At 48.7% G+C, this 1071152-nt stretch overlaps 3 protein-coding genes across 4 annotated transcripts; all 3 read right to left on the reverse strand.

Moving 5' to 3' along the window:
* Window positions 1-13552: 13552 nt before the first annotated feature.
* Window positions 13553-823151, reverse strand: pdzd2 (PDZ domain containing 2). Its single transcript, XM_072497206.1, is given in 27 exon segments — window positions 13553-19926; window positions 23275-23409; window positions 24456-24729; window positions 34699-34800; window positions 38176-38293; window positions 44333-48131; window positions 56326-56470; window positions 57826-58646; window positions 59967-60042; window positions 60044-60139; window positions 61241-61243; window positions 66251-66351; window positions 91245-91332; window positions 165826-165958; window positions 175325-175442; window positions 179899-180115; window positions 194652-194725; window positions 202022-202136; window positions 216792-216911; window positions 221826-221974; window positions 247176-247287; window positions 269253-269423; window positions 277965-278097; window positions 303231-303373; window positions 337273-337732; window positions 535311-536174; window positions 822938-823151. Coding segments are annotated over 26 exon segments (8358 nt in total). The 5' UTR covers window positions 535799-536174; window positions 822938-823151; the 3' UTR covers window positions 13553-19759.
* Window positions 147540-147944, reverse strand: LOC140409599 (large ribosomal subunit protein eL36-like). Its single transcript, XM_072497958.1, has one exon. It carries the CDS (start codon window positions 147907-147909, stop codon window positions 147592-147594), a length of 318 nt encoding a protein of 105 aa, XP_072354059.1. The 5' UTR covers window positions 147910-147944; the 3' UTR covers window positions 147540-147591.
* A 41595-nt stretch (window positions 823152-864746) lies between the features above and the next one.
* Window positions 864747-1049329, reverse strand: golph3a (golgi phosphoprotein 3a). Of its 2 annotated transcripts, XM_072497207.1 has the most exons (4): window positions 1048895-1049327; window positions 950857-950988; window positions 930803-930917; window positions 864747-867268 (listed from the first exon to the last, which is right to left on the reverse strand). In XM_072497207.1, the coding sequence occupies exons 1-4, from the start codon at window positions 1049087-1049089 to the stop codon at window positions 866844-866846; spliced, it is 867 nt and encodes a 288-aa protein (XP_072353308.1). In that variant the 5' UTR covers window positions 1049090-1049327; the 3' UTR covers window positions 864747-866843. The 2 variants fall into 2 exon arrangements, with proteins under 2 accessions (XP_072353308.1, XP_072353309.1); XM_072497208.1 differs by lacking the exon at window positions 950857-950988 and having other exon boundaries at window positions 1048895-1049329.
* Between the last annotated feature and the right edge of the window lie 21823 nt (window positions 1049330-1071152).

The following is a 1071152-nucleotide window of genomic DNA, read 5'->3' on the forward strand; positions in this document are numbered from 1 at the left end:
CCTAGCTCCCTCAACCTTTCCTCATAAGACCTACCCTCCAATCCAGGCAGAATCCTGGTAAATCTCCTTTGCACCCTTTCCAATGCTTCCACATCCTTCCTAGAATGAGGTGACCAGAACTGCACACAATACTCCAAATATGGTCTAACCAAGGTCTTGTACAGTTGCAGCATAAACTCACGGCTCTGAAACTGAATCCCTCTGTTGCTAACACACTTTAGGATTTCTTCATTGCTCTATCCACTTGGGTGGCAACTTTCAGAGATCTATGGACATGAACTCCGAGATCGCTCTGCTGCTCCACATTCTTTAGAACCCTGCCATTAACCCTGTAATCCGCATTCAAATTTGTTTTACCAAAATGAATCACCTCACACTTATCATGGTTAAACTCCATCTGTCACTTTTCAGCCCAGCTCTGCATCCTATCAATGTCTCTTTGCAGCCTACAACAGCCCTCCACATTATCCACTACTCCACCAATCTTGGTGTCATCAGCAAATTTACTAACCCAACCTTCAACTCCATCATCCAAGCTACAAAAACAAACAGAGGATAACAAAGAGAGAAATAAGGAAAGAGAGGATCAAATATGAAGGTAGGCTAGCCAGTAACATTAGGAATGATAGTAAAAGTTTCTTTAAATACATTAAAAACAAACAGGAGGCAAAAGTTGACATTGGGCCGCTCCAAAATGATGCTGGTAATCTAGTGATGGGAGACAAGGAAATAGCTGAGGAACTAAATAAGTACTTTGCGTCAGTCTTCACAGTAGAAGACATGAGTAATATCCCAACAATTCCGGAGAGTCAGGGGGCAGAGTTGAATATGGTAGCCATCACAAAGGAGAAAGTGCTAGAGAAACTAAGAGGTCTAAAAATTGATAAATCTCCGGGCCCAGATAGGCTACATCCTAGAGTTCTAAAGGAGATAGCTGAAGAAATAGTGGAGGCGTTAGTTATGATCTTTCAAAAGTCACTGGAGTCAGGGAAAGTCCCAGAGGATTGGCAAATCGCTGTTGTAACGCCCCTGTTCAAGAAGGGAACAAGGAAAAAGATGGAAAATTATAGGCCAATTAGCCTAACCTCGGTTGTTGGCAAGATTCTAGAATCCATTGTTAAGGATGAGATTTCTAAATTCTTGGAAGTGCAGGGTCGGATTAGGACAAGTCAGCATGGATTTAGTAAGGGGAGGTCGTGCCTGACAAACCTGTTAGAGATCTTTGAAGAGATAACAAATAGGTTAGACCAAGGAGAGCCAATGGATGTTATCTATCTTGACTTCCAAAAGGCCTTTGATAAGGTGCCTCACAGGAGACTGCTGAGTAAAATAAGGGCCCATGGTATTCGAGGCAAGGTACTAACTTGGATTGACGATTGGCTGTCAGGCAGAAGGCAGAGAGTTGGGATAAAAGCTTCTTTTTTGGAATGGCAACCGGTGACGAGTGGTGTCCCGCAGGGTTCAGTGTTGGGGCCACAGCTGTTCTCTTTATATATTAACGATCTAGATGACGGGGCTGGGGGCATTCTGGCTAAGTTTGCCGATGATACAAAGATAGGTGGAGGGGTAGGTAGTATGGAGGAGGTGGGGAGGCTCCAGAAAGATTGAGACAGTTTAGGAGCGTGGTCCAAGAAATGGCTGATGAAATTCAACGTGGGCAAGTGCGAGGTCTTGCACTTTGGAAAAAAGAATAGAGGCATGGACTATTTTCTAAACGGTGACAAAATTCATAATGCTGAAGTGCAAAGGGACTTGGGAGTCCTAGTCCAGGATTCTCTAAAGGTAAACTTGCAGGTTGAGTCCGTAATTAAGAAAGCAAATGCAATGTTGTCATTCATCTCAAGAGGCTTGGAATATAAAAGCAGGGATGTACTTCTGAAGCTTAATAAAGCATTAGTTAGGCCCCATTTAGAATACTGTGAGCAATTTTGGGCCCCACACCTCAGGAAGGACATACTGGCACTGGAGCGGGTCCAGAGGAGATTCACACGGATGATCCCAGGAATGGTAGGCCTAACATACGATGAACGTCTGAGGATCCTGGGATTATATTCATTGGAGTTTAGGAGGTTGAGGGGAGATCTAATAGAAACTTACAAGATAATGAATGGCTTAGATAGGGTGGATGAAGGGAAGTTGTTTCCATTAGCAGGGGAGTCTAGGACCCGGGGGCACAGCCTTAGAATAAAAGGGAGTCACTTTAGAATAGAGATGAGGAGAAATTTCTTCAGCCAGAGAGTGGTGGGTTTGTGGAATTCATTGCCACAGAGGGCGGTGGAGGCCGGGACGTTGAGTGTCTTTAAAACAGGAGTTGATAAATTCTTGATTTCTCGAGGAATTAAGGGCTATGGTGAGAGAGCGGGTAAATGGAGTTGAAATCAGCCATGATTGAATGGTGGAGTGGACTCGATGGGCCGAATGGCCTTACTTCCGCTCCTATGTCTTATGGTCTTATTAATAAAAATCACAAATAGCAGAGGACCCAGCACTGATCCCTGTGGTACAACACTGGGGACTGGGCTCCAGGATGAAAATTTACCATCGACCATCACCCTCTGTCTTCTTTGTGATAGCCAGTTACTGATCCAATCGGCCAAATTTCCCTCTATGCCATGCCTCCTTACTTTTTGCATGAGCCGATCATGGGGCACCTTATCAATGCCTTACTAAAATCCATGTATACGACATCAACTGCTCTACCTTCATTTATGTACTTTGTTACCTCCTCAAAGAATACAATCAAACTTGTGAGGCAAGACTTACCCCTCACAAATCCGTGCTGACTATCCTGGATTAAGATGTATCTTTCCAAATGATCATAAATCCTATCCCTCAGGACCCTTTCCAATAATTTACCTATGCCTGAAGTGAGACTAACCGGCCCATAGTTCCCAGGGTTATACCTATTCCCTTTCTTGAACAAGGGGACAACATTCGCCTCTGTCCAGTCTTCTGACACTATTCCTGTAGACAGTGAGGACATAAAGATCAAAGCCAAAGGCTCTGCCATCTCATTCCTCGCCTCCCAACATGATAGGATATATCCCATCATGCCCAGGGGACTTATCTATCCTCAGGCTTCTCAAAATTTCTAACACATCTTCCTTCCGAATATCTACCTCCTCTAACCTGCCAGCCTGTATCACACTATCCTCCTCAACAACATGGCCCTCTCCTTTGTGAACATTGAAGAAAAGTATTCATTTAGGGCCTCTCCTATATCTTCAGACTCCATGCACACGTTCCCACTACTGTCCTTGACCGGCCCTAACTTCACCTTGGGCATTCTTTTATTCCTCACAGAAGTGTAAAAAGCCTTGGGGTTTTCCTTGATCCTACCCGCCAAGGACTTCTCAAGCCCCCTCCTAGCTCTCCAGAGTGCTAAAAGAGATGGCTAGGGAAATTGCAAATGCACTAGTGATAATTTACCAAAATTCACTAGACTCTGGGGTGGTCCCGGCGGATTGGAAATTAGCAAACGTGACACCACTGTTTAAAAAAAGGTCGGCAGAAAGCGGGTAATTATAGGCCAGTGAGCTTAACTTCGGTAGTAGGGAAGATGCTGGAATCTATCATCAAGGAAGAAATAGCGAGGCATCTGGATGGAAATTGTCCCATTGGGCAGACGCAGCATGGGTTCATAAAGGGCAGGTCGTGCCTAACTAATTTAGTGGAATTTTTTGAGGCCATTACCAGTGCGGTAGATAACGGGGAGCCAATGGATGTGGTATATCTGGATTTCCAGAAAGCCTTTGACAAGGTGCCACACAAATGTCTGCTGCATAAGATAAAGATGCATGGCATTAAGGGGAAAGTAGTAGCATGGATAGAGGATTGGTTAATTAATAGAAAGCAAAGAGTGGGGATTAATGGGTGTTTCTCTGGTTGGCAATCAGTAGCTAGTGGTGTCCCTCAGGGGTCAGTATTGGGCCCACAACTGTTCACAATTTACATAGATGATTTGGAGTTGGGGACCAAGGGCAATGTGTCCAAGTTTGCAGACGACACTAAGATGAGTGATAAAGCAAAAAGTGCAGAGGATACTGGAAGTCTGCAGAGGGATTTGGATAGGCTAAGTGAATGGGCTAGGGTCTGGCAGATGGAATACAATGTTGACAAATGTGAGGTTATCCATTTTGGTAGGAATAACAGCAAAAGGGATTATTATTTAAATGATAAAATATTAAAACATGCTGCTGTGCAGAGAGACCTGGGTGTGCATGAGTCGCAAAAAGTTGGTTTACAGGTGCAACAGGTGATTAAGAAGGCAAATGGAATTTTGTCCTTCATTGCTAGAGGGATGGAGTTTTAAGACTAGGGAGGTTATGCTGCAATTGTATAAGGTGTTAGTGAGGCCACACCTGGAGTATTGTGTTCAGTTTTGGTCTCCTTACTTGAGAAAGGATGTACTGGCACTGGAGGGTGTGCAGAGGAGATTCACTAGGTTAATCCCAGAGCTGAAGGGGTTGGATTACGAGGAGAGGTTGAGTAGACTGGGACTGTATGCGTTGGAATTTAGAAGGATGAGGGGGGATTATATAGAAACATATAAAATTATGAAGGGAATAGATATGATAGATGCGGGCAGGTTGTTTCCACTGGCGGGTGAAAGCAGAACTAGGGGGCATCGCCTCAAAATAAGGGGAAGTAGATTTAGGACTGAGTTTAGGAGGAACGTCTTCACCCAAAGGGTTGTGAATCTATGGAATTCCTTGCCCAGTGAAGCAGTAGAGGCTCTTTCATTAATTGTTTTCAAGATAAAGATAGATAGTTTTTTGAAGAATAAAGGGATTAAGGGTTATGGTGTTCGGGCCGGAAAATGGAGCTGAGTCCACAAAAGATCAGCTATGATCTCATTGAATGGTGGAGCAGTCTCGAGGGGCCAGATGGCCTATTCCTGCTTCTAGTTCTTATGTTCTTATGCTCCTTCCAAGCTATCTTGTATCCCTTAAGTGCCCTAACTGAACCTTGTTTTCTCATCCTTACCTAAGCCCCCTTCTTCTCTTGACAAGACATTCAACCTCTTTTGTAAACCATGGTCGACCATTTCCTCCCTGCCTGACAGGGACATACTTATCAAGGACAGGCAGTATTTGCTCCTTGAACAAGCTCCACATCTCAATTGTGCCTATCCCTGACAGTTCCTGTTTCCATTTTATGCTCCCCAATTCTTGCCTAATCGCATCGTAATTATACTTCCCCAGTTATAAACCTTGCCCTGCCGTATGTTCCTATCCCTCTCCATTGCTATAGTGAAAGTCACCGAATTGTGGTCACTATCTCCAAAGTGCCCTCCCACAACCAATTCTAACACTTGACCCGGTTCATTACCCAATACCAAATCCAATGTGACCCCGCCTCGTGTCGGTCTATTCACATATTGTGTGAGGAAACCCTCCTGCACACACTGGATAAAAAGAGCCCCATCCAAGCTATTCAAATTATAGTGGTTCCAATCAATATTTGGAAAGTTAAAGTCACCCATGACAACTACCCTGTGACTACCGCACCTACCCAAAATTTGCATTGCAATCTTTTCCTCCACGTCTCTGTTACTGTTTGGGGGCCAATAGAAAACTCCTGACAAAGTGACCGCTCCTTTCCTATTTCTAACTTCAGTCAACCATACCTCAGTAGACAGATCCTCCTCAAACTGCTTTTCTGCAGCCATTATACTATCCTTGATTAACAATGCTATGCCTCCACCTCTTTTACCACCTTCCCTTACAGAAACATCTAAACCCCGGAACCTCCAACAACCATTCCTGCCCCTGTTCTATCCACATCTCCGTAATGGCCACAACATCGTAGTCCCAGTTACCAATCCATGCTTCAAGCTCACCAACCTTATTCCTGATGCTCCTCGCATTGAAGTAGACACACTTCAAACCACCTTCATGCCTGCAGGTCCACTCTTGTGACTTTGGTACCTTCCTCAGTACTCCATTACCCACAACTTGTTGAACTCCAGCAACGCTATCTCCTGGACTACAAATCAGTTTCCCAACCCCCCTGCCAAATTAGTTTAAACCCCCCGAAGAGCTGTCGCAAATTACCCTCCCAGGATATCGGTGCCCCTCTGGTTCAGGTGTAACCCGTCCTGTTTGTACAGGTCCCACCTTCCCCAGAATGTGCTTTAATTAGCCAAGTAACTGAAATCCTCCCTCCTGCACCATCCCTGCAGCCACGTGTTTATCTGCACTCTCTCTCCCTGTTCCTCACCTCGCTAGCACGTGGCACTGGCAGCAAACCAGAGATGACAACACGGTCTGTCCTGGCTCTCAGCTTCCACCCAACTCCCTGAATTCCTGTTTTACATCCCCGTCCCTTTTCCTACCTATGTCGTTGGTACCGATGTGTTCCACGACTTGTGGCTGCTCCCCCTCCCCCTTAAGGATCCTGAAAACACGATCAGAGACGTCACGGTCCTTGGCACCTGGGAGGCAACACGCCAACCGTGAGTCTCATTGCCACAGAACCGCCTATCTGTACCTCTAACTATAGAGTCTCCAATAACTAATGCTCTCTGGCTCCCCACCTTCCCTTCTGAACCACAGAGACAGACTCAGTGCCAGAGACCTGGTCACCGTTGCTTTCCTCTGGTAGGTCGTGTCCCCCTGCCCCCCCAACAGTATTGTTATAACCTGCCTACTGACGATTGGCTGGGGACTAATGACTATCCCACAATCCTATGGGAGTATGAACTTCCCCAATGAGGGGGGCGGAGAAACTCCTACTATAAATAAGCTGGCCAGTCCAGGAACCAAGAGGAAGAAGGTAGCAAGGGAAGTTATTGCTACTGTTATGTATATATTGTTATAGTAAATAAACGTTATTATTTTGTATCCTTAAAACTCGTGCTGGATTCTTCGGGGCCCTTACAAAAAGTATCCAAAACGGTACACCTGTTATTGAGGGGAACAGCCGCAGGGGATCCCTGCACTGGCTGCTTCTTCCCCCCTACTTTTAAACGTCACCCAGCTACCTTCATTCTCAGGAGTAACTACTGAATACCTTGCTCGGCAACTTTGGAGGGCTTTCAAGAATCAATCACATTCTTGTGGGTTTGGAGTCACATGCAAGTCAGATGGGATAAGGCTGGGAAGAATTTCTTCACTAGAAGGCATCAGTGAGCTTGAGGTTTTTCTGAAAATCTGCGAGTTTCATCGTCACATGGAGTTTTTAATTCCAGATTTATTTATTCAGTTGGATTTAAATTCCCTCACTGTCAGAGTGGGATTTGAACTCAAACTCTGGGTTGTTAGTCCAGTGGCATTGCCCCATTGTACCTACTGTGTAAGAAATCACTGTCCACCTTATTAAACCAAAAGCAATGTGTTGAATATTATAAAAATAGCTCACTCTCTCTCACTTATGGAGAAAGCTTCCATGGCAGCTTGCTGGCTAAAAGGTCTCATCACTGCCAAAGATATGCCTTTAGCCCAGGCACTGAAACAGAACATTCCTACGGGTGATATATTTAGGTATCATGGTCCACGTGTAAACCAACTGTCTGAGTAAAGGTTGTACAGGCTTTTGAAAGAACTTTGCAAACTGATTTAAGCTGGCTTCAGCCTGACACTGACACTTTGGTTGGCTCCAGAAGAATGAGAACAGAAAAGATTGCCATCTCCAGCTATGGAGATAAGCTTTATCCATCCGTTTGTCCAATCTGGGAGCAGTAAACCACATTCAAGGGTCACGCCAGCCACAGAGATCAGCGTCGCTCCCCCCCACCCGACCAATCTGGGATGGGTTAACCATTCTCACGTGTTGCCGGTTGCCATGTCTTTTCTGTCTATTTAGCTGATGTGCCATATCTAAATTGTTGCTTCTTAAAAAATAATTTTAAAATCACCTATGGTTTTGACTCCCCCCCCACCTCTCCTTTTTGGGTAATCCGTGAAATTTTCCCCTGGGTGAAATCCTACAACGGTGTATGTCTCACCCAGTACTTTACCTTTCATAGTAGCACCCTCCTCCTCTAACAACCCTCGCCTATAAACATCTGCCAAAAATATTTTGGACTTTGGTCACATCTCCTGATGTGCATTTTTTCCCGTGTGTTAAAGGTGCTATATAAATGTATTTGCGGCCTGTGAGGAGGAATTATTGACAAATCTGCAGTTACGGAGGTAGCCAGGATCTAGAGCGAGATAAACAAGGCAGAGATTTGGGGAAAACCTCCTCTTTAAGAAACGAGTCATTTGTTGAAAGGGCGGAGGAGGAACAAGAAGGAAGTACAGATACACACTTTGCCTGATCACACTCAGGTCATGTGACTCTCCAGCTCACGTAATCCTTTTGACACGCCCAGAGGGAGACTCTCACGCCAAAGCTCAACAGAGCTCTGGAGTGTCGCTCAGTTCAAACTATAAAAATAACCAATCTATACACTAACAAACTCAGCAGCAACGTAAGAGGAAGTATTCTGTGTCAGCAATGAAGGGGAGTTGATGTATGAGTCTCTATGCCCATCTGCAAACTCCGTCAGCCTGGCTGGCCTGGGGGCTTGGGGAGAAAAGTAAATAATCTGAAAGGTATCAAAAAGTGCGCACTGGGGCAGAGAAAAACAGCATATCTTCTGGACTCAGTGCATTAATCAGGAAGCTGCCATTTCAGTCCAAACAAAACGACCAAAAACAAAAATGAGAAAAACAATTGCAGTCTAAGTTTTGGCTCAGTACCAACATTTTCCATATGAGTCAGAAGTTTTGTTGTGACGACTCACAAGCCAGAGATTTGATCACATAATCGAGACTCGATCGTGTTTTGTTGAAAGTAGTTTTTCTTTTGAATGTTTAGAACATTTTCCGTGAACTGGAACCTCAACTACAAGCCATTGTACCCAGTTGACAACACAACTGGGCCCAGTGAAGGTGGTAGGCCACAGGAACTCCTGAGATAGTCTCTATGCTCCCTTAGCATTATCCCCAGGAATAGATGGGTAGAGGCTCCACATTCCCAAAGGCCACAAGACGTTCATTTCTCACTATGTTGGAAACTGCCCAGTTTACCACTCTTGTCATGTACCCTCGTTGAAGTTAAGGTGGACCAGGTGGAGAGGGGCTTGTAGATCCACTGCTCCTTGGCATGTACATATGTGGTCACAAAGACAAAAGCTTGGACACCTTTGCTCTAAGTGATTTCATTCCAGCTATTCTCTTTTAGGCACTAGAGAGTTGTCTGGAAGGTAGGTTTTCGTGGCAGCTCTTTTATCATTAGTGAGGGAATTCAGAATAATTTGCCAGTCTTGTTTCAAGCAAAACTGCTTCACAACATCTAGACTGACAAGAGCAACACACATGGGAACACCGCCACCACAAATTTCCCCTCCAAGTCACTCACCATCCTGACTTGGAGATATAGCGCAGTTTCTTCACTGTCATTGGGTCAACTCCCTCCCTAACAGTACCTACATCACAAAGACTGCAGCGGTTCAGGAAGGCAGCTCAGTACCACCTTCTCTAGGGCAATTAGGGATGGGCAATAAATGCTGATCCGACCAACGGCACCCACACCCCATAAATGAATGAAAAAAAATAGGGCTGTTGAAAATCCACGGGACACAATACTGCCAATTCCACTGGTGCACTCAATGTGGTGGCCTCACTGAGGGCCTCTAATTTGGAAGGGTCACTCCTGGTTCATGATCATCATCAACCTGCCCAATACAACTGAATGATCAGCCTGCCTGTTACCAGAAAGGTCTCCTTTCCTCCAAATCCCAACATGTCCACTTTAGCATCGGAGACGGTCTTTATGCCTTCAACCTGCTTGTTTCACATGGACTCCACCCCCCCCCCCCCCCCAATTACATTGGAGGCGGGTATGGCTCATCTCACTGGGTGTACCGGCTTCCATTACTACACTGTGGTCTGAAATTTCACAATAGCGGTGGAGTTCTCAGTTGTTGTGAAAGTAGTGGAAGAGGCAGAAATACAGAAGGCCTGTCCCCGAACACAACTATTTTTGTAGGGGTGTGAATGGGCTGGAGTTGGGATTTGCACATGCACCTTTGTAGAAGCAGCTGCTGTTTTATCTACTTCCAGTTATGTCTCATTTTCATTAGCCAAGAGTGGGCAACATGATGTGTGCAGCTCAGAATCGGTAGGAACGGGTCTAAACTTTTTGGAGTCTTTTGAAGAGGTAGAGTATCCCTTTGGTTATGTTCCCAGGATACCTTTGGGAGAGATAAGGTGCCCTTTGGGATTGTGATATGTGAACATAAAGGATGGTAGCTGGGTTAATAGGGCAGCATGGTAGCATGGTGGTTAGCACAATTGCTTCACAGCTCCAGGGTCCCAGGTTTGATTCCCGGCTTGGATCACTGTCTGTGCGGAGTCTGCACGTTCTCCCTGTGTGTGCGTGGGTTTCCTCCGGGTGCTCCGGTTTCCTCCCACAGTCCAAAGATGTGCAGGTTAGGTGGGTTGGCCATGCGAAATTGCCCTTGGTGTCCAAAATTGCCCTCAGTGTTGTGGGGTTACTGGGTTATGTGGATAGGGTGGAGGTGTGGGCTGGGTAGGGTGCTCTTTCAAAGAGCCGGTGCAGACTCAATGGGCCGAATGGCCTCCTTCTGCACTGTAAATTCTATGATAAGTTGCCATGGAGGCTGTAAAGGGCCTTGAGGGTTTTCAGAGGGATGTAGGTTGGCATGGAGGTTATGGGGGTTGATAGGTGGCATAGGTTGTCATGAACGGGGCATGGGGAGTGTGTAAGGGGTGAGGACTGGGTGGGTGTTTTTGTTTTAATGCTTTAAAAAAATCTTTGACAACGTGCATCGAAGCCGGCCTTTTCCCCCATCCCACCTTAATTACAACCCTCCTTCCACTCAGCATGTTTCTCCCCAGCCATCTCCGTACTTGTTCTGGGGTCACCTGACTGGAGCGGGTGCAGAGGTGCTTCACCAGGAGGTTATCTGGGGTGGAACATTTTAGTTATGAAGAGAGGTTGGATAAGTTTGGGTTGTTTTTGTAGGAGCAGAGAAGACTGAGAGGTGACCTGATAGAGGTGTCCAAGATTATGAGGGGCATGGACAGGGTGGATAGGGAACAGCTGTTCCCCTTAGTTGAAGGGTCAGTTACAGGAGTCATAAATTCAAGGTGAGGGGTGGGATTTGAGGAAATACTTTTTTACCTAGAGGGTGGTGACAGTCTGGAATGCGCTGCCTGGGAGGGTGGTAGAGGTGGGTTGCCTCACATCCTTTAAAAAGTACCTGGATGAGCACTTGGCACATCCCAACATTCGAGGCTATGGGCAAAGTGCTGGCAAATGGGATTAGGATTGGCAGATTAGGTGCCTTTCATGTGGCGGTGCAGACTCGATGGGCCGAAGGGCCATTTCTACACTGTATTTTTCTGTGATTCTGTGAACTCCCAGAGAACCCCACCACCCCGGAATGAAAATCGCACATTCCTGAGCACTTTCTCCCAGGTTGGATTTGTAGTCCAGACTTTGGGCTCTGGCCTGGGCACAAAAATTCAGGCCTGTGTTTAGAATGAAACAAGGAAGAGACAACTCTTATTATAAGGGATCTTCATGGTTGGCTATACCTGACTACCGACGTTTGCTTCTGGGTGGAAATCCCTTCCTTTAAAACTCCAGTGAGAAATGCTTGTACAAAGTTTTTTACATTGTGCGTTTTGTATGTAATCTGAAAATGCCCTGAGTAAAATATTAAAAAAATAAAACCACAGTAAAACTGGAGTTCTGCTGTTTGTGTCCTGGAAGTTTGGTCACATGATGATCTAAATATCATGACGCCTGACCATATTTTATGTCTGATCATGTGACACCTGCAAAATTTCCATCTGGAAATTTTATCTCAAAGGGCGGGTCCCCTGTAGTTGAGTCACTTTTATTGTGATTTTACACCACCAGCTGTTGTATGAGAAGGTCCAAGAAGCAGGCTGTCACCTATTACAGCTGAAGATGGGAAATTGAGGCCTAGGAAGAGGGGGCGGGTTTCTCCCATTCTGCGGCAGAGTGTCCATGCTGTCGGAAACGGCGTCGCGATTCACAACGGCGTGAACGGGCCGCTGGGAGTACCGATTCTGGCCCCTACAGGGGGCCAGTACGGTTCACGCCGCTCCAGCCTCCCATCCCGGCGCAAACTGTGCGCTGCGCTAACCCGCACATGCGCGGTGGCCTCCCTCAACATGCCGGCCCCGACTCAACATGGCGCGGAGTTCATGGGCCGGCGCGTAAGCAAATAGGCCCGGGGAGCGAGAGGCCGGCCTGCCAATCGGTGGGCCCATATCGTGGGCCAGGCCCCATCAGAGGCCCCCCCAGGGTCGGAGCCCCCCCCCGACCCTGCACACAGAGTTCCCGCCGGCTGCGACCAGGTGTGGACGGCGCCGGTGGGACTCTGCCTTTCTAGAGCGGCTGCTCGGCCCATCCGGGCCGGAGAATTGGCGGCCCATGACCAGTGGCGCGCTAAACACACCTGCGCCAATTCTACACTCTGCGGAGAATCGCTTGCCGACGTCGGGACGACGTGGCGCGGTTGCGGGGATTCTCCGGCCAGCGCTAGGCTGGGAGAATCCCGCCCAGGGTATATTAAAGATATAAATTCACAGAGGAGAAACCAGAGGGGGGAGAAATTTTCATTCCACCAGTAACAAATAGTAGCTCATTTAAGTTGCAACAATTAATACTAATGACACTCAGATCAGTATTAACCAGTTGTTGTACAAATGTCATTAATAATAATTAATAATGTAAAAAAGTAATAATAGATATAATGCCTTGATATTTTAGGCTTAACTAGTAGTACTTCGAGAACCTGCTGATACTCACTGAAATAACAACCAGAGTATCTCTGCATTGCATACAGTGCAGTCATCCTCTCCAGTCAATGCCATGTTTAATAGTCCTTATTTCTTTGGGTTTCTGTTTTTTGATTCAGATTGTGTGTGAAGGTGACGACTCTGAACTGGGGGGGACCTCAGTCACAGCCCATCTATACTTGGACTTCACAAGGCAAACCTGGCTGGCACAGACTGACCTGCAGGCTCAGTATTTGGGCTACTTCCCGGGGGCATATTGTCCGGTCCAAAAGCAGCTTCTTCCCCGCTGTTACCAGACTCCTGAATGACCCTCTAACGGACTGAACTGATCTCTCCACCCATCTTCTCTACCGAGTAGTACTGCACTCCGTGTGCTCACCCATATCTGTGTCTATGTATTAACATTGTGTATCTATCGTTTCTCCTATCTTTTTTCATGTGTGGAATGATCTGTCTGGACTGTACGCGGAACAACTTCAGTACACGTGACAATAAATTCAAATCCAACACCAACATTTCTAAACATCTCCTGAGGCACAGGCTCAGTTAAGTAAAGTTTCACAGAATTACAAATATTTCAGCACAGGAAGAGGCAAATTTCACCCGGCTGGACACATTTGAAAACCCATAAGACATCACAGTGAGTGGCTGGTGAAAGAGAAGCACAGAGGAGAATCCGAGAGGAGAGTGGGAACCAAACCGTTCAGTGAGTAAAAATATCCAGTTAAATACAAAAGCACGGAGAGTGAGAAAAGACTACAATATATGATTAGGATGCATTTTTATTTCATAAAATAATGTTTTGAATCAATATAAAACCTTGTTTACAGATTTTTCGGCTTTAAATAACGAGCGCAAAGCCACTTTAAAAAATATACAGTCCATCTAGTAGTATTGCACTCTTTTATTCCCCCTTATTTCACGCAAGACAACTGTTTACAAAGCAGTCATATTCTTAAACAAATAAAAAATATTTTTACAACAGTATTTTACAGTTTGTGCATCATTATGGTTTTTTTGTTGAAACATTAAGCAGGTTTGTATAAAATTCTAAATTTACTTCCAAATGATTTATTCATTGATAATTCGGTTACTTTTGCAGGTTTAAAATGGAATCAAGTGCCGAGTTTAATATGTGCAAGTTGTAGTGCTGGAAGATGCTAGTTTACAGAAGAATGTTGCAATCTGTCTCTAATTCCAATGACTGTCTTTAAATTACAACCAACAATGTTTTTTTCTAAGTGAGAGGATTCATTATATGACTAAGCAGACGCTGGCAATTTGAACTCTTGAACAAAACAACAAAGATAAATAAGGATGAGCTTGGAGGTTTGAGGCTGTGAATGTTCTTATTTGTCATCTGGTGTTCATTGTTGAGGTCCATATGATGTTTTCCATATGATAAATGTGTTGTTATTCACTAGTTTCATCTTATTTCTAGGGACATCAGAATTGGTGTGCAATTTAAAACTGAAATGGGATTTGTACACTAGGGGTTTTCTGCCTTTGCTAATTTTAGGAAAATAAATTGGCATGAGGTAAAAAAATAATTTCAGTCACTGTGGTCTAGACATTCACTTTCATATATCTCTTTTCCACTCAACTAATACTGTTAAGATTATATTAAGACATTCTAAAAATAATTTTGGCAGAGATGAATGAATTGTCCACATCAGCTGTTTAAAACAGTCCATTCCAAACAGGAGATTTTCAAATCAACAGAGCATATCTGGAGAAAGAGAACAATCAATCTGTATCTTGAAATAAGAACAGAAAATGGTGAAATACACAGCAGTTCAACATGTATCTGTGGAAAATGAAACAGAACTAACATTCCAGGTAAATAATCTGATGAACAATCAGAATCCTACTGACCTGAAACGTTAACTCTGTTCTCTCTACACGGCACGCCAGACCTGAGTATTTCCAGCATTTAATGCTTTTATTTCAGATTTCCAGCAACAGTATTTTGTTTTTGTATTAGTCTTGGATATTCTCAAACAGGCTCAGAAATCCAATTTAATGGGTTCGTCTGAGATTCCAGACAGAAATTTCAGATCAAAAGTGGAACTGTTTAATCTGTACACTAATTTACGTCAGTATAATTTAGTTTAAAAGGAAACTAATTTTGATTAGTTTCCAACATGCCTCCATTCATAACGATACACACATCTCATCATCTGATCTTTCTTCTGAGCCTTTGGTAAATTTAGTTTCTTCATTCTTGTTCAGTGACTGCATTTGGGTTGACATGGGTTAAAATACAACAGTTTGAACCATATTTAGCTGTGGTGTCTTCCTGTGAAAGCTAACTTAAAACGCAGGTAATAGATTTCAATGAGATGTTTTGATTGAGTTCAGCTAATTGATTTTTAAAAGCTCTGCTTCCTGGTATTTTAAATCCTACTTTTAAGTGACGTATCTTTATCCTTTGTAAATACATGGCGATATATTCCTGTATGTAAGGGACAATACATAGAAGTAACGTGTAATTATTGACCATATTAGGAACAGGAGTAGGCCACACAGTTTATTCTGTCATTCATTTAGATCACATCTGACGTTTACCTCATCTCTATGAGGAGATCTTAATATATTCAGTCTGATAGCAGCAAACACCCTACAGAAATGGTGAAAACAGTTGCAGAAACCCCTGCAGAAATCCAGGCTGGCTATAATTATGTGACTTTGGATTGGTATTTTCTCGTTATTTGTTTGCTAAATTCTGGAATCCCCCCACTGAACCCATCCATCTCTTTATCGTCCTTTTAAGGTGCTCATTAAGACCTATCTCTTTGACAAAGATTTTGGTCACCTGCACTAGTATCGCTATAAAATCATGTTTGTTACTATGTTAAAAGCTCTACAAAACACAAGTTATTGCTGCCTTTGTACTAAATACACCGATGGAATTGTTGGACTTCCTATATAAGACCATTGTAGAAGCTCCATTACCATAAGGAACGCAGAGGTTCAATAAGAATTATTAAGGCGACAAGGGATGGACATTAACTGTGGCCTTTCCAGCAGTGTCCCATAAAGAAACTCAGGAATGTTTGTTATCTTTATAATGAGAATTATAGTTTCCTTGGCAGAAATGTTTGTAATGACAAAGGACAACAGGGTGGCACAGTGGTTAGCACCGCTGCCTCAAAACACCAGGGACCGAGGTTCAATTCCAGCCTTGGGTGACTGTCTGTGTGGATATTGCACTTTCTCCCCATTTCTGTGTCGGTTTCCTCCGGGTGCTCCAATTTCCTCCCACAATCCAATGATGTACAGGTTAGGTGGATTGGCCATGTTAAAATTGCCCCTGAGTGTCCAGGGATGTACAGGTTAGGTGGGGTTACGGGGGTAGGGCAGGGGAGTGGGCTTGGGTGGGGTGTTCTTTCATAGGGTCGGTGCAGACTCGATGGGCTGAATGGTCTCTTTCTCACTGTAGACATTCTATGATCTGGTACTCCTGCCAACTACAGGGAAACAATCTGGTGACACAACCCAAGGTACAGAGAAAACTATTGAATATTCAATTGGCTGTTTAAGCTGCTTTCTTATTAATTCCTTTAGATCCACCAGTCATTGTGTAATTGACTCACTAATTACATGAAATTGCACACATGGCATTAGTTACAAATCATTATGCTTTCAAATGAGATTGCCATTCTACTACTTTAAAGGTAATGTTAATCTATTTATCTTAATGCCTTTAGCATCATATGCCACTACCATCCAGAAGGTCAAGAGCAGCAGACACATGGGAACACCACCACCCCTTGGAAGTTCCCCTCCAAGTCACTCATCATACTGACTTAAATATATTGCCGTTCCTTCACTGTTGCTTGGTCAAAATCCTCGAACACTCTCCCTAACAGCACAGTATGTATACCCACACCACACGGACTGCAACAGTTCAAATACCAGCCTAGCCAGCGATGCCCGCATCCCGAAAAGAAAAAGAAATATGCTAATGGCATTGAGCATAATTCAACCCCATATGTTTTATTTGACTTTCTACTTTTTGTCCTCAATTGTCAGAGTGGAATTACTCCTGTTGCTTCAGTCAGGCAGCTAGCACAGTTCAAACTGTTGGTTTCTTCACAATCTGCTCTTGGAGCCACACTTTTCTAGAAGATTCCATGGACATTTAAAAATGGTGGATTAGACCTGGATGTGGAAGTTCAACTCTCACTTCCGACAGATCCAGTTTATGCTGGTAGGGGAAAATGGGTGGAGTGTGATTCACACAGGATCCAAACATGTCAGGGCCTTTTGATCTTAGTGCTGAGTTCAAACAGATACCTTTTTGGCTGGTCCAATGGCCTTAGCCAGCAGTGTGAGGGTCACACATTGATGGAGTAGACATAAATGCTGTTGAGAGGTGAGCAAGTCTGTGTAACTATCATAATCTGAAGTTTAAAAAAAATTCCCAGCTCTTTAAACCAAAAAAAAAGATACAACTGTGTCTAAGAGTTTTTTTAAAATTCTCAGCAGACCTGCTTTTATTGACAGGCTACCTGCTACAACTTAGGGGGGAAAAGTAGCATCTGGTCATATGGTTTCAGTAGAGTTATTTGTTGTTATTTCCTGAAGGGCTATTTTATGATTGCTTGGCTGAGTTTCAAAAGCTATAATAATTCACCAGGGGGTTCTGAGTTCATAGCTTGACAGTTTAAAGAGGTTATCAAAGGATTATCTGTCTTTGATATGGGATCTGAAGAGGAGTTTGTTTATTTTTTATTGAAAGATGAACCACTTGAAGGGATTTAAAAATGTTTATATGGGAGCTCAATAGCAGGTGTGTAGGAGTGAGAGCAGTATTCGGCTGTGAGAAGTTTTTTCCCCATCTCTGCATGGTTTATAAGATCTGCCATGGTGGATATTGGATTAGCTGGCATTGAGTTGGCATGTAGGGTATGAGCAGCTAAAGGGTTAGGTGCGGGCATACGTTGACATGAAGTATGAGGAGCCAAGAGGAGTAGGTGTGGGGCATGCGTTGGCATTGGGTTAACATGTAGGGTATAAAGAGCCAAGGGGTTGGGTGGGGGACATGAGTTGGCATTGAGTTCATTTGGAGGGTATGAAGGGCCATGGAATGAGAGTGGAGGACATGAGTTGGCAGTGAGGATATGAGGGGATTTGAAGGATCATGGGGATGTTTGGAAGGTGTGAATGTGTGTATTTTGGGGTACTTTTTAACCAAGGTTGGTCCGGCAAGTCAGGACATTTCCCGACTCCAGCTACCCGCCTGAGTAGCCAAACTCCAGCCCATGATGTCACACTGTGATTAGCCAGTTTGAAGTAAGAGTAAGGGAAAAGGTGTGTCGCCCAATGCCAGTCTGAACACCCTTTCACCAATGAAACAACTCAAGTGTACTGTCTCTTGAGTCCTGATTTGAAAACTGCAGGATGAAAATCTGTGGTAAATGTAGCGTGATTGCGGAGATGAGCAATTGGGGCCTTGTTGCTCATGGCCCTGTGTAAAGAAAGAACAGTTTTTTTAACCTTACAGGCACTGGAACAGGCTTTCCTCTTCAACACCCAGGCAGGTCGCAGCAGGATCAACCACTAATCAAATTAAATGGGCATAAGCTGCTGGTGATGCAGTGCCTATTAGGATAAATAGTTGGAAGATTGTGAGCGTCTGGGGTGGTAGTTTGCTCCCATCCCACCAAGTTATTATACCAGGGTCCTGAAGAGGGAAACCCACCTACTGTTCTTAAATACAGACACTTAACAATTGATTTTAATAAAGGGGGGTTAATATTATTTGAGAATAGATCCACTTAATTACTGCCAATACATAATGCTTTCTTTACACGCAGAGACAATAACGAGGGTACCCTGAGAATTGGAATGACTGTTGCTGGAAGTTGTAATCTTTCCTGGTGAATGAAGAAGAAAATGTATGCTCCAGAGTTTGTTTCTTCCAATGAATGAGGACAAGTGGATCCTGTAAGCTTCACATTTCCAGCTGGTGGAATCACAGTGCTCAGGGGTATGGTGTGTGCCATGCTCTGGTCAAAGAGAAGGTGAAATGTTGCTCATTCATACGTCCTGGTACCTGCTGCCTGCGTACGAACATCTCAAACTTGTACTTGTACATGTTTAAAAATCACGAGTGACTCCGATCCTTCAGGCGTGGGGAAGTAAGCAGGATCAAAATGGGGTTGAGAAGCCTAAATGGTAATACGCCAGCAATGAAAGATTGGAACCAATTCAACTGCCTGAGACAGAATCGATTCTCTGATACGTCAGCCAAGCAGCTCTGCAGTATTCCAGGAAACTATGGGTGATTGAGCAGTCAGTCTGGGATCTGGGAGGATCAATCTCTTACATAGATTGCAATTCTTCCTCCTTAGCTCTAGGTAATTCCATATGCCAATATCTTGGCTGATTGGATGGCCCAGGTTGGATATTCTGCAGGAAGTGTTCCAGTGCTCTTTTTGTAAACTGCTCCATTTCAGTTAAGTTAAACACTAGCAGTATAACTGCACAACTGGAGGCCTCTTAAGCTCTGGATTCTTACCATTGTGCATCTAAGTTCTACAGAATGAGTATAAGGCTCTATTGAGTGAGTATACACTTCATTGCAGGCAATGATTTTTTGAGTAGCTTGATTTGGGGATCTTTAAGTATCATAATGGACTTGTGCAAGCATCAGTGCTGAGCTTACCAAAAAGTAAGTCCTAGTGTTGGATTATTTGAACATCATTTGAGCTCCATTGTCTGCTCTGGAATACGAAAAAAGAATTTGAAATTTCTTTTTTCTCCAACCTTTTCTTGTAAAACAGATTTATTGTAATGAAAAGGCCTCGCACTTGATCTGAAAGATTCACAATTCTCTTTGTTATTTTCCCTATTTTCAAGCCAAATTTGGCAGAGGTAATTTTGTTGGGATTTGAGAAAATTGCCAACTACTCCTTGGGTTATCACTTCATTTTGGCGTGGTGATATTATCGATTATGCTACAATCAGCCAAATGTCTTAATTTTCCGAACCAGTAACTGGACAGGTCCTTCAGGGACAGACTTGATGATGTTCCAAGCATCATAGTGCATGAGGCCATGCAGGAACTTGCCATTGATTGCGAGCAATTCGTCACCAACATCGATCATTCCCGACTGCTCAGAAGCGCCACCTGCAGGTTACAACAGGTAAAATATAATGTGAATAATGCCATGGAATTCAGTTGTAGTGAAAGTCTTGAAGGGCGGAATGGCAGGGCAGCCAGGACAGGAACAAAACATTGGGCACAATCCAATGACCACGTTGCGCCGGAACGCCTCGCAAGATCCAGCGATGTAATCCCGCCCATTGTGGGCAGGATCACTTTTTGGCAAATTGGGGGGGTTTGGGGATTGCTTTGGAGGCCTCGGCAATTGGGTTCCGGTGAGCTGAGCTCCCCAATGTATAAAACGGGGCTATGTGTGGCTTTGGATGCATGTTGCCCGTTCAGGCCCCTTATACAATGCGAATCGCGTTTGATAGCCATGTGTTTCTCGCTACTGCGAGCGCCGGGAAACACGTGGCTAAATGCACTCGCTATGGAACTTTGTTCCCGTTTAGGAGAATCGCGCCCCTTGTATGGTGATATTAAAGGGAGTAACACAGTACCAATTTCACAATTGCGTGCCATTTGTTGACATGATTAGACAACAACACTGATGTGCAAATCTTCCAAAATCCTCAATGATTCTGACTTAAAAATGTAAGTTATTTTGATATATCTCAATCCTAAAAAACAGTCTTCCCTCCCATGTGTTTGGACTCAAATTTCCTTGATCACCAATCTCAATCTGGTCAGTCCTTTTATAGTTTCATAGAATTTACAGTGCAGAAGGAGGCCATTCGGCCCATCAAGTCTACACCGGCTCTTGGAAAGAGCACCCCACCCAAGGTCAACACCTCCACCCCATCCCCATAACCCAGTAACCCCACCCAACACTAAGGGAAATTTAGCATGGCCAATCCACCTAACCTGCACATCTTTGGACTGTGGGAGGAAACCGGAGCACCCGGAGGAAACCCACGCATACACGGGGAGAACGTGCAGACTCCGCACAGACAGTGACCCAAGCCGGAATCGAACCTGGGACCCTGGAGCTGTGAAGCAATTGTGCTATCCACAATGCTACCGTGCTGCCCTTGCTGGTAGTGATGAAACCCATTAAATGTGGGTATGAATTCTCTTTCGTGTGGGGCTGCAGTGGAACAGGACTTCAGTGCACCATTCCGTATCAAGCCAAGCCCCATCTTCCTTCCTCTGGGTTTTTTAAATATCAGTAGATTTCCAGAAGGATTCTCAAATGAGATGCCATCAGGAGAAGAACACCAGGGATTCCATTGCATCATTTGGCCAGTGCATGGGCTTTACATTGAAGAAAAGCATTGGTAAGGATATGACTTTATTTAGATGGACGGGGGCACAGTGGTTAGCAGTGCTGCCTCACTGATCCAGGTTTTGATTCCAGCTTTGGATGACTGTGTGGAGTAGTACCGCTCTCTGAGGCCCATTGGTACCAACTCCATGGAGCCTCAGAAAGTGGTGACTGGTGGGCAAGATAAAGTCAAAATCGGCTGGAGAACTCCCCCCACTCTGGCATTTACATCTGTCAGATGGGGCAGAAGCAGGCAGTGGCAGCCTGAGCAGCACTAATGGAGTCCTGGTTTAATTAGCCTGGGTGAGTTCTGGGTGGTAAGACTGCAGAAGGTTTAATGTCCCATAATTCCACCATGAAAGAAAATGCTCCCCACCACCCCCACCCCAGCAAAAAATATTCTCATTTCAAAGTGCAATTATTTGTTAGAAAGCAAAGGCCTTTACCATGGGATGGAGAGGAGCTCCATCTAGTGCCCTGGTTGGCAATGCACAATTTATACTTGTTGAAAAAAGGCAGGTTCTGAAAAATATGCAGTAATGCTCATTTGACCAGGAGTTGAAGCATTTTGTTGCCTGTGCTGTTGAGCCACTGTCATTTCCACCTTCCTAATGACATGTTAATGATGTGTTATGATCTGGTTAGGGACCAGTAACGTTTTAAAAAACAGAGAAGATATGAAATTTCAGTTACCCACTAGGAGAATAAGTCACAAGATTCCACTGTTTTAATCAAACAAAATCAATTTTACCAAACACAGTCTCAGGAAGGTAAAACAATTTACAATACCTGCCTTATACTCTAATGTTGAAAAGTAACATGAGGTGAATATGAATTAACAGGCCAACTGTGGTCACATCCACCACAAGGCATGTTAAATGGCAGATACGACCAAGACAGATCCCATGGATTACTCAGCAACCCACCCAGATGTAAATGACCACTGTGAGTCACAAAATCTCATTAAAACTATGAGTTCCTCACAATTACCATACAGCTAGCAGGAATTGTTAATATACTAGGTACACTTTATTCTCACTGAAGTCTAACCTTGCTGGACATCAGCTAATTTAAATAATTATAAGGCCAACCAGTGTAATTCGGAGATTTTCACAAATATTGCACCTGCAGTACAGAACTTGCTTAAATGTGCCTGGGATAGTGGTGGGGAGAATGGGGACACATAGAACCATGTAAAACTGTACACAAATGGCTACTGCTGAAAATTATTGTGGTCATGTATTGTGGAAAGTTAGATTAAAGGATATGTCAGTAGAGATTTAAAATTTTTTTTAGAGTACCCAATATTTTTTTCCAATTAAGGGGCAATTTAGCATGGCCAATCCACCTAGCCTGCACATTGTTTTGGGTTGTGGGGGTGAGACCCACGCTAACACGGGGAGAATGTCCAAAGTTCACACGGACAGTAACCCGGGGCCGGGATCAAACCTCAGCACATACGTCAGTAGAGATGCAGTGGCAGACATTTAAAATTATATTTCATAAACTCAGAAAAGATACATTCCAGAGTGAAAGAAAGAATCCAAGGGAAGGACATACCATCTGTGGCTAATTAAATAGTTAGACATAGTATCTAAAAGCTTATAACTCCACAAGGATGAGTGGCAGGTCAGAAGATTGGATAGAAAGTGAAGAACTAGAGGTTTTTCCACAGTAACTTCATTGAAGCCTATCTGTGACAATAAGTGATTATTGTTATTATTATTAACAGCAAAGAATTACTACAAGATTAATGAGGAGTGAGAAATTATATAGTCCGAGAGAAAACTAGCTAGAAATATAAAAACAGATAGTAAGAGTTTCTACAGGTATTTAAAAAGCAAGAGAGTAAGTAAAGTGGGTACTGGTCCTCCAGAGAGTGAGAATGGGGAATTAACAATGGACAACAAGGAAATGGCAGATGAATTGAATAGTTTATTTTACATTTGTCTTTACTTGGATGAAGGGACCAAATGATTGGTTGATAAATTTGACGATGACACAAAGATATGTAGAAAAGTAAGTTGTGAAGAGGGCGTAAGGACTCTGCAAAGGTACTTCTGAAAAGGAAAGCTGCCTGATGCTACATTCCTAATAGAAATATTTACCTTGAAATATTCGCTTAATATACAGGGGTCTGTCTCCATGAATTGAAGCCTTCCCACCATCTAGGCTGAATCCTAGGCCAGCAGAAGTCTTCAGCAGCTCTATAGTGATGGCCCCTCCGAGATCCACATTCATGCCTGGGATAATCAAGACAAGTGCAACTTTAACTTGGTAACATGACACTTCATTTTAGTCTTGCCCCCAATAACATCACTCAACTTTAGCCGTGTCAGCTCATATTCTGGTGATACTCTCATTTGTGCTTTTATTACCTCTAGATTTGACTATTCCTGTGCATGCCTGCCTGGCCTCCCACATTCTGTCCTCTGTAAACTAGAGGTTGTCTAAAACTCACAGCCCTGCTTTCCCCTGGGGAATCGACAAGTCTGCTTCGTGCTCTCTAAAAGCTGCAATACGGAAATAAACTTCCCTCCCCGTGAAAACAGATTAATGTCGTGCCCACATCCAAAACAGACAGAGGCAACAACAAAATAACGGAATTGATTATTAGGCACAAACTTGAGTATCTGTACAACATTAACATGGTAAACAACAGCTAACACAGATCCAGAAGAGGAAAATTATGCATAATTAACTTCCTAAACTTTTTGAAGAATTATCCCTAATTCACACTGGTAATCTGACAATGGGCTAAAAATTTGATAAGGACCTTTTTTGGGCTTGCGCAATTTCTCTGAATTTCATCAAGTTGAGGCAAGCAGCCCACAAACTCCGTGCTACCTGCTCATGAATATGATTGCAGCTTCTGGACCAGTGTGAAACATGCTCAGCAGAGGGGCCCAGTAGTGTGCATGGCTAGCACAATGTACAACGAGCTTGGAATTCCTAAGGCCTGCCTACTCCACTTAAAGACAGGTGCACAGGCTACAACAGGAAGTGTATCAGAAAGTCTTTGAGTGAAAGAAGGAGACTGCAAATGAAGCAAAATGATGTGGTGCTGGAGACCTTCGTGCAAGGGGCGATTGGAAAATGGTCATGTTTCCAGATGGGTCCAGGAGACCTAGGGAATGAGAGTAGGTGACCACGGTTAATCCGAGATATGACTCGGTCTCATACTGACTAGTGTCTTTAGCCATCAGAGGAGCTGTCAAAATGTTGTCAATGTTATTCACTTATATTACAATGTTACTTATAATCAATCGCCTGTGCAGTGGACACCTACCTGTTCCTGCTGTTTCCGTGGTAGCATCTCTTCCAGATGGGAGATGGTTTCCTGTAGGAAGCGATAAATCTGGCTTGGAGAAAATGTCTTCCCTTTCCTTTCCTTTTTTAATTACAATGATGGCCTGTTTAGGTAAGCGGGCCTGGTGAAGTGCATTCAGTGTATCTCCATGTGTTGTGCCTATTACAGAGATTCCATTGATGGATAAGATATAATCACCCCGCTGAATGGTGCCTTCCTGAGCTGCCACTCCTCTTAAAAATACTCTGTGAATCTGCAAGGAAGATTTGTGATTTTAAGGAAATGACTTTTATAATACATCAAACCAAAATGCAACATACCCTTTATTTTCAGTGTACTTCAATAATAGTTTCACGACCAATATTTTACTACTAACATTCCCATCAGATGTTGGATTGCTTGGATTTTTATTTTTTTATTGTTTTAAATTGTTCCTTCAAATTTAATCTTGCAATTGGGATTCCCCACATAAGCACAATCCACACTGCAACATAATTTGGTTAGCTCTGCCTTCCTAAACTTGATAAACTGTAAAATCATTAATAAAAAAAAGCATGTGGAGAGGTAGCTCACACATACAGCATCAGAGAGTCTGGAGTGTGCTTTTGGCATCGAACACTTTAAACAGTTGAGATTGACCCAGATCGTCCAGTCTCCGGATCATTGGAGACTGGACATACAGCCCTAGATACAGGTCAGGACCTCATGAGAGTCCTGGCCTCCTTGGGAAGTTTGAACTTCTGATGGGTAATTCCCCTGCCCCAAGGAACCCTCTGCAAAAGTCTCCGACCAGGAGTTAGAGTCAGTTAGGATAGTTCCCAGGGACTAACCTGGATTGTTACTCAGTAAACGTTAGACAGAAAAGCCCTCGTCCAACCACTGGTAACTACACATCTGAACCCGCAATCACTTACATCGACCCGCCAACATCTTGACCTCCAATCCCCTGATTACTCCCCTAAACATGACAGCCCAACTTTCCCCTTGAATTTAGCCCCTTCCCAACTGACGCAATTACCCTTCCTGACCACACTAACCCCCACCTGATTAGCCTGAGTGACTACCCCTCCTGACCTACCTACCCATTCAACCACCTACCCACTTCACCCACCTGCCAGTCTATTACCTCACCCACATGCTACCCTATCCACCTGCCACCTCAATCATCTTTTACCTCACCAACCTGCCACTCTACCCACCTACTTACCTCACCCACCTAACAACCCTACCAATTCACTCATTCATCCATTCATCCATTTCCTTACATTCACACTGGTCATTCAAACTGACCATATGATAGCTAGTGCTGTAAAAAGAGGACAAGGCTTCTTTTCCACCAATCCTACGGCGCTATGATGGAGTTTTTTGGAGGATTGTATGTTCCACAGTCTGAAGAAGTCATGTTCAGAAGACCCAGCCAGAAATATGGAGCATAGTCAGAGCGCTGAAAAGTTCAAGCAGAGCAGCAGTCCACCGACCCACTGAGTCACTGTCTGTGCGGAGTCTGCATATTCTCCCCATGTCTGCGTGGGTTTCCTCCGGGTGCTCCGGTTTCCTCCCACAGTCCAAAGACGTGCAGGTTAGGTGGATTGGCCATGATAAATTGCCCTTAGTGACCAAAAAGGTCAGGAGGGGTAATTGGGTTGCGGGGATAGGGTGGAAGTGAGGGCTTAAGTTGGTCAGTGCAGACTTGATGGGGCGAATGGCCTCCTTCTGCACTGTATGTTCTATGTTCGTGGAAGATCCAACCATCAGTAAAACCCCCATGGATTGTACATGACATGATTTCGCAAAATCAGCATAATGTAGATAAGTTCCAATGCTTGGGATCACACCGCAAAATGTGTCTTCATCTTTACAAAGTAGAGATTATTTCCAATTTCTCTATCTTGTTTATTGTTTTCTGCATTTTAGTGATATTAGGTGTTATGACTGACATCAAGAAATATTTGATCTCACTAGCGCCGCATCTGCATAGATCAGAAGAGGAACTGTTGTATGAGCTGATAGAACTGAACTTTGACCTATTATAAGTCTCTTAAGCAATTTAAGAATACACTGAAACTTCTGAACTGTTGAAGCTCAACTCAGAAATGTTTAACATGCTCATAATTATCTATTACACCAGTTAATCATTGCTGACTTTTCTATAGAACAAAATAAAACAAAGGTGTGTCTCCTTATTCCAGTCACTGTTTCTTTACTTCCGTATCACTCTGGAATTCTTTGCCGCTTTATGTTGCTCTTCTCTTTCCTGGTTTTTGTGTCTTTCTAATTTTCATTCTCTCTCTCACAATCATTGTAAACATCTTAAACATCCTGTTCTCTGTATTAGTTTGCATATGACTATTCTGGTGAGACAGAACATTCTGCCTGTTTCCCCTTCTGTATGGACAGAAATTTCCGATCCCCTGCCAGGTTTGCAGGTGGTGTTGCGAGGGATGTATATAATTCCTGGGTGGCTTTCCTGTCTTCTTCCTCCAACCTGCCCACAATTTTATGTGGCGCAAGCAGGACCAAGAGCAGCCCACCCTCCCTTGCCACAGTTGTGGTCCTTGAGGGCCACTTCCCATCCGGCCTCAATCTTGAGACTAGCAGGAGAGGTTCGGAGGGCGGGGGGAATGAGTAGGTCACCCTTCACGGGCCTTGGGAGGAAAGTGGAGGGTGGAGCCTCAACTGGTGCTCCCTCCTCCCCATCAAGACTTCCATTCCCCCTCCCTATCCGAGACGTCCTGTCGTATGTTCCCCATTCTCTTTGTATGCCTTTTAGAACATAGAACATACAGTGCAGAAAAAGGCCATTAGGCCCTTCGAGTCTGCACCGACCCACTTAAGCCCTCACTTCCACCCTATCCCTGTAACCCAATAACCCCTCCTAATCTTTTTGGTCACTCAGGGCAATTTATCATGGCCAATCCACCTAACCTGCACGTCTTTGGACTGTGGGAGGAAACTGGAGCACCCGGAGGAAACCCACGCAGACACGGGGAGAACGTGCAGATTCCGCACAGCCAGTGACCCAGCGGGGATTTGAACCTGGAACCCTGGCGCTGTGAAGCCACAGTGCTATCCACTTGTGCTACCGTGCTGCCTGTATTGCTTCATTCTTTTCCACAATCTATAATTTTCAATTTTTGCAAAATCCAAGTAATACGACAACTTAGGCTGTGGTCTATCAGAATCCTGAACTAAACCAACTCACACATCAACTATAAACAACTTAGACATATCAACCTTTATAAAAAATACACTGAACTTACTTATTTTAAAATATTGCCACTTGGTTTTACTCCTCAGTTCCGGACTCTGTCTTCCTTTCATTTTCATGATGAGCTATGCCGATCTCTGCTCTGCCTCTCTCCTATTCCTATCAGTTCTAGTCCAACAGTTTCCCATTTCCAAACCACTTTGATTTGTTTTCCCTCTTCAATTACCACCCTGTCCTGCTCCACTTAAATGTTTATCTGCTCATTTTCATTGTCATCCTCTCTCAGCTCTGCTCCCCTATGTTTCATGTTTTATTATACATGAAAGACATGAATAAATTGCCTTCACAGTGTGATTCATTTATTCCCTTCCAATCTTTGGATGTGTTAATCAATAAAACACAATTCTGCATGTATTCCAGGTAAAAACCTATTTCAGACTAACTAATCTAAAACGTATTGGTTATATCTTCCTCACTTACAGGCCATAGCATACATCAGCCTGAAGTCTACCCCTGTCTCTGTTTCTTTGTGAGAAAGATTGGATTGGATTGGATTTGTTTATTGTCACGTGTACCGAGGTACAGTGAAAAGTATTTTTCTGCGAGCAGCTCAACAGATCATTAAGTACATGAGAAGAAAAGGGAATAAAATAAAATACATAACAGGGCAACACAACATATACAATGTAACTACATAAGCACTGGCATCAGATGAAGCATACAGGGTGTAGTGTTAACTAAGTCAGTCCATAAGAGGGTCATTTAGGAGTCTGGTGATAGTGGGGAAGAAGATGTTTTTGAGTCTGTTCATGCGTGTTCTCAGACTTCTGTATCTCCTGCCCGATGGAAGAAGTTGGAAGAGTGAGTAAGCCGGGTGGGAGGGATCTTTGATTATACTGCCCGCTTTCCCCAGGCAGTGGGAGGTGTAGATGGAGTCAATGGGTGGGAGGCAGGTTCGTGTGATGGACTGGGCGGTGTTCACGACTCTCTGAAGTTTCGTGCGGTCCTGGGCCGAGCAGTTGCCATACCAGGCTGTGATGCAGCCAGATAGAATGCTTTCTATGGTGCATCTGTAAAAGTTGGTAAGAGTTAACGTGGACATGTCGAATTTCCTTAGTTTCCTGAGGAAGTATAAGCGCTGTTGTGCTTTCTTGGTGGTAGCGTCGACGTGGGTGGACCAGGACAGATGTTTGGAGATGTGCACCCCTAGGAATTTGAAACTGCTAACCATCTCCACCTCGGCCCCGTTGATGCTGACAGGGGTGTGTACAGTGTAGCACCGTCAATATGACGCGAGGCAGGTTGAGGTAATGTCAATTGAAGGCTTTATTAAGCAGAACTTTATCCCCAGCAGCGTGGTTACAGAATGCAGCTGCTGAGGGAAATGGAGGGAAAACTGGGTTCTAATACCGGCATTTCTGGGTGGAGTCCAGTTGGTGGCAGATCCTATCAGGACCTGGCATCCCTCCACCAATAGCCTGTCAACACGTGGTGTACCGTATTACCCCTAATACATACCACCACATTCACCCCTTGTTGAAAAAAAAACCCCGCGGGATGGTAGTTCGCATGGTGGTAGGGGTTTACAGAGTCGGTACTGTCCTGTAACTTTGAACAAAACACAAAATTATCGCTTCAACTGGGCCAACGGGCCAAACAGGGTCGGCATGATGCCATAATTATAACAAGACACAATAACTGAAAACTGGGCCAACGGGCCAAACAGGGTCGGCATGATGCCGTAACTATAACAAGACACAATAACTGAAAACGTTGAGAGTTAAAGTGATTCGATGAGCCGGATGGGCGCACTGGTCGTCCTTCCGATCGTCTCGGGCGTGGTGGTGATGGCGCTGGCTTGAGTCCCGTCGACTCTGGGAGCGTAGCGCTGTCCCCTGTGTCCTTACTCCTGGGCGGGTCTGGGAGGAGAACCGAACCCCTCAGGAAGGGGGTGGCTGTGGGATGAACCGGCGGGAGTGAGGAGGTGGTGATTGGCGTTGGGGGGGTGTGGGTAGCTCCGGCGGGTGCCAGATCTCGCAGGGAGACCGTGTCCTGTCGGCCATCGGGGCACTCCACATAGGCGTATTGCAGGTTGGCGTGAAGGAGATGCACCCGTTCCACCAACGGATCTGACTTGTGCGCCCGCACATGTTTCCGGAGCAGAATGGGTCCCGGAGCTGCTAGCCAGGTCGGAAGTGGCGTTCCAGAGGAGGACTTCCTAGTAAAGAGGAGGAGGCGCTCGTGAGGCGTTTGATTCGTGGTGGTGCACAGCAGGGACCGGATAGAGTGAAGGGCATCCGGGAGGACTTCCTGCCAGCGGGAAATTGGGAGGCTCCTATACCGGAGGGCCAGCCGGACGGCCTTCCAGACCGTTCCATTCTCCCTTTCTACCTGCCCGTTCCCCCGGGGGTTGTAACTGGTCGTCCTGCTCGAGGCTATGCCCCTGCTGAGCAGGAATTGACGCAGTTCGTCACTCATAAAGGAGGACCCCCTGTCGCTATGGATATAGTCGGGGAAACCGAACAGTGTAAAAATGGTACTGAGGGCTTTAATGACCGTGGATGCTGTCATGTCGGGGCAGGGGCTGGCGAAAGGGAAACGGGAGTATTCGTCAACGATGTTCAGGAAGTACGCGTTGCAATCGGTGGAGTGGAGGGGGCCTTTGAAATCCAAACTGAGGCGTTCAAAGGGTCGAGAGGCCTTAACCAGGTGCGCTCTATCTGGCCTGAAAAAGTGCGGTTTGCACTCAGCGCAGATCTGGCAGTTTCTGGTGACTGTTCGGACGTCCTCGACGGAGTAAGGGAAGTTGCGGGCCTTAAGGAAGTGGTAGAAACGAGTGACCCCCGGGTGGCAGAGGTCCTCGTGGAGGGCTTGTAGACGGTCCACTTGTACATTGGCACATGTGCCGCGAGATAGGGCATCGGATGGCTCGTTCAGCTTTCCGGGACGATACAAGATCTCATAATTGAAGGTGGAGAGTTCGATCCTCCACCGCAAGATCTTGTCGTTCTTGATATTGCCCGCTGTGCATTATCGAACATGAAGGCAACCGACCGTTGGTCAGTGTGGAGAGTGAATCTCCTACCGGCCAGGTAATGCCTCCAGTGTTGCACAGCTTCCACTATTGCTTGTGCCTCCTTTTCCACTGAGGAGTGGCGGATTTTTGAAGCGTGGAGGGTTCGGGAGAAGAAGGCCACGGGTCTGCCTGCTTGGTTGAGGGTGGCCGCCAGAGCTACATCCGATGCGTCGCTCTCGACCTGGAAGGGGAGGGACTCGTCGATGGCGCGCATCATGGCCTTTGCGATATCCGCTTTGATGCGGCTAAAGGCCTGGCATGCCTCTGTCGTCAGGGGAAAAGTAGTGGACTGGATTAGTGCACGGGCCTTGTCTGCGTACTGGGGGACCCACTGGGCGTAATAAGAAAAGAAGCCCAGGCAACGTTTCAGGGCTTTGGCACAGTGGGGGAGAGGGAACTCCATGAGGGGGCGAATGCATTCAGGGTCAGGGCCTATCACTCCATTACGCACTACGTAGCCCAGGATGGCTAGACGATCGGTGCGGAACACGCATTTTTCTTTGTTGTAAGTGAGGTTCAGGGTGTGAGCGGTCTGGAGGAATTTTTGGAGATTGGCGTCGTGGTCCTGCTGGTCGTGGCCGCAGGTGGTGACGTTGTCGAGATACGGGAACGTGGCCCGTAAACCGTGCTGGTCAACCATTCGGTCCATCTCTCGTTGGAAGACCGAGACTCCGTTCGTGACGCCGAATGGAACCCTTAAAAAGTGGTATAACCGCCCGTCTGCTTCAAAGGCAGTATAGTTGCGGTCACCGGGACGGATGGGGAGCTGGTGGTAGGCGGGCTTGAGGTCCACGGTGGAAAAGACCTTGTACTGTGCAATCCGATTGACCATGTCGGATATGCGGGGGAGAGGGTACGCATCTAGCTGAGTGTACTTGTTGATGGTCTGACTATAGTCGATGACCATCCTCTGTTTCTCCCCAGTCTTAACAACTACCACCTGGGCTCTCCAGCGACTGTTGCTAGCCTGGATGATGCCTTCCTTCAGCAGCCTCTGGACTTCGGACCGGATAAATGCTCGGTCCTGGGCGCTGTACCGTCTGCTCCTTGTGGCGACGGGTTTGCAATCCGGTGTGAGGTTCACAAACAAGGAAGGCGGTTCAACCTTGAGGGTCGCGAGGCAGCAGACAGTCAGTGGGGGTATAGGGCCGCCAAATTTAAATGTTAAACTCTGGAGGTTGCAGTCGGGGGCGTAGGCGCGGGCGTTACGCGAGGCCACATCGAGGGATGTCGCCAGGGCCCGAGCTTCTGTAAGTCCCAGAGATTCTTTCTCCAGAAGCCTCTGGCGGATCTGGGAAGAGGCCAAACCTGCCACATACGCATCGCGGACCAGGAGCTGTGTGTGTTCACTCGCTGTTACCGCCGGGCAGTTGCAGTTTTGACCCAGGATCTGCAGGGCGTTATAAAACTCGTCCAGCGATTCCCCCGGAAATTGCCGTCGTGTGGCGAGCTGGTAGCGAGCAAAAACCTGGTTGGCGGGCCGGATGTAGATATCCTTCAGCGCGGCGATGGCACCGGTGAAACCGTCCTTGTCCTCGATAAGGGAGTAGACGTTAGGACTCACCCTGGAATAGAGGACCTGCATCTTTTGGTTGTCTGTCGGTGTGCCGGGGGCCGTTCGGAGGTAGCCCTCAAAGCATGCCATCCAGTGCATGAAGATAGAGGCCGAGTTAGCTGCTTGGGGTGCGATGCGCAGGCACTCCAGGGTGATTCGGAGCTCCATGTTCCCACGTCGTTTTCTTCAATTTAAATTCTGCTTAATAAATTGTAGCACCGTCAATATGACGCGAGGTAGGTTGATGTAATGTCAATTGAAGGCTTTATTAAGCAGAACTTTATCCCCAGCAGCGTGGTTACAGAATGCAGCTGCTGAGGGAAATGGAGGGAAAACTGGGTTCTTATACCGGCATTTCTGGGTGGAGTCCAGTAGGTGGCAGATCCTATCAGGACCTGGCAACCCTCCACCAATAGCCTGTCGACACGTGGTGTACTGTATTACCCCTAATACATACCACCACATACATTACTTTGCTTCCTGAAGTCAATTACCAGCTCTTTAGTTTTGCTGGCATTGAGGGAGAGATTGTTGTCGCTACACCACTCCATTAGGTTCTCTATCTCCCTCCTGTATTCGGACTCTTCGTTATTCGGGATCCGGCCCACTATGGTCGTATCGTCAGCAAACTTGTAGATGGAGTTGGAACCAAGTTTTGCCACGCAGCCGTGTGTGTACAGGGAGTAGAATAGGGGGCTAAGTACGCAGCCTTGCGGGGCGCCGTTTGGAGGAGGTGTTGTTCATTCTTACTGATTGTGGTCTGTTGAGATCAAAATTCCCTAAATCAAGGAGTCATCAGCGACAACTTGCCGTCTTTAACATCATAAAACATTCACAGGAACATTACCAAACTCGGACAGCGAGCCTCATACAGGATAGGTTACCAACAGCCTGGTCAAATAGGTAGGTTTTAATTGCCTTAAAGGAGGAGGGAGGTGGAAAGGTTTAGGGTGGAAATTTCGGATCTTAGCCCCTTGGAAGCTGAAAGTACCAATGTGAGAGTGATGCACATCTCAGATATCCAAATTGTGGCAATTAGAGCCGCAAAGAGATTTGGGCAGGTTGTGAGGCTGGTGAAAGTTATAGAGATGGTGGCTCACACAAAATCGGCAGTCTTTTTGACCATACTTTCTACGGACAGCCACACCCGACCTCCCTGTACAGCCATTACCCTCCCTTCCTGGTGCAGCAATGCACTGACCTTCCAGTACAATCACTACCTTCCCATCCTGGCACTGCCAAGCCCTGTCTTCCCTGAATAGCCGCCATCCCAGTTCATGCAACAGCTCAGCCTCACCCTGGTCGAACAAAACAAAAAAAGCAGCTCCAACTCACACCAAATTCCCCAGAAAGATTAAAATTAAAGCAAATTACTGCAGATGCTGGAGATAAAATAAAAACAGGAAGTGACAGAAAAACCTAGCCGGTCTGGCAGCATCTGTGAGGAGAGAAATTGATTTACAGAATTAACGTTTTGAGTCCAAAGCGCTTTGAGTTCTTCGGAACCACCCAAAAGCCTATGTGGCCATCTGCACACCACCTTCAATCAGCTATGAATATGAAGGGCTGGTTTAGCACAGGGCTAAATCGCTGGCTTTGAAAGCAGACTAAGGCAGGCCAGCAGCACGGTTCAATTCCCATACCCGCCTCCCTGAACAGGCGCCGGAATGTGGCGAATAGGGGCTTTTGACAGTAACTTTATTTGAAGCCTACTTGTGACAATAAGCGATTTTCATTTCATTTCAATTCATGCAAATTCTTGTTTGCTGCCGATTTAATCACAAAGATACAATTTAAAATGGCGACAATGGACAAAAGCTTCAGGCTGTTCACAGGCGGGATCTTCCAGTCCCCAATCGCGCACCCCTGTCCTGAGTTTCCAAGCGGCGTAGGGTGGATATAATGGGAAATCTCATTGACAGTGGCAGGACCAGAAGTTACTGCCACTGGTCAATGGTGGGCCGCCTCTCACTGAGAAACACGCCACGGAAAGGCCAGAGAATTTTACCCCATGTGTTTTGGTAAGTTTGCATGACATTAAAAGTAAGTTTCCTCCATTTGCATTTGGGATCCATGATCCACCTTTAATCTACCACCAACATAATTCCTAACTTTCATCCCACCTTCAGGAAACTGCCATTTATTTGCCCCCGCCGCCTCATTTTCCGCTCCCGGGAGTTCACTGGATTCCAGCCTGTTACTTTCCCAGCAATGTATTTGTAATCCTGCAGATGGCGCCAGCTGACATTTCCATTGCAATAGGGAGCGTTGACAGAAACCTTACACCATGGCTGCTTTGTCAGGCAAGACCTGATCAAAGGACACTAAAAATGTTAGTGTCAACAGATTGTATTACAAGAAAATTATTTCACACAATACTTACAGTTACAGATTTATGCTCCTGGTCCACCCCTCCTGCGACACTGAAACCCAGTCCAGCACCTTCTTCTTTGTTCAACACTATGATATAAATGTCTTCTTTACTCTATTCTCAGAGAATAAAACAAAAATAGTGTTTACCTAATTTTGCATTACAAACAACCTATGTAATATTCTCCCTTAATATAGGCAAGTGCCAATCATGGAATCCCATAGTCCACGGTTCAATTCCCGTACCAGCCTCCCCGAACAGGCGCCGGAATGTGGCGACTAGGGGCTTTTCACAGTAACTTCATTTGAAGCCTACTTGTGACAATAAGCAATTTTCATTTCATTTCATTTCATTTCCATTTAAGGAACCACACCCTGGATTTTCCCTCATTTTATTTGTTTAAAGGTCAGGTGATGGTTAAGATAAAAATCTTAACAGGTCCGGGAGGAAAATTGGGTGATAGAACATGCTCAGAGTCAAACTGCTGTTGCGGACGGGAGATCCTGACAGCAGGTTCTTATTGACTACCTTTGGCAAGATTGTGGAGATGGGCTGGACTTGGACACCATCAGAGTTAGGATCTTCTGTATGTAGTCCTGATACTGAGATACATTCAGCCCATTATGTCTGCACCTACTCTCAAAAATAGCAAATCACCAGTCCCAGTCCACCAATCTTTCCCTGTAGCCCTGCAAATGGTCCTGATCCAATTCTCTTTTGAAAGCTTGCTCTATGCATCTGTTTATAGAGCCCAGGATTCTACATGCTCTTTTAACCACTTTTTCAACCTGCCTTACCACTTTCAATGATTTGTGCACATATACCCCCTGGTCGGTCTCTCTGTTCCTACACCCCATTTAACTTTGTACCCTTCATTTCATATTGACTCACCTCAATCTTTCTACCAAAACATATCACTTCTCAGTTCGCTGCATTAAATCTAATCACCATGTGTCCATCCATTCTACCACTCGGGCGTCAGGGCAAAATCGGGATTGATGTGGGCACCAACCCGAAGGCAATGCTCCAACCCCCGGAATCAAGGTACATGCCGCGTGCCAGTGGGAGCATGAAAACTCATTTGCATTCATTTAGCAAACCCGGCGCCCTGTGCTCCGGTCCTCCATGATTCTCTGGTCCCTGCCACTGGGCATCATGTGGCACAGATCATTTGTGGCCTCTACCAGTGTGGCTCTGGCATGGTGGACCCCCAGGGAGTTACCAATTGGTCCACCGCGAGGAGCACGCTGGTAGAGACCATTTGAGCCCAGCTGAGGGCCAACTCCCCACAATGCACTCCCTTCCGCTCCCCCCCGTCCCCCCAACCCCTGTAAAAGGGAGCTCCCCTCAGGGACCCCTGTAATAGAGAGACACCCCCCCCCCCCCCCCCGGGACACCTGTAAGAGGGAGACTCCCTCGCATGGACCCCTGTAATAGGGTGACCTCTCCCCAGGGAATATAATTGCATGGCAAGGAATACGGAATTGCTTGTTGGTTTGTGTTCCCAGGAGGATTGCAAACCGGTTGCAGTTCACCTCCGGCGGGAGAGCATAGTCTCCCAAACGGAGAATCCAACCCAATTTGGCTTGTACTGGCCCCAAGTTCAACCTGCCTGTGGCTTGAATAAAATGAATGAAATTGACAGTGGACCTGTAAGATAACATTTTCATTCAGTGTGACTGAATGGGCAACACACAACTCGGTGTCATTTGCAATCTTAGTAAAGTTAAAGATGACTTAGAACCATTGAACCATAGAGTTCCTACAGTGCAGAAGGAGGCCATTCGGCCCATCAAGTCTGCACCGACGCTCTGAAAGCACATCCTACCGAGGCCCACTCCCCCATTTTAGCCCCATAACCCTATCTAACCTATACATCTCTGGACACTAAGGGGCAATTTTATCATGGCCAATCCACCTAACCTGCACATCTTTGGACTGGGGGAGGAAACCGGAGCACCCGGAGGAAACCCACGCACACACGGGGAGAATGTGCAAACACCGCACAGTCACCCAAGGCAAGAATTGAGCCCGTCTCCCTGCCGCTGTGAGGCAGCAATGCTAACCACTGTGCCGCCCCACGACTTGACAGAATCAGGCTACATTTAATTTAGAGATTTAACTTAATTGGCAAAAGCAGAGGACAATCAGTTTAGCTTGCCAACTGATGAAACAAAATTCTATTATTTTCAGTCAATTTTTAAAAAGAATTAAGATTCTGTTATCTATTAACAGTCATTCATAAATCAGATTCAATTCATTAGAAATAGTTCCCTTTTTTAAATGATTGGTAATAAATCAAAATGCCATCGGCAGTGCAACAATTGTTAAAATACACAGAAAGAATAGTAAAATTCTATAATATTGTGTTGCAAGCAAGTTATAGCTGCAATGTGCAGGAGCATCTATTGATGTTCAATATGGAAACCTCATTTGTCTTTTAAAAATGTGAATGGTATTGTTGGTGCAAAATTGACTAATACAATCTTTTAAAAAATAAATTTAGAGTACCCAATTAATTTTTTCCAATTAAAGGGCAATTTAGCGTGTTCAATCCACCTACCTTGCACATCTTTGGATTGTGGGGGCGAAATGCACGCAAACACGGGGAGAATGTGCAAACTCCACACGGACAGAGACCCAGAGCCGGGATCGAACCTGGGACCTCGGTGCCGTGAGGCTGCACTGCACCACCGTGCTGCCCAGACTAATACAATCTGAGGAAGGATTGTTATGAGAATTGATAGGCATGTAAAATATTATTGCATGCCCACAGATCTCAAGGGCACAAAAGGGAGTGAATTTTGTCTTCAGTGGTAACGCGGCCTATTTTATAACCTGTCGAATTTCTTTAAAAAACAGGGCTGGTTTTTAAAAACAGGTCCATGCTATGCTATATCGCTCAAGACCAACATCACCCCACAAGGCATTTATGGGTAATTAAGTTAGCTGCTGGAATGGTGCTACAATAATATACACTGTCATTTCTGAGAGGCAGGTATACAAAATGAGACACAAGGGTCTCCTCTCCGGCTGTAAAACTTATGCTTCAATATTAAGCAGTTGACATTAAAATGAGAAACGTTATTGCAATTAGTTACTTTTCCCCCAAAGAACTGAAAACCTTGAATAATGCTAAAATTGGCAGCTGATGCCACCAGCATCTTTCTCAACAGTTTTTGTCTCTTGTAATGCCAGCCTACATGGTACTGACATCTGGAGCGAAATTCTCCATCCCGCCCCGCCACATTTCTGCCCCGACCCGCCGGCAGGATGCTCCGTTACACCGGTCGGTCAATGGGGTTTCCCATTGTGGGGCAGCCCCACGCCGTCGGGAAACCCCCGGGCGCCGGCAAAACGGAGACTCCCGCCGGCGGAGAATGACGCCCCAGAAGTGTACCTGCTAGAAAACAACAGAAACCAAACAGAAATCTGTGATGTGTCCTGCAACCCTGACTTCTGACGACTCAGAATGCTGAAACTTCTCACCTCAGTTACTGTCTTGGCTTCCTGGATTATTTGTGTGATATCTGCTTTAGCCATTATCGAGGACAAAACAGCTTGTACTCTCTGTTTCTCCTGGGTGGAATGGGATAAATCTTCAAGACTGGAAAACAGATTTTAAAGGTTTAAGCATGCTGTAGGTCAAGTGACATTACAAAGCTGCTCAAATAGACAATGCAGTTGAATGGATTTATCTTATCCTACAAAACAGTCCCTTTTAGCTCACAAGTGATGCAACCGGAATGGTTGGTTGCATGTTCCTGGCCAGGAATTACTGATTTTCAGAAATGCAGTGGAGTGGAGACTCGAGCCGAGATTTTCCAGCCCCATCATGGGGGGGGATGTGGTGGATCAGCCAAAAGTCCATTGACATTCAGCGGGACTGGAAGATCCCGGCGGCAGCAAGTGGTGCAGAAAAATCCCAGGCCGAGGGTAAAGGTCAGAGCTCTGCCCTCTGCACTCAGGGGGAGAATAGACAGGGAGAAGAAACTATCTGAAAAAAAGAACGCAACTCTGACTTTGCAAAGAAATTTTAGTTCTTTTCAGAGGCTCCTTGTGTGAGGCAGTTTTTGGGAACTCTTGAAATTCTGCAAAAGGAATGTATCTCTCTGTCTGGGCAAGGAGCTAAAAAAGAAGCCCCTACCTCCAGAGACATGGCACTCTCCCAAAGGATAACTTGGCAGCTGCTCAGAAAGGATAACCAACAATTAAAATATATAATAATAGAGAGCTGTTTTTTGTACAGAATGATGTTTTGGCTCTGACAACCTTGTCACTAGGAATGTTAATATACATTCTCCTCTGTGAAATCTGCCCTCCCTTGACCCGAGTAATCAAATAAACAATCAACACAGCCAAGGTAGAGCAGCACGGTGCGCTGAGGACCCGGGTTCGATCCCAGCTCTGGGTCACTGTCTGTGTGGAGTTTGCACATTCTCCCTGTGTCTGTGTGGATTTCACCCCCACAACCCAAAGATGTGCAGGTTAGATGGATTGGCCACACTAAATTGCCCCTTAATTGGAAAAAAAAATAATTGGGTACCCTAAATTTAAAAAAAAACAGTCAAAGTGATTGCCCACAGTCGCTTTCCTCCAACAACAAGGCCAGTAACATTTACTGTTACCCGAGGGACGGGGATCCTCTTTTCAAGCCAGATAAACTAAGTTTGCTGCAAGCAAAATGGAAGCAATTACTAAAGTCTCATTCACATATTTAAATAAAGGGGTGATGTTCATGTATTTGTATTAGTCATTCTGAAATTATTAATAACTGCTGCACATCGCATCCAAATGTTAATGCGCTAATCGCATTACACGACTATTCAAAGCTCCAAGCATCATGCAAGATCAGTACAGGGATGTAGATTAATGGTGGAATCACAAAATTAAGTTTACCAGAAATTTAAAGTCATGTGACAATTGAAAGGCAATGGAAGAGTAGGGGAGCAAACAAATCCCTGTAGACTCTGCAACAGTTCAAGAGAGGTTTCAACTTGGTAGTTTTTGCCTGGACAAAAGGCTTAGAGAGTTAAGACGTGACAGGCAATATAATAATCTAGCCTTTTATATAGGGTGTTTCACAAACTTTAAGCACTTCACAGCAACCTTTGAATTGTAATTTCGGGGAGGTGATGGTGTAATGGCATTATCATTGGATTAGTAATCCAGATACTCAGGGTAATGCTCTGGGGACCTGGGTTCAAATCCCACCACAACAAATGATGAAATTTGAATTCGACAAAAATGTAATGGTGACCATGAAGCCATTGTTGATTGTTGTAAAACCCCCATCTGGTTCACAAAGGAAATGTGCTAACCTTGTCTTGTCTGCCCTACATGTGACTCCAGACCCATAGCAATGCGGTTTACTCATTCTGCAGCAAGCCACTCAATCCGAGGGCAATTGGGGATGGACAATAAATATTGGCCCAGCTACTTATGCCAACATTCCATAAATTTTAAAAAATGTAATATTGGCACAGAAGCAACCAATTTGTGCAAGAAAGGTGCCGTAAATAAAAATGACTTTGATAATTTGTTTTTGTGATGCTGGTTATTTCGTAAGACCCAAGAGACCTCCCCTACTCTTCTTCAACTTGTACCATGGTGTCATGGTCAATTTAGCATCCCATCTGACAGACAACCTAAGTGACAATGCATGGTGCTGCGTATGTTGTTGTGAGAAGGGTGGCCTTGTTTGCCAATTCTATACCACCAGGTCAGCATTGTAGAATAGCTGGAAGAGGGTAGAGGCAGTGTCACAGCTGGCCAGAACAGTCGTTGGCTTGGTCAGGGTTTTACTTCAGGTGTTTTAGCTGTTTACCTAAAACCTGGACCTTGTGAAGGCAGTTACCCACAACTGTTGTCATGTGGACTTAATAATGTTGAGACTAATACGTTTGATGGTAATTTAGTGCAAGAAGCCATTTACTGACTGTTACATAGAATATACAGCACAGAAACAGGCCATTCAGCCCACCAGTCCATGCTGGCATTTCTAATCCACTCAAGCCTCTCCTGTCCTTCCTTAGCTACATCTATTAGCACCTTTCTCTCTCATATGCTTTACTAGATTCTTCATAAATGCACTCATGCTATTTGGCTCAAGTACTCCCTGTGGTAGCGAGTTCCACATTCTCGCCATTTGATTTCTTGGTGACTAATTTATATTGATGTCTAGTTTTGCACCTCACCACATGTAGGAACACTCTCTCTACTCTATCAAAAGCTTTCATAATTTTTAAGACCTCTGTTAAGTCACTCCTCAAGCGGCTCTTTGACCCGGCCAGTTGGTCACCTTGTCATACATTCTATCATCGAGTGCCACTAAAAGCATGGCATTCTGTGACTGGGGAAGACAGCTGGAAGAGATTAGGGGAAATGTCACAGCTGGCCAGAACTGTCATTGGCTTCTGAGGAAGTATCCACTCGCAAAAATCACATATATATTGTAAGGATCACATATAGTTTCTGTAACACTTTCCCATCATCACACTGAGTTGCTAACACCATGATCTGTTAAATGTATTTCATTAAAAACTCAATCTAAGTACCTGCAATATTCATCACTCCTGTAAGTGGCGCTATTAATGTCATTTAGAATGTTAAGGGTATTACACACAATGGTGGTTGTTCAAAGTGAACTTTATATCAATCGCCGATTGTGTATTCTGACTACTAGGTTTACACAGATTGTTCAAAGTTCCCTCTGAAAACGGTTTTCTCCATAACTGAAATTTAGAATGTCCAAAGTAATGGTTTAAATTTAAAAAATCGAACTAAAAAATAAAAATACATAGTTTGAATTAGCATGATGATATTTATCCATTGGATAACGCTGAATATTTTAAAATATCTTCTTGAACTTTTTTTTACATGATAGTTCCAGCCACCTGAGCTTTGTCTTGATATTTTTGCCCAGAGTTGTGACTCAGAGCTGAATGTAGATGGCAAAGTTGGAGAGGATGCAGAAGAGATTTGTGAGGATGTTGCCAGAAATTTAGACTTTTAGCTATTTGTGAAGATTGGATAGTCTGGGATTGTTTTCTATGGAACAAAGGACCATAAACATAGATTTAACTGAGGTACATAAAATTAAATTTATGAAAGTCAATAGATAGAGTGGATAGGAATTGGGACATATTTCCATTTACAGAGACTCGTGCAGGCTTTACATTATCCCACCAATGGATTTGAAAGGGGGGGGTGAGGGTATATGAAATCCAGAGGGTAGTTTTACTGCTGCCTGTCTGCCCTACCTTGAATGAATAAAATTTTACAGAGGTAGTAAGAGGGAGGGAATCCCTGGGATCATTGGAGGCACCCCAGCCAAAGGTAATCCACCCAGTCAACCGTCTCCCCGGCCTCATTGACTTGGTCCCACATCACCCTCCCCCATCAACCCTCTCCACACTCGCTAAGGCACTCAACCCCAGACTTACCTTGGGCCCCTCAGCCTGGTGGGACTACCTGCAGTCGCAGCATTTGCCAGAGCTTGGATTGGCAACTCTTTAAAGGTGGAATCTCCTCCCGAGAAAGGGGTGGAGGTCTTGACTTAAAGCAATTAATGCTGCTCCTAGCATTAAATTGCTGCAGAACAGCAGTCAGGATGGTGGGAGGGCAAAACCCACTTCCAACCTTTCATCCTGGAGCAGTGGGGTCCATGGCTCCTGTATATAATACAGCCCTCAAGAACCAGGGGTCAGAGATATCAAGTAATTGAGAAAAAGATTAGAGGGGAGTTGAGTAGTTTTTTCAGCTCGAGGATGGTGAGGGATTGGAACCCACGGCTGAAAGAGTGGTTGTGATAGAAACCCTCATCATATTTAAAAACACTTGGATGTGCTGTGACAGGGTTACATGTCAAGAACTGATAGATGGGATTAGAATGGATGACTCTTTCTTGAATGCATGGGTTGACTAGCCAGCTTCTGTGCTGTAAATTTTCCTTTATTTTTATGTTCTATATACAGTTTGTCTCATTACTGTTCGGGCAGCTGTACTGGTTGGATATTTTCCTTCCACTTGTAGTAATTCCCAAAAGACGTGCCGTTAGGTGAATTGGACATTCTGAATTCTCCCTCAGTGTACCTGAACAGGCGCCGGAGTGTGGCGACTAGGGGCTTTTCACAGTAACTTCATTGCGGTGTTAATGTAAGCCTACTTGTGACACTAATAAAAATTATTATTTCTGTTCAGCAGCTTTTATTAAAATTATTTGAAAAAAGTAGAAAAAGGGGAGTGATGAAAATGAATGGATTCCGCGGAGGAAGGAGAGGGGAGAGTGGCAAGGTTGGGATACAATGAAAGTAAGAGCGAGAGATGAGAGATTGGGGGTGAGGAGAGAGCCACTGAGGGTCGCACCCTATCCCCAATGGAACCAGCAGGCTAGCCCTGGTGGCTTCTATTGCTGCCACACCAGGCCATCTCAATCATTTCCCAACCAAAAGAAAGAAGAAATAGAGAAAGAGAGAAGAAAGGATAGAAAGAGAAGCAAAAAGGATACATTGGTAGGAGAGAGGGATACAGAAGAGGAGAGATGAGAAATAGCAACATATTAGATAAAGATCAAATTCTCCACGTTTACTCTATGTACCTCCACAGGAGATTGACGAGTTATTCTAAAATATTACAAATAATGGAAATTCAAGAATGTAATCTTCTCACTCTGTCTTTTAAATGGGATTCAGTGTTATTAGGAATGCACAATGCAATACCATGGATAATTGGGCTAAATGCATTGAAATATGTCTGCCTTAAACTATTAAATTACTAATTTCCACTTGCAACTAGCAACACCCCCATATATGATTATGATTTAAATTGCATTAAAAATGCACAGGGTCCTCCAGGTTTTGAACAATACATATCCATGGAGACACTAAATTTTAAACTTGACTCCTCCTATGGTGCAGTATTTGATTGAGCTGGCATGGCAGTTAGACATGCAAGGTGGTGTTTTACAAGGTCTTGAAGAGTTGGTGAAATTCCTGCATTTTTGGGAAGGTCCACTGCATTAAAGGCCCAAACTGGGCAGTGGCAGGCCTTCCCTGGGATGAAGGACGAAAGGGATGGAAGTCCCATTCCCCGAGAGCTACTACCCTAACAGAAGCCAGCAGCTGTGCATTGCTCTGCATTGCCACCAGAGAGGCGGTGGCCTGCTGCTGGTCATCCACCCACCCAAGGCCCTGGATTGTTGAAGAACACAATTAACCGGTGAGTGATTGTGGGAGGGGGATTGTGGGATTGGGGAGGGGACACCCGCCCCCTCACACAGAATAACTGATGGAGATTTAGATTATAAATGGTACAAAGTAGGAAATATTGATTTAAAATTATCTGTATTTTTTTTTGTTTAAAATAATCAATGGTGAAAATTATACTTGACGGTTTTCACAGCTGTCTCCCTGTAAGCTTAATAGATTTGGAACATGTTCACCTAAAACTAATCATCTCAGAGGAGTCAATTTATTATCCTGTAATAAGAAAGTCTTTCAAGACTCATAAAGAGACATTGAAATACTCTGTGTGTGTTGCACGTTTAGTTATTTACCTGCTCTTGACATTTAGGGAATACAAATGAGTTACAGAGCTTCTATACTTCGAAATCAATTCAATAGCTTCAGATATTATTATTACTAACCTGACGGACCAACTTCTGGACTGGTTTTCGGACAAATTCTTATTATTTGCCAGCTCATCGTCAGACCACGAATCTAGTATTCCAGTGCTGCTTTTCCAGCTACTCTTTGAATTGAAATTAGATATTCCAGATCTATGAATTTTCACTAAACCTGAACCGTTAGTAGCAGAGGAGGTTCCAGAGGAAACATTTGTAAGGCTTTCAGCAGCAGGACCAATCGATGTTCTTGGCTTGACTTCCAGTTCAGTTTTAAAGTGGTGGGTCATTGGATCAGTAGAATAATCACTGCACAATTTGTCAAGGTCTGGCATGCTTAGTGCTCTCAATTCCCGTAGCTTGGAGCGCAAGAAAGAATTTGGTCGATGGTTGACCGACGATTTACTTTTGCTATTGTTAACTTTGCATGAAGTGAAATCCTGCTCATGAGATCTTTCACTGTTGAAATCACATTCACTGGTCTTTTTAAGCTCCTCAGCATTTCTCACTTGATGATTTGTTTCAAAGTTTAGAAAAGCCACGCTAGTTGGAGACTTTTCTAATTGTGGCGATGGAAAGGCAACCTCAGTGCTCCCTTCGGTGTAAGAGCTCAAGCTACGTCTCAATGCACGAGATGCATCAAAGTCTCGAATAGATGAAATATTGGATGTCATTAGAGGTATTACACTTCCCGATATTCGCCTTCCTATTGCTGGTTTGGTGGAAGAGGTGGCATTGCAAGGAGCAAAGGATGAGTCGAGAAACTGTGTGTCTATTTTCCTGATTACTGGTTTGTCAAAACTAGCTAGGCTCTCAAAAGACTTAATTCTCTGTCGGACTGAAAAAGAGCCACACTCTGGTGGACAATTCAGTTCATTAGTAAAACTTCCCATATTCAACTTGTCCTTGTCCCTCTGATAGAAGATAAAATCAGTGCTGGAGTGTTTTTCTTCACTCAAAGATTTCCTTAAGATTCCAGTTGCCTCGATTTTTGGTTGAACATTATCTATATCTTTAACAGTGGTGTGTAATTGTGATGTGTCAAATGACTTTACCTCTCTTTCCAGCAGCAGTTTCTGTTTTTGAGAGTCTTTCATTGCAAGATCGGGTGGATACCTATCAAATTGTGCATCATCACTACTTAATTGATCTGATGTCTGCTCTGACCTCACAGGTGGTTTGGGGGCTATCTTTGGTTTCTGGGAATTATCCTGTATTACAGAGGATTTGGATAACTTGTGGTCCAAAAATCCCGTAGGAGTAGCCATGCCGTTAACTTCTTTCCGTTCCAAGGTAGGTGATGTTAGTTTTAATTCAATAAAGCTACGTCGGGTCGCTATGCATTCTCGATCATCCTCAAGCAATAACGTTGAAGAGAGTACGGGAGAGTCTTTCAATAGGCTGGCACCGGACGGTGGCAAATGTTCACCCAGCTGTCCTTTATGTGATGGTTTCTGCTCTACTTTCTGTCCTTCTTGCGACAATTTCTCCCAGTTTTTATTGACCATGTTAGCATTCGCACAATGTTCAGATTCTGCAGGAGGTGTGACAAGTGATTCAGCAGATCTTTCACTGGACATTTGTGTTACATTTTCTTCACTTCCAGAATTTTCTGATTCCCCAAATGGATTTTGAGAGTTCTTAAGCCATGCGTCTTTCCTGCTATCTTCGTGCATTTCTTTAGGTTCTTCCTCTTTTAGTTTGTGATCCAGTGTTATTTGTCGACCTGTCTCTTTTTGGTCTTTAGATTCTTCTTTCAGCACTTGGTTTTGCCTTCCATTGCTCAAATCCATTTTATCAATTATGCTAGGTGTCTTTGTTTCACCTTTATTTTTCTGTCTTGTTTGAGGTCTGATGTCTGCTGCTAAATGCATCAAAAGCTGTTCTCCCAAAGAATGTGCAGGAACTTTATTGATTTCTTTCTCGTGCTTTGTTTCAGATTTCTTTTTCTCAGTATTTTTGTTTGCTTTCAAATTGCAGATTAATGATGCTCGTTTGGTGAAGAACTTTGATGACAGGTGATCACTAACTGGTGACTTTTCTGGACATTTCTGCAATGACTCTGATTTTTTGGATCCGTCGGATTTTGTTGCATTCTTCTCACTGGTTTCTGGCGGTGGTTTGTTTTTACTTTTAATGCTGAGCCCCTTTAGTTTTGGTGCAGAGTAAAACTTATGGGTTTTGTCCTGAAACTTAGACCTAGTGCACATCTGAGATGCTGCTCCACTTTCAGTTTGTCCTTTAAACTGCACAGTGGATTTCACATATTGCATTCCAAATGATTGTTTAGACTGATTTTGTCTTTGGAGCTGGGGACTAGAAGGTTTGACACTACCTGACAAAGCCAGTCTTTCCTTTCTAATAGGAGTCATAGGTGAGGCTACATCCTGAGCACCCTGGTTTGACTTATTCGTAGCAGGCATGCTAGGCTTGGGCAGTGGACTCTGGGATGAAAAGCCTGTTTTGGTCATTTCTGCTTTTTTAGTCTGCTTCAAAGCATCTGGTGATGAAGAGAAATCATGGTCTGTTCTGCTCAATTCCAAACACGATCCTGACTGAAGTCTTGATGCAGAAAAGGCAGAATCACTGTGATGTTCTAACTTGTCACCAAATTCCCCGGTGACCTCTCCTTCAAAATACCCTCTGTCTGACTCCTGGTTATTAAAAGTCATTACATCTGTGCCTTCCACAGAATTCATTGGCAGATCCTCCTTGGAAGCAGGATCGAATGCTAGATGTTTGATTTGTGAATCATTTACGTCTGCGGCAGTAAAAATACTTTCAGATTTGGTCAGTTCGGAAGGCCTACCCACCACAGATTTTGGCAGTGGGCTCCGTTTGGCAATATCTATTCTATTCTTAACAAAAATGGAAGGCAGTGAGGAAGAGATTAAACTATACTCATTTTCATGGCACGAAGTGGATAAATTTGAATTTATCTTTTCATCTGCAGAAATTGTCTCTTTACCTACTTCTGGGGCAAGCCCAGCCATTGACAAATCGCTCTTCTCCAGAGCACCTTGGTTCAGATTTGTTGGAAGGTGCACTAATTGCTGTGATGTTGCAGGTTGATCACCAGGCTGGTAACAGATTTCAACCTCTTCGGTATCTGAATCTGCAACACTAAGGTTTTCACGTTGAGTGAAACCATCATCTCCAGGCAAAACCACTCCCACTTTAGTACAAGATAATTGAGGGCTATCCAAAGATTCAGTCTCTGAATCAGTGTCCACTGCAGCAGCATACATCGATTGTTGCTTACTTTTTTCCTTGATGTCTGTGAAACCCGATGACTTTTCCTCCTCTTTGGTGCTTAAATTTCTGGAGTAGTTAGTCAGACATGTTTTGTTCACTGAAAATACTTTGCCTGTGTTGACTGCATTCAGAACAGAATAGTCAAGGGCTTCCTGTTTGATGTCTGTTGAAGGATCACCTTTATTATTGATATCACTTGTGTTGTCGATAGCTTTTACAGAATGAGCAGCAATATCAACTTGGTTTCTTTCCGATTTTGGAGACAAAGTATTTGTAATTTGTCCCTCAGCGGAATTTAGCTGATTGATGACTTCATCAATGTCTGTAACCGGGATGCCCAGTTTGTTACTCTGTAGTGAGGTATTGCAGGAATTCTGCAAAACTACTTTGTTCTCGTCCAGAGTGTCTCCAGTAGCTTCCATGCATACGGTTCCATTCTGCAGCAAGTCTTCAATTGTTTCCTCACGGCTTTCGCAGACAATTACGTTTCTGTCAGGTTCTATGTTGTGAGGTTCCAGCAAATTCAGATCGGTCGAAGACGAGATGATACTTGACAATCTGTTCACAGCTGTGGAAAACAATATGCATTAGAGAATATGGTCATGTTTCAAATCTCTCTCTATATATATAAAGAACCATATTTAAGCCAATCCGTCATGTTCAGCGTTGGAATCAATGGAGAACCCAAGCCTCAGACTGTACTAGACCTGCCCTTCCTAAAGTTTGAAGAATAAGAGGAAAATGATGCAATTGGTGGAAACACATTTTCTGAGCTCCTAGCTGAAATTACAATCTTTATAAATACTTTGACAAGTTATCTTGAAAAAACAAAGAGCAATAAAGGCTACAAGTTGGATTACTCCAGTCTTGGGCACAGCGGTAATGATTTGCAATCAGCCCATGCCCAGACCTGTTGATGCAGTTAGTATGTAAACCTCATGCTACCTAATCATGTCAATGATTGTAGAATTCACTGAATGTCAACACATGCTCCTGGCTGGCTGGATGTTTAAAAGGGGCCCAGCGGCATGTGTGCCTAACTTGTGTTTATCAGCTCGCCTTCCCCACTTAATAAAGATTATATAATGTTTATGGAATTGTGGCCCTTGTGGCTCCTGTAACTCTCCCTGATTACATATGGGGCACACAGATCCACATGCATGAATCAATAGCTCCCTGCAACACTGGAAATAATGGAGAAAGGACCTCAACTGGAGGGAGAGGGGAGGGGAAACATCATCTGCCTGCTCCTCCTGCTCTCTTTGGAAAGAGTGAGGACACTAAAGTCTTCTCTCCTAGTACGAAGTCTTACAACACCAGGTTAAAGTCCAACAGGTTTGTTTCGATGTCACTAATTTTCGGAGCGCTGCTCCTTCCTCAGGTGAATGAAGAGGTATGTTCCAGAAACATATATATAGACAAATTCAAAGAAGCCAAACAATGCTTGGAATGCGACCATTAGCAGGTGATTAAATCTTTACAGATCCGTGCCAGATCATCGACATGGATACCACTATTACACGTGAGAACACCACCCACCAGGTACGCGGTGCATACTCGTGCGACTCGGCCAACGTTGTCTACCTCATACGCTGCAGGAAAGGATGTCCCGAAGCGTGGCACATTGGCGAGACCATGCAGACGCTGCGACAACGAATGAACGGACATCGCGCGACAATCACCAGGCAGGAATGTTCCCTTCCAGTCGGGGAACACTTCAGCAGTCAAGGGCATTCAGCCTCTGATCTCCGGGTAAGCGTTCTCCAAGACGGCCTTCAGGATGCGCGACAACGCAGAATCGCCAAGCAGAAACTTATAGCCAAGTTCCGCACACATGAGTGCGGCCTCAACCGGGACCTGGGATTCATGTCGCATTACATTCACCCCCCACCATCTGGCCTGCGAAATCCTACCAACTGTCCTGACTTGACACAATTCACACCTCTTTAACCTGGGGTTACCCCATCTCTGGATCTGTAAAGATTTAATCACCTGCTAATGGTCGCATTCCAAGCATTGTCTGGCATCTTTGAATCTGTCTATATATATGTTTCTGGAACATACCTCTTCATTCACCTGAGGAAGGAGCAGCGCTCCGAAAGCTAGTGACATCGAAACAAACCTGTTGGACTTTAACCTGGTGTTGTAAGACTTCGTACTGTGCTCACCCCAGTCCAACGCTGGCATCTCCACATCATTCTCCCCTAGTGTACAGGATCTTTGTCATCTCCCTGGTGGATGGTGAACTGAGAAATATATGTTACTTCTGCCTGAAAGGACCTGCTTCTGTACAAGTAGTGGGCAACAGTGACCTTGACAAAGGCAGTGCTGCCCTCACCCTGTTCTGACGTGCTAGGTCCTGGAGAAGGTGGTGCAAATCAGTTGCCACCACATTGCTGAATTATAGGTTCTCTTGACTGACCTGCATGTAGTGTTACGAATGAGAGTATTTATAAGATAAGTATGTTTTGCACTGTCACTCTAATTTGAGGTAAAATGGAGTAGTAGTAGTAGTAAAGAGAGCCATGTGATCGGCCATGCGAGTTGCCCAACAATATGTCTGAGTGCCCTGGTTACCAGGGTCCAGATTGAGACTGATTGAAATCAAGATGCAAGCTGCTCACATCTGAAAACAAAAGTGGGAGCAGCTGGGCTGACTGTGGACTTTCCATCTCTGAGTCTTTGGACACAAAAGGAGGGAGAGAGAAGCCTGACACAGACAAAAGGATACAGTTGGCATTATTTGCAGAGAAGACAAGACTGCTGATCGCCTGGCAGGGAGGACAGTCTCTGGTCAATGGCTGCATCCCGTGGCAGTTTAAAGACTTTGGAAGATGTGTTCTGGTGAGGCCAAGAGAAGAAATCATCAGGGTGGGCTTAGTTGTTGATAGTATCTCTGGGAATTCTCCAAAACTGAGGGAAGAGCCTTTCGACAGTCTCTCAATGTATTGGCTCCGCAAAATGGGGAATCATGAAGCCACTGAAATGTAGAAGAGACTGTGGACTATTTCCTGTGAAGCCTGTAATCCTGTGGAAGTTATCGGGCATATCATAGAATTTACAGTGCAGAAGGAAGCCATTCGGCCCATCGAGTCTGCACCGGCTCTTGGAAAGAGCACCCTACCCAAGGTCAACACCTCCATCCTATCCCCATAACCCAGTAACCCCATCCAACACTAAGGGCAATTTTGGAATATAGATTAGGGTTATCTTTTCTGTAGTTTGGAGTATTCATTGCCTATGAGGTAATGTTTAGGCAATATTGCTTTTAGTTTGTTTGTTGCAGTAAAACTATTAAAACTTGAAATCTTGTGCGTTCTTTTAAGTTGGTCACTGGGAATTCAAAACAATTTGTTTAAAGTTATCGGTCTCTACAGGGATCGCAACAGTTGGAAAATTCTCACTCCAAAAAAATCCTTGTTTCTAAGGAGGGCATTCCCCTTCTCTATCTGTATGGTTTCCCCTCTCTGCAGCTTGTGCTCCATATCCCTGTTGTGTTGCAAGCCATCAAGACTGCAAATATAGCCCCATGACTCTGGCAGACTTCCTATACGCAGGGCAGGAAATTCCCGTAAACTCCCTGCCATGATGCAGCAACATTCCCTTGAAAATTCTACAAGTCACCTGAACTCCGAAAAACCCACTGCAGTGCTTCTAAAATAACTTTGCAAGGGCAAAAGTAAGTCGAAAGCACAGCACCTGTAAATTGGATGGCTTGCCCTTTAAATAACTCAAGCTGTTGAAAGCACGCTCAGTTGGATGATTAGGCGTCAGTATTGCCTGGACCTCCACTCTCCAAATTGGCGAAACTCCATCTGTCAGTCTGAGAGGCTGTTTGATGTCACAATCTGCCCAATTTGAAAACTTTTGGCACAGACAGTTGGTATTAAAGAGTTTACTTTCAGATAGCACCTTCCCCAGCTGCGGAACATGCTGTCGTATTTCATAGCCAATGAAATACTTGTAGCGTGGCCAGTGGTATAATATAGGAAAACACAGCAATCAGAATGCACACAGCGTGGTCCCACAAACTGCAATGAGATAAATGACCACATCATCTGTTTTAATGATACTGGTTGAGGGTTAAATGTTGGCCTGGACTCCAGTGGGACTCCCCTGCTCATTTTCCAATAGAGCCTTAGAATTTATTATGCGTGCCTGAGAGAGTAGGCAGGTTTTAGTTAAGCATCTTAACCTTTGATAGTGCAACACTGCCTCAGTACTGCACTGAAGTGTCACCCTGGATTATGTATTTCATTCTCTCGAGCAGGACTTGAATCTTCTGACCCAGAGATGCAAGTGCTATTATCACTGAGCCATGGCTAATATCTATACCAGTCCTCCAATCTTCTCCTCTGCTCTGTGGGGAGTGCTTGATTTATCTTATGGTAAAATTTAGGAATAGCTGCAGAAAGTAGTAAAAATGTGAATCTCTGAACCAAAATAGCTTCAGAGGATATTCTGTTAATACTCAATTTATGCCAGTCAGCAGATTTCATTGGTTTACACTTTAACTGTGATCACAAAACACTTAAATAAGTAACACCTTAAACCAGGATGACTGCCGCCCTTTTAAAGGGCTCTTTCCTTATTCTTGTCTCATGGTAACATTGTGGTTAGCACAATTGCTTCACAGCTTCAGGGTCCCAGGTTCGATTCCCGGCTTGGGTCACTGTCTGTCTGGAGTCTGCACATTCTCCCTGTGTGCGTGGGTTTCCCCCGCATGCTCCAGTTTCCTCCCACAGTCCAAAGATGTGCAGGTTAGGTGGATTGACCGTGCTAAATTGCCCTTAGTGTCCAAAATTGCCCTTAGTGTTGGGTGGGGTTACTGGGTTCTGGGGGTAGGATGGGGGGTAGGGTGGAGGTGTGGGCTTCGGTAGGGTGCTCTTTCCAAGAACCGGTGCAGACTCGATGTGCCGAATGGCTTCCTTCTGCACTGTAAATTCTATGATACATATGCAATGCAGCACTGTCCAGGCATGTGAGTGGATGAGTCTGGATCACTGCCCTCTATCAATACACTCTTTAAAAGGTTTCCAGAATAGCGTAAAACCAACCATGATTAATTTTCTCTTCACCCCTTATCATGATAAAGAACAAAGAAAAGTACAGCACAAGAACAGGCCCTTCGCCCCTCCTAGCCTGTGCCAATCATGATGCCCGAGCTAAAAAAATAACCTTGGGCGAAATTCTCCGGTATCGGCATGATGTCCGCCGACTGGCGCCCAAAACGGCGCAAATCAGTCGGGCATCGCGCCGCCTCAAAGGTGCGGAATGCTCCGCATTTTGGGGGGCCGAGCCCCAACCTTAAGGGGCTGGGCCCGCGCCGGACTAATTTCCACCCCGCCAGCTGGCGGAAAAGGCCTTTGGTGCCCCGCCAGCTGGCGCGGAAATGACATCTCCGGGCGGCGCATGCGCGGGAGCGTTAGCGGCCGCTGACGGCATTCCCGCGCATGCGCAGTGGAGGGAGTCTCTTCCGCCTCCGCCATGGTGGAGACCGTGGCGAAGGTGGAAGGAAAAGAGTGCCCCCACGGCACAGGCCCGCCCACGGATCGGTGGGCCCCGATCGCGGGCCAGGCCACCGTGGGGGGCACCCCCCGGGGCCACATCGCCCCGTGCCCCCCCAGGACCCCGGAGCCCGCCCGAGCCACCTTGTCCCGCCGGTAAGGTAGGTGGTTTAATCTACGCCGGCGGGACAGGCATTTTAGCAGCGGGACTTCGGCCCATCCGGGCCGGAGAATCGCGGGGGTGGGGGGGGACCCGCCCACCCGGCGCGGCGCGATTCCCGCCCCCGCCGAATATCCAGTGCCGGAGAATTCGGCAACCGGCGGGGGCGGGATTCACGCCAGCCCCCGGCGATTCTCTGACCCGGCGGGGGGTCGGAGAATCTCGCCCCTTCTGCCCTAACTCGGTCCGTATTCCTCTATTTCCTCCCGATTCATGTACCCATCCAGATGCCTCGTAAATGTTGGCAATGTGCTTACTTCCACCACATCCTCTGGCAGCACGTTCCAGGCACCCATCACTCTCTGCGCGAAAAACCTATCCCACACACTCCCTTAAACTTTCCCCTCTCACCTTGAACCTGTGCCACCTTGTAATTGACATTTCCACCCTTGGAAAAAGCCTCTGATTATCCACCCTGACCAAGCCTCTCATAATTTTGTAGACCTCCATCAGGTCTCCCCTCCACCTCAGTCTTTTCAGTGAAAACAATCATAGTTTATTCAACCTTCCTCATAGCCAACACCCTCGAGATCAGGCAATATCCTGGTCAACCTTCTTTGCACTGTCTCCAAAGCTTCCACATCCTTCTGATAATGTGGTGACCAGAACTGCACGTGATCCTCAAATGTGGCCTAACCAAGGTTTTATATAGCTGCAACATGATTTCCCAACTCCTGTACTCAATGCGGTCAAACATACAGCGACTGTCTACCGACACTGCTGCCCCAGTGACGTGTTCCATGCAGATTGGGTGTCCATTAGTCCAAAGGAAGATCTGGCTGGGAGTTTCTCTTGGCGCAGCCGTGCAGTGTAACTGCTGATAGATGCTGTCCACATCTTCCACATAGTAATCCCTGTCACGTGGGGTGTGGTCACACCTAGAGAGTCAGTGGGCGGGTAGATCTACGTCGGGCCTCGTGTCTCTTTGGTTTCTGTGGCCTGTTGCAGCCCTCGCTGGCTGGTGGAACATGTCCTGTTCCTCCTGGTCGGGGGTGAATTCCGGCGGAGTCCCTGACCTCTATTACCATGGTCCATGTTCCTCCGATAGGTGTCCCGTTGTCGGGTGCCAACCTCCTCAGGTCAAGGCGAGTGTGATAGATGCTTGTGATTGCATCCCAGACTGAGCACCGTCAGTAACAGGAGTTCCTGCACCCCTTGATTGGCGCTTTCTTTGGAAATAGCTATCGCCACCGTGTGGAGCAGGTCCAGGTGGGCCTCAGCTCATAATTTCCGTTGCATGGCCACATCGCGGAGTCCACACATCAAAAGGTCCCAGAGTGTTCATTCAGCGTCACTCCAAATTAGCAAGTCTCAGCCAGTTTTCGGAGATGGGCAGGAAGTTACTTACCGACTCAGCTTGGGCCTGAGCAGCCGTGTAGAACCAGAAACGGCGTACAATGAGTGGTGGTTTTGGGTCGAACTGCTCCCCCACCAGGGTCACCAGGGAAGCAAACAACCGGGAATTTAAGTAGGTATACATCTACCTCTTCCACGAAGCAATTCCAGCCACCAAAGAACATTGAATAGCCAAGATTTAACTCTGCCCTCAGACAACACACCATTACAGTGAAAAAACAGGAAATATGGATGGCATCAATCTCACTCTGAAAGCACTTTATCATGGCCTTTTTAAGAGCACAACTTGCCTATTACCTTTCATTTGCATAGCACAGGTGAGCTCCCGATTTCCAGACCCACTCGCTAACCTTATTATCCCAGATTGGCGTGATGATGCCAGGAACGTAATCTGATGTATTTTTGCCCAATAATACCTCATGGAATATCTACAGTGCAGAAGGAGGCCATTCAGCCCATCGTGTCTGCACCGACTCTCTGAAAGAGCACCCTACCCAGACCCTCTCCCACACCCCATCCCCATAACCCCCATCTTGCTTTTGCACACTAAGGGGCATTATATCATGGCCAACCCATCTAACATGCACATTTTTGAGAAGAAACTGGAGCACCCTTAGGAAACCCACCCAGACATGGAGAGAACGTGCCAATTCCACACAGCCAGTCACCCGAGGTCAGAATTGAACCCGGGTCCCTGGCGTTGCGAGGAAGCAGTGCTAAGCAGTGCTAACCACTGTGCCACCGTGCCACATATTGTGTGTTTCATTCCCATTTTCGGAGCATATTATTCAAGGCTATTATCTTTCCCCATGTGTTGACTGGATTTAATCAGGTCATCTCAGTAACTGATAACAGCTTCAGAAACACCTTTTACAAACGCCAGTCCAAGGGATGAATAGAAGAGTAAGGCCAGAATTTTATGTTACTCGGGTGGGCGTCCGCCCCGCCTGGAAGCACATAAAATTGTACAGGAAGATGTTGGGCACGTGCTCGAACATCCATCGCACCCTCACGCGATATTTTGACCGGCAGGTGTGAGTTGGAAATGTGCCCGCCGGTAATCAAGAAGCCAATTTAAATTCAACAAAAACAGCAATGGACTGGGATTTTACGTTGCCCGCCTGGCTTTGGGGTTGGTGGGCAGGCCGATTAACAAGACCGGCCTTTACGTTTTAGCTGCAACCTCGATCGAGGGCGGGAGGGAAGTCAGGGCTCGAATAAAATTAACAAATGTGTCTGGGGACTGAGGTATGTGTATAATTGTGCTGCCCAGACAGTCGTGGCACAGCTTTTCCACTGATAATTATGTTTCACAAGTCAGCGGCTTCACAGTGGCTGTCTCCCCCCCCCCCCCCCCCCCAGGGAGCACACCCTTTTCTCAGTGCCCGCACTCCCCGGCAACGCTCAGCCTTTCACAGAAGCGGTTTCACGTTGGATGCCTGTTAATTAGCCAGCCAGCGTAATGTGTTAACAACGCGATCTCAGGTGGGAGCGGGTTTCACATTCGCTCCCTCCCCCAATCTTGGCATATGAAACTGTACCAGATTGCATGGTGTCCCTGCTTCATGCAAGCATTTTGATTTGCCTGCATGCACCGTTTTCGGGAAGGTAGTGAGCCTTGTGACTTTTCACTATCACCAACATAAACAACTCTGCGCAAAACTCAACTCATTGCTTACCTGATACTGGTTTCCGTACTTCGAGTGTGATAGAGGGTGGGAGGTCGTACATAAAGTTGCAGGTCTCTTGGTAAGACATGCTGAAGACTGGTGATCTATTAATCAAGACAATTTCATCTCCAGGACCAAGCTTCCCCTTAGATTCCTTGAAAAAGTAATGCCACAATGTGTGTAACTGGAGTGTCTTGGTACAAATGGGCAAAGTGTAAAGTCTATGTATTCAATAGTGAGACAGACTCTAAAACTCAAACATCACAAAGTTCAAAGTACATCATTGGTGGCTCGGCTCAGATAAATGAATGATCTGACTGAGATTTTGAGCTCTATGTGGCTCTGACTTTACTGGCCACAAGTGAAACTTCTTTGGCAACAGCAAATACAAAACTTAAATATGGAAATGTAAGTTCTCGTTGTGGGTCCGTGGATAAATATTATTTGACGGTTGCGCTGCTGAAGCACACAATTTAAGAATGCCCCAGGTTCAACTCCGAGATGATTCACCTGATTTCAGCCAACAAGAGGGGAAGTAAGGTGGTGTCTATATCTCGGGCTAATTGTTGAGGATGGGGGCTTGGCAGGCGTTGGGTGGCAGAGGGGGGGGGGGACAGTGGCTTCCCCTAATTCTATTCCAGTTAACATCACCAGCAAATGCTGTTTATTGGATGGGTTCAACGACTGGTGTATGAGGGTACAATACACATATCTTGTCTCTTGTTGCACATTCCCCTCTCCTAATTTATGGCCATTCAGATAATAGTCTGCCTTCCCATTTTTGCTACCAAAGTGGATAACCTCACATTTATCCAAATTATACTGCATCTGCCATGTATTTTCCCACTCACTCAGCCTGTCCAAACACACTGAAGCATCTCTGCATCCTCCTCAGAGCCCACCCTATCACCCAGCTTTGTGTCATCTGCAAATTTGGAGATATTACATTTAGTCGCCTCGTCTAAATGAGTAATATATATCGTGAATAGCTGGGGTCCCAGCCCTGATCCCTGCGGTAACCTATTGACAGGATGCAGCAATGGATGCTACCTTCGGAATAAGGCGAGTGGTGTCAGGGGTCTCTGAAGCCATCATGCATTTGGTGGGGGGGGGGGTGGGGGGTTCTCCTGTAAGAGTGGCCATTTCTTCTGGGAGTTCCTCCAAGTGATCTCACCTTGTAGAGGGTCCACTTGCTGCTATTAAAATGCCAGCGACAGTGAGGAGAGGTCCTTAATGTACCACTTAGGTGGTCCAATTTGGCTGTGGGGCAGGAGGGCCCATCACCGCCTTTCCCACTGCTGGCAAACACCGCCTGCTGTATCAATACAGTCCTTTAATCATGTTCATGTTTGGTCTCAATGTGAACCAAGGAGACAGAGCCATATTTGGGCCATCTTATTGTAACTTAAATTTGCATATTCACAAATGCAGAAGGTTTGAGTATTATTTCCAGCTAATCTACTTAAACGTGCTAAAGTATGAATCAAACCATTGAACTTTAAAACTTACTCTCTCAGCAGCTCCACCTGATTGTAAACCTGTTATCAGAACTCTCAGGGGAGAAGCCTTGATTTCCAAATCCAATCCGAATGATTCTGATTCCTTACGTGAGAGATGTACAGTTTCTATACAGTACAGTCCTGAGGTGTCTGTGGTTTCAGCCTTTTTGCTATGAGGCAATGGCCGTGCAATTGGCTTGGTGGAGTGTAAATGTTGCTCATCATTCTTCTGCTTCAAGAGGTTTGGTGGGCACTCGATGCTCATCATGCTTTTTACTCTAGTGACAGCTTTGTGTTCAAGTTTGGGTGATCGCTTGGACTCCACCTGACCCTCCTTGACACCAAGGTTGCTATGATTAGTTTCAGTAGAGCTGGAAGATTCAAAGAATTTAAGTGGCATGAAGGGCGAGTCAACCATTTGCTCCATTGAGCTGTCCTCAGACTCTAGTGAGCTGCTATACAGAGGTGTGGCTCCATCACTGCTGATATTTCTTAGCAACTCACCATCTTGGCTTTCATCATCCACTTCGGCAGAGGACGTGGCTATAATAATCCTTGAATCTTCGTCAGGTACCTTCTGTGCAGTGTTCCGTGGAGGCCGTTTGAGTCGAACGATATCCTGTGGCTTCACAAAGTCCTCATCGTCACTGATGTCATCATAGCAAATGACTCTTCTCTGGCGTAGCAGAGGGCTGCGGATTGACTTGGGACTCTCACCAAGACTGGACTGTCGCACAACTTCCACGTGTTTGTTGATAGGTACAACAGGTTTTCCGTTGCTAAGGGAGACTGAGGATACCTCTGGCTTAGTCACGCCAATGTCTTTAGTAACTAAAAACACAGAAGGAATTTATTTTTCTTATATTCTTTTTGAAACACCCATCAAGAAGACAAATAAAGAAAAAAATGACTGCATGCACCCTCTGCCAGATAGAGGAAGGGTGTGGTTTATCTCCTACTACCAGCTTCTTTGTATATCCCCAGGGGTGTAAAGGCAGAAAGTTGATTTAGTATTATTGAGAGGCTGAGCTTCTGAGGTGCTCTCACGTGAACTGCTGTAAATCTCAGGCCAACATTATGGAGCCAATGTGGCACTGCCAGCTGGCATGAGCACTATCAATGGTGCCAGGTTGGCACGGCCAAGGTGTCAAGCTGGTATTTCTACGCACGCATAATTGGCCTGGGGTTGCCCGGCATGGCTATCGGAAGGGGTGTGTGTGTGTGGGGGGGAATCTTCCCATATTGCATTTGGGCTGGGGGGGGGGGGTGGGTCGGGGATTCTTTCAGGGGCCTAGGAGCTTGGGACGCCATTTTTAAATGGCATCCCGATCCCCTCACTACAATGGGGAGTTCCGGCGAGCGGAGCTCCCCACTGTACGAAATGGGGCTATGTGCGGCCTCGACATTCCCCGTTCAGGCTCCTTATTCAATGTGAGTTGGGGCTAAACATGCTCACATGGGGTCTTTGTTCCCTTTTGGGAGAATCTTGCCCTCTGAGTTTTGTGTTGAAGTAACATAGAGGGTTGATGGGGTGACATGGTTGGTGTGGTGTGGATGTACGTCCAAAAGACATTTGATAATGTTAAAAAAGGAAAATTAAAAACTATGGAATAAAAGGGTCAGTGGCAACATGGATACAAAGTTTCCTGAGTAACAAGGAGCAGAGGAATGGCAAACAGTTTTTTTTCAGGTTGGAGGAAGGTATACAGTGGGATCCCCCATGGCTCGGTTCCTCGAAGCACTGCTTTTCTTGATCTACATTGATGACCTAGATTTGGGTGTACAGGGCACACACAACTTTAAAATTTGCAGGTGACATACACCTTGGAAGTATGTGAGCTGTGAAGAGGGAAAAGACAGGGAGTTCGACTAGCTGTGTTGCTGTTGCAGAGAGCTGGCACAGACATGATGGACCAAACAGCCTCCTTCTGTGCGGCAACCATTCTATGATTACATTAGAAGATGCAGTAAAGGCATCCGAGTATGTTAGGTGTTCATTCACTAATATCTCACATGGTAATTGCCAGGCTGATATTTTTCGCTCTCATGAGATGTACAGTAGATATAGAATGCCGCTTTGAAATTTAAACCCTCATTATCTGATTCTATCATTGCACGCATCAAGAAGTTAGGTCAGTTAGTATGTCAAACCTGTATTCAGAGGGTGATCAACACCATCATCCAAGGAGTAACTTGTGCTCTTCTGCCGGAGGTGTTCTTCCTCACCTGGAAGCTGTTACTATCGTGTCTGAGAGTGACGAAATGGCTAGGAATATTGTGGGGAAAAGTACTTGGGAGAGCTCTGTTTCTGAACTCAGTGACCCCTTGCTGAAAAAGAATAGAATTAGATAGAATTTTACAGGATTGAAAACATGCCACTCAGTCTAACAGATCTCTGTTGGTGCTTATTCCCCACCTTAATCTCAAGCCACTTTGCTTCATCTCATCATATATTAGGTATCAGTTTATTCTGACATTGTTCCATTAAATTCAAAGAGTCCAGATGATGACTTAGGAAGAGTAGTAAATGATTAGAGTCAGTAGGTAGTACTTCCACTACTGGGAACAAGCTACTGGACAGAGAGGATATGGAGAAACTGTTCCCATTGGTGGAAGAGTGCATTTGGTGTTTTTTTTTTCTAAATATTTTTATTGAACATTTTTTTGAGGTCTTAAGGGAGTTTGTTGCTGCAAAAAAATGTATCTGCCTGTGTCTAAAGGAAACATGAATCAAACATTGCAAAAAATGACAGGACCAGAAATGTGGTCTCATCTTCCTGTGTTACTTCCCCCCCCCCCCCCCCCCCCCCCCCCCCATGCCACCTATTTCACTTCATGAATCTCTTTATGGTCTCCTCATGTCACTTATCAATTGAGCACATCTAAACGTGCCAGAGGTAAATATTGCTCTTTCGTGCCTGCAGCTGGACATTTGCCTGGAGTACTTTGTTCTCTTTCCTTATTGGGATTGTATTCATTTATCGTTTGGTACCACCCCATGATTAATCCACGGCTTGAGATCTGGAAACTCTCAGCCCCCTGATCTTCATGGGGAGGGTTCAGTGTAGCACAAAACAAACACTGCCAAAGCCACGGAAGTTGTCAGCAGGACCTCATTAGAGTTAGTTGCTTTCATTTCCCATACAAATTTTGATGTGTATGTTTCATTTAAATGAAATAGCCCAAAACACTGCCTTCGTAAAATCTGCAATGGCCACATGAGTGGTGAGTTGAGGACCTGTTTGTGATAAAAAATGTTAACCACCCTCAATACACTCCCGTCTATCAGTGGTGACAGGCAGGGAAGGAATTGATGATACTGAGCCTATTGTGTTCGATAATGTGGTCTGTTACACCCAAAACATTGTAACATTTCAGGCAATGGAGCTCTATTAGCAGGCAGAGGCCTGAGGCTCACTTAGCACTTGCTGAATTGAGCACAGGAAAATTAAGACACAAGTGACTATAGGGTGCTTGTAACATTAATGACTTGTATTCAGAAAATAAAGCAAATTGAGAAGACAGCTCAGGGAACACAAATTGAGTTGGACATAAATAGTTAAGTGGGGAGAACTGATGGCAGATGAAATGATACAAGGAAAGGAAAATGGGCAACTGTATATTTCATGAATGGTGACAAAATTCAGCTCTCCACGTGGCTAACTATTGCAGAGCTGCAATGCAACAGAATAAATGCCTGGTCTCTCCAGTGTGATGAATGTAGGAATTTCAGGTGTGGATTTGGTGCAGTAAGGATTATAAGCCTGGGTTAGTGTGTGTATGACTGCTGCAGTCATGTTTAAAAAAAATGTTTGTTTGAAAGGCAGCTAGGATTTTTGGGAGCTAGAGGTGCAATTAAAGCACCATAAAGATTTGGACTATTGGACATTTATTTTAATATCAAGAGGGGTTACCTAATGAGTAGAAAATTAGAGACATTGTGTTCAGCTTAGTGAGATGATGTAGTTAATGGGAGGAGCTAGGGGTTTAAGCAGTCAGGGAGGTTTTTCAGAGTTTTATATTTTGGCTGGAAGGTGAGCTGAGAAGGTTTCTGAATAAGACAGCCAGAGATTCTGCATTATTCTGACAGGGGCAGGATTCACCGTTGCCCGAACGATTGAAATTGGGGGCGGCACCTGTTGGATGCCGGTTTTCTATCCTCCGCCCCCTCCAAAATGGCATCATCGTGTTGCGCGCCGCATTGCTGTTAGAATGGCGTTAGCGCACATCACCTGAAGGCCCTCCCCCGATGCTCCTCCCCCGATGGACCAAGTTCCCGACCACACGGTTGATGTGTGGTCTCAGCAGTCGGGAACCCAGCATGGTGGCTGTGGACTGTGTCCAGCGCTGTCACAGTTGGCCGGGAGCCGTGCTGCTGGCCGGAGGGGGTGGGGGGGAGGGGGGGGTGCTTCCGCAAGGACTGCGGGGGACTGGTGGGGGGTGGCTGGGGGGGGTGACAGTATTTGGCTGGCGCCATGTTCTACGGCGCGACCGCTGCTACTCCTCGCCGTGCACATGCATGGCCATGGATCCAGCCATTCTCCAGCCATTTTTGACGGTGGGAGCTGGGGAGTTTTTACCCCAGTGCGGCTGCTAGCCCCCTCACTGATCAGAGGATCGGTGAGGGTTTGGAGCCAATTGTTGCGGTGTAAAAACACCACAGTTCCCACGCCAGCATCGGCACCTAGCCTCCAAAATCAGTGAATCCAGCCCAGGGGTGTCAGGTCTCTTTCTGTCAAGCAGTCTCAAACAAACTCTCTTTCTCAAAGTGGAGTATCCTAGACATCTCTATGTAGCACAAGTATCCCGAGTGTATTTAAAAGTGGATTGGGATTTTGAGGTGGTTTTGTTGTTTGAGTGGGAATAAAGCTAGCAGTTAAGGGTATTGTGTCAACTGTATTTGATTAGCATTGTGTTAAGGGGTATTGCAAGCTATTTTCATGTGTGATGTTAAAGATATTTTAATGTTGTGTTAATAATAAAGTTTGTTTCAATTTACCATATCCCTGTTTTGCATGAAATCACTCCTGAAGGCGAGGTATCCTTTCCCCACAGTCTTACAAAATTAAAATAAAATATTGGGATTTCTGTCCACTATCCTAGCCACTGTTGGTGTCTGGTCAAGGATCATAATATACCAGAACAGAAGAATACACAGAACAGAAGAGCTGGCCATGCTCAAAACCTTGGTGCTCTATTCATTGAGTACTGTGTCCAGTTAAAGTCCAAGACACATGGGAGACATTCAACATTCAGGCACATGAGGTAGTTCAGAAGAAGCTGATAACTAAGGCTGAACTTTCCAGGTAATTCGTGGACAGGCGGATGGATCTGTAAATTAGCTTACCATGCCACTGGCACACGCCCACTGCTGGTTCGTTCACACTCAGGGGAGGTGTTGGGTCAGCCACACCTCTGTGATCCAATTGAGGCCATTAAATGGGCAATTAATACCCAATAAGGACCACAAGCCACCACTACTCTGATTTAATGGGCGGAGGTGAGGCCTCCACCCAACATGTGGCCTGGCAATTTTAACCTCACTTCTTCTCCCTCCTGACCTGCAGTACTGGCAGTGGCCACCGATCTTGGTGTAGCGCAGAGCTGCTGTCCACTGATTGGCTGGCAGCTCTATATGGAGGGACTTCTTCTGGTGTCAGGCCGAAATCCCACCTCATAATAATTGGGTGCAGGGGTGGGGCCATGTCTGGGGGAATTGGGGGGGCGGTGAAAGGAGGAGGGGTGAAGGGAAGGTTCGGGTAAAGGGAGGGTTGGTGTGAAGGAGGAGTGAAGAGTGGGTTGGGGGGGAAAATGGAGAGTCGTGGGGATGGTCATGGGGTGGGAAGGTTTGGGGGTGGGAATCGCACTCAGAGTTTAGAAGTACTCCCCAGTTGCAGTAGAATATTCACAAAATAATGGATTTTAATTTCGCTTCTGCAAATCCTTCCCTCTCACTTCTGCCACTCTGCCTTCTGCAGCAGTGGCATCATAGGATTTCTGAGCATGAGCAGACAAGTGCGCATGCGTAGACAGGAATTGGTGGCCATCTTGGTTGGCCATATTGTGTTGACAGGAGACACAGTGATTCCATTTCACACACAATGGTGTCTCTGAAAAAGGCTGAGCCCCTGTCATCCTGAAAATGCAGGCCACGTAAACTGGGTAAGCGCCATAGAACTAAATCTGCAGCACTTGAAAAAAGGATTGACTAAAATATTACTAACCACAGATTTGATTTTGTGCCCATTTTTATACTAAAGATATAGTTGTAAAAGTCCAATCACGTTTGTCATGTTACGATGCATGAGTCACTATGAGAGGTAATTGTATGTTATCTGGAATAGCTATCAAACAGGAATGTTCAAAATGAAACTTTTTACAACCTATCTAGTTGGAGGCCTTACCATCACCATTTTAGAGGTAAGTAATCGGTAATTTAATGGGACTTTAATTCCGGAACAAATCTAGGTCGGAGATCTGAAGACTGCATCATAATACTCTTCTTTTGTATGATCAATATTTTTTTTCGAGATCTATTTTCCCTCTACAAACAGCATATGAATTTGTTTTCTCTTTTTCCAGCCACTTCCTTTCCTGAAGTCCCCTACTCACATTAGGGTGTAGTTCTATTGGGCCCTGGCATCTTGTCAAAAGGCCGTTTTTTGTGCGGGCTTGGATACGGAGTAGCATGGTTGACTTGGGTGCTTTTTCAGCAGGAGTTAATTTATAGCAGCAAGGATGAAGGCCTCAGCTGACCCTTTTCACCTCCCCATCTTATCAATACTCAAGGCCAAGTGTAACGCAATTACTTGAGCTCAGCTGAGGTGAGCGCACACAACACAGGCTGGTGATTAATCCAGATACCTTCATGGTCTTTCTGGCTCAGATTCAAATGGGAGGCTGTACTTATGCATAGAAACATTGTGGAGTTCTATTAATTTGTCCCATTGGACATAAAGTGAACAAAGACATGATCCTGTATTTAAAATGTCGGGCAGTATGAGCAATGAAATGGAAGGAACGTACATAACATATGCATCAAACTGACAACAGGAGAGCTCAAGCGGCTAGGTTTCATGTGTAACCTAGGGCAGAATTTGCAGGATGAGCACTCGCCATTCTGAGAGTTGGCACGTATCACACTCCCACTGTCTCTCGAAAGCCCACTGCCATATTGAGCTCTGATTGGCAGTGGGCGGCACATTTGTCCATCCTTGGAAAGAAGTCTGACCTTGGAGAGCTGTCGGCCAATCAGATTGAGTTCTCCAATCCATTCAGGCACAATGCTGCAGTGACCTGAAGAAGTACTGCAAAACACTGCCTGGGACTAAGCCCCAGGACCGCTGTTAAGGTAAATCCTGGGGCCTGGGGGCGGAAGGCTAGGCGATGCCTTTTGGTGGGGGGAGGGGGGGATGTTGGGACGAGGACGATTGCAGCGTGGGGTTTGGTCAGTGTGGGGAGGGAGGGCCGGAGGTCCAGAGCCTGGAGGGGAGGCACCCGAAATCTGAAGGGGCGTCTCACCCAAGATGAGATGTTTCTTTTTCAGTTTCCCACCCTGCTCTGACCCACGTCCACCAGCCTAAAAATTGACCCCAGGCAGGAAAAGGTTCTATAGTGGCCATAAAGTGGGAAAAGCAGGGTTTCCTGCTCGAGGTCCTGCCTGCCCAACTGTGAAATTTCTTCTGAGTCGGGGCGGGGGAGATCCCAGGTGAGATTCCCATCCATGCAATTTCACACTCCCCCCACACCTTGGAACCCATCCCAGGCGGGGGGGGGGGGGGGGGGGGGGGGGGGGGGGATGTAAAACTCTGTCCTTCGAGGTTTGGTTGCAAATTCCACATAAAAGTATGCATGAAAATCGGTGAATGACAAGCTGCACAAAGATGCCGTGAATATTTGTATGATACAGTGAATATTTCTGTCTTCACCCATCAACTTACAAGTAACCTGAGCAAAACACGCAGCTGAATCCTATTTCAATAGATTCAGAATTATACTCTGCATCTTTTTTGATCGTAGTCTGGAAAGATCTACAACACTTTTATTTTCTCTTTGTTCCCTGACACGAAGACAAGACTGATTTGACACCCTCAGCTATTGAATTGTCTGCGACCTAGTTCACACTGACTAACGAGTGCTGCTGCCAGATAGTGTTGATTCTGAATTGGACTCCTTATTCACGATATCACTGTAAATGTTCACAACTTCTTCACAGGCCAGTGATTGAAGAAGCTGTGAACATCTGCATCCGACTGGCACTATAAAATTACACATAATTGCAACTCAGCAAGCAGCTTTAATTACATTTTTAGATTAATAATGAATACAGCCTTAAGATGAAAAGCTTTTGTAGAGACCCGGCCTAGCAAATACAAACATATGAGTACATTGCAGTCATTATCACCCTGCCAAGCTACAGAAAATGATTTGCTTACTCGACTTGTGGGTTCCAGAAAACGTTTCATAGTCCAACTGAGAGCAGATCCATCACCCTGCTTGGATTTCACACTTGGTGAGGGACTCTTTGATGATAGCCCTGTGGGGAAAGGACATTTTAATGAACTCTACAGATGTGTCCGCTATAAATATTCTGTGCAATAAATTACTACCATTCCAATTTGATCTTCTTGCACTAATCACTGATTTTACATTGGCACATTTCTATGAACCCTGCTTACCTTAAATGGAGCAGCACAAGAATTGAACCATGCGCACTAGTATCATACCGATGTGAAAATGTGTCTCATTAGCACCGGATTTCATATTGATACAATATTACGATCAGTTTTAGGCTCTATCCTCTGAAAATATATACGGCCTTGTCTTGGAGGTGATATAGTGCACTATATCACTCAAATGATACCAGGGCTTAAAGGGTTACATTATGAGAACAGGTCACATAAACTTGGCTATTATTCTCTTCAATTTAAAAGATTGAGCAGTGATCTAATTGAGGTATTTAAAATGATAAAGGGATTCACTTGGGATAGTTACAGGGAACCAATCCCCTTGGTTCCTCCCCAAATTCTGGGTACAGATTTGACCACTATCTGTCCTTGATCTAAGCTGCAATTTCGGCCCATCCTGCTTATCAACTCTGTTGATAGATTCTTTTAGAGATTCGAGACAGAAAGTTTTGGTCGGGAAGTACTGATAAAATCTTATCTTTCTCGGGGAGAGGCGTACACACCAATTTTGCAGTTTAACATTTCTCACACAGGCCTAGCTATCAAAATAACAAGGCACATAAAATTGACTAAGCATGATGAAGGTTTCAAGTAATATCTCATAAAAAATGATCAAACATTTAAATTGATCAATAAAGCATACGACACAAAACAATGTGCTGTTATCTTTATCTAATGAACATGGGTTGTCGATCTCCACCTTCTTAGCAATAAAGGCTGTAATTGAAATGATGCAATCAACATCAAAAGCTACAATTAGTCATCTTACTTTACGTATTGCTAGTTGCAATCTTGTGAACAACCTGCAAAACTGTCTTTAATGTAGAAAATGTTCCATTGTGCTTTCAGAGGTGGAGACAATTGGTAAATGGAATTAAAAAATAGAAGAGTCATGATGCAGGAGTCAGGAACTGTGGCGGGAATCTTAATTGATTTTTAAAAATTCATTCACGAGATGGGAGTGTCACTGGAAGGCCAGCATTTGTTACCCATCCCAAATTGTCTTTACAAAGGAAGTTGTGATCTGCCTTCTTGATCTACTGCTGTATTGGCTTTGACCCAATGACAGCGAAGGAACAATGATATAGTTCCAAGTCAAAATGGTGTGTGGCTTGGAGGGGAACTTGCATGTGTAGGTGTTCCGATGTATCTGCTGCCCTCGTCCTTTTAGGTGGTAGAGGTTGCAGGTTTGGAATGCACGGTCGAAGGAGACTCAATGAGTTGATGCTGCGCATTTTGAATATAGTACACACTGTTGCCACTGTCCATTGGTGGTGGAGGGAGTGAATGTTTAAGATGGTGGATGGGGGTGCTAATCCAACGGGCTGCTTTGTCTTGGATGATGTTGAACTGCGGATGTTGTCCGAACTACATGCAATCTGGCAAATGGAAAGTATTCCATCACATTCCTGATTTGTACCTTGTAAATGGTGGGCAGGGTTTAGGAAGCCAGAAGATGAGTTACTCAATACGGAATTTCCAGCCTCTGACCTGCTCTTGCAGCCACAGTATTTATATGGCTGGACCAGTTCAGTTTCTGAGCAATTGTCTAGCTCTGTCAATTGCATGCTTCTTCCATTGTTTGGCATGCATGTAATTCTGTGTTGTAGCTTACCAGTTTGGCACCTCATTTTTAAGTATGCCTATTGTTGCTCCTGGTATGCTCTCCTGCAACATTACATTGATCCCCAGCTTAATGGTAATGGGAGAGCTGAGGTATGACCTATACACAATACAGGACAAATCCAACCCAGCCAATTACTGCCCTATCATTCTACTCTTGTTAGCTGCTTCATTAATGACCTTCTTTCCACCTTAAGATCAGAAGTGGGAATGTTCGCTTATGATTGCATAATATTCAGCAGCATTTGTGACTCCTCAGACATTGAAGTAGTCCATGGCCAAATGCAGCAAGATCTGGATAATATCCAGGCTTGGGCTGACAAATGGCAAGTTACAGTTGTGCCACATAAATGGAAGGCAATGGCCATCCCCAACAAGGGAAATTAACCATCGCCCCATGACATTCAATGCATGACCATCGCTGAATCCTCCACTATTTTGATGATTGGAAGATGTTAAGAAATTGGATTATAAATGTAGTGGGCAATTTAGGAGTTAAAAGCCTGGGGTTAGAATGTGTTTGTTTTAAAAATAATTCTGTTTGCAGAGCTTGGGTGGTTTTAGCAGCCAGCAAATGAAATTAACTAAGGAATGTGTTTTTCAGTCTGGCCTAATGCATGGTGGCTTGCCCGGGGTAGTCCCTGGGGAGTTGATGTGCTTTGCAGCCTGGGCCTTCAGCTTGGGGAGATGCGATCATTGCTGGGTGGAACCAATATAGGCAGAGAAACATTTTGAAAGCATTAGAGAGGCAGTTGGTGGAGAAACTTTGGAAAGGTAAGTTGCCTTCTGATCTGCTTGATGCTGAGTCCACCATTCTCCCACAGTAAATAGATTAAGATCTGTATGTTTCTTTTCTTGTTTAATGGGAAATTATATAGCTGTGTTAAGGAGTAAGCTGTTCCTTTTTGAGTGTGATATTAAAAGTTTAATATTGTATTTATCATAAAGTTTTGTTTCAAAAATAACCAAGCTCTATTTCTTTATGCAATCACTCCTGGAGTGAATCTTTCTTTACGCACAATCTTACAAATAAACTAAAATATTGGGGTTCGGTCCAGAATCCTAACCACTGTTGGGGTCTGGTCTGTGATCGCAATAATATAAACATCCTGGGGGGTTACCATTAACCAGAAACTGAACTGGACTAGCCATACAAATACTGTGGCTACAAGAGCAGGTCAGGAGCTGGGAATCCTGCAACGAGTAACTCACCTCCTGACTCTCCAAAGCCTGTCCACCATCTACAAGGTACAAGTCAGGAGTACCTTGCCTGGATGGGTGCAGCTCCAACAACACTCAAGAAGCTCCACATCATCCAGAGCAAAACAGGCCACTTGAATTGTGCCCTGTCCACCACTTTCAACATTAACTCACCCCTCCACGTCACACAGTGGCAGCAGTGTATAGCATCTACAAGATGCACTGCAGCAACTTATCAAGATTCCTTCAAAGCAGCTTCCAAAGCCGCAACCTCTACCACCCAGGGCAACAGATGCATGAGAAAACCATCACCTGCAAGCTCCCCTCTAAGCCGCACCATCGTGACTTAGAATTAAATTGCCATTCCTTCACTCTCTCTGGGTCAAAAACCTTGAAATCCTTTCCTAGCAGTATTGTGCATGCACCTACTCCACATGGACAGCAGCGGTTCAAGTATGTGGCTCACAATACCTTCTTAAGGACAATTAATGATGGACAATAAATGCCAGCCTTGTGAGCGATGCCCACATCCTGTGAAAGAATTTTTAAAAGTGCACTATGAGCTTAGCCACTCATTAAACACTTTCCCCATTTTTGTCTTCACTGAATTAATCAGGGTTGCTTTACAATCAGCGCAAAGGAACCTGTATCCTCAAAAGAAGACAAATTCTGTTGCTTAACAGCACAGCATTATCTCAGCTACCACTGCTGTGCAAGGACGGTTTTACAATTGCAAAATTAGTGGGTTGAGCAGGTCAGAAAGATTTTGTCGTTTAAGAGGATTTTTTTCTAAATTTGAGATTAACTGTTTGCCTTTTAACTCACTCATTAAACTACACATGTCTTAGCCGACAGGTCAGGAATCTAATACACTCCACTATGCTCTCAGAGATAGCAGTCCTGGTAAACATTGTGGAAAATCCAGCTGTAATTCATCTGAGCAACAGCCATTCAATGGCAACTACTTAGCACCAGAACCAATTAAGGGAATCACTATTCTGATTAAGGAAATGTTTTGTATTATTAACTCTCTCCCCTGATTTAAGGCTGCGATTTCTGCCAATGTCATGAATGTGCAATTGTACTGCATCACTCTGTGACATCATTGCGAGTGATGGAGATCAGAATCTACTCATTCCCCCAACCTTGGTGTGATACTCATCCTCTCCATTTAGTTTCTCGTTGTTTTAGGATTTTGGAACACAAAAGGACAATTTTATTCAGAGCAAAATACAATACCCCTTTTCACCTAGTTAATATCATTTAGCCTTATCTTTTTCTATGGTGGCCACCCATTTCAAACAAGCGGGCATGTACATGGAGGTTGGAGACTTCAAATATGCTTTAAAATGTAATCAAGTAGATTTTTATGTTCCTGCTTCTCATAGAATCATACAATTTACAGTGCAGAAGGAGAGCATTTGGCCCATCAAGTCTACACCGGCCCTTCGAAAGAGCACCCTACTTAAGCCCACACCTCCACCCTATCCCCGTATCCCCACCTAACCTTTTGGACACTAAGGGGCAATGTAGCATGGCCAATCCACCAACCTGCACATCTTTGGACTGTGGGAGGAAACCGAGCACCCGGAGGAAACCCACACAGACACAGGGAACAATTGCAAACTCCACACAGTCACCCGAGGCCGGAATTGAACCCATGTCCCTGGAGCTGTGAGGCAGCAGTGCTAATCACTGTGCCACCCCAAAGCTACTGAAACACCTGCACACAGCCACAAAGATTAAAAATAGGTTGGCAAATTGGCTGCTTCCCCAAAGGAAATGTGATCCTTCTCACCTGATGTTTTTCTCGATGCTCTGGACCTGAATGATTCATTATGCCCAAGCTAGGATCACAAGAAATCTGCACCAATTTTTAAAGAAATCAATGAGAACACTAAATATGGATCATGTTTTATCTAAACTAAAATCATGAGTAGCAATTTAAATTGGTGTATCTGTTTTTTATTGTCGACAAGATTAAACTTTAGGTTTTCTGCGCATGCAAGGACAAGTACACATGAGCAGCTGGGTCTCGTCAGCCATCTTGGGCTGGCAGGAGACATGGGCCGGGATTCTCCGATCCCGCGGCCAAGTTCTGACGCCGGAGTCAATAGCGACGCGAGCGACTCCGGCGTCAAAGGGCCTCCAGGCCCAGGCATTCACCCGTTCCTAGGGGGCTAGTATGGCGCCGGAGTGGTGTCTGCTGCTTCGGTGCTCGAAAGCCGGCGCGCCACAGCCGGCGTGGGTACACGCATGTGCGTGGGTTGCCACCTCAGCGCCGGCCCCCCATGGAATATGGCGGAGTCCTACAGGGGCCCGGCGCAGAGGAACTTAGGCCTCCCACGGAATTAGCCCGCCTGCCGATCGGTAGGCCCCTTATTGCGGGCCTGGCCACCATGGAGGCCCCCCCAGAGTCGGATCCCCCTGCCCCCTCACCAGGATGGCCCCCACAGCCAGGACTTCGAAGTCCCACTGGGTAGGACCATGCGTAACGCACGTCGGCGGGACTCGGCTGAACTCGGCGGGTACTCGGCCCGTCGAGGCGCGGAAAATCGCCGGGGGTGGCACTTTCAACGGCCCCCGACCGGCATGGCGGCGACCCGTGAACGCGATTGGTGCCGATTCTCTGGTCGCCGGAGAATTGGCGGCCCGGCGTCGGAGCGACGTGGCACAATTCTCGTGCCCCGCCAGTGATTCTCCGACCCAACGCGGGATCAGAGAATCCCGGCCATGAATTTGTCTTAATACTCCACCAACTCCTTGCCTGTGGCGTTTGCCCCTTTATGGTACCAGTGTTCCTAATTTGCAGCTGCGAGGCTGCAAGCCTCTGCATTGTAGATATATGTAAATAAACATTGCTGTTGTTATTTACTTAACTGGTGATTTTTAAAAATGCAGTCCCAAGATAGTGAGCATTAAGTCATGCTGAAGTTCAGTTCAAGTTGAGAAACAGAAGAGACGTGTTTGCAGATATGCCCTTATTTAGACAGATAGATCCTTTCAATGCCTCTGTGTAGGATTGGACACAATACATTGAACAATTGGGCTACTTTTTTCAGGTGAATGATATAGCGGAGGGGGAGAGATGGGCAATGCGTGTGTGGGACCCAGGCTTATAATTTAATAGTCAATTAAATTTGAGCCACTGAGGTCAACTATCTGTGATGCACAAGGTGTACACCCGGGAAGACAAGATCAGAGCAATAAAGGAGGCACCAGCCTCGGAAACACATCTGAGTTCAAGCCATTCTTACTGTGGGAAAATTTGTTGACATTATTGGCCCCTTTGCATAATGTTCTAAAGAAGCACCAGCGTTGGGTTTGGAAGATGCCCCAGAGAAACGCTTTTCACAGAGAAAAGCAATTGTTACATTCATTGAGTATTGGTATATTTCGACTCACCTAAGTAGTTGGTGTTAACCTGTGACGCCTCTCCATCTGGCATTGATGCAGTATTGTCCCATGAGGTGGACGATAGATCCGAAATACCTACAAGGTATGTCTCGAGAACTCTCTCAGAGGCTGAAAAATGCCAATCAGTTTGAAAAAGAAGGCTTGTCAATAGTATACGGGGTAAAGAAGTTCCACCAGTATGTATATGGGAGGCACTTTACCATTATTACAGACCACAAACCACTCATGGGCCTTTTTAACGAAGATAAGGCTATTCCCCCAATCGCATCGGCAAGAATTCAGTATTGTATTTGTAAATATACTTACACTGGGGTCACGTGATGTGTGAGGGAGCAGCTGTGTTTTTGCAAGCTCTGGCTCTGCTTATCTTGTAATCCTTGTTTGACCGTGGCAATTGGAGTGGGCTGGGGTGAGGTCCAGCTTACAGTGGCATTGATGCTGATGATAAGCGGGCTTTCACCTTGGCGGTGCTGTGTGCATCTGGATGATGGCCGCCATTTAGAATGTTGTTCTGGCTGAATATCTTGGCTCTGTGGTGCAGGCCTTTAGAGCTCACTTTGAAGATTTGCAAGGTATCCTTGGTGGAGGTGCATGAGAGAGTTCTTGCATCTGGAAGAGCACGTTCTCTGGTAAGGGCCCCCGCGTTCAAGACACTGAGATCCTGCTGCATGGTGTGTTAATTATCCTGACCGGTTTGGGTGGTAGGGTCTGGGCAAGGTGTGTCTCTGAGCCCAGTCCTTGGGGAGAAGTGTAGGCGAGTTCCCGATTGAGTTTGAAAATTGGCTGCCATGCTTCAGTAATCGTGATACCTGACAGATAAAGTCCCAGACACTACTATCACCATTCCTGGGGATGTCCTGTCTCACCGGCAAGATAGACGCAGCAGCGGTGGCAGTGGCACAGTGGGATATAGTTGGGAGGGAGTTGCCCTGAAAGTTCTCAACATCGACTCAGGATCCCATGAAGTCTCATGGGCAAGGAAACCTCTTGCTGATTACCATGTACCATCCACCAACAGCTGATGAATCAGGGCTCCTCCATGTTGAACACCACTTAGAGGAAGCACTGAGGGTGGCAAGGGCGTAGAATATGCTCCGGGTGGGGTACTTCAATGTCCATCACAAGAGTGGCTTGGTAGTACCACCACAGAAGGTGCTGGCTGGATCCTAAAGGACGTAGCTGATAGACTGGGACTGCAGCAGGTGGTGAGGGAACAAGAGGTAAAAACATACTTGACCTCATTCTCACCAATCTGCCTGCTGCAGATGCACCTGTCCATGACAGTGTCATTAGAAATGACCACCACACAGTCCTTGTGCAGACTAAAATCCCGTTTTCACATTGAGGATATCCTCTACCGTGTTGTGTGGAACTATCACGTGCTAAATGGGATAGACTTCAAACAGATCTAGCAACTCAAGACTGGGCATCCATGAGGCGCTGTGGGCCATCAGCAGCAGCAGAATTGTATTCAACCACAATCTGTAACCTCATGGCCCAGCATATCCCCCACTCTACCATCACCACCAAGACAGGGAATCAACCCTGGTTCAATTAGCAGTGCGGGAGAGCATGCCAGGAACAACATGAGTCATACCTAAATAAAATGAAGTGTCAACCTGGTGAAGCTACAACACAAGACTACTTGTGCGCCAAACAGCATAGGCAGCAAGTAATAAACAGATAAGTGATTCCACAACAAACGCATCAGATCCAAGCTCTGCAGTCCTCCCATGAATTGTGGTGGAGAATGAAACAACTCACTGGAGGAAGAGGCTCCATAAATATCGCCATCCTCAATGATGGAGTAGCCCAGCACATCTGTGCAAAAGACAAGGCTGAAGCATTCGTAACAATCTTCAACCAGAAGTGCTGAGTGGATGATCCATCTCGGTTTCCTCCGGAAGCCCCCAGCATCACCAATGTCAATCTTCAGCCAATACGATTCACTCCACATGACATCAAAAAATGGTTGAAGACACTGAATATTGCAAAGGTTATGGGGCCTGACAATATTCTGGCAATGGCGCTGAAGACCTTTACTCCAGGACTAGCCACACACCTAGCCAAGCTGTTCCAGCGCAGCTACAACATTGGTATGCCTAGGTGTGTCCTGTATACAAGAAACAGGACAAATCCAACCCAGCCAATTACCACCCGACCAGTCTACTCTCATCATCAGCAAAGCAATGGAAGGAGTCTTCAAGTGCTATCAAGCAGCACTTACTCAGCAATAACCTGCTCATTGGACACTCAGTTTGGGTTCCGCCAGGGTCATTCAGCTACTGTCCTCATTGCAGCCTTGGTTCAAACATGGACAAAGGAGCTGAATGCCAGAGGTGAGGTGAGAGTGACTGCCCTTGATATCAAGGCAGCATTTGGTCGAGTATGGCATCAAGGAGCTCAAGCTAAACTGGAGTCAATGGGAATCAGGGGGAAATCTCTCCACTGGTTGGAGTCGTACCTGGCACAAAGGAAGATAGTTGTGGTGGTTGGAGGTCAATCATCTCAGCTCCAGGACATCACTGCAGGTGTTCCTCAGGGTAGTGTCCTAGGTCCAACCATTTTCAGCTACCTCCTTCCATTATAAGGTCAGAAGTGGGATGTTTGCAGAAGATTGCACATGTTCACACCATTCATGATTCCTCAGATAATGAAGCAGTCCATGTCCAAATGCATCAAGACCTGGACAATATCCAGGTTTGGACTGACAAGTGGCAAGTTACATTTGTGCCACACAAATGCCAGCAATGAGTATTTGCTACAAGACAGGATCTAACCATTGCCCCTTGACATTCAATGGAATTACCATCGCTGCATACCCAAAATCAACATCCTGGGGTTATCACTGATCAGAAACTGAACTGGACTAGCCACATTAATACTGTGGCTACCAGGGCAGGTCAAAGGCGAGGAATCCTTTAGCGAGTATCTCAACTCCTGACCACCCAAAGCATGTCCACCATCTACAAGGCGCAAGTCAGGAGTGTAATGGAATAGTCTCCACTTGCCTGGATGGGTGCAGCTCAGACAACACTCAAGAAGCTCCACACCATCCTGGACAAAGCTGCCGCTTGATTCTACCCCTTCCACAAACATTCAATCCCTCCACCACCGACGAACAGTGACAGCTGTATGTACCATCTAGAAGATGAACTGCAGAAACTCTCCAGGTTTCCTGAGGCAGCACCTTCCAAACCCATGACCACTACCATCGAGAAGAACAAGAGCGGCAGATACCTGGGAACCCCACCACCTGGACGTTCCCCGCCAAGTCAATCACCACCCTGACTTGGAACTATAATCGCTGTTCCCTCACTGTCGCTGGGTCAAAATCTTGTAGGCGGGAGCCTCTGCGATCGGCGCGATGGCCCAACGCCGGAGTCAAAAAAGGAGCAAACCACTCTGCCGTCGGGCCGACTGGAAGTAGCGGAATTCTCAGCACTTCCGGGGGCTAGGCCGGCGGCGGATGGGCTGCTGCCTCGCCAGCCGGCGCCGAAGGGACTGCGCGAGTTAGCGCATGCGCAGAACTGCCAGCGTGGTTCCGCGTATGCGCAGACTGCCCAGTGTATTCTGGCGCATGCGCACGGGGGGTGTCTTCTTCGCGCCAGCCATGACGAAGCCTGACAGGGGCTGGTGCGGAACGAAGAAGTGCCCCCATGGCATTGGACGCCCGCAGATTGGTGGGCCCCGATTGTGGGCCAGGCCACCGTGGGAGGCCCCCCCACCCCCCCGGGTTCGGATCCCCCCATGCCCCCCCGAGGACCGCACCAGCCAACTTACCTGCCAGGTCCCACCTCGTAGGACCATGTCCAATCCACGCCGTCGGGACTGGCCAAAAGCGTGCAGCCGCTCAGCCATCGGGGCCCGGAGAATTGCCGGGGGGGGCCGCTGCCAACGGTCCCCGACCGGCATGGCGTGAATCCCAGAGAATACGGCAGCCGGCGTTGGGGTGGCGGGGTGGGATTCAAGCCGGCCCCCGGGGTTTCGCCGACCCTGCAGGGGGTCGGAGAATCCCGCCCTGTAAGTCCCTCCCTAATAGCACTGTGGGTGTACCTACACCTCAAGGACTACCGCGTTTCGAGAAGGCAAGTCACCACCACCTTCTGAAGGGCAACTAGGTATGGGCAATAAATACTGGTCTAGCCAGCGATGCCCACATCCCGCAAATGAATAAAATAAATTTGAGGCTGGATGCATCAGGTTTGACAGAGTGCAGAGTATCCGATCTTCGAGGCCTGGGTTTGTTTGGGCCCCTGGTCACTGGCCCTATATTATCCTATCCTCGATTCCCATCGTGAGGGTTTGGAGGTGGCCGAGTGGGTCGAGTTACCACATCCCACCCACCCACCCAACCGGCTGGCCCTAAACTGTGGATTGCTTGTGTGCCAGGGCGGTGGCATGGTGGGATTGAAAGTGCTTTGTTTCCTAGAATCCTTAAGAGATACCAAGGAGTGTCCATCAGCCTTCTTGAGTATTCTATAATCCTGGACGTTACTCCCTTGTGATTATTTTGTTGATTATTTATTGTCTTCTTTTTTCTTGCAAGGCTGTGTGAGATGTGAGCACGAGGGCGAGAATTGCCTGTTATCCTGTTCTAGCAAAAGTTAATTAATGCAAATGTGGTCTGTGCAGTTTAACTCCTTTTTGTCATTATATGTTATAATCCCTGGGGTTATGGGAGGGGATTATTTTCTTTTGACACCCCTTATCTTGTTTATAATGAAGTGAGTATAAAGGCAGTGATCCGGGGAGGAATTATTTTGTTTACGGTTCGTGCGGATAAGGAAAGGAGGGCGGGCCGGGTGCGGCGATGACCAGCTGAGTCGCACGTTTCGGCAGCTCCCTGTGAAACGGACTTTTGGGCTCTTGATAGGAGCCCCAACGGCAATTTTGACGGCTAAAAACACTGTGCGGTAAACCAGAAGGGAATCCCCCCTGGATACGGATGGAAAAAGGAGAGAGTGGCCAGATTGCAGTGGATCCTTTAGAACAGCGGCAAGGAAGGCAAGCAAAAACCAAGATGGCGTCGGAAGGTGGCAGTTTAACATGGGGCCCTGAACAACAAGAGTTCTTGAAATGCTGTGCGGAAGAGATCAAAAAGGAAATGAAGAAAGAGCTGTTGGCCCCGATACTACAGGCGATCGAAGGGCTAAAGGAGGAACAAAAGACCCAGGAGCGGGAGCTTCGGGTCGTGAAGGCAAAGGCAGCCGAGAATGAGGACGATATACAGGGCCTGGTGGTGAAGACGGAGACGCAGGAGGCACATCAGAAACGATGTGTGGAAAGGTTGGAGGCACTGGAAAACAACGCAAGGAGGAACAACCTGAGGATTCTTGGTCTTCCTGAAGGTGTGGAGGGAGTGGACGTCGGGGCATATGTGAGCACGATGCTGCACTCGTTAATGGGAGCGGAGGCCCCGGCGGGTCCGTTGGAGGTGGAGGGAGCATACCGAGTGATGGCGCGAAATTCCCAGAGCCATAGTGGTGAGATTCCTCCGTTTTAAGGATAGAGAAATGGTCCTTAGATGGGCGAAGAAAACTCGGAGCAGTAAATGGGAGAACGCGGTGATCCGCGTTTATCAAGACTGGAGTGCGGAGGTGGCGAGAAGGAGGGCGAGCTTTAATCGGGCCAAGGCGGTGCTTCATAAAAAGAAGATAAAATTTGGAATGCTGCAACCGGCAAGACTGTGGGTCACATATCAAGGGAGGCACCACTACTTTGAGACAGCGGATGAAGCGTGGACTTTTATTGTGGAAGAAAAACTGGAATGAGTGGGTTATTAAAAAGAACGTACGAACAAAGTGGTGGGGCGAATGTGGGGGGCAAAGAGGGGTTTTATGTACTAATCCTGCGATGTGGTAACTTTTCTCTCTCCCACAGGTGGTGATGGGGGAGGAGGGGAGGTGGAGGAGATGGGGCGTTGGCCATTGGGGGCAGGGCCAAGGGAGAAGCGCGGGCTTGGTTCCCGCGCTATGATAATCATGGCGGGAATAGAGAAGCAGGAAGGAGGGGGCGTCGCACGGTGCGAGCCGAGGTCACGGGGGGAAGCCGAGGTCAGCCAGAGTTTGCTGACTTCTGGGAGCAACATGGGGGGAGTAATTACGCTAGCGGGGGATCTAGCGGGGGGGGGGGGTGGGAGGGGGGAATTACTGGGTTGCTGCTGCTGGGGAGAGGGGGGAGCTGGTATGGGAGAGGATGGGCGGGGGGGCACCGCCTGGGGGAGATACAGCTGCGTGGGAACCGGGTGAGGAGCTGGAAAAAGGTGATGGCTAATCGACAAGGGGGGGGGGTAGGAAGCCCCCCAACTCGGCTGATCACGTGGAACGTGAGAGGGCTGAACGGGCCGATAAAGAGGGCACGGGTACTCGCACACCTTAAGAAACTTAAGGCAGATGTGGTTATGTTACAGGAAACGCACCTGAAACTGATAGACCAGGTTAGGCTATGCAAAGGATGGGTGGGGCAGGTGTTCCATTCGGGGCTAGATGCGAAAAACAGGGGGGTGGCTATATTAGTGGGGAAGCGGGTAATGTTCGAGGCAAAGACTATAGTGGCGGATAACGGGGGCAGATACGTGATGGTGAGTGGCAAACTACAGGGGGAGACGGTGGTTTTGGTAAACGTATATGCCCCGAACTGGGATGATGCCAATTTTATGAGGCGGATGCTAGGACGCATTCCGGACCTAGAGATGGGAAAGCTGATAATGGGGGGAGATTTTAATACGGTGTTGGAACCAGGGCTGGATAGGTCGAAGTCCAGGACTGGAAGGAGGCCGGCAGCAGCCAAGGTACTTAAAGATTTTATGGAGCAGATGGGAGGTGTAGACCCGTGGAGATTTAGCAGACCTAGGAGTAAGGAGTTCTCGTTTTTCTCCTATGTCCATAAAGTCTACTCGCGAATAGACTTTTTTGTGCTGGGTAGGGCATTGATCCCGAAGGTGAGGGGAATGGAGTATACGGCTATAGCCATTTCGGATCACGCTCCACACTGGGTGGACTTGGAGATAGGGGAGGAAACAGGAGGGCGCCCACCCTGGAGAATGGACATGGGACTAATGGCAGATGAGGGGGTGTGTCTAAGGGTGAGGGGGTGCATTGAAAAGTACTTGGAACTCAATGATAATGGGGAGGTCCAGGTGGGAGTGGTCTGGGAGGCGTTGAAGGCGGTGGTTAGAGGGGAGCTGATATCAATAAGGGCACATAAAGGGAAGCAGGAGAGTAAGGAACGGGAGCGGTTGCTGCAAGAACTTTTGAGGGTGGACAGACAATATGCGGAAGCACCGGAGGAGGGACTGTACAGGGAAAGGCAAAGGCTACATGTAGAATTTGACTTGCTGACTACAGGCACTGCAGAGGCACAATGGAGGAAGGCACAGGGTGTACAGTACGAATATGGGGAGAAGGCGAGCAGGTTGCTGGCACACCAATTGAGGAAAAGGGGAGCAGCGAGGGAAATAGGGGGAGTGAGGGATGAGGAAGGAGAGATGGAGCGGGGAGCGGAGAGAGTGAATGGAGTGTTCAAGACATTTTATAAAAAATTATATGAAGCTCAACCCCCGGATGGGAGGGAGAGAATGATGAGCTTCTTGGATCGGCTGGAATTTCCCAAGGTGGAAGAGCAGGAAAGGGTGGGACTGGGAGCACAGATCGAGGTAGAAGAAGTGGTGAAAGGAATTAGGAGCATGCAGGCGGGAAAGGCCCCGGGACCGGATGGATTCCCAGTCGAATTCTATAGAAAATATGTGGACTTGCTCGCCCCGGTACTGACGAGGACCTTTGATGAGGCAAAGGAAAGGGGACAACTGCCCCCGACTATGTCTGAAGCAACGATATCGCTTCTCTTAAAGAAGGAAAAGGACCCGCTACAATGCGGGTCCTATAGACCTATTTCCCTCCTAAATGTAGATGCCAAGGTCCTGGCCAAGGTAATGGCAATGAGAATAGAGGAATGTGTCCCGGGGGTGGTCCACGAGGACCAAACTGGGTTTGTGAAGGGGAGACAGCTGAACACGAATATACGGAGGTTGTTAGGGGTAATGATGATGGCCCCACCAGAGGGGGAAACGGAGATAGTAGTGGCGATGGATGCCGAGAAAGCATTTGATAGAGTGGAGTGGGATTATTTGTGGGAGGTGTTGAGGAGATTTGGTTTTGGAGAGGGGTATGTTAGATGGGTGCAGCTGTTGTATAGGGCCCCAGTGGCGAGCGTGGTCACGAATGGACGGGGATCTGCATATTTTCGGCTCCATAGAGGGACAAGGCAGGGATGCCCTCTGTCCCATTATTGTTTGCACTGGCGATTGAGCCCCTGGCGATAGCGTTGAGGGGTTCCAAGAAGTGGAGGGGAGTACTTAGGGGAGGAGAAGAGCACCGGGTATCTTTGTATGCGGACGATTTGCTACTATACGTGGCGGACCCGGCGGAGGGGATGCCAGAAATAATGCGGATACTTGGGGAGTTTGGGGATTTTTCAGGGTATAAATTGAACATGGGGAAAAGTGAGTTGTTTGTGGTGCATCCAGGGGAGCAGAGTAGAGAAATAGAGGACCTACCGTTGAGGAAGGTAACAAGGGACTTTCGTTACCTGGGGATCCAGATAGCTAAGAATTGGGGCACATTGCATAGGTTAAATTTAACGCGGTTGGTGGAACAGATGGAGGAGGATTTCAAGAGATGGGATATGGTATCCCTGTCAATGGCAGGGAGGGTGTAGGCGGTTAAGATGGTGATCCTCCCGAGATTCCTCTTTGTGTTTCAGTGCCTCCCGGTGGTGATCACGAAGGCTTTTTTTTAAAGGATTGAAAAGAGCATCATGGGTTTTATGTGGGCCGGGAAGACCCCGAGAGTGAGGAAGGGATTCTTACAGCGTAGCAGGGATAGGGGGGGGCTGGCACTACCGAGCCTAAGTGAGTATTATTGGGCCGCTAATATTTCAATGGTGAGTAAGTGGATGGGAGAGGAGGAGGGAGCGGCGTGGAAGAGATTAGAGAGGGCGTCCTGTAGGGGGACTAGCCTACAGGCTATGGTGACAGCCCCATTGCCGTTCTCACCGAGGAACTACACCACAAGCCCGGTGGTGGTGGCTACACTGAAGATTTGGGGACAGTGGAGACGGCATAGGGGAAAGACTGGAGCCTTGGGGGGGTCCCCGATAAGAAACAACCATAGGTTTGCCCCGGGGGGAATGGATGGGGGATATGGAATGTGGCAAAGAGCAGGAATAACGCAACTGAAAGATCTGTTTGTGGATGGGAAGTTTGCGCGTCTGGGAGCGCTGACCGAGAAATATGGGTTGCCCCAAGGGAATGCATTCAGGTATATGCAACTGAGGGCTTTTGCGAGGCAACAGGTGAGGGAATTCCCGCAGCTCCCGACACAAGAGGTGCAGGACAGAGTGATCTCAAAGACATGGGTGGGGGATGGTAAGGTGTCAGATATATATAGGGAAATGAGGGACGAAGGGGAGACTATGGTAGATGAACTAAAAGGGAAATGGGAAGAAGAGCTGGGGGAGGAGATCGAGGAGGGGCTGTGGGCAGATGCCCTAAGCAGGGTATACTCGTCGTCCTCGTGTGCCAGGCTAAGCCTGATTCAGTTTAAGGTATTACACAGGGCACATATGACTGGAGCACGGCTCAGTAAATTTTTTGGGGTGGAGGATAGGTGTGCGAGGTGCTCGAGAAGCCCAACGAATCATACCCATATGTTTTGGTCATGCCCGGCACTACAGGGGTTTTGGATGGGGGTGACAAAGGTGCTTTCGAAAGTAGTAGGAGTCCGGGTCGAACCAAGCTGGGGGTTGGCTATATTTGGGGTTGCACAAGAGCCGGGAGTGCAGGAGGCGAGAGAGGCCGATGTTTTGGCCTTTGCGTCCCTAGTAGCCCGGCGCAGGATATTGCTAATGTGGAAAGAAGCCAAGCCCCCGGGGGTGGAGACCTGGATAAATGACATGGCGGGGTTTATAAAGCTAGAGCGGATTAAGTTCGCTCTAAGGGGGTCGGCTCAAGGGTTCACCAGGCGGTGGCAACCGTTCGTCGAATACCTCGCAGAAAGATAGACGGAATGGGAAAAAGAAGGCAGCAGCAGCAGCCCAGGATCGGGGGGTGGGGCGGGGGGGGGGGGGGGGGGGGTGGAGGAGGAACCAGAAGGACTCTCAGGGTTGTTAATATATACTGTATAGTATGTATAGGTCGTTGCGACAGATAATTATATATTGGACTGTTAAATTATATTTTTGGAGAGTGTTACTTGTGATAAGGCAGTTGCCAATTAGGGCTAGTTTTCATTTTTGTTATTTATTATTTATTCATTTTTTGTTTATAAAATAGGTCATTATTATTTGTGTTGTTATAATATTGTGTAAAGGATGCACAATGTACTGTGTTGGTTGACCAAAAATTTTCAATAAAATATTTAATAAAAAAAAAAGGAAAGGAGGGCGGAACATGACCGTCAAGTGAGCGAGATAGTGGAGGTGGACAGGGAATATGTGAAGGTGCCCACCATGGAAGGATTGGCGAGGAGGAAAAACTTGCAGGGACAGTTTGATAGGCTGACAACGGGGAGGGAGGTAGGGCAACTGTGTAGGGCAAGAGGGGTGCAATAAGAGTATGGGGAGAAGGTGAGCCGCATGCTGGCGCACCAGCTGCAGAAGCCGGCTGCTTCCAGGAAAATATACGGACTGGGGCTGGGGATGTGCTGTCGGAGCCAGGGAGGATAAATGAGGCATTTAGGGAGTACTACCAGGGACTTTACGAGGCAGATCCGAGGGGAGAGGAGGGGGACATTGGGCGGTTTCTGGACGAGCTGGAATTTCCGCAGGTGGAGGAAGCAAAGAGGCAGGCATTGGAGGAACCCCAGGGGCTGAGGGAGGTGCTGGATAGTATCAAGAGTATGAAATCGGGGAAGGTCCCTGGGCCGGATGGGTACGCAGCGGACTTTTATAAGGAATTTGCAGCGGACCTGGCACCACATCTGTTGGGGGCGTTTAATGAAGCACTGGAGAAGGGGGTGTTGCCGGAGACGATGACGCAGGCAGTAATCACACTAATCCCAACAAAAGGGAAGGATCCGGTGGAATGTGGGTCGTATAGACCCATATCACTATTGAACACAGATATGAAACCATTGGTTAATTTGTTGGCGGGGAGGGTGGAGGATTGTGTTCCGGGGGTGGTTGTATAAGACCAAACAAGCCCCGTGAAGGGCAGGCAGCTAGCGAGTAATATAAGACGGCTGTTGAATGTGGTGATGAATCCGCCGAGAGCTCTGGTACCGGAGGTGGTGGTGTCCATGGTCGCTGAGAAGGCATTTGATCGGGTGGAGTGGCGGTACTTGTTAGAAGTTTTGGGAAGGTTTGGGTTTGGGCAGAGATTTGTGGCATGGGTGCGGTTGCTGTATGTGGCGCCATGAGCGAGGGTGAGGATGAATGATGTGAGCTCACAAAGCTTTGACTTACACAGGGGTATGAGGCAGGGGTGCCCAATGTTGCCATTGCTGTTTGTGCTGGCCATCGTGCCATTGGCGGTGGCTCTCAGGGGGTCGGCAGAGTGGTGGAAGATTATGAGGGGATAGAGGGAGCATCGTGTGTCGCTCTATGCCGATGACTTCTTGCTATATGTTTCGGATCTGTTGGAGAGAATGGGAAGGATTATGGGCCTACTGGGGAAGTTTGGAGGGTTCTCGGGGTACAAACTGAATGTAGGGAAAAGCAAGGTATTCCCGGTGAATGAGGGGGCACAGAGGGCTAATTTAGGGGGGGATGCCATTTATGGTAGCGAGGGCTAGATTTAGGTATTTGGGGATTCAGGTAGCAAGGGAATGGACAGGGCACCATAAGTGGAACTTAACAAAGCTGGTGGAGGAGGCCAGAGAGGATCTTAAGAGGTGGGATACACTGCACTTAACGTTGGCAGGGAGGGTCCAAGTGGTGAAAATGAATATTCTGCCGAGATTCTTGTTTATCTTTCAGGCTCTCTTGATCTTTATACCAAAGGACTTTTTTCGGAAAGTGGACTCGATCATCTCGGATATGGCAGGGAAGGTGCCGAGGGTGGGGACGACCCTGCTACAGAGGTAGAGGCAACAGGGTGGGTTGGCGTTGCTGAACTTGCTTCATTATTATTGGGCGGTGAATGTGGACAAGGTGTGGCGGTGGTGGGAAGCAGAAGGGATAGAGTGGGTTAGGATGGAGGAGGAATCTTGTAAGGGGTCTAGTTTGAGGACAATGGTGATGGCAGCATTGCCAATGGCTCCGAGTAGGTATTCAGGGAGCCCAGTGGTGCAGGCCACGGTGAAGATATGGAATCAGCTTCGGAGGCATTTTAGGATGGAAGGGATGTCGGTGCTAATGCCGCTGTGCGAGAATCATGGGTTTGAGCCAGGGGGGATGGATAGTGTATACAGGAGGTGGAGGGAAGTGGGGCTGGTCAAGGTGAGGGATTTGGAGGAAGGGTTCGCCAGTCTGGAAGAGCTAAGGGAAATGATAGAGCTGCCGAGGGGTAGTGAGTTGAAGTATCTGCAGGTTAGGGGCTTTGCACGAAAGGTCTGGAGGGGGTTCCCTAGGTTGCTGGAATACACCCTGCTGGAGCAACTGCTGCTTCCGGATGTGGAAGGGGAGGGAAAAATTGGGGATATATATAAGTGGCTGGGGGAGCAGGGAGGTTAGCGGTTGGTGAAGATCAAGGAGAAATGGGAAGTGGAGTTGGGAATGGAGATCAATTGGGGAGTATGAAGTGAGGCGCTGCGAAGGGTAAACGGGACCTCTTCTTGTGTAAGCATGAGCCTGATACAGTTTAAGGTGGTGCACAGGGTCCATATGACTCGGGCGAGAATGAGTGGGTTCTTTCAGGGGTAGCAAATGAGTGTGAGAGGTGTGGGCGGGCGGCAGCGAATCACGAGCATATGTTTTGGGGTTGCGAAAAATTGGGAAGATTCTGGGCGGGTGTGTTCGCGTTCTTAGCCAGGATAGTGGAGGAGGTGGTGGTGGACCCGGACCCTTTGGTGGCGATATTTGGGGTTTCAGAGAAGCCGGAGCTCATGGAGAGGAGGAAGGCTGATGTCGTGGCCTTCGCCTCTCTGATTGCACGGCGGTGAATTTTGCTGGAGTGGCGGTTGGCATCGCCACTGGGGGCAGCAGCATGGTTGGGTGACCTGTACGAATTCCTGCGGTTAGAGAAGATAATGTATGAGTTACGGGCTCAGCAGGGGAGTTTGAGAAAAGGTGGGGGATGTTTGTGACCGTGCTCGAGGAGCTATTCATCGCAGGGGTTGGGGGGAGGGGGGATGACAATGAGGAAAAATCTGTACTGACTGTATAGTTGATTGTTGGGAAGTATATTTCCTGGGGTGTTTATTTGCTGTAGCCTGGTTTGATACATGTTTGTAATAAAATACGTTTAAAAAAAAAAGATGAGTGGAATAAGAGCTGGGTAATGGCGGAAGTGGGGAGTGAGTGGGATATTTTTGTATTTGTTCATGAGATGTGGGCGTCACTGGCTGCGCCAACATTTATTGACCCTCCCTGCGGGTAATAAAGAATCAACCGCATTGATGTAGGTCTGGATTCACATGTAGGCCAGACCAGATACCCTTCCCTGAAGATAATGAACCAGACAGGTTTTTACGACAATCAACAATGGGTCATGGCCACCTTTAAACTTTGAATTCCAGATTTTTATTGAATTCAAATTTCACCATCTACCATGGCAAGATTCGAACCCAGGTCCCCAGAGCATAACTCTGGGTTACTAGTCCAGCGACAACACCACTGCGCCACTGCCTCCTGACATCTCACTCTGCAGAAACTGTCTCCTATATTTGCCTACACACAACAGTATGACAAAATAATCCATTTGTTCTAAGTTACTTCCGATGTGTTTGGGATGTGTTAAGGAGCTTTATGCATAAAACACATACATACAAATTCTTTGTTTATTCTTTCCCTTTGGAACCTAAACAAGACAGTGATCCACATGTCAATGCCTCAAATTTCCAAAAGCACTGTACCAGGTGTTTAATGAAAAATAATAAAAACGGACACCACACTGATGCTGGAAGATACAGAACCTCACATATTTGTAATACTATTTGACCTCTGCTTTCAAAATCTTGCTTCAATAATTACTTATTATCTGTGTTGCTTTGCTCTCCCTCCCAATATGTGAATTAAGATCCAAGTACTTAAGTTGTTCAATCCTTTCTCATCTTCCCCAAAACCTTCCTTCTTCTCCTCAGTTATTTCTATGATTATAACAAATGTTTCTTCCTCGTTGTTTACTATGGTGCACTTGTAGTTCTGGATGAAGCATTGTTTTTTGGTGTAAAGCTCATGAGGGATGTTTGTGTCACCATTGAGCACTGACTGGTCAGCATTAATACACAGAACTTACAGCACAGAAACAGACACAAAATATTCATTCCACACTGTATGAGTAGCTTTGAAATTTAATCTATTGGCTCACTGCGTATAAAATGAGGAAACAAACCCACTTCTCGTAGCCTGGGGGATTTGGAGGAAGGTCCCACCACCAACTGGGAAAGGAAAATTCTGGCAATGCTGTGGCCAACAAAGAGGATGGGATCATTTAAAGGGGAAGAACCACTTTGAAGGTCAAACAAGAATGTTTCATTTTACAGATTGAGATAGAGGCTTCATTTGTAAAAGTCTGAACTCTGAGGAGAGGAGACACTCAAAACTGTCAATTATATTTTAACTTTAACCAAAGCAATGATTTGGACATATTTATATCTTCTTCGTTACACATGTATTCCAGGCGTTTATTTATAAACCCCAAAATGCTGTTGATGCTTTTCTAATTTTAACTACCTGAACACACACTTTTAGGACTATGGCCTGAATATTTAAATAGCGGAGTCGCGGCCCCCACCATTGGGAGAGTAGGCTTGGAAGACATCCCTGCCGACTCTGACAGGCACGCATGGATTGGCAGAGGGTGGAGCCGCCTTTCTCACTTGGGCCAGCAGCTTTCCAGTCCCTCGCACTGCAACAATGTGCCTGGAACTGAGTGTAGAAGGCAGAATGAAGGAAAGTGGCAGGGATCCTGGGAGGTGACAAGAAGGGCGTTTTGGGTCCCAGGAGAGACAGGGGAAGGGAGGGAAGTTCGGACCTTGAAGGAAGGGGGGCTTCTGATGGAGGTCCCCCCTCAAGCCCCCCCACCCTTCCCGGTCCATAGTAACCAGATTTAGCCTTCATTTTCTTTTAAACAAAAGTGTTACCTGGGGCGAAATTCTCCGGAAACGGCGCGATGTCCGCCGACTGGCGCCCAAAACGGTGCAAATCAGACGGGCATCGCGCCGCCCCAAAGGTGCGGAATGCTCCGCATCTTTGGGGGCCGAGCCCCAACCTTGAGGGGCTAGGTCAGCGCCGGATGAATTTCCGCCCCGCCAGCTGGCGGAAAAGGCCTTTGGTGCCCCGCCAGCTGGCGTGGAAATGACATCTCCAGGCGGCGCATGCGCGGGAGCGTCAGCGGCCGCTGACAGCTTCCCAGGCATGCGCAGTGGAGGGAGTCTCTTCTGCCTCCGCCATGGTGGAGACCGTGGCGGAGGCGGAAGGGAAAGAGTGCCCTCACGGCACAGGCCCGCCCGCGGATCGGTGGGCCCCGATCGCGGGCCAGGCCACCGTGGGGGCACCTCCCGGTTACCCAGGACCCCGGAGCCCGCCCGCGCCGCCTTGTCCCGCCGGTAAGGTAGGTGGTTTAATTTACGCCGGCGGGACAGGCATTTTAGCGGCGGGACTTCGGCCCATCCGGGCCGGAGAATCGAGCGGGGGGGCCCGCCAACCGGCGCGGCGCGATTCCCGCCCCCGCCGAATCTCTGGTGCCGGAGACTTCGGCAACCGGCAGGGGTGGGATTCATGCCAGCCCCCGGCGATTCTCCGACCCGGCGGGGGGTCGGAGAATTTCGCCCCTGATCTCCCTGCCTTGAGTAATTTTATCATTTTCCTTTAAACTTTCCTTCCAACCATTAACACATTCAGATGTTCTCATATTGAGCAATGCATTGGTTAAGCAATGCTTTCCATCTCTGGCACCTGGGTGTGAAATAGGTTTGTGTTTCCTTGGCCAGTTTGTGTAAATATAGGCTCACAGCCCAAAACAGTCTCTTGCCACTTTATATCATGGGGCGATGGTAATGTCACTGAATTAGTAGGGGCCCAGGCTAAGGTTCTGGGAACATGGTTTCAAATCCTACGATGGCAGTTGGTGGAATTTAAATTCAATGAATAAAATCTGGAATTAAAAGCTAATCCCAGTACTTAATTGCAGTGATAATGAAAGCCTACTTGTGGCACTAATAATGATTATTATGATTATTATTATGGTGACCATGGAACTACCATCAATTGTAAATATTCCATCTGGTTCACTCGGAGCATGGCGACTCTCTGCGAGCTCTACCCCATAGGTCATCTTCTTACAACTCTTATAACCATCCTAACCTTTTTTTTCAGGTGTAGAACAATCAGCCTGGACTGTACGCAGAACAATACTTTTCACTGTACCTCGGTACACATGACAATAAATCTAAATCTAATGTCCTTTTGCGAAGGAAATCTGCCTTGCCTGGTCTGGCCTACCTGGCCAGATCCACTGCAATAGGATTGACTCTGAACTGCCCTCTGAAATGGCCCAGCAAGCCACTCAGTCAGTTCAAGAGCAATTGGAGATGGGCAACAAAATCTGGCATTACCAGCGACACCCACATCCTATGAAAGAATAAAAAAATTATTTGGCAAGCTCACACAGAGTGTTTAGGGCAGCTGGTACAGAAAATAGAAGAATATCACACCAATGCAGTAGATTAAGATGCATTGTTGTTCTGCCATGGCAGGAGGGGCTTGTACTTTGCCTTGCTATAGCTAGGCTGGGAGTGCTTACTGCTGACACAGGTTAACAGACTTTAACATCGGGGGCTGGCTGGTGTAGTGTGTCGGCTGACCACCTGATAGTGCAGATGAGTGCAGATGGAATGCCTCCATTTTAAAGGACATTTATCATGCCACTGGCAGGCTGCAGATGCCAAACAGGAAATATTGAGTGGCCCAGTGGTTGACTCGGCGATCAGCAAGTTAGGAACCCAGGGCAGCAACAGCACTCTTTGTAGTGATCTGTATTTCTGCTGGTATATAAAGGGTTAACAACTGCATCATAGTGCAGCACTAGATTCAGGGATATAAACTGAACCTGGAAGATCCTCCCTCTCTTCGATCCAGGAGTGACTAGATATCAGAGTGCTAGAGAGATATAGCTTAGTTGGCACATGTCGCTAAACATAGCAATTACTTCTTCTGATTTACTTCATCATAAGTTATATTTCTGTAGTGAACAAACTCATTAGTATTTATATTCATTATTCATTAAATGTTATTTGCTTTAAATTGAAGATTGGTAGTTTCATTGAAATCTAACCATCAGACCATTCTGGAAATAAAGCAAAGAATAACGACGTATTATGATCATGTAATATAACACTCTTGTTCTTCCTGCCACCTCAAAAATCATTTTAAACTCTTAATTTTCGTTTCCATCTGCTGCATGACCCGACACCACACCCCACACCCAGTTGTATTCCTGATAAGCGGTCAGAATTGTACATACAATGTAGAAACACAGGTCACATGTTAAAATGGCCTATCACCTAAGACAGAGGGGTTACATAGCTACATAGATACATAGAAGATAGTAGCAGGAGGAGGCCTTTTGCCTGTTCTGCAGTTCATCACGATCATGGCTGATAATCCAACTCAGAAGCCTATTCCTGCTTTCTCCCCATAGCCTTTGATCCCATTCTCCCCAAGTGCTATATCCAGCCGCCTCTGGAATACATTCAAAGTTTTAGCATCAACTACTTCCTGTGGTAATGAATTCCACAGGCTCACCACTTCTTGTGTGAAGAAATGTCTCCATATATCTGTCCGAAATGGTTTACCCTGAATCCTCAGACTGTGACCCCTGGTTCTGGACACACCCAGCATTGGTAACATCTTCCCTGCATCTACCCTGTCGAGTCCTGTTAAAATTTTACAAGTCTCTATGATATCGCCCCTCATTCTTCTGAACTCCAGCGAGAACAATCCCAACCTAGTCAATCTCTCCTCATATGACAGCCCCGCCATCCCTAGAATCAGTCTGGAAAACCTTCGTTGCACTCCCTCGAGAGCATGTACATCCACCCTCAGAAAAGGAGACCAAAACTGCACACAACACTCCAGAGTGGCCTCACCAAGACCCTGTATAATTGCAGCAACACATCCCTGCTTGTTTGGCTTCTTTTTGACAGGCTAAAGCTCGGAAAATGAGTGAGGCAGTAACTATTTTTTCGTGACAGAATCTCGTTTTCACTCAATAGATTTGATGAAAATCTCCCAGAGCGTCAGAAAAATGGGTTTTCACATTCCCCAGTTGTGGATACTTCTAGGAACGTATTTCACACAAAAAAAAGCTTAAAGGGAGAGGAAATTCAATTGCTGTTGGTACCTGGGGTGTGAGATAGTTGCCCATCTTTACTTATGCTCTCCCGATGAGTTGTACGAGATATCACCTCATCCATTTCCTGTTCCGAGACCTGTATTGAACAAGAGAGCAGAAGAAATACGTTTTTGTAACTAATGTCTCATTATCAAAATAGCTGCAGCATGAACACGTGAGAATCCATAGTGGGTCTCGTACACTATTAAGGTGTGAGTTAATCAGTTTGAGTTCAGAATTTTCTGTGTAGATTATAGGGCAGATTTTACAATTGTGCTCCCACCTAAGCCTCACGCATTGGGAATACAGGAATCTGGATGGCGTGGTCACTGGGTTCCACTGGTTAATGAATTTCCACTATACATCTATCACTTTACAAATGGATTCAATCAACCTCCAAAGTTACATCTGCTGATCCCACTGTATTATCTAGTCTTGATTTATTGCCTTCAGCTTTTCCAGACTCTACTATAGAATCTTTATTTGTGATTCCTGAATAACGTGCCCACAATACATCATTTTCTCTTCAGGATCAGCCTCGTCACTTATTTTCTTAGTTCAAGGGTCATTAGTTAGTCTTTGTGACTGTCAACATCTGCAACACCAGCGGGTGGACTTTCAATCCAATCTTGGGAACCTACACCCGAATCATTTCTGGATCATGAGCCCCCCATTGCGATTTTGAAATGCAAACGGTTTAATTGATCCGGAGGTGAATTCCCTGTCCAATTAGTAGCACCATGAGTGGTCTGGAGATAGAACCCAGTAACAGAAGGCTCTTTCAAAAGGTGAACGGAAGCCATGACTATGCTGCTGTTCACTGAAGCAATGGAACAGCAGAGGTTTCTGAGGGCCAGCACTGGCCACAGGCACCCCAGGCTCGGACCTCGCCCTTAATGCTTTCACGGACCAAGTGTTCAATAGGAGAGCAGTTCTGACCTCAGCGTCTTAAAGACAAGAGACGACTAGGGGCTTTTCACAGTAACTTCATTTGAAGCCTACCTGTGACAATAAGCGATTTTCATTTCATTTCATTTCATTAACAGAGACCAAGAGGGCATTCATGGACATGGTGATGGAGGTCAGCAGCCAGGGAGTCACCAAGAGGGCATGGGCCCAGTGCAGAAAGTGCTCAATGGCCTGACTTGATGCCCTGAAATGTCAGCAACTCAGGCTCCACCTCACAACTCTGAGCTGAAGATGCCCAAGCTGCAGACATCCAGATAAAGTTGCCAAGGACTGCAATGCATTCCAGATTCCCACGCCACCAGCCTTGCCATGTCTGTCTAACCCTATCTGATTAGTTAATCAGTTATCAATTTAGTTAGCTGATGTAATAGTAAATTGCAGTCACCTGGCTTGGAGACAAATAAAGAACAATTGGAGGTAAAACAAAAGTATTAAGGAAGTAATACTTGGAACACTTGGAAAATCATACCATATCAACATGGTTTTGTGAAAGGGAAATCATATTTGGCAAAATTCAGTGTTTTCTGAGGATGTAACTCTTCGGCTAAGTAAAAATGAACCAATAGATGGAGTATACTTGGATTTTTGAAAGCATAAATGGACAGAAAGCAAAGAGCAGGACAGGGCATTCTCAAATTAGCAGGCAATGACTGATGGGGTGCTGCATAGATCGGTTTATATCAATGACTTAGACAAATAGCCAGAGAGCAATATATCCAGGTTTGCTGATGATACAAAGCTGTGGGGCCATAAAGCGATTGCAAATAGATATAGACAGGTTAAGTGAGTGGTCAACAGGGTGGCAGATGGAGGACATCTGGGGAAGTGTGAGGTTATTCACTTTGGTCGTAAGAATAGAAAAGCAAAATATTTTTTTGAAATAGTGTGAAACTTGTAAACGTTGATGCTCAGAGAGACTTGGGTGTAGTTGTTCAAAGAACACAAAGTTAGCATGCAGGTACAGCAAGCAATCGGGAAGGCAAATGGCAAGTTGGCATTTATTGCAAGTTAACTTGAGTACAAGAATAAAGAAAGCTTGCTGCAATTTTACTTTTGCGAACCCACACCTGGAATACTCCACACAGTTTCGTCTCCATATTTAAAGAAGGGTGTACTCGCATTGGAGGTGGTGTAGTGAAGGTTCATTAAATTGGTCCCTGGAATGAGATAGTTGTCCTGATGATGGGAGGCTGAATAAATTGACCTTGAGTTCAGAAGAATGAGAGATGATCTCATTGTAATATACAGGATTCAGAAGGGGCTTGATAGGGTTATCACCGAGGTTGTTGCCCCTGATCGGGGAATCTAGAATATGGGGGCACAGTCTCAGGATCAGCTCTCTATCATTTAGGACTGAGACGAGTAGAAAAACTTTCACTTAAAGATTCATGTGAATCTTTGGAATTCTCTACCCCTGAACGATATGGATGCTCCATCATTGAATATGTTTAAGGGCAAGACAGATTTTTGGTCTCTCAGTGAATCAAACCATTGTACGCTTTGGCAGGAGGATCCTGTATGTCCTTCAGCTGAAGATACACTGATCAACTGCGTGGGAGTGATTGGGAAAGTGGAGTTGAAGTCAGAAATCATCCATGATCATATTGAATGATGTAGCAAGTTTGTGTGGTCTGCACCTGCTCCTATTTTTTAAATTTCTTATGGAAAGGTAGTAATGCCAGGTGACAGGTATCTAACTCTGCATACATCAGCATGCACATGAACTGAGCATACTGATTGTCCATAGTTCTCCTTAACTTGATCAGATCAAGTGACCAGTTGCACTACTGAGCTATCAGAAACCCTAACATAAGGGCGAAAATGGGCATTGGGCATCAGGAGGAGCACAACGTCTCATGTGAATGTCACGCTGGAATAGGTGAGGGAGAGCAGCCTTCTCAGAAATCTGTCTCTACTCACCCTGCAGGAGAAGAAAGCGCCTCATTTAGGGGAAATAATAGAAGTGCATAAGGAGGCTATTCGGCCCATTGAGACTGTATCTTCCCCAGAGTCCAGAACTAGGGGCCACAGTTTGAGGAAAAGGAGTAAACATTTCAGAACTGAGGTGAGAAGAAATTTCTTCATCCAGAGAATGGTGAATCTGTGGAATTCGCTCCCACAGAAAATAGTTGAGGCCAAAACATTGTGTCATTTCATGAAGTAATTAAATATAGATCTTGGGGTTGCCGCCACGGGGGATACAGGACAGAGTAGTCTCCAGTACCTGGATGGGAGAGGGGAAGGTATCAGATATTTACCAGGAACTGTTGGAATCGGAGGAAACTCCGATGGAGGAGCTTGAGGGCTAGTGGGAAGACGAGCTAGGAGGAAAGATAGAGGCGGGTCTGAGGGCGGATGCCCTAAGCAGGGTTAATACATCCTCATCATGTACCAGGCTTAGCCTGATACAATTCAAGGTAGTCCACCGGGCACACATGACGGTGGTCCAGATGAGCAAGTTTTTGGTGGTAGAAGACAGGTGTGCGAGCCCAGCAAATCATGTCCACATGTTTTGGGCATGCCCGAAGCTTAGACGGTTTTGGCAGGGTTTCGCTAAGGCAATATCCATGGTACTAAAAACAGAGGTGGTGCCGAGTCCTGAGGTGCCGTTCTTTGGAGTGTCGGAAGGGCCGGGAGTTCAGGGGGTGAAAGAGGCCGACGTCTTGGCCTTTGCCTCCCTGGTAGCCCGGAGACGGATCTTATTAATGTGGAGGGACTCGAAGCCCCCGAGTGTAGACACCTGGGTTAGTGACATGGTTGGGTTTCTCAGTCTCGAGAAAATAAAGTTCGCCTTAAGAGGGTCAATGGTTGGGTTCACCCGGAGGTGGCAGCCGTTCGTCGACTTTCTGGGGGAAAATTAAAATGTCAGCAGAAGCAGAATCCCAAAGGGGAGGGGAGAGAGGGCTGGACTGTTGTTTTATGGTTGTGATGGGGGTGGAAATGTTCATTGTACCATGTTTATGTCACTGTTATTGTTATTATTATAAAAATTTGCAAATACCTCAATAAAAATATTTATTAAAAAAAATATAGCTCTTGGGGCTAAAAGGATCAAGGATATGGGAGGAAGGCGGAATCAGGGTATTGAAATTGATGAACAGCCATGATCATAATTATTGGTGGAGGAGGCTGGAAGGGCCGAATGGCCTCCTGCTTCTATGTATGTTTCTATGTATGACCTTCTGAAAGAACATTCTAACCAGGCCCATTCCCCCGCCCTATCCCCATAATCCCGCCGAACCTAAGGGACACTAAACGGTAATTTAGCATGGCCAACTACCTAACCTGCACACCTTGGACGGTGGGAGGAAACTGGAGCACCCAGAGGAAACCCACGCAGACATGGGGAGAACGTGCAGACTCCACACAGACAGTCACCCAAGTCCAGAATTGAATCTGGGACCCTGGCGCTGTGAGGCAGCAGTGCTAACAACTGTGCCACCCCTGTGCCAGACAAGGTGGTATGCTGGACCTTCTCACTGCCCAATGCATGCTGTGGCTGTATAACTGGTATCACCTATGGGGTTGGTTGTGCTGAGTGTTTCCAAATACTTCCTGGTTTTATTTCAGATGGCCCTATAACTGCCTCCCTTTAAAATCTCAGGCTCTGGGGGATCTGCGGTCTTTTCACCATCAGTAGCTGTGATTGAGTTGAAGGTCCAATATGTAGCATAACAGTGACTCTGATGCTAAATGCCTTCAATGCTAAATGAAGTCTCTGACAGCTCGTTGCTGCTCCTGCCTTAAGGGCAGGAAACTTATCTCTACTGTCCTACGCAATATTTATTTCTCAATCAACATCATACAAAAAACCCAGATGATCTGGTCATTATCACATTGATGTTTGTGGGGACCTTGCTGTGTGTGAATTGGCTATTACATGTCAATCGTGATTACTCTTCAAAAATATCTCACTGACAGTAAAGCACTTTGGGCTATGTTTTGGTCACTTTCTTTTTCCCTCTACTGCCAGGGGAGCATTGAAAACAATTCGCATATTGGAAAACTTTTTTGGTTAGCTGAGAAAGGATGAAACAGCAGCTCCCTCCACATTCTGAAAGATGCCAGGTCAGCTGCAATGTTTTATTTTGTGTGGGAGGTAACAGCACATCTCAAGACTGCAGTTTGGTGTGCTAGGCAGTAACAACCAGCACAACTCAGCTTAACAAACCACCCTTAAAACCTCCACAGTAACTTTGCAGGAAATAGAAACTGAGCAGTAAGCAGAAATCCCACTCTTCCCAACTCCAGTTTTCACTGACAGCAATTTTCAGGCGATGCTTTTGATTTCTATTTGGGAATTTACGGTAAAACTCATTTACAGTGGCATCCTTGTGCAGAGCCAGCTGTGAGACTGAATTCACAAACAGTCCTTATGTAAAACTATGAAAACTGAACCTTACTATTTTATCCACCCACACAAACTTAATTTAAAGTATAAAAGGACAAATTATTATTCAGTACTTGAGACACCCATTATCCTTTGTGATACAAACAGTTGCATGTTTATATTCCTTAAAGGTTGTGGGTTGCATTGGGGTGCAAGGGGGAGAGAGGTTATATTAATATGTTTGCAATGGGATTCTGTCATTTTGTTGCCAATATGTCCAATTGACTTAACAGACCGTTTCTCATTTATCTTCAATGGTATGTACAACGATTGGATTTCAAATACATTGCAGTCCTTCTCCAGTTATTTTCTTCCAGCCAGGCTCTTTGGATTCTGCCCAGTAAAAGGAATATCTGCCAGAAGTTATGCAAGAGTGACTTGTTCTATTTTTCAAGGAGTTCCTGTCACCACGAGATCCTCAAAAACAAAAAGTCCTCTGATTCATTCCCATTCCAAGGAACTGAAAACCTACCCCTTCGCTTTATTTTTAACTGCCAATGAAAGATCAGGGGCGGGATTCTCCGCGAACGGGCGGGCGGCCCGCTCCGGCGCCGAGGAGTGCCGTCAACCACTCTGGAGTCAGGCCGCTCCGAAGGTCCGGAATCCTCCGCACCTTCATGGGCTAGGCCAGCGCCGGAGTGTTTGGCGCCGCACCAGCCGGCGCAGAAGGGCTTGGTGCCATGCCAACTGGCGCCAAAGGGCCTCCGCCGGCCGGCGCGAGTTGGCGCATGCGCGGGAGCGCCATCATGTGCTGGTGACAGCCCAGCGCATGCGCAGGGGGGTTCTTCTCCGCACCGGCCATGGCGGAGGTTGACAGCGGCCGGTGCAGAGGGAAAGAGTGCCCCCACGGCACAGGCCCGCCCGCAGATCGGTGGGCCCCGATCGCGGGCCAGGCCACCGTGGGGGCACCCCCCTGGGGCCAGGTCCCCCCGCGCTCCCCTGAGGACTCTGCAAGCCGCCCGTGGAGCCAGGTCCCGCCGTTCAGACCCTGTTGTGATTTACGCCAGTGGGACCCGCTGAAAACGGGCGGCCACTCGGCCCATCGCGGGCCGGAGAATCGCTGGGGGGCCACTGCCAGCAGCCCCCGACCGGGGAAGAAGAACCCCCTGCGCATGTGCTGGGATGACGCCAGCACACGCTGGCGCTCCCGCGCATTCGCCAACTTGCGCCAGCCAGCGGAGGCCCTAGACGCTGGTTGGCATGGTGCCAAGACCTTCCGCGGCGTCTGGCGCGGCGCCAAACACTCCGGCGCTGGGAAGGAAATCTGTCGTCCTTACCTGGTCTGGCCTATATATGACTCCAGGCCCACTGCAATGTGGTTGACTCTTAAATGCCCTCAAGGATGGACAATAAATGCTGGACCCAGCCAGTGATGCCACATCCCATGAACAAATAAAAATAAAAGAAGCACATCAAAAAGGTGCAAAACATTTTTAAACGTTATGTTACTGTGGGAAAATGGATCACTACTAAGTCAGAATGAGCAGTAAGTTTGTAGGATCGATCCCTCATCTCTGCTAAGTGTAATGAATGTAAGAAATTGATATGTACTGTATTATATGTATTTGTTGCAGTAATATTCTTTTAAAATCCTGGTTTAAAAGACAGGCAGACTTGGTGGCTGCAAAAGATACAATTGCGATGTCATAAAAGTAAGATCATCATTCTTACCAACCAAGTTTATAAGGAGAGGCTGAACGGGATTTTGTTATGATTTCTGGGAGTAGATAATTAGAAACTTGTGTTTAAACTTAAGTAGGTCATGGGATTTCAGTGGAATAAAGACGGTGTAAGTAATGGCAGAAGCCAGGCCTATAGCAGTCAGATTTTAGTTTCTGGACGCTGTGAGCTGAACAGCTGCTTTTGGCAGAAGGCTAGCAGATTCAGCATTAATCTGACGGACAGGGCTCTGCAGGTTGTTTACTGAAAGGATCTCTCTTTGTCTTCAAGTAGTCTTTCAAAGACCTTTCTATCCAGAGACCGACAAGTAATATGTGTTTGCTAACTTTATTTTAAAGTGGTTTTTGACCTGTGATGTATTTTGCGTGATTGATGGTATAGAAGGTATCAGATAGAAGTTAAAGTGGTTCCCTTTTTTGTTAAGCATTGTTTAATTGGCAATTGTAAGCTGTATTTCTGTGATTTTTTTGAAAGAGATTCAAAGTACCTCATTATTTTTTTCCAATTCAGGGGCAATTTAGCGTATCCAATCCATCTACCCTGCACATCTTTTTTTGGGTTGTGGGGGTGAGACCCACGCAGACATGGGGCGAATGTGCAAACTCCACATGGACAATGAACCGCAGCCAGGATCAAACCCGGGTCCTCGGTGCTGCAAGGCAGCAGTGCTAGCCACTGCATCACCATACTGCCCTTTTTGTGATGTTAAGGTTGCTTAATACTGTGTTACTAATAAGGTCTATTTTAATACACCATATCGGGGCAGCATGGCAGCACAGTGGTTGGCACAGTTGCTTCCTGGCTCCAGGTTCGATTACCGGCTTGGGTCACTGTCTGTGCGGAGTCTGCACGTTCTCCCTGTGGCTGCGTGGGTTTTCTCCGGGTGCTCCGATTCCTCCCACAGTCCAAAGATGTGCAGGTTAGGTGGATTGGCCATGTTAAATTGCCCTTAGTGTCCAAAAAGGTTGGGTGGGGTTACGGGGATAGGGTGGAGGGTGCTCTTTCCAAGGGCCGGTGCAGACTCGATGGGCCAAATGTCCTCCTTCTGCACTGTTAATTCTATGATAGGGCAGCACGGTAGCATAGTGATAGCACTGTGGCTTCACACCGTCAGGGTCCCAGGTTCGATTCCCGGCTTGGGTCACTGTCTGTGCGGTGTTTGCATGTTCTCCCCGTGTGTGCGTGGGTTTCCTCCGGGTGCTCCGGTTTCCTCCCACAGTCCAAAGATGTGCAGGTTAGGTGGATTGGCCATGATAAATTGCCCTTGGTGTCCAAAAAGGTTAGGAGGGGTTATTGGGTTAAGGGGATAGGGTTGAAGTGAGGGCTTAAGTGGGTCGGTGCAGACATGATGCGAATGGCCTCCTTCTGCACTGTATGTTCTATATCCCTATTTGTGTGTGGAATCACTCCCGGAGCAAAGTATCCTTTCCTCATAGTTTTACAAATTCAAAAAACGTACTGGGATTCCCGTCCGGTGTCTGGTCCAGGATCCTAATATAAGTTAATTGAGAAATGCTACAATTGGCCCGTGTTCCCAATCTGCGAGGCAGGATTCATGGTCCTAATAACTAACCAGTGACTCCCCAGGAACTATGTGGGTGTGTATGTTAGTTAAGGATATAATCAGCCTTGGCTGCGATAACTCTCCACAGTCATGGAACTTGCTGACACTAAAAGCTGTATTTTCCTCCACCATCCTTTCCCAACAAGGGAAAGTAACATCGGGCTGTGAGGTCTGCTCCCCTTTCCCTACCATGGCCACAATTTTTCTGTACCCTGCCCTAGTGTGGGAGGCTGCTGAATGATGCTTTCCCCCCTGTTGCGAAATAATTTCAGGCAGGGATTCAGAGCAAGGCAAGCCATCTGATTTCACTTGTTACTGCTGCGATCTGAGCCAACCCTAAGGATCACCTGGAGAAGGGTAGTAGTCAGAAGTAGCAGTGGCAAGTCATGTTCCTGCGGCAACGTGGTCACATTTCGTACCTATGCAGCAGCAGGCTTCCTAATAGTGGGAAGGGTTCTGCCAGGAATTCACCTTGTGAAACCCAGAATGGTGATTGGGCCAAGAGAACAAAGGGGTTGAGTACAGGGAAGATTTCAGAAAGTCCAGCTCCAAATTTGAATAGCCATTCTGGGAAAGTATTGGAAGCATTTTGCTGCTGTGGAGCTGTCTTCAGAAGGGGAGGAAAGGGAAAATTGGGGAAAAACACAACCAAACCCATTGCACCTTGACAGCTTAAGTTATTTCACAATGTATTAGTTGATCTGAAGGCCTTTGGCTTCATTCGCAAAAGTTCCGTAAACATTAAAAAATACTAGATTGCCAACGTTTAACATTTAAAAAAAAAAAATTTAAAACAAATAATTCAAAACTATTATACCTTTGTAAAAAATGATAATTTGAAACACTCTTAAACAAACAGCCGAATAATATGCACACGCTACATATTTTAATTCTTCTTCATCTTAGAATTGAAACTATTTTGGATCTGATGTTTAAAAAGGCTTCTTTGTATTTTGAACCTGGCTATAATCTTCTGGGAACTGAAACAAAAACAGTATTTGGTTTCCTGGTGATTCATAGAACATTCTTTGGGAAAACTATTTATAATAATTTAATTCTTGGATTGCTCATGGAAGAACCAAACTATTATATTCCGAGAGCACGTGGAATTTTACACTCATGATTCCTCCCTTATATGAAATCATTTCTGATAAGTAAAGGAAAAGTCGCCATAGTCCGAGATGACCAGAGGCTGTTTTTCCCTTTGAGGGGGAGAGCAGACTGGTGGTGATTTAACCTGGGGATTACCATACCTCAAGCGAGGGGCAAGGGGGCAAGGTTGAGAAGGCAGGACCTTCATGAATAACCTCAGTGGGTACAGGAATTGAACCCACGCTACTGGCCTTGCTCTGCATCACAAACCAGGGGCGAAATTCTCCATTATCGGCGGAAAGTCCGCCGATCGGCGCAAAAAACGGCGCAAATCCCACTTGCGTCACGTCATAAAAATGGGCCGATAGTCTGCGGCCCGAAATGGGCTAGCAGCGACGTAACGGGATACGCGCTTGCGCAGTGGTTCACGCCGTGCAGCGTCATACGCGCTGCACGGCGTGACGGCTCATAAGGCCGCGCAGCTCCCCCCCACCCGACCGGAACAGCCGACCGCAACACCCGACTTGATGGCTGGCCGTCGCTCAGCCCCGAGGTTCGAGTCACGCGATGTGGAGGCGCTCCTGGACGCGGTGGAGCAGAGGAGGGACGCCCTGTATCCCGGGCACGGCCGCAGAGTTGCCCCACGCCACAGCCGGCGTCTGTGGAGGGAGGTGGCAGAGGCCGTCACCGTTGTGGCCCTAACACCACGGACAGGCACCCAGTGCCACAAGAAGGTGAACGACCACGTCAGAGCAGGCAGGGTGAGCCTCCCCCATATCCCCCCCATATCCCCCCCTCCCCCATATCCCCCCATCCCCATATCCCCCCTCCCCCATATCCCCATATCCCCCCTCCCCCATATCCCCATATTCCCCCTCCCCCATATTCCCCCTCCCCATATCCCCCCCTCCCCCATATCCCCCATCCCCCATATCCCCCATATTCCCCCCTCCCCCATATCCCCCATATTCCCCCTCCCCCATATTCCCCCCTCCCCATATCCCCCATATTCCCCCTCCCCCATATCCCCCATATTCCCCCCTCCCCCATATCCCCCATATTCCCCCCTCCCCCATATTCCCCCCTCCCCATATTCCCCCCTCCCCCATATCCCCCATATTCCCCCCACCCCCATATTCCCCCCTCCCCCATATCCCCCATATTCCCCCCTCCCCCATATCCCCCATATTCCCCCCTCCCCCATATCCCCCATATTCCCCCCTCCCCCATATCCCCCATATTCCACCCTCCCCATATCCCCCATATCCCCCCCATATCCCCATATCCCCCCATATCCCCCCTCCCCCATATCCCCCATATCCCCCCTCCCCCATATCCCCCCCTCCCCCATATCCCTCATATCCCCCCCTCCCCCATATCCCCCCTCCCCAATATCCCCCATATCCCCCCTCCCCAATATCCCCCCTCCCCCATATCCCCCCTCCCCCATATCCCCCATATCCCCCCCTCCCCATATCCCCCATATCCCCCCTCCCCCATATCCCCCCTCCCCATATCCCCCCTCCCCCATATCCCCCCCTCCCCCATATCCCCCCTCCCCCATATCCCCCCCTCCCCATATCCCCCCTCCCCCATATCCCCCCGCCCCCATATCCCCCCTCCCCCATATCCCCCATATCCCCCCCTCCCCCATATCCCCCCCTCCCCCATATCCCCCATATCCCCCCCTCCCCCATATCCCCCCCTCCCCCCCTCCCCCATATCCCCCCTCCCCCATATCCCCCCTCCCCCTTATCCCCCATATTCCCCCCTCCCCCATATTCCCCCCTCCCCCATATCCCCCCTCCCCCATATCCCCCATATTCCCCCTCCCCCATATCCCCATATTCCCCCTCCCCATATCCCCCATATTCCCCCCCCCATATCCCCCATATTCCCCCCTCCCCCATATTCCCCCCTCCCCCATATCCCCCATATTCCCCCTCCCCCATATCCCCCATATTCCCCCCTCCCCCATATCCCCCATATTCCCCCTCCCCCATATCCCCCATATTCCCCCCTCCCCCATATCCCCCATATTCCCCCCTCCCCCATATCCCCCATATTCCCCCCTCCCCAATATCCCCCATATTCCCCCCTCCCCAATATCCCCCATATTCCCCCCTCCCAATATCCCCCATATTCCCCCCTCCCCCATATTCCCCCCTCCCCCATATCCCCCATATTCCCCCCTCCCCCATATTCCCCCCTCACCCATATCCCCCATATCCCCCCTCCCCCCTATCCCCCCTCCCCCATATCCCCCCTATCCCCCCTCCCCCATATCCCCCCTATTCCCCCTCCCCCATATCCCCAATATTCCCCCCTCCCCATATCCCCCCTCCCCCATATCCCCCCCTCCCCCATATCCCCCCCCATATCCCCCTCCCCCATATCCCCCATATCGCCCCCATATCCCCCCTCCCCATATCCCCCATATCCCCCCTCCCCCATATCCCTTCCTCCCCCATATCCCTTCCTCCCCCATATCCCCCCCTCCCCCCATATCCCCCATATCCCCCCCTCCCCCATATCCCCCCTCCCCCATATCCCCCCTCCCCCATATCCCCCTCCCCCATATCCCCCTCCCCCATATCCCCCCTCCCCCATATCCCCCATATCCCCCCTCCCCATATCCCCCCTCCCCATATCCCCCATATCCCCCCCTTCCCCATATCCCCCATATCCCCCCCTTCCCCATATCCCCCATATCCCCCCTCCCCCATATCCCCCCTCCCCCATATCCCCCATATCCCCCCTCCCCCATATCCCCCATATCCCCCTCCCCATATCCCCCCTCCCCCATATCCTCCTTCCCCCATATCCCTCATATTCCCCCCTCCCCATATCCCCCAAAAATACCCCCTCCCCCATATCCCCATATTCCCCCCTCCCCATATCCCCCATATTCCCCCCTCCCCATATCCCCCATATTCCCCCCTCCCCCATATCCCCCATATTACCCCTCCCCCATATTCCCCCCTCCCCCATATCCCCATATCCCCCCTCCCCCATATCCCCCCTCCCCCATATCCCCCATATCCCCCTCCCCCATATCCCCCCCTCCCCAAATCCCCCATATCCCCCTCCCCCATATCCCCCCTCCCCCAAATCCCCCCCTCCCCCATATCCCCCCTCCCCCATATCCCCCCCTCGCCCATATTCCCCCTCCCCCATATTCCCCATATCCCCCCTCCCCCCATATCCCCCCTCCCCCATATCCCCCCCACCCCCCATATCCCCCTCCCCCATATCCCCCCCTCCCCCAAATCCCCCCTCCCCCATATTCCCCATATCCCCCATATTCCCCCCCTCCCCCATATCCCCCATATTCCCCCCTCCCCCATATCCCCCATATTCCCCCCTCCCCCATATCCCCCATATTCCCCCCTCCCCCATATTCCCCCCTCCCCCATATCCCCCATATTCCCCCCTCCCCCATATCCCCCATATTCCCCCCTCCCCCATATCCCCCATATTCCCCCCTCCCCCATATCCCCCATATTCCCCCCTCCCCCATATCCCCCATATTCCCCCCTCCCCCATATCCCCCCCATCCCCCATATCCCCCCTCCCCCATATCCCCCCTCCCCCATATCCCCCATATCCCCCATATTCCCCCCTCCCCCATATCCCCCATATTCCCCCCTCCCCATATCCCCCATATTCCCCCCTCCCCCATATTCCCCCCTCCCCCATATCCCCCATATTCCCCCCTCCCCCATATCCCCCATATTCCCCCCTCCCCCATATCCCCCATATTCCCCCCCTCCCCCATATCCCCCATATTCCCCCTCCCCCATATTCCCCCCTCCCCCATATCCCCCCTCCCCCATATCCCCCCTCCCCATATCCCCCCTCCCCCATATCCCCCATATTCCCCCTCCCCCATATCCCCCAAAATCCCCCCTCCCCATATCCCCCATATTCCCCCCTCTCCCATATCCCCCAAAATCCCCCTCCCCCATATCCCCCCTCCCCCATATCCCCCATATTCCCCCCTCCCCCATATCCCCCCTCCCCCATATTCCCCCCTCCCCCATATCCCCCATATCCCCCTCCCCCATATCCCCCATATCCCCCTCCCCCATATACCCCATATCCCCCCTCCCACATATCCCCCCTCCCCCATATCCCCCCTCCCCCATATCCCTCATATTCCCCCTCCCCCATATCCCCAAAATCCCCCCTCCCCATATCCCCCATATTCCCCCCTCCCCCATATCCCCCATATTCCCCCCTCCCCCATATCCCCCATATTACCCCTCCCCCATATTCCCCCCTCCCCCATATCCCTATATCCCCCTCCCCCATATCCCCATATCCCCCCTATCCCCCTCCCCCATATCCCCCATATCCCCCCTCCCCCATATCCCCCTCCCCCATATCCCCCATATCCCCCCTCCCCCAAATCCCCCCTCCCCCATATCCCCCATATTCCCCCCTCCCCCATATTCCCCCCTCCCCCATATTCCCCCCTCCCCCATATCCCCCATATTCCCCCCTCACCCATATCCCCCCTTCCCCCATATTCCCCATATTCCCCCCTCCCCCATATCCCCCATATTCCCCCCTCCCCCATATTCCCCCTCCCCCATATTCCCCCCCTCCCCCATATCCCCCCTCCCCCATATCCCCCCCTCCCCCATATCCCCCATATCCCCCTCCCACATATCCCCCCTCCCCCATATCCCCCCTCCCCCATATCCCCCATATCCCCCCTCCCCCATATCCCCCCTCCCCCATATCCCCCTTCCCCCATATCCCTCATATTCCCCCCTCCCCCATATCCCCCAAAATCCCCCTCCCCATATCCCCCATATTCCCCCTCCCCCATATCCCCCATATTCCCCCCTCCCCCATATCCCCCATATTACCCCTCCCCATATTCCCCCCTCCCCCATATCCCCATATTCCCCCCTCCCCCATATCCCCCATATTACCCCTCCCCCATATTCCCCCCTCCCCCATATCCCTATATCCCCCTCCCCCATATCCCCATATCCCCCCTCCCCCCATATCCCCCGTCCCCCATATCCCCCTCCCCATCCCCCATATCCCCCCTCCCCCATATCCCCCCTCCCCCATATCCCCCCCTCCCCCATATCCCCCATATCCCCCCTCCCCCATATCCCCATATTCCCCCCTCCCCCATATCCCCCCCTCCCCCATATCCCCCATATTCCCCCCTCACCCATATCCCCCCCTCCCCCATATCCCCCATATTCCCCCTCCCCCATATCCCCCATATTCCCCCCTCCCCCATATCCCCCCATATCCCCCCTCCCACATATCCCCCCTCCCCCATATCCCCCATATCCCCCCTCCCCCATATCCCCCATATCCCCCCTCCCCCATATCCCCCATATCCCCCCTCCCCCATATCCCCCCTCCCCCATATCCCTCATATTCCCCCCTCCCCCATATCCCCCAAAATCCCCCCTCCCCCATATCCCCCATATTCCCCCCTCCCCCATATCCCCCATATTCCCCCCTCCCCCATATCCCCCATATTACCCCTCCCCATATTCCCCCCTCCCCCATATCCCTATATCCCCCCTCCCCCATATCCCCCCTCCCCCCCTCCCCCATATCCCCCCTCCCCCATCCCCCATATCCCCCCTCCCCCATATCCCCCCTCCCCCATATCCCCCCTCCCCCAAATCCCCCCCTCCCCCATCCCCCATATCCCCCCTCCCCCATATCCCCCCCTCCCCCAAATCCCCCCCTCCCCCATATCCCCCATATCCCCCCTCCCCCAAATCCCCCCCTCCCCCATATCCCCCTCCCCCATATCCCCCATATTCCCCCCCTCCCCCATATCCCCCCCTCCCCCATATTCCCCCCTCACCCATATTCCCCCCTCACCCATATCCCCCCTCCCCCATATCCCCCATATTCCCCCCTCCCCCATATCCCCCATATTCCCCCCTCCCCCATATTCCCCCCTCCCCCATATCCCCCCCTCCCCCATATCCCCCCCTCCCCCATATCCCCCCTCCCCCATATCCCCCCCTCCCCCATATCCCCCATATTCCCCCCTCCCCCATATCCCCCATATTCCCCCCTCCCCCATATTCCCCCCTCCCCCATATCCCCCCTCCCCCATATCCCCCCCTCCCCCATATCCCCCTCCCCCATATCCCCCCCTCCCCCATATCCCCCCCCTCCCCCATATCCCCCATATTCCCCCCTCCCCCATATCCCCCAAAATCCCCCCTCCCCATATCCCCCATATTCCCCCCTCTCCCCCATATCCCCCCCTCCCCCATATCCCCCATATTCCCCCTCCCCATATCCCCCATATTCCCCCTCCCCATATCCCCCTCCCCCATATTCCCCCTTCCCCCATATTCCCCCTTCCCCCATATTCCCCCCTCCCCCATATCCCCCCTCCCCCATATCCCCCATATTACCCCTCCCCATATCCCCCATATTCCCCCTCCCCATATCCCCCTCCCCCATATTCCCCCTTCCCCCATATTCCCCCCTCCCCCATATTCCCCCCTCCCCCATATCCCCCATATTCCCCCTCCCCCATATCCCCCATATTCCCCCCTCCCCCATATCCCCCATATTCCCCCTCCCCCATATCCCCCATATTCCCCCCTCCCCATATCCCCCATATTCCCCCCTCCCCCATATCCCCCATATTCCCCCATATTCCCCCCTCCCCATATCCCCCATATTCCCCCCTCCCCATATCCCCCATATTCCCCCTCCCCCATATCCCCCATATTCCCCCCTCCCCCATATCCCCCATATTCCCCCATATCTCCCCCATATCCCCCCATATCCCCCCTCCCCCATATCCCCCCCATATCCCCCCTCCCCCATATCCCCCCTCCCCATATCCCCCCTCCCCCATATCCCCCCTCCCCCATGTCCCCCATATCCCCCCTCCCCCATATCCCCCCTCCCCCATATCCCCCCTCCCCCATATCCCCCCTCCCCCATATCCCCCCTCCCCCATATCCCCCCTCCCCCATATCCCCCCTCCCCCATATCCCCCTCTCCCCCTCTCCCCCATATCCCCCTCCCCCATATCCCCCTCCCCCATATCCCCAAGTGAATCCAGCCCTAACCTTAAACTCTGCAATGCACGCGCAACCAATGGCGTGCATTCATATACCTGCCTAACACTGTTGCCTTTTACCCCTGCCACCACCCCCCCCCCCCCCCCCCACAGGAGAAGCGCGCACACAACAATAGGGAGCATGTGAGGACTGGAGGAGGGCCCGCTGATGAGAGGCCACTGACCGTACACGAGGAAAGGGCCCTGGAACTGGCTGGCGGACCTGAGGACCGGGAGGTTGCTGATGCAGAGGTCGGGGCCCCACGAGCAAGTGAGCCACCAACAGCCCGTCCCCATATCCCCCCTCCCCTATATCCCCCTCCCCCGTATCACCTGATCACTGCCTGATGTCTAACCATGCATGCTTCATTGTGTATCGCAGGACCAAACGTCCAGGCACCCATCCCCGCAGATGCAGACCGCCCGCAGGATGCCCCTCGGAGACCACAGGAGACGGAGAGACCCGCACCCTCCAGCATGCGACGCCCGCAGGATGCCCCTCGGAGACCACGGGAGACGGAGAGACCCGAACCCTCCAGCATGCGACGCCCGCAGGATGCCCCTCGGAGACCACGGGAGACGGAGAGACCCGAACCCTCCAGCATGCGACGCCCGCAGGATGCCCCTCGGAGACCACGGGAGACGGAGAGACCCGAACCCTCCAGCATGCGACGCCCGCAGGATGCCCCTCGCACACCACGGGAGACGGAGAGACCTGGAGCAACAGGGAGACGACACCCCCGTCACGTGCGGGAGCGACCACCCAGCGATGAGGGGGGCAGCCACAGGCCCCCGTCACATCCGAGCCAGGACACCACTACCCAGGACACCACTATCCAGGACACCCCTACCCGGGACACCACTACCTAGGACACCCCTACCCGGGACAGCACTACCCGGGACAGCACTACCCGGGACAGCACTACCCGGGACAGCACTACCCGGGAAGACGAAATACCGGACAGTGACTCAGAGTGGATGGGTGGAGACGAACCCCCACCCCAAAGTGCCATGGACTCAGAGTGGGACGAAGAGCACGACACAACGCCACTGCTGTCACCAACACCCTCCACCATCGCAGAAACACTCACCACGGTTGGGCACTTTAGTGATGAGGCGTCTGGTACACTCACTGGTGCGCACAACACAGCCGTCCTGGTACAGCAGGTGGAGGTAGGAGCAGCAGAGGGACCGGGCGGTCGGAGGGCAGCCCAGGCCAAGCGAACATCTGCCGCCCAGATGGATCCCGGGTTCCTGCAGTTACCACACCCACACATAGATCCGATGCAACCACCGACACGGAGACGAGCGAATAGGGTGACGGGTGGCTTGCGGCGGCTGCGGTCGCAGGTGGAGGAGTCCACCCGCGTCCAGGAGCTGGGAGTGGTCCCGGTCATGCGTGCCACCCAGGCTGACACCGTACGGGTGGCGTCCGCGGTGGAGGCAATGGGTGCGACGGTGTCAGACATGGGGAACGGTTTGCGAGGCCTGGGACCTTCCGTGTAGGCGGCGTCTGTGGCCCAGGAAATGGCTGCCCTCTCACAGGAGGCCATGAGCCAGGGCCAGCGCCAGATGGCAGAGGCGCTCAACGCCATAGCCCAGTCTCAGCAGGCCATGGCCCAGTCTCAGCAGGCCATAGCCCAGTCTCTGCAGGCCATGGCCCAGTCTCAGCAGGCCATGGCCCAGTCTCAGCAGGCCATCGCTGAGGGCATCGGCGCCAGTGGCCATGTGCGAGCTGGCGTCGCACTGTCGCAGACAGGGTTCGACAACCCCCTGGGCTCCATGGCTGCAAACCTGCAGACCCCTGTCGATACCAGCACGGGCCTCCAGGACTGGCAGCGCCAGATGTCGGGGGCGCGTCGGATGGCCAGTCCGTTCGCATCCCCCACCCATGTAGAGGCCTGGGGGCCATCGGGCACCCCGAGGGAGGAGGAGGTGGTGTGGTCCGTCCCGGCTCCCTCTGTAGGGGAGGTCCCGGTACACCGCGACACCTCGGACTCCCCCCCTTCCGTCCCAGGTGCATCGGGTGGGCAACGGGCAGGACAGGCTGGCAGCTCGCCATCCCAGTCGCCCGGGCCGCAGCCTGGCCCATCAAGGCCAGGACGCCCCAGGAAACGGCCGCCAAAGGGATCCAGTGTCAGAGGGCAGGAATCACAGGAGTCCACCTCCAGTTCTGCTGTACCGTCTGGGGAACCACGTAGACGTAGTCAAAGGGCCCGTAAGGCCAAACAATTAGACACTGAGTAAGTTGGCACGGGTGCAGGGCACAGATGAGTTTTAGGGGCTAGGGCACGTGCATGAACTCCTTTGGTTATTAAAGTCAATGTTACACCTACCGAAGCTGCCTTTGTGCTCTGTCCAAAGTGTGCGGGGGTGTCATGTACGTTGAGCGCAAGTGTGTGTGTGTGAGGGGTGGTCTTACCTCAGCCCCAGGTGAGTCTGCCCCCTTCCCCCTGGGCCGCCATCAACATCCCCCGGGCAGAGGACGGGACCGTGCGCTGCAGTGTCACAGCCGCATGCAGGGATGGTCCGGGTGGATGGTGGTACTGTGGCCATGGGTCAGACATAGTCCAACGATGTAGAGCCAGGAGCTCATCGGAGGCGGGTTGTCATCATTCTCCATGGCCTGCGATAGACACGCGTCCACCCGCAACTGGGTGAGCCCGGCCCGTTGTGCCGCCGGTGGATCGGCAATTGGGGGTGGGGGGTGGTGTGCATGCGGGTGGGGTGTGTGGGGTTGGGGAGGGGGGTGAGGGTGCTGGGTGGGTGGATGGGTGGGGGGTGTGGGTGGTCGGCTGTTGTCATGGTGTGCGGTCTGTGGCCATACTACCCGATTCCCACGCCCATCTAGTCAGTGAAGCGGGCGTCTATCAGTCTGTCCCGTGCCCGCTGGGCCAGCCGGTAACGGTGGACAGCCACCCGCCTGTGTCTACCCCGTCTGCCCTGACCATTGCCCCCATCCCCCTCATCTGGGGAGGACTGGGCCTCTTCCTGCTGCTCCTCCACTCCGCCCTCCTCTGCCTGCGGCACATCGCCCCTCTGCTGGGCTATGTTGTGCAGGACGCAGCACACCACAATGATGCGGCCGACCCTATCTGACCGATACTGGAGGGCGCCCCCAGAGAGGTCCAGGCACCTGAAACGCATCTTCAGCACGCCAAAGCACCTCTCGATCACTCCCCTTGTCGCTACATGGGCATCATTGTAGCGGTTCTCCGCCTCATTGCGTGGCCTCCGTATAGGCGTCATCAGCCACAATCGCAATGGGTAGCCCCTGTCGCCCAGCAACCAGCCCCTCAGCCGGGGATGGCGTCCCTCGTACATGCCGGGGATGGATGACCGCGACAACACGAATGAGTCGTGTACACTGTCTGGGTGACGGGCGCAGACGTGCAGGATCATCATGCGGTGGTCGCAGACCACCTGTACGTTCATTGAATAGATCCCCTTCCTAATAGTGAACACGGCCCTGCTCTCTGCAGATGGCCGCACGGCGACGTGCATCCCATCGATCGCGCCCTGGACCATGGGGAAACCGGCAACGGCAGAGAAGCCCACGGCCCGGGCATCTTGGCTGGCCCGGTCCACGGGGAAGCGGATGTAGTGGTGCGCCATGGCATAAAGGGCATCTGTCACTGCCCGGATGCACCGATGCACCGATGTCTGCGATATGCCGGACAGGTCCCCACTCGGTGCCTGGAATGACCCTGTTGCATAAAAGTTCAGGGCCACCGTAACCTTGACGGACACGGGGAGAGGGTGTCCCCCGCCAGTGCCACGCGGTGACAGGTGTGCCAGCAGGTGGCAGATGTGTGCCACGGTTTCCCGGCTCATCCGGAGTCTCCTCCTGCATTCCCGGTCCGTGAGGTCCTGGTATGACTGCCGGGGCCGGTACACACGGGGCGCCCTCGGGTGCCTCCGTTGCCGTGGGGCCGCGACGTCCTCCTCCCCCTCCTCGTCCTGTCGGTCAGGTGTCCCTCCAGCCTGGGCGGCTGCCGCCTGCCCCTCTGCGGCAGCCTGCGCCGCCTCTCTGGCACGCTCCTCCTCCTCCTCCTCCTCATCCAGGGCAACATAGACATGAGCGGCTGCCACCACGGCGGCCAACATCGCTGGATGGTCTGAAAACATGACGGCCTGGTGGGGGGGAGGGGAACGACGACATGTCATCATTGCCCATATCCCCTCCTCCCCCCAGCCAGGTGGCATGGACCGCATGGGTCCAACTGTTGGAGGCTGGCACCGGGCCAGGTGGACCAACTCATTTGCCCTCCCATCACCCACCCCGGCACGGACCCCCTCCCCAACCTCCACCCCAGCACGGACCACCTCCCCAACCTCCACCCCGGCACGGACCCCCTCCCCAACCTCCACCCCAGCACGGACCCCCCCCCAACCTCCACCCCGGCATGGACCCCCTCCCCAACCTCCACCCCAGCACGGACCCCCCCCCAACCTCCACCCCGGCACGGACCCCCTCCCCAACCTCCACCCCGGCACGGACCCCCCCCCAACCTCCACCCCCAACCTCCACCCCGGCACAGACCCCCCCCCAACCCCCAACCTCCACCCCGGCACGGACCCCCTCCCGGCACTCCCCCGGAGCCCAGCCTACTCTAACCCCCCCCGCCGCACACACACACACACAAGCCGAGACACACCTCTCCTCACGCAATCAGTCTGCGGCCACTCCATTTCCTGCCCAGAGCCAACCCCCCAGGCCGTCACTCACCTCCTCGCTGGTCGGCGTGAGCCTGGAGCACCGGGTCACGCCGATGAAAAGGAGGTTTGATTGACGTCGACGTGAACGGTCATCACGTCGACGGGACTTCGGCCCATCCGGAAGGGAGAATATCGGCAGGCCGAAAATCGGCTGCCTTGCGCAGACCCGTGACATTCTCCGCGGCAGCGGCGCCATTAACGCCCCGACTTTTCTCCCTTCGGAGACTTCGGCGGGGGCGGGATTCACGGCGGCCAACGGCCATTCTCCAACCCGGCGGGGGGGTCGGAGAATGACGCCCCAGCTGTCTAGCCAAATGAGCTAAATCGGCCCTGATATACTGGGGGGAGATTCCCCTGCAGTGGTGTGCTCCTCGGTGGCCGTTGGCTGGCAGTGGGATCTGCTGGTCTCGCTGCTGTCAATGGGATTTCCCATTTAATCCACACCCCACCAATGGGAAACCCATGGCGGGGGTTTGCTGTAGGCGAGACTGGAAGATCCGGATGGCGAGAACGGTCAGAACCCCCCCATTATTTATTTGCCTTTATTATTCACTGGGAGCTCCTGTGTTTCATAAACATTAATAAACATGTTATTCAGGTAAAATAGCAAGGTGACGAGCCTCTGCCTGACATCCTCCGCTTGCCTTGGTGAGTAATTTCAAAATTTACCACACCTAATGATCTTCAGACTGAATGTGTAACCTGAGCTTTAAGCAGGCCCCTCACTACTCTGAACAAGAGGGTGGTTTTTATGAGGGCCATGAAGAATCCAGCACGAGTTTTAAGGATACAAAGAAATAACATTTATTTACAATAACATATAGATACACACAACAGCAGCAACCTCACTTGCTGCTGACTCCTTCCTGCTGGTTCCTGAACTGGCAGTCCAAGGAATCCACCGAAGACCCTGGCGAAGGAGGGCGTCGGACTCGTTTTGCCGCAGACCGGACACCATTTGCACGAGGCGCTGGATCGGGCAGGGTATAATGAGACGGATACTGGCGCTTTCGGGATAAACGGCATAATGGTTGTACATCCACGGCCCGTGGGCCCGAGGATTCCCCCTCTGATGCGTCCTGTGTCTCCATCTCGGAGTCAGAGTCTGCTGCCTCCGTCATCTCGGCATCTCTATCTCCACGTGGTTCTGTAACGACCTGTGCAGGCTTTGAGTGAGGCACCAGAGGAAGATTGTGAGGACTACCTTCCCTTGTCTCTAGTCTCTGTGGCTATAGAAATGAGCTCCGGGGGCAGGGAATTTTTGGAAGGGATAGTCTTCTGGACCGAACGTGGTCTACATGTTTGCGCTGGAGATGACCCTGGGCTTGCACCTGGTAAGATATAGGGCCCGTTTGGTGAAAGATTATGCCAGGGACCCACTGGGCACCACCAGCAAAATTCCGAACGAACACTGGGTCACCGGGCGCAAACGGCCGAATCGGCCAATGCCGAGATAATCCCTGTCGCTGCCGTTCTTGTGTGCGGCGTACTTTTGTGCCAATGTCCGGGAAAACCATGCTAAGGTGGGTGCGAAGTCCCCGGCCCATTAGGAGTTCTGCGGGAGGTACCCAAGTCACCGCATTGGGGGTGGTCCTATACGAAAAGAAAAAGCGAGCCAGTCTCGTGTCCATTGACCCGGAAGACTGCTTCTTTAGACCTCGTTTGAATGTCTGCACTGCGCGCTCCGCCAACCCATTTGAAGCCGGGTGGCAAGGGGCAGTGCGGATATGGCGTATGCTGTTCATCTTCATGAACCTCGCAAACTCCTCGCTCGTGAATGGAGTGCCGTTATCCGTGACCAGCACCTCGGGGAGGCCATGCGTACTAAAAGACAAACGCAACTTATCAATTGTTGCGCAGGACGTTGTGCCTACCATCTTATGCACCTCTAGCCATTTAGACTGGGCGTCGATTAATAGAGGGAACATGGATCCTTGAAAACGGCCGGCGAAATCTGCACGCAAGCATCCTGGCCATTCCCAGTGATGTAGGGGCACAGCCGGCGGAAGCTCTGATGCTCCTGGCAAATGGAGCAGTTATGGGCCACCTTCTCAATGTCGGTGTCGAGGCCTGGCCACCAAATATAACTCCGGGCCAACATTTTCATTTTGGTCACACCTGGATGCCCATTGTGCAAGTCTCTTAGTATCAGCTCCTGTCCTTTTTCCGGGACAATCACACGCGTCCCCCACAAGAGGATGCCGTCTTCCACGCTGAATTCTGACAGCTTGGAGGAAAATGCCCGCAACTCGCCTGGGAGCTGACTATGCTGCCCACCATACAGGACTATGTGCCGAACCTTTGACAGGACTGGCTCCGTCTGGGTCCACTCACGGATCTGTGATGCCGTGACAGGAAAGCTGTCCATAAAATTTAGGGTTGCAACCACCTCACCGGTCGTGGGGGTCGACATGGGGCCAGTCGATAAAGGCAATCGACTCAGTGCGTCGGCATTCGCTATCTGCGTTCCTGGTTTGTGCTCTAGAGAATACTCGTATGCAGCGAGCAACAAAGCCCAGCGCTGGATCAGTGCGGAAGCAATGGGCGGTATTGGCTTACCCTCTCTGAAAAGTCCCAGCAGAGGCTTATGATCAGTCACGATAGTGAAGTGGCGGTGATACACGTACTGGTGGAAACGTTTCACCGCAAAGGCCACCACCAGGCCCTCCTTCTCGATCTGCGTGTATTTCTTTTCCACTGCAGTCAATGTGCGGGAGGCGAAGGTTATCAGCCGCTCGGTCCCATTCTCCATCTTGTGGGACAGGACGGCCCCAATACCATACGGGGATGCATCACATGTGACGAGCAAATGCTTTCCAGGATCATAGTGGGTTGGTAACCCAGACGACGACAATTGTTGTTTTACCCGCCGGAAAATGGTTTCTTGCGGCTGACCCCAAACAGGTGTGATTTTTCTTTAGCAGAAGGTGCAGCGTAGTTGCCAGATTGGGGAGGAACTTCCCGTAATAGTTTACGAGGCCGAGAAAAGAACGAAGCTGCGAAGTGTCAGTCGGGGCGGGGGCCTGTTGAATCGCGCGCACTTTCTCTGCGACGGGGTGCAAACCTTCGCGGTCCACCCGATAACCTAGGTAGACTACTTCCTTCGCGTGAAAGATGCACTTTGTGCGGCGTAAACGGACTCCAGCCTCCGAAAAGCGTCTAAGGACAGCCTCCAGATTTTCCAAATGTTCCTGCTCCGACGTTCCTGTGATCAAAACGTCATCTACGTAGACAGCGACACGCGGTAAACCTCTCAAAATGCCCTCCATAACGCGTTGAAAAATAGCGCAGGCAGAGGATACTCCAAAGGGCAAACGTGTATATTCATACAGGCCCCAGTGTGTATTAATCGTTACATATGGTCGGGAGGCAGGGTCCAGCTCCAACTGTAGGTAGGCGTGACTCATATCTAATTTTGTGAACGAAAGTCTGCCTGCAAGCTTCGTGTAGAGATCCTCTATGCGAGACATTGGATATCGGTCGAGTTGGGAAGCCGTATTCACTGTAAGTTTATAGTCGCTGCACAAGCGAACTGTGGCATCTGGCTTCATTACTGGTACAATTGGAGCTGCCCAGTCAACGAAATAGACGGGCCTGATGATACCCAAAGTTTCCAAACGAGTGAGCTTCCCTTCTACCTTCTCGAGCAAGGCATAAGGCACCGGGCACACCCGGAAATAGCACGGCGTGGCTCCTGGTTCGACTTGGATAGGGGCTGCGACCCCTTTTATTTTCCCCAAACTGGGCTGGAATACATCTGGGTATTGTCCGAGCACCTCAGTCAACCCTCCAGAAACTGTTTGGAGGATGTGCTGCCACTGCAACCGCAAATGGCGCAACCAGTCCCGACCCAACAGGCTGGGCCCATGGCCGCGCACCACGATAAGTGGGAAACGCCCCTCCTGGCGTCCATAAACAACAGGGGTCATCGTTGTTCCTGCTATGTCCAATGGTTCCCCCGTGTAGGTGGCCAACCTGACCTGTGAGTCGGTTAATGTCAGGATCTGTATACCCTGCTTGATGTGGTCGAATGTCCTCTGGGCGATCACAGAGACCGCTGCGCCAGTGTCCAACTCCATCTCCAGCGGGTGACCATTGACCCGTACTGTCACCTTAATGGGGGCCACATGGGGAGCTGCCACACAATGCAGCTGCAGGCAGTTGTCCTCCGTCTCCACGTCCTCAGGAGTTGTCGCCGCAGGTTCATCCACATGGAAGGTACGGCCCCTGGGCTGGTTCCAGTTTCGGTCGGAACGACGGTGCCTCTGGCACCCCCAGGACCGGCGTCCGCGACGGGGTCGGCGCCTACAAGTCTGGCACGGTCATGGCTCCTCATCCATTGGTTCTGGAGAAGGCTCCCTTCGGGGAGGAATGTCCGACGGCCACTGGCGTCGATCCGGACGTCGCCTCGCCCAAGCTACCGCAGGAGTGCGGGGGGACGTTTTCGGATGGAAGGGGTTGCACCCCAAGGCATGCACCTCCATTCCCTGTAGCTCTTGCACTCCTCGTTCTGCGCTCTCTTGGGACAATACTATTTGAATGGCCTGTTGAAAAGTCAATGTTGGCTCAGCTAACAACTTTCTCAGGGTGGCTGCATTGTTAATACCGCAAACCAAACGGTCGCGTAACATTTCTGACAAGGTCTCACCATAGTCACAGTACTCCACAATCCTGCGTAGCCTGGATAGAAAATCGGCAAGGAATTCTCCTGGGGTCCTCTCAGCGGTATTAAACCAGTAACATTCGACTATCGTGAACGGGGTTGGGTTAAAATGTTGCCCCACTAAATTCACAACTTCATCAAACGTTTTGGTGTCCGGCGCAGCTGGGTACGTAAGGCTCCTAATCACCCCAAACGTATGCGGGCCGCAGGCGGTGAGCAATATGACCACCTGGCGCTCGTTTTCGTGATATTGTTTGCCCGGAAATAGTAACGCATCCGTTGTGGGTACTGGTTTCAGGTTTCCAGCGCAGCATCAAAAACATCCAAACGTCTGTACAGAGGCATGGTGTAATAGAAAACAACTTCCAACCTGTATCCAACAAAAATCCAGGGAGGTGGCTTCAGCTGTGTAGACAGCTATTCACTTTAACCCTCGTCGCCAGATTTGCGAGGGCCACGAAGAATCCAGCACGAGTTTTATGGATACAAAGAAATAACATTTATTTACAAAAACATATGTATACAACAGCAGCAGCAGCAACTTCGCTTGCTGCTCACTCCTTCCTGCTGGTTCCAAACTGGCCAGCTTTATTTATACAGGGAGTCTGCTAATGATTTCTCCGCCCCCTCGTTGGGGAAGCTCATACTCCCAGAGGATTGTGGGATTGTCATTAGTCCCCAGCCAATGGTAAGCAGGCAGGTTATAACAGTGGTCCAGTGCCAGACTGTAATGTACCTGTGCCAATTCTCTCTGCAGCAGTTATATTGAAATTTATAGCTGTATTTTGTAGAACTCTTTAAATACTCATGTACCATCAAAAGCACATCTTTTATATGCTTTTATATTACCTGTAAAATATATTGAATGATGAGTCCAATAAGGAAAAGCTAGAGACAATCGAGCATTTCCAAACTCATGATAGGCTGAATCTAATCGATGGCATCACAGGATCTCTCTAGTCTGAGTGCAGCTAGTTGTTACAAGTGGACCAGGTATTTCTGGGTTGGAAGAATGGGAGCATCAGAAAATATCCCTGCTCCTGGGCACAATTCAGTGATCACATAGCGCAGACTGCAGAGCTGGAGGCACCAGGTGAATCACGGGAGAGCCCCAAATCGGGCTCCACGCCAGGCCGATCACGAGTCACCCAACTCGCTCTGCCCCGCTCAATCTGGCGAGGGCGAGATCCAGATCTGCATATTTAAATGATCCATTAGGCTCACTTAAATACCCCAGCACCTAGCAGTCAATGGCCGTGCCTGCAAGACCTCGGCAAGACGCCATTGAGTGCTGGTCTCCTCAAACGTGGACCAGGCATAATGTCACCTCGGGGGCGGGGTCTCTCAGGCCATTACAGACCTCGGTGTGGTTGGGGTCAGGGAAGGTTAGTACCCTGGCACTCCCCTGGTACCCGGGCACCCTAGCGCTGCCAGCCCCGCACCCTGGCATTGCCCCTGCCAGCATGGTAGTGTCACCTGGGCACCCTGGCAGTCCCAGGCTGGCACCCAGCTATCACTGCCAGGTTGCTACAATGGCACTGCCACAGTGCCAGGTTGGCAATGCCAAAGTGTCTGGATGGCACCAGCAGTGCCAGGGTGCTTGCCTGGCCGGAGGGTGACCACCCCCTAGGGGCCTCCGATCACCTGGGCTATTTCCCCCCCCCCCTCCCAAGTGCTGTTCAGCCTGGGTCCCATTTGTGGGGACCAGTACTAATTGGTGCTCGACTGAAGTCTCTTCGTCGAGGCCAATAGTTGTCCGGCGGCCGTTCGATCTGGCATCATTTAACCGTGTGAGAATGGGTCCCGTCCATTGTGGGCAAACTTCAAATTACGACATCTTGCGAGATCTGGTTCGATCTTGTGAGGCGTAACCGCCATTAGGAATCCCGGGGGGAGGCCTCTCCTGAGCGTTACCAGGCACGTCCCTACCCAATTCCGCGGGAAGCGGCTGGTAAATCGCAGCCCATGGGCTGGATTCTCCAAAAATTGAGCTATGTCCCCACGCCGACATAAAAACACTGGCGTTTCACTCTTGACCTCCGTTAAAAAAGTCAAGAGCGATTTCTCCTACCTGCAGGGGGCTAGCAGAGCCCCGGAGTGCTTCTCGCAGCTCTGGCTGCGGATACGGGCCCCGCACTTCTGGTCTGGAGTCCGCGCATGCGCATGGCGCCGGCCTGCAGCAGCTACGCCGTGTGACATGGCAGACCCGGAGCGCGGACCAACATCGAAAATGTAGGCCCCCCCCCCGAGATTGCGGCGCCCACGGATCTGAGCCACCTGATCTCTGCCCCGGCCACCCATGAGCCCCCCCCCGGTGCTCGCCCCCCCTGCCCCCACCAGGGCTGAGTCCGCAGCCACCACCTGAGTTTCCCGATCGGCAATACGTGGCTAGAACTTGCCCGGAGAATCGCTGGTGGGGGCCTCTGTCAATGCCCCCCAGCCGCGCCGCGTAATCCACGCACGAGGGTTTCTCCGGGGACCGGAGATTTCGTTATTTAGCAACTAAACCTGCATTATTGGAAACCAGCCAGGTTAGTTCAGTAGAGAGCCTTACATTGTAAGACAATTAAAGAATAAATATTCGTTAATAGACGTGTTAGTAAGGCTGAGGTAATGTAATCTGTAACACAAAAAGTTCATAACTTTTATAATTATAAACATGTAGTATAATTAATACTTGATTATTAAAACACACTTTTAAAATGCCACAAGAATTGTAGGATACTCTGGGCGGGATTCACCCAACCCTGGGCCAGGCCGGAGAATCCCCGCCAACGGGCCATGCCGCCCCAACACCGGCACGCGATTCGCCGCAGAGCGGAGAATCGGCACCATTGGCGCCGGTGTGGTTCGCGTCTAAATGGCCGGCCCGCCGATTCTCCGGCCTGAGTGGGTCGAGCGGCCGTAAGAAAAGAACTGAGTCCCGCCGGCGCCGTTCTAACCTGCCCTGGGCCAGCGGGACCTCGGTGTGTAAGGGTCGGGTGGCGGCCTGGGGGGGGGGGGGTGTCCGACCCCGGTGGGGGGGGCCTCGATGTGACCTGGCCCGTGATCGGGACCCACCGATCGGCGAGCCGGCCTCTGTGGCTGGGGGCCTCCTTTCCTACGTGCAAGCCCCTGTAGTCCTGTGCCATGTTGCGTCGGGGCCGGTGTGTTGAAGGAAGCCACTGCGCATGCGTGCGTTGGCGCCGGTGCATGTGCGGATCCCACGGCGCACAGTTAACGCTGGGATCGGCAGCTGGAGTGGCGCGAACCGCTCCAGTGCCGTGCTGGCCCCCTGTAGGGACCAGAATTAGTCCTGGGAGCGGCCCGTCCACGCCGTCGTAAAACGCGGTGGCGTTTACTACGGCGTGGACACTCTGCCGCGGGATTGGAGAACCCTGCCCTCCTGACAGGCTAAAAAGATAACATAAGCATGTTTAATCTTGACTGAAGGAATGAATAGGCTTTTAGTCAATTCTGGATTCTCCGTTTGGGAGACTAAGTGCTGATGCCAGTGGAGCATGTGTGGTCTTTCAGGACCGAACAATCGGGGTGAAACCCTCAGCGATTCCAGTACCGATGACAGGCTAGCACCGGCAGTGACTGAAACACCCGCCGATCGCACCGAGAACAGCCGGAGAATGGCCAGGTCCCGGGATTCACATGAGCATGGCTGATGACCTGCACCGGTCACGCCATACAACATGGCGCCGGCCGTGAGCGAACACAACCCACCATCCATGACCCCACAGCCCACCCTCTGGCCACCCTCCACCAGTTCCCCCAGCCCGAGCAGAAGCTTCCCCCAGCCAGCGGCACAAATCCCAGCTGAGTGTGGCAGCGCTGGACACAGTCCGCACGCCGGGATCCCGCACGGTGGGGACCACACATGGCCCGTGCCGTCAGGAACTCAGCCCAACGGGGCGGAGCATCACAGGTGGTCTGGCCGACGAAACAGCACGTGGCGCGTGTCATGATGATGCCAGTTTGGAAGGGAATGAGCATGGTGGACCGGCGTCAAACTGGTGCCAGCCCAGATTTCGGCATGGAAATCCATTCTCTGCCCGATCGCCGAACACGAATTTGGCGTCGGGCTGCGGAGAATTCCACCCAAGATGTCTCAATTGTAAATAACAGACAGATATGTTAACCAATTATTGGTTGACACATAAGCTAATCCAAGAGGTAAGGCTTATGGGGAGTCATTGTCTTAAAGTTGGGATAACTTATGTAATTGTAACATAATAATATTATAATATATAATAATAAGAAGAGGAACATAAGAACTAGGAGCAGGAGTAGACAATCTGGCCCCTCGAGCCTGCTCCACCATTCAATGAGATCATGGCTGATCTTTTGTGGACTCAGCTCCACTTTCCGGCCCGAACACCAGAACCCTTAATCCCTTTATTCTTCAAAAAACTATCTATCTTTATCTTAAAAACATTTAATGAAGGAGCCTCAACTGCTTCACTGGGCAAGAAATTCCATAGATTCACAACCCTTTGGGTGAAGAAGTTCCTCCTAAGCTCAGTCCTAAATCTACTTCCCCTTATTTTGAGGCTATGCCCCCTAGTTCTGCTTTCACCCGCCAGTGGAAACAACCTGCCCGCATCGATCCTATCTATTCCCTTCATAATTTTATATGTTTCTATAAGATCCCCCCTCATCCTTCTAAATTCCAACGAGTACAGTCCCAGTCTACTCAACCTCTCCCCGTAATCCAACCCCTTCAGCTCTGGGATTAACCTAGTGAATCTCCTCTGCACACCCTCCAGCGCCAGTACGTCCTTTCTCAGGTAAGGAGACCAAAACTGAACACAATACTCCGGGTGTGGCCTCACTAACACCTTATACAATTACAGCATAACCTCCTTAGTCTTAAACTCCATCCCCTCCAGCAATGAAAGACAAAATTCCATTTGCCTTCTTAATCACCTGTTGCACCTGTAAACCAACTTTTTGCGACTCATGCACTAGCACACCCAGGTCTCTCAGCACAGCAGCATGTTTTAATATTTTATCATTTAAATAATAATCTCGTTTGCTGTTATTCCTACCAAAATGGATAACCTCACATTTGTCAATATTGTATTCCATCTGCCAGACCCTAGCACTTAGCCTATCCAAATCCTTCTGCAGACTTCTGGTATCCTCTGCACTTTTTGCTTTACCACTCACCTTAGTGTCGTCTGCAAACTTAGACACATTACCCTTGGTCCCCAACTCCAAATAATCTGTGTAAATTGTGAACAATTGTGGGCCCAACACTGATCCCTGAGGGACACCACTAGCTACTGATTGCCAACCACAGAAACACCCATTAATCCCCACTCTTTGCTTTCTATTAATTAACCAATCCTCTATCCATGCTACTACTTTACCCTTAATGCCATGCATCTTTATCTTATGCAGTAACCTTTTGTGTGGCACCTTGTCAAAGGCTTTCTGGAAATCCAGATATACCACATCCATTGGATTCCCGTTATCTACCGCACTGGTAATGTCCTCAAAACATTCCACTAAATTAGTTAGGCACGACCTGCCCTTTATGAACCCATGCTGCGTCTGCCCAATGGGACAATTTCCATCCAAATGCCTCGTTATTTCTTCCTTGATGATAGATTCCAGCATCTTCCTTACTACTGAAGTTAAGCTAACTGGCCTATAATTACCCGCTTTCTGCCTACCTCCTTTTTTAAACAGTGGTGACACGTTTGCTAATTTCCAATCCACCGGAACCACCCCAGAGTCTAGTGAATTTTGGTAAATTATCACTAGTGAATTTGCAATTTCCCTAGCCATCTCTTTTAGCACTCTGGGATGCATTCCATCAGGGCCAGGAGACCTGTCTACCTTTAGCCCCATTAGCTTGCCCATCACTACCTCCTTAGTGATAACAAGTGATAACAATCATCTCAAGGTCCTCACCTGTCATTGCCTCATTTCCATCAGTCACTGGCATGTTATTTGTGTCTTCCACTGTGAAGACCGACCCAAAAACCCTGTTCAGTTCCTCAGCCATTTCCTCATCTCCCATTATTAAATCTCCCTTCTCATCCTCTAAAGGACCAATATTTACATTAGCCACCTTTTTTGTTTTATATATTTGTAGAATATTTGTATAATAATCGCTAATTGTCACAAGTAGGCTTCAAATGAAGTTACTGTGAAAAGTCCCCAGTCGCCACATTCCGACGCCTGTTCAGTGAGGCTGGTACGGGAATTGAACCCGCGCTGCTGCCTTGTTCTGCATTACAAGCCAGATATTTAGCCCAGTGTGCTAAACCAGCCCCAATTAGCTAATTAGCTAAAAGCCAATAGGCTCTTATTTTGTTATTGAAAAATTATAAACCAATTGACTAAGGTGGGCTCTCAACATCTTTAAGGTGTTTTTAAAAAATGGATCTCATGAAGCCATACTGAGAGGTGTTGTTTTTACATGGTATCCACGTTTTCGGAGCCTTCATTTCACATATTATCATAGAATTTACAGTGCAGGGACTTCCGGGTGCGGCGATGACCAGCTGAGTCGCACGTTTCGGCAGCTCCCGGTGGAATGGACTTTTGGGCTCTTAATAAGAGCCCCAACGGCAATTTTAACAGCTAAAAGTACTGTGCGGTGAACCAGAAGGGAATCCCCCCTGGATACGGATGAAAAAAGGAGAGGAAGGTGGCCGGATTGCAGTGGATCCTTTAGAGCAGCGGCAAGGAAGGCAAGCAAAAACCAAGATGGTGTCGGAAGGTGGCAGTTTAATATGGGGCCCTGAATAACAAGAGTTTTTGAAACGCTGCGTGGAAGAACTCAAAAAGGAAATGAAGAAGGAGCTGTTGGCCCCGATATTACAGGCGATCGAAGGGCTAAAGGAGGAGCAAAAGACCCAGGAGCGGGAGCTTCGGGTCGTGAAGGCAAAGGCTGCCGAGAATGAGGACAACATACAGGGCCTGGTGGTGAAGACGGAGATGCACGAGGCACACCATAAACGATGTGTGGAAAGGCTGGAGGCACTGGAGAACAACGCAAGGAGGAACAACCTGAGGATTCTTGGTCTTCCTGAAGGTGCGGAGGGAGCGGACGTCGGGGCATATGTGAGCACGATGCTGCACTCGTTAATGGGAGCGGAGGCCCCGGCGGGTCCGCTGGAGGTGGAGGGAGCATACCGAGTGATGGCGCGAGGACCGAGAGCAGGAGAAATTCCTAGAGCCATAGCGGTGAGATTCCTCCGTTTTAAGGATAGAGAGATGGTCCTTAGATGGGCAAAGAAAACTCGGAGCAGTAAGTGGGAGAACGCGGTGATCCGCGTATACCAAGACTGGAGTGCGGAGGTGGCGAGAAGGAGGGCGAGCTTTAATCGGGCCAAGACGGTGCTTCACAAAAAGATAAAATTCGGAATGCTGCAACTGGCAAGACTGTGGGTCACATATCAAGGGAGGCACCACTACTTTGAGACGGCGGATGAGGCGTGGACTTTTATCGTGGAAGAAAAATTGGAATGAGCGGGTTATTAAAAAAAGAACGTTTGAAACAAAGTGGTGGGGCGAGTATGGGGGGCGAAGAGGGGGGTAAAAAGGGGGGGAAAGAGGAGTTTTATGTTATTAATCCTGTGATGTGGTAACTTTTCTCTCTTCCACAGGAGGTGGTGGGGGGAGGAAAGGAGGTGGAGGAGATGGGGTGTTGGCCATTGGGGGCGGGGCCAAGGGGGAAGCGCGGGCTTGGTTCCCGCGCTATGATAATCATGGCGGGAATAGGGAAGCAGGAAGGAGGGGGTGTCGCACGGTGCTAGCCGAGGTCACGGGGGGAAGCCGAGGTCGGCCAGAGTTTGCTGACTTCTGGGAGCAACATGGGGGGTGTAACTACGCTAATGGGGGATCTAGCGGGGGGGGGGGTGGGAGGGGGGAACTATTGGGCTGCTGCTGCTGGGAAGAGGGGGGAGCTGGTATGGGGTGGGATGGGCGGGGGGGCACCGCCTGGGGGGGGACACAGCTGCGTGGGAACCGGGTGAGGAGCTGGAAAAAGGGGATGGCTAATCGACAAGGGGGGGGGGTAAAAAGCCCCCCAACCCGGCTGATCACGTGGAACGTGAGAGGGCTGAACGGGCCAATAAAGAGGGCACGGGTACTCGCACACCTTAAGAAACTTAAAGCAGACGTGGTTATGTTACAGGAAACGCACTTGAAACTGATAGACCAGGTGAGACTACGCAAAGGTTGGGTGGGGCAGGTGTTCCATTCGGGGCTAGATGCGAAAAACAGGGGGGTGGCTCTATTAGTGGGGAAGCGGGTAATGTTTGAGGCAAAGACTATAGTGGCGGATAGCGGGGGCAGATACGTGATGGTGAGTGGCAAACTACAGGGGGAGACGGTGGTTTTGGTAAACGTATATGCCCCGAACTGGGATGATGCCAATTTTATGAGGCGTATGCTAGGACGCATCCCGGACCTAGAGGTGGGAAAGTTGGTAATGGGGGGAGATTTCAATACGGTGTTGGAACCAGGGCTGGACAGGTCGAGGTCCAGGAATGGAAGGAGGCCGGCAGCAGCCAAGGTGCTTAAAGATTTTATGGAGCAGGTGGGAGGAGTAGACCCGTGGAGATTTAGCAGACCTAGGAGTAAGGAGTTTTCGTTTTTCTCCTATGTCCACAAAGTCTATTCGCGAATAGACTTTTTTGTTTTGGGAAGGGCGTTGATCCCGAAGGTGAGGGGAACGGAGTATACGGCTATAGCCATTTCGGATCACGCTCCACATTGGGTGGACTTGGAGATAGGGGAGGAAACAGAAGGGCGCCCACCCTGGAGAATGGACATGGGACTAATGGCAGATGAGGGGGTGTGTCTAAGGGTGAGGGGGTGCATTGAAAAGTACTTGGAACTCAATGATAATGGGGAGGTTCAGGTGGGAGTGGTCTGGGAGGCGCTGAAGGCAGTGGTTAGAGGGGAGCTGATATCAATAAGGGCACATAAAGGAAAGCAGGAGAGTAGGGAACGGGAGCGGTTGCTGCAAGAACTTCTGAGGGTGGACAGGCAATATGCGGAGGCACCGGAGGAGGGACTGTACAGGGAAAGGCAAAGGCTACACGTAGAATTTGACTTGCTGACAACGGGTACTGCAGAAGCACAATGGAGGAAGGCACAGGGTGTACAGTCCGAATATGGGGAGAAGGCGAGCAGGTTGCTGGCCCACCAATTGAGGAAAAGGGGAGCAGCGAGGGAAATAGGGGGAGTGAGGGATGAGGAAGGAGAGATGGAGCGGGGAGCGGAGAGAGTGAATGGAGTGTTCAAGGCATTTTATAAAAAATTATACGAAGCTCAACCACCGGATGGGAGGGAGAGAATGATGGGCTTTCTGGACCGGCTGGAATTTCCCAAGGTGGAGGAGCAGGAAAGGGTGGGACTGGGAGCACAGATTGAAATAGAGGAAGTAGTAAAAGGAATTAGGAGCATGCAGGCGGGGAAGGCTCCGGGACCGGATGGATTCCCAGTTGAATATTACAGGAAATATGTGGACTTGCTCGCCCCGCTACTGATGAGGACCTTTAATGAGGCAAAGGAAAGGGGACAGCTGCCCCCGATTATGTCTGAGGCAACGATATCGCTTCTCCTAAAGAAGGAAAAGGACCCGCTGCAATGCGGGTCCTATAGACCTATTTCCCTCCTAAATGTAGACGCTAAGATTCTGGCCAAGGTAATGGCAATGAGGATAGAGGATTGTGTCCCGAGGGTGGTCCATGAGGACCAAACTGGGTTCGTGAAGGGGAGACAGCTGAATACGAATATACGGAGGCGGCTAGGGGTAATGATGATGCCCCCACCAGAGGGGGAAGCGGAGATAGTGGTGGCGATGGATGCCGAGAAAGCATTTGATAGAGTGGAGTGGGATTATCTGTGGGAGGTGCTGAGGAGATTTGGTTTTGGAGATGAGTATGTTGGATGGGTGCAGCTGTTGTATAGGGCCCCAGTGGCGAGTGTGGTCACGAATGGACGGGGATCTGCATACTTTCGGCTCCATTGAGGGACAAGGCAGGGATGCCCTCTGTCCCCATTATTGTTTGCACTGGCGATTGAGCCCCTGCCAATAGCATTGAGGGGTTCCAAGAAGTGGAGGGGAGTACTTAGAGGAGGAGAAGAACACCGGGTATCTCTGTATGCGGATGATTTGTTGTTATATGTAGCGGATCCGGCGGAGGGGATGCCAGAGATAATGCGGACACTTCGGGAGTTTGGAGAATTCTCAGGATATAAACTGAACACGGGGAAAAGTGAGTTGTTTGTGGTGCATCCAGGGGAGCAGAGCAGAGAAATAGAGGACTTTCCGCTGAGGAAGGTAACAAGGGGCTTTCGTTACTTGGGGATCCAGATAGCCAAGAATTGGGGTACATTGCATAGGTTAAATTTAACGCGATTGGTGGAACAAATGGAGGAGGACTTCAAGAGATGGGACATGGTATCCCTGTCACTGGCAGGGAGGGTGCAGGCGGTTAAAATGGTAATCCTCCCGAGATTCCTCTTTGTGTTTCAGTGCCTCCCGGTGGTGATCACGAAGGCTTTTTTCAAAAGGATCGAAAAGAGTATCATGAGTTTTGTGTGGGCCGGGAAGACCCCGAGAGTGAGGAAGGGATTCTTACAGCGTAGTAGGGATAGGGGGGGGCTGGCACTACCGAGCCTAAGTGAGTACTACTGGGCCGCCAATATCTCAATGGTGAGTAAGTGGATGGGAGAAGAGGAGGGAGCGGCGTGGAAGAGATTGGAGAGGGCGTCCTGTAGGGGGACTAGCCTACAAGCTATGGTGACGGCCCCATTGCCGTTCTCACCGAAGAAATACACCACAAGCCCGGTGGTGGTGGCGACTTTGAAAATTTGGGGACAGCGGAGACGGCATAGGGGAAAGACGGGAGCCTTGGTGGGGTCCCCGATAAGAAATAACCATAGGTTTGCCCCGGGGAGAATGGATGGGGGATTTGGAATATGGCAAAGAGCAGGAGTAACGCAACTGAAAGATCTGTTTGTGGATGGAAAGTTCGCAAGTCTGGGAGCGCTGACCGAGAAATATGGGTTGCCCCAAGGGAATGCATTCCGGTATATGCAACTGAGGGCTTTTGCGAGGCAACAGGTGAGGGAATTCCCGCAGCTCCCGACGCATGAGGTGCAGGACAGAGTGATCTCAAAGACATGGGTGGGGGACGGTAAGGTGTCAGATATATATAGGGAAATGAGGGACGAGGGGGAGATTATGGTAGATGAGCTGAAAGGGAAATGGGAAGAAGAGCTGGGGGAGGAGATTGAGGAGGGGCTGTGGGCGGATGCCCTAAGTAGGGTAAACTCATCGTCCTCGTGTGCCAGGCTAAGCCTGATTCAATTTAAGGTGTTACACAGGGCGCATATGACTGGAGCACGGCTCAGTAAATTTTTGGGGGTAGAGGATAGGTGTGCGAGATGCTCGAGAAGCCCAGCGAATCACACCCACATGTTCTGGTCATGTCCGGCACTACAGGGGTTTTGGGTGGGGATGACAAAGGTGCTTTCGAAAGTAGTGGGGGTCCAGGTCGAACCAAGCTGGGGGTTGGCTATACTTGGGGTTGCACAAGAGCCGGGAGTACAGGGGGCGAGAGAGGCCGATGTTTTGGCCTTTGCGTCCCTAGTAGCCCGGCGCAGGATACTGTTGATGTGGAAGGAAGCCAAGCCCCCGGGGGTGGAGACCTGGATAAATGACATGGCAGGGTTTATAAAGCTGGAACGGATTAAGTTCGTCCTAAGGGGATCGGCTCAAGGGTTCACCAGGCGGTGGCAACCGTTCGTCGAATACCTCACAGAACGATAAAGGGAATGGAAAAGAAGAAGGTAGCAGCAGCAGCCCGGGGTGGGGGGGGGGGGGGGGGGGAGGAACCAGAAGGACTCTCAGGGTTGTTAATATATATGTATAATATGTATAGGTCGTTGCTATAAATAATTGTATATTGGACTGTTAAATCATATTTATGGAGAGTGTTTATCTGAGACAAGGCAGTTGCCATTTAGTTTTAGTTTTCATTTTTGTTATATATTATTTATGCTTTGTTTATAAAACAGGTCATTGTTATTTATACTGTTATATTATTGTGTAAAGGATACACAATGTACTGTGATGGTTGACCAAAAATTTTCAATAAAATATTTTAAAAAAAGAATTTACAGTGCAGAAGGAGGCCATTCGGCCCATCGAGTCTGCACCAGCTCCCGGAAAGAGCACCGTACCCAAGGTCAACACCTCCACCCTATCCCCATAACCCAGTAACCCCACCCAACACTAAGGGCAATTTTGGACACTAAGGGCAATTTTATCATGGCCAATCCACCTAACCTGCACATCTTTGGACTGTGGGAGGAAATCGGAGCACCCGGAGGAAACCCACGCACACACGGGGAGGATGTGCAGACTCCGCACAGACAGTGACCCAAGCGGAATCGAACCTGGGACCCTGGAGCTGCAAAGCAATTGTGCTATCCACAATGCTACCGTGCTGAGAAAGATGCTGAGAAGTATGCTCAATTGTTAAATTGAATTGTTAAATTGAAAGTGAACCCTCGGAAAGTGATGGATACTGCCAGAGTCCCTGGTCATGCACTCAGATCCCGCGCAGACCAACTGGCGGGTGTGTTCGTGGACATCTCCAACCTCTCCTTACTATGTTCCGAGGTTCCCACCTGCTTCCAGAACATCACCATCATACCGGTGCTAAAGAAGAACCTGGCAACGTGTCTCAACGACTACTGCCCGGTAACCTTGACATCGATCATTATGAAGTGCTTCGAGAGGTTAGTCACAAGACACATCAACTCCATACTCCCAGAATGCCTTGATCCACTGCAATTTGCAAACCGCCACAACTGGTCCACAGCAGACACCATCTCCCTGGCCCTGAACTCATCCCTGGAGCATTTCGGCATGAAGGACCCCTACATCAGGCTCCTATTTATTGACTACAGCTCCACCTTCAACAATATCAGCCAAGCTCATATCAAAGCTCCAAAACTTAGGACTTGGCTCCTCCCTCTGCAACTGGATCCTTGACTTCCTGACCCATAGACCACAATCAGTAAAGATAAGCAACAACACTTCCTCCACGATAGTCCTCAATACCAGGGCCCCACAAGGCAGAATACTTAGCCCCCTATTATACTCCCTATACAGACACAACTGTGTGGCACAATTCGGCTCCAACTCCATCTACAGGTTTGCTGATGACATGACCGTAGTGGGTCGGATCTTGAACAACAATGAGTCAGAGACAGGAGGGAGATAGAGAACCTAGTGGAGTGGTGTAACGACAACAATCTGTCCCTCAACGTCAGCGAAACTAAGGTGCTGATCATCGACTTCAGGAAGCAAAGTATTGTACACATCCTTGCCTGCATCAACAGGACCGAGGTAGAGATGGTTGACAGCTTCAAATTCCTAGGTATAAACATCACCAACAATCTGTCCTGTTCCACCCACATCGATGCTACCACCAAGAAAGCACAACAGTGCCTATACTTCCTCAGGAAACTAAGGAAATTCGGCATGTCCACAATCACTCTTACCAAGTTTTATAGGTGCACCATAGAAAGCATCCTATCTGGCTGCATCACAGCCTGGTATGGCAACTGCTCGGCCCAAGACCGTAAGAAATTACAGAGAGTCGTGAACACCGCCCAGTCTATTACGCAAACTCGCCTCTCATCCATTAACTCTGTCTATCGCTGCCTTGGAAAAGCGGGAAGCATAATCAAAGACCCCTCCCACCGGCTTACTCACTCTTCCAACTTCTTCCATCGGGCAGGAGATACAAAAGTCTGAGAACACGCACTAACAGATTCAAAACAGCTTCTTCCCTGCTGTTACCAGACTCCTGAATGATCCTCTTGTGGGCTGAACTGATCTCTTCACACATATTCTCTACTGAGCAGTACTTCACTCCGTATGCTTCACCCGATGCTGTGACTATGTATTTACATTGTGTATTTATTGTATGTCCTATGTTTTCATGTATGGAACTATATGGACTGTGTGCAGAACAATACTTTTCACTGTACCTCGGTACATGTGATAACAATCCCAAATCCAAATTTAAGCTTCTCCTCTGACTGTTAATTTCTGCTAAATATTGTTAATTACTGTTAATTGACACTTTGATTTTATCTTTCTGACTTGTTCCCTTTTAACAGTTTCTAAATTCATAATTTAAAGTGTTCTTTCTTTCCATGTGATTAAGAGCTTGGAGTGATTTACAACTGGGGAGTTATTGCAAACAAGTGGACCCTATAAATCTTACTTCAAATAAATCATAGTTTGTAACAAGGCTGAACCGGGCTGTTCACAACCTCAGTGTTATATTTGACCCCAAAATGATCTCCCACCACAAATCTGGCCATCAGTAAGCCGCCTGTTTAGACATCACGGACACCGCCCTGGCTCAGCTCATCTGCTGATGAAGTGATTTTAAAGTTCTCATCTTTGTTTTAAATCTCTTTATGGCCTTGCCCGCCCCATCTATATAATCTTCTCCAGTCTCACAGCTCTCCCAGATAGCTGTATTCATCTCATAATGGTCTCTTGATAGGGTGATCATGTTTTCAAAAGTCAGAGCCGGGACACATGGAACAGCCTTGGAAAGGTGGGGCTCCATGATGGACATGTTGGGTGACCAATGGCAGGGGTCTGGGGTGTGGTGGCTGAAGGTTGGAGGTCATGTTGCCAGAGTTGGCAACTCTTTTAAGACACACAATTGTTGAAGGTGGCAGTTTTCAACGACAGACTTTGCAATGACATTCCTGCCGAATTTTCTTTGAAAAACTGAAGGAAGGAAGGCTTTGTTTGTCAGGAGATCCCAGAATGCTTAATTTTGCTAGGGTCTCGCTGGGCACAGGAAAAGTTAATCTCCATTCTGTGTATTTAATTTGCACACTGGATTCCAATAATAGATGCCTTCCGCTAGAAGCTGAAATTTAAACTAGCGAACATACTTAAAGTGTGAGAGATTTTGCCTGCACCCAGAGCCGCAATTAGGAAATGAGACAATCTTTCAATGAGAGGTTTGGTTGAACGTGCCACGGCTTTAGTGAACTTGCCTGCCATCTTCCGCAGTGCTGATAGGTGCCTTATTGATGGGCACTTTGTGAGAGCCACGAAGAATCCAGCACGAGTTGAAGGATAGAAAGAAATAACATTTATTTACAATAACATATATATATATATATACAACAGCAGCAGCAACTCCTTGCTGCTCACTCTCGACTAGCCGGTTCCAACTGGCCAGCTTTATTTATGCAGGGAATCTGCGAGTGATTTCTCCGCCCCCTTCATTGGGAAGCTCATACTCCCAGAGGATTGTGGGATTGTCATTAGTCCCCAGCCAGTGGTAAGCAGGCAGGTTATAACATCCCTCCCCCCCCAAAGTCTAAGGAATCCACCGAAGACTCTGGTGAAGGAGGGCGTCGGAATAGTTTTGCGCAGGCCGTGATGTACTATCAATTACGACGAGACGAGAGTAGAGTAATCGAGGCTTTATTAAGCAGAGATGCGTGGGCCTCCTGCAGCTGCTACCAGAATGGAAGCAGCTCGGGTGTGCACACATTTATACTCCGCCTACTGGGCGGAGCCAGCAGGCAGGGATTTACCCCCGTACCTATAGTACAGGAGCCTTACCGTATTACCTCTAATAATCATCGTTACAACTATTATACAATCAGTGGTGAGTACTACAGGCCGGACACCATTTGCACGAGGCGCTGGATCGGGCGGCGTGTAACGAGGCCGAGAACGGCGCTTCCGTGATGAACGGCGTTTCAGTTGCACATCCACGGCCCGTGGGCCCAAGGATTCCCTCTCTGAGGCGTCCTGTGTCTCCATCTCGGAGTTGGAGTCTGCTGCCTCCGTCATCTCGGCGTCTCTATCTCCACGCGGTTCTGCAACGACCTGTGCAGGCTTTGATGCAGCCCAGAGGAAGATTGTGAGGAATACTTTCCACTGAGTCTAGTCTCTGTGGCTGTAGAAATGAGCTCCAGGGCGGGGAATCTTTGGAAGGGATGGTCTTCTGGACCGAACGTCGTCTATATGCTTGCGCTGGAGGCGACCCAGGGCCCGTTTGGCGAAAGATAACACCAGGGACCCACTTTGCACCCCCAGCAAAATTCCGAACGAACACTGGGTCACCGGGCGCAAACTGCCGAATCGGCCGATGCCGAGAAAGGCCATGTCCCTGCCATTCTTGAGTGCGGCGTACTTTTGCGCCAATGTCCGGGAAAACCATGCTAAGCGGGTGCGAAGTCTCCGGCCCATTACGAGTTCCTTGGAGCTACCCTAGTCACCGCATGTGGGGTGGTCCTATATGAAAACAAATAACGAGCCAGTCTCGTGTCCATCAATCCGGAAGACTGCTTCTTTAGGCCTCGTTTGAATGTCTGCACTGCGCGCTCGGCCAACCCATTTGAAGCGGGTGGTATGGGGCGGTGCAGATATGGCGTATGCCATTCATCTTCATGAACCTCGCAAACTCCTCACTTGTACGTGACCAGCACCTCGGGGAGGCCATACGTAATGAAAGACAAACGCATCTTCTTGATTGTTGCGCAGGACGTTGTGCCTACCATCTTATGCACCTCTAATCATTAGACTGGGCATCGATTAATAGAAGGAACATGGATCCTTGAAAAGGGCCGGCAAAATCCGCATGCAAGCGTGCCCAAGGCCGCCCTGGCCATTCCCAGTGATGTAGGGGCACGGCCGGTGGAAGCTTCTGATGCTCCTGGCAAATGGAGAAGTTTTGGGCCACCTTCTCAATGTCGGTGTCGAGGCCTGGCCACCAGACATAACTCCGGGCCAACATTTTCATTTTGGACACACTTGGATGCCCATTGTGCAAGTCTCTTAGTATCAGTTCCTGTCCTTTTTCCAGGACAATCACACATGTCCCCCACAAGAGGATACCGTCTTCCACGCTAAATTCTGACAGCTTGAGGAAAATGCCCGCAACTCGCCTGGGAGCTGTCAATGCTGCCCACCATACAGGACTATGTGCCGAACCTTTGACAGGACTGGCTCCGCCTGGGTCCACTCACGGATCTGTGATGCCGTGACAGGCAAGGTGTCCATAAAATTTAGCGTTGCAACCACCTTACCGGTCGTGGGGTCGACATGGGGCCAGTCGATAAAGGCAATCGGCTCAGTGCGTCGGCATTCACTATCTGGGTTCCTGGTTTGTTCTCCAGAGAATACTCATAGGCAGCGAGCAACAAAGCCCAGCGCTGGATCCATGCAGAAGCAATGGGCGGCATTGGCTTATCCTCTCAGAAAAGTCCCAGCAGAGGCTTATGATCAGTCACGATAGTGAAGTGGCGGCCATACACATACTGGTGGAAGCATTTTCACCACAAAGACCACCGCCAGTCCCTCCTTCTCGATCTGCGCGTATTTCTTTCCGCTGCAGTCAATGTGCGGGAGGCGAAAGCTATCGGCCGCTCGGCCCGGTTCTCTATCTTATGGGACAGGACGGCCCCAATACCATACGGGGATGCGTCACATGTGATGAGCAAAGGCTTTCCAGGATCATAGCGGGTTAGTAACCCAGACGACGACAATTGTTGTTTTACTGCCGGAAAGCGGTTTCTTGCGGCTGACCCAAACCCAGGTGTGATTCTTCTTTAGCAGAAGGTGCATGGGGCCAGTGTAGTTGCCAGATTGGGGAGGAACTTCCGTAATAGTTTACGAGGCTGAGAAAGGAACGAAGATGCAAAGAGTCAGTCGGGGTCGGGGCCTGTGAATTTTGCGCACCTTCTCTGCGATGGGGTGCAAACCTTCGAGGTCCACCCGATAACTCAGGTAGACTACTTCCTTCGCCTGAAATACGCACTTTGTGCGACGTAAACGGACTCCAGCCTCTGAAAGTGTCTAAGGACAGCCTCCAAATTTCCTGCTCCGACGTCCCTGTAATCAAAACGTTGTCTAAATAGACAGCGACACACGGTAAACCTCTCAAAATGCCCTCCATGACGCGTTGAAAAATAGCGCAGGCAGAGGATACCCAAAGGGCAACCGTGTATCTTCATACAGGCCCCGGTGTGTGTTAATCGTTACATATGGCCGGGAGGCAGGGTCCAGCTCCAACTGTAGGTAGGTGTGACTCATATCTAATTTCGTGAACGAGAGTCCGCGTGCAAGCTTCACGTAGAGATCCTCTATGCGAGTTATTGGATATCGGTCGAGCCGGGAAGCCGTATTCACTGTAGGTTTATAGTTGCTGCACAAGTGAACCGTGGAATCTGGCTTCAGTACAGGTACAATTGGTGCTGCCCAGTCAGCAAAACGGACGGGCCTGATAATACCCAAAGTCTCCAACGAGTGAGCTCCCTTCTACCTTCTCGAGCAAAGCGTAAGCCACTGGGCGTGCCGGAAATAGCGCGGCGTGGCTCCTGGTTGATTTGGATACGGGCTACGGCCCCTTTTATTTTCCCCAAACCGGGCTGGAATACATCTGGGTACCATCCTAGCACCTCAGTCAATCCTCCAGAAACTGTTTGGAGATGTGCTGCCACTGCAGCCGCAAATGGCGCAACAGGCCGACCCAACAGGCTGGGCCCATGGCCGCGCACCACGATAAGTGGGAAACGCCCCTCCTGGCATCCATAAACAACAGGGTCATCGTAGTTCCTGCAATGTCCAATGGTTCCCCGTGTAGGTGGCCAACTGGCCCGTGTGTCGGTTAATGTAAGGGTCTGTATACCCTGCTTGATGCGGTCGAATGTCAAGTGGGGGTGGGGGGGGGTGGGGGTGGGGTGTGGGGGGGTGGGTGGGGGTGGGTGGGGGGGGGTGGGGGGGTGGGGGTGGGGGTGGGGGTGGGGGTGGGGGTGTGGGGGGGGGGGGGGTGGGGGGGGGTGGGGGGGGGGTGTGGGGGGTGGGGGGTGGGGGGGGGGGTGGGGGGGGGGGGGTGGGGGGGGTGGGGGGGGTGGGGGGGGTGGGGGGGGGGTGGGGGGGGGTGGGGGGGGGGGTGGGGGGGGGTGTGTGGGGGGGGGGGTGGGGGGGGGGTGGGGGGGGGGGGTGGGGGGGGGTGGGGGGGGGTGGGGGGGGGTGGGGGGGTGGTGGGGTGGTGGGGTGGGGGGGTGGGGGGTGGGGTGGGGGTGGGGGGTGGGGGGGGGGGGGGGGGGGGGGGGGGTGGGGGTGGGGGGGGGGGGGGGGGGTGGGGGGGGGGGGGGGGTGGGGGGGTGGGTGGGGGGGGGGGGGGGTGGGGGGGGTGGGGGGGGGTGGGGGGGTGGGGGGGGGGGGGGTGGGGGGGTGGGGGGGGGGTGGGGTGGGTGGGGTGGGGGGTGGGGGGGGGTGGGGGTGGGGGTGGGGGGGGGGTGGGGGGGGTGGGGGGGGGGTGGGGGGTGGGGGGGGGTGGGGGTGGGGGTGTGGGGGGTGGGGTGGGGGGGGTGGGGGGTGGGGGGGTGGGGGGGGGGTGGGGGGGGGGGTGGGGGGGGTGGGGGGGTGGGGGGGGGTGGGGGGGGGGTGGGGGGGGGGGGGTGGGGGGGGGGGGGGGGGTGGGGGGGGGGGGGGGTGGGGGGGGGGGGGTGGGGGGGGGGGGTGGGGGGGGGGGTGGGGTGGGGGGGGGGTGGGGGGGGGGGGGGGGGGGGGGGGGGGGGGGGGGGTGGGGGGGGGGGGGGGGGGGTGGGGGGGGGGGTGGGGGGGGGGGGGGGGGTGGGGGGGGGTGGGGGGGGGGGGGTGGGGGGGGGTGGGGGGGGGGGGGGGGGGGGGTGGGGTGGGGGGTGGGGGGTGGGGGGGGGGGGGTGGGTGGGGGGGTGGTGGGGTGGTGGGGTGGGGGGGGTGGGGTGGGGGGGGGGGTGGGGGGGGGGTGGGGGGGGGTGGGTGGGGGGGGGGTGGGGGGGGGGTGGGGGGGGGGGTGGGGGGGGGGTGGGGGGGTGGGGGTGGGTGGGGGGGTGGTGGGTGGGGGGGGAGGTGGGTGGGTGGTGGGGGGGGGGGTGGGTGGGGGGGGTGTGGTGGTGGTGGTGGTCTGCTGGCAGTAAATGGAACATGAGGTAGAGGATAAAGCGGAGGCTACCCTGGGAGAGAAAGTGAGGTGGCGAAACCAAGACATTTGAGCAATGGGAGAAGACCGTCGAGGCACCAGTACACCCCGATCTGGTCACCCAACCTGTTGAGCATCCACAGTTTTAATTACTCTATCATTGGTGGCGATGTGTTCCGTTGTCAAGGCCCGAAGCTCTGGAATTTCTTTTTTTTAATCAATATTTTATTAAGTTATTTGAAAATTTTTATAACAGTAACAAAAACAATGACATCAACATGGTAAAATAAACATTTCCCCCCCCCCCCCACCCCAATCTTCACAGACCTCAACCATACAACAACAATCCGCCCCCCCCCCCCAACCCCGCCTTGGAATACTGCATCTGCTGACATTTTTAATTTTCCCCGAGAAAGTCGACGAAGGGCCGCCACATCTGGGTCAACCTAACAATGACCCTCTTAAGGCAAACTTATTTTCTCGAGACTGAGAAACCCAGCCATGTCACTAACCCAGGTCTCTACACTCTGGGCTTCGAGTCCCTCCACATTAATAAGATCCGTCTCCAGGCTACCAGGGAGGCAAAGGCCAGGATGTCGGCCTCTTCGCCCCTAAACTCTCGGTTCTTCCAACACTCCAAAGATCGCTACCTCCGGACTCGGCATCACCCGTGTTTTTAGCACCGTGGACATTGCCTTAGCAAAACCCTGCCAAAACCCTCTCAGCTTCGGGCATGCCCAAAACATGTGGACATGATTTGCTGGGCTTCCCGCCACCTCGCACACCTATCCTCCACCCCCGAAAAACTTTGTTCATCCTAGCCACTGTCATGTGTTGCCCGGTGGACTACCTTAAATTGTATCAGGCTAAGCCTGGCACATGATGAGGATGTATTAACCCTGCTCAGGGCATCTGCCCATAGCCCCGCCTCTATCTCTCCTCCTAGCTCGTCCTCCCACTTGCCCTTAAGCTCCTCCACCGGAGTTTCCTCCGCCTCCGAAAGCTCCTGGTAAAATCCGATACCTTTCCCTCTCCCACCCAGGTACTGGAAACTACTCTATCCTGTATCCCCCGTGGAGGCAGCAGCGGAAAGGCCGCTGTTTCCTCAGGAAGTCACGCACCTGCAAATACCTAAAGCCATTCCCTGCTGGCAATTTAAATTTATCCTCCAAAGCTATCAAGCTGGGAAAGCTCCCGTCTATAAATAGATCCCCCCATCCTTCTAATTCCTGCCCTCTGCCAACTCTGGAACCCACCATCCAGCCTACCCGGTACAAATCTGTGGTTGTTATAAATCGGGGTCCAAATGGATGCTCCCTCCACTCTCTTATATCTCCTCCACTGCCCCCAGATAGCTCTGGAATTTCTCCCTTTACTTCTCTGCCTCTCCAAGACGCTCCTTAAAACCTACCTCTTTGACCAAGCTTCTAGCTGTCTGCACACTGATATCACCTTATGTGGTTCAATGTCAAACTTTGCTTTATAATGCTGTTGTGAAGTGCCTTGGGGTGTTCATGTTAAAGGCACTATATAAATAAAATGTTGCTGTCCTAGGATTGATTCTGGCACTGTGATAACTTAGCTGATAAAATCATAAAGGTTCACAGCATGGAAACAGGTCCTTCGGCCCAACTTGTCCATGCCGCCCAGTTTTTTCCACGAAGCTAGTCCCAATTGCCGCATTTGGCCGATATCCGTCTCTACCAATCTTACCCATATAACTGTCTAAATACTTTTTAAAAGACAAATTGTACCCGCCCCTATTACAGCCTCTGGTAGCTCGTTCCAGACACTCACCACCCTATATGTGAAAATATTGCACCTCTGGACCCTTTTGAATCTCTCCCCTCTCACCCAAACCTATGCACTCTAGTTTTAGACTCCCCTACCTCAGGGAAAAGATGTTGACTATGTACCTTATCTATGTCCCTCATTATTTTATTGACCTCTAGGGCAGCACGGTAGCATTGTGGATAGCACAATTGCTTCACAGCTCCAGGGTCCCAGGTTCGATTCCGGTCACTGTCTGTGCGGAGTCTGCACATCCTCCCAGTGTGTGCGTTGGGGTTTCCTCCGGGTGCTCCGGTTTCCTCCCACAGTCCAAAGATGTGCAGGTTAGGTGGATTGGCCATGATAAATTGCCCTTATTGTCCAATTGGTGTTGGGTGGGGTTGCTGGGTTATGGGGATAGGGCGGAAGTGTTGACCTTGGGTAGGGGTGCTCTTTCCAAGAGCCGGTGCAGACTCGACGGGCCGAATGGCCTCCTTCTGCATTGTAAATTCTATGATAAGATCACCCCTAAGCCTCCTTGTGGGCAGCACCGTAGCACAGTGGGTGGCACTGTTGCTTCACAGCTCCAGGGTCCAAGTTCGATTCCCGGCTTGGGTCACTGTCTGTGCGGCATCTGCACGTTCTCCCTGTGTCTGCGTGGGTTTCCACCGGGCGCTCCGGTTCCTCCCACAAGTCCCGAAAGATGTGCTGTTAGGTAATTTGGACATTCTGAATTCTCACTCTGTGCACCGGAGACAGGCGCTGGAATGTGGGAACTAGGGGCTTTTCACAGTAACTTCATTGCAGTGCTAATGTAAGCTGTAGACATCTGGGATGGCCACGTCCCGATTACAAAACGGACACTTGCAATGACTGCAGGGAAAATTGGACAATGCTAAGATACAAGCAGGTGCAAGCTCTGTCTGTTGATTAGAACCTTAAACGCTCAGACAGGACAGAAACTACCAAACAATTTACAGACTAATGAGTCATCTCAGGGGACAAAAGGGAAACATTTAGATACACAATGTTAAGGCAGACTCCCCGGTGCCAGAAGAAACTAAGACAAAGCAGACTGACAGTCACCAGGACACGCCCAGCGATCAGGGAATCATCCCTCTATTGGAGAAAAATCGATACCGATGATTGGGAAAGACCCAATTAGTTGAGGCCAAGTTCAAGGCCTGCCCAAAAGAGCACAAAGCCCTTTGCAGTATAAGAAGTATCACCCAAGGGAGAATCTTTCTCCTTTGGCTTTGGCTCTCAGCGAAGAGAGAGACCTGCCGAGCAGCTACAGCAGACCAAGTAAGTTCCAAGTCAACGCACGCTACGGGATAGACGCTCCTAGTTGCTACCCTGTAAACAGCTCAACTCAGCAGCCTCAGAACCGAGCAACGGCCATTGTTCCTCTGACTGAGTGGGCTACCCGAAGCTAAGTATAGGCCTTGGTAATAGTGGTAGTTTAGTTTGCAGAATTTATGCATGAGTAGATTTGACTGTGTGTAAATAAATGAGCATTACTAACTGGTGTAACGAGTCATTGATCAGTATTCGGTTCTGAACGTTGTGGCGGTGTCAAAAGATACCTGGCGACTCTTGAGCAAACGTGATTAAATAGAACCAAATTAAGAACCAACCAAAAGTTAGCAACATTTACTGGCGACATCTGATGGGACTATATTTAGAAGTGGCCTAACCACTCCAAGAGAACCCAAAATTTGAATTGAGAATCCAATTGGGAACAGAAAAACCACAAGCGTCAAAACAGTACTGATCAAGCCTCTGAGATTCGGAAGTGTGTTAATGCATGCGTACAACAGGGATATAAGGTAAACCTGAGAGAGTTTGTTGCAAAAAACTGTCGGGAGTTTTGTAGGCCGGAAATTAGCGTAAGCCGTACCCGTGTTTACATCATCGCTTTATCACCCCCTGTTCCAAATTCGTTAGAGATCCTAGTAGAAAGAATGGCAATGAAGGCAATGGCATGCCTTATGAACCCCCAGCAATTCGAGGTCGCAGCGACCAGTAGAGTAGGACAGTGCCCCGTTTGGGAAGAAGAGATCAGGAAATATCTCAAAGGGAAAGGATGGCCCCTTTGGAGTGAATTCTGTGATAACGAGGAAACAGGTCCCGGGAGTGTAGGACATACTTGGTAGGAGAACCTGTCAGAGATCCACAAGAAGAGCTTGGGGAAAGCTCGCAAGCTGATGGCAATCATATCTTGTTTGGCACAATTGCGAGGCACAGAGGAGGTCGTTGTGACGCTCCGTAGAGAGATAGAGGAGAAAGACAGAACCAGTGAGGTAGACGTGAGTGAGGTAGAGAAAGAGAATCGAGATCTGAAAGAGCAGTTAGCAGCAAGGGGCAGAGTGGTGGATGATGCCAAGAGGGTACATCAGTCTTGTCTCGCGCATTTGAACAGCTTTCAGACACAATACGATAAGGCCTACCAGGACACGCAATGTGCAGTCTTGGTAAGACAAGAAACAGAACAGCAAGTTGAGAAATTGCAGAAGCAGTGCAATGATTTAAAAGCAGCCCTACGAGCACTCCATACTTCCACAACGGAACAAAGGCAGAGCTCCGTAGAGTGCAACGTGCCCCAGAAGCAGCAAAGAAACCAACCGACAGGCACCCTAAACAAGAATAGGGCAAAGCCGATCCATAGCGTTAGTGCCCGTTCAGCGAGTACAGACATGAACGGCACTGACTGACGGTGTTCGGGCTCCCCAACTTGGGTCTGCGACACCTTTTGGGACAAGTCCGGTAGAACAGGTAGTAGCAGGCAAAGTTCGGGGACAACCCGTGGAATTTGTTTGGGACACAGGAGGGTCCCTACCACATTCAATTCCTCCACGATATTTCAGCGAGACACGTGGCCCACAACAGACACCATTACACTCAGCGGTTTTACAGGCCATTTACAACAGGGACACGTCACAGCCCCTATAGCAATACAGATAGGGAACATCACAACCACGCATCCCGTAGTTATAGTTGATCTGCCCCAGACAGCAGAACATATCCTTGGGATTGATTTCATGAGCTCCCAGAACCTTTCTTTCAACCCAGTGAACAAGTGTGTATGGAAAATGGCAAAGGCAGCACGAGCCCCCGCCACGCTCACAGTAGGACAATACATAAATAGGATTACCTCAGTAGGAGACTTCTGGTTCGACCCTCGAGCCATTAGTGCAGACAAACAGGTTAGGGCAGTCCTGCAGGAACACAAAGCAGCATTTGCACAGTACAAGCACGACTGGCAATTTGGCTGGCTTTGTGAACATTACAGGTCCCGACCCTAAACCCCAGAAGCAGTACGGATTTCCCCAGGAAGCAGAGGGAGAAATCTCCAAAGTAATAAGGAGTTTGTTGGATCAAGGCGTACTCGGATCAGTAGCCTCCACAAACAACGCACCGATTTGGCCCGTCAGGAAACCGGATGGGTCATGGTGACTGACCATTGATTACCGGGAACTGAACAAAGTAACCCCAGCAGCAGCCCCCACCGTAGCCACGAGTCCTGAGACCATGCTCAAACAGGGACTCTAGTCAAAAAATGTTTTGGTTTTGGACATTAGTAATGGCTTTTGGTCCATTCCATTGGCTAAAGCGTGCCAGTACAAATTCACCTTTGCATTCCAAGGGCAACAATACACGTGGACGTGCCTTCCACAACTCCCCCTCCATTTTCCACCGACGGCTGGCAAATGGATTAGCAAAATTTTCCCGACCCGATTGTTTGGTCCAGTATGTAGACGACTTGTTACTACAGACAGACACAAAGGGAGAGCACATTTCACTTCTCGCCGAACTCCTAGCACTCCTAAAAGAAATTGGTTGTAAAGTCAACCCCAAGAAGGCCCAGATTCTGAAAGAAAAAGTGATTTACTTAGGAACAGTGATCATTCATGGTAAACGCAAGATCGAGCACAAGAGAATTAACTCGATCGTCAAATTGCCCCTTCCCCACAATGTCTCAGCCCTCCGGTCATTTTTAGGACTAGTTGGTTACTGCCGAAACCATATTGACGGTTTCGCCACTAAAGCAGCGCCCCTTTCTGAACTTCTCAAGAAGCAGGCACCTTGGGAATGGCTTCCACAGCATATGGATGCCGTGGACACTTTAAAAAGAGCCCTCAGCACAGCCCCCGCACTACAGGTCCCAGATCCACATTCTCCTACGCTATAGAGGTAGCAAGCACCGACCGAACCCTTTCGGGCGTGCTCCTCCAGGAATGCCACGGCCAGTTACGCCCCATAGCATACGCCTCACCCATGTTAGACCCCGTAGAGCAAGGAATTTCTGCCTGTGAAAGGCACCTGCTCGCAGTTCTTTGGGCAGTACAATACTTCGCCTACATTACAGGACTCAACCCCATCACCATCCTCACAGAACACACACCAACACAGCGATTGTTAGACGGCCGACTTAAGGATGGCACAGTCAGCCAAATCCGAGCAGCCCGTTGGACCCTTTCTTTTACAGGGACGGGACATCACGGTAAAGAGAACCAAAACCCACACATTCCTTGCTGATAATCTGCAGTATGCAGGCACCCCTCATGAATGTGAGATCATCACCACTCAACACAACACAGGCCCATTTATTCCCAAAACACCCCTCCAGGAAAACAGGTAGTACACCCCAGAGACCCCATCCCACAGACACTTGCGCACCTCTAAGGATTTATGTGGATGGCTCATCCACAGTGTTAAACGGAAAGAGAATTACCGGTTGCGGTATACATGTAGAGGACGCGCAGGGACGCGCCCTAGATGAAATTTCCTTGAAGTTGCCAGGACACTTAGGCTCGCAGGCAGCAGAGCTGGCAGCAATTGCGTATATTGTACACCACCCAGACTCGTTCCAGACCCCAGCAGACATCTACTCAGACAGCTTGTACGTCTGCAATAGTTTGACAGAGTTCCTACCACTCTGGGAAACAAGAGGATTTGTTTCCGCGGACGGTAAACCCTTACCCTCAGCCCCATTACTCCGCCATATCTTAGAGACAGTGAAGGATAGGAAATACGGCATAATTAAGGTTCGCAGTCATCACCGTTCTTCCCCCCCATGTAACGTTAAAGCAGACGCCCTAGCGAAGGCAGGCTCCAGGCATGCTTATTTTTGGAACCCCAGAAAGCACCCCAGTACACGCAGTTCAGGTCTCACAGACCAACATTCAGGATTTAGCGAAGGCCCAGAAAGAGGACAAGAAACTCAGGGAAGTTTTAAAGGGTACCTTCCCAGCCCCGTATGATAAATACAGAAACTCAATAGCCACACACGACGGCGTGATTTTAAAGGATGGCATTTATATAGTGCCCAGCCAGGACTGGAACCAGATCATTTGTCAGTTCCATGACAATCATGGACACCAAGGAATTGAACCCACCCTAGCCCACCTCAGACCGCTTTGCTGGTGGTCCGATTTAAAAACTGATGTCACACACTACGTAGAGAATTGTTTAATCTGTGCCCAGAACAATCCGGACAGATATGCTAAAAAGGCTTAACTTAGCCATACATACCCCGTTAATGGACCCTGGACAAATCTCCAGATAGATTATATAGGACCCCTACTCCCGTGCAGAAATGGTTACAAGTATGTGTTGGTGGACATAGACACCTTCACAAAATGGGTGGAAGCATTTCCATCGCAAACTAATACGGCCAAGAAGACGACTAAAATATTAACACACCACATCTTTAGAAGATGGGGCCTCCCACGCAGTACAGAATCCGATTAAGGCTCCCATTTCACAGGGCGTGTAATGAAAAATGTCCTCACAATTTTCGGAATGACATAAAAGTTCCATATCACATGCCACCCTCAGTCAAGTGGTAGTGTAGAACGAATGAATAGGACATTGAAAGCCACCCTCAGGAAAATGGTACAGCACAATAACAGCACCTGGGATTCAGTACTCCCATTTGCTTTGATGTTTTTAAGAAACACAGTATCTACAACCACAGGTTACACCCCCCACACCCTCATGACCGGACGCCCCATGAAAGGCACTGAGTATTTACTAGGACTGGATTTGGCAAGCCCCGCAGTTACAGCCCTCACACATGAAAACGCGGTCACAACTAGTACAGAACATAAAGTCAGCCCAACTCGCCGCAGCAGTGAGACTTGGAACCAGGAAGAGACAGAGAAAGGCTTGTTTCGACAAAACAGTATACGCCACTGAGTTTACAGTAGGGCAACTAGTTATGCTTTCCCTTTACAACCCCAGTTCATTCCTCTGCCCAAAATTTTCCGGACGGTACTCCATTTCGGACAAAGTCAGCCCCTCAGTATACAAAATAACCTATCCCAATGGTAAGTCTGCATGGTTTCATATAAACCAGCTCAAGGCTTATGGCTCGCAGAATAATCACACACACATCCTGCTCGCAGCAGCAGACCATCACGCCCCGCTCACAGATGACGTATTCCTACCCTCCCCCAACAACTCCAGCCCGCCCTCAGACACGACTTAAACTCCACCCCCAGAGGCACGACTCCGCCTCTCCCTTCCCTCAACCAGCAGCAACAGCGACAGTGATAGCGATCACGATGACGACAGCCACAGCACACCACGTTACGACTACACCTCTGCACCAGGCCCCACTCCCAGCGAATCCGAGCATGATTCTACCGACCCCTTTGAGATCATTTGTATCAAAGCCCCTGACCCAGACCCACCGCCCGACGATTATGGATTGAAGCATAGTAGCTCTAACCTTGACACACGATTCTGGCACCGAGACAATTTGTTCAGGCTCATCCGGAATGATGAGATGGACCCCAATTCGCCCCAAGCAGCTTTAGCACGGTTACTGCAGACAAGAGTTTGGCAGCCGGAGAAGATGATGACTTAGAGTCTGACCCCCACCAAACAAATCCCTTGTGGCCCTGTTCGCTATTGAGAAGTGAGGTGTCCAGATGATGCAGAAAAAGGAACCGATGGAGAAATACGATGTCCTTTCTGATGGAACCTGCACCATGTTTGTTGAATGTTTGTTCGTTAGTATTATCGTTAAGTGTTGTGTGTAAACTCGGAAAGTTTTTCACGGCCTCACGTCACCACTCCTTTAACGCCCCCCGGCTGTTAATGGAACAAGTTTGTCCCAGACAATAGTTCAGAGGAACTAGTTTGTCGACAGAACCTTGTTAAAGGTACAAGTTTGTCCCAGACAATAGTTCAGAGGAACTAGTCTGATGACAGAACCCGACTCATAGTTGCTCTCCTAATTCGAGAGTCAGCACCCCCCCCCCCCCACAACCATATTCTTACCCGTTCTTGCCGGTTGCTCAGGCAGTGGAGAAACGGCATTGGTCCCCGCCCTGCCTGAGGACCCCCCTCTGGTCAGCTACGCTCGGGTAGAGCACATACGGCATTGATCACCGTCCTACCCGGGGATTCCACCCACTTCTTACCCGCCACGGCCCATACGCACTCCATTTTGGCTTGTTACGTTCAAAATTCTTTTGTGTGGTTTTGGCAACCCCTAGGTTGCTTCCCTATGCTATTTATATCCTCAAACCCTGGAATGGTAAATCACACAGGCTGCGAGACGGCTCGCTTTACGGCAGTATTTTCTGATGTGTCTTGTCCAAATATTCGGGTTTTAAAAAAAAAATGAGGGAGTCACAGATGGTGACCAATTATAATGGGAAATTGGCAGTAAAGGACAGACAGACAGATGTACGAGATCTTAAGCAAGATAATAACAGAAATTATACTTGTGTTCACAGAACTCCAGAAAACCAGGAACCACAGAGGAAGACAAAGAAGTCCGAGAAAGATGAAGACAGCCTTCGGGTTCACATGGATCTTAGCGGGATCCCTTCAGTTGCGCACAGACGCTACCCCCTGACCCCTACCACACAAACTGTAAATGATTCTCACCCCTGTAATACACGGAACCCCGAGAAAACTAGCCCAGCGACAGCTAGCAATACCCCGACCTGGTGTGATATGTTTATCACCTGGTACTCACTCTCATATATAGTCGAAGCATTCTTAGTGCTGGCGATACTTTGCAGTGTCGTGCAAACGTTTAGAGTCAGGAAATGGCCAAAGAGAGCATATCGCTCTCGCACCCCGGTATACAGGTTTAGGTCCCCCATTTTCGGATTTCACCAGACCCCCGAACCCATTGGGACGGATTAAAGAGCATCCATTTGTTTAATGTATTCTATGGAATAAAGAGATGTAAACCTCGGTGTCTGACTGCCAGGCCAGAGAAATTTGTGTGCTGCTATTTTGTACAGTTTAAGATGTATAGCTTATTTTTGGATTGTTTAAATGAGGATAGTTTGATGAGAATAGTTAGAGGTTCCAGTTTTTTATTTTTCTGTAATGCATGTATTAATGTCATAGCGCCCCATAGAATTTCTTTTTTTTAATCTTTGAAATAACTTTAATGGTAGCAACTTTGTACAGATTAATCTTTCTTCGCAGCTGCCTTTCTCATTGCTGCCAGCACATTGCTGAGTTCTTCCCTCTTCCTCTTTGCACGGATGTGAGTGCCAACTCGCTTTTTGATGAATTTGAGTGCACGCTTGTCTTTCGAGACCTTCAGCAATTCCATTGCACACCTTTCATAGGGAGCAAAACCACAGACCCCACGGATCAGATATCTGACAAACTTGGTGTGCTTGGTTAGGTGCCCTCTGCTACGGCACTGCCTTGGGGCGGTCTCATCCTTGGTTACAGGGTGACCTTTGCGCAGGCCAACTGCCATCGGATACCTGATCGCCATTTCCACTTCTTTGCTCTGGCGCCAGGACCGGAAAGACCGAGCCCCATAGAATTTCTTGATAATGAATGTATTTAAAATGGTTTAGGTAAAATTGTGTTGCATAGGATAGGACAGTGTAGAGCCTAAGCATGGGTGCCCCAGGGATCAGAGGATGAAGACGCCATGGTAATGTGATCCTTCACGCTTTGTGTTGAGGATCACAAGGACGGTGTGTAGCCATCTGGGATGGCCATGTCCCGATTATAGAATGGACACTTGCAAAGACTGCAGGGAACTAATGAGCCATCTCCGGGGACAAAAGGGAAACATTTAGATACACAATGTTAGGACAGAATCCCCGGTGCCAGAAGAAGCTAAGACAAAGCAGACTGACAGTCACCAGGACACGCCCAGCGATCAGGGAATCACCCCTCTATTGGAGAAAAATCGATACCAATGATTGGGAAAGACCCAATTAGTTGAGGCCAAGTTCAAGGCCTGCCCAAAAGAGCACGAAGCCCTTTGCAGTATAAGAGGTATCACCCAAGGGAGAATCTTTCTCCTTTGGCTTTGGCTCTCAGCGAAGAGAGAGACCCGCCTAGCAGCTACAGCAGACCAAGTAAGTTCCAAGTCAATGCACGCTACGAGATAGACACTCCTAGTTGCTACGCTGTAAACAGCTCAACCCAGCAGCCTCAGAACCGGGCAACCACCATTGTCCCTCTGATTGAGTGGGCGCCCCAAGCTAAGTATAGGCCTTAGTAATAGTGGTAGTTTAGTTTGTAGAGTTTATGCATGAGTAGATTTGACTGTGTGTAAATGAATGAGCATTGCTTTTGAACTTACTAACTGGTGTATCGAGTCATTGATCAGTATTCGGTTCTGAACCTTGTGGTGGCGTCGAAAGATACCTGGCGACTCTTGAGCAAACATGATTAAATAGAGCCAAATTAAGAAACAACCAAAAGTTAGCAACAAAGCCTACTTGTGATAATGAAGATTACTTCACTTTACGCTCCAGGGAAAAAAGTTCCAGTCTATCCAGCCTCTCCTTATAATTCAAATCGTCAAGTCCCGATAGCATCCTAATAAATCTTTTCTGCACTCTTTCGAGTTTAATAATATACTTTCTATAATAGGGTGACCAGAACTGTACACAGTATTTCAAGTGTGGCCTTACTAATGTCTTGTACAACTTCAACAAGACATCCCAACTCCCGTATTCAATGTTCTGACCAATGAAACCAAGCATGCCGAATGCCTTCTTCACCACCCTGTCCACCTGAGACTCCATTTTCAAGGAGCTATGAACTTGTACTCTTAGATCTCATTGTTCTGTAACTCTCCCCAACTCCCGACCATTAACTGAGTAGATCCTGACCCTATTAGATCTACCAAAATGCATCACCTCACGTTTATCTAAATTAAACTCCATCAGCCATTCATCGGCCCACTGGCCTAATTGATCAAGATCCCGTTGCAATCCTAAATTTCCTGGAGATGGTGAGTCATGTAGAAGTTTAATTCCATGGGTACCAGTAACTAGCACCCTCCCAATTTGTGGTTACCCTTAGTGACCCAATATAAAATTAGTGTTCCGCTCCTCAATCCTTGAACAACACAACTCAGTATGATAAGTATCTGCAGCATCCCACTTTCCAATACTGAAAAGTGAACCCTCGGAAGGCGACGGGCCCAGACGGCATCCCTGGTCGTGCACTCAGAGCCTGCGCGGACCAGCTGGCAAAGGTATTCACGGACTTCTTTAACCTGTCCCTACTCCACTCCGAGGTCCCCACCTGCTTCAAGAAGACCACCATCATACCGGTACCAAAGAAGAACCAGGCAACGTGCCTCAATGACTACCGGCCAGTGGCCCTGACTTCAGTCGTAATGAAGTGCTTCAAGAGGTTGATCATGAAGCGTATCACCCCCATAATCCCAGAACTCCTTGATCCACTGCAATTCGCATACTGCTGGAACCGATCCACATCAGACACCATTTCCCTGGCCCTACACTCATCCCTGGAGCATCTCGAAACCAAGGACTCCTACATTAGACTCCTATTTATTGACTACAGCTCTGCCTTCAACACCATTATCCCAGCCAAGCTCATATCAAAGCTCCAAAACCTAGGACTTGGCTCCCCACTCTGCAACTGGATCCTCGATTTTCTGACCAACAGACCACAATCAGTAAGAACACAAGAACATAAGCACTAGGAACAGGAGTAGGCCATCTGGCCCCTCGAGCCTGCTCCGCCATTTAATGAGATCATGGCTGATCTTTGTGGACTCAGCTCCACTCTCCGGCCCTTTCACCATATCCCCGAATCCCTTTATTCTTTAGAAAGACATCGATCTTTTTCTTAAAAACGTTTAAAGAAGGAGCCTCAACTGCTTCACTGGGCAAGGAATTCCAGAGATTCACAACCCTTTGGGTGAAGAAGCTCCTCCTACACTCCGTCCTAAATCTACCTCCCCTTATTTTGAGGGTATGCCCCCTAGTTCTGCTTTCCCCGACCAGGGGAAACAACCTGCCCGCATCTATCCTATCTATTCCCTTCATAATTTTATATGTCTCAATAAGATCCCCCCGCATCCTTCTAACTCAAATGAGTACAGTCCCAGTCTACTCAACCTCTCGTCATAATCTAATCCCCTCAACTCTGGGATCAACCTAGTGAATCTCCTCTGCACTTCCTCCAGTGCCAATATGTCCTTTCTCAGGTAAGGAGACCAAAACTGAACACAATACTCCAGATGCGGCCTCACCAACACCCTATACAATTGCAGCATAACCTCACAAGTCTTGAACTCCATCCCTCTAGCAATGAAAGACAAAACTCGATTAGCCTTCTTAATCACCTGTTGCACCTGCACACCAACTTTTTGCGACTCGTGCACCAGCACACCCAGGTCCCTCTGCACAGCAGCATGTTTTAACATCTTACCGTTTAAATAATAATCCATTCTGCTGTTATTCCTCCCAAAATGGATAGCCTCACACTTGGCAACATTGAATTCCATCTGCCAGACCCTAGCCCATTCACCTAACCTATCCAAATCCTTCTGCAGACTTCCGGTATCTTCTGCCCTTTTTGCTTTACCGCTCATCTTAGTGTCATCTGCAAACTTTGACACATTGCACTTGGTTCCCAACTCCAAATCATCTATGTAAATTGTGAACAACTGCGGGCCCAACACTGATCCTTGAGGGACCCCACTAGTTACAGGTTGCCAACCAGAGAAACACCCATTTATCCCCACTCTCTGCTTTCTGTTAGTTAACCAATCCTCTACCCATGCTCCCACTTTACCCTCAATGCCATGCATCTTTAGTTTATGCAGCAACCTTTTGTGTGGCACCTTGTCAAAAGCTTTCTGGAAATCCAGATATACCACATCCATTGGCTCCCCGTTATCTACTGCACTGGTAACGTCCTCAAAAAATTCTACCAAATTAGTCAGACACGACCTACCCTTTGTGAACCCATGCTGCGTCTGCCCAATGGGACAATTTCCCTCCAGGTGCCCCGCTATTTCCTCCTTAATGATAGATTCCAGCATTTTCCCTACAACCGAAGTTAAGCCTACCAGCCTATAATTACCCGCTTTCTGCCGACCTCCGTTTTTAAACAGTGGTGTCACGTTTGCTACTTTCCAACTCTCTGGGACCACCCCAGAGTCTAGTGAATTTTGATAAATTATCACTGGTGCGTTTACAATTTCCCTCGCCATCTCTCTTAATGAACAACAACACCTCCTCCACAATAGTCCTCAACACCGGTGCCCCGCAAGGCTGCATACTTAGCCACCTACTCTACTCCCTGTACACACACGACTGCGTGGCAAAACTTGGTTCCAACTCCATCTACAAGTTTGCTGACGATACGACCATAGTGGGCCGGATCTCGAATAACGATGAGTCCGAATACAGGAGGGAGATAGAGAAACTAGTGGAGTGGTGTAGCGACAACAATCTCTCCCTCAATGCCAGCAAAACTAAAGAGCTGGTAATTGACTTCAGGAAGCAAAGTACTGTACACACCCCTGTCAGCATCAACGGGGCTGAGGTGGAGATGGTTAGCAGTTTCAAATTCCTAGGGGTGCACATCTCCAAAAATCTGTCCTGGTCCACCCATGTCGATGCTACCACCAAGAAAGCACAACAGCGCCTATACTTCCTCAGGAAACTAAGGAAATTCGGCATGTCCACATTGACTCTTACCAACTTTTACAGATGCACCATAGAAAGCATCCTATCGGGCTGCATCACAGCCTGGTATGGCAACTGCTCGGCCCAGGACCGCAAGAAACTTCAGAGAGTCGTGAACACCGCCCAGTCCATCACACAAACCTGCCTCCCATCCACTGACTCCATCTACACCTCCCGCTGCCTGGGGAAAGCGGGCAGTATAATCAAAGATCCCTCCCACCCGGCTTACTCACTCTTCCAACTTCTTCCATCGGGCAGGAGATACAGAAGTCTGAGAACATAGAACATAGAACAATACAGCGCAGTACAGGCCCTTCGGCCCACGATGTTGCACCGAAACAAAAGCCATCTAACCTACACTATGCCATTATCATCCATATGTTTATCCAATAAACTTTTAAATGCCCTCAATGTTGGCGAGTTCACTACTGTAGCAGGTAGGGCATTCCACGGCCTCACTACTCTTTGCGTAAAGAACCTACCTCTGACCTCTGTCCTATATCTATTACCCCTCAGTTTAAAGTTATGTCCCCTCGTGCCAGCCATATCCATCCGCGGGAGAAGGCTCTCACTGTCCACCCTATCCAACCCCCTGATCATTTTGTATGCCTCTATTAAGTCTCCTCTGAACCTTCTTCTCTCCAACGAAAACAACCTCAAGTCCGTCAGCCTTTCCTCATAAGATTTTCCCTCCATACCAGGCAACATCCTGGTAAATCTCCTCTGCACCCGCTCCAAAGCCTCCACGTCCTTCCTATAATGCGGTGACCAGAACTGTACGCAATACTCCAAATGCGGCCGGACCAGAGTTCTGTACAGCTGCACCATGACCTCCCGACTCCGGAACTCAATCCCTCTACCAATAAAGGCCAACACTCCATAGGCCTTCTTCACAACCCTATCAACCTGGGTGGCAACTTTCAGGGATCTATGTACATGGACACCTAGATCCCTCTGCTCATCCACACTTTCAAGAACTTTACCATTAGCCAAATATTCCGCATTCCTGTTATTCCTTCCAAAGTGAATCACCTCACACTTCTCTACATTAAACTCCATTTGCCACCTCTCAGCCCAGCTCTGCAGCTTATCTATATCCCTCTGTAACCTGCTACATCCTTCCACACTATCGACAACACCACCGACTTTAGTATCGTCTGCAAATTTACTCACCCACCCTTCTGCGCCTTCCTCTAGGTCATTGATAAAAATGACAAACAGCAACGGCCCCAGAACAGATCCTTGTGGTACTCCACTTGTGACTGTACTCCATTCTGAACATTTCCCATCAACCACCACCCTCTGTCTTCTTTCAGCTAGCCAATTTCTGATCCACATCTCTAAATCACCCTCAATCCCCAGCCTCCGTATTTTTTGCAATAGCCTACCGTGGGGAACCTTATCAAACGCTTTGCTGAAATCCATATACACCACATCAACTGCTCTACCCTCGTCTACCTGTTCAGTCACCTTCTCAAAGAACTCAATAAGGTTTGTGAGGCATGACCTACCCTTCACAAAGCCATGCTGACTATCCCTGATCATATTATTCCTATCTAGATGATTATAAATCTTGTCCCTTATAATCCCCTCCAAGACTTTACCCACTACAGACGTGAGGCTCACCGGTCTATAGTTGCCGGGGTTGTCTCTGCTCCCCTTTTTGAACAAAGGGACCACATTTGCTGTCCTCCAGTCCTCTGGCACTATTCCTGTAGCCAATGATGACATAAAAATCAAAGCCAAAGGTCCAGCAATCTCTTCCCTGGCCTCCCATAGAATCCTAGGATAAATCCCATCAGGTCCCGGGGACTTATCTATTTTCAGCCTGTCCGGAATTGCCAACACCTCTTCCCTACGTACCTCAATGCCATCTATTCTATTAGCCTGGGGCTCAGCATTCTCCTCCACAACATTATCTTTTTCCTGAGTGAACACTGACGAAAAATATTCATTTAGTATCTCGCCTATCTCTTCAGACTCCACACACAGTTTCCCATCCCTGTCCTTGACTGGTCCTACTCTTTCCCTAGTCATTCGCTTATTCCTGACATACCTATAGAAAGCTTTTGGGTTTTCCTTGATCCTTCCTGCCAAATACTTCTCATGTCCCCTCCTTGCTCGTCTTAGCTCTCTCTTTAGATCCTTCCTCGCTACCTTGTAACTATCCATCGCCCCAACCAAAACTTCACACTTCATCTTCACATAGGCCTTCTTCTTCCTCTTAACAAGAGATTCCACTTCCTTGGTAAGCCACGGTTCCCTCGCTCGACGCCTTCCTCCCTGTCTGACCGGCACATACTTATCAAGAACACGCAGTAGCTGATCCTTGAACAAGCCCCACTTATCCAGTGTGCCCAACACTTGCAGCCTACTTCTCCACCTTATCCCCCCCAAGTCACGTCTAATGGCATCATAATTGCCCTTCCCCCAGCTATAACTCTTGCCCTGCGGTGTATACTTATCCCTTTCCATCATTAACGTAAACGTCACCGAATTGTGGTCACTGTCCCCAAAGTGCTCTCCTACCTCCAAATCCAACACCTGGCCTGGTTCATTACCCAAAACCAAATCCAATGTGGCCTCGCCTCTTGTTGGCCTGTCAACATATTGTTTCAGGAAACCCTCCTGCACACACTGTACAAAAAACGACCCATCTATTGTACTCGAACTATATCTTTTCCAGTCAATATTTGGAAAGTTAAAGTCTCCCATAATAACTACCCTGTTACTTTCGCTCATATCCAGAATCATCTTCGCCATCCTTTCCTCTACATCCCTAGAACTATTAGGAGGCCTATAAAAAACTCCCAACAGGGTGACCTCTCCTTTCCTGTTTCTAACTTCAGCCAATACTACCTCGGAAGAAGAGTCCCCATCTAGCATCCTCTCCGCCACCGTAATACTGCTCTTGACTAGCAGCGCCACACCTCCCCCTCTTTTGCCTCCTTCTCTGAGCTTACTAAAACACCTAAACCCCGGAACCTGCAACATCCATTCCTGTCCCTGCTCTATCCATGTCTCCGAAATGGCCACAACATCGAAGTCCCAGGTACCAACCCACGCTGCCAGTTCCCCTACCTTGTTTCGTATACTCCTGGCATTGAAGTAGACACACTTCAAACCACCTACCTGAACGCTGGCGCCCTCCTGCGACGTCAAATCTGTGCTCCTGACCTCTATACTCTCATTCCCCCTTACCCTAAAACTACAATCCAGGTTCCCATGCCCCTGCTGCATTAGTTTAAACCCCCCCAAAGAGCACTAACAAATCTCCCCCCCAGGATATTTGTGCCCCTCAGGTTCAGATGTAGACCATCCTGTCTGTAGAGGTCCCACCTTCCCCAGAAAGAGCCCCAGTTATCCAAAAATCTGAAACCCTCCCACCTGCACCATCCCTGTAGCCACGTGTTTAAATGCTCTCTCTCCCTATTCCTCATCTCACTATCACGTGGCACGGGCAACAACCCAGAGATAACAACTCTGTTTGTTCTAGTTCTGAGCTTCCATCCTAGCTCCCTGAAAGCCTGCCTGACATCCTTGTCCCCTTTCCTACCTATGTCGTTGGTGCCAATGTGGACCACGACTTGGGGCTGCTCCCCCTCCCCCTAAGGACCCGGAAAACACGATCCGAGACATCACGTACCCTTGCACCTGGGAGGCAACATACCAAACGTGAGTCTCTCACGCTCCCACAAAATCTCCTATCTGTGCCCCTGACTATAGAGTCCCCAATTACTAATGCTCTGCTCCTCTCCCCCCTTCCCTTCTGAGCAACAGGGACAGACTCCGTGCCAGAGGCCCGTACCCCATGGCTTACCCCTGGTAAGTCGTCCCCCCCACAAGTATCCAAAGCGGTATACTTGTTTCTCAGGGGAACGACCGCAGGGGATCCCTGCACTGACTGTTTTTTCCCAGTCCCTCTTACAGTTACCCATCTATCTCCAATCTTTGGTGTAACTAATTCCCTGAAGCTGCTATCTATGACCCCTTCTGCCTCCCGAATGATCCGAAGTTCTTCCAACTCCAGCTCCAGTTCCCTAACTCGGTCTTGGAGGAGCTGGAGATGGCAACACTTCCTGCAGGTAAAATCAGCAGGGACACTAACTGCATCCCTCACCTCAAACATCCTGCAGGAGGAACATTGCACTCCCTTCCCTGCCATTCCTCTAACTTTCTACCAAGATCTGGCTAACAACTAAATTAAATTTTTATAAAAAATAATAATAATATAATAAAAAATATGGTACTTACCTCAGACCAATGGGTTTTATTATTAGGTTAGAGGAGGGGGGCGGGTGGGAGACACTACACGTGTAGTGTCTCGGGTTTCCTCTCCACCAGAATTTATTGGGAGGGTCTTCCCAGAGGTCCGCGGGTCGACTTCCTGATCCCGCCTAAAAAACTAATTTAAAAAAAAAGAAAAATTCTCAGCTCCTGCTGAAATTGACCAACCAGCCAGCTCCACTCCCGCCGAAATCGACTGGCCTGCCCCTGCAAAGAGAAGTGCTTTTAAAGGTTGACTTACCTCCCAGCAACCTCCTTCCGCAATGCTCCCGCTGAAACTGACTAATCAGCTGCTCTCTCGCTGCCGAAATCGACTGGCCTGCCCCTGCAAAGAGAAGTGCTTTTAAAGGTTGACTTACCTCCCAGCAACCTCCTTCCGCAATGCTCCCGCTGAAACTGACTAACCAGCTGCTCTCTCGCCGCCGAAATCGACTGGCCTGCCCCTACAAAGAGAAGTGCTTTTAAAGGTTGACTTACCTCCCAGCAACCTCCTTCCGCAATGCTCCCGCTGAAACTGACTAACCAGCTGCTCTCTCGCCGCCGAAATCGACTGGCCTGCCCCTGCAAAGAGAAGTGCTTTTAAAGGTTGACTTACCTCCCAGCAACCTCCTTCCGCAATGCTCCCGCTGAAACTGACTAACCAGCTGCTCTCTCGCCGCCGAAATCGACTGGCCTGCCCCTGCAAAGAGAAGTGCTTTTAAAGGTTGACTTACTTCCCAGCAACCTCCTTCCGCAATGCTCCCGCTGAAACTGACTAACCAGCTGCTCTCTCGCCGCCAAAATCGACTGGCCTGCCCCTGCAAAGAGAAGTGCTTTTAAAGGTTGACTTACCTCCCAGCAACCTCCTTCCACAATGCTCCCGCTGAAACTGACTAACCAGCTGCTCTCTCGCCACCGAAATCGACTCAACACGCACGAACAGACTCAAAAACAGCTTCTTCCACTGTTACCAGACTCCTAAATGACCCTCTTATGGACTGACCTCATTAACACTATACCCTGTATGCTTCATCCGATGCCAGTGCTTATGTAGTTACATTGTATACCTTGTGTTGCCCTATTATGTATTTTCTTTTATTCCCTTTTCTTCTCATGTACTCAATGATCTGTTGAGCTGCTCGCAGAAAAATACTTTTCACTGTACCTCGATACACGTGACAATAAACAAATCCAATCCAATCCAATAGCAGCCACTGAGAACCAGTAACCTGGGTAGCTGGCTGATTTCCCTCACTCTCTATCCTTCCTTAACCCAAGAGTATTATATAAAGCTCTGTAAATCAGATAGAGACACTTAAAGGAATTGTAAAGTGAAACATTCCAGTGACTTGGTGCCAAGAAAAATAACGAATGATTTAAACTGTGATATTCTTGTCTTTTTGCTCCAAAGTACAGTAGAACAGAATCATCATAAGAAATCAACACTTCACAAATGTAGAAACCCTGGGCGGGATTCTCTCAGCCCACACCGGGTCGGAGAATCACCGGGCGCGATTCGCTCGACACCGGTCTGACAATTCTCTGGTCACCGGAGAATTGGCGCTATTGGCGCCGGTGCGGTCGGCGTGGCGCCAGTCGGGGGCCACTCTACGCGCCCCCCCCCCCCACACACTTTTCTGCGCCCGGGATGGGCTGAGTGGCTGCCCAAAAAAGCCCGAGTCCCAACAGCGCCGTTCACATCTGGTCTTACCCAGTGGAACCTCAGCATCCATCCTGTCTGGGGCGGCCTGGTGGGGGCGGGGGGGGGGGGGGGGGGGGGGGGGGGGGTGCACCACTGTGGCCTGGCCCGAGATCGGGGCCTACCGGTCGGTGGGCCGGCCTCTCATGGTGATGTCTCTTTTGCTTCGGCAGCTGGAGCCGGCAGTGGGTCGCTCCAGTGCCGTGCTGGCCTCCTGTACCCATGATGTGGAGATGCCGGCGTTGGACTGGGGTGAGCACAGTACGAAGTCTTACAACACCAGGTTAAAGTCCAACAGGTTTGTTTCGATGTCACTAGCTTTCGGAGCGCTGCTCCTTCCTCAGGTGAATGAAGAGGTCTGTTCCAGAAACACATATATAGACAAATTCAAAGATGCCAAACAATGCTAGGAATGCGAGCATTAGCAGGTGATTAAATCTTTACAGATCCAGAGATGGGGTAACCCCAGGTTAAAGAGGTGTGAATTGTATCAAGCCAGGACAGTTGGTAGGATTTCGCAGGCCAGATGGTGGGGGATGAATGTAATGCGACATGAATCCCAGGTCCCGGTTGAGGCCGCACTCATGTGTGCGGAACTTGGCTATAAGTTTCTGCTTGGCGATTCTGCGTTGTCGCGCATCCTGAAGGCCGTCTTGGAGAACGCTTACCCGGAGATCAGAGGCTGAATGCCCTTGACTGCTGAAGTGTTCCCCGACTGGAAGGGAACATTCCTGCCTGGTGATTGTTGCGCGATGTCCGTTCATTCGTTGTCGCAGCGTCTGCATGGTCTCGCCAATGTACCATGCTTCGGGACATCCTTTCCTGCAGCGTATGAGGTAGACAACGTTGGCCGAGTCGCACGAGTATGTACCGCGTACCTGGTGTTCCCTTCCAGTCGGGGAACACTTCAGCAGTCAAGGGCATTCAGCCTCTGATCTCCGGGTAAGCGTTCTCCAAGGCGGCCTTCAGGACCCCCGACAACGCAGAATCGCCGAGCAGAAACTTATAGCCAAGTTCCGCACACATGAGTGCGGCCTCAACCGGGACCTGGGATTCATGTCGCATTACATTCATCCCCCACCATCTGGCCTGCGAAATCCTACCAACTGTCCTGGCTTGATACAATTCACACCTCTTTAACCTGGGGTTACCCCATCTCTGGATCTGTAAAGATTTAATCACCTGCTAATGCTCGCATTCCTAGCATTGTTTGGCATCTTTGAATTTGTCTATATATGTGTTTCTGGAACAGACCTCTTCATTCACCTGAGGAAGGAGCAGCGCTCCGAAAGCTAGTGACATCGAAACAAACCTGTTGGACTTTAACCTGGTGTTGTAAGACTTCGTACTGTGCTCACCCCAGTCCAACGCCGGCATCTCCACATCATGGCTACCATCGACACCGCAAACTGCCGGCTTAAAGTGGAGAGGATCTCCAGGAAGGTCGCGCATATAGACACTGACATTAAGTTTCTACAAAGATGCAAGAAAGCAGATAAGATCCCGAAAGGGCTACAGATCACAAACCCACTCAAGTCACCTACAACACAGACTTCGCTGAGAGACTCTGCCGTCGCACCTCTCTCACACTCCTCAACCACCTCGTCCGCCAGCTCTACAGCAGACGACGCAACCTGGAAACCAAGATAGAGGCCATATTCTCAACTTGCGCTCAGGACGCAGCAGACCAGCTGCGGAACACCGCCAAACAGATGAGACAACAATACTATGCCACCTATATGCAGACCAAGAACAGAAAGCTTGAGAAACTTGGCATCACCACCGGCAGCAACCAAGCCACCCCCGGTGTCACAGTAGAAAACAATGCAGGGAAATCTATTGTCAACTTGTCAGACTACACCCTTCAACCAGATGAAATCGAAGTCCTCAGCAGAGGGCTTAATTTCTGCACCACCACCAAAATGGACCCCATCAGTCTCGCGGCAGACACGGAGGAATTCATCAGGCGAATGAGGCTCCGGGAATTCTTCCACAGACCCCAAGAGGCCAACAGCGAACCCAAGCAGACTACCAATGAACCGGAACAGCAGACCGAGAGATCTGCGGTGCGGCAACCGAAGAGGAAAGAGTCGAATTGGACCCCTCCGGAAGGCCGCTGCCTTAGACTCGACATGTATGCTCAAGCCGCCAGGAGTCGCGTCAATGCCAGATTCATCAGTCGCATTCACAAGACAACCCCGAACGTCACCCAAGCACAACGCAATGCCATCCGCGCTCTCAAGACCAACCGCAGCATCGTCATCAAACCAGCAGACAAAGGGGGGGCCACTGTCGTACTGAACAGAACGGACTACTGCAAAGAAGTATACCGACAACTGAATAACCAAGAACACTACAGACAGTTACCCGCAGATCCGACCAAGGAACACATTCGCCAACTTAACAGACTGATCAAGACCTTGGATCCAGATCTTCAGAGCACCCTATGTGCTCTCATCCCACGTACTCCCCGCATTGGAGATCTCTACTGCCTCCCGAAAATACATAAGGCCAACACACCAGGCCGCCCTATCGTTTCAGGCAATGGGACCCTGTGTGAGAACCTCTCTGGCTACATCGAGGGCATCTTGAAACCCATCGTACAAGGTACACCCAGCTTCTGTCGCGACACGACGGACTTCCTACAGAAACTCAGCACCCATGGACCAGTTGAACCAGGTACATTCCTCGTCACAATGGACGTCTCGGCACTCTACACCAGCATCCCCCATGACGACGGCATTGCTGCAACAGCCTCAGTACTCAACACCGACAACTGCCAATCTCCAGACGCAATTCTGCAACTCATCCGCTTCATTCTGGATCACAACGTCTTCACCTTCGACAACAAGTTCTTCATCCAGACGCACGGAACAGCCATGGGGACCAAATTCGCACCCCAATACGCCAACATCTTCATGCACAAGTTTGAACAGGACCTACTCACCGCACAGGACCTTCAACCGATGTTATACACCAGATACATCGATGACATTTTTTTCCTTTGGACCCACGGCGAAGAATCACTGAAACGACTACACGATGACATTAATAAGTTCCATCCAACCATCAGACTCACCATAGACTACTCTCCAAAATCAGTTGCATTCTTGGACACACTCGTCTCCATCAAGGACGGTCACCTCAGCACTTCGCTTTACCGCAAACCCACGGATAACCTCATGATGCTCCACTTCTCCAGCTTCCACCCTAAACACATTTAAAAAGCCATCCCCTATGGACAAGCGCTCCGTATACACAGGATCTGCTCAGACGAGGAGGAGCGTAACAGACATCTACAGACGTTGAAAGATGCCCTCGTACGAACGGGATATGGCACTCGACTCATCGATCGACAGTTCCAACGCGCCACAGCGAAAAACCGGACCGACCTCCTCAGAAGACAAACATGGGACACATACGACAGAATACCCTTCGTCGTCCAGTACTTCCCCGGAGCGGAGAAACTATGTCATCTTCTTCACAGCCTTCAACACGTCATTGATGACGATGAACATCTTGCCAAGGTCATCCCCACACCCCCACTACTTGCCTTCAAACAACCGCGCAAACTCAAACGAACCATTGTTTGCAGCAAACTACCCAGTCTTCAGAACAGTGACCTCGACACCACACAACCCTGTCATGGCAATCTCTGCAAGACGTGCCAGATCATCGACATGGATACCACTATTACACGTGAGAACACCACCCACCAGGTACGCGGTACATACTCGTTCGACTCGGCCAACGTTGTCTACCTCATATGCTGCAGGAAAGGATGCCCCGAAGCGTGGTACATTGGCGAGACCATGCAGACGCTGCGACAACGAATGAACGGACATCGCGCAACAATCACCAGGCAGGAATGTTCCCTTCCAGTCGGGGAACACTTCAGCAGTCAAGGGCATTCAGCCTCTGATCTCCGGGTAAGCGTTCTCCAAGGCGGCCTTCAGGACCCCCGACAACGCAGAATCGCCGAGCAGAAACTTATAGCCAAGTTCCGCACACGAGTGCGGCCTCAACCGGGACCTGGGATTCATGTCGCATTACATTCATCCCCCACCATCTGGCCTGCGAAATCCCACCAACTGTCCTGGCTTGGTACAATTCACACCTCTTTAACCTGGGGTTACCCCATCTCTGGATCTGTAAAGATTTAATCACCTGCTAATGCTCGCATTCCAAGCATTGTTTGGCATCTTTGAATTTGTCTATATATGTGTTTCTGGAACAGACCTCTTCATTCACCTGAGGAAGGAGCAGCGCTCCGAAAGCTAGTGACATCGAAACAAACCTGTTGCACTTTAACCTGGTGTTGTAAGACTTCGTACTGGCCTCCTGTAGGGCAGAGGATCGCTACACATAGCGGTCCGATGGTAGCGGACTACCACTGTTCCCCAATCAGCACTTTAAAAGCTTTCTTTTTGCTGGAGTGTTCAGCATGAGTTTCTCCTTTTCGAATTGTTTGTGATCGGTGCCCTTACCAGTCAGCTAGCCCGACATATCTGAAACCAAGGTGGGCGGGGCCTCCTCCTCAGCTCTCTTCCACACCTTGGTATCTGGCGGTTAGGAATCAGCACGGACGGCTGAGGTTTGATTTCTCTGATTTTTGTCTTCCCCAATGGGAATTTCCACAGCCTTTGTTGGGAATCTCCCTGCTCAGGATAACTAGGGTAGAAAGTGAGTGGAATGGTGCTAAATAAAGTCTGTATCTTGCTTGTCACAACTTTGAATACTTGAAAATGGTGCAGGTAAATGAGAATAGACTCTGTAAAATGACTACAGCTTTCATAGTTATGACAGCACCAAACAACTATGCAGAACTACAGCACTTAAGAATGTTCCAGCTGGATCTTAAATCAGACTAAAGTATAATATAAATTAAAATGTTCAATACCAGAATGTGAAAAATCCACGGTAATAGTTTATCCAGGCTGAAAAGTCTTAATTTTGAAGCAGTGGGTGGAAAAATAGTTCATCAATGCTTCATAAAGTTGAGGTCATGGTTGCACATGGAGTTTATGCCGTGATGAATTTTAAATACATCTTCAGAAAACATTGATAGTTTAAATCATTTGTTATATTTTGTGGCGCTGAGGCACTGGAACGTTTCTTTTTACAATTCCCCCGAGTGTCTCCACCTGATTTATGGAGCGTTTACTTCATGTGGAATGGACAAGGAGTCACTCAATAAGTAAGTTGGAAATGAATAATGGCTATGAACAGTCCAAGCAAGACATGTGCTCCAGCACTGATTTTGTGGGGCACCGTGGTCCCTGCCAGTCCCGGCTAAAATGTTGTTGGAGAGCCTGCCCACAGGGAGAATGGTTGCCCAACTGTCATTTGGCTGGTAATAGGCTGAGGATTTCCACCCCATCGGGACAGAAAGACCTGCCTCAGACAGCCGCCGGTAAACCAGATGGCCAGCAGCTCTGTAGTCCAGGTAGTGCCAGGCGGGAGTGGTGGCCATTACCGAGACCACAGGCAGTCCCCAGTGTAGAGTCTCGCTGGACACCAAGCTCAGTTGGGGGGAGAATTCACTGGGGTCAGGCAGGCAGGCCCTGGGAAGGGAGTTAAGGTCTGATGTCATCAACTGGACACTGATGTAATTTTAAATTTTGGCTTGTTCAGGGAAATCACTGTGGCTTTTCAACAGGCTGAAGCAAGTCCAAGGGGGATTGGGATAAGAAGAAGCTCAGAAAGATAAGTATTTTCTTAACTTCCCTCCAGCAGATGAATAGAAGCAGTGCTGCTCCTCCAGGCCCCACTCCATTACTTCCTGCAAGTCACTATAGAAACCCTCTTTGTCACATCTATGTCGTGGGAATCTACAGGTCAGTTCATTATTCACTAGGCAGGCAGCCACTCCCCACACCAGTTCCATCAGCACAATAAGAAGGCCTGTGAGTTGAAATTGGGCTGCTGGGCAGGTCATAAACTATCTGCTTCCTGTATTTTCTCAGCAGAGACATGTTAGGTGTTAAAACTGACCATGAAATTCCCTCCAGTTCAATCATGTTGGAGGAAAAACAAGCCCGAATGAAAGCTTCTTGCAGCCATCGGCCATTGGTCGAAATTTTGTTGAGAGTGATGGACCCTGTTAAATTCATACACACTTAGGTTTGAAAATGTTTTGAAAATCTACTGGCGGTGCGAGCTGATTGATAACAGTGTGAGACTGAAACATATAGCGGGCGATTTTCAGTCCCCATTTGCCATCAGAGAGAACGCGACGTGGGCAGAAAATCTGGAGAGAATCGGGAAACGTGATCCTCTGAGATTGTGTTTTCTGATTTTCCTTGCCGGTGACGTCTTGGGGTTTATGCCCACAAAGGGCAAGAACCTCATTTTAATGCATTTGAATAAATTTCAATATGATTACCCAGCCCCCAACCCTCCCCCACCGCCCCGCCGCCACATGATCCCCCCCCCCCTCACTGAATATTCACAGTTCACCAATATGACAGCTTTTTAAAAACAAGATTCAGTCGAAGGGATCCCTCCGGGGGTGCAACCGGGAGAGAGGAACGTGCCTGGCACAGGTTGACACTGTCAGGTTGGCACAGTGTCAACCTGGTAGTATTTACCTGTGCCAAGGGGCAGTGCAGGGACAATGCCAGGGGCAGGCCGTTGTGGGAGCTCCATGGGGTGGTGGGGGGAACTTGCGGACGCTGAGGGGGAGAGGACGCTGGTGATATTTCCACGGTGGTGAGGGGGGGGGGGCAGATCTTCCAATGATTGGCCGGGGGTGGGGGAAGGTGGCGGGACAGGAAAAATAAGGGGCGGGATTCTCCCCTATCCGGTAGGGCGAGGGGTCCCGGCGCCGAGGAGTGGTGTGAACTACCCCGGCGTCGGGCCGCCCCAAGGGTGCGGAATCCTCCGCACCTTCAGGGACTAGGCCGGACCCGGAGAGGTCTGCTCCGCGCCGGCCGGCGGAGAAGGGGCTTGGCGCCACGCCAACCAGCGGAGAAAGGATTCCGCCGGCCGGCACGAGTTGGCGCATGCGCAGGAGTACCAGCGTGTGCTGGCGTCATCCCAGCGCATGCGCAGGGGGAACTTCTCCGCATCAGCCATCGCGGAGGACCACAACGGCCGACGCGGAACAATAGAGTGCCCCCACGGCACAGGCCTACCCGTGGATCGTGGGCTCCGATCGCGAGCCAGGCCACAGTGGGGGCACCTCCTGAGGCCAGATCCCACCGCGCCCCCCCGAGGACCTTGGAGGCCGCCCACGCCGCCAGGTCCCGCCGGTAAGGACCTACTCTAATTTATGCCGGCGGGACTGGCAAAAAAACGGGTGGCCACTCTGCCCATCGCAGGCCCATCGCAGGCCGAAGAATCACTGGGGGGGGGGCCACTACCAGTGGCCGCCGACTGGCGCGCCGCGATTCCCGACCCTGCCAAATCCCTGGCGCCGGAGAATTCGGCAGCTGGCGGGGGCGGGATTCATGCCGCCCCCCGGCGATTCTCCGACCCTGGATTGAGAGGAATGTTGCATTAGAATAGCTGAATTCAATGTAAAATCAGGTACAGAAAGAGAAATAAAGAGAGGGGAAGGCAGATTTGATTAAGAGACACAACAGAAAAGAAAAATAAGAAAAGTTTAAAATTTAAAAATCTCCAACAATTTACAACTGGAAGGAATGAGACTTGTACATTTTATATTACATTTTTACATGACTTCTATTTCAGCATTTTATGCTTTTATTTTATTTCAGAATCCATTGATGGACTTTGTTATGTTTCTTACCTTTGGGTGTGGATGACGGCTAATAATAAGGCTGATAGGTCCTGGACCACACTCGCTTAGAATTGCATATGCTTCACTCAGAGCTGCATGTCGCAGGCTCACAGAGTCCACCTCCAAAATCTGATCACCTCGGCTGGAATGAAAAGGGAAATTAAATTACTTATTCTCGCTCAGTGTGTGAAACTAAATGAAGAGCTTATGGTACCTTGCTGCAATGTGTGCTGTTGTATCCATTTCTAAAGTGCAGGCCCTGGTGAAAGGTATGAGAGGTAGGTGGGGGTATCTTTCTGGTGGAGTTGCTGCCCTTGCTGTCCTCCTTCACTGGACGCAGGGGGCCTCAAATAGCAGCTTCCCACAGCTAGCAAGCAGACTGCCATGGCATAAAAGGCAGCCTGCCCACATGGTATGCAGCCCCCCCCCCCCCCCTCCCCCCCCACAGGTTACCAGTGGCAGCAGAATGAGGCCGGTAATTGTCCATTTAGGTTTAAACTTTTCTGCCCCCATCTTCCTCACCCTGAAATTAATTGAGGAGAGTCGGTAAGGTGACGGAGCCTCCACCTCGCACCTTCCTGCCCAATTAAACAGAAACCAACGCCTCGCAGCCCACTTCCAGTGGGGCATTAAATTTACTGCTCCCATTCACTCTTGAGTTTGCAGTGCAGCTTCGCACTATAATTGATACGCTCCATTCTGGTGCTCCATTTTAGTCTTTTATTGGTTCCATTTTGCACTTAATAGAAATTTTCTGGTTGAGGCACAATTTATTTTTGAATAAAGGAGAACTTTCTTTACCTTAATAAAGTTGGCACATGGTCACGAAAACTCTTTTATTGTTCTCAGTATCAACTTTCCTTCCACGTGGCAGAAAAACGCAATATTGGCTCAAATACTTTTGAAGCAACATGTTTCAGTTTATTGCTGCCATCTGCCCTCCTTTTATTCTGATCCCAAGTGAAGGTCTTTTGTGAAGTTTCCCTCCTCTGCTCTATGACCACAGGTGGATGGGGACTATTTAACTCCACTGATCTCTGCATAAGTTTACTTCATTGAAATGCAGTCTAGCTGGCAAATGGCCAACTTTGAAATCTATGCTAGGAACTTTAAGCTGTAACTCCACATGGATTGGAAGATTGTTTCAAGGTATACCATTCCAATTCAAGAAATCAAGGTATTGCTTATCTACTATTTAGCTGCCACTTATCACTCATCTAGTTTAAAATCCGGGCTGGAATTCTCCGGCCGTTGGGATTCTCTGTCGCCACCGGCAGCGCATCCCCGCCATTTCCTGGCAGTGTGGGGTGGCTTCAATGGAAAATCCCATTGACAAGCGGCAGAAGTAGATAATCTGGCCACCAGTGAACAGTGCGTCGCCGAGGAACATGGGAGACCGGAAAGTCCAGCCTCATCTTAACACACTGCATTTGACTATTGAAAATGTTTTCCACCCCGCCCCCATCCACTAACAAACCACAGTTGAACATTGCTTCAATACAGTTTTTTGATGTGGAGATTGAAACACTTCTGAACCTCAGACAGATTTGTCGTAAAATCTGCAATCTCGTGTCACAAGATTTGGTTGGGTTTGAAGTAATCGGCCATTACATCCTGTAATTCCAGAGGCCTTGATTATAGCAACACATTCCTGGAATGCAGAGGCAGAAAATGCAACTCCTATTATGCATTGCTCTCACTGAACATGCTGAACCACAAAACTACTGCCTTCTTTTAAAGCTGAGTGAGTACGACTGCGTCCTGTTGAGGGTCTTAGTGTGCATGCAACTCCTATCATTCCTCGAGAGTGGGGTTTTGTGTGGTGAGTAGCTGAATTTGGAGGCAACGGAGATTAAGAAACCAAGGTGGAGTAGTGGACCTGGTGGGCTGAAGGTGAAAATTGATATTTCACAGGGGAATAGTATTAACCTCCTGTAATAGTGTGAGGTATCACTGAGGAGACTTCTTATATAACGAGGTTTATTGGAGACACAATGAGGTTTAACTATATATAGCCACAGAGGTATATTATTTAGGTCTTTACCCCTTGAGTCCACTCAGCCAGGGTCCGGGGGTAGTACAGTACAGTCCTTAACATGGTCAGTCTATCAGGTGACTTCCTGGGTCTGGTGGAATGCCTCAGTTCCCTGACAGGTTCCTCCACCAGTGAGATAGTGTCTTTGTCAGCAGCAGGAGGTTGCCTTGAAATCTCAATAGGTGCGTTGGGAAGCCCCCTCTCCAGTTCCCTCAGTTATAGTAAGAAGGATCTCTACTGAACCTTCCGGTTTCCTTGCTTCTCCGCCGAAGGAACGTGAGTAATGCCTACTGGATCTGCCTGTTTAGTCGTTGGGGCTGCAGCCTCTACTTCTTACATTGTGCTTTTGCACGCATCTTCCTTGTAAATCCACCAGGCGTGAGACAGGACCAGATTTTGCCACAGTTTTCCCAGGTATCCACAATGGACCAGATACAAAGCTCCCACAAAAACTAGGTCACCGATCTGTTGCCTTTTGCCAAATCATGGTATTTCTTTTGCATAGCTTGACTCGATTCCATCCTCCTTGCCAAATTGAGGAACACCAGGTCAAACCAAGGACAAAGGCAATAACTCCCATTAACAATTCTGCTGGTTTAATCCCAGTAATAATGTGACATTATCAGAAACCAATATCTCTGGAAGGCCATGAATGGCGAAAATGTATCTCAGGGTTTCAAAGGTGGCCGTTGAAGTTGTCGTTCCCATTTCTTGGACGTCCAGCCACTTGGAATGGTTGTCCACCAGTGTCAAGAACATTCTTCCCAGGAAAAGATCAGTGTAATCAATGTGTAACTTATCCATGGATGGCCGGGATGCTCGGGATTGGCGATTGGGCGGAGAATGGCTTCCAATGCCGGAATCGGGGCAGGCCACCGGTTTGATGCTGGTTCACGGTGCTCTGCCCCCTCCAAATCGGCATCACGGGACGCGCGCCGCACGCAGTCGCAACGCCATTGATGTGTCATCAGCCGGCCCATCCACGACGCTCTGCCCCTGATGGTTCGAGTTCCATACGACACAGAACACATGTGGTCCCAGCGGTCGGGAACTTGGTGTGCTGGCTACGGCTAGTGTCCAGCGCCACCACACACGGCCAGGATCCGTCCCGTTGGCTAGAGGGCTTCTGCTAGAGCTGGGGGGAGTGGTGGGGAGTGGCCAGGGGATGGGTTGTGGGCTCGGGGTGGGCGGGTACACGGTCTAGCATGGCCGTGCCATGTTTTCCAGCGAGACCGGTGCAGCTGGTCAGCCCTGCGCATGCACAGTCTGGGAGCTGGCGATTCTCCGGTCTTTTTCCACATGATCCGCGGGGGGTTCACACGGCGCCGGTGCTAGCCCCTCACCGGTACCGGAATTGGTGAGGGGTTCCCGCTGATTTTCCCACCATGAAACACCCACGGATCGTCCATTGGTGCCGGCACTTAGCCTCAGGAACGGAGAATTCTGCCCTCCATCTTTGTCAATGCCCGGCCACCAAATGTAGCTCCTGCCCAATATTTTCATTTTGGTCAGGCCAGGGTGTGCATTGTGCAGTTCTTGCAGCAGTGGCTCTCTTGCTGGGGGAGGTACCACAACCTGGGAACTCCAAAGCAATAGAACAAAGAGCAAAGAAAAGTACAGCAGAGGAACAAGCCCTTCGACCCTCCAAGCCTGTGCCGATCATGATGCGCTAACTGAAAATAAACCTCATGCCGTTACTCGGTCTGTATCCCTCTATTTCCTCCCTATTCATGTACCCATCCAGATGCCTCTTAAATGTTGCTAATGTGCCTGTTTCCACCACATCGTCTGGCAGCGCGTTCCAGGCACCCACCACTCTCTGCATGAAAAGCTTACCCCGCACATCTCCCTTAAACTTTCCCTCTCCCCCCTTGAACCTGTGTCCCTTTGTAATTGACATTTCCACCCTTGGAAAGGGCCTCTGACTATCCACCCTGTCTATGCCTCTCAAATTTTGTAAACCTCTATCAAGTTTCCCCTCAGCCTCAGTCTTTCCAGTGAAAACAATCCTAGTTTATTCAACCTCTTCTCATAGCCAATGCCCATAAGACCAGGCAACATCCTGGTGAACCTTCTTTGCACTCTCTCCAAAGCTTCCACGTCTTTCTGATAATGTGGTGACCAGAACTGCATGCAAACTTCCGTATGTGGCCTAACCAAGGTTTTATACAGCTGCCACATGTTTTCCCAACTCCTGTACTCAATGCCCCAGATGATGAAGGCAGCACTTTGGTCACCTGTGCAGCCATTTTTAGGGAATTGTGGACCTGCATGCCCAGATCCCTCTATATGTTAATGTTCCTAAGGGTTCTGCCATTTACAATATAAATCATTTGATCCTCCAAAATGCATCACCTCGCATTTGTCTGGATTAAACCCCATCTGCCATGTCTGTGCCTAAATCCCCAATCTATCTATATCCTGTTGTATTCTCGGACAATCCTCAGCACCATCAACAACTCCACCAATCTTCGTGGCATTCGCAAACTTACCAATCAGACCACTCACATTATCCTCCAGATCATTTATATATACTACGAACAACAGAGGTCCCAGCATTGATCACTGCGATACACCACTAGCTACAGATCTCCATTCTGAAAAACACCCTTCCACCGCTACTCACTGTCTTCTATAACCAAGCCAGTACTGTATCCATCTAGCCAGCTAACCCCTGAATCCATGTAATTTTAGTTTTTGTAGCAGTCTGCCATGTGGGACCTTACTAAAGTCCATATAAACTACACCCACAGCCCTTTCCTCATCAATTTTCTTTGTCACCTCTTCAAAAAACTCAATAAAGTTGGTGAAACATGACCTTCCCCGTACAAAGCCATGCTGCCCGTCAATAACTAGTCCATTTTCCTCCAAATGTGCATATATTCCTGTCCCTCGGTATCTTTTCCAAGAGTTTCCCCACAACTGATGTTAGGCTCACTGGCCTATAATTTGCTGGATTATCTCCGCTTCCGTTCTTAAACTAGGGAACAATATTGGCTATTCTCCAGTCCTCTGGAACCTCACCTGTGGTCAAGGAGGATGTGAAAATATCTGTTAAGGACCCAGCTAGTTCCCCTCTAGCCTCCCGCAGTAACCTGGGATAGATCCCATCCAGCCCCGGGGACTTGTCTACCTTAATGCAATTTAAGATACTCAACACTTCCTCCTTTGATATATTGACGATCTCAAGAACGTTCATACACCTATCCCTGACTTTAACATCCGTCATGTCCTTCGCCCTAGTGAATACCGATACAAAGTACTCATTACGGATTTCACACACTTCCTGTGATTCCACGCATAAGTTCCCTCCATTGTCCTGGAGTAGGCCTACTCTTTCTCTTACCACCCTCTTGCTCCTAATATATGCAAAAAAAGCTTTGGGATTCTCCTTAACCTATGTTTGCTGAAGGCATTTCATGGCCCCTTTTAGCCCTCCTAATTCCACGTTTGAATTTGTTCCTACTTTCACTGCACTCCTCAAGAGCTTGGGCAGTTTTTAGATGCCTAGATCTATCGTATGCTTCCTTTAATACCCCGCCTGATTTAATCTTTCCTCAACCCAAAGAGAAGATGCTGGAAAATCTCAGCAGGTCTGGCAGCATCTGTAGGGAGAGAAAAGAGCTAACGTTTCGAGTCCGGATGATCTGGATGACTGTAGGGCCAGTTTGACCTGTTGGAAAGCCCGTTTTAATGGTGCCTTTCCAGTGCCAGCATTGATGTTTTTAAAAGGAGGTGCAGGGGTGCTAATTCTGTTGCCAAATTAGGGATGAATTGGCTGTAGTAATTTACCACGCCCAGAAGCAATTTCAATTCTGCAATGTTTTTCGGCACAGGGAACTCTTTGATGGCTTTCACCTCATCTTCTAAAGGATGTAGGCCTATGGAATACACCTTAAACCCCAAATACGTGACTTCATTGGCCTGAAATGTGCACTCTTCACTTTTTAGTCTGATGCCAGTGTCTCCACGCCTTTTAAGGACTTCTTCCAGGCTGGTCAGATGCTTCTCATGTGAAGTTCCCATCATCAAGATGTCGTAACTTTTGCGATTCCTTGCAGCAAGTTCTCCATAGTCTGTTGAAAAATTGCGCAAGCAGACAATATATATTTGTATACATAAGGCCCAATGCCAACTTTGCATAGAGGTCTATCCGAGGGATCAAGGGCTGGATTCTCTGTTTCAGGGACCATGTCCCCACGCCGTCGTGAAAACTTTGGCCTTTTACGCCAGAAAAAACGGTGTCAAAAGGCCACAGATTCACAGCCCTACAGGGCGTTAGCAGGGAGACGTTGTGAAGCTCCTAGCGCCAAGCAGATACGGTCCCCGCACTTCCAGGTCAGAGGCCTCGCATGCGCATGGCGGCGGGGCGGACTCAGACCGCGGAACTGGATTGCGGAAATAGTGCCCCCCGATCAGCTGCACGTCCGACCCGGACCACCCGCACAATAAAGGCACAGTCTCCCCGAGGCCCCCCCCCCTACCCTCTGAGCGGCCCGTCCCCGACCATGGCGACAGCTGGGACCATGTTAGAAATACGTCGTCAGGACTTCGGTCGGTCGGGGGCGGAGAATTGCAGGGCGGGCCTCAAGCAATGGTCGCACGTGGGGGATACGCGGCATGGCGTACTTCCCGGGTACGCCGCTTTTCGGGGGCTGGAGAATCAAGGAACCAGCGCCGGTCTCGATTCCATGCGTGGAAATGGATTCTCTGCCCCGGCGTCGGACGCGGTTTTGGCATCGGGGTGCGGAGAATCCAGCCCCAGATATGTGTCTGGTTGGGCCGCTTGGTTTATGGTGAGTTTGTAATTACCACAGATTCCGACAGAGCGGTTAGGTTTCAAATCAGGGAGGATAAGGGCCACCCATTTAGAGAACTGTACTGGTTTTATGGTCCATAATTGTTCTAAGTGTGTCAACTCTGCCTTGACTTTCTGGTGCAGAGCTAAGGGATGGACCGAGCTCTGAAGCATTTCAGGGTGGATTTGGGGTTCACTTAATTTTGGCTTTTAGCACTTGTATTCGGCCAAGCGCATTATGAAACACATCTTTGTAATTGCACAGGACTTCTTGAAAAAAGCCATCTGTTATCCTGAAAATGTCTAGTCAGTTTACCTTTATCTGACATTGTTAATCTTGCTCCACGAGGTTTGGCCCTTGTCTTCCACAATGATCATGGGTAATTGAGCAGATAGTTGCCGAAACGACACCAGTGTCATTGTGATACCTAAAATCTTTAAGGTTACCCCTGTATACGTTGCCAACTGAGTAGTCATGCTGCTGAGGATCAAGGATTGGACTCCTCCTTGAAGGTACTAGTAGGTTTGTTCATCCACCACTGTGGTCGATGCCCGTGTCGACCTCCTGGACGGCACAGTGGCACAATGGTTGGTTAGCACTGCTGCCTCACTGCACCAGGGCCCCAGGTTAGAATCCGGACTTGTCGGTGTGGAGTTTGCATGCCTCCCAGTGTCTCCGTGGATTTCCTCTGGGTGCTCCGGTTTCCTCCCACAGTCGAAGGATGTGCAGGTTAGGTGAATTGCCCATGCTAAGTAGCTCCTTAGAATACAAGGATACTTAGGTTAGGTTACAGGGATATGTTGGGGTGGGCAGGTGAGTGGACCTGGGTAGAGTGCCATTTCGGAGGGTCAGTGCAGACCCCAAAGCTGATTTACAGCATGCACTGTAGCTCTGAAAGTGCCCTTCTCGCCACATTCAGTGGCTTGAACTATCTCTATAAACTTAATCCATTGTCTCCCCAGGGTCCTTGATGGCTGAATTAAATTTATACTGCTGCAGTGTAATTGAGGGTCTGGCGTTCAAGTGCTCGATCACACGCATCACCAAAAGGTCAAACGATTGTGTCTGGGGTCTCTGGAGATGTTAAATTTCTAATGGTTGATGGGATTCTGCGACGCTGCGCCGGGCCGGAGAATCCCCAGGGCGAGGCGTGAATACCGCCCCGACGCCGGCTTCCCTATTCTCCGGCCCCGTTTTTTGGGCACTGGCGGGATTCCTGCCACGCCAATCGGGGGCTGTTGACAGCGGCCCCCCTGGCGATTCTCCCAGCCCCAATGGGCCGAGTGGCTGACAAGTTTTGCCCAGTCCCGCCGGCGTGGATTACTCACCTCACACACAGCGGGACCTGGCAGGTAAGTGTGCTGGGGCCGCCCTGGGGAGGGGGAGGCGGGATCCAACCCCCGGGGGGGGGGCCACAGTGGCCTAGCCCGCGATCGGGGCCTACTGATCGGTGGGCGGGCTGATTCCGTGGGAGCCTTCTTTCCTCCGCGCCGGACCCTTGTAAGGCTCCGCCATATTGCCCGGGGGCCGGCACGGAGAAGGGAACCACCGCGCATGCGCGGAAATACGGCGCCCATTCCACACATGCGTGAACTCCCGCCGGCCCTTCGGCGCCAGCTGGAGCTGCGGGAACCACTCCGGCGTCGACCTAGCCCCGTAGAAAGTGGAGAATTCCTCACTTTCGGGGACCGTTGACGCCGGAGTGGTTGGCGCCGGTTTCACGCCGGCCTGGGGACATAGCCCCATTATTGGAGAATCCCGCCCGCTGTTTTTAGTCTGTGGTTCACATGCTGTAAACAAAATGATCTTTTGCTTGTCTTCCCCCGTGATCCCATTAGCGGTAAAGAAGTACTCTCGATATATTGGCTCCAGTCTTTGGCCCCTGGTTGAACAGATCAAGTTTCCCCATCATCGGCAGGTTTCTCACTCACCATTTTGTCTGTCAACATTTCCGTTTCTTGGAAATTTCTAATGCAACCCCTTCCCCCACTAATTTTAATGTAATAGCGTGAGGTATCACTGAGGAGGTTTATTATATAACAAGGAGCTTTATTTGAAACAACAATGCGGTTTATTATATAAAGGCACAGAGGGAAATCATACAGGTCTTTACTCCTCGACTCCCAGGTCCACACCGCCTGGGCTCCTGCTCCCTTTTTCCTGCCTGGGGTTCGCGCCCCACTCCCGCACAATAGGCCCTGAGTGGGTCAAATGGCCCATGAATGATCGCCCATTAAAGGGGCCAAGCTATCACACTTTCCTGTTGCTGATTGAGAAAGGTAATTGTTAAAACTCTGAGATATATTATTTGCTCTTGTTCAAACATTTTAGAGATTGGTTAAGCGAAGAATGGAGCTCATCTGTGATCACCTCCTTGGTTAAATAGCTTCATTCAAGGGACATATCTAAAGAACTGTTATTGTCAGCATCATGTGGAATTGTATCCAACGTGAGTTGGCATTTTCAGAGTGGAGAGAACATTGGGAAAATCAAAATTATACAAATGAGTTCCTTAGATGTATTGACACTGTATTCGATCTACAGCCCCCGTTAACAAGGTTTCCAAAAGAAGACAGACCACCTGCAGAAAGAAGCACTCCACCTGTTACTTTCACTCAAGCACTGGGCATTTCATAACTTCAGGGGAAAAACACTTTTGCTGTTTAAGACTGACCTCAGTCTGCCATCCAGTTTGGCAACAGATCCAGGGGCAAGGCTGTGGATGTAGATTCCTGGGGTTCCGTTCTCCAATGTAAGGCAACAGGCGCCAATCCCCAACCCAACTCCAGGCTCTGAAATGAAACATGACACAGTAGCAGTGCTTATATTAGTAGCAGTTGTAGGGGTAACATAAAAGGTATAAAATCTTGAAACCTGCAAACGGCAATAGCTGGGTAGAAGTGTGGATCAGTCACAAGGTACTTTGGATTTTTTCACTGTTAGGCAGCAAGAATTTTCATCTTACAGTATTAAAGTTCCTCAAATTCTCATACAGATCTCCTCTGAAGCTTGGCTGAAATCAAAATAAATAAGAACACTGGTTCTTAGGACGGCATGGTAGCACAGTGCTTAGCACTGTTGCTTCACCGTTACAGGGTCTCAGATTTGATTCCCGTCTTGAGTCACTGTCTGTGTGGAATCTTCACGTTCTCCCTGTATCTGCGTGGATTTCCTCCAGGTGCTCCGTTTTCCTCCCACAGTCCAAAGACGTGCAGGTTAGGTGGATTGGCCATGCTAAATTGCCCTTAGTGTGCAAAAAGGTTAGGTGGGGTTACTGGTGGAGGTGTGGGCTTAGGTGGGGTGCTCTTTTCAAGGGCCAGTGCAGACTCAATGGGCTGAATGTCCTCCTTCTGCACTGCAAATTCTATGAGTTCATTAACAAATTCTAAAATGTTAAAGTACAGCCGATACCAGTACAGAGTATGTTAGTTAAACAGGAATTTATCTCACTTCCCATTAGACATAACTATTACCCAGATCCTTTTCCTACACTTGTCTCCTTCGTCTCAAACTCAACCAGCTGTACATGCTGAGAAATACAGGTTGTTTTCACATTCTACATTTAGTTATGCACAAGCGATTATTATATAAGGTCTCATCATTGTGAATTGGTCAGTAGATTTCAGGCTGAATAAAGGTGTGGTTGCATTCTTGCAGGCAGAGGGTAGTACTTAATGGACACAGCTTTCTTTTTCCAGTCCCAAGTGAGTCTCAGAGCTGTTTTTATTGGAAATGTTGTTCTTATCAACCTTTTGAAAGAATGCATGATGAGAAAAAGAAACGTGGGCAGGGATTAGTAATCTAAATGTGATATATAGGCTCGAAGCTGAATCAAATATGTTGGGGGAGTGGGCCCATGTGTGATATATATCCTTGGAAATGCAATGTGCGAGTTTAAGGTCTGGATAGTTTCAAGCATCTGCATACCATACAAGCTTATATGCTGAACGTTGCAGAACAGAAGAAGGTCATAAAAGATGAAATATTTTTTGGAAAAGCAATGTAGACACCATAGGGAACGCAAAAGGATATATTACCAGCAGTATAATAAAGAATGATGAATATTTCATTTGTAAAAGGCCCTGGCACAGCCAGATTTGAGTTGAGTACGGATTCCAGTTTTGATCCAGACACATGACATGGAAGATTTATTTTTATTCATTTACGGGGGGTGAGCGTCGCTGGCTTGCCCAACATTTATTGCCCATCCCGAGTTGCCCTTCAGAAGGTGGTGGTGAGTTGCCTTCATGAGCCGCTGCAGTCCTCTAGATGTAGATGCACCAACCGTGCTGTTTGGGAGGGAATTCCAGGATTTTGTCCCAGTGACAACGAAGGAACGGCAGTATATTTCCAAATCAGAATGGTGACTGACCTGGAGGGGTACCTCCAGGTGGTGGGGTTCCCAGGTATCTGCAGCTCTTGTCCTTCTAGACGGTAGTGGTCGTGGGTTTGAAAGGTGTGCCTAAGGAACCTTGGCAAGGTACTGCAGTGTCTCTTGTTGATGGAACACACGGCTGTCAATGTTCATTGGTGGAGGGTTTGAATGTTTGTTGAAGGGGGAGCAATCAAGCAGGCTGCTTTGTCCTGGATGTTATCGAGCTTCTTGAGTATTGTTGGAGCTGCACTCATCCAGGGAAGTGGAGAATATTCCATCGCACTCCCGACTTGTGCCTTGTAGCTGGTGAACAGGCTTTGGAAGGGGAGGAGGTGAGTTACTCGCTGTAGGATTCTTAGCCTTTGACCTGCCCTGGTAGCCACAGTATGGCTAGTCCAGTTCAGTTTCTGACCAATGGTAACCTCCAGGATGTTGATTGTGGGGGATTCAGCTATCGTAATGCCATTTAAACTCGAGGGACGATGGTTAGATCCTCTCTTCTAGGAAATGGTCATTGCCTGGAACTTGTGTGGCGTGAATGTTATTTGTCACTTCTCAGCCCAAGCCTGGATATTGTCCAGGTCTTCTGCATTTAGACATGGACTGCTTCATTATCTAAGGAGCCACGAATGGTGCTGAACATTGCGCCGTCATCTGCAAACACCCCCACTTCTGACCTTATGATGGAAGGGAGGTCATTGATGAAGCAGCTGAAGGTAGTTGGACCTAGGACACTACCCTGAGGAACTCCTGCAATGATGTCCTGGAGCTGAGATGATTGACCTCCAACCACCACAACCACCTTCCTTTGTGCCAGGTACGACTCCAACCAGTGGAGAGATTTCCCCCTGATTCTCATTGACTCCAGTTTAGCTAGGATTCCTTGATGCCATACTCGATCAAATGCTGCCTTGATGTCAAGGGCAGTCATCCTCACCTCACCTCTGGCATTCAGCTCTTTTATCCATGTTTGAACCAAGGCTGTAATGCGGTCAGGAGCTGAGTGACCCAGGCAGAACTCAAACTGAACACTCATATACAGATTCTTGCTGAGCAAGTGCCGCTTGATAGCACTGTTGATGATTTTGCTGATGATGGATTTGTCCTGTTTCTTGTGTACAGGACAAAAATGGGCAATTTTCCACATTGCCGGATAGATGCCAGTGTTGTAGCTGCACCGGAACAGCTTGGCTAGGGGTGTGGCAAGTTCTGGAGCACAAGTCTTCAGTACTATTACCAGAATATTATCAGGACCCATAGCTTTTGCAGTATCCAGTGCCTTCAGCCGTTTCTTGATATCACATGGAGTGAATCGTATTGGCTGAAGACTGACATCTGTGATGCTGGGAACATCTGGAGGAGACCGAATTAGACACAAGATCAGACACACATACAACTGAAGGATAATTTTTCTGATTCACACTTCCAGTGTGGAGCTTCATCTAGGTGAGGACCTGATGGGAATTTTGGGCACACATTCATTGCAATTCTTTGGCCATTAAATTTATTGAATGGAAAAGTGCTTGAAATGTTATTATTATTGTTTATTTCCGATATTCAGTCCTAGCAAATGATGCTCACTGTCAGGAACGTGCATTCAGAAAAGCACAGCTCAGTGCACTTCAGTTATATGCTCTCTGTTAGCTTGACCCCTGAATAGATCTTTCTCAGCTTCTCTCTATCTCATCCATTCTTTTGCATGGTGGTGCTGATATTTTGACATCGGGGATTGGGATGGTTAAATAAAATTATATACTTATGTTTATGAGTATATATTTACAACCTGTGGTAATATGGTCCCTTTAAGGGGGTGGGCGGGCTCCATGGACCACTTGACTGGTTTGGGGCCAATTGCACGGGAGCGCACGAACGCCAGCCAATGGGGATTTGGTACGGCAGGGGACAAGGGAGCTAAAGAGTAAAGACCCGTTGTATGGTGTTCTGTGTCTATTATCTAACTGCCTTTGCTTTTCATCAATAAATCCCTTTGTTTACATACAGTGTATGTCTGGTGCCACCGTATTGGCCATGCATCCGTTGTGAATTGAGGACGGGAGGAACGAACATTTGAGAATGTAGATACGCTCTAGCAGGAGTTGAGATCATTTAAACCATGAGTGGAAATGCCTACCCTTGGGAAACTAGACCAATTTGACCAAGGGATTGAGTCAATGCAGTCAGTATCGGTGGCTCCGATTCATTGTTATTGCGACTGATATCACAGGCGAGGTCAAGCAGAAGGTGATGCTTCTGACAGTTTGCAGGCTCCAAACATATAATTTTATTAGGAACCCCACGTCCCCGGAGGCACCCGACTCGTTTTGACCAGATAGTGAAATTGGTTAAAGAATATGACAATCCAAGGCCCTCGATTATCCTCCAATGTTATAAGTTCAACTCTGCAGTTAGGGGCCATGAAGAGTCTGTCTCAGCCTTCATAGCCAGCTTGCTAAGCACAGAGTTTGGATCCACGCTTCGTGACCTGTTGCGAGACCAGCCGGTTTGTAGGATCCATAACCTTAATATCAAGAAGAATCTTCTGGTAAAGACCGCGATTACTTTGGAAAAAGCTATTGAGATAGCTCAGGTGTGAGCTGAAAAAGGTGCAACTAAGCTTCAAAGCATGGCTGAAGGGGAGGTTAACCAAGTATGGGGCCCTCACCTATTCAAAATTGGACCTCAGTCACACCTACCTGCAACCAGAGTTGGATGAGGAGTCTCAGATGTTTGTTTGCTGCAATCAATACCCACAAAGGCTTCTTCCAGAATACCACATAACCTTTGTCCCTTCTCTGATGTTTCACCTGTTCCTAGAATCCATGTAACCTTTATAATTTTAGCCATTTTGTTGGTCGTCTCATCATTAGCATTACCTTTCTTTAATGTCACCTCCATTATGATACGATCTTTCGGCCCTGGTCCCTTGCGAGAACAATCTCCTTCTTCTGACCCTGGTACTGGAGTTCCGCCACTGGTATTGGAATTGGGAGAGCTGGACCGGCTCAATAATGTGGGAGTGGGACAAGGTGTAAGGCTAGGACTGCGCAACCTGGTACGAACGGTTAGGGTCACAACTCCTTTCTTCAGTTGCTATTGGGGGAAAATATACATGTTAGAATAGATAAATGAATGAATCAGTTAGCAGACCTAAGGGCAAATTTTGTGAGAATATGATCCCAATGCAAAGTCTTGTTGAATTGGAGTGCGAATTGGAATTATCAGCCATGGAGGCTGAAGAACCTGATTCATATTATCTCTGATTTGCCAGTCTTTGCAATTAAAAAATTATTTTTAAGCACACGCTCAAAAGAGACCATATCGTTGGAAGCCAGCTTGAAGATAAAGGCCTCTGTTTTTGATGACTCAGGATGACTTCAGACCCCTTTAAAAATGGCTGGCTGGTCCCAATTCCAGCATTCCTAAGCCCATTCCCAAGGCTTCTTATTTTTGGGACTGCCTTTTAAGGGTGCAGGTTGGTTTGGGTCGTGAGCCCACATGCTGTACTCCTAGCCTGACCGACTCCATTGCGGCGACGGCCATATTTTAATCCTCCTTAATTTTCATGTTCACACAGCTCCTGATCTCATTATAGCCATAGCCCAATCATACACTAAAGAGCTGAACTCAGGGGGTAAAATCTCCACTGACTGGAGTCATATCTGGCATAAAGGAAAGATGGTTGTGATTGTTGGAGGCCAATCATCTCTGTCTGAGGATATCACTGCAGGAGTTCCTCAGGGGAGTGTCTAAGCCCAACATCTCCAGCTGTTTCATCAATGACCTTCCCTCCAGCATGAGATCAGAATTGGGATGTTCGCTGATGACTGCACAATATTCAACATCATTTGCGATTCCTCAGATATGAAGCAGTCCATGTCCAAATGCAGCAAGACCAGGACAATATCCAGGCCTGGGATGACAAGGGACAAATATCATTCACACCACACAAGTACCAGGCAGTGACCATCTCCAACAAGAGAAATCCAATCATATCCCGTTGCCAATCAGTGGCATTGCCATGGCTGAATTCCCCACTATCAACATTTAACTGAATTGGACTAACAAGGTCAGAGGTTGTGAATTCTGTGATGGGTAACTCATCTCCTGACTCCTCAAAACCTGCCCACCATCTACGAGGCACAAGTCAGGAGTGTGATGGAATACTCTCCACTTGCCTGGATGAATGCAGCTTCTTCAACAGTCAAGAATCTCAACACCACCCAGAACAAAGCAATCAACTTGATTTGCACTCCCTCCAGCATCTTCAACATCCACTCCCTCCAACATCGATGCAAAGTGTGGACCATTAACAAGATGCACTGCAGAAACTCACCAAGGCTTCTTCAACACCACTTTCCAAACCCACGACCACTACCATCTAGAAGCAGAAGAGCAGCAGATACCTGGGAACCCCGCCAGCTGGAGGTTCCCCTCCAAGTTACTCATCATCCTGATTTGGAAATATATCGCCGTTCCTTCACTGTCGCTGGGTCAAAATCTGGAACACCCTCCCTAACTGCACTGTGGGTGTACCTACACGTTAGGGACTGCAGCGGGTCAAGAAGGCAACTCACCGCCACTTTTCAAGGGCAATTAGGAATGGGCAAGAAATTCTGGCCTAGCCGGCCACACCCACATCACATGAAAGAACTAAAAAAATTCCTAACCACTCTCTGGAATCCCTCAGCCTTGGAGCCATTCTAGTAAATCTCACTGGAGCTCATGGCTGGCCTTCACATCCTCCAGGCACCCAGAATTGGACACAGTGGGGTTGAACTGGTTTATATAGGTTCAGCAAAACCTCTTGGCTTTTATACCCAACATCTCTGTTTATAAAGCCTATCAAAATAATAACTTTACAACCATAATTGTGACAGGCAATTGCACACAACTTGGCCATTCATGTTATACAACCAGCTCTGCTTCTTTGAACCTGGCCCTATTCAATATCCAGACAGCAATATCCAGCAGACTTGAACCTCACAAAGAATAATCTCATGTACAAGTGAGAATACCTTGATGTCTCAGCGATGTATTTTATTGGTTCATGATTCCTGACTTCAATTCCAAGCTTATGAATGGCAAAGCCAAAGATTATCACTGACCAATTCACCTCCAATAATGTGCTTGCTCTAGCCATGTAGTTATTCCGAAGAATAAAGATAGATGGGTGATGGTGAGAGGGGCTGGGAGGAAGCAATCAGTACAGGGATCCCCTGTGGTCATTCCCCTTAGTAACAAGTATACCGCTTTGGATACTGTTGGGGGGGGGGGGACTTACCAGGGGTAAGCCATGGGGTGCAGGTCTCTGGCACAGAGTCTGTCCCTGTTGCTCAGAAGGGAAGGAGGGAGAGGAGTAGAGCATTAGTCATTGGAGACTCCATAGTTAGGGGGATAGATAGGAGATTCTGTGGGAACGAGAGAGACTCGCGGTTGGTGTGTTGCCTCCCAGGTGCCAGGGTGCGTGATGTCTCGGATCGTGTTTTCGGGATCCTTAAGGGGGAGGGGGAGCAGCCCCAAGTCGTGGTCCACATAGGTACCAACGACATAGGTAGGAAAAGGGATAGGGATGTAAGGCAGGAATTCAGGGAGCTAGGGTGGAAACTTAGATCGAGGACAAACAGAGTTATTATCTCTGGGTTGTTACCCGTGCCACGTGATAGCAAGACGAGGAATAGGGAAAGAGCAGAGTTGAATGCGTGGCTACAGAGATGTTGCAGGAGGGAGGGTTTCAGATTTCTGGATAATTAGGGCTCATGCTGGGGTCGGTGGGACCTCTACAAATGGGATGGTCTACACCTGGACCAGAGGGGTACCAATATCCTGGGGGGGAAATTTGCTAATGCTCTTCGGGAGGGTTTAAACTAGTTCAGCAGGGGCTTGGGAACCTAAATTGTAGCTCTAGTACACAGGAGGTTGAGAGTAGTGAGGTCATGAGTAAGGTTTTAAAGTTGCAGGAGTGTACTGGCAGGTAGGAAGGTGGTTTAAAGTGTGTCTTCTTCAATGCCCGCAGCATCCGGAATAAGGTGGGTGAACTTGCGGCATGGTTTGGTACCTGGGACTTCGATGTTGTGGCCATTTCGGAGACATGGATAGAGCAGGGACAGGAATGGTTGTTGCAGGTGCCGGGGTTTAGATATTTCAGTAAGCTCAGGGAAGGTGGTAAAAGAGGGGGAGGGGTGGCATTGTTAGTCAAGGACAGTATTATGGTGGCAGAAAGGACGTTTGATGAGGACTCGTCGACTGAGGTAGCATGGGCTGAGGTTAGAAACAGGAAAGGAGAGGTCACCCTGTTAGGGGTTTTCTATAGGCCTCCAAAAAGTTCCAGAGATGTAGAGGAAAGGATTGCAAAGATGATTCTGGATAGGAGCGAAAGCAACAGGGTAGTTGTTATGGGGGACTTTAACTTTCCAAATATTGACTGGAAACGCTATAGTTAGAGTACTTTAGATGGGTCCATTTTTGTCCAATGTGTGCAGGAGGGTTTCCTGACACAGTATGTAGATCGGCCAACGAGAGGCGAGGCCGTATTGTATTTGGTACTGGGTAATGAACCAGGACAGGTGTTAGATTTAGAGGTAGGTGAGCACTTTGGTGATAGTGACCACAATTCGATTACGTTTACTTTAGTGATGGAAAGGGATAGGTATATACCGCAGGGCAAGAGTTATATCTGGAGGAAAGGCAATTATGATGCGATGAGGCAAGACTTAGGATGCATCGGATGGAGAGGAAAATTGCAGGGGATGGGCACAATGGAAATGTGGAGCTTGTTCAAGGAACAGCTACTGCGTGTCCTTGATAAGTATGTACCTGTCAGGCAGGGAGGAAGTGGTCGAGCAAGGGAACCGTGGTTTACTAAGGCAGTCGAAACACTTGTCACGAGGAAGAAGGAGGCTTATGTAAAGATGAGACATGAAGGTTCAGTTAGGGCGCTCGAGAGTTACAAGTTAGCTAGGAAGGACCTAAAGAGAGAGCTAAGAAGAGCCAGGAGGGGACATGAGAAGTCTTTGGCAGGTAGGATCAAGGATAACCCTAAAGCTTTCTATAGATATGTCAGGAATAAAAGAATGACTAGGGTAAGAGTAGGGCCAGTCAAGGACAGAAGTGGGAAGTTGTGCTTGGAGTCCAAGGAGATAGGAGAGGTGCTAAATGAATATTTTTCGTCAGTATTCACACAGGACAAAGACAATGTTGTCGAGGAGAATACGGAGATTCAGGCTACTAGACGAGAAGGGCTTGAAGTTCACAAGGAGGAGGTGTTAACAATTCTGGAAAGTGTGAAAATATATAAATCCCCTGGGCCGGCTGGGATTTATCCTAGGATTCTCTGGGAAGCTAGGGAGGAGATTGCTGAGCCTTTGGCTTTGATCTTTAAGTCATCTTTGTCTACAGGAATAGTGCCAGAAGACTGGAGGATAGCAAATGTTGTCCCCTTGTTCAAGAAGGGGAGTAGAGACAACCCCGGTAACTATAGACCAGTGAGCCTTACTTCTGTTGTGGGCAAAATCTTGGAAAGGTTTATAAGAGATAGGGTGTATAATCATCTGGAAAGGAATAATTTGATTAGACATAGTCTACACGGTTTTGTGAAGGGTAGGTCGTGCCTCACAAACCTTATTGAGTCCTTTGAGAAGGTGACCAAACAGGTGGATGAGGGTAAAGCAGTTGATATTGTGTATACGGATTTCAGTAAAGCATTTGATAAGGTTCCCCACGGTATGCTACTGCAGAAAATACGGAAACATGGGATTCAAGGAGATTTAGCAGTTTGGATCAGAAATTGGCTAACTGGAAGAAGACAAAGGGTGGTGGTTGATGGGAAGTGTTCAGACTGGAGTCCAGTTACTAGTGGTGTACCACAAGGATCTGTTTTGGGACCACTGCTGTTTGTCATTTTTATAAATGACCTGGAGGAGGGCGTAGAAGGATGGGTGAGTAAATTTGCAGATGACACTAAAGTCGGTGGAGTTGTGGACAGTGCGGAAGGATACTTTGCACGGAGTGATCAGTAATTTCCCATTTTAAATTGAAACTAACCACAATTTACACATGAAGTATACAATAGGACAACAACGTTTTGCAGATGCTGGAAATCTGAACCAAAAATTGCTGGAAATACTCATCAGGCCAGACAGCACCGGTGGAGAGAGAAACAGTCAATGGGTCAGGCCCACAATCTGCACTAGTTCTGACAAATGGTCGCTGGTCTTGGTTTCTCTCTAGGCAGATGCTGTGTGATGTGTTGTGCATTTCCAACACTTCCCATTTCTATTGGAGCAACAATAACTTCTTCTGCCAGCCCTCCAAAAAGCAACCACTCTTGTGAGCCTCTCATTCCCCTTCAGCAAGAAAGCCCAGCAGCAGCTGCCTGAGATCTGCTTTGACACAAAGTTAAACACGCATTTAAACAAAAATTAAGGTAAGAAGAAAATTCAAACAACTTGCCGTGCAAAAAATATAGCAATAAACTGATAATAGAAAAGTGAGTAATTAATAAAAATAACCATTAAAAAGTGCAGCGCGGCAGAGCTAAACTAATAAAACATTTATTGCCTTTTCACTTAAGGAGCAGAGCTGGAGAGACACAGACTCGGCCCATGTCCTGTTCAACAAGAGGGAGGGCCTGTACATCTGTGGTGGAGGGAGTGGATGTTAAAGGTGCTGGAGGGAGTGCAAATCAAGAAATGGGGAGGGGACCGGGGCCAAGCTCAGGAGTTGACTGACCCTGCATTTGTTGTTAGTAGTGCACACTTCGAGCTGGCATAGGTGGAATTCACACAAAAGTAGTGGTCAGGACCAGATTGCCTTTCCCCCTGGCCTTTCCCTCCTTTCCTGGACTTAGAAAATAATTGTGAACAAAAACTGTTTCCAGCTTCTGACTCCATATGCCATTTAAGGCACTGGTGACTTGGCAACTATTTTACCAAACTACAACATTGAACACCAAGCTTTGAGAAGAATGTGGCGAACCTTTCCACCCTCTCTAGGAACTTGCTTCAGGCTTTTTTTGTTTTCCAGTCTCCAGTACTTTGGCAATACCACTTACACACATGTCACCCATCTATATTTTACAGCCTTTTAATATTATTATAATACAACGTAAACTAAATTCCACAGTTTATGAACTAAGGCAAACCTTTGCAAATAACTTTTCGAGGAGGAAGCAATTCTTTCCTTTCACTATCTTGCCATCGCTGGCGCCTAATTAATCTACATGTTTTTGGAAATTCAAGTTGATTTTTTTCCTCAGAAGTTTCAAACTGATTAATTATTATAAAAGTTGCTCCTCCAAATAGAATTTGGTGGTTCCTGAATGGGATGGGGTGTGGGGGTGGGGGAGAGGGAGGTGAGGGGATGACCTGAGGGCAGAAGGCACTCACTCACAACCCCTGGATCATGAGATGACTTGAAAGAAGGACAATGCTGTCTGAGGCCGGATTCCACTGAAGGCATGAGTCCCGGTGGTTAGCTTCATCTGCACTCCCTCTCCCAGACCCTACTGCTGCCCCTCATGCCCCCATGCCAAGGTATGCCACCCCAAAACCTCTCATCCTATGCCAAACATGCCTCCTATGCCAAGCTATGACACTTTCATGCCCATTCACCCACAATAAGGTGTATAGAAGCAATGAACCCAATAGTGACAGTAACATATGTAAAAACAGCTTTTTGAAAGTCATTAATTTATTAAAATTGTTTTACTACAGCCTAATAAAATAGTTGATCATCCAGATCCTTCAGAATAGCTGAAAATACAAGCATCTTGTGGAACTGTGCGGCATGGTGACACAGCGGTTAGCATTGCTGCCTCACAGCCCCAGGACCTGGGTTTGATTCCGATTTCGACTGACTGTGCGGAGTTTGCACATTCTCCCCGTGTCTGCGTGGGTTTCCTCCGGGAACTCCGGTTTCCTCCCACAATCCAAAGATGAGCAGGTTAGCTGGATTGGCCTTGCTAAATTGCCCCTTAGGGTGGGGTTGTAGGACTAGGGTGGGGGTCAATCCACCTAACATGCAGATCTTTGGACTGTGGGAGGAAACTGGAGCACCCAGTAGAAACCCACATAGTCACAGGGAGAAAGTGCAAACTCCATACAGTCATCTGAGGCTGGAATTGAACCCGGGTCCCTGACGCTATGAGACAGCAATGATAACCACTGTGCCACTGTACCCCATAGGGCCAGGGACCTGGGTTCAATTCCAACCATGGGTCACTGTCTGTGTGGAATTTACATGTTCTCCCCATGTCTGTGTGGGTTTCTTCTGGGTGCTCTGATTTCCTCCCACAGCCCGAATATATGTGCAGGCTAGGTGGTTTGTCCTGTTAGTGACCAAAAAGGTTAGGTGGGTTTTTTGGGTTATGGGGTTGAGGTGGGGGAGTGGGCCTAGGTAGGATGCTCTTTCAGAGGATCAGTGCAGACTTGATGGGCCAAATGGTTCATCAATAATAATAATCTTTATTAGTGTCACACGTAGGCTTACATTAACACTGCAATGAAGTTACTGTGAAAATCCTCTAATCACCACATTCTTGTGCCTGTTCTTCTGCACTGTAGTGATTTTATGATTTTATATAGGTTATTTGGGAGTATAGCATAACATGGGGGAATGTGAGTCTTTGGAGGGTGGATGGGGGTATAAGCTGGCATGGGTGGGGCATGGGGACCGATTGACATGTACACTCACAAAATCCCATCCTTATGGTCATTTTCTCACGAGGCGGGCGGGACAAGCTTGGAATTTTCCTGACCTCTGCTATCTGCCGTGAGGAGGAAAATCCAAGTCAAGAATGCATATTATCTCATATGAATGAAAAACAGACGTCCTAACCAAACAGTGAGCATAGTGCTCACTGAGTTAGAAGCTGGGCAATCACAAGAGATTTTGTTATCAGCTCAAAATAATTACTAAATCAGACTATATTGGGTCTGATTTTCAATGACAGGGGTATGGAAGGGAAATAGTGCAAGTCAGTAATCCTTCATGGCTGCTGGATAAAATATAACGGACGTGGTTTAAAGGAAATACTCACATATGGGGCGGGATTTTCCGACCCCCTGCTGGGTCGGAGAAGCCCCGGGGGGCGCCGCGAATCCCACGTCACCACCGGCTGCCGTATTCTCCGGCGACGGTTTTCGGGCGGGGGTGGGATTCCCGCCACGCCGGTCGGGGGCAGTTGGTCGCAGCTCCCCACGGCGATGGGCCGAGCGGTCGTCCATTTTTGGCCAGTCCCGCCGCCGTGAATCACTCAACTCGCGTACCGGCAGGACCTGGCAGGTAAGTCGGCGGGGGGGGGTCCTCGGGGGGGGGGGGAGGGGGGGGGCGTGGGGGGATCCGGGGATCCGACCCCGGGGGGCCTCCACGGTGGCCTGGCCCGCGGTCGGGGCCCACTGATCTGCGGGCGGGCTTGTTCCGTGGGGGCACTTCTTCCCTCCGCGCCAGCCCCTGTAGAGCTCCGCCATGGCCGGCGCGGAGAAGAGAACCCCCCCCGCGCATGTGCCAAAATACTCCGGCAGGTCTGCGCATGCGCGAGATCATGCCGGACCTTCGACGCATGCGCAAACTCGTGCCATCCTTTCGCCGCCGGCTGGATCGGCGCCAACCCCTCCAGCGTCCACCTAGGCGGAGAATTCCTCATTTTCAGGGGCTGTTGACACCAGAGTGGTTGGCGCCGGGTTTCCCGCCGGCGTGGGGACTTAGACCTCAGAAGGGAGAATCCCGGCCAAGGAGTCAAATTCACCCGATGTCTGTGTCTATGTATATACATTTGTGTATTTATCGTATGTCCTATTGTCCTATGTTTTTCATGTATGGAACGATCTGCCTGGACTGTACGTAGAACAATACTTTTCACTGTACCTCGTGACAATAAACCCAAATCCAAATATTGTTTTAAGCTGCGAATATTTACATTGTACTCTTTAATCAGTTGCAAATGGGCAAAGGAAGTACATAAAAGATAAAATGAATGTGGAGAGAGGAAATGGCGTCTGTGGAGTGACAATGCTTCAAAATCCCTTGTTTGATGGCTAATGAACCATAAAGGATATTGTCCGGGTTGACATTCCAAGACATATTCATCAGAGAATAGGAGTGCAACATGCTTAAAAGGAGCCGATGATCAAGTTCAACACTTTCGATGAGTATATGACCTGGGAACAGATTTGAATGATACCAGTGTGCCATAAGAGAGCTTCCAACAGATTGCTCAACGGTACAGACATCAAGGGCGGAATTCTCCTGAATCGGCGCGATGGCCAACATCGGCGTAAAAACGGCGCGAACCACTTCGGCGTCGGGCCGACAGGAAGTTGCGGAATTTTCCGCACTTCCTAGGCCGGCGCCGGAGGGGTTGGCGTCATGCCAGCTGGCGCCGAAGGGACTGCGCGAGGTTCAGCGCATGCACAGACCGGCCGGCGTATTCTGGCGCCTGTGCAGCGGGGTGTCTTCTATGCGCCAACCATGGCGGAGCCCTACAGGGGCCAGCGTGGAAAGAAGTGCCACCACGGCACAGGCTCGTCCGCAGATCCGTGGTCCCCGATCGCAGGCCAGGCCATCGTGGGTCGTCCCCCCCGCCGCGAGGACCGCACCAGCCAACTTACCTGCCTGATCCCGCCATATGGGACCATGTCCAATCCACGCCGGTGGGACTGGCCAGAAAGCGACCGCTGCTCGGCCCATCGGGGCCAGGAGAATTGCCGGGGGGGGGCAAACGGCCCTCGACCGGCGTGGCGTGATTCCCATCCCCGCCCGAAAACCGGCACTGCAGAATATAGCAGCCAGCGGCGGAGCGGCGGGGCAGGATTCATGCCAACCCCTGGGGATTCTCCAACCCGGCGGGGGGGGGTCGGAGAACCCCGCCCCAGATAGATGGTTCAGGTATGACACAAGGGGCAGGATTCTGTGGGAATCGAAGGGGGGGCAACTCCGGTGCCAAGGAGTGGCGTGAACCACTCCGGCATCGGGCCGCCCCAAAGATCCGGAATCCGCCGCACCTTCAGGGGCTAGGCCGGCGACCGGGTGGTTTGCGCCGCACCGGTCGGTGGGGAAGGGGCTTGGCACCACGGCAACCGGCGCCGAAGGGCCTCCGCCGGCCGGCACGAGTTGGCGCATGCGCGGGTGCACCAGCGTGTGCTGGCATCATCCCAGCACATGTGCAGGGGGGTTCATAAGAACATAAGAACTAAGAGCAGGAGTAGACCATCTGGCCCCTCGAGCCTGCTCCACCATTCAATGAGATCATGGCTGATCTTTTGTGGACTCAGCTCCACTTTCCGGCCCGAACACCATAACCCTTAATCCCTTTATTCTTCAAAAAACTATCTATCTTTCACTTAAAAACATTTAATGAAGGAGCCTCTACTGCTTAACTGGGCAAGGAATTCCATAGATTCACAACTCTTTGGGTGAAGAAGTTCCTCCTAAACTCAGTCCTAAATCTACTTCCCCTTATTTTGAGGCTATGCCCCCTAGTTTTGCTTTCACCCGCCAGTAGAAACAACCTGCCCGCATCTATCCTATCTATTCCCTTCATAATCTTATATGTTTCTATAAGATCCCCCCTCATCCTTCTAAATTCCAACGAGTACAGTCCCAGTCTACTCAACCTCTCCTCATAATCCAACCCTTTCAGCTCTGGGATTAACCTCTGCTCTGCACACCCTCCAGTGCCAGTACATCCTTTCTCAAGTAAGGAGACCAAAACTGAACACAATACTCCAGGTGTGGCCTCACTAACACCTTATACAATTGCAGCAGAACCTCCCTAGTCTTAAACTCCATCCCTCTAGCAATGAAGGACAAAATTCCATTTGCCTTCTTAATCACCTGTTGCACCTGTAAACCAACTTTTTGCGACTCATGCACTAGCACACCCAGGTCTCTCTGCACAGCAGCATGTTTTAATATTTTATCATTTAAATAATAATCCCTTTTGCTGTTATTCCTACCAAAATGGATAATCTCACATTTGTCAACATTGTATTCCATCTGCCAGACCCTAGCCCATTCACTTAGCCTATCCAAATCCCTCTGCAGACTTCCAGTATCCTCTGCACTTTTTGCTTTACCACTTATCTTAGTGTCGTCTGCAAACTTGGACACATTGCCCTTGGTCCCCAACTCCAAATCATCTTTGCCCTTGGTCCCCAACTCCAAATCATCTATGTAAATTGTAAACAGTTGTGGGCCCAACACTGATCCCTGAGGGACACCACTAGCTACTGATTGCCAACCAGAGAAACACCCATTAATCCCCACTCTTTGCTTTCTATTAATTAACCAATCCTCTATCCATGCTACTACTTTCCCCTTAATGCCATGCATCTTTATCTTATGCAACAACCTTTTGTGTGGCACCTTGTCAAAGGCTTTCTGGAAATCCAGATATACCACATCCATTGGCTCCCCGTTATCTACCGCACTGTTAATGTCCTCAAAAAACTCCACTAAATTAGTTAGGCACGACCTGCCCTTTATGAACCCATGCTGCGTCTGCCCAATGGGACAATTTCCATCTTGGTGCCTCGCTATTTCTTCCTTGATGATAGATTCCAGCATCTTCCCTACTACCGAAGTTAAGCTCACTGGCCTATAATTACCCGCTTTCTGCCTACCTCTTTTTTTAAACAGTGGTGTCACGTTTGCTAATTTCCAATCCGCCGGGATCACCTCAGAGTCTAGTGAATTTTGGTAAATTATCACTAGTGCATTTGCAATTTCCCTAGCCATCTCTTTTAGCACTCTGGGATGCATTCCATCAGGTCCAGGAGACTTGTCTACCTTTAGCCCCATTAGCTTGCCCATCACTACCTCCTTGGTGATAACAATCCTCTCAAGGTCCACACCTGTCATAGCCTCATTTCCATCAGTCACTGGCATGTTATTTGTGTCTTCCACTGTGACGACCGACCGCAGCATGGTAGCATTGTTGGTTTCGCACAATTGCTTCACAGCTCCAGGGTCCCAGGTTCGATTCCGGCTTGGGTCACTGTCTGTGCGGAGTCTGCACATCCTCCCCGTGTGTGCGTGGGTTTCCTCTGGGTGCTCCGGTTTCCTCCCACAGTCCAAAGATGTGCAGGTTAGGTGGATTGGCCACGCTAAATTGCCCTTAGAGTCCAAAATTGCCCTTAGTGTTGGGTGGGGTTACTGGGTTATGAGGATGGGGTGGATGTGTTGACCTTGGGTAGGGTGCTCTTCCAAGAGCCAGTGCAGACTCGATGGGCCGAATGGCCTCCTTCTGCACTGTAAATTCTATATTAAAAAACCTGTTCAGTTCCTCAGCCATTTCCTCATCTCCCATTATTAAATCTCCCTTCTCATCCTCTAAAGGACCAATATTTACCTTGGCCACTCTTTTTTGTTTTATGTACTTGAAACTTTTACTATCTGTTCTGATAATGTTCACTCTCATAATCTATCTTACTCTTCTTTATAGCTTTTTTAGTAGCTTTCTGTTGCCCCCTAAAGATTTCCCAGTCCTCTAGTCTCCCACTGATCTTTGCTACTTTGTATGTTTTTCCTTCAATTTGATACTCTCCCTTATTTCCTTAGATATCCACGGTCGATTTTCCCTCTTTTCGCTGTGTTGGTCATGGCGGAGGACCACAGAGGCCGACGCAGAATAGAGTGCCCCCACGGCACAGGCCCGCCCGCAGATTGGTGGGCCCCGATCGTGGGCCAGGCCACCATGGGGGCACCTCCCGGGGCCAGATACCCCCGCGCCCTCCCGAGGATCCTGGAGGCCGCGCAGCCAGGTCCCGCCGGTAAGTACCTACTCTAATTTACGCCGGAGGGACCGGCTGAAAACGGGCGGCCACTTGGCCCATCGCGGGCCGGAGAATCGCCAGGGTGGGTGCTGCTAGCGGCCGCCGACCAGAGTGGCGCGATTCCCGCCCCCGCCAAATCCCCGATGCCTGAGAATTCGGCAGCCGGCAGGGGCAGGATTCACGCTGCCCCCCAGTGATTCTCCGACCCAGCGGGGGGTCAGAGAATCCCGCCCAAGTACTTTTTCCATTCTATCATGGGATAGGCATGTTGCTGGCATTTGTTTTTCCATCCTTAATTGCCCTTGTGAAGGTGGTGGTGAGTCGCCACTTTAAACCATTACAGACCATCTGGTGTCAGTATTTCCACAATGCTGTCAAGGATAGAGTTCCAGGACTTTGACCCAGCGACAGTGAATGAACGGCTATATAGTTCTAAGTCAGGATGATGTGTGAATTGGAGGGAATTTGCAGATGGTGGTGTTTCCTAGATCTGCTGCCTTGTCCTTCAAGGTGGTAGACGTTGTGGGTTTGGATGATGCAGTCAAAGGAGCCTTGATGAGCTGCTGCAGTGCATTTTGTAGATGGTACAAACAGCTGCCACTGTGCACTCGTGGAGGGATGTTTAAGGTGGTAGATGGGTGCCAATCAAGTGAGCTGCTTTGATCTGGATGGAGTTGAACTTAGTGTGCCGTTGGAGCTGCATTCATCCAGACAACTGAAGAGTATTCTATCACACTCCTGACTTGTGCCTTGTAGATGGTGGACAGGCTTTGGGGAGTCAGGAGGTGAGTTACTGGCCACAGACTTCTTAGCCTCTGACCTGCTCTTGCAACCAGTGGCTAGCCCAGTTCGGTTTCTGGTCCACTGTAACCCCCAGGATGCTGATAGTAAGAGATTCAGCTATGGTAATGCCATTGAATATAATGGGGAGATGGTTAGGTTCTCTCTTGTTGGAGATGGTCATTGCCTGGCAGTTGTGTGAATGTTAGTTGGCACTTTTCAGCCCAAGCCTGAATCCTGTCCAGTTCCTGCTGCAACGTGGACATAGACAGCTTCTGTATCTGAGGAGTTAGAGGTACTGAACATTGTGCAATCATCCACGAACATACCCATCTCAAACATACAGTGGACAGAATGTAATAATACAATTACAATGTAATTAGGCAAAATATTAGGGTTTTTTTCAAGGTCATGATGCATGACATTAAAGTCTGCACAGAGGGAACACCACTTTAGGAATTGCTGATTCTCTTTGGGCCAGTATCTGAATACATGCTGCTGGCAGCTGACCTCCTCTGCAAATACACTTCTTGTTACATTATAGATCATGGGGAGTGCACCTCACGATATTCACTGGCAGCGTGTGAGGCTCCTGGCCTGGAGCAGGGATTAGTAAAATTGGCCGTTCAGACTTTAATTGATCCACTTATTAATGAGCAAATTCAGTTGATCAACCTGCACATTTAAAACTGAAAACTTTACAGCAAAAAAATAGATGAAGGAAACTGACACTCCTCCACATTAGGAGCTTATATAGGGAATTCTAACACAGAGGTTTGCATGCCATGAGCAAAGTCTGTCCACCATAGACATAAAATTTACCCCACTGATTATGACACCCAATTCCTTAGTATGTTTATGGTCTCAGTGCGCAAGATTCTACACCAAGCTGCAAATTTGTAAAATCTATCCTTTGCTCCTTAGTTTATATTTTACAAATTTCTAGACAGCCTGCTTGCAAAAAGACTCTTGTTCATTTTTAGTTTTATGATCAAAGTGCAGCAAGAAACAAACCTAACACCAATTTCCTTGGAAATGATTTGAGAGAAACCACTGTGTTATAAAATACATCTTACCTTGAAGGTCTGGATGGCCTGCTGATGGGTTAGTCCCTGCAGAGATTCTCCATTAACTTCTAGAATTTCATCTCCTGTTGAGTACAGTACAGGCCTATTAATCCTTAGGAGCATTTACATCCTTTTAGAAATACACCACATGAGCATCACTATTAATTTAAATCGTCGTTTAAAAAATAGAAACATCAAGTCACAATGATGTTGGTTGAAGAAAAGTGAAGGAACAACGATCATGTATGAAACGATCTGCCTGGTCTGTACACAGAACAATACTTTTCACTGTACCTCGGTACACGGGACAATAAATCTAAATCTAAAAAGAAAATCTAAAATTCAAAGTGTTGAAAAGCAGTTATCAACCAAATAAACAACCTCGCGCGTGAGGTTGGCACTAATGTAATTGAAGCTAGTTCACATAACACATTTGACGAGGTCGAGAATATCGCCTGTTTGAAGGGGTTGAGGACATTTGTGACAGATGTCGGCCAATCATATACATATGTTTTGATCATGCCTAAAACTGAGGAAATTCTGGAACACCTGCTTTAGCAAGCACCATGTCGACAGTGTTAGTTGGACCTAGAACCCAGTCCCCTGGGAGCCATATTAGGGGTGTCGGACTTGCCGGCGCTCCAGACAGCGGCAGGGACAGATGTCTTAGCCTCGCGAGTGTCCAGGAGGAGGATCCTATTGAGTTGGAAGTCAGTTTCTCCACACTGTGCCTCAGTATGGCTGGGAGACTTAATGGGGTTTCTAAGCCTAGAGTAGGTTAAGTTTAGCTTAAGAGGGAATGAGTAAGATTTTCATAAAAGATAGCATTTGCTCATATCTCACTTTAAGGAATTAACCGCAATCAGCAGCTAAAAGGGGGGTTAGTTAGTTGATGAATTGTTTTTGGGTGGTGGAAGGGATTGTTAAATGTTAGTTAAATATACGTAATGTAAAGTATGTAAAAATTAAAATTTTAAAAGCCAATAAAAATATGTATAAAAGGGCAGCATGGTGGCACAGTGGTTATCACTGCTGCCTCATGGCGCCAAGGACCCGGGTTTGATCCTGGCCCCGGGTCACTGTCCATGTGGAGTTTGTACATTCTCGCTGTGTCTGTGTAGTTCTCACCCACACAACTCAAAGATGTGCAGGGTAGGTGAATTGGCAATGTTAAATTGCCCCTTAGTTGGAAAAATAAAGAATTGGGGGCTCCAAATTTATTTTGAAAATATATATTTATTAAAAAAAAAACAATATGTGCTCAAGTGTCAAGATATATATAAATAAAGTAATTCTGAGCAAGAAATGTTGAAATTCCATCCACCACAATCCCAGGGAACAGTCATCCATTATATTCCTGGTGAATTGCCATTTGTGACAATCCCAGGGGACCTGCCATTCACTACAATCCCGGGGAATTTCATTCATAGAACCATAGAAATCCTACAGTGCAAAAGGAGGCCATTCAGCCCATTGAGTCTGCACCGACCCTCTGAAAGAGCACCCTACCCAGACCCACTCCCCCTATAATCCCACCTAACCTGCACATCTTTGGATTGTGGAGGAAGCCGGGGCACCCAGAGGAAACTCATGCAGACTACAATCCCAGGGGAACTGCCATTCACTACAACACCTCAGGAAATGCCATTCATTACAATCCTTGGGGAACCGACATTCACTACAGTCCTAGGGAATTGCTACCCATTAGAATTCCAGGAACATGGCTCCTTCAAGGACGCTGGTGTTAGTACGTGTCTGCCTAGCTGATGCAGAGAATCCGTCTCAGACAGCGTTAATGGTACCTCTCCAGTGCCTTGTGGTGGTGTCTGTACCTAGTCCAAGTTTCTGAGCCATAGGGAAGAGTTGGAAGGACGACTGCCTTGATGCAAGGATCTTGGTATCAGTACGGATGTCGCGGTCATCAAAGACTCTCGTCCTTGGGTTTTCGAAGGAGGTGCTCATGAATTGGATACCATGTTGAATCTCCATATCAATATCAGCCTGAGATGAAAGGTGGCTCCCCAGGTAGGGGAAATGTTCCACATTTGGTAGGGTTTCTCCATTGATCTTGATGGAGGGAGAGACCGGATTTTGCCCTGGAGCGGGTTGGTAAAGGACTTGAGTCTTCGTGAGGTTGAGGCTGAGACTCTTCGGTGTGCTTCCGCGAAGGTGTCAAACATGTTTGGAGATTCTCTACTGAGAGTGGACATGGCGATGTCATCCGCATACTGAAGTTCCATGAGCAATATTGGTGTCATTTTCTTTTTGGATTTCAACCGGTTGAGGTTGAAAGGTTTTCTGTCCATCCTGTAGACGATGTCCACTCCACTGGGAAGCTTCTCTTGACGAGGCGAATGATGGTGACGATGAAGATGGAGAAAAGGGTGGGGGCAATGACACATCCTTTCTTGACTCCAGTCATGACCTAAGATTTTGGTCTTATTTCTGTTGGTGAGGACTGTTGTCGGTGAGGAGTCAAGAGGATGTTGATGAATTTCTATGGACAGCCGGCCTTTGACAGAGTCTTCTCACTACAATCCCAGGAAACTGCCATTCCCTGCAATGCTGGGAAACTGCCAGCCGTTACAAACCCAGGAAACTGCCATTCCCTGCAATGCCGGGAAACTGCCAGCCGTTACAACCCCAGGAAACTGCCATTCCCTGCAATGCCGGGAAACTGCCACCCGTGACAATCCCAGGAAATTGCCATCCATCTCAGAGATAGGAAATTCCAGGGAACTGCCTCCACTGCAATACCAGGGAACTGCCATCCATTACAACTTTGGGGAATTGAGAAATAAGGGACAGAAACCTGTGAAGGCTCAAGGCACCACCGACCAAAAGTCATCCACAATGCAAAACATACATTAAACTGCATAAACTTTTAAAGCTGCGTGTATCTGCTCATTTCCAGCAAATGGCTGTCTCGATTGTCACCAGTTCTCTGACCAATGGATGGGAACCACCTCATCAGCTATTACAGTTAGCCCCAAGAATACATGCCAGGAACTCAGGTGTGGGCTTTGATGGCTACTCTTATAACCATGAACAAGATATCTGCAGGGGCTTCCATTTCCAAGCCTGACGTGCTTTCAATGCCCCGAGCTCTGCATTCCATCTGATCCACAATATAGATGAAATTGTGCAGACTGAGAATAGTGAGGGTCCATCAGGGACAGTCGGCACAGATTTCCAAAGGGAAGGGCATTTTGTTACAGAAATGACGACATGATAAATATGATATATTTGTTGTTTAAATTAATTTCCAAAGGCACTTGGTTCAGATGCTCTATGAGAGACTAGCTAGGAAGGTTAAGGTGGACAATATTGCTGGGAATATAGATGCACAGAATAATGGCTACAGGGGACAGGGAGAGAAGGGTAGGGATAAATTACCATTTTTAGAGTGATGGGATATTAGCTGTCGGGTGCCCCAGGTTTCGCTGCTGGGTCAGTTTTTGTTTTTCATTCAGATAAATGATTTGAATAAAGGCATGGGGAGGAATTAAATGCAGATTAAAGCCCTGAACTTGAAAGTTGTGAATTCAATTCCATCTTGGCAAGACGTGAAAATCAATTTAAGAAGGCCGATAATTTGCAACCATGACGCCTGTTGGATTGTAACAAACCCCAACTGGTTCACTAATGTCGGTCAGGGAAGGAAACCTGCCTACCTGCTCTGGTTTACACAGTGCTCCAGTATCTTGACCAGGACATTTCCAATGGCGGGGTTGCCTGTCCTGCCATCCAAAGAGTCATTGGGGAACACCCCCCCACCAACACTGCCTGCCCCACAGCCATTCCACGCTCGAATGAATGTTGACTGATTGCAAATGGGAATTCTGCCCCTCACTTGGGAGGGAGACCACCTTAGGGAGTTGCCAGCTAATCATTAATCCCTGCAGCGACAGAAGTTGTAGTAGGCAGTAGTGGAAATTCATGAAGTCCCGGGAGTGTACCGAAAGGTGAATTTTCAGGGTATTAAGGCAGGGAGGAGAGAGAAGGCTCGGAGGGGGGGGGGGGGGGGGGGAGAGGTTCCACAGATTTAAATTACCCTTCAGTGCCCCTTTCTAAATGTCTGAACATTAGCTGTGTGATGAATGCAGGAATTTCGGATATATTGTATTATAAGTATTGGGTGAAGTAAAGCTTGAAAACCTGGGATAGAGTGTTTGACTGCTGAAGTCATATTTTAAAAGAACCTGGGTTAGAAAGACAACAAATCTTTTAGGAGCCAGAGGTGCAATTAATCATCGTAAAACATTTGGGCTAATGCAATTTTTTTTTGATTAGGGGGATTCCCGGGAGAGTTCATTAGTTTTCAGCTTGGTTAGATGATATCATTGCTGGGTGGAGCTAAGGCAACAGGCATTTTTAGAGAGCGTTTTCAGTTCAATTCTGAGCTGAAGCTGTGTGCACAAGTGTCTGCTCTCACCGGTTAGTTAAACAAGATGAACAGTATTTAAAGCAGCGCAGACTTGTCAGAGGACAAGGGGGAGGTGGAACAAGCCAGTTGAAACAGCTTTTGAAGACGTACAGCCAAGGTTCTGACAGGAGTCAAATCTTTTCTGTAAAGCAATGTCAAGAGATTTCTTTCTCAAATAATAACTCTGTAAAGCAAGTATTCCTCTGTGCCATTGGTATATAATGTGGATTGAGAGCTGAGATGGTTGTTTCTTGTTGTTTAAGTGGGAATAAAGATAGCAAGTAAGGGTATTGTATTCGCTGTGTTGAATAATATTGTTTAACGGGTAATTGTAAGCGATTTTCGGGTGTGATATTTAAACATTCTAACACTGTGTTTGTATACTTATTTCTTCATGCAATCAATCCTGGATCGAAGTATCGCTTCCGCACAGTCTTACAAAATTAAAATAAAATATTGGGGTTTCTGTCCAGTATCTTAGTCACTATTGGGGTCTGCTCTGGGACCGTAACAGCTAGTTATTTGATTGGGGTGGGCTATTGAAGTCAAACCCAATCCTGAACTTGTTCAATATCCATACAAGTGAAATATGAATTAACTTGATTATAAAATAGGAACTGTGCCAGATCTTACCCTTAGGAAATGCGAGACTAACTGTTGTGCCCCAATTTCTGCCCTGGTTGAGATCATCTAACGTGGCACACACTATCAATAAAACCTCTAACCAGTCTGATTTGTGCACCATATAGTCCATTAACCCTCTACGCAAATTAGTCTTGAAATAATCCCTTTCCTAACAGGAACAATATTAGCACTTTGATAGAACCTCTGTTCAAGATAAGTTAATTTCATTTTGTTTTGGTTTCTTTGCACTAGGTTTTACTGCAATTGAGATGGCTAAGAAAAAAACTTGTTGCTCAGTTGCATTATCTTCATATGCTGCAAGTGTTTATACTCTGAAAACGATATACACTGCTACTGGGGAGGTTAGTGGGTTTCACTGTGTGCAATAAAGTTAACTGATACCATGGTAAAATATTGTTTTTTGGTGATTAATAATAAGCCCCTCAGGCTGAAGCTGACACCATCACTGTCAGGTTGAAATGGGTTTGCTCACTACTTCATAGAATCAATAACACAGTTGATCAAAGGAATTGTGCCATAGGGATATTGCAGTGCAGAAAGGTTTTAGTGATGACTGCTATATGGAACTTATTACTGCTACAGTTCTTGCTATCTGCCTATACATTCAGGAAGAGAGCTGAGGAATATCCATGCGCGAAGTCCCATCAACTTGATAATAAAGCCAAGTTCAGAGGGTAATAAATTGGCTTTGAGAGAAAAGAAAAGAAAACACAGATATTTGCAATTATCCTGCGGAGTAAGTCCAGATTTATATATGCTCTGAGGCATTACACACGCACCCCTCCTGTTCATTGCGGGATCCAACTATAATCAAATGGTTTTATTGGACCGCTGCCTGATATTAAAACCAGCGTTTCATATTTTTTCCCCCTAAGTAAATTGTTTACTGTCGCTAGCCAGGGCATTTGATGGCACAAATAGTGCCAACTCTGAAAAGGGTAATTCTTAAGTCGCTGAGAGTCTGCAAACCGTAAAACAAGTGGTTTCACATTTAATTGAAGCACCTGAAAGGCATAAATATAATTTAAAGGTAGTCAGCATTCCGTTTTATTAGGTTCTCTTAATGAGCCAAAAATAACAAGCTAAATTGAACAAGTCGGTGCAGCATAATTGAGAGTTAAATCTTAACTTATTTTAAAATTGATCATTGGAAGGCGCTTTAAAAATAATGGGGTCACCAGATTTGGATTAATATCTTGTCTGCAGTATCAACCACCAAAGTTGGTCACAAGCCACAAAATATGTTTTTTGATGTTATGATACCTCAGCCTCCGACCTCTCTTCGTGGAAGTTAATTTCTTTCCCTGGGCTCAAGTCACAAACCTAATGTGCATTTTGTAAACTATCTTAAAAAGCTTCAGAACCAAAACTGACCAGAGCTCCTCCACTCACCCCCCTCCCATCTCTGGCCAGTGATACAGGATGTTTATCTCTGGGAATAAAATTTGAATTCAACCTAGGTTCAAAGGTTGCTGCAGCAGAAAAGTTACTGAAGTCAAATCTTGTGAGTCCATCTTCTTTCAGAGTAATTTAATATTAACGTAACTTTGAAACAGTTGACAATATGGCTTCTTGACTAACTCTTATGACCAAACAGAGAGCCTGGATTATTGCCATCCTCCTAACTATTGATCATCATCCTATCTTATCTGACTTGGTACTAGCTGATGAAATTATTCAAAAAACAGAAAGTAAATTGTTACTGCTCATTCAGTCACATTCGTAAAAATAGATACTAGTTGGAAGAACGACAGACATCGGGCTGGATTCTCTGCCCCACCGCGTCACATTTCTGCCCCGTCCTGCCGGCGGGATTCTCCGTTACGCCGGCCGGTCAATGGGGTTTCCCATTGTGGGGCAGCCCCACGATGTCAGGAAAGCCCCGGGCGCCGGCAAAACAGAGAAACACGCTCATCAGATAATAATAATTGCTTATTGTCACAAGTAGGCTTCAATGAAGTTACTGTGAAAAGCCCCTAGTTACCACATTCCGGCAACTGTTCCTAGAGGCTGGTACGGGAATTGAACCGCGCTGCTGGCGTTGTTCTGCATTACAAGCCAGCGATTTAGCCCACTGTGCTAAACCAGCCCCTATGGACCTAAGCAAATGGACCCAAACAAATAATAAATATAATTTGAAACTCTGGATTGAACCCACTGATGACAAGATCAATTAAACTTGGGAAATTAATTGTACTTGCTGAAATTTAAAATACTGAATGACAAACAGTCCTTTAAAAATTGCATTGCTCCATTATAATTATTAAAATATAATAATCAACGAGGCTCAAAGAAACAAATTCCAGACCTTCCTTCAGTCTCCCATCAGCAGCAGCTGCTCCATTTGGAAAAATAGTTTTGACAAATATTCCCATTCGTCCTCGGGCAGAATCCTGGCCACCAACTATGCTGAAACCAAGACCCTGGAAAACATAATTAAAATGAAATAATTCAGCTTGCCACAATCTTAACACCTATTCTGATTAAACTTTTGAAGTTCCCGCAGAAAATCTTCAGCAGTTCTTTTGTTCTGCCCAGGTAGAATAAAGCCAGGGAGGCATCATTTCTAATTAACAAGTTTTAAAAAGGAATTCTTGAGAAACTAAAATGGAAGGTCAAAACCTGTAAGACACCATGAAGGTTGAAAAGGTGAGGAGTAGAAATGAAAAACCACAAAGTTTCCAAATGTTGAAGCGGGTATCCCAACTTGGAACACCGATTCGTTTTGTTTTTGGAATGGTGTGAGGAGGCAAACGAAACCTCAGTGAGAATAAACAGCCCAGTCATCGTGTATCAATTATTAAAGACCATTTATTACATGAAAGAAAGGACAAATACCCATGAACAGGACTATATTATGCTAAGACAGTTAAGCATATGAATTGCTAAATACACAGTTTATGTAGAATATACCCCTTGTTCCAAAATATATCTACGATCGCTGAGCACCGTAAGATTTTCCCACTTCCCCAAACAACATCCAAATCAAATAGATCATCTATAAGTCAAAACCAGATCATAGTTACCACAAAATACAGCTCTGATACACCCCAGACATACTCTCTTCCACCTTCTTCCGTCAGGAAAAAGAGACCAAAGTTTGAGGTCAGGTGCCAACCGACTCAAGAACAGCTTCTTCCCTACTGCCATCAGATTTTTGAATGGACCTGCCTCGTATTAAGTTGATCTTTTCTCTACACCTTGCTATAACTGTAAGATTATATTCTTCAGTCTCTCCTTCCTTCCCTATGTACAGTATGCATTATTTGTACAGCATGCAAGAAACAATACTTTTCACTGTATACTAACGTGTGACTATAATAAATCAAATCAAATCAAATCAAATCAAAACAGGGATGATAACCAGGCCAAGGAAGTGTCTTGTCCTGGTCCCACAAATATATTTAAACAGCCTTTATGAAGGTTTTTGCACTGCCTTGGCTCTAAGACAGAGAGGCTGTTAAATTATAGGAAGGATGTGGATGCTTTGGAGAGGGTACAGAGGAGATTTACCAGGATGCTGCCAGGACTGGAGGGCATGTCTTATGAAGAAAGATTGAGGGAGCTAGGGCTTTTCTCATTGGAGCGAAGAAGGCAGAGAGGTGACTTGATAGAGGTGTACAAGGTGATGAGAGGCATGGATAGAGTGGGTAGCCAGAGACTTTTCCCCAGGGTGGAAATGGCTGTCAAGAGGAGACATAATTTTATGGTGATTGGAGGAAGGTATAGGGGAGATGTCAGAGGTAGGTTCACACAGAGTGGCGGGTGAGTGGAATGCACTGCCAGCAGAAGTGGTGGAGTCAGAGTCATTAGGGACATTTAAGAGACTCTTGGACAGGCACATAGACAGCATTAAATTGAAGGGGTGTAGATTAGGTTGATCTTAGATTAGGATAAGTGGTCGGCACAACTTCGTGGGCCGAAGGGCCTGTACTGTGCTGTACTGTTCTATGTTCTATGGTCTCCAGGCTGCCAAATGTAAACTGGCCTGCCTTGCTTCTGAGGGTGCTGGCCATTGCTTCCCTTTGATTCAGCATTCTGTGTATTTGGCTGTCGGCCTCTATCAAATTCGTTGACTCTAGAAATTAGGATGTGCCTACCTCATTGAAGTTCCCATCATCTAGGTAAGCTGTTTCTACTAATATGTGATTCATATCAGATTTAATCTAGTTGCCTGTTAATCTCATTACTGGGAAAGACCATCTCCTCTGGCCTTTTGAATACTGGCCACCACTATTGCTAGGCGGATTTCTACCTGTTGCTGGGCAGGTCGCATTCTATTATGTCTTATTAAATTTGTGTTACTGCTGTTATGAGGCAACTTCATGACGGACTAAACTACACATATTTCAAAAGTGAAGGCCAGAATTTTACAATCCAAGTGCAGGCAAGCGCCCAACCCAGGAGTTCATGAAAATGCATGAGAAAACAGCGAGTGTACATTCCATCATCATTGCACGCTTGCGTGATATTTCGATTGGCAGGCACAAACAAGAATTGGAATGTTCACTCCCTGGCAATTAAGCTAATTAAAGGAATTTAAACAGTAACTGACTTGAATATTCCATTGCTGTTCCAATTTGTATGTTGGTGCACAGGCAGGCTGCCAATCCATTTTTGCCGATTTGTCATCCAAGGATGGGATAAGAGGAAAGAACAAAGGCACGCTGAGTTGGTAGGAGCTGGTGGGAATTTGATGTGGGCTTATACTAGAGTTTTGTGAACATTTTCACTGCATTCTTTTGATGGTTCAGCATATTTTCAGCCCTTTTCAGTCTTGCAAAATCACTGAGAAATACAACCCATCGCCACCTACAGTGCACGCGTCAGCTTCATTAGAGGGCAGCACGGTAGCATTGTGGGTAGCACAATTGCTTCACAGCTCCAGAGTCCCAGGTTCGATTCCGGCTTGGGTCACTGTCTGTGCGGAGTCTGCACATCCTCCCCGTGTGTGCGTGGGTTTCCTCCGGGTGCTCCGGTTTCCTCCCACAGTCCAAAGATGTGCAGGTTAGGCGGATTGGCCATGATAAATTGCCCTTAGTGTCCAAAATTGCCCTTAGTGTTGGGTGGGGTTACTGGGTTATGGGGATAGGGTGGAGGTGTTGACCTTGGGTAGGGTGCTCTTTCCAAGAGCCGGTGCAGACTCGATGGGCCGAACGGCCTCCTTCTGCACTGTAAAATCTATGAAATTTGCCGAACAGCAGATGGGTATTGTGTATTCAGCAGGGAGCACTTCCTCTGAGAAGGAAGGGGTCATAGAGAGAGGAGGCCAGGTGGTTGCAAGCTGGTTCAGGTGGGTAAGCTCATTCATTCATTTTAGGACATACCAAGCCAGAGAGGATGAAAGGGGCAGAGGCTTCTTGTCAATTGCAGGGTACCCCCGAATACAGGTGCCATTAATTGCACACAGGTGGCCATCAAGATACCAGCCGACCAGCCAGGCACCTTTGTCAATAGGAAGGGGTTTCACTTATTGAATGATCAAATCGTGTGTGACCACAGGACCCAGATTCTACAGGTCTGTGCGAGGTACCCTGGCAGCTCCCACGATGTCTACATACTGAGTCACTCACTGGTGCCAAGGCTATTTGCGGCATCGGCTTGTCTCAAGGGATGGTTGCTGGGTGACAAGGGGTATCCCGTGAAACGGTGGCTGATGACGCCACTCAAACACCTGAGGACAGAGCTGAAGATACAATCGCTGCCATGATTTCACACGAGTAGTGGTGGAGAGGACAATAGGTCTTCTTAAAATGAGGCTCCAATGCCAATACCGCTTCGGGGTAATATCCACCAGAGCGGATGTTGTGTGCTGTGCTCTCAATAATCTTTCTCTGTCGTAGGGGGAATCCAGTGGACCAGGAGGACACTGAGGCAGGTACACTCACCACAGGGCTGGAATCCAATGATAACTCAGGTGGGGAGCCTGGGCAAGCAGATGGTGAGGTCAAGAAGCCAGGCATGAGGAATCTTCAAGGAGGCAGGGACACCAGGGTGGCCTTGATTCAGCATTCCTTCAGCTAGGCTGTTAGGGCTTGCCTTCTGTCTGAGCCCAACGGCACCACCACCTTCCCAAAACATTTCAGACAAAACTATTCCATGAGCCCAATGTCGCATCACTACCTTTGTAATAAAGTTTGCTGCCCTACCAACTTTCACTAGGCACTGCTGAGACCAAATCTTATGGAAAACAGACATTCAGGGCTTCTGACCAAAATAGCAATGTCTCTGTATAACATTGAAGAAGTGAAACACAAAACATATGTGGTTGACACAGTTATATGAGAACCTAACATTTTATAGAGGAAAAACAACTAAAGACATCTGTGCAAACCTCTCCTGTCCCCACTGTGCCTTAAACTTACGTTTGAGAGGCTTCCGGTTGCGGCTATGCGGAGCTAAGCCGCACGTTCGGCAGCTCCCACTTGGAACGGACTTTTGGGCTCTTTTCAGTGCCCCAACGGCATTTTTTCGACATTTCCCGGTGTGGGAAGAAGACTGCAACATTCCCCCGACAGTGTATGGCTTGGACCAGGAGCGGGGCGACTAACAAAGTGGTGGTGAAACCAAAGAAAATGCGAGGGAAGAAGAGCAAGATGGCGGTGGGCGGGGACCAGGCAGCGTGGATGCAGTGGGCACAGGAGCAGCAGGAGGTTATCCAGCTCTGCTTCAGGGAGCTCAAAGCCGACCTGCTGGAGCCGATGAAGGCTTCTATCGATAAGCTGCTGGAGACCCAGACGGTCCAGGGGGTGGCGATCCGCGAGGTCAGACAAAAGATCTCTGACAATGAGGACGAGATCTTGGGCCCAGCGGTAAAGGTGGAGGCGCACGAGGCGCTCCACAAGAAATGGCAGGAACGGTTCGAGGAGATGTAGAATCGGTCGAGGCGGAAGAATCTGCGGATCCTGGGCCTCCCAGAGGGGCCGGACGTGGGGGCCTATGTGGTCACCATGTTAAACTCGCTGATGGGAGCCTGATCCTTCCAGGGGCCCCTGGAGCTGGAAGGGGCCTATAGAGTGCTGGCGAGGAGGCCCAAGGCTAACGAGCCGCCGCGGGCGGTGCTGGTGCGGTTTCATCGGTTCGCTGATCGGGAGTGCGTACTTAGGTGGGCCAAGAAAGAGAGGAGCAGCAGGTGGGAGAACGCGGAGGTCCGAATATATCAGGACTGGAGCACGGAGGTGGCGAAGAAGAGGGCCGGGTACAACCGGGCGAAGGCGGTGCTGCACAGGAAGGGGGTGAAGTTTGGCATGCTGCAGCTGGCGCGATTGTGGTCACCTACAAGGACCGGCACCATTATTTTGAGTCCCCGGAGGCGTGGGCCTTTGTTCAGGCCGAGAAGCTGGACACAAACTGAGGGTCGGGATGGGGGATCGGGCGTGGGGATGGTCGGGGATTGTTGTTGTTGTGTTACATTTTGAGGGGGGGTTCTTTGTTCTTGTTTACTTTTGGTTCGGTGTGGGTGGTTAGGGTGGGTTGGGCACTGTTTTGGTTGCGTCTGTCGGGTGGGCTTTTGGAGGGGGGCAAGTAAATGGAGTAGGGGGTGGATGGCCGGTAGGGGGGATGGGGCCTCGCGGGGGAGGGTGAGGCCCGAGTTGGGGGTGAGGTGACCGGGCCTGTAAAAGGAGCTGCGCCAGAGGAGGTGGGGCCGGGCAGGTGGAAAGCGCGGGCTTTTTCCCGCGCTGAAGGCTGGAGGGGGCGGGGCCAGGGCAGGGAAGCGCGGGTTTTTTCCCACGCTTGGGATGGAAGGGGGAGGCAGAGAGCCTGCTGGTGGGTAATGAAGGGGGAGGGGAAGTCCCACAATGGGAGGAGTCGAAGGAGAGGCGGGAGCGGCCGGGGTCAGCAGGAGTCAGCTGACTTGCGGGAGTGCAATGGGGGGAGCAATGCAGCCAGGAGGGGTCCGAGCTGGGGGGGGGGTGGGGGGAAACCGGGTTGCTGCTGGTATGGTAAAGGGGGAGCTGGAGCGAGTAGAGGGGGTTGGGACCGGGGTCTGCCGTCGTGGGGAACGGGCCGGGCGTGGGGCGCGGGCGATTGGCTAGCCAAGGAGGGGTTATGGCTTGTCAGCGGGGGAGGGGTCCGGCTGATAACCTGGAACGTAAGGGGACTGAACGGGCCGGTTAAGCAGGCCCGGGTGTTCGCGCACCTGAAGGGGCTGAAGGCGGTTGTGGTCATGCTCCGGGAGACACACCTGAAGGTGGCAGACCAGGTAAGATTGAGGAAGGGGTGGATAGACCAGGTGTTTCATTCGGGGCTGGATGCCAAAAATCGGGGGGGTGGCGATCTTGGTGGGAAAGAGGGTGTTGTTCGAGGTGTCGAGCATTGTGACAGACAATGGCGGCACTTAATGGTAAGTGGCAAGCTGCAGGGGGAGAGGGTGGTGCTGGTCAACGTTTACGCCCCGAACTGGGACGATGCGGGGTTTATGCGGCGCATGTTGGGTCGGATCTCGGACTTGGAAGTGGGGGACCTGATAATGGGGGGAGGGACTTTAACACGGTGTTGGATCCGGCACTGGATCGCTCCAGGTCTAGGACGGGTAGGAGGCCGGCGGCGGCTAAAGTGCTGAGGGGGTTTATGGACCAGATTGGAGGGGTGGACCCTTGGAGATTTGCAAGGCCGGGGGCTAGGGAATTTTCATTCTTCTCGCATGTTCATGAGGCCTATTCCCGGAGTGACTTTTTTGTTATGAGCAGGGCGCTGATTGCGAGAGTAGAGGATACCGAGTACTCGGCGATAGCCATTTCGGATCACGCCCCGCATTGGGTGGACTTAGAGCTGGGGGAGGAGAGGGACCAGCGCCCGTTGTGGCTCTTGGAGGTGGGGCTGTTGGTGGACGAGGAGGTGAGCGAGCGGGTCCGAGGAAGCATAGAGAGATACCTGGAGGCCAACGATAACGGGGAGGTCCGAGTGGGGATGGTCTGGGAGGCGCTGAAGGTGGTGGTTAGGGGAGAGCTGATCTCCATTAGGGCACACAAGGAGAGGTGAGAGCAGAGGGAGAGGGAGAGGCTTGTGGGGGAGATGGTGAGGGTAGACAGGAGGTATGCGGAGGTGCCGGAGGAGGGACTGTTGAGGGAGAGGCGTAGCCTCCAGGCCGAATTCGACCTGTTGACCACCAGGAAGGCGGAGGTGCAGTGGAGGAAGGCCCAGGGGGCGATTTATGAATATGGGGAAAAGGCAAGTCGGATCCTGGCACATCAGCTTTGGAAGCGTGACGCAGCTAGGGAGATCGTGGGAGTTAAGGATAGGGGAAGGAGTGTGGTGCGGAGTGGGGTTGGCATCAATGGGGTCTTCAGGGACTTTTATGCGGAACTGTTGTCGGTCCGTGCCCCCACTGGAGGAGGGAGGGATGAGCCGCTTTCTGGACCAACTGAGGTTCCCGAAAGTGGAGGAGGGACTGGTGGTGGGATTAGGGGCCCCGATTGAGCTGGAGGAGCTGGCCAAAGGAATAGGGAGCATGCAGGCGGGGAAGGCACCAGGGCCGGACGGTTCCCCGGTCGAATTTTACAAGAGATATGTTGACCTTTTGGGCCCATTGCTGGTTAGGACCTTCAGTGAGGCAAGGGAGGCCTTTGCCCCCGGCGATGTCCCGGGCACTGATCTCCTAGATCCTGAAGTGGGACAAGGATCCCCTGCAGTGTGGGTCTTACAGGCCGATTTCGTTGTTAAATGTAGATGCCAAGGTGCTGGCGAAGGTTTTAGCCACGAGAATTGAGGATTGGGTGCCTCAGGTCATCCACGATGACCAGGCGGGGTTCGTGAAGGGAAGGCAGTTGAATGCGAATATGCGTAGGCTCCTGAACATTATTATGATGCCGGCAAGGGAGGGGGAGGCGGAGATAGTGGCGGCGATGGATGCTGAGAAGGCCTTTGATAGGGTAGAGTGAGGGTACTTATGGGAGGTGAAGAGTTTCGGGTTTGGGGAGGGGTTCGTCAGGTGTGTTAGGCTGTTGTATGAGGTCCCGATGGCGAGTGTGGCCATGAACAAGAGGTCGGAGTACTTTCTGTTGCATCGAGGGACGAGGCAGGGGTGTCCCCTGCCCCCCCTGCTCTTCGCACTGGCGATTGAACCCCTGGCTATGGCACTGAGGGAGTCGAGGAACTGGAGGGGGCTGGTGCGGAGTGGAGAGGAGCATAGGGTATTGCTCTATGCGGACGACTTGCTGCTATATGTAGCGGACCCGGTGGGGGGAATACCAGAGGTAATGAGGATCCTCAGGAAGTTCGGGGATTTTTCAGGGTACAAGCACAACATGGGGAAGAGCTAGTTGTTCATGGTTCACCCAGGGGACCAGAAGAGGGGGATTGGTGAGCTCCCACTAAAACGGGCGAAGAGGAGCTTCAGGTATTTGGGGGTCAGGTGGCCAGGAGCTGGGAGGCCCTGCGTAGACTTAATTTCACGAGGCTGGTGGAGCAAATGGAGGAGGAGTTTAAGAGGTGGGACGCGTTGCAGCTGTCCCTGGCAGGTAGGGTGCAGTCAGTCAAGATGATGGTGCTCCCAAGGTTTTTGTTCCTGTTCCAATACCTCCCCATTCTTATCCCGGAGGCCTTCTTTAGGCGGGTCAACAGGAGCATAACGGGGTTTGTGTGGGCATGAGGGACTCCGAGGGTGAGAAGGGTGTTCCTGGAGCGGAGTAGGGATGGGGGGGGGAGCTGGTGCTGCCCAACCTCTGCGGGTACTACTGGGCTGCCAATGCGGCGATGGTGCACAAGTGGGTGATGGAAGGGGAGGTGGCTGCATGGAAGAGGCTGGAGACGGCGTCTTGTGAGGGTACGAGTCTGGAGGCGCTGGCAACGGCGCTGCTGCCGCTCCCTCCAATGAGGTATACCACGAGCCCGGTGGTGGCGGCTTCCCTCGAAATTTGGGGGTAATGGAGGCAGCACAGGGGGGAAGTGGGGGCCTCGGGGTGGACCCCGATACGGGGGAACCACCGGTTTGTCCCAGGGAGAATAGATGGAGGGTTTTCGGGGTGGCACAGGGCAGGGATAAGAAGGTTGGGGGACTGGTTTGTGGATGGGAAGTTCGCGAGCCTGGGTGAGCTGGAAGAGAAGTACGGGCTCCCCCCCGGGAAACACCTTCAGGTATCTACAGGTAAGGGCGTTTGCCAGGCGACAAGTGGTGGAATTCCCACTGCTGCTGCCATGCACTGTACAGGACAGAGTGCTCTGGGGGGGGGGGGGGGGGGGGGGGGTTGGAGAGGGGATGGTCTCGGCAACATACCAGGTGATGCAGGAGGCCTTGGTGGAGGAGCTGACAGGTAAGTGGGAGGAGGAGTTGGGGGAAGAGATCGAGGAGGGGACGTTGGCAGATGCCCTAGGGAGGGTGAGCTTTTCCTCTTCGTGCGCGAGGCTCAGCCTCATATAGTTTAAGGTGCTGCGCAAGGCACACATGACCGGGACAAGGATGAGACAGTTTTTTGGGGGTGAGGCCAGGTGTGTTAGGTGCTCAAGGAGCCCAGCAAATCACACCCATATGTTCTGGCCATGCCCAGCGCTGGAGAAATTTTGGAAGGGCGTAGCGAGGACGGTGTCGAGGGTGGTAGGATCCAGGGTCAAACCGGGCTGGGGGCTCGCAATATTTGGGGTTGCAGAGGAGCCGGGAGTGCAGGAGGTGAAAGAGGCCAGAATTCTGGCCTTTGCGTCCCTGGTAGCCCGGCGAAGTAGTCTTCTTCAGTGGAAGGATGCGAGGCCCTCAACGTGGAATCCTGGATCATCGATATGGCAGGGTTCATTAAATTGGAGAGGGTGAAATTTGCCTTAAGGGGATCGTGCAAGGGTTTTTCAGGTGGTGGCAACCGTTCTTAGACTTCCTGGCAGAGCGGTAGACAATGGTCAGCAGCAGCAGCCCGGGGGAGGGGGGGGGGATTCTAATTGATTTTTGTTTGTCTATACTGGGGGATCTGAGGGGGTGTATATATTTGCTATGTTTGCTATGTGTTTCGGTGGGTGTTAATTTATTATTTATGTATGGGGGGATGGGGGCACTGGGTTGTTTTGTATTTAATTCTATTGGGTTCCGTTTACATTTTGTTGTTGATATTTTATGAAAATTGTAATAAATTTTTAAAAAAATTTTTAAACTTACGTTTGAGAGTGCTATGTCCGGTGCCCGCCACCCCCCCCCCCCCCACCACCCCCTTTCTGGCAGTGGCATTGGAGTCAGATTGCTGACCCATTGTGTTGGCCCTGGTGATATTGGTAGTGGTCCTCTGGCTGACAGGGCCGGATGACAGGCAGCTTGTCCACCAACGTGAGGTACCCGTGTATCTCCCTGCTCACCACTGATGGATAGGAACCTAGCTGAGAGACTGGGTGGCGTATCCATTTCTCACACTGGTAGCGGCCACCTGAGGTCATTTCTTGTATGAGGGCTTGCAGGTCCAACTGCAACCCCAGGACTCCATGATTCAGATGCTGGAGCCACCTCTCCCTGAGCGTCACCACTCTACCAATGGAGGCGGCTGTGTGCACTTAGCTCAGGGTCAATGCAGCGCTCATGTCCCTGATATGCAGCTGGGGGCGAGTGATATCAACAGTATCACAGTGGCTTTGTGATTGCTGGATCACTGAACTCTCTTTCTCAGAAGTCCTTATGGGGATTGGGATAACTACATTAATTTCACTTTCCGCCTGTCCCACTTGTGCCCACTGAACTCTTACTTTCCTCAGAAGCTCCTGCTTCTCTGTGACCTGAGGCCCTTCCTCCACTCTTGCTCTCAAGCTCCTGAGCACCTATTTCATAGCAGGTCAGTATCACCAGGTTGGCCACCCCACCACCAGTTGCAGATCGCTCTGCACTATTTTGGCTTCTCTTCTCCTGTAAGTGCAAAGCTCCATTCAATATGTAACCCTGCACCTCCAACACCAAACCATGCTGTCCCTCACCCCCGCTTCACCCCTGCAAACTATACGAATATTTCTGACACCATTGCACACCTGATCCTTATATAGACCCAGGCCGCCCATCTTTTTTCCCAGCCTTAACACACATGGGCAGAGATGTGTTCGGAGTGATTCAGGCACCCTTTCACGCTTCTCTACACTGGACCCTGCTAACTCAGTACTCACCTCTGCTGAATCCAAGTGCAATGCAGCAGGTTGTGCCTGTTGACCGCTGCTGCCACCTCTCCCCTTGCCTTCTTGGTTAGGTGGGGTGGCCTCCACTTGCCATCCCACTCCATTAAGATGTCCCGCCTGGCATTCACTCCATCAACAAGCGCGCAAAGGCAGTCTTCAGAACCAGGTGGGGGACTTGAATCCCACTTGCATTGCCCTCCCACCTGGTGCATCCCCTGGGTGCTGCCACCATTCTAGACATAGAATCATAGAATCACAGAATTTACAGTGCAGAAGGAGGCCATTCGGCCCATCAAGCCTGCACCGGCTCTTGGAAGGAGCACCCTACCCAAGGTCCTCACCTCCACCCTATCTCCATAACCCAGTAACCCCACCCAACACTAAGGGCAATTTTGGACACTATAGGCAATTTAGCATGGCCAATCCACCTAACCCGCACATCTTTGGACTGTGGGAGGAAACCGGAGCACCCGGAGGAACCCCACGCACACACGGGGAGAATGTGCAGACTCCGCACAGACAGTGACCCAAGCCGGGAATCGAACCTGGAACCCTGGAGCTGTGAAGCAATTGTGCTATCCACAATGCTACTGTGCTGCCCAAAACACGGTTCATAGACAGTTCATTGTGCCACCTTCGAGGTCTTCAGCGATTTCAGGCAACAGGTACCTCCTGCTGGGTGCCCATTAGACCCGGCGTCCACCACACCCCCACTTGCCTCACTGAGCCTATCCGGACGCATTTCGCACTGGCTGGCCCTTAATTGGCCTGCAGCGTAATATCGCATGTTTTCTTCGATCTTAGGCAAAAGTGGAAAACACGGCCGCTCCTGGTCCCGTCCACTGCCGTCGTCACAAGTAAAATTCTTACCAAAATCCTGCAACTACACGTGTAGCTCAATGAACATTTCTGGTGGATGCTTGTTCAGAATGCTGTTTTATTTCTTTCAGGTGCTCACTTCTTCCAGCATTTTGTGTTTTTAGTTTAGATTCCCAGAATTTCCTTTTGTCTCTGGCAGTATGTAACACCACTGTATTTTCCTTGAACCTCTCCTGTTGCTAAAAATTCATATAGTCTTACGCTGATATACATGCCAAAGCATCACCAATTGAAAGAAATCAGAAACTTTGCCCTAGAATTATCTGTTATTGAGTCACTGTTCGCAAACTTTTGTAGTTTGAGGATTTACGTCTACCAGCAGTCAGCTTAAGAGTGGCACAGCTGTAATCTGGGAAGAGTTATGTGAATGTAGGCAGGTTATTTAAACTGGCTCTGGGATTTGAAAAGTAGGAAACACACATATAAAATTAGCAAGACGAGAAGACATACTGGTACGGCAGAGTAGTCGATTCAAAGAGTGCGGTTTAGCTGATTGGTTAATGATGTTTTCAATTAACTTCTTCAGGAAACAGAGATACTTCCAGCTCTTCGGGGGTAGACTGAAGGTTATTTACGACAAACACAAATGGGGAAATCATGGCCAGACCTGCGGTCGCAGATCAATCCTTCATTATTCACCTTGCCCAACTTTCCAATCCATTGGCATCAATGGAGGATAATAGGTGTCCAGTCTCTTGCTGCCATTTTTCATCCTTTCTGGGGCTGAAAGATCAGCCCAAGGTTTTCTCATCTGTGTCCACCCTTATACCCAATCTAGTCCTAATCTTGAGAACACTCATGCACTGCTTAGTCACTCCACGAATGCATCCAGTGAGGGTTGTAGGTACCAGGAATGCATCCAGTGAGGGTTGTAGGTGCCAGGAATGCATCTAGTGAGGGTTGTAGGTACCAGGAATGCATCCAGTGAGAGTTGTAGGTACCAGGAATGCATCCAGTGAGGGTTGTAGGTACCAGGAATGCATCCAGTGAGGGTTGTAGGTACCAGGAATGCATCCAGTGAGAGTTGTAGGTACCAGGAATGCATCCAGTGAGGGTTGTAGGTACCAGGAATGCATCCAGTGAGGGTTGTAGGTACCAGGAATGCATCCAGTGAGAGTTGTAGGTACCAGGAATGCATCCAGTGAGGGTTGTAGGTACCAGGAATGCATCCAGTGAGGGTTGTAGGTACCAGGAATGCATCCAGTGAGAGTTGTAGGTGCCAGGAATGCATCCAGTGAGGGTTGTAGGTACCAGGAATGCATCCAGTGAGAGTTGTAGGTACCAGGAATGCATCCAGTGAGGGTTGTAGGTACCAGGAATGCATCCAGTGAGGGTTGTAGGTACCAGGAATGCATCCAGTGAGGGATGTAGGTATTAGTTGTAAAGCTGTGTTGAGATTTTGGAGGTTTAGTAGATTACCTTTTGGGAACTAAGAGTATTTTCAATAGGTTTTTGTTATCTACTTGGGACCACTTAATGGTCTTTTACAATCCTCCATCTACCACATCCCTACTTTCCTGAAGGTTTACCTGTGGTTGGTCTTCTTAGATCTTTCGGTGCATGAATCGATTACAACAGTCTGTACAGGTCACTTGATGGGTTCAATGGCTTTCTGCTTTTCCTTAATTACTTACTGAATCAATATTATAAAAGTTCATTTACTTTCCAAATTTTTCATCTGTCTCGTAGGAAACACCTTGCCACAGAATCCCTACAGTGCAGAAGGAGGCTATTCGGTCCATCGAGTCTGCACTGACCCTCTGAAAGAACACCCTACCTAGGTCCACTCCCCCACCCCATCCCCATAATCTCACCTAACCTGTACATCTTTGGACACAAGGGGCAATTTTAGCGTGGCCAATCCACCTCACCTGCACAGCTTTGGACTGTGGGAGGAAACCAGAGCACCCGGAGGAAACCCACGCAGACACAGGGAGAATTTGCAAACTTCACACAGTCACCCAAGGCTGGAACTGAACATGGGTCACTGGCGCTATGAGGCAAATAAACCATCAGGAAAGTAGAGATGTGTTTGAGTTCAGGACTGAAAAAGCCTGCAGTCACTAAGTGGTCCCAAGATTTTAAAAAACTATTGAAGATACTCTTAGTTCCTATCTACTAAACCTCCAGAATCTTGACAGAGCTTTACAACTAAATGAAATGAAAATGAAATAAAATGAAAATCGCATATTGTCACAAGTAGGCTTCAAATGAAGTTACTGTGAAAAGCCCCTAGTCGCCACATTCCGGCGCCTGTTCGGGGAGGCTGGTACGGGAATTGAACCGTGCTGCTGGCCTGCCTTGGTGTGCTTTAAAAGCCAGCTCTTTAGCCCTGTGCTAAACCAGCCCCTACAACCTAATAGCTACAACCCTCACTGGTTGTTTTATTGGAAATCTAAACTAAGGTTTCTTACATGAAAAACCATTGATGGTTTAGTGAGATATGCATTTGAGAAAGCACCCACATCCAAACCCTGATCTAGGCTGAATTAGCTAATCTTAGTTGGGTTAGCACCCTGGGCCATAAGATGCCTCAGTTTCCTGGGGCTAGATTAATTTACTCTGCTTGAGAGGCATTAGCATTCAGCACAGCCCAACAAAGCAGAACACACAGTAGTATGTAAACTGAGATGGCAGGATTGTCTTATGAAGAGAGATTGAGGAAACTAGACATGTATTCTCTCAAGTTTTAAGGAATGAGATTTCATTGAAACTTACAAAATTCTTACAAGGCATGACAGAATGTATGTAGATAGGATGTTTCCCCTGGCTGGTGAGTCTAGAACCAGGCGACATGAACTCAGAATAAGGGTCGGCCATTTACGACTGAGATGAGGAGGAATTTCCTCATTCAGAGGGCGATGAATCTTTGGAATTCTCTACCCCAGAGAACTGTGGAAACTCAATCAATAAGCACTTTCAAGACAGAAATCAATAGATTTCTGGATACTAATGACATCAAGGGATTTGGGGATAGTGGGGAAATGGCATAGAGGTGGAGGATCAATCATGATCTGTTTGAATGGCAGAGCAGGCTCAATGGGCGAATGGCCTACTCCTGTGCTTCTATACTATACAGGAAAAAAATGAGAGAGACCCAAGTAATCCTTTATGGAGTAGACACTTACCTTTCCTTGTCCTTTCATTAAAACAATGTTAGAGATGATTGAAGGCTGGGCTAATCGCCATGGTGATTCCACTTGAACTGTGCTTAAGGAACGTGCTGACTTTTTAACTATTTGATACTCCTGAAAACAATGCATAAAGAATGTGATGATATATCCGGAAACAACATCTCATTCGCTTCATCATCTGGTAACTAGAATTTTTGGAAAGTTGGTAACTCAGTCTATCAAGATGCAGTGCACACTATTGGCTGAATAATACAGCGGGGAGGCTGGGGGGCGTTGGCATGAAGCCAACATACTCCACGATGACCAGCAGCTGACATGCTCCACGATGACCTGCCTCGCAGCTAAACATGGGTCAAGCGGGAGGTGGTGGTTGTCCCTTTAAAGGCAACACAACAGAAAAGGGTCACCTGGCTTGGGGGACCAATTGGGCCACAGAGTGGGTAATCACCCTAGGGGGTGGAGTCCTTTCTTAGGCAGAAGACATGTAGGAAATTAATGTATCAGAGTGGCAGCTGTACTTCTGTACAAGTTTTCTTGTTAATAAATTATCTTTTCTCTTTCTAATGAAGTTTGTGAAGATGCATTATTACTTTCGCCCTCCAGAGCTGCCGGTGAATCAGATTGGTTGCCAGCTCCATCAGTCCCAGCAACGCCAAGACCACGTTTGTAGAAGCAAGAAGACCCCACAGTCCCCAGAGCAGATAAATCTGCAGTCCCGGGGATAGAACCTAGAACATTACAGTGCAGTACAGGCCCTTCAGCCCTCGATGTTGCGCCGTCCTGTGAAACCACTCTAAAGCCCATTTACACTATTCCCTTATCGTCCTTATGTCTATCCAATGACCATTTAAATACCCTTAGTGTTGGTGAGTCCACTACTGTTGCAGGCAGAGCATTCCACACCCTTACTACTCCCTGAGTAAAGAACCTACCTCTGACATCTGTCTTATATCTATCTCCCCTCAATTTAAAGCTATGTCCCCTCGTGCTAGACATCACCATATGAGGAAAAAGACTCTCACTGTCCACCCTATCCAATCCTCTGATCATCGTGTATGCCTTAATTAAGTCACCTCTTAACCTTCTTCACTCTAACGAAAACAGCCTCAAGTCCCTCAGCCTTTCCTCACAAGATCTTCCCTCTATACCAGGCAACATTCTGGTAAATCTCCTCTGCACCCTTTCCAATGCTTCCACAGGTCATTTATAAAAATGACAAACAGCAGTGGCCCCAAAACAGATCCTTGTGGTACACCACTAGTAACTGGACTCCAGTCTGAACACTTCCCATCAACCACCACCCTTTGTCTTCTTCCAGCTAGCCAATTTCTGATCCAAACTGCTAAATCTCCCTGAATCCCATGCTTCCATATTTTCTGCAGTAGCCTACCGTGGGGAACCTTATCAAACGCTTTACTGAAATCCATATACACCACATCAACTGCTTTACCCTCATCCACCTGTTTGGTCACCTTCTCAAAGAACTCAATAAGGTTTGTGAGGCACGACCTGCCCTTCACGAAACCATGTTGACTATGTCTAATCAAATTATTCCTTTCCAGATGATTATACACCCTATCTCTTATAAACCTTTCCAAGATTTTGCCCACAACAGAAGTAAGGCTCACTGGTCTATAGTTACCGGGGTTGTCTCTACTCCCCTTCTTGAACAAGGGGACAACATTTGCTATCCTCCAGTCTTCTGGCACTATTCCTGTTGACAAAGATGACTTAAAGATCAAAGCCAAAGGCTCAGCAATCTCCTCCCTAGCTTCCCAAAGAATCCTAGGATAAATCCCATCCGGCCCAGGGGACTTATCTATTTTCACCCTTTCCAGTATTGTTAACACCTCCTCCTTATGAACCTCAAGCCCTTCTAGTCTAGTAGCCTGAATCTCAGTATTCTCCTCGACAACATTGTCTTTTTCCTGTGTGAATACTGATGAAAAATATTCATTTAGCACCTCTCCTATCTCCTCGGACTCCAAGCACAACTTCCCACTACTGTCCTTGACTGGCCCTACTCTTACCCTAGTCATTCTTTTATTCCTGACATATCTATAGAAAGCTTTAGGGTTATCCTTGATCCTACCTGCCAAAGACTTCTCATGTCCCCTCCTGGCCCTTCTTAGCTCTCTCTTTAGGTCCTTCCTAGCTAACTTGTAACTCTCGAGCGCCCTTACTGAACCTTCATGTCTCATCTTTACATAAGCCTCCTTCTTCCTCTTGACAAGTGTTTTGACTGCCTTAGTAAACCACGGTTCCCTTGCTCGACCACTTCCTCCCTGCCTGACAGGTACATACTTATCAAGGACACACAGTAGCTGTTCCTTGAACAAGCTCCACATTTCCATTGTGCCCATCCCCTGTAGTTTTCCTCTCCATCCGATGCATCCTAAGTCTTGCCTTATCGCATCATAATTGCCTTTCCCCCAGATATAACTCTTGCCCTGCGGTATATACCTATCCCTTTCCATCACTAAAGTAAACGTAATCGAATTGTGGTCACTATCACCAAAGTGTTCACCTACCTCCAAATCTAACACCTGTCCTGGTTCATTACTCAGTACCAAATCCAATACAGCCTCGCCTCTCGTTGGCCTATCTACATACTGTGTCAGGAAACCCTCTTGCACACATTGGACAAAAATGGACCCATCTCAAGTACTCGAACTATAGCGTTTCCAGTCAATATTTGGAAAGTTAAAGTCCCCCATAACAACTACCCTGTTGCTTTCGCTCCTATCCAGAATCATCTTTGCAATCCTTTCCTCTACATCTCTGGAACTTTTCGGAGGCCTATAGAAAACCCCTAACAGGGTGACCTCTCCTTTCCTGTTTCTAACCTCAGCCCATACTACCTCAGTAGACGAGTCCTCATCAAACGTCCTTTCTGCCACCGTAATACTGTCCTTGACTAACAATGCCACGCCTCACCCTCTTTTACCATCTTCCCGGAGCTTACTGAAATATCTAAACCCCGGCACCTGCAACAACCATTCCTGTCCCTGCTCTATCCATGTCTCCGAAATGGCCACAACATCGAAGTCCCAGGTACCAACCCATGTCGCAAGTTCACCCACCTTATTCCGGATGCTCCTGGCATTAAAGACACACTTTAAACCACCTTCTTGCCTGCCGGTACACTCCTGCAACTTTAAAACCTTACTCATGACCTCACTACTCTCAACGTCCTGTATACTGGAGCTACAATTCAGGTTCCCAAGCCCCTGCTGAACTAGTTTAAACCCTCCCGAAGAGCATTAGCAAATTTCCCCCCCAGGATATTGGTACCCCTCTGGTCCAGGTGTCGACCATCCCATTTGTAGAGGTCCCACCGACCCCAGAATGAGCCCCAGTTATCCAGAAATCTGAAACCCTTTTATGGGGATGGAGGGATTTGGGTAGGTCAGAGAGAGGGGCTCGATGGGGTTTAAAGCTGCGGGTGGGTAGGAAGGAGAAAAGGGTTCATCTGGTCAGCAAAAGGCAGCCCCCAAAGATCTAACCCCCGTTCCTTCCACCCCGTGAAATAACTTATTCCTTTAAATATTGGACTGTTCGCTCTTGCTCAGCTGCTCCAGTGAAACCTTTTATGGCGTGGGTGAGAAATGTATTATCAGGGTCAGTTGATTTGATAACAAGCCAAATTGACACTTGATTTTGATGTGTTGGGTACTCTGGATCTGTGGAGACTGCGTTTACCTTAGCAGTAACATAGACAGGCTACCAACACTTGTAATAGTACAACTCTATTTTATTTAACTAAGAGCTGTTAAACTTACTTGCACTGTGGGTCGACACTATGTTAGATTGACTGAAGACCTATGCCTAACCTGACCAGCCTATACTGCTAGCACATGGTGGATGTTTGTGCTACTGACTGTGGGCTCTGTCTGTCTCAGAGGCTGCATCCCGAATGAGTGGGAAAACTAGTGCCCTCTGTCTTTATAGTGACCGTGCCCTAACTGGTGATTGGCTGCTGTGTTGTGTGTGTTGATTGGTCTTGCACTTTGTTAGTCAGTGTGTGTCTCTGCACCATCATATCCTGATGTATATATTATGACAGATTTCATTTTTGAATATGGCGGGAGAGTTGCTAATATGGCGGCTGCCCATCCCCTGTGTTATGGGGGTGAGCTCCGCAGTGGGCAGGAAGGTGGTGGGGTGGGCACCTGCCCTACATTACATGCGCCCTTGCACAAAACACACCTAGTGGGGCACATATAATACAGCCCTAGATTAGAGTGTTGGACTCCTTGACCTGGAAGGGTTAATTTTACAAATAAATGTTTCTAGCATAATCCTACATGCAATGAGAGCACATGGAAATCAGCATGTTCCATATAATTTTCTATGCATTAGAATTAATAATTGAGAAATCATATCAGTTTCCAGAATGGAATTCCCAATATACAGCCACGAGCCATAAAAATAACCCTTAAATCCAGCCTCAAAGGATGTTTGTAATTTTTCTCAGGGTACGTTTGTCAATCTCCGTTGAGTCTTTAAGAAACAGCAAGAATGTTGCTCTGAACCTAAACAAGTGTTGGCCCCATGACTCAGGGCCTGTTGACCCCAACCAGACAAGGTCAAAGCTTTGGTTGTGGGTCTGAAGAGAAAAAGGAGGGAATGAAACTAGTAATGGTTAAAATGATGGTCTCATCCTACAGAAGAACAGAAAATGGTCACACTGAAAATTGCATTGCAAAGCAAAACATTCGCCTCAAAGGATATTCAGTCAGCAGAATGGAATATCTCAGGAAAGCTTCTCCAAATAAACTCTCCCCTGCTTTCCTTAAAGGTTCCTAAATAATGATGCTAAAGCCATGAAAGCAAGTTACCTTTACTGCTCAGAAAACATTTGCTGCGTTCTGTGAATTAATGAGTAGTTTGCTACTCTGGCCAAGTTATTGCTCATAGAGTTGAATTGAGGAGGTCGAGAGAAAAAACATTTGGTGAAAGTGTTACCATCTCAGCTGCAGGATACCTGATGGCTCAGCTAGACACAGAAAAGAGCTGGGCACACACCTGTCTAATACCAACTGAATCAAGCTGCTGGGGAAGGGAATGCTTGCGGCCTCCTCGTGCTGGCTTTTCTGACATGTCACAACTTGCTTCACCATTTTCCACAATCAGCTCATCATCTTCCCCGACAGATTCCAGACGGCTCCCTCCACCTGGAAGCAGAAGTGGGAGTCAGAGAGGAAACTGTACACATTTTCACTGGGAACAGTGCTCATTAGCAGCGCATGTCGGGAATTTGGGTTTGACCCCTACAATTTTTCGGCCATTAATTTATGCACAAATTCGATCAGTGCATTTCTGATAAGAAAGGGGCATGGATTTAGAAAATTAACACAGTATTTCAGCCATTATGTTATCAGTGAGCTGCAAACAACAACGCTAATAATCCAGATTTAACATTGCTGCTTCACAGACTGCAGTCTCAGGCAATGTCAGCCCAACCCAGCTCGTCAAAGAACAACTTTAGACCAGACAACCAACCTGGGGCCCAGAATAATTACAACTGGGAAAAATTCCAACATTCAGGAATGAAGTCAGTAAGAAACTAAATATGAATACTGTTCAGCACTTGTTCCCAAAGCAGATGCTGACAAAACTGAACAAATTACTCAATTTACACATTTCTCACAAAGGGTTTTCTTTACTGTTAATAAATAAATATTACACATTAGGAAATGATAATTTTTTAATAAAATCAATCTGTTGTAACATTTTATCACATGATGAAGTTTCCGACAAATTCATTCACAGGCTTAATATAATTTTTTCCACTGCATGCACTGGGAAAATTCAAATATAATCACAACAGAGCGACATGTGAACCAAGGTGCATGGGGGCACAGTGGTTAGCATTGTTGCTTTACAGCGCCGGGGACATGGGTTCGATTCCCGGCTTGGATCACTGTGGAGTCTGCACATTCTCCCAGATTCTGCATGGGTTTCCTCCGGGTGCTCCGGTTTCCTCCCACATGTCCCGAAAGCTGTGCTTGTTAGGTGAATTAGATATTCTGAGTGCTCCCTCAGTGTACCCGAACAGGTGCCGGAGTGTGGCGACTAGGATCTTTTCACAGTAACTTCATTGCAGTGTTAATTTAAGCCCATTTGTGACACTAATAAAGATTATTATTATTGTCTGAGGTAAGAATCGTTACAATTACCAGACTCTTTTTGTCTGTTGCAGAATTTGCAATCAGCAGCATGGATTCTTACATTAGACACCTCTAAAGCTTGTCCTGAGCAAAACGTTAGCCCGTACACATATTTCAATGCCAGTTCTTAAACTGGAAATTAATCCTCAATCACTTGTATAGAGGAAGATCTTCAGCAACGTTCTTTCAGAAAATTGCACAAACAGATATTGGAATAGAAATGTATTAGCATTTGGTTGTGCGTGCAACTTGAGGTACACCAGAAAAGGTTATGGGTAGGATTCTCTGTCCCCGGACTGTATTCCCTGATAGGATGGAGAATCAGGCATCGGGGTAAATTCGGGATCAGCGCCCAACGCCATGTTCCAACCCCTCGCTGCCAACGTGAATGAATTCCACGCCAGATGCCAGCGGGAGCATGGAAATTAATGCAACTGGATCAAAAAGGCACACTTGCATCTATTTAGCAGGCCCAGCGATCTGTGCTCCACCCTCCCATGATTCTCCGATTCCCACGACGCAGCATCACATGGGCGGCTCTTACTTGCGCTCTCAACAATCATGAACCTGACCTGGTGGACCTCGCGGTGGGCCATGGGCAACCCCCTTGGCCAACCGTGAAGTCCACCACGCCAAAGTCACGCTGGAAGAGACCATCTGGGCCCATTCCCCCCCCCCCCCACCCCCGACCCCGCACCGCAAATCAACTCCGAATCCCCCCCACCATCACTGCACTGCAGCCCCCAAGCCCCAGATTGCCTGTGTGCCCTCCCGCCATCCCCACGTAAGTTCAAGTAATGTTTTGTGATTGCCAGCTCATAAAAAACATCTGCAGCTTTGATCCATTCATATCCCTTCATGCTTCAGTGGCCTATGTGTGAGACTCCAATGTTTGTCAACATTGACCACATCAAACAGAGGCAAGTGCAGTGAAATGACACACTTGAGTGACTGAAATGCATTTTCATCTCTTTGATGTGGTCATCTTGAGCGGGCTGCCCAACAGCAGAATTCCCTGGAAATCCCTTGCATTCCATGGCGTGCATAAATTTGCATTGTGTGGAACAATGAATTGCAATGGGCACGGGAGCAATAGGTCAGAAGGTGAGAGCATTGAGGGAGAACTAGGGAATAGGGACAGTGTGGCTCTGAGGCAGAGCAGACAGGGAGAAGTTGCTGAACACAGCGGGTCACGTGGCCTGAAGTGCATATGTTTTAATGCAAGAAGTATTAGGGTAAGGCAGATGAACTTAGAGCTTGGATTAGTGCTTGGAACTATGATGTTGTTGCCATTACAGAGACCTGGTTGAGGGAAGGGCAGGATTGGCAGCTAAACGTTCCAGGATTTAGATGCTTCAGGCGGGATAGAGGGGGATGTAAAAGGGGTGTGTTGCTCTTTTTAGCCTTAGTTTTATTAGCTCTGATTATGTCACCTTTGCTCACGAGTCGCCAGGTATCTTTCTGATACCGCCACGTGGTTCAAGCTCGAGTTATGATTAGTAAGTCAGCACACCGCTTAGTAAGATTGAAATCAACGGTCATTTATTATGTACAGCAATAGATACTTACACAATAATCCTACTATCTACATCAAAACCTTCCACTACTGGCCAATACTTAACTTTTGGGGATGGCCCACCAGGTCAGGGAAACGAATGGTGTATCGAATTGGGTCTGGCCTGCGGGATTCAAAAGGCTGATGCGGGTCGATGGCTAGGAGTCTCTATCGGGTAGCGATCGCTGGAGTCAAACTTACAGTTTCTGGTCGATGTTCTTGCGAAGGTTGCGAGCAGGAGAAGATCTGAACTTGGCCCCTCAATTTATAGGGCCCAGGGGCTTCCCGCCTCTCGGGGCGGCCCTTGACCCGGAGTCCCAAGTGATTGGACTTGTTCCCAATCACTGGGTTCGATATGCTCCAATAATGCGGCGATTCCTCGATTGGGGGGTGGTCGTTCACCTGTCTTTGTTTCGGCCACTGCAGGCGCCGAGAGGTCTGGCCCGGCATTCAATTGCTAATATGTTGCAATTGTTCCTGGGGATAGCCGATTAAACTGCAGATGTCTGTGTTGATGTGCTGCTAATAGTCGTAGGTATCGATCTGGGCCGACTTCCCCAGAGCCGAGTACGCTATTCTGTCTGCAGCTGTCCGTTTGTGTCCTGTTGGCTGCTTTTCCCATCAGCCTTTTCGGTTAGCCATTTTATATCGGGTTTTGGCCAAATTAATAGGGAATCAGCCATTTTTGGTGGCTACCGTCCCTCCTTGTGATCCTAACGCGAAGCGTGAAGGATCACATAAATTTTCTCCTTTCCGTTCCCTGACCGGGGGGGGGGGGGACACCTCCTACATGGCCACTACTCTGACCCTAGCTATGCACAAAAATTTACCTAAACAATTCTTGAGGGCGCTATGTCAGGCAGGGGCATGCATCTACAAAATAAAAATTTGGAACCTCTAATTTTACCTAAATACACTCATCAAGCATTGCATCATCCTATCTCTCTAAAACATACAACAACAATCATAACATTCCATATACTCTTTCCTGGCTTGGCAGTCAAGCTAAGGATCATACATTTTCTGTTGATGGGGTTTTGTACATTTTTTTATTTACAGAAAAACGCAAGTGCATGTTTTATTATTCTGGTTTCATAGGTCGCGGGGGTCTGGGGTCTGGTCATAACCGAATATAGGGGATCGGATCCGATATACCGGGGTTCGAGCGCGGTACGCTCTCCTTCTCCATTTGCGGAGGCGCATAGTCTGCACTGCACAGAAGAGTATTGCCAACGCTAACAGTGCTTCAATTACGTACGACAAGGTATGAACTTGGCACACCAGGATAATGCAGCGTGGCTGGTGATTGGGCCCTCGGTACTGCGGGGCAGTGAAACACGGCAGGGGGGTTTGGAGTAATGAGGTCTGCGTTCCCGCGCAACCAAATGTACATCATAAAAATTTTGATCACGATGAAAGAAGTCCTCATGGCTGTCCGCTTTCTTTTTCTTTCTTTGTGTTCTGTTTTCCTCTGGTCCTGGAGCTTCTGGAGTTCTGTAAAACAAGCATAATCTCTGTAACTACCTTGGTATAATATCCGGTATGTTAGTGTGTCTGTCCTTCTTGGGGCCAATTAAACCCTTATAATTGGCCACTATGTGTGACTTCCCCATTTTTTTTTCAAAACAAATGTTAGGACACAGCACACTTCCCAATGGTGGACCAGTGCTAAGTTTATCATCCAAATGTTCCTGGATGTAAATAGCATGAGGCAGCAACCCAAGGGTCGCCTAAATAAATAAAACTGTTTTGAAAGGAAATGGTCGAATGAGGTGCGTATGGGCCGCGACAGGTAAGATTTGGATGGAGTCCCCAGGTAGGACGGCTACCAATACCGTATGTCCCCTACCCGAGCGTTTTTGACCAGCGGGGGGTTCCCAGGCAGGGCGGGTCTCACGCCGTTTCTCCACTGCCTGAGCAACCGACAAGAACGGGCAAAAATGTAGTCATCATGGTGGGGTTGCTGCTGTGATTCTACCGTCAAATCAGATCGGGCATCTGGCACTTGAACCAGTACCAGCTGAAAAGCTAGTGCTGTGCTTCTACCCTCGAATAAGAACGGGCGTCTGGTACCCGAACAGGTATCAGCTAAAGTGTCTGCAGACAAGCTAGTTCCACTGAACAGGCATCCGGTCTGCTGTCCAGGTATCTGCAGATAAGCTAGTTCCGCTGAACAAGCGTCTGGTCTGTTGACCAGGTATCTGTGGACAAGTTGGTACCATTGTGGTATCTGTGGACAAGTTGGTACCGCTGAACAAGCGCCTGGCCGCGGTGGGTGTGTTGGAAAGAGCTAAAAGGTTTCAGGTGAATGGGTGTGACGGTGAGAAAAATTCTCCTGTCGGACGAACAACACTTAAACAAACATACAAACAACATAAAACATCCTGCAGGTTGCATCAGGAAGGACAACACTTTTCTCCAAGTGTTTCCTTTAAATTATCATGTGGACACCTCAGTTCTCTGTTGCGAACAGGGTCGCAAAGGGGTTGGCGGATTGGGGGTCTGACTCGAGGTCGTCCCCTTCTCCCGGGTGCCAAATTCTGGAGTGAATTAATGTTGAGAGGGCTGCGTGGTATGAGTTGTGGTTGCTTTCGTCGTTGCGGATGAGTCTGTAGGAGTTGTCGCGGTGCCAATGGCTTTCGTCAAGTTGTGTGGGGACAAAGTCGGGGTCGTCTGTATGGTTCGGTGGTCGGTGGTGTGGTTTGTTTAAGTGATCAGGAAGGGATCACTAGAGTCGAACTCGGAGTCGCTGGGTGTGGGTCCAGGATAGTAGGGAGGCGTGCTGTGGCTGTCGTCAGAGTCACAGTCATTATCTCTGCTGCTGCAGTCTGTGGGCGTTCCGGGGCGGAGTGTAAATTTTGAGGGTGGAGTCGGGGGCGAGTCCGTGTCTGGGCTGGACGTGGTGGGGGTTGGTGTGATCACGTTGGTTGTGGGCGGGGTTTGGTCTGCTGCGTAAAGCATGATGTGGTTGGCGTGGTTTGACTGTGCTCCATAAGCCTTTAACTGGTTTATGTGAAACCACGCAGTCTTACCATTTGGGTATTTGATTTTATATACTGATCAGCTTACTTTATCCGTAATGGAGTACGAACCCGAGTATTTCGGAGACAGAAATGTGCTGGGGTTATACACAGACAACATCACTTGTTGTCCTATATTATACTCCGTTGCATGTACTGCCTTATCAAAACAGGCCTTGCTCTGTTTTCTTTTAGTGCCCAGTTTAACAGCGGCTGCTAACTGAGCCGTTTTTACATTTGCAAGTAATTGTTCAACGGCTTTCTCGTGGGTGAGGGCCGTGACTTCAGGGCTGGTCAGGTCTAAACCCAACAAGTACTCTGTCCCTTTCATGGGGTGTCCGGTCATGAGGGTGTGTGGGGTGTAACCTGTGGAGGTGGAAACAGTGTTACGCAAAAACATCAGCGCAAAGGGGAGGACAGAATCACAAGTGGTGTTGTTCTGCTGGACCATTTTTCTAAGGGTGGTTTTTAGGGTCCGATTCATGCGTTCCACTATACCACTCGACTGTGGGTGGTACGCAATGTGAAATTTTTGGGTTACGCCAAATATCGTGAGGACGTTCTGCATGACCCGTCCCGTAAAGTGAGAACCTTGGTCCGATTCAATACTGCGGGGGAGTCCCCATCTTGTAAAAATGTGGTGGGTTAGGATTTTGGCTGTGGTTTTCGCGGTGTTGGTGCGGGCTGGAAATGTTTCCACCCACTTGGTAAAAGTGTCTATGACCACCAGAACATATTTATAGCCATTCCTGCAAGGGGGTAATGGACCTATAAAATCGATCTGGAGGTTAGTCCAGGGGCCGTTAACGGGTCGGGTGTGGCTGAGTTGTGCCTTTTTGGCATATCTATCGGGGTTGTTCTGTGCGCAGATGAGGCAATTCTCAATGTAATGGGATACATCCTCTTTGAGATTTGGCCACCAACAAAGCTGTTTGAGGTGGGTTGCGGTGGGATCGATTCCCTGGTGTCCATGACCATCATGGAATAAACAGATTAATTGGTTCCTATCCTGCTTCGGAACTACATAAAGGGTGTCTTTCTACACCACACCGTCATGTGTGGTTATCGTATTTCTGAACCTTTCGTATGGGGCTGGAAACTTCCCTTTCACAATCTCAGTGAGAACGCTATCCTGCTTCTGGGCCTCTACTAGATCTTTGATCCTAGTCTGCATGACCTGAACTGCACTCACTGGCGCATTCACTGGAGCGCTTTCGGGGGGCTTCCAAAAATACCCATGCCTGGATCCTGCCTTAGCCAGTGCGTCGGCTTTTACATTTCCAGGGTGGGAGGAACGATGGTGGCTGTGGACTTTTATAATGCCAAAAGTCCTGTCCTTGGCTTTTTTCAGAATATGGCGGACCAATGGGGCTGAGGGGAGGGGTTTCCCATCCGCGGAAACAAAACCTCTTGTTTCCCAGAGGGGTAGAAGTTCGGTGAGGCTGTTGCAAACGTATAGACTGTCTGAATATATGTCTGCTGGGCTGGGGAAGGAATCGGGGTGCTCTATAATGTAAGCGATGGCCGCAAGCTCTGCTGCCTGCGCGCCTAAGTATCCGGGTAATTTTAATGCGATTTCCTCGAGGGCGCGTCCCAGCGCGTCCTCCACATAAATCCCACAACCCGTTATGCGTTGCCCATCCAGGATTGTGGAAGATCCATCCACATAGACCCTAATGGGATCACACATGTCCGGGTGAGGGGGGCTTTGAGATGGAGTGGCTAGTTTTCTGGGGGGTGTTTTCGCAATAAAGGGGCCTGTATTATGGTGGGGCGAGATGATTTCACACTCATGGGGAGTTCCGGGGTACTGTAGATTGTTCGCTAAGTATGTGTGTGTTTTGGTCCGTTTGACTGTGATGTCCCGTCCTTGTAAGAGAAGGGTCCACCTAGCAGCGCGGATTTGGCTGAAGGTACCGTCTTTAAGTCGTCCGTCTAGTAAAAGTTGGGTGGGGGTGTGCTCGGTTAAAATGGTGATGGGGTTCAGTCCGGTAATGTATGAAAAGTACTGGACTTCCCAGAAAACTGTGAGCAGGTGCCTCTCACAGGCTGAAAATCCCTGCTCCACAGCATCTAAAATTCGGGAGGCATAAGCCACGGGTCTTAGCTGGTTGTGCCGTTCCTGCAGGAGCACGGCTGAAAGGGTGCGGTCTGTGGTTGCTACCTCTATGGCGTAAGGGGAAAGCGGGTCGGGAACCTGTACTGCGGGGGCGGCTATGAGCGCCTGTTTTAATGATTCCACAGCATCCGTATGTTGCGGAAGCCATTCCCAGGGGCCTCCTTTCTTTAGGAGGTCTGAGAGGGGCGCTGCCTTGCTAGCGAAACCGTCAATGTGGTTTCGGCAGTAGCCAACCAGTCCTAAAAACGACCGGAGGGCTGAAACGTTTTGGGGAAGAGGCAATTTAGCGATCAAGTCAATTCTTTTGTGCTCAATCTCACGTTTGCCATGTGTGATGATAGTACCCAAATATACCACCTTTTCTTCCAATATCTGGGCCTTTTTGGGGTTGACTTTACAGCCAATGGAATGTAGTAATTCCAGGAGTTCGGACAGAAGCTCAATGTGCCTTTGTGTCTGTCTGCAGTAGTAGATCGTCTACATACTGTACCAGACATTCGGGGCGAGAAAATTTCGCTAGTCCATTTGCCAGCTGTCGGTGGAAAATGGAGGGGGAGTTGTGGAAGCCTTGTGGCAGGCATGTCCACGTGTATTGCTGCGCTCTGAAAGTAAAGGCAAATTTGTACTGGCACGCCTTTGCCAATGGAATGGACCAGAATCCATTACTGACGTCCAAAACAGTGAAATATCGGGCATGGAGTCCCTGTTTGAGCATGGTCTCGGGACTTGTTGCAACGGTGGGGGCTGCTGCGGGGGTGACTTTATTGAGTTCCCGATAATCAATGGTCAAGCGCCATGATCCGTCGGGTTTCCTTACTGGCCAAATTGGGGCATTATTAGTTGAGGCGACCGATCTTAGGACGCCCTGCTCTAATAAACTTTCTATGACCTTTAGGATTTCTCCCTCTGCTTCTAGGGGGAATCCGTACTGCTTTTGGGGTCTAGGGTCCGGTCCTGTTATTTGTACGGAACAAGTCATCCGTCCACAGTCGTGTTTGTGGGTCGCGAATGCTGCCCTGTTTTTTTGCAGGACTGCCCTAACCTGTCGGTCCATGCTGAGTGTGGTGGGGTTGAACCAAAACTCGCCTACTGCGCTAATTTTGTTCATATAATCCCCTATATTGAGCGTTGCGGGGGCTCTAGCAGATTTCGCCATCTTCCAGACACACTGGTTGACTGGATCGAAAGAGAGGTGGTGAGAATTCATGAAGTCGATCCCCAAAATGTGCTCTGCTGTTGGGGGCAGGTCGACTAAACCTACGGGGTGTTTTGTGTTAACGGTTCCGATTTGAATGGATACAGGGGCTGTGATGTGTCCCTGCTATGAGTGGCCTGTGAAGCTGCTGAGGGTGATAGTGGCTGTAGTGGGCCACATGTCCTTACCAAGGGTGGAGGAATTTAAGGTGGTGCGGGACCCTCCTGTGTCCCAGAGAAGCTCGATCGGCTGCCCCCTAACTTTCGCTGCGACTACGGGTCGTCCTGACCTATCCCAAAGGGTATCGCATACCCAACTGGGGGAGCATGTACACCGTCAGTCCGTTCCGGTCAAGTCTGTCTGATGCGACTGGGCGCTAACGCTATGTATGGGCTCTGCCTTTTTCTTATTGAGAGTGCCTGTCTGTTGGGCTCTCTGTGTCTTTTTAGGGGCCTTGCATTCTTTGGCAAAATGTCCCAATTGTCCGCAATTGTAGCATTCTTGCGGTTTTGCTGGGGGGCTGCTCTTTCCCTCGTTTACCCAGGCGGGGTTGTGAAGAGTGGTTCTTACTGCCTGCACGTCTGCGGCGGCCTGTTTTTCCTCGAGGGTTCTAGCGGCGGGTTTATTGTGAGCCGACTGTTCCCAAACGCGGGACAATCTTTTGACCACCCACTTCTCATTATGAGCCTCCTCCGAGGGGTCATAATTGTCATGATATTCAAACACACACATCATGATAGACACACCAACAGACAAATCAGAACACACAACACCACAACCAATGACAGAAAGATATAAAAGCACAGACACGACCCCCGGTGGTCAGTATTAGCTGCAGAGGCGGACCAGGACACATCTGTTACCAAACACACTCAGGGAGACAGCACGTGCAGAGTATCCAGAACGAACTGTATTATAAGAGTTATAATAAAATAGAGTTGTACCACATACAACTGTGTTGGCTCATCTGTGCACCAGAGCACCCAACACCACATGGTACAGGAGTGGATCGATACCTGCCGGCATACCTCAGTGTACACAGACAACCAGCAGTGCCCAGGCAAAATGATAGAGCTCCCGGTTCCGCAGCCGCTCCAGTGCTACGGCAATCTCCGCGAAAACTGGAGGCGATTCCGGCAATGGTTCCAATTGTTCCTGGTGGCAGCTGAACTCCAAGACCTGGATGATAGGGAAAAAATTGAATTTCTCCTCACCATCTCCGGTGCAAGGGCAAGAGAAATATTCACAAGGTTCAGGTTCTTCAGGAGGCAGCAAAGGTACGATTACCAGGCAGTCCTGGACAAATTCTCCAAGTACTGTGAAGAAAACGCAATCCAATCGGCAAATAAAGGTAAGAAAAGCTGCAGTACTCACCTCGTGGCTGGGATCCCGGAGCCCGAATTCCCAGAAGCCAAAATCCCGGGCCTGAGAGAAGGCTGGGTCGAGGTCGGCGGCCATCTTGCTAAAGGTATAACGCTAGCACAGTTGCGCGAGCAGTGCGCAGAACTGGAAGTTTCGTTTGCGCATGCGCGAGATGCTGCGCATGCGCAGTCAAGAAAACGGCCATCGGTAAAGGAACAGCGATCTGAGCATGCGCAGTCGCTTCCTACGTGCTACATACCGAGCGTCAGGATGTCAGAGGCCCCAGACTGCACCAATTTAAAAGGGAAATGTCCCAAATCCAATTTAAAAGGGAAACGTCCCAAATCAAAAAAACAAAAATCTGTTAAAGCTGTAAAACAACCTTCCCTCACCTGGAATGACAGCACAGTGCCGCAAATTGACCCAGGAGATGAATTTGACCTCCGAAGAACCCTCCGACAAGCAGTTACCTACGCACAAGCCGATGATTCCGACCTTGAATACTTCAATGACGATCTTTACAGTGTTTCCGGACCTCACGAGCCCAATGATAGCTCCGTGGTCCTATATGACTATGACTCGGACGAACCTTTCGTGTTGCACATTGGCGGCCCCCACATTGAATCCGACGCAGATGCGGATTCATTTTTCGGATTTGAGGATCTTCAATCCAGCAGATATGACGTTCCAACTTATCAGTACCGGATGATGCTGCAGCCTGACATTAACAGACAGGGAGCGGTGCAAGCACACGGAGAGTGCCCTGCTGCCACACAGAGCGTGGTCCACGTCCCGCTCAACGTTCCCGACTCTATGAAAGAAGACATGCAAGACTCCAGAGTGCAGTCCTCGCATGAACCAGAAGTGACTCCAGTGTCACAAGCTTCCACAGCAAGCTCGTGGACAGACTCCACAATTGCAGAAATGCAAGACTCCAGAGCGCAGTCCTTGCACGGACAAGAAGTGACTCCAGTGTCACAAGCCTCCACAGAGAGCTCGTGGACAGCCTCCACGATAGAGGCAACGCAAGACTCCAGAACGCAGTCCTTGCACGAACAAGAAGTGACTCCAGTGTCACAAGCCTCCACAGAGAGCTCGTGGACAGCCTCCACGATAGAAGCAACGCAAGACTCCAGAGCGCAGTCCTTGCACGAACAAGAAGTGACTCCAGTGTCACAAGCCTCCACAGAGAGCTCGTGGACAGCCTCCACGATAGAAGCAACGCAAGACTCCAGAGCGCAGTCCTTGCACGAACAAGAAGTGACTCCAGTGTCACAAGCCTCCACAGAGAGCTCGTGGACGGACTCCACGATGGAAGGAACGCAAGACTCCAGAGCGCAGTCCTTGCAGGAACAAGACCATGAGGGTCTAGCAACCTCTCCTGACCAACCAGCGGCAGACGATGCAAGTCTGCCATGCTCACGTGAACAGCAAGAAGGCTATAACAGCCTACCATGCTCCACTACACAGCAGCATGAACATGACGGTCTCTCATGCTACAATGAAGGGCACAGCGCTGAAGACTGTTCAAGCCCAACTGAAGACACGCCAAAGGAATCGCCTCGTCCAAGCCCGAAGAAAAAAGGTTTATGCGCTGACCTTCAGGATCATTATAGCCGAACAGAGATTAATAATGCTGCACGGCCACAGAAGGATGCTGAGGATTTGCTAACGAAATTAATTGAATGTTTAACTTGCAAGGAGCAGACTGAGAATTGCCAGTGTTTTAGTACGGATCGAAAAAATGGACAAGACATTGATCCTCAGGTAATGGAAATAACACAACCTGAATCATATCTACAGCAGGGACAAATGTCTCCCTTCAACACAACACCGCAAAATCCCAACTTCGGAGACCAGCAGTTAGTCAGTAATGACTCTTCAAACCTTGAGGGGAACATTAATTGCATTGAACCTATACACGCTCCACTGATTATTGAGCAGAACATTGGAGCAAGAATCCTGAGGACACCGACATCGAGTAGCCAGATAACGAATTTAAAACCCACAGCAGTTTCAAGTGAACTAAGTATGCTTTCCACTAATGGTGAAGATGCAGATAAGGTCGACCCGATTATCCATTGTACCACACTAACCCCAGTGATTAAGCAATTATGTATGGGGAGTATAATGTGGGCAATTGAGAACAGTAAAAGAGAGACTGTGACCATGCCAGTCCCAGCAAAATCAGTCCCAGAGACCATGAAGGCATGTACATTAGACAAAGATACATATGAGGCACCTGAGAAGAAAAGTGAAACGGAATGTTCTTTGGAAAATAGTACAATGTCGATAGAAACATTGGATCCTATATTCGAGACCATACCTATGGGAGAATTTGGGGGTAATAAACAAGGTTCTGCAATGTCTGGGGGAAGATTTAAAATTCCAAAGAAGAAAAGCCCAAATGAAGGACAACGGCAAGACAATGACAGTCCACCGACATGGTGTGCACCACCAGATGAAAACTCTGACAATTTACCCAACCCTAGTGAACAGCAAGCTGCTAATGAGGATCTATCCACGGGATGTGAGACGAGTGACGACAGCATCCCACTTCCCATGCAAAAGGTGCAAGGTGACAGACCTCGCCTAGTGCGTACCGAGGCACTCGACGATCACGGTGGGACCACTGACGACTGCGGTGGCAGCGCACCGCTTCCACCCTCGATGGCTCGACCCTCTCCACTGGTTGGTGCATTCCTGCATGTTCCGACTCCAGAAGTGCAGCTTCAGGGAATCTCGGCTGCCTCCAGTGAACCTGTTGGAGCTCCGGACGGGCGGTGTCGCGGCCTCGGTGATGGCACGCTCAGGGTGACGGCGGATGCCACGGCGACAGGGAATGGATCGCGTGGCAGTCCCACTGGGTCGGCAGTGGCAACCAGCACCGGCGGTCCAAGATGGACACACCAATTCGCGCCATCGCCAGACGTTGATGCGAGCAACAATTCTCTCTCCAAGGCGACATGCTTCGACGTTTCTCTGCGGAGTCGCCCTTCCGGCACAGCAGGTGGCCGGAACCAGCGTACACGGTCTCGGCCAACTTCCACATCTGGCACAGTCATCGTCTTGCATGATATTAGTGATGGTGCTACTTCGATGGCAACGACCCATCGGCTACAAGATGCCGTCCACCACAAACATAAAAAGAAAAAGACTCCACCTTGTTCCTGGCATGCAGGGCGGATGGATTGGTGCGTAGGCGCAATCAGCGAGCTTTGCGCCGCCTTCCACGCTCACAACTGAACCGTACGCACACGCCGGATCCGCCACTGGTTCCCAAGGATGACTTCGTGGAGATGCCACGGATCATGCCCCTTCCATCGCCACCAGAACCAAACCACAGCCAAGGCACCACTAACAAAGGTGTTGAATGTTATATTTGCACGAATGAAAAAACCAAGCACTGCACGAAGTACAACAAATGGTAAAGTAGAGACTTCGGCAACAGCATCACCTCCAACAGTCCAAGGTGAACCAGTGTGACCCCAAATCTCCACAGCTGAACCGGCTTGAGGACCAGCCCATTCTTGAGGCGGTCACCCATTAGACTGGACTTATAACGCTGTTCATACGTTCAAAAAGTCAAACACTTCTGTATTATAACCTGTTGTTGTTTATTGTTCCAGATATCGTCTGACCAGACCAATGTTCAAGTTTTTTTTTTTTTTTCTCTCGCATCCAAGTTTTGTTATGGTACAACCTTGTTAGTGTGACGCACCCGACATCGCCCCATGTAAATAGTTACGTCATATACACACGCTGTACATAACACACACACACACTCTTCGATGCACTCACGACACAATTATATTTATAACCACGTAGGCACATATCTTTGTAAAAAGGGGGGATGTCATGATATTCAAACACACACATCATGATAGACACACCAACAGACAAATCAGAACACACAACACCACAACCAATGACAGAAAGATATAAAAGCACAGACACGACCCCCGGTGGTCAGTATTAGCTGCAGAGGCGGACCAGGACACATCTGTTACCAAACACACTCAGGGAGACAGCACGTGCAGAGTATCCAGAACGAACTGTATTATAAGAGTTATAATAAAATAGAGTTGTACCACATACAACTGTGTTGGCTCATCTGTGCACCAGAGCACCCAACACCACAATAATTACTACAGGCATTCTGTCCCGCTTCTGTGGCATGGGAGATAAGGGTGCGGGTGCATTTGGCCATATTGTCTGCGGACAAATGGGCACGGCTTCAAAGTGAATCCACAAGCGTCCTGAGAACGCTGTGGGGTGTTCAGACTTTTTCTGTCTGCACTTATTTAGGCCATCTACGGGGTCGCCCCGGTTATACCGGATCGCATCCAGGATCGCGATATGCATTTCTGCAAGGGTGCCTCCTCCTACATTCTGTGGGTCAGGAAGGGCTGCTGCGACCGATGGGCCTAAGCTGAGGACCGTGAGCTTTACCTGCTCTTTCTCATCCAGGCCGTACAAGGTCGCCTGGTGTTTGACGGTGGCAAAGAAATGGTGTGGGTCTGAAGCGGGGAGGAACGGTGTGATTTTAGCACACGCGTCCCGTAATTGGGTCACTGTGAGGGGGGGTGGAATACAAGACTTCCGCCTCGTCTGCTGTGGCGGTGCGGTGGGTTGTTACAGGGTTCATGGGAGCCTGTATTACCTGCTGTGTGGGGGTGGGGGTGCTTTCCTCCTTTGGGGCTTTCCCTGCGCACATGTTCCCTGAACATATCTCTGCGCTGTCTCTTGCAATTCTTCCCAATCAGGGCCGTCTTCTTGTTCTAAACTTTCCCCAAAGGTTTCTTGGAATCCCTTTTGGACAGAAAGCATTGAATGCAGGTCTGCAATTTGCTTTCGGTACTTCGCGTGGTCTAAGGTACTCTGCCCTTGTTCCGTGGTTGCAGCGTGGAGCACTCTCAAGGCTGCCTTGAGATCACTACATTGCTTCTGTAGCGTCTCCACCTGCTTCTCTGTCTCTTTCTTAACCAGGACTGCACGCTGCGTGTCCTGATAAGCCTTCTCATACTGGGATTGAAAACTGCTTAAATGCGCCAGACAAGACTGGTGACCCCGTTTGGCATCAGCCACCTCTTCGTCCTTGGATCCTAACTGCCTTTTCAATTCCAGGTTCTCTTTTTCCATCTCGCATACATCGATTTTACTCATACGATGTATGCCTTCTATTTCTTTTTGGAGCGTCCTGACGACCTCCTCTGTGCCTCACAATTGTGCCATACAGGACACGATTGCCATCGGCTTGCGCGCTTTCGCTAAGCTTTTCTTATGAATTTCACTCATGTTCTCCCACCAAGTATGCCCTATACTCCCGGGACCTGAGTCGTCATTATTACAGAAACCGCTCCACACGGGCCATTCTTTGCCCTGTAGAAATTTCCGAATTTCCACTTCCCAAATGGGACACTGTCCCACTTTAATGATGCTGATCGGTGCGACCGCAAATTCTTCGGGGTTCATGAGGCGTTGCATTGCCTGCATGGCCATCTCTCTTATCTGCTTGCTACATTCAAATTTGGAACAGGGGGCTAAGGTGGTGTCATAGATGCGGGTACGGCTTGCGCTAATTTCTGAAAATACTGACTTCCGACAGTTTTACCTTATAACCCTGTTAGTTACGCATACACACACTTCCGAATTGTGAATTATTAACCAGAACCGCTTGAACACTTGTGGTTTTTTTTTTGTTTTGTTTCCAATTGGATTCTAATTCAAAATGCTGGGGTTCTCCCGGAGTGGTTTTCCACTTCTATGTCGGGTCCCACCAGAGTCGCCAATTATATTGCTCTTTTTAGCCTTAGTTTTATTAGCTCTGATTATGTCACCTTTGCTCACGAGTCGCCAGGTATCTTTCTGATACCGCCACGTGGTTCAAGCTCGAGTTATGATTAATAAGTCAGCACACCGCTTAGTAAGATTGAAATCAACGGTCATTTATTATGTACAACAATAGATACTTACACAATAATCCTACTATCTATATCAAAACCTACCACTACTGGCCAATACTTAACTTTTGGGGATGGCCCACCAGGTCAGGGAAACGAATGGTGTATCGAATTGGGTCTGGCCTGCGGGATTCAAAAGGCTGATACAGGTCGATGGCTAGGAGTCTCTATCGGGTAGCGATCGCTGGAGTCAAACTGACAGTTTCTGGTCGATGTTCTTGCGAAGGTTGCGAGCAGGAGAAGAAGGGAGAGAGAGAGAGATCTGAACTTGGCCCCTCAATTTATAGGGCCCAGGGGCTTCCCGCCTCTCGGGGAGGCCCTTGACCCTGAGTCCCAAGTGATTGGACTTGTTCCCAATCACTGGGTTCGATAAGCTCCAATAATGGGGCGATTCCTCGATCGGGGGGTGGTTGTTCACCTGTCTTTGTTTCGGCCACTCCAGGCGCCGAGAGGTCTGGCCCGGCATTCAATTGCTAATATGTTGCAATTGTTCCTGGGGATAGCCGATTAAACTGCAGATGTCTGTGTTGATGTGCTGCTAATAGTCGTAGGTATCGATCTGGGCTGACTTCCCCAGAGCCGAATACGCTATTCTGTCTGCAGCTGTCCGTTTGTGTCCTGTTGGTTGCTTTTCCCATCAGCCTTTTCGGTTAGCCATTTTATATCGGGTTTTGGCCAAATTACTAGGGAATCAGCCATTTTAGGTGGCTACAGGTGGCGGAGTTGCGCTACTGGTTAGGGAGAATATCACAGCTGTACTACGGGAGTGACTGCTTAACAACCTCCTTACCTTGCAGGTCAGCTGGGAGCGGGAGAGAGAGAGAGCCGGGACTTTGGAAACAGCGCGGGAGATTGAAAAAGCGCGGGAGCTGCGAGGCAGAGCGGACAGTTTAAAAGATCGCGGCCTGGATGAGGTAAGTACTGCTTAACAACCTCCTTACCTTGCAGGTCAGCTGGGAGCGGGAGAGAGAGAGCCGGGACTTTGGAAACAGCGCGGGAGATTGAAAAAGCGCGGGAGATTGAAAAAGCGCGGGAGCTGCGAGGCAGAGGGGACAGTTTAAAAGATCGCGGCCTGGGTGAGGTAAGTACTGCTTAACAACCTCCTTACCTTGCAGGTCAGCTGGGAGCGGGAGAGAGAGAGAGAGCCGGGACTTTGGAAACAGCGCGGGAGATTGAAAAAGCGCGGGAGCTGCGAGGCAGAGCGGACAGTTTAAAAGGTCGCGGCCTGGGTGAGGTAAGTACTGTTTAAAAAGTTCCTTACCTTGCAGGTCAGCTGTTAGTTTCGGGAGATCAGTTTCGGGAGCAGGCCTATTGGCGGACTGTAAATCAGGAAGGATACAAAGGGTGTGGCTGAAGTGCATTTAGAAACAGAGTGCTGGAGGCAAACAGAGTGTATCTGAGTTTGGGTAAGGCTGAGTTCGGGTAAGAAGTGAGTGAGGGCTGTGTTTTTTGGTGTTTGGGGGTGAGTTTCCAAAAAAAAAAAAATCCAATTAATTAAGTAAATTAATTAACTAGTTAAGGGAATTTGGTGCTCATCTTAAGGAGGTGCAGAGAAGCAGACCTGAGAAGGAGTCTCTGGAGCAATTACATCACAGGTAAGTGATTGGCTTGTGACTGGTAAGTGATTTCTCTCTCTTTGACTTTCTCTTAGCTGTGTAGTGTAGTTCAAATTTAACTTCAGGTCTTAAGTCATGGCAGGAGAGCTCAGACCCGTGTCATGCTCCTCTTGTGAGATGTGGCAAGTCAGGGACCCTTCTGGTGTCCCTGACTCCTTCATCTGCAAGACGTGTGTCCAACTGCAGCTCCTGTTAGACCGCTTGACGGCTCTGGAGCTGCGGATGGATTCACTTTGGAGCATCCGCGATGCTGAGGAAGTTGTGGATAGCACATTCAGTGAGTTGGTCACACCGCAGATTAAAATTACTGAGGCAGATAGGGAATGGGTGACCAACAGACAGAGGAAGAGGAGGAAGGCAGTGCAGGGATCCCCTGTGGTCATCTCCCTCCAAAACAGATTTACCGTTTTGGAAACTGTTGGGGGAGATGGCTCACCAGGGGAAGGTGGCAGCAGCCAGGTTCATGGCACTGTGGCTGGCTCTGCTGCACAGAAGGGCGGGAAAAAGAGTGGCAGAGCTATAGTGATAGGGGATTCAATTGTAAGGGGAATAGACAGGTGTTTCTGCGGACGCAAACGAGAATCCAGGTTGGTATGTTGCCTCCCTGGTGTAAGGGTCAAGGATGTCTCGGAGCGGCTGCAGGGCATGCTGGAGGGGGAGGGTGAACAGCCAGCTGTCGTGGTGCATATAGGCACCAACGATATAGGTAAAAAACGGGATGAGGTCCTACAAGCTGAATTTAGGGAGTTAGGAGTTAAACTAAAAAGTAGGACCTCAAAGGTAGTAATCTCAGGATTGCTACCAGTGCCACGTGATAGTCAGAGTAGGAATGACAGGATAGCTAGGATGAATACGTGGCTTGAGAGATGGTGCAAGAGGGAGGGTTTCAAATTCCTGGGACATTGGGACCGGTTCTGGGGGAGGTGGGACCTGTACAAATCGGACGGTCTGCATCTGGGTGGGACCGGAACCAATGTTCTCGGGGGTGTGTTTGCTAGTGCAGTTGGGGAGGGTTTAAACTAATGTGGCAGGGGGATGGGAACCGATGTAGGAAGTCAGTGGGGACGGAAACAAAAGGCAGGAAGGGAGAGTGTGTAAAGCATGACCAGAGAAAGCAGGGCAGAGAGCAAGGAAAGTCTACATTAAACTGCATTTATTTCAATGCAAGGGGCCTGACGGGCAAAGCGGATGAACTCAGGGCATGGATGGGCACATGGGACTGGGATATTATAGCTATGACTGAAACATGGCTAAGGGAGGGGCAGGACTGGCAGCTCAATGTTCCGGGGTACAGATGCTATAGAAAGGATAGAACAGGAGGTAAGAGAGGAGGGGGAGTGGCGTTTTTGATTAGGGAGAACATTACGACAGTACTTAGAGGGGATATATCCGAGGGTTCGCCCACTGAGTCTATACGGGTGGAACTGAAAAATAAGAAGGGAGAGATCACCTTGATAGGACTGTACTACAGGCCTCCAAATAGTCAGCGGGAAATTGAGGAGCAAATATGTAAGGAGATTACAGATAGCTGCAAGAAAAATAGGGTGGTAATAGTAGGGGACTTTAACTTTCCCAACATTGACTGGGACAGCCATAGCATTAGGGGCTTGGATGGAGGGAAATTTGTTGAGTGTATTCAGGAGGAATTTCTCATTCAGTATGTGGATGGACCGACTAGAGAGGGGGCAAAACTTGACCTCGTCTTGGGAAATAAGGAAGGGCAAGTGACAGAAGTGTAAGTGAGGGATCACTTTGGGACAAGTGACCATAACTCCATTAGTTTTAAGATAGCTATGGAGAATGATAGGTCTGGCCCAAGAGTTAAAATTCTTAATTGGGGCAAGGCAAATTTTGATGGTATCAGACAGGAACTTTCAGAGGTAGATTGGGGGAGACTGTTGGCAGGCAAAGGGACGGCTGGTAAATGGGAGGCTTTTAAAAATGTGTTAACCAGGGTGCAGGGTAAGCACATTCCCTTTAGAGTGAAGGGCAAGGCTGGTAGAAGTAGGGAACCTGGATGACTCGAGATATTGAGACTCTGGTCAAAAAGAAAAAGGAGACATATGACGTACATAAACAACTGGGATCAAGTGGATCCCTTGACGAGTATAGAGATTGTCGAAATAGAGTTAAGAGGGAAATCAGGAGGGCAAAAAGGGGACATGAAATTGCTTTGGCAAATAATGCAAAGGAGAATCCAAAGAGCTTCTACAGATACATAAAGGGAAAAAGAGTAACTAGGGACAGAGTAGGGCCTCTTAAGGATCAACAAGGACATCTATGTGCAGAGCCACAAGAGTTGGGTGAGATCCTGAATGAATATTTCTCATCGGTATTCACGGTGGAGAAAGGCATGGATGTTAGGAAACTAAGGGAAATAAATAGTGATGTCTTGAGAAGTGTGCATATTACAGAGGAGGAGGTGCTAGAAGTCTTAAAGCGCATCAAGGTAGATAAATCCACGGGACCTGATGAAATGTATCCCAGGATGTTGTGGGAGGCTAGGGAGGAAATTGCGGGTCCCCTAACAGAGATATTTGAATCATCGGCAGCCACAGGTGAGGTGCCTGAAGATTGGAGAGTGGCGAATGTTGTGCCCTTGTTTAAGAAGGGCAGCAGGGAAAAGCCTGGGAACTACAGACCGGTGAGCCTAACGTCTGTAGTAGGTAAGTTGCTAGAAGGTATTCTGAGAGACAGGATCTACAAGCATTTAGAGAGACAAGGACTGATTCGGGGCAGTCAGCATGGCTTTGTGCGTGGAAAATCATGTCTCACAAATTTGATTGAGTTTTTTGAGGGGGTGACCAAGAAGGTAGATGAGGGCAGTGCAGTAGACGTTGTCTACATGGACTTTAGCAAAGCCTCTGACAAGGTACCGCATGGTAGGTTGTTGCAGAAGGTTAAAGCTCACGGGATCCAGGGTGAGGTTGCCAATTGGATTCAAAATTGGCTGGACGACAGAAGACAGAGGGTGGTTGTAGAGGGTTGTTTTTCAAACTGGAGGCCTGTGACCAGTGGTGTGCCTCAGGGATCGGTGCTGGGTCCACTGTTATTTGTGATTTATATTAATGATTTGGATGAGAATTTAGGAGGCATGGTTAGTAAGTTTGCAGATGACACCAAGATTGGTGGCACAGTGGATAGTGAAGAAGATTATCTAGGATTGCAACGGGATCTTGATCAATTAGGCCAGTGGGCCGACGAATGGCAGATGGAGTTTAATTTAGATAAATGTGAGGTGATGCATTTTGGCAGATCGAATCAGGCCAGGAACCAGTCAGTTATAGAACAAAAAGATCTAGGAGAATAAAAGAAAAAAAAAAGAAAATTGAATACAGGAGTTGGGACGTCTTGTTGAAGTTGTACAAGACATTGGTACGGCCACACTTGGAATACTGTGTGCAGTTCTGGTCACCCTATTATAGAAAGGATATTATTAAACTAGAAAGAGTGCAGACAAGATTTACTAGGATGTTGCCGGGACTTGATGGTTTGAGTTATAAGGAGAGGCTGGATAGACTGGGACTTTTTTCTGGAGCGTAGGAGACCTCTTATAGAGGGTTTAAGGTAAGAGGGGAGAGTTTCAGAAGGGCCCAGAGGGGCAATTTCTTCACTCAGAGGGTAGTGAGTGTCTGGAATGGGCTGCCAGAGGTAGTAGTAGAGGCGGGTACAATTGTGTCTTTTAAAAAGCATTTAGATAGTTACATGGGTAAGATGGGTATAGAGGGTTATGGGCCAAGTGCGGGCAACTGGGACTAGCTTAATGGTAAAAACTGGGCGGCATGGACTGGTTGGGCCGAAGGGCCTGTTTCCATGCTGTAAACTTCTATGATTCTATGATTCTATGACACCTCAGAGGGCAGTGAGGCTATATGGGTCGAGATCAGGAATAAGAAGGGTGCAGTCACAATGTTGGGGGTTTACTACAGGCCTCCCAACAGCCAGCGGGAGATAGAGGAGCAGATATGTAGACAGATTTTGGAAAGGAGTAAAAACAACAGGGTTGTGGTGATGGGAGACTTTAACTTCCCCAATATTGACTGGGACTCACTTAGTGCCAGGGGCTTAGACGGGGCAGAGTTTGTAAGGAGCATCCAGGAGGGCTTCTTAAAACAATATGTAGACAGTCCAACTAGGGAAGGGGCGGTACTGGACCTGGTATTGGGGAATGAGCCCGGCCAGGTGGTAGAAGTTTCAGTAGGGGAGCATTTCGGTAACAGTGGCCACGATTCAGTAAGTTTTAAAGTGCTGGTGGACAAGGATAAGAATGGTCCTAGGATGAATGTGCTAAATTGGGGGAAGGCTAATTATAACAATATTAGGCGGGAACTGAAGAACCTAGATTGGGGGCGGATGTTTGAGGGTAAATCAACATCTGACATGTGGGAGGCTTTCAAGTGTCAGTTGAAAGGAATTCAGGACCGGCATGTTCCTGTGAGGAAGAAGGATAAATACGGCAATTTTCCGGAACCTTGGATAACGAGAGATATTGTAGGCCTCGTCAAAAAGAAAAAGGAGGCATTTGTCAGGGCTAAAAGGCAGGGAACAGACGAAGCCTGTGTGGAATATAAGGAAAGTAGGAAGGAACTTAAGCAAGGAGTCAGGAAGTCTAGAAGGGGTCACGAAAAGTCATTGGCAAATAGGGTTAAGGAAAATCCCAAGGCCTTTTACACGTACATAAAAAGCAAGAGGGTAGCCAGGGAAAAGGTTGGCCCACTGAAGGATAGGCAAGGGAATCTATGTGTGGAGCCAGAGGAAATGGGCGAGGTACTAAATGAATACTTTGCATCAGTATTCACCAAAGAGAAGGAATTGGTAGATGTTGAGTCTGGAGAAGGGCGTGTAGATAGCTTGGGTCACATTGAGATCCAAAAAGACGAGGTGTTGGGCGTCTTAAAAAATATTAAGGTAGATAAGTCCCCAGGGCCTGATGGGATCTACCTCAGAATACTGATGGAGGCTGGAGAGGAAATTGTTGAGGCCTTGACAGAAATCTTTGGATCCTCACTGTCTTCAGGTGATGTCCCGGAGGACTGGAGAATAGCCAATGTTGTTCTTCTGTTTAAGAAGGGTAGCAAGGATAATCCAAGGAACTACAGGCCGGTGAGTCTTACTTCAGTGGTAGGCAAATTACTGGAGAGAATTCTTCGAGACAGGATCTACTCCCATTTGGAAACAAATGGACGTATTAGTGAGAGGCAGCATGGTTTTGTGAAGGGGAGGTCGTGTCTCACTAACTTGATAGAGTTTTTCGAGGAGGTCACAAAGATGATTGATGCAAGTAGGGCAGTGGATGTTGTCTATATGGACTTCAGTAAGGCCTTTGACAAGGTCCCTCATGGTAGACTAGTACAAAAGGTGAAGTCACACAGGATCAGGGGTGAGCTGGCAAGGTGGATACAGAACTGGCTAGGTCATCGAAGGCAGAGAGTAGCAATGGAAGGATGCTTTTCTAATTGGAGGGCTGTGACCAGTGGTGTTCCGCAGGGATCAGTGCTGGGACCTTTGCTGTTTGTAGTATATATAAATGATTTGGAGGAAAATGTAACTGGTCTGATTCGTAAGTTTGCAGACGACACAAAGGTTGGTGGAATTGCGGATAGCGATGAGGACTGCCAGAGGATACAGCAGGATTTAGATTGTTTGGAGACTTGGGCGGAGAGATGGCAGATGGAGTTTAATCCAGACAAATGTGAGGTAATGCATTTTGGAAGGTCTAATGCAGGTAGGGAATATACAGTGAATGGTAGAACCCTCAAGAGTATTGAAAGTCAGAGAGATCTAGGTGTACAGGTCCACAGGTCACTGAAAAGGGCAACACAGGTGGAGAAGGTAGTCAAGAAGGCATACGGCATGCTTGCCTTCATTGGCCGGGGCATTGAGTATAAGAATTGGCAAGTCATGTTGCAGCTGTATAGAACCTTAGTTAGGCCACACTTGGAGTATAGTGTTCAATTCTGGTCGCCACACTACCAGAAGGATGTGGAGGCTTTAGAGAGGGTGCAGAAGAGATTTACCAGAATGTTGCCTGGTATGGAGGGCATTAGCTATGAGGAGCGGTTGAATAAACTCGGTTTGTTCTCACTGGAACGAAGGGGTCAATTACTAGGGGGCATAGGTTTAAGGTGAGAGGGGCAAGGTTTAGAGTAGATGTACGAGGCAAGTTTTACGCAGAGGGTAGTGGGTGCCTGGAACTCGCTACCGGAGGAGGTGGTGGAAGCAGGGACGATAGTGACATTTAAGGGGCATCTTGACAAATACATGAATAGGATGGGAATAGAGGGATACGGACCCAGGAAGTGTAGAAGATTGTAGTTTAGTCGGGCAGCATGGCCGGCACGGGCTTGGAGGGCCGAAGGGCCTGTTCCTGTGCTGTACATTTCTTTGTTCTTTGTCTGTAGGAGGCATGCAAAACTCTACACCAGAATTTCCACTCAGCTCTCTGTCCAGATGATGCAGCACCCAGGAAGTAAGGGCAAGAACATAATTCACTACCTCAGAAGAAATTCTCGGAATGTTGGTTCAAATGAATGTTTTAATCTCTAGAGAAACCAGTCTAGCTCTTGATTTGATTTGCGCACTTCTATGCTTCGCTGATATTTTGTTTGAAATATGGGGCGGGATTCTCCCAGCCCTGAGCCGGGCCGGAGAATCCCCGTGACCGGGCTACGCCGCCCCGATGCCGGTACGCGATTCTCCGCATGTGTGGTTGGCACGGCAATGGTCGCGGGCCACTCTATGCGGCCGGCCTGTCGATTCTCCGGCACGGGTAGGCTGAGCGGACGTGAAAAAAAAAAAAAAAGAGTCCCACCGGCGCCGTTCTAACCTGCTCTCAGCCGGCGTGGAAGTGTTGGGGGGGGGGGGGGGGGGGGGGGGGGGGGGGGGGGGTGTCCGACCCTGGGGGGGGGGGGGGGGCGGCCTACGATGTGGCCTGGCCCACGATCAGGGCCCACCAATCGGCGGGCTGGCCTCTCTGGGTGGGGGCCTCCTTTAATACGTGCCGGCCCCTGTAGCCCTGTGCCACGTTGTGTCGGGGCCGGCGTATTGAAGGAGGCCACTGCGCATGCACGCATTGGCGCCGGCACCACTGCACATGCGCGGATCCCGTGGCGCACAGTTCGCGCCGGGATCGGCAGCTGGAGCGGCGCAAACTTTTCCAGCGCCGTGCTGGCCACTTTAGTCCAGGCAGCGGCCTGTTCACGGTGCCGTAAAACGCGACGGCATTTACGACGGTGTGGACACTCTGCCGCGGGATCGGAGCATCCCGCCCTTGGTTCCATTTCTCTTCTCCTTGGAAAACCACCAAGGAATACATATACTAAACGAAAAACATGGTTAACAGGATATGGACAACAGCATTGATTATACCGCCTACCTTGAGATCTGCTCCTGAATTTCATGACACTACTGCCCGGTGTTGGACTTCGGCAACTGGGCTGAGATGCATTCACACGCTCACGGTCATCGCCTTTCTCAGTTTCTGAAACCTGCAACACAAGACCAAACAATACACAAATAACTGAGAGTAAAAGAAATAAACAATTGGTTTTATGCAGTAGCCTTCACAAGCTCAGGAAATCCCGAAGCACTTCACAGACAAAGTGCTGTTTGAGTGTAGCCACTGTTGTAGTGTAGAAAGTAGGGCAGCTCAATCTGTGCACATCATACTCCCATAAAGGACCAAATAATCTGCTTTTGTGATGTTGCTGGAGGGATAAATATTGGTCAGAATACCAGAGAGAACTCACTTGCTGTTTGAAAATGAGAGGGAGGATGGTGTCTCAGTTTAAGGTCTCATCTGAAAATCAACATCTACCAACACTGTAGCACCTCCTCTGTCCTTCATTGTGACGTTAGTCTTGCTTATTGGACTCAAGTGCCTAGAATCGGTCTTTAACCCATAACCTATATTTTATTTGTTCATGGATCTTAATTGCCCTTGAGGGGTCAGTTAAGAGTCAACCACATTGCTGTGGGTCTTGAGTCACATGCAGACCAGACCAGGTAAGGACGGCAGATTTCCTTCCCTAAAGGACATTCGTGAACCAAATGGGTTTTTACGACAATCGACAATGGTTTCATGGTCACCATTAGACTTTTAATTCCAGATTTTTATTGAATTCAAATTTCATATTGGCAGTGGTGGGATTTGAACCTGGATCCCCAGAGAATTCTGGGTCTCTGGTTTACTGGTCCAGCGACAATACAACTACGCCACTGCCTCCCTAGAAGTGCGAAAGTTGGCACCTAATGGCTGCTGATCCTGAACATAAATCATATTTCTCAACTTCCCTCCCTTGCGCCATCTAAAATAAAATAAAAACCTTTGAGGAAAATTAACTGTTAAAATTGGACCTCTATTGAAATCCAGCATTTAAAGATTGGACTAAGTGTCTTCTTTGTTCGTTCCGGATGAATCATTCTAATTATGACGTCATGAGTCAAGATATTACACAGATAAACCCAAAAGCATCCCGAAGGGAACCGTCCATCAACCGTAACGTGTTTTTGATGGCAAATTTAAATGATGAGACATGTATTTTGTAAGAATGAAGAATATTTTTATTGGTAAATTGGCTGAAATAGGACTGTTATGGGGCATGTGAGAAACCACAATGGTCATGGTGTTCTATAATGACTTACTAATGCAGTGTTTACATTACAGCATGAAAGCCAAACCACAGTACAGAATCTATTTTCTGACATATTATCAAGTTTATATATTTTCTTTACTTTGACCTGTTTACTTTACTCAAAGTAATTATTATACTCATAGTAATTCTCCTATATGTGATTATGATGGTTCACTAAAAAAATTCAACAGGAAATTACGTTAGATACTGGGAATGAGATTTGAGGAACAATTATATTTTATCAGACTAAACAGTATGTAAATTTTAATAATCTCTTTACTGAAAACATGGGGCGGGATTCTCCCATCGGGCGGCTAAGTGTCGATGCCGGCGTAAAAATGGGAGTGTTTTACTCCGGCGTTGGCGCCCGTTCCGGGACCACATTCTCCAGCCCACAGGGGGCTAGCATGGTGCTGGAGCGGCCCAAGCTGCCGATCCCAACGTGAACCCTGCACCGCAGGGTCTGCGCATGCACAGTTGGGCCGGAGCCAACTAGCGCATGCGCAGTGGCCTTCTTCCCCACGCCGGCCCCGACGCCAAATGGCGCAGGGCTACAGGAGCCGGCGCGGAGGAAAGGAAGCCCCCAGCCAGAGAGGCCGGCCCGCCGATTGGTGGGCCCCGATTGCAGGCCAGGCGACTATGGAGGCCCCCCCGGGGTCGGACCCCTCCTGCTCCCCACAGGCCGCCCCCGGACCCTTCAAGATTGAGGTCCCACCGACTCAGAGGATGTTAGAACAGCGCCGGCAGGACTCGGATTCTTTGTGACGGCTGCTCGGCCCATCCAGGCCGGAGAATCGGCACGCCGGCCCATGCCGGCCCGAAGAGTTGGCACATACCCCGATCAGCGCCACGTCGACCATGCTGACGCCAATTCTCTGCTCTGTGGAGAATTGCGTCCCGGCGTCGGGCCGCGATCCGCGCGGCTCCGCACCAATTCTCCGACCCAACGGGGCGTCGGAGAATTCCGCCCATGAGGTACAAACTGTATTTATGGAATAAGAAAATGTTCTGCAATTGTCATTGAGTAAAATGACTTCCTACTGAAGGACAGGTCTGAGGCGTTCAAGTCAAGCGACCCTGACCTATACAAGAAATCCAGGTACGACCTCCGCAAAGCCATCCGAGATGCCAAGAGAGAATATCAGACCAAGCTAGAGTCACAGACTAGCGTTACAGACTCTCGGCGGTTGTGGCAAGGACTAAACAACATAACGGGGTACAAAACGAAGCCGAGCAGTATCTCCAACAGCAGCACACCCCTCCCTGATGAACTCACTGCATTCTATGCTCAGTTGGAGCAGAAAACCAACTATCCGCTGTCAAGTGCCCCAGCAGCCCATAACACACCCATACCCACTGTCACAGTTTCCGAAGTCAGATCGGCTTTCCTGAAAGTGAACCCTTGGAAGGAGACGGGTCCGGACGGGATCCCTGGTCGTGCACTAAGAGCCTGCGCGGACCAGCTGGCAGATGTGTTCGTGGACATCTTTAACCTGTCCCTACTCCAAGGTCCCCATTTGCTTCAAGAAGACCACCATCATACCAGTGCCAAAGAAAAACCAGGCAACGTGCTTCAATGACTACCGTCCGGTGGCCCTGACTTCAGTCGGAATGAAGTGCTTCGAGAGGTTGGTCATGAAGCGCATCACCTCCATACTCCCAGAATGCCTTGACCCACTGCAATTCGCATTCCGCCGCAACTGGTCCACAGCAGATGCCATCTCCCTGGCCCTACACTCATCCCGAGAGCATCTCGACAACAAGGACTCCTACATCAGACTCCTATTTATTGACTACAGCTCCACCTTCAACATCATAATCCCAGCCAAGCTCATATCAAAGCTCCAAAACCTAGGACTTGGCTCCTCACTCTGCTACTGGATCCTCGACTTTCTGACCAACAGACCACAATCTGTAAGAATAAACAACAACACCTCCACAATAGTCCTCAATACCGGGGCCCCGCAAGGCTGCGTACCTAGCCCCCTCCTATACTCCCTGCACACACGACTGCATGGCATAATTTGGTTCCTACTCCATTTACAAGTTTGCTGACGATATGACCAAAGTGGGCCAGAACTCGAATAACGTAGAGTCAGAATACAGGAGGGAGATAGAGAACCTAGTGGAGTGGTGTAGCGACAACAATCTATCTCTCAATACCAACAAAACTAAAGAGCTGGTCATTGACTTCAGAAAGCAAAGTACTGTACACACCCCTGTCAGCATCAACGGGGCCGAGGTGGAGATGGTTAGCAGTTTCAGATTCCGAGGGGTACCCACCTCCAAAAATCTGTCCTGGACCACCCACATCGACGCTACCACCAAGAAAGCACAACAGCGCCTATACTTCCTCAGGAAACTAAGGAAATGCGGCATGTCCACATTGACTCTTACCAATGCACCATAGAAAGAATCCTATCTGGCTGCATCACAGCCTGGTCTGGCAACTGCTCGGCCCAAGACCGCAAGAAACTTCAGAGAGTCGTGCACACAGCCCAGTCCATTACAAGAGCCTGCCTCCCATCCATTGACTCCATCTATGCCTGGGGAAAGCGGGCAGCATAATCAAAGACCCCTCCCACCCAGCTTACTCACTCTTCCAACTTCTTCCATCGGGCAGGAGATACAAAAGTCTGAGAACACGCACGAACAGATTCAAAAACAGCTTCGTCCCCGCTGTTACCAGACTCCTAACCAACCCTCTTATGGACTGACCTCATTAACACTACACCCCTGTATGTTTCACCCGATGTTGGTGTTATGTAGTTACATTGTGTACTTTGTGTTGCCCTATTATGTCCCTATTATGTATTTTCTTTTATTTCCTTTTCTTTTCATGTATTTAATGATCTGTTGATCTGCTCGCAGAAAAATACTTTTCACTGTACCTCGGTACACGTGACAATAAACAAAATCCAAATCCAAATTCATTAGAGGTGAGAAATTTGACAGCACCTGAATATTAAACTTAAGTTATCACACGCACCGTGTATTTGCAACATATCCTCATTTTAGTTTAAATTTCCCACTTTTACTTTCTCTTTTATACTTACAAAATGTTTATATGTGTTTAATTTTTCGGCCCAAAAAAAACGTTTTAACGGACAGAGAACATTTCCTTCTATCCATCACAGCCCACTATCCACCAGCTGAAAAATGTAAAGGGGCAAACCATATCACAGATTTAATAGCCAATTATTTCCAACTGAAAACAGCATGTTCCTATGGTTACCATCCTTGATCAGTCTTAGCACTTCAAAATAATGAGATACTTCATTATCATGTGAGTAATGAGAAAGGGAGGTTAGTTAATAGTATAAAACTTTTCGAAGAGACCTGTACTTTATTTACATAGAAGTGTTGAATTTACAATGAGAAGAAAATCCGTGTGTAAACACAAAAGAATCATACTTTATAATGTTTTCTGCATTCAAGTGATTAAATCTACATGTACATATTTTTAAAATGTACTCACCACTAAATTTACTTAAGATAAATAAATAAATTATCAACAACAAAGGCCAAAGACAAATCCAAAACGGGCTCAAGGGGTTGCATAACCTACTCCTGTTCCATTGTAAATTCTTAAGGTCATAGCTGCTACATTAGAATTGTTACCATTGATACTTGCCTTCTGTTTCCCATTATGTATCCAATTAGTAATTCAGTTTATAACTCCTTCCTGAATCCCAAGGGTTCTTTCCGAACCAAGATTATTCCAAAAATCATTAATTTGTAATAGTCACCAACCTCTTTATTTCCTCAAAGAATTCCGGTAAATTTGGCAGTCACAATCTGCTTTTCTAATTCCTGCTGATTTGGATTCTATTTACATTGTGCCTTATCATATGTCTCGAAAACTTTGTGCCTGAAAGACAGCAGGGCCAGACAGCCCCAGCAGCAGCTGAAGTAATGAAGAATCCAACTGGGCCCTCTGAGGCGCAAGCACCCATTGAAGTTAGCGCCAAAAGCATCTGAAGGATCCCACATGGTGATAGCATCCTTCTACCAGCTCAATTGAGTAATCAAGTTAGTAAACCTTTTACAAAAAACACTTTGATTAATTACTTGAGGTGATAAACAAATTCACTACAGCATTGTGTTTGGAATTAAAATTAACAACTTTAGTGCACTTGCAACTTATTGAGGGGGTTTTGTCGGGGCCAGGCTGGCAGGCACCAGTGAGGAGCATGGAAAACCAGTTTCAACAGGGCAGTGGGGGAGGGATATATGGGATGGGGTATGGACCAGCTTGGTTGGGGGTTGCTGGGGAAGATTCTCTGAAAGGCCACAGAATGCCAGACAGGACTGACCCCTCTCTTAGCCCATAAAACATCAACAGTGGTGGGAAGAGGCACTTCAGCAGCCATTAATTGGTTACGGAAGGGGTTTAAATGGCTTAAAGGTGGCTGGACTATCTAACTTCTGATAAGATACCAGGGGAGGTGGGTAGATAACAGGTACGGGACCACCAATATAGCACCCGATTTTATGAACTGTCAGCCCACTCCTAAGGAGACCGTAACATTTCACCCCCGGCTTGTTGCTACAAGGGTTTCATATGATATTGTCAAACTCTTATATTCATTTATTCAAGAGATACTTGTCGATTTCTGGTGGCAAATTTTCTGATTTAAGTCACCTGTAAGGGAAACTGTGTGTATCCAGTTTATCCCTTATTTCCCCTTTCTTTCATTTTTGCTATTGCAATGTAGATCCAGGGATGGGTAATAGACCTGTGACTTTAATGCAGCCTGTATTTTTAACTCAGGTGGAAGCAATGGCCTGTATCTTTAAATCAAGCAGGAAGAATCTGGAAGACATCAGTGATGACCTGCTTTGATTGACTTGGCTAGGGCCAAAGAATTGGCTCAAATATCTGTGTCTTTCCTGGTGGTCAGGGTGATTGGTTCTGGTCCCACTGACAGGTTTCTCAGTGTCACAAGGCTGGAGTTTGTTTCACTTTCGATTCTTCAGGCTGGATGGAGGAGTCTAACCAATTCATTCCAGAAATATCCAATTAATTCTCACCAAGAAGCCATTGTCAGAATCTGATAACTCTCTCTCTCTACAGAAAAGATGTGGGGATGCCGGCATTGGACGGGGGTGAGCACAGTAAGAAGTCTTACAATACCAGGTTAAAGTCCAACAGGTTTGTTTCAAACACTAGCTTTCGGAGCGCTGCTCCTTCCTCAGGTGAATTTACCTGAGGAAGGAGCAGCGCTCCGAAAGCTAGTGTTTGAAACAAACCTGTTGGACTTTAACCTGGTGTTGTAAGACTTCTTACTGTCTCCAGAAAAGGTTGATGTAAAGCAGAATCCACAGCCTTATAACCCCATATCTCTGGAAAGGGTTCATGTAAAGCAGAGACCAGAATCTAATAACCCTCTCTCCGCAGAACAGGCTGTTGGGAAACCAGAGGCCTCTCCTGGAAAAGCTGTGAGTAAGATGTACCGCTGAACTGCAAAGAAGATCATTACGGGCTGTAGGCCAGAGACTTAAAACCACATTCATACTGTGAAGAAGGTGCTGCAAGGAACACATCCTCTGAAGCAAGTACTCTTTTAAAAATATATATTTTTAATCAACCAGAGCATACATAAACATTAAAAGAACCATTCAAAAACATAACACAATCCCCACGGTTTGACATTTCACCCCTCCCTTTTTCTCCTTAGCACCTGCCCCACTTCCCCCACCTGCTGGCAACAAACACATCCTCAAACTGGGACAAGAACAATCTCCATCTCGTCCAGAATCCTTCCTCCGAGCCCTTGAGGGTGAACTTATTCTTTTCCAATTTAAGGAAATCTGCTACATCCCCCAGCCATGCCAAGAAAACAAGAACAACAGAAGCATCCCCCCCCCCCCCATTTCACCCCCCCTCCCATTATTAATTTATGTGAGTCCAGATCCAAGATGACTGCCACCATCCACTTAATAAACACCTCTTCATCCCAATTGGGCGCACAAATGTTTACTAGCACGACCGGAGTCCCCTTCAAAACTCTGCTGACCATCACAAATCAATCCCTCAGGTCTCACACCTCCTTTGCCATCACAAATGTCACCCTTTTACTCAATGGAATAGCAATTCCTCTCGGCTTGAAATCGAATTCCGATTGGAATGTCTGACCCACCAATCCCTATCTCAACCTCACCTGGTCTTTAACCTGCAAATGTGTCTCCTGAAGAAACACAACCTTTGCCTTTCAAATGCGCAAACACCCTAGATCGCTTCACCGGCCCATTTAACTCCGGCATATTCCAAGTCAATATCCTCACCGGGGGTTTCTGACCCCCGCCCCTATTTTAGTCCAAAAAACCATCTGCCACACCTGCGTCATGAGCACCCTCCCCTCCTCTCCCCCTCCCCCCACCCCCATATTTCTTCCGTTCACCAGCATGCTCACTAGCATGGTAACCCCTGCCTGAAGACTGAAACAAAGGCCCCCATCCATATCACCCAAATTATCCCTCACCCCGCAATGCCTACCCACCTCCAACCTTTGGGGTGATCCCAACCTCAACCAACCCCCCGCCCCCAGCCTGGACCCTCCCCCTCCCCCAACCAACAGGAGGGAGACATCCAGGACTCCGACTCAAGCCCCCACCACCCCCTCCCAACCATTGTAAAATACCAACTAGGTCAACGTGTGAAAATAGAACAAAATATTGGTAAACATTTCAGAAAGCAAAACATCAAGAACATTTCCCCAATGAACTCTTCTCTAAACCATGCTTCTTAATAAAACCATGTGCCTCTTTGGGTATCATAAAACAATACTCCTTCCCCTTAAAAGTCACCCAATGTTTGGCCGGGCACAGAACACCAAACCGGACCTTATTATGTAAAAATACTGCCGTTGTCTGATTAAAGCCAGCCCGCCGCTTGGCTAGGTTGGCACCAATGTCATGGCATATTCAGATCCACTGATCCTGCCAAGTACAGTCTCTCGTCGTCCTCACCCACCTCAAGAGTTGCTCCCTCGCCTGGAATTGCTGCATCTCACTATTGCCGCCCTCGATGGCTCCCCTCTCTCGGCCTCTGTCTTAACGATTGATGTACTTGGTCCACCTCCGGAGCCGTCTCGCATACCCCACTCACCCACCAGCTTCATCAACATCTTCGAGACGTCGATCTTGGCATTCATTCCCTCCACCCCCTCCAGCAGGCCTATAATGCATAGATCCTGGTGCCTGGACTGATTCTCCTGGTCATCCACGTTTATTTTCAGCTCCTTGCAGACCGCACCCAGCATCGCCACATCTGCCTCCAACTCTACAATTCGTGGAGTTGGAGGTGGTCCATGACCACCTGTTCCATCTCCTGGATCGGTGCACCTTGCGGCTCCAGGCATTTCTCCACGCACTGCATGGCCCCGCGAAGAGGGGCTACCGCTCCCTCAACCGCGTTCGTCCAGTCCTCTTGCATCTCTAGCCGATGCTGCTGAAGTTCCCCCTAATCAACCCTATCGATTGCTCCACTGGCACTGGGGTAGATGACAATGATGCTCCCGCCATGCCTACTATAACTGTGCCATGCAGATCCTCCAGCACAGTCATCTTATTCAACTTCTATTGGGTGCAGTAACCAAATTCTCGGAGGAGAATTCAATACCCACCACTTATTTTGCACAATTTCTAACCAAAGAGCCCATTAATCGGGCAGAAAGTGACAAAACCAAAACCTTCAAGCAGGAGCCACCCTGTGTACAACCGATCAGCATACGGCTGCTACCGGAAGTCCCTGAAGCAAGAACTCCTACCTTTTGACCTTAATCCTTATTATTTATTTACCCCTTTTCACCTCTATGTTTGTCTGTCTTATGTGTGCGGGTAGAGGGTGGGACAGTTAAAGGGGGGTAGTGGCTTGCTTGTTATCCAGTTGTGGTTACTGCGTGTTTCATCTTCATTCCTGTTATAAATAAACAGTAATTGTGATTCAACTTACAAACCTGGTGACTAATTATTGAGCAGCCAAGGTCTAAAGATTTGGGGAATTTTGATAAGAATTATTGGTTAATTCACTTGTGTTGTAACTCTGGGATGAGTGGGGCTGGAATTGACTGTGCACTTATCCACCATGTTGTAACACACTCATAGCCACAGGGAAATGTGGTGTTGTGCAAGAATGGAGATCTGGCTAAAAAAGGGACAGGACTGTGTGTTAAATATTCCTACAAATAAAAGAAGAGAGGCATTAGTATAGTTTATGCCCCAGAGGGATCAAGAATCTAGAAGTTACAGCTAAGAAACAATAGAGGTATCATTACACTGCTGGGTATTTTTTATAGGCCACCATCTAATGGGCAAGATCAGACGGATAAATTTACAAAGGAGGCAAAGAGAGCCACAGGAATTATAGAATAGTTACAATGGGGAACTTTAATTATCCTGAGGTAGACTGGGATAGTAACAATATATAGGGTATTGATTGACATGAAATTCTAGGACGTGTTCATGAGAATTTCCTACATCAATATGTTTCCAGTCCAACGAGGAAGGAGGCATTGCTGGATCTAGTTCTCAAGAATGAGGTGGGCCAAGTGGATCAAATATCAATAGAAGAACATTTAGAGGACAGTGATCATAATTTTTAAAAAATATAATCTTTATTGACACAAGTAGGCTTATATTGCAATGAAGATACTGTGAAAAGCCCCTAGTTGCCACCTTCCGGCGCCTGTTCGGGTACACAGAGGGAGAATTCAGAATATCCAAATTACTGAACAGCCATCTTTTGGGACTTGTGGGAGGAAACCGAAGCACCCGGAGGAAACCCACGCAGACACGGGGAGAACGTGCAGACTCTGCACAGACAGTGACCCAGCCGGGAATCGAACCTGGGACCCTGGCGCTGTGAAGCCACAGTGCTAACCACTGTGCTACTCTGCTGCCCATAATATCATTAGGTTTAGGTTGGCTATGGAAAAGGACAAGGTGAAATCTAGATCTAAAATAATTTATTGGCGGAGGCCCTACTAGATTTTGATGAGAACATATCTGGCCCAGTGAAATTGAAATCAAAGATTGGCCAGCAAAAGTCATGGAATTGCCTTTAAAGAGGAGATAGTTCACGTAGAGTCCAGCTACATATCCACAAGGGGGAATGTTATGACAAACAAATCCAGAGCTCCCTGGATGATGAAAGAGAGTGTAATATGAAAATGAAAAAGAGTGCACAGGACAGGTTTCAGGTGAATATCATCAGGAACCAGACTGAATATAGAATGTTCAGAAGGCGAGTGAAGAAACAAATAAGAGAAACAAAGAAAGAGTATGAGGGGAGACAGGCAGCTAACATCAAAGAGAATCCAAAAGTCTTCTAAAAGCATAGAAATAATAAGAGTGGTATAAAGATGAGTGGGGCTAATTAGGAACCTAAAACAGGATGTACACCTGAAGGCCGGGAGGGCCTGGCTACGTAGTAAATGAGTATTTTGCATCCATCTTTACCAAGGAAGAAGAGACTGCCTAAGTCATGGTGGAATACGAGGTACTTAAGACTAAAGATTGGGAAAGAGGCAGGATTAGAAAGGCTGGTTATACTTAAAGTTTATAAGTAAGCAAGATCAGATGAGATGCATTCAAGGATACTAATAGAAGTAAGGGTGGAAGATGCGGAATCATTTCTATAATCTTCCAAAACTCAGGGGTTGTGCCAGAGGACTGGAGAACTGCAAATGTAACACCCTTATTCAAAAAAGGAGGAACAAGATCAGCCCAGCAACCACAGACCAGTCACGTTTTGATGAGGTAATAGAGAGGGTTGATGAAGGAGATACAACTGATGTGGTGCATAGGAATTCCCAAAAGGCATCAGGTGAAGTGCCACACAACAGGCTTCTCAGCAGTGTTGGAACTCAAGGAAGAAAAGGGCCAGTAACAACATGGATACAAAAATGATTGAGTGACAGGAAACAAAGTGGAGGTGACTGGTTGTTTTTTGACTAGAGGAGAGTGATATAGTGGTGTTCCCCAGGGGTCGCTGTAACTTCGATGCTTTCAGATATATATATATATATATATCGATGAACTAGACATGGGTGTACAGGGCACAATTTCACAATTTGCAGATGACACAATTCTTGCAAAGATTGTGAAGAGGATAATGATAGACTCCAAGAGGATATAAACAGGTTGGTTGAATAGACAAACCGCAGAAACAATTTAATGCAGAGACATGCGAGGTAATTAATTTTGATAGGAAGGACGAGGAGAGGCAATATGTGAGAAAGGATATAATTCTAAAGAGGGTAAGACAGCAGAGCAGCATGGGGATATGTGTTCAAAAATCACTGAAGGAGAGAGCGCGTGGTTACTAAAACATATGGGGTGGGATTCTCCGATCCTAGGGTTAAGTGTTGACGCCGTCGTAAATGCCGGAGCGTTTTACGACGCCGTCATCTGGCCCCCATGAGCAGCGAGCCTGCGCCGCACAGAGGGCTAGCATAGCACTGAAGCGCTTGACGCAGCTCCAGCTGCCGTACGGGCACCAGCATGGCCGGTGCGAGTTTGCGCATGCGCGCCATTGGCGTCGGAGCGGCATCACGTGATTCGCATCCTCCCCGGTGATTCTCTGACCCAGCGCGGGGTTGGAGGATCCCACCCATGGGATCCTGGGCTTTATAAGTAGGAGCATAAGGTCTGACAATAAGGCCATTATGATAAGCCTCTATATAACACCGGTTTGGCCTTGGACATCACACTTTAGGAAGGATGCAAAGACACTGGAGAGGGTACAAAAAAGATTCAAAAGAATGGTTCAAGAGATGAGGAACTTCAGTTTTGTGGATCAATTGGAAAAGGTGGGCTGGTCTCCTTAGCAGAGAATATTAAGAGGAGATTTGATAGAGATATTCAAAATCATGGCCGAAAGACCAAGGACATAGATTTAAGGTACAAAACAGGCAATAGGAGCATGAGAAAAAGCTTTTATTTAACAGTGAGTGGTTAAGATCTGGATTATAGTGCTTGGGAGGGTTATAGAGGGACATTCGCTTTGTGCAGCAACTGTTGAAACGGGATAACATATATTACAATTACTCATTAGAATGTGTATTCCACGAAATAGAATTGAATCTGCAGGTAAGTATTTTCTTCCACATCTTAATGAGATCCATCCCACACATAAATTCAACTTTGAAATGGAGCAGTCTCATGAGCTCCCTTTCCTTAACATGCAAGTTGAGCATTCCGACAATGAGTTCTCTACTACTCTGACCACAAACCTACCTTCACTGGCCAACAGGCGGCATAGTAGCACAGTGGTTAGCACTGTTGCTTCACAGCGCCAGGGGCCTAGGTTCGATTCCCGGCTGGGTCATTGTCTGTGCAGAGTCTGCATATTCTCCCTGTGTGTGCGTGGGTTTCCTCCGGGTGCTCCGGTTTCCTCCCACAGTCCAAAAATGTGCAGGTTAGGTGGATTGGACATTCTGAATTCTCCCTCTCCGAACAGTCACCGGAATGTGGCGAATAGGGGCTTTTCACAATAACTTCATTGCAGTGTTAATATAAGCCTACTTGTGACATTAATAAAGATTATTATTAAGATTATTAATAAATGAACTGTGATTCTTACAGTTACATGTGCTGTAAGATTGGCCTTATCAGCAACCTTGTAAATAGGGCCTGAGCCACTTGCTCACGACGCAGGTTTGATGCCTAAATAGGTCGCATCAAAGTTATTCGGCAGTATATTGGCTACCCTGGTCAAATCATTGCTTGCTGTACATCATGTAAATTCATGAATGGGTCAAAGGGTGCCCAGACTACCTCAGATTACTTATGGAGCAACAGGTGAAGCTAGATGTTTCGTGTTACTATGCAGTAGCAACACAAGTGGAAATGGCTGCCGTCAAAGCAAAATGTCATTCAACTTAATACACAAATGAGTAATGTGGTAAATGAACTCCGGTGCTAGTGTGATGCCAGTATTTTAGGCCATACATCAAAATGACTGGTGAATCAAATCAAACAGCATTTTCCTCCGGCTGTTTGCAACAAGCAGAGAGTACTGACCATACTCAACCAGTCTGTTTGCAAAACCTAAGAACATAGTGCCCAATATTAGATGTGATTTTGCAATTGGACATCATTTACTGAATAATCCCAATTGGACAGCATTTACTGTGCAGAACACCTCTGGTCCATCCTCAAGCAGGAGTGGGACCTTCCTGTCACTTGTCATTTCAACTCACCGTCCTGCTCTTATGTCCACATGTCCATCCTTGGCCTCCTGCAATGTTCCAGTGAAGCCCAGCGCAAACTGGAGGAAAAGCACCTCATCTTCCAATTGGGCACGTTACAGCCTTCCAGATTGAACATTGAGTTCAACAACTTCAGACAGTGAACTCTCTCCGCCACCTTCACCCCATTTCTATTCCTATCAATTGATTTTTATTTTGATTCCTTCCATGGATCTGTTTTTCCCTCACCATTGTTCCCCTCCACTCCCCCCACTCCACTTGGGCCAACTGTTCCTAGTTGCCCTTTACACACTGCTCACCTTTGACAAAGAGCCATCCAGACTCGAAACGTTAGCCCCCTTCTCTCTCCACAGATGCTGTCAGACATGCTGAGATCGTCCAGTATTTTTGGTTTTTGTTTAAGATTATCAAACACAGTTATGCTTGCTAGAAGCAATGTATATTCATAAACAGGGCCCTGTCCTCTGGAAACAGAAAATAAATATGACCAGGCTTTGCGCCTTTTTCAGTTAAACAGAAACAGGGGGATAACTGTTCTCTGGTGCAATTTCCATTGGAAGGCCTCAACCTGAGGCCACTTGCTAACCGTTCAGCACCCTTTTCTTACGCAGTCTAAATTGTTGTTCCCTTTGAAATTTGGCATTCTTGCATCAGTCCCGACGAATGCACGTCAAAAAGTTTCAACAGTATGTCTCCTTTTTTCAGCAATATTCAAGAAGTGTTTTATATTCCCTTTATCGGTGTACAGATAACAGATTTGATAATATGCGTTGAAAGATTGGTAGCAATTTTCTGTTCCAGCATATTCACCAATGAAGATTTTCTGACATATAAATGTTTCAATCTTTTAACTTGTGGCTTCATTTGATTATTGCAACTGATGATATTGTGTAGCAAAGAAAGGGTGATGAGCTGCAATTTGGAGTACTGTAGACAATATTATTTAATTAAAATTCCATGAATAGAAGTGAACGGCTAAATAATCCCAATAACAGCAACGTATAAGCAATTCAGCTATATCGTGTAGGCCAGAATTTTACACCTCCCGACCTCCACCAACTCCAGGCAGGTTTTGAGATGGTGGGGTGGGGGTAATAAAATAGCATGGACAGGATTGCCTCTGGGATCCTGTCCGCCTCAGCCCAGATTCTGGAAGCCCACCCATGCCCCTCTTAAGGTCCTTAAGTGGCCACTTGAGGACCTTTCCCCACCATGCCTCAATTTCTAAGCTGGCTGGATGACTGAGGGTGGGAAACTGGAAAAGTCCTCACCCTCAATCTCCAGCAGGACGGATGGGAGGATCCTCAGCCAGAAAGCTCCTTCACACTAGGAGCGACTTCCCCTCAGGGACGAGGGAGATCCAGTTCTCCCCGCCCCCTCTGGCTTTCTCCCCGACACCGAGATCTGACCCCCCCCCCCCCCCCCCCCCCCCCCACCGCACCTCAGGGCATCCCTACCCTTCCCTCCTCAGGACCCTGGTACTTACCTGACGTGCAGTCCTGGGCCATAGGTTCAGGCATAGTGCTGGAGTACCTCTTTCTGGCCACTGCAGTGCTGTGCCTGAAAGGGCTGGAGAGCTAAAAGCCAATCTGATTGGCCAACAGCTCTCCAAGCGGGACTTCCATCCAAGTACAGACGAAGATCCTGCCTGCTCAGAGCTCAATTGAGCGTGAAATGACAGTTGGATGAGTTCCCCGCCTGCTCTCATGATGACGGATGCTGAGCATTCTCCATCCTAAAAATTCAGGCCAGACACTTCATTGGTCTGCTAACCCCATGGTATTCAGCTCTTTTTACACTTCTAAGACCGGTGACCCTTTGCGAATCCTGGCAAGGTTGTGCAAAGCCTGAGTGTCAGGAGTGGCACCACTATCAGAAATGTGGTGCAACGTAGAAGCAACTTCGTGAGACTGAAACCTTCCTGATTTTAGAATAAATCTATAATAGGAACCGTACAACAACAGATGTGTGGCAGAAATCAATTTTTCGTCTGGCAGTCTTTAGCCCAAAACACACAGCAACATATTGCAACACGTCATAGGTCCAACCTTCCGCTCGCTGGATCATTGGAGACAGGGCATACGACCCAAGATGTGCAGAAGCCCTGACTCCATGGTAATTTCCCAGTAACTTTGAACTTTTGGTGGGCAATTCCCCTACTTCTGGCACCCCCACAGAATTCTCTGACTCTAACTTCCAATTTACTACCTGGATAGTTGCCCAGGAAATGTTAGACAAAACAAATTCAAGTCTAACTCCTGGGTAACTGTACAACTGACCCACTGACACCCCCTCAACACCTAGACTACTCTCCAAATCCTCCTAACCAAACTAGACCTGCCTATCCCCCACCACCTGATTCCCCCCCCCCCCCCCCCCCCCCCACCCCCCAACCATCCCCAATCCTCCAGCTCTTTCCCAACCCGACCTGACTAGCTCTCACCACCCGTCGACCCCTCTGATCCCCCAAAACACACTTCCTAACCCCCCCCAACCACACTTTACAAACCCTTCTGGCCCCATCTAACTATTGCACAACCTATCTACCTATGTGACATCCTATACACACATGCTACCCTGCTACCTCACCCATGAGATGTGCTGTTAGGTGAATTGGACATTCTGAATTCTCCCTCCGTGTACCCGAACAGGTACCAGAGTGTGGCAACTAGGACCTTTTCACAGTAATTTCATTGGAGTGTTAATGTAAGCCTACTTGTGACAATAAAGATTGTTATTATTATATCTGCCACCCTGATACTTTACCCATACAGGTCACAGAGGTGCAAAATTCAATCACTTGTGTATACTGAATCAGCAATACTTAGCTAGGACAGAGGCAACAGCTATAAAATTAGTCTTGATGCTTAGAGTTAGTGAAGGATAAAATCAGCTAAAGTTTACCATTCCATATCATTATCCAATGAATCCAGAAATTCTGGATGTGTGCACATTACTTGAGGATAGGATCAGGCTTACATGACCTTTTCATGATCTCACTGTATTGACTACCAGTTTAACTCATTCCTTCCCAGGACACTGTTCTTCACCAAACAGGCAAGACAAAGATGACAAACATATGTCGGCCAATCAACCGGAGATAAGACATAGGAGCAGAATTAGGCTATTCAGCCGATCGAGTCTGCTCCTTCATTCAATCCAGGCTAACATGTTTCTCATCCCCATTCTCCTGCCTTCTCCCCATAACCTCGATCCCCAGCTAAAGGCCATCCAAAGTTGTCAAGAATTGTCTACATTTGCTTTGTCGACAATCAGCAGACACCTTCACTTCCTGCCTGACTGTTAATTTCGGAGATTCCAAAGTTACTGCTCAGCAATAGTGACTTGTGGTCAGGAGAAAATTCATCCCACCTCAATCTCCACTAAAAATAAAATCCTCCTTTTTCATTTACTTCCATAAGAGAAATAAGGTGATGAATCATCACTTGGAAAGACTATGCCCAGGGATCTATCAGAAGAACAATTCAACTGCTACACTATAGACACAACAAAAAAATCGTAATTATTCTTGATTAATGATTCCTATATCTTCGGAGTTTACATTATATTTTCTAGATGATAAAACCATACTTTTGAGGGAAATGTTGACATTTATGAGATTTTATTGTGCCAGATAAAGCTTATTTTACCTCTTCTTAGAACAGGGGAATACTGATTTAGTCTACTTTTTGTACCTAGCACTTACAGTCTGATCAATGGCTTCAATAACTGGTTAGTGGCAGCAGAAAGGGGAATTTCTGCCCAAAGTCACAATAAAAAAAACCTGCAGGAACCAGTCATGTGGCGACTGGGCTAGGAGAGATTTTCGGACAATGTATTTGAATTATTTTAAATCAAATGTGGCTTACGTTTTCACCAAATCAGAGAGGGCAAAATATTTGGGTCATGTCCCTGGGCAAAGAAAGCAAAATTCATTCCCAGGAAATGAGACTAGGATGTGTTGGCCCCATAAATACTCATTCACGCAGACACGGGAAGAACTGACCCATGCGGGAATCAAACCTGGGACCCTGGTGCTGTGATGCAACAGTGCTAACCACTGTGTAGTAGATTGGAGATACACATTTGATTCAACACCTATGACATACATTCCAGCTTTTCCATGCCTGAGCCATTTTTTGGGGTTACTAAACATCTGTTTCTACAATTTAGATGAAAGTAGAAGGCCTCAGAAGATTGAGACACTTTTAAACCTTGCCTGGGCTGAAGTACTAGTGATCCCAGTATGAGTTACAAAAGGTAGAAGGTGTTTGAGCTGAGATTCCTGCTGTCAGCAAAGAATGCCTCTGTTTCTTCGCAGTCAATAACCCATTAATGAAATCACATTTTCACAGAAATTAATTCAATGTGGTGTATTCCCATGATTTATTGCCAGTAAGTTTAATGATAGAGAACCCTGAGCAATTTTTGTATTCATTTATAGGGAGTGGGCATCGCTGGCTAGGTCAACATTTGTATGAAAGTAGAAAGTATGCAGAGCAAGCAGATCATGATACTAGTCAGCTTGCAATGCTGCTCAGACACGAGTGGAGCCATTTTGGAGCTAGAAGCTCATGCTGACTCCTCTTAATCTAGTATAGCTAATTATGCATTCATCCAGGAGAAAGGATCCCCCCACCCACACACACACACATCCTACAGCCGACACCAGCACTGTATTCAGGGATCTACTTACAGGTTAGTTTCTGGTTGATTTCCTCTAGCTGCTACTTCAATTCTACAGCTGAGTGCCTTCCATAGTTGTTTGAAATTGCAAATGTCTGCAGGGAGCGATGTGGCAGCCAAGAGAGTTTGAGGGGTAAAAACGCAGAACCTCAAAAGTAGTAATCTCTGGTTTGTTACTGAAGGTTAATTGTACGGCTGGAAGAGTGGTGTGGGATGCAAGTCTTTTGTTTAATGGCTACTGGCATCAATACTGGGGAAAGTGAAAGCTTTTCCATTGGGACAACCTCCACTTAAACCAGACTGGGACCAGAGTCCTTGCGAGCTGAATAACAAGAGCAGCAGACAGCCTTTTCAATTAATACATGGAGATAGGCAGATTCAGCAAAGAGTAAACTCAAAGGCAGCAAGGGAAATGTCAAGGCTTCAGAGCAGAACAGCAAAGTGTGTCAGGGCGGGACAGTGAGCGTAACTAAAGTAACAAGGTGACATCAGGGAAAATAGAGAAAAGGCAAAGTGAAAAGCACTATATCTGAATGCTCAAAGCATCACAAAAAAAATAGATGAATTAAAAACACAGATAGAAATTAATGATCTAATAGACATTATGGTGACACGGTTGCAAAGAACTTTGGGAATTATTATTAATAATAATAATAATAATCTTTATTAGTGTCACAAGTAGGCTTACATTAATACTGCAATGAAGTTACTATGAAAATCTCCTAGTCGCCTCACTCCGGCGCCGGTTCGGGTACACAGAAGGAGAATTCAAGATGTCCAATTCACCTAACAAGCACGTCTTTCGCGACTTGTGGGAGGAACTGGAGCACCCGGAGGAAACCCACGCAGACACAGGGAGAACGTGCAGACTCCGCACAGACAGTGATCCAAGACAGGAATCGAAACCGGATCCCGAGTGCTGTGAAGTCATAGAGCTAACCACGGTGCTACCATGCTGCCCACCATGTAGGTGAACCCGTAAATTGGGAAATCGTGCCATCAATGCTCATCAACCTGCCTCTGTCACGATTTTACAGGCGGCAGGGGAGGCCTCAGGTGGACCGTCTACCCATGAACCAATTGAGATCTTTAAGTGGGCAACTAATGCCCACTTAAGGGCCTCATTCCACCGCTGCTTCAATCTAATGGGCGGCAGATGCGGAATGCACCCAATCCGTAGCCAAGCAGGCTTAACCCTGCGGGCTACTGGTCAATGAATGCCTCTTTCTCGGAATTTACAATGGGATGCAGGGAACCCGCTCTCAATGTATAATCCAGCCCATTAAGCTTGAAAGTGATTTAGCTAGGTCTAAAGCTAGGGTCCAAAAACTAAACATGCAAAGTGTGGGATTGTGCATTTGAGGTGGAGGGTCAGCCATGATCATATGGAATCACAAAGCAGGCTGGAAGGGCCAAATGGCCTGCTCCTACTATTTTTCAAATGTTTTTTATGTTACCGAATTTCCCAGAGCAGCAAATCCAGGAGCAGCCAACGGGACTGGTTCCAATTCCCATTGAAAACTAGACCCATTTCCAACTGATTTTTCCTCCTGGGATGCACAAGGTTGTATGCTGTTCCATCCCTTTACACATATAAATATTCTTGATTGACTCGATAAACCACACAAATAAGACCATGACCCACGCAGCTATTATTTACCTGCAATAACTTTTAAATGTCAAATGTCTGCTTCAAATTGATGGCAAACAAGTCTCCCCAATATAACAGGAGGTCAGTAAGGCAGCTGGGACTTGGAATTAAGAATATAACAAAAAAAAAAAAATTACAGTGATTGAAGGAACAACAATTTATGTATGGATTCATCTGCATTAATCTCATTGCCACTCAACATACACGCGAAAACACAATTATTGTTTTGTACAATCAGATTAATATCCCAACAGCCATGAATTTCATTTTTTGTAGAAGAATGAGTACAGTCCTGCGACTCTGGTTCAGCAGAAAGTAATAAAGCTCATCTTAACCATCCCCCTAGATGGCGGGTTCCGGAGTTCGCAGAGGGCGGGTTCCGGGGCTCGCAGAGGGCAGGAATTAGAAGGATGGGGTATCTATTTATAGATGGGAGCTTTCCCAGCTTGATAGCTTTGGAGGATAAATTTAAATTGCCAGCAGGGAATGGGTTTAGATATTTGCAGGTGCGAGACTTCCTGAGGAAACAGGTGCCGGCCTTTCCGCTGCTGCCGCCATGGGGGATACAGGATAGAGTAGTTTCCAGTACCTGGGTGGGAGAGGGAAAGGTATCGGATTTTTACCAGGAGCTTTCGGAGGCGGAGGAAACTCCGGTGGAGGCGGCAATTGGGGGGACGAGCTAGGAGGAGAGATAGAGGCGGGGCTATGGGCGGATGCCCTAAGCAGAGTTAATACCTCCTCATCATGCACCAGGCTTAGCCTGATACAATTTAAGGTAGTCCACCAGGCACACATGGCGGTGGCGAGGATGAGTAAGTTCTTCGGGGTTGAGGATAGGTGTGCGAGGTGCGCGGGAAGCCCAGCAAATCATGTCCACATGTTTTGGGCATGCCTGAAGCTTAGAGGGTTTTGGCAGGGTTTTGCTAAGGCAATGTCCACGGTACTGAAAACACGGGTGGTGCCGAGTCCGGAGGTAGCGATCTTTGGAGTGTCGGAAGATCCGGGACTTCAGGGGGCAAAAAAGGCTGGCGTCCTGGCCTTTGCCCCCCCTGGTAGCCCGGAGACGGATCTTATTAGTGTGGAGGGACACGAAGCCCCCGAGTGTAGAGACCTGGGTTAGTGACATGGCTGGGTTTCTCAGTCTCGAGAAAATAAAGTTTGCCTTAAGAGGGTCAATGTTAGGGTTCACTCGGAGGTGGCAGCCGTTTGTCGACTTTCTCGGGGAAAATTAAAATGTCAGCAGATGCAGTATTCCGGGGGGGGGGGGGGGGGGGGGGAGCGGATTGTTGTTGTATGGTTGAGGTGTGTGAAGATTGGGCTGGGGGGAGGAAATGTTTATTTTACCATGTTGATGTCATTGTTTATGTTACTGTTATAAAAATTTTCAAATACCTTAATAAACATTTTTTTTTAAAAAAAAAACTTTATGCCAGCCCTTATTTATACAAAATCTACAATAAAAACAGAAACACTCAGCAGGTCTGGCAGCATCTGTGGGGAGAGACAAATGGGCTGAAGCTGCTCAGTATATCTCGAGTTAATCATCTCCCAATTCCAGTGATGCTAGCTTTAACAGCTTCCGAACAACCAACCTGGGGACTTGTCATTCCTCATCCATCCTGACAGGGCCCCTGAGAAAGAAGCTGCTGTTCCATGTATAATGTAGGATGCAAGGTTGACCAGATACTCTGTGTTCCTGTCAGAAATAACTTGCATGGGGGAAATATACAGCAGATTAAATGGGGGTTCAGGAGAGTAGTTTGGAATAAACCAAACTCTTTACAGAGGGGCAAAATAAATCTGGAAAATACTGCTCACCATTGAGTATAACAGATTAAGATTTCAGGCAGAGCCTTCAACAAAATGGTTTGGGGTCATGAAGGGTCAACACCTGAACCTGTCTATTGAGATGCTATGAATCGCCAGCTTCCACAGCATTTATCTCTTCTGCTCACCCACACTGGAGTTGGTGTTAGCCATTTCCCTTCGCTCTCTGCAGTGTCCTCGCACTGCTTTTAACTCTCATACTGTGAACAATTCTAGGATTCTGACACGCTCTGCCTATTGAGATTCCCCGGATACAGTCGAACCCCAGTAGCTGTTTACAATATTAATCATGTCATTAATGTAGACTCGACAACAACTTTGTTAAAATACTTAACAGAGGAACTTCACTCAAATTAATGAACCAATTTTTTAAAAATTACATACTTCTGACTTAAATGTTTTAAATAACACAACATATACATTTATAGATCATCACTTACACTTTCTGGACGTTGGTGCACATGGCAGTCAGCTGCAACGTCTTCACAGTTTGGTTTTACATTCTCTTTATTTTCTGTAGGAGAAGGGGAGTTATCAGCAACCACAAAGTTAGTCACCAAATCTGGTAAGCTTGTGGAGGGGAATTTCTGGAAATGGATCTCGGATTCATCCTGTAAGAGAGAAAAAGGGATAATTAAAAATGGCTGCTTTTGATTTTGATACTGTTGTATCATATTTTACCTTTGCACCATTATGAAATACTCAAAAATAACAATTTTTTGTTCAGTTTATTTTATTTTCCATAATTTTACAACAATCTCACTCTAATCAGGAGCACAGGAGTAGAGGGCAATGCGCCTATCAGATGCAGACTTCAACTTAGAGAGAGCGGAAAATCCAACCTCGCACATGTAGGTCGGGCTGAAGGGTAATAATTTTACTCAGCACTGGATACTCCTGAGAGATGCTACTCCAGAATGCTGACAGCCTCATGGGCTTTTGGCGTGTTTTTAATGTCCTGTCACAGTCAGGTACAGCAGCTTAGTCTTTTCATTTGGAGTCAGCTGTAGATTAATAACTGACTCTGGGGTCTCAACCTCAAAAGGAATTTTTCACCCACTACCTCTCTTTCAAAATTTGAAACTTCTCCTCTCATTTGCCAGTACTCCCCTGCATATAACACACATGGGCTTTGCATCCGTATTTGCATTGGCACAACGAACAAGACCATGCCTCAAGAAATCATCTTTTTACTGCTTTGTTCTTGAGTTAAGTTTCTTCTTTGTAGGCTGTTAACCAAAGGCCTTGGAGTTCTGTACAAGGCTAACACTAGCACTGCTCTGTCCTGCCCTGGACTCTCCTGAGCAGCTCTCTCCAGCAGATTCAGATGTGAGATCCTGGCCAGTAGGTACACTGCTTATTTGTGTCTCTGGCCGTCACTTTCTTGAAACAAAACAATTCATCTTCACAGTCCTCTTGCCTTGCTTGCCAGCAGCTCGAAAATGTTAGAAGCTCTCCTCTGTGATTTGGCGGCAAAAGCACACGCATACAGGGCACTTGACGTCAAGTGTATGTGCAGGGCACATGACCTGCTCTCTACTGTCGCTTCTGGCTGGAAGACTGCACACAGTCTCATTTTGTCTCATTGAAAAGGCGCCAGCAGCCACCATTTCAAATTTAAATGCTGGTAGTGTCTGTTGGTCACTTCTCCCATGATCAAGACCACTGCTGGAATGCCATGTCCGATCACTCTGCGACCCTCCCAACACCTGTCCACGACCCACCCTGGGGTCATCACCCGTACCTTGAAAAACCCTCATCTAGATGACCCTGGCAGAACTCAAACTGAGCGTTGGTGAGCTGGTTATTGCTAAGTACTTGATAGCACTGTTGGTGATCCCTTCTATCACTTTGCCGATGATGAAGAGTAGACTGATAGGACAGCAATTGGCTCGGTTGGATTTGTCCTGCTTTCTGGGTACAGGACATACCTGGGCAATTTTCCAAATTGCCAAGTAGATACCAGTGTTGTCGCTGTACTGGAAAGGCTTGGCTAGGGGTGTGGCAAGTTCTAAAGCACAAGGCTTCAGTGCCAAAGCCGGAGTGTTTTAAGGGTCCCTCGCCTTTGCAGTATCCAGTGCCTTCAGCCATTTCTTCATATCAAGTGGGGCGAATCCAATTGGCTGAAGGCTGACATCTGTGATGCTGGGCACATCTGGAGGAGACTGAGATGATCATATACTCGGCATTGTGGTTGAAGATTATTGCAAACGCCTCAGCCTTGTCTTTTGCACTGATGTGCTGGACTCCTCTATCATTGAGGATGGGGATACTTGTGGAACCTCCTCCTCCAGTGAATTGTTTAATTTCCCATGACCATCATGACTGGATTTGGCAGAACTGCAGCGCTTAGATCTGTTGTGGGATTGCTTAGCTCTGCCTATTACTTGTTGCTTATGTTGTTAGGCACACAAGCAGTCCTGTGTTGTAACTTCACTAGGTTAACACCTCATTTATCAGTGTGCCCAGTGCTGCACCTGACATGCTCTCCTGCACTCTTCATTGAACCAGGGTTGATCCCCTGCCTTGGCGGTAATGGTGGAGTGGGGATATGCCAGGTCATGAGGTTACAGTTTGTGGCTGAGTACAATTCTGCTGCTGCTGCTGATGGCCTACAGCACCTCATGGATGCCCAGTTTTGAGTTGCTAGATCTGTTTGACATCTATCCCATTTAGCACTGTGACAGTGCCACACAACACGATAGAGGGTATCCTCAATGTGAAGACGGGACTTAGTCTCCACATGGACTATGCGGTGGTCACTCCTGCCAATACGGTCATGGACAGATGTATCTGCAGTAGGCAGGTTAGTGAGGTTGAGGTCTAGTTTGTTTTTTCCTCTTGTTGATTCCCTCGCCACCTGTTGTAGACCCAGCCTAGCAGCTATGTCCGCTAGGACCTGGCCAGCTCGATCAGGGGTGGTGCTACCGAGCCACTCTTTTTAATGGACATTGAAGTTCCCCCACCCAGAGTACATTATGTGCTCTTGCCACCCTCAGTGTTTCCTCCAAGTGGAGGAGTCCTGATTCATCAGCTGATGGTGGACAGTACATGGTAATCAGCCGGGGGTTTTCTTGTCCGTGTTTGATCTGAAGCCATGAGACTTCATGGGGGTCACACATACAGAGCAACTGTGTTGTCAAAAATAGCCATGAGAAAATGATGCACATAAATTTACAGACATGCACCACCACCTTCTACCCTTCTCATCATCCATCAGATTCCATCCATCACCAGAGACCCATGGACTATCACCATTCTTCTCCCTTCTGTAACCCTTAAACCTACCTGCGTTACCCTGGATCTTATCAGTATCCACCTCCACATGCCTTTCCTCACCTCAGAGCTGACCCTGCTACAGTCCCTATGTCCACCTTGCCCCTGCCCTCACCTGTTATCCGGCCCACTTGCCTTGCCCCTTCCGTGCCCCAACTGATGATACCTTTACCTACCAGACTCTCACTTGAACTTGCCATCCTACTACATCTCATTTTCCTCTCTGACTGTGACTGTTCCCTCCTATCACCAGTACCCCGAGTTCTCCCCTCAGGGCCCCACAGATGACACAACCAACCCCACCCTCGAAGACCCTCTCTTCCATCCCCCATTATTTGAAATGTACCCATTATTTTCCAATTTACCTTGTCTCCTATCTCACAATCAATGGATCAAATCAAAGTCTGTACAGTCCCATCACATCTAGTCATAAATGGTGCTGGGCAATCAAACTAATCAGAGTTGTTGCATTAAGCCTGAACTGTTGAAAGGATAATCCATCTCAGCATCTTGAGGTCACCAGCTTGACAGGTGCTAGACGTCTGCCAATTCGATTCACTCCAAGCGATATCAAAAAATGGCTGAAGGCACTGGATGCTGCAATGGCTATGGGCCCTGACAACATCCCTACTACAGTGACAAAGAATTCTGCTCAGTAACTAGTTGCACCCGTAACCAATCTGTTCCAGTACAGCCACAAGACTAGCACTTACCCAACAATTTGGAAAATTGCCTAGGTATATCCTGTCAACAAATAGAGGACAAATTCAACCAGGCCAATTTCTGCCCCCTCAGTCGACTCTTGATTATCAGCAAACTGATGGGAGGTATCATTGGTATCAAGTAAATAATGGCGGTCATGAAGTGAGTGCTCACACATGAGGTGGCTTCTGCCCGAGGTTGGATTTTTTGGTCCTTTTTCGCCCGTTTTGCAGGGTGTTACGCAGGTGGTAAACAAAAGAAAAGTGAGGACTACTGAGTCCCCTTCGGCAGGGAAAGTCTCAGCCGTACCAAACAAGGAGTGCGGCGAGTAAAGGGCAACAGTCAGACCAGGAGGACTCTCGAGGTGTGACAGAGGAAAAGGTGGGGAGAGCTCTGTGGCTTTGTTGCCCACACAATGGTGGGTTGCTCTCAACAGGCTGATCTCCTGCAACATTGGGGGACTGAAAGGACTAATCAAGAGGTCCTGCGCCTTGGCACACTTAAAGAGCTTGAAGGCGGACGTGTTCATGCAAGAGACTCATTTAAAAGTTGCAGATCAAACGAGGTTGAGGAAAGGTTGGGAGGGGCAGGTGTTTCATTCAGGGCTGCATGTGAAGTCGAGGGGGATAGCGGTGCTGGTGAGTGATGTCATGTGAGAGTACCTTTAAGAAATGGATGTTTAAGCAATTTTTCTTTAAGAAATGGAGCTGATCATATTACTGAAGTGATGTCAGAGGGTGGGGGGAGCTGAGCTCACTTCTGCTTTTTTGAGTTTCAGTTTGAAAAGGCAACTGGGAGTGTCTGTGTGTTTTCCTGTGAGCTGCAGGAAGGAACACAGAGCTGGTCTGTTGATGTCCGCAATCCAAAAACTATAAATATATTGAATGTAACCTAATGTGTTCTTATTGTTGAAGGTTTGAAGTCTTTTGGATGTTTAAAGGAACAGTTTGAAGGATTATTTAGTGTGTAGTCTTTTGGGGTTATCTTTGCAGTAAAGGGTGTTAAGATATTCACTGTTTGTTTTTAAAAAGTTAACTTGCGTTCATAGAATAAACATTGTTTTGTTTTAAAAACCATTTGTCCATTTCTGCTGTATCACACCTGGAAAGTACACCGTGTGCATCCCACACCACAATCTATTAAAAGTTGTGGGTCGGTTGAACTCCATGAAACACTTTGGGGTTCTGTAAACCCGGACCCATAACAGTAAGAGGGTGGCGTTTGTGGCGGATCCTGGGGGGAGATTTGTGATGGCGAGCAGGAAGTTGGTGGGGGCACCCATGGTGTTGATGAATATATATGCCCCCAACTGGGATGATGCAGAGTTTGTGAAGAAGGTGTTGGCTAAGGTCCCGTACTTGGACACACACCGGTTGATTATGGGGGGGGGATTTCAATATGGTTTTGGATCCAAAGGTACATCGGTCATGTACTAAGTCCCTGAAGGTGTTGACGATGGCAAGGGAACTGTTGGGATTTATGGAGCAAATGGGAAGGGTGCACCTGTGGTGGTTTGGGAGGCCAAGGGCAAAGGAACTCTCGTTCTATTTACATGCTCACCGGGTGTATTACTAGATCGATTTTTTTTGTGCTGGATAAGAGGTTGCTGGTGGGGGTGTTTGCGACAGACTATTCGGCGATTGTGATCTCAGACCATGCAACAAATCTGACAGACCTGCGCGTGGCAAGAGGAGGTTCCTAGGGGTCGCAGTGGAGATTAAATGTGGGGTTGTTGGCTGATAAGGACGTCTACAAAAGGATAGGAGTGGCTATACAAAATTCATTCACCTGAGGCAGGAGCAGCGCTCCGAAAGCTAGTGACATCGAAACAAACCTGTTGGACTTTAACCTGGTGTGTAAAACTTCTTACGGTAAACATGAAGGCAACCGACCATTGGTCAGTGAAGAGAGTGAATCTCCTGCCGGCCAGGTAATGCCTCCAATGTCGCACAGCTTCAACGATCGCTTGGGCCTCCTTTTCGACGGAGGAGTGCCGAATTTCGGAGGCATGGAGGGTGCGGGAAAAGAATACCACGGTCCTGCCTGCCTGGTCGAGGGTGGCGACCAGAGCGATGTTTGATGTATCGCTCTCGACTTGGAAGAGGTGCGTCTTGTCGACCGCGTGCATCGCGGCCGTGGCGATGTCGGCCTTGATATGGTTGAAGGCCTGGTGAGCCTCAGCCGTCAGTGGTAAAGTGATGGATTGAATGAGTGGGCGAGCCTTGGCCGCATTGTTTGGGACCCACTGGGCGTAATACGAAAATAACCCCAGGCATCGTTTGAGGGCCTTTGGGCAGTGGGGGAAGGGTCAGTTCCATGAGGAGGCGCATGCGATCGGGGTCGGGCCCTAGAACTCCATTCTGAATTACATAGCCGAGGATGACTAATCGGTTTGTGCTGAACACACACTTCTCCTTGTTGTGAGTTAGGTTGAGGAGTGTGGCTGTGTGGAGAAATTTGGAAACGGTTAGCGTCGTGGTCCTGCTGGTTGTGGCCACAGATGGTGATGTTGTGCAGGTATGGGAAAGTGGCCAACAGCCCATACCGGTCAACCATTCGGTCCATCTCCCGTGGGAAGACAGAGATCCCGTTGGTGACGCCGAAGGGAACCCTAAGGAAATGGTAAAGGCGGCCGTCTGCTTCAAATGCAGTGTATGGGCGGCTCGCCTTATGGATGGGGAGCTGCTGGTAGGCAGATTTCAGGTCCACTGTTGAGAAGACCCGGTACTGTGCAATCTGATTGACCATATCAGATATGCGTGGGAGGGGGTACGCGTCGAGCTGCGTGTACCGATTGATGGTCCTGTTTTCTCTCCCTGGCTTTCACCACGACGATTTGGGCTCTCCAGGGGCTGTTGCTGGCCTCGATGATACCTTCCCGCAGCAGCTGCTGGACCTCAGACCTGATGAAGGTCCTGTCCTGGGTGCTGTACCGTCTGCTCCTGGTGGCGACGGGTTTGCAATCCAGGGTGAGGTTTGCAAACAGGGAAGGCGCGTCAACCTTAAGGGTCGCGAGGCCGCAAACTGTAAGGGGTGGTAGGGGCCCGCCAAATTTCAGGGTTAGGCTCTGGAGGTTGCACTGGAAGTCCAGGCTGAGTAGCAAGGCAGTGCAGAGGTTGGGGAGGACGTAGAGCCGGATGCCGCTGAACTCTACGCCCTGGATGGTGAGGGTGGCAATGCAGTACCCCCGGGGGATCGCCACGGAGTGGGATCCAGAGGCCAGGGAGATTCTTTGGTTAGCGGGGTGTACCGCGAGGGAGCAGCGCCTTACCGCATCGGGGTGGATGAAGCTCTCAGTGCTCCGGGAGTCAGAAGGCAGGATATCTCGTGCCCGTCGACCTTCACCTTTGTCGAAGCGGTCGCGAGGTTGTGCGGTCGAGACTGGTTGATCGGCGGTTGCAGGCGATGAGTGGCCCGATGAGGTGCCCGACGGCTGAGGCAGGTAAGATGGCGGCGCCCACGGGCCGCACGTGTCCTGGGGCAGGCAAGTGAACACCATTGCCACGGCTGGCAAGGTAGCCGCCAACTGCCCACTGTGAACCTAGGGCCACGGGTCTCATCGGCGTCCCCCAGGTGCCCTCTGGCCCCAGCCAACCCATCATCTGTATGGGCACGCTCCATCACAATCAGTGCCATCTTGTTGGCTGGGATAAGCGTGTGTGGGGATTACAATGTGTATATGTGGCTGCAGCTTGTCAGCCTCCCGAGTGTCAATCACGGACATGGAGAACCCACACCGTTTTTCATTGGAATCGATTGTGTTCCACCTGGCGCCTGTTCTAGCCCCTCCCCAGTTGCTAAATTGATCCAGGTTCGACACCAGTTTTGCTATCATGAAAGTCCTCGAATTCTGCGTCGGTGTCAACACTATGTCTCAGAAACGGAGAACCCGCCGATGATGTGAAAAAGTTAGAGAGGGCATCTTAATCTTGAAACACTCTCTCCCATACTTACTCCATTTCAGCCTGCCTTGTCTTTCAAGCTGGAAGGCCTTTGACTGGGCCCCAGCTTCGAGATCTCACCTGCCATCTTTAATTGGATGGTGACCCCCACCTGGGGACCAGCCTGGCACTGCCAAGTTCTTTTTTATTTTTATAAATTTAGAGTACCCAATTCATTTTTTTTCCCAATTAAGGAGCAATTTAGCGTGGCCAATCCACCTAGCTTGCACATCTTTTGGGTTGTGGGGGCGAAACCCACGCAAACACGGGGAGAATGTGCAAACTCCACACGGACAGTGACCCAGAGCCAGGATCGAACCTGGGACCTCGGCGCTGTGAGGCAGCAGTGCTAACTCACTGTGCCACCGTGCTGCCCTCTGGCACTGCCAAGTTGCCCAGGTGGCCTACAAGTGACGGGAAACACGCTTGCTAGGGGACTTTGCTCCCTTTTGGGAAGATCGCGCCCTCAAACCTTTCCTTTTAATTTATTCTTTGAAAATGTTACAGAAACAGCAATCTATTCGAGGAATAGATGGAATCCACAGATACCTTCCTATTTCACCTTGTGATCTCCAGGGGGTAATTAGCTATGATAGCCAAATCAAAAACTAATATTCAAGACATGAATTAAACATAGCACCAGTATTCATCAGTACAGCTTTAGCTTTGAAGATATTTTAAACATAGTATATTCAAATTAAAATAATTGAACACTAATATAAGGGCACTAGTACAAAGTGATGGCTATGCAATCCAATTTTCTCCCATTAAGGCCATGACTTGAGTATCAAATAAAATTTTCACATGAACATTTAATTTTCAACAAGAGTTATTTGCAGAATTAAAAGGTCACACACTATGACATCCACAGAGAGAAGTGCCAAATTATAAATTCACAATTTCTCCTGCATTGTACTCATCAGATAATTACAGATAAGGAAGGTTATTCAGTCCAGTTTAATGCGTCCATATTTTGAAATGCCCACATCTGCATTGCTTCAAATAAGGGAATTAGGCCTTATTTTATTTACAAACTCCTGGGAGCTGAGGCGTCCAAACAAGTTAGCAAATTTGAAACCAGACCCCTTTATTGCTGAACATACAAACATATGGATGAGGAGCACCAGTAGACCATTCATCCCCTCAAGCCTGCTCCACCATTCGGTACGATCCACTTTCCTGTATGTTCTTTAAATCCTTGTCTGTCAACAATCTTCAAAATGGAGCACCTACCCTGCTTGCAACAACCAGCTGCACAAGTCCTGCTGCTGACCGAAGTTGGGCAACTGCCTCTTGGTGTGAGAGTCCAACCAGTGATTGTCCATTAATCATTAGCAGCTCATCACCAGATTTCAGTCTTCCATCCCTGGTAAAAGGAAGGGGTAAAACTATCAAACAAGCGTTCAGATTAGACTGTGACGTTTAAAGAATAAAGATGCGACACGACATCCTGGAAATAGAACAGTGTGTCTGCATTTGATGCAATTAATTGGCAAGTGAAGCACTTGGGAAACCTTGACATTATGAAAGAAGACTTATAAATTTAAGTCCTTTCTTTCAAAGCATTTGGAAATAAGAAAAGGCACCTAAAGCCCTCCCTCCCAATAGCAGCACCAAATTCGACTTTGTTATAATGGAAACACAAATGATGGAAATACTTACCAGCTTTGGCAGCATCTGTAGAGAGAGAAACAGAGTTGACCAGCTGGGTTTTCATCCTCGAGGCAGATAGATGGCCCTGCCTACCTTAGGCAAAAGTGCCTGCAAGGACAGGATTTCCATTGGGGTTTGGGGGGTATTCTGCAGTCAGACCAGACAACCCTGGAACAAGTTCAGAGGCAACCACAGTGGCAGCTGGGTGCGGTTATGGACTGCTTAAAAGGTCCACCATGATGCTATGGGACTTCATCTGTTATAATAACAGAAAGGCTCTCCAGCCCTCAGCCCTCACCATCCACACACTCCCCATGCCCCATCCATGGCCACCTTATGCCCCCACCCACTCCCTGTGCCCTCATGCAAAGTTGTGCCCCGCAAACAACCCCTATGACCCTCATGTTCCCATGCTGAGGTATGCTCCCAAGCAACACCTACGTCCTTCATTCCCTCCAGGCCAAGGTATGCCTCCCACACATCCCCAGTGGCCCCTCTTGTCTTCATACTGAAGTATGCCCCCCCACCAAACAACCTTTATAGTCACTCGTACAAACCCTTGTACTCCCACGCCCATTCACCCTATACACACCATTTTGAACCAATTAATCCTATAATTACAGAAGGATGGGTAAAAATAACTTTAAAAATGTTGATGACTTATCACTTTGTTAATGCTAACTCCTTTTTGCTATTGGCCTATAAAAGTGTCAATCATCCAGCCTCTTTAAATTACTACTAGCAGAAACTGCAAGCCCTTGAAACCTCTATCTTGTTTAAATAAACATTATGAAATTGGCAGCAGAGATCAGAGCCAGAGCTGTCAATCAAACAATGTTTTCCCTGGGGCTCAGCTGTTTTAGTGCTCTAATCATTGTCTGAACTCTCAGCCAAAAATACACAGTGAGGCTTGGCTGAAAGCCCAGAACTCCATGATCCTGTTCAAACACCTGAACCCCAGGAAAAACACCGCTTGATTGGCTGCTCTGGCTCTCTGTTCTATGCTGTCAATTTCACACTGCTTATTTACACAAAATACAGATATTTCAAATACTTCCAGTTCTGCTACTGGTACACTAAAGGGCATGGATGATTGACACTTTTACTAACCTGTAGTAAAAACGTTTTTTTTCAGAAAGTGTAAAGTTATCAATTAATAACTTTTTTAAAAAGCTTTTTATACATCCCACTGTCACTATAGGGTTTATTGGTTCTATATATGTATAGGGTTTATTGGTTCTATACATGTATAGTGGATGAATAGGCATGAAGGTCAAATAGCTTGGCATAGGGAGCATGAGGGGCCATAGTGTGTAGGTGGGGACATACATGGCACGGAGGGCATGAAGGGCCATAGGGGTTATTTGCAGTGCACAAGTTAGCATGGGGTACATGAGGAACCATGTGATTTGTTTGGGTGGGGCTGTTGGTGGTATGCCTTTGCACAGGGAACATGAGGACATTTGAATTTACCTTTCTAAAGTTCCCTTCGTGCAGATTATGGTTCACACCACCTATGAGGTGCTCTCTAACCACAACTCTAAGTACCCTATCTAAAATGTGGAAAAAGGAAGTGTATAAAGGACAAGAAAGGTAAAGAATAACTAAAATGTACACAGAGCAACTTTCTTAATCAGTATATTTTTAGTCAAACACGAAGGTGTGTTGCATTTAGTTCCAAGAAATGAAGGGGGGCTATAGAAGTGCTTTTCAGTGGGAGAACATCTGGGTAACAGTGATCATTATAAAATTAAGTTTAAAGTAATTATAGAAAGAGACAAAAAAAGTCAATGGTGAAAACACCCAACTATAGAAAATGAAGCAGAATACAGAGTACAGGGGAAACTGAAAAAGGATTTGGGAATGGCAAAGAGCATGTAAGAAACAAAATGTGAGTAACAGAAAGGCAATGCTAAAAATATTTTATAAACATATAAAAAGTAAGAAGATAGTTAAAAAATGATGGAAATGATGAGGGGCAAACACAAAATATGCTTGTGGAGGAAAAAGCTGAGGTAGTAAAAGAGTACTTTGCATCCGCAAAAATGGAGGGAGGATGAAGTTCATATTGCAGCAGTGGAGGAGAAAGTATAGATAGTACAGAAGATCAAAACAGACAGAAGGGAGGTGCTGAAACATTACTTAAATAATCAAGATGTGGAGATGCCGGCGTTGGACTGGGGTGAGCACAGTACGAAGTCTTACAACGCCAGGTTAAAGTCCAACAGGTTTGTTTCGATGTCACTAGCTTTCGGAGCGCTGCTCCTTCCTCAGGTGAATGACGAGGTTCCTCATTCACCTGAGGAAGGAGCAGTGCTCCGAAAGCTAGTGACATCGAAACAAATCTGTTGGACTTTAACCTGGTGTTGTAAGACTTCGTACTTAAATAATCAAGTCATCCAGCCCAGAGAGAATGTATCCTTGGTTGCTGAGGGAAGGAAAGGGTGGAAATAGCTCTCAAGCTACAGTCCTCCTTGGGTATGAACGTGGTGCCAGAGGACTAGAGGATTACAAATTTTATACCCTGTTCATGAAAGGGGATAAACATGGTAACTACAGGAAAGCCAGGCTAACATCAGTTTTGGGAAAACAATTGAAGTCAATTGTAAAGGGCAAATTTAAATCTCACTTGGAAAGGCATGGGTTAATAAAAGGACAGCCATGAGCTAAAGATAAACCATGTTTGAATAACTTTATTGAGTTCTTTGATGTAACAGAGAAGCTTGATGAAAGTACTGCAGTAGATATTATGAACAGGATTTACCCTCTGGGGCAGCACATGGAGGTCAAGATTGTTTCTGGGTCCTGAATTTGCCCCTGGGGGAAACAGTCATTCACTGTGATGCCCATGGGGGTGGCTCATTAATGTTGAGACGGTGATGGGGTCACCATCCAATTAAAGATGTCAGGTGGGCTCTCGAAGCTGGAGGGCCAGTCAAAGGGCTTCCAGCTTGAAAGACAAAGCAAGCTGAAATAGAATAAGTATGGGAGAGAGTGTTTTTAAGATTAAGATGCGCTCTCTAACGTTCTCACATCCTAAATTTAAAAAAGGTGCAGCCAGGCCACCGATGAGAGTTAAGGTGCGGTGGGAGTGGGAGTGTAGGTTCTTCCACTCAGGCAGGCAGGGAGGACCTCAGTCACCTGCCTGAAATGCTGGGTCCCTGGACTGGACGCTGGCCCCTGGCTTGAAGGTCGGGGCCCACGGGACTGGAGCGCTGGGCCCCCGGACTGGAGAACTCGGCCTTCGGGACTGGAGCGCTGGGCCCCGGGTCTGGAGAACTCGGCCTTCGGAACTGGAGAACTCGGCCTTCGGGACTGGAGCGCTGGGCCCTGGGACTGGACCCCTGGGCCCCGGGACTGGAGTGCTAGGCCCTCCGGACTGGAGCGCTAGTCCCCCGGGACTGGAGGGCTGGGCCCCTGTACTGGAGCGCTGAGCCCCGGGACTGGAGCGCTGAGCCCCGGGACTGGAGTGCTGGGCCCCGGGACTGGAGTGCTGGGCCCCGGGACTGGAGTGCTGGGCCCCGGGACTGGACTGCTGGGCCCCGGGACTGGAGTGCTGGCCCTTGGGACTGGAGCCCTCGGCCTTCGGGACTGGAGCGCTGGGCCCCCAGGACCGGAGCCGCTGAGCCCCTGAACTGGAGTGCTGGCCCCCAGGACTGGAGCACTCGGCCTTCGGGACTGGAGCGCTGGGCCCCCAGGACTGGAGCCGCTGAGCCCCTGAACTGGAGTGCTGGCCCCCAGGACTGGAGCACTCAGCCTTCGGGACTGGAGCGCTGGGCCCTGGGATAGGAGCGCTGGGCCCCGGGAATGGAGTGTTGGCCCCCGGGGACTTGAGCACTCGGCCTTCGGGACTGGAGCGCTGGGCCCTGGGATTGGAGCGCTGGGCCCCGGGAGTGGAGTGTTGGTCCCCGGGACTGGAGCACTCGGCCTTCGGGACTAGAGCGCTGGGCCCCCAGGACTGGAGCCGCTGAGTCCCTGGACTGGAGGACTGGGCCCCGGGACTGGACCTCCGGGCCCCTGGACTGGAGGGCTGGGCCCTGGGACTGGACCTCCGGGCCGCTGGACTGGAGTGCTGCCACTGAACCTGGGGTGCTGGTTGTCTGCCTGGCATCAGAAGGACATCTCCAGGCTGGAAAACTGGTCCCCACCACCTGCAGGAACCTGGATGTCAACTGGAAAATTCCAGCCGGGCTCCTGTATTTGGTGTTGATAGGCCGTTATTGAACAAAGAAGTTTGAAATGAAAGATTTGAGATTTTTCTCTCCTGTTGTGGAGCTTCACACACTGAAAATGATTGTCAGGAACATACTCCTACTAGGGGCTGGTTTAGCACAGTGGGCTAAACAGCTGGCTTATAATGCAGCACAAGTCCAGCAGCGCGAGTTCAATTCCCGTACCAGCCTCCCCGAACAGGCGCTGAAATGTGGCGACTTGGGGCTTTTCACAGTAACTTCATTGAAGCCTACGTGTGACAATAAGCGATTATTATTATTATTACTAATAATAATAATGATCTTTATTGTCACAAGTAGGCTCACATTAACACTGCAATGAAGTTAATGTGAAAAGCCTCTCGCCGCCACACTCCGGCGCCTGTTCAGGTACACTGAGGGAGAATTCAGAATGTCCAATTCACCTAAGAGCACATCTTTTGGGATTTGTGGGAGGAAACCGGATCACCCGGAGGAAACCCACGCAGACACGGGGACAATGTGCAGACTCCGCACATACAGTGACCCAAGTCGGGAATCGAACCTGGGACCCTGGTGCTGTGAAGCAACAATGCTAACCACTGATGCCGACAGATTGCGCAAACATTTCTCCTTCTAGATTCAAAAGCCAATGATGTTCAGGTTCGAAGGGATCGAGAGACTCTTGCCAGACCTACACATATTTGTTGTGAGATTTCTGTCTGTTATTCCTCCTCTTCCAATGTCAGATGTTGGGAGACAAGACAAAGTTTCAGTCTGTGTGAAGCGCAATCGTCATTATATGGATGTAAAGATTAGAGATTCTGTGGATGTTCCCCCACTGAAATGATGGCTGAACAATGTTCATTTAACTGAATAATCGGCACAACTTCAGAGGTATTCCACAATCTCCTACTGCTACTTAAAAAATACTTAAAATACTGTGTTCAATGTGTATTCACTATGAACATACGGTGGCACATTGGTTAGCACTGCTGCCTCACAGAGCCAGGGATCCAGGTTCAATTCCGATCTTGGGTCACTGTCTATGTGGACTTTGCACATTCTTCCCGTGTCCGCGTGGGTTTCCTCCCAATGCTCCGGTTCCCTCCCACAGTCCAAAGATGTGCAGGATAGACGGGTTGGCCATGCTAAATTGATCCTAGATGAGGTTACGGGGGTAGGGTGGGGGATTGGATTCAGGTAGGTTTCTCTTTCAGAGGGTCAGTGCAGATTCAATGGACTGAATGACCTCACCCTGCACTGTAGGGATTCTCTGATTCTATAAACATTAACTTCAAGTTATGTCTTTAATTAATGACCAAACATGGGTGGATTTTTGTGATGAGGTGCCAACTCCTATCCTGACCAGCAGTGTCTGTGCTGTTCATAACAATGGACATTGAATTGCATTCACAATCCAGAGACACTCAAATCTGCATGATTTAGATTCATTCACTGAATACTCAGATCTCAAAAATTCAAATCCTTCAGCTTCACTTTGGGACATTTTTGCTTTAACTGAAATGTTATGAGCAATGTTGAAATTACAGCATCACACCTATCCCACTCCACAAGTACTCTTCATTGCAGTTGCCAGGTAACTGACTGCCATCTGTTTCTGCCGGAGTGTCAAACATAGTTTTATTTTGCACATTTTTTTAAATGTAAAAGTTCATTTGGGGCCTTGTAATCAGATGGGATGGGGAATGCTGCCTCGGGTTGTGAGATTAGTCTCTGGGGCTAATTCCATTTGGATGGAGTTTTTGGGCGGGATTCTCTGGCCCCCCCGGGGCTGGGTTGGAGAATCACCGGGCCGGGCGCGATTCACGCGACATCGCCCCAATGCCGGTCCGCCGGTTCTCTAGTCACCGGAGAATCGGCATGGTTGGCATGGCGATGGTCAGGGGCCACTCTACGCGGACCCCCCCAGCGATTCTCTGCGCGGGATGGGCCGAGTGGCCGCCATGATAGCCTGAGTCCAGCCGGCGCCGTTCACATGTGGTCTGACCCAGCGGGACCTCGCTGTCCATCGTGCGTGGGGGGGGGGATCCGACCCCGAGGGGGGGGGCCTCCACCATGGCCTGGCCCGCGATCGGGGCCTACCGATCGGCGGGCCAGTTTCTCCTGGTGGGGGCCTCTTTTACTCCGCGCCAGCCCCTGTACCTCTCCGCCATGTTGCGTTGGGGCCGGCGCGGAGAAGGAAGCTAGCGCGCATGTGCGAGTTCTCGCCGTTCGCAGCGGCATGCGCGAACTTGCGCCAGCCGCATGCACAGACCCACGGCGCCCGTTTGATGCCGGTATCGGCAACTGGAGCTGCGCGAGTCGCTCCAGTGCAGTGCTGGCCCCCTGTCGGGCTCAGGATCGCTGCTCTTGGGGGCCTGTTGACACCGTCGTAAAACGCGACGGCGTCAGCACTTAGCCTCAGGATCAGAGAATCCTGCCCTTTATCCCTGGTGTATATGCATTTTCCCTTTCTTTGGTACTCAAACAGGAATTCGGACATGGATCACAACAGACGGGTTGGGAGGGGATATAATGCTCCATAAAGCTTCAGTGATACTAGGGCCCCATAACTTACCTTGGTGAGAGTTTGGGGAAGGATTCTACTCCATGTCATGGAGTTGTAACTCCATAGCTGCTGTTTTAAAAGAAAATGTAAACGGGTTCCCAGCCCAAAAGCCAATTTGATTGACAAACCTGACTTCCTATTATGCAGGGAACAATGCCACAGGGAGACCACAGCCTAGGCCTGGAAACAGGTAGGTTTCCCGCTGCTGAGGTACACAGACCATGAGTGGGGGTTGTGACATTATGTAGAATATCTAGTATATAAAGTAAGAAGTCTTACAACACCAGGTTAAAGTCTAACAGATTTGTTTCGAATCACTAGCTTTCGGAGCGCAGCTCCTGATGAAGGAGCTGCGCTCCAAAAGTTAGTGATTCGAAACAAACCTGTTAGACTTTAATCTGGTGTTGTAAGACTTCTTACTGTGCCCACCCCGACCCAACGCCGGCATCTCCACATCATAATATATAAAGGTTTAATGTACTATTATAATTGACCACTAGATGGAGCTAGATGCAGAACTATATAAAACACTGACTCTCAGGCTACTGGGAGAGGGCTGGAGAGAGTGCAGAGGAGAGGTCTAGAGAGTGCAGAGTACAGTTATAGATAGAGTGTAGAGAATAGTGTTAGTAGGGTGTAGATTGTAGATTACTAGATTATTGCTTGTTATAGGTGTAAGTGGTCGATCTTTAATTAATAGTGTAATAAATGTTAGCTTTGTTATTGAACTTAGCTTCTGTGGTCTTTGTGAACACTTCGACATCTATTCTGATAACAAGAATCACAAAGAACACCACAGGGGTAAGGTGTGGTGGGTACAGTATGACATCGAGGGTTGTAGGGCGATTGCAGAGGCTCATCAGAGAGAGCAATCAGGGGTTGGGGGAAGAGATGGGCTTCAAGGGGGGACGGGCGTTCATGATCAGAGAGTATGGCGGTCTAATCATGGGGCGAGAAGCAGGTTACCTGGGTGGGGGCATGGATGGTAAACACTGTTCCATCCATCAACCCTCACCCTACAGGCTTCCTGAAGCCCAGGAGAGCAGGCTGGGCCATGTTAAAGCTGAAAGTTCAAACACCACCCCACACCCACTGCTCAACACCCTCCCTGTTCCATTTCTGTTAAAACCTGAATTCGGTGACTTTGAGGTGGATTGGGTTGAGGGTTTGAATTTAAATTTTTTTTTACATCCCACCCAACGCAAATGCACCAATTTTGTGGGGTGCAATTACCTCCCATTGTGTTTGTCAAGTCTCTGGTTTTCAAATAAGGAGGAATGGTGCCCTGTGGTAGACATCAATTCATCATTTGCTACCAAATTCCTCAATTGAGTGAAACCACTTACTGCCACTCTGTGGATTTATCATTGCTGAGAGACATATGTGGGTATTTCCCTCAGCACAATATATCAGAAATGTTGAGTGGGAGGTTTATCGTTAAGTCCTGATTAGAGCCAACATTGGCTGCTCCTTCCCCATCTGTTGCATGCAAATATCAGGATAGGCATGTCAGGATAAACAGTGCCGAGGTTCCAAGTGAATTTTTCTCCTTTCCACCCTGGTTACAACCACTTCCTGGGGCCACATGTGGAAGATGGTGATAGGTTCCTTGGCAGTGGTCAAGGCCTAGTGATCCTCCAATGGAGGGACAGGACCCTGGAGAAGCCTCTTCTCCTTCCATTCAGCAACAGGCACTTAGCTGCTGATGGATTCATTCTCAGCTGAAGCCTTCTGACTAGCTGATGAGAACATCTCTGCTCTCGCCACTGTCATGACATGCAAACATGCAGCTAATGAACACATAGAATAGGACACGACCAATGAGCAGTCAGGTCACTCAGGGGTGGTATCTCACTATAAAAGGGATGAGGCACTCACACCCTGCCTCTTTCCACAGACCAACATCTACAGAGTGAGACAGGGTGTATCCTCAGCGTCACACCCCAGCACATGACTTCGAGCAAGGCTGGTTCAGTTAGACTGAGTTACTACATTTAGATTAGCAGAGAGTCGAACTCATTGAGAACTGTGCTAATAGTTCAATAAAACACAATTAACTCACTTCAAAGTCTGGAGCATCTTTTACTCAAAACTGCATCAAGTGGCAGCTTGTGTTATTCCAAATTACTTAACACAACAGCCACCTCTTCTACTGCTGCATCCCCAGCACATTCTCACACACTGTACGGCACCCTCCTGAGAGTGTGAATTCCACCACAAACCCATTCTGCATTTGTAATTAACCCTGTCACAAGAAACTGGTTGAGATCAGGACATAAATGAAAGGATGGGCGAATCCACCTATCCCAACAAGGAGACCATCCACATTAAATATGCAAACCTGATCCTAGATGTACACAATGATCTTCAGATACATTAAACAATTATCATTTTAATACAGCTCTTTCACTTGCGAAGGCTGGTGATGTAATTGCACTTGCACTGTATTCTCTTACTTTAAATGCTCAGTGAGATATAAAAAACTGATGAACATGAAATAAACTACTTTTTACTCGAGCAGCTAACATTTACGTTGGGGACTTTCAAACGGTAGCTTTTTCCAGATGAAGCAGAGGGGTTGACTGATCTTTTCTCAGACTGAATCCTATTTCTTTTTTTTTTAAATAATTTTTATTAAAGGTTTTCATAAAATATCAATAACAAAATGAGAAAGAGAAAAGAACCCAACAGGGTTAAGTACAAAACACAATCAAAAAAAGCAATCCCCAAACCCCTCCCCCCCTGTACATAAATAATAAATTAACATTAACACCCCGACTTAACACAACAGGTGTATACACCCCCTCAGACCCTCCAGTGTAAATAACATAAACAAAAATAAAGTAAACCCCCCCCCCCCCCCCCCCCCCCCGAGCTGCTGCTGCCATTGACCAATGTCTATCGTTCTGCCAGAAAATCTAAGAACGGTTGCCACCGCCTAAAGAACCCTTGTACCAACCCTCTCAAGGCGAATTTCACCCTCTCCAATTTAATGAACCCTGCCATATCGCTGATCCAGGATTCCACGCTTGGGGGCCTCGCATCTTTCCACTGAAGGATAATCCTTCGCCGGGCTACCAGGGACGCAAAGGCCAGAATTCCGGCCTCTTTCGCCTCCTGCACTCCCGGCTCCTCTGCCACCCCAAATATTGCGAGCCCCCAGCCCGGTCTGACCCTGGATCCTACCACCCTCGACACCGTCCTCGCTACGCTCTTCCAAAATTCCCCCAGCGCTGTGCATGCCCAGAACATATGGGTGTGATTTGCTGGGCTCCCTGAGCACCTAACACACCTGCCGTCACCCCCAAAGAACCGGCTCATCCTTGTCCCGGTCATGTGTGCCCTGTGCAGCACCTTAAACTGTATGAGGCTGAGCCTCGCGCACGAAGAGGAAGAATTCACCCTCCCTAGGGCATCTGCCCACGTCCCCTCTTCAATCTCTTCTCCCAACTCCTCCTCCCATTTACCTTTCAACTCCACCACCGAGGCCTCCTCCTCCTCCTGCATCACCTGGTAAATTTCCGAGATCTTCCCCACTCCCCCCCCCCCCCCCCCCCGAGAGCACCCTGTCCTGTACTGCGTGTGGCAGTAACCGCGGGAATTCCACCACCTGCCGTCTGGCAAACGCCCTTACCTGTAAGTACCTGAAGGTATTCCCCGGGGGGAGCCCGTACTTCTCCTCCAGCTCACCCAAGCTCGCGAACATCCCGTCCACAAACAGGTCCCTCAACTTTCGTATCCCTGCCCTGTGCCACCCCGAAAACCCTCCACCTGTTCTTCCTGGGGCGAACCGATGGTTCCCCCGTAATGGGGTCCACACCGAGGCCCCAACTTCCCCCCTATGCCGCCTCCACTGCCCCCAAATTTTGAGGGCCGCCACCATCACCGGGCTCGTGGTATACCTCCTGGGAGGGAGCGGCAGCGGCGCCGTTGCCAGCGCCCCCAGACTCGTACCCACACAGGACGCCGTCTCCAGCCTCTTCCATGCAGCCCCCTCCCCCTCCATCAACCACTTGCGCACCATCGTCGCATTGGCGGCCCAGTAGTACCCACAGAGGTTGGGCAGCGCCAGCCCCCCCCCTATCTCTACTCGACTCCAGGAACACCCTTCTCACCCTCGGAGTCCCTCGCGCCCACACAAACCCCATTATACTCCTGTTAACCCGCCTGAAAAAAGCCTTCGGGATAAACACGGGGAGGCACTGGAACAGGAACAAAAACCTTGGCAGCACCGTCATTTTGATTGACTGCACCCTACCCGGCAAGGACAGCGGCACCACGTCCCACCTCTTGAACTCCTCCTCCATTTGCTCCACCTGCCTTGTAAAGTTAAGCCTATGCAGGGCCCCCCAGCTCCTGGCCCCCCAAATATCTGAAGCTCCTCTCCACCCTTTTTAGTGGGAGCTCGCCAATCCCCCTCTCCTGGTCCCCTAGCTGAACTACGAACAGCTCGCTCTTCCCCATATTGAGCTTGTACCCCGAAAAGTCCCCGAATTCCCCAAGGATCCTCATTACCTCTGGCATTCCTCCCACCGGGTCCGCCACATACAGCAGCAGGTCGTCCGCATAAAGCGACACCCTATGCTCCTCCCCACCCCGCACCAACCCCCTCCAGTTCCTCGACTCTCTCAGTGCCATAGCCAGGGGTCCAATCGCCCAGTGCGAAGAGCAGGGGGGACAGGGGACACCCCTGTCTCATCCCTCGGTGCAACCAAAAGTACTCGGACCTCCTCCTATTTGTGGCCACACTCGCCATCGGGACCTCATACAACAGTCTAACACACCTGACAAACCCCTCCCCAAACCCGAACCTCTTCAGCACCTCCCACAGGTACCCCCACTCTACCCTATCGAAGGCTTTCTCAGCGTCCATCGCCACCACTATCTCCGCCTCCCCCTCCCTCGCCGGCATCATGATAACGTTCAAAAGCCTCCGCACATTCGCCTTCAACTGTCTCCCCTTCACAAACCCCGTCTGGTCTTCATGGATGATCTGCGGCACACAATCCTCAATCCTCGTGGCTAAGACCTTCGCCAGCACCTTGGCATCTACATTTAGCAAGGAAATCGGTCTGTAAGACCCACATTGCAGGGGATCCTTGTCCCGCTTCAGGATCAAGGAGATCTGTGCCCGGGACATCGTCGGGGGTAAAGCCCCCCCCTCCCTTGCCTCATTAAAGGTCCTAACTAACAGCGGGCCCAACAGGTCCATATATTTTATATAGAATTCGACCGGGAAACCATCCGGCCCCGGTGCCTTCCCCGCCTGCATGTTTCCTATCCCTTTGATCAGCTCCTCCAACCCAATCAGGTCCCCCAGTCCCGCCACCAGTCGGAAACCTCAATTGGTCCAGGAAACGGCCCATCCCTCCCTCCTCCCGTGGGGGCTCGGATCGGTACAATTCCTCGTAGAAGTCCCTGAAGACTCCATTGATGTCAACCCCACTCCGCACCACGCTCCCTCCCCTGTCCTTAACTCCCCCGATCTCCCTAGCTGCGTCCCGCTTCCGAAGCTGATGCGCCAGCATCCGGCTTGCCTTTTCCCCATACTCGTAGACCGCCCCCTGGGCCTTCCTCCACTGCACCTCCGCCTTCCTGGTGGTCACCAGGTCGAATTCGGCCTGGAGGCTGCGCCTCTTCCTCAACAATCCTTCCTCAGGCTCTTCCGCATACCTCCTGTCTACCCTCACCATCTCCCCCACCAGCCTCTCCCTCTCTCCCCGCTCCTTGTGGGCCCTAATGGAGATCAGCTCTCCCCTCAACACCGCCTTCAGTGCCTCCCATACCATCCCCACTCGGACCTCCCCGTTGTCGTTGGTCTCCAAGTACCTCTCTATACTTCCTCGGACCCGCTCGCTCACCTCCTCGTCCGCCAACAGCCCCACCTCCAAGCGCCACAGCGGGCGCTGGTCCCTCTCCTCCCCCATCTCCAAGTCCACCCAATGCGGGGCGTGGTCCGAAATGGCTATTGCCGAATACTCGGTATCCTCTACTCTCGCTATCAGCGCCCTACTCAAAATGAAAAAGTCGATTCGAGAATAAGCCTTATGGACATGTGAGAAGAATGAAAATTCCCTAGCCCCCGGCCTTGCAAATCTCCAAGCGTCCACCCCTCCCATTTGGTCCATAAATCCCCACAACAATCTAGTCGCCGCCGGCTTCCTACCCGTCCTAGACCTGGAGCGATCCAGTGCCGGATCCAGCACCATGTTAAAGTCTCCCCCCATTATCAGGCCCCCCACTTCCAAGTCTGGGATCCGACCCAACATACGCCGCATAAAACCCACATCGTCCCAGTTCGGAGCATACACATTGACCAGGTCCACCCTCTCTCCCTGCAACTTACCACTTACCATTATGTACCTACCGCCATTATCTGCCACAATGCACGACGCCTCGAATGACACCCCTCGATTTTTGGCATTTAGCCCCGAGTGAAACACCTGACCTACCCACCCTTTCCTCAGTCTTACCTGGTCTGCCACCTTCAGGTGTGTCTCCTGGAGCATAACCACATTCGCCTTAAGCCCCTTCAGGTGCGCGAACACGTGGGCCCGCTTAACCGGCCCATTCAGTCCCCTTACATTCCAGGTTATCAGCCGGATCAGGGGGCTACCCGCCCCCCTCCCCGCCGACTAGCCATGACCCCTCCTCGGCCAGCCACGCGCCCGCACTCCACAGTGGCATACCCCAGTCTCGACCCCCCCCCCCCCCCCCCCCCACTCGCTCCAGCTCCTCCTTGACCTTAGCAGCAGCAACTCGATTCCCCGCCCTGCCCCCCCCCCCCCCCAGTCTTCTGCACGCTCTCCACCTACCAGGCCCCACCACCAACAAAACAGTGCCCAACCCGCCCTATCCACCCTCCCCAACCCGAAAGAGAAAAATACAGAGAAAAAGAAACCCAAAACAATGCAAAGGCCCCCCCCACCCCGGCGAACCAAAAATAGGCATAACATATCCACCGCAGTCCCCAATCGTCCATCCCAAACCTCAGTCTGTGTCCAGCTTCTCGGCCTGAACAAAGGCCCACGCCTCCTCCGGAGACTCAAAATAATGGTGATGGTCCTTGTAGGTAACCCACAGTCGCGCCGGCTGCAACATGCCAAACTTCACCCCCTTCCTGTGCAGCACCGCCTTCGCTCGATTGTACCCGGCCCTCCTCTTCGCCACTTCCGCACTCCAGTCCTGATATATCCGAACCTCCGCGTTCTCCCACCTGCTGCTCCTCTCCTTCTTGGCCCACCTGAGCACACACTCCCGATCGACGAACCGATGGAACCGCACCAGCACCGCCCGCGGAGGCTCGTTAGCCTTGGGCCTCCTCGCCAACACTCTATGGGCCCCTTCCAGCTCCAGGGGCCCCTGGAAGGACCCCGCTCCCATCAGCGAGTTTAACATGGTGACCACATAGGCCCCCACGTCCGGCCCCTCCAGCCCCTCCGGGAGGCCCAGAATCCACAGATTCTTCCGCCTCGACCGATTCTCCATCTCCTCGAACCGCTCCTGCCATTTCTTGTGGAGCACCTCGTGCACCCCCACCTTTAACGCCAGGCCTAAGATTGCGTCCTCATTGTCAGAGATCTTTTGTCGAGCCTCTCGGATCGCCACCCCCTGGTCCGTCTGTGTCTCCAGCAGCTTATTAATAGAAGCCTTCATCGGCTCTAGCAGGTCCGTTTTAATCTCTCTGAGGCAGCGCTGGCTACCCTCCTGTTGCTCCTCCGCCCACTGCCTCCACGCTGCCTGGTCTCCGCCCGCTGCCATTTTGTCCTTCTTCCCTCCCTTCTTCTGTTCCACCACCACCTTTTTTGTCACCCCGCTCCTAGTTAAAGCCATATACTGGCGGGGAGCTTTTATTAACTCCTTCCCACACCGGGAAACGTCGAAAAAGTGCCCTTGGGGGCCCTGAAAAGATCCCAAAAGTCCATTTTTGCGGAACCCGCCAAATGTGCGACTTAGCTCCGCATAGCCGCAACCGGACGTCTCGAGAGGGAATCCTTTTGGCAGTGTTCGCTTCACCAATCTGCCCCCAAAAGTCTGTGAAAACTCCTGAAAAAGGTCTGAGAGTAAGTTCCAGACGGGAGCTGCCGAATGCGCGACCTACTCCTCCATGGCCGCCACCGGAAGCCTCGTCCCCGCTTCTTCAATGGCCTTGGTAGATCTCTTCATAGTTGTTCCCTCTGCTGCTAGAATTCACCTTTATTAGAGGCCCTCAAGTCAGGTTGCAGCTTTAAGCTTGCCCTACCCCCGCCTGCATGCTGGAAGAGGCTCCTCTCTCCCCTGCAGTTACAGACAAATCTTTTACTGTTTCTGCCGGGTCTGGTAACCAAACAACATAACATTCCTGGGGGACACTGTCAGGGGAATGTTACAGTCTTCTTCCCACACCGGGAAATGTCAAACAAATGCCGTAGGGGCCCTGTAAAAGAGCCCAAAAGTCCATTCCAAGTGGGAGCTACCGAATATGCGACCTAGCTCTGCATAGCCGCACCCGGAAGTCTGAATCCTATTTCTTAAGTACATCAAATCAATCAATACTTTGAAATATAGACAATGGCAGGTCATTGTTGGCAGAAATTTTACCTGGAAAATCCATTTATGGTCATTAAAACAAAATAGATCAAGACTTGTTTCAAAAAAATTGCTAAATAATAAAATATCTGCAATATGTCACATGCATTTCAGAAAGGTCATGGTAGAAGACTGATGAAATTAATCTCTCTTTGAATTCATTGATGTGTGTTCCATTGTCAGCACCATCAATGAGAAACAGGCACTTGTTTACTACTATTATTCAGGTATTGTTACTACCATTATTCAGGTATTATTACTACCATTATTCAGGTATTGTTACTACTATTATTCAGGTATTGTTACTACCATTATTCTGGATATCAGGACACACAACTGACAATGTTGGGTATAAACTAGAATTTAGGATTTTGTATCAAACCAGAAGCAATTGACAACTGTAGATAACAGAGGTGCTAGCAGAAACATGGGGAAATGTTATGAAGTCTGCGTATTAGTGTAAACTGAAGGGTGTGACACACACAGTGAAAACCACACCTTTGGCCACAGAACTAAATAGATTAACATTCTGGGCATGATCTTACGGCCACGCTGTGCCAGAAAAGCATCTCGCCGTGGCACAGCGTGGCCATTGAAATCCGGGAGACATTGCTCCCGGGATCTATCCAGCTTGTTGCAAGGGGAATCCCGCCCATTTTTGGCAAATCTGCATATTAGAACGAGGCAGTAAGCTTCATTCAAATGTGCAGATTCCCAAGGTATCTGAGGCTTTGGGATTCAATCCCTTCACCTAAGAGACCTTGGGCGAGCGTCGTTTAGCATTGGTCCCCACAAATGGGGACCATAGGAAATGGCACTCGTGGGGGTCTCCAATGGCTGCATGTCATTTGGGAAGGGTGGTGCACTGGCACTGCTGATGCCATCTGGATACTCTGGCATTCTGTGGCAGTGTGAGCCTGGCACCCTGGCAATGCCACCTGTGTGCTAGCCTGGCACTGCTAAGCAAAAGAGAAAGCCAATAATGTGGCAAAGAGTAGTGGGAAGTCAGAAGATTGGGAAGGCTACAAAAACAAACAGAGGATAACAAAGAGAGAAAAAAGGAAAGAGAGGATCAAATATGAAGGTAGGCTAGCCAGTAACATTAGGAATGATAGTAAAAGTTTCTTTAAATATATTAAAAACAAACGGGAGGCAAAAGTAGACATTGGGCCGCTCCAAAATGACGCTGGTAATCTAGTGATGGGAGACAAGGAAATAGCTGAGCAACTAAATAAGTACTTTGCGTCAGTCTTCACAGTAGAAGACATGAGTAATATCCCAACAATTCAGGAGAGTCAGGGGGCAGAGTTGAATATGGTAGCCATCACAAAGGAGAAAGTGCTAGAGGAACTAAGAGGTCTAAAAATTGATAAATCTCCGGGCCCAGATGGTCTACATCCTAGAGTTCTAAAGGAGATAGCTGAAGAAATAGTGGAGGCGTTAGTTATGATCTTTCAAAAGTCACTGGAGTCAGGGAAAGTCCCAGAGGATTGGAAAATCGCTGTTATAACCCCCCTGTTCAAGAAGGGAACAAGAAAAAAGATGGAAAATTATAAGCCAATTAGCCTAACCTCGGTTGTTGGCAAGATTCTAGAATCCATCGTTAAGGATGAGATTTCTAAATTCTTGGAAGTGCAGGGTCGGATTAGGACAAGTCAGCATGGATTTAGTAAGGGGAGGTCGTGCCTGACAAACCTGCTAGAGTTCTTTGAAGAGATAACAAATAGGTTAGACCAAGGAGAGCCAATGGATGTTATCTATCTTGACTTCCAAAAGGCCTTTGATAAGGTGCCTCATGGGAGACTGCTGACTAAAATAAGGGCCCATGGTATTCGAGGCAAGGTACTAACTTGGATTGACGATTGGCTGTCAGGCAGAAGGCAGAGAGTTGGGATAAAAGGTTCTTTTTCGGAATGGCAACCGGTGACGAGTGGTGTCCCGCAGGGTTCAGGGTTGGGGCCACAGCTGTTCTCTTTATATATTAACGATCTAGATGGACTGAGGGCATTCTGGCTAAGTTTGCCGATGATACAAAGATAGGTGGAGGGGAAGGTAGTATTGAGGAGGTGGGAGGCTGCAGAAAGATTTAGACAGTTTAGGAGAGTGGTCCAAGAAATGGCTGATGAAATTCAACGTGGGCAAGTGCGAGGTCTTGCACTTTGGAAAAAAGAATAGAGGCATGGACTATTTTCTAAACGGTGACAAAATTCATAATGCTGAAGTGCAAAGGGACTTGGGAGTCCTAGTCCAGGATTCTCTAAAGGTAAACTTGCAGGTTGAGTCCGTAATTAAGAAAGCAAATGCAATGTTGTCATTCATCTCAAGAGGCTTGGAATATAAAAGCAGGGATGTACTTCTGAAGCTTAATAAAGCATTAGTTAGGCCCCATTTAGAATACTGTGAGCAATTTTGGGCTCCACACCTCAGGAAGGACATACTGGCACTGGAGCGGGTCCAGCGGAGATTCACACGGATGAATGGTAGGCCTAACATACGATGAACGTCTGAGGATCCTGGGATTATATTCATTGGAGTTTAGGAGGTTGAGGGGAGATCTAATAGAAACTTACAAGATAATGAATGGCTTAGATAGGGTGGACGTAGGGAAGTTGTTTCCATTAGCAGGGGAGACTAGGACCCAGGGGCACAGCCTTAGAATAAAAGGGAGTCACTTTAGAACAGAGATGAGGTGAAATTTCTTCAGCCAGAAAGTGGTGGGTGTGTGGAATTCATTGCCACAGAGGGCGGTGGAGGCCGGGACGTTGAGTGTCTTTGAGACAGAAGTTGATAAATTCTTGATTTCTCAAGGAATTAAGGGCTATGGAGAGAGAGCGGGTAAATGTAGTTGAAATCAGCCATGATTGAATGGTGGAGTGGACTCGATGGGCCGAATGGCCTTACTTCTGCTCCTATGTCTTATGGTCTTTTGCTAAGGTGCCCAGATAGCACTGTCAATTGGCAGTGCACTGCCAGTTTGGCATTTTGTGCACTCATGCGATTGGGCTGGGGTTGCCTGGTGTGGGTGGGGCAGGGTCCCCCGCCCATATTGCGTTTGGACTGGTGGGGCGTGGGGGGGGGAGGGGGGGTGGGGTCAGGAATTCTTTTGGGTGCCTCAGAAATTGGGACGCCGTTTAAAAATGGCTTCCTGATCTCTAGCTACAATGGGGAGTTCTGGTGAGCAGAGCTCCTCATTGTAAAAAACGGAGCAAAGTGCGGCCTTGGCCACGCGTTCCCCATTCAGGCCTCTTATTCAACACGAGTCGCGTTGAATAGCCATGTGCTTCTTGGGACTGTGAGTGCCAGGAAACACGCGGCTAAACATGCTCGCTCGGGGACTTTGTTCCCTTTTGGGAAGATTGCACCCTCTGGATCTGGTGTTGTTTATTGTCTGGCTCTAAAAGTGATTTCCTCTGGATGTGCTCCTATTTCACCTCACTAATTGGATGCTTGCATCTCAGAAAACAGTTAGTTACACTGTTTATTATAACTTCCATGTTGCTGTTTGTTTGAAAGCCAAGAAAAGGACAAGCGATTCCCAGAGGTCAATGCAAGCTTGTTAATTGATTTCCTGTTTGAATCGAAGAGTAATTTGGCTTTCTGGATTTCATTTCACAACTACAAGCAAATCAAGTCATCTATTGCTTAGCTCCAGGAGCTGAGAATAGAGTCAAAACCATAGCTGGCTTCAGACCCAAACGGGAAAAGGTACAACACAAAATTATCACAGAACCCATTTTCATACTCCATCGAAATACAAAGGGGGCACTGAACTATCAGAGGTGCCATCTTTTAGATGAGAAGTTAACCTGGTAGACATAAAGGTCCAAATTAAAGTGTCCTGGACAACAGTTATCCCTCAACTAACATAATTTCAAAAGATTACCTGCGTATTTATCTCACTGCAATTTGTACATACAAACATACGATAAAGGAACATAAGTAGGTCATTTGGCCCCTCAAGCCTGCTCCGCCATTCAATAAGATCATGGCTGATCTGTTTTGTTGAAGTCCACATTCCCCATCAACTTCAATCTTGGACTATCAAGCGCTGAACAAATTCTGTTCATTTCTGGAATATAGGCCTAACTAAATTTTATCATGGACAGTGGGCCTCTTACAAAGACAAAGAACAAAGAAAAGTACAGCACAGGAACAGGCCCTTCGGCCCTACAAGCCTGCGCCGACCATGCTGCCCGTCTAAACTTAAATCTTCTACACTTCCGGGGTCCGTATCCCTCTATTCCCATCCTATTCATGAATTTGTCAAGATGCCCCTTAAACGGCACTATCATCCCTGCTTCCACACTTCCTCCGGCAGCGAGTTCCAGGCGCCCATTACCCTTGTGTAAAAAACTTGCCTCGTACATCTTCTCTAAACCTTGCCCCTCCACCTTAAACCAGTGCCCCCTAGTAATTGACCCCTCTACCCTCGGAAAACGTCTCAGACTATTCACTCTGTCTATGCCCCTCTTAATTTTGTAGACCTCTATCAGGTCGCCCCTCAACCTCCTTCGTTCCAGTGAGAACAAACCAAGTTTATTCAATCTCTTCTCATAGCTAATGCCCTCCATACCAGACAACATCCTGGTAAATCTCTTTTGCACCAGGTGAAAAGCAGGCTCCTGATGTTCCCAGCCCAACTAGGGAGCTGACAGCTCTGAAGCATCAGCAGTGTCATACAATCATCATAGAATCTGATTTGTTATGCTCTAGGTGTAGCATAAGCGGCTTCCTTGTGGTGCACTTGACAAAGGAAGGTTCAGCGTGGAAATAACTTCAACACATTTATGAAACTATTTACACTTCTATTACTCGTGTTCGACACTACTGCTAATCCTACTATAGCTACCCAGACTGACTAACCAGTTGCTGCAATCCACGTGGTGGGAGTGATATTGAATCAACCCTGTGTCTATACTCACTGACTGTCTCCACTGGAAAGAGGCAGACCATGTGTGTGGTGCTCTTTATATATGGGTTGGTGTAATGCCCTCCTGGGGTTGTGTCACCTGTGTGTGTATCGTGAATGTCCATTGGTTGTGTCCTATCTAACTGATCTATTGGTTGAGTGTGTGTGTGTGATGTCTCTGGTGCTCCCTCTAGTGTCTAGCTAGCCTACATGTATTTACATTGATGCACATCACCACATCCCCCCCTTTTTTATATGTTACATATTTTCTGTACACTTAAAGAAAATTGAACAAAAAACAGGTCGATAAGGTAAGGTATATACAAGTCATGGGAACAGTGATTAAACAATATGTCCAAATCTTTCGTGTGAGTCCAAAAACCATCAATCATCATGGTCAAATGTCTCTCTTGCTTATGAACGCCATCAACGTCCCTGTGCCACAGGAACCAAGAAGTGGTCAAATCACTTCGCTGTCTGATTTGGAGTCCCTTTCTTTTTTCGATGTTTGTGATGGTGCAGTCGGATGGCATCTTGTAGCTGATAAGGTGTTGACGTTGAAGAGGTACCATCAACAGTATCATTCGAGGTCATGGATATGCCATATGTTGAAGTTGGATAAGACTGTACATACTGGTTCTGGCCACATGCTGTGCAGGAAGGGTGATCCTGCTGAGAACCGTTGAAGCTTGTCGAATTGGAAACAGAATTGCTGCTCGCATAAATACCTGGTGATGGTGTGAAACTAGAACCTTGCATCTGATAGGAATATGCCATCTGGCCAGGCTGGGGTGCAGCAAATCCTGGGCTGTAACTAAGGCATCCAGTCTGTAGTGCAGATTGCGCTTGTGGTAGTCCTCCTTCGGTCCCAATTCCATTTGTGGACAATCCGTAGTGCTGGCCTATTTGAGAATATGCTGCATAGACTGCTGGCTGCTGCAAGCCTGAATACTGGGTTTGTCCAGCATGAGCTGTCATTGGCTGCACTGCTGGTGTGGAAAAAATGTGTTGATATAGCTGTGGTGAATATTGGTGTATTCCTCTTGGACTGTAGCTGCTGCTTGTTATTACTGACCCAGTGTAATTTTTAAGTGATCCATCTCCTGTCGTTGTGGCATCTGCTGTCACCCTGAGCATGCCATCACTGAGGTTGCGGCACTCCCTGTCTGGAGTAAAGTCTGGCTTACGTGAATCAGCGTCGGCGTTTGGTTGTTCCCCATCTGGAGTCTGGTCTGTCTTAACTGAGTCAGTGTCGGTTTGCTGATGCTCCCTGTCCGGAGTCTTAGCAGGTTCACTGGAGTCAGCTGAGATTTCTTGAAGCTGCTCGTCTGGAGTCGGAACATGCAGGAATGCATTGACTTGTGGAGAGGTTCGAGCGAATGAGGGTGTAAGTATCATGGTGTCACCGGAGTCACCAGTGGTCTCACCGTGATCGTCGAGTGCCTCTGTACACACTAGCTAAGGTCTGTCACTTTGCACATATTGCATGGGAAGTGGGATGCTGTCGTCACTCATCTCACATACCGTGGGTAGAGCCTCAGTAGCTGCTTGTTGTTCACTTGGGTTGGGTAAATTGTTAGAGTTTTCATCTGGTGGTGCAAACAATGTGGGTGGACTGTCATTGTCTTGCTGTTGTCCTTCATTTGGGCTTGGACTGTCATTGTCGCTTTGTTCTTCACTGTAGCATGATAGACCATCATGGTCGTCCTGCTGTGCACTGGAGCGTGGTAGACTGTCATAGTCTTCTTGCTGTTTGCTTGAGCATGGCAGACTTGCATCATCAGCCGTTAGTTGGTCAGAGGAAGTTGCTAGACCCTCATGGTCTTGTTCCTGCAATGACTGTGCGTCGGACTCTTGCGTTGCTTCTATCGTGGAGGCTGTCCACGAACTCGCTGTGGAGGCTTGTGACACTGGATCACTTCTTGTTCGTGCAAGGACTGTGCTCTGGAGTCTTGCGTTTCTGCAATTGTGGAGTCTGTCCACGAGCTTGCTGTGGAGGCTTGTGACACTGGAATCACTTCTTGTTCATGCAAGGACTGCGGCGTGGAGTCTTGCGTGTCTTCTTTCTTAGAGTCGGGAACCCTGAGCGGTGCGTGGACCACGCTCTGTGAGGCAGCAGGCCACTCTCTGTGGGCTTGTACCGCTCTCGGTCTCTTGGTTTCAGGCCGCAGCATAATCCTGCACTCACGAGTCGGGATGTCATATCTGCTGGGCTGAAGATCCTCAAATCCGAAGAACTCGTCGTCGGGGTCATCAATGTGCAACACGTCTAGTTGCGGTTCGGATTTGGTACTGGGGTAGCCTCCCAAGGTGAAAGGTTAATTTGAGTCGTTGTCTTCCAAGACCACATCATCATGTTTTGTGTCGGAGCTGGCATTGGGCTCGCGTGGTCCAGAGAAAATGTAAAGGTCGGTTTCGAAGTATTCAAGGTCAGAATCATCAGTTTGGGCGTAGGTAACTGCTTGTTGCAGGGTTCTTCAGAGGTTAATTTCATTTCCTGGTTCAATTTGAGGCATTGTGCTGTCATTCCAGGTGAAGGAAGGTTGTTTTACAGGCTTTAAAAGATTTTTTCTTTGATTTGGGACGTTTCCCCTTTAAATGGGCATGGTCCGGGGCCTCTGACGCCATGGCGCATGTGACATCATACGTAGGAAGCGTTTGCACATGCGCAAATCGCTGTTCCTGTACCGGGGGCCGTTTTCGTGATTGCGCATGTGCAGCGTCTCGCGCATGCGCAAACGGACCTTCCCGTTCTGTGCGCTTCTCGCGCAACTGCGCAAGTGCAGTCCCTTTAGAAAGATGGCCGCCGATCAAAATTGTTCTCTGCTCCGGGATCTCGGCCTCGTAGTGAGTACTGGCGCTTCTCTTACCTTTTCTTGCTGGTTGGAGTGTGTTTTCCTCACAGTATTTGCCGAATTTGTCCTGGACTGCCTGGAAGTCGCTCCTGTTTTGCCCTTTGGAGAACTTGAATTTTTAAAAGATTTCTTCTGCTCCGGCACCAGCGATGGTGAGGAGAACCTCTGTCCTTTCAGCATCGGCCACGTATTCCAGATCGGCTGCAACCAGGAAGATTTCAAACATTTGCCGGAATGCCCGTCAGTTTTTGCGGAGATCGCCGTGGCACTGGAGCTGCTGCGGAACCCGGATCTCGAACATCTTGCCTGGGTATCGTTGCTGGTTGTCACTGTACGCTGAGGTATGGCTATATGGATTGAAACAGTTCACTGCTGGTACCATGATTTGTTATGCTCTAGGTGTAGCATAAGCAGCTTTCTTGACAAAGGAAGGTTCAGATGTGGAGATAACTTCAACACGTTTATTAAACTATTTACACTTCTATTACTCGGGTTTGACACTACTGCTAATCCTACTATAGCTACCCAGACTGACTAACCAGTTGCTGCAATCCACGTGGTGGGAGTGATAGTGAATCAACCCTGTGTCTATACTCACTGACTGTCTCCACTGGAAAGAGGCAGATCATGTATGTGGTGTCCATTATATATGGGTTGGTGTAATGCCCTCCTGTGGTTGTCACCTCTGTGTGTATCGTGAATGTCCATTGGTCGTATGCTATCCAACTGATCTATTGGTTGAGTGTGTGTGTGTGTGTGATGCCTCTAGTGCTCCCTCTAGTGTCTAGCTAGCCTACATGTATTTACATTAACCCCCAGTGTACCCACAGTGATGCACATCACCACAGAATCATAGAATTTACAATGCAGAAGGGGGCCATTCGACCCATCGACCCCGGGAGGGATAGTCGTTGCTGAGGAATGCACCTCAGACAGGTAAGTTTTAGAAAAGCATTAAAACTTCAGGAGCCCGCGGATAAAATCCCTCTGAGGCGTTTGTTGGAGCTGCAACAGATACCTTCCCTGTCCTAAATTCTAGTCTATATCCAATTGTTGTGTGTCCCGATAACCTGAATAATGGTAGTAACGATAACAAGTGCCTGTTTTGTCATTGATGGGGATGACAATGGAACACACATCAATTAATTCAAAGGTAGATTACCTTTGTCAGTCTTATGCCATGATCATTCTGAAAGACTTGAGATGTATTGCAGATATTTAATTATTCAGCACATTTTTAAAAACAAATCTTGATCTATTTTGTTTTCACGGTCAGAAATGTGTACAATTATATCTGGATTTGCCAGATAGAATTTCTGCCAACAATGATCTGATATTGTCGACATTTCAAAAGGTTGATTAATTTAATACAAAATAGAATTCAGCCTGAGTAAAGGTGATCAGTTCCTCTCCTTGTGCCACATCCGGTCCCCTCGCTGGTAAAATACACTAGCGGCAGCGGCGCGTCAAGGAGCTCTCCCAACACAACTCCTGCTATTTTAGTACTCCCCCCACCCCAATTCCTCCTAGCCCGGCACCCAGAGGCCGGTAAGATTCTGTCCAGAATAGAGTCAAAGTTATTTAACCAAACTAGAGACATAATAAATATGCATAACTAGCTGTAGTTTCTACTACAACTACTTCATGCATGTTTTTAAATGAATAGCCTAATAGCCTAATACTTAATGCAGGACAGTGTTTATTTTGTGAAACATGGGGAGATGTTTGCTACTGTCCACATCCATCGCTTACCTTTGTGCTGCTCCTCCTTCTTCAACGTATGTCACAATGATGCCATGGGGCGAACGCTTGGATCCTCGGCCTCCCGTAATCTGAATGCCAAGCCCATCTGAACCCTTCACCATGTGCATCTTCCATATTTGGCAGCCTTCCCGCTGGGAAAATATGAGATAAAAGTTTCAACAATTAATAAATATCCATCGCACTGCTTAATTTTCTTTTAGTTTAAAAACAAAATTTGAATAAAGGGGCAATTTAGCATGGCCAATTCATCTATCCTGCACATCTTTGAGTTGTGGGGGTGAGACCCACGCAGGCACGGCGAGAATGTGCAAACTCCACAGGGACAGTGACCCGGGGCCGGGATCGAACCCGGGTCCTCAGGACCGTGAGGCAGCAGTATTAACTACTGCGCCACTGTGCTGTCCTGCACTGCTGAATTTATATTGAATATATAGAATATATTGTGCACCGATATTAGTATTCACCATCTTCATATCTCGCCTTTCCTTATAGCAGAAGTATGGACACCTGGAAAGCTGCAAGGCAGTGGCCTTTTGAGCCATCGTCCATCCAATGAATATGGACGAGCCAGCGATGTCTGCAATGAGTGTATGCTAATGAAATTAGCATGCACCAGGTTGATGATCTTGTTCTGCCAAGACATTCTGAGGATATCTGAAGAAGCAAGGTGGAAACTGTTCAGTGTTTTCTCCTGTCCAGCATATGTTGTCCAGGTGAAATGAGATATGAAGGTGGCAGACATTGGCACTGACAACTGAGAGACAGTCACTGATGGCCGTGACCTTTGGAGGATGACTTTTTGGAAGCGAATGGAAGAAACAATCAGAATGAAAAGCTCAGTTAGCTGAGAAGAGGGCCCAGGGAAAACAAGAGACAAGCGAATCATGTGCCTATTCAGCCCACTCTGTTTCTCACAGTAATAAATGCGGCAGAGATTGCTATGCCAGAGTGGGGCTCTTGAGCCGCACTTGGTGATGCTTAACACAGAGTTGACCACCATGCCAAAGCCATTGTCTTACAGGTAGAAGGCTGCCATCAAGATATTGTGCAAGTGGTTCATTTTCAGGTATATGCTCTTAGCTCACTGCCTCACTGAATACTTTCTTTCAGTGAATCATAGCCAACATATCAAATAATAGGTGAGTAAATTATGTTGCAGTAACACACAAGATAGAGGCTGAGACAGTACTGAAGACAGGGGGAAGTTTGCCAGTAATAAGCTACTTCTGCTTTCAAGTTTAGTTGCTAGTTGCAGAAGACTATTTAGTCACATTAAATATTAATATTGACCTTCAAATTTGGAAATAAGTAGATTTTCTGATTGAATTTGTTTGACGTGCATGATAGATCTGAGTTCAGGCAAGTGAAACTCATTGCAGCCAGATTTCATAACCAGAGAACAGTCTATGTGATTGACATTAACTTAGCTTACAATGTGGTAGCATTTTTGACAAATAAGCCACTAGGCTTCTTGATCCAATAAAGCAATGAGACCAGTGCTCCCACTGGGACCATCTGTGGTTTACTATTTTCCTCTCTTCCTCTAATAGCCTGCTGAAAATCCAGCCTTTCAACGATACCTTTATTTCCCTTGCCTACATATTCTCCTACAGATCAGCATTTACCGCTTGCCCCATAAGCACCTTGGTATGCGATTGTGGTGGATGACTATTTGTGGTGTTTCTCAGGCAGATGAAGTCTGTTACAGCATTCAGTTAGTTACCATAGGCATTAACAAAATCCTGCCAGAACAAGCCTGTTTGAACTTAGTTCTGTCAAGAATACCACACAGAGTTCTGATGAGACATGAATACTAGTATTCAAGGGAAACTTGTGATATAAAATGTTAGCAGTCAAGATGTCGACTATTTAAAGAAACATTTAAAATGCTACATTTTCAAGTGAAACGTTCCAAGGATTACAGCATTAAAATAACAGATCAATCTTATATTCTGGAGAGAAAAGAAATGTTCATCTAATCGAAGAGATGTTATAATCAGCAATTTTAATTGCAAATCAGGATGTCCTATTGTGAACAACCCAGCCAATATGGGGTACCTAAGAATGCGGGAGAATGATCTCCATAAAAAGTAGTAAAATTACAAAGTTCAAAGTGTAAAAGTATCATTCACATTAAGAAGCATCTTGGTAAACTTTATGTATTAAAAATGCTCCAATGGTTATTATAAAAGGTGAACAATACAGCAAAGTGGTCATTATCTGAAAGATGGGTGAAATTTTAATTGTAGTGGTCTTCTCCTGCTGTTCCACCTTTGAACACAATTCTCGTGCACCGCTGACTTTATCATGAAAATGGGACGCAATTACAAAAAGTCTTAATGAGGAGTATTTTGGCATGTGAATGGATTACGAGTCTGAACCTACTATGGGATGGTGGGAGGCCTGAGTGGCCACAAACACTCCACATAAATGTGAACCCACCATTGCGAAAGTGACATCTCAGCTCCTACCTAATGGACTCACCCTGCCCGTCATGTATGCAGGCCCCTGGACTTCCGGTGGCGCCCTCGAGGAAGCAGGTCGCAGGTCGGATCGCTCCCGCCCGCGATGGGCAAACGGACCTGTTTTGCAGGATTTCTTCGGGACCTGGCGGCCTGAATCGGTGGAGGAGACGAAAAGAAGAGGTTTTCCTCCCAGGGTATGGACAGTCGGACCAGAAGTGGTCGAGTGGAGCGGCAAAGTTTGAAGCAGGAGCAGCGGGGACCTCTGACCGGGCGGCAAAGCATAGCGGCCAGCAGGGAACAGGGAGCGGAGGCTCACTGGCCAAGGGAGGAGCAGATGGAGTTTTTCCGGAGCTGCTTCGCCGACTTGAAGAGGGACACGTTGGACCCGATGAGGGCGGTGATGGATCGAATGGTCGAGGCGCAGGCGGTCCAAGAGAAGGCGCTCAGGGAGGTCGAGGTGAAGCTCTCCACCCAGGCGGACACAGTAACGGAGCTGGAGCACGAGGTAGAGGAGCTGAACGCCCGCCAGAGAAGGATGCAGGAGCAGCTTGAAGAGCTGGGGATCAGAGCCAGGAGGCAGAACCTGAGGATCGTGGGCCTCCCTGAGGGCTGTGAGGGATCGGATACGGGCGCATACGTGATGGGTGTGCTCGAGGCGCTGATGGGACCGGAGGCCTTCCCCCGACCCCTGGAGTTGGATGGGGCACATAGAGCCCCCGCAAGGAAGCCCAGGACGGGTGACCGACCGAGGCCCTTGGTGGTTCGCTTTCACCGGCTTGCCGACAGGGATCGGTTGCTGCGATGGGCCAAGGCGGAGAGGAGCAGCAGATGGGAGAACTGCGAGGTGCGCATCTACCAGGACCTGGGAGCGGAGCTGGGCAAGAGGCGTGCAGGATTCATCAACGTAAAGGCAGCCCTCTTCAAAAAGCAGGTGAGATTTGGAATGCTGTATCCTGCGAAGCTTTGGGTGACGTTTGAGGAACTTCATCACTACTTCGAGACACCAGAACAGGTCTGGGCCTTTATTAAAGAGAGGAAGCTGGACTTGAACTAACGGACATTTGGTTTGTGTTTCAATGCTCTACAGTGGCGGTGGTCTGTTAACCTAACTTGTTTTGACTAGAAATGGACTTTTATTAAAAGAAGAAGCTGGACTTGAACTAAAGGACTCTGGGCTCACAGAGCTGTTGTGTGGCGGCGGTCCGTTAAATTATCCTGCACTGTAATGTTTTATTTAAGATTGTATTCAGCCTGGACAGAGAATGGGGACTGCACTGCTTAGGGCGAGTTTGGGAGATTGCAACGGGGGGCCTTTTGGCAGGAGACCGGGGCCTCTGATAGGGGGATGGGCTAGGGGCTGGGCAAGGGACTTGAAAGGGCACAGGGAGATACAATCAGGTTAATGGGTCTTTGGGGTGTGGGGGGAGGGCCCGAGCATTCGGGCGGGAGACAGCCAGGCGCTAAGGGCAGGGGTCAACGTAGTTAGCGTAGATCGGGGGGCACCAGGGAGAGTAGGAGAAGGGCCAAGCGCGGGGCGGACCTGGCAGGGCAGGCCTCGGTGGGGTCGGGGGGGGGGGGGGGGGGGGGGGCAACAAGGAGGGAGAGCAGAGAAGATTTAAGAGGGTAGGGGAGGGGGGGGATCAGAAATCCCCGGGGGAGATAGTATGCAGGCCCCTTTACTGACTCACCATTTCTTCAAGTGTTAATCCTATTCTTTCAGATTCTGACTAATTCACTATTTTTTTTCTAGCATTCTCTATGTTTATTTTAGAATCGTAGGGCAGAATTTTCCCTTTGACTGGGTGGCGGGGGGTGGGGGGGGGGTGGGGGGAGGTTTCCTACTGCAGAAGCTGCCGAGACTTTCCGTTGTATCGTGAGACCTCACCCTCATTTAATATACAATCCGGGTTTCCCCAATGTGTCGCACGCCGGGGGTGGGGGGCTGGATGCCGCTCTCCCCACCATCATATCTGGGCGCCATATTTAAAAGCACCTGGACAGCAACTTATCCATCATTACAATTGAGATGGCCAGAAGAAAACAGAGACCTTTGGCGCCAAGATTGAATTACCCCTTTTTCCTAGGCATCCTCGTCGACCATGTGGAGGCCAGGAGGGATATCCTCTTATCGATGGATAGGAGGAGGAGACCGAGCAGGGCAGTCAGGGCACAAGGCCACCAGCAGAGTACTGCCCTCTAATGGCAAAAGAGAATGAATGGCCTCATCTACACTCCAAGGCTAAGTGAACTGTCAACTGGGCACATTCACCTCAATGAATTGTCCAGGGGACATGGATCTCAGTGGCAACTTGACAAGGTCATGCCTCATAGTCCCACTACAGTCCATCCCTCACCATTCCACACAGAGACCTCGCACGCTGTCTTGAAGGGGCTCGGGCATTGAGGGAACCAGAAAGCACCGCCAATGACGTGCTTCTCTGAGCCTTATCCTTCTATCTACATGGGCTCACTGCTCTGGAGGATGCTGCTCCAGAATCCTTCTGGATAACCTGCAGTGTATTAATCACATGGCACACAATCCAGTGCGTTATTTATAAGACTGGAAGCATCTGAAAGATACATGAACTGTGAAGTACTATTAGATGCTAAACATAATTGCTTGACGGGGCAGGAGGAGGGGGGTGGGGCGGTAGGATCTGTGCCCACCAGGCTGACTCCACGTTAGAAACAGCTAATACTGTCACTCGTTCTCTCATTTACAAGGATCAACAGGAAGGAAGCAAAGCCCAAGCCTCAGGAAACCCTGCTCAGCTTCAACACAAAAACCCAGAGAGGAGCATGACCAAGTGCAGCTTTCACAGTAGACATTTGTACCCTCCACCAGCTTAGAGATATACACATACACACCAGTGGATATTAGTTCTAGTCCAGAAATGGTCACACATTCTGGTGATCACTGCATGGACACATGTCTGCAACAGGAGGAGGTAGGATCAACCAAGCTCACCGTCACTTGGAGGTGCACTGGGAAAAAGGCATCTGCAAGAATCAAGCCTGATGACAAGTCTTGGAATCCACTTTCCCAATGATGGTGGAGAGCCAGCAGAAGACTATCTTCCAGCTGGCTGTTGAAGTGGTGCCAACATGTTGTAGCCATCTGGGATGACCACGTCCCGATTACAAAATGGACACCCGCAAAGAATGCAGGGAAAATTGGACAATGCTAAGAAACAAGCAGGTGCAAGCTCGGTCTGGTGATTAGAACCTTAAACTCTCAGACAGGACAGAAACTACCAAACAATCTACATACTAATGAGCCATCTCCGGGGACAAAAGGGAAACATTTAGATACACAATGTTAAGGCAGACTCCCCGGCGCCAGAAGAAACTAAGACAAAGCAGACTGACAGTCACCAGGACACGCCCAGCGATCAGGGAACCACCCCTCTATTGGAGGAAAATCGATACAGATGATTGGGAAAGACCCAATTAGTTGAGGCCAAGTTCAAGGCCCGCCCAAAAGCACGCAAAGCCCTTTTTAGTATAAAAGGTATCCCCCAAGGGAGAACGCCCTCCTTTAGCTCTCACCGAAGAGAGAGACCTGCCTAGCAGCTGCACCAGACCAAGTAAGTCCCAAGTCAACGCACGCTATGAGATAGACGCTCCTAGTTGCTACCCTGTAAACAGCTCAACCCAGCTGCCTCAGAACCGAGCAACGGCCATTGTTCCTCTGACTGAGTGGGCACCCGAAGCTAAGTATAGGCTTTAGTAATAGTGGTACAGTTGTACCACTATTACAGAAGGACAGTTGTATCGTGTTGGATCATTTGTGCATCAGAACACCCAACACGACAGTTGCCAGGACACTTAGGCTCGCAGGCAGCAGAGCTGGCAGCAATTGCATATATTGTAGACCACCCAGACTCGTTCCCGACCCCAACAGACATCTACTCAGACAGCTTGTATGTCTGTAATAGTTTGACAGAATTCCTACCACTCTGGGAAACAAGGGGATTTGTTTCCGCGGACGGTAAACCCCTACCCTCAGCCCCGTTACTCAGCCATATCTTAGAGACAGTGAAGGATAGGAAATACGGAATAATTAAGGTTCGCAGTCATCACCGTTCTTCCCCCATTGGTAACGTTAAAGCAGACGCCCTAGCGAAGGCAGGCTCCAGGCACGGTTATTTTTAGAACCCCCCCCCCCCCCCTCCCCCCCCCCCCCCCCCCCCCCCGGAAGCACCCCAGTACACGCAGTTCAGGTCTCACAGACCAACATTCAGGATTTAGCGAAGGCCCAGAAAGAGGATGAGAAACTCTGGGAAGTTTTAAAGGGAACCTTCTCAGCCCCGTACGACAAGTTTAAAAACTCAATAACCACACATGACGGTGAGATTTTGAAGGATGGCATTTATATAGTTCCCAGCCAGGACAGGAACCAGATCATTTGTCAGTTCCATGACAATCATGGACACCAAGGAATTGAACCCACCCTAGCCCACCACAGACCGCTTTGTTGGTGGCCTGATTTAAAAATCGATGTCACACACTACGTAGAGAATTGCTTAATCTGTGCCCAGAACAATCCGGACAGATATGCAAAAAAGGCTCAACTTAGCCATACCCGCCCCGTTAATGGACCCTGGACAAATCTCCAGATAGATGTTATAGGACCCCTACCCCCGTGCAGAAATGGTTACAAGTATGTGTTGGTCGTCATAGACACCTTCACAAAATGGGTGGAAGCATTTCCGTCAATAACTAATACGGCCAAGACAACGGCTAAAATATTAACACACCACGGGCGACATTCTCTGACCCCCCCGCCGGGTCGGAGAATCGCCGGGGGCTGGCGTGAATCCCGCCCCCGCCGGTTGCCGAAGTCTCCGGCACCGGAGATTCGGCGGGGGCGGGAATCGCGCCGCGCCGGTTTTTAAACTTGTCGTACGGGGCTGAGAAGGTTCCCTTTAAAACTTCCCAGAGTTTCTCATCCTCTTTCTGGGCCGTCGCCCGGGGGGTGCCCCCACGGTGGCCTGGCCCGCGATCGGGGCCCACCGATCCACGGGCGGGCCTGTGCCGTGGGGGCACTCTTTCCCTTCCGCCTCCGCCACGGTCTCCACCATGGCGGAGGCGGAAGAGACTCCCTCCACTGCGCATGCGTGGGAAACTGTCAGCAGCCGCTGCCGCTCCCGCACATGCACCGCCCCGAGATGTCATTTCCGCGCCAGCTGGCGGGGCAACAAAGGCTGTTTCCGCCAGCTGGCGGGGCGGAAATTCCTCCGGCGTCGGCCTAGCCCCTCAATGTTGGGGCTCGGCCCCCAAAGATGAGGAGCATTCCGCACCTTTGGGGCGGCGCGATGCCCATCTGATTGGCGCCGTTTTGGGTGCCAGTCGGCGGACATCGCGCCGTTTCCGGAGAATTTCGCCCCACATCTTTACAAGATGGGGCCTCCCACGCAGTATAGAGTCCGATCAAGGCCCCCATTTCACCGGACACGTAATGAAAAACGTCCTCACGATTTTCGGCATTAGACAAAAGTTCCATATTGCATACCACCCCCAGTCAAGTGGTATTGTAGAGAGGATGAATAGGACATTGAAAGCCACCCTCAGGAAAATGGTACAGCAGAATAACAGCACATGGGATTCAGTACTCCCATTTGCTTTAATGTTTTTAAGAAACACGGTATCTACATCCACAGGCTACACCCCCCACATCCTCATGACCGGACGCCCCATGAAAGGCACTGAGTATTTATTAGGACTGGATTTGACCAGCCAGGCAGTTACAGCCCTCACGCAGTTAAACAACTGATACAGAATATAAAGGCAGCCCAACTCGCCGCAGCAGTGAGACTTGGAACCAGGAAGAAACAGAGCAAAGCTTGTTTCGACAAAACAGTACACGCCACTGAGTTTACAGTAGGGCAACTAGTTATGCTTTCCCTTTACAACACCAGTTCATTCCTCTCCCCAAAATCATCCGGGCCGTACTCCATTTCGGACAAAGTCAGCCCTTCAGTATACAAAATAACCTATCCCAATGGTAAGTCTGCATGGTTTCATATAAACCAGCTCAAGGCTTATGGCTCGCAGAATAACCACACACACCACATCCTGCTCGCAGCAGCAGATGATCACACCCCGCTCACAGATGACGTATTCCTACCCTCCCCAACCACTCCAGCCCGTCCTCAGACACGACTTCAACTCCACCCCCAGAGGCACGACTCCGCCTCTCCCTTCCCTCAACCAGCAGCGACAGTGATAGCGATCACAATGACGATAGCCATAGCACACCACGTTACGACTACACCCCTGCACCAGGCCCCACTCCCAGTGAATCTGAGCATGATTCTACCGACCCATTTGAAATCACTTATATCAAAGCCCCTGACCCAGACCCACCGCCCGACGATTACGGATTGAAGCATAGTAGCTCCAACTTCAGCACACGATTCTGGCACCGAGACAATCCGTTCAGGCTCATCTGGAATGATGAGATGGACCCCAATTCGCCCCAAGCAGCTTTAGCACGGATGCTCCGGACAAGAGTTTGGCAGCCGGGAGAAGATGATGACTTAGAGTCTGACTCCCACCAAACAAATCCCTTTGCGACCTTGTTCGCTATTGAGCAGTGAGGTGTCCAGATGATGGAGAAAAAAGGAACCGATGGAGAGATACAGTGTCCTTTCAGATGGAACCTGCACCGTGTTTGTTGAATGTTTGTTCGTTAGTGTTAACGTTAAGTGTTGTGTGTAAACTCGGAAAGTTTTCACGGCCTCACGTCACCACTCCTTTAACGCCCCCGGCTGTTAATGGAACAAGTTTGTCCCAGACAATAGTTCAGAGGAACTAGTTTGTCGACAGAACACGACTCATAGTTGCTCTCCTAATTCGAGAGGCAGCCCCCCACAATTATCACATTCTTACCCGTTCTTGCCGGTTGCTCAGGCAGTGGAGAAACGGCATTGGTCCCCGCCCTGCCTGAGGACCCCCCTCTGGTCAGCTACGCTCGGGTAGAGCACATACGGCATTGATCACCGTCCTACCCGGGGATCCCACCCATTTCTTACCCACCGCGGCCCATACGCACCCCATTTTGGCTCGTTACGTTCAAAATTCGTTTGTAATGTTTTGGCAACCCTTAGGTTGCTTCCCTATGCTATTTTACATCCTCAAACACTGGGATGGTAAATCACACAGGCTGCGAGACGACTCGCAGTACGGAGTATTTTTCTTAGACGTCTAGTCCAAATATCCGGGGGGGGGGGGGGGGGGGGGGGGGGGGGTTTAAATGAGGGAGTCACAGATGGTGACCAATCATAAAGGGAAACTGGCAGTAAAGGACAGACAGACAGACATATGAGATCTTAAGCAAGATAATAACAGAAATTATGCTTGTGTTCACAGAACTCTCCTCAGGAGCCCCAGAGGAAGACAAAGAAGAAGTCCGACAAAGATGAAGACAGCCTTCGTGTTCACATGGATCTTAGCGGGATCCCTCCAGTTGCGCGCGGACGCTACCCCCCTGACCACTACCACACAAACCATAAATGATTCTCACCCCTGCAATACATGGAACCCCGAGATAACTAGCCCAGCGACAGCTAGCAATACCCCCGACCTGGTGTGATATGTTTATCACCTGGTACTCACTCTCATATGTAGTCGAAGCATTCTTAGTGCTGGCGATACTTTGCAGTGTCGTGCAAACGTTTAGAGTCAGGAAATGGCGAAGGAGAGCATATCGCTCTCGCACCCCGGTATACAGATTTAGGTCCCCCATTTTCGGATTTCACCAGACCCCCGAACCCATTGGGACGGATTAAAGAGCATCCATTTGTTTAATGTATTCTATGGAATAAAGAGATGTAAACCTCTGCGTCTGACTGCCAGGCCAGAGAAATTTGTGTGCTGCTATTTTGTACAGTTTAAGATGTATAGATTATTTTTGGATTGTTTGAATGAGGATAGCTTATTGAGAATAGTTAGAGGTTCCAGTTTTTTATTTTTCTGTAATGCATGTATTAATGTCATAGCGCCCCGTAGAATTTTATGATAATGAATGTATTTAAAATGGTTTAGGTAAAATTGTGTTGCATAGGATAGGACAGTGTACAGCTTAAGTATGGGTGCCCCGGCTGGTCAGAGGATGAAGACGCCATAGTAATGTGATCCTTCACGCTTCGCGTGGAGGGTCACGAGGAGGAAGTGTAGCCATCTGGGATGGCCACGTCCCGATTACAAAATGGACACCCGCAAAGACTGCAGGGAAAATTGGACAATGCTAAGAAACAAGCAGGTGCAAGCTCTGTCTGTTGATTAGAACCTTAAACTCTCAGACAGAACAGAAACAACCAAACAATCCACATACTAATGAGCCATCTCCGGGGACAATAGGGAAACATTTAGAAACACAATGTTAAGGCAGACTCCCCGGCGTCAGAAGAAGCTAAGACAAAGCAGACTGACAGTCACCAATAACCACCCCTCTATTGGAGGAAAATCGATACAGATGATTGGGAAAGACCCAATTAGTTGAGGCCAAGTTCAAGACCCACCCAAAAGCGAGCGAAGCGCTTTTTAGTATAAAAGGTATCCCCCAAGGGAGAACGCCCTCCTTTAGCTCTCACCGAAGAGAGAGACCTGCCTAGCAGCTGCACCAGACCAAGTAAGTCCCAAGTCAACGCACGCTATGAGATAGACGCTCCTAGTTGCTACCCTGTAAACAGCTCAACCCAGCAGCCTCAGAACCGAGCAACGGCCATTGTTCCTCTGACTGAGTGGGCTACCCGAAGCTAAGTATAGGCCTTGGTAATAGTGGTAGTTTAGTTTGTAGAGTTTGTGCATGAGTAGATTTGACTGTGTGTAAATAAATGAGCATTGCTTTTGAACTTACTAACTGGTGTATCGAGTCATTGATCAGTATTCGGTTCTGAACCTTGTGGCGGTGTCGAAAGATACCTGGCGACACTTTAGCAAATGTGATTAAACAGAGCCAAATTAAGAGCCAACCAAAAGTTAGCAACACTGTGCATGCATGGAGGTCTCCATGGGAGGATGGGGATTCCATGGGCAACCTAGTCCAGCAGATTCTACCAGAGATCTGCACTCTACCGTGGGAGCCATGGATGTGCTCTGTGTACAATGGGCAGGATTCTCCGACCCCCCGCCGTGTGAATCCCACCCCGCCGCTCCGACTCTGGCTGCTGAATTCTCCAGCGCCGGTTTTAGGGTGGGGGCGGGGATCGCGCCGCGCCGGTCGGGGGCCGTTGGCAGCGGCCCCTCCGGCGATTCTCCGGGCCCCGATGGGCTGAGCAGCCGCCCATTTTTGGCCAGTTCCTCCGGCGTGCAATGGACATGGTCCATCCCGGCGGGATCAGGCTTGTCGGCCATCTAGCGGGGTCCTTGGGGGGGGGGGGGTGATGGGGGGGATGCGGCCCTGGGGGGGGGGGGCACCCCCACGGTGGCCTGGCCCGCGATCGGGGCCCACCGATCTGCGGGCGGGCCTGTGCCGTGGGGGCACTCTCTCCCTCCGCGCCGGCCTCTGTAAGTCTGCGCCATGGCCTGTGCAGAGAAGAACCCTCCTGCGCATGCGCCAGAACACGCTGGCAGTCCTGCGCATGCGCCAGAACACGCCGGCAGTCCTGTGCATGCGCCAGAACACGCTGGCAGTCCTGCGCATGCGCCAGAACACGCCGGCACTCCTGCGCATGCGCCAGAACACGCCGGCAGTCCTGTGCATGCGCCAGAACACGCTGGCAGTCCTGCGCATGCGCCAGAACACGCCGGCACTCCTGCGCATGCGCCAACTCGCGCCGGCCGTCGGCGGCCCTTCGGCGCCGGTTGACACGCCGCCAACCCCTCCAGCGCTGGCCTAGCTCCCGGAGGTGGGGAGGATTCCGCAACATCCGGGCGGCCCGACGCCAGAGTGGTTCGCGCTGCTCTTGGCGCCGATACGGACCGCCCCGCCAATTGCGGGAGAATCCCGCCCAATATCTAAATAAATTTAGAGTACCCAATTCATTTTTTCTAATTAAGGGGCAATTTAGCGTGGCCAATCCACCTACTCTGCACACCTTTGGGTTGTGGGGGCGAAACCCACGCAAACACGGGGAGAATGTAGAAACTCCACACGGACAGTGACCCAGGGCCGGGATCGAACCTGGGACCTTGGGTTGTGAGGCAGCAGCGCTAACCACTGCACCACCGTACTGACCAGGTGTACAATATCTGATGGAGCTAGCAGTATTTGCTGAAAAATCTGAGACACCTGAATTGCAAAAATGCACCCACACAATTAAAACATTCCAGGTTAACGGTGCCATAATGACAAGGATACTCCATTACAAATTTTTGGATGTGACTGCTTAGCAAGCAGCCCGCACTTAGGAGATAGGTATTGTTTCTGGTAAGGTCAATGTGGAGCTAGAGGGAGCATCAGTGAACCCCTGAGGGCCGTTGCTGGCCCGCGATTGCCTCCTGTTGCCCTCTCCCCTCTGTAGGATCTATTTCAGGAATGTTGCCAACAAGCCAAGCAATCCAAAATTCATCCATTTCAAATAGATACAGTGAGGTGTGACAGGTGCCTGCTAGTCACCTCAATAATGGAAAAGATGCCCTAGGTCCAATTCTGGGCCAGACCTGGCCCTTCCATTTGGGATGTGCCTTTTGTACGCTGTAAGTTTTGGGTCCCTCTTTATTCTTCTTCAATTCGAAGACTTCAGATCTGCTTGTTTGCTTGCAGGCCAAGATAGCACATAAAACAATGAAAAGTATCCAAACTTTAGGACAGCCTTGAAATTACAAGTCTTGAATTCTACTGGAGGATACCGCCCTTGATACCAATCCAAATGACAGTACCACAAAAGCAGGGGAAGATGCATCTGCAGACCTTCCCCAAGGCATTGTTGAGATGTCAACTTATTCTGGGTCACTAGTATTGGCAGAAGGTTACTTTTCAAGGCCTAGAATTACAGAAAATTTCAGCTTCAAGAAGCATCTTCAAACCTGTTATGTTTTTGTTGATGTGTAGATGGCTGCGTGTGAATGAATGCAAAGATGGATAAGCCATAACGAGAACAATTTAATACAATTCAGGGCAGCCTGACCACAAGGTAGAAGCTTTGACATTGATTGCTAATGGCAGTCCTACATTGCAGTTTGATTGTTTGTATCTTTGCAGCAGATGGCATGGTCCTGAAATTGCCTCTTTGCCAACCTTAAGCCAATTGTCATAGAATTTACAGTGCAGAAGGTGGCCATTCAGCCCATCGAGTCCGCACTGGCCCTTGGAAAGAGTACCCCACCCAAGCCCACATCTCCATTCTATCCCCGTAACCCAGTAACCCCACCTAACATTTTGGAACACTAAGAGCAATTTAGCATTGCCTATCAACCTAACCTGCCCATCTTTGGACTGTGGGAGGAAGCCGGAGCACCCGCAGGAAACCCACGCAGACACGGGGATAATGTGCAGACTTCGCATAGACAGTGACCCTAAGCTGGGAAGAATCCGGGATCCTGGCGCTGCAAAGCATCAGTGCTAACCACTGTGCTACTGTGTCCTCGACTATTACCAGGTTGATAGTAGAATAGAAGGCGCAGGTAGGAACCTGGCTCAGTATCAGGTAATCTCCCTGATTATGTTTTCCTTTCACTTGTGACATTGCAATATTTCAGATACTTTACAGCAAATTCGATCATTAACTGGGCAATTAGCATGAGATTCCATCAACAACAGCATAGCACAAATAGCTTGTTTCCTGGTGATGTGTCTGTACCTTGGATGTTTCAATTACAGTACACTTTCTCGTCAATTTGTCGACAATATTTAGCTGGTTTTGTTTTACCATCAAAGTTCTGTACATAACCAGCTAAACAGACTCCCCTCAAAAATAAAAATAAATGAACTAGCGTAAAAGAGATACAGAAATAAAAGAAAACTGTTTTACTCAAAGTCTCTGCCCCTTTAAGAATTTGATTGTGCATAAAATCATCCTTTAGCCAAGTGCACTGAACAGTCCTGAATTAGATAACGAGAAACCATCTGGAAACAAATTTAAATTTAAATCTCATAGCATTATAGAAGTGAAGTCCTTGTAGAATGTCTATGGCAGTATGTTTTAAGTCAGCTGGAAAATATTGCATGTCAAAATAATAAGGATTTGTTAAAACAGCTCCCATCTAAATTGTTCGCCACTACATGCCCCTTCCAGACAGGGAAGGACTATCCAGCCAGCTGGAAAATCCATTATTATATCACTGGGAAATGGTTGTCACTATTTAGCATTGAATGTAGTTTACATTAGACACGTCTGCTGTAGAAATAGTTTTAGGAATATAGGAAATTGGAGCAGGCCACTCAGCCCCTCAAGCCTGATCCACCATTCAACTAGATCATGGCTGATATTCTACCTCAAACCCATTTTCTGGCACATAACCAGCTAAACAGACTCCCCGCAAAAAAAAAAATGAACTAGCATAAAAGAGATCTCTATATGGAACATATTCAATGAATGAGAATCCAGAGTCCTCTGGGGTAGAGAATGCCAAAGATTCAACACCCTCTGAGTGAAGAAATTCCTCCTCATCTCAGTCTTAAATATCCTACCCTTATTCTGAGAATGCGATCCCTGGTTCCATACCCTTCAGTCAAGGGAAATATCCTTTTTGCAGTCAAGCTCTGTAAAATTTTTGTATATTGCAATGAATTTGCCTCTCATTCTTCTAAACTCTAGAGAATACAGGCCCAGTTTCCTCAATCTCTTCTGATAGGACAACCTCGCCATTCCAGGGATTAGTCTGGTGAACTTTTGTTGCACTCCCTCTATGGTAAGTATATCCCTTTTTTGGATAAGGAGACTAGAACTGCACACAATACTCCTGGTGCGGTCTCACCAACGCTTTACACAACTGCAGCGACACCTCTTTACCTCGGTACTCAAATCCTCTTGCAATAAAGGCTAACATACCATTTGCCTGTCTAATTTCTTGTTGCACCTGCACGTTAGCTTTCCGTGACTTGTGAACAAGGACATCCATTCCCAATCTCTCACCATTTAAGAAATACTCTGCATTTCTGATTTTTCCTACCGAAGTGGATAACGTCACATGTTTCCACATTCTACTTCATCTGTCATGCTCTTGCCCACTCACTCAGCCAGTCTGAATCTCCTTGAAGTCTTTTCGCATCCTCTTCGCAACCCATACTTCCACCTTGTTTTGTGTTATTAGCAAACTTGGAAATGTTGTATTTCTTCAAATATATAAAGAGGAAGTGAGAGGTCAAAATGAACATAAGCCCCTTAGAGAACGAGACTGGGGTATTAATAATGGGGAACCAGGAAATGTCGGGAGGAATTAAATAAACACTTTATCCCAGTATTCACGATAGAAGACCATTCCAAAAACACTAAATAATCAATGGGCAAAAGGGGGCAAGGAAATAAGTAAAATAACTCACTAGAGAAAAACTAATGGAGATCAAGGCAGACAAATCCCCTGGACCTGATGGGTTGCATCCTAGAGTATTAAAAGAAGTAGGTGCAGAGATAGTGGATTTACTGGTAGTAATCTTTCAAGAATCCTTAAATTCTGAAAATGTCCCAGAGGATTGGAAAACGTATTCAAAAACAGAGGGAGACAAACATCTGTCATTGGGAAGATGGTAAGAATCCATTATAAAAGATGTAATAGCAGAGAATTAAGAAATGCATAATATACTCAAGCTGAGTCAGCATGGTTTCGCGAAGAGGAAATTATGACTGACCAATTTATTAGAATTCTTTGAGGTGATAATGAGCAGAATAGATAAAGTAGATGTAATATATCTGAATTTCCAAAAAGCATTTCATAAGATAGCGCTCAAAAGCCTGCTTAATAAGATAAGAGAGCATGGTGTTGGGGGTAGGATATTAGCATAGATCGAGGATTGGCTAACTAAGAGAAGACAGGGATAAGATGGGCATTTTCAGGATGGCAACCTGTAACTAGTGGGGTGCCACAGGGATCAGTGCGAGGGCCACAATTATTTACAATGTATATGAATTACTTGGATGAGGGAAGTGGCCACGCTATTGCCAGGTTTGCAGATGACACAAAGATGGGTGGGAAGGCAAGTGGTGAAGATAACATAAAGAGCCTACAGAAGGATATGGACAGGTTAAATAAGTGGAAAAAGCATGGAAGATGGAATATAATGTAGGGAAATGTGAAGTTTTACACTTTGGTATGAAGAATAAAGGAGCTGGATATTATTTGAATGGAGAAAGACTGCAGAAATCTGCAGCTAAGAGAGATTTGGGGTCCTCGTGCATAATTCACAAAAAGCTTGCATGCACGTTCAGTAGGTTAGGGAAAGCAAATTAAATATTGGCCTTCATTTCAAAAGGAATTGAGTATAAAATAGTGAAGTCTTGCTTAAACTATACAAGGGCACTACTTAGACCACACCTGAAATTCTGTGAACAGTTTTGGGTCCCTTATCTAAGGAAATATATATTGGCATTGGAGGGAGTCCAGAGAAGGTTCACTGGGTTGATCCCGGCTCTGGAGGGATTGTCTTATGAAAGAGGTTGAGTAGGTTGGGACTGTGAGTTCAGAAGAATGAGAGGCAACCTTTTAGAGACATATAGGATTCTCAGAGGGCTTGACAGGGTAAATGCTGAGAGGTTGTTTCCCCGTGTGGGAGTGTCTGAGACCAGAGGGCATAATCTCAGAGTAAGGGGTTGACAGAGATGAACACATCTGCTTGGATCTCACCCCCACAACCCAAAGATGTACAGGGTAGGTGGATTGGCCACGCTAAATTGTCCCTTAATTGGAAGTTTTTTTAAAAATTAAAAATAAAGAGAGGAGGAGGAATCTTTTTCTCTCAGTGGGTGGTGAATCTGTGAAATTCTTTACTGCAGAGAGCTGTGGAGGCTGGGTCGTTAAGTATGTTCAAGGCCGAGATAGACAGATTTTTAATAATTTTAATGAAAAGAATCAAGGGTTATGGGGATAAGGCAGGAAAGTGGAGTTGTGGATTATCATTTCAGATCAGTCATGACCTCATGAAATGACGGAGTGGACACGGTGGGGCAAATGGTCTACTTCTGCTCCCACGTCATATGGCCTTATTTGGTTCCTGCCTCCAAATCATTGATATCAATTGTGAATAGCTGGGGCCAAGCACTGATCTTTGTGGTATCCCATTAATCACTGCCTGCCAATAACCGCAGAATGACCTTTCTATCTTTACTCTGTTTTCTGGCAGTAACCAATCTTTAGTCCATGACTGCACGTTGTTCTCGAATCCCATGTTCTCTAATTTTGCTTACTAGATGTAAATGCTTGCTGCTATTTTCTTCATCTTTCTTCCCCGCTGAGAGTACAAAAAGGAAAAGGCCAACAAGACAAATCCATCTATCCTGCCACAGTTAATATTGGTGAAAATATATTAAAAGCAGCTACACAGGTGAATAAGGTTCAAGCTTATAGAGGGAATTAACCAAATTGTTCCAAACAAATTGTTCACGTTTTTGAAAAATGTCAGGGGATACATGCAAAGATAAGCAAGGAAAATCGTGAAGAGGTTTTTCATTCAACAGTCATAGACACTGCGAGAATAAATTATCAGAGAAGGCTATTGAAACTGAGAGTATAAATGGTTCAAGTGGCAATTAGATATGTTACTGAAAAACAGACTGAGATATATCACAAGAAGCTGGGTGGGTGGGACTGAGAAACAAATAAGGTTTCATGACCATCTCCCAGTCTTATTTTTTTTCTCTTTCATTTGCTGGCCACTCATTTTCTTGTTGCACGCAAGTGGCAGCAGGGGTCGAGATCTGTTTCCCACCTCTCTGCTTCATGTGTTGTTATTTACGGGTGTCCCCATTTGGAAGGTGTTGATAGGCTTTGGGAAATGTGGTAACGGCCCATATTACTCCAGTGTAGAAAAAGGGCCTGGTAGCTGCACCTTCTGACGCTAAGTCAAGTCCATGTTGTTTTCCTTGGCGTTGACTGAGGCATTCAATGGGAGCCACAGTGCTATCTGTGGTGTTGGGCGTTCTGACACACAGATGAGCCAACACAGTTGTATATGGTACAACGCTATTTTATTTAAACTTTCTATGTACAGTTTTGTCTTGATACTCTGCACGTGGGGATTCCCTGTTTGTGATGTTAAAACAGGTCGTGTCCGTGTCCTTGTCCCCAGACCTACTGTCCACCAGGTGTCGTGTTTGTGCTTTTATATGGTTCCTGTCTTTGTGTGTGATTGGTTGTGGTGTTGTGTGTTCTGATTTGTCTGTTGGTGTGTCCATCATGATGTGTGTGTTTGAATATCATGACACTATCTTTGGAGGGAGGTGTTGCAGTTCCCCCTTTAAGGTCTCTCAATACCCCCTTCTGATACTAAAACACTGTCCTAGCCACAGCACGTGAAGATTTTGCATCCTTGCACTCGTGAGCTTCCACCTGCTGGCAGGAATCCACTGAGGGAACCCTGAGCTGAACTCTGAGCCCTGCTTTAGGGTGGGAGCAGATTTAGACGGTGAGTGGAAGCCCTTTTCGTGCTGCCATTGAAACCACATCTTGAAGAGGTGAAACCTAATATTTATGTTCTAAATATTGGAGTGGGCAACATCAAAGCAAGTGAACTTCCTCAATTTGATATACAAAGCCACAAGTTTCTCAGCCGCTCTCTGAAAGACCAGAGGAGATAAGCTCTAGCTTATACCACTATATTTAACATCCACACAGGAGTCACTTTAGTCACTCACTTCCTGCCTCCAGGTTATTTGGCATTGACACAAATGAATTAATCATGCAGAGAGACTTCATAGACACAAAATTAAAATTTTATCTGCAAGAGCCATTTTATTTTTAGTCCAACAGCATATGGAATGCACATCTGAGCTGCTCAGCATGTCTTACTCAATTATTTTCCCCTGGTTATATTTGGTCAATATGTTGAGAATTCCTGTTGAGAATCATACAGTATAAGACTCCCTTCAATGGCTGAAAACTAAAAGTAAATGATTCTAGATTCTGGAGAATGTAACGTTCTAAGAATTACTTCCTTTGTTTTAACTCTCTCTTATTTCCACGGCTGCTACACTTGCTCATTTCACGGCCACTATTAACCGCCAATCCATTATCTAATTGGCCTCTCTCAAATTAAAGGAAAGGTAAAGTCACCATTGTCCCAGATGACCAAGGGTTGCTTTCCCCTTTGGGAAGGCGAGCTGGCTGGTATGTTTTAACCTGAGGATTGCTACACCTCAGGCAAGAGGCGGGGTTGAGAAGGCCGGGCCTTCATGAATAACCTCAGCCAGTTGGGAATTGAATCCGCACTGCTGGCCTTGCTCTGCATCACAAAACCAGCTGTCTAGCCAAGTGGGCTAAATCGGTCTTAAACTATAAGACAAACAAATGCTACAGTGGTTCGTCTGTGCAGGACATTACAGCCAAGGTATGTCCTTACCCATGGTTCACAGACCAACAATTTCCCCAGCAGGTCACCAGATACAGAAGGTGTGTGAAGGCCCTGCAACCCCACTCCACCCATACCTCACCCAGGATCGCTGAGCTCAATTACAGTTATAGGGCACGTTGTCAAAAATAACACAGCTTTAATTGGAAGCTTGAAAGAGGGATGAGGGAAGGGACATTCCTTAACAAAAACCCAGATTCTCAAGTTACACCTACTTACCTGTCGTGTCTTAAATTTCAGTCAACATTCCTGCCTTCCTTCCATTCTGATGACTGTCATTTGTCTGCACAAATTCACTTTCCCATTGAAGTAACATGAAGCATCAGCCCCCAGGCTTTCACCCAGAGCAAGCAGAAGGTGATAAGTTGTTCCAATTCTGTTCCCAGCGAGAGTCGCTGATGTGACAGTAAAAGTGGCTGATTTATATCTGCCTGTACACACTTCCTGGTTTATTTTTCAGAATGAAAGTCTGAACAAATCTTTGCTTGTACAGATCACCACCAGTGAAACTCCCATCTCATGCCAAAGCGGGGACAAGGTAGTCACATGGATAAATTTTCTCTGCCAAGGCGGGTAGCTCAGGTTGGGAAATTTCCCAAACCCACCTCAGAAAAAAGGCCCCAAAAGTCATAATTTTGCTCCGGAGGGAAAGAGAGTTGAGCCAGTCCACCCCGGAAGTAAATCCGAAGGGGAAGCAGAGTGCTGAGGCAGGCTGGAACGCTATTTTAGTTCACTGGTACTTTGTCTCAGTTGTGTTGTCAGATGTCAGGCACTCTAATCCTCACCCTTCACCCTACCCTCCCCCATGGTTCTTTACAGCCTCCATGAAAGTTCATGCCAACTCGTGCTCCCCAGATCCAATAGAAAATTCAGAAGAAACTTCTTCATCCAAAGAATGGTGAGAATATGGAACTCAGTAGCACAGGAAGTGATTGAGGTGAATAGTATAGATGCATTTAAGGGGAAACTAACAGACATATGAGATGGAATGGAATTGAGGGTTATGATGGTAGGTGTAGAGGAGAAAAGATGGGAGGAGATTTGAGAGGCGTATAAACATCGGCATGGACTGGTTGTGCCATGTGGACACTTTTCATGACAGATATTTTATGTTATCCGATGTTAATTTAACTATGGTTGAAGCCTGGCGGAAACCCATTAGGAAAAGGGAGAGAACTAGACATAGAGTGCCGAGTGACCAGGTTTCCTGGTCAGCCCTGCAAAGCGCAGAACTTCAATTCATCATTTAGAGGCTAACGACAAAAGGTCAGAGAAATGGGCCTGTGCCTGGTTCAGAATTTTGTCCCTTTCAGTTGGAGATGGCATCTTGAGTTGTTGAATTCTCCAGGGAAATGTTGATAAATGTCAGTGATGGCAAAAATTTGAGATGATGAATTAAAATTATCATGTAAGAATTGTGTTCTACAATATTATGTCATGTGAGAGTACCTTTAAGAAATGGGTGTTTAAGAAATGTACCTTTAAGAAATGGGTGTTTAAGTGATGTCAGAGTGTGGGTGGAGGTGGGCTGTCCGTCAGCATTTTACTTTTGTTTTAGGCTGTTTGCTGCAGGGTGTGTTTTAGTTTCATTTTCAGAGCTGGATAGCTGCAGTCACAGCCAGAAGGGGTATTAGTCTCTCTCTCTGTAATCTAAAGAATGTAAATCGATCCTTTGGTGATTTAAAACTAATAACTGCTCTCAGTAGTGACTTTAACCTGATGCGCTTCTGTTAAAAGTTCTTTTTTAAGTCTTATGGATGTTAAAAGGACATCTTAAGGATTACTCAGTGTTGTATTCTTTGGGGGTTGTATTTGAATTAATGGTTGCTAAGATGTTCACTGTGTGTTTTAAAAAGGTTAACTTGAGTTCATAGATTAAACATTGTTGTGCTTTAAAAAATACTTTTCCATTTCTGCTCTACCACACCTGTCGAGTGGGCCGTGTGCTCCCCATACCACAATCTATTAAAAGTTGTGGGTCAGGTGAACTCCATGATACACTTTGGGGTTCTATAAATTGGCCCATAACAAATTGGGGCTCGTCCGGGATAAAAGTCTATCTATTAGATTGGCTTAGTGAACTTAAAGACAGTGAGGGTGAGCATATTGTGGTTGCTTTTCAGGTGTGGTATTCTAATTTAAGTGGGGAGTGTGTTGTGGACAATGGCTCTTTCAGAGGCTCTGAAGTTTTTGGGGGTGGAGACGGTCACACGCAGCACCTTACGCACAGAGACTAAAAGCAGACTGTTAGATTTGGCAAAAACATTGCAGTTAACATTAACTGACAAAATGCGAAAAGATGAGGTAATTATGGCGGTGGCTAAGCATTTAAAGTTGCCTGAGCTACAGTTTGACTCATTGGAAATGGCAAAAATCCAGTTACAAATTAAACAAATGGACATGAGAAAGATTTTAAGCAGCTTGAATATGAAAGAGATAGAGAGGAAAAAGAAAGAAAGAGAGAGGAAAAAGAAAGAGAAAGGGAGATACAGATCAGTGAAAAAGATAAAGAGAGAGAGTTTGAAATTCAGAAAATGGCCATGAAACATGACAGTCAGTTAAAATTGGCAGGCGTAAAGGGAAACGTACAGTTGGATGATAGTGATGAGGATAGTGAGAAAGATCGTCATAGTCGAAGGCTTTGTGGGGATCTATTTAAATATGTCCAAGCATTGCCAAGGCTTGATGAGAAGGAGGTAGAAGCCTTTTTCATTTCATTTGAGAAGGCAGCTAAACAAATGAAATGGCCACAGGACATTCAAACAAAGCTGGCAGGTAGGGCTAGTGAAGTGTTTGCATCACTATCAGAGGAGGTATCTGAGTCGTATGAGGAGGTGAAAAAAATCCATCTTCGGTGCATATGAACTAGTGCCTGAAGCTTACAGACAAAGGTTTAGAAATTTAAGGAAAGAACCTGGTCAAACATACATGGATCAAACAGAGGCATTTTGATAATAGGCTTTGAAAATAGACCAAACGTATGAAGCTCTCAGAGAAATTATACTTTTGGAGGAGTTTAAGAGTTCAATTCCTGATGTAGTGAGAACTCATGTGGAAGAACAGAGGGTTAAAACTGCGAGATTAGCAACAGAAATGGCAGATGATTATGAATTAGTTCATAAATCAAAGTTTGGTTTCCGACATCAATTTCAGCCTGTGAGGGATAGAAACTGGGGACATGAGAAATACTCAAGTGGTAAAGGTAAATGTGATCTGATGGGAGATAATAAGGAGAGTGTACCTCAGATTAAAAAAGAAATCCAGGAGGGTGGAAAAGAAATGAAAAGTTTCAAACGTTTTAACTGTAATAAACTAGGCCATGTAAAGTCACAGTGTTGGTGGTTGAAGAAAAGCACTGGGAAGGCTGATGTAGTAAAACAGGATAAAACATTGGGGTTTGTTAAAGCGATAAAGGAATGCCCAAGTGAAGTGAAGGCGGTACAAAAGATTATACAGCCTGATCAAGAGGTGTTTGATAAGAAGGTGCCAGACCTCTTTAAAGAATTTACTTATGTGGGTAAAGTGTACTCATGTGAATCAGGAGGTGCAGGTAAGGAAGTCACAATTTTAAGAGATACGGGAGCTAGTCAATCTTTAATGGTAAGAGATGAGGAGTTATGTGGAATTCAGGGTGAGAAGAGTAGTGTTCCATTATATAAGGTAAGGTTGGAAAGTCCAGTGAAGAGTGGTGAAGTGGTAGTAGGAGTAATAGAGAAACTATCTTGTCCAGGAATACAGTTTATCTTGGGTAATTGTATAGCTGGATCGCAGGTGGGAGTGATGCCTACTGTGGTTGATAGGCCAATGGAAAATCAGACAACTGAAGTGTTGAAGGACGAATATCCTGGGATGTTTCCAGATTGTGTAGTAACAAGGTCGCAAAGTTACAGGTTAAGCAAGAGGAGAAATCAGAGAGTGAAGATAAAGATGAAGTACAATTATCAGAAACGATTTTTGATCAGATGATTGGAAAAGAACAGGTGGAGGATGAGGCGGATATTTTTAGTTCAGAAAAATTGGCGGAGTTACAACAGAAAGAAGTAGAAATAAACTGGATGTATCAGAAAGCATACACAGAAGAGGAATCTGCATGTATACCAGAGTGTTATTACCGTAAAAGTGATACCTTGATGAGAAAATGGAGACCTTTACATATGCAGGCGGATGAAAAGTGGGCAGAAGTTCATCAAGTAGTATAACCGGTAGAGTTTAGAAAGGAGGTGTTGCGAGTTGCACACGAGGTACCAGTGGGAGGTCATTTGGGAATAAGGAAAACTCAAGCTAAAATCCAAAAACATTTCTGTTGGCCTGGACTACATAAAGATGTAGTTAGATTTTGTCAATCATGTCACACATGTCAAGTGATAGGGAAACCTCAAGCAGTAATAAAACTATCGCCCTTAATACACATTCCAGCATTTGAGGAACCTTTTACAAGGGTCCTAATTGATTGCGTACGACCGCTTCCTAAAACAAAAAGTGGGAATCAATATCTTTTGACTATAATGGATGTGTCTACTAGGTTTCCAGAGGCCATTCCAGTATGTAATATTACAGCTAAAAAGATTGTGGTGGAATTACTTAAATTCTTTACTAGATATGGACTACCCACAAAAATACAATCGGATCACAGATCAAATTTTACCTCGAGGTTATTCAAAGAAGTTATGGATAGCTTAGGAATAAAACAATTTAAATCAACTGCGTACCATCCAGAGTCACAGGGAGTGTTAGAAAGGTGGCATCAGACATTAAAGACAATGTTGAGGACTTATTGTCAAGATTATTCAGAGGATTGGAATAAAGGAATTCCATTCGTACTGTTTACAATTAGGGATGCACCTACTGAGTCAACCAAATTCAGTCCTTTTGAACTAATTTTTGGTCATGAGGTAAGAGGACCACTTAAATTGATTAAGGAAAAATTGGATTATGTGTCAAATTTTAGGGAACGATTAAATAGAGCACGTGAATTGGCTAGACAACATTTACAAGTTGCACAAAATGTGTTGAAACGGGTCGCGGACAAGAAATCCAAAGTTCGTAGTTTTGCCATTGGAGATAAAGTTTTCCTATTGTTACCAGTGGTAGGTGAACCTTTAAAAGCTAGGTTTTGTGGACCTCATCAGATTGAAAGGAAATTAAGTGAGGTGAATTATGATAAAAACACCAGACAGAAGGAAGACTCACTGAGTGGGTCATGTGAATATGCTTAAAAGGTACTTTGAAAGGGAAGGAAAGAATAAAGGAGGAGATTTTAATGATTCTAACTCAATGTGACGAACCAAATCCAGATAATTGTGAATTTGACATACCTCAAATTAAATTGGAAAACAAAGATGTTCTTAAAAATTGGGATAAATTGTTAATTTACCTTCCAGAGGGAAAACAAACTGACCTGAAAGAGTTATTGATATCACATGGGCAAGTTTGTGGAGTTAAATTGGGAAGTACTATAATGTCTATACATGATGTAGATGTGGGAAATGCTTTTCCATTCAAACAACATCCATATAGACTTAACCCTTTAAAATTGGCACAGGTTAACAAAGAGATTGAGAGTATGCTTAAAATGGCATAATTGATGTGGGTTGCAGCCAATGGAGCTCACCCATAGTGATGGTACCTAAACCAGACGGTACCCAACGGTTGTGTGTGGACTATAGAAAGGTTAATGCAGTTACAAGAATGGACTCTTATCCTATCCCACATTTGGAGGATTGCATTGAGAAAGTGGGACAATCAGCTTTTATTTCCAAATTGGATTTATTTAAAGGTTACTGGCAGGTAGTTTTATCCGAAAGGGCGAAGGAGATTTCAGCTTTTGTGACTCCAGATGGTATATACCAATTCAAAGTTATGCCATTTGGCATGAAAAACGCCCCAGCCACATTTCAACGGTTAAGTAACAAAGTTGTTTCAGGATTACCCAATTGTGCGGTATGCATCGACGATCTGATAATTTTCAGCCTGAAATGGAAAGAACATTTAAAACATCTGGTGGAGTTATTCAATCGACTTCAGGAGGCTGGTTTGGTGATAAACCTAGCCAAAAGTGAATTTGGAAAAGCCCAAGTCACTTTCCTTGGTCATCCAGTTGGACAGGGTCGAATGGTCACACGGGATGTGAAACTGACGAATGTGATATAAAATAGTTACTTTAGAGTTACTAGTTAATGTAATGTAGAAATAAGCCACTTTGATTCTTGCAGTTAGGGACAAAGGAATTTGAGACCGCATGGAAAAAGCAGGAAGAGGTGTGTCTATGAGAGTGATGCTTCATTGATAGGGGCCAGAGAAAGGGATTGGAAGTGAGCCAATCAGAATAGATTAAACAGGTCAGGAGGGACCTAGGCTGACCTATGTCCGTCGAGTATGTGAAACTTGATACCATTTGAACTGATTTTGCAGAGATCCCTTTGTCTTTTAGTCAGTCGTTTTCTGGAGTGTAAGAGGCTGGATGTCCTGTTACATTTCTGTAAGATGATTCAAGCTTGCAAGCTAAATAAATAACTTCTGTTTACGTGCGAATCCGTCTCAACTTTTATTGAGGCCAGACTGACAGAGAAAGAAATTTGGAGATCAACATTTGGTGCCGAAAACCGGGATTTCTCTGGGCGATCCTGATCCAACTGCGAAATCAGAATTAGACTGATTATGAACAGGAGGACGGGAACAAAGGGCCCTCAATGTAGAAATGGAAAACGACCAGCATTGATTGTTCCCCTCTTCTTATCGTCTGATTAGTCTGGTCACTCGCGGTTGGCACAGAAAGACCGCCATGACGAAATCACAGGTCAGTCTGGGGATTAGCACTTTAATTGATGGGATTTCATATTGTTGTTTCGGCTTGGGTTAGGGTTTTGGGCTGATGGGACTTTAAATAATAAAGGTTCAGTCTATTATCAGGGTTCAGAGGCTGATGTGACTTAAATAATAAAGGTTCAGTCTATTATCAGGGTTCAGAGGCTGATGTGACTTAAATAATAAAGGTTCAGTCTATTATTAGGGTTCAGAGGCTGATGTGACTTAAATAATAAAGGTTCTGTCTATTATTAGGGTTCAGAGGCTGATGTGACTTAAATAATAAAGGTTCAGTCTATTATTAGGGTTCAGAGGCTGATGTGACTTAATTAATGAAGGTTCAGTCCAGTATAACTGTTTTTAAATCTGAAGATGGTTCAACTCTATGTGTGAGTGTTTTAAATATATAGTTGATTAAGCTAAAATTGTCTCCTTGGACTGTAAAGTTCCGAGGTCTAGTTGAGATTGTGAGGTTGAAGCAGAAGTCTCTCAAAGGGTTAACAGCAGCAGGCGGAGTTGAAAACAGACAGTGCTTCTCACTCAGGCCTTGAGATAACAGCACCAGTCTGCAGTGTAATCGGATACCTTTCCTTTGAGTCAGTGAACACCAGCAAAGTTACGTTTTGAATTAATTAAAGGAAACCAGTGGGTTTCTCCACCTCTTTGATAAAAGTTATTATTTTCGAAAGCAATTGATTGAAATTGCCAGAATCTTAAATTTTACTTACTTGAAATAAGGTTTATCTCATTTTATCTGGAGATTAATAGAAACTTAAAGAAGATCATGGACACCATTTTAAAAAGTGTCAATCTGGAGATGATAATTGATTTTGCTAATACTTACGATAGTTGATTTTGCTAATACTTATGTGTATGTAACAGAAAAAAAAACTTGTTAAAAAAAAAAAATTGTTAAGATAAAGAAATAATTAAGTTGTAAATGTTATACAAGTTTGTGTTAAGCAAATTGTAAATTTAGTTCTGAGTTGAGATCAGAGCTAAGCTTGCAAGTTGCAGTAATTCAATTTGAATTTTCAAACATTTTTAAGTTTAAAAAAAAAAGAGAGCAAATAGAGAAAAGAAGGACACAGATCTTGAATGCGTTGAATAGCACATTTCAAAGGCCCATAAATCTTTCTGTTATCTTAGACCTAAAACCTAGGAAGATTGACGAGCCATAGGAATGTCTGGGGCGTTTTAATGAAATCTACCGGGGGCAGTCAGGCGATTTGCTGTATCAAACTGGTCAGAATTCCCCTCAATACTGTGCTATGTTAATGCATTGCCTACCACCTTCTGTGGTTACTGCTGTGAAATGTAATAACATGAATTGGACAGAGAACGACCCTTCCCAGATGGCAAGGGCAGTCAGATTTTACTGGAAGGAGGGTGTAGGCCAAGAAGGAGGCTCAGTTACAAAGGTTAAGACTGAGTATGTAATGAAAAAGGATGATCTGCGATCCCAACAAGCGGCAGAAATGGTAGTTTACCAGCAGGAGCTCCAATATAGTGACTTTGGGTGGGTGGATCAGCGAAGAGGAGGATGAGACAACAGTGCTATATTTCTATCACCCCCCAGTGGTGGACGTTAGACATTGAACAGCCACTATCACTGCATCACGTTACCCTGGCCTATGACAGAACTGGACGAAACAGGGAGTTGGAGGACAAATACCGGCCATTACTTGAGACCGAATGGCCAGTCAAGGTTACAGCCACAGTCACGGGAAAAGAAGGTACAGCCGATTTTGTTACAATATCACCACATTTATGGCCACAGTCAGCTTCGGTAAGCCCTCATATTACACGTCAGGTCCATGACCAGTACCATGCCAGGGATATGGGGCGAATGGTCAGCATCTTACCGCAGCTCGTCAGAATAGGTATGAGATATACCTTTTGAACAATCCACGTCTGACATTTAAACACTGTACCACTATCAATCCAGCCTGTTTTCCAAGTGGTCCCCCTGTCCATGAAGACGCACCTGGCCACGACTGTTTAGCCTTGATTCAGGAAACTACCACAATAAGGGGCGATTTGAGTGACATTTCGTCAGAACAACCTGACATGATTATGTGTGGTCAAATATCCCACCGGGGTTTAGTTAATGACCTACTGCAGGCCCTCCTTCTGCCAGCGCAGATTTCCGTTATTAAATGCGCTGCCCACACGAATGGTACAACCCCAGTTGACGTTGGTAATGAACGAGCAGATTGTGCAGCGCGCACAGCCGCACAAATTCAGCAAGTGATGGTGCCTAAAATGTTAAGTCAGACTAAACGATCTACTATGAATGTGTCTGCTTCTGACAAGCCAATGCCAGACGTCATAAGGTTACAGGAGGACGCTCCTGAGAGTGATAAACAAATGTGGAAACGGTTAGGTTGTACATATGATTCTGTTTCCTCTTTATGGACCACGCCTGCACATCAGACTTGTATGTCTGATGTACTGGCTTTATGGGTCATCGAATGTGTACACTTTGCAACTCATTGTGGGGCTCGAGGGACTAGTGATTTGTTGCTGGACACTTGGTGGCACCCTAAAATGCAGGGGTTGGCCCAAAGTATCAGTAATCGGTGTTTGATTTGTCAGCAATATAACACCGGAAAAGGTATCCCTTGTGGGAAGGGGCAAACCCCGTTGCCCAGTGGTCCCTTTGAGACGCTCCAAATGGATTACATTGAGTTGGAAAGGTGTCAATGTTACAAATATGTTTTGGTCATTGTGGATGTGTTCAGCAGATGGGTCGAGGCGTATCCGACTATCTATAGTAAAGCTGCTACTTTGGTTAAAGTCTTGATGAGGGAAATCATTCCCCGGTACGGTATACCAGCTCAGTTAAGTTCTGATAATGGGCCTCATTTTATTGGACAAATTAACAAGGAGTTTTGCTCCCAGTTGGGCATACGCCAGCAGTTACACTGTGCTTACAGACCGCAGGCAGCCGGGGTGGTTGAGAGACACAATCAGACCCTCAAAACTAAAAAAATTGAGTCCATCTCCACTACTGTAAAAGGTCGGATACTAACCTGCCTCCCTTCTCCAGTGCTATTTTACAGGTGTGGAGCATGATGGAGTGGCTACGCATCGTCTGTCTGATATTTGGCCTCACTTCGCTTGGCGTGTTATTGGCGATGGACATGGAAAAGGGGAATATTATGTATCTGTGTAGCCCCAACCAATCTACAAGGATACATCACCTATGCAAAGGTGATGTTCTTCACTGCCCCCATATACGAGGACATGGTATCGACTCATGGAAGGTCATCAAAGTTAAGGAGAATGCGGGAGTCATGAAGCAGCTGCACCGGTCCCGGCGATGGGAAGGGAACATTATATGGACATTGCCTTGTTTTTGGAATACATGTAAATTTGATTTTGGATGTGTTAAAAGTGGTACAATAAAGGTAACATCAGGCTGTCAGAAGAGTGTAGGAAGAGACCATGAGAAAGAGAAAGGGACTAGAGAGAGGACGGGGCGTGTGAGAAGGGAAGTACAGCTAGAACGTAGGTTACCGGGAGATGCACTTAAGTTAATTAAAGGCCAAACTGAGGAAAACCCGGGTAGTATGAATCTCTTCTACCAGATTTACCACCGTCTGTATGGCCAGGGACGGGTTGTCTGCTACCCAAACCCCGCAGCGGTGTCTAGGTTATTTTCTGTTTCACCACTTTGGGGCACTCCCCAAACGGTGGTTCATTGTCAGCGTTCCGAGCCATTGCCCGAGCAAGTCACTCTTCCTTACGATCCGGATTCAGCACCACCGGCTATTTGCCTTCCCCTCCCTCGGGATAATTCCCATTCACAGTACGATAGGCTGCGACGGTGGAGGGCGTACATACCTAGCCACTTCACTCCCAATAGGGATTCCCGGTCGTACGAGAATTGCTTCAGCAGTGAAGGGTACGGCTGTTTGCTGGTAGAGGTGGACACAAATATAACATGTCTGTTTCCCACCTGTACGGACAGGAGGTGCCATATCACCCAGGCATCTGGCCAATGCGTTTGTTATAACACCACTTGCGTTCCATTGAACGCTGGCCTCCAGCTCCTTTGTGGCTGGGCGAATGTCTCTCATATCACTGTTGGGAATAGGGCTTTCTGCATTGCTGGGCGGCCCGAATGGGCATTTCAAAATTGGATAAACTGGGCTACTGGGAGGTCCTTACGCAACCGATATGCTGATTGTGATGCTAGTCTCCACACGGAACAAGGATACTACTTTTTATTTAATGGTACGGCGACCAACGTTTTGTCACCCCATTTCCCCGCCGAATTGCTATAGGGACTCTAGTCCCTACCACAGTCCCCTGCCCTTCGGCGTGGAACCTGCATAATCAGTTAGCACGCCGGGCAGTCTCTGCTGAATTTTGCGAGAACTGGAAAAAACCTCAGGTTCTTGCACCCAACCGGGGCCACTCAGCCGGGTGGGGCATTCTGAGCGTATTGACACTGGGAGGTGTGGGGGGTTCCTTGGCTGTTAGTGATCGGAATTATTTTATTTGCGGCCTTACCATTTTGGGAAATGAAACCTTGGGAGCCCTCGGGGCAATAACTAAGGAGTTGTCTCAGCTACGGTTGTTTGCAATGCAGAACCGGTATGCTCTTGACTATCTTCTGGCCCGTGAGGGTGGGGTATGCGCCATAGTACAGGGCAAGTGTATTATGGGGATTCAGGACTTGACTGCTAACATCACTAAATTTATGGATCGCATACGGGATCACTTGGACGGGATGCAGGATCCTGGCTCTTGGGGTAACTGGGGATTTGGAGGATGGAAGGACTGGTTGATAAATATGGCCATGTATCTAGTGGTAGCTATCGGCTGCATCTTTGTGGGCCTGGCCATCCTTAAATGTGTGATGGGTAGAATGCGGGGTGCACTAGATCAGATCACCGCCCCAATCACCGAGAAAAAAAATTTAACTGTTAAAATCCATGAGGGTGAAGCAGATGAAGGGGGGCTAAGACAGGAATTGGAAATGCAGCGACGGATCTTTTTAGATGAGGTACCGTAGCTATAGATTGGATAGTTCGGTTATCATGGAATGATAAAAGGAGGGAATGACGAATGTGATATAAAATAGTTACTTTAGAGTTACTAGTTAATGTAATGTAGAAATAAGCCACTTTGATTCTTGCAGTTAGGGACAAAGGAATTCGAGACCGCATGGAAAAAGCAGGAAGAGGTGTGTCTATGAGAGTGATGCTTCATTGATAGGGGCCAGAGAAAGGGATTGGAAGTGAGCCAATCAGAATAGATTAAACAGGTCAGGAGGGACCTAGGCTGACCTATGTCCGTCGAGTATGTGAAACTTGATACCATTTGAACTGATTTTGCAGAGATCCCTTTGTCTTTTAGTCAGTCGTTTTCTGGAGTGTAAGAGGCTGGATGTCCTGTTACATTTCTGTAAGATGATTCAAGCTTGCAAGCTAAATAAATAACTTCTGTTTACGTGCGAATCCGTCTCAACTTTTATTGAGGCCAGACTGACAGAGAAAGAAATTTGGAGATCAACAAAACCAACAGTTATTGGGGAGTTTCCGATACCCTCAAGACAAAGGGAAATAATGCAATTTCTTGGCATGAGTGGATTTGATTGAACATTTGTGCACAGTTTTGTAGCGTGGTTGCTCCACTGAGGGACTTGCTGAAGAAACGTCGAAAATTTCAGTGGATAGCGGACTTTCAACAGGCATTTGATGGCCTGAAAGCTGTGATAACCAATGCTCCTGTGTTGGAGAATTACAAGGGACTCTGTGATCAGATTGAACTAAAGTATCTTACTTTAAAGAGAAATGCCGAGGTGTAGAGAAATGGACGGATCGTGCAGAGACCTTCTTGTTCAAAGAGACTGTCAATCGAGAGGGATCCCAGTTGGAGGAAGAACAACAAAAAAAAAAGGACTGTATTATTATACCTGTTTGCTAGTGTTGTTTTTTGAAATGAAAAAGTATATTTACTGTGTGCATTTCTTAAAGGATAGTGAAAAGGTGAAAAATGAAACCATCTTGAAGCTGATGGTTTATTTCTTTTCTTGGGGGGGAGGTGTCATGTGAGAGTACCTTTAAGAAATGGGTGTTTAAAGGTTAACATCTGATGTCAGAGTGTGGGTGGAGCTGAGCTGTCTGTCAGCTTTTTACTTTCATTTTAGGCTGTTTGCTGCAGGGTGTGTTTTAGTTTCGTTTTCATAGCTGGATAGCTGCAGTCACAGCCAGAAGGGGCATTAGTCTCTCTCTCTGTAATCTAAAGAATGTAAATCAATCCTTTGGTGATTTAAACCTAATAACTGCTCTCAGTAGTGACTTTAACCTGATGTGCTTCTGTTAAAAGTTCTTTTTTAAGTCTTATGAATGTTAAAAGGACAGCTAAAGGATTAGTTAGTGTTGTATTCCTTGATTCTACTCAAGGTCTAATTGTACTCTTTTTAACAAATATGTTCAGAAGCAGAAGCAAAGAAGGGGGAGGATGGGACAACAATGCCTGACACTGGAAGTTCCGAGGAACAAAGGGACCTTGGCGTGTTTGTCCATAGATCTCTGAAGGCAGAAGGACAGGTCTTTAATTCCTGGAAATTCCAGGACAACTCTGAAGCCTTGGTAACCCTATGGTAAGGAGTGTAGGGTTGGAGTGTCATGAGCAGGAGGACTTGGAAGCCCGAGACCTTGCTTATTACACCACAGTATGCATTCTCTTCTGATGGGACTCATCAGATGATTCCACACACACCAAAGGTCAGTTTTTCATGGAATTTCTTGACTCCATAAATTTGACAGGATCCAGGCCTACGTTAAACTTCATCCTATGAAATCCTGACTGAAGTAAGCCAGTTGTTTTCATTCCAAGACTTTCTGTGATGAAGGAAGGACAAAAATAAGAGGCATTGCTTCAAATATAGAGATCAGCAGGTGAAACACAGAACACAGAGATTATTAATACAAAAGGAAATTGAGAAAATAGTTACCGCAGAGGACAACAGTCCTGACAAAACAATGGGCTGGATTTTCCAGTGCTGCCGCTGTCAACGGGTTTCTGGTTGCTCACACCTGCGGCGGCGGCGGGGGAGGGGCGGTACCGTCGGCGGGACCGGAAGATCATGCCAGTGGGAACAGCTGGAAAATCCCGCCCAATGGATCTCCAGAAAAATACAATCACAATTCAAATCTATTCTGAAATTGAAATCATTATCAGTTGAAGTCTCAGTCCTGCTAAGATATGACCCGGTGCCAAGGCAAAGATACCAATATATTCCATTCCATTTTAAGTCTCCATAATCTCCAAAATTCAGAGCCCAACAATAAGTTACCTGAGTAGAGTGTCCACTCTGTCTCGAATCTGTCTGGCCTGTTTCTGAGAGCCGCGTTCTGTACTGTGCTGTGGGTCGAGCAGAGGTTCCGTTAGAAAGTTGCTCTTCCGTACACCGGTCAACAGCTGCATTAGAGTCATTGGGGTCACAACGAGAGTCAATCCCTTCAGCTTTTGAACACTCTGCCTCCATGGAAACGTGATATCCATTCTCTTGCTCAGAGCTGTGACTCTCCCGACTCTCCTGGCTATCCCGGTTGAGGGAAGAACGGGAGATGACACCAAACTTTCGAGTTCGTTTGCCGTTTTGTGCGGGACTCCCACTGGGTTCAGAGTTGCCGCTGCCTGTCGTGAGTTCACTGCCGCTGCCATTGGAAGGAGGAAGCGGAGCTTTGCGTTTAATGCGACGCAGCATGATCAGGTAGATATATCCGCCATTCCAGCACTGGTCAGCCAGGTAACTGTAACACAACAGAATGCCTTCATCAATTAAATGCTTAAACTCTTTAAAGGATGGATTAAGATAAGCATTCTGTATTTAGCAAAGGTGAAATTCTTCCTTTCAGAAATTTAGCCAAAACTGCCGGTTTAGTCGCAAAATGCTCAATTTAGTTTTCTTCTCGCAAAAAATAATTTTCCTTTGCCTTTCCAACTCCGCACCATGTTCCTGTGGCCTATCTTCAGGTCAGACAGATCCTAGGTGCAAAACGCATATGCATCTCGTCCAAAGTCAGGGTCCCCATCGTGAGGGTCATAGGGAAATAGTATTTCCTCCTGCACATTAATCTCCTGTGTTGGTGCGAGTTGGGCACTCAGAGGGGACGAGATGGCATTGATGGGTGAAGATGTGAGGGGCCGTTAAACAATGTTGAGACCCGGGCAGTTTTGATGGAAGAACAGGCAGGCCTCCTAACCAGTCTCCCTTTGTACTGACACTCATCTTGCCCTCCATCATGGCTCTTAAACTGCACTGCAAACCTGAACCACATGTGAGAAAACAAAAGTCACACATGGGTCAGCTGCAAAAGTGGACAAGTTGCAGTTTCCCGAACGGAAACCCGGAACTGGATGTCCTATTTTTGCGCCCAAACTGACCTTTTTGCTCAACTTATCAACAAGCAAAACTTAACATATAGCCCCCCCCCCCCCCCCCCCCAAAGAATCACAATAATACATTCAGGAATTAGGGATTCTCCAAAATCCCGGCTAAGTGTTGACGCCGGCGTAAACACCATGGGGGTCCAGCATAGCACCAGAGAGCTGCACAGAGCTCCGGCGCCGATACGCGGCCCGCACTGCCGGCGCAGGTCCACGCCCGCGCGCGGTGGCCATTTCTGCGTCGTGCATGCCTGCGGCGCCCGTTTCCACGCTGGCACATACATTTGGTGGCTGTTTCCTCGCTGGCACCGCCAACATGGCATAGTGACACAGCGGCCCAGTGCGGAAGAAGGTAGGCCCCCCACCGGATAGTGCGCGTCCACTGATCGGTAGCCCTCGATCGCGGGTTTGGCCATCTTGGAGGCCACCCCCCGGAGTCTGATCCCCCTGGCCCCCTCACCAGGATGGCCAGCCCAGCTGCGGGTCCGAGCTCCCGCCGGATGGAACCAGGTTGGAACCACGGCGGCGGAACTCGGCCGGTCGATCGCGGAGAATTGCCGCGCCGCGTTGATTGCGCGCGTGCGACTGCCGCCGATTCTCTGGTCGCCGGAGAATCGCCTCCCGGCGTCGAAGCGGTGTGGTGGGAATTTCCAGCGTCACCGCCGATTCTCCGGCCCGGCGAAGCTCGGAGTATCCCGGCCCAGGTGTATTCTCCCCACATTTTTGATAAAATTAAAATGAATGAACAGAAAATCTTTGGGAATCATGCACCCATAGGAATATATAGCTTTCATCTTGCCACATGTTCACAGCATGTTCCTCATCAGTAGTGAAATTGTATAAAAGGTTTGAAAGACGTATAAAAGGGTAAATCTTATCTATACACCATACACTCAAGAACTCATTCATACGCCCAAGAGCCACGTTTGATGGGAGCATGGCAGATAGTGGCTCAACATCACATTATGATCAATGAATCATAGATGTAAAGGTCCAATTTGGAGGAGTGCATTGATCTCAGAGGATTGTAGGGCTGGGGAAGTTTACAGAGATAGGGAAAAAGGCCACATGGGTAAAAATGTTAACTACAAGGCATTGCTGAAGCAGGAGCCAATATAAGTTAGCAAGCACAGGGGTAATGAGCGAAAGGGACTTGGTCCGAGTGAACAGACTGAAGAACTTTGGATGAGCTCAAGGTTGTGGAAGATGGGAGCTCCTTCAACATCCTATCAGCAGCGCTGGGAATCCAATTAGTATTTAAAAGAAACAAGAAAGAAATACTTGAACTTGTCAAATGTATAGCTACCTTTCAATTAATTGAGTTATTGGCTTGATCACTTTTGAGTCAGAGGTTGTGGGTTCATGTCCCATTAATTATGTGGGCACACAATTTGGGTTCACAATACAGTTAAAGACTGAGGAGTTTTGCCTTATTGAAAGTGTCATCTTTCAGGTGGGATGTCAAACTTAGACTCACTGTTTTGGGGGATTTAATCTCATGGCACTATTTGAAGGAAAGTCAGACTCCTCTTGACTAGAAATGTTCCTTGTTCAACCAACACCACCAGAAATCAATTATCTTTTGGCCACCTGCTTACTATTAATGGGACCATACTGTGTGAAAATTGGCTGTTACATTTCCCTCTAATACACATTCACAAGAGAATTGTGTTGAATGTGAAGTACTTTGAGATACCTTGATGAATTGAGCTGCTCAGAAATACTCATGTTCTACCATAGTAACTTCACTAAAAAATGTCAGAACTGCTTAAATGGGATATCTACTTAATCTCCAGGGAAGCTATGGTAGCGAAATTTTAAAAATAATTTTTTAAAAATGGAAATGATTCCAAGAAAATTTCCAACTATTGCGGTGTCATATAAATATAATTCCCTGAAATGATCCTATTGATTATCTGTTAAAGAGCTTTCGTAACAAAATCTGATTATACAAAGTAGAGGACATGCTTCTGCCATCCTTCAGTATGCAATGCTCCCAGTAGAGACAAAACACAATTGGGCAACTCTATAAAATATGCCTCACAAGTGACCCATTACATCGAAAAGAGAGGCAAAAAAAAACTTGAAAAAAATAAATCAGTACAAGTTAATTAAAACTGAAATATAGGCATGATTGTTTTTGTTATAGAACTGGAAACTATTTGTTATTCTTAAGCAACACTTCACCAAAATAATATCATACACACGCAAGGACAGTTGCTTCCAACTTAACTTTGATAATACATTTGCAAAGACAGTCTGGCTCCCCTTTATGCCTGCCGTGGCAATATTTTGACATTTCTCTGTTCATTAAGATGATTAACGCAAAGTCTGACTTTTGATTAAATAGAAACTTCTTAATTCTTTCCCCCCATCCCCCTCACCCTAACTGAGCATTCTGAACACAATGAAACTTTAACAAATGGAAATTAACTTTAACAAATAGTCCACAGATGTACACACTGTTTGCTTCTTTATTAAATAACAGAACTGCTATTTTTGAACAAAAATCAGAAAGTCTTGGTGCTCTGCATAATTCACATCGAGTTAAATGGTAGGAAAATTGACTGTACTATTGAGAGAACCAGAAATGTCTAAAACATATAGAAATTAGTTACTAACTAATATGCTCCACTGTTTCTTTAGAGTTGCCTCCGAGGTGCAGCAGCTCACATCAGAACTACCACTGTCCAATACTGAGAGAGATCGTGTTCACTTTGATAGACATTGTTCAATCATTTAAGCCATGGAATTGAAGAAATATATTGAGCCGTAAAATCTCCCATCAAGGAAACCCCAGCATTTACAAGCAGCTTTGTGATATTCACAAGGATAATTCTATCATCCTCATTGGCTCACTGAACACTATGCTAACAGTAAATCGTTCAGTACTCCATATGACCGTCAAGCAGAATATCCCCCACCAATGAAATAGGTGACACAATGCAAATTAATTAGAATGGATGAAAATCCACATCTTACATGTTGTAAACGTCTGCCACTGCCTGAAAAGCTAGCACAGCAGCAAACCATCAATTAAACTAAACATAATGTATTCCCAAGGTTAGTTTTTATCACTTCAGCTACTTTCTTCTCAAACCTGCCTAGTAATGAATACCACACACTGCTGACTGAGATTACGCAATCAGACATGTTACATATCAGTCAACACCTTTACCACAATGTTCCCATAACTCAAAGATAACTCACAAACACACGTTATGCTACAGACACTGATGCACAGTCAGCACTTACTGAATATCTTTCGTCTTACCTGACTGAACAGCAACAAAACAGATGCAACCTTCATTTTTCAAAGAAGAGAGTAATAGAGAATAAGGTATTAAAAGAAATGGAAACAAGAACAACAGCAACCACAGCCAACAGCTTCTCTCGCTAAGAGAGAGAGGTGACAGGTGTTCATAAAGCAGTATTGAACCTCATACTGAAGCTCTTGTATAGCCAAAAGGAGTCTGCACAAAGACTTCATGGTATTAGCATTTGAAACACCACTTCTAACCTTCTACAACCCCCTTACTCTTGTGGGCAGGCAACGGCATTAAAACTCAATGGATATTGGTTGGGCGAGGGATTGTGTACTGCCAGAAGGTAGATATTGAGTACGTCAATGAAAACATTACGCAGCAGCACAAAAAGAAGAAAATTTTGCAAGCTTTCATCCTGCGGGCTTCCTCGAGGGAAAAGGTGGGAATGCAAATAAGAGAATGAAGCACTTTACATCTGTCATCAAACACATGGTTAGATTTTACGATTCATCAACGTCCACTAACAGATCCCAGAATTTTATTTTTACAAATGTCCTTATTCTAACATAAACAGTAATTAATACAATTGAGTAAAAACATTGTCCGTTAACATTTTTCTGTTCATTGATGGAATTAAGCAACACTATGGGCAAACTGTGTGCTCAGCCTAACTGCCAAGGATGCAAACTTTTTTTTAGCTTGACCATTCATTCCCCCCCCCCCCCCCCACCATATAAATGTCCATGTCACCCCTTATGCTTAGCAAAATGCAGATGTAGAGCAGAGAAAGCCCCAAATCTAATCACCCAACTAATTAGTTGGAGTTGTAGAGAATATATTTACAAAAATAACCCATTGACATGGCGTTAGAAAAACATGAATGAATGAAAATGAAAATTGCTTATTGTCACAAGTAGGCTTTAATGAAGTTACTGTGAAAAGCCCCTAGTCGCCACATTCCGGCGCCTGTTCGGGGAGGCTGGTACGGGAATTGAACCGTGCTGCTGGCCTGCCTTGGTCTGCTTTAAAAGCCAGCTATTTAGCTCACTGTGTAGTCAACATGGTGTAATCATCAGTGAGATGCACAACTACTCCTTTGCCCTTTTTTATTCCATGGCATCTTTGTCATTTAATGTCTCCCACCCTCTACATTTTTGTTCTTCCACCCCCTCCTCCCTTTCAATGGCATAACATCCATCACATTTCCACCTTCCTTCAGTTCTGAGTAAGTGTCATATATGACACAAAATGTTAACTCTGTTTCCCTCTCCACAGATGCTGTGAGACTTGCTGATTTCTTCCAATATTTTCTGTTTTCATCAGTGGGAACCACTTGTTTTGTACAGATATGCCGCATTACTTGACAAGATGGACATGGAAAGGATGTTTCCTCTTGAGGATAAATCCAGAAGTTGGGGCACTATTTTAAAATTAGGGATCACCCTTTCAGGACAAAAGAAAGAGAAATCTTTTCTCCAAGAGTTATGAGGGAAGCGGGGTCGTTGAATACTTTAATAAATTTTCAGCTCACCCAGGTCTGCCACAGGATGATTTACCATCGAACATGGTGGGATTCGAGCCGGGAACCCCAGAGCATTGCTTTAGGTTTGTGGTTTACCAGTTCAGTGACCTAGACCACAGGAGGGAACCTAGAAAAAGTGCCTGCCATAGGAAGTTCATTTTATAAAATTCAAATTTAACCATTGGCTGTGGTGGGATTTGAATCTGGAACCCCCAGAGCATTAGTCTAGGTTTGTGGTTTACCAGTTCAGTGACCAAGACCACTAGTCCACAGGAGGATCAGGTAGATAGATTTTTGTTAGGCAAGGGAATGTTTGCCACTATGCTCAGGACCCTGCTGTATCAGCAACTCCTCTATTCACAGGGGTGACAGCAGGACAGGTGGTTCATGCACCACAACTTTTACATGCTATTATCAGTTTATAGGTCAAAATTGGCAAATCTTTGGATGTCCACAATCGCTTGAAACATTTTGCTGTCACCCACAGATGGAGCCACTGGATAGTGCTGGGCATGAGGAATTGGCTGCTGGTCCCATCAGCAGAATGATGCCTCCACCTTGTGTCACTTGGGCGCTCTGATTGGCCCTCACACATTCGTGGCATCTGCCATTCCTAATTGGATGGCGATCCCAGAAGCAGCTTCTTACTTGACCTCCTCTGGGATAATTGCACCCGATGCCCTGCCGTGTGGTTCACTATCTGGAAATTAGCCAGACAACAGGCTTGTGACTTAAACGGGAACACTCAACCTACAATATTGCTTAGCCTGCCCTTTATCTATAAGCTCCAATACTTAAAGAATCCTCACCGTTTTGACAAGTATGAACTCTTCCCCCCACCCCAAATTTTTGGATAACCCCAGGGCTTTCTGTTGGAAGGTCACATAGTTTGGTACAGGGCTAAATCGCTGGCTTTTAAAGCAGACCAAGGCAGGCCAGCAGCACAGTTCAATTCCCGTACCAGCCTCCCCGAACAGGCACTGGAATGTGGCGACTAGGGGCTTTTCACAGTAACTTCATTTGAAGCCTACTTGTGAAAATAAGCGATTTTCATTTTCACTTCATTTTGGGTGAGGTCAAGACTGTATATATTCAGATATGTTAGATATCACAATTGTATGCAACAAGTGGAATGGATTAGAGGTTTTTTTCCTGTTCGCCATCGTTTGGATTTCCAGTATGTCAGAAAGCCAACAGATTCTCAGAGTCACGTGTGTATAACATAATTATTGACAAGCTGAAACTGTGACCGTATCGTGGGCAGCACGGTAGCATTGTGGATAGCACAATTGCTTCACAGCTCCAGGGTCCTAGGTTCGATTCCGGCTTGGGTCACTGTCTGTGCGGAGTCTGCACATCCTCCCCGTGTGTGCGTGGGTTTCCTCCGGGTGCTCCGGTTTCCTCCCACAGTCCAAAGATGTGCAGCTCAGGTGGATTGGCCATGATAAATTGCCCTTTGTGTCCAAAATTGCCCTTAGTGTTGGGTGGGGTTACTGGGTTATGGGGATAGGGTGGAGGTGTTGACCTTGGGTAGGGTGCTCTTTCCAAGAGCCGGTGCAGACTCGACGGGCCGAATGGCCTCCTTCTGCACTGTAAATTCTATGATAATCAAATTCTATGATAATACATCTGGGGAGGTTAAATACTAATTCAGAATGAAATAATAGACTTGCACAACAGAAGAGAGTAAGTAGAGAGAACATCAGAGGCAAGGCCAATTTTAACCAGCAGCGAGTTTTAAAATATCCATATTCTGTTGCTCTCAGCTTACCATTGAAATGAGCTACTGTCTGGTTCCTATAATACCAGACATACAGTCAGCAAGCACACAGCTCTCCTAAACAGGACAGATCAAAATTAGTTTGGGTTAAATTGCTGGTAAATGGAACACATCCCAGCTGTAAAAGCAACTGTTTTACAGAAACCAACCGGAAACATCCTTCGCTTGTCGGCAAGATGAATTATAGAATTTGGCCCATAAAGTCTTTGAAAGATCCTCTGCCCTATCCCCATAACCCCTCCTAACCTATGGATTCTTGGGGCAATATGGCATGGCCAATCCACCTAACCTAGACATCTTTAGACTGTGGGAGGAAACCGAGCATTTGGAGGAAACCCACACAGACACGGGGAGAATGTGCAAACTCCACACAAAATGGTCACCCAAGGTTGGAATGGAACCCAGGTCACTGCCGCTGTGAGGCAGCAGTGTTAACCACCATGCCACCCTGAGAAAGTGAAACACAGGTATTTTGAAATAGAATGGTGATTAAAAGTTTCACGTTATAACGGTTCTGTTGCTGTAAAAATAGCATAACCTCTGTTTTATCATGGACTGTAATTGTGTAACTCAGTGCTCTTGCCTTTGTTCAGAAGGTTGTGGGTTCAAGTCCCACTCTGGTGACTTGGGCACATAATCTGGCCTGATACTTCCATACACAATTGAGGAACTGCTGCACTGACAGAGGTGCTATCTTTTGGCTGGGATGTTAAGCGAAGGTCTTGCCTGTCGTCTCAGGTGGACATAAAATATCCCGTGGTAGTACTTGAAAGAAAAGCAGGGGAGTTCCTCACGAATACTTTTCCCTCAGCCAATATCACTAAAACAGATTATCTGGTCATTATCACATTGTGGTTTGTGGAATCTTGCATTGGTCGATTTGGCTGCTAAGTTTCCTACATTCCAACAGTGGCAACACTTCACAAAAGTGCTCAATTGACTGGAAATCACTTTGGGGTATCCTGAAGTCATCAAAGTGCTAAGAGCTCGGTAGAGGCTAGTAGCGTTGCATTTTTAAAAAACATTTACTGTTATTTACTAAAAGAACAAAGCCACAAGAATCACGATTTAAAACAACATTTTTACTATACCAAAATCAAATACCATAAATGCTAATAACTACACTGCCAGTTACAATAAAGATCTTAAAAGTACAAAGAACACAGTTACTTAGAATCTAAGCTGAAATTCTGAACTTAAATTTCCTTCTGCACCCATTTGGCTTGCACCCCAAAAACCGCAAGTCAGATGCTTATCAGAATATGGAAGAATAACTATTTAGTATGAGTACTGTTTTGATGGTTTGTTTCAGGGTTGAGATTTTTTAGGCTTCTTGCTTATTTCTAACAAGTTTTTTGTCATAATATACACCAGTATATCATGGTGCGGATACACACTGATGGACACACAGTAGGACCAATCAACATCGCAGGCAATCACCAGTTAGAGCACATGCACTATAAAGACAGGGGGCATCAGAGTTCCCACGCATTCGAGCTGCAGCTAGCTAGGAGGACAGAGCTCACAGCCTGCAGCACAGACATTCACCATGTGCTGAGTGCATCGACTGGTTAGGATAAGGCAAAGGTCTTTAGTTAAAGCTAGTATCGTGTTAACCCACAGTCAGAGTCAGAGTATGTTAAACAGTTAATGATTCAATAAAATAGTGTTGCACTATTTCAAGTGTTGGTGACCTGCATGTGTTCCACGGATCCAGAGCATCCAACACAACATGATACCAGGAGTTGAGAGATATTAGCACTTCTTAGACCTACCTGCAAGTGATCTGCCTTCCACCAGCATTCCGTCATCCTGCAACATGGACAACATCAGCCCGCCTCTCCGCATCGCCGCCAACCTAGGGGCCAACTGGAAGATATTCAAACAGCGCTTCCAGCTCTTCCTTGAGGCCACAGACAGGGAGGACGCTTCGGATACCAGGAAGATTGCTCTCCTCCTCTCCACGGCTGGAGACCATGCCATCCACATTTTCAATTCTCTCACCTTTGCGGATGATGAAGATAAAACAAAGTTCAAGACGGTCCTCAAGTTTGACACTCACTGCAGCGTAGAGGTGAATGAAAGTTTCGAGCGCTACGTGTTCCAACAGCGTTTGCAGGGTGAGGATGAACCTTTCCAATCCTTTCTCATGCACCTCCGCATCCTTGCGCAGTCTTGCAGCTACGGGCCCACCTCCGACTCCATGATACACGACCAGATCGTTTTCGGAGTTCAGTCGGACCCCATACGACAGCAGCTCCTCAAAGTAAAGCAGCTCACCCTAGCGACTGCCATTGAGACCTGTGTCTTACACGAAAACGCCACGAGTCGGTATTCCCACATCCAAGTGGCTGAAACAGCGCGGCAAGGTCCCCACGAGGCGGAACAAGTCCAAGCGATTGAGCAACTCCAGGGCCTCAGCCTGGATGAGGGCGGCCATTTTGTGCGCTTTTCGCGGACTCCCGCGCTTGTACGCACCAAACGAGGGGACGGCGACGTCGAAGAACGCAATGCGCAGGCGCGTACCACGCACGACCGCACTGCGCATGCACGGTGGTGCAGCGAACGTGCTGATGCTACGACGTGTGGCAACTGTGGCTACGCCCATTTAAAACAGCAATGCCCTGCCAAATCTCGACAATGCCTAAGATGTGGCAGACTTGGCCACTATGCTGCCTTCTGCCGAGCAGCTCAGCCTGCCAATTCATATCGCTTCAGCCAGCCTCGCAGGAATGTCCGGGCAATTCAACCCACGGTCACCGAGTCCGATGCGGACCTCCCACACAGCAGTGACACCGAGGACCCGAAGGCGCCTTTTTGAGCTGGTGTCGTGGCAAAAAACAGGCTGTCCCCGAAGCAATGACACCAGCCGCTGTCGGTATACAGCATCGATCCAGACGATGAGTGGTGTGCCACCCTGACAGACAACCGGTCCCAAATACGATTCCGCCTGGACACTGGTGCCTCCGCGAATCTCATTGCGTGGTCTGACCTCCAAAGCCTTCGTGTCAAACCAGCCATCCTTCCATCAGCCTACCAGCTATTGGATTACAATGGCAATGTCATTGCTGCTAGCGGCTCGTGCCAACTTGAAGTGACGCACAGGTCACGCAAAGCCATCCTTTTGAAACCGTGGGCTCCTCGAAAGCCTCCCTGCTTGGCGCGCAGGCATGCAAGCTGTTGAACCTAGTTCAGAGAGTTCACTCTCTCCTGATGACACATCTGCCTTTCAGGACACTGACTTCAGGGCACAACTCAACGCCATCATCGACCAGCACCACGACGTCTTCGAAGGCATGGGTACACTCCCATATACCTACAAGATCTTATTGAAACAGAATGCCACGCCTGTGGTGCACGCACCTCGCAGGGTCCCAGCACCCCTTAAGGACCGCCTCAAGCAGCAGCTGCAGGACCTCCAGGACCAAGGAGTGATCTCCAGAGTCATGGAACCAACCGACTGGGTCAGTTCCATGGTATGTGTAAAAAAGCCTTCCGGCGAATTGAGAATTTGCATTGATCCCAAGGATCTAAATCGCAATATCATGAGGGAGCATTATCCAAATCCCAAGCGCGAAGAGCGCACATGTGAGATGGCTCGCGCCAAGCTCTTCACCAAACTCGACGCCTCAAAAGGATTCTGGCAAATCCAGCTCGACAAATCCAGCAGGAATCTGTGTACATTCAATACCCCCTTTGGCAGATATTGTTACAACAGGATGCCGTTTGGGATCATATCTGCTTCAGACGTGTTCCATAGGATCATGGAACAAATGATGGAAGGCATTGAAGGTGTTCGCGTCTATGTCGACGACATAATCATTTGATCCACCACCCCGCAGGAGCATGTCAGTCACCTCCAGCGCGTGTTCAAACGCATACGTGAGCAGGGCCTACGCCTCAACAGGGCCAAATGACTTCAGGAAGCAAAGTACTGTACACAACCCTGTCAGCATCAACGGGGCCGAGGTGGAGATGGTTAGCAGTTTCAAATTCCTAGGGATGCACATCTCCAAAAATCTGTCCTGGTCCACCCACGTCGACGCTACCACCAAGAAAGCACAACAGCGCCTATACTTCCTCAGGAAACTAAGGAAATGCGGCATGTCCACATTGACTCTTACCAACATTTACAGATGCACCATAGAAAGCATCCTATCAGGCTGCATTACAGCCTGGCATGGCAACTGCTCGGCCCAGGACCGCAAGAAACTTCAGAGAGTCGTGAACACCGCCCAGTCCATCACACGAACCTGCCTCCCATCCATTGACTCCATCTACACCTTCCGCTGCCTGGGGAAAGCGGGCAGTATAATCAAAGATCCCTCCCACCCGGCCTACTCACTCTTCCAACTTCTTCCATCGGGCAGGAGATGCAGAAGTCTGAGAACACGCACGAACAGACTCAAAAACAGCTTCTTCCCCACTGTCACCAGACTCCTAAATGACCCTCTTATGGACTGATTTCATTAACACTACACCCTGTAAGCTTCATCCGATGCCAGTGCTTTTGTAGTTACATTTTATATGTTGTGTTGCCCTATTATGTATTTTCTTTTATTCCCTTTTCTTCTCCTGTACTTAATGATCTGTTGAGCTGCTCGCAGAAAAAAACTTTTCACTGTACCTCGGTACACGTGACAATAAACAAATCCAATCCAAATGCTCTTTTGGTCAGACGGAACTCTAGTTCCTCGGGGACCACATCTCCCAGTTGGGTGTGCGGTCGGATACAGAGAAGGTGGCTGCTATCACAGCATGAAAACGCCAGAGAACAAGAGAGCGGTCCTCCGATTTCTGGGCATGGTCAACTTTTTAGGGAGGTTCATCTCTAACCTCGCCTCTCATACCACGGCTCTCTGGAACCTGGTCAGGAAGACGACAGACTGCCAATGGCTCCCTGCCCACGAGCGCGAATGGAGAGAACTGAAAACCAAACTCACCATGGCCCCGGTCTTCGCTTTCTTTGATCCAGCAAAAGAGACCAAAATTTCGACCGATGCCAGCCAATCCGGCATTGGGGCAGTGCTCCTGCAACGCAATGAGGCCTCATCACGGGCCCCCGTTGCATATGCGTCACGCTCCATGACCCCCACGGAACAGCGCTACGCACAGATAGAAAAGGAGTGCCTGGGCCTTCTGACCAGTGTGGTTCAGTTTCACGATTATGTCTACGGACTTCCTCAATTCACCGTCGAGACCGACCATTGCCCGCTGGTCAATAAAATACAGAAAGACTTGAACGACATGACGCCTTGCCTCCAACATATTCTTCTCAAGCTCCGGCAAGTGGTGAGGCCGTGGAATGCCCTACCTGCAACAGTAGTGAACTCGCCAACATTGAGGGCATTTAAAAGTTTATTGGATAAGCATATGGATGATAATGGCATAGTGTAGGTTAGATGGCTTTTGTTTTTTGACTTCCCATGTCGGTGCAACATCGTGGGCCGAAGGGCCTGTACTGCGCTGTATCGTTCTATGTTCTATGTAATACAACTTCCAGCTGGTATACACACCAGGCAAAGACCTCATCATTACTGATGCTCTCTCCAGGGCAGTCAACAGTCCCTGTGACCCAGCAGGATTTGCCTGCCAGGTTGACGCCCATGTGGCATTTGCGGCCTCCAATCTACCTGCCACGGATGAACGCCTCGTCCAAATTCGCCGCGAGACGGCGGCTGACCCTTTGCTACAGCGTGTCATGCGCCACCTAACAGACGGGTGGCTCAAGGGCCAATGCCCTCAATTCTATAATGTCAGAGATGATCTGGCGGTAGTAGGTGGGGTTCTTCTGAAACTGAACCGCATTGTCATCCCGCATAACATGCGCCAGCTCGTCCTGGAACAGCTACACGAGGGCCTCCTTGGCGTGGAAAAGTGCCACCGACGGGCCCGAGAGGCAGTCTACTGGCTCGGCATTAATGAAGACATAGCCAACACAGTGCTCAACTGCCCCACTTGTCAGCGCTTCCAGCTGGCCCAACCACGTGAGACCCTGCAGCCCCATGAGTTGGTCACGTCACCTTGGACCAAGGTGGGCATCAACCTGTTCCACGCGCTGGGTAGAGACTATGTCCTGATTGTGGACTACTTTTCAAATTACCCGGAGGTGATACGGTTGCACGGCATCACATCGTCTGCAGTCATCCGTGCCTGTAAGGACACCTTTACTTGACATGGCATCCCACTCACGGTTATGTCGGACAATGGCCCCTGCTTCACAAGCCAGGAATGGTCCAACTTTGCCAGGCGGTACAATTTTGCACGTGACATCCAGTCCCTTGTACCCCCAATCCAACGGCAAAGTGGAGAAGGGCGTCCACATAGTCAAACAGCTCCTCTGCAAGGCTGCTGATGCTGGGTCCGATTTCAACCTCGCCTTGCTGGCCTATCGCTCCGCCCCACTGTCCACTGGCCTGTCACCAGCCCAGTTGCTCATGGGTCGTACCCTGAGGACGACGGTGCCATCCATTCTTGTCACAGACCTCGACCACGTTCCGGTCCTTCGCCGGATGCAGCTGTCTCGTGCACAGCACAAGGCGGCTCATGACTCCCGTGCAGCTGATCTCCCTGCTCTGGCTCCAGATGACAATGTCCGCATCCATCTTCCGGATGGTGGCTGGCCTGCAACCGCTGTGGTCCTTCGGCAGGTGGCCCCCCGCTCATTCCTGGTTCGTCTACCGGATGGCTCCATTCTACACCGCAATCGACGCGCCCTTCTTCTCTCGTTCCGCGCTCGCTACGTGATCCTCCACTGTCGCCTCGTCCTCCTGCTGACCCTGCCATGGACTATGCAGAGATCCCGGTCACTCTGCATCTTCCTCACTCTGACGCAGTCCAGCCTGCTCCTCAGGCGGCGGCTCCCGACCCACCCTTGAGGCGGTCAACCAGAATTCGTCGCCCACCTCAGAGACTTAATTTGTGAACTTTGTGGACTGATGGACTTTCTGATCTGTTCTGTTCTTCCGTTTGATCGTTTACATGGTTTGTATACAGTGTTCATCTCGTTATTCTTGTGACATACTGTTTTTCTGCACCATGCACCTTCCCATGTAAATAGCTTAGTTCTCATGTACATAGTCCTGTAAATATTTTGCACACACGTAGTCAGGGACATTCTCACCATACACTATTTATTGCCACACAAGTACATTCTTTTATAAAAGGGGGGATGTCATAATATACACCAGTATATCATGGTGCAGACACACACTGATGGACACACAGTGGGACCAACCAACACACACAAAACCACAGCCAATCACTAGTTAGAGCACACGCACTATAAAGACAGGGGGCATCAGAGTTCCCACGCATTCGAGCTGCAGCTAGCTAGGAGGACAGAGCTCACAGCCTGCAGCACAGACATTCACCATGTGCTGAGTGGATCGACTGGTTAGGATAAGGCAAAGGTCTTTAGTTAAAGCTAGTATCGTGTTAACCCACAGTCAGAGTATGTTAAACACTTAATGATTCAATAAAATAATGTTGCACTATTTCAAGTGTTGGTGTATGTGTTCCACGGATCCAGAGCACCCAACACAACATTTTTCGCTTCAAATCACCTCCAACTGTAGATTGCCCTTGAAAACAGGCATCACTAATGCCACCTCAGGTCGGAACTCTCCTGGTTCTAATGTTCTTTAACCCTGGAGTCTTGCATCTATAAGGGTCGCTCTCTTCTCAGCTTGGCCAACTCAGAACCCAACTCACATATGAATATGTTAGTCAGGGTGTTGAAACCCCTTTAGCCAAGCCTTACAGTCAACTGAACCATGTTTGAAAGCGACATTCACTGCATCCAGCTTGTATTAATCAAAACTAAACGGCTTGAGCACAGGACCCCCCCAGGAACCTATTCAACTTAATGATTAGCTTTTGATTGTTTATCTCCCAGGCAGCTTGGTCACATGGTCAGTTACTGGAGGCAAGAGAAACCTAGGGCGGGATTCTTCAACCTCTGACGCCGAAATCACGTTCGGCGATCGGCCGGAGAATCTCTTTCTTTTTTAAATATGTTTATTCAAATTTTTCCAACAAAATTTTTTAACAAACAAACCCCCCCCCCCCACATAACAAAAAGAAGAGAGAACACAAACACCACAATCCAAAATAATAAGCTACTTATACATTGGGTTTCTCCCGCACATATTAACCCCCCCATATGACATTCAAAAGTACCCTTGGGGAACCCCCCACCCGCCCAAATACCCCCCCTGACAGAGACACCCCCCCCCCCCCCCCCCGTGTTGCTGCTGACCTCCTCCTAACGCTCCGCGAGATAGTCTAGGAACGGTTGCCACCGCCTGAAGAACCCCTGCGCAGACCCTCTCAAGGCGAACTTTATCCTCTCCAGCTTAATGAACCCTGTCATGTCATTTATCCAGGCTTCCACACTGGGCGTCTTTCCATAATAGCAAAATCCTCCGCCGGGCTACCAGGGATGCAAAGACCAGAATACCGGCCTCTTTTGCCTGGCCAGAGAATCTCCGTTGGCTCCGAAATCGGGTGCAGTGCCGCTTTTGCGATGCTCCATCCCCACCAAAACGGCACACTCGCGGCACGCCGTATAGACGGCCTCAGGACATTACCTGAGGCCCTCCCTCAACACTCTGCCACCAATGGGCCGAGTTCCCGACGGTATGTGGCACGTGTGCTATTTTCTTTTCGGGAACCCGGCGTGGCGGCTGCGGACTGTGTCCAGCGCTGCCACAGTCGGGGTGGAGCCGATCCGTGGCCAGGGGGAGCTTACGCAGGGGCTGGGGCACTGGTGGGGGGTGGTCCGAGGGGGACAAGCCTGACCAAAGGGGGTTACTATTTGGTAGGCCGGGTCTGTGCATGGCCGGCGCCATGTGGCATGGCGCAGGCCGCTGCTGTGCACGTACACGGCCATGGCAATTCTCTGGCCGTAACCGCAGCTAGAACTGGGGGCTCTACGATACGTGCCTCCTGGCCCCCCACCAGACAGAGAATCGATGGAGGTTTTGCGCTGTTCTTCCTGGCATAAAACGCCACTGTTCCGACGCTGGCATCAGCACATAGTCTCCCAAACGGACAATCCAGCCCCTAGTTCTTAAAAGGACCATCACCCAAATATATAAAATAATTTATTTCCTGCCAAAAGTACGTGGGCCATCACAAAATGTACTGTTTATTTGCAAGTCTTTCTTTATTTTCCTTTTCTTTTAACTCGATAAGAATTTTTAGGAACAGATTGTTACACTCAACAATTTTCTGTTATCAGCCAATCTTTTGTCTGGTAATATATCAAAAGCCATGGAGTCTAGATAAACAAAAACCAAAAACAAATTACAGTTAGTGCCAACATACCCTTTTGAGTAATGTATATCAGATTTCTTTAGATACATGGGCCATTTAAATTTATTTGCATGCTAAAGTAATTGCACGTGGGCTGCGTGGGAACTTTCAGGTGGTGGCTATGCATCTGGGAGGAAACACTATGTCCTTTTGGAGTGAAAAATGGGAGCACTTCTCCACACAAAAGGTAGTGGAAATTTGAAACTCTCTTCCCCAAAAGACAGGCGGCTGGATTCTCTGTTTCTGAGGCTAAGTGCTGCTGCCAACGGAGAATCCGCGGTGCTCTACGACGGGGCAATCGGTGCGAATCCCTCACCAATTCCGGTACTGGTGAGGGGCTAGCACTAGCGCTGTGTGGAACACCTGCCGAACGCGCGGAAAATGGCCGGAGAATCGCGGGGTCCCGGGCCGCACATGCGCAGGGCTGACGACTACAGCCGTGCATGCCTACACCCGCACCAGTCGCGCTGGAAAACATAGCATCGGCCGTGCTGGACCATGTACCCGTGCACCCCGGTCCCACAGCCCACCTCCTGGTCACCCCCCAGCCCTAGCAGAAGCCCCCGGCCAGCAGCACAGATCTCGGCTGAGTGTGGTGACGCTGCACACTATCCGCATCCGACACGCCAGGCTCCCGACCGCTGGGATCATACATGGCCCGCGCCATCGGGAACTCTGCCCATCAGAGGTGGAGCATCGCAGATGGGCCGGCTGATGGTGCTCCGACGGGGTTGCGACTACGCACGGTGCGCGTCCCGATGACGCCGATTTGGAGGGGGCAGAGAATCACCAAAAGGCGTCAAACCAGCACCTGCCCCGATTTCGGCGTCAGGAGCCATTCTCCGTCCGATCGCCGTTTCCGAATTCGGCTTCGGGCTAGGGAGAATCTCGCCCAAGACCATGATGGCAAAGTCTTGTTGGTTATGGATATGAACTGATTTGGAGCAGTTAGAGTGAAGATGCAGATAGCTCATAATCTAATAAATGGCAGAACAAATTCAAGGGCAGAATTTTACACTCCCCCCAAAGTGGATTCTGAGACTGGGGAGGAGCATAAAATTGACTGGATGGGATTCACCCGCCCAAACATACACGCAATTTCACTCTTGGTGGGCATGGTTCAAGCAGGAAACTCGCCCATTCACCTATTAAGGCCCTTAAGTGGCCACCTAGGGCCTTATTGCACCCAGCCTCAATTCATAGGCTGGCGGATGTGCAGAGGGTGTAAAATGGACATCACATGGACTGCAGCGGTTCAGGAAAGTGGCTGACCACCACCATAGCAAGGGCAATTTAGATAAAATAATTTACAGGATGTGGGTGTCTGTGACTAGGCCAACATTTATTGCCCATCCCTAATTGCCCCTGAGAAGTGGCATTACTGAAGCAGATAGGTTTTTACGACAATTGGTAAATACCTTGATGGGATTCGTACCCCGGTCCATGAAGCATTACCTGGGGTCTCTGGATTTCCAGTCCGTGACAATAACACTATGCCACCACCGCCCGTTCGCGGATGCGATAATAAATGCTGGCTTAGCCAGAGTCACACTTGATAAATGAATTAAAAAATATATATCACTGCGATGCCTCTGTGCCTTATCCTAACTCAAGTATTTTAAAGATGTGGCTTGACACAAAGAATGCACAAAGAATTTCCTTTTAAAATTCTCCTCATGATCTTGAAAACTCAAATTAGGTCACCTAATTACCATAACAGATCTGTAAACAGAGGTTGGCACATTGAACAGCAGCAGGTTACAAGAGCATCATGTCACCAATAACATCTGCTAAGAAAATAGGAGTAAAACGGAGACACAAATGAATTGCAAATTTATGCACCATAGCGCAAAGCAAATCTGTTATGGTGCAAACTGTTGTCCAATCTGGTGAGATTTCTGCACTGTTTTGAATTTTTCTATCTGGGTATTTAGCTCATCTTCAACGCAGTGACACTTTCCCTTTGGAGATACACAGACGGATAGAATGTAGAAAAACATTTTATTTTAATTTTTTACCACAGCTTTCAGCTCTCCTATGGGAGTTCCAGTTTTATTCACCTTGAACGTCCAAATGATCCTCCTCTTGAAGCATATATTATTCACCAAAAGTTCAATTTGGCTTTTTGTGTTCAATATTTCTGTGTTTGACTATGAGAGTCAGGTAACTGATCTATGCTCACTTTGCTTGATTGGTTAACCCTGGGCGTTGACTCAGAGAAAAGTAAACAGACAACACAGAAGCTACTGGAAGCTGAAGGGATGGTGTGGACATTTTGAGCATTGTGAAAAAAGCTCTGCTTGCGAAACAAGTGTCATCTCTGCATTGCTTTGAGACAAATCGCGTATAGAAATATAACACCGCTCATGACAAGCACAAAACATTTCACTCTAGATTTTATAAAACAATAGTTCTGGATATTTTGATTTCCGATCTCCTGACTGACTTCTGGAGATATCCATCTACTCTAATCGTGGCAGATTCCAGCAGAAGCTTTACTGCCAGAGAAAAAAGTGGTGGGCCACTGCCAGAGAAAAAAGAAGGATGTGCCTTCCTACCTCAACTCATTGTTACACTGGGCCTGGGCCTACTGCAGTTGCAGATCTATTTATGTTGAATTAGGGATGCCCCAGAGTTCGTGGTGTGGCAGGGGGATTTTAGTAGATGTGACACAATGGATTTGCCATGTTGTTGCATCAAGAAACAGCACATTCCCTTGGCACAACAATAAACTATCCGCTGTCATTTTGTAGAGAGAAAAGTACATTTGAAAACAAAGATTTGGATATTTACAATATCTGATTTATTGCAACCATGCTCAACAAAGATAGAAATGTGACCTTAAAAAGGTACAGTGAATGAAAGAGCCCACTTAGTGAGAACAGCTCAGGATGCATTTTTAGGGTTCATTTTAATTCCTAGATCCGCCCACCCACCACCCCCCACGCCCCACTTCAATTAACGACAAGGCCTCATTAACGTTCTACCATCCAGCTACAAACCAAAAGAGATGTCCAGTGACAATTCAGAGGGTCTTAGAAAGATCAGGCAGCGCTTAGTGCTCTGCTAGGTGGCTGGGGTTTGGGGAAATTAAGGCAGATCAGGCAGTTAAGATTTTACCCAGTCAGAGGGAGGATATCCAGGAAAGGGTGTTTAGCAGTAGAGTGGTGTCTGTCAGTAGTACGTCTCTGCTGAAGACATCAGAAATTGGGGTCAGGGAGGTGGAGAGGAGTCCAGAGATTGTTTGACAGTTCCTCGGCATCCTATTGGAAAATTCCAGATCATGGCCCCTGGTGCCTTCATGTTAGAGGGTTCCTTAAAAAAATTATCTCTCCATCATCTACCAGCCCGTCTTTTGTTGCCCCAGCCACAATCTGGTCTCAAATCTGCAGACCAAATACTACCCCCACCAGCATCACCATACTTCTGCTCCTCAGTGAGCATCATTTAACACGGCATTCCAGATCGCACACATTTTGTGGCCAATAATGCAAAAATTCCAAGTGTCGTGGTCTCCATGTTCATTGTTCTTCGGCTTGTTTGTTGTGGTTGGAGGCTCTGGCACAGGAAACTCTATTGCACAACACCTAGCTCCAATTTGGCCATTGTGACAGATTCCTCCTGGAGTTACAATGGAAAATTTTGGTGCAATTATTTAATGGAGAAGGGGCTGAAGCTCATTTGAAAAAAATAATGAACTACTTTTCAGTCCCATTTTCCTGATATAGGAAGTTGCCAGTGCTGAGTGTGGGGTGTGTAAGAGGTGGTGCACACTGATAATATAACAATTTTTCTGCAGGTCCAAAGGGGGCTCATTATAGAGACTATATATCAACTTCTTTTCTGGATATTCCATACATCCTAATTATGGGCGCTCGCAGCGCCGAGAAACACACTACTAGACGTCACTCAGGTCATATTGGGGCCTCAGCAGGGACTATGCGGCCGAGGCTGCATGTCGCCCCGTTTTCTGCACTGAAGAGCTCCGCTCACTGGAACTCCTCATTGTAGCGAGAGATTGGGAGCCCCCGACACAACCCCGATCTCCGTGCCCCCAACTCACTATGAAGAGTCCCCGGGTCCTCTCCTCACCTTCCAACACACACGCAGGACACCCCTGGCCCAATCGCCGCTGCATGAAAAATGCCTACTTGGCACCATGGCAGTGCCAACCTGATACCCTGGCAATGCCCCTGCCAGGTTGGAACTGACAAGGCTGGCAATGCCAGGGTGCCTAGATGGCACCAGCTGTGTCAAGGTGCCGCCCTGACCAAAGGGCATGCACCTGGGGGCCTCTGATCCCTTGAGAGATCCCCTCAAGTGCCATTCCATCTGGTCCCTGCAACTTTTCTCTGTTTTGTTAGCCCACCAATCCAAATGTCCACTAAAGCTACACTAACCCTGAACTTTTATCGTTCTCTAGTTTCTCTCCTAATTTGCCTCATGTCCTCTCTGAGTTCATCTTGCCCATGAGATCTACCTCCTGGTGCTTCAACTCTCACCATGAGGTGGTGGTGAGGGAGGGGCAGTGGCATGGTGGTTATGTCACTGGAATAGGAATCCAGAGAAGCAGGCTAATGGTCTGAGGACGTGGGTTCAAATCCCACCATGGTGAAGCTGGCAAAATGTAAATTAAATTATTAAAATCTTGAATTGATAGCTAGTCTCAATAACAGTGAAAAATGCTGTTTTGAACAGTTACAGGAGAACGCTTTGGAAATCGACCAAGAGAGGTCATGAAAGTTGCTACCGCGGCAGGCAAAGGCACAAATCTCCCTAACAGAAGAAAAATTGCTTCAAAAATGCAAGTATTGCCTTTGACTTCCTGTGTATGTGGCATGAGAGCTGCATGTTTGGTTGAACTGCTGTTTAATGGGAACTAGTGTGTTAAGGTTTAGAAGCTACATGTAATCTGTTAGTGATAGAGTTGAAATTTAAAATTTTAAATATTGTTTTCTTTTCTTTTGTTTTAATAAAGTTTGTTTATAAAATAACCAATACCTACTTATATTATCACTCCTGGAACAAATCAATCTTTCCGCATTATCTTAAAACTTAAAAAGAGTTATGACTCTGGCCAAGTCTCTTAGCCACTGTTGAGAGCTGACTAGGCGTCCGGAACACCATCATTCATTGCCTTTACTGCCAGACATTTGTTGATCAGCCATGACTCCATTAGTAGCACTCTTGGTTGTCATTCCAGGATTTGAGCACAACGATCAATCCAGTACAGTACTGAGGGAATGCTGCAGTGTCCAACCTGTCTTCTTTCAGAGAAAGATTTAAGCTGAGTTCCCGGCTGTCCTCTCGGGTGGGTATCAAAGATCCAATGCCAATATTTCAAAGAAGTGCAGCGGAGAGATATCCCTGAATTCCTGGCTAATATTTATCCCTCAATGTCCAGCACAATATTAGATTATCTGCTCATTGTCACCTTGCTGTATGCAAATTGGCTGCTGTGTTTTCTGCATTACCACAGTAACAACACTTCAGAAAGTACTTCATTGGCTTATCCCAGCCCCAACACTATATTACAGTGGGGTGGCAGGGCCGCAGAAGGGAAGCTCACCCTTGTCTCAATTAAGACCCTTCAGTGGCCACTTAATGGGCTTTTCCTACACAGCCTCAATTTTTAGCCTGGTGGGTGCCAAGGAGCTCAGGGTGCGAAACAGAAAGATTTTTAAGTCCTCGATGTTGGGCAGGAAGGATGGGGGGAGGGTTTCCCCTCAAGGACCTGACATCTCCAGACAACCCTCCACTCTCCCCCACCCCACAGCCTATCTCCTATTAGCCCAATCTCCCCCCCCCACCCCCCCTGGTGACCACCCCCAAGGAGTTGCCTCTCACCCTCTCCCTGGGATCCCTACTACTTACCTGGCCTCCATGTCTAGACACTTAGTTGCAGGTGTGCCACCTCAACCCTGTGGCTGGATGGGCTGGAGAGCTGTACACCAATCAGATTGGCCGACAGCTCTCCAAGGCTGCTCTGTACTGAATCTTGCTGCCACCTCTCTCCCCACCACTGATCACCATGTTGTGTTATTGTAACGATAAAATACCTTGGGCTTATTTACTGTACAAGGCACCAATCACTCATAAGGGATTGGGTAAGCACATTGTGGGTTCCTTTATTAAGGCTAGGCACATGCGGACCGTTAGACATAGGTATAAAGCTTGAAGGCATCAGAACCGCCTATGTGCTCTGCTCAAAGCAAAAGTAAAACTATGTCTAGATCACAGGTCACATTTTCATTCTCATGATGTCATGCTGACATCACTTAAAGGCATCTTGTAACAGTGAGTAGTGAGTGTTTTCAACAGAAAATGAGAGCCATCTTCAGCAGTCATATTTCAGATTAAATACTGCTATAAATGGAGCTTAGTGGGCTAGATTCTCCATTATTAGGACAATGTCCCCACGTCGGCGTCAAAACAGTGGAGTTTCACACCAGAAAAACTGGCCCTGCAGGGGACTAGCAGGGACCCAGCGTAGATCTAATAGCTTTTCCTGCAGATACGGGCCCCCGCACTTCTGGGTCGGTGGCCGCGCATGCGCACGGCGGCGGCCTCCAACGGCCGCGCCATGCTCCATGATGGACTCTGACCGGGGAGCTGGACCCAAAAAAGAAACCCCCGATTGGCTGCGCTCCCGACCCTCAACGTCCGCACAAACATTTCCCAGCCGCCTATAAGGCCCCCACTGCCTTCCAATCAGCCCGCCCCCGGCCAGGGCGGCGGTGGACTGAGTCCGCAGCCGCCGCACGAGTATCCCGACCGGCTGGATCACATTAGTTCCGGACTTCAGCCGGTCGGGGGAGGAGAATGGTGGAGCGGGCCTCTGTCAATGGCCCCCAGATAGGTCCTCGGCAGTGCGGCGTACTCGCTTTTCGAGTACGCTGTTTTTCGGGGCCCACAGAATTGGGGAACCGGCATCAGTCCCGATTTCTTGTGGGAAAATGGCTTCTCCGCCCCCGCACCAGCTGCGATTTCGGCGTTGGGGTGCGAAGAATCCAGCCCAGTAGCCTTAACAAAATCAAAGCACTGGCATTTTGTATTGATGCAATAGCCCTGGACTGCAATAGTTTGTTATTTGTACAGGTTATTCATGAAGCAAGAGAACTTTGTGTCCTTCCCTCTCACTTCACTTATCCCGGGAGCAGGGTCTCTCGACATTTACCGGCCAAGTTGCACTGCGGTGCGTTGCTTTTCGGGCACAGTGTGGCCGGTAGATTGCACCCAGAGTCACATAAGGAAAGAATAGATCAAATGGCCAAAAACTTGGTCAAAGAGTGAAGCTTTAATGAGGAGAAAATGAGATAGCAAAGTGGAGAGGTGTTTGGGGGTATTCCAGGGCTTGGGGACGAGGCACTGAAGGCTCAACCAGTAGTAGTGGGGCAATGAAAATCAGGATTTTGAGAAGGCCAGAAATGGAGGAGCACAGATATCTTAGATGATTGTGGGGCTGGAAGAGATTAGAGAGGTAGGGAGGGCAAGGCCGTGGAGTAATTTGAAAACAAGGATGAGAATTTAAAAATCGAGACATTGCTTAACTGTGAGCCAATACCGGTCAGCAAATACAGGGATGGTCGGGGAATGATACTTGGTGCAACAGAGGGTAGAATGTGAGAGAACAGCAAGCAGTGCATTGGAATTGTTAAGTCTAGGGGTAACAAAGGAATGAATAAAGGTTTCAGCAACAGATGAGCTCAGATAGGGGTGAAGGCAGCCAAAGTTATGCAAGTGTAAGTAGGTAGTCTTAGTCATGATCAGAATTTGAGGCTGGAAGCTCATCTCGTGATTGACTGTGACACCAATGTTGCAAACTGTTGCCAGAGAGAGTGATCAAGTCTGTAGCTACCTAAAATGGGCCGGTATTCTCCCTTCTGGGGAATAAGTCCCCATGCCGGCGGGAAAACCGGCGCCAACCACTCCGGCGTCAACAGCCCCTGAAAGTGAGGAATTCTCTGAACTTTCGAAGACTAGGTGGACGGCGGAGGTGTTGCCGCCACTCTGGCCGGCGCCGAAGGGCCGTCGTGATCTCGCGCATACACGGAACGGCAGGCGTGATCTCGTGCATGTGTGGACCGGCCGGCGTATTTCCACGCATGCGCGGGGAGGTTCTCTTCTCTGCGTCGGCCCCCAGGCAATATGGAGAAGCTCTACAGGGGCCCGGCGTGGAGGAAAGATGTCCCCCCACGGAACAAGCCTGCCCACAGATCGGTAGGACCCGATCACAGGCCAGGCCACCGTGGGGGGCCCCCCTGGGGTCCGATCCCCTCCCCCCCCCCCCCCCACCCCGAGGACCGCCCCTGCACACTTACCTGCCAGGTCCCGCCGTGCGTGAGGTGAGTAATTCACGCCGGCGGGACTCGCCAAAACTGGGTGGCCGCTTGGGCAATCGGGGCCCGGAGAATCGCTGGGGGGGCCACTGTCAACGGCCTCCGACTGACGTGGCGGGAATCCCGCCGCCGTCCGAAAAACGGTGCCGGAGAATAGGGCAGCCAGTGTCGGGGCTTCGGGACGGGATTCACGTCTCCCCCTGGGGATTCTCCGACCCGGCGGGGGGGTCAGAGAATTCCGGCTATGGAGTTTGGAGTGTGGATCGAAACTAGACTTCAGTCTTCCCAATATTTATTTGGTAGAAATTTCTGCTCATCCAGTACTGGATATGGGCAGTCTGATCATTTTGCAACAGTGGAGGAGTCGGGAGAGGTGATACTGAAAAAGAGCAGAATGTTGTCAGTGTATATATGAAATTTAACACTGTACTTCTGGACGGTGTTGGCTAGGGTGCAGCATGGAGAAGAGAAATAAGAGGGGGAAAAGGATCAATCCTTGGGAGATATCAGAAGTAACAGTTCAGGAGCAGGACGAGATGCAAGTAGATAGATAAGAATGGAGCCAGATGAGACCAGTCCCATCAAGCTGGAATGGGTGGAGAGGCACTGGAGGAGGATGGTGTGGTCAAGCACGTCAAAGGCAGAAGACAGGCCAAGAGGGACAAAGAGGGAAAGTTTACCTTTGTCAGTCACATGGGAGGTCACTCTTAACCTAGGTTAGAGCTGTTTTCAGAGGAAATCTGATTGGAGGGATTCAAAAATGGACTTCCAGGAAAGATCAGAATGGATTTGGGAGGCAGCAATATGGTCAAGGATCTTGGAAAGGGATGGGGAGTTGGAAATGGGACTGTAGTTCGCAAGGACAGTCTTTCAGTAGTGGAAATCTGTAACTCGTTCCTTCAAAAGTCTATGCAAGTAGGCACAATTGACATTTTTAAGTCTGGCAAGACTAGATTTTTGTTAAGTAAGGATATTAAGGGATTATGGTTCAAAGTCAGGTGATTAGAGTTGAGGTATAGATCAATCACAGTGAAATCAAATGGAGGAACAGCCTTAAAGTGCTGACTGGCCTCATCAAGGTTCTGAACTTTTTTATTTAAGCATTTTATTTGGAATTATGACCTCAGACCTGCACCTACACAACTTCTCAATCTGCAACTGTGTACATTACAACCTGGAGCTACATTGTGTCCTCGCACCCACGGAGTGCAATATACAGGGACATCCTGCCAATGTACCTTTCTTCCATTTGTAGTTTCAACAAAAAGTTTGTGATTAGTACCAGAATAAATAAGTGACAAAAGTCAGCAAAACAAACTCCGCTTAATATCTCATTCAAATCGCTCTCTACGTACGCATCCCTACTTTCAAGTGTTGCAATACAAAGATCAAAGTCAACAGCGTCCTGGAGAATGAAATTAGCTGTCGTATTTAATTCTCTGCAACTTCCTTTACCTGCATGTGACCGCTTTAATCCTCAATCTAGTTTAATTGCTTCAATGACTGGTTGCTGCACTGTATTCAACAGACATTTCTGGCCATCCAATCACTTAGAAAGATTATAAATTGCCGAATGTCAGCAGGAGCAGCTTTATCATTTCCAGACAGATGTCTGCCCCATCCGGTCGCCAAATAGTACTTTTTGAGCGGGCAAGATGAATAATAAAAATAAGGTTCTGTTTCCAATGAGAATGCAAACTAATTAATACTAGAAGGTCTTTACTGCCAAATACATTTCAGTGATATGTCTATGTATAAAATGATAAATAAAACCTTCTTCGCACTCCGTACACAAAGGGAATGTTTGTTTAACAGAAGCCACCAAGAAAAGAGGAAAGCACACTTCAAAGAACAGAAGTCTGAAAAATACCCACCATGACCTTATCTGCGCTGCTGATAAAGAGAGCGAGCCAGTCACGGTGCTAATTCAAACGACTGTCATACAGCACAATGAGAACAATCCACTTTTCCAGCTTTTACATGTGAGGAACAAAAGACCAATATTCATACACATTCTCATTCAACGGCAGTTTCCACGGCAACCTGGAGCTACAATATGCCCTAAGCTGAATTTTAAAACCTGTTGAGCCTCTCACAGATTTATAGCGACATGTTGCTTTTACAAAGTCACTAATAATACGTAAACAGTAAATGGTAACAGATGGTTGTTACTGAGTGGAACAATTAGCAGCTAAAATATCATACAATTGAGGTGACAAGATGTGACTCCTATAATTTACAGTTCTGGAGGAGACACTGTATAATAAATATTACTGTATAATAAATATATTATTGTATAATAAAATCCCTATCTAAAACACACTTTACTTTCCAGAGTGTTTGTTTCTAGAATTTAAAAAGGTATTGTTTTGGCTTTTGCCTCCAGATAGAGAAGCTATGAACACTTTATTTGACTACGTATGTGACAAGTTAAGTTTCCAGTCCCAGAATTCCTCATCCTGCAATCCCGGCCGATTTAATAATTCCAAACTCCCGCAAACCACAGCCGAAAACTACCAAGACTTCACTAGAAGTGACACCACAACAGGAAGTTTAAAAAAAAAACTCAAATAGAAACCTAGTAGGAAAGAGAACCAGCTGTATTAGAAAATGAGACTGAAATATGGAGGAAATGGAAAGTAAGAGAGGAACTGGGGAGGAAGAGAAAAGCCAAAATGTAAGAATTGCCAAAGGGTAAAGTGATGAGCAGCCTTGGTGAAAGATTGATAGCCACTGATGAGTGTCAGAGAGTGGGACAATGTCAATAAGCACCACTAGATGCAGAACTGACCAAGATCCTGCACTGTAGAATCCTGTATAAGTGTATTTATGTTCCCACTGTGCAACTCAAGAAAGGGAACATAAGAGACATTTTATACATCTGAGAAAAGTGAAATAAGTTGGTGACTATGGATGTTTCCAATGAAGCGTTAAAACCGTTATGAAGTACTTTTGGGATGCCATGAACATGGAACTTTATGTAAGCAGACATACAGAGACATAGAATTAGGGGAAAAGAGAGAGAGACACACACAAGTGAAATAATGTGGGGGAAGAAGTGGGCAGGGGAGGGGGCAGACAGAGGAGTTGAGTGTTTCCAGGATTTTACCACCCTTTAATTACATTTTCATTGCTAGAGTCTAAAATCTCTGTGGGATTCTCTAACACAATCTCGGAATAATCAGATATAGAAATAAGTACAAAACAGAATCAAAGGCTGCTTTATAGTGTACCACAGAGATCTTAAAGAGAGATATTTCAACATTTTAGTTGAGACCTTTCACAACAATGTGCATTTCCAGCATGTTCTGATTTCGTTTAAAATTTTGAGTACTTGAATTTTTTTCCCAACTTTTACTTTACTGGTGCTTACTCAGCTGAAATGAAACAGCCCATAATCCACAATTTATTTCATATATCACAGAACTAGTGATATTACACTGGGCAGAAACCTCTTACATCATTGGCAAGGGGAAAGAAAAAAAAATCAGGAAACGGGATCTCAGTGGCGAGAATCGCGTTTCCTGACTCTCGTCAGATCTTGTACCCCATCACTGTTCTCCCTGACGGATAACATTGGGTCAAAATTCCGCCCTACGACTTTTATCTGCTCTCCAAATTTTCCCATTCTGCCCACAACAATCCCCACTGCTGGTAGGACCAGCCTTGGTTGTGGTTTTCAAAGGCGGCATGGTAGCACAGTGGTTAGCACAGTTGCTTCACAGCTCCAGGGTCCCAGGTTCGATTCCTGACTTGGGTCACTGTCTGTGTGGAGTCTACACGTTCTCCTCGTGTCTGCGTGGGTCTCACCCACAACCCAAAGATGTGCCGATAGGTGGATTGCCCACGCTAAATTGCCCCTTAATAAAAAGTAAATAAAAATATTAATTATACACCGAATGTTTTACACCATATTCACTGGCGGGTCAGGCACGGCACATAGTCCACTATCGTGTCCAGGTGCCAAACTGAAAAGGTATCCATTATCACTGACCCACTATTGAAGAAAGAAGATGAACCTCCTGAAAATGAAGATAGATCTCCAGGAGCACTCTGAGACCAGAAGATGGACCTCCTGGGAAAGAATATGGATCTCCAGGAACATTGCAAGGCTGAAAGTTGGACCACCGCCACGACACCTGATCTGGAAGATCCACCCGCAGCTGCTCTCCCCACCCACTACTCTGGTGTTCCGGGGCCAGTGGTGGCCTCTATCCTGAACTCCAGGGGCAGCCCAGACATTGGTTAGGTGAGTCCAGACATCTGTACGTCAGCATGTTTCCCAGTGACGTTGTGAAGAATGTGGCGTGGGAGGATCATGCCTTCATTTGCATTCCATTAATGATATTAAAATAAGGCTCACGCCAGCCCCTGGTGGGTTTTACACACACGCCATAGCGGGCACAGGCGAAAGATCCCACTGTAAATTCACACCATTGGGAAACTGATTTCTGGGCCTCCCACCACTTCCCCCTCCCCCCACCAAATGCCCGCCATCGAATCCCCTCGTGGGGCTGGGTGAATTCTGCCCACTGTTAAATATTCAGGTTTTGCACAAGATAACCTCTTCAGTTCAGTGTCACTAGTCACCTCTAAGTGGGCTGTGGGTTCCCAACGATCTAGAGTGCACCTTAACTGCCTAACATCTAACTAAAAGATGAAATGCTAACTAAGAGCAGGATTAGGCAATTCGGCCCCTCGAGCCCACTCCGCCATTCAATACGATCATGGCTGATCTCATCTTGGACTCAATTTCACTTTCCTGTCCATTCTCCATAACCCTTTCACCCTCAACTAATTAAAAATCTGCCAATCTCCTCTTTAAATTTACTCACTGTGCCGGCATCCACCGCACTCTGGGGTAGTGAATTCCACAGTTTCATGACCCTTTGAGAGAAGTAATTTTACTACCCTTTATCCTAAAACTATGACCTCTCAATCTAGATTGCCCCACAAGAGGAAACATCCACTCTATGTCTATTTGGTCAATACATTTTATCACCTTATTTGCCTCAATTAGATTTTCTCTCATTCTTCTAAACTCTAGAGGGTGGAGGCCTAAACTCTCATTCTTTTTTTCAATTCATTTTTTACAGGATGTGGGATTCGCTGGCTAAGCCAGCATTTGTTACCCATCTTTAGTTGCCCTTGGAAAGGTGGGGGTGAGTTGCCTTCTTGACCCACTGCAGTCTAGGATTGCAACGGGATCTTGATCAATTAGGCCAGTGGGCCGACGAATGGCAGATGGAGTTTAATTTAGATAAATGTGAGGAGATGCATTTTGGTAGATCGAATCAGGCCAGGACCTACTCAGTTAATGGTATGGCGTTGGGGAGAGTTATAGAACAAAGATATCTAGGAGTACAGGTTCATAGCTCCTTGAAGGTGGAGTCGCAGGTGGACAGGGTGGTGAAGAAGGCATTCAGCATGCTTGGTTTCATTGGTCAGAACATTGAATACAGGAGTTGGGACGTCTTGTTGAAGTTGTACAAGACATTGGTACGGCCACACTTGGAATACTGTGTGCAGTTCTGGTCACCCTATTATAGAAAGGATATTATTAAACTAGAAAGAGTGCAGAAAAGATTTACTAGGATGTTACCGGGACTTGATGGTTTGAGTTATAAGGAGAGGCTGGATAGACTGGGACTTTTCTCCCTGGAGCGTAGGAGGCTTAGGGGTGATCTTATAGAGGTCTATAAAATAATGAGGGGCATAGATAAGGTAGATAGTCAACATCTTTTCCCAAAGGTAGGGGAGTCTAAAACTAGAGGGCATAGGTTTAAGGTGAGAGGGGAGAGATTCAGAAGGGCCCAGAGGGGCAATTTCTTCACTCAGAGGGTAGTGAGGGTCTGGAATGTGCTGCCAGAGGTAGTAGTAGAGGCGGGTACAATTGTGTCTTTTAAAAAGCATTTAGATAGTTACATGGGTAAGATGGGTATAGAGGGTTATGGGCCAAGTGCGGGCAACTGGGACTAGCTTAATGGTAAAAACTGGGCGGCATGGACTGGTTGGGCCGAAGGGCCTGTTTCCATGCTGTAAACTTCTATGATTCTAGTTCATGTGGTGTAGGTATACCCACAGTGCTGTTTGGGAGGGTGTTCCAGGATTTTGCCCCAGAGACAGTGAAAGAACGGCAATATATTCCCAAGTCAGGGTGGTGAGTAACTTGGAGGTGAACCTCCAGGTGGTGGGGTTACCAGGTATCTGCTGCCCTTCTCCTTCTAGATGGTAGTGGCCGTGCGTTTGGAGGGTGCTGCCTAAGGAGCCTTGGTGAGTTCCTGCAGTGCATCCTGTACATGGTACACGCTTTTGCTACTGTGCATCGGTGGTGGAGGGAGTGAATGTTTGTGGAAAGGGTGCCAATCAAGTGGGCTGCTTTGTCCTGGATGGTGTTGTTGGAGCTGCACTCATCCAGGCAAGTGGGGAGTATTCCATCGCACTCCTGACTTGTGCAATGTAGGTGATGGACAGGCTTTAGGGAGTCAGGAGATGGGTTTCTCACCACAGGATTCCTAGCCTCTGACCTGCTCTTGTAGCCACAGTATTTATATGATGAGTCTAGTTCAATTTGTGGTTAACGGTAACAACCAGGATGTTGATTGTGGGGGATTCAGCGATGGTAATGTCATTGAATGTTAAGGGGCAATAGTTTGATTCTCTCTTATTGGAGATAGTCATCGCCTGGCACTTGTGTGGCGCGGATGTTACTTGCCACTTGTCAACCCTAGCCTGGATATTGTTCAGGTCTTGCTGCATTTGCATGTGGACCCACTTCAGTGTCTAAGGAGTCGCGAATGGTGCTGAACATTGTGCAATCATCAGCGGATATCACCACATCTGACCTTATGTTGGAAGCAGCTGAAGATGGTTGAGCCTTGGATACTACCCTGAGGAACTTCTGCAGTGATGTCCCGGACTGAGATAGCTGACCTCCAGCCACCATAACCATCTTCCTTTGTGCCAGGTATGACTCCAGCCAGCAGAGTTTCCCCACTAATTCCCATTAACTCCAGTTTAGCCAGGACTCCTTTATGCCATACTCGGTCAAATGCTGCCTTGATGTCAATGGCAGTCACCCTTACCTCATGTCTGGAGTTCAGCTCTTTTGTCCATGTTTAACCAAGGCTGTATTGAAGTCAGAGCTGAGTGACCCTGGCAGAACCTAAAGTGAGCATCTGTGAGCAGGTTATTGTTGAGTAAGTGCTGCTTGTTAATATCCCCTTCACCATTTTACTGATAATTGAGAGAAGACTGATAGGGCGGTAATTGGCTGGATTGGATTTGTCCTTTGTGTGTCCAGGACACACCTGGGCAATTTTCCACATTTCTGGGTAGGTGCCAGTGTTGTAACTGTACTGGAACAGCTTGGCTAGGGGTGCGGCAAGTCCTGGAGCACAAGTCTTCAATACTATTGCTGGAATATTGTCAGGGACCATAGCTTTTTGCAGTATCCAGTGCTTTCAGTCGCTTTTTGATATCATGTGAGGTGAATCGAATTGACTGAAAACTGACATCTGTGATGCTAGGGAGATCCGGAGGAGACCGAGATGGATCATCCACTCAGCACTTTTGGTTGAAGATTATTGCGAATGCTTCAGCCTTGTCTTTTGCACTGATATGCTGGACTCCTCCATCATTGAGGATGGGGATATTTGTGGAGCCTTCTCCACTGAATTGTTTAATTATCCATGACTGGATATGGCAGGACTGCAGAGCTTAGCTCTGTTGGCTATAGGATCGCTTAGCTCTGTCTATTACTTGCTGCTTACATTGTTTGGCACACAAGTAGTTTCACCAGGTTGACACCTCATTTTTCGTTATGCCTGGTGCTGCCCCTGGAATGACCGCCTGCACTCTTCATTGAACCAAGGTTGATCCCCTGGCTTGATGGTACTGGTAGTGTGGGAGATATGCTGGGCCATGAGGTTATAGCTTGTGGCTGAGTAAAATTCTGCTGCTGCTGGTGGCCCACAGCATCTCACAGATTCACAAGACAAACCCCTCATCTCTGGAATCATTCTCGTGAACCTCCTCTGAATGACCTCCAATGCAATCCCTCCTCAAGTAAGGGGACCAAACTGTACGCAGTACTCCAGGTGCATGTAATCTCACAATTGCAGCAACACTTCCCTGCTTTTATTCTTTATTCCTTTAGTTATAAATGCCTATGTGATGTGCGCTGGTCACTGTAATTGTGAACATGCATTCCCATCAGTTCGGCTGGCTTTACAAGCACTTGAGTGAAATAAGGCACAGTTAAAACCAGTAAGTTGGTTTATTTTACAAGAAGTACGTGAACAGAATAAAATATCCACTGTAAGGTTTGCTAATGTTCCGCAAAAACAACAAAAAAATAAAAACTTCTTTGGTAGTCTGAGGCGGAACCCCAAGTTAGCTGAACACAAACAAATAAGCCTGCTTTTGGACATCAGGTCTGATGTCCCTGTGCGAGTGAGAACATTCCCTCTCAGCTAAATCTATATGCATAAATGCCTTGCCTGATTTAATTCTCCCGATGGATATTCCACCCACATTGGCTGAAAACAAAAGACGGTAAGAAAGACTTCTCAAGGATGATTAGTAAACTGACGGCCAGGTCTCGAAGCTACAGAAATTTGTGGAGAAACTGTTTTATGGCTGTCCAGCCATAGCTGGGTAGCTAATTAACACTCCAAATTACCACTGTTATTCAATGTCTGCTGGTTAATGATAAGTCACAAAATGGTGTATTCCCTTGAGTGTTCACCCCTTATAAGCTAAGAGGACGATTGGCGATTACAGGGCAGAATTCTCGTAAATAAAACTTCAGCGATCACAACAGTTAGTTCTAAATCATACATCAATACCATTTTTTCTGATGTTGTGTTTTTAAGCAACAGCAGGTGGTAATAGTCACTCAGGGCCAAGTACCTGCTTTCTTTGAGCAACACAATTTCCGTGGAGTGCTTTGACAGCATTCTGAATGCGTTAGGACTGGAAAATTCCAATCTCAAGCCAGAGGCTGGATACTATCCAATTTCACTGAACTGAAAAACAAAGTGAGTTGCCAGCTTGCGTTTCTGCGTCTGTGATTGTCTACTGCTTGTCTCCACACACTAACTCTGCATCTGTACCCAAAAAAAACACGTTTCAATTTCAGCCAAAATGCTGGAATTGCACAGCAAGTCAGCTACCATGTCCAGCCGCACGGTTAGCAGCACAAATTCAGAATCACACGCCTGACACAAGTAGTGCCAAATGCCATATTAGTGATCTTGTTCGCGAGCTAAGCAACATCTAACGGATGTGGAAGAACAGGCAGGTCATGACTTCAGTCAGCATGTAACGCTGCTTTTAATGCAGGTGCTGCCATTTTGGAGCTCATTGCTCCAATTAACATGATGGTCACTTACTCATTCACAGTTGAATGTGAATTTGGCATCAGGAAGGACTCTGCACTGTAAATTCGATGATCTATGCACCAGCATTATTTAAAGGGACCATAAATTATTTTCAGGTCAGTGACTGATTTATTTCTATTGTCTGTTGCTCAGACTATCTAAGTATTCAGTATTTTCCAGGGTTACTGAGGTTTACATGGAGTGGTGAGACAGGTATTTAAAGGAGTTGGTCTTGCCTTCAAGGTTCTGCTCAAGCAAGTTACTCCCATATATGGATGCCGTATAATGTGTTCTCCTTGGAATAAGGAGGGGGAAAGAGCAGAGAGCAGATCAAGTTACTATCGGACAGGGAGGAGAAGGGCTCTCTGCAGGAGGCCATGTCCACCTCGGATGTTCGGGAAACAATTCTCCAAATGAATCTCAGAAGGGAGCAGTGTGTGTATGATGCACGTATTTCACTGACTATGTCCTCACTGAAATCTTCCATCTGCTTGAGTCACATATGCAACATTAGGAATAAAGGAAGCATACAATAGGTCTAGGCATCTAAAAACTGATGAAGCCCTTGAGGAGTCCAGTGAAAGTAGGAAGGAACATAAATGTGGAATTAGGAGGGTTAAAAGGGGCCATGAAATGTCTTTAACAAACATGGTCAAGGAGAATCCCAAGGCTTATTATGCATATATTAAGAGCAAGAGGGTAGCAAGAGAAAGAGTAGGCCTACTCAAGGACAATGTAGGGAAGTCATGTATGGAACCACAGGAAGTGGGTGAAATCCTTCATGAGTACTGTATCGGTATTCACCAGGGAGAAGGACATAACGGATGTTGAGGTACGGGTAAGGTCATGTCTCACCAACTTGATTGGGTTTTTTGAAGAGGTGACAAAGAAAATTGATGAGGGAAGGGCTGTGGATGTAGTTTATATGGGTTTTAATAAGGAATTTGACACGGTCCCACATGGCAGACTGGTACAAAAACTAAAATCACATGGGATTCAGGGGTGGGATGGCTAGATGGATACAGAATTGGTTTGGTTATAGAAGACAGAGAGTAGCGGTGGAAGGGTGTTTTTCAGAATGGAGATCTGTAGCTAGTGGTGTTCGGCAGTGATCAATGCTGGGACCGGCTGTTTGTAGTATAAATAAATGCTTAACCTTAAGCTCCTTTGATCTAAGAGCAGGTGAGAGGGGAGGTGGGGGGGGAGTCAACTTAGGCCAATTTAAAAAGAGCAACTTTAACTCACTCCCAGTGAGTTCTTCCACAGCGAAGAGTGAGTTTGGGAATTCGAAGCTGGGTGGGGAGGAGGTGCTTTTTATCCCTGGTAAGTGAGTGGTAAGTAGTTTTTCTTTTCATTTGTATATTTATTTATTTTTCTTTCGTTTTTTGGAATTGTAGTTGTCTAAGTTAACCTAAGGTTTAAGACATGGCAGGAGATCCCAGACCCCTGTCATGCTCCTCGTGTGCAATGAGGGAGCTCAGGGACACATCCACTGTCCCTGGCTACTTCACGTGCAAGAGGTGTGTCCAGTTGCAGCTCCTGTTAGACCGCTTGACGGCTCTGGAGGTGCTGATGGACTCACTGTGGAGCATCCGCGACGCGGAGGACGTCATGGATAGCACGTTTAGCGAGTTGTTCACACCACAGGTGAAAGTTACTGAGGGAGATAGAAAATGGGTGAGCAAAAGACAGAGCAAGAGTAAGAAGGCAGTGCAGGTGCCCCCTGCGGTCATCTCCCTGCAAAACAGATATACTGCTTTGGATACTGTTGAGGGAGATGGCTCACCAGGGGAAAGCAGCAGCAGCCAGATTCATGGCACCGTGGCTGGCTCTGCTGCGCAGGAGGGCAGGAAGAAGAATGGCAGGGCTATAGTGATAGGGGACTCAATCGTAAGGGGAATAGACAGGCGGTTCTGCGGACGTAATCGAGACTCCAGGATGGTATGTTGCCTCCCTGGAGCAAGGGTCAAGGATGTCTCGGAGCGGCTGCAGGACATTCTTGGGCGGGGGAGGGGGGGGGGGAGGCGCGGCGAACAGCCAGCTATCGTGGTGCACATAGGCACCAACGATATAGATAAAAAAACGGGATGAGGTCTTACATGCTGAATTCAGGGAGTTAGGAGTTAAACTAAAAAGTAGGATCTCAAAGGTAGTAATTCCAGGATTGCTACCAGTGTCACGAGCTAGTCAGAGTAGGAATGTCAGGATAGATAGGGTGAATGCTTGGCTCGAGAGATGGTGCAAGAGGGAGGGTTTCAAATTCCTGGGGCATTGGAACCGGTTCTGTGGGAGGTGGGACCAGTACAAACTGGGCGGTCTGCACCTGGGCAGGACTGGAACCAATGTCCTGGGGGGGCAGGGGGCGGTTGCTAGAGCTGTTGGGGAGGGTTTAAACTAATGTGGCAGGGGGATGGGATCCGATGTAGGAAGTCGGAGGGAAGTAAAACGGGGCCAGAAACAAAATGCAGTAAGGGGGAAAGTGTAAGGCAGAGAAGCCACAGTCAAAAATCAAAAAGGGCCACAGTACAGGGTACAGTGACTGAAGAAAGTGTGAAAAGGGAGGTGGCCAATGCAGGATTGAGGGTGTTGTACCTAAATGCGCGCAGTATATACGGAACAAGGTACATGAGCTTGTTGCGCACATTGAAATTGACCGGTGCGATGTTGTGGGCATCACAGAGACGTGGCTGCAAGGGGATCAGGGCTGGGATCTAAATATCCAAGGATATATGTCCTATCGAAAGGACAGGCAGATGGGCAAAGGAGGCGGGGTTGCATTGTTAGTAAGGAGTTAAGTTAAATCGATAGCAAGGACTGATATAGGATCAGAAGGCATAGAATCTCTGTGGGTAGAGTTGAGGAATCACAAAGGTAAAAAGACCCTGATGGGAGTTATGTACAGGCCCCCTAGCATTAATCAAGATGTGGGGCAGAAAATAAATCAGGATATAGAAAAGACATGTAAAAAAGGCAATATCACAATAATCATGGGAGACTTCAATATGCAGGTGGACTGGGAAAATCAGGTTGGTAGTGGATCCCAAGAAATGGAATTTGTGAAATGTCTAAGAGATGTTTTTTTGGAGCAGCTTGTGTCAGAGCCTACTAGGGAACAGGCAATTCTGGATTTGGTGATGTATAATGAGGCAGACTTGATTAGGGAACTTAAGGTGAAGGAACCCTTAGGGAGCAGTGACCACAATATGATGGAACTTACCCTGCAGTTTGAGAGGGAGAAGCTGCAATCAGATGTAACGGAATTACAATTAAATAAGGGTAACTACAAAGACATGAGGGAGGAGCTGGCCAGAGTTGATTGGAGAAGGAGCCGAGCAGGGAAGACAGTGGAACAGCAATGGCAGGGGTTTTGGGGGGTTATTAGGGGGGCACAACAGAAATTCATCCCAAGGAGGAGGAAACATGCTAAGGGGAGGACAAGGCATCCATGGCTGAGGAGGGATGTCAAGGACACCATAAAGGCTAAAGAAAAAAGCATACAAAGTGGCGAGGATAAGTGGGAAGCAAGAGGATTGGGAAGCCTTCAAAAGCGAGCAGAGTACAACTAAAAAAGCAATAAGGGGAGAGACGATGAAGTACGAGTGCAAGCTAGCTAGTAACATAAAGGAAGATAGGAAGAGATTTTTTTCAATATATAAAAGGTAAGAGAGAGGCAAAAATAAACATTGGACCACTAGAAAATGTGGCTGGAGAAGTAATAATGGGAAACAAAGAAATGGCAGACGAACGGAATAGTTACTTTGCATCAGTCTTCATGGTGGAAGACACCAGTGGGATGCCCGAGCTCCAGGAGAACCAGGGGGCAGAGGTGAGTGCAGTGACTTTTACTAAGGAGAAGATTCTGGGGAAACTGAAAGGTCTGAAAGTGGATAAGTCACCTGGACCGGATGGACTAACCCCAGGGTTCTAAAAGAGATAGCTGAGGAAATTGTGGAGGCATTAGTGATGATCTTTCAGGAATCACTGGAGACAGGAAGGGTCCCAGAGGACTGGAAGGTGGCTAATGTAACACCACTGTTTAAGAAGGGAGGGAGGCAGAAGACGGGAAATTATAGGCCAGTTAGCCTGACTTCGGTTCATTGGTAAGAATTTAGAGTCTGTTATTAAAGATGAGATCGCAAAGCCCTTGGAAGTGCATGGTAAAATAGGACTGAATCAGCACGGCTTTGTCAAAGGGAGGTCGTGTCTGACAAATCTGTTAGAGTTCTTTGAGGAGGTAACAAGGAAGTTAGACAAAGGCGAACCAGTGGACGTGATTTATTTAGATTTCCAGAAGGCCTTTGACAAGGTGCCACATAGGAGACTTTTAAATACGTTAAGAGTTTATGGTGTTCAGGGTAAGATCCTGGCATGGAAAGAGGATTGGCTCACTGGCAGAAGGCAAAGAGTGGGGATAAAGGGATCTTTTTTAGGATGGCAGCTGGTGACTAGTCGTGTGCCTCAGAGGTCTGTGCTGGGACCACAACTTTTTACAATATACATTAATGATCTGGAAGAAGGTACTGAAGGCACTGTTGCTAAGTTTGCAGATGAGATGATACAAAGATGTGTAGAGGGACAGGTAGTATTGAGGAAGCAAGGGGGCTGCAGAAGGATTTGGACAAGCTGGGAGAGTGGGCAATGAAGTGGCAGATGGAATACAATGTGGAAAAGTGTGAGGTTATGCACTTTGGAAAGAGGAATCTAGGCATATCTATTTTCTAAATGGGGAAATGCTTAGGAAACCAGAAGCACAAAGGGACTTGGGAGTCCTTGTTCACAATTCTCTTCAGGTTAATGTGCAGGTTCAGTCGGCAGTTAGGAAGGCAAATGCAATGTTCGCATTCGTGTCAAGAAGGCTGGAATACAAGACCAGGGATGCACTTCTGAGGCTGTATAAGGCTATGGTCAGACCCCATTTGGAGTATTGTGAGCAGTTTTGGGCCCCATATTTAAGGAAGGATGCACTGGCCTTGGAAAGGGTCCAGAGGAGGTTCACAAGAATGATCCCTGGAATGAAGAACTTGTCGTATGAGGAATTTTGAGGACTCTGGGTCTTTACTCGTTGGAGTTTAGAAGGATGAGAGGGATCTTATTGAAACTTACAGGATAGTGCGAGGGCTGGATAGATTATCATAGAATTTACAGTGCAGAAGGAGGTCATTCGGCCCATCGAGTCTGCACCGGCTCTTGGAAAGAGCACCTTACCAAAGGTCAACACCTCCACCCTATCCCCATAACCCAATAACCCCACCCAACACCAAGAGCGATTTTGGACACTAAGGGCAATTTATCATGGCCAATCCACCTAACCTGCACATCTTTGGACTGTGGGAGGAAACTGGAGCACCTGGAGGAAACCCACGCACACACGGGGAGGATGTGCAGACTCCGCACAGACAGTGACCCAAGATAGAGTGGACGTGTAGAGGATGTTTCCACTTGTAGGAAAAACTAGAACCAGAGGACACCATCTCTAATTAAAGGGACGATCCTTTAAAACAGAGATGAGGAGGAATTTCTTCAGCCAGAGGGTGGTGAATCTGTGGAACTCTTTGCCGCAGAAGGCTGTGGAGGCCAATTCACTGAGTGTCTTTAAGACAGAGATAGACAGGTTCTTGATTAATAAGTGGATCAGGCATTATGGGGAGAAAGCAGGAGAATGGGGATGAGAAAATATCAGCCATGATTGAATGGCGGAGCAGATTCGATGGGCCAAGTGGCCTAATTTTGCCTGTATGTCTTATGGCTTATGACGTATCGGGAGGAAAATGTGGCTGGTCTGATTAATAAGTTTGCGGATGACATGAAGATTGGCAGAGTTGCTGATAGTGCCGAGGATTGTCAGAGGATACAACAGGATATAGATAGATTGGAGACTTGGGCACAGAAATGGCAAATGAAGTTTAATCCGGACAAATGCGTGATGATGCATATTGGAGGATCAAATCTAGGTCTGAGTTATACTGTAAATGGCAGAACCCTTTGGAACATTAATGTACAGAGGGATCTGAACGTGCAGGTCCACAATTCCCTAAAAGTGGCAAACACAAGTGGCCAAGGTGCCAAGCCAAGCAGCGTGCCTTAATGACTATCGTCCAGTGGCTCTGACATGCATCATTATGAAGTGCTTTGAAAAGTTAGTCATGGCACGAATCATCTCCAACCTCCCGGATTGCCTAGATCCACTACACTTCGCCTACCGCTGCAACAGGTCCACAGCAGACGCTATCTCCCTGGCCCTGCACTCAACACTGGAACACCTAGATAACAAAGACACCTATGTCAGACTCCTATTTATTGACTACAGCTCAGCCTTCAACACCATTATTCCTACAAAACACATTTCCAAACTCCATAGCCTGGGCCTCGGCTCCTCCCTTTGCGATTGGATCCTGAACTTCCTAACCCCACGGACCATAATGAGTACGGATAGGCAACAACACCTCCTCCACAATCATCCTCAACACCGGTGCCCCACAAGGCTGTGTCCTCAGCCCCCTAATATACTCCTTGTACACCTATGACTGTGTAGCTAAATTCCCCTCCAACACAATTTTCAAATTTGCTGATGACACCACCGTAGTGGGTTGGATTTCAAACAATGACGAGACAGAGTACAGGAATGAGATAGAGAATCTGGTGAACTGGTGCGACAACAATAATCTCTCCTTCAATGTCAACAAAACGAAGGAGATTGTCATCAACTTCAGGAAGCATAGAGGAGAACATGGCCCTGTCTACATCAATGGGAACGAAGTAGAAAGGGTTGAGAACTTCAAGGTTTTAGGTGTCCAGATTACCAACAACCTGTCCTGGTCCCCCCATGCCGACACTATAGTTAGGAAAACCCACCAACGACTCTACTTTCTTAGAAGACTAAGGAAATTTGGCATGTCAGTAAGACTCTCACCAACTTTTACAGATGCACCATAGAAAGCATTCTTTCTGGTTGCATCACAGCCTGGTATGGTTCCTGCTCTGCCTAAGACTGCAAGAAACTACAAAAGGTCGTGAGTGTAGCCCAATCCATCACACAAAGCAGCCTCCCATCCATTGACTCTGTCTACAATTCCCGCTGCCTCGGAAAGGCAACCAGCATAATTAAGGACCCCACGCACCAGGACATACTCTCTTCCACCTTCTTCCGTCAGGAAAAAGATACAAGGGCAATACGGTGGCGCAGTGGTTTAGCCCTGCTGCCTCACGGCGCCGAGGTCCCAGGTTCAATCCCGGCTCTGGGTCACTGTCCATGTGGAGTTTGCACATTCTCCCCGTGTTTGTGTGGGTTTCGCCTCCACAACCCAAAGATGTGCAGGCTAGGTGGATTGGCCATGCTAAATTGCCCCTTAATTGGAAAAATTAATTGGGTACTCTAAATTTTTGAAAAACATTTTTTAAAGGAAAAAGATGCAAGAGTTTGAGGTCACGTACCAACCGACTCAAGGACAGCTTCCTCCCTGCTGCCATCAGACTTTTGAATGGACCTACCACGTATTAAGTTGATCTTTTCTCTACAGCCTAGCTATGATTGTAACATTACATTCGCTAGTCTCTCCTTCCTTCCCTATGTCCGGTATGCATTGTCTGCATAGCATGCAAGAAATAATACTTTTCACTGTATACTAATATACTAATACATGTGACAATAATAAATCAAATCAAAGGTGATTAAGAAGGCATATGGCATGCTTGCATTCATCAGCCGGGGCATTGAGTACAGGAGTTGGGAAATCATGTTGCAGCTGTATAAAACCTTGGTTAGGCTGCATTTGGAGTATTGTCAGAAGGACGTGGTAGCTCTGGAGAGAGTGAAAAGAATATTCACCAGGATGTTGCCTGGTCTCGAGGGTGTTGGTCATGAGTAGTGGTTGAATAATCTAGGATTGTTTTCACTGGAAAGATGGAGGCTGAGGGAGGAACCTGATAGAGGTCTACAAAATTATGAGAAGCAAAGACTGGGTGGATAGTCAGAGGCTTTATCCAAGGCAGGAAATGCCAATTACAAGGGCGCACAGGTTCAAGGTGAGAGGGGGAAAGTTTAAGGGAGATGTGCGGGGTACGTTTTTCACTCAGTGGTGGGTGTCTGGAACGCACTGCCAGAGGATGTGCTGGAAGCAGGCACATAGCAATATTTAAGAGGCATCTGAATGGGTACATGAATAGGGAGGAAATAGAGGGATACAGACCGAGTAAGGGCAGAAGGTTTTAGTTAGGGCATTATGATCGGCACAGACATGGAGGGCCGATGGGCCTGTTCCTGTGCTGTACTATTCTTTGTTCTATTAGTGCAGGGTGAGGATGACATTGCCAATGGCTGTGAAAGCGATCATGGCAATGAATCTTTATGCACTGTGCTCCTTTCAGGCTGGAGGTGAAGACATTTGCAACATCTTGCAATTTTCCATCTATTGTTGCATAACAGAAATCGTTGAGGCTTTCTATTCAACGCGAGCTAACTAAATTCCAATGTGAAATGTGAAGTTAAGCACTTTGGGAGGAAGAATAATGGAGATTAATATTATCAAATATTATTAAAGACTGCAGAAAGCTTACAGAGGAACATTTTGCATTTGCAACTCTTATAACATTCTTTACGAGGGATTTTTTTACTACAATGAAAGTTCAGAATTCAGACTTCTCAGCTGGTACGGGAATTGAACCCGTGCAGCTGGCCTTATTCTGCATCACAAACCAGCTGTCTAGCCCTGGGCTAAACCAGCCCCTAAGTTCAGCAAGTAATTGGGAAGGCAAATGGAATGTTCGCCTTTATTTCAAAGCGAATGGAGTATAAAAATAGGGCAGTGCTGCTAAACTAATCAAGGCACTAGTTAGATCCCACCTGGGGTGGGATTCTCCAATAATGGGGCTATGTCCCCACTCCAGTGGGAAAACGCGATTGAATCACCCTGGACTTTCCTGAAGAGAGTCCAGGGTGATTCTCCTACTTAGAGGGGTCTAGCAGGCCCCCAGAGTAGTCCTCGCAGCTCCGGCTGCCGATACGGGGCTCTGCACTTCCAGTCGAAGGTCTGCGCATGCGCACGGCGGCGGCCACCCCGCGCGACATAACAGACCCACACCACAGACCAGCACTAAAAAGATAGGCCCCCCCCCCCCCCCCCCCCGGGATTGCGCCTGCCCGCGGATCGGTAACCCCCGATCGATAGCCTGGCCGCCTGTGAGGCCACCCCCACCAGGTGAAGGGTCCTCAGCCGCCACGCCGGGTTCCCGATGGGTGGGACCATGGGAGATCCACGCCATTGGGAACTTGGCCAGTTACACTTGGAGAATCGCCGCGGGGCCCTCTGTCAATGGCCCCCTACCCGTGCCGCGTAGACCGCACGCGCACGATTTGCGTCGATTCTCCGGGGACAGGAGAATCACGGGAGCGGTGTCGTGCCGGATTCCGGCGTCAACGCCCACTCTCCATCCCCGCGCCAATCACGATTTTGACACGGAGGCTCGGAGAATCCCGCCCCTGGAGTTCTGTGAAGAGTCTTGGTTCCCTTATCTACGGAAAGATACATATTGGAATTGGAGGCAATCCAGAGAAGGTTCACTGGGTTGATCCTGGGTATGGAGGGATTTTCTTATGGGGAGAAGTTGAGTAAGTTGGGCCTGTACACATTGGAGTTTAGAAGATTGAGAGGCGACCTTATTGAGACATATAGGATTTTCAAGGGGATGGACAGGGTAGATGCTGAGAGGTTGTTTCCCCTTGTGGGAGAGTCGAAGCATAAAGAGCATAATCTTAGAGTAAGGGGTCGCCCATTTAAAACAGAGATGAGGAATAATTTTTTCTCTTGAGATGAGTGAATCTATGAAATTCTTTACTGCAGAGAGCTTTACTGTAGAGGCTGGGCTGTTAAGTGTGTTCAAGACTGAGATAGACAGGTTTTTCATCAGTAAGAGAAATCAAGGGTTATGGGCAGGAAAGTGGAGTTGAGGATTATCACATCAGATCAGTCATGATCTCCTTGAATGGCAGAACAGACTCGATGGGCCAAATGGCCTACGTCTGATGGTCTCTCTTGCCAGAAGGCAGCAGGCAGAGTGATCATATAACTTCATGTGGATTGCAGGTTTCCTGGCGCAGGATGCCAGAATTGTCTGGCCAGCATTTTGCGGGCGCTTCATGTCAACTCTGAGATGTATCGCAACTGAAAGGGAGGGAATGTAATCACACACAACTAATCATGCAGATCAATGCTCTGTATTCTAGCAGCACTCATGATGCCTTCATTTAACATCAGTCTGTTGTGCAAGCTATATTTGTGCCCTGGCATCAGAAGCAACGGATATAGATTAATCCCGCATGCCCGTTCTTGGGGCCATCAAATTTAGTCCTCAGGGTATTCTAGATGCAAGGGCCATCATCCAAATTTTGGGCAGTTCTGATGAAGATTCCCAATCAAAACAACAGGATATATTACAGCACTTTTCGTTTTAAATGCAGGTTTTCAATGTTAGTAAAAAAATAATCATGCTCCAATTAATGATTTTGTTGATTGTTAAGAAATTTCTCTCAGTTAAAATTCAAGACTCCCCAATTTAACTGAGGGAATGAACACTGCGTGCAGGGATCCAGGGCAGGTGGGAGGACTTTGTGGCTCACTGCATGTGTTCCTAGAGAGATTTAACACTAGGGTCTCATTTCCACATTCATCGTCAGACTCCTGCATAAACCGGGAGACAATTAATCCTTGGTCAGCACGTGCGAGTATGACAGTTGCAGAGGAACATTTTGCTTTTGCAACTCTTTAACGTTCATTAAGAGACAAAGTCTGCCTTAAAGAGCTCTGTCGCTGGCTAGGTTGAGAGTTTTGTAAAGAACAATTCTCTGATTTCTGAGGGGAAATGTCTCCTTGCCTGTCTATTAAACAAGTTTTTCTCCTTCTTTGACTGAAAGGAGTATCTTGAAAATTTTGGCAGCATGGATGAAAGTTACTGTCCAGCAGCTGACTTAGAAACAGTATTACATTTCACACAGGAAACAAACTTCTGTTGTTTGTTTCTCTGGCTGATGTGGTGCTACTGGTTATAATCAACAGGAACTTTACAGCAAAGGAGGGTTTGTCTTAATTAAGGCACTGGGTGGTTGCCCAACATTCTGGTTGGCCACATACTGTTCGGAAATAGCTCATTGTCGGTCCCAGTGCAGCAATCTTAACCTTTTATTTTCCCAACACATGAAATGCTGGGTTTCCTCCCATTTCGCCCTAGTTAACCACAGTTACGTGAAACATGCAAAGGGACGTGCTTATTATTTAGGCTTGTCCTTCTGGGCACCCTGGGCAATGCAATGCTCCCCTGACCTATCATTCCTCCTGTTTTAAGCACTTTCTCAGCTCCAACAGTCTATCACAACGTTTTTTTATTCACTTGTAAGAAGTTCAAAACTATTATTTCTAACTACCTTTGGTATTCTCTCCTTTCTACACAATCTATAGGTTTTAAATCCCAGCCTCAGCATCATTTAACCACTACTTCTTGATTGGCCTTGTATACTCTCCTGTTCCTTTCAATCTTGGTGATGGTGCACACACTATGGGCTTGGCTCCTGACAAAATTCACTGGTGTAGCACATTTTCACAATGGTTATTGTGGTGCAAATAAGCCAATAAACCCCAAGTAAAGAGGGTTTATTTTGAACAACAATGACCTTTTGTTCATACTCTGCAGTTCATAACAGGAATAAACATTTCTGCCCTGTTTTGCTTTCCATTCTGTACCACAGGATATAAATAATTTTTTTTTACAAATGCTCTTTACAATAATGAATGGAAGGCTGAAATATGTTTTGTTAAAAACTGCCAAAATCCACACTGCACACTTTGTACCACATCCAAAAACGATGATTGTTCAAGTGACTTTTGTTTGTTCTGATAATACAAAGCTGTGAGTTTTGTATTTTATTCTCTTCCTTGTTTTGGGACATGGCAAAAAACCTTCTCTTAATCGCTGAGCAAATAGTTACTGGTCGGTGCCCTTGTGAAGCACCTTGGAATAGTTTACTATCCTAAAGGTGCTATATAAATGGAAGTTGTTGTTGGGCTCTGAAATCTCATTCAAGGAGCAAATGCTCATTTTTGAGTCATTGCTTAACCTGCAACCCCTGCCCTCCTCTACCAGGGCTGGAGAGGGTAGGGGTGATTAAAAATGACACAAGACAACCCCAACCAACCACACACGTACCTGCTACCATTCACTTACAGAGAGAGCTGTCTTCCATGCTTGTGTTCTGTTTATAAGAGACGGGACACCTGATTAGAATATTAAATCAGTATCTTGTGATGCAGTTAGGAGCCAGATGTAAATTTAACACTGGCCAGATGGGAAACCCAGTCAGCTAAAGGGGGACGGAAGAAAACTGGTTCAGCAAGTAAGTACTTTTCAGAGTTTAAAGGAATAGATGGGCTAGATGCAGGTCAGATGTTTCCCTTGGTCGGGGATTCTAGAACCGGGGGGCAAATTTCAAAATAAGGAGGAAGCCACTTAGGACCCAGATGAGGAGACATTTCTTTACACAGAAGGTTGTGAATCTTTGGAATTCTCCACTTCAAGAGGGCTGCGGAAGTTCAGCCATTAAGTATGTTTAAAACAGAGATTGATAGATTTCTGTTTAACAATAACGTTAAGGGTAATGGGGATAGTGTGGATAAAAGGCATTGAAGTGTCCGAACACCCATGATTGTACTGAATGGTGGAGCAGGTTTGATGGGCTGAATGGCCCACACCTGTTCCTATGTTCCCGAGCACTGGTTGTGAGTTAGGAGGAGCAGGGATACTGCTGGTATCTCAAGCAAATCTGCTGTGTGATCGGCTGTCTCCCCACCCACCAACTGCTGGTCTAAAACCACTCCACCCCAAGCCCAAACTTTCCCAGTTGCCAGCTACTATCCTCAAAAGTCCCCGACTGCAGCCTCCTAATGCTATTTTCCCAGTCGACAGCCAGCCTGCCTCCCAGGCTGGCTGGCTGCCAAGCAGGAGCCAGAGTAAACAATGATCATGGGGTCGCGAAAGGTCTGGTGGGGTCCCTAGGTTGCTGGATACACCCTGCTGGAGCGACTGCTGCTTCCGAATGTGGAAGGGGAGGGAAGAATTGGGGATATATATACAAGTGGCTGGGAGGTGAGCGGGTGGTGAAGATCAAGGAGAAATGGGAAGGGGAGATCAATTGGGGAATATGGAGTGAGGCACTGCGAAGGGTAAACGGGACCTCATCTCGTGCAAGGATGAGCCTGATACAGTTTAAGGTGGTGCACAGGGTGCATATGACTCTGACGAGAACGAGTGGGTTCTTTCAGGGGGTAGCAGATGTTGGAGGTCAATCATCTCAGTCCCAGAATATCACCGCAGGAGTTTCGCAAGGCAGTTTCCTAGACCCAACCATCTTCATCTGCATCATCAGTGATCTTGCCTCCATCATAAGGATGCCTCCATCTTGCCTCTATCATAGGGCAGCACGGTAGCATAGTGGTCAGCACTACGGCTTCACAGCGCCAGGGTCCCAGGTTCGATTCCTGCTTGGGTCACTGTCTGTGAGCAGTCTGCACGTTCTCCCCATGTCTGCGTTGGGTTTCCTCCGGGTGCTCCGGTTTCCTCCCACAGTCCAAAGATGCGCAGGGTAGGTGGATTGGCCATGCTAAATTGCCCTTAGGTTAGATGGGGTTGCAGGGTTATGGGGATAGGGTGGAAGTATGGGCTTAAGTAGGGTGCTCTTTCCAAGAGCGAGTGCAGACTCGATGGGCCGAATGGCTTCCTTCTGCACTGCAAATTCTATGAATAAGGTCAGGCGTATGGATGTCTGCAGATGATGTTAACAGCAATCAATCACAGCTTCTCAGATACTGAAGCAGTCCATGTCCTAATGCAGCAAGACCTAGACAATATACAGGCTTACAGGTGGCAAGTAACATTTGTGCCACACAAGTGCCAGGCAATGACCATCTCCAACAGAGGGAATCTAACTGTTGTCCCTTGACATTCAATAGCATTACTATCACTGATTCCACCACTATCAACATCCTGGGATTACAACCGACCCAAACCTGAACCGGACTAGCCATCAAGGAGCCCTAGTAAAACTGGAATCAATGGGAATGAGGGGGAAATTGGTGTCATACCAAGCACAAAAGAAGATGGTTGTGTTTGTTGGAGGTCAACCACCTCAGTCCCAGAGCATTACTGCAGGTGTTTCTCAGGGCAGTGTTAAAGACCCAAACATCTACAACTGCTTCATTAATGACCTTGCCGCTATCATATAGTCAGAAGTGGGGATGTTTATGGATGATTGTGGATGACCATGGGCAGCACGGTAGCACAAGTGGATAGCACTGTGGCTTCACAGCGCCAGGGTCCCAGGTTCGATTCCCCGCTGGCTCACTGGCTGTGCAGAGTCTGCACGTTCTCCCCGTGTCTGCGTGGGTTTCCTCCGGGTGTTCCGGTTTCCTCCCACAGTCCCAAGGCGTGCAGGTTAGGTGGATTGGCCATGCTAAATTGCCCTTGGCGTCCAAAAAGGTTAGGAGGGGTCATTGGGTTACGGGGATAGGGTGGAAGTGAGGGCTTAAGTCGGTGCTCCATGTTCTATTACATAATGTTCAGCATTATTAGCAACTCCTCAGAAACTGAAGCAATCTGTGCCCATATTAGCAAGACCTGAATAATATTCAGGCTTACGCTGACAGGTGGCAAATAACATTTGTGCCACACAAGTACCAGGCAATGAACATATCCTACTAGACAGAATTTAACCATCGCCCTTGACATTCAATGGCATTACCATCACTGAATGCCCCACTATCGACATCCTGGGGTTACCCTTGGCCTTGAAGCTGAACTAGACCACAGAATCTTACAGTGCAGAGGGAGGCCATTCGGCCCATCGAGTCTGCACTCCAAAAGAACACCCTACCTAGACCCACTCCCCTGCCCTATCCCCGTAAACCCACTTAACCTACACATCTTTGGGCACTAAGGGGCAATTTAGCATGGCAATCCACCTAACCTGCACATCTTTGGACTTTGGGGGGAAACCGGAGCACCCGGAGGAAACCCACGCACACGCGGGGAGAACGTGCAAACTCCACACAGACAGTCACCCAAGGCCACTATTGAACCTGGGTCCCTGGCACTGTGAGACAGCAGTGCTAAGCACTGTGCCACCGTGCGACCAACCATACAAATCCTGCAGCTACAAGAGCAGGTCAGAGGCTGGGAATTCTGTGGTGAATAAGTCACTTCCTGAGTCCACTTTCTCACCTGTGAATGAATGAACAAAAATCAAAAGCTGATATATTCCAAATTGCTTTTGAGCATTTCCTAACAGATGGCTCGAGAGAAGCACTGGTAACAGGTTTGTCCTTTTTATTTATTCTTTCACAAGATGTCGACATCCCTGGTGAGGCAAGAATTTATTGCCCGCCCCCAAATGTTCTTGATAATAATAATCTTTATTAGTGCCACAAGTAGGCTTACATTAAAACTACAATGAAGTTACTGTGAAAATCCCCTAGTTACCACACTCCGGCGCCTGTTTGGGTCCACTGAGGGAGAATTCAGAATGTCCATATCACCTAACAAGCATGTATTTTGGGACTTGTGGGAGGAAACTGGAGCACCCGGAGGTAACCCACGCAGACACAGAGGGAACTTGCAGACTCCGCACAGACAGTGATCCAAGCCAGGAATCGAACCTGGGACCCTAGTGCTGTGAAGCAACAGTGCTAACCCGAGAAGATGCTAGTGAGCTGCATTCCTGTGGTGTAGGTACACTCACGGTGCTGTTAGTGGGGGGCGGTTCCAGGATTTTGACCAAGTAACAATGAAGGAACCCCAAGCCTGTCCACCATCTACAAGGCACAAGTGAGGAGTCTGATGGAATACTTTCCACTTGTCTGGGTGAGTGCAGCTACAACAACAAAAGAAGTTCAATACCATCCAGGACGAAGACGCCCGCTTGATTGGCACCTCATCCACCACCTTCAACATTCACTCCCTCCAGCGCTGATCCACAGTAGCAGCAGTGTGTACCATCTACAAGATGCACTGCAGCAACTCAACAAGGTTCCTCCAACAGCACCTTCCACAATCACCGACCTCTACTATTTAGCAGAACATGGGAAGCAGGTACATAGGAACCTCCAAGCCGCACACCACCCTCATTTGGAAATACATCATCGTTCCTTCACTCTGGATTAGTCCCGATCTCCCAATTATCGTCTCAAACAACATTCTTTGGGACCCAACGTATGGCCAACACACCTGAGATCAGGAATACCAGCTGACTGACACAAGAATGGATGTGGGACCTACCAGGATCATGGCCTGGACATTTGAAGATTAAAATATTGTTAAAATGATATTTCCACAGCAGTTTCCTTGGAAAGGGACCAGCTGGAGGGTTTCTTTCAGGGGTGGGGCTATCTCTGCGGTTGTAAAAGATGCAAATACCTTTAATAAAATTCTGCCTCAATGCACAATAAACCAAGTGGAGCCTCGATACCCTTGTTTACTTTTTTATTTTGTTGTGCACAACATCTTGGTTTAGTTTTGACAGGCTGAATTCAGTTACCGCTAAGAATACACTAATAAAAATTTCATCATTTTCACCAGGTATTCTCAGCAGATATTTCTGGCTTGCCACTGGGCACTTCCTATTAGCATCAATTGAACTGCAGCCAAGTCTAACAACAGGGTTGAATCATTCCATGCAGCGCTGTGGAAGCTGCTGTTATAATCATGGACTCAGCACTGTGGGAATGGAATCCCACAGATTTCAGTCAAGCTCACAGATGTTCCAGCACAGAATAGGTTTGGGCAGCATTCTACGTGATTCTTCACAAAGCATAGTAAGATCTGACGGTGCTGCACAGGGGAGGGTAAGGGCCATCAGGCAGGCGACAAAGACCTGCTCCACAATGGAGTGAAAATCCAGACCGCATGGAAACTCCCATTATCATTTAATTGGTAAAGGCACGGTCCGGTCTACCACTAGACCATAGAAACCAGGAATCTCTCTGATTGGCGACACCGTGGCACAGTGGTTAGTACTGCTGCCTCACAGCTCCAGGGACCCGGGTTCAATTCCAGCCTCGGGCGACTGTCTGTGTGGAATTTGCACTTTCTCCCCATGGTTGCGTTGCCTTCCTCCGGGTGCTCTGGTTTCCTCCCACAGTCCAAAGATGTGCAGGTTCTGTGGATTGGCCATGCTAAATTGCCCCTTCGTGTCCAAAAGATGTGCAGGTTAGGTGGGGTTATGGGGTTACAAGGATAGGGCAGGGGAGTGGACCTAGGCAGGGTGCTCTTTCAGAGGGTCGTTACAGACCCGTTGGACCAAATGGCCTCCTTCTGCATTGTAGGAATTCTATGGATTTTAATTCTGTGGTTTCATCTCCGCTGTGTGCTGAGTCAGTTGGTCTTAGTTCTGGCAATATTGCCATTTGTCTGTAATGTGGCTCAGCATAAACAGACTATAGAAGAAGAAAAATCAACCAAGAAATACCATTCCTGATTGCAACATAGTTCTGCATTGTTAGATGAGGATTGGGTTTTTGCCGGGATGCTTTCTGCAAATAGAGACAAGCAGGTGAGATGGGCGAACAGGGCCCCAGCCCCTCACCATTTCGCAGTACCACCAAGTTGTCATGATATGCAGACATGCAGATAATGATATACAGACAGGCAGCTAATGAACACAGAGAACAGGACATGACCAATGAGCAGGCAGGACACTCAGGGGTGGTATCTCACTATAAAAGGCATGAGGCACTCACTCTCCGCCTCTTTCCAACTGATGAACATCCACAGAGTGAGTCAGGGTGTATGTACAGTATCACACCTCCAGCACGTGGCTAAGAGCTAGTCTGGTTCAGTCAGACAGAGTAACCACACTTAGGTTAGCAGAGAGTCGAACTCATAGAGAACTGTGCTACTGGTTCAATGGGCGAAATTCTCCGTAATCGGCGCGATGTCCGCCGACCGGCGCCAAAAACGGCGCAAATCAGTCTGGCATCGCGCCACCCCAAAGGTGCGGAATCCTCCGCATCTTGGGGGGGCCGAGCCCTAACCTTGAGGGGCTAGGCCCGCGCCGGACTGATTTCTGCCTCGCCAGCTGTCGGGAAAGGCCTTTGGTGCCCCGCCAGCTGGCACGGAAATGACATTGCCGGGTGGCGCATGCGCGGGAGCATCAGCGGCCACTCACGGCATCCCCGCGCATGCGCAGTGGAGGGGGCCTCTTCCGCCTCCGCCATGGTGGAGACCGTGGCGAAGGCGGAAGGTAAAGAGTGCCCCCACAGCACAGGCCCGCCCGCGGATCGGTGGGCCCCGATCGCGGGCCAGACCACCGTGGGGGCACCCCCCGGGGCCAGATCGCCCCGCGCCCCCCCCCCCCCCCCCCAGGACCCTGGAGCCCGCCCGCGCCGACTTGTCCCGCTGGTAAGAGAGGTAGTTTAATCCACGCCGGCGGGACAGGCATTCCAGCAGCGGGACTTCGGCCCATCCGGGCCAGAGAATCGCTGGGGGGCGGGGGGGGGGCCACCAACCGGCGCGGCGCGATTCCCGCCCCCGCCGAATCTCCGTGCCAGAGAATTCGGCAACCGGCGGGGGCGGGATTCACGCCAGCCCCCGGCGATTCTCCGACCCGGCGGGGGGTCGGAGAATCTCGCCCAATAAATCGGATTGAACTAACGTCAAGGTCTGGAGTATCTTTTGGTTAAAGCTGCATTCAGTTGCAGCCTGTGTTATCCCAGAGTACATAATACATCATGCTACCAGGAGACTGCTTAATCTAGGTGGTTTACCTCAGTCCGTTCCGTGACGACCAGCGAATGTATCCCGGCACCATGGAGAAGATTCAGGCTCCTCACCAGCTCAGGACCTCCGGCAATCTCAGTGCCAACTGGCGGATATTCAAGCAAAAGTTCCTGCTGTACATCGAAGCTTCAGACCTCGTGGGTGTGTCTGATGCAAGAAAGATGGCGCTTCTCCTCTCAACAGCGGGTGATCAAGCCATCGAATCTTCAACTCTTTTCACTTCACCGAAGGCCAGGACAAGACAAAGTTTCAGACTATCCTGGACAAGATTGACAGTCACTGTGAAGTGGACACCAATGAAATCTTCGAGCGCTACATATTCAAACAGCGTCTACAAGGTAAAGATGAATCTTTCAACTCCTACTTAACTAACCTCCACCTGCTAGCGCTGTCCTGCAACTTTGGTGATATTGCTGACTCCTTGATCAGAGACCAAATCGTTTTTGGGGTTCGCTCTGATCCTCTGAGAGAGCAGCTGCTGAAAATCAAGCATATGACCCTGCCAGTCGCGATTGAAACATGCACAGTGCATGAGCACGCCAAAAATCGCTATGCATAGTCCAAATTGGCTATAAATGAGAAACTTGCCTCCCACGAGGCAGGGAGTGTGCAGGCCATCTCCCGGATGCAGCGCCTCAGCATTGATGAAAGCGGCCATTTCGCACGCTTTTCCCGGGGCCCCATGCATGCGCGATGCGAATGGGATAACGAAGCGGCCGACAACCGCACTGCGCATGTGCGACGACGCGCGGAGCGTCAGGACGCCGACATCATGACGTGCTCGAATTTCGGCAACGCCCACTTAAAGAAACATTGCCCTGCAAGAGGCAGGCGATGTTTAAACTGTGGGAAGCCTGGAAACTATGCAGCCTTGTGCAGGTTTCCACCACCAGTCAGGGGCCAGCGCTCCGAATTCCGACGACGTTCAGAGTGTGCAACAACGATTACAGGATTCTGATCCTGGCAGCACAACGGATCTAGAGGAAGAATGCCTGGACTCCGCCTACTGTGTGGGCATCATTACCAAATGTGAATATCCAACTCCAACTCATCACAAAGTCAATCCATCCTCGCTGTGGATTCTGCGGACGAATGGCGTGCGGTGATGCAGGTCAACCACTGCTCCATCCAGTTTAAGCTGGACACAGGTGCTTCTACCAACCTCCTCTCACAGGCAGATTTCAAACGCATCAAGAAGCCCCCCAACGTCCTTCCAGCAGCCTGCAGGCTCCTGGGCTATAACGGAAACGTCATCATGGCACTGGGATCCTGCCATCTACTCGTCTCCAACCGGAGCACCATGCACGGTTACGTTTTGATATTGTCAAGCCAGACAGGGCATCCCTACTTGGCTCGCATGCCTGCAAGCAGCTGAACCTTGTGCAGTGGGTTTACACAACAACATCCTCCAATGTGGATCTTCAGGCCGGCATTGACAATATCCTCGCTCAGTATCGAATGTGTTCGACGGGATGGGCACGCTGCCATACCGATACAAGATTCTGCTACGACCTGATACCAAGCCAGTGGTCGTATCCGCGAGGAGTCAGCCAAAGACCCCCTCTTGCAGCCTATCATGCACCACCTCGCCAAAGGCTGGCAGAAAGGACAGTGCCCTCAATTTTACAATGTAAAGGACGATCTGACGATGATTGAAGGTATCCTCCTCAAGCTGTACCGGATTGTCATTCCACTCAGTCTCCAGAGCTTGGTGCTCCACCAAATCCATGAGGGACACCTGGGCGTCGAGAAGTGCAGACGCAGAGCCAGGCAGGCTGTCTACTGGCCCAATATTAGCCAGGACATCTCGAACATGGTCCTCAACTGTGCGACCGGTCAACGCTTCCAGCCAGCGAAGAGCAAGGAGACTCTCCAGCAGCATGAAATCGAGACCTCCCCGTGGTCCAAGATTGGCATCGACCTCTTTTGTGCGAATGGTCGTGACTACGTGTTGATTATTGACTATTTCTCCAATTACCCTGAATTTGTGAAGATCTCAGACCTCACATCTCGGACCGTCATCAAGGCCTGTAAGGAGACGTTCTCCAGGCATGGTATCCCATTCATTGTCATGAGTGACAATGGCCCGTGCTTCAACAGCCACGAGTGGTCTATGTTTGCCAAACATGTTTGTCATTTCAAACATGTCACTTCCAGCCCACACGATCCACTGTCCAATGGGAAGGTTGAAAAAGGGGTGCACATTGTGAAACAGCTCATCTGCAATGCTGCGGATTCTGCTTCTGACATCTACCTCCCGCTGCTTGCGTACAGAGCGACCCCACTGTCCACTGGCATGTCGCTGGCTCAACACCTGATGAACAGGGACCTGCAGACGACACTTCCAGCCACACACTTGCCCAACATGGATCACCTCCCGGTGCTGCAGAAGGTGCAGCAACTCCGAAACCAGCAAAAGCAGGGCTATGATGATCATGCCACCAATTTGCCTGTGTATCCCCGGCAGACACGGTCAGGATCAAGATACTGGATGGTGGCTGGTCTGCTCCAGCTGTCGTTGTTCGACAGGCTGCGCCTTGCTTGTATGTTGTACGTTTGGCTGATGGTTCTGTTGTGCGGCGAAACAGACGGGCACTGCGCAAAGTTGCCTGTCCGCAACCGCTTTCTTCTCCGTTTCCGTCCGTTGTTTTGCCACCTCCTGATACCTCGAACTACAAGGCCACCAGTCAGGCTTCCATCCCGCCTGTCAAGGCGCATTCGTCCCCACCACCACCTCTCCGGCGGTCGACGAGGATCAGACGCAAGTCCCAGAGACTGGACTTATAAACATTTGTTTTGTTTGCTATGTTCTGTTTTCTCACATTAGACAGCTGTCTTCACATGTAAATACGTTCACATACGCCACTGCTTGTAAATATGTTAATATATGCCACCACATATAAGTACATTCCCTTGTGCCAACAGAACATTAAAAAAAAGGGGAGATGTCATGATATGCAGATAATGATATACAGACAGACACAGACAGGCAGCTAATGAACACAGAGAACAGGACATGACCAATGAGCAGACAGGACACTCAGGGGTGGTATCTCACTATAAAAGGCACGAGGCACTCACACTCCGCCTCTTTCCACTGATGAACATCTATAGAGTGAGTCAGGATGTATGTACAGTATCACACCTCCAGCACATGGCTAAGAGCTTGTCTGGTTCAGTCAGACAGAGTAACCACACTTAGGTTAGCAGAGAGTTGAACTCATAGAAAACTGTGCTAACTGTGCTACTGGTTCAATATATCAGATTGAACTAACTTCAAGGTCTGGAGTATCTTTTGGCTAAAGCTGCATCCAGTTGCAGCCTGTGTTATCCCAGAGTACATAACACGACACAAGTGAATCAAATAGGAGCGAGAAAGTCCAACAACAGCCTCCTCTTCAATGAATCTCAATGGCTTCCCTGCTGGGGAATCTCAGGGGTTAATTTGTCCAGTCTTCGGGTCACTAAGATTCTAAAGGATTTTTCTGGTGCTATGGAATAACCTCACTACCAGATCACCTGGATCTTCCTGCGGATGCTGAGGGGCTCATATTTGTTCACAGAAATGCTGCCACACCAGCATGTATACATTAATGACCCCATACCCAGGAAACCCAGCTTCAGGGCAGTGGGTGGAAAGTCTATGCTGACCTTGTAAGGGCGGGATCAAGAAAATCCAGTCTGTACGGAGCCTTCACAAGATGACTTTGGTAACAACACACAAATATGGGGTCCAAAACTGCACACAATACTCCAAATGAGGTCTGACCAGAGCTTTATACAGCCTCAGAAGTACATCCCTGGTCTTGTATTCTAGCCCTATTGACATGAATGCTAACATTGCATTTGCTTTCCTAACTGCCGACTGAACCTTAAGAGAACCGTGAACAAGGACTCCCAAGTCCCTTTGTGCTTCTGATTTCCTAAGCATTCCCCATTTAACAAAGGTTAAACTTAAGGTTTCCTTTTAATTTGGATCTTCTATAATTGAGGAAGCTGCAATGTAAAGCATCATGATACGTGAATCAATGACGCAGAGCCAACCTGATAAGACACTAAAATTGGATTTCCCTTATCCCATCCTATAGACTAGGGACCAGAGAAGTGGGTAATCAGCAATCTCTATTTACCTCAGTTAAGTAAATGTTTTCATTTTACATGGAGCAGATCTTCATGAAAGGTTGCCATTTCAAACAAGTACTAACACGCCAAAAAATGTTCGGAACATTCCTTGCTACAGCTACATTATGGCTGCTGCACATAATGGGGTAGAAATTAATCTTGGACAGCAGTTTATTGGCAGCCTGTTAGAGGCCGTGCTTGATATTCCAGTGAAATCAATGGAACTGAATGTCGGGTGCGAAGTATAACAGGCAGGAGATTCAGTAATACTCATTTTCCATTACTGCCCATTCATCTATTTCCGACACTCCAGTGCTGTCCTATGGCTGTCCTCCAATGGACACTGTGGGCACTGAGCACCATACCGGTTGATCACATGGCTCGGCCTCCTCCTTCCATCTCAGGGTGCTGCATGCCCCTCCCAGTCTTACCTGCACTGAGGGAAGAATTGCTGAATCTGGGGGCCACAGATCCCTGGGATCACCGGGCCATTCCCCCCTTCCACGGTGGGTTCTCAACAAAGAAGCTGATGTGCAGGTGCCTTTCAAATATGGCGCCCAGATATGACAGCGGGATGCTAGCCATCTTGCCCACTCTACAGTGCAATACATCAGGATACCCCCAACTGCATAAAGAATGAGCCCAGCATTGTACAATTTGGCATAAATTCTCACACTCCCATTTCCCGCCCTCAAATAGGCCCGAATTGGAAAACCTTGGTCATATACACTACAGGAAGAAAGTTGGATACCATTGGAAATCAGAATGCAATTGATAACAGATTGAAGTCATGCATACATATACTGATCTGGTTCAAGACGTGCCCTAAATTCATCATTATATTAATAATAGTAGTCTTTATTATTGTCACAAGTAGGCTTACATTAACACAGCAATTAAGTTACTGTGAAAAGCCCTCGTCGCCACATTCCAGCGCCTGTTCGGCTACGCAGAGGGAGAATTCAGAATGTCCAATTCACCTAACAAGCACGTCTTTCGGGACTTGTGGGAGGAAACCAGAGACCCAGAGGAAACCGACGCAGACACGGGGAGAACTTACAGACTCTGCACAGACAGTGACCCAATGCTGGAATCGAACCCGGGATGCTGGCGCTGTGGAGCAACAGTGCCGCCCGAAGACGATGAGACATAGGAGCAGAATTAGGCCATTCGCCCATCGAGTCTGCTCCGCCATTCAATCATGGCTGATATTTTTCTCATCCCCATTCTCCTGCCTTCTCCCCAACCCCTGATCCCTTTAATAATCAAGAACCTATCTATCTCTTGTCTTAAACACACACAGTGTTTGGCCTCCACAGCCTTCTGCGGCAAAGCGTTCCACAGATTCACCTCGCCACCCTCCAGCTGAAGAAATTCCTCCTCATCTCTGTTTTAAAGGATCGTCCCTTTAGTCTGAGATTGTGTCCTCTGGTTCTAGTTTTTCCTACAAGTGGAAACATCCTCTCCACGTCCACTCCATCCAGGCCTCGCAGTATCCTATAAGTTTCAATAAGGTCCCCCCTCATCCTTCTAAACTCCAACGAGTACAGACCCAGAGTCCACAACCGTTCCTCATACGACAAGCTGTTCATTCCAGGGATCATTCTTGTGAACATCCACTAGACCCTTTCCAAGGTCAGCACATCCTTCCTTAGATACGGGGTCCAAAACTGCACACAATACTCCAAATGAGGTCTGACCAGAGCTTTATACAGCCTCAGAAGTACATCCCTGGTCTTGTATTCTAGCCCTCTTGACATGAATGCTAACATTGCATTTGCTTTCCTAACTGCCGACTGAACCTTAAGAGAACCGTGAACAAGGACTCCCAAGTCCCTTTGTGCTTCTGATTTCCTAAGCATTTCCCCATTTAGAAAATAGATATGCCTAAATTCCTCCTTCCAAAGTGCATAACCTCACACTTTTCCACATTGTATTCCATCTGCCACTTCATTGCGCACTCTCCTAGCCTGTCCAAATCCTTCTGCAGCCCGCTTGCTTCCTCAATACTACCTGCCCCTCTACAGATCTTTGTATCATCTGCAAACTTAGCAACAGTGCCTTCAGTGCCTTCTTCCAGATCATTAATATACATTGTGCAAAGTTGTGGTCCCAGCACAGACCCCTGAGGCACACCACGAGTCACCGGCTGCCATCCTGAAAAAGACCCCTTTATCCCCACTCTCTGCCTTCTGCCAGTCAGCCAATCCTTTATCCATGCCAGGATCTTGCCCTTAACACCATGGGCTCTTAACTTATTTAACAATCTTCTATCCGGCACCTTGTCAAAGGCCTTCTGGAAATCTAAATAAATCACGTCCACTGGTCTCCTTTGTCTAACTTCCTTCTTACCTCCTCAAAGAACTCTAACAGATTTGTCAGACATGACCTCTGTTTGACAAAGCCGCGCTGACTCAGTCCTATTTTACCATGCACTTCCAAGTACTCCGCAATAACAGACTCTAAAATCTTACCAATGACCGAAGTCAGACTAACCGGCGTATAATTTTCCGTCTTCTGCCTCCCTCCCTTCTTAAACAGTGGTGTTACATTAGCCAATTTCCAGTCCTCTGGGACCCTTCCTGCCTCCAGTGATTCCTGAAAGATCACCACCAATACCTCCACAATTTCCTCAGCTATCTCTTTTAGAACCCTGGGGTGTAGTCCATCTGGTCCAGGTGATTTATCCACCTTCAGACCTTTCAGTTTCTCCAGAACCTTCTCCTTAGTGATAGCCACTGCACTCGCCTCTGCCCCCTGGTTCTCCTGGAGCTCTGGCATCCCACTGGTGTCTTCCACCGTGAAGACTGATGCAAAGTAACGATTCAGTTTGTCTGTCATTTCTTTGTTTCCTATTATTACTTCTCCAGCCACGTTTTCCAGTGGTCTAATGTCTATTTTTGCCTCTCTCTTACCTTTTATACATTGAAAATAACTCTTCCTATCTTCTTTTATATTATTAGTTATCTTGCACACATACTTCATCTTCTCCTCCCTTTATTGCTTTTTTAGTTGTCCTCTGCTCGCTTTTAAAGGCTTCCCAATCCTCTGATTTCCCACTTATCCTCGCCACTTTGTGTGCTTTTTCTTTAGCCTTTATGCTGTCCTTGACATCCCTCGTCAGCCATGGATGCCTTGTCCTCCCCTTAGCATGTTTCCTCCTCCTTGGGATGAATTTCTGCTGTGCCTCCCGCATAACCCCCAAAAACTGCTGCCATTGCTGTTCCACTGTCTTCCCTGTTAGGCTCCTTTTCCAATCAACTCTGGCCAGCTACTCCCTCATGTCTTAGTTACCCTTATTTAATTGTAATAACATTACATCTGATTGCAGCTTCTCCCTCTCAAACTGCAGGGTAAATTCTATCATATTGTGGTCACTGCTCCCTAAGGGTTCCTTCACCTTAAGATCCTTAATCAAGTCTGCCTTATTATACATCACCAAATCCAGAATTACCTGTTTCCTAGTGGGCTCCACCACAAGCTGCTCCAAAAAACCATCTCTTAAACATTCCACAAATTCCATTTCTTGGGATTCACTACCAATCTGATTTTCCCAGTCCACCTGCATATTGTAGTCCCCCATGATTATTGTGATATTGCCTTTTTTACATGCTTTCTCTATCTCCAGACTTATTTTCTGCCCCACATCCTGACTACTGCTAGGGGCCTGTACATAACTCCCATCAGGGTTTTTTTTACCTTTGCGATTCCTCAAGTCTACCCACAGAGATCGCTCCTTCCACTGATTTAACTTCATTCCTTAGTAACAATGCAACCCCGCCCCCTTTGCCCATCTGCCTGACCTTTCGATAGGACAGAGAAATGGGTGACCACCAGAAGGGGCAGGCAGTCAGTGCAGGAATCCTCTGTGGTTGTCCCCCTCTCGAACAGGTATACCCCTTTGAATACTGTCGGGGGGGGATAGCCTATCAGGGGAAAACAGCAGCAGCCAGAGCAGTGGCACTACGGTTGGTTCCGATGTTCAGCAGGGAGGGTCAAAGTGCAGAAGAGCAATAGTCATAGGGGACTCTATAGTCAGGGCACAGATAGGCTCTTTTGTGGACGCAAAAGAGACTTCAGGATGGTATGTTGCCTTCCTGGTGCCAGGGTCCAGGATGTCTCAGAATGGGTAGCGGGCATCCTGAAGGGGGAGGGCAAACAGGCAGAGGTCATTGTACATATTGTACTAACGACATAGGCAGGAAGGGTTATGAGGTCGTGCAGCAGGAGTTCAGGGAGCTAGGCAGAAAGTTAAAAGACAGGACCCCTAGGGTTGTAATCTCGGGATTACTCCCTGTGCCACGTGCCAGTGAGGCTAGAAATAGGAAGATAGAGCAGCTAAACACATGGCTAAACAGCTGGTGCAGGAGGGAGGGTTTCCGTTATCTGGACCACTGGGAGCTCTTCCGGGGCAGGTGTGACCTGTATAAGAAGGACGGGTTGTATCTAAACTGGAGAGGTATAAATATCCTGGCCGCGAGGTTTGCTAGTGTCACACGGGAGGCTTTAAATGAGTATGCAGGGGGGTGGGTACCGGAGCAATAGGTCAGAAGGTGAAAGCATTGAGGGAGAACTAGGGAATAGGGCCAGTATGGCTCTGGGGAAGAGCAGACAGGGAGATGTTGCTGAAAACAGCGGGTCTGGTGGCCTGAACTGCATATGTTTTAATGCAAGAAGTATTACGGGTAAGGTAGATGAACTTAGAGCTTGGATTAGTACTTGGAACTATGCTGTTGTTGCCATTACAGAGACCTGTTTGAGGGAAGGACGGGATTGGCAGCTAAATGATCCAGGATTTAGATGTTTCAGGCGGGATAGAGGGGGATGTAAAAGGGGTGGAGGAGTTGCACTACTGGTTAGGGAGAATATCACAGCTATACTGCGGGAGGACACCTCAGACGGCAGCGAGGCCATATGGGTAGAGATCAGGAATAAGAAGGGTGCAGTCACAATTTTGGGGGTTTACTACAGGCCTCCCAACAGCCAGCGGGAGATAGAGGAGCAGATAGGTAGACAGATTTTGGAAAAGAGTAAAAACAACAGGGTTGTGGTGATGGGAGACTTCAACTTCCCCAATATTGACTGGGACTCACTTAGTGCCAGGGGCTTGGATGTGGCAGAGTTTGTAAGGAGCATCCAGGAGGGCTTCTTAAAACAATATGTAGATAGTCCAACTAGGGAAGGGGCTGTACTGGACCTGGTATTGGGGAATGAGCCCGGCCAGGTGGTAGAAGTTTCAGTAGGGGAACATTTCGGGAACAGTGACCACAACTCAGTAAGTTTTAAAGTGCAGGTGGACAAGGATAAGAGTGGTCCTAGGGTGAATGTGCTAAATTGGGGGAAGGCTAATTATAACAATATTAGGCGGGAACTGAAGAACCTAGATTGGGGGCGGATGTATGAGGATCAATCAACATCTGACATGTGGGAGGCTTTCAAATGTCAGTTGAAAGGAATTCAGGACCGGCATGTTCCAGCGCAGAAGAAGGATAAATACAGCAAATTTCGGGAACCTTGGATTTCGAGAGATATTGTAGGCCTCGTCAAAAAGAAAAAGGAGGCATTTGTCAGGGCTAGAAGGCTGGGAACAGACAAAGCCTGTGTGGAATATAAGGAAAGTAGGAAGGAACTTAAGCAAGGAGTCAGGAGGGCTAGAAAGTGTCACAAAAACTCATTATCAAATAGGGTTAAGGAAAATCCCAAGGCTTTCTACACCTACATAAAAAGCAAGAGGAAATGGGCGAGATACTAAATGAATACTTTGCATCAGTATTCACCAAAGAGAAGGAATTGGTGGATGTTGAGTCTGGAGAAGGGTGTGTAGATAGCCTGGGTCACATTGAGATCCAAAAAGACAAGGTGTTGGGTGTCTTGAAAAATATTAAGGTAGATAAGTCCCCAGGGCCTGATGGGATCTACCCCAGAATACTGAAGGAGGCTAGAGAGGAAATTGCTGAGGCCTTGACAGAAATCTTTGGATCCTCACTGTCTTCAGGTGATGTCCCGGAGGACTGGAGAATAGCCAATGTTGTTCCTTTGTTTAAGAAGGGTAGCAAGGATAATCCTGGGAACTACAGGCCGGTGGGCCTTACGTCAGTGGTAGGGAAATTACTGGAAAGAATTTTTCGTGACAGGATCTACTCCCATTTGGAAGCAAATGGACGTATTAGTGAGAGGCAGCATGGTTTTGTGAAGGGGAGGTCGTGTCTCACTAACTTGATAGAGTTTTTCGAAGAGGTCACAAAGATGATTGATGCTGGTGCGGCAGTGGATGTTGTCTATATGGACTTCAGTAAGGCCTTTGACAAGGTCCCTCATGGTAGACTGGTACAAAAGGTGAAGTCACACGGGGTCAGAGATGAGCTGGCAAGATGGATACAGAACTGGCTAGATCATAGAAGGCAGAGAGCAGCAATGGAAGGGTGCTTTTTAATTGGAGGGCTGTGACTAGTGGTGTTCCGCAGGGATCCATGCTGGGACCTTTGCTGTTCATACTATATGTAAATGATTTGGAGGAAAACGTAACTGATTAGTAGGTTTGCAGACGACACAAAGGTTGGTGGAATTGCGGATAGCGATGAGGACTGTCAGAGGATACAGCAGGATTTAGATCGTTTGGCGACTTGGGCATAGAGATGGCACATGGAGTTTAATCCGGACAAATGTGAGGCAATGCATTTTGGAAGGTCTAATGCAGGTAGGGAATATACAGTGAATGGTAGAACCCTCAAGAGTATTGAAAGTCAAAGAGATCTAGGAGTACAGGTCCACAGGTCATTGAAAGGGGCAACACAGGTGGAGAAGGTAGTCAAGAAGGCATAAGGCATGCTTGCCTTCATTGGTTCATTGGCCGGGGCATTGAGTATAAGAATTGGCAAGTCATGTTGCAGCTGTATAGAACCTTAGTTAGGCCACACTTGGAGTATAGTGTTCAATTCTGGTCGTCACACTACCAGAAGGATGTGGAGGCTTTAGAGAGGGTGCAGAAGAGATTTACCAGGATGTTGCCTGGTATGGAGGGCATTAGCTATGAGGAGGAGTTGAAGAAACTCGGTATGTTCTCACTGGAATGACAAAGGTTGACGGGTGACCTGATAGAGGTCTACAAAATTATGAGGGGCATAGACAGAATGGATAGTCAGAGGCATTTTGCCAGGGTAGAGGGGTCAATTACTAGGGGGCATAGGTTTAAGGTGCGAGGGGCAAGATTTAGAGGAGATGTACGAGGCAGGTTTTTTTACACACAGGGTAGTGGGTGCCTGGAACTCGCTGCCGGAGGTGGTGGTGGAAGCAGGGACGATAGTAACATTTAAGGGGCATCTTGACAAATACATGAATAGGATGGGAATATCGGGATATGGACCCAAGAAATGTAGAAGATTTTAGTTTAGACGGGCAGCATGGTCGGCGCAGGCTTGGAGGGATGAAGGGCCTGTTCCTGTGCTGTACTTTTCTTTGTTCTTTGTTCTTTGGTGGACGCATATCCTTGTATATTTAGATCCCAGCCCTGATCCCCTTGCAGTCACGTCTCTGCGATGCAGTGAGCATATAGCAGCAACTATAGTAGTGAGCTGCAGATGCCAATGGATCGTTCAGATGAAGCTTGCCAGTTGAGCTATCCTGTAGGCAAGAGACCTGTGCTGACTCCTCATTAATACACCCGAAAATCAAAACTTACCTCTTCTTCTGTAACCTCCAGCAGGACCTTCAAGAGCCCTGGCAAGATAGCCATAGATCTAGGAAAACCAGGCAAAGCAAGTTCAATGCATACTCCAATCAGCTTTGCACAATTAAGCATAAGGGGCTTGGCATGAAGATTAAGCCCCTGATTAGTGTGTTTGAGGAACATAGAGCCTATTTCAAGAGGTGACCTGGGTGACAAAAAGGCCACATGACCCAAAATGGTGGCTGCTGAACTGCAGGGGCTGGATTATCCGCTCCCCGACGTCGAAATCGTGTTCGGCGACGGGGCGGAGAATCCGTTATGGCGCCGAAATCGGAAGCACTGCTGGTTTTTAAATTCTCCGCCCCCTGAAAATTGGTGTACTCGTGGAGAACGCCGTGTCAATAATGCACCGCCTCAGGCCATAGACTGGGGCCCAGCCGCGATGCTCCGTCCCCAACCGGCCAAATTCCCGATGGCGTGGGACTCGTGTGGTCTCACCGTCCGGGATCCTCACGTGGCGGCTGCAGACTTAGTCCGGGGCCACCACAGTTGGGGGAGGGCCGATCGGCGGGCGGGGGGTGATGTGTTGGGTGTTCTGGATCACAAACAGGTCACCAACACTGGAAGTGGTGCAACTCTATTTTATTATAAGGTTAACTATATTAACATACTTGGGTAAATGCAATACCAGCTTTAACTGTTGACCCTTGCCTAGTCCTAACCAGGTGATGCACTCAGCACATGGTGAATGTCTGTGTTGCAGGCTGTGAGCTCTGTGCTCCGAGCTGGCTGCTATGAGAATCAGTGGGAACTGTCCTGTCCCCTGTCTTTATAGTGCGTGTGCTCTCACTGGTGATTGGCTGCGGTGTTGTGTATGCTGATTGGTCCCAGTGCATGTCCATCAGTGTGTGTGTGTGTGTCTGCACCATAATATACTGGTGTATATTATGACATCCCCCCTTTTATATAAAGAACATGTGCCTGCGTGACAATAAATATTGTGTAGTGAATGTACCTGACTATGTGTGTGCGTGTTATTTACATGACTATATACATGAGGCTAATCTATTTACACGGGAAGGTGCCTGGTGCAGAGAAATTGGGTGTCACACCAACAACGAAATGAACATTATATACAAACTACTGGAACGATGAAACAGGATAACAGAACAGATCAAAGAGTCCAACATCGTAGAACTCCTGAGTCAAGTCTCTGAGGTGGGCGATGAATTCTGGTTGACCGCCTCAAGGGTGGGTCAGGAGCCACCGGCTGAGGAACGGGCTGGGCCACGGCAGAGTGAGGAGGATGCAGAGTATTCGGAATCTCCACATAGTCCAGGTTGGGGACAAGAGAGCATGGCACCGGTGGAGGAACATGTAGCGAGCGTGGAACGAGACGAAGGGCATGCCGATTGCGGCGACGAATGGAACCATCTGGCAGATGAACCAAGAACGAGCGGGGAGACACCTGCCGAAGAACCACAGCAGTTGCAGACCAGCCACCCTCCGGAAGATGAATGCGGACGTTGTCATCCGGCGCCAGAGCAGGGAGATCAGTCGCCCGAGTGTCATGCGCCGCCTTGTGTTGTGCACGAGAGTGTTGCATCCGCTGAAGGACCGGAACGTGGTCGAGGTCTGGGACGTGAATGGATGGCACCGTAATCCTGAGGATGCGACCCATGAGCAGCTGGGCTGGCGACAGGCCCGTGGAGAGTGGGGCCGAACGATAGGCCAGCAACGCGAGGTAGAAGTCGGATCCTGCATCGGCAGCCTTGCAGAGGAGCCGTTTGACGATGTGGACGCCCTTTTCCGCTTTGCCATTGGATTGGGGGTACAGGGGACTGGATGTCACATGCACAAACTTGTACCTGCTGGCAAAATTGGACCATTCCTGGCTCGCGAAGCAGGGGCCATTGTCTGACATCACAGTGAGTGGGATGTCATGACGAGCAAAGGTCTGCTTGCAGGCACGGATGACCGCCGATGATGTGATGTCGTGCAGGCGTACGACCTCCGGGTAGTTCGAAAAATAGTCTACAATCAGAACATAGTCCCTGCCGAGTGCATGGAACAGGTCAACGCCTACCTTAGACCAAGGGGACATGACCAACTCATGGGGCTGTAGGGTCTCATGTGGTTGGGCCGGCTGGAACCGCTGACAAGTGGGGCAGTTGAGCACTGTGTTGGCGATGTCCTCATTGATGCCGGGCCAGTACACAGCCTCTCGGGCCCTTCGTCGGCACTTCTCCACGCCAAGATGGCCCTCGTGTAGCTGTTCCAAAATGAGCTGGCGCATGCTGTGCGGGATCACGATGCGGTCCAGCTTCAGGAGGACACTATCGACTACTGCCAGATCGTCTCTGATATTGTAGAACTGCGGGCATTGGCCCTTGAGCCACCCGTCCGTCATGTGGCGCATGACACGCTGTGGTAGGGGGTCAGCCGCAGTCTCGCGGCGAATGTGGATAAGGCGTTCATCCGTGGCCGGCAGATTGGAGGCCGTGGCGGCCACATGGGCGTCAACCTGGCAGACGAACCCCTCTGGGTCACACGGGGTGTTGACTGCCCTGGACAGAGCGTCGGCTATGATCAGGTCCTTGCCCGGGTGTATAGGAGCTGGAAAGCGTACCGCCGGAGTTTAAGCAGAATGCGCTGGAGGCGAGGGGTCATATCATTCAGGTCTTTTTGTATAATGTTGACCAGCGGGCGATGGTCGGTCTCGACAGTGAATTGGGGGAGGCCGTACACGTAATCGTGATATTTGTCGACCCCAGTCAACAGGCCCAGGCACTCCTTTTCTATCTGCGCGTAGCACTGTTCTGTGGGGGTCATGGCACGTGACGCATATGCAACGGGGCCCATGATGAGGCCTCATCACGTTGCAGGAGCACCGCCCCAATGCCGGATTGGCTGGCATCCGTTGAAATTTTTGTTTCCTTCGTGGGATCAAAAAATGCCAATACCGGGACTGTGGTAAGCTTGGTCTTAAGCTCCTCCCATTCGCGCTCGTGGGCGGGAAGCCATTGGAAGTCTGTCGTCTTCCTGACTAGGTTCCGGAGAGCTGTGGTATGGGAGGCGAGGTTGGGGATGAACTTCCCCAGGAAGTTGACCATGCCCAAAAATCGGAGGACCGCCTTCTTATCCGCTGGCTTCTGTATGGCCGTGATGGCTGCCACCTTGTCCGCATCCGGCCGCACACCCAACCGGGAGATGTGGTCCCCTAGGAACTTGAGTTCCGTCTGGCCGAAGGAACATTTGGCTCTGTTGAGGCGAAGGCCTTGGTCCCGTATTCGTTTGAAAACGGGCTGGAGGCGACTGATATGCTTCTGCGGGATGGTGGACCAAATGATGATGTCGTCAACATAGACGTGCACACCCTCAATGCCCTCCATCATTTGCTCCATGATCCAGTGGAATACTTCTGATGCCGATATAATCCCAAACGGCATCCTGTTGTAGCAGTATCTGCCAAACGGGGTATTAAAGGTACACAGCTTTCTGCTGAACCTGTCTAGTTGAATTTGCCAGAATCCTTTCAAGGCGTCAAGTTTGGTGAAGATGGCCCGAGCCATCTCGCACGTGATCACCTCGCGCTTGGGGATAGGGCTAAATCTTTGAAAGCAGACCAAGGCAGGCTAGCAGCACGGTTCAATTCCTGTATCAGCCTCCCCGAACAGGTGCCGGAATGTGGCGACTAGGGGCTTTTCACAGTAACTTCATTTGTAGCCTACTTGTGACAATAAGCAAATTTCACTTTTTCACTTTCATTATGTTGCGACTCAGATCCTTTGGGTCAATGCAGATCCGGAGCTCGCCGGAGGGCTCCTTTACACATACCATGGAACTGACCCAGTCGGTTGGTTCCGTCACTCTGGAGAGCACTCCTTGGTCCTGGAGGTCCTGCAGCTGCTGCTTGAGGCGGTCCTTGAGGGGTGCTGGGACTCTGCAAGGTGCATGAACCACAGGCGTGGCATCTTGTTTGAGCAGAATTTTGTAAGTGTATGGAAGCGTGCCCATGCCTTCGAAAACGTCACGGTGCTGGTCGATGATGGCATTGAGTTGCACCCTGACGTCCGCATCCTGGAAGGCAGACGTGTCCTCTGGAGAGAGTGTACTCGTTGAACGAGGTTTAGGAGTTTGCACGCCTGTGCGCCGAGCAGAGAGTCCTTCGAGGAGCCCACGATCTCGAAGGGAAGGATGGCTTTTCGCGAGTTGTGCATCACTTCGAGTTGGCATGAACTGGTAGCAGGAATGACGTTGCCATTGTAGTCCACTAGTTGGCAGGTCGACGGAAGAATGGTTGGTTTAACCTCAAGGGTCTGAAAGTCTGACCACGCTAGGAGATTAGCGGGAGCACCAGTGTCCAGGCGGAATCGTATCTGGGATCGGTTGACCGTCAGGGTGGCACACCACTCGTCGTCTGGATCAATGCAGTGCACCAACAGCGGCTGGTGGTTTTGATTCGGGGACAGCCTGTTCTTTGTTATAACAGCGACTCGAAGAGGCTCCCTCGGGTCCTCGGTGTCACTGATCTGCGGGAATTCGGAATCGGACTCGGTGAACGTGGGTTGAATTGCCCGAACGTTCCTGCGAGGCTGGCTGAAGCGATGCGAATTGGCAGGCTGAGCTGCTCGACAGCAGGCAGCATAGTGGCCAAGTTTGCCACATCGTAGGCATTGTCGCGATTTTGCAGGACATTGCCGCTTTAAATGGGCGGAGCCACAGTTGCCGCCCGTCGTGACGTATGTACGCTCGTTGCACCACCGCGCATGCGCGGTGTGGTCCTGCATGGTGCGCGCCTGCGCATCACGTTCCTCCACGTCACTGTCCCCTCGTTTGGCGCGTACAAGCGCGGGAGGCCGCGAAAAGTGCGCAAAATGGCCGCCCTCATCCAGGCTGCAGCCTTGGAGGTGTTCAATTGTTTGGACCCGTTCCGCCTCGTGGGGACCTTGCCGCGCCGTTTCAGCCGCCTGTGTGTGGGAGTACCGGCTGGTGGCATTTTCATGCAGGACACAGGTCTCGATGGCAGTCGCTAGGGTGAGTTGCTTAATTTTGATGAGTTGCTTAATTTTAATGAGCTGCTGACACAGGGGGTCCGACAGAACACCAAATACGATCTGGTCGTGTATCATGGAGTCGGAGGTGGGCCCATAGCCGCAGGACTGCGCAAGGATCCGGAGGTGCGTTAAAAAGGATTGGAAAGGCTCGTCCTTACCCTGCAAGCGCTGCTGGAACAGGAGATTGCCGGCGATGCGGAGCGGCGGCGGCGGGTTGATGTTCTCCATACTTCAGGATGCCGGAATGCTGATTAGTTGCAGATGGGTCTCAGAAGTGCTAGTATGGAACCACTCCTTGTACCATGATGTGTTGGGTGTTCTGGATCACAAACAGGTCACCATCACTGGAAGTGGAGCAACTCTCTTTTATTATAAGGTTAACTATATTAACATACTTGAACTGTGGGTAAATGCAATACCAGCTTTAACTGTTGACCCTTGCCTAGTCCTAACCAGATGATGCACTCAGCACATGGTGAATGTCTGTGTTGCAGGCTGTGAGCTCTGTGCTCCGAGCTGGCTGCTACTAGAATCAGCGGAAGCTCTCCTGTCCCCTGTCTTTAAAGTGCGTGTGCTCTCACTGGTGATTGGCTGCGGTGTTCTGTATGCTGATTGGTCCCACTGCATGTCCATCAGTGTGTGTGTGTGTGTGTCTGCACCATAATATACTGGTGTATATTATGACAGGGGGGGGGCTTCATTCGGTGCTGGGGGCAATGTATGCGGGCGGTCCGCGACGCGCGAGCGGCCAATGCAGGGCACTATTTTGCCAGTCCAGGTCCGCGGGCTGAGTTCACCATGGAGCACGGCGCAGCCGCTACAGGCTGCCGCCGTGTGCATGCACGGCCTCTGACCCGGAACTGCTGGGGACCGTATCAGCAGCTAGAGCTGTGAGCTCTACGACGGCTGCCTGCTAGCCCCCAGCAAGGGGATTCTGTGCCCTTTTGACGCCAGTTTTCCTGGCGTAAAAGACCACCGTTTTCCCGATGGCGTGGGTTCTTCGTTCCACAAACGAAGAATCAAGCCCCCGGTGGGAGATCTCAGACCAGGTTGTTTATGCCCCAAAAAAACCAAGCATAATTAGTTTGGAGCTTTCCCTCTGGCTTTTAAATTCTCCGCCCCCTGAAAATTGGTGTACTCGTGGAGTACGCCGCGTCGATAATCCACCGCCTCAGGCCATTGACTGAGGCCCACCCCACGATGCTCCGTCCCCGACCGGCCAAATTCCTTATGGCGGGGGACTCGTGTTGTCCAGTTTTCCTGGCATAAAAGACCATCGTTTTCCCGACGGCGTGGGATCTTAGCCCCAAAAACGGAGAATCCAGCCCCTGGTGGGAGATCTCAGACCAGGTTGTTTATGCCCTCCAAAAAACAAGCAAAATTAGTTTGGCGCTTTCCCTCTGTCTAATCTCACACAAACTTTGGGCGTGATTCAATGGCCTCATCGCTTCCCAACTTTAGTGATGCAACCTGGCCGTTGATTCTCACGAGAGGCCTCTGACGCAATTCGTGACATCTTGCGAGATTCATCCAAACCTCGCGAGACATGGCGATCTGGATCTCGCCCAGTGAGGATATGGTGAGCTTTTAGGCTCATTTAAATATACTTACGCCGGATTCCCACGGGAGAGGCCACAACTCGGTGCCGCACAAACCTGGACCAGACATAATGGCACCTGGGGGATTTTCCAGGCCATTGTAGACCCCTGGGTGGTCGAGGACAGGAGACGGTGGAGGCTCCCTGGTTCTCCTCTAGCACCCAGCACCTTGGCACTATCACCCTGGCACTACCAAGGTGCCCAGGTGGCACTGCCAAGGGTGTGCGCTTGAGGGTCAGGGGACAAGGGAGGCCAAGCCCATGAGCTGAGGAGGGGTTTGAAGGGTGGAGGAGTGCAGGGCAGGTAAGTAGGGGCCTCTGGGAGGTTGGAGGGGAAATGGGTGGGGTTCTAGAAGGGAGGGGGTGCAGTATGGAGACTTGGGGGACCCCCCAGGGACCCCATAGCGGGGTGTCCTCACTTTAGGGGTGTGGGGTAGTGTCTATGTCTGGGGGTGGTGACATTGCCCATGCGTGGGGGGAGGTGGGGAACACATTAGCTCACTTAGAGAAGGGAGCACCCTTTCAAAATGGCGGCCCGATCTCTGAGTTCAGCTTTTCAGTGCTAAAAAAAATTCTAAGTGTGGCTCAACCCGTGAGAAACTCCCCAGGGCCCAAGAAAGTGTCACTGAATAGCAGTGGGGAACTCACCGGCAGAGCCGGCGGGTAACTCCCTGAAAAACCAGCCACAAATTAACTTTGAAAGAATCGGGCCCGGAGTGCGGTTAGATAGCGGTTGAATAGTGGTTTGGATCTCATCCAAAAAGCCGGTGAGAAACACCCCGCCAAACTCGCCCAAAATGGCACTATAGGGCATGATTCCCGACCTTGTTGCATTCTCACTCAAGCAAACGAGGCCAATGAATAGTGGGAGAGGCCGAAAACGAGAACCGCGCTGTGCGCCAAACCATTTGCGATACTACCAACCTGCTCCCATAGGTGAAATCGAGATCTCGCCATAGTGTGGCAAGAACCCAATTTCACACTTAAGCCCTATTTCCGTACAATTAACGGGAGTCACCCCATATCCAACGGCCTCCAGTGATTCAGCGGCCTCCCCAGCAAGTAGTCACGCTGGCACAGATTAGTATACCTTTTTAAAAACGTGAACCTGGTAGATGGGCTGCTGCGGGGAGCCGAGGAGGTGAGAAGCCATCTTTGCACACAGGCAATGAGCCGGGGACCCGTTCATCAATGGTCGTGAGGATTCTTATGTCTGGCACTCTGCGCCCTGTCCCGGCGATTGTGGGAGAGCTTCGTCTGCGGAGACACAGAGGGCATTGTTAGCCCCACGTTGGTTCACAGTGGTGTTGGCAGGGGGTGGGGGTGGGGGTGGGCGGTGTGAAGGGAAGCGGGTGTGATGGGAGGGTTGGGGTGATGGGAAGGAGGGTGTACAGTGGGTTGGGGGGGTGCAGGTGGACGGTTGGGAGGGGCTGGTCGTGTTGGGGAGTGGGAAAGTTTGGGGCGAGGGCGTGTCAACTTATCTGTGCTGCCTGGTTAGTAACCTTCTTCAGGCACTGGAGGCCAGCTATCCTGGTCATGCTGCCCGAGTGGATGGCTGCTGCCACTTCATCCCAGTCAGCCGTGGCTGCCCTGTGGTTCACCCTTCGGGACCCTTGGTGGAACAGGACATCCCTCCTGGTCTCCACCACATTATGGAACCTCCCAAGTCCGCCTGTCCAAACCTAGGGGCTGGTTGTCCCGGAGCCATGGCTGTGAGCTGAGTGGAGTTGGTTGTGCAAGTGCTGTTTAAGTGCTGCCCGACATTGTTAGCGGGGGGCTGGCGAGCGTGGTCCCAATGAGTCAGCTGGCGAGCCTTCATTTGCAGCATGAAGCCCGTGAGGCCTCGTTAGGTGGGCCAATTTACGCTGAATCGCGTTGCCAGCCTCACCGGGCCAAACGGCGGGGAGCCCGTGGCAGTTCCCGCTCGCTACCACACTCAGAAATCTTTCCGGAGAATCACGGCCATATAAATTATTTGGTTGAATTCCGCCCATAGGCAAAATACTACAGTTCTGGCTTTGGGAGGGGAAGGAGAAAAATAACCACTAAAAATGTATATCCCTGCATTTGTCAAGCATTCACATCAATTGGACAAGTGTTTCCCATGTTTTATTTAAAAAACAGAGACTGAGGAAATGTGGACAGAGCAAGTTGCATTGAAGAACTGCTAAATCCCTGCAGATTCTTTGAAGTTTAAAACAAAACATTCCTGAGACAACCTCCTAACCCTGAAGCAGCCCCAAAGTTACTGTCAACTACAACACAAATCACAATAATCTTTGCAGATGTGACTTCAGGAGCTAGAAATAACTTGTGTGTGGGTAACTGTCGTCAACAAACAAAATGATTTGGTTCCATCGTGAACAACTAGTTCGGACCAGTAAAAGATTTTCCAAACCTCAAGATAAAACTCACCCATTTGCTTTCTTCAAAAGATCAGTTGGAGCACAAGAAAATCTGTTTAATCCATAAGAAAAAAACCGCCTCAACCTTTAATTTGCCACAGGGGATTGTGGTTAAGGGACGCCTGCTTCATGAATGGCAAGTTCAGTATTATGCTGTATTCCATGAAATGGTACATTTTTAGACACACAAGGGGAATTTTAATCCCAAAAAGTGGGTAGCTTTGGGTCAAGTGGTGGGATGGGAACCCTAATCTGGCTACCTCTAGTTGGAATGGAGGTGATGGGTAGGGGTGTGTGACCAATCTGCTCCAAGGAGGTGAGTTGACACTTTGAATATTACACTGAAGGCCGTGCGTCTTATTTGTATTCATCATTTGAAATTTAACACCTGATAATCCAAGAAACCTAGCAGTTAAACTGAGGTGACTGACTGCTCCGTCAAGAGGCAACAACAACCTTTCCACTTAACAGTGGCATCCAGCATGATAGCTCGGCCTTGGTCAGATGCCAAAGCCTTCCTCTGAAATCCTTCCAATCTCACTTGCCAAGGTCACCGACTTTCCCCTAGGTCCCCAATCACCTGAAGCCCTCCGTTGGCCCTTGTAATTCCCTGGAAAATGTCTGCCGGTAGGCCCTTTAAACCCTGCAACTAAGCCTGGGGCTGCTGGGTAATAATGGGCAATTGACTAATCAGGGATCTGACCACTGCCTCCAGACACTCTGGCTGGGGTTTCACTGGATGGGCCCCAGCACTTACGCTGAACGAATGGTCAATAGGGATTTGGGAGCAAAGGTTGTAAATTCATTATCAGTAAAAGAGAGGGGAAATTGTCCCAGGTGGTCTTTCAAGTCACTTGGTCCAGGGTGGAAGGGGAAACGACAGCTGCGCATTCCCTACCTGAGTTTTCTTTCTTTAATTTAAAGCCAATGATGAGAGATGGTGGGATCAAATCTGGACTTTGTGCGATCATGCATAACAGTGACAGCAAACCAGCAGTGTATTTCACATCGCTTCCCATTTTAATCATCAAAGTCAATGGAGGTAAAAAGTGGAAGTGAATTAATATGAGCTGCCGGATTCGTTATCATCCATCTTAGCGTTATTGTGCAAAATTAAATCTACCCTAGTGATGTGATGAAGGCAGATGTTCAGTCAGTGCTACAAGGCAGTCAATGAGGGCATCTGTGATGACACAGACAGTTAGCTATGGTAGATGGCAGGTGACCAGTGAAAACACGTAACACAAGTGACTCAGTGAAGACAACGCAGCATGAAATGCAAAGAGAACACACTGAACAAGATGAGCATGAAGCTGTCAGCCTGGAGGAAGCAACACAAGATGGACTTGAGCCAGCATTCATTGAGACACTGAAGAGAAACGGGATGACACAACTTTCTCCTCTGACTTGCATCAGCTGCTCTTTTCCAGTTGGAAGTAAACAACGCAATTTTGTTCAATTTCCCTTCCTGTCGGTAGTTCAAAATTTGTTATTTGGTTGAAAGGATATTTCTACTGCTTCCATTGGCAGTTAGGAAATTGGATTTGATTCTTTGAATACAAATCCATTCAAAATTACCCTACACGTGAACTGCAAACATTTCTAACGGTTGCTTCAGTTCAAATCTATCAACTGATAGACGCTCTTCATTCATCATGCAGTACAGAGATGGTGCGTTTCATCTTTGATGTCCCTTCTTTCACTTTGGTGTGGATGATGCACGATCAATTACAATCAAAGACGAGGTTGTATCATAACTGAAGGCTTTAATCGACTAGAACTGTTCCCCAGAAGCTTTGGTGAAGAAAATGAGGGCTGCTGGGACGGCACCGGTTCTTATACCCCGCCTGTCAGGGCGGAGCTATATACCAACAGCCAATGGTAAACCCCTAGGTTTAACCAATGGTCTTCAGCCTCTTCGGTACTGTAATACCTGATAATACCACAGTGGAATAGCTGGATTTCAAAGCCTTTTACAACATCACAAATCTGTAGCCACTGGTCTCTTTATTCCACTGACATGTATCTCCTGAGAGAACCAAGAGAGACTCATAAAATGCTGCTGTTTCTCCACATCTAAGAAATGTGAGATTACCACCAAGCTGGAAAAAACTTGATTCGCTCTCAAATTTAAAGTGGCTTTGCCCCGATTAGAGCAACTAAACATTCATTTGAAAATATAAATTAAGAGAGATTAGAAAGCTTGGGTTGGCGGAAGGAAGGTGGGGAAACCACGAGAGATGGGGGGGGTTACCCCCTTTTTTTTTTCCATTCTGTCCGGAAAAGAAAAGAAAAGCACAGCCGAGGCGGGGGGGGGGGGGGGGGGGGGGGGGGGGGCGCATGTGACCGACCGACCGACAGACACAATGGGGAAGGGGGAGAAACCATAGACCGATCCAGAGGGCAACGCAATGCACATAGGGTCAGTTAAACGAAGGACAAAATAAACCTCTCTGTATAATAAAGGAAATTAGTGCAGACGAGATAAATGTGATGTGTGTACATACAAATGTTTATAAATATGAGAAATGCCAATAAACAGATTTTTTTTAAAAAGAAACCCCCTTGCGACTGCAAGCATCTTCCTCTTAAGGCCCAGTGACACCTGGACTTCTCTCCCACCCCCACCTGGCCTCTCCCAAGACCCTGAGCACCCCCTTTGCCAGCCCTCCACCCCCCCCCCCAGGCCATCCCTACCTTCACCATCCTGGGACCCTTGTCCTGTGGCTCCACCACGTAGGCTCAGGCAGGTTGGTGTTGTACCCCTTCTGCCCACTCAGCGCTGTCGCTGCAGGGACTAAACAGCCAACTTCCTCTCGAGTAAGGAAGTGGAAGGGATTCTCAATGGAGAGGCCAAGCGGGAAGGGAGCACCCTTGGGAGTGCAAGGGGGCATATCTTGGAGGAGGGACCCCAATTACAAAAGAGGACCAGGGATAGAGGGAACCCCTTTTCCCACCCACTGCCCGAGCTCCCTCAACACTCCCCTCCTCACCCCTGCTCCTTGACCTTTTATCAGCCTCAAAATTGACAGCAGGCATGAAGGGCTCCAATTGGTATTAGGATGGGTGGCTCGTGGTCTCGCCCACTCCCTACGCTCTCCAGTCAGATTGCAGACAGTTCAGGGGCAGATGGGATGGCAATGAGGTGGACCTGGGAAATTTTGCAGACATTCCCCCGCCTGCAAACCAACTGGTGGGGTACCATAAAGTTCTGCGCAATATGTTAGGTGGCATAGAGTCAGCGTAAGTTATTGTGGAGAGGACTGATATACCAATGGCACTTAGCGCAGGACAGAACACCCCATTGATGCAGCACTTAGGCGCATTTCCTCCACTGACTGTGCAGGAAGAGATTGGGGTGCCATTTATCTCTCGATCCTGATGTGATGCACTCGGCCCCACCAATGCCCCAATTCACCTGTTGGGAGGTCCCCAAGTCCCCTGCAACCCAACTCATATGGCCAGGGCACCCCCGGGTCCGATCTCTGATGCAGGCAAAATGTCACCTGGGCACCTTCACAATGCCAGCCTGGCACCCTGTCAGTGCGCCTGCCAGACTGCCAGTACCACCTGGGCACCCGGGCAGTGCCTGGCTGGAACCGCCAGAGTGTCCAGGTTGCAAGGTGCCTGGGTGGCATCAGCAGTGCCCGGGTGCCATCTGACCCAGATACCAGCCACTCGGAGGCCTTTTTGATGTTAACATGATCCACACTGTCCGCACACCCTACCCAAGAATCATTTTCCACAAAGTCCCTTTCTTTAGTGAACACTGATGCAAAGTATTCATTTTGCATCTCGCCCATTTCCTCTGGCTCAACACATAGATTCCCCCCACTGTCCTTCAGTGGTCCAATCCTTTCCCTGGCCACCCTCTTGTTTGTTTTACATATGAATAAAAAGCTTTGGGATTCACCTTAATCCTACTTGCCAAGGACTTTTTCCTAAGTTCCCACTTCAGTACCTTCCTAGTTTCTTCATACTCCAGGGTTTTGACTGTCCCCACCCTTCTAGACTGTACAAAAGTCTCCTTTTTCTTTTTGACGAGGTTCACAATATCCCTCGTTATCCAAGGCTCCCTAAACTTTCCAAACCTATACTTCATTCTCTCAGGAACGTGACTTTCCTGAATCCTAATCAACTGTCGCTTGAAAGACTCCCACATGTCCGATGTTGATTTGCTATCCAACAGCTGCGCCCAATCCAAATTCTTCAATTCCTGTCTAATATTATCGTAATTTGCCTTTCCCCAGTTCAGCACCTTAATGCGAGGGTTACCTCCATCCCTGTTCAAAAGTATCCTAAAACATACGGAAGTTTGGTCACTACTCCCAAAATGTTCCCCTACTGAAACCTCAACTACCTGTCCAGGCTCATTCCCCAAGACCAGGTCCAGTACTGCCCTTTCCCTAATTGGACTATCTACATATTGCATCAAGAAGGCTTCCTGGTTACACGTTACAAACTCTACCCCACCCAAAGCCCGAGCACCAAGTGAGTTCCAGTCAAGAAAGAGGAAATTAAAATCCCCTACCACAACAACCCTGTTACTTTTGCACCTATCCAAAATCTCTCTACCTATCTGCTCCTCTATCTCTCGCTGGCAGTTGGGGGACCTGTAATAAACGCCCAACATTGTGATTGCCCCTTTCCTATTCCTGAGCTCTACCCAGATTGCCTCATTGTATGAGCCCTTTGAGGTGTCCTCCAGTATGGCTATGATATTCTACATAACCAGTAATGCTACTCCCCCGCCCCTTTTACATCCCCCTCTATCTCTCCTGAAGCATCTATATCCTCCAACGTTCAGCTGCCAATCCTGCCCTTCCTTTAACCATATTTCTGTGATAGCCACAACATTGTAATTCCAAGTACTAATAAGTGCTCTAAGTTCATCTGCCTTTGTCTTCTATCTTTAGGAATTGGTCACAGTTAGTGGGTCGGAAAGGGGGTGGGGGGTAAGGGGGGTGTATTTGTTAGTAATTTTTGTACTTTTTGTATTTTGGGGGTATATAATGATAAAAGTTTAATAAAAATATTTTTTTAAAGGTTAATTTAACTTTGTGCACGCATATTGCTGAACTCTTTGGGCTTCCTTTTCAAAATAACTATCAAAACCATGAGCTGGTTTTAGTGCTGGCGACACAGCCTGAAAGCAGATCGGGGTGGGGAGGCAAACCCTCCACATCTTGTCTGAATCTGCTGTTGGGGCTGCTGTCTCTGCTAAGGATGGCACCTCGCTCCTCAGAGCGGTGGCTAATCAGAGTCCAGCAACCTCAGCAATGCCACCTGGTGCAATAGCCATTTCTGAGGCTGCACCTGTAGCAGAAGGGTGCAATGATGGCCATGTGACCAGGTAAATGGGGTCTGGGAGCACCGGGGTGAGTCAGGTAGGCCCCGATCAGGGGAGGGTGGTGGTTGGAGAGGGGAAGCGGCAGCGCTGTTGTGGGCCGGCAATTGCCACTGGCTTGGGGGAAGACGGGGGGGCATTCCTTGGGCCAAAGACTGCCTAAAAAAAGATCCCTATCTGCAGAGCAGGCCGAGAGTTCGCTAGGTTTTACCTAGTGTTCTCCCCATGTGGCAGAGGGACCCATTGTCACTGGTTACTTGCCACTGAAGGTAGGAAGAGGCCCTTAATTGGCACCTTAAGTGGTCCAACTGTGGGAGAGCTGGGAAGATGGCATGGCAGAGGGAAGATGAATGGCACAACGTTGGTCATCTTCCTGCGCCATCTTGCCAGCCCACCTCCAAAGGGCTAATAAAATCCAGCCCCAACGTTTCTTGAAATTGTACTCGCTGCAAAATAACTTCAGCATAATTCAAAAGTGTACCACTAAAAAGGAAAAAAACGAGAATGAGAAACATCAGTTACATAGATAAATTGGAGAAGTTGGGATGATTTTCCTTGGAGGAGAGAAGACGGAGAGGAGATTTGATAGAGATGTTCAAGATCATGAGGAGTCAGGACAGAGTAGATAGGAAGAAACTGTTCCCACTCGTGAAAAGAGCGAGAACCAGAAGGCACAGTACATGCAGTAGCGACATGAAGAAATGCTTTTCCATGCAGAGAGTGGTTAGGTTTTGGAATGCACTTCCTGAGAGCGTGGTGGAGGCGAAAGACATTAGGTGAAGTGCTCATTCAGAAAGCTAGTTTAGATACAATATACCGAATGGCCTCCTCCTGTGCTGTAACAGTTCAGTGATTCTGTAATAGTTCCCAGATGGGAAAAGGCTGTGGAGCATGACAGTTTTACTTCTTTCACTTCAATCTGAGTAATATTTAGTATCCCATAGTGATACAGTGTTACATTCCAACAGACTGTATCACAGAACAGGAGGCTGCTGATCCATGCAAATGATTCGCCCACACAATGAGCTTCTTAGTTCCCGAATTAATATGCTAAGCAGAACCTCTATACAGGTAAGGGAGGGAGGGAGGAACAATTGGAGCGAGAGTCAACTGGGCGGGATTTTCTGCCCCATTATGGTGAAACCCACCGTGGGAGATTCAGCGTCGCTGCCGAAAGTCCGTTGACTTTCGGGAGGCCACATGATCCGAGCAGCGGAAAAAGGTGGAACATCCCACCCTCTCTCTATGAACAGCCAATTACAGAAGTGACATTAACAGTCCTGGGAGCGGATTAGCTAGCTACCCATTTGCTATATGAGTGATGCTCAATGGGAAACAAAATGGGCAGCACGGTAGCACAAGTGATTAGCACTGTGGCTTCACAGCGCCAGGGTCCCAGGTTCGATTCCTCGCTGGGTCACTGTCTGTGCGGAGTTTGCACGTTCTCCCCGTGTCCGCGTGGGTTTCCTCCGGGTGCTCCGGTTTCCTCCCACAGTCCAAAGACGTGCAGGTTAGGTGGATTGGCCATGCTAAATTACCCGTAGTGTCCATAAGGGTTGGGAGGGGTTATTGGGTTGCGTGGATAAGGTGGAAGTGAGGGATTAATGTGGGTCGGTGCAGACTCGATGGGCCGAATGGCCTTCTTCTGCACTGTATGTTCTATGTAATCTATGTAATCTATGTAAAAGCTTTAGAAACAAATATCACAAGATAGCTTTTGTAAATTTACACTCCAAGCACAGAGCGTTAGCTACTGAGAGCCCATATAAAGGGAGACCAGTCAAGTCTCACAGGAACTTTCCATCCATTCATTTCATAAAATTTACAGTTGGTAAAATCTTCCCTTCTTGAATGCGTAATCTGTATCCAAAGTTAGCTGTTTAGTGATTTTTTTAAAGAGACTTGTATTTACATAACGCCTTTGATACCATCAGGTTGCCCATAGGTCATGAAGGTCGACAAAATGTTGTTGACGTGCAATCACTGTTATATTGTAGGACAGTTTTGTACATATAAAAACCTGCCCATGGATGAGACATTAAACTGAGGTCCAGTTTACCCCTCCAGTGGATGTAAAAGATTCTATGGCACTATTTTGAAGAGTAATAAGGGATCATTCCTTGATGTCTTGGCCAATATTTATCCTTAACCAACATATAAAAAAAGCTTCCAACCTCAATCTCCCAAACCCGGACAGCCCCCTTCTACCTCCTCCCCAAAATTCTCAAACAGGACTGTCCCAATAGGCCCATTATGTCAGCCTGTTCCTGCCCTACTGAACTAATTTCTTTCTATCTTAACTCCATACTGTCTCCTCTTGTCCAGTCCCTTCCCACCTACATTCGCAATTCCTCCGATGCTCTACATTATATCAACAACTTCCCATTCCCTGGCCCTAACTGCCTCCTCATGGATGACCTCCAAACCTCCAATCCCCGCCAGGATGGTCTGAGGGCTCTCCTCATCTGCCTTGAACAGAGGCCTGGACAATCTCCATCCACCTCCTCCATCTGGCTGAACCTATCCTCTCACTGAACAATTTCCCCTTTAAATTGTCTCACTTAAACCAAACAAAAGGTGTGACCATGGGTACTTGCATGGGTCCCAGTTTTGCCTGTCTCTTTATGGCGTATGTGGAATATTCCTTGTTCCAGTCCTACTCTGGCCCCCTCCCACAACTCTTTTATCGGTACATCAATGACTGTTTTGGTGCCACTTCATGTTCCCGTCTGGACCTGGAAAAATGTATCAATTTAGTTTACAATTTTCACCCCTCTCACTTTCACCTGGTCCATCTCTGACATTTCCCTTCAGTTCCTTCACTTCCTATTTCAATTTCTGGGGATAGACTGTCCACTAGTATCCAATAGAAACCCACCAACTCCCACAGCTACCTTGGCTACAATTCTTCACACCCCACATCCTGTAAGAGCTCCATCCCATTCTCCCGGGTCCATTGCTTCCATCTGTTCCGATGGTGCCACTTTCCAAAACGGTGCTGCCCACATGTCTTCGTTGTCCTTAATCATGGTTTCCCACCCAGTATGGTCGACAGGGCTCTCAACCGAGTCTGACCCATCTCCTGCACCTCTGCTCTCACCCCTTCCTCTCCCTCCCAGCACCAAGATAGGATCCTCCATGTCCTCACTTTTCACCCCACCAGGCTCCGCAAGATAGGGTCCTCCATGTCCTCACTTTTCACCCCACCAGGCTCCGCATTCAAAGAATCATCCTCCACCAGTTCTGCCATCTCCAGCACAATTCCACCACCAAACACATCTTACCCTCACTCCCCCATCAGCATTTCACAGGAAACATTCCCTCCCAGATACTCTGGTCCACTCCCCCATTACCCCCAATACCTCACCCTCTTTCCACGGCATCTTCCCATGCAATCGCAGAAGGTGAAACCAACCCCTTTACCTACCCCCTGCTCACCATTTTAGGGCCTAAACACTCTTTTCAAGTGAGGCAGCGCTTCATGTGCACCTCCATCAATCTGGTCGATTTCATTTGCTGCTCCCAATGCGATCTACTCTACACTGGAGAGACTAAACGCAGACTGGGGGACCGTTTTGCAGAACACCTCTGGTCTATCCGCATGCAGGACCCAGACCTTTCTGTCACTTGCCATTTTAACTCACCGTCCTGCTCTCATGTCCACTTGGCCTGCTGCAGTGTTCCAGTGAAGCCCAGCACAAACTGGAGGAACAGAACCTCCTCTTCCAATTAGGCAAGTTACAACCTTCCGGACTTAACATTGTGTTCAACAACTTCAGAATGTGAACACTCTCCTCCACCTTCACTCTTTTTTTATTTTCTATCAATTTGTTTCATTTCTTCCATCGCTCTGTTTTTCCCCCACCATTGTCGTGTCCCCCCCCCCCCCACTTGGGCCTGTTCCCTGTTCCTAGTTGTCCTTTGACACACTGCCTACCTTTGTTCTACCATTCACACATTCTAATCTCCTTATGTGCCACTGTCATCAATCACCCTTCTTAGCCTGAATCACCCCCATTGAAATTCCCTTTGCCTTTCTGTCCACAACATCTTTGTCCGTCTCCACCTATCGCTGGCCCCTCTCCAGCCTCACTGCTCCTCACTCCCCACCTCACAACAGTATAAATCTGACCCATTTCCAGTTCTCTCTAGCTTTGATAAGAGACATCCAGACTCAAAATGTTAGCTCCCTTCTCTCTCCACAGATGCTGTCAGACCTGCTGCGATTGTTCAGTATTTTCTGTTTTGTATAAAAAAGATTGTATGGTCATTATCCCATTGCTATTTGTGGAACCTTGCTGAATGCAAATTGGTCGCTGCATTTCCTATGTTACAACAGTGACTACCTGTCAAAAAGTACTAAAATGATTGTAAAGTTATAAGGAGAACTGGTATTCTGAAAGGTGCTATATAAATATGTCTTTCTTTTCAAGACTCACCAAGTTTACCTAGCAAGCAGCTCAGTGACAGGAACACCATTAGCTTCAGTTGTTGAACAATGTGCTGCCATTCATCATAGTGAAGGCCCACATGTGGATGGATGACTTTTTCAACAAGGTTCCAGGTGATGGCTGGCACCAATGCAACTGTAGCCCCAGCAGGAAGTCACTGGCTTCGGGAGGAGAGGAGAAAAGATGCCAGATCATTTTTTTTAGTAAAACAAAAATGTTATCATTGTAATCTTAATCAAATTATTTCATGCTTACGTGATGCTTGATGTGAAACCATGGCCACCAAGCATGCCAAGAATTTCGCACTAGTGAAATGAAATGCACAAGACTCAAAAACAGCAAAAGCGAAATGACAGATCTGTGGCCAAGTAAGTAATTCCATTTTAGCAAACAACGTTAATAAGCACCCATGAGACAGACTCACTCAACACAATGTCTTGTTTGCTATTTGGTTTTTAAATGGCAAATTTTCCGGGTCCCTGTTAAAAGCCTCCAAGTAATTTTTGTCAACAAGTTCCAAAGTTAATGAGAAAACGTTAAATTCCTGTCAAGGTAATGGATGTAAATGACCTGAGTCAGCTTAAGACTAGTGAAAACAGCTTCCCTAATGATTGAATGGGTAATTCTTCTCCTGGCCCACATGCAGTGCTGTAAAGGCATTTACATTATAGATCCAGCCCCTCTTGTCTCCTTTTGCCCAACAGATTTTCTGAGGCCAGAGAAATCTGGTAGACTCAAGTTAAAAATGAAAAGTTTGATAAAATGGAAGCACACAACCTCTTTAAACAGTTTCAGTGACAGTCCCACCTCCTGAGTGCAGATGGGTCACTGGCATACCCTCCTCCTCCCCATCCCGCCACCGTTATAACCAGAATTGGCGGGTTTGAAGCGCATTAGGCTCTGATTTGACATTTTTAACATTAGAATTTCCCACCCAATCCTGTGTTGCATTAGCCATGTATGGGCAGCTGTAGGGAAGGTACAATTGACCTCAGTACTCTCGGGCTAAGAAGGGAGGAACCAGCTCACTCGGATTGTAATTCTGTAACCTCTCCTGGTGCATGTGTGTCGACATCAGACAAAAAGCGAATTGGATTTGGCTACAATGCCCCTCCACACCCTTGCTCAGCCACTGTCAAATACTTTGTTAGCACTCACTGCCTTTGATCACACAGGTGTACTGGCAAGTTGAATATCTGAAGGATGCTGGCCTTTGTCATATTTTACCCAGTCAAGAATCATGTGCTGGATTCTCCAATCCCCGACGCTGAAATCGCGTTCGGCAATCGGGCGGAGAATCCGTTTTGCCGCTGAAATCGGGAGCCGCGCAGGTTTTCAATTCTCCGTCCCCTGAACATCGGCATACTCCTCGCGAGTATCCACCACCTCAGGCCATTGCCTGAGGCCCACCCTGCAATGCTCCTTTGCCAACCGGCTGAATTCCCGAAGGCGTGGCTTAAATGTGCTCACACTGTCCGGTATCCTCGCGGGCGGATGCGGACTCAGTCCAGGGCCGCCACAGTCGGGGGAGGGCCAATCGGTGGGCAGGGGGGGCTTCATTCAGGGCTGGGAGCAATGTGTGCGGGTGGTCCAGGGCGCACGAGCAGCCGATGCGAGGCATTACTTTGACGGTCCATGTCCGAGGGCTGAGTCCGCCATGGAGCACGGCGCGGTTCTGAACTGGAAGTGCTGTGGGTATATCGGCAGCTAGAGCTGCGTGCTCTCCCCCGGCTCCCAGCTAGCCCCCAGCAAAACGGGGAATAGGTGGTCTTTTGACGCCGGTTTTCCTGGCGTAAAAGACCACGGGCGGAATTGTCTGATAATGCGGCTATGTCCCCAAGCCCATGAGAAAACGGGCGCGAATCTTCATTTTGAAGAGGGCGAGCAGGGCCCCGGAGTAGTCCTCGCCACTCCGGCTGCCGCTATGGGGCCCCGCAACATGGCGGACCCACACAGCGGGCCGGCCTACCCCAGAGCGCACGCGCCCGCCGATTGGCCCCTGATTGCGAGCCTGGCCGTCCTGGAGTACCCCCGGGTGACGGATCCCCCGCCCACCACCAGGGCGGCCGCGGACTGGGTTCGCAGACACCACTCCGAGCTCCGCCGGGCGGAACCATGAGTGAACCACGCCGGCGGGAACTCGGCCAGTTGATGGCGGAGAATCGCCGCAGGGACCTCTTTCAATGGCCCCTGACCGGCGCCACGTCGACTGTGTGCGGGCGACTGGCGGCGATTCTCCGGTCACCCAGAGAATCGTGGGAAGGCGTCGGTCCCGATCGTGGGTCTAACGCCCCATTCTCCGCCCCTGCGCCGAGCACGATTTGGGCGCGGAGGCTCGGAGAATCCCACCCCACAATTTTCACGAAGCCGTCGTCACTTAGTCTCAAAATCAGAGAATCCAGCCCTGTATGTCTTCAGGAAAGAGCATAGAATTCAAACAAATATTCAGGCAAAAACAGTTCATTTTTTTCTTATGTTCAGTTAAAAATAAAGCTCCGTAACTGAGTCTGGGAGAAAAAGAATCTGATTTATCAAGTCACCATTAGCAGTGTTGGTACTGGAGGTCACCGTGACACACTGCTAATTAGATTTTCATATCGGCTGAAAGAGCAAGTACAGACCCTTCTAAACTTCAGAAAAACATATGATCTGAAATTCTGTTTGTCAGAAAACTAATTTATTTTGGTCTGAAGCCTGAGGATCAGAAAAAAAATGTAAAGAATTTCCTGCCATAGAAATATTATTTGAGTATGAAGAGCAGCAGAACGAGAAAAACAAAACACACAGGAAAAGAAAAGTCCAGTCCTCAAGCAAAAGTTCTATAGATGCTTTCTTTTATGAATAAATTCAAATGAATTTCAAATTCAACCGTAAACAGCTACAAGTATAACTGGAAGTTGATACACAGTTAGGTTAGGTGGATTGGTAATGCTAAATTGCCCCTATAAGAGGTTGCAAGTTGGGGATTGGGCCAAGGCTAGGGTGCTCTTTCAGAGGGTCGGTGCAGACTCGATGGGCCGAATGGCCTCCTTCTGCACTGTAGGGATTCTATGATGATGCCTTCTTACCCATAGAATAGAAGCTTTACAGTGCAGAAGGTCGCCATTTGGTCCATCCAGTCTGCACCAACCCTCCGAAAGAGCACTCTACCTCAACCCACTCCCCTTCCCTATCTCCCTAACCATGTGCATTGATCATGGCCAATCCACCTAACCTGCACATCTTTGAACCGTGGGAGGAAATTGGAGCACCCAGAGGAAACCCATGCAGGCACGGGAGAACCAGGGTCACTGGCGCTGTGAGACAATAATGTTAGCCACTGAGTAACTAAAGTGGTTCCTTTGGATCACCAGCACCTAAAATCCTACTCCTGCCCACCGGCTACCAATATTTCACACTGGATACGGTCAGAAGACTGACAGGACCGAGAGAGAAAAAGCCCATGGATTATCATCCACCTTTATGCTGGATTAGGTTGGACAATTTGCTGCCACCTCAGCTCCCACCATCAAGGCTCCCATTGTAATTTCATTTTTCTGGTTTTCAGTTTTGCAGTTTCTTCTTTATTCGGGCATTCAGCATCACAAAGTATGGTACAAATGTTCCAAAAATCTTTCCAACTATAATTCTTCACCCGTCTTCCACATAACCCACCATCAGGGGGGAAATTAAAATTGCTTTGCTCAGATCCTAGATAGATCCAGAGTTCCAAATGCATAACTTTCCTAAATTAGCAAACAGCAGAGGACAACATGGATCCTAAATTATTAAGCAGCAAAATTTGCATCTATGTACCTTTAACATAGAAACACATCAAGGAACATCACAGGATCGTAAGAAATATAGACTGAATCAAAGATGAGATTAGGTTGGGTTGCCAAATACCTGGTCAAAAAGGTGGGTTTGAGGGAGGTGTTAAAAGTGGGGGGGATGGTAGAAAGTAGAATGGTAATGGTGTGTAGAAAGAGATAGGGAGAGTTTGCGGCCTAAGCAGCTGTTGCTATGACCTCCAGAGGAGGGCTTGCACAAGAGGTGAGAATTACAGGAATGGAGGATTTGACCAACACTGGAGGATGACTCAAAGGTCAACGCCCCTGGTTGCGCTGACATGAGAGAACTAGGGGAAGGTACATCATCAGGCCTCTTACCGAAGTAAAGGCTAGTACCAGCATGCTCACATGTCCTACTCCCTTTTCCATTCAAGGCCAAAGATAGCCAAAGAAGTATGTTTCCAAAGGGTTTTGGAGATGTTGGAAGATATGAGTATGTTATTCTCTAAGTCTGAATAAAGATTGTAGACTTCCAGTTAACACAAATACTTTATTCATTGGGTTTGTTCTGTTTCCAGAGCTTAACTAGATATAATACAGTTAAGAGGTATGACCAGTGAAGCTAAGGTAAACTGCCTATGCTGAGCTGTCTCTGTCTGCTGCTGCTCACGAGCCCTGTGCTTCTGAAAGATGCGGATCCTCCCTTGAGCTGGACCCTTTATACCCGTCTCTGATGCTGCCCTCTAGTGATGCTGTGGATGTTACATCTGTCTGTAGTCCCTGGTGTATGTGCAGATGTATGTACAGATGTACAATTCACTACAATGGGGAGATGGAAGAATTTTGTAAGAGATTTCCAGAGTATTGTGGTGTGATGTCTGAAGACTCTGCAATTAATTGTAGGAGGGGGAAAACAGCAACCAGTTTTACATGTATGAATGTAGAAATATCAGATATAAAAGTTGAGTGCAAATGCTTTAACTGCACTGCTGTCAATCAATCAACACATTTCCCAATGTCAGATTTTCAAAACCTCAGTGGTTTTGTCACAGCAATAAGATGTTGTTACGTGTTGTCTCCAACAGCACAGAATGAATACCAATTGGAACATCTGGGAATGGAATTCATCTCTCACTAAATAGCTATACTACTGACTCTGGCAGAAAACAATCCCTATTTAAAAAAAACTTTAAAGCTAAAAATAACATGGGTAGGGCACATCAGCTTTCAGATTTGTGCATTGTGGTTTGATGTAGCAAGAAAACTTATACTCGATGGTCCTGAATGTAGGCATAGTTTACTGGGCTCGATTGAGGCAGAAAGCCATCTGAAACTCAGAATAAGGCTGGTGTGGGCAAGTAATGGTGTAGGGATCAGGTGGGAGACCACATGCACGCAAGGATTAAAATCATACTGCACAATTCAGCTTTCACTGTCCTTGCCTGTGAAAGCTAACATGTTTCACCTTGACGTTCTTTCTTTTTGTTCTCTAATGCCTCTAAGTTACTCCTGAAAGCAGCGATTCACCCCTGCGCCTACTTCTTACGTTTTCAGACCCAAGCATTGACAGCCCCTCCAATTTCTTGAATATTGACAGTGTCTATTCACAGATAATTTAACAGCAGGGATGTTAGAACCAAGTCTGATTGTGCCTTCACTCAACCCAAACGCCCACCCACTTTTCAACAAGGCCTTAGCCACAGTAATCAAGAGTGAGAGCCCGATCTTGTAGCCCATCGAGATGAAGGAGGGCCACTCACTAGCCTAAATTGCCCATCACTGCTCTATGCCAGGCAAGGTTTTGCTGCTTCCCACCAAACTAAGTATGCAGGTGACATATAAATGAGGCAGAAGACTTGAAATAAACTGGTTCTGATTTCTACAGCAGCAAATTTGGTACCTCAAAGGCCCTTGTATCTCAAAGGCCCTTGGCTGTTATTGCAATATACCCAGCAAACCAAGATTTGCTCTCCATTTTATGCTAAAAATAAGAATAAAACAGCCTGCTGAAAGCATAGGCAGTGATCCTAATGAAGAGAGAAAACATTTCACAGGCAAGCAAAGAAATACAGAAACCATAATGATGAAAGATATAGGGAGAAACAAACAGAGTGGAAAATAAACACAAAAACTGAGAAAAGGAACACAGAATGAATTACAAAGTGGTAGAGAAACCGTGAAACATTTACAGGAAGCAAAAAGCTTTTTAGAAATTGTGTCCATGACTCATAGAACAGAGATACACTAAGTAAGTTTCATGCTTATATATTTTTAAAAATAAATTTAGAGTACCCAATTCATTTTTTCCAATTAAGGGGCAATTTATCATGTCCAATCTACCTACCCTGCACATCTTTGGGTTGTGGGGGTGAAACCCACGCAAACATGGGGAGAATGTGCAAACTCCACACGGACAGTGACCCAGAGCCGGGATTGAACCTGGGACCTTGGCGCCGTGAGGCAGCAGTGCTAACCCACTGCACCACCATACTGCCCTTGTATCTTTTTCCTGATGGGGCCATAGGGCAGAACGGTGGCACAGCGTGAACCGCTCCAGCGCCCTGCTGGTCCCCTGTGGGGGCCAGAATGGGTCGTGCCCGGGCCCTGTTCACGGCGTCGTGAAACGCGATGCCGTTCACGACGGCGCGGGCACTTAGTCCCGGGAGTGGAGAATTCCGCCCATGACCTGACTTTAAAAGTTTCCATAGGTCCGTGAAGAAAAAAAGATTGGTGAAGACAAATGTAGGTCCCTTACAATCAGAAACAAGGGAATATACAATAGGGGACAAAGAAATGGCTGAGCAACTAAATCCATACTTTGGATCTGTCTTCAGAAATGAGGACATAAATCAGATACCAGAAATGTTGGGAAATGCAGGGTTTAGTGAGAGGGAGGAATTGAAGAAGATCAATATTAGTACGGAAATGGTGTTGGGGAAATTGAAGGGATTGAAGGCTGCTAAATCCCCAGGGCCTGATAATATACATTTCAGAGTCCTTAAGAAAGTGGCTCTACAAATAGTGGATGCATTGGTGGTCATCTTGCAGGATTCGATAGACTCTGGAACAGTCCCTGCAGATTGGAGGGTAGCTAATGTAACTCCACTATTTAAAAAGGGAGGTAGGGAGAAAACAGGGAATTTTAGACCAGTAAGCCTGACGTCGGTCTAGAATCCATTATCAAAAATTTTATAGCAGAACACAGTGCCAGGATCGGACAAAGTCAGCATGGATTTATAAAGGGGAAATCATGCTGGCAAATCTACTGGAATTCTTCAAGGATGTAACTGATAGAGTTGACAAGGGGGAGCCAGTGGATATGGTATATTTGGACTTTTAGAAGGTTTTGACAAAGTCCTACATAAGAGATTAGCGTGTAAAATTATAGCGCATGGGATTGTGGATAGTGTATTGAGATGGATAGAAAACTGGTTAGCAGACAGGAAACAAAGAATATAAGGGTCTTTTTTAAATTGGCAGGCGGTGACTAGTGGGATACCACAGGGATCAGTGCTTGGACCCCAGCTATTCACAATAAATATTAATGATTTAGATAAGGGAACAAAATGTAATATCTCCAAATTTGTAGATGACACCAAGTTGGGTGGGAGGGTGAGTTGTGAGGAGGATGCAGAGATCCTTTAGTGTGATTTGGACAAGTTTAATGAGTGGGAAATGAATGGTAGATGCAGTCTAATTTCGATAAATGCGAGGTTACCCACTTTGGTAGCAAAAGCAAGAAGCCAGACTATTACCTGAATGGTCATAAATTAGGAGAGAGGAATGTGCAATGAGACCTAGGTGTCCTTGTACATCAGTCACTGAAGGTAAGCATGCAGGTGCAGCAGATGGTAAAGAAGGCAAATGTTATGCTGTCCTTCATAGCGAGAAGATTCGAGTACAGAAGCAGGGATGTCTTGCTGCAATTATACAAGGCCTTGGTGAGGCCAACCAAGAATATTGTGCGCAGTTTTGGTCTCCTTACCTAAGGAAGGATGTTCTTGCTACAGAGGGAGTGCAGTGAAAGTTTACATAACTGATTTCTGGGATGGTGGGACTGACGAATGAGGGGAGATTGAATCGGTTAGGATTGTATTCGCTGGAGTTCAGAAGAATGAGGAAGGGGATCTCTGAGAAACCTATAAAATTCTAACCGGACTAGACAGGGAAGATACAGGAAGAATGTTCCCAATGGTGGATGTGTCCAGAACCAGGGATCACAGTCTGAGGATACAGCTTAGACCATTTAGGACAGAGATGAGGAGAAATGTCTTTACCTGGAGAGTGGTGACCCTGTGGAATTCGTTACCACAGGAAACTGTTGAGGCCAAAACATTTTGTATGCTTTCAACAAGCAGTCAGATACAGTACTTAGGGCGAAGGGGATCAATGGATATGGAGGAAACGGAATTAGGCTATTGTGTTGGATGATCAGCCATGATCATAGTAAATGACGGAGCGGGTTCGAAGGGCCAAATGGCCTCCTCCTGCTCCTATCTTCTATGTTCCTATGTTTCTCGGCGGCACGATCTTCTGGTCCCGCCGCTGCCAATGAGATTCCCATTGAATCTACCCTCCGCCACTGGGAAATCCACAGCGGGGATTGCCATCGACGGGACAGGATCCTGCTGGCAAAAACAATCAGAAAATTCCCCCCTTGTGAAATATGCAATATAAATGCAAGTCCTCCTCTGGAACGTCGCTGCCGACCTGGCTGGCGGCCCCAGGACCCATCCTGCTCCGAAAGCACGTGCGGGCACATAAGGCGGACCCGTTGGTCGAAAGGGTTCACCTCCTCCACGCAAACCCCCAGTACGCCTACGTGGAGTACCCCGACGGCCGACAGGACACGGTCTCCCTGCGGGATCTGGCGCCCGCCGGCACCACGCACACCCCCCCGGCACAATACATACTACCACATTCTTTAAACTGTTACAGAATCCCATTTAACAGGAGAACCACTGATCCAGTTAACATGAAACAGTGGTCTCAAAGAGAATAAATAGAATTAGAGAATATGACCCCCAAAATGCATTAAAAGTCTCAGAATACCCCGGCCGGGATTCTGCGATATCGCGGCCAAGTGTTGCCGCCGGCGTCAAAACCTGCACAAGCGACGCTGGCGTCAACGAGCCTCCAGGCTCAGGAATTCTCCTCTTCTTCGGGGGCTAGAACTGCGCCGCAGTGCTGTGTGCTGCTCCGCCGCCGAAAGCCGACCCTGCACGGCCGGCGCAGGTCCGCACATGCGCATGATTGCCACCTCCGCGATGGCCCCCGCGCAACATGGTGGAGCTCTACAGGGGCCCGTCGTGGAAGAACATAGGCCCCCCCCCGGAACGAGCGCGCCTGCCGGTCGGTAGCCCCCGATCGCGTGGCCACCGTGGAGGCACCCCAGAGTCGATCCCCCCGCCCCCCCCCCCCCCCCCCACCAGAACGGCCTCCGCATCCAGAACGTCGAGGTCCCGCGGGGTGGGACCATATGCAAACCACGCCAGCGGGACTCGGCGGAACTCTGAGGGTATTCGGCCCGTCGAGTGCAGAGAATCGCCATAGGGACTGCTTTCAATGGCCCCTGACCGGCACCGCGGCGACCGCGTGTACGTGATTGCCGCCGATTCTCCAGTCGCCGGAGAATCGGCGTCCCGGCGTCGGAGCGGCGTGCCGGGATTCTCGTGCTCCCCACCCCCCTCCCCCCGCCGATTCTCCGACCCGGCACAGGATCAGAGAGTTGGGAGAGTTTCTTGTTTCCACCCTAATATTCTCTACTTTTCTCTACTTTTCTCCCACCCTCTCATTTATCATTACCATAAACTTTGAATCGTATTCTTCGCTGCAGTAGCATGTCCTGCTTTCACTCTTTGATCAAATTCATCTTACCGTCGTTAATTAACACTGAATTAATTGTCTCTAGTACTCAGACTCACCTCTGCCACAAGATGTGATGTGCCTTCGACAGAATAGAATTGTTCGCCTTACAGGAAACCAATAAAGGATTCAGTCTGTTTACGCAAGTCTAGTTCAGAATCATTTGCTCTCAATCTGTTTGAATTTGGCAGCAAAGAGTTGGGGAGACAATTTTCACTCTTATCAGAGTGAATGTATTCTGTTTGCTCCCTGCAGATTGACTCAATACTGCTGTAAGTATGGAACCAGTCTGAACACACAGCTGGACGGACAGTAGGTGGGAATTTAGATAAGAATTTCCGGGAATATCAATTCCAATGTCAGATTTGATAAATGCCCAATTCATGCTTTATCATTATATTTTAGAGGTAATTTTTAGTTCTGAGAAGTTTAATGTTTAACTATAGAAATGGAATAAATGCTGCTAAAGCAGCTTGAAGACTATTACAGTACACCTAAAAGGTTGGGGTCATGTTGTCTTAAGGGGTAAACAGCTAGAAAGGTAAGATCATAAAACAGCAGGTGGGCTCACTTAGCTGGAGAATTGGATAGGAGGAGGCTGATCTGCCCCTGCATTGCACCATAATAGTCAGGTGCACATCCAGCTATTCCCAGTGAGAAGAAAATCTGCCATATTTACCTGGTCTGGCCTACATGTGACTCCATATCCTCAGTAATGCTCTCTGAAATGGAGGGCAATTAGGGATGGGCAACAAGTGCTGGCCCAGCCAGCGATTCCACATCATGTGAATGAATAAAAATAAAAAAAACATTACAATTAGGCCACTGCCTCCCCTCTAAATGTAAACAAGGCACCTGGGGCGAAATTCTCCCCCAACGCGCGATGTCTGCCGACTGCCAAACACGGCGCCAATCAGACGGGCATCGCGCCAGCCCAAAGGTGCGGAATGCTCCGCATCTTTGGCGGCCTAGCCCCAACATTGAGGGGCTAGGCCGACGCCGGAGGGATTTCCGCCCCGCCAGCTGGCGGAAATGGCGTTTGTTTCCCCGCCAGCTGGCGCGGAAATGCGGCGCATGCGCGGGAGCGTCAGCGGCCGCTGACAGTTTCCCGGCGCATGCGCGGGAACGTCAGCGGCCGCTGTCAGTTTCCCGCGCATGCGCAGTGGGGAGAGTCTCTTCCGCCTCCGCCTTGGTGGAGGCCGTAGCGGAGGCGGAAGGGAAAGAGTGCCCCCACGGCACAGGCCCGCCCGCGGATCGGTGGGCCCCGATCGCCGGCCACGCCACCGTGGGGGCACCCCCCGGGGTCAGATCGCCCCGAGCCCTCCCCCAGGACCCCGGAGCCCGCCCACGCCGCCTGGTCCCGCCGGTAAATACCAGGTTTGATTTACGCCGGCGGGACAGGCAATTTCTGGGCGGGACTTCGGCCCATTCGGGCCGGAGAATCCAGCGGGGGGTCCCGCCAACCAGCGCGGCCAGATTCCCGCCCCCGCCCAATCTCCGGGAGCGGAGACTTCGGCGGGGGCGGGATTCACGGCGGCCAACGGCCATTCTCCGACCCGGCGGGGGGTCGGAGAATGACGCCCATGATTTCTTACACGCCGCACCACCTGGCCAAAAGGTTGTTGGGGAAGTTCACCATGGGGAACAGCAGCTTCCCCAGGGCTATTTAGAGGCCTATTGGCCTTTCATAGGGTGGGATTTTCACCCTGCAGGAATAGGAAGTCCTGCCTCAGAGGACAGCCTGTCAATCAGAGGCCATTAGCTCTCCAATGCTTCTGAACCGAAGCATCCAGCAATGGATTGGGATTGGGGTCATTGTTTTCGGGTCTCGTTGAGTGCCAAGTAGGCAGACCCCAGTGAGGGGTTGGGGGTTGGGTTTGAGAGGCCAATGGTAGGAAGGGTGTCATGCCTTGGTAGGGGGGTTGGGGGGGTGGGGGGGCCTCCCATGGGCCCAGGGCGGCTGTTTTTTAAAATAAATGTAGAGTACCCAATTCATTTTTTCCAATTAAGGGGCAATCCACCTACTTTGTACATCTTTGGGTTGTGGGGGCGAGACCCACGCAAACACGGGGAGAATGTGTAAACTCCACACGGATAGTGACCCAGAACCAGGATCGAACCTTGGGCCTCGACGCCGTGAGACTGCAGTGCTACCACTGCGCCACCATGCTGCCCTCAGGGGGGCTGTTAAGGATGGATACCCTCCCCAGCCCACCAGCCTCCCCAGCCTGCGCAGGGAAACCTGTCGGCCTGACTGCTTGGTGTGGGCCTTTCCGGTCTATGTTAAATCATGGCGGCAGGAGAATGAAGCCTTAAACGGAAATTAATTGCCCAGTTAAGGGCCTCAATTGGTCTACTGGCATGTGGGCCACCCAATGTCAGCACCGCTGCTGGTAGAATTGCAGGTGGGTAGGCAGCAAGCTAACTGCCTGCTAGATTTAACAAGCCCTCCGACCTTCTACAAGCAGCAAGTCAGCCCATTCTCAACAGGATGCACCAGTGCTAAAATATTTATTGCCAATTAATCATCACTGCACAGCAAAGTTTTCTGATGTTGATGTTTTCCAGGTGAATCCAAATTTGACTATATTTAAACTGACTACTGTTCTTTGTAAAATAGTGGGTGGGATTCTCTGATCCTGAGGGTAAGTGTTGACGCCGTCGGAAATGCCGTCGCGTTTCCCGACGGTGTCAACACAGCCCCAGGATCAGCAATTCTGGCCCCTACAGGGGGCCAGCAGGGCGCTGGAGCGGTTCATGCCGCTCCAGCTGTTTATCCGGCCGTGGAATGGGCACCGAGGGATGCGGCATGCGCAGTGGGTCCGACACGAACCCACGCATGCGCAGTCCCACCAATGCAATTTCCGCACATGCGCTGTGTCTCCCTTGTCTGCGCCGGCCCCGACCCAACATGGCGCAGGAGTACAGGGGCCGGCATGGAATAAAGGAAGCCGGGACACAGAGAGGCCGGCCCGCCGATCGGTGGATCCCGATCGCGGGCCAGGCCACATCGGAGGCCGCCCCCAGGCTCGGACCCCCCGGCCCGCCCCCCCACAGACTGCCACCTGACACTTCAACACCGCGGTCCCGCCGGCTCAGAGCGGTTAGAACAGTGCCACAGTCAGGGCAGGGGGGACTTTGTCAGGGGCTGGGGCACTGTTGGGGGGTGGTCCAGTGCTCCTGGGGCACTATTCTGCAGGCCGAGTCCGCAAGCGGCCGGCGCCAAGTTGCACATGCGCGGCCACGGACGCGGCAATTCTCTGGGCCGTATCGGCAGCTAGAGCCAGGTGCTCTATGCTATTCAGCTGCTAGCCCCCAGCCAAACGGAGGATTGGTGCCCATTTTACTCCGTATTTTCGGTCGTAAAACGTCACCGTTCTCACGCCGGCGTTGGGACATAACCTCAAAATGGGAGAATCCAGCCCACTATCCTGACTTGGAAATAAATAGCAGCAAGAAATAACTTCATGCTTATTTACATGCATTGCTCTTAGAGAAGAACAAGCAATAACATTATTGGTTTTCTATCTATTAAGTATCATTGCTCAGGATCAAAGATGGACAGGTTTTTTTAAAATTAGAGTTTTTCTGCCTTATGTTGATTCTTTCTGATGCTTTGTAAACACTAAAATCATGTTAGTCGAGAAACAGGAATAACCTTGCAGTATTTTATGTGTCTGAGGTGTTCTTTACGTTATTTGCACTACCACACTGATATTTTCCACCATCTATTCAGCCGAATTTATCTCTGTCGAACACACAAGTCAAGTTAAATTGAATCACTCACCACCTTGCCTCTATACAGCACATGAACCGCTAATTACTTTGACAGCTCTTTATTTCAGGAAACCATTTGAAACAAATGTATCATGTACACAGTGTTAACAGTTTCAGGTTATCAGTGTCGGGCTATATATTTTTGTGGTCATACTGATTTTTTATTTTCCAACTGCATCTTTAGAAATTTGACTTGTTGGAACTCTGGATACCGCTTGACGTTTTTTCAGTTGAGGTCATGGTATTGAATCTAATTTTATTTCACTAGCATTATTCCCCCCCATCGTTTTGCCTCACCTAACCTTCTGCTCGTCTTGTGCTGGGTTACAATGCTATGGTTAGCAGGCATCCTCTTGTACCTCAAAGTCATCAGTCTGAATGTGCGAGCCAAGACACATAATATTGCGAAGTAAATCAACGATCAGGAGGTTAACTTGGTCAAGATGAATCCTGTCTTTGCATAGCCACCAAGTGTCACAAGGCAACAATCACGAGTGGGAATCTTCCCAAATCTAGTCTAACTGAAGCTAATTGCAGTAAACAATTACCGCAGTAAACCCCAGGAGGAAGAGCATTGCTGGAGCCCCAGAACATGAGTAAGCAGGGTGGACTCATTGGAACCAATCTACCTACACCACATAGACTGTATGAGAATAAGAAGACTCCTCATTGCCACCTTCTCAAGGGCAATTGGGGATGGACAATAAATGCTGGCTTAGACAGTGACATGTAAGAACAATGTTATTTCAGTTGTTTGCAATCATAACTCCCTAGATAAGAGAAGAATACACAAATATATTTCAGACTGGGCTTCTTTCAAGGTCATAGGTTGAAATGTGATCAACCTCCAAATCTGTCATAGGTATACTTACAGACTGATAGATCATATGTAGTTTTATGGATCTTTATAATGAAAATGTTAAAATTACAAATGCTTCAATAAAATGTTTTCTAAAAAAAAAATTGATTCCAACATATTTCCACTACTGATATTAGGTTAACTAGCCCAGATGCACTATTCTACATTTCCCAATCTCACTTCCTCCTTTCTTAAATAGTTGAGTCATGTTTGCTACCTTCTAATCAGAGGGAACTCTTTTAGAATCCAAGGAGTTTTGGACGATAAAAACCAATGAATCCACAATCACTACAGTTACCTCTTTTAAAACCCTGGGTTATCGATCTGGGGTTTTGCTTAATCCCATTAATTTCTTCAATATTATTTCTTTACTTTATATGGTTTCAGATTTCTCTTTCTCATTAGATCGTCGGTTCCCCAATATCTCCAAAATATCTCCTGTGAAGACAAAGGCCGGGATTCTCCGGTATCCGGCGGGGCGGGCCGTACCGACGCCAAGGAGTGGCGTGAACCATTCCAGCGTCGGGCCGCCCGGAAAGGTGCAAAATCCTCCGCACCTTCGGGGGCTAGGCCGACGCTGTAGTGGTTGGCACCGCGCCAACTGGCACCGAAGGGCCTCTGCCGGCCGGCGCGAGTGGGCGCATGCACAGGAGCGCCAGCGTGTTCCCAGAACCGCCGTTGTGTTACCTGCGCTTGCGCAGGGGGTTTCTTCTCCACGCCGGCCATGGCAGAGCTTTACACAGGCCGGCGCGGAGGGAAAGAGTCCCCAGGGCCAAATCCTAGGGTGTTAAAGGAAGTGGCAGCAGAGATAGTGGATCCATTGGTTATGATATTCCAAAATTCCATGGACACGGGAAAGGTTCCAGTGGATTGGAAAAATGCTAACGTAGCACCCTTATTCAAAAAGTGAGGGATGCAGAATTTGGGAAATTACAGACCAGTTAGTTTAACATCTGGGGCGGGATTCTCCGACCCCCCGCCAGGTCGGAGAATCGCCGTGGGGTGGCGTGAATCCCGCCCCCGCCGGCCGCCGAATTCGGCGGGGGCGGGAATCGAGCTGGTCGGTGGGCCCCCCCCCGCCCCCCCCCCGGCGATTCTCCGGCCCGCGATGGGCCGAAGTCCCTATGCTGCTATGCCAGTCCCGCCGGCATGAATTGAACCAGGTCCCTTACTGGCGGGACCTGGCGGCGCGAGCAGGCTCCGGGCTCCTGGGGGAGGGGGGTTGCAGGGCGATCAGGCCCCGGGTGTCCCCACAGTGGCCTGGCCCGCGATCGGGGCCCACTGATCTGCAGGGTAGGGGAGAATCCCACTCCTGTTGTTGGAAAATTGTCAGAATGAATTATCAAGGACATGGTATCAGGAAATGTGGCAAGCGAAAATGCTATCCATCAGAGTCAGCATGGTTTTATGAAGGGCAAATCATGTTTGACTAATTTGCTTGAGTTCTTTAAAGATGTAACAAGCAAAGTGGATAATGGGGATCCTATAGATGTAGTATATCTAGACTTCCGGAAGGCGTTTGATTAGGTGCTCCTCAAAAGGTTGATTCACAAGGTGAGATCACGTGGGATTAGGGGTAACTTATTTGCTTGGATAGAAGACTGGAGACAGAGAGTCAGGATAAATGGATCTTTTTCTGGATGGTAAGATGTAACTAGTGGGGTGCCACAGGGTTCAGTCCTTGGTCCCAACTATTAACAATCTATATTAATGATATGGATACAGGAATAGAAGGTTCTATAGCCAAATTTGCAGATGACACAAAAATAGGTGGGACAGTAAGTTGCAATGAGGATATAAGACCCTTACAAATGGATATAGATAGGTTAGGAGAGTGGGCCAAAATGTGGCAGATGGAGTTTAACGTGGATAAGTGTGCGGTCATGCATTTTGGTTTAAAAAATGGAAAGGCGACTTATTCTTTAAATGGGGACAGACTTTGGGGTGCTCTGATGCAGCGGGATCTGGGTGTCCTTGTGCATGAGTCACAGAAAACGAGCATGCAGGTGCAGCAGATAATAAAGAAAGCAAATGGAATTTGACATTTATAGCTAAATCTTGGAGGCAGTTCAAAGGAGGCTCACTAGACTGATTCCAGAGATGAGGGGTTTGTCATATGAGGAGAAATGGAACAGTTTAGGCCTGTACTCGAGTTCAGAAAAATGAGGGGAGATCTAATTGAGGTATACAAGATGCTAAAAGGTATGTAACTATAGCCAAGCAACTGAACTAAGCTGGAGATTTGCATGTGTGTTCAACTGGTTGGATTATTTTAATGGTCTACCTTGGCTGTGCTGAGGTACTTGTTCCTTACTGCATGTGTGGTAAGGGTTATAACTGGTTTCAGTGTTCCTGGCAGGAGGAAAAAAATTAGCCCGCGTTCCTGCTACTGATTACTTGCCAGTAACTCCTTCAAGAAAGTGCATTGTGCAGACTTCGGATGAGGAACAGATCAAAATTAGCTACAATGCTTTAAGTGGTGGATAACATGCAGCCACTCACTACCTATGTCCTTATATGAAGAAATTATTTTTTAAAAGGCTGCAGCATGTGAGTGTTGTGAAATCATACCTCACTGTCCACAGTAAGTGGATGAAAAATGTAGCAGAAAAAAATTAAATATCTGCTCGGCAATTCATTCTAACCAGAGGTTATCTGGTAGGTCATCTTGAATTTAGGCAGCATACGCTGCAGTTAGATCCTGGGAAAAGTAACAATACTGCTTCAAACCAAGTGCTTGGTATTTAGCAGTGATTGGAGGTGCCTCCTCTACTGAAAGAATAAGTGGCCTTATTTCTTAATTATTGGCAGCAGCTTCAAAAGCTATGGAGTCACTTTAACAGTCAATAATAGACAGAACTCTGAAATTGTCCTTGGTTCTATTTTTACTTACAACACAAATTTTAATTTTATGGAAAGCTCACTGCAGATTAATGCAGTAATTAATTCCCAGGAAATTCTGGGACATGCTTTATAAATGAGCTCGCTCTTTGTGGAGCTTTACCTGCCTGGAGCAATCATTGAGAATTTGCAGTCCTCCCAACAATTTTCCATAAATTAATGTTAGTGGCGGGATACATGGCCTGCATGCCCATAACCTCTGGATGTGCATTCCTAGTACGCAATATTCTATGTCAGACGCAAATGTTTATAAAATCTATTCTTCAATACCCATCATCGAATTGCAGAGTTGCATGGAAATTACTACACAGAAATAGGTTGATTGGCTCAACCAGTCTGAGTTGGTGCCTATCCTCCATCTCAGCAATAGTCTTAATCCCACCTAATTGCTCTGTTCCCATAGTCTTTCATTAAACTTTCCTTCCACTACCTAGGTAACCTATTCTTAAATGTACCTGCTTCAGCAACTAACTCTAGTGGTGAATTCTATAGCCTCACAGTCCCGTGTGGATAAAGTTTGTTCTGCTGCCTGTCCTAAATCTCTTCATCTTGAAACATGTATTATTGTCTCCTCATTCTAGATGCCTCAATCATTTATCTGCCTTCATCATTTTAAACACCATCTGCTTTCAAGTATGCCTCAGCGTTCTTTTTTAAACTCATTCACCCCATAAGAGCCTGGGTTCTAACAAAAACAGATCCAATTTTTTGCACTTTCTATCCTTCCATCTAGCTGTGGCCTTACAGAGATTTATATTATACTTTCACAAATTTTCATTTCGGCTTTTCTATATATCTTGCGAGAACATCCAGTACTCCAGCAGCTTTCTTTTCAGCCTTAGCCAGTTTTTCAGATCCTGTGAATCCAATACTGACAAAGCTGCTTCAGGGTGGTGTCATTCCAGCAATGCCCGGCAGAAGAATCAGTCTCAAACCTGACTGGATGAGTAAGCTAATATCAGGAGCTCTTGCAAATCACATTAAATACTAATTTTAAGTAAACATTTTAAAGCTATGTCTGGGAAGCCCTTTTGACTCTGTTTGCTTGAAACCCACCATCCCCATCAAAAACAACCTTTGAAAGCTGCCTTTTTGGTTAAGGGAGTATTCCCACATTTTATTTAAAAATATACATTGGCAGCTTCCATGAAATTAAATCAAATCAGACATCCGCCAGTTTTCATCAAACTTTATCACCATGAAAATCGTCACAAGCAGGACAGTATACACTTCAAATTAAAAATATAAATAACACTGGATGAGTGTATAAGTTGACTAAGGAATAATTCAAACCTCATTGCCATGCTAGTATGTGCTGTTTAGCTCCCGTGTAATACTTCTGGTTGTATCTTTCCTAGAACACACATGTCTGAAAGACTGCCTGACACTTAAATATCAGCAGGGTCTCAATAGCGACTGCTGATCATGACTTCAGCATGCTGAGGCAACTCTCAACAAAGCATCTGCCCAAGGAATTTCATACTCGGGTTCTAAGAAGTTCAAAATAACGTGATCCCGTTGAAAGCACTTATTCCAGATGAGTGGCTGCACAGAGGAAAACTGAGCCAAAAGACATGCATTATACAGTCTCCAGCACTTTGATGAAGTCACCAGGATGTAAGTTATGTTCAAATTTACCACAAATTTCAAAAGATGAAAAATAAAGTTTTAAAATGGACTGCATGGGAACTTTTTCACCTTTGATTGCCACGATACTGCTAATAGTGATGCAAGTCTAAGAACATCAGAAATAGGAGCAGGAGTAGACCATCAGCGGGATTCTCCCTTCTGGGGGACTAAGTCCCCACACTGGCGGGAGAACCGGCGCCAACCACTCCTGCATCAACAGTCCCCGAAAGTGCGGAATTCTCCACACTTTCGGGGTCTAGGTGGACGCCGGAGGGATTGGCGCGCTCCAACCGGCGGCGAAGTGACTGCCCGAGTTCGCGCATACTCCGAAGGGCCGGCGTGGTTCCGCGCATGCACAGACCGGCCTGCGTATTTTGCCGCATGCGCGGGGGCTTCTCTTCGCTTTGGCCAGCGCAGAAGGAAGGAGTGCCCCCACGGAACAAGCCCGCCCGCAGATTGGTGGGCCCCGATCGCGGGTCAGGCCACTGTGGGCCCGCCCCCGGGGTCGGATCCCCCGCACCCCCCCCCCCTCCCCCGAGGATCGCCCCCACCGACTTACCTGCCAGGTCCCGCCATGTTGGACCATGCGTAGCCCACGTCAGCGGGACTGGCCAAAAACGGTCGGCCACTCGGCCCATCGTGGGCCTGGAGAATGGCCAGGGGGGCCGCTGCCAACGGCCCCTGACCGGCGTGGTGTGAATCCCGCACCTGCCCGAAAACCGGCGCTGGAGAATACGGCAGCCGGTGAAGGGGCGGCGGGGCGGCATTTGCGCACCCCCCCGGGGATTCGCCGGCCGGCGGGGGGGTCAGTGAATCCCGCCCCATATGTCCCATTGATCCTGCTCCACCATTCAATACAATCGTGGCTGATCTTGAGCTTCAACTCTATTTTCCCGCCTGCTCCCCATATCCCTGAATTCCCTGAGAGCCCAAAAATCTGGCCATCTCAGCTTTAAATATATTGAACAATGGAGCATTCAATGATGGTCTAATTGACATGGCCATCGCGCCAAAATATGGCTGGATCAGAGGACAAGTGCAGAAGATACCAAGGAGATTGCCAATCCATCCACAGCTTCATGAACATGGATTCCAGTGACACATGCATTCGAGAGCTTGGTAAGATCATTGGAATGTATTATGATGGCTCACTGTCCATTTGCATATTACTTTGTATTTTCAAAAACTGTTTCAGATTTACCGCTCCATAGTGCTTTATGTTCACTTCTCCACACACAGCATTCCATTGTTTGTGGAACTTTGCTGTGCACAAATTGGCTACTGCCAATCCCCCACATTATATCAGTGACTTTCTTGCGTACCAAATGCTCTCACATATCCTGATGTGGTGAAACACAAGGTATAAATACAAGGGGAGGGATTCTCCGACCCCCCCGCCGGGTCAGACAATCGCCGGTGGGGCGGCGTGAATCCCGCCCCCGCCGGCTGCCGAATTCTCCGGCGGCGGGGATTTGGCGGGGGCAGGAATCGCGCTGCGCTGGTCAGCGGCCGCTGGCAGCGGGCCCCCCCCGGCGATTCTCCGGCCCACGATGGGCCGAGTGGCCGCCCGTTTTCGGCCAGTCCCGCCGTCGTATGTTACACCAGGTATTTGCGCAGGCGGCCTCCGGGGTCCTCGGGGGTCGCAGGGGGATCTGGCCCCGGGAGATGCCCCCAATGTGGCCTGGCCCGCGATCGGGGCCCACCGATCCGCAGGCGAGCCTGTGCCGTGGGGGCACTCTATGACGCCAGCACATGCTGGCGCTCCCACGCATGCGCCAATTCACGCCGGTCCTTCAACGCCGGTTGGCGTGGCACCAAGGCCCTTCCCCGCCAGCCGGTGCAGCGCAAACCACTCCGGCGCCGGCCTAGCCCGGTTGGGGCAGCCCGATGCCGGAATGGTTCACACCACTCCTCGGCGCCGGAGTTGCCCGCCCCACCAATTCCCGCAGAATCCCGCCTAAGGGATTGGATTCTCCACTTCTGAGGCTACGTTCCGACACCAACAGAGAATTCGTGTTGCTCCATGACGGAAAATCGGCGCGAATCCCTCACTGATTCCATACAGATGAGGGGCTAGCACCGTGCATGGAACATCCGCAGATCACACTGAGAAAGGGCGGAGAATCGGCGGGTCCCGGGCCGTGCATGCGCAGAGCTGACAAGCTGCAGCCACGCATGCTTACACCCCCCCAGTCGCGCCAGAAAACATGGTACCGGTCGTGCTGGACCGTGTACACGCCCACCCCAACCCCCGGGCCAACTCCCGCCACCTCCCCCAGCCCTAGCAGAAGCCCCCCGGGAAGCGACACGGATCTCAGCCGAGTGTGGCGGCGCTGGACACTATCTGCAGCCGGCACGGCAGGTTCCCGCACACCAGGACCACACGTGGCCCGCGCCGTCGGGAACCCGCCCATTGGAGGCGGAGCATGGCGGGTGGGCCGCCTGATGACAGGCCAATGGCATTGCGGCTGCGCGCCGCCGTCCTGATGATGCCAATTTGGAGGGGGCAGAGCATTGCAAACCGGCATCTAACCGGCGCCTGCCCCAATTCTGGTGTCGGAAGCCATTCTCTGCCGAATCGCTGATCCCGATTTCAACAACGGGCTGCGGAGACTCCCGCCCAAGTTTTTTTTTCTATAGGCTTAGAATGTATCATTCATTGTTTACCAATGGTCCATCTAAGTAATGCCAGAGACGAGGAAACGATAGGACAATTGGTTTATTGGGTGCTATATTTGTTTATAGGATTTTCCCATGGTGGACCAATTGTCTAGGTGCACCTAGAAGAGTGGGTGAAAGGGGACCGGGAGGCAGTATTCACCAGCTAGAAATGTGATTCAATCTAGTCCAGTCTGTGGCTCCAGAACTGAGCAGCCGCATTCTGAGATACATCACAATGTGACATCATAGGAAACCACAGTTTGGTGAATGATTTTTTGATGAATATTTTGCTCCTTAATCTTCAAAACCCATGTAATTTATTTGCGATTGAAAAGTTTACTAGTCATAGTAAAGATTATTGGGAGTGGTAGTTTATTAATTATAATTAGTTAGAATTAATGAATTAATATATAACAAAGATAGCTGGACAGATGATGTGTCATGACTGCAAAATGTGAGGAGTTCCTGGACTCGCAGTATGATCCAGGGCAAATGCGTCTGTAGTATCTGTGGCTTGACAAGCTTTGGCTTAAAGTCATTGAGCTGGAGGCTGAGCTACAGACACTGCGATGCAACAGGGAGGGGTAAAGTTATCAGGACACTTTGTACCAGGTGGCAGACACATGTTGGAGGCAGTATGGTCAGGGGGTTAGACACTGTTCTCTGCAAATGAAATATTGTCGTTTATTGTAAGGGGAATGGAATATAAAAGCAAGGGTGTTTTGCTACAGTTGTACATAGTGTTGGTGAAACCATATCTAGTGTGTACAGGTTTGGCCTCCTTATTTAAGGAAAGATATAAATGAAGCAGTTCAGAGAATGTTCACTCAACTGATGCCTGAGATGGTGTTACCTGGACAGGCTGGTGTTGTACCCATTGGAGTTTAGAAGATTGAAAGATTATCTTATTGAAACATACAAGATCCTGAGGGGACTCGACAGAGTGGTTCCCCTGTTGGAGATTCTAGGGGGACACAGTTCAAATATAAGCAGCGAAATTCTCCGTTGGCGGATTCCTCCAGTCTGCTGACAGCTCACCCATGCTCGTGGGTTTTCTGGCGTCGCGAGGTGACCACAATGGGAAAGCCTATTGGCCGGCTGCGGGAACGGAGAATCTCGCTGCCGGCATGGGCGCGCCGCACCAGAAAACGCGGCTGGCGGACTGGAGAATCCCGCCCAAGGGGTCTCCCATTTAAGACAGAGATGAGAAGAAATGTTTTTCTCGTAGAGGGACAACAGAGGGCTGTCAGAGCTGGTGGGTTGTACTCCAACGCAAATGAGTTAAATGTTTTTTTGGAGAAGGTAACAGTCAAAATCTGGAAGGCAAAGTAAAAGCAGAAGGAAAAAGAGTCTGGTGGTAACAGGAGCCAAGGGGGATCAATTTACAGCTGCCTGACAACAGGAAGGTAGCAGCAAGATGGGCTGGGTGTGGCAGGAGAATTAGTAACAAGGCACTGGATGATAGATAGCAGCATGGTGTTCTGATAGAGCAGGCCCTGACATGCAGGAGACCCTGCAGGGTACATGAAGACTAGGCTTCAAACTAATAAACTGTCAGATGCAAGGTTCTATCTTCTTTAAAGAGGCTGGCTATTCATGAAAAAAGTTTGGGAACCTTTTTCTTTGCCCAGAGACGGGAATGAGCACTGTGCAATTTTCAACAATGATGCACTTCAACATATGTAATTAAAGGGTGGCACGCGGCGCAGTGGTCAACACTGCTGCCTACGGCACTGAGGGCCCGGGTTCGAATCCCGGCCCTGGGTCACTGTCGGTGTGGAGTTTGCACATTCTCCCCGTGCCTGCGCTGGTTTCACCCCCACAACCCAAAGATGTGCAGGTTAGGTGGATTGGCCACGCAAAATTGCCCCTTAATTGGAAAAAAAAATAATTGGGTACTCTAAATTTAAAAAAATAAATTTAAATAAATTTTAAAAACATACGTAGTTAATGTCAATCTGCTTTATGTTTATTAAACAAATGAAATATATTTCACACAAAGGCAATTTTATTTGATGTAATAATTTGGTTTCCCTAACTTTTTTTGCATTGTAAGTGCTGTATTAATTTCAGCAAATATTCTCAGTGTTAAATGTGACTGTAAGGGCTAGCAAGATAATTTGACAGTGAGAAGACTCCAGTCACTGATAAATAGAGTTGTCCTAAAAATGCTAATTCATAGTTTGTACTTTTTCTTGTGGAGTTATAAGAGAAGGGACGATGCTGTATTTTCGCGACATAGTAAATGGTGGTCAAATTATTAACCAGTCAGCGAGATAGATCATTCTGTTTCACAACTCAAATCAATAATGAAATGCACGGGTGAAATCATATAACCGTGGAAGCTTTTCTTATTTTTATACAGCCTCATTCATAGTAGCCAGTGCTTCTGACTTTGAGACATATTCTGTAACTCTTATTGCTTTACTTTGATTTGGGCACAGTAAGGCAAGGCTGCTTGGACTGGCCCAGCACTTGCGTTTTGTCCTTGACTTTTTCTTGTGTTCCTGGACAGAGTTGAAAGCTATGTCCCAAAGTGGTCGATAGTGAAACTGCGGTTGTGATAATGAGGGAGGGCCACAAAGGAATCTGGGCCATGGTTTAGATGATTAAGAAAGGTCTTTATCCTTTTAAATACAAGGGGACTTACAAAATGATTCCTTCAGCTATAAAAGATTAAAACAGCTGTAAAGACACAGCCATCATTGGTGGTTATCCCTCAATTCGAGGATAACAACTACTCAGGGTAAGAAATTTCTGCCATGAGTCTTCATGTGACTGAGCAGGCCAATTTTCAACCTGAAGCTCTTTGACCACATGCAACAGAATATCCCATGACGTAGTGGAATCCAGAGTGCAGGATTTGCTTTGTTTTCTTTCCTGCTGAACCTCATCAGTAAGATAGTGGGACTTAAGGCAGGATGCAACTTGATGGACAAGCTGTCACCTTTCCGAACAATTGGTGGCTAGCTTCTCCCAGTCATTAATGTCAATGCTGCTGCCATGCTTCAAGGGGAGCTTCAGAATGTCTTTGAAGTTTTCTTTTGTCTTCCCATGGAACGTTGACCAGCTGAGTTGGGAAAACTGGGGAGATGGTTTTCGGACATCCAGACACAGTACATTGAAGTTGATCTTGCAGGAGTTTTATCTGAATTCTTGTGGCGCTGACTTCAATAAAGATGCCACCATTTGTTCGACAGTCCTCCCATTGAATCCGGAGGGTGTGGTGCAAGTATTGCTGGTGGAATTTCTCTAGCGCTTCTATGTGTCGCTGATGCACAGCCCAGGTGTCGCTGCAGTATAGTACCGACGACAACTGGACTTTTGTAGACCTGCAGAGGCTTTTGCTGTGAAACACTTACCACTATAGTTTGTAGAAGCTCAAAACTCCAAAAGGAAGCAGATCAATATCTCAGCCCTAAAGCAGCCACATGGAAGAGAGGAACTCTGAGTGCAGTTCACAACCAATCTGGAAACTCTTCACACAACCAACTTAATTCCAGAACATTAGAATCAAATAAAGTCAGCTGCACTAGGCTGCTGTGCCCAGGCCATTGGGTTTGAGCACTACCCTCATTAGGACTGGTTCCATGAAAACAATACTGAAATATGTGACCTCCTGGAACAAAAACGTGCCGCTTTCACTGTCAGGCAGAACAAGTCAAAGTCGCAAGTTAAGGCGGCAGCAATGTTTCAGCTCAAGGCCAATGCCCAAATTCAGAAGATAAAGGACATGTGGTGGAACGAGAAACCAAAGAGATCCAACAATATGCTGACCATCATGACATGGAAAGTTTTTTTGAAACCACCAGGGCCATCTATAGATCAAGGTCAAATGGACAAAATCTCTTTCACTCATGGGATGGTGTTTCTTTTCTTAGCAATGGCAATTCCATCCATCAATGCTGGAAAGTTCATTTACAACAACTCAATAATGAATCAATCCACAGTGGTAGCTGATATTCTCCAAGCTGGCCCCCTATACCCTGTGGTAAAATACATGGGTGAACCACCATTGATGGAAAAGCTTCAACAAGCAATCAAACAGATGACAAACAACAAAGCCTGAGGGCCCATTGATATTGCAGCTGAGGTCTTCAAAGCTGGTGGACTTTAGCTCACATCAAGACTACCTACATTTATCTGGATTTGGGAGGAAAAAGACTTCAGGCATATCACCATTGTAACTAATTTCAAAGGAAAATATTTATGCTGTGGAAACTATTGTGAAAATTTTGACATGCATTCTCCTGAATCGCCTACTTCGTGTGGCTGAGGAAATCCTCCCTGAGGCACAATGTGGCTTCAGACCTTCCAGCAGAACCTCTGATATAGTCTTTGTTGCCAGGCACATCCAAAGAAAATTTTTACTGTCAAGGACACCAGGATTCATCGATCCGACCAAAGCATTTGACACAGTAAATCGCTAGGTTCTGTGGATTGTGCTCCAAAGATTGGATGGCCAACAAACATCAACACAATCTTGCCATTGCTTTGTAGTTATTGTTAAGCTGTAATGGCAATTCTATAAATAGGAACGAGCAAGCCGGTCTTGACTTCTTCGACTCCAAGTTTATTGGGCGGGATTCTCTCAGCCAGGGGCCGGAGAATCCCTGCGACCGGCGCAAATCGCGCTACACCGCCCCGTCGCCGGCACGGAGAATTGGCTCCATTGGCGCCGGCGTGGTTGGCGCGGCTGGATGGGCTGAGCGGCCGTTGTGGAAATGCCGAGTCCCACCGGCGCCGTCCACACCTGCTCTCAGCCGGCGGGAACTCAGTGTTGAAGGGTCGGGTGGTGGCCTGTGGGGGGAGGGGGGTCCGACCTCGGGGGGAGCCACCGATGTGGCCTGGCCCGTGGGCCGGCCTCTCTGTCTCCCGGCCTCCTTTCTTCCTGTACTCCTGCGTCATACTGGGTCGAGGCCGGCGCGGACAAGGGAAACACCGCCAATGCGTGGAAATCGGGCCGGTGGGACTGCGTATGTGCGGGTTCGTGCCAGACCCAGACCATGTGCGCACCCCAGGCGCACATTCCACGGCCGGATCAGCAGCTGGAGTGGCATGAACCGCTCCAGTGTCGTGCTGGCCCCCTGTATTGCTGATCCTGGGGCCGTGTTGACACCGTCGAAAAACGCGACGGCATTTCCGATGGCGTCAACACTTAGCCTCAGGATCAGAGAACCCACCCATTGTGTTTAGTAATCACCAAGCCATGCAGTCGGGTAAAGCCTCGGGGCCGGACAGGTATCCAGTGGAGTTCTACAAAAAGCTCTCGGGGTTAGTGGGGCCGGTGCTGGTTAGGGTGTTTAACGAGGCGAGGGACACCCCCGATGATGTCGCAAGCCACCATCTCGCTGATATTAAAACGGGATAAAGATCCGGAAGCCTGTGGGTCCTGTGGCCAATCTCCTTGATTAATGTTGACGTTAAACTACTGGCCAAGATCCTGGCGTCCAGAATCGAAGGCTGTGTACCGGACGTGATTGTGGAGGACCAAACGGGGTTCGTAAAGGGCAGGCAGCTGGTAACCAACCTAAGAAGGCTACTCAATGTGATTATGATGCCCCCAGAGGGCAGAGAGGTGGAGGTAGTGGTGGCAATGGATGCCGAAAAGGCTTCTGACCGGGTGGAGTGGGACTATTTATGGGAGGTACTGGGACGGTTTGGGTTTGGGGAAGGCTTTGTGGACTGGGTTAGACTGCTATATCAGGCCCGGAGGCTAGTGTAAGGACAAACCGGACGACATCGGAGTATTTTTGACTATACCGTGGGACAAGACAGAGTTCCCCCTCTCTCCATTGCTGTTTGCGTTGGTCATAGAACCGCTGGCAATTGCTGTGAGAGCGGCAAGGAGATGGAAGGGAATGGTCGGGGGGTGGGGGGGGGGGGGGGTGGGCGGGGGTTAGAACACAAGGTCTCACTCTATGCTGATGACCTGCTTTTGTACATGTCAGATCCAGGATGGACGGGATTATGGAAATCCTAGGGGAATTTGGCCGGTTTTCGGGGTACAAGTTAAACATGGCAAAGAGCAAGCTGTTTGTGGTGCAGGCGAGGGGTCAGGAGAATAGGCTGAGGGAGCTGCCGTTTAGGCTGGTTGGGGAAGGTTTTAGTTATTTAGGGATACAAATGGTGCGGGACTGGGGCAGGATGTATAAGTTGAACTTGTCTAGGCTGGCAGAGCAAACGAGGAGCGAGTTTCGGAGATGGGATGCGCTCCCGCTGTCACTAGCGGGAGAGTACAGACGGTGAAGATGACGATCCTCCCAAGATTCCTGTTTATTTTTCAGTGTCTCCCTATTTTCATTCCGCGGTCCTTCTTTAAAAGGATCAATAAAATCATCCTGGGATTTGTTTAGGCGGGGAAGTCCCCGTGGGTAAAGAGTGGGATGCTGGAGTGGAACCGTAGCGAGGGGGGACTGGGTAAGGCAGATGAACTTGGAGCTTGGATTAGTACTTGGAACTATGATGTTGTTGCCATTACAGAGACCTGGTTGAGGGAAGGGCAGGATTGGCAGCTAAACGTTCCAGGACTTAGAAGTTTCAGGCGGGATAGAGGGGGATGTAAAAGGGGTGGCGGTGTTGCGCTACTGGTTAGGGAGAATATCACAGCTGTACTACGGGAGGACACCTCAGAGGGCAGTGAGGCTATATGGGTAGAGATCAGGAATAAGAAGGGTGCAGTCACAATGTTGGGGGTTTACTACAGGCCTCCCAACAGCCAGCGGGAGATAGAGGAACAGATAGGTAGACAGATTTTGGAAAAGAGTAAAAACAACAGGGTTGTGGTGATGGGAGACTTCAACTTCCCCAATATTGACTGGGACTCACTTAGTGCCAGGGGCTTAGACGGGGCAGAGTTTGTAAGGAGCATCCAGGAGGGCTTCTTCATACAATATGTAGATAGTCCAACTAGGGAAGGGGCTGTACTGGACCTGGTATTGGGGAATGAGCCTGGCCAGGTGGTAGAAGTTTCAGTAGTGGAGCATTTTGGGAACAGTGACCACAATTCAGTAAGTTTTAACGTGCTAATGGACAAGGATAAGAGTGGTCCGAGGGTGAATGTGCTAAATTGGGGGAAGGCTAATTATAACAATATTAGGCGGGAACTGAAGAACCTAGATTGGGGGCGGATGTTTGAGGGGAAATCAACATCTGACATGTGGGAGGCTTTCAAGTGTCAGTTGAAAGGAATTCAGGACCGGCATGTTCCTGTGAGGAAGAAGGATAAATACTGCAATTTTCGGGAACCTTGGATAACGAGAGATATTGTAGGCCTCGTCAAAAAGAAAAAGGAGGCATTTGTCAGGGCTAAAAGGCTGGGAACAGACGAAGCCTGTGTGGAATATAAGGAAAGTAGGAAGGAACTTAAGCAAGGAGTCAGGAGGGCTAGAAGGGGCCACGAAAAGGCATTGGCAAATAGGGTTAAGGAAACTCCCAAGGCTTTTTACATGTACATAAAAAGCAAGAGGGTAGCCAGGGAAAGGGTTGGCCCACTGAAGGGAATCTATGTGTGGAGCCAGAGGAAATGGGCGAGGTACTAAATGAATACTTTGCATCAGTATTCACCAAAGAGAAGGAATTGGTAGATGTTGAGTCTGGAGAAGGGTGTGTAGATAGCCTGGGTCACATTGAGATCCAAAAAGATGAGGTGTTGGGCGTCTTGAAAAATATTAAGGTAGATAAGTCCCCAGGGCCTGATGGGATCTACCCCAGAATACTGAAGGAGGCTAGAGAGGAAATTGCTGAGGCCTTGACAGAAACCTTTGGGTCCTCACGGTCTTCAGGTGATGTCCCGGAGGACTGGAGAATAGCCAATGTGGCTCCTCTGTTTAAGAAGGGTAGCAAGGATAATCCAGGGAACTACAGGCCGGTGAGCCTTACGTCATTGGTAGGGAAATTACTGGAGAGAATTCTTCGAGACAGGATCTACTCCCATTTGGAAGCAAATGGATGTATTAGTGAGAGGCAGCATGGTTTTGTGAAGGGGAGGTCATGTCTCACTAACTTGATAGAGTTTTTCGAGGAGGTCACAAAGATGATTGATGCTGGTACGGCAGAGGATGTTGTCTATATGGATTTCAGTAAGGCCTTTGACAAGGTCCCTCATGGTAGACTAGTACAAAAGGTGAAGTCACACGGGATCAGGGGTGAGCTGGCTAGCTGGATACAGAACTAGCTAGGTCATAGAAGGCAGAGAGTAGCAATGGAAGGGTGCTTTTCCAATTGGAGGGCTGTGACTAATGGTGTTCCACAGGGATCAGTGCTGGGACCTTTGCTGTTCGTAGTATATATAAATGATTTGGAGGAAAATGTAACTGGTCTGATTAGTAAGTTTGCAGATAACACAAAGTTTGGTGGAAGGACTGTCAGAGGATACAGCAAGATTTAGATTGTTTGGAGACTTGGGCGGAGAGATGGCAGATGGAGTTTAATCCGGACAAATGCGAGGTAATGCATTTTGGAAGGTCTAATGCAGGTAGAACCCTCAAGAGTATTGAAAGTCAGAGAGATCTAGGTGTACAGGTCCACAGGTCACTGAAAGGGGCAGCACAGGTGGAGAAGGTAGTCAAGAAGGCATACGGCATGCTTGCCTTCATTGGCTGGGGCATTGAGTATAAGAATTGGCAAGTCATGTTGCAGCTGTATAGAACTTTGGAGTATAGTGTTCAATTCTGGTCACCACACTACCAGAAGGATGTGGAGGCTTTAGAGAGGGTGCAGAGGAGATATACCAGAATTTTTGCCTGGTATGGAGGCATTAGCTATGAGGAGCGGTTGAATAAACTCGGTTTGTTCTCACTGGAACGACGGAGGTTGAGGGGCGACCTGATAGAGGTCTATAAAATTAAGAGAGGCATAGACAGAGTGGACAGTCAGAGGCTTTTCCCCAGGGTAGAGGGGTCAATTACTAGGGGGCATAGGTTTAAGGTGCGAGGGGCAAGGTTTAGAGTAGATGTACGAGGCAAGTTTTTTTACACAGAGGGTAGTGGGTGCCTGGAACTCGCTACCGGAGGAGGTGGTGGAAGCAGGGACGATAGTGACATTTAAGGGGCATCTTGACAAAAACATGAATAGGATGGGAATAGAGGGATACGGACCCAGGAAGTGTAGAAGATTCTAGTTTAGTCGGGCCGCATGGTCGGCACGGGCTAGGAGGGGCGAAGGGCCTGCTCCTGTGCTGTACATTTCTTTGTTCTTTGTACTACTACTGGGCGGCTAACATAGCCATGATAAGGAAATGGATGGTGGGTACAGGGTCGGTTTGAGAGCGGGTGGAGGCTGCTTCGTGCAGGGGCACCAGCTTGGCAGCCCTGGTCACAGCTCCTCTGCCGCTCCCGCCGGCCAGGTACTCCACCGGCCCTATAGTGGTGGCGGCTCTGCAGATTTGGGGCCAATGGAGGAAGCATGCGGGGGAAGTGGGAGCGCTGGTCTGGTCCCCAATATGCGACAACCACCGATTTGTCCCGGTGGGTTTGAAGCGTGGCGGAGGGCGGGGATGGGAAGGATGGGCGACTTGTTCCTGGAAGGGAGCTTCGAGAGCATGAGGGCGCTGGAGGAGAAGTTCGGGCTGGCAAGTGGAAATGACGTTCGGTACTTGCAGGTGCGGGATTTTGTAGGTAGACAGGTCCCGTCCTTTCCACGCCTTCCACCAAGGGGGATCCAGGACAGGGTAGTTTCTAGGGGAGAGGTAGGAGAGGGGAGAGTCTCGGATATTTATAAGGAGCTTATGGGAGCGGAGGACACAGGGACCGAGGAACTGGAACTCAAGTGGGAGGAGGAGGTTGGTGGGACGTTGGAGGGAGGCATATGGGCAGACGCTCTGAGGAGGGTAAATGCAACCCCAACATGTGCCAGGCTCGGCCTGATTCAGTTCAAGGTAGTTCGGATGAGTAAATTCTTTGGGCTGGAGGACAAGTGTGCTAGATGTGCGGGAGGACCAGCGAACCATGTCCACATGTTCTGGGCGTGCCCAAAACCCAGGGGGTACTGGCAGGGATTTGCGGACATCATGGACGTCATTCTCCGACCCCCCGCCGGGTCGGAGAATGGCCGTTGGCCGCCGTGAATCCCGCCCCCGCCGAAGTCTCCGGTACCGGAGATTGGGCGGGGGCGGGAATCGGGCCGCGCCGGTTGGCGGGACCCCCCGCTCAATTCTCCGGCCCGGATGGGCCGAAGTCCCGCCTAGAAATTGCCTGTCCCGCTGGCGTAAATCAAAGCTGGTATTTTCCGGTGGGACCAGGCGGCGTGGGCGGGCTCCGGGGTCCTGGGGGGGGGGCGCGGGGCGATCTGACCCCGGGGGGTGGCCCCACGGTGGCCTGGCCCGCGATCGGGGCCCACCGATCCGCGGGCGGGCCTGTGCCATGGGGGCACTCTTTCCCTTCCGCCTCCGCCACGGCCTCCACCATGGCGGAGGCGGAAGAGACTCTCCCCACTGCGCATGCGCGGGAAACTGTCGGCGGCCGCTTACTCTCCCGCGCATGCGCCGCATTTCCGCGCCAGCTGGCGGGGCACCAAACGCCATTTCTGCCAGCTGGCGGGGCAACAAACGCCATTTCCGCCAGCTGGCGGGGCGGAAATCCCTCCGGCGCCGGCCTAGCCCCTCAATGTTGGGGCTCGGCCCCCAAAGATGCGGAGCATTCCGCACCTTTGGGCTGGCGCGATGCCCGTCTGATTGGCGCCGTTTTTGGCGCCTGTCGGCGGACATCGCGCCGTTGGGGGAGAATTTCGCCCCATGTCCCGGGTACTGAAAACAAGGGTGGCGATGAGTCCAGAGGTGGCGATTTTTGGGGCGTCGGAGGACCCGGGAGTCCAGGAGGGGATAGAGGCCGACGTTGTGGCCTTTGCTTCCTTGGTAGCCCGGTGATGAATACTGTTGGCCTGGAGGGACTCAAAGCCCCCAAAGAAGCATGGCTGTTGGGCATGGCAAGTTTTCTCGGTTTGGAAAAAAATCAAGTTCGCCTTACGAGGATCACTATCGGGGTTCGCCCGGAGGTGGCAACCATTCATCGACTTCTTTGCGGGTAACTAATCGTCAGCGGGGGAGGGGGGGGTGGCGGAGGGGGTAGAATAGTGTAGAGTAGGGGGGAAGAATAGGCGGGTCTATTTGCGAGAGAGGTACTGGTATTTGCACTATGTTTATGTAATTGATATTTGCACACTAATGTATATTGTTACTGTTTACAATGCCAAAAATACCTCAATAAAATTGTTTGTTAAAAAAAAAGCTCCAACCCCACTCCAAAAGAACCTTGGCTCAGTAATTCCAAAGCAATCAGTGGGTTATCAATGTAATATTGGAACCTTCTGACCAGTTTAAAACTCCCTTCCCTCATGCCAACTGTTCCCTCACTGCCTAACCTGCACCTCACCCTAACCCCATCACCTCCCTTCCCTGTTGGTGACAGGGTCTCCAATCTGACCTTCCCCACCCCATTAGGTGGTGTGTCAGTCTTTCGAAGCCACTGGCGGCATTGACATTTTTAAAGGGAGGATGTAGTGGGTATTCCGGCAACCCCCACATCTCCTGTTACCTTTACTATTTAGCTCATTGAAGAGCTTGTGAGACAGAATAACATTTTCAATATTAATAATGGAGTGAACGGTCTGGGACAGGTTAGTGCACAGCTGTCAGGAGCATAATGGGGATTGATTGTGGTTGTTCATGAAAATCTATGTACAAAAAAGGAATAGTCTATCTGAGATGCCCATGCGTGTCACAAAGGTGCCAACTCTTTAGCAAAGTGGCTTGAGTACCTGAAGTTTGAGAACTTGTGTGGACCATGAGGCTGCTGGTCCTTTGAATGGCCTACTCTTGCTGCTATTTTCTCTGTTCTCCTGCTGTTCCATTCCTCCAGGCGACAGCAAGCCCAGTAACAGCTGCCATTTGTTTTTTAGAATCACCCTCCATTACAATATCCTGCCTCCAGGTGCCACTAATTGGGGCCTGAACTCACCTCTGGGTCAATTAGAGCTTTTGCCTTTAAATATTGTGTTGTGTCACTGACTGCAAACGCAGCGTGAGGTTGTGACTCAGAAATTATCCATTGGATTCCAGTCCTCAGATTGAAAATCTAGCTCCCTGATTCTGCAGGAGTAACTGTTTCATGTCCAGGAATAATTACCTCCATTGTGGGAATAACTTTCCTCTGTCAAAGCTGCTCTCTCCATTATGGGGAATAACTCTCCATTGTCGGAGTTACTTTCTGCATTGCAGATGTGGTACTGGAAACAGGATGGCAAGACACTTAACCAAGAACAGAAACTGCCACATGAGACCTTGGCTGAACTGATACTGGCTGAATGTAAGAGCACTCAAGTCAACACATAAATTTGTTATTGCTATATGGGCTTTGCGATTACCCACTCACATTTACACAAAAGAACAAGATCATGCTATGAATATGCAACACATTTCCAAACACAGGTGATCAACTCTGCACCAGGATGAAGGTCAGACAAAAGAAGCTGGTAGACTCCATAATGGGCTAATAGCTGGTCAGACGAGAGTGTTTCAGAGGACAATGATCTTGATTGAATCACCCGGGATGTACAAGAATATCCTGTTTATTCCCATTAACGAGTTTGGGTCTGGATGGGACCATAGAACTCAGTTGTGGGTGTATACAGGTGTAAATGAAGGAATATCGGAATGAGTATTTAGCGATAACCTGGGAGGCCTCGTGAGAAGAAGGGACCCTGGGTTTCAAAGCCTAGAGGATATCCACATCGAGTGATCATGCTTGTAAACCCTGGAGCTCAGCTGTGAGTCTGAGTCATATTTTGAGTGAGGAAGAGAATTGTGAATAAAATTGTGAAACCACAAACCTGTTTTGTCCTTTGTTCATCTTGCAAATAAGGGCATCTGGGTAAAATGTTTGAATAATAAACTGGTCGAAGTGTCTGAGGTTTTGCAGACACAACATAGGAATAACACTCTCCATTGTAACAGTAAATTTCCCAACTCCAGGAATAACTCTCTCCACAGGCAACAAGCTTAACGGGCTAATTCTTTACAATATTTCCATGAAGAATGACAGTTACCTAACTGCTCAGTCACTGGTATTTCAACTTTCGTTGCAAACTAAACTACATAAAGAACAAAAAACTGAAGTAGTGGCCAAACCTTTGGCAAAAAAACATTCAAATTTCCTCTTGAGAATACTATGTGGAAGTTAATGCTTATCATACATCACGATTACAGCCTTGTTTCATTGAACACTCAGGCAAAAGTAACATAGCTGTGGCCCTTTTGGAAAATTCAGATTACACATTAGTATTCCAAACCATGTGAACATCGTGGTTAATCTGCTCCCAGAGTATTCATGAACAACCCTAAATGATAACTGTTCTCAGTTACTTTATATAGTCCTTCCTGTGCCTTAAGAAAGAAACTTCAAACAGGAATTAGGTCAGGATTCTAGTCAGAATTTTTAAATGGTTGGAAGACAAAGGTTTTTGTTGTTTGATATTCAAACTGTATTATTTTTCTGTGCAAAGTTGTGGAAATCACAACAGTGTAAGCAGTCACTTAGGATCACCACAAATTAGGCAACTGAGCACAAAAATGCACAATGCCTGCTCCTCTGCAGACAAAAGGAAAATGTCCAGACATTGTGCCTCTTTTGAATTAAACAAAAGCAATAGTTCCCTGCTACATTCTCCATGGCAGCACCTCAACCAGAGTCGACTTCCAACCAATCAGCGCCCTTTCCTCATGCAGAATAAACTGTTGCTCCCTTTGAAATTTGGCATTCTTGGGTCTGTCCTGATGAGTGCAAGACAAAAACTTTGACAGCGTGTCTCTTTTCTCAGTCACACAAAACCAAAATTCTCCGCATACTGGAAACCTGGAATAAAAACAGAAAATGCTGGAAATACTCCAGTCAGGCAGCACCCATGGAGAGTGAAACTGGCCTGAAAGATTAGTTCCTTCTCTCTCCTAAGTGTGGCCTGACCTGGCGGATATTTCCAGCCCCTTCTGCTTCTATTACTTGAAACAGTGTTGTTTGAGGGAGGTACTCACTGGTCCCCTGAATCAATGTTTATAGCGGGGCAGATACAGCCCATCTCTGAACTCAGGACAGGGTGCGAGAAAACTAGGGGAAAAAAGCACAAGAGGATAATGTAGAACTTCAAACAGGAAATAAGTTGGTGGAATGGGCAGACAAGTGGCAGGTGAAATTTAATGCAAAAACTGTGGCATTATTAATTTTGTTCAGAAGAACATGGAAAGGGAATAGAAAAGAAAGCATACAATTCTAATGTTGGTGCAGGAGCAGAGGGGCCTGGATGCATATGTGCATGGATCATTGAAAGTGGCAGAACAGGTTGAGAGAGTGGTTAATAAAGCATATGCCTTTCAGGGAGGTGGCAGTGTAGTGGTAATGTTCTTGGACTAGTAATCCAGGGGCACAGGCTATTGCTCTTGGGACATCGATTTGGGTCCTGGCACAAGTGGAATTTAAATTGAAATAATAAAATCTGGAATTCAAAACAAAAGCCCCAGTAATGGTGACCATGTCAGGTACCATTGATTGAGGAAATCTGCCATCCTTAGCCAGTCAGGCCCACATGTGGCACCAAAGAATCCCTACAGTGCAGGAGACAGCTATTTGGCCCATCGAGTCTGCACCGACCATCCAAAAGGAGCGCCCTATCTAGGCCTAAGCCCCCACCCTATCCCTGCAACACCACCTAACCTTTAGGACACTAAGAGACAATTCAACAAGGCCAATCCACGTAACTTGCACTGCTTTGGACTGTGGGAGGAAACCGGAGCACCCGGAGGAAACCCACGCAGACACGGGGAGAATATTCAAACTCCACACAGTCACCAAGGTTGGAATTGAAGCAGAGTCCCCGGCGCTGTGAGGCAGCAGTGCTAACCACTGTGCCACCGTGCTGCCCTAGACTGCAGACCAGAAAATTGTGGTTGACTCTAACTGCCTTCTGAAATGGCCTAGTAAGCCATTTAGTTCAATGGACAACAAATGCTGGCCTTGCCAGCGATACTCTCATCCTGTAGAAGGATGGAAAAGTACAGCATCTAGGAATTATTAATAGCGATATACAGTATAAAAGCAAGAAAGTTATGTTAAACTTGTATAGAACACAGGTTCAGCCTCAACTGGAGTATTGCATTCAATTATAGGTGGTACAAAGAACAAAGAAAAGTACAGCACAGGAACAGGCCCTCCAAGCCTGCGCCTACCATGCTGCCTGTCTAAACTAAAATCTTCTACACTTCCGAGGTCCGTAACCCTCTATTCCCATCCTACAATTTTAGAAAGCTGTGAAGGCAACAGATTGCAGAACAGATTTACGAGTAAGGTCAACGTTAATTCTGAAGACAGATTGGGGAAGTTGGGACCATTTTCCATGGAGAAGAGAAGATTGAGATGAGATTTGATAGAGGTATTTGAAATTGAGCGGTCTGGGCAGAGTAGACAGCGAGAAACTATTCCCATTGGTGGAAGGATCAAGAACAAGAGGGTGCAGATTTAAGGTAATTGACAAAAGAAGGAATGACAACATGAGGAAAAGCTTTTTCACACAGAGAGTGGTTAGGATCTGGAATGCGGGACGGCACAGTGGCTAGTACTGCTGCCTGACGGCGCTGAGGACCCGTGTTCGATCCCGGCCCCCTGACCGAGTGGAGTTTGCACACTCTCCCCGTGTCTCCCACAACCCAAAGATGTGCAGGGTAGGTGGATTGGCCATGCTAAATTGCCCCTTATTTGAAAAAAAAGAATTGGGCACTCTAAATTTATTTTTAAAAAGGATCTGGAGTGCACTGTCCATGAGCGTGATGGAGGCTGGTTCAATTGAGGCATTCAAGGGAGAATTTGATTGTTATCTGAAAAGGAAGAATGCACAGGGCTGCAGGGAGAAGAATGTGGTAACTTGCTCCTAAGAAGAGCCAGTGGATACACGCTGGGCCAAAAAGCTGCCTTCTAGTGCTGCAACAATTCTGTGATCTCAACTAGGCTGTGCAGCAGGGTCCAAAGTAGGGAGTCAGAGAAGTCAAAATAAATGACAGTCACAATTTTCTGATGGCCAACTTGAGAGCAGCATTTTGTAGAAAACTTGGCATAAATATATCACCCGCCCTTCACTCAGAGAATGAAGTCAAGCTGGCATCAACCTCACACCACACCCAGAACACCAACCTATCCTTTTTCATAAGCTGACCCAGCTACTGTGTATTTACAGCATATTCGCATTTTACTTAAATGATAACTAAATTAAAACAGAAGAAAGTAGACTCACTTACACAGTAAGTCACAATCTTGTACTTTAAGATGGCCAACTTTCCTCTCTCCCTCGCACCTGCATAAAGTCAAACAGAATAAATTTGAAATCTGCCTTACGTGGAGGTGACTGGAGTTGGCTGATCTTCTGTCTTCAGGTTATTTACACTCACTGTGTGCCTGACAGGGCAGGCAGTCGCCTCAGGTAAGGAGAGGAACGTTCAGCATTGCTGCAACTGAAAGGTTTGCACCAGCACCAATCCTTTAGAAACAGCAGCCAAATGGCCCCAAGCCCAGTTATTTTTCTTTTGCTGCCTTAAATAAATCAAAAAGTTATCTTTCTTTAGATCCAGAAGGATTTCTGGCTGACCCTGTACAGGTCATTCCCTCAGAAGAGGCCGGCTGCAACCAACACCCACTTTCTCTGAGTGGGAGACAGGATCACTTCTTGCCCATGTTCCTGACAAGCCCTGTGTTGGAAAAGCCTCTGGTTCTTAACCTAATATTCAGCAGAATGATTACATTTTCAAGCTATCCTTTATACTATTGCATTACTTTCCTATTTGAAATGTTGATGAATTGAGCTTCTATATGCAGCAGAATTTTAAAATGGCTCATTGACAGCAATTAGAATGCAAAGCATGTGACTTGGTTCTGGCGCATTGACCCCTGTGTGCTGACCTGATCTATTAAATCTGTTGTTTGCTATGAATCAGCTGCCAATGTTTATACAGCTTCCGCTTGCTACATTGGCTCCTCAGAAGATTTCAATTTATTACATTGGCCAGACTCTCGTTATGCACTGCTCATAAGAGCTTGGATATTCAAACAGATATTATGACCCAATCCATGTGCAAATTGGCATAGGGATTAGAAAATTAGAGATGTAAACACGTGGCTAAAGGAGTGGTGCGGGAAAGAGGGGTTCCTTTTCATGGGACACTGGCATCAGTATTGAGACAGGAGGGATCTGTACCGTTGGGACGGTCTCCATCTGAACCTATCTGAGACCGGAAAAGATAAATAGGGTGGTCATAAGAACTTTAAACTAGTAAATGGGGAGGGGGAGGGGGAAGTCAATACAGTTCCAAAAACAAGTAGCAGTGCAGAGAGTAAAGTAATAGTCAGGAACCCAACTTCAGGAACTGCAGCTAATGGCAAAACTACAAGAGTATACTGGTTAAACCAGAAGATAGAAATAATAAACAAGCGAATAAAGCATCAGTGCCGAGGGACAGGTTAGGGGGTATAGCCCAAGTAAGAGTTCTATATACTAATGCACGGAGTGTAAGGGATAAACTAGATGAGTTGCAGGCGCAAATTCAAATTGGAGATTATGATGTAGTGGCTATTACGGACTCGTGGCTGCAGGATGGTCAGGGCTGGGAATTAAATATACCTGGTTATAAAGTTTACAGGAGGGACAGGAAAGATGGCAGAGGGGGTGGAGTAGAATTACTGATTAGAAACATCATCACCTCAAGGGTGAGGGAGGATATAATGAGGGGAAAGCATTTAATGGAGACCATATGGGTGGAACTGAGGAACAGAAAAGGATCTAAAACTGTAATGGGTGTTGGGTATAGATTCCCCTGGCAGCAATTCCGAGGTGTTAAGATTGTATAAATGTGGAAATTAGGCAAGCGAGCAGCAAAGGCTGACCTGAGTATTAATGGGGGATTTTAACTTACGAATAGATTGGGAGAGGCAGACAAGCACCTGTCAGAAAGGTAGTGATTTTCTTGAATGTGTCGGGATTGTTCCCTGCAGCAATGCGTTGTAGATGTAACAAGGGGACAGGCAATATTAGATTTAGTTATGAGTATCATAGAATCATAGAATTTACAGGAGGTCGGGATCGAATCCTCGCCGAGGAGACCCCAGCTGGGAGCCGTTTAGCAGTGGTCTCCACAAATGGGGACCAGGCAGAGAGGCGCTTAGGGAGTCTCCCAGGCGAACAGAGGCCCTGGGTGGCCGGCCTCTGGGCAGGGTGGCACCCTGGCACTGCTGATGCCACCTAGGCATCATGGCAATGCCACCTGGGTGCCAGGCTGGCAGTTTCAGGGTGTCCCAGTGGCACTGCCAGGGTGCCAGGTGGGCAGTGCCATGGTGCCAAGGTGGCATTTTGCCCACACTGGGGATCGGTCCTAGGGGTGCCCTGCCCTAATGAGGTGGGATTGCATTGGGCGATTGAGAGATTGGGGCGCCATTTAAAAGCGGAGCTCCTCAGTGCAGGAAATGAAAGTAAGTGCAGCCAGGGCACGGCGTTCCCCGGCAAGACCCGAAAAAATAACAGAGTCCCGTTGGATAGTGGGGTCGTTCCCAGTGACACTCTGCTAAATCCACCCACAAAGGGACACTGTTTCTGCCTTTAAAATGCACCCATTGTCATTGATAAAGAAGGAAATGGCAGACACATTGAACAATTACTTTGTCTCAGAATTTACGGATGAAACAGACAACTTGCCGGAAGTCCTGAAAAAAATTAATGGTCGATAGGGACAGGAATGTAATACAATTAACGTAAGTAGAGCATCAATAAGTAGGAAATTAATGGAACTAATGAGTGACAAATCCCCAGGGCCTGACGGTTTCTAATTGATGGTGTTAAAGGAAGTAAGGGAGCACATTGTAGATGCCCTAACTGTAATCTTTCAGAGTTCTCTAGATTCAGGAGTAGTCCCTCTGGATTGGAAAATTGCCCATATCACTCCACTTTTTAAGAAGGTGAAAGGGGGAAACAAGGGAATAACAGACCAGTTCACCTAACATCTGTGGTGGGGAAATTGCTATAATCAGGGATGGGGTAACTGAACACCTCAAAACATTTTGGTTGATTAGGGCGAGCCAGAATTGATTTGTGAAGGGAAGGTCAAGCCTGACAGATCTCAATGGATTTTTGAAGAGGTAACTAAGGTGGTGGACAGAAGAATGTCTATGGATGTTATTTATATGGACTTCAAAAAGGCATTTGATAAAGTCCACATAAGAGACTGTTAACTAAGGTGGAAGCCCACGGAGCGGAAGGCAAATTACTGACATGGTTAGGAAATTGGTTGAGTGGCAGGCAACTGAGAGTGGGGATAATGGGTAAGTACCCTAATTTTCAGGGTGTGACTAGTGGTGTATCACAGGGATCTGTGTTGGGGCCTCAATTAATCACATTTTTCATTAACGACTTGGATGATGGTACAGAAAGTCATATATCCAAATTTGCTGATGATACATAGTTAGGCGACATTGTAGACAGGCTAGATGGTAGCATAAAATTGCAAGGAGATATTGACAGACTAGGTAAATGGGCAAAATTGTGGCAGATGGAATTCAACCTAAACAAGTGTGAGGTCATCCATTTTGGACCAAAAAAAGATAGAGCAGAGTACTTTCTAAATTGGAAGAGTAAGAAGTCTCACAACACCAGGTTAAAGTCCAGCAGGTTTATTTGAAATCACATGCTTTCGGAGCACTACTCCTTCATCAGATGAAGTGGAGGCATATTCACAATCACAGCATATATAGGAGAGACACAATTGCAAGATACTTACAGATCGGAATGTGAAGAATGGTTGGAAATCGAGTCTTTACAGAAAAAAACAGGGTGAGTGGAGTGAGTGATAATCACAGGTAATCGAGGTAAATAGGAAGAGGTTAAGTACAGTGAAGTCCAAAGCGACTTGGGGGGGTCAGGTGCCTAGATTTTTAAAATGCCACGAACAAGTGCAGAAAATAATCAAAAGGCCCTGGCTGAGTCAATATGTGCGGGAGGAACCCATTGTACAAGTTCTGTATTATGTTGGATTGATATGTTTATGTCCTGGTCTGTTACTTTTCTTTTTTTTTGTTACGGCGTGGGGGGGGGTTTGAATGGTTGAAAATTTTTGTTGAAAAATTTTGAATAAACATATATATTTTTTAAAAGGCCCTGGCTGACTTCTCGGTGTCACTGGCTTCACCATGCCACCCTATTCTGCTTGCTGCCCTTGAGATGTGCCGGTGTCAGGAGAGGAGGATTCGGAAGAACTGGAGACCGCCATCGTCTCCTTGGTGGCAGGTCCCAGGTTGGCTTCCAGCGGTGGTTCCTCCCTGATTAGCAAACTCAAGACCACAGTTTCCTGTATAACTTTGGTATTTTGTCCTATATTTGGTCCTCCCTCCCAAGCCACGATATGATGTCAGCAACTGTCCGATACTTCATTCACATCCATGTGACCATGCTTGATGTGTGCCCATTGAAAGCTCATCATCTGGACATCACAGCCAAACCACACACTGTTTATACATTAAGCCAATACATGAGCATTTGCAAGAAATTTGCAAGAGTGAAACCACTGCCGCACCCCCCCCCCCCCCCCCCCAAAAACCTTCAGCATGAAATTTTGAATTCAATACCCTTCTACTGAGATTGACAACATGGACACTGGGCTTTTTGGTCTGTGTAGTTCCAAACCATGCAAAATGGTGCTGAGCCACTCAAGATACAACAGCAATGTATTGTCCACTTAATCTACTCACGATCTTTGTAACAAAAGCCTTGGTTAAATAGACCAACAATTCCTTGACTAAGAAAATATAATGGCAATGCATTCTTCTATAATTCCAGCAATAGCTTTAGCCAATACCTGCTGTAATCAACAATGGACGGGGAGTTTAGTCGCCTGTGAGAGAACTGTATCTGATATTAATTGAAAATTCACTGAGATAAATAAGAAAGCTTCTTCATCAGCTATCTCAGAACAGAACATCAGGATCAAGATACCTGTCACACACAATTAGTGCCCGAGTTCACAATCTGGAATTAAATCTGACATTCCAGCTGATGTAACCGAAGGTAAATAATCCTGTGCTATTAGTAACAGGTGTGCATTGACCCTTCAAAGCCCGGAAGCATTTCTATGTATAGTCACCACGGTTTACCGTACATCTTTAACACTTTAGATGTTTAAAGCATTTCCAAAACCCACTGATGTTACAGCAATATATTTACAGATATTTCCCTGATATGTAAGAGGTGGCAAATATGTTTGCGAAAAGACAGGACTTGTGAGATGCATCCTAGAAAGGGTGAAAATGTATTCTCACACTGCTGTATTGGATCTATCTTCCACAATATCAGGCAAGGTCAGAGACAAGAAACATAAGAAGGTCGGCATTGAATATCACAGTGGGTAGGAGAGCCTTGGTATGGATAGGGTGTTCAAAATTTGAAATCAGACAGTGCTCTCCCAATCTGCCACCTGAATGCCCATGCCATTTTTACAGAGGGTGGTATGGTACGGAATGCACGTCTCATCTCGGAGAAGCTGGTTAGTGTAAATGGGAGGAAATGATAATGAGGTCTACTGTCAAATTGGGCAGGACCTCTGCATCCCACTCCCTCACCATACCCATTGACTTTGATGCCAAGACTGCGGTTAAATTTAATTCAGGCTTCCAACTTCACTCATGTGTTATTGTCTGTAAAAACAAGGGACTTTGATTGTCTGCTCCTTCATTCCGGCAGGATTCTCCGTTCCCGCTGCAATGAATAGAGATTTGGCTGAGCGCCAAATTCTCCATCTTGAATAAGAAAATATAATGGTAATGCATTCTTCTCCAATTCCTGCAATATCTTTAGCCAATACCTGCTGTAATCAACAATGGACGGGCATGTATTTAGGCAGCATGTTTAGGATACACTACACAATATTTAATTTTTACCACACCCCACTCACATGGACACAAAGCTGTTGGAGTGACAAGGTATAAGGTGTGTCATAGAGTAGCAGCAAAGAGTACTTAAGTCTGGCCTTGATATAGAACACAGGCCGATTCAAGATCTCCTCTAAAACAAGGAACGGGGAGGAAACAAATGATTGCCATTCCCAATAGATTGTGTTGACTTTCTAGCATACAGTTCAAGAACTTCGGGCACGATTCTCCCAAAAGGGGACAAAGTCCCCAAGTGAGCGCGATTAGCCGCGTGTTTCCCGGCACTCGCATAGACTCACGTTGAGCAAGGGGCCTGAAAGGGGAATGCGCGGCTGAGGCCACACATATCCCCGTTTTGTACAGTGGGGTGCTCCGCTCGCTGGAACTCCCCATTGTAGCGCGAGATCGGGACATCATTTTTAAATGGCAACCGATCTTTGAGGCCCCCCGAAACAATCCCCAACTTCCACCCCCCAGCCCAAAAGCAATATGCGATGGTCCCCCGCCCCACCCACCATGCCACCCCCCTCCCACACCCACGCCAGGCATCCCCGGCCCAATTGCATGCATACAAAAGATGCCAGCTTGGCAGTGCCAAGAACAATGACCATCATCACATAATTGTACTCAGGTCAACAAATAAATGGACCTCACCAAACAAACATACTCAAAGCTTGACATGGGCCTATTTTAAAAAACCTTTCGGGCAGTGTCTTGCTTTTTTTGTCTTTTTTCAGATCTTGCTTTTTCGAATTACAAATTTGCCCTCTTCTTTGTGTGCACATTTGATTTCCCTTTATAAATTGGGCTGACCTGTGCAGTGGTAGTAATATAGGGCCTTACTTTCTAACTAACAGACTTGGCCCCACCATAAATTTTCAACATGCAAGTGGGGTGCTGGGAAATCAGACAGGGAACTTCTGAAGTGCTCCCACACAAAGTGCTAATTTAAATATTAAAACTGATGGTGATTGCAACTTCACAATCTTCTCACAGAGAATTCATACATGCTCAGATCACCCATGTAAAATGCATCGTAATGATCAAGGCATATATAGGCATTCACCAAGTCAGGTCTTGAAAACAGACTGAATATCTATTTTATTTTTAAAAATTGATGGGCTATTAACCAAAGTAACTGATTGAAAGCAAATGCCTGTTCCATAATTCAAGTCAAGGAACTATTTTGGCAACTACATCCTGTAAAATATCAACTACTTGATCTATGCAGGCATAAACACAGCTTGTAACTAATCTTGCATATGTACTGCAACACCATTTTGCAATGGATAGTATTTGTATTGAAACCACCTGCACCTTTCAAGTTTGTATTGGAGTAACAAATACAACATCTATGTTTTGGATATTTTGCTGCTATCTTGAGACACAAAAGACAGCTGGAAAAAGGAAATAACGGAAATGCACAAGTTGTACAGGAAGTGTATGAAAATGATTTGACTAGTTTCAAAAGAGACCCTTCATCCGACCGTATTTCAGAATCTTCTGTTTCTATTTTAAATTTGCATAATCTAAGTTGTTTTGTTTTAGCTCTGTCCATGTGATCTACATTTCGCCCACCGGAAACATGATCGACATCCATCTCCGAGAGGTCACGAGGATTATTTCTGGGACACTGAGGCCAACACTGTTGAGTACCTTTTTGAGCTAGCACACATTGAACCCTCTTGATAACTGCTGGCAAAACATCCTGCTCAAAGAACACTGCCGGCTGACAGCTAACGAAGATCTCCTATTGACGTAGGTCCTCAAAAAATTAAACCCCTTGAACTCTCGTCTGAAATTCCTCAGCCCCCTACTGGAGCTCACTCTACGCCCTACAAACTGACAACAGCCCCACCTCTCAATGGCACCTCTCCAAGTTGACAACAGACACCACCAAACGTATCCTGGTAACTGACCCGAATGGTGAAGTCCCAGATTTCAATCTTCCACAGAATATCTAGACAACACCTATCTTCTTGAGGATAGGCCAATGAAGATCTGACCGCTTGCTCCACAAGTGGAAAATATAGAACAGCTCATATTGCGACTGTGGACATCCAAGTCAGACCCATCACCCACACACTGAACGTCTGCCCTCAGTGATCCATTCCTGGTGGCGTTAGCACCATTCACAGTGCATTAGCTGAAGCCACTGGATGAATTGCTGTAACCTCAACATCGAACAGTAACTACTTCTCCAGCCATATGAATAAAATAAATTCATCAATTTTGACTCTCCGCTCCTTCACGCCGACGGGATTCTCTGTTATCCCGCTGCAGGGAATGAAGATTTGGCTGAGCGCCAAATGCTCCATCCTCGCTTGCAGCGGTAGTGAGACAGACTCAAAAAGGAGAATCCCACCATCGTTTTTTATTGACATAGGTTTCAAGCTCAGTTGGATCAAAGAATTAATCATCATAAAAGAAAGAAAAACTGCCTGCTTTTCTCCATATTAAAGAGCTGCCAGCACCATCAAATTGTGCAGAAATCGTACATTACAAAATTGCATCTGTGGTTTAATTTGCAGATTGTTAATTGTGGAAAAATAAGCATTCTCCTGTTATTTGAAAATTCAGCTTTTAATCAGAAACAAGCTCGAATATAACTCACAAATAAATTGCCTTTACAAATGCTCCTTTAGCCTGGTAACATAGCCCAAGGTGCTTTGCTGGAACATAATCCGACAATAGTTTATGAACCAAAGACAGAGACATTAAAACAGATGGGTGGCAAGTTTTAAGACGTGTCTCAGAAGAGGACAAAGAGATGAAGATTTAGGGAGGGAAGACAAAAGCTTCAGGCCTCGAGGCTGAAGCACTAGCACCGATGGACGGGGTGAAGAAAATTGGGATTTACAAGATGCCAGTATTGGAAGAATACAGAATGTTGTTGGACTGGAGGAGGTTAACAACAAAGGGCCATCGGGAATTGCTCACATCAGATTTATGTAACCCAAATGAATCTTGATGTGTTTTGGTTTCCTAGTGCACATTGAATTCAACAGCAAAATGATAGTATTAACTGCCCGTCAGTGGGTCCAACTGGATGAAACACTGCTGCTCATGTCCAGCAGACCAAGAGATTTAATATCCTCTGCGTAAAGTTAAAGATAACTTCCCTTAAACTGACATTGGTTTAATAAAAAATTATTTAAAAATATATATCTTGATTTACAATACAGTAATTTGTGCTTCGTACCATATGTTTATATTTTTAGAACCAAACTGGCCTAAGGGTGTATAATGTTCTGAGAAAAACAAAGATAATGATCCGTCCGCCTTGCGTTTTCCACAGTTCTCTTTGTGTAGATATTTTTCCCTTTCATTTGAACCAAATTTTACTGGTGTTATTGATGGGACTGAGCATGGCTGCTTGATTGGTAGCACTGATACACATCCTCAATATTGCTGACTGGATTTCCTGTTTACAAAAAATCTGAAAGCAGCACTAAAACCTCTCCAATCCTTGATGCACAACACACTACTCTGATGATTCTTAAATCACCCCCAAAAGAGCAGTGCCTACCTTTGACATGTCCTCTTTATCCATCAATGCTACATTAAACAAGGGTGCAGCTGCCCCATAACTTCATTGCCATACCAGTCAAGGTCACTGCTAATCACTCTGACACAATTGCTAAATTAGCCAAGGGCACAACCCAATTGCTTTTGCAGTGTTATACACACCCAAAAATTACAGCACATGCAGAACAACTTTTGTAAACCAGCCCAAATGGTTTAGAATTTAAAATTAAAGTTTGGAATTTTTAACCCTTTGGCTAAATTGTATTCACAGTTGCTCACTCACATGTCAGATGACACTGGACTCTGCATACTGTGGTAATTTAACATATTAATGTTATATTTGTTTTGCCGAGGGTTTGAAGTGGACATTATGAGTTGAGGGCCTGACCATAGTACGTGTCTCGCACACTACTGTTGGACCTTACACTTGCCAAGCTGGTATTTCTCATATTATTGTTAGAAACATTGCATTTTTCATTACCCGGTGCATGTTATGCATATGCACATATTTACTTTGCTCCTAACATTAGAAAAAAGGTATATCTAATAGTCAAACTCTTCTCTCTTAATGACATCTTTATTTGTTGATACTAGAGAATTCTCTAGTGACCTCCGGTAGCTCAGTAGTCAAAGGCCCGTCCCCCAGTAGATGGGTTATTATGCAAAGCACAGGTACTGAATGGCTGTGCAGGAGAGATACCGGCACTTGTGCTGAAGCACGGTTACACAAGTCACTACCTGGGATTCCTGATCTCAGCACAAAAACCGTAGATGCTTTAATATTGGGTTATGAGCTGTGTTGCAACTGCTATTCAGCCAGTAGCACTCGGGAAATCTTTTATTGCTTGACTGGTGTCTTACAACTCACCGCTATAATTAAAATATTTATAACGGACTACAACAGTTAATGTTATTTTCATTTTCTCCTGAAGGTTTCATTGGCAGCCTGCAACCATTCTTCACTTCCTCGACCAAATTTGATGCTGGAATGAGCCACTTGTCGTCCCCTTAAGGGACTCCATATATTGGTCTCTGAAAATTGCAAGTAGCTTGATGAACTTGAGTACATGATCTAGGCTAACACTCCAGTACAGAACTAAGAGAGCATTGCACTGTCAGAGCTGACACATTTTTGGGTCGGACTTCAAACTGACATTCCATCTGCCCTCTCCGGTCAATGTAATGGAATACAACGGTTATTATTTTCCCCATTTTCTCCTGAAGATTTAATCAGCATCAGGAATCCTCCCGTTTCCTCAACTGAGTGACATTCGTTTAAATGTGATGCTAAACTGACTGTTGGCAGGCTATTCAACAACGGCTGGCATTGCAACTGGCCCTCGTGCTTCACTCACCCAAGATTCCCACGTGCTTTTTCCAGAAGGATCACTGGATAGTGACCCGGAAAGGGAAAACTGGCTCATTTCTCCCTTCTTTCTCAAGGGTGGGACATACTGTTGGCCAGAAAAGTAATTAATATCTACTGAATGGCATCAAGCTCTAATAACAATTTACTTGTGGTATTATAATGCTCTCTTCCTGGAGATAATACCTGGTACCTGGATTACTCACTCATTCAATTAGGGAAGCAGAACAGTCTGTATAGTTACTCCATGGTTACAATCAGTGAACCTCTGATTGGCCAACACCTTGTCCACTACCTGCCAAAACTCACCCGACTGAAGCGAGATTTTTGCAGCTTGGTTTCTTACATAATGTTCAACACCCAGTCCCCTAATCACACAAACAGGCTGTGCAACCCACTCTGATTATTCTTGGCAGAAAATGCATGTCAAATGTCTCCTTTGTTCTCTCCCTCTGAAAATAGTACCCAATATTGATGCTGCAGCAAAATCCACCACAAAAATATTGCAAGTTCATAATCTGGCATAAAACAGTTCCTCAATTTCTCTGTCAAAATCAAAAACAAAGCATGCACACGGATGGCGTATTTGAGTCTGAAATCAACACTGCTGTGAAATGCTCAAAGGTTAAATATACCTTTGGGAACTTTCCTTTTTATAAGTAAGTAGAAGAAACCTGTAAAATTAGCTCCAGTTGTTCCAGCTATGGAATTCCATGCATTTATTCACTTCTCATTTTGACTTTATACAGCCCCATGAAATTCCATTTGTCTAATATACCTCTCACTCCCAGTCACTCTCAATTCCTGATCCCAGGAATACAGATATTCCCATCACTCGTCAATACTGAATTTTGCCAGCCGTTTTTCTCCCCATGGTGTTTTGCAAGGGATACCATGCCATATAAAAACTTAGATTTTAGCTCCTCGGTGGGACTGAAGTAGGTAATGAATCGCATAATTGTATAGTGCAGAAGGAGGCCATTCGGCCCATCATATCTGCACTCCAAACGAGAATCATGACTGAATGCCATTTCCCTGTCTTTTCCCCGTAACCTTGCACATTATTTCTATCGGTGGCACAGTGGTCAGCACTGCTGCCTCACAGCTCCAGGGACCCGGATTCAATTCTGGCCTCGGGTCACTGTCTGTGCAGAGTCTGCACGTTCTCCCCGTGTTTGCGTGGGTTTCCTCCAGGTGCTCCGGTTTCCTCCCACAGTCCAAAGATGTGCAGGTTAGGTGGATTGGCTATGCTTAATTGCCCCTGTCCAAAGATGTGCAGGTTATGTGGGATTATGGGGGTAGGGCAGCAGGGTGGGCCTAGGTGGGGTGCTCTTTCAGAGGGTTGGTGCAGACTTGATGGGCCGAATGGCCTCCTTCTGCACTGTAGAGAACAGTCGCAACCTCTCCAGTCAATCCTCATAACTGAAGTTTCTCATCCCTGGAACCATTCTTGTAACCTCTTCTGCATTCTCTCCAAAAAGTCCACATCCTTCCAATAGTGTGGCCCGTAGTTGGACACAATGGGCGAAATTCTCCGGAAACGGCGCGATGTCCGCCGACTGGCGCCCAAAACGGCGCAAATCAGACGGGCATCGCGCCGCCCCAAAGGTGCGGAATGCTCTGCATCTTTGGGGGCCGAGCCCCAACATTGAGGGGCTAGGTTGGCGCCGGACTAATTTCCGCCCCGCCAGCTGGCGGAAAAGGCCTTTGGTGCCCCGCCAGCTGGCGCGGAAATTACATCTCCGGGCGGCGCATGCGCGGGAGCGTCAGCGGCCGCTGACAGCTTCCCACGCATGCGCAGTGGAGGGAGTCTCTTCTGCCTCCGCCATGGTGGAGACCGTGGCGGAGGCGGAAGGGAAAGAGTGCCCCCACGGCACAGGCCCGCCCGCGTGTCGGTGGGCCCCGATCGCGAACCAGGCCACCGTGGGGGCACCCCCCCGGGGCCAGATCGCCCCGCGCCCCCCCCCCCCCCAGGACACGGAGCCCGCCCGCGCCGCCTTGTCCCGCCGGTAAGGTAGGTGGTTTAATTTATGCCGGCGGGACAGGCATTTTAGCGGCGGGACTTCGGCACATCCGGGCCAGAGAATCGAGCTGGGGGGCCCGCCAACCGGCGCGGCGCGATTCCCACCCCCGCCGAATCTCTGGTGCCGGAGACATCGGCAACCGGGGGGGGCGGGATTCACGCCCGGCCCCGGCGATTCTCCGACCCGGCGGGGGGTCGGAGAATCTCGCCCAATATTCCAGCTTAGGTCTTCTATACCTTCACCAAAACCATTCTTGCTCTTGTACTCAATGCCCCTATTAATAAAGCCCAGAATACTATATACTTTATTAAATGCTCTCCTCACCTGTCCTGTCACTTTCAATGATCTGTGCACATACACACACAGGTTCCTCTGCTCCTGAACCCCCTTAAGAATTTTATGCCTTATTTTACATTGTCTCTCCATGTCTCTAAGAAAATGTATCATTTTACACTTTTCTGCATTGAACTTCATCTGTCACCTATCTGCCCACTCCACAAACCTGTCTATGTCCCTTTGAAGTTCTACACTATCTCCTTCACAGTTTACAATACTTCCAAGTTCGTAGCATCCACAAACTTTTAATTTGTTCCCTGCACACCAAGATCTAGATCATTAATTGGAATCCGGATATAGCAAGGATCAGAATACTGACCCCTGGGGAACACAAACCAACCCAAAAAATATCCATTGACCAGTACTCTCTGCTTCCTATTATTCAGACAATTTTGTATAGTCTGGACCCTACAGCCCGAGGCCTCGGAGATTGGCTGTTAATTAGCTTCTGCCCAAACCCAACACGAAGCCTTAGCTGGCTGATGGTTAGGAGTGGAATTTCTGGCATCAGGAAGTTGTCACTGGGAACGCTCAAATGGCAGTGGGGATCACGGTGGAGGAGGATACTTCTACACTGTCTGGTCCACCAAACACCAAATAAAGGTCTCTGCAGACCTTGGATCAGCTTACAGCATGCATGACCTTTTCGTGAAACCTCAACGATTTGGGCTTTATGCAGGCTTTGGGCAAAAATGACACCCGAGTTCCATTAACCTCAGAGCCCTATCTGCACACTTAAAGCACGCCACTGCTGCTTCCCATCGTATCTTCCAGATGTTTGCTGAAAACAGTTTAAAATTGCTTCCTGTAGTATCAGAAGACGTTAAGTTGCTGTTTCAATTTTAACTGTCCACCCAGTTTCTGCCAAGTAGACGGGGTTAACATCGGTCCCAAGATATTGTTAATACATAACTTTTGTATTGAGCCATTTGTAAAAATGCTGATGGAATCCATAACATATTTATACTGATGTACTCGGGAGAGTGAGCCACATCAAGAGTATTACAGCAATGAGAGGCATGCATAAAATACTCCCAGCAAAGAAAAAAGTAACCAGGCAGAAATCAATTTATGGCGAGCAACACAGCCGAAACATAGAACATTATCTATTACATCATTTAAACTTTGATTTGATTTTTTCTTGTGGTTAAACAGCTCCTATAAACTGCTGTGGAAATTGAAGCTTTAATTGAGGTAACAAATACTTTCCATGCTTAACTAGACCGTCCTGTACCTGGACTGATCAGAATTCCTTACATATGGGGCATGGCATAAACATCAAGGAATTCATTCACAATTAATGCAAACACATCAATTGCCCAAATATTTCTCACAGTTTACAAAGTTTTCCTTGTACCTGCTGTTTTTTCGGGAATCTCATGGCTCTTTTTTTCTCTCAATTCACTTCAGAATTCACTGCTTCCTCTGTCCAGGGCAGCTGGTGCCCTGAGCTGATCCTGTCTGAGAAGGTTATCATTCCCATGAGGCTGTTAATTGGTGTAATCACCTTTACTGCAGCGGTTGTGGGGGAGGGGGAGGGGGGGGGGGGGTAATCGTTGCCTGAAGTGTGCAGTCCAGCTGCTGACTGACTGGAGCGTGCTGTCCCACTGAGCTCCTCGGCAAGCACTGTTTTCTATTTTTCCTGGCATCTGCCTGCATGTGCTTGGCTGCTGGGTGCTGCAATCTTATTTGCACTTGGCTGTTTTCTTGCTTGTCACGTGTTACAGAGAGGAGGACCCTATCCCTGCTCAGATACATGAGACGTTTTTTCTCTTCTACTGTTTTACTTCCACTAATCACCCTCCCCTTTCACTTGCTTCCTCCCATCTTACTTCAATCAGCCACCAGCCGCTGAAGAAAAATACAGCTCGCCCACTCTAGATTAGCGGAAAAGCTACTTTATGGGCCACCCATAAGAAGCCTAATCTGGGCAGTGAAAATGTTTATAACACACCCATTTAATGCTTCCTGCCTGGAGTTAATGGGAACATAAATAAAACAGGAAGAGTGTTTTTTCTTTGGAAGCCAAGGTCACACGCAGTAGAAGACTGCATTTTATTTATGCGTTAAAGAAATACTGAAACAAGAATAGGCTCCGCAATTCAGTGACCCAAATTAAAGAACTTTTTAAGTATACATACACGACATAGAATTAGACCAGGCCTACTGCACAGAACGGCCATTCAGCCCAACTGGTGTGTGCCAATGTTTATAGTCCACACAAGCCTCCTCACACCCCTCTTCATTTAACCGTATCAGCATAACCTCTAATCCTTTCTACGTCATGTGTTTATCCAAACTACCCTTCACTTAATGGAACTATTTTTTTTAAATGATATCTTCCTCAGAAAATTAAAAACATTTTCATATTGCAGAGACATAGACAGCTTCAGGCTGGATTTTTCGGTTTGTTCTGTAGTGATATGTCACATACCTATTGTTTTGTCTGCCCGCTTCCTTGTATCTTTCCAAGATCAATTAAAGGAACAAATTAATGACACTTGCCTCGCCTGGGTAGGAAATTTCATGCCACTGTAGGCCTCAAAAGACACGGCAACACCAATTCATTCACTTATGCCTTGAACGTCGTACCATGTTCCAAGGGGAGGGTTATCAGATGAATTTGACACCAAGTCACACCAAGCCTGCTCAAAGGGAGAGATTTTAAGGAGCAACTTCAAGGTGAGCAAGGCTTAGGGAAGGAATTCCAGAACCCCGGGCCTAGACAGCTGCCAGTCATAAATGTTGAAGGATGCACAAGGTGCCCGAATTGGAGAAGTGTAGGTAGCTCAAATAACGGCCGGGATTCTCCGACCCTCCGCTGGCTTCCCTATTCGCCAGCGCCGTTTTTCGGGCGCCGGCGGGATTCCTGACACGCGGGTCGGGGGCTGTTGACAGCGGCCCCTTGCGGCGATTCCCCGGATCCCGATGGGCCGAGTGGCCGACAAGCTTTGCACAGTCCCGCTGGCGTGGATTACTCACCTCAAACACAGCGGGACCTGGCAGGTAAGTGTGTGGGGGCCATCCTGGGGGGGGGGGGGGGCCCCACGGTGGCCTGGCCCGCAATCGGGGCCTACTGAACCGCGAGCGGGCTGGTTCCGTGGGGGCCTCTTTCCTCTGCGCCGGGCCCCTGTAGGGCTCCGCCATATTGCCCGGGTGCCGGCGCGGATAAGGGAACCCCCGCGCATGCGCGGAAATACGCCGGCCAAATACCTAGCCCCCAAGAAAGGGGAGAATTCCTCACTTTTGGGGGCCGTTGGCGCCGGAGTGATTGGCGCTGGTTTTCACGCCGGCGTGGGGATATAGCCCCGTTATTGGAGAATCCCGCCCAAGCAGTTCAAAGAGTCTCAGACTTTTTTCTAGGAATTAAGGAATGATACAACCATATTACAGCAGTCAGGCGTACAGTCCATAATGGTTCTCGTAGCAAATGCACTTCTGCAGCTGTGACTCAACATACCCTTTGATGGCTATTGGAAGAAATACTGGACAGCTGAAACATTCATTAAAAAACCTCAGAATATCCTTTGCTATGGGAGAAACAGAAGGAAGGAACAGAATTCCCTTCAGGGAATTCAGCCATCACATCCACAGGTCCACACTGGGACCACCCCAAGTCATTTTGTGGACTCCGCTGTGGATACATTGGTGATAATTAAGCGTGGTACCACACAGCTTTTGCTGTCCAAACCCAAGACCCGGCCACCTCCCAGCAGCTCTCCTCCCAGCGCACCATTATGTCCCCAAATGGGTGCCGCACAGTTGGATTTACAACCAGGAAGAGAGGATTGAGATGCACGATACACAGAGATTACCATTAAGAGTATCCTTCTATTTTTAAACCTGTGCTTTCGAGACACCCATAGATGAGAAGTCCTCGTTGAGAAACCCATTTAGACAGCTGTCCAAACGATTCTCGTCACATTCCGGGAGCACAGCCTCATCATGAATAATAAGTTTTTACTCCAGCTAACTGGAGAGATAACGAGAGCAATTTAACAGGAACGAAACAGAGTCCCGTTTTGGGCACATTTAGCGGAGTGTGGCAGTGGGAATGACACCGTTATTTAATGGAACTTTGCACACGATGTCCCGGCCTCAGTACACTTTTTATTTAATAAACGTTTTATTGAGGTATTTCGTTGGCATTTTAACAGCAACAAAATCAACAGTATAAATAACAAGAGAAATATATACATAGTGCAAATTTCACCACCCTCTCCCACAGGTCTTGCCATTACTTACCCCCCTAACCTACGCTAACCTAACCCCCCCCTTTCGGCTGACGATTAGTTCTCTGCGAGGAAGTCGACAAATGGTTGCCACCTCCGGGCGAACCCCAGCTGAGACCCTCTCATGGCGAACTTAATTTTCTCCAGGCAGAGGAAGCCTGCCATGTCTGAAAGCCAGGTCTCCGATTTCGGGGGCTTTGAGTCCCTCCATGCCAGCAATATACGCCTTTGGGCTACCAGGGAAGCAAAGGCCAGAACATCCGCCTCTCTCTCCTCCTGGATTTCCGGGTCCTGCGATACCCCAAAAATCGCCACCTCCGGACTCATTAACACCCTCATAATTAATATCGTGGACATGGCGTCAGCAAACCCCTGCCAAAATCCCCTCAGTTTCGGGCATGCCCAGAACATGGTTCGCTGCCCCCCCAACCCCCCCCCCCTCCCCCCCCCCCCCCCCCCCGCACACTTCGCATACCTATCCTCCACCCCAAAAAACCTGCTCATCCGGGCCACTGACATGTGAGCCCGGTGAACAACCTTAAATTGGATCAGGCTGAGCCTGGCACATGTTGCGGTACCATTGACCCTTCCTAACGCGACCGCCCTCTTCTATATCTCCCCCCAGCTCCTCCTCCCACTTTCGCTTCAGCTCCTCGGTTTGCGTCTCCGCCGAACCAATAAGCTCTTTATATGTGTCCGAGACACTCCACTCACCTATCCATCCTCTAGAGACCACCCTGTCCTGAATCCCCCTTTAGCGGCAGGAGTGGGAAGGTTGGTACCTGCTTCTGCAAAAACCCCGTACCTGTAAATATCGGAGTTCATTTCCTCCAGCCAATGCAAACTTCTCCTCCAGCGCCCTCATACTCGGGAAGCTACCTTCCAAGAACATGTCCCCCATCCTCTCAATCCCCGCTCTCCGCCAAATTTGGAACCCCCGCGTCCATCCTCCCCGGGGCAAACCAGTGATTATCGCAGATTGGGGACCACACCAATGCCCCCTCTGCTCCCACATGCCTCCTCCACTGCCCCCAGACTCTCAGGGCCGTCACCACCACTGGACTGGTGGAGTACCGCGCCGGCAGGAATGGCAGGGGTGCCGTCACCAGTGCCCCTAAACTTGAACCCTTACACAAAGCCGCCTCCATGTGCACCCACTCCGGCTCCCCCCACCAGCCACCTCCTCACCATGGCTATGTTAGTCGCCCAGTAGTAATTACTGAAATTCAGCAACGCCAGCCCACCACCTCCCTGATTCCGCTCGAGCATTGCCCTCTTCACCCACCGGGGCTTACCGCCCCATACAATGCCCACAATAATCTTATTGATCCGCTTAAAAAATGACTGCGGGATGAAGATGGGGAAGCACTGGAAAACAAAAAGGAACCTCAGGAGGACTGTCATTTTTACCGACTGCATCCTACGCGGCAGAGACAACGGGTATCCCATCTCCAGAAATCCTCCTTCATCTGGTCCACCAGCCGGGCCAGGTTCAATTTGTGTCGCCTGTCCCAATCCCTCACCACCTGAATACCCAAGTACCTAAAACTGTCCCCTACCACTCTTAACGGCAGTTCCCCCAGTCACCTCTCCTGACCTCGCGCCTGAACCACAAACAACTCGCTCTTCCCCCTATTAAGCTTGTACCCCGAAAACGGGCCGAATTCCCCTAGGATTCCCATAATTTCCCCCATCCCCTCCATTGGGTCTGAGACATACAACAGTAAGTCATCCGCATACAGCGAGACTGTGTGCCCCCCCCCCCCGGACCAACGCCTTCCAGCCCCTTGAGGCCCTCAGAGCAATTGCTAGCGGCTCTATCGCCAGTGCAAACAGCAGTGGGGAGAGGGGACATCCCTGTCTTGTCCCACAGTGTAGTCTGAAATATTCCGAAGTCGTCCTAATTGTCTGTACACTAGGTACCGGAGGCCGGTACAGCAACCTAACCCAGGCAACAAAGCCCCTCCCAAACCTGAACCGCTCCAGCACCTCCCGTAAGTAATCCCACTCGACCCGGTCAAAGGCTTTTTCCGCATCCATCACTTCAGCTCCCCTACCTTCCGGGGGCATCATGATCACATTGAGCAACCTTTTACATTGGCCCCCAGCTGACTACCCTTAACAAACCCTGTCTGGTCCTCCCCTATAACGTCCAGTACACAGTCCTCAATTCTAGAGGCCAGAATTTTGGCCAGACGTTTGGCATCCACGTTCAACAAGGATATCGGCCTATAAGAACCGCACAGCTCCGGGTTCTTGTTTCTTTTCAAAATGAGCGAGATCATGGCCTGTGACATCGTCTGGGGTAAAACCCCTCTTTCCTTAGCCTCGTTAAATGAAATGAAAATCGCTTATTGTCACAAGCAGACTTCAAATGAAGTTACTGTGAAAAGTCCCTAGTCGCCACATTCCGGCGCCTGTTCAGGGAGGCTGTTACGGGAATCGAACCGTGCTGCTGGCCTGCCTTGGTCTGCTTTCAAAGCCAGCGATTTAGCCTGTGCTAAACAGCCCCATTCAACAGCACTGGCCCCAATATTCTGGAGAACTTTTTATAGAACTCGACTGGGTACCCGTCCGGCCCCGGGGCCTTCCCCGACTGCATGGCCTTCAAGCCCTCCACTATCACCTCCAGCCCGACCGGGGCCCCCAGCCCTTCTACCAGCTCCCCATCCACCTGCAGAAAAGTCAACCCATCCAAGAAGTGCCTCATCTCTTCGGGCCCCCCAAGGGGTTCCGATCTGTACAACCTACTATAAAAATGCCGAAAGGTCTTGCTCACCCCCGCCAAGTCCCCAACTAAGTTCCCATCCCCGTCAACAACTTTCCCTATTTCCCTAGCTGCCTCCCTCTTTCTGAGCTGCTGTGCAAGCATCCTATTGGCCTTCTCCCAGTGCATGTAGAGCGCCCCCTTCACCTTCCTGAGCTGCTCCACTGCCCTTCCTGTAGTTAACAAATCAAATTCCGCCTGCAGCCTCCGGCCTTCCCTTAATAGCCCTGCCTCTGGAGCCTCCGCATATCTCCTATCCACTCGTAGAATCTCTCTTACCAGTCGGTCCGTTTCTGCCCTGTCCGTCCTGTCCCTGTGAGCCCGGATCGAGATCAGCTCTCCTCTCACCACTGCCTTCAGCGCTTCCCAGACCACCGCTGCTGAGACCTCCCCCGTGTCGTTTACCTGCAGGTAGTTCAGCATGCACTTCCTCAGCCTCTCGCAGACCGCTTCGTCCGCCAACAGCCCCACATCCAACCTCCATTGTGGGCGCTGCTTACTATCCATATTGACCTGCAGGTCCACCCAGTGCGGAGCATGGTCCGAGATCGTAATCGCCGAATACCCCATGTCCACCACCCCCGCCAACAGGGCCCTGCCCACAACAAAGAAATCTATCCGGGAGTACACCTTGTGCACGTGGGAGAAAAAAGAAAATTCATTGGCCCTAGGCTGCCGAAATCTCCATGGATCCACACCTACCCCCCCCCCCCCATATCTGCTCCATGAACCCTTTCAGCTCCTTTGCCATTGCTGGCACCTTGCCCGTTCTCGAGCATGACCGGTCCAGGCCTGGATCAATAACCATGTTGAAATCCCCACCCATGGTCAGCCTGTGCGAATCCAGGTCCGGAATCTTCCCCAGCACCCTCTTTATAAAATCCCCATCGTCCCAATTTGGCGCGTATACGTTGACCAGCACTACCTTCATCCCCTGCAGCAGCACTACCTTCATCCCCTGCAGCTTGCCACTAACCATGAGGAACTTTCAGAGGTAGATTGGGGGAGACTGTTGGCAGGCAAAGGGACGGCTGGTAAATGGGAGGCTTTTAAAAATGTGTTAACCAGGGTGCAGGGTAAGCACATTCCCTTTAGAGTGAAGGGCAAGGCTGGTAGACGTAGGGAACCCTGGATGACTCGAGATATTGAGACTCTGGTCAAAAAAAAGGAGGCATATGACGTACATAAACAACTGGGATCAAGTGGATCCCTTGAAGAGTATAGAGATTGTCGAAATAGAGTTAAGAGGGAAATCAGGAGGGCAAAAAGGGGACATGAAATTGCTTTGGCAAATAATGCAAAGGAGAATCCAAAGAGCTTCTACAGATACATAAAGGGAAAAAGAGTAACTAGGGACAGAGTAGGGCCTCTTAAGGATCAACAAGGACATCTATGTGCAGAGCCACAAGAGTTGGGTGAGATCCTGAATGAATATTTCTCATCGGTATTCACGGTGGAGAAAGGCATGGATGTTAGGAAACTAAGGGAAATAAATAGTGATGTCTTGAGAAGTGTGCATATTACAGAGGAGGAGGTGCTGGAAGTCTTAAAGCGCATCAAGGTAGATAAATCCCCGGGACCTGATGAAATGTATCCCAGGATGTTGAGGGAGGCTAGGGAGGAAATTGCGGGTCCCCTAACAGAGATATTTGAATCACCGGCAGCCACAGGTGAGGTGCCTGAAGATTGGAGAGTGGCGAATGTTGTGCCCTTGTTTAAGAAGGGCTGCAGGGAAAAGCCTGGGAACTACAGACCGGTGAGCCTAACGTCTGTAGTAGGTAAGTTGCTGGAAGGTATTCTGAGAGACAGGACCCACAAGCATTTAGAGAGGCAAGGACTGATTCGGGGCAGTCAGCATGGCTTTGTGCGTGGAAAATCATGTCTCACAAATTTGATTGAGTTTTTTGAGGGGGTGACCAAGAAGGTAGATGAGGGCAGTGCAGTAGACGTTGTCTACATGGACTTTAGCAAAGCCTTTGACAAGGTACCGCATGGTAGGTTGTTGCAGAAGGTTAAAGCTCACGGGATCCAGGGTGAGGTTGCCAATTGGATTCAAAATTGGCTGGACGACAGAAGACAGAGGGTGGTTGTAGAGGGTTGTTTTTCAAACTGGAGGCCTGTGACCAGTGGTGTGCCTCAGGGATCGGTGCTGGGTCCATTGTTATTTGTGATTTATATTAATGATTTGGATGAGAATTTAGGAGGCATGGTTAGTAAGTTTTCAGATGACACCAAGATTGGTGGCACAGTGGATAGTGAAGAAGGTTATCTAGGGTTGCAACGGGATCTTGATCAATTAGGCCAGTGGGCCGACGAATGGCAGATGGAGTTTAATTTAGATAAATGTGAGGTGATGCATTTTGGCAGATCGAATCAGGCCAGGACCTACTCAGTTAATGGTATGGCGTTGGGGAGAGTTATAGAACAAAGAGATCTAGGAGTACAGGTTCATAGCTCCTTGAAGGTGGAGTCGCAGGTGGACAGGGTGGTGAAGAAGGCATTCGGCATGCTTGGTTTCATTGGTCAGAACATTGAATACAGGAGTTGGGACGTCTTGTTGAAGTTGTACAAGACATTGGTACACTTGGAATACTGTGTGCAGTTCTGGTCACCCTATTATGGAAAGGATATTATTAAACTAGAAAGAGTGCAGAAAAGATTTACTAGGATGTTGCCGGGACTTGATGGTTCGAGTTATAAGGAGAGGCTGGATAGACTGGGACTTTTTTCCCTGGAGCGTAGGAGGATTAGGGGTGATCTTATAGAGGTCTATAAAATAATGAGGGGCATAGATAAGGTAGATAGTCAACATCTTTTCCCAAAGGTAGGGGAGTCTAAAACTAGAGGGCATAGGTTTAAGGTGAGAGGGGAGAGATTCAGAAGGGCCCAGAGGGGCAATTTCTTCATTCAGAGGGTAGTGAGTGTCTGGAATGTGCTGCCAGAGGTAGTAGTAGAGGCGGGTACAATTGTGTCTTTTAAAAAGCATTTAGATAGTTACATGGGTAAGATGGGTATAGAGGGTTATGGGCCAAGTGCGGGCAACTGGGACTAGCTTAATGGTAAAAACTGGGCGGCATGGACTGGTTGGGCCGAAGGGCCTGTTTCCATGCTGTAAACTTCTATGATTCTATGATTCTATGATATATCGACCTCCCACATCTGAGACAATCCTCCTTACCTCAAACGCCACCCGCTTGATCATCAAAATCGCAGCCCCCCCGTGTCTTTGAATCCAGCCCCGAGTGGAAAACCTAACTAACCCAACCTTTCCTCAACCTGACCTGGTCCACTACTTTAAGATGCGTCTCCTGCAGCATCACCACGTCCGCCGTCAGTCTCCTCAGGTGCGCAAACACACGTGCCCTCTTCACCGGCCCATTTAGCCCCTGGATATTCCAGGTGACCAGCCTATTTGGGGGGAAAAGTGCCCCCCACCCCTCCGCTGGTCAGCCATCTCCTTTCTTGGGCCCGCCTCTAGCCCATGCAACGCACCTCCTCCGGCCCGCCCCGGGGCAGCCCCAACCCCGACCCCCTAGCAACACTACTCTAAATCCCAACCCAGCTAATAAACTAAGCATATACCCCCCCCCCCACTGTGCTTCCGTGAGCTAGCTCACCCAGTTAGCTTGGTGTCCCCCCCCGCCTCTGGTGCCAAGAAGTCTCCCACCCATTGTTCCCTCGCTCCTCTGCCCCCCCCCCCCCCCCCCACGCTCCTGTAAACAAGTTCCCTCATCCAACAATCCCAAACAAACACCCAGCAGCAAGAAAACACAAAGAACAAAAGCACCACCCACCAAAACCCAGACAGGCACATCTCCATCCCAGCAAAGTGCACAACAGTATAAACACACAAGATAAAACACAAAAGGAACATCACCAACATCTACCCCGGAAAAGAACCAAAGACGAAACGGAAAATCGACTCTTCCCCCCCCACTTTCCTTTTGCCCTAAACAGAGCTCCAAAAAAAGACTGATACAAAGCAATACAAGAAGGCATAGCCAAGTTTAACAACAGAAAGGAAAAATTCAACCGAAACCCCACCAACATTCCAAGGGGGAGAGAAGAAAAACAAACAGAAAAACTCGCCAGAGAAAAACAGAAAAGGGAAACGGGCCCAATGTAGGCCAACATATTGTCACTGAGTCCAAAAGCTCTCAAGCTTTTTCAGCTAGTCCTTTTCTTTTTGCATAGTCCAGTGCCCCATCGGGCGACTCAAAATAATGATGTTGGTTTTCATGCGTAACCCACAGACGCGCCGGATACAGCAGACCAAACATCACCTGCTTCTTAAACAAAATCACCTTGACTTGATGGAAGCCTGCCCTCTTCCTCGCCACCTCCATGCTCAGGTCCTGGTACACCCGCAGGATGCTGTTATCCCATTTGCAACTCCGCGTGCACTTGGCCCACCGCAGAATACATTCCTTGTCCAGGAACCTGTGGAATCTCACCACCATTGCCCTCGGAGGGTCCCCCGCCCGCGGCTTCCTGGCAAGCGCCCGGTATGCCCTGTCCACCTCCAGCGGTCAGGGGAATTCCCCCTCTCCCAACAGCTTTTCGAACATACCCGCCACGTGTGCTCCAGCATCTGCTCCCTCAGCTCCCTCCGGAAGCCCGACAATTCTTAGGTTCTGCTGGCGGGACCGGTTCTCAAGGTCCTCCACCTTCTCCAAGAGCCTTTTCTGCTGTTCCCGAAGCATCCCCACCTCCAGCTCCACTGCTGTTTGGTGCTCCTCTTCTTCCAGCAGCGTCTTCTCCACCTTCTGAATCGCCCGGTCCTGAGCGTCCAGTCTGCTGGACGATCAATTGATTCTTTGATCAGGTCCAGGCATCCCCGCTTCTGCCTAGCGAAGCCATCCTGAATGGCCTGCATCACTGGGTCCGTTGGTCGCTGCGCTGCCACCCCAGGGGTCCGGCCCTCGGCCATACTGTCTCCCATTGCAGCTTCAACACAGCTCCCTACTGGCTTCTTGTTTCTGCCCTTTCGCACACTTCTGATCCTTTTTTCCATAAACCAACGCGAGGTAACAGTGCCCAGCTGCCTCAACCTACAAATTTTCCATTTAAAACTGGAAAAATGTCCGGTGGAAAGGTCCAAAAGTCCAACCAGAGCGGGAGCCACCAAATGTGCCACTTACTCCTCCATCGCCGCCACCGGAAGTGAGGCCTTGGTACACTTGCGCTCAAGCATATCAAGGCCGGTGAATAGCGGGAGAGGCCAAAAACGGGAACCCCGCCAGGCACCAAACAGTTTGCGGTGCAACCGCCTGTACCATCGTAGGCAAATTCGGAATCTCACCGTAGCATTGCGAGAAACCAATTATCACCACTTAAGCCCCATTTCCATACAATTAACAAGGGCCATCTGTCATCCAACGACCTCCTGTCATTTACCAGCCTCCCCGGCAAGTGTTCACGCTGGCACCGATTAGTACTCCTTTTGAAAAACGTGAGCCTGACGGAAGGGCTTCTGTGGGGAGACGAGGAGTGGAGTAGCCATCTTTGCTCACAGGCAAAGAGATCGGGGTGCTGGCCTTGCCACCCCACTGCTCGGCGGGAAGTGGGGGACCCTCCGCAGAGGTGGGCAACCATGGAAGGGTGGGGGGGGGCAACTGGGGGGGCAATTGCTCGGGGCACCACTGTGCCAACCCTTGGAGCCCAACCCCATGCCCGGGGCAACCCCTGTCCCTGCCCGTCTGCCCCACCCTTACCCATAACCCCCACCGACTGCTGAGTTCTCTGGCTGCACGACTGAAGGCCATCACTAATAGGGAATTGCCAATCGTGGTTAAGTGAGCACTTGACACATGCCAAGTGGGTTCCCGTGGGTGGGCGGGACATGTAGCATGTGGGAGTCATTGCCTAGCACTCCAAACAAACCTTGATGCCTGGACACTGTGTGGGAGTCAACACCACACACGCAGCAGCCAACATCCAACACCCAGGGGATGGGACACAGCTCCCAGGCCACGGCCGGAGGGTGGGTGGATGCCACGGGGAGGGGGTTGCCTGGAGAGACAGACAAAGGCTCCGGGCTCAGCCCGCATTGCGGAAGAAAGTGACAGAGGCATCATAATGATTGTGCAAAAAGCTGTTTAATGTGCTGTACATTCCCGATAGTGCCGCTCCCCCCACCACCCCGGCCCCCAATACCATCCTCTCCCCACCCCCTACCTAACCCCTGCCCCCTACCGGGAAGTGGTTAGAACTTTATCTGCATTTGATAAAGTTCCCCATGGTAGGCTTCTGCACAAAGTAAGGAGGCATGGGATAGTGGGAAATTTGGCCAGTTGGATAACGAACTGGCTAACCGATAGAAGTCAGAGAGTGGTGGTGGATGGCAAATATTCAGCCTGGATCCCAGTTACCAGTGGTGTACCGCAGGGATCAGTTCTGGGTCCTCTGCTGTTTGTGATTTTCATTAATGACTTTAATGAGGGAGTTGAAGGGTGGGTCAGTAAATTTTCAGACGATACGAAGATTGGTGGAGTTGTGGATAGTAAGGAGGGCTGTTGTCGGCTGCAAAGAGACATAGATAGGATGCAGAGCTGGGCTGAGAAGTGGCAGATGGAGTTTAACCCTGAAAAGTGTGAGGTTGTCCATTTTGGAAGGACAAATATGAATGCGGAATACAGGGTTAACGGTAGAGTTCTTGGCATTGTGGAGGAGCAGAGAGACCTTGGGGTCTATGTTCATACATCTTTGAAAGTTGCCACTCAAGTGGATAGAGCTGTGAAGAAGGCCTATGGTGTGCTCGCGTTCATTAACAGAGGGATTGAATTTAAGAGCCATGAGGTAATGATGCAGCTGTACAAAACTTTGGTAAGGCCACATTTGGAGTACTGTGTACAGTTCTGGTTGCCTCATTTTAGGAAGGATGTGGAAGCTCTGGAAAAGGTGCAAAGAAGATTTACCAGGATGTTGCCTGGAATGGAGAGTAGGTCTTACGAGGAAAGGTTGAGGGTGCTAGGCCTTTTCTCATTAGAGCGGAGAAGGATGAGGGGCGACTTGATAGAGGTTTATAAGATGATCAGGGGAATAGATAGAGTAGACAGTCAGAGACTTTTTCCCCAGGTGGAACACACCATTACAAGGGGACATAAATTTAAGGTGAAAGGTGGAAGATATAGGAGGGATATCAGAGGTAGGTTCTTTACTCAGAGAGTAGTGGGGGCATGGAATGCACTGCCTGTGGAAGTAGTTGAGTCGGAAACATTAGGGACCTTCAAGCAGCTGTTGGATAGGTACATGGATTACGGGAAAATGATATAGTGTAGATTTATTTGTTCTTAAGGGGAGCACGGTAGCATTGTGGATAGCACAATTGCTTCACAGATCCATGGTCCCAGGTTCGATTCCAGCTTGGGTCATTGTCTGTGCGGAGTCTGCACGTCCTCTCCGTGTCTGCGTGGGTTTCCTCCGGGTGCTCCGGTTTCCTCCCACAGTCCAAAGATGTGCGGGTTAGGTGAATTGGCCAATGATAAATTGCCCTTAATGTCCAAATTGCCCTTGGTGTTGGGTGGAGGTGTTGAGTTTGGGTAGGGTGCTCTTTCCAAGAGCTGGTGCAGACTCAAAGGGCCGAATGGCCTCCTTCTGCACTGTAAATTCAATGATAATCTATGATTAATCTCGGACAAAGGTTCGGCACAACATCGTGGGCCGAAGGGCCTGTTCTGTGCTGTATTTTCTATGTTCTATGTTCTACCCAAGTGCCCTCAGTGATGCTCAACGTGCCTGGCCCTCCCAGATATACCAGTACGTCTTGGTGTTTCCCCAGATGCACATTTGAGGTAGGGGCAGCCAGCTGCTTACCTCGTCCTGTGGCTTTCGATATCTCTGGCGGGCATCCTCTGGGGCTGGGGGGCCCCGACTCACTTGTCGTCGATGGCACATGCACAGCCTTGCCACCCATCATGTGTGCTGACCCCGAGTCGCGGTGCCCATAGGGCCCTGGGATTCATCTTGGGATGGAGGGCAGCTGGTTCAGTCCCCGGCTGCTCTGCTAGCCCTGGTGGTTCCCCATGGTCCGCACCATCGTGTCGACGCCCTCGGTGATGCTCCTCTGTGACTGGGACACATCCCCAATGACGGGGACACGCTCTGCAGTGCCTCAGCCATGCCCACCTGCAATTGGGACAGGGTTTGCAGTGACTCGGCCATTCCCATCTGAGAGTTGGACATGTCCTGCAGAACCCCATCAAGGTCGGCCTGGTACTGGGTGCCATCCCCCAGTGCGGCAGACAAACTGCAGAGTCCCTCAGCCTTGGCCATCACTGACTGCGCGACGCCTTGGACACCTGTCCTACACCAGGCTCGCCACTGCTGTCACCACCCTAGCAGTGTTGGCCTCAGTGCCACTCATTGCCGGCGCCATCTCCTGCACCCATAGCCTCTGGCTCTCCTCCAATAGGCTATGGATCTGCTGGAGAGACGCTGATATCTCCCTCTGAACGTCCCAGCCACTCCCAATCATCTCCGTCAGCTCCAGGAAGCTCTGTGCCAGAGGCTCAGCATCAGGCTGGGGCCCAGCTGGGTCCAGGGATCCAGCGGACCTCTGACTGCAGACTTGCCGGGGGTTCCTGCCTCCATCAAATGTACATCAGCAGCAGTGTGGTGCTCACCAGATGTCTGATCACTAACATGCCCCACCGAAGTGCGTGTTTCTGCACTGGTGGGGGGGTGGGGATGACAGCTGTGCCACGACTATAATAGTTGCATCCTCGGAGCTCTCCTCCGAGGTGTTCTCCTCGGAGTCAGGAGAGTGGGCCGCCCGGGATAGGCCGGTGCTGTCGGCTCAAGGACCTGCGGGAGAATAGACATATGGTCAGTGGGAGGGATGGGTCAGTCAGTAAGACAATCACTACTCACATTTGACAAGTCCTCTGGTGGGGTCGGTGGGGGAGGGTATGGAGGGAGGGTTGGGGGTCGCCTGGGAGGGATGCTTCTTGGGGGGTTGGGGGTGTGAGACGGTGGTGTCTACTCATTCTGGCTGCGCGGTGTAAGTCGTTGACCTTCTTCCGACACTGGATGCCACACTGATCACACTGCCCGAGCTGACTGCTGCCACCACCTCGTCCCAGGCAGCACTGGCAGCCTTGTGGCTCACCCTACAGATCCTTCAGGGGGAACAGGACATCCCTCCTGGTCTCCACCACGTCCATGAGCCTCCCAAGGTCAGCAACCCCGAATCTTGGGACCGGTCTCCTTGGCGTCATTGTTGCGAGCTGGCTGGAGTTGACTGAGCAAGTGCAGCTTAAGTGCTGCTCTGCCTTCTTAGCGGGGGGCTGGCGAGCGTAGTCCCAGCGAATCAGCTGGCGAGCTGGCATTCAGGGCGGGAAGCCCGTGAGGCCTCATCAAGGGGACCAATTAACGTTGAATAGTGTTGCCGGCAACGCTGGGCTGAGCGCCGGGAAATATGCGGCAATTCCCGCTTGCTACAGCACTTGGAACTTTTTCCGGAGAATCGCAGCCTTTGTCTTTTTTTTGGCCTTGGCAGGGCATTCCTCTACAATCATTTCCTGCACTGACGAGCTCAGCTAGCCAGCGCAGGAACAGTATTTGCGGATCGGGGCGCCATTTTTAAATGCCGTCCCAATCTTTCGACCCACCGCGACCCTCGGATCCCCGGACTGCACCCAACTTACCTCTTGCAGGGTGCTGGAGACCCCCCTTACCTTACCTCTTAAGGGCAAGGCACCCTAGGGCCCGATCCTTAGAAAGGGCAACCTGGCACCTGGGCACCCTGGCAGTGCCTCTGCCAGCCTCGCACAGACACCCCTCACCCTGGCAGTGCCAAGGTGCCCGGTGTGCCGTGGGAGTGCCAGGGTGCCACTCTGCCTTGAGCCTGGACCACCTGGGGGTCTCTAATAGCCCAGGAGACTCCCCAGGTGCCATTATGCCTGATCCACTTTTGTGAAAACCAGTGCTAAAAGGCACTCTGGCGAGGTCTCATAAGTGAGGCCTTTACTACCCGGGTTCATTTAAATATGTTAATCTGGATCTTGCCCATTTGAACTTCATGAGAGGCCTTTTGCAAGATTCAATGGCCTCATCGCGTCACTAAGTCGGGCGAGACGAGGCCATTAAATCGTCCCTGTAATGTTTCCAGGTTTGCTGATTACTCTGAACTCGGTGGCAATGTGAGTTGTGAGCTGGATGAAAAGAGGATTCAAGGGGATTTAGACAGGCGATGGGCAAGAACATAGCAGGTGGAATATAAAAGAACAAAGCAAAGTACAGCACAGGAACAGGCCCTTCGGCCCTCCAAGCCTGTGCCGACCATGCTGCCCGACTAAACTAAAATCTTCTACACTTCCTGGGTCCGTATCCCTCTATTCCCATCCTATTCATGTATTTGTCAAGCTGCCCCTTAAATGTCACTATCGTCCCAGCTTCCACCACCTCCTCCGGCAGCGAGTTCTAGGCACCCACTACCCTCTGTGTAAAAAAACTTGCCTCGTCCATCTCCTCTAAACCTTACCCCTTGCACCTTAAACCTATGCCCCATAGTGATTGACCCCTCTACCCTGGGAAAAAGCCTCTGACTATCCACTCTGCCTATGCCCCTCATAATTTTGTAGACCTCTATCAGGTCGCCCCTCAACCTCCGTCGTTCCAGTGAGAACAAACCGAGTTTATTCAACCGCTCCTCATAGCTAATGCCCTCCATACCAGGCAACATCCTGGTAACTCTCTTCTGCACCCTCTCTAAAGCCTCCACATCGTTCTGGTAGTGTGGCAACCAGAATTGAACACTATACTCCAAGTGTGGCCTAACCAAGGTTCTATACAGCTGCAACATGACTTGCCAATTCTTATACTCAATGCCCCGGCCAATGAAGGCAAGCATGCCATATGCCTTCTTGACTACCTTCTCCACCTGTGTTGCCCCTTTCAGTGACCTGTGGACCTGTACACCTAGATCTCTCGGACTGTCAATACTCTTGAGGGTTCTACCATTCACTGTATATTCCCTACCTGCGTTAGACCTTCCACAATGCATTACCTCACATTTGTCCGGATTAATCTCCATCTGCCATCTCTCCGCCCAAGTCTCCAAACGATCTAAATCCTGCTGTATCCTCTGACAGTCCTCATCGCTATCCGCAATTCCACCAACCTTTGTGTCGTACACAAACTTACTAATCAGACCAGTTACATTTTCCTCCAAATCATTTATATATACTACGAACAGCAAAGGTCCCAGCACTGACCCCTGTGGAACACCACTAGCCACAGCCCTCCAATCAGAAAAGAACCCTTCCATTGCTGCTCTCTGCCTTCTATTACCTAGCCAGTTCTGTATCCATCTTGCCAGCTCACCCCTGATCCTCTGTGACTTCACCTTTTGTACCAGTCTGCCATGAGGGACCTTGTCAAAGGCCTTACTGAAGTCCATATAGATAACATCCACTGCCCTACCTCCATCAATCATCTTTGTGACCTCTTCGAAAAACTCTATCAAGTTAGTGAGACACGACCTCCCCTTCACAAAACCATGCTGCCTCTCGCTAATATGTCCATTTGCTTCCAAATGGGAGTAGATCCTGTCTCGAAGAATTCTCTCCAGTAATTTCCCTACCACTGACGTCAGGCTCACCGGCCTGTAGTTCCCAGGATTATCCTTGCTACCCTTCTTAAACAAAGGAACAACATTGGCTATTCTCCAGTCCTCCGGGACATCACCTGAAGACAGTGAGGATCCAAAGATTTCTGTCAAGGCCTCAGCAATTTACTCTCTAGCCTCCTTCAGTATTCTGGGGTAGATCCCATCAGGCCCAGGGGACTTATCCACCTTAATATTTTTCAAGACACCTAACACCTCATCTTTTTGGATCTCAATGTGACCCAGGCTATCTACACACCCTTCTCCTGACTCAACATCCACCAATTCCTTCTCTTTGGTGAATACTGATGCAAAGTATTCATTTAGTACCTCGCCCATTTCCTCTGGCTCCACACATAGATTCCCTTGCCTATCCTTCATTGGGCCAACCCTTTCCCTGGCTACCCTCTTGCTTTTTATGTGCGTGTAAAAAGCCTTGCGATTTTCCTTAACCCTAATTGCCAATGACTTTTCGTGACCCCTTTTCGCCCTCCTGACATATAATGCAGAAAAATGTGGAGTTCTCCACTTTGGTAAGAAAAACTGAAATGCAAAGTATTTCTTAAATGGGGAGAGATCGGTGTGTTAATGTCCAAAGGGACCTGGGTGTCCTCGTTCAAGAGTTACTGAAAAATAACATGCAGGTGCAGCTCGCAATTAGAACGGCAAAAGGTATGTTGGTCTTTTTAGAAGATGATTTGAGTACAGGAGTAAAGAAGTATTGCTGCTGTTGTACATAGCCCTGGTCTCCTTATCTAAGGAAGTATATACTTGACATTGAGGGAGTGCAATCAAGGTTCACCAGACTGATTCCTGGGATGGCGGAATTGTCCTATGAGGAGTGATTGAGGAGACTGGGCCTGTATTCTCCAGAGTTTAGAGGAATGAGAGGTGATCTCATTGAAGCATGCAAAAATTTTACGGGCTCGACAGGATAGGATGCAGGACGGATGTTTCCACTGTCGGGGGATCTCGAACCAGGGACACACTCTCAGAATAAGAGGTAGGAATCCCTGGTCACGCGCTCAAGTACTGCACAGACCAACTGGCGGGTGTGTTCGCGGACATCATCAATCTCTCCCTACTCCGTTCTGAGGTTCCCACCTGCTTCAAGAAGACCACTATCATACTGGTTCCAAAGAAGATCAAGGCAACCTGCCTCAATGACTATCGTTCAGTGGCCTTGACATTTATCATTATGAATTCCTTCGAGAGGTTGGTCATGAGTCACATCAACTCCATACTCCCAGAATGCATTGATCCATTGCAATTCGTATATCGCCACAACCGGTCCACAGCAGACGTCATCTCCCTGGCTCTACACCCATCCCTGGAGCATCTTGATAACAAGGAGTCCTACGACAGACTCTTATTCATTGACTACAGCTCTGCCTTCAACACCATAATCCCAGCTAAGATCATATCCAAACTCCAAAACCTAGGACATGGCTCCTCCCTCTGCAATGGATCCTTGACGTCCTGACTGATAGACCACAATCAGTAAGGATAAACAACAACACCTCCTCCACGATAGTCCTCCGTACCGGGGCTCCGCAAGGCTGCGTACTCAGCCTGCTACGATACTCCTTATACACACATGACTGTGAGGCAAAATTCGGCTCCAACTCCATCGACAAGTTTGCTGATGACATAACCGTAGTGGGTCGGATCTCCATCAATGATGAGTCAGAGTGCAGGGGCGGGGGAGATAGAGAACCTAGTATCTCTCCCTCAATGTCAGCAAAGTAGCTGGTCATCGACTCCAGGAAGCCAAATGTCACACACACCCCTGTCTGTATGAATGCCAAGGTGGAGATGGTTGACAGCTTCAAATTCCTGGGTGTGAACATCACCAACAATCTGTCCTGGTCCACCCAGGTTAACGCTATCACCAAGAAGAGCACAGCAGCGCGTATACTTCCTCAGGAAACGAAGGAAATTTAGCATGTTCGCATTGACTTACCAATTTTTACAGATGCACCATTGAAAGCATCCCATCTGGCTGCATCACAGCTGGGTATTGCAAGACCATAAGAAACTACAGAGAGTCCATCACGTGAACCTGCCTCCCGTCAATAGACTGTCTACTCCTCTTGCTGCCTTGGGAAAGCGGGCAGCATAATCAAAGGCCCCACCCACCCTGGTTACTCTCTCTTTCAACCTCTACCCCCCATCAGGCAGAAGATACAAAAGTATGAGAACAGATTCAAAAGTAGCTTCTTCCCTACTGTTACCAGACTCCTGAATGGCTCTCGAATGAACTGAACTGATCTCTCTATGCATCTTCTCTACTATTGGAGCTCTATACTCAGTATGCATCACCCGATGTCTATGTCACTGTATTTACAGAATGTATTTATCGTATGTCCAATGTTTTTCATGGATGGAACGATCTGCCTGGACTATACGTAGAACAATAATTTTCACTGTACCTCGGTACACGTGACAATAAATCTAAATCTAATCTAGGTAATTTAGGACCGGGTTTTAGCAAGAATTCCTTCACTCAAAGGGTGGTGAATCTTTGGAATTTTCTAGCCCAGAGGGCTTTGGAGGTCCAATCATTGAGTATATTCAATATAAGGATCGACAGATTTCTAGTTACTAATTTGACAACTGGAGAACTTTGGGAATAATGGTATTTTCATGCAATCACTCCTGGAGTGAATCATTCTTTCCACACAGTCTCGAAATAAACCAAAATATTGGACTTTCGGTCCAGTATTCTAGCCACTGTTGGGATCTGGTCTGAGATCGTAATAGTAAAGATATCAAGAGACATGGAGTAGTGCGGGGAAATTAATTCGGGATGGTTTGAACCATCTAGATTGAAGCTACAAGTTCAGATCTCAGAGATTACTGCAGCACTGTATCTTGGCGCCCATTAGGTTGGTATGCCACAATGAGTGACCGATCCTGGTCATTCGTGAGAGTTCCAGAAAATGGATAGATGGGTGTTCAAATAATTAAATTTTGAACACAAATGCCAGATTTTCTCTGATCCTCTCATAATTTTAAAACCCTTCTCTAACCTTTACGTTTTTGAACTTTAATCTTCCTTGAACTGCCTCAGAGAATTCTCACAGACCTCACAGTTTTCTCCAATCTCCCAGCATGCCAAAGGTCCTCCTAGCTTAGAATTATCTTCAAACCTTGATCTAGTGCTGTGCATTGCCTTTAATATGCACGACAATAATAGAGGACCCAAAATCAATCCCTGGGGAAAGCTACTCGTCATCCATTACCACTCCAACAATGTCTCTTTTATTGTAATTCTGCCTTCTGTTTTCCAACCACTTTGACCTTTGTGCCATGAATCTGGGTCAAATTCGCTGCCGTGGATATTAACCATGATGTGGAGATGCAGGCGGTGGACTGGGGTGAACACCGGGCTAAAGTCCAACAGGTTTGTTTCAAATCACTAGCTTTCGAAGGACTGCTCCTTCCTCAGGTGAATCAGTGTCTACATGCACGATCTTCTTGGAGATCCTCTCCACTTTGAGCTGGCAGTTTGCGGTGTCGATGGTCGCCATGATGTGGAGATGTCGGCGTTGGACTGGGGTGAGCACAGTAAATTCTCCTGAGGAAGGAGCAGTGCTCCGAAAGCTAGTGATTTGAAACAAACCTTTTGGACTTTAAGCTGGTGTTGTAAGACTTCTTACTTGGATATTAGCGACAATGGCATAGTGCTTATGTTACTACACTGATGAAGGAGCTGCACTCCGAAAGCTAGTGATTCCAAACAAAACTGTTGGACTTTAACCTGGTGTTGTAAGACTTATTACTATACCCACCCCAGTCCAACGCTGGCATCTCCACATAATAATAATTGCTTCTTTTCACAAGTAGGCTTCAACAAAGTTACTGTGAAAAGCCCCTATTCGCCACATTCCGGCGCCTGTTCAGGAGGCCGGTACGGGAATTGAACCCGTGCTGCTGGCATTGTTCTGCATTACAAGCCAGCTGTTTAGCCCACTGTGTTAAACCAGCCCCTGTCAGGGATTGTATAATACAAAAAATCGTTCTAGGTGTGAGAGACTTCAGTTTATGTGGATAGATAGATTGGAAAAGTTGGAATTGTTCTCCTGAAAGAGGAGATTTGAAAGAAGTTTTCAAAATCACGAAAGGTCAAGACAGAATAGAGAAACTGTTCCCTTGGCAGACAGGCCGAGAACAAGAGGACACAGATTAAAAGCAATTGGAAAAAGATTTAAAGGTGACATGAGGAAAAGCATTTTTACACTGTGTGATGAACGGTTACTGCCTTGTCATCATGTAAGATGATGTCCCCTTTAAGACCGGGCTTGGAACCCTGGGGACTCCGCCTCTGGCTCCGCCCATCTGTGAGCCATATATAAGGGGCTGCCTTGTGGGCAGTGCAGCAGTTAGCACACGTCTCGGCTCTAGCATAGTTCTTAGTCTATTAAAGCCTTCTTTACCGTTTACACTCTAAGCGTCGTTATTGAGGGTACCTCAATTTAATAGACTAAACTAGATCAGGATGGACGCAGGCCTAAAACCAGAGAAGCTCAACCTGGAAGCACGGGCACCGGAGGCAAAGAAAAATTTTAAATACTGGCTGCGGTGCTTCGAGGCCTACCTGGACTCCGCAAAGATTCCCATCCTGGGGCCATGCAAGCTGAGCCTACTCCACGCCCGGGTGAGTCACAGAATCTCCGCCACGTTCGAAAAGGCGACAACTTATGAAGAGGCGGTCAAGTTACTCCGCAAGCGGTTTGTCAAACCCATCAACGAGGTACACGCCAGGCATCTGCTCTCTACCTGCCGGCAGCGCTCGGGGCAATTGCTAGACGAATTCGTCGAGAAACTCACCGCGTTTGCCAGGGACTGTGACCATCAGGATGTGACAGGGGAAGTCCATATGAACCTGCACATCAGAGACTCTTTCGTGTCCGGCATCCGCTCGACCTACATCCGGCAGCGGCTGCTCGAAAACGGGGCAAAAGATCTTCAGAACATGCTAACGCTCGCCTCCTCGCTGGAAGTGGCCTGACATAACTTGGGTACGTACCCCGCGGACTCTGCCAGCCCCCCCCGGACTTCCTCAGACTTAACCGTATTACAGGCCTGCGCCACGCGGCGACCCACTCACCATGGGGGCACACCGTGCTACTTCGGCGGACAGGGCCAGCATCCACGCCCACGCTGCCCAGCCCGCTCCGCGATCTGCAGCAACTGCGGGAAGAAGGGGCATTTTGCGAGGGTCTGCCTGGCCTGACCCAGGGGCCAGACAAACAAAGAACAGCCGGCCCGAAAATCAGGCTCTCAGGCCCGCAGGCTTCGCAATGCGGCTGCACACCGACCCGGCACGCCCCCTTCTGACGCGTCATCAGCCTCGTGCGAATCATGGGAGCGGTCATCATGCCATCTTCTCGACCCGACACGTGCGACCGTTCGGCAGCGGCCATTTTACGAGTCCGACTCGGCTGAGGACTCGGACTACCTGCGAGTGGGTGCGATCACCCTCGACCAAACTCAGCCAAAACACCTGCAGAACTCTATGATGCAGGTCCGGGTCAACGGGCGCGACACTGCATGCCTCTTCGACTCCGAGAGCACGGAGAGCTTTATCCATCCTGAAACGGTAAGGCGCTGCTCCCTAAGCACCCATCCCGCATCCCAAACCATAGCCCTCGCATCTGGGTCCCACTCGGTACAAATCACGGGGTACTGTATTGCGGATCTCTCGATCCAGAGCGCCAAATACACCCGTTTCAAATTTTATATCCTCCCTCACCTCTGTGCCCCCCTGCTGCTCAGACTGGATTTCCAGTGCAGCCACCGAAGCCTGACACTGAAGTTCGGCGGACCCTTGCCCCCCCTCACGGTGTGCTGCCTTGCGACACTGAAAGTCATACCCCCCTCGCTATTCGCGAACCTCACTCCCGACTGTAAGCCCGTTGCCACCAGGAGCCGATGCTACAGTGCCCAAGATATGACTTTTATCAAGTCAGAGGTCCAGCGTTTACTGGGAGAGGGGGTCATTGAGGCTAGCAACAGCCCTTGGAGAGCGCAAGTGGGGTAGTCCGGTCCGGGGAGAAGAAACGGATGGTCGTGGATTATAGCCAGACCATGAAACGATTCACGCAGCTCGATGCGTACCCCCTTCCTCGCATCGCGGAAATGGTAAATTGGATCGCCCAATACTGAGTTTTTTCCACGGTCGACCTCAAATCCGCCTCCCACCAGCTCCACATCCGACCAAAAGACCGCCCCTATACTGCCTTCGATGCAGCCGGCCAACTCTTCCACTTCCTCACGGTCCCCTTCGGTGTCACAAATGGGGTCTCCGTCTTTCAAAGGGCGATGGACCAAATGGTGGACCAGTACGGTTTGCGGGCTACATACCTGTACTTGGACAATGTCACCATCTGCGGTCATGACCAGCAGGACCATGACGCTAACCTCGAAAAGTTCCTCCAGACCGCCTGAACCCTTATCCTGACCTATAACGAGGAAAAATGCATTTTCCACACCACCCGGCTAGCCATCCTCGGCTATGTCATGGAAGACGGGGTCCTAGGTCCCGACCCGGACCGCATGCGCCCACTTAAGGAACTCCCTCCCCCCCGCAGCCTCAAGGCCCTCAAACGGTGCTTGGGGCTTTTCTCATATTACGCCCAGTGGGTCCCCAAGTATGCGGACAAAGCCCGCCCACTCATAAAGACCACCATTTTTCCCCTCTCGGCGGAGGCTCAATTGGCCTTCAACCACATCAAGGCCGACATCATCAAGGCCGCCATGCACGCGGTGGACGAAACCATTCCTTTCCAGGTAGAGAGCGATGCACCAGACATCGCCCTGGCTGCTACCCTCAATCAGGCAGACAGACCAGTAGCGTTCTTCTCCCGAACCCTCACCGCCTCCGAGGTTCGACACTCTGCAGTCGAAAAGGAGGCACAAGCCATTGTGGAGGCTGTGCGGCGCTGGAGACACTACCTCACTGGTAGGAGGTTTACCCTCGTCACCGACCAACGGTCAGTCGCTTACATGTTCGATAACACGCAACGAGGCAAAATAAAAAATGATAACATTTTGAGGTGCAGGATCGAACTCTCCACGTACATGTACGATATCAAGTATCGTCCAGGGGAGCTCAACGAGCCCCCAGATGCTCTGTCCCGCGGCACATGTGCCAACGCGCAGGACGACCGCCTGCTAGCCATCCACAATGACCTCTGCCACCCGGGGGTTACCCGGCTCATCCATTTTACCAAGTCCCGCAACCTACCTTACTCAACCAAGGAGGTCAAGGCCATGGTCAGGGCCTGCCAGATCTGTGCGGAGTGCAAACCGCACTTCTACCAGCCAGACAAGGTTCAGCTCGTGAAGGCCTCGGGCCCCTTTGAGCGACTGAGCATGGACTTCAAGGGGCCCCTCCCGTCCACCAATCGTTATGCCTATTTCCTCACCGTTATCGATGAGTTCTCCCGTTTCCCATTCCCTGCCCCGACATGACCTCAGCCATCGTGATTAAGGCACTTCACTCTGTTCAGTTTCCCCGCTTATATCCACAGCGACCGGGGTACATCGTTCATGAGAGATGAACTGCGTCAGTATCTGCTCAGCAAAGGCATCGCCTCGAGAAGAACGACCAGTTATAACCCGCGGGGAAACAGGCAAGTGGAGAGGGAGAACACGACAGTGTGGAAGGCTGTCCTTCTGGCCCTGCGGTCGAGAAGTCTCCCAACTACCCGCTGGCAGGAGGTCCTACCCGATGCCCTACACTCAATTAGGTCGCTCCTCTGCACGGCCACGAATGAGACCCCTCACAACCGATTGTTTCTCTTCCCCAGGAAGTCTACCTCCGGGGTCTCGCTTCCACCTTGGCTGATGGCTCCGGGACCTGTTCTTCTCCGGAGACACACGAGGAGCCATAAAACGGACCCCCTAGTTGAAAGGGTCCGACTGCTCCACGCCAACCCCAGTTACGCCGACGTTGAGTACCCCGACGGCAGGCAAGATACGGTTTCCCTCCGGGATCTGGCACCCGCTGGATCCCCCACTACAGACGCCCCTTCCCGCGCCGCTCCCCTGCAGGACCCGGCACCCCCTACAACACACCCCCTTCCGGCTGGTGAGCACCTACCGCGCGTCCCTCCTAGTGTCCCCCCTTTACACACCCCGCCGGCACCGACACCGCTACCCCCGACCCGGACCGAAGCTCCGACCGCTGTGCTCCCGGATGTACCCTCAACTGGGACGTCCATGCCCGCCGCACCACCGCCCAAACTGAGGAGGTCGATGAGGACAATCCGGCCACCGAGACGGATGGACCTATGATGGCACTTCAACCCCGCCGGACTCTTTTTTAAACAGGGGGTGAATGTGATGAATGGTTACTGCCTTGTCATCATGTAAGGTGATGTCCCCTTTAAGACCGGGCTTGGAACCCTGGGGACTCTGCCTCTGGCTCCGCCCATCTGTGAGCCATATATAAGGGGCTGCCTTGTGGGCAGTGCAGCAGTTAGCACACGTCTCGGCTCTAGCATAGTTCTTAGTCTATTAAAGCCTTCTTTACCGTTTACACTCTAAGCGTCGTTATTGAGGGTACCTCACACAGTAACTGCTTAGCATCTGGAATAAGCTGCCTGAGACAGCACGATGGAGGCAGATTCAATTGTAGCTTTCAAAAGGGAATTAAATAAACACTTGAAGGGAAACAATGCAGGGCTATGGGGAGTGCAACTAACTAAATTGCTTTTGCAGAGAGCCGACATGAGTATGACAGATCCAATGCCCCCCTTCTGTGCTGTGATCATTCCACGATTACATTCAGTCCTTCTGTTGAAATGCATGAGCCCATTAGTGCCTGAACCATAGGTTGAAGGAGCCAAACGATAAATTGCATGGTAATTCTGGCACACAAGTGTCAAATTCACACTGAGAGTTACCACACTGCCCAATGCCAGAAATGTTCATGTCATTGAACAATCTTACATGCACTTTCTTTTGAATGGGTTTTAGTGGTCTTCTATTCTCCTGGGAATGCAATATCTCTCCAAGTTCCTCCTTTACCCCTTATTAAGCTAAGGAGATTCTGTTAACTCCATATTTATCTTGTAAATTGTATTTCCTGGAATCCAACAATGTCCAGCCAATTTCCCTAGTTTATAAAAAGCCCTCCACTTTCAACTATCGAGCTCAATTTTGTACCCGGCCTCAAAAGTTTACAATTGATGTTAAGAGGACATTATTCTCAACTCAGGGACATTCGTCACCAGCAATTAACATCCCAGAAACTGTCAACAAACTGTGCATACAACTTCAAATGGGAGGCAGGGCTCCGGTAGTATTGTTTGAAGGACCTGAGACTCCTTCCTTGTTAGATTCAGCAACCCTATGTAGTATTTAATATACTGAGACCTCATTTTAGCTCTGTGGAAATTCATGAAATTCCTCTCGAGTTTGTAAATGCGTGAACGTATAACAAAATTTCTCCCAATCAGACTTTGCAACACAATAGTTCACAATAGTAGTCTTTATAACACAATAGTTCACACTATACTACCAATTACAGGTGGTGTGGCATATTAAACTCTAAGGTATGATTCATCTGTAACCCCAACAACAGTGCATTATATAGCTTATACAGCAAGCAAGTACAGAGCTCCAATCCACTTACCGTCTACCAGGCACTCGATAATGGCGTTATGTAAACATATCCACATTGGGTACCTAAAATGGGTTTACAGGAATCTTGATTGGTGACTAACAGATACTGCTGACCCTTAATCTATATATTTGTAAAAAAGAATATTTAAATTTGACGGAGATGCATTAAGGAATGCTATTATCTTCATATGCCTTTGGACCCACTACATAGGGAAAACAAACTCAGGCAGCAGACACTGAAGTCAGCTATTTATACCAAGGTGTGCTGTATGTGGACACTTATGAATAGTTATAAGCTAACCTGGCAAAACTAGATGAAACATGTTCAGAATACAATATGAAAATACGTCTCAGTGACTAAGCACCCAGATAGGCAAGCAGTTACATGTTCACAGGCGGGAAAAACCATTAGAGCATTTTAATGACTTCTGCCTCAAAAAGACAAGAGCACTAAATAAAGGAATGGATAAACAGAAATGCAAAGAAATCAACGGTGACCCCATCAAATTTTATCAGACCAGGCCTTCTTCATGTACTCTGGTGAAGAGGTTCTATATTTACTCATTTCAGAATGGGTTTGTGTTTTTCTTTTAATTTGGTTATTTTTAATCATATGGAGGTTATCTCTCAGCAATTGTACATATCAGGATAAATTTTAGTTAGTGGATATCTCTGGCACCAAGTCTTGACCATTGGGACAGGATTAGGAAATCCAGGTATATGCAGGACAATTCTTCACCTGTAACAGATGGAAATCATGGGAGCCATGCCCACCATTTCCTGTATGAACCTTCAGTGGGTGAGGCTCAATGCCATCAGCCTGCAGGTGGGGTCAGGAGTCGGGCCTGGGCGAGGGGTAGGGAGTTACACAAGGAAATGGAGGTGGGGGTCTGGTGAGCCAGATGTCGGGAGTCAGGCCTTGGGGTTGCCAGGCTGAGTCCCATGGAGCTAGTCCTGGGAGGGGCTGGTAATGGGAGGAGCCCCAGGTGTGGAAGGAGCCGCGGAGATGTGGCCGGTGGTGGTAGAGCCAGCACTTCGCCGTGGGATCAGCCCTTCAATGGGTAAAGATGACAGCTCTGCAGTAGCACATTCTAATCTTCTGCTCCTCTGACGATTGCATAAAATGGCATTTGTGGTGCTGAGATAAACTGCAGCATCGCAACTGCTATTGCTTTTCGTTCACCACTCCTTAGGCCTGTATGATTTAGAGCTAGGGCAGACAGTGCCTTTACTCATTATACTATCAGAGGACCCACAATCCCCCTGTTAAAATTACTAGGCAGCTGCTGAACCTAATCTTTACATTCACTATTACTGCTAGAAATGTAAGTAATCTTGTGCAGCCACAAGTTTTTGATTCTATTAGGTAGCACAACATGATAGAAGAGGGTGTGGCAGATAGAAGAAGAAGCCGCTGAGGGGTGCATTTGTGGAGGCCCATTATCGCTCATGTACTTATTTATTCCTTTCCAAAACATCTAAACTATATGCCTCCCTGTGTGCATTTTACAGTAAGATACTGTTACGACCAGGTGAGTAGGGGTGAACTGTCTCCTCTCTATTCAACCCCCTCAGTTGGTCACAACAAAGGTACGGGAAGTGGGGGATCTTCCCAAAAGAGGACAAAGTCCCCGAGCGAGCGCATTTAGACATGTGGGGCGTCATTCTCCGACCCCCCGCCGGGTCGGAGAATGGCCGTTGGCCGCCGTGAATCCCGCCCCCGCCCCCGCCGAAGTCTCCGGTACCGGAGATTGGGCGGGGGCGGGAATTGGGCCGCGCCGGTTGGCGGGACCCCCCGCTCAATCCTCCGGTCCGGATGGGCCGAAGTCCCGCCCAGAAATTGCCTGTCCCGCCGGCGTAAATCAAAGCTGGTATTTACCGGCGGGACCAGGCGGCGTGGGCGGGCTCCGGGGTCCTGGGGGGGGCGCGGGGCGATCTGACCCCGGGGGGTGCCCCCACGGTGGCCTGGCCCGCGATCAGGGCCCACCGATCCGCGGGCGGGCCTGTGCCGTGGGGGCACTCTTTCCCTTCCGCCTCCGCCACGGTCTCCACCATGGCGGAGGAAGTGACTCTCCCCACTGCGCGTGCGCGGGAAACTGTCGGCGGCCGCTGACGCTCCCGCGCATGCGCCGCATTTCTGCGCCAGCTGGCGGGGCAACGAACGCCATTTCCGCCAGCTGGCGGGGCGGAAATCCCTCCGGCGCCGGCCTAGCCCCTCAATGTTGGGGCTTGGCCCCCAAAGATGCGGAGCTATCCGCACCTTTGGGCCGGCGCGATGCCCGTCTGTTTGGCGCCGTTTTTGGCGCCAGTCGGCGGACATCGCGCCGTTGGGGGAGAATTTCGCCCGTGTTTCCCGGCACTCGCAGTGCCAAGGAACACATGGCTATTCAAAGTGACTCGCTTTATATAAGGGGCCTAAACGTGTAAACATGCGGCCAAGGTCACGCATAGTCCCATTTTCTACAATGAGGAGCTCTGTTCGCTGGAACTCCCCGTTGTAGCGAGAGATCGGGACGCCATTTTTAAATGTCGTTCCAATTTTAGAGAAAAAGAATCCCTGACCTCCCCCCCCCCCCCCCCCCCCCCACCCCCCCCCAGCCTGAACGCAACATGGGTCCCCGGCACCCCCACCCCCCCCCACACACACACACCCTAACACCCACGGCAAGCAACCTCAGCCCAATCGTGCTCATGCAGAAAATGCCAGCTTGGCAGTGCCAACCCAGCACCCTGATTGTGCCCCTGCCAGCTGTGACCCCAGATCCACAGCAATGTGGTTGACTCTTAACTTCCCTCTGAAATGGCCTAGCAAACCACTTAGTTGTACAAACTACCACAAAATCAAAAAGGAATGAAATGGGACAGACCACCTGGCATCAACCTAAGCACCGGAAACAAAAACCTCACATCGAGGCCTGTTGACCCTACAAAGTCCTCCTTACTAAAAGATGGGGGCTTGTGACAAAGTTCACCTCCAAGCCACACACCATCCTGACTTGGAAATATATTGCCATCCCTTCGCTGTCATTGGGACAAAATCCTGGAACTCCCTCCCTAACAGTTCAGTGGGTGCATCTACACCACATGGGCTCAAGAAAGCAGCTCACCACCACCTTCTCAAGGGCAACTACAGATGGGCAAATAAACATTGGCCTAGCTGGTGATGCCCACATCCTGTGAAACAATATATACTTGCCTGGTTGGGAAGACTGCCCTTAAGGAGCATGATTTTGAAAAAATTGGCCGTCAAAATTTAGAAGATATCACATCCAGAAATACAAAAACACAATCCTGCTAGCAATCTGCCTCTCTCTGCAATAAGAGCCAGGCAGATCGTCTTCACAGAGCACACACTTCTAGGAACTTCGCTCGTAGAGACCATACTTGAAACTTTGAGATAGAACACTTTCAAGCTGTGCACATGATGGCCTCCATAATGAGGCCTGTGTGGAGGTGGCAAAATAGTTTACATCTGTGCCTGGTTACATAAATTACGAATATGAAAGTTTTTTAAAAATGCAGTAAAACCACAGACCACCCCAAATTTTCAGAGTTCCAACATGCATAGGAATCTGACAAGAACTGGCCTTAAGATTGATTAATAAACTTTCTTACTCAATCTGTTAAACTGATCCCCATATATAGCTCCCACCTGAAGACAAAGCAATTCTTAAAGTTTGTTCTCAATTAGCGGCGCTACAAGAATTTTTAGCAGTCACCAATATTCTAGGAAATACAGTAATTCTTCCACTTTACGGAAAGAAAACAGCCAGGTACTATAAAATTCCACAACTGTGCTGTCATCATACAGAGACCTACATTATATATATTGACTGCAATACAAGTTTAGACCTCCCAGATCACCCACATACACTACCACTTTACTTTGTCAAGGAAAGCAGGGAATTTTGTTTTCGCAAACCAAGGCTAACCAAATTAAAAGCAAATACTCTCAAAGAAGTGAAGAAATCATTTCTCAAGGTGTGCCCTTCAGTAGGGTGTGAGAATGTGACACTATCCTTCTGGCTCCTGTTCTTTGAAGTCCACAAAATATTTTCAACAGTGGCACTCCTGCCCGGCCAATGACAATACACGAAGATTAAAGTTTGTCGCCCTTCCCATTTTATGGGTTAAAATGGATTTCCGCTGAGTTTGTGCATTTTCTTTGAACAATAAATTCAGCTGCAAGCCATTCTCACCTGAAGTACGAGAGAGCTTCATTGAAAGACTAGAATTAATGATTAGTGACATTATTTCAATGAGTTACCAATTTCCCACGTTCCAGTGTGCATTACCCCATCACATTTATGCCTGATGGGCATCCAGTTGTTCTTTAACAGTGCCCTATATATGAGAGTAAGTTTAAGGAGTAAGGAGGATCACTGATGGTGTTGGTGGTTGAAGAAAAGCACTGGGAAGGCTGATGTGGTAAAACAGGATAAGACGGTGGGATTTGTTCGAGTGGTAAAGGAAAGCCCAAGGGAAGCAAAGGAGGTGTAAATGATTGTACAGCCTGTTAAAGAAGTAATTGTTAAGGAGGTGCCAGATGTCTTTAAAGAATTTACTTGTGTGGGTAAAGTTTACTCATGTGTATCAGAAGGAGCAGGTAAAGAAGTCACAATTTTAAGAGATACAGGGGCTAGTCAATCTTTAATGGTAAGAGGTGAGGAATTATGTAGTTTGGGAAGAATGTTGCCAGAAAAGGTGGTGATATGTGGAATTCAGGGTGAGAGGAGTAGCGTTTCATTATATAAGGTAAGGTTGGAAAGTCCAGTGAAGAGTGAAGTGGTAGTAGGAGAAATAGATAAACTATCTTGTCCAGGAATACAGTTTATCTTGGGTAATGATATAGCTGGATCGCAGGTGGGAGTGATGCCTACTGTGGTTGATAAGTCAGTGGAAAATCAGACAACGGAAGTGTTGAAGGATGAATATCCTGGGATTTTTCTGGATTGTGTAGTAATAAGGTCGCAAAGTCACATGTTAAGACAAGAGGAGAAATCAAAGAGTGAAGATGAAGTTGAAGTGTAATTATCAGAAACGATTTTTGATCAGATGGTTGAAAAAGAACAAGAACAGGTGGAGGATGAGGCAGATATTTTTAGTTCAGGAAAATCGGTGGAGTTACAACAGAAAGATGTAGAAATAAAACGGATGTATCAGAAAGCATATACGGAAGAGGAATCTGAGTGTATACCAGAGTGTTATTACCGTAAAAGTGATGTCTTGATGAGAAAATGGAGACTTGTACATATGCAGGCGGATGAAAAGTGGGCAGAAGTTCATCAAGTAGTATTGCCAGTAGGGTATAGAAAGGAGGTGTTGCGAGTTGCACATGAGGTACCAGTGGGAGGTCATTTGGGAATAAGGAAAACTCAAACTAAAATCCAGAAACATTTTTATTGGCCTGGACTACATAAAGATGGAGTTAAATTTTGTCAATCATGTCACACATGTCAAGTGATAGGGAAACCTCAAGCAGTGATAAAACCAGCGCCCTTAATACGCATTCCAGCATTTGAGGAACCTTTTACGAGGGTCCTAATTGATTGTGTCGGACCGCTTCCTAAAACCAAAAGTGGGAATCAATATCTTTTGACTATAATGTCGACTAGGTTTCCAGAGGCCATTCCAGTATGTAATAGTACAGCTAAAAGGATTGTGGAGGAGATACTTAAATTCTTTACTAGATATGGACTACCCACAGAAATTCAATCGGATAAAGGATCGAATTTTACTTCCAAGCTATTCAAAGAAGCTATGGATAGCTTAGGAATAAAACAATTTAAATCAACTGCATACCATCCAGAATCACAGGGAGCGTTAGAAAGGTGGTATCAGACAATGTTGAGGGTGTATTGTCAAGATTATCCAGAGGATTGGGATAAAGGAATTCCATTCGTATTGTTTGCAATTAGGGATGCACCTAATGAGTCAACCAAATTTAGTCCCTTGGAACTAATTTTTGGTCATGAGGGAAGAGTACCACTTAAATTGATTAAGGAGACTTCCGGTTGCGGCTATGCGGCGCTAAGCCGCACGATACGGCAGCTCCCGCTATTATGGACTTTCGGGCTCTTTAGAGGAGCCCCAACGGGAATTTTTTTGAAGACGATCCATGGGGAAGGGAAGAGCGAGGTCCCCTTCACCTTTTATGGACCGGACCAGAAGTGAAACAGCCAAAAAAGCAGCATTGGAGCAGCGGGAGAAGCGAGGGAAGAAAAACAAAATGGCGGCATCCGGGGACAAAGCGGAATGCGGGCCGGAGCTGCAGGAGTTCATCAAGCGCTGCTTCGAGGAGCTGCGGAACGAAATGCTGGCGCCTATGCTGTCGGCGATTGAAGGACTAGGGATGACCCAGAAGGCCCACGAGGTAAAGATCCAGGAGGTGCAGAAAAAAGTCAATGCGAATAAGGACGAGATCTTGGGCCTGGTGGTGAGAGTGGAGGAGCACGAGGCGCTGCACAAGAGGTGGGCGGGAAGATTCGAAGACCTGGAGAACAGGTCGAGGAGAAAGAACCTGCGGATCCTGGGTCTCCCTGAAGGAATGGAGGGGGCCGATGCCGGGGCATATGCGAGCATGATGCTCGAGGCGATGATGGGCGCGGAGGCCCCTTCGAGGCCTCTGGAGCTGGATGGGGCACACCGGGTGCTGGCGAGGAGGCCCAAGGCTAACAAGCCGCCAAGGGCGATTGTGGTGAGGTTTCACCGTTTCACGGTCAGAGAGAGGGTCTTGAAATGGGGCAAGAAGGAGCGGAGCAGCAGGTGGGACAATGCGGAGATCCGAATATACCCGGACTGGAGCACGGAGGTTGCAAAGAGGAGATGGCTAGTCGGCGCTGGGAGAGGGGGGGGGGGTGGTGGGAGGGGTGGGGGGTGGGAGGGGGGGGGGAGCCCCCCCAATCCGGCTGATAACGTGGAATATGAGGGGCCTGAATGGGCCGGTAAAGAGGGCCCAAGTGTTCGCGCACTTAAAGGGACTGAAGGCAGACGTGGTCATGCTCCAAGAGACACATTTGAAGGCGGCGGATCAGGTCAGGTTAAGAAAGGAGTGGGTAGGACAGGTATTCCATTCGGGGCTGGACGCGAAGAATAGAGGGGTGGCAATATTGGTGGGGAAGCAGGTGTCGTTTGAGGTCAAGAATATCGTAGTGGACAACGGAGGGCGATATGTGGTGAGCGGTAAGTTGCAGGGGACGTGGGTGGTATTGGTAAATGTATACGCCCCGAACTGGGATGATGCCGGATTCATGAAGCGCATGTTGGGGCGCATTCCGGACCTGGAGGTAGGAGGCCTGATAATGGGTGGGGATTTCAATACGGTGTTGGACCCAGCACTGGATCGCTCCAGATCTAGGACTGGAAAGGGGCCGGCAGCGGCCAAGGTGCTTAGGGGGTTTATGGATCAGATGGGGGGAGTGGACCCATGGAGGTTTGCCAGGCCGCAGGCCAGGGAATTTTCTTTTTTCTCCCACGTGCACAAAGCCTACTCCCGGGTACATTTTTTTGTTCTGGGCAGGGCGCTGATCCCGAAAGTGGAGGGAACGGAGTATTTGGCCATAGCCGTTTCAGATCACGCCCCGCACTGGGTGGAACTGGAGTTGGGAGAGGAGAGGGACCAACGGCCGCTGTGGCAGTTGGATGTGGGAATGCTGGCAGATGAGGTGGCGTGTGGGAGGGTGAGGGGGTGTATCGAAAGGTACCTGGAGGTCAATGACAATGGGGAGGTGCGGGTGGGGGTGGTATGGGAGGCGCTGAAGGCGGTGATCAGGGGAGAGCTAATCTCCATTAGGGCTCATAGGGAGAAGATAGAGGGCATGGAAAGGGAGAGGTTAGTGGGGGAGATTTTAAGAGTGGACAGGCACACCAGCTCCGTAAGAGGATGGCAGCGAGGGAAATAGGTGGAGTCAAGGATGGAAGGGGAGCCACGGTGCGGAGTGCGACGAAAATAAACGAGGCATTCAAGGCCTTCTATGAGGAGCTTTACAGATCCCAGCCCCCAGCGGGGGAAGAGGGAATGAGACGATTCCTAGACCAATTGAGATTCCCGAGGGTGGAGGAGCAAGAGGTGGCTGGTTGGGGGAACCAATTGGGTTGGAGGAGTTGAGCAAGGGTTTGGGGAGTATGCAGGCGGGGAAGGCCCCGGGACCGGACAGGTTCCCGGTGGAGTTCTACAGGAAGTATGTAGACCTGTTGGCCCCGCTACCAGTGAGGACCTTTTAATGAGGCAAGGGAGGAAGGGACCCTGCCCCCGACAATGTCGGAGGCGACGATTTCTTTGATCCTAAAGCGGGACAAGGACCCACTGCAATGTGGATTGTACAGGCCGATCTTTCTTCTCAACGTGGATGCTAAGTTGCTGGCAAAAGTGCTGGCTACGAGGATCGAGGACTGTGTCCCGGGGGTGATTCACGAGGACCAGACGGGATTTGTAAAGGGCAGGCAACTAAACACCAATGTGCGGCGGCTCCTAAACATGATAATGATGCCTTCGGTGGAGGGAGAGGCGGAGATAGTGGCAGCTGTGGACGCGGAGAAGGCCTTTGACCGAGTAGAATGGGAGTACCTCTGGGAAGTGCTGCGTAGGTTTGGGTTCGGGGGAGGGTTTATTAGTTGGGTTAAGCTCCTTTACAGAGCCCCGGTGGCGAGTGTGGTGACGAATCAGCGGAGGTCGGAGTATCTTCGGCTGTACCGTGGGACGAGGCAGTTTGCAATGGCGATTGAACCCTTGGCCATATCATTGAGGGAGTCTAGGAAATGGAGGGGGGTGGTCCAAGGGGGAGAAGAGCATCGAGTGTCGCTTTATGCGGATGACCTGTTGCTGTATGTGGCGGATCCAGTGGAGGGGATGGTGGAGGTCATGCAGACTCTAAGGGAGTTTGTGGATTTTTCGGGCTATAAGCTCAATGTAGGGAAGAGTGAGCTTTTTGTAGTACAGGCAGGGGACCAAGAAAGGGGGATAGGCGATCTACCGCTGAGGAGGGTGAAGGGGAGCTTTCGGTACCTGGGGATCCAGATAGCCAGGAGTTGGGGGGCCCTACATAAACTGAATCTGACGAGGTTGGTGGAGCAGATGGAGGAGGACTTAAAATGATGGGACATGTTACTGCTCTCGCTAGCGGGTAGAGTGCAGTTGGTCAAAATGGTGGTCCTTCCGAGGTTTCTCTTTGTGTTTCAGTGCCTTCCCATCATGAACACCAAGGCCTTTTTTAAGAGAGTAGGCAGGAGTATTATGGGGTTTGTGTGGGCGAATAGGACCCCGAGGGTAAGGAGAGGGTTTTTGGAGCGCAGTAGGGACCGAGGAGGGTTGGCGCTGCCGAACCTAGGGAGCTACTACTGGGCAGCAAATGTGGCGATGGTCCATAAGTGGGTGATGGAGGGAGAGGGCCAGACATGGAAGAGGTTGGAGATGGCGTCCTGCAAAGGAACAAGCCTGGGGGCGCTGGTGACGGCACCGCTTCTGCTCTCGCCGTCAAAGTACACCACAAGTCCGGTGGTGGTGGCAACGCTAAAGATCTGGGGCCAGTGGAGACAGTACAGGGGTACAATGGGAGCCTCGGTGTGGTCCCCGATCAGGTGTAACCACCGGTTTGTCCCGGGGAGGATGGACGGGGGGTTTCAGAGCTGGCATCGGGCGGGGATTAGAAGAATGGGGGATCTGTTCATTGATGGGACGTTTGCGAGCCTAGGGGCACGAGAGGAGAAGTTTGAGATACCCCTGGGAAATGCTTTTAGATACATGCAGGTGAGGGTGTTTGTGAGGCGGCAGGTGAGGGAATTCCCGTTGCTCCCGGCACAGGAAATTCAAGACAGGGTGATTTCGGGTGTATGGGTCGGGGAGGGCAAGGTGTCGGCAATATACCAGGAGATGAAAGAAGAGGGGGAAGCGTTGGTAGAGGAGCTGAAGGGTAAATGGGAGGAGGAGCTGGGGGAGGAGATTGAGGAGGGGTTATGGGCTGATGCCCTAGGCAGGGTTAATTCCTCCTCCTCGTGTGCCAGGCTCAGCCTGATACAATTTAAGGTGGTTCACAGAGCGCACTTGACGAGGGCGAGGTTGAGTAGGTTTTTTGGGGTAGAGGACAGATGTGGAAGGTGCTCAGGAAGTCCGGCGAACCATGTCCATATGTTTTGGTCATGCCCGGCACTGGAGGGGTTCTGGAGAGGAGTGGCGGGAACAATATCTCAGGTGGTGAAAGTCCGGGTCAAGCCAAGCTGGGGGCTAGCAATATTTGGAGTAGTGGACGAGCCGGGATGCAGGAGGCGAAAGAGGCCGGCATTCTGGCCTTTGCGTCCCTAGTAGCCCGGCGAAGGCTCTTGCTAATGTGGAAGGAGGCGAAGCCCCCCAGCCTGGAGGCCTGGACAAACGACATGTCTGGGTTCATTAAGCTGGAGAGGATAAAGTTTGCCTTGAGAGGGTCTGTGCAGGGGTCTACAGGCGGTGGCAACCGTTCCTAGACTATCTCGCGGAGCGTTAGAGGAAGGTCGGTCAGCAGCAGCAGCAACCCGGTGAGGGGGGGGGGGGATGTCCTGTGAAGGGGGGAAGGGAGGGAGGGGGGAAGGGGGGTCTGCCTAGGGGGTGTTTGAGCAAGAGAACACATGAAAGATTTGGGAAACTGGCATGTACGGGAGGGAGCCAGTGTACAAAGCGCTGTAACATATCGTTTTACCATGTATATATCTTGCTATGTGCGTTTTCTTTCTATTTTGTTACGAGGGGGGGGGGGTTATTGTTTGTAAGGGTGAAAAATTGTGTTAAAAAACTTTAATAAATATATTTTAAAAATAAAAAATTAAAATAAAAATTGATTAAGGAAAAATTGGTGGGTGAGAAATCGGAAGTTACACTATTGGATTACGTGTCAAATTTTAGGGAATGATTAAATAGAGCAGGTGAATTGGCTAGACAACATTTGAAAGTTGCACAAAATGTGATGAAACAGGTAGCAGACAAGAAATCCAAAGTTTGTAGTTTTGCCAGTGGCGATAAAGTTTTAGGTGGTAAGTGCGCCTTTAAAAGCTAGGTTTTGTGGACCGTATCAGATTGAAAGGAAATTAAGTGAGGTGAATTATGTGGTAAAAACCCCAGATAGAAGGAAGACTCGCCGAGTGTGTCATGTGAATATGCTTAAAAGGTACTTTGAAAGGGAAGGAGAGAAAAAGGAGGTTTTAATGATTCTAACTCAAAGTGACTAACCAAATCCAGATGACTGTGAAATTGATATACCTCAAATTAAATTGGAAAATGAAGATGTTCTTAAAAATTGGGATAAATTATTGAGATATCTTCCAGAGGAAAAGCTTTGATATCACATGGGCAAGTTTGTGGAGATAAATTGGGAAGTACTAAAATGGCTATACATGATGTAGATGTGGGAAATGCTGTTCCTATCAAACAACATCTCCTGACACAACGCCAAAAAAAATCACCATCAACAACTCGACCTATTGTTAATCATTGACACTACATAGCAGACAGCATGGGCGCAATTCTCCACTCCCACGCCGGTTGGGAGAATCGCCTGGGCCGCCGAAATTTCCGGGGACGCCGGTCCGACGCCCTCCCGCGATTCTCCCGAGCGGCGGGAACGGGCCAGTCGAGTTTCGCGTGCCGCAGGCCGGGGAATCGCCGGAGATACCCAAAATGGCGATTCTCCGGCACCCCCGCGATTCTGAGGCCCGGATGGGCCGAGAGGCCAGGCCAAAACGGCGGGTTCCCCCCAGCGCCGTCCACACCTGGTCGCTACAGTCGTGGGCGGTGCGTGAACGCTGGGGGGGCGGCCTGTGGGGGGGCGAGGGGGGATCCTGCACCGGGCTTCACCTTGAATGTGGGATGGCCCGCGATCGGTGCCCACCGATCGTCGGGCCGTCCTCTCTGAAGGAGGACTTCCTTCCTTCCGCGGCCCCGCAAGATCCGTCCCCCATCTTCTTGCGGGGCGGATTTGGACAGGACGGCAACCACGCATGCGCGGGTTGGCGCCGGCCAACCCGCGCATGCGCGGATGACATCTGTTATGCGGCGCCGGCCGCGTCATCTATTTGGAGCCGCTTTTACGCTGGCGACAAGGCCTGGCGCGGGTAGATGACGCGGCCCCGATACTGGCCCATTGTCAGGGCCTGAATCGGTCGGGACCGGGGCCGTTCCGCGCCGTCGTGAACCTCAACGGCATTCACGACGGCGCGGCCACTTCAGCGTGGGAGTGGAGAATCGCGCCCCCTATATTTTGTTTCAAAGGGAATGGTGTATAAAAATTGGGAAGTTCTGCTAAAACTATACAAGGCACTAGTTAAACTACACCTGGAATACTGTGAACAGTTTTGGTCCCCTTACCTGAGGAAAGATATACTGGCATTGGAAGCAGTTCAGAGATGGTTCACTGCGTTGATCCTGGGTATGAAGGGATTTTCTTATGAGGAGAGTTTGAGTAGGTTGGGCCTGTGCTCCCTGGAGTTTAGAAGAATGAGAGGTGACCTTATTGACACAATTAGGATTCTCAGGGGGCTTGACAGGGTAGATGCGGAGAAGTTGTGTCCCCTTGTGGGAGACTCTAGGACCAAAGGGCATAATCTCAGTCAATTTAAGATGGAGATGAGGAGGAATTGCTTCTCCCAGAGGGTAGTAAATCTGTCAAATTCGTTGCCACAGAGAGCTGTAGAGCCTGGGTTGTTAAGCATGTTCAGGGCTGTGATAGACAGGTTTTTAATCAGTAAAGGAAACTAAGGTTATGGGGATAAGGCAGGAAAGTGGAGTTGAGGATTATCATATCAGATCAGTCATGATCTCGTTGAATGGCAGAGCAGGCCTGATGGGTCGAATGGCCTGCTTCTGTTCCTACGTCTTACGATCTTATTTAAAATATGAACACCATTGTTAAATTGTAAAAGCCACTTCTTTATTTGACAAACCACATCAGTGGCTATACAGTCATATAAATCCTCTGTGGGAAGATTCCAAACACTGAAACCATTAGGTTCAAAGCCTCCAGGCTTTGGTGCCTGAAAACTGCAATTTCTTTGACAAATCAAACACAGATTGCGATAAGTGATTACCCAGCAATGCACTAAATTCTAAAAAGATGTTTTTCCAGTTTGTTATACCTTTAGTCTCAGAAGCCTGATGTAGTTAAATCATATGGCAGTGCTTCACAAATATAGAAAAAAAGACTTGAAATAGGGTTCAAACAGAAAAATGTCAATGTTTCAAAACATCCATCATGTTTTAAACTTGGTTTCTCTGTACTATCAACTTTTGCATCTGTATGATTCATCAGGAAATAGCTTTTAACCCCACTACACAGTTAGATATTTTGGCTGGGATTTAGTTCTAGCGACAGGCTCCCTCCACTGTTCTGGAGAATCAATGGGACCTCCAGGTCGCTTCCACGTGATGGCCCAATGCTATTTAGATGCCCTTAGGTGTATCGGGCCTTCCATGCAATGAAGCTCCCAGTGAGGTGAAAGTCCCACCACTAAGAGCTGCCAGTCAAGCAGAGGCCTTCTGTTCTCCTTTGCTTGTAGTAGCATAGGAACAGTGGCTTCTGCTAGTAAGGCTCGGAAGCCCACCCAGAGGATCGCCACTGGATCCCCAGAAACAGGTGAGTGGGACAGGACAGGGGTCATGGGGAAGAGCTGCCGGACAGGAGTAGGAGGGGTTTGAAGATAAAGGACAGGAGGACGGCTTTCAGCAGCACCACTCTCATCTCAATACCAGGTCACTCGATCAAGCACTGAGTCGCTGTCTTCCTGTCAACGAAGGGACCCTCCCTAGCAGGCCACAGGTAGCTTGACAGCATTTTCTGGGTGGCCTTTGGGGGGCACAGGACAGCTATGCGACCCCTGTTAAATTCCTGAGCCACTATTAAATTCCGATGGACACCAGAATAACTGGGTGACAAGTGTTTATATTCCTAATATCCAACTAACAAAGGAAGAATCCAAAACCAATCTTTATGTGCGATAGATTTATTCACAGAATAAAAGGTTACAGGTATATATCTCCTAACTCCACTCAACCCTGTATATGTATTCAAGTAACCATCCAATCAATATCCTCCAAGTAAATGAACTTAAATTCAACTGATGCGAGTCACAAATTAATGAGCCTAATTAACATCCTGTCACTGGCAGGTGGGATTCCTGCATTGGGCACTCCGCCTCCAACTTAATTGTGATCACTTTTCCCAACAGCTGTAATCAAGGGCGGGTTTCTCTGATCCTGAGACTAAGTGTTGACACTGTCGGAAACGCTGTTGCATTTCTCGACGGCGTCAACACGGCCCCAGGATCAGCAATTCTGGCCCCTACGTGCTGGGGGCCAGCAGGGCGCTGGAGCAGTTCAGCCGCTCCAACTGCTGATCCAGCCGTGGAATGGGCGCCGGGGGATGTGTGCATGCGCAGTGGGTCCGTCGCGAACCCGCACATGCGCAGGCCCGTGCCGGCCCCGACCCAACATGGCGTAGGAGTACAGGTGCCGGCGCAGAAAAAGGAGGCCGGGATACAGAGAGGCCGGCCCGCCGATCGGTGGGTCCCGATTGTGGGCCAGGCCACATCGGAGGCCCCCCTCCAGGGGTTGGACCCCCCCCCCCCCCCACACTCCCCCCGCATAGGCCGCCCCGGCTCAGAACATGTTAGAACGGCGTTGGTGGGGCTTGTTTTTTTTTTCTTACGTCTGCTCGGCCCACCCGGGCCGGAGAATTGCAGGGGGGGGGGGGCGCTCCCACCGGCGCCGACCACGCCAATTCTCCGCTCTGCGGGGCAGCGTGGCACGAATTGCACGGCCCCCCGGCGATTCTACAACCCGGCGCAGGGTCGGACAATCCCGCCCCAGATGCGATATTTGGTTATTTCTGTTGATCAGAATAGTTGGAATCAGGTGTAGGTACTTCTGTCTAATTCACCTGGAGCCCCCATCGTCATGCCTGCTCCAGCAGCCTCAATAATTAAATTCCATTGTGTACATGTGTCTGGGTGTATGCCCATGTCTGTGTGTATACATGTTTATATGTGTATCTCTTCGTCACTACCACCAGCTGAACCTGTTCCTTAAATCACAACTTTATTTTCAATCAAATATCTTTTTAATATAAACTTACACACCATCACCCCATTTTGTTACATCCAAGGTACCCTTTGAACTAGATCAATACCCGAGTGGGCTGATTCTATCTGCAGCTCATCGGTTTTATGGAAATTAGACCCACACGGGCTCAGACTGTCTTCTCTGAACGTACAATCCTAATGATTTCTGTCAAAAGAAAATTAATTTGTCAGCCATATGTTTTGACAGAAGCCACTGTATACCAACCAGGATTGGAAACCCTACATGAGCCCAAGTTTAGACACATGAGACCAATTGTAGCTCTCGATTACCACCCAGGTTAACATCAATTAATTCAAAAGATCTAAACTGACTGTATACGGCCAATTTTCCTGACCTTTGCCCCCAGGGACCAATTTCCCCGGTGTAAAGGTCAGAAAATGGTGCTGGGACAGAAATTCAGCAGGTCTCTTCCTGGGTTTTCTGTTCTGAGGAACAGATAGAACTGGGTCTGCACCTGAACTAGGTGCAAGCTCACTGTATAAGTGCAAGTGAGCAGAAAGGGTCTGGCTTTTCATTATGGTGGTCCATCGGTTTCTCAATTGAAGGCACACTTCAGAACACCAGGCATTAACCTTAGTTACGCCACACTTGGAGTATAGTGTTCAATTCTGGTCGCCACACTACCAGAAGGATGTGGAGGCTTTAGAGAGGGTGCAGAAGAGATTTACCAGAATGTTGCCTGGTATGGAGGGCATTAGCTATGAGGAGCGGTTGAATAAACTCGGTTTGTTCTCACTGGAATGAAGGAGGTTGAGGGGAGACCTGATAGAGGTCTACAAAATTATGAGGGGCATAGACAGAGTGGATAGTCAGAGGCTTTTCCCCAGGGTAGAGGGGTCCATTACTAGGGGGCATAGTCTTAAGGTGAGAGGGGCAAGGTTTAGAGTAGATGTACGAGGCAAGTTTTTTTACACAGAGGGTAGTGGGTGCCTGGAACTCGCTACCGGAGGAGGTGGTGGAAGCAGGGACGATAGTGACATTTAAGGGGCATCTTGACAAATACATGAATAGGATGGGAATAGAGGGATACGGACCCCGGAAGTGTAGAAGATTGTAGTTTAGTCGGGCAGCATGGTCGGCACGGGCTTGGAGGGCCGAAGGGCCTGTTCCTGTGCTGTACATTTCTTTGTTCTTTGTTTTGTTAAATCGGAGGTCTCTCTTCAATCCAACCCTTTCCCCAGGCAGTCTTCGGGGTTGGGGCGTTCGGAGTACTAACCAGTATTGCTGTTCCATTCATGCAACAAGGTTTGAGCATCCTCCCCTGTACGAGGATGCCTATATGAGGCAGGCCTGCACTGGTGAGGTACCTCTGCACCATGGTAACAGGAAATACTGGTGCTTGGGGCTTTAGGATGTTCACACCCTAAAGCTCAATTGCATACTGGGTGGTACGTTTATAACTAGATCAGCAGGGGTGTTCTAAACACAATTTTAATTAAAAACAGCAACTAAAAAAAAATCAAAGCATTATTGTACACCAGTTTTAGTGCAGTCCTTTGAGAAATACATGCAATAAAGTGGAGCTTCCCGTTCAAACCCTCACACTTTGACCCAAGAATTAATTGCATTAAAATGTATACTGCTTTATTTTAATTCTGTTTTGCACATGTGCCTCAAGAAACTCATATTGCAAATTAGGAAAAAGTTATTGGTGCTACTGTTAATGCTAAAAATATTTTCCACTCTGTATCCACAAAGAGTTCTTGTCCATTCTGACTTGCATGGGCTAAGTATATTTATGCTTCACTATCCAGGAGGATGTGCTCCTGAGAGTTTAGACGTTATGTTCATCAAAGTGAAGGATATCTATACTGTACAAGTATAGATATTCTTCATGTTTTGACATACACTTTATCAATTTCCATTACCTGGACCTAACTTCCATTTTCTCTTTTATTCCAAATCCCAGGGCTAGATGGCTGGGGTGACACACACAGTGTGACATTAGAAGTGATGTCCAGACCAAAAGTCCTGTCTTGTAACGTAAGTGCATACATTCAGGTGTTGGGGACCAGGCAAAATGGACAAATAAAAATTCTAAACGCAATGTTCAAAGATTTCTTATCATACAACATTATTTGAGACCATTCCTAATCATACCCCCACAACTTTGTGCATGTGTCCTTTCAACTACAGCCTTTGTGTTATGCAACCCAATAATTGATATCGTTTAACAGAAAATGTAATCATATTTTGTTTCTGATATTTACAAGTAACTTCAAATTCATGTGACGATGTGAAAGTATTTAAGATTCTCCAAGACAGCAAATTATAACCATCGTAATTAATCTCTTATTTATGAAGCATTAAAAAATATTGGAAATTCACGAAGCCTTCCTGGATTCATGCCAGCTACAAAAGAGAAGCCAGGTTTGTAGATCTTAACTCTGAAAGGCAGTTGACATCGGACCATTGACCCCTGAAGCGGCAGTCACATATAATCAGCTGCAAGCGAATTTAGCTCACACACTTTGTGGTAAACCATTGTATTGTATTGTTGTATGGTTACATGCCTGGGCTTGTCCCTGCTGGGTCCGAACCACTGTATTATGTAATATGTGTATTGTGGTAAACTGCCACTGTACTTTATGTAATGTGGTAAACTACTGCCTGCTGGCTCCACCTCCCCCGGGCTCGGTATAAAGGTGGCTAGGCTCTGCCGCTGCCCCAGTTTGGGATCCGAGGCCAGGAGGCTTTCCGTTTAGTTTATTAAAGCCTCAGTTACGTTCACCACTCGTCATGTGTTCATTGATGCCATATCAATTTAATAAACTAAACATCTAAGATGAATTCATCACTCAAGCCTGATCGCCTGGAGCTGGACCCACAGGCAGCCGACGCCACTGCAACCTTCGAGCACTGGCTAAGCTGCTTCGAAGCTTACCTCGGATCTTTCACCGGAGACTTCACCGACCTCCAAAAGAAGCAGATCCTCCACACACGGGTGAGCCCGCAAGTTTTCCTTCGCATCAGGGACGCCCCCTCGTACACGGAGGCGATAATGCTGCTGAAGGGACACTATGTAAAGTCGGTAAACGAAGTGTATGCTAGGCACCTTCTCGCCACGAGACGACAACGCCCTGGGGAATCACTAGCAGAGTTCCTGCGTGCCTTGCGGGTACTCTGCTGGAACTGTGACTGCCAGGCAGTATCGGCTACCCAACATGCGGAGCTGTTGGTCAGGGACGCTTATGTCGCAGGCATGAAATCAAACTAGATCCGCCAGCGATTGCTAGAGGGAGGTACACTCGGCCTCCCAGAGACAGTGCAGCTCTCAAACTCACTGGAGGTGGCCTCCCAGAACCTCCGACCGCGCCGCACCTTCGTGGACCTCGTGGACGCCGCCATCACCTGACTCGAGTGCGGCGCAAGCCTGTGCCGCGCAGCAGCCCGCCTACACCGGAAGCCCGAGGTGCTACTTTTGCAGCCAAGGTAAGCATCCCAGACAACGCTGCCCTGCACGGAACGCGACTTGCAATGGGTGTGGGAGGAAGGGCCACTTTGCGAAAGCCTGCCAGTCCCTCCCAATTTTACCCGCGACCCAGAAAATCTCCCTGGCTTCCGGATCACATTCAGTAGCAATCCGGGGGTACCGTGTCGCGACCCTTACCGTACAAGGCGTAGAGTACACTAACTTTAAACTCTACGTCCTTCCCCATCTCTGCACTGCACTATTACTGGGGCTCGACTTCCAGTGCCACCTCCAAAGCCTTACTTTAAAGTTCGGTGGACCCCTGCCCCCCCTCACCGTCTGTAGCCTCGCGACCCTTAAGGTCACCCCACCCTCGCTCTTTGCTAACCTCACCCACCGACTGTAAGCCCGTCGCTACTAGGAGCAGGCGATACAGTGCCTGGGACAGGGCCTTTATCAGGTCGGAGGTCCAGCGACTCCTGCGAGAGGGGATCATTGAGGCTAGTACCAGCCCCTGGAGAGCCCAAGTGGTGGTCGTTAAGACTGAGGAGAAGCACCGGATGGTCATCGACTACAGTCAGACCATCAACCGGTACACGCAGCTCGATGCGTACCCCCTCCCCCGCATATCTGACATGGTCAACCAGATTGCGCAGTATCGAGTGTTCTCCACAGTTGACTTGAAGTCTGCGTACCACCAGCTCCCTATCCGCCCGGAGCACCGCCAGTACACTGCCTTCGAGGCAGATGGCCGCCTCTACCACTTCCTCAGGGTCCCCTTCGGCGTCACCAATGGGGTCTCGGTCTTCCAACGAGAAATGGACCAAATGGTTGACCAGTACGGACTATGGGCCACGTTCCCATACTTAGATAATGTCACCATCTGCGGCCATGACCAGCAGGACCATGATGAGAACCTCCGGCACTTCCTCCACACCGCTAAACTCCTGAACCTCACCTATAATAAAGAAAAATGCGTTTTCCACACAACCCGCCTAGCCATTCTTGGCTACGTTGTGGAAAACGGAGTCTTAAGGCCCAACCCCGATTGCATGCGCCCCCTCCTGGAACTACCCCTCCCCCACTGCCCCAAGGCCCTGAAGAGATGACTGGGGTTCTTCTCTTATTATGCCCAGTGGGTCCCCAATTATGCAGACAAGGCCCGTCCACTCATTAAATCCACCATTTTTCCCCTGACGGCTGAGGCCCGACTGGCTTCAACCCCATCAAGGCAGATATTGCCAAAGCCGCGATGCACGCTGTGGATGAGTCCATTCCGTTCCAGGTGGAGAGCGATGCGTCGGACTTTGCTCTGGCCGCTACACTCAACCAGGCGGGCGGGCCCATGGCTTTCTTCTCCTGTACCCTCCATGCCTCCGAAATTCGACACTCCTCCGTCGAAAAGGAAGCCCAAGCCATTGTAGAAGCTGTGCGACATTGGAGGCATTACCTGGCCAGCAGGCAATTCACTCTCCTCACTGACAAACGGTTGGTTGCCTTCATGTTTAACAATACACAGCGGGGCAAAATCAAGAACGACAAGATTCTGAGGTGGAGGAGCGAGCTCTCCACCTACGACTACGATATCGTGTATCGACCTGGGAAGCTCAATGAGCCCCCAGATGCCCTATCCCGCGGTACATGTGCCAGCGCACAAGTAGGCCGACTCTGGGCCCTCGACAATGGCCTCTGTCACCTGGGGGTCACTCGTTTTTTTCACTTCATCAAGGCTCGCAACCTGCCTTACTCCATCGAGGAGGTCAGGACCGTGACCAGGGACTGCCAGGTCTGCGCGGAGTGCAAACCGCACTTCTATCGGCCAGAGGTGGGGGGCGGTTTGTGGGCGGGGGTGGTGGTGATGGTCGCCGGTGGGCCTGCGGGTGCCAGACCTTGAAGTAGCTGGGTAGTGGTGGAGGGAGATGGTGTAGGGTCGGGGGTGGTGGTGATGGTCGCTGGGGAACCTGCAGGCGCCAAATCCCGGAGGCAGTCTGTCCTGTCGCCCATCATGATGTGCCACGTAGGCATATTGTGGATTGGCATGGAGGAGCAGGACCTTCTCGACGAGGGGGTCTGATATATGGCTCCTCGCATGGTTCCGGAGGAGGACGGGCCCTGAGACTGTCAGCCAGGACGGGAGAGAGACCCCAGAGGAAATCCTGAAACCTGTTTTTTCCTGATATATCTGTGAGGTGCTTTGGAAATGATTTTGTATGTTCCAGGTGCTGTGAAGGTTGAGCTGTTGGGCAGTTGTTGAAATCCAGCGTACAAGGATGAAGACTAACTTTGTGGTGGTCCTGGTCATAAGCATTTATTCAAGACTGCAGTTTTTTTTAAAGTTGCAGATTTTTTTCAGGATTTCGGGAAAATGCTCATGAACAATTCAAATTGTTTTTCCACAGAAACTGAAACTCAACAGCCAAAGAAGGACATTTTATCAGACTGATCCTACTCAAATTCAAGGTGAACCCTTTTATCCTTGAACTTTCATCTAATTGCCCTTACTTCCTAAAGTTGTGGGTGCTTCTGATACCCTCAATGAAAGTTCTGGCCTTTTCCACAATAACAATCTCAATTCCAGGACATTGTTGCAGATGTTCTTCAGGGTAGTGTCCCAGGCCCAACAACTTGAGATGCTTCATCAATTACCTACTTTAATCAGAAGTTCAGAAGTGAAGATGTTCGCTGATGATTGCACAATGTTCAGCACTATTCACGACTCCTCAGATGCTGATGAAGTCCATGTCCAAATGCAGCAAGAACTGGACAATATCCAGGCTTGCGCTGACAAGTGGCAAATAACATTCATGCCATACAGGTGCCAGGTAATAACCATCTCCAATAAGCTATCTCCTTGCCACATTAAATTGCATTATCATCACCAAATCCCCCATTATCAACATCCTGGGGGTTACCATTGACCAGAACGGAGGACCGGTGTGGGGGCGTGCCGGTGCCCGACTTTCTGGTCGTAAGACCAGACGGATCATGCAGACATGGCCGCAGAATCGGAGAATCCAGCCCCAAGTCTTTCAGGACTTTTTAAAAACATATTTTTATTCTCCTCCTTTTTCACATTTTCTTCAAATTTACACCCACCAACAAATAATCAACAATAAAAATACAATGGCAATCCCCTGGCCAACAATCCCTTTATCCGACCCAATCCCCAAACAGCCCCCAACATTTTAAATGCAAAACACCAAAGAAAAAGAATGCTGAGGTGGAGATGGTTGACAGCTTCACTTCCTAGGTGTGCACATCACCAACAATCTGTTCTGGTCCACCCATGTTGATGCTACAACCAAGCAACAGCGCCTTTACTTTCTCAGGAAAATAAGTAAGTTTGGCATGTCCACATTGACTCTTAGCACATTTTACAGATGTACCTAGAAAGCATCCTATCTGGCTGCATCACAGCCTGGTATGGCAACTGCTCGGCCCAAGACCCTAAGAAACTACAGAGAATCGTGAACACAGCCCAGTCCATCACAGGAACCCGCCTCCCATCCGCTGGCTCTGTCTCCACCTCCTGCTGTCTTGGGAAAGCGGGCAGCAGAATCAAAAACTCCACCTACCCGGGTTATTCTCTCTTCCAACCTCTTTCATTGGACGGGAGATACAAAAGACTGAGAACTCACACTAACAGGTTCAAAAATAACTTCTTCTCCGCTGTTACCAGACTCCTGAATGACTCCTGATCTCTTCACACATCTTCTCTACTGAGTAGTGCTGCACTCCGTATGCTTCACCCGATGCCTGTGTCTATATTTTACATTGTATATTTATGTATGTCCTATGTTTTTTCATGAAGAATCTGCCTGGACTGTACGCAGAACAATAATTTTCACTGTACATTAGTACACATGACAATAAATCAAAAAATCAAATCCAAACCCCAGCCAACCATTCCCACCCCATCCAGCAAGAAAGACAACCAGAAAAAACAAAACAAACCCCGAATGTCAACCGCAACCCCCCCCCCCCCCCCGCCCCCGGCCCCTTGCAACCCTGTCCCCTTACATTAACACTGCAATAAGTTACTGTAAAAAGCCCCTAGTCGCCACACTCCGGCGCCTGTTCAGGTTACACGGAGAGAGAATTTGAAATATCCAATTCACCTAACAAGCACGTCTTTCGGGATTTGTGGGAGAAAACTGGAGCACCCGGAGGAAACCCATGCAGACGCAGGGAGAACATGCGGACTCCGCACAGACAGTGACCCAAGGCGGGAATCGAACCCAGGTCCCTGACGGTGTGAAGCAACAGTGCGAACCACTGTGCTACCGTGCCACACATTTGTACCCCTGAAATCAATTTTGGCCCTAGACCGAACCTCTACAGAACTTTGAAAGGTATCTCCATTCCGCCCTGCCGAATGCCTTCTCAGCATCTAAAGACACCATCACCTCCGGTATCGGCTCCGCGGATGGGGTGAGAACGACATTCAACAACCTCCGAATATTGGCTGACAATTGTCAGCCCTTGACAAAGATTGTCTGATCCTCTACAATCGCCTCAGGGAGATAGGGCTCCAGCCTTACCACCAATACCTTAGCCAGTATCTTGCTGTCCAGGTTTAACATCGAGATAGACCGGTATAATCCACACTCCATTGGGTCCTTATTCTTTATCAACAGTAGTGAAATGGAGACCTACTAGAGTGCAGCAGGCAAGGATGCCCAGGACAGAGAGTCATTAAACATATCTACCAGCAATGGAACCAACTGTTCTGTGAACCGCTTATAGAATTCCACTGGAAACCCATCAGGCCCAGGCGCTTTACCCATTTGCATCCGCCCAATACTAGTCAAAATCTTCTCAGGGCCTAATGGGGACTCCAACTCTTCCCGTCTCAATCCCACCTCCAGAATCTCTAATCCATCTAAAAATATCGACATGTCCAACCCCCAACCGAGGGTTCCGACCAATAAAGATTCTTGTAAAAAGCCTCAAATGCCGCGTTAACTTTCTCTGGGCCAGAATCCAAACTACCACTCGAATCCCTAACCTGAATAATCTCCCATGAGGCCACCTGTCATCTCAGCAGATGAGCTAACAGACAGCTGGCCATCTCCACTTCTCGTAAAAGACTCCCCTCGAACGCTGCAACTGTCTCACTGCCTTCCCTGCGAACATCAAATCCGACTGTGTCTGCAGCTTTTTACTGCTCACCTTTAGGGGCCAAGCCCTCACCTTGAGGGGCTAGGCCCGCTCCGGAGTGGTTTCCGCTCCACCAGCTGGCGTGGTAGGCCTTTGGCGCCTGCAAGATTGGGAGCATCAGTGGCCACTGGTGTCATTCCCGTGCATGTGCAGGGGGTGGGGGCATTGTCTCTTACGCGTCAGCCATCGCAGATGCTGTGGCCGAGGCGGAGGGAAAAGAGTGCCCTCACGGCATAGGCCCGCCCGCGGATCGGTGGGCCCCGATCGTGGGCCAGGCCACCGTGGGGGCACCCCCCGGGGCCAGATCGCCCCGCGCCCCCCCCCAAGGACCCTGGAGCCCACTCGCACCGCCAGTCCCGCCGGGAAGGTAGGTGGTTTGATTCATGCCGGCGGGACTGGCATGACAGCAGCGAGACTTCGGCCCATCGGGGGCCGGAGAATCACCAGGGGGGGGAGGCCCACCGACCGGGGCGATTCCCGCCCCCACCAAATATCCGGTGCTGGAGAATTTGGCGGCCGGCAGGGGCAGGATTCACGCCAGCCCCCGGCGATTCTCCGACCCGGTGGGAGGTCGGAGAATCCCACTCCTGATCACCATCCAGAGACTCTGGCAGAGCTTTTGAAAAACTATTCACAGGGTATGGCCTGGATTTGATGCCCATCCTTAATTGCCTATGAGTAGGTGGTGGTGAGCCACCTTCGTGAAGTCCATGTGGTGTAGATACACCCACAGTACTGTGAAGAAAAGAGTTCCAGGATTTTTACCCAGTGATGTTGAAGACTCAGCAATACATTTCCCAGCCAGGATGGTGAATGGCTTAGAGAGGATCTTGCAGGTGATGGGTTCCCATGCATCTGCTGCCCTTGTCTTTCTTGGTGGAAGGGGTCATGGATTTGGAAGGTCCTGTCAAAGAAGCCTTGTTGAGTTGCTGCAGTGCATCTTGTAGATGGTAATGCTGCCACTGTGCATCAGTGTCGGAGGGAATGAACATTTAAAATGGTAGATGGGCTGGTTTGTCCTGGATGGTGTGTGTTTCTTGAGTGTGTTAGAGCTGACAAATCCATTTATGGTGGGACTGTAGACTTCTACGGATGGATAGATGATCCAAATGACCTTCTGCAACTATGCATTAATATTGATCACAGTATAGCCAGTTTCAGATTGCTTCATATTTTGAGGGTCTAGAATGAGGTACTGTACATACAAGAGAGATTAAGAACTGACAGCAAGATATACTTATGTACATTGTAAGGAACCCTCTTGTGAATCCTCATTGTTTCCCTTTTAATTCCTGTTCTTTTGGCTGTTATAATTCCTGCATCTGGGCATTGCTGGGGCCTACACCTTTAAAAAAACAGTGGCAGGATGTGCTCGGACATCAGCGATGACCCATTTTGATAGGCTTGGCCAGTAGCCAATCAGCTCTCCTAGAATTCCAGGACAAGCACCTGCTGTTGATTGCGAGTGGTGGAGCATTTCAGAAGCTTCTAGACAAAGCAGGCTGGCTCTCCGATTTCAGTTTTTTTTGGGGGGAAAGAGCTGAAGAAGGCTTTAAGTTCTCTCTCCCTGAAGGGGATGGATCTCTCTCAAAAACCCCAGTTGAAGGCTGCATTTTCTAGTCAGCTGAGCTGGTGGGCATGGTCTTGTCAGACCTTTTTCCAAGTCAGTTTTAATTGGAACTGCAGAGCTGAGCTGAATCCTTTTGAATCTTCTCCCAGAAGCGTTGGAATTTGCTCTGAAATCTTAGCTGGAACTCCCTTCAGGTAAACAGAGCAGTTATTGAACAGTCAAAGCCTGAAGGCAGAGCAGGGGAGAGATAACATTCAAGGTTCCTTTCCCATTAAAATTACCAGACCACTCGAAGGCGTCATGAAAACTGCTGCTCCGATAGTCTGTTTAACTGAGACAAACTGTTGGTGAGTCTGCTGAAGCTGACCACATATCAGAAACTGAGCAGACCTGAAGTGCATCTTCCATGGGTAAGGCTCAGCTGAACACAAGTTGAAGTGGGTCCCTAAAGGGGATCCCACAGCCTGAGAATCCATCCTGAGTCTTGAAGATCCAAACCAACCCGATGATTTTCAACACCTTGCATTCTGAAGAGTTCACTGCCTACAAAGACCTCAACATCAGTAGCAAAGATCGTCAAATCTCTCATACCTTTTGATCGCTGTTATTTTTTAATCTTTCTTATCTTCTCCACTGTGTGTCTGTCTGGGTGGAGTGTGGGATGGGGTTTGGGGAATTATTAGATTAGCAGACCATTGTTCCATTCTTACCATTATATGTTCATCTTTTACTCTTGTTATAAATAAACAGCTTTGTTAATAGTTTACTTACAAATCTGGTGCTTGTAACTCATTGGAGCAGTCAACAGTCAAAGACTTCAGGGAAATACACAAAATATTGGTAAATTCACTTATGTTGGGACTCTGGGGTCTGTGGGGCTGGGATTGACCGCGTACTATCCCAGGGTGTTGTAACAACATAGAGTTGTGAGACTGTGGAAATAACTTCCTGAGTCAATGGTTGAGGAAAAATCAATGTTGCAATTTAAGATTTTGGAGAGGTGGATGAAGGAAAAGAGAATAGAGATAGAGGAACAGGGTGGGTAAACGTGATTGGAATTATTTGTTTGCATGGAGGGTGAAATCCGTCATTAAATGCTCCAAATGGTCTCCTGTCCCATACAGGACAGGGGGAAGTAACACCCTAAATAGGACAATGAGAGGATGATATGCCTCACTATCCCAATTTTCCTACATCCTCCACTGAAAGCCCACCTGAGTTTGTCTGGAATCATGCAGCAGTATTCCTCCAGTGTGTATAATTTTGAGACGCCTGCCTTAAAACATATATTGTTGTATTGGAGGGGATTCAGAGAAGAATGACAAGGACTAGTCAAGAACTTTAGGTTATTGAGTTATGGGGACAGCTTTGCAGAGTTCAGTTTGTTTTCACTGATGTAGCGTAGATTGATGTTGATATTATTGGAAATGCTGACAGGTGACATAAATACAAATAAACTATTTGTCTCAGACAGTTAGTACAGAGCTAGATTTAAGATGATTGGCCCTCTAAATGTGTTTAATGGGCATGCACACCATCCCGGCTGCTTGCCGGAGGTCAATAGGCAGGAAATGTGGCTCCCAAAGGTCCCTTGCATCTCTCCAACTACTCTTGCTGCAATTACTTAACAAAACTGGAAGCTTCCTGGTCTCTGCTGCCCACTACTCACCGGTATCAGTAGGCAGAGCCTTTGGAAGAGCTCAGTGTTTTGATTCATCTCCCTTTGACCAACAATCTCTCTGAAGATTAATTCCTGCCAACTGGAAACTCTGAAAAAGCAGATGGATAAAGTTCTCCAGATGACCAAAACATTCTACACCAAGGTCAATGATATAAAAAGAAGCTCTCTCCAGTTATTAGATTAGTTAATGATGGTTTTCATCAATCACAAGGAAGATCATATAATTGTACGAGTTACATCCCTGCCAACCACAGATGTGGTTATAATGGAGCCAGCTGAAAGAAATCCCAGACAGCTCCTTGGAAATCAGAGTCAGAAATACCTGTCACCGCTCATTATTCTCTCGCTAAAACAGAAACAGCTGCAACTTTAAGAGACACGTGGTATCAGGTCAACTGCTTTGAAAACTGTATTAATCACAGTTCTGCGCAGTCCTGTGCTCAGCCTGCTTATGCCACCATGAGGAAATACGGTGGGGGCGGGAATCGCGCCGCGCCGGTTGGCGGGCCCCCACCCCGCGATTCTCTGGCCCGGATGGGCCGAAGTCCCGCTGCTAGAATGCCTGTCCCGCCGGCGTGGATTAAACCGCCTACCTTACCGGCGGGACAAGGCGGTGCGGGCGGGCTCCAGGGTCCTGGGGGGGGGGGGGGCGTGGAGCGATCTGGCCCCAGGGGGTGCCCCCGCGGTGGCCTGGCCCGCGATCGGGGCCCACCGATCCGCGGGCGGGCCTGTGCCGTGGGGGCACTCTTTTCCTTCCGCCTTCGCCACGGTCTCCACCATGGCGGAGGCGGAAGAGACTCCCTCCACAGCGCATGCGCGGGGATGCCGTGAGCGGCCGCTAACGCTCACGCGCATGCGCCGCCCCGGAGATGTCATTTCCGCGCAAGCTGGCGGGGCACTTCTGCCAGCTGGCGGGGCGGAATCAGTCCGGCGCGGACCTAGCCCCTCAAGGTTAAGGCTCGGCCCCCCAAGATGCGGAGGATTCCGCACTTTTGGGGCGGCACGATGCCCGACTGATTTGCGCCGTTTTTGGCGCCGGTCGGCGGTCATCGCACCGATACCGGAGAATTTCGCCCCTGACCTCCTTTGTTCACAACACTTTTTTAAAAAATATTTTTATTGGCGTTTTTTGAATTTTACAGAATGATACTTTTAACGGATGGTGCATCTGATATTTACATGTTGTACAGTTTCTTATTTACATACATATTTCTTAACATACATTCTCACCATTCCTCCCTCACCCCCTCCCTGTCTCCCCATCCCCTTGTTGGTAGCCCCCTCTTTCGCCCTTTGTGTCCAACTGCTGAGCTCCTCTCCTTTTTTCTGCGGCTTTTGTTTTGTCCTTGTGAGTTCGGGCATGGGGGGGGTTTCCTGCCCCCTCCACCCCCCTTTTCCCCCCCCTATGTTTCTCTCTGTGGCTCCCTTGGTTTCCCTCCTCACCTCCTCCCCCCTTCCCCCTTTGTACCTCCACGTTGTATGCGTTCTTGTCTGCTCTCTCCCCGTCTCCCCCTCTTTCCCGAGTCGTTGTTGGCCTCAAATAAACTATTTGTCTCGGACAGTTAGTACAGAGCTAGATTTGCTGTGGATCTGGAGTCACATGTAGGCCAGACCAGGTGAGAATGGCAGATTTCCTTCCCTAAAGGACATGAGTGAACCAACTGTTTTTTTTTTTACAATAATCGACAATGGTTTGATGGTCATCATTAGACTTTTAATTCCAGATATTTTATTGGGTTCAGTTTCAACCATGTACCATGGCGTGATTCAAACCCGGGTTCCCAGAGTACTATCCTGAGTCACCAGTCGAGTGTCAATAACACTTGTCCCCGATTCCCCCATACCTTTCTCTTTGTGGCATACCTGAGATACCTGGGAAACTTTCCACACATCTGGGTGGATACCAGTGTTGTGGTTATACAGAAACAGCTTAGCTAGTGGAGCATGAGGAGTTAGAGCATCAGCTTTATAGGGAGCTAGTTAAGGGTGCATCAGAGGTACCAAGCAATAGGTGGAAGAGCATGTGAAATAAGCAGTAGTAAGAGGAACAATGGTGCGGGAAGAGAATTGAAGAAGATGATGCTACAGGAAGTATTTGACTCTGAATCTTCTCCTTTCAGTAGATTAGGCCTAAAATTCCCTAGAGCTAATCTCAAGAGTGAGAGGCAATCTCATTGAAACAGATAACAAGTGAAATTGATCTACACCAGGACATGAAACTAGCTCAGAGAGAATCAACAAATCTTTTTACACTGCGATAAATCATCTTTCCACTGAAGTTCAAAGAAAATAGTTTTTTGGAGACTCATTTCCTGGTCTCACTTTTACTTGGTTTGAAATTAAAGAACATTGCAGTATTCTCCATATTAATGAAAAATAGAAACTGGTGCAGTGACTGCCGAATGTACTCGCACTGCTGGCAACGACCCCCAATAAATGTTTCTCAAGGTGCCTCACAGGGTAGATGCTTGGAAGGTAGTTCTACTGGATGGACGGTCCAGAACTGAGGATCAATGAAGTAGAATAAGAGGTCAGTCATTTATGACTGAGATGTGGAGAAACCTCTTCATTCAAAGGGTTAGGAATCTTTGGAATCCTCCACTCTGGAGAGCTACATCAATCATTGACAGAGGTGAATAGATTTTTGGGTACTTGGGAATCAAAAGGGATGGAGCAGAACCTGTAGCTAAGATAGGTCAGTTGTATTTGAATGGCAGAGCAGGCTTGAGAGACCAAATGGTTTACTTCCACACTTATTTCTTATGTACATATTTTAGATAGCATTGAGTTAATACAGTAGGAGTGATTCATACTCTCTGGTGGCAGCTCAGGAGAGTGGCTTCATCGATACTGACGTTCCAATGGTTTTCCCACTTGTCCATTTCCAAATAAGTCACACAGAATAGTGACCTAGGCAAGTTCAGGGAGAATGAGAGGTATCACATGAATGAACACAGTCTCCATCACTGAATGTAAATGCTAATGATGATCTACAGCAAGTGTGGAATGATAATTCAAAAAGCCAAAAGTAAAAGCATATCTAATCATAGAATCGTAGAATTTACAGTGCAGAAGGAGGCCATTCGACCCATCGAGTCTGCACTGGCCTTTGGAAAGAACGCCCCACCCAAGCCCACACCTTCACCCTATTCCCGTAACCCCACCTAACCTTTTTGGACACAAAGGGCAATTTAGCAAGGCCAATCCACCCAACCTGCACATCTTTGATTGTGGGAGGAAACCAGAGCACTCGGAGGAAACCCACGCAGACACGGGGAGAACGTGCCAACTCTGCACAGACAGTGACCCAAGCCAGGAATCGAACCTGAGACCATGGAGCTGTGAAGCAACTGTGTTATAATGCTGCCCAGTAATCAATAATATTAGGAAGGCAAATGCAATGTTAGCATTCATGTTGAGAGGGCTAAAATACAAGAACAGGGTTTTACTTCTGAGGCTGTATAAGGCTCTAGTCAGACCCTATATGGAGTATTGTGAGCAGTTTTGGGCCCCGTATCGAAGTAAGGATGTGCTGGCCTTGGAAAGGGTCCAGAGAAGGTCCACAAGAAAGATCCCTGGAATGAAGAGCTTGTTGTACGAGGAACGTTTGAGGACTCTGGGTCTGTACTCATTGGAGTTTAAAAGGATGATCTTAAAACTTACAGGATACTGCGAAGCCTGGATAAGGGACGTGGAGAAGATGTTTCCGCTTGTGTTGTAGTCTCACACTACAACAACAACTTGTATATAATTGGCATACTTCATATAATAAAACATCTGAGGTGTTTCACAGGGACATAATAACAAAGGTTTTGACGCTGAGCCACATATGGAGATATTAAACCAGATTTGGTCAAGGAAGTAGCCTTTAAGGAGTGTCTTAAAGGGAGGAAGTGAGTCAGAGAGGCTTATGGGAGGGAATTCCAATGCTTGGAGCCAGGGCAGCTAATGTAAAGCAATTACAAATTAGGATGTTCTGAAGTCCGGAGTTAGAGGAACGCAGATATCTCAGCAGGATGTGGTACAGCTGGGAGGAGATTATAGAGACAGGGAGGGGAGGGCCATGGAGCGATTTAAAGACAGTTGGCTAGAGGCAGGATTTCTGCCCTTCGTTAACAGAAAGCCAGACCGCAAGAGAGCAGCTGGATCCAAAGTTTGGGTGAGTGTTTGAGGGTGTCTACCTGGCAGGCCCTAAGGAGGAGGGTGAAGGGGGTGGGGTAAAACCTTGGGTGGGAGAGGACACTGTCCAGTAGGCGCAGGTGACCCATTAAGGAGAGACTCCCCCCACCTACCATCAACCTCAATAGAGAACTCTACCGGCCTGATCATATGGTATAGGCTGCTGTAATGTAATTGCCCACTTAAGGGCCTCATTAGCAGGTGGGCTGTCCAATGCCGACCCACCATCAGTACAATTGTGGTGGGGGGAATGGCAGATGTTTAGGTAGTATGCAGTCCGCCAACGAGCAAGTATAGAATCCAACCTTAATTTCAAATCTGTTGAATGCAGAAGCACACTTTATTTATGATAATATACTCAATGCATCTGACCACTTCCACACTGCTGGTCAGTTACCTTTTAAGCATAAAGCCCGATATTTAGTTTACCATACACTATGGCATGTGATGTTGACAACACCTTTTGAACTTACCTATCAGAAGTCTTCCTACTCCAAGCGAGGCTTCCCCAATGCTTCGCTCTTCCTCTAGGTTGCTGTGACACAATCTAACAAATCGGGCTGGGCTCCATAGAAAGAGTGGGGGGTCTAAAATGCCCAATCGAGCAATGGATTAGGCGGAGGTCTGATTGCTGCACATGGGCACGCAACCCACACTCTTACCCTGCGGCCATAAAAATTCCACATAATGGGAAACATAGAACATAGAACATTACAGCGCAGTACAGGCCCTTTGGTCCTCGATGTTGCGCAGACCTGTGAAACCACTCTAAAGCCCATCTACACTATTCCCTTATCGTCCATATGTCTATCCAATGACCATTTGAATGCCCTTAGTGTTGGCGAATCCACTACTGTTGCAGGCAGGACCTTCCACACCCTTACTACTCTCTGAGTAAAGAACCTACCTCTGACATCTGTCCTATATCTATCACCCCTCAATTTAAAGCTATGTCCCCTCGTGCTAGACATCACCATCCGAGGAAAAAGGCTCTCACTGTCCACCCTATCCAATCCTCCGATCATCTTGTATGCCTCAATTAAGTCACCTCTTAACCTTCTTCTCTCTAACGAAAACAGCCTGAAGTCCCTCAGCCTTTCCTCATAAGATCTTCCCTCCATACCAGGCAACATTCTGGTAAATCTCCCCTGCACCCTTTCCAATGCTTCCACATCCTTCCTATAATGCGGCGACCAGAATTGCACGGAATACTCCAAATGCGGCCGCACTAGAGTTTTGTATAGCTGCAACATGACCTCATGGCTCCGAAACTCAATCCCTCTACCAATAAAAGCTAACACACCGTACACCTTCTTAACAACCCTCTCAACCTGAGTGGCAACTTTCAGGGGTCTATGTACATGGACACCGAGATCTCTCTGCTCATCCACACTGCCAAGAATCTTACCATTAGCCCAGTACTCTGTCTTCCTGTTATTCCTTCCAAAATGAATCACCTCACACTTTTCTGCATTAAACTCCATTTGCCACCTCTCAGCCCAGCGCTGCAGCTTATCTATGTCCCCTCAAGGGTGCGGGAATGTCGGAATCATGTCTTGTCCCCCATTTTTAAATCCTCTCTGCCTTCATTCCAACAAAAATCCACCCTGTGTGTTCAAATGATGTTGCCAAGAGGCAGCATGTAGATGAGAAATAGGAGGACACCTACTGGGAAAAATCTGTGTGCACAGCCCTCTGATATTCACTTGCATGAAGTTTTCTTTACTTTGCCCAGTCATTGAGAGTCATAGAGTTTTTGCAGTACGGAAAGAGGCCCTTCGGCCTATCGTGTCAGCGCCGGCCAACGAGCACCTATTTACTCTCATCCCATTTTCCAGCACTTGGCCCATAGCCTTGAAGCTCTGACATTTCAAGTATGTCAGGTGCAGACATTAGAAAAATGATGAAGAGAGTTTTTCTACAATGCCATACAATAGCAAAATGGACACCTTTCCGTTTAATATCCTAGGGACAGCAATTTATAATATGCCCTGGGCTGAGTTCTTGAGCATAGACTGAATTATTATTCTTCAGAAAGAAGCTTTGTACAGCTATCACTATATCAAGGTTGTGTTACACTTGTCTCAACAAACAATTTAAGTTTAAAACGTACTCATTCAAAGGAAATTGTTAAATAATTGCAGCATTCCTTTTAATAACACTCTTGTCCTGCGTGGAAGATGAATATTAAAAAGAATCTAAAACTTCCTCTGGCCTGGGGAAGAGTGAGCTCTCTTTAAGTTGGGGTTTCATGAATGTCACAATATCGAGCAGCATCTCAGCTTGCTTCATCTAACCCAATGAACATATCTTTCTATTCTCTTTTTCACCCAAGTGTTTATCCCGCTTCTGCTTAATACATCTCTGTCATTTACATCAAATTACTCCATGTGGTGCCAAGCTGCACATTAGAACCATTTGAATTTTCTTCATCTCTCCACAATAATATTCAACATGGGACTTTTATTAGTTTGTGTATCTGGTAAAATATTAGTATAATAATAAATAATGTACTTTTAATTAATATGTATGTTATTGAGAAGCACAAAACAATTATTAGAAACACAACTTTTAAACACACCACAGAAGTCTTAAAGACAAATGACTGAAATCCAAAGTGTAGGAGATTTAGCTTTAAACAAACAGAGCAAATTAGAGATGGAAAGATATTTTTGACTCCTTTTCTAACTAGGTGCAAAATAATGTTTTCACACATGTTCCTTTCTCCATAATCGACACCCCAGTCTCACACATACACCAGAAATGTGAGAATCACTCTGCACCAACACCTAAGACTCAAATTGTACGCCATAGACAACATGTGAATTGCTATCCTTCGAAAATGTTCGGTATATAATATTCTGAGATTCAGTTGATACTAAAATTGTAGGATACCTAACGATAGGGGCTGGTTTAGCACAGGGCTAAATAGCTGGCTTTTAAAGCAGACCAAGGCAGGCCAGCAGCACAGTTCAATTCCGGTACCAGCCTCCCCAAACAGGTGCCGGAATGTGGCGACTAGGGGCTTTTCGCAGTAACTTCATTTGAAGCCTACTTGTACAATAAGCGATTTTCATTTAATTTCATTTCATATACAGTTAAGAAAATTACTTACATGAATTTCTCTTCATTGTTGGTCTTTTCTTTTTATATTCTGTATGTTTATAAAGACTTAAAGGCATATTAAATCAGCCTACTCTCGACCATTTATATTTGAATGGGCAGATATAGTTCAAAGACCTCCTAATCCATATTTAGTTGTTTGGTAGTACAGAGTACTGCTGAATAAAGAGACACATTGAAGCTTTTTATATTGTACTTATCAGGACAACTTCGCTGTTCGTAATGGGCAAGGTACAGACTGTACACAACCAGCCCATGGTTGCAAAACTCAAAACTAGGTGTCCAACATTGGATGTGATTCTGTGATTAGACAACATTTGCTAAATAGTCATCAGTGTGCTAAGAATGATACTGACAACCAATTTAAAATAGTCAGTCGAGCTTGCAGTGTGGTTCCTTCTGGGGCCCTGTTCTTTGCAGACAGGAAGTGCATATGCACAGATTGCTCTATTACAGCTAAACAAAATAAGTGACAGCAGTGCCTTGACCAATCAGGGTCAAACTGCCTGGTTTATATTTCAAGCAATGCTTGACAGTTATCTGCTAGTCACCATCAACTAGCGCATACTCCATGGCAACACCTCTACCAATCAGAGCCCACTTGCCAACTAATCAGCGCGTTCTTCTCATGCAGTATAAATTGCTGGTTTTCTCTTACACTGGTATTCGTGTGGAGTCCTGATAAGAATAAGGCAAAAAGCTTCAACATATCTTTTCTTTTCAGCAATAATCCATATTTCCAGGATACTCAGTGCTTACCTGGCACCGCCAACATCAACACCAACCATCAACTGTCCATTCAACAGCAACACTTCATCTCGGATTTTAATCTTCTCACACTTTGCAGCAGGACTGTGCTTCTTGACTTCAGTCACCCAAATATATCCAACATCCAACATAGGGCATTTGCTACTCCTCTTTTTCATTCTGGTTTTCCTACTCTCTTGGTCACCTGGAGAATCCCAATATATTGGAACATTCCCAAAACGTACTCCAAGGTTTTCTTTGTCTCCTTCTGCTCTGGACAAGTAAGCGGTACAAATTTCAAAATCTTCTCTTTCCTTTTGCTCATGTTGCGCAGGACTTTCTCCCACTCCAAAATTCAAGTGTATGTATTCACAAAGCATCTGAATGGCTGAATGGCACAACCGAAGTCCTGGAGTTTGCTGTTCTTCCCTCAGCCCAATATGGAGCCAGCGTTCTAGGAGAGGGAGGTAGAGCTTAGCACTTTCTGCAGTTATTGGCATTGTGGGTCCCCCAGCGTTTCCACATTATCTAAAATCACAGGCAGTGGAAAACATGTTGCTGATAACACGGATCACAAATCTTCAGATAATTGTAGAAGGCCACCAGGCTCTTCTCACTTCAACTTAACAGATCATGCCTGAAATGCCATCAAGGATAAGCAAGGAATCTTTATCAATGTGTTCTTTTATGATGCTGGTCAAAAAAAAAAAGTTGGACAACAAAACAAATGTATTGTTCTGCCAGAGAACATGTACAGGGAGAGGTAGCTCTGAAACCTGGACTGATACAATACATTCACTGACGCCGTGCAGGGTATGATTTGGAACACCACAGAAGGAAAAGGCTGGTCATCCTTAATTCTGTCAAGGTCTTCTTCTTTAAAAAGAAAGAGAAGCACAGTTAGGGGAACATTTCAGAACAGTAAAAATAATTCAAGAAAACAGTTTAAGAATTATTTTGGCAATGTCATCAATCCCTTCACTTTATTAATTTTGTCAACCTTTTTTCTCTGTGCAGTTAAGAGTTCTCGAACTGAAGGATGGCTGATGTAATATCTACTTTCAAAAGCAGCTCACCTAGGTAATCTCACATAGGGATCACAAGGTTATGGGTTCAAATCCCACTCCAGAAACCTGAGCACAAAATCTAGGCTAACGCTCCAGAGTAGCATTGAGGCTGCGCTGTTCTTGTTGCTTTGTTCAATATGATAATAAACTGATGCCCTGACTGCTCTCTCAAACTAAATAGATCCTCTGGCACTATTTGATGAAGAGCAGGGGAGTTCTTGCCAGTGGCTTGGTCAATATTTATCCCTCTACCAACGAGATAACAACACAAAATCTGGTCATGGTGCTGTGAAAGTTTGTTGTGTGCAAACTGGCTGCTTCGTTTCTTACATTACAACAGAGATACATCGTAGAAGCATTTCATTGGCTGTTAATCACTTTGGGACATCCTAAAGTCGTGAACAATGTTGTATAAATCTTTCGAAGGTCAAAACTGCGCCATTTAAAAGTAAACCTCTGATTCAGCGACTGCATTATAATGTTAACATCGTGCCACTGCCAGTCACTTATCCCATGATTTTTACGTAGCAGCTGGAAAGTGGCTTGAATGCAGGAAAAAGGCATTGAACACTGTTAATTCAAACTGGGGTGGAGCTATGATAAATAACTTCAAACTATTTTCAGTGTTGGTTATGGTGGAGTGACAATAAAGCCTCAGGAAAATTCGACTGGCAAAATGAAGTCAATGAGTTACAATATAATTTCCTCTTTGTGTGGCCTTCAAAACACCCTACACTGGAGAGGCATGATTTCTAAAATCCGGTCTCCAACAGAACATCAGCCATAAATTAATTTTGAAAAAGAACTATCCTGTTGACAGTCAAATAAGTCGATGGACTAATATGTTATACCATAGATAACAGGGCATGACTGCCCCTGTGAATCTTCATGCACACATAGCCAATGTCCATCAGGATATTTGGGGAAGGCATATACACCAACTCAGAAGGAAAGGCAGAGTGTTCAATTTATAGAAACCAATTCAAGAATACAAAAGGCAAGTGCCTCGTGAGGGGATCTGGTCAGGGAAATTTGTCTGAAAAAGACAAGTAGGTCACTGTTCAATGCAGCAAGTTGGCATCTCTGTAGACCTGTGACCTGGAGTTGGTGGGAGAGTGGAATGGATTGTTCACCTGCATGTCAAAATGTAAGCAATTTTTCCCCACGAGCACAGGAACCCGTGTTTCTGAAAGGAAGAGTAATGAATTTTAAGTAAAGGCTAACAGCAGAGTATACAAAGAGGGAACTCCAGACTGTCTGACACCCAGCCGACTAAATTAGCTCATTATTTATGTGAATCTTCAGCAGCCCTGAAGCATGGAAATGTGTGCAGCATGTTACAGGAAAGATATGGACTGCTTCATTAGTGAAGAATGACCCCTAATGCAAACAGGATGCAAAGTGAAGACTAATAACTGGATCAGTATCCCGTAGCTTCCATTTTAATTGCCATCGAGGAAATTCAGTGGATTTAATTTCCAAGCTCCTTTTCATTCCGTTCACCATGAAAAGAATACCATCGCTTTATATGGGGGAAAACAAATAAATTCCTAACCTCCAACATCAAATGAAGGGAATTTCTGCATTCAGGAATTTCTGCTGCTCAACAAGCTGGTAATAATTTTTATACTTTCTTATGCTGCTTTTCGATGCTATCTAATTGTGATACATTTTATCACCATAAATGACCACATTGCACTGTTTTTTATTGTGCTGTCTTCAGGCTATCTGGTGCAGGTGTTTTAAATAAAAGAGGCACTCAACCCGACTTCATAAAATCGCAGCTGGTGTTTCCGTTAGTTTAACCCAACTTCTCCTTCACCCTACTAGAATGCACAAGACCTATTTTATACTCTTTTCAGTAAAGCTTCCAGTCTACCAGTGTGCGGGAACTGACATCGTATTTATAAGCGGCAGGATGGTTTGCCAGCCGTTTTGCCGTTCGCTCCTGTCCATCTCCATGGATCTACCTGGGTGAACCAGTATTGGCATCGGACTCCTGATAATACAGGCAATCGAAAATCAGCTGCTTTCCTGAGCGTTTCTGTTCTGTCCACAGTACCACCATGATTTGTCACTTTAACTCCCCCTCCCATTCACGCTCTAACCTCTCTATTTGTTCTAATAAAACTAACAAACTGTTCTAATAAAACTTAACTAAATCTTTAAGAATAGCATTGTTCGCTTGGTCACTCTGGACTTCACATTGACATTAGTAACTTGGAACTTAGCAATACCCATCATTCTCTTCAGAGCAGTGGGAGTTGTGATATGAGTATTATTACTGGGGGCCATTTTAGCTCAGGTGGCTGGACAGCTGGTTTGTGATGCAGATAAGGTAAAGGTAAAATCACCATAGTCCCAGATGTCCATAGGCTGCTTTCCCCTTTGAGTTGGAGAGCTAACTGGTGTTGATTTAACCTGAGAATCACCACACCTCAGGCGAGGGGCAAGATCGAGAAGGCGGGGCCTTCCTGAATCACCATAAACAGTACGGGAATTGAACCCGCACCAATGACCTTGGGCGAGATTCTCTGAGCCCCCGCCGGGTCGGAGAATCGCCTGGGGCTGGCGTGAACCCCGCCCCCGTCGGTTGCCGAATTCTCTGGCACCGGAGATTCGGCGGAGGCGGGAATCGCGCCGCGCCGGTTGGCGGGCCTCCCCCCGCGATTCTCCGGCCCGGATGGGCCGAAGTCCCGCTGCTAGAATGCCTGTCCCACCGGCGTGGATTAAACCACCTACCTTACCGACGGGACAAGGCGGCGCGGGCGGGCTCCGGGGTCCTGGGGGGAGCACGGGGCGATCTGGCCCCGGGGCGTGCCCACACGGTGGCATGGCCCGTGATCGGGGCCCACCGATCCGCGGGTGGGCCTGTGCCGTGGGGGCACTCTTTTCCTACTGCCTTCGCCACGGTCTCCACCATGGCGGAGGCGGAAGAGACTCCCTCCACAGCGCAAGCGCGGGGATGCCGCGAGTGGCCGCTAACGCTCCCACGCATGTGCCGCCCGGAAATGTCATTTCCGCGCCAGCTGACGGGGCACCAAAGGACTTTTCCGCCAGCTGGCGGGGCGGAAGTCAGTCCGGTGCCGGCCGAGCCCCTCAAGGTTAGGGCTCGGCCCCCCAAGATGCGGAGGATTCCGCACCTTTGGGGCGGCGCGATGCCGGACTGATTAGCGCCGTTTTTGGCGCCGGTCGGTGGACATCGTGCCGATACCAGAGAATTTTGCCCTTTGTTCTGCACCACAAACCAGCTCTCTGGCCAAGTGAGTTAAACCGGCCCCCAGGTCGGGAAACGCCCCACCGAGGCCACACTCCTGCACGGAGGAGCTCTGCTCGCCGAAACTCCTCAGTGCAGGATGGCATCCCAATCGCTCGATTCCAACACGACCCCTGGACCCCACCCAAAGCCTCAACTCACCTATAAGGGCGTCATCGGGCACCCACCCCCGCACCCCGCCTCACATAGGTAGGGCACCACTGGGTCCGATCCGCAGCACAGCAAAAATGCCAGCCTGGCAGTGCCCCTGCCAGCTGGCACCATCAGGGCCAAGATGCCACCCAACTACCCGGGAGCCTCCAATCTCCTGGGAGACCCCTTCAAATGCTGTTCCGTTTGGTCCACATTTGTGGGGGCCAGCGCTGTACGGCACCCGCCTGAGGTCTCCAAGGCAAAGGGGTTAGAGTCCAGGGCCTCAGTAAAAAAGGTGAGGGCATATCAGAGTGAGACTAGCTGCCTAATATGCAGATTTGCCAAATACTGATACTGTCCCCAATGAGCGGGGCTCAGATTACAACATCTGATTACAACGTTAGATTTTGTTTTGGCGAGCCAGGTAGGTCCTGGAAGAGGGATCCACCGGCATCGGCCAGCCAATAGATCATGCCCAATGTTTAAAGTCTGTGACCAGGTCTTTCTATAACATCATTTTCTGTTTTTGCTTCAACAATCATCTCTGAACTCATGAATCACATCAGCTCAAATCGAAAGGAATATAGGAAATAATTTTGGTAATAGCTGGGAAAGGAAGTAGATCATTCCATATACCCATAAACAGACGTGTTCCAAACCATAATCTCAGTCTTGGATGGTACATCAAAAATTAAGGTAACTCCCTTTCTACAGCCAATTGCTACTGCTGAACTCCATTCAGACTAAGGAACATGAGAGAGAATGACCCAAAAAGGACTGCAACGCAGCTTACAAAATAATGGCCATGGCTGCTGAGTTCTCTGCAAAGGTTTTCATTCTTGGATACTTTCCAAGTGTTTGATTAATACGGGGATCAGGGGTTATGGGTTGAAGGCAGGAGATTGGGGATGAGAAAAGTATCAGCCATGATTGAATGGCGGAGCAGACTCGATGGGCCGAGTGGCCTAATTCTGCTCCTATTATGGTCTTATGGCCTTACGCTGCAAATGAGCTGTGGTCACAAAGATTCACAAGGTGTAAAGCCTCTACCCATTCCAGCAATTACTGGCCAGTTTGCCTGCTTAACTACCTTAGAAGACTTTGGAAAAGAGTCATCAGGTATCATCACCACCATCACCCAAGAACACTGATGGGCGGCATGGTGGCTAGAACTGCTGCCTCACAGCACCAGAGACCCGGTTCAATTCCGACCTTGGGTGACAATCTGTGTGGAGTTTGCATGTTCTCCCCGTGTCTGCGTGGGTTTCCTCCGGGTGGTCTGGTTTCCTCCCACGGTCCCAAAATGTGCAGGTTAGGTGGATTGGGCATGTTAAATTGCCCCTAGGTGGGATTACGGGGATAGAGTGGGGGATTGGGCCTCGGTAGGGCGCTCTTTCAGAGGGTCGGTGCAGACTCAATGGGCCGAATGGCCTCTTTCGGCACTGTAGGGATTCTATGATTCAGGATTACTCCAAATACACTGACTTCTTCAATGATATTTTGATGGAGTAAATGTGGGAAATGGCCACTTTGGCAGGAAAAATAGAAAAGCAGCGTACTATGTAAATGGAGAGAGATTGCAGAAGTCGGTGGTGCAGCGGGATTTGGGTGTCCTGGTGCATGACTCACAAAACATTTGTAAACAAGTGATCAGGAAGGCAAATGGAAAGTTGCCATTTTCTGCAAGGGGAGTGGAATATAAAAAGTGGGAAGTTTTACTGCAGATGTGCAGAGCCTTGCTGAGACCACGGGCGAAATTCTCCCGAAACAGCGCGATGTCCGCCGACTGGCGCCCAAAATGGCACCAATAAGACGGGCATCGCGCCGCCCCAAAGGTGCATCTTTGGGGGCCGAACCCCAACATTGAGGGGCTAGGCCGGCGCCGGAGGAATTTCCGCCCCGCCAGCTGGCGAAAACGGCCTTTGGTGCCCCGCCAGCTGGCGCGGAAATGACATCACCGGGCGGCGCATGCGCGGGAGCGTCAGCGGCCGCTGACAGTTTCCCACGCATGCGCAGTGGAGGGAGTCTCTTCCGCCTCATCCATAGTGGAGACCGTGGCGGAGGCGGAAGGGAAAGAGTGCCCCCATGGCACAGGCCCGCCCGCGGATCGGTGGGCCCCGATCGCGGGCCAGGCCACCGTGGGGGCACCCCCCGGGGCCAGATCGCCCCGCGCCCCCCCCAGGACCCCGGAGCCCGCCCACGCCGCCTTGTCCCGCCGTTCAAAAGGTAGTTTAATCCACGCCGGCGGGACAGGCAATTTATCGGCGGGACTTCGGCCTATCCGGGCCGGAGAATCGAGCGGGGGGGCCCGCCAACCGGCACGGCGCGATTCCCGCCCCCGTCGAATCTCGGGTGCCGGAGACTTCGGCAACCGGCGGGTGCGGGATTCACGCCAGCCCCCGGCGATTCTCCGACCCGGCGGGTGGTCGGAGACTGACGCCCCACATCAGGAATATTGTGCACAGTTTTGGTCCCATTATTTGAAAAATGCCATAACTGCATTAGAAATAGTTCAGAGGAGGTTCGCTCGATTCATTCCTGGAATCGGGGAATTGTCTTATGAAGGAAGATTGAACAGGTTGGGCCTATACCCACTGGAGTTTAGCAGAGTAAGAAGTGATATCATTGAAACATATAATATGCAGAGGGGGTTTGATAGGGTAGATATGGGAGGATGTTTCCACTTGTTTACACAAAGGTAGTGGGTGCCTGGAACTCGCTGCCGGAGGAGGTGGTGGGAGCAGGGACGATAGTGACATTTAAGGGGCGTCTTGACAAATACATGAATAGGATGGGAATAGAGGGATACGGACCCCGGAAGTGTAGAAGATTTTAGTTTAGACAGGCAGCATGGTCGGTGCAGGCTTGGAGGACTGAAGGACCTGTACCTGTGCTGTGCTTTTCTTTGTTCTTTGTGTGAGGATTTAGAACTAGACGTCACAGTTTAAGAAAATGAGATCTACCATTTAAGATGGAGATGAGGAGAAACATTTTCTCTTAGAGGGTTGTTAGTCTGTGGAATTCTCTTCCCTAGAAAGTGGTGGAGGCTGCGTCACTGAATCTTTCAAGTCATGGTTAGATGGATTTTTGATAGACAAGCGAGTCAAGGGTTATGGGGGGGATGACAGGAAAGTGGTGTTGAGATCGCAACCAGATCTTATTTGTTCTGAGATGTATTCTTCTATCTTGGACTCAAAGTGTAGGACTTGGTTCTTAGACCATGGGCATATCCACTTAACTCTTGGTACTACATCTAAACAGGTTATTGATTAGACACATGGCTCCTAGGCATGATTCCAACTTCTCCTGAGAGTCTAGCACATGACTGACTGGTGTCAGTGGAACATCATCATCTACATCATACATTAGTATACCCCATCTGTTAACCCTTTATATTGCCTTATTGAAATACACATCAGGCTCAAAAGTCCCTAGTCCCATGCTCCTAACTCACACCAAGAAAATCCTGGTAAGAAGTCTTTCAACACCAGCTTAAAGTCCAACAGGTTTGTTTCAAATCACTAGCTTTCGGAGCACTGCTCCTTTCTCATAAAATCCTACAAGAGGAAAAAGTACCAGTGATAACTTGCTGTGTTAATTAGTGCACCCCCCCCCCCTGCACCTTTAACAAGAAATAGAACACATTGGCATTGATCCTTTTGGCTTTTGACTAGGTTTGGTTTTAATTAGGTCATCTCCCAGCTTGACATTCCCAGTGAGCTGATTCAATGGATATAGACTTCCCTGGCACAGAGCATAATAGATGTCAGAATTGGCACAGCAATCCAAATCAGGGGCGTCATTCTCCGACCCCCCGCCGGGTCGGAGAATGGCCGTTGGCCGCCGTGAATCCCGCCCCCGCCCCCGACGAAGTCTCCGGTACGGAGATTGGGCGGGGGGCGAGAATCGGGCCGCGGCGGTTGGCGGAACCCCCCGCTGGATTCTCCGGCCCGGATGGGCCGAAGTCCCGCCCAGAAATTGCCTGGTCCCGCCGACGTAAATCAAACCTGGTATTTACCGGCGGGACCAGGCGGCGTGGGCGGGCTCCGGGGTCCTGGGGGGGGCGCGGGGCGATCTGACCCCGGGGGGTGCCCCCACGGTGGCCTGGCCCGCGATCGGGGCCCACCGATCCGCGGGCGGGCCTGTGCCATGGGGGCACTCTTTCCCTTCCGCCTCCGCTACGGCCTCCACCATGGCGGAGGCGGAAGTGACTCTCCCCACTGCGCATGCGCGGGAAACTGACAGCGGCCGCTGACGCTCCCGCGCATGCGCCACATTTCCGCGCCAGCTGGCGGGGAAACAAACGCCATTTCCGCCAGCTGGCGGGGCGGAAATCCCTCCGGCGTCGGCCTAGCCCCTCAATGTTGGGGCTAGGCCGCCAAAGATGCGGAGCATTCCGCACCTTTGGGCCGGCGCGATGCCCGTCTGATTGGCGCCGTCTTTGGCGCCAGTCGGTGGACATCCCGCCGTTGGGGGAGAATTTCGCCCCTGGTTTCTCCCAATGGTGGTGGTGGGGGAAGCCTCAGGCCTCAGTTTTCAGCTCATTCTTGTTGTTCATTTATGTCCATGGCCCATAATAGCCCTGAACAAAGGATTGGGCTTGCTCATAGTTGGCAGATGAGTATATGTTTTCAACATTCTTCAAGAACCCAAAGATCATCAGAAAAGTTCTCCAGATGGCTGGGCAATCCGGAGACGATTTGTGGCATCAATAAACTCATCTGAACCTCAGAAAATCAGACGGTGATGAAGGGGGTGTGTGGAAGCTGTCAATCGCAAATAGTAAAATCAATATCAAAGAAAAATGAATGAATGAATGGCTTGCAAATCAAAGATCTGAGGGGGTTTAAACACAGCTGACTGGTTTTCTCTTTTCAGGGATTGAGACGTGGTGCTTTCTCTGTCTGAGCCAGCAAGTGTATGTCCAGGTGAGTGTTACAACAGTATTTGTTTTCACTGCCTCTGTCTGGGCTGCTCTCTACCTTCCAGACAGGGTCTCTCTTCTGGGGGGCTTCCAGACAGGGGACTCTTTATTTAGGGTGTCCTGTGGTGGGTCTATTTATTTAGGAGGCCTCTCGGGAGTCTGTGGTGGTCTCCTAATTTAGCGGGTCTCGGGGAGCAGTGGCATGGGTGGGGCGGGGGGGGGGGGTCACCCAGAAAATCCCGAGGGGGGTGATTACAGGTTACAGCCTTCCAGAATTCTCCGGCCGTTCACGCCAGCAGGATTCTCTCGTCCCGTTGGCAGTGCAGCCCCTCCTGCGGGTTTCACAGTGGCGTGGCGTGGCTTCAATGGGAATTCCCATTGACAGGAGCAGAGATTCCCACCACCAGCAAACAGCGGGCCACCGAGAAACAGGTGGCTGGGAGGCTGGGGAATCTTGTCAAACATCAGGTTGGATTTAATGTTCGAGGTGCAAGTCCCACCCACAGGATAGAGATTTGGTGGGAGACCGCGCATTGGGGGATGCCCAACCCAATTACGTGACTACCGTTGAACCTTCCCTGGGATTTAGGAACTGATGGCACAAATATTAAGTGGGGGGGTTACTGGGTTACGGGGATAGGGTACATGCGTGGGCTTCAGTCAGGTGCTCTTTGTAAGGGCCGGTACAGACTCAATGGGCCGAATGGCCTCCTTCTGCACTATAAATTCTATGATTCCATGATAAATCCCATTGTCCAAGAGTTACCAGCCCAGTCAGAGGCCAGCAAGGGGGGGGGGGGGCACATGGGGGCGCAAGGGTCAGATGCAAGGCAGTGGTTGGCTCTCAGCAGACACCCCTCACCCTGATGCCAGGTCCCTCAATTGGGTAGTAAGTGCCTTTGGCATTACGGGAGGCCACTGGCAAACCTGACAGTTTTCTAAGACCTTCAGCTGTTATAGGAAAACTGTGCAATTTAAGGAAAATCCCAGAGTCACCAAGACATTCCTGGTTGGCTCAAGGTTGATGGTCTTTAAACGACTCATTAATATGCCTAATTAGCCAGCAAACAGGTTCCCGTGTCAGCCTATTTCTATCACTGATGTAATGGCAGTAAGTTTTCCCATTGGCAAGATTATGTGGGTCCACCCAACACCTAGTCCACCCCGGCGGGTTCTATTAAATCGTTCTGTGGTGACTGAGTGTGATTAACCAGGGTGAGAATCACACTCTCGCAATAGGATTGTTGATTTTTAAAAAATATTTCTTTATCCACCTCCTTTTTAGCATTTTCTCCCAAAGTTACACCCATCAACAATAAACAATAATAAACAATAATCAGTAACAAATATGTCAATCCCCACATCAATAACACCGATCCCATCCTCCCAACAAACCCAAAACATTAGCTCGCATGTTCACACAAACTGACAAAATGGAATTAGGAATCACCCATAGTCACCATTAACACACACCGCCCCCCCCCCCTCCCCCCAACCCACCCCCCCAACTAATGTTCGATGTTATCCAGTTCTTGAAAGTGCATAATGAATAATGCCCATGAATTGTAGAACCCCTCCATCCTTCCCCTCAGTTCAAACTTAACCTTCTCAAGAGTCAAAAATTCCAACAGATCCCCCCACCACGCTAGGGCACAGGGTGGGGAGGCTGCTCTCCAACCCATCAGGATCCGCCTTCGGGCGATCAACGAGGCAAAGGCTACGACATCTGCCTCCGCACCCGTTTCCAACCCTGGCTGGTCCGACACCCCGAATACGCCCTCCAGTTTCACATGCAGCACTTTAGAAATTACCCTAAAAACCTTCTTCCAGTAATCTTCTAGCTTTGGGCAGGACCAAAAGGTATGAACGTGATTAGCGGGGACCCCCCCCCCCCCCCCGCAAAGTTCACGCACATCTTCTACTCCTTCAAAGAATCGGCTCATCCTCGCCCTGGTGAGGTGTGCTCTGTATACTACCTTCAGCTGTATCAGCTCCAACCTTGCGCACGGGGTGGAGGCATTCACTCTCCGGAGCACCTCAGACCAGAACCCCTCCTCCATGTCCTCTCCCAACTCTTCCTCCCACTTTTCTTTGATCCCTTCCAGTGGTGCCTTCTCCTCCTCCAAAATAGCTCCGTAGACCGCTGACACTACCCCTTCTCCAGTCCCCCTGTCGTCAGCACCTCCTTCAGCAATGTGGAGACCGGTTCTGTATCTCCTTTCTGGCAAAATCTCGAACCTGCATGTATCTAAACATTTCCCCCTGCTCCAGCCCATACTCCGCTTCCAGCTCCTTCAATCCTGCAAACCGACCCCTAAGAAACAAATCTTTCAGTGTCTTTATTCTCCTCCCATTTCCGAAAATTTCCGTCCCACCTCCCCGGCTCAAATCTGTGGTCCCCCCGAATCGGCATTTGGATTGTTGATTTAAAGTCATTTCAGACCTTTTTTTGCTCATTCAAAACCCCCAAAAGCCTGGTTCCCAATTTTAAATTCTGTTCCAAATATTGCATCTCTCAAATTTCACTGTCCTACCCCTGAAGAAATCATCAACATGCATGATGAAGAATCTTGCACATTTCCCTTTATGATGCCAATAAAACATTGAGAGATCTGCTTTTAGTTGAACAAAACCACTTTTCAGAAAAACGGATCTCACTGAAAAACGCCATACCCCGGAAGCATAATTTAAGCCAGAGACAGACTTTTCTTTAGTTCCCATAGTTTTTCTTTGGGCAGTTTCAGGAATATTTCTCTCTGAAAAGTGTCTGCCTGCAGAAATGAAGCCTTCATAGTCGATTGATCTACACTCCCGTGAATATGTGATCAACAGATTAAATAATTTTCAAGATTACTTTTCCAGCTCTGGACAAATTCAATCTAACATCTGCATCCACAGTACCACTCGTTCTTCAAAATTCCTAGCAACAAGCCTCTCCGTAGCCTTATAAATCCCATCTGCAATCACTTTCTTGAGACTGCTTTCAGGATAACGAGCTCACACCTGCAGGATCAGTTGGTGGCAGTCACAGGCGAGTTAGGCCTTGAGGAAATTAAATCCCTTCTGGTTAATGAAGGCCCGTCTGTCATATGGGAGCCTTCATGGCCATATGTATGCTGTCTGTGAGACTTTAAGCTGGGAGAATCCAACCATGGCAGAGAGACCTACAGTTCTCTCACCGTAACTGTTCACATCAATTCGGAAATTGGTGTACCAGTCAGCACTCACGAAGAGGGCTTCTGTCACTTCCTTGATGCAGTGATCAATAGCTGGTTGGAGTTTCAGGGGGGTGGGGAGGGGTGGAGGGGGGGTGGGGGGGGGGGCTGGTGGTGGGTGGGGGGGGTCCAGAATTGTCCGCAAAACACTAGTTGAAGCACAGCCCATGATTTATGAAGCTCTTGCATGATCTCTTTGCTTTTGCATTCTATTTCTCTATTTATATACATAAGTAACCCATATGTTATTAAAATCACCTCATCGATTTGCTCTGTTACTGGGCATCAAGCTTTAGGTTACAGATATATTTCAAACATACCCTGCTTGTTCAAAAAACTTGAGGGAGAAGCTAAGCTATGTTCAAAGAAGCACAGGCTGTAATAATTTGTTAAATGTTATGTATGACAGGCAACTATTTCAAATTATGCGCTACAGTTATTCAGATAAAGGAAGTCCGTGTAAATATCTTCAGGTGCAATGAAAGAGCTGTAAGTCCCCAAATTACTGAGTCAATTTCAGTGGTTAGCACTGCTGCCTCACAGCGCCAGGGACCCGGGTTTGATTCTGGCCTCGGATGACTGTGTGGAGTTTGCACTTTCTCCCCATGTCTGCGTGGGTTTCCTCCAGGTGTTCCGGTTTCAAAGATGTGCAGGTTAGGTGGATTGGCTGTGCTATATTGCCCCTCAGTGTCCAAAGATGTGTCAACTGGGTTGCTGGGATGGGGCAGGGATTGGGCCTGGGGAGGGGTGCTCTTTCGGAGGGTCGGTGTTGACTCGATGGGCCAAATGGCCTCCTTCTGCACCATAGGGATTCTATGAATTTCAAATTTTTGACAGGGCAGCTGACACCAGTAAGACCAAGGTAAGAAATATCAGTGGAAAACAACACTGCTTTTATAAAAATACATTGCATAAGAGTATTTTAGGTTTAGTTGCTGACCATTTATTATTTTCATGTCAAGGGCCTGTATAACTGAAGCATAACCTCCCTACTTTCGTAATCAATTTACCGCGCCATAAACAATAACATTCTATTAGCTTTCCTAAATACTTGCTATACCTGCATTCTAGCCTTTTGTGATTCATGCACCCAAATCCATCTGAATCTCAGCTGTCTGCAAACTCTCACTATTTAGATAATAAGTTTCTTTTTTATTCTTCCTGACAAAATAGAGAATTTCACATTCGTCCACGTTATAGTCCATCTGCCAGACTTTTGCCCACTCACTTAACCTATCTAATAATAATAATCGCTTATTGTCACAAGGACGCTTCAATGAAGTTATAGTGGAAAGCCCCTAGTCGCCACATTCCAGCGCCTGTTCAGGAGGCCGGTACGGGAATTGAACTCGCACTGCTGGCCTTGTTCTGCATTACAAGCCAGCTGTTTAGCCCACTGTGCTAAATCAGTCCCTGCTATGTCTCTTTGTAGCCTCCTTACACCCTCTTCACAATTTACTTTCCTACCTTTGTGTCATCCACAAATTTAGCAACCATACCTTCAGTCCCTTCATCCAAATCATTTATATAAGTTGCAAAGAATTGAGGCCTCCTGTGGCACACCACTTGACATATTCTGCCAACCAGAAAAAGACCCATTTCTGCTAACTCTGTTTCCTGTTAGCTAGTTAATCTTCTGTCCGGGCCAATATGTTACCCCTACACCATGAGCTTTTATTTTCCACACTAACCTCTGATGTGGCACCTTATCAAATGCCTTTTGGAAATCTTAAGTACAGTACATCCATTGGTTCCCTTTTATCCACAGCACATGTGATTCCTTCAATTGATTAAACACAATTTCCCTTTCACAAAATCTGATTACCTTGATTTTTTCTAAGTGCCTTGCCATAACATCTTGAACATTTTCCTATGGCAGATGTTAGGCTAACTGGTCTGTAGTTTCCTGCTTTCTGACCCCCTCCCTGTTTGAATATTGGTGTTACATTTGCTATTTTACAATCTAATGGAACCTCCCCCGAATCTCGTGAATTCTGGAAAATTAAAACCAGCGCTTCAACTATCGCACTCGCCACTTCTTTCAACACCTTAGGGAGAAGTCGAACCAGAGCCAGGAATTTGTCAGCCTGCAGGCCCAACAATTTGCTCAATACCACTTCACCGGTGAGTTCAAAGCCCACCATGACAGCAAGGGAATTTAAATTTGAGTAAATGGGAGCAAACATGGAATAGGCTAGTATCAATAATGGTGACCACAAAACTGCCACATTGTTGTAAAATCCCCATCTGGTTCATGAATCTCCTTTAAGGAAATAGTCTGTCCTTACCTGCTCTGACCTGGAGTGATACATATTGGAACCTGCGATAGTGCCTGGACACCCATATCCAGTGAATTAATAATATTAAAACAATGCAAATGTGTGCAATGCCAGCAAAGCTTTTGACAAGGTCCCATATAGGAGACTTATAAAGAAGGCAAATGCACATGGGTTACAGGGTAATTTGATAAGGTGGATTCATAATTGGCTTAGTCGTAGGAAAGAGAAGGCGATGACAAACAGCTGCTTTAGTGCCTGGAAGCCAATGTCCAGTGGCGTACCACAGGGATCTATTATCGTCATTTATATACACAACGTAGATGACTATGTGGGGAGCAGGATCTGTAAATTTGGGGACGACACAAGGATTGGTTGCGTGGTTAACAGTGAAGGTGAGTAGGGGCAGCATGGTGGCAGCCGAGGTCCCAGGTTCGATCCCAGCTCTGGGTCACTGTCCGTGTGGAGTTTGCACATTCTCCCCGTGTTTGCGTTGGTTTCTCCCTCACAACCCAAAGATGTGCAGGGTAGGTGGATTGGCCATGCTAAATTGCCCCTTAATTGGAAAAAATGAATTGAGTTCTCTAAATTTACAAAAAAAACCAGTGACGGTGTGTGTCTTTTGTTACAGGAAGATATAGACGGGATGGTCAAACGGGCAGATAAGTGGCAGATGGAATTTAACCCTGAAAAGTGTGAGATGATACACTTTGGTAGGAATAATTCAACAAAGAAGTATTCAATGAACAACATGACACTGGGAAATTCTGAGGAACAAAAGGACCTTGGCGTGTTTGTCCATTTGATCTCTGAAGCCAACAGCGCAGGTTAATAGCGTGGTGAAAAAGGCACCTGGGATACTTGCCTTTATCAATCGAGGCATAGATTGCAAAAGCAGGGAGGTCATGTTTGAGTTGCAATAGAATGCAGGTGAGGCCACAGCTGGAGTACTGTGTGCAATTCTGGTTGCCACATTATAGGAAGGATGTGATTGCACTGGAGGAGGTGCGAAGGAGATTCATCAGGATGTTGCCTGGGATGGAACATTAAAGTTAAGAAGAGAGATTGGATCGGCTTAGGTTGTTTTCGCTGGAGCAGAGAAGACTGAAGGGTGACCTGATCAAAGTGTACAAGATTATGAGGGGCATGGACAGGGTAGATAGGGAGAAGCGGTTTCCCTTAGTTGAAGGGTCAGTCACGAGGGGATACAGGTTCAATGAAATGAAAATCGCTTATTGTCACAAGTAGGCTTCAATGAAGTTACTGTGAAAAGCCCCTAGTCACCACATTTCGGCGCCTATTCGGGGAGGCTGGTACGGGAATTGAACCGTGCTGCTGACCTGCTTTGGTCTGCTTTAAAAGCCAGCTATTTAGCCGAGTGTGCTAAACCAGCCCCAAGGTGCGGGGCAGGAGGTTTAGGGGCAATAGAAGGAAAAACATTTTTACCCAGAGGGTGGTGACGGTCTGGAATGCACTACCTGGGTGGGTGGTAGAGGCAAGATGCCTCACATCCTTTAAAAAGTACCAGGATGAGTACTTGGCATGTCTTAACATTCAATGCTGTGGGCCAGGTTCTGGCAAATGGGATTAGGTAAGCAGGTCAGGTGTTTTTCATGTGTCGGTGCAGACTTGATGGGTCGAAGGGCCTCTTCTGCACTGTATTATTCTGTGTCTCTGTTACCCCAGCAACAGCATTGACTACCAGAGTTCACTTGTGTTATGATGGTTTTCAGACTCTGGTCAGCAGAGAGCGGGAGGCTGTTTCATTAATGTAACTAAAACAACATTTAATTTTCAAGCCATTTTTATGCTGTGCATTCACAATAACAAAATGTATTAAACCAAAATTTAATGGTATCCGGCTAGAGTTGGAGGTGAACTAAAGGTTTGCCACATGCAGCCCGCATCGATTCTTCCAATTTTGTTCCTCATGATAAATATTTTTCACTAAAATCGTTAATTTTCCTCTGGAACAAATGGTTTGAAACTTATGTTTCAATTGCAGGAAACAACAGAGATTTCCCCGAGGAGCATATAGTTAACATAAACTATTGGTGTCAAATCAAACGACAACAATAATAACTTGTATTTCTGCAGCAGCTTTAAAACAGCAAAACATCCCAAGACTCCATGGAAATGTTATGAGAAATTGTAAAAGGGGAGGGAGAAATCAGGAAAGGACAGGCCTGTCATGTAATAGTTAAGTGTGAGGTGCTGCATTTTGGAAGGAAGAGTAAGGAGGCCATCAACTACTTGTTTTGTAAGAGTATGAATGGATTAAAGGAGCAAAGGGATCATAGAATCCCTGCAGTGCAGAAGAAGGCTATTCGGCCCATCGACTCTGCACCAACCCTCCAGAAGAGCACCCTACCTCGGCTCACTCCCCGCCCTATTCTCGTGACCCCATAACCTTTGGACACTGAGAGGTCATTTATCATGGCCAATCCACCTAACCTGCACATCTTTGGACTGTGGGAGGAAACCAGAGAGCCTGGAGGAAACCCACGCAGACACGGGGCGAGCGTGCAAACTCCACACAGTCATCCAAGGTCAGAATCGAACCTGGTTCCCTGGAGCTTTGAGGCAGTGAGGCAGCAGTGCTAACCACTGTGCCACAATGCTGCCCTAGGAATCTAGGGGTACTGATACAGAAATCAAAAGAATTTGCAGCAAAGGTTAATAAAGCCATTAAAAACAAATGCATACCAGTTCACTTCTAGAGAGGTAGAATTGAAAAGCAAAGAAGATATGCTAAACTCGTACAGGACCTTGGTGAGATTATACTCGAGCTTTTGTACATAGCACTGGTCTCCATAGTATGAAAAGCACATAAAGGCAATTGAGAAGATGCAAAAAAGATTCCTAAAGATGGTACCAAAACTGCGAGGAAATATTTATCTGGAAAGTCTGAAAAATCTGGTGCTCCTTTCACTAGGAAAGAGAAAGCTAAAAGGTGAGCTGAAGGAGGTCTTTAAGATAATTTATGCATTTGATGGGTAGTTGCTTGGAAAATTACTACAGTTATGAAGGAATCCAAAATTAAAGATTACAGAAAATAAGACAGTCACTAACAATTAGGGAATTGAGGGGAAACCTATTTACCCAATGAGTGATATGAATATGGAATGCACAACCATAAGGTGACGATCAGGCTAGTAGCATAGATCAACCGGACCAAACGGCTAATTCTATGCTGAACGCAATATAAAATATGACATCAAGCCACATAAGGATATATTAGGACAGATGATCAAATGTATAATCAAAGAGGTGGGTTTTAAGGAGCGTTAGAAGGAGTGTCAGAGAGTTAGAGGTTAGGAAAGAAACAACAGAGTTTAGATCATTGGCATGTTGAATAGATTGTGTTCAGATTGTTGGCATTAACTGGGGATTTATGTATGCTCTATGTATATCATGCAGATTGTCCCTCTATTTGTTTGATTTAGTTTAATTGGTTCACCATTTTGCTCAAAAGATTCTATCAGTGCAGAGTAACACGGTGGTTGTCGAATTTGGAGATGCATGTTGGTAATGTGTTTCTCAGTAATAAAAGCTTAAAATGTATTGTGGCTGTAACCGTGTTAAGCTCCAATTTTTTTCCACTCCCTATGGTCTGCAACATTCTTATGTGAAGTACATCTGACCAGTTTTGAGCCTGTTCCTGGTGCTTCCAAGTACACAACAGTACAATTCACAGAATCCCCATAAACTGCCGTGAAATAGGAAATGGAAAAAGTTGCGTTAGCGACAGTAGGGGAGACTGCTCACAGTTGTTTAAGCACATTCTTGAAGTAGCGTGGAGAAAGTTTTAATCTATTGGGGCTGGTTTAGAACAGGGCAAAATTGCTGGCTTTGAAAGCAGACCAAGGCAGGCCAGCAGCACGGTTCAATTCCTGTAACAGCCTCCCCAAACAGGCGCCGGAATGTGGCGACTAGGGACTTTTCACAGTAACTTCATTTGAAGCCTACTTGTGACAATAAGCGACTTTCATTTCATTTCATTTCCTGTTAGTCTCAATGGAAGTACTCTTGCCTCCTAGGCATAGGATTCTGGGTTCAAGGCCCTAGTGTTACAATAGGGAGATGTTAGGAAATTGGATCTGGAAATGGGAATGAAGATGTGTTATGAAATTTAGAGGGTAAAACTGCTAGCACTGAGTCAGATGTATATGCCCACACCTGGCCTTAGTTAATTTGTCCCATTCAGATTTAAAATGGTTAATGGGAATAATCAGGCTACACTTGCTCAGCTGGGATGATTCACTCAAGATCCATTGTCCTCCGGGACATTCTTATCTGACCAGCTATTAACCTATCACAGTCTGATGGCTTCTTTTGTACATAAATTGGAGGTTAATTGTACATTCAAAGCATGCCCCTGTTCTTTTGTGTAAATGGGAGTTGGCAATTAAAAGCCCAGATAGTAATGTGAGTTCAAGTCTGGACATCACAGGACAGAACCATGGTTTTAGGGGCTGGGAGGAGCTCAGAGAGAGAGGAAATAATCCTGTTCAAACAGGTGGGGGCAGAAGGATTTGGAAAGCCACCGGGAGAGATAATGAAAAGCTACGACAGAGACAGGCTTTTGAAAAAGGGTGTGGAGGTGCTACAATAACAACAGGAATATGGTCTGTAAATGCAAGTATCATCGTATCCAGCCTGCCTAAGTGGAGTTGAGAGCTGTATGTCCATTTTGCGTGCTGTTTAACGGGAAACTGTGTGTTAGGGTTAAAAGATACATATAAACTATCTATGAATCTATGAGCTGTTCCTGGTAGGTTTGAAGTTCACAGTTTACAAAGAACAAAGAAAAGTACAGCACATGAACAGGCCCTTCGGCCCTCCAAGCCTGCGCCGACCATGCTGCCCGTCTAAATTAAAATCTTCTACACTTCCGGGGTCCATATCCCTCTATTCCCATCCTATTCATGTCTTTGTCAAGATGCCCCTTAAACGTCACTATTGTCCCTGCTTCCACCCCCTCCTCCAGCAGCGAGTTCCAGGCACCCACTACCCTCTGTGTAAAAAACCTGCCTCGTACATCTCCTCTAAACCTTGCCCCCTAGTAATTGACCCCTCTAACCTGGGAAAAAGTATCTGACTATCCACTCTGTCTATGTCCCTCATAATTTTGTAGACCTCTATCAGGTTGCCCCTCAATCTCTGTCGTTCCAGTGAGAACAAACCGAGTTTATTCAACCTCTCATCATAGCTAATGCCCTCCATACCAGGCAACATCCTGGTAAATCTCTTCTGCACCATCTACAAAGCCTCCACATCCTTCTGGTAGTGTGGCGACCAGAATTGAACACAATGCTCCAAGTATAGCCTAACTAAGGTTCCATACAGCTGCAACATGACTTGCCAATTTTTATACTCAATGCCCCGGCCAATGAAGGTAAGCATGCCGTATGCCTTCTTGAGTACCTTCTCCACCTGTGTTGCCCCTTTCAGTGACCTGTACACCTAGATCTCTCTGACTGTCAATACTCTTGAGGGTTATACCATTCCCTACCTGTATCAGACCTTACAAAATGCATGACCTCACATTTGTCCGGATTAAACTCAATCTGCCATCTCTCCGCCCAAGTCTCCAAACAATCTAAATCCTGCTGTATCCTCCGACAGTCCTCATCGCTATCCGCAATTCCACCAACCTTTGTGTCGTCTGCAAACTTACTAAGCAGACCAGTTACATTTTCCTACAAATCATTTATATATACTACGAACAGCAAAGGTCCCATCACTGATCCCTGTGGAACACCACCTCACAGCCCTCCAAGCAGAAAAGTACCCTTCCATTGCTACTCTCTGCCTTCTATGACCGAGCTAGCTCTGTATTCATCTTGCCAGCTCACCTCTGAGTCCGTGTGACTTCACCTTTTGTACCAGTCTGCCATGAGGGACCTTGTCAAAGGCCTTACTGAAGTCCATATAGACAACATCCACTGCCCTACCTGCATCAATCATCTTTGTGACCTCCTTGAAAAACTCTATCAAGTTAGTGAGACACAACCTCCCCTTCAAAAAACAGTGCTGTTCTCTCGCTAATACGTCCACTTGCTTCCAAATGGGAGTAAATCCTGTCTTGAAGAATTCTCTCCAGTAATTTCCCTACCACTGAAGTAAGGCTCACCGGCTTGTTGTTCCATGGATTATCCTTGCTACCCTTCTTAAACGAAGGAACAACATTGGCTATTCTCCAGTCCTCCGGGACATCACCTGACGACAGTGAGGATCCAAAGATTTCTGTCAAGGCCTCAGCAATTTCCTCTCCAACCTCCTTCAGTATTCTGGGGTAGATCCCATCAGGCACTGGGGACTTATCTACCTTAATATTTTTCAAAACGCCCAACACCTCGTCTTTTTGGATCTCAATGTGACCCAGGCTATCTACACACCCTTCTCCAGACTCAACATCCACCAATTCCTTCTCTTTGGTGAATACTGATGCAAAGTATTCATTTAGTACCTCGCCATTTCCTCTGGCCCCACACATAGATTCCCTCCCCTGTCCTTCAGTGGGCCAACTCTTTCTCTGGCTACCCTCTTGCATTTTTGTATGTGCAAAAAGCCTTGGGATTTTCCTTAACCCTATTTGCCAATGACTTTTCGTGACCCTTTTTAGCCCTCCTGACTCTTTGCTTAAGTTCCTTCCTACTTTCCTTATATTCCACACAGGCTTCGTCTGTTCCCAGCCTTCTAGCCCGACAAATGCCTCCTTCTTCTTTTTGCCGAGGCCTACAATATCTCTCGTTATCCAAGGTTCCCGAAATTTGCCATATTTATCCTTCTTCACAGGAACATGCCGGTCCTGAATTCCTTTCAACTGACATTTGAAAGCCTCCCACATGTCAGATGTTGATTTACCCTCAAACATCCACCCCCAATCTAGGTTCTTCAGTTCCCGCCTAATATTGCTATAATTAGCCTTCCCCCAATTTAGCACATTCACCCTTGGACCACTCTTATCCTTGTCCACCAGCACTTTAAAACTTACTGAATTGTGGTCACTGTTCCCGAAATGCCCTACTGAAACGTCTACCACCTGGCCAGGCCCCATTCCCCAATACCAGGTCCAGTACAGCCCTTTCCCTAGTTGGGCTATCTACATATTGTTTTAAGAAGCCCTCCTGGATGCTCCTTACAAACTCCGCCCTGTCTAAGCCCCTGGCACTAAGTGAGTCCCAGTCAGTATTGGGGAAGTTGAAGTCTCCCATCACCACAACCCTGTTGTTTTTACTCTTTTCCAAAATCTGTCTACCTATCTGCTCCTCTATCTCCCGCTGGCTGTTGGGAGGCCTGTAGTAAACCCCCAACATTGTGACTGCACCCTTCTTATTCCTGATCTCTACCCATATAGCCTCACTGCCCTCTGAGGTGTCCTCCCGCAGCACAGCTGTGGTATTCTCCCTAACCAGTAGTGTAACTCCTCCACCCCTTTTACATCCCCCTCTATCCCGCCTGAAACATCTAAATCCTGGATCATTTAGCTGCCAATCCCGTCCTTCCCTCAACCAGGTCCATGTAATGGGAACAACATCATAGTTCCAAGTACTAATCCAAGCTCTAAGTTCATCTGCCTTACCTATTATACTTCTTGCATTAAAACATATGCACTTCAGGCCACCAGTCCTGCTGTTTTCAGCAACATCTCCCTGTCTGCTCTTCCTCGGAGCCCCACTGTCCCTATTCCCTAGTTCTCCCTCAATCTTTTCACCTTCTGACCTATTGCTCCGGTACCCACCCACCTGCCATACTAGTTTAAACCCTCCTGTGTGACACCAGCAAACCTCGCGGCAAGGATATTTATGCCTCTCCAGTTTAGATGCAACCCATCCTTCTTAACACCTGCCCCGGAAGAGCTCCCAGTGGTCCAGATAACTGAAACCCTCCCTTCTGCACCAGCTGTTTAGCCACGTGTTTAGCTGCTCTCTCTTCCTATTTCTAGCTTCACTGGCACGTGGCACAGGGAGTAATCCTGAGATTACAACCCTAGAGGTCCTGTCTTTTAACTTGCTGCCTAGCTCTCTGAACTCCTGCTGCAGGATCTCATGCTCCTTCCTGTCTATGTCATTAGCACCAATATGTACCACAACCTCTGCCTGTTTGCCCTCCCCCTTCAGGAAGCCCGCTACCCGTTCTGAGACATCCTGGACCCTGGCACCAGAGAGACAACATACCATCCTGGAGTCTCTTTCACGTCCACAGAAGCGCCTATCTGTGCCCCTGACTATAGAGTCCCCTATGACTATTGCTCTTCTGCGCTTTGACCCGCCCTGCTGAACATCAGAGCCTGCCGTGGTGCCACTGCTCTGGCTGCTGCTGTTTTCCCCTGATAGGCTATTCCCTCCAACACTATTCAAAATGGTATACCTGTTCGAGAGGGGGACAACCACAGAGGATTCCTGCACTGACTGCCTGCCCCACCTGGTGGTCACCCATCTCTCTGCCGGCACCTTGGGTGTGACCACATCACTATAACTGCTATCTATGATGCTTTCCGCCACCTGCATGCTCCTAAGTGCATCCAACTGCTGCTCCAACCTATCCATGCGGTCTATGAGGAGCCGCAATTGGGTACATTTTCTGCAGATGTAGCCATCCGGGACGCTGGAAGCCTCCCGGACCTGCCACATCTCACAGTCAGAGCACTCACTGACATTGCTTGAACTAATTAATAAAAAAACTAAAAGTTACTGTTAACTATATGTTTCCTAGCATTAGATTTCTACTATAAATGTAAATGCTAAATACAGTACTCTCCGGTCTCTAGCTTAGATACCCCTCTAAATTATAATTAAGTGATTAATTAATTATTTTTAATTAGTTTAACAATGTTTAATTTTTAAATTTAACATTTAAATATGGGTTTTCTTTGGTATAGTATAATAAAGAATGGTTTGTAAAAATAACCAAGCCCTATTTCTCATGCAATCACTCCTGGAGCGAATCAACCTTTCCACACAGTCTTAAGTTGCAGTTCTGGTCCAGTATCTTAGCTCCTGTTGGGATCTGGTCTGGCGTCAGTAACATTATCCAGAACTGGATCACAGATCAGGGGCGGAATTCTCCGGTATCCGGCGGGCAGGCCGTACCGGCACCAAAGAGTGGCGTGAACCACTCCGGCGTTGGGCCACCCGGAATGTGTGGAATCCTCCGCGCCTTCGGGGGCTAGGCCAGCGCTGGAGTGGTTGGTGCCGCGCCAATCAATGGCGAAGGGCCTCCGTCGGCTGGCGTGAGTTGGCGCATGCACAGGAGCGCCAGCGTGTTCCCAGAACCGCTGGCGTGATTCCTGCACATGCGCAGGGGGTTTCTTCTCCGTGGCGGCCATGGCGGAGCTTTACAGCGGAGGGAAAGAGTGCCCATGGCACAGGCCCACCCTCAGATCGGTGGGCCCCGATCGCGGGGTAGGCCACCATGGGGGCCCCTCCGGGGCCAGATCCCCCCGCAAAGACTCCACAGGCCGCCCGCAGAGCCAGGTCCCACCGGTAAGAACCTTGTGTAATTCACGTCGGCGGGACTGGCCGAAAACGGGCGGCTGCTCAGCCCATCGCAGAGCGGAGAATCGCCCGGGGGGGGGGCTGCTGCCAATGGCCCCCGACCGGCGCAGCGCAATTCCCACCCCTGCCAAAAAACCGCCGCTGGAGAATTCGGCAGCCGGCGTCGGGGCGGGATTCACACCGCTCCCCGGCGATTCTCCGGCCCGACAGGGGGTCGGAGAATCCTGCCCCAGATGTTAAACCACGGCCCCATTAGAGACTCAGATACATAGAAAAATTATACAGCATCATTTTAAAAAGATCAGGGCGTGATTCGCCGGAAAAGTTTCAAGGTTTGATTTCGGGCACGTATGGCGGAGTGATTCGCAACGGCTGCAAGACCGAGACTGACACCGCTATTCAACGGCACTTAGCTGTTTATTTGGGTCTTGGGGAGTTTCTCCCCATCGAGGCCACATATCTGAAAGTTTTCCAGCTCTGGGGAGCTGAGCTTGCCAGCAGGACAGGCTCCTCACAGATCAGGGCACTATTTTGAAAAACTGCCCTGATCTCTATATCCCCCCCTTTCAGGACCCCCTGCTTTCAGGACCCCACACTTTCAGGGCCCCAAAATCCTTATTGTGGCCCAGTCAAACTCCCCTTTCATGGGCACTGCCCCCGCCAGGTCACTACCCTTCACAGTATCAAACTGGCACTTGGCACTGCCAGCCTGGCACTTGGCACTGCCAGCCTGGCACCCTGGCAGATCTGAGTAGCACTGCCATGGTGCCCAGCTGCCAGTGGAGTATTACGCTGCCCTGTCCCCAACCACCCAGGGGGTTCAAATGGCCTGAGGAACCCTCCAAGGTGCCATTATGCCTGGTCCACGATTGTGGAAACTAGTACTAAATGGCAGCCAGTTGAGGCCTCACAGGCACGGCAGTTGACATCCGGGCGGCGGAATATTTTATTGAGCCAAATGGCTGATTTAAATATCATTATCTGGATCTGGTCCAACGACGATGTGATCCAGATCGCACCGGGCACCACAAGTCAGGTGACTACTGGGAGGTTTCACGCTAGGCATGAAGCCTGATTTGGGGCTCTCCCATGATTCACACGCCGCTCCCGGTGTGGAACTGGGTGCAACATGGTGGGAAAATCACACCCCAGGAGTTTATCCGGTATTCCAGCCAAAGGTATCCCTCAACCTACATCGCCAAAACACATGGGGCTGAATAATACACGGGTGGGGCAGGCAGCATGACCCCGTGGAAACCAGGGGCGGGATTCTCCGACCTCCCGCCGAGTGGGAGAATCGCCAGGGGTCGGCGTGAATCCCGCCCTCGCCGTCCTCCCAATTCTCCCGCCCCCAAAAACCGGCTCTGCGTGAGCCGCGCCACCCACCTCGGAGAATGGCGGGGTCCGGCACGACTCTCCGGCATGCGATGGGCCGAAGATCCGCCCGCCTGGAGCCGGTCCCGCCGGCGTAAATCAGAGTAGGTACCTTACTGGCGGGACCTGGCGGCGCGGGCGGGCTCCAGGTTTCCTGGGGCGTCGCGGGGGGCTCTTGCCCCGGGAGGTGCCCCCACGGTAGCCTGGCCCGCGGTCGGGCCCACCGATCCGCAGGCGGGCCTGTGCGTGGGGGCACTCTACTCCTTCCGCATCGGCCGATGCGGAAGTGACTCCCTGTGCGCATGCGCGGAGATGACGTGCATGTGCTGACTCGCACCGGCCGGCGGAGGCCCTTCGGCACCGGTTGGCATGGCGCCAGGCCCCTATCCCGCCGGCCGGCGTGGCGCCAATCACTCCGGGCGAGCCTAGCCACTGAAGGCGCGGACGGTTCCGCAACTTTTGGGCGGCCCGACTCCGGAGTGGTTCACGCCACTCCGTCCCGCCAGGATACCCGCCCCGCCGGATACGGGAGAATCCCGCCACATTATTTTTTTATTATTACTTTATCAGAGTTACAAAGCCAGAGCTCAGAGTGTGGACAGGGGAAAACCCCAAATCCAGCTCCTCACCTGCTCAAAAAAACAATTCAAATTCAAATTGAATCCAATTCATGGTCCCCACAAGAGAGACATACCAGATCCAAACATTACACTTAACCTCACGCTCACCTTAGCCAAAAGGCCGAAGCGATTGTGTGGAAACCATGTTGGTGTGTAACCTGCATGCTCCAGGCTGGCCCATCCTGCAGCCACAAAATATGGGTGAGGCTGATTAACAAGGGTCGAGAAGAACTACTGACTCTCATTGGGGAGAGGTCCCATCCTCTGGAGCTGCTGGCCATTAAGATCCCAGCAGCGCCAGGAAGGTGTTAGTGGCCGCTGCCGGACCCGCAGAAGGAACCGGACCCTTGGATCCCCAAGAGTGTTTGCGTATGTTAGGGAGAAAGGCAGTGTGAGGGGAGTGGAGTGAAGGGAGGGTATAAAGGAAGGGTAGGAAGGAAGGGGAGGTTTAACGTAAGGGGGGCTACCCCATGATCAGCAAAGGGCAGCCTCTGAAAAGAACCCCTCACTTCCTTCCTTAAACGTTTAAGTTTCAAAAATAGGTTTCCCACTCTGCTGCCCACCCCAAACATTTAACAGTCTATTATCAGGATCAGTTTGATTGATAACAAAGCTAATTGACCCTTAATTGTTCATTTAAATATGGCAGCGGCAGTTAAATTGGCAGCCCGGCCACCCCCCGTATTATATTAGTTAGGGTCAGGTGGTGGGAAAGGCGCCCACCCCATTTTATGTGCCGTCCAGGGGGGAACTCGCCTGCCGGGGGCATTTAACATTCAGCCCATTAACTGATTGTTTATTACCCTGTGGCTTATGCAACCTTGCTATGTGCAAGGTTGCTGCTGTCTTTGCTGATGTAAGTCACCAAAATTTGGAAGCAATGAAGCTGTGCATCCAATGGAGCATGTTGTGACATCCTGTGGTTGTGAATGGCACTAAATGCAGGTTATTTCTTGGTAGTTTGACATTTAGTTCTTCTGTAGTTGCGTTGCAGGAGCATGGCATCTACATCCCAAGCTATGATTCCTTCACGAAAAGGGAGCCAGTATAAGCAATGTAAATTCAGGGAAGCATAAAGTGTAAAAATGATTAACCCATACTGAGTCAGATCTGGAAACACTTAATGTTAACAAAGTGGAAAGTGTTCTATTCTCCATCTCTGACATCATTCATTTTATACAAAAAACACCCAAGGGGACTTTCTTTTTTTTTAAATGACTTGAACCAACATTCTACCAACGCTGAATGAACAGAAATCTGCTCAAGCTGCAAATCTTAAAATGAAGGCAGAAACAGCAAATTTCAAAATATTCACAATTTGTTTCTCTTCAGCTGTTAAAGGAACACAGATATTTCAAAGACTAGCTTATATAAAAAGTGCTTTATAATCCATGAGCCTTTTTCTTAAATATTGGTTCTTGGGCTTCGCCGGCTAGGCCAGTCTTTATTGCCCAGCCCTAATTGCCTTGAGAAGGTGGTGGTGAGCTGCCTTCTTGAACCACTGCAGTCCATGTGGTGTAGGATACACCCACATCTAGTTCCAGGATTTGCAAAATGAACCTTAACAAGGATTCTACAGCAATGGACTGTCTAACCCCAATCAATTATGTTAATATTGATGCTGTCATTAAGAAATGATCCAAGGTATGTGAAGCCGTCGACGACCTCCAGAGTGAGGTACCTGGTGTTTATATCCAAGCCCGTAACTTTGGTCTTCTGTCGCTGATAACCAGTCTAAACTCAATGAAGGTCCAGGAGAACTGACTGACAAACTACTGAAAATGAACTTCAGTACCAATTGCAGTTGTCATATCAAAGTTGAGAAGTTATGCGTTGACAACAGCAAACTAACCATAAATACAAAGCTTCATGGTGTACCAGGCTGGTGCTGGCAGCACCCTACTTTACAGTAGCGAGGCACGGACAACTTAAAAGAAAAGCGGCTGAACAGACTTCACCTCCACTGCCTCAGGTGAATATTAGGCATCTCCTGGCAAGACAGAGCATTAAATATTGAAGCACACCAATGTGCAGGGATCCCCAGCTACCTCCTGACCCAGCCAACTGAGTCGCCACTGGCTCACAAGAGCCGAATGCATGATGGCGAACAGTTCAAAGATATGCTCCATGACAAGCAGAAAACCGACAGCGTTGTCCAGTCATACCAGGATATCTGCACGTGAACTTCAAGTTGACTGGGATCAGAGTCGATACATGGGAAGTCCTCACTGATGACCAGAGTGCCTGTATACAAGCAGATGGGAAGGGCTTGGAAAAAGCAGAGGACAAATGACTAGATGACCGGAAAGAGAGGCTACTGGAAGGGAAAAACATCAGTCAACCTGGGCAAGTGATATTCCTCTGGGCTGCTGCAGAACGGACTGCCACTCACGAATCAGCCTCAACAGACACAAGAAACAGTATTCAGTACAGAAGTGGTACACATCCTGAGCACAGTCCATCGCCTCTCGTAATGGACGGATGCCTACTTAACAGATAAGAAAGTGCTGCCATGTGGCTTACTTTTTTAGGAATGTTTAGAATCTTGGTTTATAGTGTTAATGTTAATGTTAAAGACTATCATGAGAAATAGGAGTAGGCCATTTGGCCCATCGAACCTGCCCCACGACTCAATAAGATCATGACTGATTACTTACCTAAAAGCAAGTGGAATACAACAGCAATTAAAGAGTTAAATAAGGTGGGAATAAAATGGTCTCGCTTTTTTCAGTCTGGCATTATTCCAAGAATAAGACATTGTCAAATGTCTGTTAACACCTGGTAAAAATAATTGCTGCATAAACATTTGTGAATGGAAACATTCAACACTTTCATATAAGTGTTTTCCTGTACTGTACAACTCGAGTTCACCTAGGTGATATTACTTAGAAAGAAGTGTTTATTATACAGGCAGCTCAGTGTACCATTTCCCTCAAAGAACCAATTCTCCAAAGATGGTAAAACTGAATTAGAGCTATGTTTGGGAATATAATTGGCTCGTTGGAATACATTTTAATAATGCAGTCTTGTATTGGAAGATCATTTTGTGATTTTTCCTACTCTTTGTGTACTGTACAGAAGAGGCCCCTTGGCCCATCAACCCTGCACTGACTCTAAAAAGAATGACTAAAGCTACACTAATCCCGTTTCCCAGCACTTGCCCCACAGCCTTGAATGTTATGACATTTCAAGGGCTCATCCAAGTACTTTTTAAAGATTGTGAGGTTTCCTGTCTCGACCACTCTTCCAGGCAGTGCATTCCAGATTCCCACCACCCTCTGGGCGAGAAGAGTTTTCTTCAAATCCCCTCACAACTTCCTGCCTTTCACCTTAAAATGATGTCCCCTTGTTATTGACCTTTCCTTGTTATTGACCTTTTAACTGAGGGGAGCAGCTGCCTTCAATCCACTCTGTCAATACCCTTCATAATCTTACACACCTCAATCAGGTCCTTCTCAGCATTTCTTACATGGAAATACAGATTATATACATTTACACTATTTAGAACACAAGATATACCTGCAAGTATATCTATGAATATACTTAATGCTACTCTTTACTTAATCACCAGGAGGCATGCTTGAGTAATGTGGAAGAAAATTGACTCCGGGACCAGTTTTTCCTCTCTCCTTCCTTCCAGCAATCCAGACAATTTTGCCAAAAATCACCTCCAGAGGAAGACAGTATCTAAATGTCATTCAAAACTAGGTTCAAACTCAGGTCTGTCAATGGAGACCCTAATGCCTCTTTACCTACCTATGGGTTCACTGCTGACAATCCGCTAAGAGTAACCAAATGTTTGCACTAATCAGCGGTGCTGGCCATACATTGGTCATGACAGATCCCCAGAATTTCCAAGAGAAAAGAAAAGCATTCAAAACAAAAAGGTAAGTTTCTTTTTAAAAACAGCTCATAATTACATTACTGGGGATACACAGGATAGTGTCATATACCAGAAAGTTATGTGAACAGCGTAAAAGAGGATTTAGTAATATCAGATAAACATATTCACTTTTATCTGACATGAAAATGCCAGTGCACCATGCAACTAGATTGTTGGCATTAAAATAACTCCAAATTTAAATATATTTTCAATAATGTAAAGAGATGGCAATGCCTATGGTCAGTCTATTTCCTTTGATGTTATTTCTACAAGTGGTGACTGTCAGGCAGGCAGGGACTAGTGGGGTGGAGGCAGTGGTCCTGCAAATTCTGGCTCCTGTAAGTAGCTTAACGACAACAACTCGCATTTACATAACACCTTTTACCGTGACCGTTGTAAAATATCGCAATATGCTTCATAGAATTGTCATGGAAGAAAAGTTGACACCTAGTCACATACATAGTTTGCTCAAAGAGGTTTTAGGTATTAAGGAAGCCCCAATCAGATCTGCCATGATCTTATCAAATGGCAGAGCAGGCTCAAGGGGCTGGATGATCTACTCCCGCTCACAATTCATCATTTTGCATGTTTGAATTGCAGTCTTAAAGGAGGATAGAAGGGAAGCAAAGCAGAGAAGGTCATAGAGGGAATTCCAGAGTTCCCAGCAATTGAATGCACAGCTGCCAATTATGGAGTAATGAAAATCACGGATAATAATAATATAATCTTTATTAGTGTCACAAGTAGGTTTACATTAACACTGCAATGAAGTTACTGTGAAAATCGCCGCATTCTGGCACCTGTTCGGATACACAGAGGGAGAATTCAGAATGCCCAATTCACCTAACAAGCACGTATTTCGGGACTTGTGGGAGGAAACCGGAGCACCCGGAGGAAACCCATGCAGACGCGGGGAGAACGTGCAGACTCTGCACAGACACTGACCCAAGCCGGGAATCTCATCCTGGTCCCTGGCGCTGTGAAGTAACAGTGCTAACCACTGTGCTAGAGGTTAGAATTGGAGGAGCTCCGATATCACAGGAGGGCTAGAGGAGGTTTTGGTGATAGGGAGAAACAAGGCAACAGGGCGATTTGAAAGCAAAATTTAAGATTTTAAAATCAAGGTACAGACCATGGACCGCTACAGGTCAGTGAACACATTGGTGATATTCGAATGGGACTTGGTGCAGGTCAGAGTTAAGGCAGCAGGGTTTTGGATGAGCTGAAGCCTGTGAAGGATTGAAGATTAGAAGCCAGCTAGGACAGTAATGGAATAGGCAAGTCTACCAGATAACAAAGGTGTGGATGAGGATTTCAGCATCAGATAATAGGGGCAGAGACAAGTATTGTTACAGGAGGTAGAAGTGGACGATCTTGGAGATGGAGCGGATATGGGATTGGAAACTCAGCTCAGGGTCAAACACAACACCAATCTTGCAAACAGTCTGCTTCCAGCCTCAGAAACTAGCCAAGGAGGCCTATAAATGAGTTGGTGGTAGGGACCAAAGATAATTGACTCAGTCCTCCCAATGTTTAGTTGGAAGAAATGCTTGCTCGTCCACAGTGTGGCAATCAGAGATGGTGGAGGGGTTGAAAGCGGCAGCTTTAAGGGGCTTCCTCCAGAATGGAAAAACCTGGTGGGCGCGATCTAACCGAATGACAGCACAGCGAGCGTGTTTAACCAGACCTTTCCCAGCGCGTTCAGCACTGAGAAACACCATGCTATGTATCGGAACTCTGGCTCTATTCAGGACCTCAGCGGGGGATGTCCCGACGAGGCTGCACTTGGTTCCATTTCCTGCACTGAGGACCTGCGCTTGCCGGAACTCCAGAGTGCAGGAGATCGGTCTCGACGGCCGGTACGACCCCCGAACCCCCAACTCACCTTTAAGAGGCTCCTCAGGACCCTCCCGCACTCCCCCAGGACACGATCCCTGTCGCCTGGTGCCAGCCTGTTGCCTGGTGCCAGCCTGGCACTCTGGCAGTGCCCTACCAGCTGGCAGTGCCACCTGGGCACTTTGGCAGTGCCAGGCTGGCACCCAGGTTGCACTGTCAGGGTGCCAAGCTCGCAGTTCCAAGGTGCCTGGGTGGCACTAGCAGTGCCAGGGTGCCACCTTGCCCAGGGGATAAACCGATCCTTTGGGAGGCCCCCACGAATACCATTCCATCTGGTCCCCGCTTGTGGAGACAAGCACTGAACAGCTCGCCTGAGGTCTTCGACTAGCCGTCTCACTCTAATATGTAGATTTGCAAAATAGTTATCCCGCCCACAATGGGCAGGATTCAGATCGCGACATCTCGCAAGATCGCTTTAGACCTCAGGAGGCCTGGCGAGCAGGGTAGATCCCGGAAGTGGAATCTCCTGGCACCTACTGGCCACTCTGCCTTTCGGACGCAACATGGCCAGTAGACTGAGCCCCGTGTCTCTCCAGAGTCTCACATTGGATGGAGGGAGGGGAAATAAAACAAAAAACTCATGATTAATTTCTTTCCCTTTTTCAATTTTTAAAATCTCCACCCTAGCAATCCTGACATTTCTTGTGTACAAGTATTAATTACATCCAGCATTATTATGTTGGTAATGATGGAAAATGCAATGTTTTTACCATCTTATTTGCTACGTTCGTGCCTTTCTAGTCGATGTTTTCAAGATCTGTCATAAGGTCAGTCAAGAGACCCAGCAGTCAAATGACCATTCAATTTAATGCTCCTGCCTGAATTACACTAAACAAAAACAAGAAACATTATTAGGACAGACATCCTAACTAATTCCAATGTGGCTTTCATAGGATTTCAGACTTTATCATGTGCACCAACAAAAAGAAACTAAACTAATCTGGTGTCACAAGTTGTATGATCACATTACAAATAAAATAATAAACATCTATGAATACAGCTAGTCTGAGACAAAACCAAAATAGACAGCAAGTCAGTCATCCTCTGCAGAGACAACAGACAAATTGGATTTTTTTCAATTGGACCCTTCTTCAGAACTGAGACTGGAAACCCATAACACAGAAAGAGATGGTCATTCAGGCCAACAAAAACAATGATAAGTTGGATGACTTCAATTGGTACATCAGTTGTGTACTGCTACTGCAAAAGCAGAAAAAGGAGTGAAACGTGTGCAGAGGTTGGGTTCTGCTAACAGAATGATTAGTATTTACCCTCCCTTTTACTCTCTGTAGTGCAATGGATTTCCGCTCCGCAGCTAACGGCAGAAGAATCTGTGCATCATTTTAACCATCTTAATCAGTGATTTTTTTTTGTTTCTCTCTCTTGGTTTTCAAGTTCCAGTAAATTACTCAATACAGCTGCATCTGAGCTCCTCCAAGTGGCTGACATCGGTACTGGCCGTTTATATATACATATATTATATATTGACAATAATAGGGACTGACCAACATAGGCCAGCGTCAGGACTGGCTAGGAAAAGGACCAGCTAGTAAAGGGACTGGCTAACATATAAACTATATAACATAAATACAGCTAACATAGACGCAGGCCAATGTGAGTACTGGCTAAGATAACAAGAGTTAAGACATGTACTGGCTAACAAAGATTTTGGCTGCCATTGATGCTGGGTATGGGTACTGGCCAACATAGACAATAAAAGATAATGGCAAATGTAAGGACGATCCACATGAAAACTGGCCAACATCAGTATCAGGTAACAGACAAACTGTCGGACATGGATACTAGCCCACATTGCTGTTGACGAGCACAGTTAACACGGAAACAAGCTGACATGGGTACTGGCTAAGATACATAGTCTGGAGTCTTCTGTCCTGGTGTTTAAGTTTGGGAGCTGGTGTGGAAGTGGGAGTGATTTCCATTGGGGGGGGGGGGGGGGGCAGGGTGGGTGTTCACACAAAATCTTGTACACTTCAGCTTATCAAATATGCATCCATGAGAAGCTTGCTGATTCTCATGGTTGGGGCAGATAGGAATCTTATCGGGCCAAAGGTCTGGACGCCGTATGAAATGAAATGAAAATCGCTTATTGTCACAAGTTGACTTCAAATGAAGTTATTGTGAAAAAACCCTAGTCACCACATTCTGGTGCCTGTTCAAGGAGGCTGGTACGGGAATTGAACCGTGCTGCTGGCCTGCCTTGGTTTGCTTGCAAAGCCAGCGATTTAGCCCTGTGCTAAACCAACCCCCAAGCGCACCCAAACAGCCTGCACTATCCCTTTCACCTTTCCTCGGTCATCCTCCATGCAACTTACACTGTGACCATCTGGTCTCAAGCATAGGCCGGTATTTACAGACATCCGCCAAAGAGGGCTCGACAGCGACTACTCACTGTTAATCATGGAAGGAGTCTATTTCACCAGGTGTCCAGCACTTAGTCATAGAGTCATACAGCACAGAAAAGGACATCCAGCCCATCACGCCTGCACCAGTTGAAAACCACCACCTAACTATTCTAATCCCATTTTCAAGCACTTGGCCCATAGCCTTGTATGCCTTGGGATCGCAAGTGTAAATCTAAATACTTCTTAAATGTTATGAGGGTCTCTGCCTCCACCACCCTTTCAGTCAGCGAGTTCCAAACTCCCACCCCTCGAGGTATAAACTTTTGTCCTCACATCCCTTCTAGACCTTAATGGACCCCACTCTTTCCCTAGTTATCCTTTTGCCCTTAACGTACTTGTAAAACTTAGGATTTTCCCTGCCAGTATCCTTTAATGACCCCTTTTTGCTCTCCTAATTTCCTTTTTAAGTTCCCTCTTATACATTTTATACACCACTGGGGCTTCCGCTGTTTTGAGCCCTTGATATCTGCCTTAAGCCTCCCTTTTTCTCCTCACCCAATGCTGTATTATCCCTTGATATCCAGGGTTCACTGGATTTGTTGGTCCCATCCTTTTTCTTGATTGGAACATATTAGCCCTGTATTCTCCCTATTTCCTTCTTGAATGTGTCCCAATGTTCGATCACAGATTTACCTAAAAATGTCTGTCCGAGTCCACTCTCACCAAATCATGTCTGACCTTATTAAAATCGGCCTTTCCCCAGTTTAGAACTTTGATCTCAGGCCCATCCTTGTCCTTTTCCAGAACAATCTTGAATCTAATGAAGTTATGATCACTGTCTGCAAAATGCTCCCCCACAGATACTTCAACCACTTGCCCAGCTTCATTACCTAAAATTAAGTCTTGGACCTCCTCTCTTGTAGGTCCTTCTACGTACTGGCTTAAAAAGTTCTCCTGGATGTATTTTAAGAATTCCACTCCCTCTAAACCTTCACACTATGGCTACTCCAGTCATTGTTGGAGAAGTTGAAATCTCCCACTATCACTACCCTATTACTTTTACACTTCTCTGAAATTAGCCTCCATATCCGCTCTTCTATTTCTCTCAGACTGTTAGGGGCTTGTAGAAAACTCCCAGCAACGTGATTGCTCCTTATTGATTTTTAAGTTCTACCCATATGGCTTCAGTTGAAGAGCCTTTTAAGATGTCGTCCCTCCTTACTGCAGTACTTGATTCCCTGAACAAAATTGCAACACCCCCTTCTCTTTCAGCTCCTCCCCGATCTTTCCCGAAGATGCTGTGTATATGTGCAGTTGTAAAAGTGAACTTTCTAATTTTTCGCTGGCAGGGAACTTAACTTGGAGGGGGAAGTTTAATTCCAGTGAGCTGGCCTTTTAATGAGCATGTGTGACATGGAAATGCATGCAAGAGGGCTTCCTGACATTGTTCGTCGGGAAGCTCAACCCACCTTTAAAGTCTCGAGAACATAATCACTGAAGTTCATCCCGCTGTCGGGAAACTGATTTTGCCTTCCCACCAAATTAAGTTGAAATGAAATGAAATGAAATTTGCTTATTGTCACATGTAGGCTTCAAATGAAGTTACTGTGAAAAGCCCCTAGTCGCCACATTCCGGCGCCTGTTCGGGGAGTTCCCCTGCCTACCAAAATTCCTGCTGCTGGCGAAACCAGAAGATTCCTCCCATAATGTCTAACATATGTACTCACTAACCTATATACAGGCTAGCATTTGTGAAACCACTGTTAGTTATTTGCTGAGTGAGGACAGTGCTTTGCAGTGATAGTCCCGAGTCAAATAGTTCACCAGCGCTAAGTTTAAATTTCCATTTCCATATGTAAATTAGCAAATATATTATTACTAGCTATTCCCTGTTAATGAGGATGATTGCCTTCAGTGAGTCCCAATTAGTTAGTAGGGTCGCAGACAATGAGATGTTATTTTCAACATCAAACATAACCGGTTTTATGGTACAAGGTATGGTAATTAACCACTGTCCTGGCCACAAGTGGCCTGTATGGGGCTGTCAGGGGCTGTTTAGCACACTGGGCTAAATCGCTGGCTTTGAAAGCAGACCAAGGCAGGCCAGCAGCATGGTTCAATTCCTGTACCAGCCTCCCCGAACAGGCGCCGGAATGTGGCAACTAGGGGCTTTTCACGGTAACTTCATTGAGGCCTACTTGTGACAATAAGCGATTTTCATTTCATTTCATTTTTCATTCATTTCATTTCATTTTCGTATGGTCAATCCATCCACACAAGCCAGAAATGGCATGTAAACAAAAATCAGAGTTTGGATCTATATTAACCATAAATAAATATTCAAATACACCAGTGGTCCAGGGGACAAGCAAGACCTATACTCCTGGTTAAGTTCTATTTTCACAAGTCTGCAAGCTGAATTGCTCCTTATCGCTCAGCATAGAAGGTCTTTCAATGGATCCCAGTCTGTGCCAAGGAATTTCCTGATGGCAATTCCCCACTTCCTGGCTATGTCCCCACTCACACGGGTGTTGCAAGGGCCCTGAGCCTTTGCAATATCCAATGCCTTTAGCCATTCCTTGATTTCATATGGAGTGCCGGCCTCAGGCATTATCTGTGTGGAGTTTACACTTTCTCCCTGTGTCTGTGTGGGTTTCCTCCGGGTGCTCTGGTTTCCTCCCACAGTTAAAGATATGCAGGTGGATTGGCCATGCAAATTTCCCCTTCGTGTCCAAAAGGTTAGGTGGGGTTACTGGGTTATGGGGATGGGGTGGAGGCGTGGGCTTAAGTAGGGTGCTCTTTTCAAGGGCCGGTGCAGACTCGATGGGCCAAATGGCCTCCTTCAGCACTGTAAATTCTATCATTCCATGAATCAAATTGGCTGAAGACTGGAATCTGTGACGCTGGAGAATTGGGAGGAAGCAAAGATGGATTATCCACTTGACACTGCTGACTGAAGATTGTAACAAACATTGTGGTAGTCACCACTGATGTATATATTGTATATATAGGATGTTGATATAGGTGCTTTACGGTAAGGCCCCTGTACTACAGGTACGGGGGTAGATCCCTTATTGCTGGCTCCGCCCAGTAGGCGGAGTATAAATATGTGTGCTCCCAAAACAGCAGCCATTTAGTCAGCTGCTGTAGGAGGCCACACATCTCAGTGTAATAAAGCTTCAATTACATCCTACTCTCGTCTTTGTGTAATTGATCGTGCATCAATTTATTACACTGAGTTTTTCAGAAGGTGGACCTCCGCATCAGGCCGGATCGCCTGCAGCTGCATCCGCAAGCAGACAACGCCAAAAAGGACTTTGAACATTGGCTAGCCTGTTTTGAAGCGTACATCGGGTCTGCGCCAGACGAAATTCCAGAAGCACAGAAGCTCCAGATCCTTTACACGCGGCTGAGCTCCAACGTCTTTCCACTTGTCCAGGACGCGCCGACCTACGCAGAGGCCATGACGCTACTGAAGGAAAACTACGCTCAGCGGACTAACACACTCTACGCCAGGCACCTCCTCTCCACGCGGCGTCAACTTCCCGGTGAGTCAGTGGAAGATTTCTGGCGTGCCCTGCTCCCCCTAGTTAGAGACTGTGACTGTCAGGCCATTTCGGCCACGGAACACTCGAATTTTTGAATGAGAGACGCATTTGTTACGGGCATAGGGTCTGACTACATCCACCAGTGCCTCTTAGAGGGGGCCACGCTCGACCTCGCGGCGACCAAAAAACTAGCGCTTTCACTTACGGTCGCATCACGCAACATTCAGGCCTATGCCCCCGACCGCGTGGCCCACCCCCACTGTGCATCGTGGACTCCGCAGACGGCCATCCCATCGTGGACCCCATCAGCGACCGCCCTCAGCCAATCCCACGCCTGTGCCGCGCGGCAGCCAACCAACCCCGGGGGGCCCAAATGCTACTTCTGTGAGCAGTCAAAACACCCCCGACAGCACTGCCCGTCGTGAAGCGCCCTCTGCAAGGCCTGTGGCAAGAAGGGACGTTTCACTGCTGTAGGAGGCCACACATCTCAGTGTAATAAAGCCTCGATTACATCCTACGCTCGTCTTTGTGTAATTGATCATGCATCAAACATTTCAGCCTGGTCTTTGGCACTGGTGTACTGGGATCCCTCATCATTGATAATGGGGATATTTGAGGAGACTCCTCCTCCTATTAGTTGTTTAACTGTCCACAAACATTCACAACTGGATGAGCTTATATCTGATCCATTAGTTCTGGCATTGCTTAGCAATGCACGATCCAGCAGCCACGTCCTGGTGGATTTGGGACAGGACGTGGCCAGTGGACCCCGGGAGAGGCCACACCTGGGATTCTCGACGGCTGTTACGCCTTGTGAGATCTAACCAGTTCTCACAAGATGTCGCGATCTGGGTCCCAATGGGTGGGGCACAGTCTCGCTAAGTTAAGCGAGATTAAAAATCCACCTAGCCGTGACGACATCAGATCGAATGGCCACCTGGCATATATCAACCTCGCTGAGGAGACCTCAGCCAAGCACTGATTAGTACTGGTTCCCATGAATGGGGACCAAATATACCAGCACTAGGGGAAGGGGGGTGCTATCGGAGATGGTGCCACCCGGACACGTGGCACTGCCAGCCTGGCACCCTGTAAGTGCCAAGGTGCTAAGCTGGCATTTTGCCTGTGCCAGTGATTGGGCCTGGGGGGGTGTAGCGCACAAAGACTCCCGAGAGACGAATAGAGGTGAAGTCGATGAGGCTTTATTAAGCGTGACTTGTTCCCCGCAGTTCAGTAACAGACTGGCCTGCGGGGGAGAACTCCTGGTTCTTATACTCCGCCTTCAGGGCGGAGCTAGAGGTCAACAGCCAACCAGGACCCGGGATCTGTCAGCCAATGACATCACGGCTTCACAGTCCCACATGACCCCTAATGCATACTACCACATTCACCCCTTGTTAAAAATGAACCCGGCGGGGTGGTGCTTCGCATGGTGGTAGAGGTTTACGAGGCTGGTCCTGGGAGGAAAAACTTTTGCATGTCATCACAGTATGTACAGGGTATTTTTTGTTTTGAACTATTTACAGTATTTGTAAGAGGGAAAAGGGTAAAGAAATTCTCGTTAAAGTCCACAACATTCTAGTGTTACACCGATGCCACAAGTCGGTCGGGCGGTCTGGTCGTCCTTGTCGATCGCCTCAGCCCTGGTGGTGGTGGTGCTTGTTCCAGCGTTGTCGCCTCCGGGAGCTTTACGGTTTCTGCTTCAGCTTCACTTCTGGTCGGACCTGGGAGGAGGACCGATCCTCCCGGGAAGGGGGCTGTCGCGGGGTGCGCCGGTGGCAGGGAGGGGGTGATAGGTGTCGGGGGGGGGTGCGTGTTGCCGGCGGGCGCCAGATCTCGCAGGGAGACCGTGTCCTGTCGGCCGTCGGGGTACTCCACATAGGCGTACTGCGGGTTCGCGTGGAGGAGGTGAACCCTCTCGACCAACGGGTCCGACTTGTGCGCCCGCACATGTTTCCGGAGCAAGATGGGTCCTGGGGCCGCCAGCCAGGTCGGCAGCGACGTTCCAGAGGAGGACCTCCTGGGGAAGACAAGGAGGCGCTCATGAGGCGTTTGGTTAGTAGTGGTACACAGTAGCGACCGGATGGAGTGGAGGGCGTCCGGGAGGACCTCCTGCCACCGTGAAACTGGGAGATCCCTGGACCGTAGGGCCAGTAGGACGGTCTTCCAGACCGTGCCATTCTCCCTCTCTACTTGCCCGTTCCCCTGGGGGTTGTAGCTGGTCGTCCTGCTCGAGGCTATCCCCTTGCTGAGCAGGAACTGGCGCAGCTCGTCACTCATGAAGGAGGACCCCCTGTCGCTATGGACGTATGCGGGGCAACCGAACAGTGTGAATATGGTGTTAAGGGCTTTAATGACTGTGGCCGCTGTCATGTCAGAGCAGGGGATGGCGAAGGGGAAACGGGAGTACTCGTCCACCATGTTCAGGAAGTATGCGTTGCGGTCGGTGGAGGGGAGGGGCCCTTTGAAATCCAGACTGAGGCGTTCAAAGGGACGGGAAGCCTTGATCAGGTGCGCTCTATCTGGCCTGAAAAAGTGAGCTTTGCACTCTGCGCAGATGTGGCAGTTCCTGGTGACTGTACGGACCTCCTCCACAGAGTAGGGGAGGTTGCGGGACTTTATAAAATGGTAGAACCGAGTGACCCCCGGGTGGCAGAGGTCCTCGTGGAGGGCTTGGAGACGGTCTATTTGTGTGTTGGCACATGTGCCGCGGGATAGGGCATCGGACGGCTCGTTCAGCTTTCCGGGACGGTACAAGATCTCGTAGTTGAAGGTGGAGAGCTCGATCCTCCACCTTAAGATCTTGTCATTTTTTATTTTGCCCCGCTGTGCATTATCGAACATGAAAGCTACCGACCGTTGGTCAGTGAGGAGAGTGAATCTCCTGCCGGCCAGGTAATGCCTCCAATGTCGCACAGCTTCCACTATGGCTTGGGCTTCCTTTTCCACTGATGAGTGGCGGATTTCTGAGGCGTGGAGGGTTCGGGAGAAGAAGGCCACGGGTCTGCCCGCTTGGTTAAGGGTGGCCGCTAGAGCTACATCGGAGGCGTCGCTCTCGACCTGGAAGGGGAGGGACTCGTCGATGGCGCGCATCGTGGCCTTTGCGATATCCGCTTTGATGCGGCTGAAGGCCTGGCAAGCCTCTGTCGACAGAGGGAAGGTCGTGGTCTGTATTAGGGGGCGGGCCTTGTCTGCGTACTGGGGGACCACTGGGCGTAATATGAAAAGAACCCCAGGCAGCGTTTTAGGGCTTTTGAGCAGGGAGGGAGGGGAAATTCCATGAGGGGGCGCATACGTTCGGGGTCGGGGCCTATTATCCCATTGCGCACTACATATCCCAAAATGGCTAGCCGGTTTGTGCTAAAAACGCACTTGTCCTCATTGTATGTGAGGTTCAAGGCTTTAGCGGTCTGGAGGAATTTTTGGAGGTTGGCGTTGTGGTCCTGCTGATCGTGGCCGCAGATGGTTACATTGTCGAGATACGGGAACGTGGCCTGCAACCCGTGTTGATCAACCATTCGGTCCATCTCTTGTTGGAAGACCGAGACCCCGTTTGTGACGCCAAATGGGACCCTTAGGAAGTGGTATAATCGCCCGTCTGCCTCGAAGGCTGTGTACTTGCGGTCACTTGGGCGGATGGGGAGCTGATGGTAGGCGGTGGAGAAGACCTAATATTGGGCAATCCGATTGACCATGTCGGATATGCGGGGGAGAGGGTACGCATCTAGCTGTGTGTACCTGTTGATGGTCTGGCTATAGTCTATGACCATTCTTTGCTTCTCCCCTGTCTTTACTACTACCACCTGTGCTCTCCAGGGACTATTGCTGGCCTGGATTATGCCTTCCTTCAGTAGCCGCTGGACTTCGGACCGAATGAATGTCCGGTCCTGGGCGCTGTACCGTCTGCTCCTAGTGGCGACGGGTTTGCAATCCGGGGTGAGGTTTGCAAACAAGGATGGGGGCTCAACCTTGAGGGTTGCGAGGCCGCAGATAGTGAGTGGGGGTATTGGGCCGCCGAATTTGAAAGTTAGGCTCTGCAGGTTGCACTGGAAGTCTAATCCCAGTAATGTGGGCGCGCAGAGTTGGGGCAGGACGTAGAGCCTGTAGTTTTTAAACTCCCTCCCTTGCACCGTTAGGGTCACTATGCAGTAGCCTTTGATCTGTACGGAGTGGGATCCTGCAGCTAGGGAAATCTTTTGCGCACTGGGACGGATGGTCAAAAAACAGCGTCTTACCGTGTCGGGGTGGATGAAGCTTTCTGTGCTCCCGGAGTCGACCAGGCATGGTGTCTCGTGCCCGTTGATCAGCACCGTTGTTGTCGTCGTCTGGAGCGTCCGGGGCCGTGCTTGGTCCAGCATCATTGAGGCGAGACGTGGTCGTAGTGCTTCAGCGTCTTCCTCGAACCCCGTTGAAGCGTCAATGCTGGGGTCCGTTGTTGCCATCCAAGATGGCGGCGGGGGTGAACAAAATGGCCACCCCATGCATTGCACATGGCTGGGGGTCACAAGATGGCGGCGGGGGTGGACAAAATGGCCACCCCCATGCGTCGCACAGGGCTGGGGGGTCCCAAGATGGCGGCGCCCCTCCTCCCCTCGTGGTGGCCGGGACCCAAAATGGCGGCGCCTGCGGGTCGCACATGGGGCGCTGGGGGGGTTAGGGAGCGTTTGAAACGCACAGGACTCCTTGTTCTCCGGGGACAGCGATGGCCGGGACCCAAAATTGCTGCGCCTGCGGGTCGTACATAGGGCGCTGGGGGGGGGGGTTGGGGAGCGTTAGAAACGCGCAGGACTGCTTCTTCTCCTGGGATAGCGGCGACCTCCCGGGACCGGCACACAGCCGCGAAATGGCCCTTTTCCCTGCAGCTCTTGAAAATCGCTGCGCGGGCCGGGCAGCGCTGCCGGGGGTGTTTTGCCTGGCCGCAGAAATAGCAGCGGGCCCCCCCGGGACCACTTGGAGTCTGAAAAGCGCAAGCCTGTGGGGTGGGGGGGGTTTGTCGCGACGGGGGTCCACGGAACCCAAGGGGCTGCCGCGTGGTCGGGGCCGTACGCGCGGGCGTTTCGCGCGGCTACATCCAGGGAGGCTGCAAGGGCCCGTGCCTCTGAGAGTCACAGCGACTCTTTTTCCAAAAGTCTTTGGCGGATTTGGGGAGAGTTCATACCTGCGCCAAAAGCATCGCGCATCAACATGTCCATGTGTTCAATCGCGTTTACCGGCGGGCAGCTGCAGGCCCGTCCCAAAATTAGCAGTGCGGCGTAGAATTCGTCCAGCGATTCTCCGGGACTTTGCCGCCTCATTGCGAGTTGGTAGCGTGCGTAGATCTGGTTCACTGGGCGAACATAGATGCTCCTTAGTGCTGCGAACGCCGTCTGGAAATCCACTGCGTCTTCGATGAGAGGGAAAATTTCCGGGCTTACCCTCGAGTGCAGGACCTGTAGTTTCTGGTCTTCTGTGACCCGGCCGGGGGCCGTTCGGAGGTATGCTTCGAAACAAGTCTGCCAGTGTTTAAAAACTGCTGCTGAGTTCACTACGTTGGGGCTGATCCTCAGGCATTCCGGGATGATCCTGAGCTCCATAGTCCTTTAAGCACGCTTAATAAATTGTAGCGCACAAAGACTCCCGAGAGACGAATAGAGGTGAAGTCGATGAGGCTTTATTAAGCGTGACTTGTTCCCCGCAGTTCAGTAACAGACTGGCCTGCGGGGGGGAACTTCTGGTTCTTATACTCCGCCTTCAGGGCGGAGCTAGAGGTCAACAGCCAACCAGGACCCGGGATCTGTCAGCCAATGACATCACGGCTTCACAGTCCCACATGACCCCTAATGCATACTACCACAGGGTGCCCTGCTGGTATTTGGTGGGGTTCGGGGTGGCTCGAGGAAGGACCCCCTCAGCAGGTGAGTTGGGATGTTGTGGGGGGTTTGGGGGCTGCGTCGGGGGGGGGGGTGCGTAGAGAGATCAGGGTGCTATTTAAAAATTCTCTTCCTGCACTGGGAAGCTCCACTCATCAGAGCTCCTTCCTGCAGGAAATGACGTCGAGTCCGGCCTCAGGAGGGCGTTCCTCGCCGGGGCCTAAAATAGCAACAGAGTGTCGGTAGATAGGAGGGCCGTTCTCGGTTCTAGAAGCGCCAGGAACGACCCGCATTAACCCGACTTGTCATAATATACACACAGGTATATGATGGTGCACAGACAGGCAGTGATTGACACACAGGATGACCAGTGAACACCCAGGACACAGCAGCCAATCACCAGACAGGACACAACCACTATAAAGCGAGAGGGCACTAGTTTTCCCGCTCTCTTGGGATCCAGCCTCTGCGACAGTCAGAGCCCGTGAGTAGCAACTAGAACATACACCATATGGTAGTAAGATAGTCTGGTCAGGTTTGCCTCAGGTCTCCAGTCAAGTCAGCACAGTGTCAACCCACAGTTAAAGTATGTATGATAGTTAAGAGTTCAATAAAACAGAGTTGGACTTCCGGGTGCGGCGATGACCAGCTGAGTCGCACGTTTCGGCAGCTCCCAGTGTAACGGACTTTTGGGCTCTTAATAAGAGCCCCAACGGCAATTTTAACGGCTAAAAATACTGTGCGGTGAACCAGAAGGGAATCCCCCCTGGATACGGATGGAAAAAGGAGAGGAAGGTGGCCGGATTGCGGTGGATCCTTTAGAGCAGCGGCAAGGAAGGCAAGGAAAAACCAAGATGGCGTCGGAAGGTGGCAGTTTAATATGGGGCCCTGAACAACACGAGTTTTTGAAACGCTGCGTGGAAGAACTCAAAAAGGAAATGAAGAAGGAGCTGTTGGCCCCGATATTACAAGCGATCGAAGGGCTAAAGGAGGAGCAAAAGACCCAGGAGCGGGAGCTTCGGGTCGTGAAGGCAAAGGCTGCCGAGAATGAGGACGACATACAGGGCCTGGTGGTGAAGACGGAGATGCACGAGGCACACCATAAACGATGTGTGGAAAGGCTGGAGGCGCTGGAGAACAACGCGAGGAGGAACAACCTAAGGATTCTTGGCCTTCCTGAAGGTGCGGAGGGAGCGGACGTCGGGGTATATGTGAGCACGATGCTGCACTCGTTAATGGGAGCGGAGGCCCCGGCGGGTCCGCTGGAGGTGGAGGGAGCATACCGAGTGATGGCGCGAGGACCGAGAGCAGGAGAAATTCCTAGAGCCATAGTGGTGAGATTCCTCCGTTTTAAGGACAGAGAGATGGTCCTTAGATGGACAAAGAAAACTCGGAGCAGTAAGTGGGAGAACGCGGTGATCCGCGTATACCAAGACTGGAGTGCGGAGGTGGCGAGAAGGAGGGCGAGCTTTAATCGGGCCAAGGCGGTGCTTCACAAAAAGAAGATAAAATTCGGAATGCTGCAACCGGCAAGACTGTGGGTCACATATCAAGGGAGGCACCACTACTTTGAGACGGCAGATGAGGCGTGGACTTTTATCGTGGAAGAAAAATTGGAATGAGCGGGTTATTAAAAAAAAGAATGTTTGAAACAAAGTGGTGGGGCGAGTATGGGGGGCGAAGAAGGGGGGAAAGAGGAGTTTTATGTTATTAATCCTGCGATGTGGTAACTTTTCTCTCTTCCACAGGAGGTGGTGGGGGAGGAAAGGAGGTGGAAGAGATGGGGCGTTGGCCATTGGGGGCGGGGCCAAGGGGGAAGCGCGGGCTCGGTTCCCGCGCTATGATAATCATGGCGGAAACAGGGAAGCAGGAAGGAGGGGGCATCGCACGGTGCGAGCCGAGGTCACGGGGGGAAGCCGAGGTCGGCCAGAGTTTGCTGACTTCTGGGAGCAACATGGGGGGTGTAACTACGCTAGTGGGGGATCTAGCGGGGGGGGTGGGAGGGGGGAATTATTGGGCTGCTGCTGCTGGGGAGAGGGGGGAGCTGGTATGGGGTGGGATGGGCGGGGGGGGCACCGCCTGGGGGGGACACAGCTGCGTGGGAACCGGGTGAGGAGCTGGAAAAAGGGGATGGCTAATCGACAAGGGGGGGGGGTAAAAAGCCCCCCAACCCGGCTGATCACGTGGAACGTGAGAGGGCTGAACGGGCCGATAAAGAGGGCACGGGTACTCGCACACCTTAAGAAACTTAAGGCAGACGTGGTTATGTTACAGGAAACGCACTTGAAACTGATAGACCAGGTGAGACTACGCAAAGGTTGGGTGGGGCAGGTGTTCCATTCGGGGCTAGATGCGAAAAACAGGGGGGTGGCTATATTAGTGGGGAAGCGGGTAATGTTTGAGGCAAAGACTATAGTGGCGGATAGCGGGGGCAGATACGTGATGGTGAGTGGCAAACTACAGGGGGAGACGGTGGTTTTGGTAAACGTATATGCCCCGAACTGGGATGATGCCAATTTTATGAGGCGTATGCTAGGACGCATCCCGGACCTAGAGGTGGGAAAGTTGGTAATGGGGGGAGATTTCAATACGGTGTTGGAACCAGGGCTGGACAGGTCAAGGTCCAGGACTGGAAGGAAGCCGGCAGCAGCCAAGGTGCTTAAAGATTTTATGGAGCAGATGGGAGGAGTAGACCCGTGGAGATTTAGCAGACCTAGGAGTAAGGAGTTTTCATTTTTCTCCTATGTCCACAAAGTCTATTCGCGAATAGACTTTTTTGTTTTGGGAAGGGCGTTGATCCCGAAGGTGAGGGGAACGGAGTACACGGCTATAGCCATTTCGGATCACGCTCCACATTGGGTGGACTTAGAGATAGGGGAGGAAACAGAAGGGCGCCCACCCTGGAGAATGGACATGGGACTAACGGCAGATGAGGGGGTGTGTCTAAGGGTGAGGGGGTGCATTGAAAAGTACTTGGAACTCAATGACAATGGGGAGGTCCAGGTGGGAGTGGTCTGGGAGGCGCTGAAGGCAGTGGTTAGAGGGGAGCTGATATCAATAAGGGCACATAAAGGAAAGCAGGAGAGTAGGGAACGGGAGCGGTTGCTGCAAGAACTTCTGAGGGTGGACAGGCAATATGCGGAGGCACCGGAGGAGGGACTGTACAGGGAAAGGCAAAGGCTACACGTAGAATTTGATTTGCTAACAACGGGTACTGCAGAGGCACAGTGGAGGAAGGCACAGGGTGTACAGTACGAATATGGGGAGAAGGCGAGCAGGTTGCTGGCCCACCAATTGAGGAAAAGGGGAGCAGCGAGGGAAATAGGGGGAGTGAGGGATGAGGAAGGAGAGATGGAGCGGGGAGCGGAGAGAGTGAATGGAGTGTTCAAGGCATTTTATAAAAAATAATACGAAGCTCAACCCCCGGATGGGAGGGAGAGAATGATGGGCTTTCTGGACCGGCTGGAATTTCCCAAGGTGTAGGAGCAGGAAAAGGTGGGACTGGGAGCACAGATTGAAATAGAGGAAGTAGTGAAAGGAATTAGGAGCATGCAGGCAGGGAAGGCTCCGGGACCGGATGGATTCCCAGTTGAATTTTACAGGAAATATGTGGACTTGCTCGCCCCGCTACTGATGAGGACCTTTAATGAGGCAAAGGAAAGGGGACAGCTGCCCCCGACTATGTCTGAGGCAACGATATCGCTTCTCCTAAAGAAGGAAAAGGACCCGCTGCAATGCGGGTCCTATAGACCTATTTCCCTCCTAAATGTAGACGCTAAGATTCTGGCCAAGGTAATGGCAATGAGGATAGAGGATTGTGTCCCAAGGGTGGTCCATGAAGACCAAACTGGGTTTGTGAAGGGGAGACAGCTGAATACGAATATACGGAGGCTGCTAGGGGTAATGATGATGCCCCCACCAGAGGGGGAAGCGGAGATAGTGGTGGCGATGGATGCCGAGAAAGCATTTGATAGAGTGGAGTGGGATTATTTGTGGGAGGTGCTGAGGAGATTTGGTTTTAGAGATGAGTATGTTGGATGGGTGCAGCTGTTGTATAGGGCCCCAGTGGCGAGTGTGGTCACGAATGGACGGGGATCTGCATACTTTCGGCTCCATAGAGGGACAAGGCAGGGATGCCCTCTGTCCCCATTACTGTTTGCACTGGCGATTGAGCCCCTGGCAATAGCATTGAGGGGTTCCAAGAAGTGGAGGGGAGTACTTAGAGGAGGAGAAGAACACCGGGTATCTCTGTATGCGGATGATTTGTTGTTATATGTAGCGGACCCGGCGGAGGGGATGCCAGAGATAATGCGGACACTTCGGGAGTTTGGAGAATTCTCAGGATATAAACTGAACATGGGGAAAAGTGAGTTGTTTGTGGTGCATCCAGGGGAGCAGAACAGAGAAATAGAGGACTTTCCACTGAGGAAGGTAACAAGGGACTTTCGTTACTTGGGGATCCAGATAGCCAAGAATTGGGGTACATTGCATAGGTTAAATTTAACGCGGCTGGTGGAACAAATGGAGGAGGACTTCAAGAGATGGGACATGGTATCCCTGTCACTGGCAGGGAGGGTGCAGGCGGTTAAAATGGTAGTCCTCCCGAGATTCCTCTTTGTGTTTCAGTGCCTCCCGGTGGTGATCACGAAGGCTTTTTTCAAAAGGATCGAAAAGAGTATCATGAGTTTTGTGTGGGCCGGGAAGACCCCGAGAGTGAGGAAGGGATTCTTACAGCGTAGTAGGGATAGGGGGGGGCTGGCACTACCGAGCCTAAGTGAGTACTACTGGGCCGCCAATATCTCAATGGTGAGTAAGAGGATGGGGGAAGAGGAGGGAGCGGCGTGGAAGAGATTGGAGAGGGCGTCCTGTAGGGGGACTAGCCTACAAGCTATGGTGACGGCCCCATTGCTGTTCTCACCGAAGAAATACACCACAAGCCCGGTGGTGGTGGCGACTTTGAAAATTTGGGGACAGTGGAGACGGCATAGGGGAAAGACGGGAGCCTTGGTGGGGTCCCCGATAAGAAACAACCATAGGTTTGCCCCGGGGAGAATGGATGGGGGATTTGGAATATGGCAAAGAGCAGGAGTAACGCAACTGAAAGATCTGTTTGTGGATGGGAAGTTCGCAAGTCTGGGAGCGCTGACCGAGAAATATGGGTTGCCCCAAGGGAATGCATTCCGGTATATGCAACTGAGGGCTTTTGCGAGGCAGCAGGTGAGGGAATTCCCGCAGCTCCCGACGCATGAGGTGCAGGACAGAGTAATCTCAAAGACATGGGTGGGGGACGGTAAGGTGTCAGATATATATAGGGAAATGAGGGACGAGGGGGAGATTATGGTAGATGAGCTGAAAGGGAAATGGGAAGAAGAGCTGGGGGAGGAGATTGAGGAGGGGCTGTGGGCGGATGCCCTAAGTAGGGTAAACCCATCGTCCTCGTGTGCCAGGTTAAGCCTGATTCAATTTAAGGTGTTACACAGGGCGCATATGACTGGAGCACGGCTCAGTAAATTTTTTGGGGTAGAGGATAGGTGTGCGAGATGCTCGAGAAGCCCAGCGAATCACACCCACATGTTCTGGTCATGTCCGGCACTACAGGGGTTCTGGGTGGGGGTGACAAAGGTGCTTTCGAAAGTAGTGGGGGTCCAGGTCGAACCAAGCTGGGGGTTGGCTATATTTGGGGTTGCACAAGAGCCGGGAGTGCAGGAGGCGAGAGAGGCCGATGTTTTGGCCTTTGCGTCCCTAGTAGCCCGGCGCAGGATACTGTTGATGTGGAAGGAAGCCAAGCCCCCGGGGGTGGAGACCTGGATAAATGACATGGCAGGGTTTATAAAGCTGGAACGGATTAAGTTCGTCCTAAGGGGATCGGCTCAAGGGTTCACCAGGCGGTGGCAACCGTTCATCGAATACCTCACAGAAAGATAGAGGGAATGGAAAAGAAGAAGGCAGCAGCAGCAGCCCAGGGGGGAGGGGGGGGGGGGAGGAACCAGAAGGAGTCTCAGGGTTATTAATATATATGTATAATATGTATAGGTCGTTGCTATAAATAATTGTATATTGGATTGTTAAACCATATTTTTGGAGAGTGTTTATCTGAGACAAGGCAGTTGCCATTTAGTTTTAGTTTTCGTTTTTGTTATATATTATTTATTCTTTGTTTATAAAACAGGTCATTGTTATTTATACTGTTATATTATTGTGTAAAGGATACACAATGTACTGTGATGGTTGACCAAAAATTTTCAATAAAATATTCTTAAAAAAAAATAATAAAACCGAGTTGCATTTCTTCAAGTGTTGGAAGCCTGTCTCTCTCACTGCTGCAGTAAACGCAGTCCTCGCTGACCCGACATACCCAACACATCACGACTCAGAACGGACTCTGATTTTTTTGGGGTTAGATCGCAACCACAGAATCATAATAGCAAGGTGCCATTCGGCCCATTGTCTCGGAGCTGGCTCTTCTCAGGAGCAATTCACTTAGTGCTTCTCCTCTGCCCTCTCCCACATCTCTGCATGTTCTTCCTTTTCAGTAATTTAGAAAATGTAGAAGCATTTACAGCACAGAAGGAGGCCACTCTGCCCATCGTGTGTGCGCCGGCTGAAAAACGAGCCACCAGCCTAATCCAATTTTTCTGCACTTGCTCCATAGCCTTGAGGCCACGGGACTTCTATTGCATATCCAAACATCATTTTAATTAGTTGAGGGTTTCTGCCTCCACTACCCGTTCAGTGAGTTCCAGACCCACCCCCTGGGTGAAATATCTTTTCCTTATCACCCCTCTAATCGTTCTAACAATCAATTTAAATCTGTGGTCCCTAGTCACTGCCCTCTCTGCTAAGGGAAATAGGTCTTTCCAATCTGCTCTATCCCGCTCCTCACAACCTTGAAAACCTCAATCAAATATCCCCTCAGCTCCTCCGTTCCAAGGAGAACAATCCCAGAATATCTATTCTTTCTTCATAGCTACAATTTTCCAGTCCTGGCAACATTCTCGTAAATCTCCTCTGCCCCCTCTCTAGTGCAGTTACAACCTGTTCTGTAATGAAGTAACCAGAACAACACACAGTACTCAAGTTGTGGCCTAACTAATATTATATATAGCTTCAGCATAACTTCTCTGTTCTTATATTCTATGCCTTGACTAATAAAGCGAAATATTTCATATGCCTACTTCAAAAAATATATATTTTTATCAATCGTTTTCAGTTTACAAAGTACAAAAATATAAACAACAGTCAAACAGTAAAAACAAGGTAAATCTCATAACACCCTACAAAGAACCCCCCAACAATTAACTTAACCTCCCACCCCCCCACCACCAAACTAAGGAAAGTTGACTGCCGGAGGGGGTTGAAGGTACAAGCGCCACCAAATACATGGTGAAGAACTTTGGGAAGCTGGTTGAGGTGGGGGTTTTCGAGATGCCCCCAGAGGTGGGCCGCGCCCACCAGTCGCTACGTCAGAAGCAGAGAACCCGAGGATCGCCACGGACAGTAATCGTTTGGTTGCATAAATACTTGGAGGAGGAGCGGGTTTTGAGGTGGGCGAAGTCCACGCGAGACTGTAGCTGGAAGGATCACTCCATACACATAAAACAGGACATTGGGGCCAAACGTCGAGTGAGCTTCAATAAGGCGGAGGCGGCTCTCTTTAGAACCACGACTAATTTGGGATGCTGTACCCGGCAAAACTATGGGTCACATTCAAGAACAAAGAACATTATTTTAATACGATGGAAGAGGCAAACGACTTTGTGAGACAAAAATGGGTTGGGGAGGATTAATGCTGATGATGTACAGTTTTGAATGTCTGGAGTTGTGGCCTGTTCATGTGTTGGTTCTTCACCATGTTTAATGTTGGGATTACTTTATTTCTGTGTTTTCCTCTTAGTGGAAGTTTGGGGTATGGGGCCTTGTCAAGAGGGGGGTTTGGGTTTGTTCTTCCCAGTTTGTTTGGGTGGGGTTCTTTCTGTGGTTTTCCTACTGGGGGGTCACCATGCTAGTAACGGTGAAAGAGGGGGCTGCAGCAGGTAGTCAGGGAGGGGTGAAGGGGGGTGGTCAAGTTGGTAGGGTTGGGGGGCCGTGTGCCTGAGTTGCTTAAGTTCTCAAAATTCGGGGGGTTGTGGGTGGGTTTGGGAGTTGGTTGGGCGGGTGGTGGGGTGAGGGGGCTGGGGGGAGGGGTGGTAATTAGGAAGCTGAGGGGGGAGTGGGGGGAGGGCAGTATGCTGGTGACACAGGTGTCTTTAGTGTTTAGGTTTGGGAGGGGGCAGTGGTGGCGCCTATTTTGGGGGGGGCACGGGGGGGACGCTACGTGATGGTGAGTGGGTCTTGGCAGGGGCACCAGTAGTGTTAAGTCAACATTTATGCTCCAAACTGGGATGACACAGATTTTATTAAGGTGGTGTTGGCGGCCATCCCGGACCTCGACTCTCAGCAACTGATCATGGGGGTTGATTTCAACTGCGTGTTGGACTCGAGGACAGGCAGATTGAGCTCCAAGCCTTTAGTAATCATACAAGGCCCACAGGGACAAGGTTGAGAGAGTGGAAAGGCTGAGGTTAGTCGACTCTATCCTGGAAGTGGATCGGCAGTACTCTTTGGCCCTGACAAAAGAGCTGTTAGCGGAGAGAAAGAGGCTGCAGGTGGATTTCCTTCCCTAAAGGATGGTGGTAGTGCCGCACAACATGATGGATGATATATGAAGGTGGGTCTTTGTCACATCACGCACTATGCAATGGTCTGTTCTACTGTCATGAACAGATACATCTGCGACAGGTGAATAGGCGAGGCCAAAATCAAGTAGGATTTTCCCTCTTGTTGGTTCCCTCACCATCTGCCAAAGACCCAGTCAAACAGCTATATCCTTTCGAGCTCAACCAGCTCGGGTAGTAGTGGTGTCCTGCTCTTGATAATGGACATTGAAGTCCCCCAACCGGAGTACATTCTGCCACCCTCAACACCTTCTTCCAATTGGTGTTTAACACGGTGGAGCACTGGTAATCAACAGGAGATTTCCTTGCCCCTGTTTGGGCTGATGCCAGGAGACTTCACGGGATCCAGAGTCAATGTTGAGAACTCCCAGGGCAACTCCCTACCGACTGTATACTATTGTGCTACCACATCTCGTGCATCTGTCCTGGCGATGGGACAAGGATGGTGATGGTGGTATCTAGAACATTGTACGTAAGGTATGATTCCCTGAGTACTACTACTGTCAGGCCATTGCTCGACCAGTCTGTGGGACAGCTCTTCCAATTTTGCAGGCTCTACAGGGCTGAGTTTGCCATTGTCATTTCTAGGCCGATGCTAGGTGGTCCATCACAGTTTCATTCCTTTTAGACTTTGTAGCGGTTTGATACAACTGAGTTGCTTGCTCTGCCTTTTCAGAGGGCAGTTACGAGTCAACCACATTGTTGTGGGTCTGGGGTCACATGGTAAGGACGCCAGATTTCCTTTCCTAAAGGACATTGGTCAACCAGTTATGTTTTTAGAAGGATCGACAATGGTTTTGTGCTCATCGTTAAAGAGACTAGCTTTCAAATCCAGATTTCTTAATTGATTTTTAATTCCACCAGCTGCCATGTTGGGATTCGAACCATTGTCTACAGAGCATTAGCCAAGGCCTCAGCAGAGTCCAGCGATAATACCACTACACCACAGCCTCTGCTCAATAATAAGAATGAGGAATTCAAGGTGTTTAATATCAGCAGAAACTTAAAGGTTAAAGTGGACAAATCTCCGGTGTTAAGGAAGTCTTAATAATGCACTGAGAAAATCATGGCATGATCAGATCGAGTCAACAGGGTTTAACAAAAACCATGTTGACTCGAACTGATCATACCATCATTTTTAGTAGATTTAGGAGAGATCTTTGAGGATGTAACTAGAAGTATAAATGAAGAGGAAACAATAGATGTAGTATACTTGGATTTCCAAAAAGCATGTGAAAAGGTCCATTAAGTTGGAGGTAATATATTAACATGGAAAGAGGACTGGTTAATGGTCAGCAAGTAGAGGTTATGGATAAAGCAAGCATTTTCAACTTCACTGACTGTAACTATTGGAGTGCCACAAGGATCAGTGCTGCAGCCTCAATTATTTAAAATCTACATTAATGGTTTAGACAAAGAGACGAAAAGTAATATATCCAGGTTTTCTGACAATACAAAGCTAGGTGCGAATGTTAGCTGTGAGGAGGAAACGAAGAGACTGCAAAGAGTTAAAGACAGGTCAGATGAGTGGAACAACAAGATGCAGGATGGAGTATGATATGGGAAAGTGTGAGTTTATAGACTTTGATAATAAGAATAGAAAAAGAGATTTTTTTTTAGAAGATATGAGACTTTGTGTTGATTTTCAGCGGGACATGGGTGAGCTCATACAAGGAAAACAAAGTTAGCGTGCAGGTATAGAAACCAATTAGGAAAACAAATGGCACATTGGTCTTTATTGCAAGGGGAGTGGAAAATCTTGCTAAAATTATGCAAGGCTTTGGTGAGACCTGACCTGGAATGAATACAGTGTGCAGTTCTGTTCCCCGTATTTAAGAAAGGAAGTACCTACTCTGGAGGCAGCACAGCAAAGGTGTGGAAAAAAGGGTTGCCCTATGAAGCGCCAAATAAATTGGGTTTATGTTCTCAGGAGTTTAAAGGAGTGTGAAGGGGTCTCATTGGAACATCCACGATTCTGAAAGATCTTGAGAGGGCTGATGCTGGAGATGCTGTTTCCCCTGGCTGGGGAATCTAGAATATGGAGATAAAGGATGAGGATAAGGGATATCTCAGGATAAGGGATCAATTATTTAGGTCTGAGATGAGGCAAAGTTTCTTCACCCAGTGGGTTGTGAATCTCTAATTCTCTATCGTAGAGGGCAGGGATGCTATTTCATTGAGAGTATTGAAGGTTGAGATAGACAGATGTTTGATTTATCAGGGAATGAATGGATTTGGGGAGCAAGCAGAAAAATGGAGTCAAGATAGATCATCAGCCAAGATCATAGTGAAGGGTTGAAGGGCCATATGGTCTACCTCTGATCCTATTCCCCATGTCCTTCTGTTTCCACCCTGCAACAGCATTTACCAAGATTCGGTGACAGAATCTTTCCTACTTGTGTAGCTAGGTACCCCTTTGAGTAGTTCTTTTACACCAACCTCACAGCCCTGAGAAAAGTTCCTTCCACTATTGAATCTGTGCTGATATTGTGAATAATGCTCATATCAGAGAAACCCTTGTTGTTTGATATGTTTTCATATAGCTAAGGAATAATTGCCGTTTTGTCCAAAGTCACAGCATAGCGTTTTTTTTTACATTCTTATATAGTGTGTTGCTGGTTAAGCCAGCATTTATTGCTCATCCCTAATTGCCCTCAAGGTGCCCTATAATGAGCTGTAAAATTTCTTCCATCTAGGAGAAAATGGAGCAAAGTTTTACTTCTCAGGGCTGACGATGAATTGCAGCATTTTCCCAGCAGTATGAATGTTAATTCATGACACACAAATCAATGCTGCATCTCCCAAATGAATTGTTATATAGTCCTATAGGAAGGAGCGAGTGATATTATTTTGTAGCTGTTAGGAAAGCAAAGGTAGTTTTAAGGGATTTATATTTGTATTGGTAAACATCAGAAATAAGGTATAGTTTTAACTGGGTTTAATTTAATGTTTTTGTGCCTGGAAGGGTAGAACTCATAATTAGGTTCTTGGTGGACAACGGTGTTTATGTATGCAGGGGATAGTTTCATGTCCAACTGTGCTTCTATTATGCTTAAAAGGGTTACGGCGTAAAGAACAAATAAACCAGCAATGATTACTTAGGAACGAGAGCCTGGCGCATGCGCAGAAACGCTGGCATGATCACTGCGCATGTGCAGGGGGTTTCTTCTCCGCGCCGGCCATAGCGGAGCTTTACAGAGGCTGGCGCGGAGGGAAAGAGTGCCCCCACGGCACAGGCCTGCCTGCAGATGGGTGGGCCCCGGGAGGGGGGGCGGGGCAGGCCACCGGGCCCCCCCCTGGGCCGGATCCCGCCGCGCCCCCCCGAGGACTCCGCAGGCTGCCCTCAGAGCCAGGTCCCGCCGGATGGACCTTGTGTATTTCACGCCGGCAGGACCGGCCGAAAACGGGCGGCCGCTTGGGCCATCGGGGCCCGCAGAATCGCCAAGGGGGCCACTGCCAATGGCCCCCGACCAGCGCGATTAGATCCCCGCCCCTGCCAAAAAAACGGTGCCAGAGAATTCGACAGCCGGCGTCGGAGCGGTGGGGCGGGATTCACGCCGCCCCCCGGCGATTCTCCGACCGGGTGGGGGGTCGGAGAATCCCGCCCCTAATGTCCAGCTAATTAAAGAAACTAAAGAAATGAAGAGAGGTTTCCAAGAAGTTTGAAGTTAGCGTAACAGAGGAAACTGGGAACCAGAACAGATTATTCTTCAGTAAAGTCACAGAAAGGTGAAAGGACATCGGATCATGAGAGACCAGAAAGATATTACAGTAGTGCTAAGGTTGCTGATAAATTACTACAGTTTGGAGACGTTATTTGAAATAGTTGTGGAAATCAGTGGCTGGATGTTGGAGCTTATGTGCAAACCTTTAAGAGAAAGGAAACCTGAAGGGAGAGGTGTAAAACTTGAAAATGAAACCTTGCTGGAAGAAGTGGAAGGAAAGCATAACTGAAAAGAAGATTTGAAAGTGTGACTTTTGAAAGCGATATTTGAAATCATTTGTGTGGCAGCCAGAGTTCAGTGAGACAAGGTGGCTCGCATTATCCGAATCATCTGGGGGAATTCTGAGGAGAAATGCACAAACATTCTCTTGGGATCAGAGAGGAGTGTGTTTTACCACAGTCATCTTGTGTCCTTGAAAGGAACTTTGTGTGTTAATGAGACCATTGTATCTTAAGATCCACTTTGGAGTAAAGGAGTATTGGATTATAATAAAAAATTTAAAATATTTACTAAAAAGAATTCTTGTTGTTAAAACTAATTAGTGGTCGTGTGACTCTGCTCCTCCACCTTTCATAAACAAAACAGAAAAGTCACAGATTTTTGAGCCAAGGTTCTATTCTGAGCCAATGTTGTTCCTGAATAGCCAATGTTGTTCCTCTGTTTAAGAAGGGTGGCAGGGATAATCCCGGGAACTACAGGCCGGTGAGCCTTACTTCAGTGGTAGGGAAATTACTGGAGAGAATTCTTCGAGACAGGATCTACTCCCATTTGGAAGCAAATGGACGTATTAGTGAGAGGCAGCACGGTTTTGTGAAGGGGAGGTCGTGTCTCACTAACTTGATAGAGTTTTTCGAGGAGGTCACTAAGATGATTGATGCAGGTAGGGCAGTAGATGTTGTCTATATGGACTTCAGTAAGGCCTTTGACAAGGTCCCTCATGGTAGACTAGTACAAAAGGTGAAGTCACACGGGATCAGGGGTGAACTGGCAAGGTGGATACAGAACTGGCTAGGCCATAGAAGGCAGAGGGTAGCAATGGAGGGATGCTTTTCTAATTGGAGGGCTGTGACCAGTGGTGTTCCACAGGGATCAGTGCTGGGACCTTTGCTCTTTGTAGTATATATAAATGATTTGGAGGAAAATGTAACTGGTCTGATTAGTAAGTTTGCAGACGACACAAAGGTTGGTGGAATTGCGGATAGCGATGAGGACTGTCTGAGGATACAGCAGGATTTAGATTGTCTGGAGACTTGGGCGGAGAGATGGCAGATGGAGTTTAACCTGGACAAATGTGAGGTAATGCACTTTGGAAGGGCTAATGCAGGTAGGGAATATACAGTGAATGGTAGAACCCTCAAGAGTATTGAAAGTCAAAGAGATCTAGGAGTACAGGTCCACAGATCACTGAAAGGGGCTACACAGGTGGAGAAGGTAGTCAAGAAGGCATACGGCATGCTTGCCTTCATTGGCCGGGGCATTGAGTATAAGAATTGGCAAGTCATGTTGCAGCTGTATAGAACCTTAGTTAGGCCACACTTGGAGTATAGTGTTCAATTCTGGTCGCCACACTACCAGAAGGATGTGGAGGCTTTAGAGAGGGTGCAGAAGAGATTTACCAGAATGTTGCCTGGTATGGAGGGCATAAGCTATGAGGAGCGATTGAATAAACTCGGTTTGTTCTCACTGGAACGAAGGAGGTTGAGGGGCGACCTGATAGAGGTATACAAAATTATGAGGGGCATAGACAGAGTGGATAGTCAGAGGCTTTTCCCCAGGGTAGAGGGGTCAATTACTAGGGGGCATAGGTTTAAGGTGAGAGGGGCAAAGTTTAGAGTAGATGTACGAGGCAAGTTTTTTACGCAGAGGGTAGTGGGTGCCTGGAACTCACTACCGGAGGAGGTAGTGGAGGCAGGGACGATAGGGACATTTAAGGGGCATCTTGACAAATATATGAATAGGATGGGAATAGAAGGATACGGACCCAGGAAGTGTAGAAGATTGTAGTTTAGTCGGGCAGTATGGTCGGCACGGGCTTGGAGGGCCGAAGGGCCTGTTCCTGTGCTGTACATTTCTTTGTTCTTTGTTTGTTTTGAGATCTTCACGTCCAGTTAGAACATCAACTGGGATCATAACACAGCCTATATACATTTTCAGAACCCGTGCCATCTCAGATTTCCCATTTGAGAACAATGTAAAAATTGTGCAAGTCTGCCACTTCTATTAAATACCAGCTGAGTTCCTGTGGCCTTGTCCCCTGGGCTCTCTGGGCTCTGAACCACTGTCCCGTTTGCAGCTTGATCTGTGTCTTTAAACGTTCCTGCTGAGATATTTCCTGTGGGGCAGTGCCCTGAATAGATTCTGAAGTCAACTAGGGTAATTGTAAATTTCCCCTCAATTGCAAGCCTTTCTTCTCTTTCATTCTTTTGAAGTGTGACACCTCGCATCTGGAGCATGATAAATGATCTCCAAGCTTCTACATTAATAAGGTGGAAGGAAATTAATTAATTAATTCACAGGCCTCTGACCATTAGGTCAGGAATTCTTAAACAGCCTTGTATCATTTTCCTCAATTGTTACACTTCTTTCCATTTACCATGGGTTTAAAGGAAATTACACCATTATTAAACTTCCTATGGCTATGTTTAGACCAATTCCCCACCAGAGGAAGTGCAAAAGAATACAAGAGAATGTTAACTAATCCACTGGTGTTACTAGACAATGCAAAATATTTCATGCACTGCTAAACCAGAGAATTTTTAAATTGCAGCCTATTATTTTACTTTGAATACTTTACTTTAAATATCTCCAAATGATTTAGTTCGAGCCTTGGCAGTAGCTCTGTATTGTTCAAATCTAGGAATGTTAAAGAAACAAAATACATTTATGAAAAAAAAGTTTGGACATTGCAATAATTTGCTCTCCCAATGTGAGGTGTGAAATCCATCACTGTTGCTATTCAACAGTTTGCATTTACATAGCGCCTTGACGTAGGAAATCATCCCAAGGCTCTTCACAGGAGCATTAGCAAACACAATGTGACCCCGAGCCACACAAGGAAACACCAAATTATTAAATTAACTTACACAGAGATTTGAGCAGCTTGTAACTTTCCAATGCATACACTACCTTTTAAGACCTCCTTTAATCAATTTACTTATCAGGAGGTGCATGCGACAAACTTTAAATATATCTTTGACCCGCTCCCTGCACGGGTAGAACAGGATAGAAAGCACTGGTCCATCCCTCCACTGTCTCTACCAGATCGCATTAAAGTTATCAAAATGAATTCCCTTCCCAAATGTTCACACCTTTTTCAGTGTATCCCAATTTTAATCTCTGAACCGTCCTTTCATATACGCGATCATCTTGGGCGAAACTCTCCAGAAACGGCGTGATGTCCGCCGACCGGCGCCCAAAACGGCGCAAATCCGACCTGCATCGCGCCGCCCCAAACGTCGCAAAGTCTCCGGCCCGGAATGGGCTAGCAGCGACGTGACTGGCTCACGTGGTTCACGCGTGCGGCGTCATGCACGCCACACGGTGTGACGGCTCATAAGACGCGCTGCTCCCCCCACCCGACCAGAAGACCCGACCGGGTGGCCGCCCGCCGCTCAGCCCCGAGGTTCCAGTCCCGCGACACCGAGGCGCTCCTGGATGCGGTGGAGCAGAGGAGGGACGCCCTGTATCCCGGACACGGCCGCAGAGTCGCTCCACGCCACAGCCGGCGTCTGTGGAGGGAGGTGGCAGAGGCCGTCACCGCTGTGGCCCTGACACCACGGACAGGCACCCAGTGCCACAAGAAGGTGAACGACCTCGTCAGAGCAGCCAGGGTGAGCCCCCCCCCCCTGCCGGATATCCATATCCCCCACATCCCCCCTCCCCCATATCCCCCCTCCCCCATATCCCCCCTCCCCATATCCCCAAGTGAATCCAGCCCTAACCTTAACCTCTGCAATACACGCACAACCGATGGCGTACATTCATATACCTGTCTAACACTGTTGCCTTTTACCCCTGCCACCACCCCCCACAGGAGAAGCGCGCACACAACACCAGGGAGCATGTGAGGACTGGAGGAGGCCCCGCTGATGAGAGGCCACTGACCGAACATGAGGAAAGGGCCATGGAACTGGCTGGCGGACCTGAGGACTGGGAGGTTGCTGATGACCCCCCGTCCCCCGGCACGGACCCCCCATCCCCCGTCCCCCTCCCCGGCACGGAACCCCCCGTCCCCCTCCCCGGCACGGAACCACCCCCCCTCCCCAGCACGCACCTCCATGGCCCCCCTCCCCGGCACGACCCCCCCCTCCCATTCTCCCTCCCCGGCACGCACGTCCACGGCCCCCCTACCCGGCACGGACCCCCCACCCCTCACCGGCACGCACCTCCACGGCCCCCCTCCCCGGCACGGACCCCCCCCCCCCGTCCCCTCCCCGGCACGCACCTCCCTGCCCCCCTCCCCGGCACGGACCCCCCCCGTCCCCCTCCCCAGCACGGACCCCCCCTGTCCCCCTCCCCGGCACAGACCCCCCGTCCCCCTTCCCGGCACGTACCCCCCCGTCCCCCTCCCCGGCAGACACCTCCACGCCCCCCTCCCCGGCACGGACCCCCCGTCCCCCGTCCCCCTCCCCGGCACGCACCTCCCCGTCCCCCTCCCCGGCAGTCATCCTCCCGTCCCCGGGACTCACCTCCCCTCCTGGCACTCCCCCGGAGCCCAGCCCACTCTAACCACCCCCCCCCCCCCCCCCCCCCCGCCGCACACACACACAACCCTACACACACCTCTCCCCCAAACATCCAGACTGCGGCCACGCCATCGCCTCTCCAGCGGCCAACCCCTCAGGCCGTCACCCACCTCCACGCTGGTCGGCGTCAACCATGAGCACAGGTTGACGCCAATTAATAGGTGGTTTGATTTACGCCGACGTGACCCGTGATCACGTCGGCGGGACTTCGGCCCATCCGGACGGGAGAATATCGGCAGCCCCGAAATCCATTGCCTTGCGCCCACCCGTGCCATTCTCCAAGTGTGCGGCGCGATTGACGCCCCGCCGACTTTTCTCCCTTCGGAGAATTCGGCGGGGGCGGGATTCACGATGGTCCACGGCGATTCTCCGACCCGTACAGCTGCTGCTGCTGACCTCCACCTAACGTCTCATTTGGTACAGGAAGGTCCCAAAACTTCACAGAACAATTTTCCAAAGACCAAAATCTTTGGGGGTCATGAGTTTACCCAATTTCCAATTTCATTACTGGGCCACCAACTTTAGGGCTGTCCTATATTGGTTACAGGCAGACCCTCAACTGGTTACCCCAGTCTGACTGCATTTAGATTCATCGGGCAAAATTCTCCCGAAACGGCGCGATGTCCGCCGACTGGCGCCCAAAACGGCGCCAATCAGACGGGCATTGCAACGCCCCAAAGGTGCGGAATGCTCCGCATCTTTGGGGGCCGAGCCCCAACATTGAGGGGCTAGGCCAACGCCGGAGGAATTTCCGCCCCGCCAGCTGGCGGAAACGGCCTTTGTTGCCCCGCCAGCCGGCGCGGAAATGACATCCCCGGGCGGCGCATGCGCGGGAGCGTCAGCGGCCGCTGACAGTTTCCCACGCATGCGCAGTGGAGGGAGTCTCTTCCGCCTCCGCCATGGTGGAGACCGTGGCGGAGGCGGAAGGGAAAGAGTGCCCCCACGGCACAGGCCCGCCCGCGGATCGGTGGGCCCCGATCGCGGGCCAGGCCACCGTGGGGGCACCCCCCGGGGCCAGATCGCCCCGCGCCCCCCCCCAGGACCCCGGACCCCGCCCACGCCGCCTTGTCCCGCCGTTCAAAAGGTGGTTTAATCCACGCCGGCGGGACAGGCAATTTATCGGCGGGACTTCGGCCCATCCGGGCCGGAGAATCCAGCGGGGGGGCCCGCCAACCGGCGCGGCCCGATTCCCGCCCCCGCCGAATATCCGGTACCGGAGACTTCGGCAACCGGCGGGGGCGGCATTCACGGCAGCCCCGGCGACTCTCCAACCCAGCGGGGGGTCGGAGAATGACGCCCCTGATCTTGTACCCCTTCCTCCTTGGCAGCTCTAATTTACTCTCCCATTATTTCAGCTATCTCTCTTTATACCGAGAATATTATTAAGTCGACTCTTAGAACTTGATACAATTCAGACACCAATTTGGCTTGCAAACGTTATCAATGCTCTCCCCACTCTCAGTGAACCACTTCTTTTTGTCCCCTATCCTGGCTGGAGCTTTTAATATTTGGTTAACTTGCTGCAGCCAAACATTTAAAGATCTATATGTTGATGATACGTTTTCATCACTCCAAAAGATTATGGACAAACCTTCTCTCCCTGTATGCAATATGACCCCTCAGTTCCCTCACACTCCCCGATTGATGCATTTTCAACTCCAGCCCCAACTATGAGAGGAGTTACATCTAGTCTGTATGCTGGGGGGCTGGAGAGTGCGGGAGGCGCGGGCACATGGCTGGCCTAAAAAAGGAGATGGCTAGTCAGCAGGGGGGGAGGGTTTAGTCCCCCGACCAGGCTGATCACGTGGAACGTGAGAGGCTTGAATGGGCCGGTCAAAAAGGCCCGGGTGTTTGCGCACTTAAAGGGGCTAAAGGACGACATAGCCATGTTACGGGAGACGCACCTGAAGATCGCGGATCAGACCAGCCTGAGGAAGGGATGGGTGGGGCAGGTTTTTCACTCTGTGCTGGACGCCAAAAACAGGGGGGGTTGCAATCTTGGTGAGTAAGCAGGTGGCATTTGAGGCGGTGGGTATTGTGGCGGATAAAGGGGGTCGATATGTGATGGTGAGTGGCAGGCTGCAGGGGGCCCGGGTGGTGCGGGTGAATGTATATGCCCCAAACTGGGACGATGCAGGGTTCATGAAGCAGATGTTGAGTCAGATCCCGGATCTGGAGGCAGGTAGTCTGATAATGGGGGGGGGACTTCAATACGGTACTGGACCCGGCAGTAGATCCGTCTAGGTCGAGGTCGGGTACGAGGCCGGCTGCGGCCAAGGTCCTGAGGGGATTTATGGATCAGATGAGGAGAGTGGATCCGTGGAGGTTTGCCAGGCCAAGGGCGAGGGGGTTCTCCTTCTTCTCCCATGTGCGCAAGGCCTACTCGCGAATAGACTTTTTTCTGGTAAGCAGGGCACTGATCCCGAGAGTGGAGGGGGCTGAGTATTCGGCCATTGCGATTTCGGATCACGCCCCGCACTGGGTGGAGCTGGAGTTGGGGAGGAGAGGGGGAGGAGAGCGCCCTTAGGGAGTTTGGAGACTTCTCAGGATATAAGCTCAACGTGGGGAAGAGTGAGCTGTTTGTGGTGCATGCGAGGGGCCAGGAAAAGAGGTTGGAGGAGCTACCACTCAAGATGTTGGAGAGGAGTTTTCGGTATTTGGGTATCCAGGTGGCTAAGAGTTGGGGGGTCTTGCACAAGCTCAATCTGGCACGGCTGGTAGACCAGATGGAGGAGGACTTCAGGAGGTGGGACATGTTGCCACTCTCCCCGGCGGGTAGGGTGCAGTCCGTTAAGATGACGGTCCTCCCCAGGTTTCTGTTCGTCTTTCAGTGCCTGCCCATTCTCATCCCCAAGGCCTTCCTTAAGTGGGTAAACAGGAGCATTATGGGGTTTGTGTGGGGGTAGAGGGCAGGTGTGTGAGGTGTTCAGGGAGCCCAACAAACCACGGCCATATGTTTTGGGCATGCCCGGCGCTTACGGAATTTTGGAAGGGCTTCGCAAAGGCTATGTCCAAGGTCTTGGATACTCGGGTAAAACCGAGCTGGGGGAAAGCGATATTTGGGGTATCAGATGATCCTGGAGTGGAGGAGTCGAAAGAGGCCGGAGTTTTGGCCTTTGCCTCCTTGGTAGCCCGGAGAAAGCTCTTGTTAATGTGGAGGGACGCGAAGCCGCCAAGCGTAGAGGCTTGGATCAACGACATGGCGGGGTTTCTTAGGTTGGAGAAGATAAAGTTTGCCTTGCGAGAGTCCTTGCAGGTGTTCTCCGGGCGGTGGCAACCGTTCCTTGACTTTCTCGCGGAACGTTAGGTGGAGGTCAGCAGCAGCAGCAATCTGGGGGGGGGCTGATTTCTTTTTCTTTTTGTAAGGGGCGCATGCCCCGTTTTGCTTTGAGATGGGTGTTAAATTGTTAATCGTTTAGAGGGTTAAGTTGCTTTGTTTTGTTGGCATATTGCCCTGTTTTCTTTGTATTATTTCCCTTGTTGGAGTGTTTTGTAAAAATTATTGAAAAACTTTGAATAGAAACATTTTTTCTTTAAAAACCTCCGGTAGTCTGAGTCAATTAGTTGTAATCAAGGAAGAATTCCCTTGACTATCTGGAACCATATCCCCCTTTCTAGTAGGTTCTGAAGGAACACATTTCATTTGTACTATTGCATTGTCAATAGTACACCCTTTTCTAAAGACTCCTTAAATATATCTATTATGGTTGCTGGTTTATTGCTTAGCTTCCAACAATGGGCTTTACGGTGCCCTGTCTTACGCAAATAAATGCATACTGATTTCTTTACATCAATTTTATCCTCTACCGTGTCATTTTTATTGACTGGAACGGATTCTGCTTTCTCTGATAAAGCTAGACAATTTCCTATTCCTCCAGCTTCCCTGTTGGTTTAAAAATCAGAGAATCACAGAATCCCTACAGTGCAGAAGGAGGTCATTCGGCCCATTGAGTCAGAGATCTACTTGCCTTAAGTGCCAATGGTGATATACCTAGTAAAATGCTGCAGAGAGGCACTCTTGACAAGGATCTACAATCTCATCACCCTTGTCTGGAGGGGAGAGAGCATGCCAGGTGATCTCAGAGACACCTTAATATGACCATCTTCAAGAAAGGAAATAGGTCCAACTGCAGAAATTACAGAGGGATTCCACTACTCTCCGTCACAGGAAAGGTCATTGTGAGAATCCTCCTCAACCGCCTCGTCCCAGTGACTTGTCCCTGAGTCTCAGTGCAGCTACCGCGCATCAAAAGGCTCAAAGGACATGATCTTCAGCGTGCAACAAATCCAGGAAAAGTGCAGGGAGCAGCATCAACTTCTGTTCATGGCCTTCTTCGATCTCTGAAGCTCCCCACTGGAGTGGAACTATCCTAACAGAAAAGTGGAAAACTGTTCAACCTTTGACGCCTCCAGGCCAGAACCAAGGCCACCCCAACTTCTGTCATTGAGCTGCAGTGCACAGGCGACGCCTATGTGTGTGTGGACACTCAGAACTACAAACCATTGTTGACGCATTCACCGAGGCAGATGAGAGAATGGGCCTCAGACTAAACATCTGGAAAACAAAGGTTCTCTACCAACCCGCTCCTGCCACACAAAACTGCCCCCGACCATCAAGATCCACAGTGAGCTCTTCGACAATGTGGATCATTTCCCATACCTCGGGAGTCTCCTCTCAGCACGAACAGACATCGGCGATGAAATCCAGCATCGACTCCAATGCATCAGTGCGGTCATTGGACGCCTGAGGAACAAAATATCCAAAGACCGAGAACTCAAACCCAGCACCAAGCTCATGGTCGACAGAGCAGCCGTGGTCCCCGCCCTCCTGTATGCATCAGAAACATGGACAACATACAGCAGACACCTCAAATCCCTGGAGGGACATCACCAACATTGCCTCTGCAAAATCCTGAAAATCCACTGGCAGGATAGGCCTACCAACATGAGTGCCCTCTCCCAGGCCAATATGTCCAGTATCGAAGCACTGGTCATGCTCGGCCAGCTACGATGGGTGGGACTCATTGCCAGCATGCCCGACACAACAATCCCGAAACACGTGTTCTACTCCAAGCTTTGCAATGGCAAGAGATCACGAGGAGGGAAGAGGAAATGCTACAAGGACACTCTGAAAGCCTTCCTTAATAAATACAACATCCCCATTGACACATGGGAATCACTTGAATTAAAGCGCACAAACTGGAGAAGAAGCATCCCCAAAAGCGGCAATCACCTCCAGTGTCACAGGGTGGAGCACGCAGAGGCCAAGCATAAACAGCAGAAAGAGAGCACAGAATCCAGAGCGTCCCACCCACCCATCTCAACACCACCTGCCAAACCTGTGGCACAATCTGCAGATCCAGGATTGGACAACTCAGCCACTGCAGAGCCCACCTCCCTGGAGAGGAAGCAAGTCATCCACGACCCGTAGGGACTGCCCAAGATGAAGATTTGATATATCATACCAGAACTGCTGCTTGCTGTAACTTAGAAACCCTTAGTCTTCCAAGTGTGACCCAATAGCTATTAAGATGCTGTTTTGAAATTTGTCCAGTATCATTAGCTACCTGACATTTGGGAAGGTGGCGACGTAGAGATAAAGGGCGGGATTCTCCCGAATCCCCCGATGGCTCGACACCGGCGTAAACAAATGGCGCAAACCACTCCGGCGTCGGGCCAACCGGAAGTTGCGGAATCCGGGCTAGGCCGGCGGCGGAGGGGTTGGCGCTGCGCCAACTGGCGGCGAAGGGCCGGTGGGAGCTAGCATATGCGCAGCACCGCCAGCCTGGTTCTGCGCATGCGCAGGCCGGCCGGCGTATTCTTGCGCATGCGCAGAGGGGGTGTCTGCTCCGCGCCGGCCATGGCGGAGCCCTACAGAGGCCGGCGCGGAAGGAAGGAGTGCCCGCACGGCACAGGCCCGTGCTCCCCCAAGGACCGCACCAGCCAGCCTCCCAGCCAGGTCCTGCCGTGTGGGACCATGTCCATTTCACGCCGGTGGGACTGGCCAGAAACTGACGGCCGCTCGGCCCATCAGGGCCTGGAGAATTGGGGGAGGGGGCCCCTGCCAACTGCCCCAGACTGGAGTAGTGTGATCCCCGCCCCCGCCTGAAAACCGGCGCCGTAGAATACGGCAGCCGGTGTCGGAGCGGCGGGGCGTGATTCACGACGCCCCCCTGGGGATTCTCCGACCTGGTGGGGAGGTCGGAGAATCCCACCCAAAGTCACCAAATTAGTAATCCCAAGGCCCAGGCTAATGCTCTGGGGACATGGTTTCAAATCCCACCATGGTAGCTGGTTGAATTTGAATTCAGTAAATAAATCTGGCTAGTCTTGGTAACGGTGACCATGCAACCATTGTGGTTAAAACCTGGTTTCACTAATGCCCTATAGGAAGGAAATTGGCCGTCTTTACCTGGTCAGGCCCACATCTGACACCAGACCCACTGCAACCTGGTTGACACTTAAATGCCCTTTGAAATGGCCTAGTGAGCCACTCAGCTCTATCAAACCATTACAAAGTCGACAAAAAAGAATGAAACCAGATGGATTGCCTGCATCAACCTAGACACTGGAAACTATAATGGTAAACCCAGCATTATAGACACTGTAAAGTCCTCCTTACTAATATTTGGAGGTTTGTGTAAAAATTGGGAGAGCTGTCCCACAGCCTGAAATATTCATACTCATAGAATCATACCTTAAAAGACAATGTCCCAGACATGACCATCACCACCCCTGCATTTGTCCTGTCCAGCCAACAAGATAAGACAAGAGAGGAGACAAAGTCCTGTCTTCACATTGCAGATACTTTTTATTGTGTTGTGTAGCACTACCACCATGCTAAATGAGATAGACTTCAAACAGATCTAGCAACTTAAAACCGGCATCCTTAATGCACTGTGGGCCATCAGCAGCAGCAAAATTGTATTCAACCACAATCTGTAACATCATAGCCCGGAAAATCCTCCATTCTACCATTAGAGTCAAACTGGGGTATCAGCCCTGGTTCAATGTGATGTGCAGGAAGGAACCAGGCATAGCTAAAAATGAGCTGTAAACCTGGTGAAGCGATAACACAGGACTACTTGCATGTCAAACAGCATAAACAGCAAATGATAGACAAAGCTAAGTGACTTGACAATCAATGGATTAGATCGAAGTTCTGCAGCTCAGCCATGTCCAGTCACCGATGGTGGTGGACAAGTAACTGGAAGAGGAGGCTTCACAAATATCCCCATCCTCACTGAGAGCCCAGCACATCAATGCAAAAGACAAGGCTGCAGCATTCTCAACAATCTTCAACCAGACGTGCCAAGTTGATGATACATCTCAGCCTCCTGCTGAGGTGGATGGTAGGGGAAAACTGGAGCACCCGGAGGAAACCCATGCAGACATGGGGAGAATGTACCAACTCCACACATACAATAACCCAAGGTCGGAATCAAACCCGGATCTATGGCATTGTGAGGCAGCAGTGCTCACCACTGTGCCACCGTGCCATCCCTTGGAAAAGTACCTGGATGAGCACTTGGCACATCATAACGTTCAAGGCGATGGGCCAAATGCTGGAAAATGGGATTACATCATGATGGAAACGATACTATGGACACCGCTGATGAACTACAGCAGAAACTTCCAGTAAAAAGAAAACATGTGAAAACAACACTTGAAATGTGCCTGTAAAACACAATGAGAAAATGAGACAATTGTGATTATATGGATCAGAAGCATAAAACCACTGAAATCTGCAACTGGCCAAATTTGATACAATGGAACGACCTTCTCTGCTGAGTAAATTAATGCGTGATTGAAAGTGAGGCTGGCATTGCTCAGAGCATTGTTTGGTCAAGTATTACTTGTTTTTATAGAAAACTAGTGATCTCAGTAAATTTTAAAAGAAATCAATTTTATAACTGACATTGTGATCCATAAGGCAGTCCTTCTATGATAGACTGCATTGGTGGAACGAGGAGGTTGCTGGGCAGTATGTAACTTCATAATCAACTTCTGGGCGGCGTGGTGGCACAGTGGTTAGCACTGCTGCCTCACAGCTCCAGGGATCAATTCCGGCCTCAGGTCATTGTCTGTGTGGAGTTTGCACTTCCTCCCCGGTGTCTGTCTGGGTTTCCTCTGAGTGCTGTGATTCTAGAATTCGCCGTCAAGGGAAACAATTTTATATAACTCTTCCCCTCATAATTTTGTACACCTCAATTAAGTCACCCCTCAGTCTTCTTGCCCAAGGAAAATAACCCCAACCTATCCAATCTCTCCTCATACTTTTCTTGCCCTGGCATCATTCTTGTAAACCTCCTCTGCCCTGTCTCCAGAGCAATTACGTCCTTCCTGTAATGTGGCGACCAGAACTGCACACAATACTCTAGTTGTGACCTCACCAGTGTTTTATACAATTCCAACAATATACCTTACTTTTATATTCTATACCTCTGCCAATGAAGGAAAGCATTCCTTATGCTTTCTTTATAACCTTGTCTACTTGAAATGTTGCCTTTAGGGACCTGTGTACTTGCACACCAAGATCTCTCACTTCTTCTACCCCTCTTAGTATATTCTCATTTATTGTGTATTCCCTATAACTGTTTGGCCTCCCTATATGCCTGACCTCACATTTCCAGCTTAAATTCCAGCTGCCACTTTATCACCCACTCCACTAATCCATCTATATCATTTTGGAGATTATAGCAATCCTCTACACTGTCCACTTGGCCCATCTTTGTGTCGTCTGCAAATTTCCTAATCATGCCCCCCACATTCAAGTCCAAATGGTTAATATATAACACAAACAGTAAGGGTCCCACCACTGAGCCCTGTGGAAAACCACTTGAAACAACTTTCCATTTGCAAGGGCAGCCATCGACCATTGTCCTGTGTTTGCTGTTATTAAGCCAACTTTTTATCCAGTTCGCCACACTGCACGGTGTCCCATGGGCTTTCACTTTAACCAATCTGTCATGTGTGACCTTGTCGAACGTCTTGCTAAAATCCACGTACACAACGTCCACTGTAGTACCTTTATCAAGCTTTCTTGTCACTTCCTCAAAGAATTGTATCAAATTTGTGAGTCAAGACTTTCCTTTAACACATCACTGCTGACTATCCATGACTAGTCCATGCCTTTCTATGTGACCATGATGTGGAGATGCCGGCGTTGGACTGGGGTGAGCACAGTAAGAAGTTTTACAACACCAGGTAAAAGTCCAACAGGTTTGTTTCGATGTCACTAGTTTTCGGAGCACTGCTCCTTCCTCAGGTGAATGAAGAGGTATGTTCCAGAAACATATATATAGACAGATTCAAAGATCCTATCTCTCAGGATTGATTCTAGTAATTTGCCCACCACAGACATAAGACTAACTGGCCTATAATTATTTGGTATTTCCTTCAATCCCTTGAATTTTTATTTTAATTCGACAAATATTCACCACACAAAAGAAAAAAAAAGAACACCACCAACAAGTTTAAGGGAGATGTGCGGGCACGATAGCATCATTTAAGATGCATCTCGACAGATATATGAACGGGCGGGGAACAGAGGGAAGTAGATCCTTGGAAAATAGAAGACAGGTTTAGATAAAGGATCTGGATCGGCGCAGGCCGGGAGGGCCGAAGGGCCTGTTCCTGTGTTGTAATTTTCTTTGTTCTCTTTGTTCTTAATATAAAAACAATCCCATCCAAACCCTGGAAACCAGCACCCCCCCCCCCCCCCCCACCAACTCCCAAAAATACATGATGAAAGAAACCCAACAATTGTGGAACCCTCCCCCCCCCACCCCCCCGCCACGCCAAGGCACAGGATGGAGAGGCTGATCTCCATCCCAACAAAACCCGCTTACGGATGATCAGCGAGGCGAAAGCTAAAACATCTACCCCCGCTCCCACCTGCAACTGGGGCCAGTCTGACACCCTAAAAATGGCTTCTAGGGAACCGGACTCCACATCCACATGCAGCAAGACCTCTGCGATTATACTGAACACCATCCTCCAAAACCTTTCCAGCTTTGGGCAGGACCAAAACATATGATGGTGGTTAGCAGGGCCCCTCCCACGTCGCTCACAGACATCCTCCACCCCCTCAAACAGCCGGCTCATCCTTGATTTTGTGGGGTGCGCCCTGTGCACTACCTTCAGCTATATCTGCCCCAACCTCTCACACAAAGTCGAGGCATTCACCCTCTGCAGCACCTCACACCACAGTCCCTCTTCCCACGCCGCCCCCAGCTCCTCCTCCCACTTTGCCTTAATCCCCTCCATGGACTCCTTATTCTCCTCCAGGATCCTCTCGTAGATCACCAAATCATCCCTCCCTCCCACTCCCACCGCTGACAGCACCGCCTCCAGCACCAAAGAGACCGGTGATATCAGGAAGGTTGGGGAAACCTTTCTTGCAAAGTCCCGAATCTGCATATATCTAAACCCTTCCGCCCACCCCAACGCTCTTCCAGCTCCTCTAGGCTCGCGAATCACCCCCCCCCCCCCCCCCCCCCCCCCCCAGGAACAAATCCTTAATTTCTTTATTCCCCCTCCAATCCCATTTCAGAAAGTTTGCATCTATCCTCCCTGGCTCGAACCCATGATTCCCCCTTATCGGCATCCCCCTAACCTGGCCCTCAGTCTTAAAATGCTGCCTAAACTTCCTTCAGATCTCCAGGACTCACCGAATACTTTCCTGGAGCCATCAGAAGCGGCGCCATTGCCAGGCCCATCACATAGACCCGCCTCCATCTTTACCCACAAACCTATCACCTCCTAGCTCCAACCCCACACCTTCTCTGCATTCACCACCCAATAATAATACTGCAAGTTTGGGAGGCCAAACATCCCCCTCCCCCCAGCCTGTTGTCCTCTCTGCAGAACCACCCTCCTAATCCTGGCCACCTTCCCCTCCCCCCTCCTTCTTGCCCCACCTTGACAAATCAGACATCACTCTCCCCACCAAGCTAGTGAAATTATATCTCCGATGACCCCCCCCCCCAATCTCAGGCCACCTCTACCCCCAAGTACCAAAAGTGCATTGCCACCAGCGGAATGGCAGCCCTCCCGCCCCTACTCTCGGCGAGGAGATCATAAAATACTGGCTATTGCCTAAATTCAATTTATATCCCGAGAATGCCCCAAATCTCTGAAACAGCTCCATTATATTTCCCACCGACATGCTCGGTTCCGAGATATACAGCAGCAAATCATCGGCATATTGGGACACCCCATGTTTCCCAACACCCCCTCACTATCCCCTTCCACAACCCTGAGCTCCTTAGCGCAATGGCCTCGGGCTCTATAGCCAATGCAAACAACAGAGGGGGCACAGGGCACCCTTGTCTCGTACCCCGGTGCAGTGCAAAGTACCCTGAGTTCATGCGGTTAGTGCAAACACGCATCACTGGCTCCTTATACAACAGCCGCAACCATGCCACAAACCTCGGCCCAATTCCAAATCTCTCCAATACTGCCATCAAGTAACCCCACTCTACCTGATCGAACGCCTTCTCTGCATCCAGCGCCACCACCATCTCTGTCCTTTCCCTCCGCTGGAGGCAGAATTACATTCAACAACTCCTCACGTTAGAGAATGGCTGCCTTCTCTTCATGAACCCTGTCTGATCCCCCCAATCACCTTCGGGAGACATCCTTCCAACCATGACACCAACACCTTTGTCAATATCTTGGCATCTACATTCTGCAGAGATATGGGCAGAGATATCATACATGATCCAGACTCCACCAGGTCCTTATCCTTCTTTAGCAGCAACAAATAGAAGCTTGCCCCATCGTTTGCGGCAAGACTCCCCTGCCTATCGCATCCTCAAACCCTTTTAAAAAATGGAACCATGTTTGCATTTCTCCAGTTCTCACGTCCCTCCCCTGTATCTAGTGAGGATTAGAAAATCATCCTCAGAGCATCTGCTATCTCCACCCTGACCTCCTTCAGCAGCCTCGGAAACAATCCCCCTGGCCCTGGTGACTTATCAACTTTCAAGGCTTCCAACCCTTCAAGTCCTTCCTTTCGATGATTATCCCATCCAATACCTCAGTGTTCCTCCTGGACTACTATATCTGCATCATTCATTTCCTTTGTAAACAAAAATATTCATTTATAACCCTTCCCACAGCCTCTGCGCCGACACACAAGTTATCTTCTTCATCTCTGATAGGTCCCACTTTTCCCTTAACTAACCTTTTACCATGAATATATTGGCAAAATATCTTTGGTTTTCTTTAACTTTACATGCTAATCTTTTTTCATGGCCTCTCTTTGATTTCCTTTTTTACTTGGTCCCTGCACTTCCTACACTCGTCTAGGCTGTCTGCAGTGCTTTAATCTTTGTGCCTATCGTAAGCATTCTTTTTCTGTTTGATCTTCCCCTCTATTCATCTAAACAACCAGGGGGTCTACATTTGACAATATTACTCTTATTCTTGGCAGGGACATGTCTACTTGTACATTTAGGATCTCACTTTGTATTACTTACCACTGGTTTTCCACCAATTTAACCTCTAGCAGCACTAGCCAGTCCATCTCAACCAAGTCCCTTCTCATTTCTGAAAAATCAGCCTTTCCCCAATTTAAAATTTTTATTCCTGCTTTATTTCTGACCTTTTCCATGATAACACCTAATCTAACTGAATTGTGATCACTATCCCCGATACAGTCGACAAGTGTCACTTCACCTACTTGCCCTACTTTGCTCCCCAACTGTCCCTATCTTGTTCACCAGGACTAGGTTGAGAATTGCATTACCTCTCATTGCATGTGTCACCAATTGGTTGAAATGTCACTAATTGGACCACTAATTGGGCTTCCATAACCAGTCTTATTGCTGATCGGCCCATTTATGTCATGAAGGCTACCGGCAAGGAATATTTGCCCAGGAACATTTTTATAGTATCTGACATTTGTTCCAGCAGGTTGTGACACTCTGTACATTTAACACCCGTCAAAACCAGAAGCCTACTCGTGTAACTTTAGCACAATCCAATAACTTGAACGTCAGCACCTACTGAGGAATTTCTGGATGGAATTTTTGCAACCTTGTATAAAGTCTGCTGAAATCCATCATGTACTCTTCAATGGAGATATCCTCCAACTTTCCAAATCTGTCAAAATCTGACCAAACTTCATAAGCACTTAATAAGTCATCCTTTTGGTAAATCTTAAGTTCATAAGTTCATAATGTATCTTCATCTAGATTTAAATACTCCAGCTCCAACTCTGAAAATAAATTGCATCTTATTTGCTTGTGTACAGTAACGAACGTGCCAAGACCATTCCTCATTTTTTTCTTGGGCAAGGACATAACCCAAGTCCACATGGTAACTTCATTCTTCCAGTCGTCATAGGATTGATGTTCAGTAAACAATGGCGGGTAGTCATACTCCGACACTCTATCCAAGTCATTCTAAATCACTCTTCAGGTTAGTATTCAGAATATAGGGCGGGATTCTCCGATCCTGGGGCTAAGTGTTGACGCCGTCGTAAACGCCGGAGCATTTTACGACGCCGTCATCTGGCCGCTAGGTGCAGTGATCCTGCGCCGCACAGGCATTGAGCACTTCATGCAGCTCCAGCTGCCGTTACGGGAGCCAGCACAGCCGGTGCAAGTTCGCACATGCATGCCACGGACGGCGCAAGTTTGCACATGCGCGTGGGTTGACGTCTCTGCACCCGCCCCGACGCAACACGGCGGAGACCTACAGGGGAACGGCGTGGAGGAACAGAGGCCCCCACCGGAATAGCCCGCCCGTCGATCGGTAGGCCCCAATTGCGGGCCAGGCCGCTGTGGAGGCTCCCCCGAAGTCAGAACCCCTCTCCCCCACCAGGCTGCCTCCCGCAGCCAGAACACAGAGGTCCCGCCAGGTAGGACCACACGAGAATGACGCCAGTGGGATGGGCCAAAATCAGCAGGCACTCAGCCCATCGCGTGGGGAGAATCACCGGGGGGGGCCGTATCGAGTGGCCCCCGACTGACGCCGCGGCGACGGCACTGGCGCCATTGCCGCCGATTCTCCAGTCGCCAGAGAATCAGCGGGCTGGCGTCGGAGCGGCATCGTGGGATTCACGCCCCCCCCGGCGATTCTCTGATCCGGCGCAGAATCGAAGAATCCCGCCCACAATCTTTCACCCGAAGAAATCTTAGTTTGCAATCCTGTTTTTTCTTACAGGCAGAAACCATCCTCTGCTACCATTGTTAAGCGTCATTGGTATCTCTGTAATAAGAACTAGAGAGCAAATTTTGACTTCTTCGACTCTACGTTTGTGCTCAATAATCACTTCAACAACAAAACAGTGCCACCTGTATGCCCTTTATATATTGGTGCAGTCTATTGAACAATAAGTGTAATTTTTTAAACAATTGAAACTCCAACTCAAACTTCAGCACTAAGGAACATTAACTCTTTCCTAACAATGGTTCACCGGACATGACTGGGACCCAAGGAACGGGAAGAAATCGGGGCACTCCACTGTTGCTAGGTTTTCAGACTTGTGTCCAACATACATTGCCAGATGAGCAGAAAGTTCCGCACAATAAAACATTGGCATGACTGTAGTCACCGTCTTCAGTTCCCACCACAAACACCATTTTCTGAGCCATCGAAACCATCCCTCTTCCAGGCAAATGAGTTTCTGCACTATCACTAAGAATGCCTGGCCAGGAATCTGCTGGTCAGGACACAATGCAGGACCCAAGTACTCAGGGGTGGACTACAAGATTGTTGCGGCATTCATTCTAGCACCAGCCAATTAAGAGACCACTGCCAAGACTGCCATCTAGGGTGGTCAGCTGCCTCTCCGAGCTGCCAGCCCAATGAGAGGGGCCAGCTCAGCAGCCTTGGCAGTGCCACCAATAGTGGAGGACATGATTGAGGCTGCAAGGGGAATGAAAGGGCACCTCCATTTTGAGACACCCTCAATAGAAGGATGAGAAACTTGTTGCAGGATGAGGGGGTAATCCCTCCAGCATCAGGGGCAGCACGCTGGGCCACAGAGCCTTTGGAATCCAAAGCCCCTTTCCGGAAGCCACTGAAAGACAACATCATGTCACGGTGGCCTCCCCAGAGTATGAGGGAGCCACTCAACTGCCAGAAAAATGCCACAGGCTGGGAATATGGCCTTAATTAGCCTCTTGACAACATAACTTGGCTACCTGTTGCCCAAAGATGGGCAGCCGAGCAATAGTGATTCCACCCCAGTAAAATGGCCTGATGGCAGGGAGCCATGGCCTGCCATGTTCCTGCCTCTCCTGCCTCTCAGCCATCTTCAGAGCGCTGACAAAATCTCAGCCCCTATTACAACTCTTCCCCCATTGCCTCAGCTCACCTGCTGTTTAAACCCCCAAGCATGCCCTTGCTACCTCTGGCCCAGTGTTTCTCAATTGGGGGTCTGCAGCTTCTGAGGTTTTCAACAAATCTGCAAAATCAGCATCTTTTAAGAATAGAATCGCTTTAAAAATTCCAGTTGGCAAGTAGGATCAATGAAAAAAAATGAAACCGATCCACTATCCATGCACAGGTGTGCTGCCTTGTTGATTGCGAAGGATGAGATCTCAAAATTGGCTTTATGTATACCTACCTCCAAGAAAAACAGAATTGCTGCCTCAGAGCGCCAGGGACCAGTGTTCAATTCCAGCTTTGGGTGACTGACTGTGTGGAGTTTGCACATTCTCCCCATGTCTGCGTGGCTTTCCTCCTAAAGTCCAAAGACGTGCAGGTTAGGTGGATAGCCATGCTAAATTGCCCCTTACGGGGATAGGGTGGGAGAGTGGACCTCTTTCGAAGGGCTGGTGCAGACTCGATGGGCTGAATGGCCTCCTTCCGCACTGTAAGGATTCTATTGTTAAAAGTCAGATTTTTCAGCCCCAGCGAGTTTTACGACAGCTTTTGCAAAATGTGAACCAGGCAAAGGGTTATTCACAAGGGCCCAATTGGCCAGGCCTGAGCCTCTCCTTCTCACTCCAGGGAGGTTCAGACGGGTGATTAAAGTCACAAGGCAGATCGACTATCACTTGAGTATATACGGCATTTAATTCGGTACACCGATCTGAGGTTGGCCCAATGTGCTGTCACTACTGCCCTTAGTCACAGGGTCATCATTTAGGCGGGTTGTGGGTGGCCATGAAAGTTAAACTTTTATATTCAGAAGTGAATCTGAAGTTTAGATACAGATCATATACAGCGATTCATAAGAACACACCTGGTTTCTTGTTGTGGGATCTTGTTGTGCACAAGTTTGCTGCTGGATTTTAGTTGCCTGATTGGGGTCACTAGTTGTGTTATGCTGGCGGGGATCCATAGAAATGTTATCATTCAGCTGAGAATCCATTTCCTAACTTGCATCAAATCCCATTCACCCATCACCCCTGTTCTCCATGACCTACATGGTTCTTAAGCAGCACTTCAATTTTAACATTTCATCATAGTTTTCACATCCTTCCATGAGCTTGCCCCTCCCCATCTCTGTAATCTCCACAAGCTTTCCGAGCCTCAGATAGGTGCACTCCTCTGATTCTGCCCTCTTGAGTGGGGCTCTGCACTCACCTTTGAAGTGTGGGTACTCTGATACACAGACGAACCAACACGGTTGTGAATGGTACAACGCAGTTTTATTTCAATGAACGATTAACATATTAAACTCTGGTATTCAGCACATGGTGAACCTCTGAGTGGCTGGCAATGAGGTCTGTGTCCTGAGCCCTCTCCTGCTCGAGTGCCCAGGAAGTGTTGTGTTCCCTGCTTTGTACTGTGTATGCTCTTGTCTGTGATTGGCTGTCGTGTTTTGTGTGTTGATTGGTCCGTTGATCTGTCCATCATTATGTGTGTATGTATGTGCTGTGATGTTCACCTGAATATCATGACAACCTTTATTTTTGGCCTCTCCGTCATGATGCCACGCCTTTCCTGGCCCCGCCAACCATCACCCTACAGAACGCAAAGGCGCAAGCCACATAAATACAGAGTGATCACTGCTCCAGTGCTTTTTAACTTGTAAAAACACACCTATGTGAATAGCTGCTAAATTGAAATCCAAGCTTATCTCTTTCCTCGCTGTTGTTGGTTGGCCTGTCGTCAGCCCTGACCGGGTTGAATTGACCCCCTGCCTGCTCCCCTAGCTGCTCGACGGCTGCTGACTCCAACCTCGTGGCTTTCTCCCAGCTCTGCCCCCTCGCCTCATTGTTGCTGGTTGGCCTGCCCCCCTGTCCCCTGGCTAAGTCGAGTCGCTCCTCCCCTGCTCTCCTGGCTGGCTCACCTTGGCTCATGGCTTTCACCTGCCACCTCACTGTTGCTGGCTGGTCTGCCCTCAGCCCTGTGTCGCCTCGGAAATTCCCTCTCTAATCCCTTCTCCGCCTTCCTTTCCTTCTTTGAGATGCCCCCTCAAACCTTCCTCTTGAGCAAACTTTTGATCATCTGCCCAAATATCACCTTCTTTGGCTTTGTGTCAAACTTTTATTGATAACACTCCTGTGAAGCACCTAGTAAAGTTTTAATATTGTTAGGGGAGGCAGTGGCGGCGTAATGGTATTGTCGCTGGACTAGTAATCCAGACACCCAGGGTAATTCTCTACAGACCTGGGTTCAAATCCCACCATGGCAGACAGTGGAATTTGAATTCAATAAAAATCTGGAATTAAAAGTCTAATGCTGACCATGAAACCATTGCCATTGTTGTAAGAACCCATCTGGTTCACTAATGTCCTTTAGGGAAGGAGATCTGCCGTTGTTGCCTGTATGTGACTCCATATCCACAAATGCCACTCAGTTCTAGGGCAATTAGGGATGGGCAATTAATGCTTGCCTGTAGCACCTACATCCATGAAAGAAGAAAATAAATTTCTAAATGACATGGAAAAAAAATCCAAAACTTATTGTTTTGCCATGTTTAAATGGGTTTTCTGCTGAACCAAAAAAAGATGGCTGCTACAAGTCATTGTAGAGACCCCTTGTAACCCATGAAAGCAGAGGATGTGCAGACAAATTAGCTCCCCAACCTGAACTATCACAAATGAGAGAGATCAAAATTCATCATACTAGAAGAGATGCTAATAACCACCGTGTCTCCCTCCTGAAGAGGAACAATGGAATTCTGGCCAGAAGCACAGAAACTGATTGTTAAGCTGCAATTGACCATTAATGGGCCACATTACAGGACTCAATCCTCTGGCCTGTTGGACAGTTTTAACATTATGTCTGAATCTTCATAGGCAGACTGCTGTTTTAACATTAACTGGGAAGGACTCCAGCTGCCCAGCTGAGCAAGCAGTTGATTACCATCTCTCAATTCTATGAAGCCTGCCTGATATTAAAGGCCTCTAATCAACACCTCCCAATTGGTCTAAGCATGGAAAGCCCATCATGTTGCAGGGTTATTTGTTTCAAGGATTTTTGCATTGTTGTCTCCAACCAGAAACCCATTGAGATTGAACTCAAATCACAAAGGAAACATCCTCTGGGCTTTGACTTCTCAAACTCTGGAACACTCTTGGACACTTAAACTATTATTCATTTCTGTGGTTCTTGTTCCATTACCATTCATAGTTGTAAAACTTTTTTTTTTTCTATCCTCTTACTGTGTGTTTGTGTCGTGGAGTTGGAAGTTGCAAACAGCTCCCCATCACCCCAGATTTTGAATATGGAATAAACTGACCTAACGTGAGTTTTCTGCAAGTTATTAGTGAATTGGATCACACAAACCAAGGATTTGGAAAAACACACTGCACCATCCTTTAAAACTAATTTTAAAAACCTGTCTGCTCTTAGACAGTCAGTGAGAGGAACAAGAGCAGTTTGTCGGTCTTTCTCCTGACACAACACCATGTTAAAGGTACTGGATAAATGCAAGTTAGTGTCGTTGTTGCCTTAGGGTATTCTTCTTGGTTCAAAGTAGGGAACAGCAAAATTAGCCCAACTTGAATATTTGGTTTTATCTAAATAACCTCAAACACAAGCAAACAAAAATGACTCACATTTGTTTGTCACCTTTCATGACATCCAAAGTGCTTTGCAGTCGTATCCCAAACAATGACGAATCACACTACAGGAGGGAGATAGATGACTTGGTTGCATAGTGTACAGAAAACAACCTCTCTCTAAATGTCGGAAAGACCAAGGAACTGATCATCGACTTCAGGAAGTGTAGCACAACCTCATCTGCAGGGAAAAAAGTCCCAGCCTATCCAGCCTCACCTTATAGCTCAGACCATTAAGTCCTGGTAGCATCCTCGTAAATCTCTTCTGTACTCTTTCTAGTTTAAAAATATCCTTCTTTTAATAGGGTGAACAGAATTGAACACAGTATTCCACTTGTGGGCTGACTAATGTCTTGTACAACTTCAACAAGACGTCCCAACCCCTGTATTCAATATTCTGACCAATAAAACCTAGCATGCTAAATGCCTTCTTCACCACCCTGTCCACCTGCGACTCCACCTTCAAGGAGCTATCAACCTGTACCCCTAGATCTCTTTGTTCTGTAACTCTCCCCAACTCCCTACCATTAACTGAGTAGGTCCTGCCCTGATTTGATATACCAAAATGCATCACCTCACATTTATCCAAGTTAAACTCCATCTGCCATTCATCGGCCCACTGGCCCAATTGGTCAAGATCATGTTGCAATTTTATATAACCTTCTTCACTATCCAAACTTACTAACCATGCCTCCTACATTCTCATCCAAATCATTAATATATATAACAAGTAACAGTGGGCCCAGCACCGATCCCTGAGGCACACCGCTGGTCACAGGCCTCCAGTTTGAAAAACCACCCTCCACAACCACCCTTTGGCTTTGGTCGGCAAGCCAATTTTGTATCCAATTGGCTACCTCGCCCTGGATTCCGTGAAATTAACCTTTTGCAACAACCTACCATGTGGTACCTTGTCAAAGGCCGTGCTAAAGTCCATGTAGACATTGTCGACCACACTGCCCTCATCAACCTTCTTGGTTACCCCTTCAAAAAACTCAATCAAATTGGTGATACATGACTTTCCCCTCACAAAGCCATGCTGAGTTTCGCCAATTAACCCTTGCCTGTCTAAATACCTATAGATCCTGTCCCTCAGAATACCTTCTAACAATTTAACCACTACAGAGACCCCTCCCACCCAGGCTTTGCTTTCTTCCAGACCCTTCCATCAGGCAGAAGGTACAGAAGTCTGAAGACCCGCACATCCAGACATAGAACCAGCTTCTTCCCCACAGCTACTGAACTCCTCAATGACACTCCCTCGGGCTGATCTGTTCCCTGTGAGAACACTATTCACGACGCCCTATGATACTCTTGCCCATGTATTTGCTTTGTTATTCCACAATGTAACCAATCACTGCTTGTCAATGTGTCATTCGTCAATGTTGATTATTCTTGTTTGTCTACTATGTACGTACTGTGTACGTTCCCTTGGCCGCAGAAAAATACTTTTCACTGTACTTCGGTACATGTGACAATAAATCAAATCAACTCAAAATCAAATCAGTCATTGAAACACTTTTGAAGTGTAGTCACTGTTGTGGGAAACATTGCAGGTAATTTATGTGCAGCAAACTCCTCCAAACAACAATGTGATAATGGGCAGATAATGGGACGATCTCACGCCCATGTTTGTCATGAGTGCAAATGCTGATGTGGGAGCAAAATATCACAAGAATTGGAAAACAAGACTCCCGCCAGCGAGATCTTGTTTTCCGATTTTCCCCACCCCACGCCAGTGACATAGAATCATAGAATTTACAGTGCAGAAGGAGGCCATTCGGCCCATCGAGTCTGCACCGGCTCTTGGAAAGAGCACCCTACCCAAGCCCACACACCCCTATCCCCATTACCCAATAACCCCACTCAACCAACACAAAGGGCAATTTTGGACACTAAGGGCAATTTATCATGGCCAATCCACCTAACCTGCACATCTTTGGACTGTGGGGGGAAACCAGAGCACCCGGAGGAAACCCACGCAGACACGAGGAGAACGTGCAGACTCCGCACAGACAGTGACCCAGCCGGGAATCGAACCTGGGATCCTGGAGCTGTGAAGCGAACCACTATGCTACCGTGCTGCCCTAAGTTCTTTCCCCTTACAAAGCCATGCTGAGTTTCCCCAATTAACCCTTGCCTGTCTAAATACCTATCGATCTTGTCCCTCAGAATACCTTCTAACAATTTACCCACTACAGAGACCCCTCCCACCCAGGGACATAACAAGGTTGTTTCAATAAATTGTAATAAATTTTAATACAATTAAAGGGTTTCTCCACAATATGTTCCCTACTCACTGAATATTCATACCTCACCGACATGGCTTCACATCAACGAGTTTACAACAGCTATTTAAAAACTTGAAACAGCCAGGGGGAGCCCACCGGGGCCGCAAAGGTATAGTCCCTGAGGGGAAGAGAGACATGCCAGGGAATTGTCCTTAGACTGCCAACCTGGGAGTGCCATAAAAAGGAGTGACTTACCTCCCTGAGCCCCAGTTACCCCATGACAGTCCTGGGGGCAGGAGGCAGTCACACCTGTCAGAGTAAGTAGTTTAAATCCTGCCAGTGGCCAGGGACAGCAGGGTGTGACTGCAAGTCAGGCAGGTAAAGGGAACCAGCAGTCAGGAACTCAGGAGCCTCAGCCCTTGACTCTGTCCAACAGGTATGAGGCAATTGCTCCCTGTGTGGATGGCGAACAGGGCTGCAGGAAGGATGAGTCAGCTGACCAAGGCACCATGGTTCAGCAGGCCATTCAAGGGGAGGGAGTAAATAGGCAAGTTGTAGCTGTAGGGGATTCTATTATCAGGGGGATAGATAGTATCCTTTGTGAGCAGGATAAATAGTCCCGCATGGTATGTTGCCTGCCCGGTGCTAGGGTGCGGGACATCTCTGACCGGCTTGAAAGGATACTGGAGAGGGAGGGGGAGGATCCAGTTGTTGTGGTCCATGTCGGTACCAACAACATAGGCAAGTCTAGGAAAGAGGACCTGTTTAGAGATTATAAAGAGCTAGGATTCAAATTAAAAAACAGGTCCTCAAGGGTCATAATCTCCGGATTACTGCCCGAGCCACGTGCAAATTGGCATAGGGAGGCAAGAATCAGGGAAGTTAACACGTGGCTGAAAGAGTGGTGTGGGAAAGAGGGGTTCCTTTTCATGGGACACTGGCATCAGTTTTGGGACAGGGGGGACCTGTACCGTTGGGATGGTCTCCACCTGAACCGAGCTGGGACCAGTGTTCTGGCGAAAAGAGTAAATAGGGTGGTCAATAGGACTTTAAACTAAAGATTGGGGGGGAAGGGAAAGTCAGGGAACCAAGAGGTGAAGTAATCAGTGGGAAACGTAGCTGCTTGGGAATACAAAAAAACACGAACAGACAAAACTCAAGAGTGGTTACGATCGTCCCCATCCCACAAAATATGACATAGTGTATGGAAAGGCTCAGTAAACCAAGGTCCACCACACTAAGAAAACAAAAAGGGACGGTCAATAGAGAATTAAAGGTGCTATATTTAAATGCGCGCAGTGTACGGAACAAGGTAGATGAGCTTGTGGCCCAGATTGTGACTGGCAGGTATGATGTGGTAGGCATCACAGAGACATGGTTGCAGGGGGTTCAGGACTGGCATTTAAACATCCAGGGATTCACAACCTATCGAAAAGACAGAGAGGTGGGCAGAGGGGGCGGGGTTGCCTTGTTAATTAGGAATGAAATTAAATCAATAGCACTAAACGACATAGGGTCAGATGATGTGGAGTCTGTGTGGGTAGAGTTGAGGAACCACAAAGGCAAAAAAACCATAATGGGAGTTATGTACAGGCCTCCTAACAGTGGTCAGGACCGGGGGCACAAAATGCACCACGACATAGAAAGTGCATGTCAGAAAGGTAAGGTCACAGTGATCATGGGGGACTTCAATATGCAGGTGGACTGGGTAAATAATGCTGCCAGTGGACCCAAGGAAAGGGAATTCATTGAATGTTTACAGGAGGGCTTTTTGAAACAGCTTGTGATGGAGCCCACAAGGGAACAAGCCATTCTGGACTTAGTGTTATGTAATGAGCCAGACTTGATTAAAGATCTTAAAGTAAGGGAGCACTTAGGAGGCAGTGATCATAATATGGTCGAATTCAATCTCCAATTTGAAAGAATGAAGGTAGAATCAGATGTAAAGGTGTTACAGTTAAATAAAGGTAACTACAGGGGCATGAGGGAGGAACTGACGAAAATCGACTGGGAGCAGAGCCTAGTGGGAAAGACAGTAGAACAGCAATGGCAGGAGTTTCTGGGAGTAATTGAGGACACAGTACAGAGGTTCATCCCAAAGAAAAGAAAGGTTATCAGAGGGGGGATTAGGCAGCCATGGCTGACAAAGGAAGTTAGGGAATGCATCAAAGCAAAAGAGAAAGCCTATAATGTGGCAAAGAGTAGTGGGAAGTCAGAAGATTGGGAAGGCTACAAAAACAAACAGAGGATAACAAAGAGAGAAATAAGGAAAGAGAGGATCAAATATGAAGGTAGGCTAGCCAGTAACATTAGGAATGATAGTAAAAATTTCTTTAAATACATTAAAAACAAACGGGAGGCAAAAGTTGACATTGGGCCGCTCCAAAATGACGCTGGTAATCTAGTGATGGGAGACAAGGAAATAGCTGAGGAACTAAATAAGTACTTTGCGTCAGTCTTCACAGTAGAAGACATGAATAATATCCCAACAATCCCGGAGAGTCAGGGGGCAGAGTTGAATATGGTAGCCATCACAAAGGAGAAAGTGCTAGAGAAACTAAAAGGTCTAAAAATTGATAAATCTCCGGGCCCAGATGGGCTACATCCTAGAGTTCTAAAGGAGATAGCTGAAGCGTTAGTTATGATCTTTCAAAAGTCACTGGAGTCAGGGAAAGTCCCAGAGGATTGGAAAATCACTGTTGTAACCCCCTGTTCAAGAAGGGAACAAGGAAAAAGATGGAAAATTATAGGCCAATTAGCCTAACCTCGGTTGTTGGCAAGATTCTAGAATCCATTGTTAAGGGTGAGATTTCTAAATTCTTGGAAGTGCAGGGTCGGATTAGGACAAGTCAGCATGGATTTAGTAAGGGGAGGTCGTGCCAGACAAACCTGTTAGAGTTCTTTGAAGAGATAACAAATAGGTTAGACCAAGGAGAGCCAATGGATGTTATCTATCTTGACTTCCAAAAGGCCTTTGATAAGGTGCCTGTTATAACCTGCCTACTTATGATTGGCTGGGGACGAATGACTATCCCACAATCCTATGGGAGTATGAACTTCCCCAATGAGGGGGGCGGAGAAACTCCTAGTATAAATAAGCTGGCCAGTTCAGGAACCAGCAGGAAGGAGAAGGTAGCAAGGGAAGTTACTGCTACTGTTATGTATATATTATGTATATATTATTATAGTAAATAAACGTTATTACTTTGTATCCTTAAAGCTCGTGCTGGATTCTTCGTGGCCCTTACAAAACTGGCGACGAAGGTAAAAGTGAATAGCTGTCTACACTGCTGAAGCCACCTCCCTGGATTTTTGTTGGATACAGGTTAGAAATTGTTTTCTATTATACCATGCCTCTGTACGGACGTTTGGATGTTTTTGATGCTGCGCTGGAAAGCTGGAACCAGTACACACAACGAATGCGTTACCATTTCCGGGCAAACAATATCATTGAAAACGAGCGCCAGGTGGTCATATTGCTCACCGCCTGCGGGCCGCAGACGTTTGGGGTGATTAGGAGCCTTACGTACCCAGCTGCGCCGGACACCAAAACGTTTGACGAACTTGTGAATATAGTGGGGCAACACTTTAACCCAACCCCGTCCACGATAGTCCAGCGTCACCGGTTTAATACCGCTGAGAGGACCCCTGGAGAATCCCTTGCCGATTTTTTATCCAGGCTACGCGGGATTTCAGAATACTGTGACTATGGTGAGACCTTGTCAGAAATGTTACGCGACCGTTTGGTTTGCGGTATTAACAATGCAGCAACCCAGAGAAAGTTGTTAGCGGACCCAACATTGACTTTTCAACAGGCAATACAAATAGTCTTGTCCCGAGAGAGCGCAGAGCGAGGAGTACAGGAGTTACAGGGAATGGAAGTGCATGCCTTGGGGCGCAACCCTTTCCGCCCAAAAACGTCCCCCCGCACTCCTGCGGTACCTTGGGCGAGGCAACGACCAGACCGACGCCAGTGGCCATCAGACATTCCTCCCCGAAGGGAACCTTCTCCAGAGCCAATGGATGAGGAGCCATGTCCGTGTCAGACTTGTAGGCGCCGACCCCGTCGCGGACGGCGGTCCTGGGGACGCCAGAGGCGCCGTCATTCCGACCGAAACTGGAACCAGCCCAGGGGCCGTAACTGGGACCAGCCCAGAGGCCGTACCTTCCATGTGGATGAACCTGTGGCGACCACTCCTGAGGACGTGGAGGACGACTGCCTGCAGCTGCATTGTGTGGCAGCTCCCCGTGTGGCCCCCATTAAGGTGACAGTACGGGTCAATGGCCACCCGCTGGAGATGGAGTTGGATACTGGCGCAGCGGTCTCCGTGATCGCCCAGAGAACATTCGACCGCATCAAGCAGGGTATACAGACCCTTACATTAACTGACTCACAGGCCAGGGGGAACCACTGGACATTGCAGGAACTACAATGACCCCTGTTGTCTATGGACGCCATGAGGGGCGTTTCCCACTTATCGTAGTGCGTGGCCATGGGCCCAGCCTGTTGGGTCGGGACTGGTTGCGCCATTTGCGGTTGCAATGGCAGCACATCCTCCAAACAGTTTCTGGAGGGTTGACTGAGGTGCTAGGATGATACCCAGAGGTATTCCAGCCTGGTTTGGGGAAAATAAAAGGGGCCGTAGCCCGTATCCAAGTTGAACCAGGAGCCACGCCGCGCTATTTCCGGGCGCGCCCAGTGCCTTACGCTTTGCTCGAGAAGGTAGAAGGGGAGCTCACTCGTTTGGAGAGTTTGGGTATTATCAGGCCTGTCCGTTTTGCTGACTGGGCAGCACCAATTGTACCAGTAATGAAGCCAGATGCCACAGTTCGCTTGTGTGGCGACTATAAACTTACAGTGAATACAGTTTCCCGACTCGACCGATACCCAATGCCTCGCATAGAGGATCTCTACGCGAAACTTGCAGGTGGACTCTCATTCACAAAATTAGATATGAGTCACGCCTACCTGCAGTTGGAGCTGGACCCTGCCTCCCGACCATATGTAACAATTAACACACACCGGGGCCTGTATGAATATACACGGTTGCCCTTTGGAGTATCCTCTGCCTGCGCATTTTTCAATGTGTTATGGAGGGCATTTTGAGAGGTTTACCATGTGTTGCTGTCTACCTAGATGACGTGTTGATTACAGGGAAGTCGGAGCAAGAGCATTTGGAAAATCTGGAGGCTGTCCTTAGACGCCTTTCGGAGGCTGGAGTCCGTTTACGTCACACAAAGTGCGTATTTCAGGCAAAATAAGTAGTCTACCTAGGTTATCGGGTGGACCGCGAGGGTCTGCACCCCGTCGCAGAGAAGGTGCGTGCAATTCAACATGCCCCCACCCCGACTGACACTTCGCATCTTCGTTCTTTTCTCGGTCTCGTAAACTATTATGGGAAGTTCCTCCCCAATCTGGCAACTACGCTGGCCCCCTTACACCTGCTGCTAAAGAAAAATCACACCTGGGTTTGGGGTCAGCCGCAAGAAACCGCTTTCCGGCGGGTAAAGCAACAATTGTCGTCGTCTGGGTTACTAACCCACTATGATCCGGGAAAGCCTTTGCTCGTCACATGTGATGCATCCCCGTATGGTATTGGGGCCGTCCTGTCCCACAAGATGGAGAACGGGGCCAAGCGACCGATAGCTTTCGCCTCCCGCACATTGACTGCAGCGGAGAAAAAGTACGCGCAGATCGAGAAGGAGGGCCTGGCAGTTGTTTTCGCGGTGAAACGCTTCCACCAGTATGTGTACGGCCGCCATTTCACTATCGTGACTGATCATAAGCCCCTGCTGGGACTCTTCAGAGAGGATAAGCCAATACCGCCCATTGCTTCTGCATGGATCCAGCGCTGGGCTTTGTTGCTTGCTGCATATGAGTATTCACTGGAGCACAAACCAGGTACGCAGATAGCAAATGCCGACGCATTGAGTCGATTGCCTTTATCGACCGGCCCCATGTCGACCCCCACGACCGGTGAGGTGGTTGCAACCCTAAATTTTATGGACACCTTGCCTGTCACGGCATCACAGATCCGTGAGTGGACCCAGACGGAGCCAGTCTTGTCAAAGGTTCGGCACATAGTCCTGTATGGTGGGCAGCATAGACAGCTCCCAGGCGAGTTGCGGGCGTTTTCCTCCAAGCTGTCAGAGTTCAGCGTGGAAGACGGCATCCTCTTGTGGGGGACGCGTGTGATTGTCCCGGAAAAAGGCCAGGAGCTGATATTATCAGACTTGCACAATGGGCATCCGGGCGTGACCAAGATGAAAATGTTGGCCCGGAGTTATGTCTGGTGGCCAGGCCTCGACACCGACATTGAGAAGGTGGCCCAAAACTGCTCCATTTGCCAGGAGCATCAGAAGCTTCTGCCGGCCGCGCCCCTACATCACTGGGAATGGCCAGGGCGGCCTTGGGCACGCTTACATGCAGATTTTTCAGGCCCTTTTCAGGGATCCATGTTCCTTCTACTAATTGACACCCAGTCCAAATGGCTGGAGGTGCATAAGATGCAGGGGACAACGTCCTGCGCAACAATTGAAAAGATGCGTTTATCATTTAGTACGCATGGCCTCCCCGAGGTGCTGGTCACGGATAATGGCACTCCATTCACGAGTGAGGAGTTTGCTAGGTTTACAAAGATGAACGGCATCCGCCATATCCGCACTGCCCCTTACCACCCGGCTTCAAATGGGTTGGCAGAGCGTGCAGTGCAAACATTCAAAAGAGGCCTAAAGAAGCAGTCTTCCGGATCAATGGACACGAGACTGGCTCGCTTTTTGTTTACGTACAGGACCACCCCCCATGCAGTGACTGGGGTAGCTCCCGCAGAACTCCTAATGGGCCGAAGACTTCACACCCGCCTTAGTATGGTTTTCCCGGATATTGGCGCAAAAGTACGCCGCACACAAGAACGGCAGGGACAGGGATTGTCTCGGCACCGTCCGATTCGGCAGTTTGCGCCCGGTGACCCAGTATACGTGCGGAATTTTGCTGGTGGTGCCCAATGGGTTCCTGGTGTAATCTTTCGCCAAACGGGCCCTATATCTTACCAAGTGCAAGCCCAGGGTCGTCTCCAACGAAAACACGTAGACCACGTCCGGTCCAGAAGATCATCCCCTCAAAAGATTCCCCGTCCCCGGAGCTCATTTCTACAGCCGCAGAGACCAGAGACAAGGGAAGGTAGTCCTCAAAATCTTCCACTGGTGCCTCACTCGAAGCCTGCGCAGGTCGTTACGGGACCGAATGGAGTTAGAGACGCTGACATGACGGAGGCAGCAGACTCTGACTCCGAGATGGAGACACAGGATGCATCAGAGGGGGAATCCTCGGGTCCACAGGCCGTGGATGTACAACCGCGCCGTTCATCACGGAAGCGCCGGTCTCCGTCTCGTTACACGCCGCCTGATCCAGCACCGTGTGCAAATGGCGTCCGGCCTGCGGCCAAACGGGTTTGATGCCTTCCTTCGCCAGGGTCTTGGTGGATACCTTGGACTTTGGGGGGGAGGGATGTTATAACCTGCCTACTTATGATTGGCTGGGGACTAATGACTATCCCACAATCCTATGGGAGTATGAACTTCCCCAGTGAGGGGGGCGGAGAAACTCCTAGTATAAATAAGCTGGCCAGTTCAGGAACCAGCAGGAAGGAGAAGGTAGCAAGGGAAGTTACTGCTACTGTTATGTATATATTATTATAGTAAATAAACGTTATTACTTTGTATCCTTAAAACCCGTGCTGGATTCTTCGTGGCCCTTACAAAAGTGCCTCACGGGAGACTGCTGAGTAAAATAAGGGCCCATGGTATTCGAGGCAAGGTACTAACATGGATTGACGATTGGCTGTCAGGCAGAAGGCAGAGAGTTGGGATATTTTCTAAACGGTGACAAAATTCATAATGCTGAAGTGCAAAGGGACTTGGGAGTCCTAGTCCAGGATTCTCTAAAGGTAAACTTGCAGGTTGAGTCCGTAATTAAGAAAGCAAATGCAATGTTGTCATTCATCTCAAGAGGCTTGGAATATAAAAGCAGGGATGTACTTCTGAAGCTTAATAAAGCATTAGTTAGGCCCCATTTAGAATACTGTGAGCAATTTTGGGCCCCACACCTGAGGAAGGACATACTGGCACTGGAGCGGGTCCAGCGGAGATTCACACGGATGATCCCAGGAATGGTAGGCCTAACATACGATGAACGTCTGAGGATCCTGGGATTATATTCATTGGAGTTTAGGAGGTTGAGGGGAGATCTAATAGAAACTTACAAGATAATGAATGGCTTAGATAGGGTGGATGTAGGGAAGTTGTTTCCATTAGCAGGGGAGACTAGGACCCGGGGGCACAGCCTTTGAATAAAAGGGAGTCACTTTAGAACAGAGATGAGGAGAAATTTCTTCAGCCAGAGAGTGGTGGGTCTGTGGCATTCATTGCCACAGAGGGCAGTGGAGGCCGGGACGTTGAGTGTCTTTAAGACAGAAGTTGATAAATTCTTGATTTCTCGAGGAATTAAGGGCTATGGAGAGAGAGCGGGTAAATGGAGTTGAAATCAGCCATGATTGAATGGTGGAGTGGACTCGATGGGCCGAATGGCCTTACTTCCGCTCCTATGTCTTATGGTCTTATGACGATGCTCCTGTCTCTACCAGCCTGAGTGAGGAAGATTGGGCGAGACAGGGGCTTCAGAATCGCAGCCAAGATAAGTCTAGTGAAAATAGCAATCCGGCAGAGATTGCCGCTCTAAAGGAGTTAGGGGCAATGGTACAGCTCTAAAGATGTTGGGTAGGATTCTCCATTTGCTGACACCGAAATCGCAAAACATGATTGGGCAGAGATTAGGTTCCGACGCCAAAATCGTGCCGGACGCCGAATTGACGGCAAATGCGTCACCAGCTTTGCAGTCATGAAAGCATCAAAACTTAGTCTCAGAAAAGGAGAATCCCACCCATTTACTTCTTAACTTGAAGTTCTAGACTGAATAAGTAGTTCATGAATTGTGGTTCATTCCCAATTCCTTCACAATTCCTTGTAAACTCAGCTAAATGCAGGATTATCCGATCTGGCCTACACCACTCTGCAAGAAACGATTAATTAACTCCCTGTAAGACAAAGATAGCATCACTAAGATCACCTAATTTTTCTTATTATAATTTTTCTTATTATCTTACAGCCTTACTTCTTATTATCTTACAGCCTTACTAATTTCCCTAGGGATGAACTACTTCCTGCAGTTAGTGGCATTCTACGGATGAGTTAAGCACTGAACACTACAAATTAGTTAATCAAGTGCAAGGAGCAGTGGACTTTTGCTCGGCAGTTTTCTTTCCATATCCTTGGGTTACCTGGATCTGGGCCAATGCTGCACTCAGCAATCTAGACAGATCCCCAAAGCTTCTTTTCAGGTCAATTAGACAAGAGGCCATCAGCAGAGTGTGATGCATTTTAGCAGTCAGTTCTTGTACAACCATTGTCAACTGTAACCTTCAGTGTTAACACCAGTCTAAAATGCTGATTCAATTGCAAGCAACTTTTTAGGATCTGTTTTCAAAATAATTGTGTCACATTGTAAACTACACTATTGTTAATGGTTCCACCTTCCTTTCCAAAACACATGTTGAGCACAGCCAAAAAATGCTTCAGATTTAGATCATGATATCACCTTGCTTACCAAATAGGAAGTCGGTTTCAGAAAGGAATGTAAAATGCATGAGAATCAACAAGGTTTAGTTTCTTAGCAGACACCAAAACAGCACAGTCTACTCGTTAAACAGAATTGATTTCAGTCCTGTGATTTAAAACATAACAAAAATGATGCTCATGCCAAAGGACTGCATCTACAAGCTGAGGTACTTTAGTCCTGATCTGTTGTGGGCAAATATTTTAACCAAATAATATGGGAAACATTAACCTGCGTACCTTATAACAGGTTAACCAAGGAACCATAACAATTAACTCTCCAAATGTTTTGCATGGAGATGCATAGCAAACATCCAGCTAAAGGGGTTACGTCATCTGGCAGTATTTATAGTATAAGGGTCTGACACATAATGGGTTAATGTGGGACTGAGTACAGTACTACAGTGATGCGAGAGAACACATGAGCATCTAAGGGTCAGTTTAGTGTTGAACAGAGCTGTGTGCATAGACAGGAATGGAGATAGATCCTAGTTTGAAACCCTCACTGAAGATATGTACATGGTTCTGTGACGATCTCAATTGATGTTGTAACTGGACGGGGAGATTCCAGAATAGAACCCTGGCTCAAAAGACTGTGGCCGGAATTCTCCGAAATCCCGGCTAAGTGTTGATGCCGGCATAAACACCGGAGTTTTACACGCCGGCATCAACGGGCCGCTTGGCCCAGCGATTCAGTGGCCCTCAGGGGGCCAGCACGGCGCCGGAGTGCTCCCCGCAGCTCCGGCGGCGATACGCGGCCCTACATTGCCGGCATGGGTCCACGCAAGCGCGGCAGCCGTTTCCGCGCCGGCGCATGCACGTGGTGGCCGTTTCCGCGCTGGCGAATGAGTGTGGTGGCCGTTTCCGTGCTGGCGCAGTGCAACATGGCGGAGCGCTACAGCGGGCCCACGTGGAAGGAGGTAGGCCCCCTCCAGATCGCGGGCGCCCACTGATCGGTTGCCCCTGATCGCGGGCCTGGACGTCATGGAGACCCCCCCGGAGTCTGATCCCCCCGCCGCCGCCCCCCCACCCAATCAGGACAGCCACCGCAGCCGCGGGTCCGAGCTCCTGCTGGGTGGTACCAGGTTGGAACCACGCCAGCGGGACCCGGCGGAACTCGGCGGGAATTCAGCTGGTCAACCGCGGAGAATCGCCGCGGGGGCCTCTTTCAACAGCCCCCGACCGGCGCTGCATTGGCCGTGCAGGCACGACTGGCATCGATTCTCCGGTCACCGGAGAATCGCGTCCCGGCGTCGGAGCAGCATGGCAGGATTTTCCCGCGTCACCGGCAATTCTCCAAACCGGTGCAGGCTCAGAGAATCCCAGCCTGTATCTTTTCCTTTTTTTTTTAAATGTGGAGAAACAAAGTCACAGGACCACTAATCAGTGTTATCAACAAGGAAAAAACATGTATTACACATGAAAAATTGGATAATTAAACTCCTTTACTTCCCCCCTTAGCTTAACAAATACACACTGATTTTAAGATTAACATGGATTACAAATTATATATTAAGCTAAAATGGTCTGAGTAACAAAATGTCCCTTTAAGCACACAAAGTAGCAGTGCCAAAACACACACTCTGCTCTGAACACAAGTTATCGTCTGGATTTCTCCTCTTAAGATTGTCACATGAGAGATTGTCACTCCCAAAAAACACGCTTTTAAAGTCTTCTTCATAATATTGCTTTCCATTCGTATTTTGTATTCAGAAATCCAGCCCAGGTTTTCTAAATGAAAATTTTAAACAAAGCTTCTGCTCGACTTTTAACAAAGAATCCAGTATCTAGGTTTTACCACTGGCAGAGTTGAGAGATGTTTACTCCCTGCTGTACTATCTTCAACTGTAATATATCCAGCAAAAACTAAACTCAAAAAAAGCCTTTCTACATTAAAAGGCCCCCTGTTGCTAAACACCACTGCTATTTCTGCAAGTCTAGGAGATAAACTATGTCTACTGATTAATTATTACAGAGGGCAACTGGGAGAGGAAAATCATGGGCGAGATTGCCCAGCTGTATTATGCCCTAAAGGCAGCACCGCAAGGCCGGGAGATGCCGGGTGATCCCTCTTCCAGGATCTATCCGGCTCAGCATGCCTCGTGAGGTCGGACACAATCATGCAAGACATCGCAATGTGGATTCCGCCCTTTGTGGGAGGGATCACTTTTTAGCAAATCTGCATATTAGAGTGAGAGCACTAGTCTCACTCTAATATGCGTTCCCATGATATAACCCCCTCATCTTGGAGACGTCAGATGAGCACTGTTCGGAGCTGGTCTCCATAAATGGGGACCAGATGAAACAGTACTCGTGGGGTTCTCCCAGAGAATTCGAGGCTCTCAGGGCAGGGTGGCACCCTGGCACTGCTGGTGCCATCTGGCCACTGCCAGCATAGCACCCAGGCACTGCCACCTGGGTGTCAGCCTGATAGTGCCAAGGTGGCACTGCCAGCTGGCATGGGGCTGCCAGGGTACCAGGCTGACATTTTTCCTGCAACAGGGATCAGGCATGAGAGGTGCCCTGTGCGGGGATTTAGAAATGGTATTCCAACCTCATCCTGCACTGAGGTGTTCCGGTGAGTTGAGCTGCTCAGTGCAGCAAAAGTGACTAAGTGCAGCCTCGCTGTGCACTCCCTGCTGAGGCTGTCAATCTATCCGAATGGGCATTCGATTACGTGGTGTTTCTCGGCGCTCCGAGAGTCAGGAAACACCCAGCTAACCGTGCTATGGGACTCGGTTCCCATTCGGGTAGATTGTGCCCCACATGTCTAAGAACATTATTTATGCAGAAGATTGACAGGGCAATAGCCTATCAGAAACAATGATGGCAATAGTTCCTGTAGTATCTTTTTAAAAGAAAGTGAGAAAGTATTTGAAATAGGGGCTTCTGGTGGCGCGATGTAAGAGGAAGATGCGCATGAGGTGGCTCGCGCTGGAGAACTGATCTTTTGGTCATTTTTCTTGGCGCCATGGGTCAATAATTCCTTGGAAACTCATAATAATTGTCAGGGTACCGTTCTCTCTTTGCTGAGATGCCCAGAAGCTGGGAAGGTTTTGCGCAGAAAACCGTTGATGGAGTCTGAAGCCTCTCAAGGCTCAATGGGAGACAATATGGGGGAGTTAGCTTTTTTCTCTCCGTCCATTCCACTAACCTCTCAGTCCACTCCACTCTCCTTGGGCAGCACGGTAGCACAAGTGGTTAGCACTGTGGCTTCACGGCGCCAGAGTCCCAGGTTCGATTCCCCACTGGGTCACTGCCTGTGCGGAGTCTGCATGTTCATGTTCTCCCCGTGTCTGCGTGGGTTTCCTCCGGGTGCTCCGGTTTCCTCCCACAGTCCAAAGACATGCAGGTTAGGTGGATTGGCGATGCTAAATTGCCCTTAGTGTCCAAAACGATTAGGAGGGTTTATTGGGTTATGGGTATAGGGTGTAAATGAGGGCTTAAGTGGGTCGGTGCAGACCCGAATGGCCTCCTTTTGCACTGTATGTTCTATGTTCTAACGTCCGAGGCTCCCACTTGTATTTTCGCGAAATAGAATCACCGACAACACATGTTGGAGGATCTCAAAAGATCAATTGAAGAGGCCTTGGCATTCATGTGATACCAGAAAAAACTAGTAAGACCATCGACGTCCGTGGAGTCACGAGTAAGAGCATACAGGCAGCTTCATCAGACAACAGTGATCGGATTGTCGCACTGGAGTCCGATCTGACTTCCGTGGTTGAACGAGGCTGAATTACCTTGAAAGCAGGTCTAGAACGCAGAACATCTGATTGTGGGGTTGCCGGAGACGATCCAGGGCCATACCCCCATGGAATATTTTTCGGACATGTTCCTGAAAATGGTGGGTGAGAGTGGATTCACATCTCCGCTGGAATTGGACAGGGTCCAAAACAATGGGTGAGGGTGGATTTGCAACTCTGCCCGAATTAGACTGGGCCCATTGCTCACTTCAACTGAAGCCTCCTTCTGAAAATCCACCGCCTGCGATGATTGTAAGATTCCACAGTTTTAAAGAAAAGAGAGGGTTCTTCGATTGTCAAGGGAACATCATGATTTCAAGTGGAAAGGACACTTCATTAGGCTGTATCAGGACATGAGTGTCAGTGACTGAAGAAAAGAACTGCGTTTAATGGAGTGAAGGCTGTCCTGTACAAGAGTGGAGTCGGGTTTGTATTATTCCTCGTGTCTGAAGAAAGCTCGTAGTCTTACAGTTGAAGTAGATGCTTTATTGTGTGTTCGTTCTCTCTCCAGCACTTATACTAAATGTTACATCTGAGCTGTCTGTGTCCTGCTCACTAGCTGTCGTTCCTGTGAAGAGTCTCCTTGACTTCCTGTTTGTCTATTATAAACATCTCTGGTGCTCCCTCTAGTGGTTACTTAGTTGTAGTGTATTTACATTAACCCCTTGCATATCACTACAGGGTTTGGGATGGTCTTTCCAGTTCATCTTGAGTCACGTTTGAGGAAAAAGACTATTTTTCCAACATGCTGGGAGATTCTGACTCTCTTGTTAAAAGGCACAAGCTGTGCGCTGTGTAATTTAGTTTATGGTTGTCGACAGGCATGTTGTATTATTTGTATTGTATTTTCTTGTTTTTTTTTTATGGTGCATTCTTATGATCTTTGATTAGATTGGCGGTTCTCTACTACTTGGGCTTTTTTTACATTACAATATATTTTCCTTTCTTTTTTTCAACATTGTTAATCGGCGCAACATTTAGTCGGTAATGGAGTTTGCAAGTTCAATGGGGTTTTGATACTTTTAAAATTTTGTTTCTTTTTCTCCAGTTGAGAGTCGCCCTGCTAACAAGGGACTTAGTAACAGAAGGCTTCACTGCAGCTCATTAAAGTCGTTTTTTAGAAAATGAGCTCAGAATTTTTATTTTGTTTGGCTTTGTTAAATGTAGGTTTTAATTTTCGGATAAGGCTTTGTTTGCCTCGTTTCTATTTGTTTTTAGGTTTGGTTACATTCCATGGCAATGGTGTTTTTGGGAGGGGTTTGAGGGTAGTGTGCTGACGGTGTCTATTAGAACATAGAACATAGAACTATACAGCGCAGTACAGGCCCTTCGGCCCACGATGTTGCACCGAAACAAAAGCCATCTAACCTACACTATGCCATTATCATCCATATGTTTATCCAATAAACTTTTAAATGCCCTCAATGTTGGTGAGTTCACTACTGTAGCAGGTAGGGCATTCCACGGCCTCACTACTCTTTGCGTAAAGAACCTACCTCTGACCTCTGTCCTATATCTATTACCCCTCAGTTTAAAGTTATGTCCCCTCGTGCCAGCCATATCCATCCGCGGGAGAAGGCTCTCACTGTCCACCCTATCCAACCCCCTGATCATTTTGTATGCCTCTATTAAGTCTCCTCTTAACCTTCTTCTCTCCAACGAAAACAACCTCAAGTCCATCAGCCTTTCCTCATAAGATTTTCCCTCCATACCAGGCAACATCCTGGTAAATCTCCTCTGCACCCGCTCCAAAGCCTCCACGTCCTTCCTATAATGCGGTGACCAGAACTGTACGCAATACTCCAAATGCGGCCGTACCAGAGTTCTGTACAGCTGCAACATGACCTCCCGACTCCGGAACTCAATCCCTCTACCAATAAAGGCCAACACTCCATAGGCCTTCTTCACAACCCTATCAACCTGGGTGGCAACTTTCAGGGATCTATGTACATGGACACCTAGATCCCTCTGCTCATCCACACTTTCAAGAACTTTACCATTAGCCAAATATTCCGCATTCCTGTTATTCCTTCCAAAGTGAATCACCTCACACTTCTCTACATTAAACTCCATTTGCCACCTCTCAGCCCAGCTCTGCAGCTTATCTATATCCCTCTGAAACCTACTACATCCTTCCACACTATTGACAACACCACCGACTTTAGTATCGTCTGCAAATTTACTCACCCACCCTTCTGCGCCTTCCTCTAGGTCATTGATAAAAATGACAAACAGCAACGGCCCCAGAACAGATCCTTGTGGTACTCCACTTGTGACTGTACTCCATTCTGAACATTTCCCATCAACCACCACCCTCTGTCTTCTTTCAGCTAGCCAATTTCTGATCCACATCTTTAAATCACCCTCAATCCCCAGCCTCCGTATTTTTTGCAATAGCCTACCGTGGGGAACCTTATCAAACGCTTTGCTGAAATCCATATACACCACATCAACTGCTCTACCCTCGTCTACCTGTTCAGTCACCTTCTCAAAGAACTCAATAAGGTTTGTGAGGCATGACCTACCCTTCACAAAGCCATGCTGACTATCCCTGATCATATTATTCCTATCTAGATGATTATAAATCTTGTCTCTTATAATCCCCTCCAAGACTTTACCCACTACAGACGTGAGGCTCACCGGTCTATAGTTGCCGGGGTTGTCTCTGCTCCCCTTTTTGAACAAAGGGACCACATTTGCTGTCCTCCAGTCCTCTGGCACTATTCCTGTAGCCAATGATGACATAAAAATCAAAGCCAAAGGTCCAGCAATCTCTTCCCTGGCCTCCCAGAGAATCCTAGGATAAATCCCATCAGGTCCCGGGGACTTATCTATTTTCAGCCTGTCCAGAATTGCCAACACCTCTTCCCTACGTACCTCAATGCCATCTATTCTATTAGCCTGGGGCTCAGCATTCTCCTCCACAACATTATCTTTTTCCTGAGTGAATGTTAGACGTTTAGCTGCTGTTGTATAAAGGTGTTGCACAAACACCTTTATTTCACTTTAACAGACTCTGCACAAAACTTTATCATCACATCACCTGACACAAAGGCCACCTGAAGCCCCTTTACATATCAGTGTCAATTATTGGATACTTAACATAAATGGGACAACCAATTGGAATGTCTCTTAACCCATTACTTAACAGTCTCCCCTTCCTTGGAGAAAAAAAATAATTAGGTGAAAACAAAATTACAAGAAACTCAAAAAAACGTACACAATTTCCCCCCTTCTTTTTTTTCATTTAAAACAGTCACAGAAACATTTACAATATCCAAATGTTTCTGTGAACTAACCCCTCTTTTTGTAAAACAGTCTGACAATTGATAGCTACTGTCAACACATTTAATTTTTGCTATTTCCCCTCTGTCCAACATTTGCTTCAAACTTGCGATGTCTATCCTTCACCTTTTTTCATTGACACTTTTTGTAGAGTGCACATTTTCACACAGGGATTTATTGTCAATGTGACAGTCATCAGGTATATTACCCAAATCCCCTAATCCAAAAATTTCTGTCAATATCTGAGATATATAAAAGGCCATATCCACCACCTCTACAAGACTTAATGTCTCAGCAGCCAAAGTGCTTTTGACCACTCTCCTTATTTTCTTTGTTTTGCACACAAGAGGGCAAAATTCACCATTGTTCCCCAAAAAGAAAATTATAAAACCTCCTGCGCTTGAAACCCCATCACATAAATTTGCGTAGGACACATCACTATAAACTATGAGTTTCAAGTGCCTAAGGTCACCTAAAACCAGGTACCTCAAAGCACACTCCTGCATTTTTAGTTTGACCAACGCTTTATTTGCTCTCATGTCTTCTACTTTTGGGATCATTCATTTTTGTACTCAACTCTAAGACATCAAAACTCACGCCCGGTCTAGTCTGTCTACCTAACCAATTCAGTTGCCCAATTAAACGCAGTTGGTCTTTTTCCATCTTTGAAACCATTGCGCCTTTTTGTGAAACCCGCCCATGACTATTGGGCTGATGTTTTCCAAATAAGATTGCTGGCGTAAAGTTGCCCCTAACTTAGTCTGCCCGATTTCCAGTCCAATATATTTAAATGCACCGGAAGCCTGACTTCCAACCCTGAATTCTTTCCTCAAACCAGAGATTACAATAGCTTCAAAATCACTAGTCCCACCCCACAAAAAATCATCGACATGCATCATAAAAATGCCAGAAAGATTTCCTTTATAGTGCCAGTAAAACTTTGCAGGATCTGCTTTCAACTGGCAACAGCCTAACTTTAACAAAACTGACCTTACCGAAAAATACCAGACTCTAGATGCATCATTTAATCCATATACACATTTGTTCAACTTCCAGAGAACCCTTTCTGTGTTTGCTGCCTCTTTAGGAGGACGGAGAAAAATGTCTCTCTGCAGCTGATACCCCTGCAAGAAGGCAGCTTTTAGATCCATAAATTTGCATTCCCATGCCTTTGTGGCTAATAGAGCCAAGAAGATCTTTAAAATAACCTTTCCTGCTGTAGGTGAATCTACCCGTAAATCTTGATCATCTAAGTTTTCTTCAAATCCCCTTGCCACAAGCCTGGCCTTTGCCTTATAAGTTCCATCCGGAAGAACCTTTTCCATGCAAATCCATCTGTGGGATAGAGCTCTTTGTCCCCTATCCGGTACTTCCGTGTATACCCCAAATTCACTCCAACTATGCAGTTCTTGCTGTTTGGCATCTTTGATAACTTTTTCAACTAATTTATTGGAAGCCACCAAAATCACACGTGCATGTGGGCTTCTACTCCTATTAGTATTTGTAGTCATACTCATGTTCCGAGACCTTGATAAACTACATCCCCTCTCCCGCCTGGTATCCCGTTCTGTATTGCTACTGCTTGATCTTTCCCTTCTGCTGTAGGATGTACTATCAATAGTTCTCGACCTTTTCATGCGGACCTGTTCGCTATCCGATGTACTCTCTGAACTGGCACTGCGTTTCTGTGCCCTCCATTTTTGAACTTCATGTTCCCAATCCATTGTCTTGACTCCCTCCCCAGAATGCTGTACATTCAACCAATGTATATACTTTCCAGTGGCCTTCCCTGCTCTACTAATAACAGTTGCAGCCTGCCATTGACTAGGCCCTTCAGGCAAGTATTTCACTTTTGTACCAACTTTTGGCAGTTGTCCTTTCGGAAAATGGCCTGTTCTAATTCATCAGAAGTGTTGTGTTCCTCTACAGAAACCCTGTCTATATCAGTTAACTGATCCTCATAGTTCTGGAACACGTGCGTACCAGATGACCCTGGTTCCTCGTCATGTCTGTCTAAATTTGAAAATTTGTAATCTGTACCCGTTATCCTTGATGAATGTACCCTAACAGTTTGATTGCCATGTTGCAAAATAATTGTTTTGCAATCTATGCCTATGATCTTCCCTGGGCCTTTTCATTCATTAAAATTGTCTCTTTTAGTGTACTATGTCTCCTTGCTGAAAAACCGTATTTGATGGCCGTACATTATGCCTCAAAGCTCTGCGAATTCTTTCAGAGACTTCTGCTTCCAAAAAAGCTTTTCTACTGCTATGTAATGCATTTAAATGCTCAGCAAAGGCAGAGGTAATTGTAGTGTTGCATGTGGGATGGCCACGTCCCGATTACAAAACGGACACTTCAAAGAATGCAGGGAAAATTGGACAATACCGAAAAAGCAAGCAGGTGCAAGGTCTGTCTGTTGATTAGAGCCTTAGCTCCCAGACAGGACCGGTACTGCTAAGCCATCTACATACTAATAAGCCATTCCCGGGAACAAAAGGCAACATTTAGGTAAACAATGCTAAGCCAGACATCCCGGCGCCAGAGGAGACTAAAACAAAGCAGACCAACTGCCGCCTCGGACACGCCCAGCAACCAGGGAACCCACCCCTCTATTGGAGGAAAATTGATAAGAACAATTGGGAAACGGCCCAATTAATTGGGGCCTAGTTCAAGGCCCGCCCAAAAGCGCGCAAAGCCCTTTTGGGGTATAAAAAGGACTCCCCAACAGAGGATCTCTCTCTTGGCCTTGGCTGTCAGTGAGGAGAGACCTGCCTAGCAGCTACACCAGACTAAGTAAGTTCCAAGTCAACGCACGCAACTAGATAGATGCTCCTAGTTGCTATCCTGTAAACAGCTCAACCCAACAGCCTCAGAACCGAGCAACGGCCATTGTTCCTCTGACAGAGTGGGCACCCGAAGCTAAGTATAGGATTTAGTAATAGTGATAGTTTAGTTTGTAGAGTTTATGCATGAGTAGATTTGACTTTGTGTAAATAAATGAGCATTGCTTTTGAACTTACTAACTGGTGTATCGTGTCTTTGATCAGTATTCGATTTTGAACCTTGTGGCGGTGTCGAAAGATACCTGACGACTCTTGAGCAAACGTAATTAAACAGAGCCAAATTAAGATGTCGCGCCGTGGGTGAGGTAAGTACTGCTTAACCACTTCCTTACCTTGCAGGTCAGCTGTTCGGGAGAGAGAGAGAGCCGGGACCTTGGAAACAGCGCGGGAGTTTCAAAAAGCGCGGGAGCTGCGAGGCAGAGGGGACAGTTTAAAAGGTCGCGCCGTGGGTGAGGTAAGTACTGCTTAACCACTTCCTTACCTTGCAGGTCAGCTGTTCGGGAGAGAGAGCCGGGACCTTGGAAACAGCGCGGGAGTTTCAAAAAGCGCGATAGCTGCGAGGCAGAGGGGACAGTTTAAAAGGTCGCGCCGTGGGTGAGGTAAGTACTGCTTAACCACTTCCTTACCTTGCAGGTCAGCTGTTCGGGAGAGAGAGAGAGCCGGGACCTTGGAAACAGCGCGGGAGTTTCAAAAAGCGCGGGAGCTGCGAGGCAGAGGGGACAGTTTAAAAGGTCGCGCCGTGGGTGAGGTAAGTACTGCTTAACCACTTCCTTACCTTGCAGGTCAGCTGTTCGTTTCGGGAGATCAGTTTCGGGAGCAGGCCTATTGGCTGACTGTAAATCAGGAAGGATACAAAGGGTGTGGCTGAAGTGCCTTTAGAAACAGAGTGCTGGAGGCAAACAGAGTGTATCTGAGTTTGGGTAAGGCTGAGTTCGGGTAAGAGGGGAGTGACAAAAATGTTTTAAAAATTAAAAAAATCAAATTAATTAAGTAAATTAATTAACTAGTTAAGGGAATTTGGTGCTCCTCTTAAGGAGGTGCAGAGAAGCAGACCTGTGAGGGAGTCTCGGGAGCAATTACATCACAGCCAGCAGGTAAGTGATTGGCTTGTAACTGGTAAGTGATTTCTCTCTCTTTGACTTTCTCTTAGCTGTGTAGTGTAGTTCAAATTTAACTTCAGGTTTAAGTCATGGCAGGAGAGCTCAGACCTGTGTCATGCTCCTCTTGTGAGATGTGGCAAGTCAGGGACCCTTCTGGTGTCCCTGACTCCTTCATCTGCAAGAAGTGTGTTCAACTGCAGCTCCTGTTAGACCGCTTGACGGCTCTGGAGCTGCGGATGGACTCACTTTGGAGCATCCGCGATGCTGAGGAAGTTGTGGATAGCACATTCAGTGAGTTGGTCACACTGCAGATTAAAATTACTGAGGCAGATAGGGAAAGGGTGACCAACAGACAGAGGAAGAGCAGGAAGGCAGTGCAGGGATCCCCTGCGGTCATCTCCCTCCAAAACAGATTTACCGTTTTGGAAACTGTTGGGGGAGATGGCTCACCAGGGGAAGGTGGCAGCAGCCAGGTTCATGGCACCGTGGCTGGCTCTGCTGCACAGAAGGGCGGGAAAAAGAGTGGCAGAGCTATAGTGATAGGGGATTCAATTGTAAGGGGAATAGACAGGCGTTTCTGCGGACGCAAACGAGAATCCAGGTTGGTATGTTGCCTCCCTGGTGCAAGGGTCAAGGATGTCTCGGAGCGGATGCAGGGCATTCTGGAGGGGGAGGGTGAACAGCCAGCTGTCGTGGTGCATATAGGCACCAACGATATAGGTAAAAAATGGGATGAGGTCCTACAAGCTGAATTTAGGGAGTTAGGAGTTAAACTAAAAAGTAGGACCTCAAAGGTAGTAATCTCAGGATTGCTACCAGTGCCACGTGATAGTCAGAGTAGGAATGACAGGATAGCTAGGATGAATACGTGGCTTGAGAGATGGTGCAAGAGGGAGGGTTTCAAATTCCTGGGACATTGGGACCGGTTCTGGGGGAGGTGGGACCTGTACAAATCGGACGGTCTGCATCTGGGTGGAACCGGAACCAATGTTCTCGGGGGTGTGTTTGCTAGTGCAGTTGGGGAGGGTTTAAACTAATGTGGCAGGGGGATGGGAACCGATGTAGGAAGTCAGTGGGGACAGAAACAAAAGGCAGGAAGTGAGAGTGTGTAAAGCATGACCAGAGAAAGCAGGGCAGAGAGCAAGGAAGGTCTACATTAAACTGCATTTATTTCAATGCAAGGGGCCTGACGGGCAAAGCGGATGAACTCAGGGCATGGACGGGCACATGGGACTGGGATATTATAGCTATGACTGAAACATGGCTAAGGGAGGGGCAGGACGGGCAGCTCAATGTTCCGGGGTACAGATGCTATAGAAAGGATAGAACAGGAGGTAAGAGAGGAGGGGGAGTGGCGTTTTTGATTAGGGAGAACATCACGGCAGTACTTAGAGGGGATAAATCCGAGGGTTCGCCCACTGAGTCTATATGGGTGGAACTGAAAAATAAGAAGGGAGAGATCACCTTGGTAGGACTGTACTACAGGCCCCCAAATAGTCAGCGGGAAATTGAGGAGCAAATATGTAAGGAGATTACAGATAGCTGCAAGAATAATAGGGTGGTAGTAGTAGGGGACTTTAACTTTCCCAACATTGACTGGGACAGCCATAGCATTAGGGGCTTGGATGGAGGGAAATTTGTTGAGTGTATTCAGGAGGAATTTCTCATTCAGTATGTGGATGGACCGACTAGAGAGGGGGCAAAACCTGACCTCGTCTTGGGAAATAAGGAAGGGCAAGTGACAGAAGTGCTAGTGAGGGATCACTTTGGGACAAGTGACCATAACTCCATTAGTTTTAAGATAGCTATGGAGAATGATAGGTCTGGCCCAAGAGTTAAAATTCTTAATTGGGGCAAGGCCAATTTTGATGGTATCAGACAGGAACTTGCAGAGGTAGATTGGGGGAGACTGTCGGCAGGCAAAGGGACGGCTGGTAAATGGGAGGCTTTTAAAAATGTGTTAACCAGGGTGCAGGGTAAGCACATTCCCTTTAGAGTGAAGGGCAAGGCTGGTAGAAGTAGGGAACCCTGGATGACTCGAGATATTGAGACTCTGGTCAAAAAGAAGAAGGAGGCATATGACGTACATAAGCAACTGGGATCAAGTGGATCCCTTGAAGAGTATAGAGATTGTCGAAATAGAGTTAAGAGGGAAATCAGGAGGGCAAAAAGAGGACATGAAATTGCTTTGGCAAATAATGCAAGGGAGAATCCAAAGAGATTCTACAGATACATAAAGGGGAAAAGAGTAACTAGGCACAGAGTAGAGCCTCTTAAGGATCAACAAGGACATCTATGTGCAGAACCACAAGAGTTGGGTGAGATCCTGAATGAATATTTCTCATCGGTATTCACGGTGGAGAAAGGCATGGATGTTAGGAAACTAAGGGAAATAAATAGTGATGTCTTGAGAAGTGTGCATATTACAGAGGAGGAGGTGCTGGAAGTCTTAAAGCGCATCAAGGTAGATAAATCCCCGGGACCTGATGAAATGTATCCCAGGATGTTGTGGGAGGCTAGGGAGGAAATTGCGGGTCCCCTAACAGAGATATTTGAATCATCGGCAGCCACAGGTGAGGTGCCTGAAGATTGGAGAGTGGCGAATGTTGTGCCCTTGTTTAAGAAGGGCTGCAGGGAAAAGCCTGGGAACTACAGACCGGTGAGCCTAACGTCTGTAGTAGGTAAGTTGCTAGAAGGTATTCTGAGAGACAGGATCTACAAGCATTTAGAGAGGCAAGGACTGATTCGGGGCAGTCAGCATGGCTTTGTGCGTGGAAAATCATGTCTCACAAATTTGATTGAGTTTTTTGAGGGGGTGACCAAGAAAGTAGATGAGGACAGTGCAGTAGACATTGTCTACATGGACTTTAGCAAAGCCTTTGACAAGGTACCGCATGGTAGGTTGTTGCAGAAGGTTAAAGCTCACGGGATCCAGGGTGAGGGTGCCAATTGGATTCAAAATTGGCTGGACGACAGAAGACAGAGGGTGGTTGTAGAGGGTTGTTTCTCAAACTGGAGGCCTGTGACCAGTGGTGTGCCTCAGGGATTGGTGCTGGGTCCACTGTTATTTGTGATTTATATTAATGATTTGGATGAGAATTTAGGAGGCATGGTTAGTAAGTTTGCAGATGACACCAAGATTGGTGGCACAGTGGATAGTGAAGAAGGTTATCTAGGATTGCAACGGGATCTTGATCAATTAGGCCAGTGGGCCGACGAATGGCAGATGGAGTTTAATTTAGATAAATGTGAGGTGATGCATTTTGGCAGATCGAATCAGGCCAGGACCTACTCAGTTAATGGTATGGCGTTGGGGAGAGTTATAGAACAAAGAGATCTAGGAGTACAGGTTCATAGCTCCTTGAAGGTGGAGTCGCAGGTGGACAGGGTGGTGAAGAAGGCATTCGGCATGCTTGGTTTCATTGGTCAGAACATTGAATACAGGAGTTGGGTCGTCTTGTTGAAGTTATACATGACATTAGTACGGCCACACTTGGAATACTGTGTGCAGTTCTGGTCACCCTATTATAGAAAGGATATTATTAAACTGGAAAGAGTGCAGAAAAGATTTACTAGGATGTTGCCGGGACTTGATGGTTTGAGTTATAAGGAGAGGCTGGATAGACTGGGACTTTTTTCCCTGGAGCGTAGGAGGCTTAGGGGTGATCTTATAGAGGTCTATAAAATAATGAGGGGCATAGATAAGGTAGATAGTCAACATCTTTTCCCAGAGGTAGGGGAGTCTAAAACTAGAGGGCATAGGTTTAAGGTGAGAGGGGAGAGATTCAGAAGGGCCCAGAGGGGCAATTTCTTCACTCAGAGGGTAGTGAGTGTCTGGAATGGGCTGCCAGAGGTAGTAGTAGAGGCGGGTACAATTGTGTCTTTTAAAAAGCATTTAGATAGTTACATGGGTAAGATGGGTATAGAGGGTTATGGGCCAAGTGCGGGCAACTGGGACTAGCTTAATGGTAAAAACTGGGCGGCATGGACTGGTTGGGCCGAAGGGCCTGTTTCCATGCTGTAAACGTCTATGATTCTATAAGAGACAACAGCAAGTTAGCAACAGTAGTCCCTTCGCAAGCTGGAGGCTGGTCATCCAAAATGGATGGAATTTTAGGATTTCTATCAAACACTAATTGATAGGGACTATAGCCCCCAAAAATCTGCAATTAATTCTTTGCATGTACCGCCCATGCTAAAGCGGAATTGAGATTGCAGTTTGGTCTATTGCCAACATTTTCTGGAGCATGTCATCTATTACCGCATGGGTTTTTTTCACACACACCATTACTAAATGGGCTTTCTGCAGCCGTATTCAGAACTGTGATATTCACGTTTTCACACATATCCCTAAACTCATCATTAGTAAATTCTCCCCCATTTTCCGTAAGGAGTTTTGCAGGTGGGCCCATTCCTGTCCCTAACCATTTTTCCAATATTTGATCCAGAATTACTCTCTTTCTTTACTTCGTACAATCGTTAACTGACTAAATCTGGCTGCTAAATCTACAAAATGCAAAAATTAATATATTATTGGCTTTATCCCAGATCATAAGGTCCACAATGACGTTAAAATCCCTGGCCAAAGGTAGGGTTACTATCGGTCGTGCTGGTGTCCTTCTGTACTTTCTACAAACTTCACAGCGATCACTAACCTGTTCTATTAGCTTAGTATAGTCTTCATCCCTTACCCCTGCATCCTTTAATAAATTTTTCAGCCTCCGAGGAGACGGATGCGCAAATTGCCTATGACGTTTTAATACAACAAGCTTTTTATTAGCTAAAGTCCCATTTTCAACTGCCATTAACACATCCTTAACAACTGTACTTGAAATATTATTTGTCAGTAATGGAATACAATAGTGTCCTGACTGTGTAAATTGTAAGTCCACCGTCTTTCCAAAAACTGTTGCCTTTTCCTGTTCCGTATCCAGTTTCATGTGTGCTTTCTTCATCGATGGTCTGCTCAGAAGCAAAGGTATCTCACTTGATACAACATCCGTGCTAATGAAATGATTCACTCCGGCAATATTGCAAGGGATCACCACTCTTTTCAGCGACTTCAGAGTATTATCAACCCCAAACCTGAAACTTGTGGAACTTTCAAATTCCTTAACCTTTTTTTTATAAATATTTTTATTCTCCTCTTTTTTCACATTTTCTCCCACATTTACACCCATCAACAATAAACAATAATCAGCAAGATATGTCAATCCCCATAATAACAACGATCCCATCCGCCCACCAACCCCCAAACCTCAGCCCACATGTTTACATGAACAAATGACAAAAAGGAATCAGGGATTACCCATAGTCACCCTTAATCTACACAGCCCCCCTCCCCCACCCCACCCCCCCCACCCACCCCCCCAACTAATGTTCGATGTTATCCAGTTCTTGAAAGTGCATAATAAATAGTGCCCATGACTTGTAGAACCCCTCCGAGCTTCCCCTCAGTTCGAACTTAACCTTCTCAAGGGTCAAGTATTCCAATCAAATTCCTTAACCTTGTTACGATTTTCAGCATTCAAAGAGTCCAGGTAACATTTTAACCAGTCAATTCCACACACAGTAGATGTGCAGCCACTGTCCAATACGGCACAATTGAAGGATTCTGCAACCAACACCCTCATTACCAGCGTAAAACTGCTTGTCAATAGGACAATGCCTTCTTTCTGGTCACTATCTTTTTCCTCTTCTGACTCTTCCGTGTCATGTGTCGCTTCAAACACTCGATTATAATGAGTTGGACAGTTGAAAGCATAATGGTATTGAGTCACATCAAAAACATCGATTTATCATACCCCGTGCATTTCTGGGGTTCATCTTCCGATTGTAGGTTCTAACTGGGTTTCTGTCTTCATAATTTCCACGTCCCGATCTCCTTCTATAGTCTTGGAACCTGTTTGTAGCCGTACGATTTCCCCATCCTGTTCGTAGTGTATCTTCCATAATTCTGCTTTATTGCAGACTGTCCTATTTGGGTCACCAGAGCCATCTGGAAATGTTCCCCAGAAACATTTTTAAAGCTTCTGTCATCTGATTGAATAAGGTATCCTTATTCGCAAACTGAAGTCCTGTCAAAACCAGGAGCCTATCCATGTTGCTCACTCTAGCACAGTCAAGTAATTTAACGGCCAACACAGAAATTCCAGGTTGTGTTTCTGCAGCCTTTCATATAGTCTGCCAAATTCCATTATATAATCTTCAATGGAGAATTCCTCTAATTTCCGGAACTTATCAAAATCCAACCATGCTTCATGCACACTTAACAAGTCATCCTTTATATAAAACTTATCCATATGTGCTTCCGGTGGCGGCTATGAAGGAGTAGGTCCCACATTTGGTGGCTCCCTCTCGGGTCGGACCTTTGAACCTTTTCCCCCGATTTTCTGTCGGATTTGATTCAGAAAATTGATGGTGGATGCAATTGTGAAGTGGATTCCTACATCAGTGCATGGAGAGGCCGACCAGAAGTGCTCGCAAAGGAAGAAATAGACGAACAGAGAAGGCTTGGGCTGAGGCTGCAGTGGGAGAAAGCATGGCGGACGACTGGGGTCCTGGCTCGATGACCCAGCGGTCAACGGAGCAGCTGATGCAGTTCATACAGGAGGACTTCGCCAAGCAGAAACAGGGAGGGAGGGGGGAAGGGGTGTCTGCCTGGGGGGTATTTGAGCAAGAGAACACATGAAAGATCTGGAAAACTGGCATGTACGGGAGGAATCCAGTGTACAAAGCTCTGTAACATATTGTTTTACCATGTTTATATCTTGCTATGTGCGTTTTATTTTTATTTTGTTACGAGGGGGGGGGGTTTGTTTGTAAGGGTGAAAAATTGTGTTAAAAAACTTCAATAAATATATATTTTTTAAAAGGGATTGTTTTTCTTTTGCATATGTGTGTCCGAGCGGGAGGGAGGGAACAATAGGTGGGAGAATGTCTGGCGCCATGGGCGGGGGTCACAAAGCTAGCTGGGCGGGCTAGCTCACGGAAGCACAGTGAGGGGTGAGCAGATGCTGTGCTTGTTGAAGTGAAGGGGGGGGGGGAAATGGTCTGCTGTCGGGGGAGGGGCTTTTACTATGAGACAAAAAGGAGGTCGGGGACGGAGGCTGCCTGCGGCGGGCCGGCGGATGCGTGGGACGCGTGCTGGAGACTGGCCCAAGAAAGGTGATGGCTGATCGGTGAAGGGGGGGGGGATAAGCCCCCCAACCAGGCTGATCACATGGAACGTAAGAGGGCTAAATGGGCCGGTTAAGAGGGCACGTGTGTTCGTGCATTTGAGGGGACTGAAGGCGGACGTGGTAATGTTACAGGAGACGCACCTTCGAGTAACTGATCAAATTAGATTAAGGAAGGGATGGGTCGGACACGTTTTTCACTCGGGGCTGGACTCCAAGACCAGAAGGGTCGCGATCCTGATTAATAAGCGAGTGTTAGTCGAGGTGGGAAGAATAGTTGCGGATGTGGGAGGCCGTTACATTATGGTTAGTGGGAAGCTGGAGGGGCTGCCGTTGGTACTCGTGAATGTGTACGCGCCAAATTGGGATGCTGTGGAGTTTATAAAGAGGATGTTGGGGAAGATCCCGGACCTGGATTCGCACAAGTTGGTCATGGGGGGAACCTTAACACAGTCATCGCCCCTGGGCTAGACCGGTCGAGCTCAAGGACAGGCAGGGTGCCAGCAATGGCAAAGGAGCTAAAGTGGTTTATGGAGACCCATGGAGATTTGTGCAGCCAAGAGTGAAGGAGTTCTCCTTTTACTCACATGTGCATAAAGTGCACTCCCTGATTGACTTTTTTATTCTGAACAGGGCCCTACTGACGGGAGTAGTGGACACTGGGTATTCGGCGATCATAATCTCAGATCATGCCGCACACTGAGTTGACCTACAGGTTAGCAAGGAGGGTGGCCAACGCCCACACCGAAGACTGGACGTGGGACTTTTAGCAGATGAGGAGATGTGTGGGCGGCTGAGGCAATGTGTTCAGAACTACCTGGAAGTTAACGACACGGGTGAATTTTCGGCAGCAGTGGTCTGGGAGGCATTGAAGGCGGTGGTTGGAGGGGAGCTGATCTCGATACAGGCCCACAGGGAGAAGGCAGACAGAGCAGAGACGGACCGACTGATAAAGGAGATACTGCAGGTCGACAGGAGGTATGCGGAGACCCCAGAGGCAGGGCTTCGAGGAAGCGATGGAGGCTGCAGGCGGAGTTCTGGCTTGTTAACTACAGGGAAGGCGGTGGAGCAGCTGAGGAAGGTGAGAGGGGCGATTTATGAATACGGAGAGAAGGCCAGCAGAATGCTCGTGCAGCAGCTTAGAAAGAGGGAGGCAGCCAGGGAGATTGGGAAAGTAAGGGACGGGGACGGGAACCTGGTCGGAGATCCAGCAGGGGTTAATAAGGCGTTTAATGAGTTTTACAGCAGGTTGTATCAGTTGGAACCCCCAGCTGGGCCGGAGGGGATGAGGGGGGCTGAAGTTCCCGAAGGTGGACGAGGGGTTGGTAGAAGGGCTGGGGGCCCCAATCGGGTTGGAAGAAATAGCAGATGGGCTGAAGGCCATGCAGTCGGGTAAAACCCTGGGGCTGGACGGGTACCTAGTGGAGTTTTATAAAAAGTTCTCTGGGATATTGGGGCCACTGTTAATGAGGACATTTAATGAGGCAAGGGAGAGAGGGGTGCTTCCCCCGACGATGTCACAGGCCACTATCTCATTGATCCTGAAGCGGGATAAGGACCCAGAGCTATGCGGGTCCGACAGACCGATCTCCCTACTAAATGTAGATGCCAAACTGTTGGCCAAAATCTTGTCCTCTAGGATTGAAGACTGCGTTCCGGACGTGATTGGGGAGGACCAGACGGGATTCGCTAAGGGCAGGCAGTTGGCGGCCAATGTAAGAAGGTTGCTGAATGTGATCATGATGCCCCCAGAGGGTAGGGACGTGGAGGTAGCGGTCGCAATGGACGCCGAGACGGCATTTGATCGGGTGGAATGGGAATATCTGTGGGAGGTACTGGGGCGGTTTGGATTTGGGCAGGGCTTTATTGACTGGGTCAGACTGCTTCGTACCCACTAGGAGGGATGGAAGAAATTATGAGGATTCTGGGGGAATTTGGCTGGTTTTCGGGTTATAAACTGAACATGGGGAAAAGTGAGATGTTCGCGATCAAGGCAAGGGGGCAGGAGAGGCGATTGGGGGAGCTGCCGTTTAGGGTGGTGGGGGGAAGCTTTCGGTACCTAGGCATTCAGGTGGCGTGGGAATGGGAACGGCCACACAAGTTGAATCTTGCCCGACTAGTAAACCAAATGAAGGACGATTTCCAAAGGTCGGACGCGCTTCCGTTGTCCCTGGCTGGGAGGGTGCAGACAGTGAAAATGACGGTCCTCCCGAGAGATTCCTGTTTGTGTTTCAGTGTCTCCCCATCTTTATTCCGCGGTCCTTTTTAAAACGGGTCAAAAAGGTGATCACAGGCTTTGTATGGGCGGGCAAGACCCCGCAAGTAAAAAAGGGGATGCTGGAGCGGAGCCGGGGGGGGGGGGGGGGGGTGGATGCGGGTCGGTGTGGGAGCAAGTGGAGGCGGCAGCATGCAAGGGCACTAGTTTGGGTGCATTGGTAACGGCACCTCTGCCGTTCCCGCCAGCACGGTACTCCACCAGTCCCGTGGTGGTCGCGGCCCTAAGGGTCTGGGGGCAATGGAGGAGACATGTGGGAGCACAGGGAGCATCGGTCTGGTCCCCAATCTGTAATAATCACCATTTTGCCCCGGGAAGGCTGGATGGAGGGTTCTGGAGATGGCAGAGAGCACGGATCGAGAGGATGGGAGATATGTTTATAGAGGGGAGCTTTCCCAACCTGAGGGAGTTGGAGGAGAAATTTGAATTGACGAGAGGGAATGAGTTTAGGTAGCTGCAGGCGTGGGACTTCCTACACCGGCAGGTCTCAACCTTCCCGCTCCTACCGCCAAGGGGGATACAGGACAAGGTAGTTTGCAGAATGTGGGTGAGAGAAGGGAAGGTTTCTGACATTTACAAGGAACTCATGGGGTCAGAGAAGACGCAGACCGGCAGCATGGTAGCATAGTGGTTAGCACAATTGCTTCACAGCTCCAGGGTCCCATATTCGATTCCGGCTTGGGTCACTGTCTGTGCGGAGTCTGCACGTTTTCCCCGTGTCTGCGTGGGTTTCCTCCAGGTGCTCCGGTTTCCTCCCACAGTCCAAAGATGTGCAGGTTAGGTGGATTGACCATGATAAATTGCCCTTAGTGTCCAAAATTGCCCTTCGTGTTGGGTGGGGTTACTGGGTTATGGGGATAGGGTGGAGGTGTTGACCTTGGGCGGGGTGCTCTTTCCAAGAGCCGGTGCAGACTCGATGGGCCGAATGGCCTCCTTCTGCACTGTAAATTCTATGACAATCTATGACTATGATAAGACCGAGGAGTTGAAACGCAAATGGGAAGAGGAATTAGGAGAGATAGAGGATGGTCTTTCGGTGACGCGTTGAGTACAGTCAACGCGTCCACATCATGTGCCAGGCTCAGCCTGATACAGTTTAAGGTCGTTCACCGGGCTCATATGTCAGTGGCCCGGATGAGCAGGTTCTTTGGGGTAGAAGATAGGTGCGCAATGTGTGCGGGAGGGCCAGCGAACCATGTCCATATGTTCTGGGCATGTCGAAACTTAGGAGATTCTGGCAGGGGTTTGCGGATGTCATGTCCAAGGTGTTAAAAACAAGAGTGACACCGAGTCCAGAGGTGGCGATTTCCGGAGTGTCGGAAGACCCGGGAATCCCAGAGGAGAAAGAGGCAGACGTTCTGGCCTTTGCTTCCCTGGTAGCCCGGAGACAGATACTATTAGCTTGGAGGGACTCAACGTCCCCGAAGTCGGAGACCTGGCTATCGGACATGGCTAGCTTTCTCTGTCTGGAGAAAATCAAGTTCGCCCTGAGAGGGTCAATGTTAGGGTTCGTTCGGAGGTGACAGCCGTTCGTCGACTTCTTTGGGGAAAATTAACCGTCAGCAGAAGGCGGGGCGGGGGGGGGGTTAGTTTACTTTAAAGTGGGTATTAGTAAAGGTGGGACCTGTGAGGGAGGAAGACGGCTTTTGCACTATGTTTATATTTGCATGTACATTGTTTCTTCTGTTGTTGTTATAAAACCATAAATACCTCAATAAAATGTTTATTTAAAAAAATCTTATCCATATAACGTAATCGAGTCTCCAGACCTTCTTCAGAGTCTAACTCCTCCAATTCCAGCTCAGAAAACACTTTGCTTCGGATTTTACTGTCATAAGGTGGAGAAAGAGCCAATCCATACCTTGTTACCTGAGTCCACATAACTACTGCACTTCTCCATTGGTCATATGAGCCCCTTTCGGTAAATAAGGGGGGAGAGTCATATCCAGCCATCTTTATCCTAGGTTCAGCCATAAATCTTTTTTTTTCTCATCTCACTCACTCCTTGGTTTGATCTGGAAAAGTTGTATCTTTCAACCCTTCACATTTGCACAGAATTTACAGTGCAGAAGGAGGCCATTCGACCCATCGAGTCTGCACCAACCCTCTGAAAGAGTACTGTACCTACCCTTTTTGGACACTAAGGGGCAATTTAGCATGGTCAATCCACCTAACCTGCACATCTTTGGACTGTGGGAGGAAACCGGAACACCCAGAATAAACCCATGCAGGCATGAGAAGAATGTTCAAACTCAACTCACACAGTCGCCCAAGGCTGGAATTGAACTTGGGCCCTGGCGCTGTGAGGTAGCAGCGCTAACCACTGTGTCACCCCTAATGCCGAGATGGTGTGGAGCATCAGGTGGCTCTCTAAGGGGATGGCCTACTTCTTTATATTACAGATCTCCCCAAGTGTCGTTCCGCCTGGTCCACATTTGCGGAGACCAGTACTAAATGGCGCCCAGCCGGGATCTCAGAGGCGAGGGGATTCAATCCCGGGCGCTGGAGAGATCCGGTGAAGACACAGTCAAGTGAGCCTAACAGTTTGCTTGAATATGCAAATTTAGGCCACACCCATTCTGGGCAGGATCCAGAGAAGAATCTCATGAGACTTACCGGCCGCATTGCGTCCTGATTCGGGCGCGGCGTGTGATCGCACCCAGAATCTCTCCTCATGGCGTGAAGTAAAAGGTCAGTTCCACATGGTCTGTGAAAAGGGTGGGTTTAATTACCTAAATTGCCTTCCTTATTCTATGCCTTCAAAATTATTATTATGATAACTAAGTGCATCAGTAAAGTAATACTGAAATGGCAAACTGGAAAGCTGTTCCAGTTTGGAACAGGAGAGCACTTATACCAGTCTGCTTTCAGCCCTCATGCATTTTGTGCCACTTCACCCCATTGAACGCTACTGCCATCACGCGAATCACATTTCAGTAAAAAGGACATACTTCCTTTCCAAGCTCAACTCACAACCCAGAATATAAGTGAACTGTACAGACCAAGAACCATCAATCAATAACTGACCGTATTCAGGCAGGAACCCTTTCTGCTGGATCTCCAAACCATTTTATAAACACAAGAAGCACCCAATCGTTTCATGAATATGTAACTTAACAATGCAGAAATGACAGGATCACATGAGGGGCAGATTCTCTTGTTCCTTATACTTGGGTGTAACATAATACAGAGTTGCCTGATTTCCTGCCCAAGAAAATTAGACAGACTTCCATATCACGTTTGATTCTCCCCAATTTTCCTCTCTGCATTGCACCCAGGTGACCCAATACACTCAGCCATTCAAATAGAAACATCGACATCCAACTTCTCATTATTTCTGTTTGAACTGCCCACAACAAAGAAATACCCTTGTATGTTTGTTTGGCAGGAGCACTGATCCCAAAAGAAGTGTTTTGGGGCATATAGGAGTGGGACACTCCCACATATAGATCCCAGTACTCATCTGGAGTTCAAAGGAGTCTACACTTCAGCTGGTCAGGTGAGTCACCTGTTGAGAACAGACCGACATTGTAGATACAAAGTGCATATAGTTTTGACAATGCCAAGTCAGATCAAAAAAAAAATTGCAACTGGTTCTTTCCAAGGCAGTATCCAATGATAGCCATATATCATCAAGTCAGTTGTGGACATGCAAACACTAATTTGACATACTCCACATCAGCAACCATAGTACAGCGATAAACTTTTACACTGTCTTCCCCAAGGTGCAACATCAACAGCAGCCATGTCATTATATTGGTCCCAACTATTAAACCATTGAACTTCCTTCCCGGAAAGTGGATCAAGACTTCAGGAAATTCAGGTCAAGCTCACTAAAACAATGGTTGAAGACCGGCAGACGGCCAGCAGTGAAGCAGCAGAGATAGAAAGCTTTCTGCCACTGTTTGAATTTGGACATCGAACTGCAGAATAGCAAAGAAAGTGCCACAAATGGTGTTAGAGAATTTATAAACAGAAGGCCAATTGCTGGCTGAGCAGCCACAAAAATTGGAAGAATTGCCTCCTCCGGCCAGTAAGGCGTTAGAGGCAGATGGGCCTCGAGAATTTATATGGGTATGGAATGACTTTGCGTTATTAAAACCTGCTTGTTACACCATTTATTGACAACAAATCTCCTATGGTCAATCTTCTGATAAGGTGCAGCCAGTTATTCATGATTGCCCAAGTGTTAGGTTCATTATTCAACCACATGAGGACAGACCTTTGAAACCAGGTGAACAATCCAGATTCTGCAAGGAGAATGTTTACATCTTGTGCAGCTGGTAAAACACGAGAGAAAATCTATCAGAAGAATATATCTGTATTGTCCAGAAAATAACAAAGTGCAAACAAACCTCATTAGTTCATGTTGATAAGAACAATAATACCACTAATTCTATGAAGGTTAATTTCCTACCAGATTGCACTGCCTCTAGAGATTTCAAACAACTTCAGATGGGCCCAGAGAAAAGTTCAAACAGCAGATTTGTTATCTATCCCAGGGTTTTCCAAAGCGTGGATCGCGGCCCGCGGGTGGTCACATTCAGGTTCAGAGGGGGTCGCGGAGCGGTCGATCGTGGCATTCCAGCTGCCCCCTTTCAAATAAAAAGAAATTAGGTGGTGTGGAGTCTTGTGGCCAAAAGTGACAGCAGTGAGCAATTCATGCACCCTGTACGTACACTTGACGCAAAACGCCCTGTATGTGCGTGCTTTTGGCGGCAAATCAGGGAGGAGAGTTGCTTCCATTTTCTAACTGCTGGCCAGCAAGGCAGATGACTGTGAAGATGGATCGTTTTCTTACAAGCAAGAGAAGGCCAAAGACAAAAATAGGCAGTGTATCTACTGGACAGGATTTCACAACAAAATCTGGAGAGAGCTACCCAGGAGAGTCCAGGAAAGGACAGAGCAGTGCTAGCATTAGCCTTGTACAGAACTCCAGGGCCTCTGGTAAACAGCCTACAAAGAAGAAACTTTAATCGGGAACAAAGCAATATAAAGATGATTTCTTGAGGTTTGGTTTTGTCAATTATGCCAATGCAAAGCCCATGTGTGTTATATGCAGGGAAATACTGGCAAATGATAGGAGAAGTTTCAAATATTGAAAGAGAAATGGTAGGTGAAAAATTCCTTTTGAGGTTGAGAACCCTGAGTCGGTAATTAACTTACGGCTGACACCAAATGAAAAGACTAAACTGCTGTAGCTGACTGTGACAGGACATTAGAAACATGCCACACATCCAGGAGGTTGTCAGTATTCTGGAGTAGCATCTCCCAGGAGTATCCTGTGCTGAGTAAAACAAGAATTTTGTTGCTATTGCCCTTCATGACGACCAATATGTACGAGGTTGGATTTTTGTTTTCACAAAGATGAAGACAGCACAAAGGAACAGGCTGAAGTCTGCACCTGATTTGTACATTGCCCGCTCCTCCTCTGAGGATAGCAAATGTTGTCCCCTTGTTCAAGAAGGGGAGTAGAGACAACCCCGGTAACTATAGACCAGTGAGCCTTACTTCTGTTGTGGGCAAAGTCTTGGAAAGGTTTATAAGAGATAGGATGGATAATCATCTGGAAAGGAATAATTTGATTAGAGATAGTCAACGCGGTTTTGTGAAGGGTAGGTCGTGCCTCACAAACCTTATTGAGTTCTTTGAGAAGGTGACCAAACAGATGGATGAGGGTAAAGCAGTTGATGTGGTGTATATTGATTTCAGTAAAGCGTTTGATAAGGTTCCCCACGGTAGGCTACTACAGAAAATACGGAGGCATGGGATTCAGGGTGATTTAGCAGTTTGGATCAGATATTGGCTAGCTGGAAGAAGACAAAGGGTGGTGGTTGATGGGAAATGTTCAGACTGGAGTCCAGTTACTAGTGGTGTACCACAAGGATCTGTTTTGGGGCCACTGCTGTTTGTCATTTTTATAAATTACCTGGAGGAGGGCGCAGAAAGATGGGTGAGTAAATTTGCAGATGACACTAAAGTCGGTGGAGTTGTGGACAGTGCGGAAGGGTGTTACAAGTTACAGAGGGACATAGATAAGCTGCAGCGCTGGGCTAAGAGGTGGCAAATGGAGTTTAATGCGGAAAAGTGTGAGGTGATTCATTTTGGAAGGAATAACAGGAAGACAGAGTACTGGGCTAATGGTAAGATTCTTGGCAGTGTGGATGAGAAGAGAGATCTCGGTGTCCATGTACATAGATCCCTGAAAGTTGCCGCTCTGGTTGAGAGGGTTGTTAAGAAGGCGTACGGTGTGTTAGCTTTTATTGGTAGAGGGATTGAGTTTCGGAGCCATGAGGTCTTGTTGCAGCTGTACAAAACTCTGGTGCAGCCGCATTTGGAGTATTGTGTGCAATTCTGGTCGCCGCATTATAGGAAGGATGTGGAAGCATTGGAAAGGGTGCAGAGGAGATTTACCAGAATGTTGCCTGGTATGGAGGGAAGATCTTATAAGGAAAGGCTGAGGGACTTGAGGCTGTTTTCGTTAGAGAGAAGAAGGTTAAGAGGTGACTTAATTGAGGCATACAAGATGATCAGAGGATTGGATAGGGTGGACAGTGAGAGCCTTTTTCCTCAGATGGTGATGTCTAGCACGAGGGGACATAGCTTTAAATTGAGGGGAGATAGATATAAGACAGATGTCAGAGGTAGGTTCTTTCTCAGAGAGTAGTAAGGGCGTGGAATGCCCTGCCTGCAACAATAGTGGACTCGCCAACACCAAGGGGATTCAAATGGTCATTGGATAGACATATGGACGATAAGGGAATAGTGTAGATGGGCTTTAGAGTGGTTTCACAGAACGGCGCAACATCGAGGGCCGAAGGGCCTGTACTGCGCTGTAATGTTCTATGTTCTATGAACCTGATTCAAGTCAGATTGTGAAGACCAAGCAGGCTTCCATTTTGTATTAAAGGTAAGCAAATGTCAAGTGTGTTGGCCTAGGTCAGTCAGCATGGGTCGCAAGGTTCAGCCGGTATTTGTCCCAAAGGTTGGTTGGTTGGCAAAAGAGATTCCCGGAAAAAAGGTTTGAAAAACACTGATATATACCAATAGCTCTCCCACGAGATAGTTCATGGTGACTCAGAGGAGGTCGATTCACCATCTACTGAAAGAGACAGCCCTTTTCCCTTCCTGGACACCTAGGATTGCCACAAAGCATTGCACCTCCTCTCTACTAATTCTCAACAGCTTCACTACAGGATTTCTTCCATTGCAACAGGACTTGTTGTGGCTATCACAGAAACATGGTTAAAGGAAGGGCAGGATTGGCTGCTGAACGTTGGAGGATATAGATGCTTCAGAAGAGATAGAGGGGGATGTAAAAGGGGTGGGGGAGTAGCATTACTGGTTAATGAGAATATTATAGCCGTACTGCGGTAGGACACCTCGAAGGGCTCATACAATGAGGCAATCTGGGTAGAGCTCAGGAATAGGAATGGGGTAATCACAATGTTGGGCGTTTATTACAGGTCCCCCAACTGCCAGCGAGAGATAGAGGAGCAGATAGGTAGAGAGATTTTGGATAGGTGCAAAAGTAACAGGGTTGTTGTAGCAGGGGATTTTAATTTCCCGCATATTAATTGGGACTCACTTAGTGCTATAGGCTTGGATGGGGCAGAGTTTGTACAGTGTATCCAGGAAGCCGTCTTGATGCAATATGTAGATAGTCCAACTAGGGAAGGGGCAGTACTGGATCTGGTATTGGGGAATGAGCCTGGACAGGTGGTTGAGGTTTCAGTCGGGGAACATTTTGGGGGCAGTGACCACAATTCCATAGGTTTTAGGGTACTTTTGGATAGGGATTAGGGCAACCCTTGTGTTAAGATGCTAAACTGGGGAAAGGCAAATTACAATAACATTAGTCAGGAATTGAAGAATTTGGAGTGGGTGCGGCTGTTGGATAGTAAATCAATATCGGACATGTGGGAGTCTTTCAAGCGACAGTTGATTAGGATTCCGGAAAGTCACGTTCCTGAGAGAATGAAGGATAAGTATGGGAAGTTTAGGGAGCCTTGGTTAACGAGGGATATTGTGAACTTCGTTAAAAAGAAAAAGGAGGATTTTAACGGTCCAGAAGGGTGGGGACAGGGCAAACCCTTGAGGGGTATAAAGGAAGTAGGAAGGTACTTAAGCGGGATATTAGCAGGGCTAATGAAAAGTACTTGGCAAGTAGGATTAAGGTGAATCCCAAAGCTTTTTATCCATATGCAAAAAGCAAGAGGGTGGCCAGGGAAAGGATTGGACCACTTAAGGACAATGAAGGGAAATCTATGTGTTGAGTCAGAGAAAATGGGTGAGGTACTAAATGAGTGCTTTGCATCAGTGTTCACCAAAGAAAAGAACTTTGTGGAAGATGATTCTTGGATAGGGTGTGTGGACAGTCTGAGTCATAATGACATCGAAAAGGAGGAGATATTGGGTATCTTGAATGATATTAAGGTAGATAAGTCTCCTGGGCCGGATGGGATTTACCCCAGAATACTGAGGGAAGCAAGGGAGGAAATTGCTGGGGCCTTGACTGACATCTTTGTATCCTCATTGGCTACAGGTGAGATCCCAAAGGACTGGAGAATAGCTAATGTGGTACCGCTGTTTAAGAAAGGTAGCAGGGATAATCCTGGAAACTATAGGCTGGTGAACCTCACGTCGGTAGTCGGTAAATATTTGGAGAGAATTCTCAGGGACAGGATTTATACCCATTTGAAAATAAATGGACGTATCAGAGATAGACAGCATGGCTTTGTGAAGGGGAAGTCATGCCTCACTAACTTGACTGAGTTTTTTGAGGAGGTAACAAAGATGATTGATGAGGGGAGGGCAGTGGATGTTGTTACATGGACTTCAGTAAACCCTTTGACAAGGTACCTCATGGCAGACTGGTACAAAAGGTGAAGTCACACGGGATCAGAGGTGAGTGGTAAGATGGATACAGAACACGTTCGGTCACAGAAGGCAAAGGAGAGCAGTAGAAGGTTTTTTTCTGAATGGAAGGTTGTGACTGGTGGCGTGCCACAGGTATCTGTGCTGGGGCCTCTGTTGTTTGTAGTATACATAAACAATTTGAAGGAAAATGTAGCTGGTCTGATTAGTAAGTTCGTGGATGACACCAAGGTTGGTGGAGACTTGGCTGGAGACTTGGGCAGAGAAATGTCAAATGGAGTTTAATCCAGAAAAGTGTGAGGTAACGCATTTTGGTAGATCTAACATAGAGGGGAACTATACCGTAAATGACAAAACTCTCAGGAATATAGAAAGTCAGAGAGATCTGGGCATGCAGGTCCACAGATCTTTTAAAGTGGCAACACAAGTGGACAAGGTAGTCAAGAAAGCATACGGAATGCTTGCCTTCATTGGACGGGACATAGAGTATAAAAACTGGCAAGTCATGCTACAGTTGTATAGAACCTTGGTATGGCCGCACTTGGAATATTGCACACATTTCTGGTTGTCACACTACCAGAAGGATGTGGAAGCTTTGGAGAGGGTGCAGAGGAGGTTTACCAGGGTATTGCCTGGTGTGGAGAGTATTAGCTATGCGGAGAGGCTGAATAGACTCAAATTGTTTTCATTAGAACGATGGAGATTGAGTGGTGACCTGAGAGAGGTCTATAGGATTATGAGGGTCATGGATAGAGTGGATGGGCAGGCTCTCTTTCCCAGGGTGGAGGGGTCAGTCACCAGGGGGCATAATTTCAGGTCCATGGGGCAACATTTAGAGGAGATGTGCGAGGCAGGTGTTTTACAGAGAGGGTGGTGAGTGCCTGAAACGTGTTGCCAGGGAGGTTGTGGAAGCAGATACATTAAGGGCGTTCAAAAGGCATCTTGACAAATACATAGATAGGATGGGTATAATGGGATACGGCACAAGAAGGTGCTGAATGTTTTGGCCAAGGTTGGTATCATGACCGTTACGGCTTGGAGGGCCGAAGGGCCTGTTCCTGGGCTGTATTGTTCTTTGTTCTTTGATAGTTTGTCTTTCTCTCATTCTCCAGAATAGGGGCTTTTCCCCCCACTCTAAGATGTTGCCCCTCGCTTTCTGCACCACTAGATAGGTCCCTGAGGATCACTCTCCTCCACAGTTCCAATAGGATTTCAAACTCTATTCTCCATGCCCGCCACTGCCTCCCCCACCAATCCCAGCCAGAAGTGTCAATGATTCTTATCTTTCCTTTACTGTGTCATAGTGCTGCTGAAATAAATAAAATTGGGATTTCACTCATCAATGGCGGATCACTGCACATATTAATGCTAACACTAGTTATGCAGATACTTTGAAACCCTAGCTTCTGGTGACACCCAGCTAAGAGAAGTAGGGAATTGTGGAGAAGATGCCAGAAAGTTACAAAAGGGCAGGGTGTATCAAAGACATTTGCAAGTGCAATGTAATGTAACTAAAGTATGAACCAGTACATGTTGGGTAGGCATACCAGTTTGAAAGGGAATGCACTGGAGGTGAGAAATGAACAAATTAATTCAGACTTAACTCACAAGTGAGAAAAATGATCAAGAAAGCCAATGAAGTATTGAATTTCTTCAGATACTTCTGTACCAGAGTTGGTAATTTGTTACAGCTACCGTGTATAATATGAAGCAAGGAAGTACAACTGCTGTTAAACAGAACTGGGCAGTCGCAACAAACGGGCGACAGTGAATCAGCTGCCTGTTTTGCGCGATTCAATTTTCCTTTCAATTGAATGTTCCACGTAGCCGCGGCCACAGACCCGGCAATTCTCCGGGGCGTATTTGCAGCTATAGCCGAGTGCTCTACACTGCCGTCCTGCTAGCCCCCAGCAAGACCGGGATTCGGTGGCCATTTTGCGCCAGTTTTTCTGGCGTAAAACACCACCGTTCCCATGCCGGCGTGGGGACACAGCTCCAGAATTGGAGAATTCAGCCCCAGGTGTCAATGGAGCATTTTTGATGAAGCTCCAAGGCTGCTACTCAGAATGTCACCTTTATATAAGAATGATATAAAATATACAGTACAGAAAAAGCGTCCCGGCGATTCTCCGGCCCGGCCTGGGCTGAGAGAATCCCAGGCCGAGCGGCCATGCAATAAAACCGGAGTACCACCGGCGCCGTTCACTCCTGGTCTTACCCGGCAGGACCTCGGCGTGAATGGATCCGGGGGCGGCCTGGTGGGGGGGGGGGGGCGAGGGGCCCGACCCCAGGGGGGGGCCTCCGCTGTGGCCTGGCCCGCGGTTGGGGCCTACCGATCGGCGGGCCAACCTCTCGGGCTGGGGGCCTCTTTTGTTCCGCGCCGGCCCCTGTAGCCCTACGCCATGTTGCGTCGGGGACAGCGCGGAGAAGGGAGCCACCGTGCATGCGCAGAAATTGCGCCGCCTCCACTGCGCATGCGCAGACCCGAGGCGCCCCTCTGACACCGGGATCGGCAGCTGGAGCAGCGGGGGTCGCTCCAGTGCCGTGCTGGCCCCCTGTAGGGGTCAGAATCGCTGCCCCTGAGGCCATGTTGACATCCGTCGAGAAACGCGACGGCGTTTATGCGGCGTCAACACTTAGCCTCAGGATCAGAGACTCCCGCCCCAGGTGCCCTTGGGGCAGCACAGTAGCATTGTGGATAGCACAATTGCTTCACAGCTTCAGGGTCCCAGGTTCGATTCCAGCTTGGGTCGCTGTCTGTGCGGAGTCTGCACATCCTCCCCGTGTGTGCATGGGTTTCCTCCGGGTGCTCCGGTTTCCTCCCACAGCCCAAAGATGTGCAGATTAGGTGGATTGGCCATGATAAATTGCCCTTAGTGTCCAAAATTGCCCTTAGTGTTGGGTGGGGTTACTGGGCTATGGGGATAGGGTGGAGGTGTTGACCTTAGGTAGGGTGCTCTTTCCAAGAGCCAGTGCAGACTCGATGGGCCGAATGGCCTCCTTCTGCACTGTAAATTCTATGATAATATAGTCAGTCAAATCCTTTCATAATTTCACATCGCCCCTCAGCCTCTCTTTAGGTTCTATGTAGAAAATGGTTGAATCCATTTGGGTGGAAATTAGAAATAGTAAGGAGGAACGGTCGCTGATAGATGTAGTCTATAGGCCACCAAATAATAACATCACAGTCGGGTGGGCAATAAACAAATAAATAACTGATGGATATAAAAATGGTACGGCAGTTGTCACGGGGGATTTTAATCTATATGTCGATTCGTCAAACTAGGTCAGTCGAGGCAGCCTTGAGGAGAAGTTCACAGAATGTATCTGCGATAGTTTCCTCGAACAGTATGTGATGGAACCGGTGAGGGAGCAAGCTATCCTAGATCTGGTCCTGTGTAATAGTGAGACAGGAATAATGAATGATCTTGCAGTTAAGGATCCTCTCGGAAGGAGCGATCACAGTATGGTTGAATTTAAATACAGAGAGAGGGTGAGAAGGTAAAATCCAATACCAGTGTCTTGTGCTTAAACAAAGGAGACTACTATGGGATGAGGGAGGAGTTGGCAAAGGTAGACTGGGAGCAAAAACTTTATGGTGGGACAATTGAGAAATAGTGGAGGACTTGTAAAGCTCAACAAAAGTATATACCAGTGAAGAGGAAGGACAGTAGGAAAAGGGCTATTCAGCCATAGTATCTAAGGAAATAAGGGAGGGTATCAAATTAAAACAAAGTGGCAAAATTAGTGGAAAACTAGATGATTGCAAAATCTTTAAATGTCAACAGAAAGCCATGAAAAAAGTAATAAAGAAAAGTAAAATAGATTATGAGAGTAAACTAGCTCAGAATATAAAAGTAGATAGCAAACGTTTCTACAAATATATAAAATGAAAAAGAGTGGCTATGGTAAATATTGGTCCTTTAGAGGATGGGAAGGGGGATTTAATAATGGGAAATGAGGAAATGACCGAGGCATTGAACAAGTATGTTGTGTCTGTCTTCACAATGGAAGACACAAATAACATGGCAGGTGAGGACCTAGAAATTATCATTATCACTAAGGAGGTAGTGTTAGGCAAGCTAATGGGGTTAAAGATAGACAAGTCTCCTGCCCCTGATGGAATGCATCCCAAGGTACTAAAAGAGATGAGGGGGGAAATAGCAAATGCGCTTGTGGTAATTTACCAAAATGTGCTGGACCCTGGGGCAGTCCTGGCAGATTGGAAAACAGCAAATGTGACGCCACTGTTTAGAAAAAGAAGGTGGGGAAAAGGCAGGTAACTATAGGCTGTTAGCTTAACTCCTGTAGTGGGGAAAATGCTTGAATCTATCATCAAGGAAGAAATAGCGAGACATCTGGATAAAAATTGTTCCATTGGGCAGAAACATAATGGGTTCAGAAAAGCAGGTCATGTTTAACTAATTTATTGGAATTCTTTGAGATCATTATGAGTGCGGTGGATATGGAGAACCAGTGGATGTGGTGTATCTAGATTTCCAGAAGACATTCAACAAGGTGCCATACAAATGACTGCTGCATAAGATAAGGGTGTGCGCCGTTACAGGTAATGGATAGCATGGATACAGGATTGGTCAACTAACAAACAAAGAACAAAGAACAAAGAAATGTACAGCACAGGAACAGGCCTTTCGGCCCTCCAAGCCCGTGCCGACCATACCCGACTAAACTACAATCTTCTACACTTCCTGGGTCCGTATCCTTCTACTCCCATCCTATTCATATATTTGTCAAGATGCCCCTTAAATGTCCCTATCGTCCCTGCTTCCACTACCTCCTCCGGTAGTGAGTTCCAGGCACCCACTACCCTCTGCGTAAAAAACTTGCCTCGTACATCTACTCTAAACTTTGCCCCACTCACCTTAAACCTATGCCCCCTAGTAATTGACCCCTCTACCCTGGGGAAAAGCCTCTGACTATCCACTCTGTCTATGCCCCTCATAATTTTGTATACTTCTATCAGGTCGCCCCTCAACCTCCTTCGTTCCAGTGAGAACAAACCGAGTTTATTCAATCGCTCCTCATAGCTTATGTCCTCCATACCAGGCAACATTCTGGTAAATCTTGAGTGCTGAATTTGGTGCTTTTTGAGTGCGATAGTGAGAGTTTGGTGACCGAGGGAGTTAGGTGAGGAGGGAGTAAGGTGCTCCTTTCATTTTGTTTCCGACATTTCCGCAAAGAGTGAGAAGAGAGCCAGGAGTTTACAGGAAGTGTAGCTGACTGGGAGCAGAGTCGGAGGGCGGAGATCTAGTTAGTCCACACAGCAGCTATATTCTGTAAGGTAAGAGGGGATGGAGGCTAGGCCAGTTACATGCTCCTCCTGTAGGATGTGGGTGGTGAGGGATACCACCGGTGTCCCCACTGACTATACCTGCGGGAAGTGCACCCAACTTCAGCTCCTCAAAGACCGTGTTAGGGAACTGGAGCTGAAGCTGGATGAACTTCGGATCATCCGGGAGGCAGAGGGGGTGATTGAGAAGAGTTACAGGGAGGTAACCACACCCAAGGTACAGGACAAGAATAGCTGGGTTACAGTCAGGGGGAAAAAAACAAACAGGCAGACAGTGCAGGGATCCCTCGTGGCCGTTCCCCTTCAAAACAAGTATACCGTTTTGGATGCTGTTGGGGGGGATGACCTACCGGGGGAAGGCCCTAGCGGCCAGGTCTCTGGCACTGAGTCTGGCTCTGGGGCTCAGAAGGGAAGGGGGGAGAATAGAAAAGCAATAGTTGTAGGAGATTCAATGGTTAGGGGAATAGATAGGAGATTCTGTGGTCGCGAGCGAGACTCCCGGAAGGTATGTTGCCTCCCGGGTGCCAGGGCCAGGGATGTCTCGGATCGTGTCTTCAGGATCCTTAAGGGGGAGCAGCCAGAAGTCGTTGTGCACATTGGTACCAACGACATAGGTAGGAAAAGGGGTGTGGAGGTAATAAACAAGTTTAGGGAGTTAGGCTGGAAGTTGAAAGCCAGGACAGACAGAGTTGTCATCTCTGGTTTGTTGCCGGTGCCACGTGATAGCGAGGCTAGGAATAGGGAGAGAGTGCAGTTGAACACGTGGCTGCAGGAATGGTGTAGGAGGGAGGGCTTCAGGTATTTGGATAATTGGAGCGCATTCTGGGGAAGCTGGGACCTGTACAAGCAGGACGGGTTGCATCTGAACCAGAGGGGCACCAATATCCTGGGAGGGAGGTTTGCTAGTACTCTTCGGGAGGGTTTAAACTAATTTGGCAGGGGAATGGGAACCGGATTTGTAGTCCAGCAACTAAGGTAGCCGATATTCAGGACGCCAAAGCATGTAATGAGGCAGTGGGGAAGGGAACACTGACAAAGGAGAGTATTTGCAGGCATGGAGATGGGTTGAAGTGTGTATACTTCAACGCAAGAAGCATCAGGAATGAGGTGGGTGAATTTAAGGCATGGAGGTGGGGGGGTGGCATTATTAATTAGAGATAGTATAACAGCTGCAGAAAGGCAGTTCGAGGAGTATCACCCTATTGAGGTAGTATGGGTTGAAGTCAGAAATAGGAAAGGAGCAGTCACCTTGTTAGGAGTTTTTTATAGGCCCCCCAATAGTAGCAGAGATGTGGAGGAACAGATTGGGAAACAGATTTTGGAAAGGTGCAGAAGTCATAGGGTAGTAGTCATGGGCGACTTTAACTTCCCAAATATTGAGTGGAAACTCTTTAGATCAAATAGTTTGGATGGGGTGGTGTTTGTGCAGTGTGTCCAGGAAGCTTTTCTAGCACAGTATGTAGATTGTCCGACCAGAGGAGGGGCAATATTGGATTTAGTACTGGGTAATGAACCAGGGCAAGTGATAGATTTGTTAGTGGGGGAGCATTTTGGAGATAGTGACCACAATTCTGTGACTTTCACTTTAGTAATGGAGAGGGATAGGTACGTGCAACAGGGCAAGGTTTACAATTGGGGGAAGGGTAAATACGATGTTGTCAGACAAGAATTGAAGTGCATAAGTTGGGAACATAGGCTGGCAGGGAAGGACACAAGTGAAATGTGGAACTTGTTCAAGGAACAGATGCTACGTGTCCTTGATATGTATGTCGCTGTCAGGCAGGGAAGAGATGGTCGAGTGAGGGAACCATGGTTGACAAGAGAGGTTGAATGTCTTGTTAAGAGAAAAAAGGTGACTTATGTAAGGCTGAAGAAACAAGGTTCAGACAGGGCATTGGAGGGATACAAGATAGCCAGGAGGGAACTGAAGAAAGGGATTAGGAGAGCTAAGAGAGGGCATGAACAATCTTTGGCGGGTAGGATCAAGGAAAACCCCAAGGCCTTTTACACATATGTGAGAAATATGAGAATGACTAGAGCGAGGGTAGGTCCGATCAAGGATAGTAGCGGGAGATTGTGTATTGAGTCTGAAGAGATAGGAGAGGTCTTGAATGAGTACTTTTCTTCTGTATTTACAAATGAGAGGGGCGATATTGTTGGAGAGGACAGTGTGAAACAGATTGGTAAGCTCGAGGAAATACTTGTTAGGAAGGAAGATGTGTTGGGCATTTTGAAAAACTTGAGGATAGACAAGTCCCCCGGGCCTGACGGGATATATCCAAGGATTCTATGGGAAGCAAGAGATGAAATTGCAGAGCCGTTGGCAATTATCTTTTCGTCCTCACTGTCAACAGGGGTGGTACCAGGGGATTGGAGAGTGGCGAATGTCATGCCCCTGTTCAAAAAAGGAACTAGGGATAACCCTGGGAATTACAGGCCAGTTAGTCTTACTTCGGTGGTAGGCAAAGTAATGGAAAGGGTACTGAAGGATAGGATTTCTGAGCATCTGGAAAGACACTGCTTGATTCGGGATAGTCAGCACGGATTTGTGAGGGGTAGGTCTTGCCTTACAAATCTTATTGAATTCTTTGAGGAGGTGACCAAGCATGTGGATGAAGGTAAAGCAGTGGATGTAGTGTACATGGATTTTAGTAAGGCATTTGATAAAGTTCCCCATGGTAGGCTTCTGCACAAAGTAAGGGGGCATGGGATAGTGGGAAATTTGGCCAGTTGGATAACGAACTGGCTAACCGATAGAAGTCAGAGAGTGGTGGTGGATGGCAAATATTCAGCCTGGATCCCCGTTACCAGTGGTGTACCGCAGGGATCAGTTCTGGGTCCTCTGCTGTTTGTGATTTTCATTAATGACTTGGATGAGGGAGTTGAAGGGTGGGTCAGTAAATTTGCAGACGATACAAAGATTGGTGGAGTTGTGGATAGTAAGGAGGGCTGTTGTCGGCTGCAAAGAGACATAGATAGGATGCAGAGCTGGGCTGAGAAGTGGCAGATGGAGTTTAACCCTGAAAAGTGTGAGGTTGTCCATTTTGGAAGGACAAATATGAATGCGGAATACAGGGTTAACGGTAGAGTTCTTGGCATTGTGGAGGAGCAGAGAGACCTTGGGGTCTATGTTCATACATCTTTGAAAGTTGCCACTCAAGTGGATAGAGCTGTGAAGAAGGCCTATGGTGTGCTCGCGTTCATTAACAGAGGGATTGAATTTAAGAGCCGTGAGGTGATGATGCAGCTGTACAAAACTTTGGTAAGGCCACATTTGGAGTACTGTGTACAGTTCTGGTCGCCTCATTTTAGGAAGGATGTGGAGGCTCTGGAAAAGGTGCAAAGAAGATTTACCAGGATGTTGCCTGGAATGGAGAGTAGGTCTTACGAGGAAAGGTTGAGGGTGCTAGGCCTTTTCTCATTAGAGCGGAGAAGGATGAGGGGCGACTTGATAGAGGTTTATAAGATGATCAGGGGAATAGATAGAGTAGACAGTCAGAGACTTTTTCCCCAGGTGGAACATACCATTACAAGGGGACATAAATTTAAGGTGAAAGGTGGAAGATATAGGAGGGATATCAGAGGTAGGTTCTTTACCCAGAGAGTAGTGGGGGCATGGAATGCACTGCCTGTGGAAGTAGTTGAGTCGGAAACATTAGGGACCTTCAAGCAGCTGTTGGATAGGTACATGGATTACGGGAAAATGATATAGTGCAGATTTATCTGTTCTTAAGGGCAGCACGGTAGCATTGTGGATAGCACAATTGCTTCACAGATCCATGGTCCCAGGTTCGATTCCGGCTTGGGTCATTGTCTGTGCGGAGTCTGCACGTCCTCCCCGTGTCTGCGTGGGTTTCCTCCGGGTGCTCCGGTTTCCTCCCACAGTCCAAAGATGTGCGGGTTAGGTGAATTGGCCAATGATAAATTGCTCTTAATGTCCAAATTGCCCTTGGTGTTGGGTGGAGGTGTTGAGTTTGGGTAGGGTGCTCTTTCCAAGAGCTGGTGCAGACTCAAAGGGCCGAATGGCCTCCTTCTGCACTGTAAATTCAATGATAATCTATGATTAATCTAGGACAAAGGTTCGGCACAACATCGTGGGCCGAAGGGCCTGTTCTGTGCTGTATTTTCTATGTTCTATGTTCTTCTGCACCCTCTCTAAAGCCTCCACATCCTTCTGGTAGTGTGGCGACCAGAATTGAACACTATACTCCAAGTGTGGCCTAACTAAGGTTCTATACAGCTGCAACATGACTTGCCAATTCTTATACTCAATGCCCCGGCCAATGAAGGCAAGCATGCCGTATGCCTTCTTGACTACCTTCTCCACCTGTGTTGCCCCTTTCAATGACATGTGGACCTGTACTCCTAGATCTCTTTGACTTTCAATACTCTTGAGGGTTCTACCATTCACTGTATATTCCCTACCTGCATTAGACCTTCCAAAATGCATTACCTCACATTTGTCCGGATTAAATTCCATCTGCCATCTCTCCGCCCAAGTCTCCAGACAATCTAAATCCTGCTGTATCCTCAGACAGTCCTCATCGCTATCCGCAATTCCACCAACCTTTGTGTCGTCTGCAAACTTACTAATCAGACCAGTTACATTTTCCTCCAAATCATTTATATATACTACAAAGAGCAAAGGTCCCAGCACTGATCCCTGTGGAACACCACTGGTCACAGCCCTCCAATTAGAAAAGCATCCCTCCATTGCTACCCTCTGCCTTCTATGGCCTAGCCAGTTCTGTATCCACCTTGCCAGTTCACCCCTGATCCCGTGTGACTTCACCTTTTGTACTAGTCTACCTTGAGGGACCTTGTCAAAGGCCTTACTGAAGTCCATATAGACAACATCTACTGCCCTACCTGCATCAATCATCTTAGTGACCTCCTCGAAAAACTCTATCAAGTTAGTGAGACACGACCTCCCCTTCACAAAACCGTGCTGCCTCTCACTAATACGTCCATTTGCTTCCAAATGGGAGTAGATCCTGTCTCGAAGAATTCTCTCCAGTAATTTCCCTACCACTGAAGTAAGGCTCACCGGCCTGTAGTTCCCGGGATTATCCTTGCTACCCTTCTTAAACAGAGGAACAACATTGGCTATTCTCCAGTCCTCCGGGACATCCCCTGAAGACAGCGAGGATCCAAAGATTTCTGTCAAAAGTGGGAATAAATGGGTGTTTCTCTGGTTGGCGATCAGTGGCTAGTGGTATGCCTCGGGATCTGTTTTGGGACCGCAATTTTTTACAATTTACATTGATGATTTGGAGTTTTGGACCAAGTGTAATGTGTCAAAGATCACAGATGACACTAAGATGAATGGTACAGTAAAATGTGCAGAGGACACTGAAAATCTACAGAGGGATATAGATAGTTTAAGTGAGTGGGCAAAGGTCTGGCAGATGGAGTACAATGTTGGTAAATGTGAGGTCATCCATTTTGGTAGGAATATCAGCAAAATGGACTATTATTTAAATGGTAAAAACTTGCAGCATGCTGCTGTGCAGAGAGACTTGGGTGTCCTTGTGCATGATCGCAAAACATTGGTTTGCAGGTGCAGCAGGTAATTAAGAAGGCAAATAGAATTTTGTCCTTCATTGCTAGAGGGATGGAGTTTAAAAGCAGGGAGGTTATGTTACAGCTGTTACAGGGTGCTGGTGAGGCCACACCCGGGGTACTGTGTACAGTTTTGGTCTCCTTACTTGAGAAAGGATGTACTGGCACTGGAGGGGTGCAGAGGAGATTCACTAGGTTGATTCCAGAGTTGAGAGGATTGGCTTATGAGGAGAGACCGAGTAAACTGGGACTATATTCATTGGAATTTAGAAGAATGAAAGGGAATCTGACAGAAACATAAAATTATGAAGGGAATAGTTAAGATAGAAGCAGGGAGGTTGTCTCCACTGGCGTGTGAAAGCAGAACTAAGGAGCATAGCCTCAAAATAAGGGGGAGCGGATTTACGACTGAGTTGAGGAGGAACATCTTCACCCAAAGGGTTGTAAATCTGTGGAATTCCCTGTCCAGTGAAGCAGTTGAGGCTATCTCGTAGATTTTTGAGCAGTAAAGGAATAAAGGGTTATGGTGAGTGGGCGGGTAAGTGGAGCTGAATCGACGAAAGATCAGCCATGATCTCATTGAATGGCGGAGCAGGCTCGAGGGGCTAGAAACCCTTCTCCTGCTCCTAGTTCTTACGTTCTTTTCATCTTTTCCTGAAAGGTAGAAACTATAAAAATGTATCTATGGTCTTAGACAACTTCACAAAGCACACAATGATGTGGAGCTTTCTTAATTTCAGCTGAAACCTCAACTAAATTAAGGTAATTGATCCTGAAGCGTGGGCGGCACGGTTGCACAGTGGTTAGCACTGTTGCTTCACAGCGCCAGGGTCCCGAATTCAATTCCCGGCTTGGGTCACTGTCTGTGCAGTCTGCACATTCTCCATGTGTCGGCGTGGGTTTCCTCCGGGTGCTCCGGTTTTCTCCCACAAGTCCCAAAAGACGTGCTGTTGGACACTCTGAATTCTGCCTCTGTGTACCCAAACAGGCGTTGGAATGTGACGACTAGGGGATTTTCACAGTAACTTCATTGCAGTGTTAATGTAAGCCTACTTGTGACAATAAAGATTATTATTATTAACATGATTAATAATTACCTCACGCCTGAGGTGTAACACCTACTCAGGAGAAGACGACTTGAGGGAGAGGCTTTTATTCTTCAGCTAAGAGGGCCTCGGGTAATGTACCCTATCCTAACATTACAAATGACTGCAGCCACAAATTTGGTAATGAGCCCATCATTGTGGACACCCAAGGGATCTACTGGCAAGGTGCAACCCATAGCAGAGAGAATACAGTGTATTGGGCGAGGGACCACAATGCCAACTATATCTTTTAAGCTTTCATTTGCCTATAATGTATTAAGGGAGAACACTGTAGTTGGGAAGATAGGTTTTGTACAATATATTTGGTAAATAACTGATGGATGTAGGAAATTGTTATATATTTTGTTGTAGTAATGTTATTAAAAAACTTGGGTTTAAAATATATACAGCCAGTATACCTGCTGAAGCTGTGGTTCGTGAAGGTGAGGTTATCATTGATTTTAACCATTTACATGTTTACAGAGAGATGGCTAATGGAACATTTTTTGGATTGTCAGAGGTTTCTTGGGATGTAGTTAATTTCTGAGGGATTGTGTTTAGTCATGGCTAAACAAGTCATGAGACATCTAGTGGGAGGAGACAGAAGACTGCTGGATACAAATGATGCAATTACCGGGAAGAGCCAGATCTGGCTTTAGCTTTGCAGCCTGCTATAAGATTTTATGTTAAACAGCAGTTTGCCACAGAATTTTAGTCTGACAAGACAGAACGATTTTCAGGTTGTTTCTAAAAGGGTGTCACTCCAAAGGTCTGCACATATATAAGATTGTTAACTTTATAAGTGGCATTTGAACTGTATTGGGGTGCTTAACTGGAATATGTAGTGGCAGGTGTAGATAGGGTGGTATGGGGGGCGATTCGCCGATCGTGGGACTAAGTGCCCGCGCCGTCGTGAACGCCGCCGCGTTTCACGACGGCGCGAAACGGCCCCCGCCGCGACCGATTCAGGGGCAGAAAAGGGGCCAGCAGCGGCACAGCAAGAAATGCAGAGGGCGTGGCGACAGAGCAGCGGCATCATTGCACGACGCCAGGATGACGCCGTGCTGTGTAATAGGAAGTGTACGTTCGGCACACAGACAGCGAGGTCGGTGATGGATGAGCCCCGCTCCCCGCTTCCGGGACAGCGACCTGTAGGCACTTCTGGACGCAGTGGAGGAGCGCCGGGCTATCCCCTTCCCCAGACGTGGCCACCAGCAGCTGTGCAGCACCGTGAGGCGGGGATGGCGAGAGGTTGGCATGGCGGTCAACGCTGTGGGGCACATCCCCCGCACGGGAGACCAGGAAGAAACTGCACGACCTCACGAGGGCAGCGAGGGTAAGTACCCTGAGACTCCCCCCGGGCAACACCCCACCCGGCCCCCCCCTGCCCACGCGGGGAGGGGGGGAAGCCTGGGGACCAACATTGCACCCGGGACACATGTGGAAGCCCCCCCCCACCCCGTGGGCAGGTGCCATGGCGTGGGTCCCAGTGTCCCCACCGAGTGATAATGGTGCTTACATGTGTGCATCCTGCTGATGACCGCCTAGCCCCCCCCCCGCCAGAGCAAGACAGCTCACAATCAGAGGGAGCATTCAAGAACCGGAGGGGAATCACCTGAGCTGCACCCCCTTACCGTCCATCAGCAGAGGGCTCTGGACCTTGCTGGAGGATAGCGCCGGGAGATAGCGCCATGCCAGGGCGGAGGCGAAGCACCAAGTGAGAATCCGCTGTCTGCATGCAGTCCCACAGCCCATCAGTAGCTCCACCACCCTCACACCCCACCCCCTCACACCCCACCACCTGACACTGCACCACCCCCACAGTCCACACCCTCACACCCCACCTCCTGACACTGCGCCACCCCCACAGTCCACACCCTCACACTGCCCCCTCCACCCCCTCACATACAACGCTGCGTGTCTAACGATACATGCCTTATTGTGTTCTCCAGGGCCAGAGGGGCACCGCCGTGGAACTGCTCGGTCACCCCGCCGCCGTCCAGCTCCAACCTCTTCCGGCCACAGGAACGCCCGGGACAGAGGGGAAGGATCACGGGCAGGAGGGCCCTCCTCTGAGGCCGGGCCACCGAAGGGTTACGCACAGAGGACAGCCAGAGATGTCAGGACGGACAGTCATGACATATATGACAGTGAGACGAACGAGGAGGGTGCAGCGAGCCAGGACAGTGACGACGACAGGACAGCCCCTCAGGACAGTGACGCACAGAGGACGTTGCAACAGACGAGGCACAGAGGCACGGCACCTGGCATGGGCCGTGGACTGGATGCACCGGGCCAAGGTTCGAGCCAGGATACCCCAGAGCTGGGGATAGACAAGGACCTAGCGGCCGCGGCACTGCTGTCACCCACCGCTTCAGCCATCGCAGATACACTCACCTCGGATGGGCAAGTAAGTGATGAGGCTCCTGGTTCACTGACTGGTGCGCACCACAAGCCGAACCGGTACAGCAGGTGGAGGTAGGAGCAGCCGAGGGGCTGGATGGTCGGAGGGCAGCCCAGGCCCAGCACCCAGCTGCAGCCCAGACGGTTCCTGGGTTCCTGGGCTTTCCAGGCCCACACACAGACGGCTGTCTTCCGGCAACTGCAGACGCAGATGGAGGAGTCCATCTGCACCCACGAGCAGGGAGTGGTGCCTGTCATGGCTGCCACCCAGGCCGACACGGCACGGTGGCGCCTGCGATGGAGGCAATGGCGGCAACGGTTTCGGCCATGGGTCAGGTTCTTCAAGGCGTGGGGCTTAGTGTGCACGCATCATCTGTGGCCCACGACAGGGTTGCCCTCTCACAGGCAGCCATGTCCCAGAGCCAGCTGGACATTGCCGCCGCGCTCCGGGGTCTGGCCCAGTCGCAGCAGGCCATGGCCCAGGCTCAGCAGGCCATGGCCCAGGCTCAGCAGGCCATAGCTGAGAGCATCGGCGGCCTTGCCCATGTGATGGATGGCATCGTCCAGACCCAGCGGGAGGTAGCGCTGTCCCTGACAGGGATGGCGCACTCCCACAGCTCCATCGCCGGGAACGTTCAGACTCTGGTCGATTCCACAGCGGGTGTCCGGGACTGGCAGCGCCAGGTATCAGTGGTGCAATGGGGCTTGCCTCCGCGTGCACCACCGTCCTATAGAGAGGCCCGGGGGCCACCGGGCTCCCCGAGGGAGGAGGAGGTCCCAGTTACACCAGCTAGGGAGGTACCGGAACACTCGCACTCCCCCCCGTCCTGTCCCTGGTGCATCTGGTGGGCAGGGGGCAGAGGAGGGTGGCACCAAGCCATCCAGCACGCCCAGCGAGCAGCCTGGCCCATCCAGGCCGGGCCGCCCCAGGAAACGCGTGCCGACGGGGAGCCACGTCGAAGGGCAGGATTCTCAGCAGTCCGCCTCCACTCCTGCTGTACTATCTGAGGAAACACCTAGACGTACTGGTAGGGCCCGTAAGGCCAAAAGGTTAGACGTGGGCACAGGGCACAGATTAGTAATAGGGGCTAGGGCACTTGTCTTTCAGTGTCACTATTAAAGTTGTTACACCAAACCTAGATACGTCTGTCCTGTGTCCGGAGCCTGGGGGGACGTGAGGGCGCCCGGTGACGATGGTGTTCGAAATTCATTACAAGGGTGAAGCCGGGTGTGCCCCCCCAACCCCAAGCACGCCGTCGTCCTCAGCAGTCCGATGCCCGCTGCCCCACATGGACATGTGATGGAGTGTCCGTGATGCATAGAGGGGACACCGAGGTGGGGGTGTTCAGATATGGCCACGAGTCAGACTTTCAGTAGCAATCCGTAGCTCACAGCTCATCGCAGAGCGGGTTGTCATCATCCAACATGGCACTGTTCACACCCGCTTACGGAAGTAAATGTGTTACGAGATTAACGAAGTGCCACAGGTGTAGGGTTGCGTGAGAGTGGTGCCGTGTGTGGTAGGGTTGTGCGATGGTGTGGGGAGGGTGCTGCTGGGTGGTGCCTTTGCGCGCGATCGACGGTGCGAGTGCCCTGCACGATGATGCCCTCCCCCTAGTGTGCGAAACGTGCGGCCACCACCGCCTCGCGTGCTCGCTGTCCCAGCCGGTGGCGTCGTGCGGCCTCCCGGCCATATCCCACACCCCGGTGGTGTCTGTGCCCCGCCGCCCTCCCATCCTCGCCCTCCTCCTCCTTCTCATCCTCATATTCAGAGGCGTCGCCCTCATCGGGCTCACCTGCTTCATCCTCCTCCATCACATCGCCCCTCTGTTGGGCAATGTTGTGCAAAACGCAGCATGCGACAAAGATTCTTCCGACCTGTCGGGGTCGTACTGCAGAGCGCCTCCAGAGCGGTCCAGGCACCGGAATCTCATTTTGAGGAGGCCGAAGCACCTCTCCACGACACCCCTGGTTGCAGCATGGGCCTCATTATACCGGGTCTCAGCGTTGGTCTGTGGCCTCCATATAGACGTCATCAGCCACGGCCGCAACCGGTATGAAAGATTGTGGCAGTATGAAGGCCTCATGCACGCTGCCCGGGTATTGGGCGCGCACGTGCTTTATTCGCATTTGATGGTCGCAGACCACCTGGACGTTCATTGAGTAGTTCCCCTTCCTGTTCAGGAAGACGTCCCTGTTCTGCGATGGTGCACGCAGGTTGACGTGCACCCCATCAACGATGCCTTGGACCATGGGGATCCCGGCCACTGAGGCGAATTGCGCTTCCCTGGCAGCCTGGTCTGCGTCGTCCTCCGGGAAATCTATGTATCTTCCCGCAACGGCATATAAGCCGTCGGTAACGGCCCGGATGCATGGTGCACCGATGCCTGAGAGATTCCACATAGGTCCCCGCTTGCCGCCTGGAAGGAGCCCGCCGCAAAGAAATTGAGGGCAACCGTGACCTTCACTCTCACAGGTATGGCATGTCCTCCCCCCGTTCCACGTGGTGCCAGGTGCGCCATTAGGTGGCATATATGTCCCACCGTCTCACGGCTCAATCAGAGTCTCCTCCTGCATGCCGCTTCCGTAAGGTCCTCGAAAGAAATGCGGTCCCGGTACACACGATGCCACATGGGATGCCTCCCCGCCTTGGCACGACCACCTGCTCGTGCTCCTGCCCTGGTGCCCCATCAGGATCTGAGTCATCGACCTCTTCCTGGCCGACGACGTGGGGGTCATTTTCACCCTCCGCCTCCTCTTGGACCTGTCGGGCATGATGGCCTGCAGCAGGAGCAGGAGCGCCTGGCACGGGGCCCTCCGCAGCCACTCCCTCTGCTGCGTCCGTCTCTGCAGCACCCTCACTGAGCAACCTGGCTTGCCCGCGCCGAATGTCAATCTACATGGCGAACATCGATGGCTGTTGTGAAAACATCAGGAACTTGAGGTGGGGGCGGGGGGGGGGAGTTTGGGAGGGAAAGGCAATGACATTTGTTAGGAGGGCGCTTTGGCACGTAGGTAGCCAGGGCCCTTTCGATGAATGGGTGCCCCTGCTGCCTGGTCACGGTTTATTCACGCATGCACCGTTACACCTGCCCACAGTATCCGTTTCCCGTCCAGTTCACCCCATTCCTCCTCATTGCAGCGCCAGCGGCCACAGCCATTCACCATGGCCTCGAATTAGAAGGGTGTCTTCGCTACCTTCCTGCCATGGCAGTCCAGCTGGGCTCTCGGTCCCGCGGGTACCCGTGGAGGCCCCCCCCCCCACCCAACAGGACGCTGGCATCATTTGCACCACCCCTTCCTCCTTCCCCCTTCTCCTTCCCCCACCCCCTTCCCTCTACTCCCTCCCCCACCTCCTTCCCACTCCCCCTCCCCTCTACTCCTTTCCACACCCCATCCTCCTTAGCCCTGTCCTCACCCCCCCAACCTCCCCTCCCCCAAACCCCCCTCTCTCAATCCCCCCAACAACCCCCCAAGCCCCCCACAAACACCTTACCCCCCCCAAAGCCCCTCCCTCCAAACCTCCTCCATCCCCAAACCCCCTCCCCCCCAAATCCCCCTACCCCCCAAACACGCTCAACCCCCAAACTCCCTCCCCTCAAACCCCCTTCCCCCCTAAACCCCCTCCCCCTCATTGGGGATCGCGGCATACGCATCAGAGAGCCCTCCCCCACCCGCCATCACCAGCCGTTGACGCAGCTTCCTGCTTCCTGGGATGGGCCCGCCCACTCACCTCCCTCATCCTCATCTTATTAATTTAGCAGGGGTGAACGGTGACAGTGTGACCTGGGGTCACACCGATGGGACTTCGGCCTATCTGGGCCGCAGAATACCAGAGGGCAGGGAGAATTGCCTCTGTTGCTTGCTCGGCAGATTCTCCAGCACGCGCGGCGCCGACCTCGATGACGCCGTTCTCGCCGGTTGGGAGAATGCGGAACGTCGTTGGACCGGCGTCACGAGAAAAGGTGGCGTGCACAGTGATTCTCCCAGACGGCGCGGCATGGGAGAATCGCCCCCAACTTCTTTTCCTGTTTTATTTAAGAATTGTTTTAACTGCTAATTGGAGAGCTATTACTGTGTTGCTGATGTGATTGATTCTGTTTCTAAATTAAAATTCATTTTAACATAAAAGGTAGTTATTGACCAGTGTTATCACTCCTGTAGTTCAGTAATCTTACCTCACAGTCTTACAAATTGTTGGGAATCTCGGGCGAAATTCTCCGGTATCGGCGCGATGTCCTCCGACTGGTGCCCAAAATGGCACAAATCAGTCGGGCATCGCGCCACCCCAAAGGTGCGGAATGCTCCGCATCTTGGGGGGCTGAGCCCCAACCTTAAGGGGCTAGGCCCGCGCCGGACTAATTTCTGCCCCGCCAGCTGGCGGAAAGGCCTTTGGTGCCCCGCCAGCTGGCGCGGAAATGACATCTCTGGGCGGCGTATGCGTGGGAGCGTTAGCGGCCGCTGACGGCATTCCCGCGCATGCACAGTGGAGGGAGTCTCTTCCGCCTCCGCCATGGTGGAGACCGTGGCGAAGGCGGAAGGAAAAGAGTGCCCCCACGGCACAGGCCCGCCCGCGGATCGGTGGGCCCCAATCGCGGGCCAGGCCACCATGGGGGCACCCCCCGGGGCCAGATCACCCCGCGCCCCCCCCAGGACCCCAGAGCCCTCCCGCGCTGCCTTGTCCTGCCGGTGAGGTAGGTGGTTTAATCTATGCTGGCGGGACAGGCATTTTAGCAGCGGGACTTCGGCCCATCCGGGCCGGAGAATCGCGGGGGGTGCCCGTCAACCGGCGCGGCACGATTCCCGCCCCCGCCGAATATCCGGTGCCAGAGAATTCGGCAACCGGCGGGGGGTTGGAGAATCTCGCCCCTCATGTGGGAGTCCTAACATAGAAAATAACTAACTTGCAAAGAGACGAACAGGGATTTAACCAGCAAGAATGGAAATTGACAAATAAACATTGTAATCTCCAAGTTGACAACAGATTTATTAACAACCACTGGAATCATAGAATCCTTACAGTGCAGAAGGATGCTATTCAGCCCATCTAGTCTGCATCGACCCTTGGAAAGAGCAACCTACCTAGGTTCAAACCCCTGCCCTATCCCCGTAACACCACCTAAGCTTTGGACACTAAGGGACATTTCAGTGTGGCCAATCCACATAAGCTGCACATCTTTGGACTGTGGGAGGAAACCGGAGCACCCGGAGGAAACCCACGCACACACGGGGAGGATGTGCAGACTCCACACTTACAGTGACCCAAGGCTCAAATTTAACCCAGGTCCCTGGTGCTGTGAGGCAACAGTGCTAACCACTGTACCAGTGTCGAAATGGTGTATGGCAGGGGTAAACATTTAAAATTTAGAAATCCAACCCCAACCCACCTCAAAAGCTCTCACTTCTATTTTTCACATAAGTAGGTTGGGGACAGATCCAATGGGTTTCTGCCACTTTTAACCGTAACAGCCTCCCCGAAAATGTGCCGGAATGTGGCGACTTGGGGCTTGTCACAGTAACTTCATTTGAAGCCTACTTGAGACAATAAGCGATTTTCATTTTCATTTTATTTTAACAGGTAATAGCAAATTTCAACCAAGGGGGTTCACGGGCTTCCTTCTTGCTGCCCCCACATCCAAATCAGCTTGGAGACATTCTGGGCTACCTCGGAATGTGACTGTATTTGTCTCCGACAGGTGCAGTAGTAGCCAAGTCTGCTCAGAGCAGGTGCTGATGCCCTCATGGGCTGTATATTAGCCACCAAACAGAGTTGTATGGTATTTAATCCCAAATAAAGTAATTCTTTGTCCCAATCAGCTTGTGGCTTCCCTTCTCAGATGGCACTCAGATTCTGATTGCTGTGCTAAATGCTGCTGTTGTGCTACTACTGGTGTGGGCATCTGCCTCATCATGTTAATAGTAAATAGCCCTGAAATTTTGAATGGGGTTATGGAGAAGACAAACAAGTGGTAGTTCTGTTCCACCAGACTTCTGAAGGAGCAACAGCTCTTCTAGAATTTATACCCTGAAAAACGTTACAGATATCGGAATTTTTATTGTAAAAGGTATTGCTTCCCCAATTTTCTCTTTGATTCTGCAAACAGTGGCCTGGAAATTGGATTGTGCCCAAATAGATTTGCAATCCCGGTACAGCACATGCCTGACGAAGCCAGCAGCAGGACCATGGCAAATTGGTCTGCCGACCTTATCAGGATTGTACCAGCGAGCTGCAGATTCCAATTGTGCCATCAAAAGCAGCTCGCTCATCAGAGAGAGGGGTGTAAAACCATCTGGCTGAGTGGTGGGGGTGTAGGGGGAGGGGGGGAGTGCTTTGGAGAGAAGAGGCTTAGGCAGGGATAAAGGAGATTGGAATGGAAGATTAATAGTGACTGATACTAATCTGCAGAATTAACATGGAGCCGGGAGTAACTGTTCCACCAGCCCCACATTCAGTTAAGTTTTTCAAATAAGCTTACCCAGTGGCTTCCAATGATCCATTTAAGGACCATTTGTTAGGTTACACGTGGAGCGTCTAATCTTTGACAGAGCAGGCCTCAAGACTGCTGCTTTTGTGGTCAACCAATTCTTGGTTTGGGTCCTAAAGCATATGTTAGGCCCCTAATTATCGTGGCCAAGGAGCCTCTAACCTGTTCCCAGGTCTACAGCCCAATTGCTACCCTTTCAACAAACATTCACTCCCTCCATCACCTACGAACACTGGCAACTGTGTGTACCATCTACAAGATGCACTGCAAGAACTCACCAAAGTCCCTTAGGCAGCAACTTCCAAACCCATGCCCAATACCATCTTGAAGGACAAGAGTAGCATGGGGACACCACCACCTGGATGTTCCCATCCAAGTCACTCACCAGCCTGATTTGGAAGTATATTGCCGTTCCTTCACTGCTGCTGGGTCAAAATCCTGGAATTTCCTCCCTAACAGCACTGTGGGTGTATCTACATCACATGGACTGCAGCAGTTCAGGAAGGCAGCTCACCACCACCGTCTGAAGGGCAACCAGGGATACAAAAGAACAAAGAACAAAGAAAAGTACAGCACAGGAACAGGCCCTTCGGCCCTCCAAGCCCGTGCCGACCATGCTACCCGTCTAAACTAAAATCTTCTACACTTCTGGGGTCCTTATCCCTCTATTCCCATCCTATTCATGTATTTGTCAAGATGCCCCTTAAATGTCACTATCGTCCCTGCTTCCACCACCTCCTCCGGCAGCGAGTTCCAGGCACCCACTACCCTCTGCGTAAAAAAAACTTGCCTCGTACATCTACTCTAAACCTTGCCCCTCTCACCTTAAACCTATGTCCCCTAGTAATTGAACCCTCTACACTGGGAAAAAGTCTCTGACTATCCACTCTGTCTATGCCCCTCATAATTTTATAGACCTCTATCCAAAATGGGCAATAAATGCTGGCCTAGCCAGCGATCGACACACCCCATAAATACATTTTATTTAAAAATCAAATCAACCTGCTGTCAAACATATCTCTTAACACTGTTTGAGCATGGGAGGTTATCCCCTCAAATTGGACAACTTCACAGCCTTTTCCAACTGGAAAGCAGGCACATTGTGTTTCAATTTCACCCCCAGTGGCTCACACTGTGTTGTGGATCTGAGGCAGCCTTCAGATACCTCACCCAAATCAGCATTCTTCTCGTGAGAGTCTAGAAAATTAGAACAGCTGAGCATTTTACAGAAAAGATTTTGGGTGGGATTCTCTGTTCCCCGACGCTGATTTCGTAATCGGCGAAGGGGCGGAGAATCCCTTTTGATGCCGAAATAGGGGGGCGGCGCCTGTTTGATGCAGGTTTTGTATGCTCCGCCCCCTCCAAAACGGCACGTCACCTGTAGGCCCTCCCACGATGCTCCGCCCCCGATGGCCCAGGTTCCCGACCGCGCGGGCCAGGAGGGCTTCCGCGAGTGCTGGGGGGATTGATGGGGGGTGGCCAGGGGGGCACTATCTGGCAGGTCGGGTCCGCGCATGACCGGTGCCATGTTTTAAGTCGCGACTGCTGCAGGTCGGCGCTGTGCACATGAATGACTACAGACCCGGCCATTCTCCGGTCATTTATTTCGTGGAGGCCGGGGGTTTTACACGGCACAGCTGCTCGCCCCTCACCAGTCGCAGGATCGGTGATGGGGCGGTGCTGATTTTTTTCCACGTAAAACGCCACAGATCCTCCACACTTAGCCTCAGACAGTAGATCTGGCCCTTTGTTCTTCCCAGATACAAACACCACACTTATGAATCACTGAATAGAGAACAGGGTGTGGATCTGGCTGACTGTTTCCGCTCCTTTCTCCAACATCAAGGTACTGGTCGTCCTGCTTTCTTTAAAGTAAAGAAGTTTCTTAAAAGGAATCACTGTACTATCCCCAAACTGAATCATTCATAGAAAGCTGCAATTCCTTGTCCCCATCAGCTGAAAGTTGCAAGTTGGTCCCACTCAAACCTGCAATGAGAGTTGCTGAGTGTGTTAGCATCGTATTACTGGCCATCTCTCTGAAACGTGAGATGAGACTAAAGAAAAGTCTTAAGCACTTAAAATGCCTACACATTAGGATTCCCTTGATGTCTTAGTGCTGATCGATCAAAATTGAATTTAATGCAATCAGGCAGTGATGGATTAAGTCACAAACTTCCTGGAACATTGTTTGCCATTAAAAGCCAAATAAAGGTAAACATGAAATACAATATTAAAAGAGGTTAGGTACTGAAGGGTGAGTTTTTATAAATTAACCATAGGTGTTAATTATCAATTATTGCAAGCAAAAATACAATCTTATATGTATCTCCTCAGGTTCCAAAGTGTCGATATCCCCCTTCAGCAATCACTTTACCTTTTGTTTTATAAACAGAAGTTGGCTATCACTGCTCTCTATCTGCTGGCACAGTGGCAAGATCCAGGAGTGTAACAATGAAACTCCCTCGTCATTTGGATCAGAACTCTGCTGTGAGTGGGAGTATTCCTTGAATTTATCTGAAGGTTTGAGTTAGCACTAGGTGCGGCAATGTTTGGCTCAGTTCATAATCTGCTTCATTCCATGGCAGACAAAACTTACGGAACACTGAGCATGACGTAAATCTCATGCACAATCAGTTCAACTTCTGTACGTACCCTAATGGAAAAAACAAACAGCACACATACACCAGCCACCTCGAGAGGATGCTTACTAGGGCATCACATAGCACAGTGGTTAGCACTGTTGCTTCACAGCCCAAGGGACCCGGGTTCGATTCCCGGCTTGGGTCACTGTCTGTGCGGACTCTGCACGTTCTCCCCATGTCTGCGTGAGTTTCCTCCGGGTGCTCCGGTTTCCACAAAGATCAACCATGATCCCATTAAATGGCTGAGCAGGCTCGAGGGGCCAGATGGCCTACTCCTGTTCCTAGATCTTATGTTCTTATGTAACACCCAAACCTCCCACAAAGCCCCAATTCACCTATAAGGGGGCCCTCGGGGCCCCACACAACCTTACCTCATACACACAGGGTACCCTCCAGGCCCGATCCCCGCCATGGGAAAAATGCCAGCCTGGCACCTTGGCAGTGCCAGGCTTCACTCAGGTGGTACCGCCAGGGTGTCAGGCTGGCACTACCGGGGTGCCCAGGTGGCATCAGCAGTGTCAGGGTGCCACTCTGCCCAGAAGGCAAGCACCTGGGGGCCTCCGATCCCCTGGGAGACACCCATGTGCTGTTCCAGCTGGTCCCCATTCGTGGGGACCAACACTGAACGGGTGCTCGCTCGAGGTCTCCAAGGAGAAGGGGTTAGATCCCAAAGCCTCGGGTAGATCAGATTTCCAAAATATTGATCCCACCCACAATGGGCGGGAATCAGATTACGACGTCTCAAGATTGCGTTAGACCTCGCAAGGCGTGACGAGTCGGGTAGATCCCAGAAAAGGGATCTCCCGGCATCTACCAGCTGCGTTGCAACGCCTTTTGTGTGCAACGCGGTTGATAGATCGTGCCCTTGATATGACTAGACTGTTAAGTAATATCTCTCCACATCATTTCTGCAGCCTTTGATGTAGAATATCATAACATCCTCCTCCTTGCTTCTCTGCTGTCCTGCTGGGAGAGAATAACCTCACTGGCTTCCACTCTTCCCATAGCCAGGGCTTATTGGAATGGCTTCTTTTCCCACTTCTGCACTATCACACTCCTCCCCCTGAGTCTCCTCATGGTGACTCCCTTGCACCCTATTTCTTGCAACGCCAGGGTACATGTGGCGTGTATGTGGAAGCTTGACTATAACAACCAGATCACTGCTCCAACATATCTTACATCACATCCATTACCTCAGTGGTGTCAGATTGTCTGAGTGACAAAGAGGTGTTGAGGTGATGAGAGGCAGCCAAAAGTGCAAAGAGCAAGGGTGGGATTAACTGGTCTCCGCGCCGAAACCGCTTTTGCGCCGCTCCGCCCCTCCAAAATGGCGTATTCTAGGAGTAAGCCGCACAACGTTAGGACGGCCTCAGGATGTTACCTGAGGCCCTCCACCCGATGCGCCGCCCCCAATGAGCCGTGTTCCTGACGGTGTCGGTCGCGTGTGGCATTTTTTTTCAGGAACTCGGCGTGGCGGCTGCGGACTATGTCCAGCGCCGCCATAGTCGGGGGGGGGGGGGGGGGAGCCGATCCGTGGGCAAGGGGTGCTTTGGCGGGGGCTGGGGACACTGGTGGGGGGTGGTCCAGGGATGGCACGCCTGGCCAAAAGGGATCACTATTTGGCAGGCTAAGTCCGCGCGCAGCCGGTGCCATGTTACACGGTGCAGCCGCTGCACGCCGCTGCTTTGTGCAACCCGGCAATTCACCGGCCATATCCACAGCTAGAGTCGCTTGCTTCCCTGCTAGCCCCACATGAGACGGAGGATCAGTGACCGTTTTGCCCCGTTTCTTTGGTCGTAATATGCCACCGTTCCCACGCCGACGTCAGTACTTAGTCTCAGAATCAGAGAATCCAGCCCCAAGAGTTTACAGCAGTGCCTTGATTATGGGTGGGGGGAACAAGAGAGAAGAGAGAGCAAACCCGAGCACAAGGGCATGGGGAGCTCAAGGGAAGCATGAGAGGGAGAGTGTTGTGTTCTGTGATCCCACCGTTGTAATGACATACGCCGAACATCTAGTTGGTTAACTAGAAAGATGATTTATTGACAAACAGGTGGAAAGATGACACAGACAGAAGGACAGACCGACCGACAAAGAGAGAAAGAGGACAGAGAGAGGGGGGAGGACAGAGAGAGAGAGGGCAGAGAGAGATAGGGGACAGAGAGGAGGGGAGGGCAGAGAGAGAGGGGGGCAGAGAGAGGGGCAGAGAGAGACAGAGAGAGATAGGGGTCAGAGAGGGGGGAGGGCAGAGAGAGAAGGGGGCAGAGAGAGGAGCAAAGAGAAAGAAAGGGGGCAGAGAGAGAGAGGGGGCAGAGAGAGAGAGAGGGGGCCGAGAGGGGGGGAGGGCAGAGAGGGGGGAGAGCAGAGAGGGGGGCAGAGAGAGACAGAGAGAGATAGGGGACAGAGAGGGTGAAGGGCAGAGAGAGAGGGAGCAGAGAGAGGAGCAAAGAGAGAAAGGGGGGGGCAGAGAGAGAGAGAGGGGGCAGAGAGAGGGGGAAGGGTAGAGAGAGAGAGGGGACAGAGAGAGGGGGAGGGCAGAGAGAGAGAGAGAGAGAGAGAGAGAGGGCAGAGAGAGATAGGGGACAGAGAGGGGGGAGGGCAGAGAGAGAGGGGGGCAGAGAGAGGGGCAAAGAGAGAGAGAGGGGGCAGAGAGAGAGGGGCAGAGAGAGAGAGAGAGGGGGGGCAGAGAAAGATAGGTGGCAGAGAGAGGGGAGAGGACAGAGAGGGGGCAGAGAGAGAGGGGGGGCAGAGAGAGAGAGAGAGATGGGATAGACAGAGAGAAAGATGGGATAGACAGAGAGAGAGATGGGATAGACAGAGAGAGAGATGGGGTGGAGAGAGACAGAGAGATGGGGGCAGGGAGAACGAGGGGGGCAGAGTACCAGCAGAGTTCCCGTACCAGCCTCCCCGAACAGGTGCCGGAATGTGGTGACTAGGGGCTTTCCACAGTAACTTCATTTGAAGCCTACTTGTGACAATAAGCGATTTTCATTTCATTTTCATTTTTCAGAGAGAGAGGCAGAGAGAGAGAGGGGACTGAGAGAGGGAGAGTGGGTGCAGAAAGAGCGAGAGTGGGGCAGAGAGAGAGAGAGAGACAAAGAGAGACACAGAGAGAGAAAGTGGTTAGAGAGAAAGAAAGGGGGTAGAGAAGAGAGAGAAAGAATGCAAGATAGAGCTAGAGAGGGCGAGAGGGAGCTAGAGGGGCGGGGGGGGGGGAGTGACAGAGAAAGCTACAGAGGGCCAGAGAGAGTTACAGAGAGCCAGAGAGGTTTAGAGCAGACCAGTGAGAGATAGAACGGGCCAGAGAGAGATAGAGCAGGCTGTGGTGATCTGTATATCTGTGTATATTAAGCAAGGGGTCAATGTAGATGCAATACCACTGAGCAATCACTAGAGGGAGCACGGGAGTTATAAAAACACATGAACAGGAAGTCAGCACAAGCTTCACAGGAACGGGAGCTGGTGGCAAGACACAGACAGGCAGCTCAAATGTAACTTAAAGTTAAGCACTGAAGAGAAAACGAACTCACAATAAAGCTTCTACTTCAACTTCAAGACTACGAGTGTTATTAAGACACAAGGAACAACACATGGTACCAGGACCGGCTTCAGAAAGCTTACGATAAGATTACGCAGGCTGCAGACACAGAAATAACAAAATGGCAAGAAAGACGTTGGAAGACTTCGCTGATTTACTGCAATTTGGACCTCCACCGCAGCTGGAAACAACCGGTAATTTAAGTAATGACTGGAAAAGATTTAAACAAATGTTCGATCTATATATCATAGCTAATGATTTAAAAGCAGCCTCAGAAGAACTGAAAATAGCTCTGCTCATCGCAGCACATGAAGCTAGAGAAACATATAATTGCTTTAAATACTTGAAAGGTGAAGACAGCACCAAATTAGAAGTAATACTAAAAAAATTTGAAGAGCACTGTATGGAATTTGAACAGTACTGTATGCTCAGAGACCAAATTGCACAGGGAATGAGTGATACAAAACTCAAACAATCACTACCAGAACAGAAAGGGTTCAGTCTAGAAATCGCGAGTGAAAAGTCCAGATCGAGAGGAAAAAGTAACTTTAATGTCGTACAAAGCAAAAATGCTGAAATCCACTCCAAAATGGCGTCTGAGCACATTTTACAATCTCCGTGGAACAAAAGACGAAAATCTGCATCTACGCATGCGCAGGAAACAGAAGCCGCGCATGCGCAGTTAAAATCAGCCGTTTTGCCTTCTGCGCATGCGCAAGCCGCGCAGTGTACTAAAACCCGCAGAGTAAAGGAAGATCGATGTGCGCATGCGCACTCGAGCCCCACGCATGACGACTCGAACGTCATGACATCAGAGGACCCTGACCACGCCCACTTAAAAGGGAAATGCCCAGAAATTTAAAACAAGAAACTTAAAGCTGTAAAACCGACTTTTCTTACCTCAAAAGACAGAACAATGCCTGAACGGTTACCAGCAGTGGAGGATAAATTTCACAACACCCAGGAACAAGCAGTCTGCACCAGCCAAAGTGAAGAGAACAATAAAAACACATCCGAAACAAAAAAAGATGATTTGTTTTTCGAACAATACTACCCACTGAGTAACTGAGTTATTCGGATATGCTGATCACAGCATCAGCAACACGGTTGCAAAGCTCCACACGACTCTACTCATGGTAGATGAATCCAATACCATGGTGCCATGGCAGATCGTCGAGACATTGGATGACAGCAATACCCAAGAAGAAGAAGACTCCACAGAGGGAGCAACGCAAGCCTCCACGGACAGCTTGTTGACAGACTCCAAAATGGAAGCAGCCAAACACTCCATTGCGAACGCCATGCATGAGCAAGACCAGGAAGGTCAACCCACCGTATCTGAGCAACCACAAGCAGACTATGAAAGTCTACCAAGCTCACATAATCAAGAAGAAGACAATGTAAGTCGACCCACTGCATGCGAAAACAGTGACAATGTGATCACATTCGACATACAGGCGGTGCAGGATCACAGCGAGACTGACAGATCTCAGCTCGGCTGTACAGAAGCACAGAGTAGGGCTACTCATGAGTCCAGAGAGACCACGTCAATAGAAATCTTGAAGATTTTGACTCCAGAAGAGGAGCACCACGACCCACAACAAAATGTAATTGTGAAGATTTTGACTCCAGAAGAGGAGCACCACGACCCACAACAAAATGAAATTATGAAGATTTTGACTCCAGAAGAGGAGCACCAACAAAACAAAGAGGAATCAAATCCACCACAAATGACTGATGTCACCAACATCAATGCAACATCAGACCATTCTCGAGACGAAACGCTCAAGGTAACAGATACCACAAAGGACACTCGCACCAATTAAGCAAATTATCCACACGGAACACTCATTGAGCGCAACAAGAAAAACAAAAACCACAAGAAGCACAGCAGAAACAAGAACAACAACAAAAACTACAAGAACAACAAAAACAAGAAGCATAACAAAGACAACAACAATCACGACAAGAACGACGAAAACAACAAAAACAGAAACAAGCACAACAAGAACAATGACAAAAACAACAAAAACAGAAACAACAAGAATGACAACGAAAACAGCAAAGACTGATACGACAAAAACAGCAACAAGAACGACAACGAAAACAACAAAGACAGAAACAACAACCTGTACAAAATGGTACAACTCTGCACATGAAGGACAATGCCACAACACACTGCAAAACAATGACAAGACAACAAACATGCCATGGCATGACAACGAATCGCACAATTTCACATCTGCTCCAGAACAAGCAAGCACACCAGCTTTCAAGGCAGATGACACACTAAATCGATACCACAAGCACAGAAAAAAGTCCACGTCAGTCAACATCAGTGGTTCGACCATTCAAACACCTCGGGATGACTTGTTGGTTACTAAAAAAACAAAAACACCGACAACATTCACAATGGAGTTGCAATATCAATATCACCACGTCAACAACGAAAAAGAAAAAATTCAACGAACAAATTCATCAAGTTTGGACTCATAAATGTTTTTATTAAGATTGGACTCATAAATATTAATTGGCTTTGTAAAATATCCAATATCATCATCACTTGTACAGATTTACATATCATAAGTAATCTAACTGTTTTGTACAATTTTCTTTAACACTGTACAGAAAATATGTAAAGAAAAAAGGGGGGATGTGGTGATCTGTATATCTGTGTATATTAAACGAGGGGTCAATGTAGATGCTATACCACTGAGCAATCACTAGAGGGAGCACGGGAGGTATAAAAACACACTTCACAGGAAGTCAGCACACGCTTCACAGGAACGGGAGCTGGTAGCAAGACACAGACAGGCAGCTCAAATGTAACTTAAAGTTAAGCACTGAAGAGAAAACAAACTCACAATAAAATTTCTACTTCAACTTCAAGACTACGAGTGTTATTAAGACACAAGGAACACACGGGCCAGAGAGAGATAGAACGGGCCAGAGAGAGATAGAGAAGGCCAGAGAAAGATAGAGAGGGCCAGAGAAAGATAGAGGGGGCCAGAGAGAGTAAACGGGAGGGAGACTGGATAGACTGGATGCAGGGTCGTTGTTTCCTGTGGCTGGGGTGAGGGGGTTGGGCTGAGGGAAGGGTCAAGAACAGGGGGTCACAGTGTCAGGATATGGGGTAGGCCATTTAGTACTGAAATGAGGAACAGTTTTTCTTTCAGAGGTTGATGAATGTATTTACGAAGGAAATAGATGGATTTCTAGACTCTGAGGATATCAAGGGTATGGGGAGAGCGCTGGAGTATTGTGTTGAGATAGAAGATCAGCCATGATCATGTTGAATGGCAGAGCAGGCTTGACAGGCCGCATAGCCTATTCTTGCTCCTATTTTCTATTTATCTATGTTTTCTATGCAACAATGCAGAGACACAATCAACAAAACCAATAGAATGTTCAACTCGAACCAAAACAGCAGAAAACAAGTCAATGGAAGTGATAAAACTATACAATGCACTGGTCCGATCACATCCTGTTCTAGTTGTCGAGGAACAAGGAAGGATTTTAAGCACTGGAGAAGGACTGAGATGAGCAATGATACTGATCCCTTTGTCCAGGGTCATGGTTATTGAGGAACTCAGGCGAGACGTGTGCCTTTCCAAGTGGGAAAGAAAATGTGACCCCCTGTAATCTCTCAAATTCAAAATGACAGCTGATATCAAAATGTTCTTTAACAAAAAGGTGATCAACACTCAAAATTGACCTTTTAAGATAGATTACTGATTAGACAGATGAGTGATTATAGACAAACAGTTGCACTGAATTTAACGAATTTTTTCCATCAGATGAAATCAAAGCAAAATATTGCAAATGCTGAACATCTGAAAAAACTCAGCAGTCTGGCAGTACTTATGAAGAGAGAAAAACAGAGTTAATGAGCAGGATTTACTGGTTGTTCACCCCGGTGGGAAATTCCGGTCTCATATCGGCACACAGGTTTCCTGGTGACAAGGTAAATTCCACTGGCGGGCCGCCTCCACCGCCAGAAAACACACGGCGGGGTGGTCAGTGGTCATCAGCTACCATTAAGAAAGCACAACAGCACCTACACTTCCTCAGGAAACTAAGGAAATTCGGCAAGTCCACATTGACTCTTACCAACTTTTACAGCATCCTATCTGACTTTATCAGAGCCTGGTATGGCAACCGCTCGGCCCAAGACCGTAAGAAACTAGAGAGTTGTGAAAACTGCACAGTCCATCACATGAACCCGCCTCTCATCCATTGACTCTGTTTACACCTCCGCTGTCTGGGGAAAGTGGGCAACATAATCAAAGACCCCTCCCACCTGGCTTATTCACTCTTCCAACTTCTTCCATCGGGTAGGAGATACAAACTCTGAACAGATTCAAAAACAGCTTCTTCCCGGCTGTTACCAGACTCCTGAATGACCCTCTTATGGACTGACTGATCTCTTCACACATCTTCTCTACTGAGTATCACTACCCTACGTATGCTTCACCCAATGTCTATGTATTTACATTGTGTATTTATCGTATGTCCTACGTTTCTTCATGTATGCAATGATCCGCCTGGACTGTAGCGGATCAATACGTTTCACCGTACCTCCGTACACGTGACAATAAATCTAAATCCCACCCAAAGTTTCAAGTACAATATGACTCTTCTTTGGAACAGTTTTTGGGAACAGTTTTTGAGCAGAGTTCTGGAGTCAGTGGACTCGAAACCTGAACTCTGGGTGCGGGCTACTGGCCGCATTGCGCTCGAGCGAGAGAGCAACGAGGCCTGTAGATCTCGGGAGAGGCCTCCCGTGAATTTCCTGGCAGGCTTTACCCCTCGTATGATATATCCAAGTTCCGCGAGACATCAGAATCCTGCCCAAAAGGGGTGTGACCAATTGGCGCGCGCCTACGCAGGTTTTAAACCTCAGTAGGCAGGCTTACCCGGGATCTATCAGACTCCGCAGGGAGGCTACAGCCGAGCGGCATTCATTAGTGGTACACACAAATGTGAACCAGGCGTAACAACACCCGGGTGGTCGCCAGAGCCATCGAAAGCCCCTCGGTAGCCAAGGATAGTGCAAGGTGACCCCCGGCCCTCCCCCAGAACGCGGGCACCTTGGCACTACCCAGCTGGCACACAGGCACTGCCAACCTGGGAGAAGCACTGCCAGGATGCCAGGCTGACAGTGCAAGCATGCCTAGGTGGCACTGCCAAGGATCAGGGCCCAAGGTGGACCATGCCCATGAAAGCCGGGTGGAGGAGATTCAAAGGCTGGGGTGGTGCAGGGCAGGTGAGTAGGGGGCTCTGGGAGGTTGGGGGTGATGGGTGGGGGTCCTGGAGGGCAGGTGGGAGCCCAGATGAGGGGGACCCCCCGGGACAACAGAACGGGGTGTCCTCACTTAAGGAACAGGGGGGGGGAGTAATGCCCATGTGTATGCGAGGGTGGCATTGCCATGGGTGGGTGATCCACAAACTCATTTAGAGATCAGTGCACCATTCCAAAATGGAGGCCCGATATCAGAGGAGCCAGTAAGTCCAGCGGGTCAGCTCCCCATTGCTGAAAATAATTCTAAGTGTGGGCTAAACCGATGACAAACTGAAACTCCCCAGGGCCCCAAAAAGTGACTCTGTGGTTAGATGGCGGTGGGCAACTCACCAACAGAGTCAGCGGGAAACTCCCAGCAAAACCCGCCACAAGTGACACTGAGAAACATTTCTATTAGATCGTGCCCGGAGTTAATGTTACAAGTTCAATATGACTCTTCTTCGGAACAGTTTTCAAACGGAGTTCTGGAGTCAGTGTGCTTGAACCGTTAGCTCTGTCTCCACAGATACGGCCATACCTGCTGCGCATTTTCAGCACTGCGAGTGCCAGGAAACACATGGCTAAACAAGCTCGCTCAGGGACTTTGATCCCTTTTGGGAGAATCGCATCCTTTGCCTTTATAGATCTTTAAAGAACTACTACGTCCCCTTTTCTCTTCATTTTGAGCTAGTTTTCCTCTCAGTCAGTCTGTCTGTGTCAGCATTTCCTTTCTCTGCCCTGTACCCCCAATTTCTGTCTGATCCTCCAGCCAGTAACTCAGACATGGGGCGAAATTCTCCGGAAACGGCGCGATGTCCGCCGTCTGGCGCGCAAATCAGACGGGCATCGCGCCACCCCAAAGGTGCGGAATGCTCCGCATCTTTGGGGGCCGAGCCCCAACCTTAAGGTGCTAGGTCGGCGCCGGACCAATTTCCGCCCCGCCAGCTGGCGGAAAAGGCCTTTGGTGCCCCGCCGGCTGGCGCGGAAATGACATCTCCGGGCGGCGCATGCGCGGGAGCGTTAGCGGCCGCTGACAGCTTCCCACGCATGCGCAGTGGAGGGAGTCTCTTCTGCCTCCGCCATGGTGGAGACCGTGGCGGAGGCGGTAGGGAAAGAGTGCCCCCACGGCACAGGCCCGCCCGCGGACCGGTGGGCCCCGATCGCGGGCCAGGCCACCGTGGGGGCACCCCCCCCCCCCCCCCCCCCCGGGGCCAGATCGCCCCGCGACCCCCCCAGGACCCCGGAGCCCGCCCGCGCCGCGTTGCCCCGCCGATAAGGTAGGTGGTTTAATTTACGCCGGCGGGACAGGCATTTTAGCGGCGGGACTTCGACCCATCCGGGCCGGAGAATCGCGCGGGGGGGCCCGCCAACCGGCGCGATTCCCGCCCCCGCCGAATCTCCGGTGCCGGAGACTTCGGCAACCGCCGGGGGCGGGATTCACGCCAGCCCCCGGGGATTCTCCGACCCGGCGGGGGGTCAGAGAATTTCGCCCATGGATTGGGAAAATTTGCCACCAAATATTAAAAGCTTCCAAATCCTCCCTAGAATCTTAAGTGAATAAAAATGTCACATTGACTGTTAATGCATTAAGGAGACTCTAGAACAAAAACATAATACTGCGGATGTTGAGAATCTGACATGTAAACAGAAGATGCTGGAAATGCTCAGCAGGTCTGACGGAGCTGTGGTGACAGAAACAGAGTTAACATTTCAGGTCAATAGCCTTTCATTAAATCTGGAAAATAGATGTAATAGTTTTTAAACAAGTACAGAGGCAAGGAAAGTAGGAAGGGAAAAACAACAGAGATTGTCTGTGATAGTGTGGAAGGTAGGAGGCATTAAATGAAAAAAGGGATGACGACAAAGGGATAAGTAAGGAAACAAAAAGGGTCGAGAGGTGGGGCAAATAAATGACAATAGTAGAATTATCACTAGCTGCTGCTGTCGGAATAAATTGGAGACATGTTTATGATTTGAAATGGTTGTCGCCTCTGGAGTCAGAGAATTCAATGCACCTATGTACCACAATAATGTAGACTGCAATGCAGTTAAGTTGGTACAATTCGCTTCAATATTCTTCGATCGCGCAGGGCAAGTTGAGCCTATTCTGAATCCAGGGACTTCTGTTAGGACATGTACGTCTGTGTGTTGTTTGCCCTCCCTCTTCCATGTTCTATCAAGGCTCACTGTCTACACTGATGCAGGAAGGTCACTTGACATTGAAGTGCTGTCAGTGCTCATTAAACTCCGGACAGGAGGAGAACCAAAGACAGGAGAAAATAAAATCTCGTGCTGACGCGGTTGTTTTGGGCCGGGTCAGTCAGACCCATATACAGCCAAAGGAGCTGGATAGCAGCAGCATGCAACCTCTCACTGAGCATGTCTGCCTGTGTGCAGCACTTGGTAAATTAGAACAGAAACAAAAGATGAAAAAAATCGAAAGAACACCCGGCCAACAGCTCAACCGCATCTGTGAATACATACCGAGGGGTCTTTTCAGTATTGAGGATATGTTATTGATCTGTTGCACATTCATTTTCGTTTCAGCTGAGGTGAAGAGCTCTAATTTAAATACAGAGCCTAGGAAGAAAACCACTTAGACAGCCTAATTGACATATGTCAGCAAAAGCTTCAAACAACCGTAATTAGAAGCACTGCAGATGAAAGTAGTAAGATTATCCATTGAATTCTGTCTTTTTGTTGCTTTGGGTTTATTGTCACTCACAAATGTACTGTATCCCAGCGATTTCAACAAATAAAAAGAAACAAATACAATCAGTGACCTCAGAAAATTACATTCACCATCCATATAAAATTATAAGTTATGCAGGAAAAACATTAAAAATAATTGTACTTTCAAATCCAAATAGCTAAAGATAACCTGGCTACATTTCCTGAGAAAGAGGAAATGACTGACAATCCACACTGTGATCCTGATAATTGCATTGCAATCATGTCTGCTCCTGCCCTCCAACTCTGGCACCTGTCAACGTTTGCAGGCTGACAATGAGGTAGCCTCTGGGAATTAGTATCATTTGGCGTACTATTTTTGTGTCTGACTGCCCCATGCATTCACAAACTAGGATGCCCTGACCAGCCACTTGCAAAGGGCTGTCCCTCCCTAGACCTCTGAGGTAACCTGATGGGGCCTAGTTTTGAGCCTGATTAAATTGGATATCTTAAATTAAAGAATTGAACACTTTAAATTAAACTGCAGTCCAAACCTCAGGCAGGCTGATGGGAATTCGGACTTGGCCAAAGTCAAATGCACAACCCACAGACAAACTGCCAAAACATGTTGGGACCTGCCCCGACAATCACACATCCATCTTATTCATAAGTTCATAAGTTTATAGGAGCAGAATTAGGCCATTCGGCCCATCGAGTCTGCTCCGCCATTCTAACATGGCTGATATGTTCTTCATCTGCTACCTACAATGATATAGACTAAGAGCTGGATTGCGAAATTAGCAAGAGCATCTCCTCCCTAGAACACATGACCTAGGAGCAGGAGGAAGTAATTTAGCCTCCCGAGCCTAACACCCTCAATGTGATCATGGCTGATCCCATCCTGGCCTCAACTCCACCGTCCTGCCCGTTCTCCATAATTCTCCAATAGAGTTCTATTGTGTCTTCACCCAATGAAATCATTCAAAATGGATAACATAACAGATTTTTCTCCATTACTTGAATTTTACAATTAAAAATTTGCTTTATTTTTGAAAAGACAGAAAAACCCGCAATTCAACCACCGTCCATTCACATCAAATTATAGCAAACATGGCAAAATGCCAGTGAGGCAATGGTGAAAACATAAATAAATTACCAAATCCATCAATAAAATACAGCATTAGCTTTTTTATGTTGCAGATAGTTTGTGAGTTATTAACTCTGTAAAAGCAGTTAATCAGATAACAATGAATTCAGCTCCAAATTACCCTCTAGCAAGCTCTCCATAAACATGTTAACACCCTTCTCATAAATGCCAACCACAAAGCATTTAAAATCCCACCCAACATCCTCATTCATTCTCTAAAAGGTTTGTAACATTATCAATCTGACATCCTGTTAAATCAGATTTATTGTTATTTCCGCATTTTACCGCTAGTGTCACTTTTGGAAAAGTGTTGATGGTGCAATAAATAAATAAATGGGGGACTTTGCAGCTCAGAATGTGAATGGGAGTCTTATTAATCAGTAATCTGAACAAAAGAAAATCGGATTTTGTTAAATGAGACCATTGAGTGTTATGTATCTTGTTGAAACACATTTCCCAGCCTTATTCCGCCCTTCTTCCCTACAACATCCTGGGGAGATGGGACAGGATAGTCAGTACAGATAGTCAGTACAAAATACAGGAGGGCATTAATAAACGGCAAATTAAGCTCCATATAGGTAAATATGAGATTGTACATTTGGGTAGGAAGTATAGGGAGATAACTTATTACTTGGAAGATGCGAGTCTAGGTGAGGTGGAGGGTCAAAGGAATCTCGGAGTCTAAAACACCCAAGGTTACACCACAGGTGAGCAAGGCCCTAAAAACCAAACACTAGGGATTGAAAAGTAGGGAAGTTATGCGAGGCGGCACGGTAGCACAGTGGTTATCACTGGTGCTTCACAGCTCCAGAGTCCCAGGTTCGATTCCCTGCTTGGGTCACTGTCTGTGCGGAGTCTGCACATCCTCCCCGTGTGTGCGTGGGTTTCCTCCGGGTGCTTCGGTTTCCTCCCACAGTCCAAAGATGTGTAGGTTAGGTGGATTGGCCATGATAAATTGTCCTTAGTGTCCAAACAGGTTGGGTAGGGTTACGGTTTAGGGTGGAAGTGTGGGCTTGGGTAGGGTGCTCTTCCCAAGGGCCGGTGCAGACTCGATGGGCCAAATGGTCTCCTTCTGCACTGTAAATTCTAAAATTCTCTGATTCTATATCAAACATTGGTTAGATTCCACTAAACAGTGCCTGGTGCAGTTCTGGGAACCATATTAAGAACGGCAGAAATGGTACTGAAATGGGAGCAGAAAAAATTTACAAGTATGATATTGGAAATAGGCCGAGTCTCTTTTCTTTGGGGAAAAAAAGGATGCGGAATGACCTAGTCGGGATCTTTAAAATTATGAAAGGTTTTGATAAGAGTGGACTCAGAAAGAATGTTTCCTCTTGTGGGAAAGAGCATAACGAGAGGCTATCAAAAGAAGACAGTAACTAAGAAATCCAATAGGGAACTCAGAAGAATATTCTTCACCCAAAGAATGGTGAGAATGTGGAATTTGCTACCGCAGAGTGTTTAAAATGAATTGTATAAATATATTTAAGGGGAAGCTAGAAAATAACTTGAGGGAGAAGGAAATAGAGAGTTATGATGGTAGACATACATGAGAAAAGATGCAAGGAGGCTGGAGCGGGGTATAAATATCAACATGGACTGATTGGGACTGGCACGACAATGCATTACAGCCCCAAATTACTTATGGACGTATTGAACTTCTCAAATAAATACGAGCAGAGACACTTGAAAGGCGAGCTAGGAAAATGCAAACAATTGAACTTTAATCCCCTGTGATTGCAGAAACAATGGGGGCAAATTGTCACATTCCAGCAGTAATCCAAAACCCATCGCTTACTGCTCTATATCTCAAAATAGGGAAATGGTCTGAATTCAAAGAAAACTGATTCTACGATGAAAGTCATGTTGTTTGTTCCCATTCGGGAATACACAGGGAACTGGGGTAAATAGCCAACTGTAGACCAGATTGGTGGGTACTGGCTCCGGAGTGTCATGTCAGAGTGTATGTGACACAGGAACAAGAAGAGACAGCAGTCAGTCACTCCTGCAAAAAACTTGTAAGGAAACAAAATCTCCCTCTGTGGATGGAAGGATACTCAGCAGCAGCCATCATCAAAAGGAATTGGACAGCTTTTGATTCACCCTACAGAATGCAAACTAAAGCTAACCTACCAAAGTCAGCTCTACTGGAATCACCCAAATTCACAGCCGCAACAACCGATATCTATGCTCACAGTCGAGCCAAAGACTGATCTGTACCCTTTTTAACATTCATCTGGACTTTTCAGTGTATGAATGTGTGTGTTGTGTTCTTTATTATTTTAAGGTTTTTTTAATAACTAGTAAATTTACTCCTTCTTTGACACAAGAGAGCCTGGTTAAATTGGTTTATGTAAATACATCTGGACTGGGGAAAAGCATACACAGAGTGTAAGGGATTCCTTTTAAATTAACCTTGTTGTGGAACTTCCGGTGACGGCGGGCGGGAGGCAGCCGCACATTGGAGGGCTCCCGTTCGGGAAAGGCATTTTCGCGGAGTAACGCCCGGTCCTAGGGCCAGCGACGGCAGTAAAAGTCGGGAGATAGCGCAAGGAGAAGAAGGATGTCGAAAAACACAAAAAAAAACGGCCGGGAAAAAAGCGGCTGAAAGTACGTTGGAGAGGGGTCACCACGGGGTCAACAAAGAAAATGGAGGCTGGAGCACCAGGGGAGGCCGCAGTGCTTATGGCTGAAGAACTAACTAAGGTGATGGCTGTGGAATTCCAAAAGCAGTTGGCGCGGATTGAGAAATGCATGGAGACGGTGAGGAAGGAGATGAGGGAGGTTTTGAGTGCGCTGGTGGAGGAGGCGGTTTCCCCGGTGAAGACGGCGGTGGCGAGCGCAGTGGTGGAGGTGCGAGAGCAAGGGGAGGCGCTGAAGGAAGTGGAGGAGACGGTATTGCAGCACGGTGATCAACTTGTCTCGATGGGGAAGGAGATGCGGAAGGTAATGGAGATGCGGAAGGTGATGGACACGAACAAGAATCTGCGAGGAAAAGATCTGGTAAACAGATCCAGACGACAGAATTTGAGGATTGTGGGGCTGCCCGAAGGAGTTGAAGGACCGAAGCCGACTGAGTATTTTGCCGCGATGCTGGCAAAACTATTGGGGGAGGGGGAGGACCCCTCCCGATATGAACTGGATCGGGCTCATCGGTCGTGGAGGCCTGTACCAAATGCGAGTGAGCCGCCAAGGGCAGTGACTCTGTGCTTCCGTAGGTACAGGGTGAAGGAGAAGGTCCTGAGCTGGGCCAAGCAGAAGCGGGTGGTGCAGTGGGCTGGAGCTGGTATACGTGTATACCAGGACTTTACGGTGGAGCTGGCAAGGAGGCGGGCTGCCTTCAACCGGGTGAAGAGGGCACTGTACATTAGCAAGGTGCGGTGCGGCATTGTATATCCAGCGAAGCTGAGGGTGACTTACAAGCTCAGGGACTTTTATTTTGGAACGGCGGAAGCAGCGGAGGAGTTTGCGAAGGCAAAAGGACTGTGGCAGAACTGACAAATTGAGGAATGGCCATGTGCCGATGTAACCTCATGACTGTATTTTCTTCTTTTTTTTTGTTTCACTGCATGCGGGTGTAGAGATTAAAGGAGCCAATGTTGTATATATTTGGACAAGGGAAGGGACGGGACTTTCACTCGAAAGGAGAGCTCTTTGGGGTGTAGGTGGATATGCGGGGTTTGTGTGCTAAAAGGGGACCTTTGGGCTTTCCTAGGGCAGGGCAAGGGAGAAAGGGACCCGGGGGGGTGCCTCCACGCTGGCCGGTTTAAGCCAGCCAGTGAACGGGAGTGAGGTGGGGGAGGGGCTGCGACCATCGGAGCCTGACAGAACAGGGTCCGAGTGGTCTAGCCGGGGTGGAAAGTTGGGGGAGGGAACCGAGGTTGGTGGGAGGAGTTTTACAAGAGGCAGTGGACGGGAGGAGCTGGAGACTTGGGGGGGGGGGGGGGGGGGGGGGGCGCGGGGGGGGGGGGTTTGTACAACTTTGGGGTATCATGTACGGTACTCTCTTAGAGGCTGGATGGCGTTGGTTGGGGGGGTGGGTGGGGGGGTGGAGAGCCGTGTAGATTAAGGGTGACTACGGGTAATCCCTGATTCCTTTTTGTCATTTGTTTATGTAAACATGCGGGTTGAGGTTTGGGGGTTGGTGGGCGGATGGGATCGTTGTTATTATGGGGATTGACATATCTTGTTGGTCATTGTTTATTGTTGATGGGTGTAAATGTGGGAGAAAATGTGAAAAAGGAGGAGAATTTTTAAAAAAAAATTTTTTTTTAATTAACCTTGTTGCTACCAAACAAAAGGGGTTGAATAAAGAAGGGGTGCTATTGAATTCCTACTCATCTGGGGGTACAACAAAAATGTGGTTCCATTCGGAAAGTTATCAAATTAGGGAACCTGCCAAGGGACCAGCCTTAACAGGTCACCATGGGCTCTTTCTGTGCTGTGTATCGCATGTGATTCCAATGTAATCCTAAATGAGAAACATTCCTTATCGTAGTGCACACTATTGAACTGATCTGGGGATGGGGAGGGGGGAAGACACTGGTTGGCTAAGCTGTTAAGGATCATGGAAGACTGAATCATGGTGCAGAACCTCTCACAAGGAGGCTCTGGAGGAGGAAGCTACCTAGCCATGGCCAAATGACTAGCAAGAAGAGCAGGAGAAGCTTGAAGAAGTGACAGAAAAAAGAACATACTGCTAGCTATTAGAGCCATTGACATGGTCACGTACAGAAGACCTTCTCCTGAGGCTAAAAACTTGCCACTGCGACAACATAGAAACCATTTAACCCAACCAGTGTTACAGTCATCTTTTTTCGCACTCTGCACTAATATGGATTCCTACAGTAACTCTCCTAGCCAACTCTCAGATCATAGAAACATTACAGTCTTAGTCCAAAAATGGTCACAAGACCTGAATTCCAGAGGTGAGATGAGACTGATAGGCTCTGGTAAAACCGAAGTCAGTGGGAATCAGGGAGAAAACTCTCCAGGAGCTCGATTCATACCTGCCGCAAAATGGTTGGTTGTGCTTTTTTCCTTTATTCTTTCATGGGATGTGGGCATCGCTGGAAAGGCCAGCATTTGTTGCCCATTCTCAATTGCGTTTGAACTGAGAAGCTTGCTAGGCCATTTCACAGAGCAGTTACAAGTCAACCACACTAGTGTGGGTCTGGTGTCACACACAGGCCAGATAAGAATGGCATATTTCCTTCCTTAAAAGGACATTGAGTGAAGCAGGTGGGCTTTTACAACAATCAATGATATGTTCGTAGCCACCAACTCTGAGATTAGTTTCATATTCCAGATTTATTATTTTAATTCAACTTCCATCATCTGCTGTGGTGGGATTTGAATCCATGTTCCAAGAGCATTTGCCTGGGTCTCTGGAATACAAAGAACAAAGAAAAATTACAGCACAGGAACAGGCCCTTCGGCCCTCCAAGCCTGCGTCGATCCAGATCCTCTATGTAAAACTGTCGCCTATTTTCTAAGGATCTGTATCCCTCTGCTCCCTGCCCATTCATGTATCTATCTAGATACATCTTAAATGACGCTATTGTGCCCGCCTCTACCACCTCCGCTGGCAATGCGTTCCAGACACCCACCACCCTCTGCGTAAAGAACTTTCCACGCATATCTCCCTTAAACTTTTCCCTTCTCACCTTGAACTTGTGACCTCTAGTAATTGAGTCCCCCACTCTGGGAAAAAGCTTCTTGCTATCCACCCTGTCTATACTTCTCATGATTTTGTAGACCTCAATGAGGTCCCCCCTCAACCTCCGTCTTTCTAATGAAAATAATCCTAATCTACTCAACCTCTCTTCGCAGCTAGTGCCCTCCATACCAGGCAACATCCTGGTGAACCTCCTCTGCACCTTCTCCAAAGCATCCACATCCTTTTGGTAATGTGGCAACCAGAACTCCAAATGTGGCCGAAACAAAGTCTTATACAAATGTAACATGACCTGCCAACTCTTGTACTCAATACCCCTTCCGATGAAGGAAAGCATACCGTATGCCTTCTTGACCACTCTATCGACCTGCGCAGCCACCTTCAGGGTGCAATGGACCTGAACACCCAGATCTCTCTGTACATCAATTTTCCCCAGGACTCTTCCATTGACCGTATAGTCCGCTCTTGAACTGGATCTTCCAAAATGCATCACCTCGCATTTGCCCGGATTGAACTCCATCTGCCATTTCTCCGCCCAACTCTCCAATCTATCTATATTCTGCTGTATTCTCTGACAGTCCCCTTCACTATCTCCTACTCGACCTATCTTAGTGTCTTCAAACTTGCTAATCAGACCACCTATATTTTCTTCCAGATCATTTATGTATATCACAAACAGCAGTGGTCCCAGCACAGATCCCTGTGGAGCACCAGTGGTCACAGTTCTCCATTTTGAGAAACTCCCTTCCACTACTACTCTCTGTCTCCTGTTGCCCAGCCAGTTCTTTATCCATCTAGCTAGTACATCCTGGACCCCATGAGACTTCACTTTCTCCATCAGCCTACCATGGGTACCATGAATATTAGTATAGTGACATTACTGAGAGACCACCGTCTTCCCCAATGGCTGGAGGCCAATAATTACTGCCCGGACATCACTGCAGCGGTTCCTCGCGCTGCAGCGGTTACTCGCGCTGCAGCGGTTACTCGCGCTGCAGCGTTTCCTGGCGCTGCAGGGGTTCCTGGCGCTGCAGGGGTTCCTGGCGCTGCAGGGGTTCCTGGCGCTGCAGGGGTTCCTGGCGATGCAGCGGTTTCTCGCGCCGCAGCGGTCCCTCGCGTCGCAGCGGTCCCTCGCGCCGCAGCGGTTCCTCACACTGCAGCGGTTCCTCACGCTGCAGGGATCCCTCATGCTGCAGGGGTCGCTCACACTGCAGCGGTCCCTCGCGCCGCAGCGGTTCCTCACACTGCAGCGGTTCCTCACACTGCAGCGGTTCCTCACGCTGCAGGGATCCCTCATGCTGCAGGGGTCGCTCACACTGCAGCGGTTGCTCACGCTGCATCGGTTCCTCAAGCTGCAGCGGTTCCTCACACTGCAGCGGTTCCTCACACTGCAGCGGTTCCTCACACTTCAGCGGTGCAGGGGTTCCTCACGCTGCAGGGGTCGCTCACACTGCATCGGTTCCTCACACTGCAGCAGTTCCTCAAGCTGCAGCGGTTCCTCACACTGCAGGGGTTCCTCACACTGCAGGGGTTCCTCACACTGCAGGGGTTCCTCACACTGCAGGGGTTCCTCACACTGCAGGGGTTCCTCACACTGCAGGGATCCCTCATGCTGCAGCGGTTCCTCACACTGCAGGGGTTCCTCACGCTGCATGGGTTCCTCACACTGCAGGGGTTCCTCACACTGCAGGGATCCCTCATGCTGCAGCGGTTCCTCACACTGCAGGGGTTCCTCACGCTGCATGGGTTCCTCACACTGCAGGGGTTCCTCACACTGCAGTGGTGCAGGGGTTCCTCACACTGCAGGGGTTCCTCACACTGCAGGGGTTCCTCACACTGCAGGGGTTCCTCACACTGCAGGGGTTCCTCACACTGCAGGGATCCCTCATGCTGCAGCGGTTCCTCACACTGCAGGGGTTCCTCACACTGCAGGGGTTCCTCACACTGCAGGGATCCCTCACACTGCAGGGGTTCCTCACACTGCAGGGGTTCCTCACACTGCAGGGGTTCCTCACACTGCAGGGGTTCCTCACACTGCAGGGATCCCTCATGCTGCGGTGGTTCCTCACACTGCAGGGGTTCCTCACACTGCAGGGGTTCCTCACACTGCAGCGGTGCAGGGGTTCCTCACACTGCAGGGGTTCCTCACGCCGCAGGGGTCGCTCACTCTGCAGCGGTTCCTCACACTGCAGCGGTTCCTCAAGCTGCAGCGGGTCCTCAAGCTGCAGCGGTTCCTCACACTGCAGCGGTTCCTCACACTGCAGGGGTTCCTCACACTGCAGGGGTTCCTCACGCCGCAGGGGTCGCTCACTCTGCAGCGGTTCCTCACACTGCAGCGGTTCCTCAAGCTGCAGCGGGTCCTCAAGCTGCAGCGGTTCCTCACACTGCAGCGGTTCCTCACACTGCAGGGGTTCCTCACACTGCAGCGGTTCCTCACACTGCAGCGGTTCCTCACACTGCAGGGGTTCCTCACACTGCAGGAGTTCCTCACGCCGCAGGGGTCGCTCACTCTGCAGCGGTTCCTCACACTGCAGCGGGTCCTCAAGCTGCAGCGGTTCCTCACACTGCAGGGGTTCCTCACACTGTAGGGATCCCTCACACTGCAGGGGTTCCTCACACTGCAGCGGTTCCTCAAGCTGCAACGGTTCCTCAAGCTGCAGCGGTTCCTCACACTGCAGCAGTTCCTCACGCTGCAGCGGTTCCTCACACTGCAGGGGTTCCTCACGCTGCATGGGTTCCTCACACTGCAGGGGTTCCTCACACTGCAGCGGTGCAGGGGTTCCTCACACTGCAGGGGTTCCTCACGCTGCAGGGGTCGCTCACTCTGCAGCGGTTCCTCACACTGCAGCGGTTCCTCAAGCTGCAGCGGTTCCTCAAGCTGCAGCGGTTCCTCACACTGCAGCGGTTCCTCACGCTGCAGGGATCCCTCAAGCTGCAGCGGTTCCTCACGCTGCAGGGATCCTTCACGCTGCAGGGATCCCTCAAGCTGCAGCGGTTCCTCACACTGCAGCGGTTCCTCACACTGCAGCGGTTCCTCACACTGCAGCGGTTCCTCACACTGCAGCGGTTCCTCACACTGCAGGGGTTCCTCACGCTGCAGGGATCCCTCACGCTGCAGCGGTTCCTCACACTGCAGGGGTTCCTCACGCTGCAGGGGTTCCTCACGCTGCAGGGATCCCTCACGCTGCAGGGATCCCTCACGCTGCAGCGGTTCCTCACACTGCAGGGATCCCTCACGCTGCAGGGATCCCTCAAGCTGCAGCGGTTCCTCACACTGCAGGGGTTCCTCACACTGCAGAGGTTCCTCACGCTGCAGGGATCCCTCACGCTGCAGGGATCCCTCACGCTGCAGCGGTTCCTCACACTGCAGGGGTTCCTCACGCTGCAGGGATCCCTCAAGCTGCAGCGGTTCCTCACACTGCAGCGGTTCCTCACACTGCAGGGATCCCTCACACTGCAGCGGTTCCTCACACTGCAGCGGTTCCTCACACTGCAGTGGTTCCTCACACTGCAGCAGTTCCTCACACTGCAGTGGTTCCTCACACTGCAGTGGTTCCTCACACTGCAGGGGTTCCTCGCGCTGCAGCGGTTCCTCACACTGCAGGGGTTCCTCACGCTGCAGGGTTCCTTCACGCTGGATTGGTTCCTCACACTGCAGGGGTTCCTCACACTGCAGGGGTTCCTCACGCTGCAGCGGTTCCTCACACTGCAGGGGTTCCTCACACTGCAGGGGTTCCTCATGCCGCAGTGGTCCCTCACACCGCAGGGGTTCCTCACACTGCAGCGGTTCCTCACGCTGCAGGGGTTCCTCACGCTGCAGGGATCCCTCAAGCTGCAGCGGTTCCTCACACTGCAGGGGTTCCTCACACTGCAGAGGTTCCTCACACTGCAGGGGTTCCTCACACTGCAGAGGTTCCTCACACTGCAGCGGTTCCTCACACTGCAGTGGTTCCTCACACTGCAGTGGTTCCTCACACTGCAGGGGTTCCTCGCGCTGCAGCGGTTCCTCACACTGCAGGGGTTCCTCGCGCTGCAGCGGTCCCTCACACTGCAGGGGTTCCTCACACTGCAGGGGTTCCTCACGCTGCAGGGATCCCTCACGCTGCAGCGGTTCCTCACACTGCAGGGGTTCCTCACGCTGCAGGGATCCCTCGCGCTGCAGCGGTTCCTCACACTGCAGGGGTTCCTCACACTGCAGGGGTTCCTCACACTGCAGCGGTTCCTCACACTGCAGCGGTTCCTCACACTGCAGGGGTCCCTCACACCGCAGGGGTTCCTCACACTGCAGCGGTTCCTCACACTGCAGGGGTCCCTCACACCGCAGGGGTTCCACACACTGCAGGGGTTCCTCACACTGCAGCAGTTCCTCACACTGCAGCGGTTCCTCACACTGCAGCGGTTCCTCACACCGCAGGGGTTCCTCACACTGCAGGGGTTCCTCACACTGCAGCGGTTCCTCACACTGCAGCGGTTCCTCACTGCAGCGGTTCCTCACACTGCAGCGGTTCCTCACACTGCAGCGGTTCCTCACACTGCAGCGGTTCCTCAAGCTGCAGCGGTTCCTCAAGCTGCAGCGGTTCCTCACGCTGCAGGGGTTCCTCACGCTGCAGGGGTTCCTCGCGCTGCAGGGGTTCCTCGCGCTGCAGCGGTTCCTCACACTGCAGGGGTTCCTCACGCTGCAGCGGTTCCTCACACTGCAGGGGTTCCTCACGCTGCAGGGGTTCCTCGCGCTGCAGGGGTTCCCCGCACTGCAGCGGTTCCTCACACTGCAGGGGTTCCTCACACTGCAGGGGTTCCTCATACTGCAGCGGTTCCTCACACTGCAGGGGTTCCTCACACTGCAGCGGTTCCTCACACTGCAGCGGTTCCTCACACTGCAGCGGTTCCTCAAGCTGCAGGGGTCCCTCACACTGCAGGGGTCCCTCACACTGCAGCGGTTCCTCACACTGCAGCGGTTCCTCACACTGCAGCGGTTCCTCACACTGCAGCGGTTCCTCACGCTGCAGGGGTTCCTCACACTGCAGGGGTTCCTCACACTGCAGGGGTTCCTCACACTGCAGGGGTTCCTCGCGCTGCAGCGGTTCCTCACACTGCAGCGGTTCCTCACACTGCAGCGGTTCCTCACACTGCAGGGGTCCCTCACGCTGCAGCGGTTCCTCACACTGCAGCGGTTCCTCACACTGCAGCGGTTCCTCACACTGCAGCGGTTCCTCACACTGCAGGGGTTCCTCACGCTGCAGCGGTTCCTCACACTGCAGGGGTTCCTCGCGCTGCAGCGGTTCCTCACACTGCAGGGGTTCCTCACACTGCAGCGGTTCCTCACACTGCAGGGGTCCCTCACACTGCAGCGGTTCCTCACACTGCAGGGGTCCCTCACACTGCAGGGGTCCCTCACACTGCAGGGGTCCCTCACACTGCAGGGGTCCCTCACACTGCAGGGGTCCCTCACACTACAGCGGTTCCTCACACTGCAGGGGTCCCTCACACTGCAGCGATTCCTCACACTGCAGCGGTCCCTCACACTGCAGCGGTTCCTCACACTGCAGCGGTTCCTCACACTGCAGCGGTTCCTCACACTGCAGGGGTTCCTCACACTGCAGCTGTTCCTCACACTGCAGGGGTTCCTCACACTGCAGCTGTTCCTCACACTGCAGGGGTTCCTCACACTGCAGCGGTTTCTCACACTGCAGCGGTTCCTCACGCTGCAGGGGTTCCTCACGCTGCAGCGGTTCCTCACACTGCAGTGGTCCCTCACACTGCAGCGGTTCCTCACACTGCAGCGGTTCCTCACACTGCAGCGGTTCCTCACGCCGCAGGGGTCCCTCACACTGCAGCGGTTCCTCACACCGCAGGGGTCCCTCACACTGCAGCGGTTCCTCACACTTCAGCGGTCCCTGACATTTCAGCGGTTCCTCACACTGCAGCGGTTCCTCACACTGCAGAGGTTCCTCACACTGCAGCGGTTCCTCACACTGCAGTGGTTCCTCACACTGCAGTGGTTCCTCACACTGCAGGGGTTCCTCGCGCTGCAGCGGTTCCTCACACTGCAGGGGTTCCTCGCGCTGCAGCGGTCCCTCACACTGCAGGGGTTCCTCACACTGCAGGGGTTCCTCACGCCGCAGGGGTCGCTCACTCTGCAGCGGTTCCTCACACTGCAGCGGGTCCTCAAGCTGCAGCGGTTCCTCACACTGCAGGGGTTCCTCACACTGTAGGGATCCCTCACACTGCAGGGGTTCCTCACACTGCAGCGGTTCCTCAAGCTGCAACGGTTCCTCAAGCTGCAGCGGTTCCTCACACTGCAGCAGTTCCTCACGCTGCAGCGGTTCCTCACACTGCAGGGGTTCCTCACGCTGCATGGGTTCCTCACACTGCAGGGGTTCCTCACACTGCAGCGGTGCAGGGGTTCCTCACACTGCAGGGGTTCCTCACGCTGCAGGGGTCGCTCACTCTGCAGCGGTTCCTCACACTGCAGCGGTTCCTCAAGCTGCAGCGGTTCCTCAAGCTGCAGCGGTTCCTCACACTGCAGCGGTTCCTCACGCTGCAGGGATCCCTCAAGCTGCAGCGGTTCCTCACGCTGCAGGGATCCTTCACGCTGCAGGGATCCCTCAAGCTGCAGCGGTTCCTCACACTGCAGCGGTTCCTCACACTGCAGCGGTTCCTCACACTGCAGCGGTTCCTCACACTGCAGCGGTTCCTCACACTGCAGGGGTTCCTCACGCTGCAGGGATCCCTCACGCTGCAGCGGTTCCTCACACTGCAGGGGTTCCTCACGCTGCAGGGGTTCCTCACGCTGCAGGGATCCCTCACGCTGCAGGGATCCCTCACGCTGCAGCGGTTCCTCACACTGCAGGGATCCCTCACGCTGCAGGGATCCCTCAAGCTGCAGCGGTTCCTCACACTGCAGGGGTTCCTCACACTGCAGAGGTTCCTCACGCTGCAGGGATCCCTCACGCTGCAGGGATCCCTCACGCTGCAGCGGTTCCTCACACTGCAGGGGTTCCTCACGCTGCAGGGATCCCTCAAGCTGCAGCGGTTCCTCACACTGCAGCGGTTCCTCACACTGCAGGGATCCCTCACACTGCAGCGGTTCCTCACACTGCAGCGGTTCCTCACACTGCAGCGGTTCCTCACACTGCAGTGGTTCCTCACACTGCAGTGGTTCCTCACACTGCAGGGGTTCCTCGCGCTGCAGCGGTTCCTCACACTGCAGGGGTTCCTCACGCTGCAGGGTTCCTTCACGCTGGATTGGTTCCTCACACTGCAGTGGTTCCTCACACTGCAGGGGTTCCTCACGCTGCAGCGGTTCCTCACACTGCAGGGGTTCCTCACACTGCAGGGGTTCCTCATGCCGCAGTGGTCCCTCACACCGCAGGGGTTCCTCACACTGCAGCGGTTCCTCACGCTGCAGGGGTTCCTCACGCTGCAGGGATCCCTCAAGCTGCAGCGGTTCCTCACACTGCAGGGGTTCCTCACACTGCAGAGGTTCCTCACACTGCAGGGGTTCCTCACACTGCAGAGGTTCCTCACACTGCAGCGGTTCCTCACACTGCAGTGGTTCCTCACACTGCAGTGGTTCCTCACACTGCAGGGGTTCCTCGCGCTGCAGCAGTTCCTCACACTGCAGGGGTTCCTCGCGCTGCAGCGGTCCCTCACACTGCAGGGGTTCCTCACACTGCAGGGGTTCCTCACGCTGCAGGGATCCCTCACGCTGCAGCGGTTCCTCACACTGCAGGGGTTCCTCACGCTGCAGGGATCCCTCGCGCTGCAGCGGTTCCTCACACTGCAGGGGTTCCTCACACTGCAGGGGTTCCTCACACTGCAGCGGTTCCTCACACTGCAGCGGTTCCTCACACTGCAGGGGTCCCTCACACCGCAGGGGTTCCTCACACTGCAGCGGTTCCTCACACTGCAGGGTTCCCTCACACCGCAGGGGTTCCACACACTGCAGGGGTTCCTCACACTGCAGCAGTTCCTCACACTGCAGCGGTTCCTCACACTGCAGCGGTTCCTCACACCGCAGGGGTTCCTCACACTGCAGGGGTTCCTCACACTGCAGCGGTTCCTCACACTGCAGCGGTTCCTCACTGCAGCGGTTCCTCACACTGCAGCGGTTCCTCACACTGCAGGGGTTCCTCACACTGCAGGGGTTCCTCACACTGCAGGGGTTCCTCACACTGCAGCGGTTCCTCACACTGCAGCGGTTCCTCACGCTGCAGGGGTTCCTCGCGCTGCAGGGGTTCCTCGCGCTGCAGCGGTTCCTCACACTGCAGGGGTTCCTCACGCTGCAGCGGTTCCTCACACTGCAGGGGTTCCTCACGCTGCAGGGGTTCCTCGCGCTGCAGGGGTTCCCCGCACTGCAGCGGTTCCTCACACTGCAGGGGTTCCTCACACTGCAGGGGTTCCTCACACTGCAGCGGTTCCTCACACTGCAGGGGTTCCTCACACTGCAGCGGTTCCTCACACTGCAGCGGTTCCTCACACTGCAGCGGTTCCTCACACTGCAGCGGTTCCTCAAGCTGCAGGGGTCCCTCACACTGCAGGGGTCCCTCACACTGCAGCGGTTCCTCACACTGCAGCGGTTCCTCACACTGCAGCGGTTCCTCACACTGCAGCGGTTCCTCACGCTGCAGGGGTTCCTCACACTGCAGGGGTTCCTCACACTGCAGGGGTTCCTCACACTGCAGGGGTTCCTCGCGCTGCAGCGGTTCCTCACACTGCAGCGGTTCCTCACACTGCAGCGGTTCCTCACACTGCAGGGGTCCCTCACGCTGCAGCGGTTCCTCACACTGCAGCGGTTCCTCACACTGCAGCGGTTCCTCACACTGCAGCGGTTCCTCACACTGCAGGGGTCCCTCACGCTGCAGCGGTTCCTCACACTGCAGCGGTTCCTCACACTGCAGCGGTTCCTCACACTGCAGCGGTTCCTCACACTGCAGGGGTTCCTCACGCTGCAGCGGTTCCTCACACTGCAGGGGTTCCTCGCGCTGCAGCGGTTCCTCACACTGCAGGGGTTCCTCACACTGCAGCGGTTCCTCACACTGCAGGGGTCCCTCACACTGCAGCGGTTCCTCACACTGCAGCGGTCCCTCACACTGCAGGGGTCCCTCACACTGCAGGGGTCCCTCACACTGCAGGGGTCCCTCACACTGCAGGGGTCCCTCACACTGCAGGGGTCCCTCACACTACAGCGGTTCCTCACACTGCAGGGGTCCCTCACACTGCAGCGATTCCTCACACTGCAGCGGTCCCTCACACTGCAGCGGTTCCTCACACTGCAGCGGTTCCTCACACTGCAGCGGTTCCTCACACTGCAGGGGTTCCTCACACTGCAGCTGTTCCTCACACTGCAGGGGTTCCTCACACTGCAGCTGTTCCTCACACTGCAGGGGTTCCTCACACTGCAGCGGTTTCTCACACTGCAGCGGTTCCTCACGCTGCAGGGGTTCCTCACGCTGCAGCGGTTCCTCACACTGCAGTGGTCCCTCACACTGCAGCGGTTCCTCACACTGCAGCGGTTCCTCACACTGCAGCGGTTCCTCACGCCGCAGGGGTCCCTCACACTGCAGCGGTTCCTCACACCGCAGGGGTCCCTCACACTGCAGCGGTTCCTCACACTTCAGCGGTCCCTGACATTTCAGCGGTTCCTCACACTGCAGCGGTTCCTCACACTGCAGAGGTTCCTCACACTGCAGCGGTTCCTCACACTGCAGTGGTTCCTCACACTGCAGTGGTTCCTCACACTGCAGGGGTTCCTCGCGCTGCAGCGGTTCCTCACACTGCAGGGGTTCCTCGCGCTGCAGCGGTCCCTCACACTGCAGGGGTTCCTCACACTGCAGGGGTTCCTCACGCTGCAGGGATCCCTCACGCTGCAGCGGTTCCTCACACTGCAGGGGTTCCTCACGCTGCAGGGATCCCTCGCGCTGCAGCGGTTCCTCACACTGCAGGGGTTCCTCACACTGCAGGGGTTCCTCACACTGCAGCGGTTCCTCACACTGCAGCGGTTCCTCACACCGCAGGGGTCCCTCACACCGCAGGGGTTCCTCACACTGCAGCGGTTCCTCACACTGCAGGGGTCCCTCACACCGCAGGGGTTCCACACACTGCAGGGGTTCCTCACACTGCAGCAGTTCCTCACACTGCAGCGGTTCCTCACACTGCAGCGGTTCCTCACACCGCAGGGGTTCCTCACACTGCAGGGGTTCCTCACACTGCAGCGGTTCCTCACACTGCAGCGGTTCCTCACTGCAGCGGTTCCTCACACTGCAGCGGTTCCTCACACTGCAGCGGTTCCTCACACTGCAGCGGTTCCTCAAGCTGCAGCGGTTCCTCAAGCTGCAGCGGTTCCTCACGCTGCAGGGGTTCCTCACGCTGCAGGGGTTCCTCGCGCTGCAGGGGTTCCTCGCGCTGCAGCGGTTCCTCACACTGCAGGGGTTCCTCACGCTGCAGCGGTTCCTCACACTGCAGGGGTTCCTCACGCTGCAGGGGTTCCTCGCGCTGCAGGGGTTCCCCGCACTGCAGCGGTTCCTCACACTGCAGGGGTTCCTCACACTGCAGGGGTTCCTCACACTGCAGCGGTTCCTCACACTGCAGGGGTTCCTCACACTGCAGCGGTTCCTCACACTGCAGCGGTTCCTCACACTGCAGCGGTTCCTCAAGCTGCAGGGGTCCCTCACACTGCAGGGGTCCCTCACACTGCAGCGGTTCCTCACACTGCAGCGGTTCCTCACACTGCAGCGGTTCCTCACACTGCAGCGGTTCCTCACGCTGCAGGGGTTCCTCACACTGCAGGGGTTCCTCACACTGCAGGGGTTCCTCACACTGCAGGGGTTCCTCGCGCTGCAGCGGTTCCTCACACTGCAGCGGTTCCTCACACTGCAGCGGTTCCTCACACTGCAGGGGTCCCTCACGCTGCAGCGGTTCCTCACACTGCAGCGGTTCCTCACACTGCAGCGGTTCCTCACACTGCAGCGGTTCCTCACACTGCAGGGGTCCCTCACGCTGCAGCGGTTCCTCACACTGCAGCGGTTCCTCACACTGCAGCGGTTCCTCACACTGCAGCGGTTCCTCACACTGCAGGGGTTCCTCACGCTGCAGCGGTTCCTCACACTGCAGGGGTTCCTCGCGCTGCAGCGGTTCCTCACACTGCAGGGGTTCCTCACACTGCAGCGGTTCCTCACACTGCAGGGGTCCCTCACACTGCAGCGGTTCCTCACACTGCAGGGGTCCCTCACACTGCAGGGGTCCCTCACACTGCAGGGGTCCCTCACACTGCAGGGGTCCCTCACACTGCAGGGGTCCCTCACACTGCAGGGGTCCCTCACACTGCAGGGGTCCCTCACACTACAGCGGTTCCTCACACTGCAGGGGTCCCTCACACTGCAGCGATTCCTCACACTGCAGCGGTCCCTCACACTGCAGCGGTCCCTCACACTGCAGCGGTTCCTCACACTGCAGCGGTTCCTCACACTGCAGCGGTTCCTCACACTGCAGGGGTTCCTCACACTGCAGCGGTTCCTCACACTGCAGCGGTTTCTCACACTGCAGCGGTTCCTCACGCTGCAGGGGTTCCTCACGCTGCAGCGGTTCCTCACACTGCAGTGGTCCCTCACACTGCAGCGGTTCCTCACACTGCAGCGGTTCCTCACGCCGCAGGGGTCCCTCACACTGCAGCGGTTCCTCACACCGCAGGGGTCCCTCACACTGCAGCGGTTCCTCACACTTCAGCGGTCCCTGACATTTCAGCGGTTCCTCACACTGCAGCGGTTCCTCACACTGCAGGGATCCCTCACACTGCAGCGGTTCCTCACACTGCAGCGGTTCCTCACACTGCAGCGGTTTCTCACACTGCAGGGGTTCCTCACACTGCAGCGGTTCCTCACACTGCAGGGGTCCCTCACACTGCAGCGGTTCCGCACACTGCAGCGGTTCCTCACACTGCAGCGGTTTCTCACACTGCAGGGTTTCCTCACACTGCAGCGGTTCCTCACACTGCAGCGGTTCCTCACGCCGCAGCGGTTCCTCACACTGCAGCGGTTCCTCACACTGCAGCGGTTCCTCACACTGCAGCGGTTCCTCACACTGCAGCGGTTCCTCACACTGCAGCGGTTCCTCACACTGCAGGGGTCCCTCACACTGCAGCGGTTCCTCACACTGCAGCGGTTCCTCACACTGCAGGGGTCCCTCACACTGCAGTGGTTCCTCACACCGCAGCGGTCCCTCACACTGCAGCGGTCCCTCACACTGATCTCACCACTACCTTTCTCAACTCCTCCACAGGAACGCCCTGCCGAGGTCGTACATAGTCCCGTTTCCTGCACTGGAGTAAACCCCCCTGCCCCGCTCAGAGGGCAACCCCCTGGGAGACCACCCGTCCCCACCTCCTCCCAAGTGTCATTCTGCCTGGTCCCCCATTGTGGGGAACAGCGCTCGCCTAAGGTCTCCAAGGCATTGGGGTTAGATCCCAATGCCTCAGGTAGATCAGACGAGCTGCATATTAGAATGAGACTAGCTACACACTCTAAAATGCAGGATTGAGATCGTGATGTCTCACGAGATCCTTTCAGATCTTGCAAGGCGTGGCAAGCTGGGTAGATCCCAGAAGAGTCCTCTCCTGGCATCAACCTGCCGCATCGCACCCGCCTTCACCCTGAGTCAACGCTTCGAGTCCCTATGGCTCATCTTCAGAGCTCTGAAGAGTCAGAGTCACAAAGACTCAAAACATTAACTCTTTTTCTCTCTCCACAGATGCTGCCACACCTGCTGAGTTTTCCAGAATCTTCTGCTTTCTGAGATTTCCAGCATTCACAATATTTTGCCATTGAGGAAAATGCCTGTTACTATGTTAACGATTTCAAACAGCATCCAAAGTGTACCCCTCACATAGTATTTTAAATCCTTTTATTTTACGTTACTTCAAAGCATATATTAAGATCAACAGGGAGATTCCCCATTATGTTAAATGAAAATAATTGTGTGGGTCTCTTTGCAGGAGTGCACTCCAGCCCACATATTTTCCAATGCTTCCCCGATCCAGGCATTCCAGCACTCCAGAAAAGTCTGCACTTATATTTTGAATGCATTGGTCTGGCAGTCATCTCATAATGGAGTTACAAAAAGCTTAAGGATAAAAGCCAAAGATAAATATGTGTAAATAAAAACTTTAAATATTATCCCATTTTCATTCTCCTAGTATCCCATTCGCAATCACTAAACTACAGACAGGCGATACAAGCCCTCACTACAAAATAAAAGGGCTATTAGCCCTTATCATTATTTATGTATGTCAGTTTAATTTATCATGTTCACAGTACATGTACACTATGGCTAATAATCAATTAAAATGTACAGTGTTCCTTTAGAAATGTGCAAAGTGCATGGCTTCAAACTTTAACTTGTGCGCATATTATACCTGAACAACTCAAATGATTATCCCATACACATCGCTTCAGGCAAATATAAAATATTAACTCAGATAACTCACTGAAGAATGTTCTAGCCAACAATTCTTTCTTAATCAAAAATCACCATAAACACATTAATTTGGAACTTTCTGCCTGTATATTAGCTACTAAAGAATCATTGAATATACAATACAAGAGGCCATTCAGCCCACCAAGTCTACACCGGCCCTTGGACACTAAGGGCAATTCAGCATGGCCAATCCACCTAACCACATCTTTGGACTGTGGGGGGAAACCGGAGCACCCGGAGGAAACCCACGCACACACGGGGAGAACGTGCAGACTCCGCATGGACAGTGACCCAAGCCGGGAATCGAACATGGACCCTGAAGCTGTGAAGCAACAGTGCTACCCACTGTACTACCTTGCCGCCCCATGTTTGATAACATCTCAACTTTCTGCCTGTAAATTAGCTGCCATGTTTGATTACATTTCAAAAGTAAACTTCTTTTCTTCACTTCACTCTCTCTTTTGCATCCTTCACTCCTTGTTTGTTTCTCCTCCTTCACTTCAACTGTCCCCTCTTCATCTCCATTTCTTGCTTTCGCCCTTCAATTCTGACTCTATGCTTCCTCTTTTGCTCGCTTGTATCTTATCACTTTCCTTTCTGCTTCTTTTACCTACAGAAGGGTAGGGGTGCAAGTATTATCAGATCTTTCTGCCAGGTTTTTCCATCATAAATCTCTACTGCAGTGGTCTGAGAATCAATGCCAGAAGACACGACTGACCTGAGGACTCCAGTCACAGTGAAGCACAACTCAGATGTCCGTAGCATTGCCACACACTGACTGCAGTCCATTTAAAAAAGGACTGTGCACAAAAAGTGGACTCCTCACCCGAGCTGCCATCTCCACCACATTATTTTGTGCACCTTTTATACCTGCACCAATACTCAGAAAACCTTTTCTTTCCCCTCAACTTAGTTTGTCAGATTCACAATCCCAGACTGCCACCTCACATTGCATACAAGCTGACTCTGTTTCTTCTCCTCTGCATACTCATGTCTCACCCATTGCACGCCCCTCCAGCTCACTGGTTAATCAACCAGTATGTATGCATCTGGAGGGAGACAGTCATTGACGCTGTATATTATGAAGCCTTGGCAAGGCCAAAAGATGTAATGGACTCTCTTTGTCAAATCTCGAGAAATAACAACAAAAGCCAGCAGTGGCTTGATGAGCATGTTGAACATCTAACTCACAGTGAAGTGTTATGATGTGCATTGCTGATGGCTAATGAGGGGACAGTAAGATGGAAAACAAGACTGACAGAAATTCCTCTTAAACCCCAAGCCGGCTGCTGCACTCCCATTTCATCATCTATAACACCATAGTTGGACTCCTTCCCCAGGATTTTCATCCAGACGTACAAGATAAGTGATTTTGAAATTTGGCAGTGATGTCAAGAAACAGTATCAGATTGGCTGAGTGTTACACACCCTCACAAACCTCCTTTCTACTGTGGGAAGGAAAATTGGGCTGAGTGTATAAATGACGGTCAATCAAACAATGCCTGTTTTACACTTGCAATATTCAGTAATACTTGTGACAGCATGTTTCTTATAATGGGTGGGGAGACACTTGATGTGTTGGGTGTTCAGGATCACATACAGATTACCAACACTTGAAATAGTGCAACACTATTTTATTGAATCATTAACTATTTAAACATACTTAGACTGTGAGTTAATGCGATACTAGCTTTAACTAAAGACCTCAGCCTTGTCCTAACCAGTCGATGCACTCAGCACATGGTGAATGTCTGTGTTGCAGGCTGTGAGCTCTGTCCTCCTAGCTAGCTGCAACTTAAATGAGCGGGAACTCTGATGCTCCCTGTCTTTATAGTGCGTGTGCTCTCACTGGTGATTGGCTGCGGTGTTGTGTATGTTGATTGGTCCCACTGTGTGTCCATCAGTGTGTGTCTGCACCATGATATACTGGTGTATATTATGACAACACTTGTATGCAATGGACAGTTATATTCCATTGGAGGTTCCTTGTGCAGTGGGGAAATGTGTTAACAAACAGTTCCATGTGAGGTTGGGGTTGCTAAATGCAAACCACGGGTCACTCTTCTGTTTCAGCCTCACCCAAGCTGAAAATCTACGCTTGCACCTTGTACAAGACAACAGTGACTACACTTTGAAAGTACTCTATTGGCTGCAAAGTACTGAGATCTCTGGTGGTCTTGAGAGGCGCTACATAAATGCAAGTATTTATTTAGATTCAGAAGTTTTTAGAAGCTGAAGCTCCTGGTACTCCATTTACTTGGCAGCCACATGTTGTACATTAACGTCAGTTGCGCCCCCCCCCCCCCCCCCCCTCCTCAACATCCACAAATATTTTGCACATCTTTATTTGATTATATAGGAGGCAGCAGCAGAATAATCAACACATCGCTGTGTTTTGCTCATCTGGAATCAGAACACACAAGCATTTCAAAGCTTCCTTAGTTAATCCAACCTATCCAATATAACAACTGGCCAAACACAATATTCGAGTGACATATAATGTTAAATGGCAGTTTGTCTGTTCGATCCTCCTTTGCATCTGAAAAAAACCAAGATTACTGCTCGACAATATAATTGCGAAGTATAAATATCCCATTAAAACTCCTTAATTCTGTCTTCTTTAAGTTATGATTTTCTGCTCTATATCCAGTTCTATATTTAGTGTAAAGGGCCTTGTTAGCTAACTCTTATTTGTTGTTGAAATGTCATTGGTTATTTGGCAAAGATTCTATTGCCTGTCAAAACTGTATTCAACTTCTGAGTTCAGCTTTTGTACCTCTTCCTTTCTTTCCAGTTGGTGCTATAAATTGTAGATAGAAATGCAGTACAAGAGCCTGGGGGGTTTGTTGCCACCGTACTGTGGGGTGTTGGATACCGTTTGGTAGGTCTCAACAAAGTATTTTTACTCATAAGTAGGTTAACTGTAATAATTTATTAACTAAAAAATTATGAACACATACACAGTAAAGGATTCAAGCTAGGAGCTGTCTCCATGCTTGTTTGTGTACACAGCTCTGTCCAACACTCAACTGACTCTGACGGTGGGAATTTCTGGGGTCTTTCCATCTGGCAGGGCCCTCTGATCCTGACTCCCCGTGGCAGGTCGAGACCAGAAGATCCCGGTCCTAGGTGCGGGTTATGTGTTCTACACCACTGTGTGGGCGGTACTGTACTTTGTTGCACATTAACCCTATATGCGCCAGACCCTTATACTACAAATTAAATTTAAATACAGAAGAACCAAAGTTAATTCATGAGGTCGAGGCTGCAACCAAGAGGACGCACAGCAATGCTTCTTGGGGGAGATTAAAGATCCTGGATTTTCATTTGGTAATGCAGGTTAAAAACCATCTCACAAACTTTAAATCAGATATGGAAGCCAGTGTTACGGTCCTGTCAGAAAAAGGCTGATGCCACTCATGCCACACCTATACGAAGCAGGTGGTATAAAGCTCCTGGTGAAAGGCACCCTACAGGCGATATGGAGGTACAAGGTTAAAAGGATCCTAGAGACCCTGTTCATGGTCCACAACCAGGACTGTTCACTACTAAGCAGCAAAGCCTGCATCAAACCTAATCTTCTGCAAAACAATTGGAGGTCAACCAACAAGGGACTGGTTCCAAGTATAAAAGTGAGTTCTCAAAACTCTTTACAGGACTGGGGTGACTGAAAAAGACATACAAGATCACACTGAGGGAGGATGCTAAATCCATGTGCCAATTCCCCACTCACTTGTAAAACAAATGCAGCAGCAGTAGAAGAGATGGCGAACACGAGAGTCATATTCCCAGTCACACAATCAACTGCATGTTGTTCCAGGATGGCCCCAGTCTCCCAAATGAACAGGTCCATCCATATTTTCATTGACCTGACACAGCTGAATAAACCCATGGCCAGACAGATACATCCAATGTCCTCAGTGAACGAAAGCCCCAATAAACTCTCAAAGGCCACAGAAGTTTCAGAGCAGGACGCCGTGGCCTTTGGCAATTTTCCTTTGACGAAGAGTCCAGGCTGCAGACCACCTTTGGCAGATTCCATTTTAACTGCTCCCATGTGGAATCACTTCAGCGCCAAAAATATTTCAACATGTCATCAGCCATTTTGCAATTTGGAGGCATACAGAGGGTCATTAGGAGAATGTATTGGTTCACAGTAGAGGAATAAAGGAGTATGGAAAGAGACTCACAGCAGTCTTAGAGTACCTACAGGAAATAGGGCTGACACTGAATGAAAAATGCAAGTTCGTCAAATCATCAGTTCGGTTCCTGGGTCCCATAGTCAGCAATAATTGTATCATTGCAGGCCCACAGAAAGGTGGGATAATTAGCGAGTTCCCACACCATCCTAAATTCCAGATCTCTAGCGATTCTTGGGGATGGTGAACCAGCTGGCAAATTTCAAGACATTTGGCACAAATCACAGAAAACTTGGAGGAATGTGCTTAAAAAAGACCAGACAAGGTGCTGGGACTCACATCAAGAGCAAACATTCACTCGTTTCAAGGCAATGCTACTCTCCACTGAAATTCTGGCTCACTATGACCCATCCCTGTCCACCACCATTGCAGCTAATGCTTCACCCACATGTCTTGGCAGGGTCCTATTCTAAAGACAACTGGATGGAAATGGCTGACCACCGTACTACCCTTCCAGAGGGCTGTTGGAGATGGAGACCAGATACACCACCATAGAAAAGGAAGTCCTCGCAGTCACGTGGGTGTGAAGTTTTCAGACTATATCATTGGCCTCAAGGTCACAATTGAAACAGACCATAAGTCATCACTAAATAAGATGGGGCTAGCAAAGAAACGTCCCAAAATCCAGAGGGATCATCTACACCTCATGAGGTTTGCCTATCAAACGGTATATGTCCAAGTTAAAAAACAAACAATGGCAGACACATTTTCCAGGGCCACAGTAGGCAATCCGACAAAACAGGATGCCAATCTCATTGAAGAGCTGGAAGCATACTTCCAACTGACAAGAAGACACCTGTCAGCGACCGCACCAATAGATTCTCCAGGAAAAAATGCATGATGAAGAGTGTGCTTGCATCCACAGACATTGCCAACAAGGGTGGCCACAACAGACACCAAGCGGAGGTACCACAAATGCTTGATTCAAACAGCAAAAACGCTTTATGGTCCGAGGTGATCTCCTGGTCTACAATGAGAGGCTGTTCATCTCAGTTTCCCTTCAGCCAGAGATCTTTCAAAAATCAAGGCAGGCTCACTTGGTCATCATCAAATGCAGGGCAAGGGCCCAATCTGCAGGTCAGGCATTTCCAGGGTGACTGAAGACACCATAAACTGTCAGGTGTGTTCATAGCACAGGCAGAACCAAAGAGAGCCCCTCATTCCCACACAGTTCCCCACCAGGCCATGGGAGAGGCTGGGTATTTGGGTATTGCCCTATTTGTCTTAAACAGCAAATCATTCCTTAAGCGGTGGATTACTTTTCCAGATGGTTTGAGATGAAGCAACTATATATGACTACCACAGGGGCAATAATTAAGGCTCCAAAACAGATGTTTGCGAGCCACATTATCCCAGACGAGACATTGGCTGATAATAGCCCAGAATTTTGAAATAAGTACCATATCTAGAACATAGAACATAGAACATTACAGCGCAGTACAGGCCCTTTGGCCCTCGATGTTGCGCCGACCTGTGAAACCACTCTAAAGCCCATCTACACTATTCCCTTATCGTCCATATGTCTGTCCAATGACCATTTGACTGTCCTTAGTGTTGGCGAGTCCACTACTGTTGCAGGCAGGACCTTCCACACCCTTACTACTCTCTGAGTAAAGAACCTACCTCTGACATCTGTCTTATATCTATCTCCCCTCAATTTAAAGCTATGTCCCCTCGTGCTAGACATCACCATCCGAGGAAAAAGGCTCTCACTGTCCACCCTATCTAATCCTCTGATCATCTTGTATGCCTCAATTAAGTCACCTCTTAACCTTCTTCTCTCTAATGAAAACAGCCTCAAGTCCCTCAGCCTTTCCTCATAAGATCTTCCCTCCATACCAGGCAACATTCTGGTAAATCTCCTCTGCACCCTTTCCAATGCTTCCACATCCTTCCTATAATGTGGCGACCAGAATTGCATGCAATACTCCAAATGCGGCTGCACCAGAGTTTTGTATAGCTGCAACATGACCTCATGGCTCCGAAGCTCAATCCCTCTACCAATAAAAACTAACACACCGTACGCCTTCTTAACAACCCTCTCAATCTGAGTTTCAACTTTCAGGGATCTATGTACATGGAGATCTCTCTGCTTATCCACACTGCCAAGAATCTTACCATTAGCCCAGTACTCTGTCTTCCCTGTTATTCCTTCCAAAATGAATCACCTCACACTTTTCTGCACTAAACTCCATTTGCCACCTCTCAGCCCAGCGCTGCAGCTTATCTATGTCCCTCTGTAACTTGTAACATCCTTCTGCACTGTCCACAACTCCACCGACTTTAGTGTCATCTGCAAATTTACTCAGCCATCCTTCTGCGCCCTCCTCCAGGTCATTTATAAAAATGACAAAAAGCAGTGGCTCCAAAACAGATCCTTGTGGTACACCATTAGTAACTGGACTCCAGTCTGAACACTTCCCATCAACCACCACCCTTTGTCTTATTCCAGCTAGCCAATTTCGGATCCAAACTGCTAAATCTCCCTGAATCCCATGCTTCCGTATTTTCTGCAGTAGCCTACTGTGGGGGACCTTATCAAACACTTTACTGAAATCCATATACACCACATCAACTGCTTTACCCTCATCCACCTGTTTGGTCACCTTCTCAAAGAACTCAATAAGGTTTGTGAGGCACTACCTACCCTTCACGAAACAGTGTTGACTATGTCTAATCAAATTATTCCTTTCCAGATGATTATACATCCTATCTCTTATAAACCTTTCCAAGATTTTGCCCACAACAGAAGGAAGGCTTACTGGTCTATAGTTACCGGGGTTGTCTCTACTCCCCTTCTTGAACAAGGGGACAACATTTGCTATCCTCCAGTCTTCTGGCACTATTCCTGTTGACAAAGATGACTTAAAGATCAAAGCCAAAGGCTCAGCAATCTCCTCCCTAGCTTCCCAGAGAATCCTAGGATAAATCCCATCGGCCCAGTGACTTATCTATTTTCACACTTTCCAGAATTGCTAACACCTCCTCCTTATGAACCTCAAGCCCTTCTAGTCTAGTAGCCTGAATCTCAGTGTTCTCCTCGACAACATTGTCTTTTTCCTGTGTGAATACTGACGAAAAATATTCATTTAGCACCTCTCCTATCTCCTCGGACTCCAAGCACAACTTCCCACTACTGTCCTTGACTGGCCCTACTCTTACCCTAGTCATTCTTTTATTCCTGACATATCTATAGAAAGCTTTAGGGTTATCCTTGATCCTACCTGCCAAAGACTTCTCATGTCCCCTCCTGGCTCTTCTTAGCTCTCTCTTTAGGTCCTTCCTAGCTGACTTGTAACTCTCGAGTGCCCTTACTGAACCTTCAGGTCTCATCTTTACATAAGCCTTCTTCTTCCTCTTGACAAGTGTTTTGACTGCCTTAGTAAACCACGGTTCCCTTGCTCGACCTCTTCCTCCCTGCCTGACAGGTACATACTTATCAAGGACACGCAGTAGCTGCTCCTTGAACAAGCTCCACATTTGCATTGTGCCCATTCCCTGCAGTTTTCCTCTCCATCTGATGCAACCTAAGTCTTGCCTCATCGCATCATAATTGCCTTTCCCCTAGTATAACTCTTGCCCTGCGGCATATACCTATCCCTTTCCATCACTAAAGTAAACGTAATCGAATTGTGGTCACTATCACCAAAGTGCTCATCTACCTCCAAATCTAACACCTGTCCTGGTTCATTACCCAGCACCAAATCCAATACGGCCTCGCTTCTCTTTGGCCTATCAGCATACTGTGTCAGGATATCTGGCTTCTGCCACCACACCACCTCCGAGCCACCCACAGTCAAGTGTGGAGGCAGAGAGAGTGGCCCGTACAGTAAAAGCCCTCCTAAAAAAACACACAGATTTTCCCACAGCACTGCTCACATACAGGTCCACCTTTTACAATCCGCATCCAGTAGGTCCTCTAGCAGTGATTGTTGTAGTGGTCGTGGGTATATTCTCGTACCCTGCGTAAGAGACCCTTGCTCAGAAGAAACCGACTTGGAGGAACCTCGTGATTGAAGGGACACAATTCTTTGAGGATACTCAAAGGCCAGCAGGGGCTGGTTTAGCACAGTGGGCTACGCAGCTGGCTTGTAATGCAGAAAAAGGCCAGCAGCGCGGGTTCAATTCCCGTACCAGCCTCCCCGAACAGGCGCCGGAATGTGGCGACTAGGGGCTTTTCACAGTAACTTCATTGAAGCCTACTTGTGACAATAAGCGATTATTATTATTATTATTGAGACGTTTTTGACCTGCATGCAGATTAGTTTGTTTCCCCCGTCAGCTGGAACTTCTCTGTCAGTTCCTCAAGCGTCGTCAGTCATTTTGAAGATGGTGTCCATTGTCGCCGGCGTGAACCTGTGGTTGTTGCAGATGGGAGCCTTGGACATTTCGGTTAATCCAAAATGCCGTTGCAGTTGGTTTCACGACCGGAATGGTGCTACCACCACTGGTCTCATTGAGTGTTTATTCGGTCGAGATGGAGGAGTCCTGTAAGGGCTCCAGCCTGAGGGCCATGGCGATGGCGGCGTTACCGCTAGCACCGAGGAGGTATACTGAGAGCCTGGTCGTAGAGTCCACGATTAGGGTATGGAACCAACTTTAGGATGGAGGGGATGTCCGTGATAGCACTGCTGTGTGAGAACCATGGGTTCCCCTCCCATTAACTTCATTGTCACATCTTCCGAGAAATGACTTTTATATTCACCAGCTATATATGTCATTTGTCTTCACCATTAAAATTGATCGAAAATAAGGGGGTGGATTCTTCATTTGGGAGAGTATGTTCTCCCACCGGAGCAGAGTTGCACCAGTTTTACGATCCCCTTGAGGTTGTAAAGCGGGATGAAATTCAATGTTCCACTCCAGAATATGAGGGATTCCCAGGGAATCACATTATTGTGCCGCCATCTTGAGCAGGCGGCCCGATATCAAGGTCACAAGCCAACATAATCCCCCCCCCCCACCCCCAGCACCGCAATTCGGCCTGACCCCCCTCCCCCCCCCCCCCCACCCGCCGCACTACAAATAGGTCCCAACCCACCCCCCCCAACACTGCAAAACTGGCCCCGACCTCCACCCCCCAACACATGGCAGCCCCGCACCCACAGATTGCCTGATGCCTCCCTACCCCCATGTACTTGGTGACACCCCCAGGGATCCCTGTAATAGGAGAACCTCTTCCCCAGGCACCCCTGTAATAGCCCCCCACCCCTCCCAAGGGACATCTGTAATAGGGGGAACCCCACTGGAACTCCCTCTAGAGACCCCATACCCCCAGAAAATGGACCTCTGTCTGGAAGCTACAGAGCAGTCCAGATAGGAGCAGTGGTAAGCATTATAACTGTAATACTTACCTTGCACTCCACGTGTCCATTCCTCGAAGGAGAGGAGCTGGGCCTGTGTCTGGTTCCCACAGCTCCATTGGCTGTAAGCCATTCATAGCTTTTGAGCAGTGGTCTATGATTGACAGCTTGTAAAAACCATCTGCAGCTTTGATTCATTCACATCCTTTCACTTCCGTATCCTAAGTGGTGAAACCCCAATGTTTGTAAACATTGACCATATCAAAGAGAGGCAAGTGCCGTGAAATCACATGCTTGTGATTAGAATACTCTTAGTGCATCTTAGATCCCATCAAATCTCGCGAAGCATACCAGGTAATTCTCGCAAGAGGCCTCTCGTGTGATTTACTGGTCGCATTGCGTCCCAAGTTGAGCACGAGACAGCCATTAGATCACACCCCTTGTCTCTGTGACGGCTGTCAGGTCATGCATATTTATTTTATCTAACAACTCATTGATTTTGTTATGAATACTGTGCTGGCGAGATTCTCCACTCCGTCGGCAGCGCACCCCCACCTGCGAGTTTCCTGGTGGCATGGAGTGGCTACAATGGGGAATCCCATTGGCCAGTGGCAGGAACAGAGAATCCCGCTGCCAGCAACGGCACACTGCGAAGGAACCCGCGACTGGGGAGACAGAGAGTTCACCTCAGAGACTTTAACTCTTTTTACCATTTTTGCGATCACTGGTCTTCATTGCTGATTCACCTTTAGTTTGTATTCTCTGTTGCTTCCTGGCACATTACTCAAATCACTACCCTGCTCTATTAGCTTGTTGATTCCCTTTGCCTACATGTCTTCTTGCATGATCCCTCCCCCCCACTATTTAGTTTAAAGCCCTCTCCACTGTTCTAATTATACAACTTGTCAGAACACAGTTCAGGTGAAGGCATCCCAACGGCACAGCTCCCACTTTCCAGAGCACTCCAGTACTCCATCAATCAAAACCCATTTCTCCCACACGTGTCTTTGAGCCACACTTTCATCTAAATTTACCCAATGCTAATTTGTTTGTGGCTCAGATAATAACCCAGAGATTATTAACTTTAAAGTTTTGCTTTTTACTTTGGCCCCTAGTTGTTCAGCAGAACCGCCTTCTTGGTCCTACCAAGGTGGATCACAACGACTAGATCCTCCCCCACCCCAACCCAGGGCAGATGTCCCAAACTCTGGTACCGGGAGGTTCTCTCACAGCTGCAGAGAACCAGCCATCCCTCTGACTATACTGTCATCTACTACCATTACATTGCCAGGAACTCTCACTTTGAATGGCTTCTGTACCAGTGCTCTCTCGCTTTGAATGGCTTCAGTTTGGCTCTGGTCAAATTTAGATGAAAGTGTGGCTCTGGTCAGTTTAATCATCCACCCTGCAACCATGACATAGATTCCATAGGTGGCAAGAACCTCAAACCTGTTAACCAATTTCAAAAGCTGAGCCTCATCCACTTCCACCTCCTGGACCCCTTATCTATCCCTGACTACTGACCAAATCAGAAGACCATATCCTAAGGGTTGTGACTGCTTCCTGGTGCAAAGCATCCACATGACTTTCCCGCTCCCTGATGTATCGCAACATCTATAGCTTGGCCTGCAGCTGAAGCTCCTCAAGGTACAGATATGTTGTCCCTGGATCACATTGGTGTCCAGAAACTCCCACATTCATCAATTCAAGATATTATCCACCGCCAATAATGTAACCAAGTTTACACCCAATGGGGTGTGAACCTGCCTACCGTTGGTTTGCATGCATATTAATATTCAGAAACAGCTTAACGCCATTGCTTCCAGGGTCTTCAAATGTTCCCACCCGCCAGGGAGGGTAGACTTAGATTGGGGTGGGTTCCAATTCCGCTGATGATGGGGGGGGCACCCTGATGCCTGCGTGGTGCAGGGAGCTATGACCTGACTATTGAATGGTGGTGGTAGGGAGCAGGTTCCCGCTGCGTTGCAGGGTTGGGAGCATTCCCCAGTTCTGCAATGCCCGTGGAGGGGTGGGGGTTGTCATGATATGCAAACATGCAGCTAATGAACTCATAGAATAGGACATGACCAATGAGCAGTCAGGACACTCAGGGGTGGTATCTCACTATAAAAGGGATGAGGCACTCATACCCCGACTCTTTCCACAGACCAACATCTACAGAGTGAGACAGGGTGTATCCTCAGCATCACACCTCAGCACGTGGCCTAGAGCAAGGCTGGTTCAGTTAGACTGAGTTGCTACATTTAGATTAGCAGAGAGTTGAACTCATTGAGAACTGTGCTAATAGTTCAATAAAACACATTGAACTCACTTCAAAGTCTGGAGCATCTTTTTCTCAAAACTGCATCAAGTGGCAGCTTGCGTTACTCCAAATTACATGACATAATATGATACCAGGAGTCTGTTCAATCTAGTTAGTTCAACTCAGCAAGATCCGTGACGACCAGCGAATGTATACCGGCACAATGGAAAGATTCCGGCTCTTCACCAGCTCAGGACCTCCGGCAATCTCAGTGCCAACTGGCGGACATTCAAGCAGAAATTTCAGCTTTACGTCAAAGCATCAGACCTCAATGGTGCGTCTGATGCACGGAAGATAGCTCTTTCCCTCACCACAGCAGGTGATCACGCCTTGGAAATATTAAAGTCCTTTCACTTCGCCGAAGACCAGGACAAGACAAAGTTTCAGACCATCCTGGACAAGTTTGACAGCACCGCCCATTTAAACAAGTTTGTGAGGTGAACACCAACAAAATCTTGGAGCACTACATATTCAAGCAGCGATTGCAAGGTAAAGACGAATCCTTCAACTCATATTTAACTAACCTTAGACTGCTAGTGCAATCCGGCAACTTTGGTGATATCACTGACTCCATGGTCAGAGACCAAATCGTTTTTGGAGTTCACTCTGATCCTCTGAGAGAGCAGTTACTGAAGATCAAGCATATGAAACTACCAGTTACGATTGAAACATGCACAGTGCATGAGCACGCTGAAAATCGCTATTCCCAGAACAAAACAGCAGAAAATGATAAACTAGCCCCCCACGAGGCGGAGAGTGTGCAGGCCATCTCCCAGATACAGCGCCTCAACATTGACGAAAGCGGCCATTTTGCGCGCACTTCCCGGGGCCCGACGCATGTGCGATGCGAACGAGATAACAAAGCGGCCGAAACCCACACTGCGCGTGTGCAGACGTCTGAGAACCGCACTGCGCATGTGCAACGACACACGGAGTGTCAGGACGCCGACGCCATCACGCGTTCGAACTGTGGCACCGCCCATTTAAAGAAACACTGCCCTGCAAGAGGCAGACGCTGTTTAAACTGCAGGAAGCCAGACCACTATGCAGCCCTGTGCAGATCTGTACCACCAGTCAGGAGCCAGCGCTCCAAATTCCGATGACGGCGCCTCCGGAGTGTGCAACAACGCCTACAGGATTCTGATCCCGGCAGTGCAACGGATCCAGATGATGAATGCCTGGACAACGCCTACCGTGTGGGCATTATTACAACGTGCGAATACGCCACACCAGACACATCACAAGTCCAGCCAATCCTCGCTGTGGATTCCGAGGATGAATGGCGAGCAGTGATGAAGGTCAACCACTGCCCCATCCAGTTCAAGCTGGACACAGGTGCCGCTGCCAACCTCCTCTCACAGGCAGACTTCAGACGCATTAAGAAGCCCCCTACGGTCCTTCCAGCTGCCTGCAAGCTCCTGGATTACAACGGGAATGCCATCACGGTACTGGGATCCTGCCATCTGCACGTATCCAACCGACACACACAAGTTACGCTTTGAAATGGTTAAGCCGGACAGGGCATCCCTACTAGGTGCGCACGCCTACAAGCAGCTGAACCTCATTCAAAGGGTTTACACCACGACATCCTCCCATGTGGATCTTCAGTCCGGCATCGACGACATCCTCGCCCAGTATCCAGATGTGTTCGACGGGATGGGCATGCTGCCGTATCGATACAAGATTCTGCTACGGCCTGATGCCAAGCCAGTGGCCCACGCACCACGACGAGTCCCTGCTCCACTGAGAGAGTGCCACAAGGCACAGCTCAAGGATCTTTAGCAAAAAGGCATCATTTCCAAGGTCACCGAACCGACTGACTGGGTCAGCTCGATGGTGTGCGTAAAGAAGCCTTCGGGGGACTGCGCATCTGCATTGATCCCAAGGATCTCAATAAGAATATCATGCGGGAACACTACCCCATCCCGAAGCGGGAGGAACTCACCAGTGAGATGGCACACGAACGCTTCTTCACCAAATTGGATGCATCACAGGGATTTTGGCAAATCCAGCTTGAAGAGTCCAGCAGAAGGCTCTGCACCTTCAACACGCCTTTTGGCAGATACTGCTACAGTCGCATGCCATTTGGCATAATCTTGGCATCGGAGATCTTCCAACGCATCATGGAGCAGATGATGGAAGGCATTGAAGGAATTTGTGTGTACGTGGATGACTCATCTATTGGTCCATGACCCCTGAGGAACATGTGTCCCGTCTCCAGAAGGTATTCCGCCGTGTACATGCCAATGGCCTAAAGTTAAACAGGTCCAAATGTTGTTTTGGCACATCGCCTCTCAAGTTCCTAGACGACCAGATCTCACAGCATGGTGTGCACCCGGACACAGACAAAATCAAGGCCATCGAGGTGATGAAGGTCCCTGAGGACAAAAAGGCGGTGCTGTGCTTCTTGGGTGTGGTCAATTTCCTTGGCAAGTTCATTCCAAACATGGCCACACACACCACGGCCCTACGCAACCTGGTAAAAAAGTCAACTGCCTTTGAGTGGAAGACGGCACACCAGACAGAGTGGCTGGAGCTGAAAGCCAAGCTCATCACTGCACCAGTTCTGGCATTCTTCGACCCGGACCGGGAGACAAAGATATCCACAGATGCGAGTCAAGATGGCATCGGTGCGGTGTTGCTTCAACGAGATGACACATCATCCTGGGCACCAGTAGCCTACGCATCAAGGGCGATGACGCCCACTGAAACCAGATATGCTCAGATTGAGAAGGAGTGCTTGGGTCTTCTCACCGGCATCCTCAAATTTCATGATTATGTCTACGGCCTGCCGACATTCACTGTCGAGACGGATCATAGGCCTCTGGTCCACATCATCCACAAGGACCTGAATGACATGACGCCTCGGTTGCAGAGAATCCTGCTTAAACTTAGAAGGTATGACTTCAACTTGGTGTACACACTTGGCAAGGAGCTCATCATCGCTGATGCATTGTCCCACTCCGTCACCTCACCCAGTGAGCCGCTGGAGATCATCCAGCACATTGAATTGCAGGTGCAGCTGTGTGCTAGCACTCTCCCGGCGACAGATGAGAAGGTAGTTCTCGTCCGTGATGAGTCAGCCAAGGACCCCCTCTTGCAGCGCGTCATCCACAACCTCACCAATGGCTGGCAGAAAGGGCAGTGCCCACAATTTTACAATGTGAAGGACGACCTGACGGTGATTGATGGTATCCTCCTCAAGCTGGACAGGATTGTCATTCCGCTCAGTCTCCAGAGCTTGGTGCTGCGTCAGATTCATGAGGGACACCTGGGTGTTGAGAAGGGCAGACGCAGAGCCCGGCAAGCTGTCTACTGGCCCGGCATCAGCCAGGACATCACGAACATGGTCCTGAACTGTGCTACCTGTCAGCGGTTCCAGCCAGCGCAGAGCAAGGAGATGCTCCAACAGCATGACATAGTGACCTCTGCGTGGTCCAAGTTTGGCATCGACCACTTTCATGCGAATGGTCGCGACTACGTATTGATCATCGACTATTTCTCGAATTACCCTGAGATGCTGAAGCTCCCAGATCTCACCTCTCGGACCGTCATCAAAGCCTGTAAGGAGACGTTCTCAAGGCATGGCATCCCAATCACCGTCATGAGCGACAATGGCCCGTGCTTTACCAGTCGAGAATGGTCCACGTTTGCCAGGTCATACAATTTCCAGCATGTCACTTCCAGCCCACACTATCCACAGTCCAATGGAAAAGTCGAGAAAGGGGTGCACATTGTGAAACAGCTCATCTGCAAGGCCGTGGATTCTGCTTCCGACATACACCTTGGACTGCTCGCGTACCGGGCGACTCCATTGTCCACTGGCATGTCGCCGACTCAACGCCTGATGAACAGGAACCTGCAGACGGCACTCCCAGCCATACATCTGCCCAACCTGGATCACCTCCTGGTGCTGCAGAAGGTGCAGCACCTCAGAGACCGTCAAAAGCAGGACTATGATGCCCATGCCACCAATCTGGCCATGCTATCCCCGGCAGACACTGTCAGGATCCAGATACCGGATGGTGGGTGGTCTGCCCCGGCTGTCATTGTTCGACAGGCCGCGCCCCGCTCTTATGTTGTACGTATGGCTGATGGCTCCATCGTGCGAAGGAATCGATTGGCACTGCGCAAGGTCGCCTGCCCGCAACCACTTTATCCTTCATTTCCATCTGTTGAATTGCCACCTCCTGACACCTCACACCACGAGGCCACCAGTCAGGCTTCCATCCCGCCTGCCAAGGCACCGTCGTCCCCTCCGCCACCTCTCCGGCAGTCGACCAGGATCAGACGCAAGCCTCAGTGACTGAATTTGTGAACATTTGTTTTGTTTGCTCTGTTCTGTTGTCCTCTGTCAGTCACATTAGACAGACTCATTCACATGTAAATACATTCACATACGCCAACAAAACATAAAAATAAGGGCAGATGTCATGATATGCAAACAAGCAGCTAATGAACACATAGAATAGGACACGACCAATGAGCAGTCAGGACACTCATGGGTGGTATCTCACTATAAAAGGGATGAGGCACTCACACCCCGACTCTTTCCACAGACCAACATCTACAGAGTGAGACAGGGTGTATCCTCAGCATCACACCCCAGCACGTGGCTTAGAGCAAGGCTGGTTCAGTTAGACTGAGTTACTACATTTAGATTAGCAGAGAGTCGAACTCATTGAGAACTGTGCTAATAGTTCAATAAAACACATTGAACTCACTTCAAAGTCTGGAGCATCTTTTTCTCAAAACTGCATCAAGTGGCAGCTTGTGTTATTCCAAATTACATAACACAACAGGGGTGGCATTCAACTTCACTTTAAAATTGGGACGCCCTTTTGATTTCTGTGTAATCGGGCCTGCTGGCTCCAAAAGGCCATGACCCGCCAGAGCAACGGTGCACAACACGTTCCCTGCTTTTGTTTTGGTTAAAAATGTCAGAAGGGAAAACCTGGGCGAGATTCTCTGATCCTGGGGCTAAGTGTTGGCACCGTCATAAACGCCAGAGGGCCAGCACGGCACTGGAGTGACTCACGCTGCTCAAGCTGCCGATACGGGCGTCAGAGCGGGCGCTGTGGGTCGCGCATGCACACTACGGCTGGCGCTGGTTCGCGCATGCGCGTGGGTTGTCTTCTCCGCGCCGGCCTTGACGCAAAATGGCGGAGCCCTACATGCGCCCGGCTTGGAGGAGCATGGGCCCCCACCAGGATAAGCCCACCCCCGATTGGGGGCCAGGCTACCGCGGAGGCCCCCCCCCAGGGTCGGATCCCCCCTACCCCCCAACCAGACCGCCCCCCCGTAACATGAACGCCAAATCCTGCCGGGTCGGACCACACGAGAACGGCGCCGACGGGACTTGGCGGGCACTCTGCCCATCGTGCGGGGAGAACCACTGCGGGGGCCGTATTGAGCACCGGCGCCAATGGCACCGATTCTCTGGTCACCGGAGAATCGGCAGATCGGCGTCGGAGTGGCGTTGCGTGAATCCCCCCCCCCGGCGATTTTCCAACCCGGCGCGGGGTCGGAGAATCTCGCCCCCAGGCTCTGTATCAAGGGAGAAACACGCCAGATTTTAGTCAGAACTTGACACTTTGCCATTTTTTAAAGAAAATTCCTTCCGAAGAATCTATGTCATAAACAAGTTTTGTTATAATTTCAATTCATATATAATGCCTGCAATGTGTTTCTTATAATTGAACTCTAATTATTTACTAATTCAATCAAGTCAGTTTCTCTGTAAAGAATTACAGCAGTTGCCAGATTTCTAATCTCCCCCCACCTCGCGCAAGTGTCCCTTATTCATGCGTGAGCTGAGACTGGGAGGATTAGAGGGTTATTCAATGCTAAAAGGCAATGTAACCAATCCCAATCCTCTTCTCAAGCAATATCCACATATTAGCATTCCCTATTATTGGAATTAATGGAGGGATAAGACCCCTCGCTGATCTTTCTCCATCCTTAGCCCAGGTCCAGGGAAAGGAAATGCTTCGCCTCGGCTTTTGGACAATATTTAATACCACAGTTAATATCAGAAATCCGTGATATGGAATGACATTGATGCAAAACTGAATTTTACTTCATCTTGGAAGTCATACACAGCTTTTGGATTAGATTTTAGCATTCCTTTCATCTTTCAGGCCTGACTACATATATTTTAAAGTTAAACAATCTATGTAAAATTTTCCACTGGTCAACTTACCAATGCTTTGGCTAGTACCTCAAAGATATGTAAAGTTTATTTTGGTTTCAAGTATTTACTTTGTTTAAAGCCTCACCCGAAATGAAAGTTGACACAAAAGCAGTTTCTGATATTGTAGTGAGAGTTAATGCAATAAAAAGTACAATATGCAGAGAACGAGAATTCAGTATAAAAGGTTCTCATTTTGTAGCCAAAATTCAAACAGGCAGCTGCGCCAAAACAAGGGCAGGGCTGTATGCACCTTAGCAAGTCATTATTCATTGGAATACATATATAATACATGTTCTGTAAATTCTTCATCTGACATTTTTATAATGAAGTTATTGGCATCGTGTTCCCTTGAGTAGGTTGCGCAGAGGGTTCAAGTCGTAGGGAGTGGTGAAGGGAACTTCAATGGGGTCAAGGGTTTAAACCCCTCTTGCCTCAAATCAAATGTGAGCAAGACCAATTACAGTCAAAATAAAATATAACTGCTGTCCAGTTGGTGCTTTAACTGAACGGGAAAATCCCAGGTTGGAACCATGGCTCAAAAGACCATGGGCTGGTTTCTCCGTTTGGGAGACGAAGGCCGGGATTCTCCGCCCTCCGGCGCCGAGGAGTGGCGTGAACCACTCCGGCGTCGGGCCGCCATTCAGGGGCTAGGCCGGCTCCGGCGGGATTGTCGCCGCGCCAACCGGCACCGAAGGGCCTCAGCCGGCTGGCCCGAGTTGGCGCATGCGCGGGAGCGCCAGCGTGTTCTGGAGTGATCCCAGTACATGCGCATTGAGGGTTCTTCTCCGCGCCGGCCATGGCGGACCGTTACAGCGCAGTGGGAAAGAGTGCCCCCACAGCACAGGCCCGCCCGCAGACCGGTGGGCTCCGATCGCGGGCCAAGCCACCGTGCGCCCCCCCCCCCCCCCCGGGCCAGATCCTCCCGTGCCTCCCCGTGGACTCCGCAGGCCTCCCGCAGAGCCAGGTCCTGCCGGTAAGGACCTTGTTTGGGTTACGTCGATGGGACTGGCTGAAAACGGGAAGCCACTCGACACATCGCGGAGCGCAGAATCGACGTGGGTGGAGCCACTGCCAACGGCCCCCGACCGGCGCGACGGGTTTCCCGCCCCCGCCGAAAAACCAAGGACGGGACGGGATTTACGTCACCCCCCGGCGATTCTCCGGCCCGGCGTGGAAATTCGCAGGGGGTGGAAATTCGCAAACTGCTGTACCCCCAGTTTGGACGTCCGAGTGGATTCTCCACCCGATCGCTGATTACGACATCAGCGCCCGGCAACGGAGAATCATGCCCCTTCTTTCAACACTGCCTTACATCCGCATTTTGCATTTCAAAATCCAGTCCAGGTTTTCCAAATGAGTCTATTAAACAAAGCTTCCATTCCACTTTCAACAAAGATCCAGATTTTTAACTCCCCCTTCAGGATTCCTTTGTCTTGACTGTTGTACAAACTATTCACAATTATTTTAACTGACAATTCCCAGAACCTATGGAAATAGCATCAAACATTTGATTTACCTCTGAAGTCTGCTTTCCCACTATAACTCTGGTTACTGCAACTGTCTCTTTCACTCACAACATTGTCTGCATTCCCTTAAAATCTTTCCTGAAAGACACCTTGGGCGAGATTCTCCGACCCCCAGCCGGGTCGGAGAATCGCCGGGGGCTGGCGTGAATCCCGCCCCCGCCGGTTGCCGAAATCTCCGGCACCGGAGATTCGGCGGGGGCGAGAATTGCACCACGCCGGTTGGGGCGGCGCGATGCCGGACTGATTTGCGCCGTTTTTGGCGCCGGTCGGCAGACATCGCGTCAATACCGGAGAATTTCGCCCCTTGTTCTCTTAACATCAATCTTAAGACATTCTGTCCCAATTCCCTAGTATCCAATTCTTTGGGAAATCTGTCTCTTTGCAGCTCCTGTCCAGCTTCTACTGGCAGAGTTGAAAAATGTTCATTCCCTGGTGTCCTGTCTTCAACTGCGAACATATTCAGCTAAGCTATAAATTTAAAAGCTTTTCTAACTTAAAAGGCCCCCGGTTGCTAAGGCAACTTCAGCCATTTCTGCCAGCCTCCTGTTACTCTTCACGCCCTAACTCTCTCTAAGCACAATAGAAACACAATTGGAATTGAATGTTGCAACCCCCACACATACAAACACTTTCTTCTAGCATGAATCTAACTATAGGTTTTACCTTTATCGGCACAGAAACTTCAATTAAACCCATTTAAAACAATACCTTTTTTCGAATGTTTACCAATACAAAATAAATCCCTTAAAGCTACCTTTGTTTTCGTAACACTGTAGAGAAACACAATAGAATTAAAGTTTTCATATGAGATTTGATCCAGTCTCATTTGAATCCCCCTTCTTCTATCCTCTTAAACCAGAGGTCATCTAAACCTCAACTGCCTACATCCTAAATCACAATCAGTCCTGTTTTCCAAAGATGTTCACGTTGGGTGGATTGACCATGATCAATGCAAGAGGTTACAGGGACAGGGAGTTGGCCTTGGTCTAGTGCTTTTTCGGAGGATCGGTGCAGGCTCATTGGACAAAGTGGCCTCTTTCTGTACCGTACAGACTCTATGGATTGTTTTTACCTGATGATTAGTTCCATCAGTATTATACAAGTTCTGACCTCGTGTGAATCCACCACTTCCTTTGCTCCACCATTAGTGACCATGGGCGAAATTCTCCCCCAACGGCAGGATGTCCGCCGACTGGCGCCAAAGATGGCGCCAATCAGACGGGCATCGCGCCGGCCCAAAGGTGCGGAATGCTCCGCATCTTTGGCGGCCTAGCCCCAACATTGAGGGGCTAGGCCGACGCCGGAGGGATTTCTGCCCCGCCAGCTGGCGGAAATGGCGTTTGTTGCCCCGCCAGCTGGCGCGGAAATGCGGCGCATGCGCGGGAGCGTCAGCGGCCGCTGTCAGTTTCCCGGCGCATGCGCGGGAGCGTCAGCGGCCGCTGTCAGTTTCCCGCGCATGTGCAGTGGGGAGAGTCTCTTCCGCCTCCGCCATGGTGGAGGCCGTAGCGGAGGCGGAAGGGAAAGAGTGCCCCCACGGCACAGGCCCGCCCACGGATCGGTGGGCCCCGATCGCGGGCCAGGCCACCGTGGGGGCACCCCCCGGGGTCAGATCGCCCCGTGCCCCCCCCCCAGGTCCCCGGAGCCCGCCCACGCCGCCTGGTCCCGCCGGTAAATACCAGGTTTGATTTACGTCGGCGGGACAGGCAATTCCTGGGCGGGACTTCGGCCCATCCGGGCCGGAGAATCCAGCGGGGGGTCCCGCCAACCGGCGCGGCCCGATTCCCGCCCCCGCCCAATCTCCGGTACCGGAGACTTCGGCGGGGGCGGGGGCGGAATTCACGGCGGCCAACGGCCATTCTCTGACCCGGCGGGGGGTCGGAGAATGACGCCCCATATCTTCAGCTGTCTTGGCCTTAAACTCTGGAATTTTCTCCATAAACCTTTCCATCTATCCATTCTTAAGACACTGCTTAAAACCTACTACTTAGCCTAATATCTGAGTAAGCTCCAACATTTTTGCCCATCTTTGACCTGATGCCATGAGACTTCATGGGGCCTGGGGTCAATGTTGAGAACTCCCAGGGCTAACTCCCTTCCAACTATATACCACAGTGCCGCCATCTCTGCCAGGTCGATCAGGTGAGACAGGTCATACCCAGGGATGATGATGGTGGTGGTGGTGGCGCCTGGGACATTTTCAGTCTGATTCCATGAGTATTACTATGTCAGGCTGTTGCTAGTCTGTAAGACCACTCTCTCACTTTTCAAATCAGTCTTTTGACAGAAGTGACATGTCATTGCTAGCGCTCTACTCAGGAACTTGTAAGCAATCACCACCATGGTCAGAAAAGGCCTTTAAAAGGGGGAAAAGGGTGAATACATTATAAGATAGGATCAAAAAGTTACATATATCATAGCATTACGATCCCGGACCTGACTCCAACATGGTTAGGACACTGGACAGAAACCCAAGATTTTATTTTAATTTTGAAAGACTGAGAGGAAAGGATACCTCACTCCACGAGTGATTTCACACAAAATATGGATATGGTATATTAAAACAAACTTTATTACTAACACGATTAATATATATTTAACATCACTCAAGAAAATAGCTAACAATTACCCTGAAACAATGCTTAATCAATACAGTGACACAATAGCCCTTATGAAATGAAATGAAATGAAAATCGCTTATTGTCACAAGTTGGCTTCAAATGAAGTTACTGTGAAAAGCCCCTAGTCGCCACATTCCGGCGCCTGTTCGGGGAGGCTGGTACGGGAATTGAACCCACGCTGCTGGCCTGCCTTGGTCTGCTTTAAAAGCCAGCTATTTAGCCCAATGTGCTAAACCAGCCCCTAGCTGCTATCTTTACTTCATCCAAACAACGGAGCCATCTCAGATATCAATCCACTTTTAAATACAGTTAGCACTCAGGAATGCTTGCTGTACAGAGATGTCTTGAAACTCCACTTTGAACAAGATAAATCTTTTGAGACTGCTTTAAAGAAAGACCTGACCCTGTGAGAACAATGCAGAACACCTGTGGCTGTATTTCTTCAGACATTTCTCTCAGTAGAGGTGGGCACAATTTTGTGTTTTAAAAAGCATTTAGACAATTATATGGGAAAGATGGGTATAGAGGGATATGGGCCAAATGCGGACAGTTTCGACTAGCTTAGTGGTAAAGACTGGGTGGCATAGACATGTTGGGCCGAAGGGCCTGTTTGCATGCTGTACACCTCTATGACTCTTGCTTGCCGTCCAGCCATAAAACTAACTGAACTGTTTGAAAAGAAACTGCTGGCCTGACTACAGGCAGATCTCAACTGAACTGTATCAAGAGACAATGCTTGGCCTCTGTTCACATCCCAGGCTAAAACCTAAACTGAAACCTCAACATCTGACTGCTTCAGCACTTGGCTTCTCCCACTTGTTGCATCATTTTACCAAGCTGAAACAAAATGGGCGGGATTTTCTCCCCCAGGATTCTCCGTCTCGCCAGCCAGTTTCCTATTGTGGGCAGCCCCACCCTGTCGGGAAATCCCCGGGCGTGGGTGGGCTGCTGGCGCAATGGAGAATCCCGACGGCAGAGAATCCAGCCCAATGTCTCCAACTGTCCCAAGTGAACCCTCTTAATCCAAACAAAAATCCATTAGGCCAAAGCTTTTGTGGTGCTTTAATTGCACCTCTGTCTTGTGAGCCAGGATATTTAAAAACACTACTGCAGCAGAGATACACACATTAACTCAGGCTTTTAACGTTTACTGCACCAAATACATATGTCTGAAATTCCTACATTCATCACAATAATGTTTGTCACATTATGGTTGATCTACCAAAAAGATCCGTCTTAAAATTGGTTTTGCAACATGCAGTTTACAGATGTGAAACTAACACCAAAAAGGGGAGGCTATTAGCACATACACATTTCACACCAGAGGGACTACCATATTGGTAAAAGCAAAAGAGAGGTCCAGGGTTTGTGCCTGAAACACATACAAATAAAAAAGGGCCTGATAGAGGCCCATGTGCAAAACTGGTCTGGTATCGCCAGCATTAGTTGGCATAAGCATCTGATCACAGCTAGCAAAACGCAAGTATGGATGAAACAAGCTTGGAGTCTGTATTGGTAGAGGGGAGAAACCAGAGAAGGACAGAGATTTGGAATAGGCTTAGGTTGGATGCTGTGGGGGAGTTGGTTTGGTGGACCTAATGAATGGAGGGGGTGGCAGCAGAGAATGCCAAGCACATGTTCTTTATTTCAGTGGCAAACATGTTGCTTCTCTTCCTGCACAAGACAGATTTCATCTGTTCCCATAATGAGATTTTTCTGGGAACAGGTCGCTCGTCTGTCGACAGAGGCTTTGAATTTGAGGGGCGCCACTCCACATCAAGTATGTGTTATGGGTCAGGATTTAGAGAACCCCAAAGTGTATCATGGAGTTCACCTGACCCACAACTTTTAATAGATTGTGGTATGGGGAGCACACGGCCCACTCTACAGGTGTGGTAGAGCAGAAATGGAAAGTATTTTTTAAAGCAAAACAATGTTTATTCTATGAACTCAAGTTAACCTTTTTAAAACAAACAGTGAATATCTAAGCAACCATTAATTCAAAGATAACCCCTAAAGAATATAACACTAAGTAATCCTTTAAGCTGTCCTTTTAACATTCAAAAGACTTAACAACCTTTAAACAGAAGCACATCAGGGTTTACATTCAATGCTGAAAACATTTAAATTTCTGAATTCACCCAATGATTAAGAGATAGTCCTTCATGGCAGAGAGATCAACAGTACAGCTGCTTTGGCTGACTTCAGCTGCAACACACTGAAAAACGAAACCAAAAAGACAGACACACCCAAGCTTTTCTCAAAGTGAAACTAAAAAGCAGAACCAGAGCTCAGCTCCTCCCACACTCTGACATCACTGCAGTAACATGAGCAGCCAAACATTTCTTAAAAGTACCTTTCTTAAACACCCATTTCTTAAAGGTACTCTCACATGACATATGGCTGACCACTAGTCTCTCCTGCCCTTACCATCTGCCATTGACATGTGTTGGAAAGATTTTGCAGCTTGACACTCAACCTGTGACTGTGCTATGAACACACCTTCCTTGGCCATTAAGTCCTGGGGCGGGCCTTGAACATGAAGCTTCTGGCACAGAGGCAGGGACACCGCCACAAGACCTCCAATACAAATTCCACCAGCTGCCACAGTCGGATTTGAACCTGTATCCACAGAGTAGCCTGGGTCTCTGGATCACTAGTGCAGTGACATTACCAAAACACCTCCACCAGCAGGGACAAAGATGTTCCTGAGCGACTTGTACTTATATCGAAATAGAAATTACAACACAAGGCCATTCAGCCCAACCAATTCATGTCGACATTTACAATCAAATAGTACTAATCACATGTACCACCCAGTTCCCATATCCTTCCAACCCCTTTTCTATCATTCACTTATCCAATCAAACCTTCAATGTTGACATAGTTTCTGCCTCAGCCATTTTTGTATTTGATATCTGTTGATACTGGAAAAGGCACAATGACTCTCTGTTCAATATGCACTGAACAAATAGGCAAGCTATGGATTCATGTGAAATGAATGAAAGTCACCAGAGACCCAGAGGGCCATATCCTGCTCTACCATTTTGAAGAGGGAGCTGACTGGCAGTGGTTTAACCGGAGGGTCATCACATCTCAGGCGAGGGGCAAGTTCGAGAAGGCTTCATGGGTAAACTCAGCCAGTACGGATCATGTACCATGTTGGCCAATACATAATTCACATACTCTAAACACTTGTGGGTAAGAAAATGTCTGTGTAGTTTTGTCAGCTAAATATGTTGTGTGTTTTTTTTTAAATCTCGAGTGTTTTAATGATATCTTTGCATATAGCACAACCAGGTCTAAATCTTGTTTATGATCGATAATGGTTTGCATTTTCAGATACTTTCTTTAAAACTATTAAAAAAAGAAATCTGAACATTTCGGGCAGTGGGGAGGATGTGGAGTCATCTGAGTCAGTGCGTTCACCTGCGGAGATGCGTTCACCTGCGGAGATGCCCATCTGATTATCAATTGTTACGTTAAATGGAAAGGAGCAGAGTGACCTTTTGCAGGCACGCCCCAAGATCAGCCAAATCTTCCTGGGTGACCTGAATTTTAGAGCCCCATGGTCCCCACACAAACCCCTAGCTAAAGGGAAAGAGGCAAAGCTCATCCATGATCCCAACGGCTGCCCAGCAGCCATTTAACGCTGTGAACTTTAAGGCAAGACTACCATCCTTTCACAGAAGGAAGTTGCACCTTAGATCGCTGCGGGCCAATCACAGCAGTGCCAGTTGGAAGCAGTGGCCACTGCTGGACTTACAAGCAGTAGGTACAGTGATAAAAATCAGGAAGTACCTGGCCAAAATCTTGTCCTCCAAGATTGAGGACTGTGTTCCGGATGTTATTGGGGAGGACCAGACGGGGTTTGTTAAGGGTAGGCAGTTGGTGGCCAATGTAAGAAGGCTGTTAAATGTGATCATGATGCCCCCGGAAGGTAGGGAGGTGGAGGTAGTGATCACAATGGATGCAGGAAAGCTTTTGATCGGGTAGAATGGGACTATCTGTGGGCGGTACTGGGACAGTTCGGATTTGGGCGGGGCTTTATTGACTGAGTCAGGTTACTGTATCATGCTCCGGTGGCTAGAGTGCAGACGAACAGGACAACTTCGACTTTAGACTGTACCGGGGGACGAGACAGGGGTGCCCCCTCTCCCCACTGTTGTTTGCGCTGGCTGTAGAGCCATTGTCAATCGCTCTGAGTGCTTCAAGGGGCTGCAGGGGACTGGTCCGAGGGGGGGGGGGCACAGGGTTTCGCTCTATGCGGACGATCTACTTCTGTACATTTTGGACCCAGTAGAGGGGATGGAGGAAATCATGAAGATTTTAGGGGAATTCGGCCTGTTTTCGGGGTATAAGCTAAACATGGATCAGAGTGAGATGTTTGTGGTCCAAGCGAGGGGACAGGAGGGGCTACTGGGGGAGCTGCCGTTTAGGTCAGTAGGGGACAGTTTTAGGTACCTAGGCATCCAAGTGGCGCGGGAATGGGACCTGCTGCATAAATTGAATCTGGCCCGGCTGGTGGACCAAATGAAGGACGATTTCCGGAGATGGGACACGCTCCCATTGTCGCTGACCGGGAGGGTACAAACGGTGAAAATAACGGTACTCCCGAGGTTCCTATTTGTATTTCAATGTCTCCCCATTTTTATTCCGCGGTCCTTTTTTAAGCGGGTTCACAGGGTGATCATGGGCTTCGTCTGGGCGGGCAAGACCCCGCGGGTAAAGAAAATAATGCTCGAGCGGAGCCGGGGAGAAGGCGGGCTGCGCTGCCAAATGTTAGTAATTATTACTGGGCGGCTAACATAGCCATGATCAGGAAGTGTCAGCATTGGTGCGTATGGAGGCAGCTTCATTTAAGGGCACCAGTCTGGGGACGTTGGTAACTCCGACTCTGCTGCTCCTGCCGGCATTGTACTCCACCAGCCCCATGGTGGTGGCAGCCCTGAGTGTTTGGGGCCAGTGGGAGTAGAGGGAGCATCGGTCTGGTCCCCAATTTGTGATAACCACTGGTTTGCCCCCGGGAGTATGGATGGGGGGTTCCGGGTATGGCGGAGAGTGGGATTGAGAGGATGGGGGATGTGTTCATAGAGGGGAGCTTTCCGAGTATGAGGGCGCTGGAGGAAACGTTTGGGCCGGCGAGGGGAAATAAATTTAGATACTTGCAGGTGCGGGACTTCCTACGTAAACAGGTGGCAACCTTCCCGCTCCTACCGCTGAGGGGGATTCAGGACAGGGTGATTTCCAGAGGATGGGTAGGGGAGGGGAGCTATAAGGAGCTTATGGTGTCGGAGGAGACGCAGACCGAGGAGCTGAAGCGTAAGTGGGAGGAGGAGCTGGGAGGTGAGATAGAGGATGGTTTATGGGCAGACGCATTGAGTAGAGTCAACACGTCTGCAACATGTGCCAGGCTCAGCCTGATACAATTTAAGGTTGTTCACCGGGCTCACATGACGGTGGCCCAGATAAGCAGATTCTTTGGGGTGGAGGACAGGTGCACAAAATGCACGGGAGGACCGGCGAACCATATCCACATGTTTTGGACATGTCCAAAGCTTAGGGGATTTTGGCAGGGGTTTGCGGACAGAGGTGGCGATTATCGGGGTGTCAGAAGATCCGGGAATCCAGGAGAAGAAAGAGGCAGACGTTCTGGCCTTTGCTTCCCTGGTAGCCCGGAGACGGATACTATTAGCATGGAGGGACTCAAAGCCCCCGAGTTCGGAGACCTGGCTATCGGACATGGCTAGCTTTCTCTGTTTATGGTTTCATGCATCTTGTCTATTTTGTTGTTGTTTCTATACCAAAAATACCTCAATAAAATGTTTATTGAAAAAATAAATCAGGAAGCACAAAAAGGCCAGAATTGGTGAAATGCAATGTTCTTGAATGGTTGGAAGACAGATAGAATTTACAGAGATAGGGCAAGGTGAGGTCAGTGATTTATGTACAAGTTTTAACAAACAAGCAGCACTTAACGGCATGGTAGCACAGTGGTTAGCACTGTTGCTTCACAGCGCCAGCTTCCCGGGTTCGATTCCCGCTTGGCTCACGGTCTGTGCGGACGGTATGCAGGTTCTCCCTTTGTCTGCGTGGGTTTCCTCCGAGTGCTCCGGTTTCCTCCCACAAATCCCGAAAGACGTGCTTTTGGGTGAATTGGATATTCTGAATTCTCCCTCTGTGTACCCGAACAGGCGCCGGAGTGTGGTGACTAGGGGATTTTCACAGTAACTTCATTGCAGTGTTAATGTAAGCCTATTTGTGGCAATAATAAAGATTTTTTTTGAATATTATTTTATTCTTCTTTTTCACATTTTCTCCCAAATTTACACCCAACAATAAACAAAAATCAGTAACGAATGTAATGTCAATCCCCATACCAATTACAACGCTCCCACCCTCCCACCAAACCCCCAAACATTAGCCCGCATGTTAACATAAACAAATGACAAAAAGGAATCAGGTGTGTCCCATAGTCACCATTAACACATACAGTCCCCCTCCCTCCAACCCACCCAGCCCCCAATCCCTAATGTAATCCAATTCTCGAAAGTGCATAATGAATAACGTCCATGAATTGTAGAATCCCTCCATCCTTCCCTCAGTTCAAATTTGACCTTTTCAAGAGTCAAGAATTCCAGCAGGTCCCCCCGCCACACCACAGGGTGGAGAGGCTGATCTCCACCCTAACAGGATACGCCTTTGGGCGATCAACGAGGCAAAGGCTACAACATCTACCTCTGGGCCCGTTTCCAACCCCGGCTGCTCTGACACCCCGAATATGGGGTGCGATTCTCCGCTCCCGTGACTAATTGGGAGGTTCACGATGGCGCGAAAGGCCCCGATCTCGACCGATTCAGGGCCCGAAAATGGGCTAGGATCGGGGCCGCGAGAAACTCGGGGAGTGTGTTGCGAAAGCAGCGTCGTCAGTGCGCGCCGGGCATTGACGCCGCATAAAAGTGGCGCCGCGTCATCCACCGCATAACTGCTGTCACCCGCGCATGCGCGGTTACCGTCCTCCCTGAGGCTACCCCGCAAGAAGATGTCAGATGGATCTTGCGGGGCGCGGAGGAAAGTAGGTCCTCCTTTAGAGAGGCCGGCCCGCCAATCGATGGGCACCGATCGCGGGCCAGACCCCTTTTGAGTCCTACCCCGGTGAAAGAACCCCCTTCGCCCCCCCCCTCCCCCCCACAGGCCGCCCCCCCCAGCATTCCCATGCTGTTCCCGCCGGCAGTGACCAGGTGTGGATGGCGCCGGCGGGAAGCCGTCGTTTTGGGCAGACCGCTCGGCCCATCCGTGCCGGAGAATAGCGGGTGTAGCAGAGAATCGCCATTTTGGATGTCCCGGGCGATTCTCCGGCCTGCGCCGCGCAGAACTCGACGGGGCCGTTCTCGCCGCTTGGGTGAATCGCAGGAGGGCGTCGGACCGGCGTCGCGGGGAAAAATGGCGCGCCAGGCAATTCTCCAAACCGGCGCGGGAGCGGAGAATCGCACCCATGATCTCCCGAGGGCCCGGGTCCAGTTTCACCACTTTGGAGATTACCCTAAACACCTCCTTCCAGTAATCCTCCAGCTTTGGACAGGACCAAAACCGATGAACGTGGTTTGTAGGGCCCACCCCACAATGTTCACACACATCTTCTGCCCCCTCAAAGAGCCGGCTCATCCTCGCCCTTGTAAGGTGTGCTCTATACGCCACCTTCAGCTGTATTATCCCCAACCTCGCACACGAGGTGGAGGCGTTCACCCTCTGGCGCACCTCACACCAGAACCCCTCCTCCATACCCTCTCCCAACTCTTCCTCCCACTTTGCCTTGATCCCTTCTAGCGGCGCCTTCTCCTCCTCCAAATTAGCCCCGTAAACCACCAATACTACCCCCTTCTCCAGTCCCCCTGTCGTCAGCACCTCCTCCAGCAATGTGGAAACCGGCTCTACTGGGAAGCTCTGTATCTCCTTTCTGGCAAAGTCTCGAACTTGCATGTATCTAAATATTTTCCCCTGCTCCAGCCCATACTTCACTCACAGCTCCTTCAATCCCACAAAACGACCCCGATGAAACAAATCTTTTAGTGTCCTAATTCCTTTCTCCTCCCATCAAAGATTATTATTATTACATATGAGGGCACAACATGAGTAATACAATGAAAGGTTTTTTAAAAAAATTCTTTCATGGAATGTGAATATTGTTGGCTAGGCCAGCATTTTTTTGCCTACCCCTAATTGCCCTCGAGACATTTCTGGTGAGCCATCTTCTTCAACCACTGGTATATCCACAGTGCTGTTTGAGAGTAAAATCCAGGATTTTGACCCAGTCCCAATGAAGGATCAGTGATATAGGGCAGGATTCTCTAAAAATGGGGCTATGTCCCCACGCCGACGGGAAAACCGGCGCCATCGACACCGGTGTCCATGGCCCCCAAAGGTGAGGAATTCTCACCTTTCTCGGGGGCTAGGTGGCCGTGGAGTCGTCCCCGCAGTTCCAGCCAGCGCAAGTTCGCACATGCACAGAATGGCCGGCGTGATCTCGCGCATGTGCTGATTAGCCGACGTATTTCCGCACATTCGCGGAGGTTCCCTTCTCCGCGCCGGCCTCCAGGAAATATGGCAGAGCCTTACAGGGGCCCGGCGCAGAGGAAAGAAGTCCCCCACAGAATCAGCCCCGATCGCAGGCCGGGGATTTCGCCCCCCCCCGACCCCCCGCCAGGACGGCCCCCACACACTTACCTTCCAGGTCCCGCCGTGTGTGAGGTGAGTAATTGACGCCGGCGGGACTGGGCAAAACATAACGGCCACTCGGCCCATCGGGGCCCGGAGAATCGCCGGTGGTGGGAATCCCGCCGGTGCCCGATAAACGCCGCAGGAGAATAGGGAAGCCGGCGTCAGAGAATCCCGGCAATTGTTCCAAGCCAAGATGGTGTGTAGCCTCGAGGGGAGTTTTTAAGTGATTTTCATAATAATTTTTATTAGTGTCCCAAGTAGGATTACATTAATGCTGCAATGAAGTTACTGTGAAAACCCCTAGTCGCCACATTCCGGCGCTTGTTCGGCTACACGGAGGGAGAATTCAGAATGTCCAAATTACCTCACAGCATGGGCGGGATTCTCCCGCAACGGGCCGGATGGCCCGTCGCCGGCGCCAAGAGCGACGCGAACCACTCCGACGTCGGGCCAACCGGATGGTGCGGATTCCGTACCTCCAGGGGCTGGGCCGAAAGGGTTGGCGCCGCGCCAACTGCCACCGAAGGGCCGGCGTGAGTTGGCGCATGCGCAGAGCCACCAGGGGGTTCTTCTCCTCGCCGGCCATGGTGGAACCCTACAGAGGCCGGCACGGAAGGGAAGAGAGCCCCCATGGCACAGGCCCGGTCGCAGATTGGTGGGCCCCAATCACGGGCCAAGCCACCGTGGGGGCACCACCTCGGGGCCGGATCCCCCTGCACCGCCCCGAGGACTCACCTAGCCAGCCTACAACCCAGTACTGCCGTGATGGACCATGTCCATTTCACACCGGCGGGAGTGGCCAGGAAACGACGGCCGCTCGGCCCATCGGGGCCTGGAGAATTGCCGGGGGGGCCGCTGCCAACGGCCCCCGCCTGGCACAGTGTAAACCTCACACCCGCTGAAAACCGGCGCCAGAGAATAAGGCAGCCGGCGTCAGAGCGGCGGGGTGGATTCGCACCACCCCCCGGGGATTCTCCGACCCGGCAGGGGGCCGGAGAATCCCGTCCCATGTCTTTCAGGACTTGTGGGAGGAATCTGGAGCACTGGAGGAAACCCACGCAGACACGGGGAGAACGTGCAGACTCTGCAAAGACAGTGACTTAAGCTGGGAATTGAACTGGGACCCTGGCGCTGAGAAGCAAAAGTGCTAACCACTGTGCTACCATGGTATTGCCGTGCATTTGCTGCCCTTGTCCTATGCAGTCGTGATCATAGGAACTTGGTGAGTTCCTGCAGTCCGTTTTGTAGATGGTACCCAGTACCTCTCCCATCACCCAAGGCACCTTCCCATGCAATCGCAGAAGGTGTAACACCTGCCCCTTTACCTCTTCCACGCTTCACATCCCAGGCCCAAAACACTCATTCCAGGTTAAGCAGCGTTTCACTTGCATCTCTTCCAATTTGGTCTATTGCATTCGCTGCTCCCAATGTGGTCTCCTTTATATCGGAGAGACCAAACGCAGGCTGGATGATCACTTTGCTGAGCACCTTCGGTCTGTGCGCATTCAGGACCCTGACCTCCCTGTTGCTTGCCATTTTAATAAAAGACCTTGCTCCCATGCCCACATGTCTGTCCTTGGCCTGCTGCAATGTTCCAATTAAGCTCAACGCAAACTGGAGGAACAACATCTCATCTTCCGGTTAGGCACGCAACAGCCTTCTGGCCTGAACATCGAATTCAACAACTTCAGATGATCAGCTCTACCCCACCTTGACCCATTTGTTTTCATTTCATTTTAACTGTCTTTTACCATTTCTTTCTTTCTTAATATACATTTAGATCCCCCCCCCCCCCACCCCAAATCTTATCCACCTTTCCTTAACCTCTCTCCGCTTTGCTTCCCCCTTCCCCTCCCCCCACATCTCCTGTTCATCCTCTGATGTTAGTTTCCCTGCTGTTTGACCTTTCACATCTTTTGTCCTCTCTGGGGACTGCCATTAGCACTCTTTCCCCTTGGTTTCTGTGGCCATTAGCACCCGGTTTCCCTGGGTTTCTGTGGCTATGACTCATCTTTCATTCTCACTCCACCGTATAAATATTTCCCACTTTCTCTGTCTGTTAGCTTTGACAAAGAGTCATTGGACTCGAAACGTTAACTCTTTTCTCTCCCTACAGATGCTGCCAGACCTGCTGAGATTTTCCAGCATTTTCTCTTTCGTTGTAGATGGTACACACGGCTGCCACTGTGCATCAGTGGTGGAGGGAATAGATGTTTGTGGATTGGGTGCCAATCATGCGGGCTTCTTTATCCTGGGTGGTGTTGAATGTCTGAAGTGTTGTTGAAGCCACACTCATCCAGGTAAGTGGAAAGTATTTCAATACACTCCTAACTTGTGACTTCTAGATGGTAGACAGGCTTTGGTGAGCCAGGAAGTGAGTTACTTGTTGCAGAATTCCCAGCCTCCGGTCAGCTCCTGTAGCCACAATATTTATATGGCTAGTCCAGTTCAGTTTCTGGTAAATGGCAATGCCAGGATGTTGATAGGAAATAATTCAGCTGTGATAATGCCCTGAATTTGATCGGATTGTCTTGTGTTGCAAATGGTCCTTATGTGACGTGAATGTTGCTTGCCACTTGGCAGCCCAAGCCTGGATATTGCCCAGGTCTTGATGCAAATGGACACTGATTGCTTCAACAACTGAGGAGTTGTAAATCCAAACATTGCGCATTCTCCCTCCGCCCACCCCGCCCCCAAACCAGCCCCACCTCTGACCTTATGATGGAGGAAAGGTCATTGATGAAGTAGCTGAAGATGATTGGACCTAGGTCACAACCCTGAGGAACTCCTATTGTGATGTCCTGGGGCTGAAATGACAGACCTTCAACAACCCTTTGCATTGTGGGCTTGACAAGTTCAAACAGTCACCCTTTCTCCTGGCCTCCCTGTAGCCATTGCCAAATGAATTCAGTGCTGAAGAAATAATCAACTGTAAAAATCTACAACCAGTGGAGATTATCCCACCACTGATTCCATTCATACACCACCAAAAATTCTCAGAGACGACTTCCGGGTGCGGCGATGACCAGCTAAGTCGCACGTTTCGGCAGCTCCCGGTGGAAAGGACTTTTGGGCTCTTAATAGGAGCCCCAACGGCAATTTTAACGGCTAAAAACACTGTGCGGTAAACCAGAAGGGAATCCCCCCTGGACACGGATGGAAAAAGGAGAGGAAAGTGGCCGGATTGCGGTGGATCCTCTAGAGCAGCGGCCAGGAAGGCAGGCACAAAGCAATATGGCGTCGGAAGGAGGCAGTTTAATATGGGGCCCTGACCAACAAGAGTTCCTGCGGCGTTGCGTGGAAGAACTTAAAAAGGAGATGAAGAAGGAGCTGTTGGCCCCAATATTACAGGCGATTGAAGGGCTAAAGGAGGAGCAAAAGACCCAGGAACAGGAGCTTCGGGTCGTGAAGGCAAAGGCTGCTGAGAATGAGGACGACATACAGGGCCTGGTGGCGAAGACAGAGATGCACGAGGTACAACACAAAAGGTGTGTGGAAAGGCTGGAGGTGCTGGAGAATAATGCGAGGAGGAAGAATTTAAGGATTCTTGGTCTTCCCGAAGGTGCAGAAGGGGCGGACGTCGGGGCATATGTGAGCACGATGCTGCACTCGTTAATGGGATCGGAGGCCCCGACGGGCCCGTTGGAGGTGGAGAGAGCCTATCGAGTTATGGCACGAAGACCGAGGGCTGGAGAAATTCCTCGAGCCATAGTGGTGAGATTTCTCCGATATAAGGACAGAGAGATGGTCCTCAGATGGGCAAAGAAAACTCGGAGCAGTAGGTGGGAGAACGCGGTGATCCGCGTATATCAAGATTGGAGTGCGGAGGTGGCGAGAAGGAGGGCAAGCTTTAATCGGGCCAAGGCGGTGCTGCACAAAAGGAAGGTTAAATTTGGAATGCTGCAGCCGGCAAGACTGTGGGTCACACATCAAGGGAAACACCACTATTTTGAAACGGCAGAAGAGGCGTGGACATTTATTGTCGAGGAGAAACTGGAATAAGCGGGCTAGAAAAAGAACGTTTGGGACAAAGTGGTGGGGCGAATATGTGGGGTGAAGAGGGGGGGAAAAGGGGGAAGAGATGATTTCCCAAGTTGTTAATCCTGCGACCCTGTAACTTTTCTCTCTTCCCCATGTCGTGGGGGAGGAGGGGGAGGGAGGATGAGGAGCTGGGGGCGCCGGCCATTGGGGGCGGGGCCAAATGGGAAGCGCGGGCTTTGTTCCCGCGCTATGGTAATCATGGCGGAAACAGGGAAGCAGGAAGGAGGGGGCCACGCACAGTGGGAGCCGAGGTCACGGGGGGAAGCCAAGATCGGCCAGAGTTTGCTGACTTCTGGGAGCAACATGGGGGGTGCAATTATGCTAGTGAGGGATCTAGCGGGGGGGTGGGGGGGGGGGGGTTAACTGGGTTGCTGCTGCTGGGGAGAAGGGGGAGCTGGTATTGGGTGGGGTGGTTGGGGCGGGAGGGCGCCGTTGGGGGGAGATACGGCTACGTGGGAACCGGGTGAGGAGCTGAATTGAAAAAGGAGATGGCTAGTCGACAAGGGGGGGGGGGGGGGGGTAAAGAGCCCCCCAACCCGGCTGATCACGTGGAATGTGAGAGGGCTGAACGGGCCGATAAAGAGGGCACGGGTACTCGCACACCGAAAGAAACTTAAGGCAGATGTGGTTATGCTGCAGGAGACGCATCTGAAACTGATAGACCAGGTCAGACTACGCAAAGGATGGGTGGGGCAGGAGTTTCATTCGGGGCTAGACGCAAAAAACAGGGGGGTGGCTATACTAGTGGGGAAGCGGGTAATGTTTGAGGCAAAGACCATAGTGGCGGATAGTGGGGGCAGATACGTGATGGTGAGTGGCAAATTGCAAGGGGAGGCGGTGGTCTTAGTGAACGTATATGCCCCGAACTGGGATGATGCCAACTTTATGAGGCATATGTTAGGACGTATCCCGGACCTAGAGGTGGGGAAGTTGGTAGTGGGTGGAGATTTTAATACGGTGCTGGACCCAGGGCTGGACAGATCGAGGTCCAGGACCGGAAGGAGGCCGGCTGCAGCTAGGGTGCTTAAGGACTTTATGGAGCAGATGGGAGGAGTAGACCCCTGTAGATTTAGTAGACCTAGGAGTAAGGAGTTTTCGTTTTTCTCCTATGTCCACAAAGTTTATTCACGGATAGACTTTTTTGTTTTGGGAAGGGCACTGATCCCGAAGGTGACGGGGATGGAGTACACGGCTATAGCTATTTCGGATCACGCTCCACATTGGGTGGACCTGAGATAGGGGAGGAAAAAGAACAGCGTCCACCCTGGAGAATGGACATGGGATTATTGGCAGATGAGGGGGTGTGTTTAAGGGTGAGGGGGTGTATTGAAAGGTACTTGGAACTCAATGATAATGGGGAGGTCCAGGTGGGAGTGGTCTGGGAGGCGCTGAAGGCAGTGGTTAGAGGGGAGCTGATATCTATTAGGGCACATAAAGGAAAGCAGGAGGGTAGGGAAAGGGAGCAGTTGTTGAAAGAACTTCTGAGGGTGGACAGACAATATGCGGAGGCACCGGAGGAGGGACTGTACAGGGAAAGGCAAAGGCTACATGTAGAATTTGACTTGTTGACTACGGGTAATGCAGAGGCACAATGGAGGAAGGCACAGGGTGTACAGTACGAATATGGGGAGAAGGCGAGCAGGTTGCTGGCCCACCAACTGAGGAAAAGGGGAGCAGCGAGGGAGATAGGGGGGGGGGGTGGGGGGGTGAGAGATGAGGAGGGAGAGATGGAGCGGGGAGCGGAGAGAGTGAATGGAGTGTTCAAGGCATTTTATGAAAGATGATATGAAGCTCAGCCCCCGGATGGGAAGGAGAGAATGATGTGCTTTCTGGATCAGCTGGAATTTCCTAAGGTGGAGGAGCAGGAGAGGGCGGGACTGGGAGCACAGATTGAGACGGAGGAAGTAGTGAAAGGGATTGGGAGCATGCAGGCGGGGAAGGCCCCGGGACCAGACGGATTCCCAGTTGAATTCTACAGGAAGTATATGGACTTGCTGGCCCCGCTACTGATGAGAACCTTTAAAGAGGCGAGGGAAAGGGGGCAGCTGCCCCCGACTATGTCAGAGGCAATGATATCGCTCCTCCTAAAGAAGGAAAAAGACCCGCTGCAATGCGGGTCCTATAGGCCTATTTCCCTCCTGAATGTGGACGCTAAGATTCTGGCCAAGGTAATGGCAACGAGGATAGAGGATTGTGTCCCGGGGGCGGTTCATGAGGACCAAACTGGGTTTGTGAAGGGGAGACAGCTGAATACAAATATACGGAGGCTGCTAGGGGTAATGATGATGCCCCCACCAGAGGGGGAAGCGGAGATAGTGGTGGCGATGGATGCCGAGAAAGCATTTGATAGAGTGGAGTGGGATTATTTGTGGGAGGTGCTGAGGAGATTTGGCTTTGGAGATGGGTATATCAGATGGGTACAGTTGCTGTATAGGGCCCCGATGACGACCGTGGTCACGAATGGACGGGGGTCTGATTATTTTCGGCTCCATAGAGGGACGAGGCAGGGATGTCCTCTGTCCCCGTTATTGTTTGCACTGGCGATTGAGCCCCTGGCCATAGCATTGAGGGGTTCCAGGAAGTGGAGGGGAGTACTCAGGGGAGGAGAAGAACACCGGGTATCTCTGTATGCGGATGATTTGTTGCTATATGTGGCGGACCCGGCGGAGGGGATGCCAGAGATAATGCAGATACTTGGGGAGTTTGGGGATTTTTCAGGGTATAAATTGAACATGGGGAAAAGTGAGTTGTTTGTGGTGCATCCAGGGGAGCAGAGCAGAGAAATAGAGGATTTACCGTTGAGGAAGGTAACAAGGGACTTTCGGTACTTGGGGATCCAGATAGCCAAGAATTGGGGTACATTACATAGGCTTAATTTAACGCGGTTGGTGAAACAGATGGAGGAGGACTTTAAGAGTGGTGTCCCTGTCACTGGCAGGTAGGGTGCAGGCGGTTAAAATGGTGGTCCTCCCGAGATTCCTTTTTGTGTTTCAGTGCCTCCCGGTGGTGGTCACGAAGGCTTTTTTCAAAAGAATCGAGAAGAGTATTATGAGTTTTGTGTGGGCCGGGAAGACCCTGAGAGTGAGGAGGGGATTTTTGCAGCGTAGTAGGGACGGGGGGGGGCTGGCACTACCGAGCCTAAGTGAGTACTACTGGGCCGCCAATATTTCAATGGTGTGTAAGTGGATGGGAGAAGAGGAGGGAGCGGCGTGGAAGAGATTGGAGAGGGCGTCCTGCAGGGGGACTAGCCTACAAGCTATGACAGCACCATTGCCATTCTCACCGAAGAAATACACCACAAGCCCGGTGGTGGTGGCTACATTGAAAATTTGGGGGCAGTGGAGACGGCATAGGGGAAAGACGGGAGCCTCGGTGCGGTCCCCGATAAGAAATAACCATAGGTTTGTTCCGGGGAGAATGGATGGGGGATTTGGAGCATGGCAAAGAGCAGGGGTAGCACAATTGAGAGATCTGTTCGTAGATGGGGCGTTTGCGAGTCTGGGAGCGCTGACGGAAAAATATGGGTTGCCCCAAGGGAATGCATTTCGGTATATGCAACTGAGGGCTTTTGCGAGGCAACAGGTGAGGGAATTCCCGCAGCTCCCGACGCAGGAGGTGCAGGATAGAGTGATCTCAGAGACATGGGTGGGGGATGGTAAGGTGTCGGATATATATAGGGAAATGAGGGACGAGGGGGAGATCATGGTAGATGAGCTGAAAGGGAAATGGGAAGAAGAGCTGGGGGAGGAGATTGAGGAGGGGCTGTGGGCTGATGCCCTACGTAGGGTAAACTCATCGTCCTTGTGTGCCAGGCTAAGCCTGATACAATTTAAGGTGTTACACAGGGCGCATATGACTGGAGCACGGCTCAGTAAATTTTTTGGGATAGAGGATAGGTGTGCGAGATGCTCGAGAAGCCCAGCGAATCACACCCACATGTTCTGGTCATGCCCGGCACTACAGGGGTTTTGGGTGGGGGTGGCAAAGGTGCTTTCGAAGGTTGTGGGGGTCCAGGTCGAACCAAGCTGGGAGTTGGCTATATTTGGGGTTGCAGAAGAGCCGGGAGTGCAGGAGGCGAGAGAGGCTGATGTTTTGGCCTTTGCGTCCCTAGTAGCCCGGCGCAGGATATTGTTAATGTGGAAGGAAGCCAAACCCCCGGGTGTGGAGACCTGGATAAACGACATGGCAGGGTTCATAAAGTTAGAACAGATTAAGTTCGTACTAAGGGGTTCGGCTCAAGGGTTCACCAGGCGGTGGCAACCGTTCGTAGACTACCTCACAGAAAGATAGAGGGAATGGAAAAGAAGAAGACAACAGCAGCAACCCAGGGGGGAGGGCGGGGGGGAGAATCGGACGGACTCTCAGGGATGTTATTGTATATGTATAGGCACTTGTTTTAGGTAATGTATATTGGACTGTTGGATTGTATCTTTGGAGAGTATTTATTTTTGACAAGGCAGTTGCCATTTAATTTGTTTTTTGTTTCTGTTCATATATTATTTATTTATTTGTTTAAAACTGGCCACTGTTATTTATATTGCTTTATTGTTGTTTAAAAGAAACACTATGTACTGTTATGTTTGGCCAAAAAATCTTGAATAAAATATATATATATTTTTTTTAAATTCTCAGAGACACATTCATCATGAAAAGCAACCACGTGATTCAAGGCTTGGTCTCAAATTCTTACACAGTCCACAAGTACTAGTACTGATACATAGGCAATAGCTCTGCATTAGTTTTTCTTGGAAGTAGATGTTTATAGTTGATTGTTTTTTCAGCATTGAATTCATTTGCCAGTGGCTACAGGGAGGCAAAGCGGGAGGGCTACCACCTGAACTTGCTAAACCCACAATGCAGTAACCGTGCTTTAATTCACTGTCAAAAACATAATGGGAGATTTACCAATGCTTCATAATGATGCTTACAAATTTGTTAATTTAGCTCAGGAAAGCAGGAGTGCAGATTGGAATCAGCTCAATCGAGCATGAATCTGATACAGAAACCATCACAATATGAACCCTATATTTAAAATCTAGCTCTTTTGACCACACGAGAATTGTGGCAGCACAGCTGACTGCCTTACACACTTTCCAACTGGCAATATTATACAACTGGCAATATTATTGTAGCGCAACAATTACTCAAGTCGAGAAGTGAAGAAGTCAATCGAGGCTTTATTAAGCAAGACTTGTTCCCCAGCAGCTCAGTTACAGAATGCGGCTGCTGGGAGAACTCGGGCTCTCATACTCCACCTTTCTGGGCGGAGCCATCAGGCGGCAGATCCAATCAGGACCCGGGACCTATCAGCCAATAGCCTCTCGGCTTCACAGGTACTGTACTACCCCTAATACATACCACCACATTCACCCTTGTTAAAAAATAACCCGACAGGGTGGTGGTTCGCATGGTGGTAGGGGTTTACAAGGCTGGTCCTGGAACTAATTTCGTACAGTGGCTATGCATTTAGCCCAACAGTTAACTATATACAGGTTTTGTCAGAATTATTGACAGATTTTGTTTCACGCAGATTCCACGAGTCGAGCGGGGCCCTGGTCGTCCTTGTCGATCGCCTCAGCACCGGTGGTGGTGCAGGTGCTGGCTCGGGCACTGTAGTCTCTGGTAGCGTTGCGCTGTTCGTCCCTGTTTCTTTACTCCTGGGCGGGCACGGGAGGAGGACCGATCCACCCGGGAAGGGAGCGGTCGTGGAGTGCGCCGGTGGGAGGGAGGGGGTGATTGGTGTTGGGGGTGTGTGTGTGTTTCCGGCAGGCGCCAGGTCCCGCAGGGAGACCGTGTCCTGTCGGCCGTCGGGGTACGCCACGTAGGCGTACTGAGGGTCTGCGTGGAGAAGGTGAACCCTCTCGACCAACAGGTCCGATTTGTGCGCCCGCACATGCTTTCGGAGCAAGATGGGTCCTAGGGCTGCCAGCCAGGTGGGCAGCGACGTTCCGGAGGAGGACTTCCTAGGGAAGACAAGGAGGCGCTCGTGAGGCGTTTGGTTAGTGGTGGTACACAGCAGCGACCGGATGGAGTGGAGGGCATCCGGGAGGACTTCCTGCCACCGGGAAACTGGGAGATATTTGGACCGTAGGGCCAGTAGGACGGTCTTCCAGACCGTACCGTTCTCCCCCTCTACCTGACCGTTCCCCCGAGGGTTGTAGCTGGTCGTCCTGCTCGAGGCAATGCCCTTGCTGAGCAGGAACTGACGCAGTTCGTCGCTCATGAAGGAGGACCCCCTGTTGCTATGGATGTACGTGGGGAAACCGAACAGTGTAAAGATGGTGCCGAGGGCTTTAATGACTGTGGCCGCTGTCATGTCGGGGCAGAGGATGGCGAAGGGGAAACGGGAGTACTCGTCCACCACGTTTAGAAAGTATGCCTTGCGGTCAGTGGAGGGGAGGGGGCCTTTGAAATCCAAACTGAGGCGTTCAAAGGGGCGGGAAGCCTTTATCAGGTGCGCTCTATCTGGCCTGAAAAAGTGCGGTTTGCACTCTGCGCAGATTTGGCAGTTCCTGGTGGCTGTACGGACCTCCTCCACAGAGTAGGGGAGGTTGTGGGACTTCACAAAATGTTAGAATCGTGTGACTCCCGGGTGGCAGAGGTCCTCGTGGAGGGCTTGGAGGCGGTCTACTTGTGCGTTGGCACATGTGCCGCGGGATAGGGCATCGGACGGCTTGTTCAGCTTTCCGGGACGATACAAGATCTCATAGTTATAGGTGAAGAGCTCAATCCTCCACCTCAAGATCTTGTCATTCTTGATTTTGCCCCGCTGTGCATTATCGAACATAAAGGCTACCGACCGTTGGTCAGCGAGGAGAGTGAATCTGCTGCCGGCCAGGTAATGCCTCCAATGTCGCACAGCTTCCACTATGGCTTGGGCTTCCTTTTCCACTGAGGAGTGGCGGGTTTCTGAGGTGTGGAGGGTCCGGGAGAAAAAGGCCATGGGTCTGCCTGCTTGGTTGAGAGTGGCCGCCAGAGCTACATCGGATGCATCGCTCTCGACTTGGAAGGGGAGGGACTCGTCAATTGCGTGCATCGTGGCCTTTGCGATGTCCGCTTTGATGCGGCTGAAGGCCTGGCAAGCCTCTGTCGACAGGGGAAAGATAGTGGACTGGATTAACGGGCGGGCCTTGTCTGCGTACTGGGGAACCCACTGGGCGTAATACAAAAAGCCCAGGCAGCGTTTCAGGGCTTTGGAGCAGTGGGGGAGGGGAAATTCCTTAAGGGGGCGCACGTGTTCAGGGTCGGGGCCTATCACTCCATTGCGCACTACGTATCCCAGGATGGCCAGACGGTTGGTGCTAAAAACGCATTTTTCCTCGTTATAGGTGAGGTTCAGGGCGTTAGCAGTCTGGAGGAATTTGCGGAGGTTGGCGTCGTGGTCCTGCTGGTCATGGCCGCAGATGGTTATATTGTCGAGGTATGGGAACGTGGCCCGCAAACCGTGATGGTCAACCATTCGGTCCATCTCCCGGTGGAAGACCGAGACTCCGTTCGTGACGCCAAATGGGACCCTTAAAAAATGGTAGAGCCGCCCGTCTGCCTCGAAGGCCGTGTATTTGCGGTCACTCGGGCGGATAGGGAGCTGGTGGTATGCGGACTGGAGGTCCACGGTAGAAAAGACCTTGTACTGTGCAATCCAATTGACCATGTTGGATATGCGGGGGAGAGGGTACGCATCGAGCTGTATGTACCTATTGATGGTCGGACTATAGTCTACCACCATCCTCTGCTTCTCCCCGGTCTTCACAGCTACCACCTGGGCTCTCCAGGGACTATTGCTGGCCTGGATTATGCCTTCCTTCAGCAGCCGCTGGACTTCAGACCGGATAAACATCCGATCCTGGGCGCTGTATCGTCTGCTCCTAGTGGCGACGGGTTTGCAATCCGGGGTGAGGTTCGCAAGCAAGGAAGGCGGTTCAACCTTGAGGGTCGCGAGGCTGCAGATAGTGAGTGGGGGTATTGGGCAGCCGAATTGGAACGTTAGGCTCTGGAGGTTACACTGGAAATCTAACCCCAAGAGAGTGGGAGCGCAGAGTTGCGGAAGGACATAAAGCCTATAATTCTTAAACTCCCTCCCTTGCACCGTTAGGTTCGCGATGCAGAACCCTTTGATCTCTACGGAATGGGATCCCGCTGCCAGGAAAATCTTTTGGGTGCTCGGACGAATGGAAAGAAAACAGCGTCTTACCGTATCCGGGTGGATAAAACTTTCCGTGCTCCCAGAGTCGATTAGGCATGGCGTCTCATACCCGTTGATCAGCACCGTTGTTGCCGCCGTTTGGAGCGTCCGGGGCCGCGATTGTTCCAGGGTCACCGAAGCCAGTCTTGGTTGTTGCATCATGGCGCTTTCTTCCGACCCCGTGGATCCGTCTATGCTGGGGTCCTTGGCTATCAGCCAAGATGGCGGTGTCCATGGATCGCACGCAGTCGGGGGTGGACAAAATGGCCACCCCCATGGATCGCACGAGGCCGGGGGGTCACAAGATGGCGGCACCCATGCTCCCCGCGTGGTGTCCGGGACCCAAAATGGCGGCGCCCGCGGGCCGCACATGGATCGCTGGGGGGGTTGAGTCTGCTGTCCCCGTTCTCCCCCGGAGATTGCGGCGACGCCCCGGGACTGGCACACCACTGCGTAATGCCCCTTTTTGCCGCAGCTCTTACAAATAGCTGAGCTGCCGGGGGTGTTTCGCCTGCCCGTAAAAATAGCAGCGGGGCCCACCGGGATGGTCTGGTGCTCTAGCCGCGCTGGCTTGCGGGGGATGGGGGGGTGCCGGGGAGCCGGTCGCAACGGGGGTCCACGGAGCCAAAGGGGCTGCCATGCGGTCGGGGCCGTAGGCACGGGCATTTTGTGAGGCCACGTCGAGGGAGGCCGCAAGGGTCCCTGCCTCTGTGAGTCCTAACGAGTCTCTAACAGTCTTTGGCGAATTTGAGAAGAAGTCATACCTGCCACAAAAGCATCCCTGATTAGGAGCTCCGTGTGCTTGTTTGCGTTCACCGACGGGCAGTTGCAGTTCCTTCCCAAAATCAACAGTGCGCTGTAGAACTCGTCGAGCGATTTTCCGGGAATTTGCCGTCTCGTCGCGAGTTGGTGGCGTGCGTAGACCTGGTTTATGGGCCGAATGTAGACTCCTTTCAGCATGGCGAGCGCCGTCGGGAAATCCTCCGCGTCTTCGATGAGCGTGTAGATCTCCGGGCTCACCCTGGAATGCAGGACCTGCATTTTCTGATCTTCCGTGGTCCGGCCGGGGGCCGTTCGAAGGTAACCTTCGAAGCATGCTAGCCAGTGTTTAAGCACGGCCACCGGGTTTGCTGCATGAGGGCTGATTCGCAGACACTCCGGGGCGATCCGGAGCTCCATAGTCTTTTTAAGCTTGCTTAATAAATTGTAGCGCAACAATTACTCACTCAATTCGAGAAGTGAAGAAGTCAATCGAGACTTTATTAAGCAAGACTTGTTCCCCAGCAGCTCAGTTACAGAATACGGCTGCTGGGAGAACTCGGGCTCTTATACTCCACCTTTCTGGGCGGAGCCATCAGGCGGCAGATCCAACCAGGACTCGGGACCTGTCAGCCAATAGCCTCTCGCTTCACAGGTAGCGTACTACCCCTAATACATACCACCACAATTATACAACTAGATTCTGTTTATGAGTGGTCTTGGACACAGTTGCAGAATTCACCTTCACTTTACTGCTGCTTACAAATGGAAAAGGAAGAATTGTCCCGGACCAGCGTGCTAAAGTAGAATTACTTGTAGGATCGCAAAGTTTTAAGAGTTTTAGCTGGCCAAGAAAGCGGGAATGGAGGATAAGTGGTTAAATATTTAATGAGCTTGTGACTGCCTGAATGTGACCTAGCCAAGCCAGCAAACCGTAACCAGTTCATGCAACGTTAGGGCAAAAGCAAACTGATGCCAAAGGCAGAACTAAATCACCAAGAACAAATGTAAGAAATAGTTAAAAATGACAAAGAATGTGAAATATAGGTCATTCTGTTCAACAGGGCGCTGGTACTTGCTTCCACGACCAGGATCTTGAAGGGTACGTCAGCACATTGCTTTGCACATGCATTATAATGGATGATGGACGACAACATTTTTCCAGCTGTGTGCTTTATTCAAAAGCAAGAACAATCTGATCTGCTGATTATCTTTAAAGAGCAATAACCTTATCGTAATGTTCCAGGTGTACAGAACATGGTAATTATGAAAAAATTGAGTGAAATTTAATATTTACGTTTTACAAGTAACAATATAAAGATGGCAAGATTCCACTCCAGGCATGGAACCTTTCTGGAGTGCAAGAAAAAATGGTATAACATTACCTACCCCAATTCGCTGACCCTTCCTCATCACAGCCAGCAGGTTGCAACGCTCACATTTTAGCTTCTAGAGTTCTTCATAGTTTCTGTCATCAGTGTTTCTATTAACCCATCTTTCAGAATACCCTACTAATGAAAATAGTCACTCCTTTTTCTTCAGAGAATCACAGAAGTTTGTTTACAGCACCCAAAGAGAGAATTTAGCCCATTGTAATTGTGTCAGCTGAAAAGTTGCTACCCAACCTCCTCCCACTTTCCAGCTCTTGCTCCATAGCCTGGTACCCCATAGGCATCCAAGCACTTTTTAAAATAGATGGAAGTTTCTGTATTTCAAGGGGGCATAACTATAAGGTTCAGGGTGGGAGATACAGGAGGGATGTCGGAGGTAGGTTCTTTACTCAGAGAGTGGTTAGGGTGTGGAATGGACTGCCTGCTGTGATAGTGGAGTCGGACACTTTCGGAACTTTCAAGCGGTTATTGGATAGGCACATGGAGCACACCAGAATGACAGGGAGTGGGATAGCTTGATCTTGGTTTCGGACAATGCTCGGCACAACATCGAGGGCCAAAGGGCCTGTTCTGTGCTGTACTGTTCTATGTTTCTACCACCCTGACAGGCAGTCATGGTATCTAAGGGCCTTCACAACTATCAATCCAACAATGTCCCTCTGAACGTTTTCCAGGAATTAATTCTCATGCAGAGTAGATCCCGACATTCACAGGGGTTATGATCCTGAGAATTCTCAGAAAGGGCAAAATCACAAATGGCAAAAGTACATTGTAATCGGAGTGAAATAGATAGGTTCCAACTAACCCCAAAATTGCCCTCTTTAAAGAAACGGAGGCAATAAAAACTATGTTTGAGAGTAAATTCAAGATCATCGTATTGCAGCAATTGTTTAACAATGCAAGAAAACAAGACCGTTGTAAAAAAAATGTTTTTAATTTAGAGTACCCAATTATTCTTTTTCCAATTAAGGGACAATTTAGCATGGCCAATCCACCTAACCTATACATCTTTGGGTTGTGGGGGTGAGACACACGGAGACATGGGGAGAATGTGCAAACTCCACGCAGACAGTGACCCGGGGCCGGGAGAGAACCCGGGTCTTCAGCACCCTGAGGCAGCAGTGCTAACCACTGTGCCACCGTACCGCCCTGACCGATGTAAAATTTGACACACAGAGGCCTGTCTCAGAGTACAGTAAATTTTAAAAAACTTTTCCTGGAGAAATTGTTTAAATGTAAAATTTGTCACTCAGAGGCAATAAAAAGTGTACAGCACAGTAAAGTTTGTCACAGTTCTAATACAATACCTTGAGAGGGGAAGTAGAGGGAGTGGGGGAAGTAGCTGATGTGGACATTGGTTTGGGTGAAAAAGACAATGTTCTTGTTGAATTATTCGCTTTTTGCTTTTCAATTTTGTGAACTGCTCGGTAAAGAGCAATAGCAATGCCCATCACTCTACAAAAGGCAGTGCTTCTTTCCATGGGTGTGTCTGTTGCTTGTTTTTTCAAATCTTCAGCTGATCTCATGGAGATCTGTTACCACCTTGGTTGTAAAAATGAGCCTCCTTAGGCTCTTCTTCCTACTCCTGGTTACTTTAATTTCATTTAATCAGTTCAACCAATTCCTCCGTATAGAGGTGTGATTGAAGCAACTTCTCGACGTCATCTGTGGTCAGGTCTTCAAATCCCTCCCCTCCAGTTTTGCCAAGTCAACAATCCTGGCCACTTCAGCCTCCACATTGGGGAATGCCATGAAATCATTCACAGCCTCAGGCCAACCTATTTTCAACTCTAACTTCATCTCACGAGTCCTTAATTATGCCGACAGCTTTGAATTCCTTCCAGCAATCGCGGACTGTGGTTGAACAGTCTGCGTCCAGAAGCCAAAGGATGTGGCTGTAACTTAGTTGGGTGCGGTAGGCCTTGAATGATGCAATGGCTCCCCATGTCCATTAGCTGGATACATGAGGTTCGTATTTGGGGGTAAAAACAAAACACCAACACCTGAATGGCTCTCAGAGAGTGCAAACGTCCAGGTTATCCATGATCGAGGATTAATAGAACTCTGAAAGACAGGTTCTTTCCCTCAGGCAAATCTGACCTCTGGCAGAAAGCAATTTTCAAACCAATCTTCAAATATTACAGTTGCAACCCAGGCATGGTTGCTAGCTTTCCATCAAAAACTGGCAGATGAGATGTATTTTTCCCTTTAACAGTTCAAGGGTTTTTTGACCGAAAAACCAGCATTTACAAATAACCAGATTGGCATTTAGTAGGAGAGTCAGCCTGTCCTTTGCTGCTTTGAAACCAGGGGCTATCCTTTTCTTTTGATATGTCGGTCCTATTTGACATTTTCATCCAGAACAGGTCTGTTTCATCTGCATTGAAGACCAGCTCTACCTAGTAGCCTCTCTCCTCAATGTATTCCTGCAGCAGCTTGGGAAACTCCCCTGCAGCTGCAAGGCCTTACCGTAATACCCTTGTATGCAGTGCAGTATCTACAATATAATACAATAGTGGTAACTACCACATTCTGTTAAAAATGAGTCCAGCGGGGGGGGGGGGTGGAAAACTATTTACATACAGGTTGTCATTAAAATTTCAGAGAAGGTTACAGAGAAGGTCGGGCGCCTTGATCCGTCGTTGAGAGCACCGCACTACTGGTGGCGAGTCAGGCGTCGGCTCGGTCGGCGGTGACTCCGGGAATGTGTCGTCATCCTCTTCATCCCCGGGTGGGACCAAAGGGAGGACGGATTGTCCTGGAGAGGGGTCTGTGGTGGGGTGCACTGGGGGAAGGGAGGGTGACGCCGGGGCAGAGGGGGGGGGGGGGGACCCAGCTGGTGCCAGGTCCCTGAGGGAGACTGTGTCTTGGCGGCCGTCGGGGTACTGCGGGTTTGCGTGGAGTAGCTGTACCCTCTCAACCAACGGGTCCGCCTTGTGGAGCCGCACTTGCTTGCGGAGGAGAACGGGTCCTGGAGCTGCCAGCCACGTTGGGAGCAAAACCCCGGAGGTGGACTTCCTGGGGAAGGCAAAGAGACGTTCATGGGGGGTTTTGTTAGTCGCCGTGCACAAGAGCGACCGAATGGAGTGAAGTGCGTCAGGGAGGACCTCCTGCCAGCAGGAGGCCGGGAGATTTCTGGACTGTAGGGCCAGCTGGACAGCCTTCCAGACCGTCCCATTCTCCCGCTCCACCTGCCCGTTTCCCCGGGGGCTGTGGCTGGTCGTCCTGCTCGAGGCAATGCCCCTGTTGAGCAGGTACTGGCGCAGCACATCGCTCATAAATGAGGATCCCCGGTCGCTGTGGACGTAGGCGGGGAAACCGAACAGAGCAAAAATGGTGTTGAGGGCTTTGATGATGGTGGCAGGTGTCATATCGGGGCATGGGATGGCGAAGGGGAATCTGGAATATTCGTCGACCACATTGAGAAAATACGTGTTGCGGTCGGTGAAGGGGAGGGGCCCTTTGAAGTCCACGCTGAGGCGTTCAAAGGGGCGGGAGGCCTTCACCAGGCGCGCACGGTCTGGCCGGTAGAAGTGCGGTTTACACTCCGCACAGACCTGGCAATCTCTGGTGACAGCCCTAACTTCCTCGATGGAGTAGGGCAGATTGCGGGCCTTAATGAGTGCCCCTGGGTGACAGAGATCGTCGTGCAGGGTCCAGAGTCGGTCCACTTGTGCGCTGGCACATGTACCTCGGGACAGGGCATTGGGGGGCTCGTTGAGCTTACCGGGGCAATACAAAATCTCATAATTAAAGGTGGAGAGCTCGATCCTCCACCGTAAAATCTTATCATTTTTGATCTTACCCCGCTGTGTGTTGTTAAACATGAAGGCAACCGACCGTTGGTCTGTGAGGAGAGTGAATCTCCTGCCGGCCAGGTAATGCTTCCAGTGCCGCACAGCTTCAACGATAGCTTGGCCCTCCTTCTCGACGGAATCGAGTGCCGAATTTCGGAGGCATGGAGGGTGCGGGAAAATAATGCCACGAGCCTGCCTGCCTGGTTGAGGGTGGCGGCCAGAGCGACGTCTGATGGCTCTCGACTTGGCAGGGGAGCGTCTCGTCGACCGCGTGTATTGCGGCCTTGGCGATGTCGGCTTTGATACGGTTGAAGGCCTGGTGAGCCTCGGCCGTCAGTGGGAAACCGGTGGAGTGGATGAGTGGGCGGGCCTTGTCCACATAGTTAGGGACCCACTGGGCATAGTACGAAAAGAACCCCAGGCATCGTTTGAGAGCCTTGGGGCAGTGGGGAAGGGGGAGATCCATGAGGGGACGCATGCAATCGGGGTCGGGCCCTAGAACTACGTTCTGAACCACATCACCGGGGATGGCTAATCGGTTCGTGCTGAACACGCACTTCTCCTTGTGTAGGTTAGGTTGAGGAGTTTGGCGGTGTGGAGAAATTTGGAAAGGTTAGCGGCGTGGTCCTGCTGGTCATGGCCGCAGATGGTGACGTTATCCAGGTACGGGAAAGTGGCCCGCAGTCCGTACCGGTCAACCATTCGGTCCGTCTCCCGTTGGAAGACCGAGACCCCGTTAGTGACGCCGAAGGGAACGCTAAGGAAATGGTAAAGGTGGCCGTCTGCTTCAAACGCAGTGTATGGGCGGTCCGCCTTACGGATGGGGAGCTGGTGGTAGGCAGATTTCAGGTCCACTGTCAAGAAGACCCGGTACTGTGCAATCTGATTGACCATATAAGATATGCGTGGGAGGGGGTACGCATCGAGCTGCGTGTACCGATTGATGGTCTGACTGTGGTCAACGACAATCCTGTTTTTCTCCCCCTTTTTCACCACTGCCACTTGGGCTCTCCAGGGGCTGTTGATGGCCTCGATGATACCTTCCCGCAGCAGTCGCTGGACCTCAGACCTGATGAAGGTCCTGTCCTGGGCGCTGTACCGTCTGCTCCTGGTGGCGACGGGTTTGCAATCCAGGGTGAGGTTTGCAAACAGAGAGGGTCGTGAGGCCGCATACAGTCAGGGGTGGTAGGGGCCCGCCAAATTTCAGGGTTAGGCTCTGGAGGTTGCACTGGAAGTCCAGGCCGAGTAGCAAGGCAGCGCAGAGGTTGGGGAGGACGTAGAGCCGGAAGCCGCTGAACTCTATTCCCTGGATGGTGAGGGTGGTGATGCAGTACCCCCAGATCGCCACGGAGTGGGATCCGGAGGCCAGGGAGATTCTTTGGTTAATGGGGTGTACCGTGAGGGAGCAGCGCCTTACCGTATTGGGGTGGATGAAGCTCTCCAGAAGGCAGGATATCTCATGCCCTTCGACCTTCACCTTTGTCGACGCGGTCGAGAGGTTGTGCGGTCGGGACTGGTCGATCGTGACGGAGGCGAGACGCGGCTGGTCGTCGGCGGTTGCAGGTGATGAGCGGCCCGCTGAGGTGCCCGATGGGCAGGGGTCCTGAGGCGGGGAAGATGGCGGCACCCACGGGCCGCACGTGTCCTGAGGCAGGGAAGATGGCGGTGCCCACGGGCCGCACGTATCCTCGGGCAGGCAAGATGGCTCCGTCCATTGGTTATGAGGCAAGCAAGATGGCGGCGCCCACGGGTCGCACGTGTTGTGAGGGGAGCAAGATGGCGGCGTTCACAGGCCGCACGTGGTCTGAGGCGAGGAAGATGCACACTGGCCGCATGCGGGGGGTGCAGGGCAATAGCGGCGATTGAGCGGACCTGGTACACTGCAACGAAATGTCCTTTCTTGCCGCAGGCCTTGCAGAGCGCGCTCCACGCCGGGCAGTGCTGCCGGAGGTGTTTTGTCTGTCCACAGAAGTAGCACTTGGGTCCCCCGCGGTTGGTTGGCTGGGGGCGGTCGCTGATGGGGTCCACGATGGGGTGGCTGCTGGCGGGGTCCACGATGCCCAGGAGGGGTGGGCCGTGCGGTCGGGGGCATACGCCTGTACGTTGCGTGAGGCGACTGTGAGCGAGAGCGCTAGTTTCTTGGTCGCCGCGAGGTCAAGCGTAGCCCCTTCTAAGAGGCCCTGGCGGATGTAGGCCGACCCTATGCCCCTAATGAACGTGTCTCTCATTGGCAGGTTAGAGTGTTCAGCGGCTGAAATGGCCTGGCAATCACAGTCTCTCACCAGGGCAAGCAGGGCACGCCAGAAATCTTCCACAGACTCACCGGGAAGTTGGTGCCGCGTGGACAGGAGGTGCCTGGCATAGATCTTGTTGGTCTGCTGAGCGTAGTTCTCGTTCAGTAGCGCCACGGCCTCTGCGTAGGTAGGCGCGTCCTGGATGAGGGTAAAGACATCGGAGCTCAGCCACGTGTTCAAAATCTGGAGCTTCTGTGCTTCTGGGATTGTGTCTGTCGCAGATGCGATGTATGCTTCAAAGCAAGCTAGCCAATGTACAAAGTCCTTTTTGGCATTGTCTGCTCGAGGATGAAGTTGCAGGTGATCCGGCTTGATGCGGAGATCCATCTTTGTAAAATCTCTGTGTAATAAATTGATGCACTATCAATTACGACGAAATGAGAGTAGAGAGTAATCGAGGCTTTATTACACAGAGATGTGTGCCCTGCTACAGTTGCTGCAGTTCAGAGAGCACACACATTTATACTCCGCCTACTGGGTGGAGCCAGCAGGCAGTGATCTACCCCTGTACCTGTAGTACAGGGGCCTTACCATAATACCCTCGTATGCAGTGCAGTATATACAACATAATACAACAGTGGTGACTACCACAAGTAGGCTTACACTATTATTGCAAGGTAGTTACTGTGAAAAGCCCCTAGTCGCCACATTCCGGCGCCTGTTCGGGTACACGGAAGGAGAATTCAGAATATCCAATTTACCTAACAGCATGTCTTTCGGGACTTGTGGGAGGAAACCTACGCAGACACGGGGAAAACGTGCAGACACAGCACAGAGAGTGATCCAAGCCAGGAATCGAACCTGGGACTCTGGCGCTGTGAAGTAACAGTGTATTTATGTGTGTTGGTACAATTCAATTGCCTTATTTCCAATGATTTGGACCATTAACTGGGATCCTCCTTTGATGTTGGTGCTCTCTCCATACGTTGAGTAAGTAAATTCTCCTTTTCCTCCAAGTGTGGATATCACCTGCTTGCAAAAGTTAACCTGGTAGTGTGGCTATCAGAAACACCAACACGGCACTTTGTTTTTCTTCAGACTGCCAAAACATATCCAATTGTGGATTCATTTACAAGAGTATTCCTAGCCAACATGGTAGCACTTGCATCACTTTTCAGTCCAAGATAGTGACTTTTTGTTCAAGTGTCATCACTTTCCTGGGACATTTTCTGCCTGGCTCTGACTTGCTCATTTTTAGTGAAGTGCTGCAATGTACCTGTACTGCAAAATACTGGTCAGAACCTACTGTACCCTGTAAATCATAGCAAATCACGAGTAGTTAGAGATAGCGCATGCGTAATTCGCACTTCCTACAGGCGAAATACACGACAGAAACATTGCTTTTTATGGCTTTTATTCATTTCAGAACCAATACATGTTCAGGTAACAACTTTTAATGCTTAAATCATAGTTGATCGCAGATTTGGGGTCACGAATTTGTGTCTCAAATATTCGAGCAGTAGGTGAAGGTAGCCATGGTATCCTCTACTGACAGCATGCTGCCGTCAAGCCAAAAAGACAGTCTGTCTATCACACAAATGAGTAGTGTGTTATCTGAATTTCAATGCGGGTGTGATGCCGGGTATTCGGCTGTATGTGCCAATGACTGGCCGATTGTATCAGACGGTACATCCCTTCAGTTCACAACAGGCAAATTACTGGCCATATTGAACCAGCCTGTGCCTGTGTCTGTCCTGATGAGTGCAAGACAAAAATCTTCAACAGCAAGTCTCTTTTTTTTTTCAGCAACACTCCAGTCCTGTACTACCAAATGACAAAAAATATCTAACGCTACCCAACTTTATCGAACATTGAGATAACAAACTCGAGGCTGTGAATGATAAATTTAGTCAGAAACTTTGTGAGTTTGTTGACTGTTGTTTCATCACCTGATGCTCTCAGGAAATAGCAGTTTATTTTTAATGATTTAATTGCAAAAAAGCATGGCTTAGGTTGGCAGACCTGAATTCCATCACTGTTGTAAATAAAGAGATGGTTGCTATGGGCTAGATGGAACCATCGAAGGGGCCAGCACAGAAGGAAGCCATTCAGCTCATCATGTCCATGCTGGCCCTCTGAAGGAGCAAATCACATACTGCCACTCCTCTGCATTTTCCCCACAGCCCTGAAAATGTTTCCTTTTCAGATAATGATCCAGTTCCCCTTTGAAAACCTCAATTGACCCTACCTCAGTCAACTCTCAGGCAGTGAATTTCTGATCCTAATCTCTCGCCACGTGAAAAAGATTTTCTTCATGTTGCCATTTGACAGCAAAGCAGAGTCTGGATGTCAGCCCCATATGTACAGCAGCTGATAATTTGGCTGCAGAGGACGAGTGCAAGTTTCAACAGTCAGTCATTAGGCCCCAGCAGGGGAACCGAGAAAGGTGGCCAAAAGCACGGTTTGAGGAGGTAAGTTTTTGAAGGTGCAGGAGGTTTTAGGATTTAGATGAACAATTTACAAAGGGAAGTCAAGAATGTGGTGGCAAGAGATCTTCCACCAATTGTAATACAGAAGGGGAAGCTGGGTTTGAAAAGTGTGGTCAATTAGATGTGAAGGTGGCAAGAAACTTGGGCTGGAACAAGATACAAACATGACAAGAACATGGAAGGATTTGATGCCAAGGGCAAATATTCACAAATCACTCAATTTACTTGAAGACAATGAGCCAGTGAAGGTGGCCTGGTTGCGGAACCGGAGGTGTAGTACAGGTTTAAGCAGTTTACGTACCATCAGGGTGAGCTGAAGACTGTGTCTAGGAAGGGGAAAGGATTAAATCAGCAGCTGAGGTACAGTTTCTGTCAGGGGCTGCACAGGTTAAATTCAGTCATGCCCCTGCTGGAGGATATGTTGGCTCATCCACAGCAGGGCTGAAAACTATTCTGGCTCACCTACAGCTGGATAGGAAAGACAACATAACACACACACAGACAGACAAGGAATGAAGTGTATCAGTGCAGAGGTAAAGATGGGTATCATACAACAGCTGAATTTTTGTTTGCAGAAAACCTTAACAAAAAAATAAGCGCATAGAATTGGAGGCAGACTATTAAGTAAGTAGGGAAATATTTAGGAGGAAGGAGGCAGAGATAATGGCTATACACCCAAAGGTGACAGGATGTGATTAGTGGTGGATTTTTTTAGTCAGTAGGACATTGGTGCTAGTTCAGGGTCCCGATCTACAGGGATTTTCAAACCACCAGCCAATTAAAAACTCTAAGGAGCAGGTTCACCATCCAACCAGAGGGATGGCAGATGGACTCCCGATGCTGTAGAGCCAGTGGAAGGCCCTTGGCACTCGTGTTCAGCAGCCATACCGACTGAGGTGGAGTTGCTGATTTGAAGATGGAGACAGCAACAGACAAGCGAAGGCTAGATTATTTTTGCTTTTTAAAATGCCCCAGCTATCTGGCCATGATCCTGGAGATGACCAGCAGCTGCAGCTGTTCCTACCCCCGCAAGGCCTATGTGGGGTGTCTACAGACATAGACATGATGTGGAGATGCCGGCGTTGGACCTAAGCACAGTAAGAAGTCTTACAACACCAGGTTAATGTCCAACAGGTTTGTTTCGAATGACTAGCTTTCAGAGCACTGCTCCTTCACCTGAGGAAGGAGCTGCGCTCCGAAAGCTAGTGCTTCGAAACAAACCTGTTGGATTTTAACCTGGTGTTGTAAGACATCTTACTGGACAGAGTTAGAAGTCGCAGTTGGCGTGTAAACAGGGCCTTCATAGGCCCAAAATTAAATCCAATAGCCTCAATTGACTACCTGCAGATTACCAGCAAGAAATCGATCTGATTTTCCTCATTTACAGTGGCTCAGGATTATGGCAGAGATTTGGGATGGCAGCCTGTGTTGCCGAACTCTATCTGCCCACCTCCAAAATGGACCTCCATCCCTTTGAAAAATCACAGCCATGTGTGCAATCACAATTTTTAAAAAACAAACAATGGGCAATCTTACATAGCAAGGAATAGCATCAATGAATTCAAGTTCAGCTGTTTAAGATTGTCAGCATTATGAATCTAAATGGCAGTAAATGTTGTTTAAATGATTCTTGCCTGTTGCTGTTTCCCATGCGACAGATATCATGGAAATGGCTACCATGAAACAGTTCATACTTTCCATTAAGCTAGCATCAATGACAAGTTTGTAGTTAAAGAATAAACTGCAAAGTATTTATAAAGTTTGCTATGCCTAATAGCCAAGAGAATGAATTAATAGAGTGCAATCGGGACGGTTTCTTGGATCAATGTGTTATGGAGCCAACGTAGGATCAGGCTATTTTGGAGCTGGTAATGTTTAATAGGTAGCTTTAATAAATGATCTCAAGGTTAAGTATCAATTATTATTATAACCCTCGGAAATGGTGATCACAGTATGATAGAATTTAGCATTCAGTTTGAGTGTGAGAAAATTGGGACTGAAGTATCAGTGATAACTTAAAGAAGAGGAATTATGAAGGTAAGAGAATGGAATTGGTCAAAGTGGACCGGTCATATAAATTAATAGGTAAGATAATAGATGAACAGGGACAGACATTTAGGGAGATCATTCATAACTCCCAGCAAAAATATATCTCCAATGAGGGCGGCATATGGTCAGCACTGCTGCCTCACAGGACTAGGGACCCAGGTTCAATTCCGGCCTTGGGTGCTGTTTGTGTGGGGTTTGCATATTCTCCCAGTGACTGCATTTGTTTCCTCCGGGTGCTCTGGTTTCCTCCCACAGTCCAAAGGTGTTCAGGTTAGGTGGATTGGCCATGGTCAATGCACAGGATTACAGAGATAGGGCGGGGGAGTAGATCTAGGTAAAGTGCTCTTTTGGTGGGTTGGTGCAGACTTGATGGGCTGAATGGGATTCTATGGATTCTCAGTATGGTGGAGTAGAAAAGACACTAAACAACTCTAACAGAGGAAAAACCTACCATGGATAACCAAAGGAGTTAAGGGAGGGATGAAATTGAAAGTGGAAACCTACAAGATGGCAAAGGTTAGCGATAGGCCAGAAGAGTGGGACAGATTCAGACTGTAGCAAAGATGAACTAAAAAAAAAAGCAGGAAGGAGAAAATAAACTATGAGGGCCAGCTAGCGACAAAAACAGACAATAGAGATTTTTTAAGTTAGTAAATGGAAGAGAGAAGTAAAAGGCCCGTCCCCCCCTCCCCCTTAGAGAATGAAACTAGGGAAATAATGATGGGGAACAAGGAAATGGCACAGAAGCTAAATAGATATTTAGCATTGGTCCTTACTGGAGGTCCTGACTAAAAACATCCCAAAAATAGGTTTAAAAACAGGGGAGGAATTAAATACAGTTAGCATCACCAGATAATTAGTTTTAGGCAAACTAATGGAGTTAAAGGCTGACAAGTCCCCTAGACCTGATGGTTTGTACCCCAGGGTCTTAAAGCTATAAAGATCTTGGATGCACCGGTCCTTTCCCAAAAATCCTTGATTCTGGAACTCTGCCAATGTGGTATCATTGTTCAAAAAGGGAAGGCAAAATGCAGGAAATTACAGGCCAGTCAGTCTAACGTCAGACATTGGCGAATTATTAGAATCGATTATTAAGGAGAGAATAGTCGTAATATGATCGAGCAGAGTCAGCATGATTTCATGAAGGGAAAATCATGTCTGACAAATGTATTAGAGTTCTTTGAGGAGGTATCAGCCAGAGTAGATAGGAGAGAACCAGTCGATGTTGTATATTTGGATTTTCAAAAAGGTATTTGATGACTTCCTGGTGCGGCTATGCAGAGCTAGGTCGCATATTCGGTAGCTTCCGCTTGGAACGGACTTTTGGGCTCTTTTACAGGGCCCCCACGGCATTTGTTTGACATTTCCCAGTGTGGGAAGAAGACTGCAACATTCCCCTGACAGTGTCCCCCAGGAATGGTATGTCTTTTGGTTACCAGAACTGGCAGAAACAGTAAAAGATTTGGCTGCAACTGCAGGATAAACAGGGCCTCTTCCAGCATGCAGGCGGGGGAAGGGGAAGCATAAAGCTGCAAGCTGACCGGAGGGCCTTTATCAAAAGTGAATTCTAACAGCAGAGGGAACAACTGTGAAAAGATCTCACCAAGGCCACTGAAGAAGCGGGGACGAGGCTTCCGGTGGCGGCCATGGAGGAGTAGGTCGCGCATTCAGCAGCTCCCGTCTGGAACGGACTCTTAGACCTTTTTCAGGAGTTTCCACAGACATTTTGGGGCAGATTGGTGAAGCGAACACTGCCAAAAGGATTCCCTCTCGAGACTTCCGGTTGCGGCTATGCGGAGCTAAGTCGCACATTCGGCGGCTCCTGCAAAAACGGACTTTTGGGCTCTTTTCAGGGCCCCCAAGGGCACTTTTTCGACGTTTCCCGGTGTGGGAAGGAGTTAATAATAGCTCCCCGTCAGTATATGGCTTTAACTAGGAGCGGGGCAACAAAAAAGGTGGTGGTGGAACAGAAGAAGGGAGGGAAGAACGACAAAATGGCGGCGGGCGGAGACCAGGCAGCGTGGAGGCAGTGGGCAGAGGAGCAACAGGAGGGTATCCAGCGCTGCCTCAGAGAGATTAAAACGGACCTGCTAGAGCCGATGAAGGCTTCTATTGATAAGTTGCTGGAGACACAGACGACCCAGGGGGTGGCGATCCGAGAGGCTCGACAAAAGATCTCTGACAATGAGGACGAGATTTTAGGCCTGGCGGTAAAGGTGGAGGCGCACGAGGCGCTCCACAAGAAATGGCAGGAGCGGTTCGAGGAGATGGAGAATCGGTCGAGGCGGAAGAATCTGCGGATTCTGGGCCTCCCGGAGGGGCTGGAGGGGCCGGACGTGGGGGCCTATGTGGTCACCATGTTGAACTCGCTGATGGGAGCGGGGTCCTTCCAGGGGCCCCTGGAGCTGGAAGGGGCCCATAGAGTGTTGGCGAGGAGGCCCAAGGCTAACGAGCCTCCGCAGGCGGTGCTGGTGCGGTTCCATCGGTTCGTCGATCGGGAGTGTGTGCTCAGGTGGGCCAAGAAGGAGAGGAGCAGCAGGTGGGAGAACGCGGAGGTTCGGATATATCAGGACTGGAGTGCGGAAGTGGCGAAGAGGAGGGCCGGGTACAATCGAGCGAAGGCGGTGCTGCACAGGAAGGGGGTGAAGTTTGGCATGTTGCAGCCGGCGCGACTGTGGGTTACCTACAAGGACCGGCACCATTATTTTGAGTCTCCGGAGGAGGCGTGGGCCTTTGTTCAGGCCGAGAAGCTGGACACAGACTGAGGGTCGGGTTGGGCGATTGGGGACTGCGGTGGATATGTTATGCCTATTTTTGGTTCGGGGCGGGGGGGGGGGGGGCCTTTGCATTGTTTTGGGTTTCTTTTTCTCTGTGTTTTTCTCTTTCGGGTTAGGGAGGGTGGATGGGGCGGGTTGGGCACTGTTTTGGTTGGTGGCGGGGCCTGGGGAGGGGGGGGGGAAATCGAGTTGCTGCTGCTAAGGTCAAGGAGGAGCTGGAGCGAGTGGGGGGGGGGGGGGGGGGAGGTTGAGACGGGGGTATGCCGCTGTGGGGAACGGGCCGGGTGTGGGGTGCGGGCGCATGGCTGGCCGAGGAGGGGTCATGGCTAGTCGGTGGGGGAGGGGTCGGGTAGCCCCCTGATCCGGCTGATAACCTGGAATGTAAGGGGACTGAATGGGCCGGTTAAGCGGGCCCGCGTGTTCGCGCACCTGAAGGGGCTCAAGGCGGATGTGGTTATGCTCCAGGAGACACACCTGAAGGTGGCAGACCAGGTAAGACTGAGGAAAGGGTGGGTAGGTCAGGTGTCTCACTCGGGGCCAGATGCCAAAAATCGAGGGGTGGCGATCTTGGTGGGAAAGAAGGTGTCATTCGAGGCGTCGAGCATTGTGGCAGATAATGGCGGTCGGTACATAATGGTAAGTGGTAAGTTGCAGGGAGAGAGGGTGGTACTGGTCAATGCGTATGCTCCGAACTGGGACGATGCGGGTTTTTTGCAGCGTATGTTGGGTCGGATCCCAGACTTGGAAGTGGGGGGCCTGATAATGGGGGGAGACTTTAACATGGTGTTGGATCCGGCACTGGATCGCTCCAGGTCTAGGACGGGTAGGAAGCCGGCGGCGGCTAGAGTGTTGAGGGGATTTATGAACCAGATGGGAGGTGTGGACCCTTGGAGATTTGCAAGGCCGGGGGCTAGGGAATTTTCATTCTTCTCACATGTCCATAAGGCTTATTCTCGAATCGACTTTTTCATTTTGAGTAGGGCGCTGATAGCGAGGGTAGAGGATACCGAGTATTCGGCAATAGCCATTTCGGACCACGCCCCGCATTGGGTGGACTTGGAGATGGGGGAGGAGAGAGACCAGCGCCCGCTGTGGCGCTTGGGGGTGGGGCTGTTGGCGGACGAGGAGGTGAGCGAGCGGATCCGAGGAAGTATAGAGAGGTACTTGGAGACCAACGACAACGGGGAGGTCCGAGTGGGGATGGTATGGGAGGCACTGAAGGCGGTGGTGAGGGGAGAGCTGATCTCCATTAGGGCCCACAAGGAGCGGAGGGAGCGGGGCGAGAGGGAGAGGCTGGTGGGGGAGATGGTGAGGGTAGACAGGAGGTATGCGGAAGAGCCTGAGGAAGGATTGTTGAGGAAGAGGCGCAGCCTCCAGGCCGAATTTGACCTGGTGACCACCAGGAAGGCGGAGGTGCAGTGGAGGAAGGCCCAGGGGGCGGTCTACGAGTATGGGGAAAAGGCAAGCCGGATGCTGGCGCATCAGCTTCGGAAGCGAAACGCAGCTAGGGCGATCGGGGGAGTTAAGGACAGGGGAGGGAGCGTGGTGCGGAGTGGGGTTGGCATCAATGGGGTCTTCAGGGACTTCTACGAGGTATTGTGCCGATCCGAGCCCCCACGGGAGGAGGGAGGGATGGGCCGTTTCCTGGACCAATTGAGGTTTCCAATGGTGGAAGAGGGACTGGTGGCGGGACTGGGGGCCCCGATTGGGCTGGAGGATCTGATCAAAGGGATAGGAAGCATGCAGGCGGGGAAGGCACCGGGGCCGGACAGTTTCCCGGTCGAGTTCTATAAAAAATATATGGACCTGTTGGGCCCGCTGTTAGTTAGGACCTTCAATGAGGCAAGGGAGGGGGGGGGGGGGCTTTACCCCCGACGATGTCCCGGGCACTGATCTCCTTGATCCTGAAGCGGGACAAGGATCCCCTGCAATGTGGGTCTTACAGACCGATTTCCTTGCTAAATGTAGATGCCAAGGTGCTGGCGAAGGTCTTAGCCACGAGGATTGAGGATTGTGTGCCGCAGATCATCCATGAAGACCAGACGGGGTTTGTGAAGGGGAGACAGTTGAACGCGAATGTGCGGTGACTTTTGAACGTTAACATGATGGCGGCGAGGGAGGGGGAGGCGGAGATAGTGGTGGCGATGGACGCTGAGAAAGCCTTCGATAGGGTCGAGTGGGGGTACCTGTGGGAGGTGATGAAGAGGTTCGGGTTTGGGGAGGGGTTTGTCAGGTGGGTTAGGCTGTTGTATGAGGTCCCGATGGCGAGTGTGGCTACAAATAGGAGGAGGTCCAAGTACTTTCGGTTGCACCGAGGGACGAGACAGGGGTGTCCCCTGTCCCCCCTGCTCTTCGCACTGGCGATTGAACCCCTGGCTATGGCACTGAGAGAGTCGAGGAACTGGAGGGGGTTGGTGCGGGGTGGGGAGGAGCATAGGGTGTTGCTTTATGCAGACGACCTGCTGCTGTATGTGGCGGACCCGGTGGGAGGAATGCCAGAGGTAATGAGGATCGTTAGGGAATTCGGGGACTTTTCGGGGTACAAGCTCAATATGGGGAAGAGCGAGCTATTCGTAGTTCAGCTAGGGGACCAGGAGAGAGGGATTGGCGAGCTCCCACTAAAAAGGGCGGAGAGGAGCTTCAGATATTTGGGGGTCCAGGTGGCCAGGAGCTGGGGGGCCCTGCATAGGCTTAACTTTACAAGGCTGGTGGAGCAAATGGAGGAGGAGTTCAAGAGGTGGGACGTATTGCCGCTGTCACTGGCGGGTAGGGTGCAGTCAATCAAAATGACGGTGCTCCCAAGGTTTTTGTTCCTGTTCCAGTGCCTCCCCGTGTTTATCCCGAAGGCTTTTTTCAGGCGGGTTAACAGGAGTATAATGGGGTTTGTGTGGGCGCGAGGGATTCCGAGGGTGAGAAGGGTGTTCCTGGAGCGGAATAGAGATAGGGGGGGGCTGGCGCTGCCCAACCTCTGTGGGTACTACTGGGCCGCCAATGCGACAATGGTGCGCAAGTGGCTGATGGAGGGGGAGGGGGCTGCATGGAAGAGGCTGGAGACGGCGTCCTGTGTGGGTACGAGTCTGGGGGCGCTGGCAACACTGCCGCTGCCGCTCCCTCCAAGGAGGTATACCAAGAGCCCGGTGGTGGTGGCTGCCCTCAAAATTTTGGGGCAGTGGAGGCGGCATAGGGGGGCGTTAGGGCCTCGGCGTGGACCCCATTACGGGGGAACCACCGGTTCGCCCCAGGAAGAACAGGTGGAGGGTTTTCGGGGTGGCACAGGGCAGGGATACGAAAATTGGGGGACCTGATTGTGGAAGGGAAGTTCGTGAGCTTGGGCGAGCTGGAGGAGAAGTACGGGCTCCCCCCGGGGAACACCTTCAGGTACTTACAGGTAAGGGCGTTTGTCAGACGGCAGGTGGTGGAATTCCCGCGGCTACTGCACACACAGTACAGGACAGGGTGCTCTCGGGGGGGGGGGGGGGGGGGGGGAGTGGTGATGCAGGAGGAGGAGGAGGCCTCGGTGGTGGAGTTGAAAGGCAAGTGGGAGGAGGAGTTGGGAGAGGAGATCGAAGACGGGACGTGGGCAGATGCCCTAGGGAGGGTGAACTCTTCCTCTTCATGCGCGAGGCTCAGCCTCACACAGTTTAAGCTGCTGCACGGGGCACACATGACCAGGACAAGGATGAGCCGGTTCTTTGGGGGGAGGGGGAGGGGGGGGTGCAGGTGTGTTAGGTGCTCAGGGAGCCCAACGAATCACACCCATATGTTCTGGGCATGCCCAGCGCTGGAGGAATTTTGGAAGGGCGTAGCGAGGACAGTGTCGAGGGTGGTAGAATCCAGGGTCAAACCGGGCTGGGGGCTCGCAATATTTGGGGTGGCAGAGGAGCCGGGAGTGCAGGAGGCGAAAAGAGGCCGGAATTCTGGCCTTTGCGTCCCTGGTAGCCCGGCGAAGGATTCTCCTTCAGTGGAAAGATGTGAGGCCCCCAAGCGTGGAATCCTGGATCAGCGATATGGCAGGGTTCATTAAATTGGAGAGGGTGAAATTCGCCTTGAGAGGGTCGGTACAAGGGTTCTTTAGGCGGTGGCAACCGTTCTTAGACTTTCTGGCAGAACGATAGACATTGGTCAATGGCAGCAGCAGCTCGGGGGGGGGGGGGGTTACTTTATTTTTGTTTATGCTATGTACACTGGAGGGTCTGAGGGGGTGTATACACCTGTTGTCTTAAGTCGGGGTGTTAATGTTAATTTATTATTTAGGTACGGGGGGGGGGGGGTTTGGGGGGTTGCTTTTTTTTAAGGTTGTGTTTTGTACTTAACCCTGTTGGGTTCTTTTTTCTTTCTCATTTTGTTGTTGATATTTTATGAAAACCTTTAATAAAAAATTTTTTTTTTTTTTTTTTAATTTAATAAAGGTATTTGATAAGGTGCCACACACAAGGGTATTACAAAAATTGGGAGTTCATGGTGTTGGATGTAATATTCTGGCATGAAGAGAGGATTGACTAACTAATAGGAAGAAGTGAGCAGCGACAGTAGCATTGTGGATAGCACAATTGTTTCACAGCTCCAGGATCCCAGGTTCGATTCCGGCTTGGGTCACTGTCTGTGCGGAGTCTGCACATCCTCCCCGTGTGTGCGTGGGTTTCCTCCGGGTGCTCCGGTTTCCTCCCACAGTCCAAAGATGTGCAGGTTAGGTGGATTGGCCATGATAAATTGCCCTTAGTGTCCAAAATTGCCCTTAGTGTTGGGTGGGGTTACTGGGTTATGGGGATGGGGTGTAAGTGTTGTCCTTGGGTAGGATGCTCTTTCCAAGAGCCAGTGCAGACTCGATGGGCCGAATGGCCTCCTTCTGCACTGTAAATTCTATGATAAGGGGCCGTCTCAGGTTGGAGGGCAGTAACCACAAGGATCAGTGCTGGGACCACAGCTCTTCACATGATTTGGAGTGTACTGTGGCCATATTTGCAGCTGATACAAAAGTGTGTGGGGGAAGGTAGGTTGTAAGGAAGATATAAATAGCTTACAGAGGGATATTGACAGTTAAATGAATTGGTAGAAAATTGGCAAAATGGAATTCAACGTGGGAAAATCTGAGATTGTTCATTCTGGAGGAAAGAATGAGAAGGTGGATTATTAATAATAATAATCTTTATTAGTGTCACAAGTAGGCTTGCATTAACACTGCAATGAAGTTACTGTGAAAATCCCCTCGTCACCACACTCAGGCGAGGGAGAATTCAGAATGTCTAAATCACCTAACAAGCACGACTTTCAGGACTTATGGGAGGAAACCGGAGCACCCGGAGGAAATCCACGCAGACACAGGGGAAAAGTGCAGACTCCGCACAGACAGTGACCCAAGACAGGAATCAAGCCTGGGTCCCTGGAGCTGTGAAGCAACAGTGCTAACCACTGTGCTACCATATTATTTAAATAGAAGGAGTTTGCAGAAAGCTGTAGTGCAAAGGGACTTGAGTCCTTGTTCATGAAACCTAGGCAGCCAGCACACAGATGCAGAAGATAATAGGAAAGGCAAATGGAATGCTGGCTTTTATTTCATGGGAACTGCAAGTATAAAAGTAAAAGAGATGTTGCTGCAACTGTACAAGGTACTAGTGAGGCCACATTTAGAATACGGGGAATAGTTTGATCCCCTTATTTAAGGAAAGATATATTGGGCCAATTCTCCAGTTCGCCAGCTGCGTGTTTCTCGATGGTGTGCCATTTTCTGGTGGCAGTATTCTGTCTTCCTGCCGCTCGTCAATGTGATTTCCCATTGAAACCACCCCCATGCCACCGGGAAAGCCATGTGGGGAATTGGGGGGGCCGAGGACGTTGCGCTACCTGCGGGAAAGGTGAATTGCAATGGCCAGAAAATTCCAGCCATTATCACTGGAGGCAGCACAAGAGGTTTACTAGGATGGTCCCGGATATGCAGAGACTGCCATATGAGGAAAGATTAAACAGGTTGGGTCTGTGCTCCTTGGAGTTCAGATAAATAAGAGGTGATATGATTGAAACATTTAGGGCTGGATTCTCCGTTTCTGAAGCGAAGCGCTGACACCAATGGACGATCGTGGAGTTCCACGAAAGAAAAATCGGCAACACACCCACACCGATTCCACTACCGGTGAGGGGCTAGCACTGGCGCCACGTGTAACACCCGCAGAACGCACGGACCGGGAATCGCCGGGTCCGTGCTGGACATGCGCAGAGCTGACAAACAGGAGCCGCATATATACTATACAGCCCCCACACACGCACTGATCGCGCCTGAAATGATGGCGCCGGTTGTCTTGGACTGCGTAACCGTCCACCCCGACCCCCAGCCCACCTCCTGGCCAGCCCTCACCACTCCCCCTAGCCCTGGCAGAAGCCCACTGGCCAGCGGCACGACTGTTGGCAAAAGTATGGCAGTTCTGGACACTTTCTGTATGCCCTCTCTCGCCCTCTCCGCACCCACCACGCCAGGTTCACCACTGTTGAGGCCACACATGGACAGTGCCATCGGGAACTCGGCCCATCGGAGGCGGAGCATCGCAGGTGGGCCCGGTAATTAGATGCAAACGCGGTTGCAACTACGCATGGCGCGATGACACCGATTTGGAGGGGAGGAGCATCGTGATCTGGCGTCAAACAGGCGCCTGCCGTGATTTCACCATCCTGAGCTATTCTCCGCCCGATCGCCTTTCCCGATTTCAGCGTCAGGCAACGGAGAATCCCGCCCAAGAATCTTAGACGGTTAGACAGTGTAAATGTTCGGGGGGGGGGTCCACCCATTGGACAGCATCGTCACAGAATAAGAGAGACGGATTTGAGGGGGAATTTCTTGTCTCAAAGAGTGATGAACCGTTAGAATCTTATACCCCAGGAAGCTATGGAGGCCGAGCCCTTGAACATTTTCAAGGATGAGATCGATAGGGTTTCAATCAGTAGGGGAATTAAGGGTTACGGAGATAAGGCAGGAAAGTGGACTTAGTGTTAGATAAGGCATGATCTTATTAAATGGCTGAGCAGGCTCAAAGGGCTGAATGGCCTAATCCTGTTCCCATCTCTTATGGTATTATGGTCTAATACAAGAACTGTCCAGTAACACGATTACAGATTCTGCCTTTCCGAACGTGGCTCGTATTGGAGAAAGCCTTTTGTCCACAGATAATTCTGGTGTGAAATATTGGATATTAACACTGTACACTGTGGTAATAACGAATGAATCACCTTGATTGGATACAAGATAGGTTATAGTAAGGTAATGAGCTTGATTCATAAATTGGTTCACTTTACTTACAGGAGGACAAGATTTTTAAAAATCTAAAAGTCTTCAATAGGCATACAAGAACAAAGAACACTACAGCCTTTTGAACCTCCAGCCTGCACCGATCATGATGCCTGTCTGAAATAAAACCTATTGAACTTCCAGGGTCCGTATCCCTCTATTCCCATCCTATTCATGTATTCATCAAGATGCCTCTTAAACGTCTCTATCGTATCTACTTCCACCACCTCCCCTGGCAGCACGTTCCAGGCACTCACGAACCTCTGTGTAAAATATTTGCCTCGCCCAACTCCTCTAAACTTTCCCCCTCATACCTTAAACCCATGTCTCCTAGTAATTGACTTCCCCATCCTGGGAAAAGCATCTCACTATCCACTCTGTCCATGCCATTCATAATTTGTAAACCTCTAACAGATCGCCCTCAACCTCCATCGTTCCAGTGAAAACAATCCGAGTTTATCCAACTTCACCTCATAACTAATACCTTCCAGACCAGGCAACATCCTGGTAAACCTATTCTCTACCCTCTCCAAAACATCCACATCTTTCTGTTAGTGTGGTGACCAGAATTGTACGCAATATTCCAAACGTGGGCTAACTAAAGTTCTGCACAGCTGCAGCATGACTTGCCAATACTCAATGCCCTGAGCTGTGGATCTTTACGCCCAGATATCTCTGCCTGTCATGCTCCTAAAGGTTCTGCCATTTACTGTGTAATTCCCACCTGCATTAGATCTTCCAAAATGCATTACCTCATATTTGTCCAGATTAAACTCCATCTGCCATTTCTCTGCCCAAGTCTCCAACAAATCTATATCCTGCTGTATCCTCTGACAATCCTCTTCACTATCTGCAACTCCACCAATCTTTGTGTAATCCACAAACTTACTAATCAGACCAGCTACATTTTCCTCCAAATCATTTATTTTTTTAAAATATATTTTTATTAAGGCATTTATAATCTTAACAATTTTCAAGAAAAAAAACAAAGTGAACAACACCTACCTCCAAATCATTTATATATACTGAGAACAAGAAAGGTCCCAGCACTTATCCATGTGGAACACCACTAGTCACAGCCTTCCATTATGAAAAGCACCCTCCCACCGCTACCCTTTGTCTCCTCTGGCAGAACCAGTTCTGTACCCTTGCCTTCTCACCTCTGATCCCATGTGAGCTTCATCTTCTGTACCAGTCTGCCCTGGAGGAACCTTATCAAAGGCCTTACTGAAGTCCATGTAGACAATCTCCGCTGCCCTTCCTCCATCAATCATCTTTGTCACGTCTTTAAAAAACTCGATCAAGTTAGTGAGTCACGGCCTCCCCTTCACAAAGTCATGCTACCTATTGCTAATAAGTCCATTTTTGTTTCCAAATGTGAATCCCTGGGGTGTAGGTACAGATACTGTGCTGCTAGGGAGGGAGTTCCAGGATTTTGACCCAGCAACAGTGAAGGAACGGAGATATATTTCCAAGTCAGGGTGGTGAGTGACTTGGGAGGGGAACCTCCAGGTGGTGGTGTTCCCAGGTATCTGCTGCTCATGTCTTTCTAGATAGTAGTGGTCATAGGTTTGAAAGGTGATCCCTAAGAAACTTTGGTGAGTTCCTGCAGTTCATCTAGTAGATAGTACATATAGCTGCTACTGTTTGTTGGAAGCGGAGGGGCTAAATGTTTGTGGAAGGGGTAGCAATCTACCGGCTGCTTTGACCTGGATGCTGTCGAGCTTCTGGAGTGCTATTGGAGCTGCACTTATTCAGGCAAGTGGAGAATATTCCATTATACCCCTGACTTGTGCCTTGTAGATGGTGGACAGGCTTTGGGGGGTCAGGAGGAGAGTTTCCCACCATAGAATGTCTAGCCTTTGGCCTGCTCTGGTAGCCACAGTATTAATGTGGCTAGTCCAGTTCAGTTTCTGGTCAATGGTAAGCCCCAGGATGTTGTTAGTGGGGGTTCAGCCATTGAATATTAAGGGATGATGGTTAGATCCTGGGCACAATCTAACCAAAAAATCCCAGAGTCCATTCTTGGAACGACCCCACCAACTAACGACACAATAGCACCCCGATCTCTCGACCCCAAAACGACCCGTGGACCCCCCAATGCCCCCAACTCATCTGTTTCGGGATCCTTGAGCCCCTCGCACCCCAGCTCATATGTATAGGGCACCTCCGGGCCCGAACCCCGGCGCAGCCACTTGGAGGCCAGCATGGTAGCACAGTGGTTAGCACTGCTGCCTCGTGGCGCCAAGGGCCCGGTTCGATCCGGCCCCGGGTCACTGTCGTGTGGAGTTTGCACATTCTCCCCATGTCTGCGTGGGTCTCACCCCAACAAACCCAAAGATGTTAAAGGTAGGTAGATTGGCCCCGCTAAATTGCCCTTTAATTGGAAAAGAAGAATTGGGTGCTCTAAAAAAAAAATTTTTTTAATGCCACCTTGGCACTGCCAGCCTGGCACACTGGCAGTGCCCCTGGCAGCACCATCTGGCACCCCAGCCGGGTTGGCATCCACTATGCCATGGTGCCACCCTGCCCAAATACCAACCACCCCTGGGCCTCCGATCGCATAAAAGACACCCCCCCCCACCCTCCAGCGCCGTTCTGCCAAGTCCCCATTTGTGGGGAGAAGTACAAAACAGCGCCTGGCTGGGGCCTCCTCAGCAGGGCCAGTAGATTCTGGGAGCCAGTTCGATCTGGCATCAGCAGAGTTAAATGAGTTTTTAAACTCACTGAACTCTGCAAGTCTGGGTTCCGCCCACAGTGGGCAGGATCCAGATCGTGCCGTCTCACGAGACATAACAACCATCGGGAATCCCGGAAGAGGCCTCTCTCGGGATCTAGCAGTCACACCCCGTCCGATTCTGGAGGGATATGGCCGGTAAATCTCACCCCCTCTCTTGTTGGAGGTGGTCATTACCTGGCTTTTGTGTGGTGGAAGTTCCCAATGAACTCAATCTTCGATCAAAACCGGAGTTTGCTGTCCGACAACATTTCCTGACCAGATATTTTGCAATGTAAAGTTTTTCTTGTATTTCTGTGTTAATAAAAGCGAGATACATTTGTTCCACAGAATGGAACAGCCTCCCCACTTACAGTCACCAAGTATCAGCATTAAGCACTCGCATAGGGTGCAGCACACAGTAAAAATTTCCTTTACTCTTCCCAATGTGCCTCAGCTTTAAATTCAGCGTATCCTTTATCACATCGGTGTAGCATTTGTATTTCAGATTCCAGCCTCTTTGTGAGTGAGAATATTAGCTTAGTGGAAAGCAATTAGTTTTTATCCAGTTGCTGGTCTGTTTTTGAACTTTGCGAGGCTATCAAGTTAAATGCTGACTGCCAGGTTACAATGTAACTTCTCATTCACATTAATATATTAATGGCAGCAGTGTTTTTGCAGGAAATGTTTTCAGAGATTGAAAACCTTGCTATCCACCACAAGGCAATTTTATTGCTGGTATCTTGAGAAATAGTGATAGAAAAGAAATTGGTAGGCAATGCTACTGAAACTATATTCCTACCTGTAAAAGGAAAATGTTCAACAAACTTGAAATATCAAAAAGAACGCTTTTGTAAGTTTTCAATAACATGTTTTTGTTTATTTGTGCTCAGGATATAAGTGACACAAACAAGGCTGTATTTATTGCCCATCCCTGTCTACCCAACAATAGAGGCACTGTCTCTTTTATAATCGGAAATTTCTTGTCCAAATTACAGCGCACTCCAAATACCAGGCATATACTGTTTTCTTACAATTAAACCACTGAGCCAGCTAACTGTTGGATTAGGGATTTAAGCATTTAGGTAGCAAATAAATAGCAGCTTACTAGGCAAATGAAATACAGTTGGTGGTTTGTTTTCTGCTAAGATTCAAGTGGTTGATATTCAGCTTTTTTGACTCAGAGTAGGAGAAACACAGCTGACCCAACATCCATTGCTAGGATTAGCAGCATGTTTATTTCTGACAGCTAATCCGCAGAAAGACAATACTCAATTACTGGTAGTGTACTTAAAAGAGTTCTCTTTCAGTCTCCAACATGGCTAACTGATAAGTGGGTGTTCGGTATAAAAGTAAGCCACGGAGGCAAAGATTCAAGTACCAATCCAGTGTGGACAGAAACCACACTGATCTTAGCTAGGCAAGTGATCGGGAGGGATACATTTCTGTGAGTAATGAAAGACAAAGATGGACTTAATAGTTGGGTTATGAGGTATTCCACGGTGAAGCAACCTGCCGGTGTAGATACTCACACGATTTTTGAAGCATCCCGTTGAGCCCCTTCGGGCCCTCGATCCAGCCCCTGGCAGGGTCTGACCCAGCAGTGAAACTACCACTGCTTGCAGGTCACACGTCCTCAAATCAACTTATTTAAGGAGGACCCCAATGTCATAATATACACCAGTATATCATGGTGCAGACACACACTGATGGACACACAGTGGGACCAATCAACATACACAACACCGCAGCTAATCACCAGTGAGAGCACACGCACTATAAAGACAGGGGGCATCAGAGTTCCCGCTCATTCGAGCTGCAGCTAGCTAGGAGCACAGAGCTCACAGCCTGCAACTCAGACATTCACCATGTGCTGAGTGCATTAACTGGTTAGGACAAGGCAAAGGTCTTTAGTTAAAGCTAGTATCGTATTTACCCACAGTTCAAGTATGTTTAAATAGTTAACCTTTTAATAAAAAAGTGTTGCACTACTTCAAGTGTTGGTGACCTGTATGTGATCCAGAACACCCAACACATCACCCACTGGCTTGAAATGGGTGGATGAGGAGGGATTCAGTCTTCCACTGCCCACTCCTCTCCTGCCCCCTGATCCTGGTTTCTGCCAGGCAGGGAAATTAAGATCAGAGCCAGAGAGCTCTTAACTGTGAGTCGGAGAGAGAAGCATGCAGCCTTTAACAGAGTGAGTTTGGAAATAGAAAGTTTGAGATTTAAGTATAGTTTATTACTTTAATGTGCAGAATAGAAAATACATGTATCCTCAGTGGAAAACAGTATTCCATACATTCACATATATGGAAAATAAATCAGTTCAATAGTTTATAAGTGTGTCTCCACTCAGACTTTTAGTCTACTTTCCATAAACACTGGAGCACGTAGGCACAAATGTAAAGGATGAGAAGGATCTGTCAAGCCTGCTGCACCCATCCTACCACATCGTACACCTAAGCCCCTAAACACTCCCCAGCTATGTGAGTCTCCTGAGAAAGCTAATAGGAGAAAAACCCAGGGATGTAAGAGAACAAGAATACTCTGAAACATTTCTCTCCAACCTCCTCAGTAGATCAAAATCAGCGATCTCTTCATCCACTTACCTTTATATAATGCTATTTCTCTTCCATTCAAGAACAAGACCAGCACCGCCTTGCAAACATGCAGTGGGTTAGCAGCCACCACATCAAGCAGTAGCCCAGTCCAGAGATTCACTATTCTTCGAGGGATAAAACACCTAATACCCAGTTTATTCCTACTTTTACTTGGTCAAACATATGTTCCCTGACCCTCCCCAATCTGTTCAATTGGAATATTCTGCCCTTTCGTTATTTTATAATTTTGACTCTAAACTTACCCTGATGTTGGGTAAATTGACTCAGCTCTTCAAGGGGGTAACTAAGTTATGGGGTAACTAAGATTTATTAAATGTAGAATCATTGACCCTAGTTCTCCTCTGAACTTTTCTGAAGGCCATTATATAACCAACTCGGGCACAGTATCCCAGTTTGGTAGAACCAGACTGTGCAATAGCAAATTAGGTATTTTGATTAGTACCAAATGGTTCTATAAATGCAACTCAATATCCGATGAGTCTTAGCTACAGCTTGGATATCTTTAAGGTAGAGGTAGATAGATTCTGGATAAGCAAGGGGGTGAAAGCTTATCAAGAGTAGGCAGGAATGTGAAGTTGACGTTAAAACCAGATCAGTCATGGTCTTGTTGAATGGCGGAGTCATACAAGGTGCACTTTAGGAACTCACCCAGGCTCCTTATAGAGCACCTTCCAAACCTGTAGCCGCTACCATCTGGACGGATGAGGGAAAGCAGGTGCATGGGAACACCACCACCTGGAAGCTCCCCTCAAAGCCACACACGACACTGACTTGGAAATAACTCACCGTTCCTTCATTGTGGCTCGGTCAAAATCCTGGAACTTCCTCCCTAACAGCACTGCGAATGTACCTACACCTCAGGGACTGCAGCGGTTCAAGGAGGCAGCTCACCACCACCTTCTCAAGGGCAATTAGGAATGGGCAACAAATGCTGACCTTGCCAGCAAAGCCCACAGCCCTGAAAAATGAATTTTTAAAAATTAAAATAACAGGGATTGTACATCAAAAACTAATGGGCACGATTTAATGGCCTCATTATATCCAACCTGGTGACACGACAAGGCCATTGTATCTCACGAGAGATCTCTTGCGAGATTTGCAATGATCGAAACGTCTCGCGAGATTCAATGGAATCTTGAAAGCGTCACAATCTCACCAACGTTAGGCAAGAAACAGATATACATATTTAAATGAGCCGTTAGGCACATTTAAATATGTCATCACTGTATTCTCTTGGGGCATGGGAACTTACGGCCATGCCAAGGCGTTCCTTGCCAATGTAAAAAAAAGGCAAAGTGCCATTAAATTGCGGCGTCTGAAAAAATCCCTGCTAAACACACCCAAAACCGGAATTTGTTTTTGTCCCATTAAATCACGCCTAATGCATTTCTTTTTTTTTTTATAAATGTTTTATTGAAAATTTTTTCCCAAACAACAATTTTTCCCCTCTTACAAAGCAAACGCAACAATAACAATACAGAAATTTTAAACAATACACAAGTAACAAAACCCCTTTATCTTTGACCTAAACTAAACCCCCCCTCCCCCCCCCCCCCCCCCTCCCCCTGGGTTGCTGCTGCTGGTCATCTGTCTTCCCTCTAACGTTCCCCTAGGTAGTCGAGAAATGGCTGCCACCGCCTGGTGAACCCTTGAGCCGATCCTCTCAGGGCAAACTTTATCTGCTCCAGTTTAATGAACCCCGCCATATCATTTACCCAGGCCTCCAGTCCGGGGGGTTTCGCCTCCTTCCACATGAGTAGGATCCTGCGCCGGGCTACTAGGGACGCAAAGGCCACAACGTCGGCCTCTTCGCCTCCTGCACTCCGGCTCTTCCGCAACTCCAAATAGAGCTAACCCCCAGCCTGGTTTGACCCGGGCCTTCACCACCCGCGAAATCACTCCCGTCACTCCCTTCAATACCCTTCCAGTGCCGGGCATGCCCAAAACATATGTGCGTGGTTTGCCGGGCTCCCGCCACACCTCCCACATTTGTCCTCCACTCCAAAGAACCTGCTCAATCTTGCTCCCGTTATGTGTGCTCTATGTAGCACCTTAAATTGAATCAGGCTAAGCCTGGCGCATGAGGAAGAGGAATTTACCCTGCTTAGGGCATCAGCCCACATACCCTCCTCTATCTCCTCCCCTAGTTCTTCTTCCCACTTTCCTTTTAGTTCGCCCACCGACTCCTCCCCCTCTTCCCTCATCTCTCGGTAAATCTCTGACACCTTGCCCTCTCCGACCCACACCCCTGAAAGCACCCTGTCCTGTATCCCCTGTGTCGGGAGCAATGGAAATTCCCTCACCTGTTGTCTAGTAAATGCCCTCACCTGCATATATCTCAAGAAATTTCCCCGGGGCAACTTATACTTTTCCTCCAATGCTCCCAAGCTCGCAAAAGTCCCATCTATAAATAAATCTCCCACCCTCCTAATTCCCAACTGGAACCAGCTCTGAAATCCTCCATCCATTCTTCCTGGGGCGAACCTATGGTTGTTCCTGATTGGGGACCCCACCAGGGCTCCCCGCACCCCTCTCTGTCGCCTCCACTGTCCCCAGATATTCAATGTTGCCGCCACCACCGGGTTCGTGGTAAACTTTTTAGGTGAGATCGGAAGCGGCGCCGTCACCAGCGCCTCTAAACTCGTCCCTTTACAGGACTTTCTCTCCAGTCTTTCCCACGCCGCTCCCTCACCCTCCATCATCCATTTACGTATCATTGCCACATTGGCGGCCCAATAGTAATCGCCCAAGTTCGGTAGTGCCAATCCTCCTCTGTCCCTACTACGCTGAAGGAACCCCCTCCTTACTCTCGGAACTTTCCCTGCCCACACGAAGCTCGTGATGCTCCTGTCTATTTTATTAAAAAAGGTCTTAGTGATTAGTATAGGGAGACATTGAAATACAAATAAGAACCTCGGGAGGACCATCATCTTAATTGCTTGCACCCTGCCCGCCAGCGATAGAGGCTGCATGTCCCACCTCTTGATGTCCTCCTACATTTGCTCCACCAACCGCGTCAGATTAAGTCTGTGCAAGGTTCCCCAGCTCCTAGCGATCTGAATCCCCAGGTATCGGAAGTTTCTTTCCACTTTCCTTAGAGGCAAGCCTTCTATCTCTCTACTCTGGTCCCCTGGATGTATCACAAATAATTCACTCTTTCCCATGTTTAGCCTATACCCCGAGAAATCCCCGAACCCCCTCAAAATTCGCATAACCTCTATCATTCCCCCCGCTGGGTCCGACACGTATAACAATAGGTCATCCGCATAGAACGAGACTCGGTGTTCTTCTCCCCCTCTAATCACCCCTCTCCATTTCCTGGAGTCTCTCAACGCCATGGCCAGAGGTTCAATTGCCAACGCGAACAACAATGGAGACAGCGGGCATCCCTGTCTTGTTCCCCTATATAGTCGGAAATACTCCGATCTATGTCGACCTGTAACTACGCTTGCCGTTGGAGCCCCATAAAGAAGTCTAACCCAGCTAATAAACCCGTTCCCAAACCCAAACCTCCTTAACACTTCCCATAAATACTCCCACTCCACCCTATCAAATGCCTTCTCTGCGTCCATTGCCGCCACTATCTCTGCCTCCCCCTCCATCATTATCACCCCTAATAGTCGTCGCACGTTAACATTCAGTTGTCTCCCTTTTACGAACCCTGTCTGATCTTCGTGCACCACCCCCGGGACACAGTCCTCTATCCTCGATGCCAGTACCTTTGCCAGCAATTTGGCGTCCACGTTCAACAATGAAATGGGTCTATAGGACCCGCACTGCAACGGATCTTTATCCCTCTTCAAAATTAACGATATCGTCGCCTCCGACATCGTCGGGGGTAGAGTCCCCCCTTTCCTGGCCTCATTGAACGTCCTCACCATCAACGGGGCCAACAAGTCCACATATTTTCTGTAATACTCCACCGGGAACCCGTCTGGTCCTGGGGCCTTCCCTGCTTGCATGCTTCCCAGTCCCTTAATAACCTCGTCCACCCCAATCGGTGCCCCCAGGCCTACCACCCCCCGCTCCTCCACTTTCGGGAACCTCAATTGGTCCAGGAACTGCCGCATCCCCTCCTCTCCCTCTGGGGGTTGAGACCTATACAGTTCCTCATAGAAGGTCTTGAACACCTCATTTATCTTTCCTGCCCTTCGCACCGTGTCTCCCCTTTCATCTCTAATTCCTCCTATTTCCCTCGCTGCTGCCCTCTTTCGCAATTGATGAGCCAACAGGCGACTCGCCTTTTCCCCATATTCATACCTCCTCCCCTGTGCCTTCCTCCACAGTACCTCCGCCTTTCTGGTGGTCAGAAGGTCAAATTCCGTCTGGAGTCGTCTCCTCTCCCTGTACAATTCCTCCTCCGGGGTCTCTGCAAATTCCCTATCCACCCTTAAAATCTCCCCCAGTAATCTTTCCCTTTCCTTGGCCTCTGTTTTCCTTTTGTGGGCCCCAATGGAGATCAGCTCTCCTCTGACCACCGCTTTTAGTGCTTCCCATACCACTCCCACAGGGACCTCGCCGTCGTCATTGACCTCCAGGTATCTCTCAATACACCCCCGCACTCTTGCACACACTCCCTCATCCGCCATCAGTCCCACATCTAATCGCCAGAGTGTTCTCTGCTCCCTTTCCTCTCCTAATTCCAGGTCCACCCAATGTGGGGCATGATCCGAAACCGCTATGGCTGAGTACTCAGCTTCTTCCACCCTAGAGATCAACGACCTTCCCAAAACAAAAAAATCTATCCGGGAGTACACTTTATGGACATGGGAGAAGAAGGAATACTCCCTAGCCCTAGGTCTAAGAAATCGCCATGGATCCACTCCCCCCATTTGGTCCATAAACCCCTTAAGTACCTTGGCCGCTGCCGGCCTTCTTCCGGTCCTTGAGCTGGATCTATCTAGCCCCGGGTCCAGCACCGTATTAAAGTCCCCTCCTAAAATCAAGTTTCCTACCTCCAGGTCCGGTATACGCCCCAGCATCCGTCTCATAAATCCCGCATCGTCCCAGTTTGGGGCATACACGTTAACCAACACGACCTCCATTCCCTCCAGCCTGCCACTCACCATTACATATCTACCTCCGCTATCTGCTACAATGTTCTTTGCTTCAAATGCGACCTGTTTCCCCACCAAAATGGCCACCCCTCTATTCTTTGCGTCCAGTCCTGAGTGGAACACCTGTCCCACCCATCCTTTCCTTAGCCTAACTTGGTCCGCCACCTTTAGGTGCGTCTCTTGGAGCATAACCACGTCTGCCCTTAGTCCTTTCAAATGCGCGAGCACTCGGGCCCTTTTTATCGGTCCGTTCAGGCCTCTCACGTTCCACGTGATCAGCCTCACTAGGGGGCTACCTGCCCCCCTCCCGTGTCGACTAGCCATTACCTTCTCTAGGCCAGTCCCATATCCCGCCTCCGCGCTCCCGCTCGCTCCCCCAGCGTCGCACACCATCCCCGCCCACCCACTCTTTAGCCATTTCCTTTTGGATTTCCGCAGCAGCAACCCAGTTGTCCCCCCCCCCCTTCTCCCTCCCTCCTCCCCTCCCCGCTAGATCTCTTTCTAGCTTGATTGCTCCCCCCATATTACTTCCGTAAGTCAGCTGACTTCAACTGACCCCGGCTACTCCTGCTCACTCCTCGACCTCCCCATGTGGGGAACTCCCATCCGCCTTGCGCCTGTCTTCCCGCCTTATTCTTTCTGGTGCGGGAACATCCCTTTACCTGACCCGCCTCTTATGGCGCAGCTCCCTTTCCCCTCCCCCTCCCCTTCCCCATTCTCCAACTATGTCCCGTCTTTCCCCCCTCACCGGCGCCCACATTTCCCCAATGTCTGCCCCCTTCCCTGTTTACTTCTCAATTAACTTCCACCGTAACATTATCAATAACATTTCCTGCAGCATCAGTCCCTCAGTTCCGATCCAATTTCTCTTCTTTGATGAAGGTCCATGCTTCCTCCGCCGTCTCGAAATAATGGTGTCTCTCCTGATACGTGACCCATAGTCTTGCCGGCTGCAGCATCCCGAACTTCACCTTCCTTTTATGCAACACCTCTTTGGCTCGGTTGAAGCTCGCCCTCCTTCTCGCCACCTCCGCACTCCAATCCTGGTATACCCGTACCACTGCATTCTCCCATCTGCTACTCCGCACCTTTTTAGCCCATCTCAGGACCTCTTCTCTATCCTTAAGGCGGTAAAATCGCACGATTATCGCCCTGGGTGGTTCTCCCGCTTTTGGTCTTCTCGCCGGAATCCAATTTGCCCACTCCACCTCCAAGGGGCCCGTAGGGGCCTCAGCACCCATCAGTGAGCTCAGCATCGTACTTGCGTACGCTCCACAGTCCACTCCTTCCACACCCTCAGGGAGACCCAGTATCCGAAGGTTCTTCCTTCGCGCTCCATTTTCTAGGGCTTCGATCCTTTCAGTACACTTTTTATGAAGTGCCTCGTGCGTCTGTGTCTTAACCGCCAGGCCCAGGATCTCGTCCTCAATATCTGTCACCTTCTGCTCCACCACACGGAGCTCTGTCTCCTGGGTCTTTAATGTCTCCTTGAGCCCCTCAATTGCCTGTAGCAACGGGGTCAGCACCTCCCTCTTCAGCAGCTCCACGCACCGTCTCACAATTTCATGCTCAGGCCCCCATGTCGCCTGCGCTTTCTCCGCCGCCATCTTGTACTTCTCTCTTTCTGACCCTTTGGTCGACGATTCCTCGCGCTGCAGCCGCCGCCGCCGGTTTTTTCCTCCTTCGTTTGGGGGGGACTCCCTTCTCACACGCCCCACACCGGGTTGCGTCGTCGAAAAATTCCCCGTTGAGGCTCTTAAAAGAGCCCGAAGGTCCGTCGGAGCTGGAGCCGCCGAAGCGTGCGGCTAGCTAGGCATCACCGCAACCGGAAGTCCCTTCAGTGGCCTTGATGAGGTCTTTTCACAGTTGTTCCCTCTGCTGCTAGAATTCACCTTTGATACAGGCCCTCAGGTCAGCTTGCAGCTTTAAGCTTGCCCTTCCCCCGCCTGCATGCTGGAAGAGGCCCTGTTTATCCTGTAGTTGCAGCCAAATCTTTCACTGTTTCTGCGTGTGTCTGGCAACCAAGAGACATACCCTTCCTGGGGGACACTGTCGGGGGAATATTGCCGCCTTCTTCCCACACCGGGAAATGTCAAACAAATGCCGTGGGGGCCCTGTAAAAGAGCCCAAAAGTCCGTTCCAAGCAGGAGCTGCCGAATATGCGACCTAGCTCTGCATAGCCGCACCCGGAAGTCCGCCTAATGCATTTCTTGTGAGGTACCTTGAGAGGTACCATGTAAATGCAAATAGAGTTACTTCAACCACAGACACATTCACATTCTCACAATGCTGTGTAAACAGGTTTCTCCAGCCCTGTTTCAAAACTCAAAAATTTCACATTGTATATATGGCCTTCAGTTTTGACCGTGTAACTACAGGGGGCTGATTTAGTTCAGTTCGCTGGACAGCTGGTTCATAATGCAGAGTGAGGCCAGCAGCGTGGGTTTAATCCCAATACTAGCTGAGGCTACTCATGAAGGCCTGCCTTCTCAACTTTGCCCCGCATTTGAGGTGTGAAGATCTTTAGGTAAAATCACCACCAGTCAGCTCCCTACCCCCCAAAAGCAGCCTATGGTTATCTGGGACCACGGCGACTGGAAATAGTCTTTGGATTTACTCAGTCCCATCTTTCATAATTTTAAGCATTTATATCACCACGTAGTCCATGTTGTTCAAGTGAAAAAGAGTCAGCTGCATTTCTGAAATTGTTTTGTGTTTGGATTTCCTCAGAACAATGGGCCTGTGTTGTAAAACCTCCTTCCGAAAGCATGACACCAAATACTGCGCACACATTCCAATTTTGTTTTTAAAATTCAGCCTGCCCAATCCTGAATTTTAATCTGAAATGTGCTTTTTAAAAATCAACGGAGTACAATTCTAATGCAGATAACACTGTTCTCCACAAACAGGTACAGTATTTATCAGGATTCAAATTCACTTAAGGCATATTGTATGGCTCTAAATGTGTGTGATTCTTATATTACGATCGCAGATCAGACCCCAACAGTGGCTAGGATACTAGACAGAAACTCCAGTATTTTATAAGACGGTGCAGAAACAGGATACCTCGCTCCAGGGGTGATTACATGAAGAAACAGGGATATGGGGCTGGATTCGCCATTTTGGAGACCAAGTCCCCACGCCGGCATGAAAACGGTGGTCTTTTACGCCAGAAAACAGGCGTCAAAAGGTCACCGATTCCCCTTTTGCTGGGGGCTAGCAGGGAGCCGGCGGATACTTCGCAGCTCTCGCTGCTGATACGGCTCCAGCACTTCCGGGTCAGAGGCCACGCCGTTCTCCATGGCGGACTCAGCCCACGGACCTGGACAGCCAAAGTAGTGCCCCTCATCACCTGCCCACATTGCCCCCAGCCACGAATGAAGCACCCCCCCCCCCTCCTCCCCCGCCCCCGCCCATCGATCAGCCCTACCCCGACTGTGGAGGCCCCGGACTGAGTCCGCAGTTGCCACGCAAGGATCCCGGATGGTGTGAGCACACTGTGGTGGTATGTATTAGGGGTAATATGGTACCTGTGAAGCCGAGAGGCTATTGGCTGACAGGTCCCGGGTCCTGGTTGGATCTGCCGACTTCTGGCTCCGCCCTGAAGGTGGAGTATAAGAGCTCGAGTTCTCCCAGCAGCCGCATTCTGTACCTGAGCTGCTGGGGAACAAGTCTTGCTTAATAAAGCCTCGATAGACTTCATCACTTCTCGACTTGTGTAAGTCATTGTGCGCTACAATTTATTAAACAAGCTTAAAAGACTATGGAGCTCCGGATCGCCCCGGAGTGCCTGCGGATCAGCCCCCATGCAGCAAACTCGACTTGTGTAAGTCATTGTGCGCTACACACACATAAGCCATGCCATCGGGAATTCGGCCAATTGGCAACGGAGCAATGGGCGGGCCTCAGGCAATGGCCTGAGGCAGTGGATAATCGGTGCAGCGTACTTCTCGTGTACGCCAATTTTCAGAGGGCAGAGAATTGAAAAACCGGTGCCGCTCCCGATTTCGGCACCAAAACGGATTCTCCACCTTGTCAACAAACGCGATTTCGGCGTCGGGGAGCGGAGAATCCAGCCCATGGTATTTTAAAACAAAATTTATTACTTGAACATCACACCAGAAAATAATGCTCAATAGAGTGAAGACAGTACCCTTAGCTGCTATCTTTATTCCCACTTTTTTTTTAATAAGTATTTTATTGAAAATTTTTGGTCAACCAACACAGTACATTGTGCATCCTTTACACAATATTATAACAACACAAATAACAATGACCTATTTTATAAACAAAAAATGAATAAATAATAAATAACAAAAATGAAAACTAGCCCTAATTGGCAACTGCCTTATCACAAGTAACACTCTCCAAAAATATAATTTAACAGTCCAATATATAATTATCTGTCGCAACGACCTATACATACTATACAGTATATATTAACAACCCTGAGAGTCCTTCTGGTTCCTCCTCCACCCCCCCACCCCCCCCCCACCCCCCCCCCGCCCCACCCCCGCCCCACCCCCCGATCCTGGGCTGCTGCTGCTGCCTTCTTTGTTCCATTCCATCTATCTTTCTGCGAGGTATTCGACGAACGGTTGCCACCGCCTGGTGAACCCTTGAGCCGACCCCCTTAGAACGAACTTAATCCGCTCTAGCTTTATAAACCCTGCCATGTCATTTATCCAGGTCTCCACCCCCGGGGGCTTGGCTTCTTTCCACATTAACAATATCCTGCGCCGGGCTACTTGGGACGCAAAGGCCAAAACATCGGCCTCTCTCGCCTCCTGCACTCCCGGCTCTTGTGCAACCCCAAATATAGCCAACCCCCAGCTTGGTTCGACACGGACCCCCACTACTTTTGAAAGCACCTTTGTCACCCCCGTCCAAAACCCCTGTAGTGCCGGGCATGACCAAAACATATGGGTATGATTCGCTGGGCTTCTCGAGCACCTCGCACACCTATCCTCCACCCCAAAAAATTTACTGAGCCATGCTCCAGTCATATGCGCCCTGTGTAATACCTTAAACTGAATCAGGCTTAGCCTGGCACACGAGGACGACGAGTTTACCCTGCATAGGGCATCTGCCCACAGCCCCTCCTCGATCTCCTCCCCCAGCTCTTCTTCCCATTTCCCTTTTAGTTCATCTACCATAGTCTCCCCTTCGTCCGTCATTTCCCTATATATATCTGACACCTTACCATCCCCCACCCATGTCTTTGAGATCACTCTGTCCTGCACCTCTTGTGTCGGGAGCTGCGGGAATTCCCTCACCTGTTGCCTCGCAAAAGCCCTCAGTTGCATATACCTGAATGCATTCCCTTGGGGCAACCCATATTTCTCGGTCAGCGCTCCCAGACTCGCGAACTTCCCATCCACAAACAGATCTTTCAGTTGCGATATTCCTGCTCTTTGCCACATTCCATATCCCCCATCCATTCCCCCCGGGGCAAACCTATGGTTGTTTCTTATCGGGGACCCCCCCAAGGCTCCAGTCTTTCCCCTATGCCATCTCCACTGTCCCCAAATCTTCAGTGTAGCCACCACCACCGGGCTTGTGGTGTAGTTCCTCAGTGAGAACGGCAATGGGGCCGTCACCATAGCCTGTAGGCTAGTCCCCCTACAGGACGCCCTCTCTAATCTCTTCCACGCCGCTCCCTCCTCCTCTCCCATCCACTTACTCACCATTGAAATATTAGCGGCCCAATAATACTCACTTAGGCTCGGTAGTGCCAGCCCCCCCCTATCCCTGCTACGCTGTAAGAATCCCTTCCTCACTCTCGGGGTCTTCCCGGCCCACACAAAACCCATGATGCTCTTTTCAATCCTTTTAAAAAAAGCCTTTGTGATCACCACCGGGAGGCACTGAAACACAAAGAGGAATCTCGGGAGGACCACCATCTTAACCGCCTGCACCCTCCCTGCCAGTGACAGGGATACCATATCCCATCTCTTAAAATCCTCCTCCATTTGTTCCACCAACCGCGTTAAATTTAACCTATGCAATGTGCCCCAATTCTTGGCTATCTGGATCCCCAGGTAACGAAAGTCCCCTGTTACCTTCCTCAACGGTAGGGCCTCTATTTCTCTACTCTGCTCCCCTGGATGCACCACAAACAACTCACTTTTCCCCATGTTCAATTTATACCCTGAAAAATCCCCAAACTCCCCAAGTATCCGCATTATTTCTGGCATCCCCTCCGCCGGGTCTGCCACGTATAGTAGCAAATCGTCTGCATACAAAGATACCCGGTGTTCTTCTCCTCCTCTAAGTACTCCCCTCCACTTCTTGGAACCCCTCAACGCTATCGCCAGGGGCTCAATCGCCAGTGCAAACAATAATGGGGACAGAGGGCATCCCTGCCTTGTCCCTCTATGGAGCCGAAAATATGCAGATCCCCGTCCATTCGTGACCACGCTCGCCATCGGGGCCCTATACAACAGCTGCACCCATCTAATATACCCCTCTCCAAAACCAAATCTCCTCAACACCTCCCACAAATAATCCCACTCCACTCTATCAAATGCTTTCTCGGCATCCATCGCCACTACTATCTCCGTTTCCCCCTCTGGTGGGGCCATCATCATTACCCCTAACAGCCTCCGTATATTCGTGTTCAGCTGTCTCCCCTTCACAAACCCAGTTTGGTCCTCGTGGACCACCCCCGGGACACATTCCTCTATTCTCATTGCCATTACCTTGGCCAGGATCTTGGCATCTACATTTAGGAGGGAAATAGGTCTATAGGACCCGCATTGTAGCGGGTCCTTTTCCTTCTTTAAGAGAAGCGATTTCGTTGCTTCAGACATAGTCGGGGGCAGTTGTCCCCTTTCCTTTGCCTCATTAAAGGTCCTCGTCAATACCGGGGTGAGCAAGTCCACATATTTTCTATAGAATTCGACTGGGAATCCATCCGGTCCCGGGGCCTTTCCCGCCTGCATGCTCCTAATTCCTTTCACCACTTCTTCTACCTCGATCTGTGCTCCCAGTCCCACCCTTTCCTGCTCTTCCACCTTGGGAAATTCCAGCCGATCCAAGAAGCCCATCATTCTCTCCCTCCCATATAATTTCTTCATATAATGCTTCATATAATTTTTTATAAAATGTCTTGAACACTCCATTCACTCTCTCCGCTCCATCTCTCCTTCCTCATCCCTCAGTCCCCCTATTTCCCTCGCTGCTCCCCTTTTCCTCAATTGGTGTGCCAGCAACCTGCTCGCCTTCTCCCCATATTCGTACTGTACACCCTGTGCCTTCCTCCATTGTGCCTCTGCAGTGCCCGTAGTCAGCAAGTCAAATTCTACATGTAGCCTTTGCCTTTCCCTGTACAGTCCCTCCTCCGGTGCTTCCGCATATTGTCTGTCCACCCTTAAAAGTTCTTGCAGCAACCGCTCCCGTTCCTTACTCTCCTGCTTCCCTTTATGTGCCCTTATTGATATCAGCTCCCCTCTAACCACCGCCTTCAACGCCTCCCAGACCACTCCCACCTGGACCTCCCCATTATCATTGAGTTCCAAGTACTTTTCAATGCACCCCCTCACCCTTAGACACACACCCTCATCTGCCATTAGTCCCATGTCCATTCTCCAGGGTGGGCGCCCTCCTGTTTCCTCCCCTATCTCCAAGTCTACCCAGTGTGGAGCGTGATCCGAAATGGCTATAGCCGTATACTCCGTTCCCCTCACCTTCGGGATCAACGCCCTTCCCAGCACAAAAAAGTCTATTCGCGCGTAGACTTTATGGACATAGGAGAAAAACGAGAACTCCTTACTCCTAGGTCTGCTAAATCTCCACGGGTCTACACCTCCCATCTGCTCCATAAAATCTTTAAGTACCTTGGCTGCTGCCGGCCTCCTTCCAGTCCTGGACTTCGACCTATCCAGCCCTGGTTCCAACACCGTATTAAAATCTCCCCCCATTATCAGCTTTCCCATCTCTAGGTCCGGAATGCGTCCTAGCATCCGCCTCATAAAATTGGCATCATCCCAGTTCGGGGCATATACGTTTACCAAAACCACCGTCTCCCCCTGTAGTTTGCCACTCACCATCACGTATCTGCCCCCGTTATCCGCCACTATAGTCTTTGCCTCGAACATTACCCGCTTCCCCACTAATATAGCCACCCCCCTGTTTTTCGCATCTAGCCCTGAATGGAACACCTGCCCCACCCATCCTTTGCGTAGCCTAACCTGGTCTATCAGTTTCAGGTGCGTTTCCTGTAACATAACCACATCTGCCTTAAGTTTCTTAAGGTGTGCGAGTACCCGTGCCCTCTTTATCGGCCTGTTCAGCCCTCTCACGTTCCACGTGATCAGCCGGGTTGGGGGGCTTCCTACCCCCCCCCCCCTTGTCGATTAGCCATCACCTTTTTCCAGCTCCTCACCCGGTTCCCACGCAGCTGTATCTCCCCCAGGCGGTGCCCCCCCCGCCCATCCCCTCCCATTCCAGCTCCCCCCTCTCCCCAGCAGCAGCAACCCAGTAATTCCCCCCTCCCACCCCCCCCCCCCCCCCGCTAGATCCCCCGCTAGCGTAATTACTCCCCCCATGTTGCTCCCAGAAGTCAGCAAACTCTGGCCGACCTCGGCTTCCCCCCGTGACCTCGGCTCGCACCGTGCGACGCCCCCTCCTTCCTGCTTCTCTATTCCCGCCATGATTATCATAGCGCGGGAACCAAGCCCGCGCTTCTCCCTTGGCCCCGCCCCCAATGGCCAACGCCCCATCTCCTCCACCTCCCCTCCTCCCCCCATCACCACCTGTGGGAGAGAAAAGTTACCACATCGCAGGATTAGTACATAAAACTCCTCTTTCCCCCCTTTTTAACCCCCCTCTTTGCCCCTCACATTCGCCCCACCACTCTGTTCAAACGTTCTTTTTAATAACCCGCTCATTCCAGTTTTTCTTCCACAATAAAAGTCCACGCTTCATCCGCCGTCTCAAAGTAGTGGTGTCACCCTCGATATGTGACCCACAGTCTTGCCGGTTGCAGCATTCCAAATTTTATCTTCTTTTTATGAAGCACCGCCTTGGCCCGATTAAAGCTCGCCCTCCTTCTCGCCACCTCCGCACTCCAGTCTTGATAAACGCGGATCACCGCGATCTCCCATTTACAGCTCCGAGTTTTCTTTGCCCATCTAAGGACCATTTCTCTATCCTTAAAACGGAGGAATCTCACCACTATGGCTCTGGGAATTTCTCCTGCTCTCGGCCCTCGCGCCATCACTCGGTATGCTCCCTCCACCTCCAACGGACCCGCCGGGGCCTCCGCTCCCATTAACGAGTGCAGCATCGTGCTCACATATGCCCCGACGTCCGCTCCCTCCACACCTTCAGGAAGACCAAGAATCCTCAGGTTGTTCCTCCATGCGTTGTTCTCCAGTGCCTCCAACCTTTCCACACATCGTTTCTGATGTGCCTCATGCGTCTCCGTCTTCACCACCAGGCCCTGTATGTCGTCCTCATTCTCGGCTGCCTTTGCCTTCACGACCCGAAGCTCCCGCTCCTGGGTCTTTTGTTCCTCCCTTAGCCCTTCGATCGCCTATAGTATCGGGGCCAACAGCTCTTTCTTCATTTCCTTTTTGAGCTCTTCCACACAGCATTTCAAGAACTCTTGTTGTTCAGGGCCCCATGTTAAACTGCCACCTTCCGACGCCATCTTGGTTTTTGCTTTCCTTCCTTGCCGCTGTTCTAAAGGATCCACTGCAATCCGGCCACTTTCTCCTCCTTTTTTCATCCGTATCCAGGGGGGATTCCCTTCTGGTTTACCGCACAGTGTTTTTAGCCGTCAAAATTGCCGTTGGGGCTCCTATCAAGAGCCCAAAAGTCCGTTTCACCGGGAGCTGCCGAAACGTGCGACTCAGCTGGTCATCGCCGCTCCCGGAAGTCCATCTTTATTCCCACTTAAACAACAAGAAAGAAACCCGTCTCAGCTCTCAATCCACAATTAAATACCATTGGCACTCAGGAATACTTGCTTTACAGAGACAGTCTTTGAGATAGATAGATCTTTTGACACTGCTTTGAAGAAAAGACCTGGCTCCTGTCAGACCCTTACAGAAACTCTTCAGAAGCTGTTTCAGCTAGTTTGTTCACATTTCCAACCACACGCTCTTCTATCTATAAACATATCTTTTAACTGCACTGCAGAGAGCAAACTGCTTGACTTGTGGTCTCAGCTTCAGCTAGAACTCCACTGACCTTTCTGCAAAATGCCTGATAACATAGCTCCACCCAGTAATGACATCACCTTACCAAGCTGAAATCTAATGAACCCGACAGGGAATCCCCATAATCAAAACAAAACTCCATTGGCACAAACGTTTTACGGTGGTTTAATTGCACCTGGTTCCCAAAAGCTTAGTTGTCTTTCAAGCTAGGATTTCATTTAAGCCATGATTGCAACAGTCACAAAAACACTTCTCACCCCTACTTCACCCAATAGCTATCATACACTACATCTAAAATTCCTATATTCATCACACTTATTACATTATGTTCTGTAAAGTTGTTTTAGTCTGGAAAACCTTTGGATTTTTTTTTAAATTTAGAGTACGTAATTCTTTTTTCAAATTAAGGAGCAATTAAGGGGTGGCACGGTAGCACAGTGGGTAGCATTGTTGCTTCACAACTCCAGGGTCCCAGGTTCGATTCCCGGCTTGGGTCACTGTCTGTATGGAGTCTGCACGTTCTCCCCGTGTCTGCGTAGGTTTCCTCTGGGTGCTCCGGTTTCCTCTCACAAGTCCCGAAAGACATGCTGTTAGGTAATTTGGACATTTTAAATTCTTCCTCTGTGTACGCGAAGAGGTGCCGGAATGTGGCGACAAGGGGCTTTTCACAGTAACTTAATTAGTGTTAATGTAAGCCTACTTGTGACAATAAAGATTATTATTATTTATATTTAGCGTGGCCAATTCACATCTTTTTGGGTTGTGGGGGTGAGGCCCACACAGACATGGAAAGAATGTGGAAACACCGCACGAACAGTTGCCCAGGGCCGAGATCGAACTCGGGTCCTCGGCACCGAAAGACAGCAGTGCTAACCACTGCATCACCGTGCCGCCCATGGAAAACCTTTGATGATTGCAAACATTTTCTTGTCTCAGCTTCAAAGCATATCTATTCCAGGACGTCCTCAGCTGCTATCATGAACCTTTGTCAACTTCAGTAAAACTTCACGCTTACTTGGTTTAACTGACAAAGTTCCAAGATCATGGAGCGAAACGTCCTGAAGTGTGTATTGTGCGTGCCTGTGTTCAGTGACACAAAGTAAAACAAACCTGTGGCAACATCACTCTGCGTAATGAAAAATAATTCCGTTGTCTACATTAAGAAATTGACATTCCACAAAATGTTTCACCACAGTACAGATAAAGGAGAATGGAAGTGCACACTGATGCACGATCAATAACTACTAAAACGAGGTTGTAGCACAACTGAAGGCTTTATTAGACTAGAACTGTTCCCCAGCAGCTCAGGTACAGAATGAAGGCTGCTGGGACGGCACGGGTTCTTATACCCTGCCTATCAGGGCAGAGCTACATACTATACAGCCAATGGTAAACCCCCAGGTTTAACCAATGAAACTTCAGCCTCTCGGGTACTGCAATACCTGATAATACCACATTCACCCCCTGTTAAAAAGGAGTAGCGGCTACAACTATATTCAACATGGTATGATCAGATATGGAGGTACTGTGATACCTCCTTAGTGTTTAGAGGATATTTACAGTCATGGCAGATCGGTTAAAATGAAGCAATCAGTCGGTCGGGTGCCCTGGTCGTCCTCTGGGATCGTCTGAGCCTCGGTTGTGATTCCGGTGGGGGTCCAGGCGTCTGCAATTCCGGGAGCGTGGCTTCGGCCTCCATGGCAGCTTCGTCACCCCTAGACGGCGCTGGTGGGGAAAGCGGTTGACCTGGGAGGGGGGGGGGGGAGCCTGTAGGGAGCGTCGGTGGGTGGGAGGGCCCAGGCAGGGGCGGCGGGAGGACTGACCCTCCTGTGAGGTGCTGTGCAGGGAGGGTTAGGGATGGTGGTTGGGGTGTGCATGGGGTTCCGGAGGGCGGCAGGTCCCGTAGGGAGACCGTATCTTGTCGGCCGTCAGGGAACGCCACGTAGGCGTGATGGGGGTTAGCGTGCAGCAGATGGACCCTCTCAACCAACGGGTCCGACTTGTGCGCCCGCACGTGTTTTCGGTGCAGGATGGGTCCGGGTGTTGCTAGCCAGGTCGGGAGCGAGGTCCCGGAGGAGGACTTCCTGGGGAAGACTAGGAGACGTTCGTGAGGTGTCTGATTGGTGGTCGTACAGAGCAGTGACCGGATGGAGTGGAGGACCTCCTGTAGGACTTCTTGCCAGCGGGGGACTGAGAGGTTCCTGGACCGTAGGGCCAGTAGAACGGTCTTCCAGACTGTTGCGTTCTCCCTCTCTACCTGCCCGTTTCCCCGGGGGTTGTAACTGGTCGTCCTGCTTGAGGCGATGCCCTTGCTGAGCAGGAATTGATGCAGTTCGTCGCTCATAAAGGAGGACCCCCTATCACTGTGTATGTACGCGGGGAAACCAAACAGTGTAAAGATACCCTGGATGGCCTTGATGACGGTGGTTGCGGTCATGTCTGGGCAGGGGATGGCGAATGGGAGCCAGGAGTACTCGTCAACCATGTTCAGGAAATGCGTGTTGCGGTCGGTGGAGGGGAGGGGGCCTTTGAAGTCCATTCTGAGGCATTCAAAGGGACGGGAAGCCTTTATCAGGCGCGCCCTCTCTGGCCGGTAGAAGTGCGGTTTGCACTCGGCGCAGATTTGACAATCCCTGGTGACTGTCCTGACCTCCTCGATGGAGTAGGGCAGGTTGTGGGTCTTGATAAAGTGGAAAAAGCGAGTGACCCCCGGGTGGCAGAGGTCCTCGTGGAGGGATCGGAGGCGGTCCACTTGTGCGATGGCACATGTGCCGCGGGACAGGGCGTCAGGAGGCTCGTTTAGCTTCCCGGGACGATACAAGATCTCGTAGTTGTAGGTGGAGAGCTCGATCCTCCACCGCAAGATCTTATCGTTTTTTATCTTGCCCCGCTGTGTGTTATTGAACATGAACGCCACCGACCGTTGGTCCGTGAGGAGAGTGAATCTCCTGCTGGCCAGGTAATGCCTCCAATGTCGCACAGCTTCTACTATGGCCTGGGCCTCCTTTTCAACTGAGGAGTGGCGGATTTCGGAAGCATGGAGGGTTCGGGAGAAGAAGGCCACGGGTGGCCGCCAGAGCTACGTCGGACGCATCGCTCTCGACCTGTAAGGGGAGGGACTCGTCGATGGCGTACATCGTGGCCTTTGCAATGTCTGCTTTGATGCGGCTGTAGACCTGGCAGGCCTCCATCGACAGGGGGAAGGTTGTGGACTGGATAAGGGGACGGGCTTTGTCTGCGTAGTTAGGGACCCACTGGGCGTCGTAGCTAAAAAACCCGGGGCAGCGCTTCAGGGCCTTGGGGCAGTGAGGGAGGGGAACTCCATGAAGGGGCGCATGCGTTCAGGGTCGGGGCCGATAACTCCATTTCGCACTACGCAGCCGAGAATGGCTAGACGGTCGGTGCTAAACACGCATTTATCCTCATTGTACGTTAAGTTAAGGATTTTAGCGGTCTGGAGAAGTTTTCGGAGATTGGTGTCATGGTCCTGCTGGTCATGGTCGCAGATGGTGACGCTATCGAGATACGAAAACGTTGCGCGTAAGCCGTACCGGTCAACCATTCGATCCATCTCGTGTTGGAAGACCGAGATCCCGTTAGTGACACCGAAGGGAACCCTTAAAAAATGATAGAGCCCGCCCATCTGCTTCGAAGGCAGTGTATTTGCGGTCACTATTACGGAGGGGTAGCTGGTGGTAGGCGGACTTGAGATCCACCGTGGAGAAGACCTTATAATGTGCGATCCTGTTTACCAGGTCGGATATGCGGGGGAGAGGCTCGCGTCCAGCTGCGTAAACCTGTTGATGGTCTGACTGTAGTCAATGACGATCCTATGTTTCTCCCCGGTCTTTACCACCACTACTTGGGCTCTCCAGGCACTGTTGCTAGCTTCAATGACCCCTTCCCTCAGTAGCCTTTGGACCTCCGACCTAATGAAGATCCGGTCCTGGGCACTGTACCGTCTGCTCCTGGTGGCGACGGGTTTGCAATCCGGGGTGAGGTTCGCAAACAGGGAAGGCGGGTCGATCTTAAGGGTCGCGAGGCCGCAGACAGTAGGGGGGGGGGGGATATAGGGCAGCCGAATTGGAAGGTCAGACTTTGCAGGTTACATTGGAAGTCCAACCCCAGGAGTGTAGCCGCGCAGAGGTGCGGAAGGACATAAAGGCGGAAATTGTTGAATTTCCTTCCTTGGACTGTGAGGTTTGCTAGACAGAACCCCTTTATCTCCACTGAGTGGAAACCGGAGGCTCAGGGAGATTCTTTGATTTACAGAGTGGGTAAAAGTGAACAGCGCCTTACTGTGTCGGGGTGTATAAAGCTCTCCGTGCTTCCAGAGTCGATCAGGCAGGACATCTCGTGGCCGTTGATGAAGACCGTCGTTGTTGCTGTTGAGAGTGTTCGATGTCGAGTTTGATCCAGGGTCACCGAGGCCAGACGCAGTAGTTGTGAATTTTGATCGGGCAGTGTGTAGTCGGTCGGGCTGGGGTCCTGGGGTCCCATCTAAGATGGCATCTCCCATGGGTCGCACATGGTGGTCGGAGATGGACAAAATGGCGGCGCCCATCCGTCCAGCGCAGTGTCCGGGGAACAAGATGGCAGCGGCCGTGGGCCGCACGTGGCCCTAGGATACGGGGGTGGCAGTGACTGCTGGCCGCCTGGGGCCCGAGGAGAAGTTCGTTGTGGCAGTCCGGAGTCGCCGCTGGAGACCGCGGCCACCGCTCGTGCCTGGCAGACCCCCACAAAATGGCCCATCTTGCCGCACCCTTTGTAGGTGGTTGTGCGGGCCGGGCAGCGCTGGCTGGGGTGCTTTTCCTGCCCGCAGAAGAAACAGCGGGGCCCATCGGAGTTGGCGGGCCGCCTTACACCGCAGGCCTGCGGGGACATGTGGGTCTGTGGGGCTGCCGCTGCGGGATTCCACGCTGCCCAGGGAGCTGCCGCGCGGTCGGGCACGTAGGATTGTGCATTCCTGGAGGCAACGTCCATGGACCCTGCCAGGGCCCACGCCTCCCTAAGTCTCAGGGTGTCTTTCTCTAAAAGACGCTGGCAGATCTCGGAGGAGCTCATACCTGCTACGAAGGCAACCCGGACTAGGAGTTCCGTGTGGTTGCTCACCGAAACTTGCGGGCAGCCACAGCTTCTGCCCAGCACCAGTAGCATGCGGTAGAACTCTTCCAACGATTCCCCGGGGCTTTGTTGTCTCGTTGCAAGCAGGTGACGTGCGTAGACCTGATTTACTGGGCGGATATAATGTCCTTTTAAAAGTTCGATTGCTGCATCAAAGTCTTCCGCCTCCTCGATGAGGGTGTAGATCCCAGGGCTTACCCTTGAGTGCTGGAGATTAAGTTTCTGCTCCCCCGAGGGTGTGCCTCCAGCCGTCTCAAGGTAGCCTTTGAAACACGCCAGCCAGTGCTTGAAAATCGCTGCTGAGTTCGCCGCGTGGGGACTGAGTTGCAGACACACCGACTTGATTCGGAGATCCATTCTTTCTACTTAAGTCTAGTCTATTAAATTGATGTACGATCAATAACTACTAAAATGAGGTTGTAGCACAACTGAAGGCTTTAATAGACTAAAACTGTTCCCCAGCAGCTCAGGTACAGAATGAGGGCTGCTGGGACGGCACTGATTCTTATACCCCGACTATCAGGGCGGAACTACATACTATACAGCCAATGGTAAACCCCCAGGTTTAACCAATGGAACTTCAGCCTCTCGGGTACTGCAATACCTGATAATACCACACACACCATTAACCATCTCTCTGTTACATAATGGGCGCACTTTAATGTCCTCATCGCGCATGACCTGGTGATATGATGAGGCTGTTGAATCTCGCGACGGTGAAACGTGATAAACTGAATCTCGCCATCGCTGGGCGAGATTCAGATATACATATTTGCCTGTGTGTATTCTCCTGGAGCCCAGAAACCAGCGGCCGTGCTGCGAGACCTCGCCAGAGCACCATTTCTCTCTGGTTTCCCAAACGTGGACCAGGCGTAACAGCACCTTGAGGATCTCCCAGCCCATTGGAGAGCCCTGGGTGCATGCACTCTGGGCAGGGTGGTACCCTGGCACTCCCACTGGCACCCAGGCATCTTGGCACTGCCAGCCTAGCACCTTGGCAGTGCCACCCAGATGCTAGGTTGCCCATGCCACGAGTCAAGTGGGGGTATCTTGCCCTTAAGAGGTGGGGTGAGGGGGTGCTCGAGGACCCCGGTAAGTTGGGTGCAGTGGGGGGGGGGGGGGGGGGTCCGGAGGTAGCGGTGGGGTGGCTGAGGAGGTGTTGAAAGATCGGGGTAGCATTTAAAAATGGTGGCTTGATCCGCAACTCATCTCCCTGCATTGGCGAGTGGAGTTCATCAGTGCAGGAAACGATGTATGTGCAGCCTTGGTGTGGCGTTCCTCATCGAGGCCAAAAGAACAGCAAAGTGTCTTTAAATAGCAGTGTCTTTCTTGGTGCTGCAGGCACCGAGAAACACCCCGCTAAATGCGCCCAAAATGGGACTCTTTTTGCCCTGTTAAATGTCCAACATATATTTCGAGAAAAGAAAATCCGAGGTCGAACTTCCATTCCTATAAAAACCTTCATTCCAGACTCCAGTGATGCCAGTCCACTCGGACTTCACTTCCACCTCAGAACACCATACCCCACTATCAATTTTCCATTTCCAAAATCATATATGCTCATAACCTCTCAGAGTTTGGCAATTTGTGCAAAATGGTGAGCAATTTAGTACTGTCTGTTCATGGCCATTTGAAAGTGTGCTAGGGCTGTGGAGGGATGTTTCAACCAGGACCCTGCCTGACAGATCGCAGAGACCATTTAATCTTATCAGTGTAGCTGGAAACAAATCCAAGTCCCAGACTGAAAAGATAGTTTGCTAATCCACTTGGCCATTCAAACTCAATAAAAAAAACTGTCTCAACAGGGTTTAGTTTATTAAAACAAAGAATCTTTTGTTCACTTTAAGACAAGTTACCTAAACAATGATGTAGACTAAATGTCCTATTCAACTCGCATGAGATAAAGTTGCCACTGTCACAACAACATTGAATTCCTTTTAAGAAGATGAACCATACATGGAGAATGACAGGCCACTATGTGTGTGTGTGTGTGTGTGTGTGATTCTAGCAGAAGAACAGAAACAAAACAGTATAACATCAAAGTGAGAAAAATATAGCACCTTTGCAACCTCCAGATGTTCCAAAGCAAATTATCGATGATTAAGTACTTCTGAAGTGTAGTCCCTGCTGTAATCTAAGAAATGCAGGAACCACGTTAGCGCAAGTGGAGAGCACTGTGGCTTCACAGCACTAGGGTCCCAGGTTCGAGTCCCCGCTGGGTCACTGTCTGTGCGGAGTCTGCACGTTCTCCCCGTGTCTGTGTGGATTTCCTCCGGGTGCTCCCACAGTCCAAAGATGTGCAGGATAGGTGGATTGGCCATGCTAAATTGCGCTTCGTGTCCAAAAAAGGTTAGGAGGGGTTACGGGGATAGGGTGAAAGTGAGGGCTTAAGTGGGTTGGTGCAGACTCGATGGGCTGAATGGCCTCCTTCTGCACTGTATGTTCTATGTACATCTATGAATGTACATATTGCAAGCAACAAGGTCCCATAGCAGCAAATATAATTATGAACAGTTAATCTGCTTAGCAATTTTGATAAAGGAAAAATATTGACCAGACAAGGGACAGAACCACCCCCCACACTGCTCTTCAAATAGGAACACGGGATATTTTACATATTCAAGAGGCCAGGCAGAGCTTCGGTTTAACATGGTGTTCAAAAGACGCCTCCTTCGACAGTACAACATTCCCTCAGTTCTGCAAGGTTCATCTTTGTAGATTGTGGCATTGTAAATACAACCTCCAGCTGCCTACCCCCACTCACATATGCAGCAATTCCTGGGTTAACAGTCCAGTGAAAAGTGAAAAGAGAAGAAAGGTTAGCTAATCACTCATGGAATAGTGATTCCCTATTTGATTTGAGTTATTTAGCTCAAGTGTTGTTTAAATAGGCAACCACAAAAGTCACCTGTTAATGAACAATTTTACTGCTAAGCAGTCCACAAAAGTCTTACCTGCAAGTCTGACCTTTGTCTCTGTTCAGGAACATTTTGTAGGATGCCTGTCTCAAGCCCTTTCAGACTCTACAACTTGTGCAAAACAGGTCCTGTATTAATGTTCTTCCATCAATGCACCTTTGGATCTGTGCTAAAGGCTGGTAAGCTAAGGAATTACTCCACGTTGTTTATGTCAAAGGGTTCAAGGAGCACCAAAAGCACCCATTTAACTCGAGCAATAAACAGACTACACCCACGGCACTACAGAATGCAATATTCAACTTGCCTCAGCACTAGAAAATAGGTCAACAAATCATTCATACAATCCAAAATAAAATCAGAGGAGGCCCAGAGAGACAGTGGTTAGCACTGCTGCATCACAGCTCCAGGGTCCCAGGTTAGATTCCAGCCTCGGGTCACTGTCTGTGTGGAGTTTGCACTTTCTCCCCGTGTCTGTGTGGGTTTCGTCCGGGTGCTCCAGTTTCCTTCCACAGTCCAAAGATGTGCAGGTTAGGTGGATCGACCATGTTAAATTTCCCCTTAGGTGTCCAAAAGGTTAGGTGAGGTTACTGGGATAAAGTGGAGGCGTGGGCTTAAGTAGCTCTTTCCAAGTGCCGTGCAGACTTGATGGGCCGAATGACCTCCTTCTGCACTGTAACTTCTATGACACAGATAATCTATGCCAAACTGCTTGGGAAGGAAGAGGACCCTCCATCACTTTCACATGCTACTGTCCATAGAATGCCTACAGTGCAGATGATCCCATAATATAAACAATGATCCAATAATATAAATCATGTTTGTAAACAAATGAAAAAATATCCACAAAACATTTTTCCATGAAAAATATGCCTCTAAGGTCACAATTAACACTCCCTCATCATCCCCATATAACATATCCATGATGTCCAAGCCTTGGTCACTACCATTGTCGCGAAGAAGTCTGTAACCACATTGCAAATAGAGCATAAAACTTCAATATATATATGAGCAGAATTAGGCCATTCAGCCCATCGGGTCTGCTCCACCATTCAATCATGGCTGATATGTTTCCCATCCCCATTCTCCTGCCTTCTCCCCATAACTCCTCATCCCCTTATTAATCAAGAACCTATCCCTGTCTTAAAGATGCTCAGTGACTGGGCCTTCACAGCCTTTGATGGCAATGAGTTCCCAGAGATCCCAGAGTTGAGGGGATTAGATTATGACGAGAGGTTGAGTAGACTGGGACTGTACTCATTGGAGTTTAGAAGGATGCGGGGGGATCTTATTGAAACATATAAAATTATGAAGGGGATAGATAGGATAGATGCGGGCAGGTTGTTTTCACTGGTCGGTGAAAGCAGAACTAGGGGGCATAGCCTCAAAATAAGGGCAAGTAGATTTAGGACGGAGTGTAGGAGGAACTTCTTCACCCAAAGGGTTGTGAATCTCTGGAATTCCTTGCCCAGTGAAGCAGTTGAGGCTCCTTCTTTAAACATTTTTAAGAAAAAGATAGATATCTTTCTAAAGAATAAAGGGATTCGGGGATATGGTGTACGGGCCGGAGAGTGGAGCTGAGTCCACAAAGATCAGCCATGATCTCGTTAAATGGCGGAGCAGGCTCGAGGGGCCAGATGGCCTACTCCTGTTCCTAGTTCTTATGTTCTTATGAGTTCCACAGATTCACCACCGTCTGGCTGAAGAAATTCCTCCTCATCTCAGTTTTAAAGGACCATCCCTTCAATCTGAGGCTGTGCCCTCGGATTCTAGTCTCTCCTACTAGTGGAAACATCATTTACACGTCCACTCTATCTACGCCTCTCAGTATCCTGTAAGTTCCCATGAGATCTACAGACCAGAGTCCTCATCCATTCCTCATATGACAAGCTCTTCATTCCCAGGATCATTCTTGTGAATCTCCTTTGGGCCCCCTCAAAGGCCAGAACATCCTTCCATAGATACGGGGCCCAAAACTGCTCACAATATTCCAAATGGGGTCTGACCAGAACCTTTTACAGCCTTGGCAGTAGATCTCTGCTCTTGTATTCTAGCCCTCGCGACATTAATGCTAACATTGCACTTGCCTTCCAAGTTGCTAACTGAACCTGCACAACAACCTTAAGAGAATCCTGAGCTGGGACTCAAGTCTTTTTGGGCTTCAGATTTCCGAAGTCTTTCCCCATTTAGAAAATAGTCTATTCCTCTATTCTTCCTACCAAAGTGCATAACCTCAAACTTTTCCACATTGTATTCCATCTGCCACTTCTTTGCCCATTCTCTTAGCCTGCCCAAGTCCTTCTGCAGCCTCCCCGCTTCCTCAAAGTTATCTGTCCCTTTACATATCTTTGTAACATCGGCAAATTTAGCAACAATGCCCTCAGTTCCTTCTTCCAGATCATTAATGTATATTGTGAAAGGTTGCGGTCCCAACACTGACCCACTAGTCACCGGCTGACATCCTGAAAATGACCCCTTTATCCCCACTCTCTGACTTCTGGGAGCCAATCAGTCAGCCAATCCTCTATCCATGCCAGTACCTTGCCCCTAAGACCACGGGTCGTATCTTATTTTGCAGCCTCCTGTACAGCACCTTGTCAAAGGCCTTCTGGAAATCTAAATAAATCATATCCACTGGCTCTCCCTTGTCTAACTCCTCATTACCTCCTCAAAGAACTCTAACAGATTTGTCAGACACGACCTCCCTTTGACAAAGCCGTGCTGACTCAGCCCTATTTTGCCATGCACTTCCAAGTACTCCACAATCTCATCTTTAATAATATAGACTCTAATATTTTACCAATGACCGAAGTCAGGCTAACCGGCCTATAATTTTCCCAATTCCGCCTCCCTCCCTTCTTAAACAGGGGTGTTACATTAGCCATTTTCCAGTCCTCTGGGACCCTCCCTGACTCCAGTGATTCCTGAAAGATCACCACCAATGCCTCCACAATCTCCTCAGCTATCTCCTTCCTAACCCTGGTTTATAGTCCATCCAGTCCGGTTAAAGTATCCACCTTCAGACCTTTCAACTCTCTTGCAGTTTTGGTATTCCGCTGGTATCTTCCACCCTGAAGACTGAAGTACCTATTCTGTTCCTTTGCCATTTTCTTGGTTTCCCATTACTACTTCCCCAGCCTAATTTTCCAGTGGTCCAATGTCCATTCTTGCCATTACATATGTGCCCTTATTACTTTTTTAGTTGACCTCTACTTGTTATTAAAGGTTTCTTAATCCCTGGCTTCCCACTAATCCTCAGCACATTGTATGCTTTTTCTTTTATCCTGCCCCTGACATTCCTCGTCAGCCATGGTTGCCTTGTCCTTCCCTCAGCATGTTTCCTCTTCCTTGGGATGAATTTCTGTTGTGCCCCCTGAACAACCCCCCAAACCTTGCCATTGCTGTTCCACTGTCTTTCTTATATGCCTTTCTAAGTTGACACTATCTTCTTCAAGTGGTGCATCGCATGGATCAGACTGGAAATTCATTGTGGCAAATCCCATGGGGGAAAACCCATTTCTACCATTCTGGCATAAAACAACAACATGTCAAACATAAACTAATTCCAATTGCAGAACTGGAAAGATTGTTACAATCCATAGAGACTGATAACTTTGGAAAAAACAAATTTTAACTTCCAATTAATAGATGAACAGATGACACAGGATTTTGGAAAAAGATATTTCCTGTAACCAAACTAACTAAAAGCACTGTTGGCTAAACATTATTGTTGCAGGCAAGGTACACTTGAAACTATAGCATACAACCAAGAAAGAGCATCAGGTAAACATTGCACTGTCCTTTAAAAATAATAATAACCTTTATTGTCACAAGTAGGCTTACATTAACACTGCAATGAAGTTACTGTGAAAACCCCCTAGTCGCCACATTCCGGCGCCCGTTTGGGTACACAGAGGGAGGATTCAGAATGTCCAAATTACCTAACAGCACGTCTTTTGAGACTTGTGGGAGGAAACCAGAGCGCCCGGAGGAAACCCACGCAGAGAAGGGGAGAACGTGCAGACTCCGCACAGACAGTGACCCAAGCCGGGAATCGAACCTGGGACCCTGGAGCTGTGAAACAGCAGTGCTACCCACTGTGCTACCATGCTGCCCTGTCTAAACTAAAACCTGCTGCACCTCCGGGGTCCGTATCCCTCGATTCTCATCTTATTCATGTATTTCTCAAGTTGTCTCCGAAATGTTCACCACCTCCCCCAACAGCGTTTGCCAGGCATTCACCACCCTCTGTGTAAAACATTTTCCTCACACATATCTAAACTTTCCCCCTCGCATCTTAAACATATGTCCGCTAGTAATTGACTTCTCCACTCTGTCCATGCCACTCATGATTTTGTAAAACTCTATTAGGCCCCTCAACCTCCGTCGTTCCAGTGAAAACAATCCAAGTTTATCCAACCTCTCCTCATAGCTAATAGCTTCCAGACCAGGCAACATCCTTGTACGCCTCTTCTATACCCTCTCCAAGTCCTCCACATCCTTCTGGTAGTGTGGCGACCAGAATTCTACACAATATTCCAAATATGGCCTAAGATCCTGTACAGCTGCAGCATGACTTTCCAATTTTCATATTCAATGCCCTGGCCGATGAAGGCCAGCATGGTAGAGAATTCCACAGGCTCACCACTCTCTGGGTGAAGAAATTTCTCTCATCTCAGTCCTAAATGCTTTACCCCATCAGACCTAACTGATTTATTTAAACTTTTACCATTGGCTTCTGGAGCTGAAACATTCAAGACTGATTGGCTGAGGTTGAATAAACCTCCAAAAACATTTTGGAAAGTAACTTTCACATGGCAGGATTTTCTAACCCACCACTCAAATAGTCAGTGGGGAATGCATCCCTGCCGATCACAGCAGTCCCACAGTCAATTAGCGCTGCAGGCCCCTCACATGGATGAAGTCCCGACTCAGGAGAGCTGTCGGCAGCTCTGCAGACCGAGCAGCATCAGTCGCAGGTAAGCGTTGGGGATCTCAGCGGGCAGGTAACGCACCTGGGGGCGTTGGGAAAGAAGATTGGTGTTCTTGATGGAGAGGCCGAAGGGGGGGGGGGGGGGGGGGGGGGGAGCATAGTGGATGCAGACCTCGGGGTAATCCCCGACGTGGAAAGAGGGCCCTTGAGTGAGTCTAATCCATTTCCACTCAAGGCCCGAGCAGGGTGTCCTGCAGGGCTTCAGCCTCTTTCCCTATTAATATCCTCTCCTTCTAAATTTTCTCTTTGGAATTCATGTTCGAATTTTTTCATTTCTTTCTTAAATTCTCAAAATTACAGAATAATACAGTGCAGAAGAGGCCTTTCGGTCCATCGAGTCTGCACCAACGCATGAAAGACACCTGACTTGCCAACTAATCCCAATTACCAGCACTTGATCCATAGCCTTGAATGTTATGTCGTGCCAAGTGCTCATCCAGGTACTTTTCCCACCTCTACCACCATCCCAGGCAGTGCACCCCAGACCCTCACCACCCTCTGGGCAAAATGTTTTTCCTCAAATCCCCCCTAAACGTCAAACTTGTGTCCCCTCGTAACTGACCCTTCAACTAAGGGCAACAGCTGCTCCCTATCCACCCTGTCCATGCCCCTCATAATCTTGTACACCTTGATCAGGTCGCCCCTCAATCTTCTCTGATCTAGCGAAAACAATCTAAGCCTACCCAACCGCTCTTCATAACTTAAATGTTCCATCCCAGGCAACATCCTGTTGAATCACCTCTTCACCCCAAAGAACAAACAAAGAACAAAGAAATGTACAGCACAGGAACAGGCCCTTCGGCCCTCCAAGCCTGTGCCGACCATACTGCCCGACTAAACTACAATCTTCTACACTTCCTGGGTCCGTATCCTTCTATTCCCATCCTATTCATATATTTGTCAAGATGCCCCTTAAATGTCCCTATCGTCCCTGCTTCCACTACCTCCTCCGGTAGTGAGTTCCAGGCACCCACTACCCTCTGCGTAAAAAACTTGCCTCGTACATCTACTCTAAACTTTGCCCCTCTCACCTTAAACCTATGCCCCCTAGTAATTGACCCCTCTACCCTGGGGAAAAGCCTCTGACTATCCACTCTGTCTATGCCCCTCATAATTTTGTATACCTCTATCAGGTCGCCCCTCAACCTCCTTCGTTCCAGTGAGAACAAACCGAGTTTATTCAATCGCTCCTCATAGCTTATGCCCTCCATACCAGGCAACATTCTGGTAAATCTCTTCTGCACCCTCTCTAAAGCCTCCACATCCTTCTGGTAGTGTGGCGACCGGAATTGAACACTATACTCCAAGTGTGGCCTAACTAAGGTTCTATACAGCTGCAACATGACTTGCTAATTCTTATACTCAATGCCCCGGCCAATGAAGGCAAGCATGCCGTATGCCTTCTTGACTACCTTCTCCACCTGTGTTGCCCCTTTCAGTGATCTGTGGACCTGTACTCCTAGATCTCTTTGACTTTCAATACTCTTGAGGGTTCTACCATTCACTGTATATTCCCTACCTGCATTAGCCCTTCCAAAATGCATTACCTCACATTTGTCCAGGTTAAACTCCATCTGCCATCTCTCCGCCCAAGTCTCCAGACAATCTAAATCCTGCTGTATCCTCAGACAGTCCTCATCGCTATCCGCAATTCCACCAACCTTTGTGTCGTCTGCAAACTTACTAATCAGACCAGTTACATTTTCCTCCAAATCATTTATATATACTACAAAGAGCAAAGGTCCCAGCACTGATCCCTGTGGAACACCACTGGTCACAGCCCTCCAATTAGAAAAGCATCCCTCCATTGCTACCCTCTGCCTTCTATGGCCTAGCCAGTTCTGTATCCACCTTGCCAGTTCACCCCTGATCCCGTGTGACTTCACCTTTTGTACTAGTCTACCATGAGGGACCTTGTCAAAGGCCTTACTGAAGTCCATATAGACAACATCTACTGCCCTACCTGCATCAATCATCTTAGTGACCTCCTCGAAAAACTCTATCAAGTTAGTGAGACACGACCTCCCCTTCACAAAACCGTGCTGCCTCTCACTAATACGTCCATTTGCTTCCAAATGGGAGTAGATCCTGTCTCTAAGAATTCTCTCCAGTAATTTCCCTACCACTGAAGTAAGGCTCACCGGCCTGTAGTTCCCGGGATTATCCCTGCCACCCTTCTTAAACAGAGGAACAACATTGGCTATTCTCCAGTCCTCCGGGACATCCCCTGAAGACAGCGAGGATCCAAAGATTTCTGTCAAGGCCTCAGCAATTTCCTCTCCAGCCCCTCCATACAATCACATCCTTCCTATAATGTGGCGACCAGAACTGCATACAATTGCCCTCACCCAAGTTCTATACAACTGCAACATGGCCTCCCTGGTTTTGTAATCTATGCCTGGATTGATAAAGGCAAGTGTTCCATAGGCCTTTTTCACCACCCTATTAACCTGCCCTTCTGCCTTCAGAGATCTATTTACAAACACACCAAGGTCCCTTTGTTCCTCAGAACTTCCCAGTGTTAGGCCATTCATTGAATATTTCCTTGTCAAATTACTCCTTCCAAAGTGTATCACCATACACTTTTCAGGGTTAAATTCCGTCTGCCATTTTTCTGCCCACTTGACTATCCCGTCTACATCTTCCTGTAACCCAAGACACTCAACCTCACTGTTAACTACCCGACCAATCTTTGTGACATCTGCAAACTTACTGATCCTACCCCCACATAGTCATCTATGTTGTTTGTAGAAATTACAAACAATAGGGGACCCAGTACAGATCCCTTAAAATGTTTGCTTTTCTGACTCCAATTCCTGTTGTGTGTTTTTGTAGCCGAATCCTAAAATTTATATTGACTACCTTTTTCTAGCTCAAGGTTCAGATTTTCAGCCAACCCCTGGAAGCACAGCTTGGCATGGAGGATGAGGTGGCATAGATGGGACACGGAGTGTTTGGAGAGAGAAGGGGGGGTGAGGAATTAGGTGTTGAGGGCCTTTGTGTTTTTTTAATTCATTGGGTAGGCTATTAAACAGCCTCATTTTAAACAACACCTGTTCCCCAGAAATTAAGATCCTGCCTTTGGGGACACTTTCTTCTGAGGCAGGGGCTCCGAGTCACGATTTTTCCAACTCATCTTACCCACCTCAAGGATGAAAATCTAGGCTTTCGTCTCAGAACTGTCTTTCACAGGGAGGTTTTTGCACCTGCACCTTCCTCCTCTAGTGCAAATTGGACAACTCTGCCAGCTTAATTTTAATTCCTCGTGAATTTGGTCTTTCCAAACCAAGCACGAGCTCCCACACACATTCCTACATGGTCAACCACAGCATCTTGTTATCCACAGCTGTTCTCCCTCTCCCGGATCCAGGCATACTAATCTGGTCTGAGAATTTTCAGGGATATCTTAGATCTTTTCCCACTCAAAACCCAAATCCATGGCAACATGCATCATATGGATCTTGTATGCAATCAGAAATGCTGATCAGCTATATGAGACTCTGATGCACTATCAATTACCACAAAGACGAGAGTAGTGGAATAATTGACGCTTTATTGAGCAAAGATGTGGTGCCTCCTGTAGCTGGAACCAGAATGGCTGCAGCACCGGCGAGCACACACATTTATACGCCGCCTACTGGGCGGAGCCAGCAGGCAGGGATTTACCCATGTACCCCTACTATACGTGTTTTACCATAATACATAAAATACAGCTAGTGGTGACTACCACATTCACCCCCTGTTAAAAAAGAGTCCGGCGGGGGTGGTGGAAAAATTACAAGTTCAGTCTGTCGGGGGCCTTGACCCTCCTCTGCGATCGCCTCAGTCCTGGTGGTGATGTGGGCGCCGACTTGGTCACCTGCGACTCCGGGAGCGTGTTGTCCTCGTCTTCATCACCCCTGAGTCGAACCAGTGGGAGGACGGATCCTCCTGGGGCGGGGGCTGCAATGAGGTTCGCTGGGGGGAGGGGGAGAGGGGGTGGCGCAGGGGTGAATGAGGAAACTGGGGGGGGGGGCGGTGTCAGGTCGGGGGCTGTGGGTGGGGATCCAGCGGGTGCCAGGTCCCGGAGGGAGACTGTGTCCTGGCGCCCGTCGGGGTGTGCCACGTAGGCGTACTGCAGGTTCGCGTGCAGGAGGCGGACCCTTTCGACCAAAGGGTCCGACTTATGGGTCCACACATGCTTGCGAAGGAGGACGGGTCCAGGAACTGTCAGCCATGTTGGGAGCGAGGCCCCGGAGGTGGACTCCCTGGGGAAGGCAAGGAGACGTTCGTGAGGGGTCTCGTTAGTCGCGATGCAGAGGAGCGATCGGATGGAGTGGCGCGTGTCGGGGAGGACCTCCTGCCAGTGGGAGACCGGGAGATTTTTAGACCGCAGGGCCAGCAGGATGGCCTTTCAGACCGTCCCGTTCTCCCTCTCCACCTGCCCATTTCCACGGGGGTCGTAGCTGGTCGTCCTGCTTGAGGCAATGTCCTTGCTGGGCAGGAACTGACGCAGCTCATCACTCAAAAAAGAGGATCCCCGATCGCTGTGGACGTAGGTGGGGAAACCAAACAGTGTGAAGATGCTTTGGAGGGCTTTAATGACCGTGGCAGAAGTCATATCGGGGCATGGGATGGCGAAAGGGAACCGGGAGTACTCATCGACCACGTTCAGAAAGTACGTGTTGCAGTCGGTGGAGGGGAGGGGCCCTTTGAAATCCATGCTGAGGCGCTCAAAGGGGTGGGAGGCCTGATCTGGCCGGTAGAAGTGCGCAGACCTGGCAGTCTCTGGTGACAGTCCTGACCTCCTCAATGGAGTAGGGCAGGTTGCGGGCCTTGATGAAATGGAAGAACCGGGTGACATCGGGTGGCAGAGGTCATAGTGGAGAGCCCGGAGTCGGTCCACTTGTGCGTTGGCACATATAAGCAGGATAGGGCGTCAGAGGGCTCGTTGAGCTTCCCCGGGTGATAAAAAATCTTGTAATTATAGGTGGAGAGCTCGATCCTCCACCTCAAGGTCTTGTCGTTTTTGATCTTGCCCCGCTGTGTGTTATTGAACATGAAGGCAACCGACCGTTGGTCAGTGAGGAGAGTGAATCTCCTATCGGCCGGGTAATGCCTCCAATGCCGCACTGCTTCCACAATGGCTTGGGCCTCCTTTTCGACAGAGGAGTGCCGAATTTCGGTGGCATGGTGCGGGAAAAGATAGCCATGGGCCTGCCCGCCTGGTTGAGGGTGGCAGCGAGAGCTACATCCGATGCATCGCTCTCGACCCGAAAGGGGAGGGACTCGTCGACCGCGTGCATCGTGGCCTTGGCGATGTCTGCCTTGATGCGGTTTAAGGCCTTGCGGGCCTCAGCCGTCAGGGGAAAAACTGTAGACTGAATGAGTGGGCGGGCCTTGTCCGCATAATTAGGGACCCACTGGGCATAGTAGGAGAAAAACCCCAGGCATCGTTTCAGGGCCTTGGGGCAGTGGGAGAGGGGGAGTTCCATGAGGGGGCGCATGCGGTTGGGGTTGGGCCCTAGGACTCCATTTTCCACGACATAGCCAAGGATGGCTAAGCGGCTGGTGCGGAACACGCATTTCTCCTTATTGTACGTGAGGTTAAGGAGTTTTGCAGTCTGGAGGAATTTTTGGAGGTTAGCGTCATGGTCCTGCTGATCGTGGCCGCTGATGGTGACGTTATCTAGGTACGGGAAGGTGGCCCGCAGTCCATACGGGGCAACCATTCTGTCTATCTCACGTTGGAAGACCGCGACCCCATTAGTGACGCCGAAGGGAACCCTAAGGAAGTGATAGAGGCGGCCATCTGCTTCGAACGTGGTGTATTGGCGGTCCTCCGGGTGGATGGGGAGCTGGTGCTAGACGGACCTCAGGTCCACTGTGGAAAAGACCCGATACTGCCCAATCTGATTGACCATGTCAGATATTGGTGGGAGGGGGTAGGTGTCGAGCTGCGTGTACCGATCGATTGATGGTCTGACTGTAGTTAATGACCATCCTGTGCTTCTCCCCAGTCTTTACTACTACCACTTGAGCTCTCCATGAGCTATTGCTAGCAATGACCCCTTCACGCAGAAGCCGTTGGACCTCCAACCTGGTGAAGTCTGCTCCTGGTGGCGACGGGTTTGCAATCCGGGATGAGGTTCGCAAACAAGGAAGGTGTATCGACCTTAAGGGTCGTGAGGCCGCATACGATGAGGGGGAGTAGGGGTCCGCCGAATTTTAAGGTTAAGCTTTGGAGGTGGCACTGGAAGTCCAGGGCGGGTAATAGGGCAGCGCAGAGGTGGAGGAGGAGGTAGAGCCGTAAGTTGCTGAACTCTACGCCTTGGACGGTGAGGGTCGCGATGCAGTACCCTATGATTTCCACAGAATGGGATCCGGAGGCCAGGGAGATTTTCTGGGTGACGGGATGTACCGCGAGGGAGCAGCGCCTTACCGTCGTGGGGTGGATGAAGCTCTCTGTGCTCCCGGAGTCAAAAAGGCAGGACGTCTCGTGCCCATCGATCTTCACCGTCGTTGTTGCGGTCGCGAGGTTGCGGGGCTGGGACTGGTCCAGAATGATCGAGGTGAGCTGCGGAAGATGCTGGGTGGTCCCGGGAGGTTGTGGCAGGCGATGAATGGCCAGACGAGCAGGGGTCCTGAGGCGCTGTCCAAAATGACGCCGAAGATGGCGGCACCCACGGGGCGCACGTGGCGGGTGGCATCAAAGATGGCGGCGCCCACGGGCCGCACATGGCTTGCAGCATCAAAGATGGCGGTGCCCATGGGCAACACATGGCTTGCGAGGGGGAAAATATCGGCACCCCTGGGTCGCACGTGGGGGTGCAGGAACGCTGGGCCTGGAAACAGCGGCGAATGACTGGGCCAGGCAAACAGAAACAAAGTGTCCCTTCTTTCCACAACCGTTGCAGATCGCGCTCCGCGCCGGGCAGCACTGCCTGGGGTGTTTGTTCTGCCTGCAAAAATAGCACTTGGGGCCCCCCAGGATTGGCTGGCTGCCGCGTGGCGCAGGCTTGCGGTGAGCTGGAGTCGGCAGCTGGTGGGGCCCATGATGCCCATGAGGGGGCCGCGCGGTCGGTGGCGTACGACTGGACGTTATGGGGGGCCACTTCTAACGAGTTCGCGAGCTGCCTAGTCCTCGCAAGTAGCCGCTGGCGGTCGTATGCAGACCTCATGCCCGTAACAAAGGCGTCTCGAATTAAAAGTTCTGTCTGCTGGACTGCCGAAACTGCCTGGCAGTCACAGATCCTACCCAGGATGTGCAGGGCACGCCAGAAATCATCTAGAGAGTCCCCGGGGAGTTGCTGTCTCGTGGACAGGAGGTGCCTGGCGTATAGTTGATTGACTGGCCGAACGTAATGTCCCTTCAGGAGCTCCATTGCTTCGGAGTCAGTGGGCCCATCCCGGATGAGGGGAAAAATGTCAGGGCTCACCCGTGAATAAAGGACTTGGAGCTTCTGCGAGTCCGAGGGTCCCTCAGCGGATGTTCAGAGGTAGGTTTCGAAGCAGGCTAGCCAGTGGTCAAAAGCGGACGTAGCGCTGGCTGCTTGAGGGCTCAGCTGCAGGCGATCAGGCTTGATGTGAAGATCCATCGTTTGAAAAATTTTTGCTCAATAAATTGATGCACTATCAATTACCACAAAGACGTGAGTAGTGGAATAATCGAGGCTTTATTGAGCAAAGATATTTTGCCTCCTGTAGCTGCCACCAGAATGGCTGCAGCACCGGCAAGCACACACATTTATACGCCGCCTACTGGGCGGAGCCAGCAGGCAGGGATTTACCCATGTACCTCTAGTATACATGTCTTACTGTAATACATATCATACTGCTAGTGATGACTACCACAGACCCCACCTCGCTTTTATCTTTGAAGTAATTGGACAGATTAATGCAGTACTGTTTACAACCATAGATGATCAAACCTTCCTGAGACTGTGGAGGCTCATAGTTGTGATAAAATGGACAACGGCCTGAATTTTAGGCCCAATATACAATCGGACATTTTAAATTAAACCACAGTCAGCCCTCTGTCGACCAAGTTCAAATCCACTGAGCAGAGACAGCCAGTCGGAACAATTATGTAATCTGGGAGCCCACCCAGGCCACCTCACTGGACACTGTCATACCCCAACTGTTTCAGCAAGAGGATGGGCGCAGTCAACCTCAGTCAGGGGCCTACCAGGTGTTGGCACCATTAACAATTCCTGGATTGACCAGAAACTTAACTAGACTAGCCATATAATAATAATAATATTTATTAGTGTCACAAGTAGGCTTACATTAACACTGCAATGGAGTTACTGTGAAAATCCCCTAGTCGCCACACTAAGATGTCTGTTTGGGTACACCGAGGGAAAATTCAGAATGTCCAAATCACCTAACAAGCACATCTTTCGGGACATATGGAAGGAAACCGGAGCACCCAGGGGAGACCCACGCAGACACAGGGAGAACATGCAGACCCGCACAGTGACCCAAGCCGGGAATTTAACCCGGGTCCCTGGAGCTGTGAAGTAACAGTGCTAACAACTGTGCTACCCGTACCGCCTCTGGCAACACCATGGCAACAGGAGCAAGTCAGAGGCTGGGAATTCTCCAACGAGTAACTTAGCTCCTGACTCCCCAAAGATCTTCCGCATTCCCAATTTCATTTCTTGGTGACCGTTATATTGATTGACACTAAGTTTGCTGTTCCACACAAATGGAAACACTCCCTCTTAAATCTACTTTCTTACAAACTTTTCTAATTAATAATCTTCATTAGTGTCACAAGTAGACTTACATTAACACTTCAATAAAGTTACTGTGAAAATCCCCTAGTCACCACACTCCGGCGCCTGTTCGGGTACACAGAGGGAGAATTTAGAATGTCCAATTCACATAACAAGCACGTCTTTTGGGACTTGTGGGAGGAAATCGGAGCACCCAGGGGAAACCCACGCAGACACGGTGAGAATGGGCAGACTCCGCACAGACAGTGACCTAAGCTGGGGATTGAACACGGGTCTCTGGTGCTGTGAAGCAACAGTGCTAACCACTGTGCTACCATGCCGCTTTTGTTTTTATAAATGGCGCAGGTCACTTTAAATCTGAGTATGTTCAATTTTTGTGAACCAAGCATATTGAAGGATTAGGGACAAAAGTGAGCATATGGAGTCAGGTCACATATCCCACTGAATGGTGAACCGGCTCGAGAGGCTAAATAGCCAACTCCTGCTCCAATGTTCCTATCATGAAATAAATAAACTTGCTTGAAGTGATATATATTTCCAGTGAAGATCTGCTCATAAATACCACAGTCTAACATTTGGAAGATGTTGATGTTTGAATGAAGCTGCATTAGGGTGGAAGATATTTTTTTTTATATGCTTGTTTTTAAAATGGAAGATTTATCAGGAATAGATATAATTTGGACACAAGAAGTCTTTTTTTTTTAAACCGTTGTAGTCCATTTCCTCTTCATTTTTATCTTGTGGAGAAATTGTAAATATGTTTAAGGATTTCAATGAATTTTTGTCACCAGCAGACACATGAACTCAAGCCACGTTACCCATACCCACTGCCTGGCATCATCCAGGCCCTGCCTAGTTTTCTACTTCGAACCACAGAATTCTTACCGTGCAGAAGGAGGCCATTTGGCCATTAAGTCTGCTCTGACCCTCTGAAACAGCTACCTAGGTCCACTTCCCCGCCCAATCCCCGTAACCCCACCTAGCATGACCAATCCACCTAACTTGAACATCTTTGGACTGGGAGGAAACCAGAGAACCTGGAGGAAACCCACACAGACACAGGGAGAACATGCAAACTCCACACAGTCACCCAAGGCTGGAATTAAATCCGGATCCCTGGTGCTGTGAGACAGCAGTGCTAACCACTGTGCTGCCTTAGCTTAATAAAAGCTTCTAAACATTTGTTCATAAGATTAGACTTATTCATAATAACATCAAATGTGAAATGTAATCCCTCACATTTATTACTAACTATCATGCCTTTCTCTCAATGGGGTGAAAGCTTTAACTGATGAGTGACATTCTTACAATGACAGTAAATCTGGTTACAACAAAAGCTGATTGTCTCTTTTTTATTGTGTATTGTCTGAGCTAGATTACTAACTTTATAATTAGAACCTGGCGGTGCACAGGAACTTAATAAGCTTATTTGTCACTCATCCCTGGCAAAGCCAGCACAAGCACTTCGAAAAATTTGATAATACTGTAGGCTGCCAAAAGTCTGGGAACTGACTGGAATAGAGTATGAAAATATTGTGCAAACCGACTATAAAATCTTTTTGAAAAGGAAATCTGCCTGCCTCGGACTTTGGTCAGAGATATACACCAAACAGGTGGCAGGTGTTCTCGTGTCTTACCTAAATGTGATGCAAGCACAGCTCCGGTGGAGGGGGCGGTTATGTGCCTGCAACTCTTGGTTGCGAAGGGTGGAATCTAAAGAAAAGAAACTTGCATTTATATTGCGCCCTTCACAACCTCAGATATTACAAAATGTATTCCAGTGCCTTTGAAGTGTAGTCACTGTGTGGGGAAAAGAGAGAGAACACTGAAAACTTAATACAGGGAAGATAGATGAAATTAGTTTTTGCGGATGAGGTTTAGGAAGTAAAGATTAAATTATTTTATCTGTAGAAAATTGTAAGAGTTACAATCCATGCATGCATCTTTGGAGAAGTACCCATAATTTTAGCATGATGGAGGCTTCAAAAGCCTTTGTGTGGGATGTTGATTTCAGTAAGTACAGAGACCCCACTGGTTTTGACAGTACAGAGCTGCATCATTTGCCACTGGAGAGATTTAAAATTCCCCGGTTGGCTCGACTCAGGAGGAGACAGATTTCTGTTATTTCATACTTTTTGGCTACCAATGCAAAAAAGCTGTCATGAACTCCTACTATCATGCAAATTTGGGACTGTTTCTCTCTGTGCTCAGCAGCTTGGTCTAGTAATTTCTCAACAGTGGAAGGGAGTCAAACAGCAATATCAGCTAATGAGATAGGAGAACCAGTACTAGGAAACCCTCAGTGAATGTTTGATAAGAGATGGAGAGATTTCATTTGCCTTTTTTGTTTAACTGTGCTTATTATTCATTCACATGGGATTGACACCCATAACCCGATGAGAAAACGGTCTACGGAAATGTTAAAAGAATAAAGTTAGTTCGGGTTGAAAAACAGGCAAAGTTCTGAACTCTGCACTTTTCCAACTCTTTGCACATCCCAGGTTTAAATTGCTCCACCATTGGTGCACCTTCAGGGCCCTCTTTCCTCCTTCAAGATGCTCATGTGTCCTAATATATTCTTGGGTGGCTTCGTGTCAAATGTTGTTTCGTAACGTTCTCGTGGAGCACCGTGAAGCCTTTTATTACCTCAAAGGCGCTTCCTAAATGCGAGTTATAGCTGTTGAACCAAACTGACCTGATCATCTATTGCCATTCTTCAGCGATGGGCTGTGGAGAAGTTTAAATTTACAGGATGCATCCAGCAGGGAGTCCGAGCAATCTCGACTATCATTTTTCCGCGGACCAATCCCAACATTTCTGCTGGAGAGTTTGTGTGGCTGGATGAGCAACTAGCAAGCAGCAAAACCTGAGGGATGCACCGCTTACCTGAAACACTGCTTCTGTTCCCTTGTCCCTGTTATTCGGGTCCACTGATGCTTTTTCTCAAACACTCTTGATCTTTACCCATGTCGCCCCATGTTCACCCCAATTAATATTATTTCATCAGCGGCTGAGGTAAAAGGAGAGGAGGCGCTGCTGAACTTTCCCCGGCTCCTGCGGGCAGTTCTTGTTGGCAATGCCCAGCTTCGATGAGTCTCAAACTCCCTCTCACTCCCTTTTGGCTGCAGAGCGTGAGCAGCTCGCAGTCTCTCTCCCCCGACCGCTCCCGCCCCCACCCCGCTGATTGACAGCTCGCTCTGGGTGCTGTTTGCCCAGTGAGAGCTGGGGAGGGGGCGGGGCGGGACTGCAGACACCAAGTTGGGTTTGAATGGTTCACACCGCGGTGATGATCCAGAGGTGGGCAATCTAATCGCGATCTGTCAGGATCTGCAACAGCTTGTTCTGTTGATTGTAACTAACCGAATGACTATTAGCAAAAGTGCAGGGCAGCTGCATAGGCCACATACGCCTCTGGGCAATAAATAACAGCCAACCCATAATTTACTGTAACAGATCATCTTATTGAGGAAGACAAAAGCGCTTTAATGTGGCGGGGTCTCGTTTTTATTCAGAAATCATTGGATTTTTTACATAAGGATTAAGTTTTTATATTATCTATAATGATACACGTTTGGGGGAGGGGGGAGTTTAAGTGGACATTCAGAAATGATCAGCAGGAACTTAATCGACTGAGTCGGAATCCCCAGGCAGTGAGTGAACTGCAAAACCTGTCACTTCAGAAAACAACATGAAACAACGTGTGTTAGCTTTAAAATTGCATCTTCATTTGCTAAGTTGAGTGGGCTTCAGTTACAGCCTTATGTCGATAAATACAATTGAGCAACAGCCTCTCAGGGCATCGTTTCTAGTGCGAATAAACTTCATGTGTAACTTCTTTATGTTGCAATTATGCTTTAAAGGGCCGCTCGCAGACAGAAGATCCAGAAAGGACCGCAGATGAGTACTTGAAGAAAGGCTGTTGCCCTGGGAACAAATGGAGTATTGCAGGAAGTCAAAACGAGTCTTCAATAAAATGAACACCCTGCTTGCAGGAATTAAACATGCAGGGCAACAAAATATTGATTGGCGCCTCCTCTGACTAAATGATGGTTGTGGGATTTTTAAAAAATACTGTGATACATAAGTTGTGGTGAAATTTTGGTTTTACGAACCAAAGTTTTGAAAACGCAGCCCTTCTGGTGATATCTCTTTGTGCTTGATATGTCATGATACAGTTTTTGGACTGGAAGAAGGCCACAGTGGAATCCCCCTATTCTTCATGACATATATCAATGGTTTAGGTGTTGATGTAGAGGGCACATTTCCAAACTTGGAAGCATGAACTGAGAGGAGGATAGTGTAGAGCTTCGAAGGACATAGACAGGCTGCTGAAATGGGCAGACAACTAACTGGCAGATGAAATTTAATGCAGGGAAGTGTGAAGTGATTCGATATGGTAGGAAGATCACAGAGAGGCAATACAAAATAAACGGGACAATACGAAAGGGGCCTGGTAAACATGTTTCGGTGAGTCTAGCCGGGGTGAAAAGTTGGGGGAAGGAACCAAGGTTGGGGGAGGAGTTTACAAGAGGAAGTGGAGGGGAGGAGTCTGGGAAGGGGAGTGGGGGGTGTCTACAATTCATGGGTGTCATTCACGGTAATCTTTCGGGGATTGGATAGCGTTGAATATTAGGGGGGGGGGGACTATATATGTCAATGTTGACCATAGGTGATTCCTGATTTCTTTTTCTTTTTTCCTCCTTGGGAGGTTTTGTCTTATTTGATGCTTATATTGTCAGATGGGCCGTTGTTTGGGGGGGGGGGGGGGGATGGGATCGTTTTTATTAATAAGTGGATTGACATTGTATTCGTTGCAGTTTACAGTTTGTTGGTAGGGTGTAAATTCGGAAGAAAATGTGAAAATGGAGAATAAAAATATTTTTTTGAAAAGCAATCGGGGCATAGATTACCAAAGCATGGGTCTGGAGTACAAAAGCAAGGAAGTTAGGTTAAATCTGTATTATATACTGGTTTGGCCTCAACTGGCATACTGTATCCCACACTTTAGGAAGGATCGTACGAAGTCTTACAACACCCGGTTAAAGTCCAACAGGTTTGTTTCGATGTCACTAGCTTTCGGAGCGCTGCTCCTTCCTCAGGTGAATGAAGAGGTATGTTCCAGAAACACATATATAGACAGATTCAAAGATGCCAAACTATGCTTGGAATGCGACCATTAGCAGGTGATTAAAGCTTTACAGATCCAGAGATGGGGTAACCCCAGGTTAAAGAGGTGTGAATTGTGTCAAGCCAGGACAGTTGGTAGGATTTCGCAGGCCAGATGGTGGGGGATGAATGTAATGCAACATGAATCCCAGGTCCCGGTTGAGGCCGCACTCATGTGTGCGGAACTTGGCTATAAGTTTCTGCTCGGCGATTCTGCGTTGTCGCGCGTCCTGAAGGCCGCCTTGGAGAACGCTTACCTGGAGATCAGAGGCTGAATGCCCTTGACTGCTGAAGTGTTCCCCGACTGGAAGGGAACATTCCTGCCTGGTGATTGCTGCGCGATGTCCATTTATTCGTTGTCGCAGCGTCTGCATGGTCTCGCCAATGTACCACGCATTTAGGAAGGATATGAAGGCATTGAAGAGGGTATTGAAAAGATTCACGGGAATTATTCCAGGGGTGAGGAACTTTAGATTCATAAACAGATTGGACAAATTAGGATTGTTCTCTTTGAAGAGAAGGCCGAAAGGAGATTTGTTGAGGTTTTCAAAGTCATAGGGAACTTGACAAAGTAGATGGGGAGAAACTCTTCCCATTGGTAGAAAGATTGAGATACCGAGGGCACAGATATAAAGTTATTGGCAAAATAATTTTTGGTATTGTCATGTGAGAGTACCTTTAAGAAATGGGTGTTTTTTATAGAATAACTGTAGCGGGTGTACCTTTAAGAAATGGGTGTTTATTACTGCAGTGATGTCAGAGTGTGGGTGGAGCTGGGCTGTCTGTCAGCTTTTAGTTTCACTTTGAGAAAAAGCTTGGGTGCGTCTGTTTTTTTGGTTTCATTTCAATGTTGGAGCTGCAGTCAGCCACAGAAGGTGTAATGTTGTTCTCTCTGCCATGTAAAGACTATCCCTTGATCATTTGGTGAGTTCAGAGTCATAACTATCCTCAGTAGTGAATTTAAACTGGATGTGCTTCTGTTAAAAGGTTTTTTTATGATCATTCTTCTGGATGTTAAAAGGAAAGTAAGGATTACTTAGTGTTGTATTCTTTGGGGGCTGTATTTAAATTAATGGTTGCTAAGATGTTCACTGTATGTTTTAAAAAGGTTAACTTGCGTTCATAGAATAAACATTGTTTTGCTTTTTAAAATACTTTTTGATGTCTGCTGTACCACACCTGTAGAATGGGCCGTGTGCTCCCCATACCACAATCTATTAAAAGTTGTGGGTCAGGTGAACTCCATGATACACTTTGGAGTTCTCTAAACCCTGGCCCATAACAGTATCTTGAGGAAAAACATATTAATGCAGCAAGTGGTTAGGGTCTAGAATGCTGCCTCAGAGTGTGGTGGAGGTAGGCTCCATTATTTAATTCAAGAGGGAATTGGACAGTAGTGGGTTGTGACTTGGTCTCACCAGGAGGAGACAGCTTGTGATCCAGATGGGTGGGGGTCACTGGCGAGGCCTCAGCACCGAGAGGGGCAGAGAACCAGGAAGGGTTCCAAAGGCTGCGGTGCAGGTGTCCTCTGGTTGGGGTGAGCTCTGCTGGAAAAGAATAATGTTCAGGGCTCCAAGTCAGGGGATGGTGCTAGGTGAATTGCTCCTTCAGACAATCAGCACAACCATCATGAGCCAAATGGCCTACTGTGCTATTATGATTCTATGTTTGTTTTGGCCCTCCCAAACCTACTGGGTAAAATTCTCCATTTGAGAGACAAAGGGCGTGATTTAACAGAAATTAAACAGAGTCCCAAGTCGAGCTCGTTTAGCCGGGTGTTTCAACACGAGCTCCGCTCACCAGTACAGGAAGAGATCGGAATGCCATTTTTAAATAGTGCCTCAAACACGAGACCCCCCACCACAGCCTACGGACCCCCCCCCCCAAACGTGAGGAGTGGAGGGACACCCTTATCCCCAGCGTGAACCGCAGACCCAAGCCTGCCCTCCTCAACACTGCCTGGGAGGTTGTGGCAGAGGCAGTCAGCACTGCCAGTCTCACCAGGAGGAGACAGCTTGTGATCCAGATGGGTGGGGGTCACTGGCGAGGCCTCAGCTCCGAGAGGGGCAGAGAACCAGGGAGGGTTCCAAAGGCTGCGGTGCAGGTGTCCTCTGGTTGGGGTGAGCTCTGCTGATGCCCTGCTTTCTCTGTAATGGGGCAGCGCTTCTGAGGAGTGCCAACACCTGGTGGGCTCCTCTTGATGATACAGCTGGGTATGAGGCTGTCCAGATGGGTGGCCTGGATGGGCACCCAGATGACCAGAGGCCTTCTCAGCATTTAAGGGACACAGGCAGCACTCAGCAGTGTGAGCAGCCAGGAGCCTGTAAGTGGGACCAAAGGGGTGTGTTTAAAAGACGGATTGCAGCAATGGTGGTGTGAGCCAGGCCACCTCGATCCTGAGGGGGCACTCCAAGTCCACAGACCTGGCACCAAGTCACAACCCACTACTGCCCTTGACCTGAGCAGCGACCCCCACCACCCCACCCCACCCCCAGCAAGACCAAGAGTTTTCAATGGTTCTTCAGTGCTTTTTAAGCTCTGCGTAGCCACTTCTTAGCCATGGTGCCCAGTCCATGTTTGTAAATACTTGTGGTAATTCACGCCCACAAGACTTCCACCTGAGAGGAGTGGAGCATCACGGAGGGGCGGAGCACACTATGTCCAATCCGTTAATCACATTTAAATGGCGGGCACGGTAGCACAGTGGTTAGCACAATTGCTTTATAGCTCTAAGGTCCCAGGTTCAATTCCCGGCTTGGGTCACTGTCTGTACAGAGTCTGTACGTTCTTCCCGTGTGTGCGTGAGTTTCCTCCAGGTGTCCCGGTTTCCTCCCACAGTCCAAAGATGTGCAGGTTAGATGGATTGGCTATGCTAAATTGCCCTTAGGGTCCAAAAAGGTTGGGTTGGGTTGTGTGGGGTTACGGGGATTGGATGGGAGTGTGGTCTTGGGTAGGGTGCTCTTTCCAAGAGCCGGTGCAGACCCGATGGGCTGAATGGCCTCCTTCTGCACTGTAAATTCTGTGATTCTATGAAATGCATCCAAATGGCGGTTTTGCATGCCGCCGCTGCGCAAACCTCGTTATCGCCAGTGGTGAGGGACCGGAGCATGGCATCTGAATAGCTGCCGGCGAGGACCTCAATTTTGGCCGGATGCCCAATGCTCCGCTCAATTATGGCTCGTGTTTGCAGCACCGCAAGGCAGAGAATTTCACCTACTGTTTTCTTAGAGCCACCAATATCCAAAAAGTCTTACTGTGGATCAGTGATCCTAGTTCAATCTGGGGCCAAATGAAGGCTAACTCTAATACTACATCCACTCTCCTAGCCATAGTTACTCCACCATTGCCCTTTTCTCCCGCTGGAGTTTCCTCGAACACCGTGGTGGGATTTTCTCTTAGAATGTAGAAACAGTTCCAACAACATTTTAAACTCTTATCATTGTCCTCACTGGCCCCTATCTGCAACAACCACCTTTTCTTACCTTCAGACTGGACTGAACATTTAGCTTGTGGGAATTGAAAGGACTTGAGTACTTTGGTGACCTGTTCATAGAGGTTTTTTTTCCATGTTTAGAGAATTGGCTGAAAAATTTAAGTTACCCAACTCTAGTCTTTTTCCCCACTTTCAAGTCTGCGATTTCACCCGTACTGCTTTCCCCTCCTTTCCTCTGGCTCCACCTTCCTGGAGAGGATTCTGTCCTCGGCTCAGCCAGGCAGGTGTCTACCTCAGACCTATATGGCCACATTCTCTCATCCGGTCCCTCTCCACTAAATGGGGTGAGGATGAAATGAGAGTGAACTGGACCCTACACTCACTCGCGAGGTTTGGAGAGAGCCCCTATTTGGGTCAACCCCACATCCTCATTGCCTGGTTGAGCCTAATTCAGTTCAAAGTTCTACATAGGACCAAGCCATGGATGAGTGGGTTTTTCCTGAATGTTGAGATAGATGTGACCACTGTTTGTTTGCCCCCACAGATCCCACACATATGTTTTGGTCCTGTCCTCAACTTGCCAGCTCCTTTTTTAACATCATGTCTAATATTCTCCGATTAGATTTACAGCCATGCCCACTGGTGGCCATATTTGTGGTTTCGGACTCCCTGACAATTCACCCTGGAGTAGAGGCGGACGTTATCGCCTTTGCCTCATTGACAGCCCAAAGTCGAATACTACTCGGTTGTGGGTCTCCCGCTCCACCTCACGCCTCTGACTGGTTAGGGGACTTATCGTCCTTTTTGCACTTGCCGGAAATTACATTTACCATCAGGTACCTTCTCTGGAGAGACTTTATCTGAGATGGCAACCGTTCATCTCCTTTTTCAAAGATCTAGACACCATCAGCTGGTAGGGGTTTTGGGTATAGAGGTTAAGTTTTCCTGGGGACTGGGGGCATTCTGGCTAAGTTTGCCGATGATACAAAGATAGGTGGAGGGGCAGGTAGTATGGAGGAAGTGGGGAGGCTGCAGAAAGATTTAGACAGTTTAGGAGAGTGGTCCAAGAAATGGCTGATGAAATTCAATGTGGGCAAGTGCGAGGTCTTGCACTTTGGAAAAAAGAATAGAGGCATGGACTATTTTCTAAACGGTGACAAAATTCATAATGCTGAAGTGCAAAGGGACTTGGGAGTCCTAGTCCAGGATTCTCTAAAGGTAAACTTGCAGGTTGAGTCCGTAATTAAGAAAGCAAATGCAATGTTGTCATTCATCTCAAGAGGCTTGGAATATAAAAGCAGGGATGTACTTCTGAAGCTTTATAAAGCATTAGTTAGGCCCCATTTAGAATACTGTGAGCAATTTTGGGCCCCACACCTCAGGAAGGACATACTGGCACTGGAGCGGGTCCAGCGGAGATTCACACGGATGATCCCAGGAATGGTAGGCCTAACATACGATGAACGTCTGAGGATCCTGGGATTATATTCATTGGAGTTTAGGAGGTTGAGAGGAGATCTAATAGAAACTTACAAGATAATGAATGGCTTAGATAGGGTGGATGTAGGGAAGTTGTTTCCATTAGCAGGGGAGACTAGGACCCAGGGGCACAGCCTTAGAATAAAAGGGAGTCACTTTAGAACAGAGATGAGGAGAAATTTCTTCAGCCAGAGAGTGGTGGGTCTGTGGAATTCATTGCCACAGAGGGCGGTGGAGGCCGGGACGTTGAGTGTCTTTAAGACAGAAGTTGATAAATTCTTGATTTCTCAAGGAATTAAGGGCTATGGAGAGAGAGCGGGTAAATGGAGTTGAAATCAGCAATGATTGAACGGTGGAGTGGACTCGATGGGCCGAATGGCCTTACTTCCACTCCTATGTCTTATGGTCTTATAGTTGCAATAATTCTTAGACTGTTCTGCACCGCTTTTGCTTTGTTTATTGCTTCTTTTGTTGTGTTGTTTATAAAGTATTGAAAGAAAAATTGAAATACAAAAATGATTCTCTGTTGTTTCCTTAATTGCTCTGATGGGACTTCCGGTTGCGGTGATGCCTTGCTAGCCGCACGTTTCGGCGGCTCCAGCTCCGACGGACCTTCGGGCTCTTTTAAGAGCCCCAACGGGGAATCTTTTGACCACGCAACCCGGTGTGGGGTGTGTAAGAAGGGAGTCCCCCCCCCAACGAAGGAGGAAAAAACTGGCGGCGGCGGCTGCAGCGCGAGGAATCGTCAACCAAAGGGTCAGAAAGAGAGAAGTACAAGATGGCGGCGGAGAAAGCGCAGGCGACATGGGGGCCTGAGCAGGATGAAATTGTGAGACGGTGCGTGGAGCTGCTGAAGAGGGAGGTGCTGACCCCGATGCTACAGGCAATTGAGGGGCTGAAGGAGACATTAAAGACCCAGGAGACAGAGCTCCGTGTGGTGGAGCAGAAGGTGACAGATATTGAGGACGAGATCCTGGGCCTGGCGGTTAAGACACAGCCGCACGAGACACTTCATAAAAAGTGTACTGAAAGGATCGAGGCCCTAGAAAACGGAGCGCGAAGGAAGAACCTTTGGATACTGGGTCTCCCTGAGGGTGTGGAAGGAGTGGACTGTAGAGCGTATGCAAGTACGATGCTGAGCTCAACTGATGGGTGCTGAGGCCCCTACGGGCCCCTTGGAGGTGGAGTGGGCAAATTGGATTCCGGCAAGAAGACCAAAAGCGGGAGAACCACCCAGGGCGATAATCGTGCGATTTTACCGCCTTAAGGATAGAGAAGAGGTCCTGAGATGGGCTAAAAAGGTGCGGAGTAGCAGATGGGAGAATGCAGTGGTACGGGTGTACCAGGATTGGAGTGCGGAGGTGGCGAGAAGGAGGACGAGCTTTAACCGAGCCAAAGAGGTGTTGCATTAAAGGAAGGTGAAGTTCGGGATGCTGCAGCCGGCAAGACTATGGGTCACGTATCAGGAGAGACACCATTATTTCGAGACGGCGGAGGAAGCATGGACCTTTATCAAAGAGGAGAAATTGGATCGGAACTGAGGGACTGATGCTGCAGGAAATGTTATTGTTAATGTTATGGTTGAAGTTAATTGAGAAGTAAATTGGGAAGGGGGGAGACATTGGGGAAATGTGGGCGCCGGTGAGGGGGGAAAGACGGGACATAGTTGGAGAATGGGGAAGGGGAGGGGGAGGGGAAAGGGAGCTGCGCCATAAGAGGCAGGTCAGGTAAAGGGATGTTCCCGCGCCAGAAAGAATAAGGCGGGAAGACAGGCGCAAGGCGGATGGGAGTTCCCCCACACGGGGGGGGTCGAGGAGTGAGCAGGAGAAGCCGGGGTCAGTTGAAGTCAGCTGACTTACGGAAGTAATATGGGGGGAGCAATCACGCTAGAAAGAGATCTAGCGGGGGGGGGGGGACAAACAACTGGGTTGCTGCTGCGGAAATCCAAAAGGAAATGGCTAAAGAGTGGGTGGGCGGGGATGGTGTGCGACGCTGGGGGAGTGAGCGGGAGCGCGGAGGCGGGATATGGGACTGGCCTAGAGAAGGTAATGGCTAGTCGACACGGGAGGGGGGCGGGTAGCCCCCTAGTGAGGCTGATCACGTGGAACGTGAGAGGCCTGAACGGACCGATAAAAAGGGCCCGAGTGCTCGCGCATTTGAAAGGACTTAGGGCAGACGTGGTTATGCTCCAAGAGACGCACCTAAAGGTGGCGGACCAAGTTAGGTTAAGGAAAGGATGGGTGGGACAGGTGTTCCACTCAGGACTGGACGCAAAGAATAGAGGGGTGGCCATTTTGGTGGGGAAACGGGTAGCATTTGAAGCAAAGAACATCGTAGCAGATAGCGGAGGTAGATCTATAATGGTGAGTGGTAGGCTGGAGGGAATGGAGGTCGTGTTGGTTAATGTGTATGCCCCAAACTGGGACGATGCGGGATTTATGAGCCGGATGCTGGGGCGTATACCGGACCTGGAGGTAGGAAACTTGATTTTAGGAGGGGACTTTAATACGGTGCTGGACCCGGGGCTAGATAGATCCAGCTCAAGGACCGGAAGAAGGCCGGCAGCGGCCAAGGTACTTAAGGGGTTTATGGACCAAATGGGGGGAGTGGATCCATGGCGATTTCTAAGACCTAGGGCTAGGGAGTTCTCCTTCTTCTCCCATGTCCATAAAGTGTACTCCCGGATAGATTTTTTTGTCTTAGGAAGGTCGTTGATCTCTAGGGTGGTAGAAGCTGAGTACTCAGCCATAGCGGTTTCGGATCATGCCCCACATTGGGTGGACCTGGAATTAGGAGAGGAAAGGGAGCAGAGAACACTCTGGTGATTAGGTGTGGGACTGATAGCGGATGAGGGAGTGTGTGCAAGAGTGCGGGGGTGTATTGAGAGATACCTGGAGGTCAATGACGACGGCGAGGTCCCTGTGGGAGTGGTATGGGAAGCACTAAAAGCGGTGGTCAGAGGAGAGCTGATCTCCATTGGGGCCCACGAAAGGAAAACAGAGGCCAAGGAAAGGGAAAGAGTACTGGGGGAGATTTTAAGGGTGGATAGGGAATTTGCAGAGACCCCGGAGGAGGAATTGTACAGGGAGAGGAGACGACTCCAGACGGAGTTTGACCTTCTGACCACCAGAAAGGCGGAGGTACTGTGGAGGAAGGCACAGGAGAGGAGGTATGAATATGGGGAAAAGGCTAGTCGCCTGTTGGCTCATCAATTGCGAAAGAGGGCAGCAGCGAGGGAGATAGGAGGAATTAGAGACGAAAGGGGAGACATGGTGCGAAGGGCAGGAAAGATAAATGAGGTGTTCAAGACCTTCTATGAGGAACTGTATAGGTCTCAACCCCCAGGGGATGCGGCAGTTCCTGGACCAATTGAGGTTCCCGAAAGTGGAGGAGCAGGAGGTGGTAGGCCTAGGGGCACCGATTGGGGTGGACGAGGTTATTAAGGGACTGGGAAGCATGCAAGCAGGGAAGGCCCCGGGACCAGACGGGTTCCCGGTGGAATATTACAGAAAATATGTGGACTTGTTGGCCCCGTTGATGGTGAGGACGTTCAATGAGGCCAGGGAAGGGGGGACTCTACCCCCGACGATGTCGGAGGCGACGATATCGTTAATTTTGAAGAGGGATAAAGATCCGTTGCAGTGCGGGTCCTATAGACCTATTTCATTATTGAACGTGGACGCCAAATTGTTGGCAAAGGTACTGGCATCGAGGATAGAGGACTGTGTCCTGGGGGTAGTGCACGAAGACCAGACAGGGTTCGTAAAAGGGAGACAACTGAATGTTAACGTGCGACGACTACTAGGGGTGATAATGATGCCCCCAGTGGAGGGGGAGGCAGAGATAGTGGCGGCAATGGATGCAGAGAAGGCATTTGATAGGGTGGAGTGGGAGTATCTTTGGGAAGTGTTAAGGAGGTTTGGGTTCGGGAACGGGTTTATTAGCTGGGTTAGACTTCTTTATGGGGCTCCAACGGCAAGTGTAGTTACAGGTTGACATAGATCGGAGTATTTCCGACTATATAGGGGAACAAGACAGGGATGCCCGCTGTCTCCATTGTTGTTCGCGTTGGCAATTGAACCTCTGGCCATGGCGTTGAGAGACTCCAGGAAATGGAGAGGGGTGATTAGAGGGGGAGAAGAACACCGAGTCTCGTTATACGCGGATGACCTATTGTTATACGTGTCGGACCCAGCGGGGGGGATGATAGAGGTTATGCGAATGTTGAGGGAGTTCGGGGATTTCTCGGGGTATAGGCTAAACATGGGGAAGAGTGAATTATTTGTGATACATCCAGGGGACCAGAGTAGAGAGATAGAAGGCCTGCCTCTAAGGAAAGTGGAAAGAAACCTCCGATACCTGGGGATTCAGATCGCTAGGAGCTGGGGAACCTTGCACAGACTTAATCTGACACGGCTGGTAGAACAAATGGAGGAGGACTTTAAGAGGTGGGACATGCAGCCTCTGTCGCTGGCAGGCAGGGTGCAGGCAATTAAGATGATGGTCCTCCCAAGGTTCTTATTTGTATTTCAATGTCTCCCTATACTAATCACCAAGACCTTTTTTAATAAAATAGACAGGAGCATCACGAGTTTCGAGTGGGCAGAGGATTGGCACTACCGAATTTGGGCGATTACTATTGGGCCGCCAATGTGGCAATGATACGTAAATGGATGATGGAGGGTGAGGGAGCGGCGTGGAAAAGACTGGAGAGAAAGTCCTGTAAAGGAACGAGTTTAGAGGCGCTGGTGACGGCGCCGCTACCGATCTCACCTAAAAAGTTTACCACGAACCCGGTGGTGGCGGCAACTTTGAATATCTGGGGTCAGTGGAGGCGACAGAGAGGGGTGCGGGGAGCCCTGGTGGGGTCCCCAATCAGGAACAACCATAGGTTCGCCCCAGGAAGAATGGATGGAGGATTTCAGAGCTGGTACCAGTTGGGAATTAGGAGGGTGGGAGATTTATTTATAGATGGGACTCTTGCGAGCTTGGGAGCATTGGAGGAAAAGTATAAGTTGCCCCGGGGAAATTTCTTGAGATATATGCAGGTGAGGGCGTTTACTAGACAACAGGTGAGGGAATTTCCGTTGCTCCCGACGCAGGGGATACAGGACAGAGTGCTTTCAGGGGTGTGGGTCGGAGAGGGCAAGGTGTCAGAGATTTACCGAGAGATGAGGGAAGAGGGGGAGGAATCGGTGGGCGAACTAAAAGGAAAGTGGGAAGAATAACTCGGGGAGGAGATAGAGGAGGGTATGTGGGCTGATGCCCTAAGCAGGGTAAATTCCTCTTCCTCATGCGCCAGGCTTAGCCTGATTCAATTTAAGGTGCTACATAGAGCACACATAACGGGAGCAAGATTGAGCAGGTTCTTTGGAGTGGAGGACAAATGTGGGAGGTGTAGCGGGAGCCCGGCAAACCACGCACATATGTTTTGGGCGTGCCCGGCACTGGAAGGGTATTGGAAGGGAGTGACAGGAGTGATTTCGAAGGTGGTGAAGGCCCGGGTCAAACCAGGCTGGGGGTTAGCTCTATTTGGAGTTGCGGATGAGCCGGGTGTGCAGGAGGCGAAAGAGGCCGACGTTGTGGCCTTTGCGTCCCTAGTAGCCCGGCGCAGGATCCTACTCATGTGGAAGGAGGTGAAACCCCCCGGACTGGAGGCCTGGGTAAATGATATGGCGGGGTTCATTAAATTGGAGCAGATAAAGTTTGCCCTGAGAGAATCGGCTCAAGGGTTCACCAGGCGGTGGCAGCCATTTCTCGACTACCTAAGGGAACGTTAGAGGGAAGACAGATGACCAGCAGCAGCAACCCAGGGGGGAGAGGGAGGGAAGGGGGTTTAGTTTAGTTAAGGTCAAAAGATAATGGGGTTTTGTTATTTGAGTATTGTTAAAAATTTCTGTATTACGTTTTGTAAGAGGGGAAAAATTGTTGTTTGGGAAAAAAATTTCAATAAAATATATATATTTTTAAAAATTAATTGCTCTGATGTTGTCTAAACATTAATTTCTCTATTATGAAAATACTTAGATAGAAATGAAAGAAAATACTTTCTACCAATGCTTTGCTAAATTCTTTGTTCAAAGTTCAGATGAGATATTTCTTGCAGCAACTAGATCTTACATTTAAGGATTTTCTCATGTTTCTCAGATTTATTTTATTCCATTTAATTTATTTCTATTATAGCTTCACCATGGACCAACACATGATCACAACTAATACGTGGACTTCAGCTTTACAAATTAGTTATGTTTCACTCTGAGTAACTTGCAGTTACAGCTGCGAAACTGAATTGCTTTGTCTTGTATGAAGTACGATAGCACAGTGGTTAGCATTGTTGCTTCAGAACTCCAGGGTCCCGGGTTCGATTGCCGGCTTGAGTCACTGCCTGTGAGGAGTCTGCACGTTCTGCCCATGTCTGCTTGGGTTTTCTCTGAGCGCTCCAGTTTCCTCCCACAAGTCCCGAAAGACGTGCTTGTTAGGTGGATTGGACATTCTGAATTCGCCCTCTGTGTACCCAAACAGGTGCCTGAGTGTGGCGACTGTCATGTTGAGTGTTCCGATACACAAACGAACCAACACGGTTGTAGATGGTACAACTCTGTTTTATTATTCTGTACAATAATAACTATTAACTTCTGGCTGTGGTTCGTATTTCACCAGCTAACCTGTGGACCCAGCCCTAGCACTATCTCAGTGAGGCACTCAGCACATGGTGTATGTCTGAGTGGCGCGCTGTGAGCTCTGTGCTCTGAGCTATCTCCTGGTAGAATGAGCGGGAACTGTGGTGTTCCCTGTTTTATAGTGCGTGTGCTCTCACTGGTGATTGGCTGCGATGTTGTGTGTGTGTTGGTTGGTCCAACTACCTGTCCATCAGTGTGTGTGTGTGATTGCACCATGATATGTTAATGTGGATATCATGACAGCGACTAGGGGATTTTCACAGTAACTTCATTGCAGTGTTAATGTAAGCCTACTTGTGACACTAATAATTATTATTAAGTAGCCTGAACGAGGCAATCGCAAACTAAATTTCAATTTTAACCTAAACAACTTGGGAGCTTCCAGGAAAATTCAAAAAATGTATTGTACCTTCAGTCTGTACCTCAGCTTTACCTGTTCGAGCTTTTAGTCTGCACTTTGGATATCAGTCAATTGACAGTGAGCTTGGTAAGTTGGTAAGCAGTCCAGAATTCCAGACAAATCTGATGTTGGCAGAATATACAAGCCTAGCACTCCACTCCAACCATATGTAAGTTCAGGATGTGGAGGATTGGCAGGGAGGGGTTTCGTGTTTGATAAAAATTTGTTGGTATTAATAAAATATCATTACACAATAATCACTCAAGAGAATTGTTCCATTACAAGGAAGTACTACAAGGTACAGTGTTTGGTCTGTGTACTGGTTATCCCTTTTGGTTTGGGAACACCTGCAAGACCAGAAGGACTAATTATGCCTAATTTCTCATCAACTGGTATTTGTAATTGGCAGTTCTTTGTGCAAAATTCAATGGGATTCTAAAGAACACATACACTGAAAGTAATGGCTCATATTTTGATGTCAGCAGTGCAATTATGACACCACTGCTGACCTTAAAGAAAGCTGCCACAAAGATCTAGTGATCAGATTTCATTTTTTCTGACATTAATTTAATTCTGCTGCTCGCTATGTGACAGCAACAGTAATATTATGAAGCAGATATTGAAGAATGCTCACAGACAGCAACAGGTATTGGAGATTTCTTTGTTCACCTTTTATAATTCTACTGCAAACTAAATGAAGATCAGGAAATATAGAATTAAGATAGAAACTAAAATATAAGAAAATGTTTTAAACTTACTGATTATTTCAAAAACCTATGGAATTCTTAGCACGGAATGGAGAAATTTAACATTCCATAAACATAGAGTTACTTTTTCAGAGCTAGAGAGGTTGTTCAACAGAGGGAAACCGGGTTAGCTCTTTCTGCAATATTCATCCAGTTTGGTCTTATGATACTCTTGACTATTCTATATAAATTCAACATTCTCTCCAGAAGGGCCTTTACAAAAATATTTAGAAATGGCGCCGTTGTGCCTTTTTGCTCTGTCGCATTGTTAACTTGCAGCCAGCTTCCTATTTGAAGATTTTATTTGTATAGCTGGAGAAGCAGTTCGATGTCAAGCTTTACAATCCATTCAATGGTTTCAGCTGACACATTGCGAATGGTAGTGATGCAACCAGGAACTAATCTCACAGGGCAGAAGTTAAGCATGTGGGCAATGGTCAGACTTTAGATGGCCACAATGGTAATTTGAGCCGTTTCTCATGTTCCACTTGTGGAGCAAGTAGCCACATCTTCCTTGGCCCATCCGCAACTAGTTGAGGATTGACCAGACTTTCTGTGGAAGGTTAAAATTTAGGACTTCGCCACTCAGTTAAGGTGATGCTTGCAGTTGACCAGGTGGTGTGCCATCAAGCGATGGGGGCTGTCATCGGTTTGTAGTGTGTGAAGTATGTTCCAGTAGGGGCTATGGAATTTCACACAAGTGAGCTTTTTTGAGGTCCAATGTCAATAGGTGTTCTTTGTTAGCTGTCAACCAGTAGAGTTCTTTGAGTATTTCATACTGTAGACACCAGGAGGTTCAACAGGATGTCACTCAAGCTGAGCTGGTCTCAATGTCTCAGGAATAATACCCATGCGGGTGATCAATAGATGTTAGGGGCTGAGTTTTTAGGCTCCATTGGGGCTGATCACAGATGCACAAGAGCTCATAAATCTGGCTGCCAATCAGGATCCTAGTTCTCCTGCCCCATCCCACCGCCCAGTCATGTTTCAGGAGATGGGATGAGAGTGGGGGATTGGTTACAGGGCAACCTGCCACCAAGCAGCAGATAACAAATTAACCTCATTTAAGGCCAATTAGGGCCTATTGTCAGAGGTTGACTACAAAGGTCCCTGGAGACAATGGGTGGACAGTGTTGCTGCCTGGAGGCAGCCTACTGGCAATAAACCGAAGGCCAATTTTGCACACTGAAAAGTCTCCTTGCCTGCCTGACTTCAAGCTGCAGCACGGGCAGCCCTGTGGAGGAGCAAAGGTGACCCAGCTGCTGAGGCCATTTTTAATTTAAGTTAAAAATGTTGGAAAGAAAGTACCTCCATCTTGGGGTGCTCTCTCCCACATTTAGCAGTAAGGGCATCCTGCTGTTTCATCAATGTTGGCAGTCTCCTAATAACCCTTTGAGTCTAATCGTTATCCATAAAAAGGGGCGACACGGTAGCACAGTGGTTAGCACTGTTGCTTCACAGCACCAGGGACCTGGGTTCGATTCCCGGCTTGGGTCACTGTCTGTGCGGAGTCTGCGTGTTCTGCCCGTGTCTGCGTGGGTTTCCTCCGGGTGCTCTGGTTGCCTCCCACAGTCCAAAGATGTGAAGGTTAGGTGGATTGGCCATGCTAAGTTGCCCTTAGTGTCCAAAAAGTTTAAGTGGGGTTAGTGGGTTACAGGGATAGGGTGGAGGCGTGGGCTTAAGTATGGTGCTCTTTCCAAGGGCCGGTGCAGACCCGATGGGTTCCTTTTGCACTGTAAATTCTATGATTCCATGGATGGCAAACCCATCCTTTGGCCTTTAATTGCTCAATGTGGAGAAAATCACAGACAGGTGACTCAGACAGACCCCCATTTGAACATGATGGTGGGTTCTGAAGACAAAAATCCTGCCCTCGGTGTCAGTCATGGTTCAACTGGTAGCACTCTTGAGTCTCCAAATCTCAAGGTTGTGGATTTAAATCTCCCTCCAGGACCTGAGCACAAAAATCAAGGAGAACACAGCTCTGCAGTACTGAGGGAGTCTAATTTTTAGATTTGACGCTCGATTTGTGCACTTGCAGGCGGATGTTAAAGGCTCAAGAGCACTATTTTGAAAATGAGAATGGGCGTATCCCTGGTGTTTTAGCCTATTTTGATTCTACATTTTCTACATTCCAACAGTGACTACACTTCAAAATTACTCAGTTGGCTGTAAAGCACTGAGATGTCCCGTGGTTGTGTAAGAAAGAAAGACTTGCATTCATATACCATGTTTCATGGCCTCATTACATCCAAAATGTCTTACAGCAAATAAAATACTTTTGAAGTGCAGACACTGTTGTACTGTGGGAAACGCAAGTCAGTCTGCACACAGCAAACTCCCCAGAACGGCAATGTTACAATTACCAGAAAAACTGTTTTTTGCCATGTTGATTGAGAGATAATTATTTAAGATGCTCCAGAAGTGCAAGTCATTCTTATTTATAACTTATTGAGCCATTTAAAAACTCAATTACAACTAACTCAACAAGGTGGAACACCTTTTCAAGGGTTTTTACAGCAAAACAAACGGTAAAAACTGGAAAATAATTTCAAATCTAATTGATTTCCGTCACTGAGAATTCCTACAGCATACACTGATTCCCTGCTCCTTCACCATGACAGCAACGTTCGGACTTCCGCGTGAAACGGCATATGTTCGGAAGCCAGAATTTGCTTTATTAAAAGGAAGATACTGTGGATGCTGAGGATCTGAAATAAAGACAGAAAGTGCTGGAAAAAGTGTAAAAATGGACACAAAACGTTTCTCTCTCCACAGATGCTGCCAGACCTGCTGAGTTTTTCCAGTACCTTCTGCTTTTATGCCAGAGTGATGACAATGAAAGTTGACAGTTTAATCATTACTACAAACATAAAATCCAACCATTGGTAATCTATAATTTTTTTCATACAGGGGATTGGATATTTTGTAAAATCTAAAACAATGAAACTTTGATTAACTTTTTATATTTAAAAGACAGGAAAAATCTCACTGTCAAGAATCATTATTTTCATAGAATTTACAGTGCAGAAGGAAGCCATTCGGCCCATCGAGTCTGCACCGAGTCAACACCTCCACCCTATCCCCATAACCCAGTAACCCCACCCAACACTAAGGGCAATTTATCATGGTCAATCCACCTAACCTGCACATCTTTGGACTGTGGGAGGAAACCGGAGCACCCGGAGGAAACCAACGCACACATGGGGAGGATGTGCAGACTCCGCACAGACAGTGACCCAAGCCAGAATCGAACCTGGGACCCAGGAGCTGTGAAGCAATTGTGCTATCCACAATGCTACCGTGCTGCCCACCGTGGGTGATCACTCGTTAATGCGTGATGCACGATCAATGACCACTAAAGCGAGGTTGTAGTCCAACTGAAGGCTTTAATAAGCTAGATGTTTCACCCAGCAGCTCAGGTACAGAATGAAGGCTGCTGGGGCGGCACAGGCTCTTATACCCCGCCTAGCAGGGCGGAGCTACCATACCGCTTGACCAATAGGAAGCATACAATTTCTACCAATAGTGTTCCAGCATTACCAGGTACTGTAATACCTCTACTACCACATTCACCCCCTGTTAAAAAGATGTCCGGCGGGGGGGGGGGGTGGCCTGATACTACAAACATGGCAACGTGGTAGAATTAGTTATGGAGGTACCGTAATACCTCTGTACAGCGTTTTGTAACTATTTACAATTCTTGAAACTATTTACAATTTATGATTTAAATTTGAATTTAAAATGAAGCAATCAGTCGATCGGGGGCCCTGGTCGTCCTCTGTGATCATCGGAGCTTCGGTGGTGACTCCGGTCGAGGCTCGGGCGTCTGTGACTCCGGGAGCGTGGCCTCAATCTCTGTGGCAGCTTCAACACCCCTAGACGGCGCTGGTGGAGAAAATGGTTGACCTAGGAAGGGAGCACCTGCAGGGTGCATTGGTGGGTGGGGGGGCCTAGACGGGGCCGGAGGGAGGACCGATCCTTCTGTAAGGTGCCCTGGTGGAGGGGAGGGTGGGACTGGTGGCTGGGGTGTGCGTGGGGCTCCGGCGGGTGCCAGGTCTCGTAGGGAGACCGTATCTTGTCGGCTGTCGGGGTACACCACGTAGGCATACTGGGGGGTTAGCGTGGAGAAGATGGACCCTCTCGACCAACGGGTCCGACTTGTGCGCCCGCACATGTTTTCGGAGCAGGATGGGTCCGGGAGCTGCCAGCCAGATCGGGAGCGAGGTCCCAGAGGAGGACTTCCTGGGGAAGACAAGGAGACGTTCGTGAGGTGTCTGGTTGGTTGTGGTACAAAGCAGTGACCGGATGGAGTGGAGGGCATCCGGGAGGACTTCGTGCCAGCGGGAGACTGGGAGATTCCTGGACCCTAGGGCCAGTAGGACGGTCTTCCAGACCGTTCCATTCTCCCTCTCTACCTGTCTGTTACCCTGGTTGTTGTAACTAGTCGTCCTGCTCGAGGCAATGCCCTTGCTGAGCAGGAATTGATGCAGTTCGTCGCTCATAAAGGAGGACCCCCTATCACTATGTATGTAGGCGGGGAACCCGAACAGTGCAAAGATGCTATGGAGGGCCTTGATGACGGTGGTTGCGGTCATGTCGGGGCAGGGGATGGCGAATGGGAACCGGGAGTACTCGTCAATCACGTTCAGGAAGTACGTGTTGCGGTCGGTGGAGGGGAGGGGGCCTTTGAAGTCCATGCTGAGGCATTCAAAGGGACGGGAAGCCTTTATCAATTGCGCCCTCTCTGGCCGGTAGAAGTGCAGTTTGCACTCCACGCAGATTTGGCAGTCCCTGGTGGCTGTCCTGACCGCCTTGATGGAGTAGGACAGGTTGCGGGTCTTGATAAAGTGGAAAAAGCGAGTGACCCCCGGGTGGCAGAGGTCCTTGTGGAGGGCTCGGAGGCGGTCCACTTGTGCGGTGGCACATGTGCCGTAGGACAGGGTGTCAGGAGGCTCGTTTAGCTTCCCGGGACGATACAAGATCTCGTAGTTGTAGGTGGAGAGTTCTATCCTCCACCGCAAGATCTTATCGTTTTTTATCTTGCCCCGCTGTGCATTATCGAACATGAAGGTGACCGACCGTTGGTCAGTGAGGAAAGTGAATCTCCTGCCGGCCAGGTAATGCCTCCAATGTCGCACAGCTTCTACTATGGCCTGGGCCTCCTTTTTGACTGAGGAGTGGCGGATTTCGGAAGCTTGGAGGGTACGGGAGAAGAAGGCCAGGGGCCTGCTCGCTTGGTTGAGGGTGGCCGCCAGAGCTACGTCAGACACGTCACTCTCGACCTGGAAGGGGAGGGACTCGTCGATGGCGTGCATCGTGGCCTTTGCAATGTCCGTTTTGATGCGGCTGAAGGCCTGGCGGGCCTCTATCGACAGGGGAAAAGCTGTGGATTGGATTAGGGGACGAGCCTTGTCCGCATAGTTGGGGACGCACTGGGCGTAGTAACTAAAAAACCCTGGGCAGCGCTTCAGGGCCTTGGAGCAGTGAGGGAGGGGGAACTCCATAAGGGGGCGCATGCGCTCAGGGTCAGGGCCTATAACTCCATTTCGCACTATGTAACCGAGGATGGATAGGCAGTCGGTGCTAAACATGCATTTATCCTTGTTATATGTAAGGTTAAGGATCTTTGTGGTCTGGAGGAATTTTCGGAGGTTGGTGTCGTGGTCCTGCTGGTCGTGGCCGCAGATGGTGACATTATTGAGATACGGGAATGTTGCCCGTAAACCGCACCGGTCAACCATTCGGTCCATCTCGCGCCGGAAGACCGAGACCCCGTTGGTGACACCGAAGGGAACCCTTAAGAAGTGGTAGAGCCGCCCATCTGCCTCGAAGGCAGTGTATTTGCGGTCACTGGTGCGGATGGGGAGCTGGTGGTAGGCAGACTTAAGATCCACCGTGGAGAAGACCTTGTAATGCGCGATCCTTTTTACCAGGTCGGATATGCGGGGCAGAGGGTACGCGTCCAGCTGCGTAAACCTGTTGATGGTCTGACTGTAGTCGATGACCATCCTATGCTTCTCCCAGGTTTTTACCACCACTACTTGAGCTCTCCAGGGACTGTTGCTAGCTTCAATGACTCCTTCCTTCAGTAGCCTTTGGACCTCTGACCTAATAAAGATCCGATCCTGGGCACTGTACCGTCTGCTCCTGGTGGCGACAGGTTTGCAATCCGGGGTGAGGTTCGCAAACAGGGAAGGCGGGTTGACCTAAAGGTTTGCGAGGCCGCAGACAGTGAGGGGGGTAATAGGGCCGCTGAATTTGAAAGTTAGACTTTGGAGATTACACTGGAAGTCTAAACCCAGGAGTGTGGCCGCGCAGAGGTGGAGAAGGACGTAGAGGCGGTAATTTTTATACTCCCTTCCCTGGACTGTGAGGTTTGCTACACAAAACCCCTTTATCTCTACTGAGTGGGAACCGGAGGCCAGGGAGATTTTTTGATTAACGGGGTGGACGAGGAGAGAACAGCGCCTTACCATGTCGGGGTGTATGAAGCTCTCCGTGCTACCGGAGTCGATTAGGCAGGACGTCTCGTGCCCGTTGATAAATACAGTCATTGTAACCGTTGTGAGTGTTCGATGCCGGGACTGATCCAGAGACACTGAGGCTAATCGCAGCAGTTGAGTGTTCTCTTCGGGCAGTGTGTGGTCAGCCGAGCCGGGGTCCTGGGGGTCCATCCAAGATGGAGGCTCCCATTGGTCGCACATGGCTGGCGGTGCACAAAATGGCGGCGCTCATCCATCTAACGTGGCGTCCGCGGGACAAGATGGCGGCACCCGGGGGCCGCATGTGGCCCTGGAGTAGGAAGATGGTGGTGCCTGCTGGCCGCACGGGGACCGTGGAGACGTTTGTGGTGGCGGTCCGCATTCGCCGCCGGGGACCGCGGCAACCGCACGGGCCTGGCATACCCCCACGAAATGGCCCTTTTTACCGCATCCCTTGCAAGTGGGTGCGCGGGCCGGGCAGCGCTGGTGGGGGTGCTTGGCCTGCCCGCAAAAGTAGCAGCGGGCCCCCCGGAGTTGCCAGGCTGCCTTGCAGCACAAGGTTGTGGGGGGTTGGGGGATATCTCGGGGTCGGCTGCGGAGGGGTTCCACACTGCCCAGGGGGCTGCCGTGCCGTCGGGAACGTAAGCACGGGCGTTTCTGGAGGCCACATCCAGGGAGCCTGCAAGGGTGCCTCCTTGAGACCTAGAGTGGCTTTTTCCAACAATCACTGGCGGATTTGGGAGGACAGCATACCTGCCACGAAAGCGTCCCGGACCAAGAGTTCAGTGTGTTCGCTCGCCGAAACTTGCGGGCAGCTGCAGTTTCTCCCCAACATCAGGAGTGCACGGTAGTATTCTTCGAGTGATTCCCCAGGGATTTGTCGCCTCGTTGCTAGCAGATGTCAGGCGTAGACCTGGTTTACCGGGCGAATATAATGTCCTTTTAGCAGCTCTATTGCTGCATCGAAGTCTTCCGCTTCCTCGATGAGGGTGTAAATCTCCGGGCTCACCCTCGAGTGCAGGACTTGCATTTTCTGTTCTCCCGTGGGTGTGTTTTTGGCCGTCCCGAGATATCCTTTAAAACACGCCAGCCAGTGCTTGAAGATTGCCACTGAGTTCGCTGCGTGGGGGCTGAGTTGCAGACACTCCGGCTTGATTCGGAGCTCCATCCTTTTAAATCTAGCTTATTAAATTGATGCACGATCAATGACCACTAAAGCGAGGTTGTAGTCCAACTGAAAGCTTTAATAAGCTAGATGTTTCCCCCAGCAGCTCAGGTACAGAATGAAGGCTGCTGGGGCGACACCGGCTCTTATACCCCGCCTAATAGGACGGAGCTACCATACTGCTTGACCAATAGGAAGCATACAATTTCTACCAATGGTGTTCCAGCATTACCAGGTACCGTAATACCTCTACTACCACAACGCGTATGTTTGATTGTCCACCTAAGGAACTCAGTGTTACAGGTCATTGGTTCCGTGGGCCCTTCCATGGCTGATGAGCCTGATCCTAGAGCCTCATCTTTGACTGCACACCAGGCAGGTGTTTCCGCTGGGTGTAATCATTCCTTGGACTCTAGATTACGGGTATTCCTTTTACAGGCTCCTTTTCTGGACCTCCTCTTGCCTTCGAGTGTCCTCAAAGAATTGTGTCCCTTCAATCAGGAGGTTCCTCCAAGTCAGTTTCTTCGGAGCAAGGGTCTCCCAGGAATTGACATCTATGCCTCATTTCTTGAGGTAAACCTTCATTGTCTTTTAAGCCTCTTTTGTCCTCTTCTTCGGGGGCCTTCCTTGAGCTGGGACTCTGACATCCTAAGCACGTGGTCGGACAGCAGAGTTGGTTTTGGATGATCATGGCCTTGATGCTGGTGCTCTTGGCTCCCTCAAGGACATTGATTGAGTACGCATGTCCTCCCAGCAGATGTGGCGAATCCATCTCAGAGGATCTTTGGGTCCGCACGGATATTGCGGATGTCAAAGGCTCTCGTCCTTAGGCATCTGAAGGAGGCACTCGTGGATTGGATACGATGTTGGATCTCTGCATCAATGTCAGCCTTAGTTGAGGGGGGCTCCCTAGGTAGGGGAAATATTCCACGTTTGGTGGGGTTTCTCCATTGATCTTGGTGGAGGGAGAGGCCGAATCTTGCCTTGGGGCGGGTTGGTAAAGGAATTGAGTCTTCTTGAAGTTGAGGCCGAGACTGATTCTTTGGTATCTTCCGCATAGGTGTCAGGCATGGCATGGGAGATTCTCTTTTAAAAAAATAAATTTAGAGTAGCCAATTATTTTTATTTCCAATTAAGGGGAAATTTAGTGTGGCCAATCCACCTAACCTGCACATCTTTTGGGGCAGACATGGGGAGAATGTGCAAACTCCACACGGACAGTGACCCAGAGCCAGGATCGAACCCGGGTGCTCAGCGCTGTAGGCAGCAGTGCTAACCACTGCACCACCATGCCGTCCATTGGCTTAAGAGATTCTCTTCTGAGTATAAAAACTGGCAAATCATGCCACAGTTGTATAGAATCTTGGTAAGGCGACTTCCAGTTGCGGCTATCTAGAGGAGCCCCAACGGCAATTGTTAAACGGCTTCCAGTGTGGGAAGGTGACAGCAAGGTCCCCCCCGGCAGTATATGGATTGGACCAGGAGTGGAGCGGTGAAAAAAGTGATCTTGGAGCAGCGAAAAGTGAGAGGGAGGAAAAACAAGATGGCGGCGGGTGGAGACCAGGCAGCATGGGCGCAGTGGTCAAAGAGCAGCAAGGGTTTCTTAGACGCTGCTTTGAGGAGCTGAAGACCGAAATGCTGGCACCAATGAAGGCGGCTATTGAGAAGCTAGTGGAGACCCAGAAGGCCCAAGGGGCGGCGATTCGAGCGGTGCGGCAAAAAGCCTCGGAGAATGAGGACGAGATCTTGGGCCTGGCAGTGAAGGAGGAGGCGCACGAGGCGCTGCACAAGAGGTGGGCGGAAAGATTTGAGGACCTGGAGAATAGGTTGAGGAGGAAGAATCTTCGGATTCTGGGTCTCCCTGAGGGAGTGGAGGGGCCTGATGTCGGGGCATATGTGAGCACGATGCTCAATTTTGCTGATGGGTGCAGGAGCCTTCCCGAGGCCTCTGGAGCTTGATGGGGCTCACCGGGTCCTAGCAAGGAGACCCAAGGCCAACGAGCCGCCAAGGGCTGTAGTGGTGAGGTTTCACCGCTTTATGGACAGAGAGTGTGTCCTGAGATGGGCCAAGAAAGAGCGGAGCAGTAGGTGGGAGAATACGGAGATCCGAATCTACCAGGACTGGAGTGCAGAGGTGGCTAAGACAAGAGCTGGTTTTAATCAGGCCAAGGTGGTGCTCCATCGGAAGGGGGTGAAGTTCGGTATGCTGCAGCCAGCGCGATTGTGGGTCACGTTCCAGGATCGACACCACTACTTCGAAACGCCTGATGAGGCATGGAGCTTCATACGGACTGAAAAGTTCGACTCAGATTGAGGGTTTGTTGTGGGGGGATGTTTGTTGTGTTTGCTACGTTTGGGGAATGTTCTTTTTGTTAGGGTGCTGGGTGGGGATGGGAGAAGGGATTTGATGGGGAGACTGTGGGAGAGTGTGTGCATTGGTGCTGGAGGGGCAGACCCCCACGAGGGAAGAGGGGGAGCGGAGGCCCGGGGAGGGGAATTTGGGTAAGGCCGCAAAAGGAGCTGCGCCAGAGGGGGCGGGGCCGGCTCAGGAAAGCGCGGGCTTTTTCCCGCGCTAGAGAAGGACGGGGGTGGGGGGTGGGGGGTCGGAGGGGGGGATGGGTGGTGCTGGAGGGGGGCGCACACTGACAGCCAGGGAGGGGGAGGGGGAATCTCACACTGGGGGGGTCGATGGAATGGCGGGAGAGGCCGGGGTCAGCAGGAGTCAGCTGACTTACGGGAGTGTTATGGGGGGAGCAAAAGGGCTAGATGTGGATCTAGCGGGGGAGGAGGAAGGTGAGGGGGGTATAGGGTTGCTGCTGCATTGGCCAAAGGGGAGCTGGAAGTAGGAGAGGTGATCGGGGCGGGGGTCCGCCGTCTGGGGGACTGGAGGGTGCGGGAGGCGCGGGCACGTGACTGGCCTAATACAATTCAAGGTTGTTCACAGAGCGCATATGTCAGGGGCGAGGATGAGTAGGTTCTTTGGGGTGGAGGACAGGTGTGGGAGGTGCTCGGGGAGTCCGGCAAATCACGTCCACATGTTCTGGTTGTGCCCGGCACTGGAGGGGTTTTGGAGGGGTCTTGCGAGGACTATGTCCAAGGTGGTGAAAGTCCAGGTCAAGCCGAGTTGGGGGTTGGCATTATTTGGGGTGACGGAGGAGCCGGGAGTGCAGGAGGTGAAAGAGGCCGGTATCCTGGCCTTTGCGTCCCTTGTAGCCCGGCGGAGGATCTTGTTATTATGGAAGGATGCGAAGCCCCCCAGTGTGGAAGCCTGGATAAATGATATGGCAGAGTTCATTAAGCTGGAGAGGATAAAGTTTGCCTTACGAGGGTCTGTGCAGGGGTTCTTCAGGTGGTGGCAACTGTTCCTAGACTATCTCGCGGAGCGTTAGAAGGTCAGCAGCAGCAGCAACCCTAGGGTGGGGGGGAGGAGGGGGGTTCTGTTGGGGGGGGAATTGGGGTGGGCGGGGGGGGGGGGGCTTCCCTACGAGTACCTTTAAATGTCATATGGGGGGGGCTATTGTACATGGGGAAACCCAATGTAAATGTTTTGTACAATGTACAATGTTTAATTGTTGTGTTTGCGTTTCTTTTATCTTCTGTTATTGGCGGGGGGGGGGGGTTTGTCAAAAATTTTGTTGGAAAACTTGAATAAACATATTTTTTCTAAAAAAGAATCTTGGTAAGGCAGCACTTGGAATATTGCGCGTTATTCTGGTCGCTACACTACCAGAAGGATGTGGAGTCTTTGGAGAGGTTTACTAGGATGTTGCCTGGTCTGGAATGTGTTAGCTATGTGGAGGGGCTAGTGCTTTGATTGTGGATGTCTCCAGGAAGTCTTGAACTTGTCTTTTTTGTGAAACTGTGTGTTAGTGATGACAATCTGGTGTCCTGATCATTTGGTGAGCAGAAGAACGCCATTGGAGTTGCAATTCTCAACTGCTTCCTTTCCGATGGTTCCTTTCTAGAGTTGGGAATTGTTTCCAACCCTGCCGTTGAAATCCCCAAGGAGGATGATTTTACCTTCCTTAGGAGTGTTGGAGAGTATGGTGTCCAGGGTTAAATAGAAGCTTTCTTTGGACTCATCATTGGCATCAAGGGTTGGGGCAGAGGCACTCATGACCATTGCCTGCTGGTTCTTGACAAGTTGTAGACGGAGGGTCATGAGGTGCTCATAGATGCCGAGAGGGAGCTCTGAGAGTCAGTTGACGAGTTAGCTCTCGATGGCAAATCCAATTCCAGGCGTCCTGGGCTGATCCTTGGGTTTTCCTCTCAAAAGGTGTAACAACCATCATCTTCCCTCAGCTACCTTTGAGTCTCTTGCAGGGCAAAGACGTCAGTGCTGAACTGCCTGAGTTCACGGGCAACAAGGGCAGTTCTTTGTTCTCGTCGATTGTTTTGCTCATTATCCATAAGGGTTTGTACATTCCAGGTTCTGAAATTGAGTTTAACTTTGATTTTCTGAACACAGGTAGATAAGCCTGCTGGATGTGGTTTTCCAGGCAGTTGGGGAGTGAACAGGCTATTTGTAGGGAACCTTTTCTAGCCCTTTCCTCATGCGGGGTGAGCAGAGTGGGTCCTGAAGAGGGCTGCTCAGTCATGAAAAAAGTTGCCGAAACACTCTCCTGTTCCTATTCCAAGAGCGAGACGACTGAATCAAACTCCACACCTGCGTGCCGGTTCAAAGCTAGGGACTTCCAGATCTCACAGTCCTGTCCCTATCACCTCTCACCAATAGCCACAGGTCTTGTCTTTTTGGGGGAGGTGTTAGTTTCATCTCGGTAGATGCCTGGTGTGGGACATCTTTTATGGTGGGAAAGCCATTGCACATCAACAGACACACAGTCCTTGACAGAGGGTAGGTCCAGTTCCAGAGGCAATGGAACCTCAATGACTGGGGATCTCCCTATTGCAGTATACTTTTTCCTTTCCTTGGATTGCCACCTTGCTGTGGAGGAGAGGCTTGAACATTCTGTTGATGCCATCATGAGTCTTAAACACTTGGCAGGGTCTCCCATGATGGTAAAGTCGAAGGGGTGGAACCCAGACAAAGCACGACACAAAACAAATCCTCAACGGTGGTGCAGGCAGAGGCTACTTGTATGATATCAATGGTCGTCAAGTATAGCAGCTATTGAGTTTAATTTGCTACACAAACCTATATTTTCATACAAAGCGCGGGCGATACAGTGCCGCAATGGTTAGCACTGCTGCCTCACGGCACTGAGGACCTGGGTTCAATCCCAGCCCAGGTCACTTTCCGTGTGGAGTTTGCACATTTTCCCCATCTCTGCATGGGTCTCAACCCCACAACCCAAAGATATGCAGCGTAGGTGGATTGGTAATGCTAAATTGTCCCTTAATGGGAAAAAAAATGAATTGGGTACTCAAAATTTTTTTAAAAAATTTTCATACAAAACACAATCGAACAACTGAATTGTCACTGCTTTGACTCGTGACATTGAAAATTACTATTTATACCTAAAGAGCAGAAACAGCTAACCTTTCCAGTAAGTGGATCTTGCGGGAAAACAGAAACAATGGTATTTTTGTTTGAGTTTCTACTTTTGACCTGCACAAAAGAGAAAACAAGTTATTTTTGAAGAAGGGCCCATAACAGACAGGTTTCGAAGTGCTGCACAAAATCAATCTTAGGACCATATTGATAAATTATTTTAAAAAGCCTGAAGCCATAAAAACTATCTAAACCAAATAGTAAAAGGTAATTATCTCAACAAAATGTAGGTGATATGAGGAAACCTATGTTACTTTAAATTGGTGCCACATTGTACTCAGAGTATCCCTTTAAGGTTAACAGCAAAGGCTGGAGGAGAAACTACGTGCTTTGACATCACTGATGGAAGAAGCAAAGCACCACAACCTTGCAAGCACTCATTATTCAGCCGACACAGTAATTGACAACAGCGAACAGCACTTCTCAGCTGTGCAGCTGTCAGGGCCTGAAGCATGTACTACCCCTCTACTTCACTCACACCTACTTCACGCTCCACTCGAGGGTTTCAGCTATATGTATATTTTAATAGTAGTTATTGTCCACAGTGAGTTGGAGGATAGTCTTACGCACATCTATGACATCCAACTGCTGGCCTGCAGAGATATTGATGGTGCTGTATTAATTTTCATCATGTCCTTCCCTATTGTATCATAGTCTAAATTGCTGTCTCATAATCTTGAGTACGCTAACCTATTATTAATCAGCAATATAAAGTGATACATTTCAGATAAAATAAAAAATTAAATTTATGATTACAATTCAGCTAACCTTGCTGATAAAACATTAAAATCCTGGCTATGCAATGTAGGACAGTAAAATATTAACGATGCAAAAGCGAATGGAACTGAAGATTTTTTAAAAAATCAATTAGAAATGAATAGTTAACTTGCACTTAAATTTCAGGGCAGCACGTGGCGCAGTGGTTAGCACTGGGACTATGGCGTTGAGGACCCGGGTTCGAATCCCGGCCCTGAGTCACTGTCTGTGTGGCGTTTGCACATTCTCCCAGTGTCTGCGTGGGTTTCACCCCCACAACTCAAAATGTGCAGGTTAGGTGGATTGACCACGCTAAATTGCCCCTTAATTGGAAAAAAAAATAATTGGGTACTCTAAATTTACAAAAGAAAAAGAAAAAAAAACTCTTGCACTTAAATTTAAATGCATATAGCTATATTAATTGAAACCTTGATGGAGAACCTATTTGGCAGAATGAATTCTTGGGAAATGATGAAAAACGGATGTTTCTCGAAGAGTAATAAAAATAATTCAGACTCTAATAGACACATGAGGAAGGAAAGGACCTTGGCTCTAAACAGCTGATATGGACCTGGATGCCCACTTTTAGGGGTGTGGGGGAGGGGGGGGGAGGAATAATAAACAGGTGTTAAAACTATATTTATATGATAGGTAAAATTAAAAATGGAGTTATGTCTCTAATAAAAGCAAATTATTGCGGATGCTGCAATCTGAAACGAAAGAGAAAATGCTGGAAAATCTCAGCGGGTCTGGCAGCATCTGTAGGGAGCGAAAAGAGCGAACATTTCAAGTCCAATGACTCTTTACCTCTTCCATGCTTTACATCCCAGGCCCAAAACACTCATTCCAGGTTAAGCAGCGTTTCACTTGCATCTCTTCCAATTTGGTCTATTGCATTCACTGCTCCCAACCTGGTCTCCTCCAAACCGGAGAGACCAAACGCAGACTGGGTGATTGCTTTGCTGAGCATCTTCGGTCTGTGCGCATTCAGGGCCCTGACCTCCCTGCTGTTTGCCATTTTAACACAAGACCCTGCTTCCATGCCCACATGTCTGTCCTTGGCCTGCTGCAATGTTCCAGTGAAGCTCAACGCAAACTGGAGGAACAACATCTCATCTTCCGGTTAGGCACGCTACAGCCTTCCGGCCTGAACATCGAATTCAACAACTTCAGATGATCAGCTCTACCCCACCTTGACCCATTTGTTTTCATCCCATTTCATTTTAACTGTCTTTTACCATTTATTTTTCTCTTGTCTTTCGTAATATATATTTAACCCCCCCCCCTTTCTTATCCACCTTTCCTTACCCTTTCTCCCCTTTGCTTTCCCCCCCCCCCACATCTACATCTGTCACAGTTCACCCTCTGATGTTCGTTTCTCTGCTGTTTGGCCTTTCACACCTTTTGTTGTCTCTGGGGACTGCCATTAGCACTCATTCCCCTTGGTTTCTGTGGCCATTAGCACCCGGTTTCCCTGGGTTTCTGTGGCTATGACTCATCTTTCATTCTCACTCCACAGTATAAATATTTCCCACTTTCTCTGTCTGTTAGCTTTGACAAAGGGTCATCGGACCCGAAACGTTAGCTCTTTTCTCTCCCTACAGATGCTGCCAGACCTGCTGCAACTTTCCAGCATTTTCTCTTTCGTATGTCTCTAATATCCTGGCAAGGTTGATTGTGGCTTGGGCCTTTGGGGGTTCTCAACTTGTGTAACAGTGAGTTAGCAATGGGAATGTGGAGCAGCTGCAGCTCCATTTGTTGCCAAAGGTGGAGTTGCTGGCTTGACTGGAAACTCAAGACAATTGTTACAATACAGGTTGTGAACTTTCGGAGACTCGTACATTATAACATTTAGATGTCTCTTCGATTCAGCAGAACTCAACATGGTACACACATAGCATAAATCTTAACATTTCCTCTCTGCCTAGGGAGTTGCACACGTCTTTTGTCTCAGGCTATAGACATAAACAATAGGGATTAGGTAAATTTTCATAAAGAGAAATTAAGAAAGATGAACATCTATTTAGGCAATAATAGCTTTTTCATGTTTTGTTGATTTACTTCAAATTCTCCCATCTTATGAACCGTCTGGAAATGTGAGAGCGTGTTTCTTTTTTAAAAAATAAACATTTTATTGAGGTATTTTTGGTATAGAGACAACAACAAAATAAACAATATACATGAAACCATAAACATAGTGCAAAAGCCATTTACCTCACGTACAGGTCCCACCCTTATTGACCCCCTACTCTAATCTAAACTACTCCCCCCCCCCACCCCCCCCCCCCCCCCCCCCCCCGCACTTCTGCTGACGATTAATTTCCCGCAAAGAAGTCGACGAACGGTTGCCACCTCCGGGTGAACCCTAACAGTGACCCTCTCAACTTGATTTTCTCCAAACAGAGAAAGCTAGCCATGTCCGATAGCCACGTCTCAGAACTCGGGGGCTTTGAGTCCCTCCAAGCCAATAGTATCCGTCTCCGGGTTACCAGGAAAGCAAAGGCTAGAACGTCTGCCACTTTGTTATCCTGGAATCCCGGGTCTTCTGACACCACGAACATTGCCACCTCTGGATTCAGCGCCACCCTTGTTTTTAACACCGTGGACATAACCTCCGCAAACCTCTGCCAAAATCCCCAAAGCTTTGGACATGTCCAAAACATGTGGACATGGTTCGCCGGTCCTCCCGCACATTTTGCACACCTGTCCTCCAAAGAATCTGCTCATCCGGGCCACTGTCATGTGAGCCCGGTGAACAACCTTAAATTGTATCAGGCTGAGCCTGGCACATGTTGCAGACGTGTTGACTCTACTCAACGTGTCTGCCCATAGACCATCCTCTATCTCTCCTCCCAGCTCCTCCTCCCACTTATGCTTCAGCTCCTCGGTTTGCATCTCCTCCGATCCCATAAGCTCCTTATAAATGTCCGAGGCGCTCTCTTCTCCGACCCATCCTCTGGGAACCACCCTGTCCTGAATCCCCCTCAGTGGTAGGAGCGGGAAGGTTGACACCTGTTTACGAAGGAAGTCCCGCACCTGCAGATACCCGAATTTGTTTCCCCTCGCCAACCCAAATTTTTCCTCCAGCGCCCTCATACTCGGAAAGCTCCCCTCTATAAACATATCCCACATCCTCTCAATCCCCGCTCCCTGCCATAACCGGAACCCCCCGTCCATACTCCTTAGGGCAAACCGGTGATTATCACAGATTGGGGCCCAGACTGATGCTCCCACTGCTGCCACATGCTACCTCCACTGGCCCCAAACTCTCAGGGCTGCCACCACCACGGGGCTGGTGGAGTACCGTGCCGGCGGGAATGGCAGAGGCACAGTTATCAACGCCCCCAAACTGGTGCCCTTACACGAAGCCACCTCCATACGCACCCATGTCGACTCCTCCCCCACCACTCACTTCCTGATCATGGCTATATTAGCCGCCCAGTAATAGTTGCTAAAATTTGGCAACTCCAGCCCGCCCTCTCCCCGACTCCGCTCAAACATTACCTTCCTTACTCGCGGGGTCTTGCCCGCCCAGACGAAGCCTGTGATCATTCTGTTGATCCGCTTTAAAAAGGACCGCGGAATAAAGATGGGGAGACACTGAAATACAAATAGGAATCTCGGGAGGACCATCATCTTCACCGTTTGCACCCTCCCAGCCAGAGACAAATGAAGTGCATCCCATCTCCGAAAATCGTCCTTCATTTGGTCCACCAGCCGGGCCAGATTCAATTTATGCAACCGGTCGCATTCCCACGCACTTGGATGCCAAGGTACCTAAAGCTTCCCTTTACTAACCTAAACGGCAGCTCTCCCAGTCCTGTCCCCTCGCCTGGACCACAAACATCTCACTCTTTCCCATATTAAGCTTATTCCCCGAAAACCGGCCAAATTCCCCTAGAGTCCTCATGATTTCCTCCATCCCCTCTATTGGGTCCGAAACGTACAGAAGCAGGTCATCCGCATAGAGCGAAACCCTGTGTTCTACCCCCCTCCCCAGACCAGTCCTCTCCAGCCCCTCAAGGCTCTCAGAGCAATTGCCAACGGCTCTATAGCCAGCGCACACAACGGTGGGGAGAGGGGGCATCCCTGTCTCGTCCCCCGGTGCAGTCTAAAATAGTCCGATGTTGTCCTATTTGTCCGTACACTTGCCACAGGAGCCTGATACAGCAACCTGACACAGTCAATAAAGCCCCGCCCAAATCCGAATCATCCCAGTATCTCCCACAGATAGTCCCATTCTACCCGATCAAAAGCCTTTTCTGCATCCATTGCGATCACTACCTCCACCTCCCTACCTTCCGGGGGCATCATGATCACATTTAACAGCCTTCTTACATTGGCCACCAACTGCCTACCCTTAACAAACCCCGTCTAATCCTCCTCAATAACGTCCGGAACACAATCCTCGATCTTGGAGGACAAGATTTTGGCCAGCAACTTGGCATCTACATTCAACAGGGAGATCAGCCAGTAGGACCCACACAGCTCCGGGTTCTTGTCCCACTTAAGAATCAGCGAAATCGTTGCTTGTGACATCATCGGGGACAACGCCCCTCTTTCCCTTTCCTCATTGAACATCCTCAACAACACCAGCCCCAATATCTCCGAGAACTTTTTATAAAACTCCACTGGGTACCCGTCCGGACCTGGGGCCTTACCCGCCTGCATGGCCTTCAAGCCCTTCACTATCTCCTCCAGCCTGATTGGGTCCTCCAGCCCGATTGGGGGCCCCAGCCCTTCTACCCGCTCCCCGTCCACCTTTGGGAAATTCAGCCCCTTCAAGAAGTGCCTCATCCCCTCCGGCCCCATAGGGGGTTCCGACCTGTACAGCCTACTGTAGAAATCCCTAAACACCTTATTCACCCCTACTGAATCACCAACCAGGTTCCCATCTCCGTCCTTTACTTTCCCTATCTCCCTATCTGCCTCCCTCTTCCTAAGCTGTTGTGCAAGCATTCTGCTGACCTTCTCTCCATGTTCATAGATTGCCCCCCTCGCCTTTCTCAGCTGCTCCACCGCCCTCCCTGTGGTCAGCAAACTAAACTCCGCCTGTAACCTCCGCCGTTCCCTTAAAAGCCCTGCCCCTGGGGTCTTCGCATACCTCTTATCAATCTGTAGTAACTCCTTTACCAGTCGGTCCGTCTCCACCCTGTCCACCTTCTCCCTATGGCCCGGATCGAGATCAGCTCCCTCTGACCACCGCCATCAGTGCTTCCCACACCACCGCTGCTGAAATTTCCCCCGTGTCATTGACCTGCAGGTAGCTCTGAATACATTTCCTCCATCCGCCAAAAGTCCCACATCCAACCTCCAGTGTGGGCGCTGGTTACTGTCTTTACTAACCTGCAGGTCAACTCAGTGCGGAGCATGGTCTGAGATTGTAATCGCCGAGTACCCCGTGTCCACCACCCCAGCCAGTAAGGCCCTACTCAAAATAAAGACATCAATCCAGGAATACACTTTATGCACGTGTGAATAGAAGAACTCCTTCACCCTCGGCTGCCCAAATCTCCATGGACCCCCCCCCCCCACCAGCTCCATGAACCCTCTTAGTTCCTTTGCCATTGCTGGCACTCTGCCCATTTTCAAGGTCCAAGCCAGGGTCCATAACTGTGTTGAAGTCCCCTCCCATGACCAACCTGTGCGAGCCCAGGTCCGGTATCTTCCCCAGCATCCTCTTTATAAACTCCACATCATCCCAATTTGGCACATACACATTTACTAATACCACCTGCACCCCTCCAGTTTCCCACTGACCATAATGTACCGACCTCCCACATCCGAGACTATTCTACCCGCCTCAAACACCACCCGCTTATTGATGAGGATCGCGACCCCTCTAGTCTTTGAATCTAGTCCCGAGTGAAAGACCTGACTGACCCAGCCTTTCCTCAATCTAATCTGGTCCGTAACTCTGAGGTGCGTCTCCTGCAACATTACCACATCAGCCTTCAGTCCCCTAAGATGCGCGAACACACGCGCCCTTTTGACCGGCCCATTTAACCCTCGAACATTCCAGGTGATCAGCCTAGTTGGGGGGCTCATTGCCCCCCCCCCTCCGCCAATCAGCCATCCCCTTTTTTAGGCTCGCCTCCAGCCCATGCTCCGCACCTCCACCGGTCCATCCCCAGGCAGCCCCCGCCCCCAACCACCTCTCTGTCCCTCAGCCCAAGTCCCTCCCTCATCAGCAGAACATTCACCCCCCCTCCCCCCCTAGTAACAACACCCTGTAGCCCAACCCCTTTACTAAACCAAACGTATGCACACCCCCCACTACGCTTCCATGAGCTAGCTCGCCCAGCTAGCTTGGTGGCCCCCATCCCTGGCACCAGATAGTCTCCCATCTATTGGTCCCTCCCCACCGCTCATACAAACAAACTCCAACATCAAACAATCCCCACACAATTGCCCAACAGAAAAACACCAAGATCAAAACAAGCACACCTCCATCCCCCAACAGTGCAAATGAAAACCTTAACTCACTCAGCTCTACCGCTGGTTCCAAATCAATGCAAACAACATCACAAACATCTTCCATGAAACGCAAAACGGGACATTTTTTACAAAAACAGACAAACAAAAAGAAAAAAACAAAACATGAACGTTGCAGCCAAGTTCAAAAGTTCTCAATCCATCACCAGCCCTTTCTATTTTGCAAAGTCCAACGCCTCCTCAGGCAACTCAAAGTAGAAGTGCTGATCCTCGTGCGTGACCCCGAGACGGGCTGGGTATAACAGTCCAAACTTCACCTTTTTCTTAAAAAGGATTGACCTGATCTGGTTGAAGCCTGCTCTCCTCCTGGCCACCTCTACACTCAGGTCCTGGTAAACCCGCAGGATGCTATTGTCCCATTTATGGCTCCGTGTCTGCTTGGCCCACTGTAGAATGCGCTCTTTATCCGAGAACCTGTGGAATCTCACCACCATTGCCCTCAAGGGGTCTCTCATTCGTGGCTTCCTCGTGAGTGCTCTGTGAGCCCTATCCACCTCCAAGGGCCGGGAGAATGCCCCATCCCCAAGCAGCTTCACAAACATGTCTGCGATGAATGCCCCAGTGTCCGTTCCTTCGGACCCCTCCGGGAGCCCGACGATTCTTAGGTTCAGCCGGCGGGACCTATTTTCTAGGTCCTCCACCTTCTCCAGGAGCTTCTTATGCTGGTCCCTCAGCATCTCCACCTCCAGCTCCACCGCAGTCTAATGTTCCTCCTGCTCCACCAGCACCTTCTCCACCTTCTGGATCGCCCGATCCTGGGCGTCCAACCTATGCTCCAACTGCTCAATCGACTTTTTTTATCGGGCCCAAGCAGTCCCGTTTCTGCGTAGCAAAGCCTTCCTGAATGACTTGCACCAGCTGCTCCATAGACTGCTGGGTCGACAAACCAGAGGTCCAAACCTCCGCCATGCTGTTTTCTGTTGCAGCTATAGTCCAAGCCTTCTCTATCATTTTGTTTCTGCCCTTACGAACATCTCTAGTCCTTCTCTCCATGCACCAAAGTGGGAATTCAGTAAACAATTGCCACAAATATCCGCTTTACAATTCAAGTCCAGTAGAAAAACGGGGGAAAGTTCCAAAAGTCCGACCAGAACGGGAGCCACCAAATGTTCAACTTACTTCTTCATAGCCGCCACCGGACATCATGAGAGCGTGTTTCTAAACATTCACTGATCTCTGTTCATCTGTACAAAATTAATACAAAACAGATCAACACAATTGTTGTTATAGGTTTGCTGATACAAAATTCAGCAATGCCCTGTAAATTATTTATTTTTGATATTTTTGTAATGTTCTTGTCGGGTGGCCTGATTTATATTACAAGAACACTTGTAGCTAAAGCTATCAATGATTTATTAACATTAACTGTGGGTAAACTATATACAAAACGACAGATGAATAACAGTAAGATCAAGCACAAACAACCTCTCTCCAGCTTCCAGCACCAAAGCCAGTCTGAGAGGTCACCTGACTCTAACATTCACTTATATACTAATGAGACTCCTAGTGGTCAGTCGGTGAATTACAACACAACCATGATATCACGACAGTGTTAGTTCAGTTTAAAAAACATACCAAGCATTAAAGATGAAGACAGTTTATACATGCTTTCTTAAATTACATTGAGAAAAGCATTGTCACTATAAAGGGATAAAATAACATTCAGGTAGGCTAACAGTTCTTCTTCGGTATTGCTTAATGAATTGGGATAAGATGTTATATAAAGAGTAATAGGTCATGTAATAGAAGATGTCTTTTCTCATTGTATTCGGTTTTAATAGACAGATATGGTAAGTTTTAGGAAATCTTCATTTATGAAATGCTTTATGCGTATTTTGGCAGAATATACAGAAGTGAATCTTGCCTCAAGACAGTTGAGTCTAATCTCTACAATGACATCTGTTTAGCACAGGGCTAAATTGCTGGCTTTGAAAGCAGACCAGGCCAGCAGCATGGTTCAATTCCCGTACCAGCCTCCCCGAACAGGCGCCAGAATGTGGCGACTAGGGACTTTTCACAGTAACTTCATTTGAAGCCTACTTGTGACAATAAGTGATTTTCATTTTCATTTTTCACATCATTTCTGTGCTTAATAACAGATCCCCATACTACATTGAAAGCTTTCTTTTGAATGGAGCATTAAGCACCTACAGAGCACACTGAGTCTGTTAATGTTCATGTATGAGATGTCTCAGCCTGATAGTCCATAGATCAGACACTGCCAGAGATATTCTGTTGCCTCTATTTATTCTAAATCTTTTAGATATAAGATAACAGGTAATTACTCAGTAGATTTGAAGCGGAATTCAGCTGGTTTCTCATTGAGCTTGATCATTCTTTTGCCCTATTTTTGATTAGTCTGACTAAAAATGAAAAATAGCTTGAATGATTGGCTGTCATACGCAAGGTCCCTTGTGTAGAGAGCTGGGTAGGGAAGTAGCATTCCATGGTGGCAAGCAAGGAACTGACACTCCACATGGTTGAATAGGGAAAACACTCTCCATGTGGGAAGATAGAGGTCGCACACCAAGGCTGAAAGTAGACAGATGACTTTAAAGAAAAAGTAGCTGCATGCAAATTGCTAAAAGCAGTGGTTTCTGGGAATTGTTTTTCAGTTTTTTCGCACAATTTCTTTGCTCCAGAATGTGTTCTTTTAAACATTACAGGTGCAGCTTGAAGCAAATCTGTGGAAAGCCTAGTTTATTTCTTATACACGGTAGTACATTGGTTAACACTATTGCTTCACAGCTCCAGCGTTCCAGGTTCGATTCCCGGCTTGGGCCACTGTCTGTGCAGAGTCTGCACGTTCTCACCGTGTCTGCGTGGGTCTCCTCCGGGTGCTCCGGTTTCCTCCAAAAGTCCTGAAAGACGTGCTTGTTAGGTGAATTGGACATTCTGAATTCTTCCTCAGTGTACCTGAGGTGCCGGAGTGTGGCGGCTAGGGGATTTTCACAGTAACCTCATTGCAGTGTTAATGTAAGCCTACTTGTGACACTAATAAAGATTAATACATTAATCTTTATATTAAACATTAATATATATAAATGACTTGGAAGAAAACGTAGCGGGTCTGATTAGCAAGTTTGCAGATGATACTTAGATTGCAGGAGTTGCAGATAGTGATGACGATTGTCACAGAATACAAGATATAGATAGACTGCAAAATTGGGCAGAGAAATGGCAGATGGAACTTAATCCGTACAAATGCGAGGTGATGCAAGTTGGTAGACCAATTCAGGTGGGAGCTATAAAATAAATGGCAGAACCATCAGGAGCATAGAGACACAGAGAGATCAGGGCGTGCAGGTCCACAGATCCTTAAAAGTGGCAGCACAGGTGGAAATGGTGGTAAAGAAAGCATATGGCATGCTTGCCTTCATAGGAAGGGGTATCAAGTATAAAAGCTTGAAAATTATGTTAGTTATGTAGAACATTGGTTAGGCCACATTTGGAATACTGTGTCCAATTCTGGTCACCACACTACCAGAAGGACGTGGAGGCTTTGGAGCGAGTACAGAAAAGATTTACCAGGATGTTGCTTGGTTGGAGGGTATTAGCTATGAGGGGAGATTGAATAAATTGGGATTGTTCGTCGAAGAGAGATGGAGACTGAGGGGCGACCTGATAGAAGTTTATAAAATTATTAGGGGTATAGATAGGGTGAACATTTGGAGGCTTTTTCCCAGGGCAGAGATGACAACTACAAGGGGGCACAAGTTCAAGGTGAGGGGGAAAAGGTTCAGTGGAGATGTGCGGGGGAAGTTTTTTTTTTTTACACAGAGGGTGGTGGTGGCCTGGAATGCACTGCCAAGTGAGGTGGTTGAGGCAGATACATTAGCGACCTTTAAGACTTATCTGGATAGGCACATGAACAGATGGGGTATAGAAGGATACAGGCGGTTGGTCTAGGTAGTATACGTGATCGGCGCCGGCTTGGAGGTCTGAAGGGCCTGTTCCTGTGCTGTATTGTTCTTTGTTCTCTTTGTATTACTATTATTTTAAATGTTAAGGATTAAATGCTCGAGCCATTAAGAAATTGTTGGCAGTAAAAATACTGATAAACAATTTGTTAGCTTTGCAGTGTTTCCTTATTGATTGGTTTTATTTTTGAAATTCGTAGTTTTGCTTGGGCATGCATCTGGCAGTTATTCAGCAAAATAGATTTTAAAAATGCAATGTGGAGAAAGAATTCTGATAACATTGTTTTGAAAACCATAACCAAATTGTTGCATCTATTATTTTAAAGACTTCCGGCGCGATTTAATAAACATTTCTCCGGTGTCATTTTGGGCGCGTTTGGCGGAATGTTCCTCGTTGGCAACAGTGATTGCGGCTTGTATTGAACGGCACTTGGATCTGATAACGAGCCCCTCGCCATTACTGGCCGTCTCGCTGTCTGATTCGCCGGACGTGCGCCTCAGCGTATCGCTGCTAACAAGGCAGAGCTGCTTTTCAACATTCCCTCACCACTCACTCCCAGTCAACACACAAGCATGGTAGCTCCTCACTTTGGGGGATGCTGACCTCACAAGACTTCTCAACGCCGTCAATGAGAGATGGGGCATCCTGTTCCCCAGGGGGGGTCGGAGGACCAGCAGCAGGGCTTGCAATGCTTCCCAGGGGGCAGTGGTAGCGGCCGAGTGCTCAGGCAGCATGACAAGGAGGACCGCTGTCCAATCGTGTGCGAGGCTTAGCCTAATTCAATTCAATAGTCCAGTGCTCTTCAAACCCAGGGACGCGACCTGCAGGCGGATGTCGGGAGGGTGGCGGAGCAGCTTTTTGTTTTACAAGTTTGGGTTTTTTTTATTCATTAAATTTTTTTTTTTCATTTATTTTATTCTTTTTTTTTTACAAGTTCGGGGGGGGGTTTAATCATTTTATTCATTTATTTTATACATTAATTTTTTTTTTTACAAGTTCAGGGGGGTTTTATTGAATAACATTTTACGGAAAAAAATGCAGAACTTTGGACAGATCGAGACTCCATACTTTCCGACACCGGAAGGCTTCACCTTTAACCAACCGGTTCCATTGGAGGAGCATGTACAAGGGCCAAAGGGACCCAAAACCATTTCCTCCATTTTTATCAGCAGCAAACAAGGTAAGAGAAAATGGTGGGTCACTAAGGTCAGCCGGCGTGGGTCGGGAAGGTCGGCCGGCGTGGGTCGGGAAATCGGCCAGCGTGGGTCGCGAAGGTCGGCCGGCGTGGGTCGGGAAGGTCGGCCGGCGTGGGTCGGGAAGGTCGGCCGGCGTGGGTCGGGAAGGTCGGCCGGCGTGCGTCACGAAGGTCGGCCGGCGTGGGTTGCGAAGGTCGGCTGGTGTGGGTCCCGCAGGTCGGCCGGCGTGGGTCCCGAAGGTTGGCCGGTTGGTAAAAATGAGTCCCCGGAAAAAAAGTTTGAAGAACACTGCAATAGTCCATAGGGCACAAATGATGGCGGCCAGAATGAGTAGATTCTTTGAGGGGATGGAGGACAGATGTGGACGGTGTGCGGGGGGGGGCCTGCAAACCATGTTCACATGTTTTGGGCATGTGCAAAGCTGAAGAAGTTCTGGCAGTGGTTCGTGGATGTAATGCCTAAGGTGCTGAAGATGACCCCGAGCCCGGAAGTGGTGATATATGGTGTGTCAGAAGACCAGGGAGTTGAGGGGCAATGTTTTGGCCCTTGCCTCCCTGGTAGCCCAGAGACAGATTTTGTTTGAGTGGAGGGATTCGGGATCACCGAAGCCGGGAGTGTGGGTGAGTGACCTGGCAGAATTCCTCAGGCTGGAAAAAAAATAAGTTTGCCTTGAGGGGGGGGGTCAGTGGATCAGTTTACGCTGAGATGGAAACTTTATCGACTTGAAGGACAGTTAAGTCAGGGGTGTGGGAGGAAGAAGAAGAAGAACTCTGATTACTGGAATAGGAAGATGATCTTGAGGAAAGCAGCCATATTTCAGATAAACCAGAGTAACGCCCTAATGCTAATGTACGACAAATTTCTCTAAGAATAACCGGATTGAATGCCACCATTCTATATTTTGGAATCAGAACTCTATCATGTCGGAATTCCCAAATTAGGACAATTTGGGCCTTTACAATCTCCATCGCCATCATTACGGTGTCATAATGAGCCAATAGGTTGAGAGTAGCCTTTGTTCCCATCAGTTTCTCCTAGTATAGTTGGAAATGTTCTATCAGGTCAAAAGATAGTAGCACATGTTGGTTTTAGAGAATGGAGTTCAATCCCACTTTAAAATTTAGATCTTTAGCATGGAGATCTAAAATTCAAGTAGATCTTATACTTCTGCATAATGTTTCCTTGCGTGTTATGTCAAAGCAGTGTCCACTTCTATAAATATTACTTATGAGAATGAATAAATGCATAAATAATGTTCAGGCACTTTCAAAATCATAGTTTATTAACTGAAAGGTAAAAAGCTAGTATACAGATCAAGGATCCCTTTAATTTCAAGTCTACAGTTCTACACCATCTAGTAGTTTTGCTTTGAATATTTAAACAAAAATAATTTCAAAACACCTGTAAGCCCCATTATTAGTATGCAGTATACCTTGAATCACTGTAGGTCTAATCATCTCCTTGTTATATATACATCTGGGGAAACCAGCAGCAGTGAAGCAAGCAATGGAAAGAACTCACAGGTTTAAAAATCCAATAATTTCACAAGATAATATGCTAAATCAAGTTATATGTAAAACTAATAAATTTTGTGCCATAATTGAAATATTTGCTATCCAACAAAAGGAACATCCTTAATAATTACAGTGGCTGTCATTGCTACAAACAATTCACATGCCATGCCTATAAAGGAACATTTCTGAAGCTGGTATTAATTAAAAGTTAGTCATATTTGCAGAAAACAGAAAATGTGATTTCACATCCTTTTTCAGTGTACAAAGAACAGAGAAATGAAAAAAATTGCACTCAGCTTGCCATCGGTCACAAGCGTTCTTTGACACGAAATATATTCTTTACAATGACATAGAACCAATTCTTACTGTACATTGAATAACATAATAAAAGGCAATGCATAGGTCAAAGTACTGCAAGGTACTTTTCCACATACATTAAAATCACATACAAGAGTTTGCACATGCTTTTCAGAAGAAGCCCCTTTCCACCATAAATCAGTGGCTAAGCACAGGTGAGGTCAGGTGTAGAATTCATTGTGTCTTGCAAAAAACTAGGATGGGGGTAGGTAAATATACAAGTTGAACTATATACATGATATACTGGAATGTTGGCTATCCCAGGATTGCTTCCATTTAAAATTGTGAATTGATGGGCCATTGTTAGAAGGCACCCTCTGCCAACTAAGTTGATGTAATAATTTAAAAACAGAGATGCCGTACAAAAAGTATATATGTAACAAAAACATATAAACTTACAAAAACCAACTGAAATCATCAAACTTTAAAGAGATTTATTCTTCTGTTACTGGTGCAGGATTGAAAAAGGGGGACGAATTGCACATCCACCATCTATTCTCAATGGAGAAGAATCTCTCTAAGGCAGGAAAACACAACTAAATTGTGATTATGTAAATATTTTCCCAAATTCCTTTCAGACATGGACAAGAGAATACCATTTTCTGGCCATGTATTATAATTTATTAGACTTGTGCAAGCTTTTTTAATGTTTTATGGTTTTACTAATTTAGGTGGACATACCTATTTTTCCAATGCCCATTGTGAGCAGTATTGTCACAATAGATCAATAGCTTCACTGCTGTCACAGCAATGAACACTTAGTTTCAGTGGAATGAAAAGATCACTTCTGGTAGCATTTTAGAGTTGATGCCACACACAAACTATAACGTAATACCGCAAAGCTTTACTTAAATTTCTAAAATGTAGTGTGCATAGAACCCCTAAATTTGAGTAACTAATTTTAAAAGGATGGTGGGGAGAAGTGGAAACAAAACACTAGACATATCTCACCGTTGTAACAATATTGACATTTTAAACTGTAGCAGAAAATACTGCAGTAAAAAGGCAGATCGTTAATGTTTTACACTGCAGCACTTACATTTTCTTTTAAAAAGTAGCTGCATATGACGGTCATTATAATTGGTAATGTAGCTTATAGTCCAGATAAATACAAATCTAATTTAAAATCTACCTTCCCCAAGTCATTCCTATTACATACAAATTCTGAAACAAAGATAAAATATCTTGGTAGAATGGCTATGAATTTATCAGGAATAAACTACATTTGCTTTTCTTTTGACACTATGAATCAATTAAATGCACATGGGGTAGAAAAATAGACAGGCCACAAAAGAAAGTATATTGTATTTCTTTGGCTGTACTAAATGCAGTCTTTCATAGGCCATTTACGATCTTCCTGGATTAATTGGAAAGCCTTTAGCAGCTTTGAAAGGCAAGGACAAATTTCATGGATAAAAAACTACAGTTTAGGGAGGGTATGAATAATAATGCAGGAAAAAAATATACTTCACATAACTCAATAAATTTTACTTAGTAAAGGCTGCTACTACAGCCCAAAGCAATTCATTTGTGTTAGGCTTCATAGATTCAACTTCAGGATCCAAGTCCAGTAGCTGTCGTACTCTTTTCATGGCCAAGTCATAATGTTCATCCAAAAGTGGGGCAAAAGCATTCTCCAGTACATCCGAGGCATGGGCTAAGTAAATGAGGGCAAGCAAGCGCCTGTCCATCCGGTGAGGGTCATTCACCCACTTATCCAGCACGGCTTCCTGCACTTTCTTGATGAGGCGCTGCTTGATGACGTTGTTGGTAAGTGGGTGAGTTGTCATGTCGAACAGCAGGAAGTTCTGTTTCTCTGTAGTCAGTACACCTTTCTCCACCAGATTTTTAGCCAATCGTTCACGGACATTTCGTAATTGATAGTGTAGTTTTAAAGGATTCCATGTTTCACCTTAGGGTGTGAAGGAAAAGAAAAAAGAAAATGCACAATTAGTACATCCTCTTTGTGCATGAAGGAATTAGAATAAAATTGTGTAGCTTTCAGAAATTTATTTTAAAAAGCTTGACGGTCAAATTATTTCTTTTGTAAATCTGAATAATGTCAGAGGATCCACCTGCCCACTGACATTCTACCCCCCCCTCCCTCCCCCAAATATAACGATTATACAATAACTAATGTAAAGCAGGAACAAAGTAACATTGAACATAGATTCTCTTATCTTGCCCTTCAATTTAGATAACAAATGCTTCAATCATTGTAAGGAACCTTAGGTTGCACAATGAAATAACACATACATGGGATTGGGTTCTAAATTATGCCCCAACTTTTAAAGCAAGTTTTCTTTCCGCTGGCTGGAAATGCCTTTATGAAGTCAGTTACACCATTTCATATGGGTTTCAACGAGCGGTTGCGAGCACTAGAGAGGTTGGTTTGTATGAGTGCTAGGGGGAAAAGTCATTTTGGTGCAGTGGGGTGCCCTTCCATGGTTAGTCAAGGCACAGTGGAGAAGAGAGTTATTTTTTGCAACTAGCTGCTACCTCATCAGGCAGCACTTACTGTTAACAAAAAAGTGCAAAAGCGGTCAATTTGCCAGTGTAAATATAATTCACCTTCAGCAAAAATAGAAGTACAAAATTAAAAACTGTACTTAACTGAATATTCAAGAGCAGTGTTCAACAAAATAGTAATCAAGCATGTGATCATCACAATAATCAAAACTTTATCTGTAGACAACTTTATCTGTAGACGATTAAGAGTTTTAAAAAGGAGGGCGGGTTAACAAGTCCATCCAGAACTACCTGGAAACAAATGACACGAGGGAGGTCTCTGCAGCGACGGTTTGGGAAGCTTTGAAGGCAGTGGTCAGAGGGGAATTAATCTCGATACGGGCGCACACGGAAAAGGCGGAACGGGCTGAGGGGGATAGGTTAGTGGAGGAGATACTCCAGGTGGACAGGAGATACTCGGAGGCCCCGGACGCGGGACTACTGAGGGAGCGGCGGAGGTTACAGGTGGAGTTTGGGCTGTTGACCACAGGGAAAGCGGTGGAAGGCAAGGGGGGCGATTTAGGAGTACGGGGAAAAGGCAAGCAGAATGTTAGCGCACAAGCTCAGGAAAAGGGAGGTGGTCAGGGAGATGGGGAAAGTAAAGAGTAGAGGACGGAATACTGTCCTGGACCCAGTGGGGGTGAATGAGGTGTTTAAGGACTGTTATAGTAAATTATGAGTCAGAGCCCCCAGCTGGGGTGGAGGGGATGAGGCAGTTTTTGGATCAGTGGAGGTTTCCGCGGATAGATGAGGATCTGGTGGAAGGGCTGGGAGCCCCAATTGAGATTGAGGAAATAATCGAGGTGCTGGAGGGCATGCAGTCGGGCAAGGCCCCGGGGCCTGACGGCTATCCGGTGGAATTCTATAAGAGGTTTTCAGAGATATCGAGCCCACTGCTGGTGAGGACATTTAATGAAGCAGGAGAGAAGGGAGTCCTCCCCCCAACAATGTCGCAGGCCTCGATTTTATTGATCCTGAAACGGGAGAAGGATCCGGAGCAATGCGGGTCATACAGGCCATTTTCGCTACTGAATGTGGACGCCAAACCGCTGGCTAAGATACTGGCCACAAGGATACAGGACTGTGTCCCGGGGGTGATAGGGGAAGACCAGGCGGGATTTGTTAAGGGCAGGCAACTCAAGGCCAATGTTCGAAGGCTTCTAAATGTTATTATGATGCCCTCAGAAGGAGAGGAGGCGGAGGTGGTGGTAGTGATGGATGCGGAGAATGCTTTTGATCAGGTGGCGTGGAATTACCTGTGGGTGGCGCTGGGAAGGTTTGGGTTTGGTGAGGGCTTTATTGTCTGGGGGCAGTTACTTTATCAGGCACCAGTAGCGAGTCTGCGTACGAACCGGCTGAGGTCAGGGTATTTTAAACTACACCGAGGGATGAGGCAAGGGTCCCCCCTCTCCCCGTTACTGTTTGCTCTGGCCATAGAGCCATTGGCCATGGCGTTAAGAGCCTCTAGGAACTGGAAAGGGCTGGTTCGGGGGGGGGGGGGAAACACCGGGTCTCGCTTTACGCAGATGACCTGCTCTTGCATATTTCAGACCCGTTGGGAAGGGGATGGGGGAAGTAATGCGAATCCTGGGGATTTTCGGGGTATAAATTGAACATGGGGAAAAGCGAGATGTTCGCGATCCAGGCAAGAGGGCAAGAGAAGAGACTGGGAGAACTGCCGCTTAGAATGGTAGGGAAGAGCTTTCGATATCTGGGAATCCAGGTGGCCTGAAAATGTGAGGTACTACACAAGTTAAACCTATCCAGGTTGGTAGAACAAATGGAAGGGGACTTTAAGAGATGGGATATGCTCCCGCTATCACTGGCGGGGAGGGTACAGACCGTGAAAATGACGGTCCTCCCCAGATTTCTGTTTGTCTTTCAGTGCCTCCCCATCTTCACCCCAAAGGCCTTTTTCAAGCGGGTGAATAAGATTATTTTGAGCTTTGTGTGGGCGGGTAAAACCCCACGAGTGAAGAAAGTGTTGCTGGAGCACGAGTGGGTTGGCACTGCCGAACTTACGACTGGGCGGCTAATATAGCCATGATTAGGAAGTGGGTAGCTGGGGGTTGGAGGGGTCGGTGTGGGAGCGGACGGAGGCGGCATCATACAAAGACACAAGTTTGGGAGCACTGATAACGTCACCTCATCCGTTCTCGCCGGCCCGATACTCCACAAGTCCGGTGGTGGTGGCAGCTCTGAGAATCTGGGGGCAATGGAGGAGATATAAGAGAGTGGAGGGAGCATCGGTTTGGACCCCGATTTACAATAATCATAGGTTTGTACCGGGTAGGCTAGATGATGGTTTCCAGAGTTGGCAAAGGACAGGAATTAGAAGGATGGGGGATCTATTTATAGATGGGAGTTTCCCAGCTTGAAAGCCTTGGAGGATAAATTTGAATTGCCAGCAGGGAATGGGTTTAGGTATCTGCAGGTGCAAGACATCCTGAGAAAGCAGGTTCCAGCCTTTCCGCTGTTGCTGCCACGGGGGATACAGAATAGAGTAGTCTCCAGTATCTGGGTGGGAGGGGGGAAGATATCGGATATTTACCAGGAGCCTTCGGAGGCGGAGGAAAATCCGGTGGAGGAGCTCAAGGGCAAGTGGGAGGACGAGCTAGGTGGAGAGATAGAGGCGGGTCTGTGGGGGGGATGCCCTGAGCAGGATTAATACATCCTCATCATGTGCCAGGCTTAGCCTGATACAATTTAAAGTAGTACACCGGGCACACATGACAGTGGCGAGGATGAGCACGTTTTTCGGGGTAGAGGACAGGTGTGCGAGGTGCCGGGGAAGCCCAGCAAATCATGTCCACATGTTTTGGGCATGCCCGAAGCATGTCCACGGCACTAAAAACACGGGTCGTGCCGAGTCCGGAGGTAGCGATCTTTGGAGTGTCGGAAGAGCCGGGAGTTCAGGGGGCAAAAGAGGCTGACGTCTTGGCCTTTGCCTCCCTGGTAGCCCGGAGACGGATCTTATTAATGTGGAGGGACTCGAAGCCCCCGAGTGTAGAGACCCGGGTTAGTGACATGGTTGGGTTTCTCAGTCTCGAGAAGATAAAATTCGTCTAAAGAGGGTCAATGGTTGGGTTCACCCGGAGGTGGGAGCCGTTCGTCGACTTTCCCAGGGAAAATTAAAATTAAAATGTCAGCAGATGCAGTATTCCAGGGGGGGTGTTGTTGTTTCATGGTTGGGGTGTGTGAAGATTGGGATGGGATTGGAAATGTTTATTATACCATGTTTATGTCATTGTCATTATTATAAAAGCTTTCAAATACGTTAATAAAAATATTTTTTTAAAAGAGAGTTCTAAAAAGGAGACAAGATGTAGATATTTATCAATGTGCAAAGTTTGAAGCAGTGAAATATATCACAAAGCTTCAAAGGCTATGGCTTCCAAAACTACTAACTAGTTTTAAACTGTAATGGTATCATCGAGTTCCTACAGTGCAGAAGGAGGCCATTCGACCCATCGGGTTTGCACCAACCCTCTGAAGAGCACTCTACCTAGGCTCACACCCCCGCCCAATACCCGTAACCCCACGCATTGATCGTGGCCAATCCATGTAACCTCCACATCTTTGGACTGTGGGAGGAAACCCATGCAGACACAGAGAGAATGTGCAAACTCCACACAAAGTCATCCAAGGCCTCAATTGAACCCAGGTCCCTGCCGCTGAGAGGCACCAGTCCTAGCCACTGTGGCACCCTTCATAGTTATGAAGTGGAACATTTGCAATTCCAACAAGCCAAGACAACAGCAGATTGCTAATTTCTGCTCCCTCTTGACACAGCAGAGTTATTATAGTAAGGTGGGAGTTAAAGGCTAGTTTATTTGCAGCGTGGCACAGAAGCAAACAATCAGCAGGAGAATCAACCAAGTCACACTCACTCACTCCGGGAGGCACTGCCAGAGAGGCATTCTGATGCTTGCTGATTAATAACTAATTTTATTAGCTCAGAATAACTATGAACAACAAGCAAAATCAGGGTTAGTATACGAAAGTCAGGATGGGAAAAAGTCATTCAGCCCAAAGCTCATTCTTTTACTGTGTGAATCTAGTCCCTTCTTTAAACAAAGTTTCATGTCCTTGGTAGATCACTTCCAAAGAAGTATGATTGTCCACCTAAGAATGGATTCTGTGGTTCTTGCATGGCTGATGAGCCCAATCATAGAGCCACATCTTTGACCGCATACCAGCCAGGTGTTTCCAGGAGGCGGGTTCAGTCCGTGGACTCGAGATCGCTGGTATTCCTTTCTGAGGTTCCTATTCCGGGCCTCCTTTTTCTAAATTCACATGGGATGTGGGCATTGCTGGTTAGGCCAGTATTTATTGCCCATCCCTAGTTGCCCTTCAGAAGGTGGTGGTGAGTTGCCTTCTTGAACCGCTGTAGTCCTCGGGGTGTAGGTACACACACTGTGCTGTTAGGGAGGGCATACCAGGTTGTTGCCCCAGCGACAGTGAAGGAACGGCGATATATTTCCCAAATCAGGGTGGTGAGTGACTTGGAGGGGAACCTCCAGGTGGTGGGGAACCCAGGTATCTGCTGTTCTTCTCCTTCTACATGGTAGTTTCATGGGTTTGGAAGGTGTTGTCTAAGGAATCTTGGTGAGTTACGCCAGTGCATCTTGCCATCGGATGTCAAAGAATTGCGTCCTTCAATCAGAAGGTTCCTCCAAGTCGGTCTCTTCTGAGCAAGTCTCCCTCAGGCATTGACGTCTATGTTGCATTTCTTGAGGTAAGCCTTCAGGATGTCTATGAAGTGTTTCCTTTGCCCCCCTCTTGTTCGGGAGCCTTCCTTGAGCTGGGCAAAGAAGATTTGCTTTGGAAACTGGGACATCCCAAGCAAATGGCTGGTCCAGCAGAGTTAGTTTTAGATGATCATGGCCTCGATGCTGGTGCTCTTGGCTCCTTCAAGGACACTGATGTGAGTACGCCTGTCCTCCCAGCTGATGCAGAGAATCTGTCTCAGACAGCGGTGATGGTACCTCTCCTGGGCCTGGAGGTGGCATCTGTACCTAGTCCAAGTTTCTGAGCCGGATAGAAGAGTTGGGAGGATGACCGCCTTGTACACAATGATCTTAGATTCAGCACAGATGTCGCGGTCGTCAAGACTCTTGTCCTTAGACGTCCAAAGGAGATGCTCATGGATTGGATACAAAGTTGGATATCCGCATTGGTGTCAGCCTTAGAGGAGAGGTGGCTCCCCAAGTATGGAAAATTTTCCATATTTGGCAGGATTTCTGTTGATCTTGATCAAGGGAGAGACCGGATCTTGCCCTGGGGCGGGTTGGTAAAGAGCCTGAGTCTTTGTGAGGTTGAGGCCGAGACCGATTCTTTGGAATGCTTCCATGAAGGTGTCAAGCATGGCTTGGAGATTCTCTTCTCAGAGAGTGAATGTCATGTGCATTCTGAAGCTCCACGATCGATGTCAGTTAATTAATTTAGAGGATGTGGACGTCGCTGGTCAGGCCAGCATTTATTGCCCATCCCTAGTTGACCTTCAGAAGGTGGTGGTGAGCTGCCTTCTCGAACCGCTGCAGTCCCTGAGATGTCGATATGCCCACAATGCTGTTAGGAAGGGAGTTTCAGGATTTTGGCCCAGCGACAGTGAAGGAACGAAAATATAGTTCCAAGTCAAGGCGTGAGTGACTTGGAGGGGAATCTCGGGGGGGTGGGGCTCACAGGTATTTGTTATTCTTGTCCCTCTAGATAGTAGCGGTCGTGGGTTTGGAAGGCGTTGTCTAAGGAACCTTGGCAAGTTACTACAGTGCATCTTGTACATTGTACACATGCCTGCCACTGTTCATTGGTGGTGGAGGGATTGAATGTTGGTGGAAGGGGGAGCAATCACGTGGGCTGTTTTTTTCTGGATGGTGTCTAGATTCTTGAGTGTTGTTGGAGCTGCACTCATCCAGGCAAGTTACATTCCCGACTTGTGCCTTGTCGATGGTGGACAGGCTTTGAGGGGTCAGGAGTTACTCGCCCAAGGAATCCTAGCCGATAATCTGCCCTGGTAGCCACAGTTTAATATGGCTAGACGAACATAGAACGTTACAGCGCAGTACAGGCCCTTCGGCCCTCGATGTTGCACCCACCTGTGAAACCACTCTAAAGCCCATCTACACTATTCCCTTATCGTCCATATGTCTATCCAATGACCATTTGAATACCCTTAGTGTTGGCGAGTCCACTACTGTTGCAGGGAGGGCATTCCACGCCCTTACTACTCTCTGAGTAAAGAACCTACCTCTGACATCTGTCCTATATCTATCTCCCCTCAATTTAAAGGTATGTCCCCTCGTGCTAGACATCGCCATCCGAGGAAAAAGGCTCTCACTGTCCACCCTATCCAATCCTCTGATCATCTTGTATGCCTCAATTAAGTCACCTCTTAACCTTCTTCTCTCTAACGAAAACAGCCTCAAGTCCCTCAGCCTTTCCTCACAAGATCTTCCCTCCATACCAGGCAACATTCTGGTAAATCTCCTCTGCGCCCTTTCCAATGCTTCCACAACCTTCCTATAATGCGGTGACCAGAATTGCACACAATACTCCAAAAGCGGCCGCACCAGAGTTTTGTACAGCTGCAACATGACCTCATGGCTCCGAAACTCAATCCCTCTACCAATAAAAGCTAACACACCGTACGCCTTCTTAACAACCCTCTCAACCTGGGTGGCAACTTTCAGGGATCTATGTACATGGACACCGAGGTCTCTCTGCTCATCCACACTGCCAAGAATCTTACCATTAGCCCAGTACTCTGTCTTCCTGTTATTCCTTCCAAAATGAATCACCTCACACTTTTCTGCATTAAACTCCATTTGCCACCTCTCAGCTCAGCGCTGCAGCTTATCTATGTCCCTCTGTAACTTGTAATATCCTTCCGCACTGTCCACAACTCCACCGACTTTAGTGTCATCTGCAAATTTACTCACCCATCCTTCTACGCTCTCCTCCAGGTCATTTATAAAAATGACAAACAGCAGTGGCCCCAAAACAGATCCTTGTGGTACACCACTAATAACTGGACTCCAGTCAGAACATTTCCCATCAACCACCACCACCCTTTGTCTTCTTCCAGCGAGCCAATTTCTGATCCAAACTGCTAAATCACCCTGAATCCCATGCCTCCGTATTTTCTGTAGTAGCCTACCGTGGGGAACCTTATCAAACGCGCCCATACAAATCCCGTGATAATCCTGTTCACCCGCTTGAAGAAGGATTTGGGGATGAAGATGGGAAGGCACTGGAAGACGAACAGAAACCTGGGAAGGACCGTCATTTTCACGGACTGCACCCTACCCGCCAGGAAAAGTGGTAGCATGTCCCACCTTTTGATGTCTCCCTCCATCTGCTCTACCAGCAGAGATAGATTGCAGAGATCACCTTGTTTACCCGTTTAAAAAAGGCCTGTGGAATAAAAACAAACAGGAATCTTGGGAGGACCACCATTTTCACTGTCTGTACCCTCCCAGCCAGTGATAGCGGGAGCATGTCCCACCTTCGGAAATCTTCCTTCATTTGGTCCACCAGTTGGGTTAAATTTAGCTTATGTGGCCGTTCCCATTCCCCTGCCACCTGGATGCCTAGATACCGAAAGCTTCCCCCTATCACTCTAAACGGCAACTCTCCCAGTCACCTCTCCTGCCCCCTTGCCTGGATCGCGAACATCTCACTTTTCCCCATGTTCAATTTATAACCCGAAAACCGGCAAAATTCCCCCAGAATCCTCATGATTTCTCCCATCCCTTCTAGCGGGCCAGAAACATATAGGAGCAGGTCATCTGCATATAGCGAGACTGTGTGTTCCACCCCTACCCGAACCAGCTCCTTGAGGCTCTCAGCGCAATTGCCAGAGGCTCTATGGTCAGCGCAAACAGCAGTGGGGAAGAGGGGCATCCCTGCCTCGTCCCCCGGTGCAGCCTAAAATAGCCCGATGTTAACCTGTTCGTCCGTACACTCGCTACAGGCACCTGATACAGCAGCCTAACACAGTCGATGAAGCCCCGTCCAAACCGAAAGCGTCCCAGCACCTCCCACAGATAGGTCCATTCCACCCAATCAAAAGGTCTTCTCTGCGTCCATTGCAACCACTACCTCTACGTCCCTATCCTCTGGGGGCATCATGATCACATTCAGCAGTCTTTTAACATTGGCCGCCAACTGCCTGCTCTTAATAAATCCCGTCTGGTCCTCCCCAATCACATCCAGAACGCAGTCATCGATCCTTGAGGACAAGATTTGGCGTCTACATTTAGTAGGGAGATCGGTCTGTAGGACCCACATAGATCCTGGTCCTTATCCCGCTTCAGGATCAATGAGATAGTGGCCTGTGACATTGTCGGGGGAAGCACCCCTCTCTCCCTTGCCTCATTAAATATCCTCATCAGCAGCGACCCCAGCATCCCAGAGAACTTTTTATAAAATTCCACTGGGTACCCGTCATGTCCCGGGGCTTTACCCGACTTTGCATCAGTATTCACCAAAGAGAAGAAATTGGTAGATGTTGAGTCTGGAGAAGGGTGTGTAAATAGCCTGGGTCACATTGAGATCCAAAAAGACGAGGTGTTGGGGGTCTTAAAAAATATTAAGGTAGATAAGTCCCCAGGGCCTGATGGGATCTACCCCAGAATACTGAAGGAGGCAAGAGAGGAAATTGCTGAGGCCTTGACAGAAATCTTTGGATCCTCACTGTCTTCAGGGGATGTCCCGGAGGACTGGAGAATAGCCAATGTTGTTCCTCTGTTTAAGAAGGGTAGCAAGGATAATCCCGGGAACTACAGGCCGGTGAGCCTTACTTCAGTGGTAGGGAAATTACTGGAGAGAATTCTTCGAGACAGGATCTACTCCCATTTGGAAGCAAATGGACGTATTAGTGAGAGGCAGCATGGTTTTGTGAAGGGAAGGTCGTGTCTCACTAACTTGATAGAGTTTTTCGAGGAGGTCACTAAGGTGATTGATGCAGGTAGGGCAGTGGATGTTGTCTATATGGACTTCAGTAAGGCCTTTGACAAGGTCCCTCATGGTAGACTAGTACAAAAGGTGAAGTCACACGGGATCAGGGGTGAGCTGGCAAGGTGGATACAGAACTGGCTCGGTCATAGAAGGCAGAGAGTAGCAATGGAAGGATGCTTTTCTAATTGGAGGGCTGTGACCAGTGGTGTTCCACAGGGATCAGTGCTGGAACCTTTGCTCTTTGTAGTATATATAAATGATTTGGAGGAAAATGTAACTGGTCTGATTAGTAAGTTTACAGACGACACAAAGGTTGGTGGAATTGCGGATAGCGATGAGGACTGTCAGAGGATACAGCAGGATTTAGATTGTTTGGAGACTTGGGCGGAGAGATGGCAGATGGAGTTTAATCCGGACAAATGAGAGGTAATGCATTTTGGAAGGTCTAATGCAGGTAGGGAATATACAGTGAATGGTAGAACCCTCAAGAGTATTGAAAGTCAAAGAGATCTAGGAGTACAGGTCCACAGGTCATTGAAAGGGGCAACACAGGTGGAGAAGGTAGTCAAGAAGGCATACGGCATGCTTGCCTTCAATGGCCGGGCATTGAGTATAAGAATTGGCAAGTCATGTTGCAGCTGTATAGAACCTTAGTTAGGCCACACTTGGAGTATAGTGTTCAATTCTGGTCGCCACACTACCAGAAGGATGTGGAGGCTTTAGAGAGGGTGCAGAAGAGATTTACCAGAATGTTGCCTGGTATGGAGGGCATTAGCTATGAGGAGCGGTTGAATAAACTCGGTTTGTTCTCACTGGAACGAAGGAGGTTGAGGGGAGACCTGATAGAGGTATACAAAATTATGAGGGGCATAGACAGAGTGGATAGTCAGAGGCTTTTCCCCAGGGTAGAGGGGTCAATTACTAGGGGGCATAGGTTTAAGGTGAGAGGGGCAAGGTTTAGAGTAGATGTACGAGGCAAGTTTTTTTACGCAGAGGGTAGTGGGTGCCTGGAACTCGCTACTGGAGGTGGTGGAAGCAGGGACGATAGTGACATTTAAGGGGCATCTTGACAAATACATGAATAGGATGGGAATAGAGGGATACGGACCCAGGAAGTGTAGAAGGTTGTAGTTTAGTCGGGCAGCATGGTCGGCACGGGCTTGGAGGGCCGAAGGGCCTGTTCCTGTGCTGTACATTTCTTTGTTCTTTGGTCTTTGTTGCATGGCCTTCAGCCCATCTGCTATTTCTTCAATCCCAATCGGGGCCCCCAGCCCTTCCTCCACTTTCAGGAACCTCAGCCCCCCTAAGAATTGCCTCATCCCTTCCGTCCCAGCTGGGAGTTCCGACTCATATAGTCTGCTATAAAACTCCTTGAACGCCCTGTTAACCCCTGCTGAATCTCCGACCAAGTTCCCGTCTCTGTCCTTCACTTTCCCAATCTCCCTGGCTGCCTACCTCTTTCTAAGCTGCTGCGGAAGCATTCTGCTGGCCTTCTCTCCATACTCATATCGCCCCTGTCGCCTTCCCCAGCTGCTCCACCGCCTTTCCTGTTGTTAGCAAGCCAAACTCCACCTGTAGCCTCCGTTGTTCCCTTAAAAGTCCTGCCTCTGGGGTCTCTGCATATCTCCTGTCGACCTGAAGTATTTCCCCCTTCAGTCGATCCGTCTCTGCTCTATCTACTTTCTCCGTGGGCCCGTATCGAAATCAGCTCCCCTCTGACCACCGCCTTCAGTGCCTCCCAGATCATTGCTGCCGAGACTTCCCCCGTGTCATTAACTTCCAGATAGTTCTGGATGCATTTCCTCACCCGCCCGCACAACTCCTCATCCGCTAACAGTCCGACATCCAATCTCCAATGCGGGGGCTGGCCATATTCCTTGCTCACCTGTACGTCCACCCAATGCTGGGCATGATCCGAGACCGTGATCGCGGAGTACTCAGCGTCCGCTACCCCAGTCAGTAAAGCCCTGTTCAAGATGAAAAAGTCGATCCGGGAGTACACTTTATGTACATGTGAGTAGAAAGAGAACTCCTTCACTCTCGGCCGCCCAAACCTCCATGGGTCCACTCCCCCCATCTGTTCCATACACCCCTTTAGCTCCTTTGCCATTGCTGGCACCCTGCCCATCTTTGAGCTTGACCGGTCTAGCCTTGGGTCAATGACTGTGTTGAAGTTCCACCTCCATGACCAGTTTGTGCGAGTCCAGGTCCGGGATCTTCCCCAATATCCTCCTTATAAACTCCACAATCATCTCAGTTTGTGCGTAAACATTCACGAGTACCACCGGCAGCCCTTCCAGTTTCCCACTAACCACGATATGCTGACCTCCCACATCTGCAACTATTCTTCCCGCCTTGAGTGACACTCGCTTATTAATCAGAATCGCGACCCCTCTAGTTTTAAGAGTCCAGCTCCGAATGGAATACCTGCCCGACCCATCCCTTCCTTAGTCTAGTCTGATCGATTACCCTAAGATGCGTCTCCTGTAACACTGCCACGTTGCCTTCAATCCTCTCAAATGCGTGAACACGCGTGCCCTCTAAACCGGCCCATTTAGCCCTCTTAACATTCCACGTGATCAGCCTGGTTGGGGGGCTTCTCGCACCGCCACCCCCCCGCCCCACCCCACCGATCAGCCATCATCTTTCTTAGACCAGTCCCCAGCTCGCCCCCGCAGGCCCACCCTCAGGCAGCCTCCGTTCCCGACCTCCCTTTTGTCCCCCAGCAACAGTCCCTCCTCCGTCAGCAGAACAATTCCTCCCCCCCCCCCTCTCCCAATAACAGCACAGTAAAAACAGTCACCTTCAACAGTCATAACATCTGATCACCCCCCCACTGCACTTCCGTGAGTCAGTCCGGCCAGCTAGCCCCCGCCCATGACGCCACACATTTTACCACCTTCAGAACCCGTAATGCGCAAACACACGCCCCTCTTCACTGGCCCGTTTAGCTCTCTAACATTCCAGGTGATCAGCCTGGTTGGGGGGTACTTCGCCCTTTTGCCAATCAGCCATGACCTTTCCTTGGCCAGCCCCCCAGCCATGTGTCGCACATCCTCTGGCCCGCCTCCTGGCCAGCTCCACCCATGACCTCACCACTGTTGCCATGTCCAATTTCCATCCTCATCAGCAGATCAACTCCCCCCACCCGCCCAGCAACACCACCCTACCACCTAACCCCTGCTCTAATCTAACTATATGTCGGACACACATATTCAAGAGAAAACATTCCCAGCCCAGTTAACCGAAAGAAAAAAAAAACCCACGTCGAAAATTCACCCCTCCATCCCCCACCAGCACAAATACAAACTTTAACTTACAAAAAAAAACACGGCAGCTCCAGGATCGATACAGAAGGCATTACAAATATAGTGCAAAAACATTTTTAACGTGAACACTGCAGCAAAGTTCAAACACCTCAGTCCCCTGCCAGCCCTTTCCTTCTGGCGAAGTCCATCGCTTCCTCGGGCGAATCAAAATAGAAATGTTGCTCCTCATAGGTGACCCAAAGACGGGCCGGATACAACAGTCCAAACTTCACCTTCTTCTTGAAATGGGTCGACTTTGCTTGATTGAATCCCGCTCTTCTCCTGGCTACATCCACGCTCAGGTCTTGGTAAATGCGCAAGATGCTGTTCTCCCACTTACAGCTCCGTGTCTGTTTGGCCTACCGTAAAATACGCTCCTTATCCAGGTACCTGTGCAATCGCACCACCATTGCGCTCGGGGGGGTCATCTACATGCAGCTTCTTTGCTAGTGCTCTGTGCGCCGTGTCCACCTCCAAGGGTCAGGTGAACGTCCCATCCCCATTAGCTTCTCAAGCATACCCGCTATATATGCCCCTGCAACCGCTCCTTCAGACCCCTCCGTGAGACCAACGATCCTCAAAGTTCTGCCGGCGGGACCTATTCTCTTGATCCTCCACCTTCTCCTGGAGCCTTTTCTGCTGGTCTCTCAGCACCCCACCTCCACCTCCATTGCTATTTGGTGTTCCTCATACTCGGTCAGTGCCTTCTCCATTTTCTAGATCGCTCGATCTGGAGCATCTAATCTCTGTTCCAGCCGAACAATCGATTACCTAATTGGGGCCAAGCATTCCTGTTTCTGCTGGGCGAAGCCCTCTTGTATAAACGTCATCAACTGCTCCGTCGATCGCTGGGTCGTCGAGCCAGGACTCTGGTCATCAGTCATGCTTTTTCCCACTGCAGCTTCAACCCAGGCCTTCTCTGTTCGCCTATTTCTTCCTTTGCGAGCACTCCTGGTCTGCCTATCTATGCACTGGTGTGGGACTCCTCCTTATGGTCGCGTCCCCTATCAATTTTCCAAGTAAAATCCGAGAAACATCGGGGCAAAGGTCCAAAGGTCCGACCCGAGCAGGAGCCACCAAATGTGCGACCTACTCCTTCATGGCCGCCACCGGAAGTCCTGGAGTCGCAAATTAGAGAGATTGAGAGGGTAATGTCAGATCACAGCGATCGGGTGGTGGCATTGGAGGCAGAGGTGGGGCTCTTAGGAGATCTTGGCAAGGCGTCGAGAGCAAAGGTGGAGGAAAACAGTTCGAGAAGGCAGAACCTGCGGATAGTAGGCCTGCCTGAAGGAGTGGAAGGTGTAAGTGCGGTGAAGTATATGTCACGGATGCTAGTGGGGCTGGTGGCGGAGGGGGTGCTGAATAATCAGAATACGAGGGGATAGTAATATTGGACCAGCGCCCCACTGGCTGGAGATTCGGTTTAGATTGGGACAGGAGCAGACGCCGGGGTGGAGGCTTGATTCAGGGGTTGTTGGCAGATGGAGGCTTTTGTGATAAGGTGCGGGCGACGATTAAAGATTATGTGGAATTGAACCACAACAGGGAGGTGTCGGCGGCCACCTTTTGGGAAGTGCTAAAAGCGGTGGTCCAAGGGGAGATTATATCGTTCAAGGCTCATGCGGATAGGAAAAGGAGGGAGGAATATGCCCGGTTATGAACGAGATAGTGGAGGTAGATGGTGAGTACTCGAGAGTGCCCACATCGGAGGGATTGGCGAGGTAGAAAAAATGACAGGGACATTTTGATAGGCTGACAACGGGGAGGGTGGTAGGACAGTTGCACAGGGCAAGAAGGGTGCAGTACGTGGAGAAGGTGAGTCGAATGCTAGCGCACCAGCTACGGAGACAGGCTGCGTCCAGGGAAATATTGAGGATACGGATTGGGGCTGGGGATGTGTTATTGGAACCGGGGAAGATAAATGCGCCTCATACAGTTCTAGATCTTACACAGGGCACATATGACTCGGGTAAGAACAAGTGGGTTCTTCCAGGGGGTGGCAGATAAGTATGAGGTGTGGGTGGGGACCAGGGAATCATGCGCACATGTTCTGGGGTTGCGATAAGTTGAAGAGATTCTGGGCGGGAGTGTTTGTGGTAAAAGGAGAAAATTTTGTACTAACCATGTAATCGTTTGTTGGGAAGCCTGTTTCCCGAATTGTAACTTTTATATACGTTTGCAATAAAATACATTTTTAAAAAAAGTTTTCCCGTCTTGTTGGTTCCATCATCACCTGTTGCAGTCCCAGTCTAACAGCTATGTCCTTTAGAATCCGGCCAGCTCAGTCTGTGGTGATACTACCAAGCCACTCTAGGTGATGGACATTGAAGCCCCCCCACCCAGGAGCATATTCTGTGCCTTTGACATCCAGTATTACTTTTTTCTTGGATTTCAACCGGTTGAGGTTGAAAAGTTTGCTGTCCATCCTGTAGATGATGTCCACTCCACTGGGAAACTTGCTCTCGACAAGGTGAAGGAAAATGGCGATGAAACTGTAAGTGTGGGGGCGATGACACATCCCTGCTTTGAGTAATAAACCTGTACCAGAATTTACTTGCCACTAATTTTTATCCTTTATACTTACTTGACTGTGTTACGAGGTTTCAGTGAAACATGATGAGCACATGAATATTTCCTAGTATGATTCCCATCACTTAGAGAAGTGGGAGGGATCTGCACATCAATGCAGTTTGCCCGATGTCAGGTGGACACTAGACTGGACTTAAAAAGAAAAAATGGGGGGGGGGGGGGGGGGGGGGGGGGGTAGTGTTTAGCACTGCTGCCTCACGGCACTGAGGACCCGGGTTTGATCCCGGCCCTGGGTTACTATCAGTGTGGGGTTTGCACATTCTCCCACTGTCTGCGTGGGTCTCATCCCCACAACCCAAAGATATGCAGGGTAGGTGGATTCGCCACGCTAAATTGCCCCTGAATAGGAAAAAAATAATTTAAAAAGGAAAATGTACCCGCCTCCAGGAGGAAGGTCTGCGCTTTGAGAAGGAAAGTCGTTCCAAACCAACTGACTTTAAAAAGGTCGTCCCATAGCGATAACAAGCTCTGGGTAGCCTTAAGAATCATAGTGTGGGACTTTGGTCTCTCAGTGGAAGGAAGCCCTTTCCTAGAGATGCAAGCCAAGCAGCACCAGAACTTAGTGGTAGGTGCTGCTGGTGGCTCCTTTACTTTCTACCTCTTCAAAAGAGTTGCCTAAAAAACAGCCTTCTTAGTCTTGGCCGCTTCCATGCCCAGTACTTTATAGCAGTGGAGATGGAGGGAGGGTCTTAAATAGGCAATATTTGTCTACTTAAGGGCCTCAATAGGCTTGATGGCGGGTGGCCTAGTGGGTGCCTTACCCACACCCCATATTATGGTGACTGAGTCAGGGGTGGGCAGGAAAGCAGTGGATGAAACATCCAATATATTTTATATGTCTCTCCTACCCTGCTGACAATATGCCTAGTGGGGAGCCATAAAATCCAGCATATGAAAGCCCAAGGGCCATGGTCCCTGCACCAACAAACTTTATTTCTCAGTAAAAGCAAAATTTAAAAAAAAGGTTCAACTTGCTATTCATGGATGAAAAAATGGTCATTATTTCAACAGTTGAATTGGCAAATGTCAATCTCAGCACAGCCAAAGCTGTGTCAACAGATTAAACAGCTAATCGTAAAGCAGCCACGCGTGTAAAATGAGCAACTGATATCGCGGAGTATGTTTCATATTACCGGTACAGACTTACTTTCCCAGAAAGTTTTTCACTAATTGATACAGGGTATTTGGTTTATTAAATAGCAATTTACTCCAACCAAATAGTTTAACTATAAAGAAGCAAGGCCGTTACTTCAATGAACACATATCAAGGTCAAATACTCCAAAGTAAAAACAGAAAAACCATAAACTTTTTTTAAAAAATACTGTCACTTCTGACAGATTCCAGTCCTTTCTACATATATTTGCTACTGTCTATGTAGAGCAAATCTTGTCAAATTGTGTTTCTTTAGTACTTGATGAACTTTAAAAAAAAAAATTTAAAAATTATTAAAGGTTTTCATAAAATATCAATAACAAAATGAAAAAGGAACCCAACAGGGTTAAGTACAAAACACAGTCCAGAAAAACAACCCTCCATACACCCCTGTACATAAATAATAAATTAATGTTAACACTCCGACTTAATACAACAAGTATATACACCCCCTCAGACCCTCCAGTGTAAGTAACAAAAACAAAAAATAAAGTGACCCCCCCACATTGCTGCTGCCATTGACCAATGTCTACCGCTCTGCCAGGAAGTCTAAGAACGGTTGCCACCGCCTAAAGTACCCTTGTACCGACCCTCTCCAGGCGAATTTCACCCTTTCCAACTTAATAAACCCCGCCATAGCGTTGATCCAGGATTCCACGCTTGAGGGCCTCGCATCCTTCCACTGAAGAAGAATCCTTCGCCGGGCTGCCAGGGTCGCAAAGGTCAGAATTCTGGCCTCTTTCGTCTCCTGCACTCTCTGCGACCCCAAATATTGCGAGCCCCCAGCCCGGCTTGACCCTGGATCCTACCACCCTCGACACCGTCCTCGCTACGCCCTTCCAAAATTCCTCCAGCGCTGGGCATGCCCAGAACATATGGGTGTGATTTGCTGGGCTCCCTGAGCACCTAACACACCTGTCCTCACTCCCAAAAAAACGAGTCATCCTTGTCCCGGTCATGTGTGCCCTGTGCAGCACCTTAAACTGTATGAGGCTGAGCACGCGCACAATGAGGGAGAGTTCACCCTCCCCAGGGCGTCTGCCCACGTCCCTTCCTCAATTTCCTCTCCCAATTCCTCCTCCCACTTGCCTTTTACCTCCACCACCAAGGCCTCCTCCTCCTCCTGCATCACCTGGTAAGTTTCCGAAATCTTCCCCACTCCCTCCTCTCTTCCCCCCCCCCCCCCTCCTCTCTCTCTTCCCCCCCCCCTCCCCCCTCAGAGCACCCTGTTCTGTACTGTGTGTGGCCGTAGCCGCGGGAATTCCACCACCTGCCGTCTGGCAAACGCCCTTACCTGCAAGTACCTGAAGGTGTTCCCTGGGGGGAACCCGTACTTCTCCTCCAGCTCACCCAGGCTCGCGAACGTCCCGTCCACAAACAGGTCCCCCAACTTTCGTATCCCTGCCCTATGCCACCCCACAAACCCTCCACTCTGTTCTTCCTGGGGCGAACCGGTGGTTCCCCCGTAATGGGGTCCCCTCCAAGGCCCCCACTGCCACCCTGTGCCGCCTCCACTGCCCCCAAATTTTGAGAGCAGCCACCACCACCGGGCTCGTGGTGTACCTCCTTGGAGGGAGCGGCAGCGGCGCCGTTGCCAGCGCCCCCAGACTCGTACCCACACAAGTCGCCGTCTCCAGCCTCTTCCATGCAGCCCCCTCCCCCTCCATCACCCACTTGCACACCATCGTCACATTGGCGGCCCAGTAGTATCCACAGAGGTTGGGCAGCGCCAGTCCCCCCCTATCTCTACTCCGCTCCAGGAACACCCTTCTCACCCTCGGAGTCCCTCGCGCCCACACAAACCCCATTATACTCCTGTTAACCCGCCTGAAAAAAGCCTTCGGGATAAACACGGGGAGGCACTGAAACAGGAACAAAAACCTTGGGAGCACCGTCATTTTGATTGACTGCACCCTACCCGCCAAGGACAACGGCAACACGTCCCACCTCTTGAACTCCTCCTCCATTTGCTCCACCAGCCTTGTAAAATTAAGCCTATGCAGGGCCCCCCATCTCCTGACCACCTGGACTCCCAGATACCTGAAGTTCCTCTCCGCCTTTTTTAGTGGGAGCTCGCCAATCCCCCTCTCCTGGTCCCCTGGATGAACTACGAACAGCTCTCTCTTCCCCATGTTGAGCCATTACCCCGAAAAGTCCCCGAATTCCCTAAGAATCCTCATTACCTCCGGCATTCCTCCCACCGGGTCCGCCACATACAGCAACAGGTCGTCCACATAAAGTGACACCCGATGCTCCTCCCCACCACGCACCAACCCCTCCAGTTCCTTGACTCCCTCAGTGCCATTGCCAGGGGTCCAATCGCCCAGTGCGAAGAGCAGGGGGGATAAGGGACACCCCTGTCTCGTCCCTCGGTGCAGCCGAAAGTACTCGGACCTCCTCCTGTTTGTAGCCACACTCGCCATCGGGACCTCATACAACAGCCTAACCCACCTGACAAACCCCTCCCCAAACCCAAACCTCTTCAGCACCTCCCACAGGTACCCCCACTCTACCCTATCGAAGGCTTTCTCAGCGTCCATCGCCACCACTATCTCCGCCTCCTCCTCCCTCGCCGGCATCATGATGACGTTCAAAAGCCTCCGCACATTCGCGTTCAACTGCCTCCCCTTCACAAACCCAGTCTGGTCTTCATGGATGATCTGCGGCACACAATCCTCAATCCTCGTGGCTAAGACCTTCGCCAGCACCTTGGCATCTACATTTAGCAAGGAAATCGGTCTGTAAGACCCACACTGCAGGGGATCCTTGTCCCGCTTCAGGATCAAGGAGATCAGTGCCCGGGACATCGTCGGGGGTAAAGCCCCCCCCCCCCTCCCTTGCCTCATTGAAGGTCCTAACTAACAGCAGGCCCAACAGGTCCATATATTTTTGAAAGGATTCGACCGGGAAACCGTCCGGCCCTGGTACCTTCCCCGCCTGCATGCTTCCTATCCCTTTGATCAGCTCCTCGAGCCCAATCGGGGCCCCAAATCCCGCCACCAGTCCCTCTTCCACCGTTGGAAACCTCAATTGGTCCAGGAAGTAGCCCATCCCTCCCTCCTCCCGTGGGGGCTCGGATCGGTACAGTTCCTCGTATAAGTCCCTGAAGACTCCATTGATGCCAACTCTACTCTGCACCACACTCCCTCCCCTGTCCTCAACTCGCCCGATCTCCCTAGCTGCATCCCGCTTCTGAAGCTGATGCGCCAGCATCCGGCTTGCCTTTTCCCCATACTCGTAAATCGCCCCCTGGACCTTCCTCCACTGCACCTCCGCCTTCCTAGTGGTCACCAGGTCGAATTCGGCCTGGAGGCTGCGCCTCTTCCTCAACAATCCTTCCTCGGGCTCCTCCGCATACCTCCTGGCTAACCCCACCATCTTCCCCACCAGCCTCTCCCCCCGCTCCTTGTGGGCCCTAATGGAGATCAGCTCTCCCCTCACCACCGCTTTCAGTGCCTCTCATACCATCCCCACTCAGACCTCCCCGTTGTCGTTGGTCTCCAGGTACCCCTCTATACTTCCTCGGACCCACTCGCTCACCTCCCCGTCCGCCAACAGCCCCACCTCCAAGCGCCACAGCGGGCGCTGGTCCCTCTCCTCCCCCATCTTCAAGTCCACCCAATGCGGGGCGTGGTCCGAAATGGCTATTGCCGAATACTCAGTATCCTCTACTCTCGCTATCAGCACCCTACTCAAGATGAAAAAGTCGATTCGGTAATAAGCCTTATGGACATGTGAGAAGAATGAAAATTCCCTAGCTCCCGGCCTTGCAAATCTTCAAGGTTCCACCCCTCCCATCTGGTCCATAGACCCCCTCAGCACTCTAGCTGCTACCGGCTTCCTACCCGTCCTAGACCTGGAGCGATCCAGTGCCGGATCCAGCACCGTGTTAAAGTCTCCCCCCATTATCAGGCCCCCCACTTCCAAGTCTGGGTTCCGACCCAATATACGCCGCATAAAACCCGCATCGTCCCAGTTCGGGGCATACATATTGACCAGTACCACCCTCTCTCCCTGCAACTTACCACTTACCATTATGTACCTGCCGCCATTATCTGCCACAATGCTCAACGTCTCAAACGACACCTTCTTTCACACCAAGATCACCACCCCTCGATTTTTGGCATCCAGCCCAGAGTGAAACACCTGACCTACCCACCCTTTCGTCAATCTTACCTGGTCTGCCACCTTCAGGTGTGTCTCCTGAAGCATAACCACATCCGCCTTGAGCCCCTTCAGGTGCGCGAACACGCGGGCCCGCTTAACCGGCCCATTCAGTCCCCTTTCATTCCAGGTTATCAGCCGGGTCAGGGGGCTACCCGCCCCCCTCTCCCGCCGACTAGCCATGACCCCTCCTCGGCCAGCCACACGCCCGCACCCCACACCCGGCCCGTTCCCCACAGCGGCATACCCCCGTCTCGACCCCCCCCATTCGCCCCAGCTCCTCCTGGACCATAGCAGCAGCAACTCTATTCCCCCCCACCGGATAGGACCCATCCTAGCTGATTTACTCCCCCCATTGCACTTCCGCAAGTCACCCGACTCCTGCTGACCCCGGCCACTCCCGCCCCTCTTTCGACTCCTCCTATTGTGTGGCACACCGTCCTCTCCCGTCCCCATCCATAGAACGGAAGGGTGGGAGCCTAAGCATGGGAAATAGCCCTCACTTCCCCGCCCCGGCCCCCTCCAGCCTTCAGCGCGGGAAAAAGCCCGCGCTTTCCACCTACCAGGCCCCGCCACCTCTGACGCAGCTCCTTTTCCAGGCCCGGTCCCCTCACCCCAGAATCAGGCCTCCCCCTCCCCCGCGGGGCCCCATCTCACCTCCAAGAGCCCCCCCCCCGACCAACCCAACCAAAACAGTACCCAACCCGCCCCAGCCACCCTCACCGACCCAAAAGAGAAAAAACACAAAGAAAAAGAAACCCGGCGCAATACAAAGGAACCCCCCCCTCGAAACAAAAATAAACATAGCATATCAGCCGCAGTCCCCAATCGCCCGTCCCGACCCTCCATCTGTGTCCAACGTTTCGGCCTGAACAAAGGCCCACGCCTCCTCCGGAGACTCAAAATAATGGCGCAGGTCATTGTAGGTAACTCACAGGAGCGCCGGCTGCAACATGCCAAACTTCACCCCCTTCCTGTGCAGCACCGCCTTCGCTCGATTGTAACCGGCCCTCCTCTTCGTCACCTCCGCACTCCAGTCCTGATATATCCGAACCTCCGCGTTCTCCGACCTGCTGCTCCTCTCCTTCTTGGCCCACCTGAGCACACACTCCACACCAGCACCGCCCGGGGAGGCTCGTTAGCCTTGGGCCTCCTCGCCAACACTCTATGGGCCCCTTCCAGCTCCAGGGGCCCCTGGAAGGACCCCGCTCCCATCAGCGAGTTCAACATGGTGACCACATAGGCCCCCACATCCGGCCCCTCCAGCCCCTCCGGGAGGCCCAGAATCCGCAGATTCTTCCGCCTCGACCGATTCTCCACCTCCTCGAACCGCTCCTGCCATTTCTTGTGGAGCGCCTCGTGCGCCTCCACCTTTACCGCCAGGCCCAAGATCTCGTCCTCATTGTCAGAGATCATTTGTCGAGCCTCGCGGATTGCCAGTCCCTGGGCCGTCTGTGTCTCCAGCAGCTTATCAATAGACGCCTTCATCGGCTCTAGCAGGTCCGTTTTAATCTCTCTGAAGCAGCGCTGGATACCCTCCTGCTGCTCTTCTGCCCACTGCATCCACGCTGCCTGGTCTCCGCCGCCGCCATTTTGTCCTTCTTCCCTCGCACCTTCTTCGGGTCCACCACCATCTTTTTTGTCGCCCCGCTCCTAGTTGAAGCCATATACTGATGGGGAGCTGTTGTAGACTCCTTCCCACACCGGGAAACGTCGAAAATGTCCCGTTGGGGGCCCTGAAAAGAGCCCCAAATCCGTTTTTGCGGGAGCCGCCGAATGTGCGAGTTAGCTCCGCATAGCCGCAACCGGAAGTCTCGTACTTGATGAGCTTAAGGTGAAAGATTTCACCTCGAGCTGAAATTTCAGTTTCATGGCAATATCATGGATCGCAGCATATGTTAACCCAGCGTGTAAAACCACTCCATCTTTTCATTCCAAGAATCATGTTGGCCTATACTCGGCACATAAGTCGACCCCTCCCTCCCACCTCCTTTTCAGCTAAGAAATGCTATACTCGTACACCTGAGGAGTCAACCTCAATTTTTCACCTCAGCAATGCATGTTTCACTCACCATAGGACATAGCACACAGGACCTTAAAGCAGACGATAATGGGCTCTATTGCGAAGAAAGTGCACAGGAGTCAAGATACGCCCACACAAGAGAAGACTGCACGGGGTAAGCAATGAACAGAAATAGGTCCTCCAGCAAAATGAACAAAGTACAAAGCTAGTTTCAAGCTAACTTAGCAAATTAACGGTGTTGCAGCAAGGGAATTCAGCGTTAGTGAAAAACTGGTGTGAGAATGGAATCTGCTCTGTTGCAGCAAGGGAATTCAGCGTTAGTGAAAAACTGGTGTGAGAATGGAATCTGCTCTGTTGCAGCAAGGGAATTCAGCGTTAGTGAAAAATTGGTGTGAAAATGGAATCTGCTCTGAAGAGGATGCCAAAGGCCAAATATGCCATAAGAACAGGGCACAGCCACTGGTCTGATCTTGAGGCGCATGCGCGGAATGGGTCCTCAAAAATCTTCAGAATAATTACATCACCACTGGGAATGCAATGCAATGCACTGAAGTAGACCAAATCAGAAAAACGCGTTCAGCAAAGATTTCAGAGCAACAGCTAGTTGGTGTAGACGCTTTATGGGACAAATATTGCTCAGAGACAGCAAAAAGACCTTGATGCCAAAATTACTAGTTTCTGACAATTCATCGTCAGATAGCAGCAAAATCACAAGTGCCCATTTAGTAGCGTTGGCAACATTGATGAAATGCCCTTAAATTTCAATATGCCCAGCAACTGAACTGTGGGGTGAAAACATTCAAAAACAGTTCTCGCGAAAACAGGGTGAGAGAAGACAAGGTTTACAGTGATATTAACTTGCATGGCTGACGGAACAAAATGAAAGCCCATGATAATTTTCAAAAGTAAAATCATGCTGAAAATTAAGTTTCCTTTGGTGTTTTTGTACATGTCCATTACAATGGTTGGATGAACTAGGATAGCCTGGATTGTGATTGATAATGTGTGGAATAGGCATCCCAGTGGCCTATACAAAGAACGCAGTTTATTAGTGTGAGACATGAGCCGGAATTCTCCAGCCATTGGGATTGCTGTTCTCTCTGGCAGCACATGCCTGCCTTTGGGAATCCCGGTACTGTGGGGTGGCTTCAATGGGAAATCCCATCGACAAGCGGCGGGAAGAGAGGATCTCGCCGGCAGCGAACAGCACGCCAACGAAAAACACGCGGCTGATAAACCAGAGATTCCAGCCCATGTTCAGGTCCCATGTAACCTATGAGATCAAGAACGTGAAGAAATAATGCCCAAATTGTAGTTATGCCAGACGGTCTTACAACCATAGTTCAACCTTTGGATGCATGTCACAACAAGCTTTTCAAGGATCATGCTTGCGCTCAACGAAACAGGTGGATGGTGGTTAGGGAAAAACCCTAGACAAAGACTGGAAACATGCTCGCTGCCCCGCTTAATGTTTTGTGTGGTTTGTCATCAAATCGTGGGATGCTATTAATGCACAAATTGTGTTCAGATTGTTCAATAAATGCAGAATATCCTATTCAACGGATGGATAGTCAGATGATTTGTTGTGAAAGGATGATCCTAAAAATGAAAGCACCAAATCTTATCCAGAGTAGGATCCTTACAGTGATGGCATAGCCAAAGTGACTCAATGAATTTGATAAACTCTGCGTTGGATGCCAAAGGCAATGACTATAACATCTTTAAAAATGTTTTTATTTTGGTTAAAGATATTCTTGTTACTGTGAAAAGCCCCTCGTCGCACATTCGGACGCCTGTTCGGGGAGGCTGGAACGGGAACTGAACCCGTGCTGGTCTTGTTCTGCATTACAAGCCAGCTGTCTTAGCCCACTGTGCTAAACCAGCCCCTGGTTTAAGGATTTAAAGATTGATTTACACGCTATGATCGCTGATACTTTCAACAAATCACTCTGCCCGAGATGCTCCTTTGCAACTTGTATAGTAAGGAAAGGACATTACAAACTTTCCATCATATACGTCATCAGAGGCATGGTTTAATTATTTGAGTAACGTCAAGTTTCTCTTTGTGTGGCACAGAGGCATAGTGTATAGGACCATAATTTGCTGGTATAAATTTTTGTAGATTAGAAAAATAATTGCCTTGGTTTACCACTTTCCAGCAGAATCTGCATAAAAATTAGAACAAACAAGTTAAAGTTACAAACTAAATGGATTTATGCATTCATGTTTTCAGTGTAACAGAACTGACACAACACTTAATTGTTAAGTACAAGTACTAACATAAAACATGTTCTCTGGCCGAGAAGCTGGGCAGGAAGTTTTCAAATTACATAAATGTTAGAGGAAGCCCCACCCTAATACTTGAAATCTAAAGGAAGGGTCGGTGACAAGTCAAAACACGCATGTGTTCAATTTAGTATTTGATTCTGAATGCTGTTTGTAAAATAAGAGAAGAGAATTGTGCCCTGAATTAGGCTATTGTTGCTCCCCACCTTTAAATGGGTGGCTCTTATGTAAAAGGCAATGGTACTTTTGCACATAAGAAATTTCATTTTAAACCTGGATGATAACAAAGACTAATCTCCATTCACAATTACAATCTCAGCAGAGAAATATTACCCTTTTCAATTGAATGGCTTCAGCTTATTATTTAAAAATTGGATAAATTCAGTTCAAACTGAAATCAAAAGCCTCAAGAGGTACCCATTTTAAAAATTGGTTCAATTTATTCAGGTCTTAGTTAAATATTACTCACAGCAAGTTACTTAGAAGCTGATGATAATTTTGTAAAAATTTCATATTGTTTTATTTCAGAACTTTATTTTTTGACTGTTTCAAAACTAGCAGACCCACAAAACATATTGCAGTGAAATTAATATTTTTATTGCAGCAGTACTTCGTTCAATCTCCATCCCATTCCCACCTCATCCTACCCCTTCATCCTATGCCAACCCCACTCTCCATGCCATCCCATACCTCTCACACCATTCATAGCATCCTAAACACCGTCTCCCTCTCCTTCCATGCAGTCCCTGCTGCCCCCTCCCCTCCCTATTCCTTCAAGCCAAGGTAATTGTTTTTCTTGGGCTCCCCTCACCATCCATTGTTTTTTTCTCAATCAACCCTCACCGGCTACTGCTAGCACCAACCAGCAGAACATGCGCATGTGCTTTAATCCTCCACATGCTCCACCAGGTGCTGGCTAAAATCAGAACAATCTGGACAGACAAAAGCCACACATTATTACAGATTGACAGCTAAGTAATGCAAATTCGAGATCAAACTTTGCAGCTCGTACCTTCCAAGCAGGAATATTGCACAATTCTAATTTATCAATTGAACACAACAACTCTGATCAGAGCAATTTTCAGAATCTGCTTTAACCTTTCTGTATTTACACACATCCACCCCTGCTCTGACCCACTCGTAAGAAAAGTGGAACAAAAAGAGGGATCTTCTTATGTGTATTTGTTCTTTTTAATATCATACAAGGTGGTATAAGAATTTAAACAAAATCATCATTTGCTTATAAGTCATTTGCTGTGGAGACTATTTAACGAAGCCCTGAATAGAGAAAATAATTTTAAAATGGAGATCTCTTAAGTCTGTTCAGTTTGGACTGAATTTATCCAACACTCAATTTTTACCCAGTGGAAGAACCTTTCAGACAACTGTGTTGTCTGCACACACACAGAAAAAACTAAAAACCTATGCGGTTTATTTCATCTGTAGAACGCTAACAAGGAATTGTCAGACCTCACACTCAGAAACAAAAGAGGCATTAAAGCGCTGGAGGTAGTGAAATGAAAAGCCGGAAGGCTGGCTGAAGTCTCAGAGGTCAGCACGATGAGGAAAGACTGAAGAAGACTGAGAATCAAAGACCCCTCCCAACCGGCTTAGTCACTCTTGCAACTTCTTCCATCGGGCAAGAAATACAAAAGTCTGACAACACGCACAAACAGATTCAAAAACAGCTTCTTCCCTGCTGTTACCAGACTCCTAAACAACCCTCTTATGGACTGACCTGATTAATACTACACTCCTATGCTTCACCCAATGCCGGTGTCCATGTATTTGTGTTGCCCCATTATGTATTTTTTTTTCTTTTCTTTTATTTTCATGTACTAATGATCTGTTTGAGCTGTTCGCAGAAAAATGCTTTTCACTGTACCTTGGTACATGTGACAATGAACAAATCCAAGAAGGCATCTGAAAGATTGCCTTAAAGATCATTATAACAGTAAATGCTGCGGGAAATATTAATCCAGAATATTATTTTAAAATTAGTCTGTGGGAGTAAGGCAATGATACACAATTTCAAATTTTAGGATTGATATTGGGAAGTTTTCATAAACAGTAGTAGTAGTAACAGATAGAGGACTTCCAAGCAGAATAGTGGAAGCACAAAACCATGGAACCATGTAACTAGGTGCGGTGCAGTCAGAGAAGGACGGGGGAAGAGTCTGTTCCTAATACATACATTAAGAATCACGTTATTCATCCACAAACATCATATAAGACAGAACTTGGTTGGAGTCCATCAGCAGGTTACTTTGGAATTTCAAACAGCAAAAATACTTTGAGGTGTAAAAATTCCATAGAACAAATGTTCGCAATAAGAAAACTCGTACTAAAATTTTTTCTTCAGTAATTGGTTTGTTTCACTCCTGCTCCTGATTTGTCACACCCAACTGTGATCTGACAGAGTAGCTGCAATGCCTGCATCAAACAGAATGGATTGCCCTGGCATACAGGTGACTCCAGACCTACAACAATGTTACTGACTCTTAACTGCTCTCCGAAATGGCCTGGATAAAGCAAATTGCTGTCAATCAGAGACATTCCAAAAGTCAACATGGTGTAAAACACATTATGCACTATCAACCACAAAATAATGCATTAAAAACATATCCATGGAATTGTCTGTGCATGAACCATTTGACTGTCTCAGTGAAGTTTGCAATATTTCTCACATTAAGAAAATATTTTACAATTGCACAAAAGCATTGATTATACAGCCAGCTCCACAACATTCAGAATAGTACCTTCAGCACATTTGGACATAGGACCTGGAAGCCAAAGAGGTCGGCAGGTTACAATAAGGATCTCCTTCCTGTGAGAGAAGTTTAATCTTAGCCAGGATGTCAATGCAAACATCCCTAATAAAACAGGAGACTGGCAAGGATCTAATTCATGAGTAACTGGTCATTCTGGTGGGAAATGGCAGGTGTGTCAAACTGCTGGCACCAACCAAGGGGGCAGAAGTGGATGTGGTAAAGAAGATAAGAAGTCAAGAATGTTAAAAAGGGTATGGCTAGTTTACAGTGGAATGAAATTAATCAAAATAATGTGAAATCATATGGTATTCTTTTACAATAACAAATTACACTAACTCAAGTTGTAATTATAATGCATCACGGATCTTCTAATGAACAAATAAGTTCACAAGTAAGTCATCCAAGGAACTATTGGTAGATTCCAAATCACTAGTGTGACTATCATTTTGTAGTTTGAATTAATATGTTCATAGAATCATAGAATTTACAGCGCAGAAGGAGGCCATTCGGCCCATCGAGTCTGCACCGGCTCTTTGAAAGAGCACTCTACCCAAGGTCAACACCGCCACCCCATCCCCATAACCCAGTAACCCCACTAAGGGCAATTTTGGACACTAAGGGCAATTTACCATGGCCAATCCACCTAACCTGCACATCTTTGGAGGAAACCGGAGCACACGGAGGAAACCCACGCACACACGGGGAGGATGTGCAGACTCCGCACAGACAGTGACCCAAGCCGGGAATCGAACCTGGGACCCTGGAGCTGTGAAGCAATTGTGCTATCCACAAGGCTACCGTACTGCCCCTGTTCTGCTGCCCCTGTTCTTAAGCATTTTCTGGTAAAATTGATGGATGCCATTTTAATAAAAACTAAACCAGTATTATTGGAAATCAGTCAGGTTAGTTATGAGGCAGCCTTAATTGTGAGATAGTTAGTAATTCAGAGACTCAGAAGACGTGGGTTCAAATCTCACCACAGCAGATGGTGAAATTTGAATTAAAATTTTTAAAAACCTGGAATTAAAAAAGTAATGATGACTATGAAACTGTTGTCAATTGTCGTAAAAACCCATCTGGCTCACTAATGTTCTTGAGGGAAGTAAATCTGCCACCCTTACCTGGTCTGGCCTACATGTGACTCCAGACCCACAGTAATGTGGTTGACTCTTAAAAATGCTCTTTGAAATGGTTAGCAGCTCCACTCAGTTCAAGGGCAATTAGGGATGGGCAATAAATGTTGGCACAGCCAGTGATGCCCACGTCCCACGAATGAATAGAGAAAAAAAATCAATTAATAGATATGATAGAAAGGCTGGAAATGTAATTTGGAACATAAATGTTTATATTTTTTATAATTATAAACATATTGACATTTTATTATTAATTATCTTTAAAGTACTATGGGAATATGATTATTGTGTATTTCTCAAGCCACAGAATAAAGAGATAACATGAATGTTATCCTTAACTAGGAGAACTGAATAGGTCCGGGCAGCATGGTGGTACAGTGGTTAGCACCGCTGCCTCACAGCTCCAGGGACCCGGGTTCAATTTCCACCTCGGGTGACTGTGTGTGGAGATTGCACTTTCTTCCCGTGTCTGCGTGGATTTCCTTCGGGTGCCCTGGTTTCCTCCCACAGGGTGGCGGCCTGACACTAGGTAGGATATCCTTTCAGAGGGTTATGCAGACTTGATGGGCCGAATGGCCTCCATCTGTACTGTTCTATTCTATTCTAAAGTTCCACAACTCCAAATGACAGACAGTCGAGACCCAGCCTAGCTCAAGATGAGAGATATAGTGCGTAATTGACCACCTCGGTGCACCCTGCGGCGATCCCATTATGCCAGGTACATAGAGGGCCCAGCCCAAAACCGGGTTTCATTATTCTTATTTCATTATTCACAAGTTATGGACCAATTGACTGTTTTTCCAACAATTGGCTAAGGTGGGTTTCCAATATTTTCAGGTATAAGAAAGGGGCATTATTTGGGCAAGGACAGGCAGAGGCACAGAGACAGAGAAAAGCAGAGCGAGATGTGAAGAGAGATGTAAAGAGAAAGATATGGGTCACGAGAGAGAGAGAGAGAAATGTTTATGGGAGGCAAAGGCAAAGAGGAGGAGAGGTGGGAAGCAAGTGATGTTTATGGAGAGTGGTTTTCGATGTTCTTTGGAGTTGTCACTTCACATATTGGTCTGTGAAGGGTGGTGAGAAGTCTGTTTAATTGTTAAAGTTAAGCTTTCTCGTCTTACTGTTAATTACTGATATTTGCTGTTAATTAATACTTTTCTTTTTATCTTTCTGACTTGCTACCTTTTTAATGGTTAATAAACCTCCTGAATGAATCATTTAAAGTGTTCTTTAAAGTGGTACTGAGTAAATTGTTGGAGTTGCGGGCTGACAGCAGCCCAGGTCCTGATGGACTTCATCCATCAGTCTTGGGAGTGTCTATCTAGTGAGATATTTGATACATTGGTTTTAATTTTATAAAACTTCATAGATTCAGGGAAGATCCCATTGGATTGGAAGATAGTAAACGTAACTCCATTATTCAAAAAAGGGACAGAAAGCGGGAAACTACAGGTCAGATAGCCTAATATCTGTTGCAGGGAAAATGTTAGAAGCTATTATTAAAGAGGTTATAGCAGGGCACTTGGATAAGCCCTAGGTAATCACGCAACATGTTTAACTAATTTATTGGATTTCTTTGAGAAAGTAACCTGTGCTGTGGATAAAGTTGGACCAATGGATGTATTGTACTTAGATTTCCAAATTGCATTTGATAAAGTGTCACATCAAAGATTCTTTCAGAAAATAAAAGCTCATGGTATAGAGTGCAACATATTGGCATGGATAGAAGATTGGCTGGCTAACAGGAAGTAGAGAATAAGCATAAATGGATCTCTTTCAGGTTGACAAGATATAGCAAGTGGTGTAACACAGGGATCAGTGCTGGGGCCTGAACGGTTTACAATTTCTATAAAAATTATATAAATGAATTGTTGTAGGGATTTAAGGGATGGTTGCTAAATTTGCTGATGACACAAAGATAGGTATAGATAGGTTAAGTGGGCAGAAAAAAAATCTGGCAAATTCAGTATGCCGGAAAACGCAAAATTGTCCATTTTGGCAGGAAGAATTTTTAAAGACTTATTATCTAAATGATGGGAGATTGCAGAGCTCAGGTGCAGAGGAATGTGGGCTTCCTACTGCACAAATCACAAAAAACTATGCAGATAGAGCAAGTAATTAGGAAAAACAATTGAACAGTATCATTTACTGCGTGGGGAATTGAATAGATATTTCAGTTATACAGAGCACTAATGAGACCACATTTGGAGTACTGTGTACAGTATTGGTCACCTTATTTGAGGAAAATTGTAAATGCATTCGAAGCAGTTCGGAGAAGGTTTCCCAGACTAATCCCTGGAATGGATGGGTTGTCTTATGGGGAAAGGTTGGGCAGGCTATGCTTGTATCTGCTGAAGCTCAGAAGAGTAAGAGGCATCATGATGAAACATACAAGATCCTAAGAGGTCTTGACAGAGTGGATGTAGAGAGGATACTTTCTCTTCTGGGTGAACCTAGAACAAGGGGTCACTATTCAAAATAAGGAGTCATCCATTTAAAACAGAGATAAGGCAAAATGGTTTCATTCAAAGAGTTGTGAGCCGTTGGAACATTCTTCCTGATAAGGTTGTGGGAGCAGTGGCTTGAACGTTCCGGCTGTTCAAGCCAGCGGGATCTCCCAGCCCCCAGCGCACCCCCCCCCCAGCACATCCCGCCGCAGGTTTCACAGTGCGAAGGGCACATTCAACAGAAAACCCCATTGGCAATGCCAGGACCAGGCGATCCCCGCTGCTGGCCAATGGTGGGCTTCCACCCGCCATGTGTTGTTCAATAAATCTCACACAGAGTCTTTGAATATTCTTAAGACAAATGTGGATAGATTCTTGGTAAGCAAGGGGATGACCGGTTATTAGCAGTAGGCAGGTTGCAGATTTAAGATTATCTTCACATCAGCGATGATCTTACAAAATAGTGGAGCAAGCTCGATGGGCTGAATGGCCTACTCCCGCTCATTGTTTGTATGATCTGAACATCTGTTTTTTTAATAAACATTTCTTTGGCATTGTAACAGCATCAAAATCAACAATGTACATAACAAGGAAAATGTTAACATAGTGCAAATACCACCTCCCTCTCCCACAGGTTCCACCATTACTTACCCTCCTAATTTACGCTACCCTAACCCCCCCCCCCCACTTTCTGCTGACGATTAATTCTCTGCGAAGAAGTCGACGAATGGTTGCCACCTCCTGGCGAACCCTAACAGAGACCCTCTCATGGCAAATTTGATTTTCTCCAGGCAGAGGAAGCCAGCCATGTCCGATAGCCAGGTTTCCGATTTTGTGGGCTTAGAGTCCCTCCATGCTACTAATATCTACCTCTGGGCTACCAGGGAAGCAAAGGCCAGAACATCTGCCTCTTTCTCCTCCTGGATTCCCGGATCCTGCAAAAATCGCCACCTCTGGACTCATTGCCACCCTCGTATTTAATACCTTAGACATGGTGTCGGCAAAGCCCTGCCAAAATCCCCTCAGTTTTGGACATGCCCAGAACATATGGACATGGTTCGCTGCACCCCACCCCCATCTCACACTTCGCACACCTGTCCACCCCAAAGAATCTGCTCATCCGGGCCACTGTCATGTGAGACCGGTGATCGTCCTTAAATTGGATCAGGCTGAGCCTGGCACATGTCGCAGTCGCGTTGACCCTACCCAACGCGTCCGTCCAAAGGCCCTCCTCTATCCCTCCTCCTAGCTCCTCCTCCCACTTTTGCTTCAGCTCCTCGGTCTGTGTCTCCTCCGAACCCACAAGAACATAGAACATTATAGCGCAGTACAGGCCCTTCGGCCCTCGATGTTGCGCCGACCTGTGAAACCACTCTAAAGCCCATCTACACTATTCCCTTATCGTCCATATGTCTATCCAATGACCATTTGAATACCCTTAGTGTTGGCGAGTCCACTACTGTTGCAGGCAGGGCATTCCACACCCTTACTACTCTCTGAGTAAAGAACCTACCTCTGACATCTGTCTTATATCTATCTCTCCTCAATTTAAAGCTATGTCCCCTCGTGCTAGAGATCACCATCGGAGGAAAAAGGCTCTCACTGTCCACCCTATCCAATCCTCCGATCATCTTGTATGCCTCAATTAAGTCACCTCTTAACCTTCTTCTCTCTAACGAAAACAGCCTCAAGTCCCTCAGCCTTTCCTCACAAGATCTTCCCTCCATACCAGGCAACATTCTGGTAAATCTCCTCTGCACCCTTTCCAATGCGTCCATAACCTTCCTATAATGCGGCGACCAGAATTGCACGCAATACTCCAAATGCGGCCGCACCAGAGGTTTGTACAGCTGCAACATGACCTCAATGCTCCGAAACTCAATCCCTCTACCAATAAAAGGTAACACACCGTACACCTTCTTAACAACCCTCTCAACCAGGATGGCAATTTTCAGGGATCTATGTACATGGACACCGAGATCTCTCTGCTCATCCACACTGCCAAGAATCTTACCATTAGCCCAGTACTCGGTCTTCCTGTTATTCCTTCCAAAATGAATCACCTCACACTTTTCTGCATTAAACTCCATTTGCCACCTCTTAGCCCAGCGCTGCAGCTTATCTATGTCCCTTTGTAACTTGTAACATCCTTCCGCACTGTCCACAACTCCACCAACTTTAGTGTCATCTGCAAATTTACTCACCCATCCTTCTGCGCCCTCCTCCAGGTCATTTATATAAATGACAAACAGCAGTGGCCCCAAAACAGATCCTTGTGGTACACCACTAGTAACTGGACTCCAGTCTGAACATTTCCCATCAACCACCACCCTGTGTCTTCTTCCAGCTAGCCAATTTCTGATCCAAACTGCTAAATCACCCTGAATCCCATGCCTCCGTATTTTCTGCAGTAGCCTACCATGGGGAACCTTATCAAACGCTTTACTGAAATCCATATACACCACATCCACCTGTTTGGTCACCTTCTCAAAGAACTCAATAAGGTTTGTGAGGCACGACCTACCCTTCACAAACCGTGTTGACTATCTCTAATCAAATTATTCCTTTCCAGATGATTATACATCCCATCTCTTATAAACCTTTCCAAGATTTTGCCCACAACAGAAGTATGGCTCACTGGTCTATAGTTACCTGGGTTGTCTCTACTCCCCTTCTTGAACAAGGGGACAACATTTGCTATCCTCCAGTCTTCTGGCACTATTCCTGTAGACAAAGATGACTTAAAGATCAAAGCCAAAGGCTCAGCAAGCTCCTCCCTAGCTTCCCAGAGAATCCTAGGATAAATCCCATCCTGCCCAGGGGACTTATTTATTTTCACACTTTCCAGAGTTGCTAACACCTCCTCCTTATGAACCTCAAGCCCTTCTAGTCTAGTAGCCTGAATCTCAGTATTCTCCTCGACAACATTGTCTTTTTCCTGTGTGAATACTGACGAAAAATATTAATTTAGCACCTCTCCTATCTCCTCGGACTCCAAGCACAACTTCCCACTACTGTCCTTGACTGGCCCTACTCTTACCCTAGTCATTCTTTTATTCCTGACATATCTATAGAAAGCTTTAGGGTTATCCTTGATCCTACCTGCCAAAGACTTCTCATGTCCCCTCCTGGCTCTTCTTAGCTCTTTCTTTAGGTCCTTCCTAGCTAACTTGTAACTCATGAGCGCCCTAACTGAACCTTCATGTCTCATCTTTACATAAGCCTCCTTCTTCCTTTTGACAAGTGTTTCGACTGCTTTAGTAAACCACGGTTCCCTCGCTCGACTACTTCCTCCCTGCCTGACAGATACATACTTATCAAGGACACGCAGTAGCTGTTCCTTGAACAAGCTCCACATTTCCATTGTGCCCATCCCCTGCAGTTTTCCTCTCCATCCGATGCATCCTAAGTCTTGCCTCATCGCATCATAATTGCCTTTCCCCCGGATATAACTCTTGCCCTGCGGTATATACCTATCACTTTCCATCACTAAAGTAAACATAATCGAATTGTGGTCACTATCACCAAAGTGCTCACCTACCTCCAAATCCAACACCTGTTCTGGTTCATTACCCAGTACCAAATCCAATATGGCCTCGCCTCTCGTTGGCCTATCTACATACTGTGTCAGGAAACCCTCCTGCACACATTGGACAAAAACGGACCCATCTAAAGTACTCGAACTATAGCGTTTCCAGTCAATATTTGGAAAGTTAAAGTCCCCCATAACAACTACCCTGTTGCTTTCGCTCCTATCCAGAATCATCTTTGCAATCCTTTCCTCTACGTCTCTGGAACTTTTCGGAGGCCTCTTGAAAACCCCTAACAGGGTGACCTCTCCTTTCCTGTTTCTAACCTCAGCCCATACTACCTCAGTAGACGAGTCCTCATCAAACGACCTTTCTGCCACTGTAATACTGTCCCTGACTAACAATGCCACCCCTCCCCCTCTTTTACCACCTTCCCTGAGCTTACTGAAATATCTAAACCCCAGCACCTGCAACAACCATTCCTGTCCCTGCTCTATCCATGTCTCCGAAATGGCCACAACATCGAAGTCCCAGGTACCAACCCATGCCGTAAGTTCACCCACCTTATTCCGGATGCTCCTGGCATTGAAGAAGACACACTTTAAACCACCTTCCTGCCTGCCGGTACACTCCTGCAACTTTGAAACCTTACTCATGACCTCACTACTCTCAACCTCCTGTATACTGGAGCTACAATTCAGGTTCCCAGGCCCCTGCTGAACTAGTTTAAACCCTCCCGAAGAGCATTAGCAAATTCTGCCCCCCCCCCCCCCCCCACCAAGGATATTGGTACCCCTCTGGTCCAGGTGTGGACCATCCCGTTTGCAGAGGTCCCACCGACCCCAGAATGAGCCCCAATTATCCAAAAATCTGAAGCCCTCCCTCCTGCACCATCCCTGTAGCCACGTGTTCAACTCCTCTCTCTCCCTATTCCTCGTCTCGCTGTCACGTGGCACGGGTAACAAGCCAGAGATAATAACTCTGTCCTAGATCTAAGTTTCCACCCTAGCTCCCTGAATTCCTGCCTTACATCCCTATCCCTTTTCCTACCTATGTCATTGGTACCTATGTGGACCACGACTTGGGGCTGCTCCCCCTCCCCCTTAAGGAGCCCGAAAACATGATCCGAGACATCACGCACTCTGGCACATGGGAGGCAACACACCAACCGTGAGTCTCGCTCGTTCCCACAGAATCTCCTATCTATCCCCCTAACTATGGAGTCGCCAATGACTAATGCTCTACTCCTCTCCCTACTTCCCTTCTGAGCAACAGGGACAGACTCTGTGCCAGAGACCTGTACCCCATGGCTTACCCCTGGTAAGTCCCCCCCCAAAACAGTATCCAAAGCGGTATACATTTTACAAAGGGGAATGACCACAGGGGATCCCTGTACTGACTGCTTCCTCCCAGCCCCTCTCACCATCACCCATCTATCTTTATTCTTCAGAGTAACTACATCCCTGAAGCTTCTATCTATGACCACCTCTGCCTCCCGAATGATCCGAAGTTCATCCAGCTCCAGTTCCCTAACGCGTTTTCTGAGGAGCTGGAGATGGGTGCACTTCCCACAGATGAAATCAGCAGGGACACTGGTGGCGCCCCTCACCTCAAACATTCTGCAGGAGGAACATTGCACTACCTTCAATGCCATCCCCTCTCGATTAAAAAAAAGAAGAAAGAAAGAGCTTACCTGTTATTCACTCCCCTTCTCAGCAAGCACTCACTCAGCAACCTCTGCGTCCCGCACGATAACACCTGAGGGAAAATAAAAGAAAAACTACTTACCAGTCACCAGCCAATCCCTTACCTGCAGGCTGTGACTTCACGGTTCAACTTCTTTCTACTTCTACCTGCCCTCAAGCCTTCCTCTTGATCTTTACACCAGTTGGGGTTTTTTTGGTTAAAGGAGGGGGTAGGGAGGGAAACACTGAAGAAGTGTTTCGGGTTTAAGTGTCACTTGACAACAGCTCCTCCACAAACCACCTTCAAGTTAGGGTGAGCACAACAGACGTATGCAAATTGCACCTGCAACAGCCAATCAGCAGCTCCGCTCTACTGCCCTCTGCTGGATGCTCATCTTCACTTGAACAGCTAGAGTCCCTTGCTCAGGTACACCTTCAAGTTAGGGTGAGCACAACAGACGTATGTAAATTGCCCCCGCAACAGCCAATCAGCAGCTCCGCTCTACTGCCCTCTGCTAAGCTCTCTATACATGTCCGAGAAGCTCCCCTCCCCTATCCATCCTCTAGAAACCACCCTATCCTGAATCCCCTTGAGCAGGAGGAGTGGGAAGGTTGGTACATGCCTCCGCAGAAAGTCCCGCATCTGCAGATATCGAAATTCATTTCCCCCCCGCCAATGCAAACGTCTTCTCCAGCGCCCTTATACTTGGCAAGCTTCCTTCTATAAACAAGTCCCCCATCCTCTCAATCCCCGCTCTCCGCCAAATTCAGAACCCCCCGTCCATCCTCCTCGGGGCAAACCGGTGATTATCGCAGATTGGGGACCATACCGATGCCCCCTCTGCTCCCACATGTCTCCTCCACTGCCCCCAGACTCTCAGGGCTGCCACCACCGCTGGACTGGTGGAGTATCGCACTGGTGGGAACGGCAGCGGCACCGTTACCAGTGCCCCCAGACTTGTGTCCTTACAAGAAGCCGCCTCCATGCGCACCCACGCCGGCTCCCCCCCCCACCAGTCACCTACTCACATGACTATATTAGCTGCCCAGTGGTAACTGCTGAAATTCAGCAGCGCCAGCCCACCATCCCCCCAGACTCCGCTCGAGCATTGCCCTCTTCACTCGCGGGGACTTGCCCCCCACACAAAACCCACAATAATTTTATTGATCCGCTTAAAAAAGGACCGCGGGATCAAGTTGGGAAGGCATTGGAAAACGAATAGGAATCTCGGGAGGACCGTAAATTTTACCTATTGAACTCTGCCCGCCAGAGACAACGAGAGCGCATCCCATCTCCAGAAATCCTCCTTCATCTGATCCACCAGCCGGGCCAAGTGAAATTTATGTAGCCTGTCCCAATCCCTCGCCACTTGGATACCCAGGTACCTGAAACTGTCCCCTACCACTCTGAACAGCAGTTCCCCCAGTCGCCTCTCCTGACCTCTCGCCTGGACCACAAACATCTCGCTCTTCCCCATATTGAGCTTATTCCCTGAAAACCGTCTGAATTCCCCTAAAATTCCCATAATTTCTTCCATCTCCTCCATTGGGTGTGAGACATACAACAGTAGGTCATGCGCATACAGCGAGACCCCCCCACCCCTCCGGGACCAGCCCCTGGAGGCCCTCAGTGCAATTGGCAGCGGCTCTATCGGCAGCGCAAACAGCAATGGGGAAAGGGGGCATCCCTGTCTTGTCCCCCTGTGCAGTCTGAAATAATCCGAAGTCGTCCTGTTTGTCCGTACACTTGCAACCGGAGTCCGGTACAGCAACCTAACCCAGTCAATAAAGTCCCTCCCAAAACCGAACCGCTCCAGCACCTCCCATAAATAATCCCACTCAACCCGGTCAAAGGCTTTCTCCTCATCCATCGCGACCACTACCTCCATCTCCCTACCTTCCGGGGGCAACATGATCACGTTTAACAGCCTTCTTACATTGGCCCCAGCTGCCTACCCTTAACGAACCCCATCTGATCCTCCACAATAACGTCCAGTACACAGTCCTCAATCCTGGAGGACAAAATTTTGGCCACAAGTTTGGCATCTACGTTCAACAAAGAAATCGGCCTGTAAGACCCACATAGCTCCGGGTCCTTGTCCCGTTTCAGGGTGAGCGAGATCATTGTGACATCGTCTGGGGCAGAACCCCTCTTTCCCTAGCCTCGTTAAAGACCTTCATCAGCACCGGCCCCAATATTCCGGAGAACGTTTTATAGAACTCGGCTGGGTACCCGTCCGGTCCCGGGACCTTACCCAACCGCATGACTTTCAAACCCTCCACTATCTCCTCCAGCCTGATCGGGGCCCCCAGCCCTTCTACCAGCCCCCCCATCCACCTTCGGGAAAGTCAGCCCCTCCAAGAAGTGCCAGATCCCCTCCGGCCCCGAAGGGGGTTCCGACCTATAAACCTGCTATAAAAGTCCTGAAAAGCCTTGCTCACCCCCGCCGAGTCCCCAACTAAGTTCACATCCCCGTCAATAACTTTCCCTATTTCTCTAGCTGCCTCCCGCTTTCTGAGCTGCTGTGCAAGCAACCTGCTGGCCTTCTCATGTGCTCATAAATTGCCCCCTTCGCCTTTCTGAGCTGTTCCAAACCAAATTCCGCCTGTAGCCTCAGGTGTTCCTTTAAAAGTCCTGCCTCTGGAGCCTCCGCATACCTATCAACTCGTAGAATCTCTTTTACCAGTCCGTTTCTGCCCTATCCGTCCTGTCCCTATGGGCCCGGATCGAGATCAGCTCTCCTCTCACCACTGCCTTCAGCGGTTCCCAGACCACCGCTGCTGAGACCTCCCCCGTATCATTTACCTGCAGGTAATTCAGCATACACTTCCTCAGTCTCTCGCACACCTCTTCATCCGCCAACAGCCCTACATCCAACCTCCATTGCGGGTGCTGCTTGCGATCCATACTCACCTGCAGGTCCACCCAGTGCGGAGCATGGTCCGAGATCGTGATTGCCGAGTACCCAGTGTCCACCACCCCAGCCAGTAGGGCCCTACCCAGGACAAAGAAATGGATCCGGGAGTACACCTTGGGTATGTGGGAGTAAAAAGAAAATTCCTTCGCCCTCGGCTGCCTAAATCTCTATGGATCCACCCCCCATCTGCTCCACGAACCTTTTCAGCTCCCTTGCCATTGCTGGCATCTTGCCCGTCCTCGAGCATGACCCGTCCAGGCCTGGATCAATAACCATATTAAAATCCCCTCCCATAATCAGCTAGTGCGAGCCCAGGTCCGGAATCTTCCCTCACACCCTCTTTATAAAATCCCCATCATCTCAATTTGGCGCATATACATTGACCAGCACAACCTTCATCCCCTGCAGCTTGCCGCTAACCATGATATATCGACCTCCCACATCCGAGACTATTCTTGCTACCTCAAATGCCACCCGCTTGTTAACCAAGATCGCAACCCCTCTAGTCTTTGTATCCAGCCCCGAGTGGAAAACCTGATTAATTCAGCCTTTCCTCAACCTGACCTGGTCCACTACTCTAAGGTGAGTCTCCTGCAGCATTACCACGTCCGCCTTCAGTCCCCTCGGGTGCGCAAACACACGTGCCCTCTTTACCGGCCCATTTAGCCCCCGAACATTCCAGATGACCAGCCTAGTTGGGGAGCAAAGTGCCCCCCACGTGCCAATCAGCCATACCCTTGCTTGGGGCCGTCTCCAGCCCCTGCATCGCACCTTCTCCGACCTGCCCCACGGCGGCCCCCACCCCCGACCTCCTCAGTGTCCCACCACCGAAGTCCCTCCCTCGTCAGCAGAATCAACCCCTCCCCCCCACCAGCAACACTACTTTAAAACCTAACCCATCTAAGTAAACTAAACGTATACACACCCCTCATTGTGCTTCCGTGAGCTGGCCCACCCAGCTAGCTTGGTGGCCCCCGGCGCCAAGAAGTCTCCCACCGATTGTTCCCTCGCTCCCCTACCCCCGCTCCTTTCCCCCCCCCATACAAACAAACTCCCTCATCTAACAATCCCCAAACAAACACCCAACAGCAGGAAAACACAAAGACAAAGGCACCACCTACCAAAACTCAAACAGGCACATCTCCATCCCACAAAAGTGCACATCAATAAAAACAAAAGGGACATTGCCAACATCTAGCGAGAAGAACCCAAAACTGAAAAATCGACTCCCCCCCCCCGCCTTTTTCCTTTAAACAGAGCCCCCAAAACAGACATGAAACAATAAGAGAAGGCATAACCAATTTAAAAACAGTAAAACAAAACCCCCAAAACCAAGAGGAGAAAACAAAATCAGAAAAAAGGGGCCCAATATAGGCCAACAAGTTGTCTCAAAGTCCGAGAGTTCTCAGACCCCCACCAGTCCTTTTCTTTCAGCAAGGTCCAGCACCTCATCGGGCGACTCAAAATAGTGATGCTGGTCCTCATGCGTGACCCAAAGACGCGCCGGATACAGCAGACCGAACTTCACCTGCTTCCTGAAGAAAATAGGCTTGACTTGGTTAAAGCCTGCCCTCTTCCTCGCCACCTCCACGCTCAGGTCCTGGTACACCCACAGGATGCTGTTGTTCCACTTGCAACTACGCATTCGCTTGGCCCACCGAAGAATGCATTCCTTGTCCAGGAACCTATGGAATCTCACCACCATTGCCCGTGGAGGATCCCCCGCCCGCAGCTTCCTAGCAAGCGCCCGGTACGCCCCGTCCACCTCCAACAGTCGGGGGAATGCCCCCTCCCCCAGCAGCTTTTCGAACATACCCGCTACGTATGCCCCAGCGTCTGCTCCCACAGCCCCCTGCGGGAGCCCGACGATTCTCAAGTTCTGCCGACGGGATCGGTTCTCAAGGTCCTCCACCTTCTCCGGGAGCCTTTTCTGCTGCTCCCAAGCATCCCCACCTCCAGCTCCACCGCTGTTTGATGCTCCTCCTGTTCATCCAGCAGTTTCTCAACCTTCAGAATCGCCCGATCCTGGGCATCCAATCTGCTCTCTAGCCGATCGATTGATTCGTCAATCGGGTCCAAACATTCCCGCTTCTGCCTGGCAAAACCATCCTGGATGGCCGACATCACCGGGTCCGTTGGTCGCTGCGCTGCCACCCCAGGGGTCTGGTCCTCGGCCATACCGTCTCCCGCTGCAGCTTCAACACAGCTCATGTCTAACTTCTTGTTTCTTCCCTTTCGTGCACTTCTGGTCCTTTTCTCCATGCACCGATACGTGGAAACGGTGCCCAATTGCCTCAGCCTTTGAATTTGCCGTTTAAAACGGAAAAAAGTCCAGGGGAAAGGTCCAAAAGTCCAACCAGGGCGGGAGCCACTAAATGTGCGACTTACTCCTCCATAGCCAAAAGTGATGATCTGAACATCTTGACAGTTAATAAATTGGCTTATGGTGACACCATGTGGACACAACTGCAAAGTGCAGAATACAGTGCAAAAAAATGTCATCACTGAAAGAATGAAAGAGAACATCCATGAGATAAATTCATTTGCGAAGGAATAATTATGTAAAAACCAGAGTGTGTCACTGACTCCTGTCTAAACAGATAAGACGTTCAGGCAAAATTAGGTTGAAACTATTTTGGACAGATTTTCCAATTTCCAAAATAAAAACAGAAAATGCTGATAATAATAGCCAGCAGGTCTGGCAGCATCTGTGAAGAAACAGTTTTATCGGCCCTGAAGGGTATATCTGCCAGACTGGAGTTGCACCAAGTGGTTAGAGAATCAAGAGGGAAAAACCTAGTTGGCCTCACCAACCTACCTGCTGCAGATGCATCTGCCCCTGACAGCATTGGTAGGAGAGACCTTCATTCACACTGTCGTTGTGAAGAGGGAGTCTCATCATTACACGACTTGACACCCACCATTGTGCTGTCTGGCACTATCACCGTTCTAAATGGGGTGCAGTCACAGCCAACTCAGGAGTTCAAATCTGGGCATTAACTGGTGTTAAATGCGATGGTATCCCAAAACCCTGAAGAGCAACTTGGAACACAGGTTCTTAGTGGTATTTGTTTTTGGCATAATGTGAGGAATGATGTACAACCCAGTGAGGAACAATCCAGTCATTGTGTGAACAATTAATGAAGGATATTTATTAACTTAAAATAAAGACAAAAACATACATGACAAGAAAGACTAGAATACACTATGAAATGAAATGAAAATTGCTTATTGTCACAAGTAGGCTTCAAATGAAGTTACTGTGAAAAGCCCCCAGTCACTCCAGTATACCAATGACTTTACACACACAATGTTATATGAAACTATTCCTTGGTCCCCAAACCCAAGTTACATCAACTTTGAGACACCCCTTTTCCCAAAAAACATCCAATATTAAGTAACTTTGTGGACTAAATCCAACAAATAATTACCACAAGCAGTTTAAGGTGGCCACATCTGGGAAATAATCTTCAGGTTCAGCGAGGGTGGAAAATGGCTGCTTTCTTTCAGGAGACTAAATCTGCAACTGCTGCAGTTCTGATGTTAGCTGTGTCTCCTCCTCCTAAGTTAGGATTCTACAGTTATCCTATTTTCTTTCCCTTTCATGTTAGTCACATACATAGAAGAAAGGAGCAGGAGGAGGCCTTTTGGCCCTTCGAGCCTGCTCTGCCATTTATCATGATCATGGCTGATCATCCAACTCAATAGTCTAATCCTGCTTTCTCCCCATAGCCTTTGATTCCATTCTCCCCAAGTGCTATATCCAGCCACCTCTTGAATATATTCAATGTTTTAGCATCAACTACATCCTGTGATAATGAATTCCACAGGCTCACTATTCTTTGTGTGAAGAAATGTCCCCTCATTTCTGTCTGAAATGGCTTACCCTGAATCCTCAGACTGTGACCCCTGATTCTTGACACACCCACCATCGGGAACATCTTCCCTGCATCTACCCAGTCTAGTCCTGTTAAATTTTATAAGTCTCTATGAGATCCCCCCTCATTCTTCTGAACTCCAGCAAGAACAACCATAACCTAGTCAATATCTCCTCATATGACAGTCCCGCCATCCCTGGAATCAGTGAGGTAAACCTTCGCTGCACTCCCTCGAGAGCAAGAACATCCTTCCTCAGGAAAGGAGACATAAACTGCACACAGGTGTGGCGTCACCAAGGCCCTGTATAATTGCAAAACACATCCCTGCTCCTGTAGTCAAAACCTCTCGCAATGAAGGCCAACATACCATTGGCCTTCTTTCCCGCCTGCTGCACGTGCATGCTTACCTTCAGCGACTGGTGCACAAGGACACCCAGGTCCCGCTGCACAGTCCCCTCTCCGAATTTACAACCGTTCAGGCAGTAATATGCCTTACTGTTTTTGCTTCCAAAGTGAAGAACCTCACACTTATCAAAATTATACTGCATCTGCCATTGATTTGCCCACTCGCCCAAACTGTCCAGATCTTGCTGTCGGATCCCTGCATCCTCTTCACAGTTCACCCTCCCACCCAACTTGGTATCATCTGCAAACTTTGAGATGTTACATTTTGTTCCCTCATCCAAACCATTAATATATGTGAATAGTTGGGGTCCGAGCACCGATCCCTGTGGCACCCCACTAGTTACTGCCTGCCAATTTGAAAAAGTCCCATTAATTCCTACTCTGTTTTTCCTCTCTGCCAACCAGTTTTCTATCCAACTCAATACAATTCCCCCATCCCATGCGCTTTAATTTTGCACAATAATCTCTTATGCAGGACTTCGTCAAACGCCTTCTGAAAGTCCAAATATACCACATCATTTCTTCACCCTGTGGAGTTGGCTTTTGTCAGGTACGTGGCCATTTCCTTATCTCTCAACTTTAAAGTTACTACCTCTATAGCCCTATTGTTTTTCACATACGTAAAATACTTGTTTCCCACTGATAGGCAAATTCGCATCCCATCATTTCTCCACATGTCTGCTCTAAATCAACTCTTTGTTTTACTTTGTTTATTTAATCTTAATTTTTCCCCTTCTTAACAGCATTCGTTATGTACCGTGGGCCATCAACCACAATCTGTAACCTTATGGCTCAGCACATCTCTAACTGTACCGTTACCATCAAGTCACAGAAGCAGCCCTGGTTCAATGCGACTGGAGGAGAGGAAGCCAGGAGCAATAATAATATAATCTTTCTTAGTGTCACAAGTAGGCTTACATTAACACTGCAATGAAGTCACTGTGAAAATCTCCTAGTCGCCACACTCCGGCACCTGTTCGTTACACCGAGGGAGAAGTCAGAATGTCCAATTCACCTAACAAGCACGTCTTTTGGGATTTGTGGGAGGAAATCGGAGCATCTGGAGGAAACCCACGCAGACACAGGAAGAACGTGCAGAGTCCTTACAGACAGTGACCCAAGCCGGGAATCGAACCCGGGTCCCTGGCGCTGTGAGGCAACAGTGCTAACCACTGTGCTACTGTGCCGTCCAACAGCTACACACCTAAAAATGAGTTGCCAAAATCATGGTGAAGCAAAACAGGACTACGTGCATTTTAAAAAGCGGAAGCAGCATGCTATAGGTAGCACTAAGCAATTCCACAGCAAACAGTTCAGATCTAAGCTCTGCAATCCTGCCAGGTGTAGTGATGGAAATTTCAACAACAGGAGGAGGCGGTATTACAAAATTCCCCAAGTACAGCGATGGGGGAACGAAGCACATCAGTGCAAAAGCCAAGGCTGAAGCATTTGCAATAATCTTCACCCAGAAGTACTCAGTGGATGATCCATCAATGTCTCCTCCCGAGAACCCCATAATTTGTGCCAGTCTTCAGATAACTCAATTCATAATCCATGTAATATCAGGATATGACCCAAGGTGTATGGCCCTGACAACATCCAGACTGTAGCACCGATGACCTGTGTTGCAAAATTATGGCGTCATGATGGCTTCGTGGTTAGCACTGCTCTCTCACAGAGCCAGGGACCCGTGTTCAATTCCAATCTCAGGTGACAGTCAGTGTGGAGTTTGTACATTCTCCCAGTGTCTGCGTGGGTTTCCTCTGCGTGCTCAGGTTTTCTCCCCCTATCTAACAAGTATGCTGTATTGGATACTGATGAGGGGGTACATCAGGGGACAGCAGCAGCAGCAGTGGCCAGAGCGAAGGCACAGATGGTGTGTACAAAGCACAGCAAAGCAATAGTGGTAGGGGATTCAATAGTCAGGGGTGCAGAAAGGCGCTTCTGTGGCCGCAAAAGGGACTCCAGGATGGGGGTTTGCCTCCCTGGTGCCAAGGTCCTGGATGTCTCTGAGCGGGTCCAAAACATCCTAAAACAGAAGGGAAATCAGACAAGAGGTCATTGTCCATATTGGCACGAATGACATGGGTAGAAAGGGTAGCGAGGTCCTGCAACGGCAATTTAGGGAGTTAGGTGTCAGATTAAAAAACGGGACCTCCAGGGTAATAATCTCAGGACGGGAAATGTAGACCATCTAAAAAAACTCATCACACCTGATGTGTTCGGAGGAGGCTCTGACTCATTAGTTTGCGGTAATACAAACGGAGAGCCACATTAACCTGGACAGGAATGGAAACCAGATTAGCTCCTTGTTCCAAATCATTGGGATCTCTCGAGAGGCGGTTTGCCACTCGAGCTGATGATCCAGAAGGCGCCTGGCCTTCTCCCCATGTTCGGAGAAGGTGCCACTAGAACGCCATAACTGAAGCACAGCCTTACCGGTAGATATCAGTTCAAGACTTCCGATGGAGGCCATGAACTGAGTGGTCGCACGAAAAGCTGCTCTCGTCTTAAGAGTATTAACTAAGCAGGCACTGGACGTCCGGGTGCGGCTATGCAGAGCTAAGTCGCATGTTCAGCAGCTCCCGCTTGGAACGGACTTTTGGGCTCTTTACAGGGCCCCCAACGGCATTTTTTCGACATTTCCCGGTGTGGGAAGAAGACTGCAACATTCCCCTGACAGTGTCCCCCAGGAATGGTATGTCTCTTGGTTACCAGACCCGGCAGAAACAGTAAAAGATTTGGCTGGAGCTGCAGGAAAGACAAAAGCCTCTTCCAGCATGCAGGCGGGGGAAGGGCAAGCTTAAAGGCTTCAAGCTGACTTGAGAACCTTTATTAAAGGTGAATTCTAGCAGCAGAGGGAACAACTGTGAAAAGATCTCACCGAGGTCATTGAAGAAGTGGGGACGAGGCTTCCGATGGCGGCCATGGAGGAGTAGGTCGCGCATTCGGCAGCTCCCGTCTGGAACGGACTCTCAGACCTTTTTCAGGAGTTTCCACAGACTTTTTGGGGCAGATTGGTGAAGCGAACACTGCCAAAAGGATTCCCTCTCGAGACTTCCGGTTGCGGCTACGCGGAGCTAAGTCGCACATTCGGCGGCTCCCGCAAAAACTGGCTTTTGGGCTCTTTTCAGGGCCCCCAAGGGCACTTTTCCGATGTTTCCCGGTGTGGGAAGAAGTTAATAACAGCTTCCTATCAGTATATGGCTTTAACTAGGAGCGGGGCGACAAAAATGGTGGTGGACCCGAAGAAGGGAGGGAAGAAGGACAAAATGGCGGCAGGCGGAGACCAGGCAGCGTGGAGGCAGTGGGCGGAGGAGCAACAGGAGGGTATCCAGCGCTGCCTCAGAGAGATTAAAACGGACCTGCTAGAGCCGTTGAAGGCTTCTATTGATAAGCTGCTGGAGGCACAGACGGCACAGGGAGTGGCGATCCGAGAGGCTCGACAAAAGATCTCTGACAATGAGGACGTGATCTTAGCCCTGGCGGTAAAGGTGGAGACGCACGAGGCGCTCCACAAGAAATGGCAGGAGCGGTTCGAGGAGATGGAGAATCGGTCGAGGCGGAAGAATCTGCGGATTCTGGGCCTCCCGGAGGGGCTGGATGTGGGGGCCTATGAGGTCACCATGTTGAACTCGCTGATGGGAGCGAGGTCCTTCCAGGGGCCCATAGAGTGTTGGCGAGGAGACCCAAGGCTAACGAGCCTCCACAGGTGGTGCTGGTGCGGTTCCATCGGTTCGTCGATCGGGAGTGTGTGCTCAGGTGGGCCAAGAAGGAGAGGAGCAGCAGGTGGGAGAACGCAGAGATTCAAATATACCAGGACTGAAGTGCGGAGGTGGCGAAGAGGAGGGCCGGGTACAATCGAGTGAAGGCAGTGCTGCACAGGAAGGGGGTGACGTTTGGCATGTTGCAGCCGGCGCAACTGTGGGTTACCTACAAGGACCGGCACCATTATTTTGAGTCTCCGGAGGAGGCGTGGGCCTTTGTTCAGGCCGAGAAGCTGGACACAGACTGAGGGTCGGGATGGGCGATTGGGGACTGTGGTGGATATTTTATGCCTATTTTCTGTTCGGGGGGGGGGGGGCCCTTTGCATTGTTTTGGGTTTCTTTTTCTCTGTGCTTTTCTCTTTTGGGTTGGGGAGGGTGGATGGGGCGGGTTGGGCAGTATTTTGGTTGGTGGCAGGGCCTGGTGTAGTTGGAGAGCGCGGGCTTTTTTCCAGCGCCGTGGGGGGGGGGGGGGGGGGGGGCCACACAATGGGAGGAATTGAAGGGGAGGCAGGAGTGGCCGGGGTCAGCAGGAGTCAGCTGACTTGCGGAAGTGCAATGGGGGGACTAAACCAGCTAGGATGGGTCCTAGCCGGGGGAGGGGTGGGGCGGAATTGAGTTGCTGCTGATAACGTCAAGGAGGAGCTGGAGCGAGTGGGGGGGGGAGGGGTGGGGGGTGGTGCTGGTCAATGTGTATGCTCCGAACTGGGACGATTCGGGTTTTATGCGGCGTATGTTGGGTCGGATCCCAGACTTGGAAGTGGGGGGCCTGATAATGTGGGGAGACTTTAACACGGTGCTGGATCCGGCACTGGATCGCTCCAGATCTAGGACGGGTAGGAAGCCGGCGGCGGCTAGAGTGCTGAGGGGATTTATGTACCAAATGGGAGGGGTGGACCCTTGGAGATTTGCAAGGCCGGGGGCGAGGAAATATTCATTCTTCTCACATGCCCATAAGGCTTATTCCCGAATCGACTTTTTCATCTTGAGTAGGGCGTTGATAGCGAGAGTAGAGGATACAGAGTATTCGGTAATAGCTATTTCGGACTACGCCCCGCATTGGATGGACTTGGAGATGGGGGAGGAGAGGGACCAGTGCCCACTGTGGCGCTTGGAGGTGGGGCTGTTGGCGGACGAGGTGGTGAGCGAGCGGGTCCAAGGAAGTATAGAGAGGTACTTGGAGACCAACGACAACGGGGAGGTCCGAGTGGGGACGGTATGGGAGGCACTGAAGGCGGTGCCGAGAGGAGAGCTGATCTCCATTAGGGCCCACAAGGAGCGGGAGGAGAGGGAGAGGCAGGTGGGGGAGATGGTGAGGGTAGACAGGAGATATGCTGACGGTCCGGAGGAAGGATTGTTGAGGAAGAGGCGCAGCCTCCAGGCCAAATTCGACCTGGTGACCACCCGGAAGGCGGAGGTGCAATGGAGGAAGGCCCAGGGGGCGGTCTACGAATATGGGGAAAAGGCAAGCCGGATGCTGGCGCATCAGCTTTGGAAGCGGGACACAGCTAGGGAGATCGGGGTAGTCAAGGACAGGGGAGGGAGTGTGGTGCGGAGTGGAGCTGGCATCAATGGGGTCTTCAGGGACTTCTACGAGGAATTGTACCGATCCGAGCCCCCACGGGAGGAGGGAGGGATGGGCCGCTTCCTGGACCAATTGAGGTTTCCAAAGGTGGAAGAGGGATTGGTGGCGGGAATGGGGGCCCCGATTGGGCTGGAGGAGCTGATCAAAGGGATAGGAAGCATGCAGGCGGGGAAGGCACCGGGGCCCGGACGGTTTCCCGGTCGAATTCTATAAAACATATATGGACCTGTTGGGCCCGCTGTTAGTTAGAACCTTCAATGAGGCAAGGGAGGGGGGGGGGGGGGGGGGGGGGGGGGGTTCACCCCCGCGATGTCCCGGCACTGATCTCCTTGATCCTGAAGCAGGACAAGGATCCCCTGCAATGTGGGTCTTACAGACCGATTTCCTTGCTAAATGTAGATGCCAAGGTGCTGGCGAAGGTCTTAGCCACGAGGATTGAGGATTGTGTGCCGCAGATCATCCATGAAGACCAGACGGGGTTTGTGAAGGGGAGGCAGTTGAACGCGACTGTGCGGAGACTTTTGAACGTTATCATGATGCCGGCGAGGGAGGGGGAGGCGGAGATAGTGGTGGCGATGGACGCTGAGAAAGCCTTCGATAGGGTAGCGTGGGGGTACCTGTGGGAGGTGCTGAAGAGGTTTGGGTTTGGGGAGGGGTTTGTCAGGTGAGTTAGTCTGTTGTATGAGGTCCCGATGGCGAGTGTGGCCACAAACAGGAGGCCCGAGTACTTTTGGTTGAACCGAGGGAAGAGACAGGGGTGTGCCTTATCCCCCCTGCTCTTCGCATTGGCGATTGAACCCCTGGCTATGGCACTGAGGGAGTCAAGGAACTGGAGGAGGTTGGTGCGTGGTGGGGAGGAGCATAGGGTGTCACTTTATGAGGACGACCTGCTGCTGTATGTGGCAGACCTGGTGGGAGGAATGCCGGAGGTAATGAGGATTCTTAGGGAATTTGAGGACTTTTCGGGGATTTCGGAAACTTACCAGGTGATGCAGGCGGAGGAGGAGGCCTCGGTGGTGGAGGTAAAAGGCAAGTGGGAGGAGGAGTTGGGAGAGGAAATTGAGGAAGGGACGTGGGCAGACGCCCTGGGGAGGGTGAACTCTTCCTCATCGTGCTCAGCCTCGTACAGTTTAAGGTGCTGCACAGGGCACACATGACTGGGACAAGGATGAGTCAGTTTTTTGGGGGTGAGGACAGGTGTGTTAGGTGCTCAGGGAGCCCAGCAAACCACATCCATATGTTCTGGGCATGCCCAGCGCTGGAGGAATTTTGGAAGAGCGTAGCGAGGACGGTGTCGAGGGTGGTAGGATCCAGGGTCAGGCCGGGCTGGGGGCTCGCAATATTTGGGGTGGCAGAGGAGCCGGGAGTGCAGAAGGCGAAAGAGGCCGGAATTCTGGCCTTTGCGCCCCTGGTAGCCCGGCGAAGGATTCTTCTTCAGTGGAAGGATGAGAGGCCCCCCAAGCGTGGAATCCTGGATCAACGCTATGGCGGGGTTTATTAAGTTGGAGAGGGTGAAATTCGCCTCGAGAGGGTCGGTACAAGGGCTCTTTAGGCGGTGGCAACCGTTCTTAGACTTCCTGACAGAGCGGTAGACATTGGTCAATTGGGGGGTGGGTCTTTTTCATTTTGTTATTGATATTTTATGAAAACCCTTGAATAAAAATTATTTTTAAAAAACTAAGCAGGCACTCTAACCCCTACAAACGGGCACCAGAAGTGCAGAAAACTAACCCCCATCCATCGCACTGCCAACCAAGGTGGGAAAGAATCATCCGTCCAGCCGAAAAGCCAGTAGAGATGAGGGGAGGGAAAGCTCAGCCTCTGAACAGGGAAACACTCGTGGAGGCACAGAACCAGCGAGGGTCGACCCCGCAGAGTTCCCAGCGCAGATCCAGACGCTGGTGAACAGAATGATGGGCTTCATCACCTCAGAGTCTCAGAAACCTAGGAAGGAGATGAAAAAAAACCTCTTGCCGGCTGTCGAGGCAGCAGTGGAGGCCACAACGGCCCCATGATGGAGGCAATGGACAATATGGTGTGGAGACTGGAGGCCAGGGGACGACGACGACATGGGACCTCATAAAAGCTGCCACAGACCAACGGGACCGGATCACGGCACTCGAGGACAAGGTGGTGAGGTTGGTCAAGACTTAGAAGGGGTTGAAGGACAAAGTAGACAACAAAACTTGAGAATCATGGGGCTGCTGAAGGGGACGGAGGGAGAAACCCCACAGAACACATTGCAGCTTTGCTTGGGAAGCTTGACGGCAAGGACTGCTTCGCCAAGCCCCTGGGAGATTGACCGCGCCCATAGGTCAGTTCGGCAGTTGACCTGGGTTGAGGGAACCACTACGGGCAATAAACGTGAGACTCCACAGGTAGCAGGATAAAGAGCAGATCTGGAGGTGAACGAAGAGCACAAAGGGGTGCAAGTGGGAAGGGCATCCCATCCACGTGTACCAGGACTTTGGTGCAGACCAGGCCAAGCGCCAGGTAGAATTCAACAGTGCCAAATCCACTCTGTACAAGAGCGGGGTGCAGATTTTCATGCTCTACCCTGCCAAACTGTAGATCTTGCATCAGGGCAAAGAACACGACTTTTACCCCCCTGGGGGAGGCCACAGATTTGTCTAGAAAAATGGACTGGGCAACCAACAATAGAGGGCAATGGCCAGAACATGGGCTGTAAGAATCTGAGGGGGATGGGGGCGACCACATGCAGAGGTGTGGGGGTAGGTGGGGTTAAATGGGGAATCTGACTGTTAAGGGGAGCCGCTACATTAGCAAACAGGCTGGTCTACGGAGATACAGCGAAGGAGGCTGCCGCGTACCTCCCGGGAGGAAGAACCTGGCAGGAGGGAGAGGAAAAATAGTATTTCAGGGGAAATAAAGGGCAAGATGGGGGGAAATCATAGGGGGTAGAGAAGGGAGAATAGCCAGGGGGGCAAGGGAGGACTAGGAGGGGGGCGTGCAAGGATAGGGGGATGCAGGGGGAGAAGCAGAGGTTGGGTAGTTGGGGGGGGGGGGGGGGGGGAAGAGAGAGAAAGAGTTGAGTGCTGGTTGCAACAGGTTGCACATGGGGACAGCGTAAATGAGGAAGTAATTGACGGCCATCTTGAATGAACAAGGGCAGACCCAGACGAATAGGGCCAGGCTCACACGGTGAGGCCCCGCTGAACACACACACTCTAGGCACATAGTGTTAGTGGCCCCACTAAATATCTGAAACCAGTTCAGGCGCCACTTCAAGCTTGATGGTATGTCTATACCATCTGCAAAACCCATAGGTTCACACCGGCAAAGATGGACGCCACGTCTGGAACGTAGAGGGAGGCAGAGGGACACTAAGAGTAAAGGACATGCACAAGGATGGTAGACTGCCGACCGTGGGGGAGCTCTCAGAGAAGCTCCAACTCCCAAAAGAGAACAAGCTCAGTTACTTGCAGCTGTGCGACTTCCTCCGCAAAGAGTCAAAAACATTGCCCCAGAGACCCAGACACACACTTCTGGACACAATGGTAGGGCTGGACTGGTTAAGGGATGACAAATGTAGCGACATTTATGGACGACTCATAGAAAAAGTCAGGACCCCAGTGGACGCGATCAGACAGAAATGGGTGGAGATGGGCATGGAGATAGGGGGAGGACGCTGCGTCGAGGTGCTGCACAGGATCAATTCCACCTCCTTTTGCACCGGACTACGCCTGACGCAGCTCAAGATGGTGCATAGAGCGCACCTTACTAAGACAAGCATGAGCGGGTTCTTCCCAGAGGTGGAAGATAAGTGTGCGCGTATCAGTGTGCACGGGATCCAGCCAAACACATACACATGTTCTGGCCCTGTCCCAAAATCCCAAACATTCAAGATTACTAAGCGAAGTGGAGGTCCTACTTCACTCCCTACACTGGAGTCAGCTATATCCACTGAGGAATATCAAGCAAGGAATGTCGGAAAGATGAGGAGACCTTCTCAAGACCGCAAACAAGCCAAGTCATATGACCTGATAAACAAAGATTCTTCGAAACCATCAACCAACGAACATCAACACCCTTCCGGCCCCTCTCCCTCCCCGTCCCGACAATACCCCTCAACAATATTAACAAACAATACCTTATCCCTAAGCTCCTACTTTACAATACCCTACTAAAGTACAGGCTAAGCCCCTATTCACAAACTGCTTGCGAAGAAAGCACCAATGCATTCTATGCTCGGTTCGAGCAGGAAACCAACGATCCGCTGTCGAGTGCCCCAGCAGCCCATACCCACCATCACGGCTTCTGAAGTTAGATCGGCTTTCCTGAAAGTGAACCCTCGGAAGGTGACAGGTCCGGATGGGATCTCTGATCGTGAGCTAAGAGCCTGTGTGGACCAGCTGGCAGATGTGTTCGCGGACATCTTTAACCTGTCCCTACTCCGCTCCGAGGCCCCCACCTGCTTCAAGAAGACCACCATCATACACGGTGCCAAAGAAAAAACAGGCAACATGCCTCAATGACTACTGTCCGGTGGCCCTGACTTCAGTCTTAATGAAGTGCTTGGAGAGGTTGGTCATGAAGCACATCACCTCCATACTCCCAGAATGCCTTGATCCACTGCAATGCGCATACCGCCGCAACCGGTCCATAGCAGACGCCACCTCCCTGGCCCTACACTCATCCCGAGAGCATCTCGACAAGAAGGACTCCTACATCAGACTCCTATTTATTTATTTTATTAAAATATTTTTATTGAAAATTTTTGGCCAACCATCGCAGTACATTGTGTATCCTTTACACAGTAATATAACAATATAAATAACAATGGCCAGTTTTATAAACAAGAAATAAATAATACATAAACAAAAACAAAACTAAATGGCAACTGCCTTGTCCCAGATAAATATTCTCCAAAAATATGTTTTAACAGTCCAATATACAATTATCTATAACAACAACCTATACATATTATGCTTATATATTAACATCCCTGAGACCCTGGATCCCTCTGGTCCTCCCCCCCCCCCCCCCCCCCCCCCCCCCCGCCCTGCTGCTGCTGTCTTCTTCTTTTCCATTCCCTCTATCTTTCTGTGAGGTATTCGACGAACGGTTGCCACCGCCTGGTGAACCCTTGAGCCGATCCCCTTAGGACAAACTTAATCCGTTCCAGCTTTATAAACCCTGCCATGTCATTTATCCAGGTCTCCACACCCGGGGCTTGGCTTCCTTCCACATCAACAGTATCCTGCGCCGAGCTACTAGGGACGCAAAGGCCAAAACATCGGCCTCTCTCGCCTCCTGCACTCCCGGCTCTTCTGCAACCCCAAATATAGCCAACCCCCAGCTTGGTTCGACCTGGACCCCCACTACCTTCGAAAGCACCTTTGTCACCCCCACCCAAAACCCCTGTAATGCCGGACATGGCCAGAACATGTGGTGTGATTCGCTGGGCTTTTCGAGCATCTCGCACACCTATCCTCAACTCCAAAAAATTTGCTAAGCCGTGTTCCAGCCATATGCGCCCTGTGTAACACCTTAAATTGTATCAGGCTTAGCCTGGCACACGAGGACGATGAGTTTACCCTACTTAGGGCATCAGCCCACAGCCCCTCCTCAATCTCCTCCCCCAGCTCTTCTTCCCATTTCCCTTTCAGCTCGTCTACCATAATCTCCCCCTCGTCTCTCATCTCCCTATATATGTCTGACACCTTACCGTCCCCCACCCATGTCTTTGAGATCACTCTGTCCTGCACCTCCTGCGTCAGGAGCTGCGGGAATTCCCTCACCTGTTGCCTCGTAAAAGCCCTCAGTTGCATATACCGGAATGCATTCCCTTGGGGCAACCCATATTTTTCAGTCAGCGCTCCCAGACTTGCAAACGTCCCATCTACAAACAGATCTCTCAATTGTGTTACTCCTGCTCTTTGCCATGTTCCAAATCCCCCATCCATTCTCCCCGGAGCAAACCTATGATTATTTCTTATCGGGGACCGCACCGAGGCTCCCGTCTTTCCCCTATGCCGTTTCCATTGCCCCCAAATTTTCAGAGTAGCCACCACCACCGGGCTTGTGGTGTATTTCTTCGGTGAGAACGGCAACGGCGCCGTCACCATGGCTTGTAGGCAAGTCCCCCTACAGGATGCCTTCTCCAATCTCTTCCACGCCGCTCCCTCCTCTTCTCCCAACCACTTACATACCATTGAGATGTTGGCGGCCCAGTAGTACTCACTCAGGTTCGGTAGCGCCAGCCCCCCCCCTATCCCTACTACGCTGCAAAAATCCCTTCCTCACTCTCGGGGTCTTCCCGGCCCACACAAAACTCATGATACTCTTCTCAATCCTTTTGAAAAAAGCCTTCGTGATCACCACCGGGAGGCACTGAAACACAAAGAGGAATCTCGGGAGGACCACCATTTTAACTGCTTGTACCCTCCCTGCCAGTGACAGGGATACCATGTCCCATCTCTTGAAGTCCTCCTCCATCTGTTCCACCAACCGCATTAAGTTTAACCTATGCAATGTACCCCAATTCTTGGCTATCTGGATCCCCAAGTAGCGAAAGTCCCTTGTTACCTTCCTCAGCGGTAAGTCCTCTATTTCTCTGCTCTGCTCCCCTGGATGCACCACAAACAGCTCACTTTTCCCCATGTTCAGCTTATATCCTGAAAATTCTCCAAACTCCCCAAGTATCCGCATTATCTCTGGCATCCCCTCCGCCGGGTCTGCCACATACACCAATAAATCGTCCGCGTAAAGAGATACCCGGTGTTCCTCTCCTCCCCTGAGTACTCCCCTCCACTTCCTGGAACCCCTCAATGCTATTGCCAGGGGCTCAATCGCCAGTGCAAACAATAATGGGGACAGAGGACATCCCTGCCTCGTCCCTCTATGGAGCCGAAAATACGCAGACCCCCATCCATTCGTGACCACGCTCGCCATCGGGGCCCTATACAGCAGCTGTACCCATCTAATATACTCATCTCCAAAGCCAAATCACCTCAACACCTCCCACAAATAATCCCACTCCACTCTATCAAATGCTTTCTCGGCATCCATCGCCACCACTATCTCCGCTTCCCCCTCTGGTGGGGGCATCATCATTACCCCTAGCAGCCTCCGTATATTCGTATTCAGCTGTCTCCCCTTCACAAACCCAGTTTGGTCCTCATGGACTACCCCCGGGACACAATCCTCTATCCTCATTGCCATTACCTTGGCCAGAATTTTAGCGTCTACATTTAGGAGGGAAATAGGGTCTATAGGACCCGCATTGCAGCGGGTCTTTTTCCTTCTTTAGGAGAAGCGATATCATTGCCTCTGACATAGTCAGGGGCAGCTGTCCCCTTTCCTTCGCCTCATTAAAGGTTCTCATCAGTATCGGGGCAAGCAAGTCCACATATTTCCTATAAAATTCGACTGGAAATCCATCCGGTCCCGGAGCCTTCCCCGCCTGCATCCTCCTAATTCCTTTCACTACTTCCTCTATCTCGATCTGTGCTCCCAGTCCCACCCTCTCCTGCTCCTCCACCCTAGGAAATTCCAGCCGGTCCAGGAAGCACATCATTCTCTCCTTCCCATCCGGGGGCTGAGCTTCGTATAATCTTTTATAGAATGCCTTGAACACTCCATTCACTCTCTCCGCTCCCCGCTCTATCTCTCCTTCCTCATCCCTCACTCCCCCTATTTCCCTCGCTGCTCCCCTTTTCCTCAATTGATGGGCCAGCAACCTGCTCGCCTTCTCCCCATACTCATACTGTACACCCTGTGCCTTCCTCTACTGTGCTTCTGCAGTACCCATTGTCAGCAAGTCAAATTCTACGTGTAACCTTTGCCTTTCCCTGTACAGTCCCCCCTCCGGTGCCTACGCATATTGCCTGTCCACCCTCAGAAGTTCTTGCAGCAACCGCTCCCGTTCCCTACTCTCCTGCTTTCCTTTATGTGCCCTTATTGATATCAGCTCCCCTCTAACCACCGCCTTCAGCGCCTCCCAGACCACTCCCACCTGGACCTCCCCGTTATCATTGAGTTCCAAGTATTTTTCAATGCACCCACTCACCCTTAGACACACCCCTTCATCTGCCATTAGTCCCATGTCCATTCTCCAGGGTGGACGCCCTTCTGTTTCCTCCCCTATCTCCAAGTCTACCCAATGAGGAGCGTGATCCGAAATGGCTATAGCCGTACACTCCGTCCCCCTCACCTTCGGGATCAACGCCCTACCCAAGACAAAAAGTCTATTCGCGAATAAACTTTGTGGACATAGGAGAAAAACGAAAACTCCTTACTCCTAGGTCTACTAAATCTCCACGGGTCTACTCCTCCCATCTGCTCCATAAAATCTTTAAGCACCTTGGCTGCTGCCGGCCTCCTTCCAGTCCTGGATCTCGACCTGTCCAGCCCTGGCTCCAGCACCGTATTAAAATCTCCCCCATTACCAACTTTCCCACCTCTAGGTCCGGGATGCGTCCTAGCATGCGCCTCATAAAATTGGCATCATCCCAGTTCGGGGCATATACGTTTACCAAGACCACCGCCTCCCCCTGTAATTTGCCACTCACCATCACGTATCTGCCCCCGCTATCCGCCACTATGGTCTTTGCCTCAAACATAACCCGCTTCCTCACTAGTATAGCCACCCCCCTGTTTTTCGCATCTAGCCCCGAATGAAACACCTGCCCCACCCATCCTTTGCGTAGTCTAACCTGGTCTATAAGTTTCAAGTGCGTCTCTTGTAACATAACCACGTCTGCCTTAAGTTTCTTAAGGTGTGCGAGTACTCGTGCCCTCTTTATCGGCCCGTTCAGCCCTCTCACATTCCACGTGATCAACCGGGTTGGGGGGCTTTTTTTACCCCCCCCCCTTGTCGATTAGCCATCCCCTTTTTCCAGCTCCTCACCCGGTTCCCACGCAGCTGTGTCCCCCCCAGGCGGCGCCCCCCCGCCCACCCCACCCCATTCCGGCTCCCTTCTCTCCCCAGCAGCAGCAACCCAGTAACTCCCCCCTCCCACCCCCCCCCCCCCCCGCTAGATCCCCCACTAGCGTAGTTACACCCCCATGTTGCTCCCAGAAGTCAGCAAACTCTGGCCGACCTCGGCTTCCCCCCATGACCTCGGCTCGCACCGTGCGACGCCCCCTCCTTCCTGCTTCCCTATTCCCGCCATGATTATCATAGCGCGGGAACAAAGCCCGCGCTTCCCTTTTGGCCCCGCCCCCCCATGGCCAACGCCCCATCTCCTCCACCTCCCTTCCTCCCTCCACCACCACCTGTGGAAGAGAGAAAAGTTACCGCATCGCAGGATTAATAATATAAAACTCCTCTTTCCCCCCCTTTTTCCCCCCTCTTCGCCCCCCATACTCGCCCCACCACTTTGTTTCAAACGTTCTTTTTTAATAACCCGCTTATTCCAGTCTTTCTTCCACAATAAACGTCCACGCCTCATCCGCCGTCTCAAAGTAGTGGTGCCTCCCTTGATATGTGACCCACAGTCTTGCCGGTTGCAGCATTCCAAATTTTATCTTCTTTTTGTGAAGCACCGCCTTGGCCCGATTAAAGCTCGCCCTCCTTCTCGCCACCTCCGCACTCCAGTCTTGATATACGTGGATCACCGCGTTCTCCCACTTACTGCTCCGAGTTTTCTTTGCCCATCTAAGGACCAAATCTCGGTCCTTAAAACGGAGGAATCTCACCACTATGGCTCTCGGAATTTCTCCTGCTCTCGGTCCTCGCGCCATCACTCGGTATGCTCCCTCCACCTCCAGCGGACCCGCCGGGGCCTCCGCTCCCATTAACGAGTGCAGCATCGTGCTCACATATGCCCCGACGTCTGCTCCTTCTGCACCTTCAGGAAGACCAAGAATCCTTAAATTATTCCTCCTCGCGTTATTCTCCAGCACCTCCAGTCTTTCCATACATCGTTTCTGATGTGCCTCGTGCATCTCCGTCTTCACCACCAGGCCCTGTATATCGTCCTCGTTCTCAGCAGCCTTTGCCTTCACGACCCGAAGCTCCCGCTCCTGGGTCTTTTGCTCATCCTTTAGCCCTTCGATCGCCTGTAATATCAGGGCCAACAGCTCCTTCTTCATTTCCTTTTTAAGTTCTTCCACGCAACATTTCAAAAACTCTTGTTGTTCAGGGCCCCATGTTAAACTGCCACCTTCCGTCGCCATCTTGGTTCTTGCTTGCCTTCCTTGCCGCTGCTCCAAAGGATCCACTGCAATCTGGCCACTTCCCTCTCCTTTTTCCATCCGTTTCCAGGGGGGATTCCCTTCTGGTTTACCACACAGTGCTTCTAGCCGTTAAAATTGCCGTTGGGGCTCTTATTAAGAGCCCAAAAGTCCGTTCCACCGGGAGCTGCCAAAAGGTGCGACTTAGCTGGTCATCGCCGCACCCGGAAGTCAGACCCCTATTTATTGACTACAGCTCTGCTTTCAACACCATAATTCCAGCCAAGCTCATATCAAAGCTCCAAAACCTAGGACTTGGCTCCTCACTCTGCAACTGGACCTTAGACTTTCTAACCCACAGACCACAATCAGTAAGAATAAACAACACCTCCGCCACAATAGTACTCAATACCGGGGCCCCGCAAGGCTGCGTACTTTGCCCCCTACTATACTCCCTGTACAAACACGACTGCGAGGCAAAATTTGGTTCCAACCCCATCTACAAGTTTGCTGACGATATGACCACAGTGGGCAAGGTCTCAAATAACGATGAGTCAGAACACAGGAGGGAAATTGAGAACCTAGTGGAGTGGTGCAGCGACAACAATCTATCCCTCAATGCCAGCAAAACTAAAGAGCTGGTCAATGACTTCAGAAAGCAAAGTACTGTACCTGTCAGCATCAAAGGGGCCGAGGTGGAGATGGTTAGCAGTTTCAAATTCCTAGGAGTACACATTCCAAAAATCTGTGCTGGTCCACCCACGTCGACGCTACCACCAAGAAAGCACAACAGTGCCTATACTTCCTCAGGAAACTAAGGAAATTCGGCATGTCCACATTAACTCTTACCAACTTTTACAGATGCACTATAGAAAGCATCCTATCTGGCTGCATCACAGCCTGGTATGGCAACTGCTCAGCCCAAAACCGCAATGAACTTCAGAGAGTCGTCAACACAGCCCAGTTGATCACACAAACCTGCCTCCCATCCATTGACTCCATCTACACCTCCCGCTGCCTGGGGAAAGCGGGCAGCATAATCAAAGACCCCTCCCACCCGGCCTACTCACGCTTCCAACTTCTCCCATCGGGCAGGAGATACAAAAGTCTGAGAACACGCACAAACAGACTCAAAAACAGCTTCTTCCCCGCTGTTACCAGACTCTTAAACGACCCTCTAATGGACTGACCTGATTAACACGACACCCCTGTATGCTTCACCCTTTGCCGGTGTTATCTAGTTACATTGTGTACCTGGTGTTGCCTTATTAGGTATTTTCTTTTGTTTCCTTTTCTTTTCATGTACTTAATGATCTGTTGAGCTGCTCGCAGAAAAATACTTTTCACTGTACCTTGGTACACGTGACAATAAACAAAATCCAATCCAAACTCTCTCTCATCACTCCAGTCAGCTAATCTCATCATTAGCTGGGATCCTCTCCAGTCAATGATATATAGAAAAGACAACACTTGTATAATTTTCAACGCAACGATACAAAACACACAGCAAACCCAACAACTACAAACCCTAACCTCAGTTAAAAACAAGCAATATAAAAAGCCCGGACATTAGTGTGCATAATAGAGCAAACAGGATGAAGTGTTAAACAGAGTTCAAGTTAAGTCTTTGAATAAAGGAGTTTGCTTCTTCAGGAGAATCAAAGAAATGATCCTTATGTCCAACAGTCACACGGAGGCGGACTGGGTAGATCACACCAAATCTCAATCCTTTTTGATATAGGATGGCTTCACCCTGTAAGTAATCAGTAAGGGTGCTGTCCTCCATCCCCTTCAGCTAACCCACGCTGCAGGCACTTTGTCTTTGTGACCGGTCCTTCAGGTCGCTTATTGTAGCACTCAGATTTTTGTTGGTCCCGATTACAGAGGTCAAGTCAGCTTCTAAGGATGTGAGCTGATCGCTATCGTCCGTCAAGATTGTTTCGATGACTTTCACCATGGCATCACGGGTTTCAACGACGTAGTCATTTTTTCGAATTTTACATTCATCAAAAGATTTTTAAAATTCTGCCGCCAAGGGCAGCAAAGTGGCATAGTGGTTAGCATTGCTGCCTCATGGCATCCGAGGTCCCAGGTTCGATCCCGGCTCTGGGTCGCTGTCCGTGTGGAGTTTGCACATTCTCCACACGTTTTCATGGGTTTTGAGCCCCACAACCCAAAGATGTGCAGGGTCGGTGGATTAACCACACTAAACTGCTCCTTAATTGGAAAAAATGAATTGGGTATTCTAAATTTAAATTTTTTTTTTTTTAATTCTGCCGCCAAACGTGGGTGATATTTCTCCAATTCCATCGCCACTATGCAGCCGATGTCGTCGGTCGTCAGCGGTGTGGTTGGTAGGAGAGAAAGAGAGCCCGCCCCTGCCATCTTACTTAGTACTGCGATAAGTACTCAGTACTCTGATGAGTGATTACAGCCCAAATCCTTCTTACTTTTATCTCTTTTGGCATTTTTGCAAGGTAGGTGCCTTCCTATGCTGAGTTGTTGGGTTTTAAAGTTCTTTCGATTGTCTGATGCTTTGACAAAAGGTATTTTAACAGAGATCCTCCCCGCATGTGCTCCCACCTATGTACGTCACTGGAAGTCCTCATCTCTTTCTGCCTATATCGTTGGTACCAATATGTACCACAATATCTGTCTGTTTCCCATTCAGTATGTCCTGCAGCTATTCAGTGATATCCCTAACCCTGGGACCATGGAGGCAACATATCATCCTGGAGTCTCTTTTGTGGCCGCAGAACCGCCTATCTGTCCCCCTTACAATTGAATCCCCGACCACTATAGACCTGACATTCTTCCTCCTACTCTCGTGCAGCAGACCCACCCATGGCGTCATGAAGTTGGCTGCTACTGCTCATCTCCCCCAACAGCATCCAAAGTGATACATCTGTTAGAAAGGGGGATGTCTACAGAGGACTCCTACATTACCTGCCTTACTCTATTCTGCCAGGTGGACACCTTTAGTAATCACAGACTGGTCCGAGGCAAGTGGATAAAGAGAAGCTTGTTTTATTGCAAAGTAATAATGTGTACAATACTCTTTAGATCCCAGCCGGGTCTAAAGTGTCGGTTCAAAGTCTGACAGGCTTTTATATCAATGTCTAATACCCTGTCCATGGGCTCCCCGCACCTCAGCGGGGGACCTTGTATTCAACGAGGCTCATGGGGAGACTAATTGCTCCAAACATGTAGGTCTTGTGCAGATTATAACATCACCCATGCCATTTCTGTCTGTTTAATCCTCACCTGCGGTATGACCATCTCACTCAATGTGCTGTCCACGACTTGCGCAACATCGTGGATGCTACAGTGAAACCACCCTCAGCTCCAGTTCCAAAATGCAGTTAGCCATTGCTGCAGCTGGAAAAACTACCTGCACATATGGTCAGCAGGGACAACTGAAGCTTCCATGATTTGTCGTATAGCATAGGAGGAGCACATCACAGGTGTAAGCTTTCCTCCCATGACTACCCTCAAGCCCCTTATTTATTCCCTTTTTAACAAAAAATATGTTTTTATACAAGAATACTATTAACTTACCTCCCTGAAGCGAACTTTACTTCCAATACCTACTTTTTCTTATATTACTTTATTATAATAACCCTAACTTGCACTTATTTGTGTTGTTTCTCAGTTAATTTCTTCCTCCAAAAAAACACTTTTTAAACTCACGACTGCAACACTGACACGGAGGTCCAGAAGAACAGGAAATGAAAATGAAAATCGCTTATTGTCACAAGTAGGCTTCAAATGAAGTTACTGTGAAAGGCCCCTAGTCACCACATTCCAGCGCCTGTTAGGGGAGGCTTGGGAATCCAACCTCAGTGTTTATGAAACTTAGCTGTGTTCCGTTGCTGCCTGGACTGAGCTCTGCACTCGGTCTTTTTAGCTTCACATTCTCCTGGTTTCACTGAACTCCCTGTTTTTCACCCAACATCAAAAGTACTCTCGTTTAGCCAAGCAGCACTCACCATGCAGCAAAAATGAAGAAAACCTTTGTGGAAACACATGGATTTTTATAAAAGTGTACAGCTGCATTAATTAAACATACTTATTAAAAACAATTCAAGTTTAGCTGTCCATTTTGTGGAATATTTGAAATGATTGTTTTGCATTTCCATCAATTTTGTTTTCGAGTGCTTGTCATTTGCACCCCTCTGGGCTCTTTTGCTCACTCACCACTGAGAAGTTCAATCCAGCTTTGCACTGCTTCTGGAGGCTGTGTTTCCTTAATATGTTTCAAGGCTTCATCAAGTAAAACATCTCCAGTAGGAGTATCTGACTTACAGATGACCTAAGAGAAACAAGAGCAAAAAAGCCAAATTTTTAAAATTAATTTCCAAAGCTTTTATATGGCTTGTTAATAATCTGCTGCATCAAATGACAGCTGCGTCTTTGTAGTTTGGCAAATCACACGTTCACAATGTATGAGTGGGTGCAAGGAGAAAATGGATAGTAGGCAGACCTAGATGTGGTGAGAGAATGTGCCCGTATGAGGCAGATAATTTAAATTAATATTTTACACTTGACAGGGACATGTTCACACCGTGCAAAGTTGCATGCTTTAGATAGCACAGTGGGGCAGCACAGTGCTTATCACTGTTGCTTCACAGCTCCAGGGTCCCAAGTTCAATTCTCGGCTTGGATCACTGTCTGTGGGGAGTCTGCACATTCTCCCCGTGTCTGCGTGGGTTTCCTCCAGTTTCCTCTCTCAGTCCACAGATGTGCAGGTTAGGTGGACTGGCCATGCTAAACTGCCCTTAGTATCCAAAAAAAAGTTACTGGGATAGGGTGGAGATGTGGGCTTAAGTAGGGTGCTCTTTCCAAGGGCCTGTGCAGACTTGATGGGCTGAATGGCCTCCTTCTGTACTGTAAATTCTATGATAGTAAGGTGGCTGAGCAAAAGGATGACTTGGTGTTAGAGTGCAAGAATGATTGAAACTCCATGACTTCAAGATTATTTCGAACGCGAGTCAAATGTTGGATGTATTGCCAGGGTATTTAAATATAAAACAAAGAAAAATATTCTACTCGGTCACTGTCAAGCCCGATCTAGATTAGTGTCCTATTTTTGTTCAGTCATGATGGGTCATATAGCGGGGCACATTAGAACATAGGAACAGGAGTACGCCAGGGAAGTGTCTCCCCACTGAAGTGTTGCATATTTCCCACTTGTCTCCACTTTGGGCTGGACTCATATCATGTGTTGTATTCTCTATTCTGCTTTACCTGGATGCATAGTGTTGAGTAAAGAACACAAAACTTTGTTAACGAACAAAACTATAAATTTATTACACTACTAAGATTCGTTCACATTCCTAAAGTAGAAGGTTATTGTATAAAACTATGCTATCTCTAACTTACAGAACTCTCAAGTATGCAACTGCTCTCTATGCCTGACACTCTTCGAGCTCTCTCTTAACTCCTAATCATCTACTAATCCCACAATCCCCTAGTCACATGATATATAGGACTGTTCAGTGGTTCAGGCTAGTGGTAAGAATCATTATCATTAACTTGTTAACTCTTTACAACCCAGTCAATATACATATCATTACATCATAACCATTAAATTCTACCCGGTTATAACCTGCCTGCTTACCATTAGCTGGGGACTAATGACAATCCCACAATCCTATGGGAGTATGAGCTTCCCCAATGAGGGGGGGGCGGAGAAACCATTAGTAAACTCCAAGTATAAATAAAGCTGGCTAAAATATATATATATATATATATATATATATATATATATATATATATGTATATGTAAATAAATGTTATTACTTTGTATCCTTAAAACTCATGCTGGATTCTTCGTGGCCCTCACAAAACTGGCGACGAGGATTAAAGTGAACAGCTGTCTACACTGCTGAAGCCACCTCCCTGGATTTTTGTTGGATACAGGTTGGAAGTTGTTTTCTATTATACCATGCCTCTGTACGGATGTTTGGATGTTTGTGATGCTGTGCTGGAAAGCTGGAACCAGTACGCACAACGGATGCGTTACTATTTCCGGGCAAACAATATCACTGAAAACGAGCGCCAGGTGGTCATATTGCTCACCGCCTGCGGCCCGCATACGTTTGGGGTGATTAGGAGACTTACGTACCCAGCTGCGCTGGACACCAAAACGTTTGATGAACTTGTGAATATAGTGGGGCAACATCTGAACCCAACCACGTCCATGGTAGTCCAGCGTTACCGGTTTAATACCGCTGAGAGGACCCCTGGAGAATCCCTTGCCGATTTTCTATCGAGGCTACGCAGGATTGCGGAGTACTGTGACTATGGTGAGACCTTGTCAGAAATGTTACGCGACTGTTTGGTTTGCGGTATTAACAATGCGGCCACCCAGAGAAAGTTGTTAGCTGAGCCAACATTGACTTTTCAACAGGCCATTCAAATAGTATTGTCCCGAGAGAGCGCAGAACGAGGAGTGCAGGAGCTACAGGGAATGGAAGTGCATGCCTTGGGGCGCAACCCCTTCTTTCCGAAAACGTCCCCCCCCCCCCCCGCAATCCTGCGGTACCTTGGGCGAGGCGACGTCCAGACCGACGCCAGTGGCCGTCGGACATTCCTCCCCGAAGGGAGCCTTTTCCAGAACCAAGGATGAGGAGCCATGTCAGTGTCAGACTTGTACGCGCCGACCACGTCACGGACGCCGGTCCTGGGGGCGCCGTCGTTCCGACCGAAACTGGGACCAGCCCAGGGGCCGTACCTTCCATGTGGCTGAACCTGCGGCGACTACTCCTGAGGACGTGGAGGCGGAGGATGACTGCCTGCAGCTGCATTGTGTGGCAGCTCCCTGTGTGGCCCCCATTAAGGTGACAGTACGGGTCAATGGTCACCCGCTTGAGATGGAGTTGGACACTGGCGCAGCGGTCTCCGTGATCGCCCAGAGGACATTTGACCGCATCAAGCAGGGCATACAGACCCTTACATTAACCGACTCACAGGCCAGGTTGGCCACCTACACGGGGGAACCACTGGACATTGCAGGAACTACAATGACCCCTGTTGTTTATGGACGCCAGGAGGGGCGTTTCCCACTTATCGTGGTGCGCGGCCATGGGCCCAGCCTGTTGGGTCGGGACTGGTTGCGCCATTTGCGGTTGCAATGGCAGCACATCCTCCAAACAGTTTCTGAAGGGTTGACTGAGGTGCTAGGACGATACCCAGATGTATTCCAGCCTGGTTTGGGGGAAAATAAAAGGGGCCGTAGCCCGTATCCAAGTCGAACCAGGAGCCACGCCGCTCTATTTCCGGGCGCGCCCGGTGCCTTCCGCCTTGCCCGAGAAGGTAGAAGGGGAGCTCACTCATTTGGAGAGTTTGGGTATTTTCAGGCCCGTCCGTTTTGCTGACTGGGCAGCACCAATTGTACCTGTAATGAAGCCAGATGCCACAGTTCGCTTGTGTGGCGACTATAAACTTAGTGAATACGGCTTCCCGACTCGGCCGGTATACAATGCCTCACATAGAGGATCTCTATGCAAAGCTTGCAGGCGGACTCTCCTTCACAAAATTAGATATGAGTCACGCCTATCTACAGTTGGAGCTGGACCTTGCCTCCCGACCATATGTAACGATTAATACACTCCGGGGCCTGTATGAATATACACGGTTGCCCTCTGGAGTATCCTCTGCCTGCGCTATTTTTCAACGTGTTATGGAGGGCATTTTGAGAGGTTTACCACGTGTTGCTGTCTACTTAGATGATGTTTTGATTACAGGGACGTCGGAGCAAGAACATTTGGAAAATCTGGAGGCTGTCCGTAGACGCTTTTCGGAGGCTGGAGTCCGTTTACGTCACACAAAGTGCGTATTTCAGGCAAAGGAAGTAGTCTACCTAGGTTATCGGGTGGACCGCGAAGGTTTGCACCCCTTCGCAGAGAAGGTGCATGCGATTCAACAGGCCCCTGCCCCGACTGACACTTCGCATCTTCGTTCTTTTCTCGGTCTCGTAAACTATTACGGGAAGCTCCTCCCCAATCTGGCAACTACGCTGGCCCCGTTGCACCTTCTGCTGAAGAAAAATCACACCTGGGTTTCGGGTCAGCCGCAAGAAACCGCTTTCCGGCGGGTAAAGCAACAATTGTCGTTGTCTGGGTTACTAACCCACTATGATCCTGGAAAGCCTTTGCTCGTATGATATTGGGGCCATCCTGTCCCACAAGATGGAGAACGGGGCCGAGCGACCGATAGCTTTCGCCTCCCGCACATTGACGGCAGCGGAGAAAAAGTACGTGCAGATCGAGAAGGAGGGCCTGGCAGTGGTTTTTGCGGTGAAACACTTCCACCAGTACGTGTATGGCCGCCATTTCACTATCGTGACTGATCATAAGCCTCTGCTGGGACTTTTCAGAGAGGATAAACCAATACCGCCCATTTGTTCCGCACGGATCCAGCGCTGGGCTTTGTTACTTGCTGCATAAGAGTATTCTCTGGAGCACAAACCAGGAACGCAGATAGCAAATGCCGATGCACTGAGCCGATTGCCGTTATCGACCGGCCCCATGTCGACCCCCACGACCGGTGAGGTGGCTGCAACCCTAAATTTTATGGACACCTTGCCTGTCACGGCATCACAGATCCGTGAGTGGACCCAGACGGAGCCAGTCCTGTCAAAGGTTCGGCACATAGTCCTGTATGGTGGGCAGCATAGACAGCTCCCAGGCGAGTTGCGGGCATTTTCCTCCAAGCTGTCAGAATTCAGCGTGGAAGACGGCATCCTCTTGTGGGGGACGCGTGTGATTCTCCCGGAAAAAGGCCAGGAACTGATACTAAGAGACTTGCACACTGGGCATCCAGGTGTGACCAAAATTAAAATGTTGGCCCGGAGTTATGTCTGGTGGCCATGCCTCGACACCGACATTGAGAAGGTGGCCCAAAACTGCTCCATTTCCCAGGAGCATCAGAAGCTTCCGCCGGCCTACATCACTGGGAATGGCCAGGGCGGCCTTGGGCACGCTTGCATGCAGATTTCGCAGGCCCTTGTCAAGGATCCATGTTCCTTCTACTAATTGACGCCCAGTCTAAATGGCTAGAGGTGCATAAGATGCAGGGGTCAACGTCCTGCGCAACAATTGAAAAGATGCGTTTGTCTTTTAGTACGCATGGCCTCCCCGAGGTGCTGGTCACGGATAACGGCACTCTATTCACGAGTGAGTAGTTCGCGAGGTTTATGAAGGTGAACGGCACATATCCGCACTGCCCCTTACCACCCGGCTTCAAATGGGTTGGCAGAGCGCGCAGTGCAGACATTCAAAAGACGCCTAAAGAAGCAGTCTTCCGGATCAATGGACACAAGACTGGCTCGCTTTTTCTTTACGTATAGGACCACCCCCCATGCGGTGACTGGGGTAGCTCCCGCAGAACTCCTAATGGGCCGGAGACTTCGCACCCGATTTAGTATGGTTTTCCCGGACATTGGCGCAAAAGTACGCCGCACACAAGAACGGCAGGGACAGGGATTTTCTCCGCATCGGCCGGTTCGGCAGTTTACACCCGGTGACCCAGTGTTCGTTCGGGATTTTGCTGGTGGTGCCCAGTGGGTTCCTGGCGTAATCTTTCGCCAAACGGGCCCTATATCGTACCAGGTGCAAGCCCAGGGTCGTCTCCAGCACAAACATGTAGACCACGTTCGGTCCAGAAGACTATCCCCTCCAAAGATTCCCCGCCCCTGGAGCTCATTTCTACAGCCGCAGAAACCAGAGACAAGGGAAGGTAGTCCTCACAATCTTCCACTGGTGCCTCACTCAAAGCCTGCGCAGGTCGTTAAAGAACCGAATGGAGATAGAGACGCTGACATGACGGAGGCAGCAGACTGACTCCGGAATTTAGACACAGGACGCATCAGAGGGGGAATCCTCGGGTCCATGGGCGGTGGATGTACAACCGTTACGCCGTTCATCACGGAAGCGCCGGTCTCCGTCTCGTTACACGCCGCCTGATCCAACGCCGCGTGCAAATGGTGTCCGGCCTGCGGCAAAACGAGTCCGACGCCCTCCTTCGCCAGGGTCTTTGGTGGATTCCTTGGACTTTGGGGAGGAGGGATGTTATAACCTGCCTGCTTACCATTGGCTGGGGACTAATGACAACTCACAATCCTGTGGGAGTATGAGCTTCCCCAATGAGGGGGGGGCGGAGAAACCATTAGTAAACTCCAAGTATAAATAAAGCTGGCCAGTTTGGAACCAGCAGGAAAGAGTGTGCAGCAAGGGAAGTTGCTGCTGCTGTTTATATATGTTACTGTAAATAAATGTTATTACTTTGTATCCTTAACTCGTGCTGGATTCTTCGTGGCCCTCACAAAATACCCCTTGAATCATGCATTAAATTTGACTGTTTTAATACAGGATGAAGAACTACAACTAAAAAGTAAATACATAGACATCCCAAGAAGAATCACTAGTGAAAATGGGAAAATGGTCTGCAATTAAGTTTGATAAAGGAATAAAACACATTACACATACCTTGATCATACCTAAATGACCATTTTCTAAGGAAAATTCCAAATTAAATCTCAATCTTCCACAGAGATGATTGCCTCCTCTTCCTTTAGCAATCTACAAGTTGGCCCAACCAAACTCCCTTGTTGCTTTGAGATAACTCCCCTGCTCTTCTTTGAAATAGTGTCATAGGAACCTTTATATCCAAATTTCTGTTTAACATCTCATGTCCCTCAGTACCGAATTATTGCCTCAACCTAGATTATTACATTTAAGTCATGGAGTGGGACTCAAAACCACTACCTTCTGATCGAGGCAAGAGTATTACCTATGGGCCACAGTTGACAGATGAGAATTAACACATGTAGTGGCTTCCTTTTCTAAAGGAAGCTGGAACACCAAGTTGAAATGGCAAATCAATACCCATACCTCCAATTGTCCTGCATGAAAGAAGCCAGGCTAAGGTAATTAACAGCTAAGTCGTATACCTGACTGGCAGTACATACCAATAATCTTGTATGTTAAGACGTAAGGCACTAGTATGCAGACTTTGTATCCTCACTGTAACCAAGTTAAATACGATATGTGCCATCTGCCACAAAAACATCTGCAAGCATCAAACAGCAAACTTGGGTACAGCCATGACAATAATGGTCAGCTGTAGACTCAAGCCCGACTCCCAACTCTTCCCAAGGAATATCGCAATCCTATTTGGTAAAGGGGGTATGGCATAGCAACCAGAAACAACCATGTATCCAACCATCTCATGCTCAGTATTCACCAAAGAGAAGAAATTGGTAGATGTTGAGTCTGGAGAAGGGTGTGTAGATAGCCTGGGTCACATTGAGATCCAAAAAGACGAGGTGTTGGGTGTCTTAAAAAATATTAAGGCAGATAAGTCCCCAGGGCCTGATGGGATCTACCCCAGAATACTGAAGGAGGCTGGAGAGGAAATTGCTGAGGCCTTGACAGAAATCTTTGGATCCTCGCTGTCTTCAGGGGATGTCCCGGAGGACTGGAGAATAGCCAATGTTGTTCCTCTGTTTAAGAAGGGTAGCAAGGATAATCCCGGGAACTACAGGCCGGTGAGCCTTACTTCAGTGGTAGGGAAATTACTGGAGAGAATTCTTCGAGACAGGATCTACTCCCATTTGGAAGCAAATGGACGTATTAGTGAGAGGCAGCACGGTTTTGTGAAGGGGAGGTCGTGTCTCACTAACTTGATAGAGTTTTTCGAGGAGGTCACTAAGATGATTGATGCAGGTAGGGCAGTGGATGTTGTCTATATGGACTTCAGTAAGGCCTTTGACAAGGTCCCTCATGGTAGACTAGTTCAAAAGGTGAAGTCACACGGGATCAGGGGTGAGCTGGCAAGATGGATACAGAACTGGCTAGGCCATAGAAGGCAGAGAGTAGCAATGGAAGGATGCTTTTCTCATTGGAGGGCTGTGACCAGTGGTGTTCCACAGGGATCAGTGCTGGGACCTTTGCTCTTTGTAGTATATATAAATGATTTGGAGGAAAATGTAACTGGTCTGATTAGTAAGTTTGCAGACGACACAAAAATTGGTGGAATTGCGGATAGCGATGAGGACTGTCGGAGGATACAGCAGGATTTAGATTGTTTGGAGACTTGGGCGGAGAGATGGCAGATGGAGTTTAATCCGGACAAATGTGAGGTAATGCATTTTGGAAGGTCTAATGCAGGTAGGGAATATACAGTGAATGGTAGAACCCTCAAGAGTATTGAAAGTCAAAGAGATCTAGGAGTACAGGTCCACAGGTCATTGAAAGGGGCAACACAGGTGGAGAAGGTAGTCAAGAAGGCATACGGCATGCTTGCCTTCATTGGCCGGGGCATTGAGTATAAGAATTGGCAAGTCATGTTGCAGCTGTATAGAACCTTAGTTAGGCCACACTTGGAGTATAGTGTTCAATTCTGGTCGCCACACTACCAGAAGGATGTGGAGGCTTTAGAGAGGGTGCAGAAGAGATTTACTAGAATGTTGCCTGATATGGAGGGCATTAGCTATGAGGAGCGGTTGAATAAACTCGGTTTGTTCTCACTGGAACGAAGGAGGTTGAGGGGAGACCTGATAGAGGTATACAAAATTATGAGGGGCATAGACAGAGTGGATAGTCAGAGGCTTTTCCCCAGGGTAGAGGGGTCAATTACTAGGGGGCATAGGTTTAAGGTGAGAGGGGCAAGGTTTAGAGTAGATGTACGAGGCAAGTTTTTTTACGCAGAGGGTAGTGGGTGCCTGGAACTCGCTACCGGAGGAGGTGGTGGAAGCAGGGACGATAGTGACATTTAAGGGGCATCTTGACAAATACATGAATAGGATGGGAATAGAGGGATACGGACCCAGGAAGTGTAGAAGATTGTAGTTTAGTCGGGCAGCATGGTCAGCACGGGCTTGGAGGGCCGAAGGGACTGTTCCTGTGCTGTACATTTCTTTGTTCTTTGTTGTTCTAAATCCTCTCCATTTAGCAGCCAGAATGCTGAGCTGTTCTGTTATTTGCATGCAGATTCATGCCTAAGAATTGACTTCCTTTTCTCTACATCCTAATCTATTGATAGTATTTGTCAAGATTGAAAGTGGAAAAGGTTGAATTGCTTTCTGAGCCTTCTCAAACATGATTAGCATTTTTGTCCCATTGCAATCACTCCGCTTTACATTTCACCTATTTGCAACTTTCCACTCCTGTTTGTCTGCCCCTTTCATCCAGAGCTGACAATAATTACTCAAAATCTTGTGACATTGACAGATGAATCTTCTGACAAGATTTGCACCCATCCTCAAATCATTTACAATTTGCATTACAGCAGATAAAAATATGCACCAATATCTGAGATGCAAAATTGCCTCCAAATAAGTAACTAAATTTTGAAACAACTTTAAAGAATTGGAGGAATGTCCTACTAGTTTTTCTAACTACCCAAAGCACATTTAATTTTTTTTTTTTTTTTTTTTAAATCAGACTCAACAACCTTTAATTCCTTCAGTCTCAATGAGGCATCCAAAACTTCTGTTTTTATAAGCTACATGGCGGTTTTTCTGCATGAACCTCTTTTTGCACCATTATCTTGGGAGAAATGCTATTTCTATTTTGAATAATTACTCTGTTGCCCAGGCCTAAACTGTTTAAGTCCTGTTTGCCTAGATTAAATACCTCTCAATAAAGTATATAATAATAATAATAATAATAATAATCTTTATTATTGTCACAAGTAGGCTTACATTAATACTGCAATGAAGTTTCTGCGAAAAGCCCCTAGTCACCACATTCCGACGCCTGTTCAGGTACACAGAGGGAGAATTCAGAATGTCCAAATTACCTAAAAGCACGTCTTTTGGGACTTGTGGGAGGAATCCGGAGCACCCGGAGGAAATACACACAGACACGGGGAGAACATGCATACTCCACACAGACAGTGACCCAAGCCGGGAATCAAACCTGGGACCCTGGAGCTGTGAAGCAACATTGCTAACCACTGTGCTGCTGTGCCTGAGAGGAAGAGGAATTGTAAAAAGGAGCAAAACATTCCATGGCTAAAAAGGAAGTCAAAGAGGACAAAGGCAAAAACTAGGGCATACTCCCATACTGCAAAAAGCTAGTGGGAAGCTGGAGGATTGGGAGAACTTAAGGTTCAGCAAAAGGCTGCTAAAAATAAAATCAAAAAAGAGTTGAGGTGAACTACAAAAGGAAACTAGTGGAAAACGTAAACACTGATACCAAAAGCTTCAATGAGTTTATAAAGAGGAAGAGAATAGCTAAAGTCAATGTTGGTCCTTCAGAGGACGATACTGGTGAGGTAATAATGGGGAACACAGATGGCGGAGGTACTAAACCTTTGCCTCGGTCTTCGCAGTAGAGGATAATAAAAAATTCCCCCAAACTGTAGTTAATGCAGAGGAACTTGGTGCAAGAACATCACGAGGCATTGAATAAACTATTGGGATTAAAGGCAGGAAAGTCTCCGAAACCTGATGGCCTGCAACCCACTGTGTTAAAGGAAGCAGCACCAAAGTGCGGTGGAGTCTGAATCATTAAATGGTTTCAAGGAGGAGATTAAAAAACAGTTTAAAGGGATATGGGGAACAGGTCGGGAGATGGATTTGAGACCAGGAAGAGATCAGCCATGATCTGATTGAATGGCGGAGCAGGCTCGAAGGGCTGAATTGTCGTCTTCTGCTCCTAATTCCTATCCCACTGCATTCGCCGACTTACATTGGCTCCCGGTCAAGCAATAACTTAATTTTCAAATCCTCCATGGCTTTGCCCATCCCTATCTCTGTAATCTTCTTCAGCTCCAGAACCTTTCAATATATCTGCACTCCTCGAACTCTGGACTCAAGCATCCCCGATTTTAGATCACTCCACCACTGCTGGCCCTGCATTCAGTTCTGGCTAAAATATTTTATGAAGCATTATAAATTTCAACAAAATAAGCAACCACACACCGAGTCCCTCCATGTTAACAAGATCCGTCACCGGGCTACCAGTGAGGCAAAGGCCAAGACATCGGCCTCTCTCGCCTCCTGGTTTCCCAGGTCTTCTGACACGCCAAAAATCGCCATCTTGGGACTCGGAACCACCCTTACCTTCAGTACCTCCGACATGACATCAGCAAACCCCTGCCAGAATCCCCTAAGCTTCGGACAAGTCCAAAACATATGGACATGATTCACAGGCTCACCCGCACACTGCCCACACTTATCCTCCACCCCTTCAAAGAACCTGCTCATCCGGGCCACAGTCATGTGCGTCCTGTGGATCCATCTTACACTGTATCAGACTGAGCCTGGCACACGACAAGGACGCATCTCAGGACGTCCTCCCATAACCCAGCCTCCAACACCCCACGCAACTCTTCCTCCCATTTTTGCTTCACCTCCTCTGTTGGGGCTCCCTCACAATCCATAAGCTCTTTATAGATTTCCGATACCTTCACCTTCCCCAATCCCACTTTTGACACCACCTTATCTTGTAGCCCCTGGGGCGATAGGTGCAGAAAAGTCGATACCTGCCTCCGCACAAAGTCCCTCACCTGCAAGTAGCGAAATCCAGTCGCACTGGATTGGATTGGATTTGTTTATTGTCACGTGTACCGAGGTACAGTGAAAAGTATTTTTCTGCAAGCGGCTCTAACAGATCATTAAATACATGGGAAGAAAAGGGAAGAAAATAAAATACATAATAGGGCAACACAACATATACAATGCAACTACAAAAGCACTGGCATCGGATGAAGCATACAGGGTGTAGTGTTAATGAGGTCAGTCCACAAGAGGGTCATTTAGGAGTCTGGTGACAGTGGGGAAGAAGCTGTTTTGAGTCTGTTCGTGCGTGTTTTCAGACTTCTGTATCTCCTGCCCGATGGAAGAGTGAGTAAGCCGGGTGGGAGGGATCTTTGATTATACTGCCCGCTTTCTCCAGGCAGCGGGAGGTGTAGATGGAGTCAATGGATGGGAGATAGGTTTGTGTGATGGACTGGGTGGTGTTCACGACTCTCTGGGTCCTGGGCCAAGCAGTTGCCATACCAGGCTGTGATACAGCCCGATAGGATGCTTCCTATGGTGCATCTGTAAAAGCCGGTAAGGGTTAATGTGGAAATGCCGAATTTCCTTAGTTTCCTGAAGAGGTATAGGCGCTGTTGTGCTTTCTTGGTGGTAGCATCGACGTGGGTGGACCAGGACAGGTTTTTGGAGATGTGGACCCCTAGGAATTTGAAACTGCTAACCTGGGCAGCTCAAACCAGTCCTCCAACTCTTCCAAACACGCAAAGCCCCCATCCATAAACAAATCCCAAAATCACTCGCTCCTCGCCCGCTGCCACCCCCGAAACGCCCCATCCAACCCACCCAGAACAAACGGGTGGCTGCCGCATATCGGTGCCCCCTCCAGCCCCTTGTGCTGCCACTGTCCCCACAACCTCAGAGCTACTGCCACTACTGGGCTTGTGGAGTACCTGGTCGGCGAGAACCACAAAAGCACCGTTAGCAGTGCCCCTAAACTCGTATCCTTGCAGGAGGCTCTATCCGCTCCCACACCGACCCCTCCCTCACTACCCATTTCCTGACGATCGCTATATTTGCCACCCAGTAGTAATTTATAAAGTTCAGGAGAGCCAGACTCCACCCCCTCGAAGACGTTCCAGCAGCACCTTCTTCATCCGCGGGGTTGTACCCACCCACACAAACCCCGAGATCACTACATTCACTTTCCTGAAAAACACCTTGGGAATGAAGATTGGGAGGCTCTCAAAATCAAACAACAACCTCGGGAGGACCTTCACCTTCACTGACCGAACCCTCCTCACCAATGACAACGGGAGCACATTCCACATACAGATTCAGCTTGTGCAGCTGCATCCAACCCACGCCACCTGAATGCCCAAATATTGAAAGCTCCCCCCCCCCCCCCCCCCCCCCCCGCCCCCACACACACACACACACGCCGCTACCTTGAAAGACATCTCCCCCAATCTCTTCTTTTGCCCACTGGCCTGGATCGGAAAGACCTCACTTTTACCCATGTTCTATTTGTGCCCCAAAAACCGGCTGAATTACTCTAGGATCCCCCCAATCCCATCCAAAGGGTCCAAAATGTACAGTAACAGCTCATCCGCGTAAAAGACCCTGTTCTCCACACCCCCCCCCCCCCCCGTACTGTCCCCTGCAAGTGCCTCGATGCTCTCAGCGCCATCACCAACGGCTCTATAGCCAGAGCAAAAAGCAGTGGGGAGAGTGGACATCCCTGCCTCATCCCCCAGTACAGCCTAAAATAGTCCGAGCTCACCCCGTTCATCCGCACACTCGCCACTGGTGTCTATTACAGCAGCTGGATCCAATCCCAAACCCTGCCCAAACCGCCCCAGGACCTCCCACAAATAGTCCCACTCCACCCGATCGAAGGCCTTCTCCGCATCCATGGCGACCACCACCTCCACCTCTCGTTCCTCAGAGGGTGGCATCATCATCACCTTTAGCAACGTCCTGATATTGGGCGGCAGATGCTTCTCTTGCTTCTGGTTGAAATGAAGATTACCCTGGACAGGGTGCCCGAGATCGCTCAGGTGACCAAGTGCACTGAGAGGGGGCGGTCAGAGCTTCAAAGCACGCAAGAGGGCGAGCTAAACCAGTTGTGAAGCAGTATGGCTGCAAGGCGTTCAGCCAGGTCAACAAGCACAGAGGATGTTCAGCCACGATCCCAGGAACAAGACCATAGGCAGTGGCCTGAACAAAAAATTGAGACGTCAGCTCAGGAGTCAAAGTGACTGTTATCAGTGTGACGGGAGATCATCGCCAGGAATCATGCCACTGAAGAGTTTATTTATTTTTGGTGCAAAAGGAAGGCACGGGCCCCATCAACTCCTCCCTCAGGGTGCCGATGGTTCCCAGGCTACTTCATGGGATGAGGATGCACCGCCCTCCCCCTCCCCCCCGCCACTCCTGGAGGTCCGCTCTCGTCTCGACCAGGCTCCACATGCTCGTGGCCATGGAGCACAGGGAGTGGACCATCTCCATTTGGGACTGCATCACATCACCCATTGACTGTGCCACCACTTTCTGTGTTTGTGTCACATCACCCGGTGACTAGCCATCTCCCTGTGAGACTGGACCACCTCCCTCTGTGTCTGTGCGATGTCGGCCAGTGCCTGGGCAATGCTGCTGATGTTCCCAGCCAAGCCTGCTGTGACTGGGCCATGCTCAGAAGCGCAGCTGCAATTTCCAGGTGGCTCTGGCACATGGCTGCCTCTGAGGTGGCAACCCAGTCTTGGGCCTCAGCCAGCACCTGCACAGAATGCCCTGGGCCTTGGACATGGTGATCCATAGCAACAACCTTCACCCTCAAATGCTCACCTCCAATGCCTCCACCACGGACATCACCTGTGCGGCACGCATGGTCGGCACCACCTCCTGCTCGTGCATGCGGTTGGACTCCTCCACCTGCGCGTGCTGGATGCTCACCGACAGCCCCTCATGTAGTCGCTGGCTCTGCGACTGCATATCCACTATAGATAGGACTGTCCGTTCCAGAAGCTCAAAACCTGTCTGGACAGCAGCTAGTCCCTGGGGCCAGCCCACCCTCCGACCGTCTGCCCCCTCGGGAGTTCCTATCTCCACTTGATGTAGCGGATCAGTTGTGTGGTGCACAGCAGAGAGTGTCTCAGGAGCCTTTTCACTAAAATGCCCAACCGAGGTGAGTGTCTCTGGGATGGTGGAGGGCGTTGGAGACAGCTGTGACGGGAAATCTGTGTCAACATCATGTTATGGGTCAGTATTTAGAGAACCCCAAAGTGTATCATGGAGTTCACCTGACCCACAACTTTTAATAGATTGTGGTATGGGGAGCGTGGTACAGCAGAAATGGAAAAGTATTTTTTTTAAAACAAAACAATGTTTATTCTATGAACTCAAGTTAACCTTTTTAAAACAAAGTGAATATCTTAGCAACCATTAATTCAAAGATAACCCCCAAAGAATACAACACTAAGTAATTTGTATGCTGTTCTTTTAACACACAAAAGATTTAAAACCTTTAAACAGAAGCATATCAGGGTTTACATTCACTACTGAAAACATTTAAATTTCTGAATTCACCAAATGATTAAGAGATAGTCCTTCATGGCAGAGAGCTCAACAACACAGCTGCTTTGGCTGACTTCAGCTGCAACACACTGCAAAACAAAACCAAAAAGACAGACACACCCAAGCTTTTCTCAAAGTGAAACCAAAAAACAGAACCAGAGCTCAGCTCCACCCACACGCTTGACATCACTGCAGTAAAATGAGCAGCGAAGCATTTCTTAATGTGACATTCTCATGACAATCGGACTCGAGTTCCGGGGTGTCCTGATCCTCGGGTTAAGGGTTGCTGTTCGAGCTCCTCATCACTGCTCGGCTCATGGGAGGTCTACGGGGCCAGGGGACACCAGATGGACCCCCCCCCCCCATCACCAACAGGTCCTGCAAGACAAAAGACGACTCATGATTCGACCACAGGCTGGGGGGGGGGGGGGGGGGGGGGGGGGGGGGGGGTTGACCCACGTGGCATGGGGAACAGCAACTCAGCAGGGACTCACTTCCCTACCCATGGCCGACCTCCACCCCAATGACCTCCTTTCCTCCAGGCTGCCCACCACGTCCAGTGCCCTCTGTTCTGCCATGGTGAGCGGTCTCAGGACCGGCAGCCGTTCTCCAGTTTTCTCTCACTCCCAGCAGTTATGAGCGGCCTTCGTCTGGGGGTGGGGGGGCTTCATGGTGCTGACCACCTCTGCCACCTGTGCCCAGACACGGCAAACGGCAGCAGCTGGAAGCCTCCTTCCCGGGGTACAGGGGCAACAGCCTCTTCTCCACCACGTCCAGGAGGGTATCCAGTTCGGCGTCCATGAAAGGGAGTGCCGTTCTCCTCGCTGCCATCTTGTTGGCTGGGATGGTGTGTGTGGGGAGTGAAGTGGGTATATGCAGCTGCAGCTTGTTAGCTTCCCGAGTGTCAATCTCGGACCCAGCGAATCCGGCACCGTTTCTCATTGGAATCGATTGTGTTCCACATGGTGCCAGTGCTAGCCTTTAACAGTAGCTGAATTAGTCCAGGTGCAGCGCCAGTTTTGCTGTTCTGGAACTCCACGAATCCTGCGCCGGCGTCAACACTTAGTCTCAGGAATGGAGAATCCCACCGAGGGTCTTTCAGGAAGTCTTGACCAGATACAAGGACGTGTTCCAGAATGGGTTGGGTTGAATAAAGGGAGTAATGGTCAAGATTGTCAACCCATACTCAACCCCAAGTTTTTTGTTTAAAAAGAGGAAGTCTGCCTTGCACCATAAAGTGGAAACCAAACTTAAACGTCTGGAAAAACTGGGAATTATCACACCTGTGCAGTTTTCAAAGTGGGCAGCCCCATCGCCCCTGTAATAAATCCAGACCATTCCATTAGAATATGCAGGGACGAGAAGCTCACAATCAACCAGGCAGCCCAATTAGATAAATAGCCAATTTCACAAACTGAAGACCTTATGAGAAGTTGGCAGGTGGCCTCATATACACCAAACTCTACCCTCAGTCTTGCAAATAAGACTGGATGAATATTCCTGAAAGATTGCAACGATTAACATGCATAATGGCCTGGTTCAAAATACCAGATTATTTTTTGGCATCTCTTCGGTCTATCCGACATTCCTTCAAGACTCATAGAATCCAAACAGTGCAGGAGGCCTTTCAGTCCATCGAGCCTGCACCTATCTGCCAAAAGAGCACCCCACCTAGGCAAAGGCCCCATCCTATCCGCGGCGGCACAGTAGCATAGAAGCACTGTAGCTTCACAGCTCCAAGGTTCAATTCCTGGCTTGGACCATGTCTGCATGGGTTTCCTCTGGTCTCCTCCCACAGTCCAGAAATGTGCAGGTTAGGTGGATTGGCCATGATTTAAAAAAATTGCACTTAAGTGTCCAAAGGTTAGGTGGGGTTGCTGGGTTACGGGGAATAGGGTGGAGGTGTGGGGTGCTCTTTCCAAGGGCCAGTGCAGACTCGATGGGCCGAAGGGCCTCCTTCTGCACTGTAAATTCTATGATTCACAGCGCCAGGGTCCCAGGTTCGATTCCTGGCTTGGGTCACTGTCTGTGCGGAGTCTGCAATTTCTCCCTGTGTCTGTGTGGGTTTCCTCCGGGTACTCCGGTTTCCTCCCACAAGTCCCGAAAGGCTCGTTCGGTAATTTGGACATTCTGAATTCTCCCTCTGTGTACCTGAACAGGCGCCGGAATGTGGCGACTAGGGGCTTTTCACAGTAACTTCTTTGCAGTGTTAATGTAAGCCTACTTGTGACAATAAAGATTATTATCCCCAGAACCCCGCCTAACCTTTTGAAACTCAGGGGCAATTTAACATGGCCAATCGACACAATTTGCACATCTTTGGACTGCGGGAGGAGACTGGAGCACCTGTAAGAAATCTTCGCAGACACGGGGAGAAAGTGTAAACTCCACACAGACAGTCGCCCGAGGTCGGGGTCGAGTCTGGGTTCCTGGCATTGTGAGGCAGCATTGCTAACCTGTGCCACTCCCAAATGCCACTGCCTTGCATCCCAGCATTTGCGGTCTACCTGGATGACGCCCTAAAAACAGGAACATCACGAGGAGCAGCTAGCAAGTTTAGAAGATGTGTTGAGAAGATTCAGAGATGTGCGAGTCCAACTCAAATGTGAGAATCGCAGTTAATTAAGCTAGTGAGGCACTTACCTTGGGTTCAAAGTGGACTTAAAGGCCTGCACCCACATGAACTCAAGGTGAGGGCCATAAGAGAAGTCCCGGCACCCATGAACATGACAGAATTAAAGTCTGTCTTGGGGATGGTAATCTATAGGAACATAGGAATTAGGAGCAGAAGTAGGCAATTCAGCCCTTTGAGCCTGCTCCACCATTCAATCAGATCATGGCTGATCTCTTCCTGGTCTCAAATCCACCTCCCCACATGTTCCCCATATCCCTTTAACCTGTTTTTTTTATCAGAAACTATTGTGGTTGTTCTATTCCCAACCTCGCAAGATGAGCACTATAGCATATGCTCTCTCTGAGAAAACAACAGCATTGGCATTGGAAGGAGCCACAAGAGAAAACCTTCCAACACGTTAAGCAGGTCTTACAATCTTCAAGCCTACTGGTTCATTTTGACCGAAGAAAAGCAGTATGGGATAGGGACAATTTTATCTCATACAATTGCCTTTGCCTCAAGAACACTTTCTGATGCTGAGCGTAAATACGCACAAATTGAGAAAGAAGGCCTTGCCGTAATCTATGATGCCAGTATGTTTACGGGTGACGTTTCACAATAATAACATATCACACGTCCCTGCTGGGGCTCTTTCTTGAAGATAAGCTGATACCATCAATCGCCTCTGCCCAACATTGGGCCTTGTTGCTGGCAGCCTATGACTACATCTTTCAGCACAGGCCAGAAACACAGATTTCGAATGCTGAGGCATTGAGTCGATTTCCAGTTCCAAAGAACCTAGCACCTCCACCAGTATATAAAGAAATTGCCTTAGCTTTGCATTTTTGACACCCTGCCAGTTCTGGCTGGCCACATAAGGAATTGGACACAACGGGACCCAGTCCTGTCCAAGGTAAAACACATGATCTTAACTGGGTGGCACACAATTAAATCTGACCAATTAAGACCGTACCTTACTGGTACCCATCAAGGCCAGACAAAAATTAAAATGCTCGCTCATAGCTACATCTGGTGGCCTGGTTTACACAAAGACATTGAGAATGTGGTGTGCCAATGCAGCCCTTGCCAGACACAGCCTCCTACAATCAAACCTCCACCCTTGATAGTGGCCTGGATACCCATGGACGAGGATACATGTAGAATTTGCTGGTCCTTTCATGGGCGAGATGTTCCTCGTTTTTGTCGACGCCCATTCAAAGTGGTTAAAGGTTCAAAGATTGGAATGACCACCTCAGTGGCCACAGTAGAGGCTTTGCGGCAGGTGTTTGCTATGCATGGCCTCCCCCGAAGTACAAGTGTTGGAAAACGGTACTCCTTTCATGGGTGAGGGGTTTCAGCATTTTGTTAGAACAAATGGCATTCGCCATACCAGGACAGCTCCTATCACCCTGCCTCAAACAGATTAGGAGAAAGGGCTGTACAAACTTTCAAAGCAGTCCAGCCGACCACCATCTCTTAGATTGGTCAACTTTCTTTTGTCTTCCAATACAACTCCCATGGTACTACAGGCATCACACCACCAGAAGTACTGATGTTTAAGGGCCCGGTTGAACTTGGTCTTCCCAAATTTGGCCAGGAGGGTGGAGGCACAACAGACCTCCCAGAGGAAACAACACACTTCGCGAAAACAGGACAGATCCTTCCAACTAGTTGAACTGTTCGTCGTCAAAAACATTGCCTCAGGCCCCCTATGGTTACCAGGCCAAATCGTGTCTAAGTCAGGCCCAGTATCATATGTAGTGGACTTGGGCAGCAAGACAGTAAGGAAACACTTAGACCACATAAGAAACCAAGGGACCACAAACCCCGATCTCGGAATAGTGAGCCGGTGGCTAGCACCAGTGCTCCTGTGCTGGAGCCAGAACAAAGGGGATCCAGAAGTCACAAGGGGGCCCCATTGTTGATTCAGGAACAAGCTACAGAAGGAAACAGCCCTGTGGAGTTAGATGACTCTCAGGAACATTCTGTCATGAGTGGCAACGTCATTACCTCCAAATTGGAGGAGCCACTTGGGGAAGTAAGATGTCCACGCGGCCCAGGAAATCTCCCGATAGGTTAACACTATGATGGACTCTCTTCCCTATTATTCCTCAGTCTTATACTGTGTATAATTATTCCCTATAGCCTGTTTGTACATATGTTATTTGAGGGACTTGAGGGGGAAGGATGTGACAGCGCGGTTCCTTTAAGGAGCACACCCTCACGGTCCATGGACCATTATGCGGGAGCACGCATTGGACCAACGAGGGAATAGTGCGAGGCCAGGGGAGTGGAGTCCTAGCCAGAGTGAACCCGGGAGCCAGAATGTTAACACCTATATTAGAGATTCAGTGCCTGTACACAAGTTACCCTCGGTAGTTGCCAATAAACAATTTGTTCTTCATTACTACCGTCTACCTGGTATTGCCTCGAGCCACCACACTGCTCAAATTGAAAAGGTGCACAGACCACAAGACTTTGTTGCTACATATGCTGGAAACATGTGCTTGCACCATTATTTTTCTTGCAAAACAAACTCTGCATAATTTGCAATGCCACCAATACTGTACTTACCTTTCTCGTTAGTAAACTTTTGCGTCTCATCCCAAAAGATTCCAATTGCAAACGTCCTCTAAGTGCTAATTCAATCAGCATGCATCCACGCAACCCAGATGAGATGCAGTCATTCCAAAATGACGTGTAACCCTATAGCACAAGCAAAAGTCTTAAAGTTAGCTTCCTGTTAAGAAACTTGTTGAATATGCAAATACATATGCACTAATGATGTATTGTTTCATATCGACAAAAACTGAGGAGGAAATAAATGCCACTTTTGAGGCTTGTAAACTTTAAACATATGTTGGAAACATATATTCCCCAGTCACAGTTCAAGTCAAGCAGGTTGCTTTCACATATTCTCTGGGCCCCGAAGCATTTTAAAAACCTGGATTGGTGTACCTCCTCAGTGCTCGTCTCCAATGCAAATAATTTCAGATTTGAAAATGTATCCATTGGAGCTAGAAGTTTAATGGTATTTGTTCTGCGAAACCCATTCATTTGCAACTACCAAAATGAATCGTTTGCTTTTACTTTGTCTCAAAATGAGCTGTCCTTCAATTTGTACCCATTTTCTGTTTAGTTATCCAATAAATGTTACCATTTATGTATTTAAGTTGAAGTCCATCTGCAATTCATTGGGTCATCTGCTTAACAAGTTCCTAGCTCTTCAATGCCAATTCCTCCATGAATTTGTTCTGTCTATGGAATTTGGTACCAGCAAATTTTATATTGCATCAAGTGCTAATTATGAATAGTATAAACAGCAAGATACCCAGGATAGATCGTGCTTGTTAGGTGAATTGGACATTCTGAATTCTCCCTCAGTGTACCCAAACAGGCACCGGAGTGAGGCGACTAGGGGATTTTCACAGTAACTTATTTGCAGTGGGTTTTTAAAAAAACTTTAGAGTACTCAATTACTTTTTTTTCCAATTAAGGGGTAATTTAGTGTGGCCAATCCACCTAGCCTGCACATCTTTGGGTTGTGGGAGTGAAACCCACGCAGACAGGGGGAGAATGTGCAACTTCCACATGGACAGTGACCCTGGGGTGGGATTCGAACTCGGGTCTCAGTGCCATAGTCCCAGTGCTAACCACTGCGCCACGTGCCGCCCCTAACTTCATTGCAGTGTTAATGTAAGCCTACCTGTACAAATAATAAAGATTATTTATTATTCTTATTGAACCAGACAGAACGGCACCCGGGGGGGGGGGGGGGGGGGGGGGGGGGGGGGGGGGGGGTGGGGTCCCAGCCATCGAAGGCCCCTGTGTGGTCAGGGATAGTGCAGGGTGGCACCATGGCCCTCCCTCTGGAATGCGGGTACCTTGGTACTGCCACACTGGCACTGCCACCATAGCACTGCCAAGGTGTATGGGTGGCACTGCCAAACAGGCTGGAGCACTGCAGTGCAAGGGTGCCACTGCCAAGGGCCTGAGGGGGGCCATATCCATGAAAGGAGGATGGGGAGGTTTGAAGGATGGGGGTGCAAGGCAGGTAAGAAGGAGCCTCTCTGAGATTGGGGAGTGGGGAAATGGAGTGGGACGTCCTGAAGAGGGAGGGCCCCAGAGACTCCATAGTGGGTGTCCTCACTGGAGGTGGGGTTGTGGGCAATGCCCATGTGTATGGGGGATGACGTTGCCTATGGATGGGGAGTGTAGCTCACTTAAAGATTGGGGCACCCTTTCAAAATGGTGGCCTGATCTCAGCGTTCAGCTCCCGAGTGCTGAAAAAAATTCTAAGTGTGGGTTAAACCGGAGAGAAACTCCCCAGAACCCAAAAGTGTGACTAAGTGTCATTAGATAGGAGTGGGGAACTCGCCAGCAGAGCTGGCGCAGAACTCCCAGCAAAACCTGCCATAAATGACACTTAGAAACTTTTCTGTTTGTCCCAGAGTGCCTTTTTTGCAGTTTAGCTTTTTACACAGCTGCTTAGTTTCATGAAATTACAAAGGCCTCTTGAAACAAATTAGATGCAAATAATCATGCTTAGGCCAGCAATTTTGGACTATTGCAGCAGGATTTGGTTTCCTTCACACACCACGGCAAGGACAAGCATTTGTTGTCTATCGCAATACAACTGAATGGTTTGTGACCGCTATTTCAGAGAACAGTTTTCAACCATATTGTGGGTAGGTCTGGAGTTACATACAGGCCAAACTGAGCAATAACAACTGATTTCCTTTCCTAACCTAAAGTACAGTGCGCTATGGGTATTTGCAACAATCCAGCAGTTTCATGGCCACTATTACGGATACTAAATTTTTGTTCAACTGAATTTGAATTATACAGCTGCCATGATGGAATTTGAACCATCTCCCGATCATTAGTCCAGGCCTCCAAATTACTAGTGTGATAACATAAACCATCATGCTACTGTACTATCTTTTCATCATTTCGGATAAAGAAAATTAAAAAAATTAACTCGTTGGATATTGCAGAAAAATCAGCCAAAAAAATTACTGAGCTAAGATAGATGAATAAAAGTAACAGACTGATTAAATTACCCAAATTATAAGTACATTGAGCTCCCTTCCCAAAAATGGTGCAAGATGTCATTCTTTCCAACATTGCTGGATCCCACCCATTAGGGCCAAACTCTGGCCCGTACCCAGGGCACCATAATGTCCTCAGTTGCTGAACGTTTATAAACCAGGAAGGGATTGGATCGGTCTAAGGATACCAAGTGAAGCAAGGGTGGAAATTGTAACAGTCCTGGCCACCATCTTGTGATCCTCCTTTGTTGCCTATTCATGGTATTTCTAGTGTTTCCTCACTAGCAGCCTTGCAGTGGAACAGGGGCACATGGGCAGTGTAACATAGCAGCCTGTAGTCTTAACATCTCCTGAATAAAGCTCTTAGTTTGTTTGAACCTCTGAGTCCTTCATAACAAATTGACAATGATCTAGGCGAACAGCATTTGGAGGCGCCAGAAAATAAAAATAAAAATAAATAAATATAATTGTCGCTACACGAAAGCTGGTGATGGGGAAGCCAAACAACAACTGCAGTGATCAGATGGACCAAAAACTCATCGAGGAATTCAAAGAGCAACTTTGGAAAGACGTTCGCCACGTGCTCTGCCCAAAATGATCTGTAACAGTACCAGAATCATTGGGAGTAACAAATACCCTGCAACAGCAAATTTAGAACCTGGAGTGTTGTAAAACACAAAAGGAAAACAGGCTGAGTTCAGGTTTGCCTTGTTTTGGGAGAAAAAAAGGGAGCAAGGTCAAGCTAAAAATTTGTGACACATCTTTCACACACCAGTCCTTCCATTGTGAAATTAGCGGGAGCTTTTGGTGCCACGGGAGCGATGGAGCTCATATACAGGGAGATTTGGCTATTTTATTCAAGCGAACAAGGTATCAGCACATGTAGAAGTTCCAACTTTCCTCAGCATAATGGAGGAAGGTAAATCAATTGCAGAGTTTGTAGCTACGCTGAAAAGACTGGCTGAACACTATGAATTCGGGCATGTGTTAAATGATACCATCAGAGATAGATTATTCTGTGGTTTAAGTAGAGAAGCTATTCAAAAGTGTTAACCGAAAGCAACCTGACCTTAAAGGAAGCTTTGGAAGTTGCTGCATCCATGGAATTAGCAGCCAAAAAGCTCAACAGTTGAGTTTGAATTCACAAGATTTTGACAGAAACTCAAACCCAGATTCGCACTTGCCGTAGAATGTGCAAAAGCCAGGCACTCAGCAGCAAATTGTTAATGCAAAAACATCATGTGGAGGAATTGTGGCAGAAAGGGCCATATTGAACTTGTTTTGTTTCGTTTTCCTTTTCCAACAAGCAAGCTTCTAGCAAAAGTTTCAAATCAAATGGGAAACTGAATTAAGGAAAAAGTGTATACGTGAGAAGAAACTCGATTCACAGTCAGAAGATGGAGTGCCGTTGAAAGATATTGGCTATTGCTGGCGGAACAAACTTTACTGGATCATTCAATTACTGGATGGTCAGCTGGTGAAGATGGAGGTGAACACTGGGGTAGCCATCTCATTAGTACCAGAAACTGTTCATTGAGAAAAGCGCCGATATATTGCTCTGAAACTCTTGAAGATAAGTGTTGAGGGCCTATACTGAAGAATTGGTTCCGTTGAAGTGCCATTTTTTGATGTAATAGTGCAATCAAGTGGACAAGACAGCAGATTTGACCTTGCACATAGTCAAAGGAAATTAACCAGTACTAATGGGAAGAATTTGGTTGTAAAAGATCAGATTAAATTGGGCTGAGGTAAATCTCATGACAAATTCCGCTCATATCTACCCAAAATCTTTTTCTTTTTAAATTTAGAGTACCCAATTCATTTTTTCCCAATTAAGGAGTAATTTAGAGTGGCCAATCCACCTAGCTAGCACATCTTTTTGGGTTGTGGGGGCAAAACCCATGCAAACACGGGGAGAATGTGCAAACTCCACACAGACAGTGACCCAGAATCGAGCCTGGGACCTCAGCGCAGTGAGGCTGCAGTGCTAACCCACTGCGCCACCATGCTGCCCAAATCGACCCAAAATCTTGAAGAAACATGCCAGTGTCTTCAATGGTGAGCTGGGAAGCATGAAGGATATCTCAGTGAAGCTGAAGATCACAGAAGAAAGTCAGGCGAGATGCTTAAAGACTAGGTCAGTACTGTATGCAATCAGACCCAAGGTAGATGCAGAATTAAAATGGCTGATCAAAACGGGAGTTCTTGAACCCGTTAACGTGAGTGATTTGGCCTCGCTGATCATTCCTGTGATAAAAAAGACGTGTGTATTTGTAGCGATTTGTAAGTCACTATTAATCCTGTATAGTCCCTCTACCTCGATTGATGATTTATTCACTGGGTTGCTGGCGGCCAACACTTCAGTAAAATTGACCTCAGTCAAGCATATCTTCAAATGGACGTAGATCCAGATTCACAACAGTTCTTGGTGATTGCGACACACAAAGGATTATTTCAATATAAATATAAATTTGGCATCACTTCCACACAGCAATGTTCCAACAAGCTATGGATCAAATTTTAAGCTGATTAAAATAATGCCCAGTGTTACTTAGATGACATCTTGGTTACTGGAACGATTAGGAAGCATCTAGATGCCAGATTCCAGGGATTAGAGAATTATGGATTACAGGTGGAATTCAACCAAAACAATTCTAAGTGTTGGGCATGTTTGGGGCCCCCATTCAGGACCATCGCCCTTATCCCCCAACCCTTCATCCCCTTATTCACCCTTTCATGGGCAAATGAGCCTAATGGTATTTTAAATATACTGATCTGGGTCCTGCGTAGCAAGTGCCTCTCGCAAGATTCAATGGCCTCGTTGCATCACCAAGTCGGGCATGATGAGGCCAATAAATCACACCCTAAGAGTCTGAAAAGACAAATGTGAAATTTTCCAATCTTCAATCGAATATCTGGGACATGTCACGGGCAGCACGGTAGCCTTGTGGATAGCACAATTGCTTCACAGCTCCAGGGTCCCAGGTTCGATTCCGGCTTGGGTCACTGTCTGTGCGGAGTCTGCACATCCTCCCAGTGTGTGCGTGGGTTTCCTCCGGGTGCTCCGGTTTCCTCCCACAGTCCAAAGATGTGCAGGTTAGGTGGATTGGCCATGATAAATTGCCCTTAGTGTCCAAAACTGCCCTTAGTGTTGGGTGGGGTTACTGGGTTATGGTGGCGGTGTTGACCTTGGGTAGGGTGCTCTTTCCAAGAGCCGGTGCAGACTCGATGGGCCGAATGGCCTACTTCTGCACTGTAAATTCTATGATAATCTATGATAATGTCATCAGCACAAGTTGCCTTTGAAAGTGAAGGCCATTATTGAGGCACCCACACCTCAGAATGTAAATCAACTTTGAATATTCCTCGGCGTACTAAATTATTATAGAAGGTTCGGCCCTAATCTCACTACCATTTTAAACACAATTTATTATGTCAAAATATAAAGTGGACAGGGGTTAATCAAAGAGAGAGAGCATTTGTGCAAGCTAAAGTCAGAAGTTCTGACACAATTTGATCCAAATTTACCCCTGCAACATAGTATACCATGCCTCCTTGCTGAAAAACGGCATCTGATGGCCGTACGTTATGTCTTAAAGCTCTGCGAATTCTTTCAGAGACTTCTGCTTCCAAAAAAGCTTTTCTACTGCTACATAATGCATTTAAATGTTCAGCAAAACCAGAGCTAATTGTAGTCCCCCTCCCAAGCTGGAGGCAGGTCATCCAAAATAGACAGAATTTTAGGATTTCTACCAAACACTAATTGATAAGGACTATAGCCTCCAACCATCTGCAATGAATTCTTTGCATGTACCACCCATGCTAAAGCTGAATTTAGTCTGCAATTTCGTCGATCTGCCAAAATTTTCCGAAGCATGTCATCGATGACAGCACGATTTCTTTCACAGCCACCATTACTAAATGGGCTTTCTGCAGCCGTATTCATAACTGTGATATTCATGTTTTCACACATATCTCTAAACTCATCATGAGCAAATTCTCCCCCATTGTCCGTAAGGAATTTTGACATGGACCCATTCCTGTCCCTATCCAATTTTCTACGATTTGATCCAGAATTTCTCTCTTTCCTTTACTTCGTAAAATCGTTGATTGACTAAAACTTGTTTGCTACATCTACAAAATGCAAAATAAATATATTATTGCTTTAATCCCAGATCTTAAGGTCCATGGCCACAATGTCGTTAAAATCCCTGGCCAAAGGTAGGGGTTACTATCGGTCGTGCTGGTGTCCTCCTGTACTTCCTACAAACTTCACAGTGGTCACTAACCTGTTCTATCAGTTTAGTATAGTCATCATCCCTTACCCCTGCATCCTTTAATAAATTTTTCAGCCTCCGAGGAGACGGATGTGCAAATTGCCTATGCAGTTTTAATACCACAAGCTTTTTAATCAGCTAAAGTCCTGTTTTCAACTGCCATTATCACATCCTTTTTTTTACAACTACAATAAGCAAATTTATTCATGGTGAGTCCAGCAGTGTGAATAGTGATTAATACAATGAGTACAGCAGCAAAAATAATGATAACATCGATTAAGGCAGTTATAGAAACTTCTAACCATTTTTACGCGATGGGATCTTTTTTTTTTTTAAATAAATATTTTTATTCTCCTTTTTCACATTTTCTCCCGCATTTACACCCATCAACAATAAACAATAATCAGCAAGATATGTCAATCCCCACAACAACGATCCCATCCGCCCACCAACCCCCAAACATCAGCACGCATGTTTACATAAACAAATGACAAAAAGGAATCAGGGATTACCCGTAGTCACCCTTAATTTTACACAGCTCCCCCCCCCCCCCGCAACTAATGTTCGATGTTATCCAGTTCGTGAAAGTGCATAATAAATAGTGCCCATGACTTGTAGAACCCCTCCGAGCTTCCCCTCAGTTCGAACTTAACCTTCTCAAGGGTCAAGTATACCAACAGGTCCCTCCGCCATGCCAGGGCACTGGGTGGAGAGGCTACTCTCCATCCCAGCAGGATCCGCCTTCGGGCGATCAACGAGGCAAAGGTTATGATATCTGCCTCCGCTCCAGTTTCCAACACTGGCTGGTCCGACACCCCGAATATGGCCTCCTGGGGACCCGTGTCAAGTTTCACATGCACCACCTTGGAAATTACCCTAAACACCTCCTTCCAATACTCCCCTAGCTTTGGACAGGACCAAAAACATATTAAAGTGATTCGCTGCCCCCCCCCCCCCCCCCCCACAACGCTCACACACATCCTTCTTCAAAAAATCGGCTCATCCTCGCCCTTAAGAGGTGCGCTCTATATACCAACCTCAGCTGTATCAGCCCCAACCTCGCTCATGAGGTGGAGGCATTCAATCTCCGGAGCACCTCACATCAGACCCCCTCCTCTAGAACCTCTCCCGGCTCTTCCTCCCACTTTGCTTTGATCCCTTCCAGTGGTGCCTTATCCTCTTCCAGAATAGCTCCGTACACCGCTGACACTGCCCCCTTCTCCAGTCCCCTTGTCGTCAACACCTCCTCCAGCAATGTGGAGGCCGGTTCCTCTGGGAAGCTCTGTATCTCCTTCCTGGCAAAATCCCGAACCTGCATGTACCTAAACACTTCTCCCTGCTCTAGCCCATACTTCGCTTCCAGCTCCCTCAATCCTGCAAACCGACCCCGAAGAAACAAATCTTTTAGCGTCTTAATCCCCCTCTCTTCCCATTTCAGAAAACTTCCATCCCACCTCCCTGGCTCAAATCTGTGGTTCCCCCGAATCGGCATTTTCTTTTCCCCTAAACCCAACCCGAAGTGTTGGCAAAACTGTCTCCAGATTTTCAATGAAGCTATTATTACGGGACTCCCTGAATATTTCCCCAGAGCTATCGGGAGCGGCGCTATTGCAAGTGCCTTCAGCCACGACCCCCTGCACAAACTCTCCTCCATTCTGACCCACTGAGAATCCAGCCCCCGACCCAGCTCCGCACTTTCTCCACGTTCGCCGCCCAGTAGTAGTACAACAGGTTCGGGAGACCCAAACCCCCTGCCTGACTTCCCCTCTGCAGCAGCACCTTTCTCACTCTGGCCACCTTCCCTCCCCATATGAATGAGGTAATCCTTCCCTCAATCTCCCTGAAAAAAGACTTTGGCAGGAAAATCGGTAGGCATTGAAAAATAAACAGGAATTGCAGCAACACATTCATTTTAACCACCTGTACCTGACCTGCCAGTCACAGAGGAAGGCCGTTCCACCTCGCCAGATCGGCTTTCACTCTCCCCAAGAAACTAGTGATGTTGTACCTGCGAAGCCTCCCCCACTCCCGGGCAACCTGCACTCCCAGATACCTAAAATGAGTCCCTGCTCTACGGAATGGCAGCCCCCCCACCCCTGGCCGAGACACCACAAAGTACTCACTCTTGTCCAGGTTCAACTTGTACCCAGAGAAAGACCCAAATACCCGCAGTAGCTCCAATATTCCTTCTATCGACGCACTCGGTTCCGACACATACAGCAGCAAGTCATCGGCTCTATTCCTTTCCATGCTCCCGAACTTGTCAATGCGATGGCCAACGGCTCAATCGCAAGTGCAAACAGCAGGGGGGGACATAGGACATCCCTGTCTCGTCCCACGGTGGAGAGAAAAGTATCTCGAACTGATATTATTTGTGCGGACACTCGCCTTCGGTTCCTTATATAATAGCTTTACCCAGTTCACAAACCTTAGTCCAATCCCAAACCGCTCCAGCACTGCCATCAGGTACCCCCAATCTACCCGATCAAACGCCTTCTCGGCGTCCAATGCCACAACTACCTCGGTTTCCTTTCTTTCCGCAGGTGCAATAACAACGTTCAAAACCCTCCTAATGTTCGAAAACGGCTGCCTCCCTTTCACGAACCCAGTCTGATACTCCCCTATCACCTTCGGAAGGCACTCCTCCAGCCTACCCGCCAGTACCTTCGCCAACACTTTTACGTCCACACTCAGAAGTGATACGGGCCAATACGACCCACACTCCGTCGGATCCTTATCTTTTTTTAGTAACAGGGAAATCGATGCCTGCCCCAAGGTTTGCGGCAACACCCCCTTCCCTATCGCCTCCTCAAACATCCCCACCATCAGGGGTGCCAACCTATCCTTAAATTTTTTATAATATTCCACCAGAAACCCATCCGGACATGCCACCTTCCCCGACTGCATCCTCCCAATCGCATCCTTTATCTCCTGCTCCACTATTGCTCCTTCTAATGTAGCCCTGTCCCCCTCACCTAGCCTCGCATACTCCAACCCATCTAGAAATTCCTGCATCTCACGGTCTCCCCCGAGTGGCTCTGACTTGTACAACCTCTCATAAAACTCCTCAAAAACCTCGTTAATCACACTGGAGCCACCACCAACTCCCCTGCCCTATCCTTCACCTGAAGAATTTCCCTTGCCGCTGCCTCCATGTTCATAAACTGCACCCCTTGCTCGTCTCAGTTGGCGCACCGCCTTCCTGGTGGACAGTCGGTCGAAGCTCGCCTGTAGTTCCTTCCTCTTTTCCAGCTTTGCCGGGTCCCCATCCTCTGCATACCTCCTACATCTCATCTATTACCCTCTGCCGCTCCAACCTCTCCTCTTTATCCACCCTGGCCTTAAACAAAATTACCTCACCTCTCACCACCGCCTTTAGAGCCTCCCAGACGACTGCCTTCGACACCTCACCCGTACAATTGAAACCTACATATTCCTTAATTACCTTTTCAATTTTCTCACAGAACACTTGGTTCCCCAAAAGCCCCACATCCAGTTTCCACCCTGGTCTCTGCGCTGCCCCCTTCTCCAGCACCATATCCACCCAGTGTGGAGCGTGATCTGACACTGCAATTGCAGAGTATTCCGACCCCTTGACTCCAGCCAGCAAAGCCTTCCCCACCACAAAAAAGTCAATCCGCGAGTATACCTTATGGACCGCTGAGAAAAAACGAGTACTCCCGTTCCCTTGGGTGCAGGAACCTCCAAGGTCCACCCCTCCCATTTCCACCATTAGCCTAGCCAGCGCCTTCGCCCCCCCCTGATGGGACCAGCGAGCGCGGCCATGATCTGTCCAACCTTGGCTCCTGCACCAAGTTCCAGTCCCCCCCCCCCACAATCAGCTCATGCGTGTCCAAGTCGGGAATAGTCCCAAACACCTTCCTCGCAAATCCCACATCGTCCCAATTGGGACCGTATACACTTAACAGCACCACTAATCTCCCCTCCAGTGCCCCTGTCACAATCACATATCTACCCCCTGATCTGCCACCACCTTCTCCATCTGGAAACGTACCCTTTTGCGGACCAGCGCCGCTACCCCGCGAGCCCTTCCATCAAATCCGGAGTGAAACACTTGGCTAACCCAGCCCTTTTTAAGTCTCACCTGGTCCTTCACCCTCAAGTGAGTCTCCTGCAGCATTGCTACATCGACTTTCAAACTTTTAAGATTACATACATAGAACATACAGTGCAGAAGGAGGCCATTCGGCCCATCGAGTCTGCACCGACCCACATTAATCCCTCACTTCCACCTTATCCCCGCAACCCAATAACCCATCCCAACCCTTATGGACACTAAGGGCAATTTATCATGGCCAATCCACCTAACCTGCACGTCTTTGGACTGTGGGAGGAAACCGGAGCACCCGGAGGAAACCCACGCGGACACGGGGAGAACGTGCAAACTCCGCACAGACAGTGACCCAGCGGGGAATCGAACCTGGGACCCTGGCGCTGTGAAGCCACAGTGCTAATCACTTGTGCTACCGTGCTGCCCAAAGATGTGCAAGCACCCTTGACCTCTTGACCGGACCTTCTAGCCCTCTCACATTCCACGTGACTATCCTTACTGGGGGACTCTCACAACCCCCCACATTTCTTATCCACCATCAACATACCACCGGGCCCTGCCCCATAAGCCTGACCCGCCCCTGTCCATTGTTAACATTGAACCCCTTCCCCCCCTCCCAAGGACCCCCCCTACAAAAACATCCCCCAACAGGAATCCCTCCACCCCCTCTTGCTCATCTCGTAGGCCCACTGAAGCCTGCTATCCAGGCTCCAACGTCCGCAGTCCTCCTCTCACCTCACCCCCGTTCACTAACTGACTTTAGTTAGCTAGCGTGGGTGGCTCCCCCCGCCAAGACCTCTCGCCCCCTTCCACCCAATCCCAGAGAAAGAAACACCAAAACAAACCCAACAATCCAACCCCTACAATTCACTAACATAACATTTAACCGTCGCAACACAGAACGCCATTAACGTGAACTCTGTAACAATGCAAAGAGAAGTAAATTTCAATACAAATCAGTAAAAAGAAAGTTGTAACATTTGTACATTTTCCAGCCGCTCAAACACAGTCCACAGTCTTTCTTCCAGTTCCGCTCTTCACGTCTGTCCCAAGCCTTCTGCCCTCACGAACGCCTCAGCCGCCGCCGCTGTCTCAAAATAAAAGTCTTTGTCGTTATGTGTTACTCTCAACTTCGCCGGGTACACCACACCAAATCGCACCCCCTTCTTGTACAAAGCCGCCTTCACTCGCCCAAATGCCGCTCGTCTTTTTGCCAACTCCACCGCCAAGTCCTGGTAGATCCGAACCTCAGTACAATCCCACAGCACCTCAGTCCTGCTTCGCCCAGCTTAATACCTTCGCCTTCATGCAAAACTTATGGAAGCAGATAATTACTGCCCTTGGCGGTTCGTTCACTTTGGGCTTCGGCCTAATGACCGAGGAGCTCGGTCGAGCTCGTACAGGGTGGGGATCTCACCCTCCCCATCAGCTCCGCCAACTTCTTAGCAAAGTCTTGCGTTGGCCTTGGGCCCTCTGTCCCTCCGGGCAAGCCCACAATTCTCAAATTGTGCCGCCTTGAGCTGTTTTCCAAGTCCTCCAGCTTTGCTCTGAGTCCTCTGTTAACCTCCACCACCCTCCGCAGCTCGTCCCCCATCGAGGTGACCTGGTCGCTGTGTCGTGTCACGGCCTCCTCCACCTCCTTCATCTTCTCGCCCTGCTCTCTCACCTCGGCCGATGCCTTTGCCACCTCCACCCTCATCGGGCCGATCGCCGTCTCTTTCCTCAAGGCCTCCATGTGCCTCACAAAATGTTTTTACAGCTCCACCGCCATCACCTCGGTCATCTTCTCCACCATAAGTAGAGCGGCCCCGCCTTGCAGTTCGGCTTCCGCCATCCTGTCAACACTTTTGCTCGTCTTCTCCTTCGGCGGCGAACCAGCGTTTCCGCCTTTCTTCGACGCTGCTCTTCGCATCCTTTAGCGGCTTATTGTTTTTTATCTTCTTTCTTTTCTCCTCTCTCCCCCTTCACCCTCCTGCCCTTCATCAATCTGACATTCTTTTTTTGAAAAAAGGGGGGGGGGGGGGAAAGAGAGAAAAGAAAAAATAACTTGCACCAAACTTGCTCACATCTTCTTTCTTTCTCCTCTGCATTCACCTGGGACCAGGCTTCAACCTTCTTTCGTCTTCCTAGGTGGGAGCCATCCGACATGGAGCACTCTCCCTACATAGTGCCCTGGCCTCGGGCCCGCTGCCACGGCCTCCTCGTAGCTCCGCCCCCGCTACTCTGACCTGCCGCGCCGGGCCCGGCACCTCAGCCCCCGCCACCCGCGCGGGGTTCTTCGCCGGTTTTTAAACCGGCCCCGCTGCTCGTGGCAGTCCCAAAGGCCGGCGATAGTCGGGGGGTGCGTGAAGACTCAGAGATTGCCCCGAAATCACAGCGAATCGCGGCCACCGGCGGGAGCTCTTGTTGTTGCGGCCGCCCTGCTCGCCCACGCCACCGGCCATTATCACATCCTTAACCACTCTACCTGAAATATTATTTGTCAGTAATGGAATACAATAGTGTCCCGACTGTGTAAATTGTAAATCCACCGTCTTTCCAAAAACTGTTGCCTTATCCTGTTCCATATCTAGTTTCAAATGTGCTTTCTTCATCGACGGTCTGCTCAGAAGCAAAGGTATCTCACTTGATACAACATCCGTGCTAATGAAACGATTTACTCCGGCAATATTGCAAGGGATCACCACTCTTTTCAGCGACTTCAGAGTATTATCATCCCCAAACCTGAAACTTGTGGAACTTTCAAATTCCTTAACCTTGTTACGATTTTCAGCATTCAAAGAGTCCAGGTAACATTTTATCCAGTCAATTCCACACACAGTAGATGTGCAGCCACTGTCCAATACAGCACAGCTAAAAGATTCTGCAACCAACACCCTCATTACCGGCATAAAACTGCTTGTCAATAGGACAATGCCTTCTTTCTGGTCACTATCTTTTTCCTCTTCTGATTCTTCAGTGTCATGTGTCGCTTCAAACACTATTATAACGAGTTGGACAGTTGAAAGCATAATGGTATTGAGAGTCACATCGAAAACATCGATTTATCATGCCCCCGTGCATTTCTGGGGTTCATCTTCCTATTACAGGTTCTAACTGGGTTTGTATCTTCATAATTTCCTTGTCTCGATCTCCTTCTAGTCTTGAACCCTGTTCGGAGCCATACGATTTTGCCATCCTGTTAGTAATGTATCTTCCATATTCTGCCTTATTGCAGGCTGACCTATTTGGGTCATCAGAGCCATCGGAATCAAATGTTTCCCCAAAAACTTTTGTAAAGCATTTGTCATCTGTTCGAATAAGGTAAACTGAACTCCTGTCAAAACCAGGAGCCTATCCATGTTGCTCACTCTTGCACAGTCAAGTAATTTAAAGGCCAACACAGACTGTGGAAATTCCAGTTTGTGTTTCTGCAGCCTTTTATATAGTCTGCCCAATTGCATTATATAGTCTTCCATGGAGATATCCTCCATTTTCCGGAACTTATCAAAATCCGACCATGCTTCATACGCACTTAACAAGTCATCTTTCTTATAAATCTTATCCATATAATGGAATAAACTCTCCAGACCTTCTTCTGAGTCTAACTCTTCCAATTCCAGCTCAGAAAGCACCTTTGTTTCGGATTTTACTGCCATATGGTAGAGAAAGAGCCAATGCCATACCTTGTTTTCTCTTTCCCAAAGCAGTTACCTTAGTCCACATAACTACTGCACTTCTCCATTGGTCGTACGATTCCCTTTCAGAAAATAAGGGAGGATAGTCATATCCAGCCATCTGTATCCTCGGTTCAGCCATATATCCCTTTTTTTTTCCTCACTCAGTCCTTGGTTTGAACTGGAAAAGTTGTATCTTTCAACCCTTCACGTTTACACAGCAACCATCCTCTGCTACCAATTGTTAGACATTTTAGTTGCTGTGATATGAAGAGTCTAAAGTTCTGTTCCTGTTTCACAAACACACATTTATTTCATTCCAATAGCCTTTGCACAAAACTCTAACCATCCATCACCTGACAGAGGCCACCTGAAGCCCTTTTACATATCAGTGTCAATTAATGGATACTTAACATAAATGAGACAACTCATTGCAATGTCTCTTAGCCCATTACTTAACACGTGAAGAAGTAACAGGTGTTATATATCACTGTACTTCAATTTCCAGAGGCATTTGGTAAAGTACCACATAAAAAGTTATTGTGGAAAATAAAAACTCATGGTATTGGGGATAAAGTATTGGCATGGATAGAGATTGGTTAGCCAACAGGAAACAGTAAGCATAAATGAGTCATTTTCTGGTCAGGAAGGTGTAACAAGTGGTAGGCCAGAGGGACCAGAGGGCCTCAACGCTTTTACAATTTATCGAAAATGCATTGGATGAAGGAATTAAAAGTATGGTTGCTAAATTTGCTGATGAAATAAAGATAGGCAGACTTCCGGGTGCGGCTATGCAGAGCTAGGTCGCATATTCGGCAGCTCCCGCTTGGAACGGACTTTTGGGCTCTTTTACAGGGCCCCCACGGCATTTGTTTGACATTTCCCGGTGTGGGAAGAAGACTGCAGCATTCCCCTGACGGTGTCCCCCAGGAATGTTGTGTCTTTTGGCTGCCAGACCCGGCAGAAACAGTGAAGGATTTGGCTTGATCTGCAGCAATAGACAGAGGCCTCTTCCAGCATGCAGGTGGGGGAAGGGCAAGCTTAAAGCTGCAATCTGACTTGACTCTATCAAAAGTGAATTCTAGCAGCAGAGGGAACAACTGTGAAAGGATCTACCAAGGCCATTGAAGAGGCGGGGACGAGGCATCTGGTGGCGGCTATGGAGGAGTAGGTCGCGCATTCGGCAGCTCCCGTCTGGAACCGACTCTCCGACCTTTTTCAGGAGTTTCCATAGACTTTTTGGGGCAGACTGGTGAAGCAAACACTGCCAGCTTCTATGAAACGGTCCAGAAGTGTAACGGCCAAAGGAGCGGCACTGGAGCAACGGGAGAAGCGAGGGAAAGAAAACAAAATGGCGGCAGCCAGGGTCAAAGGGGAGCTGCAGGAGTTCATCAAGCGCTGCTTCGCGGAGCAGCGCAAGGAGATGCGCAAAGAGATGTTGGCGCCTATGCTTTTGGCAATTGAAGGACTTGGGATCACGCAGAAGGCCCACAAAGCTAAGATCCAGGAGGTACAGAAAAGAGTCAGTCAGAACGAGGATGAGCTCGTGGGCCTGGCGGTGAGAGTGGAGCAGAACGAGACGCTACACAAGAGGTGGGCGGGAAGACTCGAAGACCTGGAGAACAGGTCGAGGAGAAAGAATTTGCGAATCCTGGGTCTCCCTGAGGGAGTGGAGGGTGCTGATGCCGGGGCATACGCGAGCACGATGCTCGAGACGATGATGGGCACGAAGGCCCCTTCGAGGCCACTGGAGTTGGACGGGGCACATCGGGTGCTGGCGAAGAAGCCCCAGGCAAATGAGGCGCCAAGGCGATGGTAGTGAGGTTCCACCGGTTCATGGACAGAGAGTGGGTCCTGAGATGGGCCAAGAAGGAGCGGAGCAGTAAGTGGGACAATGCAGAGATCCGAATATACCCGGACTGGAGCACGGAGGTTGCAAAGCGGAGAGCGGGTTTCAACCGGGCCCAAGCGACGTTGTACCGGAAAGAAGTGAAATTCGGAATGCTGCAGCCAGCGCGACTGTGGGTCACATACAAGGGCCAACACTATTACTTTGAAACGCCTGAGGAGGCGTGGACCTTTATACAAGCCGAAAAGTTGGACTCTAACTGAGGGTTTGTGAGGGTGGGGGGGGATGTTTTGGGGTTTGATGTGTGATGGTTGTTGTATATAGGGGGTCAATTACGCCAGGAAATGTTACATGGGCTGGGGGAGAGAGACAAGGCCGCGACAGAGGGGGCGGAGCGGGCTTTGGAAAGCATGGGGTTTTTTCCCGCGCGTGGGAAGAAAGGAGGGAAGGGGAACGAAGGAATGCATATGGATTGGGAAACTCCCACGCGGGGAGGTCAATGGGACGGCGGGGGAAGCCGGGGCCGGCAGGCGTCAGCTGACTTACGGGAGTGACATGGGGGGAGCAAAAAAGCTAGACAGGGGTCTAGCGGGGGGGAGGGGAGGAGGGGAAGGGGGTGGGGGAGAAAAGGGTTGCTGCTGCACTGGCCAAAAGGGAATGGGACACAGAGGAGGTGGTCGGGACGGGGGTCCCCCCTCTGGGGGACTGGAGGGCAAGGGAGGCGTGGACACGGGACTGGCCCAGAAAAGGAGATGGCTAGTCGGCGGGGCGTGGGGGGGGTGAGAGCCCCTCCAATCCAGCTGATAATAACGTGGAATGTGAGGGGCCTGAATGGGCCGGTGAAGAGGGCTCGAGTGTTCGCGCACTTAAAGGGACTGAAGGCAGACGTGGCCATGCTCCAAGAGACACATCTGAAGGTGGCAGACCAGGTCAGGTTAAGAAAGGGATGGGTAGGACAGGTATTCCACTCGGGACTGGACGCGAAGAATAGAGGGGTGGCAATATTGGTGGGAAAGCGGGTGTCATTTGAGGCCAAGACTATTGTAGCGGACAATGGAGGGCGATATGTAATGGTGAGCGGTAGGCTGCAAGGGACGTGGGTGGTGTTGGTAAACGTATACGCCCCAAACTGGGATGATGCAGGATTCATGAAGCGCATGTTGGGGCGAATTCCAGACCTGGAGATAGGAGGCCTGATAATGGGAGGGGACTTCAATACAGTGTTGGATCCAGCACTGGACCGCTCCAAATCAAGGACTGGAAAGAGGCCGGCGGCGGCCAAGGTACTTAGGGGGTTTATGGATCAGATGGGGGGAGTGGACCCATGGCGGTTTGCAAGGCCGCAGGCCAGGGAATTTTCTTTCTTCTCCCATGTACACAAAGCCTACTCCCAGATAGATATCTTTGTTCTGGGTAGGGCGCTCATCCAGAGGGTGGAGGGGACGGAGTATTCGGCTATAGCCGTTTCGGACCATGCCCCACACTGGGTGGAACTGGAGCTGGGAGAGGAGAGGGACCAACGCCCATTGTGGCGGCTGGGTGTGGGACTGCTGGCGGACGAGGTGGTGTGTGGGAAGGTGAGGGGGTATATCGAAAGGTACTTGGAGGCCAACGACAACGGGGAGGTGTGGGTGGGGGTGGTATGGGAGGCGTTGAAGACGGTGATCAGGGGAGAGCTAATTTCCATTAGGGCTCATAGGGAGAAGACATAGGGTATGGAAAGGGAGAGGTTAGTGGGGGAGATTTTGAGAGTGGACAGGAGATACGCAGAGGCCCCGGAGGAAAGATGACTTGGAGAAAGACGACGGCTCCAGGCGGAGTTTGACCTGCTGACCACAGGGAAGGCGGAGGCACAATGGAGGAAAGCACAGGGGGCGACCTACGAGTATGGGGAAAAGGCTAGTCGGATGCTGGCACACCAGCTCCGTAAGAGGATGGCAGCGAGGGAAATAGGGGGCGTCAAAGATGGAAGGGGAGCCACGGTTCGGAGTGCGACGAAAATAAACGAGGTATTCAAAGCCTTTTATGAAGAGCTGTACAGATCCCAGCCCCCAGCGGGGGAAGAGGGGATGAGACGATTCCTAGATCAGCTGAGAATCCCGAGGGTGGAGGAGCAAGAGGTGGCTGGTTTGGGGCACCAATTGGGTTGGAGGAGCTGGGCAAGGGTTTGGGGAACATGCAGGCGGGGAAGGCCCCGGGACCGGACGGATTCCCGGTGGAGTTCTACAGGAAGTACACAGACCTGTTGGCCCCGCTACTGGTGAGGACCTTTAATGAGGCAAGAGAGGAGGGGACCCTGCCCCCAACAATGTCAGAAGCGACAATTTCTTTGATCCTAAAGCGGGACAAGGACCCACTGCAATGTGGATCGTGCAGGCCGATCTCGCTCCTCAATGTGGATGCAAAGTTGCTGGCAAAAGTGCTGGCCACGAGGATCGAGGACTGTGTGCCGGGGGTAATCCACGAGGACCAGACGGGATTTGTAAAGGGCAGGCAACTAAACACCAATGTGCGGCGGCTCTTAAACGTGATAATGATGCCATCGGAGGAGGGAGAGGCGGAGATAGTGGCAGCTATGGATGCGGAGAAGGCCTTTGACCGAGTAGAGTGGGAGTACCTCTGGGAGGTGCTGCGTAGGTTTGGGTTCGGGGGAGGGTTTATCAATTGGGTTAAGCTCCTTTACAGAGCCCCGATGGCGAGTGTAGTGACGAACCGACGGAGGTCGGAGTACTTTTGACTGTACCAAGGGACGAGGCAGGGGTGCCCCCTGTTGTTCGCATTGGTGATCGAACCATTGGCCATGTCATTGAGGGAGTCTAATAAATGGAGGGGGGTGGTCCGAGGGGGAGAAGAGCATCGGTGTCGCTATATGCGGATGACCTGTTGCTGTACGTGGCGGATCCAATGGAGGGGATGGTGGAGGTCATGCAGACTCTAAGGGAGTTTGGGGAGTTTTCGGGCTATAAGCTCAATGTAGGGAAGAGTGAGCTCTTTGTATTACAGGCGGGGGACCAAGAAAGAGGGATAGGGGACCTACCACTGAGGAGGGCGGAGGGGAGCTTTCGGTATCTGGGGATCCAGATACCCAGGAGTTGGGGGACCCTACATAAACTGAATCTGACGAGGTTGGTGGAGCAAATGGAGGAGGATTTCAAAAGATGGGACATGTTACCGCTCTCGCTGGCGGGTAGAGTGCAGTCGGTCAAAATGGTGGTCCTTCCGAGGTTTCTGTTTGTGTTTCAGTGCCTTCCCATCGTGATCACGAAGGCCTTTTTTAAGAGAGCAGGCAGGAGTATTATGGGGTGTGTGTGGGCGAATAAGACCCCGAGAGTAAGGAGAGGGTTGCTGGAACGCAGTAGGGTCCGAGGAGGGTAACCAAACCTGCCAAACCTGGGGAGCTACTACTGGGCAGCAAATGTGGCGATGATCCGCAAGTGGGTTATGGAGGGAGAGGGGGCGGCACGGAAGAGGATGGAGATGGCGTCCTGTAAAGGAACGAGTCTGGGGCGTTGGTGACGGCACCGCTGCCGCTCTTGCCGACAAAGTATACCACGAGCCCAGTGGTGGCGGCAACGCTAAGGATCTGGGGCTAGTGGAGATGGCACCGGGGTGCAATGGGAACATCGGTGTGGTCCCCGATCAGGGGTAACCACCGGTTTGTCCCGGGGAAGATGGACGGGGGGTTCCAGAGCTGGCATCGGGCAGGGATTGGAAGAATGGGGGACCTGTTCATCGACGGGACGTTTGCGAGCCTAGGGGCACTGGAGGAGAAGTTCGAATTACCCCCGGGAAATGCCTTTAGATATATGCAGGTGAGGGCTTTTGTGAGGCGACAGGTGAGGGAATTCCCGTTGCTCCCGCCACAAGAAGTTCAAGATAGGGTGATCTCGGGTGTATGGGTCGGGGAGGGCAAGGTGTCGGAAATACACCAGGAGTTGAAAGAAGAGGGGGAAGTGCTGGTAGAAGAGTTGAAGGGTAAATGGGAGGAGGAGCTGGGGGAGGAGGTCGAGGAAGGTCTGTGGGCTGATGCTCTAGGTAGGGTTAATTGCTCCTCCTCATGTGCCAGGCTCAGCCTGATACAATTTAAGGTGGTCCACAGAGCGCATTTGACGGGGGCGAGGTTGAGTAGGTTCTTTGGGGTAGAGGACAGATGTGGAAGGTGCTCAGGGAGCCCGGCGAACCATGTCCATATGTTTTGGTCATGCCCAGCACTGGAGGGGTTCTGGAGAGGAGTGGCAGGAGCAATATCTCAGGTGGTGAAAGTCCGGGTCAAGCCAAGCTGGGGGCTAGCAATATTTGGAGTAGTGGACGAACCGCGAGTGCAGGAGGTGAAAGAGGCCGGCATTCTGGCCTTTGCGTCCCTAGTAGCCCGGCGAAGGATCTTGCTAATGTGGAAGGAGGCGAAGCCCCCCAGCCTGGATAAATGATATGGCTGGGTTCATAAAGTTGGAGAGGATTAAGTTAAGTTCACCTTGAGAGGGTCTGCGCAGGGGTTCTACAGGCGGTGGCAACCGTTCCTAGACTATCTTGCGGAGCGTTAGAGGAAGGTTGGTCAGCAGCAGCAGCAACGTTGGGGGTGTGGGGGGGGGGGGGGGACTGCCTGGGAGGGTGGATGAGCAAGAGATAACATGAAGGGTTGGGGAAACTGGCACGTACGGGTGAGGGCCAGTGTACAAAGCTGTGTAAATATATCATTTTTCCATGTATATATCTTGCTCTGCGCAATTTCTCTTTTTTTTTTGTTACCGGGGGGGGGGGGGGGGGGGGTGTTATTGTTTGTAAGGGAGAAAAATTGTGTTAAAAAACTTTAATTAATATTTTTTTTAAAAAAAGAAATAAAGATAGGCAGGAAAGTAAGTTGGGAATTGGAAATAAGAAGGTTACAAAGTGTTAAAGATAGGTTAAGTGAGTGGGCAAGGATCTGTCAAATGAAATATGTGGGAAAATGGGAAACTGTCCACTTTGGCAGGAAGTATTAAAAACACATATGATCTAAGTGGTGTGAAATCACGAAGCTTGAGATGCAAAGGGATCTGGGCGCCCGCTTGCATGAATTACAAATGGCTAGTACGTAGGCATAGCAAGTAATTAGGAAAGCGAATAGAATGTTATCATTTGTGAGGGAAATTAAATATAAAAGGTAGAGAGGTTAAGCGCATTGAGGAGACGACATCTGAAGTGCTGTGTAAGGATGTAAATGCGTTGGAAGCAGCTCAGAAAATGTTTATTAGACTAATACCTGGACCTTGTGGTTGTCTTATGAGGGAAGGTTGCACAGGCTATGACTGCATCGCTTGAGTTCAAAAGAGTAATAACAACTTGATTGGGCACAGTTTTCACATTTTCAGGGAAAACCATTGTCTAAGGACTCATTGATTTTTAGAAGTCTTTTTATGTCTGGATATATCTGCTTTATACCTAGTTCAGCCTACCAGAAACTTGCCAATGTTGCAGTTGCAAAGTCAGTCGACCTATGGCAGCCATCTTAAAAGTCAACAAAGTCGTAGAAATGTAAAAAGGAGTAGACCATTTGGCCTTTCGAGCCTGCTCCGCCATTCATTATGACAGTAATGAATAATCCAACTCAGTAATAGGTGCCCCATATCCTTTGATTCCTTTAGCCCCAAGATCTATATCTAGCTCCTTCATAGGCTACATGGTAACACGGTGGTTAGCACTGTTGCTTCACAGCGCCAGGGTCCCAGGTTTAATTCCCACTTGGGTCACTGTCTGTGCGGAGTCTGCACGTTCTCCCAGTGTCTGCGTGGGTTTCCTCTGGGTGCTCCGGTTTCCTCTCTTAGGTCCCTAAAAATGTGTTTCTAAATTCTCCCTATGTGCCCAAACAGGTGCTGGAGTGTGGCGACTAGAGGATTTTCACAGTAACTTCATTGCAGTGTTAATCAAAGCCTACTTGTGACAATAATAAAGATTATTATTCTTGAAAACAATACAGCAATTTAGCCTCAATTGCTTTCTGTGGGTCAGAATTCCACAGGCTCGCCACTTTCTGGGTGAAAAAATGTCTCCTCACCTCAGTCCTAAAAGGTCTACCCTATCACTCCTGGTTCTGATTCCTCCACCAATCGGGAACATCCTTCCTGCATCTATCCTATCTAGTCCTGCTAGAATTTTATAAGTTTCCAAGAGACCACCCCCCCTGCCTCAATTCTTCTAAACTCTAGTGAATATAATCCTCACCGACAATCTCTCCTCATACGTCAGTCGAAGAACTAGTTTAGTCCTTTTCAAAGAGGGTATACAGGTTTTAAAATTTGTAATGTTCTCATTTCTGCTTGGCATGACATCCCTTCCCGCACACCCCCATATCCCAGGGAAAAAATTAAGTTGCGTGTTCATATTTTTTATGGTTTCATTGTAAAGGAAAAGTAAAGAAAAAAAATAAAGAAAAAATAATTGCTTGTCATGAGTAGGCTTCAATTAAGTTACTGTGAAAAGTCGCTAGTTGCCACATTCCAGCGCCTGTTCGGGGAGGCTGGTACAGGAATTGAACCCGCGCTGCTGGCCTTGTTCTGCATTAGAAACCAGTTGTTTAGCCCACTGTGCTAAACCAGATGTATGCATTCATTCTTCCTTTCATTTTGGAGTCTTCAAACACAGTTGGCTGATGCATTACAGTTTTCCTTCTCCCTAAACATTTCCCGGTTACATGTTACCTGGTGAATGGCTTTTACAGTTAGTCTACAAAAGTTCATAATTGTGAATATCAGCCATAGGATTCTTACAGCGCTTAACAAGTTGAGGAAAATTTTGAATTCATGCCGGTTGTTGAAGCAGTGTCAAATGTCACCAGGTTACTTTTGGTAAGAAGGCTTTTAAATGTGCAAATTAAAGTTGGCTGCTTGCAGGACGATGTGGTGGTAAAGCCTTTAACCCTTGCTTGGCTGTATCAGAAATCTAAGAGCTCGTTAGTTCAGGTCTCAGCTCACTGCGGATTTTAACTGCTAGGGTGAAGGAGTGAGGTGATTAGTTCCAGATGCCTGGGAGGCGTCAGCAGTACCTGAACTTCCTTTTGGGCTGTTACAAGTACGGTTTGGCTTAAGGGTAATGATTTCCCCAGTTTGCTTACTTTGGGGATGTCTTTTGGAATATCCCTGCTCACTGGTGACTGGCTAGCTTCAGCTGCCCTCACTGTGGCTCTTCAAGTTGGTGATTAGTCTCCCTGATAGATTTCTGTTTGGGAACTCCTGTGGTCCCAGTTTAACCTTGAGAAGGAAGTAATTGCCAACCCAATCCTGGGCCATTTGCCATGAGAATGTCGCTTTAAGAAATGGTAAACTGCTCATGTTACTGCAGTGATGTCAGAGTGTGGGTGGAGCCGAGCTCTGGTTCTGCTTTTTAGTTTCACTTTTGAGAAAAGCTTGGCTTCTCGAGAATGTACTGAGGTATTGTTAGCAAGAGTGAGCTTGTCACGGGGCTAATGACAACAGGTGTAATCCCAAATTTATTTGTGTGTCTGTCTTTTTGGTTTCATTTTTCGTGTTGCAGCTGAAGTCAGACAAAGCAGCTGCACTGCTGTTCTCTGCCATGAAGGACTATCTCTTAAGCATTTGCTGAATTCAGAATTATGTTTTCAGTATGGAATGTAAACCCTGATGTGCTCCTGTTTATAGGTTTGTTAAGTCTTTTGGGTGTTAAAAGAACAGCATACAGATTACTTAGTGTTGCATTCTTTAGGGGTTATCTTTGAATTAATGGTTGCTAAGATATTCACTGTTTGTTTAAAAAAGGTTAACTTGAGTTCATAGAATAAACATTGTTTTGTTTTTAAAAATACTGGTTCATTTCTGCTGTACCATACCTGTAGAGTGAGCCGTGTACTCCCCATACCACAATCTATTAAAAGTTGTGGGTCAGGTCAACTCCATGATACACTTTGGGGTTCTCTAAACCCTGGCCCATAACACACTCCCTTCATCTCACCAAATTCCATGGGTCCTTCAGCTTCTATTTCTACTGGCCTGGTCTTGGTCCCTTTTGAATTAAATGACTTCACCTGAGACACTTCAACCCTCACGGATTCCATCAAGTCCTCTGGACCTTTTCCAGCTTTATGAACCTCTGCAGAATTCTGCTGCTTTTCTCCGGCCTCCGAGCCTCTCTGGACTGTACTTGAATTTTTGGGATTAAGGTCCTCCAGTCTGCCAGATCATTTCCCAATAAAATCTCAACCCCTTGCATGGATAAATTTGGGATTACATCTATTGTTATTAGCCCCGTGACAAGCTCACTCTTACTAACAATACCTCAGTACATTCTCGGGAGTTCTTTGGCAAGTACACTGCAATTTGTTCTGCTTCTATGTGGGAAATATTCCATTTTCCTCACTAGCAGAGTCTGTAAGCAAACAGTATCTCGGAGAAGGTTGATCTCCTTTTCTGGTTCTTTGAAAGTGTCATGGGAATGTCACTTTAAGAAATGTTTGTCTTCTCAAGCGGCTGCAGTGATGTCAGTGTGTAAAGGGGCTTCAGGTGACCTTTGTGTCAGATGATGTGATGTTAGAGTTTAGTGCAGAGTCTGTTCAAGTAAATTAAAGGTGTTTGTGGAAAAGGAGCAGAACCTTTGACTCTTTGTACAACAGCAGCTAAACATCATACCAAATGGTAGCAGACGATGGTTGCTGTGCAAATGTGAAGGGTTGAAAGATACAACTTTTCCAGACCAAACCAAGGACTGAGTGAGAAGAAAAAAAAGATATATGGCTGAACCTAGGATAAAGATGGCCAGATATGACTATACCCTTATTTTCTAAAAGGGGATCATACGACCAATGGAGAAGTGCAGTAGTTATGTGGACTAAGGTAACTGCCTTGGGAAAGAGAAAACAAGGTATGGATTGGCTTTTTCTCTACCTTATGACAGTAAAATCCGAAGCAAAGTGTTTTCAGAGCTGGAATTGGAAGAGTTAGACTCAGAAGAAGGTCTGGAGACTCTATTACGTTATATGGATAAGATTATAAAAAGGATGGCTTGTTAAGTGCGTATGAAGCATGGTCGGATTTTGAAAGGTTCCGGAAAATAGAGGAATTCTCCATGGAAGATTATATAATGGAATTTGGCAGACTATATAAAAGGCTGCAGAAACACAACCTGGAATTTCCAGTCTGTCTTGGCCTTTAAATTACTTGACTGTGCTAGAGTGAGCAACATGGATAGGCTCCTGATTTTGACAGTTCAGTTTACAGATAAGGATACCTTATTCGATCAGATGACAGAAGTTTTAAAAAAGTTTCTGTGGAAACATTTGATTCCGATGGCTCTGATGACCCAAATAGGTCAGCCTGCAATGAAGCAGAATATGGAAGATACACTACTAACAGGATGGCGAAATCGCACGGCTACAAACAGGTTCCAAGACTATAGAAGGAGATTGGGTCCCAGAAATTATGAAGACAGAAACACAGTTAGAACCTACAATAGGAAGATGAACCCCAGAAATGCACGGGGCATGATAAATCAATGTTTTTGATGAGACTCGCAATACCATTATGCTTTCAACTGTCCAACACGTTATAATAGTGTTTGAAGTAACACGACACGGAAGAATTAGAAGAGGAAAAAGATAGTGACCAGAAAGAAGGCATTGTCCTATTAACAAGCAGTTTTACGGCGGTAATGAGGGTGCTGGTTGCAGAATCCTTCAATTGTGCTGTATTGGACAGTGACTGCACATCTACCGAGTGTGGAATTGACTGGTTAAAATGTTACATGGGCTCCTTGAATGCTGAAAATCGTAACAAGGTTAAGGAATTTGAAAGTTCCACAAGTTTCAGGTTTGGGGATGATAATACTCTGAAGTCGCTGAAAAGAGTGGTGATCCCTTGAAATATTGCCGGAGTGAATCATTTCATTAGCACGGATGTTGTAACAAGTGAGATAAGACCATAAGACATAGGAGTGGAAGTAAGGCTATTTGGCCCATCAAGTCCACTCCACCATTCAATCATGGCTGATTTCAACTCCATTTACCCGCTCTCTCTCCATAGCCCTTAATTCCTCGAGAAATCAAGAATTTATCAACTTCTGTCTTAAAGACACTCAACGTCCCGGCCTCCACCGCCCTCTGTGGCAATGAATTCCACAGACCCACCACTCTCTGGCTGAAGAAATTTCTCCTCATCTCTGTTCTAAAGTGACTCCCTTTTATTCTAAGGCTGTGCCCCTGTGTCCTAGTCTCCCCTGCTAATGGAAACAACTTCCCTACATCCACCCTATCTAAGCCATTCATTATCTTGTAAGTTTCTATTAGATCTCCCCTAAACTCCAATGAATATAATCCCAGGATCCTCAGACGTTCATCGTATGTTAGGCCTACCATTCCTGGGATCATCCGTGTGAATCTCCGCTGGACCCGCTCCAGTGCCAGAATGTCCTTCCTGAAGTGTGGAGCCCAAAATTGCTCACAGTATTCTAAATGGGGCCTAACTAGTGCTTTATAAAGCTTCAGAAGTACATCCCTGCTTATATATTCCAAGTACAAAGTCTTACAACACCAGGTTAAAGTCCAACAGGTTTGTTTCGATGTCACTAGCTTTCGGAGCGCTGCTCCTTCCTCAGGTGAATGAAGAGGTCTGTTCCAGAAACACGCTGCGACAACGAATGAACGGACATCGCGCAACAATCACCAGGCAGGAATGGTCCCTTCCAGTCGGGGAACACTTCAGCAGTCAAGGGCATTCAGCCTCTGATCTCCGGGTAAGCGTTCTCCAAGGCGGCCTTCAGGACCTGCGACAACGCAGAATCGCCGAGCAGAAACTTATAGCCAAGTTCCGCACACGAGTGCGGCCTCAACCGGGACCTGGGATTCATGTCGCATTACATTCATCCCCCACCATCTGGCCTGCGAAATCCTACCAACTGTCCTGGCTTGATACAATTCACACGTCTTTAACCTGGGGTTACCCCATCGCTGGATCTGTAAGGATTTAATCACCTGCTAATGGTCGCATTCCTAGCATTGTTTGGCATCTTTGAATTTGTCTATATATGTGTTTCTGGAACAGACCTCTTCATTCACCTGAGGAAGGAGCAGCGCTCCGAAAGCTAGTGACATCGAAACAAACCTGTTGGACTTTAACCTGGTGTTGTAAGACTTCGTACTGTGCTCACCCCAGTCCAACGCCGGCATCTCCACATCATATATATTCCAAGCCTCTTGAGATAAATGGCAACATTGCATTTGCTTTCTTAATTACGGACTCAACCTGCAAGTTTACCTTTAGAGAATCCTGGACTAGGACTCCCAAGTCCCTTTGCACTTCAGCATTATGAATTTTGTCACCGTTTAGAAAATAGTCCATGCCTCTATTCTATTTTCCAAAGTGCAAGACCTCGCACTTGCCCACGTTGAATTTCATCAGCCATTTCTTGGACCACTCTCCTAAACCTTCTGCAGCCTCCCCACCTCCTCAATATTACCTGCCCCTCCACCTATCTTTGTATCATCTGCAAACTTAGCCAGAATGCCCCCAGGCCCGTCATCTAGATCGTTAATATATAAAGAGAACAGCTGTGGCCCCAACACTGAACCCTGCGGGACACCACTCGTCACCGGTTGCCATTCCGAAAAAGAACCTTTTATCCCAACTCTCTGCCTTCTGCCAGACAGCCAATCGTCAATCCCTGTTAGTACCTTGCCTCGAATACCATGGGCCCTTATTTTACTCAGCAGTCTCCCATGAGGCATCTTATCAAAGGCCTTTTGGAAGTCAAGATAGATAACATCCATTGGCTCTCCTTGGTCTAACCTATTTGTTATCTCTTCAAAGAACTCTAACAGGTTTGTCGGTCACGACCTCCCCATTACTGAATCCATGCTGACTTGTCCTAATCCGACCCTGCACTTCCAAGAATTTAGAAATCTCATCCTTAACGATGGATTCTAGAATCTTGCCAACAACTGAGATTAGGCTAATTGGCCTATAATTTTCCATCTTTTTTCTTGTTCCCTTCTTGAACAGGGGGGTTACAACAGCGATTTTCCAATCCTCTGGGACTTTCCTTGACTCCAGTGACTTTTGAAAGATCATAACTAACGCCTCCACTATTTCTTCAGCTATCTCCTTTAGAACTCTAGGATGTAGACCATCTGGGCCCGGAGATTTATCAATTTTTAGACCTCTTAGTTTGTCTAGCACTTTCTCATTTGTGATGGCTACCATATTCAACTCTGCCCGCGGACTCTCCTGAATTGTTGGGATATTACTCATGTCTTCTACTGTGAAGACTGACGCAAAGTACTTATTTAGTTCCTCAGCTATTTCCTGGTCTCCCATCACTAGATTACCAGCGTCATTTTGGAGCGGCCCAATATCTACTTTTGCCTCCCGTTTGTTTTTACTGTATTTAAAGAAACTTTTACTATCATTCCTAATGTTACTGGCTAGCCTACCTTCATATTTGATCCTCTCGTTCCTTATTTCTCTCTTTGTTATCCTCGGTTTGTTTTTGTAGCCTTCCCAATCTTCTGACTTCCCACTACTCTTTGCCACATTATAGGCTTTCTCTTTTGCTTTGATGCATTCCCTGACTTCCTTTGTCAGCCATGGCTGCCTAATCCCCCCTCTGATAACCTTTCTTTTCTTTGGGATGAACCTCTGTACTGTGTCCTCAATTACTCCCAGGAACTTCTGCCATTGCTGTTCTACTGTCTTTCCCACTAGGCTCTGCTCCCAGTCGGTTTTCGTCAGTTCGTCCCTCATGCCCCTGTAGTTACCTTTATTTAACTGTAACACCTTTACATCTGATTCTACCTTCTTTCTTTCAAATTGGAGATTGAATTCTACCATAATCTGATCACTGCTTCCTAAGTGTTCCCTTACTTTAAGATCTTTTATCAAGTCTGGCTCATTACATAACACTAAGTCCAGAATGGCCTGTTCCCTCGTGGGCTCCATCACAAGCTGTTCCAAAAAGCCCTCCTATAAACATTCAATGAATTCCCTTTCTTTGGGTCCACTGGCAACATTTACCCAGTCCACCTGCATATTGAAGTCCCCCATGATCACCGTGACCTTGCCTTTCTGACATGCCCTTTCTATTTCGTGGTGCATTTTGTGCCCCTGGTCCTGACCACTGTTAGGAGGCCTGTACATAACTCCCATTATGTTTTTTTTGCCTTTGTGGTTCCTCAACTCGACCCACACAGACTCCACATCATCTGACCCTATGTCGTTTAGTGCTATTGATTTAATTTCATTCCTAATTAACAAGGCAACCCCGCCCCCTCTGCCCGCCTCTCTGTCTTTTCGATGGGTTGTGAATCCCTGGATGTTTAAATGCCAGTCCTGAACCCCCTGCAACCACGTCTCTGTGATGCCTACCACATCATACCTGCCAGTCACAATCTGGGCCACAAGCTCATCTACCTTGTTCCGTACACTGTGCGCATTTAAATAGAGCACCTTTAATTCTCTATTGACCGTCTCTTTTTATTTTCTTAGTGTGGTGGACCTTGGTTTACTGAGCCTTTCCATACACGGTCATATTTTGTGGGATGGGGACTATCGTAACCTCTCCTGAGTTCTGTCTTTTCGTGCTTTTTTTGTATTCCTAAGCAGCTATGCTTCCCACTGATTACTTCACCTCTTGGTTCCCTGACTTTCCCTCCCCCCCAATCTCTAGTTTAAAGTCCTATTGACCACCCTATTTACTCTTTTCGCCAGAACACTGGTCCCAGCTCGGTTCAGGCGGAGACCATCCCAACGGTACAGGTCCCCCCTGTCCCAAAACTGATGCCAGTGTCCCATGAAAAGGAACCCCCCTTTCCCACACCATTCTTTCAGCCATGTGTTAACTTCCCTTATTCTTGCCTCCCTATGCCAATTTGCACGTGGCTCGGGCAGAATTCCTAAGATTATGACCCTTGAGGACCTGTTTTTTTAAATTTGAATCCTAGCTCTTTACAATCTCTAAACAGGTCCTCTTTCCTAGACTTGCCTATGTTGTTGGTACCGACATGGACCACAACAACTGGATCCTCCTCCTCCCTCTCCAGTATCCTTTCAAGCCGGTCAGAGATGTCCCGCACCCCAGCACCGGGCAGGCAGCATACCATGCGGGACTCTTTATCCTGCTCACAAAGGATACTGTCTATCCCCCTGATAATAGAATCCCCTACAACTGCAGCTTGCCTATTTACTCCCTCCCCTTGAATGGCCTGCTGAACCATGGTGCCTTGGTCAGCTGACTCATCCTTCCTGCGGCCCTGTTCGCCATCCACACAGGGAGCAAGTGCCTCGTACCCGTTGGACAGGGTCAAGGGCTGAGGCGCCAGAGTTCCTGACTGCTGGTTCCCTTTACCTGCCTGACTTGCAGTCACACCCTGCTGTCCCTGGCCACTGGCAGGATTTAAACTACTTACTCTGACAGGTGTGACTGCCTCCTGAAACACTGTGTCCAGGTAAGTCTCCCCCTCCCGGATGTGCCTCAGTGTTTAAAGCTCAGACTCCAGCTCATCAACTCTGAGCCGGAGCTCTTCGAGCAGCCAACACTTACTGCAGATGTGGTCGCTGCAGCTCGCAATGGGATCTGCTAGCTCCCACATCGAGCAACTCAAACACACCACCTGACCAGCCATCTCTAATTAATTAATTAGTTTAATTTAAGTTTGCGAGTTTAGCTGTGTTTTTTTTTTTTAAATTTGGGGCAGATTTGCTATCAACCAATCAGATCACAGCTTCCCTCTGTGTCACTTTTGGGGGAAAAAGTGGAAAACAGGAAGTTACCGTTAGGTTTTTATACTCACACAGAGACTGCTCCTCCTCCTCCGAACGACTCCCGAAACGAGGCTGCGATCCCCGGGTTAAAGTAGGTTTTTATACTCACACAGAGACTGCTGCTCCTCCTCCGAACAGCTCCCAAAACTAGGCCGCGATCCCCGGGTTAAAGTAGGTTTTTATACTCATACAGAGACTGCTGCTCCTCCTCCGAACGGCTCCCGAAACTAGGCTGCGATCCCCGGGTTAAAGTAGGTTTTTACACTCACACAGAAACTACCCCTCCTCCTCCGAACGGCTCCCGAAACTAGGCCTTTGCTTCTGAGCAGACCGTCGACGAAGAAAGCACACATGAAACTGGATATGGAACAGGATAAGGCAACGGTTTTTGGAAAGACGGTGGACTTATAATTTACACAGTCGGGACACTATTGTATTCCATTGCTGACAAATAATATTTCAAGTACAATTGTTAAGGATGTGTTAATGGCAGTTGAAAATGGGACTTTATCTGATTAAAAAGCTTGTGGTATTAAAACGGCATAGGCAATTTGCACATCCATCTCCTCGGAGGCTGAAAAAATTATTAAAGGATGCAGGGGTAAGGGATGAAGACTCTACTAAGCTAATAATAGAACAGGTTACTGATCGCTGTGAAGTTTGTAGAAAGTACAGAAGGACACCAGCACGACCGATAGTAACCCTACCTTTGGCCAGATATTTTAACGACATTGTGGCCATGGACCTTAAGAAATAGGATAAAGCCAATAATATAATTTTTTTGCATTTTGTAGCTTTAGCAACCAGATTTAGTCAATCAACGATTGTACGAAGTAAAGAAAAGAGAGTAATTCTGGATCAAATCGTGGTAAAATGGACAGGGACAGGAATGGGCCCACCGGCAAAATTCCTTACGGACAATGGGGGAGAATTTGCTAATGATGAGTTTAGGGATGTCTGTGAATATCACAGTTATGAATACGGCTGCAGAAAGTCCATTTAGTAATGGTGTGTGTGAAATAAATCATGCGGTAATAGATGACATGCTCCGGAAAATTTTGGCAGACAGACCAAACTGCAAGCTAAATTCAGCTTTAGCATGGGAGGCACATGCAAAGAATTAATTACAGATGGTTGGGGGCGATAGTCCCCATCAATTAGTGTTTGGTAGAAATCCTAAAATTCCATCCATTTTAGATGACCAGCCTTCAGCTTGGGAAGGGACTACAATTAGCTCTGCTTTTGCTGAGCATTTAAATGCATTACATAGCAGTAGAAAAGCTTTTTTGGAAGCAGAAGTCTCTGAAAGAATTCACAGAGCTTTGAGGCATAATGTACGGCCATCAAATACCGTTTTTCAGCAAGGAGACATTGTATACTATAAGAGAGACAATTTTAATGAATGGAAAGGCCCAGGGAAGATCATAGGCATAAATAGCAAGACAATTATTTTGCAACATGGCAATCAAACTGTCAGGGTACATTCATCAAGGATAATGGGTGCAGATTACAAATTTAGACAGAGCAGACAGGCATGACGAGGAACCAGGGTCATCTGGTACGCATGTGTTACAGAACTAGGAGGACCTGTTAACTGATATAGACGGGTTTCTGTGGAGGAACACAGCACTTCTGATGATTTAGAACAGGCCATTTTCCCGAAAGGACAACTGCCAAACGTTGGTACAAAAGTGACATACTTGCCTGAAGGGTCTAGTCAATGGCAGGATGCAACTATTATTAGCAGAGCAGGGAAGGCCACTGGAAAGTATAAACATTGGTTGAATGTACAGCATTCAGGGGACGGAGTCAAGTCAATGGATTGGGAAAACAAAGTTCAAAAATGGAGGACACAGAAACGCAGTGCCAGTTCAGATCGTACATCGGATAGTGAACAGGTCTGCAGGAAAAGGTCGAGAACTATTGAAAGGACATCCCACAGCAGAAGGGAAAGTTCAAGCAGTAGCAGTACAGAACAAGATACCAGGCGGGAGAGGGGACGTAGTTTATCAAGGTCTCGGAACATGGATAAGACTACAAATACGAATACGTGCACGTGAGATTTTGGTGGCTTCCAATAAGTTAGATGAAAAAGTTATGAAAGATGCCAAACAGCAAGAACTGCATAGTTGGAGTGAATTTGGGGTATACACATAAGTACCGGAAAGGGGACAATGAGCTCTATCCCACAGATGGATTTGCACGGAAAAGGTTTTTCTGGGTGGAACTTATAAGGCAAAGGCCAGGCTTGTGGCAAGGGGATTTGAAGACAACTTAGGTGATCAGGATTTAAGGGTAGATTCACCTACGGCAGGAAAAGTTATTTTAAAGATCTTCTTGGCTCTATTAGCCACAAACGCATGGGAATGCAAATCTATAGATATAAAAGCTGCCTTTTTGCAGGGGCATCAGCTCCAGAGACATTTTTCTCCGTCCTCCTAAAGAGGCAGCAACACAGAAAGGGTACTCTGGAAGTTGAACAAATGTGTATATGGATTAAATGATGCGTCTAGAGTCTGGTATTTTTCGGTAAGGTCAGTTTTGTTAAAGTTAGGCTGTTGCCAGTTGAAAGCAGATACGGCAATGTTTTACTGGCACTATAAAGGAAATCTTTCTGGCATCTTTATGATGCAAGTCGATGATTTTTTGTGGGGTGGGACTAGTGATTTCGAAGCTATTGTAATCTCTGGTTTGAGCAAAGAATTCAGGGTTGGAAATCAGGCTTCCGGTGCATTTAAATATATTGGACTGGAAATCGGACAGACTAAGTTAGGGGCAACTTTACGCCAGCAATCTTATTTGGAAAACATCAGCCCAATAGCAATTAGCCGTGGCCGGGTTTCACAAAAAGACGCAATGGTTTCAAAGATCATAGAATTTACAGTGCAGAAGGAGGCCATTCGGCCCATCGAGTCTGCACCGGCTCTTGGATAGAGCACCCTACCCAAGGTTCACACCTCCACCCTATCCCCATAACCCAGTAACCCCACCCAACACTAAGGGCAATTTTGGACACTAAGGGCAATTTATCATGGCCAATCCACCTAACCTGCACATCTTTGGACTGTGGGAGGAAACCGGAGCACCCGGAGGAAACCCACGCACACACAGGGAGGATGTGCAGTCTCCGCACAGACAGTGACTCAAGCCGGAATCGAACCTAGGACCCTGGAGCTGTGAAGCAATTGTGCTATCCACAAAAATGGAAAAAGAGCAACTGCGAAGTTTAATTGGACAACTGAATTGGTTAGGTAGACAGACTAGAGCAGATGTGAGTTTTGGTGTCTTAGAGTTGAGTATAAAAATGAATGATCCCAAAAGTAGAAGACATAAATAGAGCAAATAAAGCGTTGGTCAAACTAAAAATGCAGGAGTGTGTTTTGAGGTTCCTGGTTTCAGGTGAACTTAGGCACTTGAAACTCATACTTTATAGTGATGCGTCCTATGCAAATTTCTGTGATGGGGTTTCAAGCGCAGGAGGTTTTATAATTTTCCTTTTGGGGAACAATGGTAAATGTTGCCCTCCTGTGTGGGAAACAAAGAAAATAAGGAGAGTGGTCAAAAGCACTCAAGCCTTGAAGAGCCCGTGGATATGGCCTTTTTTCAGATATTGACAGAAATTTTGGGATTAGGGGATTTGTGTAATATACCTATTGAATGTCACATTGACAATAAATTTCTGTGGGAAAATGTGCACTCGACAAAGTGTCAATGAAAAAAGGTTAAGGATAGACATCGCAAGTTTGAAGCAGATGTTGGACAGAGGGGAAATATAAAAAATTAAATGGATTGATAGTAGCTATCAATTGTCAGACTGTTTTACGAAAAGAGGAGCTAGCTCACAGAAATTTTTGGATATTGGTAATGAAGGACGCCTGTTTTTGTGACTGTTTTTGTTCTCCTTCCAAAAATGAAAAAAGGGGGGAGGGGGAAATTGCATGTGTATTTTGAGTTTCTTGTAATTTTGTTTTCACCTAATTATTTTTTTCTCCAAGGAAGGGGGGGGGGGACTGTTAAGCAATGGGTTAAGAGACATTCCAATTAGTTGTCTCATTTATGTTAAGTATCCAATAATGGCCTTTGTGTCAGGTGATGTGATGTTAGAGTTTTGTGCAGAGTCTGTTGAAGTAAATTAAAGATGTTTGTGGAAAGGAGCAGAACCTCTGACTCTTTATACAACAGCAGCTAAACGTCATAACAAATGTGTGGGTGGAGCTGGGCTCTGGCTCTGCTTTTTACTTTCGTTTTGAGTTGTAAGCGGTTTTTGGCTCTAGGTTTTAGTTTCGTTTTCAGTTGGAGAGCTGCATTCAAACCAAGGACGTGTATTTTGGGTCTCTCTCTCTGCATGCCAAAGAATGTCTCCAGATCACTTGATGATTTCAAAGTAATACTTGTTTCTGTAAGGAATGCAAACCTTTGTTAAAAAGGGTCTTTGACTTACGGATATTGTTAGAAAAGTTACTAAGGGTTACGTATAGAGTACTGTATCTTTGGAGGGAGGATCGGTGTTGGTAGTTGATAAGATGTTTACTGTGTTTATAAAATATTCACTGGATTCATAGAATAAACATTGTTTTTGTTTTAAAAATACTTTTAGATCTCGGTTGCATCACATCTGTAAAGTGGGCCCTTGTGCTCTCCATAACCAAACTCTACTCATAGTTGTGGGTCAGGTGAACTCCATGATATACTTTGGTCTCTAAACCCTGGCCCATGATAAATGCACTTGGGGCCATCTTCTCCTTGAATACAAAATCCTGATAGATCCCACACCCTCTGCTGTGTTTGCACAAAAGACTCACAATTTTTGTGTACTGTAAATGCTCCCTGGGATTTTTGGACATGCCAGCAGTTGTCCTTGACATGTCCGGATTTACCATAATGAAAGCAGATGGGCGCGCCCTTGACAGTTTGTTTTCCAGGCCTCTTCTTTTTAAAGTTGGAGATTAGTTTGCCTTGCTTTCCCGGTCTGTTTCAGGGTCTACTTAGGTTTCTTCTAACCCTTTTTATCTCTTCTTTGTTGATATGAACTACCTGGCCCAGGTCTGCTATGGTTTTGCGGCTTCAGTGTCGGTTCGTAGTCCTCAACCGTAACTGCAGCTACCCTTGCTGAGGTAACCCCGTTTGTCGAGATTTTATATTTATAGGGCAGGTAGGTTTTATGCTCCTCTGATGGTACCAATTCCCTTATCCCTGCATAAGTACACACTACTTTTAAATCCAATGGTCAAAATGATGTTTCATTCTTTTGAATCCCAAATCAATCTGTGCGGATTTCTTAGAGGAAATCCAGAATTGTTGATGATAGGCTCTGGGGCCGACACATAAGTATTAAGAATCGTCGCTTTGGTCTGTTCATAATTAACAGTCATTTCAGGGGACAGCATGGAATAAATTTCCTGGGCCTTACCCGACTGCTGACCCTGTATCATGACTTTCCACAATTACTGTAGCCAATGTAATTGATCAGTTACCTCCCAAAAGTTGCATAAATGGATTCTACATTTTCCTCTTCAAATTTGGGAACAAATTTGGAGAACTTTAGGGCTTCAAGATCAGTTTCTGGGTTATGGGAATTTGGACTGTATTAGGCAGAGTGTTTTTATGGTATTCAAGTTCTTCCTGCTTAGCTAAGGCTTCTAGCTCTTGTGCTTAAGGATGCTAACTTTTACTGCATTAATCACCTGAGGAAGGAGCAGTGCTCCAAAAGCTAGTGATTTGAAACAAACCTGTTGGACTTTAACCTGGTGTTGTAAGACTTCTTACTCTGCTCACCCCAGTCCTGACATCTCCACATCATTTTACTGCATTAAGATATCCTGTTCTACAAATACGTGGGTATCAAAATTAGCCATCTTAATGCCTAACTGTTAGTAGTTTTAAAAAAGTAATTGCTGCAGCAGATTCTCATTTGATGCCAAACAATTTTGGCTTTGTTATTTTCCCCTTCCACTTTCAATGAAGTTCAAATTTAACAGGTATGCAAATGGATGAAATTCCACACCCAAGACCCCAACGGTCATGGACGTTTTAAAAAGGTTTTCCCAAAGTCGCCCATGAACAATGTATTTGCAGGTGAGTGTACATATTTGCTTACCAATGGACTGAGAAATGCAATTTAAAATAATCCAGCACATAGCCGGTTATAAAAGGAAAAGATTAGTTTATCACACACACACACGATTAGTTACAAATGAACATAAAAATGCAAATCAAGATTAGTTCATCTTCAGAGGCGGCTGGAGATCTGTAGAGGTGTTGTGTTGTCTGAATGAATTGAGGTTGAGGTCGTAGAATTGACTCTGCAGCTATGATGGTTTACACCATCAAATTGCCAGAGATTGGTCGGGATTGAAGGCGCTCCCGACAGCGCCGCTCCCGACGGCCCCGGGGAGATACTCAGGGAGTCCGGTAGTAATAGCTTCGTTGAGAATTTGGAGGCAGTTTCGACAGCACTTAGGGTTGGGGGCAGGGTCAAGGGAAATGCCGATTCGGGGGAACCATAGATTTGAGCCAGGGAAGTGGAATGGACATTTTCGGAGATGGGAGGAGAAAGGAATTAGGACACTAAAAGATTTGTTTCTTGGGGGTCGTTTTGCAGGATTGAAGGAGCTGGGAGCGAAGTATGGGCTGGAGCAGGGGAAAATATTTAGATACATGCAAGTTCGAGACTTTGCCAGAAAGGAGATACAGAGCTTCCCAGTAGAGCCGGTTTCCACATTGCTGGAGGAGGTGCTGACGACAGGGGGCCTGGAGAAGGGGGTAGTATCAGCGGTTTACAGGACTATTTTGGAGGAGGAGAAGGCGCCCCTAGAAGGGATAAAAGCAAAGTGGGAGGAATAGTTGGGATAGGGTATGTAGGAGGGGTTCCGGTGTGAGGTGCTCCAGAGGGTGAACGCCTCCACCTTGTGTGCGAGGTTGGGGCTGATACAGCTGCAGGTGGTGTATAGAGCGCACCTTACAAGGGCGAGGATGAGCCGGCTCTTTGAGGGGGTCGAAGATGTATGTGAACATTGCGGGGGGATGGGGACGGGGGTGGAGGGAGATATGTTCATATGTTTTGGTCCTGTCCAAAGCTGCAGGATTACTGGAAGGAGGTGTTTAGGGTAATCTCTAAAATGGTGCACGTGAAACTGGACCCAGGCCCTCGGGAGGCCATATTCGTGGTGTCAGATCAGCCGGGGTTGGAAACGGGCCCAGAGGCAGATGTTGTAGCCTTCGCCGCGTTGATCGCCCGAAGGCGGATCCTGTTAGGGTGGAGATCAACCTCTCCACCCTGTGCCCTGGCGTGGCAGGGGGACCTGCTGGAATTTGTGACGCTTGAAAAGGTCAAATTTGAACTGAGGGGAAGGATGGAGGGATTCTACAATTCGTGGGCGTTATTCGTTATGCACTTTCGAGAATTGGATCACATCGAACATTAGGGGGGGGGGGGGACTGTATGTGTTAATGGTGACTATGGGTAATTCCTGATTCCTCTTTGTCATTTGTTTATGTTAACATGCGGGCTAATGTTTGGGGAGTTTTGTGAGAAGATGGGATCGTTGTCATCGATATGGCGATTGACATTACATTCGTTACTGATTATTCTTTATTGTTGGGTGTAAATTTGGGAGTAAATGTGAAAAAGGAGAATAAAAAAATATTTTTAAAAAAATTAAAAAAATTCCAGAGATTGTTTTAACAAGCGAGCTAAGTAGATGGAATTAGGGTTTACAGGGAGAAGGTTCCTTTCTCCTTGTTCTGCAGGCATGGCATTTTCAAACTGTCCAGTTACTTTCAGCAGAAGCCAAGGCTGTTTCTGGATGTCTCTTGCTGGGTTGAAACTGTAGCTACAGGTTGAATATTCCTGGTATAGTAGACAGCCAAGATAACTGCTATATCATGAGACCTGGGCAAAATGCCCCTTCATCTTCCAAATAAGGCAAGCAATAATTCCATTTTGTAATCCAAAATCTCCTCATCAACTATAGTGTCCAAAAGGGACCAAAGTTTTCACATCTTCACAGAAAGATATTATTTGTTTGAGGACTCATTGGATTTCAAAAGTCATTTCATATGTGGATATATCTGCTTTTAGCTCAGTGGGCTAGACAGCTGGTTTGTGATGCAGAACAAAGCCAGCAGCGCGGACTCAATTCCGTACCAGCTGAGAATTCTGCATTCTTCCTCTGTGTACTCGAACGGGCCGGAATGTGGTGACTAATGGCTTTTCACAGTAACTTCATTGCAGTGTTAATGTCAGCCTACTTGTGACAATAAAGATTATTAAATTATTAAACAAAGAGCACCACCATAGGATCTGGCCTGGCCTCCACTATCCTGGAAAACATCCCAAACACCACCTCCCAAAAGCTCTCCAGCTTCAGAACATGTGAGCATGATTCGTCAGCCCCCGCTGCACTTCTCACACCCATCAGTCACCCCTTGAAAGAACCCAGTCATCCCCTCCCAAGTCATATGTACCCTGTGCACCACCTTGAACTGAATCAAGCTTATCCTCGCGCTGGACGAGGTCAGGTTCACCCGCCGCATCACCTCACTCCAAAGTCCGCAACCTATTTCGCTTCCCAACTCCTCCTCACACTTGTGCTTTATCCTCACCACCTGTGCCTCGCCCTCCCCCCCACCCCCCCTCTCCAAACCACCCATATAAATCCCCAATCCTAACCTCCTCCACCTCGTCAGTAGTTGCTCCAACGTGTACTCCAGTAACTGGGGAACATTTGCTACTCATTTTGCACGAAATCCCGCACCTGCATACACTTAAACTCACTGTCCCTCAGCAGCTCAAACCTCTCCCGCAACTCTTTCAACCTCCCCAAACTTCCCTGAGAACATATCCCGAACCCGCACCAGACCCGCCTCCCTCCACTTCCAAAACATCCCATCCATCCCCCCAGCTTAAACCTGTGGCTCGCACATAGTGGCGTCAACACCAACATTTTCTCCAACCTGAAATGCCTCCTCAACCGGTTCCATATCCTGATCCTTGATGCACCACCGGACTCCCCGTATACATCCCCGGGGCCAACGGCAATGGGGCCTTCACCAGGGCCCTCAAACTAGACCCGCTACAGGACTCCTCCTCCAACACCTCACCTTCTCCACTTTCGCAGACCAGTAATAATACATCAGGTTCAGGAGCACCAACTCCTCTTTCTTTTTAAAAAAAAATTTGGAGTACCCAATCATTTTTCTTCCCAATTAAGGGGCAATTTAGCGTGGCCAATCCACCTAACCTGCACATCTTTGGGTTGTGGGGGTGAAACCCACGCAGACACGGGGAGAATGTGCAAACTCCACACGGACAGTGACCCAGGGCCGGGATTCGAACCCGGGTCCTCAGTACTGTAGGCACCAGTGCTAACCACTTTGCCATGTGCCACCCCAACCCCCCTTTCTGTCTCTGCCTCTGCAACAGAGCCCCCTTCACCCTTGGTACCTACCCAGTCCATAGAAACTCCGGGATCAACACTTCCACCCTCCAAAGAACTTAGAGAGAAAGATTGAGTGGGTCTGAAAGACAAACAGGAACCTTGGCAGCACTTTCATATTTACCACCTGCACTCTCCCTGGCAACGTCAAGTGCAAAGTGGCCCACCTCTTGACATCTCCCTTAACCTCCTCCACTAACGCGGTCAAGTTCCACCTATGCATTGTGGTCCACTCGTGTGTTACTTGAATTCCCAAATACCTAAACCGCTCTCTTGCCACCTTAAATGATAGTGCCCCCAAATTGCCCTCCGCCACATTCCCCGGGAACACCTCGCTCTTGCCTACATTCATCTTATACATGGAGACGGCCCCAAACCTCTCCAGCAGGCCCATGATTCTGTCCATACTCCCCAGCGGGTCCAATATGAACAGCAGCAGGTCGTCTGTGTACAACGACACCCGGTGCTTCCTGCACCTCCTCACAATCCCTCGTCATTGGCCGGCCCTGAAGGGACATCGCCAAGGGCTCAATCGCAAGCGCAAATAACAATGGTGACAGCGGGCATCCCTGCTCGTTCCAGTGTAACCCGAAATACGCTGAACGTGGCGTGTTTGTAGGCACACGCCACTGAGGGCATATACAAAAGATGCACCCACACCACAAACTTCAGCCCATACGCAGTCAAAGGCCTTCTCTGCTGCCATTGTTGCTCTTTTTAGCCTTAGTCTATTGGCTCTGATTACATCACCTTTGCTCACGAGTCGCCAGGTATCTTTATGATACCGCCACGTGGTTCAAGTTCAGGTTATGATTAATAATACAGCACACTGCTTAGTAAGGATTAAAACAACGGTCATTTATTATATACAACAAGCAATATTAATACCCTAATACTACTTTATATATAATAAACCTATCACTACTGGCCAATACTTAACTTAGGAAGAGCCCACCAGGTCAGGGAAACGAATGGCTTGTCCAATCAGATCTGGCCCGCTGGATTCAAAAGGCTGCTACAGGTCGGTGGCTAGGTGTCTCTACCGGATAGCGATCGCTGGATTCAAACTTACAGTTGCCGGTTGCTGTTCTTGCGAAGGTCTCGAGCAGGCGAAGAGGAGAGAGAGAGAGAGAGAGAGAGATCTGAACTTGGCCCCTCACTTTGAAAGGGCCCAGGGGCATCACGCCTCCCGGGGCGGCCCTTGACCCGGAGTCCCAAGTGATTGGATTTGTCCCCAATCCCTGGGGTCAATGTGTCCAATGGTGAGGCGATTCCTCGATCGGGGGGTGGTCGTTCACCTGTCTTTGTTTCGGCCACTGCAGGCGCTGACAGGTCTGGCCCGGTATTCAATTGCTAATATGTTGCAATTGTTCCCGGGGATAGCCGATTTAACTGCAGATGTCTGGATAGATGGGCTGCAAACAGTCCTGAATGTAACTGCAAATACCTGGGTTGATGGGCTGTTGATAGCCCTGAGTATCGATCTGGGCTAACTTCCCCAGAGCCGAATATGCAATACTGTCGATTTCGGCGTGAGAACAGCTGGTGAGTCAGTTTCAGCGGGAGCATTGCGGAAGTGGTTGCTGGGAGGTAAGTCTGACCTTTAAAAGCACTTGTCTTTGCAGGGGCAGGCCAGTCGATTTCGGCGTGAGAACAGCTGGTGAGTCAGTTTCAGCAGGAGCATTGCGGAAGTGGCTGCTGGGAGGTAAGTCAACCTTTAAAAGCACTTGTCTTTGCAGGGGCAGGCCAGTCGATTTCGGCGTGAGAACAGCTGGTGAGTCAGTTTCAGCGGGAGCAGTGCGGAAGTGGTTGCTGGGAGGTAAGTCTGTCCTTTAAAAGCACTTGTCTTTGCAGGGGCAGGCCAGTCGATTTCGGCGGGAGTGGAGCTGGCTGGTTAGTCAATTTCAGCAGGAGCTGAGAATTTTTCTTTTTTTTTTTTTAAATTAGTTTTTTTAGGCGGGAACAGGAAGTTGACCCGCGGACGTCTGGGAAGACCCTCACCAATAAATTCTGGTGGAGAGGAAACCCGAGACACTACACGTGTAGTGTCTCCCACCCACCCTCCTCCTCTAACCTAATAATAAAACCCATTGGTCTGAGGTAAGTACCATATTTTATTATATTATTATTATTTTTTATAAAAATTTAATTTAGTTGTTAGCCAGATCTTGGTAGAAAGTTAGAGGAATGGCAGGGAAGTGAGTGCAATGTTCCTCCTGCAGGATGTTTGAGGTGAGGGATGCAGTTAGTGTCCCTGCTGATTTTACCTGCAGGAAGTGCTGCCATCTCCAGCTCCTCCAAGACCGAGTTAGGGAACTGGAGCTGGAGTTGGGAGAACTTCGGATCATTCGGGAGGCAGAAGGGGTCATAGATAGCAGCTTCAGGGAATTAGTTACACCAAAGATTGGAGATAGGTGGGTAACTGTAAGAGGGACTGGGAAAAAGCAGTCAGTGCAGGGATCCCCTGCGGTCGTTCCCCTGAGAAACAAGTATACCGCTTTGGATACTTGTGGGGGGGGGGGGGACTTACCAGGGGTAAGCCATGGGGTACGGGCCTCAGGCACGGAGTCTGTCCCTGTTGCTCAGAAGGGAAGGGGGAGAGGAGCAGAGCATTAGTAATTGGGGACTCGATAGTCAGGGGCACAGATAGGAGATTTTTGTGGGAGCGTGAGAGACTCACGTTTGGTATGTTGCCTCCCAGGTGCAAGGGTACGTGATGTCTCGGATCGTGTTTTCTGGGTCCTTAGGGGGGAGGGGGAGCAGCTCCAAGTCGTGGTCCACATTGGCACTAACGACATAGGTAGGAAAGGGGACAAGGATGTCAGGCAGGCTTTCAGGGAGCTAGGATGGAAGCTCAGAACTAGAACAAACAGAGTTGTTATCTCTGGGTTGTTGCCCGTGCCACGTGATAGTGAGATGAGGAATAGGGAGAGAGAGCATTTAAACACGTGGCTACAGGGATGGTGCAGGCGGGAGGGATTCAGATTTCTGGATAACTGGGGCTCTTTCTGGGGAAGGTGGGACCTCTACAGACAGGATGGTCTACATCTGAACCTGAGGGGCACAAATATCCTGGGGGGGGGGGGGGGGGGGGGGGAAGATTTGTTAGTGCTCTTTGGGGGGGGGGTTTAAACTAATGCAGCAGGGGCATGGGAACCTGGATTGTAGTTTTAGGGTAAGGGAGAATGAGAGTATAGAGGTCAGGAGCACAGATTTGACGTCGCAGGAGGGGGCCAGTGTTCAGGTAGGTGGTTTGAAGTGTGTCTACTTCAATGCCAGGAGTATACGAAACAAGGTAGGGGAACTGGCAGCATGGGTTGGTACCTGGGACTTCGATGTTGTGGCCATTTCGGAGACACGGATAGAGCAGGGACAGGAATGGATGTTGCAGGTTCCGGGGTTTAGGTGTTTTAGTAAGCTCAGAGAAGGAGGCAAAAGAGGGGGAGGTGTGGCGCTGCTAGTCAAGAGCAGTATTACGGTGGCGGAGAGGATGCTAGATGGGGACTCTTCTTCCGAGGCAGTATGGGCTGAAGTTAGAAACAGGAAAGGAGACGTCACCCTGTTGGGAGTTTTTTTATAGGCCTCCTAATAGTTCTAGGGATGTAGAGGAAAGGATGGCGAAGATGATTCTGGATATGAGCGAAAGTAACAGGGTAGTTATTATGGGAGACTTTAACTTTCCAAATATTGACTGGAAAAGATATAGTTCGAGTACAATAGATGGGTCGTTTTTTGTACAGTGTGTGCAGGAGGGTTTCCTGAAACAATATGTTGACAGGCCAACAAGAGGCGAGGCCACGTTGGATTTGGTTTTGGGTAATGAACCAGGCCAGGTGTTGGATTTGGAGGTAGGAGAGCACTTTGGGGACAGTGACCACAATTCGGTGACGTTTACGTTAATGATGGAAAGGGAGAAGTATACACCGCAGGGCAAGAGTTATAGCTGGGGGAAGGGCAATTATGATGCCATTAGACGTGACTTTGGGGGGATAAGGTGGAGAAGTAGGCTGCAAGTGTTGGGCACACTGGATAAGTGGGGCTTGTTCAAGGATCAGCTACTGCGTGTTCTTGATAAGTATGTACCGGTCAGACAGGGAGGAAGGCGTCGAGCGAGGGAACCGTGGTTTACCAAGGAAGTGGAATCTCTTGTTAAGAGGAAGAAGGAGGCCTATGTGAAGATGAAGTGTGAAGTTTCGGTTGGGGCGATGGATAGTTACAAGGTAGCGAAGAAGGATCTAAAGAGAGAGCTAAGACGAGCAAGGAGGGGACATGAGAAGTATTTGGCAGGAAGGATCAAGGAAAACCCAAAAGCTTTCTATAGGTATGTCAGGAATAAGCGAATGACTAGGGAAAGAGTAGGACCAGTCAAGGACAGGGATGGGAAATTGTGTGTGGAGTCTGAAGAGATAGGCGAGATACTAAATGAATATTTTTCGTCAGTATTCACTCAGGAAAAAGATAATGTTGTGGAGGAGAATGCTGAGCCCCAGGCTAATAGAATAGATGGCATTGAGGTACGTAGGGAAGAGGTGTTGGCAATTCTGGACAGGCTGAAAATAGATAAGTCCCCGGGACCTGATGGGATTTATCCTAGGATTCTCTGGGAGGCCAGGGAAGAGATTGCTGGACCTTTGGCTTTGATTTTTATGTCATCATTGGCTACAGGAATAGTGCCAGAGGACTGGAGGACAGCAAATGTGGTCCCTTTGTTCAAAAAGGGGAGCAGAGACAACCCGGCAACTATAGACCGGTGAGCCTCACGTCTGTAGTGGGTAAAGTCTTGGAGGGGATTATAAGAGACAAGATTTATAATCATCTAGATAGGAATAATATGATCAGGGATAGTCAGCATGGCTTTGTGAAGGGTAGGTCATGCCTCACAAACCTTATTGAGTTCTTTGAAAAGGTGACTGAACAAGTAGACGAGGGTAGAGCAGTTGATGTGGTGTATATGGATTTCAGCAAAGCGTTTGATAAGGTTCCCCACGGTAGGCTATTGCAAAAAATACGGAGGCTGGGGATTGAGGGTGATTTAGAGATGTGGATCAGAAATTGGCTAGCTGAAAGAAGACAGAGGGTGGTGGTTGATGGGAAATGTTCAGAATGGAGTACAGTCACAAGTGGAGTACCACAAGGATCTGTTCTGGGGCCGTTGCTGTTTGTCATTTTTATCAATGACCTAGAGGAAGGCGCAGAAGGGTGGGTGAGTAAATTTGCAGACGATACTAAAGTCGGTGGTGTTGTCGATAGTGTGGAAGGATGTAGCAGGTTACAGAGGGATATAGATAAGCTGCAGAGCTGGGCTGAGAGGTGGCAAATGGAGTTTAATGTAGAGAAGTGTGAGGTGATTCACTTTGGAAGGAATGACAGGAATGCGGAATATTTGGCTAATGGTAAAGTTCTTGAAAGTGTGGATGAGCAGAGGGATCTAGGTGTCCATGTACATAGATCCCTGAAAGTTGCCACCCAGGTTGATAGGGTTGTGAAGAAGGCCTATGGAGTGTTGGCCTTTATTGGTAGAGGGATTGAGTTCCGGAGTCGGGAGGTCATGTTGCAGCTGTACGAACTCTGGTACGGCCGCATTTGGAGTATTGCGTACAGTTCTGGTCACCGCATTATAGGAAGGACGTGGAGGCTTTGGAGCGGGTGCAGAGGAGATTTACCAGGATGTTGCCTGGTATGGAGGGAAAATCTTATGAGGAAAGGCTGATGGACTTGAGGTTGTTTTCGTTGGAGAGAAGAAGGTTAAGAGGAGACTTAATAGAGGCATACAAAATGATCAGGGGGTTGGATAGGGTGGACAGTGAGAGCCTTCTCCCGCGGATGGATATGGCTGGCACGAGGGGACATAACTTTAAACTGAGGGGTAATAGATATAGGACAGAGGTCAGAGGTAGGTTCTTTACGCAAAGAGTAGTGAGGCCGTGGAATGCCCTACCTGCTACAGTAGTGAACTCGCCAACATTGAGGGCATTTAAAAGTTTATTGGATAAACATATGGATGATAATGGCATAGTGTAGGTTAGATGGCTTTTGTTTCGGTGCAACATCGTGGGCCGAAGGGCCTGTACTGCGCTGTATTGTTCTATGTTCTATGTTCTATGTTCTACTGACTGCAGCTGCCTGCTTGTGTCTCGTTAGCTGCTTTTCCCAGCAGTCTTTCAGGTTAGCCATTTCAAACTGGGTTTTGCCCAGATTAATCGGAACGCAGCCATTTTACGTGGCTACATTGCCAAGGGCTCAATCGCAAGCGCAAATAACAATGGCGACAGCGGGCATCCCTGCTCGTTCCAGTGTAACCCGAAATATGCCGAACGTGTCGTGTTTGTAGGCACACGCCACTGAGGGCACATACAAAAGATGCACCCACACCACAAACTTCAGCCCAAACGCAGTCAAAGGCCTTCTCTGCTGCCATGGATACAATAACCTCCGATGCCCACCCCCCGATGGAGTCATGACTACATTCAACAGCCTCCAAATGTTGCTGGTGAGCTGTGTACCCTTCATAAAACTTATTTGATCCTCGGCACACACCCCTCCAACCTACATGCCAACGCCTTCACCAGTGCTTTCACATCCATGTTTAACAAAGAAACATAGAAACAAAGAAAATAGAAGGAGGCCATTCGGCCATTTGAGCCTGCTACACCATTCATTATGATTATGGCTGATCATAAAGTTCAATACTCTGATCCTGCCTTCCTCCCCCCCCCATATCCCATTAGCCCAAAGAGCTTGAGCCTTCTTGAAGTTACACAACATTTTGGCCTCAACTACTTTCTGTGGTAGCAAATTCCACAGATTCACCACTCTCTGGGTGAAGAAATATCTCCTCACCTCAGTCCTAAAAGGCTGACCCCATATCCGCAAACTATGACGCCTAGTTCTGGACTCCCCCAAAGAGATGGCCCTGTAGGAACCACACTCCAGTGGATCCTTCCCATTCTTCGGGATAAACTTAATTGATGCCAGTAACAACGTTGCTGGCAACTCACCCACCCCTGTCCACCACCTCACTGAATATCCCCAAGTGGGGGGCCAACTCTGTCGCAAACTGCTTAGAAAACGGAAATCCATTCAGCCATTCCCTGACTGCATTCTCTTGTTTCTATCAATCACCTCCCTCAGTCCCAGTGGCTCCTCCAATGCCTGCCTCTTCCCCTCTTCCAGCTTTGGGAACTCCAAACCATCCAGAAACCGTCCCATATCCCCCACCCCTCCACCCAGCTCGATCTTGCAGAACTTCTCATGGCACCCCCTGAAAGCTCATTTATCTTTTCCGGTTCCGACACCACCTCCCCCTTCTCCGTCCTTACCGTTAAAATATCCCTAGACACTGCCTGACGCCGTAATTGATGCACCAACATACGACTTGCCTTCTTGCCATACTCATACTGCACCCCCCTCACCCCCTGCAGCTGTCCCACCACCTTGCCCAACTTCAACCTGTCAAACTGCCCCTGCAACCTCTTCCTCCCCATCAACAACTCCTTTGTGGGGGCCGAGTATCTCCTACCCACCTCGACTATCATACAATTTACAGTGCAGAAGGAGGCCATTCGGCCCATCAAGTCTGCACCGGCTCTTGGAAAGAGCACCCTACCCAAGGTCAACATCTCCACCCCATCCCCATAGCCCAGTAACCCCACCCAACACTAAGGGCAATTTTGGACACTAAGGGCAATTTATCATGGCCAATCCACCTAACCTGCATATCTTTGGACTGTGGGAGGAAACCGGAGCACCCGGAGGAAACCCACGCACACACGGGGAGGATGTGCAAACACCGCACAGACAGTGACACAAGCCGGAATCGAACCTGGGGCCCTGAAGCTGTGAAGCAATTGTGCTATCCACAATGCTACCGTGCTGCCACTATCTCGTCTAACAGCCGCCTGTGCTCCTACCCCCTCCTATCCCTATGAGCATTAAAACAAAATAATCTCACCTCAAACCACTGCCTTCAAAACGTCCCAAAACGTGGCCGCCAACACCTCCCATGCTGATTAAGTTCTACGTAATGCTTAATCGCCGCTCTCACCTTCTCACAAAATGCCTAATCCGCCATAAGTCCCGAATCCAACCTCCACCCCAGCCTCTGCACCTGCCCCAAACTAAGCCCGACATCTAGCTAATGCGGTGTGTCGTCCAAAATCACAATTCCCTCATATTCCACCCCTACCACCCCCATCAGCGTCACCCGACTCACCATGAAAAAAATTAATTCTAGAGTACACCTATTACATCTCCCAGGCTACTGAACCCCCATGGATCTACCACCCCCACGCTCTCCATAAATCCTCACAGATCCTTCGCCAACTTCGACCATCCAACCGACTTGGGGCTCAATCTGTCCACCTTTGGCTCTATTATACTGTACAAATCCCGTCCCAGGGTCGGCTGGTGCATATCCAAGTCTGGAATTGCCCCCAGTAACCTCTTTACAAACCCCGCCTCATCCCAGTTAGGCGTGTACATGTTGACTAGCCCTACCGACGGCCCTGTAACATCCCACTCACTATCACAAACCTCCCCACTCCCCCCCCTCCCCCCGGGATCTCACACGTCCCTGGCCCCAGAAACCCAGATTTCTTGCTCAACAAAATGGCCCCCACCTCGACTTTGAATCAAACCCAGAGTGGAATACTTGCCCCACCCATTCCTTCCTCAGCCGAACCTGACCCTTCACCTGGAGATGTGTCTCCTGCAAGAAAATCACCTCCGCTCAACCTCCGCTCCAACGTCCTGGTAAATCTGGACTTAGTTACCCTCCTATTCACAGACCTGCTTCACCCTGGCCCGCCTCAGGATCTTCTCCTTGTTCAAGAAACTTGTGCATCCACACAAACACCTGCAGGGGTGGCCCCCTGCTCTCGGCTTCTGCCTCATGGACCTATGGGCCTGATCCACCTCTGGAGCGTTGTTCGTTCCACCTTTCTGCCGAAATTACCCAACTAACGGGTCAGAAATACCAAAACCATAGCATTCGAGCCGGAGCTGCCCTGTGTGCAACCACTCACTCCACGGTCGCCTCCAGAAGTCCTCGTCATCGGTCAAGAAGTAAGATTCTGTTGCAGAATCCTGAGATTGGAATTGATATAGCCACACAAGATAATGCAGAGGCTTCAAGGGACCTCAAGTTACAAATTCAATCACAGAGCAACTTAACTCCTGGACCTTCCTTAACTTCCTTTGTTTCCATTCATTCCTGGGATGTGAATATTGCTGCTAAGATCAGCATTTGTTACCCATCCCAACAGTCCTTGAGAAGGAGCTGAGTTGTCTTCTTGAGCATATGAGAGTTGCTTACTAAGCCATTTCAGAGGGCAGTTAAGAGTCAACCAAAGTGCTGTGGGTCCAGAGTCACATATAGGCCAGACCAGGTATGGATGCCAAATTACCTTTCCTAAATGATATTAGGTGAACCAGATGGATATTAACAACAACCCAGTGACATCACTGATGCTTTTTCATTCCAAATTTTATTTGCACTAGTATGATTTAAACTCATGTCTACGAGTCCAGTAATGTGGACACTGTTCTATCCTAATCCTAAACAGCTCTTGCAATGAACTTGCTATGTTACAGTAATTCTTAGTTCTACTGCTAACTTAATTCAACTCCGCATTCCAGAAAGTAGGTTGCAGAACAAAAGCTGTCCTTACAGTAAAGCTAAACATATAGACTCAAAAATTGCTGTCAAAGTAGTAGTGTAGCTAAACCATTACCCATTATTACGTGCCAATGCTCCAACAATTTCAGTTGAGGGGAAATGCATGATTAAACATAAGAATAAAACCAATGCTATCAGAGATGTACCGTTCAACTGGTAGCTTTGCGAAGACAGCACAGTGTCGTCTGGTTTGTCTTTCAGATGTATTGAATGGCATGAAATTCCTGTATTTGCATGGCAGATATGAACTGAACTTGCCAAGGGTTAAGTCAAGTAATTTCAAATCCTAATACCCCTTTTTAAAAGTGCTAAACTTACATTCAACTTCCCTCGCACTGAAAATTAACTATTACAAGTGTGTAGTCTTATTCCCTCAGGTTTAACTGTTGTCTGATATAAAATAATTTTTTCTAAATCTTTCCCTTTCAGCGCCCTATTTGACATGGAATTCCAATTTACACTTCATTTCTCAGCCTGTATGACTGAATTTCATAATCCTTTAGCCCAGTTGGTTAAAGGGATGCAACACTGTTTTCTCTGTGCCTTCAAGATTCCAGATGCCCTGTGGAGGGCATGTGCTGTTTTCATCTTCCACTTTCAGCAACTTGCAGGAAAAATAATATGGAGATGAAACCAAAAAGGCAAGTCTAATTAACAGGTACCTTTCATTGGTCTGCCACAGCAATTTCTAGGCTGTTGTCACCAAACAGTTAGTATATCTTTTCTAAGATTAGAACTACCCAAGGATGTTGTATGACGACAATGAGTACAACTTTGGAAATTGGAACCGATTTGTTGACCTCCTACAGATATAAACGACTTCATCAGTTTCCTCAAAATGTTGATTATAAATGGGGTCTTAAACATAAAACAGATTCTTTCATATTTTTTTCTCCCTGGCAGCATTCCCAACACAGTCGGTCAAAGAGTTTTTTTTTTAGCAAATATTTTATTGAGGATTTTATAATTTTAAACATAAAATTTGAACAAACACAAAACACAATGTAACCAACAATCCCCCCCCCCAGACCCCAGCCAACATGGCTTACATAAACAATGTCTGTCAAAAAGTATTGTAGTCAATCAATAATCCTATTGCCTATGCAAGATAACAACAAAGAACAAAGAAAAGTACAGCACAGGAACAGGCCCTTCAAGTCTGCGCCGACCATGCTGCCGGTCTAAACTAAAATCTTCCACACTTCCGGGGTCCGGATCCGTATCCCTCTATTCTCATCCTATTCATGTATTTGTCAAGATGCCCCTTAGAATGTCACTATTGTCCCTGCTTCCACCACCTCCTCCAGCATCGAGTTCCAGGCACCCACAACTCTGGGTAAAAAAAAAAAAAACTTGCCTCGCATATCGCCTCTGAACCTTGCCCCTCGCACCTTAAACCTATGCTCCCTAGTAATTGACCCCTCTACCCTGGGAAAAAGTCTCTGACTATCCACTCTGTCTATGCCTCTCATAATTTTGTAGACCTATATCAGGTCGCCCCTCAACCTCCGTCGTTCCAGTGAGAACAAACCGAGTTTATTCAACCTCTCCTCATAGCTAATGCCCTCCATACCAGACAACATCCTGGTAAATCTCTTCTGCACCCTCTCCAAAGCCTCCACATCCTTCTGGTAGTGTGGCGACCAGAATTGAACACTATACAACACTATCAGATACAACTATCAATCAAATTCATTACCAAGAACTGGTACTGGCTCTTTGACCCTTAAAAGTTATAGAGAAACAAACAGCAAATAGATACCTGCATTGCTCGTAACTATATTTGAATCACACAACCATTTATCACCAAAGTCCAAAGACGTGCAGGTTAGGGGGTTTGGCCATGATAAATTGCCCTTAGTGACCAAAAAGGGCAGGAGGGGCTATTGGGTTACGGGGATAGGATGGAAAGGAGGGCTTAAGTGGGTCGGTGCAGACTCGCTGGGCCGAATGGCCTGCTTCTGCACTGTATGTTCTATGTTCACTCAATGAAAAGCCAAAATTTGACAATTATAAATCTTTTTTTTATTGTCAAAAGTAGGCTTACTGTGAAAAGCCCCTAGTCGCCACATTCCGACGCCTGTTCGGGTACAGAGGGAGAATTCAGAATTCCCGCTGGTACAGGAATTGAACCTGTGCTGCTAGCCTTATTCTGGATCACAAACCAGCTATCTAGCCCACTGAACTAAACCAGCCCCCGTCAGTTGAATCATCTGAAGCTATTCAATTGCAGTTAACACATCAGTAATTCACATCTTCTGGATGTCTTGTCGCCTAACCTATCTTGACTAAATGGAAAATGTTGCTGTTGAGAAAAAAAATTGTATGGCATACTTTTCCAAGGGATATAAATTAAAAATTCAAAAAAGACAAAAATCCATTTTTTTGTCAGAGAAAGGAAGAAAAAAGAAAAATTGTTAAGTCAGCATGGAGAGCAAAACTTGCCAAACTCCCCCTCCAACTCCCCCTCAACGTATAACTAGAGAAGACCAGTCAGATGGGGAGCGAAATACAAGGAAGGACGTAGAGACTTGTTAAAGTTTGCTTGCAAGATTTGGATTGAGCTTCACGAATGGCTGTGGCAATGAAAGCACCATATCAATCCAAGAGGTGAAAAAGGTATGGATTTAAATTTCAGGAGGCTGATTAACAGCCATCACTCTCTGAATCAGCTCCTCCAACACACTGAAGAGAACTCTGCAAATTAAAAAAAATTGGGCTGAATATTACAGGGAGACAAACAGCTCCAACCCACATCCCAGGGGTGCAAGAGGATGAGGAGGATTAGGAAGCTGGCCCATGGATCCCCGGAGCCAGGTAAATCCAGGGAGGGTTCGGGCAGATCAGGGGTTGGTGGGAAAGCGGAAACTCGCCAGGCAGGGGCTCGTAAAATACAATCCATTTGTTACTTGTGGCTTCATTAAAATATCATAAAATTACAAAATCATAACATAAAAGAGATCTTTCAGCCCCTTTAGTTTTGCCCGTTCTGAATATCTAGCTAGTTCCACTCTCCTTCTATTTCCTCATACACCTACAAATTCTTTCCCATTCAAGAATTCATCCAAACCCCTCTCCAAAGTAATACTGGATCTTTTAAAAGTAACACTGGAAATGGCAATTAAGGAGAAGCTATCAAAACTTTTCTAGTCTTCTCTAGTTATACGTTGAGGGTGAGTTGGGCAAGTTTTGCTCTCCATGCTGACTTAGCAATTTTTCTTTTTTCTTCCTTTCTCTGACAAAAAAATTGATTTTTGTCTTTTTAATTTATATCCCTTGGAAAAGTATGTCATACAATTTTTTTTCTCAACAGCAAAATTTTCCATTTAGTCAAGATAGGTTAGACGACGAGACATCCTGAAGATGTGAATTACTGATGTGTTAACTGCAATTGAATAGCTTCAGGTGATTCAACTGACAGGGGCTGGTTTAGCGCAGTGGGCTAGATAGCTGGTTTGTGATGCAGAACAAGGCTAGCAGCACAGGTTCAATTCCTGTACCAGCGGGAATTCTGAATTCTCCCTCTGTGTACCCGAACAGGCGTCGGAATGTAGCGACTAGGGGCTTTTCACAGTAACTTTTCAACACCTCTTTCAAATATCCTCTTAATTGTCTCTACTATAAAGAGAACAAAAACAAGAACTTGCATTTTTATATAGTGCCTTTAACATAACAAAACATTCCAAAGCACTTCACAAAATGTACTAAAGCTAGGAGGTATTGGCCCCGTGCTTTTGTTTATTTAAAAAAGGTTCAAAGTCTAGACATATTCCTTCAGCCTGTAGAGCACAATCCTTGCATATGAATATATGTAGCTTCGAGCAAGCATATTATTCGCATGGCATCATCAACCAATTAAAGTCAACTTGCCAACAAATCAGCATCCCTTTCTTACAGTATAAATTGTTATTCCCTTTGAAATTTGGCATTCTTGCATCTGTCCGAGTTACTGAAAACAACTAGTCATCCACCAAATCTCCAATCAATCTGGAAAAAGAAAATCATTAATTTATATCAAAATTGATAAGTACATTGGCATCTTTTTGTCTTCGGATTACCCATCCATTAGATAATTGATATTATTCATCGAAGCAGCAACTGTACACATAAATCAGACAAATATTTTACAATAGTTTGATTTTAAACTTTAAGATACATTAGTTATTACTTTTGAGATACTCTGCCTTTCCAGAATAATTCAAGGTAGACCAGGCACTTTTCAGATCTGAAAGTGGCAGTCGGCCCATTTGCAAGTTTGCACGACACACACTGAACAATAATCTGATCAAGATAGCCGCTGTCCTGCAGGATACCCTTGATGCGCTCCAAACCTGTTCAAAGTGTGTAACAGGCAAAGGCCCTATTTACAAGATTGCTGATAAGGCTAATCTTATAGCATGTGGAGTCATACAAATCCCATCCATGACCGGTAAGGGTAGGCTTGTGGTAGACAAGTGGGGAATCCATTAGCAGATTTCTCAACTAGCACACAGAGGAATAGGGGCATGTTAGACTGCTCCATGTCAAAAGTGAATCTGAGTACAGGGTGGAGTGTACATGTGGTTGCAGATTCAAAAATTGTGAACGTAGGATTTATCTACCGGAAATATGCACGGGCGAGGAAGTTAGGCACCATTCCATCAAAAACACATTTCTCGTGGAAACCGATGAAAATGTTAGTCAGTGCTGGACCTAGAAGGGACGCCATGGCTACACGATTTATTTGGACACACAGAGTATCATTAAAACTGAATGTCAGGACTCACCTCATGACCTCCTCAAAGCCTGTCCACCATCTACAAGGCACAAGTCAGAAGTGTAATGGAATACTCTCCACTTGCCTGGATGAGTGCAGCTCCAACATCACTCAAGAAGCTCGACACCATCCTGGATAAAGCAGCCCTTCCACAAACATTCAATACGTTCATCACCAACAAACAGTGGCAGCCATGTGTACCGTCAACAAGATTCACTTCAGGAACTTGCCAAGGTTCCTTAGACAGCACCTTCCAAATCCACAACCACTACCATCTAGAAGGACAAGAGCAGCAATAGAGTCAGAGTTTACAGCACGGAAACAGGCCCTTCGGCGCAACTTGTCCATGCCGTCCAGTTTTTACCACTAAGTTAGTCCCAATTACCCACATTTGGGCCATATCCCTCTATACCCATATAACTGTCTAAATGCAGCACGGTAGCACAGTGGTTAGCACAATTGCTTCACAGCTCCAGGGTCCCAGGTTCGATTCCGGCTTGGGTCACTGTCTGTGCGGAGTCTGCACGTCCTCCCAGTGTCTGCGTGGGTTTCCTCCGGGTGCTCCGGTTTCCTCCCACAGTCCAAAGATGTGCAGGTTAGGTGGATTGGCCATGATAAATTGCCCATAGTGTCCAAAATTGCCCTTAGTGTTGGGTGGGGTTGCTGGGTTATGGGGATAGGGTGGAGGTGTTGACCTTGGGTAGGGTGCTCTTTCCAAGAGCCGGTGCAGACTCGATGGGCCGAATGGCCTCCTTCTGCACTGTAAATTCTATGGTAATCTATGAAAATTGTACCTGCTTCTACTACTGTCTCGAAGGCAGTCACTTATTTTTACAAATTAGTCCCTGACCCTAGTAAAGGGAAACAAACATTCGTTTATGGCCCCTCTGGATCCATTTGTATCCCTCCCCTCTCACCATAAACCTATGCCCTCTAGTTTTAGACTCCCCTACCTTCGGGAAAAGATGTTGCCTATCTACACCCCTCATTATTTTATAGACCTCTGTAAGATCACCCAAGCCTCCTACGCGCCAGGGAAAAAGTCCCAGTCTATCCAGCTTCTCCTTATAACTCAAACCACACATCCGGTTGCGGCTATGCGGAGCTAAGCCGCACATTCTGCGGCTCCCGTTAAAACGGACTTTTGGGCTCTCTTGAGGAGCCCCAACGGCACTTTTTTCGACAACTTCCAGTGTGGGAAGGTGAGCAAGGTCCCCCCTCCATAGTATATGGATTGGACCAGGAGTGAAGCGGTCAAAAAAGTGTTTTTGGAGCAGCGAAAAGTGCGAGGGAGAAAAAACAAGATGGCGGTGGGCGTGGATCAAGCGGCATGGGTGCAGGAGCAGCAGGCGTTTCTCAGGCACTGCTTTGAGGAGCTGAAGAAAGAGGTGCTGGCGCCAATGTTGACGGCGATCGAGGGGTTAGTGGAGACCCAGAAGGCCCAATGGGCGGTGATCCAGGAGGTGCGGGAAAAAACCGCGGAGAATGAGGATGAGATCTTGGGCCTGGCGGTGAATGTGGAGGCGCACGAGGCGTTACACAAGAGGTGGGCGTAAAGATTCGAAGACCTGGAGAACAGGTCGAGGAGGAAGAATCTTTGGATTTTGGGTCTCCCTGAAGGAGTGGAGGGGGCCGATGCTGGAGCATATGTGAGCACGATGCTCAAATCGCTGATGGGAGCGGGGGACTTTCTGAACCTCCTGGAGCTAGATGGGGCTCATCGGGTCCTGGCGAGGAGACCCAAGGCCAACGAGCCGCCGAGGGCGGTAGTGGTGAGGTTTCACCGTCTCGTGGATAGAGAGTGTGTTTTGAGATGGGCCAAGAAAGAGCGGAGCAGCAGGTGGGAGAATATGGAGATCCGAATCTACCAGGACTGGAGTGCTGAGGTGGCAAAGAAGAGAGCTGGTTTTAATCGGGCCAAGGCGGTGCTACATCGGAAGGGGGTGAGGTTCGGAATACTGCAGCCAGCGCGATTGTGGGTCACATTTCAGGATCGACACCACTACTCCGAAACGCCCGAGGAGGCTTGGATCTTTATACAAACTCAAACTGAGGGTCTGTGGTTGTGTGTGTGTGTGTGTGTGGGGGGGGGGGAAGAAGAGGTCGGTCGTATACAGGGTTTTAACTATGCGTAGGAAATGTTCCACGGGTTGGGTGATGGATGGGGATGGGGGAAGTGATCTGATGGGGAGACAGAGAGGATGTGGTCATCTGTGCTGGAGGGAGGGGAGGCCCGGGGAATTGGGATAAGGCCGCAAAAGGAGCTGCGCCAGAGGGGGCGGGGCCGGCTTAGGAAAGCGCGGGCTTTTTCCCGCGTTAGGGAAGGACGGAGAGGGAGGGGGGGGGTGCAGGAGCGCACACTGACTGATGGGGAGGAAGGGATTCCCACACCGGGGGGGGGGGGGTCAATGGGAGAGGCCAGGGTCAGCAGGAGTCAGCTGACTTACGGGAGTGTTATGGGGGGAGCAAAAGAGCTAGACACGGGTCTAGCGGGGGGGGATATAGGGTTGCTGCTGCATTGGCCAATGGGGAACTGGAAACAGAAGAGGTGGTCGGGACGGGGATCCCCCGTCTGGGGGACTGGAGGGCGCGGGCACGGGATTGGCCTAGAAAAGGAGATGGCTAGTCGGCGGGGGGGGGGGGGGGGGGGGGGGGGGGTGGAGCCCCCCAATCCGGCTGATAACTTGGAATCTGAGGGGCCTGAATGGGCCGGTTAGGAGGGCCCGAGTGTTCGCGCACTTAAAGGGACTGAAGGCAGACGTGGTCATGCTTCAGGAGACACATTTGAAGGTGGCAGACCAGGTCAGGTTACGAAAGGGATGGGTAGGACAGGTATTCCGTTCGGGGCTGGATGCAAAGAACAGAGGGGTGGCAATATTGGTGGGGAAGCGGGTGTCGTTTGAGGCCAAGAATATAGTAGTGGACAATGGAGGTCGATACGTGATGGTGAGCGGCAGGCTGTGTGGGTGGTATTGGTAAATGTATACACCCCGGATGATGCTGGATTTATGAAGTGCATGTTGGGGCGGATTCCGGATCTGGAGGCAGGAAGCTTGATAATGGGGGGGGAATTTCAACACAGTGTTGGACCCAGCATTAGATCGCTCCAGATCTAGGATGGGGAAGAGGCCGGCTGCGGCCAAGGTGCTTAGAGGGTTTATGGACCAGATTGGGGGGGGGGGGGGGGGGGGGGGGGGGGAGTAGATCTGTGGAGATTTGCTCGGCCCCTGGCCAGTGAATTTTCTTTTTTTTCTCACGTACACAGAGCCTACTCCCGGATAGATTTTTTTTGTTTTGAGTAGGGCGCTGATCCCGAAAGTGGAGGGAACGGAGTACTCGGCCATAGCCATCTCAGACCATGCCCCACACTGGGTGGAGCTGGAGTTAGGAGAGGAGAGGGACCAACACCCGCTGTGGCGTCTGGATGTGGGACTACTGGCGGATGAGGTGGTGTGCGGGAGGGTGCGGGGGTGCATTGAAAGGTATTTGGAGGCCAACGACAATGGAGAGGTGCAGGTGGGGGTAGTATGGGAGGCGCTGAAGGCGGTGGTCAGGGGAGAGTTAATCTCCTTCAGGGCTCACAGGGAGAAGAGAGAGGTCAGGGAAAGGGAGAGGTTAGTGGGGGAGATCTTAAGGGTAGACACCCCGAGGAGGGACTACTTAGGGAGCGGCGAAGTCTCCAGACAGAATTCGACCTGTTGACCACAGGGAAGGCAGAGGCACAGTGGAGGAAAGAACAGGGGGCTACGTACGAGTATGGGGAGAAGGCGAGCCGGATGCTGGCACATCAGCTCCGTAAGAGGATGGCAGCGAGAGAGATAGGTGGAGTCAAGGATAGCAGGGGAACTACGGTGCGAAGTGCGGTGAAAGTAAATGAGGCATTTAAGGACTTTTATGAGGAGCTGTACAGATCTCAGCTCCCAGCAGGGGAAGAGGGGATGCGACGATTTCTAGATCAACTGAGGTTCCAGAGGGTGGAGGAGCAGGAGGTGGCTGGTTTGGGGGCACCAATTGGGTTGGAGGAGCTGGTTAAAGGACTGGGGAGCATGCAGGCGGGGAAGGCCCCGGGACCAGATGGGTTCCCGGGTGAGTTTTACAGGAAGTATGCGGACCTGTTAGCCCCGTTGCTAGTGAGGACTTTCAATGAGGCAAGGGAGGGGGGACCCTGCCCCCGACAATGTCCGGGGCGCTGATCTCTCTGATACTGAAGTGAGACAAGGACCCACTGCAATGTGGGTAGTATAGACCGATCTCGCTCCTCAATGTGGATGCTAAGTTGCTGGCAAAAGTGCTGGCTACGAGAATTGAGGACTGTGTCCCGGGGGTGATTCATGAGGACCAGACAGGATTTGTAAAGGGCAGGCAGCTGAACATCAATGTGCGGAGGCTCCTAAACATGATTATGATGCCATCGGTGGAGGGAGAGGCGGAGATAGTGGCAGCTATCTATGGACGCGGAGAAGGCCTTTGACCGGGTGGAGTGGGAGTATCTCTGGGAAGTGTTGCGGAGGTTTGGGTTAGGGGAGGGGTTTATCAGGTGGGTTAAGCTCCTATATAGAGCCCCGGTGGCGAGTGTGGCTACGAATCGGCGGAGGTCGGAGTATTTTCGGCTGTATCGAGGGACGAGGCAGGGGTGCCCCCTGTCCCCCCTGTTGTTTGCATTAGCAATTGAGCCTTTGGCCATGGCATTAAGGGAGTCCAGGAAATGGAGGGGGGTGGTCCGAGGGGGAGAGGAGCATCGGATGTCGCTGTATGCGGACGACCTGTTGCTGTACGTGGCAGATCCAGTGGAGGGGATGGTGGAGGTCATGCGGATCCTCAGGGAGGGAGTTTGGGGACTTCTCGGGCTATAAGCTCAAAGTAGGGAAAAGTGAGCTCTTAGTGGTGCATCCAGGGGACCAGGGAAGAGGGAATGACGACCTTCCATTGAGGAGGGCGGGAAAGGAGCTTTCGGTACTTGGGGATCCAGGTAGCAAGGAGCTGGGGGGCCCTGTACAAACTTAATTTGACGCGGCAGGTGGAGCAGGACTTCAAAAGATGGGATGTGTTGCCACTTTAAGCGGGTAGGTAGGAGCATCATGGGTTTTGTGTGGGCAAACAAGACCCCGAGGGTAAGGAGGGGGTTTCTGGAGCGTAGTAGGGACAGGGAGGGCTGGCATTGCCGAATCTGGGTGACTATTATTGGGCAGCCAACGTGGCAATGATCCGTAAGTGGGTAATGGAGGGAGAGGGGGCGGCATGGAAGAGGTTGGAGGTGGCGTCCTGCAAACGGACGAGCCTGAGGGCGCTGGTGACGGCACCGCTGCCGCTCTCGCCGACAAGGTACACGAGTCCGGTAGTGGCGGCAACGCTAAAGATCTGGGGGCAGTGGAGACGACATAGGGGTGAGATGGGAGCCTCGGTGTGGTCCCCGATCCGGGAGAACCATCGGTTCGTCCCAGGGAGGATGGATGGGGGTTTCGGAGCTGGCATCGGGCAGGGATCAGAAGGATGGGGGACCTGTTTACAGACGGGACGTTTGTGAGCCTAGGGGCGCTGGAGGAGAAGTTCAGGTTACCCCCGGGAAATGCGTTCAGGTATATGCAAGTGAGGGCGTTTGTGAGGCGGCAGGTGAGGGAATTCCCGTCGCTCCCGGCACAGCGGATTCAGGACAGGGTGATTTCGGGTGTATGGGTAGGAGAAGGCAAGGTTGGCGATATATCAGGAAATGAAAGAAGAGGCTTTGGTAGAGGAGCTGAAGGGCAAGTGGGAGGAGGAGTTGGGGAAGAAGATTGAAGAGGGTCTGTGGGCGGATGCCCTGAGTAGGGTCAATTCCTCTTCCTCATGTGCCAGGCTCAGCCTGATAACAGTTTAAGGTTATTCACAGAGCGCATATGACAGAGGCGAGGCTGAGTAGGTTCTTTGGGGTGGAGGACAGATGTGGGAGGTGCTTGGGAAGCCCGGCGAATCACGTCCACATGTTTTGGTCGTGCCCGGCACTGGAAGGGTTCTGGAGGCCTCTCGCGAGGACTATGTCCAAGGTGGTGAAAGTCCAGGTCAAACCAAGTTGGGGGCTGGCATTATTTGGGGTGGCGGACGAGCCGGGAGTGCAGGAGGCGAAAGAGGCCGGTTTTCTGGCCTTTGCGTCCCTGGTAGCCCGGCGGAGGATCTTGCTATTATGGAAGGACGCAAAGCCCCCCAGTGTGGAAGCCTGGATAAATGACATGGCAGGGTTCATTAAGCTGGAGAGGATAAAGTTTGCCTTGAGAGGGTCTGCGCAGGGGTTCTTCAGGCGATGGCAACCGTTCCTAGACTACCTCGCGGAGCGCTAGAAGGAGCTCGGTCAGCAGCAGCAGCAGCAGCAACCCAGGGAGGGAGGGGGGTGGGGGGGGGAAAAGAGGGGAGGGGAGTATTTGTAAAAACATACGGGAGGGTTAATATGCGCGGGAGAAACCCATTGTATAAGTTCTGTATTATGTTTGATTGATATGTTTATGTTCTGTTCTGCTCTGTTTTGTTTTTCTATTCTGTTACGGGAACGGGGGGGGGGGGGGGGGCTTAACTGGTTGAAAATTGTTGTTGGAAAAACTTTGAATAAACATATTTTTAAAAATGTTTTAAATAACTCAAACCATCAAGTCAATACCTGGGAACACCACCTGGGAAGCTCCCCTCCAAGTCACTCACCAAATATTCCACAAATTGGAAATATATTGCCATTTCTTTACTATCGCTGGGTCAAAATCCTGGAACTAACTGTACCTACACTTCAGCGACTGCAGCGGTTCAAGAAGGCAACTCCTCACCACCTTCTGATGGGCAATTAGGGATGGGAAATAAATGCTGGCCTTACCAGCGAAGCCCATATCCTGCAAATGAATTATTTTTAAAGTTCCAGGATTTTTTTTTTAATATTTTGAAATGAAATGAAATGAAAATTGCTTATTGTCACAAGTAGGCTTCAAACGAAGTTACTGTGAAAAGCCCCTAGTCGCCACATTCCGGCGCCTGTTCGGGGAGGCTGGTACGGGAATTGAACCGTGCTGCTGGCCTGCCTTGGTCTGCTTTAAAAGCCAGCGATTTAGCCCTGTGCTAAACCAGCCCCTATTTTATTAAAGGTATTTGAAAATTTTTATAACAGTAACAAAAACAATGACATCAACATGGTAAAATAAACATTTCCCCCCCCCCCCCACCCCAATCTTCACAGACCTCAACCATACAAAAACAAACACCCCCCCCCCCCTCCGCCCCCCCAACCCTCCCTTGGAATACTGCATCTGCTGACATTTTTAATTTTCCCCGAGAAAGTCAACAAACGGCTGCCGCCTCCGGGAGAACCCTAACATTGACCCTCTTAAGGCAAACTTTATTTTCTCATGACTGAGAAACCCAGCCATGTCACTAACCCAGGTCTCTACACTCGGGGGCTTCGAGTCCCTCCACACTAATAAGATCAGTCTCCGGGCTACCAGGGAGACAGGCCAGGACGTCGGCCTCTTTCGCCCCCTGAACTTCCGACACTCCAAAGATTGCTACCTCCGGACTCGGCACCACACGTGTTTTTAGCACCGTGGACATTGCCTTAGCAAAACCTTGCCAAAACCCTCTAAGCTATGGGCATGCCCAAAACATGTGGACATGATTTGCTGGGCTTCCCGCGCACCCCTATCGTCTACCCTGAAAAACTTGCACATCCTAGCCACTGTCATGTGTGCCTGGTGGACTACCTTAAATTGTATCAGGCTAAGCCTGGCGCACGATGAAGAGGTATTAACCCTGCTTAGGGCATCCGCCCATAGACCCGCTTCTATCTCTCCTCCTAGCTCGTCCTCCCACTTGCCCTTAAGCTCCTCCACGGGAGTTTCCTCTGCCTCCGAAAGCTCCTGGTAAAAATCCGATACCTTTCCCTCTCCCACCCAGGTACTGGAAACTACTCTATCCTGTATCCCCCATGGCGGCAGCAGCGGAAAGGCCGGCACCTGTTTCCTCAGGAAGTCTCGCACCTGCAAATATCTAAACCCATTCCCTGCTGGCAATTTAAATTTATCCTCCAAAGCTTTCAAGCTGGGAAAGCTCCCATCAATAAATAGAACCCCCATCCTTCTAATTCTTGCCCTCTGCCAACTCCGGAACCCGCCATCTAGCCTACTCAATACAAACCTGTGGTTGTTATAAATCAGGGTCCAAATCGATGCTCCCTCCACTCTCTTACATCTCCTCCACTGCCCCCAGATCATCAGAGCCGGCACTACCACCGGACTTGTGGAGTATCGGGCCGGCGAGAACGGCAGAGGTGTCGTTACCAATGCTCCCAAGCTGGTGTCTTTACATGACGCCGACTCCATCTGCTCCCATGCCGACCTCTCCCCCACTACCCACTTCCTGATCATGGCTATATTAGCCGCCCAGTAGTAATTACAGAGGTTTGGCAGCGCCAACCCACCCTCCCCCCGACTGCACTCCAGCAACACTTTCTTCACTCGCGGGGTTTTACTCGCCCACACAAAGCCCGAAATAACCTTATTCACCCACTTGAAAAAGGCCTTCGGGATAAAGATGGGGAGGCACTGAAAGACAAACCGAAATCACGGTCTGTACCCTCCCCGCCAGTGATAGCGGGAGCATGTCCCATCTCTTAAAGTCCCCTTCCATTTGTTCTACCAACCGGGATAGGTTTAACTTGTGTAGTACCTCCCATTTCCAGGCCACCTGGATTCCCAGATATCGAAAGCTCTTCCCTACCATTCTAAGCGGCAGTTCTCCCAGTCTCTTCTCCTGCCCTCTTGCCTGGATCGCAACCATCTTGCTTTTCCCCCATATTCAATATATACCCCGAACAATTGCCAAAATCCCCCAAGATTCGCATTACTTTGCCCATCCCCTCCAACGAGTCCGAAATATACAAGAGCAGGTCATCTGCGTGGAGAGAGATCCGGTGCATCTCCCCCCCCCCCCCCCCCCCCCCCCCACCCCCCACCACCACCACCACCTCCGAACCAGCCCTTTCCAGTTCCTCGAGACTCTTAACGCCATGGCCAATGGCTCTATGGCCAGAGCAAAGAGTAACGGGGAGAGGGGGAACCCTGCCTCGTCCCTCGGTGTAGTTTCAAAATACCCTGACCTCACCCGGTTCGTACGCACACTCGCTACTGGTGCCTGATAGAGCAACAGCACCCAGTCAATAAAGCCCTCACCAAACCCAAACCTTCCCAGCACCTCCCACAGGTAATTCCACTCCACCCGATCAAAAGCCTTCTCCGCAGCCATCGCTACCACCACCTCCGCCTCCTCTCCTTCTGAGGGCATCATAATAACATTTAGAAGCCTTCGAACATTGGCCTCGAGTTGCCTGCCTGTAACAAATCCCGTCTGGTCTTCCCCGATCACCCCCGGGACACAGTCCTCTATCCTTATGGCCAGTATCTTAACCAGCAGTTTGGCATCCACATTCAGTAGAGAAATCGGCCTGTATGACCCGCATTGCTCTGGATCCTTCTCCCGTTTCAAGATCAATGAAATCGAGGCCTGCGACATTGTTGGGGGGAGGACTCCCTTCTCTCCAGCTGCGTTAAATTTCCTCACCAGCAGTGGGTTCAATATCTGTGAAAACTTCTTATAGAGTTCCACCGGGTAGCCGTCAGGCCCCAGAGCCTTGCCTGACTGCATGCCCTCCAGCCCCTTGATTATTTCCTCAATCTCAACTGGGGGTCCCAGTCCCTGCACCAGGTCCTCCTCCACCCTCAGCAACCTCAACTGATCCAGAAATTGCCTCATCCCCTCCACCCCCGCCGGGGGTTACGACTCATATAATTTACTATAAAAGTCCTTAAATACCTCGTTCACCCCCACTGGGTCCAGGACAGTATTACTGTCTCTACTCTTTACTTTGCCTATTTCCCTGGCCGCCTCTCTTTTCCTGAGCTGGTGCGCCAACATTCTGCTTGCCTTTTCCCCGTATGCATAGATTGCCCCCCTTGCCTTCCTCAACTGTTCCACTGCTTTCCCTGTGGTCAACAGCCCAAACTCCACCTGTAACCTCCGCCGCTCCCACAGTAGCCCCGCGTCTGGGGCCACCGAGTATCTCCTGTCTACCTGGAGTATCTCCGCCACTAATCTACCGCTCTCAGCCCGTTCCACCTTTTCACTGTGGGCCGGTATCAAAAGTTCCAGGATTTTGACCCAGTAACAGTGAAGAAATGGCAATATATTTCCAAGTCTAAATGGTGAGCAGGAAACTTCCAGGTGGTGGTGTTTCCAGCTGCCCTTTTTCTTCCAGGTGGTAGCTGTCATACCATATCAAACCTTTTCATAATCTAAAAGCTTCTGACAGGTTACCCAAAAGTCTTTCCTTTCGTCTTCCCTTTCTTAGAGAAGAGTCCAAAACTTTTCAATCTTTCCTGATAGGCATACCATCAGTTTTTCATACTTCACCCAACTCCTTTATACTTGAACTGAAAATTGCTTAAGTTTGATACTGTGTCCAAAATGCAAAGTATTCTATTAGCTAGTACCAACATTCCTCATACACTAAACACAAAAATACAGGAACAAAAAGTAAATTAAGCTAGCATCCCCAAATTATGGGCTTCCTGGACTTGATCAACTTTAACAAACACATTGCCTCACACAAATGTAGATGGATACTCTAAACTTAGGTAGTTTAAATTACAGAAACCATAATTGTGAAAGATTATTGACTTAACATGACTAGCCTTGGACTTCTTTAGTGAAAGAACATTTTACAAGGTAGAGATAAACTATGATTTCACAATAACCTTACCACTGCGCTACCATTATGAGACCATCAAAAACACTTTCTACATGAACCCTAACATCCAAAAATTAAAACTAATAATTGGTATGACATTGCTCTTAAATTCCAGGATGAAATTACTTTTCCACACGGCATATTGCTAACCTACTAAATAATGCAGCACTGTGCCTATTGACAGATTATTTAAAATCAATCCATTTCACCACAAATCTCATGTTAGCTCTTGGCAAGCAGCTACAGATTGCTGCAATGAGTGAAATGGGCTTTTGCACTGAATTAATCATGAGCAGCTATGTATTCAATCAAAATGTGTTCGGTTAACCAAGCTAAAATATGCCTTTTCCCCCCCCACCAAACAAATTAAAAAATAACTTTGAATTTTGCCATGTCTAAATAAAGATGTGATCATAAACCATATCAAGCCTCAACATGAGCCTTCTAAAGAGGATAAGAGATTGCAAAATCGGTAGTGAAGGATAATGGCCAATTTCAACAGTCTCAGGTGACCAAATGCACAACAGGATACATTAGAGTCATAGCATTTTTTACATGGAAAGAGGCCCTTCAGCCCATTGTGTCCACACCGGCCAACAAGCACATATCTACTCTAATTCCATTTTCCAGCACCTGGCCCATGGTCTTGTCTGCTATGGTGTTTTAAGTTCTAATCTAAATGCTTCTTAAATGTTGTGAGGGTTCCCTGCCTCTACCACCCTTTCTGGCAGAGTTCCAAATGCCACCCACCTTCCGAGTGAAAAAGCTTTTCCTCACATCCCCTCTAACCCTCCTGCCCCTTACTTAAATCTATGCCCCCTGGTCATTGACTGCCCGGCTAAGGGGAAAATCCTTCCTATCCACCCTAGATTTTCACAGTAACGTCATTGCAGTGTTAACGTAAGCCTACTTGTGACACGAATAAAGATTATCTATGCCACTCAATTTTATTCACCTCAATCAGGCCCCCCTCAGCTGTTTTGCCTGAAACCAGATCAAAACGGATTGGATAAGGAATAAAAATTCAAAATCACAAAAGATTTGAGAAAACTGTGAATAATAAACTAAAGAATAATAAAAGCTAGAACCCTGAATGACCAGGCACCATCAAAAATTAGATAAGCTGGGGCAGCACTGTGGCGTAGTGGTTAGCACTGCTGCCTCAAGGCGTCGAAGCCCCAGGTTCGATCCCGGCTCGGAGTCACTGTCCGTGTGGAGTTTGCACATTCTCCGTGTCTGCGTGGGTTTCACCCCCACAACCCAAAAGATGTGCAGGGTAGGTGGACTGGCCACGCTAAATTGCCCCCTTAATTGGAAAAAAATGAATTGGGTACTCTTAAATTTATTTTTAAAAATTAGATAAGCTAATAAAATTAAACACTTAAAAACAGTCCACCTTTTTTCCCCCTCAGCAGCTGAAATTTTTAGTGTTCCAAAGATAAATTAGAAACAAATTAAAGTTACCAATTACCCATTTCACACAGAACTAAATTCACCCAGCAAATTACTATTTTTATTGAAAATACCTTCTTTAAGCTATTTACTTGATGCATCCAGGTATTTATTTGAATGCATCCACCTTTACCATAAAGCCAAGGTTTCAACTTGATCCTTCACAAGTAAATTGCTGTTGATTTGGGTTGTCTCTCAGGACATGCACAAAGTCTGAGATTATTCCCATTGACTGATGTGGGGATCCATGTATTGTCTATATGCGAACTGCTGGAACCAGGGATTTATTGGCACATTTGCTTAACTTCAGTTACAAGTTGCGAATGGGGATCATTAGAGATACATTGCACAGTATTTGGACAGCACGGTGGCACAGTCGTTAGCACTGCTGCATCACAGCGCCAGGGACCCGGGCTCAATTCATGCCTTGGGTCACGGTCTGTGTGGAGTTTGTATGTTCTCCCCGTGGGTTTCCTCCGAGTGCTCTGTTTTCCTCCACAGTCCAAAGATGTGCAGGTTAGGTGGATTGGCCATGATAAAAAAAATGTAAATAAATTTAGAGTACCCAATTCTTTTTCCCCCCAATTAATGGCAATTTGGCATGTACAAGCCACCTACCCTACACATCTTTTAGATTATGGGGATGAGACCCATGCAGACAGGGGAGAATGTGCAAACTGCACGCAGAGAATGACGCAGGGCCGGGATTGAACCCAAGTCCTCAGCGCCGTGAGGCAGCAGTGCTAACCACTGCGCCAACGCGCTGTCCTTGTTATGATAAAAATTACCACTTAGTGTTCAAAAGGTTATATGGGGTTCTTGGGTTACAGGATAGGGTGGGTTGTGGGCCTAGGTAGGATGTTCTTTGAGGGGGTCGGTGCAGACCCGATGGGCCGAATGGCCTCCTTCTGGACTGTATTGATTTTATGATTGGAGAAAGGGTTAATACAGAGTTTCGACAGTGCTGCTATCTCATTAACCTGCTAGAATTTGAATAATTTATTACGTTGGTGGATTTTGGCAGCCAGGTCAATTAACTGGTCAGTATCGTGATTTGCCCAAGGCCTTTAACGAGGTGGTGCACAAAAGGTTACTAAATAAAAAGCGACCTCTGTAAGAGTAGTGGGCTGAGTTTGTGTTTGACAACAGGAAAGGTATGCATTTATGGACAAAAGTTAATTATTATTAGTGGTTGTGCAAGACTATCCAGAACAGTGTGCGCAGTTTTGGTTCCTTTATATGGTGGCTGGTAAAAGTTCAAATTGAAGCCATTTAAAAGGTCCTTATTTACTGCAGTAGAGTTAGAGAGCCGCAGCTTCATATGCAAGAAAAAATTCAAGTTTTGTCTTGAGTATTTGAAAAGAACAAAAGGATTAAGCCAAGTCAACATGGATATACATACTCTCGCTTGTTGAAAACATTTTGTCCAATACAAACCATCATTGAATCCACTGGATCCCTACAGCGCAGAAGGAGGCCATTCGGCGCATCAAGTCTCCACTAACCCTCCAAAAGAGCACTCAACCTAGGCCCATTTTACCATCCTATCCCTGTAACCTTGCAACCTCACCTAGACATCTTTGGATACCAAGGGCAATTTTAGCACAGCCAGTCCACCTAATCTACACATCTTTGGACTGTGGGACGAAACTGGAACACCTGGAGGAAACCCATGCAGTAACGGGGAGAAGGTGCAAACTCCACATAAACTCACTCAATGCCAGAATCGAACCAAGGTCCCTGGGCAGTGTGAGCCAGTGGTGCTAACCACTGTGTCACCAAGACACCCATAGACTATAAGTTAAGTAGGTATGGGGACATGCATAGATGTTAAGCAAGCAGAGAATTTTTAGATTTAGGAAGTACTTATTTTGATAGAGAATCATCAAATGTCTGCAACAAATTGCATGCCATGCAAAGAGTACTCAAGTAAGAGCTGGAAGAGTTCCTGAGCTGACTAACATAACCTAATGTAAATTTGGCATTGAAGCGGTGGCGGGAGATGGGGTTCCCAGAATTTGCTGAAACAAGTAAGCATCAGAAAACCCAGCAATCAAATTCCAAAAACTGTCAGGTAGCAGAAAGAAAAACATGACAAAAATGTATCAAATTTGTTTTTGACACAATCTTCAAGTTTTTTCCAAATAAAAAGGTACTGGTATAATCATTTTCAACAATTCACCATTGAAATCATTGGCTTGTGGTGTTGTGAACACCTTGCATTTGGAATTTGGGGCTCAATTCAAAAAGGGTCATTCAAAAGGGAAAGAGAGAGAGAGCACAGAAAAAGACACAGAGAAAGAGAAAAAACACAGGCAGACAAAGGAAAATCCCAAGAGGCTTTAAAAGTACATTAAGGGCAAGGGAGTAACCAGGGAAAGAGTAGGACCCATCAGGGACCAAAGTGGTAATGAGTGTGTGGAGCCGGAAGACGTAGGCGAGGTATTATATTAGTATTTTGCATCTGTGTTCACTATGGAGGACAATTTAGGTAGAGAACTCAAGGAGGGGGACTATGATATGACTGAACAGATTAGCATGGAGGAGGAGCTGTTAGTAGTTTTAGTGGGCTTAAAGGTAGATCAATCCTCAGGCCCAGATGAGATGCATCCAAGCTGCTGTGTGAGAAAAGGAAGGTGGCTTCAGGGGCTCTGACGCTAATTTCCAAATCCTCTTTGGCCACAGGAGAAGTGCCAGGGGGCTGGAGGACAGCTAATGTGGAAAGTAGGGGGAAAAAAACAGAAAACTACAGGCCAGTGGAGTCTAACATCAGTGGTAGGGAAGTTGTAAAACATTCTGAGGGACAGAATTAATCTCCACTTGGAGGGGCATGGATTAATCAAGGATAGTCAACATAGACATGATCTCTCCCTGATAAAGCTATCAAATTTGGTTGAATTTTTTGAGGCGGTGACTGCGAGTGTAGATGAGGGCAGTACAGTTGATGTAGTCTACATGGACTTAAATAAGGCATTTGACTAGGTGCCGCATGGGAGACTGATCAAGAAGGTAAGGACCCATAGGATCTAAAGAGCAATTTAGCAAATTGGATCCAAAAATGACTTTGTGGCAAGAGGCAGAAGGTGATGACCGAAGGTTGTTTTTGTGACGAGAAGCCTGTGTCCAGTGGTGTACTTAACTACTTAACTAACCCTTGTATTTAGTGTACATTAATGATCCAGACATGAATGTAGGAGGTATGGTCAGTAAGTTTGCAGATGACACAAAAACTGGTGGTGTGGTGTAGCCACCTAAAATGGCTGATTCCCGATTAATTTCGCCAAAACCCAATATAAAATGGCTAACCCAAAAGGCTGATGGGAAAAGCGGCCAACAGGGCACAAACGGACAGCTGCAGACAGAATAGCGTATTCGGCTCTGGGGAAGTCGGCCCAGATCGATACCTGCGACCATTAGCAGCACATCAACCCAGACATCTGCAGTTTAATCGGCTATCCCCGGGAACAATTGCAACACATTAGCAATTGAATGCCAGGCCAGACCTCTCGGCACCAGCAGTGGCCGAAACAAAGACAGGTGAACAACCACCCCCCGATCGAGGAATCGGCCCATTATTGGAGCATATCGAACCCAGTGATTGGGAACAAGTCCAATCACTTGGGACTCAGGGTCAAGGTCCGCCCCGAGAGGCGGGAAGCCCCTGGCCCCTATAAAAATGGGGGCCAAGTTCAGATCGACTCTTCTCTCCCTTCTTCCCCTGCTCGCAACCTTCGCAAGAACATCGACCAGAAACCGTAAGTTTGACTCCAGCGATCGCTACCCGATAGAGACTCCTAGCCATCGACCTGTATCAGCCTTTTGAATCCCGCAGGCCAGATCCAATTCAATAAACCATTTGTTTCCCTGACCTGGTGGGCCATCCCCAAAAGTTAAGTATTGGCCAGTAGTGGTAGGTAGTGATATAGAAAGTAGGATTATTGTGTAAGTATTTATTGCTGTACATAATAAATGACCGTTGATTTCAATCTTACTAAGCGGTGTGCTATCTTATTAATCATAACTCGAGCTTGAACCACGTGGCGGTATCAGAAAGATACCTGGCGACTCGTGAGCAAAGGTGACATAATCAGAGCTAATAAAACTAAGGCTAATAAGAGCAACAGTGGTAAATAGCGAGGAGCCTTAGATTACAGGATGATATAGATGGGCTAGTCAAATAGGCATAACAGTAGCAAATAGAATTTAACCTTTCAAAGTGTGAGGTGATGGATTTTTGGTGGATGAACAATGCAAGGGAATAACACAATGAATGGTAGGATGCTAGGAAGTACAGAAGAGCAGAGGAACTGTGGGGTATATGTCCAACAATCCATGAAGGCAGCAGGCCAGGTAGATAAAGTGATTAAGAAGGCATATGGAATACTTGCCTTTATTAGCAGAGGCATAGAATATAAGATCAGGGAGTTTATGATGGGAGATGTGTAAAGCACTTGTTCGGCCACAGCTAGAGCAATGTGTGTAGTTCTGGTCTCTACGCTATAGAAAGGATGTGATTATACTCAAAAAGGTTCAGGGGACATTCACAGGATTTTGCCTGAGCTGCAGTACCTCAGCTATGGAGAGAGGCTAGTTAGGCTGAGGTTGTTCTCCTTAGAGCAGAGAAGACCGAGTGGGGATCTGATTGAAGTGTACAAATTTATGAAGGATATCGATAGGGGAGATAGGATTAATCTTTTCCCCTTAGGAGAGGGGTCAATAACTAAGGGGTATAGATTAAAGGTATGGGGCAGGGGATTTCACCCAGACGATGATGAGGATCTGCAACTCACTGCCTGAAAGGGTGGTAGAGGCAGGAACCTTCATAACCTTCATAACGTTCAGGAAGCATTTAGATTAACACTTGAAATACCATAGCATACAAGGCTGCGGACCAAGTGCTTGAAAAAGGGATTTGAATAGATAGTGCTTGATGGCCAGCATTGACGCAAATGGGCCGAAGGCGTTTCTTTCTGTGCTGCAAAACTATATGACGAATTTAATGTACTTGGCTGAAGCTTGGACTGCACTGAATGCCCAAGTGAAAAAAGAACATCCAAAAGCAGACCTGGCAGGGGCAGCAGGTGCGCAGTGGTTAGCACTGGGACTGCGACACTGAGGACCCGGGTTCGAATCCAGGCCCTGGGTCACTGTCCGGGTGGAGTTTGCACATTCTCCCATGTCTGCGTGGGTTTCACCCCCACAACCCAAAGAGGTGCTAGTTATGTGGATTGGCCACACTAAATTGCCCCTTAATTGGAAAACAAAAATAATTGGCTAATCTAAATTTATAACAAAAAAAAAAAAAGCAGGCCTGGATAGCGCCATGGTTAGCAGGTGGTTAGCAGTGCTGCCTCATGGCACCAAGGACCTGGGTTCGATCCTGACCCGAGGTCACTGCCCGTGTGGAGTTTGCGCATTCTCTCCATGTCTGCGTGGGTCTCACCCCCACAACCAAAAGATACGCGACTTCCGGTGGCGTGGGCGAGCAGGGCAGCCGCAACAACAAGAGCTCCCACCGGTGGCCGCGATTCGCGGCGATTTCGGGGAAATCCCCGATTCCTCACGCACTCCCCGACTATCGCCGGTCTTTGGGGCAGTCACAAGCAGCCAGCGGGGCTGGTTTAAAAACCGGTGAAGAACCCCGCAGGGGTGTCGGGGACTGAGGCGCTGGGCCCGGCGCAGCAGGTTAGAGCAGCGGGAGCGGAGCTACGAGGAGGCTGAGGCGGCAGGCCCGAGGCCAGGGCACTATGTAGGGAGGGTGCTCCACGTCGGATGGCTCCCACCTAGGAAGAAGAAAGAAGGTCGAAGCCTGGTCCCAGGGGAGCTCTGGGTGAATGCAGAGGAGCAAGAGTGAAGGTTTAAGGATGTTTAGTGAACGTTTTGTTTTTCTCCCCCCCTTTTTTTTCAAAAAAAGAATGTCAGATTGATGAAGGACAGGAGGGTGAAGAGGAGAGAGGAAAAAAGAAAGATAAAAAAGAAAAAACAATAAGCCACGAAAGGATGCGAAGAGCAGCGTCGAAGAAAGGAGGAAACGCGGGTTCGCTGCCGAAGGAGAAGACGAGCAAAAGTGTTGACAGGATGGTGGAAACCGAACTGCAAGGCGGGGCCGCATTACTTACGGTGAAGAAGATGACCGAGGTGATGGCGGTAGAGCTGGAAAAACAGTTTGTGAGGCACATCGAGGCCTTGAGGAAAGAGACGGCGGTCGTGTTGAGGTCGTTGGTGGAGGAAGCAATCAGCCCGATGAGGGTGGAGGTGGCAAAGGCATCGGCCGAGGTGAGAAAGCAGGGCGAGAAGATGAAGGAGGTGGAGGAGGCCGTGACACGACACAGCGACCAGGTCACCTCGATGGGGGACGAGCTGCGGAGGATGGTGGAGGTTAACAGAGGACTCCAAGCAAAGCTGGAAGACTTGGAAAACCGCTCAAGGCGGCACAATTTGATGATTGTGGGCTTGCCCGAAGGGACAGAGGGCCCAGGCCAACGCAATACTTCGCTAAGAAGATGGCGGAGCTGATGGGGGAGGGTGAGAGCCCCACCCTGAATGAGCTAGACTGAGCTCCTCAGTCATTAGGCCGAAGCCCAAAGTGAACGAGCCGCCAAGGGCAGTAATTATCTGCTTCCATTAGTTTTGCATGAAGGAGAAGGTATTAAGCTGGGCGAAGCAGGAGCGGGAGGTGCTGTGGGATGGTACTGTGGTTTGGATCTACCAGGACTTGACGGTGGAGTTGGCAAAAAGACGAGCGGCGTTTGGGCGAGTGAAGGCAGCGAGATTTGGTGTGGTGTACCCAGTAAAGTTGAGATTAACATATAACGTCAAAGACTTTTATTTTGAGACAGCGGAGGCGGCTGAGGCGTTCGTGAGGGCAGAAGACGTGGGACAGACGGGAAGAGCGGAACTGGAAAATGTACAAATGTTACAACTTTCTTTTTACTGATTTGTATTGAAATTTACTTCTCTTTGCATTGTTACAGAGTTCAAGTTTTTTTTTAAATATATTTTATTGAAAAATTTTTCGAAACAACATTTTTCCCTCTTACAAAACAAACGGAACAGTAACAAAATAGAAATTTTTAACAGTACACAAGTAACAAAACCCCATTATCTATTGACCTATACTAAACTAAACCCCGCCCCCCCCCCTTCCCCCTGGGTTGCTGCTGCTGGTCATCTGTCTTCCCTCTAACGTTCCCTTAGGTAGTCGAGAAATGGCTGCCACCGCCTGGTGAACCCATGAGCCGATCCTCTCAGGGCAAACTTTATCTGCTCCAGTTTAATAAAGCCCGCCATATCGTTTACCCAGGGCTCCAATCCGGGGGGTTTCGCCTCCTTCCACATAAGTAGGATCCTGGGCCGGGCTACTAGGGACGCAAAGGCCACGACATCGGCCTCTTTCGCCTCCTGCATTCCCGGCTCTTCCGCTACTCCAAATAGAGCTAACCCCCAGCTTGGTTTGACCCGGGCATTCACCACCTGCGAGATCACTCCCGTCACTCCCTTCCAATGTCCTTCCAGTGCCGGGCACGCCCAAAACATATGTGCGTGGTTTGCCGGGCTCCCGCCACACCTCCCACATCTGTTCTCCACTCCAAAGAACCTGCTCAATCTTGCCCCCGTTATGTGTGCTCTATGTAGCACCTTAAATTGAATCAGGCTAAGCCTGGCGCATGAGGAAGAGGAGTTTACCCTGCTTAGGGCAACAGCCCACATACCCTCCTCTATCTCCTCCCCTAGTTCTTCTTCCCACTTTCCCTTTAGTTCTCCCACCGACTCCTCCCACTCTTCCCTCATCTCTCTGTAAATCTCTGACACCTTGCCCTCTCCGACCCACACCCCTGAAAGCACCCTGTCCTGTATCCCCTGTGTCGGGAGCAACGGAGATTCCCTCACCTGTTGTCTAGTAAACGCCCTCACCTGCATATATCTCAAGAAATTTCCCCGGGGTAACTTATACTTTTCCTCCAATGCTCCCAAAAGTCCCACCTATAAATAAATCTCCCACCTTCCTAATTCCCAACTGGTACCAGCTCTGAAATCCTCCATCCATTCTTCCTGGGGCGAACCTATGGTTGTTCCTGATAGGGGACCCCACCAGGGCTCCCCGCACCCCTCTCTGTCGCCTCCACTGTCCCCAAATGTTCAGTGTTGCCGCCACCACCGGGCTCGTGGTATACTTTTTAGGTGAGAGCGGTAGCGGTGCCGTCACCAGCACCTCTAAACTCGTCCCTTTACAGGACTTTCTCTCCAGTCTTTTCCACGCCGCTCCCTCACCCTCCATCATCCATCTACGTATCATTGCCACATTGGCGGCCCAATAATAATCTCCCAAGTTCGGTAGTGCCAGTCCTCCTCTATCCCTACTACGCTGAAGGAACCCCCTCCTTACTCTCGGAACTTTCCCTGCCCACACAAAGCTCGTGATGCTCCTATCTATTTTATTAACAAAGGTCCTGGTGATTAATATAGGGAGACATTGAAATACAAATAAGAACCTCGGGAGGACCATCATCTTAATTGCTTGCACCCTGCCCGCCAGCGATAAAGGCTGCATGTCCCACCTTTTGAAGTCCTCCTCCATTTGTTCTACCAGCTGTGTCAAATTAAGTCGGTGCAAGGTTCCCCAGCTCCTAGCGATCTGAATCCCCAGGTATCGGAAGTTTCTTTCCACTTTCCTTAGCGGTAAGCCTTCTATCTCTCTATTCTGGTCCCCTGGATGTATCACAAATAATTCACTCTTCCCCATGTTTAGCCTATACCCAGAGAATTCCCCGAACCTCCTCAAAATTCGCATAACCTCTATCATCCCCCCCGCTGGGTCCGACACGTATAGCAATAGGTCATCCGCGTATAAGGAGACTCGATGTTCTTCTCCCCCTCTAATCACCCCTCTCCATTTCCTGGAGTCTCTCAACGCCATGGCCAGAGGTTCAATTGCCAACGCAAACAACAATGGAGACAGCGGGCATCCCTGTCTTGTTCCCCTATATAATCGGAAATACTCCGATCTATGTCGACCTGTAACTACGCTTGCCGTTGGTGCCCCATAAAGAAGTCTAACCCAGCGAATAAACCCGTTCCCAAACCCAAACCTCCTTAACACTTCCCATAAATACTCCCACTCCACCCTATCAAATGCCTTCTCTGCGTCCATTGCCGCCACTATCTCTGCCTCCCCCTCCACTGGGGGCATCATTATCACCCCTAATAGTCGTCGCACGTTAACATTCAGTTGTCTCCCTTTTACGAACCCGGTCTGGTCTTCGTGCACCACCCCCGGGACACAGTCCTCTATCCTCGATGCCAGTACCTTTGCCAGCAACTTGGCGTCCACGTTCAATAGTGAAATAGGTCTATAGGACCCGCACTGCAACGGATCTTTGTCTCTCTTCAAAATTAGCGATATCGTCGCCTCCGACATCGTCGGGGGTAGAGTCCCCCCTTCCCTGGCCTCATTGAACGTCCTCGCCATCAACGGGGCTAACAAGTCCACATATTTTCTGTAGTATTCCACCGGGAACCCGTCCAGCCCCGGAGCCTTCCCTGCCTGCATGCTTCCCAGTCCCTTAATAACCTCATCCACCTCAATCGGCGCCCACAGGCCTGCCACCTCCCGCTCCTCCACTTTCGGGAACCTCAATTGGACCAGGAACCGCCGCATCCCCTCCTCTCCCCCTGGGGGTTGAGACCTATACAGTTCCTCATAAAAGGTCTTAAACACCTCATTTATCTTTCCTGGCCTTCGCACAGTGTCTCCCCTTTCATCCCTAATTCCTCCTATCTCCCTCGCTGCTGCCCTCTTTCGCAGTTGGTGCGCCAACAGGCGACTAGCCTTGTCCCCATATTCGTACCTCCTCCCCTGTGCCTTCCTCCACAGTACCTCCGCCTTTCTGGCGGTCGGAAGGTCAAACTCGGTCTGGAGTCGTCTCCTCTCCCTGTACAGCTCCTCCTCCGGGGTCTCTGTAAATTTCCTGTCCACCCTTAAAATTTCCCCCAGTAATCTATCCCTTTCCTTGGCCTCTGTTTTCCTTTTGTGGGCCCCAATAGAGATCAGCTCTCCTCTGACCACCGCTTTTAGTGCTTCCCAGACCACTCCCACAGGGACCTCGCCGTCGTCATTGACCTCCAGGTATCTCTCAATACACCCCCTCACTCTTGCACACACTCCTTCATCTGCCATCAGTCCCACATCTAATCGCCAGAGTGTTCTCTGCTCCCTGTCCTCTCCTACTTCCAGGTCCACCCAATGTGGGGCATGATCCGAAACCGCTATGGCTGAGTATTCAGCTTCTTCCACCCTAGAGATAAACGACCTCCCTAAAACAAAAAAATCTATCCGGGAGTACACTTTATGGACATGGGAGAAGAAGGAATACTCCCTAGCCCTAGGTCTTAGAAATCGCCATGGATCCACTCCCCCCATTTGGTTCATAAACCCCTTAAGTACCTTGGCCGCTGCCGGCCTTCTTCCGGTCCTTGATCTGGATTTATCTAGCCCCGGGTCCAGCACCGTATTGAAGTCCCCTCCTAAAATCAAATTTCCTGCCTCCAGGTCCGGTATACGCCCCAGCATCCGTCTCATGAATCCCGCATCGTCCCAATTTGGGGCATACACATTAACCAACGTGACCTCCATTCCCTCCAGCCTACCACTCACCATTATATATCTACCTCCGCTATCTGCTACGATGTTCTTTGCTTCAAATGCTACCCGTTTACCCACCAAAATGGCCACCCCTCTGTTCTTTGCGTCCAGTCCTGAGTGGAACACCTGTCCCACCCATCCTTTCCTTAGCCTATCTTGGTCCGCCACCTTTAGGTGCGTCTCTTGGAGCATAGCCACGTCTGCCCTTAGTCCTTTCAAATGCGCGAGCGCTCGGGCCCCTTTTATCGGTCCATTCAGGCCTCTCACGTTCCACGTGATCAGCCTCACTAGGGGGCTACCTGCCCCCCTCCAGTGTCGACTAGCCATTACCTTCTCTAGGCCAGTCCCATATCCCGCCTCCGCGCTCCCGCTCGCTCCCCCAGCGTCGCACACCGTCCCCGACCACCCACTCTTTAGCCATTCCCTTTTGGATTTCCGCAGCAGCAACCCAGTTGTCCCCTTCCCCCCCCCTCCCGCTAGATCCCTATCTAGCTTGATTGTTCCCCCCATATCGCTTCCGTAAGTCAGCTGACTTCAACTGACCCCGGCTACTCCTGCTCACTCCTCGACCCCCCCCGGTGTGAGGGAACTCCCATCCGCCTTGCGCCTGTTTTCCCGCCTTATTCTTTCTGGCGCAGGAACACCCCTTTACCTGACCCGCCTCTTATGGCGCAGCTCCCTTTCCCCTCCCCCTCCCCTTCCCCATTCTCCGACTATGTCTCGTCTTTCCCCCCTCACCGGCGCCCACATGTCCCCAGTGTCTCCCCCCTTCCAGGTTTACTTCTCGATTAACTTTCACCATAACATTAACAAAACAATAACAATAATAAGTCCCTGCGGCATCAGTCCCTCAGTTCCGGTCCAGTTTCCCTTCTTGAATAAAGGTCCATGCTTCCTCCGCCGTCTCAAAATAATAGTGTCTCTCCTGATACGTGACCCATAGTCTTGCCGGCTGCAGCATCCCAAACTTCACCTTCTTTTTGTGCAAAACCTCTTTGGCTCGGTTGAAGCTCGCCCTCCTTCTCGCCACCTCCGCACTCCAATCCTGGTATATCCGTACCACCGCATTCTCCCATCTGCTACTCCGCACCTTTTTAGCCCATCTCAGGACCTCTTCTCTGACCTTAAGGCGGTAGAATCGCACGATTATCGCCCTCGGTGGTTCTCCCGCTTTTGGTCTTCTCGCCGGGATCCGACCTGCCCACTCCACCTCCATGGGGCCCGCAGGGGCCTCAGCACCCATCAGTGAGCTCAGCATCTTACTTGCGTACGCTCCACAGTCCACTCCTTCCACACCCTCAGGGAGACCTAGTATCCTAAGGGTCTTCCTTCGCGCTCCGTTTTCAAGGGCCTCGATCCTTTCAGCACACTTTTTATGAAGTGCCTCGTGCGTCTGAGTCTGAACCGCCAGGCCCAGGACCTCGTCCTCAATACCTGACACCTTCTGCTCCACCACGCGAAGCTCAGTCTCCTGGGTCTTTAAAGTCTCCTTAAGCCCCTCAATTGCCTGTAGCATCGGGGTCAGTACCTCCTTCTTCAGCAGGTCCACGCACCGTCTCACGACCTCGTCCTGCTCAGGCCCCCATGTCGCCTGCGATTTCTCCGCCGCCATTTTGTCTTCCACTCCCTCTGACCTTATGGTCGAAGATTCTTCAGGCTGCAGCCGCCGCCGCCGGTTTTTTCCTTAGTCGTTCCCTTCCCACACACCCCACACCGGGTTGCTCAGCCGAAAAAATCCCCGTTGGGGCTCTTAAAAGAGCCCGAAGGTCCGTCGGAGCTGGAGCCGCCGAAACGTGCGGCTAGCTAGGCATCACCGCAACCGGAAGTCAGAGTTCAAGTTAATGGCGTTGTGTTGCGACGGTTAAATGTTATGTCAGTGAATTGTAGGGGTTGGATTGTTGGGTTTGTTTTGGAGTTTCTTTCTCTGGGACAGGGTGGAAGGGAGCGAGAGGTTTTGGCGGGGGGAGCCACCCGCGCTAGCTAACTAAAGTCAGTTAGTGAACGGGGGCTGAGGTGAGAGGGCGGCTGCGGACGTTGGAGCCTGGATAGCAGGCTTCAATGGGCCCACGAGGCGAGCAAGAGGGTGTGGAGGGATGGATGTTGGGGGATGTTTTTGTAGGGGGAGTTCGATGTTAACCATGGACAGGGGTGGGTCAGGCTTATGGGGCAGGGCCCAGTGGTATGGTGATGGTGGATAAGAAACGTGGTTTGGGGGGGGTGGGGGGTGAGAGAGACCCACAGTAAGGATAGCCACGTGGAACGTGAGAGGGTTAGGAGGTCCGGTCAAGAGGTCAAGGGTGCTTGCACATCTTAAAAGTTTGAAAGCCGATGTAGCAATGCTGCAGGAGACTCACTTGAGGGTGAAGGACCAGGTGAGACTTAAAAAGGGCTTGGTTAGCCAAGTGTTTCACTCCGGATTTGATGGAAGGGCTCGAGGGGTAGCAGTGTTGATCAGCAAAAGGGTACGCTTCCAGATGGAGAAGGTGGTGGCAGATCAGGGGAGGAAGATATGTGATTGTGGCATGTGCGCTGGAGGGGAGATTAGTGGCACTGTTAAGTGTATACTGTCCCAATTGGGACGATGTGGAATTTGCGAGGAAGGTGTTTGGGGCTATTCCCGACGTGGACACACATGGGTGGACCCTTGGAGGTTCCTGCACCCAAGGGAATGGGAGTACTCGTTTTTCTCAGCGGTCCACAAGGTATACTCGTGGATCGACTTTTTTGTGGTGGGGGAAGGCTTTGCTGGCTGGAGTCAAGGGGTCGGAATACTCTGCAATTGCAGTGTCAGATCACGCTCCACATTGGGTGGATATGGTGCTGGAGAAGGGGGCAGAGCAGAGACCGGGGTGGAAACTGGATGTGGGGCTTTTGGGGAACCAAGTGTTCTGTGAGAAAATTGAAACGGTAATTAAGGAATATGTAGGTTTCAATTGTACGGGTGAGGTGTCGAAGGCAGTCGTCTGGGAGGCTCTAAAGGCGGTGGTGAGGGGTGAGGTAATTTTGTTTAAGGCCAGGGTGGACAAAGAGGAGAGGTTGGAGCGGCAGAGGGTAATAGATGAGATATTGGAGGTAGATAGGAGGTATGCAGAGGATGGGGACCCGGCGAAGCTGGAAAAGAGGAAGGAACTACAGGCGAGCTTCGACCGACTGTCCACCAGGATGGCGGTGCGCCAACTGAGACGAGCAAGGGGTGCAGTTTATGAACATGGAGATAAGTATGTTAGCAGGTCAGCTCCAGAGGGAGGCAGCGGCAAGGGAAATTCTTCAGGTGAAGGATAGGGCAGGGAAGTTGGCCCCAGTGGTGGCCCCAGTGCTGATTAACAAGGTTTTTGAGGAGTTTTATGAGAGGTTGTACAAGTCAGAGCCACCCGGGGGAGACAGTGAGATGCAGGAATTTCTAGATGAGTTGGAGTACCCGAGGCTAGGGGAGGGGGACAGGGCTACATTAGAAGGAGCAATAGTGGAGCAGGAGATAAAGGATGCGATTGGGAGGATGCAATCGGGGAAGGTGGCAGGACAGGATGGGTTTCCGGTGGAATATTATAAAAAATTTAAGGATAGGTTGACACCCCTGATGGTGGGGATGTTTGACAAGGCGATAGGGAAGGGGGTGTTGCCGCAAGCCTTGGGGCAGGCATCGATTTCACTGTTGCTAAAAAAAGATAAGGATCCGACGGAGTGAGGGTCGTATCGGCCCGTATCACTTCTGAATGTGGACACAAAAGTGTTGGCGAAGGTACTGGCGGGTAGGCTGGAGGAGTGCGTCCCGAAGGTGATAGGGGAGGATCAGACGGGGTTCGTGAAAGGGAGGCAGATGTTTTCGAACATTAGGAGGGTTTTGAACGTTGTTATGGCACCGGCGGAAGGGAAGGAAACAGAGGTAGTTGTGGCATTGGACGCCGAGAAGGCGTTTGATCAGGTAGAATGGGGGTACCTGATGGCAGTTCTGGAGCGGTTTGGGATTGGACCAAGGTTTGTGAACTGGGTAAAGCTATTATATAAGGAGCCGAAGGCGAGTGTTCGCACAAATAATATCAGTTCAAGATACTTTTCTCTCCACCGTGGGACGAGACAGGGATGTCCTATGTCCTCCTTGCTGTTTGCACTTGCGATTGAGCCGTTGGCCATCGCATTGACAAGTTCGGGAGCATGGAAAGGAATAGAGCCGATGACTTGCTGCTGTATGTGTCGGAACTGAGTGCGTCGATAGGAGGAATATTGGAGCTACTGCGGGTATTTGGGTCTTTCTCGGGGTACAAGCTGAACCTGGACAAGAGTGAGTATTTTGTGGTGTCTCGGCCGGGGGTGGTGGCAGGAGTGGGGGGGCTGCCATTCTGTAGAGCAGGGACTCATTTTAGGTATCTGGGGGTGCAGGTACAACATCACTAGTTTGGTGGGGAGAGTGAAAGCCGATCTGGCAAGGTAGGACAGCCTTCCTCTGTCACTGGCGGGTCAGGTACAGGCGGTTAAAATGAATGTGTTGCCGCGATTCCTGTTTCTTTTTCAATGCTTATCGATTTTCCTGCCAAAGTCTTTTTCAGGAAGATTGAGGGAAGGATTACCTCATTCATATAGGGAGGGAAGGTGGCCAGAGTGAGAAAGGTGCTGCTGCAGAGGGGAAGGCTGAACCTGTTTTTTTTTTTTTTTTTTTTAAAATATTTTATTGAAAATTTTTGGCCAACCATCACAGTACATTGTGCATCCTTTACACAATAATATAACAATATAAATAACAATGGCCAGTTTTATAAACAAGAAATAAATAATATATAAACAAAAACAAAACTAGATGGCAACTGCCTTGTCCCGGATAAATATTCTCCAAAAATATGTTTTAACAGTTCAATATACAATTATCTACAACAACAACCTATACACATTATACTTATATATTAACATCCCTGAGAATCCCTCTGGTTCCTCCCCCCCCCCCCCCCCCCCCCCCCGGGCTGCTGCTGCTGTCTTCTTCTTTTCCATTCCCTCTATCTTTCTGTGAGGTATTCATAGATTATCATAGAATTTACAGTGCAGAAGGAGACCATTCGGTCCATCGAGTCTGCACCGACTCTTGGAAAGAGCACCCTACCCAAGGTCAACACCTCCACCCTATCCCCATAACCCAGCAACCCCACCCAACACTAAGGACAATTTTGGACACTAAGGTCAATTTATCAAGGCCATTCCACCTAACCTGCACATCTTTAGACTGTGGGAGGAAACCGGAGCACCCGGAGGAAACCCACGCACACACGGGGAGGATGTGCAGACTCCGCACAGACAGTGACCCAAGCAGGAATCGAACCTGGGACCCTGGAGCTGTGAAGCAATTGTGCTATCCACAATGCTACCGTGCTGCCCACCCGTTCGACGAACGGTTGCCACCGCCTGGTGAACCCTTGAGCCGATCCCCTTAGGACGAACTTCATCCGTTCCAGCTTTATAAACCCTGCCATGTCATTTATCCAGGTCTCCACACCCGGGGGCTTGGCTTCCTTCCACATCAACAGTATCCTGCGCCGGGCTACTAGGGACGCAAAGGCCAAAACATCAGCCTCTCTCGCCTCCTGCACTCCCGGCTCTTCTGCAACCCCAAATATTGCCAACCCCCAGCTTGGTTCGACCCGGACCCCCACTACCTTCGAAAGCACCTTTGTCACCCCCACCCAAAACCCCTGTAGTGCCGGACATGACCAGAACATGTGGGTGTGATTCGCTGGGCTTTTCGAGCATCTCGCACACCTATCCTCTACTCCAAAAAATTTGCTAAGCCGTGTTCCAGTCATATGCGCCCTGTGTAACACCTTAAATTGTATCAGGCTTAGCCTGGCACACGAGGACGATGAGTTTATCCTACTTAGGGCATCAGCCCACAGCCCCTCCTCAATCTCCTCCCCAGCTCTTCTTCCCATTTCCCTTTCAGCTCGTCTACCATAATCTCCCCTTCGTCTCTCATCTCCCTATATATGTCTGACACCTTACCGTCCCCCACCCATGTCTTTGAGATCACTCTGTCCTGCACCTCCTGCGTCGGGAGCTGCGGGAATTCCCTCACCTGTTGCCTCGTAAAAGCCCTCAGTTGCATATACCGGAATGCATTCCCTTGGGGCAACCCATATTTTTCGATCAGCGCTCCCAGACTTGCAAACGTCCCATCTACAAACAGATCTCTCAATTGCGTTACTCCTGCTCTTTGCCATGTTCCAAATCCCCCATCCATTCTCCCCGGAGCAAACCTATGATTATTTCTTATCGGGGACCACACCGAGGCTCCCGTCTTTCCCCTATGCCGTCTCCATTGCCCCCAAATTTTCAGAGTAGCCACCACCACCGGGCTTGTGGTGTATTTCTTCGGTGAGAACGGCAATGGCGCCGTCACCATGGCTTGTAGGCAGGTCCCCCTACAGGACGCCTTCTCCAATCTCTTCCACGCCGCTCCCTCCTCTTCTCCCATCCACTTACATACCATTGAGATGTTGGCGGCCCAGTAGTACTCACTCAGGCTCGGTAGCGCCAGCCCCCCCCCTATCCCTACTACGCTGCAGAAATCCCTTCCTCACTCTCGGGGTCTTCCCGGCCCACACAAAACTCATGATACTCTTCTCAATCCTTTTGAAAAAAGCCTTCGTGATCACCACCGGGAGGCACTGAAACACAGAGGAATCTCGGGAGGACCACCATTTTAACCGCTTGTACCCTCCCTGCCAATGACAGGGATACCATGTCCCATCTCTTGAAGTCCTCCTCCATCTGTTCCACCAACCGCGTTAAGTTTAACCTATGCAATGTACCCCAATTCTTGGCTATCTGGATCCCCAAGTAGCGAAAGTCCCTTGTTACCTTCCTCAGCGGTAAGTCCTCTATTTCTCTGCTCTGCTCCCCTGGATGCACCACAAACAGCTCACTTTTCCCCATGTTCAGCTTATATCCTGAAAATTCTCCAAACTCCCCAAGTATCCGCATTATCTCTGGCATCCCCTCCGCCGGGTCTGCCACATACACCAATAAATCGTCCGCGTAGAGATACCCGGTGTTCCTCTCCTCCAGAGTACTCCCCTCCACTTCCTGGAACCCCTCAATGCTATGGCCAGCGGCTCAATCGCCAGTGCAAACAATAATGGAGACAGAGGACATCCCTGCCTCGTCCCTCTATGGTGCTGAAAATACGCAGACCCCCGTCCATTCGTGACCACGCTCGCCATCGGGGCCCTATACAGCAGCTGTACCCATCTAATATACTCATCTCCAAAGCCAAATCTCCTCAACACCTCCCACAAATAATCCCACTCCACTCTATCAAATGCTTTCTCGGCATCCATCGCCACCACTATCTCCGCTTCCCCCTCTGGTGGGGGCATCATCATTACCCCTAGCAGCCTCCGTATATTCGCATTCAGCTGTCTCCCCTTCACAAACCCAGTTTGGTCCTCATGGACTACCCCCGGGACACAATCCTCTATCCTCATTGCCATTACCTTGGCCAGAATCTTAGCGTCTAGATTTAGGAGGGAAATAGGTCTATAGGACCCGCATTGCAGCGGATCTTTTTCCTTCTTTAGGAGAAGCGATATCGTTGCCTCCGACATAGTCGGGGGCAGCTGTCCCCTTTCCTTCGCCTCATTAAAGGTTCTCATCAGTATCGGGGCAAGCAAGTCCACATATTTCGTATAAAATTCGACTGGAAATCCATCCGGTCCCGGAGCCTTCCCCACCTGCATACTCCTAATTCCTTTCACTACTTCCTCTATCTCGATCTGTGCTCCCAGTCCCACCCTCTCCTGCTCCTCCACCTTAGGAAATTCCAGCCGGTCCAGGAAGCACATCATTCTCTCCTTCCCATCCGGGGGCCGAGCTTCGTATAAACATCTATAGAACGCCTTGAACACTCCATTCACTCTCTCCGCTCCCCGCTCTATCTCTCCTTCCTCATCCCTCACTCCCCCTATTTCCCTCGCGGCTCCCCTTTTCCTCAATTGATGGGCCAGCAACCTGCTCGCCTTCTCCCCAGACTCATACTGTACACCCTGTGCCTTCTTCCACTGTGTTTCTGCAGTACCCGTTGTCAGCAAGTCAAATTCTACGTGTAACCTTTGCCTTTCCCTGTACAGTCCCTCCTCCGGTGCCTCCGCATATTGCCTGTCCACCCTCAGAAGTTCTTGCAGCAACCGCTCCCGTTCCCTACTCTCCTGCTTTCCTTTATGTGCCCTTATTGATATCAGCTCCCCTCTAACCACTGCCTTCAGCGCCTCCCAGACCACTCCCACCTGGACCTCCCCGTTATCATTGAGTTCCAAGTATTTTTCAAGGCACCCTCACCCTTAGACACACCCCTTCATCTGCCATTAGTCCCATGTCCATTCTCCAGGGTGGACGCCCTTCTGTTTCCTCCCCTATCACCAAGTCTACCCAATGTGGAGCGTGATCCGAAATGGCTAGAGCCGTATACTCCGTCCCCCTCACCTTCGGGATCAACGCCCTTCCCAAAACAAAAAAGTCTATTCGCGAATAAACTTTGTGGACATAGGAGAAAAACGAAAACTCCTTACTCTTAGGTCTACTAAATCTCCACGGGTCTACTCCTCCCATCTGCTCCATAAAATCTTTAAGCAACTTGGCTGCAGCCAGCCTCCTTCCAGTCCTGGATCTCGACCTGTCCAGCCCTGGCTCCAGCACCGTATTAAAATCTCCCCCCATTACCAACTTTCCCACCTCTAGGTCCGGGATGCGTCCTAGCATGCGCCTCATAAAATTGGCATCATCCCAGTTCGGGGCATATACGTTTACCAAGACCACCGCCTCCCCCTGTAATTTGCCACTCACCATCACGTATCTGCCCCCGCTATCCGCCACTATGGTCTTTGCCTCAAACATAACCCGCTTCCCCACTAGTATAGCCACCCCCCTGTTTTTCGCATCTAGCCCCGAATGAAACACCTGCCCCACCCATCCTTTGCGTAGTCTAACCTGGTCTATAAGTTTCAAGTGCGTCTCTTGTAACATAACCACGTCTGCCTTAAGTTTCTTAAGGTGTGCGAGTACTCGTGCCCTCTTTATCGGCCCGTTCAGCCCTCTCACATTCCACGTGATCAACCGGGTTGGGGGGGCTTTTTATCCCCCCCCCCCCCTTGTCGATTAGCCATCCCCTTTTTCCAGCTCCTCATCCGGTTCCCACGCAGCTGTGTCCCCCCCCCCCCCCCCCAAGCGGTGCCCCCCCCCCGCCCACCCCACCCCATTCCGGCTCCCCCCTCTCCCCAGCAGCAGCAACCCAGTAGCTCCCCCCCTCCCACCCGCTAGATCCCCCACTAGCGTAGTTACACCCCCCATGTTGCTCCCAGAAGTCAGCAAACGCTGGCCGACCTCGGCTTCCCCCCCCCCCGTGACCTCGGCTCGCACCGTGCGACGCCCCCTCCTTCCTGCTTCCCTATTCCCGCCATGATTATCATCGCGCGGGAACAAAGCCCGCGCTTCCCTTTTGGCCCCGCCCCCCATGGCCAACGCCCCATCTCCTCCACCTCCCTTCCTCCCTCCACCACCACCTGTGGAAGAGAGAAAAGTTACCGCATCGCAGGATTAATAACATAAAACTCATCTTTCCCCCCCTTTTCGCCCCCCATACTCGCCCCACCACTTTGTTTCAAACGTTCTTTTTTAATAACCCGCTTATTCCAGTTTTTCTTCCACAATAAAAGTCCACGCCTCATCCGCCGTCTCAAAGTAGTGGTGCCTCCCTTGATATGTGACCCACAGTCTTGCCGGTTGCAGCATTCCAAATTTTATCTTCTTTTTGTGAAGCACCGCCTTGGCCCGATTAAAGCTCGCCCTCCTTCTTGCCACCTCCGCACTCCAGTCTTGATATACGCGGATCACCGCGTTCTCCCACCTACTGCTCCGAGTTTTCTTTGCCCATCTAAGGACCATCTCTTTGTCCTTAAAACGGAGGAATCTCACCACTATGGCTCTAGGAATTTCTCCTGCTCTCGGTCCTCGCGCCATCACTCGGTATGCTCCCTCCACCTCCAGCGGACCCGCCAGGGCCTCCGCTCCCATTAACGAGTGCAGCATCGTGCTCACATATGCCCCGACGTCTGCTCCTTCAGGAAGACCAAGAATCCTTAAATTATTCCTCCTCGCGTTATTCTCCAGCACCTCCAGTCTTTCCACACATCGTTTATGGTGTGCCTCGTGCATCTCCGTCTTCACCACCAGGCCCTGTATATCGTCCTCGTTAGCCTTTGCCTTCACGACCCGAAGCTCCCTCTCCTGGGTCTTTTGCTCATCCTTTAGCCCTTCGATCGCCTGTAATATCGGGGCCAACAGCTCCTTCTTCATTTCCTTTTTAAGTTCTTCCACGCAACATTTCAAAAACTCTTGTTGTTCAGGGCCCCATGTTAAACTGCCACCTTCCGTCGCCATCTTGGTTCTTGCTTGCCTTCCTTGCCGCTGCTCTAAAGGATCCACTGCAATCTGGCCACTTCCCTCAAGCTCTTGAAAGTGCATAATAAATAGTGCCCATGACTTGTAGAACCCCTCCGAGCTTCCCCTCAGTTAGAACTTGACCTTCTCAAGGGTCAAGTATTCCAACAGGTCCCCCCGCCACGCCAGTGCACTGGATGGAGAGGCTGCTCTCCATCCCAGCAGCAGGATCCGCCTTCGGGCGATCAACGAGGCGAAGGCTATGATATCTGCCTCCGCACCCGTTTCCAACCCTGGTTGGTCCGCCACCCCGAATATGGCCTGGGGACCCGGGTCCAGTTTCACACGCACCACCTTGGAAATCACCCTAAACACCTCCTTCCAGTACTCCCCTAGCTTTGGACAGGACCAAAACATATGTGATTAGCCCCGCCCCCCCCCCCCCCCCCCCGTAACGCTCACACACATGCGCCCCCCCCCCCGTAACGCTCACACACATGCGCCCCCCTCCCCCGCAACGCTCACACACATCCTCTGCTCCTTCAAAAAATCGGCTCATCCTCGCCCTCGTGAGATGCGCTCTATATACCACCTTCAGCTGTATCAGCCCCAACCTCGCACATGAGGTGGAGGCATTCACTCTCCAGAGCACCTCACACCAGACCCCCTTCTCTAGAACCTCTCCCAGCTCTTCCTCCCACTTTGCTTTGATCCCTTCCAGTGGTGCCTTCTCCTCTTCCAAAATAGCTCTGTACACCGCTGACACTGCCCCCTTCTCCAGTCCCCTTGTCGTCAACATCTCCTCCAGCAATGTGGAGGCCGGTTCCTCTGGGAAGCTCTGTATCTCCTTCCTGGCAAAACCCTGAACCTGCATGTGCCTAAATACTTCTCCCTGCTCTAGCCCATACTTCGCTTCCAGCTCCCTCAATCCTGCAAACCGGCCCCGAAGAAACAAATCTTTTAGCGTCTTAATCCCCTTCTCTTCCCATTTCCGAAAACTTCCATCCCACCTCCCTGCCTCAAATCTGTGGTTCCCCCGAATCGGCATTTCCCTTGATCCTGTCCCCAACCCGAAGTATTGGCGAAACTGCCTCCAGATTTTCAATGAAGCTGTTATTACCGGACTCCCTGAATATTTCCCCGGAGCTATCGGGAGCTGCGCTGTTGCTAGTGCCTTCAGCCCCGACCCCCTGCATAAACTCTCCTCCATTCTGACCCACTGAGAATCAACCCCTCTGACCCAGCTCCGCACTTTCTCCACGTTCGCCGCCCAGTAGTAGTACAACAGGTTCAGGAGGAGCTTCCGGGTGCGGCGATGACCAGCATAAACAATTAGAGAAAGATGCAATTTATCCAAGTTTGGAAATGAGTTACACCGATTATTCGGTGTCAAGCATGTCAAATAAAATGACAGCATATCCTTTAGTTAAGCCCATTGGGTAATAGGAGTATTTGTATTACTAACTTATTACTAGAGCTGGTTTAGGTCAGTGGGCTGGACAGCTGGTTTGTGATGCAGAACAACGCCAGCAGGGCAGTTCAATTCCTGTACCAGCTGAGAATTCTGAATTCTCCCTCTGTATACCTGTACAGCGCTGGAATGGGCTTTTCACAAGAACTTCATTGCAGTATTAATGTAAGCCTACTTGTGACAATAAAAGATTATTAATTTTATATATTTTTATGACTACATTCAGTGTCTTCAAATGAATTACCATTATTTATAGCCTTCAAATGTATTTAGCCTTTGAAAAAGAATGAGGTCGCGTATCCACTTGTTCACACCAGTAATAATGTACAATCTGGTCGGATTCAGCACAACTGCCACGAAAGTTCAAAGAATTGGAAAGACCAATTTTTTACACGGATTTAAGAATCAGTTTGTTAGATCAGCAACCACATTGGCATGATTTTACTGATTTAAGATTCTTAAAATTACATTGCACGATTGTTTTAAATTTACAAGCCCTAGCAGACACATATTTACGAAGAAAATGACTAGTGTGCACCAATGAAACTAGTAAACAGTTAAGTTTGTTTTTATAGAAATAATTTTAATATTGGGTTACTCACAGTTGGTAAGGACCAGACACTCACTAAAAGTGCATATTTTTGTGATGCACTCATTTTCAGCTGCATTAAATAAAACTGTACCAGCTTACCACTCTTGAAATCATAGAATTTACAGTGCAGAAGGAGGCCATTCGGCCCATCGAGTCTACACCGGCTCTTGGAAAGAGCACCCTACCCAAGCCCACACTTCCACCCTATCCCCATAACCCAGTAACCCCACCCAGCACCAAGGGCAATTTTGGACACGAAGGGCAATTTATCATGGCCAATCCACCTAACCTGCACATCTTTGGACTGTGGGAGGAAATCGGAGCACCCGCAGGAAACCCACGCACACACGGGGAGGATGTGCAGACTCCGCACAGACAGTGACCCAAGCCGGAATCGAACCTGGGACCCTGGAGCTGTGAAGCAATTGTGCTATCCACAATGCTACCATGCTGCCCCGCACGTTAATGTATTAATACATTAATACATTTCAAATTTAAAGAAATAAAATAATTAAGTTCTACTAAGATACGCAAATACACTGATTCATAGATGATGTTACCCAATGCACAAATGGTCATTAGAAACTTTTAAGTGTAACCTAACCAGCACAATTCCGAGTGAATGTTGGCACAATTTCTCCATTATACGCAAATCTTAAATTTTATCCCACACTCTTTTTATACTCAAGATACAAAATACATATTCCAAGTGATGCACACTTTTCCCAAACTACGCTATCTATGTTCAGCATAATGTTTCCGTGAGACAGCAAAATTTGACTACTTTCATAGTAAATTGATGTATAATAACCAGCTTTCTTTAACCAGCAGACAACTTTTAAAATGGTCCTCCTTTTGGGAACTCTCAAACTGGGGCCAAAGGCAGATTTTGTTTTAAGGCAAACAGTGTACTGTAACTGGCCTGGCAAGATGCATCAGTAATTCTGATGACCTTGGCTTTTGTCCCCATCTGTTTCTTGTGTTACACTAGATGATTTGATTACAATCAAGAATTCACTATGCAAGATTAGCTTGCAATATCCCAAATCCCAAAATATTTTTCTACACTAATAAAAACAGAATTAGCTGGAAATTCTTAGCAAGTCTGGAAGCATCTGTGGGTAGAAAAACAGCATTAATGTTTCAGAACAATGACGTTTCATCAAGCTTCAAAACCTGAAATGTTGGGTTAGATTTTTGCTGGCAAGGTGGATAGTTTATTTCCCAACTCAACAGGCCTGCCTCAATAGAAAAGATCCCAACACACACAATTTTCATTCTGGGGAGGTGGAGGCGTGATTGAGACAGGCCCGGTGACCCTCAAGGAGCCTAAAGGTGGGCAGGTGGCGAGGCGGACTGGCTGGAAGGACTACCTCATTTTCTGATACCATGTCCCAGTTGTTTTAAAAAGTATCCGGCTCTCCAGCCCACACCACTCATACCCACTCCCTCCCCTCTATGTCCACTCACCCAGTACATACTGAACCAGTGAGCCATATAATAACAATGGAAAGTCTTGAAAAGTTGAGAACAAAACACCCATTCAGAAAACCACTTTGAAAGAAACTGACTCGGCGTAGCCATTCATTTTTTTTTTTTAAATTTAGAGTACCCAATTCATTTTTTCCAATTAAGAGGCAATTTAGCGTGGCCAATCCATCTAGCCTGCACATCTTTGGGTTGTGGGGGTGAAACCCACACAAACACGGGGAGAATATGCAAACTCCACACTGACAGTGACCTAGAGCCAGGATCGAACCTGGGACCCCGGCGCCGTAAGGCATCAGGGCTAACCCACTGGCGCCATCGTGCTGCCCCACAGAGCCATTCATAATATCAAAAACAGAATTTTTCCCTCACTTCACATCTCTTAACCTTGTTCAAATAAATAGATATTTACAAGACAGAACAAAGAAAGAGTAAATTATAACATCAAAGTTGTCGATTAAAGCAAACACTCCACTTTCACCTGTCAAAGCAGAACCTCTGCAGAGTTAAGCCATTTGAGTGTTTTGGAACTCAGTCAAGCATTTAGAATGAGGCCATCGAGAAACTGCAGTAACAGAGATAGCCAGACAGATGTTTCTCCAAATGTTAATATATGGCTCATTGGTTCTCTACCTAGCACTTACTGAGTGAGTGGGCATGGGGGGAAAGACACTTTAAATGTACCTTTCAAAGGGTTGCAGAATCACGACTCTTCTGAGGGGCAAACCATGAGTCTTCCAGAAGCTGTTCCGACTCCACAAACATTGTGGAATACGAATGTCTACACCCACAATGGAGCTAGAAAGGTTGGAAGTTTAGGGTGCGGGCTCCCTGCCCACTGGCACAACTCCACGGAAATCCAGGCCTTTAGCTTTATTTCTCTCCCTGCTGATACCACCGGGCACGAGTATCTCCAGCATTTTGCTTTTATTTCAGATTTCCAACATCTGTAAGTATTTTGCTTTTGTATTAGTCTTCACACTAATTTTTCAAATCACCATTACAAGGAACACCAAAACACAAGAAAAGTTTACACGAGAAAAAGATTGAAAAAGATCTTCAGAGTACAACAAATCCCTTTTTTTGTATTGAACATTCCAAGGCTGTTTCCATGGTAACACTTATTACATGCAGCTGTTAGCCTAAAAACAGACATGGCAACATATGCTTGGCTCAGCCTTCGATTTACCCTCCAGATGATATAAGCCCAATGTCTCAGCACATTCATTGTAACTGTTCTGTACGACTACCAGCTTGCCTGTTTACTAGCTTCATTCAGCACCAAAACAAAACCATAATATTTGACGATGAAATAGATGATGTCGATTATTTTGCAGCAATCTTGGGTACAAAAAATCATAATAGCATTGCCAATTATGTCTTCTATGTACCCAATCAAGAACTTCCAGCAACTACATACTGTAAACACTTTTCTTGCTTCAATTAAAACCCTGTTAGATTACAAGTAAAATCTTTGATAAAGGTCCTCCCCGGGAACTATGTTGGTGGGAAACTCTTTCAAAGGTCTGAAGCTTAATACAAATGAGCAACCATTTTCCAATTAAAATAACACTACCATTGCATCGGCTAATGAATACGTACAAAGAAAGATGCCTCAAATGGCTCAGTTAATTAAAGCTGTGCCTTTTAAACCAGATTAATTTGAATTAGCTGATCTGACAGTATCTGTGGAGAGAAACAGTTAACGTTTCAGGTCTAAATTACCCTTATACGGAACTGAAGGTAGAAATGTAAAGAGTTATATAATTGGAAAGGAGATGGAAGGGGAGGGGCAAAGTAGATATTGACAAATGTGGGAGTGTTAATGGTGTCATTAAGAGATGAAGAATAGGGTGGCATGTGGCGCAGTAGTTAACACTGGGACTGCGGCGCTGAGGACCCGGGTCAAATCCCGGCCCTGGGTCACTGTCCGTGTGGAGTTTGCACATTCTCCCCATGTCTGCGTGGGTTTCACCCCCGCAACCCAAAGATGTGCTGGTTAGGTGGATTGGCCATGCTAAATTTCCCTTAATTGGAAAAGAAGAAGAATTGGCTATTCTAAAAAAAAATTTATTTATTTTTAAATGGGATGAACAGTGATAATAGTGGCAAACGGTGAGATAACAGAATGGGAGTAACTGAACAGCAAGGACAGGTGGCATGTGGGGGAGGAGTGGGTGGGGTTGTGTTGGAGCCAGCCAAGGAGCTGAATAATAATTAACAAACTACAAAAAGGGGGCAGTGAGTTGGTTAAGATCGAGGGGGAAGTTTACTGTCTAAGTTATTGAACTCCATGTGGAACCCAGAAGGCTGTGTCAACATTGGTCATTAACTCGGTTTCTCTCCACAGACACTGCCAGACCTGCAGTTTTTCCCGCATTTTCTGTTTTAATTTCATATTTCCAGCATCTGTAGTATTTTGCGTTCGTTGATAGGTTAGCTGACCCGTCAGGAAACACGAGGTCCAGACGGACAAGAAAATCAACGAGTTCCTCCCCCCCACCACTGATTGATAGCCAGTGACACCTCCTGGAAATACACCATCTAATTGTGTATAGGATCAGATTGAACATCAATACTTAAAGAGTTAAAATATTCTGACACTGCAGTCCTATATTTAGAGATGAAAAATCGTCATTTGAACAAAATAACAGAGTGACCACTGACCACAAACCGACAGTCCAGCAAGGAATCAACGGCTTTCACACAGGAGAAGAAAATTAGTTGGAGTGACAAATTAGAAGAGAAAATGTGAATTCTGTAAAATGGATCACAGCAACTACAAATACCTCGATAGAGCCACTGTAACAACACAGTGGCATCAATTTATTTTCAATCTTATCTTTCAGGGACATAATTTCCATGTTTTTAATTTATTCTTAGGATGTGGATGTTGTTAGCAAGATTATATTTACTGTCCATTCTTGGTTGTCCACGAAGTGGTAGGAGTGAGCTTTCTTCCTTAACCGCTAAACTCCGACTAGCAAAGCTACTCCCACAGTACTCGGGAGAAAGATATTCCTGGATTTTACCCAGCGACAAGGAAGGTTGATGTTAGGAATTGGAGGGGATTCTGGAGATTATGTTATTCCTGTGCACTTGCTGCTCTGGCCCTTCCGATGATGGAGCTCATGGGTTTGTTGGTGTTGTCAAAGCTAAGGTGAGTGGACCCTATGTTAAGTATCCAAACCCATATAAATAGGCTCAGGTTTTAGTCAGCATTATTGTTAACATTATTCTGCCATTTTACCATTTTATTCAATTCAAAGTTATCACAATTCTAATTACACTAATTGTATTTGGACTGGATAAGTTTTAAATTTATATTAATGGTAAATTTGAAATGCATTATGTTAGATTTTATTTGAATAATAAGACTAATATATGATCTGAGCCCATAAATTGAATGCTTTTGCATGGATAAGTCCTTTAATGAACAAACTTTTATTTATATATGGCACCATATCACATCCTCAAGTAATTCCAATGCCCTTTACACCCAATTGATTATTTTGCAGTACAGCGACTGTTATGTCAATAAATATAAGCAGCCAACTTGCATACAGCAAATGGTCAGATAAAGTTTCTGGTAGTGTAGGCCAAGAGAGAAGAACGTTGACCAAGTATTGCCAAAGGATCATTTGCATCCAGGTGCTAAATGTAAAAGACAACACCGTCCAATCTTCATAGAGTAAAAATTGGAAATGTGATGTTTCCCTTTAAAACAGCTGTACAAAAGGACAGTTCAAACAGCTAAAATGTAAGATGAACTTAGAATGGAAGACAACCTTAATCATTAAAGATGTACTTGATCAAATGCACAACCTAGGAATCATTGAAACAGCACAAGACTTTGCCTGGACCAGTTAAAATTCCTATTTTAACAGTTCAAATGCAGCTGTTTTACAACTAATTTCAAATAACCTCAAACCTAAATTAGTTTGTCCTCTCAGCAAAGAGGTTGTGATATAAATGGAGTTTTCTAAATTTGTATACAAAAGTTGTGCAAGAAAGATACCAAATGTAAATACCATCAAATCATAATTTTTATAAGCAAACTTTGCTGAGGGCATGTCCTTTATTGAGCTACTGCAACCATATATCAAATGGACAAAATGCATCATTTAAATTATTATGGCAAAATCAATAAGCTAATTGTACACGGTGCTTGAAATATTTGATAAATCGCACTTCATTCTTGGGTTTAGATTAGGATTCTTCTTAAAGTCAGTTATTAAACACCCTGGCCTATGTAATTTCTTGAGTATTTTACAAAATTAATGTAATGGCAAGTTCTACAGACATTCAAAAATTTTAGCAGTCATGTGTATATTGTAGTAATTATTATGCCTGCCTTCCTCTGTACCAAACTTCAGCTATTTCTTTGAACAAATTAGTACACTGAAAGTACATAGCATGCCCATCAATCTGCGAAAATAAAGTTAGTTTAACATTTCATGAAAAGATTATTTGTTGTTAGTTATGTTCACATATGAACATACAATTTGGGAGTATATGGCCGTTTGGTTGCTTGAGCCTGCTCTGTCATTCAATAAGATTGTGTCTGATAACATCCCCCGATACCTTTAGAATCCCTGGTTCGTTATCAATCCATCCACCTCTGCTGTAAAAATATACAATTACCTCACTTCTATCACTCTCTGGGGAAGAGAACACAGACTTAAAATTCAAAGATAAAATTCTGCACAGCCTCTACCAAATCCATACCCACCTTTCTGGGAGCTTGATATTTAAATCTTCCCAATCAGGTTCCTGCCTCTGCCACAGTATTGAAATAGCTCCTGTCAAAATCACAAATGTTGTGACTTTGTGATTGAGAAAGGGGAACTATCCCTCCAGATCCTATCTGCTGCCTTTGACACAGTTACCCACATAATCCACCCCCAACACCTTTCTACCATCCAGTTTGATGAGAATGCATTCACTGATTCCATTCATATCTATCTAGTTCAATCCAAAGACTCACCAGTAATGGCTTCTCTTTCTGCTCCTAAGGATGTAACCTTGGTCACCTTTTTCTCATCTACACGGTGACATCAGCCAAAAACACATCAAATTCCACATGTATGCAGATGATACCCAGTTCTGCCTCATCACCTCTCTCTCTATTATTTCACTATTTCTACGTTATCAGACTTGTCCAACAGCCAGAACTAGAGGAGCTAAATTTCTTTCAACTAAATATTGGGACCACCAAAGCCATTGTCTTTGGTTCCCACCACAAACTTTGTTCCTTTGCCGGACAACATCTGTGGCTGAACCAGATTGTTCCCAGCTCCAGCATCTCATCTGACTCATAGTTAAGCTTTGACAACACACTGCTTCATCAAGACTCCTTATTTCCACTTGCATTAAACTCCCAATTCCATGCCTCATCTTCCATTGAAACCCACATCCATGTCTGTGTTATCTCCAACCATGACAATTACAAAACCCTTGGCCAGCTTTTCACATTGGCCCTTGTACTAACTCATCATGGTGTTGTGCTGCAGCAGTGCTAACCACTGTGCCAGCATGCCACCCTCCGGTACTTGCACTCTTCCAATTCCGGCCTCTCGAGCATGCCCAATTTTAAAATCACTCCATCAATGTAATTCCATCATTATTCCTCCTTAAAACCTAAATCTTTGACACAGCTTTCAGCCATCCACTCCTTATGTTATGTGGCCAGGTGCCAAATTTTGTTGTGCAATGTTGCTGTGAAGCAGCCTTGGGAGGGTTTTTTTTTTTCAAAACTACCTGGAGGTGCTTTATAAATAGAAAATGTTTATTGTCTCCTGTTATGAGCAGTTGGCGTTGTTGAACCTAGTTGTAATTTCAGATTTCCAATGTTCTTAATTTCCTACCAGTTCGTCGAGAAAAATGGCACGGTCTGTCTATTTAAAGTCCCCACATGAAGTATATGGTGATTATTATTCCCATACCTGGCCCTCAGTCAACCTGCTGCAGGAACAGAGCTGGTGATCACTCACTGGGGGTATTGTGTACTTGTACAAACAGACTGAGCCGCCCTCCTTTCACACCCATTGGACCACTTTCACCTCCACCTTCTCCTTCCAGAGCCATTCCCTTCACTATTGGTGAATGGAAATGTCAATCATTGCTAAAAACCTGCCGTCTCTCCACCCAAAGTCCTTCCGTTCAGGTTAGGTTGACTGCTACAATTCTGGAGGCCTACACTTTCACACAAATCAGACCGAGTGTTTTCTCGAAATACTCGGCAGAAATAACCATTTTGTCGCATCTCAGGGTAACGGAATAAAACAAATCAGACCTCCCGGTCCTTCAGGCCCAAGAGCAGCACCTCTTCCATCAGGGTCAGGCGAGTTTCTTTCGAGTCGCCTTTCTCGTCCTCCTGGTCCTGCTCAACCCGCCGCTCCTCATCGTCGTCGGGGATTTTCTCCGCGTTCCTCGAAGCTTCGGTTTTCCTTTGGACGAGGCCGGAGCTCCTCTGGGTGAGAGTCGACATGGCTGGAGGAGGATTGGGGAGAGGGGGGACGCAGCAGCAGCAGCCACTGGTGCTTCTGTCCTGTCAGCAATGAGGCTTCATAAATTTAACACGGAGGGGGAGCGGTTGTTTTCGCTCAATGCAGACAGTTATAAAAACTCCGTGGGAGGGGGAGGGGAAAGCCGAGAATGCCGTCACTACATTTACTTTCCAGCAATATGGCGGCGAGTCGGCCCCGGTGACGTCACAGTGGGCTGTGACAGGCGCCGCCGAGTCCTCAAAGAGGCGGCCGGAGGGGGGGGCGGAGCCCGGGGTGGTGGGGGGGCGGAGCCCGGCGTGTTAGGAGGCAGGGCTCGTAGAGGGGGCGGAGCTCGCGACAGGTGTCGGGGAAGGGGGGGAGGAGCTAGCGGCGATGGCAGTGGATAACCACAGCTGGTAGGCCTCGCTCTGCATCGCGAAACAGCTGTCCAGCCAACTGAGCTGAAACTACTCCAGGTGTATTTAACCCCCAACCTGGTAAGGCAGTGACACCTCAATCAATGTGGATCCCACTTCTGACACCAATCAGCATTTTGCATTGATACAGCAAATCTTACACCAAATTGTGGTAGTTGACAACTGATGGGATAACGCACTCCCACTGTGTGCATGATTAACTCTATATTTGGTCCAACATTTGCTGGAAAATATTTTTCAGGATTTTTACTCCTGGGAATATATTTCATTTGCATTTGAACCTGTCTGAACAGGTATTACAGCTTTGGTTTCTGAACCCAACTTGGCAGCTTGTTCTTATCATAGATTATCATAGAATTTACAGTGCAGAAGGAGGCCATTCGGCCCATCGAGTCTGCACCGGCTCTTGGAAAGAGCACCCTACCCAAGGTCAACACCTTCACCCTATCCCCATAACCCAGTTACCCCACCCAACACTAAGGGCAATTTTGGACACTAAGGGCAATTTATCATGGCCAATCCACCTAATCTTTGGACTGTGGGAGTAAACCGGAGGAAACCCACGCACACACGGGGAGAATGTGCAGACTCCCCACAGACAGTGACCCAAGCCGGAATCGAACCTGGGACCCTGGAGCTGTGAAGCAATTGTGCTATCCACAATGCTACCGTGCTGCCTAATATAGTGGTTAGCACTGTTGCTTCACAGCGCCAGGGACCCGGGTTCCATTCCCGGCTTGGGTCACTGTCTGTACGGAGTCTGCACGTTCTCCTCCTGTCTGCGTGGGTTTCCTCCGGGTGCTCGGTTTCCTCTCACAAGTCCCGAAAGACGTACTTGTTGGGTGAATTGGACATTCTGAATCCTCCCTCCGTGTACCCGAACAGGCGCTGGAGTGTGGTGACGAAAAATAATTTTTATTAAAGGTTTTCATAAAATATCAATAACAAAATGAGAAAGAAAAAAGGACCCAACAGGGTTAAGTACAAAACACAATCTAAAAAAAGCAACCCCCCAAACCCCTCCCCCTCTGTACATAAATAATAAATTAACATTAAAACCCCGACTTATCACAACAAGTATATACACCCCCTCAGACTCTCCAGTGTAAATAACAAACAAAAATAAAGTAAACCCCCCCCCCCGAGCTGCTGCTGCCATTGACCAATGTCTATCGTTCTGCCAGAAAGTCTAAGAACGGTTGCCACCGCCTAAAGAACCCTTGTCCCGACCCTCGCAAGGCGAATTTCACCCTCTCCAATTTAATGAACCCTGCCATATCGCTGATCCAGGATTCCACGCTTGGGGGCCTCACATCTTTCCACTGATGGAGAATCCTTCACCGGGCTGCCAGGGACGCAAAGGCCATAATTCCGGCCTCTTTCGCCTCCTGCACTCCCGGCTCCTCTGCCACCCCAAATATTGCGAGCCCACAGCGCGGTTTGACCCTCGATCCTACCACCCTCGACACCGTCCTCGCTACACCCTTCCAAAATTCCTCCAGCGCTGGGCATGCCCAGAACATATGGGTGTGATTTGCTGGGCCCCCTGAGCACTTCACCTAACACACCTGTCCTCACCCCCAAAGAACCAGCTCATCTTTGTCCCGGTCATGTGTGCCCTGTGCAGCACCTTAAACTGTATGAGACTGAGCCTCGCGCACGAAAAGGAAGAGTTCACCCTCCCTAGGGCATCTGCCCACGTCCCCTCTTCGATCTCCTCTCCCAACTCCTCTTCCCACTTACCTTTCAACGCCACCACCGAGGCCTCCTCCTCCTCCTGCATCACCTGGTAAGTTTCTGAGATCTTCCCCACTCCCCCAAGAGCACCCTGTCCTGTACTGTGTGTGGCAGTAGCCGCGGGAATTCCACCATCTGCCGTCTGGCAAACGCCCTTACCTGTAAGTACCTGAAGGTGTTCCCTGGGGGGGGAGCCGGTACTTCTACTCCAGCTCACCCAAGATCGCGAACTTCCCGTCCACAAACAGGTCATGTAAGCCTACTTGTGACACAAATAAAGATTTTTTTTTTTGACATTTTATTAAGGCATTTTTGATTTTATAATACCAGAAAGTACAAAAACAAATGTAAACATAATTCAGTACATAACAGCACCGCCCTTCCCCCAGCCAACAACCACACCCAGTCAACATGGCTTATGCACACAATTCCCCAGTCCCTCCATCTCCTCTCACTGCTCCCACCTGAACTAAACTAGACTCACTCCCCTACCCTGGTTTGGGGCTGGTTTAGGACAGGGCTAAATCGCTGGCTTTGAAAGCAGACCAATGCAGGCCAGCAGCTCGTTTCAATTCCTGTACCAGCCTCCCCGAACAGGCGCCGGAATGTGGTGACTAGGGGCTTTTCACAGTAACTTCATTTGAAGTCTACGTGTGACAATAAGCGATTTTCATTTCATTTAATTTCATTAGCCCCCCTCCCTCATCGTATCTGCTAACTTTTAGTTTTGGGGAAAACTAAAGAAGTCGATAAACGGCAGCATCCTCCAAATGAACCCTAACATTGATCCTCTCCAGCGAATTATTTTTCTCAAGCCTGAGAAACACAGCCATGCCACTAACCCATACCCCTGACTTTGGGGGCTCCGTGTCCCTCCAGGATAATAGGATCCGCCTCCGGGCTACCAAAGAGGCAAAGGCCAAAATGTCAGCCTCCCTCGTCCCCTGGACTCCCGGGTCTTCCGACACCCCAAAAATCGCCACCTCTGGACTCGGGGCCACCCTCGTTTTTAACACCATGGACATGACATCAGCAAATCCCTGCCAGAAGACCTAAGTTCCGGACATGACCAAAACATGTGGATATGGTTTGCTGGCCCTCCCGCACACCTCACACACCTGTCCTCTATCCCCCAAAACCTGCTCATCTGGGCTACCATGTGTGCCCGGTGAACCACTTTAAATTGTATCAGGCTGAGCCTGGCACATGATGAGGACGTGTTGACTCTGCTCAGGGCATCCTCCCACAGACCTGCCTCCAGCTCCTTGCCCAGCTCATCTTCCCACTTGGCTTTACCTCCCTTATCTGGGTTCCCTCTCACTCCATGAGCTCTTTATAAATTTCTGAGAACTTCCCTCCCCCACTCCCGTTTTTGAAACTACCTTGCCCTGTATCCCCTGAGGCGGTAGAAGCGGAAATGTCGAAATCTTTGCAGCCGCTGGCACCTCCCCGTCCTCGAACTTGACCGATCCAACCTCGGATCTATAACCGTATTAAAGTCCCCCCACCATGATCAGCCTATGCGAGTCCAGGTCCGGGATCTTCCCCAACACCCACCTCATAAACTCCGCATTGTCCCAGTTTGGTGCATAGATATTCAGTAATACCACCAGCATCCCTTCCAGCTTCCCACTCACCATAACGTACCTACCCCTCTGAGTCCACCACTATGCTCCCTACCTGAAATGACACACGCTTATTGTTCAAAATCGCTACCCCCTAGTTTTAGAGTATAGTCCCGAATGAAATACCTGCCCAACCCACCCCTTCCACCAAGTCTGATCAACCACCCTCAGTTGTGTCTCCTGTACCATTCCAATGTCCGCCTTTAAGCTCTTCAAATGCGCGAACACGCTAGCCCTCTTGACCGGCCCATTCAACCCTCTCACGTTCCATGTGATCAGCCTGTTCCGGGGTGCCTGCCAGCCCCCCCCCCCTCCTGTCGATTAACCATAACCCTTCTTAGGCCAGCCTCCAACCTGTGTCCCGCACCTCCTCAGGCCCGCTCTTGGGCGCCCACCGTCATCGACCCCCAGTTTGTCTCCAAACGCCAGTCCCTCCCCTGTCAGCAGATCAATGCCTTCCCTCCCCCCCCATAACAAAATAACAATCCCAACCCCTCCCAGCAAACTTATCATCTGCTCGCCCCCCACTGCGCTTCCGTGAGCTAGCCTGCCCAGCTAGCCTGGTAGCCACCGCCCATGGCGCCAAGCATCCTGCCCCCCACTGATCTTCCTTGTTCCCCGCTCGAACATACAATCCCCAACAAACACAACGAAGAAAATTCTACCCACCATTCCCCATTAAGAACAAAGTTATCGCGCGGCTCATTCCTCAGCGGCTTCCTCATAAGCGCCCTGTGTGCCCTGTCCACCTCAAAGGGCCAAGCAAATGCACCTTCCCTCAGCAGATTCTCGAACATACATGCCACATATGCACCTGTGTCCGATCCCTCGCTGCCCTCCGGTAGGCCAACAATCCTCAAATTCTGCCTGCGCGGTCTGTTCTCCAGGTCCTCCACTTTCTCTTGCAGCCTCTTCTGGTGGTCCGTCATTGGCTCCATCTCCGCCACCATTGCGGCCAGCTGCTCATCGTGCTCAGCCACCGCCTCTTCCACCTTCTGGATCGCCTGGCCCTGGGTTTCCAGTCTGCTCCACATGATCAATCCCCGTCCTAATCGGATCCAGGTATTCTTTGCTGAGTGAATTGCTCCTGAAGAAAGACCACCAGCTGCTCCTTTGACCACTGGGCTGGCAGTTTCGATCCCTGACCCTCCACCATATTCTCCTGTGCTGCAGACTCCACTACCATCTTCAACCAACGATCTCTCCCTTTCAGACCACTTCTGGTCCACAAATCTGGTCCATACACTGGTGGAGAATCCTTCTCCTCTACTTCTGCAGTCTCCTGTTTTGACAATCTATATCCACCGTAAATCGGAGAAAAAGGACCAAAAGGTCCACCACGAGCGGCAGCTACCAAATATGCGACCACTCACTCCATGGCCGGCACAGGAAGTCAAAGATTATTATTAATTTAAAACTCTTATTGAGATCCTGATTAAAAATAATTCCATTATTTTATAGGATATAATAACCCAAGCAAGATTTTCTAAATGCTGGTTTTGCTTCTATTTATTTTGGAACATCTTATTAAAGGCAATGACACAGCAATACTGAAACAGGGCTCCTTAGTATTGTGCATAACTCTCCTATGACCATTATCAATGACTGGAACTTAACTTTTTTCTATGTTTTTTTTCCACCTTTCAATGTTTTCAGATTCAATGAATTATGTAGAATTATCAGCAATGGTTGCACAAGTGACTTTTGTTTGCAAATTGAGATTAATTTGACCTTTTTAAAAAATTAATTTACGGGATGTGGGCATCGCTGGTTAGGCCAGTATTTATTGCCCATCCTCAGATGCCCTTCAGAAGATGATGGCAAATTGCGTTCTTGAATCGCTGCAGTCCTTGAGGTGTAGGTACACCCACTGTGCTGTTAGGGAGGGAGTTCCACCATTTTGCCCCAGTGACTGTGAGGGAACGGCGATCTATTTCCAAGTCAGGGTGGTGAGTGACGTAATAAAATCTATGTCATGGAGACAGGCCCTTCGGCCCAAACTGGTCCATGCCTATCATAAAGCCCATCTAAGCTAACCCCATTTGCCTGCATTTGGCCCATATCTCTCTAAACCTTTCCGATCCATGTATGTTCAAATGCTTTTTAAATGTTGTCAATGTCCCTGCCTCAACCACTTCCTCTGACAGCTCATTCCACATACTATCACCCTACATGTAAAAAACGTTGCTCCTGAAGTTCCCATTAAGTCTTTCCCCTCTTAACTTAAACCTATGCTCTCGATTTCCCAACCCTATCCATGCCTCTCATGATTTTATACACTCTCTAAAGAAAAAAGTCCTAGTTTGTCCAATCTCTCCCCATAACTCAGTCCCTTGAGTCCTGGCAACATCATAGTAAATCTCTTCTGAGCTGCTGACAGAAAAATACTTTTCACTGTACCTCGGCACACGTGACAATAAATAAATCCAATCCAATCCAATCTCCAGTTTAATAACATCTTTCCGATAGCAAGACAACCAAAACTGAACACAATATTCCAGGTGCGGCCTCACCACCCAAAATGGCGTGGAGCGTAGCGACTCTCTGCGAGCTCTCACACAGATCCTGTTCTTACATCTTTTCATGAACTAAATGATCTGTTTGAGCTGCACGCAGAAAATACTTTTCACTGTACCTCGGTACACGTGACAATAAACAAATCCAAATCCAAATCCAAAAATGTCCTGTACAATTGCAACATAACTTCCCAACTTCGATACTCAATGCCCTGACTGATGAAGGACAGCATGCCAAAAGCCTTTTTCACTGCTCTATCTACCTGTGACTCCACCTTTAGAGAACCGTGCACCTGAACTCCCAATGTCCCTCTGTTCCACGATACTCCCTAAGATGCTGCCATTCACCTTGAAAGTCTTACCTTGATTTGACTTTTCAAAATGCAATACCTCACACGTATCTGTATTGAACTCCATTTACCATTTCTCAGCCCACTTCCCCAATTTCTTCTCTCGCTCACGTAATTTCTTCTCTAGCCTCCTGCAGTGTTCTTGGATATACCTGGTCGGGGCCAGGAGATTTACCCACCTTCATACATTTTAATACGTCCAACACCCCCTCTAATGTGAACTGTTACCAATATATCACCACTAACCTCCCCAGGTTCCCAATTCTTCATGTCTTTCTTCACAGTAAATACAGAGGAGAAGTATTCATTGAGAATGAAGGGGGGTGTCCTGAGATGAGACCCCTTAAAACCGGATAGCCAGGATAACATTACAATAGTTCTACATAAGTTTATTTATTGAGGATTGAGACTAATCATAGAAAGTATACCCAGTAATCATTATTAACCATTAAACATGTATTTTTAGGACATAGCAGTAACAAGCATTTAAACTTTTGCTAAAAGCAGTGGCCGCAATGCATGATGGAATTTAAGCTAGATAACTTGCCCATGTTTTTAAGACAAACAGAATTAGACAGAAATAGTGTGCTCAGCAATAACACAGTCAGCTCAATAAGCAATTCTTATCAGTGGCCCCAACATCCTGTCTCAGGCAATCCAATCCATGGTGTAAAGAATAACCAACTTTGGCATCCTGCGCCCAGATGAACAATGAGGTGTGCAGGAACTAGCTGAGATAAGTAACATGAGAATGGCAGCAAAACAAAATATAACGGATAAAGTGTCCTGGTAAACAGGTGGCAGGATGGGGATTAAATCATGAGCTGATCACAGTCATAATGTTGCTTGAAGTAAACTTCATTGGTCAATATAAAATTGACAGCTCCAAAGATTGGATCAAGTCTGGGATGGGCTATTGATTTTTAGAAAATTTTTTATTTGGGGCATCTGCATCAGTGTGAAGGGGAGTGGTTTTGGCATTTATCCAAATCACTCTCCCTCGTACATTGACCAAACTTGGAAATAAAGCTATCTGAATCAGAGTTGATATGGCTGCGTGTTTTTGTGTTCAGCTGAGCCGTAACTAAGAGGGAGGAACCCCACGTAAAAGCCAGCTCAATACTCAGTCCTTGCAAACACTCCTACAGAGAACCTTGCCCATCTCCTGCGGTCCCACGCATGTGTGTCCACCTTGATCCTTGAGGAGTCTTATTCTCTCTAGTTATTCTTGTTCCTTTAATATACTTAAAGAATCCCTTTGGATTCACCTTAATCCTCTCAGCCAAAGCTACCTTATACCCCCTTTTTACCCTCCTAATTTCCTTCTTGAGTATACTCCTGTATCCCCTGTACACCTGCAGGGAATCCCTTGATTTCAGCTGCTTGTAACTGAGCCATGCTTCCTTCTTTTTCCTGGCCAAAACTCAGTATGTGTTGTCATCCAGGGTTCTCTACTCCTGCCAGCCTTGTCCTTCACCTTAACAGGAACATTTAGACCCTGAACTTTAGCTATTTCACTTTTAAAGGCCTCCCAGTTGCTGAAGGCCCCTTTGCCCTCAAACAAACTACTCCAATCAGCCCCTTGCAAGCGCCTGTCTAATTCCATGAAAATTCACCTTGCCCCAATTTAGAACTTGCACCTGTGGACCAGTTTTGTCCCTTTCCAAAACTATTTAAAAATTAATAGAACAATGGTCACTGGTCCCAAAATGGTCCCCCGCCGTCACCTCAGTCACTTGCCCTGCCCTATTTCCCAAGAGTAGATCAAGTTTTTCCCTTTCCCGAGTAGGACTCTCCATATACCGCCTGAGGAAGCTTTCCTGAACACACTTAACAAATTCCACCTCATCTAAGCCCTTAACACTATGGCAGTCCTAGTCGATGTTAGGAAAATTAAAATCCTCTACTATGACAACCGTATTACTCCTGCAAGTCTCCCCAATCTCCCTGCATATTTGTTCTTCTAATTCCCGTTGACTATTTGGGGGCCTATAGTACAACCCCAATAAGGTCACCATCCCCTTCTTATTTCTGAGCTCCACCCACAAAGCCTCGCTGGATGATCCCTCGGTTATTTCATCTCGCTGACTACTGCCGTGATGCTCCCCTTAATCAAATATGCAACTCCCCCTCATCTCTTTCCTCCACCTCTGTCCCACCTAAAGCACCTGTACCCTGGAACATTAAGCTGCAAGTCCTGTCCCTCCCTTAGCCGTTTTTCAGTTGTGGCTATAATATCCCAGTCCCACGTACCTATCCAAGCCCTGAGTTCATCAACCTTACCTGTCAGCCCTCTTGCATTGAAATAGATGCAATTTAATCCAACAGGTTTTCCCCGCTGCCCGGCCATGCTCCTGCCTATCATGTCTATTCAGTTTGCCGTTGTGGAGTACTGCATCTCCTTTCAGCCCCTCATTTGCTTCCCTGTTGCTGAGGATCCCACCCCCCCAAAATCTAGTTTAAACCTCCCCTTGCAGCACTAGTAAATCTGCCCCCCAGGATATTGATCCCCTTCCAGTTCAGAAGCAACCCATCCCTCTTAAAGAGGTCACCTCTGCCCCAGAAAAGATCCCAATGATCCAAGAATTTGAATCCCTGCCCCCTGCACTAATTCTTTAGCCACACATTCATCTGCCATATTCTCCTGTTCTTACCTTCAGCAGCACCTGGCGCTGGAAGTAATCCAGAGATTACCACCCTTGAGGTCCTGCTTCTTAACCTTTTTCCGAGCTCTGCATAATCACTCCTCAGGACCTCATCCCTATTTCTAGTTCTGTCATTTGTGCCTCATCCCTATTTCTATTCCTGTCACGGTGCACAATGACTTCTGGCTGCTCATTCACCCCCTTGAGAATGTTCTGCAGTCACTCAGAGATATCCTTGACCCTGGCACCCTGGAGGCAGCACACCATCCTGGACTCCTGTTTGGGGCCACAGTATCTCCTGTCTGTCACTCTATCGAGTTTCCTATTGCTACGGTCCTATTCCCCTTTTCTGCTGTGCCTGAGAGCCAGTCATCGTGCCACAGGTCTGGCTACTGCTGCTTTCACCTAAACGGTCATCACCACCCAACAGTATCCAAAATGGTATACTTGTTTACAAGGGGAACAGCCACAGGGGACTCCTGCACTCACTCTGCCTGGTCCCTTTGCCTTTCCTGGTGGTCACCCAGCTACACTGTCTGCACTTTAAGTGTGACCACCTCACTAATTGTTTTATCTATAAAGTGCTCAGCATCTATAAAGGACAGCACAGTAGCACAGTGATAAGCACTGTTGCTTCACAGCTCCAGGGTCCCAGGTTTGATTCCCGCTTGGGTCACTGTCTGTGTGGAGTCTGCACGTTCACCCCGTGTTTGCATGGGTTTCCTCCGGGTGCTCCGGTTTCCTCCCAAAAGTCCCGAAAGACGTGCTGTTAGGTCATTTGGACATTCTGAATTCTCCCTTTGCGTACCCAAACAGGCGCTGGAATGTGGCGACTAAGCGCTTTTCACAGTAACTTCATTGCAGTGTTAATGTAAGCCTACTTGTGACACTAATAAAAATTGTTATTATCCCAGATGATACTGAATGCACCCAGCTCCAGATCCATAACTCGGTCTCCCAGGAGCTGCAGCAGGGTGCACTTCGCACAGGTGTAGTCATCAGGGACTACGGAATTGTCCCTGAGCTCCCACATCCTGCAGCAGTAGCATTTCACTGCCCTCATTGCCATCTCAACTGCACCAAGACTAAAGAGGTTACCTGTACTCTGCTGAGGCGCCACTTGCGGCTTGGGTCACTGTCTGTGCGGAGTCTGCACATCCTCCCCGTGTGTGCGTGGGTTTCCTCCGGGTGCTCCGGTTTCCTCCCACAGTCCAAAGATGTGCAGGTTAGGTGGATTGGCTATGATAAATTGCCCTTAGTGTCCAAAAATTGCCCTTAGTGTTGGGTGGGGTTACTGGGTTATGGGGATAGGGTGGAGGTGTTGACCTTGGGTAGGGTGCTCTTTCCAAGAGCCGGTACAGACTCAATGGGCCGAATGGCCTCCTTCTGCACTGTAAATTCTATGACTATTGCCAAAACCTCTCGAGCGAAAGCCTCACCACTCAAGCACTGGGCTGCAAATTTTCTAATAGCACATCTCTCTCTCCCTCCCTCCCTTTTTCTTTCTCTTACTTGTGGTCCTCAAAGTGACTTTTTTTTTTAGGTTGGAGGAGGGAGGGAGGGTTTAACAACATACAATGTTGACAACAGCTCCTCCACAAACCACTTTCTGGAAGCACTAACCGCCCATTGCAAATCTTCCCCGCAACAGCCAATCAGCATCGCCAATCTGCTGGACTTGGAGGGGAATGTCAAGGTGGCGGGGTTCCCAGGTATCTGCTGCTCTTGTCCTTCTCGATGGTGGCAGTCTTGGGTTTGGAAGGTGCTGTCGAAGGTACCTTGGTGAGTTACTGCAGTGCATCTTGTAGATGGTACACACGGCTGCCGCTGTTCATCGGTGGTGGAGGGTTTGAATATTTGTGGAAGGGGGAACAATCAACCGGACTGCTTTGTCCTGGATGATGTTGAGCTCTTGAGTGTTGTTGGAGCTGCACTCATTCCATTACACTTCTGACTTATGCCTTGTAGATCAGTAGGTGAGTTACTCGCTGTAGGATTCCTAGCTTTTGAACTGCCCTGGTAGCCACAATCTTAATATGGCTAGTCCAGTTCGGTTTCTGATCAATGGCTACCCCAGGATGTTGATTGTGGGGTTTCAGCGATGATAATGCCATTGAATGCCAAGGGGCAGTGGTTAGATCCTCTCATGTAGGAGATGGGCATTGCCTAGCACTTGTGTAACACGAATACAACCTCACTAATCAAATTTGATAGTGTTCTACCTGTGCACAATTCTAAAACTCTTCTTAGGGAAAATTGATCATAAAATATTTATGAATAAAAAAGGGCATTTGGCCATCCTCATCCTTGCACAACAACCCATTATTTGCACTCTGCTGTGTGTAACTGTTTCCAAAATTATTTCTGGGTTTCTTCTTCACACTCGGCCCAGAGTCCATTTCAAACAATTCTCTATGCAGAGAACCTCCCAATATCAGTCATAAAGGTTCCTTTAATTGCTGTAAACATCTGTTGCCATGTCCTACTCGCATTGTTTATTTAAAACCTTGTCTGTGCTATTTATCTTAAATACCTTAAAAGATGCCTCAAAGTTCAAGTCTTTAAATGTTTCCTTGTAACTTCGCCCCCTGACAAGTTGCTCTTTGTAAACCTGGAAATTGTTTCTTTAGTTCTTTGTACGGACAACGCAATTTGTTGATCATTTTTTGTAACCAATCCGATTTGTACACCTAAATCTGCTGTAAATGGCATACATTGCCGTGAAGGGTCATTTAGATCAGAAATATTTGTTTCTCTATCCACAGATGTGCGGCACGGTACCACAGTGGTTAGCACAGTATCAGGGATCGAGGTTTGATTTCCGGCTTGTGCCACTCTCTGTGCAGAGTTTGCACATTCTCCCCATGTCTGGGTGTCCGGGTGCTCCAGTTTCCTCCCACAAGTCTCGAAAGACGTGCGTGTGAGGTGAATTGGACATTCTGAATTCTCCCTCCGTAGTGTGGCGACTAGGGGCTTTTCACAGTAACTTCATTGAAGCCTACTTGTGACAATAAGCGATTATTATTATCATAGTGATGTGTGCCGTTGGAGGGGAGAAATGGAACTGACATTCGAAAATGAAACAATACAAGACAGAACAATTAACCAGTGGAAAGACAAAAGAAAAATTAGGACTATGAATTTGAGAAGTTAAGTAAACAGAAAAACCAAATTTACTAATAGTTAAGCTTCTTTAAATCGAAGAACACAAAGGGCCAATTAAACTTTATTTATTGCAAAAAGTGTAATTTGCAAATACAGTTACACTTTAACTCAGGACATCCTGAGAGGGCGGGTGAACAGCCAGAGGCTGCAGTACACATAGGTACTAATGACATAGGCAGGAAGAGTGATGAGGTCCTGCAGAAGGAGTTCAGGGAGTTAGGCAGTAAGCTAAGAAGCAGAACCTCTAGGGTTGTAATCTCAGAATTACTCCTTGTGCCACGTGCCAGTGAGGCTAGAAATAGGAGGATAGTGCAGCTAAATACCTGGCTAAACTGGTGGTGTAGGAGGGAAGGTTTCAGATTTCTGGACCATTGGGATCTCTTCCAGGGCAAGTGAGACCTGTACACAAAGGACGGGTTGCATCTAAACTGGAGGGGCACCAATATCCTGGCTGGGAGATTTGCGAGAGTCATTTGGGAGGATTTAAACTAGTATGGCAGGGGGGTGGGAACCAGAGCGTTAGCTTAGAAGGTGTAATAACTGAAGGGAAAATAGAGAACAAAAATAAGAGAACAACATCACCTCAGGCAGAGCAATAAAGGTGACAAATATGAGAAGGGAGGTGGTCAATGCAGGATTGAGGGTGTTGTACCTAAATGCACGCAGTATACGGAACAAGGTAAATGAGCTTGTTGTGCACATTGAAATTGGCCGGTATGATGTTGTGGGCATCACAGAGATGTGGCTGCAAGGGGATCAGGGCTGGGATCTAAATATCCAAGGATGTGTGTCCTATCGAAAGGACAGGCAGATGGGCAAAGAGGGCGGGGTTGAATTGTTAGTAAGGAATGAAGTTAAATCGATAGTAAGGAGCGATACAGGATCAGAAGGCATAGAATCTCTGTGGGTAGCGTTGAGGAATCGCAAAGGTAAAAAGACCCTGATGGGAGTTATGTACAGGCTCCCTAGCGGTAGTCAGGATGTGGGGCAGAAAATAAATCAGGAGTTAGAAAAGGCAGATAAAAAAGGCACTATTACAATAATTATGGGTGACTTCAATATGCAGGTGGACTGGGAAAGTCAGGTTGGTAGTGGATCCTAAGAAAAGGAATTTGTGGAATGTCCGAGATGGATTTTTGGAGCAGCTTGTGACAGAGCTGTTCTAGGGAACAGGTAATTCTGGATTTGGTGATGTGTAATGAGGCAGACTTGATTAGGGAATTTAAAATGAAGGAACCCTTATGGAGCAGTGACCACAATATGATAGAATTTACCCTGCAGTTTGAGAGGGAGAAGCTGGAATCAGATGTAACGGTATTACAATTAAATAAGGGTAACTACAAAGACATGATGGAGGAGCTGGCCAGAGTTGATTGGAAAGAGAACCTAGCAGGGAAGACAGTGGAACAGCAATGACAGGAGTTTTTGGGGGTTATTCGGGAGGCACAACAGAAATTCATGCCAAGAAGGAGGAAACATGCTAAGGGGAGGACGAGGCATCCATGGCTGATGAGGCAAGTCAAGGACAGTTAAATATGTTAAGAGCCCATGGTGTTAAGGGCAAGATCCTGGCATGGATAGAGGATTGGCTGACTGACAGAAAGTGGGGTTAAATGGGCCTTTTTTAGGATGGCAGCCGGTGACTAATGGTGTGTACAGGGGTCGGTGCTGGGACCACAACTTTTCACAATATACATTAGTGATCTGGAAGAAGGAACTGAAGGCATTGTTGCTAAGCTTGCAGATGATACAAAGATATGTAGAAGGACAGTTGTATTGAGGAAGCAGGGGGGCTGCAGAAAGACTTGGACAGGCTAGGAGAGTTGGCAAAGAAGTGGCAGGTGGAGTATAATGTGGAAAAGTGTGAGGTTATGCACTTTGGAAGGAGGAATGGAGGCATAGACTATTTTCTAAATGGGGAAATGCTTAGAAAATCAGAAGCACAAAGGGACTTGAGAATCCTTGTTCAAGATTCTCTTAAGGTTAACGTGCAGGTTCAGTCGGCAGTTAGGAAGGCAAATGCAATGTAAGCATTCATGTCGAGAGGGCTAGAGTAACAAGAGCAGGGATGTACTTCTGAAGCTGTATACGGCGCTGGTCAGACCCCATTTGGAATATTGAGAGCAGTTTTGAGCCCTGTATCGAAGGAAGGAAGACGTGCCAGATCATCGACATGGATACCACTATTACACGTGAGAACACCACCCACCAGGTACGCAGTACATACTCGTGCGACTCGGCCAACGTTGTCTACCTCATACGCTGCAGGAAAGGATGTCCCGAAGCGTGGTACATTGGCGAGACCATGCAGACGCTGCGACAACGAATGAACGGACATCGCGCAACAATCACCAGGCAGGAATGTTCCCTTCCAGTCGGGGAACACTTCAGCAGTCAAGGGCATTCAGCCTCTGATCTCCGGGTAAGCGTTCTCCAAGGCGGCCTTCAGGACCCGCGACAACGCAGAATCGCTGAGCAGAAACTTATAGCCAAGTTCCGCACACATGAGTGCGGCCTCAACCGGGACCTGGGATTCATGTCACATTATATTCATCCCCCACCATCTGGCCTGCAAAATCCTACCAACTGTCCTGGCTTGAGACAATTCACACCTCTTTAACCTGGGGTTACCCCATCTCTGGATCTGTAAAGATTTAATCACCTGCTAATGCTCGCATTCCTAGCATTGTTTGGCATCTTTGAATTTGTCTATATATGTGTTACTGGAACAGACCTCTTCATTCACCTGAGGAAGGAGCAGCGCTCCGAAAGCTAGTGACATCGAAACAAACCTGTTGGACTTTAACCTGGTGTTGTAAGACTTTGAAGGAAGAAGGATGTGCTGGCCTTGGAAAGAGTCCAGAGGAGGTTCACAAGAATGATTTCTGGAATGACGAGCTTGTCGTATGAGGAACGGTTGAGGACTCTGGGTCTGCACTCGTTGGAGTTTAGAAAGATGAGGGGTGATCTTGTTGAAACTTACAGGATACTGCGAGAGTGGATGTGGAGAGAATGTTTCCACTTGTAGGAAAAACTAGAGCCAGAGGACACAATCTCAGACTAAAGGGACGATCCTTTAAAACAGAGATGAGGAGGAATTTCTTCAACCAGAGGGTGGTGAATCTGTGGAACTCCTTGCTGCAGAAGGCTGTGGAGGCCAAATCATTGAGTGTCTTTAAACCCGAGATAGATAGGTTCTTGATTAATAAGGGTATCAGGGGTTATGGGAAGAAGGCAGGAGAATGGGGATGAGAAAAATATCAGCCATGATCGAATGGCGGAGCAGACTCGATGGACTGAGTAGCCTAATTCTGCTCCTGTGTCTTATGGTCTATGGTCTTAAGCATTTATAAAAGTCAACCTTTTGGTAGAATTTCAAAAAGATCAGGAATAAAGAAGTTTAAAAATATTATACAGAACAATGTTGAACGATTTTAAAGATCAGCCAACTAAATGACATGAAACATTAACTCTTTCTCTGCTCACAGATATTGTCAAACCTGCTGAGTATTTGCATCGTCAAGTACATTTGTCTCTGTTGCATGGAGTCTGCAGCACATGGCCAGGCCGGTTGGCTCAATTGGTCTGTGTCGGTATTTATGCTCTCCACATGAGCCTCCACCTACCCCTCTTCATCTCCCCCATCAGCATATCAAAGAACAAAGAAATGTACAGCACAGGAACAGGCCCTTCGGCCCTCCAAGCCTGTGCCGACCATGCTGCCCGACTAAACTACAATCTTCTACACTTCCTGGGTCCGTATCCCTCTATTCCCATCCTATTCATGTATTTGTCAAGATGCCCCTTAAATGTCACTATCGTCCCTGCTTCCACCACCTCCTCCGGTAGCGAGTTCCAGGCACCCACTACCCTCTGCGTAAAAAACTTGCCTCGTACATCTACTCTAAACTTTGCCCCTCTCACCTTAAACCTATGCCCCCAAGTAATTGACCCCTCTACCCTGGGGAAAAGCCTCTGACTATCCACTCTGTCTATGCCCCTCATAATTTTGTAGACCTCTATCAGGTCTCCCCACAACCTCCTTCGTTCCAGTGAGAACAAACCGAGTTTATTCAACCGCTCCTCATAGCTAATGCCCTCCATACCAGGCAACATTCTGGTAAATCTCTTCTGCACCCTCTCTAAAGCCTCCACATCCTTCTGGTACTGTGGCGACCAGAATTGAACACTATACTCCAAGTGTGGCCTAACTAAGGTTCTATACAGCTGCAACATGACTTGCCAATTCTTATGCTCAATGCCCCGGCCAATGAAGGCAAGCATGCCGTATGCCTTCTTGACTACCTTCTCCACCTGTGTTGCCCCTTTCAATGACCTGTGTACCTGTACTCCTAGATCTCTTTGACTTTCAATACTCTTGAGGGTTCTACCATTCACTGTATATTCCCTACCTGCATTAGACCTTCCAAAATGCATTACCTCACATTTGTCCGGATTAAACTCCATCTGCCATCTCTCCGCCCAAGTCTCCAAACAATCTAAATCCTGCTGTATCCTCTGACAGTCCTCATCGCTATCCGCAATTCCACCAACCTTTGTGTCGTCTGCAAACTTACTAATCAGACCAGTTACATTTTCCTCCAAATCATTTATATATACTACAAAGAGCAAAGGTCCCAGCACTGATCCCTGTGGAACACCACTGGTCACAGCCCTCCAATTAGAAAAGCATCATTCCATTGCTACTCTCTGCCTTCTATGACCTAGCCAGTTCTGTATCCACCTTGCCAGCTCCCCCCTGATCCCGTGTGACTTCACCTTTTGTACTAGTCTACCATGAGGGACCTTGTCAAAGGCCTTACTGAAGTCCATATAGACAACATCCACTGCCCTACCTGCATCAATCATCTTAGTGACCTCCTCGAAAAACTCTATCAAGTTAGTGAGACACGACCTCCCCTTCACAAAACCATGCTGCCTCTCACTAATACGTCCATTTGCTTCCAAATGGGAGTAGATCCTGTCTCGAAGAATTCTCTCCAGTAATTTCCCTATCACTGAAGTAAGGCTCACCGGCCTGTAGTTCCCTGGATTATCCTTGCTACCCTTCTTAAACAGAGGAACAACATTGGCTATTCTCCAGTCCTCCGGGACATCCCCTGAAGACAGTGAGGATCCAAAGATTTCTGTCAAGGCCTCAGCAATTTCCTCTCCAGCCTCCTTCAGTATTCTGGGATAGATCCCATCAGGCCCTGGGGACTTATCTACCTTAATTTTTTTTAAGACACCCAACACCTCGTCTTTTTGGATCTCAATGTGACCCAAGCTATCTACACACCCTTCTCCAGACTCAACATCTACCAATTTCTTCTCTTTGGTGAATACTGATGCAAAGTATTCATTTAGTACCTCACCCATTACCTCTGGCTCCACACATAGATTCCCTTGCCTATCCTTCAGTGGGCCAACCCTTTCCCTGGCTACCCTCTTTTTATGTACGTGTAAAAAGCCTTGGGATTTTCCTTAACCCTATTTGCCAATGACTTTTCGTGACCCCTTCTAGCCCTCCTGACTCCTTGCTTAAGTTCCTTCCTACTTTCCTTATATTCCACGCAGGCTTCGTCTGTTCCCAGCCTTTTAGCCCTGACAAATGCCTCCTTTTTCTTTTTGACGAGGCCTACAATATCTCTCGTTATCCAAGGTTCCCGAAAATTGCCGTATTTATCCTTCTTCCTCACAGGAACATGCCGGTCCTGAATTCCTTTCAACTGACACTTGAAAGCCTCCCACATGTCAGATGTTGATTTGCCCTCAAACATCCGCCCCCAATCTATGTACTTCAGTTCCCGCCTAATATTGTTATAATTAGCCTTCCCCCAATTTAGCACATTCATCCTAGGACCACTCTTATCCTTGTCCACCAGTACTTTAAAACTTACTGAATTGTGGTCACTGTTACCGAAATGCTCCCCGACTGAAACATCTACCACCTGGCCGGGCTCATTCCCCAATACCAGCTCCAGTACCGCCCCTTCCCTAGTTGGACTGTCTACATATTGTTTTAAGAAGCCCTCCTGGATGCTCCTTACAAACTCCGCCCCGTCTAAGCCCCTGGCACTAAGTGAGTCCCAGTCAATATTGGGGAAGTTGAAGTCTCCCATCACCACAACCCTGTTGTTTTTACTCTTTTCCAAAATCTGTCTACCTATCTGCTCCTCTATCTCCCGCTGGCTGTTGGGAGGCCTGTAGTAAACCCCCAACATTGTGACTGCACCCTTCTTATTCCTGATCTCTACCCATATAGCCTCACTGCCCTCTGAGGTGTCCTCCCGCAGTACAGCTGTGATATTCTCCCGAACCAGTGGTGTAACTCCGCCTCCCCTTTTACATCCCCCTCTATCCCGCCTGAAACATCTAAATCCTGGAACGTTTAGCTGCCAATCCTGCCCTTCCCTCAACCAGGTCTCTGTGATGGCAACAACATCATAGTTCCAAGTACTAATCCAAGCTCTAAATTCATCTGCCTTACCCGTAATACTTCTTGCATTAAAACATATGCACTTCAGGCCACCAGACCCGCTGTGTTCAGCAACTTCTCCCTGTCTGCTCTGCCTCAGAGCCCCACTGTCCCTATTCCCTAGTTCTCCCTCAATGCTCACCCCCCTGCCATACTAGTTTAAACCCTCGCGTGTGACACTAGCAAACCTCACGGCCAGGATATTTATGCCTCTCCGGTTTAGATGTAACCCGTCCTTCTTACATAGGTCACTCCTGCCCCGGAAGGTGATATCCTTCTATTCCTTATTCCTTCATGCATGCATCTAGCTTCTCCATAAGACCATGAAACATTGGAAAAGTAGGCCATTCAGCCCCGGAAGGCTATCGAGTCGGATGATCTGCTGTGATTATAGTGAATGGCGGAGCAGGCTCAAATGGCCTCCTCCTGTACCTATTTTCTATGTTTCTCATTGAAAATGACTCACTGAGAGATTAAGCATCAAGCCATTAGTGGATAATATTTGGCCAAGTGTTCTATCTATTTTGGCCAGTAGCATTGAATTCCACAACTATGAGAATTAGAAAATTTTAAATACAAGTTTAAAATAGGCATTTTTAATTTTACCAATTGATGTAAACAGGGACATTAATTTTTGATTGGATGCGGAACATCTTGGGGCCACAATCCCATAAAAAAAAAAATTAGCCTTAGCAGGATTTAATTGTTTGATAAAATAATGATTTCTGGTAGCTGCAGTCCTGCATGTTAGCTGTGTTTGTTGTATGTTAAAATATCTGAAAGGTTAGTCGTGCAAGATTAGCTCAAATTGCCGTAGGTTTATTTTTTCCTCCATTTAAAACTATTTTCTTTCCTTTATATGTGTACCAGCTGAAACAGATAAATGCCTGCTTCCAGGCATTCACCAATGCTATTTGAAACTTCAACCTAGAAATGCAGGAAACTTTCGGGATGGCTCTTTAGATTTTTTCTTCCTCCCAAAGTTACAGAATAACGATGTTATTTAGCTTCAGAGGGCAGATGCTTCTCCAATGGGAGGAAGAATTGAGGCGCCAGTGTATATTTCAATTTCCACAACTGTAGGACCTATTTTCCTTCAAGACTCACAGATGAGAGTACCACCAGCCGGACCAGACTGACATTCTGCAAGAATGAGGACCTTACACATGCCTCGGCCCAAGGGATCCAAACGGATCAGTCAAGAGGACTCCATACAGACACTCTCTGAAACAAACTAGAAGTATAAATCCAATCCAGTGCCAATTAGATATGCATAATCCAGTATGTAAGGGGAGGGGGGGGATGTGGAGTGCCTAGGGGAGGGAATGCCTGCTATGGCGGGGGTGGGGGGGGGGGGGGGGAAAGAGAGCTGGAGGCATTTAAGTCAGCTTAATGATCATTTTCAATTCAAAATGAAATGGGAAGTCAGTTGAATTCTTTGAACATGGTTCGCAGGATATCAGCTTGGAGGATCCAAAAGAAATCACTTCGTTGGAAGTTGAGCATTTAGTTGAGGGTTACTTGGTTTTGCACCAAATCATTAAACCAGACTCTCATCACCCATGGCATCTTTTGTGATCCAGTGTTCAGCTTCCAACATTGTTTCCTCCTCTTCACAAATGTGTGTCAGGCTTTGACTGGAAACCAGCATGCTTTTCCCCAGAGAAACAGCCAGGTTTACTCGCCAGATCACCTGATACTTTGTCAAAACAAAAACAGGGTGGGGGGAAATGTTTTGCGCTGTCACTCGAGGGGCAGGGCTTAAAGACACTGGCAAGCCCGGCTTCACCATTGGTTGTGTCGGGGGCTTCATTCCCTCCCCATCCCCCAAAATGGGGTTCCTGGAAGCCCCGCCCCAGCACTGCCAGGTTTGGTACTGCCCAACTATGTCCCTCACCATCACCTCAAGAGCCCCCGCTGTGGTCATCACGACTGGTTTCCATTTTGGGGGAGGGGGGAAAAGAAGAGACATATGACCTCCCTGGAAGCAGCTATTGAAGCATAATTAAACAAATTCAAATTTATGATGAGCAGGTCCACTCCCTCGCTGGGTGTGAACCTGATTACGTCAGCAGGTAGGGCCCATGAACATAGCGTTCCGAGTTGTCACAGGCGCAAATCCGTTTTTTGGCCTCTCACAAGTTAGTGGCCATTAGGGGCAGCATGGTAGCAGTGGTTAGCACTGTTGCTTCTCAGCGCCAGGGACCCGGGTTCGATTCCCAGCTTGGGTCACTGTCCGTGTGGAGTCTGCTCGTTCTACCAGTGTCTGTGTGGGTTTCCTCCCACAAGTCCAGAAATACATGCTCGTTAGGCGAATTGGACATTCTGAATTCTTCCTGTGTACCAGAACAGGTGCTGGAATGTAGCAACTAGGGGATTTTCACAGTAACCTCATTGCAGTGTTAACATAAGCCTACTTGTGACACTAATAAAGATTATTATTTGTGACCACAGCAAACGGGCCCAAAAACAATCACGGCCAATGTCTATTTCCATCTCCATACTATTGCCCCCTGCACACCACCTCAGCTCATCTTTTGCAAAAACCTTCATCTATTTATTTTCCACCTCTCGATGAAACTATTGCAGTAATGTCCTATCTGGCTCTCATCCTCCATGTTCAATAAACAAAGATGCACTCCCCCACCCTTGCCCTAATTGATCAGAACGATGGATTTAATAAATGGATATCAGATTTAAATAACATTGAGCATTTATTTCCAATTGTCTGGAATAACGCAAGAACCCAATAAAAGATGAGAATGTAGAGTCTTTTCCGGAGCTGCATATGACATAGGTTTTTCAAATCGGGATCTCGGGGTGTTATCAGGTTTCTCTATCTGGAAATTTTGTAGTACAGCATTTGTCAATATAACCAAAATATCAACTTGATTTAGTGCTTATTTTTGGGTATCTTTCTGGTTAGGAGAGGGTGGAACCCAATATATCACCATTTGCAGGAGAACTGCTTGAAGCTAGCCCAAATCCATTTGGAATCAGTTCTTCCTGTGTGCAGAAACACGGCCACTTTGCTCAGCATACTGGCTCGATTTGAAGTCAACTATCAGACACAAAAGGAAAGCATAATAATCCGTTACATCATCTTGTTTCT

The sequence above is a fragment of the Scyliorhinus torazame genome, chromosome 3, assembly GCF_047496885.1.
Source record: "Scyliorhinus torazame isolate Kashiwa2021f chromosome 3, sScyTor2.1, whole genome shotgun sequence".
In the NCBI taxonomy this organism is placed as follows: domain Eukaryota; kingdom Metazoa; phylum Chordata; class Chondrichthyes; order Carcharhiniformes; family Scyliorhinidae; genus Scyliorhinus; species Scyliorhinus torazame.

Bases quoted from the DNA above. Each gene is read 5' to 3' on its own strand.
- LOC140409599 (XM_072497958.1), bottom strand. From the start codon at position 147,909: ATGGCGATCAGGTATCCGATGGCAGTTGGCCTGCGCAAAGGTCACCCT.
- golph3a (XM_072497207.1), bottom strand. From the start codon at position 1,049,089: ATGTCGACTCTCACCCAGAGGAGCTCCGGCCTCGTCCAAAGGAAAACC. The intron at 950,989-1,048,894 runs GTCTGATTTGTT...CTTGTGCTATAG, and splicing joins TGGGCCTGAAGGACCGGGAG to GGTTACACGTCATTTTGGAA. The intron at 867,269-930,802 runs GTGAGTGAGCAA...TCACACCCTAAG, and splicing joins CTGGATTGAACTTCTCAGTG to GTGAAACATGGAATCCTTTA.